At 38.3% G+C, this 1,153,433-nt stretch overlaps 5 protein-coding genes, 4 long non-coding RNA genes, 2 other non-coding genes and 5 pseudogenes across 23 annotated transcripts; 8 read left to right on the top strand and 8 right to left on the bottom strand.

Annotated features, from left to right (window-relative positions):
- Positions 1-21,511: 21,511 nt before the first annotated feature.
- LOC137248645 (T-complex protein 1 subunit eta pseudogene) lies at positions 21,512-52,340 on the bottom strand (annotated as a pseudogene).
- A 6,441-nt stretch (positions 52,341-58,781) lies between these two features.
- On the bottom strand, positions 58,782-71,355 carry LOC137248644 (uncharacterized; annotated as a pseudogene).
- A 2,923-nt stretch (positions 71,356-74,278) lies between these two features.
- On the top strand, positions 74,279-75,220 carry LOC137248115 (uncharacterized). 2 transcript variants are annotated; one of them, XR_010952075.1, is made up of 3 exons: positions 74,279-74,412; positions 74,860-75,057; positions 75,111-75,220. It is a non-coding gene; the product is annotated as an uncharacterized lncRNA (long non-coding RNA). The 2 variants fall into 2 exon arrangements; XR_010952074.1 differs by having other exon boundaries at positions 74,305-74,796.
- Positions 75,221-79,611: 4,391 nt separating this feature from the next.
- Positions 79,612-81,616, bottom strand: Tgs1 (Trimethylguanosine synthase 1). Of its 2 annotated transcripts, XM_067778990.1 has the most exons (3): positions 81,253-81,616; positions 80,928-81,189; positions 79,612-80,849 (listed from the first exon to the last, which is right to left on the bottom strand). In XM_067778990.1, exons 1-3 carry the CDS (start codon positions 81,487-81,489, stop codon positions 80,074-80,076), a joined length of 1,275 nt encoding a protein of 424 aa, XP_067635091.1. In that variant the 5' UTR covers positions 81,490-81,616; the 3' UTR covers positions 79,612-80,073. The 2 variants fall into 2 exon arrangements, with proteins under 2 accessions (XP_067635091.1, XP_067635090.1); XM_067778989.1 differs by having other exon boundaries at positions 79,612-81,189.
- Positions 81,617-83,639: 2,023 nt separating this feature from the next.
- LOC137250130 (tRNA (guanine(26)-N(2))-dimethyltransferase-like) lies at positions 83,640-93,667 on the top strand. Of its 5 annotated transcripts, none has more exons than XR_010952757.1 (10): positions 83,640-83,736; positions 83,814-85,988; positions 86,045-86,485; positions 86,554-86,915; positions 86,985-87,153; positions 88,184-88,634; positions 88,704-89,414; positions 89,476-89,575; positions 92,052-92,425; positions 92,485-93,667. XR_010952757.1 is itself a non-coding variant. In XM_067782441.1 (8 exons), the coding sequence occupies exons 6-8, from the start codon at positions 86,995-86,997 to the stop codon at positions 88,239-88,241; spliced, it is 330 nt and encodes a 109-aa protein (XP_067638542.1). In that variant the 5' UTR covers positions 83,640-83,736; positions 83,814-85,406; positions 85,861-85,988; positions 86,045-86,485; positions 86,554-86,915; positions 86,985-86,994; the 3' UTR covers positions 88,242-88,528. The 5 variants fall into 5 exon arrangements, 1 of the variants encoding a protein (XP_067638542.1); XR_010952756.1 differs by having other exon boundaries at positions 86,985-87,452; XR_010952755.1 differs by having other exon boundaries at positions 86,985-88,634.
- Positions 93,668-132,010: 38,343 nt separating this feature from the next.
- LOC137250129 (uncharacterized) lies at positions 132,011-138,904 on the top strand. Of its 2 annotated transcripts, none has more exons than XM_067782439.1 (2): positions 132,011-132,121; positions 132,208-138,904. In XM_067782439.1, exon 2 carries the CDS (start codon positions 134,092-134,094, stop codon positions 135,517-135,519), a length of 1,428 nt encoding a protein of 475 aa, XP_067638540.1. In that variant the 5' UTR covers positions 132,011-132,121; positions 132,208-134,091; the 3' UTR covers positions 135,520-138,904. Both variants share the same exon structure in this region, with proteins under 2 accessions (XP_067638540.1, XP_067638541.1).
- On the top strand, positions 135,625-150,614 carry LOC137248643 (NADH-ubiquinone oxidoreductase chain 1-like; annotated as a pseudogene).
- Positions 150,615-167,516: 16,902 nt separating this feature from the next.
- LOC137247702 (NADH-ubiquinone oxidoreductase chain 2-like) lies at positions 167,517-168,616 on the bottom strand (annotated as a pseudogene).
- Positions 168,617-231,642: 63,026 nt separating this feature from the next.
- Positions 231,643-231,989, top strand: LOC137248113 (uncharacterized). The gene is made up of 2 exons (XR_010952073.1): positions 231,643-231,808; positions 231,879-231,989. It is a non-coding gene; the product is annotated as an uncharacterized lncRNA (long non-coding RNA).
- Positions 231,990-329,724: 97,735 nt separating this feature from the next.
- LOC137251543 (U6 spliceosomal RNA) lies at positions 329,725-329,825 on the top strand (annotated as a pseudogene).
- A 37,178-nt stretch (positions 329,826-367,003) lies between these two features.
- Positions 367,004-368,216, bottom strand: LOC137248112 (uncharacterized). The gene is made up of 3 exons (XR_010952072.1): positions 368,079-368,216; positions 367,874-368,015; positions 367,004-367,792 (listed from the first exon to the last, which is right to left on the bottom strand). It is a non-coding gene; the product is annotated as an uncharacterized lncRNA (long non-coding RNA).
- A 14,334-nt stretch (positions 368,217-382,550) lies between these two features.
- On the bottom strand, positions 382,551-450,492 carry LOC137250128 (uncharacterized). The gene is made up of 4 exons (XM_067782437.1): positions 450,273-450,492; positions 384,712-384,937; positions 383,350-384,648; positions 382,551-382,743 (listed from the first exon to the last, which is right to left on the bottom strand). The coding sequence occupies exons 1-4, from the start codon at positions 450,385-450,387 to the stop codon at positions 382,632-382,634; spliced, it is 1,752 nt and encodes a 583-aa protein (XP_067638538.1). The 5' UTR covers positions 450,388-450,492; the 3' UTR covers positions 382,551-382,631.
- Positions 450,493-494,972: 44,480 nt separating this feature from the next.
- sol (small optic lobes) lies at positions 494,973-1,062,355 on the top strand. 5 transcript variants are annotated; one of them, XR_010952751.1, is made up of 12 exons: positions 494,973-495,430; positions 523,622-524,133; positions 579,395-580,208; positions 699,358-699,572; positions 768,439-768,699; positions 831,997-833,432; positions 914,166-914,372; positions 914,457-914,723; positions 951,590-951,732; positions 951,809-952,050; positions 986,406-986,548; positions 986,625-986,909. XR_010952751.1 is itself a non-coding variant. In XM_067782435.1 (10 exons), the coding sequence occupies exons 1-10, from the start codon at positions 495,156-495,158 to the stop codon at positions 951,984-951,986; spliced, it is 4,308 nt and encodes a 1,435-aa protein (XP_067638536.1). In that variant the 5' UTR covers positions 494,973-495,155; the 3' UTR covers positions 951,987-952,161. The 5 variants fall into 5 exon arrangements, 2 of the variants coding, with proteins under 2 accessions (XP_067638536.1, XP_067638537.1); XR_010952753.1 differs by lacking the exon at positions 523,622-524,133 and having other exon boundaries at positions 495,294-495,430; XR_010952752.1 differs by lacking the exons at positions 914,166-914,372; positions 914,457-914,723.
- TRNAM-CAU (transfer RNA methionine (anticodon CAU)) lies at positions 679,502-679,575 on the bottom strand. The gene has a single exon. It is a non-coding gene; the product is annotated as a tRNA-Met (tRNA).
- LOC137251528 (5S ribosomal RNA) lies at positions 838,300-838,418 on the top strand. Its single transcript, XR_010953274.1, has one exon. It is a non-coding gene; the product is annotated as a 5S ribosomal RNA (ribosomal RNA).
- On the bottom strand, positions 1,047,699-1,050,329 carry LOC137248111 (uncharacterized). 2 transcript variants are annotated; one of them, XR_010952071.1, is made up of 4 exons: positions 1,050,239-1,050,329; positions 1,048,475-1,048,515; positions 1,048,328-1,048,402; positions 1,047,699-1,047,830 (listed from the first exon to the last, which is right to left on the bottom strand). It is a non-coding gene; the product is annotated as an uncharacterized lncRNA (long non-coding RNA). The 2 variants fall into 2 exon arrangements; XR_010952070.1 differs by having other exon boundaries at positions 1,048,475-1,048,613; positions 1,050,239-1,050,313.
- Positions 1,062,356-1,153,433: the final 91,078 nt, after the last annotated feature.

The raw sequence follows: 1,153,433 nt of genomic DNA, 5'->3' as shown, positions 1-1,153,433 counted from the left end.
ATCTGGGTGCTGATGGCATATAGCGCGGTGGTGGTGCTATGGAGTTTTCTGAAGCCATGCTGATGACAGGCTAGCTGCAAATTTGCTTCGAAGTAGGGAGCAAAATGGTTTGAAGCGTCTTGGCTAGTGGCGATAGGAGAGATATCGGGCGATATGACTCTCCTATATTATCTGGTTTCCCAGGCTTTAGTAGCGGGACCACCTTAGCCATTTTCCATTTTTCGGGTATGACAAAGGTGGAAAGACATGTGCTAAATATTTGAAACCCTCTTTCCCTAGGCTTTTAAGCATCGACATAGCTATGCCGTCTGTGCCCACTGATTTGGATGGTTTAGCATGACCGATGGTATACTCAACCTTTTTGGGGTGATGGTTTATGTGCGTGTCTGTTGGCCCTCCGTCTATCTTTGTCGACCGTAGAAAGCATTATATTGTTACGAATATTAGCAAAACTAAGGTGTGCTGCTATCTCTAAGCCGATGCTAAGCAGTGACGTGAATTCACATCCATAGATCAATCATTATGTATCTACATAAACGAAACAATAATTGCGTCTACACATATGTACCATGTACGTATACGAGCAGCGGAGAGTTAATGCACAAACACAAGCATATATCTGCGATACTCCTATAAGTATGCAATGAGAAAAACTATAAAATTGTGCAATTGTAGTTACAGCTGAGAAGTTTGAGAGCTGCTGGACTAGTAGATTCTGGAAGCGCCTAGAAGATGCGAAGGTTGAAATCAGAGAGTATAAAAGGCAGCAATTGTAGAGGCACTGGAATTCAGTTTGATTTGAGTTGTAAAGCAGTTACGACTAAGACGATATCTAGCGAGCAATAGCAGTATTATTTTGAAAGTCAGTTTCATTTAAGCTATCAGTTTGGTTATTAAGCTATTCGTTGCACAGTTTGAGTGTTATTGTGAAGTATTTTAATAAAGGCCATTTTTCCATTATTCAATATTGGAGTTATTTATTCAACAGTTTAGCGATACGAACCTAGCAAAAGGGCAAATAAGAGGATTTACAGCAAATTCGTTACAATATATTGTCGGCAGAAAGCGCTCGCGCATTTTTTCCATCCGACACCACTTTATCGCCAAAGGCGATGGAAGCTTTGTCATTGTGCCTAGACGTATTCGATAGGGACTTTACGGTGGACCAAAGTTTACCTATGCAACATTATGCATTACCCCTTTTTATGCCAATGCATTTCAGCATGTGCATCATGACCTCCTATGTGAATGCATTCTTATGCATATTTAAATACCGACCACACACAGTCATATTGCACTCATATTACAATCTTGACCCACATAAATTATGTTACCCCAACAAAGCGGGAGTTCAACGTCATATGAATGCCGACAACAACAAGCATATCCGTTTGCATTTGTTTGTAAACTCTTCCTCAATGAGTCACACTAACAAGCACACGTGCCGGTCAGAATGCCCGATCGCCAGTGTCTGTTTGTCAATGTGACGTTATAAGAAATATTTGCTGACTTGGAACATATGAAATAGAATGTAGTTATTTCTAGTATGTAAGTATGTATATAATATTTTTAATAGTATTTTAAGACTGTTTACTATAAAAGAGAAATTATTTCAGTAATAAAATCAATCATATTCTGACGCTCAACCTTAGCGTTTAATTTCAATTCATATGGTAATATTTCATGGTGATCCTGCCAGGAGTTGGTAAGAGGTCATGGCGATCCTGCCAGTACAGATCAAAATTGGCACAACTGCTAAAAAAGATCTGACTGCCCAGAGAGCCTGACCATTTTCTTTATTTTTAAGTTTATTAAAAACCGGACAACACAAACAGAGATTGGAATTTTAACAAGGCACCACTTGCCTTTTCGTTCGGATTTTTTCATTTCATTCATTTTCATTTTTATTGAGCATTTTTCTTATACCTATCTATTTACATATGTAGCAAAGTTACAATAGCAAAAATAAAAATAAAAAAGTTTAATATTATGAAGTATAAACTAACGAATGCACAATATGTGTATGAGACCGTGTACATATAAGAAAAAGTTAAGACATTTTTTATGTTAAGCTTAACATAGTGACAAATGTCATATCTATCAAAAATATTGAGACATTAGTGCAGTGGGGTGACTGCTAAATATTGAAATTAAGTTATAATTTTTTTTTTAAACCTACATATGACTTTTAGCCTAATTACAAGATGCTGCTATTGGAAAAGCTAAAAGTAAGTAAAAGAAAAAATAATGGTGTAGGTATATAAAATAAAGTAAAGAAAGTTACTACTAATATTTTCTTTTAGTCTCTGTTATTAAGCTGCTTATTGAATAGGTCGTAGCAAAACTTCGATTTCATTATGTGAGAAACTCAGAAGAAAAGATTTCACACATTTTGTAAATTGTAGAATATTCCTCATGGCCCGAATTTCGGAGGCTAGTATGTTGAAGAGTTTCCTGGATACAATTGTATAAAACTTTGTTGAGTGTGTGGTTCTGGAAGGAGGTACAATAACTGTAGGATGAAAGTTTATCCTAAGGTTATAAGTTTCCGACCTCATACTCTGCAGATAACCACACCTAATGAAAAAGATTTTTAAAACTTTAAAATAATAAAGGTCTGATATTGGAAGAATCTCTAGACCTCTAAAAAGCTCTCTTGAGGGATGCAGTCGATTTATATTAGATATTTTACGAATAACGAATTTTCGTAAAACTAGGATAGACTGAATTTTATCAAAGGATGCCCCCCCCCCCCCCCCCAACAGCTGATACCATATAACAATTTAGAATGAAAAAGCGCATAATAAACTGTTTTAAGGGTATAGTTAGAGCAGCAACCTCTGAGATGGTAGAAACAACGTAAAGAATATTGGAGATAATGCTTTAGGCGGGATATGTGGATGCCCCAGTTCATATATATGGCGGCCACCGTGGTGTGATGGTAGCGTGCTCCGCCTACCACACCGTATGCCCTGGGTTCGCACCCCGGGCAAAGCAACATCAAAATTTAAGAAATAAGGTTTTTAAATTAGAAGAACATTTTTCTAAGCGGGGTCGCCCCTCGACAGTGTTTGGCAAGCGCTCCGGGTGTATTTCTGCCATGAAAAAGCTCTCAGTGAAAACTCATCTGCCTTGCAGATGCCGTTCGGAGTCGGCATAAAACATGTAGGTCCCGTCCGGCCAATTTGTAGGGAGAATCAAGAGGAGCACGACCCAAATTGGAAGAGAAGCTCGGCCTTAGATCTCTTCGGAGGTTATCGCGCCTTACATTTATTTATTTATTTTATTTTGGTCTACAGTTACACCTAGATACCGAAAGTCTTCAACAACATCAATTATAAAGCACTCATTATTACAAATAGCGAGCGGATTAAAAATACCATACTGAGCCATTTGGCACGAATTATCGTGGAGAGAGAGACGCTCGCAACTGGAGGAGTGGAAAACAATGTCTACGTCTGGCCTTATTTTTGCATTCAAGCTAAAAAACATTAGTATGGTTTTATTGCTGATAACGAGCTTGTGTTTAAAGAACCACGTTATTAAAATATGTATATCATGATTTATGCTACTTATCAAGTCGAACGTATTTGATGAGCCGTAAGCTATCGCTGGATCATCTGCAAATGCAGTAACCTTCCCCAAGAATGGCATGTCGAAAATTGAATTTACGCAAACCAGAAATAAAATAAGACCGAGGACGCAACCTTGTGGAACGCCAACTTTAATTGGATTAGAGCTACTAAGGGTTGCGCAGACTTTAACGTGTTGTACTCTTCCAGTAAGATACGATTTGAACCACTCATGTATAAATCCTCGAAAGCCAGTATGATATAATTTATCAAGTAGAATTACATGATCCACAGTATCAAAAGCTTTTGTGGTGTCAACAAAACGACTCGCGCAATGTTTTTTACTGTCCAACTCTTGATGAATAAATATACAAAAATCTAATAGAGCATCCTCGGTTGACCGGTTGGCTCTAAATCCGAACTGCCTTGGGCTGGAAAAGCTCTTGCTTTCAAGAAATAGTAAAATTCGGGTTTTAATGGCTTTCTCGAAAACCTTAGAAATGGAAGGTACTAATGAAATTGGCCTATAATTGTTTTTATCTTCCCTGTTACCCTTCTTGAATAGAGGAATAATAATCGCGCATTTCAAGTCTTCTGGAAAAGTTCTTGAGTAAACACTAGCATTGAAGAGATGTTTCAGAATGTCTAGTAGGTTAAGGGCTATATTTTTAAGCAATTGGTTGGAAATAGCATCATAACCACAAGAACCGGAGTTGTTAAGTTGTTTTATTATTGTTAGGATCTCAGAGCCAGAGAAAGGTTCAAACAAAAAACTATTGCCTGAAGTAGGTCCTTCCCTACCTGACATCACATAATTGCAGGAAGAGGCATTAGATTGACCGACTAAGACAAAAAAATCAGTAAATATATTAGATACAGCAGAGGAGTCGTCAATGATATTGCCATGATCACTTAGAGCAATAGACTTCTCATCACCGATGCCGTTTGGGTTGATAATACTATTAACAATTTCCCATTCCTTCTTTGTGTTGCCGCTACATTCTAGTAACCTATTACGAAAATAAGTATCTCTCTACGACTTAATATTCTTTTTAACTGCTTACACAACTTTTTATACCTGGAATGGAGCTCTTGATTATTTGGGTGTTTCCTACACTTTGCACCCAGTCTATTCTTAAGCTTTGTCTTCTTGATAAGGTCAAAACTTATCCAAGGTTTAAGTTTAATTTTATTTTTTCGTGGAGCGCGGGTAAAGCTAGCAAACTGGATATAATTTTGAAGCAAATTTAAAAATGTAGAGTACGCCTTGGATATGTCAGTATCTGAATAAACATCAACCCAATCCTCTTGACGTAATTTTTCATTTAGTAGCGAATAGTTAATTTTTGTTATCTTGGTGTTTCCTTTTTTTTTTTTTTGAAAGGGAAATGCGATCTTGACACCAGTCATGGAGTGTAATATTCAGATCCAGATTAATACCAGTGAAGGTGCACAAACTGTTGGAACGGCAAAAAATATGATCCAAGCAGGTGCCAGAAGAAATCCTTGTTGGTTCGTTTAAATAGAAAATAAATCCGTTACTCGCCATTAATGCTAGATAGTTCTCAGAACTTGCATTAAATTGTAAAATATCTAAATTCAAATCACCTGGTATAACTGCAACACTCGATTTTTCATTAATTAAAAGGTTTGAGAATTCCTCCAGAAAGGATTGACTAGATTCAGAGTGAAACCTGTAAACGCAAATCAGGACTAAAACCTTATTACCATATTTTATTGAAACTTTCAAGATATCTGCGCTCGTTAAACTATATTTAAAAAATTTGCAATCCAGTGAATTGCGCACAAAAACTCCTACTCCACCTGCAGAATATTCATCATTATACTTAGCAAAAAAATCGTAATTAGGAATATTGTAAAAATTCGTATCATGAGAATATATCCATATTTCGGATACAAATATTACACCTGGGTAGACTGGAAATGTTTCTAAGTTGCACAGTAATGAGTCGAAGTTCTGCCGTAGACTACGAATATTTTGATGAATAATATAAAGAGGATTTCTATCAGAAATAACCTGATCTACAGAATTTAAATGCTGTTAATGATGAAGTTGTTGCTGCTGATATCATTAATTTCCATTGGTTTAAAGATAATAATTTAATAATAATATTATTCAAAAATAAAACTAGTCTGGAATCCCAGGCAAGTCATCAAAAGAACGCACAAAAACAACCTTATCAGCTTTCCTTAGCATTATACTTGAATTGCTAAACCATACATACTTATGACCCTTTTCCTTTCTAATTTTGCTAACAGCAGCATACAAAGCTTTATTGTAATTAGTTAAGCTATTATTTATGCAAATTTTTTGTTTATTGTTGGTCCCTGAAAACAATCCGGTAGTTATTTTATTCTTGGCCTTAGATTTTGCACTCATTACTTTGTGCTTTACTTCGATTGAAGAGAACCGAACACAGAGCACTTTACGTGGTGAAGACGAAGAGACATTGACCCTTTTTATGTATCGCCTCTCGATTTGGCCAGGCGACACAAAAACACCTACCGCTCTCACAACTATTTGTTCAAGACTTTCGTCAATTTTATCGTTAGTTAAGTTAGGCAAACCAACAATTTCAATGTCCCTCTCCATGTGTTTCTGCTCACTCCAATTCAGCTTATGTTCCAGCTTAGCGACTCTCTCTTGTAACGCATCATTCTCCCCTTTTAGACTATTTATTGTCGCCAAAAAGTCAGTGTTAATTGCTTTGCTTTTGTGTTAATTGCAGAGGACCAACTAATAAAAAGATCAGTATTATGCATACAACGGAAAGCATTTGATAATAGTTCATGGTAAAAACAGAACACTAAATATTGGCATTGATGACCAGCGAGCATAAGAAGAAGTGGCATACAATTTGGCATTTAAACTTGGACATGATATATCTAAGATATTTATTTATTTATTTATTTATTTATTAAGATAGGAAATTTGGCGAAACGTTGGGCCGTAAGGTGGAATAAACCTTGTTTTTATTCGCACTACAACGAAATAGATCACAACAGCTTAAAGGAAACTTAATCTCCGCAAAGAAAATTTTATTGAAGTCTAAATTGAGTACACCTTTTTACGGAAACAGGAAAATAATTATAGAAATTCAAAATGTCTTGGTGGGCAAAAATAGCCCAAGGCATTATGAGAGCCATAGCTGCCTACGAAGTAGGAAAAGGAAACTCTGAAACATCAGAGAATAGGATAGTCAAGCATGAACCACCAATAGAATCAGATACGAAAAACGTTCCAAACATTCCAGATGTTTGGTTAGCCGTTATAGGTTGCGTATTCATGCTATTGATCATCACAATAGCTATGATGCCCAAAAATTACATGAAGCATAAGTACACACAACTAAACGTCCACGTCGTATCTAAGAAATTTCACTTTTAGCACTCTATTAAAAAAAAAAACCTCTATTATTTAAAAACTTTTTATTTAAATTTAAACCTCAACTCGGTTTTAGGGAAGAGCAACAAACTTTTGAAAATACATTTTTAAATAAAAACCCTCTGCCCTGACGAAACAATAATTTTTCACAAGCATTGCTTGATTAAAAAGCTTTATACATAAGTGGAAGAATTGTAAAATATTTACCGGAATTAAAGCGATGGCAGGATCGCCATGTCTTGTTGGTGGTGAAGATGCTGTTGCAGCTGCTGCTGGCGTCACTGAAATTGGGAGGTGAATGCTGGTAGTTATTCTGCTGCAGCTGGCGCTGTTTCTGATACTGCAGAGTCTGTCGTTCCATTTCGTTCTTATTCTTCTAATACCGGACATCCCAATGAGCAATTGAAAAATAGTTCCCAAAGTGATGGAATGAATAACCAAAAGGCGCGTCCAATAGTTGTTGGTAGTAACTGTAATGCTAGTTTAGAAGTAAGTGTACGATTCAAATGGCTTCATCTGTCATCTTTTAAGCCATCTGTGAATGCTGAAACTACAGTTGACTTTGAATCAAGAACTGCAAATATTTCGCCTTTATTAATGCGCTGCCAAAAACTTACGAAAAGGGACGTAGATGAAAAGTCCTTACGGAGTGTTAATTTTAAGCTTGATATCTCAGCATCTAATTACAATAAGTTGTTCGATTCGTCAATTTGGCTAGCGGATGTAAAAGTAAGGCCGTTTCGTTTTTTTCAAAGGACTGTGGTGCAAAAGGACAACTCATTAGTCCTCGCTCCGTCACCAATAATGGCTGCTACAATTCCTGTCTAATTGATGAACGGGCACTTTAAAGAACTCAATATCAATATATTTTCAAAACATATCAGGCATGAGAACTAAGTCCTCTGCTGTATTTGCTGCTACCTCTAGTGAAGAATACGATTTGATAGTTCGTGTTGAGACGTGGCTTACTGCGGACTTTTTAGTAATGAGTTTTTTGATAAAAATGTGTATAATATATATCGCAAAGATCGTGATAGTGTAAGTACAGGACTTTATCGAGGTAGAGGAGTGCTAATTGCTGTAAGAAAAAGCCTACAAACCTCGGAGGTTCCTCTTAATATCGCTGATACTTCTATTGATCAGCTTATAATCAGTATAAAAGGCAAAGCAGAATGTCTATTTGTCAGTGTTTCTTATATACCACCAAATAGTGCAGATAGTGTTTATGAAAATCACGTTAATAATATAATGCATATTTCTAAATTTTGTATTTTAGGGAATTTCAACTTAAATAAATTCGTATGGAATTATCTTCCAGGTGAGAAAACTCTCATACCTACTAATGTCAATCAAGCTAGTGAAATTTACTTGGTTGATAATTTTTATAGTTTACAGTTAGTTCAAATCAATGATTTTGAAAATACGCTAGGTAAAATCCTCGATCTTATATTTGTTGGTAACGATCTTAATTATAATTTAATTCGTTCTCTCTGCCCGTTATCTAATACTGATAAACAGCACGTACCATTGCTTTTGGAGATTAAGTTTTATGAATTTGGAAATATTAAACTCAATAATGAAGTTGATTTCAATTATAGCCGATGTGATTTTGCCTTGATCAATAATTTGATTTAAAATATTGACTGGCAGTCTCTTTTTAATAATCGCAATCTTTCAGACTGCTTTGACTTATTCAAAAGTAATATCTCGGAAATAATGAATATTAATATTCCTCGTTTCCCGGCAAGGGTTTATAAGTTGCCGTGGTATACCAAAAGCTTAAAGACTCTAAAAAATTTGCGTAATATATATCATATACTTTTTAAAAAATCAGGAAGTCCCGAACTCAAGCAACAATATCTGAATTACGCGAAGGAGTTTAATTGTCTTGATAAGTTTCTGTACAATCGATATATTCTCAATTTCGAAAATAATATCAAATCGAATCCTAAATCGTTTTGGAATTTCATTCGCTCCAAACAATCGGTTTCAACAATACCGTTGTCTGTGTCTTACAAGGGCAAGAATTCATCATCGTCTAGTGATTCAGCCAATTTGTTTGCAGAATTTTTTAAAGCAAACTTTGCTATTGATGATCTGTGGCAGGCATGCTTAACCAACGAACCGATATCATTTCGCTACGATAATTAACGTTAATGAACGAAACAAATTCATTTCGTTTCGTTTATTAACGTTAAGAACGTCAAATTAACGAAATGATTTTGTTTCGTGTTCTGTCATATCAAAACGAAATCAAATCGTTTATGTTGATTATTAATTTCAAACTATGCTGGCAAAGCTGATTGATGGCGGAGTCATTAAAGGTGAAAGCATTAGCCAAGCTGATTGCAACTTTTTTCATGAGTTTTGACAGTACGAACATTTCTCAGAGTATTTTTGACATTACCACTAACGAATTACACAAACAAATTACATGGAGTGTGTGTGTATGTCCGCTCGCTGTTACCACTTTACGGCTTCACCATGGCTATAGCATTGCCAGCACAATTCAAACATAAAGTATCACGTTTTTGTTAACGTTTTTAACGTTAACGAAAGCTTTTCGTTTCGGTTAAAAACGAAATACAATTTATCTTGATAATTTCTTTATCGATAATACTTCGAAGTGTTTCAACAGAAACGGTGGAAATTTTTTGATAAACGATTAGCTTAACGTTAAGGTGCATCCCTGATCTGTGGAATGACGACGGGGATATGTTGAATGAGATAACGTCTTGTTTTGACTTCTCCTCATTAGTTCTAGATATTGATGATATTATCTTAAGTACTCAGACGATCAAGAGCTCCAAGCAATGTGATTATCAAGAATTTTCATCTTTTTTCCTGAAGCAATGTGTAGCTTCCGTTGCAGAGCCCTTGTTGCATATATTTAATTTATCATTAAAGTCTGGTATCTTTTTGGATGAATGGAAAACTACTTTTATTCAACCTATTCATAAAAGTGGTAGTAAAATTGGCGTAACAAACTATCGGCCAATATCGAAGATCCCCGTGATTTCAAAACTTTTTGAGAAAACGGTGATGTTTAAATTATCGTCCGCAGTTAAGCGTTATATTTGCCCATGTCAGCATGGCTTTGTTCCGAGGCGTTCAACAGTAACTAATCTGGTCGTTTTTTCGAATAACTGCAATCTGAATTAAATAATTTTAATGAGTGGTGCTGTAAAAATAAGCTTGCGCTGAATGCCAACAAATGTTATTACATAACTTATTCCAAATTATGTAATAAATTGATTTCGTCTTACTATGTCTCTAATAAGCCGTTACTTAGGGTGAATAAAATTCGGGATTTAGGTGTTGTATTTGATTCGTCGTTTACATTCACCGAGCACTTAAATTTTATTATCCCCAAAGCATATTCCTTACTGGCCTTTATTAAAAGAAATGGATCCGAGTTTAAGGACCCATATACTAAAAAACTATTATACAATGCCTTTGTACGGTCAAGGCTTGAGTATGGTTCCATAATATGGAGTCCTTATTATGAGGTACACAATAAGAGAGTCGAACGTGTGCAAAAAATATTTATGAAGTACTGTTTATACGATATAAACTTCGATCTGCCTCTTCCTCGATATATATCTAGGTGTAATCTAATTAATCTTCACACATTAGAAAGTAGAAGATTAATTACATCTATAATGTTTATTCATGATATTTCCAATGGCAATATTGATTGCCCGATACTGTTAGAGTCTTTGAACTTTTATGTTCCATCACGGACTTTGCGCCAATATACTACGTTTGTAATTGACCAGTTTTTTTTTGGCGGCCACCGTGGTGTGATGGTACCGTGCTCCGCCCATCACACCGTATGCCCTGGGTTCAACTCCCAGGCAAAGCAACATCAAAATTTTAGAAATAAGGTTTTTCAATTAGAAGAAACTCGCGCTCTAATTGCTATTAACTCAATCAATAATAATTATTGTATTGATTTTTCGATATCTCGTCGAAGTTTTAAAAATATGTTATTTTCCATTTTAAATTAACTTTATTGTAAATAAACCTTATGTTTAATAATATTTAATATAGTCTGCAAGATTCTTGTAAATCATAGACTGAATAAAGAAATATGAAATAAAATGTATGCTTTTAGATTTAAAACAAAATGATTTTTGTTGGCGCTAATGTTCAGCGCAGACATCAGATTTATAATTCTTCTTTATTAAAAAAATGCTTTCCCTTTTATAGGGATTCTACTTACAATACTTTTACAATATATTTGTACAATACTTAAAAAAATGAAAAAAAAAATAAAAAATACTTACACACTAAAAATAACTACATTCTATTTCTATATACATATTCAGTACAATATTCGTATTACCTAACTATGTAATAATGTTTTGTCAGTCGCACCGGCAAACTGACGTTATTCAGTTATGTTTACGGGTTAAACAACTGTAAATGTATATGGCTCCCCGCTGGGTTCAATGTAACTTAGTTATACCGCTATGAGTAATTCGTGTGTGTTCGAAAGTGAAATTCATTTGTTTATGTATTTCAAGTTAGACCTATTCTGGTGTGTACATAAGTACACATATCTTACCTTTAAGAAGAATCGCATACACTTGAGAACAATTGTATGTGATTCTTAAAGTGATTCAATGGCCATGTAGAGTTTACTAAATTTTAATTGCTTTTAGTTTGCAATTGTAATTTATTGTCTTGCGGTAATTTGACATGAAGCGTTGTTTACTTATTTTTATATCCGTTTACATTTGCTTGCCATGTGTGATTTTTTGTGTTGACAAAATTTTTCTTCTTTCTATTGTTCTCTTGTTTGTACAATTTTTTTTTTGTTTTTTTTTTTTTTTTTTTGAAGTACAATATATATGTACATTTATATGGTTATGTGCTTGTGTTTATGAATAATGTTTTGCTTCAAGTGTTATTGACATTTGGTTTTACATATAAGAATTTTAAGTGTGTCGACCCACCCAAAATCTGTTATGTTCCCAAATTTATTATGAAGTAATAGTCACTTGATGCCAACATGGGTCATATTTTATTTATTTATTTATTTATTTATTTAACAACAAACAGCGGTTGTACATGTAAGACAACAGTCTTTTAAGAGTACACCAACTAACATTAATTAACATAATAAAATTAAATTAAATAAAATGCATTAAACTTAAATTTAATTGAACTTATATTTAAGTAGAAAAATAAATGGGAGAAGAGAAGAAAAAAAAAGACGAAAAAGACAGAGAGTGTAGACCGACAGTAGGAAGTAGTTATATACAATCGTACTCATTATCTCGATTTAAAGTAGTTATGTATAATTTCCTTGTAGTTATTGCTGTTCAGCATGTTATGTGGGGAATGATAAGCTGTTTAGCTAATTTTCGCCTAGTTTCGAAAGGCGTGAACGACGCAGACATTCTCAATCTCCGTAAGATACAATACACCTTACTGACAGTACCATTAATGTGATCACAGCAGGTCAGCCTAGAGTTGACGACAAAGCCTAAGTTTTTAGTTTTGTTTGTAATCTGCAGAGTACTATTACCGATAAACAGCTCTGGAATATCCTCAATATGCACTACTCTATTACATATTGGCAACACATATGACTTAGACGCATTAAGGCATAAATTGTTATCACTTGCCCATTGGGATATAGCTGACAGATCACTATTTACTTTAAAACATAAATCGTCAACAAGACCAATCCGACTAGACAAGTACACTTGGATATCATCAGCATATGCATGTACATTAACATATTTACAAAATGAGAACACATCATTCAAAAATAAACTAAACAAAAGAGGTCCTAGGACAGACCCTTGCGGAACGCCCGCTAACACACCCTTAAAACTGGAATACAACTCCATTGACTTCACCTTTTGTACCCTGCACTTAAGATAGCTCATCATAAGTTTCAAAGAATTCTTCGAGAATCCAAAATAATGCTTAAGCTTGGTGTGTAAAATATTATGATCAACCATGTCAAATGCTTTAGAAAAATCCAGGAGGCATAGAAGTGTTAAGGATCCATCATCACAATGTATCCTTATATCATCAGTTACTTTCAACATGACAGTAGAACAGCTATGCTTCTGCGTAAAGCCAGATTGTAGAGGGGATAATAAATTGTAGCGCTGAACATGTGATGAGATTTGCGCTGCCATTAACGACTCGCATACCTTCCCCAATGCTGGTAATATACTTATGGGCCTATAGTCACTAGGAGTTGTAGGCTACTTTTCTTAGCTACTGGTAGTATGACGGCTTTTTTCCACTCCTCTGGAAAACAGGATGTTGTAAAGCAATGGTTTATTATGTGGGTAATAGTGCCCAGAATAAATGGCAGCACAAGCTTAACGAATTTTAGGGAAATGCCATCGTCACCAACAGCGTCAGATTTGATATTCACTATTGCTTGTATGACATCACCCTCACTTACACATTCAAACTTAAATTCATGGTCAAAAGCAGTACGAGCTACAAGAGTCCTCGAGGTATAAGGAGAAGGTTCATTGCTTTTTCCTACTGCAAAGAAATCGTTCATTATATTGGGGTCTATGTCACATTCCGGCTTCAAACCACTATGAACTTTTAAGTTTTTTAAGTTCCGCCATAGATTCTTAGAAGGATATGATAGATTCAATTTACTATTACAATATCTTCTTTTTTCTTGCCTTATGACAAGCGTAGTATAATTTCGAGCAGCTTTATATTGAGACCAAGCGAAATCTGACATAGTCCTCCTCCATTTCCTATACAAATTATTCCGAAATTTTAAAGATGTATTGACTTTGTTATTAAACCAGGGGCAAGATCGGTTTACTCGTGCCATATGTAGAGGAACATGCTTCTCATATAAATCAGTAAAATTTTTATTAAATGCTTTAAGTTTTTCATCTACAGAGTTGTAGAACCAACTATCATTCCAATTCACAATTGCCACACTTTGATACAACGCATTTACATTTATCGACTTGAAGTCACGATACATAAAACTGCTTTGAAATGGACGACGATTGAACATAATATCTAAAGTACAAAAAATTAGGTCATGGTCAGAAATGAAGAATATTTGGTCGAATTTTAAAATATGGTCAAGGTTTGAAGTTATAAAAAAATCTAAGAGACTTGGATTTGCATTATGGGCAAATCTTGTAGGTGCTACTTCATTAACTATAGTAAGACCTGCTGCAGTTACATGATCGTTTAATTTACGGGAAAAGGAGTCATTTGAAAGGAGGTTCACATTAAAATCACCACATATTACATAAAAAAATAATAAACATTGATATTTCCCTAAAAAAATAATCTAACGAACAACACTTACGGGGGTTATATACGCACGACACTAATATGCTTTTTGTACCATCAGAAACTTCAGCTATGATAAACTTAGTATCCGAGGTATGGGATTTAGCTAGAACATGAAAGCTTAACGACGACTTGCAATAGATTGCAACACCACCCCCTCGTTGGTTACAGCTGTCATGGCGAATAAGGCTGTAGCTTGGAATACTGTAGACAACATCAGAAATAGTGGGAGTGAACCAGGTTTCGGAAACACAAACCACATCAACCAAAGAATCCTGAAAGACATTCCTAACGTAGTCCAGTTTATCACCACTAAGGCTACGGGCATTAACGTGTACTACATTAAAACCACGAGACTGCTTACATAAAATATCCAACAAGATCTTAGAGTTATCATCAAGACTGGGTACTTTTTTGCTAACTGGGTTTACCAACATTAAACTATGTTTGAAGAGAGAGAACCACAAGTAAAAGTGCTCACTCCAAATGCAAAATGAATAACATTGTAATTGTATTAAAGCAAAACACACAAAAAAAAAAAAGTAATAAATAAACAAAATAATTATATGGGAGCAAATTAACAAGCTAATTCAAATGAGAATGATTATGATATTGAAAAGGGAAAAAGGAGTGTATAGAAGTAGGAGTAAATGTAGAAATAAAGAAGATAAGACTGAGAGAGAAGGTATACAAAAATGTATCCACGTATTACAATATAAATGTATTAGAGTACTAGCTTATTTGTGTTATGAGTGCGCTCTATTTCCAATAAGAGAATTAACCTCGGCTTTGCTGTCTACTAACTTGAGCTCATCGCTTGGCTTAAGATGAAAGGCTCCATTACTGATACTTAGCATAGACTTGACTTGACTTGAGAACGTCACTTACAGTTCTGTTAAATGAACATTGCATGTTACTGATTACTCAAAACCTCGCAACACTTAACTTGACTTAGAAGTCTGTTGAATTTTGATTTTCTATGTAAGTTCTAAGTGACGTTTATATTTTGAGATGCCATTTGTTTGTTTCCATTTCATTTTGACATTTTGTCATACAAATTGACATTTATTGATTATGATGCCAGATTGTATGCGCTAAGTGGAGTATAATCGTGGCTAAGTTGCCAAGTTTACGCCAAGTCAAGTGAAGTCTATGCTAAGTATCAGTAATGGAGCCTGAACAAACACTTTTCCACGCATCGAGAAGGCCGACGCCAACTGCTTCTTACGCCTTATCTCTGAGGCATGTGCCATCACCTCTCGCAATTTTTTCGTTAAACTTTCATCAGAGAATTTAAACACAATGAGAAGGCGTTTTTTTGGCATCCACTGCTTACGATCCATTTGCATGTGACACGTCTTGCACTTCACCACTATTCCACAAATTCATGTTAACTTAACAGGGTGCAAGACGTAACAGAAAATTCTCTTAACGATTTTCTCTGTTCGTCTGTTACCAAAAAATTCTCTGATAGGAGCAAGTATATTGCAAATTTAATTCTCTGATTTTTTGTAAATAAATTATGATGGTTGGAAGGTTGAAGTCTTCGGCACAGCCGAAGACAGTCCTGTCCTTACTTGTTTTTTTTTATATTCAAAGTGTGAATTTGAATCTGTGCCTATGATTCAGGGCAAAACAAAAACAAAAGTGCTACAAGTGTATAGGGGTCGAGCAGCTCCGATGTAAAGAAATATCTTGACAAGTATAAAATACATTATTCAGTCAACAAATATAGTCAAAAAAGATTAAGAAAGCTGAATTAAAAATTATTATAAATTTATGATCTCCTAAAGTAAACACATTTGATTCAAATATGATTCCAAAATGTGGTTGAAAAAATATATTCAGTGTTTGATCATCTAAAGTATTCATATTTGATTATTTCTTTTGTTCAATTGTATGGTAACTCATTATTTTGTCAGAAAGAGTAATCAAATTATATTGATATGTAGGGAAATTGAAAATTTAATCACCTAAATTGTGAGTGGGTATAAACAAACCTAGATTGGTATATATGTATGTACACACATATATTCCTAAACTAAAGATCAGCCTACACCCCCATTTCCCACCCACTTCATTGATACCAATATATCCATGCATAAGCTAACAAATGTTTGTACATTCACATGTTCAAATAAAAGACAAACTGTTTCAATCAACCACTTCCTACAAAAACTATTCTTACGCACAAGCATATGTACAAATCTATGTTCATATGTAAGCTAAGAAATATTTTTATATTCGCATGTGACAAACAAAACAAAATTCACTTCAACCATCCAACCATACGCACAAGCACACATACATATTTACATATGTATGCTCATGTTTTGTATGTAAATCACAAAATCCTGAAAACTAGCTTCCTCTTGATTTTTCATTCATAAATTCTTCTTCTTAAGTTGTCCAAATTGATGATAGAATTTTGCAATTCGGCAACATGGCATTTGATAAAATCGTCAAAAGACAAATTTTTGCGATTTTATAAATTCCAACTTCGATGCATATTGGGGGTATTCATTATGGCGAGCATAACTACTTTCATAACCCCGCACTTTTCCTTTGAAATAATACCAAACTATTTATACGCCTGTATGAAAGTACTAATATGGTAGTAAAAAATGCAAATAAACATGCACAGATATTGCCTAGTAAATGTCCACTAACATATTAGCAATATAATCTAAAAATTTCCATCCATTGTTCATATAAATTATTGCACATAATTTTCTCATATCCTGAATTGCCAAGTTGTCACAGCTTATGGACATTTTTATTTGCTATTTGAAACCCCCTATCATATTCTGCCGAAAAATTGTTCGCGCAGTCACGCAGCCAAATTTGCAGCAACTGTGTTGCAGTTGCTACATGAGAGTGGTGTTTTACCCGTTTCTGGCCCGAATTCGCACTGTGACGTCATACTGTATATGCTGACTTGTTTATCACATGTCAGTACAAAGTAAGAATTTTATATTATTTTCATAGATAAAAATTAATATATGGGAGCGGCGAAATAAATTAAAGTAATTTTGCGAAGAAATATAACATTATTTCGCAAAAGAGCAATAAATTCGTTTATTTTAATTTTATAATAAATTCCCCTTTTGCTGTGAGTTATTAAAGGTATAAACGGCAACACTTTTAACCACCGACGACACATAATTTGGCTCGTGCCTATTGTATTTCGTCGGCTAATTGCTACGAGCATTGATATTTACATATCCATGGCCGTATACGCGGATTGCCATAATTGATTTGGTCGCTTCATAACGCGGAAAGCGACAAGTTGTTTTATTAATAACTTAAGACACTGCCACAGCATCAAAGCGACCAAGCTTTTTATATATGTCTGCCTTTAATTGGAGTATTATTGAATATGTATATATGTATGTACATTTGTACTTTTTTGCTTTGGTTTGTATTTTCATACATATATATTCAATGATACAATGCTCAACATCTGATCAACAGGCACATGTCTTTTGTGTATTGTTGGCCTTATTTACATATTTAAGGGTTGATTTGAGGCAGGTCAAATGTATTTAAGTTTGACTTGGCTTATCAAACCTGCCTTTGAAAATATTCAAGTACATAGGTACTTACATCATTGTACTGAATAACACATATAAAATGCTTTAGGAAATTTCTTTATAGGTACCTCCCCTCCCACCCATAGTCCAAATAATAACTAAATATTTTTTTATTTATTCAATTGTTATCAAATATTTTATTTATTTCAATTTTTCAATTTATTAATAATTCATACTTCATGGTTAATATGCAAACATTTTATGCAAATTAACGTTTTATAAATATGCAATGGATTTCGTGTGCACAGAAATGCCAAGTGTGCAAATGCCGTCGGCAAAACACTATTTGCATGCATATTTCAATTTGCATACATTTTCCTAACATTTTAATTTATTAACAAAAAGGGATGGGATAATTCATAAATGTATGATTAATTTACATACATTTCATGAAAGGTCATATTTGGGGTATATGAATAGGTTTTTGTTTGTAAAGAAATAAGCAAAATTTCTGCAATTTGCATCAACATAAAACAAGCAAATATATTGCTATTATTATATTAATTAATTTCAAATTCATATTAAATCATAAAACAAGCAAATATATTGCTACAAGTAATAAAATTTAAATTTAATTAATCCTACTAAATACCTATATTCCCACAAAGAAATCATATTAAGAGAAAATCCAGAGAATTTATACACCAGCTGAAACTGTTGACAGAGAATTTTCTGCTGTTAACTGGTTAACATTGAAATTGGATTGTGTGTGGTGAAGTGCAAGACGTGTTCACATGCAAAAAAGTTGGAATCTAACAAAAACGCCTTCTCATTGTGTTTAAATTCTCTGCTTTCATGCAAGAAGATTGATCCATAACCAGGCAAATCAATATCTGACAGAGCGAGCGATCTCTTTTCTGATTTGCAAAACAAAGCAACCGATTTTAAGAGTTGGTTGCGGTCAGTTGCAGAGAAAAGTTTAACAATGATTGGACTTGCATTGGCGGGTTGCTTTTGGTTGTTATTGTTACTGCTGTTATTTCTTGCAGCTCGCACTCGAAATGCATCGCGCAGTGGTGGTGTTTTGTGCTTAGCCACTCTGCATATTTTAGAAAACAATTCAGGCAAGCACTCACCTGCTGTGTGTGGGATGCCAGTTAGAATTAGATCAGTGGCAACAGCGCTGCTTTCAAATGTATTTATCTGTGCCTGAGCTGAAATGAGTTCATTACGCATAATGAGCACATCTGAGCACGCGTTTTCAACAACCGCCACTCTCCTTTCGATTGCCGCGTTCGCTAGCTTTAAATTGACAATTTCAGCAGTCAACTCACCAAATTTCTGCATCATACGGTTTTCTGATTTCTCCATCACTTCAGTTAACTCTTTAATAATTATATGTCTCTGCTCTTCCATCTTCTCTTCGAATTTTTTCTCCAATCTCTCTAGCATAGATGCTGCTTGTGAGAGGGGTTTTAGGGGGGGATGCTGTTCCTCTTGCTGGATTTTTCGCGCCATTGTTGTGTTTTTATTTATTTTAATTTTTGTTAGGCTATTAGTTTTATTAGGCTAATGTAAGTTCCAACACAGAACAAATGGATACCAAATAAAGTTCACAGCACAACCGAATACCGCCAAAACAGAAACATAGGAGTATTACAATAAAGATTCGAGGGTAAATGCAATTATTCTAGAGCGCGAAAAAACACGTCTTACTCAGTCAACATACTTGTACATTCAACATAAATCAACATACTTGTGCAGTTTTATTTCTTTAAGTGTTTACGTTTTATTGATGAGTAAATTGGAATACTATGGTTGAAACTGGTTTTTATTAAATTCTGTGAATTAATAGTAGATTTTTTTTGTATTGGTATTTTCCTATTACCATTTTCTAGTCTATTGGGGAATTTGAAGTAAGAATATTTTTTACTACTATTAAACTCTATTTAGCGTAAAAGATATTTCCTATTACTATTTCATATTCAATTTTACCGGAGTTAAAGTAAAAAATATTTTTCCTAAAATTATGATCTCTCTAAAAGCGAGGTTTTATAACTGAAACACCTCTTACTTATATATATTTCTTTAATTATTTCTATTAAATAACAGCTTTTCATTGTTATATCATTTTTTTAGGGTTATATTAAACTTAGAACCAATAAAAAATTTTATAGCTAATTATTCGGAAAATTTAGTAGCTGTAGTTGGTGGAAGAGCGAGGTAATTTATATTTGCTGTAGTAGTTTAGCTGGTTAGTGGAAGAAAGGTACAGTGGGCGCAAAAATTATTCTAACTTTTATTTGATCTTATTTGTCATGCGATTTCTGCGGCGGCCACCAAGACAGAATTGCCATGACTTTTATGAAGAATTATTTTTATTTTTATACCGGGATTGTCACATGCGACATGTCTTATTGCTGCAAATTTATATAGCGCTTTACATATATTTTTATATGTTCTCTTTGTGATTTTTTAATTTTTATATATATATATTTTTTTTCGTTCTTAGTTTTTGCCTATTTCCACTGTCCTAGAATTTTCTATTACTTCATGACCATCTTTGTCAGGAGCATTCAACGGAAGCATTCAAATTTTTTATTTGCTTTAAATTTAGGCAGGGCTTTCGAAGCTGCCTTGCTGTCGATTGCTACATTTTGAAATTTACTTGAAGTGTTTATTACTCTTCCTCAGCTTTGGGTTTGGTACTAAAAAAAGAGTTCCTTAGATACGAGTTTGAACGGGATTTTTGTTGCCTATATTTGAATTTCATATAACTTTTGAGCGTCATAGCTATTGTGACGATCAATAGCATGAATGCGCAAATTGTAATTCCTAACCAAACATCTGGGACGTTTAGCGAGATTTTTTATCTATTTCTGTTGATGGTTCATATTTTACGACTCTATTTCTCGTTGATTCCGAGTTTTCCTTCCCTAACTCGTATCCGGCTATCGCTATCATGATGCCTTGCGCAATCTTTGACCACCAAGACATTTAATTTTAATAAAATGTTAGATATTTTGTTTTATTTATAACTTTTTATTTTAAGATTTTTTGTTCTAGAATATTTCTTAAGATATTTTTATTTAGGGTAAACAAATTTTTTAATATTTCAAAAAAAATTTTTTTTTGATTTACTAGCTTAGTACAGTTTATAAAATTTTGAAAAATATTTTTATCTATTCGTAGTAAAAAAAATTTAGATGCTATTATAACTTAACATTTGGCGTTTTCGGGAAACACACTTCTAAGCATTCGCATTATTTCCTCCTCCCTGGTTGTGGGGTTTAATATATCTTCTATTGTTGGTTCCATTTCCATTCCTATTATTTTCCACAATTTCTTTAATCTTTCTAACTCCTTTTGTAGGTCCATAGTGTGTAGGGTATTCTCGTCCCACCAGTGAAGAGGAAAGTCTGAGAAATCTCTTTGCATTTTTATTTATTACTAACAGAGTAATTTTATTTTTAAAATTTATAAAAATGTCCTATGGAATTTCTCCTTTGTGTGCCCTAAGCATTCCAATTTACTTAAATATTGAATTTTTATTTACTTCACGTATGCATATATATTTTTTGTTTACATTATTTCTAATATCTCCTATTATACAAAAAAATCCTAGGAAAAAATATAATTTTTGCCAATGGTTAAGCTTCACAGGGCCGCTCAAGTTATTCTAAATTTTATACTTATGTGGTTGCTCGTTCTGCTGTTACGCCGCCAACTGACATCAATTGTGAAGATATTGCCCGTTCTGTTTTTTTTTTGCTGCTATATTTTATTCCACTTCGTCTATGCTCGCTTGCTGCAAATTTATGTTGTTGTTGGTCATCAATCCTTAATCGTATGCCACTTCTTTTATGCTCGCTTGCTGCTATGCATCATAGTGATTTTTATTTTGGGTAGTACTAGATTTTTCCTGTGGTGACTTCCTTCATTTCCTTTGCCAAACAAATCCAATCTCATTTGTGTGTGGTTTATTTTTTGAGTTGGTAGGATCGAAGGGGAGTCCTACTTGTTTTATTTGACGCGACGCGAGAAAGTTGATTGTCGCGAGCTGACGGGTTCCTTTGACCAGCTAGATCTTTAGCACTTTTGCCAAGTATTGATCTAGACTGGCAGGATCGCCATGTAAAATATTTACCGGATTTAAAACGATGGCAGGATCGCCATGTAAAATGTATGCTTTTAGATTTAAAACAAAAAGATTGTTTTTTTTTTTTTTTTTGAATTAAGCATGAAAACAAATACCAGCAGGATAGCCTAGTGGTTACAGGCAACTGCAGTTTCGCCATGTGATTCACGGTTCGAAACCTTACTGACTAGATTTACAAGTTTGCAAATTAACTTAAAACTAAGCAACTAAAATTAATTAATTCAAGGATGAGATAAATTTTCTCAATAGTAAGACTCAATCCGTAACTTAAACAAAGGCCTGGGCATTGCAAAGTCAAGACTTAGCATTCTGGAAATTTTATTAAACTCTTCGAGACCTCTTGTGAGAGGGGCGAAGCTAAGGTAATTGGTTCTCAGAACTTCACCGTAGAATATATTATGAGAGCGTAGAGATCTACTAGGAACTAGAAAATTTAACTGCTCCAACAGAGCTGAGCAAGCAATAGTACCAGAGATAATATCGTAAATAAACATTAAATGTTGTACTGAGCGTCTGACATGCAGTGGCATAACATTTATAAGCATGCACCTGTTTATATAAGGTGGTAGGGGATTAACAAAATGAAGGGGTAGGAGGGCGAATCGAATGAATTTACGTTGAACCCTTTCAATTCTAGCAGAGTATGTGCTGCAAATGGGATTCCATATGATAGAGGCGAACTCTAATTTAGATCGCACTAATGAATTATACAATATACTCCTAGTGTATGGGTCCTTAAAATCCTTCGCATAACGCCGTAAAAAAGCTAAATTAGCATACGCTTTAGGTATAAGATAGTTAACATGGTTAACGAAAGTGAACGAAGAGTCGAAAATGACACCAAGATCACGAAATTCTTTGACCGAGGCAAGATATGTATTAGCGATATAGTATGTTGACGTAAGCGCACTTGTAGATCTAGAAAACGTTATATGCCAACATTTGCTACTGTTAAGTCTCAGATGATTATTAAAAGCCCACACATTAAGAGCATCCAAATCTCTCTGTAGGAGCAATGCATCAGATACAGTGGTGATACGCCTAAACAGTTTTAAATCATCAGCATAAAGTAAATAATTTGAATGCTTTAAATATAAGCCGACGTCATTAATGAAGATAACAAATAAGATTGGACCGAGAATACTACCTTGTGGCACCCCAGAGGTTGCCAAGAACTCATACGACCTCATATTCTCGATTTCAACAAATAAAATTCGGTTTGTCAGGTATGACTTTAACCATGACAGAAAAGCTGAATGGAAACCAACGTACTCAAGTTTCTGAAGAAGTATCTTGTGGGACACTGTATCAAACGCCTTAGAGAAATCTGTATATATAGTATCAACTTGATACCCATCCTTAAAAGCAGAAACACAGTATTGCGAAAAAACAGCTAAGTTTGTCACTGTTGAACGACACGCAACAAACCCATGCTGACATGGATCGATTATTCCTTTAATAGCAAAAGCCAACTTCTCCTTTGCTACTTTCTCAAACAGTTTTGAACAGGTTGATAGTTTAGAGATTGGCCTGTAGTTTGCTACCTCGCTCTTATTTCCAGACTTGAAGATTGGAGTAATAGAAGCCAATTTCCATCGATCAATGAAAACGCCAGTGGACAATGACACATTAAAGATATGGCACAACGGCACGCATAGCGAACTACTACATTTTTTAACCAAAAAAGAAGACAGCCCATCAATATCTTTTTTTAAAGAAGATTGTAGGGACGAGATGCCAATAATAATATCTGATTCCAATACCAATAATGAGCCAAAGTCCAAGGAATTAGCTGTATCAGAACCAACCCTAACATCAGAAATATTAGAGTCAACAACAAAATTAGATTTGAAAAAATCAGCAAAAAGGTTCACTGTTTCCACTAAACTGTTTGAACTAATACCATTAAAATTGACAGAGGTTGGAATATTGGAGCAACCTTTTTTTGTACGGACAAAGTTCCAAAAGGCCTTGGGATTTTGCTTTAACTCTTCTTCGAAACGGGAGATGTATTTATTATATAAAAACTTATCAAGCACATTGAACTGATTCATGTATGATAAATATCGATCTCTAAATGAAAAGTCGTTGGTTGCTTTGTACAACTTAAAATACTTATTTCTAAATGGTTCCATCGCAATATGCCAGTAAATGTTTCTTTCTTTTCAGTTTCTCTTGGAAACATAATAATTGAAATTCAATTATTATAAGCCGGTGTTAAGCTCATGAATTCTTAAATATAAGTATAAACTGAATACACCATTAAACAAACATACATAAATGTGTAAAACTGAGCCCGAGTTTACAAAGCTTCTCATTCGCAACGAAGAAGAACTTTACAAAACAAAAAATCTACATGGCACACAAATTAATATAGAGACAAAATGTCTCAATTGTGTTGTTAGTGTAGAAATGAGAAAAACTGAATTAAGCATGAAAACAAATACCAGCAGGATAGCCTAGTGGTTAAAGGCGACTGCAGTTTCACCATGTGATTCACGGTGCGAATCCCGGTGAAACCTTTGATAACATTACAAAATTGCCTGATGATGATTACGTTGGCGGTTTTCGAAATGGTTCCATCGCAATATGCCAGTAAATGTTTCTTTCTTTTCAATTTCTCTTAGAAAACATAATAATTGAAATTCAATTATTATAAGCCGGTGTTAAGCTCATGAATTCTTAAATATAAGTATAAACTGAACACACCATTAAACAAACATACACAAAATGATTTTTGTTGGCGCTAATGTTCAGCGCAGACATCAGATTTATAATTCTTCTTTATTAACAAAATACTTTCCCTTTTATAGGAATTTGGACAATTGCTTATCAGGCTGCGCCTGCAATCTAGGACTTGTAAAAAACAAAAACACAGTTGTCCTGAGGGACAAATTTGTGAACAATAATTGAATATATACTGCAGTAGGCGAATTTATAAATTAAAAAGGTACCCGAGTTCTCAAAGGTCAAATAATTGCATTAACTCTAGAAGTTATGCAAGTGACAAATCGCGATCAAAATAAAAATAATTCTCCATAAAAGTCATGACGATTCTGTCTTGGTGGCCGCCGCAGAAATCGCATGACATATAAGATCACATAAAAATACTGCTGGAAAATATCCAATATATGAAAAGAACATTTAAAAATACGAACAATTTTTCCATCCACTGTACCTTCCTTCTTAATCAGCAACTGAACTACTTCTACTACTATAAACTACCTTGCTCTTCCATCAATTACAGCTCTTAAATTTTCAGTATCATTAGTTACATATTTCTTTTTATACTCAGTTGAGCAGAGCTCACAGAGTATATTAACTTTGATTGAATAACGGTTGGTTGTACAGGTATAAAGGAATCGAGATAGATATAGACTTCCATATATCAAAATCATCAGTATCGAAAAAAAATTCGATTGAGCCATGTCCGTCCGTCCGTCCGTCTGTCCGTTAACACGATAACTTAAGTAAATTTTGAGGTATCTTGATGAAATTTGGTATGTAGGTTCCTGGGCACTTATCTCAGATCGCTATTTAAAATGAACGATATCGGACAATAACCACGCCCACTTTTTCGATATCGAAAATTTCGAAAAATCGAAAAAGTGCGATAATTCATTAACAAATACGGATTAAGCGATGAAACTTGGTAGGTGAGTTGAACTTATGACGCAGAATAGAAAACTAGTAAAATTTTGGACAATGGGCGTGGCACCGCCCACTTTTAAAAGAAGGTAATTTAGAAGTTTTGCAAGCTGTAATTTGGCAGTCGTTGAAGATATCATGATGAAATTTGGGAGGAACGTTACTCTTATTACTATATGTCTGCTTAATAAAAATTAGCAAAATCGGAGAACGACCACGCCCACTTTTAAAAAAAAAAATTTTTTAATTCAAATTCTTAAAGAAAAGTTAATATCTTTACAGTATATAAGTAAATTATGTCAACATTCAACTCCAGTAATGATATGTTGCAACAAAATACAAAAATAAAAGAAATTTTCAAAATGGGCGTGGCTCCGCCCTTTTTCATTTAATTTGTCTAGGATACTTTTAATTCCATAAGTCGGTCAAAAATTTACCAATCCTTATGAAATTTGGTAGAGGCTTAGCTTCTAGGACGATAACTGTTTTCTGTGAAAAAGGGCGAAATCGGTTGAAGCCACGCCCAGTTTTTATACACAGTCGACCGTCTGTCCTTCCGCTCGGCCGTTAACACGATAAGTTGAGCAAAAATCGATATATCTTTACTAAACTCAGTTCACGTACTTATCTGAACTCACTTTGTATCGGTGTAAAAAATGGCCGAAATCCGACTATCATATCGATATCGAAAATTCCGAAAAATGAAAAAAATGCCATAATTATATACCAAATACGAAAAAAGGGATGAAACATGGTAGTTGTATTGGTCTATTGACGCAAAATATAACTTTAGAAAAAAACTTGGTAAAATGGGTGTGATACCTACCATATTAAGTAGAAGAAAATGAAAAAGTTTTGCAGGGCGAAATCAAAAGCCCTTGGAATCTTGGAAGGAATACTGTTCGTGGTATTACATATATAAATAAATTAGCGGTATCCGACAGATGATGTTCTGGATCACCCTGGTCCACATTTTGGTCGATATCTCGAAAACGCCTACACATATACAACTAAGAGCCACTCCCTTTTAAACCCCTCATTAATACCTTTAATTTGACACCCACATCGTACAAACACATTCTAGAGTCACCCCTGGTCCACGTTTATGGCGATGTCTCGAAAAGGCGTCCACATATAGAACTAAGGCCCACTCCTTTCTAAAATACTCATTAACACCTTTCATTTGATACCCATATCGTACAAAAAAATTCTAGAGTCACCCCTAGTCCACCTTTATGGCGATATCTCGAAAAGGCGTCCACCTATAGAACTAAGGCCCACGCCCTTTTAAAATAATCATTAACACCTTTCATTTGATACCCATATTGTACAAACGCATTCTAGAGTCACCCCTGGTCCACGTTTATGGCGATATCCCGAAAAGGCGTCCTCCCATACAACTAAGGCCCACTCCCTTTTAAAACAGTTATTAACACCTTTCGTTTGATACCCATATTGTACAAACGCTCTCTAGAGTCAACCCTGGTCCACTTTTATAACGATATTCCGAAAAGGCGTCCACCTATAGAACTAAGTCCCACTCTCTTTTAAAATACTCATTAACACCTTTCATTTGATACCCATATAGTACAAACAAATTCTAGAGTCACCCCTGGTCCACCTTTATGGCGATATCTCGAAAAGGCGTCCACATATAAAACTAAGGCCCACGCCCTTTTAAAATAATCATTAACACCTTTCATTTGATACCCATATTGTACAAACGCATTCTAGAGTCACCCCTGGTCCACGTTTATGGCGATATCCCGAAAAGGCGTCCTCCCATACAACTAAGGCCCACTCCCTTTTAAAACACTTATTAACACCTTTCGTTTGATACCCATATTGTACAAACGCTCTCTAGAGTCAACCCTGGTCCACTTTTATAACGATATTCCGAAAAGGCGTCCACCTATAGAACTAAGTCCCACTCTCTTTTAAAATACTCATTAACACCTTTCATTTGATACCCATATAGTACAAACAAATTCTAGAGTCACCCCTGGTCCACCTTTATGGCGATATCTCGAAAAGGCGTCCACATATAGAACTAAGGCCACGCCCTCTTAAAATACTCATTAACACCTTTCATTTGATACTCATATCGTACAAACAAATTCTAGAGTCACCCCTGGTCCATCTTTATGGCGATATCTCGAAAAGGCGCCCATCTACAGAACTTAGGTACACACCCTTTTAAATTAATACCTTTCATTTGATACCCATATCGTACAAAATAAATTCTAGAGCCACCCCTGGTCCACGTTTATGGCGATATCTCGAAAAGGCGTCCACCTATAGAACTTAGGCCCACTCCCTTTTAAAATTATTATTAACACACTTCATTTGATACCCATATCGTACAAACCAATTCTAGAGTCAGGCCTGGTCCACCTTTATGGCGATATCCCTAAATGGCTTCCATCTATAGAACTATGGCCCACTTCCTCTTAAAATACTCTTAGTTCCCTTCCATTTAATACACATGTCATACAAACACATTCCAGGGTTACCCTAGGTTCTTTTTACAACATGGTGATTTTCTCTAACTTTGTCTCCACAGCTCTCAACTGAGTATGTAATGTTCGGTTACACCCGAACTTAGCCTTCCCTACTTGTTAATTAATAGGTTTAAACTTCCAAATGAAATGAAATAACAATGAAAAATCTTTGTTTAATAGAAATAGTAAGGAAATCTAAACCATTTATTATTTGCTAGAAACACTATATTAAAGAGATAACTATAGGTTTGCCTGGGTCTCATTTAAGAAAACCTCACAATTCAAGAGGTCATAATTTTACATAATAGAAAAATATTTAGCCACCGGTAGAATAAGAAATACTAATAGGGAAATATCTTTTATTCTAAATAGAATAAAAAATAGTAATAGAAAATAGTTTTACTTCACACCCCCTACAGAATAGAATATAGTAATAGGAAATATTTTTACTTTAACCTACAAAAAAAAATATATATAAGGAAATAAAAATCCATAAGAATAGGTTTAAACCAGTATAAAACATTTTCTAGCAACCCAAATGATTTGAAAAAAAAAAAAACTAAACAATCGCACTATAAGCACTCCAATTTACTCACTAAACAAAAATAAGCACTCCACTTTACTCACAATTATAAACATACACACAAGAATCCAAAAAAACCAAGTCAGCATAACAATGTAAAATTAAAGCAAATGTAAAAATAAGGAACACATAAAAGACAAATTAAAACAGCATGGTACACTTTTATGGCAATAGGGACCGTATGTAGTTAGGCGCCAAACTATATAGGTTCCTCCCTTAAAAGCATATGGAAGTGTGCACATGAACGAAAGAAAACACAAAATGCATGTTTAAAAAAAAAAATATATATATATAAATATATATATAAATACAACAATATGGTACATTGCAAAAAAAACAAATCACACATGTAAAGCAGATGCAAACGGATAATGACTAAGTAAACAAACCCTTCAATCGCAATAAATAAAAAAAGGCAATTAAAATTTTATGAACTCAAACAAACCTCAAGTGGGCTCTTCAAGAGTCATATAGAACTGTTATCAATTATATACGACTCTTTTCCTAAGAAGGGTGGTGTAGCATTATGCAATTACCCCTTTTTATGCCAATGCATTTCAGCATGTGCATCATGACCTCCTATGCGAATGCTTTCTTATGCATATTTAAATACCGACCACACACAGTCATATTGCACTCATATTACAATGTTGACCCACATAAATTATGTTCACCCCAACACAGCGGGAGTTCAACGTCATATGAATGCCGACAACAACAAGCATATCCATTTCCATTTGTTTGTAAACCCTTGCTCAATGAGTCACACTGACAAGCACACGTGCCGGTCAGAATGCCCGATCGCCAGTGTCTGTTTGTCAATGTGACGTCATAAGAAATATTTGCTGACTCGGCACATATGAAATAGAACGTAGTTATTTCTAATATGTAAGGCGGCCACCGTAGTGTGATGGTAGTGTGCTCCGCCTACCACACCTTATGCCCTGGGTTCACACCCCGGGCAAAGCAACGTCAAAATTTTAGAAATAAGGTTTTTCAATTAGAAGAAAATTTTTCTAAGCGGGGTCGCCCCTCGGCAGTGTTTGGCAAGCGCTCTGGGTGTATTTTTGCCATGAAAAGCTCTCACTGAAAACTCATCTGCCTTGCAGATGCCATTCGGAGTCGGCAAAAAACATGTAGGTCCCGTCCGGCCAATTTGTAGGGGAAATCAAGAGGAGCACGACGCAAATTGGAAAAGAAGCTCGGCCTTAGATCTCTTCGGAGGTTATCGCGCCTTACATTTGTTTTTTTTTTTTATTTATAAGTATTTATATAATATTTTTAATAGTATTGTAAGACCGTTTACTATAAAAGAGAAAGTAGTTCAGTAATAACATCAATCATATTCTGACGCTCAACCTTAGCATTTAATTTCAATTCATATGATAATAGTTCACCTACACCGGCAGAGGGTTTACAACCGCTTAGGTGCTCCTCCCATTTCGCCCGCTTGTGTTCATCCATAAGCAATCTGATGCGTTGGTTTATATCCCTTATTTGGGGGTCGCCGGGATCGAGCTGTCTTATAGGGCCACGTTCTCTCGCTAAATTTGCGGCCTCCGTTGGGAAGTGGGGCCGAATTTCGGGAATTCTACCGGCGGGAATGAAGCGAGCCGAGGCGGATTCAATGACCTTGCGGAAAGCACGCTCCCTTTGGCGGGCATCAGTCGGGATTGGGAGGGCAGCAAAGCGGTTGTTTGTAAAGGATTTGTATTCGTCCCACTTTCCTTTTTTAAAGTTAATGAAAGTGCATCACGATTGTCACGATTGAAATATCCGGCGAAATGTGACAGCTTCCTACCATACGTGTGGGGGCCGGTCCGTTTATTGTGCAGAACGTCGTTTCTTCTCTTTGATCCGCCAACATCTCACCCCTACTTTCCGCCCGCAAGTTTGAATGCCATAGATCGTGATGGGCATTGAAATCGCCTAAGATAATGTGATTGTTACCAGTGAGTAAGGCGCTGATATTAGGGTGGTATCCACTGGGGCAACAGGTGGCAGGAGGGATGTAGATGTTGATAATTCTAGGTTTGCATCGGCTGACCAGACAGATAAGCCTTGACGTTCTAAGACACTGTCCCTGTGGTCGATGTCGGGATCAAATATATGATATTGCACAGAGTGGTGTATGATAAACGCGAAACTGCCTCCATTTCCGCTCTTGTGATCTTTTCTGTGGACATTATACCCAGAACAGGTCTGCAGTGCAGATCTTGCTGTGAGTTTAGTCTTTTGAATCGCAGCAATGCGGATGTTGTGCCGCTTCATGAAATCGATTATCTCCGTGATCTTCCCAGTTAATCCATTACAGTTTAACTGCAGAATCCTGAAGTGCATAGGGGGAGACGTCGTCACTCTGGAAGTAAGTGACGAGTGACTACGCCTGGGTTGTGGAAGGCTTGGACGCGACTGCTGTTGTGGCCCTGGGACTGGACATCCTTGGGTAAGCATTGGGGTACCCGGTGTATTTGGGTATGCGGCCTGGCAACATGGCGCAATGAAAACCGTCGAGGGGTTGCCGTCGCGGAGATCAAAACGTCTAGGAAAGTGGCACCGTCCATGACAGGAGCTGCATTGGGCGGATGACGCAAACATATATATTCTGTGCTGGCAGACGGTGCAAAGGGAAGTAGGGACTAAGAGTCTGTTTGCCTGACCTACACAATTGCTGCCGGAAAAGAGAGGGGGAGAATACGGGGGCGGGGGCTGGTGCTCGGCGTTGCTCCCGACTCTACTACGGAGATTGTAGGTATGAGTGGGAACAACCGTGTGAGTTGGTGGCGCCGTGTGGCGCGAGCAGCAGCGGGTACTTGTTGTGGCTTGCTGAGCAGCGGAGCTGCTGGAAGGTAGCGGGAGCGCTAAGGCGAAGATTACGGGACGTCCTAGGGCGTGAATAGCAAGGAGCCACAAATTATTTTAGAAGTTACGTGAACTTCTGGTTTTGGGATCTAGCCCAGAACAAGCTATCCGATGCAACCATCCCTTACACGAGATACACTGACAAGAGCATGACCGTCCTAAAAAGATTCTTTTCCGGCAGATGCAGCAAAACCATTTCTCAGGACCGGGGTCAGGAGACGGACCCGGATTGGGTTCGATACCCGGAGCAAGAGAATATGGAGTAGTCGCGCTGCAAGGAGCTGCTGGGAGGATGACAATTTGTGGGAGGGACGCAACAAATTAAATGGGGTTACACTGAAATGGCAGTCCTTGGTCGGGAAATCCCGAGTCGCTCCGGTTCATAGAACCGACGGTCTTGGGAAACGTCAGTTTGTTGTTCTTTATATAAAGTTTCTAAATTTATATCTTGAGTTGAAATTGCATTTATTTCTGGAATACGGGAAAGTATGTCGGCAACTATGTTGTCTTTTCCACGTATATATTTAATATCATTTGTAAATTGAGCAATTTATTCAAGATGACGTAGTTGATGAGGAGATCTACCTAGTTTAGAATTTAGAACATGAGTTAAAGGTTTATGATCAATATAAATTGTAAAAGTTCTACCTTCAATAAAATGTTTAAAATGTTTAATTGAATTATAAATTGCCAAAAGTTCACGATCAAATGTTGAGTACTTAGATTCTGTTGTAGTTAATTTTCTTGAAAAATAAGCTAAGGGTTATAATATATTATTGCTAGTTTGTTGAAGAACTGCTCCAATAGCAACATTTGATGCATCTACTGCTAATGATAAAGTACTATTTTTGTCGAAATGTGTAAGTAAAGTATTATTAGCAAAAAGTTTTTTAACCTTTTCGAAAGCTGTTGCGGTTTCATTTGTCCAATTTAATTGTTTGAGTTTGTTTTTAATTGCATGTGTTAACATTTCATGCAGAGGACTAATATTATGTACAAACACACACAAAATTGGCAATTTATTACGCAATTTATCATATAATAAATTGTAATAAAAAATTGCATTATGAATTGTTTCAAACTGCAAATGCAACCTTGTAAAGTGTGTTTTTTAAGTAGATTTAAACGTCAGTTACGCATAGCTCAACTATATGGTTGGCTCATCTCATCAGCTGATTTTATTTTTTTCGTTTCACTGTAGTAGGCATTGTCAAAAGAAGATGGCAAACTCAAAATAAAACGAAAACATTGAACACATTTTCTTACAACAAACAAAATTTCAAAGTTTTATGTTTTCAATCCATTCCATTCGTCTAATAGCAAGATGCACATTTTTGGCAGTCTGAACAAAGGTATATTGGTGATGTAGATTGCAAATTACTATTGTGTAAGCTAAACGGAGTAGTATGAACACCACTCAATTTAAATCGAAATTTCCTCAATTTATTTTTCTGTTTGAACATAGTATAAGTTCTGTTGCTAACATTTTAATATATCTGTGAGAGTAATTTACCATACCTAAACATTTTTGTAACTTATTTATAGAAATTGATCTTTCAAAATTTGTTATGATTTCAATTCGATCTAAAGATGGTTTAATACCTTCGCCTGGAATTTAGTAACTTAAAAAATTTAATTTATCTACACCGGAGTACATTTTGAAGGTTTGATATTTAAATCATATTCTTCAAGCCTTTTGAAAACTGATTATAAATGATTTATATGTTGACTTTAACACTGGCAATATGAATGTCATCAATGTATGTAAATACAAAATCGGAATCCGAAAATACTTCATTAATAAAGCGTTGGAAAGTTTGAGCACTGTTTCGTAAACCGAAAGGCATTCTTACGAATTCAAACATTCCAAAAGGGGTAGTTATCAATGATGACATGATACGAAACATTCATTCTCTCTCAATTCGTTTCCAGGAATGGGTCTTAAAGTTCATTCAATTGTAAACATTGGTTCATTCGATTGTAAACAAACTTCATTCGTTTCCAAGAATGGGTCTTGAAGATCAGAGTTGCGTAAACCGCGCAAAAAAAATTCCAAGAAATCGGTGCGTTTTCATTATTTTTCATTTCAAGTGTATTCAACTACATAAGCGGATCAAAAAAGGTACAAGAAATAACAAAATTAAATGAGCTGTTATATTAACGCACGAAAAGAGATAAGTACATTTTATCTTAGCTATCAAAAAATTTAATTTCACGTGTTGTCACGGAAAAATTTTTAACGGGTAAAATAAGCTTTTTTTTGTATTTGTGATCCTGAAAAAATTCGAGTTTTTTGATATCCCATTTGACAATCTTGAGTAAGTTTTCGGTGAAAATCATAAATTAAACCTTTACCATGTAAAATACCCCAAAGATATTCCGAAATGCCCAAATTTGATTTTGAGTATGATGGCATCTATGGTCAATGTTATAAAAAATGCACATTTTCACGCGCTCTCAGAGAGCGAGAAGTTTCATATCATGTCATCATTGGTAGTTATTGCAGTTTTATGAATGTCTTCTTCTGCCATTGGAATTTGGTGGTAAGCACGCACAAGATCAATTTTGGAAAAAAAATTTTTTGTTTTTTAAATCAATTGTTAAATCGTGGATATGTGGTAAAGGATACCGATCTGGTGTAGTAATAAAATTAAGTCTTCGATAGTCTCCTCAAGGTCTCCAATCATTTGGTTCTTTTTTAGGAACGAAATGAAGTGGAGATGCAATAGGAGAATTTGAGGGTCTGCATATACCCGTTTTAACTAAAAAATCAAATTCAGCTTTAGCAATTTTAAGTTTGATTGGATCAAGATGTCTGGGTTTCGAAAATGGTAAAACACCTTTTGTTTCTATCCTGTGAACCGTATGGTGTTTAACTTGTTTAGTATAATCTGGTTCACAGGGAATAGATGGAAATTCATTAAGTAATTTTGAAAACTTATTTTCGACAATAAGAATTTTGAGTGAGAAAATATCAGAAAATCCAGAAGATCCAGCAACTTTAATTTTTGTAGTAGAATCCATTATTTCTTTATTTTTAATATTGACAATAATTCCGAATTTTTCTAAAAAGTTTGCTCCTAAAATTGGTGTATCAATGTTCGCAATAATGAATGGAAATTCAAAATCTCTTCTTAAACCTAAATCAATTTTAAGTAGTTTTGTACCGAAAGTTTCAACTGAAGAATCTTTTGCTGCAGTCAAAGTAAGATCCGAATTTGTTTTACAAATTTTAAATTTAGAAAAAGAATAACTGATACAACTGCGCCGGTATCGATAAGAAAATTAAGTTTATTGAATTTATCAAATATGAATAGGCGAAAAGTAGGTTTAATAATAGTTCCATTATCCGTGACCGTCATAATGGATTGTTTCAGTTTAAATTTTGTTCGGAATTTGAAATATTATTTTGATTGAAATTGCATTGGGGTATACATTTAAGAGCGTTATTCTTAAATTTTTTGTGATACCATAAAATATATGTTTGTGTATTAAAATTTTGATTGTTTGAAAAATTTCTGGATCTTGAAAAATTTCGAGATTTAGATCTACTTCTATCTTTAGATCTTGAACGGATTTGTAATTGATTAAAATTGGAAATATTATTTAAATTTCCATAAATAGCCGTAGTTAATTCAGTTAATTTTTTAACGCATTGATCTACAATATTATTATTTATACTCGAAACTATAGGAGATTTGGAAGAATGGGGTTTGTTGATTAAATCAAAAAGTTTGTCAGCTAAAATAATTACTTCATCTTTATTTTGATTGTTACTATAAGTTAAATGGATTTGTATTTCTTGTGGCAATTTACGAATCCATAATTTTAAAAGTAATTCGTGACTTACAATGAAGTCAGTACCTATAAGTGATGTGATAAATCTGAATAATTCAGATGGTGAACGATCGCCAAGTTCAGTTTTTGAAAATAATTGTTCTAATCGTTTCTCTTCACTAAGAGAAAATCTTTCACATAAAATTTTTTTGATTGTATCATATTTATTGAAAAGAGGTTAATAACGTCTAAAATTTTAGATATAGTATCTCGTTGAAGAGTACCTAAAATATTTTGAAATTTTAAATTATCATCATTGATATTGTTAATTTCAAATTGTCTTTCAACAAGTAAAAACCAGGCATCGGGAGATTCTTGCCAAAATTGTGGTAATTTAATAGATTTAGTAGAAGAAACATTTCTTAAGTTATCTTGTGTTGAAGTATCTTGTGTTATATTAGAAATGTTGTTTTGTGCTCTATTAATGTTAGAGGTTTGAGTTGTATTGTGAGTCATTGTGTTATATGTATAGTTGTTATTTTGATTTTCCGAATTTGTAAAATTACGAGTTCGTATTGGTGAACGTAGAACCATATGAAAACAAATTTAAATCAAAAATTTGGAAATTAGAAAATATTTAAGAATTTTTTTGGAAAGGGAGTTAACAATTTAAATAAAATATTTATTTTTATATAAAAAAAAGTAAATTTAAATAATTTATATAAAATTGTTAAAATATAAAAATAATCTTAAAATAAATTTGAAAATTAAAAGGTTTAAAATTATAAAATTTTAATTTATATTATAGTTGCAAAATTTTAAATTTAATATTATAAAAATTGCACTTACATAAAATTAAATTTAATAAAAAAATATTAAAATTAATAAATAGTTGATTGATGATTGTAAAGATTTTAAGCGAATCAATTGCGTTTTTTGACGTGATAATCATTAAATACATAGTTATTGCTGTTTATGCAATGGTTTTGTTATGCAATGGCTTTGTTATGCAATGGCTTTGTAAGTAGAGGACGTTAAAGGTTACGAATGATTCCAAAAAATGGCATACAACATGATTTGTTCGCTGAACAGTTGACGTAGTGTATACTTAATTAAATAATTTATTATACACAAATTTCACACAAAAATCTCTTTGTTATAAGAGAAAATACGTGGTTAACTTTTATAAATTTTCGTTTCGATGATATGTGCGTGGAATAAATGTCGCACGCAGAGAATATTACATAAATAAATAAATGTGTATACACACACATACGAATGAGTGAATGTAGAAAGGATAATTGATTTTGATTATTTTAAATTTTTGTTCATCAAATCTGCTAAAATTTGGTTTCCATTTTCGGATTATTATTAATTAATTTGTCGTAATCTGTTTTTGGATTTAATATTTGTATTTATTTCTTTTATGATAATGTTGTTAATTAGGTTTATTATGCATAAATAATAACTTAAAATATCTTGTAAATGTCTTAAATCATGTTCAATTTTTCGTAGTAAATTAGTGATTTTAAAATTTACTCCGTATTCCGTTAGTGGCAAGCATGTATTGTCACTTTTCCGTTGGAACAGAAAACACTGCCAATTCCACTGTGTAGTATTTTACATGGGCTTTTATTGGTCAGTTGCCAGCCTGATCTTCAATTAACTGAAAATTTGCCCATAAACAAAATTTGCTAGATCTTGCTGAACAGAGATCCTGCCATCTCAACAAACAGTTCGCTAACTGCCAAGAATTTTAAAGACAGGACTAAAGGTCCTGCCAAACTAAAGATAAAAATTTAGAAATCCTGAACCGAACAGGATACAAAGGAAGGTGACATTTTGCAGTACAAAGAGGATTTCCAGAAAATTGCTACCATCATCAGTTATGAGGATTTGAGCAAATTAAAATCGAAGTTAACGGCAAAGAAAATTAAACAACATTCTGATCGGCAACAAGGATGACTGACCACATAAAAGCATAAATCGAGGTGGAATAAGGATGACTGAGCAAATAAAAGCATAAAGCGAGCTGGAATAAGGATGACTGACCAAATAAAAGCATAAGCGAAGTGGAATAAAGATGACTGACCAAATAAAAGCATAAGCGAGGTGGAATAAGGAAATCCTGATCGAAGGCAAAAATCCGCAGCAAACAACACTCAGACTGGCAGCAAGAAATTATAAATATTTAAGTATAATTAAAATTTTTTTAGAATCAATTGAGCGGCTTCAGGGACGCTAAACTATGAGCAAAAACTTCGTTTTTGATTAGGATTTTTTTTAAATATGGTAGGATGAACAAAATTTTTTTTACAAATAGTTTGATGTCAGCCTTGAAAATGGCATAAACTAAACCTAAAAATAGAGAAAAAGATTGAAGCCCAATGTGGCGTAGAAAAAAATAATAATAGCATAAAATCTTATTTTAAACAATACTTTGTAAAATAAATTCAACAAAAAAAATAATAAATTTCAATTTTAAGAAAACTAGAAATGTTAAAAATATTAACTTTGGAAAATTTTTTTTAAGAAAATCAAAAATTTTAGAAACAAATTTTAAACAGTAGTTTCTATAATATTAATTAAATAAGGAAAAATACAAATAACAAAATTCTTCTTAGATCTTTATAATGTCAAATAAATCAAGCAAAATGGCATAAAAATTAATTTTTAAAATATTTTGTAAAGTGAAAAAAAAATTGTTAAACATTTTTAAATTAAACAAATTTTCCATTAAAAACAATATTTTTTATACTTTAATAGCGTTAACTAAATAAACAAGCAAAATGGATTGCATAGGATAAAGAATAAAATTAAAAAATTTTATTAAAAATTAAATTTAGTTCATTTCTCACAGGAGCAGGAAAATGATGATAGGAAATTTTGACATGGCTTGGTGGACAAAGATTGCACACGTCATTATGATAGCATTAGCCGGATATGAATTAGGAAAGGAAAGTTCAGGAAACGCAGAAAATAAAGAAACAGAAAATAGAATATTAAAATATGAACCACCAGCTTCCCCCGAAACAAAAGCTGCCCCAAACATCCCAGATGTTTGACTAGCAGATTTAATCTACGTTATCGTGCTATTAGTCATTGCAATAATCAAAAACTATATGAAAGTTAAATATAAATAAAAAAAAAATAAATGTAAGGCGCGATAACCTCCGAAGAGATCTAAGGCCGAGCTTCTCTTCCAATTTGCGTCGTGCTCCTCTTGATTTTTCCCTACAAATTGGCCGGACGGGACCTACATGTTTTATGCCGACTCCGAACGGCATCTGCAAGGCAGATGAGTTTTCACTGAGAGCTTTTCATGGCAGAAATACAATCGGAGCGCTTGCCAGACACTGCCGAGGGGCGACCCCGCTTAGAAAAATTTTCTTCTAATTGAAAAATCTTATTTCTAAAATTTTGATGTTGCTTTGCCCGGGAGTTGAACCCAGGGCATACGGTGTGATAGGCGGAGCACGCTACCATCACACCACGGTGGCCGCCGAAAGTTAAATATAGGCAGTTGAAAAATGCTCAAGCACACATTTAATATTCAAGGCACTCTAAACCCCTTTAAAACCAAACCTAAAGCTGAAGAAGAGCAACAAATAATTAAAGTAATAACTCTTAAAATTTCGCAATCAACAATAAAAGTAGACAGATTAACCCTGTCAAAGTTTAATAGCAAATCAAAATTTGCATAATCCCTTTGAATGCTCCTGACAAAGATGGTCATGAAGCAATAGGAAATTCTAGGACCGTGGAAATATGCAAAAAGAAAAAAAAATACTGAAAACCCAGCCAATAAGAACAACAAAAAGAATGAAGAAAAAGTCACAAAGAGAACTTATAAAAATATATGTGAAGCGCTATATAATTTTGCAGCAAAAAGACATGTCGCGTTAGAAAGGATTTCAAGCAACCACATTGTTGAGGAAGCTATTGACTTAGGAGAATATTCGACCAGGCATACAAGAAATGCCGGCAATCCAGGACTTGAAATTTATAAGGAAAAACACAGTTGTCCTGAGGGACAAATTGGTGAAAAATAATTGAATATTTACTGGAGTAGGCAAATTTAAAATAATAACAGTAGGTACTCAAGTTCTCAAAGATCAAATAACTGCACTAACCCAAGAGGTTTTGCATGTGACAATCCCGATAAAAAAAAACAAAAACAAAAAAAATTCTTAATATAAATCATGACGATTCTGTCTTGGTGGCCGCCAACGGAGGAGTCAACTATCTAGACCTCACGATAAATATTGATAAAGAATCCAAAAGATTTAACTATGACATATATAGAAAGTCAACGGCCACCGACACAATAATACACAATACCTCAAATCACCCTCAACAGCGTAAAAATGCAGCATTAAGGCACTTGGTACATAGACTTGAAAGAACACCTCTTACACAAGAGGCATATAAGAGAGAACTTGAGGTCATATGTATATAATATCGCTGCAAACAACGGATATAAAAAAGCACTAGTAGATAAGCTCAGAAGGACAAATGGAGAACCAAAAAGGAAAATAATAGCTGGACGACTATGACATATACTGGAAAAGCAACATATAAATTGGCAAACTTCTTTAAAAAATACAACATTAACACAGCATTCAAAACATCGAACAATCTAGGGCGATGCCAGCATAGTTACATAGGAAAAACAGGACGGCAAATAAGAACGAGGTTCAGAGAACATATTAGAGATTACAACAAAAAAATACGGAATCCAAACATTATACCCGAGTCCAACTTAGCGAATCACATGGTCGAGAATGAATGTTCCCAAGCAAACATCAATAAAACAGTTAGGGTTCTTCACATACAGGAAAAGGGCCGACGCCTCAACGTACTCGAAAACATGGAAATCTACAAACAGAAAACATTCGACGGTAGAATAATAAACGAACAGATAAACACAATTTCTGACACAATATTCGAGCCTTTAAAACTTGTTTACAGGAAACAACTTAATCACACAGGTACAACAGACAAATACACAACAACAAATAAACGCAAAACAATTAACACACCAAAACAAAAAACCGACAAAGAAGGTCAAAGGACTAAAATCACAGATTTCTACCCACCCCAGTCAGCCACACAAATCGATTAGTAAACCACCCTCGGTTCTGAATGAACACACAGCACATACACATAACTAAATATACACAAGCATCAATTTGACAATACCTGCTCATATACCTACGAATTACAAATACAGGACAAACGACAACAACAGATCAGAACGAAAATCGACACTGATGATGGCACAACGCCGAAACCGGTTTGTCTCAAAACCAAATTTGACAAGGGATGACGGAAAATCGTTCCAATATACATCAAAAAGATACTGCTGGAAAATACGAAAAAAAAAAAACAAAAAGTATAAAGATATGAAAATGTTTGCATCCACTGTAACTCCCGTTTACCCATTAATTAAAACTACTTTGCTCTTCCATCAATCACAACCCCTAAATTTTCCGCATAATTATTGACAGATTTCTTACTTTATCTGTCCTTAGTTTAGTAGAACTCGATAAACAATGAAAATCGTTGTTTAATAAAAATGGTTAATACAAAAATCATTCACCTTTAGTTAGTAGAAATATCACATTAAATAAATAATTATAAATTTACTAGCCCGAGTCTCATTTAAGAAAACCTCACAATTCAAGAAGTCATAATTTTACATATTAGGAAAAATAAGTATGCCCGGATTCAGATAGGAAAACCTAGTTTTTTAGAGATGTCATAATTTTAAGGAAAATATCTTTAACTTAAACCTCAATAGAATAGGAAACACAAAAAAAAAATATTTTTACTTAACCCCCAATAGAATAGAAAATAATATTGAAAATATTTTTACTTTAACCTACCTACAAAATAGGGAAATAACAGTCCATAAGAATAGGCTTACCCAATATAAAAAATATGCTAATGACTCGCAATAATTTAACCAAAAAAAACAGTTTCAACAATAGCACTCCACTTTACTCGTCATTCAAAAGTCAGCACACAACACAAACGAAAATAAAAATGAGAAAACAAAAACAATAAAAATTGTATTATATCATATTGGTATCAAGTTACCATCAGTTCACAAACGTTAATTTGTAAACACAAGCCAGTTGTGCAAAACACTACTCATCATAGTAAATATACAAAATAAAATAATAGCAAAATTCATCATATTATGAAAAAAAAACACGATTAAGCATAACGGGCACTGTCTGTAAAGCAAATGCAAACGAATAAAAGCAAAAAATTCACTACTTATAGCATAAAGTTAACCCTATGACATAAATTACAACTGAATGCAAAAGATTGAAATTTGGTAACACCAAGCAAGTTGACTGGTTCATTTAACGTAAAATGAAACAACACGGCACACTTATAACAGTGACATTAGAGTGACCGTCTATAATTAAGCACAAAATTATATACGCTAACTTAAAGGGCCGATGGTGACGTGTTGCGTGGAATTCACCTCACTTCAAACACGCTTAACGTTACAAATATACATACAAACAAACGTTCATATCTAACTGACTCAGATAACCACCATAAGTTCATTCGCATTTGCCAAATACCCCAATATATTGATGCGTCATACCAACCAGCTTACGCTCGGATCATATTGACAATATGTAGGTCAATACAATAATTTGCTGACAAACCACTTTTCATTATTAAGTCATGCACTTCTAGTATTTAAACATTAATAAAATTATATACGCTAACTTAAAGGGCCGATGGTGACGTGTTGCGTGGAATTCACCTCACTTCAAACACGCTTAACGTTACAAATATACATACAAACAAACGTTCATATCTAACTGACTCAGATAACCACCATAAGTTCATTCGCATTTGCCAAATCGCCCAATATATTGATGCGTCATACCAACCAGCTTACGCTCGGATCATATTGACAATATGTAGGTCAATACAATAATTTGCTGACAAACCACTTTTCATTATTAAGTCATGCACTTCTAGTATTTAAACATTAATGTAAGTATGTATGTGTACGTTAAGAACTTTTGTATAAATAGAAATTAATTTCGTCAATAAAGTATAATCGCTTTCCAACGCTACCCATCAGTGTTTTTATTCAATCACATACAACATATTACAACTGTTTTTTTGTTTTTTTTTATTTTTTTTTTTTGTAATGAAAATATGTTGAAAAAATTATACACGCGTTTTATATTTTTCTGCTGTAGTGTGCATAGTACCATGATACCAAAAATGGAGGTAGTTCCATTTAGTGACGTTAGCCACTTGACTTTTGCGGAGACAATGACGATTTCAGCAAAAACTATATACCAGATTGAAAAATGTTACGAATTTTTCTAATTTTGATGGATTTTATCCTAACGGATACGACTAAATTACTTTCATAGTTATTTTAAATAAAAAGGCAAAAAAAAAATTAGCCGCATGCATTGCAAATATTTTAATACGAAATATCAGATTAGAAAATATTGTTTTTAATAAGTCTTTCGAGCTTCCGAAAATTGCTTTGGTGGAAGAAGCAAGAATCGATGTATACAAAGCAAGGGAATATAGCCTTCTTAAGTGTTCGTACGTTTGCTCAGAACATATTGACAAAACATACAATCAATGAATTGATTGCCCAAAGGAAGTTCTTATAAACCGACACCGCAATTTCTAAAGAGTTCAGCATACTTAAACGCAATTTTTATGAAATTGAATGGCGATAAATTGGCTACAAGTCCACAACTTTTATTTATTGTATAATTCAAGTGTAGCGCTTGAGGAGGAAATTGTTAAACCACTTTTTAGGGAGAACATTTCCCTGTAGCTCTGCAGGTTAGCCACTAGTTATGAGAGTTATTTTGCCCGTTGTACCAGGGGTCACCTTGAGTCAAGCCCCTCCTATACACATTCTGCGCCCTTTTAGTATTGTCATAGATGTGGCGCCCCACAAACGTAACAAATTAAACACCTACCACTCAATTTAGACTTTCGAGGTACACTTTTCCTCAACATGTCTTGAGAAATATCCACTCTAGAGGCATGATAATAGGGCCATGCTAGAACAACTGGATTTTTCGTGATTGTTTTTTTATCTAGGCATCAAACTGCCATTAAGATATGAGTCATTGACTAATTCAGTCATTATCCACTATTTTTCAATAAAGATTTATGTTTTACTGTATTTTCAATCGATATGTATGCACATAAATCGTGCTAAAGCAGAAATTTCCATGCCGAAAAACCATAATTTCGCCTTAAACTGTAACGGTATGGCAACGCTTCTAGCAAAACAACAAACATTATGAAACTTCAAAAATCCCCAAATACGTCAAAAAATGTTGAGTGGAACTACCTTCTTTTTTATACCATGCATAGTACAGGTTTACAAGTATGATATGATGGGAAGGAAACAATTCCTTTCTCCTTCTAACACACTGCAGTTTGACACTTCGGTCAGTGGAACATGCTTTTGACACTGAACGAAGTGTCAAAATTACCGAGGTTGCTGTCGTAGAAAGCGACACAGGGAAACAAAAAACGGAGCGGAATATCAGATATGGGTTGCTGTGATGGTAAATTTTTTTGAACGTGAAAATGTAGTGCACCTATATGGGTCCTACAGAAAATTATACAAAAGTCTTGAATTGGGGTATCTGAGGACGCGTAGTTATTCCAGCTTTAAGAATACAAACACGGGTGCTAAGTTTTTCTACCCGTTCAAAAGTTCTCCTCGAAAAACAGTTTGAAACCGAGGTCGACTGCAATAACCCGTCCAAAAATGTGGAAAGAGAAATGAAAAGACGCGTTTTGTCCTGTTATCAATAGTCTAAGTATTCGAATTATTGGAAGCGAGGCAAAAATGAGTCTATTAATACCTCCCCCGACGGTTTTGGTCGTGTTTTAGCAATCGTCCCCGGTAACAAGGTATCACAATTTGTTAATTAAAATTGTCCAAAATATATGGAGTTTATAGAGATGTGTAATTAAACGCTCGTTTGAAAGTAAACAAGGATATTTCTTTGTAATATAACAATAGCTGTGTTTTTTTCACGTCTATATACGTTTCCGCTTAAACTTTATATGGACTGCTAAGCGACAAACTTTAAATACACCTTTGAAATTACTACGCACAAAATTAGTACTACTAAATTTCAATACGCATTATACTCAGATGTAACTGAAATATGTGTCCATGTTTCACCCTTTGCACTAATCCCATGTATTCTATGCGCGTCCACTATCTATCATAACTGAGTCAGCTATATGTTATACACAGAAATACAACAGAGGGTTGTGTCTCCGCTTTTCGGTACACCCTGTAGCTGTAGCTAGTTGTTTAACCACTGCCGCTAGATGGGTCTCCTAAGCCTTATACGCCAATTACACGGCTCAAGTATCCTTGTGCCAATTACCAATTTGCACAAGGATTTGACCGGTGTGTGCACTGGTTGCGCTATTTGCGCAGAGAACTGCGCTAAATTCAAAACGATTTTGATATTTACGCATGTCTGCAAATATTGCAAATGCTTTTTTCTTCGTGTATGGTGAATCTTACACAGTTTACCTGTGGTTCCTGATAATATAACATCAGTAATTATTGTTAAAAAATGTTAATATCGAAGACGTAAGGACCATCTCTAGCTTGTAACAGGAATTCACACAAATTTAATAATACAAAATAATTTTTTATACAATTAGAACATATGTTTCATTTGTTGCGCTAGTTGAAAAATGAATATTGCGCAGTGCTGCAAGGAGTTGAGCTGGTCTTTCAATTAAAATATATATTTTATAAGTACAATGGAAAATAAACGCTTCTGGTGCGAGTTTTTCGACTTATACCGTGAATTACCAGCACTGTGGAAAATAAATAGTGATTTTTTATACAATTAGTGCCTTTTTTACACAAATAAAACACATGTTTCATTTGTTGCGCTACTTTAAAAATGAATATTGCGCAGTGTTTTTGTGCCGTGTATGTCAAAATTTTTATTTGCACCAATTTCGTCGTTTTATATTTGCTCATGGTTTTTGTATCATGTATGGGCCGTCTTATCTAAGCGAGGATAGGCATTTTTTTCACACGCAAACGAAACGTATACGCGTGTAAAAAAACACGGCTAATACCCCTTGTTAAATTTTAGTCACGTTTGCACTAGCGAGAGTAGATTTTTTACATTTTTTTCCCATTTCGTACTTATTTATGTGATTGTGCATTCCGCTCCCACTTATAGGATGTGGGCATAGTACTGCTCTGCTCACACACGTCACAATGCGCGGCAAAAGGCGGTCAAATTTTCGGTTTTTTCCTCGACATTTTCGAGTCATTTGACAATCAATTTTACTGCGGTTCTACCGTTTATATAACCGCCATATAACTTGAATTTTACCTGCCGAATTACTTTACCTGTAGCAGCCACGAGAATAAAATATGAACCAAAAAAATTTAATTTCCAATATTTATTTTTAATTATAATAACCAAACATAACATATAATATAAACATTTATTTAAAACATATCATTAGATTTAGTCAATTTTTGCCAAATAAAAAATATATGAAGCGCCTAGATGCAAAACCAGATATTTAAAAATTTTTAAATAATATTTAAATTGCGGCAATATTGCATCGCCTAGCAACATTCTAAAAACCCGTATTGAAAATTCATAATAATTTACAAAATTTCAGCTTTTTTGTGCTTTTCTAAGTTTTACATATCATGGATTCATCTGGTTTTGCATCTTGGAGCCTCATATATTCATGAAATTGCAACTTAAATTAATACATTTAATATAAAAAGGAAGTAAGTACATTAATAATAACATAAAAATATATTAATTGCTTTGAGCTATATTGCTGCTGCAGCTAACTTTACATTTTGACAATTCAGAAGTGTGTTATATTCATGTATAATTTGAGTTGGTTACATGGTTTCGAATACAAAATTTGATTATTTGAATCAATTTAAGTCTACAACTTAAAGCTAAGTAGAAATTCAGATTAGATTTACTCTTGTTTTCAAATCAAGAATAATATTCAAAGGTGTCGTGGAATCGGATAGCTGTCGTAATTGAATTTGAAAGTAATGAAGTAAAATATGAATTAAAAAATGTAGGACTAGTAATTGAGTCAGACTTATTATTGTTCTAAATCTAATCATTCAAGCAATAATTCTGCAACCCTTAGCAGGAGTATTGATTGGTTTCAAATCTAATTCCAACAGCAATCGTATCACGACATACCTTATTATATATGTACATGAAATTATAACTTAAATTAATACAGTTGATAAAAAAGAAAAGTAAGAATATTAATAATAAATAAACTCGCCTTATTGGTTTTTATTTTCCAATTGAAATCTTTTCCAAGCGAATAGAAAATAATTTTAAGCTTCAGAAAAAACTCCAATTATTTAAATAATCTACAACTTAAAGCTTAGTAAAAATTCAGATTAGGTTTACTCTTTTTTAGATCAAGAATATTCAAAGGTGTCATGGAATCCGATTGCTGTCGTAATTGATGAACTTAAAAATGTACGACTTGTCATTAAGTCAGACTTATTATTGTTCTAAATCTAATTATTCAAGCAATAATTCTGCAACCCTTAGCAGGAGTATTGATTGGTTTCAAATCTAATTCCGACAGCAATCGTATCACATCCCTTATTATATATGTACGTGATATGGCAACTTAAATTAATACTGTTGATATAAAGAAAAGTAAATACTTTAATAATAAATAAACTCTCTTAATTGGTTTTTGTTTTCCAATTGAAATCTTTTCCTGTGCAAGCACATCGCTAACCTGTGTTGGCAAAAGATATGATTATACTGTCTTCGATAGATAGTCGGACGAGCCGCTACTCGGCGAAGTAGAGATGACCGTTGTGTCGGTGGCAATGTTACAACAGCAGTTTCTAACTTTACACCATCCGTACAGTGTGATGAATGCTTCACTGCCTTTTCCAATTGCTTAGCGCTAGCAATTTTTGCTGTTTGTAAAGCTTTAGCTGTAATGCAAATATATAGATGGGTTAAAGTGGTTTTCGTATGTTATTCAACAACTCACCCTATACCATCATCACAGCGTCCTCATCGATTTTGAATATGTGTACTGTTTCAGTATTCAGACCCAGTTCGTTTGGTGCAAAATTTTCGATTTGATGAATATGTATACTATCCGTTAGGCAGACAATTAGGTGCAATCGATTCATTCATATACTGTGGGTATTTGAGCCGTAGACGCAATGTCAGATATTTTGATTCGTTTTGAAGTGTAACATTTGTAAACAGTTGGGTTTCTCTGTTGTCACCATCACCACTAGAGAGCTATTGAAGAAACGCTCGACCAAGATAATATGTGAGATTTACACGCATAGATTTCTTCCACCTTTTCACAGTTATTGATGGAGAAAATGCGAAAGCCATATTTACCATCCAATACCGAAATAGAACTGTAGAGGAAGAAACATTTTATAAAATTTAATAAAATCAAAAAATGATAGTTGTGCTAAAATGGGGTAACGTATTGTATGTTAAAGTATAGCGAAGTCTCAGCGGTTTTGTCCTGGTGAAAATTGAGTTTGAATAAGTTTTATTCATCATTCTTAGAAGCATGTACGAAGGTACCTGGTAAGAAATTAAAAATCCTCAACGCTTTTTTGCTATAACTTAAAAAAACTCATATTCAAACTTCTGTTTAACTTCTACATATCAATAGCTACCTTTACCACCAGGAGTCACTATTGCTTCTACGCCTATGCTATTGTTTCCTACATCGATGAGCTTTGAAATAAAATAAACAGCTATCTCCCCAATCTCTCCATTTTTGTCGCCTCGCGAAACCTGATATTGTCACCAACCAAATCATCGGTGACCTTATTTAAAACATGACCGCGACAAATGTCGACCATATGGCATTACCCTACCGACTGTCTTACACCCTAAAATTTTGGGTGTGACTTTCGATCAGGATTTACATCTAAATCGTCGTTGGTGTGAGGGCTTAGCCGATCTCCATAGCGCCCGACTATGAGGAGGAGCTGTTTAGGACTGGCATCTACGCCGCTTCGCCTCAGGAGGGCGGTGGGATGTCGGTGACCAAGAACTGCCAACCCCCTAATCCAGGGTGTTATGCGGACCGTGCCTATTGGAAGATTTGCAGCCAGGGGATAAATTCGGCTGTATTCGAACGGAGCCTTCCCGATACCGGACCACCTCGGGAAGTATTGATGGCCTTACCACAGTAAGGGGCGCTGCTGTGGCTGACGGTTCTTTCCCCGTATATAATACTGGACCGCTGAGCCCGCCTTGTCGGGCTGGTGGTCGTACGACCAAGATGAACGACTCATTACCTAATTTTCATAAGGACGATGATAAGAAGGGGACTGAGCCGCAAGCCAAGGACGACAAATACGCATTAAGCGATGCGTCGAACTCGGGGAGCGAGAGTAGTGCTGATTCAATGAACTCCCTGTTGGAGAAGCACACAAATGAAAAAGGAGTAGAAGAGTGGAGAAGGGTACGGGGCAAAGAGCACTCTCGAAGTACCGTGCAGTACTAAGAATTGTACAACGCTTGGGAGCAGTGGTGGACCCAACAGAAGAGGAGATCGAGCGCTTGGCATGGGCTCATGAGGCGGTAGAAGTAGGTCGAAGGCAGTTCAAAAAGGTTTGCTGCGAGAAACCCTCGGTTCTGCAATCGGTATGAGGAGGAAGAAGCGTCGAATGGCAGAATGAAAAGGCAACGTTCGGCGGAAGGCGACAAGCCTGCTTTCAAGAGGCAGAAAGGGCCCAGTCCCAGAGCCGCGACGCAGGACAGTCCCATAGAAAAGACAAGTGGGCCCAACGCTGTAAGACAGATGGGCCCCAATAGCGAGGTAGCAACTACCTCGAAGGCTGCGAGTCAGAGGGAAGTTCCAACTATGGAAGTAGGAGATAAGCCAAAGGGAGATAATGCTAAGACTCCGACTTTCTCGGAGGTGCTAAAGGGAATTAACACTAAGACGCCGGCTTTTCCCGAGGATGGAAAAGCAGCCCATTGGTGCTGCGGGTCCTACAGATAAACCTCCAACACAGTAAAGTGGCGTCGAGCGAACTCCTCCTCCTAACGCGCTGATCCAGGAGCCGTGGCTTCCATCGGGAGGAAAGGTTTCTGGACTTAGCGCGTGCGGATTTGGCGTTTACTATGCGCAAACGGAAGGACGGGTGCGAGCTGTAGTAATGGTAAGGAAACAGCTGCATTCATATATGCTGCCTAATCACACTACTGAGGACCTCGTAGTGGTGGTGAAATCGCCGGGCTCAGATGGTACATGTCCGGCCATGCTACAAGTTTCAAGTAGGGCGGTCGTGGGATGGCTTAAAATAATATTCGATGGGTGCATAAACTGAATAATATACCGCACTCTTGGAGAACTGCTCGTGTAGCCTTGCTACCAAAGGGGGGGGAAGATCGGTCACGTGTATCCCAAAGATTATAGACCCAATAGCTTAACATCATTTCTGCTCAAAACCTTTGAGAGGCTGATAGATGTGTACATAAAGTCCAACGTGGATGAAAAGCTGCTCTCCACACACAACAGGCGTACACCAAAGGCAAGTCAGTAGACACCGCATTGCATAGGAATATGCTCTAGAAGTCTTCTTAAGCATTCTTAAGCAATAATTATCATTTCACTGACACAAATTTTATAGTTTTTTTTTCGGGATTTGGACACAATGTTGTTGTTGTTTTTGTAGCGATAAGGTTGCTCTCCGAAGGCTTTGGGGAGTGTTATCGATGTGATGGTCCTTTAGCCGGATACAGATCCGGTACGCTCCGGTAACACAGCACCATTAAAGTGCTAGCCCGACCATCTCGGGAACGATTTATGTGGCCACATTAAACCTTCCCCAGATCCTCGTCTGTTAGTGAAACAGGATTCGCCGCGGATAGGTGAGGTTGACAATTGGGTTTGGAGAAGCTATATATTGCGCTGGCAACCTGAAGGATTGCGCTACACAGCCCCTTGAATCTGGTATTTTAGTCGCCTCTTACGACAGGCATACCTACCGAGGGTAAATTCTGACCCCTAACCCGCTGGGGGGTATTTGGACACAATCGTTACATTATATTACTTAACAATTTAAAGGCTTCATTCTGTATTGCGAACGATAGCTCAGACGAACGATTCGCCTCCAAACGATTTCGTCTAGCAATGGTATTCTCTATCATTTTCGTTCGGTCTTTACCTTTCTAACTAACAGGAAGGCAAAAGTAATTGTCAAGTGATAAGTTGCCATTGTTTAACATAGTGCAAATACACTAGCGATTCGTCTCTGATCCGCATCGAAAGTTCGTTTCGTAATAGAGAATGAGGTCCTAAGATTAGACATTTTTTTCAATTTGTATTTTGACTTACCAGCAACAACAGAATCATGTTTAATTGTACGCCGCACAAGCATTATAGCATCATGTAACGAAGCTCAGTTTCTTCCAAAAATTGTTCAACACTGCCACGTAAAATCAATGTACTTGTTCTAGCATTAACGCAACCTTTAAATAATTATAAACTATAAAAATGAAACTAATGTCAAACCTTGGAAAATGTTGAAACGTTCACCACCAACCTGACGTTCTTCAAAGTAATCACATTGACCCAAAACACTTGAATTAATATCATTAGTTGTAGTCATAACAGCACCACCACAAGCTTTCATTCTACGTTTCCAATCTTCTTCTGCTACATGAACAGCACAGAACATATCACGATCTGCAAAATACTGTGTAGCAACATCACCAATTGGTAATTTAGAAAACACAACATTGGCGCCTTACTTAGCTAGTTTATTATACAGAATACGCCATGCAGCATCAACAATTTTCTGATACTCTTGGACATTGGAGGACATTGCTGTGGCAGATCATTTTTCCAATAAAGCACTTTGTTGCTCCTTTGATTGGCGCTTCGACATGTACAGCCATGTCATATTTTAGCATGCATAATTGTAATGCTTTACGTATAGCTTTAATGATGATACGTGCATGCACGCCTTCCTCGACATCTGGCTTAACTTGTTTTAGGATTTCACATGCTTAAAATACTACTGAAGTGGTGCCATCGCCGACCTGATAAGAGAAACATTTTTATTCTACACATTCTAATATAACAAAAAACTTACCTCAGCATTTTGAAATTTGGCGATGTCTACTAGAGTTTTACGGCTGGACTCAAAATATCCAATAGTTTCATAATGGTTGCCCCATCATTTGAAATTGTGGCCTTACCACTGGAATCAACAATATGCTTGTCCATACTACGTGAACCCAATGTAGTGCGTACAGTGGCACAATTGAATGCGAGGCATTGATGTTGGATATGAGTTGAGGTTTACCATGAGAGCTATCGGTACCCAAGCATTTTTTACACAAATACTCATGTACCCAATACAAGTTCAGGACGTTCATATTTATCGACACGCTGTCCGGTATGGCCCAAATGTTGGAAATATGCAGTTGGCACTGTTGAGAAAAAATATGGATCAATGAACACAAGTAAAAGTGAAAAGTTTTTTTACCATCTCTTGTTACTTTACACATTAGACATTGGAAACGACGACCAGCATCTACAAGTTGCTATTGAGCCTTGCAACGATTACATCTAATTGCACCCAATTCACCAAAATTTTACAATGGGTGGCTCATATTCACCCTCAACCGTGCGTGCCATTGGTGAGACGGTAAGTGTAATGGACAAAGCTGTTGTTTTTAATAAATCAGCTGTTGCAGGTATGCAATACAAAGACGACCTGCAAAGAAGAAAGATCAATGTAATTGCCAAACAAAACATTAATTTCGATTATCGATACCTGATCTTTTACCACATATTTTGTGGTCACCAATGGTGGTAATAAACCCTGTTCATTAGTAATAAAAGCACCACCAGCGCTATTTTGATTTTCAATTATAACGCTTATCGGATTTGGCATCTGATCGGGATCTAAACGGCGTTGGGCTTGATCATACTGTTGCGGCTGTTGATATTTACCAGTAACAGGTGCAGGTGGTTGCTAAAGAAAATAACACAAAAACAATCATCAGCAAATTTGTAAATTATTAGTTGTATTAGTAGTAGCAGGCGGAGGATATTTTGTACACGCAGCTTGGCAAAATGTCCTTTGGCACTGGCAAAATTTACATGCGACTCAGGAAAAGAAGTCCCGAGGATAAAAATCCTAACACGCTGGAAGTGGGCGAAGTCGAAAAGGACCTCAGAAGCCTAAGGGAAAAAAGACAGGTGGAGGTCCCCGACGGCACCACGAACGTGCTAGAAGAGGGCCAACCGCTAAATGGTGCTGTGACTCGCACAGAGGAACACACGGCACAACATTCACGAGGGGCTGAAGGGGGCCTCGAATACTCTAAACCAAAAGGGCAAGAGGAGGACGACGACGTCAAGACGAAGGTGCTGGAGGGGGACAAACAGCCCAATGGTGCTGCGAGTCCTACAGATAAACCTCCAACACAGTAAAGTGGCGTCGAGCGAACTCCTCCTAACCCTTGAGGAGGGTTCGTTTGACGTGGCGCTGATCCAGGAGCCGTGGCTCTCATCGGGAGGAAAGGTTTCTGGACTTAGCGCGCGCGGGTTTGGCGTTTACTACGCACAAACGGAAGGACGGGTGCGAGCTGTAGTAATGGTAAGGAAACAGCTGCATTCATATATGCTGCCTAATTACACCACCGAGGATCTCGTAGCGGTGGCCGTTGAGCAAAAGAATAAGCAGGCATTTATCCTGGCGTCCTGCTACATGGCCCATGCTGCGGAGGTTCCACCGATGGAGTGCAAAAGGCTAGTACAGGAGGAAGGGCGCAAAGGGCGGTTGGTCATAGGCGCAGATGCAAATGCGCACCACAATGCGTGTGGAGGAGCAGATACGAACGAGAGAGGCGAATCTCTATTTTGTTACATCCTGCAAACCAATTTGCAGATAGCCAACAGGGGAAATGTTCCTACATACATTGGTCCAACATCCAGCAATGTTCTGGATATTACATTGAGCTCCGAGCGTGATATATCAAGGTATGATTGGATGGTTCTCGATAGACCATCCTTCTCCGACCATGCGTATATAAGCTTCAGCATCCCACTAAAGAGGGTAGAGAAGGGAGGAACCTTTAGAAACCCTAGGGCAACGAATTGGACTAAATTCCAGAAACATGTAGAAACGAAACTGGGACAACCCAAAGAGGTTGCTAATGTAGAGGAACTGGAGGAGTCGAATGAATTCCTAACGAGGACGCTTATGACTGCGTATAACAAGGCTTGCCCTCTAAGAAGATTCAGAGGAAAAGCAAAGCCGCCATGGTGGAGCAATGAGCTGAGTCTTCTAAGAAGACAGGTAAAAGAAATGTTTAAACTCGCAAAGACCGCGGAAAGCGAAGCGTGTCGGGACGAGTACAGGGATCTACTGAGGATCTACAAGCGTGAAATTACGAAGAGGGCGAAGAGAAACTCATGGAAAAGTTTCTGTACGGACATAGAGTGCTCCAGTGAAACAGCACGGTTGAAAAAAGTCCTAGCAAAGGGAAACATAGTCCAGGGACTAATAAAGAAAGAGAACGGGGAATGGTCACGTGATAGTGAGGAATCCCTTGAGGTGCTTCTCGATACACATTTCCCATCGGGAGACGGTTTAGAAGAACCAGCAGACATCACTCACACTTCGATCACGGAGCTAGTGGTGCCGGGCTTGGTGACCGATACCAAGATCGAGTGGGCAGTGAAGACGTTTTCTAAGTTTAAATCGCCGGGCCCAGATGGTATATTCCCGGCCATGCTACAATTCTCAAGCAGGGCGGTCGTGGAATGGCTTAAAATAATATTCGATGGGTGCATAAGACTGAATCATGTTCCGCACTCTTGGAGAACTACTCGTGTAGCTTTTCTACCAAAGGCGGGGAAGATCGGTCACGTGTATCCCAAAGACTATAGACCCATTAGCTTAACATCATTTCTGCTCAAAACCTTTGAGAGGCTGATAGATGTGTACATAAAGTCCAACGTGGATGGAAAGCTGCTCTCCACAACACAGCATGCGTACACCAAAGGCAAGTCGGTAGACACCGCATTGCATAGGGTGGTAATAAGCATAGAGAAATCCCTGGAATATAAGGAGTATGCTCTAGGAGTCTTCTTGGACATTTCCGGGGCTTTCAATAATGTTGCAAAATGGGCGATTATGGATGGTCTTAATTACATTAAAGTACATCCTGCCTTAATCAGATGGATCGGCTGCATGTTAAATTGCAGAAAGATTACATCACAATGGGGATTGTACGAGGCCACGAAATCAGTGGACAGGGGCACGCCGCAGGGAGGGGTGCTATCACCTCTGCTGTGGACACTGGTCATCAACCAACTGCTCAGGCAATTCGATGAGGGACCCGTAAAACTTACGGCTTACGCAGATGACGTTGCAATTGTCATAAGTGGAAAATGCCTTCCAACGATTAGTTCTTTGATGGATCGGGCGCTTCGGGATATTCATACCTGGGCATCTAATGTCGGGCTGAAAGTCAATGCGGAGAAGACGGATATGGTCTTGTTTACAAAGAGGTACAAGGTCCCAAATTGGACCAGGCCTAAGTTAGGAGCGGTGACCTTACAGGAGAAACCTTGCACAAAATATCTAGGAATCATCCTAGACAGTAAGCTGTCATGGAAGCTCAACGTGGAGGAGAGGGTCAAGAAGGCCTCAACGGCACTCTATGCATGTAAAAGAATGCTGGGGTGTACGTGGGGCCTATCGCCCTCTCTTTCTCATTGGGTTTTTACAGCGATTGTAAGCCCTATTCTATACTATGGAGTTCTTGTTTGGTGGAAAGCCACACAAAAAACAACATACCTCAAAAAATTAGAGGGGGTATGCAGACTATCGATGCTTTGCATTACGGGAGCCCTGAAAACAACCCCGACGGCTGCACTGTATGCCATTCTGCACATTCCACCTGTAGACCTGGTAGCAAAGAACAAAGCATTAACCACCGCAACCAGGCTCGGTGCTTCGGGGCAGCTTGAGCGCCGACCATATGGCCATAGTAGTATAGCGTCCTCAGTCACAAGGCGAACAGACTACATGATTCCCTACCTGCACTTTGAGGGAGATCTTAAGGCCACAATAGAGGTGGACGGTTGGCGCAAGGGTGCGCAAATGGCGGACGAGGCGATACATGTGTACACCGATGGTTCCAAAATAGTGGAAGGAGTAGGGTCTGCGGTATACTGCGCTGATCCGGAATTAAGCAGATCCTACAGGCTGCCGGATTACTGTAGCGTTTTCCAAGCGGAAATATTAGCCGTAACCAAAGCAGTAGAAACCCTGGAAGAGAATAGCTTAAGCTGCAACCGTGTTAACTTTTATATTGACAGTCAAGCAGCAATTAAGGCAATAATCTCGCATAGCACAGCATCTAAATGCGTGTTAGAGTGTAAGCAGTCTCTGGAGAGAATCGGGACAGGGAGAAGCATACATCTATATTGGGTCCCAGGGCATATGGGAATAGATGGGAATGAAAAAGCGGACGAATTAGCTAAAAAGGGCGCATCCCTTGAAGCTTGCTCCGTAGACGTCCCAATTAGATTGGGCGAGATTAAGCGAAGGCGAGAGGTGCACATGATCGACCAAGCAGAAAAGGCGTGGGTTCAAGCGCGGGGCTGTAAAGTGTCGAAGATTATGTGTAGGTCTTACAACCTTAGACTAACACAGTTGCTTCTATCATTAAAAAGAGAGGACTGTAGACTCATGACGGGTATTCTGACTGGACACTGCCTTCTGGCGTCACATGCCTTTAAATTAGGCTTGGTCAGTGATAGCAGGTGTAGGAAGTGCGGGTTGGAGGAGGAAACGATCGAGCACGTTCTGTGCTCGTGCCCTGCACTTGCCAGGCTAAGACTCCAGCTATTAGGAGTGATACAGCTGTCAGATCTAGAAGCAGCAAGTGGCTTAAGTCCTAGGAAGCTTCTAGTATTTGCCAAGAGGACGGAGTTATTTTATAACATAGGTCCTGGTTTTTGATAGGGTTTTTCAGTTTGGTCGTTAAAACAAACTTCTGGTAACACTACGGACTCAATCAGTCTATGTGAGGTCCTCATGGACCGGCCAGTTCAACCTACCTACCTAGTTGTATTAGTATACATTATAACCAGGACGTCCGGACGTGTCCGGGTATTGGGGGTTAACCCGGCTTGGGTGGTTGACTGAACATTGGCGTCTGTCCAGGTTGTGTTGGTGGCATCATAAAAGCCATCAATAACAAGTGCCAAGAATATATCCGCGGCATACCTGCCGACCAAAATGATTCAAGGGGTTGTGGTTGCCAACCTCACCTACCCGTGGCGAATCCTGTACCTAACAATTTGGTGTGAACAATTGGTGCCAGTTAACCCTCTGAAATAATCGGCGCAATTGTACGCCATTGTGTTGGCATTAATTTGGCAAAATGCAAAAACTGTTCATCCTCCTCCCGTGACCATTCTGTTTTCTTTATGCTAGGATCAAGTCATTCGTACCAGCGTGCCTTACATTGCTTGGCAGATTTGCGGTGCAGCAGTGATGCAATACGTGACCACTGGTTTTGCCATATTTCATTACAGCTGCTTTGAGGATTTCATCCCGAAAGTTATCAATTTAGTTAATAAACGGCCAAGAGTAACCAGTCGCGTCAAATGCTTACCTCCGTGTTTCACCACACACCACCTTTTATCATAATTCGCGGCATGGTGCTATATAATTGTGAATTCTTTCGATGAGCACAAAAATCAAATCAAAAATTGTTGTCGAAATAAACAGCAAAAATCATTGTATATTAATAACTTTGGGAAAATTTTAGAATAGCACCCCCCGAGTTCAGGGTAAAACTTGGTATCAAATGAAAGAGGGAGTTCTCCCGATCACAAATATATATATTTTAAAGTGCGCAAACTTATAATTTAAAAGTTATTTGTTGTTAAAGTTTGCAAATTTAGCAAATTTCTATAGCACTTTAAATTACAATTTACACATCTTTCAAAACCTTAATCCACATACATATCTATATAAATTGGCAACGATAAACTTAAATTGCATTTTTGTATATTTCACATTTCATTTTTGCATTGTTTTTACTTATTATACAGGTTTTTATTAAATCAATCGCGCTTTTGTAGCAACATGCACATATATATATATATATTTTATTGATGACATTACAAAGCTGTGCTGCCACATATATATACGTATACACATAAAATTTGTATAGAAATTTGCAAACATTAACACCAGTTAACTTTTAAATTATAAGTTTGCGCACTTTAAAATATATGTATTTGTGATCTGGAGAACTCCCTCTTAATTTTTAATCTTTCCGGAGATATTCCACTTAAAACTCTCAAAATTGAAAAAATTTTCCACCACCAAATGTTTTGCTGTCTCTGCTGAATTAGAAATGGCGGATTTTTTTGCACGCAAAAATGACGTATTTTGCTATCCCTATAAAAATAATAGGTGCGAGAGAGCACGATACATTGTGGGAAAGCTAAATTTGTCAACATGCTATTTCATTTGGAGAATTTTTCATTCCAAATCGTCACCCGTGTCAAAAATTCGTGTGGCTGTGTGCGTTTTTGGTCACACGACTTTTGCAGGGTAATAATCCCTGCAATAACGCTCCACGTCATTTGACTAGTCATTTTACGGTCATTGTGACTTTCTGCAACGGTTATATTCATAGTCACGTTTGCATGGGCGTGATGAACTTGTCCGACCAAATTTTCCGTTTCGTTCCTACTAATGTGATCGTGCATTCCGCTCCCACTTATAGGATGTGAGCATAACACTGCTCTGCTCACCACGTCACAATGCGCGTCAAAAGGCGGTCAAATTTTCGGTTTTTTCCTCTACATTTTCGAGCCATTTGACAATCAATTTTACTGCGGTTTTACCGTTTATATAACCGCCATATAACTTGAATTTTACCTGCCGATTTACTTTGCCTGTAGCAGCCACGAGAATAAAATATGAACCAAAAAAATTTAATTTTCAATATTTATTTTTAATTATAATAACCAATCATAACATTAATATAAACATTTATTTAAAACATATCATTACATTTAGTCAATTTTTGCCAAATAAAGAATATATGAGGCGCCTAGATGCAAAACCAGATATTTAAAAATTTTAAAATAATATTTAAACTGCGACAATATTGCATCGCCTAGCAACATTCTAAAAATCCGTATTGAAAATTCATAACAATTTACAAAATTTCGGCTTTTTGTGCTTTTCTAAGTTTTACATATCATGGATTCATCTGGATTTGCATCTTGGAGCCTCATATATTCATGAAATTGCAACTTAAATTAATACATTTAATATAAAAAGGAAGTAAGTACTTTAATAATAACATAAAAATATATTGCTTTGAGCTATATTGCTGCTGCAGCTAGCTTTACATTTGGACAATTCAGAATTGTGTTATATTCATGTATTGAGTTGTTTACATGGTTTCGAATACAAAATTTGATTATTTGAAAGTAGAAATTCAGATTAGATTTACTCTTGTTTTCAAATCAAGAATAATATTCAAAGGTGTCGTGGAATCGGATTGCTGGAGTAATTGAATTTGAAAGTAATAAAGTAAAATATGAATTAAAAAATGTAGGACTAGTAATTGAGTCAGACTTATTATTGTTCTAAATCTAATCATTCAAGCAATAATTCTGAAACCCTAGCAGGAGTATTGATTGGTTTCAAATCTAATTCCAACAGCAATCGTATCACGACATACCTTATTATATATGTACATGAAATTGTAACTTAAATTAATACAGTTGATAAAAAAGAAACGTAAGAACTTTAATAATAAATAAACTCGCCTTATTGGTTTTTATTTTCCAATTGAAATCTTTTCCAAGCGAACAGAAAATAATTTTAAGCTTCAGAAAAAACTCCAATTGTTTAAATAATCTACAACTTAAAGCTTAGTAGAAATTCAGATTAGGTTTACTCTTTTTTCAGATCAAGAATATTCAAAGGTGTCGTGGAATCCGATTGCTGTCGTAATTGATGAACTTAAAAATGTACGAATTGTAATTGAGTCCGACTTATTATTGTTCTAAATCTAATCATTCAAGCAATAATTCTGCAACCCTTAGCAGGAGTATTGATTGGTTTCAAATCTAATTCCGATAGCAATCGTATCACATCCCTTATTGTATATGTACATGATATTGCAACTTAAATTAACACAATTGATATAAAGAAAAGTAAGTACTTTAATAATAACATAAACTCTCTTAATAGGTTTTTGTTTTCCAATTGAAATCTTTTCTAAGCGAGCAGAAAATAATTTTAAGCCTTAGAAAAAACTCCAATTATTTGAATAATCTACAACTTAAAGCTTAGTAGAAATTCAGATTAGGTTTACTTTTTTTTCAGATCAAGAATATTCAAAGGTGTAGTGGAATCCGATTGCTGTCGTAATTGATGAACTTAAAAATGTACGACTTGTAATTAAGTCAGACTTATTATTGTTCTAAATCTAATTGTTCAAGCAATAATTCTGCAACCCTTAGCAGGAGTATTGATTGGTTTCAAATCTAATTCCGACAGCAGTCGTATCACATCCCTTATTATATATGTACGTGATATTGCAGTTTAAATTAATACTGTTGATATAAAGAAAAGTAAATACTTTAATAAAAAATAAACTCTCTTATTTGGTTTTTGTTTTCCAATTGAAATTTTTTTTCTGTGCAAGCACATCGCTAACCTGTGTTGGCAAAAGAGATGATTATACTGTCTTCGATGGATAGTCGGACGAGCCGCTACTCGGCGTAGTAGAGATGACCGTTGTGTCGGTGGCAGCTGTTACAATAGCAGTTTCTAACTTTACACCATCCGTACAGTGTGATGAATGCTTCACTGCCTTTTCCAATTGCTTGGCGCCAGCAATTTTTGCTTTTTGTAAAGCTTTAGCTGTAATGCAAATATATAGCTGGGTTAAAGTGGTTTTCGTATGTTATTCAACAACTCACCCTATACCACCATCACAGCCTCCTCATCGATTTTGAATATGTGTACCCTTTCAGTATTCAGACCCAGTTCGTTTGGTGCAATATTTTCGATTATGAATATGTATACTATCCGTTAGACAGACAATTAGGTGCAATCGATTCATTCATATACTGTGGGTATTTGAGCCGTAGACGCAATGGCAGATATTTTGATTCTTTTTGAAGTGTAACCTTTGTAAACAGTTGGGTTTCTCTGCTGTCACCATCACCACTAGAGAGCAAAGGTGTCGTGAAATCCTATTGCTGTCATAATTGAGTTTGAAAGTAATAAAGTAAAGTAAAATATGAATTTAAAAATGTAGGACTAGTAATTGAGTCAGACTTATTATTGTTCTAAATCTAATCATTCAAGCAATAATTCTGCAACCCTTAGCAGGAGTATTGATTGGTTTCAAATCTAATTCCAACAGCAATCGTATCACGACATACCTTATTATATATGTACATGAAATTGCAACTTAAATTAATACTGTTGATATAAAGAAAAGTAAGTAATTTAATAATAAATAAACTCTCTTAATTGGGTTCAATGGAAATATTTTCCTGTGCAAGCACATCGCTAACCTCGGTTGGCAAAAGATATGATTATACTGTCTTCGATAGATAGTCGGACGAGCCGCTACTCGGCGATGTAGAGATGACCGTTGTGTCGGTGGCAGCAGTTACAACAGCAGTTTCTAACTTTGCACCATCCGTACAGTGTGATGAATGCTTCACTGCCTTTTCCAATTGCTTGGCGCCAGCAATTTTTGCTGTTTGTAAAGTTTTAGCTGTAATACAAATATATAGATGGGTTAAAGTGGTTTTCGTATGTTATTCAACAACTCACCCTTTACCATCATCACAGCCTTCTCATCGATTTTGAATATGTGTACTGTTTCAGTATTCAGACCTAGTTCGTTTGGTGCAATATTTTCGATTTAATTATGTATACTATCCGTTAGGCAGCCAATTCATTCATATACTGTGGGTATTTGAGCCGTAGACGCAATGGCAGATATTTTGATTCTTTTTGAAGTGTAACATTTATAAACAGTTGGGTTTCTCTGCTGTCACCATCACCACTAGAGAGCTATTGAAGAGACGCTCCGAGTCACGCTGTGGCCACCTTGTCACAGTTACTGATGGTGATAATGCGAAGCCATCTTTACCATCTAATAAGTAAATTGAAATGTAGAGGAAGAAACATTTTATAAAATTTAATAAAATCAAAAAATAATAGTTGTGTCAAAATGGGGTAAATTATTGTATGTTAAAGTATAGCGAAGTTTGAATAGGTTTTATTCTTCATTCTTAGAAACATGTACGAAGGTACCTGATAAGATATTAAAAATCCTCAACGTTTTTTTAGCAATAACTTAAAAAAAACTCATATTCTAACTTCTCTTAACTTCTACATATCAATAGCTACCTTTACCACCAGGAGTCACTATTGCTTCTACGCCTATGCTATTGTTTCCTACACCGATGAGCTTTGTAATAAAATAAACAGCTATCTCCCCAATCTCTCCAGTTTTGTCGCCTCGCGAAACCTGATATTGTAACCAACCAAATCATCGGTGATCTTATTTAAAACATGGCCGCGCCAAATGTCGACCATATGGCATTACCCTACCGACTGTCTTACACCTTAAAATTTTGGGTGTGACTTTCATCAGGATCTACATTTTGGTGAGCACGCAGCCGCAATTGTTCCGAGAATTCAGAGCCGTACCGAAATCCTCAAATCCCTCGCTGGCAGTACCTGGGGAAAGGATAAAGAAACGCTCATGACTACACACAAAGCAATTAGCCAGCCGATTAAGTGCTATGCGTCACCCATATGGTCGCCAAGCCTAAAAATTACCCACTGGAAGAAGCTACAGGCCTGCCAAAATACTTCTCTCAGAATTGCCACGGGCTGTCTTCTTATGTCCCCAGAACACCATCTGCATAATGAGGCGAGAATACTCCCCATCAGGGAGAGAAATGAGATGCTGACGAAACAGTTCCTGTTGAATACCCAAAAACCTGAGCATCCCAACAGACATCTGATTGGTCAACCAGCACCGCCTAGGGGCCTAAGGAGTTATCTCCGTAAGCATTTTGAGGAAATACGGCTCCTGAGAACCCAGCCGTATGAAGCGAAAAAACACAAGCAGGTCCTTGGTGAACTCCATAAACAAGCGTCGGACCTTTATGCTAGGAATTGCCCGGTGAATTCAGTACTCAAAGAAAAATATCCAAACCTCGCGGAAGAGGAACACATACTGCCCAGAGAAAAGCGAGTCACTCTAGCTCAACTTCGTTCTGGATACTGTAACAGGTTAAACTCTTACCTATCCAGAATCAACCCCGACATACAAAATGTATGCCCCGCTTGCAATGTGTCCCCACATGACACCAACCATCTCTTTAATTGTAATGTGGAACCAACGCCTCTAACACCCCTTTCCTTATGGTCCACCCCTGTTGAAACAGCAAGTTTCTTTGGACTCCCGTTAGAGGATATTGATGACAATTTGTGATTAGTCAGACCTATTGGATGGGGCGAGGGACTGTTACAACAACAACAACAACCAGTGCTAAAGTTGATTTTATTTTAATTACTTGCAGTTGGGGTATGCCCTCATTCTCTACTGTGCTCAAAACTATCGGCTCCAAATGGCAATCCAATCAAGATGAGCTAAAAGTAACAGGCAAACATGTTAGAGCAGCAGGAAACTTTCAAGGCCATTCCGCCCTCTCACCCCAAAAGCTATGAGGTCGCCAGAGCTCCAGTTGTTAAAGAAATAGGATGCACCATGCTTAGGGGAAATTGACAATTGGGTTGTAGTATCTATATATTGCGCTGGCAACCCCTTGAATCAATTTGGTATTTTAGTCGCCTCCTCCAACAGGCACACCTGCCGCGTCTATATTCTAAGCCCCCTAATGCACTGGGGATAATAGTGCTTGTTACCGGAGTGTACGCATCTATATCCGAAAAAGGACCATCTACATCATTAACACTCCCTAAAACCTTCGAATGTCTTTATCGCTACAAGATCAACATCTTTAATGAGATATGGTATGACTTCACAAGGTCTTTAGGATTATTCCAACAAATGGTTATAAAAATAAAAACTCTTGCCTGCATACCTTTAGTGCCTGTTACAACAGCTGTAGGTTTTCCATTGATAAACTTTTTAGCTGGCGAGCCACAGTTGCTTTTTGCTTTTTTCGGCGAATACGTAAATGTTTTTTCACGTTGCTGTAATGGTTTCACCACCATTTGGGATTCATTTACTGTTGGCGATAGATTACCCAGTTTTGTTGTAGGTTCAGCGGCTTGCATATACTGCATACCTTTTTTCATCATGTACTTAACTTCTTCCATGGTATCATTGACGTGCAATGATTTTTCGGTACTCTCATTGAACAAGCTACGATTTTCTTTATCATTTTCAAATGATTCTTCAAAGTCAATAGAACCTTTGTTATGGTAATTACTGAGCATGCTTTCCGCATTTCGTGCTATTGGCTCTATTGCAATTTCCTTCTGTTGGTGTTCTTTCTCCTTTTAATAAAGAAACTTTTGTTTAAATTTCCGCCCGTTTCATCTGACTCATCATCCGACAACTCAATTACTCCTAAAGAATCATCAAAGGACGCGCTGGAAGATAGTTTTTCACTGCCATGCATATTTTTATTATCATTGGTGATAAGTTCAGTCACAGTTGCATGCTCATTTGCTGGCGGCTCTAGTGTGTTATCTAGGTTTATCAATATTAAACTTTTTTCCAATTCATGCGATTCTTCGGAGGACTCGCTTTGGGTATAATGTGAAACTTTCCTGGGTGCACTTGCGCCTGTGGTGTCATGTGCTGTTTCATAACAGCTTGTTGTCGCTGAAGTTTCACTGCCTCTTTGAGCGCTTTGAAAGCTTATGTGTGATGATACATCATCACCACCCAAAGAACTATTAGACTGATCTTCGCAATTTTCCTCTAGTATAATAGATGGTCTGAGAAGTCTCACCATTTTCAAAGGTGAAGTTTGTAAAGTGGTATCGCCCACTATTGTGGAGTCCCACATTTTCTAGGAGTGTTACATCAATACTTTTTAAAGGAGTTTCATTATCCAATTGGTGCTGCTCCTGTACGCATAAGTCATGCAATAGACGTTGTAATGATTGTGCTTCTTCATAAATTTCTTGTAGTTCTAAAATTATATTATTAAATTTAAACCACACAATCTTATCAACTTTCAATATATTGAATATTCACTTACCTTGTTTACAAGGGGTTTTAAAATAGTTTCCATCGGCGCTGCGCTTTTTAGCATCTTCTATAACCATATCCTTGTTCTCGCTATGTATGTACTTAAATAGTGTGCTGTAAGGATCGGATGCTGTTTTATCACACATTTTTTCCAAAGCCATAAAACTTTCATCAGACGTACGTTGCTGTTGGCATTCGAATATAGTTTCGTCACAAGATGCCTTCGTTGAAAAATTATAAGGAATCCTCTTTATAGTGTTTGCATTGTTGGATTTATTTTCATCATCCTCCATTTCAAATATTTTGTTCATTGCATTTCCGCTAACAGCAACGTTACTTTCGTGTTGATCCATATTCGTTACACGAGGAGCTGCGCGTGCTTCTAGCAAAGTTTGTAGATCCTTCTCTAAATCCAAGCTAAAGCGTTGGCAAGATATCGGCTCTTTAGCAGGCGTTGTAGCCTTTCTAAATGTGTTCGTAAATCGAGAAGGTAGGTAGGTAGGTTGAACTGGCCGGTCCATGAGGACCTCACATAGACTGATTGAGTCCGTAGTGTTACCAGAAGTTTGTTTTAACGACCAAACTGAAAAACCCTATCAAAAACCAGGATCTATGTTATAAAATAACTCCGTCCTCTTGGCAAATACTAGAAGCTTCCTAGGACTTAAGCCACTTGCTGCTTCTAGATCTGACAGCTGTATCACTCCTAATAGCTGGAGTCTTAGCCTGGCAAGTGCAGGGAACGAGCACAGAACGTGCTCGATCGCTTCCTTCTCCAACCCGCACTTCCTACATCTGCTATCACTGACCAAGCCTAATTTAAAGGCATGTGACGCCAGAAGGCAGTGTCCAGTCAGAATACCCGCCATGAGTCTACAGTCCTCTCTTTTTAATGATAGAAGCAACTGTGTTAGTCTAAGGTTGTAAGACCAACACATAATCTTCGACACTTTACAGCCCCGCGCTTGAACTCACGCCTTTCCCGCTTGGTCGATCATGTGCACCTCTCGCATTCGCTTAATCTCGCCCAATCTAATTGGGACATCTACGAAGCAAACTTCAAGGGATGCGCCCTTTTTAGTTAGTTCGTCCGCTTTTTCATTCCCATCTATTCCCATATGCCCTGGGACCCAATATAGATGTATGCTTCTCCCTGTCCCGATTCTCTCCAGAGACTGCTTACACTCTAACACGCATTTAGATGCTGTGCTATGCGAGATTATTGCCTTAATTGCTGCTTGACTGTCAATATAAAAATTAACACGGTTGCAGCTTAAGCTATTCTCTTCCAGGGTTTCTACTGCTTTGGTTACGGCTAATATTTCCGCTTGGAAAACGCTACAGTAATCCGGCAGCCTGTAGGATCTGCTTAATTCCGGATCAGCGCAGTATACCGCAGACCCTACTCCTTCCACTATTTTGGAACCATCGGTGTACACATGTATCGCCTCGTCCGCCATTTGCGCACCCTTGCGCCAACCGTCCACCTCTATTGTGGCCTTAAGATCTCCCTCAAAGTGCAGGTAGGGAATCATGTAGTCTGTTCGTCTTGTGACTGAGGACGCTATACTACTATGGCCATATGGTCGGCGCTCAAGCTGCCCCGAAGCATCGAGCCTGGTTGCGGTCGTTAACGCTTTGTTCTTTGCTACCAGGTCTACAGGTGGAATGTGCAGAATGGCATACAGTGCAGCCGTCGGGGTTGTTTTCAGGGCTCCCGTAATGCAAAGCATCGATAGTCTGCATACCCCCTCTAATTTTTTGAGGTATGTTGTTTTTTGTGTGGCTTTCCACCAAACAAGAACTCCATAGTATAGAATAGGGCTTACAATCGCTGTAAAAACCCAATGAGAAAGAGAGGGCGATAGGCCCCACGTACACCCCAGCATTCTTTTACATGCATAGAGTGCCGTTGAGGCCTTCTTGACCCTCTCCTCCACGTTGAGCTTCCATGACAGCTTACTATCTAAGATGATTCCTAGATATTTTGTGCAAGGTTTCTCCTGTAAGGTCACCGCTCCTAACTTAGGCCTGGTCCAATTTGGGACCTTGTACCTCTTTGTAAACAAGACCATATCCGTCTTCTCCGCATTGACTTTCAGCCCGACATTAGATGCCCAGGTATGAATATCCCGAAGCGCCCGATCCATCAAAGAACTAATCGTTGGAAGGCATTTTCCACTTATGACAATTGCAACGTCATCTGCGTAAGCCGTAAGTTTTACGGGTCCCTCATCGAATTGCCTGAGCAGTTGGTTGATGACCAGTGTCCACAGCAGAGGTGATAGCACCCCTCCCTGCGGCGTGCCCCTGTCCACTGATTTCGTGGCCTCGTACAATCCCCATTGTGATGTAATCTTTCTGCAATTTAACATGCAGCCGATCCATCTGATTAAGGCAGGATGTACTTTAATGTAATTAAGACCATCCATAATCGCCCATTTTGCAACATTATTGAAAGCCCCGGCAATGTCCAAGAAGACTCCTAGAGCATACTCCTTATATTCCAGGGATTTCTCTATGCTTATTACCACCCTATGCAATGCGGTGTCTACCGACTTGCCTTTGGTGTACGCATGCTGTGTTGTGGAGAGCAGCTTTCCATCCACGTTGGAATTTATGTACACATCTATCAGCCTCTCAAAGGTTTTGAGCAGAAATGATGTTAAGCTAATGGGTCTATAGTCTTTGGGATACACGTGACCGATCTTCCCCGCCTTTGGTAGAAAAGCTACACGAGCAGTTCTCCAAGAGTGCGGTACATGATTCAGTCTTATGCACCCATCGAATATTATTTTAAGCCATTCCACGACCGCCCTACTTGAGACTTGTAGCATGGCCGGGAATATACCATCTGGGCCCGGCGGTTTAAACTTAGAAAACGTCTTCACTGCCCACTCGATCTTGGTATCGGTCACCAAGCCCGGCACCACTAGCTCCGTGATCGAAGTGTGAGTGATGTCTGCTGGTTCTTCTAAACCGTCTCCCGATGGGAAATGTGTATCGAGAAGCACCTCAAGGGATTCCTCACTATCACGTGACCATTCCCCGTTCTCTTTCTTTATTAGTCCCTGGACTATGTTTCCCTTTGCTAGGACTTTTTTCAACCGTGCTGTTTCACTGGAGCACTCTATGTCCGTACAGAAACTTTTCCATGAGTTTCTCTTCGCCCTGGTAATTTCACGCTTGTAGATCCTCAGTAGATCCCTGTACTCGTCCCGACACGCTTCGCTTTCCGCGGTCTTTGCGAGTTTAAACATTTCTTTTACCTGTCTTCTTAGAAGACTCAGCTCATTGCTCCACCATGGCGGCTTTGCTTTTCCTCTGAATCTTCTTAGAGGGCAAGCTTTGTTATACGCAGTCATAAGCGTCCTTGTTAGGAATGCATTCGACTCCTCCAGTTCCTCTACATTAGCAACCTCTTTGGGTTGTCCCAGTTTCGTTTCTACATGTTTCTGGAATTTAGTCCAATTCGTTGCCCTAGAGTTTCTAAAGGTTCCCCCTTCTCTACCCTCTTTAGTGGGATGCTGAAGCTTATATACGCATGGTCGGAGAAGGATGGTCGTTGCCCTAGAGTTTCTAAAGGTTCCCCCCTTCTCTACCCTCTTTAGTGGGATGCTGAAGCTTATATACGCATGGTCGGAGAAGGATGGTCTATCGAGAACCATCCAATCATACCTTGATATATCACGCTCGGAGCTCAATGTAATATCCAGAACATTGCTGGATGTTGGACCAATGTATGTAGGAATATTTCCCCTGTTGGCTATCTGCAAATTGGTTTGCAGGATGTAACCAAATAGAGATTCGCCTCTCTCGTTCGTATCTGCTCCTCCCCACGCATTGTGGTGCGCATTTGCATCTGCGCCTATGACCAACCGCCCTTTGCGCCCTTCCTCCTGTACTAGCCTTTTGCACTCCATCGGTGGAACCTCCGCAGCATGGGCCATGTAGCAGGACGCCAGGATAAATGCCTGCTTATTCTTTTGCTCAACGGCCACCGCTACGAGATCCTCGGTGGTGTAATTAGGCAGCATATATGAATGCAGCTGTTTCCTTACCATTACTACAGCTCGCACCCGTCCTTCCGTTTGTGCGTAGTAAACGCCAAACCCGCGCGCGCTAAGTCCAGAAACCTTTCCTCCCGATGAGAGCCACGGCTCCTGGATCAGCGCCACGTCAAACGAACCCTCCTCAAGGGTTAGGAGGAGCTCGCTCGACGCCACTTTACTGTGTTGGAGGTTTTTCTGTAGGACTCGCAGCACCATTGGGCTGTTTGTCCCCCTCCAGCACCTTCGTCTTGACGTCGTCGTCCTCCTCTTGCCCTTTTGGTTTAGAGTATTCGAGGCCCCCTTCAGCCCCTCGTGAATTTTGTGCCGTGTGTTCCTCTGTGCGAGTCACAGCACCATTTAGCGGTTGGTCCTCTTCTAGCACGTTCGTGGTGACGTCGGGGACCTCCACCTGTCTTTTTTCCCTTAGGCTTCTGAGGTCCTTTTCGACTTCGCCCACTTCCAGCGTGTTAGGATTTTTATCCTCGGGACTTCTTTTCCTGAGTCGCATGTAAATTTTGGCAGTGCCAAAGGACATTTTGCCAAGCTGCGTGTACAAAATATCCTCCGTCTGCTTGTTTATTTGGAAGATGTAGAACTGACCAGCCTCGGTAGGCCGAGATACAGTAAGTACCTTCCAATCCTGTGTCGGTATGTTCGGATTCTGTTTCTGCAGAAGTCGCAGTGTATCCTCCGACTTCATCACGCATGGTATCCATACCTTAACTTTTGGTACCGTGGGGATTTGCGCTTTATCCACCACCTCAAACCGCGCGTTCGTCCCTTGCCTTTGGAGGTTTGGAACGACTTCCTCCAGCCACCGCAAGCTCGCGATGTTGTCGCACGCTATCATCTTCACACCATTATACCATCCCCCCGAATCAAAGGTTGGAAGGGGCTTACTTGGTTGTTCCCGAATCATCTTAAGCATTAAGCTAATAAGCTCCCTTTCCACAGATCTCCACCTTTCAGTAGTCATTTGTCCGAACGGACTGCTACGATCAACCAGCGCCACAGTCAGTGACTGCTTTGCCACATCACTCATCTTCTCGGGAAAAGCAGGAGTCTTAGTGTTATCTCCCTTTGGAACCTCCGAGAAAGCCGGAGTCTTAGCGTTATCTCCCTTTGGCTTATCTCCTACTTCCGTAGTTGGAACTTCCCTCTGACTGGCAGCTTTCGAGGTAGTTGCTACCTCGCTATTGGAACCCATCTGTCTTACAGCTTTGGGCCTACTTGTCTTGTCTATGCGACTGCCCTGCCTCGCGGCTCTAGGACTGGGTCCTTTCTGCCTCTTGAAAGCAGGCTTGTCGCCTTCTGCCGAACGTTGCCTCTTCATTCTGCCATTCGACGCTTCTTCCTCCTCGTACTGGTTGCAGAACCGAGGGTTTCTCGCAGCAAACCTTTTGAACTGCCTTCGACCTACTTCTACCGCTTCATGGGCCCATTCCAAGCGCTCGATCTCCACTTCTGTTGGGTCGACCACTGCTCCCAAGCGTTGTACAATTCTTAGTGCTGCACGGTACTGCGAGAGAGCTCTTTTACTTCCTCTGCTCCGTACCCTTCTCCACTCTTCTACTCCGTTTTCATTTGTGTGCTTCTCCAACACGGAGTTCATTGAATCAGCACTACTCTCGCTCCCCGAGTCCGACGCATCGCTTAATTCGTATTTGTCGTCCTTTGATTGCGACTCAGTCCTCCTCTTTACATCCTCCTTATTACATTCAGGTAATGAGTTGTTCATCTTGGTCGTACGACCACCTGCCCGACAAGGCGGGCTCAGCGGTCCAGTATTATATACGGGGAAAGAACCGTCCGCCACAGCAGCGCCCCTTACTGCGGTAAGGCCATAAATACTTCCCGAGATGGCCCGGTATCGGGAAGGCTCCGTTCGAATACAGCCGAATTTATCCCCTGGCTGCAAATCGTCCAATAAGCACGGTCCGCATAACACCCTGGATTAGGGGGTTGGCAGTTCTTGGTCACCGACATCCCGCCGCCCTCCTATGAGGCGAAACGGCGTAGATGTCAGTCCTAAACAGCTCCGCCTCATAGTCGGGCGCTATGGAGTTCGGCTAAGCCCTCACACCAACGACAAGGTGCCTACCCTAGTGAGGGTTAAATCGAGAAAAAAATGTTGAAAATATTGTTTGTATTAATTTTTAATAATAGGTATATATTACCGCATATATAACGCATTTTACTTCCGCATTGCCTTTATCTGAGATCTTGCTTTTAACAATACCCATATGCTGTGCGTATAGGTATCACAACCAGTGCATTGAAATAGCATTTATTGTTTGCTGTGTTCATAATATAAAGATATGGTACGTAATTGGATTGTGGTAAAAGGCCAAAATGCTGTATACCAACCTCATGCTATATTTACACTTCGCTTGACTACTATGCACACGCACAAATACGCGTATATAAACATCGACAGAAAAGCTCAAAAGTGGTTCAATATATTTTCCATAACGATTAGCGTGCGTTTCAATGCAATGCAATAGTACACGCAATCCCATCTCATGGCAGCATTTCATACGCAAAGGCACAGAACTACATTTGGCATAGCAGGCTTCAGGCATATTGCCAGCCAGCACAGCCATATCAGTCGCAGTTACAAGTAATAAACCCCCACTCGTCAGGGATTGTATAGCGCCATCCAGAAAGCGATTCGGACAACCATAAGGATCTAGGTCTATAACATCGAAACGCTTCTCATATGAAGTTGAAAGGTACATGAGAGTCCTATTGCGAATTTTATTATTATTACAGTTAAATCACTAGCTATTGATTCGTATATCAAACCTACATTGCATACCCTTCGCTTGGCACAATTAAATGTTCCACTCCATTGTGTCGCATATTTACGCTAATGGAATCTACTGCCACCTTAGATAGATCATTTGCAACAATTTCACGCACGCCTGCTACTTCTTTTGCATAACGTATGCTACGTAAACCTGTTGCAGCAAGCGCTTCCAATATTCGCAGTACATCGTCGTATTTTACACCAGCCGTGTATGGTTTCTTGTCATTATCATTGCTTTCGTTTGTATTGTGTGCATTTTTATGCGCCGCCGCTTCCCGCTCTCTTATCAACCGCTTTGAGTATACATTAAGTACTGAAATACTTAAGTCACGATTAAATTCTTGTACTGGATTGTAGAATACGGCCCGCCGGCAATAATTTCTGTAGTGCTTTCTTTGATCACACGTTTGGGTGCTTTTTCGTTCGTAGCGATCTGTTAATTCATAAAATTTAGGCGATTTTGTTAATAACGCGAAGCATATATTTACCTTATTTTCAGCTATTTCCCCAACTTCCATTTTGGCCTTAAACTGCTGTGCATCCACGTTTTTGTTATCAGCTGTTCGGTGGTGGCATACGCTGAGCTGCTGCTTTCGTTGAACAGTGAATCGTGGAAACTGTTTCAACAGGCGAATATATTTAAGTATTACAGATGCATGACACTGTTTTTTTTATAAATCAACGATGATAGCCAGCCTGGGGAGGTTGTTGCTGCTGCTATCGTGGCATTGCATTACCTGGTTGCTGTTGTGGTATATACCTTGGTATAACTGGATGTGGCGTCATTGCTCCACCTGGTCCAGTTGATGCGAACCACGAACAACAACCACCACGACCTACACTGTTTGGGTCGCACTGTTTGGGCTGCTGCAAACACACCTCCGTCACAATAATTAATGGAGACCATAGATGGGTATCTCAACAAGAGAGGCTATTTTATTGCACACATAGCCGTTTTTTACACCGAATTTTCTAATCATTTTTTTCAATTTTGGATAATAAATCTTAATGGTATGTATTTTGTAAGTAGATCCATATAAGCACTGTAACAAGAATTTTTTTCTTGTATGTATGTGGAAATCAAAATTTACTATTCTGCATTAAAATTGCTCACGATTATTTATACTATGCAATTACATATTTCACTTTCTTTCTTTATAAACATGCACACATTGATATGAGTTTTTTTGCTAAAACACACTTTAGTAGACCAAAAAATATTAAAGAATGAATATATTAATTTCTGCAAAATGTAGTAAATACAGGTTGAAAAAATTAACCAAAAAATCGATTTGTCTTGCTGTCTCTGCTGAATTAGAAATGGCGGATTTTTTTGCACGCAAAAATTACGTATTTTGCTATCCCTATGAAAATAATAGGTGCGAGAGAGCACAATACATTGTGGGAAAGCAAATTTTGTCAGCATGCTATTTCATTTGCACAATTTTTCATTCCAAATCGTCACCCCTGTCAAAAATTCGTGTGGCTGTGTGCATTTTTGGTCACACGATTTTTGCAGGGAGAACAAGCATTTTATCATGTGAGCGTGGCTGTGTACGTGCGTGCTGCTACATATCGGGATGTTGCTGTCATATGTGCTTAGCCTAGTGCTTTTCAAAATTTTATACATCCGGTATTTTTTACATTTTAATACAACTCTGTTTAAGTTTCCAAAAATTTGATAGGGGCCTATAACGGCTGCTTTCGGCTTCACTATCATTGTGAATGATAACTAAGTGTGATATCTTATCTGTCAACTGCCTGACAGAATGTTCAATATGGCTACTTTTTAGCGTTTTGACAGCGTGTTCAATATGGCGGCGCCTATCTACAGCGGGTGATAGAAAGAGATACAGAATGAGACAGCGATAGTCAATTACAAATCAGGTGATCCAATCACTTTGGAAGTTTGACATCTATGGAGAAGATATCACACTTTGTTATCATTCACAATGTTCACTATTTCACGAAGCGCCGAGAAGCAGGCCATAGTGTACAAGTACAAGTGTGTTGACTTTTTTCTGACAGGCACTCGCTTAAGTGAGCATAACGGGAAAATCTGGGTTGGCATTGTTGTTTCGGTTGAAAACGGTCAATTAGGGTTCTGTGCAGAGACGTAAAAGATTGAAACAGGGTTTATGTAGTCAAAAAAGTGTTGCTCCTGTTCCACAGCATTTTAATTTTATATCATGGCGAAAATTGTTCAGTTCAGAGTAATTGATTTTCATTAAAAGTTTAATTTATTACGGAGGGTTACTCCTTTAAGTGTAAAAAGCAGAGAAAACGTAAAGTTTTTCAAATTATTGTGAAAAACTTTTTAATTTGAATTTCTGTGTAACAAAAAAATCTGGAGGTCAATTCCTGAAAAATGTACACTTATTGAAAACTCATTTGCACACACAATTTACACTTTGAACTTAGTTGTGTTTTTATGCACAAAATTTTGAAACTAAAAGCAAGATTTTCATTTGTCAGAAAAAAATAAAGAAAAAACGGCATAATGTCAAAAAACCCAATCGAAATACAAACTGGCTTGTTTGTTTTTTAATGAACTACGTTGTATTTTTTTTGTATTTCGTTAGTTTTTTTAATATACACCCCTATTCTGCATTTCGAAGACGTTCCCGTTCTACGCTCCGCTTTAATCGAAGATGGGTATTCTGCATTACGACGGAGTCGTAACGAGAAGAGGAAGAGCAAATGATTTTTCGAAATCAGCTGTTTGTACGGAATGTGTGAACATTGGAACAAAATAAATTAAAGACAGTTTTTAAAAAACACTGAAAAACGTTTATATTTGATTATCCACGGCATTTTGTACAAAAAAAAGCAATAAAATATATTGCCGCAGGTATATTTTTTTGAATGAAGTGCTTTTATAATTGTAAGTGTGTTTTTGTCGTTCTTTTGGCCAATTCCCTGCCGTGGCTACCAAGTTTTGTTAAAACGGATTCATGGTTCAACTATATAATTGAACCATGAACGGATTCCTGCACGAACATAGTTGACATTTTATGGATTCTAATTTCGTTGCACTGGCCTAAAATACGGTAATAGTCTAGTTGAGGGGTCGACTTCTAATACGCTACCAAATATATCGAGAGAGGTCTCAAACAACGCGTCTTGACATCAGTATTAATAATCCGATGGCGGAAAATAAAAATATTAACTCGTTCAAAAGATATTAACGAAAAACCGAAAAAAGACCCGCGGGTACCTCCGATACTTTATAAAGGTTTATTTATTCTTTCCGCAAGGATTTTTTACGTTTTTGCTTCACCTTCCTTTACTCCGGTAGGTTGCTTTGGCATATAACTGGACCCAACGAACAGAAACAAATTATAGCTGTCTACTTTAATGGAATCAATAGCCGCGGCATTATTTGTGGAGTTGGAAAGCAACGCATACGAAAATGGCCAGGCGAGAATGGAAAGGCAAATGTTGCGAGATTTGTGTAATCCATTTGAGATAGGTACACTGAAGCAGGCACGAATAAGTATGTAAGATTGAAATAATTTCCCTTTTAATTCTAATTATATGTTCTTACAGATATTAAAACTCGTTAAACCTAAGACTCATAATTTCTACTCTAACGCTCATTTTTTTGTAAAATTGTATTTTTCGCCATTAATAGTTATTAAAATATTCGTTCTTCGAAATCCTCGGTATTTTCTTGCGAAGCTTGCCTCCACAACAACTCCCGTTAGAGGACATTGAAGACAATTTGTGATCGGTCGCACCTATTGGATGGGGCGAAGCACCGCTACAACAACAACAGGGTGTTGCCAGCTAGTTTTGCACGTAAGAAAATTTTATTAGGTGGCACTACAGGTCGGAGGATTACCGTTCCTAAGCCCAGAGCATCTACGAAGGTGGCATCGGCCAAGGCATGAACTGCATTGGACCGATGTTGCGATCGTAAATATTCTAAGCTGGCTGTTCTGACATACGGTGTGGGGGACTAAAAGTTGATGACTCCTCACGCGGGTAAATGCTGGTGCTCGGCATTGCTACTGTCCATGCTACGTAGATTGTAGTGAAGAGTTGCAGCGGCCGCCTTAGGTGGAAGCGCGATTTGGCGCGAGCAAAAGTGGACAGAACCACAGCCTGGGACCGGGGTTAGGTGTAATGGATTAACTGGGAAGATCACGGAGATAGTCGATTGCATAAATCTTGTGTGGCTCCTTGCTGTTCACCCCCAAGGGCGTCACGTAGTCTACCCTCTGCTGCTCAGCAAGCCACAACAAGTACCCACTGCTGGTTGCGCCCTACGGCGCCACCAGTTCATACGGCCGCTCCCTCTCATAACTACAATCTCCTTAGTAGAGTGGGCAGCAATGCCGAGCATCAGCCCACGCCCCCGTCTTTTTCCTCCCTCTTTTCCGGCAGCAATCGTGTAGTTCAGAGAAACAGACTCTTAGCATCGTATGCTAGCACAGAATATATATATTTGCGACATCCGCCCAGTGCAGCCCTGCCTTGGACGGTGCCTCTTTCCTAGATGTTCTGGTCTGCGCGATCGCATCCCCCCGACAGGCTTCATTGCACCATGTTGCCAGTCCGCAAACCCAAATACACCGGGTACACCAATCCTTACCCAGGGATGTCCACTCCCATGGCCACAACAGCAATTGCGTCCTAGCCTTTCAGGCGTAGCCACCCGTCACTTACTCCTAGAGTGACCACGTCTCCCCCGTTGCACTACAGAATTCTGCAGTTAAACTGTAATGGATTAACTGGGAAGATCACGGAGATAGTCGATTTCATGAAGCGGCACAACATCCGCATTGCGGCGATTCAACAGATTAAACTCACAGCAAGATCTGCTCTGCAGACCAGCTCTGGGTATAATGTCCACAGAAAAGATCGCGGGAACGGGAATGAAGGCGGTCTCGCGTTTATCATACACCACTCAGTGCAATATCATATATTTGATCCCGACATCGGCCGTAGGGACAATGTCTTAGAACGTCCCGGCTTATCTGTCCGGTCAGGCGATGTAAACCTAGAAATCATCAACATCTACATCCCTCCTGCCACCTGCTGCCCCTGTGGAAACCACCCTAATATCAGTGCCTTACTCACTGGTGATAATCGTATTATCTTAGGTGATTACAATGCCCATCACGATCTATGGCATTCAAACTTGCAGGCGGACAGCAGGGGTGAGATGTTGGCGGATCAAATAGAAGAAATGACGTTCTGTACAATAAACGGAGACGCCCCCACTCGTATGGTAGCAAACTGTCACAGTACGCCAGATATTTCAATCGTGAGCGCAGGACTCGTGAACTGCGGCAATTGGCAACGGATGGTAACATTGGCATCCGACCACCACCTGGCTAAACTTATTTCGCTCGAGCGTACCGCCGACTTCATCGTCACCGAAAAACGCACGTGAGTACAAATCCTTTACAGACAGCCACTTTGCTGCCTTCCCTATCCCGACTGATGCTCCCCAAAGGGGAGAGTGCTTTCCGCAAGGTCATTGAATCCGCCTCGGCTCGCTTTATTCCCGCCGGAAGAATTCCCGAAATTCGGTCTCATAGCACAATGACAAAATTTCCATCGCCTTTGGCGAAAAAGTGCTGTCGGATGCGAAAATGCGCGAGCGCTTTTTGCCGGAAATATATATTGCATTCCATGGTTGACAAAGTTAGACGGAGGGCCAACAGACGCGCACATAAACATAAATTCAGCGCGTCCCCAATTACCATCACCGCCAAAGAGGTTGAGGATGCCATCCGTCATGCCAAACCATCTAAAGAAGTGGGCACAGACGGCATATCCATGCCGATGCTTAACCCCCTAGGGAAAGAGGGTTTCAAATATTCAGCACATGTCTTCAACCTGTCTATTTCCACCTTTGTCATACTCGAAAAATGGAAAATGGCCAAGACCTGGAAGGGCCAACCTTTTCCCCATGTCTTAAAAGGTGGACCGCAAATTATCTGGGTGGTCGGCAGGCATCGGTGCAATTTAGATACGCAACATCAAAACCAAGAAGAAATAAACAAGGCGGGCCACAGGGTGGTGTCCTATCCCCACTTTTGTTTAACTTCTACATATCAAAGCTACTTTCGCCACCAGTAGGAGTTACTATCGTTTCCTATGCCGATGACTGCACAATAATGGCCATAGGCCCAGGCCCACAGATCGATGAGCTTTGCAACAAAATAAACGGCTACCTCCCTGATCTATCCAGTTTTCTCACCTCGCCAAATCTGACTTTATCACCGACTAAAACATCGGCCCAGACGGCATAGCCATGCCGATGCTTAAAAGCCTAGGAGGGTTTCAAATATTTAGCGCATGTCTTCACCTGTCTCTTTCCACCTTTGTCATTCCCGAAAAATGGAAAATGGCCAAGGTGGTCCCGCTACTAAAGCCTGGGAAACCAGCTAACATAGGAGTCATATCGCCCGATATATCTCCTATCGCCAGTAACCAAGACGCTTGAAGCAATTTTGCTCCCATACTTCAAAGCAAATTTGCAGCTAGCCTGTCATCAGCATGGCTTTAGTAAACTCCATAGCACCACCACCGCGCTAAATTCCATTAGCATCCAGATAAATTGCGGTTTAAAACAAAACCCCACCATCGAAGAGTGCTTGTGCGCTAGACCTATCAAAAGCCTTTGATACGGTCAACCATGACATGTTACTGCAAGACCTGGAAGGGCCTACCTTTCCCCCATGTCTTAAAAAGTGGACCGCAAATTATCTGGGTGGTCGCTAGGCATCGGTGCAATTTAGAAACATCAAAACCAAGAAGAATTAAACAAGGGGTGCCACAGGGTGGTGTCCTATCCCCGCTTTTGTTTAATTTCTACATATCTAAGCTACCTTCGCCACCAGAAGGAGTTAATATCATTTCCTATGCCGATGACTGCACACTAATGGCCACAGGCGCAGGCACACAGATCGGTGAGCTTTGCAACGGAATAAGCGGCTACCTCCCTGATGTCTCCAGTTTTTTCGCCTCGCGAAACCTGGATTATCACCGACTAAATCCTCCGCGACCTTATTTACAACATGGCCGTCCCAAATGTCAACCATTTTACACATCCACGTCGATGGCACTACGCTACCGACTGTCCTACACCCCAAAATATTGGGTGTGACGTTTGATCAGGATCTACATTTTGGTGAGCATGCAGCCGCAATTGTACCAAAAATCCATAGCCGTAATAAAATTCTCAAATCCCTTGCTGGCAGTACTTGGGGAAAAGACAAAGAAACGCCCATTACCACATACAAAGCAATTGGCCAGCCGATTGCATTCTACGCGTCCCCTATATGATCGCCAAGCCTAAAGGGTACTCACTGGAAGAAACTACAGGCCTGTCAAAATACTGCCCTCAGAACCGCCACGGGTTGTCTTCTTATGTCCCCAGAAGACCATCTACATAATGAGACGAGAATACTCCCCATCAGGGAGAGAAATGAAATGTTAACCAAACAGTTCCTGCTGAATACCCAGAAACCTGGGCATTCCAACAGACATCTGATTAATGTGCCAACACCGCCCAAAGGCCTCAGAGTAATCTCCGTAAGCATTATGAGGAGATACGGCACCTGAGAACACAGCCGTATGAAGCCAAAAAACACAAGCAGGTCCTCAGTGAACTCCACAAACAAGCGTCGGACCTCTATGCCAGGAATTGCCCTGTGAATCCTGTATTCATAGAACAATACCCAAAACTGGCAGAAGAGGAACGGACATTCCCTACACTCCCGACACTCTAGCTCAACTTCGATCTGGATACTGTAACAGGTTAAACTCTTACTTATCCAGAATCAACCCCGACATAGAAAAGATATGTCCTGCTTGTAACGTGTCCCCACTTGACACCAACCACCTCGTCAACTGTATTGTGGTTGAAACAGCAAGTTTCAAGGTAATTAATATATTCGTTCTTCGAAAACCTCGGTATTTTCTTGCGAAGCTTGCCTCCACAACTCCCGTTAGAGGATATTGATGACAATTTTTGATCGGTCGAACCTATTGGATGGGGCGAAGCACTGCTACAACAACAACAACTCACCTATTTATACTTTTGTAATTCGTCATATATATTTGTAATTTACGGTAATATTATTACTAAATTAAGCAACCAATTTCCATGTGAATAATATGAATGATAATGTTGCATGCAACAAAGAGGCAAAATAATCAAAAGTAATAAAATAATTCCAAAAAAATCAAGAAAAATTAAAAATAAACAAATACTTTTTGGATTATTTTTGATTTTTTTCTATAAACGCAAAAAATCATGATTTTTTCTAATGGTAATCAATTAGCGATTGGCTTTTTCGGAAAACAATTGAAATAATCAATGGCAATTAAAATAGGCATCTAATTCAAATTTAACAGTCTGATTGTTTGATTGTTCTTCCTCTTTAACGATGAACATTTTTTCTTACAAAATTTTTTTAAAAGTTTTAATTGAAAATGCGTGTATTGAATATTAAGTACCAATATATGGTAATGGTGATTGTACTTGATCCTATTATCTCTGCTTCGTACTGATTATACCTTCGCCATAAAAAGCAGTAATAGCAACCAACCGCGAATCTAAGTAATTATGCTCCAATTCACACTGGTTGCCTTTGCCAGCCAGTTTGATGACTTGTTTGACACAGGAATTTCGTGGTAGATAGAATGCCACATTTTTGCTTATTGTTTTAGCGATTTCCATCAATTCAGATGCACTACAAGGTTGCAAAAAACTTTCTACATCGTAGTCTATTTCTCGCTTATATTTTGGTCCTCCCCATGGAGGACTCAGAAAAACTACATTACTGCGAAATCGTCCGGAACGGCTCATTTGAAGAAAATCACCGCAGATAAAATCAATTTTATCAGAAACACCATAAATATCTGCATTATGTTTCGCCATACTTAATTTTACTGGATCAATATCGATTGATATAACATGTTTGCAGGTTTTTGCAAACTGTATAGAATTACCGCCGCAACCACAAAACGCATCTATGATTATATCACATTGAAGCCGGTTCGCCAAGTGGATAGCTATTTTTTCTGGAGTCACAGAAAACCAACTTTCGCAATCTAAACGTATACCCTCGTCATAACGTGAAAAAAGAGAGAAACGCTTCCTCCAATATTTTAACATTCCCTTCGTCTCAAGGAGAAATTCAGGTACATTTCTTAGTTTTCGATTCTTTTTTTTCTTTCCAATAACTTTTTTGATACCATGTTTAGTTTTTTCTGTAAGATTTATTTCATCTTCCACATCCATGTCACTACAATCAATATCTTCATCTGAAAAAAATCCACTGTAAATCTGCTCCGATTTTTTTTCTTCATATATATGTGTTTTGAAATTTTTTTGGTATCTACCAAATGCTGTGGGTAGTCCGAGAAGTTCGAGTTGTTTAAATTCGTCCACAAAGCTTTTGTCTAAAGCCTGGTTTTGGTCGATATCTACGTTGCCGCCAGTTTCAATACTTTCTCTAAGTGACTGATGTAAATGCTGATAGTATTTATAAAATATAATGCTATATGTTTCAAATTGTTCTGCGTATATACTTTCATAAAAGACGTCCCACGGTGTATTTATTTCTGTACATTCTCCTTTGTAATTATACGTCGATGTTTCTTCCTGGATCAAACAGAATTTAAAAGGATCAGGGATTAATCGGGGTATTTTATGTGCTTTTTATACCTCGCCTGTGTTTATCAACTCTCTATTGTTCCCTCTCCGCCAGTATTCATCAGCTGCAATGGTGTCTCCGTTTAAGAACCAAAATTCCAAAAAGAATTTTTGTTGCAAGGGGCCATAATTTATAGCAAATTCATTTAAATATTGATCAAAGTTGAGATTTTCATCTGCCTCAAAAACTTGATTGAAAACGTAAAACCAAGCTTGTGATCCAGTTATCTCCACGCAACAATTGTACATATTAACTTGATTTCAATTCCCGTCATTAAGACAACCTAATTTATTTACCATGTTATGTATGATGCAAAATAAAATCTATCTATCATTATACAACTTTTAGTGTCACAAGCACAGATGACATGATATGAAACTACTCGCTCTCTGAGAGCGCGTGAAAATGTGCATTTTTTATAATATTGGCCATAGATACCAGCATACTCAAAATCAAATTTGGGCATTTCAGAATAACTTTGGGGTATTTTACATGGTAAAGGTTTAATTTATAATTTTCACTGAAAACTTACTCAAGATTGTCAAATGGGATATCCAAAAACTCGAATTTTTGTCAGGATTACAAATCCGAAGAAAAAATAACTATTTTTCACCCGTGGAAAATTTATCAGTGACAACACCTTTCATCGAAGGGCTGCACACCAAACGGGTTTTGATAGCAGCTTTCGATTGGAGAGAAAGTCAGCTTCTTAGTCTTCGCATTGATGTAAATTGATGCATAAAGGCCAGGTTTTTGTGGAGCGTTGCAACATTCCACTTTTGACAGCTGAGATAAATTGTAGGTATACGTATAGGTTAACGCAACATGTATAATTAACAGCCTTTTGCGGACCACAACGCAGATACTTCACTAAGTGATCTAATTTCGTAATTTCTTATAAATTTTTTGCGTTTTTTATTGTATGTGGATATGCATATGTATGTAAATAAACATTTTGGTCGCATCAAAGTGAAAAAGGGGCTAGCCGTTCATTGTTATCTTATGGCGGTGCCAGCGCAACAAAGCAAAGCAACGCAATCGAAATATATTATTTCATATTTTTTCTCTTATCTACCACAAAATATTTCTACAAAACTTTGACTTTTTTATAAATTTTAATAAGTTTTTATCACCTTACTTGCTGATTTTTTGAAAATAATGAAACCGAACGGATTTCTTGGAGTTTTTTTTTTTTGGGTAGTTTAGGCAACTCTATAGCCATATGATGTTCAAGACCCATTCTTGGAAACGAACGAACTTTTGTTTACAATCGAATGAACTTCAAGACCCATTCCTGGAAACGAATTGAGAGAGAATAAAAGTTTCGTATCATGTCATCAGTGCTATCTATCACCTAATGCAGTTAGGCTTTTACCAAAATCACTTTTTTTTAGTTTTCAATTTGTATGGCCATAGTCATAGATTAGATTGATACGAATCTTTTGTTTACGCTCTCATATTTTCGCTTTCACGAAGGATTTATCTTCTAGTTATTGCTGGCAACAATCACACATAAATCCCTCGCGCCAGCTGAAGCGGGTGCCAGAATAAAAAATGTGCCAGCCAAAACGAAAAACGGGCCAACAATTTCGGTAAACTTTAGTTTGACCGACAACTGTAGAATAGCGTTCAAAAATTATGGGAAAAGGATTAAAATACTTTTTTTAGTGTAAATATTATTAGTTCGAAGGCGGAGGGTAAATATTATTTCGCATTTAAAAGTTATCACCAAAAAGAGGTTTTGTAAATATGAACTACCAATGCAACCAGTCCATTTTGATCACAGAACCTGGAACGTGAACATGTAGGATAAACCCTATCTATTAAATGATGTTAACTATTATATCATATGTCCGATTTACTGAAATTTCAAAAGAATATATGGTTTTCACTGCGAGTTAAATGCGGTACAATATTTGACTAATTAATTTAATCGAAATGCAAATTTTACTTAGATTTGTTTATATTTAACTCTAACTAGTCGTATTATTGTAAAATAAGTTTAAAGAAATAAATATTTTACGACTATCATTTTATTAAATGATTGAAACTATAATCGCCGAAATGTATGTCAAAAATCCCCATTTTCAGATCTATTCATTTTTCTTTGGAGTGGCATCATTGATAAATGTTATAAAAAATGTGCATTTTGACAGCGCTCTCTCGAAACAAAGAGTTGCAAATCTATTCATCTATGGCCATAGTCATGGTTCAATTATACAGGTTGGCTCATCTCATCAGCTGATTTTATTTATGTCATTGCATGGTCGAAGGGATTGTGAAAAGGAGATGGCAAACCAAGGCGAATCTATGGCCCCTATTATGAGCATTATTCGATCTTCGATCTTCGCTGGCTATCGAACATCGAAAATCGAATTTGAAATTGGTATTATGAGAACTCATCTCTGTCGAAATTTTCGTTGTGTATCTAATTTTCAAGCGAATAGAAATTTGTAGTCGATGCTGTATCGAATAGAAAAAGAATTGTTTAAAATGTAAGTTTTTTGTATTTATGTTCTGCTTTTTTACTACCTGCTAGTAATTTTAAACTATTTGAATTAATTTTATATAGGTCCAAGGTCGTGAGTACAAAGAAACAGCTTGAAAGACAATTATGGAACAAAATCCCCATATAGCAAAGGAACTTGCACATTATAGAAATGCAACTTTGCTTGATGCAGCTCAGCCTCCTCGTAATTCAATTTTATTCATCTTTCACAAATAAGTGAATGCCGTTTCCAACGCTCGGTTGGTTGGATCCCTGAGCGCAAAATCGGAGAACTGTTGCCAAAATTAAAAAAATATTAGGAATAGACTCGGCTCTTGTGCATTCCTGCAGCAGTTCATCTGTACTGGACAACAAGTCCATGAACGCTTCTTTGGACAGTCTGAAATTTTGAATAAATCTATAAACAAAACTTATAATTTCAACAATTTAACAACTTATTTAGAAAGCCACACTTACGTGGTGGAATTCACTTCCAAAGGATTTGAGCATCTTACCCGTCTCCTACTTCTGGTTAGCTCCAGTAAGCTTTCCTCTTCATCTGACGAATCATCAAACCACAATTCCGTTGTAGTCATATTTTTATTTTTAATATTTGCATTTAATAACTTGTTCTGCTTTTGTTTATTTATTCTATTTTATTTGACAGAGTATTGGAAATGTGCTATTGTGAACTTTTGAATTTATCGAAATTCACAATAATGCTTGCCTTCATCGAACGCGCGTCGTAATACCGAATGAAAATTCGTTCGATCAGCTCTTTCGACCACGGTCGAAGATCGAATTTGTCCCATAATAGGGGCCTATACTAGGTGGTGGCAAAGCGATCTCAACCAATTGGCCGCACAGAAGAATGTCAAGTCAAAAGAAAATTTTCGTTGATTTCGATTAACTGGCATGTTGTAGTACAAGGCGTTGTATGGAAAACTATCAAGAAGAAGCAATCAGCTGTTGGGATAACACCACCTCTACTGAACTCGCCTTGTGGCAAACTCAAAATGAAACCAACACATTGGCAACATTTTACTTACACATACAATGCTAAGTTTTATGTTTCGCCCAGCAAAAACTGCCTAACGCATTCACGTATACAAATGCAAAGTCTTCAGCTGTCATCTCCTCTACAACAAAAAAAAGTTTGTTCTGGCTATGGCGGAACTATACAAGGTGGTAGCACGGCGACAGCTGATTATTCTTTTTTAATATGATTTGATACATCAACTTCCGGCGCATTACGATTTTGACATTAGTCCATCGACATACAAAAACAACCCTGCAAAAATCGTGTGACCAAAAACGCACACAGCCACACGAATTTTTGACAGGGGTGACGATTTGGAATGAAAAATTGTGCAAATGAAATAGCATGCTGACAAATTTTGCTTTCCCACAATGTATCGTGCTCTCTCGCACCTATTATTTTCATAGGGATAGCAAAATACGTCATTTTTGCGTGCGAAAAATCCGCCATTTCTAATTCTGCAGAAAAGTGGAAAATTTTTTCAATTTGTGTGATTTACATTTTGCAGAAATTAATATACGCATTCTTTAATATTTTTTGGTCTACTAAAGTGTGTTTTAGCAAAAAAAACTCATATCAATGTGTGCATGTTTATAAAGAAAGAAAGTGAAATATGTAATAGCATAGTATAAATAATCGTGAGCAATTCTAATGCAGAATAGTAAATTTTGATTTCCACATACATACAAGAAAAAAATTCTTGTTACCATTAAGATTTATTATCCAAAATTGAAAAAAAAAGATTAGAAAATTCGGTGTAAAAAAACGGCTATGTGTGCAATAAAATAGCCTCTCTTGTTGAGATACCCATGGTCTCCATTAATTATTGTGACGGAGGTGTGTTTGCAGCAGCAAAGTGAACCCAAACAGTGTAGGTCGTGGTGGTTGGGTTTCGTGGTCCGCATCAACTGGACCAGGTGGGGCAATGACGCCACATCCAGTTATACCAAGGTATATACCACAACAGCAACCGGGTAATGCAAGGTCACAATAGCAGCAGCAACAACCTCCCAAGGCTGGCTATCATCGTTGATTTATAAAAAAACAGTGTTGTGCATCTTTAATGCTTAAATATTTCCTCTGTTGAAACAGTTTCCACGATTCACTGTTCAACGAAAGCAGCAGCCAGCGTATGCCACCATCGAACAGCTGATAACAAAAACTTGGATGCACAGCAGTTTAAAGCCAAAATGGAAGTTGAGGAAATATCTGAAAATAAGGTAAATATATGTTTCGCGTTATTAACAAAATCGCCCTAAATTTTATGAATTAACAGATCGCTACGAACGACAAAGCACCCGAACGTGTGATCAAAGAAAGCACTACAGAAATTATTGCCGGCGGGGCCGTATTCTACAATCCAGTACACGAATTTAATCGTGATTTAAGTATTTCAGTACTTAATGTATACTCAAAGCGGTTGATAAGAGAGCGGGAAGCGGCGGCGCATAAAAATCGACAAAATACAAAGGAAAGCAAGCAATGCTAATGACAAGAAACCATACACGGCTGGTGGTGTAAAATACGACGATGGACTGCGAATATTGGAAGCGCTTGCTGCAACAGGTTTACGTAGCATAAGTTATGCAAAAGAAGTAGCAGGCGTGCGTGAAATTGTTGCAAATGATCTATCTAAGGTGGCAGTAGATTCCATTAGCGTAAATATGCGACACAATGGAGTGGAACATTTAATTGTGCCAAGCGAAGGGGATGCAATGTAGGTTTGATATACGAATCAATAGCTAGTGATTTAACTGTAATAATCAATAATAAAATTCGCAATAGGACTCTCATGTACCTTTCAACTTCATATGAGAAGCGTTTCGATGTTATAGACCTAGATCCTTATGGTTGTCCGAATCGCTTTCTGGATGGCGCGAGTGGGGTTCATTACTTGTAACTGCGAATGATATGGCTGTGCTGGCAGGCAATACGCCTGAAGCGCGCTATGCCAAATATAGTTCTGTGCCTTTGCGTATGAAATGCTGCCATGAGATGGGATTGCGTATACTATTGCATTGCATTGAAACGCACTCTAATCGTTATGGAAAATATATTGAGCCACTTTTGAGCATTTCTGCCAATTTTTATATACGCGTATTTGTGCGTATGCATAGTAGTCAAGCGAAGTGTAAATATAGCATGAGGTTGGTATACAGCATTTTGGCCTTTACCACAATCCAATTACTTACCATATCTTTATATTATGAACACAGCAAACAATGAATGGTATTTCAATGCACTGGTTGTGATACCTATACGCTACAGCCTATGGGTATTGTAAAAAGCAAGATCTCAGATAAAGGCAATGCGGAAGAAAAATTCGGTATACCAACTGGACCAAATGTTAATACAAATTGTGCGCATTGCGGTGATAAACATCATGTAAGTTTCAACTATCCCACTTAAGTATTTAAACTCGAATAAATCAAATTTTTTCCTTCTTACTTAATTGGTGCTTAACCGTTTAAACGGTTATGTCCGTTCAAAACGGCGCGTCAGTCGCTTTTTCAGAGGGTTAACTGGCACCAATTGTTCACACCAAATTGTTTCTTATATTCCCAAATATAGATGGGCGGTCCACTTTGGTCGCATCCCATACATGATCCAACGTTTGTTGAAGAATTGCTACAAATCATAGAAGAAAAACCGCTAAGTGGTTTGGACACAACGTCGTTTAAAAGGTGTGTTATCGGCGGTATGCCTGAACTTGTATTGGGTACATGAGTTTTTATGTAAAAAATATTCATCATATCCAACATCAATACCTCGCATTCAATTGTGGACGCTGTACGCACCACATTGGGTTCACGTAATATGGACAAGCATATTGTTGATTCCAGTGGTAAGGCCACAATTTCAAATGATGGGGCAACCATTAAGAAACTATTGGATAAAATAATAACACAACGTAGCGTGCTCAAGTGGTATAAGCTTATCTGGAAAAGATATTTCGTAACGAAAACCCTGGAAGATTACCGCGCCTTATCTGCTGTGGTTCAACAAAACATAACTTGGATGTTTGTTGCTCTTTTTCAATTTTCCTGAATACAAATGTCTGGATTGGAAAAATTTCAAGCAAATAAAGCTTGGCGTGCAAAAGTCAAGAAATTACTTGTCATGCAACGGTAAATGCTTATAAATATATCATTAAAATTGCATGCTTGTTTATGATGAGCCATTCGAGTGAGCATGGAGATGGATGTTTTAAATACTGTAGAGTAAATTGGCTTACTATATAAGAATTTGAAATTTTTCCAAATCTTTGACTAAAAAGTAGCTACTAGCTTGTAGAACTTTATTACTTTACTTTTAAAAAGATAAATCACTTTAGCATGGTAATATATACCTATTATTAAAAATTAATACAAACAATATCTTCAACATTTTTTTCTCGATTCACGAACACATTTAGAAAGGCTACAACGCCTGCTAAAGAGCCGGTATCTTGCCAACGCTTTAGCTTGGATTGAGAGGAGGATCTACAAACTTTGCTAGAAGCACGCGCAGCTCCTCATGTAGCGAATGTGGATCAACACGAAAGTAACGTTGCTGTTAGCGGAAATGCAATGAACAAACTATTTGAAATGGAGGATGAAAATAAATCCAACAATGCAAACACTATAAAGAGGATTCCTTATAATTTTTCAACTAAGGCATCTTGTGACGAAACTATATTTGAATGCCAACAGCAACGTACGTCTGATGAAAGTTTTATGGCTTTGGAAAAAATGTGTGATAAAACAGCATCCGATCCTGACAGCACACTATTTAAGTACATACATAGCGAGAACAAGGATATGGTTAAAGAAGATGCTAAAAAGCGCAGCGCCGATGGAACTATTTTAAAATCCCTTGTAAACAAGGTAAGTGAATATACAACATATTGAAAGTTGATAAGATTGCGTGATATAAATTTAATAATATAATCTTAGAACTACAAGAAATAGATGAAGAAGCACAATCACTGCAACGTCTATTGCATGACTTATGCGTACAGGAGCAGCATTAATTGGATAATAAAACTCCTTTAAAAAGTATTGATGTAACACTACTAGAAGATATTGAAGCGCCATCTAAAATGTGGGACTCCACAATAGTGGGCGATACCACTTTACAAACTTCACCTTTGAAAATGGTGAGACTTCTCAGACCATCTACTATACTAGAGGAAAATTGCGAAGATCAGTCTAATAGTTCTTTGGGTGGTGATGATGCATCATCACACATAAGCTTTCAAAGCGCTCAAAAAGGCAGTGAAACTTCAGCGACAACAAGCTTTAAAAAAAAAAAGCTTTACCTACGCTCTAAATCTACGCCGTCATATACGTACTCATACCGGTGGAAAACCATACAAATGCGAATACTGTGAATGCACCTTTGCTGTAAGCGATCCAGTGCTGTCGCATTTACGTACACATCTGGGCAAAAATATTCATAGATGTGAGTTTTGCCCATCAACTTTTCCTCACTTTACGGAGTTACGTACGCATTTAACTACGCCCAAAGACGAAGATCCAGAAACCCGGGAGCGAAATATGACAGCCTTAAAGGAGGAGGAGCTAAATTAAAGCAAAATTTGGTCACTAAAATTCAGCAGCCGCCAAAACCCAATCGAAAATATACGTGCAATTTCTGCAACAAGGGTAAAGGTTTATAAGACTGTGATTGTAAATGATATTCATTTTACTGATCGTTAATTCACAGATTTTACAACTTCATCTAAGCTAAAGCGCCATATACGTATGCATACCGGCGAGCGACCATACTCGTGCTCAGAGTGTGGGAAATCATTCTCATTGAAATCGTAAGAATATACAATAGGGTTCAGAGTTTGAACGGCGGGCAGTTAAAAATGGATTTATTTTAAAAGTTAATAAAAAAACTTATATCTAAACATATCCGTAAAACGAAAGGCACAAAAACAAAAGCTCAGTAAAAATGGGACATCTAAATGAAACCTTATATCCATATCGCCTGCTGATTGGAATATCACCCGGTTGTTGTTGTAGCAGTTAGGTGGGGCGAAGCACTGCTACAACAATATCACCCGGTCTCGGGTGCCGTTTCGAAAAGCACCTTTCCCAGAAAATATTTGAATAACCCCGTATATTAGAAAAGCCCTATCACAGAATTCGGTTGAAGAATGCCCTAACTCAGATTTGGCTTCAAAAATGACCGATCTGAGCTCAAATACAACACATTTTGACAATAGCTGGAGTGTTTATGAAACAAATTCTAAGATAGGGCGTTCTTCAAACGAATTCTGAGACAGGAAGTTTTTGGAACGGCAGCCGAGATTTGGTGATATTCCACTCAGAAGCCAATATGAATATATGGTAAGTCTCATTTTTACCGACCTTTCCTTTCCTTTTTAAAAATGTGCTTAACAAAACTTTTTTCTTTTAATGCACTCTTAAAATGAATCCATAAGCACTGTAACGTTAACAACTTTTTCATACTTGTTTTTTGATTTGTATTGAGAGTGGCGATTTTAATATTAGAACGGCTAATTTATTTAGACAATTAAAATAACAAAAATTACTACAAAGCCAAATTTTAGTGAGGACCTCTAGTTTACCATAAAAATATTAAAATTAAAAGTCCCCATCTATCCTATTCGAGCTAAAAAAATTACTCGAGGTCAAAGGTCATTGCCTTAATAGCACCGCAGAAAAATTCTTCCAATTCTTTTCTCCTAGAGAGAACAATAATTGGGGAATAGGAATTTCGAATCTTCGAAGTCAGCTGATTTGCCAATTGAAATTTTGTTGCGCATTTCTATTTTTGTTAACAAATTAAAAGTTTAGTTATTGTTGCGAATTTGTTTAAAATTGAGAAAAAAAATATAAGCAAAGCAACAGGGAGCAACGAATTATGCAACCATCTTTCACACGTTGTTATTGTAGCAGTGCTTCGCCCCATCCAATAGGTGCGACCGATCAGAAATTATCATCAATATCCTCTCACGGGAGTCCAAGGAAACTTGCTGTTTCGACAGGGGGGACCATAATGAAAGGGGTGTTAGAGGCGTTGGTTCCACATTACAATTAAAGAGATGGTTGGTGTCATGTGGGGACACATTGCAAGCGGGGCATACATTTTGTATGTCGGGGTTGATTCTGGATAGGTAAGAGTTTAACCTGTTACAGTATCCAGAACGAAGTTGAGCTAGAGTGACTCGCTTTTCTCTGGGCAGTATGCGTTCCTCTTCCGCGAGGTTTGGATATTTTTCTTTGAGTACTGAATTCACCGGGCAATTCCTAGCATAAAGGTCCGACGCTTGTTTATGGAGTTCACCAAGGACCTGCTTGTGTTTTTTCGCTTCATACGGCTGGGTTCTCAGGAGCCGTATTTCCTCAAAATGCTTACGGAGATAACTCCTTAGGCCCCTAGGCGGTGCTGGTTGACCAATCAGATGTCTGTTGGGATGCTCAGGTTTTTGGGTATTCAACAGGAACTGTTTCGTCAGCATCTCATTTCTCTCCCTGATGGGGAGTATTCTCGCCTCATTATGCAGATGGTGTTCTGGGGACATAAGAAGACAGCCCGTGGCAATTCTGAGAGAAGTATTTTGGCAGGCCTGTAGCTTCTTCCAGTGGGTAATTTTTAGGCTTGGCGACCATATGGGTGACGCATAGCACTTAATCGGCTGGCTAATTGCTTTGTGTGTAGTCATGAGCGTTTCTTTATCCTTTCCCCAGGTACTGCCAGCGAGGGATTTGAGGATTTTGGTACGGCTCTGAATTCTCGGAACAATTGCGGCTGCGTGCTCACCAAAATGTAGATCCTGATGAAAGTCACACCCAAAATTTTAAGGTGTAAGACAGTCGGTAGGGTAATGCCATATGGTCGACATTTGGCGCGGCCATGTTTTAAATAAGATCACCGATGATTTGGTTGGTTACAATATCAGGTTTCGCGAGGCGACAAAACTGGAGAGATTGGGGAGATAGCTGTTTATTTTATTACAAAGCTCATCGGTGTAGGAAACAATAGCATAGGTGTAGAAGCAATAGTGACTCCTTCTGGTGGTAAAGGTAGCTATTGATATGTAGAAGTAAAACAGAAATTTGATGAATATGAGTTTTTTTTAAGTTATTGCAAAAAAGCGTTGAGGATTTTTAATATCTTACGAGGTACCTTCGTACATGTTTCTAAGAATGAAGAATGAGACCTATTCAAACTTCGCTATACTTTAACATACGATACTTTACCCCATTTTAACACAACTATCATTTATTGATTTTATTAAATTTTATAAAATGTTTCTTCCTCCACAGTTCCATTTCCGTATTGGATGGTAAATATGGCTTTCGCATTTTCTCCATCAATAACTGACAAGGTGGAAAAAATCTATGCGTGTAAATCATATCTTGGTAAAAACATATCTTGGTCGAGCGTTTCTTCAATAGCTCTCTAGTGGTGATGGTGACAGCAGAGAAGCCCAACTGTTTACAAATGTTACAATATATCAATTGCGTCTACGGCTCAAATACCCACAGTATATGAATGAATCGAACGCACCTAATTGTCTGCCTAACGGATAGTATACATATTCATCAAATCGAAAATATTGCATCAAACGAACTGGGTCTGAATACTGAAACAGTACACATATTCAAAATCGATGAGGAGGCTGTGATGATGGTATAGGGTGAGTTGTTGAATAACATACGAAAACCACTTTAACCCATCTATATATTTGCATTACAGCTAAAGCTTTACAAACAGCAAAAATTGCTGACGCCAAGCAATTGGAAAAGGCAGTGAAGCATTCATCACACTGTACGGATGGTGTAAAGTTAGAAACTGCTGTTGTAACAGCTGCCACCGACACAACGGTCATCTCTACTTCGCCGAGTAACGGCTCGTCCGACTATCTATCGAAGACAGTATAATCATATATTTTGCCAACACAGGTTAGCGATGTGCTTGCACAGGAAAAGATTTCAATTGGCAAACAAAAACCAATTAAGAGAGTTTATTTATTATTAAAGTATTTACTTTTCTTTATATCAACAGTATTAATTTAAGTTGCAATATCACGTACATATATAATAAGGGATGTGATACGATTGCTGTCGGAATTAGATTTGAAACCAATCAATACTCCTGCTAAGGGTTGTAGAATTATTGCTTGAATAATTAGATTTAGAACAATAATAAGTCTGACTTAATTACAAGTCGTACATTTTTAAATTCATCAATTACGACAGCAATCGGATTCTACGACACCTTTGAATATTCTTGATCTGAAAAAAGAGTAAACCTAATCTGAATTTCTACTAAGCTTTCAGTTGTAGATTATTCAAATAATTGGAGTTTTTTCTAAAGCTTAAAATTATTTTCTGCTCGCTTAGAAAAGATTTCAATTGGAAAACAAAAACCAATTAAGAGAGTTTATGTTATTAATAAAGTACTTACTTTTCTTTATATGAACTGTATTAATTTAAGTTACAATTTCATGTGCATATATAATAAAGTATGTCGTGGTACGATTGCTGTTGGAATTAGATTTGAAACCAATCAATACTCCTGCTATGGGTTGCAGAATTATTGCTTGAATGATTAGGTTTAGAACAATAATAAGTCTGACTCAATTACTAGTCGTACATTTTTAAGTTCATCAATTACGACAGCAATTGGATCCACGACACCTTTGAATATTCTTGATCTGAATTTCTACTAAGCTTTAAGTTGTAGATTATTCAAATAATTGGAGTTTTGTCTAAAGCTTAATATTATTTTTTTGCTCGCTTAGAAGAGATTGGAAAACAAAAAACCAATTAAGCGAGTTTATTTATTATTAAAGTTCTTCTGTTTTATATGAACTGGATTAATATAAGTTCCAATTTCATGTACATATATAATAATATTGAAAATAATAAATATTGAAAATTCAATTTTTTTGGTTCATATTTTATTCATATGGCTGCTCCAGGTAAAGTAAATCTGCAGGTAAAATTCACGTTATATGGCGGTTATATAAATGGTAAAACCGCAGTAAAATTGATTGTCAAATGGCTCGAAAATGTAGAGTGAAATGACGGAAAAATGACCGCCAATTGACGAGCATTGTGACGTGTGTGAGCAGCACAGTGCTATGCTCACATCCTATAAGTGGGAGCGGAATGCACGATCACATTAATAGGAACGAAACGGAAAATTTGGTCACAAAAGTTCATCACGCCAAGCAAACGTGACTATGAATATAACCGCTGCAGAAAGTCACAATGACCATAAAATGACTAGTAAAATGACGTGGAGCGTTTTTGCAGGGAAAGTACATGGAAGTTTTATATGTTTGTTGGTATGTCACCATGCTACCACCTTGTATGGTTCCGCCATGGTTGTGGCTGAATGTCAGAGAGGGAAGGCGAGATATCATTTTTGCATTATTGTCTATTGTATGCATTCCCACTCATTTCTATTGCTTTGTGACAGATAGCACGCGTCAAAAAATATTAATGTTAGCCGTGTTTTTTAACACGCGCGTATACGTTTCGTTTGTGCGTGTTAAAAAACGCCTATCTTCGCTTAGATAATGCTTAGGAGACCCATCTAGCGGCTGTGGTAAAACAACTAGCTACAGCAACAGGGTGTAGCGAAAAGCGGAGACGCAACGCTCTGATGGCCATAGGGTATAACATATAGCTGAATCAGTTGCGATGAATTGTGGACACACACATAATACATAGAATTAATGTACAGGGTGAAACAAAGACACATATTTCAGTTACATCTGAGTATAATGCGTATTGAAATTTAGTAGGACAAAATTTATGCGCAGCAATTTCAGAGGTGTATTTATAGTTTGTCTCTTAGCAGTCAATATAAAGTTTAAGCGTAAACGGATATACGCGTGTTAAAAAACACGGCTAATATTCAATTTAATTAAAAGTTTAGTGCACGTCTATATATTTTAAATGGGTCTGACGAAACAATACTTGGCTTATCGGCCTATAATATATTTAATATACGTTTTAATATCATCAATAGTTGCCGATCTAATGTAAATTTTGGTGAATATACAATACAATTGAAAGCCGATATGCACTAGCCGCAGCTGCTGAAAATGTTGTTATTTGGAATTTGGGGTAAGAGGTGGACTGCAAATTATTTATGTAATTAAACTGAAACTGATTTTGCGTTTGCTTTAGATTGGCTCTACGTGCATTGACGCTGCGATGAAATGGCATAGTGAGCTGTAGCCTTGATACACAATTAATTGATGGTGGATATTGCAGAACAGGCGGGACGTCAACGTCTCATTGGTCATAATGCGCCCATAACGGACGCACATTTCTTACAACATTTTGCTGCAGAACAAAATATTATTGTTAGCTGTTCAAAGAACACTCAGATAAAATTTTGGAATTTAGAAACGCAAACTTCAAAACTATTGTAGACAACCAACAGAAGTTTGGGCATTAGCATTGGTGGATAAATTTATGATTGCCGGTTGTTAAATTTTAAACTTAATTAATTTTAACACAATATTAAATTTTGTTAATTTTTTAATTCATTTTAATAAAAATTTTATTAAAAAAAGTTTAGTGTTATTTTTTTCGTTATAGATGCGTTAGGACTATGGGATAAATACAACAGCTAGATAATATGATATTTATGCCATAACGCTAACGCATAGATTTATGACATTCGTTGCTGTATAAATCATGTTATATATGGCATATGAATAGCATATTGAAAAGAGAAAACTATATGAAAGCTTAATAGCAGAATTTAGTGAACATAAAAGAGAAGGCTGCTCACATGTTTTTGTAGCACTATGGATAATTTAATGCATTATATAACAAGTAGCGTTCTAACTGGGGATCCATTCCATACCATTCGCACCAACACCAATACACAGATTTTGACAATTTAAACAGACATATTTTGTTGCTTTACAGATGAGCCAACCATGTATAGTTGAACCATGGCCATAGTACAGGTTAATTTTTTTTTTTTTGTTTTAGGGGTTTAAGGTACTCCCGCACCGTGGCTAGGGAGGTCGATTATAAATCGACTTATTTGGCCCATTCAATGAATTAAAGCGCCATCACCAATTACGAGAATTTTCTCTATTTTATTTCAATATGTGGCGTGTTGCCATGAGTTTTTATTCCGTTATGTTCACTGTTCCGTTAGTTCACTTTCAATTTTGTATTTTATTTCAATATGTGGTGTGTTGCCATCCGTTTTTTGTTCCGTTGTTTTCACTTATAACTTATGATTGTTCTTTTTTTTTTTAATTTTTATTTCTGTTATGTGGCATCACGCCCTTACAGTACTTCCTGTTGAGAGTGCAAAAGCTTTCCCTAACTCCTGTTTAGGGAAGCATTGCACATCCCAACTCCGCCAATTCACCAGAATGGAGTGCAGGTGCCACCCTTAGGTCCATTTAAGATTTCGGCTCAACCAAGTCAAGCCCAAAATTATTTGGTTGAGCCGAGGCTAGCCCTGCACGTCCACTGTGATGAAAGGACAAGAACATAGTGTACCTATACAAGTGTGTCAACTAAGCGATAAACGTCAAAACTACAAACAGCCTCGCTCACCTGATGCAAATCTCAGGTCTAGAGTTGCATTTTTGGTACTTAGGAGTACTTCAAGCTGAGTCGCATTTCATAGTTTAATAAAACCTTGTAGTATTTACGGATGAAATAGTTGCATATATTTCCGCGGAAATAAGAATACTAGAAGATTTGTAGCCTGCAACAATGCGGAAACATACGGAAAGCAAAATTTATTTAAACTAGAGTCAAAATATAAAGCGGTACAGGTGTAACATGGAAAATTTTCACTTCTAGGGCTGTTTACACAAATGCATAAGGCCAAAATTATATAAACGCTTTGGTCGCTTCAAAGCAAAGATAACGTTCGTCGTTTCATTGTTTTTTGTATGGCTGGCGTTGTCAAAGCGTAGGCACTCAACCAAAGCATTTATGTAAATTTTTCAATACTTCGCCCGACAGATGAATTAATGAATGAACACAACCAAAGCGTCTGTGTAAATCCGCCTTAATTTTTGTAGCTGTGAAAGTCTCCTGCAAATAAAATGGTGCTGTTAGTGCATACAAATCGAACTCCTATATGACACTAAGGCTGAGTAACACAGCGCTGTGCGGTGTTATTGTGTTAACACTCAGTAATGTGCGGCACGCACACTTATCGATTAATTTATAAAACAGTGGCACAGCCGATGGCACAAAGCTGACTGTTTCTATAGCACAGAGAATGACACTCAGATCGTAAGTGCACATTCATACATACATAGTACATTGTGCCTGTGTTTTCCTTGTGTGTTGATTGTACTCATAATCTTGCCTGTGTATTACGTTTAAAAGATGTGGGCACAAAATGTATACTCTAAGTTGAAAATGTTCTATTTAAACAAAAGTTGTGGTTATATAACGTAGATTCCCTAAACATGGGAGTATGAAAGAAGATAAATGCTGTCATGATTTACTTTTCAAAATGGCGTCAAACGTGGCGTTAGAGGTAAGTAACACAGTACTGTGCTCTGATATTGTGCCAACACTCATATCGACTTTCGATAATCAGTTATAACACAATTGTGTCAACACAATGTGTTAACACTGCAAAGTGTGCCTGTGCTACAGTGTTAACACTCAAAAAATAGTGTCATTACCCACCACTATATGACCCTACTTTATTTTCTATGTATTTTTCTTGTATTTTCTCTTATATTTTTTGTCGAGGGAGCCAATAAGTTTACAGTACTGGTGTAAGTGTGTGAACTATATTTAAAAAAACTAACGAAATACAAGAAAAATACAACGTAGTTCATTAAAAACAAACAAGCCAGTTTGTATTTCGATAGGGTTTTTTAACATTAGGCATTTTTTCTGACAAATGAAAATTTTGTTTTTCATTTCGAAATTTTGTGCATAAAAACACAACTAAATTCAAAGTGTAAATTGTGTGTGCAAATGAGTTTTCAATAAGTGTACATTTCTCAGTTTTTTGTAGTTAAGGAATTTACCTCCAAATTCTTGTGTTACACAAATATGGTGATCTTGGGTACAGAAATTGAAATTAAAAAGTTTTTCACAATAATTTGAAAAACTACGTTTTCTCTGCTTTTTACACTTAAAGGAGTAACCCTCCGTAATAAATTAAACTTTTAATGAAAATCAATAACTCTGAACTGAACACTTTTCGCCTTGATATAAAATTAAAATGCTGTGGAATAGGAGCAACACTTTTGTGACTACATAAACCCTGTTTCAATCTTTTACGTCTCTGCATAGAACCGAAATTGACTGTTTTCAACCGAAATAACAATGGCAACCCAGATTTTCCCGTTATGCTCACTTAAGCGAGTGGCTGTCAGACATAGTGTACAAGTACAAGTGTGTTGACTTCTTTCTGACAGGCACTCGCTTAAGTGAGCATAACGGGAAAATCTGGGTAGCCATTGTTGTCTCGATTGAAAACGGTCAATTAGGGTTCTGTGCAGAGACGTAAAAGATTGAAATAGGGTTTATGTAGTCACAAAAGTGTTGCTCCTATTCCACAACATTTTAATTTTATATCATGGCGAGAAGTATTTAGTTCAGAGTTATTGATTTTCATTAAAAGTTTAATTTATTACGGAGGGTTACTCCTTTAAGTGTAAAAAGCAGAGAAAACGTAGAGTTTTTCAAATTAGTGTGAAAAACTTTTTAATTTGAATTTCTGTACCCAAGTTAACTATATTTGTGTAACACAAGAATCTGGAGGTCAATTCCTTAACTATGAAAAACTGAAAAATGTACACTTATTGAAAACTCATTTGCACACACAATTTACACTTTGAACTTGGTTGTGTTTTTATGCACAAAATTTTGAAACTTAAAACAAAATTTTCATTTGTCGGAAAAAATAAAGAAAAAACAGCCTAAGGTTAAAAAACCCTATCGAAATACAAACAGGCTTCTTTGTTTTTAATGAGCTACGTTGTATTTTTCTTGTATTTCTTTAGGGTTTTTAAATGTATTCCACACACTTACACCAGTACTGAAATCTTATTGGCTCACTCGACAAAAAATATAAGAGAAAATACAAGAAAATACATAGAAAACAAAGTAGTGTCATATAGGAGTTTGATTTGTTTGCACTTACAGCACCATTTTATTTGCAGGAGACTTTTACAGCTACAAAAATTAAGGCGGATTTACACAGACGCTTTGGTTGTGTTCATTCATTAATTCATCTGTCGGGCGAAGTATTGAAAAATTTACATAAATGCTTTGGGTGAGTGCCTACGCTTTGACAACGCCAGCCATACAAAAAACAATGAAACGACGTACGTTATCTTTGCTTTGAAGCGACCAAAGCGTTTATATAATTTTTCCCTTATGCATTTGTGTAAACAGCCTTAGAAGTGAAATTTTTCCATGTTACACGTGTGGCGCTTTATATTTTGACTCTAATTTAAATAAATTTTGCTTTCCGTATGTTTCCGCATTGTTGCAGGCTACAAATCTTCTAGTATTCTTATTTCCACGGAAATATATGCAACTATTTCATCTGTAAATACAAAGTTTTATTAAACTATCAAATGTAACTCAGCTTGAAGTACTCTTGCGTACCAAAAATGCAACTCTAGACCTGAGATTTGCATCAGGTGAGCGAGGCTGTTTGTAGTTCTGACGTTTATCGCTTAGCTGACACACTTGTATAAGTACACTATGCTGTCACAAAGAAGTCAACAAACTTGTACTTGTACACTATGGACAAGAACAGAATGAGTAGTACAGGTTTACAAGCATTGTTTACCATAGATATTGTTTACTATATAGTTTGGCAGCTTAAATTGAGGTTATGTTGCGAATAGAGTGGAAGGTAGAGCTGGATTTCGATTCTTAATCGATCTTCTTTTTAGAAATGTAGAATCGATTTTTTTAAATCGTTCGATTCTTTAGTCATCGAAGTTTTCTTCACTATATACTTTACGGACGCTTGAGGAAATACATATTCCGTAATTTTAGTTTTTATAAATTTAGCTTTATTGTGTTGGTGACTTCGAGAGAAAGGAGAAAGATGAAGAAATTTATTCGCACTTCTGACAAGCAACATATTGAACATGTGTCAATTGTGTTAATTTTGTGTTCAGCACGAAATGAAAACTAATTAATACCACATTTTTAAATTCTAGTAAGCAAATTGAAAGTGACCATGAAGGTGAATTCAATCTTATAGGCAATCCAAATATTCGCAAATGTGTTGTCTGGAAGTACTTTAGTCAGGTGCGGGGCAATTCTTCGAAATGCAAATTGTGCGGAAAAATGCAAAACAGGTGGAAATATAACCAATTTGTTAAATCACTTGAAGCGGTCACATCCAAAGTTGGTGAAAATGTCTTCATCAACAGCTCCTATAGAATCCTTTTTGAACCAAATAACAACAACAGAAGGAAGTCTCAGTCTGTAGATGAGCGAAAAAACAACAGGATTGTGCTTTGATTAGAATGATATGCAACAAAAACAACAACATATGCAACCCTTTAGGATTGTCGAAGATAACGGATTCAGATCTTTTATACAATGCTTGGATCCTCGGTACGTTTTGCCTTCACGAGTAACAATAAGAAACACACTTTTAACAAATATATAAAATCAATACTTTTTATGACATAGACAGCAGCAAACACGAAAACAGAAGTGGCAATTTTTATGAAATTTCGTCAATTAAATTCCTTATTCCTTTTTATTTTCAATAAGCTAAGAAAATACTTCCATAAAGTTTTTAACTGAAACTACGCAAAACATGACACAAATTGCCGTATGTTGTCTATTGAAAGTTCCGCACACCACATTGATTAAAAAGCTGCAAAACGTATACTGAGAACATGTTACCCTATGTATGTAATATGTAGGTGAAATGGCTGCGACCCTGGTCGCCCAAGTAGATATTTAAAGCCATTTTGATGACATTTAACTCGTCTAAAAACCTACGGAATGTTACGGTCAATGTATTACAACCAGCTAGAGTTGATGATAAAATTAAGAATATTCGGGATTGCTATGACAGATAACCCTCTGAGGTCTTCTCGAAACGGGGTTCCAAGGAACCTTAGCCGGGCTCTAGCTAGAGCCGGGCATTTACACATAAAGTGTTCTACTGTCTACCTGTACGTATGTAATAAATACTTCCTTTTTATATGACGCCGAACATAGATCTAATGCCGTAAACGAAGCGAGACATTACACAAATTGTAATAATAAGTATTAAAGAAGAAAGTGTATTGGCTAATGTTCCCAAGGTTGTTTTCCCTAATTTTGAAATAAAAGATTCAAAAAAAAAACACAAAATGTATGACATTTCGGTAAAGACTATACTAATTATCTTACTCCGATGAAAGGATCAAGTGAAGACCCATGTTGCATTCCTTGATGCTTCCAATTTTGTCGGCAGTCAACGAAACGAGAGAGAAACTGTCCAGTTTTATTTGTCGGGAAAAATCGTGTAAATGGTTGAATACGTAAGCAAGTACACTGTTACAAAGAATAAGCAAAATTTAAATAAACATTCAGCCATATTCTGCATTTCGACTTGGATTGCATTTTTTTCGATTTGGCAATTTTGGTATTCTGTGTTCCAATCTCTTTCGATCCAACTTCGAATCGTTCAATTTTTCTTTTTATTTTATTATATTGTTAAGAAACGTAGAAGGCTTGATGATGATTGATTTTTATATGTCTCCAGGTCAAAAACAACTTGTCGATGTCGAAGTCCCTGGACGTATTTGCCCCGCAAAAGTATCTAACACATACTTGAAAGCATCCTTATTAAGTCGAAAGTTTTTTTGAACCTAAATAAGAAAATAAGTCATTAAACTTTACTACTTTTAAGTTCAATTTCTTACAATTCGTCACTCATCTCATATGGATTACACAAATCTCGCAATATTTGCCTTTCCATTCTCGCCTGGCCATTTTCGTATGCGTTGCTTTCCAACTCCACAAATAATGCCGCGGCTATTGATTCCATTATAATAGACAGCTTTAATTTGTGTCTGTTCGTTGGGTCCAGTTCATACATGTTAAATTTCAATTAGAATTAGCAATTGATGCAATTGGTTTATATTCTCAATTCATTAAACAATTAGAAAGGTTCACCTAATTCCCATTAGATAATTGAAATTTTTATTCTAATGTTAAATCTAATTGCAATTAGTTGCCATTAGCAAAAAAAATTGGTGTACCTTTACAATTAGAAATCTAATTGACTTCTGCTAATGCAATAAGATATTCAATAACTGATTGTAATTCAAGCTAATTGAATATCTAATTGCATTAGCAGAAGTCAATTAGATTTCTAATTGTAAAGGTAAACCAATTTCTTTTGCTAATGGCAACTAATTGCAATTAGATTTACCATTAGAATAAAAATTTCAATTATCTAATGGGAATTAGGTGAACATTTCTAATTGTTTAATGAATTAGAGAATTTCGCAAATGAAGGTTAATTAGCAATCATTAGCATTATCTAATCATTACTTAACATCTATGGTCCAGTTATATGCCAAAGCAAGCTGCCGGAGCAGATGAAGGTGAAGCGAAAACGTAAACAATCGTTGCGGAAAGAATAAATAAATCTTTATAAAGTATTTTAGGCCAGTGCAATGAAATTAGCATCCATAAAATTTAGAAAATGTCAACTATATTCGTGCAGGAATCCGTTTGCACAAAACTTGGTGGTCACGGCAGGGAATTAGCCAAAAGAACGACAAAAACACACTTACAATTATGCACTTCAATCAAAAAATATAACTGCGGCAATATATTCTATTGCTTTTTTTTTGTACAAAATGGCGTGGATAATAAAATATATAAACGTTTTTCAGTGTTTTTTTTTACAAATTTTCTTTAATTTATTTTGGTTCCAATGTTCACACATTCCGTAAAAACAGCTGATTTCGAAAAATCATTTGCTCTTCCTCTTCTCGTTACGATTCCGCCGTAATGCAGAATATTAAAGCGGAGCGTAGAATGGGGAACGTAATCGAAATGCAGAATAGGGGTGATTGTTTGGTTCGATTTAATCGATTTTTTCTAGAGTCGAATCGAAAAAATTGATTCTTAAGCGCCAAATACACGACACGAACATTTCCGCGAACATTCCCGTTATGTCATGTTTCTGCGACCTTTTCTGTTGTTGTTGTTTTTGTAGCGATTAGGTTACTCCTCGAAGGCTTTGGGGAGTGTTATCGATGTGATGGTCCTTTGTCGGATACAGATCCGATACGCTCCGGTAACACAGCACCATTAAGGTGCTGGCCCGACCATCTCGGGAACGATTTATATCGCCACATTAAACCTTCAGGCCATGCCTCCCTCCCCACCCCTAAGTTCCATGAGGAGCTTGGGGTCGCCAGAGCCTCGTCTGTTAGTGAAACGGGATTCGCCGCTCGAAGGTGAGGTTGACAATTGGGTTGGAGAAGCTATATATTGCGCTACACAACCCCTTGACCCCGACCTTTTCTGTCGTGTAAGGTGGTGTTTGCCAGTTCGCGCAAATGTTCGCCAAAAATCAAAATATTTTAATTTTTGGCGAACATTTGCGCGAACTCTTCGTGCGTGTGTGGCGAAATAGCTCATAATCGTAGTAATTTCTGAACGGAACAGACGTGCGCGGAAAAGTAAAATGGACAATAAAAAATTTCTGAGTGAATTTATTGAAATGTATAAATCTTTGCCATCATTGTGGCAAGTAAAAAACAAAGACTATTGTAATAGAATTTTAAAGAATAATGATTATGCGACATAATTTTTAAAATCATTGTGTGACGTGAATTCCAGTTCTTTAATAAGCTCAGTCCAAGAGCTGCTCGTTTTTTAAACCATTCTTTGCACCAAATTCTTTTTTTGCGATCTTCTCTCTTTTTTTTACGCTTAATTTGTGACGGACTTTTCCTTGCGCCGGGGTAAGCTCAGTCCGTCCAGGATCCCTGTGGAATTAGAGAAGAATCTCTATCGTCTCCTTTTAAAGAGAAAGATCCCGTTTTGTTGTTAAAAAAAGAAACGTTATAAACTCTTTATTCCAAAATATTCAAACTACCCTTAAAGCTATGGCGACGGAGGTGGGAAACCACCGTCGGTTCTACGCCGATGGGGTTGGGAAAACCCCCACCGGGACTACGCTTAAACTAAAAATCTCAGACTACTTCGTAAAGAAAGTGGAGGTGGAGAACCACCACTTCCTCCCAGTCGGTGGAGTTGGTAAAACCCCCACCGAGTATATAGCTTAAGAATACCCTGCTCTTTCTGAAGGTTGCGGAGGTGGAAAAACCACCACAATCCCTCTAACGATGGGGTTGGAAAAACCCCCAAAGTTGCTAAAATAAAGAACTCGTGAGATGGAAAAATCCCAGGAGTCCCATTCACCGCTAAACAAGGCGTTAGCAGGCTACTATACCTAGCTGGCTACTGTCTCAATTCGCGAAATTTGTCGCCCTTTTATACTTTTCCACGCGCAGGTGGACAGTTATCCTGCAACAATAAATTTTACTTATTATATGTATTTACTTAAGGTATCTTACATTTAACTGTATTATTCTACCCATATATCGCATTATAAGTATTTATCTCCAAATTGCGTATGTAAAAATGCCTCTTGTACTGCCCCCCCTAACATGGGAGTTCGTTGGTACGCATCTCCAGTTAGCTAGCATAGTTATTTTTGTTTTCCTTCTGCTGCTTGCTTATTGGGTCTTGTTGTTGTCGACGAGTTGGTTGCCCTTCGTAGGTAACTTGTGTCTAGTAACCACGCTGTGTTGTTGGTATGCTAACGTGACCGCTTCCTAGTACATTGCATTTTTTTCGTTTCTCTTTGTGCGATGTCCGCCCCGACGGTTCGCTTTAATGCCTGCTGTGCTTGGTCGCAATGGCTTGGTATACGTATGTTTGTATGTTTTTGGTGTTCTTGCAATGGGAGCTTATGTGTGTTGCTTATTGCATTGCTGTATTCCCAGCATTATTTAAAATTCCAGCCGGTTATGGGTTATCTGTGGAAATTATAATGTTCAACCAAAATATTTACCGTATGCGGGCAGAGACAATTATTTAAACGAAGAAATTAGATGTTGTCATGAATGTTTATATGTATATTAGGGTAATTCAAAAATGATTATTTTGTATGTGTAAATTTAATTCATATAATTCAGTTTTGTACATTTTACATGCTATATGTCTAAATTCATTGTAATTCAAGTAGGATTTATACACGTTTTAATGAGTTTTGATAAATATTTGTAGGTTCGAATGTGTGGGCTCCAAAGCCGGTGAATTTGGGTCCTCACACTCTCCCCTCATCTGCCGTAAGCAGGGTTACCGTTACCAGGCCGGTCCTAGTGATTCTCACTCGGTACGTGTGGCCGTCTATGTTCCGATGGAACGTCCTCTTCCGCCGCTTCGTCCGTACTACCTGTACGTGCTCCCTGATGTCTCTCGCTAATTCCTCGGGGAGGGGTTCGACTCCGGTTCGGTTGGCCCATGTCTCGGTCGCCTCCGCTGTTGTTTTTTCGAGCCACCTCTCGATTTCTGTGAGCACTTCCTCACCTTCGCCTATGTTGCCGTCACTCGCGTTGAGACTTAGTACGTCGCTGTCGTTGAGGCTGCCGTTGACCTCGTTGGTCAAACGGCTAAATATTTCGTCTTCGTCGTTGAGGCTGCCGTTGACCTCGTTGGTCAAACGGCTAAATACTTCGTCGTCGTCGTTGAGGCTGCCGTTGACCTCATTGGTCAAACGGCTAAATACTTCGTCGTCGTCGTTGAGGCTGCCGTTGACCTCATTGGTCAAATGGCTAAATACTTCGTCGTCGTTGTTGACGTTCGTTGGTGGTCCCATTACCGCCTCCAAGGTCCTCCACTTGGTCGGGGGTTCCGTGCCTGCGTTGGCGTCGTATATCCGCATGCGGAGGGTGATGTGCCGCTGGTATTCGACAAACCCCCGGCCTTGTACCTCTTCGTCGGTTTGGCGTATGGAAAGCTCGCCCTGTTGCTTCGGTGGTGGTTCGTCGCCTTCTTCCTCGCTGTCTGAGGAAATGGGAATTGGGGTAGAGTCCCGGACCACGGCACGCTCCTCGGGTTCATATCCGTACTCAGTACTGTATGTCGGGCTCTGGATCTCGTTACCCATGTCGACGAGTGACCCTGCCGACTCGCACTCCGACACCGTCTCGTACCTCGGGCTAAGTATCGGGCCGCCCTCGTTACCCCTGAGATACCCGAACGTTCCCGTGCCCTGACTGTCGGTCTCGCCGTCGTAGGCAACTTTCTCCTCTTCTAGTGGCACTGGGCCCGTCGTATGGTGGTTGTGCTGGCTTAGGTCCCGCCGGATTCTGATACGGGGTGAACCGTCCTTAGCACTCTCGGTGGTATAACTTGCGTTGTCGCTTTTGTCCATGTTTAGAAACTTTTGATTTATTTTCGGTGTTGTGCTCCCTTTTTATAGAAGTCCTCGCGGATCGTCTAACGGTATTATTCCCGGCAGCGCTCATCATGATTTCCTGGGTACGTTGTCTTGTTGTTGCAGGATATTTGGATCTCTTTATGTGCTTTGGTTTTCGCTGTATATGTGGTCCTACTGCTGCGGAATGATGATGTACCAATATACGAATGTAAATTCAAAGTTATACGTATTTGTACATTAGGGTATTTCAAAAAAATTATGTCGGTAAATTTGAATATTGTAAAATTTGAAAAATGTGGTTTTGCGTGTGTGGCCCCAAGGCCGATGGATTTGGGTCCTCACGCTCTCTCCTCACCTGCCGTAATGTGACTTACTGTCACCATTGTAAAATTCAATTACTCGTAGCGGTCAATACTTGCGTTATTTATAGGGTAATCTCTCGCGATCTGGGTCTTGTTCTAAAATGAAATGTTATGCAGAATTCCGCCACCAGGTTATAGCATTGGCTGGCTACGTGGTTGACGTAGTTCATCGTCGTCAGGATCCCGTTGTCTAGGGTTGGGGCTTGCGCTCGTGCTGTGTGCCACCCACTCCGGCCTTCATATACTACCTGTTGGTTGCTGATTATGTCTGCGCGTTCGATTCCGAAACCATTTGCACCTGAATTGGCGAGTGCTAGTGAACCACACGTCGCTACCGTGCTGTAATCCGTCTGATCTTCTTCCGTGACCTGGACTGTTTGCGATGTTGGCGCGCGTGGCGTTGCTCTTACTTCGGCCAGTTGCTCTGTGTGTTCCTCGGTGGATATATCGGTGGAATGTTGGTTCGAGGTTCTACTACACGATGCTGATGATGGCGCGCGTCGTGTTGTTGCTATCGTCGTCGGTCGTCTCGTGTGTTCCCGATGGGAACTTCGGTGAAGCACCCATTCGGGGCTTGGTGGGGCGCTTTTGACTTACCACGTTCGCGGGGTGAACGTATTCTTCTTTCTGTTTCTGGACTTGCTTCTTCTTCGCCTGTCGCTTGATGGTATGCTTTTAGCTCGCTTATGTGTGCCGTTCTCCTTTTACCGTTATGCACCTTGTCTAGCTCGACGATTACGGGCGATACGAAGTTTGTTACACGATGAGGCCCACTGTAACTTTGCTGCGAAATTGTCCACTGCTTTGGACAGCTGATGCTCTTTTACTAGTACCAAGTCGCCCACCGCCGGTTGCCATTGCCTCCTACGTAAATTATAATGCCTTGCCTGCTCCGCTGACGCTTGCTGTTGTCTACGACGTGCCATCTGATATACCTCTCGCATTTTCGATCTTTTCACTGAGAGCCACCTTCTCCTCGCCTGTGCCAAGTGTTTGCTCATCGTAGAAGGCGTTGGGGATCCTCGGTTCCCTACCCTGTACCACGAATGCTGGACTGTAGCCTGTTGACTCGCATACGCTCGTATTCAGTGCTAGTGTCATCTCTGGCAACAACTCATCCCATGTCTTATGCTCCCTCCCAGTGAATTGTGCTATCATCCTCTTGATGTTGCGATTCGCTCTCTCCGTCGGGTTCTCTTGCGGTGTGTACGGTGCCGTTAGCTGGTGCTTTATGCCGGCTTCTTGTAAAAACTTCTTGAAATTCCTGCTTGTAAACTGTGCTCCATTGTCTGTGATTAGAATTTTTGGCGCGCCAAATCGGGCCAAAATCCTCTCCCTCATACCTCTGATCACATTCTCCGTCGTCGCCTTCCGTATTGCTATGATCTCTACCCATTTCGAGAATTTATCCACGAAAACCATCGTATTACCATGCTTCGAACGAGGGAGTGGTCCAACGAAATCTGCACAAACGGTAGCAAAAGGTTCATCTGAAATCTGCGTTAGCATCTTACCTGCAGCTTGTTGCTGGCTGGGTTTGTAGACTTGGCATGCGTGGCATTGTTGCACGTACTTCCGTACGTCCCTGAACATCCCAGGCCAGTAATACCGCATCATTGCACGCGCGATGGATTTCCGTATCCCCATGTGCCCCGCGCTTGGTGTGTCGTGAATCTCGTTAAGCACTCTTCGCCTCTCCGATTTCGGTACGCATAACTTCCACGGTACCGCATCCTCACCATCCATTTGACTTCCAATTCGTCTGTATAGTCTTCCTTCCTCTATGACGTATTCGGGAAACTTCTCTGGTGTCCTCGTTACTTCAGCCATCTTTGACGTGTACCACTTGCAACTCAAACTTTCTTCATGTGTCGTAAGTCTACCCAGCTGTTCCTCCAGTGGATGCCTCGACAGTGCATCTGCGACCACGTTCATCTTGCCCTTCCTATACTGCACGTCGAACGAATACTGCTGTAACTCGAGCGCCCATCGAGCGATCCGGCCTGACGGACTTTCGATCGCGTTCAACCATTTCAAAGCCAGGTGATCGGTGATAACCGTGAAATTGTACCCTTCTAAATACGGTCTCATTTTCCTTATTGCCCACACGATTGCTAAACATTCCTTCTCAGTTGGTGAGTAGTTCATCTCGGTTTTATTCAGCCGGCGGCTAGCTTACGCTATTACTCGCTCTTCGTCATCCAACCCCTGTGTGAGAACTGCTCCGAGACCATAATCGCTCGCGTCTGTCTGTAATCGAAATCTTTTCGTAAAATCTGGGCAAGCTAGTGCTGGTGCTTGTATTAGTGCATTCTTCAACGCTTCGAATGCCGCCTGTTGTTCTTCGGACCATTTCCACCTACTTCCCTTCTTCAACATTGACGTCAGTGTGTGCGCAAATTGTGAAAAGTCGGGTACGAACCTCCGGTACCAAGAGACTATCCCCAGAAATCGCCTTAACTCTCGTATGTTGTGTGGTGGCGTCAGCTCCTTGATAGCCGCAACTTTGTCGGGATCCGTGTGTATTCCTTCCTCGCTGACGACGTGTCCTAGATATTTCAAACTTTTCTTAAAAAACTCACATTTCTCTGGGTTGATCTTCAGATTCGCCCTCCGTAGCCGCCGAAATACTTCCCCTAGGTGCTTTATATGCTCTTCCAAAGTTGTGCTGGTGATGATGATATCATCCAGGTAGGCAAACGCATTTGGTTCCAACTCTGGGCCAATAACACCGTCGAGTGCTCGCTGAAACGTAGCCGGAGCGGAATGTAGACCGAACGGCATCACTTTCCAGTGATATAACCCTCGGCCGGGCACGGTAAATGCTGTATACTTCTTGCTATCTTCTTCCATCGGGATTTGCCAATAACCATTTTTGAGGTCCAGACTGCCGATAAAACGCGCGCTACGTAGCCTATCTAAGATATGCTGTATTCTTGGGAGTGGGTACGCATCTGGTACTGAGCGAGCGTTGAGCTGCCGATAGTCAACGCAGAGTCTCCATTTGCCGTTCTTCTTCCGGGCTAGAACTATTGGTGCACTGTGTGGGCTGTGGGATGGTTCGATGCAACCCTTCTCTATTAGCTCGTCTACCTCCTTGTTTATGATCTCCTGCATCTTTGGGTTTTTAGGGAAATACCGCTGTTTGATTGGACGGTCATCTCGCATCACTATCTTATGCGTGGCAATGTTGGATACTCCTGTCATCTCTTCGAAAATCTGTAATTCGCGCTTTAGAAACGTACTCACCGCAACGTCACTCCTCACGTCTTTCTCGATACTTGCGCTACCTTCGTCCTCCATCATGGTTGTACACGTCACCATCTCCTGCGCTCTCTCTTCTGCTCGTAACGTCATTGTTTCGTTGCCACATCTCAGCTCAAATTTAGCCTTTGCCAGATAATCTGTCCCGATCACCACGCTGTCGACTAACCCAGGCAGAACTAACAACTCACTCTGATGCACTTGATCCCCCAGTTTTACCTCTGCGTCCACTGCCTCCGTTATCCATGCTACGCTACCATCGCCCATCACTACTCGTGTATGTATCTTCTTGAGCTTCCGTGCGTCTATTTTCGCCGCTGTCTTCTCGCTGATGAAACTTTGTGTCGCCCCCGTATCTACTGACGCCATGACTTCCTCTCCATCCAGGGTTACTGCAGCCAAGATTCGCCCTTGGGTCTGCCTAAATGTACTTACTGAGTACGAGGTTGGGTTTGTTGAGACGCCAACCCTCGATACCAATGGGGTCTCTGCCCGTTTCCCTGCTGTCCACGACAGCAGTCACGCGTTAGTATACCTGCTCGGCCACACTGCCAGCAGAAATCCCTTCGTTCGTTTCGACACCCATGTGCGTAGTGTCCGCTTTCCCAGCATCGCCTGCATGCGTTCCGTGGATCGATGGGCCCTTGGCGTAGTGTCGTCGCATGCTCTGGCATGCTCGCTTGTCGTTGCGCCTCCGTACTTCGATCTCCTTGCTTCTCATCTTCGGGTATATATTGATAATGCTCGGTTAGCCGTCGCGGCACAAAAGGTATCGCCGCCGGCCTTAGCGGTTCTTTCTCCGGTAAGATGTTCTCGTAATCCTCGGCCATGCTTACCAGTTCCTCTAAGCTGGTGAACTCGCTCCGTTTGATGTAAAGTTGGTACTCTCGTCGACAATTTCTGTAAATCCGGTTCAGCTTCTGCTCGCCGTTGTAGTCAGCGTGACGCATGAGTGCCTGTAACGATAAAACGTAATCCTTAAACTGCTCACCTGCGCGATGCGTACGCTGACGGATCTCGTCATCTAGCTTCTCGAAATACCTCGAGCTCAGGAAAAATTTTAGAAAGTCCTTCTTGAAGGCTTCCCACTCTTGCCACTGCCTGTTGTTGTTCCGGTACCACACCAAGGCCTTGTCCTTCAGCAACTCAGGTAACGCTCGTGGGATGGAATCGCGACCAACTTCGTAACTGTCGGCCAGCTCCTCCACCCGTTCAATAAAACATAGCGGGTCCTTACCACCGTCATATTTCAGACCCCACTTACGTACTCGGTCCATTAGGTTGGCGTGCGACATCGTGCGCTTCTACTCTGAATTCCCTTGTGTGATCTTCCTGTGATTTTTCCACCTGTTATCCTCTGGTTGATTGTACTCCTCTCGTGATTATCCTCGTATTGTTACTTGTTTCTCATGAGTCTATGTATTCAGAGTCCCTGCTCGGGCGCCATTTGTGACGGACTTTTCCTTGCGCCGGGGTAAGCTCAGTCCGTCCAGGATCCCTGTGGAATTAGAGAAGAATCTCTATCGTTTCCTTTTAAAGAGAAAGATCCCGTTTTGTTGTTAAAAAAAGAAACGTTATAAACTCTTTATTCCAAAATATTCAAACTACCCTTAAAGCTATGGCGACGGAGGTGGGAAACCACCGTCGGTTCTACGCCGATGGGGTTGGGAAAACCCCCACCGGGACTACGCTTAAACTAAAAATCTCAGACTACTTCGTAAAGAAAGTGGAGGTGGAGAACCACCACTTCCTCCCAGTCGGTGGAGTTGGTAAAACCCCCACCGAGTATATAGCTTAAGAATACCCTGCTCTTTCTGAAGGTTGCGGAGGTGGAAAAACCACCACAATCCCTCTAACGATGGGGTTGGAAAAACCCCCAAAGTTGCTAAAATAAAGAACTCGTGAGATGGAAAAATCCCAGGAGTCCCATTCACCGCTAAACAAGGCGTTAGCAGGCTACTATACCTAGCTGGCTACTGTCTCAATTCGCGAAATTTGTCGCCCTTTTATACTTGTCCACGCGCAGGTGGACAGTTATCCTGCAACAATAAATTTTACTTATTATATGTATTTACTTAAGGTATCTTACATTTAACTGTATTATTCTACCCATATATCGCATTATAAGTATTTATCTCCAAATTGCGTATGTAAAAATGCCTCTTGTACTGCCCCCCCTAACATGGGAGTTCGTTGGTACGCATCTCCAGTTAGCTAGCATAGTTATTTTTGTTTTCCTTCTGCTGCTTGCTTATTGGGTCTTGTTGTTGTCGACGAGTTGGTTGCCCTTCCTAGGTAACTTGTGTCTAGTACCCACGCTGTGTTGTTGGTATGCTAACGTGACCGCTTCCTAGTACATTGCATTTTTTTCGTTTCTCTTTGTGCGATGTCCGCCCCGACGGTTCGCTTTAATGCCTGCTGTGCTTGGTCGCAATGGCTTGGTATACGTATGTTTGTATGTTTTTGGTGTTCTTGCAATGGGAGCTTATGTGTGTTGCTTATTGCATTGCTGTATTCCCAGCATTATTTAAAATTCCAGCCGGTTATGGGTTATCTGTGGAAATTATAATGTTCAACCAAAATATTTACCGTATGCGGGCAGAGACAATTATTTAAACGAAGAAATTAGATGTTGTCATGAATGTTTATATGTATATTAGGGTAATTCAAAAATGATTATTTTGTATGTGTAAATTTAATTCATATAATTCAGTTTTGTACATTTTACATGCTATATGTATAAATTCATTGTAATTCAAGTAGGATCTATACACGTTTTAATGAGTTTTGATAAATATTTGTAGGTTCGAATGTGTGGGCTCCAAAGCCGGTGGATTTGGGTCCTCACAAATTGTCACAGCGAGCAATATTGCTGCAGCACAATTATTATCCGTATTCATCGCTGTCTGAAAGAGAACTAATGTTCGGCCAAAAGTTCGTATGGTGTATGGCCAAAGCTGCGAACAAGATTGCGGAATGTACACGGAAATGTTCGTGTCGTGTATTTGGCGCTTTAAAAAAATCCTTTTACTTCTGCTCCGCCGGACTCCGTTCACCTACACTAGTGTCATCTTCCCCCTCCCCAACCGATTAAATTTTAGCCAGCCATTCCAATTTCTTTCAATTCACTGTAACATTTTTTATTACAATATCTTAATCTATACAAAGGTATTGATAAAAAAACGAATCTTACGGCTATCGAGCCAAATAGCAATGTTCAAAGAAAAAAATGATTGATATCAGGACAAAAAAAAACTTATATCATATTTGGATTAATATATGTATATATATGTGAATATCCACAGCTACCACATAGAAAAAAATGTATAATTATTCACAGGTTTAACAAAAACCACAAAAAAAAGACACGGAATAAAAATTTCAACCGTTTTCAAAAAAAAAAAAAAAAAAAAATAGATTGCCGAACGGTATATATATACATATGTATATATATAGAGATTAACATACGTATTTTCAAAACTTAAAACGGTATATATATATATATATTATCAGAAAAAGTTCGATTTACGGCACTGTACCAAAAAAATAAGAAATATGTACATGTAACGGAATTATTAAAAATACAATGTTACAAAAAAAAATCAGTCTTTCGATTATTCTTGAATCTTGGCGAAAAGACAATTATTCAAACAAGAATAGTTTTATCTATGTTATAACAATTTCCATCATGGGATATATCCCTACAAATGTTTTCCAATCAAAGATTGGCAATTTATTCAAGGCATATTTGGTCACCAAAATTCACCCAAACGCTTATGTGCTCAATCGGAGCCACCTTCAAAACTATCAGAAGAAACCACCCTAATGCCTACCTATAAGAGCGCTCTCAAGGTCCCTTGAGTATACTCGACCTCGAACTCTACCGTTTAGCTTGGAGCCGTCCATGTATATGGAAATGCTGTTGCTCATAGCAAGGCACTTATCCGACTCCGTCCAGTCATCCCTGCTGGGTATGTTTATATTAAAGTTGGTTTCCGCAACTGTTGTGGTCGCACAGTGCTAGGAGGAAGAAAACTGTATTTGTTTAGTATACTTGAGTATCTTGTGGCATTGTTCTTCCAACACAACAACTCCCTTAGACGCAGGGTTGAAGTTGCCGCTGCTCGGTGACCAGCTAGATCCAATGGAAGGATGTCAAGAATGGCCTGAAGAGCTTCGCTAGGCGTTGTTTCTTAGAGCCCCGCTTATGCTTATCATGCTGGATCTGTGGACTTTACCCAACAAGCTTAGGTTTGACGCCTTGCTCAAGGCTGGCCACCATACGACTACCCCACACAGCAGTATGGGTCTGATAATCGCGGTGTAAATCCATCAGCATATGTTGGGGTGAGTCCCCATTTTTTGCCAATGGCTCTTTTACACGTATATAATGCAATGTACACTTTATTTTGTCGCTGAATAACGTTGTCCTTCCAGTTCAGCTTTTTGTCTAAAACTACGCCTAGAAATTTGGCTTTCCAGCTCTTCCAGGCTTAGGCGCACCCCATTTAGTTCTGGTAGGTTTATATAAGACAAACTCTACTTTATCGGAATTGACGCTGAGTGCACATCGGGAAGTCCACAGGGAACCTCTCGCAATGCTACCTGCATCAAGTCGCACACAACCTTCCGCTCCCCCAACTAGTATCTCTTAATAGCGAGTTCACCGTTAGGTTCCATAGTAGAGGAGAAAGACACCACCCTGGGGCGTGCCCCTTGCGACAAATCGTGTTATATCAACCTTCCCCAGTGAGGAAAGCACTTTCCTTCCCCTGAGCAGTTGATCAATCAGTCCCACTAGGGGTCTATTTACGTCCAGATCAGTTAAAGCATTGTTAACGGCATCTGGACTTATATTGTTGAATGCTCCTTCAATGTCTAGGAAGGCCACAAGACAATAATCCGTTTCGAACAAGGATGTTTCTATAGTAGAGACTAGGCTGTGTAGCGCAGTCTCCGCAGATTTACCTTTGGTGTACGCGTGTTGATAGCCCGAAATGAGGTTCCTATCAATTCTTGTAGTGAGAAAATCGCAAACTATTCTCTCTAAGGTCTTGAGTACGAAGGATGAAAGAATAATAGGTCTATAGTCCTTCGGCTCGTAGTGAGAGACTTTGCCTGCCTTAGGAATGAACATGACCGTGGCGCTCCTCCATGCGCACGGAATATAGTTCAGAGCCAAACAAGCGGTATATATGTGCCGCAGCCAGTTGGCTGATAACTCCAAAGAGTAGATAAGTTGAGCGGGGACAATCCCGTCTGGTCCAGCAGCCTTAAAAGGTTTAAAACTTTTAACTGTCCATCTCGCCCTCTCCTGAGTGATGGGCATACCGCCAGCTTGGTTTGCTGCAGGTACTTCCGGTGCGTTGGTCATATTTCCGGGGAATTGTGTGTCCAGCAGCAGCTCTAGGGTTTCCCCTTCTGTGCTGGTCCAGGTACCATTCGGTCTCCGCAGAAAGCTAATAGCTTTTTGAGTCTTAGAAAGCACGCACCGTAGCCTTGATGTGTCAACGACACTTTCGACTCCAGTGCAGAAATTTCTCCATGAAGTTCTCTTCGCTTGTCTCAGGACTTTTTTGTAGGTCCTTAGTTTGTCCTTGTATTCTAGCCATTGTGACCCGTTATCAAATAATTTGGCTTTGTTGAACTGTTCTCTACAGGATTTATGAAGTAGGTCCAGATCATGGGACCACCAGTGAGGTTTACGCTTACCGCGTGGTTTTGGCAATGGACCATCCTGTTCTAAGGCATTTGAGAATGCCGATGTGAAGGTTTCTACCAGACCCTCTAGCTCCTTCGTTGATGAGGGACTTTGTGGGGGCAGTTCTGGTAGTTCTCTTGCTAACAGCTCATTATGTAGTTCCCAGTTTGTATTACGTGGGTTACGTCTCGCAATGGGCTGATCGACAAAGAACTCTAACATTACTTCAATATACCGGTGGTCTGAAAAGGAATGTTCCTCAAGAACACGCCATTTTTTAACCAACCCAAAAACGCTTTGGCTACAAAGAGTGAGGTCAATAACCTCCTTACAGTTTTTAGTAATAAAAGTTGGTTCATTACCTGCATTGCAAACTACAATATTAGTTGTTATAAGGTACTCAAAAAGTGACTCACCACGAGTGTTTATGTCGGAACTACCCCACTGCACGTGGTGGGCGTTTGCGTCTGTCCCGATTAGCAGATGTCCTTTGCTTGAGTCGGCCGCTAGATCCTTTACCGTCTTTTGCGGAGGAGGTTCCTCTGCGCCGTACGGCATGTAAACGGAGGCTAGCGTTAATTGGGTGCCTCCGCTTCCCAAGCTGGCCGCTGCAACGTCACCATTGCTATAATTAGGTAAGAGAAAGGTATTTAGCTCGGACTTTACTAAAATGCAGGTTCTAACTTCACCTTCATCTGCAGCTCGGATGAGTTTAAACCCAATGGCCCCCAATACGCAAATCCTTGTGTTGTTCACCCAGGGTTCTTGGATAAGGACCACTTCGACGTAGCCTTTAGAAATGCGACTGATGAGAGCAGCCGAGGCTGCCTTACTTTTGTGCAGGTTAATCTGGAGCAACCTCAGCATGAGCTTGCTCAGACTCCCCTGCCTCCATCACCGTGATATTGGGATCCTCTCCGTCGCTATCCAGCAGAGCATCCTCCATCGACAAATTGCACAGAGCCCCTGCGCAATTTGACGTGGCGGAAACAGGGCTTTCGGCGTCGGAGATTTCCACTTCCACTTCGGGTGCCACAATGTCTGTGTCCAAAGAGGCACTCGAAAGGGATGCGCGCTGTGGGTCCCCACGGTATACGTGAATTACGACTTCGCCGAGGCCGTAAAACACTCTTCCTTTGCTCCGTCTAAGGGGCTCGAGAGCTTCCTTATTCAGGGCTAACACGACCTGTCCCCTAGGTCCTACAGCGTCCTCGACTTGGATGACACTCCAGTCCTGCGTTGGGAGAGCCGGGTTCATCAGTTGCAGCATCCTGAGAATTCTCTCAGGTTCTGCTGGAACCCATGCCCTGGCCCTTGGCCGCACCACCTTATATAGATACCACCCCAGCAGATACACCGTTTTCTTGTGCCGTTTTCCTATTGTCATCCTTAATCTCAACCGCAACCAAAATAACCTATATCCATCCCTTTCCTGTACTCACCACGCTCAGAGCTACCATATGGCAACTCTTGGAATGGAGCTTTTCAAATTTCCCATTGTGGGATGTTGTTGCTTTTCCTTATTTGACATTTCTGTTTGTTTATGTTTTTATGCGTGCACTTAGTTATACGCGAAATTGTGTTTTCCTTTTTTTTATTAGTGTTTATGTGCAAATAGAAAGAAAACTGAGGCTTTGTGCTGCCATAACAAATTGTTATCTGCCTCATAGTACAGGTTTACAAGTATGATATGTATGAGAAGGAAACAATTCCTTGCTCTTTCTTACACACTGCTTATGTATAAACCCGAATAAGTCAAAATGTATTGTTATTCATAGAAGGTCTTTTCCCACTAATGATTTAGAGAATGTAGTGTTCTACAATTCCGTTATAGAATACGTAGATACGGCGAAAAACTTAGGTGTAATTTTTAACAAAACATTGACATGGAAAGACCATATTTTTAGAACTGTTGGAAAAGTGTATGGAATGCTTCGTACACTATGGTTAACACAGTATTTCACGCCTTTGCACATAAGACTACTTCTGGCTAAAGCGTACTTAATACCTACGCTACTCCATGGTTGTGTGATTTACTCAAACTGTGACTATCTGTGCAAGACCAAACTAAATGTTGTTTACAACAATATTGCTAGATATGTTTATGGGTTGAAAAGACTTGACCACGTATCACAACATGCTGAAAGGTTGCTAAACATATCTTTCGAAAATCTTTTAAAAGTCAAAACACTGTCCTTCCTCCATAAATTGATAGACACGAAGGAACCTGACTATCTATATCGTAGGCTTATTTTTCTGCAATCATTAAGACCGGTGCTTCTTCTTAAGCACATTAGATACCGCACGCTTAAGTAATGCTCTGCACTTCAAAAAAGAGCTAACATCATTTTTTAACGTTTCTTAAATTGGATCTCAAATTGTTGTTGTTAAAATGTTCATTTCTAAGTCCTCTTCCTTTCTCTGTGTCTTCTTTCTTTATTTGTTAAACTATTCGATCTATAACCAGCCAAAGGTTATCATCACTACTGCTGTCTTTTCATATTTATTAATTACTTTTCTTTAATTTTAAGATTTACATTTACATACATAAATATTTCACTATTATCCGTTATATTTAATTTAATTTGATTAATCTAATTTATTATTATTATAAATGTTCAATTTTTATACCTCATGCTATTCATGACTAGCACTGTTAAATAATTTGTCAAAATTGTTGTGATAGGAACAAATTTTCAAATAAATACATACATACATACATACACTGCCGTTTGACACTTCGGTCAGTGTCAAACTATTGTGGAACTCAGTGGAACCTGCATGGAACATGCGTTTGACACTGAACGAAGTGTCAAAATTATCAGGGTTGCTGTCATGGAAAGCGAGGCAGGGAAACAAAAAAAGGAGCGGAATATCAGATATGGGTTGCTGTAATGGTAAATTTTTTTGAACGAATTTAGTGTGAAAATGTAGTGCTCCTATATGGATCCTACAGAAAATTATACAAAATCTTGAATTGGGGTATCTGAGGATGCGTAGAATTTCCTGTATTAAGAATACAAACACGGGTGCTAAGTTTTTCTACCCGTTCAAAAGTTCTCCGCGAAAAAGTTTGAAACCGAGGTCGACTGCAATAACCCGTCCAAAAATGTGGAAAGGGAAATGAAAAGACGCGTTTTATCTTGTTGTCAATAGCCTAAGGGGAAAAAGTATTCGAATTATTGGAAGCGAGGTAAAAACGTGTCTATTAATACCTCCCCCGACGGTTTTGGTCGTGTTTTAGCAATCGTCCCCGGTAATAAAGTATCACAATTTGTTAATTAAAATAGTCCAAAACATATGGATTTTAAAAAGAGATGTTATTAAGTGCTCGTTTGAAAGTAAATAAGGATATTTCTTTGTAATTTTACAATAAAAATTTTACGCATTTTTCGTTAGTAGCTACTACAATTTTCTTGGACCTAAGAACTACAACAGTTCCAAGTAGCATACACAAAAAAAAACGAACAAGAACAAGCATTTTATTAGGTGGGCGTGTCTGTGTATGTGCGTGCTGCTGATCTGCCTCAAGACTGGCTGTGTAAAAGCCACCTCCGTGCCTATGGCAGCCAGGCGCAGGAGCCCAAACATTTGACCCAAGACTAAAAGTCTAGGGCTTTCCGTGTCCAAAAATACCGGCAGGGGTTTCAAAAGACGCACTTTGGGCCCAGGATCACGACTCCGAAAGCAGAAATCAAAAATTTTGTATCTGCCAAGAGATATTTGCGGACGAAATCAAGAAATTGTTCATGTGGTTATTGTAATTTTGATGATTTAAATACCCACCAAAAAAAATTGTGCACTTATATAAGTGATTTACCCTTTTAGACCTACATTAATTAAAGTTTTCTTTTCTTTTACATTGCGGACCTTGGAAACGCCGGCTTTGAACCCTTTACTCCCTGCTGCCACCTTCGAGCGGGACAAGATGCGCTTTCAACCCAACGCGGGGAACCCCCAGACCCTGACAACGTCTCTTGCCTCGAGAGCTTAGCCGGGCATATGTTACGGGAAGTAACGAAAATTGTAATATATATGTATGAACTCTTACTTTTTGTGTTCGTTTTAGATGACTTCAGAACGGGCACCTTTTGGAAACATCCTACGCCGCCGACTTGATCCTCATCGACGGAGTGGTATTCCGCAAGTAATTAAGTTTTCAGTTCATCGAAGCGGCATTTTAGTATTAAGTTATTTAGTATAAATTCATGTAGATTTAAGTTATTTACCACTTAGTTATTTAGGGTTAGGCTAACTAGTATTAGGTTAATTAGTATTAAGTTATTTAACATTACGTCCTTCAGTATTAGGTTCTTTAGCCTTAGGCCCTCTAACATTAGGTCCTTTACTACCCAAGTCTTTAGGTTTCGGTTATTGTTTAATGTCCTTCGCGTGCCAGGCCCCTAAACTCTTCCCTACCAATGACTCTAATAGGTACATGTTGTTTCCTAACGCCCTTGTAATACAACACTTTATGAATTTGCGACAAAATTTCGAATTAACATTCTGTTTAAAGTCGCTAAGTACAAAGTTACGTTTATAGATTTCTTGACCGGGTTAGAATTGTATTTCACGGATTCTTTTATTGTAGCAAACCGCGTTATTTTCATACGCTTCATGTAAATTCTCTTGTACTTTCTCCCGCATTAATCTAAGCTTGTCACTATAATCAAGAACAAACATTTCGTTGTCATTCAAACTCTCTAATCTCCGTGCCAGTGCGTAATCAGCCCCGTTTGTAAACATATTGTAACGAATTTGCTTGCAAATCCTCTTATTTGCCCTTTTGCTAGGTTCGTATCGCTAAACTGTTGAATAAATAACTCCAATATTGAATAATGGAAAAATGGCCTTTATTAAAATACTTCACAATAACACTCAAACTGTGCAACGAATAGCTTAATAACCAAACAAATAGCTTAAATGAAACTGACTTTCAAAATAATACGGCTATTGCTCGCTAGATATCGTCTTAGTCGAACTGCTTGACAACTCAAATCAAACTGAATTCCAGCGCCTCTACATCTGTCGCCTTTTATACTCTTTGATTTTAACATTCGCATCTTCTAGGCGCTTCCAGAATCTACTAGTCCATTAGCTCTCAAACATCTCAGCTGTAACTACAATTGCACAATTTTATAGTTTTTCTCATTGCATACTTATAGGAGTATCTCAGATCTATGCATGTATTTGTGTATTGACTCTCCGCTGCTCGTATACGTACATGGTACATATATGTAGACGCAGTTATTGTTTCGTTTATGTAGATACATGATGATTGAATTATTGATGTGCATTCACGTCACTGCTTAGCATCGGCTTAGAGCTGGCAGCACTCCTTAGTTTTGCTAATATTCGTAACAATATTAAAACCGAATAGCGCGAAGTATAGTGACTCCCCTGTTGGGGAATGTACTGCACTTCGAAGTGAACATTCTATCTCGGTTAAGTATAAATCCCAATCCCGATGGTCGTTTTCTAGGTAGGATCTAATAGCAGCTAACACAGACTGATTCGCCCGTTCAGCAGCATTCGACTGCGGTAAATAAAAAGCTGTTTTTAAATGTTTAACTCCATAGGCTTCCAAAAGTTCCAAGAAATGTTTGGACACAAATTGTTTTCCCTTATCGGAATGTACTATTTCCGGAACACCAAATTTGTGAAAGCTTTCATCGGTTATAAATTTAACCACATTGCTTGCGGTAGATTCACGCATCGCCTTTAAAAAGATAAACTTAGAAAAGTGAACAACGACGATAAAGATAAAACAATTTCCACGTTTAGACCTCGGGTATTTGCCTAAGAAGTCTATATATATTTTCTGAAATAGCCGGACTGTAACCTCTTTACCGATCCTTGGCTTCATAACTGCATTACAGGGTTTTGTCTCTTTACAGGTTTGATATTCCCGCACGAATTTGCGAACCTGTACCACCATGTTAGGCCAATAATACAACCTCCTTAGCCGATGCAACGTTTTCGCCATACCCCCATGCGCCGCTATTTCTGGGCAATGTGCATTTTCAATGAGAGTTGAGGTCAAAGCCTCAGGGACCCACAACTTCCATTCATTTTCTTCTAATTCTACGATTTTAGACAAAAACCTTTTAAACACCATCCCGTCTTCTACCTTTAAATCAGGAAGCCCTTCCTTGTTGTTTTCTATCGTATCAATTAGGTCTTTGTATTCTTTAGATTCAAATTCGATTATATCCATGTCGCCTATAGGTGATTCTGTAATCTCTTCTATGCATCGGAGAGCGTGTCAGCCACTATATTATCCGAACATTTACGATGTTCTATCTCAAAATTGAAATCTTGTAGCTGTTGTGACCACCTAGCAAGTCTCCTATTCAAATCTTTTAAAGACATCAGCCATTTAAGACTAGCATGGTCAGTCACAATTGTTAACGACATTAGGTCTATATATGGTCGAAATTTCTTGACGGCCATCACCACTGCAAGACATTCTCCTCCGTTGTACTATACTTCTTCTGGCAATCATTAAAGTTTTGCGAATAGTATGCGATTGGTTGGTATATTTTTGTTTGTTTGGGGTTGCTTTGTTAATATTCATTTATTTAGTTACATATATTTACGTAACCAAAGTTGTGCTTGAGTCTTAAGCTAGAAATAGTTATCGGGGTCGTTTACCACTGTACAGCTTCAGCATCCCCCTAAAGAGGGTAGAGAAGGGAGGAACCTTTAGAAACCCTAGGTCAACGAACTGGACTAAATTCCAGAAACATGTAGAAACAAAACCGGGACAACCCAAAGAGGTTGCTAATGTAGAGGAACTGGAGGAGTCGAATGAATTCCTAACAAGGACGCTTATGACTGCGTATAACAAAGCTTGCCCTCTAAGCAGATTCAGAGGAAAAGCAAAGCCGCCGTGGTGAGTCTTCTAAGGAGACAGGTAAAAGAAATGTTTAAGCTCGCAAAGACCGCGGAAAGCGAAGCGTGTCGGGACGAGTACAGGGATCTACTGAGGATCTACAAGCGTGAAATTACCAGGGCGATGAGAAACTCATGGAAAAGTTTCTGTACGGACATAGAGTGCTCCAGCGAAACAGCACGGTTGAAAAAAGTCCTAGCAAAGGGAAACATAGTCCAGGGACTAATAAAGAAAGAGAACAGGGAATGGTCACGTAATAGTGAGGAATCCCTTGAGGTGCTTCTCGATACACATTTCCCACCGGGAGACGGTTTAGAAGAGCCAGCAGACATCACTCACACTTCGATCACGGAGCTAGTAGTGCCGGGCTTGGTGACCGGACGAGGCGATACATGTGTACACCGATGGTTCCAAAGTAGTGGAAGGAGTAGGGTCTGCGGTATATCGCTGATCCGGAAATAAGCAGATCCTGCAGGCTGCCGGATTACCAAGCGGAAATATTAGCCGTAACCAAAGCAGTAGAAACCCTGGAAGAGAATAGCTTAAGCTGCAACCGTGTTAACTTTTATATTGACAGTCAAGCAGCAATTAAGGCAATAATCTCGCATAGCACAGCATCTAAATGCGTGTTAGAGTGTAAACAGTCTCTGGAGAGAATCGGGACAGGGAGAAGCATACATCTATATTGGGTCCCAGGGCATATGGGAATAGATGGGAATGAAAAAGCGGACGAACTAACTAAAAAGGGCGCATCCCTTGAAGTTTGCTTCGTAGATGTCCCAATTAGATTGGGCGAGATTAAGCGAATGCGAGAGGTGCACATGATCGACCAAGCGGGAAAGGCGTGAGTTCAAGCGCGGGGCTGTAAAGTGTCGAAGATTATGTGTTGGTCTTACAACCTTAGACTAACACAGTTGCTTCTATCATTAAAAAGAGAGGACTGTAGACTCATGGCGGGTATTCTGACTGGACACTGCCTTCTGGCGTCACATGCCTTTAAATTAGGCTTGGTCAGTGATAGCAGATGTAGGAAGTGCGGGTTGGAGAAGGAAACGATCGAGCACGTTCTGTGCTCGTTCCCTGCACTTGCCAGGTTAAGACTCCAGCTATTAGGAGTGATACAGCTGTCAGATCTAGAAGCAGAAAGTGGCTTAAGTCCTATGAAGCTTCTAGTATTTGCCAAGAGGACGGAGTTATTTTATAACTTAGGTCCGGACTCAATCAGTTTATGTGAGGTCCTCATGGACTGGCCAGTTCAACCTACCTAACTTACCTCTGTACTGATCATATAACTTTGTTTATTAGTAAACAGGTGTGGAAATGTGCAAACATAATGGTACATGTAAAATATGTACCTAATTTTAATAAGATCAATATGGTAGGGATTTTTGTTTCCCATATACTTACATACATATGTATGTATGTAGTTGTATGGAAAATTTTTGTTTTGATATCTTTGGTTTGTATAAACATCTAATTGGTCACTATTAAAAAAAATATTTTTACATGTCATTGTCAACATTTTTTTGCGAAGTCTGATGAATCAAAAGTTATTTAAGGTCAATGTTAGCGTAATGAAAACTTTGGAAAAAAATTTCCTAAAATAAAGTTTGAAGTAATCCATTTTAAACGTAACAAAATTCTAGTGGAATTAGTGACTAGTTTCAAAAACGGCTGTCTTCTGTTTTTGCCGCTTCTTAAAATTTTGATTGTCTTTGAACGCGTTAAACGCTGTAATATAAATACACAAATGTGCATATAAGCATATTCTAACATATGTACATGTTGTATTCTTGCAGATTCCTTTGAAATTAGATTCATATACAAATGCATGTGGGTATCTCTATGTGTATGTATATGTATTCAAGAAAATGCGGAAAGGGTGATATGAAATAAGAATCCCACCTACTTTTACGGTTAGCGTGGGTATTATGTTTATTTTTTTTATTTCATTTTGTTGATGCTTGGACTAGCTGAGTATTCTTGCTTGCGGATGAAATTCTTTTCTTTTAAATCTTTTGGTTTTTGCAATACTTTTATTTGTGCATACTCGTGTACTCTACCTGCTACTGACTGACCTAACTACTGCTACTGACTGATCACAGTCCTACAACCATAAATAAATACGCGTAGGTACTTCTAATTGGCATATACATATATGGAAATATTCAGCAAACTTTTCCTTCGGTTTTTAGTTGGGGGTTTTTAATCGATTATGTATATGTTCTTTGTCTTTCTTTAAATGTCGCGCTTGGAAATTTCGTTAACAATAAATATTAACCAGCATTGTCCTTTTATATCCTGTAACGCGTAACTTATTCGTAATTAAAAAACGACACAATGGAAAGTATAACATGAGGATACCATCTTCTTATTGTTGATGGTGTGGGCACCTATGCTCCGTATTGAACAAAAGACAATTCATTTATCACAAATGATCAGTAGTATTTTGAGGTTTATTTCGAGTTATAAGACATTCAAAAAGCAAAAAACCTTAACCTTTGCCCTTCAAAGTGAACAATTTTTTTTTAATTTCATGATAAAATTTCTTTTATTTCTTTTATATACATACATGCAATAAAAACAATATTAGCTTAATTACTCATTGTCGTGCACTGTGGCTGCACTATTATACCTCATGCTATTCATGACTAGCACTGTTAAATAATTTGTCAAAATTGTTGTGATAGGAACAAATTTTCAAATAAATACATACATACATACATACACTGCCGTTTGACACTTCGGTCAGTGTCAAACTATTGTGGAACTCAGTGGAACCTGCATGGAACATGCGTTTGACACTGAACGAAGTGTCAAAATTATCAGGGTTGCTGTCATGGAAAGCGAGGCAGGGAAACAAAAAAAGGAGCGGAATATCAGATATGGGTTGCTGTAATGGTAAATTTTTTTGAACGAATTTAGTGTGAAAATGTAGTGCTCCTATATGGATCCTACAGAAAATTATACAAAATCTTGAATTGGGGTATCTGAGGATGCGTAGAATTTCCTGTATTAAGAATACAAACACGGGTGCTAAGTTTTTCTACCCGTTCAAAAGTTCTCCGCGAAAAAGTTTGAAACCGAGGTCGACTGCAATAACCCGTCCAAAAATGTGGAAAGGGAAATGAAAAGACGCGTTTTATCTTGTTGTCAATAGCCTAAGGGGAAAAAGTATTCGAATTATTGGAAGCGAGGTAAAAACGTGTCTATTAATACCTCCCCCGACGGTTTTGGTCGTGTTTTAGCAATCGTCCCCGGTAATAAAGTATCACAATTTGTTAATTAAAATAGTCCAAAACATATGGATTTTAAAAAGAGATGTTATTAAGTGCTCGTTTGAAAGTAAATAAGGATATTTCTTTGTAATTTTACAATAAAAATTTTACGCATTTTTCGTTAGTAGCTACTACAATTTTCTTGGACCTAAGAACTACAACAGTTCCAAGTAGCATACACAAAAAAAAACGAACAAGAACAAGCATTTTATTAGGTGGGCGTGTCTGTGTATGTGCGTGCTGCTGATCTGCCTCAAGACTGGCTGTGTAAAAGCCACCTCCGTGCCTATGGCAGCCAGGCGCAGGAGCCCAAACATTTGACCCAAGACTAAAAGTCTAGGGCTTTCCGTGTCCAAAAATACCGGCAGGGGTTTCAAAAGACGCACTTTGGGCCCAGGATCACGACTCCGAAAGCAGAAATCAAAAATTTTGTATCTGCCAAGAGATATTTGCGGACGAAATCAAGAAATTGTTCATGTGGTTATTGTAATTTTGATGATTTAAATACCCACCAAAAAAAATTGTGCACTTATATAAGTGATTTACCCTTTTAGACCTACATTAATTAAAGTTTTCTTTTCTTTTACATTGCGGACCTTGGAAACGCCGGCTTTGAACCCTTTACTCCCTGCTGCCACCTTCGAGCGGGACAAGATGCGCTTTCAACCCAACGCGGGGAACCCCCAGACCCTGACAACGTCTCTTGCCTCGAGAGCTTAGCCGGGCATATGTTACGGGAAGTAACGAAAATTGTAATATATATGTATGAACTCTTACTTTTTGTGTTCGTTTTAGATGACTTCAGAACGGGCACCTTTTGGAAACATCCTACGCCGCCGACTTGATCCTCATCGACGGAGTGGTATTCCGCAAGTAATTAAGTTTTCAGTTCATCGAAGCGGCATTTTAGTATTAAGTTATTTAGTATAAATTCATGTAGATTTAAGTTATTTACCACTTAGTTATTTAGGGTTAGGCTAACTAGTATTAGGTTAATTAGTATTAAGTTATTTAACATTACGTCCTTCAGTATTAGGTTCTTTAGCCTTAGGCCCTCTAACATTAGGTCCTTTACTACCCAAGTCTTTAGGTTTCGGTTATTGTTTAATGTCCTTCGCGTGCCAGGCCCCTAAACTCTTCCCTACCAATGACTCTAATAGGTACATGTTGTTTCCTAACGCCCTTGTAATACAACACTTTATGAATTTGCGACAAAATTTCGAATTAACATTCTGTTTAAAGTCGCTAAGTACAAAGTTACGTTTATAGATTTCTTGACCGGGTTAGAATTGTATTTCACGGATTCTTTTATTGTAGCAAACCGCGTTATTTTCATACGCTTCATGTAAATTCTCTTGTACTTTCTCCCGCATTAATCTAAGCTTGTCACTATAATCAAGAACAAACATTTCGTTGTCATTCAAACTCTCTAATCTCCGTGCCAGTGCGTAATCAGCCCCGTTTGTAAACATATTGTAACGAATTTGCTTGCAAATCCTCTTATTTGCCCTTTTGCTAGGTTCGTATCGCTAAACTGTTGAATAAATAACTCCAATATTGAATAATGGAAAAATGGCCTTTATTAAAATACTTCACAATAACACTCAAACTGTGCAACGAATAGCTTAATAACCAAACAAATAGCTTAAATGAAACTGACTTTCAAAATAATACGGCTATTGCTCGCTAGATATCGTCTTAGTCGAACTGCTTGACAACTCAAATCAAACTGAATTCCAGCGCCTCTACATCTGTCGCCTTTTATACTCTTTGATTTTAACATTCGCATCTTCTAGGCGCTTCCAGAATCTACTAGTCCATTAGCTCTCAAACATCTCAGCTGTAACTACAATTGCACAATTTTATAGTTTTTCTCATTGCATACTTATAGGAGTATCTCAGATCTATGCATGTATTTGTGTATTGACTCTCCGCTGCTCGTATACGTACATGGTACATATATGTAGACGCAGTTATTGTTTCGTTTATGTAGATACATGATGATTGAATTATTGATGTGCATTCACGTCACTGCTTAGCATCGGCTTAGAGCTGGCAGCACTCCTTAGTTTTGCTAATATTCGTAACAATATTAAAACCGAATAGCGCGAAGTATAGTGACTCCCCTGTTGGGGAATGTACTGCACTTCGAAGTGAACATTCTATCTCGGTTAAGTATAAATCCCAATCCCGATGGTCGTTTTCTAGGTAGGATCTAATAGCAGCTAACACAGACTGATTCGCCCGTTCAGCAGCATTCGACTGCGGTAAATAAAAAGCTGTTTTTAAATGTTTAACTCCATAGGCTTCCAAAAGTTCCAAGAAATGTTTGGACACAAATTGTTTTCCCTTATCGGAATGTACTATTTCCGGAACACCAAATTTGTGAAAGCTTTCATCGGTTATAAATTTAACCACATTGCTTGCGGTAGATTCACGCATCGCCTTTAAAAAGATAAACTTAGAAAAGTGAACAACGACGATAAAGATAAAACAATTTCCACGTTTAGACCTCGGGTATTTGCCTAAGAAGTCTATATATATTTTCTGAAATAGCCGGACTGTAACCTCTTTACCGATCCTTGGCTTCATAACTGCATTACAGGGTTTTGTCTCTTTACAGGTTTGATATTCCCGCACGAATTTGCGAACCTGTACCACCATGTTAGGCCAATAATACAACCTCCTTAGCCGATGCAACGTTTTCGCCATACCCCCATGCGCCGCTATTTCTGGGCAATGTGCATTTTCAATGAGAGTTGAGGTCAAAGCCTCAGGGACCCACAACTTCCATTCATTTTCTTCTAATTCTACGATTTTAGACAAAAACCTTTTAAACACCATCCCGTCTTCTACCTTTAAATCAGGAAGCCCTTCCTTGTTGTTTTCTATCGTATCAATTAGGTCTTTGTATTCTTTAGATTCAAATTCGATTATATCCATGTCGCCTATAGGTGATTCTGTAATCTCTTCTATGCATCGGAGAGCGTGTCAGCCACTATATTATCCGAACATTTACGATGTTCTATCTCAAAATTGAAATCTTGTAGCTGTTGTGACCACCTAGCAAGTCTCCTATTCAAATCTTTTAAAGACATCAGCCATTTAAGACTAGCATGGTCAGTCACAATTGTTAACGACATTAGGTCTATATATGGTCGAAATTTCTTGACGGCCATCACCACTGCAAGACATTCTCCTCCGTTGTACTATACTTCTTCTGGCAATCATTAAAGTTTTGCGAATAGTATGCGATTGGTTGGTATATTTTTGTTTGTTTGGGGTTGCTTTGTTAATATTCATTTATTTAGTTACATATATTTACGTAACCAAAGTTGTGCTTGAGTCTTAAGCTAGAAATAGTTATCGGGGTCGTTTACCACTGTACAGCTTCAGCATCCCCCTAAAGAGGGTAGAGAAGGGAGGAACCTTTAGAAACCCTAGGTCAACGAACTGGACTAAATTCCAGAAACATGTAGAAACAAAACCGGGACAACCCAAAGAGGTTGCTAATGTAGAGGAACTGGAGGAGTCGAATGAATTCCTAACAAGGACGCTTATGACTGCGTATAACAAAGCTTGCCCTCTAAGCAGATTCAGAGGAAAAGCAAAGCCGCCGTGGTGAGTCTTCTAAGGAGACAGGTAAAAGAAATGTTTAAGCTCGCAAAGACCGCGGAAAGCGAAGCGTGTCGGGACGAGTACAGGGATCTACTGAGGATCTACAAGCGTGAAATTACCAGGGCGATGAGAAACTCATGGAAAAGTTTCTGTACGGACATAGAGTGCTCCAGCGAAACAGCACGGTTGAAAAAAGTCCTAGCAAAGGGAAACATAGTCCAGGGACTAATAAAGAAAGAGAACAGGGAATGGTCACGTAATAGTGAGGAATCCCTTGAGGTGCTTCTCGATACACATTTCCCACCGGGAGACGGTTTAGAAGAGCCAGCAGACATCACTCACACTTCGATCACGGAGCTAGTAGTGCCGGGCTTGGTGACCGGACGAGGCGATACATGTGTACACCGATGGTTCCAAAGTAGTGGAAGGAGTAGGGTCTGCGGTATATCGCTGATCCGGAAATAAGCAGATCCTGCAGGCTGCCGGATTACCAAGCGGAAATATTAGCCGTAACCAAAGCAGTAGAAACCCTGGAAGAGAATAGCTTAAGCTGCAACCGTGTTAACTTTTATATTGACAGTCAAGCAGCAATTAAGGCAATAATCTCGCATAGCACAGCATCTAAATGCGTGTTAGAGTGTAAACAGTCTCTGGAGAGAATCGGGACAGGGAGAAGCATACATCTATATTGGGTCCCAGGGCATATGGGAATAGATGGGAATGAAAAAGCGGACGAACTAACTAAAAAGGGCGCATCCCTTGAAGTTTGCTTCGTAGATGTCCCAATTAGATTGGGCGAGATTAAGCGAATGCGAGAGGTGCACATGATCGACCAAGCGGGAAAGGCGTGAGTTCAAGCGCGGGGCTGTAAAGTGTCGAAGATTATGTGTTGGTCTTACAACCTTAGACTAACACAGTTGCTTCTATCATTAAAAAGAGAGGACTGTAGACTCATGGCGGGTATTCTGACTGGACACTGCCTTCTGGCGTCACATGCCTTTAAATTAGGCTTGGTCAGTGATAGCAGATGTAGGAAGTGCGGGTTGGAGAAGGAAACGATCGAGCACGTTCTGTGCTCGTTCCCTGCACTTGCCAGGTTAAGACTCCAGCTATTAGGAGTGATACAGCTGTCAGATCTAGAAGCAGAAAGTGGCTTAAGTCCTATGAAGCTTCTAGTATTTGCCAAGAGGACGGAGTTATTTTATAACTTAGGTCCGGACTCAATCAGTTTATGTGAGGTCCTCATGGACTGGCCAGTTCAACCTACCTAACTTACCTCTGTACTGATCATATAACTTTGTTTATTAGTAAACAGGTGTGGAAATGTGCAAACATAATGGTACATGTAAAATATGTACCTAATTTTAATAAGATCAATATGGTAGGGATTTTTGTTTCCCATATACTTACATACATATGTATGTATGTAGTTGTATGGAAAATTTTTGTTTTGATATCTTTGGTTTGTATAAACATCTAATTGGTCACTATTAAAAAAAATATTTTTACATGTCATTGTCAACATTTTTTTGCGAAGTCTGATGAATCAAAAGTTATTTAAGGTCAATGTTAGCGTAATGAAAACTTTGGAAAAAAATTTCCTAAAATAAAGTTTGAAGTAATCCATTTTAAACGTAACAAAATTCTAGTGGAATTAGTGACTAGTTTCAAAAACGGCTGTCTTCTGTTTTTGCCGCTTCTTAAAATTTTGATTGTCTTTGAACGCGTTAAACGCTGTAATATAAATACACAAATGTGCATATAAGCATATTCTAACATATGTACATGTTGTATTCTTGCAGATTCCTTTGAAATTAGATTCATATACAAATGCATGTGGGTATCTCTATGTGTATGTATATGTATTCAAGAAAATGCGGAAAGGGTGATATGAAATAAGAATCCCACCTACTTTTACGGTTAGCGTGGGTATTATGTTTATTTTTTTTATTTCATTTTGTTGATGCTTGGACTAGCTGAGTATTCTTGCTTGCGGATGAAATTCTTTTCTTTTAAATCTTTTGGTTTTTGCAATACTTTTATTTGTGCATACTCGTGTACTCTACCTGCTACTGACTGACCTAACTACTGCTACTGACTGATCACAGTCCTACAACCATAAATAAATACGCGTAGGTACTTCTAATTGGCATATACATATATGGAAATATTCAGCAAACTTTTCCTTCGGTTTTTAGTTGGGGGTTTTTAATCGATTATGTATATGTTCTTTGTCTTTCTTTAAATGTCGCGCTTGGAAATTTCGTTAACAATAAATATTAACCAGCATTGTCCTTTTATATCCTGTAACGCGTAACTTATTCGTAATTAAAAAACGACACAATGGAAAGTATAACATGAGGATCCCATCTTCTTATTGTTGATGGTGTGGGCACCTATGCTCCGTATTGAACAAAAGACAATTCATTTATCACAAATGATCAGTAGTATTTTGAGGTTTATTTCGAGTTATAAGACATTCAAAAAGCAAAAAACCTTAACCTTTGCCCTTCAAAGTGAACAATTTTTTTTTAATTTCATGATAAAATTTCTTTTATTTCTTTTATATACATACATGCAATAAAAACAATATTAGCTTAATTACTCATTGTCGTGCACTGTGGCTGCACTATTTTAGTACTTTTTTGTTTTATGTATACCTTTTGTTTTATGCATACACGCAACACTGCCCACAACCGTTTGTTTATCTTTCCTGGAAATTTTCTACATTGTATAAGTAATTTTTGGCATACAAGTTAACTTAAGTTGGGATCGTTGCTGGCCGTGGAGCGGTATAGTCCAATATCAAGTAAGTTGTAAATCATGATTATTTCTTGTACGAACAAAACTAATTTTATGTTTCATGTATGTATAAATCTCGATTTTAATTATTAGAGAATAAACCATACCAAACCGCCCTCAATACGCAATACCCAATCCCATCAACTTAAATATTTGCGGTGTTTATTCAATTTTGGATTCAGCGAGCTTTCGACCTCCACATTACTTTATTCTTTGTTGGATTACTTTATTCTTTGAGAAATCATAATCTTCCTGCGGCGGGTGAGTGAGTTTATTCGTCGGCTGAGCACAGCGTAAAATAAGGCGCTGTGAATACATACAAGTGGTGTTGCGAATGTCTGAAATTGGACGTCCGGTCAGGACAAGCAAAAAAGACAACAAAGGAGTGCCACCACAACGTTTGGGATTTAGCGACGAAGAAATGCCATTGTCTCGCACACCTCCGCAGATTTTAGCAGATATGGACATGATCACGGAGAATAGAACGGGATTTGGTACACCAGCAGAGCATGTAGTAAACGCTGCTGCCGGCAGCGCTGCCACTACAAACAACGGCGCCGAGGTGGAAAACAGAGACGTCGCAGAGGACGTAAGCAGAGCAACAACAGGTAATGCAACTAGTAGTCATGTAGGTAACGGAATAGAGCAAATTGCGTTGGAATTTATTAGAAAGATTACCGATATACAAAATGAATTTCAAAGGCAAATACATGAGTTAAGCAGAATATTCGCGGACAATAGTAAGAAAATACAGTCGTCAGTGCAAACGTTACAACAGGAAATGGTAAGGATGGCGCCTAGAGAAAATATAGATACGCCAACAGTAAGTACACAAAATATAGCTGCCGCTTCAGAACCTTTGCACTTGGCCAATTCAGCACGGCCAACGGAAAGTGATTATAGTGTCAACAGTCAGCGAATAGTTTATGCTAAAATAGTGAATTTGCCGCCATTTGCAGGTGATCCATTAGAATGGCCTATGTTTGAAAGGTCATTTATAGATACTACGAAAGAATTTGGTTATAGTAACACGCGCAATATCATTCGTCTTCGTGAAGCTTTGCATGGTGAATCTAAAGTTGCTGTCGCCGCCTTGCTGCCGTATCCAGATAGCGTACCAGAAATCATGAACACATTAAAAGAAAATTTCGGAAGGCCGGATCAAATTATAAATTGTCAGGTTATGGAAATACGAAAAAGCGCTCCGATACCATTAGGTAATATAAGTTTAATTATACCATTTGCCAATAAAGTAAAGAATATGACTGCGTGCGTACGGTATGCAAAGGCAGAGCAGAGGCTTTGCGACGTTAAATTGTTAGGAGAATTGGTTTCTAAAATTCCAATAGAAGAGCAAATGAAATGGGCAGAATATAAATAAAGATTACAAGGATATGCCAATATTGACCATTTTAGTGATTTTCTGAGCATTATAGCAAAGCGAGCCAACATTATAGCAGATTCATTGCCACGAGCTGCAAATCAAGCAGCTTCTTCCGTTCAAAGGCATAAAATGCAAGAAATTGGCCCAACAAAGGGAGTAAAAAAGAGAGTTTTGTTGGCTTATGCTCAAGAAAGCTGTTTAGTTTGCAATGATAACTGCGGTAAAATGTCAAGCTGTCCCATCGCATATTCAATAAAATGACGGTGAACGAACGCTGGTCGAAGGTTAAAGCGCTTAGAGTTTGTTATTCGTGTTTCGGTAAAGGTCATTCGATTGCAAAATGCTATTTAAAAAAGAAATGTTTGGTAAACGGCTGTGATAAAATGCATAACGGGCTTTTGCACATCGAAGATAGTAACAGAATAGTAAGTAATAGTAGTCCCGCTCCTCAAGTAGTCGAATCGAACCAAGTATCACGGAATTTTAGAATTGAAGCAGTTACAGACAGCTCATAAGTGCTCTTTCAAATTGTTCCAGTAGTAGTATCATCTGGCACTAAAACTGTTCATACCTATGTATTCATCGATCATTCTATGGTTGAGAGGGACTTAGCAGAAGAGTTGGAGCTAACAGGGCCCTCAGATACTCTTCATTTGCATTGGTTAGGGAATGTGACTACTACGAATGCTACCGAGCGGGTCACCTTGCATATTAGAGGTCATGGTGAACAGTATAAGACCTACGAAATTGCAAATCTTTATACAGTACATGATATGAATCTGCCAAAACAGTCATTCCATTTGGATCGGTGCGGGGATAAGAGTATACCAAGAGAACTTTTGAATTTAAGTTATGTCAACGCGCAGGCACATCTTCTGATCGGCCTTGATAATGCCAAATTATTTAGAGCTTTGGGACGCCCACTTCAACTTTCCGAAAACGGCTTGATAGCCATGAAAACTCCATTGGGCTGGGTAGTATACGGGAATTGTAGCGAAATGCAGGCTTCTGTCAAAAACCATTTGCTCCTGACAAGAAAGGGCAACAAAATGGAGGAGCTTGAGTATTTGGTCCATGACTACTTTGCTAACGAAAGCCTCGGTATATCGCCAAAGTGTGCCCCACTACTGTCCGATGAAGACAAGTGCGCGATGTTCTTAATGGAAGCAACTGTCATGCGCAGGAATGACAGGTTCGAGGTCGGTTTGTTATGGGCTCGTGATTCATTTTCATTTCCCGATAGCTTCAAAAAAGCCAAGAAGCGGCTCGAAGGAATAGAGAGAAAGATGCCGACGGATGAAGAATTTGCTAAGCAATACATCGAAAAGATAGATAGTTACGTCAAAAAAGGGAAATTAAGCGAAGACGAAGTTGCTTGTAAGTCCGCAAAAACCTTTTATCTTCCCCATTTTGCTGTACGAAACGCAAATAGGAAAGGATTACGAATTGCTGAAGTGGATGGTAAGTCACTGAAAAAAACTCTGCTGTGCGGCCCAGATTTAAATCAGTCTCTACTGTCAATACTGTTTAAGTTTAGGCAATCTCCTATCGCAGTCTGTGGCGATATTCGCGAAATGTTTTTGCAAGTCGTGGTACGCGAAGAAGACCAGCAAGCCCAAAGATTTGTATGGCTATGCGGAGATAAGTCAAGTCACATAGACACGTATGTGATGACACGAATGGTGTTTGGAGCTTCGTGCTCTCCTGCTTTGGCGCAAAATGTCAAAAACACGAATGCGGCTGTATTTAAAGAACAATTCCCACGCGCCGTGGAAGGCATCATCGAGCATCACTATGTAGATGATTATGTAGACTGTTTTGAGACTGAGAGAGAGGCCGTAGAAGTAGTAAAGCAAGTCGTTGAAATACATAGAACGGGTGGATTCGAACTCACTAATTTGGTATCGAACTCTGAGAAAGTGGAACGAGAACTCAACGATTCAAGCGATATTGTTAAAGAAGTAAGCGTGATCAACGTAAGTCGAGATGGCATTGAGCGCATATTAGAGATGTATTGGTGAAAGGACACGGATGAGTTTATGTTCGTTCTCAAGTTTCATCGCATATCCCCGGAAATATTAAACCAGCGTCGTAAGCCCACAAAAAGAGAAGTTCTCAGCCTGGTTATGTCTATGTTCGATCCGTTCGGCATATTGGCTAATTTTGTTATATCAGCAAAACTAATTCTGCAACAGCTTTGGACTCGTGGTGTTAAGTGGGATGAAACGATTCCCGATGATATTTATAGCAAATGGACTGCCTGGCTGGAACAGATGCCTAAGGTTAATGAAGTTCGATTACCTCGGTGTTATTATCAAAGATTTGCGTGCTCGCAAGTGGAGTTGCATGTGTTTGCAGATGCCAGCGAAAGTGCTCTTGCAGTGGCTGCATACTGGCGAATAGTGGATAAATATGTTTTTGTTCGATTTATTGCAGGAAAAGCAAAGTGCGCCCCACTTAAATACCAATCGATTCCGCGCTTGGAATTGCAGGCTGCGGTCATGGCAGCCTGCTTAAAAGAAACGATAGTCAACGAGCATAGTGTGAAGCCTAACCATGTCACCTTTTGGAGTGACTCAACCACGGTAATTGCTTGGATACGCTCTAGCACGCGACGCTATAAGCAGTTTGTCGCAAATAGAATATCAGAAATTTTGGATGGTAGTGACGTCGAACAGTGGAGATGGTTGCCTTCCGAAGAAAATGTTGCTGATGACGGTACTCGGGCAAAATTCTCTTCATCGTACGATCCAAACGGCAGGTGGTTAAAAGGGCCGACCTTTTTGCTTTTGCTGAAATCCCAGCACGATTGGCCACAATAGCTCAATAATAGTTCACAGATAGCAGAAAGCGTACTTGAGTTGAAAGCAGAACATCGGATACTTGCAGCAGTCAGCGTAAAATCAAATATAGTAGACTTCAAGCGATTTTCAAATCTTTATCGAGTAAAGAGGTGCATAGCCTGGGTTCTTCGTTTCACAAGAAATTGTGCAAAGGCGCGAACGAAGCTTGAGTCGCATAGCACAAGAAGAAGCGTACCAAGTTGAGCTGCATCAACTTCGAAACAAGAGGCCTGTGAATAAAAATAGCTCGTTAATAACTTTAAATCCTTATTTAGATAGCGAAGGAGTTTTGCGACTTAGTGGTCGCATAGAAAACGCGTCATTTGTACCAATTTCAGCGAAACGTCTTATTATACTACCGAAAAATCATGCCTTTACGAAACTTGTTGTTAAATGGTATCACGTTAAGTGGCGACATATTAACGTTAATTTAATAGTGAACGAAATCAGACAGAAGTTTTAGATACCTTCGTTACGAGTGCTTGTAAAAAGCGTGGGAGACGACTGCAACCTATGCCGCGTGCGCAATGCCTTGCCAGTTCAACCTATGATGGCTCCACTACCAGTCGATAGATTAACTGCTTATGTCCGTCCATTTACGTATAGCGGCGTTGATTTCTCTGGACCATTACTTGTCACCATCCGCCGTCGAAAAGAAAAAAGATGGGTGGCACTGTTCACTTGCCTTACCACCCGAGCAATTCATTTGGAATTGGCAACAAATCTTTCGTCCGATGCCTTGCTATTGTGCATACGAAACTTTATCAACAGAAGAGGTGTGCCGATTCAGATACGCAGTGACAATGGCACTAATTTTGTTTGCCTAACGAAAGAATTGCGTGGTATTGAAGATTTTATAGACCACGGTGCAATTTCGGAGTCTTTAACACCTTTAGGAATCCGTCGGAAATTTAATTGCCCGTCAAACCCAAGCGAAGGCGGTGTATGGGAGAGACTTGTGCAGTCAGTTAAAAGGGCGTTGTACATAATGTTGAAAAAGTGTGCACCGCAAGTAGATACGTTACATAGTTTATTAATAGAATCCGAAAACATAGTAAACTCGAGACCTTTAACGCACCTACCAGTCACACCGGACGATCCAGAACCAATTACGCCGAATCATTTTTTGCTCAATTCTGTAAACTCAACGCAAACTCCAATGCCTGTAGATAAAAAGTTGCTCTGCCTAAGGAAACAGTGGCGAAATGCTCAAACTTTAAAGAACGGCTTTTGGAAGCAGTGGACGCGCGAATACTTGCTAGAACTCACCCGCCGCAGCAAATGGTGTCAACCGTCAAGGGCCATCAGCATCGGCGATCTAGTACTTACATGCGAAACCGACCTTCCGAGGTCCCAGTGAAAAAGAGGTCGTATAGTGAAGCTGTATTATGGGTCTGATGGTATTGCCCGATCCGCAGATGTTCAGATGTCAACAACTTTGCTTAAACGTCCCGTTTCAAAACTAGCTCTACTAGATGTTGTGGATACTTTATGATGAATCAAATCATGGGTCAAATCATGGGGCCGGGGATGTCGTGCACTGTGGCAGCACTATTTTAGTACTTTTTTGTTTTATGTATACCTTTTGTTTTATGCATACACGCAACACTGCCCGCAACCGTTTGTTTATCTTTCTTGGAAATTTTCTACATTGTATAACAATTTTTGGCATACAAGTTAACTTAAGTTGAGATCGTTGCTGGCCGTGGAGCGGTATAGTCCAATATCAAGTAAGTTGTAAATCATGATTATTTCTTGTACGAACAAAACTAATTTTATGTTTCATGTATGTATAAATCTCGATTTTAATTATTAGAGAATAAACCATACCAAAGCGCCTTCAATACGCAATACCCAATACCATCAACTTAAATATTTGCAGTGTTTATTCAATTTTGGAATCAGCCAGCTTTCGACCTCCACACTCATTTCAGTGTCATAAAGCTGATTTCCTTATTTATATATATGTAAATAATGACTTAGTTCTAGTGTTCTTAGTTAGTAAATATTTAATTTTTTTTTATTTTGGTGTAAAAATATTAAAGCTGATACAAGATATGGTCTAAGTTTACTTGTTGAAGGTTTAACAATATTACCAGCACTTGAGAAAACTCGCTCGGAACATGTAAAAATATTTTTTTAATGGTGACCAGTTAGATGTCTATACAAACCAAAAGATATCAAAACAAAATTTTTCCATACAACTTACATACATACATATGTATGTATGTATATGGGAAACAAAAATCCCTATCATATTAATCTTATTAAAATTAGGTACATATTTTACATGTACCATTATGTATGAACATTTCCACACCTGTTTACTAATAAACAAAGTTCTATGATCAGTACAGTGGTAAAATACCCCGATAACTATTTCTAGCTTAAGACTCAAGCACAGGTTTGGCCACGTAAATATATGTTACTAAATAAATGAATATTAACAAAGCAACCCCTAACAAACAAAATATATGTACATATGCATCTATACACACATAAATATATGTACGTATACATATATGTGCATGCTCTTCTGAACAAGCGATGAGCGTAACATAAACGCAATGTCTTTTATTTTACTATTCGAAGTATCCGGATAGTGCGCATAAACGAATAAATGAAAGCGAATAAACGAATAAAAAATTTGAATAAATAATATTCGAATTACGAATACCTGGCGAATAAAAGAGTTTATTATTCGAATAGTTTTTATTCGAATACTCCCACCCCTACTAAGTACCGGAGCGCTCGTAAGTGCTCTTTTTAAGCTATTGAATGCTTCGATAGTTTCTGTAGACAATTTTATTTAAGTAATAAAAAATTCTAATATAGATAGGTATGAGAGTTAAAATCACAACTTTAATATAGATATATAGATGTATATCGTTTATTTATATTTAATATTTAGATTTAAAAAAATTTCTAATAATAGATTATAATATTGATAATCAAATTTTAATATACTAATCTCTATTTTTAAATTCTAAGGTTTTTTTGGACAAGATTAATATGCATCTATTAATATATTAAATATTTATATATTTATAGATATTTATTGATCTTTATAGTATATCTCTTAAGTATAACGAATAGAACATAATTTTTAGATAAAATGTCATATATATAAAATAATTAAATGGAAAGTATCTATTTTGGTATAAAGAAAATTAATTAGTAACAAAATTTTAAATTTTTTTTTTAAATTTCGAAATTTTTTGCAATAAAAAAAAAATTGTGAAAATGATTAATAATTTTAAAATTTTTAATCTTGTAAAAAATTGAAATTTTGTTAAAAATTAAAAATTTTTAAATTGTTTGTTTTTTAAATTGTAAAATTTAGTAATTTTAAAATTAATTATTTATAATTTTATTTTTATTTAGATTTTATAATTATTAAGTATTTTTAATTTAATATAATAATTAATTAGGGGTTAATTATTATTTATTTGTTAAAGATTTTAAAATTATGAATTATTTTTAGAATTATTTTTTGTTTATTAAATATTTATTAATAATTAAATTTTTTAGTACTAAAGATTTTATATTTATTGATTATTTTTCATAATTTTATTTATTTTATTAAATATTAATTAATAATTAATTAGGGGTTAATTAAAAATTATTAATTTTATTAAAAATTTTAAAATTATTAATCATTTTCATAATATTTATATTTTTGATATTATTAAATTAATTTATGGAAAAATTTTTACGGGAAGCTAAGCACTATATTTAGATATTTATTTGAAAATAGTTTATAAATAAAAATTTGATTTCAATTATTAAATATAGTTATCTATTAGTATTAAATAATTTTAAAAATTGAAATTAAATTATTTATTTTTGTTAAAAAATAATTTTGGATTTTTGGAATTATTGATTGTTTTTATTTAATATTTTATTATAAAATTGATTTTTATTAAAAATTTTAAAATTGTTAATCGTTTTTATAAATTTTATTAATTAAGTATTAATGTTTAATTAGGGGTTAATTATTAATAATTTTCACAATATTTATATTTTTATTATTAAATTAATTTATGAAAAAATTTTTACGGGGAGCTAAGTACTATATCTAAATATTTATTTGAAAATAATTTAAAAATAAAAATTTAATTTCAATTATTAAATATAGTTATCTATTAGTATTAAATAATAATTTAAAAAATTGAAATTAAATTATTTTATTTTGTTAAAAAAAATAATTTTAGATTTTAGAATTATTGATTGTTTTTATTTAATGTTTTATTATAAAATTTATTTTTATCAAAAATTTTAAAATTATTAATTATTTGTAATTTTATTAAATAATTAATTATGAGTTAATTATTAATTATTTATTTTATTAAAAAAATTTAAAATTTTTAATCATTTTTATAAATTTTATTAATTAGATATTAATAATTAATTAGGGGTTAATTATTAATTATTTATTTTATTAAAAATTTTAAAATTATTAATCATTTTCATAATATTTATATTTTATTATTAAATTAATTTATGAAAAAATTTTTGCGGGAAGTTAAGTACTATATTGAAATATTTATTTGAAAATAATTCGTAAATAAAAAGTTAATTTTAATTATAAAATATAATTATCTATTATTATTAATTGTATATATTAAATTTTGAAATTAAATTATTTTATTTTGTTAAAAAAAATAATTTTAGATTTTTAGAATTATTGATTGTTTTTATTTAATATTTTATTATAAAATTTATTTTTATTAAAAATTTTAAAATTATTAATCATTTTCAATTTTATTTAATAATTAATTAGGGGTTAATTATTAATTATTTATCAAAAATTTTAAAATTATTATTTTTTAGAATTATTATTTTTTAGAATTATTATTTTTTAGAATTATTATTTTTTAGAATTATTATTTTTTAGAATTATTATTTTTTAGAATTATTATTTTTTAGAATCATTATTTTGTAGAATTATTATTTTTTAGAATTATTATTTTTTAGAATTATTATTTTTTAGAACTATTATTTTTAGAATTATTATTTGTTTATTTGATATTTAATAATTAATTTTTTTTATTAAAATTTCATAATTATTGAATGTTTTTGATAATTTTATTTATTTTATTAAATATTAATAACAATTAATTAGGGGTTAATTATAAGTTATTATTTTTATTAAAGATTTTAAAATTATTAATTATTTTTATATTTTAAATGAATTTATGGGAAGATTTTTATGGGAAGTTAAGTATTATAATATTAAATTATTTATTTGAAATTTAATTTAAATTATTGAATATAGCTACTTATTAATATCAAATAATAAATTTTAAAAATTGAAATAAATTATTTTATTTTATTAGAAAAAAAAAAATAGTTTAGATTTTTAGGATTATTAATCGCTTTTATTTATATTTTATTATGAAATTGATTTTTATTAAAAATTTTAAAATTATTAATCATTTTCATAATGTTTATATTTTATAAATATAAGGAGTTAAGTGTTCGAATATTAATTTGAATATAATTTATAAATGAAAATTTAATTTAAATTATTGAATATAGTTATTTATTAATATTAAATTAAAATTTTAAAAATTTAAATAAATTATTTTATTTTATTAGAAAAAAATAGTTCAGATTCTTAGATTTATTAATCGTTTTTATTTTATATTTTATTATGAAATTGATTTTTATTAAAAATTTTAAAATTATTAATCATTTTTAATTTTATTAAATAATAGAGGTTAATTATTAATTTTTATAATATTAAAAATTTTAAAATTATTAATCATTTTCATAATACTTATATTTTATTAAATGAATTTATGGAAAAATTTTTATGGGAGGTATATTACTATATTAAATTATTAATTTGAGAATAATTAGTTAATTTATAATATAAAAAATTTTAGAATTATTAATCATTTTTATAATTTTTATTTTTATAATTAATCATTTTTATTATTTGAATTTAATAATTATTAATCATTTTCATAATTTTTATGAATCTTATTTTTTAACATAAAGTTTTATTTTAGCTTATTTTTTATTATAAATTTACTTTATATGTAAATTTGTGTGTGTGTTGTTATTTATTTTAATAATTGATAATTTAAATTTTATTCTCAGTAATTAGTTTTATTAATCAATTAAAATTGGAATTAGTAACTTTATTTAGTATTGGTTAAATTTGTGCCAGCATCCGCGGTTATACAAATAATGCAAATAAAAATTTTTCGATGAAAGATATAAATTAAAAATATATATAAATTTATTTAGTGAAATTTTAAATTTATAATAGTTTTTAAATTGATTTTATTTAGTCTTAAAAATTTTATTATTAAACTAGGATTAGATACCCTATTATAAAAAATGTAATTATTTTTCATTAAGGTAGTATTAGTTATGTTCTTGAAACTTAAAAAATTTGGCGGTATTTTAGTCTATTCAGAGGAACCTGTTCTATAATCGATAGTCCACGATGTACCTCACTTAAATTAGTTTTCAGTTTATATACCGTCGTTATTAGAATAATAATTTTCAATAATTTATATTTAAATTTATATCAGATCAAGGTGTAGCTTATATTTAAGTAGAAATGGGTTACAATAAAATTATTTAAATGAATTTAAGTTTTAAATATTTAATGAAATTGGATTTGGTAGTAAAATTTTAAAGATAAAAAAATTGACTTTAGCTCTAAAATATGTACATATCGCCCGTCGCTCTTATTCTAAAATAAGATAAGTCGTAACATAGTACATGTATCGGAAGGTGTATCTAGAATGACAATTTAAAGCTTATAAAGTAAAGTATTTCATTTACATTGAAAAGATTTTTTTGCAAATCAATATAAATTGAATTTAATATTTATTTATTTTATGGTTTATTTATTAATATTATTTGTTTAATATATTAAAAGTAATTATAAAAATTAGTGTTTTAGTAATTTTTAATGAAAAAATAAATTTAATTATAGTTTATTTGTATTGTGAAAGATTATTGAAATAATTTGAAAAATTTTTATTTCATAAGAAAAATTTATTTTTTGTACCTTGTGTATCAGGGTTTATTAAATAATTAATAGTAAAAAATATTAATCTCGATTTTATAAGAGTTAATATTTTATTAAATTTAATGTATTAAAATTATTTTGAATAGACTATTAGAAATGAAATGTTATTCGTTTATAAATATATCTAGTTTTTTTAGAAATAAATTTAATTTAGTAATTTTTGATTTATTTATTTATTTTGTTAATAAATAAATTTATTAATTATAATATTTTAAGGGATAAGCTTTTAAATAAATTATTATAAATGAAATAAATTAGTTAAAAAAATATATGCTTAGAATTAGCAATTATTATTAATTTTGTTAAAAATTATTTTATTTAAATATTATTTATTTATGTTTTAATTTTTTATAAAAAAATTTTTGTAATTTTATTTGAAAAGAAATAATGATTAAATTAGTATATATATATATAAGTAATTTTTAATGAAAAGTTTATATAAAGAACTCGGCAAATATATTACTCGCCTGTTTAACAAAAACATGTCTTTTTGAGTTAATTTTAAAGTCTAACCTGCCCAATGAAAATTTTTTAATGGCCGCAGTAATTTAACTGTGCAAAGGTAGCATAATCATTAGTCTTTTAATTGAATGCTTGTATGAATGGTTGGATGAAGTATAATCTGTTTCATATAGATTTATTATAGAATTTTATATTTTAGTAAAAAAGCTAAAATTTTGTTAAAAGACGAGAAGACCCTATAAATCTTTATAATTTATAAATTTTTATTTTTTAGATTGATTTCATTTTAATTTTTAAGATTATTTTATTGGGGTGATATTAAAATTTAATTAACTTTTAATTAATTTTTATACTCAGTTGAGCAGAGCTCACAGAGTATATTAAGTTTGATTGGATAAGGGTTGGTTGTACATATATAAAGGAATCGAGATAGATATAGGCTTCCATATATCAAAATAATCAGGATCGAAAAAAAATTTGATTGAGCCATGTCCGTCCGTCCGTCCGTTAACACGATAACTTGAGTAAATTTTGAGGTATCTTGATGAAATTTGGTACGTAGGTTCCTGAGCACTCATCTCAGATCGCTATTTAAAATGAACGATATCGGACTATAACCACGCCCACTTTTTCGATATCGAAAATTTCGAAAAACCGAAAAAGTGCGATAATTCATTACCAAAGACAGATAAAGCGACGAAACTTGGTATATGAGTTGAATTTATAACGCAGAATAGAAAATTAGTAAAATTTTGGACAATGGGCGTGGCACCGCCCACTTTTAAAAGAAGGTAATTTAAAATTTTGCAAGCTGTAATTTGGCAGTCGTTGAAGATATCATGATGAAATTTGGCAGGGACGTTACTCCTATTACTATATGTACGCCTAATAAAAATTAGCGAAATCGGAGAAGGACCACGCCCACATTAAAAAAAAAAATTTTTAAAGTAAAATTTTAACAAAAAATTTAATATCTTTACAGTATATAAGTAAATTATGTCAACATTAAACTCCAGTAATGATATGGTGCAACAAAATACAAAAATAAAAGAAAATTTCAAAATGGGCGTGGCTCCGCCCTTTTTCATTTAACGCCATAAGTCGAACAAAAATTAACCAATCCTTTCGAAATTTGGTAGGGGCATAGATTTTTTGATGATAACTGTTTTCTGTGAAAACGGGTGAAATCGGTTGATGCCACGCCCAGTTTTTATACACAGTCGTTCGTCTGTCCTTCCGCATGGCCGTTAACACGATAACTTGAGCAAAAATCGATATATCTTTAATGAACTTAGTTCACGTACTTACTTGAACTCACTTTATCTTGGTATGAAAAATGAACGAAATCCAACTATGACCACGCCCACTTTTTCGATATTGAAAATTACGAAAAATGAAAAAAATGCCATAATTCTATACCAAATACGAAAAAAGGGATGAAACATGGTGAGGTAATTGGATTGGTTTATTGACGCGAAATATAACTTTAGAAAAAACTTTATAAAATGGTTGTGACACCTACCATATTATGTAGAAGAAAATGAAAAAGTTCTGCAGGGCGAAATAAAAAACCCTTAAAATCTTGGCAGGTATTACATATATAAATAAATGACCGGTATCCAACAGATGATGTTCTAAGTCACCCTGGTCCACATTTTGGTCGATATCTGGAAAACGCCTTCACATATACAACTACCACCACTCCCTTTTAAAACTCTCATTAATACCTTTAATTTGATACCCATATCGTACAAACACATTCTACAGTCACCCCTGGTCCACCTTTACGGCGATATTTCGAAACGGCGTCCACGTATAGAACTAAGGCCCACTCCCTTTTAAAATACGCATTAACGCCTTTCGTTTGATGCCCATATTGTAGAAACAAATTCTAGGGTCACCCCTGGTCCACCTTTATGGCGATATCTCGAAACGGCGTCCACCTATGGAACTAAGGATTACTCCCTTTTAAAATACTCACTAACACCTATCATTTGATACCCATATCGTACAAACGCATTCTAGAGTCACCCCTGGTCCACCTTTATGGCGATATCTCGAAAAGGCGTCCACCTATACAACAACTACCACTCCCTTTTAAAACCCTCATTAATACCTTTAAATTGATACCCATATCGTACAAACACATTCTAGAGTCACCCCTGGTGCACCTTTATGGCGATATTTCGAAACGGCGTCCACCTATAGAACTAAGGCCCACTCCCTTTTAAAATACTCATTAACACCATTCGTTTGATGCCCATATTGTACAAACAAATTCTATGGTCACCCCTGGCCCACCTTTGTGGCGATATCTCGAAACGGCGTCCACCTATGGAACTAAGGATTACTCCCTTTTAAAATACTCATTAACACCTTTCATTTGATACCCATATCGTACAAACGCATTCTAGAGTCACCCCTGGTCCACCTTTATGTCGATATCTCGAAAAGGCGACCACTCCCTTTTAAAATACGCATTAACGCCTTTCGTTTGATGCCCATATTGTAGAAACAAATTCTAGGGTCACCCCTGGTCCACCTTTATGGCGATATCACGAAACGGCGTCCACCTATGGAACTAAGGATTACTCCCTTTTAAAATACTCATTAACACCTTTCTTTTGATACCCATATTGTGGAAACAAATTCTAGGGTCACCCCTGGTCCACCTTTATGGCGATATCTCGAAACTGCGTCCACCTATGGAACTAAGGATTACTCCCTTTTAAAATACTCATTAACACCTTTCATTTGATACCCATATCGTACAAACGCATTCTAGAGTCACCCCTGGTCCACCTTTATGTCGATATCTCGAAAAGGCGACCACCTATGGAACTAAGGATTACTCCCTTTTAAAATACTCATTAACACCTTTCTTTTGATACCCATATTGTACAAACAAATTCTAAGGTCACCCCTGGTCCACCTTTATGGCGATATCTCGAAACGGTGTCCACCTATGGAACTAAGGATTACTCCGTTTTAAAATACTCATTAACAACTTTCATTTGATACCCATATCGTACAAACGCATTCTAGAGTCACCCCTGGTCCACCTTTATGGCGATATCTCGAAAAGGCGACCACCTATACAACTACCACCATTCCCTTTTAAAACCCTCCTTAATACCTTTAATTTGATACCCATATCGTACAAACAAATTCTAGGGTCACACCTGGTCCACCTTTATGGCGATATCTCGAAACGGCGTCCACCTATGGAACTAAGGATTACTCCCTTTTAAAATACTCATTAACACCTTTCATTTGATACCCATATCGTACAAACGCATTCAAGAGTCAACCCTGATCCACCTTTATGGCTATATCCCTAAATGGCGTCCACCTATAGAACTATGGCCCACTCCCTCATAAAATACTCTTTAACACCTTTCATTTGATACCCATATTGTACAAACAAATTCTAAAGTCAACCCTGATCCACCTTTATGGCGATATCCCTAAATGGCGTCCACCTATAGAACTATGGCCCACTCCTTCATAAAATACTCTTTAATGCCTTTCATTTGATACACATGTCATACAAACATATTCCAGGGTTTCCCTCGGTCCATTTTCCTACATGGTTATTTTCCCTTATGTTGTCACCATAGCTCTCAACTGAGTATGTAATGTTCGGTTACACCCGAACTTAACCTTCCTTACTTGTTTTTTATCATTTATTTATGATTTATTGATCTATTATTAATGATTAAAAGAATACGTTACTTTAGGGATAACAGCGTATTTTTTGCAGAGTTCTTATTGATAAAAAAGTTTGCGACCTCGATGTTGGATTAAGATATAATTTTAGGTGTAGTTGCTTAAATGATAAGTCTGTTTGACTTTTAAATTCTTATGTGATCTGAGTTCAAACCGGTGTAAGCCAGGTTGGTTTCTATCTTTAATATATTATAATATCTTAGTACGAAAGGACCAGTTATTAAAATAATTATATTTTATTTATATGAATTTTATTAATATAATTTAATTAACTATTTTGGCAGATTAGTGTATTAAATTTAGAATTTATTAATGTAATTTTTAATTACAAATAGTACTTGTTTATTTTTAAATTGTTTTTAACTTTAATTGGTTCATTAATTTTAATTATTTGCGTTTTAGTGAGAGTTGCATTTTTGACTCTTTTGGAACGTAAAGTATTAGGATATATTCAAATTCGAAAAGGTCCAAATAAGGTTGGTTTATTAGGAATTCCTCAGCCTTTTTGTGATGCAATTAAATTATTTACTAAAGAACAAACTTATCCTTTATTATCTAATTATGTTTCTTATTATTTTTCTCCAATTTTTTCTTTATTTCTTTCTTTAATTGTTTGATTTTGTATGCCTTTGTTTGTAAAATTATTTTCTTTTAATTTAGGATTATAATTTTTTTTAAGTTGTGCTAGATTAGATGTTTATAAAATTATAATTGCTGGTTGATCATCAAATTCTAATTATGCTTTATTAGGAGGGTTGCGGGCAGTTGCTCAAACAATTTCTTATGAAGTTAGAATAGTTTTAATTTTATTATCTTTTGTTTTTTTAATTGGAAGATATAATATCTTTCAATTTTTTTATTTTTATTATCAAAAATATGTTTGATTTTTAGTAATTTTTTTACCTCTTAGATTTGTTTGATTTTGTATTTGTTTAGCTGAAACTAATCGAACGCCTTTTGATTTTGCTGAAGGTGAATCTGAATTAGTTTCTGGGTTTAATGTTGAATATAGAAGAGGTGGATTTGCGTTAATTTTTATAGCTGAATATTCTAGAATTTTATTTATGAGAATATTATTTAGAGTTATTTTTTTAGGTTGTGATTTATTTAATTTTGTGTTTTATTTTAAATTAATATTTATTTCTTTTTTATTTATTTGAGTTCGTGGTACTTTGCCTCGGTTTCGTTATGATAAATTAATATATTTAGCTTGAAAGTGTTTTTTACCAATTTCTTTGAATTATTTATTATTTTTTATTGGGTTTAAGTTGTTGTTGTTTAATTTTATTTAATTTATTTTGTTAAGTAAAGTTAATAGAAAACATTTTTCTATATTATGTTTTCAAAACATATGCTTATTCAAGCTCATTAACTATTTAATTAAATTATCCCATCATTTATTAATTATGGGATTTGTAATATAATATAAAAAGTAAATAATTGTTAAAATTTGACCTACAATAATATAAGGAGTTTCTACTGGTCGTGCTCCAATTCATGTTAATAAAATTACTGTAATAATTATAATTCATAATAAAATTTTATTTATAGGGTAAAATTTAATTCCTCGGAAATTTCTTAAGTTATAAAATGGAAGAATTGTTAAAATTGCAATTGATATAATTAGTGCTATAACTGCCCCTAATTTATTAGGGATTGATCGTAAAATTGCATAAGCAAATAAAAAATATCATTCCGGTTGAATATGGATAGGAGTTACTAATGGATTTGCTGGAATAAAATTATCTGGGTCTCCTAGTAAATATGGGTGGATTAATGTTAATAATATTAATATTGAAATTATAGTAATGAATCCAATAATATCTTTGTAAGAAAAATAAGGATGGAATGGTATTTTATCAATATTTGAACTTAATCCAATAGGATTATTTGATCCTGTTTGAGGTAAGAATAATAGATGAATTATTGTTATAGCTAGTACAATAAAAGGTAAAATAAAATGGAAAGTAAAGAATCGAGTTAATGTAGCATTATCAACTGCAAATCCTCCTCATACTCATTGAACTAAATTTATTCCTAAATATGGAATTGCTGATAGTAAATTTGTAATAACTGTTGCACCTCAAAAAGATATTTGACCTCAGGGTAATACATATCCTATAAAAGCTGTTGCTATTACTAAAAATAAGATTAAAATTCCAATTAATCATGTAGGTGCAAACAAATAGGATATATAATAAATTCCTCGTCCAATATGTAAATAAATACAAATAAAAAAAAAGATGCACCATTAGCATGTAATGTTCGTAGTAGTCAAGCGTAGTTTACATCTCGACAAAGTTGATTTACTCTGTCAAAGGCTAAATTAATATTTGCGGTGTAATGTATGGCTAAGAATAATCCTGTTATAATTTGAATAATTAAACATAATCCCGCGGCCACCGTGGTGTGATGGCAGCGTGCTCCGCCTATCACACCGTATGCCCTGGGTTCAACTCCCGGGCAAAGCAACATCAAAATTTTAGAAATAATGTTTTTCAATTATAAGAAAATTTTTCTAAGCGGGGTCGCCCCTCGGCAGTGTTTGGCAAGCGCTCCGGGTGTATTTCTGCCATGAAAAGCTCTCAGTGAAAACTCATCTGCCTTGCAGATGCCGTTCGGAGTCGGCATAAAACATGTAGGTCCCGTCCGGCCAATTTGTAGGGAAAATCAAGAGGAGCACGACGCAAATTGGAAGAGAAGCTCGGCCTTAGATCTCTTCGGAGGTTATTGCGCCTTACATTTATTTTTTTTTTTAAACATAATCCCAATAATGAACCAAAATTTCATCAAGTTGAGATATTAATAGGTGTTGGTAAATCAATTAAAGCATTATTAGTAATTTTAATTAAAGGATGTTGATTTCGAAATGGTTTATTCATTAGTTTATAATTCGTAGTGGTCCATAAAATATATTAGTAATTTTTACTACGGCAATTAATGTAATTAATAAATAGCTTATTAATATAATAGTTATTATATTTGTTGGGTAATTATATAATTTATTAAGTATAATAGAATTTTCTTGTATATATGATATCATATCATATATTGTTTTTATTTCATTATTTTCTATGTAATTTAATATAAAAGGTTTATCTAAGAAAATTGAAATTATTATTATAATAATGAATATTATAATACATGAAATTGTTATTTTAATTGATAATGAAAATATTTCATTTGATGCTAGTGAAGTAATATAAATAAATAATACTAATATTCCTCCTAAAAAAATTAGAAATAAAATATAAGAAAATCAGAATGTTTTATATAGTATTCCTGTTAATATACAAATTTGTAATGTTTGTATAAGTAATATTAGTCCTATAGCTAATGGATGATTTATTTGAATAAAAATTTATCTAGAAATTAATGTAGTAATAAAAAAAATTAATTGAATTATACAAGGAGTAGTTTATAAAAATAATAATTTTGGAGATTAATGATAAAGAAGTTTCTTTTTTCTTGAAGTTTTAAAAAAGGATTTTTATTTTTGATTTACAAGACCAATGTTTTTATTAAACTATTAAAACTAATGTTAATAATCTTATATTGAATGTTGCCTTTTATTTTATTTCTAATTGGGGTTTTGGTTTTTGTTTCTAATCGCAAACATTTGTTATCAATATTATTGAGATTAGAATATATTGTTTTGAGTTTATTTTTTATATTATTTATATATTTAAATTTGATAGACTATAGATTATTTCTTAGAATTTTGTTTTTAATTTTTAGAGTTTGTGAAGGAGTATTAGGTCTTCCAATTTTAGTTTCATTAATTCGAACTTATGGTAATGATTATTTTCAGTCTTTTAATTTGTTATAATGTTGAAATTTATTTTTATATTTCCTATTTGTTTCATAAAAAAATTTTTTTTTAACGGTTCAGTTATTATTATTTTTGATAATGTTTATAATAATTTTATTTAATTTTAGTTTTAATTATTTTATAAATATTTTTTATTTTTTGGGAATAGATATTCTTTCAAAAGGATTAATTTTATTAAGAGTTTGAATTAATATTAAATGTTAGTTATATAATTAATAAATTGGATAATTACAAAAATTTATTTTTATTAAATATTTTAATTTTATTAATATTTTTAATTTTAACTTTTAGTTCAATAAATTTATTTATATTTTATTTGTTTTTTGAAAGTAGATTAATTCTACATTATTTTTAATTTTAGGTTGAGGTTATCAACCTGAACGTTTACAAGCTGGAATTTATTTATTATTTTATACTTTATTTGTTTCTTTGCCTATAATGATTAGTATTTTTTATTTATATAATACTTTTATAAATTTAAATTTTTATTTTTTGTATAAGTATTTATTTAATTATGATTTATCATATTTATCATTAATTATATCTTTTTAGTAAAAATACCTATATTTTTAGTGTATTTATGATTACCTAAGGCTCATGTGGAGGCTCCTATTTCAGGTTCAATAATTTTAGCAGGAATTATATTAAAATTAGGGGGTTATGGTTTATTGCGAATTTTTTCATTTTTACAGTTTAGTGGATTTAAATACAATTATATTTTTATTAGAATTAGATTAGTTGGAGGATTTTTAATTAGTTTAGTTTGTTTACGTCAAACTGATTTGAAATCTTTAATTGCTTATTCTTCTGTTTCTCATATAAGAATTGTTTTAAGAGGTATTTTAACATTGAATTATTGAGGATTATCTGGTGCTTATGTATTAATAATTGCTCATGGTCTTTGTTCATCTGGTTTATTTTGTTTAGCAAATATCACTTATGAACGATTAGGGAGTCGTAGATTATTAATTAATAAAGGTTTATTAAATTTTATGCCTTCAATGACTTTATGATGGTTTTTATTGTGTATTTGTAATATATCTGCTCCTCCATCATTAAATTTATTAGGAGAGATTTCTTTATTAAATAGAATTATTAGATGATCTTGGTTAAGTATAATTATATTATCATTAATGTCTTTTTTTGGGGCTTGTTATACTTTATATTTATATGCTTATACTCAGCATGGAAAAAATTTTTCTGGATTATATTCGTTTAGAATGGGGAAAATTCGAGAGTATCTTCTTTTGGTTTTACATTGATTTCCATTAAATATATTAATTTTAAAAAGAGATATTTGTATAATTTGATTTTAAAATTTAAATAGTTTAATTAAAATATTGATTTGTGATGTCAATGATATGATTTAATCATTTTAAATTGTGAAAAAATTATCTATTTGTAATATTGGATTTTTAATATTAATTAATTTTAGATTTTTATTTTTTTTTATAAGTTTAAATTTTTTATTAAAAAATTTAATTTATTTTTTGGAGTGAGAAGTTATTAGATTAAATTCTTCTAGAATTGTTATAACTTTTTTATTTGATTGAATAGATTATTATTTATATCTTTTGTATTAATGATTTCTTCTTTTGTTATTTATTATAGAAAAGAATATATAATTGAATTAAATATTAATCGTTTTATTATATTAGTTTTTTTGTTTGTTATATCAATAATATTATTAATTATTTCTCCTAATTTGATTAGAATTTTTTTAGGTTGAGATGGATTGGCATTAGTTTCTTATTGTTTAGTAATTTATTTTCAAAATTTGAAATCTTATAATGCTGGAATATTAACGGTGTTATTAAATCGTGTTGGTGATGTTGCTTTTTTATTAGCTATTTCTTGAATGTTAAATTATGGTAGTTGAAGATTTATTTTTTATTTAGAATTTATAAAAAATGATTTTGAGATGAATGTTGTAATATTATTAATTATATTAGCAGCTATAACTAAAAGAGCTCAGATTCCTTTTTCTTCTTGATTGCCTGCAGCAATAGCTGCTCCTACTCCAGTTTCGGCTTAAGTTCATTCTTCAACTCTTGTAACTGCTGGTGTATATTTATTAATTCGGTTTAATATTTTATTATTAGATTCTTTGTTAAGATGTATTTTATTATTATTATCTGGATTAACTATATTTATAACTGGATTAGGTGCTAATTTTGAATTTGATTTAAAAAAAATGATTGCATTATCTACTTTAAGTCAGTTGGGTTTAATAATATGTATTTTAACAATAGGGTTTATAAAATTAGCTTTTTTTCATCTATTAACTCATGCTTTATTTAAGGCGTTATTATTTATATGTGCAGGGGCTATTATTCATAATATGAATAATTCTCAATATATCCGTTTAATAGGGGGGTTGAGAAGTTTTATACCTTTTACTTCAACTTGTTTTAATATTGCAAATTTAGCTTTATGTGGAATACCTTTTTTAGCTGGGTTTTATTCTAAGGATATAATTTTAGAAATAGTTTCTATAAATTATATTAATCTTTTTAGATATTTTTTGTATTTTTTTTCAACTGGTTTAACTGTATGTTATTCATTTCGTTTAATTTATTATTCAATAATTGCTGAGTTAAATTGTGGGTCTTTAAATATATTAAATGATGAGGGATGAATTATGCTTCGAGGTATAATAGGATTAGTAATTATAAGAATTTTAGGTGGTAGAGTATGAGATGATTATTATTTATTACTCCTTATATACTTTGTTTACCTTTTTATATAAAATATATAACATTATTTATTTGTATTTTAGGAGGGGTATTGGGGTATATAATTTCTAATGTATCTTTAAATAATTATTTAATTATTAGTTATTTTGGTTCAATATGATTTATACCTTATATTTCTACTTATGGGTTAATTAATTATCCTTTATTATTAGGAAATACAATTTATAAATCTTTTGATCAAGGTTGATCTGAATTTTTAGGTAGTCAAAATTTATACAACAATTTAATTAAATATTCTGAATTACTTTTTGTTTTTCATATAACAATTTAAAAATTTATTTAACATTATTTATTTTATGAATTATTGTATTAATAATTGTGTTATTATTGTTTTATTCAAATAGCTTAAAATTAGAGTATAACATTGAAGTTGTTAGGGTAATTGAAAAATTTTTGAATATAAATGAATATATGAATATATACATATATATATATATATTTATGTTGTATATATGTAGTGAATTAATTATAGTAATAATAATGAAATTTATAAAAAAATTTTTTTTTAATTTTACAATGAAAATGAAATGTTTTTATTAAACTATATAAATTATAGAAGTATAAATGGAATTAAACCATTAAAAGATAAAAGTTAGCAGCCTTTTCTTGATCATCTTACTTCTTAATTTGGAGTGTTATTTTCTCATTTTTATCATTAACGATGATAAGCCTCTTTTTGGCTTCAATTAATATTACGAATAAGGGTATAATATTTACCTAAGGTTAGGTCGAAACTAAATGCAATAAAATTGCTTCATAATTCAAGGTAGACTGAAGAATCAATACTTTCTGAATGCAAATCAAATGTTATTTTTAACTACAACCCTATTTATTATATAATTATTTTGATCAGTTTAATATTCCTTGGTTTCATTCTTGATATAGTCCAATAATTAAAATAAAAATGAATGTAATTGAAGTAGTAGTTCATATAAAAATATTGGATAATTTAATAATTATGATTATAGGTAGAATTAATGCAATTTCTACATCAAAGATTAAAAAAATAATGGTAATTAAAAATAATCGTAAAGAGAAAGGTAATCGTGATGATGATTTAGGATCAAATCCGCATTCGAATGGTGAGCATTTTTCTCGATCTCTTAAGATTTTTTGGATAAAATAGATGCTATAATTATGATAATTGTTGTAATAATTATAATTAATATTATTTTTGTTAAGATTAAATAAATTATCTATACTACTGTTATTAGTAGTCTTTATGATTGGAAGTCAAATATACAATTATATTATATAGATTTATTAATTAATTAAGTTATATTTTATAGATATTAGAAATTATTAATTTCCTCATCAATAAATTGAGATATATAATAGTAATCATACAATATCTACAAAATGTCAATATCAAGCAGCTGCTTTAAATCCGAAATGATGGATTTTTGAAAAATGATAATTTAAGTGGCGTATTAAACAAATTAATAGAAAAGTTGTTCCGATTAATACATGAATTCCATGGAATCCTGTAGCTATAAAAAATGTAGACCCATAAATAGAATCTGCAATTATAAATGGGGCTTCAATATATTCATAAGCTTGAAGAATTTTAAAATAAATTCCTAATAAAATTGTAAAAAATAATCCTTGTGTTGTTTGTAAATAATTATTTTCTATTAATCTATGATGGGCTCATGTAATTGTTACTCCTGATGTTAATAAAATAATAGTATTTAATAGAGGAATTTGGAAAGGGTTAAAAGATTTAATTCCTATAGGTGGTCATGAAATACCTAATTCAATTGATGGGGATAATCTTCTATGAAAAAAAGCTCAAAAAAATTCTAAAAAAAATAAAATTTCTGATAAAATAAATAAAATTACTCCTCATCGTAATCCTATTGTTACAGGCAATGTATGAAGTCCTTGAAATGTTCCTTCTCGTGAGATATCCCGCCATCATTGATAAACAGTTAAAATTGTAATAATATTACCTAATAAAAATAGTGAAATATCATATTGATGAAATCATTTTTTTTTTTTTTTTTTTTTTTTTTTTTTTTTTTTTTTTTTTGTTACGTGGAAGGAGGAAATGCTTTATGCACTAACCGGGTTGTTAAGCCTCGGTGCTACTCTCTGTAGCAGCGAGCCTCTCCGAGTGTAGGACTCCCTTTCTTTTTCTTTATGGTCTACCCACTAAAACCTAACCTCCCACAGCCCGCGCATTTTCCGCACCTGGGACCGCTTTTAGCATAACTTCGGGCACGGAAGCGCGCTACGTGAGCTCTTTGGCTACTCTCACGTTATTGGGCTAAGCAACCATCTTGCCGTTTAGCGAGGAGAATAGTCCTTGCATATCTGCTGACCATGTCCCATCTGTCATTTCCGCAGGTCATTTTATGGATGACACTGCCCGGGGATAGGCCGCCTAGTGTTACTTCCACTCTTCTGCGTTGCTGTGCGAAGTGATCGCATTCGAAAAAGGTGTGGCGTACGTCGTCTATGAGCCCACAGTATAAGCAATTCGGATTTTCAACCTTGCCCATCCTGTGGAGGTATTCCCGGAAGTAGCCGTGGCCACTTAAAAACTGTGTCAGATAGAAGTCCACCTCTCCATGTGGCCGTTCTAACCATGGCTCCAGCTCGGGAATCAGTTCCCTGGTCCACTTGCCTGCAGTGCTGCAGCTCCATTGCTGTTGCCAGCGTCGGATAGAATCTTTTCGCGCCTGCGCGGCAGCAACATCTCTACGTACTTCTCCTCGGAGGTGGTAAATTGATTTCCTCTCCTCAGCGAGAAGATGTATCGGTATGATTCCCGCAATAACAAGAACTGCGTCTGCGGATACCGTGCGGTAAGCTGAGGCAATTCGTAGCGCCCCTCTGCGTTGGATAGAAGTAATAGCTGCTCGATACTTTCGGAATTTCATTGCATCCGCCCAAATCTCTGCACCGTACAAGAGTATAGAATCCGAAGCGGAAGCAAGCAACTTTCTTATACATGGCCTTGGCCCGCCTGTGTTTGCCATTAATCGACTTAAGTATCCTATGGTCCGTGCAGTTTTCTCACAGGCTCCTTGAAAGTGTTCCGAGAAGGTTAGTTTGCTATCTAGCCTCACCCCAAGGTATTTCGTGGAGCTGCGTGTTTGTACTTGTTGTTCTCCAACCATCATATTCGTAATGGTGGGAATTCGTCTCTTCGTGAGGATTACGATCTCAGTTTTCGCTGTCGCGAGCTGAAGTCCATGGTCACTCATCCATCTATTTACACTGCGCATTACTTGGTTTAATTTAAGCTGCGCCAGCTCGCAGTCCCGTGCTGTAATTACGGCAGCCACGTCGTCTGCGAAAGCGACAAGAAAAGCACTATCTGGCATGTGCAAACGAAGGAGGCTGTCATACGAAGCATTCCAGAGGTCGGGACCTAACACCGATCCCTGGGCCGCTCCGCCTGTTATCCTCACCTTTCTCTGGCCTTGGTTTGTTTCGTACGTGAGCCAGCGATCTTTTAGGTAGTCCCCTAATATGGCTAGTAGATAAGGAGGTACCTTGAAAGAGTGTTTCAGCGCATCGAGCATATCGTCCCACCTGACGGAATTGAAGGCATTTTTCACGTCCAGCGTGACCAGTAAGACAACCGGCCTAACTTGGTGGCACGCGGTTTCGGCTTTCCTTACCGCATTTATAACCTCGGCTATGGCATCTATTGTGGAGTGACCTTTCCGGAACCCATGCTGCCGATGGGACAGACCACCTCCATCGTCAATGGCTGCTATCAGCCGTTGTTTAAGGAGGCTTTCCATCATTTTGCCGGCCGTGTCGAGCATGCATAATGGTCGGAAAGACGACGGGGAGTTCGGGTCTCCCTTGCCTTTCGGGATTAGCACGAGGTGCGCTGTCTTCCACCTTGTAGGAAAGATCCTGGCTTCCAGGCATTTGTTATACATGTGCAACAGCAACTCAGGACTGCTCTTAGCAGCCAGTCTTATTGCTTCAGCTGGTATCCCATCTGGTCCTGGCGCTTTACCGGGCTTCATTCTGTGTAGGGCCGCTTTTAGCTCACCTTCACTGAACGGCTGCACGTCGTGGCCTTCGTGGGTGACGTGGCCACCCTCTCTGCTTGTGCGAGTGAGGAACAGAGCATCTACTATACTTCGCATCTTCCCCTCATCCATCGTTTGGTTCGGTGGGCGGAATTTCCCCATTACTATTTTATACCCTTGTCCCCAAGGATCACAATCAACTTCTTTGCAAAGCTTTTTCCAGCTATCAAGTTTGCTTTGCTTTATGGCGGCACAGAGAACCTTTTTTGCTCTTTTGTATGCCTCCGCATGCTCTAGCGCGTCAGGCCTGCTGCGTGCACGGGTTGCCAGCCTTCGCTTTCTGTGGCATACCCTGCGTAGTTCGGCGATTTCGCTACTCCACCAGTGCACTTGTTTTTTGCCTCTCCTAGGCCCTTTTCGTGGCATTGAGGTCTTGCATGCGTTGTTCAGACAACGCATGGTGGCTTCTACCGTAGCGTTCGCCGCTTCGGCACTGTCGACTATCTGTCGTGCGCTCGCTTGTACAACAGCGGAGAACTTTGCAGCGTCAACCTTAGAGGCGTCCCATTTTGTTTTCATACGGGGCGGTCTCTCTGTCCGACTTTGTCCTGAGTCATTAAGATGGAAGGTGATGTAGTTATGGTCACTACCCGTGAGATCCTCCATCACCCTCCATCCAGCCGCCTTTGACAGCAGGTTTTCCGATACTAATGTAATATCAGGGATAGAGTGTCCAAAGCCTGGTCGCCGATATGTCGGGGTCGTGCCGGTATTCAGAATGACCAATCCGAGCCGGGCAGCCATTTCTAGCACTAGCCTTCCTCTGGAGTTAGTCTGGGGCATTCCCCACTCAACAGCCCTAGCATTGAAATCTCCAGCGACGACCACGTTACCGGTTTCCTCACGCAAATCGTCTTCGAGTAGTTCTAGCTTATCTTTAAACCCTTGAATTGGATCGTTTGGGGACAGGTAGCAGCTCACTAGTGTGGTGTGCGCCACTGTTACGCGTACGTAGCCGTTTCCGACAACACGGCTTCGTACGTGGGCGCCAGCGTCTAGGATCCAGATCGCAGCAGCACCTGTTGAGTCTACGTGCCAGTCACTCCTGACTCTATAAGGTTCGCTGATGATGGCATAGCTGGCTCTACTTTCAAGAACCAATTGGTCCAGCAGACTATCGGCTAACCTGCTTCGGTTCAGGTTGCCTTGGATGAACCTGGTCACTTGCGCGCCTGTTTGGCCTTTGCGGCAGCGAGTGCCTCCCTGAAGGTGCTGCATGCTCCAGACCCGGGAAGGTGGTCGACCTTCTCTGACTGGCATAAAAAGCACTTTGGAGTTCCCGTGCAGGCCGAGGCCTGGTGGCCACTCTGTCCGCACTTCCAGCAAGCACTGCTTCTATCAGGGCCTTCGCAGTCTGCTTTTTGGTGTCCGTGAATGATGAAATCATTTTACTAGTCCTGATATTGAAGTTATTGCTCCAATAGCTCCTGTTACAGGTCAAGGACTAAAATCTACTAAGTGGAATGGGTGATTTGCATGTGTTTTCATTTTATAAAATAAATTAATTGATGTCTCAAGAATATAAAGTTCTTAATACTGTAAATACATAAGATTGAATAATTGCGACTGCTGATTCAAGAATTAATAGTGCAATTTGACTAATTAATAATAATAATATAATTATATTATTAATAGAAGATCCTGTATTACCTAATAAAGTTAATAATAAATGACCAGCAATTATATTAGCAGTTAATCGTACTGCTAGAGTTCCTGGTCGAATAATATTACAAATTATAAATGGTATTAGAATTTTAGGTGTTCCTTGAGGGACTAGATGAGTGAATCTATGTTGAGTGTTATTGATTCAGCCATAAATTATAAAACATATTCATAAAGGTAATGCTATTGTTAATGTAAAAATTAGATGTCTAGTACCTGTAAAAATATATGGAAATAATCCTATAAAATTATTTAATAAAATTATTGAAAATAATGAAATAAAAATAAAAGTGGATCCTGAATAACTTTTTGGCCCTAATAAAATTTTGAACTCATTGTGTAAAGATGTTAAGATAAAATTTCATATAATATTTCATCGAGAAGGAATTAGTCAATAAGTTGATGGAATAATTAATAGTACAATGAATGAACTTATTCAATTTAATGATAAGTTTAAAATTCTTGATGAAGGGTCAAATACAGAAAATAAATTAGTTATCATTTTCAGTTGAATAAATTGATTATTTTATTATTGAAATAATTGGATTTAGAGTTTGATTAATCAATGAATAATAATTAATAATTCTAAATATAATAAATGTAATTGAAAATATAAAAAATAATATTAATCATCTAATAGGAGCTATTTGTGGAATTAAAAAATATTAAAATTATTAATAATTTTAGTTTGACATTCTAATGTTATAAATTTAACTAATTTTTTATTATGGAATAATTTTATTATTAAATTCATTAGAAGTAATTGCTAATTTACTATTAAGTGGTTTAAGAGACCAATACTTGCTTTCAGTCATCTAATGATGAATTATTATTAATTCTGTTGGTAGGAATTTGGAAGGGGATTTGTATACTTGCGTGAATGACCGGTACAATAAAAGAAAAGCACTTCTTAGTTCAACGATTTAATGAGGACTAAAAGATAAAATTCATGTGTACATATAGTTAACTCATCAATATATGTAATATGTCTTATTCATTCTAATTATTAGAAATATGTTCTCAATAGGAAATATTGAACTTAAAACTCCAAGTTATTATTTCAACACTCTTTCTTAAGTTAAATATTTCTTCAGTTAATTTTTAAGACCAAGCATTTGAACAAATTTTACATGTTTCTGTTTTTGCAGATTTTTTGTAAAAATATCAGAAACATTTTCATTTGTGGAGACGTACTCTAATTCTATTATTTTTTGTTCGACAACTTCTCGGATATAATGATATTTCAAATCTATGTGCTTGGTGCGCTTGTGGAACACAGGGTTCTTTGAAATTTGAATTGCGCTCATGTTGTCCCCTTTTAACTTAACAGGACCGATGTCGTGAATAAAACCAACTTCTTTAAGTATGCGCCGCAGATATACAGCCTCTTTTGCTGCCGTACTTAAAGCGATGTACTCAGCCTCTGTGCTGCTCAATGCGACTACATCTTGCTTCTTTGCTTGCCAGGAAAAGGCGCTACCCGCCAAAAAGAACGAATAACCGGTGTATGACTTCCTATCTAAATCGTTACTCGCCCAATCCGCATCCGCATAGCCTTCTACCGGTTTACCATTTTTGCAGTAGTGTAACTTTAAATTGATGGTTTTTGATAAGTATCGTAGGACATGTTTTGCACCAGCCTCATGTTCGGTGTGGGGTTCTTGGTTTCTTTGTGCTAATAAACTTACTGCGTGCATAATGTCTGGCCGCGTTGAAATGGCCAAGTACATTAAAGATCCAATTAACGATTGATAGCTTGTTGAGTCTATTTTAGTGCACTTGTCATTTCTGCAGCTTACTTGAAAACCAGGATCTAGAGGTGTGCTTACCGGACGACATGATGTCACACCATACATACTCAATAACTCGTTTATATAGTTCTTCTGACACACAGAAATCGCACCTGTCTTACCCTGACGTTCTATTTCGAAGCCAAGAAAAAATGTCATTGCCCCGCTATCGTGTAGTTGAAATTTAGACGATAATGATTTTTTAATGCTCGCAATCTCTTTCTCGCTTGGACATGATAAGATAAGATCGTCGACATAAACGGCAATGTAACTATAACTGCCATTGTATTGTTTGACATACAAACACGGTTCGCTTTTGCATGGGCTGAAACCCATATCTTTCAATGCTACATCAAGAGTACTATTCCAGTGTCGCCCAGACTGCTTTAAGCCGTAAATGGCTTTATTTAGCTTTAAAACTTTATTAGGATTTTTATTGTCTACAAATTCTTCTGGTTGTTTAAGGTAAATTTCTTCCGTAAGCTTACTATTGAGATATGCATTGGAAATATCGATCTGATGTAAGTGAAGCTCTTTCTCAACGGCAATAGCAAGTAGCATACGAATTGTTTCATATCGTATTACAGGCGAAAAAGTTTCCCAGTAATTTAAACCCAGCTGCTGACTGCAGCCTTTTGCTACTAGTCTCGACTTGAACTTTTGAATATTGCCATCTGAATCACGTTTTATTCGAAAAACCCACTTCGATCCAATCGCTTTTTGACCATCAGGCAGATCTATTGCTGACCAAGTGTTGTTAGCAAGAAGCGCCGAATATTCTTCTTCCATTGATTTCTTCCACTCAAAGGAGTATTCGCTTGACAATGCTTCTTTGACCGATCGAGGCGTGTCTACATCTTCACCATATTGTAGATAATTTAGCATCTGATACTCTTTTTTGGGACGCCCTACTTGACCAGTGTGAATAATTTTTGGCCTACCTCGACCGCGACGTGATTCGTTTCCATTTCTATGAGACTCACCAATTATTTGCATTTCATCCGAAACGATTCCATTCTCTGCAACATTGCCTACATTTGCCTCTTCTACCTCTGTTTCGTCTTCGGTGCAACTTTCAAACTCTTCATCTTCTTTCCGCTCTTCTTCAACATGTTTACGATCGTCGATTTTTACAAAAATTGTAGCAATGTCATTTTCATCTCTGTTTTTGGTGTCACCTTCGGGCACAGCTAAGTTGACTTCATCTTCTAAAAATTTTACGTCACGTCTTACACAAATTTGCCTCGTTTCCTTATCATACAAGCGATAAGCTTTTGCAACCTCAGAATATCCGACGAACAAATACTCTTTGGCCTTTGCGCTGAATTTACCACGCTGCGTTTTATTTAACGCGAATGCGCGCGAACCAAAAACCCTGAAATGTTTTACCGACGGCTTTTTGTTGTACCAAATCTCATAAGGAGTGCAATCTCTAAGTAATTTTGTAGGTGCGCGATTACGTAAATATACAGCTGTGTGTATAGCTTCACCCCACAATTCTTGTTCTATATTTGCATGCACCAGCAAACTTCTAGCCATTTCTACAATTGTGCGGTTAACTCTCTCTGCCACTCCATTTTGCTGGGGAGTATATGGCACAGTTAACTGCGTTTTAATTCCGCACTCATTTAAAAAATCGGTAAATTTATTGTTTATGTACTCCGTACCATTGTCACTTCGGAGCTTTTTAATTTTCTTCTGAGTTTGACATTCGACCATATTTTTGAATAATTGAAACTTTTCAAATACTTCGCTCTTTTCTTTAATACAATAAACAAAAATCATTCTCGAGAAATCGTCAATAAATGTGAGAAAGTATCGTGCACCACCTACTGATTTTACGTTTATGGGTCCACATACATCTGTATGCACAAGCTCTAATATTTCTTTTGACTCAATTTCAAATTTTTTTGGAAAAGGCACTGCACTTAATTTTGCTTTGTTGCATGTGTCACAATTTGTTTTTGTTTTCACATCTTTTGTGTCCATACCTCGCACTAAACCTTTGTCGGCAATTTTCTTTAAACTTTCGAAGTTTATATGACCATATCGATTATGCCACTTTAAATTATTTAAATAAATTTTTGAACCTTGTACTTGTGCATTGAATATAAACAAATCATTTTGTAATCTAGCTCTAAGCAATGTTAACCCTATAGAATTTTTTACTTCCACAACATAGTTTTTGAATACCACTGTATGTTTATGCTGCAGAGCTTTGTTAACAGAATAAAAGTCCATTTTCAGTGAAGGCACAAACAATACATCACGTAGCTCTATTTCACATTCATTTGTTTTTATTTTGACCGTACCTATACCTTGTGAGTAAGTGAAATTATCTGCTGCTAACATAACATTTTCTCGTTTTTCGATGAATGACACGAACATATTCTTGTCGCAACACATATGTGTTGTTGCACCACTGTCGACACACCAATTGTGTTTACTTCGTTCATCCCCCACAGCAGCAGCATATACAGCGTAAGAAAGCTCGTTAATTTTAGAACTTTGTTTATCTTCACGATCATATTGTTGTTTGCCCTTTCTTTTGCATTGTGAAGCCGTATGGCCACGCATGCCACAACTAAAGCATTTACCCTTGAACTCATTTGACTTTACATGACTTTTTGCTTTTGTATTTATTTTATTACCATTATGCGCTGATTCTCTTACACTTGTATAAACAGCTTGCGCAGGAGCTTTTTGATCTGCTTGTTGTTCCCTTCTAGCACCCTCTTCTAATAGCTTTACTTTTAAAGTACTGAAACTCGGCAATTCATCACGAGTCTCGATAGCTACCACGAAGTTTTCGTACTCGGACGGCAAACTAGATAATAGTATTATGACTTTTAGCTCTTCGTTTAACTCCATGTTCACTTCGGCTAATTTATCTACGACTTCGACAAACGAATTTAGATAAGTTGACATGCTTTGACCAGCAGACATACTGCAACCAAGCAACTTTTTATAAAGCGAAACTTTTTGTAAAGGTCCCCTCGGCACATGAACATCACGAAGTCTCTTCCATGCTTCCACTGAAGTTTTACAAGCCTTAATATTGCTGAGTTGCGTCGGTTTTACGCATAAAATAATATTAGCTAGCGCTTTTTGATCATCTTGATCCCACTTTTCTGCATTTTCATCACTGCGCTTACAATCTTCATTAACGATGCGCCATTGGTCCATATTAACCAATATGCTGCGCATTTGCATGCACCACACATCATAGTTATTATTGCTCAGTTTTTCGATTTGCAAACTCGAATTCATTTTTAAAATTTTATTTTGTAAAACCCGATTAATTATTAAATTTTAAATAACTTCACACGCGATCTGGGACCATAACCTTTGTTGGTAGGAATTTGGAAGGGGATTTGTATACTTGCGTGAATGTCCGGTACAATAAAAGAAAAGCACTTCTTAGTTCAACGATTTAATGAGGACTAAAAGATAAAATTCATGTGTACATATAGTTAACTCATCAATATATGTAATATGTCTTATTCATTCTAATTATTAGAAATATGTTCTCAATAGGAAATATTGAACTTAAAACTCCAAGTTATTATTTCAACAAATTCATTTAATAAAAATTTTTACAGGAATTCTTTCAATTACAATAGGTATAAAACTGTGATTAGTTCCACAAATTTCAGAACATTGCCCAAAAAATAATCCAGGACGGTTAATTATAAAATTAGTTTGGTTTAGTCGTCCTGCTGCTGAAACTAAAATTCGAATTTGTGAATTTATATGTAAAATTACTCGATTATCTACATCTAATAATCGAAAATTATTATTATTTATTTCATTTGTTGGAATTATATATGAGTCAAATTCAATATTTAAAAAATCTGAATGTTCATATTTTCAGTATCATTGATGTCCAATAGTTTTTAATGTTATTGATGGTTCATTAATTTCATCTAATAAATATAATAATCGAAGTGATGGGAAAGTGGCTCATGTTGTCATTTACTTTCTAATAAAAGCAAAATCTTTATATATGAGGCTTAAATCCATTGCACTAATCTGCCACATTAGAAATTAATTAATAAAGGTAATTCAGAATATCCGTGTTCTGCTGGGGGAGTATTTTGAGATCATTCAATTGAGGGTCTAAATTGTATAGGATGTAAAACAATTCGTTTAGAAATTATACCTTCTCAAATAATAAATAAAAATAATAAGATTCCTATAAATGAAATAGATGAACCAATTGTGGAGGTGATATTTCATGTAGTATAAGCATCTGGATAATCTGAATATCGTCGTGGTATTCCTGCTAAACCTAGGAAATGTTGAGGGAAGAATGTTAAGTTTACACCCAAAAATATAATTAAAACTTGAGTTTTTGATCAAATAGGATTTAAGGTTAATCCTGTAAATAAAGGGTATCAATGGATGAGCCCAGCTATAATAGCAAAAACTGCTCCTATAGATAAAACATAATGGAAATGTACGTAATAAGTATCATGTAAAATAATATCAATTGACGAATTAGCTAGTACTACTCCTGCTAATCCTCCAACGGTAAATAAAAATACAAATCCTAAAGATCAAAGTATTGTTGGAGAATATGTTAATTGAGTTCCATATAATGTTGCTAACCAACTAAAAATTTTAATACCTGTAGGGACAGCAATAATTATAGTTGCTGAAGTGAAATAAGCTCGTGTGTCTACATCTATTCCTACTGTAAATATATGATGAGCTCATACAATAAAGCCCAATAATCCAATTGCTATTATAGCATAAATTATTCCTAAAGAACCAAAGGTTTCTTTTTTTCTTGATTCTTGTCTAATAATATGAGAAATTATTCCAAATCCAGGTAAAATTAAAATATAGACCTCTGGGTGACCAAAAAATCAAAATAAATGTTGGTATAAAATAGGGTATCCACCACCTGCTGGATAAAAAAATGATGTATTTAAATTTCGGTCTGTTAATAATATAGTGATAGCTCCTGCTAGAACTGGTAAGGATAATAGAAGTAAAAGAGCAGTTAATATTACTGTTCATACAAATAAAGGTATTCGATCAAATGTGTTACCTGTTGATCGCATATTAATAATAGTAGTAATAAAATTCACTGCTCCTAAAATAGAAGAGATTCCAGCAAAATGTAAAGAAAAAATAGCTAAATCAACAGATGCTCCTCTATGTGTAATTGTAGATGAAAGAGGAGGGTAAACTGTTCAACCTGTTCCAGCCCCAGTTTCTACTATACTGCTAATGAGTAATAATGTAAGGGATGGGGGCAATAATCAAAAACTTATATTATTTATTCGAGGGAATGCTATGTCAGGAGCTCCTAGTATAAGGGGTACTAGTCAATTTCCAAATCCCCCAATTATGATTGGTATAACTATAAAGAAAATTATCACAAAAGCATGAGATGTAACAATTACATTATAAATTTGATCATTTCCAATTAAGTTACCTGGGTGACCTAATTCAGCTCGAATAATAATTCTTAATGAAGTTCCAATTATTCCTGCTCAAGCTCCAAAAATAAAATATAATGTTTATGATTTGTTGAAAATAACCATTGTCGCGACTAAGTGCGACTTATTTATGGATATATTCAATGGTGTAATTAAATGGCTGAATTTTAGGCAGTAGACTGTAAATCTATTTATAAGAATATTTCTTTTTAATTAAATAAAGTTTTATAGTCAATAATGACATTAGATTGCAAATCTAAAGGAGTAATTAGATTACTAAGGCTTAAAAGGTTCTACTAATATTTATATCTTTGAAGGCTATTAGTTTTTTTAAGTTAAAACCTTCAAATAAATATTAGTAGAATAGTGGATGGATAATAGAAATTGTAATTAAACTAAATGTTGAAATAAAAGAAATTATTAATATTCATTTAATAAAAAAATTTTTTGATTTTATTGAAAATATTCAATTATTTTCATAATAATTTAATGTGAATGTAGAAAAACATAATCGTAAATAAAAAAATAATGTAATTAATGATATTGTTACTATAATTGTTGTTAATAAGTATTGATTTTTCATAATTAAATGTTGAATTACTAATCATTTTGGTAAGAATCCAATAAATGGTGGTAACCCTCCTAAAGATAGTAGATTTAATAGTAAAATAAATTTTAAAATTTTTAAATTGAAAAATGAATTGAATAATTGATTTATATGATAAATTTTAAAATTTTTGAATAAAAAAATTACACTAAATGATAGAAATGAATAAAATCAAAAATATATAATTCATAATATTTCATTAATTTGTATTGCTGCTAATATTTATCCTAAATGAGTAATAGATGAAAAAGCTATTAATTTTCGTAATGAAGTTTGATTTAATCCTCCTAAAGAACCAATAATAATTGATATAATAATAAAAATATTCATAAAATTAATATTAATTAAATAAGAAATTAATATTATAGGGGCAATTTTTGTCATGTTATTAAAATTAAATTATTATTTCACGATAATCCTTCTATAACTGTTGGAAATCAAAAATGGAAAGGAGCAGTGCCTCTTTTTAATAATAAAGAAGAAATTAAAATTCATTTGCTAAATAAATAATCATTTTGTATCAATAAGGTATTTATGTATATTATAATAATGCAAAATAATAGAATTGCTGATGCAATTGTTTGGATTACGAAATATTTTAGAGAAGCTTCTGTAGATATTAGATTATTATTATTATTATTATCTATTATTAGGGGGATAAAAGATAATAAATTAATTTCTAAACCTATTCAAGCTCTCAATCAAGAATTTGATGAAATTGTAATTATTGTTCTTATTAGTAATATTGAAAAGAATATAATTTTTGCAGAATTATTAAAAATTAAAAAGAAAAGCACTTATAACCTTTATAAATGGGGTATGAACCCAGTAGCTTTATTAGCTTATCTTTTTATATTTTAGTGTAAGATGCACATAAGTTTTTGATACTTTTAGAAATGGTTTAATTCCATTAAATATAATGAATGTAATAAAATTACATTATTTATCCTATCAAGATAACCCTTTTTTCAGGCAATTCATTAAGTTAAAATAGACGGATTTCTATTGTATTTTTTAGAATGTAAAATTATCTTTTTTAAAATTAAAGATTAAAATTCATTCTAAAATAAATAGGGGTTTTTTTTTATACCAAGAGTTTAGAAAAAATTATGTAAAATTCATTTTTAATATGAAATATATTAAATAATTAAAATTAGTGTTTGAAAAATTACTGATTTTAATTTTATTTAAGTAATAAAAAATCCTAGTATAGATAGGTATGAGAGTTAAAATCACAACTTTAATATAGATATATAGATGTATATCGTTTATTTATATTTAATATTTAGATTTAAAAAAATTTCTAATAATAGATTATAATATTAATAATCAAATTTTAATAAACTAATCTCTATTTTTAAATTCTAAGGTTTTTTGGACAAGATTAATATGCATCTATTAATATATTAAATATTTATATATTTATAGATATTTATTGATCTTTATAGTATATCTCTTAAGTATAACGAATCGAACATAATTTTTAGATAAAATGTCATATATATAAAATAATTAAATGGAAAGTATCTATTTTGGTATAAAGAAAATCAATTAGTAGCAAATTTTTAAAAATTTTTTTAAAAATTACGAAATTTTTTGCAATAAAAAAAAAAATTATGAAAATGATTAATAATTTTAAAATTTTTAATCTTGTAAAAAATTGAAATTTTGTTAAAAATTAAAAATTTTTAAATTGTTTGTTTTTTAAATTGTAAAATTTAGTAATTTTAAAATTAATTATTTATAATTTTATTTTTATTTAGATTTTATTGTTTATTAAATGTAAATTTTATATACTATATTTTATTATTTATTAATATTAATTATTGATTTTTAAAAATTGAAAATTAAATTATTTTATTTTATTGAAAAGAAATTTTTAAATTTTAAAACTATTAATCATTTTCATTTAATATTTTATTATAAAATTGATTTTTATTAAAAATTTTATAATTATTGATTATTTTTAATTTAATATAATAATTAATTAGGGGTTAATTATTAATTATTTGTTAAAGATTTTAAAATTATTAATTATTTCTAAAATTATTATTTTTTTATTAAATATTTATTAATAATTAAATATTTTAGTACTAAATATTTTATATTTATTTATTATTTTTGATAATTTTATTTATTTTATTAAATATTAATTAACAATTAATTAGGGGTTAATTATAAATTATTAATTTTATTAAAAATTTTAAAATTATTAATCATTTTCATAATATTTATATTTTTATTATTAAATTAATTTATGGAAACATTTTTACGGGAATCTAAGCATTATATTTAGATATTTATTTGAAAATAATTTATAAATAAAAATTTGATTTCAATTATTAAATATAGTTATCTATTAGTATTAAATAATAATTTTAAAAATTGAAATTAAATTATTTATTTTTGTTAAAAAATAATTTTAGATTTTTGGAATTATTGATTGTTTTTATTTAATATTTTATTATAAAATTGATTTTTATTAAAAATTTTAAAATTATTAATCATTTTTATAAATTTTATTAATTAAGTATTAATAATTAATTAGGGGTTAATTATTAATCATTTTCATAATATTTATATTTTTATTATTAAATTAATTTATGAAAAAATTTTTACGGGGAGCTAAGTACTATATCTAAATATTTATTTGAAAATAATTTAAAAATAAAAATTTAATTTCAATTATTAGATATAGTTATGTATTAGTATTAAATAATAATTTAAAAAATTGAAATTAAATTATTTTATTTTGTTAAAAAAAAATATATAAATAAATGTAAGGCGCGATAACCTCCGAAGAGATCTAAGGCCGAGCTTCTCTTCCAATTTGCGTCGTGCTCCTCTTGATTTTTCCCTACAAATTGGCCGGACGGGACCTACATGTTTTATGCCGACTCCGAACGGCATCTGCAAGGCAGATGAGTTTTCACTGAGAGCTTTTCATGGCAGAAATACAATCGGAGCGCTTTCCAGACACTGCCGAGGGGCGACCCCGCTTAGAAAAATTTTCTTCTAATTGAAAAATCTTATTTCTAAAATTTTGATGTTGCTTTGCCCGGGAGTTGAACCCAGGGCATACGGTGTGATAGGCGGAGCACGCTACCATCACACCACAGTGGCCGCCGCAAAAAAAAATAATTTTAGATTTTAGACCTATTGATTGTTTTTATTTAATATTTTATTATAAAATTTATTTTTATTAAAAATTTTAAAATTATTAATTATTTTTAATTTTATTAAATAATTAATTATGAGTTAATTATTAATTATTTATTTTATTAAAAATTTTTAAAATTATTAATCATTTCTATAAATTTTATTAATTAAATATTAATAATTAATTAGGGGTTAATTATTAATTATTTATTTTATTAAAAATTTTAAAATTATTAATAATTTTCATAATATTTATATTTTATTATTAAATTAATTTATGAAAAAATTTTTGCGGGAAGTTAAGTACTATATTGAAATATTTATTTGAAAATAATTCGTAAATAAAAATTTAATTTTAATTATAAAATATAGTTATCTATTATTATTAATTGTATATATTAAATTTTGAAATTAAATTATTTTATTTTGTTAAAAAAAATAATTTTAGATTTTTAGAATTGATTGTTTTTATTTAATATTTTATTATAAAATTTATTTTTATTAAAAATTTTAAAATTATTAATCATTTTCAATTTTATATAATAATTAATTAGGGGTTAATTATTAATTATTTATCAAAAGTTTTAAAATTATTATTTTTTAGAATTATTATTTTTTAGAATTATTACTTTTTAGAATTATTATTTTTTAGAATTATTATTTTTTAGAATTATTATTTTTTAGTATTATTATTTTTTAGAATTATTATTTTTTAGAACTATTATTTTTTAGAATTATTATTTGTTTATTTGATATTTAATAATTATTTTTTTTTTATTAAAATTTCATAATTATTGATTATTTTTGATAATTTTATTTATTTTATTAAATATTAATAATAATTAATTAGGGGTTAATTGTAAGTTATTATTTTTATTAAAAATTTTAAAATTATTAATTATTTTTATAATATTTATATTAAATGAATTTATGGGAAGATTTTAATGGGAATTTAAGTATTATATTAAATTATTTATTTGAAAATAATATAAGGAATGAAAATTTAATTTAAATTATTGAATATAGTTACTTATTAATATTAAATAATAAATTTTAAAAATTGAAATAAATTATTTTATTTTATTAGAAAAAAAATAGTTTAGATTCTTATTATTATTAATCGTTTTTATTTTATATTTTATTATGAAATTGATTTTTATTAAAAATTTTAAAATTATTAATCATTTTCATAATGTTTATATTTTATAATATAAGGAGTTAAGTGTTAGAATATTAATTTGAAGATAATTTATAAATGAAAATTTAATTTAAATTATTGAATATAGTTGTTTATCAATATTAAATAATAAATTTTAAAAATTAAAATAAATTATTTTATTTTATTAGAAAAAAATAGTTTAGATTCTTAGAATTATTAATCGTTTTTATTTTATATTTTATTATGAAATTGATTTTTATTAAAAATTTTAAAATTATTAATCATTTTCATAATGTTTATATTTTATAATATAAGGAGTTAAGTGTTAGAATATTAATTTGAAGATAATTTATAAATGAAAATTTAATTTAAATTATTGAATATAGTTATTTATCAATATTAAATAATAAATTTTAAAAATTGAAATAAATTATTTTATTTTATTATAAAAAAAATAGTTTAGATTCTTAGAATTATTAATTGTTTTTATTTTATATTTTATTATGAAATTGATTTTTGTTAAAAATTTTAAAATTATTAATCATTTTCAATTTTATTAAATAATAGAGGTTAATTATTAACTTTTATAATATCAAAAATTTTAAAATTATTAATTATTTTCATAATACTTATATTTTATTAAATGAATTTATGGAAAAATTTTTATGGGAGGTATATTTCTATATTAAAGTATTAATTTGAGAATAATTAGTTAATTTATAATATAAAAAATTTTAGAATTATTAATCATTTTTATAATTTTTATTTTTATAATTAAAATTAATCATTTTTATTATTTGAATTTAATAATTATTAATCATTTTCATAATTTTTATGAATCTTATTTTTTAACATAAAGTTTTATTTTAGCTTTTTTTTTATTATAAATTTATTTTATATGTAAATTTGTGTGTGTTGTTATTTATTTTAATAATTGATAATTTAAATTTTATTCTCAGTAATTAGTTTTATTAATCAATTAAAATTGGAATTAGTAACTTTATTTAGTATTGGTTAAATTTGTGCCAGCATCCGCGGTTATACAAATAATGCAAATAAAAATTTTTCGATGAAAGATATAAATTAAAAATATATATAAATTTATTAAGTGAAATTTTAAATTTATAATAGTTTTTAAATTGATTTTATTTAGTCTTAAAAAGTTTATTATTAAACTAGGATTAGATACCCTATTATAAAAAATGTAATTATTTTTCATTAAGGTAGTATTAGTGATGTTCTTAAAACTTAAAAAATTTGGTATTTTAGTCTATTCAGAGTAACCTGTTCTATAATCGATAGTCCACGATGTACCTCGCTTAAATTAGTTTTCAGTTTATATACCGTCGTTATTAGAATATTTTTTTAGAATAATAATTTTCAATAATTTATATTTAAATTTATATCAGATCAAGGTGTAGCTTATATTTAAGTAGAAATGGGTTACAATAAAATTATTTAAATGAGTTTAAGTTTTAAATATTTAATGAAATTGGATTTGGTAGTAAAATTTTAAAGATAAAAAATTTGACTTTAGCTCTAAAATATGTACATATCGCCCGTCGCTCTTATTCTAAAATAAGATAAGTCGTAACATAGTAGATGTATCGGAAGGTGTATCTAGAATGACAATTTAAAGCTTATAAAGTAAAGTATTTCATTTACATTGAAAAGATTTTTGTGCAAATCAATATAAATTGAATTTAATATTTATTTATTTTATGGTTTATTTATTAATACTATTTGTTTAATTTATATTAAAAGTAATTATAAAAATTAGTGTTTTAGTAATTTTTAATGAAAAAATAAATTTAATTATAGTTTATTTGTATTGTGAAAGATTATTGAAATAATTTGAAAAATTTTTATTTTATAAGAAAAACTTATTTTTTGTACCTTGTGTATCAGGGTTTATTAAATAATTAATACTAAAAAATATTAATCTCGATTTTATAAGAGTTAATAAGTTATTAAATTTAATGTATTAAAATTATTTTGAATAGGTTATTAGAAATGAAATGTTATTCGTTTATAAATATATCTAGTTTTTTTAGAAATAGATTTAATTTAGTAATTTTTGATTTATTTATTTATTTTGTTAATAAATACATTTATTAATTATAATATTTTAAGGGATAAGCTTTTAAATAAATTATTATAAATGAAATAAATTAGTTAAAAAATATATGCTTAGAATTAGCAATTATTATTAATTTTGTTAAAAATTATTTTATTTAAATATTATTTATTTATGTTTTAATTTTTTATAAAAAAATTTTTTGTAATTTTATTTGAAAAGAAATAATGATTAAATTAGTCTATATATATATATATATATAAGTAATTTTTAATGAAAAGTTTATATAAAGAACTCGACAAATATGTTACTCGCCTGTTTAACAAAAACATGTCTTTTTGAGTTAATTTTAAAGTCTAACCTGCCCAATGAAAATTTTTTAATGGCCGCAGTAATTTAACTGTGCAAAGGTAGCATAATCATTAGTCTTTTAATTGAGGGCTTGTATGAATGGTTGGATGAAGTATAATCTGTTTCATATAGATTTATTATAGAATTTTATATTTTAGTAAAAAAGCTAAAATTTTGTTAAAAGACGAGAAGACCCTATAAACCTTTATAATTTATAAATTTTTATTTTTTAGATTGATTTTATTTTAATTTTTCAGATTATTTTATTGGGGTGATATTAAAATTTAATTAACTTTTAATTAATTTTTATCATTTATTTATGATTTATTGATCTATTATTAATGATTAAAAGAATAAGTTACTTTAGGGATAACAGCGTAATTTTTTTGGAGAGTTTTTTTGATAAAAAAGTTTGCGACCTCGATGTTGGATTAAGATATAATTTTAGGTGTAGTTGCTTAAATGATAAGTCTGTTCGACTTTTAAATTCTTACATGATCTGAGTTCAAACCGGTGTAAGCCAGGTTGGTTTCTATCTTTAATATATTATAATATCTTAGTACGAAAGGACAAGTTATTAAAATAATTATATTTTATTTATATGAATTTTATTAATATAATTTAATTAACTATTTTGGCAGATTAGTGTATTAAATTTAGAATTTATAAATGTAATTTTTAATTACAAATAGTACTTGTTTATTTTTGAATTGTTTTTAACTTTAATTGGTTCATTAATTTTAATTATTTGCGTTTTAGTGAGAGTTGCATTTTTGACTCTTTTGGAAAGTAAAGTATTAGGATATATTCAAATTCGAAAAGGTCCAAATAAGGTTGGTTTATTAGGAATTCCTCAGCCTTTTTGTGATGCACTTAAATTATTTACTAAAGACCAAACTTATCCTTTATTATCTAATTATGTTTCTTATTATTTTTCTCCAATTTTTTCTTTATTTCTTTCTTTAATTGTTTGATTTTGTATGCCTTTGTTTGTAAAATTATTGTCTTTTAATTTAGGATTATTATTTTTTTTAAGTTGTGCTAGATTAGGTGTTTATAGAATTATAATTGCTGGTTGATCATCAAATTCTAATTATGCTTTATTAGGAGGGTTGCGGGCAGTTGCTCAAACAATTTCTTATGAAGTTGGAATAGTTTTAATTTTATTATCTTTTGTTTTTTTAATTGGAAGATATAATATTTTAAAATTTTTTTATTATCAAAAATATGTTTGATTTTTAGTAATTTTTTTACCTCTTAGATTTGTTTGATTTTGTATTTGTTTAGCTGAAACTAATCGAATGCCTTTTGATTTTGCTGAAGGTGAATCTGAATTAGTTTCTGGGTTTAATGTTGAATATAGAAGAGGTGGATTTGCGTTAATTTTTATAGCTGAATATTCTAGAATTTTATTTATGAGAATATTATTTAGAGTTATTTTTTTAGGTTGTGATTTATTTAATTTTGTGTTTTATTTTAAATTAATATTTATTTCTTTTTTATTTATTTGAGTTCGTGGTACTTTGCCTCGGTTTCGTTATGATAAATTAATATATTTAGCTTGAAAGTGTTTTTTACCAATTTCTTTGAATTATTTATTATTTTTTATTGGGTTTAGGTTGTTGTTGTTTAATTTTGTTTAATTAATTTTGTTTAGTAAAGTTAATAGAAAACATTTTTCTATATTATGTTTTCAAAACATATGCTTATTCAAGCTCATTAACTATTTAATTAAATTATCCCATCATTTATTAATTATGGGATTTGTAATATAATATAAAAAGTAAATAATTGTTAAAATTTGACCTACAATAATATAAGGAGTTTCTACTGGTCGTGCTCCAATTCATGTTAATAAAATTACTGTAATAATTATAATTCAGAATAAAATTTTATTTATAGGGTAAAATTGAATTCCTCGGAAATTTCTTAAGTTATAAAATGGAAGAATTGTTAAAATTGCAATTGATATAATTAGTGCTATAACTCCCCCTAATTTATTAGGGATTGATCGTAAAATTGCATAAGCAAATAAAAAATATCATTCCGGTGAATATGGATAGGAGTTACTAATGGATTTGCTGGAATAAAATTATCTGGGTCTCCTAGTAAATATGGGTGGATTAATGTTAATAATATTAATATTGAAATTATAGTAATGAATCTAATAATATCTTTGTAAGAAAAATAAGGATGGAATGGAATTTTATCAATATTTGAACTTAATCCAATAGGATTATTTGATCCTGTTTGATGTAAGAATAATAGATGAATTATTGTTATAGCTAGTACAATAAAAGGTAAAATAAAATGGAAAGTAAAGAATCGAGTTACTGTAGCATTATCAACTGCAAATCCTCCTCATACTCATTGAACTAAATTTATTCCTAAATAAGGAATTGCTGATAGTAAATTTGTAATAACTGTTGCACCTCAAAAAGATATTTGACCTCAGGGTAATACATATCCTATAAAAGCTGTTGCTATTACTAAAAATAAGACTAAAATTCCAATTAATCATGTAGGTGTAAACAAATAGGATATATAATAAATTCCTCGTCCAATATGTAAATAAATACAAATAAAAAAAAAAGATGCACCATTAGCATGTAATGTTCGTAGTAGTCAACCGTAGTTTACATCTCGACAAAGATGATTTACTCTGACAAAGGCTAAATTAATATTTGCGGTGTAATGTATGGCTAAGAATAATCCTGTTATAATTTGAATAATTAAACATAATCCCAATAATGAACCAAAATTTCATCAAGTTGAGATATTAATAGGTGTTGGTAAATCAATTAAAGCATTTTAGTAATTTTAATTAAAGGATGTTGATTTCGAAATGGTTTATTCATTAGTTTATAATTCGTAGTGGTCCATAAAATATAATAGTAATTTTTACTACGGCAATTAATGTAATTATTAAATAGCTTATTAATATAATAGTTATTATATTTGTTGGGTAAATATATAATTTATTAAGTATAATAGAATTTTCTTGTATATATGATTTCATATCATATATTGTCTTTGTTTCATTATTTTCTATGTAATTTAATATAAAAGGTTTATCTAAAAAAATTTTCAATTATTATTATAATAATGAATATTATAATACATGAAATTGTTATTTTAATTGATAATGAAAATATTTCATTTGATGCTAGTGAAGTAATATAAATAAATAATACTAATATTCCTCCTAAAAAAATTATAAATAAAATATAAGAAAATCAGAATGTTTTATATAGTATTCCTGTTAATATACAAATTTGTAATGTTTGTATAAGTAATATTAGTCCTATAGCTAATGGATGATTTATAAAAAATAAATGTAAGGCGCGATAACCTCCGAAGAGATCTAAGGCCGAGCTTCTCTTCCAATTTGCGTCGTGCTCCTCTTGATTTTTCCCTACAAATTGGCCGGACGGGACCTACATGTTTTATGCCGACTCCGAACGGCATCTGCAAGGCAGATGAGTTTTCACTGAGAGCTTTTCATGGCAGAAATACAATCGGAGCGCTTGCCAGACACTGCCGAGGGGCGACCCCGCTTAGAAAAATTTTCTTCTAATTGAAAAATCTTATTTCTAAAATTTTGATGTTGCTTTGCCCGGGAGTTGAACCCAGGGCATACGGTGTGATAGGCGGAGTAATAACAAAAATTAATTGAATTATACAGGGAGTAGTTTATAAAAATATTAATTTTGGAGATTAATGATAAAGAAGAATCTTTTTTCTTGAAGTTTTAAAAAAGGATTTTTATTTTTGATTGTTGAACTTTTGAAGTTTCCTCCGATCCAAGTAAAATCAATATACACATGTTTAAGTTCAATACAAAGTAGTTTTATTTAACACGAAACATAATACGAAGTTTATTTGTTGAAAGCAAAGAGAAGAAGCTAAAGAAGTTGAATTCAAATTTGACATCTTACAAGGTTGCATGAATATGTGAATTGTGAACAGAGTTGTATTTCAACACGTCCCCTCAATGAACATATTTATGCAATGAAAAAATATTGTTATTTTAAACCCATTTCATTACAAAATTTTACATGACTAGGTTTAGCCAAGTTCTTTGTCAATATATCGGCGACCATATTGCTGCTGCTACAATATTTCAAATCGATTTTCCTATCACGATAAGCATTTCTAACGTAGTGATATTTAATATCAATGTGTTTGCTACGAGAATGGTACACAGGGTTTTTTACCAAATTCATTGCGCTCAGGTTGTCACCGTTAACGACGATTGTACGTGGACAATCAATTCTCATTTCTCGTAACAACTGCTTTAAATAAACAGCTTCTTTTACTACAGATGTCATGGCCATGTACTCAGCCTCTGTGCTACTAAGTGCTACAGTTTGTTGTTTCTTTGATTCATATGAGAATACTCCTCCAGCTAGAATAACTGCATATCCTGTATAAGATTTCCGGTCAGTCGGATCTCCACCCCAGTCCGCATCAACAAAACATTCGATTTGCTTGCCAGTTTTGTGATACTTCAACTGTTTTTCCTGTGTTGCACATAGGTATTTTAATATACGCTTCCCTGCGCTAAATGTTCGGTTTGTGGATCCTTATTACGTTGCGCTAGTTTACATACAGAATGTAATATATCTGGTCGCGTGCATACCGCAAGGTACATAAGCGATCCTATAAGCGACTGATACTGCTTTTGATCTACACGCTTACAATTTTTGTTTTCGCAGTTCACTCTATGACCTGGGTCCAAAGGTATAGCAATTGGTCGACAATCTTCCATACCAAACTCACGCAAAAGTTTTTAATATGCCCTTTTTGGTTTATTGCAATGGCTCCAGTTTCGCCATTTCTATCGACTTCCATACTTAAAAAATTTTTAACTTGACCTTTGTCTACTACCTTTACTGCATTCGAGATCTTGTGCTTTATATCTTGCATATTTTGCCTATCTGAACATGCAATCAATAAGTCGTCTACATATACTGCCAAAATATTAATTTGACCCTCAATATTTCGAACATATACGCACGGTTCACTTTCACATGACTTGAAACCGATTTGCTTTAGTATGACATCTAGTTTCATATTCCATTTCCTACCGGACTGTTTGAGTCCATACAAAGCTTTCTTAAGTTTTAAGCAATGGTTTGGAAAATGTTCATTAACAAACATTTCTGGTTGCGCCATGTAAATATCTTCAGACAATTCACTATTAAGGTAAGCAGTTGATACATCCATTTGATGTAAATGCAAACCGTACTCTGCCGCAAGTGCAAAAATTAATCTAATTGTACTATATCGTACAACCGGTTAAAACGTCTCATCGTAATTAAAACCATATACTTGCGAACAACCCTTCGCAACCAATCTAGCTTTAAAGCGTTCAACACTACCATCTGTGTTTCTCTTTACAGTGAATACCCATTTATTTTTCACAACGCTTTGGTTTTTGGGAAGTTCCATTAAATCCCAAGTATCATTATTTAATAGCGCACGATACTCTACCTGCATAGCATTAAGCCACTCTTCTGCTAATTCGCCAGACAATGCTTCTTCTACCGTGTTAGGTACCTTAACGTCATCAGCGCGCATAAAATTTAAAGTATTATATACCTTTTTTGGCCTACCGACCCCACCAGATCGAACTAATTTTGGTCTACCTGAACATCGCTTTGGTACAGCTGGTTCATCTTCTGCCGATTCAAATTCTGCAATGCTTACTTGCATACGCTCACTACTCTGATTGACATCTACCTTGTCTGCGCTTTTATTGCTATCATCACCATCTATTATTGGTATGTGTACATCGCTTGCTTTTGTATGCTCAACACTATGACTACCTGCCTCGCCAACGCTTGTGTTGTTAGCATCAACATCCATATTTGGTATGTATAACATCTGCTTACTGACATTATGGTCATCTGAACATACTACTACATTTGATTGTTGATCCGCGTCTGCTGATTCTATGAAATAAACATCTCTACTTATAATTAGCTGTTTGGTTGTCCGATCAAACAAGCGATATGCTTTGGACGTATCTGAGTATCCAACCAATGTATACTCTTTGCCTTTAGGTTTAAATTTTTTAACCTGTCTTTTATCAAGCGCTATAGCGATGGATCCAAATTCCCGTAAATGCGCCACTTTAGGTTTATGACCGTACCACGTTTCATAAGGTGTCGTGGAATCTAATGCCTTTGTTGGTGAACGATTTCGTATGTATGCTGCAGTATGAACAGCCTCCGCCCATAGTGTCTCTTCTACATTTGCACCAATTAGCATACATCTTGACATTTCTATTAACGTACGGTTGAACCTTTCTGCCACCCCATTTTGTTGAGGCGTATAGGGCACCGTCAACTGCCTTACGATTCCATTGTCTTTTAAAAACTGGTCAAACGCATTGTTTACGAACTCTCTTCCATTGTCGCTCCTCAAAATTTTTAATTTTTTGCCTGTTTGCCGCTCTGCCATAGTTTTAAATTCTTTGAACTTATCAAACACTTCGTGTTTGTGCCGCAAAAAATAAACAAATACGTAACGAGTATTGTCATCGATGAAGGTTAATAAATATTTCGCACCACCAATTGATGCTTTGTTTACCGGACCACAAACGTCGGTGTGCACCAAACCCAAAATATCAACTGCTCGATTTTCTGTATTGGTATATGGACGTTGACTGCATTTGCCTGTCATGCGCACTGCACAACTAATACTTGTTGGTATGTTAATCTTACAGCCATGAACCATTTCTTTGTTTACCAATTCTCGCAGGCTTGCGAAATTTAAGTGGCCGAAACGTTTGTGCCATCTCATACTTTCATCAATAACCCCTTTTGAAAGAAACAATTTGTTTTCATTTAAATCGAATAAATATAGATCACTTATCTTTTGTGCACGTAATATTATTCCTCCGTGCTCATTGGTTATCTCTGCTGTGTCGCCTTTGAATTTCACAACATAGCCTCTGTTAACAGCCTTCGCTACTGATATGAAGTTGCACTGCAAACCCGGTACATACAGCACATCCACAAGTGTGACGTCGAACTTTTTTGTTCTCAATCGAACTTCTCCTTTGCCGGCCGCTAACATTCTGTTGTCGCCTGCTAGCATGATTGATTCCTCACAAGCTTCAAACTTATTGAACATGTCGCGGTCGCAACATAAATGTGAAGAAGCACCGCTGTCGACGCACCATACGTGACTCTGTAAAATGTTATTGTTGACTGCTGCAAACAACCCGTTGTTGTTTTTGTTGTTCCGTTGCGAACTTTCTCGTTGTTTCTGCTTACACTGAGCAGCGAAATGTCCCTTCTTTCCACAGCTGAAGCATTTCAAATTTGATAACCGTCCGAAGTTTTTGCTTTTGCTTGCCTTAGCAACGCTGCCATTTGACTTTTCTTTCGAAGAATTCTGTTTACTGGCGCATGCATACTCTTGTGCTACGAATGCTTGCACGCTACTTCCAGCACACTCCGAATTATATGATTTTCGTCTTTCGCCTTCTTCTATTAGCTTTAATTTTACAGCATCAAGCTTTGGTAAGTCGTCTCGTGATTCCAGTGCCACAACCAAGTTTTCATATGATCTTGGTAGACTTGCTAGTAGCATAATTACCAACAACTCTTCTTGCACTACTACACCAATTTCCGCAAGTTTTTCTGCATTAGATGTGAATTTGCAAACATATTGCTGAACACATTCTCCGTCGTTCATACGTGTACTAAGTAATTGTTTGAACAATGTTACTTTTCTTACGAGGCCTTTTGGACGATGTACTTTTTCCAAGCAATTCCACGAATCACTTGCTGTGCTGCAACTTTTTACATGTTGAATTTGCATGGGCGTTATGCTAAGGATTATTGTAGCCTTAGCCTTGTCGTCTTTTGCTTTCCAAAGCAACACATCCTTTTCCTCAGCATCTGTTCCCGGACACACCAGTTCTCCGCTCACAACGGACCACAGATCTTGATGAATAAGAACGCTCTTGAGTTGTAAACTCCACGAGTCATAATTTAACTCATTTAATTTATCAATGTTGAACATTGATGACGCCATCTCGATTTCACAATTTTTAATGAAAAAACGCAATTCTACTTGGACAGCAGGAATTTGCACCTGGGTCCATAACCTGTTGAACTTTTGAAGTTTATAGTGTACTTAACACTGTGGAAGTTTCCTCCGATCCAAGTAAAATCAATATACACATGTTTAAGTTCAATACAAAGTAGTTTTATTTAACACGAAATATAATACGAAGTTTATTTGTTGAAAGCAAAGAGAAGAAGCTAAAGAAGTTGAATTCAAATTTGACATCTTACAAGGTTGCATGAATATGTGAATTGTGAACATAGTTGTATTTCAACATTGATTTACAAGACCAATGTTTTTATTAAACTATTAAAACTAAGGTTAATAATTTTATATTGAATGTTGCTTTTTATTTTATTTTATTTCTAATTGGGGTTTTGGTTTTTGTTTCTAATCGTAAACATTTGTTATCAATATTATTGAGATTAGAATATATTGTTTTGAGTTTATTTTTTATATTATTTATATATTTAAATTTGATAGACTATAGATTATTTTTTAGAATTTTGTTTTTAATTTTTAGAGTTTGTGAAGGAGTATTAGGTCTTTCAATTTTAGTTTCATTAATTCGAACTTATGGTAATGATTATTTTCAGTCTTTTAATTTGTTATAATGTTGAAATTTATTTTTATATTAATTTTTATATTTCCTATTTGTTTCATATAAAATTTTTTTTGAACGGTTCAGTTATTATTATTTTTGATAATGTTTATAATAATTTTATTTAATTTTAGTTTTAATTATTTTATAAATATTTCTTATTTTTTGGGAATAGATATTCTTTCAAATGGATTAATTTTATTAAGAGTTTGAATTTGTATTCTTATATTTAATGCTAGTTATATAATTAATAAATTGGATAATTACAAAAATTTATTTTTATTAGATATTTTGATTTTATTAATATTTTTAATTTTAACTTTTAGTTCAATAAATTTATTTATATTTTATTTATTTTTTGAAAGTAGATTAATTCCTACATTATTTTTAATTTTGGGTTGAGGTTATCAACCTGAACGTTTACAAGCTGGAATTTATTTATTATTTTATACTTTATTTGTTTCTTTGCCTATAATGATTAGTATTTTTTATTTATATAATACTTTTATAAATATAAATTTTTATTTTTTGTATAAGTATTTATTTAATTATGATTTATTATATTTATCATTAATTATATCTTTTTTAGTAAAAATACCTATATTTTTAGTGCATTTATAATTACCTAAGGCTCATGTGGAGGCTCCTATTTCAGGTTCAATAATTTTAGCAGGAATTATATTAAAATTAGGGGGTTATGGTTTATTGCGAATTTTTTCATTTTTACAGTTTAGTGGATTTAAATACAATTATATTTTTATTAGAATTAGATTAGTTGGAGGATTTTTAATTAGTTTAGTTTGTTTACGTCAAACTGATTTGAAATCTTTAATTGCTTATTCTTCTGTTTCTCATATAAGAATTGTTTTAAGAGGTATTTTAACATTGAATTATTGAGGATTATCTGGTGCTTATGTATTAATAATTGCTCATGGTCTTTGTTCATCTGGTTTATTTTGTTTAGCAAATATCACTTATGAACGATTAGGGAATCGTAGATTATTAATTAATAAAGGTTTATTAAATTTTATGCCTTCAATGACTTTATGATGGTTTTTATTGTGTATTTTTAATATATCTGCTCCTCCATCATTAAATTTATTAGGAGAGATTTCTTTATTAAATAGAATTATTAGATGATCTTGGTTAAGTATAATTATATTATCATTAATGTCTTTTTTTGGGGCTTGTTATACTTTATATTTATATGCTTATAGTCAGCATGAAAAAAAATTTTTCTGGATTATATTCTTTTAGAATGGGGAAAATTCGAGAGTATCTTCTTTTGATTTTACATTGATTTCCATTAAATATATTAATTTTAAAAAGATATATTTGTATAATTTGATTTTAGAATTTAAATAGTTTAATTAAAATATTGATTTGTGATGTCAATGATATGATTTAATCATTTTAAATTGTGAAAAAATTATCTATTTGTAACATTGGATTTTTAATATTAATTAATTTTAGATTTTTATTTTTTTTTATAAGTTTAAATTTTTTATTAAAAAATTTAATTTATTTTTTGGAGTGAGAAATTATTAGATTAAATTCTTCTAGAATTGTTATAACTTTTTTATTTGATTGAATAAGATTATTATTTATATCTTTTGTATTAATGAAACAAAATTTCGATTTCTTCAACCCTATTGTAAGGTTCGCATCTCTTAGGTAGATGACGACCTCCTGCAAGATCCGAAGATGTGAGTCGAAGTCAGGGGCGATGATTAATAAATCATCCAAGTAAATAAAAACGTTAGATTTCAATCGTTGTGGAATAACCCTATCCATCAGGCGACATAGTCTTTGTGCAGCGGTGCACAATCCAAACGGCATAGTTACGAATTGATAGAGTGGGCGTCCAGGCACAGTGAAAGCGGTATAGGGTTTGCTATCGTCGTCTAATTCGATTTGCCAAAAAGCAAATTTTAAGTCGACGCTACTTATGACACGCACTTTATCGATGCGTCTTAATATTCCTTCTATATTTTGTAGAGGATAAGCATCTTTTACCGTGACAGCATTTAGTTTACGAGCATTCAAACAGAAGCGATTCTTCCCCGGTTTTCGTACGACTGTCGTCCGGTTGCTCCACGGGCTCTCACTATCCTCTATCACGCCCAACTCCAACATTTTGTCGACTTCTTCATAAACGATCGCTTGCATTGCGGGCGAAAGTGGATAGTGTCGCTTCTTGATGGGCACTGCCTCGTCGACAAGCTTGATCGTATGCTTTTCCAAACTAGTGCGTCCCAAACCGTGTTCTTCGTATGTTTTAAAACTTTTGACTGCCTTTTCCAACCGCTCTTTTTGCTTTGGCGTTAGATTATGTAGGACGCGACGTTCATTCTTGTCTTCTTCCGTCCCCATCTCTTTTTCTATTTTTATTAAATCAATTTCATTAACGGAAATAACCGGTGCCAGCTCAAAAATTATCCAAAAATCCACCCCAAGATAAATCTTTTGTTCTAAATATGGACATAAAAAAATGTGATTTCATGTCCTACAGAGTTGAATTTTACTGGTATAGTGATTTTGCCTAAGACATTATGTCTGCGACCGTCCGCTGTTTTAACTGAGGACACATAGCGTTTGATTGGAACCCCTAATTCCTCTACAAACTCCCTACAACCACGGCCTAGAATGCTGACTGAAGCCCCAATGTCCAGCAACCCTCGTGTCTGTACCCCCATTATTTGTATGCCGGCGTAAACGCGCGGGTCCGTACTGCTTATTTTCTTTACCGAGGAAACTACCTTTTGTCGGAGAATTTCCCTCTTACGAAAAAGTTCTCTTGCCTTTTGTACTTTACGTGAAACTGCTCGGCGTCCCATTGTGATGCTGTCGGCGAAAATCCTTTCCCGAGTTTCAAGATATTTTCTTAGCCTTTCTTCATATGCGGGTGTAATTTCCTTGCCAGTCTTTCGTTGATTTCTTAATTTCAATATTGCATTAAAATTGCAAATATCTATTCTGGTTGCGGATTCGATATCCGGTTCAGTATTCGTAGAAGCGTCTACTTGGACGGGGTTTGAGTAGAGCGTGATTCCCCCGTTACAACCGCGTTCCTCGCTGCGTTTCCCGATGGGTTACACAACACAACACAACATACATGTAGGGGGGAGGGGTTCAGATGACGTTAGGTCTACAAAAAAAAAAACGTTTTGTTGTTAGGAGTCGACGGAGCTAACGCTTGCGTTCCTACGAGGGTGTGTGCATTTCTGTATTTAAAAAATCAGTATATGGATATGTATCATTGGAACTTTATACATTATACTACACAAGTTATATGAAATGGTTTGCTTGTGGCTATAATGTCTAAAATCCTTAAATTTTTGGAGCAACTTATTATAAAAAAACTTTAATAAGGACTTCCCTTGTATCTGTAGCAAAAAAAGGAAATTCGAAAAGATGCAAATAGCCGGCCACCCTAATGCGGCTATGCCATCTATGGGCTATTGCTAGGGTCTACTATCTGCTTCCAACTTCTGTCTCGGTGCATTTACATTTTCGCAGGGATGCATCTTAACGTTAAGCTAATCGTTTATCAAAAAATTTCCACCGTTTCCGTTGAAACACTTCGAAATATTACCGATAAAGAAATTATCAAGATAAATTGTATCTCGTTTTTAGCCGAAACGAAAAGCTTTCGTTAACGTTAAAAACGTTAACAAAAACGTGATACTTTATGTTTGAATTGTGCTGGCAATGCTATAGCCATGGTGAAGCCGTAAGGTGGTAACAGCGAGCGGACATACACACACAAACTCCATGTAATTTGTTTGTGTAATTCGTTGGTGGTAATGTCAAAAATACTCTGAGAAATGTTCGTACTGTCAAAATTCGTGAGCAAAGTTGCAATCAGCTTGGCTAATGCTTTGACCTTTAATGACTCCGCCATCAATCAGCTTTGCCAGCATAGTTTGAAATTAATAATCAACATAAACGATTTGATTTCGTTTTGATATGGCAGAAAACGAAGCAAAATCATTTCGTTAATTTGACGTTTTTATCGTTAATAAACGAAACGAAATGAATTTGTTTCGTCTATTAACGTTAATTATCGTAACGAAATGATATCGGTTCGTTGGTTAAGCATGCCTGCATTTTCGGATCAAACACAATAACTAAGTAACCGAGATAGGCTGTTGATCGCATACGGCAGGACCCGTTTAACTCGAGGATTTCAAGAAGGTACGTTTAAAAAAAATGATTGAAATATATATATTTGTATTTGTAAATGAGTACTGGCAATTTTTAAGCCGACTGATGCTATTGTCGGAAGTTAAATTTACTCATTGGTGGGCGCCAATTTCAATCAGCGGCCCTGCTGTAAAATCCCAACAATCACGTTATGTTCGATCACCATATATGTATGTATATATGGTATTTGAAGTTATTGAAAGTTTGTTTGTAAAAAAAAAATCTACTTCTGTCTGGGCGCTATAATAAATATAGCAGCCCATCTTTGTGTTTTGTTTGGGCGCCATAATTATTGTAACGTATACCTAGTGTGGATCCGCCCCTTTGCGCAATCAAGGTGGATTTTGCCCAGCTAGCTCAGTGTGAGGGACCGGGGCCCTTAACCCTTGTCCACCTTGATGCGGGGTGGATGTTACAATCGCCTCCTCTTCCTGTAGGGATGCACACACCTCGCAGGAAGCCCACCCTACTTGGACCGCTCGATCATTTCGCGTTGCAGCGGTTCCCCTTTTCCTTCTGCTCCGCCTGACCCCGTTTACCTTCCCTAGTGTCATCTTCCCCCTCCCCAACCGATTAAATTTTAGCCAGCCATTCCAATTTCTTTCAATTCACTGTAACATTTTTTATTAAAATATCTTAATCTATATAACGGTATTGATAAAAAAAAAACGAATCTTACGGCTATCGAGCCAAATAGCAAGGTTCGAAGAAAAAAACGATTGATATCAGGACAAAAAAAAACATATACTTGGATCAATATATGTATGTATATATATGTGAATATCCACAGCTACCACATAAAAAAAATGTATAATTATTCACAGGTTTAACAAAAACCACAAAAAAAAAGACACACGGAATAAAAATTTAAACCGTTTTCCAAAAAAAATAGATTGCCGAAGGGTATATATATACATATGTACATAGAGATTAACATACGTACTTTCAAAACTTAAAACGGTATATATATATATTATCAGAAAAACTTCGATTTACGACACTGTACCAAAAAAATAAGAAATATGTACATGTAACGGAATTATTAAAAATACAATGTTACAAAAAAAAATCAGTCTTTCGATTATTCTTGAATCTTGGCGAAAAGACAATTATTCAAACAAGAATAGTTTTATCTATGTTATAACAATTTCCATCATGGGATATATCCCTACAAATGTTTTCCAATCAAAGATTGGCAATTTATTCAAGGCATATTTGGTCACCAAAATTCACCCAAACGCTTATGTGCTCAATCGGAGCCACCTTCAAAACTACCAGAAGAAACCACCCTAATGCCTGCCTGTAAGAGCGCTCTCAAAAGAGTTCAGGGGTTTGTTGCAGGGTTTATTGGCCACTGCACGATACTAAACACAAAAAACGTATTTTCTTAAAATGCTCCGTTTGGAGTGCCTTTTTAGTGCCCTTAAATTTGGAAGATTCAAATTTATATGAAATTTAATAAATACTGAAGCAAATTATACATATAAAAATACATAAAATAACCTATTATTGTTCATGCAAACGCCCTGCTCCTATCACTTCCGCTCCTCGTCGATCTCGAGTGCGCTGCTTCAAAGGTGTATATTGCTTGCAGTCTCCACTGCCGGAACCAGATAACATATGGGGACCGTTTTTTTAAATATAGGTGATTGGTATACGTGACCGGTATAAATGTGTAAATGCGGAGTATAAATGTATGGTTTAAAATTTCCCTGGCGCTGTTGGAGCTTGCGTCATCCGCGGTGACCAGATGGCATTCTCAATAGAGGAATAGAAAAATACCATTCAGCTCGACTTAAATGGGCTAATGGAGGTATTTCTCGCCAATTTTGGCGTTCACGCGTTTTTATTAGGGTGTTTCTGAAACCAACAAAATAGCAAAATTTATAGCACCAAAACTAAAATCTTACAAAAAAAATATGCGCTCAATATTAAGAGAATTACTTTTATCGAAAAATTGTTTAGATTTTAACTAGGATATGAACCCAGAAAGACAAAAAAATGCGGTTAAATTTTTCCGACACAATTAAAATTTATCAAGAAAATTTATACAATAAAAAAAGGATAATTATTTAAAAAAATAAGATAATTAAACTTAAAAAAAGGGGGATTAAAACCCGGAAAATTGTATGACCAAAGTCGACAATGGGGTTGCGTGAACCCCAAAACGGCATAAAAGAAAGGTGCTTAACAAAAAAAAATATTTACAAAAAAAAAATTGAAATCTGGCGCTTACCCTCATACAATTTATTCCACATCCATATGCAGCAGTTGGGTTAAATTAGTTTACCGACGGACCCGATTTGTGTTTTCAGGACACAAGCTTTATAAAACAATTTTAAACTCGAAAAATTCGATTTATCACACTCCGCGCACAGGGAACTACTTTTAAATTTAAACTTTAGATATTTCTGTTTACACTACCACGGACCGCGCAGCAGAGGTGAATTGGAGCAATATATTTTTGGACTGATCTCTTTTCTACAGTCACTCCCTCTTATATAGATACCACACCAGCAGATATACCGTTTCCTTGTGCCGTTTTCCTACTGTCATCCTTAATCTCAACTGCAACCATAATAACCTATATCCATCCCTTTCCTGTACTCACCACGCTCGGAGCTACCATATGGCAACTCTTGGAATGGAGCTTTTCAAATTTCCCATTGTGGGATGTTGTTGCTTTTCCTTATTTTGACATTTCTGTTTGTTTATGTTTTTATGCGTGCGCTTAGTCATACGCGAAATTGTGTTCTCCTCCTTTTTTATTAGTTTTTTAGTGTTTATGTGCAAATAAAAAGAGGTAATAGTCTAGTTGAGGGGTCGACTGCTAATACGCTACCAAAAATATCGAGAGAGGTGTCAAAGGACGCGTCTTGACATCAGTATTAATAATCCGAAGGCGGAAAATAAAAATATTAACTCGTTCAAAAGATATTAACGAAAAACCGAAAAAAGACCCACGGGTACCTCCGAAACCGGGGGTGGGATCCATAGTATTTTTGCGCAGAACACCTTTCTGAGTTGGCGGCCTTCGGCCGCGCTTATAAAAAATAACCCTGGGCTACGCCATGCCAAGTCCGGGTGTGTGGTATAACCGTGGCTACCGCCACGGTGATGCACAAATTTTTTTGTGGGTACAAACACAACAACAACCACATGCAAATCGCCAACTTCAACTGCAAATATCTCCGGACATGGATAAACTTTTTCTTTTCCGCCATCGGATTATTGTTCTCGAGATTAATACGCGTATTTTGACACCTCTCTCGATATTTTTGGTAGCGTATTAGCAGTCGACCCCTCAACTAGACTATTACCTAAAAAGAAAATTGAGGCTTTGTGCTGCCATAACAAATTGTTATCTGCCTCAAGACTGGCTGTGTAAAAGCCACCTCCGTGCCTATGGCAGCCAGGCGCAGGAGCCCAAACATTTGACCCAAGACTAAAAGTCTAGGGCTATCCGTGTCCAAAAATATCGGAAGGGGTGTCAAAAGACGCGCTTTGGGCCCAGGACACGACTCCGAAAGCAGAAATCAAAAATTTTGTATCTGCCAAGAGATATTTGCGGACGAAATCAAGAAATTTTTCATGTGGTTATTGTGATGATTTAAATACCCACCAAAAAAAATTGTGCACTTATATAAGTGATTTATCCTTTTAGACCTACATTAATTAAAGTTTTCGGTAATAGTGCAGTTTACGGTACCCACCGAAATTTGGGCCAAAATTTTCGAGTGAGGTATCAAAAGACGCGTATTCACGTCTAAACTATTTTTACCCGTTCAAAAGATATTAACGAAAAACCGAAAAAAGACCCGCGGGTCCCTCCGAAACCGGGGGTGGGATCCATAGTATTTTTTGCGCAGAACACCTTCCTGCGTTGGGGGCCTTCGGCCGCGCTTATAAAAATAACCCTGGGCTACGCCATGCCAAGTCCGGGTGTGTGGTATAACCGTGGCTACTGCCACGATGATGCACAATTTTTTTTGTGGGTACGACACAACAACAACCACATTAAAATCGCCAACTTCAACTGAAAATATCTCCGGACAGAGATACAATTTTTCTTTTCCGCCTCCGGATTATTGTTCTCGAGATTAATACGCGTCTTTTGATACCTCACTCTAAAATCTTGGCCCAACTTTAAGTCGGAGTCATTGGTGCCGTTTGTCGTATCGCTGTAGTCGTATCCCTAACGTAATCAGCTGTTTATCGTTACGACGGTAAACCAAAAACCAATTGGTTGGCTACGATACGGTTACGACCTTAGTCGCACCAATAATCGATTGCATTGATTCCCATAAGGTTGGTCGAATCAGCTGTTATAAGGTTACCGATAAAGCACCAATGTCTGCAGCTTTAGGGTGGGTACCGTAAACTGCACTACTACCAAGTTTTCTTTTTGTTTTTTCTTTTACAATGCGGACTTTGGAAACGCCGGCTTTGAGCCCTTTACTCACTGCTGCCACCTTCGAGGGGGACAATATGCGCTTTCGACCCAACGCGGGGAGCCCCCACACCCTGACAAATTATTGCTTTTGGTTGTAGTTTTGAGGCATCGTCTTCGAGTGCCTTCTGGTCATATATGCCGTTTCTTTTGCCAACTACCTGTAAGGCGTTAAACTGATCAGTAATGTCGCCGTGGACGCGTTCAGTGTAATGTAGCTCAGCTCTATAACAAAACAATCAAAACATGTTTGTACACCAAAGTAAATGAGGAACTCAAGGGGTTGATAAGCGACAAAGCTGTATAGATTCAGAGCTTCCGCAACCCAATTGTCAACCGCATCTACGCGAGAGGAATCCTGTTACAAATATGAATGTATCACACACATATTTAGAAGATGAGGCTCTGCCGGCCCAAAGTTCCTCGTGGAACCAGGGGGTGGGGGCGGGATGGCTTAGAAGGTTTAATGTGATCATATTAATCGTTCCCGAGTTGGTTGTTGTTGTTGTTGTAGCAGTGCTTCGCCCCATCCCATAGGTCTGACCGATCAAAAATTGTCTCTAACGGGAGTCCGAGGAAACTTGCTGTTTCAACAGGGGTGGACCATAATGAGAGGGGTGTTAGAGGCGTTGGTCCCACATTACAATTGAAGAGATGGTTGGTGTCATGTGAGGACACATTGCAAGCGGGGCATACATTTTGTATGTCAGAGTTGATTCTGGATAGGTAGGAGTTTAACCTGTTACAGTATCCAGATCAAAGTTGGGCTAGAGTGACTCGCGTTTCCCTGGGGAGTGTGCGTTCCTCTTCTGCAAGTTTAGGGTATTGTTCTTTGAGTACTGGATTCACCGGGCAATTCCTGACATAGAGGTCCGACGCCTGTTTATAGAGTTCACCAAGGACCTGTTTATGTTTTTTGGCCTCATACGGCTGTGTTCTTAGGTGCCGTATTTCTTCAGTGCTTACGGACGTGACTCCTTAAGCCCCTGGGCGGTGTTGGCTCATCAATCAGATGTCTGTTGGGATGCCCAGGTTTCTGGGTATTCAACAGAATTTGTTTGGTTAGCATTTCATTTCTTTCCCTTATTGGGAGTATTCTCGCCTCATTATGTAGATGGTGTTCTGGGGACATAAGGAGACAACCCGTGGCGGTTCTGAGGGCAGTATTTTGGCAGGCCTTTAGCTTCTTCCAGTGGGTAATCCTTAGGCTTGGCGACCATATCGGGACGCGTAGCATGCAATCGGCTGGCCATTTGCTTTGTAAGTGGTAATGAGTGTTTCTTTATCTTTTCCCCAAGTACTGCCAGCAAGAGATTTGAGGATTTTATTACGGCTCTGGATTTTCGGTACAATTGCAGCTGCATGCTCACCAAGATATAGATCCTGATCAAACGTCACACCCAAGATTTTGGGGTGTAAGACAGTCGGGAGCGTAGTGCCATTGACGTTCACGTTCAAAATGGTCCACATTTGGGACGTCCATGTTGTAAATAAGGTCGCCGATGATTTTATTAGTTTTGAGTATTCGATTGCTGCTATTCTTAAGGAAATATTCTCACGTCTGGCATTATAATTTCCATAGATTTTTAAATAAGATGTCAATTTTATTTCAATATTGATTTTAACAAATTTTTATTTTTGATTAGATTTATAAATTAATTAAAATTTTACTTAATTAATTTGATTATTTATTATTTAAGTTTTCACTTGAAATTTTGTTTTTTTTTTCTTGTTATTTGCATTGTATCTTATATCCAGTAGTCGACCACTTTGTGTCTGTGTTGACTTTAATAAATAAAAAAATGATTTAGTCGGTGATAATGTCAGGTTTCGCGAGGTGAAGAAACTGGAGAGATCAGGGAGGTAGCCATTTATTTTGTTGCATAGCTGATCGATCCGTGGGCCTGGGCCTGTGGCCATTATTGTGCAGTCATCGGCGTAGGAAACGATACTAACTCCTTCTGGTGGCGAATGTAGCTTTGATATGTAGAAGTTAAACAAAAGTGGGATAGGATACCACCCTGTGGCACCCCTTGTTTAAATCTCCTTGGTTTAGATGTTTCGTTTCTAAATTGCACCGATGCCTGGCGTCCCCCAGATAATTTGCGGTCCACCTTTTAAGACTTGGGGGAAGTGTATACCCTTCCAGGTCTTGCAGTAAAGTGCCATGGTTGATCGTGTCAAAAGCTTTTGAAAGGCATAGCGCAACGAGTACTGTTCTATGGTGGGGATTTTGATTTAAACCGCAATTTATATGGGTACTAATGGCATTTAGCGCGGTTGTTGTTGTTGTCGTTGTAGCAATGCTCGCCCCACCTAATAGCCGCGACCGATCACAAATTGTCATCAATATCCTCTAACGGGAGTCCAAGGAAACTTGCCGTTTCAACAGGGGTGGACCATAAGGAAAGGGGTGTTAGAGGCGTTGGTTCCACATTACAATTAAAGAGATGGTTGGTGTCATGTGGGGACACATTTCAAGCAGGGCATACATTTTGTATGTGGGGGTTGATTCTGGATAGGTAAGAGTTTAACCTGTTACAGTATCCAGAACGAAGTTGAGCAAGAGTGACACGCGTTTTCCTGGGGAGTATGCGTTCCTCTTCTGCGAGTTCTGGATATTTTTCTTCAAGTACTGGATTCACCGGGCAATTCCCGACATAAAGGTCCGACGCCTGTCTATGGAGTTCACCAAGGACCTGCTTGTGTTTTTCCGCTTCATACGGCTGGGTTCTCAGGTGCGGTATTTCCTCAAAATGCTTACGGAGATGACTCCTTAGGCCCCTAGGCGGTGCTGGTTCGTCAATCAGATGTCTGTTGGGATGCCCAGGTTTCTGGGTATTCAACAGAAACTGTTTGGTCAGCATCTCATTTCTCTCCCTGATGGGGAGTATTCTCGCCTCATTATGCAGATGGTGTTCTGGGGACATAAGAAGACAGCCCGTGGCGATTCTGAGAGCAGTATTTTGGCAGGCCTGTAGTTTCTTCCAGTGGGTGGTTTTTAGGCTTGGCGACCATATGGGTGACGCGTAGCACTTAATCGGCTGGCTAATTGCTTTGTATGTGGTCAAAGGCGTTTCTTTATCTTTTCCCCAGGTACTGCCAGCAAGGGATTTGAGGATTTTATTACGGCTCTGAATTCTTGGAACAATTGCGGTGCGCACCAAAATGTAGATCCTGATCAAACGTCACACCCAAGATTTTGGGGTGTAGGACAGTCGGTAGCGTAGCGCCATCGACGTGGATGTTCAATATGGTCGACATTTGGGGCGTCCATGTTGTAAATAAGGTCGCGGAAGATTTAGTCGGTGACAATGCCAGGTTTCGCGAGGCGAAAAAACTGGAGAGATCAGGGAGATAGCCGTTTATTTTATTGCATAGCTCATCGATCTTTGGGCCTGGGCCTGTGGCCATTATTGTGCAGTCATCGGCGTAGGAAACGATTGTGACTCCTTCCGGTGGTGAAGGTAGCTTAGATATGTAGAAATTAAACAAAAGCGGGGATAGGACACCACCCTGTGGCACCCCTTGTTTAATTCTCCTTTGTTTTGATGTTTCGTTTCTGAATTGCACCGTAGCTTGCCGACCACCCAGATAATTTGCGGTCCACCTTTTAAGACATGGGGGAAGGGTAGACCCTTCCAGGTCTTGCAGTAACGAACCATGGTTGACCGTATCAAAAGCTTTTGATAGGTCTAACGCTACGAGTACTGTTCTATGGTGGGGATATTGATTCAAACCGCAATTTATCTGGGTGCTAATGACATTTAGCGCGGAGGTAGTGCTATGGAGTTTTCTGAAGCCATGCTGATGCGGGGCTAGCTGCAAATGTGCTTGGAAATAAGGGAGCAAAATGGCTTCAAGCGTCTTTGCCACTGGCGATAGGAGAGATATGGGACGATATGACTCACCTACGTTAGCTGGTTTCCCAGGCTTTAGTAGCGGGATCACCTTGGCCATTTTCCATTTCTCGGGTATGACAAAGGTGGAAAGAGACAGGTTGAAGACATGCGCTAAATATTTGAAACCCTCTTGCCCTAGGTTTTTAAGCATCGGCATGGCTATGCCGTCTGGGCCCACTGCTTTGGATGGTTTAGCGCGACCAATGGCGTCCTCAACCTCTCTAGCGGTGATGGTAATTGGTGACGCACTGAGTTTGTGTTTATGTGCGTGTCTATTGGCTCTCCGTCTATTTTTGTCGACCGTAGGATGCATTATATATTGTCGGCAGAAAGCTCTCGCGCATTTTTTCGCATCCGAGAGCACCTTATCACCAAAGGCGATGGAAACTTTGTCTTTGTGCTTAGTCGGATTCGATAGGGACTTGACGGTGGACCAAAGTTTACCTACACCGGTAGAGAGGTTACAACCTCTTAGGTGCTCTTCCCATTTCGCCCGCTTGTGTTCGTCCACAAGCAATCTGATGCGTTGGTTTATATCCCTTATTTGGGGGTCGCCTGGATCAAGCTGTCTTATAAGGTCGCGTTCCCTCGCTAAGCTCGCGGCCTCCGCCGGGAAGTGGGGCCGGATTTCGGGAATTCTCCCGGCGGGAATGAAATGTGCCGAGGCGGATTCAATGACCTTACGGAAGGCACGCTCCCCTTGGCGGGCATCACTCGGGATAGGGAGGGCAGCAAAGCTGCTGTCTGTTGCAGATTTATATTCTTCCCACTTTCCTTTTTTGAAGTTTATGAAAGTGCGTTTTTCGGTGACGATGAAGTCGGCGGTACGCTCGAACGAAATAAGTATGGGCAGGTGGTCGGATGCCAATGTTACCATCGGCTGCCAGTTGACGCAGTTTACGAGTTCTGCGCTCACGATTGAGATATCTGGCGAGCTATGGCAACTTCCTACCATACGTGTGGGGGGCGTCTCCATTTATTGTGCAGAACGTCGTTTCCGCGTATTTGAACGTATTTGATCCGCCAACATCTCACCCCTACTGTCCGCCCGCAAGTTTGAATGCCATAGGTCGTGATGGGCATTGAAATCGCCTAAGATAATGCGATTGTTGCCAGTGAGTAAGGCTTCGATATTAGGGCGGTATCCACTGGGGCAACAGGGGACAGGAGGGATGTAGATGTTGATGATTTCTAGATTTGCATCGCCTGACTGGACAGATAGGCCTTGACGTTCTAAGACATTGTCACTGCGGTCGATGCCAGGATCAAATATATGATATTGCACAGAGTGGTGTATAATAAACGCGAGGCCGCCTCCATTTCCGCTCTCGCGGTCTTTCCTGTGGACATTATAACCAGAGCAGGTCTGCAATGCAGATCTTGCTGTGAGTTTAGTCTCTTGAATCGCAGCAATGCGGATGTTGTGCCGCTTCATGAAATCGACTATCTCCGCAATCTTCCCAGTTAGTCCATTACAGTTGAACTGCAGAATTCTGAAGTGCATGAGGGGTGACGCCGCCACTCTAGGGGTAAGTGAGGGGTGACTACGCTTAGGTTGTGGAAGGCCAGGACGCAATTGCTGTTGTGGCCTTGGGACTGGGCGCCCTTGGGCAAGCATTGGGGTACCCGGATGATTTGGGTTTGCGACCTGGCAACATGGCGCGATGAAACCCGTCGAGGGGTTGCCGTCGCGGAGACCAGAACATCTAGGAAAGTGGCACCACCCAAGGCAGGAGCTGCATTGAGCGGATGTCGCAAACCTATCTATTCTGTGCTGGCAGACGGTGCAAACGGAGGCAGGGACTAGGAGTCTGTTTCCCTGACCTGCACGATTGCTGCCAGAAAAGAGGGGGGAGAAGAAGACGGGGGCAGGGGCTGATGCTCAGCATTGTTACCAGCTCTACGAAGGTAGTAGTTATGAGTGGTATCAGCTGTTTGAGTTGTTGGCGCCGTGGGGCGCGAGCAGCAGCGGGTACTTGTTGTGGCTTGCTGAGCAGGGAAGCTGCTGGAAGGTAGTGGGGATACGCTTAGGCGTAGACTACGGGACGCCCTTGGGCGTGAGCAGCAAGGAGCCACAAAAGATTTATAAAAGTTACGTGGACGTCGGGTTTTGGGATCAAGCCCAGAACAACCTGTCCGATGCAACCATCCCTTGCACGAGACACACTGAACAGAGTATGACCGTCCTAAAAAGATTCTTTTCTGGCAAATGCAGCAAAACCATTTCTCAGGACCGGGGTCAGGAGACGGACCCGGATTGGGTTCGATACCTTCCCGGAGTAAGAGAATATGTAGCAGTCCTGCTGCAAGGAGCTGCTGGGAGGATGACAATTTGTGGGAGGGACGAAACAAATTAAATGGGGTCACACTGAAATGACAGTCCTTGGTCGGGAAAAATCCCGAGTCGCTCCGGTACATAGAACCGAATGCCTTTAGCGCGGTGGTAGTGCTGTGTAGTTTTCTAAATCCATGCTGATGAGAGGCTAGTGGAACTTTGCCTTGAAGTGGGGCAGTAAAATGGCTTCAAGCGTCTTGGCTACTGGCGATAGGAGAGATATGGGGCGATATGACTATCCTAAGTTAGCTGGTTTCCCAGGCTTTAGTAGCAGGACAACCTTGACCATTTTCCATTTTTCAGGAGTGACAAAGGTGGAAAGAGGCTGGTTGAAGACATGTGCTAAATATTTAAAGCCCTCATTTCCTGGGATTTTAAGCATCGGCATGGCTATGCCGTCAGGGCCAACCGCTTTAGATGGTTTAGCTTGACCGATGGCATCCTCAACCTCTTTGGCGGTGATGGTAATTGGGGACGCGCTGAATTTATGTTTGTGCGCGTGTCTGTTGGCCCTCCGTCTAGCTTTGTCAACCGTAGAATGCATTATATATTGTTGGCAAAAAGGGCTCGCGCATTTTTTCGCATCCCACAACACTTTATCGCCAAAGGCGATGAAAATTTTGTCGTTGTGCTTGGACGGATTCGGTAGGGACTTTACGGTGGACCAAAGCTTACCCACACCGGCAGAGAGGTTACAGTTTCTTAGATGCTCCTCCCATTTCGCCCGCTTGTGTTCATCTATAAGCAATCTGATCTGTTGGTTTATGTCCCTTATTGGGGGTCGCCTGGATCGAGCTGTCTTGCAAGGTCACGTTCTCTCGCTAAATTTGCAGCCTCCGGCGGAAAGTGGGGCCGAATTTCGGGAATTCTACCGGCGGGAATGAAGCGAGCCGAGGCGGATTGAATGACCTTGCGGAAAGCACGCTCCCCTTGGCGAATATCAGTCGGGATAGGGAGGGCAGCAAAGCGGCTGTCTGTAAAGGATTTATATTCTTCCCATTTTCCTTTCTTAAAGTTTATGAAAGTGCGTTTTTCAGAGTCGATGAAGTCAGCGGTATGCTCGAGCGAGATGAGTATTGGCAGGTGGTCGGATGCCAATGTTACCATCGGCTGCCAGTTGACGTAGTTTACGAGTCCTGCGCTCACGATTGATATATCTGGCGAACTGTGACAGATTCTTACCATACGAGTGGGGGCGTCTGCAAGTTTGAATGCCATAGGTTGTTGTTGTTGTAGAAATGCCATAGGTCGTGATGGGCATTGAAATCGCCTAAGATAATGCGATTCTTGCCAGTGAGTAACGCACTGATATTAGGACGATATCCACTGGGGCAGCAGGTGGCAGGAGGGATGTAGATGTTGTTGATTTCTAGGTTTACTTCGGCTGACCGGACAGATAAGCCATGACGTTCCAGGACATTGTCCCTGCGGCCGATGTCGCGATCAAATATATGATATTGCACTGAGTGGTGTATGATAAACGCGAGACCGTCTCCATTCCCGTTCCCGCGATCTTTTCTGTGGACAATATACCCAAAACTGGTCTGCAGAGCAGATCTTGCTGTGAGTTTAATCTGTTGAATCGCCGCAATGCGGATGTTTTGCCGCTTCATGCAATCGATTATCTCCGTGATCTTCCCAGTTAATCCATTACAGTTTAACTGCAGAATCCTGAAGTGCATAGGGGGAGACGTCGTCACGGCTGGGTTGTGGAAGGCTTGGACGCGACTGCTGTTGTGGCCCTGGGACTAGACATCCTTGGGTAAGCATTGGGGTACCCGGTGTATTTGGGTATGCGGCCTGGCAACATGGCGCAATGAATCCGTCGAGGGGTTGCCGTCGCGGAGACGGGTCATATTTGGAACACATAATACATACATGAATAGAAAGCGACCTATGATGTCCGATTTGGCTCATATTTGGAACAAATATCTCATACAGTCCGGTAGAAGTGACATCAAAATATTTTGGAGTTCGAAGGGACAAGCATACGTGGCGCAGAGTCGAGTGAAGTTTTTGGAAGGATTATGTATTGAGGACTTAGATTGCAACAAATTGCCAGGAAAGAGTCCTTGTAATAATGAGTCACTAAATGACTGAATAGAATGAGAAATAATAGGCAATTAAATAAAGACTAAAAACTTGAAAATAAAATACTTAAAAAAAATTTTTAAGTAAACGGTTTTATTGAAAACAATACTTACATGAAATAATAATAATACTAAAATCTAGAAAATAATTAGGTAGGTCCTAGGTACTAGTCATCACACTCTTCATCAATCTAGGGCGTTGATCAGACAATTAAATAAAAGCGTTGGATGCGTCAAATTTCTATTGATAGTCATATTCAAGACCAACTGAACCTTAATCAGGTTATGCTACGCCTCACATTTTTAGAAATTTCATGCGCCCAACGCTTTTATTTAATTGTCTGATCAACGCCCTAGATTGATGAAGAGTGTGATGACCAGTACCTAGGACCTACCTAATTATTTTCTAGCTTTTAGTATTATTATTACTTCATGTAAGTATTGCTTTCAATAAAACCGTTTAACTTAAAATTTTTTTTTAAACTATTTTTTATATTTAGTATTCCGTCACCTTGACATGTAATTTAAATTTTCTTCGAAAGTGCTTGCGTGAATCACTAAGGTATTGTTTACTCTACTTAGTGCATCCAAGTGCTGCATTCTTTTTACCATATCTGTGTTCTACTTCGTAGCCATAATTTTGTAATTCTAACGCCCATTTTGCAATTCTAGGATTCATATCCTTTTTATTAAGCGTAAGAGTCAAAGTATTGCAGTCGGTAATAATTTGTTTATCTAGTTCCTTGCAGGTATTTCCTAAATCTTTCCAAGGAATATTTTATCTCTAGCGTAACCAAAAAAGAGGTTGTGATATTTAGACTCTGTTTGTATTGTTGTTGGTTTCGAGAAGTAAAGCGCAGGTTGTAATTTTCCACCTTTCTTTCTTTGCAAGACTATTGCTCCGAACCCTTACGCACTCGCATCACAATGCTATCTGACGAAGTGAAATTCAGAAACATGTCCTAGTAACCATCGCCGTTTGTAAACTTTGTAATTTTTCTCTGATATCAATAACAAAAGCAATTGTATGAAGCAATATGAGCATGTCTCGCTAATTAAAAATAGATATTAATATTGATATAGTAGTTAGTAGCGGAAGTACTGCTTATAAAAGCACTGCTATAAACCCAAAGTTACTAAGCTTTCGATAGCGCGCCTGCATTCCTACTCGCTATACCCTATGTTCGAATAAGCCCCCTTGGTTTTCAAGGCAACTTATCAGACTTAATAACATTAAATCTAGGCTTTATAAGAGATTCAAGAAATCTGGAGCATCTGCAGACCACTCTAAATATCTAATAGCTCGTTCTAAATTTCACCGTCTTAATCAGCTTTGTTATAAAAATTACTTGAGTTGTTGTAAAGCCCAATTTTTTAGAAATCCAAAAAAGTTTTACAGTTTCGTAAATTCAAAGCGGAAAACTTCTGGATATCCTTCCTCATTAACCTTTGGAGGTAAAAAAGCTTGCACTGATGACGACGTTACCGAACTATTTTCTGAGTTCTTTAAGTCCACGTATTCATCCAGTGGTTTTCATTCCGGTCAATGTCCCTATCGCTTAGATAGCTCGAATTACATTAGGAATCTTGCTATTGATGGTAATATTGTTCTTCAGAGTCTTCAATCTTTGAAGCCCACCTTTTCTCCGGGACCGGACGGTGTTCCTAGTTGCGTGCTTAGGTACTGCGCCGAAAACATATACGAGCCTATTTTAAAATTATTTGAGCTATCTCTGGGATCTGCGCCATTCCCGGCACTTTGGAAACAGGTCAAAAGTTGAAAACTACAGGGGTATTGCTAAACTTTCAGTCATTCCTAAAGTCTTTGAACAGATTGTTACCAGTCAACTCCAATATCAGTGTTCTAGTCTTTTATCTCCATGCCAACACGGTTTTATTCGTCAAAGGTCAACCACTACAAATTTGCTTGTATTCACCTCTATAGTTATGGAAGGATTTTTAGCGAACAAGCAAACGGATGTCATATACACGGACTTCAGCAAAGCATTTGATACCGTCAACCATGAGTTGCTTATTCATAAGCTTGATTTACTGGGCTTTTCGTTTCACCTATTAATGTGGCTGAAAAGCTATCTTTCTAACCGGACCCAAAAAGTCCTGTTCAAGTGCAATCTGTCGGAATCGTTTGGAGTTTCCTCCGGCGTACCCCAGGGAAGTCATCTAGGCCCTTTGCTCTTTGCCCTTTTCATTAATGACTTGCCACAGACAATATTATATTCCCATACTATAATGTATGCGGATGATGTAAAACTATGCTACACTTACTGTCCTACCGATTTGAGTTCCTTGGATCTTCTTCAGGCCGACTTGGACTCGTTCCAATGTTGGTGAACAACAAATTTACTAGCTTTAAATTGCTCTAAATGTAAGCATATGACATTTCGCCGAATGAAGCCAGCATTGACACCTTATGTAATAGATGGTACGCCTCTTTGGAGCGTATATCTATTGCAAATGATCTAGCTGTTCTTGTTGATCCGAAATTGAATTTGAACATGCATATTTCATCTATAGCCAACAAAGCGTTGGGTTTACTTGGATTTGTTAAAAGATGGGCTAAAGAGTTCGATGATCCGTACCTCACTAAGGTTCTTTACACATCGCTGGTCCGTCCAATACTCGAGTATTGCTCATGCGTTTGGTCCCCTTTTTCGCAAAAGCATATAAAGCGTCTTGAGTCAGTTCAAAAGCAATTTTTGACATTTGCATTGCGCGGCCTTAATTGGGACTCAAGTCTCCACCTTCCTCCATACAGAGGTAGACTTCTTCTTATTAACTTGCCCACTCTGGAAAATCGGAGAATATTACTGGGGGTATTGTTCATCCATAAGCTCATTATTGGAGAAATTGATTCTGCGGACCTTCTTAGCCGCTTGTTTTTTGCGGTTCCCCCTAGAGTATCCAGACACTACTTTCCTTTCTATTTACCCCTTTGTCGACGAAACTTTGCTAAAAATAATCCTCTTCTTATCTGGTGCGCGCACTACAATGAGTTGTATAGCTGTATCAGTCTTGAATGTACTTTTGCCACTATACGTAATGCAATACTTGCCTATCTAATTTAAGAGATACAAGCTAATTTAATTTGCCGGCATTTTATTTTCTCCATAAAAAACAAGAACCATCTCGTTTAAGGATGGAGGAACATTTATCAACATGTATCATTAAGAAGGAACAAGACAGTACCGTGTTGATTGGAATCTAGTGCATTCCAACAACGTAAAAATATGCTTTTTCATGAGTCACTGACCGGAATCGTATGCATTCCGGCAGTATAATCTTATGGGTCAGGCATCGAGCTGATTGGAATCCGGTGCATTCCAACAACACAGGTCATGTTACTTTTTTATGCCGTGTGATGGCGTATCCTCATTACACTACTCTTAGCACTGCCGGATTCCCATAACATGCTGATTGGAATCTTGTTGCATTCCAACAGGAAGATTGGAATCCACTGCATTCCGAAATCATGCTGAGCGGAATCTGATGCATTCCGCCAGTATAGGATCTCGGTATAAGATCTTATTTCTGCTCATATTCCTTATTATTATTATATTCCGAAATTAAAGAGTAATGTTCATTAATATATATTTGTTTGTAATATAACATTGTTGAAATCTCGATATATCTTAAATTTTATCTTTTGAGTTGTATATTTATATATCTTTTATATTATGCAGTCGACCAGAGTTTGTCGTCGACTTTAAATAATAAATAAATAAATAGATTTTATACATAATTACGGGGTTTCTCTTACTAGGTACCTAACTCTACTCTAGGGAACCCTGGACGGACCGAGCTCTACCCCGGCATAAGGAAAGGTCCATCACAAATGGCGCCCGAGCAGGGACTCTAATCAAAACCGAGAGAATCTCCAGCACAAGAACCACGCAGAGGATTTCGAGACACAAACCACAGAGCATTGCAAGATACAAAATCTCCAGAGGAAAAGGCACAGAGATAAAGCAAAATAACCAGCAGGCATAACTTGGGTGTATTACCTCAATCGTGAGGAACTTCTCAAATACGCATCCGAGTTCGGGCTGGAAGACACCGGAACGGTTGAAGAGCTACGCAAGCGCCCAGCAGGCTTCATCCAGACGAAAGTTACCGACACAAGACTCCAGGAACGATTCACAGAATTAGCCCAACAGCACGCCCGACCAACAATCAGGGTAAGCCCACCAACTCCGAAAGAAAACACTGAGCAAACATCGCCAGGCAGCAACGCACAGGAAAACGGCAACGAAACAACCAGGCATGAAGAGGGGTCACCAAAACCGCCATACACCATGTACCAACCAACGTCACATGCTAATATTATTGATCGCGTACGGAAATGGGGCTTGCGATACGATGGAGGTAAGGACCCGCTGGGGTTTATTGAACGGGTCGAGGAGCTGGCAGACAGCTACGAAATTAGCCGCAACTCTATTCCACGAGCGTTACCAGAGTTACTCAAGGATAAGGCACTGGTATGGTTCCGCAGGAATGGGAATCCTTCAAAAGAGATTTTCTAGAATTTTTCTTGAGTTCACTATATTTCGAGCGTTTAGACGATGAAATCAGGCAACGTGTCCAAAGACCAGGTGAGAATTTTAAAGATTATGTGTTATCATTACAGGGGCTGATGCGACACTCCGACTAACCAGGATATATAGAAATGCCCGCAGAGAGTACCAGCTCTATGTCAAACGAAACGAGTTCGACAGTCTAGAGGAGTTGGTGAGTCTGGTCGAGGACTATGACAACATTACCCCAGACAAGGAACCATTGAGGCCAGCAGCAAGACCTTTCATCCCACGACGACAGGAGGAAAGGTGCCAATATTTGCACGCCGAGGATGCTCACCAAAGGCAAGAAAATTCACAAAAAACATACGAGGCAAACCATTCGCGCACACAGCAACAAGGACACATCGATCCACGGACCGCATGCAGGCGATGCGGCGAGAGCGGACACTTCGCTTATGGGTGCCGCAACGCTCGTCGCGAATTCTGTTGGCTATGCGGCCGACAAGGCGTACTTACGCGCGACTGCTGTCGTGGGCAGCAGGGAAACGGCGAGAGGCCCCAATGGCATCGAGGGGTGGGGTCTCCAGCAGCACAACCTCGTATGCAGTAAATCCATTTAGGCAGACCCAGGGGCGAATCCTAGCCGCAGTAACGCTAGCTGGAGAAGAGGTTATAGCATCGATTGACACTGGAGCTACAAGGAGTTTTGTGAACGAAGCAATGGCGGCGAAACTAAATGCGCACAGTCTGGAAGACGTAGACACACGGGTGGTGATAAGCGATGGCAGAGCAAAGAGGATAGTGAAAACAGTAGATACAGAGGTGAAATTGGGTGACCAAGTGCATCGGAGACAATTACTGGTGTTACCAGGATTGGTGGACAGTGTCGTGATCGGTACCGATTACCTGGCATAGGCTAACCTGGAGCTAAAATGTGGCAAGCAAGCATTGCAACTACAAGCAGATGACGAACAGCGGGAAATAGTAACATGTACAACTATGATAGGAAGCACACATCGAGATGTCGAAGAGAATGTTAAGCAGGAACCAAGCACCCTAGTGGCGGAAAGTACAGAGGCAGCGGTGAGTAAATTTTTAAAACGTGAATTGCATATGTTTGAAGGGATGTCGGGAGTATCGAACGTTGCCGAGCACAAGATTGTTATGCGAGATGACCGTCCAATTAAACAGAGATATTTCCCAAAAAACCCAAGGATGCAAGAAATTATAAACAAAGAGATCGACGAGCTCATCGAGAAGGGTTGCATTGAGCCATCGCACAGCCCACATAGTGCCCCTATAGTATTGATAAAGAAGAAAAATGGTAAGTGGAGGCTCTGCGTTGACTACCGGCAGCTCAACGCTCGCTCAGTGCCGGATGCTTACCCATTACCACGCATACAGCATATCCTGGACAGACTAAGAAATGCACACTTTATTAGCAGCTTGGACCTAAAGAATGGTTATTGGCAAATCCCCGTGGAGAAGAATAGTAAGAAGTACACCGCATTTACAGTGCCTGGGCGCGGGTTATACCAGTGGAAAGTAATGCCCTTTGGCCTACATTCTGCCCCGGCCACCTTTCAGAGAGCACTCGATCGTGTCATTGGCCCAGAGTTGGAACCACACGCGTTCGCTTACCTGGACGATATTATGATCACTAGTACTACATTGGAGGAGCATGTAGGACATATCAAAGAAGTTTTCGAGCGGCTGAGACGAGCGAACCTTAAGATCAATCCGGAGAAGTGCGAGTTCTTTAAGAGAAGTTTGAAGTATTTAGGCCATGTGGTAAGCGAAGAGGGGATCCACACAGATCCGGACAAAGTTGCGGCCATAAAAGAACTTACACCACCGCGCAATATACGAGAGTTACGACGCTTTCTGGGAGTGGTTTCATGGTACCGAAGGTTTGTTCCCGATTTTTCGCGAGTCTCGCACCCACTGACGGCGATGTTAAAGAAGGACTGCAGATGGAAGTGGTCCGATGTACAACAGTTAGCATTCGAAGGTTTGAAGAGCGCACTTATACAAGCACCGGTATTAGCTTGTCCTGACTGTACTAAGCGATTTAGATTACAGACAGACGCTAGTGATTTTGGTGTCGGTGCAGTCCTCACACAGGGATTAGACGACGAGGAACGGGTAATAGCGTATGCAAGCCGACGGTTGAATAAGGCCGAGACAAACTACTCGCCCACGGAGAAGGAATGCCCCGCAATAGTTTGCGCGATCAGAAAGATGAGACCATACCTAGAAGGATACAATTTTACGGTGATCACAGACCATCTGGCGTTGAAATGGCTGAACGCAATCGAGAGTCCATCGGGGCGAATTGCTAGGTGGGCACTCGAACTACAACAATATTCATTCGATGTACAATACAGGAAGGGAAAAATGAACGTTGCAGCAGATGCGCTTTCGCGACAACTGTTGGAGGAACAGTTGGGCACCATGACGATAGAACAAGATGATATTCACTGTAAATGGCTCACGGCAAAGATGATCGAAGTGACGAAAACCCCAGAAAAGTTTCCGGATTACGTGATCGAAGCAGGAAGACTGTATAGGCGAATGTCATATCAAGCACACGGCGAAGACGCAGTTCCTTGGAAGTTATGTGTACCGACATCGCAGCGACGGAGAGTACTCCATGAAATTCATGACACTCCAAGTGCAGGACATAAGGGTATACGGAAATCGATAGCGCGTGCAATGACTCGTTCCTACTGGCCCGGGATGTTTAGAGACTTGAGGAAGTATGTGCAGCAGTGTCACGAGTGCCAGGTGTACAAACCCAGCCAACAACGAGCGGCAGGTAAAATGCTCACACAAATACCTGAAGAACCCTTTGCGACAGTTTGCGCTTTGTGGGACCGCTTCCGCGCTCAAAACACGGAAACACGATGGTGTTAGTTGTAGATCGATTTTCAAAATGGGTTGAAGTTATAGCGATACGGAAGGCAACAACTGATAATCTAATTCGAGGACTGAGAGAACGTGTTTTGGCTAGATTTGGCGCACCAAAGGTTTTGATCACAGATAATGGAGCATAATTTGTAAGTAGAAACTATAAGAAGTTTTTGCAGGAGGTCGGAGCAAAACATCAACTTACGGCACCATATACACCGCAAGAGAACCCTACGGAGAGAGCTAATCGGAATATCAAGAGGATGATAGCCCAATTCTCGGGTAAGGAGCAGCGCAATTGGGATGAGTTGCTACCAGAAATAACACTAGCACTAAACACAAGTGTATGCGAGTCAACAGGCTACAGTCCAGCATACGTGGTACAAGGACGGGAACCGAGAATCCCGAACGCCCTATACGATCAGCACACTTTCGGCACAGGCCAAGAAGGAATGATCCTGAGCGAGAAATCTGCGAAAATGAGGGAAGTGTGTAATATGGTACGTCAGAAACAACAACGAGCATCCACGGAGCAGGCGCGATACTACAATCTGCGCAGAAGGCAATGGCAACCGGCTGTAGGCGATCTAGTATTAGTGAAAGAGCACCAGTTGTCCAAAGCAGCGGACAATTTCGCGGCCAAGTTAGCTCCCAGATATAGCGGTCCACATCGAGTAATGAACTCCGTATCCCCGGTTATCGTAGAATTGGACAAGGTACACAAAGGCAAAAGAAGAGTGATCGACGGGAGCCAAGTACAACGCAGGATAGACAAAAGGAGACGGAGCTACCCGAATTTCGCCGTCGAATGACAATTTGTGATCGGTCGCGGCTGTTAGGTGGGGCGAAGCACTGCTACAAAAACAACAAGGGGAAGAAATATATGCGCGTGATTCGCAACATATTACCTTGGTCGGAGCGTCTCTTCAATAGCTCTCTAGTGGTGATGGTGACAGCAGAGACACCCAACTTTTTACAAATGTTACACTTCAAAAAGAAAATATCTGCCATTGCGTCTATGGCTCAAATATACTCAGTATACGAATGAATCGGACGCAACTAATTGTCTGCCTAATGGATAGTATACATACTTATAATATACGAGATATGCAAATTTTACATCAAATCGAAAATATTGCACCAAACGAACTGGTTGGGAATACTGAAAGAGTACACATGTTCAAAATCGATGAGAAGGCTGTGATGATGGCATTAGAGGCTGAGTTATTGAATTACATACGAAAACCACTATAACCCATCTATTTATTTGTATTACAGCTGAAGCTTTACAAACAACAAAAACTGCTGGCGCCAATCAATTGGAAAAGGCAGAGAAGCATTCATCACACTATACGGATGGTGCAAAGTCAGAAACTGCTGTTGTAACTGTTGCCACCGATACAACGGTCATCTCTACTTTGCCGAGTAGTGACTATCTGTTGCCAACACAGGTTAGCGATGTGCTTGCGCAAAAGATTTCAATTGGAAAAGATTTCAATTGGAAAACAAAAACCAATTAAGAGAGTTTATTTATTATTAAAGTACTTACTTTTCTTTATATGAACTGAATTAATTTAAGTTGCAATTTCGTGTACATATATAATAAGGTATGTCGTGAGCCGATTGCTGTCGGCATTAGACTTGAAACCAATCAATACTCCAGCTAAGGGTTGCAGACTTATTGCTTGAATGATTAGATTTAGAACAATAATAAGTCTGAGTCAATTACTAGTACTGATGATGAAGGCCTAGCACCCTTCGAAATGGATCTATCTGCGCAGCTATGGCAGGTTGTCTGAAAAATTTTCTACTTATTATTCCAAAAACAAAATACAATTTTTCAAATTTAGAAAAATTAAAAAATAACAATTATTATCATTAGAGAAAAATTATTGTTCTGGCCTTGAGCTCGATTCGAACCTTGAAGAATTTTATGGATTTTTAATTTCAATAATCCGAAATCTTAAAATTGACCTGATTGAAACCATCATTATCACTTTTTAATTTTCTTCTCATATATGTTTTTGGTGTTGCTTATATATATCATTTATATAGGTATATATAATTATAAAATAAAAAGCATTTATTTTCTATTTTTATCAATAATTCAATACGTATTAGTCGTCACTACCGGGTTCACACCTTTCAATGGTATGTTTCGTACCGTCTAAGTATATTTAAAACGTATACGCCCATGCATGGAAGTATATATGTAGCAGGAAAAAAATACCTTTTATGCAAAAGACTTAAATGACGTTCATATTAATTACTGCAATTCTTTCTATGATTTGTGCTTATACATACATCTATGTATATTTGAATTATGTAGCAAACGTATAAGCTCTTACATAGAGGCATATATGTGGCAAGTGAAGAACAAATTTTATGCACAAAGATTTAAATGAAGTTCATATTAATTTCTCATACATCAATGCATGTTTCAAATGGGGTTATCTCAATAATTTATTATAAGTTAATTACTTTAAGTAAAATAAAATGGTTGAACTGTTTACAGCAATGAGCTCGAAAATAGCATCGAAAATTAATAACACTGGTCTCGGGTCACTATCTCCCTTCACTTATTCGTGCAAGTTCGAAGGTGTCAAAAAAAAAAGCTTCGTTAGAGGTTCAAAGATAACTCTGCCTTTCGAAACAGTTTAACCAGTTTTATTAACTCTCTATGTCTAACTTAGCTACAAGCGTCCTCACAAGCTAGGTGAAGGGAAAAAATTTAGGTTTTCCGTATCCAGGAACGAATTCACCGCTTAGGCTGTAGTTGTTGTTGTGTTGTTATATCCGGGGTTGCAGCTGGCGTTGCAGCAGGCCTAGGTTTAGCGGCCCTGCCGTTGTTGTTATACCTGGCGTTGCAGCAGCGCCCTTCCTTTGTTCTGCCGAACCAATATCAACAATTCTTCTCTTAAGGCCGTTTAACTGGATTTAATGGATTTACTTGGTATTGGTTGACAAAATTGTGATCAGAACGTTCGCGTCAGATGTGTTGGTGGATAATGAAGGCGATTAATGCCTCGCTGTTGTTGTTGGAGCTGGTGCTGGTGGTAAGCCTGGTGGATGGAGCGCGTTTGATTGGCGCTGCGATGGTGTTTGCGTAATTGGCGGTGGATGCGCTCGTGGTTGGTATGGTCGTCGTCGTCGTAATCGTCGTGTAGCTCTCAGTAAGGGCGGGTATCGTGTATTCCCTTAAAAATGGATTCAAATCTATGCCGGTACAACTTTGTGAAATTCACTGCGAATTTTGTTACGAAAATTCTTTGGTCTTCTTTTCACAAGTACCAGCCACTATCAACTATACGGTCGGGTCCGAATATACACGGCACACATTTTTTGAGAGCTCTTTCTTATTTTATATCCACGTCTTACGAAATTATTTGGTTTATCGATATTATGGATGAAAGCAGATCGATCCCACGTTTTTTTGTTTACCTCCAGCTGTCGTAATCCAAGCAATAATCTTTTTTCCGGAAACTGCGTGTTTCGTCCTAGAGATCATCCTTCACGCGGCCGTCGTGACCTCTAGTGTTCATTTCGATCAACATGCCATGGCACCATTTATTTGCCATCTCTAGCCACTAGGTGCGTTCCAAAGGTGACTGCCCCAAGTGGACCATAACAAACCTGCTTCGCTTGGAAGAACGTCCGATGACCAGCAACGTGGGGCACGACTCACCCCTAAGATAAGAGTCTCAAGGTTCTACTGCGAAAGCTAGCCGGGCAACAGGGTCCATCAAAGAAAATTTAAGTCAATTTGTGAATTAATGTTGTTTCTTTGCGGCAGTTAGACATTTGTTATGGAGAACTCGTCAAAACTCCTTATAGTTCTAGTGGTTGTCGCCCCCACAGAAAAGCAAAAGAAAATATTTTTATTTATTTATTTATTATTTAAAGTCGACGACAAACTATGGTCGACTGCATAATATAAAAGATATATAAATATACAACTCAAAAGATAAAATTTAAGATATATCGAGATTTCAACAATGGTATATTACAAACAAAGAAATATTAATGAACATTACTATTTAATTTCAGAATATAATAATAATAAGAAATATGAGTAGAAATAAGATCTTATGCCGAAAACTGGCGGAATGGATCAGATTCCGCTCAGCATGATTTCGGAATGCAGTGGATTCCAATCTCCCTGTTGGAATGCAACAAGATTCCAATCAGCATGTCATGGGAATCCGGCAGTGCTAAGAGTAGTGTAATGAGGATACGCCATCACAAGGCATAAAAAAGTAACATGGCCTGTGTTGTTGGAATGCACCGGATTCCAATCAGCTCGATGCCTGACCCATAAGATTATACTGCCGGAATGCATACGATTCCGGTCAGTGACTCATGAAAAAGCATGTTTTTACGTTGTTGGAATGCACCAGATTCCAATCAACACAGTACTGTCTTGTTCCTTCTTAATGATACATGTTGATAAATGTTCCTCCATCCTTAAGCGAGATAGTTCCTGTTTTTTATCGAAGGAATAAAATGCCGACAAATTAAATTAGCTTGTATCTCTTAAATTAGATAGGCAAGTATTGCATTACGTATAGTGGCAAAAGTACATTCAAGACTGATGCAGCTATACAAATCATTGTAGTGCGCGCACCAGATAAGAAGAGGATTATTTTTAGAAAGTTTCGTCGACAAAGGGGTAAATAGAAAGGAACGTAGTGTCTGGATACTCTAGGGGGAACCGCAAAAAACAAGCGGCTGAGGAGGTCCGCGGAATCAATTTCTCCAATAATGAGCTTATGGATGAACAATACCCCCAGTAATATTCTCCGATTTTCCAGAGTGGGTAAGTTAATAAGAAGAAGTCTACTTCTGTATGGAGGAAGGTGGAGACTTGAGTCCCAATTAAGGCCGCGCAATGCAAATATCAAAAATTGCCTTTGAACTGACTCAAGACGCTTTATATGCTTTTGAGAAACAGGGGACCAAACGCATGAGCAATACTCGAGTATTGGACGAACCAGCGATGTGTAAAGAACCTTAGTGAGGTACGGATCATCGAACTCTTTAGCCCATCTTTTAACAAATCCAAGTAAACCCAACGCTTTGTTGGCTATAGATGAAATATGCATGTTAAAATTCAATTTCGGATCAAAAAGGACACCTAGATCATTTGCAATAGATATACGCTCCAAAGGCGTACCATCTATTACATAAGATTTCAATGCTGGCTTTACTCGGTGAAATGTCATATGCTTACATTTAGAGCAATTTAAAGCTAGTAAATTGGTTGTGCACCAACATTGGAACGAGTCCAAGTCGGCCTGAAGAAGATCCAAGGAACTCAAATCGGTAGGACAGTAAGTGTAGCAAAGTTTTACATCATCCGCATACATTATAGTATGGGAATATAATATTGTCTGTGGCAAGTCATTAATGAAAAGGGCAAAGAGCAAAGGGCCTAGATGACTTCCCTGGGGTACGCCGGAGGAAACTCCAAACGATTCCGACAGATTGCACTTGAACAGGACTTTTTGGGTCCGGTTAGAAAGATAGCTTTTCAGCCACATTAATAGGTGAAATGGAAAGCCCAGTAAATCAAGCTTATGAATAAGCAACTCATGGTTGACGGTATCAAATGCTTTGCTGAAGTCCGTGTAGATGACATCCGTTTGCTTGTTCGCTAAAAATCCTTCCATAACTATAGAGGTGAATACAAGCAAATTTGTAGTGGTTGACCTTTGACGAATAAAACCGTGTTGGCATGCAGATAAAAGACTAGAACACTGATATTGCAGTTGACTGGTGACAATCTATTCAAAGACTTTAGGAATGACTGAAAGTTTAGCAATACCCCTGTAGTTTTCAACTTTTGACCTACTACCTTTTTTATGCAGGGGCATAATAAAATACTGTTTCCAAAGTGCCGGGAATGACGCAGATCCCAGAGATAGCTCAAATAATTTTAAAATAGGCTCATACATGTTTTCGGCGCAGTACCTAAGCACGCAGCTAGGAACACCGTCCGGTCCCGAAGAAAAGGTGGGCTTCAAAGATTGAAGACTCTGAAGAACAATATTACCATCAATAGCAGGATTCCTAATGTAATTCGAGCTATCTAAGTGATAGGGATATTGACCGGAATGAAAACCACTGGATGAATACGTGGACTTAAAGAACTCAGAAAATAGTTCAGCAACGTCGTCATCAGTGCAAGCTTTTTTACCTCCAAAAGTTAATGAGGAAGGATACCCAGAAGTTTTCCGCTTTGAATTTACGAAACTGTAAAACTTTTTTGGATTTCTAAAAAATTGGGCTTTACAACAACTCAAGTAATTTTTATAACAAAGCTGATTAAGACGGTGAAATTTAGAACGAGCTATTAGATATTTAGAGAGGTCTGCAGATGCTCCAGATTTCTTGAACCTCTTATAAAGCCTAGATTTAATGTTATTAAGTCTGATAAGTTGCCTTGAAAACCAAGGGGGCTTATTCGAACATAGGGTATAGCGAGTAGGAATGCAGGTACCAAAGAAGCCACCAAGCGTACTGTAAAATATAGAGATAGCCGAATCGACATCAGTGCAAGCATAGAGATCCGACCAATCATGGCAAGCCAACAGGTCATTGAGCATAATGAAATTCGCTTTGTAGAAGCATCTAGATTGGGGACGAGACTGTACTTGAATCCTACGGGGTAGGCTCATATCAAGTGATATCTCTAGCGTAGGGTGAAGAGGGTCTTCTGGAAGGGATAAAGGTGGTATTCGCGTAAGGGCAGTACCCACCGAGCCATCCACAAATACTAAATCCAGCATTTTATTTCCACTATTTGGAACATTGTTAATCTGTAAAAGAGATGAGTCTAACAAGCAATTGAGAAACTCATGTTGAGCAGTGGGAGTTAAAAAGTTTGAATCACTTATATTAACCCAACTAACTGTTGGCAAGTTAAAGTCACCAACAACAACAAGTCGATCGTTATCTCCCAACTGAGAATGCAAATCACAGATGGCCGAGCTATGACTAGCATAAACATCCATATCCGAACGAGGTGGTATATACGAACAGCAAACAATTACGCTATAGCTACCGAATGAAAGCCTAACTGCTATGAATTCGATATGAGAGATATTGTCCAGCGAAATCAACTCAGACGATAGGTTAGATTCAACAGCAATAAGGACACCTCCCGCTCTAGAAATGCGATCACGCCGATAAACAGCATATTTATTTGAAAAAACCTCAGAATTGTAATTATCAGGCTTTAGCCAGGTCTCCGTAAAAGCTACAACTTGTGCAGAAAAGTTGAAAGAATTAAGGAAGAATGGAACAAGTTTTGATCGTAAACCACGAACATTTTGGTAATTAATGAGAAGACGGGACAGATCAGCAATTACCTTTGTGTTGTTATTACTGTGTTCGTCATACCGTTTTTTGGCTGTAATAAAACAGGTTCGGCCCTCGCCTTTCTCGTGAACAAGTGAACCACAGTATGCTTGGGCCAAAAAGAGGAATCAAGTACCTTATCGAAATATTCATCTGAAAGGGATATTTTAAATGAGGAGATGTCTCTATCATATTTAAAGTTAAATTTATACACATTGATGTTACTAGTGGGTGCAACACCAAGTTTAGAGCAAACGTAATGAGCAATGTCATTTTCGGTAAGCGAGGCGTGTAATCGGGACACAAATACAGCCCTACGAGGTGGCACGGCAGTCACCTGCAAAGGAGTAGCGGGTAGCGCACCAGAGAGCTGGGAAGGTGCGGCCGTTATAGCGTTGGTTATCGAGCCCGTACTATTTTTTTCAGGTACACTTGTATCGCTAGCAACAACCCCAGTATCGGTAACTGTTATTGTTCGAGCTAAAGATACCGGTGGAAGTGTAGGATGAATTGGGTGTAGATATTTTGATAAGGAGAACTCGTCCAAACTCCGAAAGGCTAGTCCAACCCAAGCTTGAACTGCCAGGCTGTTCACGGTTCTCGGTGAGGACGCGTGTGAACATCCTATAAGGTCATTGCTCGGGGAGAATACTGGGCGAGATGTCCCCGACCGCCAAAACGCCCAGATAAAAAAAGTCCGATTGGTAGGTTTAAAAAAAAAAAGTCAAATTGTAATTTGGCAAACAAAATGCTCTTGTTGGTTCATTATGGACGAATATCCGAAGCATGGAAGCGACCTATCAATTTCCCGTTTAGGTCCTCGAGATCATACAGTGCATTGCCTATTTTTCGGAGTACTCGACACTTAAGATATTTAGGCAGGAATTTGGCGTTAATGCCCTGTTTGAAGTTACTTAAAGCAAGGTTTTTCCGGAAAACTTCTTGGCCTTCCTTGTATTTGTCTAGCTTAGAGCGCTTATTATAGGTGTTTATCCCCCTATCTTTTGCCTGATCTAAATTCCGGCGAATTTGCTCACGAATATTGGTCAACTTGTCAGCTCTGCTTACTATCGTAACTTGGTCTTCCCGAAGGCTGCCGAGCTTCTCTAAAATACTGTACGCTGAGGCATGTTGGACCATATTTTGGCCATATAATGCAAAGTATGGAGAGCACTGAATCGCCGTATGAAAATCACTTCTCAAAACCGATAAAATCTCGGGTATATGCTTATCCCAATCGGTATGGTCAGGTTTATCTTTCAGGAAAATCTAAATCTTCGAAACAATTTCTCTATTAACGCGCTCGGACGCGTTCGCTTGAGGAGAATATAATCCCGTCCTCACGTGCGTCACCACGTAATTTACTAAAATTTGGTTCATTTCCTTCGAGATAAACTGTTTACCATTGTCACTATGAATAAACTCAGGGACCCCTACGGCTGGAAAAATTTCTGAAGCGAAGTAATTTATAACGTTAACAGTGGTGGCTCTCTGCATGGGCTTTAGCCAAACCTATTTTGAAAGATGGTCTAGTACTATAAAAAGAAATTGATTTCGCCGCTTAGATCTCGGATACGGCCCTAGGAAATCGAAATATAATCGCTGAAATGGCCTCTCGGATGCAAAGGTATTCCCTATAGGTGGTCTCGACTGTTGATTAGTGGGTTTTACTGCCTTGCAGGTGTCACAACGCTGGACGTAGTCCCTGACGTCCTTAGCCTGCTGCGGCCAGAAGTACTTCTGCCTAACACGTTCTAAGGTTTTCTGCCACCCGCCATGGTAACTCCGGTTAGCGTCATGTGCTAATCTCACTGCTTCCTCAGTCAACCCTTTTGGCAACCACAAACACCACAGCGAGTCTTCTTCCCCTTCCACTCCCTTACGAAATTTAACTCTTTTGAAAATTACACCGTCCACCACTCGTAAGTCCGGAAGCGATTCCTCGTTTTCGGTGACGGTCCGAATCAAATCGAGATATTCGTTACTGCTGAATTCGGTAGAGACTAAATCTATTTCCCCGGGTGTGGTAGTGAAAGTCAACTCATCGGCATCAAACCGCGAAAGCGCATCAGGTACTACATTCAGGGTGCCTTTACGATGTTCCATTTTAAAATCGTATCTTTGCAGCAGGAGCGACCACCTCGCAAGTCTCCCGCTGAAGTCCTTTTGCGTCATCAGCCACTTGAGACTGGAGTGGTCCGTGATAATCCGAAACGGTAATCCCTCAACATAGGGTCGGAAACGCTTCACGCTGATTATGACGGCGAGACATTCCAGCTCGGTTACCGTATAATTGCGTTGGGCATTATTCAGCTTTTTCGACACGAACGCGATTGGATGCTCAGCGCCCTCGTCATCGACTTGGAACAACACTCCGCCAACACCTACTTTGGACGCGTCACATTGGATTACGAATTATTTGGAAAAATCAGGTGGGGGCAAGACAGGAGCGGAACTCAAAGCTACTTTTAGGTTTTCGAAGGCCTCTATAGCTTCAGAGGTAAGCTTGAACGGGCCTGATGACTTACGGAGACAGTCGGTCAAGGGACCTGCCAAGTCAGCAAAATTGGTAATAAACGCCCTGTACCAATTCGCCATGCCCACAAACCTACGCACCTGCCGAGGAGATTTAGGGATCGGGAAGTTTTGCATAGCTTCTATTTCCCTGGATCCACTTTCAAACACGCGCTGCCTATCAAGTACCCTAAGTATCGTATTTATTTTTGACAAAATTTGCTCTTTTCCACGTTTATTGTCAGACCTGCATCGGTTAAGCACTTTGCCACTTCCGCCAGCAACTTCAGGTGGTCCTCAAAGTTCCTACTGCATACCATCAGGTCGTCCAAGTAGACGAAGACATTCTCCCGCAGACGTGAAGGGATTGTCTTGTCCATCAGCCTACTCATAGTCTGAGGTCCATTGCACAGACCAAATGGCATTACCTTGAAGTGGTACAGAGGCCTCCCCGGAACTGCGAATACTGTTTTTTCCTTGGAGGACTCTGTCAATTTGATCTGTAAGAACGCGTCTTTCAGATCAATGCCACTAATAAAATGCGTATCTTTCAGTCTGCTCAATAAGCCGTTGATATGAGGCAGGGGGTATGAGTCCTTCTTAGTCACCGCGTTGACCTTCCTGGAATCTATGCACAGCCTAACTTTACCTGGTTTCCGGACCAGTACCACAGGACTACACCACGGAGAGTTTGATTCTTCTATAACTCCCAATACGAGTAACCTGTCTAATTCGCTAAAAGCTTCGGCTTGCCTCGGTGGCGAAAGAGGGAAATGTTTGCTTTTTATGGGAACGGCATCACCGGTGTCAATGCGATGCAAATTTAGTTTGCCCCAGGCCTAACTTCTCGTACGAAGGAAACGTCTCTATGACCTTTTGCAATTCTATTTTCCGGGCTGGTGACAATTCATGGAGGTTAAGTTCTTCGTCCTTTTCTTCCTTTCCTCACCTCTATTCACTCTACGCTTGGGAATATTTCGGGAGCTAACGCAAATGATCTCCAAAAATCTACCCCGAAGTAAGCTTCTTGAAGAAGTGAAGGGAGAAGGTAAAAACGAATAATCTTTGTGATATTCCTGAAAGTGACCGGTAGAGACACTGAGCCTAAGGTTTTTTGCTTGTTGCCACCCGCGGTATATACGAATGCATGTAAGGGCTGATAAGCGAAGCCGTTATCTTTCAGGAATTCTACACCATTCTTCCCCAAGATGGAGATGTTGGCTCCCGAGTCCAAAAACCCTACAATAAAACTATCCTTAATTTTTGCCTTTACGAGAGGCCTTTCATCCTCTGTAAGCGTTGACGTGGTGGCATGCACCGGTCTACGCTCCTGTACTCTCCTGTGGTATCTTTTCCTGCGCTTCAAAATATTTTCTGATACCGGGTATTGTTCAAAAATGCCATTTCTTATTTGTTCGTACCTATGTTCTCTTTCTTCTAGACTTGGTGAAAAATGTGTCTGGCAAGCGACATCCCTATGCTGGCGTCGCAGAATTTTGATCGGCTCGCCCATCGCGGATGAGGACGTTTGACTCTCGGGTTCAGAACTATTGGAATTATCCGTACTGTCAGGGAAGGTTATTATCACGTTCGAGGATTCTTTCGCCAGGGTACTACTGCACCTCGGAACCTCACCACTTCCATGCAACTCGGTACCTGCGAGAGATCCCCCTCTGGTTCAGTTCACGGGACGACGCCTCGAGCACTGGCTGGTGTGGGAGCTATGATGCCGAACGAGGTTCCCCCGCCTTCTCGCTCGGGTACTGGTTTCCCTGCCTGCGATGGTCCCTAGGGCATTTTGGAGTTAATACTCCCCTATGGCTATATTTAAAACAAAAAGAATTCCTAATGGGTTCCTCGCAGTATATATATGTGTGGCCCATTGCCTGATAATTCCAGCATTGGATTCCTGAATAGTCCGGTTTCCTGCTGCGTCGATACTCCAACGCCTCTATCTGCGGATCAGCTTCGCAGTCCTCGCCTTCCATCCTCATGTCCAGGGTTATCGCACGGGCTTCGTTCACATGCCGTCCTGGGTAAGTGGCTCCCAACAGCTTGCGTTCCTTCAGCACTTGTTCTCCTCTGCGTGCTACATCGCGTAGATCATGAAGGGTTCTTACATCCGCGTTGAAGACCATCAGCTTAAGGCTACTGTTGACGTTCCTTTTTATGATGTCAATCAGCAAAACCTCTGACATGGGTTCTCTTAAGCGTGCGTTTAAGGAGATCATATCCGTGTGGAACACGTCATAGCACTCACTCAGCTTCTGCTTCCGCATGGAGATCTCCATCATTATCTCGTGGTCACTTGTCAAAGTACCGAACTCTCTTTTTAAGGAATAGCACAAAAAGGCATATGTCGCATTTGGGTTTTGTTTCGTGAACAGCCAGTACCAATCTTCGGCCCGCCCAGAAAGGAAAAGGTCATTATTGTTCCATTATTTGTTCGTCCGTGCATTGTGTACGCTCACACAGGGTGTTTAGCTTAAACAGAAAATCCGCCACGCTTCCAGTGCCGTCGAACGATATTTTCCACTCCTGGGGTTTCACTACTATGCCGCTCGGAGCAGGGTTCACTGGTGGTGCTACTGCTGGAAGTGGGTTACGTTCTATTCTATTCGCGTTCCGGTTCAAATTTATGGATTGCTGCGCAAATTTGAGAGCGGCGTTGAGCTGGTCCATATTGCTTCGGATCGTCCCCATCTCCCCCCGCATCTCTTCCTGTGAGGTCCTGAACAGCTGGTGTAACACTTCCACCCACGAGTCCCCACGAGGAGATTCGTTATGGATCCCTGGGGTATTCGTCCTGTCAATTGCAGATTCTCTAAAATTTCCGATTCCATGATTTGGTGGTAAAGCACCAGCTCCATCCAGTGCGTAGGTCGACACATTAGTCATTAGCCCCGAAATATCATGCGCGTTTAGTAGGGGCACGTTCAGATTACTGGTGCTTCCCGGTCTATCCAACTTTTCGCGGGGGTCGTTTAGGTCCGAGCCTGCATTCGTCCTAGCGGGATCACCATACTGGCCACCTATTGGAGTATGCATCACCAGGGGACGCTTAGTTTTTGAAAAATCCCCCCTATTATTTCTACCCCGGTGCTGGTTACCTCGAAAATTTCCCGCACTCCCGAACGGAGTATTCCGGCCCGGTTGCCCGAAGGACTACTCACGCGACATTATAATCAGGAGTAAAAATAATTGGTCAAATAGTAGGTTTGGTATAAAAAGGAACTTTTGCATAAAGTAAAACGTAAGGCAGTCAGGTGTTAGGGAAAAAGGTCAGAATTCACCCCCTTCATCCTACACCCTAAACGATGGTTGGTATAATAAAAAAAAATGTATATATCTTTAAAAGAAAGTTGCGTGAGGAAAAAAACTCGCGAGAATAACTCCTGTAAATAAAAAAACCGAGCTGAAAAGAAATTATTAGTTAGGTTAAATATATAGTGTAAGTAATCAATGGGAATGCTGACATCCCATCCCCCAGAAGACATTCAGGCTACAGGAAGACAATAAAAAAAATACATAAATCCATTCATACCTGCCCCTAGTGCTCCCAACCGCAAGGCGAGGGGGTCTTAAGGCCCCCCTCCGATACTGGTTGGGGCCACTAGGGTCAGCTCCAGAAACACACGGGTTGGTCCCGACACACCCAGCCGCAACGCTGAGGCGGTCTCTAGGGTATCGCTAGTGGGACTGGCTGGGGGTGTTGAGGCCTCCCGTCCATTCACTCTGGACACCCCTCCTGCCTCCACCGCTATGGGTGGAGCGCTTCAAGGGCCGCTCCCCAGACTGGCGGGACAAGAAGGGGTGCCACTTTGAATCCCAGTCACAATCCAGTTGGTATTCTGAGTTACCACCAGAGATGTGGGATGAGCAGGGGTTCTTGCAATTCACACACTCACTCATACTGAACATCACAAATTCGGCAGATAGGGGAAAACTAAAAAAAAAATTTACATTGCAAAAAAAACCCAATTAGCGGACACATATTTTAAAAGAGCCGACTAACGGACAACTTCCGGGAAAACAAAACCCCCAAATCTACAAAAAAAAAACTAAGTGCGTTCAGCACTGCCTCACCGGGTGAATACAAAATCCGGATAACGTGACGTGAAGTCCCGTGGATCCCTCAGGTACCGGAGACGATGATCATTCCGGACAACGCAGGTGGCTGCTCCTGCGGCTGCTCACCCCGGACTGGTGGGATGGTCAACTTCACAGTTTGACCAGGAGTGACCCTCGCACCCTGCGCCTCAGGAACCACGTTGGGCGCCATCTTATGGCGCCCTCAGCAACTGTCAACGATCATCACTCCGGACAACTTGATCCGTCCAACCATCCCACCGCAACGCAGGTGGCTGCTCCTGCGGCTGCTCACCTCGGACTGGTGGGATGGTCAACTTCACAAGTGGACCAGGAATGACCAGCGCGACAGCGCCTCAGGCAACAAATCCCGTTGGGCCCCATCTGTTATGGAGTCGCATCTTTGAAGGAGCAATAAGGAAAGCAGTTGGCATGATCTGGAGGTGCTCTGTGGCTAGTCATGTCGGCTGGGCGGGGTCCTTGCCAACCTTACTGTTCCTTGCTTTTAGAAAAAACTGACAAAACAGCGCAGAGACGACTCAAACGCTTGAAATTCAAATTAAAACGACATCCGGTCGAACCGGATGCCACGGACGGACCGTTAAAACATGCAAATTCAAATTCAAAAAAAATAACCGCAGAAAAAAATTTACCGAACCGGACATGGCCGGTTACCAACGCTGTAAATCAAAATAATAAACATAAAAATGAAGAAATAAAGGGCTGAATATAACTTGGGGGCGCCGCGGGTGTTGTTGCGACGCCCGGTACATTTACCCACCGTCAAATCCATGGCCACTGACGCACCTGTATTTCGGTGGCCCCTTACCTGAATTCCCTACGTGCCTTCTAAATCAACAAGACGGTCAGCATTCCCATTTTATATAACATTTATTGACAATTCATTTAGTTAAAAAAAAGGACTTTAAATGAAACACAATTGCCTACTTACGCATAAGTTTTGGCGGTAATTGTGCTTGGGAACCTTACATATATGTAATTAGGTGGTAGGCTAGCTAAATACTTATCGTATTATAGTCTATTGTAATTAAAAAAAAAAGTTTTTGTTTTTTTGTTTTCATCAGCGACATTATAAGTTAATGCGTTTTGATGTCGTGATTCTTTTTATTATAAATTTTTTGTTTTGTTAACCTTTTTTTTTTGTAAATTGAAAAAAAAAAGTTTTTTACATATCTATACACCCAAAAGCAGAAAATATAGATGGGGACCTACATTTGCCATTTAATTTGAAATTGAATCTTTTTTTTTCTTAAAATGTAACCCATTGAGCTCTTCTCAATGTGACGTTTATAATTTCTACTGGGTAATTAACGTTAACTGCCCATTGGTCATGGTACTTATATATAATGCCCCATTTAAATTTCATTTTATGGATTTTTAATTTCAATAATCCGAAATCTTAAAATTGACCTGATTGAAACCATCATTATCACTTTTTAATTTTCTTCTCATATATGTTTTTGGTGTTGCTTATATATATCATTTATATAGGTATATATAATTATAAAATAAAAAGCATTTATTTTCTATTTTTATCAATAATTCAATGCGTATTAGTCGTCACTACTGTGGTTCACACCTTTCAATGGTATGTTTCGTACCGTCTAAGTATATTTAAAACGTAAACGCCCATGCATGGAAGTATATATGTAGCAGGAAAAAAATACCTTTTATGCAAAAGACTTAAATGACGTTCATATTAATTACTGCAATTCTTTCTATGATTCGTGCTTATACATACATCTATGTATATTTGAATTATGTAGCAAACGTACACGCTCCTACATAGACGCATATATGTGGCAAGTGAAGAACAAATTTTATGCACAAAGATTTAAATGAAGTTCATATTAATTTCTCATACATAAATGCATGTTTCAAATGGGGTTATCTCAATAATTTATTATAAGTTCATTACTTTAAGTAAAATAAAATGGTTGAACTGTTTACAGCAATGAGCTCGAAAATAGCATCGAAAATTAATAACACTGGTCTCGGGTCACTATCTCCCTTCCCTTATTCGTGCAAGTTCGATGGTGTAAAAAAAAAAGCTTCGTTAGAGGTTCAAAGATAACTCTGCCTTTCAAAACAGTTTAACCAGTTTTATTAACTCTCTATGTCTAACTTAGCTACAAGCGTCCTCACAAGCTAGGTGAAGGGAAAAAATTTAGGTTTTCCGTATCCCGGAACGAACTCACCGCTTAGGCTGTAGTTGTTGTTGTGTTGTTATATCCGGGGTTGCAGCTGGCGTTGCAGCAGGCCTAAGTTTAGCGGCCCTGCCGTTGTTGTTATACCTGGCTTTGCAGCAGCGCCCTTCCTTTGTTCCGCCGAACAAATATCAACAATTCTTCTCTTAAGGCCGTTTAACTGGATTTACTTGGTATTGGTTGACAAAATTGTGATCAGAACGTTCGCGTCAGATGTGTTGGTGGATAATAAAGGCGATTAATGCCTCGCTGTTGTTGTTGGAGCTGGTGCTGGTGGTAAGCCTGGTGGATGGAGCGCGTTTGGTTGGCGCTGCCGATGGAATACCGCGCCTTGGTGGCGCTGCGATGGTGGTTGCGCAATTGGCGGTGGATGCGCTCGTGGTTGGTATGGTCGTCGTCGTCGTAATCGTCGTGTAGCTCTCAGTAAGGCGGGTATCGAGTATTCCCTTAAAAATGGATTCAAATCTATGCCCGTACAACTTTGTGAAATTCACTGCGAATTTTGTTATGAAAATTCTTTGGTTTTCGTTTCACAAGTACCAGCCACTATCAACCATACGGTCGGGTCCGAATATACACGGCACAAATTTTTTGTGAGCTCTTTCTTATTTTATATCCACGTCTTACGAAATTATTTGGTTTATCGCTATTATGGATGAAAGCAGATCGATGCCACGTTTTTTTGTTTACCTCCAGCTGTCGTAATCCAAGCAATAATCTTTTTTCTGGAAACTGCGTGTTTCCTCCTAAAGATCATCCTTCACGCGGACGTCGCGACCTCTAGTGTTAATTTCGATCAACATGCCATGGCACCATTTATTTGCCATCTCTAGCCACTAGGTGCGTTCCAAAGGTGACTCCCCCAAGTGGACCATAACAAAGTAAATAAGGATATTGATTTGTAATTTTACGATAAAAATTTTACGCAGTTTTCGTGAGCAGCTACTACACTTTTCTTGGCCCTAAGAAGTACAACAGTGCCAAATAACATCCACAGAAAAAACGAACAAGAACATGCATTTTATCAGGTGAGCGTGGCTGTGTATGTGCGTGCTCCTACATATCATATTTGTAGACCTGTACTATGTGTATGGCCGAGCACATTGTTGATAAGTACAAGTGTGTTGACGTCTCTTACAGCCACTCGCTTAAGTTAGCATAACGAAAAAATCTGGGTTGCCATTGTTGTTTTGGTTGAAAACAGTCAATTAGGGTTCTGTGTAGGGACGTAAAAGATTGAAACAGGGTTTATGTAGTCCAAAAGTGTTGCTCCTGTTATAAAGCATTTTAGTTTTATATCATGGCGAAAATTGTTCAGTTCAGAGTTATTGATTTTCATTAAAAATTTTATTTATTACATGAGGTTTCTCTTCTAAGTGTAAAAAGCATAGAAAACATATAGTTTTTCAAATTATTGTGAAAAACTTTTTAAACACCACAACAAAATATATTATTATATATTATATCATTATATTTGTGTAATACAAGAATCTTGTAACAACATTTTCAAATGAAAAAACAACAATTGCCGTCTTCCAGTGAGTTTTACAGCTCCGGCTCACACTCAATTCTCACGGGAATGCTCTGGATCATTGAGAGACTTGAGAAGCAGATGTCGTGAAATTTTCGCACACGTGAAATGTGATAGGCATATGCCGCCGGTGTTTTTCATTTAACTCATAGGGCGAAAGGCTAAGCAGCGATATCTATTTTTGAAAACGTAGGTTTATTAAAGGCAGCGTTGCCAAAAAAAGAAGTAATTAGCAAATTATATGGCTCACAAATTTAACCAGACTTCTATCTGGATTTATATGGCTCAAATCGTTGTTGTTGCATTTACATGCAAAATTATTTATCTGGCTCAGGATGATGGCAAATGTTACACGTGTGGCCAGGGACGGAAAATAATTATTTTTTTTTTCGGAGTCGAAAAAGTCCTGGTCAAAAAATTGTCCTAGGTGAAAATGTTTGAGTTCCCAGGTATCCCTATAGCAATATCATGTCCAATCATGCGTCCTTTTTATTTTTCGAACTTTTTCCATAAAAGTCCACATATAAAAGTAAAATCTGTATTTTTACTTTTTGAGTCGGATAGAACTAGTCAAACTCGGACTTTTAAAAAAAATTTTTTTAATTCGGATAAGCCGTTTCTTTGTTATCAAGCCGGACTTTTATTTTGACCTTAAAAAATAAAATTCCGGATATAACTTTTACTTCCGGACTTTTATTTTTGAAGGTCCGAGTTTAACTAGTTCTATCGGACTTAGGTAATAAAAATCAGAAAATAATTTTTATCTTGATGAAATATATTAAAAGTCCAAAACTAATAGTTTTGCAAGGATTTTTATATTTTGTTAAGTTTCTCTAGACTTTTTTAACTCTAATTTAAATAAATTTTGCTTTCTGTATGTCGCTCCCGATATGGTCGGGCTAGTACCTTAATGGTTCCCGGAACGTACCCGATCCGCATCCGGCAAAGGACCAACAAAGTCAATAACGGGGAGTGTCCTTATCGCTACAACAACAACAACATTATTTACTTTCTGATTTTCATTCATACGTATGTGCATTTTTAAATAATAAAAAAATGTTATATTATTCTAATAGATAGCATCTCCGCCGGGTTGCGATTCAGCTCAGAATATGCCAAAATCAGAGGAAATCTACAATTAAATGCAGATTCACGTGTCATTTGCCAAGGATACAAGGTACTTTACAACCAACATGCTTTGGAATACGGTACCAAACTGGTTGGATGAAATTTTAGGTGCTATCCTAGAAGCAGAAATGTCTTTGATTGTTTGCATCACCAAAGGTGTGCCATAACATGATATGGTTCGCGTTAAGCACGCTCTCTTAAGGCAAAAAAAATCGCGTCTAGTCAGGCCCGATTGTCCAGGAATCATCGCACCAGAAAGGGTAAGTAAATTGGCTACCATATTAAATATATAAGCAACATGTATGAATTTTTTAGTGATAATTTGTCATGCTTTTGTTGATAATCAACTGAAGAATGCAAATACGACAGAGTTCAAAGTTCATGTGAAAACTAATTAATTTTTTTAATTAGCGTTTGGAGAGAAAAATACATATGTATGTATGCATAGAACTGCATAGAAGGGGAGGAATTAATTAATTATTATCAGTAGATTTACAAGATATTTGTCATATTCCCTGCATCGCAGCTGTCATTACATTGCGTTAAGAGAGGACATCACCACCTTACTACCCACAGCCAATTAAAATTTTAGTAAATTTTTCTCTTTTCATCACTGTTTCAAATTACAGTTTAACAGTTATATATCGAGCATTGCATGGAGAGTGGTATATTTTAGCAGACCTTCGCATTGCGGTCATTATTAATATTCAATCCCTAGAAGGTTTAACGTAGTCATATCAATAGTTCCCGAGATGGTCGGGCTAGTACCACAATGGTGCTTGTTACCGGAACGTAGATATATAGATAATTTATTGAAGATTGCACAGTGACTTGCACATCTCCTTCACAGCACCTCATCCTAGCCGACTTCCTCGATGAACCCCAGCAGTGTTCTTGGCTTGAGGGATTAAATGTGGGAATTCTCTGGCCATGGTGAGCCCATAAACTGAGCCCTACGTCTTGAAATTACGCCACAATCTAGAAGGATATGGTCCGCCGTCTGCTGATCCATCACAAAATCTGTATGTGTTGTTCGATATTATACCCAGCTTTTGCATGTGACTGTTCAGTCTACAGTGTCTTGTAAGTATAGCCGTTATGGTTCTTAGGTTATCTTTTTGAGAGGCCTATTAATGCCCTATATCGAGTTGTGCTGTAACCCCCTAACAGTAACTTAGATTGACACAGGCCTGGCATATTGCGCCAGTGTTCTCTCTTTTCCCTCCCTTCTGCTAAAAAATGCCCCTGTGAGCCAACTGGCAGGAACGGCTCGGGATCGATGGGTCATGCAGTTGCTGCCTCTCTTTCCGTGTTGTCCGCCTGCTGTTGTTGTTGTAGCAGTGCTTCGCCCCATCCAATAGGTGCGACCGATCACAAATTGTCATCAATGTCCTCTAACAGGAGTCCAAAGAAACTTTCTGTTTCAACAGGGGTGGACCATAATGAGAGGAGTGTTAGAGGCGTTTGTTCCACAATACAGTTAAAGAGATGGTTGGTGTCATGTTGTCCCCACATGACAATGTTTTGTATGTCGGGGTTGATTCTGGATATGTAAGAGTTTAACCTGTTACGGTATCCAGATCGAAGTTGAGAGTGACTACTCGCGTTTCCCTAGGGAGAGTGCGTTCCTCCCCTGCTAGTTTTGTTCTTTGAGTACAGGAATCACCGGCATAGAGGTCCGACGCCTGTTTGAGGAGTTCACTGAAGACATGCTTGTGTTTTTTAGCTTCATACGGCTGTGTTCTCAGGTGCCGTATTTCCTCATAATGTAATGCGAGTGATTCCGATCAGCAACAGTAAATATCGGCTGAAAATACCGAATTCCAGCGAAATTAGTTTTTGGAACTGTTTGGAGTTACAGGTGGCGACCGATTTTCTTTTCCATAGGGCCGGATGCATTGTATTTTGCTGCTTCCAATATTACCATCCCCTTTTCGCGCTCCAGTATCGGATATATCATGTAAAAAATAAGAGGAGAAAAACTTTATCTTATTGGAAGGGGTTTACAATGCTCCAATAAACTTTTTTTTTTAAGTATTGAAGTTATTACTACTTTTATGTGATTAGGAAGTTCATTGAAATATTTCAGGCCCTTATATATATGACCGTCCTAAAAAGATTCTTTCCCGGCAAACGCAGCAAACCCATTTCTCAGTACCGGGGTCAGGAGAAGGACCCGGGTTGAGGTCGATACCTTCCCGGAAGAGGAGAGTAAGGCGCAGACCCGCTGCAAGAATCTGCTGGGAGGTTGACAATTTGTGAGTGAGACGCAACAAATTAAACACTGAGTCCGCCTGCTCATTACCCTCCACTCCCCTGCGGCCTAGGACCCAGGGCAACAGTACTACGTTGTGTGCTCCTAATTGATTCAGCTTTTCTACGCAATGAAGGACCAGTGCTGACTTTATTTCGAACGCCACAAATGCCTTTAGTGGGGACTAACTGTCTGACTGAGTATGGCAATTGTTTCATTGGGGTATCAGCGCTGAAGGTTCAGCTTAGCGCACTAACTTATGGCGAATACTTCCGCTTGAAAAATGCTCGGATGTGCTTTTAGAGGTACTGATAATTTGGCTCTGGGTCCGAAAACTCTGGCTCCAATCCCCTCTGGCGTCTTCGAGCCATCTATGTACCATACGATCTTGAGCAGACTAGTAATACATTGCACCCGCCTATACCTATACAGCCGTACCAAGAGACGGAGCAGCCCATTACATATTGGCACAACCGGAGCACTGCTGGACATCTATCCTATATGAAAGCTATGCATTCAAAAGTGTTTGAACCAGTGGCTGGTGCACACCGAACTGGACCAATGTATGATATATTGAGGCCTGCACAAATACCACAAGGACGGTTGAGCACATACAGTACCTACGTTTATACAAGGTGGAACACCACACTACCTACATGGCGATGTAGCCACCGATCAGGTTGTTGTAAGAGATTAATTAAAATATGTTATTCATAAACACTGATTCTTATATTTTCATTATCATTAAACTGTAGACTAGACTCATGACGGGTATTCTTACTGGACACTGTCTTCTGGCGTCACATGCCTTTAAATTAGGCTTGGTAAGTGATAGCAGATGTAGGAAGTGCGGGTTGGAGGAGGAAACGATCGATTACGTTCTGTGCTCGAGCCCTGCGCTTGCCAGGCTAAGAGTCCAGCTGACAGTTATGAGATCTAGAAGCAGCAAGTGGCTTAAGTTCTAGAAAGCCGCTAACCCGCTGGAGCCATGAGAAGCGTGAGTGCACTTTGGGTGTCCCAAGACAAGTTCCGTATCTGCTCCGAATAATTTGTAGCTATCTAAGCGACAAAGTACTCCCTTTTGACCCGGATGAGGGACTAAGAAAGCACAATACCACGGTCGGTGTCCCTCAGGGATCTCTTCTAGGTCCAACTCTTTGGAATGCGACGTATGACGGGGTGGTACAAATCGACCTTCCCGGAGGCACGGAAATTGTCGGCTATGCAGATGATATTGTCGAAGTAGCAGTTGGCAGGAATGGTTGACGAACATGGAATGGAATGGTTGACGAACATGGGGCTGGAGATGGCTAGCAATAAGACAGAAGTGCTTCTGATGAGCTCAAAGCGGACTGTGGAGTAGATTATCAAATAAATTCAAAGCCCTCCTTGAAATATCTAGGAGTAATCATTGACTCAAAACTAACTTTTAGGGAGCACTTCAGGGCGGTGGGGGAGAAAGTTTCTAGAGTTAGTGGAACCCTAACGCGAATAATGCCCAACATCGGCGGCTCAAGCGAAGCTACCCGTCAGCTATTATCCAACGGAACCAGGTCTATAATATTATATGCAGCACCAGTATGGCACAGATCTAAAATGGTCCACCAGAAAGATATACTAGCAGCCTACTGCTATACGAATAACATGTGCTGTTCCGACGACGCGATCCATGTTTTATCCAGGAAAATCCCAGTAGAAATGGCGGATCTGTATGGCATTGGATTCAGCCGACTGTCTGAAGACGCTAAGAAAAGCGCAAGGTCACGAGCAATAGTTAGGTGGCAAGAACGGTGGGAAGATTCGAGAAAAGAGCGCTGGACCTTCATGCTAGTCCGGAATATAGCGGAATGGTACGAGCGAAAACACGGCGAAATAAATTACCATCTCACACAGATATTGAGCGGGCACGGTGGCTTCAAGGAATATCTACATAAGCGTGGGATAGAGGAGGATCCTTTCTGTCCAAGCTGTCCGTCCGAATTGGAAAGCTCAGAACATGCAATGTTTCACTGCCCTCGTTTTCACGGCGAAAGACTGTCTGTAAACTTTTTTTTTTGGAGAGGAACCTTCCATTAGGAATTTAGTTCCACGAATTTGCGGGCAAATAGATTGTTGGATTGCTGTGAGCAAGATGGCCTTCATAGTAATGACGAAATTGATGCATGCCGAAAGGGAGCGCAGAGAAATGCGCATACGAAGTAGTGGCGACTAAATCGCCTTTCCGCCCGTGACGTTATGCCTAACGGCGGTCCCACGGGGAGCGGACAGATGAACACGATTAGCCTGGTTTCATTGGGCCACTTGAGGGTAGTGCGCTACCACAACGTCCAATAAAAAAAGACAAGTTCCGTCGTGCCTGGTGTTGTTGGGTGAGCGGCCAGTAGCAAACGAGTATATTCTGTATCATATGATCAACTTGGAGACAACCAAACGTTTATTTTCCTGTCCAAAACAGAACTGGTGCACAGCACTGCTGCTAAAGAAGGATAGGCGTAGTCATATCAATTCGTTCCCGTGTTAGTCGGGGAAATCAATTAGCAATAATTTGCCTTTTCAATTTGAACATCCATTCAAGAACTTCGCATAATAGATTAAACAGTCATCTGTATTTATTTGTTATTGTAGCACGTCTAATTTACTTCGTAACATCAATCAATTGTCCCTTGTTATAATTTTATGTTTTCTATGAATGTAACAGCAAAGTATCTGTGGGTACCCCTGCCATCGGAAGATGCATAGGCATGGTGGAGGTTCATTGGAAGTTACTTTACAAGGTCCTGATTCTAGTTATCTGAAATTTCTCTTGTGCCTTTGGCCTCTCAGAAAAGAGCTAATTGTGGAGCCCTATTTATGGAACACTTTTCGGCTTATATTAAAAACTTTTAATCTATTCTTACTGATATACGTTTCTTTTTCATTCTAAGTAATTTGATTTTGACGATGTGCGGATAGAAATATCCCAAATATTCCAGCTGTGGCTGTAAGAAAATACATTTGCTCAAATTAAAAGAAAACTTTACGGTTGAGCACATCCAGTACCTACGTTTATACAAGGAGGAACACCACACTACTTTCACGGGGATGTAGCCGCCGATCACGTTGTTGTAAGAGCTTATTTTAAATAAGTTATTCATAAACACTGATTCTAATATTTTGTTTTGGTTTTTACTTTAGAGTCAAGCGGTTATATAAGCGATGTCAGCTATGCCTGTAACTTAAGCGCCTTCAGATGTAATAGTTACCGCGGACGCGGTCACAGGAGTAGTTCACTACGTGGGGATTACACTAATCAAGGACTTTCAATATCGGAAGGTTTTCCAGCACCATAACAACACCAACAATATGTGCAAGCACCCGAATAAATTGTACAAGAAACGTTAACACCACATCAGCAGCCAGCAACAACAACAACAATCGCAACAAGTTGAAACTTCTAAACAATTAATGACTAGTGAACCACCAACATATCCGCAATATGCGCATCCATCAACACCAACATATGTCGCCTACTTTGCAACACAAAATCCAATGCTTCATCCCGCGTCAGCTGCATAACAAGCCACTGGTACACCGTTATATGTTTCACATAGCATGCGAATGCACATCAGGTGTGCAATTATAAGTGGTCCATTTGTTTATTCGCCCGAATATCAATATATACCCGGTGAAGATGGCCAAGGCCATTCTGATTCTAATACTGATAAAAGCGAACCATTGGCAAATTTAAAAACTCAAACACTACGAAAAATGTTGATGATGGTATTAATTCTAGTACGGATAGTGAAGAATTTAAACCTAGGAAAAAAGCTAAAGTTGATAAAAACTTAACCGAAGATGACGATGTTTCTAATTCTAATACTAAGGAAGATGAACCTTTGATAAATATGAAGCTTAAAACAGCAGCATGCCTAAAGCGTACTGATGATGAAGGCTTAGCACCCTTCGAAATGGATCTATCTGCGCAGCTATGGCAGGTTGTCTGAAAAATTTTCTACTTACTATTCCAAAAACAAAATACAATTTTTCAAATTTAGAAAAATTAAAAAATAATAATTATTATTTGAAAAAAATTATTGTTCTGACCTTGAACTCGATTCGAACCTTGAATGGCTTAAAACAGAGTTATCAAAAAATAACGATGATGATAATGATGTTGATGCAAAGTGCAATGTTGAAAATGATGAAAATTATGAAACAGAATCTGAAAATAGTATGAGTGTGGATTACAACCTGAAGTAAAACTGTCATATCCTGTACGACCAGAATTGGATGTTAAGAAAAGAGCCTACATAAAGAGGCTCAGTATATTTATGGAAAATTTATCATGAGACAATGCCCAATGTATGTATTTCAATTAAATTCAGCACATTGTTGGAAAAAGCATCTAAACTTTATGCATCGTGTAGGGAAGCCAGAACATTTGCAATTTAAATATAACGAACGTGGTGCAAAATGTAAATTTTGTGATATTCAAGCAGCTACACCAAGCTTCAACAAATTATTGGACAATGAGATTTCTCATATGCCCACTCATTATTTAAAATGTAAATTATGCGATTGGAAGACGAAAATACATTCAAGTATGAATTTTCATTTACGTGTACAACACGCTGAAACAATTGATGTAACAACGAAAAGTTTAGAATTAACTGTTTGTCCATATTGTAATCACAATGGTATTTACGCAAACACTTAATACAGGAACATGAGAAATCAGTGGATGAAAGAACATCTTTTCTATGTTTAGAATGTGGTGAACAATTTAGAACAAATACAAGTTTACGTGTACATGTTTATGAAAAGTTTGCTCATTGTACACCACAAGATTTGAACGGAAATATCTTGAGGGTATGGTTACACTTATGTGGCATCTACAAGCTATTTATAATGTCTAGTATGGAATGAATCCGGATATGGAAGAAAACGGAGGTGACAAAATGAATCACCATGCTTCTTTGGATTCTGGTGATACTCCTGACATGCTTCCTAATTTCGCTACGTCTGATCTTACTATTCCTACCAAACTAATATGACTCTGCAAACTGATGAGCAACACTACCAGCGCAGGAAAAATAAGAACTTCAAAACAAGGTTTCGGAAAGGGCACGACTATGAATAGACGTTAATGTATTTATATAGTTTATAAATATAAAAATGCACATATGTAAAAATTACTAGTATAATAGCACATGATTTTAATTGCAAAAACCATTTTAGACATGTATTATTTATTAATAAAATATTATTTAAACAAAAAGGACGCGTTTCATTCATATAAAAAGCGAATTGACAGAAGGTAACCGGTACGGGTAACGGATAGGCCAGCTACCCGTGCTGTTGATGTTGCATATGTTTTGGTTAGCGATAACGAAAACATACATAATGAAGTAACTTAAAAATGTAAATAACATCGAGCGAGAATGACTGTCGAAAACACAATAGGTAAGAGTGAGAAAGCGAGTCAAACGTACACTATTTTGAGAGAGCGCATGTGTTACCTTTTTCACGACAGCAATGTAAAAGTCATTAAGACGATAATTGGTGACCAAGTTATTGGTGACGATTAAGTAATCGATTAGGTAACGGGTACCTGTGTTGTAGGGCAATGGTCAACCAGTCCACCCATATGGCCAGGGTAATCCATGGCGGAAAGATGCAAGATGGCAGCATGGTGACATACCTACAAACATAAATAAAAATTCCATGTACTTTGTTTTTGTAAATTCGATGGACAAATGTCAAAATCGTACTGCGCCGGAAGTTGATTTATCAAATGAATAAAAAAAGGTTATAATCACCTGTCCCATGCTGCCACCTTGTATCGTTCCGCCATGGGGTAATCAAAACAGTATGAGTTTCCAGATTTTAAGTTTTTATAATTGATGAGTTTTCTTTCCTCGTGTTCCAATGGTACATGAACCAAGGTCCGTATTACGTGATACGATCAGTGATCGAAACTTATTTTTTTAATTGTGTTATGGAAACGCATCTTCGATGGAGCAGCAAAGAAGGCAGTCGGCATGATCTAGGGGTGCTCTGTGGATAGTCATGTCAGCTGGGCGGGGTTCTTGCCAACCCTGCTGTCCTGCGCCATAAACAGAAAAAAAACCTATAATGCCTTTCAAAACTGACAGAAGCGCAGAGACGACTCAAAATGCTTAAAATTCAAAAGAAAGCGACATCCGGTCGAACCGTATGCCACGGACAAACCGTTAAACATTCAAAAACAAAATTCAAAATAAATCAAAGTGAAAATTAAAAAAAAAAAATCAAACGCACAAAAAAAAAATTTTACCGAACCGGAAATGACCGGTTACCCAATCGATGGAAATCAAAAAAAAAAAAAAGGCTGAAAATTGAAAAGAGAAAAAAGGCTGAATATACATAGGGGGGAGCCGCGGGTGTTGTTACGACGTCCGGTGCTTAGTCCCACCCTCAAAAACCATGGCCACCGACGCACCTATATTTCGGTGGCGGCCCCTTACCTGGATTACCTATGTGCCTTCTAAATAAATGCGAAAGTCAGCATTCCCATTTTAATTTACAAATTTATGTAAAATTCATTATATAAACTTAGTTGCAAATCGTCCCTGCGCTCACAAAAACAGTTATGTGTTTTGCAATAACTTTTCAGGTGATCAAAAAAACTTATTTCTGGTGCCCATTTGCAAAATTTTGCAAATGTCGTATTTTTGAAATCTATATATATAAAAAGAAGTGTACATTTTGATTGTCACTCCATAACTCGAGAACGGATAGAAAGATTGCCATGAAATTTTTAGGAAAGATACAGGAAGGAGAGATGATGGTTGGTTGATTTTGAAATCCCAAATCGGTTTAGCCATTCCTGAGTTATGATTTTTTTTTTAGAAAAAATTCAAATACATATATAAAAATCAAATTCTGTGTGTGTGTGTTCGCTATGGAAACGTATTTCCCACACTTCAATCATCACCAAATTTCGGCTATAGGTTCCCTCGATCAACACGAAGGTTTTAGGCTTAACATAATTTCTATATATAAAAGGGGCGTGGAACCTCCCATACAAATGTAATTTTTGGTACTGCATAACTCTGAAGGTACACATACCAGAACATTGAAATTCAGTGAGGAGTTATATGAGGTCAATCCCTAACACAACCAAGAAAATGTGGAATTGGGAAAAAGGGGGCGTGGCACCTCCTATGCAAATGGAATATATGATACTTCATATCTCTGGATGTAGTAATGGTAGGACAATGAAAGTTGGTAAGGAGCTATATGATGTTAAGTCCTAACACCTCCAGTAAAATGTGGAATTGGGAAAAAGGGGCGTGGCACCTTCCCTACAAATGCTTCTTCAGAATTAGACCCACCAAAATTGTGCAATGGAACCAGACTTTGCGTTTAGAAATTAATGCCGAATGTAATCGAAGCAGCAATCATCAGCGGTAAAAACAAAGGTGAAGATGTGCTCATACCACGGATCCCAATGGTTGCTACAGATTTTCCATTAAATTTTAAGCTCTTACAGTTTCCTGTACGCATTGTTTTTGCAATTACAATCAACAAAGCGCAAGGACAATCGCCTACTGTTGCAGGATTCAATTTAGAGGGTCCGTGCTTTTCCCATGGCCAGCTATATGTTGCTTCCTCTACAGTTGAAACCCCAAAAAATATGTTTATCTTTGCACCGAAGGAAAAAACCAAAAATATTGTGTACCCACATGCATTACAATAAGATACAATAGCCGTGTTTTTTAACACGCGCGTATACGTTTCGTTTGCGCGTGTTAAAAAACGCCTATCTTCGCTTAGATAATGCTTAGGAGACCCATCTAGCGGCTGTGGTAAAACAACTAGCTACAGCAACAGGGTGTACCGAAAAGCGGAGACGCAACGCTCTGATGGCCATAGGGTATAACATATAGCTGAATCAGTTGCGATGAATTGTGGACACACATATAATACATAGAATTAGTGTACAGGGTGAAACAAAGACACATATTTCAGTTACATCTGAGTATAATGCGTATTGAAATTTAGTAGGACAAAATTTATGCGCAGCAATTTCAGAGGTGTATTTATAGTTTGTCTCTTAGCAGTCAATATAAAGTTTAAGCGTAAACGGATATACGCGTGTTAAAAAACACGGCTAATAATAAATTGTTTTAAACGAAAATCTCACCAAATATGCGTACAAAATTCAATTCAATTTACAGAACAATAAACTAAATTATCCACAAACAAAACAGAAAAAATAATGCAACATTCATTCGATCTCGGTCGTTACAACGTACGCCAGGTAAAGCTAGTATTTTATGGATAGTACGTTATTGCTGTGTGAAAGAAAAGATCATGTTTTTTAACCTAATACGACGTGATAAATATTTGCGCCGTTTTATAGCACATGTGTAGCTGCTTTCAAACATGATTCAAATTAGCTTTTGGCGGTAGGGAAATGCATGAAATGTTTGCCGTTATTCCTCATAATGCTTACGGAGATTACCCCTTAAGCTCCTGGGAGGTGTAGCTTCATCAATCAGATGTCTCTTAGGATGCCCAGGTTCCTGGGTATTCAATAGAAACTGTTTGTTTAGCATTTCATTCTCTCCCTAATGGGGAGTACTCTCGCCTCATTGTGTACGTGGTGTTCTGGGGACATAAGAAGACAGCCCTCCAGTAGCGGCTCTGAGGGCAGTATTTTGGCAGGCCTGTTTTTTCTTCCAGTGAATAACCTTTAGGCTTGGCGACCATACCGGGGACGCGTAGCATGCAATCGGCCGGCTAATTGCTTTGTAAGTAGTAATGAGCGTTTCTTTCTCTTTACCCCAAGTGCTGCCGGGAAGAGATTTGAGGATTTTATTACGGCTCTGGATTTTCGGTACAATCCAAAATGTAGATCCGGATCGAACGTCACACCCAAGATTTTAGGGTGTAAGACAGTCGGTAGCGTAATGCCGATGTCGGGATCAAATATATTATATTGCACTGTATAGTAGGTGATAAACGCGAGACTGCCTGCATTTACGCTCTCGCGATCTTTTCTGTGGACGTTATGTCCAGAGCTGGTCTTCACAGCACATCTTGCTGTGTGTTTGGTCTCTTGGACCGCTGCAATGCGGATGTTATGCCGCTTCATGAAATCAACTATCTCAGTGATCTTCCCAGTTAACCCATAATAGTTTAACTGCAGAGTTTTGAAGTGCAACGGGAGAGACGTCGTCACTCTGGGGGTAAGTGATAGGAGACTACGTCTGAGTTGAGGGAGGCCAGGACGCAATTGCTGTTGTGGCAATTTGGGTAACCGGTGTAGTTATGTTTGCGGCCTGGAAGTATGGCGTGATGAAACGCGTTGGGGGGTTGCTGTCGCTGAGACCAGAACATCTAGGAAAGCGCCATCGTCATTGGCACAAACTGCATTGGGCAGATGTTGCAAACATATATATTCTGTGCTGGCAAATGGTGCAAAAGGTGGTAGGGACCTAAGAATCTAAGTCGCTAAGGCGCAGACTACGGGACACCCTTGAGCGTAAACAGCAAGGAGCCATAAAAAATTTATTAAAGTTACGAGGACTTCGGGTTTTGGAGTATAGCCCAGAACATTCTGTTCGATGCAACCATCCCTTGCACGTGACACCTTACCAAGAGTGTGGCCGTCCTAAAAATATTCTTTTCCGGCAAACGCAGCAAAATCATTTCTCTGGATTAAGTTCGTTACCGTCCCGGAGCAGGAGAATATAGCGCAGTTATGCTGCAAGGATCTGCTGGGAGGATGACAATTTGTGGGAGGGGCGCAACAAATTAAACGGGGTTACACTGAAATGACAGCCCTTGGTCGGGAAAAATACCGTGTCGCTCTGTTTCATAGAAGAGGCTGCCTTGGGAAGCGAGATGTTTTGTAATCATTTTTTACATTGAAATCAAAGCACTTTCGCCAGCGATTAAAAAAATTATAAGCTAGTGAGTAGGTACATAACCGTTTTTCAGAGTACTTCTAGTACTGTGAGCACATAACTGTTTTCTATCACTTGTAAACCAAAAGAGATATAAAAAAACGGCATATGCAGAAATGTGAGCTCCATATATTGTGATAATAAAATATGCAATAAAAAGAAAATTGAAGAAAAAAACATAACTGTTTTCGTTAGCGCAGCGACGAACTACTAGTGATATGAAACTAAGGCTTATCTGAAGTATTCTAAGGAGAACCCTAAGGCATTAAAAAAATCAATGTTGCGTGTATTTCAGAACGACTGTATTAAATATTCTTTTCAACGTTTAATGGAACGCACAAGTTGTAAAAAAAACTGTCAGTAGCCTTCCTTGTGACCAATTTCATTGCACTGTTGGCATTTATGTTTACCGTACCAGCAGTCACGTGCGTAATGCATGTTGCCGCAAAACCAGCAAGGTGTTTTTTGTACCTGCTTGCTTTTGCGCTGCCAGAATGCAAACGTTTTACTTGCACTTCATTTTTAGGGGTTTCAATTAGTTTTGTGTCTGTCTTTAAATTAATAAAGCGTTGGCGCTCCCTTGATAGCCCATCGAGCGTGAGGGTCGTATCAGTATACAATTTGCTTAGCATTTTGGTTCTTATGTCAAAGTCACCTTCTGACTTTAGACCAATTACAAATACTAAACATTTAAATTGGTCCAATGTAAGCTCCGTGAGTTTAAAGTTTTCGCAGTGCCCGTTTAAAATACCTGCATATGTAACAAAATCGGTTGTATTCTACTTCGCTAACTGCAAACAATTGAACCTAATATTAAACAGTGACGTTTGAATGCCAAACAGCTGCTTAAGCTTTTCCACTGTTTCTTTAAATGATAAGTCACGAGGGTGTTTAGGCAAAATATAATGTATATACTTATTGTGTACGACTGTATTGAGTAGCAAAAGTAGCCTGACCTTAGCTGCGTCATCTAATTTTACAGCGTCGATTGTGAATAAGTCCTCGTATCTCGCATACCACATGTCTAAAGTTAGGTTAGACTCGGGATCCTCTGATTGGATTGTTCGTTGTGGAATGAGTTGCTTTATTAACTCTTGCATAGTCTGTGTATCACGATCATGTTGCTCTTTCATCTGCGTGAGTAGTTTTTTACGGTTTCATCCATTGTAGAGGTTGGGACTGACTTTTTGAGTCTAAAATTTTCCTCGTCGCCACTATTACGTTCTTGATTACTAAGACGTACTTTCAATTAAGAGATTAATTCAATTCAAATAGGATAACTATATATATATACAAATACTTCACAAATAAAATTAATATATGGAATGACAAAAATTATGGTTTTATGCAGTTAGCTGATGCCGACCGAATGACCAAATATCTCAGTTTGTCTTGTCACTTTTACAATTGTATAGGGTTGCCAACACTAATTCTAAAACTACATTAGTTAAGATACGTTGCCGACTGATTTATATGGAAGTATTTTTATTTTCTAATCTTATCTTATCCTTCCTTTATTATTTTATTTTATTCTATAGTAGTTTATGTTTTGTTTAATATTTAGTTCAATTTTATTGTATTTTATTTCATTTTATTTTATCTTTTATTTCATGTTATTTAGCTTAAAATAAATTTTAATTTTACATATTTTTCCTATCCCTTTTTTTCTATCTTCAATCTAAGTAGATGTTTATTTTGTTTCCTATTTTATATTTACGTGGTTGTACAATATTAGTATAAATTTAGTAGAAACTGTTTCCTTTTTTGGTTTGAATACATATACATTAAATGTTTACTAACATACACTTATTAGCACGAGTGCAGCTTTTAATTTTTTTCTTTCTAATTTTAATAAATATTATATATATATATATATATATATATATATATATTTATATATATTCTATACATATGTATGCATGTGAACCGCTTGGCAAAGCATGAGAGTCAAATGGTTTCGCAATAGATATGTACAAAAACCAATTTTTAATAAAGCAATTGTCTGCCTGCTTTAATCTTTATTTATTAAATTTCTTTTACTCTTTTTTGCCAGCACAACGCTGGCCAATCCAATGCTTAAATAACTTTTTAATGCACTTTAAAAAGCGCGCAACAAAGCCCGTCAATTTTTTTATACAAAAAAAAAATTCCTTGCATTAAAATTTTCACTGCAGCAAAAAAAAAAAAAAAAAAATAAATTAAATGGGAAACAGTTGTTTCAACATTTAATCTTTTTTTATTTTAAAATCTTTTCAATTTTCTTTTCCCGAAGCAAAATTTATGCAAAAAAAAATCAACAAAAGAAATAACTGTGAGTCTTCTTGAGCCCGGCGAAGAGCCAAAATATCCGTTTTACATCAAAAATGTCTGTTTTATTGTATTTGTAACTCGTTTAATGTCTTGAAAAATTTGCAAAATTGGCGTTATTTTTTCTTTTTTTTTCTCAAGTATTTTTTTGTCCAAGGTTCGAATCGAGCTCAAGGCCAGAACAATAATTTTTTTCTAAAGATAATTATTGTTATTTTTTAATTTTTCTAAATTTGAAAAATTGTATTTTGTTTTTGGAATAGTAAGTAGAAAATTTTTCAGACAACCTGCCATAGCTGCGCAGATAGATCCATTTCGAAGGGTGCTAAGCCTTCATCATCAGTACGCTTTAGGCATGCTGCGCTAACCATTTAGCTATACAGCGGTGGTTTGTTTGACTGGCAAATTTGCTACTTCTATTCCTTTTTACCAACTATATTCATTCAGTGTTGCGCCATCTGGTGCAAATCACTGATAATGCTGGATTTTTGTTTATTGTCAATTACTTTGTTTGACATTCCCAAGTGCTCATGGTTTATTAACAATTGTTTTTGTTTTTATCGGCCTATTGATAAATCATTCAAGGTTCGAATCGAGCTCAAGGCCAGAACAATAATTTTTTTCTAAAGATAATTATTGTTATTTTTTAATTTTTCTAAATTTGAAAAATTGTATTTTGTTTTTGGAATAGTAAGTAGAAAATTTTTCAGACAACCTGCCATAGCTGGGCAGATAGATCCATTTCGAAGGGTGCTAAGCCTTCATCATCAGTACGCTTTAGGCATGCTGCGCTAACCATTTAGCTATACAGCGGTGGTTTGTTTGACTGGCAAATTTGCTACTTCTATTCCTTTTTACCAACTATATTTATTCAGTGCTGCGCCATCTGGTGCAAATCACTGATAATGCTGGATTTTTGTTTATTGTCAATTACTTTGTTTGACATTCCCAAGTGCTCATGGTTTATTAACAATTGTTTTTGTTTTTATCGGCCTATTGATAAATCATTCAAGGTTCGAATCGAGATCAAGGCTAGAACAATAATTTTTTTCTAAAGATAATTATTGTTATTTTTTAATTTTTCTAAATTTGAATGATTTATCAATAGGCCGATAAAAACAAAAACAATTGTTAATAAACCATGAGCACTTGGGAATGTCAAACAAAGTAATTGACAATAAACAAAAATCCAGCATTATCAGTGATTTGCACCAGATGGCGCAACACTGAATAAATATAGTTGGTAAAAAGGAATAGAAGTAGCAAATTTGCCAGTCAAACAAACCACCGCTGTATAGCTAAATGCTTAGCGCAGCATGCCTAAAGCGTACTGATGATGAAGGCTTAGCACCCTTCGAAATTGATCTATCTGCGCAGCTATGGCAGGTTGTCTGAAAAATTTTCTACTTACTATTCCAAAAACAAAATACAATTTTTCAAATTTAGAAAAATTAAAAAATAACAATAATTATCTTTAGAAAAAAATTATTGTTCTGGCCTTGAGCTCGATTCGAACCTTGAATGATTTATCAATAGGCCGATAAAAACAAAAACAATTGTTAATAAACCATGAGCACTTGGGAATGTCAAACAAAGTAATTGACAATAAACAAAAATCCAGCATTATCAGTGATTTGCACCAGATGGCGCAACACTGAATAAATATAGTTGGTAAAAAGGAATAGAAGTAGCAAATTTGCCAGTCAAACAAACCACCGCTGTATAGCTAAATGGTTAGCGCAGCATGCCTAAAGCGTACTGATGATGAAGGCTTAGCACCCTTCGAAATGGATCTATCTACGCAGCTATGGCAGGTTGTCTGAAAAATTTTCTACTTACTATTCCAAAAACAAAATAAAATTTTTCAAATTTAGAAAAATTAAAAAATAACAATAATTATATTTAGAAAAAAATTATTGCTCTGGCCTAGAGCTCGATTCGAACCTTGAATGATTTATCAATAGGCCGATAAAAACAAAAACAATTGTTAATAAACCATGAGCACTTGGGAATGTCAAACAAAGTAATTGACAATAAACAAAAATCCAGCATTATCAGTGATTTGCACCAGATGGCGCAACACTGAATAAATATAGTTGGTAAAAAGGAATAGAAGTAGCAAATTTGCCAGTCAAACAAACCACCGCTGTATAGCTAAATGGTTAGCGCAGCATGCCTAAAGCGTACTGATGATGAAGGCTTAGCACCCTTCGAAATGGATCTATCTGCGCAGCTATGGCAGGTTGTCTGAAAAATTTTCTACTTACTATTCCAAAAACAAAATACAATTTTTCAAATTTAGAAAAATTAAAAAATAACAATAATTATCTTTAGAAAAAAATTATTGTTCTGGCCTTGAGCTCGATTCGAACCTTGAATGATTTATCAATAGGCCGATAAAAACAAAAACAATTGTTAATAAACCATGAGCACTTGGGAATATCAAACAAAGTAATTGACAATAAACAAAAATCCAGCATTATCAGTGATTTGCACCAGATGGCGCAACACTGAATAAATATAGTTGGTAAAAAGGAATAGAAGTAGCAAATTTGCCAGTCAAACAAACCACCGCTGTATAGCTAAATGGTTAGCGCAGCATGCCTAAAACGTACTGATGATGAAGGCTTAGCACCCTTCGAAATGGATCTATCTACGCAGCTATGGCAGGTTGTCTGAAAAATTTTCTACTTACTATTCCAAAAACAAAATAAAATTTTTCAAATTTAGAAAAATTAAAAAATAACAATAATTATCTTTAGAAAAAAATTATTGCTCTGGCCTAGAGCTCGATTCGAACCTTGAATGATTTATCAATAGGCCGATAAAAACAAAAACAATTGTTAATAAACCATGAGCACTTGGGAATGTCAAACAAAGTAATTGACAATAAACAAAAATCCAGCATTATCAGTGATTTGCACCAGATGGCGCAACACTGAATAAATATAGTTGGTAAAAAGGAATAGAAGTAGCAAATTTGCCAGTCAAACAAACCACCGCTGTATAGCTAAATGGTTAGCGCAGCATGCCTAAAGCGTACTGATGATGAAGGCTTAGCACCCTTCGAAATGGATCTATCTGCGCAGCTATGGCAGGTTGTCTGAAAAATTTTCTACTTACTATTCCAAAAACAAAATACAATTTTTCAAATATAGAAAAATTAAAAAATAACAATAATTATCTTTAGAAAAAAATTATTGTTCTGGCCTTGAGCTCGATTCGAACCTTGAATGATTTATCAATAGGCCGATAAAAACAAAAACAATTGTTAATAAACCATGAGCACTTGGGAATGTCAAACAAAGTAATTGACAATAAACAAAAATCCAGCATTATCAGTGATTTGCACCAGATGGCGCAACACTGAATAAATATAGTTGGCAAAAAGGAAAAGAAGTAGCAAATTTGCCAGTCAAACAAACCACCGCTGTATAGCTAAATGGTTAGCGCAGCATGCCTAAAGCGTACTGATGATGAAGGCTTAGCACCCTTCGAAATGGATCTATCTGCGCAGCTATGGCAGGTTGTCTGAAAAATTTTCTACTTACTATTCCAAAAACAAAATACAATTTTTCAAATTTAGAAAAATTAAAAAATAACAATAATTATCTTTAGAAAAAAATTATTGTTCTGGCCTTGAGCTCGATTCGAACCTTGAATGATTTATCAATAGGCCGATAAAAACAAAAACAAATATTTTTTTGTGTTTTTTTTTTTCTTTTTTTAGCAAACGGTGGTAGCTAGTGTGCCAAGACGCGTAGTTGGCTTAAATATAACTTATTTATTATAATTACTTTTTTTTAAAACTGGTTTGTAGCAAAATTTGTTGAGCTAAGTATACTCCAAAACTAAAGGGATACAAATTTTATAGCATTTAGTCTAGCTAAAATACAAATTTCCAATAGTATAAATTGGTACCAGTATCAATTTGTTGTAAAGCACTTCGCGCGTAATTTTCTTATTTTATAATTTCTCCTGCTAACTTTTAATGAGTTAATGCAAGAACTTTCTCGAATATATGGTAAAAAAAAGGAAAAACGCTAATAGATCATTAAATGCGCGCGAAATGTTTTATAATTTAAATTATGCCATTGCCAATTTCGCAATTAACTCAGAAATGGTTTTCAAAATTTCGAACTTTCGAATTAGGTCCATATATCCACAATTTTGCACCCTAATGTTTAAACAACTATACGAGTAATTTTAAACTTTCTAATATTATGTTTGAAAATTCAAAATTACGTTCGAAATAATGAAAAAAAAGCCATTTCCATAATCTGAAGTCTTAATGCCGTATTAGATAAGAATATAACATAGTACTAACAATAGTTATAACATTACTAATTTGTCCGTAGTACGGAACGAACTCACCGCCTTGGATGTTGTTTTTGTTGTCGTAGCTGGTGCTGTTGTAGCAGACCTATGCTCGGCGGCCCTGCTGTTGTTGTTGTTGTAGCTTGTGCTGTTGCAGCAGGCCTATGTTCGGCGGCCCTGCTGTTGTTGTTACTAAGGCTGGTGCTGTTGCAGCAAGCCTATGTTCGGCGGCCCTGCTGTTGTTGTTATTAAGGCTGGCGCTGTTGCAGCAGGCCTATGTTCGGCGGCCCTGCTGTTGTTGTTACTAAGGCTGGTGGTAGTGGTGAGTCTGGTGGCGTGGCTTACTATGTGATTGGTTTCGTTGTTGATGGTGGTAGCTGCACTCGAGGTAGTAGAAGTAGTAGAGTTTATTTATTTAGCAATTTAGCAATTTTTTAAAAAATAAATTAAATGTAGTAATTCATAATTACATTTCAAATTTTAATCATAATTAACTTTAACAAAATCAATCACTTTTCTCTTAAATATATACATATTAGGTTCAAACTTTATTTCCATCGGCAATGAATTAAATAAGCTAGCTCCTTAATAAAACAAACTATTTTATACCGCACTTGACATTAGAGGTGGTCTTCTAAAATCAATATTGTTCCTAAGGGGATATATTATTGTATAACAGCTACATAGCATATCTCGGACGTTAAATATCTTGGCAAAATATTATATTTAATTTTAAACATAAAGCATAACGCGTTAAACATAACACGCTGATTTACAGACATCGATTTCAACGTTTCAAGAAGCGTTGAAATCGATGTCATTACACTACATTTAAGAATAGATCTCATAGCTTTATTTTGGAGTTTTTGCATTCTATCTATACTTGACATTGTGCTTAAGAAAAGGATAGTGGAACAATATTCAAAAAGTGGTTTAACGATCGTGTTGTAAATATTTATTGCACACATAGTTGAAACTTGTTTCCGTATTCTTTTAACGAAATTAATCTTTTTAGTTTTTTTTTTGCAAATATAATCTATATGGAGATTAAACTTAAGTTTGTCATCAATACTAACTCCTAGATACTTAATTTTGTCTACTCTCTCTATATATTCACAATTTATAGATATATTTTTTTAGATCTCCATTGACCATCCTCCATTTCGTAAATTATAAATAATAATGCACCTAATGTAGAGTCTTGTGGCACACCAAGGTTCACCGAAATAGTGTCGGATACACATTCTCCCACCTTAGTCCGTTGACATCTGCCAGTCAAATAGCTTTCAAACGATTGAAGCTCCGGCCCGGATATTCCGTATTGTTGCAGTTTTTTTTATTAATATTCCTCTATCCAAGGTTTCAAACGCTCTTTGAAAATCGAGAAATACTGCTGCTATTGTGTTTTTTTTTTTCTATGAACATGTGTTTCCCATCTGCTAATCACTAAATTTATGAGTGATTCACAACTATGTTTTTTTCTGAACCCAGTTTTATATTCGGAGAATAACTCGTTTCTTTCAAAATATTGCACCAGTTGCTCATGAACAATTGTTTCAATGATTCTACTTTCCATGTCAATGTGTTAATTGGTCGAAGATCTTCTGACTTGATCGCGTTATTTACTTTCTCTATTGGAACAACTCTGGATTCTTTCCAATTTTGTGGGAAAATGCCTTTCGTGAATGATTCATTAATCAGCGCAACCATTATTGGTCTTACAAATTCAAACGCCTGCAATAGTATAGGCGCTGAGAGATCATTAAAATCTTTATTTTTATTCATACTTTGAATATGACTTTTGAGCTCACTTAACGTTATCTTTATGAATTGGAAACTGAAACTTTCATTTGGTGTTTGTGCCCAATTAACAAAAGGCATTGCTGGTATAGTTTCATTAATAGCTTTAATGCTGTCCACAAAAAAATTTTTAAATTGATTCGCTATCTCGTACTTCTCAGTTACTACTGTTCCACTAAAGTTTAATTTTCGTATTTCTTTATAATCTTTTTTTAATACCATTTTTTTATTTTTTGCCACATTGACTTTTGATCTTTGCACTGCTCAATTTTTGTCTCAATATATTTATTTTTCTCTCTATCTAATTTTAATGAGTATTCGTTCCTTACTTATTTATACTCAGCCCAATCAGACGGATTATTTGTCCATACAGCGCGTTTATAGCAATTAATTTTCTTATATTTCACTTCACGTAATGATGTGTTAAACCATTCACATCTGATTTCATTACTCTTTATGATTTTATTTTTTGACATTTTATGCAAGGCATCTTTAATATGTGCACTAAACATTTTTCCCTTTTGCTCGAAGTTATCGTAAGAATGAATGTCGTTTACGCTATCCTGGCTGAAGAAGTTAGCAATTATTCTCCTACTAATTCTTATTATTTTTAGTGATATAATTTTATCCTCCTTTTTATGCTGGTTATTGTTGCTACCAATTTCTATACAAATCGTTTCGTGATCACTTATTTTATGTTCAGTAACAATTTCTGCTTTTGCTATGAGCGCATTTGTAACAACATAATCAATTAGTGTTGCCGATGTAGCAGAAATTCTCGTCGGGTCCGTAACTATTTGCTTAAACGCGTTATCTTCAAATACTTGCTTTAGTTGCCTCTTATATGAAGAATTCTCTAGCCAATTAATATTAAACTCACCAATCACTAGCACATCAGTCATGTTCGATAACTTTTCTATTTCAGTCTTAATGAAATCGCAAAACGCAGCTTCCGGTGAAAACCGTTTGTTAGGTGATTTATAGACCGTGGTAATACACAAATTTCTAATATTTTGACTAATATGTACCTTTATCCACCAAAACATTTTCTCACGAGCGACTAGCTCAATAGACTCCACACTCCATCTATTCTTTACGTAGATCAAAACTCCACCTGTATGACTTGATTCGCTATCACATCTAATAATAGAATAGTCGCTCAGACTTACTTCGCTGTCTTCAATAACACTGGTAAAGTGTGTTTCTGTAAGACATATCACATTACAACGTTGGGCGCGCGGAGAATATCTCTAGTTGAGCATAATTCGAGCATAATCCGCAGATATTAAAATAAGCACACCTAATGTTATGCTCTGATTGCTAATATAACGTTCTTTCAGCTTCAACTTTCAGTTTTCTCTGCAATACATTACAACATGCGTCTCTAGTATCGTGAACAATATTTATATTAGTTAAGTTAAGGCTTGCTTTCGCTTTTATGCGGTTTATACAATTTACGAAAGTATTTTGGCACTCCTTGTAATTATGGCCTGCTGCGCTACATTTTGCACATATTTGCTGGGTTTTTCTGCACATGGATGCTTTGTGGTTAAAACCCCAACACTTGTAAAATCTCAAGACATCTAAGCTTTCATAAACATTGCACCGGTCCCATTCAATATTCAATCTTTTTATTTTCATAACGCTCTCGAACGCATCTCCACCAATATCAACGTACGCATTAAACGACCGAGGATTCTTGAAAGAGGCATAAATTTTAGTGCACTTTATATATTTAAATTCAATATCGTTTTGCTTTTGAATTGCTTCCTGTACCTTATCACATTCTATCTTTGACGATAACCCGCATACTAGAATTTTAGGATAACGCATACCTGGAAGAACAACGTCATAATTTTCACTAAGCTTGCCCTTTATTTCGTCTGCTAAAATGCCTCTGTCATCACTATTTACACAATTAATTGCAATATTCCCATTATTTTTTTTTCTTAATTCCATTTATTTTCACTTTTAGGTTCGCTGGGTTAACAGATGGCTTAACATCAATTTTCGTTTTTTCACTCTCTCGGTTTGTTTTTGGTTTCAGAATCACTTGTGCATAACTCATATTTTTCTGTAGTTTCGCTGCATATAATTTTTTCTCAACACCATCTTTTTTATTTACGATTGCTTTAACTTTATCGCATATTTTCACACTCTATTTTTTATTACTTTCAAGCTCTCGACACATAGCTTCTGATTGATCTTTAAACTTAAGAGAGAATTCTGCAATGCTCTTATTAACAGCTGCAATCTTATTTTCACTAGCTATTTGCGTTGCCCTAAGCGATTCTATTCTCTCTGCATAGCGCGCTTCAACAGCTTGAAATAACTCTTTTATTTCACGCTCCCTTATATTTCTTTTTTCTTTATTATCTTCTTTAAACTCTCTTAAGTAGCTTGCATTCTTTTTCACTTGACTTCTCATTTCTTGAATAACATCGTCAATGTTATGTATGTACTGTATACACTCATCACACATATATCAAAGAAATGCAATTGACACTAAATTGTTTAAGCTCGATTGATATATGCCCGCGCATTAAGGTGTTTGATGAAACTCTTTTCCGCACACCCCCGCACAGCAGAGGCTTGTTTCCCCACATATTGCATTTTCGCATTTATAACAGCAGTCCATAACTGCGCTACTTTCTCTTTGGCACAATTGTTTCACTTTATTTTTATTTTCTTTTATTAAATTGGAAAATTTATGTTGTTTAAATTTGAAATGCTCATGCTATTCCACAGACTGCAAATAATTTGTGTTTTATAGCTGGTTTTTTTTTTTAATTTTGCTTTATATTTATTTTGTTTGAGTAAAAAAACTCCCGCCGTTTTGAAAATGTACGACCGTATTCAATGACCGCCTATGACCATGATGATATCGCGCGGGGTGGGAGCGCGAGGTTGGTGGTTTGTGCGCGGTTTTGGCGCGCGATGTTGATGATAACGCGCGGTCTTGGTGCGCGATGTTGGCGCCGCTGGTGGTGGTTAAATACTGCTGGTGGTGGTTAAATACTGCTGGTGGTGGTTGGTGCTTCAGTTTAACTTCCTAACGTGTTCATACTCTTTTATAGGCCAAATGTAACAAACAATGTAACGCTGTTACTAGCATGCTCCGTCTTCGTTCAGCCGCACCGTTCGCATTCAGACATCCCCTAATAGTTTTTATTGAGAAGCACCATCGACTGAAAGCCCTCTTGCTAGCAACGCCACTATAGAATTTTACATATATTTATAAATCTTACGTGCTGCAGCAGCGTTTCTAAGTTGTTTTTTTCTTGGCACTTTAGGTATATTTCGTTTATTGTACACACACTAATGATGGTTTTAACGATGGTTTATTTTGCTTTCAATATGAAATTATTTTTAGATGAACCCAACAAAATAAGATGGTTCACTTCGTACGAACAACCATAATTTTTACCACAAATCTCGGCTTATATTTTGTCTCCCAACTAAGCCGCAACCCTCACAGACCACGACGCGTGCAAATTTTTTCCTTTATCCGGATCAATAATTTTTGCGGCCGGCCACACTCAACGCACTTTTCCTTTTTTTTTCTATCGTATTATGAATCAAATCTCATATGTGCAAGCGAATTTTCTTGCCAATTGTCGCATTTACAACGACGACTCTTACAATCTCTTTTTCATCTTCCTAAAAAAAATTTTGCGCACCATATCTTGTGTGGGTTGTGGTTGCATTTCATGTAATTGCGCAGCTATGGTTAAAGATAGAGACCCCTCGATGTAGCTACATAATCCTGGTAATCAAAGCTTCAATTACTCAGCGCGTTCCAATCAGCTGCACACTTTAAATTTAATTATAACAACTTTGATCAGCGCTACACTTAGTTCATACAGTCTAAACACACCACACGTGGCATACATTAAATTACCGTTCACGTATTGCGTTTTTTTCCACTTAATTTACACAGCTATCACCACCAAATCCCATTCACTTGCCAAAATTAACTGCCCATCAATCCAAGTTCTGGCAAACAAAACCTTGCTCCCACATATAACGGAAGAAAAATTCCATTCCATTTTAGCGACTGCACAATTGGAGAGTCGCAGTTATATCGCTTCATCTACTGTGGTCGCCATTATTTTATGTGGTGACAATCTGGTTGGCTCATCTCTACAGCGTCAACACATGCCATGTTCAGACTGTCAGAATCTTTGTGCTGATGTTTGGCGGAAGAAATGTAGAGAAAGCGTACAGCTTTGTAACTCTTGTGTGTTGTGGGAAAATTATGCGCTATCATTGATCACCACGCAGTAAATAGTTGGCAATGTGTTGGTTATATTTGCGTTTGCCTTCCCCTTTTGTCAATCTCTATGCCAGTACAATGAGAAGAATAAAATCAGCTGATGAGAAGAGCCACCTAGACAATTGAACCATGTGATATTGAAAAATTGTCAATGTCATTGGAATCTTTGGCGATGCCACCTGCATAAAATTAAAACGAAAAATTGTTTTAACCACCCCAGGAAGACATGAGTGAGGTGAATCCTGACCTTTTCACCTATCACTAGTCAACTAGTGCTTTCAAAGGGTGAATCTCCCAAGTGTACCATAACAAACCTGCTTCGCTTTGAAGACCTGACGATGAAGCGAACAGGCCACCCTCAGGAATCTCCGATGTCAGTTAACGTGGGGCACAACTCGCCCCTAAGATAAGAGTCTCAAAGTTCTACCGCGAAGCTGGCCGGGCAACGAAGGTCCATCAAAAAAAAAATCAAGTCAATTGGTAAATTGATTTTTTGTTTCTTAGTTAAGAGGCTATGCGGCGATTAGACATTTGTTATGGAGAACTCGTCAAAACCCCGTAAGGCTAGTCTAACCCGAGTTTGGACTGACAGGTTGTTCACGGTTCCCTGTGAGAACGCGTGTGAACACCCTATGAAATCGTTGCTAGGGGAGAATACTGGGCAAGTTGTCCCCGACCGCCAAAACGCCCAGACAGGGTAAAAAAATCAAATTTGTAGGTTTAAACAAAAATCAATTTGTAAATTAGGTAAAAAAGATTGCCCCCACTGCCGAACGGAGTGTTTCTGGTGGCCATTCGCCCGAACGATATTGGTCATGCGACATTATAATCAGGAAAAAAGCTGAGTAAATTGCTAAGCTTGCGTATTAGGGTTATAAAAAAAAACGTCTGTCTAAAGGCAAAACTTAAGGCAGTTAGGGGTTAAATAAAATGTCAAGATTCAAACCCCCCCCTTCACCCTATATTACCGATGATTGTTTTCTTGGAAAAGAAAAATTTATGTGCGAGAAAAAATTCCCGAGAATACAATTAATATTAATTCGATTATCGTATCGAATAATAAAAAAGAAATTCAAAAAGCTGGAAATAAAGTGATTATGTGAAATATACGTGTTATTTACAATGAAAAGCGTGTATAAATTTTGCAAAGCTATTTGTATTTAGATGCCAATGGGAATGCTGATATGATACATCCAGAAGGCACCGGTATACAAGCAAAAAAATATTTTTTGTAACAAAAGAAAATTTAACATACCTGTCCCTAGTGCTCCCAACCGCAATGCGGAGGGGTCTTAGGGACCCACCTCTGAGACTGGTTGGGGCCACTAGGGTCAGTTCCAGACACACACAGATTGGTCCCCGCACACCCAGCCGCAACGCAGGGGCGGTCTCCAGAGGCTCACCCCTGGGACTTGCTGGGGGTGTTGGGGCCTCTCCGCTCACTCAGACTGGAGGCCCCTCCTGATTCCGCCGCAATGGAAGGAGCGGTTTCAAAAGCCGCTCCCCAGCCTGGCGGGACAGGAAAGGGTGCCGCTTTGAATCCCAGCTCGACCCGTCACAATCCAGGGGTATTCTAGGGTACCACCTGAGACGTGGGATGAGCTGGGGTCCTGCATCCATTCACTTACACACTCATACCAGACAACACATATTCGGCATGAAAAATTGGAGAAGGGGGAATAGAGTTATGAAAGTTTAAACGATAAAAAAAAATTAAACCTAAATAGCGGACATAAATTTTGCCAAAACTGACTACGGACAACATCCCGGAAACTCAAAATCCCCAATCTACAAAAAAAACTAAGTGCGTGCAGCATTGCCTAATCGGGTGAAATGCAAACTCCGAAGGACACGACGTTCAGTTTCGTGGAACCCTCAGCTACTGCCCCCGATGACCACTCCGCATAACCTGATCCATCCAACCATCCCACCGCACGCAGGTGGCTGCTCCAGCGGCTGCCACCTGGGACTGATGGGGTGGTCAGCTTCACAAGTTGACCCGGAATGACCCTCTCGACCAGCGCCTCAGGTGCCACGTTGGGCGCCATCTGTTATGGCGCCCTCAGCAACTATCACCGATGATCACTCCGGACAACTTGATCCATCAAACCATCCCATATGGAAAGGTCAAACTTCACAAACTGACCAGGAATGACCAGCGCGACTGCGCCTCGGACACCAAAGCGTTGGGCGCCATCTGTTATGGAAAAGCATCTTCGATGGAGCAGCAAGGAAGGACGTCGGCATGATCTAGGGGTGCTCTGTGGCTAGTCATGTCGGCTGGGCGGGGTTCTTGCCAACCCTGCTGTCCTGCGCCATAAACAGTAAAAAAAACCTACATTTCAAAACTGACAGAAGCGCAGAGACGACTCAAAACGCTTAAATTTCAAAAGAAAACGACATCCGGTCGAACTGTATGCCACGGACAGACCGTTAAATATTCAAAAACGAAATTCAAAATAAATCGAATTGAAAATTAACTAAAAATCAAACGCACAAAAAAAAATTTTACCGAATCGGAAATGACCGGTTACCCAAACGCTGAAAATAAAAAATAAAAAAAGGCTGAAAATTGAAAAGAGAAAAAAAGGCCGAATATACATAGGAAGCGCCGCGGGTGTTGTTGCAACGCCCGGTGCTTAGTCCCACCCTCAAAAACCATGGCCACCGACGCACCTATATTTCGGTGGCCCCTTACCTGGATTACCTATGTGCCTTATAAATAAATGCGAAAGTCAGCATTCCCATTTTAATTTACAAATTTATTTAAAATTCATTATATGAACTCAGTTGCAAATACTAGTGATATGAAAGTAAGGCTTATCTGAAGTATGCTAAGGAGAACCCTAAGGCATTAAGAAAAATCAATGTTACGTGTATTTCAAAACGACTGTATTACATATTATTTTCAACGTTTAATGCAACGCACAAGTTGTAAAAAAAACTGTAATACTAATTCTAAAACTAGATTAGTTAAGATACGTTGCCGACTGATTTATATAGAAGTCTTTTTATTTTCTAATTTTATCCTATCCTTCCTTTATTATTTTATTTTATTTTATTCTATGGTAGTTTATGTTTTGTTGAATATTTATTTCAATTTTATTGTATTTTATTTCATTTCATTTTATTTTATCTTTTATTTCATGTTATTTCGTTTAACATTAACATTAACATTAATTTTAATTTTAAATATTTTTCCTATCCCCTTTTTTGTACCTTCAATCTAAGTAGATGTTTATTTTATTTCCTTTTTTTATATTTAAGTGGTTATACAATATTAGTATTAATTTAGTAGTAACTGTTTCCTTTTTTGTTTTGAATACTTATATACATTACATGTTTACTAACATACACTTATTAGTACGAGTGCGGATTTTAAATTTTTTTCTTTCTAATTTTAATAAATATTATATATATATATATATATATATATATATATATATATTTATATATATTTATATTTATATATATTCTATATATATGTATGCATGTGAACAGCTAGGCAATGGTTTCGAAAAATATATGTAACAAAAAACAATATTTAATAAAGCAGTTGACTGCCTGCTTTAATCTTTATTTATTAAATTTCTTTTAATCTTTTTCGCCTAGCACAACGCTGGCCAACCCAATGCCTAAATAACTTTTTAATGCGCTTTAAAAAACGCGCAACAAAGCGCGTCAATTTTGTTATACAAAAAAAAAAAAAAATCCTTGCATTAAAATTTTCACTGCAGCAAAAAAATAAAAAAAAAAAAATTAAATGGGAAAAAATTTTTTCAACATTTAACCTTTTTTTAATCTTTTCAAATTTATTTTCCCGAAGCAAAATTTATGCAAAAAAAATCAACAAAAGATATAACTGTGAATCTGTTTGAGCCCGGTGAAAAGTCAAAATATCCCTTTTACATCAAAAATGTCTGTTTTATTGTATTTGTAACTCGTTTAATATCTTGAAAAATTGCAAAATTGGCGTTACTTTGTCTTTTTTTTCTCAAGTATTTTTTTGTTTTTTCTTTTTTTTTTTAGCAAACGGTGGTAGCTAGTGCGCAAAGACGCGTAGTTGGCTTAAATATAACTTATTTATTATAATTACTTTTTTTAAAACGGGTTTGTAGCAAAAATATTGTTGAGCTAAGTATATTCCAAAACCAAAGGGATACAGATTTTATAGCAATTAGTCCAGCTAAAATACAAATTTCCAATAGTATAAATTAGTATCAGTATCAATTTGCACTTCGCGCGTAATTTTCTAATTTTATAATTCCTCCTGCTAACTTTTAATGAGTTAAAGCAAGAACTTGCTCGAATATATGTTCAAAAAAAAAAAAAAAGGAAAAGCGCTAATAGATCATTAAATCCGCGCGAAATGTTTTAGAATTTAAATTATGCCATTGCCAATTTCGAAATTAACTTAGAAATGGTTTTCAAAATTTCGAAATTTCGAACTTCCGTACATCCACAATTTTGCACCCTAATTCTTAAACAACTATTCGATTAATTTTAAACTTTCTAATATTATGTTTGAAAATTCGAAATTAGGTTCGAAATAATAAAAAAAATTCACTTCCATATTCTGAAATCTTAATGCCGTATTAGATAGGAATATAACATAGTACTAACAATAGTTATAATATTACTAATTTGTCCGTAGTACGGAACGAACTCACCGCCTTGGATGTTGTTCTTGTTGTTGTAGCTGGTGCAGTTGCAGTAGGCCTATGTTCGGCTGCCCTGCTGTTGTTGTTACTAAGGTTGGTGCTGATGCAGCAGGCCTATGTTCGGCGGCTCTGCTGTTGTTGTTATAGCTGGTGCTGTTGCAGCAGGGTTATGTTCAGCGGCCCTTCTATTGTTGTTATAGCTGGTGCTGTTGCAGCAGGGCTATGTTCGGCGGCGCTGCTGTTGTTGTTATAGCTGGTGCTGTTCCAGCAGGCCTATATTCGGCGGCCCTGCTGTTGTTGTTACTAAGGCTGGTGGTAGTGGTCTGGTGGAGTGGCTTACTACGTGGTTGGTTTCGCTGTTGATAGTGGTAGCTGTACTCGAGGTGTTGGCGCTATTGGTGATGATATCGCGCGGGGTGGGCGCGCGAGGTTGATGTTTTGTGCGCGGTTTTGGGGCGCGATGTTGATGGTAACGCGCGGTCTTGATGCGCGATGTTGGCGCCGCTGGTGGTGGTTAAATACTGCTGGTGGTGGTGGTTATTGGTGCTTCAGTTTAACTTCCTTTGCTTAGAACACGTGTTCATACTCTTTTATAGTTCAAATGTAACAAACATTGTAACGCTGTTACTAGCATGCTCCGTCTTCATTCAGTCGCACCGTTCGCGTTCAGACATCCCCTAATAAGTTCTATTGAGAAGCACCGTCGACTGAAAGTCCTCTTGCTAGCAACGCCACTATAGAATTTTACATATATTTATAAATCTTACGTGCTGCAGCAGCGTTTCTAAGTTGGTTTTTTTCTTTTCACTTTAGGTATATTTCGTTTATTGTAAACACACTAATGATGGTTTTAACCATGGTTTATTTTGCATTCAATATGAAATTATTTTTAGATGAACCCAACAAAATAAGATGGTCCACTTCGTACGAACAACCATAATTTTTACCACAAATCGCGGCTTATATTTTGTCCCCAACTAAGCCGCAACCATCACAGATCACGACGCGTGCAAATTTTTTCCTTTTTCTGGAGCAATAATTTTTGCGGCCGGCCACACTCAACGAACTTTTCTTTTTTTTTCTATCGTATTTTGAATCAAATGTCACATGTGCAAGCGAATTGTCTTGCCAATTGTCGCATTTACAATGACGACTCTTACCATCTCTTTTTCATCTTTCTAAAAAAAATTTGGAGCACCATAGTTTGTGTGGGTTGTGGTTGCATTTCATGTAATTGCGCTGCTGTGGTCAAAGATAGAGACCCCTCGATGTAGCTACATACTCCTGGTAATCAAAGCTTCAATTGCTCAGCGCGTTCCAATAGGCTGCACACTTTAAATTTAATTATAACAACTTTGATCAGTGCTACACTGAGTTCATATAGTTTAAAGCACATTACACGTGGCATACATTAAATTACCGTTCACGTATTGCGTTTTTTTCCACTTAATTTACACAGCTATCACCACCAAATCCCATTCACTTGCCAAAATTAACTGCCCATCAATCCAAGTTCTGGCAAACAAAACCTTGCTCCCACATATAACGGAAGAAAAATTCCATTCCATTTAAGCGACTGCACAATTGGAAAGTCGCAGTTATATCGCTTCATCTACTGTGGTCGCTGTCGACGACGATGAATAAAAGGCGAGAGGTTTTTAATATGTATTTAAATTACATTTATTTAAACACTTTAAAATTTAAAATATCATTCAACAATTTAAAGGCAAAATAATTTGACATGGCGCGCGTTAAAAAAATTTGCTACCCTTGCTGGCCACTCGATTCGTCTTCTTTTCGATAACTGTCCTGCTGTTCAATTTGTTCCCTGTATAAATAGAAATGTGTGCACAATGAAGGAACAGCAAAATCATACGATTATCCCGCTATGCATTGAAATTGCAGTAATGTTCAAAACCAATAAACAACATTAACGTGTATTTGTTATTGTATGGTTTTATATGTTGGAAAGTGCACCGTAACTTGTATTGAGATAACTGAGCAAACCCAGCAGACAATTAGATCAGCTCAGTAGCCCAGTAATATATTTTAATTTGCGTTGTTTGCTAAATTTATTGTGAAATGACATCCCACCCCCGGTGGATCCGCATGAGGATTCACCAACCATTAAAACGGCTAGCTTACTGACTGGTCGACGTATTAATCCGGATGCGGTTCCAACCACAGCACTCCGTACTTGGCCGTCTTTCGCAGTGAATACCTCAGTCACCCGACCTCGCATCCACTTGCTTCGTGGTACAGTGTGATCACATACAATCACTAATTGCCCCGGTTATAAAGGCGTTGTTTGATCTCTCGATTTAGAGCGTCGTAAAAGTTGAGGCAAGTATTCGGTGGTCCATCTCTTCCACAGTCGATCTTTTATATTTTGCAATATTCGCCATTGTTTTCGAAGGCATACATGCTCGTCGTTTATACTAGGAGTTTGCGTTGAGTTGAGGCATCCTAACAGAAAGTGGTTGGGTGTCAAAGGCTCCTCGTCTTGTGGCGTTACAGGCAGTTCAGTTAGCGGCCGGCTGTTTACCATATTTTCGGCTTCTATCAGTACGCTTCTGAACGTTTCTAGTCGCGGAGAGTCTTCCTTTAAGACGCGTTGTAATAACCTTTTGATACATTGTACGAGGCGCCCCTCCTGATGATGGGTTGGATGGACAATTGAATACCCACTGAATATTTTGGCGAGACATTTCCTGTTCAATAAGATTAAAGTCAATTAAACGGTTTTCTTCATTAAGTTCTTTTTGGGCTCCCACAAAGTTAGTACCGTTGTCGCTTCTTATCTTCACTGGCACCTTTCTAAAGGTAATAATAAATGCGTCAGTCGATAGATCTTCCGCTATTTCTAAGTGTATGGCTCGTGTTGTCAGGCACGTGAATAGTGCAACCCATCGCTTCTCCCTTCTTCGACTAATTGCAACAAAAAATGGCCCACAATAGTCGACACCGGCATAAGAAAATGGGCGAACGTATGGTGTAAGGCGATCTGTTGGCAACTGACCCATGAGTGGTGTAACTGGCTTCGCATTTTTGTAAATGCACACTGTACACTCCCTCTTGATGGATTTCAAAACGGCACTTAAGCGTGGAACCCAAAATTTTTGGCGTATTTCATTTATTGCCAGACGATCATTTTAGCGATGTAGCTTACTATGGTATTGCTGGACGATTAGACGCATGACGTGGTGATTTTGTGGCAGAATTACAGGACGACGCGCGGAAAGATGTAAAAAATGGGCAGCATCAATTCTACCGTTGACCGTTCAACAAACCATCATCGTCTAAAAACGGCGTTAGATGATATATGGCTAATGATTTCGATATTGACTTCTTCGTTTTAATGGAATGTATTTCTTCGGCGAATTATTCGGTTTGAACTTGACGTAAAATTGTTTTTTCCGCATCGGCAATTTCCACGGCGTTGTGACGAATATCACATTTAGTGTTTTTAGCGAACCTTAGTACCCAGGCCAGAACTCTGGTGAGCTTTAAATATAAAGAAAAATTACAAAATTTGATTGGATACTCCCCTTGGTTTGTAAGCATGACTGTTTTATGTGCTTCCTCCACAGCACATTGTTCAGGCATCAATTCGCCAGCGTGCTTCGTCTGCATAGAGAAAGGATGGACCATTCAGCCATCTTGACCGTGTACCGTACTGAAATGTTGTAGACGTTCTCGTTGCTTCGTCTGCTACGTTAAGCGCTGTAGGAACACATCGCCATTGATGTGATGCTGTCGTACTTAAAATCTCAGCTAAGCGGTATGCGACAAACTGTTTGTAAGTTCTACTAGTTGAACGAATCCACAATACGACAGTTTTGGAATCGTTCCAAAATATTGTACTATTGATGCGAAAGTCATGACAGTGGACCAATGATTCTTTTAGGCGACACCCCAAAACTGCAGCTTGTAGCTCTAAAAGTGGTATTGTCATACTCTTGAGTGGTGTGCATCTTGCTTTGGCCGAAACCAGCGTAACATCGACCTGGTTCCCTCGTTTTATTCGGAGATATCCGACGGCGGCATATGCAGAGGAACTTCCATCAACAAAAATATGTAATTGAATATCATCAGCAACAGACAATAATGCAGAAAAACAGTGGGGCACCGTGAAATTCTTCACCGACTGAAAAATTTCCCACCATGTCTTCCATTGGTGTGCCAAGTCTTGAGGTAATACCTCATCCCACTCAATTTCTAGTCGCCATAATTACTGAACTAACAGCTTCAAAAATATGGTGACGTTTGCCAGAAGTCCGAATGGGTCATAAATTGGCATAGATATGCCCAACAATTCTAGCTTTGTTGGCGTTCGCGTGCCATTCAGAACATCCCGGGCGATTTTGTGAAACCGAAATTGAAATTCAAGAGCGTCATTAGTGGTATTCCAATACATACCAAGCACCTTTTCAGTTTTTGTATTGCGATCCATTTTAACGAGTTCCGAGTTGCTCTCTAAATTTTCTCCATTTACTTTGTATTGAACCTATTTATTTGTGATATTTAGAGATTCTTCGGCGCTATCAAAGCTTATGCCAGATCATCAACGTATGTGTTAGCTATAACAGCATGGCTACCACCTGGCATGGCGGTCTCAAATTTAGCGGCGTTGAAGTTCTTTATATATTCAAGCAAAGAGAACAAATAGCTCCAAATATCATCGACAACATTACATAGGTAGAGATTGGTTCGTTTGACTTACCATCTCGCCGCAAAAAAGTTGACAATCTTGATTTTTATCAATTAGTCGTACCTGAGAGAACATCTCTTGTATATCTCCGGCTACTGCAACAATACCTTGGCGAAATTTATGGATGATCACCAAAGTGAGGGAGATACCATGTTTTGGGATTTTCAATAGCGGCTTCATCTTGTGTCAGATTTCTGGCATACCCCTTTGCTATATATTTGGCGATTTCCCTTTTATAACTCTCAGCATAAAGGGCATCCTTCTGCATTCTAGACTCAGTACTCAATAAGCGCTGCTTCGCCATTGCATAGCTCGACGGGAGTTCGGTAAAATCTTGTCTCCAAAGTAATCCTACTTCATACCTCTGGCCGATGTTTTTTGTGGTTTCTAACAAGATTTTCCTGGCTCGTTGACTTGCATCCGATTCCAACACGATTTTGGTACTCCGGACTCCAAAGCTCTCATTTGAAAAATACTCCTCCATTAAATTGTTTAATTGTTTATATGATTCCGACTTACGTACCCTGGGCATTTCAACGCTTTCTTGTTGGTGTAGTCCGTATACCACCCAGCCAAACTTAGTTTCCGCTGCTACTGGTTGATCATGTCCGGCTTCGATGACTTTGTTGGACAAACACAAGTGACAATTGTCCAAACCCAACAGTAAGACTGGTTCGCCATCTTCATATTTCTCTATAGGCATAGATTTTAAATGATTGAACTTACTTTTTTCAAATGATTGCTTTGGCAAATGGAGACCCTTTATCGTATGGACGTTTTTCAGTGAGTATGTATGGCGACAATTTACTTCTCCTATTTCAAGAGACACTTTCCTGGAGCGTTCTGTTGTCTGGCTGTCACCGTACCATTGAAGAGTGGGAGGCATGACACCACCTCGTAGACCTAACGGTGTTGCGACATCTTCTTCTAAAAGCGACACTGATGACCCTACATCGAACATCGCGTAGACAGACATTTTTCTTCGAGGACCTGACAATTGTCCTTTCGACAATTCAAAATTCGTTCCCGGTTGGACGACGACGAAGAGGATGATCCTATATCCTTGTGCAACATCTTATGATGCATACGTTTGCAACCGTTGATGGAACATTGCTTGCGGCGACGACAATTTAAAAGGCTATGACCTTTAACCAGGCATACAAAACAAAGACGACTAGGTCGAGCGACTGAAATCTTCGGCATTCTGACAAAGTGTGAGCTTCGTTGCATGAAGGGCATGCCAGTTGCTCGTGGTTGCTATGAAGAACTCTGCGAGCCGACCCTCCATTTAGACCGGACTGACGATTATTTTGTGCATTATATCGCGGCTGTGGTAATGTTTGTTGGCTAGAACGCAGAGAACTGTTACTAACCCCGGGCATAGTCGCAACTACTTTTGCCAAATCGCTCAACCAATCTGAAAATACGTCAACAGTGGGGAAACGGGAAACATTAGCGGCATACTTACTCCATTCAAATTGTTTGGATGAAGGAAGCTTAGAAATCAATTGTTCCAGCAACATGGGGTTCATAAGATGGTGCTCACATTTGGCTGATTTAAAAAACGCTGAAATTTTGGCGACACGATTCGAAAATTGTAAAATTTGCTCAAGGTGGCTATCGTTAATGGCAGGAAACTGCTGCACTTTCTGCAACTGGCAGCGTATCAGCAAGTCCTGGCATCCAAAGTTAAATTCAAGTTCCTTCATAACTTTTGGAACGTCATCAGGGTATATTAGCATTGACGTTACTGACCGCTTTGCATTACCTTGCAGTGATTTCTACAGTCGCATTAAATTCTGTCGGTTGTTGTAGGAGAACTGGGCTGTGCTGTCGCTGAAGTTCGCTAAAAATAGAGGCCAATCCTCTGGATTGCCATCGAAGGTAGGTAGTGGGTGCAATTGTAACTGTGCTGGTGGTATTGTTATTTGCGGTGCTGTCGGTGGAGGCTGTGAAAAATTGGTAAATGTACCCGCAGTTGGAACGACATTACTAGCCTCTGCCTCGATCCGCTGTCTAAGCTGCTGTACCTCTATTTGACTACGACTCGTTTCGTTTCGAAGTTCTTCTACAGAGTCTCGAAGCGATACAATGCTTGCCACCAAAGATACCAGTGTTTCGTTTGCACCACGCGACGGTGTGTATGCTGCGGTGCGGACCCGGTGTCGTTATCGTTCGCTTGACCGGAAGTAGTTCATACTTTCTGACGAGTGTTCATATTAACAAACCAATTAAAAAACAACAAAGATTTCTGAGGAAATTAGTGTCAACAGTTGCCTAAATCTTTATATGTGAGCCTATATTTATACTGCCGACTGCCTTGACACCCTACACCTGTAACGCTGAAAACACTCCTAGTATAAAACGAACAATTTATTTAATGTAAATGGAATAACAATCGATTAATGGCGAAATTCCAACAGGCTTTGAATCAAATTATTTGCTTTGTAACTTACGACTTTATGACACTGAACAATTTATTATTTACTCATTGCAGTAACTTAGACGTCGAAGGATGACTATGACCAGATTGACGGAGAACACCAAACACCAAATAAACAATGACGTTGACTATTACCAATTGACGGAGCTGCACAATTTTACCAACAAATAAACGATGACGTAGACTATGACCAATTGACGGAGATTTGCACAAATTATCACCAAACTAACGATGACGTTGACTGTGACCAATTGACGGAGAACACCAAATAAACGATGACGTTGACTATGACCACTTGACGGAGATTTGCACAAATTACCACCAAATAAACGAACGTTTACTATGACCAATTGACGGAGATTTGCACAAATTATAAACGATGACGCTGACTATGACCACACCAAATAAACGATGACGTTGACTATACCCACTTGACGGAGATTTGCACAATTTACCACCAAATAAATGAAAATTGACTATGACCAATTGACGGAGATTTGCACAAATTATAAACGATGACGTTGTGTATTGCCACACCAAATAAACGATGACATTGACTATGACCACTTAACGGAGATTTGCACAATTTACCACCAAATAAACGAACGTTGACTATGACCATTTGACAGAGATTTGCACAAATTATCACCAAATAAACGAACGCTGACTATGACCACTTGTCGGAGAACAATGACGTTGACACCAAATAAACGATGACGTTGACTATGACTTGATGGATATTTGCACAAATTATAAATGATGACGTTGACTGTGACCACACCAAATAAACGATGACGTTGACTATGCCTACTTGACGGAGATTTGCACAATTTACCACCAAATAAACGAATATTGACTATGACCAATTGACAGAGAACAATGACGTTGACACCAAATAAACGATGACGTTGACTATGACCACTTGAAGGAGAACTCCAAACACGAAATAAACGACGCCGTTGACTCCAAATAACGATTACGTTGAGACCAAATTAAAGGGAGAACTGCATAATTTTAAATTTAGGCCAGATGATAAAAAAGCACAGTTCACGTTCACAAATAATACGATGAATAAAAGGCGAGAGGTTTTTAATATGTATTTATTTCATTTCATTTCATTTCTTTATTGAGTCAATGGTAACATACCTTACTGACTAGATTACAGTGTACTTAGAACTAAATTATTAATTTAAGTATGACTTAATGTGATAGATAGTAAGACTCAATGCATGCCTTGAAGAGAGACCTAGACATGGCAAAGTCAAGATCTAGACTCCTAGATAGGTGATTGAATTCTACAAATCCTCTTAGAAGAGGAGCAAATCTGAAGTAATTAGAACGCAACACTTCAATACGGAATGTATTGTGAAAGCGGAGGGCTCTGTTAGGGACATTGAAAGTTACCTGACCCAGAAGTTCGGAACAATCAATAGCACCAGATATTATATCAAAAATAGACATTAAGCCTTGAACAGAACGCCTGACTTCAAGTGGCAAGACATTTATAAGCATGCATCTTGCATTGTAGGGTGGCATGGGATTATCAAAGTGTAGAGGTTGAAGAGCAAACCGCATGAATTTCCGCTGAACTCGTTCAATTCTTAAAGAGTGTGAAGAGTATATCGGATTCCAAATGACTGAGGCAAATTCTAACTTTGAACGTATTAAGGAATTATACAAAATCTTTCTGGTATACGGGTCTTTGAAATCCTTCGCATATCGTCGTAAGAAAGCTAAGTTGGCATAATCTTTTGGTATAAGAAAGTTAACATGATTAGCAGAGGTAAACGACGAATCAAAAATTACTCCAAGATCACGAAACTCATCAACTGAGGCAAGCGTTACGTTTGAGATCGAATACACGGACGAAAGGATAATCATGGACTTAGTAAACGTTATGTGACAGCATTTACTAATGTTGAGTAGCAGGTTTTGTGAAGCCCAATCGTTGATAGCATTCAGATCTTCCTGCAGACGCAAAGCATCAGAAATACTGGTGATCTTACGGAAGAGTTTTAAATCGTCTGCATAAAGTAAATAATTAGAATATTTTAGGCAAGAGCCAAAACATCATTAATAAAAATTATGAATAAAATAGGACCGAGGATGCTACCTTGTGGTACACCGGAAGTTGCTAAGAATTTGTAGGACTTAGTTTTCTCGATTTCAACAAAATATATCCTATTTTCTAGGTAAGACTTCAGCCACCACAGAAAATTTGAATGAAAGCCCATGTTTTCAAGTTTCCACAGAAGTAGTTTATGCGAAACTGTGTCAAAGGCCTTGGAAAAATCTGTATATATGGTGTCAACTTGACATCCATCCTTGAACGCTGAGACACAAAACTGGGAAAAACCGCTAGATTTGTGACAGTAGAACGCCCTGCAATAAAACCATGCTGACATGGATCGATTATTTTATTGATAGCGAATGATAACTTGTCCTTAACTACCTTTTCAAAAGCTTGGAACAGGTCGACAATTTAGATATTGGCCTATAATTCTTTACATCATTTTTATTGCCTGACTTCAAGATTGGGGTGATGGACGCCAGCTTCCAGCGATCAATAAAAACTCCGGTCGAAAGAGAAGTCTTGAAAATATGGCGCAATGGAACACAAAAGGGAACTACTACATTTTTTAAATAAAGAACAGGACAAACCATCTATATCAGTTTTCAGTGAGGACTGTAAGGAGGAGATACCCTTAATAATGTCCATTTCAGATACAGACAGGTATCGTTAAATTTCACACAGGTTGGGATATTGGTACAACCTTTCTTAGACCGAACATAGTTCCAAAAAGATTTAGAATTTGCTTTTAACTCATCCTCAAATCGGGAAATATATTTACTGTATAATAACTTATCCAGAACATTGAACTGAGTCATATAATAGGTATACTGATCATTAAAAGAAATGTCGAGAGACGCTTTATATAATTTATGGTACTTATTTCTTTGATTTTTCAGTTTTTTTAACTTAGTAGTGTACCAGGGTAGCTTGTGAACTTTAACCGGAAGTAAAGCGAGATTCGTACTGAAGATGTCTGACAACACATGCAAGAAGGCATCGAAGCATTCAGCAGGATTTTTAGCAAAGAAAATAGAGTTCCAATCAGTTTCAGATATGAGTGAGTTAAGAGTATCATAATTTGAATCCTTGAAATTATAGGAGCGGACAGTATTATTAATGTTGTTATTCGGCACCAGGTCAAAGAATTCTATAGATAACGATAATGGTACATGATGCATATCAGACTTATAAATAGGAAACTACATTCGGTCAAGTGAGTAATTAGATTCTTATCAACAAAAATAAGGTCCAGGATATTATTTAACTGGTTAACGAAGTGGTTAATCTGAATTAAGTTAGCCCCAAAAAGGGTGTCCAAGAAATTGATCTCATGAGGATGATTGATATTAGTAGGCGTTATGACGTTATCATTAATAATTTTGGACCATACAACCTTACTTAGATTGAAATCACCCAAAACGCAGAAGTGACTATCAACATTGTTTTCGTAAAGGTCAAATATGTTATTGACATGAGCACAGTACAGCGAATTTGCGCTTCAAGGCGGAATGTATGAGACACAAATAAATAACTTGCCAGACGACCCCGTAATACAAACACAGAGCTGATCCAAAAGAGAGTCACTATTAGAGAGCGGAAAAAGGGAAGAGAGAAGGGACGCCTTACAGCAATTAATACTCCATCACCTCTAAGACGTCCCGTTTTGATGGGATCTCTATCCTTATGATAGGTGTGGAACAATCTTTGATCAAAAAATTCTGTGTCTGAAAAGTCATCATTGAGCCAAGTCTCGACAATAACGTAGACACCATAATCACACCGTGAAGTGGCTAAAAATACTTCTTTAGACTTCGTTCTCAATCCCGGTATATTTTGATAATAAATGGTTATACTTTTATTAACTATGCGATTGTCACACTTAGCTAAGGCTTGGCAGTTGAGCCCTTTGCTTTTTGAAAAAAACGAAAAGGTTTAATTTTGACATCTGATGGCCATAACGAGGAGTCCAGCAGCTTATTATATAGAGAAGCCGAAACTCCAAGTTTGAAATTATATCTAGATAACAATTTGAGATCAGCGTCTTTCTTAACCAATTTTAAACAGTGAATTAATGAAGGTGAAATATTTGCATTTTTCGAGACGTAGTCAACAATAACACTTGCGTTTGCGGTTGGTTTAAACGACAACAAATGCAACCATTTCAGACGAACAGCTAAATTAAGGTTAGCATTAGAGTTACTACCTACCACAATAGTGGGCGATTTGCTAAGAATATTTTTATTATTATCACAAGATTTTGTAGCGACTGATATCTGATGGCCAGACACATTTGTGTTACTTCCTACTATAATAGTAGGCGATTTATTACGAATATTTTTATTATTGTCACTAGATTTTGTAGCGACTGATACCTGATGGCCAGAACGTGCAATATCGGAATACATAGGTATGTAAGTAACAGGTGTAGCAGAATTGTTGCTAGCTATACTAGTTGATTCAGCAGCAGCATTCCCAGACGTCGGCAGCAGGCTCAGGTCCGCGTTCGGAACGTTAATGGAATTCGTTTTTGTTAAAAAAACTGATTTCGATGCATCATTACATGAACTAAATGTAGACAAATCCACAGTAGCACACTGAGTAGATGATACAGTCGGGCTTTTATTCCTAATATCATCTGTTGGCGTTATAGTTATTGCAGCCGTGTCATCTATGGAACTAGGTTTGCTTGATGACATTTCTTCATTAAGAGGGGCTGCTTGTTTTATTAGTGCGGCCGGATCAATTTGCAAGTTAGCTTTAAGAGTTCCGCTAGATTGCTCAGTATTTGCTTTGGCAGCCAAAAACTTGCCATTGACATTGTCATTGTTTTTACTTACTAGATGCTTTGTTTTAGCAGACTTTTTTTGTTTATTACTGTCCACAGCATTTGCGAGAGTTGATTTGCGTTCATTAGTAAAGGCAGCAACAACACTGTGCAGATCTTTCAGTTCAGCACTCAGCATAGAAATTGCATCGTTCTTATCATCAATAGTTGGAGATATTAGGCGGGCAGCAGCTTTCCGTCGCAAGATGGCGAGGGGGCGGAGCGGCGGCTAACGGTCGTTGGAGTAGAGGACGTTCGGTAGGGCGGTTGAACGGTCGGGTAACGGACGGACTGGTACGGCGGTACGGAAGCAACGGCTTAACGGTGGTAGGATGGCAAGCGGCCAGTGGCTGGTGTAGCAGCGGCGGAGCGGATGCCGCGGCTTAACGGCGGTAGGATGGCAGATGGCCAACGGTCGTCGTAGTAGCGGCGTGACGGATACAGCAGCTTAACGGCGGACGGCCAACGGTGATCGTAGAAGCGGCGGGACGGATGCAGCGGCTTAACGGGCGGTGGGATGGCGGACGGCCAACGGTCATCGTAGCCGAGGCTTAACGGCGGTAGGGTGGCGAACGGCCAACGGTCGTTGTAGCAGCGGCGTGATGGGCACGGCGGTAGTATGGCGGACGGCCAAAGGTCGGCGTGACACCGACGGGATGGAAGCAGCGGCGGTGGGCTACGGAGCGCGTACCAGGGCTGTGGTGAGAGGGAAGTAGGCTGGCGATGGGGTTTACCTGGACAGCGGCGGATCGTTCCGGGCGGGGTCGGTTGACGGTATCGACGGGATCGGATTGATCGGCAGCCTTAGGCAGAATCGATAGTAGGCCAGTCGCTCACCTGAGGAAGAGAATGTGAGGACTCGTTAGTGCTGGTTTCACCACTGTACATCCCCGCCTCCCTACTTGCACACTAGTAGAAGGTGCGTAAGGGGTGCGGAGTTGTACCAGCCGGGGCACCGCGGGTCGACCCGTGGGCGGAGGGGAATTTTGGGGGTATTTGATCATTGGGGCAGCGGGCCGCTGGGTGGGCGACGGAGGGAAAAGTAGTCCAAAGACACCACTCGCGTCGTCCAGCCCTGGTGGAGAGTGACCCGCACCATGACAGCGCCGCTTCCACTCAGCTAGCTAGCAGGAGTGGTTATTTTGTCTTTAAAAAAACAACCACTCCCGCTGGCTCACCTGTGAGGACTGAATTGCAAAAATGCAAATTCGCTGTTTATATGGGTGGTGCCGCAAACTGGTTGAGAAACCAATACACCATTATTGTGATTTTCTTGTGTTGACGGAACACACCATTGGTTTGCTATCAGTCGTTGGTAGCGTGTGGTTATTTACCACAGTGGTTGTTGGCTATGCTATACAAAAATAAGTACAGGGAGATTCAGGTTTAAGTGAATAAGGAAATACAGGGGGTGATGTTATTGTAACGCTATGTTACAGTCCCCCTTCCACTTCGGTTGACGGAAAGCTGCGGTGGGGAAAGATGAATCTCCAGGCATGGCCGGTGTGCATGTGGGCGAAGCACTTTATTAATTATTTTTTTCTTTTCTCTCAAAATTATACAGAGTCACTCCACTTATATCTAACAGAGTTTATGTTTTTAATTCATGTATAACATAAGAATAATGACATTTCATTGTTCTTAAAACTAACAGATTGTATTTCATACAATCCATTATAATACATAATATTCTTCTTCTTCGTTTCCATCTTCCTCGGGTTGTGATTTCATCATGGCCATCAGGTATTCGGTAAAATGTGATCCGAAAAAAATTCGTCCCCTTTGCGTTTTTGCTCGGTTGGCTGGTCACTGGTACTGCTCCCTCCGTGTGCACCCGCTCTGACGTCGTTTTATTTCGCCGAAGTTTATGCCTGTTGTAGATGCTTTTGTACCCTCTTTTCTGACCATGTTTATTGCAAGTGCCATTTGTGGAATCTCGTTATCCCATGTGCTGTGGTCGCTCAGGAACGATGCTAACGCTTTTCCGCCGAACTGCTTCCCATTGTCGGTGAGGAAGGTTTTCGGACAACCAAGTAAATATATGACCTTTTCTTGTAGCGCTTTGAGCACGCTTGCCGTTTTTGCTTGGCGCGCCGGGATTAACTGCACCCACTTGTAGATTTTGTAGATCATGGCGAGGAGGCAATTGCTTATTTGCTTGGAACGTGGTAGTGGTGGCACGAAGTCGGCGGTTACTATTTCCCATGGCTGCGGATATTTCATGGTTGCCAATAATCTCACCGCGCTCTTCTCTGTCGCTTTTTATTGTGTAAAATATGTCTGGTTCGATGTTTTGTAACGGACGGCGGGAGAGCGCATTGCATATCGCGTTCGGCGCTCTTTTTCGGTACTCTTTATTGAAGTTATATTTTTTTATAGCCGGGTAACGGAGGTCGAAGCGTTGCTTAAGCGGTCGGTCATGTTCGGCTGCGGTAATTGGGCTAACAGTTTTACTCAATTGCTTCTGGTTGTGCTCCGGATTTTGACCATTGTTCACGTGTTCCCGCGTGGTCATTGCACATAGTGTGTCTAGCTCGGCTGATCTCCTGGTCAAGGTGACTTCTAAGGGCTGTCCATCTACCGCGAAGGTGATTCCCGGTTCCGGTAAAAAGTCCATTCCTAAGATCATCCGTTCTGCCAGGTTCGGGTGACGGACATCATTGTGTTAGTCGTTCGTCCTTGGTACGTAATCCTTGCTGGGTAGGAATTCGAGCTATAGACGCCTGTGAAGATGTGGTTTAATGTTCTTTCTCTCCAGGTGGTTTCGTATTGACTCATCGACGTATGAGAGGGTGGCGCCGGTGTCCACTAACGCGCGCACGCCCATGCCCTCGATGACTATCGGAATGTAGAAACGGTCATCTACTTGCGTTTCGGTAGTGGGCTTGCAGCTTGGTGGTTCCATTGGCTTCTCTGGCCGAACAAATAATGCTTGGCGGCTTCCTCTCACATGGTTGGGCGGCATCCTGGGTGTGTTGTTGTCGGTGGATTTGTTGGTCGAAGGGCATAGGCAGTCCCTGGAGAGGATGTTGTCTTGTCCACACCTAGAGCAGAACATTCTCCAGCGGGCGCTGCATTTGGAAGCGGCGGTGTCCGCGTCCCTTGCAGCGCCAGCAGCACTCCTTGCTATCGTACTCCGTTTGAAGATGATACAGGCTGTGGATCGTCACTTTGCCCTGTTTCGCTTCCTCGATTTTTAGCAGCTCTGTTATTTCCAGGAGCTCATCGATCGTCTTAAACTCGCTGCGCTTGACGAAGAGGCGGTATTCAACGCGTAGGCCATCGTATATTCGCTCGAGGTGGTTTTCCTTGCACATTGTCGGATGCTGGCGGATCAGCGTTTCCAATGCGAGGACGTAGTCCTTGGCTTTTTCTCGGCCTTGTTGCCTGCGTTTTCGGATGACCTCTTCTAAATGTTGAAGATGACGCTTAGGCAGAAAAAAAAATTTGTTTTTGAGTGTTTTGCCACGCAGCAGTTCCGGCAGCGTTAGGAGGAGCCGGTTGACGGGGATGCGGTAATATTCGGCGAGCTCCTCTATTCTTTCCAGAAATTCGTGCAGCGACTCCTCTTCCGAAAAATGCAGATCCCAGTGGCGGACGGTATTCATTACCTCACCGGTGCTCATTTCGATGGTGCGCGTTCTCTCTCATGCGCATGCGGTTGGAGACTATGAATCGGGATGGTGGGGATTGACTTGGTCGTTGGTGTAGGGGAGATGTTTAGTGTCGGTGATGGTAGTTTAACTGGTTTCCCTTCGTCCTCTTCTACTTCCTTCTCCAACTCCTTCAGTAGGTCTTCGCTTGATTTCCTCGTGTGTTTTGTTTGTACGTACGTGCTCAGTGCGCGGCGCAGATCGGCTACGGTTTGGCCCTCCACGTGAATCGTATGCTTCTTGTACTCCTCTATCAGCCTCGGCAGTGTTGGTGGCTTTTGTATTTGTTTTTCCACGGTCATCTGCGTAGGAGAGGGCCTGTTCGGGCGCCATTTATGAGGTTGGTTCTGTCTAAGGCTGGGGTAACGCTTAGTCAATCCAGAGTCGAGTAAAAGTCCCACAAACCATTACTGAATAAATACACAATATTTATGTGTTACGAACACACGCACACACGGCTGGAGATATTAGGCGGGCAGCAGCTTTCAGTCGCAAGATGGCGAGGGGGCGGAGCGGCGGCTAATGGTCGTTGGAGTAGAGGAGGTTCGGTAGGGCGGTTGAACGGTTGAACGGTCCGGTAACGGACGGACTGGTACGGCGGTACCGAAGCAGCGGCTTAACGGCGGTAGGATGGCAGACGGCCAACGGTCGTCGTAGTAGCGGCGTGACGGGTACAGCAGCTTAACGGCGGTAGGACGGCGGACGGCCAATGGTCGTCGTAGCAGCGGCGGAACGAATGCAGCGGTGGGATGGCGGACGGCCAACAGTCGTTGTAGCAGCGGCGGCACCAGCAAGGCGGGATGGGCACGGCGGTAGTATGGCGGACGGCCAACGGTCAGCGTAGCGCAGCGGCGGTACCAGAGGGGCGACGATGCGACGGCAGCGGCGGTGGGCTACGGAGCGCGTACCAGGGCTGTGGTGAGAGGGGAAGTAGGCTGGCGATGGGGTTTACCTGGACAGCGGCGGCTCGTTCCGGGCGGGGTCGGTTGACGGTATCGGCAGGATCGGATTGATCGGCAGTCTTTGGTCACCTGGGGAAGAGACTGTGAATACTCGTTAATGCTGGTTTCACCCGTCACACCCGCCTCCCTACTTGCACACTAGTAGAAGGTGCGTAAGGGGGGCGGAGTTTACCAGCCGGGGCACCGCGGCTCGACCCGTGGGCGGAGGGGAAGTGCACCTTAACGGCACAGCGGTAGCCCCTGTGTGCACGCATCCGCTCACGGCTGAAACCAGAGCTATGGAGAGGGGTCGTGCGGTCGTTCGGGCAGCGAGTCATTCCTTACCAGACCAGGGCGAGGGAGGGAAAAGTAGCCCGAAGACACCACTCTCGTCGTCCTGGTGCAGCAAGGGGTGACTCGCGCCACGGCCGCACCCTCTTCTCCCTAACTAACTTGTGGGAGTGGTCCCACCGCTCCGGCCAGCCTATTAAACCAGAGCTGAGGGGGAGGGGTGCTTTGGGTCATTGAGGTGGCGGGCCGCTCAAGCACCAAGGTGGGCGACGGAGGGAAAAGTAGTCCGAAGACACCACTCGCGTCGTTCAGCCCTGGTGGAGGGTGACCCGCGCCATGACAGCGCCCCTGCCACGCAGCCCGAGCTGAGGTGGGGAAGGGGGTATTTGGTCATTGAGGCAGCGGGCCGCTCAAGTACCAAGGTGGGCGACGGAGGGAAAAGTAGTGCGAAGACACCACTCGCGTCGTCCAGCCCTGGTGGAGGGTGACCCGCGCCATGACAGCGCCCCTTCTACTCAGCTAGCTAGCCGGAGTGGTTATTTTGTCTTTAAAAAGACAACCACTCCCGCTGGCTCACCTGTGAGGACTGAATTGCAAAAATGCAAATTCGCTGTTTATATGGTTGGTGCCTTAAACTGGTTGAGAAACCAATACACCATTATTGTGATTTTCTTGTGTTGACGGAACACACCATTGGTTTGCTATCAGTCGTTGGTAGCGTGTGGTTATTTACCATAGTGGTTGTTGGATATGCTATACAAAAATAAGTACAGGGAGATTCAGGTTTAAGTGAATAAGGAAATACAGGGGGATGATGTTATTGTAACGCTACGATACAAATTAAACACGATAAAATTTAAATTAACATTCAACAAATTTAAAGGCAAATTAATTTGACATGGCGTGCATTAAAAAAATTGCTGCCCTTGCTGGCCACTCGATTCGTCTTCTTTTCGATCACTGTCCTGCTGTTCAATTTGGTCCCTGTATAAATAGAAATGTGTGCACAATGAAAGAACGGCAAAGTCATACGATTATGCCGCTATGCATTGAAATTGCAGTAATGTTCAAAAGCTATAAACAACATGTATTTGTTATTGTATGGTTTTCTATGTTGGAAAGTGCACCGTAACTTGTATTAAGATAACTGAGCAAACCCAGCAGCCAATTATATCAGCTCAGTAGCCCAGTAATATATTTTAATTTGCGTTGTTTGCAAAATTTATTGTGAAATGACAGTCGCCGTTATTTTATGTGGTGACAATCTGGTTGGCTCATCTCTACAGCGTTAACACATGCCATGTTCAGACTGTCAAAATCTTTGTGCTGATGTTTGGCAAAAGAAATGTAGAGAAAGCGTACAGCTTTGTAACTCTTGTATGTTGTGGGAAAATTATGCGCTAACATTGATCACCACGCAGTAAATAGTTGGCAATGTGTTGGTTACATTTTGCGTTTGCCATACCCTTTTGACAAACTCTATGCCAGTACAATGAGAAGAATAAAATCAGCTGATGAGAAGAGCCACCTAGACAATTGAACCATGTGATATTGAAAAATTGTCAATGTTATTGGAATCTTTGGCAATACCACCCGCATAAGATTAAAAAAAATCGTTTTAACCACCCCAGGCAGACATGAGTGAGGTGAATCCTGACCTTTTCACCTTTCACTAGCCAACTAGTGCGTTCAAAGGGTGAATCTCCCAAGTGGACCATAACAATTGTAATGTACTTGATTGTATCGATACTACTGTAGTCACGTTAGATTATACGTTTATTGATCCAACGCAAATTTATTACATAAATACTTTTACAACTAATATAAATTAAATTTAGTTAAAAATTGAGATTTTCTTGCTTGAACGTGTTGCGTGTCTTTCGTTGCGTTCAAGAATCTATCGTTAGCCCAAAACGGGTTGCCGTCAGGCAGAAAAGTGAGCATGTTGCCACAAAATCGCAATAGCTCTTGCAAGGTGGATCGGATTAAAAGCGGAGTCATTGGTGCCGTTTGTCGTATCGTTGTAGTCGTATCCCTAACGTAACCCTATACGATACATTGTGATGGATTAATGGTGCCTTAACCTAAAAATCGTGAAAATTTCATAAAAATGAAGAAAACGCAAAAAATTAAAAACATATTCCACAAAAAATAAGTCTCTTACTCATAACGTATCCAAAACAATAAATAAAATCTACAAAAAGTTATTAAATTCACCAACTCAAATATTTTTAGGCTATGGATACGGCGAGAAACCAAAAACCAATTGGTTGGCTACGATACGGTTACGACCTTAGCGTTACGATATGGCAGCAATAATCGATTACATTGATTCCCATAAGGTTGGTCGAATCAGCTGTTATAAGGTTACCGATACGGTTACCGATAACGCACCAATGTCTGCAGGTTAATGGCATAATACGGATAGAGTTTTAACATGCAAATGCAACCACAATGTGATCCATATGGTTCAAATTAAGCAAGTGTACCAAATGGGGTAAAAAAAACAATACAGTGCTATTGACTGCGTGCCAAGTTCTACAAACCGAGACGCGCAAGGTAAACAAAAACAGGTGAGCAGCGTAAAGCAGCAAACAAAGCTGAGCAGGCAGCAAACTGCGAAAATTGGGATGAATGTAAAATAACTCTTCAGCTTTTGTACGAGAAAATACTTAGCCTGAAACAAATAAACATCGATTGCTTAAACAAAATACAGCAATTAAGCTATGAAAATGTAGCGTTAAAGAAAAGAGTGAATAAGCTGGAGAGTCGGCAAAATTTTAAAGAGCAATCGAAATTAGAGAATTGTATTGAGGTTGTTGGTGTACCGAATGTCAACATAGAGAATGCTAAAGAATGTATGGCGCAAATTTTCAGTGCTGAATTAAATGTGGAGTTAATGAACGATGATATCGAAAACATTAGCATTAAGCATATCAGTGCACGGCGATCCCAATTATCAAATGTTAATGACAGTAAGATTGTCTGCGTAAAGTTTAGATCGTTCGAAAGCAAAAAGAAAATCATGATGGCCAAACGAACCACAAGGAAAAAGTTAAATACGTCGCTTTTTTCTGATGACCAAAATAAAAATAGCTATATTAACAATAGCTTTATTAATTTATTAGAGCTCTTTTTTCAGCTGCAATCAAAGTAAAAAAAAGAAAAAAGATTTAAATACTTATGGTTAAAAAATTCGAGGCTGCTAATGAAAAGATATGAAAGCGATACTGCTATTATTATAAGAACTTTTGATGATCTTGCTGATTTCAACTTAAATTTGTTACGGTCTGCTGTTATGGTCTACGGTTACGGTCCACTTGGGAGCGTTTTCGTGCGAACACACCTAATGACTAGTGTTGGGACCAAAAAGTTACGATGCAATTGTATCGAAACAAGGAAGAAAAGACCGAGGAACGAGTTTCCGGCCGTAGAAACACCAAGAAGGAGTAGAAAATTTTAGAAAAGAAAAGAAAAAGATAGCCACGAGTTTTCCGGCCGGGAAAAAAGCAAGAATTAGCTTTTTACTTGCGCAGTTAACCGGAAATTTTTATAAAACCAAAAAGGTTTATCGTAAAACTAGTCCTATAAGGCGTTATACCAACGTGAAGGCCCTGCGACCGTACAAAAGGATCGTATAACATCTAGGACACAACTTCAACACCAAAGGCGGCAAGCTCAGAGACTGCTTCATTAGCAATATTGCTTACCTCAACTGCACGTCCCCAACTATATTCAACTCATCGCAAAACACCCTCGCGTGCTGTCCATATTTTCAAGAGAGCATTGTGAAGAACCAAAGGACTGCAACGAGGAACCACAGGCCGATTCCTTAACCCAACTACCAAAGAATAAACCGGGAAATGCCCAGAAACTAGGAAGAGTAGATAGCGCAAAGTACCGATACAGCCCATTCCGACAAACTTCGTTTCTACTCGTCTATTTTGGGTGGTAATAAACCTTACAACGGTTGTGTGGGTGGTGACACAAGCTCCACGAATAGAATATCCAGTTGAAGTAGGTCGGCGTTTCACAGTCACACCTAGTGAGGAAAGTTCTAGTGATTCCGATTCGGATTCGGACGGCACTAAACTAAATGGTGATGAGAACCCTTGTTATCCGAAGATAAACGTCCGACACCACCTCCGCCTCCAGAGCCAGCAGTACGCTGCCGCGTAATACAACTAACGCCAAAATTACCAAGTCATCCAGATCGTAAAGGTCAGCACGAAGTTTTATTGCCACCAGGTTCACTCGAAAACCTCGGACCAGAGCGCAACAACCACCAACAGTACCAACACAGCGCGCCCAAGACCGCGCACGTTTGAAACCCGGAGACTCCGTTCCAACTCGGGGGAAATTATATTATGTATTTATGTATATGAAGTGATAAAATTCGTCACTTACAGATTATCGTTTCAAATTTTGTAATTCACTCCAAACACACTTAATGAACCTAAAGATCCTTTTCTGTAACTCGATTCGAAAATGGTGCTCTTAACTCTATTGACCCGTCGGATATGTGCAATGTAAAACCAGTTCTGTAATCTTGCGAGTAATAAACATTGTTCTGTAAAGCTTGTGAAAAGTCAATACAGTCAAGAAATCGAAAACCAAAATTATAAAAGTTCGAGTTCTGCGAATTATTTTATTCAAGTCCAGTTGCAGAATATTGTCGCCTGTATATATATAGTAATTTACATATTTAAATGTGCCACTTTGAAACATAATTTTTTTTTATATACAAGTGAAAAACCACCAATACGGAATTGTAAAAGTGCTCCTATTAATTGCACACTGCTTGGCGTTTAACTGAGCCCCACATGCTTATCAACCAACTACCCGGTCAGCACATTGGCAGAATAATTTTTGCGAATACCTTTTTTCGCCTTCTAATTGTGGCGAAGCTTTTAGCTAGTATCTAACCGTTTGGAATATTCAGTCTTTTGTTGCAATTGCCTGCGGACCAAAAAGGATATTTAAGAAACATTTAACGAATCTTGCTGATACGACAGCATCGACAAGTCCAGATTCAAATACCCATTGTTATAATAGTACCAGCACAAGCGAAATTGCTGGAAGACTCTTAAACCAAGACCTCCGCCTCCAGGGACAGCGGTACGCTGCAGCGTAATACAACGAATGCCAAATTAGCACCAAATCATTCAGGTCGTAAAAGTCAACACGAAGTTTATTACCACCCAAAATAGATGAGTAGAAACGAGATTTGTCGGAATGGGCTGTGTCGGTACTTTGCGCTATCGACTCTTCCTAGTTTCTGGGCATTTCCCCGTTTATTCTTTGGCAGTTGGGTTAAGGAATCGGCCTGCGGTTCCTCGTTGCAGTCCTTTGGTTCTTCACAATGCTCTCTTGAAAATATGCACAGCACGCGAGGGTGTTTTGCGATGAGTTGAATATAGTTGGGAACGTGCAGTTGAGGTAAGCAATAGTGATAATGAAGCAGTTTCTGAGCTTGACGCCTTTGGTGTTGAAGTTGTGTCCTAGATGTTATACGATCCGTTTGTATGGTCGCAGGGCCGCCAAAATTTGGGCTGAAGCAAATCACAAATCTTCACGTTGGTATAACGCCTTATAGGACTAGTTTTACGATAAACCTTTTTGGTTTTATAAAAATTTCCGATTAACTGCGCAAGTAAAAAGCTAATTCTTGCTTTTTTTCCCGGCCGGAAAACTCGTGGCTATCTTTTTCTTTCCTTTTCTAAAATTTTCTACTCCTTCTTGGTGTTTCTACGGCCGGAAACTCGTGGCTTTTTTCGCTAGTGATCGCCGGTCTTCTTTCTTGTTTCGATACTATTGCATCGCAACTTTTTGGTCCCATCACTAGTCATTAGGTGTGTTCGCACGAAAACGCTCCCAAGTGGGCCGTAACCGTAGACCATAACAGCAGACCGTAACAAATTGAACCTTTTATTATATATTTTTGTTTTCTTTTCTTTTACTTTTAACTTATTATGAATTCAAGATCCGTTTTTATTGATAACAGCCCTATCGCAAACGTCATAAATGACTCTAATTTATTAACCTCTGAAGATAATATCTGTACTGTTGTTCACAAAAATGTAAGAAGTCTAAGATGGAATTTCAACTGCTTGGTTTGCAACCTTGAATCCCTTGTTAAACTTCCCGATATAATATGGATTTTTTCCTACGAAATTAACAATTATAATATACCTGGGCTCAATTCACGTTCGATGAAGTGATGAAGTGAAAAAAAATTCATGCTCGCTGTAAAATATTTTTTTTTATTTTATCACATCACTTTTTCATTTTAGGCGATTCGTGTTCTTTGCAATACTCGTTGTGAAAATCTAATAACGAGCACTGTGGTGAGTAAAACAAATTATATTTTCTGTCAAAATAAAAAAAAATTTAATTAATGAAAATAGTAAATATTTTCAACTTTTCAATAAGAAAAGAAGAAAATGCCCAATATTTGCATTTTCATTTCTTTGAGTTCTCATTTTCCTCTCGCGACTGCATCGCATTCCATCAGGATGTGTTCTGCAGTCTCATCTTCGCGATCACAGAATCGACAGAGGCTACTAGACGATATATGTACCTAGTTTATCCATGTGCCTCTTTAGCCCACAGCGACATGTGAGTATGCCTATTAAAATTCTAAGGCTGCTTTTTGGGAGCTTAATCATGGCTTTATATCGCTTTGAGCTGTATCCTCCTATCCTGGACTTTCGCGCCATTGATGTTCTCTGAGGCACGCTTCTTTTTGCCTGAACTCTTCCCTTATTGTGTGTGACACTATCGGTATGATGGCCTCGGGTCCTATTGGCTTTTCCACCGCCTCTAACCTGGCAAGCTCGTTACGATCCACTCCTCTGTGTCCAGGTACCCAGGCTAAACGGATGGTGTTATTGGCCCCTAGACAGCTTAACCTCTCTACGCACTCATGGATTGTTGATGATTTAATCTCAACTGAAGATGGGCCTTGAGCGCAACCGGACTGTCGCTGTGTATAGCGGTTCTCTCGTTTGTATATCCCCGCTGTAAATTTATCTCTGCACACCGACTAATGGCGAAAACTTCGGCTTGGAAGATGCTCGGATATTTTCCAATTGGTAAGAACATTTTGGCTCGGGGGCCGAAGATCCCCGCTCCTATGCCCTTCGGTGTATTCGAGCCATCGGTGTACTATATTATAGTGGGCTCCTGGTGAAGCGCTTCAATTCTGGAGGTGTCCCACATACACTTGTTCCCCAGCTCTATTTTGAAGCACTTCCCAAAACTAATTAGCTTCCTCGTGTCATCACTTGGAAGTTGGATGAGTGGAGTCTGCTCCTTCAGCTTCTCCATGTTCCGTTACTGTATCACTTTGCCTCTTCCACATCCCTCTTTAGGTATGTTTACTAAAGTACTCCTGGCTGCCTGCTCAATTATTATGTATAGAGGCGTTAACTTAAGCAGCACCCCTATTGCCGCCGACGGGCATGTTCGCATGGCTCCCATAATGCAGACTCATGCCTTGATGCCTACGCAACTGCTCCATACACTATGATAGGTCTAACTATAGTAGTGTACATCCATTTTAGGATCTTTGGGTTGTATCCCTTAGATCTTCCTGCAATACGTCAGCACAACATTATTGCTCTTGTGGCCTTTGATATGGTGTTGTCGACGTGCTGTCTCCATAAGAGCTTAGAGTCGAACGTGACTCCCAAGTATTTCACCTCGGTCGTGCGTTCCACCGGTAGTCCATCTATTGCGATGTGCCTCATCCCTTCCAGTTTTCTTCTCCTGGTGAAGAGCACAATGGCTGTCTTGTTAGGGTTGATACTTAGCCCTACCCCAGTACACCGTTCTTTCGTTAACCTCAATGCCCTTTGCATTATGTCGCAAGGGGTGCTCTCAAATTTGTCTCTTACAATTATAACAATATCATCCGCGTACCCCTGACATCGGATTCCGTTTCCTGAGAGCCTCTGTAGAAGTTCATCTACTACTAGGCTCCACAGCAGGGGTGACAGGACGCCCGCTTACGGACATCCCTTCGTTGTCTTGATCTCTACTGTACCGTCCCCACTCGATGTTTCGTTAATCCTCGTACGCAGTAGGGCGTTTATCCACACATGAATCGGACGCTGTATATCCCTTCTCTCGAGTTCCCCTTTCACACTCTCGTGGGCCGTGTTGTCGAATGCCCCCTCTATGTCCAAAAATGCGCATAGCGCAACCTCCCCGTATTCGAACGCACTTTGGATTTATGTGGACAGCTGATAAAATGCAGTTTCTATCGACATGCCTGTCCTATATGCATGCTGATCTCGATGTAGTGGTATTCAATCTTCTCCATTGCTTTCAGAGCAAAGGATGTCAGATGCTGCAGTGACCAGCCAACTTAAATTAGCGGCTTACATTTAGCTCTTGACAGCAGACCCCTCCAACCTTTCCGTCCATACTCGACCAATCCGTGAAGAAATAAACCGGTCCCCTTCCCCGGATGAGTCCTCTTCTCCATTTCTCTCCCGAGGAATGACTGGGGTGAAGGCTGCTCAGGGAGCAATTATCGGCATACAACAACCCGTCCTGTCAGGGATAAAGTCGAAGGCTAGAGTGTCTGAAGTCAGAAACCCATAGCCCATATCAGTGGATTTCCCCCTTCCTTCCCCCTTTCCTTTTCCGTTCCATTTTTCTTCTCCTTTCCTTCCTTTTCTTTTCGTTTCCTTTTTCCTTCCCCTTTTCCTTGTCTCTTTCTTCCCAATTTTTCTTTTCGTTTTCCTTTCCTTCCCCTTTTCCTTTTGTTCTCCTTTACCTCTATATCCCCCTCTCCCCCTCTTCCATCTTTTTATCCCTCCCCTTCTCAGCCTCTCTCTCGTTCGACCTCCCGATCACTTACTCTTTCCCATTTCCTTTCCCTATACTTTTTAATTTTCGTTTCCCTTCCCTTTTTCTTCTCCTAAGCCCACTTCTTCTCCTAAGCCTACTTTCTACCCTTATCTGTATTCTTGTATCTATTCTTATTCGTAGGAATGGTCCCTCCCAGGAAGTGGGTTTACCTCAAGTGGTATACATCACTCTTTATCACTACTATATATATATTATACTAGCCTTTACCCGCGGGCTCGTCCGCAAGGAGAAAATAAAATACATAGACCATTCACGTCAACCTGCTTATCAAGTTATTTGTTTTAAAAGCTGATAGCCTGATAGGATCCCCAAATGATCGAAATTATCCATAAAAAGCCACGAAATGACTGCGACGTGATCCCAGATGGATCCAGAAAACTATCCAGGTATGGTGCCTGAAGGATACAGAGAATGTCACGAAATAACCCCGACGGGATCCCAGATGGATCACGAAATGACCCTGATATAGTCCTCAAAAACTCCCAAAATAACCCCGACGGGATCCCGGACGGATCCTGAAAACCATTCAGACGGGATAAGAAGTATCCTGTCCGTCTCCTGGTGCTAAGCTACCTCTCGCACCAATTTTCAGCCAAATCGGTTCATCCGTTCTTGAGTTATAATGTAACTAACACCACTTTCTTTTATATATATAGATTTTTCACGGGCAAATTCAACGGTGAAAAAATATTCGTTAAATGAAAAAAAATTTGATGGTAAATATCACTATTTTTTTCAAACTGAATCGCATATCAGGTAAAGTGGGGAAAAATGTTTTCACTTCACCACTTCATAGAACGTGAATTGACCCCCAGGTAGAAGCATTAGTGAAAATGCAACCCTCCTGTGTATTGTGTTGTTGCCGATTGCACATAAACTGTCAATCGTTCTTTCAATTTCTTCTGCCAAAGTGATGGAAGAAGAAAAATGTCATATGTAATTTTCGTCAACAAAGCCAAAACAAAAAAACAAAAAAGTTTGTTTGCTGATGAAGCTGGAGGAAAAAGGCATTTTTAACGGAAATGAAAGGTAATTAGCTGATTTTTAAATGATATATATTTAATTTATTGTTATTATTTATTTACATATAGCAGCTGAATCATTTCTTCTCCCTTTCCAGCGCTTCAACTCTTGGTAATTCTATACGACAGCATGACACTGATAATACGCGTCCAAAAATATCGAGAGAGGTGTTAAAAGACGCGCATCGACCTCGACAACAATAATCCGAGGACGGAGGTCAAATATTTTGTGTTTGTCAAGAGATATTTGCAAAAGAAATTTAAAATTTTCAATTGAAAGTTTGCATGTGGTTGTTGTAATTTTGATGATTTTGTGTACCCACAAAAAAAAAATTCTGAACATGAGTGTTTTGCGCGGATATAGTTTTAGTCTCCAAACCGGTATTGGACCCACCCATATTAGTTTTTTAAGCGCGACCGAAGGCCGCCAATGCAGAAAGGTGTTATGCGCAGAAAAACTATGCATCCCACCCCGGTTTCGAATCGCTCCGGGGTAATTTTTCGGTTTTTCGGGAATATCTTTTGCACGAGCTAAAATTTTTCTCTTCCGCCTTCGGATTATTATTATTGGATTTCGTGCTGCATGTGATCTTGCACTGAAAGAAATGGAATATGATAAGAAATTTATAGATTTTCTTTCGAAACGTTTATATGATCGCATCACTTCAAGATTATCACATGGTATATGTAATGGTGATCCGCAGCAAACGTATTGTGGTTTATTCAATTTATCATTACTGATGGCCTTAAAAGATGTGGCGTAGTCTAGTACCTCAGCATCACTGGAACCTTTGTACGTACTACGTGCGATTCGAACTAATGAGGATTTGGCACATAGTTAAATAAGGTATACGAGCTTACCGTACTGAATTGTGTAGTTAATTTGAAAGTAATTTGTTGTTAAATTTGTATAGGTTTGGTGTTGGTCGTTTTACCACCATTGAAGAGGTTGATTATATTGCCGATAAATGCATCAAACATGTCGAACGTTTACGTGAAATTTCTCCATTATGGGAGATGGTGCAAGAACTAATTGATTTGAAAAATATCCAATGGTCGCAACATAAATTGTGCTTATGATATATAAATAAGGGACCGTTTTGTATTGTATGCATCTTTTAATGTATGTATTCATGTATTTATATTCCAAAGCAGTTTAATGTAAAGTGAGATACAACTTTTTAGGAAGTATATAGTTCTTAATTTATCTGCCTAAGGTCGTTATTTTGTAGTATTAAAATTATATTGGGAAATTCTATCGCTATTGCTAAATGTTTTTTGTAGTGAAACTTATTTGCAATACATGTATGTATGAGTGCTAACGTCACTGTATTCAAGAGATGTTGAAAATTTAGGATGAGATTGTATATAAAATGCTGAGTTAATAATACGTTCATGAATAAGTACTGATTTATTTTAAAATTTCATGTATTTTATAAAGTAAAAATTAATTAATTGAGTAGCCTAATAAATATCGAAGACACATATATACATTATAACGTTTAACGTTGGAAACTCGTCATGTCGGTATTTGAGGTGCAGATTTCTTTGAAGGATATGTACTCCATGTCTTGAGATGTAATCTTTTTTAATTAAAAAAAGCACGGGTGTGTTGAAAATTGTAAATTGAGTCGCTATACCACAGAAAAAAACTTCATTTTCGGGTTCAGCGCCATTGCACGGTTTTTTGATCCAAATTTTTTGATCCGATTTTACTTTCGGTTTAATTTTTGGATACTAGTTCGGTTGTAGTACTGACTTCAATTACGGTTCCGAGTTTTCCTTCTGGCTCTAGCCAGGAGGCTTTTGTAACAATTTCGGTTTTAGGCTGGATCTGATATTGGTACCTGCTATGGCAAAAGTTCGGTTTGGAATATTTCCGTTTTCAGCTCCAGTATAGGTTATAAAACCATTTCTTTTCTTGTCATCATATGGGTGATATAGATAATCCAAAAGTAAATCTATAATATGTAAAACGTAATTGTCTAGCTAATTTTTCTCTTCGTAAACTGTTTGTGGCCCTGATAATGGCCATTTTGCGTATACTTGTATAGCATATTTTCGCTCTTTGCAAACTAATGGTGGCCCTGAAACTAGGGAAACTTACTGTGTCTGGGTTTCACATCTTATTCGTGATACATCATGTATATCCGTTTGTGTGCTGCAGCTGTTTCGTGCCAAGTATTGGCCTTTCGCTCCAACGGTATCACTTAAACAAAAAAAGCAAACATGTAGAAGGGACTTTGTCAAATAGTATATATTATCTTACTTTTCCTTCATGTAAAAGATGAAAGGTTCACGTTGTACCGGCGAAAGTATTGGAAGATAACTGTAGGAATGACGGTTGGGGACAATGAGACAAGTTTCGTTTTTACCAACTCTTGATTAGCACTACTAAGTCATACATAAAATTATAATTCATTTTTTATCTTACAAAATTCGGGAAACTGAATATTTACATCAAAGAGGGTAAATATAGCGATGGAGTGGAGATGGGCATCAAATTTACTCTCTGCACTCACACAATAAGGTCGCAAGCCTGAAAATGGAGCGAGAAAATTAAACCATTTTGGGGAAGCTGAACGCCACAAGCTTTTTTCCCAATTTTTTCTCTTCCTTGATCTTGCGGGGTAATTTTTTACTTTAGCTCACAACTGCAAACACTAGTCCAAAAATATCGGGAGAGGAGTCAAAGACGGCGTTTTGAACTCAGTACGACAAACCCAAAAGCAAAAATTAAAAAATTTATTTGTAAAAAACTATTTCCAAAAAAAATTAAAAATGGCTCCGGAGCACTCCGAAACCGGGGGTGCAATCCAAAGTATTTTTGCGCAGATCACCTTTCTGCATTGGCGGCCTTCGGCCCCGCTTATAAAAAATTACCATGGGAGACCAAATCAATATCCGAGCAAAACACTTTTACCAATAGTTTTTTTTTGTGGGTCCGCAAAACCATCAAAATTACAACAATCACATAAAAATTTTTAATTTTGTTTGAAAATATATCTGGAAAGAAATAAAATTTTCAATTTGCGTTTTCGGATTAGTGGTCGTGAGTCCAAAGCGCGTCTTTTGACACATTTCCCGATATTTTTGGACGAGTTTTAGTAGTTGTGAGCTAAAGTAAAGGATTAGGTAATTCCATGATTCAATCAAAAGAGGTTTGCTCGACAGACAAATTTCTTGACAATTGCAGCCATTTTGCTCCCAAATCGAATTGACATCCGTTAACTGTGTTGTTTCTTTGCGATTTTTTTTTAAATATTAGTAGTAGAAATAGGAAGCAATTAGTTCACAAATACTCGACAAGTACTTAACTGCATAATTCCTTAGAACATTTATTTTAATTTTATGATGAATTTATTAACTATGCAATGATCCATTAGTGTGGCTTAAGATAGGTTTTATGAAAAGTACGGACACCAAGGAATCGTGCAATTTCGTACACCTATGAACATACGAAACCTAAACTAATTCAAAATTCATCATTCAACGTCAAAACCTCGACTATTTAATCAATTCACGTAAAAATGTAATGGAGATGCCATAACGAAATGTATTCATTGGGCATGTTAACTTATTCAGGTAAAAGTCTGGAACAGGAGTCTACTGCTAATACGTGTCCAAAAATATCGAGAGAGGTGACCACCATAACAATAATCCTAAGGCAGAAGAGAAAATTTGTATCTCTGTACGGAGATATTTTCAGTTGGAGTTGGCAATTTTCATGTGGTTGTTGTAATGTTTTTGTGCACTGAAAAAGATTTTGTGTACAGACAATGCGTGCTTACAGGAGTCCCTGTCGTGAAGACCTACCTCCGGTGTAAAACACAGATCAATGTCCGTTGATCTTCGGACCAACAAGTTGGTACCAATCGGTGAGCTGGGGTGTTCAAGTCAACCAGCCTTGGTTTGGCCGAGGAGGACTATCCATCCTCCTCTTCCATTTTCGGGTAATGGCACCCGGTTGCACGGCAACTCCACCGCGAGTTCCGTGCTTGCCTCAGAGTCCCTCTTTCATTGATTTTGATATCTCGATATCTGATTAACAAGTTAACCAGATTGAGATATTGTGTTTTTGTCGCAATTTAGGAATGTGACCAACCTTTTCTGTCCTGCAGTGTTACAACAATGTATAAAAACATTGTTAACGACGGAGCTTGGTTTTGCTTAGATATTGCTTAAAGGGCCGCACTACGTTGACAAACAGAGTGAGCTTGGCATCCAATTATGCTCCGTCTTAAAACTCCATTACAATTAAAATCAAGGGATGTTACCAACCTTTTCCGCACACAGACCTGTGAGTGCCGAGTGCCCGCCTCAACAATGCCCCTCGACATCGCTTGAGGCCACACTACGTTGACCTAGCATTGTGTGCCATATTGTCTACTATTGGCTTCCATTTTTGCTACTAATTTCGCTCCAATTTCCACTCAATTACGCAACAATTATGCTCCGATATGCCTCCAAATAAACTCCTACCACAATTAAGGGATGTGTCCAACCTTTTCCGCTCACAGACCTGTAAGTGACCGAGTACCTGCCCCAGCAACATCCTTGCATTGCAGTCCGCCATACTGCAGTGATTTGACAACGTCAAATCTTGCCACATATAGGATGTGGCCATCCACACAGCGAACGCCTCCTATTCGCTTACGCAGTCTAAAGCAGCCTCAAACATCTCAAAAGACGAGATGAGCACCGGCCCACTCGTACAATTATCGATTGTTTTTCGGCTGACGATAGACATGCGTTCCTTCACCATCTTTCGTCAACTTTTTTGCAGCTTATTTAACCGGCATATCCGGTTGTCACAAATTAAGGGATGTGACCAACCTATCATCTGCCCCTCAGGGTCAGTTTCTCAATGAAATTGGGACTGCCGTGGCAAGAATGAGACCGAATTCCCTTGGGTCTTAGGTCCCCAAGGGAAAACAAGTCTACTCAGAGCGTGTGTCATAAGTGAACTCTATTTGAAACCACAGCCACCGCGATGCTCCAACAAGGGGGCCATCCCAGGACAGGAGGTGAGACCTGAGTACAGAGCATCGTTCGATGCAGTGCACCAGATCACACTGGCTTCTCCTGCTCCCGCGGTAGCAGTTTTTATAAAGACCTTGCCTAGGGTCCCACAGGGTGATACACCGCGTCCACCCTGCTACCTTTCGAGTAAAACACCTTACTCATGGATTGGGTACCCATGGTATTATGGTCGCCTTTTACGACCGGTATACCTACCGTGGGCATATTCTAACCCCTAACCCACAGGGGGAAGATTTTGTGTACAAAGGGATTTTGCACGCATTTAATTTTGATCCCACCTCGTTGGTGGACCGGCCAGGGTAATTTTTTATAAGCTCGGCTGAAGGCCGCCAACGCAACCCGGGGTAATTTTTTGGTTTTTCGTCAATATCTTTTGAACGAGCTAACATTTTGATTGCCGCCTTCAAATTATTGTTATCGAGGTCAGTACGCGTCTTTTGACACTTCTCTCGATATTTTTGGGTGCGTATTAAATGTTGTCCTTCTGTTCTGTTAATCCCGTATGTTCGGAACATTCGTCTCGATTTTAGAATTTGCAGAATCGGTTTATTTTTGGAATATTATGCATATTCGGACCTCGTGAGGTAGTATCAAATGAACGTATTCCGAATATTCTAAATTAACGGTTTATCCGGAACGCTTCCATGAATACTTAAAGAAAAGAGCTTTCCGAAATTTCAGAATAAAAAGGTGAATACTCCCTGTGTAGCAGGACCGAACAAAAGCTTAGCTCTTCCATCAAAGTCAAGGTAGGTATAAAGTTCTAAGACAATAAACCATTTTCTTTTCTTTTGTTTTTGTCAGTTCGCTGCGCCTGCTGAGTAACGTATCACCCAATGTCGGCTTCCTGTTCAAAATCACACCATCTCAAAATATTTTAAAAAAATTTCCCAATTCAGGATTTGTCACAAAACTGCCCTATATTAGAGTTAGATTGAAGAGCGATTCATCTCAGAATACTTTTATTAACTACCTCCTATGACAAAATGCATTGAACTTATGCTCATGTAGGGAGTTTTGAAAAGAAATTTTGAGATAGTGCATTTTTCAATAAAATTCTAACGTACAGCATTCTTCAAACAATTTCTAAAAGAAGGACCAAACCAACATAACACGAAATATTTAGACGAAAATAACTACTAATATACTACCAAAGATACTTGTCTACTACAATTTCACTGAAGGGGATTGAATTATTCCCAGTTTTCCTTACTTCATAAAAGCAACCCGTCCAAATTTTTCAATTTGGGAGTGTCAAAGATCTGTCATCATTGAAGAACTAACCTCTAGTAGTTGAATCATGAGGTAATTCTATACGACAGGTCAATACGCGCCTTTTGACACCTATCTCGATATTTTTGGCCGCGTATTAGCAATGTCATGCTGTCGTATAGAATTACCAAGAATAACCTCTTGCGGAACTGTGAAAAGCTTCATGCCCGCTTTCTCCCTTCTAACGTTGCACAATCAACACTTTTCAATTTGTAAATACACACAAAAATTAAGTAAAAAATTTGCAAATATTTAAAAAACACTGCGTAGTAATAAATTTTCAAATCAAAAGTAAATAAACAAAAAATGTAAACATAAACAAAGTTTGACATTTTATAACTAACTTCGAACATATATGTAATATTTCTATATCACTACTACTGAACTGTACAGCCTGTCAAACATTACAGTACAGATATACAACGAGAGAAGGAGACAAAATCTGAAGGCTGTTGTTAAACTTTTGTAACAAAAGGTCTTAAATATATGTATATTTCAACAAGCCGTATAGCTTCTATCAATATTGTACATTAGGCTATTTCGTTCTCCAAATGAAAAAGTAAGCTTTTGTTTTCCATTAGTATTTTAAAATTTTTATTGTTTTAAGAAATCCGCAGAATAGCATTACCGATTTGTGCTGAGCGCGCAAATATACGTATGTAAATGGGAATTGCACCTTCGACGGCGTATCCATTCTAGAGGCGTCGCACAGTGGCGCCTCTGCCGTTAAAGCATGGCAAAAATCAAAAAAATCATGAAAGCGTTCGCTAAATCTAATACATGTTTCTAATAGAGAATTTTCCAGGGATAAAGAATGTACAACTGTTTTTTCACAGAAAATTATAGTTTACCAGATAGAGCCGCTCAAAGTTGACCAATTTTCAACATTGGGAAAAATTTGAAATTTTTCTTTTTTTCATTGTATTTAAAATGGTTTTGTGGGTAAATAAGGCGGCTGGTTGTCGTTTTCTTGTATAGGAATTAAAGATAATTTAATTTAGGATTGAAACAAAAAAAAAATTGTTTTTTTTTGTTTGTTAAAAGTTGGCGGATATACCTGTTTTTCAAAATGCCTATTTTTAGGCCCTTTTTAAAACTTTGATGGAAAAAAAAAAATGTTAAAATATGTGCTCCGTCAAATTAACAGTAGTTATTTGTGAAATATTCAGTTACCTAAATTCATAAAGTCTACCTGCGTCCAGCTGCAACTTCACTTTTTACATCAAATAAAGTTAAACAACCTTGGTCATAAATACGCGCCTGAGCAGGTATATATAATTCAGTACGGCCGTAAGGTCGTTTTTGTTATTGGAACTTGTTAACAACATACATTTTTTTAGTTACGAATTGTATACCTGCAATTCATTTTAATAATTTCAGTAGGTATATAAAGCTATCCATCATACAATGCACATTATCATTCGTCTTTTGGAGATTAAGGAACTAAGTATTCTGTTTACTTAAATAAAGTGAATAGTATTTTTAAATATAGTTCACAGTTTAATATTTAGTCAGATACACTCGAAGCCATTTCTAATATGTTTCTAGAAAACTGGAAACTATTTGCGGTGTTTAAATCTACAAAGTCAAGACGGGACTTCGTTGAGGCTATTATGAGAGAATTAGCGAGTGAAACAAGCATTAAAGAAAAGGAAGGCCTGGAAGAAAAAATTGGTTTAAAATACATTATGATAGAAAAAAATGGAAGGACGTCTATCGTAACAATTCAAAATTTCTAAGTAAGCATGAAAAGTGGCTAGCTGACAAAACTTTTTTGGACGAAGAAACGCCTAGCACGTCAACCAATCCATAGAAGAGTGTTCTACCTACACAAGGAAAAGGAAGCTGCCTGATACCACAAAAGCTATGGCCACAACTCATCTTTCAGAAGCACTGGCTATTAAATATAAAAAAGACGAAGAAAACGTTAAGTCGTATATAACAGAAGCAGTTGCGGTAGCAAGTCCAGTGCGACTGATGAGGATCAAAAACAGCATTCCCACACCACCAAATGCGCTACCTAGGAAATACACTCCCAAAAAAGCTTTGGCGCTGTTTATAGATCTCGGTTTAACGAAGAAAAAATATATTATATTGCGTAAGTCATTATTGCAACGTAATGCCGATATTTTACCTGGATACAAAAAAATTACTCAAGCCAAGAAAGAAGCAGTTCCTCTAAGTCCCAAAATAACCGAAGTGTCAGCTGAAATTGAGCTACAAAACCTAATGGATCATACGTCTACACGACTCCTTCAAAGTTTTACTGAAAAGTGAAGTTGAAATTACTGCCAAAGGAGCTAGCATTGATAACTAAGTGGGGCTGTGATGGATCATCAGGACAAATCACATATAAACAAAGAATAAATATAGACGATGAAACAATTACAGCTAGTAATATGTTTATGGCTTCTATTGTTCCATTACGACTAAAAGATGAAGCTTCAGAATATTGGAAAAATCCACGTCCGTCATCAACTATATTGTGCCACCCGATATTATTTAAATATGAGAAGGAGTCAGAGGAATTCAGGATGCGTGTGTAGCGGCAGCCTGTGGGTTAAGGCGATGATTAGGATGTTCAAACATCTACGTATATATCTGTGTGCATATACCAGCATAGCTACGTTCACATGTGTTAGTAACTGGTAGAAAGCAAACACATTCATAGATGTTCGAACATGTATCTGTTACTATGCGTGAAGTTTGTTCGTGAACGTTTATGTCTGTCGTTTCCCGCCAAAATAGGATTGTATGTATTGGTATCTTTCGTTCTTGAGTGAATGTGGTGAGAAAGAAATGCTTTCGATCTATGGGGTACGATCGCCAGACGATGACAGGGCATGTATTAAATTTAAAGTACATGCAAGTGAGTGCGGAAGCTACTAAAGTCGTTTTAACAGCCTGATTCTAATGTGGTAACAACTTTCTTCACCACGGCAACTTTCTTCATGTGGTAACTTTTGTACCCTTTTGGTATTCTGCCCACGAAAGTAGCCGGATAATTGTTTACCCACTAAAATAGGTGGTAACATCGATGTAACCACACAAAAGCTGTTGTTTAGAAAAAGGCAATACTGAAAAATAAAGAATTGTGAGCGCAAATAAGTAAACATAGTAGTAAAAAAGTGTTGCCTCTTGCTATACATATTTGTTTCCATGTACTTTCACAGTATATATTACAATATAGCTATGTAAAAACGTATGCTTAGATTCACATATGTATATACACATCGTCCCGCTTATTCGTTAACATCGTATCTACGAGTGACACATTTTCGGTAAAGCCATGGCAGAACCATACACGGTGGCAGCATGGTGACATACCTAAAAACATAAATAAAGATTCCATGTACTTCGTTTTTGTAAATTCGATGGACAAATGTCAAAATCGTACTGTGCCGGAAGTTGATGTATCAAATTAAATAAAAAAAGTTTATATTCAGCTGTCCCATGCTGCCACCTTGCATCGTTCCGCCATGGGCAAAGCGAAGAAACCCAACTTTTAAATTTAACCACAGACACTGGTGAGTTTTTCGGTGATGACAGCGTTTCACTTTGGCCAGAATCGCGAATAAAATAACTGGTAACGATTTTCGGTTACATAATGTTCTGGGTACTATTTTACCGGTAACGCTAAGAATCGGGCCGTAAGTGGAAATTTAGTTCTTTGTGGAAAAAAAAAATAAGTTTCGGTTTACGGTTGTTGCTAACCGCGTTATTGGCCCGTTAAGAAAACTCACACAAAGGCGGGGTAGTACTTCATGCAGGAACTTGCCACACACACACATACACTAAAGTCAACATAAAAAGCGGGGTAGTATGTTGAAGAAGACAAGAGGAAGCATACAGACGGTGCCAGGCTGAACATCAAAGGGGTAAAAGGGCATCTTGGCGCTCCTATCCTGGCACCGCAATCATTATTTGGATGATATAGCGCAGCAAAGGAGAACAACGAAGGGGAGGAGCAAGACTCGAGCTACCGCCGAGCAGAGATTAAAAATTAATCAACATTTTTTTTTGGGTTTTTTTTTTTGATTTTTTTGTTAGTATAATATTTGCATTTGGTTTTTATTAGACGATTTAGTTTTCCGCTTTTGAGATTAATTTTGATTTGTTCATTTCAATTTGAGTTGATTCATTTTCAGATTTTTTTTGGTAAATAATTTTTGTGTCACCTTAATGTAAATCTTCTCAAGCTTTTAGTTTCCTAAATTTTTTTGGGTTCAGATATACATACATACATACATAGGTACATACATATATGTGTATGTATGTAGATAATTATATGCATATCACTAGGCCTCAACTTGGCCCCTCCTGTTTTAATTTTTTGTTGTTCATATTAATTTTCCTTTTTTTTATATTTTTATTTATTTATTTAGTTTTGCCAAAAAAATCACAATTTCCTCTTTTTGTTCGTTTGCCGATCATTAGTCTTCATTCTTTATTTATCTCACTCTCTCCTTACTCATAATCTTTAGTTTACTTGCTTCCATTTTCAATAGTTTTCATAAAGTTTATTTTTATCTTTTGTTTATTTGTATCTGGTTAACTTTCGTTCCTTTTAAATTACCTTTTCTTTTTCAGTTTTTCTCTACGGGATCACGATTCCCGTTTTGTTCAGCCACTTTTTTTCTTTCTTTTTACTTAAATTAATTAAATATTTTTGTCCGCACAAGAAAGAAAAGAGGAAATATTCTGATTTGATTCGGACCGCAACCGCATGCCCGAATAAACAAAATATCTCCTCTTCCATTGTCGGTAGTTGATTGGAAAACTTCCAACATAAAGTCTCTTAGGTATATGATACATATGTATGTGCTCTTAAATTTTCAGCTACCCTCCCCCTCCGACACGGGCGCCTTCGTTGCTGGTAAGATCGGTGAGTGCTAATATTTAAGGTATCACATTTCTGAGACAATACACTATGTATACATCAGGGATGCACCTTAACGTTAAGCTAATCGTTTATCAAAAAATTTCCACCGTTTCCGTTGAAACACTTCGAAATATTATCGATAAAGAAATTATCAAGATAAATTGTATCTCGTTTTTAACCGAAACGAAAAGCTTTCGTTAACGTTAAAAACGTTAACAAAAACGTGATACTTTATGTTTGAATTGTGCTGGCAATGCTATAGCCATGATGACGCCGTAAGGTGGCAACAGCGAGCGGACATACACACACAAACTCCATGTAATTTGTTTGTGTAATTCGTTGGTGGTAATGTCAAAATACTCTGAGAAATGTTCGTACTGTCAAAATTCATGAGAAAAGTTGCAATCAGCTTGGCTAATGCTTTCACCTTTAATGACTCCGCCATCAATCAGCTTTGCCAGCATAGCTTGAAATTAATAATCAACATAAACGATTTGATTTCGTTTTGATATGGCAGAAAACCAAACGAAATCATTTCGTTAATTTGACGTTCTTAACGTTAATAAACGAAACGAAATGACTTTGTTTCGTTTATTAACGTTAATTATCGTAACGAAATGATATCGGTTCGTTGGTTAAGCATGCCTGGTATACATTTGCATATATATATGTATAAACCCATCTACCTTACAATAGGGAAGACTTTTTTTTTGAATTCGCACAAACTACAGAGGCGGTGCGATAATTCCTATTTTTGGATATCACTACTTTTATAAAATTTTCCTTTCAATTTTTTTATTCACCGCGGGCCAAACTTCTAAACACCATACCATAACAACTTGGGTTTAAATTGTTATTACGTTATTCTCTTTTTCTTTAAAAATTAATCTTTTTTGGTATTTGTTTATTCACAAGCATATAAATAGATACATACATACATATATGTATTTATTATTCATTATTATTTGAAGTCAAGGTTAGGTATTAGTAATAAGTTAGATTAATATATATTTCTTTTTTTGGATTCCAATTAATTTTAGTCTGGATTTAGTTTCCATGAATTTGTAGTTCAATTAAATTAATTATATAATAAATTAATTGAAAAATTTCCAGCTGAAATCGGATAGTTTTCTTGTACATCATTTGGTCTTACATTGAATGGGTTGAAGTCCAAATAATATTTCAGGTTAATTAGGCATAAATTTGGTGTGGGTGTTGCACGGGTGCATTAGAGGAGACGTGGATGTGAGGCTACCGTGACGGACTAGACAGATTAGGGACATGGGACATTGACGGACGGGCACATGTCAGGCTAAGGGGGCGTTGCTAAAGTTTCGGAGTCAGTGCAACGCCCAATGCTGCGTCAAGGTTTTACGCAGAAGGGGAGGGATGACTCCACCTGACACGGACAGAGCTTTTCTTCCAGCTTTCCTTTCGTAGATTTCAGGCATGAACCCCTCTTTTTGTTTGTATAACTGTAGGTAAGGCGAGTGAGCAAAAACTCACCCCTCCCGACGAGCTAGCAGGGGCTTGCCAGCATGCCAAATGCCACCTCCGCCTTACCCCAACAGTCAGTTATGCAACAATGGCGCCCAACGAAATAGCCCAATTTTTAATTTCAATTTTTTTGGTTTTTCTCCCAGTTTCAGTTCCATCTTTATTTTGTTTTTTTGCATTCCTTAAATCTTTTTTTTTCCAAAATAAAATTTTTTTCTTTTCACAACTTTTCCTTTCTATTCTATACCTTCCATAACTATTTTCTTAACGATATCTTTTGTTTGCCTTTATAACCTCTACCTTTCTTTCAATTCCAGTTTTAGTTCTCTGACAGGACGGAGACCGTTGTAGGGGCAACATCGCTTGGATCCGTCCATCGCGATATGTGCCACTACAACAAACACAAGGGGGATACTCGCCTTGCCGTAGAGGTTCCTTTTGAAAGCTGCAACGCTTGTATAAGTGGTATTCTGCGGTAAGGCTAGTATATTGACAAATAGATGATGTAGCGTGTAGGCGACTGTTTAAGCTACCGTGTACGTAGTCCAGCACTGCGTACACGTGAGGTTTGCAGTCAGCCTACACGAAGGCGATTGGAAGCAGTGTGGCAACCAAGCTTGAGGCCTGGGATTGTCTACACTGAATACACGGACGTATTTGGATGACTTAGTTGACTAGGACCTAGACTAGTGACAAACGGACCACTCACTCACATTCACTAGGACCTCGCCGAGGTGCAACACCAACACACACCATGTATTTTAATATATATTCATTCTTTATTGAAATCGAATAGAAACTTTGTACAAGTTACAACTACCACAAAAAAAAAAAAAATATATATATATATATAAGCAAAGAAAATCGAATTGAAGTTAAATCATATGTACATATATGGGTAGTATTACTTACTTTTAATTCCACGTTACGTTAGCCTAAAACCCAAGCGTATACATATACATATGTCTACTCATTTGTAAATTTTTTCTTAAACAATCATCTTTTGAATGTTTAGATTTTTATTCTGAATTTTTTTATTTGTTACCTAGCTCTGAGCGGTTGATTTATTATTTTATTAGTTCTTGGTGAGAATTTGTAACTTTTTTACTTTTTGAAATACCAATTTAAATTTTTGGATATTTCTTGTCGTTCTTTTTATTATATACATACATTTATTTACCTGCATACTTACCCATACATGCATATATATTTACATACTGGTTTTAACGTTATCCTTTCATCTTGTTGATATTAGCAAGTTTTTTTGAATATTTAGATTTTTTTAAATCATCTTTTGAATTCTGGAATCTTTTTTTTTAGATTTTAAGTTAATCATTTACTTTAATTTTTTTATTTTTTTACTTTATCCCTTCGTTCTTTTTGGGACATATTTTTTTCTCTTGAGTTTACGTTCCGAATAGATTTGGAAGTTTTGAAGTCGGAGTTGAATTCTTATTAGTTTATTTTATTTTATTTTTGAGTTTTATACGTTATTTTGGAGTTTTGAAATTTTCTTACCTACATACGGATTTCGGTCTTTACATACTCCGTAGTATTTTTTTATATATTACCTTAGATTGGAAATATCTTGGGTGTTGAATTTTTAGGTTAACCCTCAGTGGGCTTATTTTCTTTGTTTAATATTTCTATTTTATATTACGAATCTTTTATTTTTATTTTTTTGGTTTTTTTACTTTATTCCCTTTCTTTCTTTTTTGGATACATTTTTTTTACTCTTGAGTTTATTAACCCTTAACTGCATAGCAACACATTTTTTTTGAAATTTCCTTTTTTGAGCTTTTTTTGAATTTTAAATCTAGGATCCTTTCTTCGGTTTTAACCCCCGTGTGCTGGTGTAAAGTTTTAGTTTCTAAACCGTTTTCTTTTTGATTTCTTTGTTTAATTCTTTCGAGTTTTTTTCTCAAGGAAGAACATTCCTTTTTTGCTAACCACACTTATTTCCCCAACCTTAAATCGTACACTAGTGGTGACTGTTGGAGTCTTTTTATAGTTAGGCTCTACCAACTCTGTATTTGGGATTTAGTTCTGTTTTGCGACCACATCCCTGTAGGTCAAGAAAGTTTTCCTTTCCTGAGCGATTGTTGTCATGTATGGAGGAGGAAGACGCACCGGAACGAGTTGCTGGTGGATTGGGGTTGTTCAACAAGAACCAGAGGGTCACAAGGAGTGTGAGCAGAGCGCTGCAGAACCAGGTGGTCGGATCAATCTTTACGCAGACCGACACGGGCGTACCCCATCCCGTAGATTTTTTGCCAACAGACTTTATCAACAGGTGCACTTCGCGGGTTTTTAGGTCGACTAGTCGGGAGGAGGTGATTCGTCCGGTTACGATTAGGAGATCAGACAGTTTCTATTTCAGCGAGGGGGAAAAGAGTTCGAGTTTTTCCAGGAAAATAGACCAACTGTTTGAGATGACGGATACGAAGGAGCCAGGTGCTGTTGGGGGGCAGTCCCTAGGAGGATTGAGCAACCAGCGAACGCGGGTGCTAGAGCAGCGGAAGCCCGGAGAAGCGGACCTAGTTCCACAGCCGCCAACATCGAACAGTTAAGCCAGATTATGGCGATGATGGCACAGCAAAACCAGGTGATGGCACAATATATGAACGAGGTCCGTCATATCCGGGATAACGTGTCAAACCTCAGCAACCGCGTCGCTGATATGGAGAACTCGGCACAACCGTTAGGGCACCGGTCTGATAGCGCCACTACACCTGAGCCTAGGGATGCGAGAAATGACACAGCCAACCAGCGTGTCAATCCAGGTGCAGCAGGGGGGGGGGGGGGGGGTTTCAGGTAGCGATAGGAACACCCAGGACCCACCGAGATGGAAGAAGTTGGACCTGTATAAGTGGCATGTGAAGTTTGACCGGACGACTAAGGGAATTACGGTGGAGAGCTTCATTTTTAGGATTGAAAAGTTGAGGCAACAACACAACATATCCCACTTTCATCTCTTCACCGATTTCCATTGCCTCGTAATGGGCTCTTCCTTGAAGTGGTACTGGCAAGTTCTTGAAGATCACGCCGACGAACCCGAGTTCGGGTATTTTGAGCAGAAAGCAGAACTGCTAGCCCACTTCAAGACTGCAGAGTCCGATTACGAGATTATAAGAGAAATTATGGAACGCAAACAAACGCCACAAGAAGGGTTCGACGACTTCTACGGTGAGGTCCATAACCTGACATTCCGCCTGAGGAAAAAGATCCAGGAGAAGGAGCTAGTGGGGATCATTAGGGGCAACCTGAAACCCTACCTTGCGAACTTAACCTTCGCATCGAAGATTGACACGTTGGCGGAGCTGAAGGCTGAGTGTAGGAGGGCAGAGCGGCTCATAAAGGAGAACCGAACCCGTCCCAAACCGGTCAACGAATTAAAATATCTCGAAGTGACACCTGGGGATGAGGGGATCAATAGGCAACCCGTGGAGGCGATCACGAATCCGGCGAAACCGATAGGGCCAAACCAACAACCATACCATCCAGTACCTGGAGCTACGAACCAACACAAACCTTTGAGCAACTCCAAACCCACCACCAATTCGTTTTGTGCGTCCCCCTTTCACCTCATGTTATGTTTTTCGTGTGGAATGCCTGTTGATTTTTTTTGTCAAGAATCCGTCCGAATTGAAGAGAGATAATCGTTGTAAATCGTCCTTTCATGATATGGTATGTTTTGCGTGTGGGGGTGATAAGTCTTTTTGTGTTTACAAAGCGGGTAAGGGAAACCCCCAACTGGCGAAGATTGCCGGGAGCTCTCGCCAGGGGACAGACTACCCGGAGACCAACCCAGCTTCAGAATTTTAGAAAGGGCGGACGACAGTGCGTGTAGATTCAAGTCAGGTGTACGGAAAGCCGAGCCAAAAAGTCTACATCAAAGGAAGCTGGAATACGAAGCAGCTAGACAAAGAATTTTTTGCGAAGAATTTCTCGCTAAGAAAAGAAATAGAAATTTTAAAAAGATAATGAAGATGCGATCAAAGAAAAAAAATATGAGAGGACTTATTAATAAAATAGTAGCGACAATTGTCACTATGAAAGGCGACAACCGTTTCTTTGCGCAGACAAAGATCGGGGATAGGGATGTCGTAGCCTTACTGGATTCAGGTCCTGGCGCGAGTTGTCTAGGTAAAAATTATGAGAGGCTGATAGAAGGCAGGGAGGATAGCACCATCCCACTGGCCAATCAAAACATCCGCACAGCGAATGGTGGCGAAACGCCAGTGGTTGGTGCTATCACTCTGTCTGTCTTCTGGGATGGAATATATGAGGACCTAGAGTTTCTCATCGTGCCAGGCCTCCAGCAAGAGGTCTATTTAGGGGTAGACTTTTGGCAGGCTTTCGATCTGAATGTTGTTAGTCGTGGGGTTCTATCGCATCCAACTCACACTGGCGTTGCAGAACTTTTACCCACCGAGGGCGACTTATCATTTGAAGCGGTACAGCATGTTCTGACAAGAGTGCAAAGTGTGGCGTTGGAGAAGGTCAAGGCGCAGTTTCCCTCATTTGTCCTAGGTTTAGGGAAAACGAATGTGGAGGAACACGTGATAGAAGTCACAAATGAAAACCTCGATAGGATGCTTGGTTTAGGCGTGATAGAGGAGAGCAATAGTAGCTGGAGCTCCCCTGTGTCGCTGATGATAAAGGGAGAAAAGAAGCATCTGTGCCTCGACGCACGAAAAATTAATGAACGCACCATCAAAGATGCATATCCACTGCCAAATATCGAGGGATCATTAGCCGACTGCAGAACACTAGGTTCATTTCGACAATTGATTTTAAAGATGCCTTTTGGCAGATCCCGCTCTAAAAGAAATCTAGGGAAAAGACAGCATTTACAGTGCCAGGGCGTCCCCTATACTAATACACAGTCATGCCGTTTGGACTGTGCAACGCAGCGCAAAGAATGTGTAGACTTATGGACAAGGTTATACCCGCTTCTTTACGTGATTCCGTGTTTGTGTATTTAGATGATTTGTTGGTATGTTCCGTAGATTTTCGTCTCATTTATATTTGCTGGAAAAGGTCGCTAGATGTTTACGTGCGGCTAACCTTACCATTAACGTGAAAAAGAGTAAATTTTGTTTTAAAGAAGTTAGGTACTTAGGTTATGTAGTGGGCGATGGATGCATCCGTACCGATGCGAACAAATTTGCTGCTGTGAGGGATTTCCCCGAGCCTAAAACACCAAAGCAGCTCCGACTGTTTCTAGGGATGTCAGGCTGGTACCGTCGTTTTATTCAAGACTACGCAACCATTGCAGCTCTGCTGCACGACTGTCTCACTAAATACAAAATAAAAAAAGTTTACGATGACTGACGAGGCTAGAGATTCGTTTGAGCGACTAAAACAAAGCCTAATTTCGGCTCCCGTACTGGTACACTCTGACTTTGACAGACGATTTTATATCTAGTGCGATGCTTCGACAGACGGTGTGGGCGGGGTACTCTTCCAGTTGGACGACGAGAACAACGAAAGACCGATAGCTTACGTTTCCGCAAGACTGAACAAAGCACAACGAAACTATAGCATAACCGAGCTGGAGTGCTACGCGGCAGTGATTAGTGTGAAGAGATTTCGGCCGTACGCCGAAGGGTTGCCGTTCACAATCATCACCGATCACGCGAGTCTCAAATGGTTGATGAACCAGAAAGATCTTTCTGGGAGACTCGCGCGATGGAGTTTGAAATTGCAGGCATACGATTTTGAAATAGAGCATAGGAACGGAGCACTTAACGTCGTCCCAGATACACTGTCGCGAGCACACATTGACGAAATTAAGCTATCTGACAGACTAATGGGCATTGACTTGGACTCACCATACGTTAAAACGGAAGAGTATGACGAACTTAAGAAAACTGTGACAGAGAATCAAGATAGACTACCAGAGTTGTGCGTATCAGACGGGTATGTCTATAGACGGACTCAGGTTTCCCGGGGGGACGATCTTCAGCAGGACCAAGCCTGGAAACTCTGGGTGCCGTCGGAATTGCGTGCAGGATTGGTGAAAGCCTCCCACAGCTCACCTTCTGCTGGGCACGGAGGCATCCATAAGACGTTAGCCCGAATACGCGAAAAATACTACTAGCCTGGTATGGTAACAGAGGTTCAAAATTATGTTAGCGAATGCGAAGTCTGTAAGGGAAATAAAACCCAGAACTCTTTTCACAAACCACTCATGGGAAAGCAACACGTGACTGAGGGACCTTTCCAACGTTTGTTTGACTTTATGGGCCCTTAGCCACGTACGAGTGATGGTAATGTGTATGTGTTTGTTTGTCTTGACCATTTTTCCAAGTTTCTTTTTTAAAACCCATGCGTAAAGCCACGTCTGTATATGTTATTAAGTTTTTTGAGAAAGAGGTTTCTCACATCTTTGGAGTCCCAGAATATATCCACTCAGATAATGGCAAACAGTTTGTATCCGATGTTTTTGCAAAATTTTTAGAAAAGTATGGCACAAGACATCGCTCAGTACTACAGATAGTAAGATCCTTCATTAAAGAGAATCAAAAGAGTTGGGATAGGTGCATCAGTGCTGCGGCCTTTGCCCTCGTAGCGCGATACACACATCAATAAACTGCTCGCCATATTATGCCACTTTTGCCTTACCGATGATGCAACATGGCATGTCTTATGAAGTATGCCGCAAATTAGGCACCGTGAAAGATACTGATCTACAGATAGATGCGCGAGCAGATAGATTGCAAGGAATTAGGGACTCGATAATGAAGGAGCTTAAGTTAGCACATGAGCGAAGTCAGAAAGTTTATAACACCCGATCCAGGGATGTGTATTTCCGAATCGGACAAGTGGTATATCGCCGAAATTTCAAGCAGAGTTCACAAATAAAAATTATAATGCTAAGCTCGCCCCAAAGCAAGTAAAGTGTGTCGTTCTTAAAGCGATCGGCAACTCGATGTATGAACTCGGCAATATTAGTGGCAAGAAAGTCGGCGTATACCACGCTAAGGATATTTTTGTTGCTTAATTATATGTTGAATATTAGTTTTGGTGACCTATGTTAAATGTAGATGTGTGCAACGTTTTCTGGCTTTAGTTTTAGCTTGACCATTACAGTAATTATGTATGCAATTATTTATTTCTTTGACCATGTTTATAGTTGACCTTATTTATGCATTTATTTATTGTTTTTTTATTATTTATTTATTTTTATCTCTTTATTTTTTATTATTATTTTATAGATTCTGTGATATTTTATTACTAACATACTAAAACTGTGATATAAATTTAGGTAGATCGATATCTGTGATATAGGCTTAGATACTTGCCAGTGATATAACTTTAAATTTAACCCGCATGCCATTCTAGCCATTAATATTAGATATCTGTGATATTAGGTTAGTAGTAGAAACAGTTTTTTTGTTCCGCGTGCTGCCCTTATACGGACTAACATAAACCCTAAATAATCGGAAGAATAGGCAATAGCCCGGCTTTAGGTCGTGGGTCGAGGCCACACGTTAGGCGCTTAAAGGTAGCTTTAGGACAGACTGCAACATCGGCGGTTGCGAGCCTGTAGCGGCAGCCTGTGGGTTAAGGCGATGGTAAGGATGTTCAAACATCTACGTATATATCTGTGTGCATATACCAGCATAGCTACGTTCACATGTGTTAGTAACTGGTAGAAAGCAAACACATTCTTAGATATTCGAACATGTATCTGTTAGTATGCGTGAAGTTTGTTCGTGAACGTTTATGTCTGTCGTTTCCCGCCAAAATAGGATTGTATGTATTGGTATCTTTCGTTCTTGAGTGAAAGTGGTGAGAAAGAAACGCCTTCGATCTATGGGGTACGACCGCCAAACGATGACAGGGCATGTCTCAAATGTAAAGTACATGCAAGTGAGTGCGGAAGCTACTAAAGTGGTTTTAAGTCGGTTGTTGTTGCTAACCGCGTTATTGGCCCGTTAAGCAGCGGCACACAGAAAAAACTCGGTGTCCTGTACCCTATTCAGGTGAGTCAGTGAAACCCCCTTCCCCAGTCCCTGGGTCGTGTGGACTATTCGTGAACATAAATTAAATTGTTAAAATGCAAATTAAATAAAATAAAATTAAATACCTAAAATTCACAAAATTGAATAAATAAATAACATTAAATGCGAAGATACTATGAAGTAATGAAATAAAATAAAATAATGAAAGTTAAACACAAAATAAAATAAAATTTAAATAAATTAACTATAATTATAAAATAAAATAAAACCATACAACTAATTAAAATAAAATATCATACATAAATACATAAAGTCAGACATTTCAGTAAAATCGAATAGATAACATTAAATATATAGATACAATTAAGTAAAATAAATAAAATAAAATAAATAAACAAAATTTCATAAATAGGCAAAATGAAATAAGTAGGCAAAATCAGGTAAATAAATAAAATTACACAATTTAATAAAATTCAATAACTATAACAAATAAACGATACAGTGGGCAAAACAAAGATAGAAGCTAAATAAAGTTCACATGCACCTAAGTGTTCCCTTATCTGCGTTATGACCCAACCCCTGAAATTGTTTCTTTTCCCCTCGAATAGATCGCGGCTCTAAAAGTAAAGCCTGCCACATCTGCCACCACCATCGAGTCACAAACTCACACAAAGGCGGGGTAGTACTTCATGCAGGAACTTGCCACACACACACATACACTAAAGTCAACATAAAAAGCGGAGTAGTAGGTTGAAGAAGACAAGAGGAAGCATACAGACGGTGCCAGGCGGAACATCAAAGGGGTAAAAAGGCATCTTGGCGCTCCTATCCTGGCACCGCAATCATTATTTGAATGATATAGCGCAGCAGAGGAGAACAACGAAGGGGAGGTGCAAGTCTCGAGCTACCGCCGAGCAGAGATCAAAAATGAATCAACATTTTTTTTGGGTTTTTTTTTTGATTTTTTTGTTAGTATAATATTTGCATTTGGTTTTTTATTAGACGATTTAGTTTTCCACATTTGAGATTAATTTTGATTTGTTCATTTCAATTTGAGTTGATTCATTTTCAGATTTTTTTGGTAAATAATTTTTGTGTCACCTTAATGTAAATCTTCTCAAGCTTTTAGTTTCCTAAATTTTTTTGGGTTCAGATATACATACATACATAGGTACATACATATATGTGTATGTATGTAGATAATTATATGCATATCACTAGGCCTCAACTTGGCCCCTCCTGTTTTAATTTTTTGTTGTTCATATTAATTTTGCTTTTTTTATATTTTTATTTATTTATTTAGTTTTGCCAAAAAAATCACAATTTCCTCTTTTTGTTCGTTTTCCGATCATTAGTCTTCATTCTTTATTTATCTCACTCTCTCCTTACTCATAATCTTAAGTTTACTTGCTTCCATTTTCAATAGTTTTCATAAAGTTTATTTTTATCTTTTGTTTATTTTTATCTGGTTAACTTTCGTTCCTTTTAAATTACCTTTTCTTTTTCAGTTTTTCTCTACGGAATCACGATTCCCGTTTTGTTCAGCCACTTTTTGATCTTTCTTTTTACGTAAATTAATTAAATATTTTTGTCCGCACAAGAAAGAAAAGAGGAAATATTCTGCTTTGATTCGGACCGCAACCGCATGCCCGAATAAACAAAATATCTCCTCTTCCATTGCCGGTAGTTGATTGGAAAACTTCCAACATAAAGTCTCTTGGGTATATGATACTGCTCTTACATTTTCAGCTTCCCTCCCCGTCCGACGCAGGCGCCTTCGTTGCTGGTAAGATCGGTGAGTGCTAATAATTAAAGTATCACATTTCTGAGACAATACACTATGTATACATTTGCATATATATATGTATAAACCCATCTACCTTACAATAGGGAAGACTTTATTTTTGAATTCGCACAAACTACAGAGGCGGTGCGATAATTCCTATTTTTGGATATCACTACTTTTATAAAATTTTCCTTTCAATTTTTTTATTCACCGCGGGCCAAACTTCTAAACTCCATTCCATAACAACTTGGGTTTAAATTGTTATTACGTTATTCTCTTTTTCTTTAAAAATTAATCTTTTTTGGTATTTGTTTATTCACAAGCATATAAATAGATACATACATACATATATGTATTTATTATTCATTATTATTTGAAGTCAAGGTTAGGTATTAGTAATAAGTTAGATTAATAGATATTTCTTTTTTTGGATTCCAATTAATTTTAGTCTGGATTTAGTTTCTGGATTTAGTTGCCAGCATGCCAAATGCCACCCCCGCCTTACCCCAACAGTCAGTTATGCAACACTCTATAAATAAACTGGCCTTAGAGTTGACTGTCCAAAGTATGGATACGGAAATACAAATGATGGCAACTCCTCAAGAAGATTTTTTGAAAACGATGAAGTGACTGCTCGCATAACAGGAGTTGATAGAGATATTGTGAAAAGATTGGGAGTAATTTTAAATATTTTAAACTGCCATGAACCAGTTAATGTACCCAAATTTGGAGAATATGCATCTAAAACTACAGAGTTGCAGCATCAAAAGTATCCTGAGAAGAAACTTACACCAACGGTACATACAATTTTAGCACATCGAAAAGATTTAATAGAGTACCAATGCTTACCATTTGAAGAATTGTCTGAAAAAGCTTAAGAATCTAAGAACAAGGACTACAAAAGATATAGATGTGGGAACACCTGCAAAGCATCACGAGTTAGACAAAACGAAGACCTTTTCAACATGTTGCCTATCTCTTCTGATCCAGTCATATCATCTATGAGGTATGTAAGAACACAAAAAGATCTTACAGATGCGTATAGCTCAGAAATGGTTGCTTTGTTAGATATATGTTCCAGTGCCGATGACTATGTTAAGATAAAATAAGTTTCTCACTTCTTATCACAACAATGAAAAAGAGATTTACTAATCAATATTGTTACTTTATTGAAAAATTAGATATCTATAGATACATAGATGTACAAGTTAATTTTTTATTTCAAATAAAAGAATTAATTAATTTAGTAATTTATAAATATATACTTTTCGTTATTGCATTTCTCTAAAGTTTATCAAATTTATTTTAAAGCTTAGGCATTTCACCTTCAAACGAGTATTAAATTTTTATAGAAATCAATACGTCTATCGAGTTTGGTACAAATTGGTAAAGCGGTTACTAAGATCAAACTTTTTAGCATAAATGGGCAGTGCCACTCCCCTTTTCCAAAATTCGTTGGCTGTTTAATCTTTAGCTCAAATAAAATTTCATTGAACCACTTTCAATAACTTTTAGTTATTAATAAAATACATATTTGGCTTGTAAATTAAAAAAAAAACCTGTAAAATTATACGATGGATTTTGAAGCAGCTTGTTATTGTGGCACCAAAACAGACATTTGAGTTTTATAAGAGTATTGCCATTTAAAAGAAACAATACGTCTATCGATTTTGGTAGTTATTGATTACGTGACTACTTAGATACAACTTTTTATCATAAGTGGGCAGTGCCACTCTATCTTATCAAAATATTTAGTGTTTAAAGACGTCATTATAAGACAAATCTCATTTTATTTTTTTTATTGTTTACTAAAAAGGCTTAACACCCTTCGAAATGGATCTATCTGCGCAGCTATGGCAGGTTGTCTGAAAAACTTTCTACTTACTATTCCAAAAACAAAATACAATTTTTCAAATTTAGAAAAATTAAAAAATAACAATAATTATCATTAGAAAAAAAATTATTGTTCTGGCCTTGAGCTCGATTCGAACCTTGAATGATTTATCAATAGGCCGATAAAAACAAAAACAATTGTTTACTAAAAACATTTTGTTTTTGCATTTTTCAAAAAAATTTTGATTTTGACGAATTTTTTTGAAGCACCCTGTATCTGTGAAAACTTTCACACAATAAAACTTCAAATAATTAGCTTTCAATTGCATTTTAAATTTTTAAAATATCTTCAAAAGTTATGATGTTTGCAAAGAAAAAACTCAAAAGGCGCCACTGTGCGTCGTCAGCTTCTACTAGTATCCTTAAAAAAAATAACGAGGTAATAGATGTCGAGTTAGCAAATGTTTATATTAATACAATGTAGAAATTGTCTGTATATGTGGCCTCGTTATATTGCTGGCTATGTTGCTTGGAAGGTACAAAAGAAAATAAAATGTTCCACATGTCAAGGGCAATTGATAGGTGAAGAAATGCCTTTACTTTCAGCGCACAAAAATAAAGGTCCGTTTGTCGCACCATCTGTGGACGTATATAATATGTGTATAGTGTCACTAAAATACTTTTAGTTAAAAACGAAGAAATTTGCTAAAGGAATTTAACCTATTTCACGCCACCCGTTTAATTTTGTATAAATACATATCTAATATGTAAGTGTGACACAAAACAAAAATTTCGAGTAGAATAGAGGATACCTTCATAAAAAATAAAATAAAAATATAAAAAAATTATGTAATGAGAAAGAAGGCAGAGTTTACTAAAAAAAATTTTAATTAAAGAAAAAAAAATAAAGTAATTAAATTGCGAAAAAATTAAGTGAAGTGAACAAACAGTTCCATATAAAAACGCAATAAGTGCATTTAGACTTTTTTCCGGGTTTTAATGTGATCTTTGTGGAAATATGAAGATTCTAATGTCCGGATATTTAATGTTGGGATTCCCCTTGAGATCTATGTACGTAATTAATTTGTATTAAATTTGTAAACACTACATTTCATGAATATATATGACCATATCTACCATAAAATATCGTCTGTGAACAATATATTACTAAGATATAACAAAGAAGAATAAATTAGAAAGAAAAGAAAAACAAACCAAAACATTGAAATTATTCACGCAAACATATTTACTAAAATAAAATTGATTTCATAACTTTAATCGACATAAACAAATTAGGGTTCTGGGATCTAAGCATCCGATTAATGGATATATAATCCAACAAAGCTAGCCTAATAATAAATACTAGTATCGCCCGTGGTCGAAATTCGACCAACTTGTATTTTTTTCAACTCACTCTATGCATCCAGTGTTGGGGTAGTGCAATAATGCGTTAATAGTTGAGCAGTGAGTGGAAATATAGCAAACTGATCTTACTTAAAGTTCTCATTAAAATTTTGAATTTGATCTAAGACGTTATAGTCTTTGATTGTATTTTCTTAAATTTTCTACAAACTTTTCAAATGTAATTATAAGTTTTGGTATAGAGCTCCTTAAAAAAATATAACAAATATGTAAAATCAAATGAAATTACATAGAATTGTGGTGAAATTACTTGAAATTGAATTGAAAATTTGCTTTTTCCACACCACCCAGGAGATACGCCGTTGGCGCGCTACCGAAGTCAGTTTTGGGTGCTCGGTTCACAGTAGGCCTATATAACCAATATAAACTACATATGGGGTATTCCATCCCATTTCGACCAATTTTGAACCCGACCCCTTTAGAATTGGCTGAATGTTTTTCTTCTTTTTCTAGCTTACGAAAGACGTTTTACAGAATTTTTTTCAAATTTTTTCATCCAACTCAAAAAAAGTTATGTATTTTTAAAAAAACACCGTTTTTGTTTTCAAAATGCTATAACTTTTTCAAAAATTGACCGTTTGGGATCTTTTTTTTTAATTTGTTTTTAAATGTACTTTTCGGAAAAAATACAAAAAAATTTTTAAAGTTTTTTTTTCAATTAAATAAAAAAAAAAATATCGGCCCACTCCGGGATTAGTGGGGACGATTGCAGAATTGATTGAAGTTTTTTATGAGAAAAAAAAATGGCGAAATTCGAAAAACTGAAAAATTACAATTACGGCCACAGTGGTGTGATGGTAGCGTGCTCCGCCTACTACACCGTATGCCCTCGGTTCGCACCCCGGGCAAAGCAACATCAAAATTTTAGAAATAAGATTTTTCAATTAGAAGAAAAATTTTCTAAGCGGGGTCGCCCTCGGCAGTGTTTGGCAAGCGCTCCGGGTGTATTTCTGCCATGAAAAGCTCTCAGTGAAAACTCATCTGCTTTGCAGATGCCGTTCGGAGTCGGCATAAAACATGTACGTCCCGTCCGGCCAATTTGTAAGGAAAATCAAGAGGATCACGACGCTAATTGGAAGAGAAGCTCAGCCTTCGATCTCTTCGGACGTTATCGCGCCTTACATGTACATGTAAAATGAAAAACAAAGAATCTGTTAAATAAAGACCTATGCTTTTACGTGTAAGTAAAATTTTTCCAAAAAAATAGGCCGGTTAAGTTATTACTTCTCTTTAAGGTTTTTTGTGCGCTAACAATTATTTTAGAACAATTTTTTAAAGATTTTGGTACAGACCAATATAGGTAATTGGCAACAATGGGAAACAATATTTTATTTCAACAGAAAATGAGCGAAGCAGTAGTTCTCTCCCCGTTTGGCGAGTACAAATATATACATATGTAGAGATGAAACATTTGAGCAACGCGACAATTGAGCATTTGGAGCTATGTACTCAGGGGGGTTTGTGAACATAATGGGTCCTACAGATGGCAATTTCGATAGTTGCACAGATTTTCGAATTTACAAAAAACTATTTCTATTAATTATAAACAAATAGAGTAATATTTGTTATCAAAAATAGGCCTATGCACTGCGGCTGATCAATACGAATCGATTCATATAACTTTTATATGATTTTACGTATGCTAAGTATGCGAAACAGCCTGTCAATTGATTGTATGGAAATTTTGTTAGCGTATTAATATATAGATAGTAGAGTAATATACGGCCTATGCAATATTTCGATCTAAAATCGAAAACGTTTTTGGGTCCTTTTTTTTGCGTTTAATATACAACGTGAAATTTTCCGATTCAATCAAGTGCATTTAAATAATAATAAACAAAGTTGAAATAAAAGATAATATATATATATATATATATATATATAAAATAAGAAATATCAAAATAAATTAGCATAAATGACAATATACAAATTTTAATGTAATATCTTTGTAGCAAATTTAATATACAACGTGATAAAAGATAATATAATAATTCAAGGTTCGAATCGAGCTCAAGGCCAGAACAATAATTTTTTTCTAATGATAATTATTGTTATTTTTTAATTTTTCTAAATTTGAAAAATTGTATTTTGTGTTTGGAATAGTAAGTAGAAAATGTTTCAGACAAACTGCCATAGCTGCGCAGATAGATCCACTTCGAAGGGTGCTAAGCCTTCATCATCAGTACGCTTTAGGCATGCTGCGCTAGCCATTTAGCTATACAGCGGTGGTTTGTTTGACTGGCAAATTTGCTACTTCTATTCCTTTTTACCAACTATAGTTATTCAGTGTTGCGCCATCTGGTGCAAATCACTGATAATTCTGGATTTTTGTTTATTGTCAATTACTTTTTTTGACATTCCCAAGTGCACATGGTTTATTTACAATTGTTTTTGTTTTTATCGGCCTATTGATAAATCATTAAAGGTTCGAATCGAGCTCAAGGCCAGAACAATAACTTTTTTCTAATGATAATTATTGTTATTTTTTAATTTTTCTAAATTTGAAAAATTGTATTTTGTGTTTGGAATAGTAAGTAGAAGATGTTTCAGACAAACTGCCATAGCTGCGCAGATAGATCCATTTCGAAGGGTGCTAAGCCTTCATCATCAGTCCGCTTTAGGCATGCTGCGCTAACCATTTAGCTATACAGTGGTGGTTTGTTTGACTGGCAAATTTGCTACTTCTATTCCTTTTTACCAACTATATTTATTCAGTGTTGCGCCATCTGGTGCAAATCACTGATAATGCTGGATTTTTGTTTATTGTCAATTACTTTTTTTGACATTCCCAGCATTATCAGTGATTTGCACCAGATGGCGCAACACTGAATAAATATAGTTGGTAAAAAGGAATAGAAGTAGCAAATTTGCCAGTCAAACAAACCACCGCTGTATAGCTAAATGGTTAGCGCAGCATGCCTAAAGCGTACTGATGATGAAGGCTTAGCACCCTTCGAAATGGATCTATCCGCGCAGCTATGGCAGTTTGTCTGAAACATTTTCTGCCTACTATTCCAAAAACAAAATACAATTTTTAAATTTAGAAAAATTAAAAAATAACAATAATTATCATTAGAAAAAATTATTGTTCTGGCCTTGAGCTCGATTCGAACCTTGAATGATTTATCAATAGGCCGATAAAAACAAAAACAATTGTAAATAAACCATGAGCACTTGGGAATGTCAAAAAAAGTAATTGACAATAAACAAAAATCCAGCATTATCAGTGATTTGCACCAGATGGTGCAACACTGAATAAATATAGTTGGTAAAAAGGAATAGAAGTAGCAAATTTGCCAGTCAAACAAACCACCGCTGTATAGCTAAATGGTTAGCGCAGCATGCCTAAAGCGTACTGATGATGAAGGCTTAGCACCCTTCGAAATGGATCTATCTGCGCAGCTATGGCAGTTTGTCTGAAACATTTTCTACTTACTATTCCAAAAACAAAATACAATTTTTCAAATTTAGAAAAATTAAAAAATAACAATAATTATCATTAGAAAAAAATTATTGTTCTGGCCTTGAGCTCGATTCGAACCTTGAATGATTTGTCAATAGGCCGATAAAAACAAAAACAATTGATAATATAATAAAATAAAATAAGAAATATCAAAATAAATTAGCATAAAAGACAATATACAAATTTTAATGTAATATCTTTGTAGCAAATTTAATATACAACGTGATAAAAGATAATATAATAAAATAAAATAAAAAATATCAAAATAAATTAATAAAGGACAATATACAAATTTTAATGTAATATCTTTGTAGCAAATTTATTTTTTGTTCACTATAAGACGTGCTATATCTAAAATGAGCATAAAATCTGGAAATGCAAAAAACATTTGGGTCAAATTTGCAATTAATTGTTATAAATAAATAAATTTAGTGAGTTTGAACAAAAGTTGACTCATTATTTCTGATTTAATTTTTTTTAAAGCACCTAAAATGAAAAACAAAGAATCTGTTAAATAAAGACCTATGCTTTTACTTGTAAGTAAAATTTGTCCAAAAAAATAGGCCGGTTAAGTTATTACTTCTCTTTAAAGTTTTTTTGTGCGCTAACAATTATTTTAGAACAATTTTTTGAGGATTTTGGTACAGACCAATATAGGTAATTGGCAACAATGGAAACAATATTTTATTTCAGCAGCAAATGAGCGAAGCAGTAGTTCTCTCACCGTTTGGCGTGTACAAATATATACATATGTAGAGATGAAACATATGAGCAACGCGACAATTGAGCATTTGGAGCTATGTACTCAGGGGGGTTTGTGAACATAATGCGTCCTACAGATGGCAATTTCGATAGTTGCACAGATTTTCGAATTTACAAAAAACTTTTTCTATTAATTATAAACAAATAGAGTAACATTTGTTAACAAAAATAGGCCTATGCACTGCTGCTGATCAATACGAATCGATTCATATAACTTTTATATGATTTTACGTATGCCAAGTATGCGAAACAGCCCGTCCATTGATTGTATGGAAATTTTGTTAGCGTATTAGTATATGAGCCGTTTATTTTGAAAGTGGCATAAGTCAATTTCATGTCGTTTAGGTTCAGGGGTAATTTGTTTGTATCTCTCCTCACCTCCAGTTTTTTAGAGTCCAATATCCAAAAGATGCAGTTCTTATTATTATTTTATAATTGTAGAACCATCTATATATACATTCGTTCAAAAATAACAATGCATTTAAGACCATGAGTTGGAAATGACTTATGCCACTTTCAAAATAAACGGCTCATATAGATAGTGGGTAATATACTGCCTATGCAATATTTCGACCTAAAATCGAAAACGTTTTTGGGTCGTTTTTTTTTCGTTTCATATACAACGTGAAATTTTCTCTTTCAATCAAGTTGCATTTAAATAATAATAAACTAAGTTGAAATAAAAGATAATATAATAAAATAAAATAAGAAATATCAAAATAAATTAGCATAAAAGACAATATACAAATTTTAATGTAATATCTTTGTAGCAAATTTAATATAAAACGTGATAAAAGATAATATAATAAAATAAAATAAGAAATATCAAAATAAATTAGCATAAAAGACAATATACAAATTTTAATGTAATATCTTTGTAGCAAATTTATGTATTTTTTGTTGTAAAATCTGGAAATGCAAAAAACATTTGGGTCAAATTTGCAATTAATTGTTATATACAAATAAATTTAGTGAGTTTGAACAAAAGTTGACTAAATATTTCTGATTTAATTTTTTTAAAGCACCTAAAATGAAAAACAAAGAATCTGTTAAATAAAGACTTATGCTTTTACGTGTAAGTAAAATTTGTCCAAAAAAATAGGCCGGTTAAGTTATTATTTCTCTTTAAAGTTTCTTTGTGCGCTAACAATTATTTTAGAACAATTTTTTAAGGATTTTGGTACAGACCAATATAGGTAATTGGCAACAATGGGAAACAATATTTTATTTCAACAGCAAATGAGCGAAGCAGTAGTTCTCCCACAGTTTGGCGTGTACAAATATATACATATGTAGAGATGAAACATTTGAGCAACGCGACAATTGAGCATTTGGAGCTACGTACTCAGGGGGGTTTGTGAACATAATGCGTCCTACAGATGGCAATTTCCATAGTTGCACAGATTTTCGAATTTACAAAAAACTTTTTCTATTAATTATAAACAAATAGAGTAATATTTGTTATCAAAAATAGGCCTATGCACTGCGGCTGATCAATACGAATCGATTCATATAACTTTTATATGATTTTACGTATGCTAAGTATGCGAAACAGCCTGTCAATGGATTGTATGGAAATTTTGTTAGCGTATTAATATATAGATAGTAGAGTAATATACGGCCTATGCAATATTTCGACCTAAAATCGAAAACGTTTTTGGGTCGTTTTTTTTCGTTTAATATACAACGTGAAATTTTCCGATTCAATCAAGTGCATTTAAATAATAATAAACTAAGTTGAAATAAAAGATAATATATATATATATATATATAAAATAAGAAATATCAAAATAAATTAGCATAAAAGACAATATACAAATTTTATTGTAATATCTTTGTAGCAAATTTATTTCTTTTTTGTTCACTATAAGACGTGCTATATCTAAAATGAGCATAAAATCTGGAAATGCAAAAAACATTTGGGTCAAATTTGCAATTAATTGTTATAAATAAATGAATTTAGTGAGTTTGAACAAAAGTTGACTAATTATTTCTGATTTAATTTTTTTTAAAGCACCAAAAATGAAAAACAAAGAATCTGTTAAATAAAGACCTATGCTTTTACGTTTAAGTAAAATTTGTCCAAAAAAATAGGCCGGTTAAGTTATTACTTCTCTTTAAAGTTTTTTTGTGCGCTAACAATTATTTTAGAACAATTTTTTAAGGATTTGGTACAGACCAATATAGGTAATTGGCAACAATGGGAAACAAGATTTTATTTCAACAGCAAATGAGCGAAGCAGTAGTTCTCTCACCGTTTGGCGTGTACAAATATACATATACATATGTAGAGATGAAACATTTGAGCAACGCGACAATTGAGCATTTGGAGCTATGTACTCAGGGGGGTTTGTGAACATAATGCGTCCTACAGATGGCAATTTCGATAGTTGCACAGATTTTCGAATTTACACAAATTTTTTTCTATTAATTATAAACAAATAGAGTAATATTTGTTAACAAAAATAGGGCTACGCACTGCGGCTGATCAATACGAATCGATTCATATAACTTTTATATGATTTTACGTATGCTAAGTATGCGAAACAGCCTGTCAATTTATTGTATGGAAATTTTGTTAGCGTATTAATATATAGATAGTAGAGTAATATACGGCCTATGCAATATTTCGACCTAAAATCGAAAACGTTTTTGTGTCGTTTTTTTCGTTTAATATACAACGTGAAATTTTCCGATTCAGTCAAGTTGCATTTAAATAATAATTAACTAATTTGAAATAAAAGAATATATAATAAAGTAAAATAAGAAATAAAATAAATTAGCATAAAAGACAATATAAAAAATTTAGTGTTATATTTTTGTAACTTTTTTGTTTTTTTGTGCAGTATAAGACGTACTTTATTTAAAATCTGCATTTGATTAAATCTGCAAATGCAAAAACATTTTCGGGCAAATTTGCCAATAATTGTTATCAATGAATTTAGTTAGTTTCAACAAAAGTTAACTCATTATTTGTGATTTCATGTTTTTTTGAAAACAACTAATATAAAAGACAAGGAATCTGTTAAATAAAGACGTATGTATTTACGTGTCAAAAATTAATTCTATTTATATTTTCGAACAATTTTTTAGGATTTTGGTAGACGCTATTATAGGTAAGTGGCAACATTGGGAAACCATATTTGTATGTATGTATGAAACATTTGTGCTTTCGAATTTAGCGGGGATACATAAAAGTGTAGGTCTTGAAATTCGCATTAGAACACTTAGATAATTGTTCCCAAAGATGGCGCGCTTCTGCACGAAAATCAATTTCGATATTTGTATGAATTGTTCGAATTTACAAAAAACTTTTTCTATTAATTATAAACAAATAGAGTAATATTTGTTAACAAAAATAAGCCTATGCACTGCGGCTGATCAATGCGAATTGATTCATATAACTTTTATATGATTTTACGTATGATATGTATGCGAAACAGCCCGTCAATTGATTGTATGGAAATTTTGTTAGCGTATTAATATATAGATAGTGGGTAATATACTGCCTATGCAATATTTCGACCTAAAATCGAAAACGTTTTCGGGTCGTTTTTTTAGTTTAATATACAACGCGAAATTTTCCGATGCAATCAAGTTGCATTTAAATAATAATAAATTATTTGAAATATTAGATCATATAATAAAATAAAATAAGAAATATCAAAGTAAATTAGCATAAAAACAATATACAAATCTTACGTTATATCTTTGTAGCAAATTTATTTATTTTTTGTTCAGTATAAGAGGTGCTATATCTAAAATGAGCATAAAATCTGGAAATGCAAAAAACATTTTGGGTCAAATTTGCAATTAATTGTTATAAATAAATAAATTTAGTGAGTTTGAACAAAATTTGACTCATTATTTGTGATTTTATGTTTTTTTGAAAGCAACTAAAATAAAAAACAAAGAATATGTTATATAAAGACTTGGGCGGGTCGATTTAAAAACCGCTCATTGCTCTGTGAAAATCGTATTCTAGGGATCAAAATAAGAAACTTTGCCGAAGGAACCATACCTCTAAAACGAATTCTGATGTCCCCCCCCCCCCCCCCCCCCTTTGGGTCGAACTTTTGGGTAGGGGCAATTTCAATTCTACCTGCTGTGTCTTGTGGTGGCTTAAAAAAAACAACACAAGCAATTTTACGATCTGCAATTGTCACAGTGATACCTTCATTTTTTAAAAGGGTTGAATAAAAAACCCACACAACTATGTTTACGACATGCAAATGCATCACAGTGATGCCTTGGTTTTAAAAGGGCATTGTAAAAACGCTAATTTCTAATAATTTTTTTTAATTTCCTTCCTATTACTAAGTTAAATTCATTTTTTCATTTACATATGTTCTGACTAAATAAATTTCTAAAGAGAAAAATAAACTCCAAAAAGAAAAACATAGGCATTTCAAAGTGGGATTTTTCAAAATTTGCCCCTACGACCCAAAGGGGGGAGGGGGGGGGGGGGGCGGCATCAGAATTCGTTTTAGAGGTATGGTTCCTTCGGCAAAGTTTCTTATTTTGATCCCTAGAATATAATTTTCACAGAGTAATGAGCGATTTTTTTGCCTCCCCACAATTCGACCCGGCCTGATAAAGTCCTATGCATTTACGTTTAAGTAAAATTTGTCCAAAAAAATAGGACAGTTAAGTTATTACTTCTCTTTAAAGTTTTTTTGTGCGCTAACAATTATTTTAGAACAATTTTTTAAAGATTTTGGTACAGACCAATATAGGTAAGTGGCAAATATGGGAAACAATATTTTATTTGAACTGAAAATGAGAGAGGCAGTAGTTCTGTCACCATTTGGCCGGTACGAATATGTACATATGCGTATTAGTATATAGATAGTAGGGTAATATACGGCCTATGCAATATTTCGACCTAAAATCGAAAACGTTTTTGGCCGTTTTTTTCGTTTAATATACAACGTGAAATTTTCCGATGCAATCAAGTTGCATTTAAATAAAAATAAACTAAATTGAAATAAAATATAATATAATAAAATAAAATAAGAAATATCAAAACAAATTAGCAATATACAAATTTTAATGTAATATCTTTGTAGCAAATTTATTTATTTTTTGTTCAGCATAATGAGCATAAAATCTGGAAATGCAAAAAACATTTTGGGTCAAATTTTCAATTAATTGTTATAAATAAATAAATTTAGTGAGTTTGAACTAAAGTTGACTTATTATTTGTGATTTCATGTTTTCTGAAAGCAACTAAAATAAAAAACAAAGAATCTGTTAACCCTGGAATATCATACTTATTTTTAATACGTAACCATCATACTTCGTCAAATCGACTACGGTAATATATAAAAGGGTACAAAGGATGTATCCTGTTTAAAAAAGATGTTTAAATTTGTATTAATAAATTCTTTTTAATATATTTTAATGAAATAAGACAAAAACAGTTTAGCTTTTTAATATTATCTATACAAAAAATCAGCAAAAAAAAAACATAATTTAAGGAGAAAACCAAAAACAAAAACATGCGTCGTCGTTTCGACGAAGTATGATATTCTAGGGTTAAATAAAGATAAGCACTCTTATACTGAACAAAAAATAAATAAATTTGCTACAAAGATATTACATTAAAATTTGTATATTGTCTTTTATGCTAATTCATTTTGATATTTCTTATTTTATTTTATACCTAAAATAGAAAATGTTTTTGGGTCGTTTTTTTTTCGTTTTATATACAACGCGAAATTTTCCGATTCAATCAAGTTGCATTTAAATAATAATAAACTAATTTCAAATAAAAGATAATATAATAAAATAAAATAGGAAATATCAAAATAAATTAGCACAAAAGACAATATACACATTTTAATGTAATATCTTTGTAGCAAATTTATTTATTTTTTGTTCACTATAAGACGTGCTATATCTAAAATGAGCATAAAATCTGGAAATGCAAAAAACATTTGGGTCAAATTTGCAATTAATTGTTATGAATAAATGAATTTAGTGAGTTTGAACAAAAGTTGACTCATTATTTCTGATTTCATTTTTTTTAAAGCAACTAAAATGAAAAACAAAGAATCTGTTAAATAAAGAGTAAGTAAAATTTGTCCAAAAAAATAGGCCGGTTAAGTTATTACTTCTCTTTAAAGTTTTTTTGTGCTCTAGCAATTATTTTAGAACAATTTTTTAAGGATTTTGGTACAGACCAATATAGGTAAGTGGCAACAATGCGAAACAATATTTTATTTGAACTTAAAATTAGTGAAGCATCAGTTCCCTCACCGTTTTTCGGGTACGAATATATACATATGTAGAGATGAAACATTTGAGCAACGCGACAATGCATTTGAACTGAAAATGAGCGAAGCAGTAGTTCTCTCACCGTTTGGCGTGTACAAATATATACATACATATGTATAGATGAAACATTTGAACAACGCGACAATGCAGCATTTGGAGCTTTGTACTCAGGGGGGTTTGTGAACATAATGGGTCCTACAGATGGCAATTTCGATAGTTGCACAGATTTTCGAATTTACAAAAAACTTTTACTTTTTTTCTCTTAATTATAAACAAATAGAGTAATATTTGTTAACAAAAATAGGCTCATGCACTGCGGCTGATCAATACGAAACGATTCATATAACTTTTATATGATTTTACGTATGCTAAGTATGCGAAACAGCCTGCCAATTGATTGTATGGAAATTTTGATAGCGTATTAATATATAGATAGTTATAAACAAATAGAGTAATATTTGTGAACAGAAATAGGCCCGTGCACTGCGGCTGATCAATGCGAATCGATTCATATAACTTTTATATGGTTTTAAGTATGCTAAGTATGCGAAACAGCCTCTCAATTGATTGTATGGAAATTTTGATAGCGTATTAATATATAGATAGTAGAGTAATATACGGCCTATACAATATTTCGACCTAAAATCGAAACTTTTTTTTTTTTGTTCGTTTAATATACAACGTGAAATTTTCCTATTCAATCAAGGTGCATTTAAATAATAATAAACTAAGTTGAAATAAAAGATAATATAATAAAATAAAATAAGAAATATCAAAATAAATTAGCATAAAAGAAAATATACAAATTTTAATGTAATATCTTTTTAGCAAATTTAATATACAACGTGATAAAAGGTAATATAATAAAATAAAATAAGAAATATCAAAATAAATTAGCATAAAAGGCAATATACAAATTTTAATATAATATCTTTGCAGCAAATTTATTTATTTTTTGTTCACTATAAGACGTGCTATATCTAAAATGAGCATAGAGCTGATAGCCATAGCAGCTAGTGCTCTATTTTGTTAGTCTTAAAATTCATTTTAAGCCTAAATACATAATAATAATAACAATAAAATGAGCATAAAATCTGGAAATGCAAAATACATTTGGGCCAAATTTGCGATTAATTGTTATAAATTGTAAAGATAGCAAATTGTAAACGTACTGTTAACATATGGTAGCTCTAACAAAAGCTAAATATTGTATTACATTCATAGATAATAAGTATCGATAACCACAGCCAACTTGGCAAATAATGAGGATGAGCAATACAAGAAAAGAGGAAGAGTCACTTGCGGTTGAAGAGTAACACGTCTTTCATTTAAGAAAGGAATAATATCCCTCATAATACAGGTTTAATACTCATAAATTTGGAAATTTTATAACTCAAGTGTTGGGTTCAACCACATACCTATTTGGAAAAATTTATATTTATTGTACAACTAAAATGGCCAACCCAAATCAAAAATTGACGAATGCATAACAAGAAGCCGGGGTGGAATTTCTCCCATCAGCCACTACGCAACTGTTGCGCAACATATTGCAGAGAGTAGTGGGAATTGGAGCAAATATAATAGCCTATGCCCCTGGAAACGCTACAGATTCTGGCGAAACTCGCGATGCCTTCTAGTATTACCAACGCCACTCTTACTGCCGACGCCGCCAATATCAATAATACCCCCGAAAATGCCGCTACAGCAGCTACAGCCACTACCATCAACAGTGCTAGAGGCCAACGATCCATACCAAGCATTAGCGACCTAGACGAAGAGGTCGTGGCATTAAAGAAGAGGCTTGAAATGTTGACACTGATCAAGAGAATAGAAGATCTTGAAGGTAGGGTCCCCATCGAGAATAAGAGACGTCTAGACTTTGGAGATATCGACCACGCTCTCCTTAAATTCAACGGAGATGATGTGTCATACTCAGTACTTAATTTCTTACGTGATTTCGAGGAAATTATGGATTCTCAGGAGCGGACGATAGCTTCAATCTTCTGGCTCTCCGTCGTTCGCTAACAGGGACAGCACGAGTCTTTCTATCAACAACAACTGCACTAAATTACGACACCCTAAGAAAGGCGCTGACTGCCGAATTTGACAAAGCAATCACCCGGCAGGAAATTTATAGGATGTTAGCACAACGCAAGTGGAAGATAAAAGACAAGTCAATTCACTGCTATATACTACACATGCAGGCTTTGGCAAAGTATGCCAATATTTCCGAAACTGAGCTAATAGATTTCATCATCGACGGTATGGGGAACTCGGTTCCGAACATTAAGCTCTTGATGACGGCACGCACCCTTGACGAATTGAAGACATTGGTAAGTCGCACCAACAAAAATTTACTGCGACCAACGTCACTGGAATTACTCCCAAGCAGCCCATCACAGCAAACTGAAAACAACAATCAGCAATATACACTGGACAATAAACAACGAAACCGAAGGTAGATTCGAGGCTATGTTTTAATTGCTCGTGACGTGGGCACATAAAGCCCAACTGCCCGTATCCATTACGCCCAGATGGGGCATGCTTCCGCTGTGGCACATGGGCCATGACCATCGTTTTTGCCCGAATCCGGCTAAAGTTTTGAAACCACGGGATGACGTGGCTTTTGTTGCAGACGAAGCAGAGCTAGAGGGAGATGCAATTAGCGCATTTAATTTTGTAAGTATAACATTTAAATTGGCTAAGGAAACAAGATGTGATAAAGTAGTCCGGTTAGCTTTATAAGGGCGTCACTTGTCCCAAAAGAGTTGGCAGGAGAGCATTCCGATGGAGTAATATCCAATTACAAAGGCATTGGAGGAAATAATTTAATTATAGAAAAAGGTGAAATGTAAAATACGGTTCTTAAATAAATTAAACGAAATTGAATTAAAGATTATACCAAATGATAGTATGAACATACCAGTTATTTTGAGACGTGACTTTCTGTATACTCTCAATATTAAATTAAAAACTAGCGTAAGGAAATATACCAAGGAAAAATTATTAGAAATAAGAGATAGTTATGAACCTAGTAAGTCTATTAAAGCTCAACCCGTAATTAGTTCCGATGTACACCCTGCCGCTATACCGGTACATCCTGTCGATGACCTCCACCAAAGTAAACAAAATTCCTATAAACCTCAGGAGCCAACTGATTCCACTGCTTTTGAAGTGCCCGATATTTTCAGCATCGACATTTCTCACGATGCTAAAGACGTTGACATAGACACCAAGCTGCCCAAATGTCAGAGAGTTAATACGAATCATTGACGCTATTTACCTTACAATAACTTAATACCTGAGCCACTGAACTATGAAATGAAGATACATTTGACTAGTGATGTTCACTTTCATTGCGCCCCTCGTAGGCTCTCTTACGTCGAGCGAAGCCAGGTGCAATCTGTCGTAGACGAATTGCGCCACGATGGGATAATAAGACCCAGTGACTCGCCGTACGCTACGGCAAAATAAGATTGTGTGTGGAATATTGTGCATTAAATAAAGTAACCGTGAGGGTCAACTACCATTTTCCACTGATAGACGACTGCATCGACTACTTGGAGAACAAGAAGTTCTTCTCGCTACTCGATCTAAAGAGCGGATTCCACCAGGTGCATATGGCCCCTAAGTCAATCAAGCTCACCGCATTCGTGACTACAAATGGCCAATACGAATATCTAAAAATGCCCTTTGGCCTGAAAAACTCGCCCCCAGTATTCCAACGTTTCATAAATAGCATTTTTCGAGATATGATTGACGATAAAAAGATCATCATCTACATGGATGACATTTTTCTTGCAACTAAAAAATTCGAAGAGCACAAAGATTTATTGAAATCAGTACTAGAACGACTCGCTCTACGGAATTTGAAACTTAATGTAGAGAAATGCAAATTCGAATACGATGAAATTGACTACTTAGGGTATACTGTGACTCGTAGGGGAATACTACCAAATGGCTCGCATATAAGAAGCATACAGAATTTCCCGATACCTACTAATCCAAAACAACTGCAATCATGTATTGGCTTATTTTCGTACTTCCGTCGCTTTGTGCCGTCCTTCTCTCAGATCGCCAAACCATTGCAAAACCTGCTTAGAAGAAATTCAAACTTTGACTTTGACGAAAAATGCATCGATGCCTTTCACGAGCTTAAGTCTAGGTTAGTAAAAAGCCCAGTCCTGGCTATATATCATCCAGAACGGGAAACGGAACTTCATTGTGATGCTAGTAGCATAGGTTTTGGCTCTGTCTTGCTGCAACGTCAAGATGACAAGAAGTTTCACCATATTTCATACTTTTCCAAGACTGCTTCTAGCGCCGAATCGAAGTACCATAGCTTTGAGCTGAAACCTTATCTATAATATACTCACTAAGAAGATTTAGACCATACTTGGAGGGCATACCCTTCACAATAGTTACCGACTGCAATTCACTGACAATGACTCTGGAGAAAAAACAACTAAACCCACGAATCGCTAGATGGGCTCTTGAGCTTGAAAATTATAATTACAAGATAAAGCATAGACGGACAGCTTCCATGAGCCATGTTGACGCGCTTAGGAGACGACAAATTGCCTCTGCTATAAATGCAAACGACGAGCGCGACAAAGTAATTGAACCAATAAGAAGTCGCCTAGAAATTGAAGATTTGAAAGACTACCATTTACTGGACGGACTTATATATAAGAAAAATTCAGATGGCAAGAGAACACTGTACGTATCTTACGAAATGGAGAATAACGTTATACAGCTGATACATGAGAAGTTGGGTCATCTATCAGTTGAGAAAACCCTCAATAAACTATACCTATATTACTGGTTTCCGAACATGCGAACGAAAACAGAAAAATTCATCAGAAACTGCATAAAATGCATCATGTATGCTACACCTCCGCAAACTAGGGAAAGAACCTTACATACCATCCTTAAAACTCCACTACCATTCGACTCTATCCACATAGACCACTTCGAACCACTACCATCGATTAGATCAAAACGAAAACATATTTTAGTAGTAGTTGACGCCTTTACGAAATTCGTCAAACTTTACCCAACCAACTCCACCAGTACTCGAGAAGTTATAGCCGCCCTTGAGAAATACTTCAGCTATTACAGTCGACCGAGACGGATGATAAGTGACAGAGGGACGAGGCAAAACATAGGTCATGTGAAGGTCGCTGTTGCCTCTCCGCAAGCTAACGGGCAAGCGGAAAGAGTAAACAGAATATTAAAATCCATGTTAGGGAAGTTAACAAACGAAATAAACCACGATGACTGGGTTAAAAGACTACTTGAAGTTGAGTATGCTATAAACAACTCAACCCATAGCACCTGCCGAGATACACCCAGTCGCCTTTTGTTCAGTGTTGAGCAGAGAGGAGTCATCGTAGACAAATTCACTGAATTTTTTCAGAACAAAATCTGTCCAGATGATGGATGGGATTTAGAAAAGATACGAAAAAACGCATCGAATTCCATCCAAGCTAAGCAGGAATATGATAAGAAACGCTTCGGCAATGGCCATTCCGGGACTAAGACATACAGTATAGGTGACTACGTTGTCGTGAGAAATGTCGATACAACAGTCGGGAGTAATAAGAAACTTATACCACAATATAAGGGCCCCTATGTGGTCCATAAAATATTCGGAAACGATAGATATGTCATTAGAGACATAAATAATTGCCAGCTAACCCAACTGCGGGCTGATTGAAGCTCGCCGGAGAAGGCGATGGCGGCAAGTACCCGGAGGGTGTACTGACGAACCAGAGCATGATCCCCTGCGGACTGACTAGTTTCTTTAAATCTTCATTGATCGAGGTCGATCCGTTGTCAGGATTGGCCGAGTTGTAAAGATAGCAAATTGTGAACGTACTGTAAACATATGGTAGCTCTAACAAAAGCTAAATATTGTATTACATTCATAGATAATAACCTCGTGTTCCATTGGCACATGAACCAGATACGGATAGAGATTTAACATCCAAATGCAACAACTATGTGAACCATATGGATCACATTTTTGTTGAATTTGCATGTTAAATCTCTATCCGTATCTGGTTCATGTACCAATGGAACACGAGGTAAGTATCGATAACCACAGCCAACTTGACAAATGATGAGGACGAGCAATAAAATAAAAGAGGAAGAGTCCTTCCGGTTGAACATTTAACAGAGTAACACGTCTTTCATTTAAGAAAGGAATAATATCCCTCATAATACACGTTTAATACTCATAAATTTGGAATTTTTATAAAATAAATAAATTTAGTTAGGTTGAGCAACAGTTGACTCATTATTTGTGCTTTCATTTTTTTTAAAGCACTTAAAATGAAAAAAGAATCTGTTAAAGAAAGACCTATGCTTTTACATGTAAGTAAAATTTGTCCAAAAAATAGGCCGGTTAAGTTATTACTTTCTTTAAAGTTTTTTTGTGCGCTAACAATTATTTTAGAACAATGTTTTAAGGTTTTTGGTACAGACCAATATAGGTAAGTGGCAACAATGGGAAACAATATTTTATTTCAACTGAAAATGAGTGCAGCATTAGTTCTATCACCGTTTGGCGGGTACAAATATATACATATGTAGAGATGAAACATTTGAGCAACGCGACAATGCATTTGAACTGAAAATGAGCGAAGCAGTAGTTCTCTCACCGTTTGGCATGTACAAATATATACATATGTAGAGATGAAACATTTGAGTAACGCGACAATGCAGCATCTGTAGCTTTGTAATCAGGGGGGTTGTGAACATAATGGGTTCTACAGACAGCAATTTCGATAGTTGCACAGATTTTCGAATTTACAAAAAAATGTTTCTATTAATTATAAACAAATAGAGTAATATTTGTTAACAAAAATAGGCCTATGCACTGCGGCTGATCAATATGAATCGATTCACATAACTTTTATATGATTTTACGGATGCTAAGTATGCGAAGCAGCATGTCAATTGATTGTATGATTGATTACGTGTTCCATTTTCTTCATGTTGGAGTACTCTAATAATACTCCTTTGCAATGCGTTTGCGGCCCACCATCAGCCGATCATTGCTCGTTTTTTAGCGACAGTGATCACGACACGATGACGATCGAACAGAGTTGCCAAAAGTAAAATATTGCATGCAAATAACTAATAATAAAATTTTACTGTGACAACTCTGATAAAATGCAACAGCGCACTGGTTTTATGTATACATACTATAGTATGTATAGAGAAATATTAGTTTCTTTATTCACGCAAATGCTAAATAACATAAGAATATTCGTAGTATAAAATATAAAGTTGTATTGCCCCTCTTCATTTACTTTTATTTTAAATTAAATTCACTTCGATAATTCTTTCCGACACAATTCCTCTTTAATAACTTGGCACATGATCCTCTGTGGGTGCTGCATGGAGTACTACAGTGAAAGTACTTTGGAAAGTACTCTCACGTATGTACTCTATGGAATACTCACAAACAAAGCGAGAGTGGGATCACCTACTCCTCTCCTAGGACATCGCAATGTTAATTGGAGCACATTTTTTGTATGAATACAGATTAGTTTTGGAACACTCCTATATTCCAAAAGGAGTATTCCTTACATTATTTTTGAAGGGTAGCCGTGTTTTTTAACACGCGTATATCCGTTTACGCTTAAACTTTATATGGACTGCTAAGCGACAAACTTTAAGTACACTTCTGAAATTGCTGCGCATAAATTTTGTCCTACTAAATTTCAATACGCATTATACTCAGATGTTAGTGAAATATGTGTCTTTGTTTCACCCTCTACACTAATTCTATGTATTCTGTGTGTGTCCACAATTCATCGCAACTGATTCAGCTATATGTTATACCCTATGGCCATCAGAGCGTTGTGTCTCCGCTTTTCGGTACACCCTGTTGCTGTAGCTAGTTGTTTCACCACAGCCGCTAGATGGGTCTCCTAAGCATTATCTAAGCGAGAATAGGCGTTTTTTTACGCCAAACGAAACGTATACGCGTGTAGAAAAAAACACGGCTAATATATAGATTCATGTGATATGTACACATATGTATGTGTATGTTTGTTGCAGTAGCATGCAAAATGAACAAGACTAAAACTGCTTTGGTTAAAACGAGATAGCTTGTATTAATACATAGTAGGCTTTGATTTTATTATATAAATACCTAATTCCTAAGACTCTTTATGTACACATATATATGAATTATAACAGGACTTATGTTCTTATTTCTTTGACTAAAAATTTTATTTTGTCAGTTAAAACGCGTATTATAAGTTTCTGATTTTCTGCGGTGACGGGTCGTGGAAAGACAAGAATTGAAAAATAAAAATTGAAAAAATAAAACGTAGCGTTTTTGTTCTTTTGAAAATCGGAAGCTGTTGAATTTGATTAATTATATTAATAAGCTATGGGCCCAGTCACAAATTGTGGTTGTATCTTGTGTCTGGCTTAATCAAAGAAAGTGTTGGGTTCGGTTGAAGAAATAAATAAATTAAAGTGGTATCAAGAGATATGGACAAGCTAAAAAAGAACATTAAACCCTTCAATGGGGAAAAATACTCTATCTGGAAATTTGTATCAGAGCTTTATTAGCAGTTTTGTAACTGAAGACGAAAAACCAGAAAAAGAAAGTGTACTGTGGGCAAAGGCCGAAAGAACTGCGAAAAGCATAATAATTCAATTTTTAAGCGATTCGTTTTTAAGTTAGTGCAGAGTGTACTGCAAGAGACATTTTTTTTTTAATTTGGACAAAATATACGAGCTTAAAAGTGTTTCATCTCAATGGTCCGTAAGAAAATAATTACTTTCGTTAAAACCAAAGCCAAATTCAAATTTAATGAATCATTTTAATGTGTTTGATGACTTGGTCACAGAATTAATTGGTTCGGGTGCAAAAGCTGACGAAATGGACAAAGTGTCACGTTTGTTACTAACGCTTCCCTCGTCATATTACATAACAGCAGTCGAAACTCTGTCTGAACAAAATTTAACTTTTGCTCATCGTGCCCAGATGAAGATGAAAAACTCCTGGCAATCAAATGTAACGCTTAAAAAGATCCTGTACTGTGAGAATATTACACAAAATTCTATTAATATTCCTGTTATAGAATAGACTGTTTTATATACAAAAGGCAACAGAATAATCAAAATAAAGATAAAGCTAAGCAAGTGCAGACGCCTGCTACTACTGCTGTCCAATCTAATACCGGTTTCGCGTTCATGTTAAAAACTGTAATCAATTACGAAAATAAAAATTCGAAAAATATATATTTTATTTTGGACTCGGGTGCATCCGACCATATGGTAAATGATAAGAGTTTGCTGCTAAACTGCACTGAGTTGGAACAGCCAATTACAATTACAATTGCCAAGAGTGATTAATATATATACGCATAAGCTATGGGCACGATGAAGATGAAAAACTCCTGGCAATCAAATGTAACGCTTAAAAAGGTCCTGTACTGTGAGAATATTCCACAAAATTTACTATCAGTAAATAAAATGACGGATGCCGGCATGAAGGTAGTATTTTCAACAGGAAGTGTGGAAATATCAAAAGATGGTGAGGTACTTTTTAAAGGTATGTGTTCTATTAATATTCCCGTTATAGAATTAGAAGTTTGTTGTAGATCATTTATAACAGACGAAATCAATAAAAGCTCATACCATTGTGACATAAACGATTAGGTCACATTAGTAAAGGGAACTTAATAGAAATGAAACGAAATAAAATGTGTGAGGATACAGAGTTATTAGATAGTATTAAAATTGATAATGATGTCTGTAAGGCTTGTATAAAAGGGAAACAAGCACGATTGCCATTTTCAAAGCTTAAAGATAAGGACTATATAAAAAGGCCATTGTTTATAATACACTGAGATGTATGTGGTCCGATTACGCCTCCTACAGTTGACGGTAGAAATTACTACGTAATTTTTGTTGATCAGTATGTACATTATTGTGTAACATACTTGCTAGCCCATAAGTCAGATGTATTTGCTCATTTTAAAGACTTTGTTGCGAAAAGTGAAAATCATTTTAATCTAAAAGTAGTAAATTTGTATGTTGATACTGGTAGGGAATATTTATCAAATGAGATGAGAGAGTATTGTGTTGAAAAGGGTAAATTTAAATCAGCTAATATGCTACCCTGTAACAAAAATAGTCTAAGTGTTCATCAACACATAAAAAGGCATCTGATAATTGTTGCTGACATAGACATTCACACGATTTAATACAGGTGTGTGTACAACACACAGCCAAACAAATTTGTATTCCAGCAAATTTGCGAACGTTGCATTTCGCACAGAAGCCACAACTCAACACAGGTGTGTAGGTACATATTTTGTATCGTGTTGTATGTAGGTATGTAAGTATGTATGCTTAAGGTAAATATGTATGTAAGAATATGTTTAGAATAATTTTGTATAAATAAGCTGACAATATTTGAATAAAAAGCATTCGCTCATTGATGTTAAAAACTCACAAAATCAATTACTTCATTTTAATATTTTATTTGGCGATCCTGCCTATGATTCTACTGGCTGATTATTCAGCCTAATTCATTGGTAAGGATTTTACTGGCTGATTACAGCCTAAGCCTTGTAAAAGAAAAAAAAAGAAGAGAAATGATAATTAAATTCGGGCACCAACAGTAAAAATTGCGGCAATTGGAAGACCTCAACAAAGCATACTTTGGAATGATACAGAGAAGATCAGCATGGCCCCTGCGAAAGGATGACACCGAAATCGTGAAGCGTTCAGGACTAGCAGCTAATAATTATAAGTATAATACGTATATTAGCTTAATTTTGACAATTTAAAAATTATTTTTAAGCAGGAAAATATTCGGGCAACCTAATGGCTGCCTATTGACAAGCAAACATTTAAATTTCTGCTGTAAAAACTTTTTGTTACTAATTATTGAGCTATGTTCCCAGAAGAGGACATACAAAATCAAAGCCAATTTGACCAAATTTCGACAAATTAGTTAAACTAAATTTAAATTTACAAGAAGGTGAAAACGAAACACCTGAGAAACCCAAGCAAGGCCCTAAGCCAATAAGAATCGAGGAGTACAGAAAGAGAAATAGGATTCAAAAAATTGAGGAACCTAAGTGTCAAAGCCAGTCAAATTGAAAAGAAAACGAGGAGGAAAGCAATTTGGCATTCGAAAAACAATAGCCAAGATCTACGAAAAAATAAATTTAGGCACTAATCAGGCAGAAAAAATTCAACTAAAACAAGAAATTAAGGGATTAAGGAATAATAACCATAAAAATAAAAAACCGGATCCAGCAATGTAAACATTAGGGTGTTGAAAAAAATAAATAAAATAAAATACAATCTTGTAAAACTAATTTGGTTGAAAAGTCATTGGAAACTCATTGATATGCCTGAAGTATTATATAGGTTCGAAGTCAAATTTATGGGAAGAACAGATTAAAATATTGAAAAAAAATGTTTAATAAAACAAAAAAAAAATGTATTTCATATTTTTTTTACGATGGGAGGCCAAGAATCAAAAATAGAAAAACCAACGGCAAACGTTGTAAACTCAGTCCAAGTAGTAGACCATACTGAGGCACTAGATACTATTAACACCATGCTTCTAATCATCTGCGTAGTTAGTTGCATCAGTTTATTTCTGAAACTCTACTCAACCCATAATAAATTCCTAAAAAAGGGATATGCCAGCCGCGCCGACGGTTTATATAAGGTTTAACTAAATTTTAACTGCCATCCACAATGGGCAAATGGGAAGATATCGTTAAACTACTCATAGAAGAAAAAACGATAGGAGAAAAATCTTACAAATGTATTAATAAAAATACAAAAGTAAAGGCAGAAACAGTAGTAAAGCATCTTAAAATAATAGTTGAAGAATTTAACAGAATAGGAAAAACAATCCAACAGTTAAACGGTAAACTAGACGACAATCGAAAATACCAAGCATATCAAATTTTTGCCAGCATTAGAGACAAATTGGTGTTCTCACTGGCAAGATATGATATTCATAGTACCAACGAGTTTCAAGAAGGAAATAGAAATAGACTTTAGCACATTCCTGCTGGAGGCAGCCTGCGATTTAGAAGAGGAACCAGAAGTAGAGCAAAAAGAAGAAGAAAACGGGAACAAAAGGAAATTTTAACAGAGACACCAAACTACCAAACAAGAAAAGACAAAATGGCAAAAACCACAGTAGAATTCTTAAAAACGGCTTCGTCAATTCTACCTGAGTTTGATGGTAAACATGAGAACTTACATAGCTTCTTCGACGCACTAGATATCCTAGAACAAATTAAGGATACTCACGAGACCATAGCAGTCTCCATGATAAAAACTAAGCTCAAGGGAACAGCTAGAAACCTTTTGAGCACTGAAAATTCAATACTAGCAATAAGACAAAAGTTGAGTTCAGCAATTAAAGGTGAATCTGTAGAAGTTTTGTCGGGAAAACTCCTAAACGTCCAACAGCGCAGTAAAACAGCTAACCAGTACACTGCTGAAATCGAAAACTTAGCAAAATCGTTGGAAGGTGCTTACATATCTGACGGTCTTGCACCTGATGTGGAACCAAAATATGCCACACAATCAGCTGTAAAGGCCATGTCTAAGAACTCGGCTAACGACAGGGTTAAACTGATAATGCAAGCAGGAACGTTCACATCTATGAACGAAACTATTTAAAAATTCACGAATAGCTGTACTGAAGTCACGGGTAACCCAAATACAGTGTTACGCCTGACGCGCTCACAAGGTAATTACCGAGGTAACTTCCGAAGAAGCTACCAAAATAATAATTATCGAGGTAACCAAAACCGAAGATATTACGGTAATACTAACAGATATAATAATAACAATAGTAATAGACAAAATAATAATTTCACAAGACGCAATTTTGGAGGTCAGTCAAGATCATCCCATCAGAGTAACACGAGCAACCTCCGTAATATAAACCAACAGGAAAACCAACAAACTCCACACCAACAGTAAATTCTAACGGTAATAAAATATGCACATTCAACTTGCATCTAAACAGCTACATATCTTCCAATACTACCCTCAATAAGTCAACTTCAACGTTCCTGATAGATACAGGGCGGATATCTCAATAATAAAGTAGGGTCAAATTGACAGTAATGTCACAATAAATAACCCACAGATCACAGATTTAAAAGGTATTGGCCGAGGCATAACAAGCACACTTGGAACAGTAAAAGCAGATCTAACAGATGATAGTCTTTTAATAGGATTCAAATTTCACATAGTAGAAGACAATTTCCCAATCCCATGTGATGAAATTTTGGGACTCGACTTCATTAAAAAATATAATTGCATTTTAGATTATAATAAAAATGGAGACAGCCTAATACTACGACCATACGATTACCCAGAAGATATAGTAATACAAATGACAAATAGACCAACAATCAATAGCATTACAATACCCGCAAGAGCCGAAGTAATTAGACAGGTTCATATCAATAGTCACAAAAAGGAACTATTAGTACCTCATCAGAATTGACTGATGGCATTTTTGTAGCCAACACGATAGTAAACTCAAGTTAAGCTTTAATAAGAATAATAAATACAACAGATAAACATGCAATCATTCAAGATTATGACATCAAAACAGAAAGTTTAGAGGATTGTGTAATAATTGAAAATACAACCTCACTGTAAAGCTAATAATAAAGAAAAGTTCGCTAGTAAATCACTCAACACATTATGTGCTCCATATATGTAATACTCCTATATTGCTAATAGAAAATGCTCGTAATGTGTTTTGAATTTGCTCGTAATGTGTTGTGTGACAAGAAAAAATTTAAATTTAGGTACATTCGATTGTTGAATACAAAAACAAAAACGTTTAAACAGCAATATATCGGCACTCTGATGTTTGGGAATGTACCTAGTTTTTGTGGCAATATAGGAGTATTACATATATGTTATGCTCAGAATTCGTTGATATATTCTCATTAGAAACAGAACCAATCACGACCAACAACTTTTACAAACAAAAGTTGCATCTGAAAGATAACACTCCAGTGTATATTAAAAATTATAGACTACCCCAAGCACATAAGAACGAAATAAATAAACAAGTAAATAAACTAATTCAAGATGATATTGTTGAACCATCAACCTCAGAGTACAAAAGTCCTATTTTATTGGTACCTAAAAAATCCCGGCGGCCACCGTGGTGTGATGGAAGCGGTCTCCGCCTACCACACCGTATGCCCTGGGTTCGCACCCCGCCAAAGCAACATCAAACATTTTAGAAATAATGTTTTTCAATTAGAAGAAAATTTTTCTAAGCGGGGTCGCCCCTCGGCAGTGTTTGGCAAGCGCTCCGAGTGTATTTCTGCCATGAAAAGCTCTCAGTGAAAACTCATCTGCCTTGCAGATGCCGTTCGGAGTCGGCATAAAACATGTAGGTCGCGTCCGGCCAATTTGTAGGGAAAATCAAGAGGAGCACGACGCAAATTGGAAGAGAAGCTCGGCCTTAGATCTCTTCGGAGGTTATTGTGCCTTACATTTATTTTTTTACTTAAAAAATCCCTTCCGGACAAAGAAGAAAAAAGGTGGAGATTAGTTGTTGATTTCAGACAAATAAATAAAAAATTGACAGCTGATAAATCCCTTTGCCTAGTATAGATGATATTCTAGATCAATTGGGAAGAGCGAAATATTTCTCATGCCTAGATTTAATGTAGGGATTTCACCAAATAGAACTCAGCCCAGAGTCAAGGGATGTCACATCCTTTACGGCAGATAACGGTACTTATCGTTTCAAAAGATTACCTTATGGCCTCAAAGTAGCTCCAAACTCATTCCAGAGGATGATGAGACTGGCATTCGCAGGTCTAAAACCATCACAAGCATTCTTATACATGGACGATTTAGTCGTATTAGGATGCTCCGAAAAACATATGATTAATAATTTACGGGATGTATTCTCCACAAGCAGAAAATATAATTTAAAATTACATCCGGACAAATATCTATTTTTTAGTCAAGGAGTTACTTGGACATGGTGGCCACCGTGGTGTGATGGTAGCGTGCTCCGCCTATCACACCGTATGCCCTGGGTTCAACTCCCGGGCAAAGCAACATCAAAATTTTAGAAATAAGATTTTTCAATTAGAAGAAAATTTTGCTAAGCGGGGTCGCCCCTCGGCAGTGTCTGGCAAGCGCTCCGATTGTATTTCTGCCATGAAAAGCTCTCAGTGAAAACTCATCTGCCTTGCAGATGCCGTTCGGAGTCGGCATAAAACATGTAGGTCCCGTCCGGCCAATTTGTAGGGAAAAATCAAGAGGAGCACGACGCAAATTGGAAGAGAAGCTCGGCCTTAGATCTCTTCGGAGGTTATCGCGCCTTACATTTTTTTTATAGTTACTTGGACATAAATGCACAAGTACTGGAATTTTACCAGACCCAAATAAATTTAAAATTGTTCAAAATTACCCAGCTCCCAAAAATGCCGATGAAGCAAAAAGATTTGTCGCATTTTGTAATTATTATAGAAGATTCATACCAATTTTCGCGGAATACGCCAGGATTCTAACAAGACTTAGTAAGAGAAATGTAATTTTCAATTGGACAGACGACTGCGAGAAATCTTTTAACTACCTAAAAAATGCATTAATTAGTCAAAACATCCTATGATATCCCAATTTTGATAGAGAGTTCTTTATTACAACCGACGCAAGTGGTTATGCTTGCGGTGCTGTGCTAAGCCAAGAATATGAAGGAAAACAATTACCCATTGCCTACGCCTTAAGATAATTTACAAAAGGTGAAATAAATAAAGCCACGATCGAAAAAGAATTGGCGGCCATACATTGGGCCATTATATATTTTAGACCATATGTTTATGGCAGAAAATTCAGAGTGGATACGGATCATCGACCTTTAACGTATTTATTCTCAATGAAAACCCTTAATCTAAATTAACTAGAATCAGGTTAGATTTGGAGGAGTATGACTTTGGGGTGGAGTACATAGCCGGAAAAGAAAATTACGTGGCAGACGCTCTGTCCCGAATAGATATCAACGATTTAAAAGAAATGTCAGTACATGCATGTAAAATAATGAAAGTCACGACAAGATCGCAAACTAGAAAGAATTCCAGTAATAACAGTAATAGAAATGAAGAGAAGAAAAGTCACAAAGAGAACCTTATAATATACGAAGCGCTTAATAAATGTGAAGTAAAAGTACAGCTCGTTTCGATCCTTCGAAATTATATTTCAAAAAAGGAAAGAAAATTTGAGGTGAAATAAATATAGAGAATCAAATTGTGGAGGCGAAGATTGACTTAGGCCAATTCTTTACCAGGCTTATGGAAAAAGCCGGCAATTTGGGAATTAAGAAAATACAATTGTCCTTAGGAGACAAATTGTTTAATTATATTCGAATAGACACATTTAAGGAGATAGGTACCAAAGTTATCAAAAATTTAACTATTGAATTAACTCCGGAGGTTGTGCAAGTGACGGAAAATGATAAAATTAAAAAGATTCTTCAAAAATATCACGATGATCCTGTTAATGGTGGCCACAAAGGAATCAATCGTACAACTAATAAAATAAGACAAGAATATTACTGGAAAAATATGAAAAATGATATAAGAAAATATATAAAGAAATTCGTTAATTGTAATAAAAATAAAATTTATAAAAATTTAAAAGAACCAATGATTTTGACTGAAACACCACCGAAAGCGTTCGAAACAGTACAAATAGATACAATTGGACCTTTAACAAGAACATTAAATGGAAATGAGTACGCTGTCACTCTGATATGTGATTTGACTAAATACTTAGTTGCAATTCCTATACAGAGCAAACATGCAAAAACAGTAGCCAGAACCCTATTCGAAAATTTCATTTTAATTTATGGAAGTATGAAAACAATATTAACGGATATGGGATCTGAATATAAAAATAGCTTGTTTGAAGAACTATGTAGGCTTCTCAATATTGAGCACAAAACATCTACGCCGTATCACCACCAAACTTTAGGCACTGTTGAACGTAGCCATAGAACTTTCAATGAATATGTGCGTTCATACATATCCATTAACAAAGATGACTGGGATGAGTATCTTAAATATTTTGGATATTGCAACAATACTACCCCATCTACAGTCCATAACAATTGTCCATTCGAATTGATCTTTGGCAAAAAACCCCAGACTTACGAATTTTTACAAGAAAATACGAAAAGCCCATTATGCAACTATGAGGCTTACGATAAAGAAATTAAATACAGGTTACAAATAGCAATAGCCTTTAAATTAGTAAAATAGGCTAAAGAAAAACAAAAGATTAATTATGATAAAAATATTCACTATAAAGAAATAAATATAGGAGATGTAGTGTTAGTAAAAATGAAGCAGGGCATAAGTTAGATAGTAGATATAAAGGGCCCTATAAGGTAGAAAAAATCGACAAAAACAATAATTTTACTCTAATCCCCTATAAAGTAGAAAATACTGATAATAAAACTACGGACACTTTAATCCCATCTAGAATAGGAAATGAGGATAAGCAAAAATTTCCCAGTAACATAGAGAATAGCAATATCACAAATAATTAGAAAATAATAATACACAAAAATAGACTTAAATTAGTAGAATAAGAAAATTTTCAACCTACAAACATAAAATACAAAAGCAGAATTATTTTATACTTAACTAAATAAAAATAGAATGCTCATGCATTCTCCAAATGCATAAGCCTTCTGAAAAAAGGGAGATGTAGTGTAAACAGCCAACAATTTAATGCCAAATATTTAAATCAGCTAATATGCGACGCTGTAACAAAAATAGTCTAAATGTTCATCAACACATAAAAAGGCATCTGATAATTGTTGCTGACATAGCCATTCACACGATTTAATACAGCTGTGTGTACAACACACAACCAAACAAATTTGCATTCCAGCAAATTTGCGAACGTTGCATTTCCCACAGAAGTCACAACTCAACACAGGTGTGTAGGCACGTATTTTGTATCGAGTTGTATGTAGGTATGTAAGTATGTATGCTTAAGGTAAATATGTATGTAAGAATATGATTAGAATAATTTAGTATAAATAAGCTGACAATATTTGAATAAAAAGCATTCGCTCATTGATGTTAAAAACTCCCAAAACCAATTACTTCATTTTAATCTTTTATAACACCACAACTGAATGGTGTATCTGAGCGTATGATAAGGACTATAGCTGAAAAGGCACGAGCTATGATAAATGGAACAAAATTAGATAAATATTTTTGGGGAGAAGCTGTATTGACAGCTACTTATTTAATAAGCCGAACCCCGAGTAATGCTCTATATGATAAGAAAAAAACTTCTTTTGAGATGTGGCATAGTCGTAAGCCAAACTTAAAATATTTGAAAGTTTTTGGCTCCACCGTTTATATGTACAACAAGACAAGAAAGAGAAAATTTGATGAAAAATCTTTAAAATGTATACTTGTTGGTTACGAAACAAATGGTTATAAGTTATGGGTGTTAGAGGAAAATAAGTTTGTTGTAGCCAGAGATGTAGTTGTAGATGAAGTTAATATGACTGACACAGAGATTTTGGAAGTTGAAAGCCCTGAAAGTGGTTGGGCTATCCAGAATGATAATATGGATCAGCAAAATAAATCACAGCATGAAAGTAATGAAAATATGAAAATTAATGTCCTGAATGAGAGTAGGGAAAATAGAGTATTCCAGAATGAACGTAAGGAAGATGAACAGGGTGACTTTAAAAATGATAATTTCCTGAAAGAAAGTAAGGAAGAAGATGAGCCTAAATCCCAGAATGAAAGTATAGAGAAAAATATTGAAGTGAGACGAATTTATAGGCTGAGAGATAAACCACCAAAATCTTACAGATTTTTGGATTTGGATAGTTGTCTACTATACTCACAAATGCCTTTTTCTGATGTACCAAACAATTTTGATGAGATAAAAGACAGGCATGACAGATTAAAATGGGAGTAGGCAATTAAAGAGGAATTAGATTCTCATAGATTGAATGAAACATGGATTATAGTTGATAATCCGAAAAATAAAAGTTGATTTTAAGTGGGGTTTCACAATCAAGAATGATGAAATGGGTAACCCTATCAGATGCAAAGCTAGACTTGTTGCTCGCGGGTTTACACAAAAATATTTAACTGACTATGATGAGACTTTTGCTCCGGTAGCAAGAATATCAAGTTTTCGAATTATTGTGTCTTTATAGAATCAATTTGAATTGAAAGTTCATCATATGGATATGAAAACGGCATTTTTAAATGGAAAATTGAAAGAGGAAATTGATATGAAAATTGCTCAAGGGTTACCATGCGAAGATGATAAAGTGTGTAAACTAAATAAATCATTTATGGTCTTAAACAGGCAGCTAGGTGTTGGTATGAAATGTTTGAAATGACATTACAAGAAATTGGATTTGTTAGCTCAGAAGTAGATCACTGTGTTTATATATTGGATAAATCTGAAGTAAAGAAGAATATCTATTTATTATTATATGTCGATGATTTAGTCATAGCAACATACGACTTAGCAACAATGTCAAAGTTTAAAGATTATTTAATGGGTAAATTTAGAACGACTGATTTAGCTGAAATTAGACATTTTATCGGAATAAAAGATAGTAGAAAAAATAATAAAATTGAACTTAGTCAATCGGCTTATATCAATAAAGTCTTAGAAAAATTTGGCATGGATGTTTGTAATCCAGTTAATACTCCAGCTCCAAGTAAATTGGATTATGAAAATTTTAATTCAGATGAAATATATAATGCACCATATCGAAATTTAATTGGATGCCTAATGTATATAATGTTTTGTACTCGGCCTGATTTAAGTACATCAATTGGCATTTTAAGTAGATATACGAATAAGAACATTAAAGAATTATAGCAGTACCTAAAAAGGGTTTTGAGATATCTAAAAGGTACAATTAATATAAAATTAATTTTGTAAGAAACGAAGACTTTGATAACATTTTTACTGGTTATGTCGATTCCGACTGGGCCGGAAATGAAAACGATAGAAAAAGTACTACAGGGTACTTATTCAAAATGTTCGACTCATGTTTTAATTGTTGGAATACGAAGAAACAAAATTCTGTTGCGGCATCTTCGACTGAAGCTGAATATATGGCGTTATTTGAGGCCACTAAGGAAGCTATGTGGTTGAAATCACTAGCAAATAGTATTAAATTAGACTATGAGCAATCCATAAAAATATTTGAAGACAATCTAGGATGTATTAGTATTGCTAACAATCCTACGTACCATAAAAGAAGAAAACATATCGATATCAAATATCATTTTTCTAGAGATCGAATTGAAAGAAAACTAATTATTCTTGAGTATATTCCTACAGTAAACACCTGGCTGATATTTTAACCAAACCATTACCAGGACCACGATTTACCGATTTAAGAGATCAACTTTGGTTTAAACTCTTTTTATTACAACTAAATATGTATTTATAGTTATTAAACTACTAAACTTTTGTATACTTACATACATTTTTTTTTGAATTACTTAATGAATTAAAATTTGTTATATTTAAGAATTCATGAGCTTAACACCGGTTTATAATAATTGAATTTCAATTATTATGTTTTCTAAGAGAAACTGAAAAGAAAGAAACATTTACTTGCATATTGCGATGGACCCATTTCGAAAACCGCCAACGTAATCATCATCAAGCAATTTTGTAATGTTATCAAAGGTTTCACCGGGATTCGAACCGTGAATCACATGGTGAAACTGCAGTAGCCTTTAACCACTAGGCCATCCTGCTGGTATTTGTTTTCATGCTTAATTCAGTTTTTCTCATTTCTACACTAACAACACAATTGAGACATTTTGTCTCTATATTGATTTGTGTGCCATGTAGATTTGTTTTTGTAAAGTTCTTCTTCGTTGCGAATGAGAAGCTTTGTAAACTCGGGCTCAGTTGTACATATTTATATATATTTGTTTAATGGTGTGTTCAGTTTATACTTATATTTAAGAATTCATGGAGCTTAACGCCGGCTTATAATAATTGAATTTCAATTATTATGTTTTCTAAGAGAAACTGAAAAGAAAGAAACATTTACTGGCATATTGCAATGGACCAATTTCGAAAACCGCCAACGTAATCATCATCAGGCAATTTTGTAATGTTATCAAAGGTTTCACCGGGATTCGAACCGTGAATCATATGGTGAAACTGCAGTAGCCTTTAACCACTAGGCTATCCTGCTGGTATTTGTTTTCATGCTTAATTCAGTTTTTCTCATTTCTACACTAACAACACAATTGAGACATTTTGTCTCTATATTGATTTGTGTGCCATGTAGATTTGTTTTTGTAAAGTTCTTCTTCGTTGCGAATGAGAAGCTTTGTAAACTCGGGCTCAGTTGTACATATGTATGTATATTTGTTTAATGGTGTGTTCAGTTTATACTTATATTTAAGAATTCATGAGCTTAACACCTGCTTATAATAATTGAATTTCAATTATTATGTTTTCTAAGAGAAACTGAAAAGAAAGAAACATTTACTGGCATATTGCGATGGACCCATATCGAAAACCGCCAACGTAATCATCATCAGGCAATTTTGTAATGTTATCAAAGGTTTCACCGGGATTTGTTAGATTTGAACTATATTGGTCTGATTGGGTTTTACTGGGTTTTCCCAATCCATGCAATAAATGTTGGACCATAATTGAATGATTTCCCAAAGTACTCCACCTGCCACCGTTTAACATTTAGTTTAATCGTTAATATTATCATATTTATATGTTTTCATATAACTTCTGTTTCTTGTTAATTTGGGGAGGTGTGTTGAAGTCACTGTAACAAACATCGCTTTATTGTGATGGCAAAACCTAATGTCAATTTCCCATATGCTTATATGTATATTATTGTAAATTATAAAAGTTATTATTCCAAATAAAAGGGTGGAGCTTTGTCACAACGAATTTTATTTAGATGTGGGAGTGTGGTTCAGTGTAGTATACACAAGGAAAAAAACCTTAAATGACAAGGGTTACAAAAAGTATGGTTATAGCTAGATAATGTTGATAAATTAATTTATTGTTAACAATTCTAGCGACCAGTTTGTCACTGTTCAACTAGATATTGTTAATATTATTTATTTATATTTAACAATGCTAGCGACCAGTTTATCACTGTTCAACTAGTTATTGTTAATATTATTTATTTATTTAGCTTGAACAATATTAGCGACCAGTTTATCACTGTTCAACTAATATTGTTACATATGTTAGTATTTTGTTTAACTTACCTCTTAAGTGGACGAAAATCGCAAAGTGAAAGATATCAGCTTGATAGCGCTTCTTTTATAGCAACAGGTGCTGAGCTTTTACATTGCTATTAAGAGCTTTGTGTAGTCTAATTTCAAATGTTGTGTATATGTGTATCGTAACTAACATATATTGTGGAACATATTGTGGTGCTTTTGTGTATCATAACTAACATATGTTGTGGAACATTTGTAGTGCTTTTATATTAACAGGGTTGTCGTTGATAACTAATAGTACTGAGCATTTATACTACTAAAAGTAAATAGTTATACTCCTAAATTATACTTATGCTACAAAATTCATTTGATATGTACACATATGTATGTGTATGTTTGTTGCAGTGGCATGCAAAATGAACAAGACTAATTGCTTTGGTTAAAGCGAGATAGCTTGTGTTAATACATAGTAGGCTTTGGTTTTGTTATATAAATACCTAATTCCTAAGACTCTTTATGTATACATATATATATTATGATAGGACTTATGTTCTTATTTGTTTGACTAAAAATCTGATTTTGTCAGTTAAGACGCGTATTATAAGTTTCTGATTTTCTGCGGTGACGGGTCGTGGAAATACAAGAATTGAAAAATAAAAATTGAGAAAATAAAACGTAGCGTTATTGTTCTTTTGAAAATCGGAAGCTGTTGAATTAGATTAATTATATTAATACTTACTTTTTCATTTGGAGAACGAAATAGCCTGATGTACAATATTGATAGAAGCAAGACGGCTTGTTGAAATAAACATATATTTAAGACCCTTTGTACAAAAATTTAACGACAGCCTTCAGATTTTGCCTCCTTCTCTCGTTGTATATCTGTACTGTAATGTTTGACAGGCTGCACGGTTCAGTAGTAGTGATATAGAAGTATTACATATATGGTATTTTAGTAATTTGAATTTTTTGAACTCATTCAGTACTTACAACCTTCTTTCACTAGCTGTGCTTTATATGGAAATTTTACAGTTATGAGTCGTGATTTCCGATCCCCAATAAGAATTTTTGAACGTTATTGAGGCGACTATCGTGAGAAGTGTTATACAATACGTCGTTATCGTACACCCTGCTTCCTGGAAAATGTTTTCGATATAGTTTACATAATCGTAGCTCAGCCACAAATAATGAATTTACATACATCAAAATTTTTTTATGAGTCAGACGCATAGTGTTGGACCCTATAAGATATCTATGATAAAAATATTGACATTAATAAATAATAGTTTAAAAAAAAACTTAAAAAACACGCTTTTATAGCAAACCGAACTAAAAAATAGAAAATAATTTTCAATTAAAAAGAGGTTATATAACAGTAGTAGAAGGTCAAACAATCGTTTATAGTTAATCACGTCAAAATAAAATTATAATAAAATTTAAGTTATTAACAGAATAATTTAATTCAGAGTAAAAAGCGTTGGGTGCATTTGACTACATTTCATATCTTTCCTCTCAGATAGTTGCCAATAGAATGATTGTAACATTCAATATCAAGCACCCCATGCTTTTTACTGTGAATTAAATTATTCTGTTAATAACTTAAATTTTATTATAATTTTATTTTGAGGTGATTAACTATAAACGATTGTTTGACCTTCTACTACTGTTATATAACCTCTATTTAATTGAAAATTATTTTCTATTTTTTAGTTCGGTTTGCTATAAAAGCGTGTTTTTTTAGTTTTTTTAAACTATTATTTATTTTTAATTTTTTAGTTCAAGTAATTTTAAAAGTTTTAGTCGAGAGTGATGAAACCTCGAAACGCCAGCGGTCCATGGTTGAATCCAACCCCACGGCACCGAAAAGGGCCAAGAAGCAGGGAGGCTGGACGCGGTCTTTCGCTGAAATTGCCTAGGGTCGGCAGATCATTGTCATTATAGACGAGAGAAGCGAAGATGGCAGGATCCCGAAACAACAGTGGAAGTGGATCGAGGCTGCGCTCGCTACGGTGGCCGTTAAAGTTAAAAAGAGAACCCTGGTCCACCACCATCTTACACCGATGCAGGGTGGTTCCAGGGCAATGTCAAGCTAATTGCCTGTGACGACGCCAGGTCGGTCAACCTCTATAGGGCCGCCGTCACGCTGATAGGGGTGGTATATCCGGGCGCGCGTTTCAAGGTAGTGGAGGCGCGTGATATCCCCTCACGCCCAAGGGCTAGAGCCTGGGGTCCAGTGACGCCAACGGACCCAGCTGACATCCTGGAGCTACTCCAGGAGTACAACCCGCCACAGGTTTGGAAGTCAACCCGGATAAAACCGAGCTTGTTCTCTTCACGAGGAGGTACAAAGTACCAAATCTTACATCGCCAAGAATTGGGGGTACGTTCTTAGCGTTTAGCGACCAAGTCAAGTATTTTGGAGTCATTCTGAATAGGAAGCTATTATGGAGTGACCATATAGTGGAGCAATCCAAGAAGGCAGCAGCAGAGCTGTTCACCGTGCAAGAGGGCAATTGGCACCTCCTGGGGATTCTCCCTTAAGGTGACCTACTGTATTTACACAGCAACTGTGCGCCCGATTCTTCTTTATGGTGCCTTGGTCTGGTGGGCTGCACTAGCTAAAAGTACCTATCTTAAAATGATTTAAGAAGTGCAACGGAGTTCGGAGCTCTGCATTACCGGAGCTCTCGGCATCACTCCAGATTCCGTTACATACATACATGGATACATAGATAGATACAGGCCATATAATAAAAGCGTGATAAACAGGGCTCCAGTATGCTCTTTCGTAGATGTGCCATGCATCCACTTCCATCATTAATAAAGGAAGGCGTTTTTCGCAATATGTGCAAGGTTTCAAATTTGTGGCCATTTGGGGTGGTCACAAGTTCAATTGACCTTATGTCCGTTAACCTAATGTGACCCCACCATCACATTATTGCATTGTCATCGAGCCTTGATACGTGTGCAAAGTTTCAATTAAACTTATGGCCATTCAAAGTGGTAATAAGGCCAATTGACCTTATGGCCGTTGACCTTATGTCACCACACCATCTTATTAATGCATTGTCATCGTTCCTTGATACGTGTGCAAAGTTTTAAATTAATCAGACTTCTAGAAACCGGTGAAAATTAAGCTCAAAGATTCCGTTACATAGATACAGGCCAAGCTAATAAAAGCGTGTTAAAAAAGGGCTCCAGTATGCTCTTTCGTAGATGTGCCATGCATCCACTTCTATCATTAATAAAGGAATGCGTTTTTCGCATTATGTGCAAGGTTTCACATCTATGGCCATTTGGGGTGGTCATAAGTTCAATTGACCTTATATCCGTTAACTTTATGTCACCCCACCATCACATTATTGCATTGTCATCGAGCCTTGATACGTGTGCGAAGTTTCAATCAAACTTATGGCCATTCAAAGTGGTAATAAGGCCAATTGACCTTACGGCCGTTGCCCTTATGTCACCACAACATCACATTAATGCATTGTCATCGAGCCTTGATATGTGTGCAAAGTTTCAATCAAACTTATGGCCATTCAAAGTGATAATAAGGCCATTTGACCTTATGGCCGTTGACCTTATGTCACCACACCATCCCATTAATGCATTGTCATCGGTCCTTTATACGTATGCAAAGTTTCAAATTAATCAGACTTCTAGAAACCGGTGAAAATTAAGCTCAAAGATTCCGTTACATACAGGCCAAGCTAATAAAAGCGTGTTAAAAAGAGATTATATAATAAGCCATTTTATTTAAATGAATGTAATTAAACTTATTTAGTTATTTTTTAAAATAAAATAAAGACTCTCCAAGTACTTTTCTTGTGTAATTTAGATTACTTTCCAATAAAGAAATACCAGGATTAGTTTTTTAGTATGCACGTTCACGTTCAATCGCTATATTCTAAATAATAATCTTTTTCTTCTGTTGTCATATTGTTGCCATATTTCCGCATTTTAATATGTTTTTTATTATAAAATTACTAATATCGACCTACGGAGGCCTGCGTCGGCTACGCAAAAATCAAAGCGAGCACATGATTGGCTGATCGCTAGATTTTTGCTTAAAAGGTAGCATTACCATATTTTCTGTTTCCGTAATCTGTTCGACTGTTAGATGGAGCTGACAGCAATCCATCCAGTGAATATTATTATTACCAACGACGAGTGTCAATATGTTCACTTCTGATGGATTACAGCTTCGGTCAACCTGACACTATAATCGACGACGATTATTCAAAGATTTTGTTTTAGTCAAGTTACTTATTTCTATTCGTGACTATGGGCTTGATTGTTCTTATTTAATGTAAACACAATATACTGGAAATTATTAATACATGGAGTGTCGCCTAAGTGAGAGTTGAGTGGCATGCAGATGCATCTGCAGACCACATTCTAATGGTCGGTGCTTCTATAATACCATCATAGAGCAATTGGCAATTTTATATGTCTCTGTAATATGTTATATGCGCTTGAATAAAAACACTAATAAGTAGCGTTAGAAAGCTATTCTACTTTATTGACGAAATTCATTTCTATTTATACAAAAGTTCTTACCCTACACATACATACTTACATTAATGTTTACATACTAGAAGTGCATGACTTAGTAATGAGAAATGGTTTGTCAGCAAATTATTATATTGACCTACATATTGTCAATATGATCCGAGCGTAAGCTGCTTGGTATGGCGCATCAATATATTGGGCGATTTGGCAAATGCGTATGAACTCATGGTGGTTATCTGGGTCAATTAAATATGAACGTTTGTTTGTATGTATATTTGTAACGCTAAGCGTGTTTGAAGTGAGGTGAATTCCACGCAACACTACACCATCGGCCTTTTCAGTGAGCGTATATAATTTTGTGTTTAATTATAGACGGTCACTCTAATGTCACTTTTATAAGTGTGCCGTATTGTTTCATTTTACGTTGAATGACCCAGTCAACTTGCTTGGTGTTACCAAATAAATTTTTTTTTGAATTCAGTTCTAATTTATGTCATAGTGGTAACTTGATATTATAAGCTTATGTATTTTCTTTTTGTTTTTATTCGTTTGCATTTGCTTTACATACAGTGCCCGTTATGTTATGTTTTTTTTCATAATATGCTGACTTTTGCTGTTATTTTTTTTTTTTTTTTGTATATTTACTGTGATGAGTAATGTTACATGTTTTGCACAGTCGACCTATAAGAGCGTCGACTCATCTAAAAATCGGCTTGTGTTTACAAATTAACGTTTTTTTTCACTTGACTTTTTTTTTTCATTCATAATAAGGTAAATATGTAATTAATTGCATAGACAATTTAGGTGTTGTTGACGGAAGAGCAGGGTAGCTATATATTGGTAGTCGTTCTATTAATGGGTAAGTGGAAGGTACAGTGGGTGCAAAAATTTTTCATATCTTTTAATTTATTTTTCTTATTTTCCAGCAGTTTCTTTTTGATCTTATTTGTCATGCGATTTCTGCGGCGGCCACCAAGACAGATTCGACATGATTTTTATGAAGAATTTTTTTTATTTTTTTTCGGGATTGTCACATGCACAACCTCTTGGGTTAGGGCAATTATTTGATCTTGGAGAACTTGGGTACCTACTATTATTATTTTAAATTTGCCTACTGGAGTAAATATTCAATTCTTAATCACCAATTTGTCCCTCAGTATAACTGTGTTTTTATTCTTCACAAGTCCTAGATTTCAGGCACTGCCTGATAAGTAATTATCCTAAGTCAATTTTATCATTAACAATGAGGTTGCTTGTTTTTCTTACGCTATCATTTTTCTATGAAAAGGAGCGCGACATGTCTCAAATTTATATAGCGCTTTATATATTTTTATATGTTCTCTTTGTGACTTTTTCTTCATTTCTTGTTGTTCTTATTGGCTGGTTTTTTAGTATTTTTTTTTTTTTTTGTTTTCCTTAGTTTTTGCCTATTTCCACTGTCCTATTGCTTCATGAACATCTTTGTCAGGAGCATTCGAAGGAATTATGCAAATTTTGATTTGCTATTAAACTCTGGCAGGGTTAATGAGTCTGCCTTTACTGTTAATTGCGACGTTTTAGGGGTTATTATTTGGAGGTGTATTTTTAATTGTCTATTGCTCTTCCGCAGTTTGGGTAAAAAGAATTTAGATGTTTGAGAAGGAGAAAAAAAATTTTAGACGCGCTGTTGCATGTTTTTCAATTGCATATATTTTCTTAGTATCGTGGCCATTGCAATGATCAATAGCCCGAAAGCACAAATCATTGCTCCTATCCAAACATCTGGAATTTTTGGGGTAATTTTTGTGTCTAGTTGGTCTGTTGGCTCATATTTAACTATCCTATTTTCAGATACTTTATTTTCTGAACTTACTGAAATTTCCTTCCCTAGTTCATATCCGGCTAATGCTATCATTATGCCGTGTGCTATCTTTGTCCACCAAGCCATGTTAAAATTTCCTATAATTATTTTCTTGCTTCTGTGAGAAATGAACTAAATTTTATTTTTAATATAATTTTTTATTTTATCCTTTATCATATGCATTCCATTTGTTTATTTAGTTAACGTTATTAAAGTTTAAGGAAATTATTGTTCTTAATGGAAAAATTTGTTTGATTTAAACATTTTTAGCATTTTAGTATAATTTGTTGTTTTTTTTTTTTTTTTCATTTTATATCTTAGGCATTAATTTGTATGGCATTTTCAATTAAAGCGTTACTGTCCTTTTGTTTTTTAATTCCATTAGAATTAAACAAAACAAAATTCTTTTTTTTTTCAATAATACATTTTAATTTTCTTTGTATTTCCGGCTTAAGTGCAGTATAAGGACAATTCCAAAATCAAAAAATGAAGTATGAGGATTGATAGATATGGTCAAGGTGAGTATAACTACACAATTTTGTTTGTGGGCAAATGACAATAACAGGAGTTATTAAGGGTCAAAGTTCATATGAAGCATTTTTTTTAAATCTAAATTTCTCTTTAAGTATCGAACCGATTTTCAAAATTTTTCATTGTATAGGTAGTAAAATTACCTTTCATTTGATATGCTGTTTGTATTCCTATCCCGTAAAATACTTAACAAATTCGATGTTTAAAAGTGCTATATTTACTAAGTAAATTACGCATTTTTATTTGTACATATGTATGTATGTGTATGTATATTTAAATAAAGCCAGTATGGCCTTATTGCCATTTTCAAAACAACATGACATGTTGCCACGGTTCAGGCAACCACCCGGACTTAGCATGGCGTAGTCCAGGGTTATTTAAATAAGCGCGGCCGAAGGCCGCCAACTCGGAAAGGTGTTCTGCACATAAAGGAAACAAATACCAGGTGTTCTGCGCAGAATTACTGTTAATTTGCCCAAAATTAAGTTTTGGTATACCAGGAACAGGACAGTTGGTATTGCATTGATGGGACTAAGGATATTATATATAATTTTAAATGAAAGCTTAAATTATTTCCCATCTACCAAACTATATTTTCATATATTTAATACAGCAATTAAATTTAAAAAAAATTTAGTTTTTAAAATTTTTGATATGTTTAAAAAAAATATATTATATCAGGAAACTCTTTGCAGTTATATACTTAAGATATACATCAAATGAAAGGTATTGAAAATACATATCCAACGACGTCAAAATTTTGAAAATCGGTTCAATACTTTAGAAGTAATTTAGATTAAAAAAAAACCTATTATGAACTTTGACCTTTAATAACTTTTGTTGTTGTTGTTTGCCCAACAAAAAAATTATTCCCTATGTTTCTTTTATTAATACCTATCGATCTCAATTTTTCGTTTTTTTATATCAGCATTGTCCGTATACTGCACTTGTTCCGTATTTCCTTACTTCTTTTTTTTAATATTTTTCTTAAAATTTTTACATTTAGTCTTTTCATTTTACTTAAATTATTTTCTGAATTCTCCTAGTCCTAATTAAAAAAAAAAAATCCTAAGCAAAAACAAAGTTTTTGCTCATAGTTTAGCGTCCCTGAGGCCGCTCCATTGATTCTAAAACTTAAATTAATTATAATACTTAAATTTCGCCGTCATTCGTGTTGTGAGCCAGGATCTGGATTTTTGGTGTACCGCCTATTCCACTTGATTATGCCATGGAAAGCCGCATATTCGTGTTGTCAATCAGGATTTGGATTTTCGGTGTACCGCCTATTCGACTTGATTATACCATGAAAAGCCGATTCGTGTTGTCAATCAGGATTTGAATTTTCGGTGTACCGCCTATTCCACTTGATTATGCCTACGCTACCATGCACACCTTTTGGATCCGGTTTATTCCAGTCTATTGCGTCACGTTTTCTTGTATACTTCTTGTAAGATTTCATAAAAATTGGACATTTACAACTTTGTAAACCGATTAAATATTTTGCTTCCGATAAATCCTTTTTAGGATTTGGTAATTACTGTAGCCTTTCAGATCTTTAGTAGGATCTGGCAAGGTCTAATTGATTTTAACTTCGCGAGAAAAAAAACTTGGCAGGATCTCTGGTCAATTTAGATCTTTTTTTGCATTGCTTGTTCAGCAACTTTATGCATCAAAGATTGAACTGGCAGGATCTTCTTCCAACTAGATTCTTTAGCAGTTTTGCCAATTTTAATATAGTTTGGCAGGATCGCCATGTAATATGTTATATGCGCTTGAATAAAAACACTAATGAGTAGCGTTAGAAAGCGATTCTACTTTATTGATAAAATTCATTTCTATTTATACAATAGTTCTTAACCTACACATACATACTTACATTAATGTTTACATACTAGAAGTGCATGACTTAATAATGAGAAATGGTTTGTCAGCAAATTATTATTGTAACGAATTTTAGTGCAATTCCTCTTATTTGCAACCTTCTACTAATGTTCGAATCACTAAACTGTTGAATAAATAACTCCACTATTCAATAATGCAAAATGGCCTTTATTAGACTACTTTCAAATTAACACTTCTATTGCTCGCCAGATAGCGTCTTAAATCAAACTGAATATCGTGCCTCTACTGTTGCTGCCTTTTATACTGTATGGTTTCCTCGTTGCATATTTCTAAGCTTTTCCATTCTAGAATTTACTAGTTAGCTATCAGCTATAAAATTACCAACTATAACTACGTTTATAGCTTCTCATATGCGCGTGTATATGTGAGTGATACTTGCACAAATTATTGCTTTCTTTTATGAGCATCTCAGATAAGATATATGCATGTGTTTGTGCGCCTCTTCTCCGCTGCTTCCATGGACATATGGGCAGACATAATGATTGATTTGTTGATGTGCATGCGAGTCGCTGCTTAGTATCGGCTTAGAGATGATAGTACCCCTTAGTGTTGCTAGTATTCGTCACATTATATTGACCTACATATTGTCAATATGATCCGAGCGTAAGCTGGTTGGTATGACGCATCAATATATTGGGCGATTTGGCAAATGCGAATGAACTTATGGTGGTTATCTGGGTCAATTAAATATGAGCTTTTGTTTGTGTGTATATTTGTAACGTTAAGCGTGTTTGAAGTGACGTGAATTCCACGCAACACTACATCTCTTATCACGTATCGGATATGCGGTAACACCTTATGGATTACGTATGGGCCTCTATATTTTGGTATAAACTTTTTATTGGAACCGGCAGATGTATCCACATTACATATAACAACTAAGTCACCGACACTCTAAGTCTCAGGAGGCTTGGAACGATCGGAAAAGTATTTCGAGTTGTATTCTTGCGATTTTTCTATAGCAGCTAAGGCAGGCGCACAAGTAGCCTCAAGATCACGGGGCGCACTTCAATGGGGTTTATCTTCTAGGTGCTCCGTCAATTTATCGATTATCACATATCTCTCTTCCACACCGAATAGCAACACACTTGGCGCCCAACCAGTGGTGGAGTGTATGGTATTATTAAGACCATATTCTAATTGACCTAACTTGACTGACCAGTTGGCATGGTTAATCGGCTCATAGATTTTACTCAACATGGCTTTGATTATTCTATTCACCCTTTCTACCTGTTCGTTTGCTTGTGGGGAGGCCGTGGCTAGTTTCACTTTTTAACAAATACACGTCGAATTCGAGATATCATCATTTTGGGTCTGATGTAATAACTGAAGTATTTGTCTAGGGAGGCTATGACCTCTTTCGTACTGGTTGAATTTACTGGATACAAACGAACAAACTTCGTGAATGCATCAACAACTACTAAGATATATTTGCGCTTCGAGTTAATGGAGGGCAGAGGGCCAAAGTGATCGACACGTATGGTGTCGAACGGTATCGGTATTTTAGCAATACTATGCATATTTCGCTTGTTCACGCGCGCTGGGGCTGAGTATATGATGCATTTAATGCAATTTCAAACAAATTTTTCTACTTTATCTTTCATCTTGGGTAGCCATTAGTGTTTCTTCAGTTGATCGCACGTCTTATCGACGCAGAGGTGCCCAATTTTCTCATGAATCAACCTAATAATGTTATCCTCCATCTCATTCGGGACGTACAGCTGCAGCCTCCCCCTACCGTCTACTAATTCTAAGATCGGCACGGGACCTGTCTCTAGCTTTTCTCGTAACTCTTTTATGTTATTATCGCGGTATTGTGTCGCTTGGATGTGAAAGTTTGCCTCGTGAGCATCCGCGACGAACACCATTTCGCAAAGTTTTGTTTATCCTCACAAGCTGCAGGGCAGCGGCTAAGCGCATCAACGTGTCCCATGTTAACTCCACCTCTGTGTTGAATTATATACTTATAAATTTGGAGCTCTAGGGCCCATCTGGCTATCCGCGGGTAAAACTGCTTTTTACTTAAAGTCATCATTTAAGGGAGTTACAATCTTTGACTATCTTGAAAGGAATCCCTTCCAAATATACTCTAAATTGGCGTAGGGCGTGTATGATGGACAGGGTTTCCAGACCGAACCGAAACCCGCTGAACTTGCATCGCAGTACAACTCAGTTTGTTACTTCGGATCGTATATTGCAAGCACTGGGGCGGACGGCAGTTTCGTTTTAAATTCCTCAAAGGCTCGCAAATAGTCGTCTGACAGTTCAAATTTAACACCGTCTCGTGTCAGCTTTTGAAATGGTTCAGCGATTTTTGCAAAATTCGGGATAAACCTTCTGAAGTATGAGAAGAGACCTAAGCAGGTCTTGAGTTCTTTACAATTTTTCGGGAGCCTATATTTTTTGATTGCTTCTACGTGCGCATCGCTGGGGCGAATGCCATTCGAACTAACTGAATAGCCTAAATATTCGAAAGTATTAAACCCGAACATACATTTATTTAGCCTAAGCTCCAAATTCGTTTCTTTCATTATCCTAAGTACCTTGCCAAGGATCTTAACATGGGTTTGAAAATCTACCGTGGCTACAATTAAATCATCCATATACATCATTATCGATCCATCGTCAACCAGATCTTTGAAAATGTTATGAAAGTATCGCTGAAATACAGCGGGGCTGTTTTTTAACCCAAATGGCATACGCATTTATTCAAATTGACCGTAAGGCGTTACAAAGGACGTATATTTAATGGAATCTGGGGCCATTTTAACATGGAAGAACCCGTTTTTTATGCCCCTATTACCGTTTACAACTCAACTCTGGTTGGGATGAAATTTCGCAATTTGGTATTACAGATTACAACTCCACCTGTCAAAAAAATATCTGTTGAGTTATCTAGTCTAACAACTTTTTGTGGCATTATCGTTTACAACCTTGTGTTGGTGTAGTTGTCAAAGACGTAAAAATCTTACAACTGATTACTAGCAGTTGTCTCATACAATTTTGCAGTTGTTTTGAAAAAAGGTAACGTTTTACAAGACGGTTCGCCACCTAATTTTTAACAAGCATTTTAAAAGTTCCTCCGATTTTAGAATCCGAAAACAAAAATTTAAAATTTAATTTCTGTCATCATTTCGGTTAAAATTTTCATGGGGTTGTTGTATTTTGCCGGATTTTTTGTACACACTAATGCAGAAATGCGCTGGATCCACCCAGGGTTATTTTTACAAATCGCGGCCGAAGGCCGCCAACGCAGAAAGATGTTCTGTGCAAAAAAACTATGGATCGGGCCTCATATTTCGGACCCTCTCGGGGCCATTTTGTGGGTTTTTTTAAATAGTTTTCGACAGAAATAAAATTTTTAATTCCCGCTTGGAATCCTAAAAACTGAGATGGAAACACGTCTTCTGATACCACATTTGATAAGAGTTAGATGGTGCACGGTCTCATAAAACGTTACCGAATAAAAACAAAAAATTGTAAGCCGGTAGTTAAACCTTTTTTAATCAAACAATAATAAACAATTTTGTGCACGTTTATAGAAAAAACAACGTTTAAACGAAGGATTACATTGAAAAACTTTTTGACTTTATGGAGCGACATTCCGAAGTTGGACGAGGCTGGCCGCAGTTCGGATGCAGCAAAAATAGGTGAAATTATGCGAACGTGAGTCCCATTGATACGAATCACACCTCCTGGGAATCCTGTTTTAGAGTAAAATACAATTTTTGCTGTTTGGATTTTAATCCACTTCGCACAAATATGCTCCTCAATAATATCTAAAACGAGTCCAAGAACAAAATCATTTCCACAGCATTTTTGATAGCTGCCATATCAGCAAGGAATCTGGCGCACAATTTTAAAATAGGGATAAAGCCTTCCCCTGAACGCGTTTGCGGAAATGGTCCTAAATTGTGTTTAGTAATGAGCAAAATGCTTCCTTTCAAATCTGCAAAATAACTTCATTTGAAGCTCATCATTTGTCACTTAAACATTTTCTTACTTGGTGCTTGGTAGTTCCAAGGGATAGGAGTGATCATCCGAATGTTTTCGGTATTCACGACAAGTCAATCACCAAAATTTTCGCCATTGTAAAATAGATTTCATATCATATAATATCTTGTAATACCAAAATCACTTTTGCAAATGCTTAAATTTCTGCCACAAATTGATCAGCTGTTCATTTATCTGTCAAATCATCACTTTCCTAGGTTGGCAACGCCAATTCAACTTCAACTGAAATAAGTTGTAATTCGTAATACCAAACAGGAGTTGAGTTGTCTTAAAGTTAAGTTGTTTTAATTACAACCCAACTAAGTTGAGTTGTAAACGGTAATAGGGGCATTAGGTCGAGTGTTGAGAAAAACTGTTTCCCGCCTAGATAGTCAAGCAGTCTTCGATCAAGGGGAGCGGAAAATTGTCCCGAATTGTTAATTTATTCAGCGGTCGGTAATCAAAACATTTACGAATTTCGCCATTCTTTGTTTTACTAATACAACCGCAGAAGCATATAATGAATCGCTTGGCCCAATAATGCCCTTTTTCAATAATTCATCCGTTATCTTTCTAGTTCAGCTTTTTCATAATGAGAAAGCCGCCTTGGTGACGAATGGAATGGTTTATCCTCAACTAACCTTATTTTCATCTCGTAGTCATACGGTTTAGATTATACATTTCCTGGCCTTAAATAGTTATCTCTAAGGTGTTTCTCAATACATAGGTATCACTTTCTTCTAATTCTTGATTTATGTTAACTTCAGACACGCAAGCGGTCTACTTACTAAACATATTCTCACTAAATTTTTGATCAAGTGGGCATAACCCATCGCTACAAGCCTCATGAGACACTGCGTTTACTTCTTTAAGTTCCAAATCTTCTGCTCGTATACTGCTATTTGATAAAGAGATTTGAAATTCTGAATGCCTCTTTTCACCCTTAAGACTAGGTATATTATTTAAGTTAAGCGCAGAGAAATAGGAAGTGTTATCTGGCGTATCATTATTTTCTTGCATTGTATGTTTAATTGTCGCATCACCTAATGAGCATAAGCAAATATTAAATCTTTTTAAAAAATCTCTGCCTAAAATATGAGGATTCTCCATAGTGTCATCAGGCACCACATTTAAAACAAATTTGTCTATCATATTTTTAAATTTTATTTCACATTTTATTTTCCCAAACTTTAACAATTTGTTATTTCCCAAGCCTTGATCTATTGACTGCTTAGCGTTTCCGCTGACATCACATGGCACGGCGGATTGGCGAACAAAGCCAGTTGGAATTCCAGTATCAAAGAGAGATAAACAATCCATACATCTTTTGCACTTAACTTGTTTCGTTACATAGGTGACACTTACCATATTCATAGATCTTAGCATTCGGTAGCAGCGTTCTTCATCACCATCTTCAATGTCGGCCCGACCGCAGCAACGGTTTTCTTCAAGCTCAATGTCTTCTTTGGATTAGTGCAGCTGCGGTGGTCATGGCCCATCTTCCAGCAACGGAAACAACTTCCCGCCGGCCTGTTCTCGTATGGACATTTGCTCTACGGGTACAATTGAAGCAGCGCATTTCTGCTGCATCAGTTTCCTCGTTCTTTGACGTACTTGTTTTTTATTGTTTCGGTTTTTGGATGTTGTCATTTATGGATAAGCGCGAGGAGCGACGACGCTCGTATAAGTCATGCGATTGTTTAAATTCCTTCATTGTCCTTGCGTTCATCAAGATATATATTTCTGGAGACCTGTCTTGAAGGCCATCGACTATAAATTTGTTCAGTTTAAACTCGCCGACATAATCACAACGAGCAGCGATGTTTTCCATTTCCAGAACATATCGGCGTATGCTATCTATCCCATTTATGAGTGGCCAACGCTTTATATACTTCGTGACGGCTCACCACCCGACCAAGTTCTCTGACCAAAAGCGATTTTAAATCTTCATAATTTAGAACGTCTCTACACAGTAAAATTTTAGCGACACCACAAAGAGAATTACAGAAGCAAGTGTAGTTAAAAATGTCATCTGCATTTACCATCTGCACGACCCTTTGAAAGTTGCGAAAAAAGTCGTGCACGCCATATGCTTTATTTTCGCCATCAAGTTTTGTGAAGGTATGCTCTATGTCACGAAAAGTCAAACTATTTGGGGGTTGTAGCCTACCGTTACCAACGGGGGTGTCGTTTCGTGCACTTTGGAACTCACTTTTTAGGCCCGCAACGGATTTTTCCAACATAAAGATTTCTTTTTCCTTCCTTATGATTTCTATTCCTCTCTTTAGTTCATTTTTTACGCCTTGCGATCTATTAGGCATTTCGCCATATAACATGGCTGCCGTTTCTTCAGTGAAATCGGTTGTGGTATTGGCTACGGTGGCGGCGGTAGTGGCAATGGCAGCCGTGGTGATGATGACGTCGGTAGTGGCCATGGCGGCAGCGGTGGTGATGGCGTCGGTAATGTCAATGAAAGCAGCGGTGGTGGTGGCGTCGGTGGTGGCAGCGGTTTCAGCGGCGACAGCGGTATCGGCAGACGTAATGGCATCGGCAGTTACAGGGACATCAGTGACGGCGGCATCGATTACGGCAGTATCAGCAGTGGCGGAATCACCAGAAGCAATAGCATCATCGGCAATGTTTTGATTATTTACGGCAGATAAATCAGAAGTTGTATTAAAAGCTGAATCAACGTCCACTGGGATATTAGTGGAAGGGATTTGACCAGTCTCATCCACATTTTGTAACAATTTCCGCAATTGTGTTGTTGTAGCTGTTTGTGAAAATTCCACCCCAGCATCAGTCAGGATATTAACCATTTCCTCACGAATATTCATTTTCAATTTTTTGTAGCGCTGTGTGGCACGTAGATTCTTTTTTAACACCTGAGCTGTAATTGAAATTACTTTCCAATACAGAAATACCAGGGTTAGTTTTTTAGTATGCACGTTCACGTTCAATCGCTATATTCTCAATAATAATCTTTTTCTTCTTTTTTCATAGTGTTGCCATATTTCCGCATTTTAACACGTTTCTTATGATAAAATTACTAATATCAACCTACAGAGGGCTGCGTCGGCTAAGCAAAAATCGAAGCGAGCACATGATTGGCTGATCGCTAGATTTTTGCTTAAAAGGCAGTGTTACCATATTTATGTTTTTATACATTTGTGGTGATCCAGTGAGTTTTACAGCTCCGGATCACGCTCAATTCTCACGGGAATGGTCCAGATCATTGTTGTGAGAGTTGGCAGCACTACCAAACACGTCATTTTCGTTGTAAGAAGAAGAAAAGTAAACAAACCGATATAATTAAAGCGTTGTGAAAAATTAAACGAAAAACATGGATGAACATTTGTTTGAAGAAAGTTTACACATTTTTTAAACTCATTGCTGTTTTTAGTGCTTTTCTTCATGTCTATCAATTAAATATATTGCAGTTTATGTCATCATCGGAATCGGCAAATACAAGCGGCTTGATTGAAGAATTCATGAATTCATCTGGAAGCACTTCGGAAAATGAAGAGGAACATGTTCCAAATGAAAATTTTTTAGACACAATTGATGGTTATACAGATGAGGACTTCAGAAAACATTTTAGAATGAATCGGTCCACTACGCATATTTTAATTGGTAAGAATTTCACATCAATTAACCCTTCTTAGTCATTTATAAAAGTATGTCTTTTGCCATTTTGTAGAACGGTATAATACAAGCGCATTTTATTCTAAAAAGGAACATGGAGGATTTTGCAAAGTGGGTGCTGCAAAAGAGATATATATGATTTTGCGGTACATGGCAAATACCAGTACGTTTTGTGAAATAGCGAGTCGTTTCGACATGGCTGAGTCAACTGCATGGAGAATAATAAGGCGAGTGTCCAAAGCAAGGGACAATATACGCAAGATTCATTCCATGAAGAGCATTCCAAATGTGATTGGTTGCATCGACTGCTCGCACATAAAAATTAAAGCCCCAGTATCAAACAAAGAAGCGTATCTCAATCGGAAGCATTTTTATAGCCTGCAATTGCAAGCTGTTGTAGACGCAGATAAAATGTTTATAGACATATTCGCTGGTGAACCGGGCTCGATACATGACAGTCGAGTTTTGAGACGATTAAGTTTATACCAACGAGCGTTAGATGATATGACATCCACTTTTCCATTCAACTCATGTTTGCTTGGAGACTCAGCTTACGCAAATACGGAATGGTTGATAAGTCTATTTCGAGATAATGGATTTTTGACATCAGCCCAGAGGCAATTAAATTATTTACATTCGTCAACCAGAATTATCGTTGAAAATGCTTTTGGATTATTGAAAATGAGATTCAGACGACTGCTTCATTTCACTGAAAATACAGACCTGCAATCGATCGTTCGGATTATTATATGTGGACGCATTCTTCATAACATTTGTTGTTTGGAACACGACAGCATTGAAGACGAGAATCTGATAGATGATGAAGAACCTGTAAGCAATATGCATCTGCAAGGGAACGAAGAGGCTGCTGGAACTAGGCGTGGTATTGTTCTACAAAACCTAATCGATGCAAATGTTATTAGCACGCCGTCGTAGGTTATACTTACTTATAAGCTTAGGTTTCTACTCCTAAAATACTTGTCGAACTGAAATTTTCTTCGGAATAAAAATTTTATTTGAAGTTCCTATCTATATACATATATAAAAAGAAGTGTACATTTTGATTGTCACTCCATAACTCGAGAACGGCTCGACAGATTGCCATGAAATTTTTAGGAAAGATACAGGAAGAAGAGATGATGGTTAGTTGATTCCCAAATCGGTTTAGCCATTCTTGAGTTATGATTTTTTTTTAGAAAAAATTCAAATATATATATATAAAAGCAAGTGGTGTTAGTTACACTACGCATAACTCAAGAACGGATGAATCGATTTGGCTGAAAATTGGTGGAGAGGTAGCTTAGAACCAGGCAACGGACATAGGATACTTTTTATCCCGTTCTGGCTAGGGTCTTGAGATCGAAACGTGGACCTGGGTAATCCTGGGATGTGTTTGTACAATATGGGTATCAAATGGAAGCTGTTTATGAGTACTTTGATACTGGGTATTTTTCGTACCCCTTGGTGTCTAGGGTCTCGAGATATAGGTCAAAACGTGGACCTATATCAACATTCAGGTTGATATTTAAAAAAATTATTTATTGTCGGTTTGAAGAATAAAATTTATTTTTATTTATTTTTGAGTTTAAATATTTTCCAACTAATTAGAATTTTCTTTTTTCGAAGTTATTCAAAAATTTTAAGTTAACACGAAAACTCAATTAAAAATTATTTTAAAAATTAAAGTAAAGAATACAAAGGAGTTAACACTATATTTACTCCCCCTTCAAGAAAATTTAAAACAAACAAATATTAATTAATATTAAATGTAACCTTTTTTTGTTTTTTGCTGTTTAATGCATTTGTATTTGTATTTAAATTAGTGTTAATAAGTATATTTGCTGGTTTAAGTAAATCAATCGAAAAATTTTTAATAGTATAATTGTAAATGTTTTATTTTTTTTGGAAATAACTTTAAAAGGTCCTTCATAAGATTAGATTTACGAAGAACTTTAACAAAAACATACTCATAATTTTCTAATTTTTTAGGAACGAAAAAGTTTTCTTTGTTATGATGAAAAACTTTAGAACGAACAAGCGAAAAATATTATCTTATTTTGTGAAGAGCGTAATTAGAAAAATCATGTTCTTTATTACTATTTGAAATAATTAATTCACAAGGTATTCTAAGTGTTTGGTCATAAACAAGTTCAGCAGATGAACATTTTAAATCTTCTTTAATAGAAGTTCGTAAACCAAGTAGAATGAATGGTAAAATGTCAGACCAATGAACTGAGTCGTTTGATGCTATAATTGCTGCTTTTAAAGTTCGATGAAATCTCTCTATCATGCCATTTGCTTGGGGATGGTAAGGAGATGTATGAATTTTATGAGAACCTAAAAGTTTAGTTAATTCCGTAAACAAATTTGAGGTGAATTGTGAACCTTGATCTACTGTAATATTCAATGGTATACCAAATCGTGGTATATAATTTTGAATAAAAGTTTTTACTATAGTATTTGTTGAAATATCTTTAAGTGGATAAGCTTCAGGCCAACGTGAAAATCTGTCAATAATTGTTAAAATATAACAATTTTCATTTGAAACTGGAAGAGGTCCAACAATATCCATATGAATATGTTAAAAACGGCTTGATGGTATTTGAATTTTTTGAATAAGAGATTTGGTATGTCTTGAAATTTTGGATTTTTGACAATTGATACAAGATGAAGTCCAATCGTTAATGTCTTTAGGCATGTTAGGCCAATAATATTTATTTTGAATTAATTTTCTAGTTGTTCTTATACTTGGATGAGATAATGAGTGAATTTTGTCAAATATAATTCTTCTTATAGAATGTGGAACATAAGGTCGAAAAGGTTGTAGAGAAACATCACACCATATGTTTAAATTAATAACTGGAATATGAATTTCTTTTAAATAATTTTTAGAATTTTGATCAGAAATGGTTTTTTGTAAAAATGTATCAGTTTGCTGTTCTTTATATAAAGTTTCTAAATTTATATCTTGAGTTGAAATTGCATTTATTTCTGGATTACGGGAAAGTGTGTCGGCAACTATGTTGTCTTTTCCACGTATATATTGAATATCATTTGTAAATTGAGCAATATATTCAAGATGACGTAGTTGACGAGGAGATCTATCTATTTTAGAATTTAGAACATGAATTAAAGGTTTATGATCAGTATAAATTGTAAAAGTTCTACCTTCTAGAAAATGTTTAAAATGTTTAATTGAATTATAAATTGCCAAAAGTTCACGATCAAATGTTGAATATTTTGTTTCTGTTGTAGTTAATTTTCTTGAAAAATAAGTTAAGGGTTCTAGTATATTATTGCTAGTTTGTTGAAGAACTGCTCCAATAGCAATATTTGATGCATCTACTGCTAATGATAAAATACCATTTTTGTCGAAATGTGTAAGTAAAGTATTTTTAGCAGAACCTTTTTTAACATTTTCGAAAGTTGTTGTGGTTTCATTTGACCAATTTAATTGTTTGAGTTTGTTTTTAATTGCATGTGTTAACATTTCATGCAGAGTACTAAGTTCTGTTGCTAACATTTTAATATATCTGTGATAGTAATTTATTATACCTAAAAATTTTTGTAATTTATTTATAGAAATTGGTTTTTCAAAATTTGTTATGATTTCAATTCTATCTAAAGATGGTTTAATACCTTCGCCGGAAATTTCGTAACTTAAGAAATTTAATTTATTTACACCGAGAGTACATTTTGAAGGTTTAATATTTAAATTATATTCTTAAAGTCTTTTGAAAACTGATTTTAAATGATTTATATGTTGATCTTCGTTATCACTGGCAATAAGAATGTCATCAGTGTATGTAAATACAAAATCGAAATCAGAAAATACTTCATTAATAAAGCGTTGGAAAGTTTGAGCACTGTTTCGTAAACCGAAAGGCATTCTTACGAATTCAAACATTCCAAAAGGGGTAGTTATTGCAGTTTTATGAATGTCTTCTTCTGTCATTGGAATTGGTGGTAAGCGCACACAAGATCAATTTTGAAAAAAAATTGTTTGTTTTTTAAATCAATTGTTAAATCGTGGATATGTGGTAAAGGATACCGATCTGGTGTAGTAATAAAATTAAGTCTTCGGTAGTCTCCGCAAGGTCTCCAATCATTTGGTTCTTTTTTAGGAACGAGTGGAGATGTAATAGGAGAATTTAAGGGTCTGCATATACCCGTTTTAACTAAAAATTCAAATTCAGCTTTAGCAATTTTAAGTTTGATTGGATCAAGACGTCTGGGTTTCGAAAATGGTAAAAAACCTTTTGTTTCTATCCTGTGAACCGTATGGTGTTTAACTTTTTTAGTATAATCTGGTTCGCAGGTAATAGATTGAAATTCATTAAGTAATTTTGAAAATTTATTTTCGACAATAGGAATTTTGAGTGAAAAAATATCAGAAAATCCAGAAGATCCAGCAACTTTAATTTTTGTAGTAGAATCCATTATTTCTTTACTTTTAATATTGACAATAATTCCAAATTTTTCTAAAAAGTTTGCTCCTAAATTCGCAATAATGAATGGAAACTCAAAATTTCTTCTTAAACCTAAATCAATTTTAAGTAGTTTTGTACCGAAAGTTTCAATTGAAGAACCGTTTGCTGCAGTCAAAGTAAGATCCGAATTTCTTTTATAAATTTTAAATTTAGAAAAAGGAATAACTGATACGACTGCGCCGGTATCGATAAGAAAATTAAGTTTATTGAATTTATCAAATATGAATAGGCGACGAGTAGGTTTAATAATAGTTCCATTATCCGTCACCGTCATAATGGATTATTTTAGTTTAAATTTTGTTCGGAATTTGAATTATGATTTTGATTAAAATTGCGTGGGGTATATATTTAAGAGCGTTATTCTTAAATTTTTTGTGATACCAACAAATATTTGTTTGTGAAGTAAAATTACAATTGTTTGAAAAATTTCTGGATCTAGAAAATTTTCGAGATTTAGATCTATTTCTATCTTTAGATCTTGAACAGATTTGTAATTGATTAATATCATTAGAAATTTTATTTAAATTTTGATAAATAGCTGTAGTTAATTCAGTTAAATTTTTAACGCATTGTTCTAAAATATTATTATTTATACTCGAAACTATAGGAGATTTAAAAGAATGAGGTTTGTTCATTAAATCAAAAAAGTTTGTCAGCTAAAATAATTACTTCATTTTTATTTTGATTGTTACTAGAAGTTAAATGGATTTGTATTTCTTGTGGCAATTTACGAATCCATAATTTGAAAAGTAATTCTTGACTTACAATGGAGTCAGTACCTATAAGTGATTTCACAAATCTGAATAATTCAAATGGTGAACGATTACCAAGTTCAGTTTTTGAAAATAATTGTTCTAATCGTTTTTCTTCGCTAAGAGAAAATCTTTCACATAAAATTTTTTTGATTGTATCATATTTATTGAAAAGAGGGGGAGGGTTAATAACGTCAAAAATTTTAGAAATAGTATCTCGTTGAAGGGTAACTAGAACATTTTGAAATTTTAAATTATCATCAGTGATATTATTAATTTCAAATTGTCCTTCAATAAGTAAAAACCAGGCATCAGGACAATCTTGCCAAAATTGTGGTAATTTAATAGATTTAGTTGAAGGAAAATTTGTAAAGTTATCTTGTGTTGAAGTATCTTGTGTTATACTAGAGATGTTGTTTTGTGTTGTATTAATGTTAGAATTTTGAGTTCTATTGTGAGTCATGATGTTATTTGTATGGTTGTTATTTTGATTTTCCGAATTTGTAAAATTACGGGTTCGTATTGGTGAACGTAGAACCATATAAAAAAATTAAATGAATAATTTGAAAATTTGAAAATATTTAAGAATTTTTTTTGGAAAGGGAGTTAACAATTTAAATAAAATATTTATTTTTATATAAAAAAAAAATAATAAATTTAAATAATTTATATTAAAATTGTTAAAATATAAAAATAATCTTAAAATAAATTTGAAAATTTAAAAGGTTTAAAATTTTAATTTAAATTATAATTAAACAATTTTAAATTTAATATTAAAATAAAAATTATACTTACATAAAATTAAATTTAATAAAAAATTATTAAAATTAATAAGTAGTTGATTGATGATTGTTGAAAAATTTTTTGAAATAAATATTTGTATTGTTTGATGTCGCAATGATTTTAAAAAATATGCAATGGCTTTGTTGTTTTCTTTATAAATCTCTTCATTTTAATCGTGATGTCTTCATTTTAAATCTGTTCTTGTGTGTATTGCATGCAAAATTGTTGTGGTAGCTTTTGTTGTTGTGGCTCGGATAACCTAATCGTTGCTTTTAAGAGTATTATATTGTAAATTTTTTGTTTTATTTACACACACATTTTTAGAGTTCTTTATTAATTAACAAATCGTAGACAAATTTTATTTTATATTTTTGTTTATGTTGCATAAAATTCATAGAATGTCTACTAGTAAATTTCTGTTGTACGTACTTTTATGTTTTTAATTTGATTTTCAACACTTATTTTTTGTTTTAATGTTTAATATATATAATTTACAGCGACTGTTATATGAAATTTGCACAGAATGTTGTTGTATTGCTTCTTGTCCACAAATGTATAGGGAACACAAACATAGTTATATTATATGTATAAGAATTTCAATAGTGCAATTTGTTAAATTTTTTTTGATTTAGTTAATTCTTCAGCGTACTGCATAATGCTGTTTTTATTATAAAAAATATGGAGGGATAGTTTTGTAATTGGTTTAGGCAACTAAAACAAATTTTCTTTGGTAGCACGTCACTTAGTTGTACTTCTATTTGGTATTGTATTGTTCAGTAGATCTGCGATACGTAAAGCGCCACATTCAGTAATTGTATCAAATATAGATATAGGTAGGGCTACCAGGTTCCCATATGGCAAAACCGGGACACTTTGAAAATTCAAGAAATATACACCCCCCCCCCCCCACAAAAAAAAAAAACATTAAAATGTTTTTTTTTATTTACGCACATAAGTATTATTTTTTATTTACACAGCACAAAAATAAAACCATAAACAAATGATATACTTTCCAGGTACTCTAAAACAGCTAATCACAACTACTATTCAAAATAAATACTTCTAAAGTAAAAAAATAAATAAATGTAAGGCGCGATAACCTCCGAAGAGATTTTAGGCCGAGCTTCTCTCCCAATTTGCGTCGTGCTCCTTTTAATTTATCCTTCAAAAAGGGCGGGACGGGACCTACTTGTTTTATGCCGACTCCGAACGGCATCTGCAAGGCAGATGAGTTTTCACTTAGGGCTTGTCATCGCAGAAATACACTCGGGTTCACACCCCGGGCAAAGCGACGTCAAAATTTTAGAAATAAGGTTTTTCAATTAGAAGAAAATTTTTCTAAGCGGGTTCGCCCCTCGGCAGTGTTTGACAAGCACTCCGAGTGTATTTCTGTCATGACAAGCTCTAAGTGAAAACTCATCTGCCTTGCAGATGCCGTTCGGAGTCGGCATAAAACATGTAGATCCCATCCGGCCAATTTGTGGGGAAAATCAAGAGGAGCACGACGCAAATTGGAAGAGAAGCTCGGCCTAAAATCTCTTCGGAGGTTATCGCGCCTTACATTTTTTTTTTTTTTTAGAAAAGTATAAAATTAAACAGTCATATATTTTTCGTTGCACAGAACTTGTTCCAAAATTTCTGGCTTATTTTTAATATAATTGTAAAATCCTGTGCAAGTCAGTCTTAAGTTGAATTTGCATTGAATAATACGGTCTAATGTGCTGATATTCAACGAATTTCTTTCCTTTGTCCATTGAGATGAAACAAGAGAAAAAATTCGAGCCGCATTAGCATTATAACCAGGTATCGCATATAGATATTGAACTATTTTATGTAAATTGTTTTTCTCTCCTTTTCTTTAGTTATGTTAGCTAATTAGGAAGAATACTTTACATCTATATATGTGTACTACCCAATGTGCAACTATCTAGCGACGCTAGAATTTTACAATTAAAGTCGGTCGTTGGTACTTTTATTCAGACTAGTTGGAGCGCACATTATAAGCAAACCGAATAGTTGGTAGATTTCATGACTATTTATTTAGATTTAAAAACCGGGACACCTAAACGAAAACCGGGACATTTTAGGGTTGGACCGGGACACCGGGACAAATGGCCTAAAACCGGGACATGTCCCGGAAAACCGGGACGTCTGGCAGCCCTAGATATAGGTCTCCTGGCAGGATCGCCAGTATATCAACATTCAGGTTGATATTTAAAAACAATTATTTATTCTCGGTTTGAAGTATAAAATTTATTTTTATTTATTTTTGAGTTTAAATATTTTCCAACTAATTAGAATTTTCTTTTTTTGAAGAGTGCTTTAGTACAGGGTAGTTTTCATACCTGTTGGTGACTAGGCTCTCGAGATATGTGCCAAAACGTGAACCCAGGCACCCATAGAATGTGTTTATACAATATGGACATCAAATGAAAGCTGTTAAAGAGTGCTTTAGTACAGGTTAGTTTTCATACCTATTGGTGACTAGGGTCTCGAGATATAGGCAAAAACGTGGATCAGGGTAACAATAGGGTGTGTTTTTAAATTATGGATATCAAATTGAAGCTGTTGATGTGTGCTTTAGTACAGAGTAAGTTTTACACCGCTGAGTGACTAGGGTCTCGAGATATTGGCCAAAACATGGACCCGGATATCCCTAGAATGTGTGTGTATTGTGGATATCAAATGAAAGCTGTTGCTGAGAGCTTTAAAGTAATTTTCATTGTGATATTCAATGTAGTCGCATCAACCTGGCAAAACTGATAAATATGCATGGCAAGCCGAAATGAAGACATGAATTAATAATACTCACATACCTATTTACATACGTCCTATTCGATTTGCTCGAAATTTGCCTATATTAGTATTTAAGATGATTTTTTCCGGGAAGTAGACCAGAGGCGGACTGGGACTGAGACTCGGAATGGGACTGGAATAAAATACATACCACCCTCTGGGACTGGCACTAAGATATGAAGAAGAATGAGAAAAACTTGAGAGAAGAGAAAAGAGAGAAGGAGACTGAGAAAGAGATAGAATGAGACAAAGATGGAGATAGATGAAGCGAAAAATACGGAGGGAGGAGTGAATATAAAGATTAGGAAAAAGTGTAGAGGGGTGAGGGCAGAGTTAGACGGAAAAAGCTTATTGAAATGTATGCTGATAGATCAAATTTAGGGCAGAACAACGTCTGCCCGGTCTGCTAGTATTCATATAAATTCATTTATTTATTATTTGTTGCTTCAGGTAAAGTAAAAAACACTAACATCCAATCCAGGTACAGGTGTAAGGAAAATTCGGCTATTATATTTCTTAAATCTAGGCTACATCATTATATATTCAAAAACAAAAAACACTCCATTGTTAAAAGTATTCATAAGATATCACAAAGAAGTTGAGTTCACATTTTTCAAATTAAACAGTGTCGCGAAAATACTCCAAAGTTCATTCCTACTTACAACTAATCTTGGTTTATAAATATATACAGACTTCACTCATATTCCTAACTATAACTATACATACATGCTTAAAATAGCACATGTTGAACAAAAAAAGGTAATTCATAATAAATACTAATAATAAATATATCACATTATTTTTTTTTTGCTCCATCTTTTCAATTTTTTTTGCAGCATACTCTTCGAAGACCTTTATTTTGTTGGCAGCAAGCTCCTTTCTGCACTGAATTTACATATCCATTATTTTTTCTTTCAATGGAGGTCTATAGCTTCTTTGTTTTCTATAACATTTTGGCAATTTTTTTTCGTTTCAGCCTTCGTTTGAAGAGCTAGGTGTGCCATCCTGTGGTGGAAGATTTAGAGGCTGGCCGAATAAATTTATGGAGTGGTTATTTGATATAACTGGATTATCACCAAATATTTTCTCCCATCAAATCAGCAAACGGAGCATTAGCGTTGCTCCTGTCCTGCCATTATTGTCCACACTCTGTTTATTTGCCCTTATTAAATTTTTAGTTCTGCCGCAAGCATCTCCACAGTCGTTGGTTGACTCTGTGTTAAGATACAAATATAGCAAGAAGAAATTATTAATAAACTTTGTAAACATATATCGTGGGCTAACATCAAACTCACCTGAACACCTTGGCTCTCCAAATCCATCAGAACATTTTTCATGGCATATTTTTTTCTCCTAATGCTGGCAAACTCTTCCTTCCTAGCAAGGCACACATTTAAAAAAGCTCTTGTCTCCTCACTAGACTAAATTCTTCTTTCACTAAAACAGTTTACATAGTTAATATATTTTAAAATTTTATAAATCTTATTTTTTTATGCATACATTTTATTAAAGTTGTCCATTTTCTCTTTTCTAGTTGAACAAATTGCTTTTAAAAATGGCTAACAAATTGTTTATGTATACATCAAACTGACAGTTCTACCTCTCAAAACAGCTAGTGCTGCCAAGTGAACATCCAAAAACCTATTAAACAAAGCTGCTCACAAATTCAACCAGACTTCTATCTGGATTTATCTGGCTCAAATCGTTGTTGCTGTATTTACGTGCAAAATTATTTATCTGGCTCAGGATTTGGACACCGGATGATGGCTATTACATTTTCTGTTTGCGTAATCTGTTCGACTGTTAGATGGCGCTGACAGCACTCATCCAGTGAATATTTCCTAAAGGCTGGCACACAATTCTTAACGAACAGTGTCAGTACGTTCACTTCTGATGGATTACACTTGAAAACGAGTCACTTTCGCTGTAATGGTAAGCCACTTCTTAGCCAGTACTGCATTCTTCGGAAAATGGAAAAATTTCCATTTGTTTCACTGGTTTTCTTGTTGTTGTTGCATTATTAATATGATTATTTAATTAAAACTTTTACAAAAAACACCAAATATACGTATATCAAAGCGCGGCTAATTGAAAATAGTCAATATATACATACGTCATCAAAACAGCTGATGTAATGTTTACATGCGCATTGCCAAATCTTTTTTGTGATTTGTGGTTATTATTTTTGAGCCTCGATGTAGTACGAATTTTATTTTGACCAAAAGCTTGTGAAAACTTAAGTATAAGCAAGTTTAGTCAATATTTACAAGCATACAAAATATGAAGTTATCAGAATAATGTCGTGCGTTTGCCCATTTTAGGATTAATTGGTTCAGTCGTAGGTGATTTTGATACTCTACAAATAGGAAGTCAAATTACTCTTGTGGTGAATGACCTGCCCGCCATTTGATGCCTTAGCGTTTGCCATCATTCGCTTTGTTGGTTATTCTCAATACTTATGATTTTTTTTTACTTTAATGATATATGTGGATTCCTCTGCTCTTTTTTAATCAGAATTTATGATTCTCTTCTTTTATCCCAATTTCAGATCATATAAAGGAAACGTTTTACAAGACGGTGACTACCTAACTTTTATATCAATTGCCGATAGGGGTCTCAAATGACGGGTTTTCATCTCTACATTAACCCTAGAACACACACCCGGGTACAAATGTATCCAGTATCAACTTTGAAGTGTTGTAACTTTTGAACCGCTATACCTAGAGTATTTTAACTTCGGATCTAGGAAGATTATTTAGTTTTGAGTTCAAATTCAAAATTCAGATCGGACCATTCGTTCAGGAGCTACAGCCTTCCAAACACATTATATACGTAAACACACACCCGGGATACGTTTGTACCCCAATAGTAAAAATCCTCATAATAATCAAAAAAAAACATTTTTTATATTATTTTTTTATTTGAAGAATTAAAAATATTCATTTCGCACATTATATTATTGACTTTTATTATAAAAATTATAAAAATGCATCTTATATCTAAGGAAAATCATGGCAAATAGAGCAATTTGTTGATGTAACCGAATGTACAAGACACATTGGCTTCTTACATTTGGCGCACAGCTTTCTGGTTTTTCTACGGCGTTTTTCCTCTTGTGCGTAACATAAATAGCAAGATCCGGACACAGGTTTTGGCGTGCGCGCTGCGGCAGATGTTGATGCTGCTGTTGACACCATTGATTCCAGCGGTCGGTTGAAATATGCTTCAATAGCAATTTTAGTCGAAAAATTTCGCGTCACTTGACGATTTATGGCTCTGGCTTCAATAATGGGCATACACAATGCTTCAGCCAAGCTGCGCAGGATCAGCTTACGCTTGTTGTTTGTTCTCCAAGGCAACATAGGGTTGTTCAAATCGTAGACAATGTAGGCTGCAAGAGCTGTAATGTCCAACATGTTGAAGAACATCGCTAGTGGCCATCGTTTTGTTTGTCTTTGTGTTGGATATTCCGCAAACATTTGGTCCATTCGATCAACACCACCTTTGGTACGATTATAATATTCAATTATTTCAGGTTTCCCATTGTCAGCTATTTCAGCATCATTATGCATGGTCGAAAGCAAAATTACTGCTTTATTTTTTTTGGGAACATAAGAGCACATTGTCACATTATTTTTGAAGCCAAGTGTCGTTGAACCAATTGTCTGTTTTTGTTCTGCTTCATTTCTTGAGGAATATATGATTTGTTTTTGCGCAAAGTTCCAACGATCGTGAGTTTCCAGGTGAGAAGCAGTTCGGCAACTGGCAAGGTCGTAAAAAAATTGTCCATTGTAATGTTTCGGCCACTTCCTTGGTATTTGGTAGACAAATCCTTCACCACTCGTTCGCCTTGGTTCGTTTCCCTACCAGTTTCTGCTTGGCCAGTATATATTTGTCCATGCAGTGGATATGCATTTGTGGCATTGCAAATCCACCAAACCTTGACACCATATTTAGCAGGTTTTGACGGTATGTACTGCGTAAACCGTGTGCGTCCACGGTAAGAAAATAATTGTTCATCAATCGTCAAGCATGAGCTGGGCTTGTAATGTGCAGCAAGATTATTGTTCATCATCGTCCACAACTCAGTGATCGGTGCTGCTTTATCAGTTAGTAAGCGTCTTGCACGAGTGTTTTTATCGTCAAATCTTAGGAACCGCAATATCGAACAGAAACGGTTGACTCCCATAGTGGCGCGATATAAAGGATAGTTTTTGACGCTCCATAAATCTCGAACATGTTCTCCATTGCTATGGTTCGCACCAGTCATAATAAGTATGCCAAAAAATGCATACAGCTCTGTTATTGACACAGGCGTCCATGACTTAGGAGTTGTGTTTGGATGCGCATTGTTGTAAGCATTATAAGTTTCTTTTGCTAACTTATTTGTGTGGCGCATAATTATATCAGCCATTTCAACGTTCATGAAACATTTGAATGTTTGCTCTATTGACAACATTTCAGTGCATCTAGCTGGTCCAGAACGTTCTCTTATAATATTTTGTCCGAGTACCTGACGACTTACATTTGGTACTTTCATCCACTCAGTACCATCACGTGCAACAAATTTTTCGCCACTAGCAGATAATTCATTATTTTCTTCTACTTCTTCTTCATCGTCTTCTTCATCATCCTCATAGTCCGCATAATCAGGTAATACTTCTGCGGCACTTTGCGAAACTTCAGCATCGTCATCAGCAATTTCAATGTCATTGAATTGAATTTCTTCTTCATCTACTGAGTCAAAGTCATAGGGAGCGTCTTACTTACTTACTTAATTGGCGCTTAACCGTCTAAACGGTTATGGCCGTCCAACAAGGCGCGCCAGTCGCTCCTTCGCTCCGCCAACCGGCGCCAATTGGTCACACCAAGGGAGTTTAAATCGTTTTCCACCTGGTCCTTCCAACGGACTGGGGGCCGCCCTCTACCTCTGCTTCCATAGGCGGGTTCCGATAGAAACACTTTCTTGGCCGGAGCATCATCTTTCATTCACATAACATGGCCTAGCCAGCGCAGCCGCTGCGTTTTAATTCGCTGGACTATGTTGATGTCTGCGTATAGCTCGTACAGCTCATCATTAAATCTTCTTCGGTACTCGCCATCGCCAACGCGTAGAGGTCCATAAATCTTTCGAAGAACTTTTCTCTCGAACACTCCCAAAGCCGCTTCATCTGCTGTTGTCATGGTCCCTGCTTCTGCCCCATATAGCAGGACGGGTACTATAAGTGACTTGCAGAGTATGATTTTCGTTCGCCGAGAGAGGACTTTACTTTTCAATTGCCTACCTAGTCCAAAGTAGCATTTATTGGCCAGATTGATTCTTCGCTGGATTTCAGTGCTGATGTTGTTGCTAGTGTTGATGCTGGTTCCCAAATAAACGAAGTATTTTACTATTTCGAAATTATGGCTGCCAACAGTAGCGTGGTTGCCAAGGCGCATATGCTTTTGATAAATATTCGTTTCTTCTTGAAGTTATTTCGTATCCAGTTATTTATAGTTTCAGTTATATTTATTTTCACTTATATTTTCACTTCTTACACTTTTGAGCACCAAAACAATAATCAATATATCAACAGGCAGCATTTATATCAACACCTCGTGTGAAAACAACCCTTGCAGCTGCGTATAAAATACAAAAACCAGTTATACCAGTGTATTTGCTACCTACGTACCCATACCTTGCGCGACCTTTTTGCACATATCTTTTGAACCAGGTAGAATATTTCAATGAAATAAAAACCAAAATGTGTATTCGTTGTTACTCTACAAGTATATTATTATAAATTATATTATTTTTTTTTTGCATTTATCAGGACAACAACAAAAACAAAAATCCACTGTTGCATGTCCTGACTTTATTTGCCCATATCTCTGGAACCAGTAGGAATATTCGAATGAAACAAAAGACAAAATACTTGTTATATATTAAAATATACATTTAAAAAAAAATCAGAGAAATCGGTTGAATAAGCATTAAAAAACCGTAAAATAAGGTCCCGGGTACAAACGTATCCCGGGTGTGTTTACGTGGTATTTTCTGGGTGTGAGTTCTAGGGTTAAGAATCCGAAAGTTGAAATTAAATATTTAATCTGTCAAAAAATAATAGTAAATACCGGGAAATTAGCCCGAGGGTCCGAAATCGGTGCCTGATCAATAGTTCTTTTGCCCAGTGCACCTTTCTTGGCGCCCTTCGGATTTAAAAACATAACCCCAGGTGGGCCCAACACCAGTTTGGGGATCAAAATTTAATGCGCTTAAAACACCTTTCTGCATTAGAATGTGCGTGTGTGATTATAACAAAGTTTTTAGTTGTCGCTTTCGGATTAACAGTGCTTCGCCCCATTCAATGGGCACGAACACTCACAAATTGTCATCAAAGTCCTATAACGGGAGTCCAAGGAAACTGACAGTTTCAACAACAGGGGGATTGGTGTTCGAGGCGTATGTAGGTTTGACATTATAATTGAAAAGATGGTTGGTGACATACATTACATATGTCGGGGTTGATTCTGGACAAGTAAGAGTTTAACCTGTTACAGTACCTATCCGGAGCGAAGTTGGGCCAGGGTGACTCGTGTCGCCCTTGGAAGTGTACTTTCTTCTTCTGAAAGTGTAGGATATTGCATATTAATAACAGGGTTCACGGGCCCGTCCTGGCAAAAGCGTTTACCGCTTATGTGTGGACTTGGCTTAGGACCTGCTTATGCTTATCTGAATCAAACGGCTGTGCTGGCAGGTGCCGGATCCTATCATAGTGCTTATGGAGATGTTCCCTTAATCCCCGCGGAGGCGGGGCTAGATCAAAAACAGTTGTTTGCAAGGATGTTCTGGTTTGTGACTATTTAGCAAAAAATCCCTATTCAGCATTTCGTTGTGCTCTTTGGCCTCTGCACTCCCTCTCAGCATCCTTCAGGCGTGTCATGACTATAAATGCCATTTTGCTCACTGCAGTACAGCACTCTTTCCTGTTGCACATTTGTGATACTAAATTTCTCGTAGGTTCCTTCACAAACACTCTGTGCAAGGCGAGTCTTTCCTCGTGGAAACGGAGGCAGTGGAACATGATGTGCTCCACGTTTTCTAACTCCGTGGTACACATTGGACAAAGAGGATCTTCCTCTATCCCACGCTTCCATAAATACTCTTTGAAACCGCCATGTCCACTCAGTATCTACGTGAGATGGTAGTTCTGTTCGCCGTGCTTCCGCTCATTCCATTGAGCTACCTTCCAAACTAGCGTGAAGATCCAACGCCCTTTACTCGAGGCCTCCCACCTTTTTTGCCACTTAGCTATTGTTTGTGTCCTTGCTCTTTTCTTCAGATGGTAGTGTTATACAGATCGGCCATTTCGCTTGCCAGTAAGTCCACTGGGATTTTCCGGGTTAGAACCAGGATCGCGTCGTCGGACACCATCCGATCAGCACTTGCTATTCTTAAAGCTGCAAGTCGGCACGCTGCTAATATATCTTTTTGATGGGTCCGTTTAGATCCATACCACACTGGTGCTGCGTATAGTATTATTGAACTGGTTACTGTGGACAAGAGCTGACGTCTAGCTTCGCTCGAACCACCAATGTTAGGCATTATTCGCATAAGTGCTCCATTAACTTTGGTAACTTTCTCTCCCACAGCTCTGAAGTGCTCTTTGAAAGTTAACTTAGAGTCAACGTGCACTCCTAAGTAATTTGGTGATCCCCGACAGTTAAGACTAACTCGTTCGCCGACCGTCTGGAGCTTAATAATACCATTGGTCAGCCATTCCTTTATTCTTCCTACGGCGTCATTACGTAATGCTTGAAGCAGGTCCATTTTCTTGGCCACTTCTACCACTGCAATATCATCAGCATATCCCACAATTTGCGTGTTTTCTGGTAGATCAATCTTTAGCACCCCGTTAAATATTACATTCCAAAGCGTTGGACGTAGAACATATCCCTGTGGGACGCCTCCACTGATTTTGTACTCTTTTTTCTCCTTGATCCGTTTCAAAAAGAAGTACTCTGTCTTTAAGATAGCTACCTATTATTCTGCGTAAGTAAGCTGGTCTGCCGAAGCTTTTCAGCGCTGCCATTATCTGCATACAGTTCGCAGTGTTAAAAGCATTCTTGATGTCGAACGTAATCAGTGCACAGAACTTCCTTTTATTTTGACCTCCAGATAGCTTCTCTAGCTATATTGATGACTGTTTGTATTGCATCTACGGATGATTTGATTTGCGAAATCCATATTGATTATTCGATAAGCCACCTGGGTTTTCTAGAATCAGCTGTAGGCGCTTGCTAATTATACACTCGAAAATCTTTCCTAGGGAATCCAGCATACAAAGTGGCCTAAATGAGGATGGTTGCTCCGGCTGTTTACCACGTTTCAATAGGACAAGTCTTTGTCGTTTGCACGGGCGAAGGAACACGCCTTCTTGCATAATAAATAAAAAAAAAAAAAAAAGGCAGTAAAAAGATCAGTATATAATGTAGCCCTAGTTCTGATCGCGGCTTTAAGGGCTATGTTTTGTACTCCATAGGGTCCTGGGGATGTGTTATCAGCAACTCTTTTTGCAGCGTCCAGCACCTCTTCGTCTGTAATTTGCAGAATTTCCGTACTTTCGAGACCCTCGCTTGGATAAGTCCAGCGATCTTGCGCCGGGAAAAGTGTTTCAACAATAGTATTCATTAGTATCGGGAACGTAGGTTGCTGTGATATCGGTTCTTTAACTTTGGTCATCAAAGTTCTGTAGGCTGATCCCCAAGGATCTAGTTCGACATTATCCAGCAGTTTCCTAAAGCAAAAGCACAACTTCTTGCTCTTTTTTATGGCATTTTGTGCCTTTCTTTGTGCAACATAGGTGCTGTGTAACTCCGCATATCGTGATGATAAGTGTGCCCTCTGCGCTATTCTTCGTGCTTTGTGACATTTTCTACGCTCTTCCGCAATTTTGTTATTCCACCAATATACCGTAGTGCGCTGGACTTTTCCGCGACTTCTGGGCATGGCAGCATCACATGTCATACATAGCGAATTAGTGATTTGAACCGACTGGTCTTCCACATGCAGTCCTCGTACTATGGCATCCTTACAGATAATATCAAATATTTGTGGATCGAAAATGTGCTGTTTCCTTTTCCTACTTTGTCGATGTTTTGCTGCTACCGTTCGTGGAGTTTCGAGCAGCTCTACGCTAATAGCTTTATGGTCGCTGTGTGTGTAGATGTTGCTTATGGACCATTTTGCACGCTTTGCTATTTCGCTGCTAGCGAAGGTGAGATCTATAATGGATCGTATGGTACCTGTATCGAAGGTATATATCCCTGGTTCATTTAGGAGTTCTAGCCTCAAAGAAGTAAGGCTTTCGAGAACTCTCCCTCTTTCGTTCGTTCGTCTACTTCCCCACACAGATGACCATGCATTGAAGTCTCCACACACTAAAACCGGGTGTCTACCTCGTGTTTCCATGGTGATCCCGTATATCATGTCTTCAAACTCGGCGATGGTCATGCTCGGGGGTGCATAGCAATTGAAGACGTATATACCGTTGATTTTTGCCCGCGTGAATCCTGCTACCGTTGACGTCATATTTTCCTGTGGAAGAAATTTCCCTAGTGCCCAAATTGAACAACTGCCTGCCGAATCTGAGTGCCAACCCTGCTCCTGGCGATTTTTGTATTGTTCAGAAAGTACCACTATGTCATATCCTCCTACATAGGCTGTTTGGGATAATAGCTCTTGGGCTATCTCGCAATGGTTTTAATTGAGCTGCAATACCCTCATGAGACAGTAATTTTGCTGCCCTCTCATTGTGGGCATTTAAAACTGCCTGCCGAATGTTGTACCCCACATCCCACATAGCGCGCATTTCGGTCCGTTTTCGCAACTTGCAGCCTTATGACCTTCCTGACTGCATTTAGTGCATAGTCTATACCTATATACGGTCTCCTTACATTTCTGAGCTATATGCCCGTAGCCCCAGCAACGGATTCGCATCATTGCCAGTTATAAGAAACTAATTGCGAAATTTAACTATTTCTAACTGTTCAAAAGTTATTTAAAAAAGCAGACGCATTCGATGTCAGCTTAACACGGACTTTGCATCACCCAATTCACCAAGTTATTAAAACAAAACACTAAAAGAATAGTTATATAATAAATTTGAATGCTCACTTTGCATATTTTTTATAATGAACAATGAATTCAAATAAAATGACCCAAGGCGAACATGTTTTCAAATTGTCCTCAATGTGTTAAAAAAAAAAGCAAAATACCCAAAAATGTTGCCGATTTTTAAAAAAAATTTATATTGCGATTGGCTGAAATAATAAGCGAAATCAGTGAGCAAAATCCTTTAGTAGTTTCTAGGGGCATAAACACTCCTTTGAAATTATTCTTACCTCATACTTAAGTTGAGGGTATATGTACGTATGAGAAGGACTTTCAAAAATCACTTGGGCTTACATTCAAACATCTGTTGTTTATTTGCGAAACTATACAATAGCATCTGAAATGCTAATTTTGATTTTCACACTTCAACCTTCAACACCCAAGTCTCCCGGTCTGACATTTCCTAAAGTTGGAGGCCCTACTAGGTCCATGCAACCATAAATCCTTGCCCAATATTTCACTAGCACTGAAACCTCTTCTCAGGAGATCAGCTGGATTATCAATATTGCTATCAGGGCGCCTAAGCTCGAGTTTAGGTATGGTAATCGTTTTCAGTGGTGCGACTCTAGCCTTTGAAATCCGTAGCTCGGATGTTATCTTGCCCACTTCGGCCTCTACCCTAACATAAATAACTGTCCCGAAACCCCTTTCAGGCGCGTCGGTAAAGCCATATAGCTGAATCCCAGTATTTTGCCACAGCAATGAATCGAGGCAGCCTGAATGCTTCTAGCGCAGTAATGTCTTGCCAAAATTCTAGCCATCTTTTTCGAATATCCTGAGGAACCTCTTCTTCCCAGCCCATGCTCAAACACTACAAATCTTGCACGATAATCTTTCCAATAAACGTAACAGGAGTAATGTACCATTAGGGTCATACAACTGAGTAACAAGTAAGGATGATTCTTTTAGTAATAACCGCAGGGATTTTCGGCATTTTAACAGCAAATGTGAGCTTCAAACCAAGCACGGATACATTACAGTCTTCCGCTAGAAGTAATGCGTTCGATTCTCCTGATTGGAGTGCACTTGCAAGTGCCTTGCTATTCGATTTAGCATTAGTGGAATTTCTTAAGCTCACAACGATGCGGAATATAATATACTAGCTCTCTAAATAGTACAATTGCTTCAATGCTCACTCGCGCGAACTGCCCAATCTGCTGACACTACGTATTGGAATTGTCACAACAAATCACCCTGAGTCATCTCGCACATGGGTTTCCATAAATATTTTCTCTACCATTTCTTGCTCTATTATTCGTACAGGAACATCATCGTCCTAGCTCATCCATGCCCTCGCAGCTTATCGCCGAAGCAGCTGCCCGTTGCCACAGTCTACCTGCTCAAATTATGGGCCAAGCACTATAATACCAAGGTTTGCCTCTATCGTTGTCTTATTATCTACCGTTCTAGATATTAGACCGATCAGGCACTTTGCGAATACTTGCACACCTAGCAGCAACTCCATAGTGTTAGGCTCCCAATAATTAGGATTCGCAAAAGACACGTCTGTTGGGTTCGCCATTCTGCCCAAGCTCATCGAAACATGCGGTACTATTAGCTTCAACCTCTGTCCGGGTAAAACCACTTGTTCCATGGTCTAATCTTAGCATTTATTTTTCTTTTAACTACAAATGGTTGTCCATATATACCAACCACATATCAGGTCAGCCACATAAAGGTCCAGTGTTGACCTTATATATCTCTCATTGAACTAATGCTGTAGGTAACAAGGTTAAGCTTTGCTTATGCTAGGTAATGGCTTGAATGCTAGCACCTGAGTATCAACTAATTGGCTCGGTTCATGATCGTCTCCGATGCACTGGCTTCCACCCTTTTAACTAAAGACATGCTCATACGGTGTAGAGGCCTCTGTATGTTTATTAACTTGCTCACGCATTTTGAGTTCAATTACCTCACCCTCTGCATCTAGCTCTATCCTGCTTCTTTTAGGTAATTGTCAAACTGTTTACCGTTACGATTTCCTAGGACGTAAGTACAGGTTCAGAAAGTCTGGGCACTTGTACAACCCATTATCACGTCGGCATAGGTGGCATGGATAGTTTTCTTAACTCCCTCATAATTCTTCAGAATGCACTAGCTCTATCCTTATCAGGGAGCAAGACTTGCACTTTGTTGACGCCTCTTATTTTGTTCGGCCCGGGCAGTCGATGATGATGCGACGATGCAGTAGTAGCTTGCTTGTCGAGGAAGGTTAACATCTCAACTGCCGTTGGAGCCTCCGACTGCCGCTGAAGCTCTCAAGCTTGGCCCATGCCCTCTCAAGCTAGGCCCCGTGCTCGTAAGTGATGCAGCGTCTCGTGAGTTACGTTAGACATGCGCTGAAGTGCATCTGATGACGCGCGTTCTATAAATGGAAGCCTGTAGAATTGGCGCAAGTATTCACGACAAGTGTAGTATTCTTTGTCGTAAAGTTGTCTCAAACGCTCTCATGCTCAGTGCAGCCTTTCCCACTAGCGATTTCTGCACATATCTGAATTTGAATGCCGGCGCAACTTGCTCATTGTCATGAACGGCCGCTTTGAACAGATCATGGAAGGGTTCCATTTAGTTAGCGAACCGTCAAACTCGCCCCAATACTGTAGCTCTACTTGTATATTTGCCGGCACACTTGCTGGTGCCAGTGATGGTGCTGACATGCTGATGTCAATCTTGCACTGTAACGCTGCACGCACCTTAAAATACTCATTCTCAGCGTTCTCCAGCTCTATATCAAAAACACTGATATCACTGCCCTTTGTTGCACTGCTTTCAACGCTCTTCCAAAGTATCCAAGCGCACGGTAGCACCTTGATGAGTTATGGAGGTAAATGGCTCGCCTTGCACAAATGCCATTTCCCGTTCAATTGCCCCGCATGCACGCTACTAGCTGTTCAATTTTCACAATTTTTATTTGATTTTTAATAAGCCTTGGCTTTCCTGCGGATTTTTTAACTGCGCTAATATTAATTTTGCAATGACTCTATTTTACTTTTCTCCCTACACTAGCACCGCATTCCGTTACTAACACACACCAATTCTAGAATGTAAAATTTTACCTTGTCCCGCTCTAGCTCTTTTATATGTAAATAGGCATATGTGTTAAAACTTGACACTAGCCCTTTAGAGATCAACATGGATATACATCGATGAGAATCTCTACAAAGCCATCACACATACACATTTCTACGCACATATACGTTCTACTACCGCACGTAATTTTAACTTCAATGTATGTATGTACTAATATACCCGCTCTACAGTATGAAAAAAAATATCATAATAATTCAACTGCTCTCTAGCACAAGACTGCGCAAAACCTCATATGTAATGTGTAATGCATAGAGGCATCCAACACAGGCTCGTTCAGACACTCTCTAGCACAAGAGTTTATTTTCAATACATGCTAGCTCGCCCGCTCTCTAGCCCGATAAATTGCGTACATTTATGTTATATGTATTAAATATACGTACAGTACATAATCACTTAATTACTCTCTCGCCCAAGAAATAATTTTACAAAACATATGTATTCTCGTTACAATTGCTTTGATTGCTCGGACATGCCCATGCTCGCTGCTGGCACCCCATGTATGTAATACGGATTTTTGCTTATAAGTAATTAAAATAAACAAATTTTCTTTTCTTTCTCGACTCACTTTATTATTCTAGCACTTTCCATTAATTTATTCTTGCTCTGTCGACTGTATGCATACTTGCACATACATACATGTATACATATACATGCTTCTATCATTTTCGCTTATACGCAGCAATCACGATGCAACGTGATCGAATCAGCAAACGAAAATGCACAAACATATCTGGCTCTATGGACTAATGTTTCATAGCCCAGTGGAAAGCGCAATAAATAAAATACAAATACTTTAGTTGGAAAAGACTTAGCAAAAAACCAACATTTATTATTTTTCTCACAATAATCGTGCTCAGCACATACAGCACGTCTTCACTTCCTCACTTGCACACAACAAACAACTTCGCTCACCAACAGGGTTGTAAAAATTCCTCGTTGGGTTCATTCACACTTCGTATGAATTGTAGTTCATACGGAAAAGGTGGTGTTCGGGGGTCATAAGGAGACATCCGCTGGCAGTGCTGATTGCAGCATTTTGACAGGCCTGCAGCCTTCTCAATTATGTATTTTTAAGACCAGGCGACCAAACTGGTGACGCCAACTGTTTTGTACATGGTTAGCAACGTTTCTTTATCTTTTCCCCAGGTTCTTGTTGTTGTTGTTGTAGCAATGTTCGCCCCACCTAATAGCCGCGACCGATCACAAATTGTCATCAATATCCTCTAACGGGAGTCCAAGGAAACTTGCCGTTTCAACAGGGGTGGACCATAAGGAAAGGGGTGTTAGAGGCGTTGGTTCCACATTACAATTAAAGAGATGCTTGGTGTTATGTGGGGACACATTGCAAGCGGGGCATACATTTTGTATGTCGGGGTTGATTCTGGATAGGTAAGAGTTTAACCTGTTACAGTATCCAGAACGAAGTTGAGCAAGAGTGACACGCGTTTCCCTGGGGAGTAAGCGTTCCTCTTCCGCGAGTTTTGGATACTTTTCTTTAAGTACTGGATTCACCGGGCAATTCCCGGCATAAAGGTCCGACGCCTGTTTATGGAGTTCACCAAGGACCTGCTTCTGTTTTTTCACGTCATACGGCTGGGATCTCAGGTGCCGTATTTCCTCAAAATGCTTACGGAGATGACTCCTTAAGCCCCTAGGCGGTGCTGGTTCATCAATCAGATGTCTGTTGGGATTCCCAGGTTTCTGGGTATTCAACAGGAACTGTTTGGTCAGCATCTCATTTCTCTCCCTGATGGGGAGTATTCTCGCCTCATTATGTAGATGGTGTTCTGGGGACATAAGAAGGCAGCCCGTGGCGATTCTGAGAGCAGTATTTTGGCAGGCCTGTAGTTTCTGTCATCACTGTGGGAGTCAGAGATGGTTGAAGGCGCCTTGGTGGCTTTGGTGTTGTTGATTTGGTACTGGTGTCGATTACTTGGTACTTGTGTTTTGGCAGCACTGTGCAACGAATACACCGGTCGGACGGTTGCCATTTCTAAGACCAGAACATCTATGAAGGTGGCATTGACCAAGGCAGGAACTGCATTGGACCGATGTTGTGATCGTAAATATTCTTAGCTGACATACGGAGCATATGGTGGGGGGGACTAGAAGTTGATTACTCCTTCTTACGGCAGTGCGTGTGTTGGAAAAGGAGGGGAGGGATGGGGGGTAAAAGCTGGTGCTCGGCATTTTGACTGTCCATGCTACGTAGATTGTAGTGTTGGGTTGCAGCGGCCGCGTTAGCTGGAGGCGCCGTTTGCCGCGAGCAACAGCGGACAGTTGATATGGCCTGCTGGGCAGCGTTGCTGCTAGAAATTGACGGAGGTGCGCTTGAGAGTAAATTGCGGGACGTCCTTGGACGTGAACAGCAGGGAGCGACAAAAGTTTTGTAGAAATTTCCGGGGCGACGAACGTTGGGCTCTAACCCAGAACAGACCGAACGGTGTAACCATCTTTTACACGTGACACAGGAGCTGCTCCGAGGATGACAATTTCTGGGAAGGACGCAACAAATTAGATGGAGTTACACTGAAATTGCAGCCCTTAGTAGGAAAACAAAATCCATAGTCGCTCCGGTACATATAACCGGCTGCTGTGGAAATCAGATTCTTTCATCGAAGCTCAAAATGGGTATTTTGATATTCCCACGAAATTTTTTTTTAAATAAGGCGAGGCACTGTCTTTTAAGTAAAACGTTATCCATAGAAATTATACATCATACTATAGCATTTTGACTTAATAAAATATATTTTTTAAACATATATGTATTTACATTCTTATTATGACCATATGGTAATAAATTATCATACTTATTTCCTTGGCATAACATCACTTTTACTTCCGTAGCAACGTCGTTTGAAATCACTAAGCAAAGAGTTTTGCAAGCTGTTCTGGTCAATATTAACAGACTGTGTTGTTTTACTAAAATTATTGAAATTAAATATTTTATTTAAAATATTTTTATTTTTAAAAACAACAGCAATTGTTGGTAATTCTTTACTTAGATCACAACTGCTAAAACTCGTCCAGAAATATCGGGAGAGGTGTCCAACGACGCTCTTTGGACCCATGAGCACTAATCCGAAAGCGGAAATTAAAAGTTTTATTTCATTCCAGAGATATTAACAAAAAACATTGAAAATTTTCATGTGGTTGTTGTAATTTGATGATTTTGTTGTACCCACAAAAAACTGTGGGTAAAAATGTTTTGCGCGGGTTTAGTTTTGATCTCCAAACCGATGATGGACCCACCAGGGTAATTTTTTATAATCGCGCCGAAGGCCGCCAATGCAGAAAGGTATTCTGCGAAAAAATACTATGGATCCCACACCCGGTTTCGGAGCGCTCCAAGGCTATTATTCGGTTTTTTGAAAATATCTTTGGACAGAAATAAAATATTTAATTTCCGCTTTCGGATTCGTAGTCCTGGGTCCAAAGCGGGTCTTTTTACACGTCTCCCCATATATTTGGATGAATTTTAGCAGTTGTGAGCTAAAGTAAAGAATTACCCAATTGTTCAACTTTTACCTGGTTTTTTTGAGAACAGCGCATCCATTGGTGAGGGTAATATGTAAAGAATACAACGCTGCCAGATTAACCAAACTCTCATGCTCATAGATTTCTATATCTGGTAGCCGAATTTGTAATTGCCTAGGGTCTTGTAAAAATCGTGAAAGGCGTTCATTTACACTTGTCTTAATCCTAAATCCCGGTCTCTCATCTTTAATACGACGACAACCTGCACGAATTTCTCTTATTTCATATAACTGAGTTGGAGGTGAAGATAGAAAAGTGTTTGACGTCTCACCAGACATTTCACTTTCTATTTGTTTAAGTGGAATGATTGCATCACTGCAATGCTCATTGCATATACTGCGTCCTAAATCACCTGTTTTGTTTGCAATTTCGATAGGTTCAGATGAACGGAACCGAAATTCAAAATTTTCACTGGAAACATTGGGAGACCAATCTTCGCCACTAAGCATAATAGTGTCGTCTTCTACCATTATAGGAGTTAAGCTACTCTCGTCGGATTTATTTACAGAATTATTACTTTTTTTTGTAAGTTTTCGTTTGAAATCGATTTTTGTTTCAGAAATACAGCTGATGGACTCATTTCCCGGCCAATCCGTAAGTTCATCGTCACCTTCGCGGTCAGTGTCATTAGTGGCTTGTGCTTCATCTGAATCAGATGAGCTTAATGAACTTGAACTTAAAAACTCGTTCAAGTTACCACAATCCATTGGATGTTGATCCACAGGAAATTGAAGCTGCTGTAGCTGAGCCTGTCGATTAGCGCTGCGTTTTTTTCGGAGACTCTTAAATTCTTGATGTGCTGTGTTGGATGCAGTTAATGTCGATAATTCAGTGTGGAATAAACTTGAAGGTATGTCTTTTTGGTCATAATCAGTCTTTTGTATTCGGGATATCTTATCAATCTTTGATAGAAGACCTTTGTTCAAAGGTAACAATCTATCACTATTCGGTTTTGAGGTTGATGAGTAGCTTCGGGGGCGTATTCTATTGTCTTCCACATTGTTGAAGCGAGGCATACTGGCTGAATAAGATTTGTTTTGATCATAGTCCTGGCACCGATCACGATTTGAACGTTTCCGCTTTCCGCAAAAAAATAAGTTACTGCGATTACTGGGCTCTGCCTTAAGAACTCGCTTCCTCATACTTCCACAACCTCCCATGCTTACAGCTATTGTAGAAGCCATATCACCGCTGACATCTTGGCTTTGTATAGGAACGGCGACACCTATATCACAATCCATTGTCATGCGTTTTAATTTACGTTTTCTCCTGGAACTTGGTTTGAAAAACCTAAATTTTTTTAAGATACAATTTAAAACAAAATTACAATTTTTTTTTTTTCAAAATTCATACCTTGCAGGACTAAATGTTTCGTTTAATGAATCTGATTCTAATATTCCTAGTCTGAGTGATGGCTGCCTAGGAGATATACTCGAAATGCAAACTTCTTTATCGTCTGAATCGCTAATTGCTGAGAATTTGACATTTTTGATATCCAATCCATCGACATTGGTTGCCTTTCGTAAACCACTAGGACTGCTGGATGAGTCTTCTTTTTCTGTTGGCTGTGGTGCAGATGCTTGAGTAAAAAGGTAAATAATATTATTCGTTCCATTTTACACCGTTATTAGAAACTTAGTATACAACTTTCGCTGAAGGCAACATTGACATGGAAAACTCAAGTTGTTTTCTTAAGGGTAGTAAAACTTTACGCGGCCGGTGGAATTCTAAAGCAAGTTCAAGTGTAATTTCAAAATATTTCTTCTGTCAAAAAATATGAATTTAACGCAAAAAATCAAAGAGAAACCCTTGAACAATATAAAACTATTTTTGTACAGAACGCTATTCTACTAAGGCGGCCATTGTTGCATATACATATCTTTTCAAAGAAGTAAACTTATTATTTCCGCTTTGGGATTATTGAATTTGTTAAACGGCCCCATATAAACATGTAATACACATCACAAACATATATTGGTGTTTAAATGTTTTTCGTTTTGTATTTGTAGGGTCTATATTTAGTTATTTATTTTATATATGTTAATATTTTTACTTCTTTCTTACTTGTGATATTTCAATTTTTTTTAAATAATTAAGTTATTTTTTTTTAAATTAATCAAAAAAAGAAAATTATATAAACAAATAAATTTTGTTCAATAAACATTTAAAAATAAATGAATATAAAGATTTATACAATAGTTTTTATAATAAAGTATAATGGCGATCTTGCCACACTAATATAAAATAATAATATAAAATAAACATAAAATTATACATATACTAGCAGACCCGGCAGACGTTGTTCTGCCCTAAATTTGGTATATCTGCATACATTTTAATAAGCTTTTTCCGTCTAAATCTGCCCTCGCCCCTCTACACTTTTTCCTAATCTTTGCATTCACTCCTCCCTCCGTATTTTTCGCTTCATCTATCTCCATCTTCGTCTCATTCTATCTCTTTCTCAGTCTCCTTCTCTCTTTTCTCTTCTCTCAAGTTTTTCTCATTCTTCTTCATATCTTATTGCCAGCCCCAGAGGGTGGTATGTATTTTGTTCCAGTCTCATTCCGAGCCCCAGTCCCAGTCCCACTCCGAGTCTCAGTCTCAGTCCCAGTTTTAATCCCAGTCCCAGTCCCAGTCCGTCTCTGGTCTACTTCCCGGAAAAAGCATCGTAAATACTAATATAGGCAAATTTATATACCAAATTTCAGGCAAATCGAATAGGACGTATGTAAAGAGGTATGTGGGTATTATTAATTCATGACTTTATTTCGGATTCGCGTGCATATTTATCAGTTTTGAAAGGTTACTGCGACTAAATCGTATATCACAATGAAAATTACTTAAAAGCTCTCAGCAACAGCTTTCATTTGATATCCAAAATACACACACCTTCTAGGGGTATCCGGGTCCATGTTTTGGCCTATATCTCGAGACCCTAGCCACCAGTAGGTATGAAAACTACCCTATAGTAAAGCACTCATCAACAGTTTTCCTTTGATATCCATATTGTATAAACATTGTCTCGGGGTATCCGTGTCCACGTTTTGTCCTATATCTCGATACCAAAGACACCCAGCGGTTTAAAAAATTATCTGTAGTAAAGCACACATCAACAGCTTCAATTTGATACCCATAATGTAAAAACGCATCTTAGTGTTACCCTGATCCACGTTTTGGCCTATATCTCGAGACCCTAGTCACCAATAGGTATGAAAACTACCCTGTATTAAAGCACTCATCAACAGCTTTCATTTGATATCCATATTGTATAAACACATTCTAGGGCTGCCCGGGTCCACGTTTTGGCCTATATCTCGAGACCATAGTCACCAATAGGTATGAAAACTACCATGTACTAAAGCACTCATCAACAGCTTTCATTTGATATCCATATTGTATAAACACATTCTAGGGGTACCCGGGTCCACGTTTTGGCCTATATCTCGAGACCCTAGTCACCAATAGGTATGAAAACTACCCTGTACTAAAGCACTCATCAGCAGCTTTAATTTGATATCCATATTGTATAAACACATTCTAGGGGTGCCCGGGTCCACGTTTTGGCCTATATTTCGAGACTCTAGTCACCAATATGTATGAAAACTACCCTGTACTAAAAAACTCATCAACAGCTTTCATTTGATATCCATATTGTATAAACACATTCTAGGGGTGCCCGGGTCCATGTTTTGGCCTATATCTCGAGACCCTAGTCACCCAGGGATACGAAAAATACCCAGTGTCAAAGTACTCATAAACAGCTTCCATTTGATACCCATATTGTACAAACACTTCCCGGAGTTACCCGGGTCCATGTTATGGCATATATCTCGAGATCCTAGTCATCCGATATCAAAGTACTCATTATATAAACCTTCCCCGTGGAAAAATACATATATATACCAATTTTCATAATAATCGGTCCAGTAGTTTTTGAGTTAATCGATGACATACATACATTCATTTTTATATATATATTTCTTGGTGGTGTTAGGGATTGGCCTCATGTAACTCCTTACTGAATTTCAATGTTCTGGCATGTATACCTTCAAAGGTATGCAGTACCAAAGATTCCATTTGTATGGGAGGTGCCACGCCCCTTTTATATATCGAAATTATTTTTAGCCTAAAACCTTCCCGTTGATCGAAGGAACCCATAACCAAAATTTGGTGATGATTGATGTGTGCGAAATACGTTTCCATAGCGAACACACACACAGAATTTGATTTATATATATATATGGCTAAACCGATTTGGGATTTCAAAATCAACTAACCATCATCTCTCCTTCCTGCATCTTTCCTAAAAATTTCATGGCAATCTTTCTATCCGTTCTCGAGTTATGGAGTGACAATCAAAATGTACACTTCTTTTTATATATATAGATTAGGGCGGGTCGATTTAAAAATCGCCCATTGCTCTGTGAAAATCGTATTCTAGGGATCAAAATAAGAAACTTTGCCGAAGGAACCATACCTCTAAAACGAACTCTGATGTCCCCCCCCCCCCCCCTTTGGGGCGAACTTTTGGGTAGGGGCAATTTCAATTCTACCTGCTGTGTCTTGTGGTGGCTTAAAAAAAAAAAACACAAGCAAATTTACGATCTGCAATTGTGTCACAGTGATACCTTCATTTTTTAAAACGGTTGAATAAAAAACCCACACAACTATGTTTACGACATGCAAATGCATCACAGTGATGCCTTGGTTTTAAAAGGGGGTTGTAAAAACGCTAATTTCTAATAATTTTTTTTAATTTCTTTTCTATTACTAAGTTAAATTCATTTTTTCATTTACATATGTTCTGACTAAATAAATTTCTAAAGAGAAAAATAAACTCCAAAAAGAAAAAACATAGGCATTTCAAAGTGGGATTTTTCAAAATTTGCCCCTACGACCCAAAGGGGGGACATCAGAATTCGTTTTAGAGGTATGGTTCCTTCGGCAAAGTTTCTTATTTTGATCCCTAGAATATGATTTTCACAGAGCAATGGGCGATTTTTTTGCCTCCCCACAAATCGACCCGGCCTTATATAGATATACTTTCAATAATGACATTTTGGAAAGAAGAACTTTTAAATCAATAAAACATAAATGTTGCTCTGTTTCCTACAAATATCCTCCTGTATATATAAGTGCAACACCATTTTGAACAGCGCGTAATCTAAAATGTGCATGCTTTCAAGATTAAATGGATGAAGTGGAACATCTACAGACCTACTTTATTATTATGTGACAATGAAAAATTTTACATGCAAAATCTGTATATCTTTATATATGTAAATGTGCAATTTTCGATCGAGCCCAAAGATACAGATATAAAATATACAAATATATTTATATAGATAAGTAAATAATATGCATATATAAATACCTTCCATATATCTGTGGCAATTTGAAAAAAAAAAAACCTAATTCGATTTAGGATAATGGCGATACATAGACCTATATCTGGAAAGCTAGCCGCAATTCACCATTGTAACTTCCTATATTCACCCTTATCGCGAGTTTTATTTTCACCCGAAAATATTCACAGTTTTTGTTCACCCTATCGCAGAGGGTGGCGAATCAATTTTTCATGTTAGAAAAAGATTTCACCTTATCGGCAACTATTTGTTCGGGCGAAATGAACAGCCGGAAAACCAAAATTTGTTCACTTATTTTTACAGGCGAACGAGAGGAAAAAAAATGTAATTAATTTTTTGTTTTGAAATTTGATACTCTTATAATTATATGTACTTCTATTATTAGAAATAAGTCAATAGATAATGCACAATCGGAAGCTGAGTGGAAAAAAGTGAAATTCCTGTATTGCTAAGTATGTAAATTCTATTTTTATGACAACGTCTCAGTCGGCCAAGTTATCCATTGTGGACAAAGTAACGGTTCCAAAATGTTGATCACCTCACTGAAACAATATTACCTAAGACCCACTTCATCTTTCCTTTTCCTTTCCAACGCTTTTTCCCTATGCGAAAAAAACGAAGATATTTACCCAACTTTACAATTGGTGGAACTCCAAATTTTCGCTTCAATGGTGGCAAGGAGTTGGTAAGAATAACTAGCAAATATTAGAATGCCAGCTTGTTTAGCTGTAATATTGGCGAAAGCTAATTGAAAAAAATTAACTTGTTATTCAAAAGTGCTGAAAATAGTCATTTTTAGCTTACAGTGAATCATTTAGCTAAAGGGTTAGAACTGTCCCTTAATTGCCTCCGAATCGCTTTCACATATATATTTTATTAATTTTTTATTTATATTTTTGTTGTATTTTAAGGAAATATATTGGCGGCCACCGTGGTGTGATGGTAGCGTGCTCCGCCTATCACACCGTATGCCCTGGGTTCAACTCCCGGGCAAAGCAACATCAAAATTTTAGAAATAAGATTTTTCAATTAGAAGAAAATTTTTCTAAGCGGGGTCGCCCCTCGGCATATCTGGCAAGCGCTCCGATTGTATTTCTGCCATGAAAAGCTCTCAGTGAAAACTCATCTGCCTTGCAGATGCCGTTCGGAGTCGGCATAAAACATGTAGGTCCCGTCCGGCCAATTTGTAGGGAAAAATCAAGAGGAGCACGACACAAATTGGAAGAGAAGCTCGGCCTTAGATCTCTTCGGAGGTTATCGCGCCTTACATTTATTTTTTATTTTAAGGAAATATATGCTTGCTTACAAAATTTACACAATTGTAAGTAAATCATTTGTTCACTGCCAATTCGCAATAGAGCATCAGCTGTTTCGAAGTGAACTTTTGTTCGCCCGAAATTGCCGATAGGCGGAAAAAGTTCACCCGAACAAAAGAAGTGAAGGCGAACACTTTTCCGCGTGAACTTCGCGATAAGGGTGATTTTGTAGCAGCCAATTGGCGCTAGGGCTATGAGTAAGTAACGCAGGGAGATCTGTAACGGATTTCTGTTATGAAGCCATAATCACCCTTATTGCGAGTTTTATTTTCACCCGAAAATAGTCACAGTTTTTGTTCACCCTATCGAAGAGGGTGGCGAAAAATTTTTCATGTTCGAAAAAGATTTCACCTTATCGGCAACACTTTGTTCGGGCGAAATGAACAGCGGGGAAACCCAAATTTGTTCACTTATATTTTACAGGCGAACGAGAGGAAAACAAAATGTACATAAGTGACTTTTTGTTTTGAAATCTGATACTTTTATTATTATAATGCACAATCGGAAGCTGAGTGGAAAAAAGTGAAATTCCTGTAATGCTGTAAATTCTATTTTTTATGACAACGTATCAGTCGGCCAAGTTATCCATTGTGGACAAAGCAACGGTTCCAAAATGTTGAGCACCTCACTGAAACAAGATCGGCTAAGACACACTTCATGGTCCTTTCCGACGCCTTTTCCCTATGCGAAAAAACGAAGACATGTACTCAATTTTACAATTGGTGGAACTCCAAATTTGTGCTTCAATGGTGGCAAGGAGTTGGTAAGAATAACTATCAAATATAAGAATGCCGACTTGTTTAGCCTGTAATATTGGCGAAAGCTAATTGAATAAAATTAACTTGTTATTCAAAAGTGCTGAAAATAGTAATTTTTAGCTTACAGTGAATCATTTAGCTCCAAAGGGTTAGAACAGTCCCTTAATTGCCTCCGAATCGCTTCACATTTATATTCTCCTCGGCCTCAATCAATACCAACCTAAGTGCAATACTAAACATTATTTTATTAATTTTTTATTTATATTTTTGTTGTATTTTAAGGAAATATATGCTTAAGGTTACAAAATTACACAATTGCAAGTAAATTATTTAGTCACTGCCAATTCGCAATAGAGCATCAGTGTTTCGAAGTGAACTTTTGTTCGCCCGAAATTGCCGATAGGCGGAAAAAGTTCACCCGAACAAAAGAAGTGAAGGCGAACACTTTTCCTCGTGAATTTCGCGATAAGGGTGAATATCTCTTTTATCCTAACTCGAATTAGGTTGTGTTTTCAAATTGCCACAGATATACAACGTATATAGAAAAGATCGAGATACGTTAAAAACTGGCCTGTCCCGAGGAGGTGGTACTTTAATTGCTGTTCGGCGTAAATATCACTCATCATCTATTTCGCTGCAGAATGAGGACACGTGGTTGGATCAACTGTGTGTATGTGTCAATGGGTCGTCGACACTCTTTATATGTGTATCTTACATTCCGCCTGATAGTATTGATTGTATAAAGCACATACTGATAATCTTATAGACTTAGTTTCTACGAAATCAAAGCGTAATTTTTGTATTTTAGGTGATTTCAATATAGGAGATGTGAGCTGGGCGCCAGTGGGTGAGAGTTTAACTTTGTACCCCAACAATGTAACTAGTTTTTCCGAAACGTATGTTGTTGAAAACTTATTAAGCGTCAATCTTACCCAAATTAATTCAATTTTAAATAAACTGTTTAAAACATTAGATCTAATTTTTTTAAGTGAAGATATGAGTTTTTCTTTGGAAGAATGTCTCGACCCTCTGTCATGCCCCGGCTTGCATCATGTTCCTCTTGTCCTGCAACTGGAGTTTTGCGAATTTAGAAATGTCGACTTAGATTTGCTACCGGATAATTACTGTTTCAAAAATTGCAACTTTAATGCCGTTAGCGATAGAATCAATTTGCATGATTGGGATACTATATTTTCTGGGAAGAGTGTAAATGAATGCTTTGATCTTTTCAAAGTTAAAGTCAATGAAATTTGCTCCATTTTAATTCCTCGAGTGAAAAGGAAATGTTACAAAATACCTTGGTATACAAGAAAGTTGAAAAGACTTAAAAATTTAGGGAATAAGTTTTTTAAAAGGTATAAATTATCGAAGATGCGTCTTCATAAGGATAAATATTTATTATACTCAAGTAAGTTTAAATCTTTGAGTAAGAAACTTCATAAAGAGTATGTTGCTAAATTTGAAAGGGATATTAAGTTAAACCCTAAATCTTTTTGGCGTTACGTTAAGGCTAAAAAGTCGTGTGCAAGTATCCCATCTCAAGTTTCTTACAATGGAAACTCTGCGTATTCCCTCGGCGAAGCTGTCAACCTCTTTGCTGATTTTTCGCGGCGAATTTTGAGTCTGGGACGTTTCTCACCGAGGAACTAGATGACACCCCTATTAATTTTGGTCAATTGTCCCTGACTCTTGAAGATGTCATTTATGGCATCTCGGTGATCAAGTCGTCAGTGCAAATGGATGTAGATGGGTTCTGTTCTTTTTTGTTTAAAAATATTGCAGCAGTTGCGTATCCAATCTTATTAATTTTTAATAAATCTCTCAGGAATGGAGGTAACGTCTATTACCCCGATATTCAAGAGTGGTAATAAAAGTAATGTTGCCAACTACCGTCCTATTTCTAAACTTTCCACTGTCTCGAAATTGTTTGAAATTGTAGTTAAGGATAAAATATTCTTCGCAGTAAAGACCTTGATTTCACCTAATCAGCATGGATTCATGCCTGGCAGATCAACTGTAACTAATCTAGCAGTATTTTCTGAATACTGTATTTCTTCATTTAATAGGAGGGCACAAGTTGATACTATCTATACCGATTTTTCGAAGGCTTTTGACAAAGTCAACCATTCATTACTAATATCTAAACTTGCTGGCTTGGGCTTCCATTCTAGTATGCTATCTTGGGTGAGATCTTACTTGGCAGATCGTAGCTGTGTTGTTGTGGTAGATATTTCTTCGCGGTCGTTTACTGCCACTTCTGGTGTACCCCAAAGGAGTGTGTTGGGTCCCTTATTATTTGTTATCTTTATTAATGACATACGTCATTGTTTCAGTTATGCTAAATTCTTACCGTTTGCTGATGACTTGAAAATCTTTGCATCAATCGCGACTCAATCTGAGTCCACTATGCTCCAAGCTGATCTTGATAACGTAATGGGCTGGTGTAAACGGAATCGCCTGCTTTTAAATATAAGTAAATGTTTTAGTATTACCTTTGCTAAAACTCGAAATGTTCTTCCTGTTTCTTATCATATTGGGACTCTACGCTGAGGGTTGTTGATGAAATATCAGATCTTGGTGTAGTCTTTGATGCGAAGTTTCTATTTCACAGTCAGATTAATTATGTCATTGCGAAGTCTTATTCCACACTCGCGTTCATTCGCCGTTTCAGTATGGATTTTAGTGATCCTTATACTTTAAAAGTTTTATTTACAACCCTAGTGCGGTCTAAACTAGAATATGCTGTTTTCATTTGGAGGCCGTACCATGCCTGCCATATGACCGACTTGAGCGTATTCAAAAAATATTTTTGCGATTTGCCCTGTTGTTGTTGTTGTTGTAGCAATGCTCGCCCCACCTAATAGCCGCGACCGATCACAAATTGTCATCAATATCCTCTAACGGGAGTCCAAGGAAACTTGCCGTTTCAACAGGGGTGGACCATAAGGAAAGGGGTGTTAGAGGCGTTGGTTCCACATTACAATTAAAGAGATGGTTGGTGTCATGTGGGGACACATTGCAAGCAGGGCATACATTTTGTATGTCGGGGTTGATTCTGGATAGGTAAGAGTTTAACCTGTTACAGTATCCAGAACGAAGTTGAGCAAGAGTGACACGCGTTTCCCTGGGGAGTATGCGTTCCTCTTCTGCGAGTTCTGGATATTTTTCTTCAAGTACTGGATTCACCGGGCAATTCCCGACATAAAGGTCCGACGCCTGTCTATGGAGTTCACCAAGGACCTGCTTGTGTTTTTCCGCTTCATACGGCTGGGTTCTCAGGTGCCGTATTTCCTCAAAATGCTTACGGAGATGCCTCCTTAGGCCCCTAGGCGGTGCTGGTTCGTCAATCAGATGTCTGTTGGGATGCCCAGGTTTCTGGGTATTCAACAGAAACTGTTTGGTCAGCATCTCATTTCTCTCCCTGATGGGGAGTATTCTCGCCTCATTATGCAGATGGTGTTCTGGGGACATAAGAAGACAGCACGTGGCGATTCTGAGAGCAGTATTTTGGCAGGCCTGTAGTTTCTTCCAGTGGGTGGTTTGTAGGCTTGGCGACCATATGGGTGACGCGTAGCACGTAATCGGCTGGCTAATTGCTTTGTATGTGGTCAAGAGCGTTTCTTTATCTTTTCCCCAGGTACTGCCAGCAAGGGATTTGAGGATTTTATTACGGCTCTGAATTCTTGGAACAATTGCGGTTGCGTGCGCACCAAAATGTAGATCCTGATCAAACGTCACACCCAAGATTTTGGGGTGTATGACAGTCGGTAGCGTAGTGCCATCGACGTGGATGTTCAATATGGTCGACATTTGGGGCGTCCATGTTGTAAATAAGGTCGCGGAAGATTTAGTCGGTGACAATGACAGGTTTCGCGAGGCGAAAAAACTGGAGAGATCAGGGAGATAGCCGTTTATTTTATTGCATAGCTCATCGATCTTTGGGCCTGGGCATGTGGCCATTATTGTGCAGTCATCGGCGTAGGAAACGATTGTGACTCCTTCCGGTGGTGAAGGTAGCTTAGATATGTAGAAATTAAACAAAAGCGGGGATAGGACACCACCCTGTGGCACCCCTTGTTTAATTCTCCTTTGTTTTGATGTTTCGTTTCTGAATTGCACCGATGCCTGCCGACCACCCAGATAATTTGCGGTCCACCTTTTAAGACATGGGGGAAGGGTAGACCCTTCCAAGTCTTCCAGTAACGAGCCATGGTTGACCGTATCAAAAGCTTTTGATAGGTCTAACGCTACGAGTACTGTTCTATGGTGGGGATATTGATTCAAACCGCAATTTATCTGGGTGCTAATGACATTTAGCGCAGAGGTAGTGCTATGGAGTTTTCTGAAGCCATGCTGATGAGAGGCTAGCTGCAAATGTGCTTGGAAATGAGGGAGCAAAATGGCTTCAAGCGTCTTTGCCACTGGCGATAGGAGAGATATCGGACGATATGACTCACCTACGCTAGCTGGTTTCCCAGGCTTTAGTAGCGGGACCACCTTGGCCATTTTCCATTTCTCGGGTATGACAAAGGTGGAAAGAGACAGGTTGAAGACATGCGCTAAATATTTGAAACCTTCTTTCCCTAGGTTTTTAAGCATCGGCATGGCTATGCCGTCTGGGCCCACTGCTTTGGCTGGTTTAGCGCGACCAATGGCGTCCTCAACCTCTCTAGCGGTGATGGTAATTGGTGACGCGCTGAGTTTGTGTTTATGTGCACGTCTATTGGCTCTCCGTCTATCTTTGTCGACCGTAAGATGCATTATATATTGTCGGCAGAAAGCGCTCGCGCATTTTTTCGCATCCGACAGCACCTTATCGCCAAAGGCGATGGAAACTTTGTATTTGTGCTTAGTCGGATTCGATAGGGACTTTACGGTGGACCAAAGTTTACCTACACCGGTAGAGAGGTTACAACCTCTTAGGTGCTCTTCCCATTTCGCCCGCTTGTGTTCGTCCACAAGCAATCTGATGCGTTGGTTTATATCCCTTATTTGGGGGTCGCCTGGATCAAGCTGTCTTATAAGGTCGCGTTCCCTCGCTAAGCTCGCGGCCTCCGCCGGGAAGTGGGCCGGATTTCGGGAATTCTCCCGGCGGGAATGAAATGTGCCGAGGCGGATTCAATGACCTTACGGAAGACACGCTCCCCTTGGCGGGCATCAGTCGGGATAGGGAGGGCAGCAAAGCTGCTGTCTGTTGCAGATTTATTTTCTTCCCACTTTCCTTTTTTGAAGTTTATGAAAGTGCGTTTTTCGGTGACGATGAAGTCGGCGGTACGCTCGAACGAAATAAGTATGGGCAGGTGGTCGGATGCCAATGTTACCATCGGCTGCCAGTTGACGCAGTTTACGAGTTCTGCGCTCACGATTGAGATATCTGGCGAGCTATGACAGCTTCCTACCATACGATTTGCCCTCCGGTCTTTGCGTTTTCAGGACCCTGTTCCAACATACAGTTCTAGGTGTCTTTTAATTAACCTTAAATCTTTAGTGAGTAGAAGATCAATGCTATCATTGAAATTTTTATATGATATCATCAATGGGACGGTTGACTCGCCCTATCTTTTAGAACGTATACGGTTCAATGTACCATCGCAAACCCTTCGATGTCACGATTTTTTCTGGTTAGATAGATTTAGAACGACTTACGCTTCCAATTCTCCAATTGCTAGGGCAATGAGGGAGTTTAATTTGCTGTATTCTATAGATATTGATTTTGCATTAAATAAATTTAGGTTTAAACTGCTATTGAATGAAATAATTTGAATATTATATATTTATTAGTTAAGATATATTAGTAAATAGTCTGTAAGGAGGTTCTGATTGTCCTAGACTATAATATGAATAAATAAATAAATAAATAAATATATTAAATAGAATAAATAAAATCTGCTTTTTGCCGGAATAATAAAGAGATTATATGTGGCTACTTTTAAAATAATTTGCACATAAGAGTGGTACCAACTAGAGGTTTACGCCGATCACTTTTGTTTTGTTTATATGTATTTAAGGAAATCAACGTGTTGGCCATTTCGGAAAGATCCGGGGTTTTTGCATCAAAATCTCGCAGACCGTTCAAAAATTTTCAGGAGTAGCTCCTTGCGAAGGGATTGTCCCTCGTTCGCTTGCTCCAGAGAGGCTTCGAACCTAACCCCGGTCTTTGGAATTGGTACTGCTGCGTCTGCTGAAAAGAAATAGAGATACATAAAATAGTCACACATTTGCCTGTATATCTCGTGCAAAGCGTAGTTTCACCTAGGGTTAACTCCTAATAATCGTCACGAACACAATTTCTTTAAATCATTTGTCCCTCCTTGGCGGTCACGCATAAAGGCGACTTAGGGTTGCTATTAATGGTCTATTAATACTCATGACTATCGTGACACAGGGCACCTCCAGTTTTTTCGGCTGTTTTTAAGAGCTACAATTTCCGATGTGCGAAGAGTAGGAATCCCTACCACCAGTCGCTACCACGCCTCCTGAGCCTCACACCATATGCCAGTACATAAGCTGTAGGACTGCGACTTCGAACTCATACCTTCGTCGACGTCACTTTCCTAGAAGCTCTAGGTGTAGCTCCGAAGATTTTCCAACGGATGCTTTTGTCGCGCTATGCTACCGAGCTACACCTTGAAACGTTAGGGAGTGACTATTTGGCCAAAGATGCCGCCCTCGAAATCATAAGCAGTCTAAGTGGATGTCATGTGGATGGATACAATTTTTAAAATGTAGACCAAAGATTGCAGACGTTTGTATTCACAACATTGATTTCAGTAGTCTTCGTTAAATCAAATTTAGAATGAAAGTCGACTGATTTTAAGTTGAAATTTGTTAACTACTGTTTTCCGGCCTTACGATATAGGAGCTCATTGTGGATGACCGCGTAGCTTCAGTTTTCAGACAAGTTCGACTGTCCACTACGTTAGGGTAGTATCACACACGGTCATTAGTTCCAATGTCTTGGGAAAGCTTTTGCTTCACCACTTTGAGTGTTCTTGCGAAGGACAAAGCCTCACCTGGTAGATATATGTGCCTACGTATTCACAATTGTAAAAGGAGCCGTAACGTGTAGGTGATATTTAAACTTGGTTGATAGGCTATAATCAATCTGATTCACTCCAAGGGACTAGTTTTGGATAGGGCCGCCAACTTTAGGAAATGTCAAACCGGGAGACTTGGGTGTTGAAGGATGAAGTGTGAAAATCAAAATTAACATTTCAGACGCTATTGTATAGTTTCGCAAATAAACAATAGATGTTTGAATGCAAGACTTAGTGATTTTTCAAACCCTTCTCATAAGTACATATGTATATCCTCAACTTAAGTATGAGGGAAGAATCATTTCAAAGGAGTGTTTATGCCCCTAGAACCTACTAAAGGACTTTGCATCACTGATTTCGCTTATTCTTGAGGACAATTTAAAAACAAGTTCGCCTTGGGTCATTTTATTCGAATTAATTTTTCATTATTAATGTTTTCAAAAATGCAATACACATTACAATATACATTTATTATATAACTTTTCTTTTAGTATATTTTAATAACTTGCTGAATTGGGTGATGCAAAATCCGTGTTAAGCTAACATCGAAAGCGCCTGTTATTTTAAATACCTTTTGAATAGTTATAAAGAGTTAAATTTCTAAATTAGTTCCTTATAACTGGCAGTGATGCGCATCCGTTGATACCACTTTCGACCATATCCGACCAATTTTCGACATGAGCAATAAATGGCCTAAACAGTCTTAAACGAGTAGAAAATATAGTAATGCGCCGGACGCCGCGCCGCCACGCCGATATTTTTGACATTCGGCGGCGGCGTGCGAAAAACGACCAAAATCGGCGGCGGCGGCGGCGTTTATCGGCGGCGTATATCTCTAGTACCAACAATGAAGTATAGCAGTAGCACTACGCCACTCTCAAATACTTTGTGTCCATAAACGTCTTATTTATTCAAATATTAAATATTTTTACTGTTGCTGTTACTACGTGTACTTACTGTTATTTTTGTTAATTAATTACAAAAACAACAAAGTTCACTTATTTAAAATGACCATAAAAGCTCTACCCAGCAAACCATATAGTTTTAAATTGGTCTAAATAAAAATCGTAAAAGTATATAATCGGTGAGCAAATCCGAAATACTATTAATACCTAACCAACAATAAACATAACAATGAAACAGTTTTTTCGACACATTAAACTAAGATACAATGAGGAAACACAGTATACAATCAAGCAATTTAACAAAAACTCGAAAAAAATAGTTAAACAAAAGGGGAAACTGAAATTTTTGCTGAAGTGTAAAAACTATGGAATTACACCACCACACCTACGAGGCAAGACAAAGGCATTACTACATTGTTTCCAACTTGATACTACACGTCGCCAATTTGATAAAATAGAGGAATGTTTTCTACAAAAAATTTTAAAATTGGAAATAAAAGAAACAAATGTAACCATAAAAATAAAAGAAAAAGATTTGAAACGCATCAAAGACACATTAATAGCGGTACTCGGAGAAGAAGATTACAGTAATATCGTAGAGATACGATATAAAACATATCGGCACTGACATGGAAAAAAACTCATCAAAAAAAGCTTCAAAGGCAAATATCTAGCAACATTCAAAAGTTTGGGATCCGATTCAACGAAGACTGGTACATAAATAATACGAAAATGGAAATACCGCAAGAATACCGTTGGTTGCTTTCGCTAGGCACCAAATTCTCACTACCGGTTTCAAACAAAAATTTCTCACCATTGCAAGTTATCGCGGAACTGGAACAAGGAGTACAAGAAATCGAAGATGTAAGACTTAAGGACAGTGTAAGAAGCCACATCGCAATGAAGATAAATAATTACCAGAGTAGGCGCAACAATAACCCAAAGCATAAACTTTTGATAAAAACTTTTGAGAACACAAAAGAGTTCATATCTAAATACAAAGATGAGATAGTTTTAACTCAGGCTGACAAAGGAAACAAGACAGTCTTGTTGTACAAAAATATTTATGAGGAAAAAATGAACAAATTGTTAGATGACCGTAAAGTATACAAAAAGATACAGAAAGGTTCCACACAACAGCTTATGAGAAAGAACAACATAATTATAAATGAAATGTTTAAGCAAAACGAAATCGAACTAAAACAGAAATTTCAACTATCTAGTGTTGCAGTCATCGCTCCTAGAATATACGGTCTTCCCAAAATACATAAGAAAAACATGCCCTTAAGGCCAATTGTATCGTCGACAAAAGTACCATGCTACAACTTATCTAAGCATATTGGAGTTGTACTGAAGAATATAATATAAAGAATTCATTTCAATTAAAAGAAAATCTTAAAAATATCCATATAGAAGATGACGAAATTCTAATATCTTTTGATGTGGTTTCGTTATTTACAAACATCCCAATACATTTAGCAACACAAACAATAATGAAAAAGTGGCCAGAGTTGGAAAAGCATACAAAAATTCCAAAGAAACGCTTCCAGACTATACTCGAGTTTTGTCTAAGATAAAATAATTATGTTATGTACAACTCGACTTTTTATCAGCAAATATACGGCATGCCCATGGGCAATCCCCTATCGCCAACCATAGCTGACATAGTTCTTGACAAAATACTTGACGACAGCGTAGCTGAACTTAAAACCCATGAAATATATATCAGATACATAAAAAAGTATGTAGATGATATATTCGCAATTATAAAGAAAAAGGACGCGGAAGACATCTTGAAAATATTGAATGCACAGCATACTAAAATAAAATTTACAATGGAAATAGAACAAGAAAATGAAATAGCCTTCCTAGACCTAAAAGTAATCCATAAAAATAGAAAATGTACAACGAAATGGTACACGAAACCCATTGCATCGGGGAGAATAATTAATTACCATTCGAACCATCCGTGGAAGCAAAAGTTAAACACAGCGAAGAACCTAATTAGAAAATCAATATTACTCACTGACCACGAGTTTATGCCAGAAAAAAAACACAAGATTAAAAACATTTTGTACAAAAACAGCTATCCACATAAGCTTATTGATAAATTAATAGTGTAATCCATCAGAAATGAAGGTACTGACACCCGTCGTTAGTAATAATTGTGTGCCAGCCCTAATAGTCACTGGATGGATTGCAGCCAACGCCAACTAACAGTCAGATCGGTTGCACGAGCAGAAGGTGTAATGTGAAAAATATAAGTATGGCAGCGCTGTCTTTTAGGCAAGAACCTGGCGATCAGCCAATCAGGTGCTCGCTTTGATTCTTGCTTAGCTGACGCAGCCCTCTGTAGGAAAACATCGGTAACTTATTATAAGAAATATGTTTAAAAAAAATGTGAAAATATGGCAATGATGTAGACACGAAAAAAAAGAAAGAAGATTGATTGAGAATAGAGCACTGAATGCGAACGGATATACATAAAAAAACCCAACCTTGGCATTATTATTACAAATAAACCGGAAATATAGCTCAGGTGTGAGAAAAAGAACTTACGTACCACAAAAACAATTGAAAAATGAACATTCGTGAGGAAATGGCCAATATCTTGGCTGATGCTGGGGTGGAATTTCCACAAACAGCTACAACAACGCAGTTGCGGAATTTGTTAAAAAACGTGGTTGGGACTGACCAAATCCCTTCCACCAATATTGCAGTACGCGTTCCTTCAGCTATTAATACAAATGATTCATTTGCAGCGGATAACCAAAACATTACCAATGATGTTATTATTTCTGGTGCTTCCGGCACTGCTGATGCTGCCGTAACCGATGCCGCTGTCACCGATGTCCCTGTCACTACAGACGCCATCACCACCGCCGCTGTCATCGCCATTCCCGACGCTGAAACCGCCGCCATTACTACCACCGCTGCCACTGCTACTACCACCGCTGCCACTGCCACTACCGACGCCATCACCACCGCCGCTGTCATTGCCAATACCGACGCCATCACCACCGCTGCCACTATGGCCAATACCACAACCGATTTCACTGAAGAAGCTGCAGGCATATTATACGGGGAAATGTCTAACAGTCCACAACATATAAAAGATGAACTGAACAAAAGGATAGAAATCCTAAGAAAGGAAAAAGAAATCCTGACGTTGGAAAAATCCGTTGCGGACTTAAAACGTGAATTCCAAAACGCACGAAACGACACCCCCATTGGTAACGGTAGGCTGCAAATCCCAAATCGTTTAACTTTTCGGGACATCGAACATACCATCACAAAATTTGACGGTGAAAATAAAGCATATAGCGTGCACGACTTTCTTCGCAATTTTGATAGAGTCATGCAGATGGTAAATGCAGACGACATTTATAAGTACACTTGCTTGTGCAATTCTCTTTGCGGTGACGCTAAACTTTTACTGTATAGAGACGTTCTAAATTACGAAGATTTAAAATCGCTTTTGGTTAGAGAATTTGGTCGGGTGGTGAGCCGTCACGAAGTATACAAAGCGTTGGCCACTCATAAATGGGATAAAAAAAAGCAGCATTCGCCGATATGTGTTGGAAATGGAAAACATCGCTGTTCGCTGTGACTATGTCGACGAATTTGAACTGATCAACTTTATAGTTGATGGCCTCCAAGACAGGTCCCGGAAATATATATCCTAATAAACGCAAGGACGATGAAAGAATTCAAACAATCGCTTGACCTATACGAGCGTCGTCGCTCATCTCGCCCATCTATATACGACAACGTTCAAAAACCGAAACCATCAAAATCAAATACCCCAAAGAACGATGAAACTGATGCAGCAGAAATACGCTGCTTCAATTGCACCCATATGGGACACTTTCAGAGCAAATGTCCATACGAAAAAAGGCCGGTGGGAAGTTGTTTCCGTTGCTGGAAGATGGACCATGACCACCGCAGTTGTACTAACTCAAAAAAGGTACTAAACTTGAAGAAAACCGTTGCTGCAGTCGGGACCGACACTGAGGATGGGGATGAAGAACGTTGCTACCGAATGTTAGGATCTATGAATATGGTAAGTGTCGCCTATGTAACAAAACAAGTTAAGTGCAACAGATTTATGGATTGTTTATCTCTCTTTGATACTGGCAGTCCAACTAGCTTTGTTCGCAAGTCCGCCGTGCCATTTGATGTGAGCGGAGTCGCCAAGCAGTCAAAATATCGAGGATTGGGAAATAACAAATTAATGATTTTTGGAAAAATTAAATGCGAAATAAAATTTAAAAATAAAATAGATGAATTTGTTTTAAATGTGGTGCCTGATGACACTATGGAGATTCCTCTAATTTTAGGCAGAGATTTTTTAAAAAGATTTCATATTTGCTTATGTTTATTAGGTGATGCGACAATTAAACATACAAAACAAGAAAATAATGATATGCCAGATAACACTTCTTATTTCTGTGCGCTTAACTTGAATAATATACCTAGTCTTAAGGGTGAAAAGAGGCATTCAGAATTACAAATCTCTGTACCAAATAGCAGTATACGGGTAGAAGATGTTGAGCTCGAAGAAATAAACGTAGTGTCTCATGAGGCTTGCAGCGATGGGTTATGCCCACTTGATCAAAATTTTAGTGAGAATATTTTTAATAAACAAGCCGCCTGCATATCTGAAATTAATATAAATCAAGAATTAGAAGAAAATAGTACTGATGTATTGAGAAAGACCTTAGAAGATAACTATTTGAGGCCAAGAAATATCGAATCTAAACCGTATGATTACGAGATGAAAATAAGGTTAGTTGAGGATAAACCATTCCATGCGTTGCCAAGGCGACTTTCTCATTATGAAAAAGCTGAACTTAGAAAGATAATGGATGAATTATTGGAAAAGAGTATCATTAGGCCAAGCGATTCACCATATGCCTCTGCGGTTGTATTAGTAAAAAAAAAAGAATGGCGAAATTCGTAAATGTGTTGATTACTGACCGCTGAATAAATTAACAGTTCGGGACAATTTCCCGCTCCCCTTAATCGAAGACTGCCTCGACTATCTAGGCGGAAAAAATTTTTCTCAACACTAGACCTAAAAAACGGGTTCTTCCATGTTAAAATGGCCCCAGATTCCATTAAATATACATCTTTTGTAACGCCTTACGGTCAATTTGAATATATGCGTATGCCGTTTGGATTAAAAAACGCCCCGCTGTATTCCAGCGATATGTCCACAACATTTCAAAGATTTGGTTGACGATGGATCGATAATGATATATATGGATGATTTAATTGTAGCCACGGTAGAATTCCAAACCCACGTTAAGATCCTCGGCAAAGTACTTAGAAGAATGAAGGAAACGAATTTAGAACTTAGGCTAAATAAATGTATGTTCGGGTTTAATACTCTCGAATATTTAGGCTATTCAGTCAGTTCGGATGGCATTCGCCCCAGCGATTCGCACATAGAAGCAATCAAAAAATATAGGCACCCGAAAAATTGTAAAGAACTTAAGACCTGCTTAGGCCTCTTCTCATACTTCAGAAGGTTTATTCCGAATTTTGCTAAAATAGCTGGACCATTACAAAAACTGACACGAGATGGTGTTAAATTCGAACTGTCAGAAGACTGTTTACGAGCCTTTAAGGAACTTAAAATAAAACTGTCGTCCGCCCCAGTGCTTGCAATATACGATCCGAAAAAACAAACTGAGTTGCACTGCGATGCAAGTTCAGCAGGTTTCGGTTCGGTCATACTCCAAAGACAAACGGACTGTCGTTTGCACCCGATTATGTACTTTTCAAAAGCCACTTCACCCGCGGAAGCAAGATACCACAGCTTCGAACTGGAAACCCTGTCCATCATATACGCTCTACGCCGGTTTAGAGTTTATTTGGAAGGAATTCCGTTCAAGATAGTCACAGATTGCAACTCCCTTACGATGACTTTAAGTAAAAAACAACTTAACCCGCGGATAGCCAGATGGGCTCTAGAGCTTGAAAATTATAACTATACAATTCAACACAGAGGTGGAGTTAACATGGGACACGTTGATGCGCTTAGCCGCTGCCCTGAAGCCGGAACTGCCGATGAATCCGAATCAATCGTTGCTACTATCGACAAGAAGCCTGCGGGAATAACAAAACTTTGCGAAATGGTCTTCGCCGCGGATGCTGACGAAGCAGATTTTCACATCCAAGCGACATAATACCGCGATAATACCATAAAACAATTACGAGAAAAGCTAGAGACAGGTCCCGTGCCGAACTTTGAATTAGTAGACGGTCTCGTCTTTAGGAAAGAGGGGGAGGGGAGGCTACAGTTGTACGTCCCGAATGAGATGGAGAATAACATTATTAGACTGGTTCATGAGAAAATTGGTCACTTAGGCGTCGATAAGACGTGCGATCAACTAAAGAAACACTATTGGCTACCCAAGATGAAAGATAAAGTAGAAAACTTTGTTCGAAATTGCATTAAATGCATCATGTACTCAGCCAAAGCCCGCGTGAACAAGCGAAATATGCATAGCATTGCTAAAATACCGATACCATTCGACACCATACATGTCGATCACTTTGGCCCTCTGCCCTCCATTAACTCGAAGCGCAAATATATTTTAGTGGTTGTTGATGCATTCACGAAGTTCGTTCGTTTGTATCTAGTAAATTCAACGAGTACGAAAGAAGTCATAGCTTCCCTAGCCAAATACTTCAGTTATTACAGCAGACCCAAGAGGCTGATATCTGACCGCGGCTCTTGTTTCACTTCTCTCGAATTCGACGCGTATTTGTTAAAAAACAACATATGTCACGTGAAAGTAGCAACGGCTTCCCCACAAGCAAACGGACAGGTAGAAAGGGTGAATAGAATAATCAAGGCCATGTTGAGTAAAATCTCCGAGCCGATTAACCATGCCAACTGGTCAGCCAATTTAGGTCAAGTAGAATACGGTCTTAATAATACCATACACTCCACCACTGGTTACGCACCAAGTATGTTGCTGTTCGGTGTGGAACAGAGAGGAACGATAATCGATGAATTGACAGAACACCTAGAGGATAAAAACCATTACAGTGCGCCTCGTGACCTTGAGGCTACCCGTGCGTCTGCCTTAGCTGCTATAGAAAAGTCACAAGAATATAACGCAAAATACTTTTCCAATCGCTCCAAGCCTCCTGAGACATACAGTGTCGGTGACTTTGTTGTCATACGTAATGTAGATACATCGGCCGGTTCTAATAAAAAGTTTATACCAAAATATAGAGGCCCATACGTAATTCATAAGGTATTACCACATGACCGATACGTAATAAGAGACATAGAAAATTGCCAGTTAACCCAATTACCCTATGATGGTATTATAGAAGCATCGCGCATTAGAATGTGGTCTGCCGATGCATCTGAATGCCACTCAACTCCCGTTTAGGCGACACTCCATGTATTTCAAGTATATTGTGTTTATTTTAAGTAAGAACAATTTAGCTTATAGTTACAAATAGAAATAAGTGACTTAATAATCGTGGTCGATTATAGTGTCAGATTGGCCGAAGCTGTAATCCATCAGAAATGAAGGTACTGACACTCGTCGTTAGTAATAATTGTGTACCAGCCCTAATAGTCACTGGATGGATTGCAGCCAACGCCATCTAACAGACAGATCGGTTGCACGAGCAGAAGGTGTAATGTGAAAAATATAAGTATGGCAGCGCTGTCTTTTAGGCAAGAATCTGGCGATCAGCCAATCAGGTGCTCGCTTTGATTCTTGCTTAGCTCACGCAGCCCTCTGTAGGAAAACATCGGTAACTTATTATAAGAAAGATGTTTAAAAAAAATGTGAAAATATGGCGATGATGTAGACACGAAAAAAAAACAAAGAAGATTGATTGAGAATAGAGAACTGAATGCGAACGGATATACATAAAAAAACCCAACCTTGGCATTATTATTACAAATAAACCGGAATTATAATGGAAAATGTAACAAACAAAATTCGCGAAGATAAAAAGAAAACACAAAAATCCGAAGAAATTCACCAAAAATACATTGTTACGTAACTGCCTGGTGCGGGAGAGGAGGAGTGGCGGGTTGGCATGGTAATCGCCCGGCTGAGGTTCGTCGGCTTTGAGGCGCGGTTCTTGCCACTTCTCCTTTCCCAACAGTTACATAGCAAAATTTAGGTTCATGCCTGGGGAAAGAATTTAAACAAAGGAAGAAAAAGAAGTATAGTGAAGCGGTAGAAAACCTGTCCGAGTCAGGTGGAGCCGTCCCACCCCTCCTGTTCACATGATGTGACCAGCCTTCGAACTCTACTATGGCTCCGCTTCCCGAGTAGAGTTCCCTTTTTCCTGACAAGCGTCCGTCACTAAGTCATCAGTCTATGTCCCTCACTCCCTCAACCGTCTCAACTCACCTTACATCTTGCCACAAGGCAATTCCCACACCAACAAAGGAAAAGACTTTAGCCTGACATATTATTTATGTTTCGCCTAGAAAAAAAACTTCAACCCATAAAATATTGATAAATCTGGAATTTTTCACAAAAAAAGTACAATTTCTTTATTATTAACAATTCATCAAAATTCTTATGATGGTAAATAATTATATCTAAGGCAAAATCTGAAATAATTTACACTGCAGTTATTACGACTGTTGCAAGGAGCTAAGTTCAATTATATCATAAAATTATTAAACAGACGACCTACATCTATAAAAGTTATTTCAAATTATTATATTTAAAGGTAGAAGGTAAAATTATGCGTACTGAGTTAAGAATTTAAATCAAAAAAATTTGTTAATTTATGTTTTCCAAAATCTGACCTAGCCTAATGTTCCTTTACCCAAGCATATGCACACACATCTACTTCACTTAAATATGTACATACGTTTGTACACTTGACTAACAAAAATTAGATATATGTAAATGTGGTATGTATATGTGTTTACCTTAGCGTGCGCTCACCTCGCTTTTGTCACCAGAGTTTGGTACCAAAGACGGCGTATGAAGCTGAAAGTGGAGATTTAAGAAAAGGTACAACAATAATACATACAGGGTATTCCGCTAATAGGGCATTGACCGAGTAACTAAAATCAAGGAAAGTTTAAGTTCTTGATGTTTTTTCTCTTCTTTACCTTTTTAGTTTTCATGTTTATATTCGGCCGCGCGGGTGTGATTATTTCAGTGAAGAAAAAAAAACAATAAAAGTAAAAAGTGAAGTGTTTAGTGTTGATGTGAACAAAAAAATCAGGTATAAAAAAATTTTATTAATAAGATCATTAATCAAATAGTTTAATCAGACTCAATTACATGAATCAGATTGAAACCGGTGTAAAACCGTAAAAAGTATTGTCACGGATATTAGCATCACAAAATTATCCCATCACTAAGGCGATGCTAAGGCCATGCCAAGCAGTATTTACGTTAATAATTAAATCAAGTATACACATATATAAGGCAGCCCAGAGAGATGTCACACACAGATGCATTTACTTATATGCCTATGTGCGCAAACTACAAACATTCACATCAATAATTCAATCTTTATGTATCTACATAAACGAATAAATAATTGCGTCTACACATATGTACGTATACGAGCAGCGGAGCGGCAATGCACAAACACGTGCATATATCTTATCTGAGTTGTCACAAGAGAGAGCAATAATTTGTGCACGTAGTTGTGGCTGGCGATTTTGTAGCCGAAACAACTAGTAAGTTCTGGAAATCGAAGAGCCTAGAAGTATGCAGCGTAAACTATAAAAGCGGGGCAAGCGAGTAAGAAGTAATTCAGTTTGAGTTGAGCTATCAGTCAGTTTGATTAAGCACGCGATCTGGCGGCCAATTGTAGAGTTTCATTTGAGTTATCAATCAGTTTGGTTATTAAGCCAGCGAGTAGCAAAGTATAAGTGTTATTGTGAAGTACTTAATAAAGGCAATTTTTTCCATCATTCAATATTGGAGTTATTTATTCAACAGTTTAGTGATTTGAACTTAGCAGAGGATTGCAAATAAGAGGATTTGCAGCAACTTCGTTACAATTGGTGTCAGAAGAGGAATTGTTGAATAAATTCCAAAGGACAACAAGGACATGGCAAAGTTCAGTGAATTGAAGATCCAGCAACTAAAGAAGGAGTTGGAGACCCGTGGATTGAATACAAGCGGCGTTAAACTTGAACTTCAGGCACGGCTACGAGAGGCAATGGAAGCAGAAGGAATTGATGTGGAAGAGCATGTCTTTCATCTTGATGGCGAGGAGACAACAAAAATTGAAGAGAAAAACGAAACATCGCAAACGGTTACCAGCACAGACTTGAACGTGATATTGGCTGCAATATCTGCACAAACGTCGACAGTAACATCGAAAATTGAAGCACAAGAAACGCGAATGTCAGAAATGTCGACACAGATTACATCCAAGATGGAAACGCAATTGGAAGAACAGAAGACATATATGGCATCCCAACTGGAATCGCAGGAGACACGCATAACATCAAAGATGGAAGAACAGAAGACATATATGGCATCCCAACTGGAATCGCAGGAGACACGCATAACATCAAAGATGGAAGAACAAGAAGAGCGCTTATCATTACAGGTGGCACAAATGTCTTCACAGTTAGAAGCACAGGAAGCAAGGGTAACATCAAAGCTGGAAGCGCAGGATGCAAAAATCGCTCAATTTCAGGCAGAAGTCGATGATTTGAAGGGTCGTATGGAGCAGTTACAATTAAATCGTCCAGCAGTTTCAGCGAGTAATCCAAAGGTAAAAACACCATCCTTTGACGGTTCTGTTCCTTTCCAGGTATTTAAGCTACAGTTTGAGAAGACCGCAGCAGTGAACAACTGGAATGTGGAAGATAAAGTTGCCGCGCTCTTCGTAGCATTGAAAGGACCAGCGGCCGAAATCTTACAGACTATTCCAGAGTACGAACGGAACAGTTATGACGCATTGATGGCTGCTGTAGAACGGCGATACGGAAGCGAACACAGGAAACAGATATTTCAAATAGAATTGCAAAACCGCTACCAAAAAGCTAACGAGACTTTGCAGGAGTTTGCTTCTGACATTGAAAGATTGGCTCATCTTGCAAATGCGGATGCACCCGTGGAATACACGGAAAGAGTGAAGATTCAGAGCTTTATAAATGGCATACGGGACGTCGAAACGAAGCGAGCCACATACGCGAACCCAAAGCAAACATTTTCTGAAACGGTATCCCATGCATTGACTCAGGAAACGGCGTCATTATTGAGTAAACCAGCATACAAAGCTCATCGTGTGGAAGTCGAAAGGCCAGAGTGGGTAGATACAATTTTGGAAGCTCTGAAGGGATCACAACAGAAAAATGCCGGAGTTATGAAATGTTTCAAGTGCGGTAACCCAGGTCACATTGCACGTCATTGCAGTAGCAATTCCAATAGTTCCAACAATGTGGGTGGCCGTAAACGCAGAGCTGAAGGAGACGAGCAAATCTCCAAATCCACTCAATCGTTAAACTAAAGCGAGTCAGCAGCAAGGGGCGACAGCTGACTCCCTCAATTGAATGCCCCATAATCTCTATCTCACAAATTGGAAGAAGGTCGAGCAATCTTACTGTCGGAGGACATGTGGATGGAAAGGAACGTTTACTGACTGTAGATACGGGTGCATCTCATTCCATCATTCGAGCGGATTTAGTCAACAAGAAGATAAGACCATTGCATGGAGCAATATTGCGTACAGCCACTGGAGAAGACACCCAGGTAATTGGAGAAGTAGAATGTGAAGTAGCAATTGGGAACATCACGGTACTACACAATTTTATAGTGGCAGGTATTGTTGATGAAATCATAATTGGAGTGGACTTCTTAATCAACCAAGGCATCAAAATCGATATGCAAAGCAAGACGATGCGATATAAGAACATGGATGTGCCACTTAATTTCGGCTACGAGAGAGGCTACAGCAGTAAACGAGTGCTGGTGGAAGAGAGTCAGCGAATACCACCAAAATCCGAAGCAGTCATCTGGGCAAAGGTTGATGGAGATTGTGGGACAAACAAATTGTGGGTTGTCGAAGCAGCAAACAAATCAGCACTGAACATACTTGTAGGAAAAACCCTGGCTATGACAAAACAAGATGGACGTGTTCCAGTAAGAGTACTCAATAAGTTCAATTCACCACTCAAACTGACTAAAGGAGCTATTTTGGGAAGATACCAAGAGGCTGAAGTAGTTATTAACTGTGAACAGCTCCAGGAACACGTTTCAGCTAGTAATACTAATCTTTCAAATGACATCACGGCATGGACGCAGGGGCTAGAGGAAGCATATCAGAGTAATACTAGGTTCAAACACACACCAAATTGGCAATTTCTACTATTTGGGCAATTTATTACGCAATTTGTCATATAATAAATTGTAATAATAAATTGCCAATTTAAAAAAAATTGCGTAATAAATTGTTTCAAATTGCAAATGCAACATTGTGAAGTGTGTTTATTGAGTATATTTCAACGTCAGTTACGCATGGCTGAACTATATGGTTGGCTCATCTCATCAGCTGATTTTATGTCTTTCTTTTCACTGGAGTAGGGATTGTCAAAAGAAGATGGCAAACTCAAAACGAAACCAAAACATTGAACACATTTTCTTACAACACACAAAAATTTCAAAGTTTTATGTTTTCATTCCATTTCATTCGCCTAATAATGTGCGTGTTCATTTTGACAGTCTGAACAAAGGTATGTTCTTGCTGTAGAGATGAGCCAACCAGCTATCAAATTACTATTGTGTAAGCTAAATCGAGTTGTATGAACAGCACTTAATTCAAATCGAAATTTCCTCAATTTATTTTTCTGTTTGAACATAGTATAAGGCAAAACAACTGCTCCTAAAGTACGCGAACATATTTGACCAGGATGGTTCTAAACCAGGCCGCACCAACGTTGTGAAACATCAAATTGACACTGGAGATGCGAGGCCGATCCGTCAAGCTCCACGTAGTGTTCCACTGGCGAAGCGGCAAGTTGTGAGTCAAATTATACAAGAAATGAGCGACAGCGGCGTCATCGAACCATCAGCTAGTCCCTGGAGCTCACTGGTAGTACTTGTAAAGAAGAAGGATGGAAAAATGAGGTTTTGCGTGGACTACCGGAAGTTGAATGATGTTACGAAAAAGGATAGCTACCCATTGCCAAGAATTGACGACACTCTGGACTCGCTCTCTGGTACGAAATGGTTTTCCACACTGGACTTGAAAAGCGGCTACTGGCAAGTGGAGGTAAAGGAGGAAGACGAAGAGAAAACAGCCTTCAGCGTCGGAGATGGTCTTTGGCAATTTACAGTAATGCCCTTTGGACTATGTAATGCACCAGCTACTTTCGAGAGACTCATGGATCAGGTATTGAAAGGACTACATTGGAAAACATGCTTGATGTACCTGGACGACATCATCGTATTGGGCAAGAATTTCGATGAACATCTTAAGAACTTGGAGGAAGTTTTCCAAAGAATAGCTGGCGCTGGTCTGAAGTTAAGTCCCAAAAAGTGTGCGCTGTTTAAAAAGGAAGTAAATTATTTGGGTCACAAGGTAACGACAGAGGGCATCTGCACTGCGAACGAAAAGATAGAGGCTGTAAAGGATTGGCCAAGACCCCAGAACCTACATGAATTAAGAAGTTTCCTTGGGCTGTGCACATATTACCGCCGATTTGTACAAAATTTTTCCAGCGTAGCCCATAGCCTCCATGAGCTTACAAGAAAAAATAAAGCTTTTGAATGGAAGAAGGAGCAAGAAGTGGCTTTCCAAACATTGAAGGAGCGTTTGTGCACTGCCCCAATGTTAGCATATCCGATTCCAGGAGCAACATTTATTCTAGATACAGATGCGAGTGGATATGCTATAGGAGGCGTTTTATCACAACTGGTCGATGGACAGGAGAAGGTAGTTGCATATTACAGCCGTTCGATTGGAAAACAAGAGAGGAACTACTGCGTTACGCGGAGAGAGCTGTTGGCATTGGTAGAGTGCGTTAAACATTTTCACAAATACATCTACGGCCAGCGATTCCGTGTCAGGACAGATCACGCAGCTTTAAAATGGCTACTGCAGTTCCGTAATCCGGAAGGACAATTGGCACGGTGGATCGAGCGACTACAAAGCTATGACTTTTCCATTGAGCATCGAAAAGGTAGTACCCATGGAAATGCCGATGCAATGTCACGAAGACCATGTAGTTTGGAATGCAAGCACTGTTCAAAAGCCGAGGCTAAAGAAGACATTATAGATGTCCGGCTAATGACTATAACATGTACAGATGAATGGGACAAGGAACAGCTAAGAAAGTGCCAGCTAGAAGATGCAGATCTGTCACGTGTTATGCAAGGGCTCGAACGAAATGAAAGACCAAACAGAGAAGAGATGTCAGCAGAGAGTCCCATTGCGAAGTCATATTGGGCACAGTGGAACAGTTTGGAATTGATATCCGGTTGCCTTCATCGAGTATGGGAGAGTGAGGATGGTAAATACAAGAATAAACTGATAGTTGTTCCCAGAAAGAGGATTCCTGATGTGCTCAGCGAGCTGCATAATGGTCCAAGCGGAGGTCATCTTGGAATCACGAAGACGCTCGAGAAGATTAAACAGAGATTCTATTGGGTTGGTTGCCGTCAGTCGGTCACTGAGTGGATTGCGAACTGCGAGGTTTGCAGCAGAGCGAAAGGGCCCAGAACACGAAGTCATGGCCAGATGAAGCAATATAACTCAGGTGCGCCATTTGAAAGGATCGCTATGGATGTCGCCGGTCCATTTCCTACTAGCAACGGCGGAAACAAATATGTACTGGTAGTTATGGATTATTTCAGCAAATGGCCAGAGGTATACCCAATCCCAAATCAAGAAGCGGAAACGGTAGCAGAAGTTTTTATAAACAATTGGGTTGCAAGGTATGGTGTACCAATGGAGTTACATTCTGACCAAGGCAGGAATTTCGAATCAGCTGTGTTCCAGGAAATGTGTAAGTCATTGGTCATTCGAAAAACACGGACAACTGCATTGCATCCTCAATCCGATGGTATGGTAGAACGATTCAATAGAACATTGGAGGAGCACTTAAGGAAAGTAGTGGACAAGTACCATAAAGAATGGGATACCCGCATACCATTATTCTTGATGGCTTACCGATCAGCAGTGCATGAGACACCGGGCCAAACCCCTGCAAAAGTAATTTTTGCCAATGACCTTAGACTGCCAGCTGATTTGAAGTTTGGGATAGATGTCAATGCGGAGAGAAATGTCAGGAAATCCACTAGTGATTTGGAAGAAGAGCTAAGAGAAATACATGATCTGATAAGGCAACGAACAAAGATTATGAGTGACAAGATGAAAGCCAGATATGATAAAGCAATTAATTCAGAAGGTTTTCAGGAAGGAGATTTGGTGCTGTTATACAACCCACAACGTAAAAAAGGTTTGTCCCCGAAATTGCAGTGTAATTGGGAAGGCCCATACAAAGTTGTAAAACGGATCAACGATGTAGTGTACCGCATACAAACCATCGGTAAACCACGAACCAAAATGAAGGTGGTCCATTTGGAAAGGCTAGCAACGTTTAGATCGAGAGATTTGTCTGATCGGGACGATCAGACTTAGGTGGAGGGCAGTGTCACGGATATTAGCATCACAAAATTATCCCATCACTAAGGCGATGCTAAGGCCATGCCAAGCAGTATTTACGTTAATAATTAAATCAAGTATACACATATATAAGGCAGCCCAGAGAGATGTCACACACAGATGCATTTACTTATATGCCTATGTGCGCAAACTACAAACATTCACATCAATAATTCAATCTTTATGTATCTACATAAACGAATAAATAATTGCGTCTACACATATGTACGTATACTAGCAGCGGAGCGGCAATGCACAAACACGTGCATATATCTTATCTGAGTTGTCACAAGAGAGAGCAATAATTTGTGCACGTAGTTGTGGCTGGCGATTTTGTAGCCGAAACAACTAGTAAGTTCTGGAAATCGAAGAGCCTAGAAGTATGCAGCGTAAACTATAAAAGCGGGGCAAGCGAGTAAGAAGTAATTCAGTTTGAGTTGAGCTATCAATCAGTTTGATTAAGCACGCGATCTGGCGGCCAATAGTAGAGTTTCATTTGAGTTATCAATCAGTTTGGTTATTAAGTCAGCGAGTAGCAAAGTATAAGTGTTATTGTGAAGTACTTAATAAAGGCCATTTTTTCCATCATTCAATATTGGAGTTATTTATTCAACAGTTTAGTGATTCGAACTTAGCAGAGGATTGCAAATAAGAGGATTTGCAGCAACTTCGTTACAGTATTAATGGTCAAAACCAATAAGTGCATGTTAATTTATATACAAAAAAACCAATAAAAGTAGTGTAAACTTAATTAAGTGCCAAATTTCACTTTTCACTTTAAATTTTTTTTTTTTTACCCAATGAGAAAGATATCTCAAAAAAATAAAAGCTCGACAGAAAAATAAAAAAAAATTTCTTAAGTGAACTTAAGTGCTTTTGCACAAGTGTGACCGCCAATGAATATGCTTGTGAAAGTAGAAATAGCAATTGAAATAATAAGCAAATGACAAAAAAATATAGAAACGAAATAAGAAAAATTCAAAGCAAATAATTTTTGCAAATTATATAAAAAAAAAAATGGTGAACTTACGACTACGCTTATTGCGTAAATTTCAAGCAAAATTCTTACTTATTGATCTAAACAAAATATGTGTAAATTACAACAAATTAAAAGTACATAAAATAAATCAAATAGGGATTTCATAAAAAAAAATTTGTGGTTTTTCCAGGTGTACCTTAATAGTTCATATCAGTGTGGTGGAAATGCGTAGCCGTGAGCGTGAGCAAGCGACGATAGCGACTCTCCCGGTCGCTCACTTAGTGGATGTTGCTAACGATCTCTTTCGTGGTGGATGTTTCTGGTGAGTTGTGTTGCGTGTATAAATTATTCTGGATGTTTGACTACTGAGGTTTCTTGTGGCGCGTTGCCTACCAATGTTGCTATATTGTGTGTGTTGCCAAAATTGTTTGCCAAAAATGTTGCCTTGTAGCGTGTGTGTGTATGGGTTCGTGGATAATGTGTGTAGTGTTAGTTTTGGTTTTTCTTTTACCTTGGTGTGTGGGCGTGTGTATTGGTGACTACTCGTTGTATTCTCGTTCAGCCAAATATTGTTGTGTTTGTTGGTTATTGTATTTACTGCCCCAGAAGAAATACCTTTTTTTTTTTGTTTTGTTGATCCTTGAGTGTACGCAAAAAAAGCACAGATGCAGCTCCTCCAATTCCCAACCCTTTAGTTCAGTTGCTGTTGTTGTTGTGAGATTTCGTGCCAGGTTATGTGGATCCTTTCGATAATGTGAAAATGTGTTGTCGTGAATTTTTGTTGTTACTCGTTGTGGTAATTGTTGTAGTTGCCGTTAAATTTATTTTTTTTTCTTCTTTGTACTTGTCGCGGCCCATGGCTGCCTCGGGTATCTGAAATATTCAAAATATGTCTCACATCAAATATAAAGGAAAGCTAATAAAAAAAATTTCTACAAATAGGTGCACTACTCACGTTGGCATATTCATTGGGTTATCTGGTTACGTGGTCATATGCGTTTACTTTATTACAAAAACAAAACAAAGCTGAATCTGACCTAACTACATAGTCCTTAGCCAGATGACTCGATGAGCGTGTCGACACGCTTAGGCCAACACTTTCTTTTAATTTTATGGTAGGAAATGCGAGAACTATTCTTCTAAGAAGCCCCCATTCTCACATTTCCCACTACCAACCACCAATTATTTAAAACGTCTTCTTTTACTACAAAAAAAAAAAAAACACAGTGACTTACCTGATTTCCACTGAAAACCAGTTCGTTCCTTCGATGCGCTCGTTGCGCCAGCAGGGTGGCGGTAATCCTTTAGGGAGAATTCCCAGGGATTTAGATTATGCACTGAATTTTATCGACGCGAAACTTTTGAAAAACCACGCACTTTAAAATAAAACTTTAAACTTTTTCTTGTACACAATCGAGTTTGAAACGCGCACTTTTAACTTGGCACTTTAACCTTTTAAACACTTTAACTTGGTGCAAGCAGCACAGACCACGACTTTCGACTTTAATGCATAAACTATGAAGCGGACCCCCTTTTATAGGCACTTTTACCTTGCGGCATTTTACTGGTCACCGTTCAGCAAAGCCTTCCAGCCACGGTCGAACTTAATCGTGATCGGCGTCATAGCGGGTGCACCTATGCACGTATATGTATCCAACTAATCAACCACTAATACATGCGCGTATTTGGAGATGTGTGTGTAAGCTAAAAACTAAAAAGGGGAACAATTTCTGTATGCCGTTGCATACTACCTGTTCATATACCCGGTTGTGTAAAAAAAAAAAATAAATATAAAAATAAGCGTTAGGGCTGACTTCAAAGGCTGTCGTTACAGGCTCGCATCCGCCGATGGTGCCTGCATCATGGAGCGTGTGTGTAAAAGAAATGCATAACGCAGCCTTGGGTTTGGTTTTGCGTATTGTGGGCCCACGTGTGGCCTCGACCCACTCCCTAAGCCGGGCTTCTTTATCCGCTTCCTGCATTTTTTTTAGTTTTTTTTTTTTTTGCAACACTTTAACATTTAACACATTTTTAACTTACGACTGTCAATGGGCTAAAATCTATCACTGGGTTTACTACGCTAATATCACAGATCTTCTATAACTACCATGCTAATATCACAGTTATTGTTCCTAAACCTATATCACAGATACTTGTAAAAAAACCAAAAGGTTATTTAGGGAATAAGGGTATACAAAAAAAACAAGGTTTGTATAATTACAAAAAAAAAAAAATAACATCAACAAAATAAATAAAAAAATAAATTAACAATAAATTACAAAAAAAAAATCCAATAGTCAAGTCTACTAAATGATCAAGCATGCATCACTACATCGTAGGTCGTCTAAACAACCGTACCCAATATACGCAACGACGGAATCACACCACTTAACATCTAGGACAAGGACTACACATAACATGCAGCTACGATGCGAACAAGTCCTTGGCGTGGTATATCCCTATTTTCTTGCCACTGACGTCACCGAGCTCGTACATCGCATTCCCTATCGCTTTCAATACAATACATTTCACCTGCTTCGGTGCCAGTTTCGCGTTGAAGTTATCCATTTTCGAGCTCTGCTTGAAGTTGCGCCGGTAAACCGTTTGACCAACTTTGAAAACCACATCCTTCGCTCGCGTATCGTAAACCTTTCGACTTCTCTCGTGTGCCAACCTCAATTCTACCATGATCTTGTTTCGGAGCATCTGCAGCCTATTTTCCCTTGGCACTACTTCGTAATCTGCATCCTTCAGCACGCTTATTTTCCGGCTCAGTTCATACGATGCTCCGTGTTGCATCATCGGGAAACCAAATACTGCCGCATATGGTGAAGTGTTTATCGCAGCATGGGCCACACTGCGTAGAGCAAAGGCAGCGTCGCTCAAATACATGTCCCAATTCCTTTGGTTTTCCTTTATATATGACCGAACTATCTGCAACACGGAGCGGTTAACCCTTTCGGCCGCATTCGCTTGTGGTGAATAGAATGCCGTTCGAACGTGTGTTGTGCCATACTTCTCCAGGAAAGACGTGAACAGTTCCGACGTAAACTGCTTACCATTGTCCGAATGGACATATTCGGGAACTCCAAAAATGTGAAATACGTCTCTTTCTAGATATTTTACAACATCTGCTGACGTGTCTTTTCGCATCGGCTTAAGAAACACAAACTTAGAAAAATGAGCGACACATACAAACACATAAACATTACCATCACGAGTACGTGGGTAAGGACCCATAAAATCGACGAACAAACGTTGAAAAGGGCGTTCAGTGATACGTTGGTTTCCCATTTTGGGCTTGTTGAAGGTATTTTGTGTTTTGTTGCCTTTGCATATTTCGCACGTTTTAAGATACGCGAGTATGTCAGCCACCATGCCTGGCCAATAATATTTGTCTCGAATACGTGACAGGGTCTTGTGGATGCCTCCGTGACCCGCAGACGGTGATGAATGACACGCTTCTATTAGACCCCTCCGCAGCTCAGTCGGAACCCAGAGTTTCCAGGCATGGTCTTCCTGCAACTCGTCTCCTTTGTTGAACTGTGAGCGTTTGTACACGTACCCGTCCGATTCGCAAAGTTCTGGTAATCGGTCTTTGTTGTCTATCACTGTCTTCCGCAGTTCAACATATTCGTCAGATTCGAAGTAAGGTGATCTAAGGTCAATATCTAACATTCTGTCATCAGTTAGAATCTCATCCATGTTCATCCTTGATAGCGCGTCAGGCACTATGTTTTGGGTTCCTTTACGGTGTTGGATCGTGAAATTATACCCTTGCAGCTTCAAGCTCCATCTCGCCAGTCGACCCGCCAGATCCTTCTGGTTCATAAGCCACTTCAGGCTTGCGTGATCCGTTATCACCGTAAAGGGTAGACCTTCCACATAGGGCCTGAACCTTTTTATACTGATTACAGCCGCGTAACACTCTAGCTCAGTTATACTATAATTCCGCTGAGCTTTATTAAGTTTGGCTGAAACATAGGCAATTGGTCGTTCGTTACCTTCGTCGTCGAGTTGGAAAAGTACTCCTCCCACTCCGTCCGTTGATGCGTCACATTGTATGTAGAAATGTCTGTCAAAGTCCGGATGCACTAGTACTGGTGCCGATATCAGCTTTTGTTTCAAAGCCTCAAATGCCTTTCTGGCGTCTTCTGTCATCGTAAATTTCTTTATGTTGTCTTTCGTCAGTCGGTCGTGTAGGGGCGCTGCGATGGTGGCATAATCCTGAATGAAACGTCTATACCATCCTGTCATCCCTAGGAACCTTCTGAGCTGTTTCGGGGTTCGTGGTTCGGGAAAGTCTCGCATTGCCGCCACCTTGCTATCATCCGTGCGGATGCATCCATCCCCAACCACGTATCCGAGATAACGCTCTTCCTTAAAACAAAATTTGCTCTTTTCAACGTTTATCGTCAATTTTGCATCACGAAGACATTTGGCTACCACCGACAACAAATACAAATGAGACGAAAAATCATCGGAGCATACGAGTAAATCATCTAAGTAAACGAACACAGACTCTCGAAGGGAAGCAGGTATCACCTTATCCAACAGTCGGCACATTCGCTGTGCAGCGTTGCACAGCCCGAATGGCATGACTGTGAAATGATACAAGGGTCTACCAGGTACAGTGAAAGCAGTTTTCTCCCTGGACTTTCTCTCTAAGCGTATCTGCCAAAACGCGTCCTTCAAATCAATGGCAGATATGTACCTGGTATTCTGAAGACGGCTTAGTATTCCATCGATGTTAGGGAGGGGGTGGGCATCTTTAATAGTTCGTTCATTTAACTTTCTGGCATCCAAACACAATCGGTTCTTCGTTCCTTTAACTACAAGTTTCTTCGATCACGCCCATTTCCAACATCCTGTCCAACTCTGCGTAGATCAACTTTTGTATAGCCGGAGAAATCGGATAATGCCGCTGTTTAACCGGAAGGTTTTCATCCGTAACCTCGATGATATGCTGCTCGACATCCGTTTTACCTAACCCAAGGACTGCGAATGAGGGGAACTGCGCTTTAACTCGGTCTAAAGCCGTTGTTTCATCAAAATTTAACACATGTTGCACCGCATCGAATGACAAATCCCCCTCGGCGGGTGCGAGCTCTGACACGACCAACCCATTAGACGTAACACTCGGACCTCTGCTGACTACGTTCAGCTGAAAGGCTTGCCAGAAGTCGATCCCTAGGTAGACCTCCTGTTGTAGCCCAGGCACTATAAGGAACTCCAGCTCTTTAGTGGCATTGTCCCACAACACTGGAAGACTGACAATCCCTATGACTGCGGTTTCACCCCCGTTGGCTGTCTTCACATTTTGTCCCTGGATCGGCAGAATCAAATGCTCCTTTCCTGCTAAGATCTTGTTGGAATTCTTCCCTAAGCAGCTTGCCCCGGCCCCGGAATCTAAGAGCGCTAGCACTTCCTTTCCACCGATCTCCGTTTTCGCGAAAAACCTGTTGTCTCCCTTAATCGTCACGATAGTTGCAACAATTTTCCGCCGTATGCGTTGAAACCTTTTATGTTTTTCCCTCATTTTCTGTATTTTTTTGAAATTCCTTCCATTACTCTTCCTAGCCCTAATCCCTTCGCAAAATATTCGTCTACGTGCCTCATAATATTTCATTTTTCGCACATGTAGACTTTCACCGACAGGCTCACGTTTCTTTACAATTGCATCACTCAAATCCACCTCTCTATCTCTCTTTAAAATTGCCAAATTCTTATCTCTATCTAAACGCCCCCCGGGTGATTTGGAGTCTGGACAGAGTGCCCGGTCATCTCTGCCAGCGTCCGCTTTCCCGCTTCAGGCTTAAAGACACAAAACGACGAGTCCCCGCCACACGCGAAACATTTCATGAAGTGGAAGGACGATTTACACTTAGCGTCTTTCGCTGCTTCTGCCGGGTTCTTGCTGTAAAAGTCCACCGGCATTCCACAGGAAAAACACAACATTAGGTGGAATGGGGAAGGACAAAACATCTGGTTTTGGATGGGGTTAACACTTTTATTAGGGACATTAGACGAAACACCTACACTAGGACGAGTGGAAGAGGTTGGAACAGTGGGTTTTGGCGGGTCTCGCGTGCCTGGAGCAACTGGTCGGTTCCTATCCTTACTGAAGGCTTCCAGCACTACCTCCTCCTGGCACTCTGCCCATGGTTCCCCATTGACCCCTACCTCGCTCACTGGCCTTGCTCTTGACCTATTATCTTTCATTAACTTTTCAGCCCTCTTACATTCTAACTTCAAATCAGCTAATGTGTCAGTCTTTGAGGCAAAAGTAAGGTTCGCTAAATATGGTTTAAGATTACCCTTAATTATTTCCACCAACTCCTTCTCAGCTATCTTATTGCGGAGGCGAAACGTGAGATCGTGGACGTCAGCGTAGAACTCCTCGAAACTTTCCTGAGGCAGCTGCTTCCTTTCCATAATCTCCCGGATTACCTCGTAATCTGATTCTGCCGATTTGAATTGGGCCAACATCTCCCTTTTTAAACCGAAGTAATCAAAACCCTCGTCGTCGGCATGGTCCTCCAGTATTTGCCAATACCACTTAAGAACTGGGCCTGTCACTAGGCAATGAAAATCTGAGAAAATTTGTTCGAATGAAAGTTGATGTTGGACTCGCATACGCTCTAAGCGGAAGACAAAGCTCTCCACCGTCATACCCTTCGACGATCCATCAAATTTGAGATGCCATTTGTCTAGGTCAACTTTCTTCCTTGGCGCGTAGTTGTACGATCCTCCTTCTCTTTGGGAAGGACTGTTGTTGGTATTACGATGGCTTGTCGTACTTTCCCTTGTCTGCCCTGGTGTCGACGTCGCGGCTTGAGGGGGTCGTGCAGCTTGATTGTGCATCGAATTTTCCACGCCAGCAATGCGATTGCTCAATTTGGATACATCAGCTCTCATCATACGCACCTCATTCATATGCGCGGTCATCTCTGCATTCTGTTGCATCATCACCTCCATCATCAGGCCCAGCTGCTCAATCCTATCCGCCAGCGGTGCTGTACTGCTCCTAGTACCGCCCGCAGTAGTCCCTGATGATGGCTGTTGTGGTGGTGGTGGTGGTGCTCCTCCAACTGCCCCCTCTTCCGACTCAGGCATCCCTAAAATCCGTTCTAACTTACGCGAGAAATTTAGAGAAGTATCGGAAGTATCTATCGAGATCCTATCCGTAATACTGAACTCCTATCTTTGACCGAAAACCCTAGCCGTGCACTGGTTCAAGAGGTCTATAGGGACGAAATCAACTGGATGTTCAAAGCCGGTATCAATTTGGGTGAACAAGGATCCTGCTACCTGGTTTTCTAGCTGCCTAGCGTAATTACGGGTAACTCGTCTATTATTATTTAAAATTCCCAGACCTGGCTTTGGAATCGCTCCCTGATTCCTGAAATTCTCCATAAAGTAAACGGCTAATAACAAAAGGGAATCCGCGACGCAGAAACCTGAAAAGTCGTTGACAACCAAAAAAAAAATTTGGCAGGAACTTGCAAAAAAAAAAAAATTTGACAACAAAATACGCAAATTATAAGAATCCAAAAGACAAATAAAATTCAGCAAAAATAAATAAGATTATAATACCAAAGTATCAATATAAAAGTATGAGAATCCAAACAAAAAATTTTAAAAGTTTGAAAATTCACAACTAAAGTAATAATTCTAAATAAATTTGCATATGTAATATATGTATGTACGTACGTATGTAAATTAAAAGTATAGCGGAATCGAAAAATTCACAACAAAAAATTTAAATAATGATAAAATGTGCGTATGGATAAACAACGCTAATAATAAAAAAGAAATTAAAATCGTAAATAAAACATCTTCATCAGCTACCGAAACAATGTTTGATCAAATTCCAAAAAAAATAACAAAGTTTAAAAATTCCCCACTAAAATATGTATGGAAATTATAAAAAAAAAATTTTAATAAAATGTTGAAAAAAAAAAATAATATATAAATCCACAACAAAAATGCGCAAAAAATTGCAGAAATCCAAGGCCAAATAAACTTCAAAAAAAAAATAATAATAATAAAAACTATAGTAATGAATGTATATATGTAAATTAAAAATTATCAAAGAATAAAAAAATTCAAAACAACAAAATCATAAATATAACTAAATGTGTATATGTATAAATATGTATGTATGTAACTAAAAAAAATATATGTGCAAATCAAGAATAAAAGAATCGAACAATTCACCACAAAAAAATAGTAATAATAGCTAAATATGCCTATGTATAAACGTATGCATATAATAATTCAAAAATTTCAAAAATAAAAATTAAACAAAATATTTTGGTAAAAAAAAAGAGCAAGGTTTTATTCAATTCTCAAATGCAATGGAGCAAATTCAATGTGTGTGTGTATGTTTGTATACACTTTCGTTATCTCATAAAATAATTAAATAGGTGTATGTGTGTGCAACCTATGCTAACTACAAACGTTCAAGAACCAATTTTTTATTCGTAAAAGAAAAATTAAGTTTTACGATTCGTTTTTATATGTGTAATGATCAAAATTTTATATTCAAACTAAAATGCATAACCCTTGAAACTTTACGAGTTTGAATCAGGCATGCTTAACCAACGAAACGATATCATTTCGTTACGATAATCAACGTTAATAAACGAAACGAAGTTACATAGCAAAATTTAGGTTCATGCGAAGTCATTTCGTTTCGTTTATTAACGTTAAGATCGTCAAATTAACGAAATGATTTCGTTTCGTTTTCTGCCATATCAAAACGAAAGCAAATCGTTTATGTTGATTATTAATTTCAAACTATGCTGGCAAAGCTGATTGATGGCGGAGTCATTAAAGGTGAAATCATTAGCCAAGCTGATTGCAACTTTTCTCATGAATTTTGACAGTACAAACATTTCTCAGAGTATTTTTGACATTACCACCAACGAATTACACAAACAAATTACATAGAGTTTGTGTGTGTATGTGCGCTCGTTGTTGCCACCTTACGGCTTCACCATGGCTATAGCATTGCCAGCACAATTCAAACATAAAGTATCACGTTTTTGTTAACGTTTTTAACGTTAACGAAAGCTTTTCGTTTCGGTTAAAAACGAGATACAATTTATCTTGATAATTTCTTTATCGATAATATTTCGAAGTGTTTCAACGGAAACGGTGGAAATTTTTTGATAAACGATTAGCTTAACGTTAAGGTGCATCCCTGGTTTGAATGAAACTGCGACAAAAAATATCTCTGTAATAAAATGTGTTTAACTGTTGGTGCCTGCCGGGTGTTGTCTCGCCTGAATGCCTCAGTGAGTTGAGTGTTGTTGGAGTGTCTTCTGTCCGAGGTCTAAGTCAACTAATCCCTGTTTTACGGGATGTGGCACTACAGCATCTTAAGTGCTGGCTCAAGAAGTGGCTGCCACAAATCTCCCTTACCAAAAAAAAAAACACAAAATATACCCCCGATGCAAAAAAAAAAAACAAAGGCCTCATATGTGTACCGTGCTGGATCATACGCATAGTAGCCTATGTTGCATCAACCAAACAACAAAAACAAAATACATTATTCAAAGTGCTGGCAAAGATCTCGGATACCACTTTCACAAACGTTGGAGTTCTTGAAAGGAACCCCGAAATCGTAGCCAGTACTCCCCCCCAGTGTTGTCACTCAAGCACCTATCGCCCAATGCTGACACTAAGCGATGTTGCCTTCATGACCCTAAATCTGTCCGAAAAGGTGGAAATAAAAAAAGAGAACGATTAATAGGATTAGATTAATAAGATAAGTTAGATAGATTGATAGGAAAGTCAGCTAAAAGGGAAAAAAAAAGTTATAAGTGAAAGTTAAGGGAAATAAAGTAAAAACTAGTGGGCCCCACGTTGAGCGCCATTGTTACGTAACTGCCTGGTGCGGGAGAGGAGGAGTGGCGGGTTGGCATGGTAATCGCCCGGCTGAGGCTCGTCGGCTTTGAGGCGCGGTTCTTGCCACTTCTTCTTTCCCAACAGTTACATAGCAAAATTTAGGTTCATGCCTGGGGAAAGAATTTAAACAATGGAAGAAAAAGAAGTATAGTGAAGCGGTAGAAAACCTGTCCGAGTCAGGTGGAGCCGTCCCACCCCTCCTGTTCACATGATGTGACCAGCCTTCGAACTCTACTATGGCTCCGCTTCCCGAGTAGAGTTCCCTTTTTTCTGACAAGCGTCCGTCACTAAGTCATCAGTCTATGTCCCTCACTCCCTCAACCGTCTCAACTCACCTTACATCTTGCCACAAGGCAACCCCCACACCAACAAAGGAAAAGACTTTAGCCTGACATATTATTTATGTTTCGCCTAGAAAAAAAACTTCAACCCATAAAATATTGATAAATCTGGAATTTTTCACAAAAAAAGTACAATTTATTTATTATTAACAATTCATCAAAATTCTTATGATGGTAAATAATTATATCTAAGGCAAAATCTCAAATAATTTACACTGCAGTTATTACGACTGTTGCAAGGAGCTAAGTTCAATTATATCATAAAATTATTAAACAGACGACCTACATATATAAAAGTTATTTCAAATTATTATATTTAAAGGTAGAAGGTAAAATTATGCGTACTGAGTTAAGAATTTAAATCAAAAAAATTTGTTAATTTATGTTTTCCAAAATCTGACCTAGCCTAATGTTCCTTTACCCAAGCATATGCACAAACATCTACTTCACTTAAATATGTACATACGTTTGTACACTTGATTAACAAAAATTAGATATATGTAAATGTGGTATGTATATGTGTTTACCTTAGCGTGCCCTCACCTCGCTTTTGTCACCAGAGTTTGGTACCAAAGACGGCGTATGAAGCTGAAAGTGGAGATTTAAGAAAAGGTACAACAATAATACATACAGGGTATTCCGCTAATAGGGCATTGACCGAGTAACTAAAATCAAGGAAAGTTTAAGTTGTTGCTGTTTTTTCTCTTCTTTACCTTTTTAGTTTTAATGTTTATATTCGGCCGCGCGGGTGTGATTATTTCAGTGAAGAAAAAAAAACAATAAAAGTAAAAAGTGAAGTGTTTAGTGTTGATGTGAACAAAAAAATCAGGTATAAAAAAAATTGTATTAATAAGATCATTAATCAAATAGTTTAATCAGACTCAATTACATGAATCAGATTGAAACCGGTGTAAAACCGTAAAAAGTATTAATGGTCAAAACCAATAAGTGCAAGTTAATTTATATACAAAAAAAAACCAATAAAAGTAGTGTAAACTTAATTAAGTGCCAAATTTCACTTTTCACTTTAAATTTTTTTTTTTTTTTTACCCAATGAGAAAGATATCTCAAAAAAATAAAAGCTCGACAGAAAAATAAAAAAAAATTTTTTAAGTGAACTTACGTGCTTTTGCACAAGTGTGACCGCCAATGAATATGCTTGTGAAAGTAGAAATAGCAATTGAAATAATAAGCAAATGACAAAAAAATATAGAAACGAAATAAGAAAAATTCAAAGCAAATAATTTTTGCAAATTATATAAAAAAAAATGGTGAACTTACGACTACGCTTATTGCGTAAATTTCAAGCAAAATTCTTACTTATTGATCTAAACAAAATATGTGTAAATTACAACAAATTAAAAGTACATAAAATAAATCAAATAGGGATTTCATAAAAAAAAATTTGTGGTTTTTCCAGGTGTACCTTAATAGTTCATATCAGTGTGGTGGAAATGCGTAGCCGTGAGCGTGAGCAAGCGACGATAGCGACTCTCCCGGTCGCTCACTTAGTGGATGTTGCTAACGATCTCTTTCGTGGTGGATGTTTCTGGTGAGTTGTGTTGCGTGTATAAATTATTCTGGATGTTTGACTACTGAGGTTTCTTCTGGCGCGTTGCCTACCAATGTTGCTATATTGTGTGTGTTGCCAAAATTTTTTGCCAAAAATGTTGCCTTGTAGCGTGTGTGTGTATGGGTTCGTGGATAATGTGTGTAGTGTTAGTTTTGGTTTTTCTTTTACCTTGGTGTGTGGGCGTGTGTATTGGTGACTACTCGTTGTATTCTCGTTCAGCCAAATATTGTTGTGTTTGTTGGTTATTGTATTTACTGCCCCAGAAGAAATACCTTTTTTTTTTTGTTTTGTTGATCTTTGAGTGTACGCAAAAAAAGCACAGATGCAGCTCCTCCAATTCCCAACCCTTTAGTTCAGTTGCTGTTGTTGTTGTGGGATTTCGTGCCAGGTTATGTGGATCCTTTCGATAATGTGCAAATGTGTTGTCGTGAATTTTTGTTGTTACTCGTTGTGGTAATTGTTGTAGTTGCCGTTAAATTTATTTTTTTTTCTTCTTTGTACTTGTCGCGGCCCATGGCTGCCTCGGGTATCTGAAATATTCAAAATATGTTTCACATCAAATATAAAGGAAAGCTAATAAAAAAAATTTCTACAAATAGGTGCACTACTCACGTTGGCATGTTCATTGGGTTATCTGGTTACGTGGTCATATGCGTTTACTTTATTACAAAAACAAAACAAAGCTGAATCTGACCTAACTACATAGTCCTTAGCCAGATGACTCGATGAGCGTGTCGACACGCTTAGGCCAACACTTTCTTTTAATTTTATGGTAGGAAATGCGAGAACTATTCTTCTAAGAAGCCCCCATTCTCACATTTCCCACTACCAACCACCAATTATTTAAAACGTCTTCTTTTACTACAAAAAAAAAAACACAGTGACTTACCTGATTTCCACTGAAAACCAGTTCGTTCCTTCGGTGCGCTCGTTGCGCCAGCAGGGTGGCGGTAATCCTTTAGGGAGAATTCCCAGGGATTTAGATTATGCACTGAATTTTATCGACGCGAAACTTTTGAAAAACCACGCACTTTAAAATAAAACTTTAAACTTTTTGTTGTACACAATCGAGTTTGAAACGCGCACTTTTAACTTGGCACTTTAACCTTTTAAACACTTTAACTTGGTGCAAGCAGCACAGACCGCGACTTTCGACTTTAATGCATAAACTATGAAGCGGACCCCCTTTTATAGGCACTTTTACCTTGCGGCATTTTACTGGTCACCGTTCAGCAAAGCCTTCCAGCCACGGTCGAACTTAATCGTGATCGGCGTCATAGCGGGTGCACCTATGCACGTATATGTATCCAACTAATCAACCACTAATACATGCGCGTATTTGGAGATGTGTGTGTAAGCTAAAAACTAAAAAGGGGAACAATTTCTGTATGCCGTTGCATACTACCTGTTCATATACCCGGTTGTGTAAAAAAAAAAAATAAATATAAAAATAAGCGTTAGGGCTGACTTCAAAGGCTGTCGTTACAACATCGGAGTAACATTTATCCCCGGTTTAACGGACAACCAAAATCTGCATAAAATAATGAAAATTAAAAATGTGCACTATGCACACAAGCCAAACTTCACTTTAAGAAATATTTGTACAAAAACAAAGGATCCGGTGGAAAAAGAGCAACAGAACAACGTAGTATATCAAATAAAATGTAATGGCAAAGTGGGTGAAAAATGTGATTAATACTATATAGGCACAACAAAACGGGAACCGCAGTTGTACAAAGAGCGAAGAGACAATCGCAAACCAGTGCTAGTTGATAATATGTAAATATGTTTGTTTGTATTTATACTGCGATATTACAATTAGTTAAATAATCAATGTAAGTAATAATTATCAAGATTTAATTTTCATGTTTATTGTTGGAAAAAGTAGTTAATTTTTATATATTTGATATATTTTCAAATAAAACAGCTTTCTGAGGATGACGCAGTAAGCGTCGAAACGCGTCAAAGTAATACAAAAACAACAAAGTACACTTATTTAAAACGACCATAAAAGCTCTACCCAGCAAACCATAAATTACTCTACGTTTGATAGAGAACTTCTAGCAATATATAACGCTATTAAACACTTCCGAAATTTTCTTGAAGGAAGAACATTTACTATATACACTGATCATAAACCTTTAACACATGTTTTAAATTCAAAAACAGACAGATCACCTCGTCAAACTCGTCATCTTGAATATATTGCACAATTCAGCAATGACATTCAATACATTGCTGGCAAAAATAATACAGTAGCTGATACTCTCTCTCGGATTCCAGATATTAATACAATTTTAACAAAAGATATTAATTTTCAAACATTATATGATGAACAACAAAAAGATGAAATTCTCAAAAATTTAATTTCAGATCTTAGTTCCAAAAATAATTTAAAAGAAATTAATATTCCTCTTCTCAATCTCAATATTTGGTGTGACATTACTCAAAAACCTTTTAGACCATATGTTCCTAATTCGATGAGAAAAATTATATTTGATAAAATTCATTGTTTATCTCACCCAAGTGTTCGTACAACTAGACGTCTCATTCAATCTAAATACTTTTGGCCAGAAATGCGTAAGGAAATTAATAATTGGACAATTAGTTGTATTAACTGTCAAAAAAATAAAATTTCTAAATATACGAAAGGTCCTATTCAAAAAATTGATATTCCTTCAGGACGATTTGAACATATACATATGGATCTAGTTGGTCCACTACCTATATCCAAAGGAAATCGGTATATATTGACTATTATCGATAGTGGCGGCCACCGTGGTGTGATGGCAGCGTGCTCCGCCTACCACACCGTATGCCCTGGGTTCACACCCCGGGCAAAGCAACATCAATATTTTAGAAATAAGGTTTTTCAATTAGAAGAAAATTTTTCTAAGCGGGGTCCCCCCTCGGCAGTGTTTGGCAAGCCCTCCGGGTGTATTTCTGCCATGAAAAAGCTCTCAGTGCCAACTCATCTGCCTTGCAGATGTCGTTCGGAGTCGGCATAAAACATGTAGGTCCCGTCCGGCCGATTTGTAGGGAAAATCAATAGGAGCACGACGCAAATTGGAAGAGAAGCTCGGCCTTAGATCTCTTCGGAGGCTATCGCGCCTTACATTTATTTATTTATTAAGGGCTCATAAAATTCACACTTCTCCATATCACCCACAGTCAAATGGAATCATAGAACTTTAAAAGCGGCAATTATAGCTTCGGACGACTCCACACATTGGTCAGAGATTTTACCTTGGATACTTTTAGGTTTACGAACTTCTCTTAAAAAAGAATTGAAATGCTCTTCCGCTGAACTTGTCCATACACACAATTAGACTACCTGGTGAATTAGTTGTTTCTAATAATACCGCCATAAAGGTGGACCAGGGGTGACTCTAGAATGTGTGTTGTACGATACGGGTATCAAATGAAAGGTCTTAATGAGTATTTTAAAAGGGAGTGGGCCTTAGTTCTATGGGTGGACGCCTTTTCGAGATATCGCCATAAAGGTGGACCAGGGGTGACTCTAGAATGTGTGTTGTACGATACGGGTATCAAATGAAAGGTGTTAATGAGTATTTTAAAAGGGAGTGGGCCTTAGTTCTATAGGTGGACGCTTATTCGAGATATCGCCATAAAGGTGGACAAGAGTGACTCTAGAACAGAGCCGGCCACACAAATACTAAAACAATTGCATAAGTGTGTGTAAAAATTTAGTGACAACTCCCCACAGTGTGCTAAAAGAAAATGGGGACTGTGAAGTTTGAAATTAAAAAGGACTTTGGTTATTTGATTTCAAGCTAATCCTGACTATATTTACTTATATTCGTATAACTAAGAACGCGGAGTTCGAGCTAGCCAGATGAAACTTTTTTATAAAAGAAGGTATCGTGTTTATTCAATGCAAAATTTACTTAAAAAAATTCACTTTTTCATTACGAAAGAACTATAAAACAAAGTAAATGTGAAGATAGAATTATATATATTTTCAAAACATAGTTATTCAATAAAAAAAAATTTATGAAAATTAATAAAACTAAGTAGAACGTATAAAAAGATATTTATATTAAATTGTCAATATTTATTAATAATTAATTAATTATTATTAATTATTAATAATTAATATTAATATGTATGTTCAAAGGAACTTAATAATGCTAACTAAAACGTATTAAAAGCCACTTTAACATTGCAGCATATTGTTTTTATTATGTGCCCAAAAAGTAGCATGGACTTTTCCCTTTGCATTCACTGTTGATTTTAGTGAGTGACAAGCGGAAGAAAACGATCGTGATCACACATCGTTAGTGTCGGTGTGAAAATACGAACTCAAATTGCACAATGTGCAACTTTTGACCGGCTTTGCTCTAGGACAGAGCCGGCCACACAAATACTAAAACAATTGCATAAGTGTGTGTAAAAATTGAGTGAAAACTCCCCACAGTGTGCTAAAAGAAAATGTGGACTGTGAAGTTTGAAATTAAAAAGGACTTTGGTTATTTGATTTAAAGCTAATCCTGACTATATTTACTTATATTCGTATAACTAAGAACGCGGGGGTCGAGCTAGTCAGATAAAACTTTTTTATAAAAGAAGGTGTGGTGTTTATTCAATTCAAAATTTACTTTAAAAAATTCACTTTTTCATTAGGAAAGAACTATAAAACAAAGTAAATGTAAGGATAGAAATATATATTTTCAAAACATAAAGTTATTCAATAAAAAACATTTATGAAAATTAATAAAACTAAGTAGAACGTGTAAAAATATATTTATATTAAATTGTCAATACTTATTAATACTTAATTAATTATTACTAATAATTAATATTTAAATTGTCAATATTAATATGTATGTTCAAAGGAACTTAATAATACTAACTAAAACGTATTAACAGTCACTTTAACATTGCAGCATATTGTTTTTATTATGTGCCCAAAAAGTAGCATGGACTTTTCCTTTTGCATTCACTGTTGATTTTAGTGAGTGACAAGCGAAAGCAAACGATCGTGATCACACATCGCTAGTGTCGGTGTGAAAATACGAACACAATTTGCACAATGTGCAACTTTTGGCCGGCTTTGCTCTAGAATGTGTTTGTACGATATGGGTATCAAATGAAAGGTGTTAATGAGTAGTTTAAAAGGGAGTGGGCCTTAGTTATATAGGTGTACGCCTATTCGAGATATCGCCATAAAGGTGGACCAGGGGTGACTCTAGAATGTGTTTTTACGATATGGGTATCAACTTAAAGGTATTAATGAGGGTTTTAAAAGGAAGTGGCCCTTAGTTGTATATGTGAAGGCGTTTTCGAGATATCGACCAAAATGTGGATCAGGGTGACCCAGAACATCATCTGTCGGGTACCGCTAATTTATTTATATATGTCATACCACGAACAGTATTCCTGCCAAGATTCCAAGGGCTTTTGATTTCGTCCTGCAGAACTTTCATTTTCTTCTACTTAATATGGTAGGTGTCACACCCATTTTACAAAGTTTTTTCTAAAGTTATATTTTGCGTCAATAAACCAATCCAATTACCATGTTTCATCTATTTTTTCATATTTGGTACAAAATTATGGCATTTTTTTCATTTTTCGTAATTTTCGATATCGAAAAAGTGGACGTGGTCATAGTAGGATTGCGGCTATTTTTTATACTAAGATAAAGTGAATTCAGATAAGTACGTGAACTAAGTTTAGTAAAGATATATCGATTTTTCCTCAAGCTATCGTGTTAACGGCCGAGCGGAAGGACAGACGGTCGACTGTGTATAAAAACTGGGCGTGGCTTCAACCGACTTCGCCCATTTTCAAAGAAAACAGTTATCGTCATAGAATCTATGCACCTACCAAATTTCGCCGGGATTGGTAAATTTTTGTTCGACTTATGGCCTTAAAAGTATTCTAGACGAATTAAATGAAAAAGGGCGGAGCCACGCCCATTTTGAAATTTTCTTTTATTTTTGTATTTTGTTGCACCATATCATTACTGGAGTTGAATGTTTACATAATTTACTTATTTACTGTAAAGATATTAAATTTTTTGTTAAAATTTGACTTAAAAAAAATTTTTTTTTAAAGTGGGCGTGTTCATCATCCGATTTTGCTAATTTTTATTTAGCACACATATAGTAATAGGAGTAACGTTTCTTCCAAATTTCGTCATGATATCTCCAACGACTGCGAAATTACAGCTTGCAAAACTTTTAAATTACCTTCTTTTAAAAGGGGGCGGTGCCACACCCATTGTCCAAAATTTTACTAATTTTCTATTTTGCTTTATAAGGTCAACGCACCTACCAAGTTTCATCGCTTTATCCGTCTTGACTTCATTTCGTTTATTAGCGTTGATTATCGTAACGAAATGATATCGTTTCGTTCGTTAAGCATGCCTGTCTTTGGTAATGAATTATCGCACCTTTTCGGTTTTTCGAAATTTTCGATATCGAAAAAGTGGGCGTGGTTGTAGTCCGATTTCGTTCATCTGATCTGAGATGAGCGCCCAGAAACCTACGTACCAAATTTCATCAAGATACCTCAAAATTTACTCAAGTTATCGTGTTTACGGACGGAGGGACGGATGGACGGGCATGGCTAAATTAATTTCTTTTTCGCCCAGATCATTTTGATATATAGAAGTCTATATCTATCTCGATTAGTTTATGTCATTACGGATTACCGTTATGCGAACAAAATTAATATACTGTGTGAGCTCTGCTCAGCTGAGTATAATAAAACATTCAAAATTCAACATGGTAATACTATAAAAACTGTTTCAGCACATACAATAATAACTAATACAAAAAACAAAAATACACTACACTCTACAAAAAAAATTTAATTTAACATTAATTAATATTTAATTTTATTGGTCGTTTCACTGGAGGGGGAGTAAATGTAGTCTATATTTAGTTATTTATTTTATATATGATAATATTTTTACTTGTTTCTTACTTGTGGTATTTCAAGTTTTTTTTAAATAATTGAGTTACCTTTTTTTAAATGAAAATTTTTAAATTAATCAAAAAAAGAAAATTATATCATCGGCTTAAACACCCGCGCGGTTAGTTCTGCTTACTCCGAACTGGAAAAAGAAGCGGTAAAGATGGGTTTGATGGTGAATGAGGACAAAACGAAGTACCTGCTGTCATCGAGCAAAGAGTCAGCGCATACGCGCCTTGGCAACCACGCTACTGTTGGCAGCCATAATTTCGAAATAGTAAAAGACTTCGTTTATTTGGGAACCAGCATCAACACTAGCAACAACATCAGCACTGAAATCCAGCTAATAATCAATCTTGCCAATAAATGCTACTTTGGACTAGGTAGGCAATTGAAAAGTAAAGTCCTCTCTCGGCGAACGAAAATCATGCTCTACAAGTCACTTATCGTACCCGTCCTGCTATATGGGGCAGAAGCATGGACCATAACAACAGCAGATGAAGCGGCTTTGGGAGTGTTCGAAGATTTATGGACCTCTACGCGTTGGCGATGGCGAGTACCGAAGAAGATTAAATGATGAGCTGTACGAGCTATACGCAGACATCAACATAGTCCAGCGAATTAAAACGCAGCGGCTGCGCTGGCTAGGCCATGTTGTGCGAATGAAAGATGATGCTCCGGCCAAGAAAGTGTTTCTATCGGAACCCGCCTATGGAAGCAGAGGTAGAGGGTGCCCCCCACTCCGTTGGAAGGAGCAGGTGGAAAACGATTTAAACTCCCTTGGTGTGACCAATTGGCGCGGGTTGGCGGAGCGAAGGAGCGATTGGCACGCCTTGTTGGACGGCCATAACCTTTTAGACGGTTAAGCGCCAAGATTAAGTAAGTAAGTAATATACGAGTATGTAGGAGTAAAGTAATACCTTCAAATAACTTTTCATCCATACGATTTGCTAATGTTGTTGTTGTTGTAGCGAAAAGGTCACTCCCCAGATATATATCCCGTACGTTCCCCTATAAACCACCATTAACTTGAATCTTCTATGAAAATTTCTTGGGGTATTTGCAAATGAAGTTGAAAATGTTTATGTCTATACCAGACTGGGTCGCAAAAAAAAGTTGTAGAAGTTCGCTCCTAAAAAAATTTTTCTTGATACTTCGATACAGAGACGAAATTGTTTCTTCATTGTAACTTGATTATTTGACATCAGATTTTTGAAATTGATACTTTGATAGCACTGGTCGACGGCCAAAATTTACCAGAGACGCCGTTATGAAATTCGTATGTAAAACCACCCCCTGATTTCGAAAATCGAGTTCATTTTTGATTCTATGGTACCGTTTTTGAGATATTTGCAATTTACCGTTATTCGAAAAAACCAAAAAGATGGCTCCGTTTAATTACGTATATCTCACGAACGGGTCAAGCAATTGCAAAATTTGCTATAAATGCAGCATACATTGTTTTTTGCTCAACCATATAGTTTTCGAGATATTAGCTCATCATTTCAGATTTTTGTTTTTTTTTATGAAAAAATGTGAAAAAAATTACTCTTTGCGAGGGCAGCATTCCAAAACCACAACTTTTTTTCAGATATATTTTACATAAAGCTCCGTTTAATTAGAAAACATATAAGCTATCACTGAAGAAAATCGATGTAAAACTACGTAAGTTATAAGCGATCAAATAAAAATACCCAGGTTGCGCAACGTCAATGTATGTATACATACATATATAAAAGGTATAAAGTGCAAATAGGATATTATCCGGATAAACGAATAACACCATAGCAATGATAATACTTTTTCTTTAAATAAATCAAATAGTACTTTTAATACTCGAATTGTTTTATAGTAGGTAGAGTGGTTGCATCGAAGGGAAGAGTGGTTGGGTTCGAAACCTGCTGTAGGCATGTAGTTATAAACATGTATTTCCGTCACTTATGGGTAAGTATGCAGGTAGATTTTCAAAATTATTAGACACAGAAAATTTTTAAAGCCTACATCTAAAGCAGGTAGTACTTTCTTTTCCCGACTTCGTATAAAAAGGAACCTTTCTGTCTAGGTAAGATTTAATTTTTTCAATTTTATTCTTGTTCCAAGTATAAATATGAGTTAATGCGCCTTTAAACTTCATAACATCTGCAAGGCTCGCCGGAGATAGTTCAGTTCATAAGTCAAATTACAAAACCGTGATTTATTAAAAAAAAAAATAAAATGAGTAAAAGGACGCGAGAATTTGCGTGTAATAATGATCCAGATATGTTCTGTTTCATGTGTGGCCAATATACTATCATAAGGCGACGACGAGTGTTCTCAGATCATATCAAAACTTTATACTCCAAGTATTTTGGCATTGGGCCTAAAAATGCTGAAAAACCATGGACACCGAACACTTTGTGTACATCGTGTCGAGTAGAATTGATTCAGTCGGAATCAGGACAACAAATAAAATTTGATACACCAATGATATGGAGATAACCTACTTGCCATTCAATAGAGTGTTATATTTGTCAAAAAAAAAAGTACTTGGCGTTGGAAGATCAAGAAGAGTAACCTATGCCAGCGTACCTACAGTGACATTACCAGTACTACATTCAACGGCAGTTGCGGATCCAGTTCCATTGTCAACAGTAATATCTGAGTGCGGGGAATCAAGTTGTACTGAATTTCGCATGGGAAACGAGAGAAACGTTCTGTCACAAGCACAACTTAATGATTGGATAAGAGATTTGGAACTATCCAAGGAAAAGGCCGAGATCCACACTTCTCGTATGCAACAATTTAAATTTGTGTCATCCGATGTTAAGGTGATATATTGTAGAACTCGTCACAAACCATTTTCCAAACACTATACCAAGAAAGACAGTATATGCTACTGCAACGACATTCCTGGTTTATTCAAAGAGTTTGGTCAAATATATGATTCAAAAGAGTGGCGATTGTTTATAGACAGCAATAAACTGAGTTTGAAGGCTGTATTATTGCATATTGGTAACTAAAAGCCTTCTATCCCGATCGCACATGCAGTAAATACAAAGGAATCCTACGAGGAAATACAAAACTACTCAAATTTATCAAATATGAAGAGCATGATTGGAAAATATGTTCTGATCTCAAAGTCGGTGCAATGCTATGCGGTCTACAAAGTGGCTACACCAAGCACTGCTGCTTCCTCTGCAAGTGGGATAGCCGAGCTCGTAAGGACCACTACGTCAGAAAGGATTGGCCGGAAAGAGTCGAGTTTACCGTTGGTGTGGATAACATTAAATACACCCCTCTTGTCAAGAAAGAGAAAATCATACTTCCACCCTTACACATCAAGCTCGGTCTCATTAAAAACTTTGTTAAGGCTTTGGACAAAGAAGGCGAAGCATTCGACTATTTGAAAACAATTTTTCCAGATATTTCTCAAGCCAAGATAAAGGAAGGTATTTTTGTCGGACCACAAATAAAAAAGTTGATCAACAATAATCAATTCAAAGGACTACTCTCATCAGTTGATGCAGCAGCGTGGGAATCCTTTGAAAAGGTCGTTGCTTCTTTTCTCGGTAGACACAAAAGCCCTAACTACGAGCAGATAGTGAATGACTTAATCAATAATTATGCGAAAATGGGTAAATATTAAAGGCCTATTAAAATTAATTTCCCAAAATTCTATAACTTGTTTACCTAACTAATATTTTCTTTCCAGGCGTAAATATGTCGTTAAAAATTCACTTTCGGCACTCACATTTGAGCTTTTTTCCGGCAAATCTTGGCGACGAAAGTGACGAACATGGCGAAAGGTTTCATCAGCAAATGAAATTAATTGAAAATCGATATCAAGGATTCTGGGACGTCGCAATGATGGGTGATTACTGCTGGTTTCCCATAAGAGAAACCGATCCTAAACTGAATAAGCGTCAAAGTCGAACACATAATTATTTCGACTACATAGTAAAATAAAATTAAGATAAAGATTGTTAGAATATAGTACAAACATAAATAAATTTAAAAAAAAAAGTTAAAAATATGGGTAATTTCATTCATAAATTGAACTTTTAACTAAATAGAAACAGAGCATAGCTAGATATTTCACTCTTCTTTATACCATACATACGTTTTGAGGTATACGTTGAAATTGCGCAACCTGGGTATTTTTATTTGATCGCTTATAACTTACCTAGTTTTGCATCGATTTTCTTCGATGATAGCTTATCTTTTTTCTAATTAAACAGAGCTTTACGTAAAATATTTGGAAAAAAATTTGTGGTTTTGGAATGCTGCCCTCGCAAAAAGTAATTTTTTTCATATTTTTTCATAAAAAAAAAATAAAGATATGAAATGATAAGCTAATATCTCGAAAACTATCTGGTTGAGCAAAAAACAATGTATGATGCATTTATAGCAAATTGTATCGTCTCTCCGGGCGGCCACCGTGGTGTGATGGTAGCGTGCTCCGCCTATCACACCGTATGCCCTGGGTTCAACTCCCGGGCAAAGCAACATCAAAATTTTAGAAATAAGGTTTTTCAATTAGAAGACAATTTTTCTAAGCGGGGTCGCCCCTCGGCAGTGTTTGGCAAGCGCTCCGGGTGTATTTCTGCCATGAAAAGCTCTCAGTGAAAACTCATCTGCCTTGCAGATGCCGTTCGGAGTCGGCATAAGGCATGTAGGTCCCGTCCGGCTAATTTGTAGGGAAAATCAAGAGGAGCACGACGCAAATTGGAAGAGAAGCTCGGCCTTAGATCTCTTCGGAGGTTATCGCGCCTTACATTTATTTTTTTTTATTTATCGTCTCTCCGATTCTGTTTGCAATTGCTTGACCCGTTCGTGAGATATACGTAATTAAATGGAGCCATCTTTTTTGTTTTTCGAATAACGGTAAATTGCAAATATCTCAAAAACGGTACCATAGAATCAAAAATGAACTCGATTTTCGAAATCAGGGGGTGGTTTTACATACGAATTTCATAACGGCGTTTCTGGTAAAGAGAAAAAGTTGAAATTCGTGGTCCAGTGTAGTTGTTGCTGCGTTAACAGTGCTTCGCCACATTCCATCGCCACGACCACTCACAAATCGTCCTCAGAGTCCTCTAACGGTAGTCGAGGGAAACTGGCAGTTTCAACAGGGGTGGGTCATAGGAAGATTGAGGCGCGAGGCATATTACTATTGAAAAGATGGTTGGTGTCATATGGGGACACATTGCATGCAGGACATACTTTACGTATGTAGGGGTTGATTCTGGACAAGTAAGAGATTAACCGGTTTTTCCTGATTGAGCCCGTAGTTTATCTTAGTGTTTATGACGTTCAGCAAGGTGGTAGTGCTATGCCGTTTTGCGGAAGTTATGTTAATGGGTGGCTTAGCGAAGGTTCGCCGTGAAATAAGGGAGCAGAATGGTTTCTAATGTCTTCGCTACTGGCGAAAGGAGTGATATCGGTCGATATGACTCGCCTTCGTTAACTGGTTTCCCAGGCTTTAGTGTTGGAATTATCCTTGTCTTTTTTCGTTGTTCGGGAATGAAAAGGGCTTCTACCACAGGTTGAAAACGTGCGTGATTCGCTGTAAAATATGGGAGCAGGATGGTTACTAATGTCTTCGCTACTTGCGAAAAGAGTGATATCAGTCGATATGACTCGCCTTCGTTCGCTTCCCAAGGCAGTCGGTTCTATGTACCGGAGCGACACGGGATTTTTCCCGACCAAGGACTGTCATTTCAGTGTAATCCCATTTAATTTGTTGCGTCCCTCCCACAAATTGTCATCCTCCCAACAGCTCCTTGCAGCGGGACTGCTCCATATTCTCTTGCTCCGGGAAGGTATCGAATCCAATCCGGGACCGTCTCCTAACCCCGGTCCTGAGAAATAGTTTTGCTGCGCCTGCCGGAAAAGAATATTTTTAGGACGGGCATACTCTTGTCAGTGTGTCTTGTGCAAGGGGTGGTTGCATGTGACAGGTTGATCTGGGCAAGATCCCAAAACCCTACATCCACGTAACTCTTATAATTCTTTTGTGGCTCTTTGCTGTTCACGCCCAAGGGCGTCCCGTAGTCTACGCCTTAGCGCCCTCATGCGACGGCAACCCCCCGACGGGTTTCAGAGCGCCATGCTGCCAGGCCACAAACCCAAACACACCAGGTACCCCAATGCTTACCAAAGGACGTCCAGTCCCAGGGCCACAACAGCAGTTGCGTCTTAGCTTTTCACAACCCAGGCGTAGTCACCCGTCACTTACCCCCAGAGTGACGACGTCTCCCCCGTTGCACTTCAGAATTATGCAGTTAAACGGTAATGGATTAACTGGGAAGATCACGGAGATAGTCGATTTCATGAAGCGGCACCACATCTGCTTTGCTGCGATTCAAGAGACTAAAATCACAGCAAGATCTGCTCTGCAGACTTGTTCTGGGTATAATGTATACAAAAAAGACCGCGATAGCGGAAATGGAGGTGGCCTCGCGTTTATCATACACCACTCTGTGCAATATCATTTATTTGAACCCGACATCAGCCGCAGAGACAGCGTCTTAGAACATCAAGGCTTATCTGTCCGGTCAGACGATGCTAACCTAGAAATCATCAACCTCTACATCCCTCCTGCCACCTGCTGCCCCAGTGGATACAGCCCTAATATCAGCGCCTTACTCACTGGCAATAATCGCATTATCTTAGGCGACTTCAATGCCCATCACGATCTATGGCATTCAAACTTGCAGGCAGACAGTAGGGGTGAGATGTTGGCAGATGAAATAGAAGAAACGACGTTCTGCATAATAGACGGAGACGCCCCCACACGTATGGTAGGAAGTTGTCACAGTTCGCTGGATATATCAATCATGAGCGCAGGACTCGTAAACTGCGTCAACTGGCAGCCGATGGGAACATTGGCATCCGACCACCTACTTATACTTATTTCGCTCCAGCGTACCGGCGACTTCATCGTCACTGAAAAACGCATTTTCATGAACTTAAAAAAAGGAAAATGTGATGAATACAAATCCTTTACAGACAACCGCTTTGCTGTCCTCCCTATCCCGCCTGATGCCCGCCAAGGGGAGTGTGCTTTCCGTAAGGTCTTTGAATCCGCCTGGGCTCGCTTCATTCCCGCCGGTAGAATTCCCGAAATTCGGCCTCACTTTTCGGCGGAGGCCGCAAATTTAGCGAGAGAACGTGACCTTATAAAACAGCTCGATCCAGGTGACCCCCAAATAAGGGATATAAACCAACGCATCAGATTGCTTGTGGATGAACACAAGCGGGCGAAATGGGAGGAGCACCTAAGCGTTTGTAACCTCTCTGACGGTGTAGGTAAGTTTTGGTCCACCGTAAAGGCCCTATCGAATCCGTCCAAGCACAACGACACAATTTCCTTCGCCTTTGGCGATAAAGTGTGTCTGATGCGAAAAAATGCGCGAGCGCTTGTTGCCGACAATATTAGACGGAGGGCCAACAGACACGCACATAAATATAAATTCAGCGCGTCCCCAATTACCATCACCGCCATAGAGGTTGAGGATGCCATCGGTCAAGTTAAACCATCTAAAGCAGTGGGCCTAGACGGCATAGCCATGCCGATGCTTAAAAGCCTAGGAAAAGAGGGTTTCCAATATTTAGCACATGTCTTCAACCTGTCTCTGGCCACCTTTGTCATTCCCGAAAAATGGAAAATGACCACGTTGGTCCCGCTACTAAAGCCTGGGAAACCAGCTAACATGGAAGAGTCATATCGCCCGATATCTCTCCTACCGCCAGTAGCCAAGATGCTTGAAGCCATTTTGCTCCACTACTTCAAAGCAAATTTGCGGCTATCCTGTCATCAGCATGGCTTCAGAAAACTCCATAGCACCACCACTGCGCTAAATGACATTAGCACCCAGATAAATTGCGGTTTAAATCAAAACCCCCACCATAGAACAGTACTCGTTGCTCTAGACCTGTCAAAACCTTTTGATACGGTCAACCATGGCACATATTAAAGCTACCTTCGCCACCAAGAGTTACTATCGTTTCCTACGCCGGTGACTGCACAATAATAGCCACAGGCCCAGGCCCACAGATCGATGGGCTTTGTAACAGAATAAACGGCTACCTCCCCGATCTCTCCAGTTTTTTCGCCTCGCGAAACCAGGCGTTATCACCGAGTAAATCCTCCGCGACCTTATTTACAACATGGACGTCCCAAATGTCGACCATTTTGAACATCCACGTCGATGGCACTACGATGCCGACTGTCCCACGCCCCAAAATCTTGGGTGTGACGTTTGATCAGGATCTACATTTTGGTGAGCATGCAGCCGCAATTGTACCGAAAATTCCAGAGCCGTAATAAAATCCTCAAATCTCTTGCTGGCAGTACTTCGGGAAAAGACAAAGAAATGCTCATTACCACTTACAAAGCAATTGGCCAGCCGATTGCATGCTACGCGTCCCCTATATGGTCGCCAAGCCTAAAAACTACTCACTAGAATAAGCTACAGGCCTGCCAAAATACTGCTCTCAGAACCGCCACGGGCTGTCTTCTTTTGTCCCCAGAACACCATCTACATAATGAGGCGAGAATACTCCCCATCAGGGAGATAAATGAGAGCTAACCAAACAGTTCCTGTTGAATACCCAGAAACCTGGGCATTCCAACAGACATCTGATTGATGAGCCAACACCGCCCAGTGGCTTAAGAAGTCAACTCCGATCTGGATACTGTAACAGGTTAAACTCTTACCTATCCAGAATCAACCACGGCATACAAAATGTATGCCCTGCTTGCAATGTGTCCCGACATGACACCAACCATCTCTTTAATTGTAATGTGGAACCAACGCCTTTAACACCCCTCACATTATGGTCCACCCCTGTTGAAACAGCAAGTTTCCTTGGACTGCCGTTAGAGGATATTGATGACAATTTGTGATCGGTCGCACCTATTGGATAGTGCGAAAAACTGCTACAACAACAACAACAACAAGTCGCATTCGTTAACTGGTCTCCCAGGTTTTAGTGTTGGAATTATCCTTGCTATTTTCCATTGTTCGGGAATGAAAAGAACTTCTACGACAGGTTGAAAACGTGTGCTAGGTAGTGTATTCCCTCAGCGCATAGGTGGCATTGCTATTCCGTCTGGGCCTATTGATTTGGTGGCTTGGGCTTTTGCTAATGAGTGGCACGTCGTATTTATGTTTATGTGCCCGTCTGTTTGCACGATGTCTGGCCTTGTCTACTGAAGGATTCATTACAAATTGCCGGTTTATCACCGAAAGCAATGGATACTTTTGTCATTGTGGTTTGTTGGATTTCGAACTAATCACTAGTGCTATTGACAATGAATTTCTAAACATTTCGAAACAATTTGACTTTCTTAAAAAAAACTAATGAACAATAATCTGAATATTGCTGAAGATTCTCCGAATGTCAATAACAGAAACAAACTTGATATGCAAAACGAACTCTCAAATTATCAATCTACTGTTTTCGTTTCTACTTATACAAATAAACAAATGCAATAATCCAATGCTCTCACTAATAACACTTCTACCAAAGAGGATAAATTATGATAAGAGCCGTCACTCGTTACTCGCAGCCATTTGCACGATGTTTTCTAAGAGGTAGTCGCTGGTTTTTTTTTTTGGGCGAGATGTGCATAAGATGTCTTCTATACATTTTTGTGGGGTATTTGTTTTTATTTTTCCGCCTGTATTTAATTAATTAATTCATTCTCTTTTCAAATATTACAGTTGCACAAGGTGCCTACACCGCATGGATAAATGCGAGACAGTTCAAAAATGTCCCTCTTAGAAAACATTCGGCATCAATTTGTTGATTTCCAGCGAGTTACTCGCCACTAATATCAGACTGATGGCTCTTATTATATTTATCCTCTTATCTACATCTACTTACACATTGGCATCTACAACTTTATCTAATTCTATCCTAGCAATTAATACGCAACCACTCGTGTCCAATGCTGTCACTATTAACAATAACAACAAATGCTGTCACTATTAACAATAACAACAATACTTCTACAAATACATTAGCAACAATTAAGGCAAAGCCGAATGCCAATTCCAGGGAGAGAAGAAATAATAGCCGTGTTTTTTATACACGCGTATACGTTTCGTTTCGCGTGAAAAACACGCCTATCCTCGCTTAGTTAATGCTTAGGAGACCCATCTAGCGGCAGTGGTTAAACAACTAGCTACAGCACAGGGTGTACCGAAAAGCGGAGACACAACCCTATTTCTGTGGATAACATCCCTACAAGACGGAGGTAACTAGTTCACCCACACATTCAAAGCTTTTTTCGCTCTCCACTAACACATGTAACATTCCATACTGTCATCGAAATGACAGTGTCATTTTTAATGACAGTTTAGAAATTATTCCGCAAAACCTTGATTTTATTTTGTGTGAATTTATATTGTTTTATCTTATTTTAAGCTGCTATACACGCGTAAGAATTTGCGATTATAAATTTAATAAGATAAAAAAGAAGTTCAGAGCCCATTGTATAGATCACCAGCTCTCTCTTAACCTGGTGTGTTAAGGGATTTGCAAACACCCCTTGACTATAAAAGAAAAAAATTCTGTGTGTCTGTTTCACTAATAGACTGCGCTTCCCAAGGCAGTCGGTTCTATGTACCGGAGCGACTCGGGATTTTTCCCGACCAAGGACTGTCATTTCAGTGTGACCCCATCTAATTTGTTTCGTCCCTCCCACAAATGGTCATCCTCCCAACAGCTCCTTGCAGCAGGACTACTCCATATTCTCTTACTCCGGGAAGGCATCGAATCCAATCCGGGTCCGTCTCCTGACCCCGGTCCTGAGAAATGGTTTTGCTGCATCTGCCGGAAAAGAATCTTTTTAGGACGGTCATACCCTGTTCAGTGTGTCTCGAGCAGGTTGTTCTCGGCTTGATCCCAAAACCCGACGTCCACGTAACTTTTATAAATCTTTTGTGGCTCCTTGCTGTTCACGCCCAAGAGCGTCCCGTAGTCTACGCCTTAGCGCCCCCCCCCCCCACTACCATCCAGCAGCCCCGCTGCTCTGCAAGCCACAACAAGTACCCGCTGCTGCTCGCGCCCCACGTCGCCAACAACTCAAACAGCTGATACCACTCATAACTACTACCTTCGTAGTAGAGTTGGTAGCAATGCTGAGCATCAGCCCCTGCCCCCGTCTTCTCCCCCCTCTTTTCCGACAGCAATCGTGCAGGTCAGGGAAACAGACTCTTAGTCCCTACCTCCATTTGCACCGTCTGCCAGCACAGAATATATAGGTTTGCGACATCCGCCCAATGCAGCTCCTGCCTTGGGTGGTGCCACTTTCCTAGATGTTCTGGTCTCCGCGACGGCAACCCCCCGACGGGTTTCATCGCGCCATGTTGCCAGGTCGCAAACCCAAATCATCCGGGTACCCCAATGCTTGCCCAAAGACGCCCAGTCCCAGGGCCACAACAGCAATTGCGTCATGGCCTTCCACAACCCAGGCGTAGTCACCCGTCACTTACCCCCAGAGTGGCAACGTCTCCCCTTATGCACTTCAGAATCCTGCAGTTAAACTGTAATGGACTAACTGGGAAGATTACGGAGATAATCGATTTCATGAAGCGGCACAACATCCGCATTGCTGCGATTCAAGAGACTAAACTCACAGCAAGATCTGCATTGCAGAGCTGCTCTGGGTATAACGTCCACAGGAAAGACCGCGAGAGCGGAAATGGAGGCGGTCTCGCGTTTATCATACACCACTCTGTGCAATATTATATATTTGATCCTGACATCGACCGCAGGGACAATGTCTTAGAACGTCAAGGCCTATCTGTCCGGTCAGGCGATGCAAACCAAGAAATCATCAACATCTACATCCCTCCTGCCACCTGTTGCCCCAGTGGATACCGCCCTAATATCAGGGCCTTACTCACTGGCAACAATCGCATTATCTTAGGTGATTTCAATGCTCATCACGATCTATGTTTTTAAAACTTGCGGGCGGACAGTAGGGGTGAGATGTTGGCGGTTCAAATAGAAGAAACGACGCTCTGCACAATAAACGGAGACGCCCCCACACGTATGGTAGGAAGCTGTCACAGCTCGCCAGATATCTCAATCGTGAGCGCAGAACTCGTAAACTGCGTCAGCTGGCAGCCGATGGTAACATTGGCATCCGACCACCTGCCCATACTTATTTCGCTTGAGCGTACCGCCGACTTTATCGGCACTGAAACCCACTTTCATAAACTTCAAAAAAGGAAAGTGGGAAGAATATAAATCCTTTACAGACAGGCGCTTTGCTGCCCTCCCTATCCCGACTGATGCCCGCCAAGGGGAGCGTGCCTTCCGTAAGGTCATTAAATCCGCCTCGGAACATTTCATTCCCGCCGGGAGAATTCCCGAAATCCAGCCCCACTTCCTGGCGGAGGCCGCAAACTTAGCGAGAGAACTGACCTTATAAGACAGCTTGATCCAGGCGACCCCCAAATAAGGGATATAAACCAACGCATCAGATTGCTTGTGGATGAACACAAGCGGGCGAAATGGGAGGAGCACCTAAGAGGTTGCAACCTCTCTACCGGTGTGGGTAAAATTTGGTCCACCGTAAGGTCCCTATCGAATCTGACTAAGCACAAAGACAAAGTTTCCATCGCCTTGGCGACAAAGTGCTGTCGGACGCGAAAAAATGCGCGAGCGCTTTCTGCCGACAATATATAATGCATCCTACGGTCGACAAAAATAGACGGAGAGCCAATAGACACGCACATAAACACAAATTCAGCGCGTCACCAATCACCATCACCGCTAAAGAGGTTGAGGACGCCATTGGTCGTGCTAAACCATCCAAAGCAGTGGGCCCAGGCGGCATAGCCATGCCGATGCTTAAAAGCCTAGGGAAAGAGGGTTTCAAATATTTAGCGCATGTCTTCAATCTGTCTCTTTCCACCTTTGTCATACCTGAGAAATGGAAAATGGCCAAGGTGGCCCGCTACTAAAGCCTGGGAAACCAGCTAACATAGGTGAGTCGTATCGTCCGATATCTCTCCTATCGCCAGTGGCAAGGACCCTTGAAGCCATTTTGCTCCCTTATTTCCAAGCAAATTTGCAGCTAGCCCCTCATCCGCATGGCTTCAGCAAACTCGATAGCACTACCACCGCGCTAAATGCCATTAGCACCCAGATAAATTGCGGTTTAAATCAATACCCCCACCATAGAACAGTACTCGTAGCGCTAGACCTATCAAAAGCTTTCGATACGGTCAACCATGGCTAGTTACTGCAGGACCTGGAAGGGTCTACCCTTCCCCCATGTCTTAAAAGGTGGACCGCAAATTATCTGGGTGGTCGGCAGGCATCGGTGCAATTTAGAAACGAAACATCAAAACCAAGGAGAATTAAACAAGGGGTGCCACAGGGTGGTACCCTATCCCCACTTTTATTTAATTTCTACATATCTAAGCTACCTTCACCACCGGAAGGAGTCACAATCGTTTCCTACGCCGATGACTGCACAATAATGGCCACAGGCCCAGGCCCAAAGATCGATGCGCTATGCAATAAAATAAACGGCTACCTCCCTGATCTCTCCAGTTTTTTCGCCTCGCGAAACCTGGCATTATCACCGACTAAACCTTCCGCGACCTTATTTACAACATGGACGCCCCAAATGTCGACCATTTTGAACATCCACGTCGATGGCACTACGCTACCGACTGTCCTACACCCCAAAATCTTGGGTGTGACGTTTGATCAGGATCTACATTTTGGTGAGCACGCAGCCGCAATTGTTCCGAGAATTCAGAGCCGTAACAAAATCCTCAAATCCCTCGCTGGCAGTACTTGGGGAAAAGATAAAGACCTATCAAAAGCTTTCGATACGGTCAACCATGGCTCGTTACTGCAGGACCAGGAAGGGTCTACCCTTACCCCATGTCTTAAAAGGTGGACAGCAAATTATCTGGGTGGTCGGCAGGCATCGGTGCAATTTAGAAACGAAACATCAAAACCAAGGAGAATTAAACAAGGGGGCCACAGGGTGGTGTCCTTTCCCAACTTTTGTTTAATTTCTACATATCTAAGCTACCTTCACCACCGGAAGGAGTCACAATCGTTTCCTACGCCGATGACTGCACAATAATGGCCACAGGCCCAGGCCCAAAGATCGATGCGCTATGCAATAAAATAAACGGCTACCTCCCTGATCTTTGCAGTTTTTTTGCCTCGCGAAACCTGGCATTATCACCGACTAAATCTTCCGCGACCTTATTTACAACATGGACGCCCCAAATGTCGACCATTTTGAACATCCACGTCGATGGCACTACGCTACCGACTGTCGTACACCCCAAAATCTTGGGTGTGACGTTTGGTCAGGATCTACATTTTGGTGAGCACGCAGCCGCAATTGTTCCGAGAATTCAGAGCCGTAACAAAATCCTCAAATCCCTCGCTGGCAGTACTTGGGGAAAAGATAAAGAAACGCTCATGACTACATACAAAGCAATTAGCCAGCCGATTACGTGCTACGCGTCACCCATATGGTCGCCAAGCCTAAAAATCACCCACTGGAAGAAACTACAGGCCTGCCAAAATACTGCTCTCAGAATCGCCACGGGCTGTCCTCTTATGTCCCCAGAACACCATCTGCATAATGAGGAGAGAGTACTCCCCATCAGGGAGAGAAATGAGATGCTGACCAAACAGTTCCTGCTGAATACCCAGAAACCTGGGCATCCCAACAGACATCTGATTGATGAACCAGCACCGCCTAGGGGCTTAAGGAGTCATCTCCGTAAGCATTTTGAGGAAATACGGCACCTGTGAACCCAGCCGTATGAAGTGAAAAAACACAAGCAAGTCCTTGGTGAACTCCATAAACAGGCGTCGGACCTTTATGCCGGGAATTACCCGGTGAATCCAGTGCTTAACGATAATTATCCAAAACTTGCGGAAGAGGAACGCATACTCCCCAGGGAAACGAGTGTCACTCCTGCTCAACTTCGTTCTGGATACTGTAACAGGTTAAACTCTTACCTATCCAGAATCAACCCCGACATACAAAATGTATGCCCCGCTTGCAACGTGTCCCCACATGACACCAACCATCTCTTCAATTGTAATGTGGAACCAACGCCTCTAAACCCCTTTCCTTATGGTCCACCCCTGTTGAAACGGCAAGTTTCCTTGGACTCCCGTTAGAGGATATTGATGACAATTTGTGATCGGTCACGGCTATTAGGTGGGGCGAGCATTGCTACAACAACAACTAATAGACGAGACTCTGGTGACCCCAAGCTCCTCATGGTACTTGGGGGTGGAGAGGGAGGGATGGCCTGAAGGTTTAATGTGGCCACAAAAATCGTTGGTAATTCTTTACGACAGTATGACACTGTTAATACGCGTATTAATCTCGAGAATAATCCGAAGGCGGAGAAGAAAAATTGTATCTCTGTCCGGAGATAGTTGAAGTTGGCGATTTTCATGTGATTGTTGTAATGTTGTTCTACCCACAAAAAAAGGTAATAGTCTAGTTGAGGGGTCGACTGCTAATACGCTACCAAAAATATCGAGAGATGTGTCAAACGACGCGTCTTGACATCAGTATTAATAATGAAAAACCGGAAAAAGACCCCCGGGTACCACCGAAACCGGGGGTGGGATCCATAGTATTTTTGGGCAGAGCACCTTTCTGCGTTGGCGTACTTCGGCCGCGCTTATAGAAAATAGCCCTGGGCTACGCCATGCCACGTCCGGGTGTGTGGTATAACCGTGGCTACGGCCACGGTGATGCACAATTTTTTTTTTGTGGGTACGAACACAACAATAACCACATGGAAATCGCTAACTTCAACTGCAAATATCTGCGGACATAGATAAAATTTTTCTTTTCCGCCTTCGGATTATTGTTCTCGAGATTAATACGCGTCTTTTGGCACCTCTCTCGATATTTTTTGAAGCGTATTAGCAGTCGACCCCTCAACTAGACTATTACCGATTATTGTTGCCGAAGTCAACACGCGTCTTGTGACAAAGCTCCCGATATTTTTGGCCGCGTATTAGAAGTATACAGTTGTTCTCATTTATGTGTTGCATATATGTATGGCTGTTTCACACTTTTGCTATTGGTAATAGTTTATCGTTATCAAATAATTTGTCATGAGGTCTTCCACTTACGCAAATTCCCTGTTGAACATGTCCTTCGTCGTTCTCCCCATCTGCTTACGTGAGCACGGCTTAGTAAAGTTTCTTCCATAAGCGCAACAGTTAAATCATGTGAGAACTGTTCCATTTTTGATGTCCAGAATTTATTTTTTTCGAAGCCTAACAATTTGTCTAATAGGACCTTTTATTAAATACTAATATAAAACAAAACAAGTACAACAAAGCTGAATTAGAATAAGGTATAAATAGAAATGGAACACAGAGGAAACAATGTTAAAGAAGAGTAGATAAAACTCGCAATTTATTATAGGCGGTTTTACATAAATGCTTTACTCGCTTCAAAGCACCAGTGTATATCGTTGAAGCGTTTATATAAGTCCGCTTTGTTGTTTTTGTCATTTATTATTAGCCGTGTTTTTTAACACGCGTATATCCGTTTACGCTTAAACTTTATATTGACTGCTAAGAGACAAACTATAAATACACCTCTGAAATTGCTGCGCATAAATTTTGTCCTACTAAATTTCAATACGCATTATACTCAGATGTAACTGAAATATGTGTCTTTGTTTCACCCTGTACACTAATTCTATGTATTATATGTGTGTCCACAATTCATCGCAACTGATTCAGCTATATGTTATACCCTATGGCCATCAGAGCGTTGCGTCTCCGCTTTTCGGTACACCCTGTTGCTGTAGCTAGTTGTTTTACCACAGCCGCTAGATGGGTCTCCTAAGCATTATCTAAGCGAAGATAGGCGTTTTTTAACACGCGCAAACGAAACGTATACGCGCGTGTTAAAAAACACGGCTATTATTAATTTTTTTTTTTTGAAGTTATACTACAGGCAAATTATGAAAAAATTATGAGGGTGCAATTTTAAAAAATGTGACGCAAAATAATTAATAAATTTGGCATCTCCAAGTCCCTTACTAGCTCAGCCATCTTCATCCAAGGTTTCTTTAACAAAACCTAAAAAATATTCTGCAAAAGATAATCAAGATCCACAAAACCCTTCTACGGAATCCGAACCGCCGTCTAACAATCTTATTGTTGTCCCTATTAAAAAATCAGTTTTTGTGTCAAGATTTGATAAAGACACCACAGAAGAGGACCTAAAGTCGAACATCATCGCTAAGCTTAAATTTGAAAACGTGACAGTTCGATAATTCAATTTTAACTATCCTAGGGATATTTCGTCTTTTAGGTTTGATGTATCCGCACAACATTTTGATCCTATATTAAATAATTCTTTTTGGCCGCCCGGTGCTTTTGTGCGGGAATCCGAGCGTAGGCGTAATACTAATATTTCAAATCTTGCTACACTTCCACATAACAATATTGCATCAAAGAACTGAATGTTAAATCGGCCCTAAATTTGTTTTATCAAAATGTTAGAGGTTTAAACACTAAACTAACTGAATTGTATTTGAAATCGTTTAACTGCAATTACAACATTATCGCTTTAACTGAAACTTGGCTAAAACCTCATGTATTTAACTCAGAGATTCTTTGCCATGATTACCAAATATACAGGAATGACCGCTTGAACAGAATTGGAGGTGGAGTTTTGCTTGCGGTACATTCTTCTGTACCTTCAGCTGAGGTTAATTTACCCATTATTGATTCTACAGAATTCAAATGCATTATAATCAATCTCGGAATGGGTTGTGTCTATATCGCGGTCTGCTATATCCCACCATCTTCTGATCCTTCGGTGTATATGGATCATAATTCCCTGCTCAAAATTGTTAATTCATTGATGAAGCCCATTGATTCGATGATAGTCCTGGGTGACTTTAATCTCCCGCATGTATTATGGACCATATCTGATCAGAATATTGTACCTATTTCTTCTAACCTGTCCAACAACGAATTTTTAGCCGAAATAACTGAACTTTGCCTTAAACAGATAAATATAATACCTAACATGTTCGGGAGGACCCTTGATTCTGTATTTGTCGATGGTACATCAAAATGTACTCTAAGCCGGGGTGAACCTCTTACTGTACCTGAAGACCCTCACCATCCTTCCCTGCAAATAGCATACGAATTCGAAAGAAATTCTCCGAGTAGCATTGCTACTAAATACGACTCTAGTTTCAGATTTCAATTCGCGAAGGCTAATTTTAGTAAACTTAATCAAACTTTATCTACAGTGGCTTGGCCCAAATATGTTGTAGATATTGACAAAAATGTTTTTGACTTTTATACCACCATTTACGGTATTTTGGAAAAACACGTACCTAAGCGAAAACGTGTGTCTACCGAATCAGTCCAAATATGGTTCACTAAAGAGCTGAAGTCCTTAAAAACAGAAAATCTCGCTTCTTCAAATTATACAAAAGGTCGGGCTCTCACTCCGATTACTTGCATTACTCTATTTTGCGTCATAAATATTTTGAATTAAACAAAAAGTGCTATAATACATACATCTGTAAGATGAAAAGGAAAATAACTTGCAATCCGAAAGCTTTCTATAATTTCGTGAACTCTAAACGTAGGGTTAAAGGGTTTCCCTCTGCTTTAAAATACAAGGGTGATTTGTCTAGCGACGATCAAGATATTGCTAACTTCTTTGCACAATTTTTCAAGTCCAACTATTCCAATGAATTTAATACTTATTCAAACGAATATCCATTTCAGCTTAACTCACTTAACACCATTAATATTCCAGAAATATATCCGGATGAAGTTTTTTCATATTTAACGTCTTTGAGAGAATCTTACAAGTACGGTCCTGATTTAATTCCCACTTGTTTTCTTAAAAAATGCGCTGAACACATTTATCAGCCTCTAACTGATTTATTCAATATGTCCTTAAAAAGTGGAGTCTTTCCTTCTGCTTGGAAGGAATCTTTTCTCATACCCCTTCACAAAAGTGGTAGTAGGTCGTGTGTAGAGAACTATCGAGGAATAGCAAAGTTGTCGGCCATCCCAAAGTTGTTTGAAGCTATCGTTACCAATCAGCTAACATTTTCCATTTCTACTTTGATTGCAGAACCGCAACACGGATTCTGTAAAGGCAAATCTACCATTACTAATCTACTTGAATTCACAACTCATGTTTCTAAGGGATTTAGAGAAAATCTTCCCACAGATGTTATTTATACTGATTTCAGTAAAGCATTTGACAAAGTATCCCACTCCTTACTTATCTACAAGCTGGATCGGCTTGGCTTCCAACCTGGTCTCACCCATTGGATCTCGTCGTATCTCTGCGGTCGAACGCAAAAAGTTATTTTTAAAAATACTTTTTCAAATGTCATCGATGTTCCCTCTGGCGTCCCACAAGGCAGCCACCTTGGTCCAATTCTGTTCTTGCTATTTATTAATGATATCTGTACCACTATAAAATATTCCAAAATCTTAATGTATGCTGATGATGTAAAACTTTTTAGGTCTTATGCGTCTATCGAAGAACGTCCCTTGCTTCAAGCGGATTTAAAGTGCCTAGTTACTTGGTGCAACGTAAATTCAATGCCGCTGAACCTCAATAAATGCAAATTCATGTGCCTATCTCGAAGATCTTTGCCAGCAGCCTCTTACGTAATTAATAATTTTTGTCTTCTATCAGTAAACTATTTTGAGGACTTGGGAGTCACGATATATGCTAAACTTAGTTTCAACCTTCATATTAATGCTACTGTCAATAAGGCTAGAGGTGTTCTTTCATACGTGAAACGGTGGTCCAAAGAATTTAGTGACCCTTATGTAACTAAAGCCCTTTTCATCACCTTAGTTAGACCGATACTAGAATACGGATCAATAGTCTGGAATCCACAATATCGAGTTCATGCAGATAGACTTGAATCAATACAAAAGCAATTTCTACTTTTTTCTTTAAGGAATTTTCAGTGGGACTCTGCGTATAATCTTCCACCTTATACTAGTCGGTTAAAGCTTATCAATCTTCCAACTCTTGCAAGTCGTAGAGAAATGCTAGGCGTTATATTTATGGCTAAACTCCTGATTGGACTGATTTCTAGTTCAATTCTTTTGAACGAAGTAAATTTCAACGTCCCATCACGGGTGTCAAGACATTACAAACCTCTTCTTTTGAGGCAGTGTAGAACTAATTTCGAATTAAATGAATCTTTTCGGTGTTTGTGTCATGATTTTAACACTCATTCTAATTCATTTGATATAACGGATTCACTTTTTACCATAAAGAAAACTGTCTTATCCTATCTTAACTCTTAACAAAAAAAAACAAAAAAAATCAAATAAATTAAAAATATTCACTTATTTAACAATGTAGTATATATATGTATAATTTCTATGTAATTTCTAACTGTTATGTATAGTACTCAGCTTATGATTTTTATTCTCTAGCTGAGCAGTTTTAGATCTCGACGCTTAACAAACCTCCGCCTATCAACAACTCGGCAATAACAAATCCGTGCGTCATGCGGATGCGCCCCTCGCGCCGGTCGGGCGGGCTTTGGAGGGTTTAATCCGTTGGGTATTATTATTATTATTATAAAAGTCGCATGTTGAAAATGCAGTTAGTGTACAAGTTCACTGTGAATTTTACACATTGTAAACTTTACCAAGTAGCGCAACTAACAGCTGATCGCTGAAAACTAGCACACACACACAAACATCACTAATGGCCATATTACGGAAATCCTTAGGGAAATTCAAGTTAAATTTTTAAACAGACAGAAAATGTTATAATTTTGGAATATATAGCATCTAGGACACCTTAATTGCAGTTATTAAAAGAAAATGTTTGCTAATACTCAAGTATTTAATATGGTCACCCCAGATGAGTTGCGTGACGAAGAAGAATATGAAGATATTTTGGAGGATATTAAAGAGGAATGTAATAAGTATGGTGTGGTGTGGAGTGTTGAAACCCCTAGACCCATTGAAGGTGTTGATGTGCCTGGTTGTGGGAAAGTATTTGTTGAATTCAATTCGGTAATGGATTGTCAAAAGGCTCAGCAAGCATTGACGGGAAGTAAATTCAGTGATGGTGTTGTGGTCACTTCATACTTTGATCCCGATAAATGTCATCGTCGTGAGTTTTAAGTTGGAATTTGAAAGAGAAAGTCTCTTGGGTCAGAAGTGTGTTATGCACGGTCTTTTTTATACCACTCATTATAATTTGGGGATATATGTCTCCGCCAAGTATGAGGTCTACGTCTTCGTTGACGTAGAACCTCTTGTCTGCCAAAACCAAGTCTGGGAATACCTGCATAGTCATTGCGTTGATATAGCAGGATGGAAGATTCCCAGTGAGTTTAGCTAGAACGAGAACGGGTGTAGCCAGGCTGAAGCAGGGATCCACTGGTGAACGTAATTCGATGTTGGATGCTTCTTTCACCTGAGCTGACACCGCATTTGTGATGCCTGAAACCTGGGCATGCATTTTCTTTGCTGGAAAATAAATTCTACGTTTTATTCTTTCAGTTATAAAGAAACATTCAGGCCCAGAATCAATTAATTCCCGCGCGGAGAAGTCGATACCATTATGGTAAATGTGTAGGCGAGCAGTTCCTAATTGCACATCTGTGCTGGAATTGGGATGGCAGGATTTGACATTCTGGTTAGTAGAGGAAGGTGGTTGTCCCGACTCCTGTCTTTTCCGTGCCTGTTCCGAAGTTGGTGGTGTATTATCCGCATCTTTGAAAGGGTTGTGTACCGCAGTTTTCTGAAGTGTATCCGCATGCAGGAGCGTGTGGTGACGAGAGTGGCATTCGGAGAAGTTGTACGAACTGGTGCACCTCGTCACTGTGTGTCCTGGGGATAAACAGTTCAGGCAACCATTTATGGATTTAACGAATTTAATCCTTTCTACCGGGGTTAAATCGCAAAAACGTGAACAGTTGCGTAATCTTTGCTCCGTAGATATGCACATTTTACACATTGATTTTGTTGTTTGTTTGGATATTTTTGTTTCAAAAGCACCAAATCCTTTCGTAGGGGTTTCTGTCGATTGTCGCGACGCGCTTGATTTTTGCACTTTCGATTTGTAAAATTTGTAGTTGTGAGTTTACGAGAATCCGTTTATTCTCGTATCTCTCACATAGGTTTTTCCAGGCTGTCTCGAAGCCTTCATTTGTCAAGAGATATTTCTTGACGATGTCCTTTGCCTCACCTTGAGTTGTTTGGTTAAGGTGGAACAACTTTTCTACTGGGTTAGGCGACTGTTGTTTTTGTAGATGGCCGTGAACAGGTCACGAAACGTTGGCCAAGATAGGTAGTCGCCCTTGAATACCTCAGTATCGCAAGCTGGCAGGCGGATACTGTGTTCACGCGCACGATCTCCTTCGGGCCGAACCTCTATTTCCTGCTTCAATTTGGCTTGAAGTTCAGCCATGTTCGACATGCATCGCAGGAAAACGGCACATGCCGCTTTATGCTTGATCTTGGCCGCTGCAGTTTTTTTTGCGTCAAGCGTGTCAGAGTCAAGTAGCTCCTCGAGGGCGGTCTCTGTTTTTTCCCACTTAGCTTGCAACTCTTTTTGCTGTATTGCCAGCGTATGTACTGTGTGCTGAGCCGCACTTATGTCATTGAAGTTGGCCTCGAACTTGATTATTCGATCGGCCAACTTGATGTACGATTCCATGTTCATGGACGAAAAGTTGTGAACGAATTAAAAAGGCGATTTAAATCTGAATAAACCTGTGCGAATAACCCAACCAACAACGATTAAAATATGATAAAATTGATTTTGTTTGTTTATTTTTTCTGACTTTGCAGATTATTTTTGTGCCGTAAAACAGAGAGCAAGGAGGAGCAACACCAATGTGTACTGTGTGAAGTAAAGGGGCGACTCGCCACTTCTTTTATTTGGCGGTATGCTGGTTTGGCGTGGCAAGTAGCTTATGTCGTTGTAGTGGCTTCAGCTGGCTCAATGTTTTTTTTCTTTTCACGTTTTGGTATTATGTGGCGATATGTGCGCTGATGTGAGGCCTAATATAACCTTCCAATTTTGTGTTGTATAGCTGTTGGTGGGCAAATACTTTTCCGGATAAATTTTTGTGATTTTTGGTGCGGTCAGCTATGATATTTTGTTGTAGATTGTAATTTAGGTGCTGTATTTCCAATTCCTGGTGAAGGTGGTCCAAATGTTCTGCCGGGGTGCGTCTGCTCCTGAGTCGGTGGGCGCACCGGGGTCGATCTCAGTGGGAATATGGCGTGTGGAATAAAGAAATAAACAAATATACGAGATTTCTCGTTATAAAAGTGTAGGCTTTATTGGCTAAAGATAAAATAGACAAGTTAACAATATTACCTTTTTTGAAATGCAAAGGAACGGCAAGATCGCTGGCGGCAGATGCTTACAGAACGGCTGTTGAAATCCAAAAGGCCGGTTGTATCGGAAGCGACAACCGTTGACCCGCAAAATCCTCCGTTTTGGAGGGGAAAGGCACCCACACATCAACCCCAACATGCATATGCATTAGTGCTGACAACAAGCGGCAGATGCTTAGAGAACGGCTGTTGAAATCCAAGAGGTCGGTTGTATCGAAAGCGACATCCGTTGACCCGCAAAATCCTCCGTTTTGGAGGGGAAAGGCACCCACACATCAACCACCACATGCATATGCACGAGTGCTGACAACAAGCACACATACACGTGCATGTACATGCATGCACATGCATGCGGCGGTGATGGTGTGGGTGGCTATAAGTTTAAGTCGAGCATCGAATTGCAGAGTTGCATTAGGGGGATCGCAATCAGATGCGGAAAAGTTAGGCATCCTGACTAAACACTTTCCGTGTCTTTGCTTTTAAATATGGCGAAATCTTTTATGTATACACATATGTACACATATTTATTTCAGTGCTACCATTGATCAACTTTATGGTTGGCTTATCTCATCAGCTGATTTTATTTTTTTAATTTCACTAGAGTAGGGATTGTCAGAAGGGGATGACAAACTCAAAATGAAACCAACACATTGACAACATTTTCTTACTACACACAAAAGCTGCTAAGTTTTATGTTTTCATTTCCTTGCATTCGTCTAACACCAACACGCTGATTTTGACAATATGAACAAAGGTATGTTGTTGCTGCAGAGATGAACCAACCATATAGTTGAGCCATGGTAATTACATGCATATCTGTTCCATTACAATAATTAGTCGACCGATTTGTGTTTGCATCGACTTTAAATAAATGAATGTAAATAAATAAAAGAATAAAGTAATACCGAATTAAAATTCGTTCGATCAGCTCTTTTGAATCAGCAGTCGAAGATCAAATTTGTCCCATGATGGGACCATAATTTACATAACGAAAAACAAATTATTAAATACATCTCGAACTTCTACACCCACATGTAGTAAATCAAGCACATAACTACTAGCCAACAAGCTCAAACTAAACAAAAATTTACAGCTTATAATACCTATATGACACGACTTTATTTTTGCTTGGATTCCGCGCTCAAAATACTGACGTTTAATCGGCAAAACAATTTCCAATGAGCGCAAGAAAAACCAATATTGCCCACAAAAAAAAAAAACAACTTTGAAATGTTATAATCGTCTTTTTTTGATTTCATTTTCACTAAATTTTTCAAAATAAAACAATGAAAATATAGCCGAAAAAATATTGCAAGATAACACTCTTTACATAATTGTGCACAAAATAGTAAAAATAAGAAAAAAATTTTCATTTGTCTAAAGACATTAAGAAAACACCGCCGAATGTCAAAAATCGATATACAAACTGGCTCGTTTGTTTTTAATGAAGTTGTTTTACTGCTTTGGTTTCGTTAGTTTTTGGAATATAGGCCACACTCTAAAAACAGTATGTAAAAATGCAAGCTTATTACTAGTATTTTTTTGTGTAATCTTAAAATTTGTTTGCATAGTCCCGCACTTAAAGTGTATTTTTCTTATTTACACAGCAATGCCACAATCTTACGAAAATGTATGCTGCAAAAACACGTATAGTTCGCGAAATTACTTACGTTTGTAAGCTAACCCAAAGGTGTGTACATTTACAACAAAAGCTTAGTGGACGTTGCCGATCGACACCATCTTGACGCGTCGTGTTCATTCGTTTCCGTCAATCGGCAGCGTGCGGTTTATCGGAAAGCGTGAATAATTATTTAATTATTTTAGTGCATAATTATAATTATTATAACTTATTGTAATACGTAAGTTATTTTTACTTTAATAAGAATAATGCTGAAAAATTATGTGCATTGGCAGCAAAATGCCGAGCATAGGTGTAGTGTTTTTGGCTGGTGTTTCGATAGCGTTGAATCTATTTTCACTCATTTGCAAGCTCATTTGCGTGATAACATTTCAATTACTTGTCCTTTTGAAAATTGCTTAAAACTGTTCTCAACTTAGTGTTCGTTTAAATTTCATATATACAGAAACTATAAAAAGCAAAATATAAAAGTTATGGCGAAAAAAAGGTGCTCCCATGTGAAGTTTTTGGAACATGTTAAAATAAATAATTTTATAATACATAATTCTTTTTTTAATTATATTCCCAGATTGGAACCACAATGGATGCTATAATAAATAAACTACCATCGAATTTGTCTCTCATAGCTATAATATTTATTATTATTAGGCCTTTCTACACGGCGACCTTTTACGAAAAAATTAATTAATTTTTATTCTATAGTATTTTTACAGAAACTGAAAGGGCTCACATTATAATTGAGAAAACATCCGTTGCTGTATACGGAGAATATGACTTTATAAATTTAGTCAAAGTAATAATTAACTATTATTTTGTCTTAAACAAAATGTACCCAGCAGAAATATCGCAGACCTTAGAGTTTTTGACTAGATTTTGCTATAAGCACTATCCGATTCAGACCCGTGGTGCAAAAAAAAAAAAAAAAAAAATTGCAAAAAGTGAATAATCTTATTTAAAAAATTAGCAACGTGTAATATTTCTACCTACATAAAAACATACGGTGAGTGCCACCCAAAATGGTCCGCCTTAAAATTGCAAGTTTCAGCAAGATATTTTTCTTTTCAATAATTTTGCGTAATTTACGTAAAAATGCAATACAAATACTGCAAATTAAAGTTAAGGACTTTCGTACAAAATTGCCGAAATTATTTAAAAGAAAAGTCTTGCTGAAAATTGTTATATTGAGGTGGGCCATTTTGGGTGGTACTCACTGCTTGTATTAATTTGAGATAATATAGTATATATTAATTCAATTAAAGTGCCCGCATGAACTGAACTGAATTCTGGCTGAAAATAAATTTTATTAAAATATGAAACTCTTATTCGTATTGCAACTACATAAAATGTATATGTTTATAAGTAAACACCCAGGATTAAGCAAAATAAGTATTTTATAATATCTGTTTTTTATAAAATGTAAATGCATTTAAACATATACATGTTATTAGCTGAAAATACGATCAAATATTTTCAAAAATGTGGGAAGTGGGTTATAGGGGCTAAGGGGTATGTGGCATTGCGCATATAATAAGTAAGTTCACTAAAGCCGTTGTATATTTTACGCATTTTGAATGGTAATCATTACGCATATGGTTTACAAATTTACTAACATCGTTGTAAAATGTTACACATTTTGAAAAGTAATTTTTACGCATGTGTTTAGTAAAGGCTTTACACATTCTGATAGTAGATACACAATGTGTGTAAATTTGCAATAATTAAGCGAGGCAACTTTTTTGCTGGCTTAATTTGTGTAGATTTACATGCTTTTTTAAGAGTGTACACAATTACACCAGTACTAAAACCGTGTTAGGAGGAAGTGCGACAAAACAATACAAGAAAACAAAGTCATTTATGTAGAATCTACTTCCTTACGGATGGGACATATGTAAACGCGAAGATTATCCATTAATGATACTATGTCCCTTTTCGTACTAAACTCCTAATCGTTAATTAAATACCTAGATTTTCCTCATAAATTATTCGTTGCGATAATCTGTAATTATGAACAAATTTTAGAGATACCGATTTTTTTATAGAAAAAATGCCCCTACTAGGGTGTAATCTTTAACTATAAGCACTAAATAAAAGAGAAACGTGTAAACTTGACAAATAATAGTCTAGTTCATAGGGATTGAACACAAGTAAAAGAGTAGATTACCTATTGAGGATTTATTGTAGATTAAAGCCCCGTCACATAAGCAGCTTTTCATGTAGATGCCTTTACCTCAATCATATTCATTATGAGTAGATTGCAAGTATTTTTACGGTAGATTGAGTGCTATCTGACATGACAAGTAGCCAACTTGCAGTGATGAATCGTGCACTGAATAGTGCCCAATTGCGTCTTAGATATGTATATGATCAATAATATTGCGCAATCACTGATAAGGTAAAACAGTGTTCATTAGTTACTTTCCGCAACTAATAGACTTTGACGTTTGTCTTTTCTTATAGTCTGCTTCTTCTTGGGCAATTGCAAATTAAAGTGTGATTTTGACTACCGCCCGCCAATAAATTTTGCAAAACATATTATTTATTAATTAAACGAAGTTTGTAGCCACACACGCTGCTGTTTAAATTGATACGCATATAAGGAAAGTTAACTTTGAAGTCAACCGCACCAGATAAACCCCACTGCTTAATTTGCGCAAGTACTAACCGCTTTACAAGCCGCCACCCGCAATTTTTGCACAAAGGAATAACCTGCCACCCGCATATGTGAATTAATTTATTTAACGCAACGCTCTTTCGCTGCACCATTTGTTGATCTTTGCGAGCCGGAACAGTGCGAGATACCGCATTATACCGCATTTACTTCAAAATCTGAAGAAAATTATCGCAATCATAACCTGCAAATTTGAAGCACCGCATTTACAACATAATTGCCAGAATAACTTGCTAATTCACTACGCTGCTGGTACCGCATATTACAGCTACAACAACAACAAACCGTACATGTATGTATTAAAACATATTTGTTTATAATTCTACGAATTATAATGCAACTAATAAAACTTTTATTTTAATTCTGCGCTGTAATTTTTCATACATACATTCTTACAATTTTTAAACTAACCCGCCCTTGTATAACCTTGAAAAAATAACCTGCAACATGTCGGCACATGTGAAACCCCGTGACTCTGCACTTAATGCAATTAAAAAGTGTATGGTAAGGAGCAACGACGATGCATTTTTGTTGGACATTGATAATGTCGAAAGTTATTTGGTGATCCTTAACGAACAATGGGTACGCTTTAATTTAGAGCAAGACGAAGTTGAAAAGTCTTGTGGAGTCGAAAATGTCGCGGTAGAAGAAGAAGTGCAGAAATGCAGTGTTAGTTCACCAAATCAACCGACACATTCATCAGCAAATGCATCGCCTCATGTGTCAACATCGATTCGTTTGCCAAAAATGGATCTCCTAACGTTCGCTGGTGATTCCACAGAATGGGTCGCTTTTCATGATGCTTTTACCTCGTTGGTGGACGTTAACGCTTCCTTGTCGGGCGCTAAAAACTCCATTATCTACATACCTGATTGAAGGGGGATGCTCTTAGTGTAGTCAATGGGTTTAAGATAAACGCTGCAAATTATACGGAGGCGTGGGAACTTCTTAAGTCCCGTTATAAAGTAATGCAAGTTAGGGTCGACACACATCTCAGGACGATATCACAGATTCCCAAAGCTACAAACGACACCGGCGATTCCATCAAGGCGTTCTCGTTTCAGCAGCATATACGAGGACTTAAGACGTCCTATAGGCTTTTGAGATGATTGGTTAGTCTACGAAGTTGTAAGCAAACTCGCGTTTGAGACACGCAAGCAATGGTAGTTGTCGCTCATCAGCGATGGGCCTCCTACTTTCGAGCAGCTTATGACATTTCTAGAAGTGAGGTGTCGTTCTTTATCGATGCTCATCACACCAGCAACTCAATCGTCGGCAGCCAAGCCAAAAACTGTCGGCAAATCAACCAAGTCGTTGCACACGCTATTGGTACAGAAAACGGCCTTTGGATGGACGTTGTTCGATGGCTTAGATAGGACACGCGCGATAAATCTACAGTCGCTGCACAGCGACGTGGAAATTGAAAGAGCGCTCACTAGGTTGTGGAAGCTTGAGGAATCGCCCCCAAATCGTATTTCACGCACGAAGAACGCATCTGTGAAGAACATTTTGAAACCACGCATCACCGCACTCCTGATGGGAGGTTTGAGGTTGAACTACCGCTTAAACCCAATGTTATACTGGGCGAATGGCGAGAATTCGCCATCCGCAATCTGTTGCTAATCGAGCTTAGGTTTTCCAAAGATAACTCTTTACGATTGCGTTACAACGAATTTATGAACGAGTTGCTTGAGATGAATCATATGGAAGTTTCGCCCGAACCTAACAAGGATGCATATTACATGCCGCACAACCCCGTCTTAAAAGAATCGAGCATCACCACGAAATTGAGGGTTGTTTTTAACGCATCTGCCAAGCCTTCATCTGACAATTCTTTGAATGACGCATTGTATGTCGGGCCACAACTTCAGCAAGATCTGGTTTTGATATTGATGCGATTTATAAAAACCGCTATTCAATCAGTGCGGACATAGCAAAAATGTACCGCCAAGTTTGCGTCGATATGAGCACGTAGATCTTCAGCGCATTGTGTGGCGCTTCGATTACCAACTCGCCTATAAAGAATTATCGGATGCTGCCCGTAACATATGGCGTTGCGGCTGCATCTCACTTAGCCGTTAGATCGTTACAACAAACCGCTCACAACAAACCATGTAACCCAGCCATTTCTGCAATTACGCGGGATTTCTAACTGAATAATCTGCTGACAGGTGCATCCTGCAGTGATGACTTAAAGGCCATATATCAGAACGTATCTTCAATTCTTCAAGGAGGTGGTTTCGAGCCGCCAAAATGGGCCACGAACTATGCAGAGCTTAGGGAGAGTATTTCAAACATATTTCAGTCTTTTTCGCATTACATCGTCGATGACAAAAACGCCAATGTTTTGGGAATCGTTTGAAATACAGAGGAAGACTACATTACGTTTGCAGTTAATTTACAAAAACCTCCTGTCGCTTTAACAAAGAGAGCATTCCTTGCTGACGCTAGCATATTATTCGACCCTCTCGGTTTACTTGCTCCGGTGACAGTGAAATCGAAGATGTGGTTACAAGACATATGGCGCGCTGAAGTGGGTTGGGACGAGTTGGTACCACATGACATCGCAAGACCTTGGAATGAACACCGTTCACAATTAGAATCGCTAGCCAATGTGAGAGTTGACCGCTGGCTCGGCTCTGGAGTCAATGAATATTTTATCGAACTGCACGTCTTTTCTGATGCCTCTGAGCGAGCATATACCGCTGTAATGTATGCGCGAACCGTCTATAACGATGGTCAAGTCACTGTGGAACTAGTCTCATCAAAGACTAAGGTGGCGGCTATCAAAATGACTTCATTACCGCGATTGGAATTGTGTGGTGCTTACAGTGTTACAACGTCGATATTGGCTTGTCGGTGCTCGAAGTTTAATACGCAATATCTACCACAAGTGCGTCAAATGCACTCGCCTAAATCGAAGTCTTGCTACACAATCAATGGGCGACCTTCCTTCGGTGCGCACGACTTACGTCCACTGTTTTACGCATACCGCCGTAGATTTCCCGGGCCCTTATTTGCTCAAATTTACGTGTCGGAGATATTTCCAGTTCGTCTTTTCTCAAGGTGCTAAACAGGTTGTCAACCACCGAGGGCTTTGTAAAGTTATGATCTCCGAAAATGGTACGAATTTTGTCGGTGCTGAAAAAGAGTTGCGTAAACAATACGAGTTGTGCTTGAAAGACGACAAGATACAAAAATTTTTTGCAAGTTCAGCCATTGAATGGCGATTCAATCCACCCCATGCTCCACATATGGGTGGCTACTGAGAGACTCGGATCAAACGAATAAAATACCATTTGAAGCGCGTTTTGGATGACACTTTATTATCGTATGAATTCGTACGCTTTCGTACGTTGAGGCATGCTTAAATTCTCGCCCTCTATGTGAAAACTCTACGCATCCTAGCGACTTGGAAGTTCTTACGCCCTTACTCTTCCTTGTGGTAGAACCACTAAAATCACTTTCAGAGCCTGAGGGTCAAGGGTTCTCTGGAAGTGTACACCAAAGATTGCAGCTAATCTCTGCAATGAGGCAGCTCTTCTGGCGGCGTCGGCACAACGAATATATTATCAGCTTGCAATGGCGCATGAAATGGTTTCGGTCTTCACCAAACCTACAACAAGGTGACATCGTAACTGTGTACAACAGGTCCACCCCTCCTAGTAAGTGGATACTTGGTCGAGTAACACAGTGCCATCCGAGTGCTGACGGCCAGGTTCGAGTAGTTACTCTGAAGACAGCGAATGGAGAAATATTTCGGCCGATCGCTAAGCTGTGCTTGCTACCTGTCAAGGGAGACCTATTTTGCGACAAGCCTGTTGCAACACATCAATAATGAATATACAAATTCTGCAAACAAATTTTATTTTTATACAGTCCAACTGCTCACTTAACGGTTTTCACATCATTTCATAAACAAGCAAGCAAATAGGATACCCACGATGACACGCTCAGGGGAAGCTGAGATAATAGCCATGTCTTTGTTTCACCCTCTACACTAATTCTATGTATTCTATGTGTGTCCACAATTCATCGCAACTGATTCAGCTATATGTTATACCCTATGGCCATCAGAGGGTTGTGTCTCCGCTTTTCGGTACACCCTGTGGCTGTAGCTAGTTATTTAACCACCGCCACTAGATGGGTCTCCTAACCATTATTTAAGCGAGGATAGGCGTTTTTTTTCACGCGAAAACGAAACGTATACGCGTGTAAAAAAAAACACGGCTAATGAATTCTTACTTTAAGAACTTAAATTTTCCTTTTTTTCCATTTTATGAATAAGAATCAAAGTAAAACATAAATACTCATTTATACATTGTATGTATATCATCTGAGAAATTATTGAGATTTCTATGCTTAAATTTGTTTAATAATCGAAGTAATGCATTTTGCACTTTCGCTGGTGGTAGTAGTGCAGTTTAGGGGCCCCACCCTAAAGTTGGGCCAAGATTTTCGAGTGAATAAATGTATTTGGCGACCTTTATGTAACTAAACTTTGTTGTTAGGCTGGCTTTAGGTCAATTTTCGTAAAAATAAAACACAAGTGTTTTTCTTCTAACCAATATATTTCGGTTACTCCACGGTAACCGTCTTCAGGGTAAAACTGTTGATAAACATAAATAAAACACAAATTAACATACTTCAAATGTAAGAAAATAATAAAAAATTAATTAATTAAAAAATAATAATAAAAATACATTATTTTTCCACATACATTAATTTTGACGTCTGCCCTGTGTGACGCGAAGTTTGGTACTGTTTATTAGTTAATAAGTGCTTATATATATGCGCGCAGTTGGAGCTATCACTCTTAAAGTTCAGTCGTATATCCGACGGTGTGTATACTATATGTAACATCTCCAATGTAAATCTCTTTTTGTAATTTTGTTCTTGTTGGAGAATTTGGGCGTCGTCGAAATTAGGCGAATGCCCACTAGATGAACAGTGGGCTATTAATGCTGGTTTTGGGTTATCAGTTGTATGACAATATTTGAAATCCGATTTATGTTGTGAAAGTCTGGATTTCAATTTTAATTTTGTTGTGCCTACATAGACACTCTTGCACGGATCTCTGTCAATTCCTTTGCACGGAATTTGGTACACAACATTGCTTTTTTCGTTTTGTGGTATTTTTGACTTTGTATTATTAAATAAATATTTTAAAGTATTAGTCGGTCTATGGGCAATTTTTATTTTTTCCTTATTGTAACAGTCCGATTTTGCAGGACGCTCGGAGAGTTGAGGTACGTACGTGAGAGATTTGAAAATGACTGATTTTTGTGGTTTTTGTTGATTAATAGCATGGTTTACTCTGATTAATAATTTTTTAATTGTGTATGTTGGAAAATCGTTGTTCTTTAAAGTTGTAAATATTTCTTTCTTGATTTCATTGTGGTAAATTTGGTCCGAAGTCTGTAACATCCGCTTTATACAGCCCACTGCTATATTTAATATCATTGATTTTGGATGCTTTGAATTATGATTAATAATTCTCCCCGATGATGTTGGTTTTCTATACCACTTTAACTTTAATTTATTGTTTAATCTATTTACTATTGCATCTAAATAAGCCAATTTTCCGTCCTTTTTGAGTTCCACTGTAAATTTTATATTTTTGTCGAAAGAGTTCATGCGTTAAGTACATTTTCAACCTCATTTTCTTCTACGATAGCAAATAAATCATCAACATACTTCGTAAGTAATCTTGGTTTGTGCTCCAATTTATCCATCGTTTTTTCCAATAATTTTTCCATGACTATATCCACTATCACTGGGGGAGTAGGTGATCCCATTGGCAGTCCTTTTAACTGCGTATATAGATTGTCATTAAACTTAAAATATCTGTTATCTTTAATACAAAATTGAACAATTTCCATAAATAATTGTTTGGGTATCTTCGTAAATTCTTTTATCGTTGTCCATTTTTCTTGTATTACGTCAAGTGCTAGTTGTATCGGTATACTGAGAAATAATGAAACCACGTCAAAGGAAATTAACTTTTCATTGTCAAATATGTTTGTGTCGTTTACTCGTTCTTTAAACTCTAATGTGTTTTTCATATTACATACTGAAGCCGCCGTTGTGTTTTTCAATATTTCTGCAATATATTTGCATAATGCATACGCAGGTGATCCGACAGCAGAACAAATTGGTCTCAGTGGTGTTCCTTCCTTATGTATCTTAGGGAGACCATAGATTATAGGGGGCAATGCCGTGTTTGTGCTTAGTTTCTTTTTCTCCGCTTTTGTGATAATTTCCATTTTAAAGAGTTTTTCGACTAAAGTGTTGTTTTTGGTTTTTAATCGCGATGTCGGATCTTGTCTTTGGATTCTGTATGTTGTCAAGTCATTTAAAATATATTTCATTTTATTGTTATAATCTTCTGCTTCCATTGTGACCGTTTTATTACCTTTATCTGATGTCAAAATTCTAATGTTTTTATTTTTCTGCAAAAACTTTCTTGTTTGTGCCACTGTATCAGATATTGTACTATCTGTTGCACTTTTTTTGTTTGTTGTTGAATGGCTTTTAATAAGTAGAGAGAGCTTTGTCCGCGCCTCTTCTATTTGCTCTTTGTTTCCAAGTGTCTGAACCAAATCCTCTCCATCAGCTATGTATTGAAAAAGAGGAAACGTTTTTTTTCACAGGTACTCCGAATTTCGGTCCCTTCGCCAACAATTCTTTCATTTCTTTCGGGAACTGCACATATGTATTGTTTATAAACCAATCTTCTTGTTTATTGTTGTGAGTGAAGATCATATTTCGTTTGGTTCGCAGTCTCTCAAATTTTGTAGTTTGTTTCTTCTTTAGCTTTGTTGTTAGTTTGTTAGCCACATTATTCTCGTTCTGTATAAATTGCTTGAAATCTTCTTCGCCCAATTGTTCCTTATGTGTTGTTGTTGCTTTTTCCATTTGTGTATTTGCTCGTCTTAATAAATTGTGTTTGTGTTTAATGAGTAAACTTAATATTTTTGTTAGATAATATTGAGTGTGTCTCTGTAACATTCTATCTATGTCAATATTTTTGTCGCAAAATGGTTTCAATTTTTTATAAAATTGGGAATGATTTTTGACTTTCTACATTGTAAAAGAAACTTAATACTAGATTTTATGTTTACCAATTTTTTAGATGTAGTTTGAAATTTGTTAATTGTTGATTTTGAGTTTTTATAATGGTTTTTGATTGTTGCATATCCCATGTTTGTTGTTGTATGCTAACGGCGTGCCTTCCGTCTGTATAAATAAATGTATTTGGCGACCTTTATGTAACTAAACTTTGTTGTTAGGCTGGCTTTAGGTCAATTTTCGTAAAAATAAAACACAAGTGTTTTTCTTCTAACCAATATATTTCGGTTACTCCACGGTAACCGTCTTCAGGGTAAAACTGTTGATAAACATAAATAAAACACAAATTAACAAACTTCAAACGTAAGAAAATAATAACTAATTAAAAAATAATAATAAAAATACATTATTTTTCCACATACATTAATTTTCACGTCTGCCCTGTGTGACGCCGAGTTTGGTACTGTTTATTAGTTAATAAGTGCTTATATATATGCGCGCAGTTGGAGCTATCACTCTTAAAGTTCAGTCGTATATCCGACGGTGTGTTTACTATATGTAACATCTCCAATATAAATCTCTTTTTGTAATTTTGTTCTTGTTGGAGAATTTGCACGTCGTCGAGATTAGGCGAATGCCCACTAGATGAACAGTGGGTCATTAGTGCTGTTTTTGGGTTATCAGTTGTATGACAATATTTGAAATCCGATTTATGTTGTGAAAGTCTGGATTTTAATTTTAATTTTGTTGTGCCTACATAGGCACTTGCACGGCTCTCTGTCGCTTCCTTTGCACGGAATTTGGTACACAACATTGCTTTTTTCGTTTTGTCGTATTTTTGACTTTGTATTATTAAATAAATATTTTAAAGTATTAGTCGGTCTATGGGCAATTTTTATTTTTTCCTTATTGTAACAGTCCGATTTTGCAAGACGCTCGGAGAGTTGAGGTACGTACGTGAGAGATTTGAAAATGGCTGATTTTTGTGGTTTTTGTTGACTAATAGCATGGTTTACTCTACTTAATAATTTTTTAATTGTGTATGTTGGAAAATCGTTGTTCTTTAAAGTTGTAAATATTTCTTTCTTGATTTCATTGTGGTAAATTTGGTCCGACGTCTGTAACATCCGCTTTATACAGCCCATTGCTGTATTTAATATCATTGATATTGGATGCTTTGAATTATCCATCCATCCATTATCCCCAACAAGAACAAAATTACAAAAAGAGATTTACATTGGAGATGTTACATATAGTAAACACACCGTCGGATATACGACTGAACTTTAAGAGTGATAGCTCCGACTGCGCGCATATATATAAGCACTTATTAACTAATAAACAGTACCAAACTCCGCGTCACACAGGGCAGACGTGAAAATTAATGTATGTGGAAAAATAATGTATTTTTATTATTATTTTTTAATTAATTAGTTTTTTATTATTTTCTTACGTTTGAAGTTTGTTAATTTGTGTTTTATTTATGTTTATCAACAGTTTTACCCTGAAGACGGTTACCGTGGAGTAACCGAAATATATTGATTAGAAGAAAAACACTTGTGTTTTATTTTTACCAAAAATTGACCTAAAGCCAGTGTTGGGCTGCAAGCTTTTTTGCAGCTTATGGAATCCGATGGTATGAATGTGTGCTTGTTGGGTTGATGTTTATCACTGTATGTATTTTACAGAATTTATTATCGTTTTAAAAACAATGTAAATTAAATTTTGGTTTGTACAAAGAAATGAGTAGCCGCGAAAAATTATGTATATCAAGAAAATGTGCTTGCTAGCGCCACGAAAATCAAAAACGAATTGCTGTCGCTCGCCCATATGTTTTGCTTGACAACTGTCAACACATACTCATTCGAAGGTGTGTTCACTTAGGTGTCAGCTGCTGCTCCGAACATCCTCCCCCCGTTGAAACATTAGTGCTTTCAACACACTCTCTAACTGGAAGGACGCACAGCTTATTTACTGCTCGACGCACGATACCTGCAGATGTACGTAGAATGGTAACTCTCACCGCACCATCCTTCCCAGTGAATACGTCAGTTACACGGCCGAGAGGCCATTTTAGGGGTGGAGAGTTTTCATCCTTGATGCACACAATATCGTTTATTTGAATGTTGGTATGTGGAGTGCGCCACTTGGCGCGCTGCTAGAGAAGACTCAGATATTTTTCACTCCACCTCTTCCAAAATATTTGTTGCAGATAGATAACGCGCTGCCAACTATCAAGTCGATTATAATTTAGGGGCGTAAGGTCAGGTACTGGGAGAGCTGTGAAAGGACCACCAATAAGAAAATGGCCTGGTGTCAATACGTCGAGATCGTCCGGATTTTCGGAAATTGGTACTAGAGGACGAGAGTTGATTACTGCGGAAATTTCGCATACTAAGGTGCGTAATTCATCGAAGCCAAGAAGTGCAGATCCTATAGTGCGATACAAATGCTGTTTGGCCATCTTCACTGCGGCCTCCCATAATCCACCAAAGTGCGGCGAACGGGGTGGTATGAATCGCCAATCGATTCCATTATTAAGGCAGTGTGCGTAAACATCTTTGTGATGCCTTTCACTAAGGAATAAGCGACGTAAGTCCTTCAGCTCACTATTAGCACCTACAAAATTAGTCGCGTTGTCGGACCAAATGCAGCTTGGTGTACTGCGAGTAGCAACAAAACGTTTAAAGCGTCGAGAAAGGCACTTGTTGAAAGATCCTTCACTAACTCCATCCAAACAGCCTTTGTCGCAAAACAAATGAAAAGACTGATGTTACATTTTTGAGGCGATTTATTGCGCGCTTCGGGCTTTTAAGAAAAGGGCCCGCAGTAGTCAACTCCAGAAATGGTAAAAGGGCGCGAGACTTCAATGCGCCCCTTGGGTAAATCTGCCATGATATGCTCGACGAGTCGTGGTTTTGATCTGCAACATATGATAGATTTTCGTAGGGCGCGGGCCACCGTCTTTCTTCCACCTATGGGCCAATACTGCTTGCGAATCGTAGCTAGAAGGGATTGGGGACCTGCATGATGATATTTACGATGAAAATGCATAATTATAGCAAACGTTAGTGGATGATCTTTTGGTAGAATGCTTGGATGTTGTGCTTCGAAGCCGAGGGTTGAGTTCCTGAGTCGGTCACCAACCCTAATTATTCCTAAATCATCCAAAAATGGTGCTAACGAAGCGATGCTGCTCGAAGGGTGAACATTTTGCTGATTCTTGAGTACGGCATACTCAGGCCAAAGTTGTGCCCTTTGAACCATGCGAATTAAAATTTGAGTTCCTTGACAAATGTTTTCATAGGTTAGCTGCGATGTTCCACTGGATTTTCGTATGGTTAGAAACTTATGAACATATCCAAATATGCGCTGCATCTTACCGAATGAGTTGATATACTTAAACGATAGCGAGAAGTTGATTCGATTATTTGAAATAACCAGAGCCTTGTGACGAATTTCAGGGAGATTAGGGTTGGACGCGCTGGCCTGCGGCCAATCACGCTCCTCTGCTTGTAAGAAAGGGGGATCACGAACCCAAAGCGTTGATCGGGACAACTCAGCTAGTGAGGCTCCCTTTGACAAAATATCAGCTGGGTTAACGGACGTAGGGACGTAACGCCATTGCATTCCCTTTGTACGCTGCTGTATGGTACAAATACGATTAGCTATGAATAACTTGAATTTGGAGGGCTCTTCACGTAACCATGACAACATCACAGTTGAATCGGACCAACAGTAATAAGGACAATCGAAACGCTTAATTTTAGCGATTTCGGCCGCTAGCTGAGCTAGTAAATCAGCAGCACAGAGTTCAAGTTTTGGTACAGTGAGCGTCTTCAACAGTGCAACGCGAGATTTTGAACATAATAACTGAACTTGAAATTTATCATCTATTATTGAGCGTACGTAAATGCAAGCGCCGTATGCATCAAGGCTGGCGTCACAAAATGCCTGAATTTCGTGTGCAGTTCCTATGTAACGTGGGAATGTCAAATAATGAATGTGCAGAATGTAGACCAAGCTGTATCAAGAGATTGTGGTAGGCTCTCATCCCAATCAAGTTTGTCCCTCCACATTCGCTGCAATATAATTTTCGCTTTGGTCAAGGTCGGGCCAATGAGCCCAAGCGGGTCGTAACAGCGAGCTATGGTGGACAATACAGAACGCTTCGAATTTTTTCCAGGTGTGATTAGGGAAGTGAAAGCAAATAAAAAGATATTCTGGAGCGGATCCCATGAAAGACCCAATGCCTTTGTAATGTTGCTGCTGTTATCGAATTTCAAAAAACTTTCGGGGTCCGCATCAGGAATATCATGCAAGACGTCCGGATCATTAGAACACCACTTACGCAAGCGAAAGTTGCCTCGAGAGAGGAGATTTGTTGTTTGCTTCCTGATTTCGATAGCTTCTTCTACCGAGTTCCCACCAGATATTAGGTCATCAACGTAGAAGTCCCGCGTAACGATTTTAGCGCCCAGAGGGAATGATGAGGATTCGCCCTCAGCAAGCTGATGCTTTGCCCGAATGGCAAGAAAGGCGGCTGTCTTGATTCCATAAGTAACGGTGTCTAGTTCATAAACGCTAAGCTCACCCCCTGGGGAGTCCCGCACAGAATGCATTAGAGCAGGTTGTCAGGTGGCGATACCTTGACACAGCGATACATTTTACAGATATCGCCAGTAAGCGCTATAGAAAACGAACGAAATCTAATGAGGATGTTGAATAATTTGGGCTGAATTGTTGGTCCTGCCATAAGGATATAATTCAATGATAAGCCCGAGGTTGTAGCAGCTGAGCCGTCAAATACAACTCTAAGCTTCGTTCTAGAACTATCTTCTTTGAAGACGCAGTGATGTGGAAGAAAGTATTTACACTCATCCACAGCTGCCGTGGGGAATAATGACATGTGCTTCAAAGCGAGGTATTCTTTTATGAAGGCGTAATAGCTTTCCATAACATCAGGGTTCCGAAGTAATTTGCGCTCAAGAGTTTCAAATCGCCGTTTAGCCTGCATATATGAGTCACCTAAGAACTGCGGATCAAGCTTCGTTGGCAAGCGAACCGAATATTCGCCCGAAGGTAAGCGCGAAAAGTGTTGTGAAAAATGGGACTCGCAATCGAGCTCCTCCTTTGTAGTTTTAGATATGGGTTCAGCAATGTGTTCTACTTCCCAAAAACGACGTACCAAATCATCCAATCGATTATTTGGTTCGATGTCACTAATTGTTTTTTGATTTACGACGAAAGACGAAAGTTTTGAATTGTGCTGCGCACGATGAGCAACTCAATACGCTGCGGTATGTTGAAATTAGGATCAGCCAGTGGAATATTGGATGGGACGTTCCAGTCCGCAGTATTCAAAGAAAAACTAGGTTGGTTATCTGTAATTGTTTTCACGACAACAGCGGTGATTTGCGTTACGAATTCTGAAGTCCGCGACTTCAGGTCAATATCAACAGAACATCCTTCTGTCAAAAAGTTGGCATCTCCAATGCCCGAAACTGCTGCCGAGCATTTCATTCTACGAAGCTGAAGCTGATTGGCAAGGCGATTAGTAACAAAATTAAGCTGAGAGCCCGAGTCCAAAAGAGCACGACAGGGCACGAAGGTTCCGGCATGATTTTTTACGAGTATGATGGCAGTAGCTAGAAGCACAGCATTAGAACGAGACCTTGCTGGAAGGGCGTGGACAAGGACAGAGGACGTTGTCACCATCGCGTTTGACTGCGAACTGATAGATTGAGAAGCTGACAATTGATTGGTAGATGTGGATGTGGGTATGCGATCAAAGTGCAGAAGGGTGTGGTGCCTCGATTGGCAGGTCCTACAAGAACCAGATTTGCAATCTTTCAGTTGGTGGCCTTTCCTAAGGCAATTGAGGCAAAGCGCAAGCTTTTTAGCCTCCTATTGCCGAAGATTTGGCGATAAATTTGTAAAACGTTGACAATGCTGAATTTGATGCTCTGAGCTATCGCAAAACATACACCTTGCTGTCGAAGCATTCGAAACTACAAATTATTTTCTTTGATTTGTACTTACAGGTTTTTCGGTTCGGTTGACTTGACCCTTGTGCATTTACATCGCATGCTCCACATTCTCTACCGTTCGACATCGTTTTTCTAAAAATGAGGCCAGCTGGTCCCACGAAGGCAGTTCGTTGCTTGACGAATGTTCTTCGCATTTGGTTTGAGTTACCTTGTCTAGTCTTTGCAATATTAGATGTACAATGACGCAATCTGCTATTTGCTCCCGTGATCCGAGTGTTTGTAACGCTCGTATATGCGATGTGACCTTGTCCGTTAGCTCACGCAACTTATTTACCTCTACCTTGTCCAGCCCGAATATCTCTCAGATGTGTGCCTGAAATATAAGTCTCTTATTATCAAAACGTTTACGTAGTAAATCTAATGCAATTTTGTAATTGGCTTCATTTATTTCCAGTGATCTGATGGTGTCTAGCGCTGCATCACTCAGACAGGAACGCAAGTGCTGCAACTTGTCGACTTGTGTGAGGTCAGTATCCTTGTCAATAACAGAAGTGAACATAGAAAAGAAATTGGTCCACTCGGTGTAGACCCCACTGAATTTTGGCAATGTGAGCAAAGGCAACCGAGAGCGATTTTCATTTACGATAATTGACTGCGAATCGTTGGTGTTCATCTTGAATGTTGAACAATGTTGAGATACACTACGCTTACTAATTTCTCGTTGTAAAGTTGCTTTGAAGTTTACTAGCTTATCATCAAACTTGTATGGTAAATCACTGTTCAAGCTTTCGACATCTAGTTCCTCAAGACTATTATGCGCTGCTGAGAATGTTGACTTTAATTCGCCCAATGATTCGATCATTGCCGACAGTGCATATTCATCCATGTTTTGCAGCTTATCATTGTTAATATCTGCCTCTATACGCAAGAGACCATTAAATATAGCCATGGTTTTTAATTTTAAGAAGGTAACTCGATCAGGAGATACCGCTGCAGGATCTCCCACATTGGAAGAATCACCAGCCATTTTTATGCTTCTAAGTACAGAAAATGACTTGCGCAAAAAATTTACGAATTGAATAAAAAATGCAAGACGAAGTTGTTTTTGGTAGCAGTACTATTCAAGTATGTATATGATTTGTGAAAAAAAACGCATGTATATAAATTCGATTTGTAGTTATGTACGACACAGGCTGGTTAAGTTACAGTTCTAACAGTTAAATGCCATGCTACAAAAACTCCAAATATGTATGTGCACGAGAAAAATTCGCCAGAACCAAAAATTAAATAACTTTAGCACTGTTATTGCTGAACAACAAATCCGAATTGACTAATGCCTTGTATTTGCATTACCATATTCCCGCGGCTATCACGTCGGGGTCACCAAAAAATGTTGGGCTGCAAGCTTTTTTGCAGCTTATGGAATCCGATTATATGAATGTGTGCTTGTTGGGTTGCACGCCCACACTCCAAAATGCATCCAAATGCAACCTTTTAATACCGAAACCGATCCAAATAAACAAAAAACGCAAACCTTTGATGTTTATCACTATATGTATTTTACAGAATTTATTATCGTTTTAAAAACAATGTAAATTAAATTTTGGTTTGTACAAAATAATGATCAGCCGCGAAAAATTATGTATATCAAGAAGATGTGCTTGCTAGCGCCAGGAAAATCAAAAACGAATTGCTGTCGCTCGCCCATATGTTTTGCTTGACAACTGTCAACGCATACTCATTCGAAGGTGTGTTCACTTAGATGTCAGCTGCTGCTCCGAACAGCCAGCCTAACAACAAATTTTAGTTACATAAAGGTCGCCAAATACATTTATTTATACAGACGGAAGGCACGCCGTTAGCATACAACAACAAACATGGGATATGCAACAATCAAAACCATTATGAAAACTCAAAATCAACAATTAACAAATTTCAAACTACATCTAAAAAATTGGTAAAAATAAAATCTAGTATTAAGTTTCTTTTACAATGTAGAAAGTCAAAAATCGTTCCCAATTTTATAAAAAATTCAAACCATTTTGCGACAAAAATATCGACATAGATAGAATGTTACAGAGACACACTCAATATTATCTAACAAAAATATTAAGTTTACTCATTAAACACAAACACAATTTATTAAGCCAAGCTAATAAACAAATGGAAGAAGCAACAACAACACTTAAGGAACAATTGGGTGAAGAAGATTTAAAGCACTTTTCTTTAAAATGGAAATTATCACAAAAGCCGAGAAAAAGAAACTTAGCACAAACACGGCATTGCCCCCTAGAATCTATGGTCTCCCTAAGATACACACAGAAGAGAAGGGAAGAGAAGAGAGAAGATGAGAAAAACTGCGCTTAAATAAAAATGATAATTCCAAATATATGCCGGCATCACTTTATTTAGATAAATAGACGTTTTCTCTTTCATTTAACGAAAAAAGCGCCGCAGGGGAAAATTTTCCAAATTTTCATAATTTATTATACGATTTAAGCGAGAGGGGTAGGGAAGAGAAGAGAAGAGAAGAGGAGAGAAGGAAAGGAAGGGAAGAGAAGAGGAGTGAAGAGAAGAGAAGGAAAGGGAAAATAAGAGAAGGAAATGGTGGAAAAGAGAAGGAAGGTAAGATAAGGGAAGGGAAGAGAAGAAAGAAGGGAAGAGAAAAGACTGCGCCTAAATAAAAATGAAAATTCCAAATATATGCCAGCATCACTTTTCTTGGATAAATAGACTTTTTCTCTTCTATTTTAATATATTAAATTGCAAAATATTCAGTAAATTACAAAAACAATGTAATTTTATGTTTATTTAAATTTAGGTTGGGCCGCCACCGCCTCGTATTAATCCTAACAGAGAACAAAAAAGGTAATTTTTCATCGTTGCTGAGCTGGCAACACTGTTCACTTTCGTGTGTTTTTATTGGGACAGTAATTTTTTGCAATATTTGTGTTGATATTTTATAAGTAAATTAGTGAAATTTAACATAATTTGTTCGTTAATTCGTGCAATTTAGATTATGTTAATATACCAAATATAAAAAGTAAAGTGATATGTGCGCTCAAAAGATTGTAAACATGCGGGAACAATATGTATCACCAAACACCTTTTTCGCCGATAACTCTTAAACGGGAGAAAACAGTTAACTTCCGCTTTCGGATTCTTAATCTAGACGTAAATACGCGTCTTTTGATACCTCACTCGAAAATCTTGGCCCAACTTTAGGGTGGGGCCCCTAAACTGCACTACTACCAACAGCAAAAGTGCAAAATGCATTACTTCGATTATTAAACAAATTTAAGCATAGAAATCTCAATCATTTCTCAGCTGATATATATACAATGTATAAATGAGTATTTATGTTTTGCTTTGATTCTTATTCATAAAATTGAAAAAAAGGAAAATTTAAGTTCTTAAAGTTAGAATTCATGCGCCGTGTTTTTTTTTACACGCGTATACGTTTCGTTTGCGCGTGAAAAAACGCCTATCTTCGCTTAGATAATGCTTAGGGGACCCATCTAGCGGCAGTGGTTAAATAACTAGCTACAGCCACAGGGTTTACCGAAAAGCGGAGACACAACCCTCTGATGGCCATAGGGTATAACATATAGCTGAAAGAGTTGCGATGAATTGTGGACACACATAGAATACATAGAGTTAGTGTAGAGGGTGAAACAAAGACACATATTTAAGTTACATCTGAGTATAATGCGTATTGAAATTTAGTAGGACAAAATTTATGCGCAGCAATTTCAGAGGTGTATTTAAAATTTGTCGCTTAGCAGTCTATATAAAATTTAAGCGTAAACGGATATACGCGTGTTAAAAAACACGGCTATTATCTCGGCTTCCCCTGAGCGTGTCATCGTGGGTATCCTATTTGCTTGCTTGTTTATGAAATTATGTGAAAACCGTTAAGTGAGCAGTTGGACTGTATAAAAATAAAATTTGTTTGCAGAATTTGTATATTCATTATTGATGTGTTGCAACAGGCTTATCGCAATATAGGTCTATCTTGACAGGTAGCAAGCACAGCTTAGCGATTGGCCGCACTATCTCCATTCGCTGTCTTCGGAAAAGCTACTCGAACTTGGCCGTCGGCACCCGGATGGCACTGTGTTACTCGACCAAGTATCCACTTACTAGGAGGGGTGGACCCGTTGTACACAGTTACGATGTCACCTTGTTGTGGGTTGGTGAAGGCCGAAACCATTTCATGCGCCATTGCAAGCTGATAATATATTCGTTGTGCCGGCGCCGCCAGAAGAGCTGCCTCATTAGCATAGAGCTGCCATCTTTGGTGTACACTTCCAGAGAACCCTTCACCCTCAGGCTCTGGAAGTGATTTTAGTGGTTCTCCCACAAGGAAGAGTAAGGGCGTAAAGACTTCCAAGTCGCTAGGATGCGTAGAGTTTTCACATAGAGGGCGAGAATTTACGCATACCTCATCTTCTGTTAAAAGCGTTCGAATTCATACGATAATAAAGTGTCATCCAAAACGCGCTTCAAATGGTATTTTATTCGTTTGATCCGAGTCTCTCAGTAGCCACCCATATGTGGAGCATGGGGTGGATTGAATCGCCATTCAATGGCTGAACTTGCAAAAAATTTTTGTATCTTGTCGTCTTTCAAGCATAACTTGTATTGTTTACGCAACTCTTTTTCAGCACCGACAAAATTCGTACCATTGTCGGAGATCATAACTTTACAAAGCCCTCGGTGGTTGACAACCTGTTTAGCGCCTTGAGAAAAGACGAACTGGAAATATCCCCGGCAAGCTCGAGGTGCATTGCGCCAGTCGCCATACAAGTAAATGAAGAGATATACCCCTTTGCTGGCGCTATCGTCGAATCGGTCCACGCAAAAAGGGGATATGATATGTTGTTCCAACTACTAAATACACCTTTTACTAACTTCGCCGCGAGGTGAGTACCACTCAATTCCAATCGCGGTAATGTGGTTGTTGTTGTTGTAGCGATGAGGTTGCTCCCCGAAGGCTTTGGGGAGTGTTATCGATGTAATGGTCCTTTGCCGGATACAGATCCGGTACACTCCGGTACCACAGCACCATTAAAGTGCTAGCCCGACCATTTCGGGAACGATTTATATGGCCACATTAAACCTTCAGGCCATTCCCTCGCTCCTCATGGAACTTGGGGCCGCCAGAGCCTCGTCTGTTAGTGAAACAGGATTCGCCGCGGATAGGTGAGGTTGACAATTGGGCTTGCAGAAGCTATATGTTGCGCTGACAACCTGAAGGGTTGCGCTACACAGCCCCTTGAATCTGGTATTTTAGTCGCCTCTTACGACAGGCATACCTACCGCGGGAATATTCTGACCCCCTAACCCGCTGGGGTCAGTAATGTGGTCGTTTTGATAGGCGCCACCTTAGTCTTTGATGAGACCAGTTCCACAGTGACTTGACCATCGTTATAGACGGTTCGCGCATACATTAGAGCGGCATATGCTCGCTCAGACGCATCAGAAAAGACGTGCAGTTCGATAAAATATTTATTGACTCCAGAGCCGAGCCAGCGGTCAACTCTCACATTGGCTAGCGATTCTAATTGTGAACGGTGTTCATTCCAAGGTCTTGCGATGTCATGTGGTACCATGTCGTCCCAACCAACTTCAGCGCGCCATACGTCTTGTAACCACATCTTCGATTTGACTGTCACCGGAGCGAGTAAACCGAGAGGGTCGAATAATGTGCTAGCGTCAGCAAGGAATGCTCTCTTTGTTAAAGCGACAGGAGGTTTTCGTAAATTAACTGCAAACGTAATGTAGTCTTCCTCTGTATTCCAAACGATTCCCAAAACATTGGCGTTTTTGTCATCGACGATGTAATGCGAAATAGACTGAGATATGTTTGAAATACTCTCCCTAAGCTCCGCGCAGTTCGTGGCCCATTTCGGCAGCTCGAAAGCACCTTCTTGAAGAATTGTAGATACGTTCTGATATATAGCCTTTAAGTCATCACTACAGGAAGCACCTGTCAGCAGATTATCCATGTATAAATCCCGCGTAATTGGAGAAATGGCTGGGTTAAATGGTTCGTTGTTAGCGGTTTGTTGTAACGATCTAACGGCTAAGTGAGATGCAGCCGCAACGCCATATGTTACGCGCAGCATCCGAGAATTCTTTATAGGCGAGTTGGTAATCGAAGCGCCACACAATGCGCTGAAGATCTACGTGCTTCATATCGACACAAACTTGGCGGTACATTAAATGAAAAAATCTCTATGCTTCTTTTCATTTCGTATAATTAAATATGAAAATTTGGAATAAAAAATCGCGAGATTTTTTATTCCAAATTTTCGCCTGCGGCGCTTTTTCGTTAAATGACAAAATTTCTTTGATTCTTTTAATTTCGCATCATAAAACATAAATTTTCGCCTGTAAGGTGTTTTTAAGTTTAATGAATAAATTTTCGGCTGCGGCGCTTTGCTTCGATAATTTAAAAATTTATCTCCTCAAATATGTATATTAAATTGCAAATTCTTCAACAAAAGCAAAACCATAGAGCATGGATGTTTATCTGAATTTATGTCGAGCCGCCACCACCTTGCATTGTTCCGACTAGAGAAAAGCATAAGTAATTTCTATTGTTGCTGAGCTGGCATCACTATCCACCTCCATTCCTGTGTGTTCATGTTTTTAACTGCAACAAAGAAATAGGCGAGTTTTTTGATATTTTGGTTTCCTTAATAAGAATAAATAAGTGAAATTCAAAGTTATTTTGGTAATAGTCAAGTTAAGGGGTCGACTGCTAATGCGCTACCAAAAATATCGAGTGAGGTGTCAAAAGACGCGTATTAATCTCGAGAACAATAATCCGAAGGCGGAAGTTGGCGATTTCCATGTGGTTGTTGTTGTGTTAGTACCCACAAAAAAAATTGTGCATCACCGTGGCGGTAGCCACGGTTATACCACACACCCGGACTTGGCATGGCGTAGCCCAGGGTTATTTTTTATAAGCGCGGCCGAAGGCCTCCAACGCAGAAAGGTGTTCTGCGCAAAAATTCTATGGATCCGACCCCCGGTTTCGGAGGTACCCGCGGGTCTTTTTTCGGTTTTTTGTTAATATCTTTTGAACGCGTTAAAATTTTTATTTTCCGCCTTCGGATTATTAATACTGATATCAAGACGCGTCGTTTGACACCTCTCTCGATATTTTTGGTAGTGTATTAGCAGTCGACCCCTCAACTAGACTATTACCGTTATTTTTTCATTAATTCGTGTATATCAAATTACATTAATATATCAAATATCGGAATTGAGTTCATTCATATGCCTACAGGAACGTAATTGTGCTGGAACAAAACGTGCCCAATGAAACAGTTTTTCGCGGATAACTTGTAAACGATTTAAAAAGGTTAACTTCCACTTTCGGATTCTTGATCTAGACGTAAATACGCGCCTTTTGATACCTCAATCAAAAAAAAGGCCCACTTTTAGGGTGCGGCCCCTAAACTGCACAATTACCTCGCTGTTTAATAGTTTTAACTGAATTTTCATTATTCTTTTTAAACTAAGCTAAGATTAATTTTGAACGTATCATATTTTCATCGATAGTTTAAGGGCGGCGGTATGATGAATCGTGCACTGCATAGTGCCCAATTTCGTTTTAGATATGTAGTATAAATCAATAATATCGCGCAATCACTGATAAAGTAGTGTACTTTCGCCGCTAAAACAGTGTTCATTAGTTACTTTCCGCAACTAATAGACTTTGACGTTTGCATTTTCTTATAGTCTGCTTCTTCTTGGGAAATTGCAAATTATAGTTTGATTTTGACTACCGCCCGCCAATAAATTTTGTAAAACATATTATTTATTAATTAAACGAAGTTTGTAACCACACACGCTGCTGTTTAAATTGATACGCATATAATGATAGTTAATTTTGAAGTCAACCGCACCAGGTAAACCCCGCTGCTTAATTTGCGTAAGTACTAACCGCCTTACAAGCTGCCACCCGCCATTTTTGCACAAAGGAATAACCTGCCACCCGTATATGTGAATTAATTTAATTCAACGCAACGCTCTTTCGCTGCACCATGCAGTTCTGTCGCACGCAAAGCATAAGAAGAAGAATATGACACTTGCTTTGGCTAAGGGTGCTGGCACACTTTGCAAGTGAAATTATTTTCACACTTTTTAGAAGCTTTTCTAACCTTTTTCGCAATTAAAAACTGAAATATAAATAAATGAATACGACATAAAATATGTTTGAAAGAATTTTTGTTGAATAGGGAGAATGTTTATAGCAGTGCTTAGCGAAATTTTGTATGTGAATGAGCAAGGCGAAATAAACTTCAATTGCCAAGTCTGAAGTTCCTTCATTTTTACAAACGCAACATCCTGTTTGATTGTAGCGATATTACATGAATCGTTAAGCATGTGCTAAACGGGTATATGAATTTTATTGTGAAGCGGCCTTTAATCATTTGTAATATTAGTGGTTAAGCCATGGTACAATAACCAGGTAAACTCATCAGAGTTGCATTTTACATGTTTTTTCATTCGAAGGTGGTCATAAAATGTCAAACTTTGTTTATGTTTACATTTTTTGTTTATATACGTTTGATGTGAAAATATCTTACTACGCAGTGGTCTTTAAATGTTTTGCAAATTTTCGTAAGAAAAGAAAAAAGAATTTACTTGTGTTTTGTGTATATTTAAATATGGGAAAGTGTTGTTTGTGCAATATTAGAAGGAAGAAAGCGGGTGTGAAGCTTTTCACAGTCCCGCAAGATCCAAGGAAGAGCAAAAATTAGGAAAAAGCTTGTGGCGTTAAGTTTCCGCAAAATGGCTTCAGTTGCTCGCTCCATGTTCAAGCCTCTGACCTTATTGTGGGAGCGGAGAGAGTAAATTTGATGGCGAACTCCACTCCGTAGCTATATTTACCGGCTTTATGTAAGTATTCACTTTCCCGATTGGTGCAAGATAAAAAATTAAATGTAATTTTATTTATGACTTAGGAGTACTAATCAAGAGTTTGTTAAAAACGAAAGTTGTCTCGTCGTCCCCAACCATAATTCCTACGGTGATCTACCAAAATTTCGGACAATACTTTCGCCGCTACAAAGTGAACCTTTCATCTCTAACATGAAAGAAAATTAAGATAATATATGCAAGTTATTTGATAAAGTCCCTTCTACATGTTTGGTTTTTTTTTGTTTAAGTGACACCTGTCTTATTCATAAAATTGAAAAAAAAAGGAAAATTTAAGTTCTTAAAGTTAGAATTCATGCGCCGTGTTTTTTTTTACACGCGTATACGTTTCGTTTGCGCGTGAAAAAAACGCCTATCTTCGCTTAGATAATGCTTAGGGGACCCATCTAGCGGCAGTGGTTAAATAACTAGCTACAGCCACAGGGTGTACGGAGACACAACCCTCTGATGGCCATAGGGTATAACATATAGCTGAAAGAGTTGCGATGAATTGTGGACACACATAGAATACATAGAATTAGTGTAGAGGGTGAAACAAAGACAGTTACATCTGAGTATAATGCGTATTGAAATTTAGTAGGACAAAATTTATGCGCCGCAATTTCAGAGGTGTATTTAAAGTTTGTCGCTTAGATATACGCGTGTTAAAAAACACGGCTATTATCTCGGCTTCCTCTGAGCGTGTCATCGTGGGTATCATATTTGCTTGCTTGTTTATGAAATTATGTGAAAACCGTTAAGTGAGCAGTTGGACTGTATAAAAATAAAACTTGTTTGCAGAATTTGTATATTCATTATTGATGTGTTGCAACAGGCTTATCGCAATATAGGTCTCTCTTGACAGGTAGCAAGCACAACTTAGCGCACCTTTGGAGCGAAAAGCCAATACTTGGCACGGAAAAACTGCAGCACACAAACGGATATACATGATGTTCAACAAATAAGCTGTGAAACCCAGACGCAGTATGTTCCCGTAGTTTATTCACTTTACATTTTAGTCTTTCTAATACCTCATATAAATTTAAATTATTTAGTGAAATATTACTCCAGTGCGCAATGGAGTCAGAAATTACCCGCTTGAGGGTGGAAAATCTTAAGCTACGTGAGGATAATGAAGAATTGAAAAGAAATATTGCCAACACCACCATCGTAATGTCTGCCGTGGAGTCTGTTTTTACAGAAGGACAGATGCAGAATATGTTGCTACGTGGTAAGTGTTTTCCGTTACATTGTATTGTATATATACTAATTCGCATGCGTAGAACTTAGGAGTAAAGTACCATAACTTTTATTTGGCAATAGAACTTGGGATTGGGCTTAAAACCATTTATGTATTCAACATTACAAATTAAAACAAAATAGTTCCCAGCCAGTATTTTTTGAAAGTTTTGATCAAAAAATATTTAAATATCATACCCCAAGATGATTAAAAATTTTCAAATTTAAAAGCATTTTCTGTTCGAAAATTAACGTATCGTCGAGAGAAAAATGTACCATAAATGTGATTATTCTTGAATAATCATTTATGATTCCTATTTCGAAACGCTTTTTATTCATATTTGATATCATTGTAAAATTGAGCTTTAATAGTTTTAGAGTAATATTTGACTGCTTTTCACAGTCATTTTCTGATCATATTCGTGAATATATTTCAATCGTTTTGGTTGAGATTTTTGAATCATTTTTGAATGCCATTATAATGCATTTATTCTTCATATTTAATTCAAAATAGGATACTACATAATAATCTTATTTCATCAGGGAAGAAAGCATGCGAAAATGAGCTATTCGAACCACAGCTAACTCGCAAACAAACTTGACCGATATACACCTGCGACTACAACATCCAATATCAGCATTATCGTCTGCATCTTAAAACTCGGATAAGTTACGGGGTGTTGGAGCCGTATCCAGGTATGTGAAGATAGTTTCATTTACCTGGGGTTCAAATAGCTCACAACCTATGTATTGTCTAATAATTATGTATTTTCTGGGAAGCTGAAAGAGAGAAATGGTTAGGGAAATCTTCGTTCACTAGCGGCATTACATTATTTTTGTCTTCAAGAATATCTTTTTTTAAATATTTTTTCTTAGCTTCATGAAAAAATATGTGTATGCGAAAAAAATAAGATTTTTAATGAAAAGTAAAATTCAATAAGTATAAAACTCAGTATTCAGTCAACAAATATATTCATAAAAGATTCAGAAAGCTGAATGAAAAATGATTATAAATTTTTGATCACCTAAAGTAAACACATTTGATTCAAATATGATTCCATAATGTGATTGAAAAACTATATTCAGTTTTTGATCATCAAAGGTAAGCATATTTGATTATTCTTTTTGTTGGGTTGATGGTGAATGAGGATAAAACGAAGTACCTGCTGTCATCCAGCAAAGAGTCAGCGCATACGAGCCTTGGCAACCACGCTACTGTTGGTAGCCATAATTTCGAAATAGTAAAAGACTTCGTTTATTTGGGAACCGGCATCAACACTAGCAACAACATCAGGTGCCGCATCTTTTTCCGAATACGGCATTTGAATAACCGCTTAAAGGTAGAGAAAGCAAAGTCGCGAGTAATGCGAAACAAAAAAATGAGTAAAGTAACTCTATAATCTGGTAAAAGAAAGATTTAGAATTATTTTACTCAAATAAAAATTATATCTTTATTTCAGCACAACCCTGACGACGGCCCTTATCAGGGCCACCACTAATCACCAAAGAAAAAAAATTGCTAATCAATTATACCTACGCAAAACGGCCCTTATCAGGGCCACCAGTAATCAACAAAGAGAAAAAATTGCTAACCAATTATACCTACGCAAAACGGCCCTTATCAGGGCCACCAGGAGAAGAATTTGCTAGACAATTATGTTTTACATATTATAAATTTACTTTTGGATTATTTATATCCTCCATATTATTAAAATTATGGTTATTTTCAGGGCAATACATAGAAAAAAGGGAATGACAAGAACCTGTTCTGGGTATAATGTCCACAGAAAAGATAGCATGAGCGGAAATGGAGGCGGTCTCGCGTTTATCATACACCACTCTCTGCAATATCATATATTTGATCCTGGCATCGACCGCAGGGAAAATGTCTTAGAACGTCAAGGCCTATCTGCCGGTCAGGCGATGCAAACCTAGAAATCATCAACATCTACATCGCTCCTGCCACCTGTTGCCCCAGTGGATACCGCCCTAATATTAGCGCCTTACTCACTGGCAACAATCGCATTTTCTTAGGGACTTTAATGCCCATCACGATCTATGGCATTCAAACTTGCGGGCGGACAGTAGGGGTGAGATATTGGCGGATCAAATAGAAGAAACGACGTTCTGCACAATAAACAGAGACGCCCCCACACGTATGGTAGGAAGCTATCACAGTTCGCCGGATATCTCAATCGTGAGTGCGGTTTAAATCAAAACCCCCACCATAGAACAGTACTCGTAGCCGTGGCACGTTACTGCAAGACCTGGAAGGGTCTACCCTTCCCCCATGTCTTAAAAGGTGGACCGCAAATTATCTGGGTGGTCGGCAGGCATCGGTGCAATTTAGAAACGAAACATCAAAACCAAAAAGAATTAAACAAGGGGTTCCACAGGGTGGTGTCCTATCCCCACTTTTGTTTAATTTCTACATATCTAAGCTACCTTCACCACCAGAAGGAGTCACTATCGTTGCATACGCCGATGACTGCACAATAATGACCACAGGCCCAGGCCCAAAGATCGATGAACTCTGCAACAGAATAAACGGCTACCTCCCTGATCTCTCCAGTTTTTTCGCCTCGCGAAACCTGGCATTATTACCGACTAAATCTTCCGCGATCTTATTTACAACATGGACGTCCCAAATGTCGACCATTTTGAACATCCACGTCGATGGCACTACGCTACCGACTGTCCTACACCCCAAAATCTTGGGTGTGACGTTTGATCAGGATCTACAAATTGGTGAGCACGCAGCCGCAATTGTTCCGAAAATCCAGAGCCATAATAAAATCCTCAAATCCCTTGCTGGCAGTACCTGGGGAAAAGATAAAGAAACGCTCATTACTACATACAAAGCAATTGGCCAGCCGTTTACGTGCTACGCGTCACCCATATGGTCGCCAAGCCTAAAAATTACCCACTGGAAGATGCTACAGGCCTGCCAACATACTGCTTTCAGGATTGCTACGGGCTGTCTTCTTATGTCCCCAGAACACCATCTACAAAATGAGGCGAGAATACTCCCCATAAAGGAGAGGAATGAGATACTAACCAAACAATTCCTGTTGAATACCCAGAAACCCACTGAACAGAGTATGACCGTCCTAAAAAGATTCTTTTCCGGCAGATGCAGCAACACCATTTCTCAGGACCGGGGTGAGGAGACGGACCCGGATTGGGTTCGATACCAAGAGAATATGGAGCAGTCCCGCTACAAGGAGCTGCTGGGAGGATGACAATTTATGGGAGGGACACAACAAATTAAATGGGTTTACACTGAAATGACAGTCCTTGGTCGGGAAAAAATCCCGAGTCGCTCCGGTACATAGAACCGACTGCCTTGGGAAGCGAAGCTCACGCTGAGTATATAATGTTCGGTTACACCCGAACTTAGAAACCTTTACTTGTTGTAAAAGTGTTTGATTTACTGTATATAAATATGCATTTAAATATATATATGATAAATTTTAAGAAGGTTAGAATAGCTATTTCTTCTGTTGTAGATTCAAAGATTATTGGATTTAAATTTGGTGTCAACCTAGCTATTAAAACTTGCACAGGCCAAAGCCTTTTGTTGTTTCCTCTATAGGTCTAGAAAAAAATTCCGAAACAGACCAGAAACGATCCAAAAATAGTCAAAAAAATTATAGCGCAAACAGTGGGGCAAAAATGAAAAACCTTGGTACGTTATACCTCTAAGCAGATTAAGATCCAGTTTGTGGTATTCTGCTTTACACTTGTTTAAGGCAGAAATACATTCGCACGGCTTGCAAACCACTGCCGTGAGCCAACTCTGTTTTAGACAATAAAGTCCACTAGAAAAAACAGTTAACAATAGTGATAGCATTTCCAATCTTATTTTAATACTTCAAAATAACGACCTTAGGCAGATAAAGTAAGAACTACATACATGCTAAAAAGTCTTATCTTGCTTTACATTAAACTAGAACTTACATTCAATATCTAAATATATACTGTAACGAATTTGCTGCAAATCCTTTTATTTGCAACCCTCTGCTAAGTTCGTATCGCTAAACTGTTGAATAAATAACTCCAATATTGAATAATGGAAAAATGGCCTTTATTAAAGTACTTCACAATAACACTTATACTTTGCTACTCGCTGGCTTAATAACCAAACTGATTGATAACTCAAATGAAACTCTACTATTGGCCGCCAGATCGCGTGTTTAATCAAACTGATTGATAGCTCAACTCAAACTGAATTACTTCTTACTCGCCTGCCCCGCTTTTATAGTGTACGCTGCATACTTCTAGGCTCTTCCATTTCCAGAACTTACCAACTATATTCGTGTGTGTATAGTTCTCATATAGTTTCTACTTGTTTACAATTGTCTACTTTTTAGCGCTTCTCAGATGTACATATGTGAGTTTGTAGTTTACAGTCTCCCGCACACACATAAGCGTATAAGTAAATTCATCTGTGTGTGACATCTCATCTCTCGCTGCCTTGTATGTCGGAATGTGTACATATGTGTAGACGCAATTATTGATTCGTTTATGTAGATACATAATGATTGAATTATTGATGTGAATTCACGTCACTGCTTAGCATCGGCCTGGAGATGGCAGCACTCCTCAGTTTTGCTAATATTCGTAACTCTGCCCTCCACCTAAGTCTGATCGTCCCGATCAGACAAATCTCCCAATCTAAACGCCGCTAGCATCTCCAAATGTACCACCCTTCTAATCCGTGGTTTCCCAGTGGTTTGTATGCGGTAGATGGTATCACTGATCTTCTTCACAACTTTGTACGGGCCTTCCCAACTGCACCGAAATTGGGTTGGAACACCTTTCCGCCGGTGAGGGTTGTTTAACAGTACCAAATCTCCATTCCGGAAACCTTCCGAATTATTTTCCCTGTCGTACCTGTGTTTCATCTTACTACTCATTATTCTGGATCGTTCTCTCGCACTCTGTTGCTTGGCCAATGAAGAACTACTTTGTAGAGCTTGTTCTTGACGGATTGGCTTCACATACTCAGTATCGTTCCGACGTTTCCCAACAAAAGTGCGCGCTGGCTTGAAACCATCCTTGCATTCTTTCTGAAAAATTCTTTCAGTCATTTTAGTGCGTCCATTAGGGTTTGTTGATGCCGGTCTTTTCCTCGCAGGTACTTTTAATTTCGCTTTATTTGGCACATTCGATCCATCAACCTTTGCTCGATCTACTTTCCTTGACTTTCGTGGTCTCTGTCGAATCTCCTCCACCAGCACTCGCTTACTGCTGAACCCTTTTTCTAAACTGAAGTTAAGTGGCACATCTTGGTTCTCATAATGCATCACCCTTCTCTGCATATCGATCTTGATGTCATGGTCAACCAAGAAATCCACTCCCAATATAACTTCATCAACAATCTCCGCCACAACAAATTTGTGTAAAACCATGACCTTCCCAATCAATACTTCACATATCACTTCTCCCTGAACTTGGTTATACTCGCCAGTGACCGTACGCAACTTTGCTCCAGGTAACGGTTTTACTCTCCTGTTGACCAAGTCAGATCGGATCAAGGAATGAGATGCGCCCGTATCTACAGTCAGTATTCGTTCGTTGCCATCCACATTCCCTCTGACGGTAAGACTGCTCGATTTTCTACCAATTTGTGACACAGATATCACAGGGCATTCAATAGCTGGATCTAGCTCTCTACCTCTTACTCGCTCTTGCTCATCTCCTCCAGCTTTGCGTTTACGCCCACCCACATTGTTGGAACTATTAATGCCAAGATCGCAATGACGTGCAATGTGACCGGACTTCCCGCATTTGAAGCATTTCATAACTCCGGCATTTTTCTGTTATGATCCCTTCAGAGCTTTCAAAATTGCGTCTACCCACTCTGGCCTTTCTACTTCCACACGGCGTGCTTTGAAAACTGGCTTACACAGAAGCGACGCTGTTTCCTGAATCAGGGCTTGTGACACCGTTTCTGCGAATGTTGGCTTTGGGTTTACGTATGTAGCCCGCTTCGGTTCCACATCTCGTATGCCATTTATGAAACTCTGGATTTTTACCCTTTCAGTGTATTCCACGGGTGCGTCCGCATTTGCGAGATGAGCCAACCTTTCAACATCTGAAGCAAACTCCTGCAAAGTCTCGTTAGCTTTTTGGTAGCGGTTTTGCAATTCTATTTGAAATATCCCTTTCCTGTGTTCGCTTCCGTATCGCCGTTCTACAGCAGCCATCAATGCATCATAACTGTTCCGTTCGTACTCTGGAATAGTCTGTAAGATTTCGGCAGCTTGTCCTTTCAATGCTACGAAGAGTGCGGCAACTTTATCTTCCACCTTCCAGTTGTTCACTGCTGCGGTCTTCTCAAACTGTAGCTTAAAGACCTGGAATGGAACAGAACCGTCAAAGGATGGTGTTTTTACCTTTGAATTACTAGTTGAAACTGCTGGGCGATTCAGTTGCAACTGCTAGATACGTCCTCTCAAAGCATCCACCTCGGCCTCGATTTTTTCTTCAAACTGTAAAATTTTTGTATCTTGCGCCTCCAACTTCGAGGAAATACGTCCTTCTTGCTCTTCCAGTTGAGCAGATATCTGCGATGATATCTGTGCTGAAATTTGAGCCGACATTTCGGATATCCGTGCCTCTTGTGCTTCAATCTTCGCTGTTATACGGTTCTCCTGCGATTCCAGCTGAGATGACATTTGCGACGACATTTCGGATATACGCGTTTCTTGTGCTTCCATCTTCGATGTAATCTGTGTCGACATTTCTGACATACGCGTTTCTTGTGCTTCAATTTGATGTTATACGCGTTTCTTGTGCTTCCATCTGTGATGACATTGTCGATGTTTGAGCAGATATTGCAGCCAATATCATGTTCAGGTCTGTGTTCGCCATTGTCTGCGGTGTTTCTTCCATTTTTGTTATTTCCTCGCCATCAAGATGAAAGTCATACTCTTCCACATCGATTCCTTCTGCTTCCATTGCCTCTCGTAGCCGTGCCTGAAGTTCAAGTTTAACGCCGCTTGTATTCAATCCACGGCTCTCCAACTCCTTCTTTAGTTGCTGGATCTTCAATTCACTGAACTTTGCCATGTCCTTGTTGTCCTCTGGAATTTATTCAACAATTCCTCTGCTGACACCAATTGTAACGAATTTACTTGCAAATCCTCTTATTTGCAACCCTCTGCTAAGTTCGTATCGCTAAACTGTTGAATAAATAACTCCAATATTGAATAATGGAAAAATGGCCTTTATTAAAGTACTTCACAATAACACTTATACCTTGCTACTCGCTGGCTTAATAACCAAACTGATTGATAACTCAAATGAAACTCTACTATTGGCCGCCAGATCGCGTGCTTAACCAAACTGATTGATAGCTCAACTCAAACTGAATTACTTCTTACTCGCCTGCCCCGCTTTTATAGTTTACGCTGCATACTTCTAGGCTCTTCCATTTCCAGAACTTACCAACTATATTCGTGTGTGTATAGTTCTCATATAGTTTCTACTTGTTTACAATTGTCTACTTTTTAGCGCTTCTCAGATGTACATATGTGAGTTTGTAGTTTACAGTCTCCCGCACACACATAAGCGTATAAGTAAATTCATCTGTGTGTGACATCTCATCTCTCGCTGCCTTGTATGTCGGAATGTGTACATATGTGTAGACGCAATTATTGATTCGTTTATGTATATACATAATGATTGAATTATTGATGTGAATTCACGTCATTGCTTAGCATCGGCCTGGAGATGGCAGCACTCCTCAGTTTTGCTAATATTCGTAACAATACATAAAAAGATGTATACAATAGAAAACAGTCTCTTATTTATATATCATAAACAAAATTATTGTTCCGACCATTGGATATTTTCCAAATCAATAGGTAATGGAGACATATTTGATGCATTTATCGGCAATATAATCAACCTCTTCAATGATGGTAAAACGACCAATACCAAACCTATAAACAATAAATAGCTTTCATTGAACTATGTGCCAAATCCCCATCAGTTCCAATCGCAAAGTTCCAGTGATGCTGAAGTACATACTAAGCCACTAGACAATGCCACATCTTTTAAGGCCATCAATAATGATTCACCCTCAACATAGGCAAATTATAAATTTAAAACCACTATACGTTTGCTCTGGATCACAATTAAATATAACATGTGATAATCTTGAAGTGATGCTCTCATATAAACGTTGCGAAAAAAATCTATACATTTCTTATCATATTCCATTTCTTTGAGTGCAAGATCACATGCAGCACCAAATCAGTACAAGTACAACACACACAGTCTTGTCCACCACCACCACTCTATATAAAGTGCGCCATTACCCTTTGGACCATATAATTTATGGCCAGATATTGACATTAAATCAATTTTCATTGCATTAATTGGAATTTTTCCAACTGCTTGAGCTGCGTCGGTGTGAAAGAATATATTTCGTGAACGGCAAAGAGCTCCTATATCAGTAAACCAACTTTTACTAGTTAATATTCTGTTTTAGTTTTCGGTTTGTTGATACAAATGACATTTTTCTTCCATCACTTTTGACAGCAGAAATTGAAAGAACGATTGACAGTCTATGTACGAGCGGCAACAACAAAATACACAGGAGGGTTGCATTTTCACTTATGCTTCTACCTGTTAATTGTACCATGCAGGCATGCTTAACCAACGAACCGATATCATTTCGTTACGATAATTAACGTTAATAAACGAAACAAATTCATTTCGTTTCGTATATTAACATTAAGAACGTTAAATTAACGAAATGATTTTGTTTCGTTTTCTGCCATATCAAAACGAAATCAAATCGTTTATGTTGATTATTAATTTCAAACTATGCTGGCAAAGCTGATGGATGGCGGAGTCATTAAAGGTGAAAGCATTAGCGAAGCTGATTGCAACTTTTCTCATGAATTTTGACAGTATGAACATTTTCCAGAGTATTTTTGACATTACCACCAACGAATTACACAAACAAATTACTTGGAGTTTGTGTGTGCACGTCCGCTCGCTGTTACCACCTTACGGCTTCACCATGGCTATAGCATTGCCAGCACAATTCAAACACAAAGTATCACGTTTTTAACGTTAACAAAAGCTTTTCGTTTCGGTTAAAAAAGAGATACAATTTATCTTGATAATTTCTTTATCGTTATATTTCGAAGTGTTTCAACGGAAACGGTGGACATTTTTTGATAAACGATTAGCTTAACGTTAAGGTGCATCCCTGGTACCATGGGTTAAGCCAAGACACCAGGGATGCACCTTAACGTTAAGCAAATCGTTTATCAAAAAATTTCCACCGTTTTCGTTGAAACACTTTGAAATATTATCGATATAGAAATTATTAAGATAAATTGTATCTCGTTTTTAACCGAAGGGAAAAGCTTTCGTTAACGTTAAAACCTTAACAAAAACGTGATACTTTACATTTGAATTGTGCTGGCAATGCTATAGCCATGGTGAAGCCGTAAGGTGGTAACAGCGAGCGGACATACACACAAGCTCAAAGTAATTTGTTTGTTTAATTCGTTGGTGGTAATGTCAAAAATACTCTGAGAAGTGTTAGTACTGTCAAAATTCGTGAAAAAAGTTGCAATCAGCTTGGTTAATGCTTTCACCTTTAAAGACACCGTCATCAAAATGGATAATATAGCATTGCCAGCATAGTTTGAAATTAATAATCAACATAAAAGATTTGATTTTGTTTTGATATGGCAGAAAACGAAACAAAATCATTTCGTTAATTTGACGTTCTTAATGTTAATATACGAAACAAAATGAATTTGTTTCGTTTATTAACGTTAATTATCGTAACGAAATGATATCGGTTCGTTAGTTGAGCATGCCAGCAAGGCACCCTGTTGCGTTTCTTTAGTAAATGGAGTCTCGGTTGAAACCTTGGTTACATTTCTTGTTGTTTCGGAAGAAAGAAAATAATAAGAAAGCTAGATGTTATAAACGAATAAAATTATCTTTGATTTGGCTAATATCGCCATTGATGTTTAATATATATAAAATATTTGTAGAAAATTAAATTTACTTAGGTGTAAATTCAAGGCATATATTTGTGTAAAATGGGTACAATAGCTTCGGTATTACAGTGGAAATGTGATATTTGTAATAGCATCGATCCTCAAAAATGTACAAATTGTGTCACAATGCGTGAACTATTATCAAAGTCGTCAAGTTTCCGCGATGCCAACCAATGTGAACCAAAAAAAGGAAATTCAATCAAAACTACTGATGAAAATTTGAATAAATCTGGAGGAACTAAAGCTAATCGGGGATCTTTTTCAGACATTGAAAGACTTTCAAATCTATCGTCGGAAGAGGATGATATTGTGATCAAGTAGGTTAATTTCTTGTTTTGTTTTATAATTCGCGAATAATTCTTATAAGCAAAAACTAATTTCCCTCCTCAACATCCCTCTTTTAATAGTTTATTGACTGAAAGGTTACATGAAAAATGTGGGTGTTCAACAAAATAATTAAAAATAAAATAATAACATGTGAAATTGTTATCATATAGGGTTCGATCCATAACCTACTCGTAGCGCCTATGTGGAAAGGCGTCACGCTTAACTCCAATAGGGTCACAGACGAAATCAAGCGTTCGATTCGTCACGTAAGTGGAATAGAAAGGTTGGAAGGCACCAATATGTGCTAACGGAGCGACTCTGAATTTTTCCCGGCTAAAGACTGTAATTTTAGTGTAACCCCATTTTATTTCTTGCGTCCCTCAAACAATTTGTCATCCTCCCAGCAGGACTGCACCAGATTTACCTGCTCCGGGAGTTTATCGAATCAAATCCGGGCCCGTACCTGATCCCGTACAAGATAAATGGTTTTGCTGCGTGTGCCGGAAAATAATATTCTTAGGACGGTCATACTCTTGCCAATGTGTCACGTGTGGGGTATCACGGGGTGTTTTCATTGCACGGGGTGTTCTTGGCTAGATCCCAAAATCCGTCGAAGCAGTTTTTTAAAATCTTTTGTTATTTTAGTTGTTGTTGGTGTTATTGTAGCTGTGCTTCCCCCCATCCAATGCGACCGATCACCAATCCTCAAATCTCTTGCTGGCAGTACTTTGGGTAAAGATAAAGAAACGCTCATTACCACTTACAAAGCCATTGGCCAGCCGATTGAATGCTACGCGTCCCCGATATGGTCACCAAGTCTAAAGACTACTCGGTAATAGTCTAGTTGAGGGGTCGACTGCTAATACGCTACCAAAAATATCGAGAGAGGTGTCAAACTACGCGCCTTGACATCAGTATTAATAATCCGATGGCGGAAAATAAAAATTTTAACGCCTTCAAAAGATATTAACGAAAAACCGAAAAAAGACCCACGGGTACCTCCGAAACCGGGGGTCGGATCCATAGTATTTTTGCGCAGAACACCTTTCTGCGTTGGCGGCCTTCGGCCGCGCTTATAAAAAATAACCCTGGGCTACGCAATGTGGGTATGAACACAACTGAATGAAAGATGATGCTCCGGCCAAGAAAGTGTTTCTATCGGAACCCGCCTATGGAAGCAGAGGTAGAGGGCGGCCCCCACTCCGTTGGAAGGACCAGGTGGAAAACGATTTAAACTCCCTTGGTGTGACCAATTGGCGCCGGTTGGCGGAGCGAAGGAGCGACTGGCGCGCCTTGTTGGACGGCCATAACCGTTTAGACGGTTAAGCGCCAATTAAGTAAGTAAGTAAGAACACAACAACAACCACATGGAAATCGCCAACTTCAACTGCAAATATCTCCGGACAGGGATACAATTTTTCTTTTCCGCCTTCGGATTATCCTTCTCGAGATTAATACGCGTCTTTTGACACCACACTCGATATTTTTGGTACCGTATTAGCAGTCGACCCCTCAACTAGACTATTACCGACTACTCACTGGAAGAAGCTACAGGCCTGCCAAAATACTGCTCTCAGACCCGCCACGGGTTGTCTTCTTATGTACCCAGAACACCTTATACATAATGAGGCGAGAATACTCATGACGCCCAACGTATCATCCGTTGGACTGACCTGTGTTTGGTTCTGCGTCCTCCTCCTCCTCGCTCTCCGCTTTCTCTGGCTCTATCTACAGCTTCGGATCACAGGCCGCTATCCGCGCGCTCCAAAAAAGGCTGTGACTTCTTGTTGAGCAAGATTATTGTCTGACACGTCGCCCTGGTGCTTTGCTCCAGTTTCAGGACTCTCCAACTAGAGCAAGGTAGCTCTGGGTTGAAGGTCCTTAGTACCTCAAGGACTCCCTCTGGATCATCCGGCTTGGATGGAATCCAGATCCTAGCTCTCCGCCTAGATGGGATATCCTTGCAGTCGACAATAATGGGCACCGTACCAGGGTAGAACTCACCCAACCTAGCCACCGCGTTTTCGTGGGATTCAAGGGGTTGTGTAGCGCAATATATAGCTTCTCCAACCCAATTGTCAACCGCACTTTCGAGCGGCGAATCCCGTTTCACTATCAGAAGAGACTCTGGCGACCCCAAGCTCCTTATGGAACTTGGGGGTGGGGTTGGAGGGATGGTTGTTGTTGTTGTTGGAGGGATGGTTGTTGTTGTTGTTGGAGGGATGGTCTGAAGGTTTAATGTGGCCATATAAATCGTTCCCGGGATGGTCGGGCTAGTACCTTAATGGTGCTGTGTTACCGGAGCGTACCGGATCTGTATCCGGCAAAGGACCATTACATCGATAACACCCCAAAGCCTTCGGGGAGTAGCCTTATCACTACAACAACAACAGCTCTTGTAATATTTCGAATAATCCATTTATTTATTACAAATTAATTTTTCAAGTAATAAAATGTACATAATAACGTTCATCTATAAAAGTTAGGTATACTGAAATGCACACCAGTTAGCTGAACAAAAGAGTATACAGGTAGGCTTACAACGACAGAGTGAACCAAAGTCGGGCTTTACAAAATGACGAGGCTTATTTTGCATGTTTCTCAACCATTCATCGGAGCTCATTATTCACGTACTCTTTAGTTACGTTCCATTGAGACTTGAGCGATATACGGATAGAAATTTAACATGCAAATGCAACAACGTTGTGATCCTGATATTTATCTGGTTCAATTTCTGATCCGTATAGCAGTTCTGTTCGTTTCTTTTTCTGTAGTAGATTTTTTGACAGCTAACCACTTTTGAGTTGGTAGCACTCATGGCTCAACTATATGGTTGGCTCATCTCTACAGCAATAACATACCTTTGTTCACATTGCCAAAATTAGCGTGATGGTGTTAGACGAATGGAATGGAATGAAAACATAAAACTTAGCAGCATTTGTAAGTAGTAAGAAAATGTTGTAAATTCGTTGGTTTCTTTTTAAGTTTGCTATCTCCTTCTGACAATCCCTACTCCAGTGAAATGAAAAAAATAAAATCAGCTGGTGAGATGAGCCAACCATATAGCTGAGCCATTGTAGCACTGAACTAAATACGTGTACATTTGTGTATACATAAAAGATCTCGCCATATTTAAAAGCAAGAACACTGAGAGAGTAAACAACTTGAAGATGATGTAAGGAAAATAAACAGTATGCTTACGTGCGGAACTATTTAAATGGTAATAATTCTATCAGTATCTTAAAATTTTGTGTACGTTTCTTCTTATTTTCTACAAAACAGATGTTTTATATTAGTGCTGCCAGCTCTCATAAAGTTGATCTAGATCGTTCCAATGAGATTTCAGCCAGAGCCAGAGCTCGATAAACCAATGGAACGGCCCTTTTTACTCAACGCAGTGATGCCACAGTTATCAAATTATTAATAAGATAATAATGGTTAAATATTCATATATCAACACAACTCCTTGAATTTTCAGCATTTTAGAGAATTAATTTTTGTACAATAGCTTAACCTTAATAATACATTAATTTGTTTCTTACATACTAATTTACATTCAATTCATATTGCTTTTTTTTAAATCCTTGTTTAACATTTTAACAAATCAAATCAGGTTCAGTGCACTCCTATGTTTTACAAATTTATATTTATCAAGGCTTTTTGTTAATATATCAGCTAAATTAGATTGAGAATAAAATTTTACAATATCAATAATGCCATTTTCGTAATTTTCGTTGATGTGGCGGTATTGCACTTCAATGTGCTTGGAATTTTTTGTGAAATTGCCGAATTTAGCAATTGCTACCGCGCCAGAGATCGTAAATTTTAGCTCAAATGATAAAGCAAATTTCTTAAACACAAAACCTCGGTTATCAGATAAAGATGTATATTCCGCGAAATTTGAACATTTAGTTTTGGTTTTCGAGTTTTCCAATAAACTACATTACCGTAAGGCCTTATTACGATTCCTCGCACTAAAGGCCACAAATATGTAATGTCACTTTTGTGATTCACAACGCTGAAAGGTTGGCTTTTGATCGCCAACCATTTTGATGGGATTATACTCACGCTTGTGGGTACGCAGCCCAATGCGCACACCCGCACCCACACGCAACAATAAAAATCCTTTTTATGTCTGCTTAGATTTAGTTGGTTTTTATTTTTATAGTTAAGTCTAGTTGTCTTTTTATTATTTCACTTTAACAAACGTTCTCTTACTTTATTTCTTAGTTACACTTTAGTTGTAGTTGTCTTTTTATTATTTCACTTTAACAAACGTTCTCTTACTTTATTTCTTAGTTACACTTTAGTTTAAATATATGTTTATCGGGTAATAGTCTAGTTGAGGGGTCGACTGCTAATACGCTACCAAAAATATTGAGAGAGGTGTCAAAAGACGCGTATTAATCTCGAGAACAATAATCCGATGGCGGAAAAGAAAAATTTTATCCATGTCCGGAGATATTTGCAGTTGAAGTTGGCGATTTCCATGTGGTTGTTGTTGTGTTAGTACCCCCAAAAAAAATTGTGCATCACCGTGGCGGTAGCCACGGTTACACCACACACCCGGACTTGGCATGGCGTAGCCCAGGGTTATTTTTTATAAGCGCGGCCGAAGGCCGCCAACGTAGAAAGGTGTTCTGCGCAAAAATACTATGGATGCGACCCCCGGTTTCGGAGGTACCCGCGGGTCTTTTTTCGGTTTTTCGTTAATATCTTTTGAACGCGTTAAAATTTTTATTTTCCGCCTTCGGATTATTAATACTGATGTCAAGACGCGTCGTTTGACACCTCTCTCGATGTTTTTTGACGCGTATTAGCAGTCGACCCCTCAACTAGACTATTACCTGTTTATCGTTCTAGTTTATCAAATTTAGTTTCGGTCTTTTCATTTTTTAATCTTTACTTTTAACAACTTAGATTTTACGACCGGTTACCTCAATTGTTGAAACGAAACTAGCTCGAGTTCGTTTTTCACCCACGCTCAGCGGCCATCATTTTTCATTGCTGAATGCAATTGGCCCTGCTAAGTGCAATTGGCATTGCTGTTCAGCAATAGCTGACAGCGATGTCATTTGCACTCAGGGGTGTGTTTAGTGCGTAAAGGCTGGGTAACGCAGTGCGGTTATACCACCCTTCCTTAGAAAAAGAAGAAACTGACAAGTTGATCAGATTTGTCATATTCTTCTTTATGCCATTACTTAAATTGTTTTGATTGAATGAATGTATGATATTAAGGCGTTCCTCCCCTTTTTTTCCAGTCGTTCAATCAGAACAATTTTTTATTCTTTTTACATATGAAATTTCGTCAATATAATATGAATTCAATTACTTAAATGTAAATTCTTTTTTTATTTCTATTGTATTAAATTAATGTATTATATATATTTTTATTACAAATAGTGCGTGCATATTAATATTTGGTTTTATTTGCATGCCAATTGAAATTTTTGTTTTTGTATATTAATATAAATTCTAATTTAAGATGCTTCAATAACAGAGTAATGAAAACTTAAAATTAGTTACAAGTTAGTTTGTAAATTTGGATGGAAGAAAACTTTAGTTTACCTTATTGATTCGGTTTTTGTGAACGGTTTTTTCCTCTTTATTTATTTCATCTAAAACCGTGACATTAACTCCATCAATTTTTGTGACTATATATGGTCCTTGGTAAATATTTTCGTATTTATTTCTAGGTTCTTTTTGTAATTGTAAACAGGGCAATTCGGCTCGGCAGAAAAAGACCGACCATTATAATTTTCGGCAGCTTTGAAAAACGAGGTACTATTTTTCACACAGACTTTTTCAAGCACTTCAAAAATAAAGTAATTATTAAAAATCAAATTTAAATTCAATTCTTGCTTTGTTTTAATGGAAGTGAAAGTGCGGCGGAGATGGCCACCACGACACGTAGGTAAAATTTAGTGATTTAGTGGCAATATATGCCATGGCGACGTTATGGAGGCGGCGTCCTCCAAGATAGCCATATCCGAGCAGGGAACGCCCTTAGCCGATCCAACACCGGCTACGCCATGCCATGATTCCGGAATTTTGACTTCCAGAATTAAACATGCAGAATTTTAGAAAGCAGAATTTTTTTGCAATTTACAAAATTTTTTCACCCAGAATTTTGTAATACAGAATAATGACACGGTCCCTTTTCTTCCGGTCTCTTTGAATAATATTTATGTATATTTTAAGCTACGCAGATCTATTGTGTTGGGTGCAAATAAAAACAAAGATTATTCCACTTTTCAGCTCGACGTTTCGCCAATTTTCCTTGCCATCTTCAGGACACTGTATTTATTTAATAAAACAAAAAAAAAAAAACAATCAGATACATATAGATTTAAAATTTAAAATATTGCAAATAAATATTGATTGCTCAAAAAGTATTTTCTTACTTACAATGATGGAAAATTAACGAAAAACACAATTTTCACTAAAAACATTTAAAAACATTTGAATATTAAAACAATTGTGGAAAGTTAATAAAGTAGAAAAAATCGATACCACCTACATCCGGTAAACTTGTCATACTAAAAACTAAATTACAAAGATAATAGGTACGCGGCGGCGATATTGTCTGTATCTTCTTTTTTGTTTATTGTGTTTCCTCTTTTTTGCAAAACTCTTAGTCTTTCTAAGGTGTAACGCGCTTTTTCTCTCCTTTCGGTGTCTATTATTTTTATGTTTTCAAAATCAGCTGTGTTTATTTTCTATTGCATGCTGTGCCAAAGATGTGCTCTGTTTTTGTTTACGTATATCGGCTTCGTGCTCAGCTACCCGCGTGCCGAGCGCCCGCTTTGTGGTCCCTATGTAGACCTTATTGCAGCTATCTTCTTCATTCCCTTTTCATTGAATTTCGTAAACTACATTGCTACGTTGTTGGAGATCTATGGGTGTTTTCGTTTTTGTAAAGCACGTTGCCGAAGTGCAGTTTGACCTGTATGCTAGTGTAGTGTTTGTGTTTGATGTTTTTGTCAAATCATGTGTGAAATTTTCTGTGAGCCTAGGAATGTAAGTGACACTGAAGTATCGCTTTGTCTGGTTATTTGTATCTGAAGACTGTGTTTTTTGGGTTATACATATTTTCTATTTCCATATGTTTCTGATTTATTAAATTTGATATTGTAACGAATTTACTGCAATCCTCTTATTTGCAACCTTCTGCTAAGTTCGAATCACTATACTGTTGAGTAAATAACTCCAATATTTAATAATGCAAATTGGCCTTTATTCCAGTACTTTCAAAAAAACACTTCTATTGCTCGACAGATAGCGTGCTTAATCGAAAACTGATTCTCTCGCCTCTACTGTTGCTGCTTTTATACTGTGTGATTTCCTCGTTGCATCTTCTAGGCGCTTCCAGAATTTACTTAGTTACTGGTATATAATTATAACTACAGATGCACGTGCGTAGCTCTCATATGCGCGTGTATTTGTGAGCGGCACTTCCACAATTATAATTGCATACTTTAGGGAGCATCTCAGATAAGATATCTGCATGTGTTTGTGCGTTGCTTCTCCGCTGTGTGTACGTACATATGTGTAGACATAATGACTGAATTAGTGATGTGCATCAAGTCACTGCTTAGCATCGGTTTAGAGATGACAGTACCCCTTAGTGTGGCTAATATTCGTAACAATATGATATGGTCCGGATAATTAGTCTTTTTAAGCGTCAATTTAATTTTCCTAATATTTGCGCCATGAAAACTTTGATGGCTGATAGATAATATTTTGTCTATAAAGTTCTTCGCCGTATTTATTTTGTATTTGAAAGGCTGTGAGGATATAAAGTTTATGAGGCGCCCAGAAGAGGTTGGTTTCGAGTACCAATCCAATATTAGTTTGATATTGAGCCTGGGTAGACGTGTGTCTAGAAAAGGGGCTGTTGTTGTTTTTTCTTTTTCGATCGTAAACTTTAGTCGATTACGATATTTATTTAAAACATCTAATATTGTATTTGTTGGCGGCCACCGTGGTGTGATGGTAGCATGCTCCGCCTACCACACCGGATGCCCTGGGTTCAAACCCCGGGCAAAGCAACATCAACAATTTTAGAAATAAGGTTTTTCAATTAGAAGAAAATTTTTCTAAGCGGGGTCGCCCCTGGGCAGTGTTTGGCAAGCGCTCCGGGTGTATTTCTGCCATGAAAAGCTCTCAGTGAAAACTCATCTGCCTTGCAGATGCCGTTCGGAGTCGACATAAAATCATGTAGGTCCCGTCCGGCCAATTTGTAGGGAAAATCAAGAGGAGCACGACGCAAATTGGAAGAGAAGCTCGGCCTTAGATCTCTTCGGAGGTTATCGCGCCTTACATTTTTATTTTTTAATATTGTATTTGTGTCTTTTCTTGGGATGATGGCGAAAATTTCATCTACATATTTGACTAGGAACTTTATTTGTATGTTGTGTTGTTTTTGTAATTCAATAAAAGTGTGTTGTTGTTGTGCACGAATTAATTGTTGTCTTTTAAGCAGAACTCTAAAATATTGTGAAACTTGCTATTAGGTATATTCGTATTTTCCTTTATTTCATCCCATTTTTGCATTATTATTTTGGAGGCCATAATTGTTGGTATGTTAGTGAATAACAAGAGACAACAAACGACACTAACAATTCATCATCACGTATAGTTAAATTTTGCAGTCTTTCTTTTAACTCGAAACGAGTTTTTAATGTTATATTCGGTGGAAATCAACGACTTAAGAATTGTTCCTATGTATTTGGACAAGTGATAACATGGAACATTGATAGACGAGACAATCGGACGTAAGGGACATTCTGGCTTATGGATTTTTGGCAGTCCATATAAACGAGGTGCTGTAGCTGCTGTGCTAGTTAATTGTTGTTTATCTTTTAGGCTAATGTGCTTTCCTTTGAATAGTTCGAATATTATATTGTTGTTTTTCCTTTGAAGTGTGGATGTTGGATCAGCTCTTATCGCTTTATAGGTATTCTTGTCTCCTAGTAGTTTTTCAATTTTCGTGTTGTAGTCCGCTTTATATAGAACGACTGTTTTGTTCCCCTTGTCTGCGTCTGTTACGATTATGTCATCTTTGTGAAGTTTTAGAAAAGCTTTTGTTTTTTTGTAAGTCTCTAGTACACGGAATTATGTTTAATGCAGACCTGTGAAATTTGAATTAGCATTAGTAATCAATTAATTAGATGCCTATTTTAATGGCCAATGATTATTTCAATTGATTTCCGTAAAAAGCAATTAGTAATTGATTACCATTAAAAAAAAATCAAAAAAAAAAAAATCATGATTTTTTCCGATTACTGAAAAAAATCAAAAATAGTCAAAAAGTAAAAAAAAGCATTTTTGATTACTTTTGATTATTTTTGATTTTTTCGATTATTTTTTGATTATTTTTGATTATTTTTCTGCTTTGTTGAAAGAAAAATTCTCGTTTGTTGCATGCACGGAATAATTTCTACACACAAGTACATTTTAGGATGCAATATTAAATCGTAACCGCTTATCGAGACAAATATATACATGCCACATATAGGCCGAATGGTATATGAGCGTTGATCTAAACATATTCTGCGGTAAGTATATACACGTGCATAATTTGCTACTCATTATATAAAATAATAATGATCCTCTATGTTTCATCCTTCAGTCAAGCCAATTTTGTTTTGTATACAAAATTAATCACCCCTATTCTGCATTTCGATTACGTTCCCGTTCTGCGCTCCGCTTTAATCGAAGTTTGGTATTCTGCATTACGACGGAATCGTAAAGAGAAGAGGAAGAGCAAATGATTTTTCGAAATCAGCTGTTCGTACGGAATGTGTGAACATTGGAACAAAATAAATTAAAGAAAATTTGTAAAAAACACTGAAAAACGTTTATATTTTATTATCCACGCCATTTTGTACAAAAAAAAGCAATAGAATATATTGCCGCAGTGTTATATTTTTTTGAGTGAAGTGCTTTCATAATTGTAAGTGTGTTTTTGTCGTTCTTTTGGCCAATTCCCTGCCGTGGCCACCAAGTTTTGTTAAAACGGATTCCTACACGAATATAGTTGACATTTTCTGAATTTTAAGGATGCTAATTTCGTTGCCTAAAATACTTTATGAAGGTTTATTTATTCTTTCCGCAAGGATTGTTTACGTTTTCGCTTCATCTTCCTCTACGCCGGCAGCTTGCTTTGGCATATAACTTGACCCAACGAACAGACACAAATTATAGCTGTCTATTATAATGGAATCAATAGCCGCGGCATTATTTATGGAGTTGGAAAGCAGCGCATACGAAAATGGCCAGGCGAGAATGGAATGGCAAATATTGCGAGATTTGTGTAATCCATTTGAGATGAGTGACGAATTGCAAGAAATTGAACTTACAAGTGGTAAAGTTTAATGACTTATTTTCTTATTTAGGTTCAATAAAAACTTTCGACTTAACTAGGATCCTTTCAAGTATGGATTAGATACTTTTGCGGGGCAAATACCTCCAAGGACTTCGACATCGACATGTTGTTTTTGACCTGGAAACATATAAAAAACAATCATCATCAAGCCTTATACGTTTCTTAACAAGTTTTACTTACATTTTTGTTAAAGTTCTGTTATAAATTAATAAAAAAATGAAAATAAAATATTTTTCCGCCAACTAATTTGCAACTTAGAAAAACGGAACTACGATCGAAATGCAGAATACAAAAAATCGAACGATTCGAAGTTGGATCGAAAGAGATTGGAACACAGAATACCAAAATTGCCAAATCGCAAAATTCCAATCCAAGTCGAAATGCAGAATAGGGGTGAATATATCCACTATTTTGGATTACGTTATGGCTATGCACTGATTGTTTTGTACATACAGGTACATTAGAGGTTGTACCGATATATCGTGAGCGCTTATCTAGGCATATGGGTACATATGTATGTATGTACATACCCACCTACAAATCATCGTGTCTATAAGTGTTTCTGATGAATACCTGGGGAGTGCGTATTGTTTTATGACAAAACAATATGCGAAAACAATATGTATGAGTAATACTACATAGGTTGATGGTTGATAGCTTCACTTCCAACTGGAGCGATCCTCTAAGTTGTCATTCATCATCATGATTAGTTGTCTAACCAAAGGTTGTTATATCCCAGATAAATTTATTAACTTATGTCCATGTACATTAGATTAACACTTCTTTTTATTTCCTTATGATTACGTCTAGGATATTTTCTATAAAATCTTAAGTTTTGCATAGTGAGCCATATTTTTAGTATTAACAACGGAAATTACAGAAAAGTGAGGTTTCGTCCCAATCTAATGTACATGCTCAATGGTACAGTTAGAAAATGTAAGCCTTAGTAATTTCATGTTATTATACTCAGTTGAGCAGAGCTCACACGGATAATGGTTGGTTGTACAGGTATAAAGGAATCGAGATAGATATAGACTTCCATATATCAAAATCATCAGGATCGAAAAAAAATTTGATTGAGCCATGTCCGTCCGTCCATCCGTCTGTCCGTTAACACGATAACTTCAGTAAATTTTGGAGTATCTTAATGAAATTTGGTATGTAGGTTCCCGAGCTCTCATCTCAGATCGCTATTTAAAATGAACAATATCGGACTATAACCACGCCCACTTTTTCGATATCGAAAATTTCGAAAAACCGAAAAAGTGCGATAATTCATTACCAAAGACGGATAAAGCGATGAAACTTGGTAGGTGAGTTGAACTGATGACGCAGAATAGAAAATTAGTAAAATTTTGGACAATGGGCGTGGCACCGCCCACTTTTAAAAGAAGGTAATTTAAAACTTTTGCAAGCTGTAATTTGGCAGTTGTTGAAGATATCATGATGAAATTTGGCAGGAACGTTACTCCTATTACTATATGTATGCTTAATAAAAATTAGCAAAATCGGAGAACGACCACGCCCACTTTAAAAAAATTTTTTTTTTTTAAGTCAAATTTTAACAAAAAATCTAATATCTTTACAGTATATAAGTAAATTATGTCAACATTCAACTCCAGTAATGATATGGTGCAACAAAATGCAAAAATAAAAGAAAATTTCAAAATGGGCGTGGCTCGGCCGCACAAATCGATATATCTTTACTAAACTCAGTTCACGTACTTATCTGAACTCACTTTGAATTGGTATAAAAAATGGCCGAAATCCTACTATGACCACGCCCACTTTTTCGATATCGAAAATTACCAAAAACGAAAAAGCCATAATTCTATACCAAATACGAAAAAAGGGATGAAACATGGTATTTGGATTGGTTTATTGACGCAAAATATAACTTTAGAAAAAAACTTTGTAAAAGGGTGTGACACCTACCATATTAAGTAGAATGAAATGAAAAAGTTCTGCAGGGCGAAATAAAAAACCCCTGAAATCTTGGCAGGAATACTGTTCGTGGTATTATATATATAAATAAATTAGCGGTATCCAACAGATGATGTTCTGGGTCACACTGGTCCACATTTTGGTCGATATCTGGAAAACGCCTTCACATATACAACTACCACCACTCCCTTTTAAAAGCCTCATTAATACCTTTAAGTTGATACCCATATCGTACAAACACATTCTATAGTCACCCTTGGTCCACCTTTATGGCGATATATCGAAAAGTTGTCCACCTATAGAACTAAGCCCCACGCCCTTTTAAAATACTCATTAACACCTTTCATTTGATACTCATATCGCACATACATATTGTAGAGTCACCCCTGGTCCACCTTTATGGCGATATCTCGAAAAGGCGACCACCTATAGAACTAAGGCCCACTCCCTTTTAAAAAGACTCATTAACACCTTTCATTTGATACCCATATCGTACAAAGTCCAGAGTCACCCCTGGTCCACCTTTATGGCGATATCTCGAAAAGGCGACCACCTATACAACTACCACCACTCCTTTTTAAAACCCTCATTAATATCTTTAATTTGATACCGATATCGTACAAACACATTCTAGAGTCACCCCTGGTCCACTTTTATGGCGATATCTCGAAAAGGCGTCCATCTATAGAACTAAGCCCCACGCCCTTTTGAAATACTCATTAACACCTTTCGTTTGATACCCATATTGTACAAACGCATTCTAGAGTCACCCCTGGTCCACCTTTATTGCGATATCTCGAAAAGGCGTCGGTCCACCTATAGAACTAAGGCCCACTACCTTTTAAAATGCTCATTAACCCCTTTCATTTGATACCCATATCGTACAAACAAATTCTAGGGTCACCCCTGGTCCACCTTTATGGCGATATCTCGAAACGACGTCCACCTATGGAACTAAGGATCACTCCCTTTTAAAACTCTCATTAACTAAGCCCCACGCCCTTTTGAAATACTCATTAACACCTTTCCTTTGATACCCATATTGTACAAACGCATTCTAGAGTCACCCCTGGTCCACCTTTATTGCGATATCTCGAAAAGGCGTCCGTCCACCTATAGAACTAAGGCCCACTACCTTTTAAAATGCTCATTAACCCCTTTCGTTTGATACCCATATTGTACAAACGCATTCTAGAGTCACCCCTGGTCCACCTTTATGCCGATATCTCGAAAATGCGACCACCTATACAACTACCACCACTCCCTTTTAAAACCCTCATTAATACCTTTAATTTGATACCCATATCGTACAAACACATTCTAGAGTCACCCCTGGTCCACCTTTATGGCGATATCTCGAAAAGGCGTCCACCTATAGAACTAAGACCCACGCCCTTTTAAAATACTCATTAACACCTTTCTTTTGATACCCATATTGTACAAACGCATTCTAGAGTCACCCCTGGTCCACCTTTATGGCGATATCTCGAAAAGGCGTCCACCTATAGAACTAAGACCCACGCCCTTTTAAAATACTCATTAACACCTTTCTTTTGATACCCATATTGTACAAACGCATTCTAGAGTCACCCCTGGTCCACCTTTATTGCGATATCTCGAAAAGGCGTCCGTCCACCTATAGAACTAAGGCCCACTACCTTTTAAAATGCTCATTAACCCCTTTCGTTTGATACCCATATTGTACAAACGCATTCTAGAGTCACCCCTGGTCCACCTTTATGCCGATATCTCGAAAATGCGACCACCTATACAACTACCACCACTCCCTTTTAAAACTCTCATTAATACCTTTAATTTGATACCCATATCGTACAAACACATTCTAGAGTCACCCCTTGTCCACCTTTATGGCGATATCTCGAAAAGGCGTCCACCTATAGAACTAAGACCCACGCCCTTTTGAAATACTCATTAACACCTTTCGTTTGATACCCATATTGTACAAACGCATTCTAGAGTCACCCCTGGTCCACCTTTATGGCGATATCTCGAAAAGACGTCCACCTATAGAACTAAGACCCACGCCCTTTTAAAATACTCATTAACACCTTTCTTTTGATACCCATATTGTACAAACGCATTCTAGAGTCACCCCTGGTCCACCTTTATTGCGATATCTCAAAAAGGCGTCCGTCCACCTATAGAACTAAGGCCCACTACCTTTTAAAATGCTCATTAACTCCTTTCATTTGATACCCATATCGTACAAACAAATTCTAGGGTCACCCCTGGTCCACCTTTATGGCGATATCTCGAAACGACGTCCACCTATGGAACTAAGGATCACTCCCTTTTAAAATACTCATTAACACCTTTCATTTGATACCCATATCGTACAAACAAATTCTAGAGTCAACCTTGATCCACCTTTATGGCGATATCCCTAAATGGCGTCCACCTATAGAACTATGGCCCACTCCCTCATAAAAAACTCTTTAATACCTTTCAATTGATACACATGTCATACAAACACATTCCAGGATTACCCTCGGTTCATTTTCCTACATGGTTATTTTCCCTTATGTTGTCACCATAGCTCTCAACTGAGTATGTAATGTTCGGTTACACCCGAACTTAACCTTCCTTACTTGTTTTTTATTAATTTTATATATATGTGTTTTTGTAAACATAAAAATTGCACAAGTTGCTATTTTACAAGGAAGTAATGATGTTATGAAATGTGTATCTAATTAATAATTATTTGCTTCATTAAATTAACATTGCCAAAAATAACGATATTCATTATCCAAAAGTTGTTTTAGTCATTATAAGAAATTTGCATTTGCTTTCAATAAAGGTTTCGAATGAAACGTTCGACAAAAACTGACGCCTTGGAGGATTTATAATTCCTGCAAAGGAAAATAGTCGCTCAACGGGAGCAAAAGAAGTTAAAGGCGTGTTGAAGCGTTTTGCAGTTTCTTTCAACGCACTTCGTGTTTTCCATATGTCCATGCTAGTATATGAATCACCCAGATAGCTATACAGCTCATTTTGTGCCAAATTTTTCAGCCCACCTTTTGTTGGAGAACATTGCCCCACACTGGCGATGATATGAAACCAATATTACTAAAATAAAGCGAAGAATATGATGAACTTTGATAACAAAACAATCAGTGCGTAGTCATAACTTAAAAAATAGCGGATATATTAATTTTGGATACAAAACAAAAATTGGCTTGACCTAATTATGAAACCATTATTATTTTATATAATGAGTGTAATAATGCACATGTATATATACTTACCGGAGAATATGTTTAGATCAACGCTCATATACCATTCGCCCTATATATTTGCCTCGTAAGCGGTTACGATTTAATATTGCATCTTAAAATGTACTTGTATGTAGAAATTATTCCGTGCATGCAACAAACAAGAACTTTTCTTTCAACAAAGCGGAAAAATAATCAAAAGTAATAAAAAACAAATAAAAAAAAAAAAAAAATAATCGAAAAAATCAAAAATAGTCAAAAGTTATTGTTGTTTGTTGTAGGGACTGTAAATTTTTTGCCTAAAGACAACAACCGCTTCATATCTTCGGGAAAATCTATGTTTGTATTCTTGACAAACTAGTCGCTGTTAATGTTGATTCCCTGTTTTCGTATTTGCTCGTGCTTAAGTTGGTTAATCTTAGAGAATAGTGTCGCTGCTTTCTTGTAACGAATTTACTGCAAATCCTCTTATTTGCAACCTTCTGCTAAGTTCGAATCACTTAACTGTTGAATAAATAACTTCACTATTCAATAATGCAAAATGGCCTTTATTAAAGTTCTCACAATATAACGTACTTCACAATAACACTACTATTGCTCGCCAGGTGGCTTCTTAAATCAATCTGATTATCGTGCCTCAACTGTTGCTGCTTTTATAGTGTTTGGTTTCCTCGTTGACATTTCTAGGCGGTTCTGTTCTAGAATTTACTAGTTAGTTATCAGTTATAAAATTACTCAGCTATACCTACGTTTATAGCTTCTCATATGCGCGTGTACATATATGTGACTGATACTTGCACAAATCATTGCCTACTTTTGTGAGCATCTCAGATAAGATATATGCATGTGTTTGTGCTTCTCTCTGCTGTGTGTACGTACATATGTGTAGACATAATGATTGATTCGTTTATGTAGATACATAAGGATTGATTTATGGATGTGCATACAAGTCACTGCTTAGCATCGGCTTAGAGATGATAGTATCCCTTAGTGTTGCTAATATTCGTCACACTGCCCTCCACTTAAGTCTGATCGTCCCGATCCGACAAATCTCTCGATCTAAACGCTGCCAGCATTTCCAAATGAACAACTTTCATTTTGGTTCGTGGTTCGCCAATGGTTTGTATGCGGTACACTACATCGTTGATCCGTTTTACAACTTTTATGGGCCTTCCCGATTACACTGCAAATTCGGCGACAAACCTTTTCTTCGTTGTGGGTTGTATAACAGCACCAAATCTCCTTCCTGAAACCCTTCCGAATTAATTGCTTTATCGTGCCTCGCTTTCATCTTGTCACTTATAATCTTTGATCATTGCCTTACAAGATCGTGTATCTCTCTCAGCTCTTCTTCCAAGACACCAGTGGATTTCTTGGCATTTCTCTCCCCATCGGCATCTATCCCAAACTTCAAACCAGCTGGCAGTCGAAGGTCATTGTTAAAAATTACCTTTGCGGTAGTTTGGCCCGTTGTCTCATGCACTGCCGATCGGTAAGCCATCAAGAATGGATGATGTATGTGTATCCCACTCCTTATGGTACTTGTCTACTACTTTCCTTAAATGCTCCTCCAATGTTCTATTGAATCGTTCCACCATACCATCGGACTGAGGATGCAATGCAGTTGTCCGTATTTTTCGAATTCCCAATGATTTACACATTTCCCGGAACACAGCTGATTCGAAATTCCTGCCTTGGTCAGAATGACCCTCCATTGGTACACCATACCTTGCAACTCAATTGTTTATAAACACTTCTGCTACTGTTTCCGCTTCTTAATTTGGGATTGGGTATACCTCTGCCATTTGCTGAAGTAATCCATAACCACCAGTACATATTTTTTCCGCAGTTGCTAGTACGAAATGGACCTGCAACATCCATGGCGATCCTTTCAAATGGCGCACCTGAGTTATATTGCTTCATCTGGCCATGACTTCGTGTTTTGGGCCCTTTCGCTCTGCTGCAAACCTCGCAGTTCGCAATCCACTCAGTGACCTACTGATGGCAACCAACTCAATAGAATCTCTGTTTAATCTTCTCGAGCGTCTTCGTGATTCCAAGATGACCTCCGCTTGGACCATCATGCAGCTCGCTGAGCACGTCAGGAATCCTCTTTCTGGGAACAGCTATCAGTTTCTTCTTGCATTGACCATCCTCACTCTCCCATACTCAATGCAAGCAACCGCATATCAACTCTAAACTGTTCCACTGTGCCCAATTTGACTTCGCAATGGGACTCTCTGCTGACATCTCCACTCTACTTGGTCTGTCGTTTCGTTCGAGCCCTTCCATAACATGTGACAGATCTCTAGCTGACACTTCCTTAGCTGTTCCTTGTCCCATTCATCTGTACATGTTATAGTCATTAGCTGGACATCTATAATGTCTTCTTTAGCCTCGGCCTTTGAACAGTGCTTGCATTCCAAACTACATGGTCTTCGTGACATTGCATCAGCATTGCCATGGGTACTACCTTTTCGATGCTCAATGGAAAAGTCATAGCTTTGTTCGCTCGATCCACCGTGCCAATTGTCCTTCCGGATTACGGAACTGCAGAAGCCATTTCAACGCTGCGTGATCTGTCCTGACGCGGAATCGCTGGCCGTAGAGGTATTTGTGGAAATGGTTAATGCACTCTACCAAAGCCAACAGCTCTCTCCGTGTAACGCAATAGTTCCTCTCTGGTTTTCCAATCGAACGGCTGTAATATGCAACTACCTTCTCCTGTCTATCGACCAGTGGTGATAAAACACCTCCTATAGCATATCCGCTTGCATCTGTATCTAGAATAAACGTTGCTCCTGGAATCGGATATGCTAACATTGGGGCAGTGCACAAACGCTCTTTCAATGTTTGGAAAACTACCTCTTCCATTCAAAAGCTTTATTTTTTCTTGTTAGCTCGTAGAGACTATGGGCCACGCTGGCAAAATTTCGGTAAAAAATCGGCGGTAATATGTGCACAGCCCAAGGAAACTTCTCAATTCATGCAGATTCTGTGGTCTTGGCCAATCCTTCACTGCTTCTATCTTTTCATTCGCGGTGCAGATGCCCTCCGTCGTTACTTTATGACCCAAGTAACTAACGTGCTTCTTGAACAGAGAACACTTTTTGGGACTAAGTTTCAGACCAGCACCAGCTATTCTTTGGAAAACCTCCTCCAAGATCTTCAGATGTTCTTCGAAGTTCTTTTCCAATACGATGATGTCGTCTAGGTACACTAATCATGTTTTCCAATGTAGTCCTTTCAGTACCTGATCCATGTGTCTTTCAAAAGTAGCTGGTGCATTACATAGTCCAAAAGGCATCACTGTAAATTGCCAAAGACCGCCACCGACACTGAAGGCTGTTTTCTCTTTGTCTTCCTCCTTCACTTCCACTTGCCAGTAGTCGCTTTTCAAGTCCAGTGTGGAAAACCATTTCGTACCAGAGAGCGAGTCCAGAGTGTCGTCAATTTTTGGCAATGGGTAGTTATCCCTTTTCGTAACGTCATTCAACCTCCGGTAGTCCACGCAAAACCTAATTTTTCCATCCTTCTTCTTTACAAGTACTACCGGTGAGCTCCATGGACTAGCTGATGGTTCGATGACGCCGCTGTCGCTCATTTCTTGTATGATTTCACTCACAACTTCCCGCTTCGCCAGTGGAACACTACGTGGAGCTTGACGGATCGGCCTCGCATCTCCAGTGTCACTTTAATGTTTCACAACATTGGTGCGGCCTGGTTTGGAACCATCCTGGTCAAATATGTTCGCGTACTTTAGGAGCAGTTTTTTTGCCTTACTCTGATAGGTTTCCTCTAGCCCCTCCGTCCATGCCGTGATGTCATTAGAAAGATCAGTATTACAGTATTACTAGATGAAACGTGTTCCTGGAGCTGTTCACAGTTAATAACTACTTCAGCCTCTTGGCATCTTCCCAAAATAGCTCCTTTTGTCAGTTTGAGTGGTGACTTGAACTCATTGAGTACACTTACTGGGATACGTCCATATTGTTTTGTTATATCCAGGGTTTTTCCTACAAGTGCGCTCAGTGTTGATTTGTTTGCTGCTTCGACAACCCACAATTTGTTTGTCCTGTCTCCATCAACCTTTGCCCAGATGACTACTTCGGATTTTGGTGGTATTTGCCGACTCTCTTCCACCAGCACTCGTTTACTGCTGTGGCCTCTCTCGTAGCCGAAATTAAGTGGCACATCCATGTTCTTATATCGCATCGTCTTGCTTTGCATATCGATCTTGATGCCTTGGTCGATTAAGAAGTCCACTCCAATTATGATTTCATCAACAACCTCTGGCACTATAAAATTGTGTAGTACCGTGACGTTCCCAATTGCTACTTCACATGTTACTTCTCCAATTACCTGGGTGTCCTCTCCCGTGGCTGTACGTTATCTTGCTCCAAGCAATGGTCTTATCTTCTTGTTGACTAAATCTGATCGAATGATGGAATGGAATGCACCCGTATCTACAGTCAGTTCCTTTCCATCCACATGACCTCCGACAGTAAGATTGCTTGACCTTCTTCCAATTTGCGAGATAGAGATTATGGGGTATTCAATTGAGGGAGCCAGCTGTCGCCCCTTGCGGCTTACTCTCTTTAGTTTAACGATTGAGTGGACTTGGAGATTTGCTCATTTCCTTCAGCTCTGCGTTTACGACCACCCACATTGTTGGAACTGTTAGGGGTGGTGCAATAACGCGCAATGTGCCCTGGCTTTCCACACTTAAAACAACTGACATTATTCTTCTGCTGCGTACCCTTCAATGCTTCCAAAATTGTGTATACCCACTCTGGTCTTTCTACTTCCACACGATGAGCCTTATATGCTGCTTTACTCAATAGGGAGGCAGTTTCCTGAGTCAATGCATGTGATACCGTTTCAGCAAATGTTGGCTTTGGGCTTGCATATGTGGCTCGCTTCGTCTCGACGTCCCGTATGCCATTTATAAAACTCTGGATTTTTACCCTCTCTGTGTATTCTACGGGTGCGTCCGCATTTGCCAAATGAGCCAACCTTTCAACATCCGAAGCAAACTCTTGCAAAGTCTCATTAGCTTTTTTGGTAATGGTTTGCAATTCTATTTGATATATCTGTTTCCTGTGTTCGCTTCCGTATCGCCGTTCTACAGCAGCCATCAATGCGTCATAACTGTTCCGTTCGTACTCTGGAATAGTCTGTAAGATTTCGGCAGCTGGTCCTTTCAATGCTACGAAGAGTGCAGCAACTTTATCTTCAGTATTCCAGTTGTTTACTGTTACGGTCTTCTCAATTTTAGCTTAAAGACCTGGAAAGGAACAGAACCGTCAAAGGATGGTGTTTTTACCTTTGGATTACTCGTTGAAACTGCTGGGCGATTTAGGTGCAACTGCTCGATACGTCCTCTCAAAGCATCCACCTCGGCCTCGATTTTTTCTTCAAACTCTTTTGTATCTTGCGCCTCCAACTTCGAGGAAATACGTCCTTCTTGGTCTTCCAGTTGAGCAGAGACCTGCGATGATATCTGTGTTGAAATTTGCGCCGACATTTCGGATATTCGTGCCTCTTGTGTTTCAATCTTCGCTGTTATTTCAGATGACATTTCTGCAATACGTGTCTCCTGTGATTCCATCTTGGATGCCATATATGTCTTCTCTTCTTGCATCTTGGATGTTATACGGTTCTCCTGGGATTCTAGTTGAGATGCCAAATATGTCTTCTGTTCTTCCAGTTGAGATGACATTTGCGACGACATTGATGGCACTGTCGATGTTTGTGCAGATATTGCAGCCAATATCATGTTCAAGTCTGTGCTCGTAACGGTTCTCCTGGGATTCTAGTTGAGATGCCAAATATGTCTTCTGTTCTTCCAGTTGAGATGACATTTGCGACGACATTGATGTTACTGTCGATGTTTGTGCAGATATTGCAGATAATATCATGTTCAAGTCTGTGCTCGTAACTGTCTGCGATGTTTCAGTTTTCTCTTCAATTTTTGTTGTCTCCTCGCCATCAAGATGAGAGACATACTCTTCCACGTTAATTTCTTCTGCTTCCATTTCCTCTCGTAGTCGTGCTTGAAGTTCGATTTTAATGCCGCTTGTATTCAATCCACGGCTCTCCAACGCCTTCTTCAGCTGCTTCTTCAATTCACTCCACTTTGCCATGTCCAAGTTGTATTCGAAGTCTTCGGAATTTATTCAACAATTCCTCTTCTGACACCAATTGTAACGAATTTACTGCAAATCCTCTTATTTGCAACCTTCTGCTAAGTTCGAATCACTAAACTGTTGAATAAATAACTCAACTATTCAATAATGCAAAATGGCCTTTATTAAAGTTCTCACAATATAACGTACTTCACAATAACATTACTATTGCTCGCCAGGTGGCTTCTTAAATCAAACTGATTCTCGTGCCTCAACTGTTGCTGCTTTTATAGTGTTTGGTTTTTTGTTTATTGTGTTTCCTCTTTTTTGCAAAATTCTTAGGCTTTCTAAGGTGCAACGCGCTTTTTCTCTCCTTTCGGTGTCTATTATTTTTATGTTTTCAAAATCAGCTGTGTGTCCTTACAGCAAAACAAAAGATCATCGACAAAAATTAAAAGATATATTGGATCTTGGCTGATATTATTCACATACAAACAATAGTCATAATTGCTTTTCACGAAATTTAGTTTTTCTATATATTTATTGAAACAATCATTCCATGCTCTCGGACTTTCTCTGGGACCATACAAAGCTTTTTGTAATTTGTATACTTTAATTTTACCAATTTCGTAGCCGCTGGGTTCATTAATGTAAACTTCCGACTTCGCTGTGCCGTTGAGAAAAGCCGTCTCAACATCCATTTGTTAAATAAACAAATTATTTACGCAACAGTAACTTAGTAAAACTTTTAAGGTTTCCATTTCCCTACTGGCGAATAAACATTCTCTAAATACTCTTTTTCCTGGAACCCTCTGGCTACCAACCTAGCCTTAAATGTGTTATCATTTTCTTTTTGTAAATTCATTCAACAATAGCCCATGTTTTATTTTTCCTCAAACTTTCCATTTAAGAGTTCATAGCCTTTTTTTCTAACTTCGGGAGAAACCGAACATTACATACCCAACTGTGCACTTGAAACGTTGTTGTTTGCTTTGTGTGGTTTATAGTGTTATGAGGCTGCGCAATAATGCACATATGGTTCAAAAGGGATACAGAGACTACCACTAATGAACTTGAGCGGGTAAAAATGCAGTTTAACAGTTGTAGCCATGAAAAAAATGTTTATGCCAAATTTCGTTCGGATTGGGATATTTCTGTTCAAATTAAAAAGTATTTTGGAAAGAGGAACAAAAAAAATGGGCTGGTCACGACTACTTTCAAAATTTGTTTAAGTTTTGTTCTTAGCTCAGTAAGAATATCATTCAAATATAGCTGAATATCATAGAGATATTGCAGCTTTGTTAAGGTTAGACTTTTAGGAAAAGTGGGCGTGGTCTTGAACCGTCTCTGCAAAATTTCAATGTAATATCTTTAACGGATTTTGATTTACGGTTTGTTAAACTTCCAAATTTTCTTCTTCTAAATGTGGGTCTTCTTCGATTGGCGGCCGCCGTGGTGCGATGGTAGCGTGCTCCGCCTACCATCATGCCCGGGCAAAGCAACATCAAAATTTTAGAAACAATTTTTTCAATTAGAAGAACAATTTTCTAAGCGGGGTCGCCCCTCGGCAGTGTTTGACAAGCACTCCGAGTGTATTTCTGCCATGAAAAGCTCTCAGTGAAAAGTCATTTGCCTTGCAGATGCCGTTCGGAGTCGTCATAAAATGAGTAGATCCCGTCCCGCCAATTTGTAGGAAAAATTAAAAAGGAGCACGACCCAAATTGGGAGAGAAGCTCGGCCTAAAATCTCCTATTTATATTTGTGGGTGGTGCCACGCCCATATTCCATAACTTTTTGGAATTTACGTTTTGCGTCATAACTAAAACCAATCCACCTACCAAATTTGATTTTTTAATTATCTCATTTTTCAAAATTTTCGATATCGAAAATGTAGGCGTGGTTATCGTCCGATATCGCTCATTTCAATACCAATCTATTCTAGGTCCAGATAAGCCCATATACCAAATTTGGTGAAGATATCTCAATATTTGCTCAAATTATTGTGTTAACGGACGTACAGACTAGAGATATACGCCGCCGATAAACGCCGCTACTTGTTGTTGTGGCAGTGCTTCGCCCCATCCAATAGGTGTGACCGATCACAAATTGTCATCAATATCCTCTAACGGGAGTCCAAGAAAACTTGCTGTTTCAACAGGGGTGAACCATAATGAGAGGGGCGTTAGAGGCGTTGGTTCCATATTACAATTGAAAGGATGGTTGGTGTTATGTGGGGACACATTGCAAACAGGGCATACATTTTGTATGTCGGAGTTGATTCTGGATAGGTAAGAGTTTAACCTGTTACAGTATCCAGATCGAAGTTGAGCTAGAGTGACTCGCGTTTCCCAAGGCAGTGTGCGTTCCTTGTTGTTGTTGTTGTTGTTGTAGAGTGCTTCGCCCCATCCAATAGGTGCGAAAGCTCACAAATTGTCATCAATATCCTCTAACGGGAGTCCAAGGAAACTTGCTGTTTCAACAGGGGTTCACCATAATGAGAAGGGTGTTAGAGGCGTTGGTTCCACATTACAACTGAAGAGATGGTTGGTGTCATGTGGGGACACATTGCAAGCGGGGCATACATTTTGTATGTCGGGGTTGATTCTGGATAGGTAAGAGTTTAACCTGTTACAGTATCCAGATCGAAGTTGAGCTAGAGTGACTCGTGTTTCCCTGGGGTGTGTGCGTTCCTCTTCTGCAAGTTTGGGGTACTGTTCTATGAGTACAGGATTCATCGAGCAATTCCTGACATAGAGGTCCGACGCCTGTTTGTGGAGTTCACCGAGGACTTGCTTGTGTTTTTTGGCTTCATACGGCTGTGTTCTCAGGTGCTGCATTTCCTCATAATGCTTACGGAGATGACTCCTTAAGCCCCTGGGCGGTGTTGGCTCATCAATCAGATGCCTGTTGAGATGCCCAGGTTTATGGGTATTCAACAGGAACTGTTTGGATAGCATTTCATTTCTCTCCCTGATGGGGAGTATTCTCGCCTCATTATGTAGATGGTGTTCTGGGGATATAAGAATACAACCCGTTCTGAGGACAGTATTTTGGCAGGCCTGTAGCTTCTTCCAGTGAGTAGTCTTTAGGCTTGGCGACCATATCGGGGACGCGTAGCATGCAATCGGCTGGCCAATGGCTTTGTAAGTGGTAATGAGCGTTTCTTTATATTTTCCCCAAGTACTGGCAGCAAGAGATTTGAGGATTAGGGCTCTGGATTTTCGGTACAATTGCGGCTACATGCTCACCAAAATGTAGATCCTGATCGAACGTCATACCCAAGATTTTGGGGTGTAAGACAGTCGGTAGCGTAGTGCTATTGACGTGGACGTTCAAAATGGTCGACATTTGGGACGTCCAAGTTGTGAATAAGGTCGCCGATGATTTAGTCGGTGATAATGTCAGGTTTCGCGACGTGAAAAAATTGGAGTGATCAGGGAGGTGAGGTAGCCGTTTATTTTGTTGCAAAGTTCATCGATCTGTGGGCCTGGGCCTGTGGCCATTATTGTGCAGTAATAGGCGTAGAAAACGATAGTAAATACTTCTGGTGGCGAAGGTAGCTTTGATACATATGTATAAGGTAAACAGAAGTGGGGATATGACACTACCCTGTGGCACCCCTTGTTTAATTCTTCACATATTTTCTACTAGTTTAACACTGTTTAGGCCATTTATTGTTCATGTCGAAAATTGGTCGCATATGGTCGAAAGTGGCATCAACGGCTGCGCATCACTGCCAGTTTTAAGAAATTAATTGCGAAATTTAACTCTTTCTAACTGTTCAAAAGTTATTTAAAATAACAGGCGTTTTCGATGTCAGCTTAACACGGACTTTGCATCACCCAATTCACCAAGTTATTAAAACAAAACACTAAGAGAAAAGTTATATATCTAATAAATTTATATGCTCACTGCATTTTTTTTCAAAAAATTAATAATGAACAATTAATTCAAATAAAATGACCCAAGCCGAACATATTTTTAAATTGTCCTCAAGAATAAGAGAAATCAGTAATGCAAAATCCTTTAGTAGGTTCTAGGGGCATAAACACTCCTTTGAAATGATTCTCAAGTTGAGGATATATGTATGTATGTATGAGAATGGTTTGAAAAATCACTTGGGCTTACATTCAAACATCTGTTGTTTATTTGCGAAACTTAAAAATAACGTCTGAAATATTAATCTTGATTTTCACACTTCATCCTTCAACACACAAGTCTCCCGGTTTGACATTTCCTAAAGTTGGCGGCCCTATCCAAACTAGTCCCTTGGAATGAATCACATTGATTATAGCCTATCAACCAAGTTTAAATATCACCTACACGTTGCGGCTCCTTTTATATAGGCACATATATTTACCAGGTGAGGCTTTGTCCTTCGCAAGAACACTCAAAGTGGTAAAGCAAAATCTTTCCCAAGACAGTCGAACTAATGACCGTGTGTGTTACTACCTTAACGTAGTGGACAGTGGAACTAGTCTGAAAACTGAAGCTACGGTGTCATCCGTAATGAGCTCTTTTATTATAAGGCCGGAAAACAGCAGTTAACATCTTTCAACTTAAAATCGGTCGACTTTTATTCTAAAATATCGTTTTGATTTAACGAAAACTATTGAAATTAATGTTGTGAACATAAACGTCTGCAAACTTTGGTCTACATTTTAAAAATTTTACCCAGGGTCCTTGTAAAATTTTAATTATATGGATGCGCCGAGGATTTATACGATTTTCACTCATGAGTTACGCAATGACATCCAATTAGACTGCTTATGATTTCGAGGGCGGCATCCTTGGCCGAATAGTCACTCCCTAACGTTTTAAGGTGTTTCTCTGGTGTAGCTCGGCAGCATAGCGCGACAAAAACATCCGTTAGAAAGTCTTCGCACCTACAACTAGAGCTTCTAGGAAAGTGACGTCGACGAAGGTACATATGAGTTCGAAGTCGCAGTCATATAGCTTCAGTGCTGGCATAGGGTGTGAGGGTCAGGAGGCGTGGTAGCGACTGGTGGTCGGGATTGCTACTTTTCGCACATCGGGAATTGTACCTCTTAATCATCGGGAATTGTAGCGCGAAAAAACTGGACGCGCCCTGTGCCACGAGAGTCGTGAGTATTAATAGACCATTAATAGCAACCGTAAGTCGCCTTTGAGCGTGACCGCCAAGGAGCCACAAATGATTTAAAGAAATTGTGTTTGCGATTTTTTTATTTATTTTTGTTTGCGATGATTATTAGGAGTTAACTCCAGGTGAAACTACGCTTCGCACGAGATATACAGACAAAAGTGTGACCATTTTATGTATCTCTATTTCTTTTCAGCATACGCAGCAGTAGCAATTCCAAAGACCGGGGTTAGGTTCGAAGCCTCTCTGGAGTAAGTGAACGAGGGACAATCCGTCCACAAAGAGCTACTCCTAAAAATTTTTGAACGATCTGCGAGATTTTGAGGCAAAAACGCCGGATCTTTCCGAAATGGCCAAAGCGTTGATTTCCTTAAATACATACAAACAAAACCTTTCCTAAATATTATTTTTTTAAATAGAAAAATCAAGCTTTTTAAAGTAAGAACACCGGCGGCGGCGGCGTAGGCGCTAAAGTGATCGGCGTAAACCTCTAGTACAGACGGACGGACAGACATGTCTTAATAAATTTTTTTTCGATACTGATGTTTTTGATATATGGAAGTTTATATTTATCTCGATCCCTTGGTTGTATAACCAACCGTTATCCAATCCAAAGTTATAATACCCTGTGTAAAAGTACACCTGGGTATAAAAAGAAACAAGAGCAGCAAATATTACGAGCCTTCAGGAGACAAAAATGTTGAGCAGTCGCTGAGTGATAAGATTCTGAACTACTCAACAGGTAGCGATCCACTCAACGGTTGGTATTTTACTTCCAATTACTGAGTAGAAGTATTTTTCGGTACATTTGCTCAACGTGTTTATTCGTATATGAGGCAGTTCTTCGACCTTTTAAAGAGTTGGTTATGAATAAAATTCTTCCTCTTAATATTATGGTGAAAAGTAAAAAGTAATTTACAAAGTCCCTTTCCTTAAAATTTAAGGATAGTTATCCATAAATTAAATTTCCAAACACACACACATAACACGGCTCCATATTACGAAAATCCTTTAGATAATTCAATTTGAATATTAAACAGACAAAAACCTTTGCCAATTTTTAATAGTAAAGTATTATTTGCTGGAAAAATGAGAAAAGTTTTAGTTTGTATTCAAGCTGTTAGATATTTTTTTACATTTATTGAAAGTATTTGATGCAATGCAACTCAGTTCTTTCTGCCATTCTTCATTTATTCGACTGTCTTTTTCCACGGCCTTGCACTCAATTCGCTACATAACCTCAATTTAAGCTGCCATTTTCTGTATTACAGTTAACATCTACACAAGCTAAACTTAATTTTTCCACAAATCATTTACATATATTATGTGTACTCATATTTAAACAATTGTAATTCGATTTTCAGAAATGAGTACAAGCGGGTTTATAAGTCAATGCTCAGAGGCTGTCTACGCAGACCACAACGCAACAATAAAAATTTGCCATCAAATTGTGTCGACTGTGAAGATACGCGAAAGTATGTGAAAACATCCATCGAGTTATATCATCACTTTTCAAACCCGTCGCTAAATCGGCGTTGGATTTGTAATGAATGCGATACAGAAAATAGCTCCGTTACATGGCACTGCATTATTTGTGACACAGTCAGCTTTTTGGCACCCATATATAAGGATACGCTTCTGAGCCGAGAGTACAGGCATAAGGAGACAATTAAAAAGCAACAAATAACTTCAGAAAGTAAAAGGAAAAAGGTTTCAAAACGTCCCAACTGCTTACGTAGAACTCAAAGCCTTACTGCGGAAAAGTCTCTGTCTTGTCGCAGTTGCCATATTTGCTTCGTAAATAATTGCAAAGACATTTTTAACCTACCGGATACTTTTGTGCTAAAATGCAATAAAAAAGCTAATGATATACCCGGTGAGATACTATACTTTATTATATAATACAAAATATACATGTATACAAAAATATAAACGAATATAAGCGTAAACCTGCTACATCATGATTTAATTACCAGAGGTTTGTTCTTTAATAACATCAGAGCTTTGACATTCCCATATTAACAAATCAGGACGGGTTGCTTTTACGAAGCAAGAAAAAAATGGAACAATTCTATCCCCTTAACCGGTAAATGTAGTAGAAAAGTCCCTCAAGTAGTATATTATTTTATAAAATAAATTGTTGACTAAATATTTCGTGAAATGATAAATAATATATTGTTTTTGTCGTTTGAAAATCATAATCATGTCGGCTGATCTCATAAAAAAGGAAAAATGGCTACTTTTCCTAGAATTGTAAATTCAGACTGTCAAAGTCAAAAGTTTAATGTTCAGCTTAGGCGTGGTCTTGATACGCAGAGTTTGTTTAACCTAAAACAAGTAGATGTCGTTTGGGCGCTTTCAGCGAGAGCCATTTTTGTTGATACTGTAACGATTTTAGAGCAATTCCGCTTATTCCAAATCTTTTGCTAACGTTCGAATCACTAAACTGTTGAATAAATAACTCCAATATTGAATAATGCAAAAATGGTCTTTTTTAGACTACTTGCAAGTACACTTATTTTTCGCAACTGATAGCTTGCTTAAATCAAACTGATTACTGATTGCTCAGTTGGCGCTCTTTTATACTCTGTGCGGTGTGGCTCGCATACTTCTAGGCGTTTCTATTTCTAGAATCTACTACGCATTTATCAGCTATAACTACTACTTATTTATCAGCTATACTACCTCGCATATGCGCGTGTATATGTGAGGGATACTTGCACAAATGATTGCATACTTTCAGGGAGTATCTCAGATATATGCATGTGTTTGTGGGTCTATCTCCGCTGCGTGTACGTACATATGTGTAGACGTAATGATTGATTCGTTTATGTAGATACAAGTGACTGCTTGCTTTATTGTTGTTGTGGCTTCATTTACCCAGCATCATACTAGTGATGTGAGTATCACTTAGTGTCACTAATATTCGTCACACTGCCCTCCACCTAAGTCTGATCGTCTCGATCAGACAAATCTCTCGATCTAACCGCTGCTAGCCTCTCAATTGAACCACCCTTCTATTTCGTGGTTTCCCAATTGTTTGTATGCGGTAGATGACATCACTGATCCTCTTCACAACTGCACCAAAATTTGGATGGAACACCTTTCCGCCGGTGAGGGTTGTATAGCAGTACCAAACCTCCCTCCAACCTTCCAAATTATAGTTCTTGTCGTACCTGTGTTTCATCCTACTACTCATTACCCTGGGCCGTTCCCTCACACTCTGTTCTTTGGCCAATGAACTACTTCGCATAATCAGTATCGTTCCCACGTTTCACAACAGTAGTGCACCCTGGCTTGAAACTACCCTCGCATTCCTTCTGTGAAATTCTTTCCTTCGTTTTTGTGCGTACATTTGGTTTTGTCAATGCCAGTGTTTCTCTCGCAGGTACTTTTGATTTCGCTTTATTTGGCCCATTCGCTCCATCAACCTGTACCTTTGACTTTCGTGGTCTTTGTCGAGTTTTCTCCACCAGCACTCGCTTACTGCTGAACCCTTTCTCCAAACTGAAGTTAAGTGGACATCCTGGTTCTTATAACGCAGCACCCTTCTCTGCATATCGATCTTGATGTCATAGTCAACAAAGAAATCCACTCGCAATAAGACTTCGTCAACAATCTCCGCCACAACGAATTTGTGTAGAACCATGACTTTCCCAATTAAGACTTCACAGATCACTTCTCCCCGGACTTGGTTATACTCGCCAGTGACCGTACGTAACCTTGCTCCAGGTAATGGCTTTACTCTCCTGTTGGCCAAATCAGATCGGGTTAAGGAATGAGATGCGCCCGTATGTACAGTCAGTACATGCTCCTTGCCATCCACATTTCCTTTGACGGTAAGACTGCTTGATTTCCTTCCAATTTGCGACACAGATATCACAGGCATTCAATAGCTGGGGCAAGTTTCCGATCTTTACATCTGACTCGCTCTTGCTTATCTCTTCCAGCTTTACGTTTACGACCAGCCAAGTTGGAACTACCAGGACCGGTGCTGCAAGTACGTGTAATGTGCCCTGGCTTTCCACACTTAAAACATTTGATTGCACCATTATTATTCTGTTGCGTTCCTTTTAAAGCTTCCAAAATTGCGTCTACCCACTCTGGTCTTTCTACTTCCACCCGGCGTGCTTTGAAAACTGGCTTACACAGAAGCGACGCTGTTTCCTGAATCAGAGCATGCGATACCGTTTCTGCGAATGTAGGTTTCGGGTTTGCGTATATCGCTTACTTCGTTTCGACATCCCGTATGCCATTTATAAAGCTCTGGATTTTTACACTTTCGGTGTATTCCACAGGAGCGTCCGTCAACATCCGACGCAAACTCTTGCAATGTTTCACCAGGCCTCTGGAAGCGGTTCAGTAACTCCATTTGGTATATCTGTCTCCTATGCTCGGTTCCGTATCGTCTATCTAGAGCGCCGATCAATGCTTCATAACTGTTACGTTCGTACTCTGGGATGGTCTGTAAGATCTCAGCAGCTGGTCCTTTTAAAGCCACGAACAGTGCAGCAACTTTATCTTCGGCATTCGAGTTGTTCGGTGCTAACGTCTTCTCAGATTGGAACTTAAATACCTGGAAAGGAACAGAACCATCAAACGTTGGGGATTTTACCTTCAGAGTAGACATTGAAGTGATTGGACGGTTCAATTGTAACTCCTGAATACGATCTTTTAAAGCATATATCTCTCCATTTTATTTTTTCGACCACTGAACCCTTCCTGAAACTGCGTTAGTGTCTCTTCCATACGCGCTTACAGTTGTACAGAGATCTGCGATGATACCTGTGCTGAAATTTGTCCCGACATTTCGGATATACGTGCCTCCTGTGCTTCAATCCTGGATGCTATTTGTGACGACATTTCGGATATACGTGCCTCCTGTGTTTCAATCCTGAATGTTATTTGTGCCAACATTTCCGAAATACGCGTTTCTTGTGCTTCAATCTTGGATGTTATACGTGTTTCATGTGATTCCATCTTGGATGTTATACGTGTCTCCTGGGATTCTAGTTCTTTTTCCATCTTGGATGTTACTGTCGGCGTTTGTGCAGATATTGCAGCTAATATCGTGTTCAAGTCTGTGTTCGCTATTGTCTGCGGTGTTTCACTTTTCTCCTCCAATTTTGTTGTCTCATCGCCATCAAGATGAAAGACATACTCTTCCACGTTAATTCCTTCTAATTCCATTGCCTCTCGTAGTCGTGCCGGAATTTCGAGTTTATTGCCGGTTGTATTCAATCCACGGCTCTCCAACTCCTTCAGTTGCTTCAATTCACTCCACTTTGCCATGTCCTTGTTGTACTCAAAATCTTCGGAATTTATTCAACAATTCCTCTTCTGACACCAATTGTAACGATTTTAGAGCAATTCCGCTTATTCCAAATCTTATGCTAACGTTCGAATCACTAAACTGTTGCATAAATAACTCCAATAATGAATAATGCAAAAATGGTCATTATTAGACTACTTGAAAGTACACTTATACTTCGCAACTGATAGCTTGCTTAAATCAAACTGATTACTGATTGCTCAGCTGGCGCTCTTTTATACTCTGTGCTGTATCGCTCGCATACTTCTAGGCGCTTCTATTGCTAGAATCTACTACTTATTTATCAGCTATAACTACAGATACACGCCTATAGCCTCGCATATGCGCGTGTATATGTGAGTGATACTTGCACAAATGATTGCATACTTACGGGAGTATCTCAGATATATGCATTCGTTTGTGCGTCTCTGTAGACATAATGATTGATTCGTTTATGTAGATACAAGTGACTGCTTGCTTTATTGTTGTTGTGGCTTCATTTACTTAGCATCAGACTAGTGATGTGAGTATCACTTTGTGTCACTAATATTCGTCACAATACGTTGCAAACATGTTTCCGTCAGTTGAGTGATAAAAAAATCTGTTCTCTGAATTGGCGAGTTGAGTTAACTGCCAAATGAAATAATTGTCCTCAGATATTAATGTAAAGGACTTCTTACATTATTTTTCACACTTCACTATATAATTAAGGGAGAAAAACATTATTTAAAACCAACAATAAGTCAAAGAACTGGCAGATAGCCGAATTAAATAAGGTCCCAACCGTTGAGTGGATCAAAAATACTCAAAGGTGCGTTCAGAAAGTTATCACTGAACGATTGATTAATACTTGTATTCGCTGAAAGCGCCATTGTGTACAAATTGTTGATATATACTTAATACCTGGCACTCTAATCTGTCAAAGTGAATTTTGCGAATCTGCGGTTAATTGTCGTGAAACATAAACAACGAAGAAAATCGGCTCATTGACGTGAAAAATATACAAAAAAGGAAATCGTAGATTTTACCGCGAAACCGTTGAAATAATCTTATAACCAATAGACACATAAAACATACAGATCATTCTAGCCGATAACTGCTCCCTGTGCAACCTTCACCCCAGTCATAGTGATATCCCGGGCAACTGTCAAGCGGATCTCTTACCCCACGTCGGTACAACCGAAGATGACTGTAGGGATTCCGTTGGCCACCTGTGGTCTGCTCCTGCGCATAGATGGGCCACGAGTCAGCTCAGCAGGCGTTGGGCGGGCACCACCTCCTGCAGGGTAGGAAGATCCTTCTGGCCGGAAGTGGATGGCAGGAGGTCTGCCGATATGATTGGGTTCACTAAGGTTCATCTATCAATGGTCATTGGGGTTTTGACAGGGCACTGTCCAGGTGGGACGTCGCAATATACTGGAAACCCCATTCTGCTGCAGCTGTATGGAGGATATTGAAGTGGAATCACCGAGTCAATTTATGCTTAATTGTCCAGCTTTTGCCAGAACTAGGCGAAATTATTTCGGTCGCGACTCACTTGGATCTTCGGAGGATTTATCTAAGGTAGAGATCGTTGCTATTCAACGATTCTCCAAGTAGCTGTACCTCACCGTTATTTTAGGTTATCACAACGGACCTTCACGCTGTCCGAGTGAGCCTTCCGCTTTCCCCTGATGAAACTATGTGAGCGGGTATATTTTGATGCCCCATTAGAAATCGAAAAATTGAGTTTATTCAAAAGTTGAGTAGAAACAGGTATTGAAAATTAGTTTCAAGATTAAATTTAATTATTATTATGTGGTCGCACAGATACATTCAAGAATTCCTGAAGATGACTTCAGAATGAAGTAGAAATATCGCCATTATATTGCTACAAAAGGTTAGGTACATTCCCAATCATCAGAGTGCCGGTATATTGCTGTTTTGTTTTTGTATTCAATAATCGAATGTACCTAAATTTAAACTTTTTCTTATCACACATATGCTGCTACAATCCCAAAAATTTAATAGGCTGTCTTGTTTTGATTTCGAATTCAAAGCACATTGCGAGCATTTTCTATTATACCTATATGACACTTCTTTATTTTCGTGTATTTTTTCTTGTATTTTATCTTCAATTTTTTTTTTCGCACTCCCTCCTAATACAGCTTCAGTACTGGTGTGTGTAAACTATATTTCAGAAAAACTAACGAAATACAAGGAAAATACAATCTAGTTCATTAAAAACAAACGAGCCAGTTTGTATTTCGATAGGTTTTTTTGACGTTCGGCCGTTTTTTCTTTATTTTTTTCTGACACATGAAAATTTTGTTTTTAGTTTGAAAATTTGGTGCATAAAAACACAATTAAAATCACCTTTCTTGTGAAAAAAGTGAACCATTAGAGACCGAAATAATTTTCGCGTGTTATTTGCATTGTTTTTATTGTTAAAAGTGTTAATGTAAAAATAAAATGTAAAACATGTCAAACTCACTAATTTTGGGGGAATAGTGGTCTCGCTTTTTCATGATAGAAATTGTTTTTGTGTTTTGAAGTTCCGATAAAGTTTCGTCAGTTTTTTTAGCTTGGGATCCAGGCAAAAACAAAGTAGTGTCATATATGCTTTATAGCAATATAGGAGCATAATGTAATGATAGAAGGTGGAGGAAGATTTGACAGCTGTCATATCGAACGCCCATAGCTCCAGTGAGCTCCAGGTTGTATTTGGGAAGTACACGAGAAAGGGGGCATAAAAGATGGCTCCTTTTTGAAATAGTACTTCAATTTACAAAAGGAGTGTACGTAGCTTGATTACTGAGCAATTTTATCATAAAAATTATGAAATGAAGATTGCTTTATTAAATTTGAGACGTTTTCAACTTATACACTTCTTGTGAACGCATCAATTTTGCTGGTAATACTTTAGGACAGAGGTGGAATGCTTATAAACGAGCAAAAATATCGGCAGAGGTGTCGAAATACACGTTTTTAGCTCGATGTTAATAACCTGAAAGTATATATTTTACTGATGCCAAAAGATATTTGCAAAATTATCGTTGAAAATTTTACGAAAAAAGGTGTTCTACCCCGGTTTTGGAGCGGCCAGGGGTTGTTGTCTGGATTACTGATACCGAGGTAAAAACATGTCTTTTGAACTCTCTCTCGACATTTTTGGGCGGTTAATAACAGCCTACTCCTGTCCTGGAGTATTAAAGAAAGTAGTTTTTAATATATTACATCCGGGGAAAATGTTATTGAACACACAACAGGAGGACGGACAAGGCAGCAGGTAGATACATTTGGTGGAATATTAATTAAGGTTTTGGCTTTAGTCTTGATCCCTATCATTGAATTCGACGCTGCGGCCAACTATAGGTAGGGGGTCCGAAGCCGAAGAGAGTGTGTACACATCTAGCCAAGTCTTCGCTGACAGTAAAGATAACAAGCGAGCAGCTGCAACTTTTGAGATGTCCGTTCGGGACATCGCCATGAGCATAACGTATACATTATATATCCCACGTTGTCGTCTTAACGATAAATACGCTCCCAAATTCTTTGATAGTCCTTTGCCGGATATAGAATCAGTCTGTACGTTAAGGTACAATCACGACCATCTCGGGAACGATTTGATATGACCAAGTTGAACCGTCTAAGTCATAGCACCCTCTTCACGCAGGTAGAAAAGCTTCTGATAGCCATTCACTTGGAAATAAGACCATAATGGGCGGCTGACTTATAGATCAATGGTATCACTATACAAAGGTGTAATGTAACAATAATCACCGCCCTGGGCTAGGAAACCCGCCACATAAAACGACTTAATACAACAATTAAAACAGAGCTACTAGGTTTGCAAAGGGCGTGTAGCTTCGTATTAGAGAATCATGTAAGCGGCCGTAAGATATGCCTGTACTCAGACAGCCGAGCCATAGATTTACCTAACACGTTCGTACTTGTGTATCGTTAGACATCTATGTGGCAGTAACGGACTGTTGTCATCAAAAAAGAGTGACATACTCCCCAACTTCAAGAAAACGCCAATTCGCAATTGGTTTTCTATGGAAACTTGTAAAACCACCATGCAAACAACTAAAAACCTGGATACTGCCACTATTGGTACTGACCACGGCAAAACTTTTAACCCCTGCAATGTGAGCTCTGCTGATTAATGTGTTCAGGAAAAAATGATGGCATCGCCATTCAATATACATATGGGGTATTCCATCCCATTTCGACCAATTTTGAACCCGACCCCTTTAGAATTGGCTGAAAGTTTTTCTTCTTTTTCTAGCTTACGAAAGACGTTTCTCAGAAGTTTTTCAAATTTTTTCATCCAACTCAAAAAAAGTTATGAATTTAAAAAAAAACACCGTTTTTGTTTTCAAAATGCTATAACTTTTTCAAAAATTGACCGTTTGGGATCTTTTTTTTTAAAAAAATTTGTTTTTAAATGTACTTTTCGGAAAAAATTCAAAAAAATTTTTTTATTTTTTTTTTTGTAATTTTTCAGTTTTTCGAGATTTTTCGAATTTCGCCCTTTCTGCAATCATCCCCACTAATCCCGGAGTGGGCCGAGACTTTTTTTTTATTTAATTGAAAACAAAAAACTTAAAATTTTTTTTTGTATTTTTTCCGGAAAGTACATTTAAAAACATTAAAAAAAAATGATCCCAAACTGTCAATTTTTGAAAAAGTTATATCATTTTGAAAAAAACGCCGTTTTCCAACTCAAAATAAGTTTTAAATATTTTGAAAAAACCGCTTTCCAACTCAAAATAAGTTTTAAATATTTTGAAAAAAACGGTGTTTTTTTCAAAATGCTATAACTTTTTCAAAAATCGACCGTTTGGGATCATTTTTTTTTAAATATGTTTTTAAATGTACTTTTCGGAAAAAATACAAAACAAATTTTAAAGTTTTTTTTTTTCTATCAAATAAAAAAAAAAAATTCTCGGCCCACTCCGGGATTAGTGGGGATGATTGCAGAATTGATTCAAGTTTTTTATGAGAAAAAAAGGGTGAAATTCGAAAAATCTCGAAAAACTGAAAAATTACAAAAAAAACTTTAAAATTTTTTTTGAATTTTTTCCGAAAAGTACATTTAAAAACAAATTAAAAAAAAAACGGTAAATTTTTGAAAAAGTTTTAGCATTTTGAAAACAAAAACGGTGTTTTTTTAAAATTCATAACTTTTTTTGAGTTGGATGAAAAAATTTGAAAAACTTCTGAAAAACGTCTTTCGTAAGCTAGAAAAAGAATATTAGACGTTCTTGGCGGCAGGAACAACCAAATATGGAAATAATATGCAAAACGAAGCCTCAAGTAATGCATTAAGGCTGATTTTTTCCCGGCGCCACGTTTCAAGATAAAAAGGTAAATGTATCCGTCCTCCAATCGGAACAAAACTAAAATCACCAAACCTAAGGTTCAACGCGGTCATATAAAATCGTTGTCGAGAGGATCGGGTTATTACCTTAATGTTGTTAATTTCCGGAGCGTGCCGGATCAATACCCGTCTACACTCACGACTCATATTTCATTAAGGGATGAATGAAGTTATGAAGGGAGGATTGGGGTGGAGTATTCTGTTATTAGCTCGGTTTTAGTCCGAAAATTGGAAAGCCCGATCACCAGCAGCGTCGTCCACGTTAGGCTGATCTCTTGGCCTGGGCGAACTGAAAGTGTCCATCGGTGGAGATTTAGCAGGGCTGCTAAGTGGAGACAATACTTTTTGCAGTGTCGGGTGTTGTTGGTTTATCAACAACATCAAATCGGGTCTCGGCTACATTATAAGTCGCAAGTCTTATAACTCCATCTTATAATCGCTACTAAGTAGCGAACCAGTGGAGGGGTGTATTCTGTCAACCCACAGATGCTAGGATGTTGGGGTCGTATGTAGAAGTTCACCCACGGGGAAAACCTTATAACATGAAAGAGGAGCGCGTGTAACGCACATGCTAAAAAAGTCGCGTCTGCCAACTTCAACGCCAAGAGCGACAAAACGTATATTTGGCCGCAAAGCCGGAAGGTTCAGCCCCTGCAACAATATCTCTTGCAATTAATTGAGACTGATCGACTTCGCCTGCGACGCATACATTGTTTTATACTCCTGTCCTGCCTTCCGGTCAAAAAAATAAAAAGCATTGATACAGGTGGAAGACATGTTTGTATTTTTGGATTTGCGCAACCCAAATTGGCATCAATTCGCAACAGCAAAAGGCAGATTACCTGGAAAAGGAAATGAGAAGACCAACTTTTCAAAAAGTGTTTAGAAAGTGAACTATCATAATTAATTTATCATTTTACCTTCATGTTTTAGCGAAAATATCCAAATTTCTAAAATTTTGTTTAGTAAACAAAATTATTTTATCACGAATTTGAATGATAGAAAAGTCAACACAAAACGGAATTTCAGAAAAAAAGTGATGCAGTTGTATATTTTTTCAGAAAATACGATTTGTACAGTTTTACATACATTTTTTCCTCTGAAAAAAAAGGAGTTTTGTAAAGCGACCACATTCTTATTTCTGAGGGCGTTCAAGATGGCGGCGTTAGAGCGAGAAACTGCTAACATCCGCCACATTCTATAATTCCATCATGTATAGGAGTATTACATATATGTGTTTCGTGTAAAAATCATTCTGTGATTGTTTCATAATTTGTTCAAAAATAAATTTAATAGTTTTGGGTTAATTGAAGAAGTTGACAACATTAGTGTCCACACTGAAGACAGTCTTAGAAGAAAAATGATATCCGCACCAAGGTTCACTTTCTCACGAAATCCTTTCAATGTGAAGTTGGCACTTCCATATCCGAGTTATTAAAGAAACCAAATGCCATTCCTTTGTCCAGGAAAACTTTCGTTTTTCCACCTTTTATTAAAAAGTTATACGAAACAAATTTTTTACGTAAAAAACAAAAAAAACAAAAAAACAAAAACGGACATATGATTTAGCACAGTAAAATAAAATACAATTTTTTTTGTTTTTTACGAAAAAAAATCTTTTTTGTATAACTTTTTAGCAAAAGGTGGATAAATGAAAATTCAATTGCAGTCAAACTCAAGTGACATACATTAACTATTCTGTTTCTTTGCAACTTTATGAAAAATATTAGTAGTAGAAAAAGGAGGCAAACAATTTACAATTGTCCAAAAACACTGAACTGCATAAAAGGAAATTTTAGTAAAACTACGGAAATCGAGGAACCGTGCACTTCGGTCAACCTGCGATCATATGCAACCAAAACCAAAATTTAAATTCATGGTTGGGTGTAAAAAACTTGACTCACGCAAAAATGCCATTAGTAAATATTAGAGATGATATAACGAAATATTGAACGATTCCATAAATTCTTAAACGGAGAAGAGTTTTCCAGAGTTTCAGAATAAATATATAAATGCACTTCCTATGTAGCAAGACCTCACGTAAGCTGAACTCTTGTGTCAAAGTCAATGCCTGAATAAAACACGGCGACTGCTGAGTGGAGTATCAACCTATATCGGCTGTCAGTTTGAATCGCCCTATCTCAGAACATTTTTCAAAAATTCCCCATCCCAGGGTTTGTGTATAGCACCCTACCACCCTATCTCAGGTTGAAGAACGTTTTTTCTCAGATTTTTTTTTCATAAAATTCCCATTTCATGGAAATCTAAATTTAATTTATTTTTATATAAACGAATTCTAAGATGGTGCTTTTTTGAATAAAGTTCTGAAGGACGGCGTTCTTCAAACAAATTCCGAAATAATGACAAAAGCAATATAACTTAATCTTTGCACGAAATATTTAGCAAAAAATTGTTAATTTCTCCAAAAGCTGTCGGCATTTTCAAATTACTATCCTTCTGAAGGTACCTTTCTACTACAATTTTTGCTGAAGGGGATTGAATTTTTCCCCGCTTCCGAACTTCCAGCCCCCCTACCGAGCTACCCGTCCTGGGCTCGAATTACGTATTCCGTGATCAAAACGGCAATTGTATGAAGAAATATTACGTGACTAACCGTACCCATGTCAATATATTTATTATGATGTACGCTCAGTATCGTATCTTAATTTCTGACAGTATGTTATAGACATGGTGGAATCACCAGGTGAAGTAAATACAAAAAGAGAGAACATGTACGCTATCTGAAACGGCACGGGTGTATTTTAAACGGTCATTGAAAAAATAGGAGTAGAATAATAAATGGACATTGAAAAACTGCATTTTGCAGCTTAGCTGTGCCACCTTACGCCAGTTCAAAAGGGGCTACTAATGCCCATTTTAAGTTTTAATTGCTGTTAGCTTTAAAAAAATTAAAAATTCATGTAAACTGAGCGGAACTGCAACTTCAGCTCAAGCTTCCACTCAAAAGCCGGCCATAATATGGAGAGTTGTTGTCCATACATATGTATGTACGTAACGGACGTATATATTATTGAGCTTAACTTACTGCCTTTCGCGGCACTAGAATGGGTTTCGGATTCGACTACTAATGTAATGATAAAAAGTTTAACATACCCACTTGGAGGTGAAAGTAATACTGTCGAATTCAAATATGTTGAATTCAAAATGTAGTTGACAATTTTATCAATGAATGTGTGGAAAGCCAGGGCACATTGCAAGTTATTGCAACACCAACCCTAATAGTTCCAACAATGTGGGTGGTCGTAAACGCAGAGCTGAAGAAGATGAGCAAATCTCCAAGACTACTCAATCGTTAAACTAAAACGAGTCAGCCGCAAGGGGCGACAGATTGGAAGAAGGTCGAGCAATCTCGCAGATCGGAAGAAGGTCGAGCAATCTTACTGTCGGAGGGTATGTGGACGGAAAGGAACGTTTACTGACTGTAGATACGGGCGCATCTCATTCCATAATTCGATCGGATTTAGTCAACAAAACTATAAGACCATTGCATGGAGCAAGATTGCGTACAGTCACTGGAGAGGATACCCACGTAATGGGGGAAGTAGCATGTGAAGTTGTTGTTGTTGTAGCAATGTTTCGCCCCACCTAATAGCTGCGACCGATCACAAATTGTCATCAATATCCTCTAACGGGAGTCCAAGGAAACTTGCTGTTTCGACAGGGGTGGACCATAATGAAAGGGGTGTTAGAGGCGTTCGTTCCACGTCACAATTAAAGAGATGGTTGGTGTCATGTGGGGACACATTGCAAGCGGGGCATACATTTTGTATGTCGGGGTTGATTCTGGATATGTAAGAGTTTAACCTGTTACAGTATCCAGAACGAAGTTGAGCCAGAGTGACTCGCGTTTCCCTGGGGAGTATGCGTTCCTCTTCCACAAGTTTTGGGTACTGTTCCCTAAGTACTGGATTCACCGGGCAATTCCCGGCATAAAGGTCCGACGCCTGTTTGTGGAGTTCACCAAGGACCTGCTTGTGTTTTTTTGCTTCATATGGCTGAGTTCTCAGGTGCCGTATTTCCTCGAAATGCTTACGGAGATTACTCCTTAAGTCCCTAGGCGGTGTTGGCTCATCAATCAGATGTCTGTTGGGATGCCCAGGTTTCTGGGTATTCAACAGAAACTGTTGGGTTAGCATCTCATTTCTCTCCCTGATGGGGAGTATTCTCGCCTCATTATGTAGATGGTGTTCTGGGGACATAAGAGGGCAGTCCGTGGCGGTTCTGAGCGCAGTATTTTGGCAGGCCTGTAGCTTCTTCCAGTGGGTAGTTTTTAGGCTTGGCGACCATATAGGGGACGCGTAGCACGCAAACGGCTGGCCAATTGCTTTGTATGTGGTAATGAGCGTTTCTTTGTCTTTTCCCCAAGTACTGCCAGCAAGGGATTTGAGGATTTTATTGCGGCTCTGGCTTTTCGGAACAATTGCGGCTGCGTGCTCACCAAAATGTAGATCCTGATCAAACGTCACACCCAAGATTTTGGGGTGTAGGACAGTCGGTAGTGTAGTGCCATCGACGTGGATGTTCAAAATGGTCGACATTTGGGACGTCCATGTTGTAAATAAGGTCGCGGAGGATTTAGTCAGTGATAATGCCAGGTTTCGCAAGGCGAAAAAACTGGAGAGATCAGGGAGGTAGCCGTTTATTCTGTTGCAAAGCTCATCGATCCCTGGGCCTGTGGTCACTATTGTGCAGTCATCGGCGTATGAAACGATAGTAACTCCTTCTGGTGGAGAAGGTAGCTTAGATATGTAGAAATTAAACAAAAGTGGGGATAGTGCACCACCCTGTGGCACCCTCTGTTTAATTCTTCTTGGTTTTGATGTTTCATTTCTAAATTGCACCGATGCCTGCTGACCACCCAGATAATTTGCGGTCCACCTTTTAAGACATGGGGGAAGGGTAGACCCTTCCAGGTTTTGCAGCAACGTGCCATGGTTGACCGTATCAAAAGCTTTTGATAGGTCTAGCGCCACGAGTACTGTTCTCTGGTGGGGGTTTTGATTTAAGCCGCAATTTATCTGGGTGCTGATGGCATTTAGCGCGGTGGTGGTGCTATGGAGTTTTCTGAAGCCATGCTGATGGCAGTCTAGCTGCAAATTTGCTTTGAATTCCTTTTTTATATCCTTTTTTGAAGTTATTAAGTAAAAACTAGAGCCTAAGCTACCTTTGCATTTAATTTCAATTTAATTTTTGAATTTCCACAATAAAACCTGTTTGTACATATATAGGTTACACGGACCTTTGACTATATCGACATGGACCAGATTAGGACTCATTCAGACGGACTAGTATCAGGATTTGGGGCGCTGTAAGATGAGAGGAGTCGGCACAGTGTCCATGACTTCGAGCGCGCCGCGCCGAAACGGTGGATAGACTCCAACGGACAGAACAGGACGTGCCTACTCTTTTCTGTGTTTTCCTGATTTCTTTCCTCCCTGTCACAACTAGGCTCGGTGCCTCGGGGCAGCTTGAGCACCGACCATAGGGCCATAGTAGTATAGCGTCATTATTCACAAGACGGGCAGACTACCTGATTCCCTACCTGCGCTTCGAGGGAGATCTTAAGGCCACAATAAAGGTGGATGGTTGGCGCAATGGTGCTCAAATGGCGGACGAGGCGAAACATGTGTACACAGATGGTACCAAAGTAGTGGAAGAAGTAGGGTCTGCGGTATACTCTGCTGATGCGGAAATAAACATATCCTACAGGCTGCCAGATTACTGTAGCGTTTTCCAGCAATTAAGGTAATAATCTCGCATAGCACAGCACCTAAATGCGTGTTAGAGTGTAAGCAGTCTCTGGAGAGAATCGGGACAGGGAGGAGCATACATCTTTGTTAGGTCCCAGGGCATATGGGAATAGATGGGAATGAAAAAGCAGATGGACTATCTAAAAAGGGCGCATCCCTTGAAGGTTGCCTTGTAGACGTCCCAATTAGATTGGGCGAGAGGTGCACATTATCGACCAAGCGGGAAAGGCGTGGGTTCAAGCACGGGGCTGAGAATTGTCGAAGATTATGCGTAGGTCGTACAACCTTAGACTAACAAAGTTGCTTCTATCATTAAAAGCTTCTAGTGTATAGTTTTATAATATAGGTGAAGAAGTCACGATTGGAATAAATAATTAATTTTTCTAGCTCTACTCACCAACTAACGCTTTTACGTAAAAATAAATATGTTATTTGTAAACATTTATTATTATTTCACCACTTTTTGAGATTTAATTGAGCTAAATAAATTTAAATTAAGAAAGGTTATATCAGAGTTAAACAAATTCATTAAAAAAACGTATTATCGCGAAGAAAAGCATATTTTTGTATGTAGTAATAAGTAATTGCAATAAATTTAAATAAATGTAATCAAAATCAAAACAAGTTAGGAAGGCTAAGTTCGGGTGTAATCGAACATTACATACTCAGTTGAGAGCTATGGAGACAAAATAACGGAAAATCAACATGTAGTAAAATGAACCTAGGGTAACCCTGGAATGTGTTTGTATGACATGTGTATCAAATGGAAGGTATCAAAGAGTATTTTAAGAAGGAGTGGGCCATAGTTCTATAGATGGACGCCATTTAGGGATATCGCCATAAAGGGTGACCAGGGGTGACTCTAGAATTTGTTTGTACGATATGGGTATCAAATGAAAGGTGTTAATGAGTATTTTAAAAGGGAGTGGGCCTTAGTTCTATAGGTGGACGCCTTTTCGAGATATCGCCATAAACGTGGACCAGGGGTGACTCTAGAATGCGTTTTTACAATATGGGTATCAAACGAAAAGTGTTAATGAGTATTTTAAAAGGGAGTGGGCCTTAGTTCTATGGGTGGACGCCTTTTCCAGATATCGCCATTAAGGTGGACCAGGGGTGACTACAATTTGTTTGTACGATATGGGTATCAAATTAAAGGTGTTAATGAGTATTTTAAAAGGGAATGGGCCTTAGTTCTATACGTGGACGCCTTTTCGGGATATCGCCATAAAGGTGGACCAGGGGTGACTCTAGAATTTGTTTGTACTATATGGGTATCAAATGAAAGGTGTTAATGAGTATTTTAAAATGGAGTGGGCCTTAGTTCTATGGGTGGACGCCTTTTCGGGATATCGCCATAAACGTGGACCAGGGGTGACTCTAGAATGCGTTTGAACAATATGGGTATCAAATGAAAGGTGTTAATGAGTATTTTAAAAGGGCGTGGGCCTTAGTTCTATAGGTGGACGCCTTTTCGAGATATCGCCATAAAGGTGGACCAGGGCTGACTCTAGAATTTGTTTGTTGGCATTTAGCGCGGTGGTGGTGCTATGGAGTTTTCTGAAGCCATGCTGATGGCAGTCTAGCTGCAAATTTGCTTTGAAGTAGGGCAGGAAAATGGCATCAAGCGTCTTGGCTACTGGCGATAGGAGAGATATCGGGCGATATGACTTTCCTATGTTAGCTGGTTTTCCAGGCTTTAGTAGCGGGACCACCTTGGCCATTTTCCATTTTTCGGGTATGACAAAGGTGGAAAGAAACAGGTTGAAGACATCTGCTAAATATTTGAAACCCTCTTTCCCTAGCCTTTTAAGCTTCGGCATGGCTATGCCGTCTGGGCCCACTGCTTTGGATGGTTTAGCATGACCGATTGCATCGCTTCCCAAGGCAGTCGGTTCTATGTACCGGAGCGACTCGGGATTTTTCCCGACCAAGGACTGTCATTTCAGTGTGACCCCATCTAATTTGTTTCGTCCCTCCCACAAATTGTCATCCTCCCAGCAGCTCCTTGCAGCAGGACTGCTCCATATTCTCTTACTCCGGGAAGGCATCGAATCCAATCCGGGTCCGTCTCCTGACGCCGGTCCTGAGAAATGGTTTTGCTGCATCTGCCGGAAAAGAATCTTTTTAGGACGGTCATACTCTGTTCAGTGTGTCTCGTGCAAGGGATGGTTGCATCGGACAGGTTGTTTTGGGCTTGATCCCAAAACCCGACGTCCACGTAACTTTTATAAATCTTTTGTGGCTCCTTGCTGTTCACGCCCAAGGGCGTCCCGTAGTCTACGCCTAAGCGCCCCCACTACCTTCCAGCAGCCCCGCTGCTCAGCAACTGCCCCCGTCTTCTCCCCCCCCCCCCCCTCTTTTCCGGCAGCAATCGTGTAGGTCAGGGAAACATACTCTTAGTCCCTACCTCCGTTTGCACCGTTTGCCAGCACAGAATATATGTTTGCGACATCCGCCCAATGCAGCTCCTGCCTTGGGTGGTGCCACTTTCCTAGATGTTCTGGTCTCCGCGACGGCAACTTCCCGACGGGTTTCATCGCGCCATGTTGCCAGGTCGCAAACCCAAATCATCCGGGTACCCCAATGCTTGCCCAAGGACGCCCAGTCCTAGGGCCACAACAGCAATTGCGTCCTGGCCTTCCCCAACCCAGGCGTAGTCACCCGTCACTTACCCCCAGAGTGGCGACGTCTCCCCTTATGCACTTCAGAATTATGCAGTTAAACTGTAATGGACTAACTGGGAAGATTACGGAGATAGTCGATTTCATGAAGCGGCACAACATCCGCATTGCTGCGATTCAAGAGACTAAACTCACAGCAAGATCTGCATTGCAGACCTGCTCTGGGTATAACGTCCACAGGAAAGACCGCGAAAGCGGAAATGGAGGCGGTCTCGCGTTTATCATACACCACTCTGTGCAATATTGTATATTTGATCCTGGCATCGACCGCAGGGACAATGTCTTAGAACGTCAAGGCCTATCTGTCCGGTCAGGCGATGCAAACCTAGAAATCATCAACATCTACATCCCTCCTGCCACCTGTTGCCCCAGTGGATACCGCCCTAATACCAGGGCCTTACTCACTGGCAACAATCGCATTATCTTAGGCGATTTCAATGCCCATCATGATCTATGGCATTCAAACTTGCGGGCGGACAGTAGGGGTGAGATGTTGGCGGATCAAATAGAAGAAACGACGTTTTGCACAATAAACGGAGACGCCCCCACACGTATGGTGGGAAGCTGTCACAGCTCGCCAGATATCTCAATCGTGAGCGCAGAACTCGTAAACTGCGTCAACTGGCAGCCGATGGTAACATTGGCATCCGACCACCTGCCCATACTTATTTCGCTTGAGCGTAACGCCGACTTCATCGTTACTGAAAAACGCACTTTCATAAACTTCAAAAAGGAAAGTGGGAAGAATATAAATCCTTTACAGACAGCCGCCTAGCTGCCCTCCCTATCCCGACTGATGCCCGCCAAGGGGAGCGTGCCTTCCGTAAGGTCATTAAATCCGCCTCGGCACATTTCATTCCCGCCGGGAGAATTCCCGAAATCCGGCCCCACTTCCCGGCGGAGGCCGCAAACTTAGCGAGAGAACGTGACCTTATAAGACAGCTTGACCCAGGCGACCCCCAAATAAGGGATATAAACCAACGCATCAGATTGCTTGTAGATGAACACAAGCGGGCGAAATGGGAGGAGCACCTAAGAGGTTGTAACCTCTATACCGGTGTGGGTCAACTTTGGTCCACCGTAAAGTCCCTATCGAATCCGACTAAGCACAAAGACAAAGTTTCCATCGCCTTTGGCGACAAAGTGCTCTCGGACGCGAAAAAATGCGCGAGCGCTTTCTGCCGACAATATATAATGCATCCTACGGTCGACAAAGATAGACGGAGAGCCAATAGACGCGCACATAAACACAAATTCAGCGCGTCACCAATCACCATCACCGCTAAAGAGGTTGAGGACGCCATTGGTCGTGCTAAACCATCCAAAGCAGGGGGCCAGACGGCATAGCCATGGCGATGCTTAAAAACCTAGGGAAAGAGGGGTTCAAATATTTAGCACATGTCTTCAATCTGTCTCTTTCCACCTTTGTCATACCTGAGAAATGGAAAATGGCCAAGGTGGTCCCGCTACTAAAGCCTGGGAAACCAGCTAACATAGGTGAGTCGTATCGTCCGATATCTCCTATCGCCAGTGGCAAAGACGCTTGAAGCCATTCTGCTCCCTTATTTCCAAGCAAATTTGCAGCTAGCCCCTCATCAGCATGGTTTCAGAAAACTCCATAGCACTACCACCGCGCTGAATGCCATCAGCGCCCAGATATATTGCGGTTTAAATCAATACCCCCACCATAGAACAGTACTCGTAGCGCTAGACCTATCAAAAGCTTTTGATACGGTCAACCATGGCTCGTTACAGCAGGACCTGGAATGGTCTACCCTTCCCCCATGTCTTAAAAGGTGGACCGCAAATTATCTGGGTGGTCGGCAGGCATCAGTGCAATTTAGAAACGAAACATCAAAACCAAGGAGAATTAAACAGGGGGTGCCACAGGGTGGTGTCCTATCGCCCACTTTTGTTTAATTTCTACATATCTAAGCTACCTTCACCACCGGAAGGAGTCACAATCGTTTCCTACGCCGATGACTGCACAATAATGGCCACAGGCCCAGGCCCAAAGATCGATGCGCTATGCAATAAAATAAACGGCTACCTCCCTGATCTCTCCAGTTTTTTCGCCTCGCGAAACCTGGCATTATCACCGACTAAATCTTCCGCGACCTTATTTACAACATGGACGCCCCAAATGTCGACGATTTTGAACATCCACGTCGATGGCACTACGCTACCGACTGTCCGACACCCCAAAATCTTGGGTGTGACGTTTGATCAGGATCTACATTTTGGTGAGCACGCAGCCGCAATTGTTCCGAGAATTCAGAGTCGTAACAAAATCCTCAAATCCCTCGCTGGCAGTACTTGGGGAAAAGATAAAGAAACGCTCATGACTACACACAAAGCAATTAGCCAGCCGATTACGTGCTACGCGTCACCCATATGGTCGCCAAGCCTAAAACTCACCCACTGGAAGAAACTACAGGCCTGCCAAAATACTGCTCTCAGAATCGCCACGGGCTGTCTTCTTATGTCCCCAGAACACCATCTGCATAATGAGGCGAGAATACTCCCCATCAGGGAGAGAAATGAGATGCTGACCAAACAGTTCCTGTTGAATACCCAGAAACCTGGGCATCCCAACAGACATCTGATTGATGAACCAGCACCGCCTAGGGGCTTAAGGAGTCATCTCCGTAAGCATTTTGAGGAAATACGGCACCTGAGAACCCAGCCGTATGAAGTGAAAAAACACAAGCAGGTCCTTGGTGAACTCCATAAACAGGCGTCGGACCTTTATGCCGGGAATTGCCCGGTGAATCCAGTACTTAACGAAAATTATCCAAAACTTGCGGAAGAGGAACGCATACTCCCCAGGGAAACGCGTGTCACTCTTGCTCAACTTCGTTCTGGATACTGTAACAGGTTAAACTCTTACCTGTCCAGAATCAACCCTGACATACAAAATGTATGCCCCGCTTGCAATGTGTCCCCACATGACACCAACCATCTCTTCAATTGTAATGTGGAACCAACGCCTCTAACACCCCTTTCCTTATGGTCCACCCCTGTTGAAACGGCAAGTTTCCTTGGACTCCCGTTAGAGGATATTGATGACAATTTGTGATCGGTCGCGGCTATGAGGTGGGGCGAGCATTGCTACAACAACAACAACAACCGATTGCATCCTCAACCTCTTTGGGGGTGATGGAAATTGGAGACGCGCTGAATTTATGTTTATGTGCGTGTCTGTTGGCCCTCCGTCTATTTTTGTCGACCGTAGAATGCATTATATATTGTCGGCAGAAAGCGCTCGCGCATTTTTTCGCATCCGACAGCACTTTGTCACCAAAAGCGATGGAGACTTTGTCATTATGGCTAGACGGATTCGATAACGACTTTACAGTGGACCAAAGTTTACCTACACCGGCAGAGAGGTTACAACCGCTTAGGTGCTCCTCCGATTTCGCCCGCTTGTGTTCATCCACAAGCAATCTGATGTGTTGGTGTATATTCCTTATTTGGGGGGTCGCCGGGATCGAGCTGTCTCATAAGGTCACGTTCTCGCTAAACTTGCGGCCTCTGCTGGGAAGTGGGGCCGAATTTCGGGAATTCTACCGGCGGGAATGAAACGAGCCGAGGGGGATTCATTGACCTTGCGGAAAGCACGCTCCCCTTGGCGGGCATCAGTTGGGAAGGGAGGGCAGCAAAGCGGTTGTCTGTAAAGGATTTGTGTTCGTCCCACTTTCCTTTTTTAAAGTTAATGAAAGTGCGTTTTTCTGCGACGATGAAGTCGGCGGAACGCTCGAGCGAAGTAAGTATAGGCAGGTGGTCGGATGCCAATGTTACCATCGGCTGCCAGTTGACGCAGTTTACGAGTTCTGCGCTCACGATTGAGATATCTGGCGAACTGTGACAGCTTCCTACCATACGTGTGGGGCGTCTCCGTTTATTGTGCAGAACGTCGTTTCTTCTATTAGATCCGCTAACATCTCACCCCTACTGTCCACCCGCAAGTTTGAATGCCATAGATCGTGATGGGCATTGAAATCGCCTAAGATAATGCGATTGTTTCCAGTGAGTACGGCGCTGATATCAGGGCAGTACCCACTGGGGCAACAGGTGACAGGAGGGATGTAGATGTTGATGATTTCTAGGTTTGCATCGCGCGACCGGACAGATAATCCTTGACGTTCTAAGACACTGTCCCTGCGGTCGGTGTCGGGATCAAATATATGATATTGCACAGTGTGGTGTATGATAAACGCGAGGCCGCCTCCATTTCCGCTCTCGCGATCTTTTCTGTGGACACTATACCCAGAACAGGTCTGCAATGCAGATCTTCGGATCAATGCGGATGTTGTGCCGCTTCATGAAATCGACTATCTCCGTAATCTTCCCAGTTAGTCCATTACAGTTTAACTGCAGAATTCTGAAGTGCATAGGGGAGACGTCGTCAATCTGGGAGTAAGTGACGGGTGACTACGCTTGGGTTGTGGAAGGCCAGACCGCGATTGCTGTTGTGGCCCTGGGACTAGACGTCCTTGGGTAAGCATTGGGGTACCCGGTGTATTTGGGTATGCGGCCTGGCAACATGGCGCAATGAAACCCGTCGGGGGTTGTCGTCGCGGAGACCAGAACATCTAGGAAAGTGGCACAGTCCATGGCAGGAGCTGGATTGGGCGGATGTCGCAAACGTATATATTCTGTGCTGGCAAACGGTGCAAAGGGAGGGTTTCTCTGACCTACACAATTGCTGGCGGAAAAGAGAGGGGGGGGGGGGGGGAAGAAGACGGGGACAGGGGATGATGCTCGGCATTGCTCCCGACTCTACTACGGATAGGTGTTGGTGGCGCCATAGGGCGCGATCACCAGCGATCACCAGCGGGTACTTGTTGTGGCTTGCTGAGCAGCGGGGCTGCTGGAAGGTAGCAGGGGGGGCGCTAAGGCGGAGACTATGGGATGTCCTAGGGCGTGAACAGCAAGGAGCCACAAAAGATTTATAAAAGTTACGTGGACGTCTGGTTTTGGGGTCTAGCCCAGAACAACCTATCCGATGCAACCATCCCTTACACGAGACACACTGACAATAGTATGACCGTCCTAAAAAGATTCTTTTCTGGCAGATGCAGCAAAACCATTTCTCAGGACCGGGGTCAGGAGACGGACCCGGATTGGGATCGATACCTTCCCGGAGCAAGAGAATATGGAGCAGTCCCGCTGCAAGGAGCTGCTGGGAGGATGAAAATTTGTGGGAGGGACGCAACAAATTAAATGGGTTTACATTGAAATGGCAGTCCTTGGTCGGAAAAAATCCCGAATCGCTCCGGTACATAGAACCGACGGCCTTGGGAAGCGTAGCATGTGAAGCCGCAATTGGGAACGTGAAGTTATTTCACAATTTTATAGTGGCAGAGATTGTTGATGAAATCATAATTGGAGTGGACTTCTTGATAGGCCAAGGCATCAAGATTGACATACAAAGCAAGACGATGCGATATAAGAACATGGATGTGCCACTTAATTTCGGCTACGAGAAAGACTACAGCAGGAAACGAGTGCTGGTAGTGGAGAATCAGCAAATACCACCAAAATCGGAGGCAGTCATCTGGGCAAAAGTTGATGGAGATTTTGGGACAAACAATTTGTGGGTTGTCGAAGCAGCAAACAAATTAACACCGAACGTACTTTTAGGAAAAACCCTGGCTATGACAAAACCAGATGGACGTAGCCCGGTAAGAGTACTCAATGAGTTCAAGTCACCACTCAAACTGACCAGAGGAACTATATTGGGACGATGCCAAGAGGCTGAAGTAATAATCAATTGTGAACAGCTCCAGGAAAGCGTTTCAACTACCAAGATTGATCTTTCAGATGACATCTCGGCATGGATGGAGGGACAATAGGAAGACTATCAGAGTAAAGCAAAACAATTTCTAAAGTACGCAAACATATTTGACCAGGATGGTTCCAAACCAGACACCAAATTGACACTGGAGATGCGAGGCCGATCCGTCAAGCACCTCGTAGTATTCCATTGGCCAAGCGGGAAATTGTGAGTCAAATCATACAAGAAATGAGCGACAGCGGCGTCATCGAACCATCAGCTAGTCCATGGAGCTCACCGCTGATACTTTCGAAGAAGAAGGATGGAAATATGAGGTTTTGCGTGGACTACCGCATTGCCAAGAATTGACGATACTCTGGACTCGCTATCTGGTACGAAGTGGTTTTCCACACTGGATTTGAAGAGTGGCTACAACCAAGTGGAGGTGAAGGAGGAAGGCAAAGAGAAAACAGCCTTCAGTGTCGGAGTGTCTTTGGCAATTTACAGTGATGCCTTTTGAACTTTGTAATACACCAGATACTTTTTACATACTCATGGATCAGGTACTGAAAGGACTACATTGGAAAACATGCTTAGTGTACCTAGACGACACCATCGTATTGGGCAATAACTTTGATGAACATCTTAAGAACTTTGAGGAAGTTTTCCAGAGAATAGCTGGCGCTGGTCTGAAACTAAAACCCAAAAAGTGTTCGATATATAAACGGAAGTAAGTTATTTGGGTCACAAGGTAACGGCAGAGGTCATCTGCACTGCGAATGAAAATATATATATACATAATATATATACCACAGAACCTGAATGAATTAAGAAGTTTCCTTGCGCTGTGCACATATTACCGCCGATTTGTACAAAACCTTGCCTGCGTAGCCCGTAAATAAAAATAAAGCTTTTGAATGGAAGAAGGTGCAAGAATTGGCTTTCCAAACATTGAAAGAGCGTTTGTGCACTGCCCCAATGTTGGCATATCCGATCCAGGAGCGACGTTTATTCTAGATACAGATGCGATCGGATATGCTATAGGAGGCGTTTTATCACAAGTGGTCGATGGGCAGGAGAAGGTAGTTGCATATTACAGCCGATCAATTGGAAAACCGGAGAGGAATTATTGCGTTACACGGAGAGAGCTGTTGGCTTTGGTAGAGTGCATTAAACATTTTCACAAGTACCTCTACGGCAACAATTCCGCATCAGGACAGATCACGCAGCGTTGAAATGGCTCCTGCAGTTCCGTAACCCAGAAGGTCAATTGGCACGGTGGATCGAGCGACTCCGAAGCTATGACTTTTCCATTGAACATCGAAAAGGTAGTACCCAGGGGAATGCCGATGCAATGTCTCGAATACCATGTAATTTGGAATGCAAACACTGTTCGAAAGCTGAGGCTAACGAAGACATCATAGATGCCCGGCTTATGACAATAACGTGTACGGATGAATGGGACAAGGAACAACTAAGGAAATGTCAGCTAGAAGATACAGATCTGCCACATGTTACGCAAGGGCTCGAACGAAACGAAATACCAAAAAGAGAGGAGATGTCAGCAGAGAGTCCTATTGCGAAGTCATATTGGGCACAGTGGAACGGTTTAGAATTGATATCCGGTTCCTTGCATCGAGTATGGGAGAGCGATGATGGTCAATGCAAGAAGAAATTGATAGTTGTTCCCAGGAAAAGGATTCCTGACGTACTCAGTGAGCTACATAACGGTCCAAGTGGAGGTCATCTTGGAATTACGAAGACGCTCGCGAAAATTAGGCAGAGATTCTATTGGGTTGGTTGCCGTCAGTCGGTCACTGAGTGGATTGCCAACTGCGAGCTTTGCTGCAGAGCGAAAGGGCCCAAAACCCGAAGTCATGGCCAGATGAAGCAGTATATTTCAGGTGCACGATTTGAAAGGATCGCAGGTCCATTTCCAACTAGCAACAGCGTAAACAAATACGTACTGGTGGTTATGGATTATTTCAGCAAATGGCCAGATGTATACCCAATTCCAAATCAGGTAGCGGAATCAGTAGCAGAGGTGTTTACAAACAATTGGGTTGCAAGGTATGGTGTACCAATGGAGTTACATTCTGACCAAGGGAGAAATTTCGAAGCAGCTGTGTTCTAAGAAATGTGTAAGATATGGGGCATTCAGAAAACACGAACAACTGCATTGCATCCTCAGTCCGATGGTATGGAGGATCGTTTCAATAGAACCTTGGAGGATCACTTAAGGAAAGTAGTGGACAAGTTCCGTAAAGAGTGGGATACACACATATCATTATTCTTGGCTTACCGATCGGCAGTGCATGAGACAACGGGCCAAACTCCCACAATGGTAATTTTTGGCAATGACCTTCGACTGCCAGCTGATTTGAAATTTGGGATAAATGCCGATGTGGAGAGAAATGTCCAGAAATCCACTGGTGTCTTGGAGGAAGAGATGAGGGAAATATACGATCTTGTAAGACAACGAACCAAGATTATGAGTAACAAGATGAAAGCCAGATACGATAAAGCAATTAATTCGGAAGGTTTTCGGGAAGGAGATTTGGTGCTGTTATACAACCCACAACGAAAAAAAGGTTTGTCCCCGAAATTGCAGTGTAACTGGGAAGGCCCTTACAAAGTTGTAAAACGGATCAACGATGTAGTTTACCGCATATAATCCATTGGCAAAGCACGAAACAAAATGAAAGTGGTTCATTTGGAAAGGCTGGCAGCGGTTAGATCAGAAAATTTGTCTGATCGGGACGATCCGACTTAGGTGGAGGGCAATGTGGCGAATTTTAGCTTCACTAGGCTATTAGTAAATAATCTCGCAACAACAAAAACATTAAAGCGAGCCACACATGTGTACATGAACACATCAATCATCATTTACACACATATATAGAAGGCAACGAAGAGATATTTCACGCACACACTTGTTGTCATCAGCCGAAGTAGTTGCTCACACATACACACGCATATGGCTATGAGAAACGAATAAACCACAAATATACATGTATATAGCTGGTAACAAAGCAGAAGATTCTAGAAGGTGAAACGTCTAGACTTTTGGAGAAATATGCGGACAAGGCAACAGAGAGTATAAAAGAAGCGCAAGCTGAGGAATGACTAATCAGTTTGATTTAAAACACGCTGTTGTGAAGTACGTGATATTGTACTACTCCCAAGTAGACTAAATAAAGACCACATTGCAATACTGGATATTGCACCTATTTATTCGACAGTTCAGCGATACGAACGTTAGCAGAAGGTGCATAAATATCAGAAATCCCCAGAATTCGTTACAAATATGTATTCAAAGTCACGTCAGTCTCCGTAATGTTTATGTTATCTCAAACAGCTGAATTTCGCTCACAGAAAAGACAAGATGTATATCTGGCTTATCTTTTGTATTTACAGCATAAGGTATAGTACGAGTGTTTTGATGTTATTGTTGTATGAACGGCAAAAAAAATTCTAGAAAGTCTTGGGTAGCTGTCCAAGCGAAAACATTTGGTTCGATTCCTAAAACAGTTTATCTTTACAAAGACCTGTTTTGAATTTTTTTGTTGGACCAAATTAAACATATTTTGTGGAAGCGTCAGCAATATGATCGTAATGTTTAACACGGCTTTACTTATAAAAGCCAAAACTCATAATACCCAAATGATAAATCTCTGTAATTAAATCCAGTGAGCATGCATCGACATTCAGCTAATACGTTTATGTGAAAAAGAACAAAAATTGACATATTTTACACCTGAAAAATGCAAAAAACAACACTTTTTCGGGGACATTGTAGAAAATTTTTCAGATAGCCGAATAAGAGAACAAAGAAGAATTTAAAGCCAGACAATTGACGGCTTATTTCACCTGGTTATTCCACCATGGTTATAGTTTTATGTCGTATTGTAATAGAAAATTTGACAATTAAATGTCACCTATATTTGTAAAACAGAAAACAATTAATTTTTCTCATATATGTAATACTCCTACAAAGGGCTAGATACATTCCAAAACATCAGAGTGCCGATATATTGCTGTTTAAACGTTTTTGTTTTTGTATTCAATAATCGAATGTACCTAAATTTAAATTATTTCTTGTCACACTTATGCTGCTACAATCACAAAATTTTTATAGGCTGTCTTGTTTTGATTTCGAATTCAAAACACATTGCGAGCATTTTCTATTAGCAATATAGGAGTATTACATATATAATTTTTCTGAAAAAAGCATATAAAATAAAAAGAAATATAGCAAGAATTTAACTTGTGGAAGTTTCGAAAATCGGGAATAAAAAGAAGTTTGTTTTGACAATTGAGTCAAGTGCGAGTTAGCAAGAACTTTTTTTACCACTACTCAACTTTTTGTTTTGAATTGAGCTAATAAAAGCTTAAAATATTTCAAATTATCTTTAAAACAACGTTTAATTAAAAAAATACGCAAATTTTTAGTGCACTGGAATGTCGGTTTGCGATCGAACAGAAATTTGTGACGCTTACGATTTGTTGGCTATATTTACTGAACTCATAATACCAAATTAGGATAGCAGCTATACGTTCACGTATCACGTAATACCAAAATGGACCTTTCAAGAGACGAGTATTCAGTCCACGGAACACGTAATCCGGGTTCTGATTTTTCAAATTTGAGAGTGTAAAAGCTTTGCTGTCATTAGAGAACAAACCTCCAGTAATTGGATCATGCTGCTGGGCGACACGCTCTCCGCTGTATTTTTTCTTTTCACAAATTCTAAATATGGAACTTATAATAACGTTATTTCTATTTGAAATACTGAATATTTATCGATTAATTTTGATTGAATAACAAAAAAGTTTAGAAAATTATTTAAACGAAATATCACAAACTTGCATGAATATAGTGGCCGTGTGCAATATAATCCGCAACTCCAAAAGAGAAATTATCGATAACGAGCAGCACAACTTTTTGTGTGTTAACGCAGTCTTGATATTATAATGAATTCAATATAATATTTGTCTAGGTACCCAGGAAAGCTAACCCGATTGGTTTCAATAAAATATCGATGTTGTAAATATTGACCTATATTAACGATACATTCATTTTTTAGCTCATTTTCGTAAATTTATTATTAGTCCAGTAAATTAGTGATTCAACTTTGCATTTCACCGAGGCAGCTATTTTATTTTTGCGATACTAAAGGGAATATTAAAAATGTGTAAAACTAGTTGTTTTAGACAGTGGTGACATCTACAACTCCTTCATATAAACTTTTTTTGCCACTATAATACTTTAAATGTTATGGGCGAAACAAACCCCTAAAACTCAACGATGTATTACTTGAAAATGCAATAAATTTTATTTGTTGACTTCTAAAAAAAAGGCTGAGAGCTTTTGTGAAAGACTTTCCAAAGAAAATTTCGCCCAGAGCTCATTCCTTGTAAATGTCATGGTAAAATTGCAGCCATGTGGTGGTAGCGTGCTGCGTCTACCACACCAAAGGCCCTGAGTTCAACTCCCGGGCAATGTAACATCAAAATTTAAAATCAAAAATTTTCAATTAGAAAACAGTTTTTCGTCAGTGATTTGGCATACACTCCGAGTGTATTTCTGCCATGAGAAGCTTCTCAACGAAGTGAGTCGGCGAGAAACATGTAGATCGTGTCCCACAAATTTGTAAGAAAAATTAAAAGGAGCACGACGCAAATTGGAAGAGAAACTCGGCCTTAAGCATATATTTCACAACTTTATTTTTGCTTGGATTCCAAGCTAAGAACACTGACGAAACTTTATCGGAACTTCAAAACACAAAAACAATTTCTATCATGAAAAAGCGAGACCACTATTCCCCCAAAATTAATGAGTTTCACATGTTTTTGTTTATGTTTTACATTTTATTTTTACATTAACACTTTTAACAATAAAAACAATGCAAATAACACGCGAAAATTATTTCGGTCTCTAATGGTTCACTTTTTTGACAAGAAAGTTGATTTTAATTGTGTTTTTATGCACCAATTTTTCAAACTAAAAACAAAATTTTCATGTGTCAGAAAAAAATTAAGGAAAAACGGCCGAATGTCAAAAAAACCTATCGAAATACAAACTGGCTCGTTTGTTTTTAATGAACTAGATTGTATCATGATGTAATAAGGACAAGGTGGTATATGTAGTGACAGCTCACTTTGAAAACTCCCATACAAAACGAAGGATGAGAGAAAGGGGGAGAAAAGAAGCGGCCCTTTTGTGAAGTCGTATTAAATTTAGTACTATTTTGTATCAAAGAAATAAGTACATTTTTTACATGTTTCATGAAAATTTTCTTATATTAATATATGTATGTTAATGGCAGGCTTTCCGAATAAACTTCTAGTTCTGCTATAAAAAGTTTCTTAGAGAATTCAGCAGCCCAAGCAGGTTCCGTCCAAAGTTTGCATAAAACATGCAGGCTGGCCACTCAAAGATATATCACTATTCTTTCCTCATAGGCTTCTTGGACCTAATGTTTTTGAATTCGAGTGTATATGGCAAACTTGAAATATTTTGCTTAGTTTGTGTTCCGAAGGGCAAAATGAATTACAAGAAGATTAAGTCAGCGCACGGTATGGGTTAACTTAATAAAAACCACACTCCTCTCCTTATACTGCCTGCTATTCGACGTAGTATAGCTAGCTGGTCGTAAAAGAAGCAGCTACTTTGACAAAATCACTTTCGATATCTCGGATGTTTGTTAGGAGCATGATACAAAAAGGAAGGTAGTTTCACTCAAATTTTTTTGACGTATTTGGGGATTTTTGAAGTTTCATGTTTGTTGTTTTGCCAGAAGCGTTGCCATACTGTTACTGTTTAAGGCGAAATTGTGGTTTTTCGGGATGGACATTTTCTTTAGGATGAAAACGCAATGGACATCTGAGACAATAATAATATGCTTTAGCATGATTTATGTGCATACATATCGATTGAGAATACAGTAAAACATGCAATTTTATTGAAAAATAGTGGATATATACATTGATTAATGACTTATATCTTTATGGCAGCTTGACCCCTAGACAAAAAAAATACACCAAAAACCCTGTTGTTCTAGCATGGCCCTATTATCATGCCCCTTGTAAGAACAAACTATTTTGCTTGTCCGGTGGCAAAGCTAATGAAAAATACGCGATGAGTTATACTAAATGCATAACGACAAAATGGCAATTTATTTTCTCAAAATCTTCCCTTTTATACATAATTACAATATTACAAATGTACATATTGTTTACGGGTTTGCTAAACAAAGTATGCAGAACAATAGGCAAACCCAATATACAAAAGACAATAGATCATATGCATATGCAATTGTACATATAAACATACATATGTACATACGTACAAGAATTTCAAGTTCAAGGCCTGTCCTACGATCAGCTTGTATTGTTATCATATCAGGTGATAATGGTAAACCGTTTTAAGGGATCAGTGCAGGAGCGGATTCTGGGTAGGTAGTTCAGGGGCGAATTAAGGTGTAATGAATTATGGGTGCAATGTGATCCAACGTCCCGGCCCCTTGAAATGTATTTCAAGCGGGAGTACTGCCAATTTGTGGATTGGTCGGCGCAATATTCCCCTCGCAGTTTTAACATCGGCTACTCTTATTCGACCATCACTGCCAGGGATGCCCTAAATTACTCGTCCCAAAGACCATCGTTGTGGAGCCGCGTTGTCCTCATGAATAATCACCATGCTCCCTTCAGCCACATTAGAGTGATCTTCAGTCCACTTGGTTCGTGCCTGCAGACTGTTGATATAGTCATGTAACCACCTTCGCCAAAACAATTGTTTCATTGCTGTAACACGAGCCCATTTGCTAATGTGATCTATGTTGCAATTTTCTTCTCGCTCTGGGATCGCCAAAAGTGAGCTGCCAATCAAAAAATGGCCTGGAGTTAGCGCCTCATAATCGCTGGGATCCGCTGATAAAGGTGATATTGGCCTCGAGTTTAGTATTGCTTCGATGTTTATCATCAATGTGTTCAGCTCTTCGAAGGTAAGTCGACTATTCTCCAAGCTGCGGCTCATATGCCCTTTTGCTGATTTTACAGCGGCCTCCCACAAGCCTCCAAAGTGTGGAGCCCTAGGTGGAATGAAATGAAAATGTATAAATTGGTTAGTACAGAAATTTATAATGGGCTCTTGATGTTTCTTGTCGAATAAAAATGCTTTCAACTCCTGAAGCTTTCTGCTAGCGCCTACAAAATTGGTTGCGTTGTCACAATATATGTCAGATGGTAATCCTCGCCTACCGATCATACGTTTAAGAGCGGCCAGAAATGCATCTGTGGATAGGTCTGATACAATTTCTATGTGGACAGCCTTTGTTGAGAAGCATACAAATATTGCCACATATGTTTCGTAGGGTGCCCGTCCTCTGATACGCAAATATGTGTTGAATGGCCCACAAAAATCCATGCCACAACGTGAAAATGGCCTTGATGGCGTAAGCCGTGCTACGGGCAGATTACCCATTGTTTGCTGAAGTAGCTTTGGTTTATATCTTACGCAAGGAACGCAAGATCTCACAATGCGACGCACCATGTCTCTTGCGTTTATCACCAAAAACTGACGTCGTAGCAGTGCTACAAGCGCCTTTGCACCTGCATGATGGTGTGCGATGTGCAAATGTTGAATATACAGCTCAGTGAAATGCGAATTTCTCGGAAGAATGATAGGATGTTTGTGCGAGTCTGCCATGTCTGCCAACTCCAAACGTCCACCAACCTTTAGTAGATTGAATCCGCCATGATTTTCCAGAAACGCATTTAAGAATTTAAGTGGTCCCGATACTGTCTTGTTTTGTTTGATCGTATGAATTTCTTCGGCGAACTGTTGTTGCTGCACGTTCCAAACAATGCACCACAATGCTTGTTGCAAATTTTGAGGCGACAAAATTCCTGTCTCGAGGTGAAAGGTAGATAATTTGCTTGTTAGTTGGTGAAAGCGAAACATCCAGGCAATAACGCGTACACTCAGAGAAAAAATCGTTCTAAAACGAACGAAACAAGTTCAAAATTAAGAACATTCGTTGACAAAAGTCTGTTAAGTACGTTTTTTCTTAACTCGTGACCGATGGGATTGTTTTAAGAACAGTTTTTCCAAGCACACCGTTCGTATTTTATGACCAGTTTGGTATTGATGTGTGAAACTTCTGTGCTCATTTCAAGCACTACTTGGGCTTGATTTAGGATTTTTCGTTCTCACGCTTCGAGAACGATTTGGGTTCGATTCAACATTTTTCGGTCTCAATTTAAGAACGGTTCGTGCTTGATCTTTGGTGGGAAGGGAAAGTATTTTTTTAAATATATTTATTTTTTATTAATAATAATTTTTTTGTCATAAATAAAAAATATTTATAACAAAAAAATTGTTATTTAAATTCAAAAGTTTAAGAAAAAATGCATAATAAGCATTTTCTCATACATTTCTCTTATTGAGAAATTATTCTTATTTGAAGACGTAATCTGCATATATACTTAAAACATTTCATAACAAGTTTGAAAATTACCTGTAAATGGAACTGAACGAAAAATAAGAGTTAAAAAAAATAGAACATAAAAAATTGTTTTAAAAAAATTTAGAGTTTGACGGGGAGCGAACTCGCGTCGCACGATCGCAAGATGTACTTCATAGCCGCTGGGCCATTACAACTGTTTAATAGCTGGTGCCAAATGTTGTATTTAACATTGTAGTGCACACGAATTGTACCGTTTTTTTTTTTTTTTGCTTAATTTAAGAACATCGTTCTCATTAATAGAACATTTGTTCATATTTTAAGACCAGCCGTTCTGTTTTAAAGAAAATGGTGTCAGTTCAAGAACAAGGTTGTTGTTTTAAGAACAGGTCGTTCGTTTTTCAAGAACAAAAAAGTAAGAACATGAACAGCTTGAATTGAGTCCGGTGGTGCTGGATTTTAGAACGGCGTTTTTCTCTGAGTGTAAGCAATGCGTATAAGAGCTGTATCCTTCAATTACCTTTAAAATATAGTTTTCGTTTGCAATTACCTTGAATGATGATTTACGTTTTTCTCTTGCAAGTTCTTCAATATCGACAAGACCACTTTCGTTGGCTGGCCAATATTCGGGTTCAAGTTCCAAGAACGATGGTCCTGACAACCAATTCGAGCTACTGATTTCCATTACGGAGCATCCCCGTGACACAACATCAGCAGGATTTATCTTTGTTGGAACATGCCGCCAACATGCTCCTGTTGTGAGATCTTGAATCTCTGATATCGGGTTACCGACGAATGTTGAAAGGGTAGCCGAGTGCATTCCCAGCCAATGAAGTACAATCTGGGAGTCAGACCATAAAAACACAGTGGTATCAGTTTTGAAAAGAGATTTGATTTTTGCGAAAAGCCTTGCTAATAGTAAGGCGCCACACAGCTCCAGCTTGGGGAGAGATTGCTTTTTTATTGGTGCTACTTGCGATTTGGCCGTAAGTAAAGTGACTGTGTGCTTACCTTCCATTGTTGTGGAACGAACATAAATACAGCAGCCGTATGCCCGAATAGACGAATCGCAAAACCCGTGGATTTGTGTTGAATTGTAATTTTCTGTGAAACAATACTTAGGAATTGAGAGTGTGTTAAGGTTATTTATGTCTTTCATAAAACGGTTCCAGGCCTCCTGAACGTTTTGGGGTACGGATTCATCCCAGTTGAGCTTCAAAAGCCACAGCTCCTGTAGGATGATCTTGGCGGTAATAACTACAGGTGCGATAAGGCCCAATGGATCGAACAGAGCCGATGCGATGGATAAGATTGATCGCTTAGTTGTTCGCCCATTCACAGGCTGTTTAGGCTGAAAAGAAAATAAAAAGACATCGCCACATTGATCCCATTTCATACCTAATGTGCTGGTCGTCAAATCTTCATCTAGATTTAGCTCGGTCATGGTATCATCCGCTCGAAACATTTGAGTGCCACTTTGCTAACATGAAACAACCACCTCTTAGTACCTCGGCGACTTCGTATTTGATGTGAGATAAATCGGCTGGGGTATCGGCGCCACACAGTAGATCATCAACATAAAATGACGTTTTGATTGTGCTGGCACCAATAGGAAAAGCGTCTTGATATGAATCGGCAATGTAATTCAGACTCTGTATCGCAAGGTAAGGAGCGGATGCAGTCCCATACGTAACTGTGTTTAATTCATAAGTTTGGATGTCTTCATTGGGATTACTTCTCCACAAGATGTACTGGAATTTGCGGTCATCGGGATCCACCAGGACTTGCCGGTACATCTTCACGATATGCGCTGTGAGAGCGTAACGAAAAAGTCGAAAACGTAAAAGCAGAATGTATAGCTCGTTCTGTATAGTAGGTCCGACGGATAATATGTCATTTAGGGATTTTTGTGAAGTGGTTTTGCAAGACGCGTCGAAGACAACTCGGAGCTTCGTTGTAGTGCTAGTTGGCTTCAGGACGTAATGATGAGGTACATAGTAGTATGGAGTATTGAGGTCCTCTTTCTCAACTACACTCATATGTCCGAGGCTGCGATATTCTTCCATAAATGCGATATACTGTTTTTGTAGATCAGGACAGCGAGACAATCGCCTTTCCTGAGTAAGAAATCTCCGAATTGCTGTTGAGTATGATTGGCCAAGGTTGTTAAAGCTTTCCTTGAAAGGCAGCCGGACAACAACCCTACCTTCGCTGGTTCTATGTACTGTTTGCTTGTATTCCAATGCACAATTTTTCTGCTCTGTGGTCCAAAAATCAGCCGTTGATGTTTCATCGAGTTTCCAGAGTCGTTGTAAATTTGCATCCACCGATTCCTCAATAGAAAGCATGCATATTGGTGGCGCAGTTGTTGGTTCTTTGTACCGTCCAGAGACGACCCATCCTAATAGAGTCTTCTGTAATGATGGCAAATCTGATGCTAACTTTATCTGACCAACAGATAAAATATGGAAAAAGATTTCAGTGCCACCTTTGTTGACTTAAAGAAGTGATCATCAGCGAGCTCAATGTTGGACGGCAGATTCCAAGCTGAAATATCGATTTCAGTTTCTGGCTGGTAAGCGATGTTCGAAGTTACGTAAAATGATAAGGGTATATTATAGCCAGATACCCTTGACTTGAAAGTGGTTGATATTTTATATTTTATATTTGCCAACGAATCTCCTATGCTTTGGATCTCAATGTGACGCATTTCCCTTGGTAGACGTAATTTTTGCGAGAACTCTTCGGTGATGAAATTAACTTGGGAACATGAGTCAAGTAATGCTCTACCCAACTGAAAACTTCCAGACGCATCTCGTATGAGGACTACAGCTGTTGCCAAGATGACTTGTTCTTGTGGTGATCTCTCGCGATGTGTATGAGCAGCTGCTGTACTAGTTGCTGGTGTTGGCTGCTCTATCAAGGATGTGGAGGACGTTGCTGATAGTCCAGTATTTGACGAGGTAGAACGATGTATGAGACTATGGTGTGATCGTGCACAATACTTACACTTAAACGGTGAAGAACAATGGGATAATTGGTGTTTCTGCGAGAGGCAATTTAAGCACAACCCTAGCCGTTTTACCTCCTTGAATCGATCAGCGACCGACATCTGCTTAAATCGTGGGCAGCTGGAAATGAAATGGTCTGAGCTAGAACATACGATGCAAGGGCGTTTCGTACACGAAAACGAGTAACCCTTTCGCGAAGATTTGTTCTTGGTTTCGGTTTTATTACTTGGTTTGCTGGTGTCTCCGAAAGCGAGGGGACCGGATGCGGACTCCAAGAACTGGCAACGTCGCTCCAGCACCTTTGCGCACTCTCCCCATGTTGGCAAAGATTTGAAGTCCAATGACTCCTTCCATTTTGGTCTGCGTTGCTTCATCGACTTTATCCATTACAAGGTGGATGAGTAAGACCTGTGAGATATTTTTGTCAGGGGCAATTGACAAAAGAGAACCATACAACGCGGATACGTTGTCCATCAAGCTACGTAGTTGCGACGCATTTTGTTTTGCAGCTGAAGGGAGCTCAAATAATGCCTTAACAGTCTCGAAGAATATCATTGTGTTGTTGTCATAACGGGCCCTTAACCTCTCCAGCGCTTTTGGGTAGTTCTCGCTGGTAACTTGGAACGCCATCACAGTCTCCAAAGCCTGTCCTTGCATACAAATGAGAAGATGATTGAATTTCTCAATATTGGTAAGGGTAGCTTCCTTGTCGATGAGGTTCAAGAAAGATGATATGAAGTTCTTATAATCAGAATACTTCCCGGAGAATACGTGCAACTTGAGAGTTGGTAGTTTTGAGCGGGTGTATTGCATAGGTAATACTGTTTCACGAAACGATGTATTATTGAGGTCTTCGCCAAGCTGCATTTGGATTGCTGATTGAGTGGTCACGTAAAGGTCTTCCAAATCCCCACGACCATTGTCTTCAGGGTCGAGTTTCTCAATTTGCGTTTGATAACCCAATGCTTGTTTAAAATAGGATTCTAATATCCCAAGACGGCACTTTAGCTCAATCGGAGAAAGCACTTTACCTGATTTGTTACCACTGGCTTCTACGATTGTCTTAATACGAGACATATTTTTTCGCGTTAGCGAGCGCTGTTGCTTAGCTTCATCCAGTGACATGATGGTCATAACCTTTTACGATGTTTGATGCAAAAATATGGAATTTGCGGCTTCCAACTAACGATAAGATGAATAACAAAGAAAGTGCAAGATTGCTTAATGAACCACGCCGCCAATACCAAGGTAAATGCCACTCAAATAAAGCTGAAACAATATGCGATAACGCAAAAAGCGAACTCTTCAATTTAGCAATTGCCAAAGAAATTTGTAAGGTGATTGATTTGTTTCGAAATGCCCCACGTTGGGCGCCAAAATGTAAGAACAAACTATTTTGCTTGTCCGGTGGCAAAGCTCATGAAAAATACGCGATGAGTTATACTAAATGCATAACGACAAAATGACAATTTATTTTCTCAAAATCTTCCCTTTTATACATAATTACAATATAGCATTTTCAGGTCAAATGAAACTTTTTTCAAGTCAAATGGAACTTTTTTCATTTCAAATGAACCTTTTTTCATTTTAAATGAAACTTTTTTCATTTTAAATGAAACTTTTTTCATTTTAAATGAAACTTTTTTCATTTCAAATGAAACTTTTTTCAAGTCAAATGAAATCATACTTCTAAGGTAATTGTGAATATATTTATATCGTACTTTATAACGCTAAGTATTTATCAAATTTTTCTTTAAGACAACTATTTCTAATTAGCCACATTGAAGGCAAAATTTTTGCTTACATTTTCTTTGCGAATTTAAGCTGCAGTTAACGTCGGCTTAGTTTAGCCTTGCCTTTTGATCGTTTCAATTTTTAATAGATAAAGTAGCAGGGTTATACGCTAGACAACTTATATACTACAGTTTAACCACCCACTTAAAATAAGCACCTATATTTATACTCAGTTGAGCAGAGCTCACAGAGTATATTAAGTTTGATTGGATAACGGTTGGTCGTACATATATAAAGGAATCGAGATAGATACAGTGGACCCTCGGTTAACGTACACAATTGGTTCTAGCATCTTGCTCGTTATGCAAAACGTTCGTTAAGCAAAAGCATTATTCCTATAAGAATCAATGTAAACTAAAATAATGCGTTCCAGGTCGAAAAAAAATACAGTCTTATATGTTTCAATTTGAATTTTTATTGAAAGAAACCTAGTACCTAGCATTATTAATCTACATTAAGCAAAAAACTGTCTAGAGTCGTTTGTTTCTGACGTCCCTTCAAAATTTGTTCAAAATGGGACACAGCATTATCGTTGAATAATTCTGTTGCACGTACTGCCGCTTTCTGACTGGGGTGATGCTTTTTAACGTATGATGCCACAAACTCCCATGCTTTGAGCATTTCTCTGATTGCACTAGACGGTTGCTGTTCTTCGGTTATCTCCTCGTCTGATAAAGTTTGCTTCTTAACATCTTGTTGTAAATCACATTGCAATTCTATAAGCTCGTCGGTAGTCAGATCTTCACTGTGCTCTGCCACAAGTTCAGCGATGTCATTTCCATCCACCTCTAGCCCAATACGGTCAGCCAAAAATATTATTTCGTTGGTTATTGGATCCGTAGATACTGCGTCGAGTCCTTCAAATGTGCATTCGGCAAAGCGGTCGGGCCAAAGATTTTTCCAGGAAGATTCGAGTGTTCTCTTAGTAACGCCTTTCCATGCCTTATCAATAATTTTGAGACAGGCAACAATGTGGAAGTGATCTTTCCAAAACTCTTTTAGAGTAAGATTTGTTTTTTCAGTCACGTCAAAGCAATGCTGGAAAAGTTCTTTTGTGTAAAGCTTCTTGAAGTTAGAAATCACTTGCTGATCCATGGGCTGAAGCAATGGGGTTGTATTAGGTGGCAAAAAGTGAATTTTGATGAATTTAAACTCTTCAATGAGTTCATCTTGTAAACTTGGTGGATGTGAAGGAGCGTTATCCATAATAAGCAGGACACGAAGAGGCAAATCCATCTCAATCAAATATTTCAGCACAGAGGGGCCAAAAACATTATTGATCCACTCAGTAAAAAGAACACGTGTCACCCAAGCTTTACTGTTCGACTTCCACATGACATTTAGCTTTCTCTTGTCAACATTATGCTTTTTGAAGGCACGTGGATTCTCTGAATGATAGACAAGTAGCGGTTTTATTTTCAAGTCGCCACTTGCATTGGAACAAAAAAGCAGAGTAAGGCGGTCTTTCATTGGCTTATGGCCGGGCATTGCTTTCTCCTCTACTGTTATGTAAGTTCGCTTGGGCATCTTTTTCCAAAAAAGACCCGTTTCGTCGCAATTAAACACCTGCTGGGGCAAGTAACACTCAGTATCCACAAGCTTCTTGAATTCGCCTACATAACTCTCGGCAGCCTTAGCGTCTGAGCTTGCTGCTTCACCATGCCTTATAACGCTATGAATACCAGTACGTTTTTTGAAATTCTCGAACCACCCCTTACTTGCTTTGAAGTCTTCCCTTCTTGCTGTTGATGTTCCTGGCGACTTTTCAATCAGAGTAGTGAATATCGTTTTAGCCTTCTCACAAATTATATTCTGCGAAATTGTGTCAGCTTGCATTTGCTTTTCGTTAATCCATATCAAAAGCAATCTTTCAACATCATCGAGAATTTGTGGTCGTTGCGAAGAAACTCTTGATACTCCCTTTGAAGCGTTTAGCACCTCAAGCTTGTCCTGATTCTTGAGGATAGTAGAAATCGTTGATTTCGACAAGTTGAACGCACGTCCTAAATCAGCCACACCCAAACCTCCTTTATGTTTTTGAATGATCTTGAGTTTCATTTCAATAGTTATTTTGGTCCTTGTATTTTTCTCCTTTTCCGAATTTTTTTTTGGGGCATTCTATGTTAGTTATTTTGCAATTTTTATAAAAGCAAAATTAAAAATAAAAAATTTGTATGTTTCAACACGTCTTGTTAATTTTACGAACAATTCTGCACTAAAATAAAACAAAATTCTGAACTATGAAGCAAAAGCTAAACGCAGACAGCCCAATAATGTGAATTCGGGGTTTCCCCTGTTTAGGTTGTTATGCGAGACTTCGTTCGTAAAGCGAAACTTTTTTCCCAAAAAAATGTATTCGTTATGCGAAATGTTCGTTATGCGGGGCGTTCATTAACCGAGGGTCCACTGTATAGACTTCCATATATCAAAATAATCAGGATCCAAAAAAAATTTGATTGAGCCATGTCCGTCCGTCCGTCCGTCCGTTAACACGATAACTTGAGTAAATTTTGAGGTATCTTGATGAAATTTGGTATGTAGGTTCCTGAGCACTCATCTCAGATCGCTATTTAAAATGAACGATATCGGACTATAACCACGCCCACTTTTTCGATATCGAAAATTTCGAAAAACCGAAAAAATGCGATAATTCATTGCCAAATGCGGTTAAAGCGATGAAACTTGGTAGATGGGTTGACGTTATGACGCAGAATAGAAAATTGGTAAGATTTTGGACAATGGGCGTGGCACCGCCCACTTTTACAAGAAGGTAATTTAAAAGTTTTGCAAGCTGTAATTTGGCAGTCGTTGAAGATATCATGATGAAATTTGGCAGGAACGTTACTACTATTACTATATATGTGCTAAATAAAAATTAGCAAAATTGGATGAAGAACACGCCCACTTTTAAAAAAAAATTTTTTTTAAATTCAAATTTTAACAAAAAATTTAATATCTTTACTGTATATAAGTAAATTAAGTCAAAATTCAACTCCAGTAATGATATGATGCAACAAAATACAAAAATAAAAGAAAATTTCAAAATGGGCGTGGCTCCGCCCATTTTCATTTAGTGTGTCTAGAATTTTTTTAATGCCATAAGTCGAACAAAAATTTACCAATCCTTTTGAAATTTGGTAGAAGCATAGATTCTATGACGTTAACTGTTCTCTGTGAAAATGGTCGAAATCGGTGGAAGCCACGCCCAGTTTTTATACACAGTCCACCGTCTGTCCTTCCGCTCGGCCGTTAACACAATAACTTGAGCAAAAACCGATATATCTTTACTAAACTTAGCCCACGTACTTATCTGAACTCACTTTATCTTGGTATAAAAAATGGCCGAAATCCGACCATAACCACGCCCACTTTATCGATATCGAAAATTACGAAAAATTAAAAAAATGCCATAATTCTATACCAAATACGAAAAAAGGGATGAAACATGGTAACTGGATTGGTTTATTGACGCAAAATATAACTTTGGAAAAAACTTTGTAAAATGGGTGTGACACCTACCATATTAAGTAGAAGAAAATGAAAAAGTTCTACAAGGCGAAATCAACAGGCCTTGGAATCTTGGCAGGAATACTGTTAGTGTTATTGAATATATAAATAAATTAGCAGTACCCGACAGATGATTTTCTGAATCATCTGATCCACATTTGGTCGATATCGCGAGAACGCCTTCACATATACATCTAAGGGCCACTCGCTTTTAAAACCCTCATTAATACCTTTAATTTGATATCCATATCGTACAAACACATTCTAGAGTCAACCCTGGCCCACCCTAATGGCGATATCTCGAAAAGGCGTGCACCTATAGACCTAATGCCCACTCCCTCTTAAAATGCTCAGTAACACCTTTCGTTTGATACCCATATCGTAAAAACATTCTAGAGTCACCCCTGGCCCACCCTAATGGCGATATCTCGAAAAGGCGTCCACCTATAGACCTAATGTCCACTCCCTCTTAAAATGCTCAGTAACACCTTTCCTTTGATTCCCCATATCGTACAAACATTCTAGAGTCACCCCTGGCCCACCCTAATGGCGATATCTCGAAAAGGCGTCCACCTATAGACCTATTGCCCACTCCCTCTTAAAATGCTCAGTAACACCTTTCGTTTGATACCCATATCGTACAAACATTCTAGAGTCACCCCTGGCCCACCCTAATGGCGATATATCGAAAAGGCGTCCACCTATAGACCTAATGCCCATTCCCTCTTAAAATGCTCAGTAACACCTTTCGTTTGATACCCATATCGTACAAACATTCTAGAGTCACCCTTGGTCAACCTTTATGGCGATATCTCGAAAAGGCGTCCACCTATAGAACTAAGGATTACTCCCTTTTAAAATACTCATTACCACCTTTCATTTGATAACCATATCGTACAAACACATTCTAGAGTCACCCTGGCCCACCCTAATGGCGATATCTCGAAAAGGCGCCCACCTATAGACCTAGTGCCCACTCCCTCTTAAAATGCTCAGTAACACCTTTCGTTTGATACCCATATCGTACAAACATTCTAGAGTCACCCTTGGTCCACCTTTATGGCGATATCTCGAAAAGGCGTCCACCTATAGAACTAAGGATTACTCCCTTTTAAAATACTCATTACCACCTTTCATTTGATACCCATATCGTACAAACACATTCCAGAGTCACCCCTGGCCCACCCTAATGGCGATATCTCGAAAAGGCGTCCACCTATGGACCTAATGCCCACTCCCTCTTAAAATGCTCAGTAACACCTTTCGTTTGATACCCATATCGTACAAACACATTCTAGAGTCACCCCTGGCCCACCCTAATGGCGACATTTCGAAAAGGCGTCCACCTATAGACCTAATGCCCACTCCCTCTTAAAACGCTCAGTAACACCTTTCATTTGATTCCCATATCGTACAACTAGAGACACCCCTTGTGCACCTTTATGGCGATATCTCGAAACGGCGTCCACCTAGGGAACTAAGGATCACTCCTTTTCAAAATACTCATTAACAGCTTTCATTTGATACCCATATCGTACAAACATATTCTAGAGTCACCCCTGGTCCACCTTTATGGGGATTTCTCGAAAAGGCGTTCACCTATAGAACTAAAGCCCATTCCCTTTTAAAATACTCATTATCACCTTTCATTTGATACCCATATCGTACAAACACATTCTAGAGTCAGCCCTGGTCCACCTTTATGGCGATATCCCTAAATGGCGTCCATCCATAGAACTATGGCCTACTCTCTCTTAAAATACTCTTTAATACCTTCCATTTGATACACATGTCATACAACCACATTCCAGGGTTACCCTAGGTTCATTTTCCTACATGGTGATTTTCCGTATTTTGTCTCCATAGCTCTCAACTGAGTATGTAATGTTCGGTTACACCCGAACTTAGCCTTCCTTACTTGTTTTTACTTGTATCAACTCCTCTTATATATAAAGCACATTCTTCTTCTACATATACTTCGTTAATAACGTAGGAATAAAGCAACGTAGAGAACAAATAGAAGGAACCAAAGAGCATGATGTGAGCGTATTTCCTATTCACTGTCTGACACCAACTAACACATCGGCTGAATCCTCTGTATTATGCTTTTCGGTCATGAAAAGACCCTTAAAAATCAAAGTCAAAAAAAGTAAAAAAAAAAAATGAAATTTCGTAGGCTCGAAAATTATTTGTTTGGGTATGTGTAGTGAAACTTTTTTCCTGACCCCAAATCCTATCGAAAAATCGATGGCGCGATATCGGTTAATAAATCGACCCATTCTAATATGTATACATATATATTCTAAGTATTACATTTAAATACAATATACAATGAAAAATAATGGAATAAAAACAAATATATATGTTTTCAAAGGCCCAAACGAGTGAAGTGCAATGTAACTACGCCATAGAGTAGAAAAGATCACTTTTTACTGTTATGTTTTTCAGTATAGTTAAAAAAGATCTCTCTAGAGTCCACATGCTCTACTATATAGTTGGTAAAAGTAATGTTTCTCTCAATACCTTGCTATCGTTCTATGTTGTTTGGTAAGACGCTGGTCAAAGAGAAAAGCATAATACAGAGGATTCAACCGATGTGTTAGTTGGTGTCACTCGTTTGGGCCTTTGAAAACATATATATTTGTTTTTATTCCATTATTTTTCATTGTATATTGTACTTAAATGTAATACTTAGAATATATATATTAGAATGGGTCGATTTATAGCATTTTCAGGTCAAATGAAACTTTTTTCATTTTAAATGAAACTTTTTTCATTTCAAATGAAACTTTTTTCATTTCAAATGAATCTTTTTTCATTTCAAATGAACCTTTTTTCATTTTAAATGAAACTTTTTTCATTTTGAATGAAACTTTTTTCATTTTAAATGAAACTTTTTTCATTTCAAATGATACTTTTTTTAATTTTTAAGGGTTTTTTCATGACCTATTAAAAAAATTTTCGGAAATTAAGTTTCCTTTATACTATTCTGATCTATTTCGTTGTAGTGCGAATAAAACAAAGTTTATACCACCTTACGGTCCAACGTTTCGCCAAATTTCCTTGGCATCATCAGGGGCGTAATATTTTTAGATGTTGCGGTTGACTAAATTACAAATTAAAATTAAATAAAATTTACAAAAATTACACCATTAATTACATAGAAAATCGGTACCATCGATTTGTGGTACACTTTGTCACATTAAACACTATGAACACTATAAAATTTTCATTTGATTGTATAATTTTCATGCATACCAACGTTTTTAGCAGACGCTTTTGGGTCGGACGTATGAAATTTTTTTTAGTAGGTCATGAAAAACCGTTAAAAATCAAAGTCAAAAAAAGTAAAAAAAATGAAATTTCGCAAGCTCGAAAGTTATTTGTTACGGTTTGCGTAGTGAAACGTTTTTTCCTGACCCTAAATCCTATCGAAAAATCGATGGCGCGATATCGGTTGAAAGCACAACCAACACAATACAAATTGATACCGAGATAGAGGCATTAAAAGGACGAATACAGGAGTTGCAGCTAAATCGCCCAGCAGTTTCAGCGAGTAATCCAAAGGTAAAAACAAAATCCTTTGACGGGTTTGTTCCTTTCCAGGTCTTTAAGCTACAGTTTGAGAAGACCGCAGCAGTGAAGAACTGAAATGCTGAAGATAAAGTCGCTGTTCTGTTCGTAGCATTGACGGGGCCACAGCCGAAACCCTACAGACGATTCCGGAAGGAGAGCGGATCAACTATGAAACGTTGATGGCTGCTGTAGAACGACGCTACGGAAGCGAACACAGGAAACAGATCTACCAAATAGAATTGCAAAACCGCTACCAAAAAGCTAACGAGACTTTGCAGGAGTTTGCTTCGGATGCTGAAAGATTGGCTCATCTCGCAAATGTGGACGCACCCGTGGAATACATCGAGAGGGTAAAAATTCAGAGCTTTATAAATGGAATACGTGACGTCGAAACGAAACGAGCTGCAACGCAAACCCAAAGCCACCATTTCATGAAACGGTATCCCATGCACTGACTGAGGAAACAGCCTCACTTTTAAGTAAGCCGGCATACAAAGCTCATCGCGTGTAAGTGGAAACGGTAGAATGGGTAGACACAATTTTGCACGTTATTGCGGTACCAACCCTAATAGTTTCAACAATATGGGTTGTCGTAAACGCAGAGCTGAAGGAGATGAGCAAACTCCAAGTCCAACTCCCGCAATTGAATGCCCCATAACCTCTGTCTCGCAAATTCGAAGAAGGTCGAACAGTCTTACTGTCGGAGGATATGTGGATGGAAAGGCACGTTTACTGACTGTAGATACGGGCGCATTCATTTCCTCATTTCCAAAAAACCCTGCCTATGACTAGACAAGATGGACGTATTCCGGTAAGAGTACTCAATGAGTTCAAGTCATCACTCAAACTGACCAAAGCAACTAAGAGGCTAAACAGCTCCAGGAAAACGTTTCATCTAGAAAGATTGATCTTTCAGATGACATCACGGCATGGCCGGAGGGGCTATAGGAAGACTATCAGAGTAAGGCAAAACAACTGCTCCAAAAGTACGCAAACATATTTGACCAGGATAGTTCCAAACCAGGCCGCAGCAACGTTGTAAAACATCAAATTTACACTGGAGATATGAGGCCAATCCATCAAGCTCCTCGGAGTGTTTCACTGGCAAAGCGGGAAGTTGTGAGTCAAATCATACAAGAAAAGGGCGTAACCGAACCAGCAGCTAGTCCACGGAGCTCACCGGTAGCACTTGTGAAGAAGAAGGACGAAAGAATAAGGATTTGCGGGGACTACCGCAAGTTGAACGACGTCAAGAAAAAGGATAGCTATCCATTGCCAAGAATTGACACTCTGGACTCGCTATCTGGTATGAAATGGTTTTCCACACTGGACTTGAAAAGTGGCTACTGGTAAGTGGAGGTAAAGGAGGAACACAAGGAGAAAACAGCTTTCAGTGTCGGAGATGGTCTTAGGCAGTTTACAGTAATGCCCTTTGGACTATGTAATGCACCAGCTACTTTTGAAGGACTTATGGATCAGGTACTCAAAGCACTACATGGGAAAACATGCTTGGTGTACCTAGACGACATCATCGTATTGGGAAAGAAGTTTGAAGAACATTTTAAGAACTTGGGGGAAGTTTTCCAAAGAATAGCTGGTGCTTGTCTGAAACTAATTCCCGAAAAGCGTTCGCTGTTTAAAAAGGAAGTAAGTTATTTGGGCCATAAAGTAACGACGGAAGGCATCTGCACTGCGAATGAAAAGATAGAAGCGTTAAGGGATTGGCCAAGACCACAGAACCTGCATGAGTTAAGAAGTTTCCTTGGGCTCTGCACATATTACCGTAGATTTGTACCAAACTTTGCCAGCGCAGCCCATAGCCTTCACGAGCTCACAAGGAAAAAAAAAAAGGTTTTGAATGGAAGAAGGAGCAAGAAGTTGCTTTCCAAACATTGAAAGAGCGTTTGTGTACTGCCCCAATGTTGGCATATCCGATCCAGGAGCGACGTTTATTCTAGAAACAGATGCGAGCGGATATGCTATAGGAGGCGTTTTATCATAACTGGTCGATGGGCAGGAGAAGGTAGTTGCATATTACAGCCGATCAATTGGAAAACCGGAGAGGAATTATTGCGTTACATGGAGAGAGCTGTTGGCATTGGTAGAGTGCATTAAACATTTTCACAAGTACTTCTACGGCAACAATTCCGCGTCAGGACAGATCACGCAGCGTTGAAATGGCTCCTGCAGTTCCGTAACCCAGAAGGTCAATTGGCACGGTGGATCGAGCGACTCCAAAGCTATGACTTTTCCATTGAACATCGAGGAATGCCGATGCAATGTCTCGAATACCATGTAGTTTGGAATGCAAACACTGTTCGAAAGCTGAGGCTAACGAAGACATCATAGATGTCCGGCTTATGACTATAACGTGTACGGATGAATAGGACAAGGAACAACTAAGGAACTGTCAGCTAGAAGATACAGATCTGCCACATGTTATGCAAGGGCTCGAAAGAAACGAAAGACCAAAAAGGGAGATGTCAGCAGAGAGTTCTATTGCGAAGTCATATTGGGCACAGTGGAACGGTTTAGAATTGATATCCGGTTCCTTGCATCGAGTATGGGAGAGCGATGATGATCAATGCAAGGAGAAATTGATTGTTGTTCCCAGGAAAAGGATTCCTGACGTACTCAGTGGGCTACATAACGGTCCAAGTGGAGGTTATCTTGGAATCACGAGGACGCTCGCGAAAATTAAGCAGAGATTTTACTAGGTTGGTTGTCGTCAGTCGGTCACTGAGTGAATTGCCAACTGCGAGGTTTGCAGCAGAGCAAAAGCGCCCAAAACCCGAAGTCATGGCCAGATGAAGCAATATATTTCAGGTGTACCATTTGAAAGGATCGCCATGGGTGGCGCAGGTCCATTTCCTACCAGCAACCGCGGAAACAAATACCTACTGGTGGTTATGGATTATTTCAGCAAATTGCCAGAGGTATACCCAATCCCAAATCAAGAAGCGGAAACAGTAGCAAGTGCCCGTGTTTTTTGAATGCCCAATGTCTTACACATTTCTTGGAACACAGCCGATTCAAAATTCCTGCCTTGGTCAGAGTTGAACTCCATTGGTACACCATGCCTAGTAACACAATTGTTTTTAAACTTTGGTCCATTTCGACAAAAATTGATTCCTCCGAACCCCATTTGGCCCGCTGGTCCCTTTTTTATGAGCTTGTATTTACTTTCACTTGGATGTTGTTTGTAATCAAATATTGCAAGTTAAATTTGATACACTTCCCGGTGTCCGATTGAGCGGAAATTTTGCACATATGTATAACTCCGATGACAATGCAATATTACCTTGCGAGAATTCGATAAATTAATCGATAACAGAGTTATCGGTAAAGATTTGTGTTCACAAGGGAATAAAAGCCTAATTCCTTTGTTTAGAGGGATGGTGAATAACCTATAGCGGCTCAATAACGAGGTAACTTCTCTTTGTTTGTGTATACAACGAACGTAGAAGTTAAGCTGGAGACATTGGTGCTTTATCGGTAACCGTATCGGTAACCTTATAATAGCTGATTCGACCAACCTTATGAGAATCAATGCAATCGATTATTGGTGCCGCTAAGGTCGTAACCGTATCGTAGCCAACCAATTGGTTTTTGGTTTACCGTCGTAACGATAAACAGCTGATTACGTTAGGGATACGGATACAGCGATACAACATACGGCACCAATGACTCCAGCTTTAGGCTGTTCTCGCTCAATGTTGCATACTTTTCTGCGCACTTGATTTTGTTTTACAGATTTAACCCACAGAGAGAGAGTGTAAACTGAACGCGACATAGGCAAAGTCACAATAAAATATGATGTTAAGTTAGTTAGCACTATTTAACCCAATTTAATATGTGATCTCTGTCAAAAATGCTTCAACTAACTTAGTCACATTTTATTTCGATTATGAATATGCCCCAATATATTCGCATCATGATATAAAAAATCGTGTACTCATACTCAGTCAGGGTTATTTAAACGTAGCGATTCGTATCAGTAATTTGGTTGAGAGTCTTTTTCATCCTGACACCGCGTTAGCGTTGAACGCGAAAGATCTGACAACCGAAGATGCTGATATCCGAAGTGAAGCCACTTTTGGCAAACACATACGATATGTTTTCTCGAAAATCTGTATATTCATATGTATGTATGTATGTATGCACGTATTTAACGTTTTGTTGTTGCAATGATCGAGATATTCACAAAAATCGTATTTGTGGTTTGGTATTTGGAACACATAATACATACAAGAATAGAAGGCGACCTATGAAAAAAATCGCCGCTAGGTGGCGCAAGGATCGAGATATTCACAAAAATCGTATTTGTGGTCCGATTTGGTTCATATTTGGAACACTTAATACATATAAGAATAGAAAGCGACCGTATTTAACGTTTTGTTGTTGCAATGATCGAGATATTCACAAAAATCGTATTTGTGGTTTGGTATTTGGAACACATAATACATACAAGAATAGAAGGCGACCTATGAAAAAAATCGCTGCTAGGTGGCGCAAATATCGAGATATTCAAAAAATCGTATTTGTGGTCCGATTTGGTCCATATTTGGAACAAATATTACGTACACTCCGGTAGAAGTGACATCAAAATATTTTGGAGTTGGAGGAGGGACAAGCATACGTGGCGCAGAGTCGAGTAAAGTCTTTGGAAGGATTGTGTATTGAGGACCTAGATTGTAACAAATTGTCCTTGTAATAATGAGCCACTAAATGAACTAAATAGAATGAGATATAATAGGCAATTAAATAAAGACTAAACACTTGAAAATAAAATAATTAAACAAATTTTTTTATGTTAAACGGTTTTATTGAAAACAATACTTACGTGAAATAATAATAATACTAAAAGCTAGAAAATAATGTAATGAAAATGAGTACAATGGTAAAGATCAATGTCTCACACTTACATACTTACTTAATTGGCGCTTAACCGTTTAAGCGGTTATGGCGTCCAACAAGGCGAGCCAGTCGCTTCTTCGCTCTGCTGGCGCCAATCGGTCACATCAAGGGAGTTTAAACCGTTTTCCATCTGGTCCTTCCAGCCGACCGGCGGCCGCCCTCTTCCTATGCTTCATTCGCATAACATGGACTAGCCAGTGTAGCCGCATGGTCATGAGTTTTGATGTAAAAGCGAACATCGTCACTATCATGCAAGATGGTGCGTTTGTAAATATAACATAACTTCAGACTTAGCAGTTCAAACTTATTTCAGCTTGCCCATTCACATATATTTCACGAAGCACTGTTATAAACCACATAGAGGTGGATGGTTGGCGTAAAGGGGCTCAAATGGCGGACGAGGCGATAAGGACGAGGAAATAAACAGATCATGCAAGCTGCCAGATCACTGTAGCGTTTTCCATGCGAAAGTATTAGCCGTAACCAAAGCAGAAGAAACACTGCAAGAGAAAACTGCTGCCGTGTTAACTTTTACATTGACAGCCAAGCAGCAATTAAGGCAATAATCTCTGATAGCACAACATCTAAAAGTGTGTTAGAGTGTAAGTGGAATTTGTGGAAATGAAAAAGCGGATGAACGAGCTAAAAAGGGCGCATCCCTTGAAGCTTGTTCCGTAGATTGGGCGAGGTTAAGAGAAGGCGAGAGGTGCACATGATCGACCGAGCGGGAAAGGCGTGGGTCAAAGCGCTGGAATGTAAAGAGAGGCATGTAGACCCATGACGGGTATTCTGACTGGACACTGCCTTCTGGCGTCACATGCCTTTAAATTAGGCTTGGTCAGTTATAGCAGATGTAGTAAGTGCGGGTTGGAGGAGGAAACGATCCAGCACGTTTTGTGCTCGTGCCCTGCGCTTGCCAGACTCCAGCTATTAGCTGTCAGATCTAGAAGCAGCAAGTAGCATAAGTCCTAAAAAGCTTCTAGTATTTGCCAAGAGGGCGGAGTTATTTTATAACATAAGTTCGGATTTTTATGGCGGTTTTCAGTTTGGTCGTTTTAAATAAACTTCTGGTAACATTACGGGCTCATTCAGTCTATGTGAGGTCCTCATGGACCGACCAGTTTAACCTAACTTAACCTATCATTGGCTAACGATCCAGACCTTAAAAAATAGTCTATACGCATATATCAACAAATAAAGTGTGCCGAAATAATTATTTAAATAATAAAAAAGTATAACGACTGTTTTTAAGGTCTGGTCCGTAGCAACCTCTGAGAACATCTCTCCAACACAACTTGTTTTCGGAATAAATATTTGCCAAAGTATTCTAGGCATTAATTGTAGTACCCATTAACGATCGTAATGCATTTATAGTTCCGTGGAAACAGCCATGACGACCTATACGTATCTCAAGAAGTTTTCTCTCCCAAGATGCGTCATTGCTGGATATTAGCAATTTTGAAGAAAAACTGTTTAATTTTTTTACCGCTTGAATTTGTTAAGGAGTCGCATTTCTGTTTTCCTACTAATCAAAATCACCATTAATGCAAAATTTCTAAATTGAGGAAAATTTGAATTTTTATGTGCCAGTAGCGACCTATGTATGTATAAATTTAAGTTTTCCAAGCTCATCTTAGGCCAAGCCTCATATTTTAAACCAAGTAATCAAAATCTTAATGCAAATCAAAAACAAAAAAAAAAAAAAAAAAAAACAAATAAGGAAGTCTAAGTTCGGGTGGAACCGAACATTACATACCCAGCTGTGCACTTTAAATGCTGTTGTTGTTTGTTTTGTGTGCTTAATAGTGTTACAAGGCTGCACAATAATACATATATGTACATATGGTTCTATTCTGAACTAATTTTTCTTCGAGTTATGGCTCCCGAAACAGAAAATAGCTTACATGCCAACCTAGTAAAACCGCACTGCGTTTTTTTTAGCGCACGCAAACAACCGGCGTTTTTTGCCTTAACCCAAATAAGCATGCGTTGCAACAATGTAAAGCATGTGTGCAAACGTCAAATCTAAATGTCACGCAGAACAAAAATTGGAAATCGAGTTAGGTTTTTACGCAGCAAATTCAATTTGGGTTGCTCTCATACAAGTTTTATGTGCTTGAGACATTTTTGACAGAAAATGACTTGCGTGCGTTGGTATTAGGTTGGCATGTTAGTCATAGAAGGGCCGGTGCCACGCCCATTTTTTAAATTTGTGGTTTTTCCTATTTATTGTTATAAATCTACTTGGGAAATGAAATAACATTGATATAAAGCTGTTTTTTGCAAAGATATAGCTTATTTTATTCGTCCACGACCCTTTTAAACATTTTTATATAAAAGTGGGCGGGGTCCTTAACCGATTTCGTTAATTTTTCTGCAAACCATTCCTTATAGTAAAGGCAAGCTCTCTGCCGAATTTTGTTACGATAGGTTTAACGATTTTTGATTTATGATTAATAATATTTGTAAAATTGATTTTAACACAATGGGGCGGTGCCACGCCCATTTTAAAAATTTTTTTCAAATTTTTATCAAGAGTGTCAATATCAGTCCACATGTCAAATTTCAACATTCTAAGTGTATTATTTACTAAATTATCGGGGTTTTTGTGTTTTCCAAAATGTTATATATATAAAAAGTGGGCGTGGTTATCATCCGATTTCGCTCATTTTCAATCATTTCAAACCAATCTATTCTGGGTCCAGATAAGCTCGTGTACCAAATTTGGTGAATATATCTCAACATTTACTCAAGTTATCGTGTTAACGGGCAGACGTACGGACGGACATGGCTCAATCAAATTTTTTTTCGATACTGATGATTTTGATATATGGAAGTCTATATCTATCTCAATACCTTTATACCTTTACAACCAACCGTTATCCAATCAAAGTTATAATACCCTGTGTACAAGTACAGCTGGGTATAAAAAAAACATATCGTAAAACAGGCGTATCTCAAAAATTCTGCTTAACAGGTCGTATCTTAGCGAAATAAATACCTATCTGATAGAGTTGGGTCGTTTTGTTCTGAACTTGTTCAATTGACCGGGTCTCTCAACTGAACAAGTGAACTAGATCTTCGATTTCGGTTCTATTTGTTCTTTTAGTTCATTTGTTCTTTTAGTTCGTTTTATCTAATGTTATTCTTTCTCTCTTCTCGTTCGCGAACATTGTAAATTCATACATACATACGCAGAAATTCACAGTGAGCACGAATGTCGATGATGCCACTTACACTAAAGATATGTCTGGTCATCTTTGTGTGTGGCACTGCTACAACAATATATGTATGGACTATTTATGAAAAACATGTTTTGTAAGAAACTAATTATTAGGGGGACTCATGATAGCATATAAACTTATAAGGTGTAAAATTATATCCATTTACACACGCGGTTATATGAACGCACCTAGTAATACTCTTGATAAACTTGATTGTTGCCAAAAAAATTTGTTTGATTGTTATACAAATTAAAAAATACTAAGATTAAGTGAAAAAACAAAACTAAAACGCCTTTACTTGCTGATGTTGGAGATTTCTGATGAAAATGCCGGCTGTAATGTCTGCAAGGTTGCATTCCTTTAAGTTTACCGCGTTTACACAATGAAATGTGCGCGTAAATTTATACAAATTGTGTAAATGATTTTTCATACAAAATTTGACAGCTCGTTTACGCACTAGATAAATTTATACGTTTACACACTTTATAAGGCATTTATACGGTTACATGAGTCCCCCTATTACATTTATTAAACTTGAAAAGTTCATATTTACAATTTGTGTCTGTACTCTTTCAATTTCCTGGATCTTCCGAAATTTGTAACTTTTTTTGAAGTTAATTATACATATACATATATATTAACTTATTTATTCATAACACATTTAAATATACCTACACAAAGCATTGCTGCATACACACCCCCATCTATACTTGTTGGCTTTTTTCGCGGGTGCGAGCAGCAGTGAACAAATTTGTTTGAAAAAAGAAAAGAGCAGATGAACGAAAAGGACAACTTGTTCGTTCATCAGAAAAAGAACGAAAGATTCAAATCTCTGAAAAGAACGAAAAAGCACAACTCTACTATCTGAGAAGGTCGGATAAAATGCTAACTGCGAAAATTAGTTTTTTGACACAAGAGATATGAGTTTAATTTGATTTAAGTCCTTTTCACAACTCGTAAGACTTGGGCCCGAGTTTTCAGTAGTTGGTAGAGGTAAACTTTAAATATGTTTGATTAAACTCTAGTAACATTTAAACTCCAGTTAAACGACAGGGGGCTTTTTAAATCACAAGTTTACGCCGCCTTTAGGGTAAGCTTTTTTGTACGGCAATATTCGTTTTTCATTATCTAGATAATTTGTAGGTACGGCTACAACTAGACTTTGTTTACCCAACAAACATGGACACACTTTTCTCCATTCTTCTAGTTCTAAGCTTGATATTCAACATCGTTTTTTAATTATTCTCATCCCCGATAGTTCTCAAGTTGATATCAAGCACCATTCTCCAATCACTATCCAACCTTTGAAAAATTTGAAATTTTGTAAAGTTTATAGTTCTCGAGTTGATCTCCAACATCGTTCTCAAATTATTCTCTAATCCTGAAGAGATTTTTAAAAATTTATAGTTCTGAATATCAAGCCAATTTCTCCAGTTCATGTCCTACCTTGGGTGTAAAGTTGTAATGGGTTTGAAAAAAAAAAACACGCTGATTTTCCAGTTGAGCCACGTTTAGAAACCACGTTTGAGATTTTAGATGTATGGTAGTTATCAACATGATCTGTAATGGTACTCAAGCGCAAATGCTTATTGAGTACATATTGAGTACATACGCTGTGACCAACTAAGTAAAACGTATAAATTAAAAAATAATGATCGCCAGAGAAAATATAAGTTTTTTATAAACGTAAATGTAAAAATAATGTAGCTTTGGAATGTGTTCAATTTTATATTTTACAATAAAAACGAACAGAACGCAAATAACTAATAGGTTGACTAGAGCCCCCCAGCGGGTTAGGGCGACTGCCTGTCGTAAGAGGCGACTAAAATTCCAAATTGATTCAAGGGATTGTCAGCCCAATTTATAGCTTCTGCAACCCAGTTATCAACCTCACCTACCCGTGGCGAATCCTGTTTCTTTAGCAGCTGAGGCTCTGGCGACCCAAATTCCTCATGGTGGCAGGGGGTGGTAGGGCGGGATGGCCTAGAAGGTTTCATGTGGTCATACTAAATCGTTCCCGAGATGGTCGGGATAGTACCTTAATGGTGCATGTTACCGGAACGTGCCGGATCTGCAAAGGACCATCAACATCGATAACACTCCCCTGAACCTTCGGGGAGTGTCCTTATCGCTACAACAACAACAGGTTGACGAAAGTTTAGTTAAAGTTTACAGGGATCCTGCCAAGGGTTTAAGCGTATTTCAACTCACAAACTGAGTTGAACTTGTACCGAATACCCGGGCCTTAAAGTTGTAAACTATATAAATATATAAAACTATGTTGTAGTGTACCGATCTAAATCCTTTTCAAATTGTGAAAAGGCATTAAATTAAATTAAATTCATATCACTTCTGTCAAAAAATTTATTTTTTCAACTGGGCTTCTCAGATACAGCTTTATTAACGATTTCGCGGAGATTCGGCCTTTTTCACAGAATGTCCTTGTTAACAACCCTTATATTAGAATAGCTTAATATACTACGTAAGTTTATATTGGGTTGATGAAAAAACCGCACCTTTTTCTAAAATCCACACATTAACACTTAGGAGAGAAAATATTAAATTTGTGTTATTCCATCTTTTCCCAAAAATGTGGAACGATTTTGAGTTTTTTAGATCAACCTAATACATAAGTACATATAAATGTTTGGTTAATGATTATATTTAAAAATAACTGTTAGGAAAAACACTTATATATTATGTTCAATTGTCATACATGCTGCTTCGACAGGAACAGGAACTCTGCAATCTTCATCCATCAATAATATGCAGTACCTAAGAAATGCAGCCGTTGTTGGAAATTATAACAGTCTCAAGCAAAGAGGAAATTTTACAATAACAACGCTCTCGAGAAGAAGTGAAGTAGAAACTGACGGGAATAATTGTTCATTTCCAACAGCCAGCCTCTTGATTGCTGTTAATGACTGGGCTACGCCTAAATCTATCAAAACTGTAACTCCGAGTGATAAAGACATATCCGTTAGAAGTAGCGGTAAAAATATCCACTTTGAGGAAGCTAATAGAATATGCAAAACTTCACAGTTACAAAAAAGTATCTATGAAAATTTAAAACAGGAAACAAGTAATAAATCACAACCTATATATGAAAACAATGAGGTCATTCAAAATACAAACAAAACTGTCAATACCAACTCCTTAAATGCGATTTCATACCATGGAGAGTATAACCAGCCCATATACGCAATGGTCAATAAAAATAAAAAAATAAAAAAACAAAATGTTTCATCAGATGACTTACCACCGAAAGGTTGTTTTCCTAATAAAATAAACAATATGTCGGAACAACTGAATATAGTGAAAAATTGTTCCGAAGCAAAATGTAAAGGATCTATTGCTACATATGGTGCTATAGCGGAAACTATGACTTCTAATGAAACTGTTTCGAATAGTAATTATGCGAAAATAGATGTTGTCGATATTAGCGCTGCTTTAATAACTTCAGATCCAAAAGAGGATACCAATACCGAACACTCAATTTATGCCAAAGTGTGGAAAGGCCCTCGCAAAACAAGTGAATCTAAAATGTATGACATATTTTTTACTAGCTCCAATGCATGCTGCATGCTTTTTTAATACTGCTTACAAATATTTATAAATAAGATATTTTACTGCCGAATATAAATATTGAGTTGCTTGAATGATAAATGACATTAGGCTGATTTCAAAGAGGACTAATTTAGCTATTCGAAAACTTCATAGAAAGTGAAAAATGACATCCGTGTGAAACGTAGATACATGAATAATAACAGTTGAAGCATCGCGTATTTTTTTTATTTCGTATGGGAATATTTTCGATCCTCTGATTTGAATAAGTATCTAATGGGTTAGACCAAGTTTACGTATAAACAACGAGATTATCTTCATACGTTTCCTTTCGTACTGTGTTGAGTTATTGAGTTGACACCGGAGGTGGAGTTACTGGTGACGACACTATTTCGTGACGCCGTGGCACAGCATGGCGCCACCAGATGCTGTCGGTGGCGCCATACTGTACTTTTTAAGTATGAGTAATGGAAGTTTAGAAACCACGAACTTGAGTTTTGTACTTTTAGTAACCGTTTTCTTTACTATTTTGCTTGCCATTATGTACAGAAAAGTTCAAATTATGTACTGGCAACGCTTCAACTTCCCCTATAACTGCTAAAAGCTTTAGGAACGACAACTCTTGATAGCTGCTGTGTGTTTTTTTTAATTTCGTAGTTAATAGTTTAGGTTTATTATAGTTGAATGTTTCGCAAAAAAAATATTAGACAGCATTGAAGAAAATAAATAGTATTACAAAAGATCAACTGATCTAGAAAACTAAAGTATATTGTGACAAAGCATAGTTAACTATAATAAAACACAACTTGAACAGTGTTAACAGTCATTTAATCTATTAACAGATTTATTCGGTTATTATCTGGTTCAAAACCGTACTTACCAGCAATGGAACGTCCGGTAACAAGGTAGAAAAGTGCTATGAAATAGTTAAAGTCACAACCATTAACATAGAACTCAGATGAATGTAGCTTCCTCAAGTTCGCATGCTGAATTACCAGCAGCTACCGCCATCAACTCAGTTTAGCCAGTAGCGCCAATAACACTAAACTCGTGCCTTATGCTACGTTTCCACCAAACCCAAACTCCGTGTTTGCCAACTCTTTTATGCAAAATATCTCTTTGCAGAAATGCATCTTTTGATTTTTTGCTTTCGCATTATTGGTACCGAAGTTAAAACGCGTTTTTCGATAGCTTTCGCGATATTTTTAGACATGTTTTAACAGTCTTACGAAACTGGCAAACACGGAGTTTGGGTTTGGTGGAAACGTAGTATTACACAAATATCACAAATATCATTCGACTCTATGGCGCATGTAACGCCACCAACTTATTGGTGTATAGTGCTAACTGATTGAGCTGATACCGGCCTTGGCGTTCGTGTAATGGTGTCAACACCACAAAGAATGCGCCAATACCCTGGCTTATTTGTATTTAACTCCTAATCGATAATTAATTTACAAGATTTCCCAAATTAAACTTTGAGAGACGGTTGTCGGGTTTCATCCCTAGATGGAAGCACGAAAAAAAGAAAAACCCTTAAACAAAGGGTAAGCAATATGGGTGATATAGATTTGACAGATAATAATCTAGCTTCTAGGAATGGGGCATATGTGAACGTGTAGCTTAACTTTTGGGAATTTCTTGTGGATTCTTACATGTGTAAAAATCGCCTTACTCCTCAAGTCTAAACGTTTAAGAAAATCAAAAAAAATAAAATGAGTTAGTAAATCTAAATTTGAGCGGACTCGAACATTATATACCCAGCGTGTGGTCTCATATATAGGTACATGTAGGGACAAGTCCTGGGTTACCCTCGCGACATTTGCACCCATTTAAACCTACATAAAAGACAACATGAGCAGCGCACTGAATGCATTTTTATTGGAATGCTTCATACCATACAAATTTCAGGGACCTAAACATTTAAGTACTTATATATGACTATATATTAAGCGGTTCGGAGGCGATAAGAGATTGAAGTAATTTTGTAATGCCTGCGAAAACATGCACAACTTAGGAGAAAATTTATATTCCTTTACGTAAATTCTAAGTGGAGAGACTGAAGGTGAAAGAAGACCTTATGCTCGTAGTTTAACGAAATCTGAAATATCTTTTTAAAACGTTGGATATAAGCTAAGGCGACCGCCGTGGTGTGATGGTAGCATGCTCCGTCTATTATACCGAGATCCTGGGTTCACGCCCCGGGCACAGCAAGATCAAAATTTTAGAACAGGTTTTTTAAATTAGAAGAACATTTTTCTAAGCTGGGTCGCCCCTCAGAAGTGTTTGGCAAGCACTCTCGAGTGTATTTCTGCCATGGAAAGCTCTCAGTGAAAACTCATCTGCCTTGCAGATGCCGTTCGCAGTCGGCATAAAACAAGTAGGTCCCGTCCCGCCAATTTGTAGGAAAAATTAAAAGGAGCACGACGCAAATTGGAATAGAAGCTCTACCTAAAATCTCTTCGAAGGTTATCGCGCCTTGCATTTATTTTTTTTTATAGCTAAGGTACGGCCACGGACGCGACATTACGCGTGCGATACTTTTTTTCAAAGAATAACACTATTTGATATTGAAAACATACATATATTCTTTGCGACACATACCTCAAATTTTAGGTCTTGAAATTTCGAATACGCTTTCAAAATCCGGGATAGGGGCCACAAATTTTTCATAAGGGGAGACAGGAACTGCCACTTTCCAATGGGGTTATTTATTGATCGAAAAAGTACATTTTTGTGCTTTTAATGATATATAAATATTAGATTTAAGCGCCCGTTACTCATACTTAACATAGACTTGACTTGCGAACTGTCGCTTAGGGTTCTGTTTAATGAGCTTTGCCTTTATCTGATTGGCGGTCGTCTTGGTGTTGGTAGCGTGCTCCGCCTACCACACCGAAGATCCTGGGTTCACGCCCCGGGCAAAGCAACATAAAAATTTAAAAAACAAGTTTTTTTCAATTAGAAGAAAGGTTTTCTAAGCGGGGCGTCCCTCGGCAGTGATTTGGCAAGCACTCCGAGTGTGTTTCTGCCATGAAAGGCTTCTTAGTGAAAACTCTTATGCCTTGCAGATGCCGTTTGGAGCCGGCATAAAACATGTAGTTCCCGCTTCGCCAAATTGTAGGAAAAATTCCTTTTAACGCACGCAATTGGAAGAGAAACTCAGCCTAAAATCTCTTCGGAGGTTATCGCGCCTTACATTGATTGATTAATCTAACTGGTTACGCAGCATTAGAAATACTTGACTTGACATAGAAGTTTGTTGATTTGTGATTTTTTACGTAAGTTCTAAGTGGCGTCGGCATTTTTGGATGCCATTTATGCTTTTAAACTTTATTTTGATATTTCTTTGAAAAGGCTGGCATTTATTTGAGAGCAAATACATACGTTTATTTGCGTATTTCTTTTAATTTTTGGGAAAAATTAGGAACTATGCAGATAGTATGGCCTAAGTGAAGTATATTATAATTATAGTATATTAGCCTATTATAGTATGGCAAGTCAAGTCAAGTCTATCCTAAGTATGAGTAATGGAAGTTTAGAAACCACGAACTTGAGTTTGTACTTTTAGTAACCGTTTTCTTTACTATTTTGCTTGCCATTATGCACAGAAGAGTTCAAACTAAGAGGCCATAAATAATTTGCATTCAAAAACTCATGAATATAATCAATCCATTGAAATTCGGATTAAATATTTCGATTTTACCATTTCGAGTAAACAAATATTTGTACTGCAACGAACGATTTTAAAAGCAGATAAAAATCAAAATAAAGATGCAAGGCACTGTTTTCTTTTGTGTCGTATGAAATCGTTTGCATAAACCAATAAAAACTAAAATAATCTTTAAAACTTGTATCCTCTTGGAATCAGAACTGATTTTAGATTTTCCTCAAGTAAACGGGTCTGGAACGATATGTCGTAAATTAAAATTCCGATACACGAAAAGTCAAAAAAAATAAATCGATATAGAAATTTCGAAAAATGCGTTAATTCACTACCAAAGACCGACAAAGGGATGGATTATATGTATATGTAGATTTCTGAAAAAAAAAAAATCATCAAATTTTAAAAAAGGGGCGTGGCACCGCCCATAGTAAGAATAAGAAATGTTCAAAGTTATGCAAACCCTTAATTTAAAGCCATTGAAGATATCGTGTTTAAATTTGGCATACAAATTTGCAAAATCGGTTTGCGAGCACACCCACTTAAAACTTTCTTTTTCTTAAGTACAATGGTAATAAAAAATTTAACACCTTCGCGGTATATAATTAAATTTTACTGTTATTTAACTTCAGTCATTACCAAAGTACCAAAAAAAAAGAAAAGAATTTAAATGGAGGTGGCGCCGCCGCTTTTTTGGGCAATTACTCTGTAATGCTATTAATGCCATAAATTGAACAACCATCGACCAATCCTAACGAAATTTGGAATAACAATTGTTTTTAAACAAAAAACATAATAGAAATTTAATAAAAATCTTGTTCGACTTCGATATTAAGTCATTTGAGAAGAATATTGTTTCTATGACCGTAACTGTTTAGCTGCTTACAGTAGACGATATTTGGATATGTATGGATAGTATGTTTCAACTTTCATATAATTTAATGTTTTCTTTATATATTTCCTTAATATATGCGCGAATCCCACCAAGAACCGAAAATAAAAAGTCGTCAGACTTTATTTCTTTAGCATGGTATTAAAGGTTAAATATGTGTATGATGTGGAAACAAAATAATTAATAGTTTTTACTTAATATTTAAAATTCATGAGCCTATTACCGGTTTATAATAATTGAATAGCGTCGAGCTGTTCAGACGTGTTTTTGTTTGCTCTTCCGTTTTTTCTTTAAATCGATTGTCTCTAATGAGATATTGTTTTTTAATAATTGCCTTTTGAACGCTGTGTAAAAGTTATTAGACTGTGATAGTGACTCTTTAATTTTCCCGTAAATTCTCAAAAATTGGGAATTTAAGTAATAAAATGATAATGTCAACAAACAACAATTCACATTAGAAGCTTTGTTTAACGTGATTTCATCTCTTCGCGCCGAGAATGCCCGTGTGTATAGTTTAGTTAGTGCACTAAAAAAATATAACAACAAACGGGTGTCGGAAATTTAAACAAGTAAGGAAGGCTAAGTTCGGGTGTAACCGAACATTACATACTCAGCTGAGAGCTTTGGAGACAAAATAAGGGAAAATCACCATGTAGGAAAATGAACCTAGGGTAGCCCTGGAATGTGTTTATATGATGACATGGGTATCAAATGGAAGGTATTAAAGAGTATTTTAAAAGGGAGTGGGCCATAGTTCTATAGGTGGTCGCCATTTCGGGTTGTCGCCATAAAGGTGGACCAGGGGTGACTCTAGAATGTGTTTGTACGATATGGGTATCAAATGAAAGGTGTTAATGAGTATTTTAAAAGGGAGTGGGCCTTATTTCTATAGGTGGTCGCCATTTCGAGTTATCGCCATAAAGGTGGACCTGGAGTGACTCTAGAATGTGTTTGTACGATATGGGTATCAAATGAAAGGTGGTAATGAGTATTTTAAAAGGGAGTGATCCTTAGTTCTATAGGTGGCCGCCTTTTTGAGATATCGCCATAAAGGTGGACCAGGGGTGACTCTAGAATGCGTTTGTACGAAATGGGTATAAAATGAAAGGTGTTAATGAGTATTTTAAAAGGGAGTGGGCCTTATTTCTATAGGTGGTCGCCATTTCGGGTTGTCGCCATAAAGGTGGACCAGGGGTGACTCTAGAATGTGTTTGTACGATATGGGTATCAAATGAAAGGTGTTAATGAGTATTTTAAAAGGGAGTGGGCCTTATTTCTATAGGTGGTCGCCATTTCGAGTTATCGCCATAAAGGTGGACCTGGAGTGACTCTAGAATGTGTTTGTACGACATGGGTATCAAATCAAAGGTGTTAATAAGTATTTTAAAAGGGAGTCGGCCTTAGTTCTATAGGTGGGCGACTTTTCGAGATATCGCAATAAAGGTGGACCAAAGGTGACTATAGAATGTGTTTGTACGATATGGGTATAAAATGAAAGGTGTTAATGAGTATTTTAAAAGGGAGTGGGCCATAGTTCTATAGGTGGTCGCCATTTCGGGTTGTCGCCATAAAGGTGGACCAGGGGTGACTCTAGAATGTGTTTGTACGATATGGGTATCAAATGAAAGGTGTTAATGAGTATTTTAAAAGGGAGTGATCCTTAGTTCTATAGGTGGCCGCCTTTTTGAGATATCGTCATAAAGGTGGACCAGGGGTGACTCTAGAATGTGTTTGTACGATATGGGTATCAAATGAATGGTGTTAATGGGTATTTTAAAAGGGAGAGGGCCCTAGTTCTACAGGTGGACGCCTTTCGAGATGTCGCCATAAAGGTGGACCTGGAGTGACTCTAGAATGTGTTTGTACGATATGGGTGTCAAATCAAAGGTGTTAATAAGTATTTTAAAAGGGAGTCGGCCTTAGTTCTATAGGTGGGCGACTTTTCGAGATATCGCAATAAAGGTGGACCAAAGGTGACTATAGAATGTGTTTGTACGATATGGGTATAAAATGAAAGTTGTTAATGAGTATTTTAAAAGGGAGTGGGCCATAGTTCTATAGGTGGTTGCCATTTCGGGTTGTCGCCATAAAGGTGGACCAGGGGTGACTCTAGAATGTGTTTGTATATGGGAATCAAATGAAAGGTGTTAATGAGTATTTTAAAAGGGAGTGGGCCTTAGTTCTAAAGGTGCACGCCTTTTCGAGATATCGCCGTAAAGGTGGACCAGGGGTGTCTCTAGAATTTGTACGATATGGGTATTCTAGTGTTGAGTGGAATTCACCTCACTTCAAACACGCTTAACGGTACAAATATACTTACAAACAAACGTTCATATTTAATTGACCCAGATAACCACCATGAGTTCATTCGCATTTGCAAAATCGACCAATTCATTGATGCGTCATACCAAACTGCTCAAGCGCGGATCATATTGACAATATGTAGGTCAATATAATAATTTGCTGACAAACCATTTCTCATTATTCAGTCATGCACCTCTAGTATGTAAAGAACTTTTGTATAAATAGAAATGCATTTCGTCAGTAAAGAAGCATCGCTTTTTAACGCTACTCATCAGCGTTCGTCTCTCAATCATTTTTAACTTTCTTTACAGTATCAAATGAAAGGTGTTAATGAGTATTTTAAAAGGGAGTGGGCCTTAGTTCTATATGTGGACGCCTTTTCGAGATATCGCCATAAAGGTGGACCAGGGGTGACCCTATAATGCGTTTGTACGATATGGGTATCAAATTAAAGGTACTAATGAGGGCCCTTAGTTGTATATGTGAAGGCGTTTTCGAGATATCGACCAAAATATGGACCAGGGTGACCCAGAACATCATCTGTCCGGTACCGCTAATTTATTTATATATGTAATACCACGATACTGTTCCTGCCAAGATTCAAAGGGCTTTTGATTTCACTTTTTCATTTTCTTCTACTTAATATGGTAGGTGTGACACCCATTTTACAAAGTTTTTTCCAAAGTTATGTTTTGCATCAATAAACCAATCCAATTACCAAGTTTCATCCATTTTTTCATATTTGGTATAGAATTATGTCATTTTTTTAATATTTCGTAATTTTGGTTATCGAAAAAGTGGCCGTGGTGGAAGTCGGATTTCGGCAATTTTTTATACCAAGATAAGGTGAGTTCAGAAAGATACGTGAACTAAGTTTAGTAAAGATATATCGATTTTTGCTCAAGTTATCGTGTTAACGGCCGAGCGGAAGGACAGACTGTCGACTGTGTATAAAAACTGGGCGTGGCTTCAATCGATTTCGCCCATTTTCACAGAAGACAGTTATCGTCATAGAATCTATGCTCCTACCAAATTTCACAAGGATTGGTAAATTTTTTTGGCGTGAAAAGTATTCTAGACAAATTAAATGAAAAAGGTCCGCCACGCCCATTTTGAAATTTTCTTTTATTTTTGTATTTTGTTGCACCATATCATTACTGGAGTTGAATGTTGACATAATTTACTTATATACTGTAAAGATATTCAATTTTTTTGGGAAAATTTGTCTTAAAAAAATTTTTTTTTAAAAAGTGGGCGTCTGTGAGCTCTGCTCAGCTGTGTATAAAAATGAATTTGAGACGATACGGTTGCCGGCTCTTAATAATGAAGTTCTTGATCCAATGTACAATCAAATAAAATAACACCATATTTAGCGGTATTTATTTGACAAAGATCATACGATGACCAAAAACTAAAATTTAATGTGAAAATCCATTTATGCTAAAAAGCAATGAGCAAAGAAAACAGTTAGGTAAAATATTCAGCAATTCATTTAAACATGTAAACATATGTACATGTGTATACATAAGTACATAAGTAGAGCGGTAAATAAAATTCAATTATAGCCGTTGTTTTTAACACGCGTATATCCGTTTACGCTTAAACTTTATATGGACTGCTAAGCGACAAACTTTAAATACACCTCTGAAATTGCTGCGCATGAATTTTGTCCTACTAAATTTCAATTCGCATTATACTCAGATGTAACTGAAATATGTGTCTTTGTTTCACCCTCTACACTAATTCTATGTATTCTATGTGTGCCCACAATTCATCGCAACTGATTCAGCTATATGTTATACCCTATGGCCATCAGAGCGTTGTGTCTCCGCTTTTCGGTACACCCTGTTGCTGTAGCTAGTTGTTTAACCACAGCCGCTAGATGGATCTCCTAAGCATTATCTAAGCGAGTATAGGCGTTTTTTTTCACGCGCAAACGAAACGTATACGCGTGTGAAAAAAACACGGCTTATATTAGCCGTGTTTTTTTTTACACGTAAACGTCTATAATATTAAACTTTATATGGACTGCTAAGCGTCAAACTTTAAATACACCTCTGAAATTGCTGCGCATAAAATGTGTACAACTAAATTTCAATACGCATTATACTCAGATGTAACTGCAATACGTGTTTTTGTTTCACCCTCTACACTAATTCTATGTATTTCATGTGTGTCCACAGTTCATCGCAACTGATTTAGCTATATGTTATACCCTATGGCCATCAGAGGGTTGTGTCTCCGCTTTTCGGTACACCCTGTGGCTTTAGCTAGTTATTTAACCACTGCTGCTACATGGGTCTCCTAAGCATTATCTAAGCAAACGTAAACGTATACGCGTGTATAAAAAACCACGGCTATTATTAGTTACAATTCAAGCAGAGAATCCTAAGTTAGAGTGGAGCAGAAAGCGCAATTCTTAACACTCCCACTCGCTTTCGTTATAATAAAAAAAATCAAGTGTCAATCATTGCACATTTATTGATGAGCATATTGAATCGGTCATTCGGCAATGCTTTGGTCAGAAAATCGGCGAGTGGTCTTCAGTTGGCACGAACTCCACGTTAATCTGACTTTTTCGTTGCATATCACACGTATAAAAGTATTGTACGTCGATATGCTTCGTTCGCTATGAAGACTCTGGAGTTTTAACTAACGTGATTGATCTTTGGTTGTCGCATTTAATTAAAGTAGGACTATACTGATTGTACCCAAGTCTGCCAGCAGTTTGCGTAACCATGCAGCGAATTTTGTTGCTGCACAAAGAGCGACAAATTCAGCTTCAGTCGTAGAGGTAGCCGTCACGCTCTGTTTTTTAGAACTCCACGCAACTGGCCCTCCACTGAGAAAGGCCATCCAATCTGAAGTACTGCGACGAGTATCAACATCACCTCCCCAGTCGGCATCGCAGAACAAACTTAATTTAGTATCACGTGTACCAATTGCAAAAACTATACCCCGCGCGAGAAATTTGCTAAAGGAATTTAGCTTATTTCACGCCACCCGTTTAATTTTGTATAAATACATATCTAATATGTAAGTGTGACACAAAACAAAAATTTCGAGTAGAATAGAGGATACCTTCATAAAAAATAAAATAAAAATATAAAAAAATTATGTAATGAGAAAGAACGCAGAGTTTACTAAAAAAATGTTTAATTAAAGAAAAAAAATAAAGTACTTAAATTGCGAAAAAATTAAGTGAAGTGAACAAACAGCTCCATACAAACAAGGCAATAATTGCACTTAGACTTTTTTCCGGGTTTTAATGTGATCATTGTGCAAATATGAAGATTCTAATGTTCGGATATTTAATGTTGGGTTTCCCATTGAGATCAATGTACGTAATTAATTTGTATTAAATTTGTAAACACTCCATTTCATTAATATATATGACCATATCTACCATAAAATATCGTCTGTGGATAATATAATACTAAGATATAACAAAGCAGAATAAATTAGGAAGAAAAGAAAAACAAACAAAAACATTGAAATTATTTACGCAAACATATTTACTAAAATAAAATTGATTTCATAACTTTAAGCGACACAAACAAATTAGGGTTATGGGATCTAAGCATCCGATTAATGGATATATAATCCAACAAAGTTAGCCTAATAATAAATATAGTGGGTAATATACTGCCTATGCAATACGGCCGCTATGATGCCGGTTGCCGCTTTGAACTAAAATCAAAAACGTTTTTGGGACGTTTTTTTGTTTCGTAATTAGCATAAAAGGCAATTGCCATCATCCGGTGGCAAAATCCTGAGGCAGATAAATAATTTTGCATGTGAATGCAACAACAACGATTTGAGCCAGATAAATCCAGATAGAAGTCTGGTTCAATTTGAGATCCAGATAATTTGTTAATTACTTCTTTTTAGTTTGGCAACGCTGCCTTTAATAAACCTAATTTTTTAAAAATAGATGTCGCTGCTTAACCTTTCGCCGTATGAGTTAATTGAAAAACGGCGACGACATCTGCCTATCACATTTCACGTGTGCAATTTCACGACATCTGCTTCTCAAGTCTCTCAATGATCCAGAGCATTCCCGTGAGAATTGAGCGTGAGCCGGAGCTGTAAAACTCACTGGAAGACGGCAAATATAAAAAATGTAATGTTATATTTTTGTAACTTTTTTGTTTGTTCAGTATAATACGTATTTTATCTAAAATGAGGATTAAATCTGCAGATACAAAAACATTTTCGCGCAAATTTGCCATTAATTGTTATAAATAAATTAGTTACTTTCAACAAAAGTTAACTCATTATTTGTGATTTCATGTTTTTTTGAAAACAACTAAAATAAAAAACAAAGTGTCTGTTAAATAAAGACTTATGTATTTACGTGTAAGTGAAATTTGTCACAAAAAATGGGGCGGTCAAAAATTAATTCTATTTAAGATTTTTTAGTTTTAGATTTTGGTACGCCACAAATTATTTTGGAACAATTTTTTAGGATGTTGGTAGAGGCTATTATAGGTAAGTGGCAACAATAGGAAACCATATTTGTATGTAGGTGAAACATTTGTGCTTTCGGATTTAGCGGGGATAAATAAAATTTGAAATTTACATTAGAACACTTAGATAATTGTTCCCAAAGACGGCGCGCTTGTGCATAAAGGTTTAGGTCTTTGAAATTCACATTAGAACACTTAGATAATTGTTCCCAAAGATGGCACGCTTGTGCACGAAAATGAATTACGATATTTGTATGAATTGTTCGAATTTACAAAAAAAATTTCTATTAATTATAAATAAATAGAGTAATATTTGTTAACAAAAATAGGCATATGCACTGCGACTGATCAATACGAATCGATTCATATAACTTTTGTATGATTTTACGTATGCTAAGTATTTGAAAGAACCTGTCAATTGATTGTATGGAAATTTTGTTAGCGTATTAATATATAGATAGTGGGTAATATACTGCCTTTTTTTTTGTTCAGTATAAGACGTAATTTATCTAAAATGAGGATACATTAAATCTGCAAATGCAAAAACATTTTCGGGCAAATTTGCCATTAATTGTTATAAACAAATTAGTTAGTTTCAACTAAAGTTAACTCACTATTTGTGATTTCATGTTTTTTTGAAAACAACTAAAATAAAAAACAAAGAATGTGTTAAATAAAGACTTATATATTTACGTGTAAGTGAAATTTGCCACAAAAAATGGGCCGGTCAAAAATTAATTATATTTAAGATTTTTTGGTACGCTACAAATTATTTTGGAACAATTTTTTAGGATTTTGGTAGAGGCTATTATAGGTAAGTGGCAACAATGGGAAACCATATTTGTATGTAGGTGAAACATTTGTGCTTTCGAATTTAGCGGGGATACATACAATTTGAAATTCACATTAGAACACTTAGATAATTGTTCCCAAAGACAGCGCGCTTGTGCACAAAGGTTTAGGTCTTTGAAATTCGCATTAGATCACTTAGATAATTGTTCCCAAAGATGGCGAGCTTGTGCACGAAAATAAATTACGATATTTGTATGAATTGTTCGAATTTACAAAAAACTTTTTGTATTAATTATAAACAAATACAGCAATATTTGTTAACAAAATAGGCCTATGCACTGCGGCTGATCAATACGAATTGATTCATATAACTTTTATCTGATTTTGCGTATGCTAAGTATGCGAAACAGCCTGTCAATTAATTGTATGGAAATTTTGTTAGCGTATTAATATATAGAAGTGGGTAATATGCTGCCTATGCAATACGACCGCTATGATGCCGGTTGCCGCTTTGATCTAAAATCAAAGACGTTTTTCGGACGTTTTTTTGTTTCGTAATTAGCATAAAAGGCAATATAAAAAATGTAATGTTATATTTTTGTAACTTTTTTTTTTGTTCAGTATAAGACGTACTTTATCTAAAATAAGGATTAAATCTGCAAATACAAAAACATTTTGGGTCAAATTTGCCATTAATTGTTACAAATAAATTAGTTAGTTTCAACAAAAGTTAACTCATTATTTGTGATTTCATGTTTTTTTTTTAAAACAACTAAAATAAAAAACAAAGAATCTGTTAAATAAAGACTTATGTATTTACGTGTAAATGAAATATGCCACAAAAAATGGGCCGGTCAAAAATTAATTCTATTTAAGATTTTTTGGTACGCTACAAATTATTTTGGAACAATTTATTAGGATTTTGGTAGAGGCTATTATAGGTAAGTGGCAACAATGGGAAACCATATTTGTATGTAGGTGAAACATTTGTGCTTTCGAATTTAGCGGGGATACATAAAATTTGAAATTCACATTAGAACACTTAGATAATTGTTCCCAAAGACGGTGCGCTTTTGTATAAAGGTTAAGGTCTTTGAAATTCGCATTAGAACACTTAGATAATTGTTCCCAAAGATGGCGCGCTTGTGCACGAAAATAAATTACGATATTTATATGAATTGTTCGAATTTACAAAAAACTTTTTCTCTTAATTATAAACAAATAGAGTATTATTTGTTAACAAAAATAGGCCTATGCACTGCGGCTGATCAATACGAATCGATTCATATAACTTTTATATGATTTTACATATGCTAAGTATGCGAAACAGCCTGTCAATTAATTGTATGGAAATTTTGTTAGCGTATTAATATATAGATGTACATAAGTGAACCAATGGCCTCGCGATAGGGAAAGTTTTTAGTTTTTTGTTGCTCAATCTCCTTGTTTGCAAATTAAATGCCTGGTTCCGCAGGTATCGAAACTGGAACGCAATCAAGGTGGTAGAATCTTTCCAATACGCGTTTGGTGTATGCACTCTGAAAAATTTTAAGTTTACGTTTATCACGATCTCTCAAAATTTGGAAGCCTACAAAAAATTCTGCTTCTTTGGAAACAATTTCAAATTCTGCATTCAAATCGACAAAAAAGTTTTCGATGAATGTCTTATTATTCCCGCAAAGTAAACCATCATCGACATAAAGTGTATGAATAAATAAATAGAATTTTTGTTACAAGTAAAAACACATGTGTCTGCTATAGATTGATTAAATCCATAAGACAGTAAAAACTCAACAATTCGTTTGTTCCACTGCTTGGATGCTTGCTTGAGACCATACAGACCTTTATTTAATAAACACACCCGGTTATCCTTCTCAAAGCCATAAGGTTGCTCCATGTAAATTGTTTCTTCTACAATACCATGTAAAAATGCGGTTTCTACGTCGAATTGAAAAATCTCGAAATCTTCTGCTGCTGCAAAAGCTAAAATAGCTCGAACTGAATCGTATCGTACAATGGGTGAGAACACTTCATTGTAATCAACACCTGGCTTTAAAAAGATCCACAGCTCCATTTGCCTTAAATTTCTTTTTGAACACCCAGCGATTTGAAATTACGCGCATGTACAGCGTGCGGGATACAAGCGTCCAAGTATTGGCTTTGTGCAACGCCTCTATTTCTTCATTAATCGCAGCAAGCCACATGTTTAGGTTGAACTGGCCGGTCCATGAGGACCTCACATAACTAAATAAGTCCGCAGTGTTAAGCCACATGTTTGCTTCGTCGCAACGCAAAGCTTCTTCTAAATTTGTTGGCTCAATTTCAGCTATACACACTTCTCCCACTGTCTCTTTTTCATCGGTAATTTCGTTGCCCTCTTGGCTACGTTTTCGTATTAAGTATGGGCTTCGAGGAATGGGAAGCCTTGGATTTTTGTAAACTTTTTGTTCACAGTCATGTTTGCCTACCTTGATTTCTTGCTCAACATATTTCGGTTCCCTCACTTCATGCACGCCGTCATGACACTCGTTGAATATCACATCTCGTCTGATAAAAATCTTTCTTCCATATGGCTCGTAAACTCTATAAGCTTTACTTGCGTCATTATAACCAATTAGCATACCCTTGATAGAATTTTTCTCCCACTTGGTTCTTTGCTCCTTTGGAATATGCATTTAAACTTCAGTGCCAAAAACACGAAGATGTGATACCGATGGCTTCGTTCCAAACGACTTCTCATATGGCGTTGCACCGCCAATTACACCTGATGCCGTTCTGTTCTTCAAATATACAGCAGTATTTGTAGCTTTGCCCATAGATGTAGAGGCAAATTTTTCATATGTAGCATAGCTTTCGCGGCTTCAACTACCGTCCTATTCTGCCGTTCTATGAACCCATTTTGTTCAGGAGCTCTTGACGTAGTTACGTCGTGCTTTATACCCTTTTTAAGGAGAATATTTTCGACATACTCATTGCAGAACTCTAGTCCGCCATCAGATCGCAAAAGGTTGATTTTATGCCCAGCTGCTTCAACATCAGTACAGAATTTCATCAAGTTGACTAAAACATCTGTTTTATATTTTAAAAAATATACGAAACTATATTTCGAAAAATCATTTTTAAATAGCACGAAATAATTTGCTCCACCTATTGAAGGCGTACTCATCTTACCACATAAGTCAACATGAAAAACCTCACCAGCTTTGGTAGCATGTCGCGCACCAGATTTGGGAAAACTGAAGCGATGCTGTTTTCCGCAGACGCATCCTTCACAAAATGGATTTGATACACCTATATCTTCTATGTGAATACCTCTTACAATTTCTTTGGTCGACATTTCTTTGAGAGTTTCAAAGTTCACGTGCCCTAAACGCTCATGCCATACACGCAATGAAGTTGACGCTGCGTTTAATTCGCTTTCTTTTATTGCCTTTAAACCCATCTTGTATAACCTGTCATCGCGTTCTCCATTAGCTATAATTGACCGATTTTTCTCAAAGGGCACCAGCTTTCCACCTTCAGCGAAAATAACTTTAATACCTTTCTCTGTCACTCTGGATACAGATATAAAATTTCTGTCCAAATCGGGAACAAACACGTCTTTAATTAAGCAAATCTCTTTAGTTGCCTCTGTTAGAACTTTTATGTAACCTATGGCCTTCACTTCCATCCATCTCCCACTTTAACTTGGCACGCACCTTTTGAAAGGGATCGGAAATTATGGAAAAGTTCTTGAAATGACATATGATCGGTAGCACCCCAATCTGCATACCGCTCGCTCATCATTGATTTTCATTTCCGTGTTTTTGGAATGTAAAACGAATAAATGCTTTGCTGATGGACCTACCGTACTAACCGAAGCTTTCGTTGTACTTTCCTTCTGAACTGACATAGAATGACTGTTGGACCTCTCATTTCGACCTTTTTGCTTACCTGTTTGTTGCCGCTTGTATCATTCCCTTGCCCAGTGCCCTTGTTTGCACAATAATTGAACTTCCCTGGTCGCCGTTTTCCCTTGTTGCCTTGAAGCACATATGCAGCTTTTGTTTCTTTGTTTTCTTCAGCTGAACGTGAATTAATGAGAGACTCTTCATTTATTAGATGATCAGTGAGACGATCGAGATTTTGTTCAGCTCGTTGTACTGCATACCAAGGTGTCCTCACATGATCAAATTTCGGTGGTAAGCTGCTTAAAATTTTTGCTATGATCATGGGTTCCTTTTGCTCAAGGTCCAGGTCTTTCAACCTCTGTGCTAGCGAGGTTACCTTAGCAATAAAATTAGACACATTTTCATCCTCAATCATTTTGTAATTGAGAAATTTTTCTAATAAAATTTGAGCGGATTGGTCACTTTTTTCTGAATGAACCACATGAAGACGTGACCACATCTGTGCTGCAGTTGTGCAGTTAGTCATATACTTTAACTGATCTAACTCCAAACCTTTCATTATGAATGCTTGCGCCTCAGCATCCTTCTCGTCCCATTCTTGTGCGTTTGTGTCCGGTCTAGCAATTTTTCCTAATACGTAGCTCTTCAGTTTGTTTTCGGTCATGTAGATTTCCATTTGCCGTCGCCACAATTGATAATTCGCGACATTAAAACGATGTATATGGTACACTCTTGATTCTACCATTTTTTGAATTATGCGAACCTCAGAGTTAGCACTGGCGATGTTATGCTCTTTCGGAGCCTCGGAGTTAGCGTTGGTCATGGTGGCTTTTTCAGGAGCCTCAACGATGCTGATATTTTCTTCCTTAGTCTTGGTATCGCTTTACATTCGAATTTTCTTACTGTAGATTTTATTTTGCTTTAGCGTGGATCTGGGCCCATAACCTTTTGATCCAATGTACAAGCAAATAGAATAACACCGTATTTAGCGGTTTGCAAATATGAATTTATTTGACAAAGATCATACGATGACTAAAAACTAAAATTTAATGTGAAAATCCATTTATGCTAAAAAGCAATGAGCAAAGAAAACAGTTAGGTAAAATATTCAGCAATTCATTTAAACATGTAAACATATGTACATGTGCATACATAAGTACATAAGTAGAGCGGTAAATAAAATTCAATTATATTATTAGTTACAATTCAAGCAGAGAATCCTAAGTTAGAGTGGAGCAGAAAGCGCAATTCCCAACAGAAGTAAAAAGCCTGCGTAATTCTATTGACCTTTCTTTCGACAAACTTTTTAGTAACAACATTACGGTCACAAACAATATTGCCTCTACTGTTATTGAATTCTAAAAACTGTGCAGCCATAATTCCACCAGCTGCTGTTCTCCATGCTCCATCCCCTCCGCCTAATATTAGTAATGGCGAAATTCCTACAGAAGCTGATGCTAATGTTAATGCTCGTAAAGTAAATGCTATTGTAAATCCTATTGTTGGCACTACATATTGTAACAAATTTACTGCAAATCCTCTTATTTGCAAGCTTCTGCTAGCGTTCGAATCACTAAACTGTTGAATAAATAACTCCACTATTCAATAATGCAAAATGGCCTTTATTAAAGTTCTTCACAATAACACTACTATTGCTCGCAAGATAGCGTCTTAAATCAAAATGATTGTCGTGCCTCTACTGTTGCTGCCTTTTGTACAGTCTGATTTCCTCGTTGCATAGTTCTAGGCTTTTCTATTCTAGAATTTACTAGTTAGTTATCTGCTATAAAATTACTACGTTTATAGCTTCTCATATGCGCGTGTGTTTGTGAGTGATACTTGCACAAACCCTTGCCTACTTTTGGGAGCATCTCAGATATATGCATGTGTTTATGCGTTTTCTCTCCGCTGCTTGTATGGATATATGCGTAGACATAATTATTCATTTGTTGATGTGCATACAATTCACCGCTTAGTATCGCTTAGAGATTGATTGATTGATTTATTAATTTAGTAATAATAGGATTACTAGTAATTACATTGATATTATTTACAAAATTTGGATATGCTATTTTCTTACAAAATCTATACATTTTCTCTTGAATGATTTAATATTTTGCTCTTGTTTGATGTCTTCGCTTAATGTATTGAATATTTTAAACCCTTTATAAAATATAATATTTTGCGATGATGTTTTGCTATACTTCTGTAATCTTATGTCTTTAACGTTTCTCAGCCCATATGGTTGCACTTCTCCAACATAGAGGACCTTCTCTGCTATGTAGTCTGGCATTTTTCCGATAGTAGTCTGGTATACAAACATAATTGTATTCAGCTCTAGTCACTGCCGCACATTCAACCATTTCAGTGTATCAAGCATCAGCTGTACGAATGTACATCTACCACATTTTAATATTATTCGCATAGCTCTATCCTGTAGCTTTTGCATTCTATCAATTTGCGAGTTATTACAACACGAATACAGTATAGTCGAACAATACTCAAAATGTGGTTTAAGTATTGTGTTATAAATTTTTATTGTATTTAGCACAGATAATTCTTTTCAGAAAACCAAGTTTTTTTCCTATTTTTTTGCACGCGTTTTCCATGTGAGGAGAAAACAGAAGACCATTGTCTATTATAACACCGAGGTATTTAATGTTATCTACTTTCTCAATCATTTGCCCGTTTATTTCGATACTCTCTTCACTGCTCATATTAATTTCCGTTAGTTTCGTTTTTTGCTCATTTAATTTAAGTTTATTCATTTTTAGCCATGTACTCATTTCGGTAATGTCTTGTGCTAATTTATTTTTACATTCTCTCGGAGTTTCACCTACGCTGTATATTAATGTGTCATCGGCATATAACATGACTTCGCTGCATTTTACCACATTGCCTATATCGTTTATATATATTATGAATAATAATGCACCAAGAATTGAGCCTTGCGGGACTCCTGGGTTCACATTTAGGTAGTCGGATTCATACCCTTTCACTACTGTGCGCTGCATTCTATTTGTTAGGTAGGACCTAAACCAGTTCAGTTCACTATTTTGAACTCTGTCTATTGTTTCAAAAGTCCTCTTAAAGTCTAGAAAAAGGGCCATGACTTTTTTATTTTCATATCGTTTCCACTCACTTACTACATGGTTTACAGCTGTTTCACACGAGTATTTCTTTCTGAACCCCGATTGGTATTTCATAAACAATTTATTCAATTCAAAGTGGTTTTCTAACTGTATTTTGACAGTTTTTTCAAGAACTTTCTCTAACGTCTTTAATGAGTTTATGGGTCTGAACTCATCACAGTTTACTGCCTTATTAATTTTTTCAAGTGGACTAATCATAGTTTCTTTCCATATATCAGGAAACACTCCTTGCATGAGGGACTCATTTAAAAATTTTCAATAGGGAGTCACCAACTTTATTCCAGTTGTCTAATATCATTTTGGGTTTCACTCTTACATAATCTCTATTATTTTTTAAGGATTTGAATATATTTTTCAATTCTTCTAAACTTATTTTCCTAAATGCTTTTGTGGTTTTATCTACATATTGCACATGGTCAATCGAATCTCTTATGTTCTGTACACTTTCAACAAAAAATTTATTGAACTCATTAGACAAGGTCGTTTCATCACAGTATTTTTTATCGTTAAATATCACATAGTCAATTTGCTTTTTGTTCTGTTTTAATACTAATTTTTTGATCTCATTCCACATTTGTTTTTGATCTTTCTCTTCTACAATTCTTTTGTTTACGTAGTTCTTTTTTGCTTTAATAACTTCCTTATTGTAATTGTTTCTTGCACTTTTGTAATTTATCCATCTCTGGGTTGTACCTATTCTTTTAGTTTCTTGATACAGATCATATTTCATCTTCCTTAGACTCCGGAGATGGTTGTTGTACCAATCATTTATTTTTTTCCCGCATGGAATAACTTTCTTCTTCATAAACATCTTTATTGTATTTTCGAAGCTTTCATCGAATAATTTAGCACCACTGTGCACATCATCACTTAACAAGGTTAGGTTTTGCCTGCCTAACTCGTGAGCAAATTTGTCTTTGTCATATTTAAAATATATTATTTCTTCAAATGTTGTACTACGCTCAGTTTTCTTAAAGTTTATATTGAACTCAATGAGCTCGTGATCTGATATTTTTAGGTAACTATTTACCCTCACGTCTATTGCTTGAATGTTACTAATTATATAGTCTATTAGAGTTTTCGAGTAACTGGTTACGCGGGTATGTTTTTTCACATGTTGCTTTAGACCATTGTCATTCAAAAAACTCTCTATATTTCTTTTATACCTTCCTCGCTTATTCCAGTCAATGTTAAAATCTCCTGCTATCATTATATTGCCTGACCACTCCATTATTTCTTAAATTTTTTCATGAAAAATTTCACAGAATTCCTTTTCGGAGCTCCTGGGTGATCTATACACAGCCACAATAATCAAGTCAATATTTCCACGCTTGCATCTACATGCTAACAACCACATCTTTGATTGGATCGAGTGTTCTAGTACCTTTGTAACTTTCCAATTGCTTTTATAATATAATGTCACTCCTCCGGTATGTATGGAGTTAGGTACACAACTTTCGCTTTTGTACCCCGGTAAATTTATTTCGTTTTCTTCGACACAAGCCGTCATATGTGTTTCAGTTAGAATAAGAAAATCCATTTCACTGCTGCCAATTAGAATTTCTATATGCTCGAGATTGTTCATAAGCCCTTGTATGTTTGTGCAAATTCCACTAACATTTGCTAATTGCTAATAACCTATTCTTTTCTTTTTTGCATCGAGCTTATTCAAATAAACTGGACACAACTTACTGGTAGTTACATGACTTTCGTCGAGTCCAAGCTTCAGCTTCTTATTTGCCCTTACACAGTTGATACATTTATTTATCACACTCATTTGTTTTATGTTTGCCCAAGCATTTCAGACACACTTCATCATTTTTACATTCTGCAGCCTTGTGATTGAACCCAAGACATTTTTAGCAACGTATCACATCAACACCATCATATACATTACACCTATCCCATCCGACATTAATCTTTTCATTAGTTAGGACCTTTGGAAACGAATCGACATCGGTCTCAATTATCGCATTGTAGTATTTATTATTACCTTTTTTTATTTCATACGTCGTTACGTACTTTAAGTGGCTTTTTTCGAGTATGCCGTTTTGCATTCTTAATTTTTCAATTAGCTCTGTCTCCTCATGTTTAAAGCTCATACGTGAGATTACAAACCTGGGGTTTATTCTACTTGGAACTTTAACTTCATAATCATCACCGATATTTTTTTGTAGTGCACATTTAATTTTTTCCCGCCCAGTGTTATCTTCGCTTTCTATAATAACAACGCCGTTTTGTTTATTTTCTATATTTGAAATCTTAAGTTGCTTTGGATCCACCTTTTTATTCAAATCTTCTCTTGTTTTATCACATTTTTTACTTGCCTTAGGCTTAAGAATTATTGGCATACTTTTTTTCATTTTAGGTAAAACCGGGTTTTTCGAACTACCCTTTAACACATCTGAAAAAGATTTCTGGCAACTTTGGTTGTTTACAATTTTCTTTACTTCACCACATATTTCTTTATTTTCTTTTTTACTGTTGTCTAACTCTTTGCAGATTATTTCGCTATGCAGCTTAAAGCTTTCGGCCAGATCACATAAGCTTTTCATTTCTTTCACACTTTTCTCACACGAGTCTTGTGCATTTTGCATTGACTGCATTCTCACTGCGTACCGATTCTCAATTGCTTCAAGCAGCTTTTTAATTTCGTTTTCATTGTTTTGTATAGCATCTTCGAAATCTTGCTTATACTCTCTTAGATAGCGACCAATTGTTTTTGCCGTTTCTTGCACTTCTCTTATCACCATATCAACATTATGTATGTACATAAGGCAATCTTCACAAATAAAATTAACCATTTTATTTGTATCAATAATGCCACTGGAGTTCTGATCCAAACCCGAACATTTCGTTGACACATGGTAAACCTTTTCACAAACACCGGCACATCTTATTCCCGTCTCTCCCCGTATTGCATTTCTGCATTTACTGCACTTAGATTCCGGCGGCATTATGCACAAAGCGTCACTTTCGCATATATTTTGTTTATTTACTTTTATATTCAATTACTCCTCTTATTTTTATTTAGAAAACACAGAAATGCCTCTAATTCGCACTTTGGTTTGGTTTATTTTTATATTTTTCACTTTAAAATTCCTTTCATTCAAAACCAACACCGCATAACAACGAACACGTCCGCTCTCGGCAAAGAGAAACACAAATAAAAAATGACAGTACCCCTTAAAAAAAAATAAAAATTAGCGTTGCTAATATTCGTAACACTGCCCTCCACCTAAACGCCGCTAGCATCTCCAAATGTACCACTCTTCTATTTCGTGGTTTCCCAATGGTTTGTATGCGGTAGAGGGTATCACTGATCTTCTTCACAACGTTGTACGGGCCTTCCCAACTGCACCGAAATTTGGCTGGAACACCTTTCCACCGGTGAGGGTTGTATAACAGTACCAAATCTCCCTCCAAGAAACCTTCCGAATTATTGTTCTCATCGTACATGCGTTTCATATTACTACTCATTATCCTTGATGTTGTTGTTGTTGTTGTAGCAATGCTCGCCCCACCTAATAGCCGCGACCGATCACAAATTGTCATCAATATCCTCTAACGGGAATCCAAGGAAACTTGCCGTTTCAACAGGGGTGGACCATAAGGAAAGAGGTGTTAGAGGCGTTGGTTCCACATTACAATTAAAGAGATGGTTGGTGTCATGTGGGGACACATTGCAAGCGGGGCATACATTTTGTATGTCGGAGTTGATTCTGGATAGGTAAGAGTTTAACCTGTTACAGTATCCAGAACGAAGTTGAGCAAGAGTGACACGCGTTTCCCTGTGGAGTATGCATTCCTCTTCCACGAGTTTTGGATAATTTTCTTTAAGTACTGGATTCACCGGGCAATTCCCAGCATAAAGGTCCGACGCCTGTTTATGGAGTTCACCAAGGACCTGCTTGTGTTTTTTCACTTCATACGGCTGGTTTCTCAGGTGCCGTATTTCCTCAAAATGCTTACGGAGATGACTCCCTAAGCCCCTAGGCGGTGCTGGTTCATCAATCAGACGTCTGTTGGGATGCCCAGGTTTCTGGGTATTCAACAGGAACTGTTTGGTCAGCATCTCATTTCTCTCCCTGATGGGGAGTATTCTCGCCTCATTATGCAGATGGTGTTCTGGGGACATAAGAAGACAGCCCGTAGCGATTCTGAGAGCAGTATTTTGGCAGGCCTGTAGTTTCTTCCAGTGGGTAATTTTTAGGCTTGGCGCCCATATGGGTGACGCGTAGCACGTAATCGGCTGGCTAATTGCTTTGTATGTAGTCATGAGCGTTTCTTTATCTTTTCCCCAGGTACTGCCAGCGAGGGATTTGAGGATTTTGTTACGGCTCTGAATTCTCGGAACAATTGCGGCTGCGTGCTCACCAAAATGTAGATCCTGATCAAACGTCACACCCAAGATTTTGGGGTGTAGGACAGTCGGTAGCGTAGTGCTATCGGCGTGGATGTTCAAAATGGTCGACTTTTAGGACGTCCATGTTGTAAATAAGGTCGCGGAAGATTTAGTCGGTGATAATGCTAGGTTTCGCGAGGCGAAACAACTGGAGAGATCAGGGAGGTAGCCGTTTATTTTATTGCATAGCGCATCGATCTTTGGGCCTGGGCCTGTGGCCATTATTGTGCAGTCATCGGCGTAGGAAACGATTGTGACTCCTTCCGGTGGTGAAGGTAGCTTAGATATGTAGAAATTAAACAAAAGTGGGGATAGGACACCACCCTGTGGCACCCCTTGATTAATTCACCTTGGTTTTGATGTTTCGTTTCTAAATTGCACCGATGCCTGCCGACCACCCAGATAATTTGCGGTCCACCTTTTAAGACATGGTGGAATGGTATACCCTTCCAGGTCTTGCAGTAACGAGCCATGGTTGACCGTATCAAAAGCTTTTGATAGGTCTAGCGCTACGAGTACTGTTCTATGGTGGGGTATTGATTTAAACCGCAATTTATCTGGGTGCTAATGGCATTTAGCGCGGTGGTAGTGCTATGAAGTTTTCTGAAGCCATGCTGATGAGGGGCTAGATGCAAATTTGCTTGGAAATAAGGGAGCAAAATGGCTTCAAGCGTCTTTGCCACTGGCGTTAGGAGAAATATCGGACGATACGACTCACCTATGTTAGCTGGTTTCCCAGGCTTTAGTAGTGGGACCACCTTGGCCATTTTCCATTTCTCGTATGACAAAGGTGGAAAGAGACAGGTTGAAGACATGCGCTAAATATTTGAAACCCTCTTTCCCTAGGCATTTAAGCATCGGCATGGCTATGCCGTCTGGTCCCACTGCTTTGGATGGTTTAGCACGACCAATGGCGTCCTCAACCTTTTTAGCGGTGATGGTGATTGGTGACGCGCTGAATTTGTGTTTATGTGCGTGTCTATTGGCACTCCGTCTATCTTTGTCGACCGTAGGATGCATTATATATTGTCGGCAGAAAGCGCTCGCGCATTTTTTCGCATCCGACAGCACTTTGTCGCCAAAGGCGATGGAAACTTTGTCTTTGTGCTTAGTCGGATTCGATAGGGACTTTACGGTGGACCAAAGTTTACCCACACCGGTAGAGAGGTTACAACCTCTTAGGTGCTCCTCCCATTTCGCCCGCTTGTGTTTATCCACAAGCAATCTGATGCGTTGGTTTATATCCCTTATTTGGGGGTCGACTGGATCAAGCTGTCTTATAAGGTCACGTTCTCTCGCTAAGTTTGCGGCCTCCGCCGGGAAGTGGGCCGGATTTCGGGAATTCTCCCGGCGGGAATGAAACGTGCCGAGGCGGATTCAATGACCTTACGGAAGGCACGCTCCCCTTGGCGGGCATCAGTCGGGATAGGGAGGGCAGCAAAGCGGTTGTCTGTAAAGGATTTATATTCTTCCCACTTTCCTTTTTTGAAGTTTATGAAAGTGCGTTTTTCAGTGACGATGAAGTCGGCGGTACGCTCGAGCGAAATAAGTATAGGCAGGTGGTCGGATGCCAATGTTACCATCGGCTGCCAGTTGACGCAGTTTACGAGTTCTGCGCTCACGATTGAGATATCTGGCGAGCTGTGACAGCTTCCTACCATACGTGTGGGGGCGTCTCCGTTTATTGTGCAGAACGTCGTTTCTTCTATTTGATCCGCCAACATCTCACTCCTACTGTCCGCCCGCAAGTTTGAATGCCATAGATCATGATGGGCATTGAAATCGCCTAAGATAATGCGATTGTTGCCAGTGAGTAAGGCCCTGATATTAGGGCGGTATCCACTGGGTCAACAGGTGGCAGGAGGGATGTAGGTGTTGATGATTTCTAGGTTTGCATCGCCTGATAGGCCTTGACGTTCTAAGACATTGTCCCTGCGGTCGATGCCAGGATCAAATATATAATATTGCACAGAGTGGTGTATGATAAACGCGAGGCCGCCTCCATTTCCGCTCTCGCGGTCTTTCCTGTGGATATTATACCCAGATCAGGTCTGCAATGCAGATCTTGCTGTGAGTTTAGTCTCTTGAATCGCAGCAATGCGGATGTTGTGCCGCTTCATGAAATCGACTATCTCCGTAATCTTCCCAGTTAGTCCATTACAGTTTAACTGCAGAATTCTGAAGTGCATAAGGGGAGACGCCGCCACTCTGGGGGTAAGTGACGGATGACTACGCCTGGGTTGTGTAAGGCCAGGGCGCAATTGCTTTTGTGGCCCTGGGACTGGGCGTCCTTGGGCAAGCACTGGGGTACCCGGAAGATTTGGGTTTGCGTCCTGACAACATGGCGCAATGAAACCCGTCGGGAGTTGCCGTCGCGGAGACCAGAGCATCTAGGAAAGTGGCACCACCCAAGGCAGGAGCTGCATTGGGCGGATGTCGCAAACCTATATATTCTGTGCTGGCAGACGGTGCAAACGGAGGTAGGGACTAAGAGTCTGTTTCCCTGACCTGCACGATTGCCCCCCATTATCCTTGATCGTTCCCTCGCACTCTGTTGTATGGCCAATGCACTACTTCGCAGAGCTTACGCTTGACGGATTGACTTTGCATCATCAGTATCGTCTTGACGTTTCACAACAGTAGTGCGCGCTGGCTTGAAACCACCCTTACATTCTTTCTGAAAAATTCTTTCAGTCGTTTTAGTGGGTCCATTGGGGTTTGCAAATGCCGGTATTTTTATAGCAGGTACTTTTGATTTCGCTTTATTTGGCCCACTCGATCCATCAACCTTTTCCTTTGACTTTCGTGGTCTTTGAGTCTTCTCCATCATTACTCGATTACTACTGAGCTCTTTCTCCAAACTGAAGTTAAGTGGTATATCCTGGTTCTCATAACGCATCACCCTTCTCTGCATATCGATCTTGATGTCATTGTCAACTAAGAAGTCTACTCCCAATATGACTTCATCAACGATCTCCGCCACAACGAATTTGTGTAGAACTGTGACCTTTCCAATTAAGACTTCACATATCACTTCTCCCTGGACTTGGTTATACTCGCCAGTGACCGTACTCAACCTTGCTCCAGGTAACGGTTTTACTCTCCTGTTGACCAAATCAGATCGGATTAAGGAATGAGATGCGCCCGTATCCACAGTCAGTACACGTTCTTTGCCATCCATATTCCCTCTGACGGTAAGACTGCTCGATTTTCTACCAATTTGCGACACAGATAACACATGACATTCAATAGCTGGAGCTAGCTCGCGCTCTCTACATCTTATTCGCTCTTGCTCATCCCCTCCAGGTTTGTTATTAAGACCACCCATGCTGTTGAAACCACTAGGGTCAAGCGACCATCAATGCTTCATAACTGTTCCGTTCGCACTCTGGAATAGTCTGTAAAATGTCAGCTGCAGGCTCTTTCAATGCTACGAACAGTGCAGCAACTTTATCTTCAGAATTCCAGTTGTTCACTGCTGACGTCTTCTCAAATTGAAGCTTGAATACCTGGAAAGAACAGAGCCGTCAACAGATGGAGTTTTTACCTTCGGATTGCTCGCTGGCACAGCTGGGCGGTTTAGTTGTAACTGCTCCATACGACCTTTTAAATCGTTTACTTCTGCCTGAAATTGAGTAATTTTTACATCCTGCGCTTTCAGTTTTGATGATACCTGTTCCAAAATTTCTGCCGACATTTCAGATATACGTGCCTCTTGCGCTTCCAATTGAGATACCATATATGTCTTTTGGTCTTCCAGTTGAGATGACACTTGCGACGTCATTTCTGAAATACGTGCCTCCTGTGATTCCAGTTGGAATTCCATATATGTCTTCTGCTCTTCCGGTTGGGATGCCATATATGTCTTCTGTTCTTCGAGCTGTGCTGACATATTTGTGGATATTTGTGATGACATTTATGAAATGCGCGTTTCTTGTGCTTCAATCTTCGATGGTATACGTGTCTCCTGTGATTCTAGTGTTGTTTTTCCATCTTGGATGATACTGTCGACGTTTGTGCAGATATTGCAGCTAATATTGTGTTCAAGTCTGTGTTCGCCATTGTCTGCGGTGTTTCGTTTTTCTCCTCAATTTTTGTTGTTGTCTCGTCGCCATCAAGATGAAAGACATACTCTTCCACGTTAATTCCTTCTGCTTCCATTGCCTCTCGTAGTCTTGCCTGAAGTTCGAGTTTATTGCCGGTTGTATTCAATCCACGGCTCTCCAACTCCTTCTTCAATTGCTGGATCTTCAATTCACTCCACTTTGCCATGTCCTTGTTGCACTCGAAATCTTCGGAATTTATTCAACAATTCCTCTTCTGACACCAATTGTAACGAATTTACTGCAAATCCTCTTATTTGCAACCTTCCGCTAACGTTGGAACCACTAAACTGTTGAATAAATAACTCCACTATTCAATAAAGCAAAATGGCCTTTATTAAAGTTCTTCACAATAACACTACTATTGCTCGCCAGATAGCGTCTTAAATCAAACTGATTGTCCTGCCTCTACTGTTGCTGCCTTTTATACTGTCTGAATTCCTCGTTGCATAGTTCTAGGCTTTTCTATTCTAGAATTTACTAGTTAGTTATCTGCTATAAAATTACTACGTTTATAGCTTCTCATATGCGCGTGTATTTGTGAGTGATACTTGTACAAACCATTGCCTACTTTTGGGAGCATCTCAGATATATGCATGTGTTTGTGCGTTTTCTCTCCGCTGCTTGTATGGACATATGGGTAGACATAATGATTCATTTGTTGATGTGCATACAAGTCACCGCTCAGTATCGCTTAGAGATGACAGTACCCCTTAGTGTTGCTAATATTCGTAACAATATTCTTATGTATTATTAACTGTTGCCTCTTCTCACACGCCTCTTGTCAATGCTGATAATAGACAGTGAGCGAAGGAGCCAGAAAAAACGGCTCAATAATAATATTTATAATAATGTGAACTAGTATCGCCTGTGGTCGAAATTCGACCAACGTGTATTTTTTTCAACTCAGTCTATGCATCAAGTGTTGGAAATATAGCAAACTGGTCTAACTTACTTAACTTTTTCTTTAAAATTTTGAATTTGATCTAAGACTTTGTACTTTTTGATTTTATTTTCTTAAATTTTCTACAAACTTTTCACATTAATTATAACGTTTTGGTATGGAGCTCCTTAAACCAAAATATAAAAATTATGTAAAATCAAATGAAATTGACATAGAATTATGGTGAAAATACTTGAAATTGAATTGAAAAATAGGTCAAAAGTAGGTCATTCCACCCGGAAGGTCCCCGTTGGCGCGCTACCGAAGTTAGTTTTTGGAGCTCGCCCATTTACTTCAATAGTGTCATAATTCAAAAAACATGAACTTTTAGTTAAAAACGAAGAAATTTGCTAATTTCACGCCACCCGTTTAATTTTGTATAAATACATATCTAATATGTAAGTTTGACACAAAACAAAAATTTCAAGTAGAATAGAGGATACCTTCATAAAAAATAAAATAAAAATATAAAAAAATTATGTAATGAGAAAGAACGCAGAGTTTACTAAAAAAATGTTTAATTAAAGAAAAAAAAATAAAGTACTTAAATTGCGAAAAAATTAAGTGAAGTGAACAAACAGCTCCATATAAAAACGCAATAAGTGCACTTAGACTTTTTTCCGGGTTTTAAAGTGATCATTGTGGAAATATGAAGATTCTAATGTTCGGATATTTAATGTTGGGTTTCCCATTGAGATCTATGTACGTAATTAATTTGTATTAAATTTGTAAACACTCCATTTCATTAATATATATGACCATATCTACCATAAAATATCGCCTGTGGACAATATAATACTAAGATATAACAAAGCAGAATAAATTAGGAAGAAAAGAAAAACAAACAAAAACATTGAAATTATTCACGCAAACATATTTACTAAAATAAAATTGATTTCATAACTTTAAGCGACATAAACAAATTAGGGCTATGGGATCTAAGCATCCGATTAATGGATATATAATCCAACAAAGTTAGCCTAATAATAAATATATGGGTAATATACTGCCTATGCAATACGGCCGCTATGATGCCGGTTGCCGCTTTGACCTAAAATCAAAAACGTTTTTTGTTTCGTAATTAGCATAAAAGGCAATTGCCATCATCCGGTGGCAAAATCCTGAACCAGATAAATAATTTTGCATGTGAATGCAACAACAACGATTTGAGCCAGATAAATCCAGATAGAAGTCTGGTCCAATTTGAGATCCAGATAATTTGTTAATTACTTCTTTTTAGTTTGGCAACGCTGCCTTTAATAAACCTAATTTTTCAAAAATAGATGTCGCTGCTTAACCTTTCGCCGTATGAGTTAAATGAAAAACGGCGGCGACATATGCGTATCACATTTCACGTGTGCAATTTCACGACATTTGCTTCTCAAGTCTCTCAATGATCCAGAGCATTCCCGTTAGAATTGAGCGTGAGCCGGAGCTGTAAAACTCACTGGAAGACGGCAAATATAAGAAAGGTAATATTATATTTTTGTAACTTTTTTTGTTCAGTATAAGACGTACTTTATCTAAAATGAGGATTAAATCTGCAAATACAAAAACATTTTCGCGCAAATTTGCCATTAATTGTTATAAATAAATTAGTTACTTTCAACAAAAGTTAACTCATTATTTGTGATTTCATGTTTTTTTGAAAACAACTAAAATAAAAAACAAAGAATCTGTTAAATAAAGACTTATGTATTTACGTGTAAGTGAAATTTGTCACAAAAAATGGGGCGGTCAAAAATTAATTCTATTTAAGATTTTTTAGTTTTAGATTTTGGTACGCTACAAATTATTTTGGAACAATTTTTTAGGATGTTGGTAGAGGCTATTATAGGTAAGTGGCAACAATACGAAACCATATTTGTATGTATGTGAAACATTTGTGCTTTCGGATTTAGCGGGGATAAATAAAATTTGAAATTTACATTAGAACACTTAGATAATTGTTCCCAAAGACGGCGCGCTTGTGCATAAAGGTTTAGGTCTTTGAAATTCACATTAGAACACTTAGATAATTGTTCCCAAAGATGGCACGCTTGTGCACGAAAATGAATTACGATATTTGTATGAATTGTTCGAATTTACAAAAAAATTTTCTATTAATTATAAACAAATAGAGTAATATTTGTTAACAAAAATAGGCATATGCACTGCGACTGATCAATACGAATCGATTCATATAACTTTTGTATGATTTTACGTATGCTAAGTATTCGAAAGAACCTGTCAATTGATTGTATGGAAATTTTGTTAGCGTATTTATATATAGATAGTGGGTAATATACTGCCTTTTTTTTGTTCAGTATAAGACGTAATTTATCTAAAATGAGGATACATTAAATCTGCAAATGCAAAAACATTTTCGGGCAAATTTCCCATTAATTGTTATAAACAAATTAGTTAGTTTCAACTAAAGTTAACTCACTATTTGTGATTTCATGTTTTTTTGAAAACAACTAAAATAAAAAACAAAGAATGTGTTAAATAAAGACTTATGTATTTACGTGTAAGTGAAATTTGCCACAAAAAATGGGCCGGTCAAAAATTAATTATATTTAAGATTTTTTGGTACGCTACAAATTATTTTGGAACAATTTTTTAGGATTTTGGTAGAGGCTATTATAGGTAAGTGGCAACAATGGGAAACCATATTTGTATGTAGGTGAAACATTTGTGCTTTCGAATTTAGCGGGGATACATACAATTTGAAATTCACATTAGAACACTTAGATAATTGTTCCCAAAGACGGCGCGCTTGTGTATAAAGGTTTAGTTCTTTGAAATTCGCATTAGAACACTTAGATAATTGTTCCCAAAGATGGCGCGCTTGTGCACGAAAATAAATTACGATATTTGTATGAATTGTTCGAATTTACAAAATACTTTTTCTATTAATTATAAACAAATAGAGTAATATTTGTTAACAAATATAGGCCTATGCACTGCGGCTGATCAGTACGAATCGATTCATATAACTTTTATATGATTTTACATATGCTAAGTATTCGAAAAAGCCTGTAAATTGATTGTATGGAAATTTTGTTAGCGTATTAATATATAGATAAAAATAAACAAGTACGTATGTATAAGAGGTACAAACCTTGTTGTTGCGGCGCGGTATAAATGGCTACATAGGTTTCTTTTTCTCCGGCTGTATCTGAAGATGATATCAGAGATTAAGATTTAGATAAATCTTCATTACCATTTCTAAACTGGTAAAAAATGTCTCAGTATCAACTATCCATTGAGTTAATTTCAAATTGGGAGATCCTGAATCTTCGTACGAGAAACTGTTGTGTGCCGATATTTGGCCGACAAATATAACGGTGAAACACTTCCAGTTTTTTCGGAAAGCTCAACAAAAACCACAAAAGGCGTAGCAAGAGGCACTCTTCAGCCTGTAAACTATAAAAGTGCACTAAAAATTTATTTCCATAACTTATCCGAAATAAGAACCAAGTCTGATATTGTACACACTTTCAGTGCGTATATGGATTATTACATCTTCGTTTTTGTCGAGACGTGGCTTAATAATAGCTTTTTTGATAGTGAGTTCTTTGACTCGCAAACATTCAACATATTTCGTAAAGATCGATACCCAGAAAAAACTGGTCGCCTTCGGAGCGGTGGCGTTCTAAGTGTCAATTGCATTCATCCTTAGTTCCTCAATAATGGGGACTCTTTGCTCGAACAGATTTGCATCTGTATACATAAATGGGCCCACGACACAAGGTTCTTTATATCTTTTCGCGTCGTACGTGCCACCCGGCAGCACATTTGAGCTATACAAGACTTATGCTGATAATATTGTATCTTTGGCCCTAAACAATTTAAACGATTATCATCTCTGCGTGCTAGGTGACTTTAACCTTTGTAATACTCATTGGTCGAATAGCTCTTCTAACTTTGATCTCACTCCTAATAATCTTGTTTCAAATCATGAATTGTATTTTATCGATAATGTACTTAGTCTTAATTTATGTCAGATTAATAAATATTTCAATGCCCTAAACAGGCTTCTAGCTCTTATATTTGTAAGTGCTAACATTTTTTTGCGAAGTAAGTGAGGGTGTGAATCCAATTACTCATAAGGACAGGCATCACCTACCTCTGATAATAACATTTAATTTCTATTATTTTTCCCCGGATACTTCTGAGTACAGACTAAATTTTAACTTGCGATTTCGACACTTTAAATGATTTCTTATTTGAAATAAATTGGAAGGAGCTCCTTGGGAGACTTGACACCTCAGTTAGCTTTTCTGTTTTTAAAAATATTTTGTTCAATCACTGCTTGGATAAGATGCCGGTACGAAGGAAAAGACCTTACAAATTGCCGTGGTACTCCAAGGATTTAAAAAAACTGAGGAATCTTAAGAACAAATATCTTAAAAAATTTAAATAATTTAATGACTTAACAATTTGAATAGATCTCTGTACAATAATGTTAACCTCAATGTTACGAATATATTGAGGTTAACATAAAATCGAATTCTAAACTTTTTCGAACTATATAACGTCTAAAAAATGTTGCGCCAGTGTGCACACAGGAGTTTTCCTTGATGGCAATTCTGCGCAAAATGATGCATCCAATTTATTTGCAGAGTTTTTTAAATAAAATTTTACTCTGGATGATAACAATAAACCAGGCATGCTTAACGAACGAAACGATATCATTTCGTTACGATAATCAACGTTAATAAACGACACGAAGTCACTTCGTTTCGTTTATTAACGTTAAGATCGTCAAATTAACGTTAATTTGGCGTTCTTAACGTTAATAAACGAAACGAAATGACTTCGTTTCGTTTATTAACGTTAATTATCGTAACGAAATGATATTGTTTCGTTCGTTAAGCATGCCTGCAATAAACCGCATGATTTTGCAATCAATCAGGACACTTCCCTTAATTTTGGAGCTCTTTGCCTTTTTTCTGAGGATATAAGTAAAGCCATTCATAAACTTAAATCCTCCTCTCAAACAGATGTCAATGGGGTTTCACCTGTCTTGTTAAAAAAATGCCATTCAGATTGATATTCAATAAGTCTTTTATATCTGGGACTTTCATTGATAATTGGAAGCACATTTCCATAACGCCCGTTTTCAAGAGTGGTAACAATAATGATGTGCGAAACTATAGGCCTATATCCAAGCTATCCACGATTTCGAAAGTTTTTGAACATGCGGTCAATACAAAGTTGACAAAAAGTGGACAAACGAAAATTTTTCCTGGACAAACATGGACAAGCGGTGGACAAACGAATCAGATATGGCTTTTTTAATTACTCGCCCAAGTAGTTGCCAACTTTACAGAGCTACTGGAGGATAACCACACAGTGCATAAATAGCAACTTATCTATACCAGAAATGTAGAATGAGAGCCGATATAGCGCAATTTTTAATTAAAACACTATGAGACACTCTGAACCAGCTGAAAAGGAGTCAATGCAATATTCACTAAATACAGCTAGATTAGAAACTGTTGATCTCACCGCGACTAATCCGGGCTGATATGGATAAATGAGTAACTTAAGAGTAAATGGAGGTGCCAACTTCACACACGATTTTTCGTTTTTTTTGTTTTTTTGAAATAACTTTTTAACAAAAGGTGGACAAACGAAAATTTCTCCTGGACAAACGATGGGCAAACGACGGACATACGATTTAGCACAATAAAGCGAAAAAAATTTTTTGGGGTTTTTCGGAAAAATAATATTTTTGTTATAACTTTTTAACAAAAGGTGGACAAACGAAAATTTTTCGTGGACAAACGTGGACAAACGATGGAAAAGCGAATGGCATTTGGTTTTTTTAATTACTCGTAAATGGAGGTGCCAACTTCACACACGATTTTTTTTTGTTTGAAATAACTTTTTAACAAAAGATAGACCAACGAAAATTTTTCCTGGACAAACGATCGACAAACGAATGGCATTTAGTTTTTTTAAATACTCGCAAATGGAGGTGTCAACTTTACACACGATTTTTTTTTTTTGAAATAACTTTTTAACAAAAGGTGGACAAACGAAAATTTTTCCTGGACAAACGAATGGCATTTAGTTTTTTTAAATACTCGCAAATGGAGGTGCCAACTTCACACAGGATTTTTTTTTTTTGAAATAACTCTTTTTAACAAAAGGTGGAAAACGAAATTTTTCCTGGACAAACATGGACAAACGAATGAGATGTGTTTTTTTTAGTTACTCCCCCAAGTAGGTGCCAACTTCACAGAGCTTCCTCCAGTCCCTTGAAAGCGACATCCGGTGTTAGACAGGGAAGTATTTTAGGTCCCCTACTATTCATTTTTTGTATTTATTAATGATATTGTTAGTTATTTTTCATTTGCGAAGTGTTTACTGTATACTGATGATTTAAAGTTATTCTCAATAATTAGGGCACCAGGGGATGCCGCGAAGTTGAAAAATGATATCAATAAGTTGCATCTGTGGTGCGAAAAATCTCTACTCTTTTTGAACACTTCTAAATGCTTTCAAATGAGCTTTTCTAAGTCCGCAAGCATTTGGAATACAAAATATAGTATATTTATTAATAATTTGCTGACCAGTTTGTTATTTATTAGAATTTTATTAGGCTTTGCTGGTCTAGTGTAGTTAGTCCAAGTAAAAACTCGTACTTTTTCTCCAATATCACCCTACGTTTCGCCAAGCTCCTTGGCATCCTCAGGGGTATAATCTTTATTTTAAACAAAAATAACAAAAAACCAAACAAAAACAAACAGAAAATCAATTTTTGAAAACACATAAATCACTATAAAAACATTGGTGACAAACTTACATAAAAAGTATTAAATTAACGTGTAAACATAGCACAACATAAAACAACAAACACTTAAAACTAAAATCATCCATCAGTACCATGGTCATTGGGTACTTTTGTCATACTAAAATGTCATAAACAAGCCAAATAGCTAGCAGCAATAAACTTGGTGCTTCTTTTCTGTTCATCGTTCTCTCCCTTCTTTGTAATATGTGTAAGCTTTCCAACGTGTATCTCGTCTTTTCTCTCTTCTCCACGTCTATTATTGTTACATTTTTTAGATCAGGTGTATGTCCGTGTGTTATTGCGTGTTGAGCAAGTGCAGTGCTGTTCTTCTTCTTTCTTATATCGGCGTCGTGCTCTGCCAGTCGGGTTCCTAGTGCCCGTTTCGTTGTTCCAACGTAGATTTTGTTGCAGTTCTCGTTGTCTCCACCTTTGCATGGAATTTGGCAAACCACGTTCTTTTGTTGGTGTGGTTCTATACGGCTTTTTGTACGTGTAAAAATGGTAGAGAGTGTGCAGTTCGATTTGTATGCGAGAGATATGTTCGGTTTTTGTTTTTTCATGTCTTGATTGAAGTTTTCCGTAAGCTTCGGAATGTATGTGACACTGTGGTATTGCTTTGTCTCCCTTGTGTTGTTAGTTGATGTTATTTCTTGCGCTTTGTTTACTTCTAATAATTTGTGTTGTATTAGGGATGTAATTAAGTGGCTCGGGTAATTATTGTTTATTAGTATGCTGTATATTTTTGTTTTATTTTTTCCCCAGAACTGTTTGTGGCTTAACGTAAATATTTTGTGTATGAGGCTTTTTGCTGTATTTACTTTGTATTTTGTGGGCTGCGAAGATAGAAAGTTTATTATCCTGCCGGAGGATATGGATTTAGAATACCAGTCCAGCACTATTTCGTTGTTTTTCCTGTGAATAAGGAAATCCAAAAACGGGATCATCAAATTCTCTTCTTTCTGCATCGTAAATTTCAGTTTGTTGTGGTATCTGTTCAATGTGTTTAGAATTATGTCTAAGTCGTTTCGTTTGACGATCGCAAAAACATCGTCCACGTACTTTACTATAAACTTCAGTTGTATGTTGTGGGTTTGCTTCAGTTCGGAGATGGTGTTGTCCAGCAAATCGTCCATTATAATGTCTGCTATGGTCGGGGAGAGTGGGTTTCCCATTGGCATTCCGAAACTTTGTGTGAAAATTTGGTCATCATACATAAAGTAGTTGTTGTCGTTCAGGCAGAAGTTTAAAATTTTAAGGAGCTTGTTTTTTGGTATCATTGAGTGTATTTTGCTGAATTTAGTCATTATTATTTTGATGGCTAAGTATATTGGTATGTTGGTGAACAACGATACCACATCGAATGAGACCAGTATATCTTCTTCTGATAGTTTCATGTTATCCAGTCTTTCTTTGAGTCTGTAGGAGTTCTTTATGTTGTATTCGTCTGACGTTAAGTTAGTTAGTATCTTCCCAATGTATTTTGATAGACAATAACATGGAACGCCGACAGATGACGCAATGGGACGTAAGGGAATATCCGTTTTGTGGATCTTAGGCAGACCGTAGAGTCTAGGTGCTGTGGCCGCGGTGCAAGTTAGTTGCCTTTTTTCTTTGAAATCTATTATTTTGTTTTTGTAAAGTTCGTCGACTAGGTTGTTGTTTTGTTTTTGTAGTGCGTTTGTGGGGTCAGTCCTCGCTTTTTTATACGTATTTTTGTCTTCAAGTAGCCTGTTCATTTTTTCGTTGTAGTAAGTTGTATACATTGCCACTGTCTTGTTCCCTTTGTCTGAGTCCGTTTTTTTTTTTTAAATAAAGATTATACCCCTGAGGATGCCAAGGAGCTTGGCGAAACGTAGGGTGATATTGGAGAAAAAGTACGAGTTTTTACTTGGACTAACTACACTAGACCAGCAAAGCCTAATAAAATTCTTATAGTATATTAGTTGTGATCTTCAAGTGAGATTAAGGACCTTGGCATAATTTTTGATACTAAGTTTTCTTTCAACAATCATATAAATTACATAACTTCCAGTAATCGTCAAGCATTCACCGCGATCGGTTATAAACGCTCTTCGATTGATTTTTTTTCTCTGCCATATTCGTACACTCATTTACGTAAGCAATAACGGGAACTCTCAGTGCATTGTTATTGTTGTGCAAGTACTTTCAATTTCCAATTTACCTATTTACCAAATCAACTGTGTGAAAAAAAAAACAATTTGTTCTGTGCATAATGCCCCCCCCCCCCCCCCCCCCCCGGGGCCCAATCTTGGGGATAACAGGTTTGCCCTGCTATCTCCTCCTCGTGCAAAACGGAAAAAGATTCCACCCAAAAGCCTTTTCGAGGAGTTTCCAGAACTTCCAGTCACCAAAAAAGATGATCCGAAATTCGTAGTAATCAAAGCCACCGATTCTAACAAAACCCTGTCAGACTACTCCATCTTCTCTGTTCGCAACGCTTTGCTTCTTATATGCAAGGAGATAAACAAAATTATACCTAATGCGGATGGAAATCTAACACTGTTCCTTAAAAACCAGACAATAGCGACAAAATTCTTAAATGCTAAAACTCTACCAGGAATATGCGATATCACGGCCTGTTACCATGAAAGCCTGAACAGTGTGAAGGGAACAGTATATGCACCCTTTTAAAATAACGTTTCAGAAGTCGAAATCGTTGAAGGTCTAAAGGAGTACAATGTAACAAATGCATACAAATTCCAACGCTTAGTGGAAGGAAAACCTAAGCCAACTGGCGTTGTCCTTTTAACTTTCGACAGCTATAACTCACCAGACAAAATTAATATAGCATGGATTAATATCATTGTACGACCCTATTACCCCAGTCCCATGAGTTGCCAAAAGCTGGGCCATACTCAGAAGAACTGTAAGAATCCACCGGCATGTGTCACCTGTAATTACCCCCCACACGCTCCGGAAGTTTGCATAAGAACATACTGCGCTAACTGCGCTGGAGAACACTTAGCATCCTCCAACTTATGTCCGAAATACCAGCAGACAAAAGAAGTGTTAAAAATAAAAACGCAAGAAAAGTGCACAATGCGTGAAGCCCATAAAATTTACAAGTCACGCAATCCTATACAACCCAATATAATTTCCTTCGCCAACGCAACAAAAACAAATTAAAAATCTACAACAACAAAATCCATAAAAGATACCCCAACATTAAATAAAAACAATTCAAACCAAAATAATATCACAAATTCCATCACTCCAGAAAAAATAAATGTAACAGAAAACACCAACAATTTATCCATTCAAGAAACTACATTCAAAAATGTTCAGTTGGCGGACAACGAAAACACGTTCTCGGCAGCAGAAATTGTAAACGGTACCCTGTGTACTCACTCCACTACTTACACCGCCAACAATACAATATCCGAAAACACCATGGAAATTGAAACGCTCCCACAACAACAACCATATAGCGACATTACCACTGTAAATACTTTGGATATTGGAACTCTTTCGCAAGAACAAATAAATGCAGCTCATTACGCCACAGATGCCTTGACGTCAGCCACCAACAACATAAACTTCGCTCTCACTGAATCATTCTCTATTGAAGATTACCTAAAGACAAAATTTTCTCATTCCTACGAACAACACCCTAATTCATAAATTAAAAAAAAAAAAACACATAAAAAAGAAACACTAAAACTTCTAAACCTGTATATACGTACGTATATACTCATAATTTTTGCAATAATTACTCATAAACTCATATAAACTTTATTATTTAAGTATGCTTACATATGTATATATATTACATTGTTTTCTCTTTAATCTCCTATGTCTTTTACGATTGCACAGTGGAACATAAAATGATTTTTTAATAATTATAATGAGCTAGGCCTATTAATTAAAGATACAAATCCGGATGTAATATGTTTACAAGAAACACATATCCCGCATAATGCTAAACAGGTTATAACTCCCAAAAACTACTTTGGATACTTCCATAATTCCAATGGGAATACCACATCCAAACAGGGAGTAGCCATTCTGGTTAAAAAAAATATTCCACATAACTTAGCATTTCAAAATAGCTTTCCCCAATCTATAGCCATAAAAATCAGCATATCTCCTCATTTTACTATAATAAATACATACATACCTCCCAGCCAAACATTTTCTGAAAATGACATATCCTCCCTTCTATCTAATTCCCAAAGCCCACGCATTATTCTCGGTGACTTCAATGCTTGGAGCCCGCTGTGGGGATCGCTAAAACCAAACCCCCGTGGTACCACAATAGAAAATTTCATCATAACAAACACCTTCGTAGTTCTGAATGATGGTTCTCCAACGTACTTCTCAACCCATAACTCATTTTCACATATCGATCTTACACTAGTAGAAGCACAGTTAATTCCTAGATGCAAACTCTTGCCGATTTACACGGCAGTGTTCACTATCCTATAATTACTGTAATACAAACGAATGGAGTCACCAGTAATCTTAATAAATCTCCCAAATTCAAAACTGATCTCGCAGACTGGAGTCAATATCAATCTCTCTGCGAAAGAAACTTTAATGACTGGAATATTACCAATGTCCACCAGTTTGCAGCCAAAATTACTAAAGCCATCAAATCAGCAGCCAATACAACTATACCTCAAAGCAATACCTCCCAGATAAAAAACTATTCACCTTGGTGGAGTCAGGACCTTAACATCCTTAGAACGAATAAACAAAATCTTTGGCATATCTACAAATCCGCTCCTTCGATTTCTAATCTCATTGCCTACAAGAAAGCCAATGCATTATTCAAAAAACGAGTCAAAGAAGCCAAGAGAGTATCCATAGCAAAGTTCACCGAAAAAATTAACCCATACTCAACTCCAAAAAAAATTTGGTCTTCCATTAAATCTCTCACGGGTCTTCCGCCAGCCCCTATCACATCTATTCAGCTACCATCTGGCCTAATTTATGACCCCTCAGATATAGCTAATACCATCTGCAGAACCTGGTCAGAGTATTCAAAAGACATCAATTTTCCTCCGGAGTATATTAATAAAAAAAGAGAATTATTGCAACGCCCGTATCTCCCACCACAACTAAGAAAAGATGCCCTCAGCTTGGAAATGGACTTTACTTATATTGAACTTGAAACTTCTCTACAGCATGCCAAAGGGAAAACTCCAGGTAGTGACAGAATATCCTATCCTATGCTACGCAACCTTCCTACATCATGTAAAAACACACTCTTATCCCTCTATAATAGAGTTTTCAAAACCGGGCACTATCCTTACACTTGGCTGACAGCCACAAGTCCTCCCAATACCCAAGCCAAACAAACCAATTAATAACGTCCACAGCTACAGACCGATCTCCCTCCTATCTTGTCTGGGTAAAACATTCGAGAAAATGGTAGCGAAAAGACTAACGTGGTTTGTAAACAAAAATGGCTTAGTTAGCTCTAACCAAGTTGCCTTCAAAAAACACCACGGGACTCTGGAAGGTCTTCTTCCCCTACAACATTACATTAGTGATGCTCTCTCATCGAAAAGCCATGTAACTATACTATCTACAGATTTCGAAAAAGCTTTCGACCGCATAGGAGTCCATGTGGTCCTTGAGCAATTATCTTCTTGGAATGTTGGCCCAAAAATATATCAGATAATAAAGTCATTCTTAACAAATCGTAGAATTCAAGTTAAAGTCAATGGTGAGCTTTCTTCCATATTTTCCCTAGAAAATGGCATACCTCAGGGTTCACCACTCTCTGTAGTACTTTTTATTATAGCTTTTGAGCAGATAAATAAAATCGCCTCTAAAGAAAAAAGCTTGGACTTCCGTGTATACGTTAGCGATGGCTTCTTTTACACAAAAGTCAGAGACATAGTTCAGTTCAAACAATATTCGCAAAGCTACTCCTAGATATTAACTCCTGGAGCAAGTATTCAGGAGCAATTTTATCTTACAGCAAATGTAAAGTATTACATATCTGCCGGAAGAAAAACTGTCCGCAACTACAAATAAACACAATGAATATAAATATAGAGAATGTTCAAAAGCTTAAGATACTTGGCGTCATATTTGATGCTAAATATACATTTAAAGATCACTGCCTTTCTCTCAGAAATAGTCTCATCACCAGACTCAACATCATAAAATATATTTCATCAAAATACTTATGCATTCACACCAACACACTCATTAACACGAGCATTGATTTTATCTAAAATAGACTATGGTCTACCTATTTATGGAGGATGTGCAATTTCAAACCTAAAATTACTCAACATGCCTTATCATGTCGCAGTCCGTAGAAGCCTAAATGCCTTCCCAACATCTCCTATTAAGTGTGTACTTGCAGAAGCTGGTCTACCATCTATCCCTGATAGGTACAAATCTACCACTTTAAGATTAATCCCAAGGTTGCTGACTACTACAAACAGACCCCTTTACAATACTTTTAAGACTGTTTCAAAGCATAAACGCGCATACAAAATTAAGTCCGCCATACGCCGTTGTGCTGCAGAATTGCATGATCTGGGAATCCAAATACCAAAGACCTGTCTCAAGCTTGATCAAGAGGCCCCTTGGACCTTACCCTCCATTTCAATAAACTCCGACCTTCACGCTTACCCCAAAAGTCACACAAGTTCCGATCTCTTCAAACACCTCTACTGTGAGCTAATCAACAGTAAAGATCTCGCCAATAGAACCCAAATATTTACTGACGGATTTAAAACAGATTTCAGCACAAGTTTTGCTGTTGTACAAAGCAATGGAACACTGTTAACAGGAGGCTTGCTACCTAGCTACAGCTCAATATTCTCATCTGAGGCAACTGCTATCCATAAAGCAGTGGAATATGCCTCGAAGTCCAAAGGCAAGTTCGCTATATTCACAGACAGCTTTTCGGTGATACAAGGATTAAAAAATATCCACAACAGTAATCAAATTCTTTGCCAAATACGAGACTGTTTGATAAGAACCCAAAGCAAAATACGTATCATTTGGATACCAAGTCATAAAGGTATCCAGGGAAACGAGTTTGCCGATCTAGCGGCAAAAAATATGCACCAGTCTCCCACAACTCTTGTTGCTCCTCCTCTCTCTAAAGACCTTCAAGCTTGTATTAAAAACTATCTTTTGAAACTACATGATGAGTCGTGGTCGCAATTCACTTACCCTAACAAAACCTATAACCCTGAAGGCAAACAGTCAATTTTCCCATCCTCACTATTCAGACAACAAATTTCTACATTCGTCCGCTTAAGGATAGGTCACTCAAAACTAACTCATGAACACCTCCTCCTTTCTACATCTCCCTCCCAATGCCCTTTATGCAACAACCACCTCAATCTTCTACACATTCTTGATACCTGTGCAATCTTACAAGCTAAGCGTACAACCTTATTTGGTTCCAAAAAACCTTCAACACTTTTGAAAACTATCACAGAAGACAATGTAATAAAAATATTTAACTATATAAAAAATATTGGTTTAATTGAAAAACTGTAAATTTTTATAACTAAATATATCGTACCTGATAAGAATATATGTATCATCTACTAAGAAACCAAGCACTGAAGGCCAATGTAGCTAGTGTAGCTAGTGTGCTGTTAAATTAGTGTAATATTTTATATTATCCTAATAAATAATAATAATAATAGTACATAACTTCCAAGTCATACTTCATCCTTGGTTTTGTTAGACGCAATAGTTCGAATTTATTTGCAGACCAAGTAATCATACAGCTATAAACAGAATTGAGAGAATACAGAAAGTGTTTCTTAAATACGCCCTTCGGCCGTTAAACTTCTCGGAACCCATCCCTTCTTATTCGGCTCGTCTTATGCTCCTAAGTTTGAAGTCTCCTGAAATTCGTACATCCATATTTTGCTTATCCTTCACGTATAACATTATTAATGGGTTCATTGACTGCCCATATTTGTTGGAAAATATTCGTTTCAATGATCCGCAACGAACCCTCCCTAATTTTTATCCTTGCTAAGGTGATAACTTTAGAACCAACTATGCAATAGTGCCCCCATTAATCGCGCTATTCGTGAGTTTAACTCGCTGAGGAGTACATTTGCTTTGGACTTGCCGCTCCCTAAAGCTAATTTTGTATTCTGCTCTATAAGCAGTTGGATTCATACGTAAACATAAGTAGATTGTACTAAATATTTTAAGTAAATTTTATAATTTCATCTGTAAGGATTGTAATCCAAAAGCAATTAAACAAATATTCATATATATTTCGAAAACCGCCATGTAATCATCAGCAGGCAATTTCGCAATGTTATCAAAGGTTTCACCGAGATTCGAACCACGAATCTCACAGAGAAAATGCAATTGCCTTAACTACTACGCTTTCCTGCTTGTATTTGTTTTCTTGGTTATATCAGTTTATCTTATTTTTACACTAACCAAAAAGTTTGAAACATCCTGTCTCAATTTTACCTGCTGATGTTTACGTGGCGGTTTTCGAAACAGTACTATCGCAATAAGCCAGTAAATGTGCCTTTCTTTTTAGTTTATTTTAAATAAAAATAATAATTGAATATTCAGTTATTATAAACCGGTGTTAAGCTCATGAATTCTTCAATATTAAGTAAAAATAATTTATGTTTTCCCTTATCCTGGACAGAGAAATACGATTTCAAAAGGCTTTATCGGCTTTGCTAATTTGGCTGTTTTAGTGAAAAAAAACGTCTTTTCTTTAAATATTTGCTCTGTTTCAACCAGATCTATATGTCGCTCGTTTAATTGTAAACAGAAGTAATCCAAAACGTTTTTTTTTTGTTAGAAATGGGGTCCAAAGCATTTTGAGCTCGGTATCAATAATCCGAAGACAAAAAGTAAAAATGTTTCTTTTGTCGAAAGATGTCCACAAGAAACCAAAAAATAATCTCAAGCAGACCTAAAATCTGGGCCTGATCAATTGTTTTTCCCCTTAAGCATAGATGGTCTTCGACCCCGGGCCTAGCACCGCCTACGCTATTCTCAGTATTTCTGCAGAAAAGCCTTTTTTGCATAATAGTGTTTATTTACTGCCAATTCATGAAAACTACAACATCGTATTAAAATGGGCAACTGTATTTTGCAAATATGTCTTTGCATGTAAAAAGAATATACCAAGCATACAATTTTTTTTAGTTTTTTTCGACATTTCTCCATATTTCTTCGGCTTTTTTTTAATTCAGCGACATATCTTTTCGGTATTTTATTGGTCGACGAAATAGACTTTCGATATTTTGAAAAATTTTAAATTTGGACATTTCTGTTTCAACATTCTTATTTTCGAGCAATCAAAATCAATCATTCTTTCTAAATTTTGCCTGATGATGCTTAATTATTAATTATAAACCGATTATAGGCTCAGGAATTCTTCAATATCAAGTAAAATTAATAACTATTTTGTTTCCACATCATACAAATATTCAACTTTTAATACCAAGTTAAAGGAATAAAGTCTGGCCACTTTTCGCCCATATGTTAAGGATATAACTATTTTAAGGGATATGTCAAGAAGATTAAATGATATGAAAGTTGAAACATACTCTCCATACAGTTACGATCATAGAAACAATATTCTTCTCAAATCACTTAATATCAAAGTCGAACAAGATTTTTATTCAATTTCTATTGTGTTTTTTTGTATAAAAACAATTGTTATTCCAAATTTCGTTAGGATTGATCGAGTTTTGTTCGATTTATGGCATTAATAGTATTACAGAGTAATTGCCTAAAAAGGGGGCGGCGCCACCTCCATTTAAATTTTTTTTCATTTTGGCACTTTGCTACATCATAAATGTAATTACTGAAGTGAAATATCAGTATAATTTAGTTGTATATAGCGAAGGTGTTAAATTTTTTGTTACCACTAGACATTAAAAATTGTTTTTTTTTTGAAGTGGGCGTGGTTGCAAACGGATTTTGCAAATTAATTTGTATGCCAAATCTAAACACGATATCTTAAATGGCTTTGGAGTAACGGTTTGCAAAACGTTTCCTCTTAATGTGGGCTGTGCCACGCCTATTTAATAAATTTTATCAAATTTCTATTTTTCGTCTAAAGTCTACATATATAATTCATAATTTTATGGGTATTTGGAAACTAATTCTCGTATTTTTCCATTTTTAGAAATTTCTGTATCGATTTATTTAAAAGGCGGTCTCTAACCGACTTTGTAAATTTTCAGAAAATATACATTTGTAGCGGCAAGTACAATTTCCATGCCAAATTTTATTACGAGAAGAACTCAGAGAGTTTACGAATATTAGAAAAAAGAGAAAATACTGTAAACAAAAAAGAAGATATAGTAACGAATTTACTGCAATTCCCCTTATTTGCAATCTTCTGCTAACGTTCGTATCGGTAAACTGTTGAATAACTAACTCCAATATTGAATAATGGAAAATTTATTAAATTTTTTTTAATATTAAAGTACTTCACAATAACACTTATACTTTGCAACTAGCTTGCTTAATAACCAAACTGACTGATAGCTTAAATGAAACTGATTTCTCGCCTCTACTGTTGTCGCCTTTTTATACTGTCTAATTTCCTCGTTGCATGTTTCTAGGCTTTTCTAATTCCAGAACTTACTAGTTAGTTATAAATTGCTCAGCTACAACTACAGATGTATAATTTTTATAGCTTCTCTCATACCCCATCCGCTTGTATGTGTGAGCGACACTTTCACAATTATAATTGCATACCTTTAGGAGCATTTCAGATAAGATATCTGCATGTGTTTGTACGTTGCTTCTCAGCTGCGTATACGTACATATGTGTAGCCATAATGATTGATTCGTTTATGTAGATACAAGTGACTGTCTGCTTTATTGTTGTTGTGACTTTATTTACAGCATCAGACTAGGGATGTGAGTATCACTTAGTGTCACTCATATTCATCACACTGCCCTCCACCTAAGTCTGATCGTCCCGATCAGACAAATCTCCCGATCTAAACGCTGCTAGCATCTCCAAATGTACCACTCTTCTACTCCGTGAGTTCCCAGTGGTTTGTATGCGGTAGATGGTATCACTGATCTTCTTCACAACTTTGTACGGGCCTTCCCAACTGCACCGAAATTCGGATGGAACACCTTTCCGCCGGTGAGGGTAGTATAACAGTACCAAATCTCCCTCCAAGAAACCTTCCGAATTATTGTTCTCATCGTGCCTGCGTTTCATCTTACTACTCATTATCCTTGATCGTTCGCTCGAAACGCTCATTACCACATACAAAGCAATTGGCCAGCCGTTTGCGTGCTACGCGTCCCCTATATGGTCGCCAAGCCTAAAAACTACCCCCTACCCCCTGGAAGAGGCTATAGGCCTGCCAAAATACTGCGCTCAGAACCGCCACGGGCTGTCTTCTTATGTCCCCAGAACACCATCTACGTAATGAGGCGAGAATACTCCCCATCAGGGAGAGAAATGAGATGCTAACCAAACAGTTCCTGTTGAATACCCAGAAACCTGGGCATCCCAACAGTCACCTGATTGATGAGCCAGCACCGCCTAGGGACTTAAGGAGTCATTTCCGTAAGCATTTTTAGGAAATACGGCACCTGAGAACTCAGCCGTATGAAGTAAAAAAACACAAGCAGGTCCTTGGTGAACTCCACAAACAGGCGTCGGACCTTTATGCCGGGATTGCCTGGTGAATCCAGTACTCAGGGAACAGTACCCAAAACTTGCGGAAGAGGAACGCATACTTCCCAGGAAAACGCGAGTCACTCTGGCTCAACTTCGTTCCGGATACTGTAACAGGTTAAACTCTTACATATCCAGAATCAACCCCGACATACAAAATGTATGCCCCGCTTGCAATGTGTCCGCACATGACACCAACCATCTCAACCCCTTTCATTATGGGCCACCCCTTTCGAAACAGCAAGTTTCTTGGACTCCCGTTAGAGGATATTGATGACAATTTGTGATCGGTCGCAGCTATTGGTGTTGCTACAACAACAACAACAACAACGTTTTATATCTTCGTCGATAATTGAATTATTAGGAAAGATAATTTTTGGCAATAGTGTGCCAACCATCTCCGTAACTCGTCTTTCAATTGAAGGAAGCCCTGCTTCCGTGACTGCATTCGTAGTGGTAGTTGTACGGTAAGCATAAATACTAGCTCTTACAGCTTCATGATAAAGGGGTTTAGTTCGGCCATTCAAGTAAAACGCGTAGTCCATTTTGCTTAAAACTAAAGTTTTTACTAAATACGTGTATGAGTGAAAGAAGTTTTCTTTGATAAGTAACATATTAGATTTACTCTATTAGCTAGTGACTTTTTTAATTCAAGGCATTGTTCTTTCCAGTAGTATTTTTGTGAAAATGTGACTCCAAGAATTTTAAGTTTATTTACATTTTCTATAGCAAAATTGTTAACATTTATGTTTATATTTGCTGAGTCACAATTACTTTTTCTACAAATATGGAGTTTTTTTGACTTTTAAAATGATATTTTAGCACCTGACCTATCACATCAGATTGCTATATCCTGTAAAACGTACGTTGTTGCGGACCTTGCAAAATAATGAACCACTAAGTTTTAATAGCTGTGCTTTATTAATTCAGATTGCACTAGATGCTTTAAAAATCTGTAATACATATATATAGTGTTTCATGTTACATATTTATAATATTCAATTAAGCAACATGTTTTAATATATACCTTAGTTCTTTATATTAATTTCAATATTCTGCTGTCCTATGTAAAATAATGAATTTTCTGACTATCGCCTGATCGACGTTAAGAAGCAATTGCGAAATTCTGATACAGAAAATTAACGCAAAGAAGAATAAACAAGCGCGCATGATTGCATTTTCAGCGCATTTTAACAGAGTTGCTTTAATCGGTAACATTCTCCCCCCGGTGAGCGGATGAACCTTCGGAGCTCTCTCTACTTTTATCGATGTCGAGTACTGCTAGTTTTACTGCGGGCCGCTCCAGTACTCCTTGCTTTGTTTTGACTTTAGCTCGTCGTACTTGTCCATCCTTTGCCAATGTTGTTTCGATGACACTATGTCCACTATGAGCACGATGTCACCTTCGCTGATGGGTTTTATTTTTTCAAACCATTTACCACGTCGCGTAAGAGTTGGTATCATTTCTCGTATCCATCGACGCCAGAAATGATTTGCGAAGATTTCGCTTTGGCGCAGATTTATTTTTAAGTCGATACTCTCTGCATTGCAGAACGGCTTGGCCCCGTTTGAACTACCCAACAGAAAGTGATTTGGGGTGATAGGCTCCTGATCTTCGTAGTCAAGCGTGAGGAATGTGAGCGGCCGAGAATTAACAATCATTTCCACCTCTAGTAAAGCCGACCGAAGACTCTCATCGGTACATTTTTGAGACGGTATTATTTTGTATAAAATCGATTTTGTTGTTCTGATTAAACGCTCCCAGGCTCCCCCCATATGCGGTGCGGCTGGAGGGTTAAATTTCCAGGTGATACCTTTATGAGCGATTTGGCTTTCTACTACTGATGTGTTTAGTTTGATCAATTCTTCTTTCAGAAAATTTTCCGTTCCTCGGAAGTTTGTTCCATTGTCACTGTATATTTCGGCAGGACAGCCGCGCCGAGCAATGAAGTTACGCAAGCACATTAAACACGAGTCAGTACTAAGCGAATGTGCTATTTCTATATGCACTGCTCTTACAGTGAGACATGTCAACATTACACCCCATCTTTTTTTTTTGTTTTTCGGTTCTCAATTACAGTCATGGGACCAAAATAATCAATGCCTACGTAAGTGAATGGCCGAGTGTATGCAGCAAGCCTGGCTACTGGTAGAGGCGCCATCTGTGGTGGTTGTGGGGATGCGTTCGCATTTTTGCATACCTGACAGTTGCGCCTTACCTTTTTGAATAAATATCGCAATTTAAGTATAAAGAATGTCTGTCTTACCTCGTTTAAGGCAGTATCGTGCTGTATGTGGTGGTAAAGTTGATGATAGTGCTCTACTACGAGGTTTGTGACCGAATGTTCTGTGGGCAAGACGATAAAATCATGTTGGGATTTTAAGGAAGACTGAAAATATGATGCCCTGTTTTGGACGCGCATGACGTCATTATCATCCAAGTAAAGTTGCAGTCTGCGTAACGACGAGTCTTTGCCAACAGTCTTACCATTTTTGAGTAGATGCCATTCGTCAAAATTCTCCATTTGGATTGTTTTGAAAATAAACTGTTTTACACGACGATAATGATCAGCTTGTAGCCGACAGTCATCCGATGTCGAGTAGATTCGCTGCTTTTCGAAATATAGAATCCAGTTAGCAACAGCTCTGTACAGCCGTACCCAGTCCGAAAAATATGTGAAGTTGGTATGTAATCGCCGATTATCGTGTATTAGGAGCCTAGGTCGCATTTCGCTAGTGCTCATCGTCCCCAAGTCATCGCATTCTGGCCATTCTTCAGCACGTTTGGAAAGAAAAGCAGGACCATTCATCCATAGTTCTCCCACCTCGATTGCCGGTTTTGTCTTAGTGGCGATATCGGCAACATTCAGCTTAGTAGGTACCCATCTCCACTCACCCGCGTTAGTTGTTTCGTGAATTTCGGCTATTCGAAACATGACAAATTGTTGGAATTTGCGAGGATCGCCGTTGAGCCAGTGAAGGACTGTTTTGGAGTCGCTCCATATGTATCGCTTTTCCAACTGAATTGAATGCGCCTCCTCTATCACATTTGTTAAACGCGCCCCGAGAATTGCTGCTTGCAGTTCCATGCGTGGAATTGAGAGAGGTCGCAACGGAGCTACTTTTGTTTTGGCGGACACAAGCTTGGTCGAAATTTCGCCATTAAATTCGATTCGGAAATAAGACACCGCAGCATAAGCATACTCGCTTGCGTCGACGAACGTGTGTAGTTGCACTTTACAGTCTTTTTCGTAGAGATATGGGGAATAGCAACGCGGAACCGTTACATTGGTAATGACGGGAATGTACGATCCAAGTTTGCCACTTTAACTGAAGTTCAGGGTCGAGCGGTTGATCCCAGTCTATTCCGCTGCGCCATATATCCTGAATGAGTATTTTAAGATACGACGTTAAGCAGGCTACTAAGCCAAGGGGGTCGAAAACTAACATGAGTACTTGTAATACTTCCCTTTTGGTAGGCGTAATTCCTTCAGCGAATACATTGCGCCTTAGTCGAACAAATTTTAACACGTACTTAAAACTGTCTGCTTGCGTCGCCCAATACATTCCAAGAACTTTTTCGACAGCTGTTATATTTGCGCTGCAGTCAAACGACTTATTTTTTGGCTCACTTTCGCCTTCCAGAGCAGCCAATACCTCTTGCGAATTGCTAGACCAATTTCGCATATGAAAGCCGCCCTTTGAATGTATATCGCGAACGCTTTTTGCTAAGGTGATGGCTTCCTCCACTGTTCGTGTGGATTCGATAAAATCATCAACATAGTGATGGTTTGTTATTGCATGCACTGTTTGTGAGCGGCCCTCGGAATGTATTGAAGCATTCAGATTCCGCACATAATGCGCTATACACGGCGGGCACGAAGCTCCGAAACTTAAACGTTAAGTCTATACACGCTTATCGCCTATTTGTTTTCGCCAAACCAAAGAAAGCGCTGGGCGTCAGCATCTGCTTCGCGTAATTTAATGCGGTGAAACATTTCTTCAATATCTCCGCAAATTGCGATGGCGCCCATGCGAAAGTTGAATAAAATATTGATGAGTGGGGTTAACATGTCAGGCCCTTTGAGTAGAAAACTGTTTAGCGAAACATTGGCGGACTTCGCTGCTGCGTCCCACACGAGCCGAACTTTGTTTGGCTTATGTGGATGAATAAAAAAAAAAAAATCGGTAAATACCACACTCTTGAACCGCGATCGTGTATAGCATCCGCTGGTAGTTTCGTAGCGTAGTTTTTTGCAACTAGGTTGTCAACTTGTTGTTGTATATTGGAAAAGAGTTCCTCATCGGCACTAACTGTGCGTTTCAAACATTTAAATCGTCGAAGTGCCATTGGCAAGCTGTCCGGCAGATGCATGTCGTCGTTGGCCCACAGTAAGCTCGCAACAAAGCGGCTTTCACGAAGTTCACAACTCTTTAGAATTTCAACGGCCCGTTGGTCTTCAATGGAAATGGGATTATTTTTAGGTGCACAAATGCTCATTTTTTCATTTATAATAAAGGCTTTCACTAGATCGTGCAAGCCGTTGTCGTTGCCACAGCTACACTCGTGCAAATTTAAATGTACGGGTTTACTTACGGCATTGTTGCCTCCTAGTACTGTCCAACCTAACCTAGTCTTCACCCCTATCGGATCTTGCCAGCCCCCTTCACGTACCCTTAATGCCGATATCAGGTTTGGGTTGTTCACGCCAATGATAAGCTTAGGTGTAATACCTTGGAAACTCGGAAAAGGAACATCTCTAAGGTGATCATGCATTTCCTTAAGTTCGTTGGCCATAAGTGATTCCGGTGACATATTCAGATTTTTTACGGTGTGGACGGTGCGAAGGGGATATATTTTTGCTCCTTGGTAAGCCCCTGAAATCTTTAGGTCCAGCTTTCGTGAATCCGATTCGCGCCTACTTATGTTTCCAGTCCAAGTGATACACAGTGGATCTGAAATACCTGTTTCTCCCAACTCGTCGGCTAGACTTTGTTCCATAAGGCTAAGTGTGGAGCCATCGTCCATAAACACAAATGCGCGTATCGTTTTATTTTTGCCATGTAGATTAACCGGCAGAATGCGAAAACAAGTGCTGCCTTTCGAAGCTGAACAGTGATTATTTAGAGTTGTTGTCAGCTCGCTGCCGTCTCTGCTGGCGCTGTTGTGCAGTAACATGTGGTGGCGGACTGCACACCCGTCTATACCGCATAACTTGCTGCTCCAACAGCGACGAGAATGTGTGCCCAAACATTGACGACATAAGTTATTTTCTTTAACGATACTCCATCTCTTGCGTGGAAAGGGCTTTAAATCGTTCGCATTGAGTCACTTTATGTGCTATACTACAGAGAGGGCACTTGGAATTTGATTTAACTGTCTCAGATTTATGAGTGTTTAGTTGAGCTTCTCGCTTGCTGTATTTTTCCAGAAGAGCAGGCGGACTTGTAACACGACATGCTGCTTCTGCCAAAGTGGACAGCCAACTCGAAAAGTCCTCTAAGTTAGGGTTGTTTAACCCCATTGAGTAAATTGCCCAATTGAGTTTTGACTCTTGAGAGAGCTTTTCTATAAATTCTTGAAGCAACAATGGGCTATTTAAATAACCACCGAGTTTGCTGGCATGAATTGTTGCTACTATATTTTTAATAGCGAAAGAGAACTCTATCAACATGTCGAGTCTGCCCTTTTGTGCTGGTAATTGGTGCGCTCTATCGATAAGTTGTTTGAGTATGTGCTCAGGGCGACCGAAACACATTTTAAGCGTGCTCATTCTGTTCGGCACCATGTTGGGTAATACCAACAAATTGCGAACAACTTCTCTGGCTTTACCTCGCAAACACTTCTGAAGGCGAATTAAATTTTCGTTATGAGAGTAGCCCGCCATTTGAGTGCTTTGTTCATAAGAACTAATAAAAATGTGCCACTCTTGCGGATCACCACTGAACAAAGGCAAATCTTTCGACACACATTGCCGACATGCTATCTGCGCCATGGTTAAATTGTGTGTATCATTTGACGGAGCGGCATAGTTTGGCGAATGTACAGTAGTGCTTCGTAAGTTGGGAGTGGTGAGCGACGTAAAAATGTTTCGAGAAGCACTGTTACTATCTACTTGCGTTACCTGGTTGGCATCTGCTGCCGTCAGCGTTGAATTTTGGTGTGCAAACTGCATTGCTGTATGCACCGGTACTTCTTCATCTGTCGGTTGATACGCGCCTGACGAGTTGCTTTGTGCAAATAGTGTTAAAGGAGGATGAAATTCTGCATTGTCGCGCACATTAGTTCCAGACTCTTTTCTCGGGCCAACAACACAGGATTTGCCACTGCAAAAACCTCCAATTTCTGAATTTTCTTCAGCCTGTAATATTCGATACTTCTCTCGCAAATATTCCCCTTTTAAACGCATTGTCTCTTCTAGCTCCTGCAGACGGAGTAGTTTAAGTTTGCTGAGTGCCGGCAACTCTTGTGCGGCGTTGAGACCACCGCTGTCACCATCCGCGCTACACTGTGGACTTTGATCTACACGCGGTTGGGTATGAGTGAGGTTATGGTCATTCTCACCCTGCTCCGCCGCTTCTTCAGCGATTGCATTTAGCGACTCAGGAATACCATTAGACTGCGCCATTGTAGAGTGTATGAAGCGGTTTATATATCCACGAAATAAGATTTTTAAAGAATTGTTGCGGACCTTGCAAAATAATGAACCAATAAGTTTTAATAGCTGTGCTTTATTAATTCAGATTGTACTAGATGCTTTAAAAATCTGTAATACATATATATAGTGTTTCATGTTACATATTTATAATATTCAATTAAGCAACATGTTTTAATATATACCTTAGTTCTTTATATTAATTTCAATATTCTGCTGTCCTATGTAAAATAATGAATTTTCTGACTATCGCCTGATCGACGTTAAGAAGCAATGGCGAAATTCTGATAAAGAAAATTAACGCAAAGAAGAATGGACAAGCGCGCATGATTGCATTTTCAGCGCATTTTAACAGAGTTGCTTTAATCGGTAACAGACGTTAAAATGTACAGGCTTCGTTATTATCATTTCGTTTGCACAATATGTAAAGATCATCTGCATAAAGAAAGTGATCAACATGTGGTGTTCCAAGTATAATACTGCTTATTTTGTTGAAGGCAATTTGGAAAAGAGTTACCGATGGAGGCGAACCCTGTGGTATGCCATTTTCCAAAGGGTAGATGTTCGAATATGTATTGTTAATTTTTATTTGAAAACGACGATTTAATAGGAATGAGTTTACAAAATTAAAAATGTTTTGCCCAAGCTTTAGAGAATGAATAACATCTAGTATCACGTGAGATCCGATTCTATCGAATGCTTTTTCGAAGTCTAGTGATAATACGGTAACATGGTTTTTTGCTGACAATGCGTTTGAAACATAAAAATCAAACTGCAGTAGAGCGTCCTCACATCCTTTTCCGGGTTTAAAAGCCACTTGGTTATTAGCAATACACTTTTGGTCTTCCATAAACCATGACAATCTGTTTACTATAATTCTTTCAAGAATTTTCGAAATACATGAGAGCAGTGAAATTGGCCTAAGCCCGTTAATGCTCAACAAAGTCTTTCTGTGGTTTTGGAATAGGGATTATCCTTGCAAGCTTCCATGCATGTGGAATTATTCCAGAGTTGAAAATTGTATTAAACAAGTTAACTGGGCGTTTTTTCACAAAATGCGATAAATTTTCCAACATTTGATATGAAATACGATCCATACCCGGAGTTTTGCCTTTAACTTTACGAAGGCAGCTATCTAGCTCTATAAGAGATAGAGGTTCTTCACTAGTTTTCGCTTTTTTGTTATGTGTAACCACAACAGTAAAATTATTTTGTTGGTTTTTTAACTGATTGTATGCGGGAGAAAAGTTACTATCTGATGCATAATGTGACCATTCAGTACCAATGTAGTTCGCAATCTTTTCAGCATCGACAAGTGTTTCGCTCTGAGTTTTAATTGCAGTGATTGAATTGCTGCTTGATTTGCCCGACAATCTGTTAATTTTATTTCCATATGCCTGCTATAGGATAGTCTTTATTTATTGATCTAGTAAAATCTTCAAAGCTTTTTCTTTTTGCCTTTTTTGCTTCGAACCTGAACTTTGCGTTGAGTTTTTTGAAATTTAACAAATTACTAGGTACAGAGTTAGCTTTAACTCCTTGTTTTGCATAATCATTTGAAGGGAATAACTAACATAATTATGTGGTGAGAATGGAGTAAAAGTCGACTGACAATGAGTTTGCTGAAGAGAGAAATCAAGCTGGGGTTTTCCTCCTTTATAATAAGTTGAAGATCAGGGAGGTTATTAAGATAACCTTTTATGTTCCACTGGAGAATTCTAAAGTCCATTGTAATGACCATGTGCTCAATTTTTATACGCTATTGCGTATAAAAAAGAGAATATTCGCATGTGAAAAAGAATAGAGAAATTAGAAAGCATAAACGTTAGAAAATGAGAAGTTGGTATTTAAGAAAGAGTTATACTGCAAGTTTGTTCCTTAAAAGCAGGGCTGAAGACAAGAGCAGAGTGAGAAATTGATATGCTTGCTTCTGAGTTTATTACACGCTGTACATTTAACAGCTTACTGGAAAACAAACAAATACAAAAATCAAAATAAAGAAGAAATGTTTAAGAGAGTCCTGCACTAAGAAAGCTGTAGTAGGCTGGCAGGTTGCTATGTGTGATTGGTCGCTGGGTGCTAAAAACGAATATGTATGTATGTACATTGTTTGTATACAATGCAAGTTAAAGTTGTTATTATTATATTCAAATGGCACGAGTTTATTTTTCTCTTTTTTTGTTAATATATAGGTAGGTGTATGTAAAATGAATACTTAAATGATTAATACTTATTTACTTACTGGGTTTATTATATAGTTTTTTAAATTATATATATAAGTATGAGTACTCATATAAATGTATTAACATATTTATGTAAATGTACATAAACATATTGCAAGGAACGGCCTTTTAGCAGGAGTGAAAAACAACACGTCTTTTCACTTTATACGTCAATATGGAATGAATGCTTTTATTTTCTTCGTTGTATATTACAAAATGGTGTACACAGGGTTGTTATCCTTATAACTTATCTTAGCGAGTAACAATGTTGCCATACTAGTGCTAATTAAAAAACTTAGGGCCGAAACACACTTCAGCCTAGGTGTGTCTTAAACGACTTAAAGTACTAAGAGCGCTTCTTTTAGGCACGTATGCCTACAACTTGACCGTCCTGACAAAAAAGAATCTCCTGATTCTACATCTTCAACACAATCAATTATACAAACATGATTTTTTCTATTTTTTTTTTTTGGGTCTAATGGAAACCTTCTACATCCTCAACTATACAGCGATCATTTTCAAAAATGTTCACTATCTCGTACGGGCCTCTAAACTTTGGAATAAGCTTACTTGATGCTCCGACTTGAGAACTGGCATTAGCTATAACAACATAGGCGCCTATTTTAAATTTACGTGCCTGCATCATTTTAGTATCTGCATAGTTTTTGTTATACTTCTGTGCTTTTTGTTGAACAAGCTGTGCTTTTTGCCTAATCTCTTCGATTAACCTACTATTGGGTGATTGCAGTGGCTCTAGGACATTTTCTTTTAACGTATCTAGAATGTCGCTTTTTTGCCCAACTCCAAACAATAACACAGGATGTTAATTTACAGCTCTATGTACAGTGTTATTCATAGCGAACTCTATAGACTCTAGTTTACTATGCCAACCTGTATTTGTTTCTGTATTCACTAACTTCGACAGCATCGGACCTAGGCGCTTGTTTACAATTTCAGCTTGGCCATTAGCTTGTGGGGAATTTGTAGCTATCTTTATGTGCTGAACGTTGTTGATATCTAGGAATTCTTCGAATTCACTGGACATGAAACAAGTGCCTCTATCCGACGTTAAGTACTTTGGACGACTATAAGCCCGGAAGTAGTCTTTCAACGCCTATATTGGTTCCTTTGACGCTGAAGGATACAGTCGCACAAACTTAGTGAATGCGTCTACTATTACCAATATGTGCATGAATTTTGTGCTACTACTTACTATGTATTGGCCCATAGTGGTCAACATGCACCATCTCAAACGGTTTGTTTCCCTTAGGAATCATGTTGATTAATCCTTCTTTTCTTCCTTTATGTATGTCCGTCGTTTGCCCATCGTTTGTCCATGTTTGTCCAGGAGAAATTTTCCTTTGTCCACCTTTTGTTAAAAAGTTATTTCAACAAAACAAAAATCGTGTGTGAAGTTGGCACCTCCATTTACGAGTAATTAAAAAACCAAATGCCATTCGTTTGTCCATCGTTTGTCCACGATTGTCCAGGAAAAATTTTCGTTTGTCCACCTTTTGTTAAAAAGTTATTTCAAAAAAAAACAAAAATCGTGTGTGAAGTTGGCACCTCCATTTACAAGTAATTAAAAAAACTAAATGCCATTCGTTTGTCCATCGTTTGCCCCATTTTTTGCTCGTAAATGGAGGTGCCAACTTCACACACGATTTTTGTTTTTTTGAAATAACTTTTTAACAAAAGGTGGACAAACGAAAATGTTTCCTGGACAAACATGGACAAACGATGGGCAAACGACGGACAAACGATTTAGCACAATAAAGCGAAACAAAAATTTTTTTGGGTTTTTTCGAAAAAAAATGTTTTTGCTATAACTTTTTAACAAAAGGTGGACTAACGAAAATGTTTCCTGGACAAACGTGGACAAACGATGGACAAACGAATGGCATTTGGTTTTTTTAATTACTTGTAAATGGAGGTGCCAACTTCACACACGATTTTTGTTTTGTTGAAATAACTTTTTAACAAAAGGTGGACAAAGGAAAATTTCTCCTGGACAAACATGGACAAACGATGGGCAAACGACGGACATACGATTTAGAACAATAAAGCGAAACAAAAAATTGTTTGGGTTTTTTCGAAAAAAAATGTTTTTGTTATAACTTTTTAACAAAAGGTGGACAAACGAAAATTTTTCCTGGACAAACGTGGACAGACGAATGGCATTTGGTTTTTTTAATTACTCGTAAATGGAGGTGCCAACTTCACACACGATTTTTGTTTTTTTGAAATAACTTTTTAACAAAAGATGGACAAACGAAAATTTTTCATGGACAGTCGTGGACAAACGAATGGCATTTGGTTTTTTTAATTACTTGTAAATGGAGGTGCCAACTTCACACACGATTTTTGTTTTTTTGAAATAACTTTTTAACAAAAGGTGGACAAACGAAAATTTTTCCTGGACAGTCGTGGACAAACGATGGACAAACGAATGGCATTTGGTTTTTTTCATTACTTGTAAATGGAGGTGCCAACTTCACACACGATTTTTGTTTTTTTTTAAATAACTTTTTAACAAAAGGTGGACAAACGAAAATGTTTCCTGGATAAACATGGACAAACGATGGGCAAACGACGGACAAACGATTTAGCACAATAAAGCGAAACAAAAATTTTTTTGGGTTTTTTCGAAAAAAAATGTTTTTGTTATAACTTTTTAACAAAAGGTGGACAAACGAAAAATTTTCCTGGACAAACGTGGACAAACGAATGGCATTTGGTTTTTTTAATTACTCGTAAATGGAGGTGCCAACTTCACACACGATTTTTGTTTTTTTGAAATAACTTTTTAACAAAAGGTGGACAAACGTAAATTTCGCCTGGACAAACATGGACAAACGATTGGCAAAAGAATGCCATTTAGTTTTTTTAAATACTCGCAAATGGAGGTGCCAACTTCACACACGATTTTTTTTTTTTGAAATAACTTTTTAACAAAAGGTGGACAAGCGAAAATTTTTCCTGGACAAACGGTGTACAAACGAATGAGATATGATTTTTTTAATTATTCTACCAAGTAGGTGCCAACTTCACAGAGCTCTGATTTCTCTAACCGCCGACTCTATTTTGGCATATGATCAAATTTTTTTCTAATGTATTAGTATGAATCATCAAAACGTTGTTAACTCTACTGGGTGCATCATCGACATGTTGCACTCTCTTACCAGCTCTATGTTCAAGTTCATAATCCTAGTGTTGTAGTTCGAGTGCCCATCTGGCAATTCGTGGGTTAATGTCTTTTTTATTGAGCGTCAAGGTCAACGAATTACAGTCGGTGACAATCTTGAATTTTATGCCCTGCAGATATACCCTAAACCGTTTCAGCGCGTAGACTATTGCTAACGTCTCAGCTCAAAGCTATGGTACCTGGATTCAACGTCAGTTGTTCTCTTCGAAAAATAGAATATCTGGTGTAGTTTCTTGTTTTCCTTCTTTTGAAATAATATTGCTCCGAACCCCAATGCACTGGCGTCACAGTGTAGTTCTGTAGGATCATTGGGGTTATATATTGCCAACACGGGAGCTTCAACTAATTTCCTTTTAAGCGTATCAAAAGCTTCTATTTCGGCTGAACCGAATGTGAATTTTTTATCTTTTCTCAAGAGGTCATGCATTGGTTCAGCCAACATGGAGAAATCTCCGGAAATATGAGCAAAGCCCTAAGAAACTATGTACTTCGTGTGTTTTTGTTGGCATTGCGAAATTTTCAACGGCCTGAACTCCTTTTTTGTCCGCCCTAATTCTTCTTCCGATATTACATAGCCTAAATAGGAAATTTCAGACTGGAGGAACTCACATTTATCCAGTCGTAAGTCTAGTTTGTTTTCAACCAACTGAAAAAACACCTTATTTAATATAGAAATGTGTTCATCAAGAGTTTCAGTCGCTATCATGATATCATCAAGGCAAATAATAACTTCAACACTACGTATCATTTCCGAAAATATTTTATTAATAAATCTTTTGGCGGCCACCGTGGTGTGATGGTTGCGTGCTCCGCCTACCACACCGTATGCCCTGGGTTCGCACCCCGTGCAAAGCAACATCAAAATTTTAGAAATAAGGTCTTTTAATTAGAAGCAAATTTTTCTAAGCGGGTTCGCCCCTCGGCAGTGTTTGGCAAGCGCTCCGAGTGTATTTCTGCCATGGAAAGATCTCAATGAAAACTCATCTGCCTTGCAGATGCCGTTCGGAGTCGGCATAAAACATGTAGGTCCCGTCCGGCCAATTTGTAGGGAAAATCAAGAGGAGCACGACGCAAATAGGAAGAGAGCTCGGCCTTAAATCTCTTCGGAGGTTATCGCGCCTTACATTTTTTTATTTATTTTTTTTAATGGAGCAGTGAAAGCTGTGTACTTTACTGACTCTTCCTCTACATAGACATGGAAAAATCCATTTTTTAAATCTGGTTTTGTAAACCACCTCTTATTTGCCAACTTGTCTAACAAGTCATCAATTAGCGGCAGAGGATAGTTATCTTTCGCGGTTATTGTGTTAAGTTTCGGTAGTCTATGCATGGGCGTAATTCGCCGGTTTTCTTCTTAACTAGCACTATTGGGGAAGCAAACTCTGAATCGCTAGACCGTATGTAGCCTTTTGCCATATATTCATCTAATATTTTTTGTAACTCAACTTTTTCGTAGTGTGACAATCTTCTGGGAGCACAGCCAAACGGTTTATTATGTTCTAACATAAGCCGTATTTCTTTCCTAACAACAGGGTTTTGTGGCTTAACCGCATTCAAGTACCCTTTGTGCAGTATATCTTCGAAATTGTTATTGAAACTAACACTAACTTTATCTCCAATCACATACGCCTATATTATCTACCTGTATTGCTAAAATTTCGGTTATAGATCATTTACTTCTTTGGGTTCGCGGTCGGCACTATCTTCTTTGTCACTAGCATTATCTTGTAACAAATTTTCACTTATCGTATACACGGTTTTATCCACAAGTTCTACCCTACCAACTTTAAGTTTGGCATTGCTTGCCGTTATAAAATATCTACCTAACACAACTGGATATCCAATCGATTCATTAGGGACCACCATAAGTTCAATCGAAACTTCTTTATTCAAAACTTTAATGCTACATTTAATTCTTCCATATATTATTAATTTTGACATATTCAATCCAAAATATGATTCCGTCACTTCTGTTAATTGTACTCTCCCCGGAACTAAGTTTCGCTAGACTAGGCCGAATCAACTAAGCTTTCTACAATTAAATTAACATTAGGTTCAGCTAAAATACCAATATTAAAGTAACTTACAAAGTCGTTGCACGGTGATTTTTTTTGTACTTGTCACACTTGGGGGCGTAGTGGCCCTTTTCTCCACAGGCAAAAAATGCGTCTACCTCTCGTTTTGGTTTCTTGCAATCTTTTGAGATGTGTCCGTGACTATTGCAGTTGTAGCACCTTGGTCTCCTCTCACTAGTGGTCGGATCTGAGCGCTGTGGCAGCTCGACTGTACGAAACGCTGTTACTAGATCTCCGGTGGTTGGAAAATTCATAATTTTTGCTTGTGTTTGAAGTTGCACGTTTGGTATACCGTCTATGACGTATTCAATAAGCTCCGCATCGCACAGATTTAGCCCGCTTGCTAGCAAGCACTTTTCGTTGAACTAGTTTGAGAAGGATTCGTCGTACTTCCAGCTTCGTTTTTCAAAGCGCCGTTGCAATGTAAGAACGTTATTTCCATGTGAGAACACGGCAGCCATCTCATCAAATATTTCGTCGAGGTTTTTTTTGGTACATTTTGTTGCTGTTGAACCAGGTTAGTACTATACCTTTCAACGTTAGGCGCAATAACAGGCCAAGTGTCTCGCTTCCAAGTTTTAGGGGTTGTCGTAAATGTTGTAGTTGGGATTTCCAAATTTCACCATCGTACTCGGACACTAGGTGCTTCATTGTCTCAAACGGGATTTTTCATTTCATTTCATTTCATTTCATTTATTTTTTAGTCTATGATTTCATAATCTTACAGACTAGATGTACATTCATTCAACTTAAATGGTAATAAATTTATTTTATACATAATACGAGTAAAGCTTAGCGCTAAAGGACGCTCTCGGGAGTGCGAAGTCAAGCTCAAGGCTAAAAAAGATCCTGTTATATTCACTGAGGGCCCTAGAGATTGGATCAAAATTGTGATAGTTAGCTCCGATAACTTTCACGTGGAACGGATATTGGGCACGAAGGGTTCTGCTCGGGACGTTGAAGCCAATTTGCGCTAGTAGTTCCGGGCAGGCAACCCAACCACATATAAGATCATACACAAACAGCAGAGATTGAATATAACGTCTGGCCGCAAGCGACTTCATGTTTATGAGGGCACAGCGGGCGCGGTAAGAAGGTATTGGTTCTAAAAAATTAAGCGGTTGGAGTGCGAATCGAGTGAAACTTTTCTGTACTCTTTCCAGTCTTTGAGAATGAGAGGAATAAATTGGGTTCCAAATTATGGAAGCATATTCCAGCTTTGAGAGAACTAAAGAATTATATAAAATTTTTCTGGTGTATGGATCTTTGAAAGCTCGCCCATATCGCCGCAGGAAAGCCAAATTGGAATAGGCTTTAGGAAGAATGGAGCTAATATGATTCGCGAAGGTAAAACCAGAGTCAAACATTACTCCAAGATCAACGAATTCCCTGACGCTAGAGAGATTATCATCAGCAATTGAATACGCGGTATTAATCGTATTGAGGTTTCTCGAAAGCGTCATAAAGAAACATTTCTTTATATTAAGGCGTAGATTATTTATAATGCTCCAATTAGCTAATCTATTTAGATCATCTTGTAAAAGACACACATCTGACATGCTCGAAATTGTTCTAAAAACTTTTAGATCATCTGCGTAGAGCAGGTATTTTGAACTCCTAAAACAGGTTCCTATATCATTTATAAAAAAAAGAAATAAAATTGGCCCGAGAATACTACCCTGAGGTACCCCAGATGTGGCAATGAATGAATAAGACTTGGTATTCTCAATTTCGACGAACGAGGTTCTATTAGTGAGATAGGACCCAATCCAACGTAAAAAGGTAGAATGGAAACCCAATAGTTCAAGCTTGCCTAATAGTATGCTGTGGGTGACAGTATCAAATGCCTTCGCGAAGTCAGTATATACAACATCAACTTGATGTCCATTTTTGAAAGACGAAATGCAAAAATGAGAAAATGAGGCTAGGTTCGTAACTGTGGAGCGACCACTGACAAACCCGTGTTGACACTCATCTATGGAACCTTTTATTACAAAGGATAGCTTCTCTTTTACCACTTTTTCAAAGAGCTTAGAGCAAGTGGGCAGTTTAGAGATGGGTCTGTACTTAGTTACTATGTTTTTGTTGCCAGATTTAAAGATAGGAGAAATCGAGGCTATTTTCCACCTATCAACAAACCCACCTCTTGCTAGGGAAAAATTGAAAATGTAACTTAATGGGACGCAAAACGACGTGCTACATTTCTTTAGAATAAACGACGAAAGACCGTCAGTATCGCTTTTTATCGACGTTTCCAGAGCTAGGATGGCTTTCATAACGTCTTCCTCTGAGACTAACATGGATCCGAGGTCAACCATTTGTTCGACATCGGCGGAAAAATTATTAGCAGGGTTGCTAGTAACGAAGTTTGATTTAAAGAAATCTGCGAAAAGATTAACAGTATCCAATAAGCTCTCAGAAGCTATACCGCCGTAGGACATACAATTTGGGATATTAGAGCAACCTTTTTTAGATCGTATATATCTCCAGAACGCCTTAGGGTTTTCCTTCATCTCTACTTCATACCGGGAAATATATTGCTTGTATAAAAATTTGTCAAGTACATTAAAGCTTTTACTATAATAAATATATTTTTCTTTATGGGAGACATCCTTCGAAGCTTTATAGAGTTTAAGATGTTTATTTCTAAGATTCTTAAGCTTTTTTAGATTTTTCGTATACCACGGAAGTTTATGCGTTCTCGCGGGAAGTAAGGGTAGATTATCAGAGAAAATTTCGAGTATATTAAGAAGAAAGGCATCGTAACATTCCGCTACGCTTTTAGAGGCGAAAATTGAATTCCAATTTAAATCCAAAATTTTTTCATTTAAAGCATTAAAATCGGCGGCACGAAAATCAAACTTTGCAGTGGAGATTATACTCGGGCCTGATACAAAATTAAAAAATTCCAGAGTTAAGGAGAGTGGGACATGGTGCATATCGCACCTGCATATAGGGAAAGTGGCCTCCGAAACACTAAAAATCAAGTTTTCATCTACAAAGATAAGATCTAAAATATTATTAAGCTCATTGTAAAATGAATTAATTTGGGTTAAGTTAATGCTGAAAAGACTATCTATAAAATTTATTTCGTGCGAGCTATTCACCCTTGTTGGTGTTAAGATACCATTATCAAGTAAATTTGACCATACAATTTTATTGAGGTTAAAATCACCCAAAATACAAAAATGACACTCTTCATTATTCTCATAAAGATTCACAATATTGTTTATATGAGCAGCATATAAAGAATCGGGGCTGGAAGGTGGAATGTAAGAAGTACAAATGAATAATTTACCGAGACTTCCAAAGATGCATACACACAACTGGTCGAGGAGAGAATCATCATTTTCTAAATGGACTGAAAAAGAACGGAACATCCGATTCACCGCAATTAAAACGCCTCCACCTCTCAAGCAATTTGTTTTATTTGCGTCTCTATCTTTTCGATATATATTATAGATATTAGGATCGAAGAATTCAGCATCCGCGAAGTTGCTGTTCAACCATGTTTCCACAATAACATAAACATCAAACTCACAGCGAGACGAAGTTAAAAATACGTCACTAGCTTTTGTACGCATTCCCGAGATGTTTTGAAAATAAATACTTAACAACTTATTATTTATAGCACTAGTGCTATTATCATTATTAATGAGCGTGTGGTTGGTACTAGCTACGTCCGCGATAGTTTTCGCAGAGACTTGCGAAAATTCTGAAAAGGCTTCACTGTAACATTTGTTGGCCAGATTTCCGGGCGTAATAATTTTTCAAAGGAGGACTCAGGGGCTCCCAACTTGAAATTAACCTTATGCAACGATGAGAGTACGGCATCTTTTTTTACCAGCTTAGTGCATGATAATGACGTTTTATCCAAACCAATTTGTTTAGCCACATAATCTTTGATATCATCTTCAGAGACGGATGGCGAGAAGGAGGACAGATGAAGCCATTTGTAGCGGTCAGCAACAATCAGGTCCGTGCTTGCATTAGTGCCTCTAATCCGAACGTGCGCATTATTGTTATTATTATTATTATTTGTGTGCTTATCATCCACGGTAATTATTTCAGAACCAGCAACATCCGATAATGTAGCCGCAGTCACTGTAGTCGTAACAGCGCGAGTTTTATTATTGTTGCTAGTCCGTTTGTACGTCACCTTCTCCCACTGCGCATTATCAACGAAATTATTTGTCTCAGCGGAGCGCAAATGAGAAGAAACAGAAGCAGCTGATGCTGGTACTGCAGTCACTGCAGCCGTAGAGGTAGCGCAAGCATTGGCATTTTCTATCAGCGTACATGCATTAACAGCACTATTATTAGGAACAGGAGATGAAGCAAACGACGAAATAACATCTGTTAATGTCGACGTCACAGCGCATGACACCGTTGACTGCATTAAACTATCCGTTGTTTTTGCATGAGTAACATAATTATATTTTGTAATGGTAGATGACAGGGTGGGTGTGGGGAAACTCTTATTCGGATTGACAATATGTGCGTATGAATGTGTACCAACGACAGATATTGTAGTAGGAGCATAAGTTGACGAATTATTAGCGGGCAACAAAGAGTAGTCAGCTTTCTTGTTAGCTCTATGCTTGAAACTATCAAGAGCAGCATTCAAAGAGTCTCGCAGTATCTTTACTTCAGCAGTGAGAGAAGTAATCATATTATCTTTTTCAAGTAGGTTGCTATGTATGTTTTGAAGAGCCGAATTCATATTTGCAGATTCCAACACCAATTTGTTATTAACTGCTTTAAGATCAGCTACCAAATTATACACACGAATATTGTCGGCTTGAAGAGATGCCATCAACTTAAACAAAGATTTTAAAGACACTTGTTGGTTATCTACATTTCTTAGAGAAATATCATTGTCACTCTTAGCATTGGATACAGAAGAATTACCGATATCAGCACTATTGGCAGTAGATGATTTCTCCTTTGCGATAGGTGGAGGAGGTGAACGGAGGGAATTCCGACGCTGAGCAGCACAAGTTTTGCAAAAAAAACATTTCTCAGAGCTTTGCAAAAATTCGACATCAGTCGGACGAATACCAACACAACTCACGTGAAAGAGTTCACTGCACTTTGCACACTGCACTTTCTGCACTTTCGGTTGATTTCTATCAACTCTATGGCCGCAAACACAAGGCATTTTTGTTGTTAACAATAGAAATGATTTATTCTTTCATATCATAGAATAGAATTAATTAATTGTTTTATGACGATATAAAGAGTCTCTATCTCATAATGCTGGGTAGCATCAAACTGTTGCAAAATGCAATTTTAAGAAGTCACTTTCTTATTAGAATTATACAGTTTATAAAAAAGAAATTAGGAGCGAAGACAAAACACGTCCGAACGAGTCAACTCACAATTTGCATTTTATCTGAATATGTATCGGTTCTCGTCTCTTGCTTGCTGGACATCTTTAATTTTAATAGTTTAATTTCTTTTTCTAGTAATTTAATTTGTATGTTTTTGTCAGCATTCGGTGTACCCGCACTTGTTGCTACTTCTGTTACAATCCTGGCTGAGCTCGGGCTTATACCGTTTCGCCCATTTATCCAGTAGTCGTTGTTTGCACTTTCTTCTCTAACCTCAGTTACTGTTGAGTTAGCATCGTTACACTCGCCGATATTTGTCGTGTTAGCCGCACCATTGTCCGTTATGTACACCGTACCGTTGTCCGTTATATTTGCCGCAACATTTTCCTCTCCATTTTCGATATTTACCGCTACATTTTCCACATTTATTTTTTCACCTTTGGACGCATAATTTTGCACTACATTGTCAATATTTGTATTACCATTATCAGCTTCGGAATTTGGACTAGTTCCAGGACACAGTCCGCGAACTTCTGCAGACAATTCGTTAAGCCTTGCTGCCAATGAGGCTTTTGTGCCGCTTGCGTTAACCCCGACGACTGTGCACCACGATTTAAGCTGAAGGAGGCTGTATCTTTCCGCACTTATATTTTCTTTATTCATTTTGTTTTTGTACTTATGTAGTTAAATATATAAGCGGGGGTGGATTCACGACCACTTCTGATGCAAGGAAGGGCCTTTTAGCAGGAGTGAAAAATAACACGTCTTTTCACTTTATACGTCAATATCGAAAGAATGCTTTTATTTTCTTCGTTGTATATTACAAAATGGTGAACACAGGGTTGTTATCCTTATAACTTATCTTAGCGAGTAACAATGTTGCCATACTAGTGCTAATTAAAAGGCTTAAGGCCGAAACACACTTCAGCCTAGATGTGTCTTAAACGACTTAAAGTACTAAGGGCGCTTATCTTAGGCACGTATGCCTACAATATGTATACATTTAAATGTTTTTAGTAATAGAATTAGGTGTGTTTTGATTATAGAATTTCTTCTACAATTATGTATATCAAGAGGATCTGAAACGTTTAATTTGCAGCTTTTCGTTTTAGCTGCGTTAGCTTTTGAAAGTGCAGTGTTTTTCGACAATGTTAAGTTCTGTCTCATTTGCTGCCTTAATCTCTTAGAGGCGTTCTCTGGCAGAACTGTGATATTTTTCTTTCTTTGTAGTTTATTGGGAGTTGCAGGTGTAGTGATATCGCTTGGTTTACCAATTTTTAAACTAAGCGAAGGTGAAAGAGTCTTGGTAGATAAATCGCAATAGCTGACGACTTCTCTTTGATTGGAGTTGTTGGCTGTTTTGCAGGAAACTGAGCATGAAGGTTCGGTTGCTTTTACAATTGATGAATACGAAGCGCTACAGTTGGGATTTCTATTTTCGTATACAGCGATGGCTTTTTTACGGTCGGTTTTTTCTAAAGTAATTATGACTTGAATGTCTTTTTCTCTCATGAATATTGGGCAAGTTTTATCGAGAGAGCTGTGCTTGTTGTTGTTGTTATTTTCGTGAGTACAGTTTATGCATTCCTTAGGAAGTGAACATGGTGTGTCTGTTTCGGTGATCGAATGTGAATTGGTAGAGCAGTTTGGGCAAATTTTCTCACTTTTGCAGGTTTTCGTTATATGCCCATATCGAAAGCAATTGAAGCAGCGAAGTGGTAATGGGATATACGGCCGAATTTTAACTTTTTCGTATCCATTGGAGAGTTATCCTGGAAGGTATGGAGTGGCAAATGTTACAATAACAAGTCCCGTTTCTTGTAAAGAGTAATTAACTTTTTTTAAGATTTTTTTTGCACTTATCACATTTTGTGATTTTAGTTCTTCAACAATTAAGTCTAAGATCATTGGAATATACTACGCCTTTTGAGAAATTGAGAGTCTTATGCTCTGTTATCTCAATTTTTATTGAGGGTGAGAAGGAAATTAGTGTAACAAGTTTTTGTGCTTGGCTAACGTTTTTTGTTTTTATTATCATGGAACCGTTGCTTATTTTTTTGCACATATCCACTTCACCTGAGCATGTGGAATCAATCACTTTTTTATTAAAAATGGTGATACATTTTTTAATGTTTCCTCACTATCAACTCTTAACACTGTTAAATATTTTGGACCTTCACTGGTGAAATTTAGTTTTTTCGTATTGTCATATTCAAAAGTCGGACACGATGGGTGCCCTGCTTTGTCGGGCGGTTTGCCCATGATGTATGTTTAGGTTGTAATGTTTAGAAATTGTTTTGTTTGTTTTTTGTTCTAGTTTTTCGCACAAATTTTATTACACAAAAAAGAGAAGAGAAAAAAGTATTTCTCGCTCGTGCACTCAAGGGAACGAGGTAGTTAAATATACACTTGATAACGCGATGGTTTACTTGATTAACTGCTTCGATGCAAATACGTCCGTGTCGGCCAGAGGTTCGTTAAAAACTCTAAATTAAGAATATTTCTAGTGCATTTAGATAGGAATTGGATTCGAACTCAAATTTTATAATGATGAAATGGGAAACGAACCATATTGGTTTTACTGTTGGCTTCGCCCAATGGTGGTTCAGTATTAAAAAAGCTGTGCATTCCTCATTTCTCAAACGATTTGAATAATTCTTTTTTTTTTTTAATAAAGCCTTTTGAGACTTGAAATAGCACACCTGAGATTGAATTAAAATTCTTTTTTAGTTATTTCTGTGTTTATATATTAGTTCTAGCTAAAAGTAGACGAAACTAACGAATCTTTTTGGTAATTTATTATCCTGCTTATTGTAATAAGTAATAGTTAACAGAAATTAGTTCAAAAAAATATATAGCTAACCCAATACAAAAAAAAAATAAATTTGAAATGGTCAGAAATAATGTTTACTGATTTTTTGTTGATTTCGAAAAATAGATATTTTTAAACATTTGAAATAAATTATTTAATAATTTGGGAAAAATTTAAACAACGTGACATCAGGACGGACAAGGCGACAGCTGTTTCGATTATACCTTGTAAATCTCTTCAAAGCCTTTTCTCCCGGGAGTGGGAGTCGAACCCGCACCCCTACGATAGTTGAAATGGTTGTAAACGCATTCAGCTACGTCATGCCTGTTGTGAAGTCTTTCCCAATTACCTTCTTTTTGCATATTTTAATCTTTTACACATTGCATACTTCGTATGCAATTATGTGTTAAAGCTATGCTTGGTACGGCGGGTTTCAAAGAAACTTTTGGTTTTGTTGCTGTTTTCGTTCGTTCGTGGAGGGTGGTGTCCTATCCCCGCTTTTGTTTAATTTCTACATATCTAAGCTACCTTCACCACCGGAAGAAGTCACAATCGTTTCCTACGCCGATGACTGCACAATAATGGCCACAGGCCCAGGCCCAAAGATCGATGAGCTATGCAATAAAATAAACGGCTATCTCCCTGATCTCTCCAGTTTTTTCGCCTCGCGAAACCTGTCATTGTCACCGACTAAATCTTCTGCGACCTTATTTACAACATGGACGCCCCAAATGTCGACCATATTGAACATCCACGTCGATGGCACTACGCTACCGACTGTCCTACACCCCAAAATCTTGGGTGTGACGTTTGATCAGGATCTACATTTTGGTGCGCACGCAACCGCAATTGTTCCAAGAATTCAGAGCCGTAATAAAATCCTCAAATCCCTTGCTGGCAGTACCTGGAGAAAAGATAAAGAAACGCTCTTGACGACATACAAAGCAATTAGCCAGCTGATTACGTGCTACGCGTCACCCATATGGTCGCCAAGCCTAAAAACCACCCACTGAAAGAAACTACAGGCCTGCCAAAATACTGCTCTCAGAATCGCCACGGGCTGTCTTCTTATGTCCCCAGAACACCATCTGCATAATGAGGCGAGAATACTCCCCATCAGGGAGAGAAATGAGATGCTGACCAAACAGTTTCTGTTGAATACCCAGAAACCTGGGCATCCCAACAGACATCTGATTGACGAACCAGCACCGCCTAGGGGCCTAAGGAGTCATCTCCGTAAGCATTTTGAGGAAATACGGCACCTGAGAACCCAGCCGTATGAAGCGGAAAAACACAAGCAGGTCCTTGGTGAACTCCATAGACAGGCGTCGGACCTTTATGTCGGGAATTGCCCGGTGAATCCAGTACTTGAAGAAAAATATCCAGAACTCGCAGAAGAGGAACGCATACTCCCCAGGGAAACGCGTGTCACTCTTGCTCAACTTCGTTCTGGATACTGTAACAGGTTAAACTCTTACCTATCCAGAATCAACCCCGACATACAAAATGTATGCTCTGCTTGCAATGTGTCCCCACATGACACCAACCATCTCTTTAATTGTAATGTGGAACCAACGCCTCTAACACCCCTTTCCTTATGGTCCACCCCTGTTGAAACGGCAAGTTTCCTTGGACTCCCGTTAGAGGATATTGATGACAATTTGTGATCGGTCGCGGCTATTAGGTGGGGCGAGCATTGCTACAACAACAACAACAACGGTATATCTTTGAAGTCAACTGTCCTGAAGCTTCGCTCCAGGGTAAACTTCACCTACAGATTCTATCGCCTTCTTGTATATGGCTGCGGACCTCTCGTCTCCGCATGCCACGACATTGATGCTGCCCTGGAACCACCCGGCGTCCTTGCATACCGGTGGTGGTCCAGGATTGCGCATAAGCACGTCCAGGGTAATGTTTGACAGCTTGCCTTCACCCGTTTTCCATTTGTCCTTCTTGAAGAAGATTGATAGCGATATCTGAGTGGAAATTGAATCAAGAATGAAGCGCAGAAGTGGTGCATAGCGTAGCAAATAATGCAGGTCGCAAGATGATCTTGAACGCACTAGTACCTGTGACTAATGAGGTGTGTCTTGGGTGCAAGTGGGCTAGTACCATGTTTAACGAAGATATATCTTGCATCACTGTCTGCTAAATCCGAACATCAGATAGTTTTATTCACAAGGAATTGATGCTCTCACTTTATAGAACATTGAAGTAGTTATTCATGCTGGAAAGCCATTTGCACTGATAGATGGCATCGGTAGTTGGTTCAGCGGCGTTTTGGATCATGACAAGATGGCGCATAGCGTTGAAAGGAAGCAATGTCGAAGTAAAACGAGTTTGTCGTCAACAATGTTTCATACACTGTTGCAACGGCTGGGCAGAAGAGGTTTTTCACATTCCTAAACTGCGACAAAAACACATATCTCATGCTAATTAGCATGTTGATCAGACATTGAGATAACAAAATCAATGAAAGAGGGATACTGAGACAACCTCGGAACTCGCGGTGGAGTTGCCGTGCAAGCGGGTGACATTAACCCGAAATGGAATGGCGGGGTTAGATAGTCCTCCCCGGCCATACCAAGGCTGGTTGACTTGAACACCCATTTCAGCCGATTGGTACCAACTTGTTGGGCCGCCGATCAACGGATATTGATCAATGTTTAAGTTCCACCGTGGGGTTGGGTCTTCCATTGACGGAACTTCTACACTCGCATTCACACTAGTGTAAAGGCAAATGCCTTTAACCACCCAGCCATATGAATGCCCCGCTGCTCGCCTTGCAATTGGTCTATAAGTGTTGCCTTTTTGTTGCTATTGCTTTTATTCACCATTTAAGTACATACTAATTCTGTATGCAATTTAATCCTAATGGTGTGGAATTTTTTAGGCGTGTTCAATACTCAGCTCCCGAAAAGCTAGCTGATGAAGAAGTGAAATTCAGAAACATTGTAAACTTCGCAATTTTTCTCTAATATCAATAACAAAACAATTGTATAAAGCAATATGAGCCATTCTCGCTAATTAAATACAGTTAAAAATAAAATATTTATGTTTGCAATAACCATAAAAATTCTTGGCATTTTGTCAAATCTAAAAACACAGGGAGTGCCTGCAACTATATTTCTGGATGATAAAATGGCTAACTCTTCCATAGCTATTGCAAATTTGTTTGCCGAATTTTTTCAATCCAATTGATGAAGTGGTTTCACCAATCGATAATGGTCTTTCTAATTATCAGGCAATTTTGAATTTTGGCGATCTACGACTTATCCCAAATGACGTTATTAACGGTACTAAAGTTCTAAAATACTTTACTCAGACTGATCGAGATGGATATAGCGCTGTCCTTCGCAAAAATTGTCCTGCTGTTGTTGCCCCTTAATGGTAATTTTAACCAATCTTAAATCCGGAATCTTTGCGGATACCTTGAAAATTGCGTTATCTATTTTTTCCAAAATCTTCGAAGGAATTGTTAAGGATAAAATGTATTTCGCAATGAAACACTGTATTCTACCAAATCAGCATGGTTTTGTTATTGGTCGGTCTACAGTCACTAATTTAGCAGTGTTTAGTGAATATTGCTTGAATGCGTTCTCATCTAGCCATCAAGTGGACTGTATTTACATGGATTTCTCACAGTTTGTTGGTACGAAAGTTAACTTCGCTTGGATTTCACTCCACGTTCCTCAATTGGTTGTGTTCCTACCTAATGAATCTGGTGCTGTATGGTATCAATCGAGGGTGTATCATCCAAGCTTTTTACTGCCACCTCTGGCGTACCCCACGGGTCCTCTTCTTTTTATTTTGTTTATTAATTATATTGGTAGTTGTTTCACCTCGTCAGAATTCTTACTCTATGCTGATGACCTGAAAGTCTACTCGAGATTTAAAACCTTTGAAGATGCACAGTGTCTACAAGGAGACATAAAACGTGCGTAAAGCTGGCAGACCCAAGTGCTCAAAAATAAGTTTAAGTTGTTTGAGAATTAAGTGCATTTTAGTGCTATTTAGGGCCACAAAAGATAATTTAGGTGCTCATTTGGTTTTCGAGATATTCGCATTTCATTTTACTTTAAATAAAAAATATATCGAAATTAGGAGCTATTTAGGTGCTTTTTAGGGCCTCAAAAGATAATTTAAGGTAGCTTAGATATGTAGAAATTAAACAAAAGTGGGGATAGGACACCACCCTGTGGCACCCCTTGTTTAATTCTCCTTGGTTTTGATGTTTCGTTTCTAAATTGCACCGATGCCTGCCGACCACCCAGATAATTTGCGGTCTACCTTTTAAGACATGGTGGAAGGGTAGACCCTTGCAGGTCTTGCAGTAACGAGCCATGGTTGACCGTATCAAAAGCTTTTGATAGGTCTAGTGCAACGAGTACTGTTCTATGGTGTGGGGTTTGATTTAAACCGCAATTTATTTGGGTTCTAATGGCATTTAGCATGGTGGGGGTGCTATCAAGTTTTCTGAAGCCATGCTGATGAGGGGCTAGCTGCAAACTTGCTTGGAAATAAGGGAGCAAAATGGCTTCAAGCGTCTTTGCCACTGGCGATAGGAGAAATATCGGACGATACGACTCACCTATGTTAGCTGGTTTCCCAGGCTTTAGTAGTGGGACCACCTTGGCCATTTTCCATTTCTCGGGTATGACAAAGGTGGAAAGAGACAGGTTGAAGACATACGCTAAATATTTGAAACCCTCTTTCCCTAGGCTTTTAAGCATCGGCATGGCTTTAGTCGGATTCGATAGGGACTTTACGGTGGACCAAAGTTTACCCACACCGGTAGAGAAGTTACAACCTCTTAGGTGCTCCTCCCATTTCGCCCGCTTGTGTTCGTCCACAAGCAATCTGATGCGTTGGTTTATATCCCTTATTTGGGGGTCGCCTGGATCAAGCCGTCTTATAAGGTCACGTTCTCTCGCTAAGTTTGCGGCCTCCGCCGGGAAGTGGGCCGGATTTCGGGAATTCTCCCGGCGGGAATGAAACGAGGCGGATTCAATGACCTTACGGAAGGCACGCTCCCCTTGGCGGGCATCAGTCGGGATAGGGAGGGCAGCAAAGCGGTTGTCTGTAAAAGATTTATATTCTTCCCACTTTTTTGAAGTTTATGAAAGTGCGATTCTTAATTTTGTATTCTTTGTCAGTGCTATCAAACTATGGAACTCACTACCACATAACATTAAAAATGAACGCAATACCAGGCGCTTTAAATTGGCTTTATTTAAATTTCTGAAAAATTACATACATAATACTTTTTCTTAATTTTTTTTTTTTTATCGGATTCATTCTTTTATTTTTGTTTTTATTTTTCTTTTTACTAAACTAGTCAAAGACCTTCTTGAGCATTCATACAAATATACATACATAGAATAGTTGATAGTGTTTTGATTGAATTAGTTTTCATAATCTATTTATTAAATATAACGTATATTAAAAATAAATTTAGAAATTAAAAATATTGTATTTTTGATAAATATCCGAATGTTGATGTACGTTAAGAGACAATAGTCTCACACGTACAAATTTATTAATAAACTTTGAACTTTGAACTTTAAAATAAAATGAAATTTAAGTTGTGGGTCTGCTAGCTTGACGTTAAGCTAGCAGGCCCACACTTTTTTGCGAATATCTTGAAAACCAGATGAGCACCTAAATTATCTTTTGTGGCCCTAAATAGCACCTAAAATGCACTTAATTCTCAAACAACTTAAACTTATTTTTGAGCACTTGGGTCTGCCAGCTTTACGCACGTAGACATAAAGCGATTAGCACTCTGGTGACTCTGGCATCTATTTCTTAATCTAAACAAGTGCTATCATATTACGTTCGCGAAAATCCACCATGCCTTACCAACGACATATAGTCTCAGGTGCTTCTCTTCAATCCCTACTTGAGATTAAGGACCATGGGGTCATCTTCGACTCCTTGTTCTCGTTCAATAACCATATTAATTACAATATCTCTAGTGCGTATTCCTCTCTCGGCGTAACATCATCAACTTTTCAGATTCATATGCCCTGAAATTGCTGTACCCATCATCGGTACGCTTCAAACGTGAATATGCGGCCTTTATTTGGAGGCCGTACCATAAGTTTGCAATTGACAAGATTGATTGATATTTTGCCTTAGATCTCTACATTTCTCCGACCCAATCCCTCCCGCCTGCTACTTATTAATTTACAATCCCTAGTTATTAGATTTTTGGAATTATCAATGGTGACATTGATTGTCCCTCCTTGCTGCGCTCTATTAACTTCCTTATGCCAACTAGGTCTCTACGTTTTTATTATCCATTTTATATTAAACTTACGTCTACCAACTATGCGCAGAATGCCCCTATATTGCGTGCTCTGCGCGAGTTCAATGAGACCTCTAATTCAATTATGCTTGATTTGTCTTTTTCTAAATCTATTTTCCTTAACTTATTTACTTAACTCTGTTTTGTAGTAATGTTGTTGAATTTATTTTAGTAAGTAAGAACCGCTGTTGTTTTTGACTTTTGAAATAAATAAAATAATATGAGATCCTGAAGAAATCCCGAAATCCCGGGACTCGATGCCTTAGTACCAACCATAAGTCTTACGTTAAGTAGTGTTATATCTACACCTTAAACTAGAGGTGCAGGTAAATTCAAGTAACTACGCCTAAGTTAAAGTTGTACTACTAGCGAGTAAGAACGAATGGAACAAGGCAAGAGGCCATTTTGAAATAAAGAGATATTCATTCGAATGCCACATGCCGACATCGCGACTTGTATTTAATTTAGGAACCTGAGCATTTCATCAGAAGTGGTCGTGAACCAGTTTTTGTTTTAAATATTTTAAATTAAATTTTATCGCGCAAAGTACATTTTGGAAATTATGGCCGACGCTATAAGTACAGGGAGAGACGCGTTGTTACAGCTAAAACCTAGGTGCGCCGCCATGGGCATCAACACCATTGGCACGAAAGCTGTACTGTCCGCAAGACTAAGCGAGCTGTCTGCGGAAGCACAAGGTTATGCCCATTAGCGGGGGAACAAATGAGCGGCCACGTCGAAAGCGTTAAGGTTACGCACAGCATAATCGATGAGGATGCTGAAAGCGACAATGATTAGAATATTGGTAATAGCAACGATATAAATAACAACAGTTTACAACGGTGCAAAACAGAAGATAGGATGAGCGATAATGACAATGACGATGGTGCGGCTTACGTGACATTCGGCCACCACGTAACAAAAAAGGGCAGAGTCGGTGGCAAAACTGATCAACGCTCCACCGAACATGACGAAGGTATCGAAAACGATAGCCTTAAAATAAAATTACCTCGCGTCGAAATGCTGAAAGGCGCTGCTTCAAGAAGAAACTTCGATGTCGACAAATACTCCGAGTTACAAAGAAGCGAGTGAGGTCGTCCAATTCGAAACGTTAAAGGATATTATTCTAAAATATGGCGGCGGTAACGATTTCAAGGCTTGGCATAGTCAAATAATGCACCTCCGCGAAGTATTCAAAATGAATGACGCAATGTAAACTCAGAGGCGCAGTCCTAACGTTGTACATTGCAAAGCCCACATTCCCCAGGAGCTGTATGAAATGCAAAATGTGAGAAAGTTGCACCAGCTACTCAGGGCTGTCATGGAATACAATTGTTGTCGAAATCGGATTTAAAAACGACAAAAAAATTACCTTGGTGTCATGAAATCCAATTTTATCGGTTTAATGTTCGAACTGGAATTAGTGTCGGTTTTAGGTGTCACAGAATCCGAAAAAATAGATTTTGCTATCGGAAACAAACCAATCAGTTAAATACCGTTGGATTTCATTTGTTCATAGTTGTTTTTCTCTTGCAGTTGAATATTTTCTAGAATTGTAAGTAAATGATGGTTTATTTTATAAAAATAAATGTAGATTGACATATATTTTCATTCTTAATAGGGAAAAACATAAAAATCCTATGCAAAACAGTAGTTTGATTAAATTTATGGAGAAACATCCAGATATTGCGAAGGGCTTCACGAAGCCCATCATCTAAAATTGTTGACAACGTGCTTCTACCTACACTTATGCTAGAATCCTTGCCAACTGATCTTCGATAGGATCCTTCAGCTAAAAATCGTAACGTACCTACTAGTTGCAGCACTGGCAGAGCTTTCGAGCGAGTTAAGCGTCCTTCTATGTTGTACAATACCATTCGGAAAGCTTCTTTGTTTATGTGATAGTAAGCAATGAAACTGCAAATACACTATAAATAATTAGAAACCCACATTAAGAAATATATTAAATTACGCTGTATCTGGCAACACAAATGGATTGCTGCGATCTCTCAACATTTTCCTTTTGACCTCGCAACTTTCTTCTTCCAATAACATAAATGCTACAAATGCTGATGCCATTTTGATCTCAATAAATTTCTTTATTTCTGTTTAGATACACAAAACAATTATTTTATAAAATTTTGCCAAAAAAATTAATATCAAAATTTCCGGTGCACCGATAACACTGCAAAACAGCTGATTCGAACATCGCTTTTATTTACATTCGAAAAGAGCAAAACCAATACGGTTTTATGAAGCCAATTTAAGTCTATGTTGGTTTATAATTCCGACAAAACGTAAACCAGACTTGGATTCCATGACAGCGCTAACTATAATGGAATTATAATTACTTGGCTGCGACCTTAATATAAGCGACGATGAACTTTCAGACTACCTCATAAAAGGTATACCAGACAGGCAACTGCCCAACCAAACCAGATCACAAAACTTTTCAACAGCCAACGAGATAATTACGGGGTTCAAATCAATGACGTTACCCCAACAAGGAGCCTCCAGGCCATGCGGTGCTGTAACTGCAACTTCTCCGGTCATTACGTAAATAATGCAAAAAACTTAAGAGGGAGGACGTTTCCTGTTTTGCTTGCGGAGCTAAAAGCCACTAACTATACAGCATAATGTAAGGAATACAAGAAAAATAAAAACACATTCGTATGTTAGGTTAGGTTGAACTGGCCGGTCCATGAGGACCTCACATAGACTGAATGAGTTCGTAGTGTTACCAGAAATTTGCTTAACGACCAAACTGAAAAACTTGGTTTTTATATCCGACAGTTGTATCACTTCTTATAGCTGGAGCCTTAGCCTGGCAAGCGCAGTGCACGAGCACACAAAGGTGCTCGATCGTTTCATCCTCAAAACCGCACTTCCTACATCTGCTATCACTGACCAAGCCTAATTTAAAGACATGTGATACCAGAAGGCAGTGCCCCCTCAGAATACCCGTCATGAGTCTACAGTTCTCTCTTTTTAATGATAGGAGCAACTTTGCAAGTCTAAGTTTGTAGACCTACACATAATCTTCGACACTTTACAGCCCCGCGCCTGGACCCACGCCTTTCTTGTTTCCTCGGTCTTGTCCATCTCTCGTCTTCTCATAATCTCTCCCAACTTAATTGGGATGTCTACGGAGCAAGCTTCAAGGGATGCGCCTTTTTTGGCTGGTTCATCCGCTTTTTCATTCCTATCTATTCCCATATGCCCTAGGACCCAATATAGATGTATGCTTCTTCCTGTCCCAATTCTTTCCAGGGATTGCTTCCACTCTATCACACTTTTAGACGCCATGCTATGCGAGATTATTGTCTTAATTGCTGCCTTGAGCCAACCCTCCACCTCTATTGTGGCTTTAGGAGCCCCTTCGTAGCGCCGATAGGGAATCAGTTAGCCTGTTCTTCCTGTAATTGAAGACGCTGTACTACTAAGGCACTGAGCCTCGCTGCAGTTGTTAATGCTATGTTCTTTGCTACCAGGTCTGCAGGTGAAATGTGCAGGATGGCATACAGTGCAACCGTCGGGGCTGTTTTTAGGGCTCCCGTACTGCAATTTAATATACAGCCGATCCATCTGGTTATTGCAGGATGTACTTAAATGTAGTTAAGATCATCCATGATCGCCCGTTTAGAAACATTGTTGAAAGCCCCGGCAATGCCTAAGAAGACTATTAGATGAAAAAAAAAAAAAAATAAATGTAATACGCGATTTAGGGCCGATCTACTCTTCCAATTTGCGCCGTGCTCCTTTTTAATTTTTCCCACAAATTGGTGGGACTGGACCTACTTGTTTTGTGCCGAGTCCGAACGGCATCTGCAAGGCAGACGAGTTTTCACTGAGAGCTTTTCATTGCAGAAATACACTCGGAGTGCCGGGGCGTAAACCCAGGATCTTCGGTGTGGATGGCGGAGCACGCTACCATCACACTACGGATGCCTCTAAGAGCATACTCCTTATATTCCAGGGCATTCCTTATGTTTATTACAACCCTATGAAGTGCAGTTTATTTCCGGTACTTTGGTGTACGCATGTTGTGTTGTGGAGAGCAGTTTTTTATCCACGTTGAACTTTATGTACACATCTATCCGTCTCTCTAATGGACCTGTAGTCTTTGGGATACATATGAGTGATCTTCCCCGCCATTAGTAGAGAAGCTATGTACATGAGTAGTTCTCCAAGAGTGCGGTACATGATTGAGTCTTATACACCCATCGAATATTATTTTGAGTCATTCCATTACCGCTATACATGCAATTTGTAGCATGGCTGATAACATACCATCTGGATCCGGCGATTTAAACTTAGAGAACGTCTTCACCGCCCACTCGATCTTGGTATCGATCTCCAAGCTCGGCACTACCCGCTCCGTGATCGAAGAGTCAGTGCTGTCTGCTGGGTCTTCTGAATCATCTCCCGATGGGAAATGTATATCCGAAAGCACCTCAAGGGACTCCTCACTATTACAAGAACATTCCCCGTTCTCATTCTTAATTAGTCCCTGGACTATGTTTCCCCTTGCTAGGACTTTCATCACCTGTTCTGTTTCGCTGGAGCAGTCTATGTCCACACAGCAATTTTTCCATGAGACTCTTCGCCCAGGAAATCTCAAGCTTGTAGATCCTCAACAGATACCTATACTAGTCCCGGCAAGCTTCGTTTTCCGCGGTCTTTGCCAGCTTAAATATTGCTTTTACCTGTCTTCTAAGAAGATTCAGCTCATTGCGCCACCATGGCTGCTTTGCTTTTCCTTTGAATCTTCTTATAGGACAAGCTGTGTTATACGCAGTCATAAGCGTATCATTTGACTCCTCCAGTTCCTCTACATTCTCTCTTTGGGTTGTCCATGTTTTGTTTTTTTCTACATGTTTCTGCAATTTCGTCCCGTTCATTGGCCTAGGGTTTCTAAAGGTTTCTCCCTTCTCTACCCTATTTAGGGGGATGGTGCAGCTAATATACGCATCGTCGGAGAAGGATGGTCAAGCAAGAACCATCCAATCATACCTTGATACTGAGCTCAATGTAATATCAAGAACATAGCTGGATGGACAAACATTTGAAGGGAGCTGCAAATTGGTTTGTAGGATGTAACAAAATAGAGATTCGCCTCGCATTCGTATCTCCTCCTCTCCACGCATTGTGGTGCGCACTTGCATCCGCGCCCATGACCAACCGCCCTTTGCCCTTTGTCCTGTACTCTCGACGCCAGTTTATTGTGCTGGCTCCTCCGAAGGCCGAGATTCAGTAAGTGCCTTCAAATCCTGTGTCGGTATATTCGGATTCTGACTCTGCATAAGTCGCAGCTTATCCTCAGACTTCATCCATACTTTAACTTTTGGTACGTTGGGGATCTGCGCTTCAGCCACCACCCCAAACCGCTTCCTTCAGCCACGGTAAGCTCGCGATGTTTTTTTTGCACGTTTCCTACGCTATCATCTTCACACAATTGTACCCATTGTCGCCACTTTTAACGTCCTTTCTCTGAGTTGCAGCATTCGAGGTTGTTGCTTTCGAGGTAGTCGCTACCTCGCTTTGGGGTCCATCTGCCCAATCCAAGTGCTCGATATTTAGTTCTGTTGGGTCGACCACTGCTCCCATGCGTTGTACAATTCTTAGTGCTGCACGGTACTGCGACAGAGCTCTCTTACTTCCTCTTCCGTACCCTTATTCAATCTATTTCTCCGTTTGGATTTCTATGCTTTTCCAACACGGAGTTTCTTGACTATCCACTTCTCTCGCTCCCCTAGTCCGACGCATCGCTTAATGCATTTTTGTCGTCCTTGACTTGCGACTTAGTCCTCCCCTTATCATCGTCCTTACTAAAATTTGATATGAATTCTTTCATCTTGGTCGTACGACCACGTGCTCGACAAGGCGGTCTAATATGAAATACGGAGAAAGAACCGTCCGCCACAGCAGCGTCCCTTACTGTGGTCAGGTCACCAATACTTCCCGAGGTGGCCTGGTATGGGGAAAGCTCCATTGGAATATAGCCGAATATATCCCCTGGCTGCAAATCGTGCAATAGGCACGGCCCGCATAACACCCTGGCAGTTCTTGGTCACCGACAGCCCGCCGCCCTCCTATGGGGCGAAACGGCGTAGATGCCAGACCTAAACCGCCTCAGCCTCATAGTCGGGCGCTATGGGGTTCGGCTAAGCCCTCACACTAACGACAAGATGCCCTAGTGAGGGACGTTCGTTTGTTATTTCAGATTATATATCGTAACGAATTTTGGGAAATTCCGCTTATTTGAAACCTGCTAACGTTCGAATCGCTGAACTGTCGAATAAATAACTCCAATATTCTGTATTGCAAAATGGTCTTTATTAGACTACTTTGGGAGAAGTACAATTATACTTCACAATTATACTCCACTTCGCAACTAATAGCGTGTTTAAATCAAACTGATTACTGATTCCTCAGCTTGCGCTGCTTTTATACTCTCGGTTTTCTCGTTCGCCCAATTCTCCCAAGGTCTAGTAATTTCGCGAACAGTTGTATCTCATGCTTGGTTACCAGCTATATACATGTATATTTGTAGTTTATACTTTTCTACTAACCAAATGTGTGAGTAACAACTTCGGCTGATGACTACATGTTTGTGTGTAAGATATCTATATTGGTCAAGTAGGCTGTATGTAGTTTTATTAGGAGTACGGTTAGAAAAGAAAACGAATCATATCACGCATTAAATTAGTCAATTTTGAATATAATCGGAAAAATTAAGTGTAACATAAAAGTTTTGAATGAATACGTTTTAGTTGAACTTCTAGTAGTACCCAATGACTCTATGAGCTATTCAGTTCTATTAGGTAGAGATTTTATTGAAAAAAGTGATGCGAATCTTAAAATAAGTTATAATGAGGTTTTGGATAGAACAACACCATTGAATTTAAGGGATGTCTGGAACAAAGTTAAGAAGATGTACAAAGTTCAGCAAATTAAAAAGGGTGGCGAAACACTACAGGACGCAGATGTCAAGATGAGAATAGAAATAAAAAGCAAAATGGATGTTAATGACGAGATAAAAGAAGCACTAAGCGAGATAATGGCAATAAATGTATGCGAAGAAACGGGCTCGGGTTCAAAAATAGGAGAACAATTAAGTAACAATGAAAAAATAAATTTCAAGAACACATTTAGAAATATATGTACATATATGTGAACTCTAATAAGCAAGATGAACCATTGGTATGGAAATGAAACTTGGATTAGAAAATGAAAAACCGTTAGCCTGCCCGCCTAGAAGATGGTCGTATAGCGAAAGGTTAAAGCGTCAGAAAATAATAGATGAATATTTGGCGAAAGGGCATATACGTCTAAGTGAGTCAGAATTTGTACCTACAAAAGTTCTAGTCAAAAGAAGACTGGTGAACTTCCACTATGCGTCGGCTATAGAAAGTTAAGCAAGGTTACTCTAAAGGATAAATATCCCATGTCGATTCTAGACGATTTACTTGATGGTTAGTAAATAAAAAGGTTTTCGATATTAGATAAAAAAATTACAAAGTTTACAAACCGCGATGGTTACTAGTTAGGACATGTTTCTGAATTTCACTTCTTCATCAGCTAGCTTTTCGGGAACTGAGTATTGAACTCGAAATCTCCAACATTCTTACTCTATACTACTGTAAAGGCAGATGCCTTTATCCACTCAGCCATATGAATGCCCCGCTGCTCGCTTTGCAATTGGTCTTTAAGTATTGCCTTTTTGTTGATACTCCTTTATACACCATTAAGTACATGCAAATTCTATATGTTTTTAATTCTAATTGTGTGGCAGTGAGCTGTAATTATTCATGCTTGAAGGTTATTAGTGGACTAACCTAAAAATTAGTATTAGTGCGTACACAAACAAAGAATATCAAGCACTTATATCCACTAAAACACATTTACATAGTCATGCTTCGTAAAATGAATAACCGCTCATAAGCCACGAAGCAGTTCAGTACTCAATTGTCTTATTGTGCAAGAAAGTCAACTGTGTTTACATAGTCATGCTTCGTAAAATGAATCACCGCTCATAAGCCATGAAGCAGTTCAGTACTCAATTGTCTTATTGAGCAAGAAAGTCAACTGTGTTATACGAAAACACTAATTTGAATCAGTATGACTAACAGTACAATAAAATGAATATAGTCATATCAATCTTCTGACGCTAGCAACACAACGATGTACACGAAACTAAAATGAATACAGCGCTAAAGAAAAACCGATAATAAACGAAGTATATAGTGTATTACACACGAAACCAACATGCTACTGAGTTAAAGCGACTATGATTTCGGTTTATACTCAACAATGTCATATATGTATGGGACATATGTGTTGCGGGGCACTCGTATGTATTTTCTATTTATGTGCTAGTCACTCATAGTATTTGTCTGTACTTGACTAAGTACACATTTAGACACAATTTTTTGGCTCATGACTAAGTGCACTAATTTTATTAGTACTCAAAGCAGACCTCTGTTGTGTGGAATACTTATTTTTTTATTTATTTATTTATTATTTAAAGCCGACGACAAACTATGGTCGACTGCATAATATAAAAGATATATAAATATACAACTCAAAAGATAAAATTTAAGATATATCGAGATTTCAACAATGTTATATTACAAACAAAGAAATATTAATGAACATTACTATTTAATTTCAGAATATAATAATAATAAGAAATATGAGCAGAAATAAGATCTTATGCCGAAATCTTATACTGGCGGAATGCATAAGATTCCGCTCAGCATGATTTCGGAATGCAGTGGATTTCAATCTCCCTGTTGGAATGCAACAAGATTCCAATCAGCATGTCATGGGAATCCGGCAGTGCTAAGAGTAGTGTAATGAGGATACGCCATCACAAGGCATAAAAAAGTAACATGGCCTGTGTTGTTGGAATGCACCAGATTCCAATCAGCTCGATGCCTGACACATAAGATTATACTGCCGGAATGCATACGATTCCGGTCAGTGACTCATGAAAAAGCATGTTTTTTACGTTGTTGGAATGCACCAGATTCCAATCAACACAGTACTGTCTTGTTCCTTCTTAATGATACATGTTGATAAATGTTCCTCCATCCTTAAGCGAGATAGTTCCTGTTTTTTATCGAAGGAATAAAATGCCGGCAAATAAAATTAGCTTGTATCTCTTAAATTAGATAGGCAAGTATTGCATTACGTATAGTGGCAAAAGTACATTCAAGACTGATGCAGCTATACAAGTCATTGTAGTGCGCGCACCAGATACGAAGAGGATTATTTTTAGCAAAGTTTCGTCGACAAAGGGGTAAATAGAAAGGAACGTAGTGTAGTAGAGGGAAACGCAAACAACAAGCGGCTTATGGATGAACAATACCCCCAGTAATATTCTCCGATTTTCCAGAGTGGGTAAGTTAATAAGAAGAAGTCTACTTCTGTATGGAGGAAGGTGGAGACTTGAGTCCCAATTAAGGCCGCGCAATGCAAATATCAAAAATTGCTTTTGAACTGACTCAAGACGCTTTATATGCTTTTGAGAAACAGGGGACCAAATGCATGAGCAATACTCGAGTATTGGACGAACCAGCGATGTGTAAAGAACCTTAGTGAGGTACGGATCATCGAACTCTTTAGCCCATCTTTTAACAAATCCAAGTAAACCCAACGCTTTGTTGGCTATAGATGAAATATGCATGTTAAAATTCAATTTCGGATCAAAAAGGATACCTAGATCATTTGCAATAGATATACGCTCCAAAGGCGTACCATCTATTACATAAGATTTCAATGCTGGCTTCACTCGGTGAAATGTCATATGCTTACATTTAGAGCAATTCAAAGCTAGTAAATTTGTTGTGCACCAACATTGGAACGAGTCCAAGTCGGCCTGAAGAAGATCCAAGGAATTCAAATCGGTAGGACAGTAAGTGTAGCAAAGTTTTACATCATCCGCATACATTATAGTATGGGAATATAATATTGTCTGTGGCAAGTCATTAATGAAAAGGGCAAAGAGCAAAGGGCCTAGATGACTTCCCTGGGGTACGCCGGAGGAAACTCCGAACGATTCCGACAGATTGCATTTGAACAGGACTTTTTGGGTCTGGTTAGAAAGATAGCTTTTCAGCCACATTAATAGGTGAAACGGAAAGCCCAGTAAATCAAGCTTATGAATAAGCAACTCATGGTTGACGGTATCAAATGCTTTGCTGAAGTCCGTGTAGATGACATCCGTTTGCTTGTTCGCTAAAAATCCTTCCATAACTATAGAGGTGAATACAAGCAAATTTGTAGTGGTTGACCTTTGACGAATAAAACCGTGTTGGCATGGAGATAAAAGACTAGAACACTGATATTGGAGTTTACTGGTAACAATCTGTTCAAAGACTTTAGGAATGACTGAAAGTTTAGCAATACCCCTGTAGTTTTCAACTTTTGACCTACTACCTTTTTTATGCAGGGGTATAATAAAAGACAGTCTCCAAAGTGCCGGGAATGACGCAGATCCCAGAGATAGCTCAAATAATTTTAAAATAGGCTCGTATATGTTTTCGGCGCAGTACCTAAGCACGCAACTAGGAACACCGTCCGGTCCCGGAGAAAAGGTGGGCTTCAAAGATTGAAGACTCTGAAGAACAATATTACCATCAATAGCAGGATTCCTAATGTAATTCGAGCTATCTAAGCGATAGGGATATTGACCGGAATGAAAACCACTGGATGAATACGTGGACTTAAAGAACTCAGAAAATAGTTCAGCAACGTCGTTATCAGTGCAAGCTTTTTTACCTCCAAAGGTTAATGAGGAAGGATATCCAGAAGTTTTCCGCTTTGAATTTACGAAACTGTAAAACTTTTTTGGATTTCTAAAAAATTGGGCTTTGCAACAACTCAAGTAATTTTTATAACAAAGCTGATTAAGACGGTGAAATTTAGAACGAGCTATTAGATATTTAGAGTGGTCTGCAGATGCTCCAGATTTCTTGAATCTTTTATAAAGCCTAGATTTAATGTTATTAAGTCTGATAAGTTGCCTTGAAAACCAAGGAGGCTTATTCGAACATAGGGTATAGCGAGTAGGAATGCAGGCGCGCTATCGAAAGCTTAGTAACTTTGGGTTTATAGCAGTGCTTTTATAAGCAGTACTTCCGCTACTAACTACTATATCAATATTAATATCTATCTTTAATTAGCGAGACATGCTCATATTGCTTCATACAATTGTTTTTGTTATTGATATCAGAGAAAAATTACAAAGTTTACAAACGGCGATGGTTACTAGGACATGTTTCTGAATTTCACTTCGTCAGATAGCTTTTCGTAGCTATTATTAGCTATATACGACCAGAATGATGAAACGGAATAGCGTTCTGATGCGAGTGCGTAAGGGTTCGGAGCAATAGTCTTGCAAAGAAAGAAAGGTGGAAAATTACATCCTGCGCTTTACTTCTCGAAACCAACAACAATACAAACAGAGTCTAAATATCGCAACCTTTTTTTGGTTACGCTAGAGATAAAATATTCCTTGGAAAGATTTAGGAAATACCTGCAAGGAACTAGATAAACAAATTATTACCGACTGCAATTCTTTGACTCTTACGCTTAATAAAAAGGATATGAATCCTAGAATTGCAAAATGGGCGTTAGAATTACAAAATTATGGCTACGAAGTAGAACACAGATCTGGTAAAAAGAATGCAGCACTTGGATGCACTAAGTAGAGTAAACAATGCCTTAGTGATTCACGCAAGCACTTTCGTAGGAAATTTAAATTACATGTCAAAGTGACGGAATACTAGATATAAAAAATAATTAAAAAAAAAAAATTTAGTTAAACGGTTTTATTGAAAGCAATACTTACATACATGAAGTAATAATAATACTAAAAGCTAGAAAATAATTAGGTAGGTCCTAGGTACTGGTCATCACACTCTTCATCAATCTAGGGCGTTGATCAGACAATTAAATAAAAGCGTTGGGCGCATGAAATTTCTAAAAATGTGAGGCGTAGCATAACCTGATTAAGGTTCAGTTGGTCTTGAATATGACTATCAATAGAAATTTGACGCATCCAACGCTTTTATTTAATTGTCTGATCAACGCCCTAGATTGATGAAGAGTGTGGTGACTAGTACCTAGGACCTACCTAATTATTTTCTAGATTTTAGTATTATTATTACTTCATGTAAGTATTGTTTTCAATAAAACCGTTTAACTTAAACATTTTTTTAAATTATTTTATTTTCAAGTTTTTAGTCTTTATTTAATTGCCTATTATTTCTCATTCTATTCAGTCATTTAGTGACTCATTATTACAAGGACTCTTTCCTGGCAATTTGTTGCAATCTAAGTCCTCAATACATAATCCTTCCAAAAACTTCACTCGACTCTGCGCCACGTATGCTTGTCCCTTCGAACTCCAAAATATTTTGATGTCACTTCTACCGGACTGTATGTGATATTTGTTCCAAATATGAGCCAAATCGGACATCATAGGTCGCTTTCTATTCATGTATGTATTATGTGTTCCAAATATGACTCAATTCGGACCACTAATACGATTTTTTTAAACATTTCGATCCATGCGCCACCTATCATAGTTGTTTTTCTTATTATTGCATTGTTATCGGGTTCTGAATTATACTCCAAGCTTCAAGCTTGTAGCTTATCGGGAAGTTCCTTAAATTTCAATGGACAAAGATTTATATTTTTACGTATCTAAAGAAATGGAACAACACGTCCTATATAAGTACCACGACGAGATGGGACGTATGATTTCTAAAGAAAATGTACCGTTCGAAACAGTACATACACATTTTAGCAGTATTGACGAAATTTGTTCGTTTATACCTGGTCAAAATAATAGCATCAAAGGAAGCCATTGCGGCGTTGAAATATGTTCCTGTGAGCCTATAGTAGGCCTAAACTTATAATGTCAGGCAAAGAAACTGGTTTTACATCCAAAGAACTCGAGGGATTCTTAGACGAAAGTAACATTTAACACATGAAAGGTGCAACAAACTCAGTACAGTACATAAATCAACTAAAGAACAACCAAATGTATTGTTTTTTGTAATTAGACAAAGAGGTAAAACAATAGATAGCCTTGGAGAAAATATAATAGTCAGTACAAACTGCTGGTACTGTTGCAAAGAAAAAGTAAGGGAAAAAGCTGCGACAGAGCAAAGTAAAGAACAAACTTATAACAAAAAGTACACAGACAACAAGCGAAGCGAGTCCAGCAAGTTTTTTGTAGGTAACTACGTAGTAGCCTCTAACGTAAATTCACCAGTAAGCATATACCTAAGTTCAAGCCACCGTATAGTACAACAAAATGATTAGAAACAAGTAAAGGTGTCTAAGTTCGGGTGTAACCGAACATTATATACTCAGCGTGAGCTTCAATTGCACATTTCATTTCAGATAAATTACTTTTCTACATAACACGTGTTATGGGCCCTATGGAAAGGGTCGTATGAAACGATTGAGAGTCGTTCAGAAGGTCTTGTGAGAGATGTGCTACAGCTGCTGCGTGAGCACTGGCTTGTTCCCGGAGCTTCAGCCTGGGGGGGGGGGGGGTCATTAAGCAACTGTAAGACCAAGATTCCCTCTCCCTAATCCATAGTCCTAACAAGAAATCTTTACACTTGCACACTACACAAAACACCTAACAACTTACCCAAAGATTAATGTACTTACTGTTCCGAAATCCAACCCTGATCACCTGACAGCGCACGCATGTATTTTGGCTGCTCTTCACCCATCCTACCATGGCCTTAAGATGGTAAAAAGGCCCCAAGAAACCACCCTCACTACCTTCGATCAGACCAAACAAATTTAATTTAGAGGAACATTACAAAAGGTATATTTATATAATTCAAAGCATAATCTTAGTATAAGTGTAATGATTGATAGTAATACTTATGATAATTCAAATTGTAGTCTCATGTATTTAAGTGCTAACAATATTTTCTTTTATTAAATTCCTGACCTACCTCAACAGCTGATTTGTAAAAAGGGTCATTGGCATATATTTTAATGTATGTATATAATTTGTACCATATGTAAGTTACATACCTTCATATATACATTAGTAATGACAGGCACAAGAAGAAAAAAAGTAAGGAAAGGGAGTGAGAGGACCAAGTCTCAATCGAATTTAAAGAGACAAAAAAATCTTCAAACAGCATAGAAGGTGTCTAGCACGTCCATATGTACATATATATGTATATGCAAACGCTAATCATCCAAACGAAAGGATCAGGCGGACAAAAAGAAAATCTAAGCACACATATCTCAGGCGATATGTGCATATGGATGACAAACAAAAAGGTTTATTAGGAAATATCAATATCATAGAGGAAAATAAAACATCTTCACTTACAGTTTCATACCATAATCGCACGTAGCGTTGAGGCCTTCTCGCCGTGTAGTTATGCTGTAAAGAATTTGTTAATACCGCCTATTTTCCTACTAACCGGCACTGTATGCACTTATTTAAGTGAGCGCGAAAAGAAATGAAAATTAAACTTATGCGAGAAACCAAAGCAAAAAAAACTAGTTTATTAAATGGAAAAGGTAAATGCTTTGATCTCGCATGCTCCCGCAATTATGTATATATGTATGTATGTAAATAATTATATGGAGACCTGCATACTGGAAATGCAATCGGTCAAAAATAAAACTTGAAATTAATTTAAGAGAAAACAAAATGAAGAGACCGTATGTTGAGGGAGGCTAGTTAACATGTACTCTTATTATGAAATACAAAAATATTATTCTAATTACAATTTGTTTTCATTTTTGATGATTAACCTAATTAGGTTTTCTTTAAAAATACATTATCAATATGTGGTCAAAGGGTACTTCGATACGAATTCGAATTGAATTATTTTTTTTTCTTTTTGTTTAGGGAAGATATTTGAATGTTATTTCTTATATTTTGGTTTTTACATATAAGAATGTATATACCTGAATTAAGTATTATACCTATTTAAGATATTTTTCTCTTAAAAATTTAAATGCAGGAATTATTATTTTTATTCATACTAATGAAAAAAAAAATGTATTAATGGAAGCAAAATAGTTTTTTGTATTAAAATAATGCAATGTTGCATGTATTGGATTTTGAACTTCTTTTGTTGTCTCAATAAAAGGTTATATGTGAGGTTATATTTTTCTCTTAGCTCAATAAAAATTTTTATGAAACAGAAATATAAAAATTTTGCAAAAAAAAAACTTCACCAAACTGATGGCCGGCTGGACGGGAGGAAATAATCACCATAACCGATGCGCTGGGTATTCCGCCGGTCAGGATGCATGCGTCTCGTTTCGATGTGGACTTGATTGATGCTTAGGATAATTTTATTTGTGAGCCAGCAGAGATTATGTTTTGTTGTACACTACTTTTTTGCAAATTAATTTTAATTACTTTTAAATTTACGGAAATAACCGCGTACATATACTGAAATATTCGCACGATTAAAAAGGTTGGTTGACGAATTTTCACGTAAAGAAAAAAATCTCTGCTGGTCTTACCATGTTCGAAGCTCGTTCCAAAAAGAAAGATCGATTTACACCGGAAACTTAGCTGAAGTTTTCTTTCCTTCCTTTTGACAGCCGGTGAATCAGCTGTTTCCTAAATGGTATAAAAGGAAGTGTTCGGACAGAGGTAGAGTTGGCTTCAGTATTATTGAAGGAAAAATATACCCGAAAGCAAGACATTAAATTATATGGGAAATTTAGTGCATATTCTTATTAATGCATGCACGATAGTACACACACACACACACACACACACACACACACACACACACACACACACACACACACACACACACACACACACACACACACACACACACTAGAACTTCGCACAAAATTTCTTCGTTGCGTCGCTTTGTATAAAATTTCTTCTATAAACCATGTCTCCGACTTGAAATCATTTAGTAGAGCTACGCAAATTATAACGCTTAGCCGAGTTTACAAATGCCTACTTGATTTTATTCATTACCGGTTCTCGTATGAGCTTTAGGTTGTCCGTTCGGTCTAAGTTCTGGTCATCTAGCGCCTCAAGTGTTCGCAAAAGAGGATACTCTTCACCATGCGAAACATTTGCTGGCCGAAAACGGCATAATATGGCGAGCATCCTATTGATTGGTGATAAGTACTCCTTAAAGCTTCACTTATATCTGGCACATGCTGATCCCAATGCGTTTGATCCTCTTTCAGATAAGCACGAATACCTTGTATTATCGATCGATTTACACTTTCACTAGCGTTAGCTTGAGGGCTGTACAACGCAGTATATCTGTGTTTTATTCCCCTTTCGTCAAGCAAACCATTAAATTGCGACGACTTAAACTGTTTTCCGTTATCACTCAGAATTATTTCGGGAGTTCCGAAAACACTGAAGACATTTTCTCTCATAAAATTACAAATAGCAGACGTATTAAAATTTCTTACAGGTTTCAATAAAGGGAATTTCGTTAAATGGTCAAGGGCAATCAAGATGCCGCCTTGCCTAGAACGAGGATATGGGCCAAGTAAATATATATACAACTTTTGAAACGGACGTTGGACGGTGTATTGTGTGGTCATTGGAGGTCGTAGCGTGACATTAGGTGATTTTTACTTTGGCGACAAATATCGCATTTGTTTACGTAATCTTTTACGTTTGAAACCATGTTCGGCCAATAAAAATTCAATCTAAGTCACTCTAACGTTTTAGCTATGCCTCCATAACATTTATTAGGTGGCAAATGAACATCTTGCATAACTTTATCTACTAACGTTTTTGGAATCCATAGTTTCCAATTAAAGGCTTCCCGTGAAGGGTTTCCATCAGGATGTTCAGTTCGTTTGTATACACGATCATCTATATCTGAAGATCAGGAAAACGGCTTTCATTATCACGGACTTGACTCAATATCTTTTTATACTCCGCAGACGAAAACTCGGACGAATCAAGATCAAACAACGGACGGACTTGCAATTCATTAATATCTTCAAAATTCTGTCGTGACAAACTATCGGGTACCACATTTTGCGAACCTTTCCGATGTTCGATTTTAAATCTGTATCTCTGAAGCTTAAGAGACCATCGAGCTAAACAGCACCAACACCAAGCTTACAGGCATCGCACTGAATAATAAAAGGTTTTTCATAATCAGGGCTGGTCAAAACTGGAGCACTACATAGCTTTTCTTTAAGGGTTTCAAACGCTGTTTGGGCTTCATCATTCCACTCAAAGCTTTTACTTTTCTTCAACAAATTTGTAAGAGGGGTGGTAATTGTGGCAAAGTTATCCACAAAACGTACCATCCAGCCATACCTAGAAAACGCCTTAACTGTTTTACGTTAGTGGGTGCAGGATAGTTAGTAACAGCAGATATTTTATCGGGATCAGTTCTGAGTGTGCTATCACCAACAATGTAACCGAGATATCTTACCTCCTTTATACAAAATTTACTTTTTTCGAAATTAATTGTCAAACCGGCTTTCCTTAAACAATGAGCAACGTCGGCCAAAACGGACATGTGCATGTCGAAATCTTCCGCCACGATCAAAAGGTCATCTAAGTAGACAAACACTTGGCCTTTAATTGGGGAGGGATTACGCGATCCATCAAGCAAAAGAGTGTGTGGTATCGGTAGAGCGGACGATTAGGGACTGTAAAACAGGTGTAATCTCTGGAGTTTTCTGCTAAAGGAATTTGCCAAAAGGCACGTCGCAGATCTAGAGAACTAATGAATTTAGCCTTAGGTATTCTACTCAATATACCATCTATATGTGGAAGGGGGTAAGCGTCCTTAACGGTAACACTATTTACTTTCCTAGAATCTAAACACAGACGGACTTTGTTAGGCTTTTTCACTAGGACAATCGGACTGGACCATGGACTATTTGGAGACTCCTCAGTTACACCTAACTTAAGCATCTCATCAATCTCTGCATGGACAAGCCTTTCCACTGCAGGAGATATAGGGAAATATCTTTGCTTAATCGGACGGACATTCGGTTGGAGTTCAATAACGTACTCCATTAACGAATTTTTTCCCAAGCCTTCCTTCTCGAAACTTGGGAACCGATTTTTGGTTATTTCCAAACGTTGGTGTTCCTCAATACTTAAAGGGAGACTGTTTTCCTCTTCTTTCAGTGAAGAATTTGATATCTCGGATATTATGTGGGGTGCTATTTGGAACTTAATCCAAAAATCGATTCCTAAAATTACTTTTTGCGAAAGACTATGTATCACAAAAAAATTTATTCTTTCATTTTTGTTTTCAAATTGGACATCTAAATCTACTGTACCAAAAACAGCTTGCACTTTGCCATCTGCGGTCAGTTTGGTTGTATGTTTACGTAACTTAGTTTTAGTGCAAATCTCTTCTGCTAATTCTGAACCTAGACAAGAGGCTTGGGCTCCACTATCTAGTAGCGCTAAATATTCTACGTCAAGTATACAGATTTTCGCATAAGGTCTCAAGTCGAAGCTCTTTTGTTCGATAGAACAGACAATATTGTTTAGCTGTTTACGGTTTTGCCTAACTTTCTTCCAGAACTCTACAGCGCGTGATGAACGACTAAAGAGGGAATTTGCTTTCCGACTAGAATTAAATATATTTTCTCTTATCTTTTTGTAGTTTTGCATGCGTATATCATACGGTATAATTGTATGAACGAATGGTGGATTTCGAGTATTGTTGTTGGATGGCAACGAATCATCGCTGGTATTATTAAAATGGGTTTGTCGTTTTAGTAATTTTGTACAATCTTCGCCTTTCGACTGATCAGGGATTACGAGTGGATGCGTTAGGTTTTCTTCGGGTCGTTGCGAGGAGTCGGTTTCGAAACCTTGCTCATTTTCGCGTTTCCCTGACAGCAATTTTTGCGTGTAGGTCGATGAATCTTACTGGCACCACAGCCGTAACAGAATACGCTTCTTTCTTCCAGGCAATCGAAATAGCGATGCCCCTCAGCTTTGCAGTTCCAGCAAATCAGTTTTGGTTTGTCCGGATGCGTGGAGATTCCATCTACTTCATACTCCATACTTTCTACTGAATCCTCTTCAGGGATTAGTTCGTTAACAAAGCGTCGATGAGGTGGTCTTTGGTTGGTAACAGGTACCGTAATGCTGGATTTGGCTATTTCGTTCAGAAGACTTTCACCTTTCAGGCAAAGTCTTCTCGACTCCGCTAGTGAACCAATTGGCAAGTGCAGCAGTTGTTGCCGCACACGTGGTCTTAAGTTGTGCTGCAGTATTTCCACTAACTCAGGTTCAGGCAATGGTGTTTGTAACGATTCTGAAATTTTCAGAACTGCGTTACGATAATCGTCGAACGTTTCGTTTTGTCCCTGTTTTCTACTACGTATCGATTCCTTGATTTCAAAATCACTTTTGTACTGTTGGAAATTGGTTCGCAGTGCCTGACAAAGAGAAGGCCAAGTAACCCTATCAACCGACCGACGGTATCGCCAATACCAATCCTTCGCTTCATTGATAAAAAGGCTTTGGACATGCTCACACAACAAAATATAATTACTACTAAGAGTATCGACTACTTGGCATTCAATTCGGTATATAAAACTATCAACTGAAAGACGAGATGAACCATCAAATTTAATATCCCAGTTGGAAATAAGTTGGGCTATTCTTCCTTAATTAGGGATATTAGTACTGTTACGAAATCGTAATTGATCAATATTTCTGTGAAAGTTCTGATTAGAGTCATAACCTAGCTGAGGAATTGCCCTGGGCCAAGAAGGAGTGGGCATGTTTGGTTGCGTATTACGAGTTTGGCTTGCATTTGCAGGACTAGTGTGTGTAACAGGTTGCGGTGGCTGTGCATTGATATTCAACCTCTCTATCAAATTCGAAACGATGTTGTCAAGCCTTTGGTCTAAAATTTGTGAAACGCGTGTTTCCAGATCGCCAAAAAGATCTGCATGCCTTGCGGATATAAGCCGAAACAATGTTTTGGACTCGGTTATCCTCCTCAATATTGTTGTTAGTTGCTCCTTGTGATGGGGCTGCTGGTAAACTTGCTGCGCCCTCCTCTTGCGATTCCTGACGTTGGAGACTAGCATTCAGACCATGTTGTCTGCCATTGGAGTGATTTCCTGTCTGGTATATTGTTTGACTTCTCGTATTTGGTTTATTGTTAAATTTCTTACTGCTGCAATTCGCATTGCATTGAGGACACGAACTCTTCTTTTTAAGCCACGTCAACAAGCATGTTCGATGGAAAGTATGAGAACAGGCTGTCGTTAAGAGTTCATCATGCTCACGGAAAATCGATCTACAAATCGTACATCCATTACCTTGTCCGGGTGCCGGCATATTTTCGTTGCTATAACGCATAGCCATTTTCGTAATACAAGACGAAAAAAGATTATCAAAGAAAATTAGAGCTTAGTGCTTCGATTTCGTTCAGTCGCAAAAAAAATATATTTCTCCAAAGAAAAGTTAGACTTCCATAATCAAACATCTGATCTGGTTCAACTAGCTTCGAGCAGTTAAAACCAGCATCAAAACTAGTATCAAAACTTGCTCAAAATCGATTTCCAAAAAGAATGTAAAGGGTTCTCCAAAAATGCATCCAAAATCAAGAAAAATCAATCAAATTGAAATAAATTTAAGCATATACACCCCAGCATTCTTTTACATGCATAGAGTGCCGTTGACGCCTTCATGACCCTCTCCTCCACGTTGAGCTTCCATGACAGCTTACTGTCTAGGATGATTCCTAGATATTTTGTGCAAGGTTTCTCCTGTAAGGTCACCCCTCCTAACTTAGGCCTGGTCAATCTACCTGCTAACTAACTGATATACGAATACTAAGACATATGTACCAGTAGGGTACTTAAGTATTAAATGGATATATTTACTTGAATGCTTATTACTTTTATTTTATAAGTCCATCGATTTTGTTGAATGAAAGCTTATTTTTTTGTAATAAAACAGAGCTTAGAGAGAAGAAAATCGTTCAAAAAATTAAATAGTTTTCGAGATCCTTCCTCGCAAAATACAATTTTTTTATATTATTACAAAAAAAATTTAAAAATCCGTAATGATTGTTCGTTATCTTTGAATCTGCAGCGCCTAGCAAAAAGTGTTGTATGCACTGTTCATAGCAAATTTTATTACCTTTTAGAACCGTTTTGGAATTGCTCAATTGCTTCTTGAGGTATATATGATTAAGTGGACCCAATTTGTTTTTTTTTGAAAATCGATTATTCGTAAATATCTCAAAAACGTTACCATAGAATTAAAAATAACCTTGATTTTCGGAATCAGGGGGTGATTTTACATAGGAATTTTATAATGGCGTCTCTGGTGCATTTTGGCTGTAAACCAGTGTTATTTGTAAATTTCAAAACTTTGCGAGTGGTGTAAGCAGCCATTGAACAATGGTTAGTTGTGAATGGCGTAACAAATAAAATATTCGAAATAATTAGCGTACTTACTATATAAATAAGTATAGCAATATGTACCACGAGTGATTCACTTTATTTTACCAAAACGTGAAATATATATAAAATTCAACAAAGATCGTGAGGAAGAAATGCGGCAGAATGTCAAGTCGGAGTTCATAACAGCAGCAGAAGTCTCGTCCAGTTTCAGGAGGCGCAGCGACAAAACATTTTTTTGTAGTTTGTAGGCTTTTAGAAAAAGAAGATAAAGATATATAGGTATCTCTAACAGAAAGGAAGAAAAAAATCAAAACAAGTAAGGAAGTCTAAGTTCGGGTGAAACCGAACATTACATGCACAGCTGTACACTGGAAATGCTGTTGTTTTGTGTTCTTAGTAGTGTTACAAGGCTGCGCAATAATACATATACATATGGTTCTATTCTGAACTAATTTTCGTTTAAAAGAAGCAAAAAGGATACAGAGGCTAACACCAGTGACCTTGAGTGGGTAATAATGCAGTTTTCCTTCAGATATGAGGATTTCCCTACTGTATACTTGTATATACAAAAAAAGTATAAAAAGGGTAGGGTTATTAACGAAATTTTCCTACTTTTACTAGAAATAGCTTATTACCTGCTTCTACGCACTTGTGCAAAATCTTGTATATAAAAGCAGGCGATTTAACCGATTTAGTCCATTTTTACTGAAAATATTTCCTGTTAAAAGGCATACATGTGCACCAAATTTTTCGTCGAGTTATGGCTCTAGAAACGCTGGGAAATGCATTGCAAGAAAGAGGAAGTGCCACGCCCATTTTTCAAGATTTGAATTTTTCCCATTTCTTGTTATAGTTGCACAAAATACGATTGGTACAAAACTATTTTTCGCTAAGATTTAACTTATTATTTTTGCCTACTACCCTTTTTAAAGTAATTTTTATAAACGTGGGCGTGGTCCTTAACCTATCTTATCCGTTTTTACAAGAAATATTTCCTGCTATAAGGAAAATATGTGTACCCAATTTTGTGACGATATGTAAATTTTTCTTCGAGTTATGATTCCCGAAACATTGAAAATTGCTTAAACAAAAAAGGGGCGGTACCGCACCCATTTTCAAAAATTTTAGTGGTTTCAAATTTAATGTTATAATTCAATTTAGAAAGTAAAATTCTATTGATACAAAGCTCTTTTGTTTCTAGAAATATTTCCTGCTATAGGGAATATTTATGTACCCAATTTTATTACGATCCGTAAAGTTTTCTTCGAGTTATACCTCCCGAAACATAGAGAATTGCTTAGTCATAAAAGGGGCGGTGCCACGCCCATTTTTTAAATTTGAAGTTCTTCCTATTTTTGTTATAAATCCACTTGGGAAATGAAATACCATTGTAGTAAAGCTCTTTTTTGCAATGATATAACTTATTTTATTCGTCCACGACCCTTGTAAAAACCTTTTATATAAAAGTGGGCGTGACCCTTAACCGATTTCGTTAATTTTTCTTCGGAGCATTCATTACACTGTGCAACAGCCACCTGGGTATTGGACCAAAGCCACATTTTTGTAGAGATTGAGGCTTAAGTACATAAAGTACTATCTCCGCTTTTCGAAGTTAGCCTCCAACAAATGGATATCGGCTTTCGATGCGATGCTTCGACAGACGGTGTGGGCGGGGTACTCATCCAGTTGGACGACGAGAACAACGAAAGACCGATAGCTTACGTTTCCGCAAGAATGAACAAAGCACAACAAAACTATAGCATAACCGAGCACACATGGACGAAATTAAGCTATCTGACAGACTAATGGACATTGATTTGGACTCAACATACTTTAAAACGGAAGAGTATGACGAACTTAAGAAAACTGTGACAGAGAATCAAGATAGACTACCAGAGTTGTACGTATCAGACGGGTATGTCTATAGACGGACTCAATTTAACCGGGGGGACGATCTTCAGCAGGACCAAGCCTGGAAACTCTGGGTGCCGTCGGAATTGCGTGCACGATTGGTGGAAGCCTCCCACAGCTCACCTTCTGCTGGGCACGGAGGCATCCATAAAACGTTAGCCCGAATACGCGAAAAATACTACTGGCCTGGTATGGTAACAGAGGTTCAAAATTATGTTAGGGAATGCGAAGTCTGTAAGGCAAATAAAACTCAGAATTCTTTTCACAAACCACTCATGGGAAAGCAACTGGCGTCCAAGTGTTGGACCCGAACCCACGACCCTGAGATAATGAGTCTCATGCTCTACCGACTGAGCTAACCGGACTAAACCGGCGCCATTGTTATGTAGCTGGCTTTCAGTGGTAAGACAGAGGTGGCGTGTGGCATGGTGGCAAGTCCCTGCTAGCTCGTCGGACGGGGTGGGGTTTTGCGCACCAGCCTTACCAACAACTACACTAACAAAAAAAGTAGAGTTCATGCCAAGTGCTAAAAAGAAAAGAGGAAAGCTGAAAGAGGTACAATAGACGTAAGGGGAACAGAGAGAGAAAGGAGGGGGAAATCAAAAAAAAGGGGGAAAAGGTGGAGGCCTGTCAAGTCAGGTGGAGTCTACCGACCCTCTTCGCGTATCTTACGCGAAGCCATGGGCGCCGCGCTGACTCCTATAATTTTACGGCGCCCCCAACCCTGACTCAAGTCTGTCTGTCTACAAGTCTATTAGACCATCACCCCTACGTCCCCTCTTAAGCCCAGAGCAACACCCACACTAACAGATACATATTCATACATCCAAATCACGTTACTAACACACATAAGGGTAACTCCGTTGCTGTTAACACACAGATACAGCGGTCTTCGGACTTTTGCAATGTTGCATTGACCCACAGGCTGCCGCTACAGCTTTGGAGACAAAATAAGGGAAAAGCACCATTTAGCAAAATGAACCTTGGGGAACCCTGGAATGTTTTTGTATGACATGTGTATCAAATGATTATTCAAAACGTAGTGGGCCTTAGTTCTATAGGTGGACGCCTTTTCGAGATATCGCAATAAGGGTGGACCAGGGGTGACTCTAAAATGTGTTTGTACGATATGGGTATCAAATTAAAAGTATTAATGAGGGTTTTAAAAGGGAGTAGCCCTTAGTTGTATATGTGAAGGCGTTTTCGATATATCGACCAAAATGTGGACCAGGGTGACCCAGAACATCTTCTGTCGGGTACCGCTAATTTATTTATATATGTCATACCACGAACAGTATTCCTTCCAAGATTCCAAGGGCTTTTGATTTCTCCGTGCAGAACTTTTTCATTTTCTTCTACTTAATATGGTAGGTGACACCATTTTACAAAGTTTTTTCTAAAGTTATATTTTGCGTCAATAAACCAATCCAGTTACCATGTTTCATCTCTTTTTTCATATTTGGTACAGAATTATGGCATTTTTTCATTTTTCGTAATTTTCGATATCGGAAAAGTGGGCGTGGTCATAGTCGGATTTCGGCCATATTTTATACCAAGATAAAGTGACTTCAGAGAAGTACGTGAACTAAGTTTAGTTAAGATATATCGTTTTTTGCGCAAGTTATCGTGTTAACGGCCGAGCGGAAGGACAGACGGTCGACTGTGTATAAAAACTGGGCGTGGCTTCAACCGATTTCGCCCATTTTCACAGAGAACAGTTATCGTCATAGAATCTATGTCCCTACCAAATTTCACAAGGATTGGTAAATTTTTGTTCGACTTATGGCATTAAAAGTATTCTAGACGAATTAAATGAAAAAGGGCGGAGTTACACCCATTTTGAAATTTTCTTTTATCTTTGTATTTTGTTGCACCATATCATTACAGGAGTCGAATGTTGACATAATTTACTTTTATACTGTAAAGATATTAGGTACATTTTTTGTTAAAATGTGACTTTAAAAACTTTTTTTTAAAGTGGGCGTGTTCGTCATCTGATTTCGCTAATTTTTATTTAGCACACATTTAGTAATAGGAGTAACGTGCCTGCCAAATTTCATCATGATATCTTCAACGACTGCCAAATTACAGCTTGCAAAACTTTTAAATTACCTTCTTTTAAAAGTGGGCGGTGCCACGCCCATTGTCCAAAATTTTTCTAATTTTCTATTTTGCGTCATAAGTTCAACGCACCTACCAAGTTTCATCGCTTTATCCGTCTTTGGTAATGAATTATCGCACTTTTTCGGTTTTTCGAAATTTTCGATATCGAAAAAGTGGGCGTGGTTGTAGTCCGATTTCGTTCATTTTAAATAGCGCCCAGGAACCTACATACCAAATTTCGTTGAGATACCTCAAAATTTACTCAATTTATCGTGTTTACAGACGGACGGACGGACGGACGGACATGGCTAAATGAATTTCTTTTATCACCCAGATCATTTTGATATATAGAAGTCTATATCTATCTCGATTAGTTTATGCCGTTACGGATTACCGTTATGCGAACAAAGTTAATATACTCTGTGAGCTAGCTCAGCTGAGTATAAAAATGTTAAAATGGCCTTTATTTTGATATGCATATTTATTAATTGTGTAATTGCAGAAAAATTAACTAATCCAATTAGTTGGTTTAATTGTTTTTTTTTTGATAATTCTTTCTTACAATCTTTAAACCTTTGCATTTTTTTTGTGCGATGAATTAAATAATTAAATTCATTTCATTTAAATCCAATCCTTTGATTGTCTTTATTATTTATAAATTATTCCATAACTGTCGAAGAATTCTGCTTGCTAACAATTGAAGTTTTGTGAGTTTGATTAGTGTTTGACATATAGTTTTTTTATGAAAGTTAATTAAAATACATTCCAATTCATATTTTATTTGCGCCAATTTGGGGGTTCTATCGTCATAAATTCTACTAAAAATTTACGTTAAAAATAATAACAAAAAAGGAAAAAGGAAAAAAGATTTTTTTTTGTAAATATTAATAACCTTTTGCGACATGAGCTTGTAAATTTCTTTTGTCTTTGTTGCGGTCTGTTAAATTGGGGCATGTAGCAACATTAACTCTGATCAGGTTGCAAGAGGGCTATGTCACCGCACTCACGTAATTTCGATTTTCGGCTAAAGATTTTTTTCCTTCTCTTAATTTGCAAGAGAATTCGAACTAGACCCCTTAACGTAAATAAGTTAGCCTAACTTCTTGTGCTCAGCTCCTCATTAATTTAAATCAGTGGTCGGCAAAAATTTAAATGTAAGTGTATTAGTAAGAGCATGGACATCTTAGCAGGAAATTAAAGTTGAAATGGGAATGTGCATTTAACGTTCGCAAATAAACAATAGCCTCCTCCGATATTGCTACGCTGCTTGTTCAGCGACGACTAAACGAAAGAGGATAATAATATGATGTATATTGGAACGATTTTCCGTCATCCCTGTCAAATTTGGTTTCGAGACAAACCCGTTTCGGCGCTGTGCCATCATCAGTGTCGATTTTCGTTCTCGAAACCAAATTTGACAAGGGAGGACGGAAAATCGTTCCAATATACATCATTTATCCACCCTGTCGGAAAATCAACAAAACAAAATAAGTCAGAATACTAATATGTGTGAAGTGAGCGCGAATAATTATTTCACTAGCTGACGACCACTGTTAGTGGTCGGCAAAAATGTAAATGAAATGGATTAGTGAGATCATGAGCATCTTAACAGAAAATTGAAGTTAAAATGGGAACGTGCGCAAATAAACAATTGCCGTCCTCCGATGTTGCTACTCTGCTTGTTCAGCGACGACTAGACGAGAGAAGTGAAGTGAGCGCGAATAATTATTTCACTAGCTGACGGCCACTGATTTAAATTTTGTTTTTGCTGTTGGCTCATTCTCCATGCACCAATACCAATGAATTCTAAGTACAGTGAGTATATGAGAGCGCAACATCGAGAGTGATAATGGTACATATTAAGTGTAAGCGGCTATTCTCGCTCACTCGCAAACTGAGAACGATGTATATTAATATGTTCAAAGCTATGTTAACTTAAAAAAATAACTTTAGGGAGATCTCCAGTGAGATGTTAAATGCGAGAGAAATAGAATTGTGAGATAACGTGTGTTTGAAGTAGTTAGCAAAAAGAGCTTAATGAGAAATATACTCAAAAGTTTTACATAAAGAGAAAGTCGGAACTCCAATTAATTTTGAGAGTTTGAAATATTGGAGAGAATGATTTTTTGATTTTTGAATTACTATTAGTGTAATAAGAGAATGCATTTAATGAGCGAACTTTTCAGTTGTACTTAATGAGAAAATCTCACATTAACATTTTCGAGAGATAAGAATTTGAGAGTGTAAAGAAATCAAAGAAAACTGAGAAATATCTTTTGTTTAAGAGAATTAACTTGAATATGCGAAACTTTTGTAAATTGACTTTGTGAACTTTATTTGAATTGAGAGACTTCGAAATAAAATGAAATATTGAGAATTTGGTTTCGACAAACTTGTTCGAATGTAGGGAACAGTTTAGGTATGTTAATTCATAACCGTACATAAATACATAATGTATATGTACGTAGTTAAGAAAAAATTAAACATCATTGGGAAATTTCTTTGAAATAAAAATAAAAAATTATAAAAATAACAAAAAACAAGTAAGGAAGTCTAAGTTCGGGTGAAACCGAACATTACATACCCAGATGTACACTTGAAATGCTGTTGTTGTTTGTTTTGTGTAATACATATACATATGGTTTTATTCTGAACTAATTTTGCTTCGAGTAATGGTTCCCGAAATATAGAAAATTGCTTAGTCATAAAAGAGGCGGTTTCACGCCCATTTTTTAAAATTTGAAGTTTTTCCTATTTACTGTTATAAATCCACTTGGGAAATGAAATACCATTAATATAAAACTCTTTTTTGCAAAGATATATCTTATTTTATTCGTCCAGGACCCTTTTAAAAATCTTTTATACAAAATTGGGCGTGGTCCTTAACCGATTTCGTTAATTTTTCTTCAAAGCATTCCTTATAGTAAAGGCAACCCCTCTGCCGAATTTTGTTACGATAGGTTTAACCATTTTTGATTTATGATTAATAATATTTGTAAAATTGATTTTGTTACAAGTGGGCGGTGCCACGTCCATTTGAAATTTTTTTGTCAAATTTTGGTCAAGATAGTCAATATCAGCCCACACGTCAAGTTTCAACATTCTAGGTGTATTATATACTCAATTATCAGTTTTTTTGTGCTTTCCAAAATGTTGTATATATAAAAAGTGGGCGTGGTTATCATCCGATTTCGCTCATTTTCAATACCAATCTATTCTTAGTCCAGATAAGCTCGTGTACCAAATTTGGTGAAGATATCTCAATATTTACTCAAGTTATCGTGTTAACGGACAGATGGACGGACGGGTGATTTTTGTTAATGGTCTATATCTATAGTGTTAACTACTTTGTATTCTTTACTTTAATTTTTAAAATAATTTTTAATAGAGTTTTCGTGTTAACTTAAAATTTTTGAATAACTTCAAAAAAAAAAGAAAATTCTAATTAGTTGGAAAATATTTAAACTCAAAAATAAACAAAAATAAATTTTATACTTCAAACCGAGAACAAATAATTTTTTTAAAATATCAACCTGAATGTTGATATACTGGCGATCCTACCAACGGACCTATATCTTTATTTGATACAATTATTGAATGTGGCGCGTTAGGTATCGGAGATTTACTGACTAATAAAATACCGCAAATAGAAGTGCAACTAAGTGACGTGCTACCAAAGAAAATTTGTTTTAGTTGCCTGAACCAATTACAAACTATCTACCGGTTTCAGCAAATCATCTATCTACTCTCAACATTTGTGCGGTACATCTGTTAACACTAGTGAGAAGAAATACACAATTAACACAAATATCGAACAAGATGGGTGCCGTTATGTGATATAGAAGAAAGAATAAAAAAAATAAAATAAACATCTTTACAGCAGCAGCCGCTGGAACTAAATAAAAATAACTTAAATAATTGTTAAAACTTCGAGAGGAATAATAAAACAGTTAAAAACGCAACAAAAAATTTTCAAATAATTAAAAAATTTAATTTTTGAGTGATTTTTCGCAACACATTACAACATATTTTTAAGCTACGCAATATTATAACGCTAAAAACGAGAAGTGTAAATACACTAAAACTCATTTTTTAAAAATAAATGCCAAATCAAAACAATACTGCCACTGTTGCAAATACAACCACAGCTGTAGAAAATTGATCCAGCACTACTCAGGAAGTTTCATCGTCATATAGTGTACCGTTTATTGGAACCATTCATCTTTAACGTCCTCTACACAAATAAGAACATCTTTATATTTTAAAGCCATTGCATATTTAAGTTTACCAATCAACTCTTCCATAGTAATAAAATCGTAAATATAAATTTTAAATAATTTTAAATTTTTCCAAATACAATTTTTATTTTAATATTAAATTAAAATTTCAAATTTATTTTTAAGATTATTTTTATATCTTAAAAATTTTAATATAAATTATTTAAATTTACTTATTTTTTATATAAAATTAAATATTGTATTTAAATTGTTAACTCTCTTTCCAAAAAAATTCTTAAATATTTTCTAATTTTCAAATTTTTTTTTTCATATGGTTCTGCGTTCACCAATACGAACTCGTAATTTTACAAATTGTGAAAATCAAAATAACAACCATACAAATAACATCATGACTCACAATACAACTCAAAATTCTAACATTAATACAACACAAACCAACATCTCTAATATAACACAAGATACTTCAACACAAGATAACTTTACAAATTTTCCTTCTACTAAATCTATTAAATTACCACAATTTTGGCAAGATTGTCCTGATGCCTGGTTTTTACTTGTTGAAGGACAATTTGAAATTAATAATATCACTGATGATAATTTAAAATTTCAAAATGTTCTAGTTACTCTTGAACGAGATACTATTTCTAAAATTTTTAACATTATTAACCCTCCTCCTCTTTTCAATAAATATAATACAATTAAAAGGATTTTATGCGAAAGATTTTCACTTAGTGAAGAAAAAAGATTAGAAGAATTATTTTCAAAAACTGAACTTGGTGATCGTTCACCATCTGAATTATTCAGATTTATGAAATCACTTATAGGTACTGACTCGATTGTAAGTCAAGAATTACTTTTCAAATTATGGATTCGTAAATTACCACAAGAAATACAAATCCATTTAACTTCTAGTAACAATCAAAATAAAGATGAAATAATTATTTTAGCTGACAAACTTTTTGATTTAATCAACAAACCTCATTCTTCCAAATCTCCTGTAGTCTCAAGTATAAATAATAATATTTTAGAACAATGCGTTAAAAATTTAACTGAATTAACCACGGCTATTTTTCAAAATTTAAATAAAATTTCTAATGATATTAATCAATTACAAATCCGTTCAAGATCTAAAGATAGAAATAGATCTAAATCTCGAAATTTTTCAAGATCAAAAAATTTTTCAAACAATCGTAATTTTAATTCACAAACAAATATTTGTTGGTATCACAAACAATTTAAGAATAACGCTCTTAAATGTATACTCCCATGCAACTTTAATCAAAATCATAATTCAAATTCCGAACAAAATTTAAACTGAAACGATCCATTATGATGGTGACGGATAATGGAACTATTATTAAACCTACTCGTCGCCTATTCATATTTGATAAATTCAATAAACTTAATTTTCTAATCGATACCGGCGCAGTCGTATCAGTTATTCCTTTTTCTAAATTTAAAATTTATAAAAGAAATTCGGATCTTACTTTGACTGCAGCAAACGGTTCTTCAATTGAAACTTTCGGTACAAAACTACTTAAAATTGATTTAGGTTTAAGAAGAGATTTTGAATTTCCATTCATTATAGCGAATATTGATACACCAATTTTAGGAGCAAACTTTTTAGAAAAATTCGGAATTATCGTCAATATTAAAAATAAAGAAATAATGGATTCCACTACAAAAATTAAAGTTACTGGATCTTCTGGATTTTCTGATATTTTCTCACTCAAAATTCCTATTGTCGAAAATAAGTTTTCAAAATTACTTAATGAATTTCCATCTATTACCTGTGAACCAGATTATACTAAAAAAGTTAAACACCATACGGTTCACAGGATAGAAACAAAAGGTATTTTACCATTTTCGAAACCCAGACGTCTTGATCCAATCAAACTTAAAATTGCTAAAGCTGAATTTGAATTTTTAGTTAAAAGTGGTATATGCAGACCCTCAAATTCTCCTATTGCATCTCCACTTCATCTCATTCCTAAGAAAGAACCAAATAATTGGAGACCTTGCGGAGACTACCGAAGACTTAATTTTATTACTACACCAGATCGATATCCTTTACCACATATCCACGATTTAACAATTGATTTAAAAAACAAACAATTTTTTTCCAAAATTGATCTTGTACGTGCTTACCACCAAATTCCAATGGCAGAAGAAGACATTCATAAAACTGCAATAACTACCCCTTTTGGAATGTTTGAATTCGTAAGAATGCCTTTCGGTTTACGAAACAGTGCTCAAACTTTCCAACGATTTATTAATGAAGTATTTTCTGATTTCGATTTTGTATTTACATACATTGATGACATTCTTATTGCCAGTGATAATGAAGATAAACATATAAATCATTTAAAATCAGTTTTCAAAAGACTTGAAGAAACTATATATTAATACGCTAACAAAATTTCCATACAGTCAATTCACAGGCTGTTTCGCATAGTTAGTGTACGTAAAATCATACAAAAGTTATATGAATCGATTCGTATTGATCAGCCGCAGTGCATAGGCCTATTTTTGTTAACAAATATTACTCTATTTGTTTATAATTAATAGAAAAAGTTTTTTGTAAATTCTAACAAACAATACAAATATCGAAATTCATTTTCGTGCAGAAGCGCGCCATCTTTGGGAACAAATCTAAGGGTTCTAATGCCAATTTCAAAGACCTAAACCTTTATGTATCCCCCCTAAATTCGAAAGCACAAATGTTTCACCTACATACAAATATGGGTTCCCATTGTTGCCACTTACCTATAATAGCCTCTACCAAAATCCTAAAAAATTGTTCCAAAATAATTTGTAGCGTACCAAAAAATCTTAAATAGAATTAATTTTTGACCGGCCCATTTTTTGTGGCAAATTTCACTTACACGTAAATACATACGTCTTTATTTAACAGATTATTTGTTTTTTATAATAGTTGTTTTCAAAAACACATGAAATCACAAATAATGAGCTAACTTTTGTTGAAACTAACTAAATTCATGTATAACAATTATTGGCAAATTTGCCCGAAAATGTTTTTGCATTTGCAGATTTAATCAAATGCAGATTTTAAATAAAGTACGTCTTATACTGAACAAAAAACAAAAAAGTTACAAAAATATAACATTAAAATTTTTATATTGTCTTTTATGCTAATTTATTTTATTTCTTATTTTATATTATTATATATTCTCTTATTTCAAACTGTTTTATTATTATTTAAATGCAACTTGACTGAATAGGAAAATTTACGTTGTATATTAAACGAAAAAAACGTCCCTTAATTTTAGGTGAAAACGGCAACCGACATCGTGGCGGCCGTATTGCATAGGCAGTATATTACCCACTATCTATATATTAATACGCTAACAAAATTTCCATACAATCAATTGACAGGCTGTTTCGCATACTTAGCATACGTAAAATCATATAAAATTTATATGAATCGATTCGTATTGATCAGCCGCAGTGCATAGGCTTATTTTTGTTAACAAATATTACTCTATTTGTTTATAATTAATAGAAAAACAATTTTTGTTGTTATATCGGCCTACTGATTTTAAGATCGCGGGTTCGAATCGAGCTCAAGGCCTAACAATAATTTTTTTATCATTATTATTGTTATGATAAATTTTTTCTTAATTGAAAAAATTTTTAAATTAGAATAGAAGAAAGAAAAAATTTAGACAACTGCCAAAGTTCGTTGTATAGATCCATTTCGGGAACTGCTAAATTCCTTCATCGGCAACGTTTAGGCGCCGCTGCTCTAACCATTCAGCCATCACAGCGGTTTTTTGTTTGTCTTCATTAATCCTACTTCTATTCTGGTTCGTGCCAATTGATATTCAACAGATGTCGCAGAATGGATGTGAAAATTGGACTTGTTTGATGGCAATGCACTATGGCATTGGTTTTCATTTTAGGTGCTTTAAAAAAATGAAATCAGAAATAATGAGTCAAGTTTTGTTCAAACTCACTAAATTTATTTATTTATAACAATTAATTGCAAATTTGACCCAAATGTTTTTTCCATTTCCAGATTTTATGCTCATTTTAGATATAGCACGTCTTATAGTGAACAAAAAATAAATAAATTTGCTACAAAGATATTACATTAAAATTTGTATATTGTCTTTTATGCTAATTTATTTTGATATTTCCTATTTTATTTTATTATATTATCTTTTATTTCAACTCAGTTTATTATTATTTAAATGCATTTTGATTGAATCGGAAAATTTCACGTTGTATATTAAACGAAAAAAAACGACCCAATAACGTTTTCGATTTTAGGTCGAAATATTACATAGGCAGTATATTACCCACTATCTATGTATTAATACGCTAACAAAATTTCCATACAATCAATTGACAGGCTGTTTCGCATACTTAGCATACGTAAAATCATATAAAAGTTATATGAATCGATTCGTATTGATCAGCCGTAGTGCATAGGCATATTTTTGTTAACAAATATTACTCTATTTGTTTATAATTAATAGAAAAAGTTTTTTGTAAATTCGAAAATCTGTGCAACTATCGAAATTGTCATCTGTAGGACGCATTATGTTCACAAACCCCCCTGAGTACATAGCTCCAAATGCTCCATTGTCGCGTTGCTCAAATGTTTCATCTCTACATATGTATATATTTGTACACGCCAAACGGTGAGAGAACTACTGCTTCGCTCATTTTCTGTTGAAATAAAATATTGTTTCCCATTGTTGCCAATTACCTATATTGGTCTGTACAAAAATCCTTAAAAAATTGTTGTAAAATAATTGTTAGCGCACAAAAAAACTTTAAAGAGAAGTAATAACTTAACCGGCCTATTTTTTTGGACAAATTTTAGTTACACGTAAAAGCATAGGTCTTTATTTAACAGATTCTTCGTTTTTCATTTTAGGTGCTTTAAAAAAAAATGAAATCAGAAATAATGCGTCAACTTTTGTTCAAACTCACTAAATTTATTTTTATATACCAATTAATTGCAAATTTGACCCAAACGTTTTTTGCATTTCCAGATTTTATGCTCATTTTAGATATAGCACGTCTTATAGTGAACAAAAAATAAATAAATTTGCTACAAAGATGTTACATTAAAATTTGTATATTGTCTTTTATGCTAATTTATTTTGATATTTCTTATTTTATTTTATTATATTATCTTTTATCACGTTGTATATTAAATTTGCTACAAAGATATTACATTAAAATTTGTGTATTGTCTTTTATGCTAATTTATTTTGATATTTCTTATTTTATTTTATTATATTATCTTTTATTTCTACTTAGTTTATTATTATTTAAATGCAACTTGATTGAATAGGAAAATTTCACGTTGTATATTAAACGAAAAAAAAAAACGACCCAAAAACGTTTTCGATTTTAGGCCGAAATATTGCATAGACAGTATATTACCCACTGTCTATGCATATATTAATACGCTAACAAAATTTCCATACAATCAATTGCCTGGCTGTTTCGCATACTTGGCATACGTAAAATCATATAAAAGTTATATGAATCGATTCGTATTGATCAGCCGCAGTGCATAGCCCTATTTTTGTTAACAAATATTACTCTATTTGTTTATAATTAATAGAAAAAGTTTTTTGTAAATTCGAAAATCTGTGCAACTATCGAAATTGCCATCTGTAGGACGCATTATGTTCACAAACCCCCCTGAGTACATAGCTCCAAATGCTCAATTGTCGCGTTGCTCAAATGTTTCATCTCTACATATGTATATATTTGTACACGCCAAACGGTGAGAGAACTACTGCTTCGCTCATTTGCTGTTGAAATAAAATATTGTTTCCCATTGTTGCCAATTACCTATATTGGTCTGTACCAAAATCCTTAAAAAATTGTTCTAAAATAATTTTTAGCGCACAAAAAAACTTTAAAGAGAAGTAATAACTTTACCGGCCTTTTTTTTTGACAAATTTTACTTACACGTAAAAGCATAGGCCTTTATTTAACAGATTCTTTGTTTTTCATTTTAGGTGCTTTAAAAAAAATTAAATCAGAAATAATGAGTCAACTTTTGTTCAAACTCACTAAATTTATTTATTTATAACAATTAATTGCAAATTTGACCCAAATGTTTTTTTGCATTTCCAGATTTTATGCTCATTTTAGATATAGCATATCTTATAGTGAACAAAAAATTAATAAATTTGCTACAAAGATATTACATTAAAATGTATATATTGTCTTTTATGCTAATTTTTTTGATATTTCTTATTTTATTTTATTATATAATCTTTTATCACGTTGTATATTAAATTTGCTACAAAGATATTATATTAAAATTTGTATATTGTCTTTTATGCTAAATTGTTTTAATATTTCTTATTTTATTATATTATCTTTTATTTCAACTTAGTTTTTTATTATTTAAATGCATTTTGATTGTATCGGAAAATTTCACGTTGTATATTAAACGAAAAAAACGACCCAAAAACGTTTTCGATTTTAGGTCGAAATATTGCATAGGCAGTATATTACCCACTATCTATATCTTAATACGATAACAAAATTTCCATACATCAATTGACAGGCTGTTTCGCATACTTAGCATACGAAAAATCATATAAAAGTTATATGAATCGAATTTTTTTTTGTTAACAAGTATTACTCTATTTGGTTACAATTAATAGAAAAAGTTTTTTTTAAATTCTAAAATCTGTGCAACTATCGAAATTTCCATCTGTAGGACGCATTATGTTCACAAACCCCCCTGAGTACATAGCTCCAAATGCTCAATTGTCGCGTTGCTCAAATGTTTCATCTCTACATATTTATATATTTGTACTAGCCAAACGGTGAGAGAACTACTGCTTCGCTCATTTTCTGTTGAAATAAAATATTGTTTCCCATTGTTGCCAATTACCTATATTGGTCTGCACCAAAATCCTTAAAAGATTGTTCTAAAATAATTGTTAGCGCACAAAAAAACTTTAAAGAGAAGTAATAACTTAACCGGCCTATTTCTTTGGACAAATTTTACTTACACGTAAAAGAATAGGTCTTTATTTAACAGATTCTTTGTTTTTCATTTTAGGAGCTTTAACAAAAATTAAATCAGAAATTATGAGTCAACTTTTGTTCAAACTCACTAAATTTATTATTTATTTATAACAATTAATTGCAGATTTGACCCAAATGTTTTTTGCATTTTCAGATTTTATGCTCATTTTAGATATAGCACGTCTTATAGTGAACAAAAAATAAATAAATTTGCTACAAAGATATAACATTAAAATTTGTATATTGTCTTTTATGCTAATTTATTTTGATATTTCTTATTTTATTGTATTATATTATCTTTTATCACGTTGTATATTAAATTTGATACAAAGATATTGCATTAAAATTTGTATATTGTCATTTATGCTAATTTATTTTGATATATCTTATTTTATTTTATTATCTTTTATTTCAACTTAGTTCATTATTATTTAAATGCAACTTGATTGAATCGGAAAATTTCACGTTGTATATTAAACGAAAAAACGACCCAAAAACGTTTTCGATTTTAGGTCGAAATATTGCATACGCCGTATATTACTCTACTATCTATATATTAATACGCTAGCAAAATTTCCATACAATCAATTGACAGGCTGTTTCGCATACTTAGCATACGTAAAATCATATAAAAGTTATATGAATCGATTCGCATTGATCAGCCGCAGTGCATAGGCCTATTTTTGTTAACAAATATTACTCTATTTGTTTATAATTAACAGAAAAAGTTTTTTGTAAATTCGAAAATCTGTGCAACTATCGAAATTGCCATCTGTGGGACGCATTATGTTCACAAACCCCCCTGAGTACATAGCTCCAAATTCTCAATTGTCGCGTTGCTCAAATCTTTCATCTCTAAATATGTACATATTTGCACTCGCGAAACGGTGAGAGAACTACTGCTTCGCTCATTTTCTGTTGAAATAAAATATTGTTTCCCATTGTTGCCAATTACCTATATTGGTCTGTACCAAAATCTTTAAAAAATTGTTCTAAAATAATTGTTAGCGCACAAAAAGACCTTAAAGAGAAGTAATAACTTAACCGGCCTATTTTTTTGGACAAATTTTATTTACACGTACAAGCATAGGTCTTTATTTAACAGATTCTTTGTTTTTCATTGTACATGTACATGTAAGGCGCGATAACCTCCGAAGAGATCTAAGGCTGAGCTTCTCTTCCAATTAGCGACGTGCTCCTCTTGATTTTCCTTACAAATTGGCCGGACGGGACCTACATGTTTTATGCCGACTCCGAACGGCATCTGCAAGGCAGATGAGTTTTCACTGAGAGCTTTTCATGGCAGAAATACACCCGGAGCGCTTGCCAAACACTGCCGAGGGCGACCCCGCTTAGAAAATTTTTCTTCTAATTGAAAAATCTTATTTCTAAAATTTTGATGTTGCTTTGCCCGGGGTGCGAACCGAGGGCATACGCGTGTAGTAGGCGGAGCACGCTACCATCACACCACTGTGGCCGTAATTGTAATTCTTCAGCTTTTCGAGATTTTTCGAATTTCGCCATTTTTTTTTTTTCATAAAAAACTTCAATCAATTTTGCAATCATCCCCACTAATCCCGGAGTGGGCCGATATTTTTTTTTTTTATTTAATTGAAAAAAAAACTTAAAAAATTTTTTTGTTTTTTTTTCCGAAAAGTACATTTAAAACCAAATTTAAAAAAAAAAAAGATCCCAAATGGTCAATTTTTGAAAAAGTTATAGCATTTTGAAAACAAAAACGATGTTTTTTTTAAATTCATAACTTTTTTTGAGTTGGATGAAAAAATTTGAAAAAATTCTGTAAAACGTTTTTCGTAAGCTAGAAAAAGAAGAAAAACTTTCGGTCAATTCTGAAGGGGTCGGGTTCAAAATTGGCCGAAATGGGATGGAATACCCCATATGTAGTTTATATTGGTGATATAGGCCTACTGGGGAACCGAGCACCCAAAACTAACTGCGGTAGCGCGCCAACGGCGTATCTCCTGGGTGGTGTGGAAAAAGCAAATTTTCAATTCAATTTCAAGTAATTTCACAACAATTTCATTTGATTTTACATATTTGTTATATTTTTTTAAGGAGCTCTATACCAAAACTTATAATTACATTTGAAAAGTTTGTAGAAAATTTAAGAAAATACAATCAAAGATTATAACGTCTTAGGTCAAATTCAAAATTTTAATGAGAACTTTAAGTAAGATAGAGCAGTTTGCTATATTTCCACTCACTGCTCAACTATTAACGCATTATTGCACTACCCCAACACTGGATGCATAGAGTGAGTTGAAAAAAATACAAGTTGGTCGAATTTCGACCACGGGCGATACGTATAATTTAAATATCAAACCTTCAAAATGTACTCTCGGTGTAAATAAATTAAATTTTTTAAGTTACGAAATTTCAGGCGAAGGTATTAAATCATCTTTAGATAGAATTGAAATCATAACAAATTTTGAAAAACCAATTTCTGTAAATAAATTACAAAAATTTTTAGGTATGATAAATTACTATCACAGATATATTAAAATGTTAGCAACAGAACTTAGTCCTCTGTATGAAATGTTAACACATGCAATTAAAAACAAACTCAAACAATTAAATTGGACAAATGAAACCACAACAGCTTTCGAAAATGTTAAAAAACTTTTTGCTAAAAATTTTACTTGCACATTTCGACAAAAATGGTACTTTATCATTAGCAGTAGATGCATCAAATGTTGCTATTGGAGCAGTTCTTCAACAAACTAGCAATAGTATATTAGAACCCTTAGCTTATTTTTCAAGAAAATTAACTACAACAGAAACTAAATATTCAACATTTGATCGTGAACTTTTGGCAATTTATAATTCAATTAAACATTTTAAACATTTTCTAGAAGGTGGAACTTTTACAATTTATACTGATCATAAACCTTTAATTCATGTTCTAAATTCTAATGTAGATATATCTCCTCGTCAACTACGTCATCTTGAATATATTGCTCAATTTACAAATGATATTCAATATATACGTGGAAAAGACAACATAGTTGCCGACACACTTTCCCGTATTCCAGAAATAAATGCAATTTCAACTCAAGATATAAATTTAGAAACTTTATATAAAGAACAACAAACTGATAAATTTTTACAAAAAAACATTTCTGATCAAAATTCTAAAAATAATTTAAAAGAAATTCATATTCCAGTTATTAATTTAAACATATGGTGTGATGTTTCTCTACAACCTTTTCGACCTTATATTCCACATTCTATGAGAAGAATTATATTTGACAAAATTCACTCATTATCTCATCCAAGTATAAGAACAACTAGAAAATTAATTCCAAATAAATATTATTGGCCTAACATGCGTAAAGAAATTAACGATTGGACTTCATCTTGTATCAATTGTCAAAAATCCAAAATTTCAAGACATACTAAATCTCCTATTCAAAAAATTCAAATACCATCAGGTCGTTTTGAACATATTCATATGGATATTGTTGGACCTCTTCCAGTTTCAAATGAAAATTGTTATATCTTAACAATTATTGACAGATTTTCACGTTGGCCTGAAGCTTATCCACTTAAAGATATTTCAACAAGTAAAAACTTTTATTCAAAATTATATACCACGATTTGGTATACCATTGAATATTACAGTAGATCAAGGTTCACAATTCACCTCAAAATTTTTTATAGAATTAACTAAACTTTTAGGTTCTCACAAAATTCATACATCTCCTTACCATCCCCAAGCAAATGGAATGATAGAGAGATTTCATCGAACTTTAAAAGCAGCAATTATAGCATCAAACGACTCGGTTCATTGGTCTGACATTTTACCATTCATTCTACTTGGTTTACGAACTTCTATTAAAGAAGATTTAAAATGTTCATCTGCTGAACTTGTTTATGGCCAAACACTTAGAATACCTGGTGAATTAATTATTTCAAATAGTAATAAAGACCATGATTTTTCTAATGACGCTCTTCATAAAATAAGAGAATATTTTTCGCTTGTTCGTTCTAAAGTTTTTCATCATAACAAAGAAAACTTTTTCGTTCCTAAAAAATTAGAAAATTGTGAATATGTTTTTGTTAAAATTCTTCGTAAATCTAATTTAGAATCACCTTGTGAAAGACCTTTAAAGTTATCTCTAAGAAACATAAAACATTTACAATTCAATACAAAAATACTATTAAAAATATTTGAATTGATTTACTTAAACCAGCAAACATACTTATTAACACTAATTTAAATACAAATACAAATACATTAAACAACAAAAAACAAAAAAGGTTACATTTAATATTAATTAATAATTTGTTTGTTTTAAATTTGGAGTAAATATACTTTGTATTCTTTACTTTAATTTTTAAAATAATTTTTAATTGAGTTTTCGTGTTAACTTAAAAATTTTGAATAATTTCAAAAAAAAAGGAAAATTCTAATTAGTTGGAAAATATTTAAACTCAAAAATAAACAAAAATAAATTTTATACTTCAAACCGAGAACAAATAATTTTTTTAAAATATCAACCTGAATGTTGATATAATATCTATCTCGATTCCTTTATCCCTGTACAACCAACCGTTATCCAATCAAAGTTATAATACCCTGTGTACAAGTAAAGCTGGGTATAAAAATCAAGTTTAGCATAGAAATAGGTATGGGAACAGAAGAAATGTATTATTGAATAAACATTGATTAAAGTTTAAGAATTTGTAAAAGAAAAAATGAAGGTGGGCTAAGAGAACAAATATTACCATTCTTTTAGCAGGAGGGTGGGTGTAGACGGAAGTGCAACGACAGCTAAGCCTTCCACCTCTGTAACTGCCGGAAGAACCCAAACGATGCAACGCGTGCCGGTAGTTTTGTTTTAGTTAACCCTTTTCTTCTTTCTTTCCGTGGTAGTAGATTTGAAACTTTTTTTTTATTGTTTGATTTGGATGAGCTTAACCCTTCGACGGCGTTAAAATTTATATTTTTTTTGGAAATCTCTGTTTAATTTTTTTATAAGAAACCCAGTGTAGTCAATATTTGTGGGTTTATTGTTTTGGTGCGTTTATTGTTATGTGTTTATTTGCTGTTGTTTGTTTTTCTGTTGTACCTGTGTGATTACTTTGTTTCTGGTGAACAAGTTTTAAAGGCTCAAATATTGTGTCAGAAATTGTATTAATCTGTCCGTTTATTATTCTACCGTCGAATCTTTTCTGTTTGGAGATTTCAATGTTTTCGAGTACGTAGGATGTCGGCCTTTTGCTTGAATGTGAAAGACCCTGACTGTTTTATTGATGTTTGCTAGGGAACATTGTTTTTCGACCATTTGATTCGCGAACTTAGACTCTGGTATAATGTTTGGATTCCGTGTTTTTTTTTGTTGTAATCTCAAAGAAGGTCAAACGACTAGAACTACTGACTTTTACCTGTCTCATTCGGCCACACAAATCGATCAGTAAAAACGGTTCTGAATGAACACACAGCACATATACAAAAATATACACAAACATCCATTTTGACAATACCTGCTCATGTACCTACGAACTATAAATACAAGACAAACGACAAGGACAGATCAGAGCAAAAATCGACACTGATGATGGCACAACGCCGAAACCGGTTTGTCTAGAAACTAAATTTGACAAGGGATGACGGAAAATCGTTCCAATATACATCGGTAAAATATTCGGTTACTTGGCATTTTGTTTTGTGCTTGTTCGTAATTGTTTGGTTTTTTGTTACCCAACTCTGATTTTATTCAGCAAATTTTGTTTCAATAGGTCATGCAGCACGCTACTTGGCATACAGCGACACCTGTGTTTTGCGTAGTGTAAGCAAGTGTGTTTAAAATCTAGCTGCGCAGCAATTCTGCACTTATGTTTTGGGCATAAATTGTAAACCTTCATTTCCCAACATTTATATTTAAACACATTCATGTTTCTGGCAAGAGGGCAACGATATACATATTTAACAATTATAAATATTTTTGTGTTAAATTCGACCGGAATTTTGTCTGATCGGAAAAGGAAGTCTGTTCATCTCAGGCCGAAAGTTACTCAATTTTGGTCAAGTATCACTTTCTTTGGCCTTAGTGGGATCATCAAAAAAAGCAGGTCCTGTTAGTGTAGTTAGTAGTTTCAGGAAGTGCGGGTTGCAGGAAGAAATAGTGCAGCGGATTCTGTGTTTGGGTGCTGCGCCCCTATTTGTTGGTACCCACGAAGCAATCAGATCCGAAGTGGCATAAAGGATTTTAGGTCTTAGAAAGCATATATTTTTCGCCAAGAGAATCCAGCTGTTTTTTGGTCATCAAACACTATGTATATATACACAGACGAGGCTCTGGCGACCCCTCATGGAACTTGGGGGTGGGGAGGGAGGGATGGCCTGAAGGTTTAATGTGGACATATAAATCGTTCCAGAGATGGTCGGGCTAGCACCTTAATGGTGCTGTGTTACCAGAGCGTACTGGATCTGTATCCAGCAAAGGACCATCACATCGATAACACTCCCCAAAGCCTACGGGGAGTAACCTTATCGCTACAATAACAACAACAACCAATCAGTTGTGTGTTCTAATGTGACCATTAGGACGGATTTACATAGAATGCTTTGCTCGCTTCGATTGCCGCCTCATTGTTATCTTAAGGCACCGTCAAAGCGAAGCAAGGCAGTAAACGCGTTTATGTATTTCAGGCCTAAATAACTTTACCAGTAGTATAATAGACTTAAGGTTCCATTAATTAAGGTATAAACTTCACATACATTTATTAATTATTTTACAATTGTAGACTGGATGTACCTTCCAACCGATGTGCTCCGCATACAGACAATAATATGCTCGATAACACAAGAAAAACGTGGACATGCTCAAAATGCTCTTATGCGTATAATCGTATTTGGAGAGGTAGCTGTGAGATTTGTGAATCTATTCGTACTCATCCGACAAGTGAACTGCCCAGTATATTAACAGTAACCAAGTCTGAGCTTTCGATAATACCAGGAAGTAAGTAAATGCGTTTTAACATCAACACTAATTAACATAAAATCTCATTACAAAAAGGGACATTAATAAAGATAAGTATTAAAACTAATTTCAGAAAGAAATGTTATGTATTGTTGTTGCTGTGCTAATGACATCGTTTATTATTGAATTTCAAAATAAACTCAAAATTTCATCGAAAATAAAATTGTATAGGGTAAATGTGAATATGTGTCCTTACAACAATAACAATGTGTTGATAAAAAGTGTACATTGCAATCAGCCATCTGATTTCTGAAGGTGTGCATGTTCCCTTTAAATAATAAACCGTTCAATTTCGTGATTTTGTTCTCTAAAAACAGCAGAAATTTGACACCTCCAGATTGAAAAAATCTGGTTGGTTGGTTTTAAGAGCAAGGAAAAAGGAGAATAACTCAATCTCCTTCCTCGAAAATAGTAGTGGAAATATGAAAAATCTGACGCTTGAAGAAATGCTCAAGAAAGGCCTAAGAAATCCTCGTACGTCTCAATTGATGCATGAAAACCACATCGTAAACGAACATATTTTAAGGAAAATTAATAATAAAATAATAAAATGTAAAGCGCCATAACCTCCGAAGAGATTTAAGGCTGAGCTTCTCTTCCAATTTGCGTTGTGCTCCTTTTAATTTTTCCTACAAATTGGCGGCACCTACTTGTTTTACGACGGCTCCGAATGGCATCTGCAAGCAAGATGAGTTTTCACTGAGAGCTTTTCATGGCAGAAATAAACTCGGAATGCTTGCCATACACTGCCAAGGGGCGACCCCGATGAGAAAATGCAGCCAATTGAATTGTATGACTGAGACTTAAAGAGTGAGGTCACCATTCAAACTTCATTTTGCGACTTCGTTTTCTTTTTATACTCAGCTAAGCAGAGCTCACAGAGTATATTAATTTTGTTCGCATAACGGTACCCTGTGGCTAAGCGCGCGTGCCCCACCACACCGGCTCACTGGCAGTTGCAACACTAACACTTTCACACACATAAATTGTCACACCACACATATACATTCATATCTCATATCTCATATCTAATATATATTATAAATGGGAAAGTTTGGATGTTAAGATGTTTGGATGTTTGGATGTTTGTCCAGACGTTTGTCTTTGTGACTCAATAACGCAAGAACGGCTGGACCGATTTGGATGAAATTTTGCACACATATAGCCAATAGTCTAGAAGGATCTAGCTATATATTTTTCAAAAGGGGCGTGGTCCCCGCCCCCTAGGAACAGTTATAATTTAATTATTATATTTTTTCGTCTTTGCGACTGAATCACGCCAGAATGGCTACACGGATTTTGATGAAATTTGGGACACAGACAGTAGTCTACTAGCGAAATTTTTTTCGAACATGGATAGAGGGGTGGGGGTCCCACGACCCCTTCGAGAAATTATTTATCATAATTTTTACACATTATAACTTTACGTATACTGGCCTTCACCAATATCATAGACTCAAAAGTCAAATAAGTCGAGGGCTTACAAAGTAAGCAGTGACACCCTCCGCCCGCCCCCCTTTATCCCCCTCTGGTGTAAAATCCATAAATTGTTATAACTCAATCTAAATTTTCTCCTAAATCAATAGTTTTTGGTATCTGGTACATACAGAACGAGATCTAGACAATTTTGGAGGAACGATCAGTGGTCCTCTCCTCTACTCCCGCCATCCGCCCTCCATCAATTGTTTTTATTAGCACGCTTTTATTAGCTTTACCTGTATGTTTCTATCTAACTTTTTATTCGCTCCAATGCGCCTGCTGCCTTATTAACATGGTTTTATAATTAGCTTCACCTTATTTGTAATTCCGTAAGGGTCATATCGAGACCCTTCCGGGATCATTTCTGGATGGTTTTCGGGATCGGTCCGGGATTACGCCGGGGTAATTTCGGGACTTTTTCGGGACTATTTCGGGATCATTTTGGGACCCTTCCGGGATAATTTCTGTATAGTTTACGGGATCCGTCCGGGATCCCGTCGGGGTTATTTTGGAACATTTTCGGGACTATTCCGGAATCATTTCGGGACTATTTCGCGATCATTTGGGGACCGTTCCGGCATCATTTCTGGATGGTTTTCGGGATCCGTGCGGGATCTCGTCGGGGTCATATGGGGACTTTTTCGGGATCATTTGGGGGCTCTTCCGGCATCATTTCTGGATGGTTTTCGGGATCCGTCCGGGATATCGTCGGGGTCATTTAGGGACTTTTTCGGGATCATTTGGGGGCTCTTCCGGCATCATTTCTGGATGGTTTTCGGGATCCGTCTGGGATCTCGTCGGGGTCATTTGGGGACTTTTTCGGGATCATTTTGGGGCTCATCCGGCATCATTTCTGGATGGTTTTTGGGATCCGTCCGGGATCCCGTCGGGGTCATTTCGGGACTTTTTCGCGACTAATACGGGATCATTTGGGAACCCTTTCGGCATCATTTCTGGATGGTTTTCTGGATCCGTCCGGGATCCCGTCGGGGTCATTTCGGGACTTTTTCGCGACTAATACGGGACTATTTGGGAACCCTTTCGGCATCATTTCTGGATGGTTTTCGGGATCCGTCCGGGATCCCATTAGGGTAATTTCGGGACTATTAGGGGATCATTTGGGAACCTTTCCGGCATCATTTCTGGATAATTTTCGGGATCCGTCCGGGATGCCGACGAGGTCATTTCGGGACTATTTCGGGGTCATTTGGGATACCTACCGGCATCATTTCTGGATGGTTTTTGGGATTCGTCCGGGATCCCGTCGTGGTCCTTTCGGGACTTTTTTTCGACTAATACGGGATCATTTGCGGACCCTTTTGGCATCATTTCTGGATAGTTGTCGGGATCCCGTCACGGTCATTTCGGGACTATTAGGGGATCATTTGAGGACCTTTCCGGCATCATTTCTGTATTATTTTCGCAATCCTTTCGGGATCCCGTCAGGGTCATTTTGGGACTTTTTCGGGGCTAATACGGGATCATTTGGGGATCCTCTAGGGGTCGTTTCGTGACTTTTTCTGTTTTATTTCGGGATCATTTGGGGACCCTTCCGGCATAATTTCTTGATGGTTTGCCGGATCCATCAGGGTCATTTCGGGACCATTTTGGGATCATTTGGGGACCCTTCCGAGATCATTTCTGGATCCGTCCGGGATGCCGTAGGAGCCATTTCGGGATTTTTTGTTACTTTTCCGGGATAGTTTTTGGACCCTTCCGGGATCATTTCTGGATCTGTGCGGGATCCCATCTGGGTCATTTCCGGACTATTTCGGGATCATTTTGGGATCCTTCCGGAATCATTTCTGTATGGTTTTCGCGATCCGTCGTTGATTCCCTCGGAGCCATTTCGGAACCTTTTCTAGAGTATGTCGGGGTCATTTGGGGACTTTTTCGGGATCATTTGGGGCTCTTCCGGCATCATTTCTGAATGGTTTTCGGGATCCGTGCGGGATATCGTCGGGGTCATTTGGGGACTTTTTCGGGATCATTTGGGGGCTCTTCCGGCATCATTTCCGGATGGTTTTCGGGATCCGTCCGGGATATCGTCGAGGTCATTTGGGGACTTTTTCGGGATCATTTGGGGGCTCTTCCGGCATCATTTCTGAATGGTTTTCGGGATCCGTGCGGGATATCGTCGGGGTCATTTGGGGACTTTTTCGGGATCATTTGGGGGCTCTTCCGGCATCATTTCCGGATGGTTTTCGGGATCCGTCCGGGATATCGTCGAGGTCATTTGGGGACTTTTTCGGGATCATTTGGGGGCTCTTCCGGCATCATTTCTGGATGGTTTTCGGGATCCGTCCTGGATCCCATCAGGGTAATTTCGGGACTATTAGGGGATCATTTGTGGACCTTTCCGGCATCATTTCTGGATAATTTTCGGTATCCGTCCGGAATGCCGCCGAGGTCTTTCGGGATTATTTCGGGATCATTTGGGATACCTACCGGCATCATTTCTGGATGGTTTTTGGGATTCGTCCGGGATCCCGTCGGCGTCATTTCGGGACTTTTTCTCGACTAATACGGGATCATTTGCGGACCCTTTCGGCATAATTTCTGGATAGTTGTCTGGATCCGTTCGGGATCCCGTCACGGTCATTTAGGAACTATTAGGGGATCATTTGAGGACCTTTCCGGCATCATTTCTGGATAGTTTTTGGAATCCTTTCGGGATCCTGTCAGGGTCATTTCGGGGCTTTTTCGGGATCATTTAAGGATGGCTTTCAGGATTCGTCCGGGAACCCGTCAGGGTAATTTCTGGACTTTTCCGAGACTATTTCGGGATCATTTTGGGACCTTCCCAAGATCATTTCTGGATGGATTTCGGGATTTGTCCGGGATGCCCTCAGGGTCATTTTGGGACTATTAGGCGAGCATTTGAGGACCGTTCCGGCATCACTTCTGGATGGTTTTCGGTATCCGTTCAGATTCCCGTCGGAATAATTGCGGGACTTTTTCGGGATCATTGGGGTCCCTTCCGACATCATTTCTGGATGGTTTTTGGGATTCGTCCGGCATCCCGTCGGGGTAATTTCGGGACTTTTTCTCGACTAATATGGGATCATTTGCGGGCCCTTTCGGTATCATTTCTGGATAGTTGTCGGGATCCGTTCGGGATCCCGTCAGGGCCTTTTCGGAACTATTGGGAGATCATTTGAGGACCTTTCCGGCATCATTTCTGGTTAGTTTTCGGGTCCTTTCCGGGCCCCATCAGGGTCATTTCGGGACTTTTTCGGCATCATTTAAGATTGGTTTTCAGGATTCGTCCGGGATCCGTCAGGGTAATTTCTGGACTTTTCCCAGACTATTTCGGGATAATTTTGGGACCCTCCCAAGATCATTTCTGGATGGATTTCGGGATCTGTCCAGGATGCCGTCAGGGTAATTTTGGGACTATTAGGTGATCATTTGAGGACCTTTTCGGCATCACTTCTGCATGGTTTTCGGTATCCGCTCAGGATCCCGTCGGAATTATTGCGGGACTTTTTCGGGATCATTTGGTGTCCCTTCCGGCATCATTTCTGGATGGATTTTGGGATTCGTCCGGCATCCCGTCGGGTTCATTTCGGGACTTTTTCTCGACTAATACGGGATCATTTGCGGGCCCTTTCGGCATCATTTCTAGATAGTTGTCGGGATCCGTTCGGGATCCCGTCAGGGTCTTTTCGGAACTATTAGGTGATCATTTGAGGACATTTCCGGCATCATTTCTGGATAGTTTTTGGGATCCTTTCGGGGTCCAGTCAGGGTCATTTCGGGGCTTTTCCGAGACTATTTCGGGATCATTTTGGGACCTTCCCAAGATCATTTCTGTATGGATTTCGGGATTTGTCCGGGACGCCCTCAGGGACATTTTGGGACTATTAGGTCAGCATTTGAGGACCGTTCCGGCATCACTTCTTGATGGTTTTCGGTATCCGTTCAGATTCCCGTCGGAATAATTGCGGGACTTTTTCGGGATCATTGGGGTCCCTTCCGACATCATTTCTGGATGGTTTTTGGGATTCGTCTGGGATCCCGTCGGGTTCATTTCGGGACTTTTTCTCGACTAATACGGGATCATTTGGGAACCCTTTCGGCATCATTTCTGGATGGTTTTCGGGATTCGTTCGGGATCCCATCAGGGTAATTGCGGGACTATTAGGGGATCATCTGGGGACCTTTCCGGCATCATTTCTGGATAATTTTCGGGATCCGTCCGGGATGCCGACGAGGTTATTTCGGGACTATTTCGGGATCATACCTACCGGCATCATTTCTGGATGGTTTTTGGGATTCGTCCGCGATCCCGTCGGGGTCATTTCGGGACTTTTTCTCGACTAATACGGGATCATTTGCGGACCCTTTCGGCATCATTTCTGGATAGTTGTCGGGATCCGTTCGTGATCCCGTCACGGTCATTTCGGGACTATTAGGGGATCATTTGAGTACCTTTCCGGCATCATTTCTGGATAGTTTTCGGAATCCTTTCGGGATCCCGTCAGGGTCATTTCGGGACTTTTTCGAGATCATTTAAGGATGGCTTTCAGGAGTCGTCCGGGAACCCGTCAGGGTAATTTCTGGACTTTTCCGAGACTATTTCGGGATCATTTTGGGACCTTCCCAAGATCATTTCTGGATGGATTTCGGGATCTGTCCGGGATGCCGTCAGGGTCATTTTGGGACTATTAGGTGATCATTTGAGGACCTTTCCGGCATCACTTCTGGATGGTTTTCGGTATCCGTTCAGGATCCCGTCGGAATCATTGCGAGACTTTTTCGGAATCATTTGGGATCCCTTCCGGCATCATTTCTGGATGATTTCGGGATTTGTCCGGGATCCCGTCGGGGTTATTTCGGGACCTTTTCGGGGCTAATACGGGATCATTTGAAGATCCTCTAGGGGTCGTTTCGTGACTTTTTCTGTATTATTTCGGGATCATTTGGGGACCCTTCCGGCATAATTTCTTGATGGTTTGCCGGATCCATCAGGGTAATTTCGGGACCATTTTGGGATCATTTGGGTACCTTTCCGAGATCATTTCTGGATCCGTCCGGGATGCCGTAGGAGCCATTTCGGGATTTTTTGTTACTTTTCCGGGATAGTTTTTGGACCCTTCCGGGATCATTTCTGGATCTGTGCGGGATCTCATCTGGGTCATTTCCGGACTATTTCGGGAACATTTTGGGATCCTTCCGGAAACATTTCTGTATGGTTTTCGCGATCCGTCGTGGATCCCCTCGGAGCCATTTCGGAACTTTTTCTGGAGTATGTCGAAGTCATTTGGGGACTTTTTCGGGATCATTTGGGGGCTCTTCCGGCATCATTTCTGGATGGTTTTCGGGATCCGTCCGGGATCCCGTCGGGGTCATATCGGGACTTTTTTTCGACTAATACGGGATTATTTGGGGACCCTTTCTGCATCATTTCTGAATAGTTTTCGGGATCCGTCCGGGATCCGGACGGGGTCATTTCGGGACTATTTCGGGATCATTTGGGGTACCTACCGGCATCATTTCTGGATGGTTTTCGGTTTCCGTCCGGGATCTCGTCGGGGTCATTTGGGGACCTTTTCGGGATTATTTGGGGGCTCTTCCGGCATTATTTCTGGATGGTTTTCGGGGTCCGTCCGGGATCCCGTCGGGGTCATTTCGGGACTCTCTCGCGACTAATACGGGATCATTTGGGAACCCTTTCGGCATCATTTCTGGATGGTTTTCGGGATCCGTCCGGGATCCCATCATGGTAATTTCGGGACTATTAGGGGATCATTTGGGGACCTTTCCGGCATCATTTCTGGATAATTTTCCGAATCCGTCCGGGATGCCGACGAGGTCATTTCGGGACTATTTCGGGATCATTTGGGATACCTACCGGCATCATTTCTGGATGGGTTTTGGGATTCGTCCGGGATCCCGTCGGGGTCATTTCGGGACTTTTTCTCGACTAATACGGGATCATTTGCAGACCCTTTCGGCATCATTTCTGGATAGTTGTTCGGAACCTTTTCGGGATCATTTTGGAACACCTTCAGGGATCATTTCTGTGTGGTTCTCTGGATACGTCTAGAATCGTGTCGTTGTCATTTCGGGTTTTTTTGTGACTATTCCGGGAACTTTTGGAGACCCTTCCGGGGCATTTCTGGATGGTTTTCGGGATCCGTCCGGGATCCTGTCGGGGTCATTTTGGGACTTTTGCGGGATCATTTGGGGTCTCTTCCGGCATCATTTCTGGCTGGTTTTCGGGATTCGTCCGGGACCCGTCGGGGTCATTTTAGGACTTTTTCGTGATCATTTCGGGTACCTTCCGGCATCATTTCTAGATGGTTTTCGGGATCCCGTCGGGGTCATTTCGTAGCTTTTTCTGGATAATTTCGGGATCATTTGGGATTCTATCAGGTTATCAGCTCATTTAGTTCTTTTGTTTACTCAATTACAAAAATAAAAAGCATTAGGCAGAAAACAAAATTTTAAACAGATAACTTGATAAGCAGGCTAACGCGAATAGCCCATATATTTAAATTTCTCCTTGCGGACGGGGCCGCGGGTAAAGGCTAGTATATTATAAATGGGAAAGTTTGGATGTTTGGAGGTTTGGATGTTTGTCCAGACGTTTGTCTTTGTGACTCAATCACGCAAGAACGGCTGGACGGATTTGGATGAAATTTGGCACACGTATAGCCAATAGTCTAGAAGGATCTACTAGCTATATATTATTCAAAAGGGCGGAGGTCCCCGCCCCCTAGGAATAGTTATAATTTAATTATTATATTTTTTAGTATTTGCGACTGAATCACGCCAGAACGGCTACACGGATTTTGATGAAATTTGGGACACAGACAGTAGTCTACTAGCGAAATTTTTTTCGAACATGGAAAGAGGGGTGGGCGTCCCACTACCCCTTCCAGCAATTACTTTTTAATCATTTTTACACATTATAACTTTACGTATACTGACTGGCCTTCACCAATATCACAGACTCAATGGGTCAAGGGCTTACAAAGTGGGCAGTGACACCCTCCGTTCCCCTCCCCCTTTCTCTCCTCGCCTGGTGTAAAAATCTATAAATTGTTATAACTCAATATAAATTTTCTCCTAAATCAATAGTTTTTGGTATCTGGCACATACAGATCGAGATCTAAACAATTTTGGAAAAACGAGCAGCGGTACTTCTCCTCCCGCCATCCGTCCTCCTTCAATTGTTTTTATTAGCACGCTTTTATTAGCTTTACCTGTATGTTTCTTTGTAACTCTTCATTCGCTCCAACGCGCCTGGTGCCTTATTAAAATGGTTCTACAATTAGCTTCGCCTTATTTGTAATCCCGTTGGGGTCATATCGAGACCCTTCCGGGATCATTTTTGGATGGTTTTCGGGATCCGTCCGGGATCCCGCCGGGGTCATTTCGGGACTTTTATGGGACAATTTCGGGATCATTTTGTGAATCTTCCGGGATCATTTCAGTATAGTTTTCGGGATCCGTCCGGCATCCCGTCGGGGTAATTTTTTACTTTTTCGGGACAATTCAACAATTTCATCGAAGTTTTTTTCGTGACTTCTTCCGGGCTGTTATGGGATCATTTGCGGACCCTTCAGAGAACAATCCTGGATGGTTTTCGGGATTCCGTCAGGGTCATTTCGGGACATTTTCGGGACTATTTCGGAATCATTTTGGGACTTCTCCGGTATATGTAATTTCTGGATGATTTTCGGGATCTGTCCGGGATCCCGTTTGAGTTATTTCGGGACTTTTTCTAGACTATTTCGGGATCATTTGAGGATACTTCAGGGATAATTTCTCGATGGTTATGCGGGTCCCGTCGGGGTAATTTCGGGACTTTCAGGACTATTTCGGGGTCAATTGCTGACCCTTCAGAGATCAAATCTGGATGGTTTTCGGGATCCGTACGGGATCCCGTCAGGGGTTTTTTGGGACTTTTCCGGGCTATTTCTGGATCATTTGCGGGCCCTTCAGATATCAATTCTGGATGGTTTTCGGGATCCTTCCGGCATCCGTCAGGGTCATTTCGGGATTATTTCGGAATCATTTTGGGACTCCTCCAGGATGATTTCTGGATGATTTTCGGGATCTGTCCGGAATCCCGTCGGAGTTTTTTCGGGACTTTCTGGACTCTTTTTGATAATTTGCGGACCCTTTAGATATCAATTCTGTATGGTTTTCTGGGTCCATCCGGCATCCCGTCAGGGATGGTTTTCGGGACTATTTCGGAATCATTTTGGTAACCCTCCGGTATGATTTGTGGATGGTTTTCGGGATCTGCCCGGTATCTCGCCGGAGTTATTTCGGGAACATTTTGGGACCGTTTCGGGATAATTTCTGAATGATGTTCGGGATTCGTCCGGGATCTCGTCGGAGTTATTTCGGGAATTTTCCGCGATCAATTGGGGATCCCTCCAGAGTCATTTCTGGATGGTTTTCGGGATGCCGTCAAGGTAATTTCGGGGCTATTTCGAGATCATTTGGAGACACTTCCGGCATTATTTCGAGATGTTTTTTGGGATTCATGCGGAATTCCGTCAGCGTACTTTCGGAACTTTTTCAGGGCTATATCGGGTTCCGTCAAAAATATTTCGGGACTTTTTTGGGAGTATTTCGAGATCAATTCTGGATGGTTTTCGGGTTCCGTCCGGAATCCCGTCGGGGTCATTTCGGGACTTTTTCTGGACTATTTCGGAAGCGTTTTGGGACCCCTCCCGGCTTATTTCTGGATGATTTTCGGGATTTGTCCGGGATCCCGTCGGCATCATTTCCTTACTATTTTGGTATCATTTATTTATTATTTTATTTATTAACATATAAATGTTTATACTGACACAACAAATAAAACAAAATTAAAGTGCCAGTCACGTGGACCCTTCCGGGATTATGGATTTGCTGCAAGTTACTCGTAATTAAAATTCGGTATGTTTTATCTATAATATCGAACACAGCTTGTTCTTTCTATTTTTGAGTTTTTTAAATGAATCCTGTAACGAACTGCTATAACTATAATAACACTTTTTGTAATATTTTAACCAACTAAATATCCGAAAAAGCAACACTATTTTCATCTACAAATTCTCTTTGGTTTTAGCTAATTGTAGTTTCACTCCTTTGTTCTATGAGTAGTAATTCTTTCACCCCTATCATATCAATTAATTTAACTTAAAAACAAAATGTATTTTTTTTTAATTCGAAAAAGACTGTATTGTACTATTCATGTAAGCGTGCCTTTCAGCTTATCAGCTCATTTAGTTCTTTTTTTTTACTCTATTACAAAAATAAAATACTTTAGAAAAAAAAATCTTTAAACAGATAACTTGATAAGCAGTCAAACGTGAATAGCACATATATTTTATTTTCTCCTTGCGGACGGGGCCGCGGGTAAAGACTAGTATAAACATAAATCACAATTTGTATAACTTTCATACGACTCGGTCGATTCGCGCCATCGCAGCTACATTTTGTTAAATAAATAAGTTTTATACCTTGATTAAAGTTGGAATCATTTTCCTTTTTTTTCTGATTTATTTGCTACGGTCTGTAAGATGAGTGGTGCAGCGGAGTGTTGAGTGGAAAATAAAATTAAAGAAAAAAAACTTTTTTAAAAATAAGCTTTTATTATTTTGGTTAATAAAATTAACTAAAAAGTAAACAATAAATTGACTAAAGAAATATAACACTTTATAAGTTCATTGTAAGCTTAAACGATAATTAGGCTTTTTCGTCTGCGACAAAAAAATTCTATATTGTACATAATTATATATTTTTAACATTAAAACTTTACACCTAAATTATTAAATCTTACAGTTTATATCACAGTCCTAATTGTTCTAATAAAAAACGTGTTGGACCTATATATGTATGGACTGTGATATAAACTGTAAGATTTAATAATTTAGGTGTAAAGTTTTAATGTTAAAAATATATAATTATGTACAATATAGAATTTTTTTGTCGCAGACGAAAAAGCCTAATTATCGTTTAAGCTTACAATGAACTTATAAAGTGTTATATTTCTTTAGAGTCAATTTATTGTTTACTTTTTAGTTAATTTTATTAACCAAAATAATAAAAGCTTATTTTTAAAAAAGTTTTTTTTCTTTAATTTTATTTTTTACTTTTTAGTTCGTTTTATTAACAAGTAATAGAAGCTTGTTCTTATAAAAGCTTTAAATATAAGTATAGGGGGTGAAACAAAAACACATATATCAGTTACATCTGCGTATAATGCGTATTGGAATTTATTAGTACACATTTTATGCGCAGCAACTTCAGAGGTGTATTTAAAGTTTAAAGCATTGTAAATATAAGTATTGAAGTCATGAGCCTGGGCATTCGCGCAATTTTAGTGATGTAAATTGCATGGCGCCAGCGCCAATGCGGTGCCAGCTCAATGGTAGTTCATTGACGAAATTACTCCAAGCGAATTTTTGACGCTTCTTAGTAGTGAGTGCGTAGTACATTTTACTTGCGCTATTGAGTGAAACGACTTTTGTGTGTCAGGCACGAGTTTGGTGTTATTGGCGCTACTGGCAGTGATGACACTGAGCTGTTGAAGGTAGCGCTGGTAGTTCAGATTTTGAATCAGAGAAAGAATTGATGACCCGTGTGAATTATTATGGCTTTGGCCGTGTAAATTATTATGGTGTATTTGTATATTTTAGATTTAATGCACAATTAATATTTGTGTGTTTGAGCGGCCAAATAATAACAGTAGTATTGCTAAAGTGCTGCTTAGTTGATGGAATGTCGCTAATTTCTTAGCGATGATCAGCAGATTGTCAATATTTCGTTCAACGGACGCGCGAAATTGCCACATCTGCTCAAATTTTCCAAAGATTTTCCATTCTTGATTTAACTTAAGCTGTTATGCCAATATTTTTCAGCCAGCTTTTTTCAAATAGGTAATTTTTCCAAAAGCAAAATAAATTACAGAAAAGATTACAGGGTTAAACAGCCTTAAAAATTCAGCTATGTTGGTTATACACAGAAATACAACAGAGGGTTGTGTCTCCGCTTTTCGCAAGCGATGAGATTCACCACGCGTGACACGTGATTCACCACGTCCAAATATCACAATCCACGGATAGGTACCGGCGTGTTTGTATGGGACTTAGGCTGTTATGCCAAAGTAAATACAAATCTTTACCGATAACTGTGTTATCGATTAATTTATCGAATTCTAACAAAGTAATATTGCATTGTCATCGGAGTTATACATGTGTGCAAAATTTCAGCTCAATCGGACACCGGGAAGTGTATCAAATTTAACTTGCAAGATTCCATTACAGACAACAAAAGTGAAAGTAAATAAAAGCTTATAAAAAAGGCACCTATGGACAGTGAAAACAAAACATAAAAAACAAGATTTATCAAAAAGAGACAATACAGTCCACACAAAAAAAAAAAATAAAATAAATAAATAACAAAAAATTTGCCCAAGTGCAAAATAGTTACAAGTGCACTAACAAAAAAAAAAACAAAATATATAAACTACATACATTGAACATAAAAAATTAATAAATCAAAAGATCGGGCGCGGTGCAAAATAATTACAAAAACCAAATATACGTGGAAAATCACATAAAATAAAACAAAACAGAACGGGCGCGAAAACTGCAAAAATATAGAATAAAACATACCTACATATATATGTACATACATGCAGGTTGAAACCAAGAAAAAAATATATATACATTTTACTGCAAAAGTGGGAAGGTACACATTAGGGTGATACAAAAACAAACAAACAATATTTAAGATTTTCCTCGAGTTGATAAAAATAACCTAAAGCAATTTCGGGCGTGCACTAAATACAACAAATAAACAACCCTACGAAGTAAAACAACAATATAAACCAAAAGGCATTAAACAGGAAATTGGTTAACCTCCACGGCCTTAATAGTTCTTTAAACCCACTCTAACTCCTTGATAGATTGCGGTAAGTTGTATCTAACCAATAATAGAATTGCCTTAGTGGAAAAGAAAAAAAAAGGATGCAAATGCTTTAAAAATAAATTATTATTCCCTACGGGCTAATGCATATTTTCTTGTGCTAGCACAATAGCAAAACAAAAAGACCGCTATAACTGCAAGTATATACCTGCCAATATTATTCCGCAATACCTATGTATAAACATACTTTAGTCCATATTAAAATAATACATACATATATAGGTCCACAATAAAGGACAAAAACAAAAACCACAGACCTACTGCTTAGTTTTCGTGTTGCTAAGCGCAACTTAATTTCTCTAAAATAAAAACAAAAACAAACATTCAAGTATTAACTTGCAAATTTACCCGGCAATACCCCTTCTGCTTGTGTTCCTTACATCTAAGTCAAGCAAAGGCAGGATTGTAAAAACTAAATAAGCAGTAGGCACAAAGAAAAAAAAATCATCCCTAACGCACTTTCTGGTCTCCCAAATAAATCATATTATTAAAACACACTTAAAATATTCGCACTAATAGGTCCAACACATAAGCAGTTTTTCATATAGATGAGTTTAACACAAGCTTATGTATTATGAGTAGATTGCACGTATTTTTATGGAGAACGGTTGAATGAGCGACACTGGCGCCATCTGATATTGAAAAGTAGCCAACTCTCCAATTTTTTTCCAAGCAAATCATAAGAAGAATTTGACATTTGCTTTGGCTAAGGGTGTTGGCACACTTTGCAAGTGAAATTATTTTTCCCACTGGTAGGTAAAATTTCTAACATTTTTCGCAATTGAAAATTGCAATATAACAATCGAATACGACACAAAATATGTTAGCAAGTATTTTTGTTGTATAGGGAGAATGTTTACAACAGTCCTTCGCGAAATTTTGTATGTGAATGGCCAAGGCGTAATACACTTCAATTGCCAAGTCTGAAGTTCCTTCATATTGTTGATTGTGGCGATGTTATTGGAATGCATAAGCTTGCCTTAAACGCATCTATATGAAAAATGTCATTGTGTCACCGCCTTAACAAATAAACGATTGGTCACCGACAAAACTGCAGTCTACGAAAATAAGGCAATAAAGTTCCTTGCTCTTAAAGCAATAAGAAAATCGAACCAAAACAAAACTTACTATTCTATTGTTCTATTGTTTGCAGGATACAAATAGACAAACACACAAACATGTGTTCAACCATCCCAACAAAGTAAAAATTTTCACTTACATATGGGGTATTCCATCCCATTTCGACCAATTTTGAACCCTACCCCTTTAGAATTGGCTGAAAGTTTTTCTTCTTTTTCTAGCTTACGAAAGACATTTTTCAGAATTTTTTCAAATTTTTTCATCCAACTCAAAAAAAGTTATGAATTTTAAAAAAAAACACCGTTTTTGTTTTCAAAATGCTATAACTTTTTCAAAAATTGACCGTTTGGGATATTTTTTTTTTTAATTTACTTTTGGGAAAAAATACAAAAAAATGTTTCAACTTTTTTTTTAATTTTTCAGTTTTTGGAGATTTTTCGAATTTCACCATTTTTTGTTTGTAATTGAAAAAAAAAATTCAAAAATAAATTTTTTTTATCAATTTTATTTATATAACAAAAAAATGTAAGAAAATGATTTTTAAGTATTCTTTTCTTTATATATTATGGTAATCTACGATTAAAATAACCAGGATTAATGGCTGACACAGTAGATTACCATAATATATAAAGACAAGGATACTTAAAAATCATTTTCTCACATTTTTTTGTTATATAAATAAAATTGATAAAAAATTTTTTTTTATTTTTGAAATTTTTTTTTTTCAATTAAATAAAAAAAAATATTTAAAAAAATCGGCCTTCTCCGGGATTAGTGGGGATGATTGCAGAATTGATTGAAAAAAAAATGGCGAAATTCGAAAAATCGCGAAAAACTGAAAAATAAAAAAAAAAACTTTAAACATTTTTTTGTGTTTTTTCCGAAAAGTACATTTAAAAACAAATTTAAAAAAAAAAAAAGATCCCAAACCGTCAATTTTTGAAAAAGTTATAGCATTTTGAAAACAAAAACGGTGTTTTTTTTTAATTCATAACTTTTTTTGAGTTGGATGAAAAAATTTGAAAAATTCTGAAAAACGTCTTTCGTAAGCTAGAAAAAGAAGAAAAACTTTCAGCCAATTTTAAAGGGGTCGGGTTCAAAATTGGTCGAAATGGGATGGAATACCCCATATATATCGGTAGGCAAAACCTGATTTTTTTGCTAGGTAACCCAACGAACATTTGGGCCATAAAAGCATACAAAAAAGTATAAGGAAATATTATTTCGAATAAAATCAACTAACCCATACTACATTACTAGCGCGTTTTTTAATAAACACCTATTAGAAAGCACACTCGCGAGCAAAATAAAAGCATTAAATATATACATACATATATATATGGGGTATTCCATCCCATTTCGACCAATTTTGAACCCGACCCCTTTAGAATTGGCTGAAAGTTTTTCTTCTTTTTCTAGCTTACGAAAGACGTTTTTCAGAATTTTTTCATCCAACTCAAAAAAAGTTATGAATTTTTTAAAAAACACCGTTTTTGTTTTCAAAATGCTATAACTTTTTCAAAAATTGACTTTAAGATTTATGCCTGAAATTGCTTCGTTATTTTGTAATTCGGGCAGCTCTACTCGTTAAGGTGGAGTAGGTGCAGGAACCGGCTTTAGAAGTTTGAGTTGATCGGAGATCATATCCTTTGTTGCTTCGTATCGGTCTAAGCAGTTTTCGTATTTTGAATACGCCGAGTCTTTAAAATTGTCAGGTAAATCTGAATCGTCGGTTTCTAGAATTGCGTCATACGCAGATTGGAGTCGTGTCCAAAATCCTTCAAGGGATTTTTCTTTTACCACGAGAACTTATTCCGTGTTTTCCTCTATAGGTAATGAGGAGAATCTAGTGCAGTATTTTATGACATTGTCACTTTCTGCAATGAATTTTGCAGCTGAAAAGACTTTGCCTTCTTTGGCTTTTGAACCTTGTTTTGCGCGTGTAGCGTCTGCAGGGGTACCTTGGGGTTTTTCTTCATCACCCATTTTTGATGGAATTAAAAGAGGCGTTTTAGGGTCAGTTGACATTTATTGTCGAAATAAATTTAAAGATTATTAATAGGTTTCCTCTTTTTTTTATTGAGCTTTCTTCGATTAAGAGGTTGTTTATTATTCGCGTTTTCGTTTATTGGGTTTTCAATAAATTTATATAGGTTTATATAGATATGGGGTATTCCATCCCATTTCGACCAATTTTGAACCCGACCCCTTTAGAATGGACTGAAAGTTTTTCTTCTTTTTCTAGCTTACGAAAGACGTTTTTCAGAATTTTTCAAATTTTTTCATCCAACTCAAAAAAAGTTATGAATTAAAAAAAACAACACCGTTTTTGTTTTCAAAATGCTATAACTTTTTCAAAAATTGACGGTTTGGGATCTTTTTTTTTTTTTTAAATTTGTTTTTAAATGTACTTTTCGAAAAAAATACAAAAAAATTTTTAAAGTTTTTTTTTTTAATTTTTCAGTTTTTCGCGATTTTTCGAATTTCGCCATTTTTCTTCAATCAATTCTGCAATCATCCCCACTAATCCCGGAGAAGGCCGATTTTTTTAAATATTTTTTTTTATTTAATTGAAAAAAAAAATTTCAAAAAAAAAAAAATTTTTTTATCAATTTTATTTATATAACAAAAAAATGTGAGAAAATGATTTTTAAGTATCCTTTTCTTTATATATTATGGTAATCTACTGTGTCAGCCATTAATCCTGGTTATTTTAATCGTAGATTACCATAATATATAAAGAAAAGAATACTTAAAAATCATTTTCTTACATTTTTTTGTTATATAAATAAAATTGATAAAAAAAAAAATTTATTTTTGAAATTTTTTTTTTTCAATTAAAAACAAAAAATGGCGAAATTCGAAAAATCTCGAAAAACTGAAAAATTAAAAAAAAAGTTTAAACATTTTTTTGTATTTTTTCCCAAAAGTAAATAAAAAAAAAAAAAATATCCCAAACGGTCAATTTTTGAAAAAGTTATAGCATTTTGAAAACAAAAACGGTGTTTTTTTTTAAAATTCATAACTTTTTTTGAGTTGGATGAAAAAATTCACCTCAAATGCTTCTGAGGTTTTATACGTTTATACGGACGATTTGTCATTGTCTGCTTTAATATTATTTATTACAATATGGTTCAGAAGAGGCAACTATTGATGGATTAAAAGATCAAGAATACGAGAAAAAAGTTTTCCGGAACATTATTGGTATTTACGTTATGCCAGCTGAATGAATCAAAGAGAATTAAAAAGTATGCTGCTTACCTATAGCAACTACCCTTTGATAGCGGAGGAAGGAGTGGAGATCCCTTACCAGTTACCACTCAAAAGAAAAATCTGATGAAATAATGAAAAGTGTGACCCGAAAAGTCACCCACATCAAACCGCGTAAGTTCCTATACACTTGTAGTTTTTCAATTACTTTCGCAGTTCCTTTGAGGAATGGAATGGGAAATTCGAAAGTACTTTTTCAATTCCTTGTAATGTAATTGGAAAATTTTCAATTACATTTGCAATTCCTTTCGAAAGTACTGGGGCAGAAATTACATTTGAGCAAAGTATTTTTTTTTCAATTACAAGCAAAAAATTTTTTGTACTTGAGCCTCAAAAAACGAAATTACTTTTGGTATGTTTTTTTTTGAGGAATTGAAATGTAATCAATTCCTTTGCCGTGGAGGAAAGGAATTGATTACTTTTTCCAATTACTGAGGAATGTAATGGGTAATGTAATGGAATTGAATTTACCCAGCTCTGACGAAGGGTTACGTGGCCGTCTTTGTATGTTTTACGACAAAAGCGGTGCACTTAGAGTTATGTTCTGATCTTACCACTTCAGCTTTTCTAGCGGCCTTTGCACGCTTTGTCGGACGGCGAGGATTTCCATCAAAAACCATGAGCGACAATGGAAACACCTTTATCGGTGCAAAAAGTGCCACCGAAAAGGAGTTCATCCAATTCGCTAAGCAAGTCTCGCTGGAAATCATTAAAAATACGCATCCCAAGGCATTAATTGGCAATTTATTCCCCCCCAGTGCACCACACATGGGCGGACTATGGGAATCAGCAGTAAAGAGTTTTAAATTACATTTTAAGAAAACAGCTGGCAATAATAAATTTACATTTAAAGAGTTTACGACTCTTTTAATACGAGTGGAAGCCGTTCTAAATTCACTGCCGCTCTAAGCGCTCTCGCAAGACCCATCCGATTTTACAGCCCTTATCCTGGGCATTTTCTAAGAGGAGCTCCACTTCTGGCTATCCCTGACGCAAATGTGGACTCACTATCCCTCATAAATCGGAAGGCTCACAAAAAGCCTCCTCGCACACAGTAGGGAGAAATCGTCCCGCTAATAAAAGCAATAACGACTTAAGGATATATTTTCACAATGTATCTGGCATGAGGACCAAGTCTGATCTTGTGTATAATTTTAGTGCGCAAATGGATTATGATATCTTTGTCTTCATCGAGACATGGCTCAATGAAAAATTTTTTGATAGTGAGTTCTTTGACCCAAATCTTTTCAATGTCTATCGCAAGGATTGGGATGCTGGGAAAACTGGTTGCATTCGCGGTGGTGGTGTTTTAATTGCTGTCAAGCGCCAGCTGCGTTCATTTTTATTTCCGCTCAACAATGACGACTCGCTACTTGACCAAATCTGCGTGTGTATAAATGGTTCTGGTTCTGGTGCGCAAGGCTCCCTATATCTGCTTGCCTCGTATGTTCCACCAGGCAGCGCATTTGATGTATACAAAGCACATGCTGATAACATAATCTCTCTTGTTTTACGAAACCTTAATGACGACCACCTCTGCGTGCTTGGAGACTTCAACCTTTGTAATATTCGCTGGTCAACAAATAATTCTAGTTATGGTCTCACACCTAATAATCTTTCTTTGAATCACGAACTGTATTTCATTGATAATTTATTGAGTCTCAATTTAAAGCAAATTAGTAAAAGTGTTAATGCCCTAAATAGATTATTGGATCTAGTATTTGTAAGTGACAACATTAATTGTGAAGTCAGCGAATGCTCTAATGCAGTTATTCCCAAGGATAGGCATCACCTACCCCTGGTCATTACTTGTAGTTTTTATTATTATGCGTCGGATACTTCAGATAGCAGATTAACGTTCAACTTCAATTCGTGCGATTTTCCTAGATTTAACGATTTTTTAATGGAAATAAACTGGGACGAATTACTGGAGGGACTTGATACCTCTAACTGCTTCGCTACGTTCAAATCCATTCTATTTAGTCACTGTTTGGATAAAATTCCGGTAAATCGAAAGAGGCCGTATAAACTTCCGTGGTATTCGAAAGAATTAAAAAAACTGAAGAACATAAAAAATAAATATTTGCGTAACTTCAAACTTTCAAAGAATCATATAAAGAATATAAGTACAATATATAAGTACAAGCACTATTTAAAGATATTTAATCATTTAGATAAGTTTCTGTACAATAACTATATTTATAATATTGAGTCGAATATTAAATCGAATCCTAAAACTTTTTGGAACTATATAAAGTCAAAAAAGGTGGCTCCAGTGTATCCTCTGGAATTTTCCTTGATGATCAACCTGCGCGATCTCTAAGTGAGGCAGCGAACTTATTTGCTGAGTTTTTTAAGTCAAATTTTTCTCAGGATGATAATAATAAAGCGGTTGATTTTTCATTGGATGCCGTTAGTATCCTGAACTTCGGTACGCTTACTCTCTCCTGTGAGGATGTTAGTAAGGCTATTATTATACTTAAATCCTCATTCCAAACTGACGTTGATAGGTTTTCTTCTGTCTTGTTAAAAAACTGTCAACCTTGGTCTATCCGTTGACTCTGATTTTCAATAAATCATTATCATCTGGGACGTTCATCGATGATTGGAAGCTCACCTCGATTACGCCCGTTTTCAAATGTGGAAATAAGAACGATGTGCGTAACTATAGACCAATATCCAAGCTGTCCACAATCTCTAAAATTTTTGAGCATGCTGTGAATGCCAAGTTGAGTTTTACTGTTAAATCCCTTATATCACCCCACCAGCACGGGTTTGTTGCTGATAGGTCCACGGTTTCAAATCTTGCTGTTTTTAGTGAATACTGTGTAGATTCTTTCTCTGCTGGACTACAGGTTGATTGCATTTACACTGACTTTTCAAAAGCTTTTGATAGAGTTCCTCACACAGTTCTGATAAAAAAATTAAGTTGTATCGGTTTTCATTCAACGTTTCTTTTGTGGATTCGTTCTTATTTAGGTAATAGACACTGCGTTGTTACCATTGATGGGAAAATGTCTAGTCCGTTCGTAGCGACTTCTGGCGTTCCCCAGGGAAGTATACTAGGCCCACTTTTATTTATATTATTTATTAATGACATCAGCAGTTGTTTTTCGTTTGCAAAGTGTTTACTTTATGCAGATGACATAAAAATATTCTCAGCTATTAAATCGCAAGAAGATGCCTTAAAGCTGCAGGATGATATAAATAAGCTTCACCAATGGTGCCTGAATTCCTGTCTCTCTTTAAATACGCAAAAATGCTTCCAAATTGTTTATTCAAAATCAACTAACAATTTGTCTACAAAATACCGTATATCTAACTATGAACTTCAATGTGTTGATGAGATTAAAGACCTGGGTGTCGTTTTTGACAAAAGGTTTTCCTTCATTAATCACATTAACTACGTAACATCGAAAGCATATTCTATGCTCGGATTTGTACGGCGCAATGCTTCAAAATTCTCAGACCCCTATACCTTAAAGCTGCTCTACACGTCATACGTTAGATCTCATATTGAATATGCTGTCTTCATTTGGAGACCAAGCAACCAAACGGCCATTTGTAGAATTGAGAGAATTCAAAAAATTTTCCTTAAATATGCCCTTCGCCCGTTAAACTTTTCGGAGCCGATTCCTTCCTACTCTGCACGTCTTTTACTTTTAATCCTCAAGTCTTTGGAAAATCGTAGATCTATACTGTGTTTGTCATTCATGTATAATGTTATTAATGGCTACATTGATTGCCCTTATTTGCTGGAAAGGATTCGATTTAATGTTCCCCAAAGATCTCTCAGAAATTCCTTTCCATTTTATTACGATTATTTCAGAACGAATTACGCTGGTAATGCTCCCATTACGCGTGCTATTCGGGAGCTTAACTCAATAAGTAATTCCGCTGCTCTTGATTTTTCTATACAAAGAGCTGAATTTATGAATATTTTGAAGTCTGCTTTCTAAGTAAACCGATTACTTTTAGGCATAAGTATTTTTTAAATTTTCATTGTATCATAGTCTGTAAGGATTAAAATTCATAGTCTTAAACTAATAAATAAATCAATAAAATTATCCATCACGAATTCAGTCGCCGATGGAAGGAGGAATATCTAAAAGACCTACTTAAACGATATCGATGGAAAAATACAAAAGAAGCCCCAAAAATTGGAGAATGCGTCCTAATTCATGACGAATTTCTCCCTCCAACTGAATGGCGGCTAGGTCTTATTGAAAAGGTACACTATGGCTCCGAGGGTCACATCCGAGTAGTTGACCTGCGTACGCAAAACGGTACACTCACTCGACCGCTCGTAAAGCTTTGCTTTTTACCCATCGACCCTAATGCTGATAATATTGATCAGACAAATATCTAATATCATAAAAATAAACCAAATCTAACCAAATCTAAAATTACCGATCTAAACGAATAAGCTTTAAGAACCAATCGAAAAACCGCTTAAATGATAAAACCAATATTTATATTTATATATTTACATATGTCTATACAGTTGCTCCTATCAAGCACTCAATACGCCCTTATGAGACACTAAAGTCCATTCTTTCTCCAAACAGATGAAAATGGATATGGAAACAGACCAAATCGCCCAGACACCAGCTATCCGTTCAGCTGTAACCGTACCACGGCCAAAAGCGCCGCCAACCGCACAACCTCGCACTAATGCTACCAGGGCAGCAGCCCCACCGAGCGCAACGTCTCGCCAAACTACACAAGGGCCGATACAGTGGCCGCATCTCCGGCTCCAGTTAGCGATCCAGTGGCGGCACATGGCGTGCGTTGCCCACTGTGTTGCCGTCCGCATGCGCTACGCCTATGCGCAATCTTTAGGGGCATGCAACCAACGCAACGGCAGCAAGTGGCACAAGCGCATGGCTATTGCCTTAATTGCTTGGCACTATGGCATGCCACGGAAGCTTGCACCTCCATCGGCCAATGCCAACTGTGCGACAAGCCGAACCATACTCTTTTACATCGCCGTCGAGGCGCAACGTCCCCGTGGCACCACCTACACGACACACTCGCAACATCGTGCGACAACGGCCACACACACACCACAATACGCAGGCACGGCGTCCACATTGGCAGCAAGACCATCGTCCAAGGCAATGGGCACATCCTGGGGCCCGGTATCGCCCTCCAGCACCAGCAACTCATCGGCATCCAGCACGGCAACTCTCTCGTCGCCCAACCGGGCTTAGTAACGGGGTGGAAACGTTGCAGCAGCTGCAGAGACTACTAGGCTGACAACTCGCCTAGGGGAGCCGGGATGGCTAAGCGCGCGTGACCCACCACACCGGCACACTGGCAGGTGCAACCCTACGACCCACTTAATACACCACACACTAACACTAACACATTCACACACATAAATTGTCACACCACACATATACATTCATACATATAAAAATAAATCACAATTTGTATAACTTTCATACGACTCGGTCGATTCGCTCCATCGCAGCTACATTTTGTTAAATAAATAATTTGTATACCTTTATTAAAGTTGGAATCCTTTTCCTTTTTTTCTGATTTATTTGCTACGGTCTGTAACGTGAGTGGTGCAGCGGAGTGTTGAGTGGAAAAAAGGGCTAAATTTATATACCCTGTAACGGCATAAACTAATCGAAATAGATATAGACTTTTATATGTTAAAATGATCTGGGCGAAAAAAGAAATTAATTTAGAAATGTCCGTCCGTCCGTCCGTAAACACGATAACTTGAGTAAATTTTGAGGTATCTTGATGAAATTATGTGCGTTCCTGGGCACTCATCTCAGATCGCCGTTTAAAATGAACGAAATCGGACTATAACGACGCCCACTTTTTTGATATCGAAAATTTTGATATTGAAAATAATTCATTACCAAGGACGGATAAAGCATTGAAACTTGGTAAGTGGATTGACCTTATGACGCAGAATAGAAAATTAGTATAATTTTGGACAATGGGCGTAGCAACGCCCACTTTTAAAATACGGTAATTTAAAACTTTTGCAAGCTGTAATTTGGCAGTCGTTGAAGATATCATGATGAAATTTGGCAAGAACGTTACTCCTATACTTACTATATGTGTTCTAAATAAGAATTAGCAAAATCGGATGACGAACACGCCCACTCTTTAAACAAATTTTTTTAAAGTAAAATTTTAACAAAAATTCAATATCTTTACAGTATTATTATTATTATGTCAACATTCAAAGCCAGTAATGATATGGTTCAACAAAATCTTAATATATAAAAATCACGTGTCACTATGTTTGTTCCCGATGGGCTCCTAAACTACTGAACCGATTTTGAATTTGTTTTGCACCCCGTGTGTAGTTCGGTCTAATTTGATATATATAGGATAGACTATATCTCAGTTTATAATCGCAATATTTTTTTATTGCAAATTTTTGTATTTGTTTATACGTAATAATAAAATGTTACGTATACGCACCGGCACTCACATTTTCAGGTGGTGCGGATATACTTCCTTGTAATTGGTTGTGTATAATTAAACAACGTGCTTATCAATAAAAAATATTATAGCGAATGATATCAAGTATATCACATCACCAGGCCCGCCGAGAAGGTGGGGGGGGGGGGGGGGGGAGAGGGATTAGCCCCGAGCCCAGGGTTTCTGAGGGGTCCGCGATTTAGAGGTACTATGACATTTTTTTTAATTCAAGAGAGTCTTTAGTTGTTCCATGTGCAATTTTTAAACCGAATTTCAAAAGCAACGAAAATCTGCATTTCGTTTTAATATTATAGAGAATTGTGAAAAATAAAGATCTATATATATAAAAAGAAAGGCAAAAATGTGTGTTAGTTGGTCACCGGTGTTTGAAGAGATGCGTCGATCGATTTTGTTCAAACTTTCACACAAGTTGCGTAAACCTCACGCGGCGGTTACTACATAGGTTTGGTTGCGATCGACGTACAGGGTCTCGAGATATAGGCCGAAACGTGGACCCGAGTACCCCTAGAATGTGTTTATAGAATATGGATAACAAATGAAAGCTGTTGAGTACTTTAGTAGAGGGTAATTTTCATACCCCTGGGTAACGCAGCGGCTGCGCTGGCTAGGCCATGTTATGCGAATGAAAGATGATGCTCCGGCCAAGAAAGTGTTTCTATCGGAACCCGCCTATGGAAGCAGAGGTAGAGGGCGGCCCCCACTCCGTTGGAAGGACCAGGTGGAAAACGATTTAAACTCCCTTGGTGTGACCAATTGGCGCCGGTTGGCGGAGCGAAGGAGCGACTGGCGCGCCTTGTTGGACGGCCATAACCGTTTAGACGGTTAAGCGCCAATTAAGTAAGTAAGTAAGTAGGGTAACTAGGGTCTCGAGATATAGGCCAAAACGTGGGCCAGTGAATACCTAGACAGCGTTTGTACAATATGGATATCAAATGAAACCTGTTGATGAGTGCTTTAGTACAGAGCAATATATTATCCAGAGACGGACTGGGACTGGGATTAGGACTAGGACTGGGACTGAGACTCGGAGTGGGACTGGGACTGGAATAAAATACATACCAACCTCTGGGACAGGCAATAAGGGATGCAGAAGAATGAGAAGAAATTGACAGAAGAGAAAATAGAGAAGGGGATTGAGAAAGAGATAGAATGAGAAGAAGATGGAGATAGATGTAGCGAAAAAGACGGAAGGGGGAGTGAATAAAATTGAAAACTATCGTGGAATAGCAAAGCTCTCCGCTATCCCTAAGATTTTCGTAGCAATCGTTACTAATCACCTTACACTTTCGATTTCTACATTGATAGATAGTTCTCAGCATGGCTTTTGTAGAGCCAAATCAACCACAACCAATTTGCTTGAATTTACAACTCACGTCTTTAATGGGTTTAGAAACAATCATCATACCGACGTTATATACACTGATTTGAGCAAAGCCTTCGACAAAGTACGCCACTCATTACTTGTTTATAAACTCGAATTGCTTGGTTTTCAACCTGGCCTAACTCGCTGGATCTCCTCCTATATTTGCGGTAGAACTCAAAGAGTCATTTTTAAAAACATTTGTTCGAATGTCATCGATGTTCCTTCCGTGTGCCTCAGGGCAGCCATCTCGGTCCTATTCTGCTTTTGCTCTTTATAAACGATGTTTCCACAACCATGGTTTGAATTGCTTACTGAAAAATAGTAAAATTTATGAATTTTTGGCTTTACCAGCAATGAGTTTTTTGTCGGTTTGGAAATTTTGTATACAGCTTACATTTGTATTTGAAAAATATCTTTCATTTTACTGCAGATATTACTTGAATGGATGCGAGCTGTCGAAGTCAGCAGAAAAAAAATTGAGTATTTTACTGTGCTTTGAAGTATTTCATGATTAACTATTTTTAAGTAAACATTTTTCAGTTTATAACTGCCGAAATTCTGGTTTCGAATTACTTGCTGAAAATAATTAAAAGTAATTTTTTGTTACCATTTCAGCAGAACTATTTGATTTTCAAAGGGACATACAAACAATTGTACGATGTATTGATCGTAATAGCCTTCATCTACGAGTATGTATTTCTTGTTTTTATGTTGTTTTAACCCCCGACACACATATATACGCATGCTTCTACTGAAAAAAAAAAGACAAATACGTACGTACAAAATCTGCACCTCCACCGGTAGCTTGGTATATGTACTGGAGTCACTCGGGGTTTTTTCCGGTACCAAAGCATGGCATTTCAATGTAGCATGGCTCAATTTCTCTCGGATCGTTCAAAATTTGTCACACAATGAGTAGCTCCTTGTGGAGAGACTGTCCTTCGTTCGATCCTAGAGACTAGCACTGCCCCATCTACCGGAGAAATGCATATTTATAAAACGGGCACATATATGTCACATGCAAAACGCGATGTTTTAGGCTAACCCCTAATACTTGTTGTCGACGCGATTTGTTTAAAACATGTATGGCTCTTTTCTGTCCACAACCAAGAGCGATTCACGCCACGTTTAAGCGCACCTCCGTTCCTTCCTCATATATTACCACCAAAGCTGGTCTGATAGCCAGACAAAATTCTCGTTTGTTGTAGCGCTAAAACGCGCCTGAAGTTAAGAGATACAATCTCACAGGCTCGAAATACCCGACCACCAACATTCATGTTCGACAAGATCATAAGATTACTCACACCGTGTGCACCGTATGTCAACGATAAAGACACTCCCCGAAGGCTTTGGGGAGTGCTATCGATGTTGATGCTCCTTTGCCGGATGTAGATCCGGTACGTTCCGGTAACAAAGCACCATTAAGGTACTAGCCCGACCATCTCGGGGACGATTAATATGACCACATTAAACCTACTAGGCCATTCCGCCCTCCCCACCTCCTGGTTCCATGAAAAACTTGGGGCCGTCAGAGCTTCGCCTGTTAAATATGAGTATGATACACTCATATTTGTAACAGGATTACCTACTACAACGAAGAACCTGGGTTAAAGTACCTAGAAAATCAACATCAACATCGCCCCTTAGCAAATACTCAGAGTGTATTTCTGCTATGAAAAGCTTTTCAGCGAAAATACATCTTCCTCGCAGATGCCGCGCGGAATGGGTTTAAACAACGCAGATTGAAAGAGAACCTCGGCCTAAATCACCGCGAAGGTATATGGTGCCTTATGTTGATTTTTTTAATTTTTTTAAGGGACATTGTGTCATGGTCGTCAGAATAAGTGCAACAGTATACATGCGCCAATAAGCCGTTGCCACACCAGTTTTTCAAAATTGTAAAATACGTAATAAGTCATCATTGCGAGGATGTTCCCCTTAATTTTTAAGATTGCAGCTCTTCGTAAGTTACAGATATATCTTATATGTATATGTTTGTATTTTTATAAAGAAAGTGGACGTAGTTGTATGCCGATTGTATTTTTTTTTTTGAGCACTACCTCCTTGAGTAGGAATATCAAATAAGGGGAATTGCAGTAAATTCGTTACAATTGGTGTCAGAAGAGGAATTGTTGAATAAATTCCGAAGATTGGGAATACAAGTTGGACATGGCAAAGTTGAGTGAATTGAGGATCCAGCAACTGGAAAAGGAGTTGGAGAACCGTGGATTGAATACAACCGGCAATAAGATCGAACTTCAAGCACGGCTACGAGAGGTAATGGAGTCGCAAGGAATTGATGTGGACGAGTATGTCTTTTATCCTGATGGGGACGAGACAACAACAAAAATTGAAGAGAAAAACGAAACATCGCAGACAGTTACGAGCACAGACTTGAACATGATTTTGGCTGCAATAACATCAACAGTAATATCAATGTCGTCGCAAATGTCAGAAATGTCGTCACAAATGTCATCCCAACTGGAATCGCAGGAGAACCGCGTAACGTCAAAGATTGAAGCACAAGAAACGCGAATGTCAGAAATGTCGACACAGATTAGATCCAAGATGGAAACTCAGCTGGAATCGCAGGAGGACCGTATAACAGCGAAGATTGAAGCACAAGAGGCACGAATATCCGAAATGTCGGCGCAAATTTCAGCACATATATCATCGCAGATCTCTGCTCAACTGGAAGAGCAAGAAGGACGTATTTCCTCGAAGTTGGAGGCGCAAGATACAAACATTTTACAGTTTGAGGAAAAAATCGAGGCCGATGTGGATGCTTTGAGAGGACGTATCGAGGAGTTGCAACTGAATCGCCCAGCAGTTTCAACGAGTAATCCAAAGGTAAAAACACCATCCTTTGACGGTTCTGTTCCTTTCCAGGTCTTCAAGCTACAGTTTGAGAAGACCGCAGCAGTCAACAACTGCAATGCGGAAGATAAAGTTGCTCCACTGTTCGTGGCATTGAAAGGGCCTGCAGCAGAAATCTTACAGACGATTCCAGAGTACGAACGGAACAGTTATGTAGCATTAATGGCTGCTGTAGAACGACGTTATGGAAGCGAGCATAGAAAACAGATATTCCAAATTGAGTTGTAAAACCGCTACCAAAAAGCAAATGAGACATTGCAGGAGTTTGCTTCAGATATTGAAAGATTGGCTCATCTTGCAAATGCGGACGCAATGGCATACGAGATGTGGAAACGAAGCGGGCTACATATGCGAATCCAAAACTAACATTTGCTGAAACGGTATCGCATGCACTGACTCAGGAAACAGCCTCACTTTTGAGTAAGCCAGTGTACAAAGCTCGTCGCGTGGAAGTGGAAAGACCAGACTTGGTAGACGCAATTTTGGAAGCATTGAAGTGTACGCAGCAGAAGAATAATGATGCAGTCAAATGCTTTAAGTGTGGAAAGCCAGGGCATATTGCGCGTTATTGCAACACCAACCCTAACAGTTCCAACAATGTGGGTGGTCGTAAACGCAGAGCAGAAGGAGATGAGCAAATCTCCAAGACCACTCAATCGTTAAACCAAATCGAGTCAGCCACAAGGGGCGACAGCTGGCTTCCGGAATTGAATGCCCCATAATCTCTATCATGCGGATGGAAAGGAACGTTTACTGACTGTAGATACGGGTGCATCTCATTCCATCATTCGAGCGGATTTAGTCAAAAAAAAGATAAGACCATTGCTTAGAGCAAGATTGCGTACAGCCACGGGAGAGGACACCCAGGTAATTGGAGAAGTAGAATGTGAAGTAGCAATTGCGAACGTCACGGTACTTCACAATTTTATAGTGGCAAATATATTGTTGATGAAATCATAATTGGAGTGGACTTCTTAATCAACCAAGGCATCAAGATCGATATGCAAAGCAAGACGATGCGATATAAGAACATGGATGTGCCACTTAATTTCGGCTACGAGAGAGGCTACAGCAGTAAACGAGTGCTGGTGGAAGAGAGTCAGCAAATACCACCAAAATCCGAAGCAGTCATCTGGGCAAAGGTTGATGGAGATTGTGGGACAAACAAATTGTGGGTTGTCGAAGCAGCAAACAAATCAGCACTGAACGTACTTGTAGGAAAAACCCTGGCTATGACAAAACAAGATGGACGTATTCCGGTAAGAGTACTCAATGAGTTCAAGTCACCATTCAGTTTGACCAAAGGAGCTATTTTGGGAAGACGCCAAGAGGCTGAAGTAGTTATTAACTGTGAACAGCTCCAGGAACACGTTTCATCTAGTAATACTGATCTTTCAAATGGCATCACGGCATGGAAGCAGGGACTAGAGGAAGCCTATCAGAGTAAGGCAAAACAACTGCTCCTAAAGTACGCGAACATATTTGACCAGGATGGTTCCAAACCAGGCCGCACCAATGTTGTGAAACATCAAATTGACACTGGAGACGTGAGGCCGATACGTCAAGTTCCTCGTAGTGTTCCACTGGCGAAACGGGAAGTTGTGAGTCAAATCGTACAAGAAATGAGCGACAGCGGTGAAGGAGGAATATAAAGAGAAAACAGCCTTCAGTGTTGGTGATGGTCTTTGGCAATTTACAGTGATGCCTTTTGGACTTTGTAATGCACCAGCTACTTTTGAGAGACTCATGGACCAGGTACTGAAAGGTCTACATTGGAAAACATGCTTGGTGTACCTGGACGACATCATCGTATTGGGCAAGAACTTTGATGAACATCTTAAGAACTTGGAGGAAGTTTTCCAGAGAATAGCTGGCGCTGGTCTGAAGTTAAGTCCCAAAAAGTGTGCGCTGTTTAAAAAGGAAGTAAATTATTTGGGTCACAAGGTAACGACAGAGGGCATCTGCACTGCAAACGAAAAGATAGAGGCTGTAAAGGATTGGCCAAGACCACAGAACCTACATGAACTGAGAAGTTTCCTTGGGCTGTGCACATATTACCACCGATTTGTACCAAATTTTTCCAGCGTAGCCCATAGCCTCCATGAGCTCACAAGAAAAGATAAAGCTTTTGAATGGAAGAAGGAGCAAGAAGTGGCTTTCCAAACATTGAAGGTGCGGTTGTGCACTGCCCCAATGTTAGCATATCCGATTTCAGGAGCAACATTTATTCTAGACACATATGCGAGTGGATATGCTATAGGAGGCGTTTTATCACAACTGGTCCATGGGCAGGAGAAGGTAGTTGCATATTACAGCCGTTCGATTGGAAAACCAGAGAGGAACTACTGCGTTACGCGGAGGGAGCTGTTGAAATTGGTAGAGTGCATTAAACATTTTCACAAATACCTCTACGGCCAGCGATTCCGTGTCAGGACAGATCACGCAGCGTTGAAATGGCTTCTGCAGTTCCGTAATCCGGAAGGACAATTGGCACGGTGGATCGAGCGACTCCAAACCTATGACTTTTCCATTGAGCATCGAAAAGGTAGTACCCATGGAAATGCCGATGCAATGTCACGAAGACCATGCAGTTTGGAATGCAAGCAATGTTCAAAGGCCGAGGGTAAAGAAGACATTATAGATGTCCGGCTAATGACTATAACGTGTGCGGATGAATGGGACAAGGAACAACTAAGGAAGTGTCAGCTAGAAGATACAGATCTGTCCCATGTTATGCAAGGGCTCGAACGAAACGAAAGACCAAATAGAGAGGAGATGGCAGCAGAGAGTCCCATTGCGAAGTCATATTGGGCACAGTGGAACAGTTTAGAATTGATATCCGGTTGCTTGTATCGAGTATGGGAGAGTGAGGATAGTCAAAGCAAGAAGAAACGGATAGTTGTTCCCAGAAAGATGATTCCTGACGTGCTCAGCGAGTTACATAATGGTCCAAGCGGAGGTCATCTTGGAATCACGAAGACGCTCGAGAAGATTACTTACTTACTTAATTGGCGCTTAACCGTCTAAACGGTTATGGCCGTCCAACAAGGCGCGCCAGTCGCCCCTTCGCTCCGCCAACCGGCGCCAATTGGTCACACCAAGGGAGTTTAAATCGTTTTCCACCTGGTCCTTCCAACGGAGTGGGGGCCGCCCTCTACCTCTGCTTCCATAGGCGGGTTCGGATAGAAACACTTTCTTGGCCGGAGCATCATCTTTCATTCGCATAACATGGCCTAGCCAGCGCAGCCGCTGCGTTTTAATTCGCTGGACTATGTTGATGTCTGCGTATAGCTCGTACAGCTCATCATTAAATCTTCTTCGGTACTCGCCATCGCCAATGCGTAGAGGTCCATAAATCTCTCGAAGAACTTTTCTCTCGAACACTCCCAAAGCCGCTTCATCTGCTGTTGTCATGGTCCATGCTTCTGCCCCATATAGCAGGACGGGTACGATAAGTGACTTGTAGAGTATGATTTTCGTTCGCCGAGAGAGGACTTTACTTTTCAATTGCCTACCTAGTCCAAAGTAGCATTTATTGGCAAGATTGATTCTTCGCTGGATTTCAGTGCTGATGTTGTTGCTAGTGTTGATGCTGGTTCCCAAATAAACGAAGTCTTTTACTATTTCGAAATTATGGCTGCCAACAGTAGCGTGGTTGCCAAGGCGCATATGCGCTGACTCTTTGCTCGATGACAGCAGGTACTTCGTTTTGTCCTCATTCACCATCAAACCCATCTTTACCGCTTCTTTTTCCAGCTTGGAGTAAGCACGCTTTTATTAGACAATTAGGACTGTGATATAAACTGTAAGATTTAACAATTTAGGTGTAAAGTTTGAATAGTAAAAATATATAATTATGTACGATATGCAATTTTTTTGTCGCAGACGAAAAAGCCTAATTATCGTTAAAGGTTACAATGAACTTATAAAGTGTTACATTTCTTTACAGTCAATTTATTTTTTGCTTTTTAGTTAATTTTATTAACCAATAATAACAGCTTATTTTTAAAAAGTTTTTTTTTTCTTTAATTTTATTTTTTACTTTTTAGTTCGTTTTATTAACAAGTAATAGAAGCTTGTTCTTAGAAAAGCTTTTTTCTTAAATTTAATTTAAAGATGAATTTTTTTATTGTTTAGTAGGGTTAAATATTGTTTAAATTAGTTATGTATTCTATACTTAGTTATTTGTAACGTTTCTCATCCTATCCATCTCTTTTAATGCATCAATATTACAAGGTTTCTTCGAAGACAACTTTGAACAGTCAAGTTCTTCTATTCTAGTGTTAGGTAACTTAAAATCATATTTTATTGTGACTTTGCCTATGTCGCGTTCAGTTTACAACTACTAATTGCAGATCTCTGCTCTGTTCCATCGCCAAAAATCTGTAAAACAAAATCAAGTGCGCAGAAAAGTATGCAACATTTAGCGATAACAGCCTAACTCCTACGTATGTTGCATACACAAAAAAAGCGAAGTTACCTGCGTTCTTGAGGACTTAGGCTTTTATTCCCTTGTTAATACAAATCTTTACCGATAAGTAATATTGGATTGTCATCGGAGTTATACATGTGTGCAAAATTTCAGGTCAATCGGACACTGGGAAGTGTATCAAATTTAACTTGCAGGATTTGATTACAGACAACAGCCAAGTGAAAGTAAATAAAAGCTTATAATATGAAGCTGATGCTTTTTGTTATATATGTGGGCAATTTATCAAAGTTCGAGATATATAATATGAATTAGATATATCTCCCATCATCTGTGAAGCCTACGAAGCATATTTTGGCTGTCCTGTTTGGAATCAAGACAAGACATGTGCTCCACTTGTTGCTTGTAGGGATTGTAAATGATGTTTGGAAGGTAAGCAAATTTTATTTAAACAGTAAATTAAATATCATCAGCCTAAACACCCGCGCTGTTAGTTCTGCTTACTCCAAACTTGAAAAAGAAGCGGTAAAGATGGGTTTGATGGTGAATGAGGACAAAACGAAGTACCTGCTGTCATCGAGCAAAGAGTCAGCGCATACGCGCCTTGGCAACCACGCTACTGTTGGCAGCCATAATTTCGAAATAGTAAAAGACTTCGTTTATTTGGAAACCAGTATCAACACTAGCAACAACATCAGCACTGAAATCCAGCGAAGAATCAATCTTGCCAATAAATGCTACTTTGGACTAGGTAGGCAATTGAAAAGTAAAGTCCTCTCTCGGCGAACGAAAATCATACTCTACAAGTCACTTATCGTACCCTTCCTTCTGTATGGGGCAATAGCATGGACCATGACAACAGCAGATGAAGCGGCTTTGGGAGTGTTCGATAGAAAAGTTCTTCGAAAGATTTATGGACCTCTACGCCTTGGCGATGGCGAGTACCGAAGAAAATTTAATGATGAGCTGTACGAGCTATACGCAGACATCAACATAGTCCAGCGAATTAAAACGCAGCGGCTGCGCTGGCTAGGCCATGTTATGCGAATGAATGATGATGCTCCGGCCAAGAAAGTGTTTCTATCGGAACCCGCCTAGCAGAGGTAGAGGGCGGCCCCCACTCCGTTGGAAGGACCAGGTGGAAAACGATTTAAACTCCCTTGGTGTGACCAATTGGCGCCGGTTGGCGGAGCGACTGGCGCGCCTTGGCGGCCATAACCGTTTAGAGGGTTAAGCGCCAATTAAGTAAGTAAGTAAGTAAATTAAATAAAGTAGACATATTAATTTTTCTTTCTATATTTTAGGTTGGTATCGAGGTGAGAAAAGATCTATGAAATTTATACAAAGAATCTGGTGAGAACCAAAAGACCACGTTGAAGACTGCTACTTTTGCATTGTGAATCCGAGTAAAAGACGTAGAGATAAAAATGCAAAACCTATAGAATATCCTCAGCCACCGAAAAAATTATCGCAGAGAAGTGGCTCATCTCTTAGTTCTTATAAAAGCAATGTCGATAAGGAGTTTTTACCAACAACAGAACAACCAAAACATCATTTCATCACTACTGAAGATTTTAATGATTTGATTAGAGATTTAAACTTACCAAAAAGTAAAGCAGAGCTTAACGGCTCTCGCTCAAAACAGTGGAATTTGCTTGATGATGTTGATATCACAGATCAGCAAACTAGGCATGAAATATTCTTATCATTTTTCACAAAAGAAGATGGACTTTGTTTTTGTAATGATATAAAAGGTATGTTCGAAGAAATTGGCATACCTTGTGTTCATAGCGAATGGTGTTTATACATTCACAGCTCAACAAAAAGCTTAAAAGCTGTATTGTTACACAACGGAAATAAATTTCCATCTCTTCCAATTGCTCACTCATTATCTACATTTTAAGGAAAATTATAAAAGTGAAAGACAGAAGAAAAACCTACTAAGATATCAACGTATACGCCAGTCACACACAGGCGTTCATAATTCGATATTCTTCTTACAATCAACTTATGCGTGTAACAGCGTGGCTTCTTAGATTTTTTCATAATCTCCGCAAACCTAATGTTGGTGACAAAATTTCCGGACCGCTCACAGCTAACGGACTGTAACAAAGTCTCTATCGAATTGTTTACTTAATACAGTGGGAAGCCTTTGGAGCCGAAATGTGATGCATCAGATCGAATACCAACTTGTCTACCAATAGTACACTAATAAGATTAACACCATTCATAGACGCCAATAAAGTTCTTCGCGTTCGCGGTCGCTTAAAACATGCCAACCTGCCATACGATCAAAGGCATCCTATTATTTTACGAAATAATTATCATTTCACGAAACTACTCATTAACTTCGCTCATTAAATCACTTTACATGGTGGCACGCAATTATCGCTAGCATACATTCGACGGCAGTTTTGGATAATACATGGTCAAAAAACAGTGCGTAATCAACTTCGACATTGCATCACGTGCTTTCGTAATAAACCCCAGTCATTGACGCAATTAATGGGAGACTTGCCCGCTCAACGAGTTAATCCCCCTCAACGCGCGTTTATAGCAACTGGAATCGACTACACAGGTGCCATTGAATTGAAACGTCGAAGTATCGAGGGAACACTGTATATAAGGGTTACATTGCCATATTCATCTACCTGGCTACGAAGGCGGTGCATCTTGAAGCAGTCGCCAGCCTGTCTACCGAACATTTTTTCATGGGCTTTAAAGCGATTTATTGGACGACGTGGACTTTGTCGCGACATTTACAGTGACTGCGGCACTAACTTCATTGGTGCAGAAGCCATTCTCAAAACCAGTTACCAAAAATTTCGAGATGATTTTGATAATTCCCAAATTAACTGAACAACATATTCAATGGCATTTCAATCCACCTCATTCCCCCAACTTTGGCGCGCTTTGGGAGGCCAATGTAAAATCTATCAAATACCATTTAAAAAGAGCCGTCGGTGGAACGAGACTGACATATGAACAGCTATCAACCGTTTTAATTCGTATCGAGGCGTGCCTCAATTCGAGACCATTATGCCCACTAACCTCAGATCCCGATGACTTGTTGGTGCTCACTCCGGGACATTTTTTAATAGGTGATGCCTTGCTATCTCCACCAGAAACATCGGCGGAAAATAAATCGTTGTCGAGACAATATTTTGAACTTCAACGTTTGGTCCAACAGTTTTGGACAAGATGGTCCACAGATTGGCTCTCCCATCTTCAAGCTCGCCCTAAGTGGAGACAACAAGAACCAGATTTATCGGTGGCTAAGCTCGTTTTAATAAAGGATGACCGGCTGCCTCCCAATCAATGGCTGTTAGGTCATGTCACGGATCTACATCCAGGATCCGACAACCTAGTTCGGGTCGTCACGGTTCGCACACAACAAGGTCTGTACAAGCGATCGGTTTCTAGAATCTGCAGATTACCGATCCCAAATTCCGACGAACATCTTCCAAATTGATGCCGCTTTATCGTCGAAAAAAGTGCTCGTATGGATGGTGAAAATTGCCCGTATGTAATGCGGATGCCGGAAGTTGGCTGCATATCACAAGCTTTCTTTTAGCAAACCTTCATGCATTTTATTTTCGTCAGCTACAATATCTACACGTTTCGTAACATTTATGCTGGAGGCGGCATCGGGGCCGGCATGTACAATATGCAACGATTAGATTAATCTTTTCACCACCATAAGGTTCCAACTCAGTGGAACGCATCATAGTTGATAACATAAGGTTCCAACTCAGTGGAACGCGGCATAATTGCTAACAGAAAGTTTTTGATATGCAGCCAACTAACGGCATCCGCATTACATACGGGCAACTTTCACCATCCAAACGAGCACTTTTTTCAACTTTTTACTTTGGATAGATTTATATTTTTGAACTTAAAAAACCTCAATCAAATTACTGTGTACCACTAACTCCATATATTTTATCTATATATGTGACCCGGTCTATGAAAAGGTGGCTTATGACTAAAAAAACAGCTGTTTCTCGCAATTTCTTTTTTGAGTCATAAGCCACCTTTTCATAGACCGGGTCACATATATAAAAATGAATCGTGGTGAGTGTATGTGCAGATGCTTAAACCTTGAAAACTACTGGACCGACTTATAAAATTTTGTAGGTATATTATCTAGGTACCCGAATAGGCTATAGGTTATATTTCATACCGCTGGGTGGCTAGGGTCTTGAGACCAAAACGTGGACCCGGGTACGACTAGAATGTGTTTATACAAAATGGATATCAAATGAAAGCTCTTACTGCAGAACAATTTTCAACCCTCTGGATGACTAGGGTCTCGAAAAATAGCCCAAAACGTGGACCAGGCTGCCACCAGAATGTGTTTATACAACATGGATATCAAATGAAAGCTGTTGATAAGGGCATTCCTAAAGAGTATATCTTATACCGCTGGGTGACTAGAAGTAACAAGAAGGTTCAAAACATGCTATCAAGCAATATTTCATGCCATTACTTCGCCGGTATTGGATTAACCATGCTATTTTATATGAGAAAAATTTCATTCCACGTGGTGAATCCCATGCTCGCGTATTACGCACAGTGTTGAAATAGCAGCAACTCTCGATTACAGATGTCGCCCGCTCATGCTATAATATTCGTAGGTGGCATTTTATGACTAGGAGGAATTTTCGATTACCTACTTACAGATGTCGCCCGGTCATAGCGCTATTTATTACCAGTCATAGGTGGCGTCACAGCAGTGAAGTTTTGACTAACAGCAACTTCCGATTACCGAATTACAGATGTCGCCCGATCATAATACCAGTACCAAAGAGAGTAGATTACATAGACTCTTTAAATATAAGATGGTGTATTGTAGAGTTCTAAAACTTTGTGGAAATTGTAGGACGGCTGTAAAAGGAATTCACCATACCTTTTGCTTTGCTGTCCGCCTGACTTTTTAAGGCTGTATAACTCTGTAATTTATTTTGCCTTTCGAAAAATTACCTATTTGAAAATAAGCTGGCTGAAAAATATTGGCATAACAGTTTAAGTTAAATCAACAATTGAAAATCTCAGCCAAGCGATTCGTAAAAAAAAGCTAATTTGTCTATTTGTTTCTTATTAGCTCGATATAGGGTGTATTCGAGCTGCAGCAGTGTAACTTTTAGGACAGCGCATAACGTTCTTCAGCAAAATTTGAGCGCGTTCGTTGAACGAAATGTTGACAATCTATTGATCATCGCTAGGAAATTAGCGACATTTCATCAACTAAGAAGCACTTTAGCAAAACTACTGTTATTATTTGGCTGCTCAAACACACCCATATTAATTGTGCATTAAATCTAAAATATAAAACTCAAAAATGACTCCGGTTATTATGTCCGCAGGATTTATTTGGTTCAAAGTCACAGCCAATAATAGCCAAAGCCATAATAATTTACATGGGGCATCAATTTTTTCTCTGATTCAAAAGCTGAACTGCCAGCGCTACCGTCATCAGCTCAGTGTCATCATTGCCAGTAGCGCCAATGCCATAGTCAGCTCAATGGTAGCTCATTGACTACTCAGTAGTGAGTGCGTAGTACATTTCACTTGCGCTATTGAGTGAAACGATTTTTGTGCGTCAGGCACGATTTTGGTGTTATTGGCGCTACTGGCAATGATGACACTGAGCTGATGACGGTAGCGCTCGCAGTTCAGCGTTTGAATCAGAGAAAAAATTGATGACCCATGTAAATTATTATGGCTTTGGCTATTATTGGCTGTGGCTTTGAACTAAATAAATCCTGCGGACATAACAACCGGAGTCATTTTTGAGTTTTATATTTTAGATTTAATGCACAATTAATATGGGTGTGTTTGAGCAGCCAAATAATAACAGTAGTATTGCTAAAGTGCTGTTTAGTTGATGGAATGTCGCTAATTTCCTAGCGATGATCAATAGATTGTCAACATTTCGTTCAACGAACGCTCTCAAATTTTGCTGAAGAACGTTATGCGCTGTCATAAAAAGTAAGACTGCTGCAGCTCGAACACACCCTATATCGAGCAAATAAAAAACAAATAGACAAATTAGCTTTTTTTTACGAATCGCTTGGCTGAGATACTCAATTGGCGATTTAACTTAAGCTGTTATGCCAATATTTTTCAGGCAGATTATTTTCAAAGAGGTAATTTTTCCAAAGGCAAAATAAATTACAGAGTTATACAACCTTAAAAAATCAGGCGGGCAGTATAGCAAAAGGTATGGTGAATTCCTTTTACAGCCGTCCTACAATTGCCACACAGTTTTAGAACTCTACAATGCACCATCTTATATTTAAAGAGTCTTTGGCTAAGCTAAAATTCCATCGCCAAAAATCTCTAAAAAAAAATCAAGTGCGCAGAAAAGTATGCAGCATTTAGTACCATATAGTCATAAGCGATAATATCAATTCCCCAAGCTATTTGCCAATTTACCTCGAACAAGGATGAACTCATCACAAACGTGTATGCAAATATTGGTGAAAACCATCTTAACCTACCTTGGTTGAGTGAACGCGTGGCGGCCACCGTGGTGTGATGGTAGCGTGCTCCGCCTATCACACCGTATGCCCTGGGTTCAACTCCCGGGCAAAGCAACATCAAAATTTTAGAAATAAGATTTTTCAATTATAAGAAAATTTTTCTAAGCGGGGTCGCCCCTCGGCAGTGTCTGGCAAGCGCTCCGATTGTATTTCTGCCATGAAAAGCTCTCAGTGAAAACTCATCTGCCTTGCAGATGCCGTTCGGAGTCGGCATAAAACATGTAGGTCCCGTCCGTCCAATTTGTAGGGAAAAATCAAGAGGAGCACGACGCAAATTGGAAGAGAAGCTCGGCCTTAGATCTCTTCGGAGGTTATCGCGCCTTACATTTATTTTTTTTATTTTAACAATAGTGATGTTAATGAGTTAAATTGGACGATCCAAAACCAAATTCCGGAAGAATTACAATCCTACAAATCAATCGATCGAATTGATAATAAGGAGGATATAGTAAATTATCCTACAGAATTTTTAAATTCTTTAGATTTGCCTGGAATGCCCCCTCATCATTTCGGTCTCAAAGTTGGATCTGTAGTTATTATGCTTCGTAATCTGCATGCACCAAAACTGTGTAATGGAACAAGACTGATTGCAACCAAGCTTATGAACAATTTGATAATGGCAAAGCTTTTGAAAAGACCGTTCGAGGGAGAGGAATGCCTGATTCCGAGAATATCCTTGACCTCAAATGATTTGCAGTTTCAGTTTAGGCGTATTCAGTTTCCAGTGAAACTTGCATATGCGATGCCTATTAACAAATCACAAGGACAGTAGTTGCAAGTCTGTGACATAAATTTAGAGATGCCATGCTTTTCACACGGCCAACTATATGTGGCGTGTTCCCGAGTTGGGAAACCATCAACACTTTTTATTTACGCTCCAGATCATAAAACTAAAAATGTTGTGTATCGTGCAGCTTTGAATTGAGCACATTGATTGCTCTGCCCTTTTTATAGGGTGGAATAAAATTAATAGAATTCAATGATACAATTGTCAACCGATCTGGCATCGCCCTCTGACCGGCAATGCGAAGAAGATACTCAATCATCGGTACAGTATGTAACATATACTTGAAGCCGGAGTCATTGGTGCCGTATGTCGTATCGCTGTATCCGTATCCCTAACGTAATCAGCTGTTTATCGTTACGACGGTAAACCAAAACCCAATTGGTTGGCTACGATACGGTTACGACCTTAGCAGCACCAATAATCGATTGCATTGATTCTCATAAGATAGGTCGAATCAGCTGTTATAATGCTACCGATACGGTTGCCGATAAAGCACCAATGTCTCCAGCTTGAAGCGTGCGGTTGTCCGTAAATTAAACGGTATTGAAACTAACATTTTTAATAATTTTATTTATGTGGAATATATTTCTTTTGACGCGGTAAGTCCTGACAATAGTCAGAAGCGGTATGAATTCCAACGCTAATGTTAAATTCAGTGATTGGAAAGTGGAGAAATTACGCGGAAAACTACGTGAATTGGATTTGCCATGCAACGGCAGAAAGGCTCAACTCGTAGAAATATTGCCCGAACATTTCGCGGAAGAGCGCTACGCTAGCGCCGTGAACGAAAGCCTGCAAAACGTTGAAGCACAATTCGGTACAGCATCCGCGAATGCTACTGTGTGTTGTGAAGCAAGTGTTCCTCTTTGCCAATCTTCACCATTTGCTCCAACGGCGATGCATTGTGCTGCCAGCATGGCACCAGTGCAGTGGGAGGCAGAGCGACGTGTACATTGGGGCGCAAATATTGGCGATATGCTACCGACGCATAATGGTAGTTCAATACTGCACCCAGAAATATCGATGCAAAGTGACATGTTAAGACGCGCTCAATCGGCTGAGACAATTGGTCGTCAGTATTGGGGTGCTCCTTCCACGAATTTGCAAGCGACGCCATTTAGCAGCGCAGTCAGCAGCGCATTCATTTCTCTACCTGACGATCGCTGGCAGAGCGACTGTTGCTAGCCGTCATTTAAATTTCGACGAACGCACACATAAATATGCTGTGTCCAGCAAGCAGTGGCTGATGGAAAAAATAATTGTAGTTACATACATGGGCATGCTAGAAATTCAATAAGGATTGGTGGTACAACAAACAGCGAGTATATAGTGCCACCGGCAAGCGAAGCAAGTGCTTTTCATAATATACATACACATACGGGCAACGCGGCGCCGTATATGTCGTATTTCGAAACAAATAATTATAATCGTGGTAATGCTACGCCGAATATGTATGCTAATAACGAGCAGAGGTTTAACGAAAGACCATATTTTCATCGATCGTGGTTCGGTGACGTGCGCGATATTATATGTATTTTGCCAACATTTGACCCCAGTAGGAAAACAATAACATCGGTTCAGTTTGTGAAACGTATCGAACAATTGCGGAGTGCCTACGGTTGGGACGATAAGATTTTATTATATGCAGGGCAAACAAAATTAGAAGGTGTGGCAAAATTATGGATTGATTCGGGTCGCGAAATATTTATAAATTGGCAACACTTCGTTAACGAATTTTTGAAAGAATTTCCGTCAATAATAATTCCAGCTGATGTTCATATGGAGCTGATGAATGAGCGTAGGGCGTATAACGAAAGTGCAGAAACATTTTACTACAAATGTATTGCGGTCGGACGTCGTGGTAATATTGACGACGAATCGTTGGTTAAATATATAATAAAAGGTGTTAATGACACAGACATGAAAAAAAGTATTTCGAGTAAGAGATATACTACGTGTAACGAATTATTAACCGCTATTGTAAACTATAGCGCTTATAACAACACGAAAGTTGTTGCAAACACGAAAAACTCTCCGTCGGTAGAGTCGAGGGCAAATAAAAGTGAAAAACAAGACAAAAAAAAAACAATAATTTGCTGCAATTGTCGTAAGCCTGGACATTTGTCGCATGAACGAAAATCTGAGAATAATGATAAAAAAAAGTGATGTAAAAGTTAATTGCAATGCAATCGAAAGCATGGAAGGCGGTTTTACGATTAAGAAAATACAAGTTGAGTATTTGTTGATACTGGAAGCAAGCGTACACTGATAAAAAAATCGTTGGCAAACAAAATCGGAAATAATAAAGAGTGATGTGTGATACTCAAAAGTTTTGGTGGTGGTCAGTATCAATGTACTGCGAAGTAAGAAGCAGTTTTGAAAATAGACGGAAGCGATTGCACAAGTGAAATGCTAATCGTTGACGATAATATGATTGAATACCCGGTACTCATTGGTATAGATGTGTTGAGTTCTAACGAAAACAAATTTGTGATCGAAGGTACAAATATGTGGTTGATTAAAAAGAACAAGAAAAATGTTATGAAAATAAAAGACGGTGAATTCGGTAACTTAAACGAACTGTTGAAAAAATTCGAAAGCTGTTTCGCGGAAAAGAAAACTTTGGGGAAAACCAATTTAGCGAAAATGAAAATTGCACTATCGTCGGATGTGCCGATAAATATGAAACCATATCGAATTCCGTTTGCGCGAAGACCGTTTTTAAAAGAAATAATAAATGATTTATTGCGGTGCGGAATTATTAGACCGTCTAATTCTCCGTACGCGTAACCTATCGTTCTGGTGGAAAAGAAAAATCATGAATTTCGGTTATGTGTAGACTATCGACAATTGAATCATATTACCGTGAAGCAACCGTTCCCAATGCCTGTAATCGATGAATTGTTTGCGCAACTATCGGGTAATAAGTACTTTACAAATTTAGATTTTAATATGGGATATCACCAAATAGAGGTGGACGAAGACTCGCGACGGTATACTGCATTCGTGACGACAGAAGGGCATTATGAATACAATCTTATGCCATTTGGGCTAGTGAATGCCCCGGCTGTATTCCAAGAGACCATGAATAAATTGATTAAACAGTGCGCAGAAAGCAATATAATCGCGTATTTGGATGACGTTATCATCCCGAGCCACTCTGTCGATGAGGGCATTCGAAAACTAGAAGACTTTTTACGTGTCGTGAAATCGAACGGGCTAACATTGCGGTTAGATAAATGTAATTTTCTTAGTGAAGAAATACATTTCCTGGGACATAAAATTGGTTATGGCGGTATACAACCAGGTGAGCATAAAGTGTCCGCGATCAGAAACTTTAAGAAACCAACTACGCAAACGGAAGTGCGACGATTTCTCAGTTTGACGGGCTTCTTCCGTAACTTTATTGAAAATTATTCGTTGATCGCGCGGCCGTTAACTAAACTTACGACAAAAGCTGCTGTTGAGAAATTCGAGCGGGGTGATTGCCAACAGTTAGCATTCACTACGTTGATAGATAAGGTTTGTGCTGAACCAGCATTAGTGCTATATGACTTTGAAGCACAGCATCAATTCCACACCGACGCTGGTAGTGTGGGCATTGCGGCAGTCCTTCTGCAGGCGGTAGGTGGCGAATGGAAAGCGGTAATGTATTATAGCCGACATTGCACCCCGGCTGAATCAAACTACCACAGCTACGAGCTGAAAGTACTGGCGGTAGTCGAGGCTCTACAACGTTTTTGTATCTACTTACTAGGGAAAGTCGTTTAAAATTATAACAGATTGTTTAGCGATTTCTGCGTTGAAGACAAAAACACCAGTCATACCACGTATTGCTAGGTGGCTGGTACGGTTAATGGAATATAACTACGAAATAATTCATCGAGCTGGGTCACGTATGGCTCATGTTGACGCGTTCAGTCGAGCGCCGACTGAATCTGAACCGATAATTCAGGTTGAAGTTTTAGATGATGACTGGCTGTTGACCATGCAGGTGCAAGATCTGGGTTTACAGAACATTATCACGGTTTTGAGAGGTGTGACAGAGTCACCACAATCAAAACAACTACACAAAGAGCATAAGTTACATAAAAATCGATTGTTCCGACGATGTGGTGATAAATTATTGTACGTTGTTCCAAAAGGCGTACTCTGGCGAGTGGTTCGGTATTGTCACGACGAGTTAGGTCATTTTGGGATAGAAAAGACGATGGAAAGGGTTCTCCAGAATTTTTGGTTCCCTCGTAAAAGAAAATATGTCAAAGACTACATATCTTCGTGTATTGATTGCTGCTACAACAAAGTGAAAGGGGGTAAACCTGAGGGAGTGCTCTACATTGAACCAACCGAACCGGTTCCGTTTCGACTTTTGCATTTGGATTATTTGGGTCCGTTTATTAAAAGTAAGAAAGGGTATACGCATATCCTCGCCGTCATGGATGGGTTTACGAAATACTTGATCGTGAAACCCGTTCGTAATACAAAGACTCTGCCTTTATTGCAGACGTTAAATGAAGTATCCAGTTATTTCGGGTTGCCTGCACGACTTGTCACTGACCGTGGAACCGCATTTACCTCTAAGCAATTCAGTCAATATTGCGACGATAATGGTATGCAGCATATAAAAACTGCCGTACGTACTCCACGCGCTAATGGTCAGGGGGAGCGTGCAAACCAGCTCATACTAAACTATTTACGAACTTCGACATCGAATCCTAAGGATTGGGATGAGCAACTACGTAAGCTGCAGTGGTGTGTTAACACGCAGAAAAACGCGACGACGAATTTCACACCCAACGAATTAGTATTTGACTTTAAACTGAATGATATCACGCGTAATCAATTAACTGCCGCTATGGTCGAGGCCGACAACGAGATATCCATCAGTGAGAAACGAGATATGGCGCTGATGTCTATTCAAGAACAACGAACTAAGTGAAAAAAGCGCGTTTTGACAGAAACATAAAGCGCCAACTAACCTAACAAAACAACCTGCTGCAACTGGGGAATCCCGAAAACTTGAACCGAATTTGCGAGGACCATACGTTATTTCAAAAGTCCTTGGAAGAGATCGATATTTACTTCGTGATATTGATGGTATGCAGTTGAGTCAGAAAAAGTTCACCTCCGTATATTCGTCTGACAAACTTAAGCCTTGGTGTACCCTCCCTTCTGAACTTGATGGGTACGAAGACGACGACGAAGATGAATCTACGGACATCGAGACGATGTCATTGTCAGGAGAAGCTGAGCTGTCAACCGATCTGGCATCGCCCTCTGACCGGCAATGCGAAGAAGAAGATACTCAATCATCAGTTGAAATATGTAATGCTTTTCTATGTAATACAATAGTCTGTAACATATACTTGAAGCGTGTGGTTGTCCGTAAATTAAACAGTATTGAAACTAACATTTTTAATAATTTTATTTATTAGGAATATATTTCTTTTGACTCGGTAAGTCCTGACACAATATTTAATTTAACTTTGGGCAAAACGAAGTTTGCCGGGGTCAGCTAGTATGTCAATAAAATCCACAATTAGCCTACCTATTGTTCTCATTCAATTGTGAAAGTTCCTGCGATTTTGGATTACGCTAAAGAAAAGTTACGGTGAGTGTATCGATTTGACTATTGCTTGCCATACCTCTGGAGTCTGACCATACCACCCCATTACCATAATATTTATATAATATTACACAATGCTACTACTACCCTAACGTAGTGGACAAGCGAACTAGTCCGAAAACTGAAGTTACGCTGTCAACTATATTGAACTCTTATTTCATAAGGTCGGGTAAAACATTTTATGCTGAACATGTAACCATTAACATCTTTCAACTTAAAATTGGTCGACTTTCCCTTTAAAATATCGTTTTGTTTCGAACACCAACGTCTGCAAATTTTATTTAGGGTCCTATACAGTTTTAGCATAAAGAAGTACAGCGCTCAGCCCCCTTGAGTTACGCAATGATATCCACTTAGACCGCTTATGATTTCAAGGGCGGTATCCTTGACTGAATAGTTACTCCTTAACGTTTCAAGGTGTCTCTCTGGTGATTCGAATAGGGCTATATAGCTCGGCAGCAAGGAGCGAGAAAAACATCCGCCAGAAAACCTTCGTAGCTACACCTAGAGGTTCTGGAAAGTGACGTCGACTAGGGTATGACTTCGATGTCGCAGTCATATGGCTCTGTGCTGGCATACGGTGCGAGGGCCAGGAGGCGCGGTAGCGACTAGTGGTCGGAATTGCTACTGTTCGAACTTCGGAAATTGTAGCTCTTAAAAACAGCCGATAAAATTGGAGGCGCCCTTTGGCGCGATCAACTATAGGCTAGCCATAATGCTAATAGTGAAAACTGTGCCACGATAATCATGACTATTATAGTTTATCATACACCACTCTGTGCAATATCATTTATTTGATCCCGACATTGGCCACAGGGACAGTGTCTTAGAACGTCAAGGCTTATCTGTCCGGCCAGGCGATGAAAACCTAGAAATCATCACCATCTACATCCCTCCTGCCACCTGTTGCTCCAGTGGATACCGCGCTAATATCAGCGCCTTACTCACTGGTAACAATCGCATTTTTTTAGGCGATTTCAATGCCCATCACGATCTATGGCATTCAAACTTGCGGGCGGACAGTAGGGGTGAGATGTTGGCGGATCAAATAGAAGAAACGACGTTCTGCACAATAAACGGAGACGCGCCCACACGTATGGTAGGAAGCTGTCACAGTTCGCCGGATATATCAATCGTGAGCGGAGAACTCGTAAACTGCGTCAACTGGTAGCCGATGGTAACATTGGCATCCGACCACCTGCCTATACTTATTTCGCTCGAGCGTACCGCCGACTTCAACGTCACAGAAAAACGCACTTTCATAAATTTTAAAAAAGGAAAGTGGGACGAATACAAATCCTTTACAGACAACCGCTTTGCTGTCCTCCCTATCCCGACTGATGCCCGCCAAGGGGAGCGTGCTTTCCGCAAGTTCATTGAATCCGCCTCGTCTCGCTTCATTCCCGCCGGTAGAATTCCCGAAATTCGGCCCCACTTTCCGGCTGAGGCCGCAAATTTAGCGAGAGAACGTGACCTTATAAGTCGATCCCGGCGACCCCCAAATAAGGGATATAAACCAAATTTTACCAAACCAATGCATCAGATTGCTTGTGGATGAATACAAGCGGGCGAAATGGGAGGAGCACCTAAGCGGTTTTAACCTCTCTGCCGGTGTAGGTAAACTTTGTAACGAAGCTTTTCCTTGCCCCGGTGCTTCTTCAGTAACTGCTGGGGTATACTCGCCGTGTCCAAGGTTCGTTTACAATGAATTTGTATTTCGGGGCACCTTGCAAATCGTTTCCATATAATTCACTTTATTGGTAAATTCCCTAAATTTATAATTCGTGATGGGCTAGCGTTCCTCGTGTCCCGTTAGGAACGTTCTGTTAGGGCGCCGTACTGGTCGCCGTCTAGGTATGTGTGAATGTGTCTCGGTGACGCCTTGCGCCGGCGTGTTCCTATTATGGTTAGTGGCAGTGCTAAGCCTGCTGCGGCCAGCGTCGTATGCCCGCGTATCTCTGCTGCGGCCAACGTCGTATGTACGCGTAGTTCTGCTGCTGCCAACGTCGTGCGTATTCGTGGCTCTGCCAGCGTCGTATTTATGGGTGGCTCTGCTGCCAACGTCGGTGTATGCGTGAATCTGCTGTGGCCAACGTCGTATATTTGCGTAGCTCTACTGCGGCCAACGTCGTATGTAAGCGTGACTCTGCTGTGGCCAACGTCGTGTGTATGCGTAACTCTGCTGGCGTCGTGTGTATGCGTGACTCTGCCGCCGAGGCTTATGGCGATGGCGCGCGGGCTCGTGACGTTGTGGGCCTTCGCTTAGCGGGGAGCGAGCGTAGTTTAAGGCGTTGTAGAGCGGTCAAAACCAGCTTACCCACAATCCCCAACCCACGGCTCTCTCCTATGACGGGAACTGTCTTGCGATGGTCAAAACCGATACGCCTTTCAGATGTCCTTCAATTGCTGCTCAGGTGACAGTCGCAACTTTGCGCCCCGTTAGGTGAGATCAGTTAGCCTCGGTACAGTCACGTTGTTGCGTTTCACCTCGACTCACTCCTACTGCGGTTGCCGACGTACTTCTGCCGCGGATGACGTTTGGCTGAGCGCGGGATCACGATGCTATGGAGGACGTTTGCTTGCGAGGGAGCAAGCGTGATCTAAAGCGTTGTAGAGCGGTCAAAACCTGCTTACCCACAATCTTCAGTCCACGACTTTCTCCTATGAAACGCACTGGCTTGCAATGGTCAAAACCGATATGCCTTCCAGAGCGCTCCAATAGTAGCTCCGGTCGCAACCACAACCGCGTGCTGACTGCCTCCTGTCTTCTCGTGTTGCCCTTTTTATAGCCAATGCTCTTGATGTTGCTAGCATAGTTCGTTGCGTTGCCATGGTTACGGTGTTGCTGTGGCGTGTTGCGGCAACTTGTTGCGCTAGTGATGTTTCTGACACTTCTTTGTGTCCCGTGTTGTGTTGGCAATGTTGCTAATCGTGTTTTTATGATGTTTCAGAGACTTGTTTGTGTCTCGTGTTGTCTGTAGTACTGCTCCTGTGTTATGGGGTGGTTTTGTGTGGGCCAAATTAATGGATTATATTTGGTCCTCACACTCCCCCCCCCCCCCCCGTGTCTGCTACTTGGATCGTTACCTTCCTTCTGTTCATCGTGATTTTGTACCTATCGGTTCGGAATTTCACCCGGGGGTTGCACCTCCCTTCGGCGATGTCGGTGAACAACTCTCGTACTTTGTTTGCCACCTCCGGGAATTGTTCTAGTGCTGGGCCTTCTGCATCCTCGGCGAGTATTATTGTTCGGCCGTATTCCGGTCCATCCGCTTGGTTTGAACCAGGTTCTGCCTGCGGCGGCTTATGGCTGGGCTGGGCGCGCACTGTTTTGGCGTGTGTTTGTGTTACAGGATATGGCTGGTCGACGGTGGTGGTGGCATGTGGTCGTTTTCTGTTCCGTGCATGGCTGCGGCGGATCGTGGCTAAGATTTCTGCGCGTTTCCGGGCTGCCATCTCCTCCGTAAACGGCTGATGTATGAGCCCAGGTCCCCCTTCTCGCCGTCCTGTATAGCGTAGGACTCTGATGCTTTCCAGCACGTATATGCCACAGTCGTTGTCATTGCTCTGCTGCGGCACGGCTAACTGTAACTCCTGGGCCATGAAGTCCGAACTCCCGTATCTCTGCTGGTACTCCCACCGCAGGAACTTCAGCCACGCCTCAGTCGCGTATGTGACCTTGCCCCTGACCCTGGAATCGGCTATCCATATGTAGCGCTCTTGCCAGCACTCCACATCAGCCACGTGGTGCGTCATTTCCCGATTCGCTAGCGCCAGTAAGTACCAATGGTTCGATACATTGTGGGGTGCCAGTATGATGCGCTTACCAAACAGGTCCGTATTCATCAGCCATAGGTGTATGCGCCGATGGTTTTCATCCTCGTTATCCTTCTGGGTGAGTTGCCAAATTACGAATGCGCTTAATGTTGTACCCTGTTGCCCGTACATGATCTCCAGTTCCTTCGCCCACGCGTCGATGACCGTGCCGGTGAGCCAGCGGCTTCCCTCGAGGGAACGGAGATCGGTCGCGTAGAGTGCGATACCTCGTGGTCCCGGTGGGAAACTTATCTCCGGCCTTTCCTTCTCCTGCGCTAATTGCTCATCGTTCGATGACAGCTCGATCGTGTCGGCCTGTTTTATTGGGCTATATGGCCGGTTGGCATTGCCCTTGCCAATTGTGGCGGCCTGGTCTACCCGCACCCTTCCCAGGATGTTGGTTGTTGTCGGTGGTCCGGTTGTTGGCGAGTTTGCGAGTGTGGCGTTCGCAAACGAAGCAATTGCGCGTCTGGCTATGGATCCGGCGATAGCTGTGTTCGCCGTGACTATGCGTGCTGTCTGCGCGTACGAGACGGAAGCGCGTCGGGCGTTCGCTACGATGGTGGCTGCGTTTGCCGCAGCTATACGAACGGCGTATGCGGCTGCTTTGGGATCACTGTCGGCGTCCTGAGCGGTTGCGCGTGCTGCGGGGCGCATATCGTCGGCGGTGGCGTTCGGGGCGTCTGCGTGTGCCTGCATACCGGCGGCGCTGGCGTAGGCAGCGATCGCTGCTCGGTCTTGTTCCTTAGTACGCGTGCCGTTGGCGTCGGTGTTCGCAGCATTTGGTGGTGTAATGGTGCGTGCGACATCAACGTACGTATTTACGCGAGTAGTTGCACGAATGTTGTTGACGTCGCCGCCCGTAGTTTTCAGTGGTGTGATGTTGCGTGCGACGTCAGCGTACGAGTTTGCGTGTGTAGGTCCACGCGCGTTGCTGACGTCGGCGCCAGTAGCTCCTTCCAGCAGCACGACCCTAGGGCGTTTTGCCTCCTCCTCCTCGTAGCGCTGGCGCATACGCTTGGCGGTGTTGGATAATTTGGCGTTATAACTCTCCATTGTAGATTGTTGGTTTGTCAAGAAATTCGTAGCAAAATAACGTGTCACCTCGGTGGTTTGCGATAGAATGACCGGTGCTTGCTTATCCTCCCATCCTTGACATTAATTAATATATGTTTGTTTTCCCCTGAATTTGTTTTAATTTCGATTGTGTTTATTATTTCCTGGTTTCGTGGTCTCTCCGGTCTCCGATGAATGGTATGCCTTTAGTTCGGCAATGTTTGCCGTCTTCTCGTTCCCGCTATCGATTTTCCTTAGTTTGACAATTACTGGGGAGACATACCCCAGGATTTGGTAAGGGCCATCATACTTGGGTGCCAATTTCGCTGCAAATCCCTCCGCAGCCTTTGACAAGTGGTGCTCCTTGGCAAGGACCAACTCGCCGACTACGGGGGTCCATTTTCTCCGCCGTAGGTTGTAATGACGTGCTTGATCTACTGCTGCCTGCTCCATATTCTGCCTCACTATTCTGACGGCCTCCTGCATTCTGTTGTACTTCTCCTCGGCCGTAGCGAGAGCTGCACCCGTCCCAACGTTGACTTTATCGAATAGGGCTCCTGGCAGTCGTGGCTCTCGTCCTTGCACGAGGAAAGTTGGGCTGTAGCCTGTAGAAGCGTTGACACTACTATTTATCGCTAGCCCAATTTCCGGGAGGAGGTCGTCCCATCGCTTATGTTTTGAGTTGGTGAGCTGCGCTATGATCCGTTTGATGGTCCTGTTTGCTCGTTCTGTTGGGTTTTCTTGGGGAGTATAGGGTGCGGTGTATTGTTGTCGTACGCCAACTTCCTTAAGGTAGCGCTGCCAGAGCGTGCTACAGAACTGTGCGCCGTTGTCGGATATGAGTACTTTGGGGACGCCAAACCTTGCGAGTATCCGTTCCCTGAAAGCTCGGCGAGAGCCGTCTGCGGTAGCACGCCTCATGGGGATCAATTCCACCCACTTGCTGAATCGGTCGAAAAATACCAGTAACACGGTGTTTCCGTGTGTAGACCGTGGTAGGGGTCCAACGAAGTCGACGCAGACCGTGGCAAATGGTTCCTGGGCTACCTGTGAGAGCATCTTTCCGGCTGGCTTTTGTTGTGTTTCCTTGTATTTCTGGCAGGACTCGCATTGACGTACATACCGGCTGATGTCACGGAACATACCGGGCCAATAATATCGGCTGGCGACTCGTGCTACTGTCCGGCGGATACCCATGTGTCCCGCGCTTGGTATGTCATGATTTTCCTGTAACACTCGCTGTCTGAGTGGTGTGGGCACACACAATTTCCATGGTACCGCCTCTTGGTCGTGTGACCGGCAGGGAATATGGCGGTATAAGTGTCCATCCTGTATCGTATAGTCGGCGTATTTCTCCGGGTTGGTGCGTACCTCGCTGACCCGCTTGTGCCACCACTTGCATTGTGGTTCCGTCGTCGTGGTAAATCGCAATGCTTCCAGCGGCTGTCGAGATAGAGCGTCCGCCACCAGGTTGAGCTTTCCATTACGATACTCAATGTCGAAGGTGTGCTGCTGTAGTTCTAAGGCCCATCGCGCTATGCGGCCAGAAGGGCTCTCAATGGAATTTAGCCACCTTAGTGACATGTGGTCGGTTATTACTTTAAATTTGTAGCCTTCCAAGTATGGCCTCATCTTACGGATTCCCCAAACGATGGCCAGACACTCCTTTTCGGTGGGTGAATAGTTGGCCTCTGCCTGGTTGAGCTTCCGGCTGGCGTAAGCGATCACTCGCTCGCCCTCTTCTAACTCCTGTGTCAGCACTGCCCCCAGGCCGTAATTACTCGCGTCCGTCTGCAGGGTGAACGTTTTCGTGAAATCCGGGCATGCAAGTATGGGTGCTTCAGTGAGTTTCCGTTTGATGATGTCGAAGGCTTCTTGCTGCTCGGTTCCCCATCTCCAATGCTTGCCTTTCTTTAACAGGGCGGTGAGCGGCTGGCTTATAGTGGCGAAATCGGGCACGAAACGACGGTACCACGAGGCTATTCCTAGGTATTGGCGTACTTCTTTCGCGCTGGTCGGTGGCTTCAGTTCCTGAATAACGGCAACCTTTTCTGGGTCCGTGTGGATCCCTTTATCGCTGACCACGTGGCCCAGGTACTTGAGTTCTTTCCTAAAGAAATCGCACTTCTCTGCATTGATCCTGAGGTTGGCGCGCTGTAGTCGTAACATCACCTCTCTTAAATTTCGGATGTGTTCCTCTAAAGTTGTGCCTATGACGATAATATCACCCAGGTACGCAAAACCATGGGGCTCCATTTCTGGCCCAATGACCTGGTCGAGCGCCCTCTGGAACGTTGAGGGTGCCGAGTGCAAACCAAAGGGCATGACACGCCACTGGAACAGGCCGCGTCCGGGTACCGTGAAAGCCGTGTAGGGGCGACTGTTTGATTCCAGCGGTATTTGCCAGTAGCCGCTCTTCAGGTCGGGCTACTTATATATTTCGCTTGTCGTAGTTTGTCCAAGATGTGCTGTATCCTTGGCAGCGGGTATGCGTCGGGAACTGACTTGGCATTGAGCTGCCGGTAGTCCACGCAAAGCCTCCACTTACCGTTCTTTTTCTTAGCTAACACGATCGGGGCGCTATGTGGGCTGCAGGATGGCTTGATGCATCCCTTCGCGAGGAGCTCGTCGATCTCGTTGTTAATTATGCTCTGCATCGCTGTATTGCGCGGGAAATACCGTTGCTTGATGGGACGGTCGTCAGTCAGGATGATCTTGTGTTCCGCTACCGTCGTCACTCCGCTCATGGCCTCGAACTTTTTGAGTTCTACTGCCAGAAATTCTCGTATGCGATCCGCCTCGCCTTCTATACCACTATGTTCATTGCTGGGTGTGTCGCCGTTAATTCCGTTCCTGACGTCGTACTTGCCGTTCCTCGCACTCGGTGGTGTTATACTCTGAATGGTCTCCGCCGTGGCTCCAGGAGGCGGTGTGTGCTGAGCAAGGGGTCTGGTTAGCACGAGGTGTCCTCCTCCACATGATATGGCTGCTCCTAGGCTCCCCAACGTATCTAGGCCAAGTATAATGTCTTCGATTGCCCCGGGCATCACATGTAGGACTGTGTGCAATGACGAATCTCCGAGGCGTACCTCTGTCCTTACGGCATCGAAAATCGTAGTGCTGACTCCGTTGGCCATTGTTATTTCGATGGCCACTCTTACCCTCTCCCCGCTTCCAGAACTCACCACGTGATTCGCGAGGGTGGCTGAAACGAAGCTCCTTGAGGCCCCTGTATCGATAACTGCCTCCGACGATACTGCTCCAATCTGAGCTGGGGCATATAGGCGACCGTGTTCCTGGTACATGACTACCGCTGATTCGGCGCTGGGTTCAGTGGGCTCACCGCGCCTTGTCCTTGCTGAAGCCCTCCGTCGTTTCCCTGACGTCGACGGCAGCATTCAATCGTGCGTATATCGTTTCGACCGCACTCACAACAAAAAATTTTCCGTGGGTTACGACATCTCCTTGCATAGTGTCCTTCTTGGCCACACCTTCTACATACCCTGCTCGGATCGAAAACCCGAGTTTCTGGTGGTGAGTGGCGCTGTACCCTCGGTGGCTGCTGGTGGGATGATCGTTCCGACTGCGGTGATGAAGCTGTAGTTTTGTCACCAACGACGTGTCTCGCTATTTCGCGACGTGATCCATCTGATGTCCGTCGGTAACCTTCGTGGATACCTTCATATTCCTCGGCGAGAGAGATGAGTTCTCCTAGGGTGTTGAAATCTCTTCGGCGAATGTAGAGTAAATAATCGGGGTGGCTATTGGGGAAAATTCTTTCCAGGCGTTGCTCGTTGCTGTATCCGGCGTGTCTCATCAAGCTTTGTATCCCTAGGACATAATCTTTATATCTTTCGCGGGCGTGCTGCCTTCGTTGCCGTATTTCGTCCTCGAGACGCTCGAAGTACCTGGCTGGTAGAAAGAAGCTTAAAAAGTCGCGCTTGAAGGTCGTCCAGTTGCTCCAGTGTACGTTGTTATTGCGGTACCATTGAAGAGCGGTGCCACCTAGCAATTCGGGCATCGTTTTTGGGAGCAAGTCTACGTTTAGCGTATAGACATCGGCTAGTTCTTCCAGCCGTTCGACGAAAGCTAGAGAGTCCCGTCCACCTTCATATTTCACTGACCACTTTCTTACCTGGTCGATGATGGGTGCGAATATAACGGTCGGTGCGTGAGATGCACCGTTGGGTGGTACCGCTACTCTGGATGATGCGCACTGTTGTGGGGGTACTGTGTTCCTGGGAGGAAACGCAAACTGGTTGTGCTCAGCTGATCTATCGGCGATATTCATGGCTCCGCCTCCGTTCGGCGGGATCGGTGTCTTAGACTCATTTTCCTCACTCGTGTTTGCTGTATTTTCCTTCCTATACGCGGCTTCTAAGGATAAAAATTTTGTGTGTATTTCCGAGTCAACATTTGCTTTTGAAGCCATGGCTGCTATGCGCTTTCTGATTTCTCGGGTGGAGTCTGTCTGCTCAATGCCCAGCTCCTGTGTAATGGATATCAGCTGCTCCTTTGAAATATTGTCTAGCCACGTGGTGTCAATTTTTCTGTTAGGTTTCTAGTCAGGAATGTTCCTTCTGACGTTGTACGATTTGCAGGGTCCCTGCTTGGGCGCCAATTGTAACGAAGCTTTTCCTTGCCCCGGTGCTTCTTCAGTAACTGCTGGGGTATAATCGCCGTGTCCAAGGTTCGTTTACAATGAATTTGTATTTCGGGGCACCTTGCAAATCGTTTTCATACAATTCACTTTATTGGTAAATTCCCTAAATTTATAATTCGTGATGGGCTAGCGGTCCCTCGTGTCCCGTTAGGAGCGTTCTGTTAGGACGCCATACTGGTCGCCGTCTAGGTATGTGTGAATGTGTCTCGGTGACGCCTTGCGCCGGCGTGTTCCTATTATGGTTAGTGGCAGTGCTATGCCTGCTGCGGCCAGCGTCGTATGCCCGCGTATCTCTGCTGCGGACAACGTCGTATGTACGCGTAGTTCTGCTGCTGCCAACGTCGTGCGTATTCGTGGCTCTGCCAGCGTCGTATTTATGGGTGGCTCTGCTGCCAACGTCGTGTGTATGCGTGACTCTGCTGTGGCCAACGTCGTATATTTGCGTAGCTCTGCTGCGGCCAACGTCGTATGTAAGCGTGACTCTGCTGTGGCCAACGTCGTGTGTATGCGTAACTCTGCTGGCGTCGTGTGTATGCGTGACTCTGCCTCCGAGGCTTATGGCGATGGCGCGCGGGCTCGCGACGTTGTGGGCCTTCGCTTAGCGGGGAGCGAGCGTAGTTTAAGGCGTTGTAGAGCGGTCAAAACCAGCTTACCCACAATCCCCAACCCACGGCTCTCTCCTATGACGGGAACTGTCTTGCGATGGTCAAAACCGATACGCCTTTCAGATGCCCTTCAATTGCTGCTCAGGTGACAGTCGCAACTTTGCGCCCCGTTAGGTGAGATCAGTTAGCCTCGGTACAGTCACGTTGTTGCGTTTCACCTCGACTCACTCCTACTGCGGTTGCCGACGTACTTCTGCCGCGGATGACGTTTGGCTGAGCGCGGGATCGCGATGCTGTGGAGGACGTTTGCTTGCGAGGGAGCAAGCGTGATCTAAAGCGTTGTAGAGCGGTCAAAACCTGCTTACCCACAATCTTCAGTCCACGACTTTCTCCTATGAAACGCACTGGCTTGCAATGGTCAAAACCGATATGCCTTCCAGAGCGCTCCAATAGTAGCTCCGGTCGCAACCACAACCGCGTGCTGACTGCCTCCTGTCTTCTCGTGTTGCCCGTTTTATAGCCAATGATCTTGATGTTGCTAGCATAGTTCGTTGCGTTGCCATGGTGACGGTGTTGCTGTGGCGTGTTGCGGCAACTTGTTGCGCTAGTGATGTTTCTGACACTTGTTTGTGTCCCGTGTTGTGTTGGCAATGTTGCTAATCGTGTTTTTATGATGTTTCAGAGACCTGTTTGTGTCTCGTGTTGTCTGTAGTACTGCTCCTGTGTTATGGGGTGGTTTTGTGTGGGCCAAATTAATGGATTATATTTGGTCCTCACAACTTTGGTCCACCGTAAGGTCCCTATCGAATCCGCCTAGGCACAATGACAAAGTTTCCGACGCCTTTGGCGATAAAGTGCTGTCGGATGCAAAAAAATGCGCGAGTGCTTTCTGCCGACAATATATAATGCATTCTACGGTCGACAAAGATAGACGGAGGGCCAACAGACACGCACATAAACATAAATTCAGCGCGTCACCAATTACCATCACCGCCAAAGAGGTTGAGGATGCCATCGGTCATGCTAAACCATCCAAAGCAGTGGCTCAGACGGCATAGCCATGCCGATGCTTAAAAGCCTATGGAAAGAGGGTTTCAAATATTTAGCACATGTCTTCAACCTGTCTCTTTCCACCTTTGTCATTCCCGAAAAGTGGAAAATGGCCAAGGTGGTCCCGCTACTAAAGCCTGGGAAACCAGATAACATAGGAGAGTCATATCGGCCGATATCTCTCCTATCGCCAGTAGCCAAGACGCTTAAAGCCATTTTGCTCCCCTACTTCAAAGCAATTTTGCAGCTAGCATGGCTTCAGAAAACTCCATAGCACCACCACCGCGCTAAATGCCATTAGCACCCAGATGAATTGCGGTTTAAATCAAAACCCCCAGCACAGAACAGTACTCGTTGAGCTAGACCTATCAAAAGCTTTTGATACGGTCAACCATGGCACGTTACTGCAAGACCTGGAAGGGTCTACCCTTCCCCCAGGTCTTAAAAGGTGGACCGCAAATTATCTGGGTGGTCGGCAGGCATCGGTGCAATTTAGAAACGAAACATCAAAACCAAGAAGAAATAAACAAGGGGTGCCACAGGGTGGTGTCCTATCCCCACTTTTGTTTAACTACTATCGTTTCCTACGCCGATGACTGCACAATAATGGCCACACGCCCAGGCAGATCGATGAGCTTTGCAACAGAATAAACGGCTACCTCCCTGATCTCTCCAGTTTCTTCGCCTCGCGAAACCTGGCATCACCAACTAAATCCTCCGCGACCTTATTTACAACATGGACGTCCCAAATGGCGACCATTTTGAACATCTACGTCGATGGCACTAGGCTACCGACTGTCCTACACCCCAAAATTTTAGGTGTAACGTTTGATCAGGATCTACATTTTGGTGAGCATGCAGCCGCAATTGTAGCGAAAATCCAGAGCCGCAATAAAATCCTCAAATCCCTTGCTGCAGTACTTTGGGAAAAGACAAAGAAACGCTCATTACCACATACAAAGCAATTGGCCAGCCGATTGCATGCTGCGCGTCCGCTATATGGTCGCCAAGCCTAAAAACTACTCACTGGAAGAAGCTACAGGCCTGCCAAAATACTGCTTTCAGAACCGCCACGGGCCGTCTTCTTATGTCCCCAGAACACCATCTACATAATGAGGCGACAAGTATGATGCTAGGGAGAGAAGTGAGATGCTCACCAAACAGTTCCTGTTGAATACCTAGAAACCTGGGCATCCCAACGTACATCTGATTGAAGAGCCAACGCCGCCTAGGGGCTTAAGGAGTCATCTCCGTAAGCATTATGAGGAAATACGGCACCTGAGAACTCAGCCGTATGAAGCAAAAAAAAAACACAAGCAAGTCCTCAGTGAACTCCACAAACAGGCGTCGGACCTTTATGCCAGGAATTGCCCGGTGAATCAAAGAACAGTACCCAAAACTTGCGGAAGAGGAACGCACACTCCCCAGGGAGACACGAGTCGCTCTAGCTCAACTTCGTTCTGGATACTGTAACAGGCTAAACTCTTACCTATCCAGAATCAACCCCGACATACAAAATGTATGCCCCGCTTGCAATGTGTCCCCACGTGACACCAACCATCTCTTTAATTGTAATGTGGAACCAACGCCTCTAACACCCCTTTCATTATGGTCCACCCCTGTTGAAACAGCAAGTTGCCTTGGACTCCCGTTAGAGGATATTGATGGCAATTTGTGATCGGTCGCACCTATTAGGTGCGACGAAGCACTGCTACAACAACAACAATCATGACTATTAATAGCGGCTGTAAGTCACCTTTGGCAATGAACAGCAAAGAGCCACAAAAGATTTAAAGAAATCGAGTCGACGACGAGTATTAGGAGTTAGCTACGCTTTGCACGAGACACACATGCAGACATTAGTGTGACCATTTTAAGTATTTGTATTTTTTTTTCGGCAGTCGCAGCAGTACTAGCCCCTACGACCGGGGTTAGGTTCGAAGCCCCCCTGGAGTAACTGATTGAAGGACAGTCGCAAGGAGCTACTTCTCGGATGAAAATTATTGAACGATCTGCGAGAAATGGAGCCGCGTTACATTGAAATATCTGCCATTGGTCCTGGCAAAATCCCCGGATCACTCCAGTATAGAGAACCAGTCGCCGTAGAAGGTCCGAAATGGCCAAAACGTCGATTTCCCTAAATACTTATAATCAAAACCTTTCCTAAATAAACTTTTTTAAATTAGAAAATCAAGTTACTTATAGTAAGTACGGTATTGTGTTGTACGTTTAATGGTGTGTTCAATTTTACTTAAGATTTTTAAGAATTAATGAGCTTAACACCGATAAATGATAATTTTTATTCAATTATTATTTTTGGTTTTATTGGGAAAAACTGAAAAGAAGGAAGTAGAGACAGAATGTCTCAGATTGTGCGAGAGCGTTAAATGGGATAAAACTGAAATAAGCCAAGAAAGCAAATACAACACAATAGCCCAATGGTTAGGCGATTGTGATTTCAGCAGTTCGCGGTTCGATTCCCGGTGAAACCTATTGGAATAAATAAAAAACATTACGAAATTGCCTGATGATGATGACGTGGCGGTTGAAATCTCAATATGCCAGTAAAAGTTTCCTTCTTTTCAGTTTTTCCCAATAAAACCAAAAATCATAATTGAATAAAAATTATCATTTATCGGTGTTAAGCTCATTAATTTTTAAAAATCATAAGTAAGTACGGTATATTATGAATCCGACGCCGCCGTCGTTGATAAAGTGAGCGGCGTATACCTTTAATGCAAATGTATGCTGATAGAAACATTTTCAAAATGAGAATTAATATAATTTGAGCTACGTTTTAAAGCTGGCATTAATATCATATACGACCAGTGTTGCCAGAACTTTTTCAGAAAAAAGACTAGATTGACAAAAATAAAAGGCTAAAAAAGGTTAAATAAAAATCTTTAAGGCTAAGCTGCAAGTTTAAGGCAGCGTTCTTTGCGTTTTATACAATTTTTTCATAAAAGACATAACAGAATACAAATACAAAATCTAAATTAATTTTTATTCCAATTTCATACAAAATAAAAAAAATAGCAGATGCGATCGGTTTTTAATTTAAAAGGGATACATGATAAATAAAGCTCAACTACAGTCTATAAGTTTTAATAATATGTTTCAGGTAAATGAATTTTTGGAGGGAATATTTCCATGACACTTTCTGGGCTGGCCGAACCACTGCCGATGAGTGACCCCGGTTAAATAAAGTTTTGAAATATGTAGGTAAATATGCATATGAATAAAGGAATTTGAAGTCAGATGGTGTCTTATTATAAGTCCAAGCAATTTTATATGTGCAATAAAACTTATAATAAGGTTATACTATGGTACACCAATCCTTATTCAACCTCGTTATTATGACAGCTTATGTAAGCCTGATTTTGGGTGGGCTATATATAATCCTTATATAAAAGGCCCAATACAGCAAGTACCTTCTTTAAATAAGGATTTATGTAAGTAAACCTTATTTTTGTTGGTCCATAAGCCTTATAATAAAGTTGTTATATTCTACATTATCAGTGGCGGATCCAGGCTGCTTTTTGAGGAGCGATTTCAGTCAGTAATTGTTTCTCCCAATACAGATGTGTTTTGAAAAAAGTTCACATCAAGATACTTTATACGTGAAAATTCAAGACAAAACAACAAGGGAAACGTATAGCAGACCGTTATTTTTTAGGGGTAAATTTATTAGTATTTTTTTACATTTTTTAATAATTTCATACACATATTTGGTTTCATTTAGTTATTCAAATTAACAATAGTTCATCCAATTTCTTCACACAGTAAATTTAATTCTATGCTTCCTTTTTTACATATCTTTCAATTATATGATCAATATCAATCTCAATATCGAAATTGGTATTTAAAAGTGCAAGGCCAGTGAGTCTGCCCTCAGACATTGTCGACCGTAACCACGTTTTCAACCGGCGAAGTGTCGAAAAACTGCTTCCAGCACAAGCATTGCTAGCTGGAAGCGTGGCCAGAATTTTGATAAGAGCATTTATTGATGGAAACGCATATTTATTGCAATCATTTAAAACTTTTTCAGGTGATAGTGGAATTGATTTTTTCTGTTGCTTATCAGACCAGCGTTCTGACGACACTTCGTACTCTCCATCTAGATTAATTTTATTTCTTCCAATAAGAGATGCGTATCGTTTACCAAGATTTTGGACAAGCTCTTTAGACAAATTCTTTTTTTGCAGTGTATTATCTTTGATGATTCGCGACGGGAGCTCTGCTCAACTGAGTATAAAAAGCAATTTCAGAGCTCAAAAATAAAAATTTGAAGGCAACTGTATGGTATGGCGGTGGAAGTGTGATGGTTTTGGGCCTACTTGGCTGCCTCTGGAGTTGGCAAAATAACTTTCTTTGATGGCACAATAGACAAAACATTTTATTTAACCTTACGAAAAGACAATCTGTTGCAAATTTCCCCTAATTTAGGTGTACGTGATCGATTTCGCAATAACCAAGACAAATACCTTTAACACAAATCCGAGATTGTGCCGGAATTTTTTTTAAATTCATATATATCTCAAGAATGAGTTGAGCAAAGCGGTTTGAAGTTTTTAAAAGGTAATAAAATTTGCTATAAACTGTGCATACAACACTTTTTGCGGGGCACTGCAGATTCAAAGATAACGAACAATCATTACGGATTTTTTAAATTTTGTTTGTAAAAATATAAAAAAATTTCTACTTTGCGAGGAAGGATCTCGAAAAATTTTTATTATTTTGCAGATTTTTTCTTTTCTAGCTAAGCTCTGTTTTATTACAAAAAAATAAGCTTTCATTCAACAAAATCGATGGACTAATACAAAAGTTATAAGCATTCAAGTAAATATATCCATTTATCCATTTAATACTTAAGTACCCTACTGGTACATATGTGTTAATATTCGTATATCAGTTAGTTAGCAGGTCGATTTTCGAAGGGTTATTAGATACAAAAAACTGTTAGTTTTCCCAAGCCCAAGAAGAGCACATTTTTAAAGCAGGTAGTGTTTTCTTTGTAGAACTAGGCAACCGTTTTGTCTAGGTAGGCTTGAATTTTTACTTGATCTAAGTATAAATAATAGTACATGCGCCTTGTTCCTTCATAATATCTGCAAGGCTCGCCGGATACTGTTCTGTTTATAATTGCAGTTTAAAAATCGTCATTTACTTAAAAATATAATATGAATAAAAGGGCGCGATAGTTTGAGTGTGCAAATGATCCAGATATGTTCTGTTTCATCTGCGGTCAATTTATCGTTAAAAGGATGCGACGTGTGTTTTCAAATCCTTTGAAAGTTACATACTATAATTATTTTGAAATTGAGCCTAAAAACCATGGACACCGAATACTGTGTGCACCACATGTCGAGTCGAATTGATTTTATCGGAAACCGGAACAAAAAGGTGCGTTGTAAAAATTAGGAATTTGCTCCCTTTTAATGCATAGCTGACTAATTTCTGAAACTATCTATTTGGGCGACATATGAGATTTATTACACCAATGAAGTGGAGGGAACCAACTTGCCATTCAACGGACTGCTATATTTGTACTACAAAAGTACTTGGGGTTGGAAAGTCAAGAAAAGTAACCTATTCGAGCGTATCTACAGTGTCATTACCAGAACTAAATTCAATGGAAGCTACATTGCCAGAATCAAATTTAACTTTAGTTCCGGCTCCAGTTTCATTGTCAACAGCAGTATCTGATTGCGCGACATCATGTTGTTCTGGATTTGAAACGGAGAACGAAAGAAACTTTGTCACAAGCACAACTCAATGATTGGATAAGGGATTTGGAATTGTCAAAGGAAAGAGCCGAACTACACGCCTCTCGTATGCAACAATTTAAATTTGTTTCATCCGATGTTAAGGTAACATATTATAGAACTCGTCACGAACAATTTTCCAAGTACTATACGAAGGAGGACAGTGTTTGTTACTGTAAAGACATTGCTGGTCTATTCAAACAGTTTGGTGAACCATATGATTCAAAAGAGTGGGGATTGTTCATAGACGGCATTAAATTAAGTTTAAAGGTCGTATTATTGCATATTGGCAACAAAAAGCCATCTATCCCGATCGCGCATGCAATAAGTACGAAGGAAACGTATGAGGTAATGGAAAAATTGCTCAAGTAAATCAAATACGAAGAACATGATTGGAAAATATGTGCCGATCTTAAAGTCCGTGGAACGCTATGTGGTCTACAAATTGGATACACAAAATACTGTTGCTTTCTATGCAAATGGGATAGTTGAGCTCGTCAAGACCACTACATCATAAAGGATTGGCCAAAACGAATCGAGTTTCAAGTTGGGGTGGATAACATAAAAGAAGGAAAAAATAATTCTACCTCCGCTCCACATCAAGCTCGGCCTTATCAAAAACTTTGTCAAGGCTTTGGACAAAGAAGGCGAAGCTTTTCATCATTTGAAGACAATATTTTCAGAGATTTCAGAAGCATAAATAAAGGAATGGATTTTTGTGGGACCGCAAATAAGGAAAATGAGGACCAATAACCATTCCAAAGAACTATTGTCATCAGTGGAGGCAGTCGCGTGGGATTCTTTTGAAAAGGTTGTTACTTCTTTTTTAGGCCAACAAAAAAGTCCTAACTACGAGATGATAGTGAACGACCTAATCAAAAACTATGCGAAAAAAACATATTTAAAAACGTTTTCTCAGTTAATTTAAAACCTATCTGCCCGATAAACAAAAAATTTATATGAATATTTTTAAATTTACATGAGAATATATATCCCTAAATCTGAATTTATCGTCCAGTTCCGAACAAACAAGAACGAGAAAAATGTACACAAAAATTTGTTCTGAATTGAAAGATAAAGCCAGCCTAAGAAAATTATATACTAATGTGTCACTTATGTATTTATCTAATACTTTTTTATTTTTTTCAGGAGTAAATATATCTTTAAAAATTCATTTTTACACTCCCATTTAAATTTTTTCCCACAACAACTTGTCGACGAAATTGACGAGCATGGCGAAAGGTTTCACCAGCAAATGAAAATGATTGAAAGTCGGTACCAAGGATTCTGGGATGTCTGGGCGACTACTGTTGGTTTCTCATAAGAGAAACCGATCCTAATCTAAATAAGCGTCAAAACAAGACACATAACGTTTCAATTATAAAATAAGATCATAGAGTTAAGACAGAATCATATGTACATATGCTATTATTTGTAGGGTACTTCAGTTTTACTATATGGATATATTTATTTGAATGCTTATAACTTGTGTATTAGTCTATCGATTTTGTTGAATGAAAGCTGGTTTTTTTAATAAAACAGAGCTGAGAGAGAAAACAAAAAATCTGCAAAAAAATAAAAAGTTTTCGAGATCCTTCCTCGCAAAGTACAAATTTTTTTATATCTTTACAAAAAAAAATTGAAAAAATTCGTAATGATTGTTCGTTATCTTTGAATCTGCAGGGCCTAGCAAAAAGTGTTGTATGCACAGTTTATAGCAAATTTTATTACCTTTTAAAAGCTTCAAACCGTTTTGGAATTCCATTGTATTCGTGAGATGTATATGATTAAGAGGACCCAATTTTTAATTTTTTTTTTCAAATAACAGTAATTCGTAAATATTTCAAAAACGTTACCATATAATTAAAAATAACCTTGATTTTCAGAATCAGGGAGTAATTTTATATAGGAATTGCATAATGGCGTCTCGGGTGCATTTTGGCTGTAAACCAGTGTAATTAGAACAAACGTGTAAACACATGAAAACTAAGTATTTGTTCAAATAAAAGCATATTTTTATTACAATTGTGCATTTGAATTTTTTTGACACCGTCACTAGTTTACTTTCTATATAGCTTTACAGTTTTGTTCTGTAGCTGCACTAAATAAGCTGTGAGCCACTGTATTTGCTTTATAGCAATTCGTGGGAGGACAATATCAAACTTCAACTCATCTGCTAAAGCGACTATTTTTTTGTAAAGTCCCGAAAAACGACTTCCTGTTTCAAGTCTATGGTTTTTTAATGTTCACAAAGTGTCACTCAATGCTTCAGAAGCTTGTTTCAAATCTATTGACGGTGTTTGCAAAAGTAAGCTTAGTTTTCGTGTAACAAAAAGTACATTGCTCAAACAAATCATTGAAATTACGAACTCTGTCTCGCAAATAGATTTCAACATATAACGGGCCTCAGAACTTGGTGTTGAATCTTGCCAAGTGGAAATTTCTTGAAACGAAGCAACAATTTTTGTGATGTTTTCTTCAAACTGCATTATACTATCATGTTTTTCAAACCAGCGGGTTTCACATAGTCCACTTAATGATTTCTGCAGATGTTTTTTGAAAACTATGGTACGTTTCGGAGACTGATTTGGAAAACTGATAATTTTTTTCATCAACGCAATACAATCCTTTGTTTGAAGAACTTTCGACGTTTTCGTAAGCGAGTTATTAAGACAATGGTTGGAACACGGACAATGATTAGCATTGGTATATTTTTTAAGAAATTCCTGCACATCTCCCTTAACATCTGATGTCATTACAGAACATCCATCCGTTCCAATTCCAACGCAATCTTCGAAGGGTAGTCCTAAATTATTAAAAATATCGATCACTATGTGTGCCAAGGCTACACCTTTAAATTTTTTTCCCCACTTATAACATCTTCTTCTCGGATTGAATCGTACGCATCAAGGAAAGTTACAAAATATTCTCTTATATTGCCATCATATAAATACAGCAAACAAAGGCTGAGTTGCTCAGTATGACTACAATCAGTAGTTTCATCGAAAATAATTGCAAAAAATCTAGCTTTTTTAACCCTCTCTATTAAAATAGATTGAATTTCATCTTTGCAGCATTGAATAAGATCGTTTTGAGTCGTTTTGGTTATATAAGTAGCTCTTGGATGTGTAGAATTTAAAAGTTATTCAACTTTGCAAACGATGTCACAGGAACTTTGACAAGTGCATTGAGAGGAACATTCGATTTCGAGTCACCAGTATCACTGGCAAATAAGAAACAATATTTACAAAAACATCTTTTTTTTGTTCAGAATAAACAAGCCACTCATATTCAGTTAAAAAATGATGTTTAAAGTATCTCTTTTCTTTTTTTCCTTTTTTACTCGAAAAAGGGAAGATATAGTCCTTCGGTGATACCCAAGGATATTTTAGTAAGTTGTACTTCGTATAATCATCTAATAAATGTTTTTTCCCACAAAATTACCTATGTCGTATTTTTCAACAATAGAATTTTGTGAAAGTGATATAGGTACATTCGAACCCGATTCAGTATTCATAGATGTTGAATGCAACGTTTTCTCATTATTATTATCAACCAACAATGTATGTATGTATTAGCGTCGCGATCAGTATGAGTTAAGAGTGGAACAGTACTTCCGTTTTCTACATTTGTATTATCGCAGACCTGTTCTTGAAGTTTTGGCAGCTTGCAAAAATATTCTTTGATGCTCTTGGTAGCTCGTCGCTTCTTATTATCTTTTCCATCAGATTTTCTTCCTGTAAATATTTATTTCAAGTTATTCAAGAATTCTCTTTGATTCAATATCCGAGTGATCTCACGAAAAAAAGCTGGTGCAAATATATTGCTCGCTACTGTTATTTATACTCGACTGTTAAAAAGCAGTCGGGTTCATTAAATTTTATTAAATGTTTAACGAAATAGCAATGTATGCTCGATGGAAAAACCCCAATCACACTTTAATGGAAAATTCGTACTTACCATTTTCGAGTTCCTCCACCCTCGGTCTTTTAGTTTGCTGGTTATCTGTCACTCGAATTTCCAATTGTCGATTAATTAAACAGATTTAATAGTTCACGATGCCGAACGAGTCGGTAAATCGAATGAATTTGGTTAAATTTTTTAATATTCTAAGGTTAATACAGTAGAATCGCGAAAAAGTTAACCAAAACATAAACTTTAACACAAGTTAACACAAGTACACAACTCACAAGTTTAAATGCTCATGACTAACTACATTTGCGCCACTCGACACCGGCAATAATTTTTCACACAAGAATTCGGGGAATATCTTCACTTGTTTTTATTGCCAAACAAATGGTTAGATTTGAAAAAATTGATGAGCTCAGAAAAGTTAACCAATACATAGTTAACTTTTTAGAGCGGGACGTGGAAGCTCATGCTCGGCCAACTTAGCCGAGCGATTAACAGTGTGCGGACTTTAAAATTTTGTTTAGTGGTAGATTTTTCAGAAAATAGTGGTAGATTTATGAAAACAGTGGTAGCATTCGGTTATATTTGAAATATTTTTAAGTAGTGAATATTACTCACTTCTTTTCCTATATATACATGGGTAGGTGGAAGTGGCAATTATGTACTAAAAGCATAAAGGAAAAGAGATTAAATGGTGATCAAAGCATCGCTAGGGGTTATTTTGAGTTTTATAAAACTACTCTTCTACAAATAATATTGTTTCTCTTCTCAAAAAATTGTGGAAAAGCAAAGGTTTCTTCAAAAAACTTCTATAAAAAACTCCACCTTTTTTAGAGCTTGCGTGGTAGAATTTCAAATAAAAGAAAAATAGTGGTAGATCTAACACTTTAGTGGTAGAAGTCCGAACACTTGCGATTAACTTTCTCGCGATTCTACTGTAATTGAATATGTGCACTGCAGTTTCTACAGAGATGACAAATGCCCAGTAGAAAGTGGTGAAAAATGTATAGAGTGAGAGTGAAGATTCTGAATAAAGTTTATTCAATAAAGTAAGGTTTGATTCAGTATGTTATCAACAGCGCAAATATTTGTGAGCATTGGACTGATTTGCACGAAAATGATATTAGGTTGATGCTCCTTTAATAAAGTTACTACGCCTGGATTTCCTACCATTATCTGTTTCTTAGCCCCTCAATTTTTTTAAATCTAGCCCAAATTCATTCAATGTTCTTAAAATTGAATCTAGGTACATGAAACTGTTTATCTACATTTTCTAAAATTTTGAAAAAAGCTAAAAGAGCTAAAAAATGTCTAAAAAAAACTGAAAAAAGCTTAAGGCTAAATCGCAACTTTTCAAGCTAAACGGAAAAAAAGCTAAATCTAGCTTGAAAAAAGCTAAAATGGCAACACTGTATACTACTGCTGTATACTGCTCAGATCACGCATTCCGGAATTTTCGTATTTGTAATCGAATTTCAAAATAAAAGTTTTATGACGTAGGGCTTTTGAAATTTTTCGATATTTTACATTTCTCTCATATTTTGCTACCAGATTATAGAATATTTAAAACTGTTATCTTTTCTTCCAATATGTGGTGCGCTGTTTCTAATTGTTCCCATTACCTGGTCATCGTACACGTTTTTGGCCGACTCCGATCGCATCTGATAAGCCAGATGACTTTTTTGCTGAGAAACATATCATGGCAGAAACACAACCGGTGGGTTTATCAAGCCACCAAATCAATTTGATGTTAGTTGTTCGCCCGCTTTCCAAAATCGAGGAAATAATATACTCCGAAAATTATACTCTAACTCCGGCGTAGTCGCTTACTCAGGTAGCAATTTTAAATACACCGCACACTGGTAGCGAAATATGAGAGAAATGTAATAAATCGAAAAATTTCAAATCGCTACGTCATCAACCTTTTTTTTTACAAATTCGATTACAAATACAATTTTGGAATGCGTGATCTGAGCTCATTTGTTTATGGACGATATGTATAAAGAGTAATTAGAAAAACGCTAAACATTTCCCTTAATAGCACAAGATATTATGGTAATTATAATAGCTTATACATTTTCTTTTTATGTCTCTTACTAATTCAATAGGTCGAAAAGAAGGCCAATGGACTTGCAAAAAGTGTACGTTGGTCAATGATCCAGCATCAATTGCTTGTGTAGCATGCGGTGGTTCCAAGCTCCGAAGTATTTGTTCAATAGAAGACATGACTTTGCGCAAAGGAGAATTTTGGAGTTGTACCCAGTGTACTCTTAAAAATAATCTCTCTACTGGAATATGTAGTGCCTGTAAATCTATGAGAACATTACCAATTGAGCCCAGGAAAGTGCAGTTAAATGAGCTCACTGAAGGTTTGTTATGGTTAACTTTAAACTCATATTTCTGTTTACTTATAGTTAAAAGCCAATTGCAATAAATTATATTTCGGAGACTATTACGCGTGTTTATGGTGGGATTTGAAATTCTATGAAAGACCCACTTCCATTTTTAGTTAAAAATAAAGTACCTCAATTGCCTTCTACTTCTACTTTATTATATATTTATACTTTCATAAAGGACATAATTAGTATGTATTAGATTTCTCCAGCGGGTTAGGGGAGAGGCGACTAAAATACCAGATTCAAGGGGCTGTGTAGCGCAACCCTTCAGGTTGCCAGCGCAATATATAGCTTCTCCCAACCCAATTGTCAACCTCACCTATCCGCGGCGAATCCTGTTTCACTAACAGACAAGGCTCTGGTGACCCCAAGCTCCTCATGCGTACTTAATTATACGTTGTATATTTTTACCACTAATGGCCATTGGCCTCCTCTCTTAGACAAGAGAGAATGGTCTGTTGTGCATTAACTCTTGAATGCATTAACAATGAAATAAAAATAACAATTTAATTTCAATAAAATGTTTTTTTCGAGATTTCTGTTCCGCAAAAGTGTCTCTAACATCATAAAAGTTTAAAGATCGGGCTATATGATTCAAGGTTAGATTCGAGCTCAAGGCCAGAACAATAATTTTTTTCTAATGATAATTATTGTTATTTTTTAATTTTTCTAAATTTGAAATATTTTGTTTTTGGAATAGCAAGTAGAAAATTTTTCATACAACCTGCCATAGCTGCGCAGATAGATCCATTTCGAAGGGTGCTAAGCCTTCATCATCAGTACGCTTTAGGCATGCTGCGCTAACCATTTAGCTATACAGCGGTGGTTTGTTTGACTGGCAAATTTACTACTTCTATTCCTTTTTACCAACTATATTTATTCAGTGTTGCGCCATCTGGTGCAAATAACTGATAATGCTGGATTTTTGTTTATTGTCAATTACTTTGTTTGACATTCCCAAGTGCTCATGGTTTATTAACAATTGTTTTTGTTTTTATCGGCCTATTGATAAATGATTCAAGGTTCGATTCGAGCTCAAGGCCAGAACAATAATTTTTTTCTAATGATAATTATTGTTATTTTTTAATTTTTCTAAATTTGAAAAATTGTATTTTGTTTTTGGAATAGTAGTAGTAGTAGTGGATCGGGCTATAGAATTTTCAATAGACAGAATAGCCAAGTTACATAACCTGCCTTGTGTCATAGAGTTTCTTAAGGTTTTTATCAATTTAATTTTTGAAAATGATCGTTCAGCACTAGCCGCAGGAATTGTAATAAATAACAGTAATGCAGTGCATACTTCAGGAAATCTGCAAGACATAAAATGATTTTTTAATATTAATAAATCAGCAAGGTCTCTAATACACTGCGATTTTTATATTTCTTTGTCTTTCTCTGTCTTTTTTTATATCTCAACAAATTCAAGAGCTTGTTTTAATAAATAAGTATCATTTAAAACTTTAAAGTGATAGGCTGAAAAGCACTGAAATTTGAAACTATTTCATTCATTGGAATGTAACGCGATTTCAGTTGGTACTCGATAAAATATGTTCACTTTGAACAAACTTTCCGGATCTTGTTGTGCATTAACTCTTGAATGCATTAACAATGAAATAAAAATAACAATTTAATTTCAATAAAATGTTTTTTTCGAGATTTCTGTTCCGCAAAAGTGTCTCTAACATCATAAAAGTTTAAAGATCGGGCTATATGATTCAAGGTTAGATTCGAGCTCAAGGCCAGAACAATAATTTTTTTCTAATGATAATTATTGTTATTTTTTAATTTTTCTAAATTTGAAATATTTTGTTTTTGGAATAGCAAGTAGAAAATTTTTCATACAACCTGCCATAGCTGCGCAGATAGATCCATTTCGAAGGGTGCTAAGCCTTCATCATCAGTACGCTTTAGGCATGCTGCGCTAACCATTTAGCTATACAGCGGTGGTTTGTTTGACTGGCAAATTTACTACTTCTATTCCTTTTTACCAACTATATTTATTCAGTGTTGCGCCATCTGGTGCAAATAACTGATAATGCTGGATTTTTGTTTATTGTCAATTACTTTGTTTGACATTCCCAAGTGCTCATGGTTTATTAACAATTGTTTTTGTTTTTATCGGCCTATTGATAAATGATTCAAGGTTCGATTCGAGCTCAAGGCCAGAACAATAATTTTTTTCTAATGATAATTATTGTTATTTTTTAATTTTTCTAAATTTGAAAAATTGTATTTTGTTTTTGGAATAGTAGTAGTAGTAGTGGATCGGGCTATAGAATTTTCAATAGACAGAATAGCCAAGTTACATAACCTGCCTTGTGTCATAGAGTTTCTTAAGGTTTTTATCAATTTAATTTTTGAAAATGATCGTTCAGCACTAGCCGCAGGAATTGTAATAAATAACAGTAATGCAGTGCATACTTCAGGAAATCTGCAAGACATAAAATGATTTTTTAATATTAATAAATCAGCAAGGTCTCTAATACACTGCGATTTTTATATTTCTTTGTCTTTCTCTGTCTTTTTTTATATCTCAACAAATTCAAGAGCTTGTTTTAATAAATAAGTATCATTTAAAACTTTAAAGTGATAGGCTGAAAAGCACTGAAATTTGAAACTATTTCATTCATTGGAATGTAACGCGATTTCAGTTGGTACTCGATAAAATATGTTCACTTTGAACAAACTTTCCGGATCTTGGAGACGCTCATCTTCGCAAAGCTCATCAAAATGGCATTTTAACATCCTTTGGCGAGTATTAGAAAATTCAGGATTGATGGACCATTTTTCTGCTACGCTACTCGCTTCCATTTTTAAATTTTCAAATTCATGTCGATACCTTTCCAATTCTTTTAGACAAATTTTCAATGGAAAACAAATGATATATCAAAATTGTAGTTTTCGATCTTCTTTTTGAGTGAACCAGCTTTATTTCTTTCATCTGATTTGCAATTTGACAGAATGTTTTCATAAGAGCATTTTGGACTTCAATAAACCGAACATTTAAAGCGAAAACGACATCATAACGACCTGCCCATCTAGTAGGGTTTAATGTTTTTATTGTTATTGAAGTTGAAGACTCACTTTCTTTATAAGATATAAAATTTGATAAAATATTCCACCTTCTGATACTATCCCAAATAAATTATAAATTTGTTGAATTGTTTCAAAAAAATTTTGCATATCAATAACCTCCCTCACGTGTAACGTGTACATCTCTAAAAATGAATCAACATCTTTTTGTTTATTTAATAATTTGGGAAAAAATTAAACAACGTGACATCAGAACGGCCAAGGCGACATACCTTGTAAATCTCTTCAAAGCCTTTTCTCCCGGGAGTGGGATACGAACTCGCACTCCTACAATGGTTGAAGTGTTACAAACGCATTCAGCCACGCCATGCCTTAGTTGTTGTAAACTTATCCCAATTTTCTTTGCATATTTTATTCTTTGCACAGTACATTACCTACTTACTTAATTGACGCTTAACCGATTAAACTGTTATGGACGTCCAACAAGGCGCACCAGTCGCTCCTTCTCTGTGCCAACCGGCGCCAATTGGTCGCACCAAGGGAGTTTAAATCGTTTTCCACCTGGTCCTTTCAGCGGAGTGGGGGCCGCCCTCCACCTCTGCTTCCATAGGCGGGTTTCGATAGAAAAACTTTCTTGGCCGGAGCGTCATCTTTCATTCGCATAACATGGCCTACCCTACGCAGCCGCTGCGTTTCAATTCGCTGGACTATGTTGATGTGTGCGTATAGCTCGACAGGTCATCGTTAAATCTTCTTCGGTACTCGCCATCGCCAACGCGTAGAGTTCCATAAATCTTTCGAAGAACTTTTCCCTCGAACACTCCCAGAGCCGTTTTATCTGATGTTGTCATGGTCAATGCTTCTGCACCATATAGCAGGACGGGAACGATAAGTGACTTGTAGAGTATGATTTTCATTTGCCGCAAGAGGACTTTACTTTTCAATTGCCCACCTAGTCCAAAGAAGCATATATTGGCAAGAGTGATTCTTCGCTGCATTTCAGAGCTGATGTTGTTGCTAGTGTTGATGCTTGTTCTCAAATAAACTAAGTCTCTTACTATTTCGAAATTATGGCTGCCAACAGTAGCGTGATTGCATATGCGCTGACTCTTTGCTCGATGACAGCAGGTACTTCGTTTTGTCCTCATTCCCATCAAACCCATTTTTACCGCTTCTTTTTCCAGTTTGGAGTAAGCAGAACTAACGGCGCGGGTGTTTAGGCCGATGATAACAATGTCATCAGCATATGCCAGTAATTGCAGGTTTCTATAGAATATTGTTCCAGAGCGATTAAGTTCTGCAGCTAGTATAATTTTCTCCAGCATCAAATTAAAGAAATCGCACGATAGGGGGTAACCCTGTCTGAAACCTCGTTTAGTTTCGAACGGCTCGGAGAGGTCCTTCCAAATTCTGACAGAGCTGATGGTGTTGCTCAACGTCATTTTGCACAGCCGTATAAGTTTTACGGGGAAACCAAATTCAGACATAGCGGCATATAGGCAGCTCCTTTTCGTGCTGTCGAAGGCGGCTTTACAATCGACGAAGAGGTGATGTATGTCGATTCTTTTTTCGCGGGTTTTTTCCAAGATTTAGCGCATTGTGAAAATCTGGCCGATGATAGATTTACCAGGTCTGAAGCCGCACTGATAAGGTCCAATCAGCCTAATCACGGTGGGCTTCAATCTTTCGCACAATACACTTGACAGCACCTTATATGCGATATTAAGAAGGCTGATTCCGCGATAGTGGTGCAGTTTGCAGTATCCCTCTTCTTGTGGACTGGGCAAAGAACACTTAGATTCCAATCGTCGGGCATGCACTCGTCCGCCCATATTTTGCGAAGAAGCTGATCCATGCACCTTACCAACTCCTCGCCGCCGTATTTGAATAGCTCCGCAGGCAATCCATCAGCGTCCGCGGCCTCGTTGTTTTTCAATCTGGTTATTGCTATTCTAACTTCGTCATAATTGGGTGGGGGGACATTCCATCATCATCGATTGCGAGATCGGGTTCGTCATCCCTGCGCGGTAAATCGCTGTCTCCATTTAGGAGAGCAGAGAAGTGTTCGGTCCATAATCTAAGTACTTTCTGGCATCAGTTACAAGATCGCCGTTTTCGTTCTTACACAAGTTTGCCCTGGTCTTAAAACCTTCCGTCTGTCGCCGAATTTTTCGGTAAAATTTTCGGACGTTATTTCTGGTGGCTAGCAGCTCAAGCTCCTCGCACTCACGCCTTTCTGCCTCTGCTTTTTTCTTCCTGATTTCTTCCTGAAAAGGCGCCGCGCTTCCCTTTTTAACTCGCGATAGCGTTCACACACTCCCCTTGTTGCGCTGGCTTTTAACGTAGCCCTGTAGGCAGCATCTTTTCTTTCGGTTGCAACGCGGCATTCTTCATCATACCAGTTGTTTTTCCGTGGCCGCCGGTTACCAATTTTTGCCTCGGCGGCCGTACGAAGTGCTTTGGAGATATGCTCCTACAGCTCCTGCATTCCTTCGGGCTGAGTTGAGCTCTCAGAGAGCAGGTGTGAGAGTTGAGTTGCGAAATCATTGGCAGTCTGTTGCGATTGCAGCCTTTCGATGTCTAGTTTTCATTGTGTTTTTTGTTCCTTGGTTTTAGCCCCGCAAAGGCGGGTGCGTATTTTGGCTGCGACGAGATAATGTCCGAGTCGATGTTAGGTCCTCGGATCGTGCGCACATCTAAAACACTGGAGGCATGCCGTCCGTCTATCACAAAGTGATCGATCTGATTGCGAGTATTTCGATCGGGGGACAGCCATGTAGCTTGATGTATCGTTTTATGCATGAACCTCGTGCTGTAAATTACCATGTTTAGAGCACCGGCAAAGTCAATCAGCCTAACTCATTAGGAGAAGTTTTATTGTGTAGGCTGAACTTTCCGACTACAGGGCAAAAAACACCTTCCTTTCCCAGCCTGGCATTAAAGTCGATGCGTCGTATGCGCGTTCTAATTGTTCATAAAAAGCATCTTTCACCTCATACTTCGTATATTATCATGTGTTAAAGATATGCTTTTTGCAATTTTTGTTGTTATATCGGCCTACTGATTTGTAAGATCGCGGGTTCGAATCGAGCTCAAGGCCTTACCTAAAAAAAACCGCTGTGATGGCTGAATGGTCACAGCAGCGGCGCCTAAACGTTGCCGATGAAGGAATTTAGCAGTTCCCGAAATGGATCTATACAAGGAACTTTGGCAGTTGTCTAAATTTTTTCTTTCTTCTATTCTAATTAAAAAATTTTTTCAATTAAGAAAAAATTTATCATAACAATAATAATGATAAAAAATTATTGTTAGGCCTTGAGCTCGATTCGAACCCGCGATCTTACAAATCAGTAGGCCGATATAACAACAAAAATTGTTAATACATCCCAGAGCACGGGGAAAAAAAGTGTCAATAAAATATGACACTATGGCAGCATTGCCATCAAACATGTCCAATTTTCACATCCATTCTGCAACAGATGTCGCAGTGTTGTGAATATCAATTGACACGAACCAGAATAGAAGTAGGATTAATGAAGACAAACAAAAAACCGCTGTGATGGCTGAATGGTTATAGCAGCGGCGCCTAAACGTTGCCGATGAAGGAACTTAACAGTTCCCGAAATGGATCTATACAACGAGCTTTGGCAGTTGTCTAAATTTTTTCTTTATTCTATTCTAATTTAAAAATTTTTTCAATTAAGAAAAAATCTATCATAACAAGAATAATGATAAAAAATTATTTACTTATTTTGTTTAAAGCTGGCTTCAGGTCAAATTGAGTAAAACACAATATGTTTAAGTTTTACTACCAATATATTTCGGCTACTCTTCCGGTAACCGTCTTCAGGGCGTAACTATTAACAAAATCAAAACAAAATAAAATAAAACATTGACAATTGCACATATTAAAAATTATAAAATTGAACAAAATATATGTACATACATTGCATTTATTTACACGTCTGCTCTCTCTGACGTGGAGCTGTGTACTGTCTTGTTAAAAAGTAAATATTTGTAGCTGTGCGCGCAGTTCGCTATATCTGTGTTATAATTATGCCTAATGTTTGTATCTTTGTCGACGATATGTAACATTTCTAGAGTGAAACGTTTGCTATAATGTTGTTCTTGCTGGAGAATCTTTGTTTCTTCAAAATTTGGTGTATGTGCTCTCATTTTACAGTGGATCATGAGTGCTGTTTTTTGATTCATTACATTATGGCAATGTTTTAAATCCGACTTGTGTTGGGCAAGTCTACTTTTCAATTTTTGTTTGCTTGTTCCTACATAAACACTATGGCAAGGCTCATTGTTTTTACCTCCTTTGCATGGAATTTCATAAACTACGTTACTTTTTTCCATTTCGGGTATTTTAGATTTTGTTTTGTTGAACAAGTTTTTCAAGGTATTAATAGGTTTGTGTGCTATTTTAATATTTTCTTTATTGTAACAATCTGACGTCGCGAGTCGTTCAGAGAGTTGAGGTACATAAATAACTGATTTGAAAATTACTGGGTTTTCGAATTTTTGCTTTTGGCTTTGATGATTTGATTTATTTAATAAGCTTTTAATAGTTTTATCGGGGAAATCGTTATTCCTTAGTAATACAAATATTTCTTTTTCTATTTGGTTGTGCTATATCTCATCTGAACTTTGTAACATCCTTCGAATACAGCCCATTGCTGTATTTCGTATCATCGCCTTTGGGTGTTTAGAAAAAAAGTTGACGATTCGTCCTGATGCCGTCGGTTTATTGTACCACTTTAATTTGAGTACATTTCCATACTTGTTTATCATTGAATCCAGAAAAGGTAATTTTCCGTCTTGTTCTAGTTCTATGGTGAATTGTATACTTTTGTTGAAAGAGTTTAGAGCGTTTAAAGTGTTTTGTACCTCCTTTTCACTTACTATTGCAAACAAGTCATCACCATACTTTGTAAGCAATCTTGGTTTGCATCCCAATTTTTCCAATGTGCTTTCCAAAAGTTTTTCCATTATTATGTCTGCAATCACTGGCGAAGCAGGTGATCCCATTGGCATGCCTTTTATTTGCGTATATATAGTGTCGTTGTATTTAAAATATCTACTTTCCTGAATACAGAATTTTACTATTTCCATAAATAAATGCTTTGGTATCACTGTGTGTTCTTGTATTATTGTCCATTTTTCTAAAATAACGTCAAGTGCTAATTGTATAGGTATACTCGGGAATAGGGAAATAACGTCAAATGATATAAGTTTTTCGTCGTCACCTATGTAGGCATTGTTTACTCTTTCTTTAAAATCTAGTGTGTTTCGTATATTATATATGGAGTTCGCTGTTCAATTTTTGAGTATATCCGTAATATATTTACATAATCCGTACGATGGCGATCCGATTGCCGAACATATCGGTCTACGTGGTAATCCTTCCTTATGTGTTTTGGGTAAGCCATAAATTCTGGGCGGTAACGACGTATTAGATGTAAGTTTGCTTCTTTCGGCCTTTGTTATAAGTTCCCTTTTAAACAGCTTTTCGACTAGATTATTCTTCCTGGCTTGTAATCGTGATGTGGGATCTTTATTTAGAATTCTATACGTATTTTTGTCATTTAAAATATATGTCATTTTTTCATTATATTCGTCAATTTCCATTGCTACGGTTTTTTTACATTTGTCGGATGTTAAAATTTTTATGTTTTTATTTTTGCTAAGAAAATTTCGTGTTTGCTCCACTGTGTTTGTTATTGTTCTATCTATTGCACTTTGCCGATGTGTTCTCGTGTGGTTTTTTATAAGCCACGAGAATTTCGTGCGGGCATCTTCTTGCTGCTCTTTGTTGTTAAGAGTTTGTATCAGCTCCTCTCCATCCGCTATATATTTGAAGAGAGGAAAGGTCTTGTTGTCCACTGGTAGACCAAACTTTGGTCCCTTTGCTAACAATGCTTTTACGTCATGTGGAATCTCTACTTTCGTTGTATTTATAAACCACTCTTTTTGTTTATTGTTGTTGGTAAAAAATGAATTTCGTTTGGTTCGTAGCTTCTCATATTTCACACTTTGTCGGTTTTTTATCGTTGGTGCTAGTTTTTTTACCGATTTTTTCTTCGCTTTCCATAAACTCATGGAAATCTTCTTCGCTTAATTGTTCTTTTAATTTTGTTGTTGCTTCTTCTATTTTTCTATTTAGATCTCTCATTGCATTATGTTTATGTTTGATTAGTAAGTTTAATATTTTTGTTTGATAGTAATGTGTGTGTTGTTGTAGAAGTTTTTCTATGTCAGTGTATGTGTCACGGTCAGATACAAATAATTTATAACATTTATCTGAATTTTTTATGAAATTCGGAATTAGCTTAGACTTTCTACATTGTAAAAGGAACTTTATATTACACTTAATTTTTACCAATTTTTTGGATGTTGCTTGAAGTTTGTTGATTGTTGTTTTGGTGTTGTCATAGTTGGTTTTTATACTTGCATATCCCATTGTAATTTGTTATATGTTATATGACAACACCAAAACAACAATCAACAAACTTCAAGCAACATCCACTATGAAACTTTAGTGGATGGAGTTAGCAGCTTTTACAGCATCGTTGAAGATGTATTGGTATTGAAAATGGTCAAAATCAGATTTTATCCACGCCCACTTTGGGAAATAGAAAAAAGGAATAATGTTTTAGGAAATACTGATGATGTGATGTAGGGAGATTAGGTTAGGTTGAACATGAAGAACATGCTCGATCGTTTCCTCCTCAAACCCGCACTTCTTACATCTGATATCACTGACCAAGCCTAATTTAAAGGCACGTGACGCCAGAAGGCAGTGTCCGTCATGAGTCTACAGTCCTCTCTTTTTAAGGTTGTAAGACCTACACATAATCTTCGACACTTTACAACCCCGCGCTTGAACCCACGCCTTTCTCGCTTGGTGGATCATGTGCACCTCTCGGCTTCGCTTAATCTTGCCCAGTCTAATTGGGACGTTTACGGAGCAAGCTTCAAGGGATGCGCCCTTTTTAGCTAGTTCATCCGCTTTTTCATTCCCATCTATTCCCATATGCTCTGGAACCCAATATAGATGTATGCTTCTCCCTGTCCCGATTCTCTTCAGAGACTGCTTACACTCTAACACGCATTTATATGCTGTGCTATGCAAGATTATTGCCTTAATCGTTGCTTGACTGTCAATATAAAAGTTAACACGGTTGCAGCTTAAGCTAGTCGCTTCCAGGGTTTCTATTGCTTTAGTTATGGCTAATATTTCCGCTTGGAAAACGCTACAGTAATCCGGCAGCCTGTATTATCTGCTTATTTCCGGATCAGCGCAGTATACCGCAGACCCTACTCCTTGCACTACTTTGGAACCATCTGTGGACGCATGTATCGCCTCGTCCGCCATTTGCGCACCCTTGCGCCAACCTTCCACATCTATTGTGGCCTTAATATCTCCCTCGAAGCGCAGATAGGGATCAGGTTGTTCGTCTTGTGGTTGATGGCGCTGTACTACTATGGCCATACGATCGGCACTCAAGCTGCCCCAAGGCATCGATCCTGGCTGCAGTTATTAATGCTATGACCTTTGCTACCAGGTCTACAGGTGGTATGTGCAGAATGGCATACAGTGCAGCCGTCGGGGTTGTTTTCAGGGCTCCCGTAATGCTAAGCATCGATAGTCAGCATATGCCTCTAATTTTTTGATGTATGTTGTTTTGTGTGTGGCTTTCCACCAAACAATGACTCCATAGTATAGAATAGGGCTTACAATCCCTGTAAAACTCCAATGAAAAAGAGAGGTCGATAGGCCCTACGTACACCCTGACTATACTTCACAGGACCGTGGTGTGGGGGAACTTCAATGGATAAAAAAAGTTACAAGGTACAATATAAGTTTATTACAATTTTATAAAATGGGAGCGATGCCGCACTCATTAGGCAAAAGAAAATTTAAAAGTTTTGCAAGCCGTAAATCGAAATCTATTGATATCTTTTTGCAATTTGACTGAAATGTATTATATATATACAGATCCGATCAAAAGCGGATAAGAACCACGCCTACTTTAAAAAAAGGGGGCTTACAATTTTAATCTTAAAGAAGTTTCCATTATATATATACGATCCTGACTCGTGCGCATTTTGCGCAACCAATATAAAAGTCTGTTATCAAATATCATCAGAAATCAGCTGTTCTATTAACTTACAGATTCCGCTGCCATCTAGCGTATAATAGCAACTGTCGCCAATCATTTAAAACTTACAGCTTGCGCTGCCACTAGCGTACAATAGCAACTGCCTAAAATGCAGTGCAAATATTCACAGTATTGCCATAGTACAAATAGATTTATTTGTGTGCTCACAATAGATTATTTCTAACAAATTATTTTAATAAAATATAGCTAAACAAAAGCACTAGGACCATGATTGCCCTAAGCTCGCTAATAGCAACAATCCCTATCTTTACAACCAAAACTTTATTTATAGATTTGGATTCCAAATAAGAGCATACATAAAAACAGGAATTAGAAATAATATATATTGTAACGAATTTACTGCAATTCCTCTTATTTGCAACCTTCTACCAACGTTCGAATCACTAAACTGTTGTAGAAAGTCTAAGCTAATTCCGAATTTCATAAAAAATTCAGATAAATGTTATGAATTATTTGTATCTGACCGTGACACATACACTGACATAGAAAAACTTCTACAACAACACACACATTACTATCAAACAAAAATATTAAACTTACTAATCAAACATAAACATAATGCAATGAGAGATCTAAATAGAAAAATAGAAGAAGCAACAACAAAATTAAAAGAACAATTAAGCGAAGAAGATTTCCATGAGTTTATGGAAAGCGAAGAAAAAATCGGTAAAAAACTAGCAACAACGATAAAAAACCGACAAAGTGTGAAATATGAGAAGCTACGAACCAAACGAAATTCATTTTTTACCAACAACAATAAACACCAAGTAAGGAAGGTTAAGTTCGGGTGTAACCGAACATTACATACTCAGTTGAGAGCTATGGTGACAACATAAGGGAAAATAACCATGTAGGAAAATGAAACGAGGGAAACCCTGGAATGTGTTTGTATGACATGTGTATCAAATGAAAGGCATTAAAGAGTATTTTACGAGGGAGTGGACCATAGTTCTATAGGTGGACGCCATTTAGGGATATCGCCATAAAGGTGGATCAGGGTTGACTCTAGAATTTGTTTGTACGATATGGGTATCAAATGAAAGGTGTTAATGAGTATTTTAAAAGGGAGTAATCCTTAGTTCCATAGGTGGACGCCGTTTCGAGATATCTCCATAAAGGTGGACCAGGGGTGACCCTAGAATTTGTTGTACAATATGGGTATCAAACGAAAGGTGTTAATGAGTATTTTAAAAGGGAGTGGGCCTTAGTTCTATAGGTGGACGCCGTCTCGAAATATCGCCATAAAGGTGGACCAGGGGTGACTCTAGAATGTGTTTGTACGATATGGGTATCAAATTTAAGGTATCAATGAGGGGTTTAAAAGTGAGTGGTGGTAGTTGTATAGGTGGTTGCCTTTTCGAGATATTGCCATTAAGGTGGACCAGGGGTGCCTCTAGAATACGTTTGTATAATATGGGTATCAAACGAAAGGTGTTAATTAGTATTTTAAAAGGGAGTGGGCTTTAGTTCTATAGGTGGACGCCTTTTCGAGGTGTCGCAATAAAGGTGGACCAGGGGTGACTCTAGACTTTGTTTGTACGATATGGGTATCAAATGAAAGGTGTTAATGAGTATTTTTAAAAGGGAGTGGGCCCTCGTTTTATAGGTGGTCGCCTTTTCGAGATATCGCCATAAAGGTGGACCAGGGGTGACTCTAGAATATGTTTGTTCGATATGGGTATCAAATGAAAGGTGTTAATGAGTATTTTAAAATGCCGTGGGGCTTAGTTCTATAGGTGGACGCCTTTTCGAGATATCGCCATAAAGGTGGATCAGGGGTGACTCTAGAATGTGTTTGTACGATATTGGTATCAAATTAGAGGTATTAATGAGAGCTTTAAAAGGGAGTGGTGGTAGTTGTATATGTGAAGGCGTTTTCCAGATATCGACCAAAATGTGGACCAGGGTTACCCAGAACATCATCTGTTGGATACCGCTAATTTATTTATATATGTAATACCTGCCAAGATTTCAAGGGTTCTTTATTTCGCCCTGCAGAACTTTTTCATTTTCTTCTACTTAATATGGTAGGTGTCACAACCATTTTACAAAGTTTTTTCTAAAGTTATATTTCGCGTCAATAAACCAATCCAATTACCATGTTTCATCCCTCTTTTCGTATTTGGTATAGAATTATGGCATTTTTTTCATTTTTCGTAATTTTCGATATCGAAAAAGTGGGCGATCTGAGATGAGTGCCCAGGAACCTACGTACCAAATTTCATCAAAATACCTCAAAATTTACTCAAGTTATCGTGTTAGCGGCCATGCGGAAGGACAGACGGACGACTGTGTATAAAAACTGGGCGTGGCTTCAACCGATTTCGCCCATTTTGACGGAAAACAGTTAACGTCATAGTATCTATGCCCCTACCATAATATCTATCCCTTTCAAAAGGATTGGTAAATTTTTGTTCGACTTATGGCATTAAAAGTATCCTAGACAAATTAAATGAAAAGGGGCGGAGCCACACCCATTTTGAAATTTTCTTTTATTTTTGTATTTTGTTGCACCATATCATTACTGGAGTTGAATGTTGACATAATTTACTTATATACTGTAAAGATATTAAATTTTTTGTTAAAATTTTACTTTAAATAATTTTTTTTTAAAAGTGGGCGTGGTCCTTCTCCGATTTTGCTAATTTTTATTAAGCGTACATATAGTAATAGGAGTAACGTTCCTGCCAAATTTCATCATGATATCTTCAACGACTGCCACATTACAGCTTGCAAAAATTTTAAATTCCCTTCTTTTAAAAGTGGGCGGTGCCACGCCCATTGTCCAAAATTTTACTAGTTTTCTATTCTGCGTCATAAGGTCAACTCATCTACCAAGTTTCACCGTTTTAGCTTTCTTTGGTAATGAATTATCGCACTTTTTGGGTTTTTCGAAATTTTCGATATCGAAAAAGTGGGCGTGGTTATGGTCCGATTTCGTTCATTTTAAATAGCGATCTGAGATGAGTGCTCAGGAACCTACATACCAAATTTCATCAATTTACCTCAAAATTTACTAAAGTTATCGTGTTAACGGACGGACGGACGGACGGACATAGCTCAATCAAATTTTTTTTCGATCCTGATTATTTTGATATATGGAATTCTATATCTATCTCGATTCCCTTATACCTGTACAACCAACCGTTATCCAATCAAACTTAATATACTCTGTGAGCTCTGCTCAACTGAGTATAAAAAGAGTGGTTTATAAATACAACGAAAGTAGAGATTCCATTCCAGCATTGTTAGCAAAGGGACCAAAGTTTGGTCTACCAGTGGACAACAAGAGCTTTCCTCTCTTCAAATATATAGCGGATGGAGAGGAGCTGATACAAACTCTTAACAACAAAGAGCAGCAAGAAGATGCCCGCACGAAATTCTCGTGGCTTATAAAAAACCACACGAGAACACATCGGCAAAGTGCAATAGATAGAACAATAACAGACACAGGAGCAAACACGAAATTTTCTTAGCAAAAATAAAAACATAAAAATTTTAACATCGGACAAAGGTAAAAAAACCGTGGCAATGGAAATTGACGAATATAATGAAAAAATGACAAATATTTTAAATGACAAAAATACGTATAGAATTCTAAATAAAGATCCCACATCACGATTACCAGCCAGGAACAATAATCTAGTCGAAAAGCTGTTTAAAAGGGAACTTATAACAAAGGCCGAAAGAAGCAAACTTACATCTAATACGTCGTTACCGCCCAGAATTTATGGGTTACCCAAAACACATAAGGAAGGATTACCACTTGGACCGATATGTTCGGCAATCGGATCGCCACCGTACGGATTATGTAAATATATTACGGATATACTCAAAAATTTAACAGCGAACTCCATATATAATATACGAAACACACTAGATTTTAAAGAAAGAGTAAACAATGCCTACATAGGTGATGACGAAAAACTTATATCATTTGACGTTATTTCCCTATTCCCGAGTATACCTATACAATTAGCACTTGACGTTATTTTAGAAAAATGGACAATAATACAAGAACACACAATGATACCAAATTTATTTATGGAAATAGTAAAATTCTGTATTCAGGAAAGTAGATATTTTAAATACAACGACACTATATATACTTAAATAAAAGGCATGCCAATGGGATCACCTGCTTCGCCAGTGATTGCAGACATAATAATGGAAAAACTTTTGGAAAACACATTGGAAAAATTGGGATCCAAACCAAGATTGCTTACAAAGTATGTCGATGACTTGTTTGCAATAGTAAGTGAAAAGGAGGTACAAAACACTTTAAACGCGCTAAACTCTTTCAACAAAAGTATACAATTCACCATAGAACTAGAACAAGACGGAAAATTACCTTTTCTGGATTCAATGATAAACAAGTATGGAAATGTACTCAAATTAAAGTGGTACAATAAACCGACGGCATCAGGACGAATCGTCAACTTTTTTTCTAAACACCCAAAGGCGATGATACGAAATACAGCAATGGGCTGTATTCGAAGGATGTTACAAAGTTCAGATGAGATGTACCACAACCAAATAGAAAAAGAAATATTTGTATTACTAAGGAATAACGATTTCCCCGATAAAACTATTAAAAGCTTATTAAATAAATCAAAACATCAAAGCCAAAAGCAAAAATCCGAAAACCCAGTAATTTTCAAATCAGCTATTTATGTACCTCAACTCTCTGAACGACTCGCGACGTCAGATTTTTACAATAAAGAAAATATTAAAATAGCACACAAACCTATTAATACCTTGAAAAACTTTTTCAACAAAACAAAATCTAAAATACCCGAAATGGAAAAAAGTAACGTAGTTTATGAAATTCCATGCAAAGGAGGTAAAAACAATGAGCCTTGCCATAGTGTTTATGTAGGAACAAGCAAACAAAAATTGAAAAGTAGACTTGCCCAACACAAGTCGGATTTAAAACATTGCCATAATGTAATGAATCAAAAAACAGCACTCATGATGCACTGTAAAATGAGAGCACATACACCAAATTTTGAAGAAACAAAGATTCTCCAGCAATAACAATATTATAGCAAACGTTTCACTCTGGAAATGTTACATATCGTCGACAAAGATACAAACATTAGGCTCAATTATAAGACAGATATAGCGAACTGCGCGCACAGCTACAAATATTTACTTTCCAACAAGACAGTACACAGCTCCACGTCAGACAGAGCAGACGTGTAAATAAATGCAATGTATGTACATATATTTTGTTCAATTTTATAATTTTTAATATGTGCAATTGTCAATGTTTTATTTTATTTTGTTTTGATTTTGTTAATAGTTACGCCCTGAAGACGGTTACCGGAAGAGTAGCCGAAATATATTGGTAGTAAAACTTAAACATATTGTGTTTTACTCAATTTGACCTGAAGCCAGCTTTAAACAAAATAAGTAATTAATTAAGAGGTCGCCAAAAATCACAATTATATAAAAAATTATTGTTAGGCCTTGAGCTCGATTCGAACCCGCGATCTTACAAATCAGTAGGCCGATATAACAACAAAAATTGTTAATACATCCCAGAGCACGGGGGAAAAAAATGTGTCAATAAAATATGACACTATGGCATCATTGCCATCAAACATGTCCAATTTTCACATCCATTCTGCAACAGATGTCGCAGTGTTGTGAATATCAATTGGCACGAACCAGAATAGAAGTAGGATTAATGAAGACAAACAAAAAACCGCTGTGATGGCTGAATGGTTATAGCAGCGGCGCCTAAACGTCGCCGATGAAGGAATTTAGCAGTTCCCGAAATGGATATATACAACGAGCTTTGGCAGTTTTCTAAATTTTTTCTTTCTTCTATTCTAATTTAAACATTTTTTCAATTAAGAAAAAATTTATCATAACAATAATAATGATAAAAAATTATTGTTAGGCCTTGAGCTCGATTCGAACCCGCGATCTTACAAATCAGTAGGCCGATATAACAACAAAAATTGTTAATACATCTCAGAGCACGAGGAAAAAAAGTGTCAATAAAATATGACACTATGGCAGCATTGCCATCAAACATGTCCAATTTTCACATCCATTCTGCAACAGATGTCGCAGTGTTGTGAATATCAATTGGCACGAACCAGAATAGAAGTAGGATTAATGAAGACAAACAAAAAACCGCTGTGATGGCTGAATGGTTATAGCAGCGGCGCCTAAACGTTGCCGATGAAGGAATTTAGCAGTTCCCGAAATGGATCTATACAACGAGCTTTGGCAGTTGTCTAAATTTTTTCTTTCTTCTATTCTAATTTAAACATTTTTTCAATTAAGAAAAAATCTATCATAACAATAATAATGATAAAAAATTATTGTTAGGCCTTGAGCTCGATTCGAACCCGCGATCTTACAAATCAGTAGGCCGATATAACAACAAAAATTGTTAATACATCCCAGAGCACGGGGAAAAAAAGTGTCAATAAAATATGACACTATGGCAGCATTGCCATCAAACATGTCCAATTTTCACATCCATTCTGCAACAGATGTCGCAGTGTTGTGGATATCAATTGGCACGAACCAGAATAGAAGTAGGATTAATAAAGACAAACAAAAAACCGCTGTGATGGCTGAATGGTTATAGCAGCGGCGCCTAAACGTTGCCGATGAAGGAATTTAGCAGTTCCCGAAATGGATCTATACAACGAGCTTTGTCAGTTGTCTAAATTTTTTCTTTCTTCTATTCTAAATTAAAAATTTTTGCAATTAAGAAAAAATTTATCATAACAATAATAATGATACAAAATTATTGTTAGGCCTTGAACTCTATTCGAACCCGCGATATGCTTTTTGTTGTTGGCAGTTTTCAAAGAAACCGGTATTTTTGCCCTTGTTCTATTTATAGAAAATGTTGTCTATTTATATAATTTAAGCGGGGATTACCCTAATCGCTTTTTTTTTTAATGTATGAAAACATTTATTTAAAGCTATTTTTTAATTTAATTTGTTTAATAATTTGGGAAAAATTCAAACAACGTGACATCAGGACGGGACAAGCTAGTTCGATTATACATTGTAAATCTCTTCAAAACCTTTTCTCCTGGATGTTTAGTTTGGTTGAAATGCTTATCGAATAACTTGATTTTGATTATGATCTTTGGATTTTACGCAGAACCGATAAAAATATACTTTTCACTCAGGTGCAATGTAAACAAATATTTTTGAGCTCGCGGCCTCTTGGCCCGGGGCCCTCTTGGGTCGGGGACCCGTGGCATTTTTCCCACCCTATTGTTGCGCCACTGCCCATATATATATAAAAGACGAAATACTTTTTAAACTTTCCGTGATCTCCTTCAAACATTTTTGTGACTTAAAAATAGTTGCCACAGTTTAATTTCTTTTCGGATACAACTGTTCCAAAGTTACTCCAAGCTAGGTATGACTAAAACGTAATGTAAAGAAAATGAGAGAAACCTAGGAACTTGGATTAATTGGAAGAGACGCGCCAAGAAATTTTTTCACGTTAAAGCTCGTTGCTTTTGTTTCAGAAATTTGACGCGAATTTCAATGCAATTTATACCCTTTTGAACTGATTCTCCCTCATACCAGCGATACCATTTCAAGGTTAATTCCTCATACATATATAGCGAACTTTGAGCGTTGGTGGGTTGCTTTTGGTGAATTTAATTTAAATTATTAATAACAGTTTCGTGACGGTTCTAAAATATGTACATTTATTTATTTAATTGTTTCATGTTTACCGTGTATAAACAATTTTCCGTTTAAAGCAATTTGGCACCCAAGTACAGTTTTGTTGGCAATATTGGCTAATGACCACTTTTGCAGTAGTTGGAGGCACTTTTTAAGGCTTGCTATTGCAGGTAATTTTTGTGCGGAGTAATATAAAAAATAATTTGGGGTACTTGCAAATTTAGCACCAAAAAGTGCAATGTGAAAAAGTGTGGTGTAATTGTACTCATTAAAACTTTTCGATGTGAAATCAAAACTTGTCAAACTCGTGTCCTCGCTGTTGCTCATTGTATTGAGTAATGGCAGAGACAATTTAAAGTAGAGATGTTGCAAGCGCGAAAAATAGTGTGAAGCAACCTTCACAAAACTCTGGTAGGACACATTCGCCACTCACCATAGCAGATTGTTTTAAACTACCACTGTGTGTATTTATTATTTAACAATTATTTGTACATTTTTTGTTCAGCTAATCTGTTCAAAATTTACATTTTTACTCTCTAAAACTCCAATCAGTGTATTTTATGTGCTTAAATTATGTTAAAAATTGTGTTAAAGTTTTTGGTGTGGTGGAAGTGTCCTACCAGAAATTTATGAAGCTCCGCTGCTTTCCACTGAAGTTCGCGCATGTAACATCTTTATGTTCAAGCGCTTTGGTAATGGCAGGTGTGAACAGAAAGCCGCTGTGATGTGGTGGCAACGAATACATAAATAAAAATTAAATGGTATATTAAGTTTGTCACGAAGTCCTTAAAGGAGAATAAATAGACCCACCTATAAGTATACCGAATTCAGGTTAACAGTCTGGTTTGATTACGCCATATCCGTCTGTCTGTTTGAGGGCAAACTTGTCAATTTTTGAGATATCTGGATAAAATTTGGTGACCGAGTATATTTAGGTGTCTGATTAGACATCTGTCGGAACCGGTCGGATAGCATATATTCCTCATAAAATACATACTATTGAAAGAGTCGTTATTCAAGATCTTTCGGGTTGTCAGGATTTTCTGGATTCCGATTAAATAAAAACGCTGCCGATTTATGCACATTATCACATTATAACTAACAATTCATGTTTATTAAAGTTTAAAGTTAAATATAGGAAAATATGTGTGTTTAAATGAAATTAATTAAATGGTTTAATTTATTGAAAGTAAAATGAGTATTAGAATGATTTCTCTGCCCGTTGCCGAACCGACGTTGTTCACGGCGCGTTGTTCAAATCTAAACTGCCCTTTTGTCGCTGACATTGAGTAAGGGTTGCCAATTGATTATTATTCCGTTCATGTGCAGAGATGATGTATTTCGTAGGATTAATTACTAAGGTAGGGTCAGCCTAACCGTTGTATTATATTGACCGTAGATTAGGTTGCCTTTATATTATATTGCTCGTATACTTAGGATGACCTTACATTCGGCCAATCCTGATTACTGGAGTCGCCCTCGGCTCCGTCGTCGTCGTCGTCAAAACCATCAAAATTGGGTAAACTACACCATGGCTTCAACTTATCTGATGCAAAAATTGAAGTATAATGTCGTTGCTTACGTTTCGATCCAGGTATGCCTTCAATGAGATACCGGTCTTTACCTATAACCTTTGTTATCAAAAACGGCCCTTTGTACAGTGGCTCCAATTTGCGAGAACCACCAGTGCTCACCTGTTCATTTTCGGCGAGAACAAGATCGCCGACGTTGTACTGTGTTGGTTTACGATGTCTTTCGTCGAATTTAGATTTTGCTTTCTCTCTTTGCTGATTTATTCGATGCACGGCATCTGTTTGTATCTCTTTCGTCTCGTCGCTGTTAATAGTTTTATCTTCATGTGATGCTAATATCAATTTGTTTTGTAAAATATCTCTAGGTTTATAACTGAATAAAAGTTCTTGGGGTGTTCGCTGTGTTGTTTTATTCTTCATCGTGTTAATAGCCCACTGTATACTTTGAATTTGTTCATCCCAGTTTTTGTCGTTTTCAGTTGATGGAAGTAACATACCCATAATAGTTCGATTTGTACGCTCGGCATGTCCATTTGCCCGTGGAGTTCGAACTGCGTTTAAAATCTGCTTGATGTCGTGATTGTTACAATAATTCTTAAAGTCATTTGATGTGAATGCTGTCCCTCGATCTGTTACGATACGTGTAGGCACTCCAGAATAACTGCTCACCTCATTCAATAGTGTCAATACATGTCGGGTTGCAGTACTCTTAACTGCTCGTACTACCGTATATTTTGTAAATGAATCCACTAAAACTATAATATGCTCGTTTCCCTTTTTTTGTTCAGCTAATCTGTTCAAAATTTACATTTTTACTCTCTAAAACTCCAATCAGTGTATTTTGTGTGCTTAAATTATGTTAAAAATTGTGTTAAAGTTTTTGGTGTGGTGGAAGTGTCCTACCAGAAATTTATGAAGCTCCGCTGCTTTCCACTGAAGTTCGCGCATGTAACATCTTTATGTTCAAGCGCTTTGGTAATGGCAGGTGTGAACAGAAAGCCGCTGTGATGTGGTGGCAACGAATACATAAATAAAAATTAAATGGTATATTAAGTTTGTCACGAAGTCCTTAAAGGAGAATAAATAGACCCACCTATAAGTATACCGAATTCAGGTTAACAGTCTGGTTTGATTACGCCATATCCGTCTGTCTGTTTGAGGGCAAACTTGTCAATTTTTGAGATATCTGGATAAAATTTGGTGACCGAGTATATTTAGGTGTCTGATTAGACATCTGTCGGAACCGGTCGGATAGCATATATTCCTCATAAAATACATACTATTGAAAGAGTCGTTATTCAAGATCTTTCGGGTTGTCAGGATTTTCTGGATTCCGATTAAATAAAAACGCTGCCGATTTATGCACATTATCACATTATAACTAACAATTCATGTTTATTAAAGTTTAAAGTTAAATATAGGAAAATATGTGTGTTTAAATGAAATTAATTAAATGGTTTAATTTATTGAAAGTAAAATGAGTATTAGAATGATTTCTCTGCCCGTTGCCGAACCGACGTTGTTCACGGCGCGTTGTTCAAATCTAAACTGCCCTTTTGTCGCTGACATTGAGTAAGGGTTGCCAATTGATTATTATTCCGTTCATGTGCAGAGATGATGTATTTCGTAGGATTAATTACTAAGGTAGGGTCAGCCTAACCGTTGTATTATATTGACCGTAGATTAGGTTGCCTTTATATTATATTGCTCGTATACTTAGGATGACCTTACATTCGGCCAATCCTGATTACTGGAGTCGCCCTCGGCTCCGTCGTCGTCGTCGTCAAAACCATCAAAATTGGGTAAACTACACCATGGCTTCAACTTATCTGATGCAAAAATTGAAGTATAATGTCGTTGCTTACGTTTCGATCCAGGTATGCCTTCAATGAGATACCGGTCTTTACCTATAACCTTTGTTATCAAAAACGGCCCTTTGTACAGTGGCTCCAATTTGCGAGAACCACCAGTGCTCACCTGTTCATTTTCGGCGAGAACAAGATCGCCGACGTTGTACTGTGTTGGTTTACGATGTCTTTCGTCGAATTTAGATTTTGCTTTCTCTCTTTGCTGATTTATTCGATGCACGGCATCTGTTTGTATCTCTTTCGTCTCGTCGCTGTTAATAGTTTTATCTTCATGTGATGCTAATATCAATTTGTTTTGTAAAATATCTCTAGGTTTATAACTGAATAAAAGTTCTTGGGGTGTTCGCTGTGTTGTTTTATTCTTCATCGTGTTAATAGCCCACTGTATACTTTGAATTTGTTCATCCCAGTTTTTGTCGTTTTCAGTTGATGGAAGTAACATACCCATAATAGTTCGATTTGTACGCTCGGCATGTCCATTTGCCCGTGGAGTTCGAACTGCGTTTAAAATCTGCTTGATGTCGTGATTGTTACAATAATTCTTAAAGTCATTTGATGTGAATGCTGTCCCTCGATCTGTTACGATACGTGTAGGCACTCCAGAATAACTGCTCACCTCATTCAATAGTGTCAATACATGTCGGGTTGCAGTACTCTTAACTGCTCGTACTACCGTATATTTTGTAAATGAATCCACTAAAACTATAATATGCTCGTTTCCCTTTTTACTACGGGGAAAAGGTCCAAGATGATCAATATGTATCGTTTTAAACGGTACAGGATCGACTTCATCGTAGTGGTACGCCCCTTCTGTTTTACCACCCCGCTGCTTATTGTACGCACACTCGAGGCATGATGGTATAAAAGATTTTATGAAATTTCGCATACGTGGAAACCAAAAGTATTTCTGTGTTTCTTCTAAAGTTTTCTCCGTGCTAAGGTGTTTGACTTTCTCATGTACGCTAGCTACAATTTTGTAACGCATTGATTTTGGTACTAACCATAATTTATCACCTTTCTGTTTTCGGTAAACCTGCCCATTTTCGAGCTTATATTCTTCATTTGTAATTTTGTCACCGCTTTCTAATTTCTCAATAATAGAACGAATATTATTGTCTTGCTGTTGCATACTGTACATCCAATCTCCCATTTCTGTTGTTGTTTTTGAAATTTTTAAAGATGCTGTATCTATATCTACGCTTTTTTCGTTTGGTGTTCTGCTTAGGAAATCAACATGTTCCATCCTTTTGCCTGGTCGATGTTCTAACTTAACAATAAAGTCCTGGATACGTAGCCACCAACGTGCAATTCTTGGTATCAACTCACGCTTCTGCATCGCTGTAGTAACTGCATTACAATCAGTCACCACTACAATTTCTTTACCTTGGACGTAATATCTAAAGCGCTCTAGACTACTAACCACTGCTAAAACTTCGAGTTCATAGCTGTGAAAACTACGTTCGCTATCTGTTGTGGGTCTGCTATAATACGCAACTGGTTTCCAGTCACTGCCTTCCCGCTGTAAGAGCACGCCTGCAATGCCAACAGAACTGGCATCAGTATGTATTTGATGATCTGCTTCAACGCGATAACCTGCCATCACCGGCTTCGATGTTAACGCTGTCTTCAACATCAAAAATGCTTTCTCTTGCCTATCAGTCCATTTAAACTGTTGATCTTTTCGTAATAATTCACGCAATGGCTCACTTATAATCGAGTACCCTGGCACGAAGCGTCTAAAATATCCACTAAGACCTAGAAAACGTCTTATATCGGTTACGGATTTTGGCACTGAAAAATTATTTACAGCCGCCGTCTTTATATTGCCTGGACTTACACCACCGGGATGAAGTTCATGTCCTAAAAATTCTATTGTCTGCTTCATAAATTCGCATTTGTTGATATTTAAAGTAAGATTAAGTTGGCGTAAAGCTTCAAATACTCTAGTCAACTTTTCGTACATCTCGGATATATTGTTACTACCAACCAATATATCATCCATATAGTGAATCATGTCACCAGGTTGAGTCCTATCTTTAATGTTTTGCATTAAACGCTGGAATACCGCCAGCGCATTTCTAAGCCCGAATGGCATTCGCTTAAATTCAAATAAACCGTCTGTTGTTATGAACGCAGTGTATTTTCGACACTCTTCTTCGATTGGTACCTGATAGTAACCACTATTTAAATCTAAGACTGAAAAATATTTGTATCTCAAGGCTTCGCTCAGCCTTTCTTCTATGTTTGGTGTAGGGTAAATTTCTTTAGTTGTAAACTGGTTAAGTCGCCTGTAGTCAACGCAGAGGCGTTCACCGCCGTTTTTCTTCTTAACCAAAATAATTGGACTTGCGTATTCCGATTTCGATGGGCTAATTATGTCGCATGACAAAAGCTCATTAATCATTTCTGTTACAAGATGCTTTTTCGGTTCAGGAACCCTGTATGGTTTTTGAGCAATCGGTGTATTCGTTGTCAGTTCAATTCTCATTTTCGTCGCATTAGTTAAGCCGATGTCACAAAGCTTTTCTGCAAAAACGTCTCTATTATCTCCCAATAATGCTTGCAAATTTGAATTCTCGTCGTCTATACTACAATTAATGTTACTAAAACTCGTTACTGGATTTTCCACGACTACCTTTTTCACCTGCGTAGAAAATGTAAAGTTGTCCGCTTTTATTTCTGCTACCATGCCGTCATTTTTAAAAATATCTTGGCCCAAAAGTACGTCCGTCGTTAAAATATCGTCACTGACCACAAATAAATTGACTTTTAAATTTATCTCATCAACTGTCATGCATACGTTGACCTTATTCTTTAATGTACGTTTTCCACCGCATATACCTACTATTTCTGCAGCGCATGGATATATTTGGATGTTCAACTTTTCTACAGCTGATCGCTGGATCATACTACATTCACTTCCAGTGTCTACGAAAGCTAATAATGACTTACCATTTACAATGACTGGTTTTTGACAAAAATTTGTTGATTCTTGTAACTGAGAACGCTTGACAACAACTGCTTTTTTCTGCTTCATTATTTGGATGAAGTTTATTACAGTCTTTACATTTACGATTTTGTTTCAATTTCGGACAATTTCGCGCGATATGCCCACCTTCTTTGCAATTGTAGCACGTTACGCTTTTCGTTTCGACCGCGCTTCGATTCATATCCTTAGCACTTTCTTTATTGCGATTGTTTATGTACTCGTTTTTAAACTGTTTTGTTACCGACAAATTTTGTATATAATCTTCAATTGTTTCGCGCATATCTTTAAGATAATTAAACTTAATTGGAGCTATTGCTATTTGCAACTCACGATGCTTTAAACCGTCGCGAATGTATTTTATAATTGTACTTTCAGTCAAGCCATACCGTCGGCCTAGTCCGCTCATTCGAAAACAATATTCATTAACTTTTTCGTTTTGCATTCGCATTGAACTTGCCATTTTATAATGAATTTGTGCGTCATTCAATTCAAAACTAAATTCACTTTTTAACGCACTTCCCAAATCAGGCCAATTAGAATAAAATGTTGGTGCAGCATCTAACCACATTCGTGCAGCACCTTTTAATTTGCTGTACACTGCCAAAAGTAAACATTTCTCATCCCATTCGTATGCACTTATTGCACTGTCCACCCTATTAACAAATTGTGTCACTGTTAGAGAGCTTTCGTTCGTTGGGTTAAATTCTGGTATTGTCTCAGCAATTTCTTTTACACTGGCATTTCTGCCCACCACTCTTATTGAACTTTGGGGTGTCACAACTATACGCTCTTCAATTACACTAGAGCCACTACCATTCACTTCTTGTGCATTTGTCTGTTGACTTGGAACCAAACTTTGTATTTTTGTCATCATAATTTCCATCATTGCTCTTAAATCATTTACTTGCGTTTGTAAATTTGATTCAGAATTCTCGATTTGGATTTCATCACTACCTAAGAAATCACACAATCGTAACACTAATTCAGCTTTTGTTCCCGTCGTTGAAAGATCATTATTACGCAGCTGCTCTTTCAGCTCGTCTACTTTCAACGTTGACACTTTTATTTTCATTTTGCTATTTTGTTTACTTCTTTTAAAACGATTATTCTAATTAGAATTTGTTTACTTATTTGTTTTCCTTCACACGTCCTTTCGTTTGAGTTTTATGACACGTTGTCTCTTTTGTCTATTTATATTTTCATACACACGAATGGTCGTGTAAGCGAGATCGACACTTTGAAATAAATTATTACAACAATAACATTAACGACCATTGTCATATTCTTTACTCGTTCACTCGCACGCTCTACACGCAGACCGCAGAGTTAATAAAAAAAATCTTGTATTTATTACTTCAAATACAAAGCTCTGATTTCTATTTTCTATGTTCATCAACCGTTCGTACATTCGTACTCCCGATAACTATACTTTGCCACAGTTATATTCGTACGCATATAATTCACAATTTCTGCTTTCTTGCTTTTGCCTTTTTTCCCCGCAAACCGCTCGTCCATTCGTACGCGCGATAGGCAACAAATTTTGGGCAACAACTACAACACGCAATTTGAAATCAACCACCGAAATTCACTTGCTCTGTCTTACTTTGTATGTATCACCGACCGATCGTCCATTCGTACGCGCGACAGGCAACACAACAACAATTACAACATGCAATTTGAACACAAACGGATTTTAGTTGTTTCTTTGCTTGCAACTTACGATTTATAGCAACGCTCTATGACACGAAGAAAAAACATGACAATATCGATAATGCTTTACCGACGCTCGTCCATTCGTACGCTCGTAGGCAAACACAACAACAAAACATATGTATGTACATCAACTTTCGGTTTGAGTCTTATGTACAGACTTTGAACATGTCTACACTTGTCAGAATGTTGCATGTATTCTGATGCAATCTTCCTGAAACGAACGAATCTTCTCAAGAATTCGTTGTTTTACACACACACATATTTTTGTTCTATTATATTTCAATATAATTCACACTGTCACTGTGAGGCTATGCGGAGCATCTCACTTCTGAACTGAAAGAGTCTTTATTCAAGATCTTTCGGGTTGTCAGGATTTTCTGGATTCCGATTAAATAAAAACGCTGCCGATTTATGCACATTAGCACATTATAACTAACAATTCATGTTTATTAAAGTTTAAAGTTAAATATAGGAAAATATGTGTGTTTAAATGAAATTAATTAAATGGTTTAATTTATTGAAAGTAAAATGAGTATTAGAATGATTTCTCTGCCCGTTGCCGAACCGACGTTGTTCACGGCGCGTTGTTCAAATCTAAACTGCCCTTTTGTCGCTGACATTGAGTAAGGGTTGCCAATTGATTATTATTCCGTTCATGTGCAGAGATGATGTATTTCGTAGGATTAATTACTAAGGTAGGGTCAGCCTAACCGTTGTATTATATTGACCATAGATTAGGTTGCCTTTATATTATATTGCTCGTATACTTAGGATGACCTTACACTATTTTTCAGAAAATAGATTTTTGTCACATTTTCCTCAATTTATGAGATATAAGCTTCAAATTTCATATGGATATACCCTATACAACCGATTGTTCAGATCAGAACCTTATCGTAAGTTCCGCCCCATTTAACAGCTAGAAGCTTAAAATTTCACAAAATGCACACGTATCTGGCTATAATGTCTAAAAAACGTAGATATCGGTCGTACATACGAATAGTTTATGTATATCCCTTAAAACCGATTGTTCAGATAAAAAGCTTTTCGTAATTTCTGTCTCATTTCAAGAGCTAGATGCTTTAACTTTAATGTCATCAAATGCAGGGGCTGAAACTGTTATTCCTTTTATAATATAATTTCTTGCAAAACTATTAATTTTAGACTTATTATATTTGGATCAATATAAAAATTATTTTCGGATTTTTATTTTTTGAGTCGGATAGAACTAGTTAAACTAGTTAAAAGTCCGAGTGTAACTAGTTCTATCGGACTCAAAAAATAAAAATACAGATTTTACTTTTATATGTGGACTTTTATAGAAAAAGTTCGAAAAATAAAAAGGATGCATGATTCGACATGATATTGCTATAGGGATATCTGAAAATTGAAAATTTTTCACCTAGGACAATTTTTGGACCAGAACTTTTTCGACTCCGAAAAAAAAATTATTATTTTCCGTCCCTAATCAAATGATTACGTATACTGTTCAATGATAAAATGGTATAGATCGGTCTTATATATATTACATATCCCATACAACCTCATGTTCAGATAATAGAATCATGGGCATAGCTCTCTCTTGCAGACATCAAAAAACGTGAAACTTTGTGTGATTAACAACGGATGCCACTTTGGTCCATTTGGACCAAAAATGGTACTTTCCAACCCCATTTGGTCCGCTGGTCCCTTTTTTTAAATTTTAGTCCTCTTTGGGCTGCAATCAAGGTTTTGGTACTTTTGTTTTTTTTTTTTCAGTGGGGAAAAATGTTTCAACACTTACGGAGAAATTGCTTTCATTAAAATGTAAATAAAATGGCACATCACGTAGCAGAAAGTTTAGAAAAGTGTTGGATCTTGGAGCAGACCAATTTTCGTTAATTGTTGATGAAACAAGCGGCCAATCAGAAGATCTTGTTTTGGCGGCTAGATATTTTGATCGGTTATCAAACACTTTTCGTGATGAATTTTTGTCACTAGACGCTTGCCATTCTATCATTACTGCCATGTAAAAATAATTCACAATATCTAAGTGTACATATATGCAAATTATAACAGTTTTAAAATGGTAGCACAAAAAATGAACGCTATCCATTAGTGAGACCTCTGCAATTACATATATGGAATTAGCGTGTTTTGTTTCAATACTTTTATATAAATGAACATTTGGGAAATCAAATGCCGTAAAAATAGTTAATTTTTATACCCAGCTGTGTACAGGGTATTATAACTTTGATTTGATAACGGTTGGTTGTGCAGTTATAAAGGAATCGAGATAGATATAGTTTGAGTAAACCATGTCTGTCCTTCCGTTAACACGATAACTTGAGCAAATATTGATATATCGTCACCAATTTCGGTATAACGGACGATAAAAACGCCCACTTTTTCGATATCGAAAATTTTGAAAAATGGAAAAATTTAGATACTTCAAAAACGAATACCGCTAAGCTAATGAAATTTGGTAGGTGGATTCATTTTATGACCCAAAACATTAATTCCAAAAAATTTTGGAATATGGGCATGGCCTCATCCACATTTGGAAGAAGAAATTTTGGAAGTTTAACAAGCCGTAAATCAAAAGCCGTTAAAGGTATTACATTGAAATTTGACAGAGACACTATCCCTGCAAAATTATATAGACTGCGTGAAGATAATGAAAATCGTTTAAAGATCACGCCCACTTTTCCTGAAGGTCTTACCTTAACAAAGTTTGCAATAACCTCAGTAGTGTATGGTTGAGCTAAGAACAAAACTTAAAAAAATTTTGAAAAAGGGCATAACCCGCCCCTTTTTTTGTTACTCTTTACAAAATACTTTTAATGCCATAAGTCGAACAAAAATGTCCCAATCCGAACGAGATTTGGCATACACATTTTTTTCATAGCTACAACTGTTTGCTCTGCAAATGAGGGAAATCGTCTGAAAGCCACTCCCATTTTTTATACCCAGCTGTAATTGTACACATGGTATTATTTATAATAGCTCTGAAGGTGTGTCTGTAAAATTCGAAGAGCTATATTTCGCAAAATGAGGTATTTAAAGCAAGGCACCCTATATTTACATATATCCTCGCCAATGCTTTTCGTTTGACACCTATATTGCATAAAAACATTCTAGGGTCCAAATTTAGGTCAAAACACCCAAACCTAAGTGGATTTTTGAAATAATAACCCTCCCATATTGATACCCTCATTGGGAAACTTGAGGGCAGCGCGCTGCCACAACGTCCATTAAAAAAAATACCTTTTGATTACTACCCATATTGTCACCTTAATTGACAAAGGCCCTAGCCAACACATTGATGGGGGTGATATCTCCAGACCGAATAGTATAGTACTGTAACCAATTTACTTGCAAATCCTCTTATTTGCAACCCTCTGCTAAGTTCGAATCACTAAACTGTTGAATAAATAACTCCAATATTTAATAATACAAAATGGCCTTTATTAAAGTACTTCACAATAAATAACTCTACTATTGCCCGACAGATTGCGTGCTTAATCAAAACTGATTGATAGCTTCAATGCAACTAAACTCTCGCGCCTCTACTGTAGCGTTTTTATACTGTCTGATTTCCTCGTTGGATACTTCTAGGCTTTTCCATTCCAGAACTTACTAGTTAGTTATCAGCTACAAAATCACCAGCCACAACTATGTTTATTGCTTCTCATATGCGCGTATGTTTGTGAGCGACACTTCCACAATTATAATTGCATATCTCATATAAGATATCTGCATGTGTTTGTGCGCTGCTTCTCTGCTTCGTGTACGTACATATGTGTACACATAATGATTGAATTATTGATGTTCATTCACGTCACTGCTTAGCATCGGCTTAGAGATGGCAATACCCCTTAGTGTTGCTAATATTCGTAACAGTACATATACATAGTACATATCCGTAACCTCAACTTCATTTGAAACGAACAAATTTTTTGCCAACTTTCTGGTGTACTTAGGGCGTTGTCTTTCATTTCAGTGGCATCTTCCATTTTGCGTGTGGTAGCGTAGTCGATTGCATTATTTCATGTTGTTGTTGTTGTTGTTGTAGCGATAAGGTTGCACCCCGAAGGCTTTGGGGAGTGTTATCGATGTGATGGTCCTTTTCCGGATACAGATCCGGTACGCTCCGGTACCATAGCACCATTAAGGTGCTAGACCGACCATCTCGGGAACGATTTATGTGGCCACATTAAACCTTCATGCCATTCCCTCCCTCCCCACCCCCAAGCTCCATGAGGAGAAGCTATATATTGCGCTGGCAACCTGAAGGGTTGCGCTACACAGCCCCTTCAATCTGGTATTTTAGTCGCCTCTTACGACAGGCATACCTACCGCGGGTATATTCTGATCCCCTAACCCGCTGGGTTTGGCATCCATGTTTTAGCGTGCAGGAAACATATCTGGGATCAAACGAAGTATTTTCTGGACCTCGTTCATACTCTCGGCGCCCTCTCGAACCAAATAAAACGGTTTTGGTTGAATAGGACCATAAAATGTTGCGCCATTTTTCGACTGGCCGGTAAGTTCGGTAAGTTTGATTCTGGCTTGCACATGCCGGGGTTGAAGTAGAGACACCCTTCTTGGGTTTCTGCCAAAAAGTGCAGCTATGATCAACTTCTTTCTGATTATGGACGAGGTAAAATTAAGATTTAACTCATTCTTAATTTTATTTGAGGTATAAAAAGGCTTGTCTCGTTTCGCCTTCTTGTTTCGGGGTTTGGTGTAATTTTTTGACATTCGCTATTATTTTGGCGGAACATCCGAACAAATCCTCAATAAACTTGTAAGATTCGCCTTCTGCCAATAACTTTTTGATGAGTTCTCGGTTTTCAGTGTTTAGCACGGCCCATTTTTTAAAATTATAAATTTATATATCGTTAGCTTAATGTGAAAATGTGCTAAGTCACTTTTTTTGAAAAATTGTATTTTAATGCGGTTTTAAAACTGTATTCAAAATACATCGATCACAAGAAAAAAATATTTTAATTTTTAATTTTTACGTGCTTTTTGCAATGATGTGTAAATGTGCTAAGTCGTCAACTGTTCAAAAAAAAAAGTGCTAAGTCAACAAGTCAATAATATCAATCTGAATTACTAGTCATTTCTTTGTGCGCGCATTTTATTTACTTATTTTATTCATTCAGTCTAAAAGTACATGCTTTGCTGTTGTTGTTGTATTAACGATAAAGACACTCCCCGAAGGCTTTGGGCCGATGTTGATGGTCCTTTGCCGCATATAGATCCGGTACGTTCCGGTAACAAAGCACTATTGAGGTACTAGTCCGACCATCTCTGGAACGATTTATATGACCACATTAAACCTTCTAGGCCATCCCGTCCTCCCCACCCCTAGTTCCATGAAGAACTTGGGGTCGGCAGAGCCTCGGCTGTCAATGAAACAGAATTCGCCACGGGTAGGTGAGGTTGGCAATTGGGTTGGAGAAGCTATTTATTGCGCTGGGTTGCCTACACAACCCCTTGAAATTGGATTCACCCAATTGAGACATACCTTTGGTGTTTGATAAATGCTTTGCGCTTACCATAATCTACTTCAATTCTTACATGTCGATAACTACATGCGTTTTTACTAACTAGTTAAATATAGAAAACAATTCAAGCTTAAACTTATATAAGTTGTTATTAAAATTAAGAACACTACTGAATCGATTTGCTAGATGTATAGTCCTAGTTATAGGTTCATAGCATAATTTGTTTTATTAGTTATTTAGATAAATAATTTAGTTTGCCGAAGATCACGCATTGGAATATATGGAATGAACAAATTAGATAAATCAGAGCAATTCGTGATAACGTTTATTACATTATAGGCAAGCATGAGTGAGATTCAAGTTGTTCTTTCATGCAAAGCCTGAAGACCAAGCAATTTGCACCTGCTGGTATATGATGGGAGGCCGTCTGTGAAGCATACATAAAGCAATTTTTGTATAAAATTGTTGAACTCTCTCAATTTCATAGGAGTTATATTCGAAGAAAGGATTCCATATTATTGAGCAATATTCGAGACGACTTCTGACCAAGGATATATAAAGTGTCTTCAACGTCATAGGGTCCTTAAAATCACTGGTGTTACGTCTACTGAACCCAACCATTGCAACAAATTTTGAAATAACGAAGTCAATGGTACTAGAAAAAGTGAGTTTGGAGTTAAAAATTACACTCAAGTCTTTACTCTCTTGACAACGATTAAGAGATTTAGTATTTAGTTTGTAGATAAAATATGTGGCAGTTGTCTTTTTGGAATAAGACACAACACAGCATTTGTTTGAATTTAATATAAATTATTTTCTGCGCACCATTCGGCAAAAGAGTCCAGATCAGAACCGTTAGAAATAGTTTGACAAATAAATAGTATTTTTTGTGAAATATATCTGTGGCCTCATGCAATAACCGCTTAAGTCGACTTAAGAAGAATTTGAGTTATTAGTGGTATGGTGTTCGCGAACTAAAGCTACATATTTGTGTCCAACTAGTATCCTTCTAGGTAAACTAATAGAGAATTTATTTGAAAGTGCATAATCGCCGAACCCAAACTGTACTACTTTACATTTGCATAAGTAGCTTATGTGTTCTTAAGAAGAATTGTAAACATTTATTTGTGTTACATAATACGTCTATCTCGAGATAAGCGATTATTGTAAACACATTTTCTTAACAAAGCGGCATATCTTAGTATAAAGTAGAAATAGCTTATGTCGTAGTAAGCGATTATTGCAAAATGGAAAACTTAAAAAGTGGAGCGATAACTAGAATTAGGTTTTTATTGTAAATTTGTTATGTCGCGAATAACAGACCTCTATCGAGATAAGCGGTTATCGCACCCATTGTGTAATACATTTGAGGTCTTAAGTCTACTTAAGTTTTTTTTGTACAATCAAATAACACACATCCAATGTACTTATCACAAACTTTCATAGCAGATGTTTCGTTAAAAAATATAGGAATCAATAAAAAACATTTTCTTTTCCTGGATTTGATCTTACAACCTTCCGATCGCAAGAAAATCACTTTACTCGTCCGCCAAAGGCTGTTCTCGAGCTACGACGACAATTTGCATAGTATGTAGCCTAGCTTTAAAATTGTCGGTATTCGAAAATGAAATCTTTAAATTTCTAGCAAAATACTTATTGATTAGGCAAATTGGTTTTTGTTTGGGCAGAAGTAAAAATGTATGTGTGAGTTTGAGAAACGTTACACTTTTTTCATAGCGGAGAGAGGGTATATAAAATAAGGTTAGGAGCTTTAACTGCGTTGGTTGGAGTTGAAGTACTTCACCTGCTTATGATTTCTTTAATGTAAAATTTACGCACTATGTATGCACGCATTAGTAAATTACATTTAAAAGTGTTCCATTTGAGTGAAAAGTGCAGTGTTAACTGTTTTTGATTTGGCGAGATCCTTAAATTTTCTGAGAAGATCTAAACAGTTGTGTATTTTTCAATACACAAATCAATAAAAAATGAATTCGCCGAATTCGAAGTGTTTGCGTTTGATAATGATGATAGGTAGGTAGGTTGAACTGGCCGGTCCATGAGGACCTCACATAGACTGATTGAGTCGGTAGTGTTACCAGAAGTTTGTTTTAACGACCAAACTGAAAAACCCTATCAAAAACCAGGCCCTATGTTATAAAATAACTCCGTCCTCTTGGCAAATACTAGAAGCTTCCTAGGACTTAAGCCACTTGCTGCCTCTAGATCTGACAGCTGTATCACTCCTAATAGCCGGAGTCTTAGCCTGGCAAGTGCAGGGCACGAGCACAGAACGTGCTCGATCGCTTACTCCTCCAACCCGCACCTCCCACATCTGCTATCACTGGCCAAGCCTAGTTTAAAGGCATGTGACGCCAGAAGGCAGTGTCCAGTCAGAATACCCGTCATGAGTACAGTCCTCTCTTTTTAATGATAGGAGCAACTGTGTTAGTCTAAGGTTGTAAGACCTACACATAATCTTCGACACTTTACAGCCCCGCGCTTGAACCCACGCCTTTCCCGCTTGGTCGATCACGTGCACCTCTCGCCTTCGCTTAATCTGGCCCAATCTAATTGGGACATCTACGGAGCAAGCTTCAAGCTAGTTCGTCCGCTTTTTCATTCCCATCTATTCCCATATGCCCTGGGACCCAATATAGATGTATGCTTCTCCCTGTCCCGATTCTCTCCAGAGACCGCTTACACTCTAACACGCATTTAGATGCTGTGCTATGCGAGATTATTGCCTTAATTGCTGCTTGACTGTCAATATAAAAGCTAACACGATTGCAGCTTAAGCTATTCTCTTCCAGGGTTTCTACTGCTTTGGTTACGGCTAATATTTCCGCTTGGAAAACGCTATAGTAATCCGGTAGCCTGTTGGATCTACTTATTTCCGGATCAGCGCAGTATACCGCAGACCCTACTCCTTCCACTACTTTGGAACCATCGGTGTACACATGTATCGCCTCGTCCGCCATTTGCGCACCCTTGCGCCAACCATTCACCTCTATTGTGGCCTTAAGATCTCCCTCGAAGCGCAGATAGGGAATCATGTAGTCTGTCCGTCTTGTGATTGATGACGCTATACTACTATGGCCATATGGTCGGCGCTCAAGCTGCCCCGAAGCACCGAGCCTGGTTGCGGTCGTTAACGCTTTGTTCTTTGCTACCAGGTCTACAGGTGGGATGTGGAAAGCCCGTCGGGGTTGTTTTCAGGGCTCCCGTAATGCTAAGCATCGATAGTCTGCATACCCCCTCTAATTTTTTGAGGTATGTTGTTTTTTGTGTGGCTTTCCACCAAACAAGAACTCCATAGTATAGAATAGGACTTACAATCGCTGTAAAAACCCAATGAGAAAGAGAGGGCGATAGGCCCCACGTACACCCCAGCATTCTTTTACATGCATAGAGTGCCGTTGAGGCCTCTTGACCCTCTCCTCCACGTTGAGCTTCCATGACAGCTTACTGTCTAGGATGATTCCTAAATATTTTGTGCAAGGTTTCTCCTGTAAGGCCACCCCTCCTAGCTTAGGCCTGGTCCAATTTGGGACCTTGTTGCTCCTTGTAAACAAGACCATATCCGTCTTCTCCGCATTGACTTTCAACCCGACATTAGATGCCCAGGTATGAATATCGCGAAGCGCCCGATCCATCAAAGAACTAATCGTTGGAAGGCGCTTTCCACTTATGACAATTGCAACGTCATCTGCGTAAGCCGTAAGTTTTACGTACACCCTAGCATTCTTTTACATGCATAGAGTGCCGTTGAGCCTTCTTGACCCTCTCCTCCACGTTGAGCTTCCATGACAGCTTACTGTCTAGGATGATTCCTAAATATTTTGTGCAAGGTTTCTCCTGTAAGGCCACCCCTCCTAGCTTAGGCGTGGTCCAATTTGGGACCTTGTTGCTCCTTGTAAACAAGACCATAACCGTCTTCTCCGCATTGACTTTCAACCCGACATTAGATGCCCAGGTATGCATATCGCGAAGCGCCCGATCCATCAAAGAACTAATCGTTGGAAGGCGCTTTCCACTTATGACAATTGCAACGTCATCTGCGTAAGCCGTAAGTTTTACGGGTCCCTCATCGAATTGCCTGAGCAGTTGGTTGATGACCAGCGTCCACAGCAGAGGTGATAGCACCCCTCCCTGCGGCGTGCCCCTGTCCACTGATTTCGTGGCCTCGTACAATCCCCATTGTGATGTAATCTTCCTACAATTTAACATGCAGCGGATCCATCTGATTAAGGCAGGATGTACTTTAATGTAATTAAGACCATCCATAATCGCCCACTTTGCAACGTTATTGAAAGCCCCGGCAATGTCCAAGAAGACTCCTAGAGCATACTCCTTATATTCCAGGGATTTCTCTATGCTTATTACCACCCTATGCAATGCGGTGTCTACCGACTTGCCTTTGGTGTACGCATGCTGTGTTGTGTAGAGCAGCTTTTCATCCACGTTGGACTTTATGTACACATCTATCAGCCTCTCAAAGGTTTTGAGCAGAAATGATGTTAACCTAATGGGTCTATAGTCTTTGGAATACATGTGACCGATCTTCCCCGCCTTTGTTAGAAAAGCTACACGAGCAGTTCTCCAAGAGTGCGGTACATGATTCAGTCGTATGCACCCATCGAATATTATGGCTCGGCGATTTAAACTTAGAAAACGTCTTCACTGCCCACTCGGTCTTGGTATCGGTCACCAAGCCCGGCACTACTAGCTCCGTGATCGAAGTGTGAGTGATGTCTGCTGGCTCCTCTAAACCGTCTCCCGATGGGAAATGTGTATCGAGAAGCACCTCAAGGGATTCCTCACTATTACGTGACCATTCAGTTGTATGAAAATTATCTTGTACTTTAGCACTCATCAACAGCTTTCATTTGATATCCATATTGTATATACATATTCTAGGGGTGCCCATGTTTGTCCACGTTTTGTGCTATATCTCGAGACCCTAGCCTCCCAGTTGTATGAAAATTATCCTGTACTATAGCACTCATCAACAGTTTTCATTTGATATCCATATTGTATAAACACATTCTATGGGTACCCGGGTCCACGTTTTGGGCTATATCTCGAGACCCTAGCCTCCCAGTTGTATGAAAATTATCCTGTACTATAGAACTCATCAACAGCTTTCATTTGATATCCATATTGTATAAACACATTCTAGGGGTACCCGGGTCCACGTTTTGGGCTATATATCGAGTTCCTAGTATGGTGAGTTGTTTGTAAAATTAAGCAAAACAAGTAAGGAAAGCTAAGTTCGGGTGTAACCGAACATTACATACTCAGCTGAGAGCTTTGGAGACAAAATAAGTGAAAATCACCATTTAGCCAAATGAACCTAGGGTAATGTGTTTGTATGACAAGTGTATCAAATTAATGTTGTTAATGATTATTTTAAAAGGGAGAGGGCCCTAGTTCTATAGGTGGACGCCTTTAGAGATATCGCCATAAAGGTGGACCAGGTGTGACTCTAGAACGTGTTTGTATGATATGGGTATCAAATGAAAAGCGTTAATGAGTATTTTAAAATGGAGTGGGCCTTAGTTCTAAAGGTGGACGCCTTTTCGATATATCGCCATAAAAGTGGGCCAGGGGTGTCTCTACAATTTGTTTGTACGATATGGGTATTCTAGTATTGGGTGGAATTCACCTCACTTCAAACACGCTTAACGCTACTAATATACTTACAAACAAACGTTCATATCTAATTGACCCAGATAACCACCATGAGTTCATTCGCATTTGCCAAATCGACCAATTAATTGATGCGTCATACCAAACTGCTCAAGCGCGGATCATATTGACAATATGTAGGTCAATATAATAATTTGCTGACAAACCATTTCTCATTATTCAGTCATGCTGCTCTAGTATCTAAAGAACTTTTGTATAAATAGCAATGAATTTCGTCAATAAAGAAGCATCGCTTTTTAACGCTACTCATCAGCGTTCGTCTGTCAATCATTTCTAACTTTCTTTACAGTATGAAATGAAAGGTGCTAACGAGTATTTTAAAAGGGAGTGGGCCTTAGTTCTATAGGTGGGCGCCTTTTCGAGATATCGCAATAAGTGTGGACCCCAGGAGTGGCTCTAGAATGAGTTTTTACGACATGGGTATCAAATTAAAAGTAGTAATGAGGGTTTTGAAAGGGAGTAGCCCTTAGTTGTATATGTGAAGGCGTTTTCGAGATATCGACAAAAATGTGGACCATGGTGACCCAGAACATCTTCTGTCGGGTACCGCTAATTCATTTATATATGTCATACCACGAACAGTATTCCTGCCAAGATTCCAAGGCCTTTTGATTTCGCCTGCAGAACCTTTTCATTTTCTTCTACTTAATATGGTAGGTGTCACACCCATTTTACAAAGTTTTTCCTAAAGTTATATTTTGCGTCAATAACCCAATCCAATTACCATGTTTCATCTCAAATTTTCGATATCGGAAAAGTGGGCGTGGTCATAGTCGGATTTCGGCCATATATTTATACCAAGATAAAGTGACTTCAGATAAGTACGTGAACTAAGTTTAGTTAAGATATATCGTTTTTTGCGCAAGTTATCGTGTTAACAGCCGAGCTGAAGGACAGACGGTCGACTGTGTATAAAAACTTGGCGTGGCTTCAACCGATTTCGCCCATTTTCACAGAAAACAGTTATCGTCATAGAATCTATGTCCCTACCAAATTTCACAAGGATTGGTAAATTTTTGTTCGACTTATGGCATTAAAAGTATTCTAGACGAATTAAATGAAAAAGGGCGGAGTTATGCCCATTTTGAAATTTTCTTTTATCTTTGTATTTTGTTGCACCATATCATTACTGGAGTCGAATGTTGACATAATTTACTTTTATACTGTAAATATATTAAATTTTTTGTTAAAATTTGACTTTAAACTAAACATTTTTTCAAAAGTGGGCGTGTTCGTCATTCGATTTCGCTAATTTTTATTTAGCACACATATAGTAATAGGAGTAACATGCCTACCAAATTTCATCATGATATCTTCAACGACTGCCAAATTACAGCTTGCAAAACTTTTAATTACCTTCTTTTAAAAGTGGGCGGTGCCACGCCCATTGTCCAAAATTTTTCTAATTTTCTATTTTGCGTCATAAGATCAAGGCACCTACCAAGTTTCTTCGCTTTATCCGTCTTTGGCAATGAATTATCGCACTTTTTCGGTTTTTCGATATCGAAAAAGTGGGCGTGGTTGTAGTCCGATTTCGTTCATTTTAAATAGCGATCTGAGATGAGCGCCCGGGAACCTACATACCAAATTTCATCAAAATACCTCAAAATTTACCTAAGCTAAGTTCGGGACGGACGGACGGACATGGCTAAATGAATTTCTTTTTTCACCCAGATCATTTTGATATATAGAAGTCTATATCTATCTCGATTAGTTTATGCCGTTACGGATTACCGTTATGCGAACAAAGTTAATATACTCTGTGAGCTCTGCTCAGCTGAGTATAAATATAAGTTGAATAGCACTTATGTTCAGCGCAGACATCAGATTGATTTTTATTCATGAATACTTTCTATTTTATAGTAAAATTACTTTCAATACTATTACAACATTTACATACTTACATACTAGAAATAACTAAATTCTATTTCATATGTGCCAAGTCAGCAAATATTTCTTATGACGTCCCATTGACAAACAGACACTGGCGATCGGTCATTCTGACAGGCACGTGTGCTTGTTAGTGTGACTCATTGAGCAAGGGTTTACAAACAAATGCAAATGGATATGCTTGTTGTTATCGGCATTCACATGACGTTGAACTCCTGCTGTGTTGGAATGAACGTAATTTATGTGGGTCAACATTGTAATATGAGTGCAATATGACTGTGTATGGTCGGTATTGAAATATGCATAAGAATGCATTCGCATAGGAGGTCATGATGCACACGCTGAAATGCATTGGCATAAAAAGGGGTAATGCATAATGCTACACCATCCACCTTTAAGAAGGGTCATATACACTTGAGAACAATTGTATGTGATCCTTAAAGTGACTTAATGACCCATTCAGAGTTTACAAAATTTTAATTGCTTTTAGTTTTCTATTGTAATTTATTGTATTGCGGTAGCTTGATATTGAGCGTGAGGAGTTTGTTTATTTAATTTTGTATCCGTTTACATTTGCTTGTTTAAATTGTTTTTTTTTTTTTCAATAAAAGGGTTGCTCTTGACATGTGTGATTTTTTGTGCTGACGCGTTGTTTTTCTATTGTGTTTTTTTTTTTTTGTTTTTTTTTATGTTTTGAAGTATAATGTGTATATGTATATTTGTATGGTTATGTTTTCGTGATTATGAATAATGTTTTGCATCAAGTGTTATTGACGTTTGGTTTTACATATCAGAATTTTAAGTGCGCAGCCGGTCTTTAAGAGCGTCGACTCGCTTAAAAATCGGCATATGTTTACAAATTATTTAGGAGTAACCGTAACTTGAAGCCAGCATGACTTTATATTTATATATGTTTTTTTTTTTTTTTGTTTACATTATTGAGGCCGAGTAAATTTGAATATTTATAGTGTGATCGTTTTGTTTTTTTTTTTTTTGTCAAATCCATTGTGGTTACTAGTAAATGTTCTATACTGTTTTAAACCTATTCTTATGAATTATATGTGTAGGTTAAAGTAAAAATGTTTCCTATTCTATTCTACCGGAGTTGAAGTAAAAAATATTTTTCCTAAAATTATGACCTCTTCTAAATAGCGAGGCTTTCTTACATGAACCAAAACCAATAAATGTTTGTATTTATTTTATTTTCTAATTCCGCATATTATTCCTATTAGACGAGAGGGTTTTTTTTATTTATTTAGTTAAGACTGTAACTAATTGCATAGACATGAAATATTTGACTGTTTTTATTAAACAACGTTTTTCATTGTTTATTAAGTTCTACTAAACTAAGATTATGTAATTAATTATACAGGAAATTTAGGAGCTGTAATTGATGGTAGAGCCGTGTGGTTAAGTATTAGAAGTTGTAGTTTAGCTAGTGAGCAGAAGGGAGGTACAGTGGATGCAAAAATTTTTCGTATCTTTAAGTGTTCTTGTTATATTTTTGATATTTTCTCTATTTTCCAGCAATTTCTTTGATCTTATTTGCCATGCGATTTCTGCGGCGGTCACCAAGACAGAATCGTCATGACTTTTATGAAGAATTTATTTTTAAAGTTTTACAGGGATTTGTCACTTTCACAACCTTTTTGGGTTTGTGCAATTGTTTGATCTTAGAGAACTTAGGTACCTACTTTTATTATTTTTAATTTGCCTACTCGAGTAAATATTCAATTATTTTTCACCAATTTTTCCCTCAGGACAACTGTGTTTTCTTATAAATTTCAAGTCCTGGATTGGCGGCATTTGTACAACGTGTGTACAGCCTGATAAGTAATTGTCCTAAGTCAATTTTATCATCTACAATCAGATTGCTTGTATTTCTTACGCTACCATTTTAGGAGCGTGACATGTCTTATTGCTGCAAATTTATATAGCGCTTCACATACATATATTTTTATATGTTCTCTTTGTGACTTTTCTTCATTCTTTTCTTTTCTTGTTGGCTGGTTGTAAAATTTTTGTATTAGGTTTTGCTTACTTCCACTGTCCTAGAATTTCCTATTGCTTCATGACCATCTTTGTCAGGAGCATTCACAGGGATTTATGTAAATTTTTGATTTGCTGTTCGCTTTAGGCAGGGCTGCCTTTACTGTCGATTGTGACATTTTGAGATTTACTATTGGAATTGTAGATTGCTCTTCCTCAGTTTTGGGTTTGGTCTAGGTAATGGGTTGCAAAAATTGGTGTTTCTTAGATACGATCTGTGGCAGGTTTTACCTGCCTATATTTGTGCTTCATATAATTTTTGAGCATCATAGCTATTGTGATGATCAATAACATGAATACACAACCTATAACTGCTAACCAAACATCTGGAATGTTCGGAATATTTTCTGTGTCTACCTTAGTTGGTGACTCATACTTGGTTATCTTGTTATCTGTTGTTTCAGAGCTTTCTTTCCTTAGTTCGTATCCGGCTATCACTATCATGATGCCTTGCGCAATCTTTGTCCACCATGACATTTTATACTTCTCTAATTTTAATAAAATGTTAAATATTTTGTTTTATTTATAACTTTTTATTTTACGAATTGTTGTTCTAGAATATTTCTTAAGATATTTTTAATTAGAGAGAAAAAAAAATTTTTGGTTTTCAAATACTTTAGGTTTATTAGCTTAATATAGTTTATAAAATATTTAAAATTATTTTTATTTTGTCATAGTCAAAAAAAAATATTTTAGATGCTTTTATAACTTAACATTTGGCATCTTCGCGGAACACTTTCCTAATCATTCGCATTATTTTTTTGTTTTTTTTTTCTTTATTGATGGCGTATTTTAAAAATAATACAAGGTTTTCTCGAAAAAAAATACATTTTGTAGGAGAAGATAGCTTAACATATATGCATATTTGCTTCCTACGCTGTCAACTGCGTTAAGTACACTAGTTTACATTTAAATTATTTTAGTACATACTAACCAGTGTGTTGTGCCAGCTTAAATATACTGGCGCCGAATTATTTTAACATACTTATTTACTGTGTTTTTTTTTTTTTTTTTATAAAAAACAGATAAGAAAAAATTACATATATTTGTATTTGACAGGGTAAAGTTATAATCTAGTAACAAGAGGCTTTTAGCTTGCCTCTTGAAATGCAAATAATTGGAACATGTTTTAACATTGTCGGCCAATTTATTAAACATTCTAGCACCATAGCTACGTATTGAATTTGTGCTTCTTTGAGTACGGAAAAAACTAGTTTTTATATATAGAGTATTTCTAAAGTTATAGCTTAGATTTCCCGAAATTTAAGCCAAGACTATGTTTAATCAGATTGTTTTTGATTTTGAAAACAATGAGCAGTGTCTGTAGAATACTGTACTTTCTAACGTCTAACCTATTTTCATAAAGCCTGATAATGGGAGTTATTCTGGGTAGTAACAGGATATTTTTTATTATTTTGTTTTGAAGTATTTGTAACTCATTTATTTCATTTTCTGCACATCTGCTCCAGATTGGGTTTAAATACGTTAAACGTGACATAATTTTTTCCTTTTTGCTTAACTGGTAACGAATCCTGAATTTTACTTTTTCACTTTTAGGCTTGGCGGAATTTCTAGTCAGTTAGATTATTTTGGCAGTTTTGCCGATATTAATCTAAACTGGCAGGATCGCCATGTGGTGTGTTGAAAGGCGAATCCTGCTTTTTTTATGTCCAGCATTTTGCTCCAGCTAGATCTTTAGCAGTGTTGCCAATTTTGATCTAGACTGGCAGGATCGCCATGTGGTGAGTTATTTGTAAAATTAAACAAAAATATAAGCTGGATAGTGCTTATGTTTAGCGCAGACATCAGATTGATTTTTATTCATGAATACTTTCTATATTATAGTAAAATTACTTACAATACTATTACAACATTTACATACTTACATACTAGAAACAACTACATTCTATTTCATATGTGCCAAGTCAGCAAATATTTCTCATGACTTCCCATTGACAAACAGACACTGGCGATCGGGCATTCTGACAGGCACGTGTGCTTGTTAGTGTGACTCATTGATCAAGGGTTTACAAACAAATGCAAATGGATATGCTTGTTGTTGTCGGCATTCACATGACGTTGAACTCCCGCTGTGTTGGAGTGAACGTAATTTATGTGGGTCAACATTGTAATATGAGTGCAATATGACTTTGTATGGTCGGTATTTAAATATGGGTTAATGCATAATGCTACACTAGCCTCTCAGTTGTATTAAAATTATCCTGTACTATAGCACTCATCACCCTCACTAGGGTAGGCACCTTGTCGTTGGTGTGAGGGCTTAGCCGAACTCCATAGCGCCCGACTATGAGGCGGAGCTGTTTAGGACTGACATCTACGCCGTTTCGCCTCATAGGAGGGCGGCGGGATGTCGGTGACCAAGAACTGCCAACCCCCTAATCCAGGGTGTTATGCGGACCGTGCCTATTGGACGATTTGCAGCCAGGGGATAAATTCGGCTGTATTCGAACGGAGCCTTCCCGATACCGGGCCATCTCGGGAAGTATTTATGGCCTTACCGCAGTAAGGGGCGCTGCTGTGGCGGACGGTTCTTTCCCCGTATATAATACTGGACCGCTGAGCCCGCCTTGTCGGGCAGGTGGTCGTACGACCAAGATGAACAACTCATTACCTGAATGTAATAAGGAGGATGTAAAGAGGAGGACTGAGTCGCAATCCAAGGACGACAAATACGAATTAAGCGATGCGTCGGACTCGGGGAGCGAGAGTAGTGCTGATTCAATGAACTCCGTGTTGGAGAAGCACACAAATGAAAACGGAGTAGAAGAGTGGAGAAGGGTACGGAGCAGAGGAAGTAAAAGAGCTCTCTCGCAGTACCGTGCAGCACTAAGAATTGTACAACGCTTGGGAGCAGTGGTCGACCCAACAGAAGTGGAGATCGAGCGCTTGGAATGGGCCCATGAAGCGGTAGAAGTAGGTCGAAGGCAGTTCAAAAGGTTTGCTGCGAGAAACCCTCGGTTCTGCAACCGGTACGAGGAGGAAGAAGCGTCGAATGGCAGAATGAAGAGGCAACGTTCGGCAGAAGGCGACAAGCCTGCTTTCAAGAGGCAGAAAGGACCCAGTCCTAGAGCCGCGAGGCAGGGCAGTCGCATAGACAGGACAAGTAGGCCCAAAGCTGTAAGACAGATGGGTTCCAATAGCGAGGTAGCAACTACCTCGAAAGCTGCCAGTCAGAGGGAAGTTCCAACTACGGAAGTAGGAGATAAGCCAAAGGGAGATAACGCTAAGACTCCGGCTTTCTCGGAGGCGCTAAAGGGAGTTAACGCGAAGACTCCGGTGTTCTCGGAGGTTCTAAAGGGAGATAACACTAAGACTCCTGCTTTTCCCGAGAAGATGAGTGATGTGGCAAAGCAGTCACTGACTGTGGCGCTGGTTGATCGTAGCAGTCCGTTCGGACAAATTACTACTGAAAGGTGGAGATCTGTGGAAAGGGAGCTTATTAGCTTAATGCTTAAGATGATGCGGGAACAACCAAGTAAGCCCCTTCCAACCTTTGATTCGGGGGGATGGTATAATGGTGTGAAGATGATAGCGTGCGACAACATCGCGAGCTTGCGGTGGCTGGAGGAAGTCGTTCCAAACCTCCAAAGGCAAGGCACGAACGCGCGGTTTGAGGTGGTGGATAAAGCGCAAATCCCCACGGTACCAAAAGTTAAGGTATGGATACCATGCGTGATGAAGTCGGAGGATACACTGCGACTTCTGCAGAATCAGAATCCGAACATACCGACACAGTATTGGAAGGTACTTACTGTATCTCGGCCTACCGAGGATGGTCAGTTCTACATCTTCCAAATAAACAAGCAGGCGGAGGATATTTTGTACACGCAGCTTGGCAAAATGTCCTTTGGCACTGGCAAAATTTACATGCGACTCAGGAAAAGAAGTCCCGAGGATAAAAATCCTAACACGCTGGAAGGGGGCGAAGTCGAAAAGGACCTCAGAAGCCTAAGGGAAAAAAGACAAGTGGAGGTCCCCGACGTCACCACGAACGTGCTAGAAGAGAACCAACCGCTAAATGGTGCTGTGACTCGCACAGAGGAACACACGGCACAACATTCACGAGGGGCTGAAGGGGGCCTCGAATACTCTAAACCAAAAGGGCAAGAGGAGGACGACGACGTCAAGACGAAGGTGCTGGAGGGGGACAAACAGCCCAATGGTGCTGCGAGTCCTACAGATAAACCTCCAACACAGTAAAGTGGCGTCGAGCGAACTCCTTCTAACCCCTGAGGAGGGTTCGTTTGACGTGGCGCTGATCTAGGAGCCGTGGCTCTCATCGGGAGGAAAGGTTTCTGGACTTAGCGCGCGCGGGTTTGGCGTTTACTACGCGCAAACGGAAGGACGGGTGCGAGGTGTAGTAATGGTAAGGAAACAGCTGCATTCATATATGCTGCCTAATAACACCACTGATGATCTCGTAGCGGTGGCCGTTGAGCAAAAGAATAAGCAGGCATTTATCCTGGCGTCCTGCTTCATGGCCCATGCTGCGGAGGTTCCACCGATGGAGTGCAAAAGGCTAGTACAGGAGGAAGGGCGCAAAGGGCGGTTGGTCATAGGCGCAGATGCAAATGCGCACCACAATGCGTGGGGAGGAGCAGATACGAACGAGTGAGGCGAATCTCTATTTTGTTACATCCTGCAAACCAATTTGCAGATAGCCAACAGGGGAAATGTTCCTACATACATTGGTCCAACATCCAGCAATGTTCTGGATATTACATTGAGCTCCGAGCGTGATATATCAAGGTATGATTGGATGGTTCTCGATAGACCATCCTTCTCCGACCATGCGTATATAAGCTTCAGCATCCCACTAAAGAGGGTAGAGAAGGGAGGAACCTTTAGAAACCCTAGGGCAACGAATTGGACTAAATTCCAGAAACATGTAGAAACGAAACTGGGACAACCCAAAGAGGTTGCTAATGTAGAGGAACTGGAGGAGTCGAATGAATTCCTAACAAGGACGCTTATGACTGCGTATAACAAAGCTTGCCCTCTAAGAAGATTCAGAGGAAAAGCAAAGCCGCCATGGTGGAGCAATGAGCTGAGTCTTCTAAGAAGACAGGTAAAAGAAATGTTTAAACTCGCAAAGACCGCGGAAAGCGAAGCGTGTCGGGACGAGTACAGGGATCTACTGAGGATCTACAAGCGTGAAATTACCAGGGCGAAGAGAAACTCATGGAAAAGTTTCTGTACGGACATAGAGTGCTCCAGTGAAACAGCACGGTTGAAAAAAGTCCTAGCAAAGGGAAACATAGTCCAGGGACTAATAAAGAAAGAGAACGGGGAATGGTCACGTGATAGTGAGGAATCCCTTGAGGTGCTTCTCGATACACATTTCCCATCGGGAGACGGTTTAGAAGAACCAGCAGACATCACTCACACTTCGATCACGGAGCTAGTGGTGCCGGGCTTGGTGACCGATACCAAGATCGAGTGGGCAGTGAAGACGTTTTCTAAGTTTAAATCGCCGGGCCCAGATGGTATATTCCCGGCCATGCTACAATTCTCAAGCAGGGCGGTCGTGGAATGGCTTAAAATAATATTCGATGGGTGCATAAGACTGAACCATGTTCCGCACTCTTGGAGAACTGCTCGTGTAGCTTTTCTACCAAAGGCGGGGAAGATCGGTCACGTGTATCCCAAAGACTATAGACCCATTAGCTTAACATCATTTCTGCTCAAAACCTTTGAGAGGCTGATAGATGTGTACATAAAGTCCAACGTGGATGGAAAGCTGCTCTCCACAACACAGCATGCGTACACCAAAGGCAAGTCGGTAGACACCGCATTGCATAGGGTGGTAATAAGCATAGAGAAATCCCTGGAATATAAGGAGTATGCTCTAGGAGTATTCTTGGACATTGCCGGGGCTTTCAATAATGTTGCAAAATGGGCGATTATGGATGGTCTTAATTACATTAAAGTACATCCTGCCTTAATCAGATGGATCGGCTGCATGTTAAATTGCAGAAAGATTACATCACAATGGGGATTGTACGAGGCCACGAAATCAGTGGACAGGGGCACGCCGCAGGGAGGGGTGCTATCACCTCTGCTGTGGACACTGGTCATCAACCAACTGCTCAGGCAATTCGATGAGGGACCCGTAAAACTTACGGCTTACGCAGATGACGTTGCAATTGTCATAAGTGGAAAATGCCTTCCAACGATTAGTTCTTTGATGGATCGGGCGCTTCGGGATATTCATACCTGGGCATCTAATGTCGGGCTGAAAGTCAATGCGGAGAAGACGGATATGGTCTTGTTTACAAAGAGGTACAAGGTCCCAAATTGGACCAGGCCTAAGTTAGGAGCGGTGACCTTACAGGAGAAACCTTGCACAAAATATCTAGGAATCATCCTAGACAGTAAGCTGTCATGGAAGCTCAACGTGGAGGAGAGGGTCAAGAAGGCCTCAACGGCACTCTATGCATGTAAAAGAATGCTGGGGTGTACGTGGGGCCTATCGCCCTCTCTTTCTCATTGGGTTTTTACAGCGATTGTAAGCCCTATTCTATACTATGGAGTTCTTGTTTGGTGGAAAGCCACACAAAAAACAATATACCTCAAAAAATTAGAGGGGGTATGCAGACTATCGATGCTTTGCATTACGGGAGCCCTGAAAACAACCCCGACGGCTGCACTGTATGCCATTCTGCACATTCCACCTGTAGACCTGGTAGCAAAGAACAAAGCATTAACGACCGCAACCAGGCTCGGTGCTTCGGGGCAGCTTGAGCGCCGACCATATGGCCATAGTAGTATAGCGTCCTCAGTCACAAGACGAACAGACTACATGATTCCCTACCTGCACTTTGAGGGAGATCTTAAGGCCACAATAGAGGTGGACGGTTGGCGCAAGGGTGCGCAAATGGCGGACGAGGCGATACATGTGTACATCGATGGTTCCAAAATAGTGGAAGGAGTAGGGTCTGCGGTATACTGCGCTGATCCGGAATTAAGCAGATCCTACAGGCTGCCGGATTACTGTAGCGTTTTCCAAGCGGAAATATTAGCCGTAACCAAAGCAGTAGAAACCCTGGAAGAGAATAGCTTAAGCTGCAACCGTGTTAACTTTTATATTGACAGTCAAGCAGCAATTAAGGCAATAATCTCGCATAGCACAGCATCTAAATGCGTGTTAGAGTGTAAGCAGTCTCTGGAGAGAATCGGGACAGGGAGAAGCATACATCTATATTGGGTCCCAGGGCATATGGGAATAGATGGGAATGAAAAAGCGGACGAATTAGCTAAAAAGGGCGCATCCCTTGAAGCTTGCTCCGTAGACGTCCCAATTAGATTGGGCGAGATTAAGCGAAGGCGAGAGGTGCACATGATCGACCAAGCAGAAAAGGCGTGGGTTCAAGCGCGGGGCTGTAAAGTGTCGAAGATTATGTGTAGGTCTTACAACCTTAGACTAACACAGTTGCTTCTATCATTAAAAAGAGAGGACTGTAGACTCATGACGGGTATTCTGACTGGACACTGCCTTCTGGCGTCACATGCCTTTAAATTAGGCTTGGTCAGTGATAGCAGGTGTAGGAAGTGCGGGTTGGAGGAGGAAACGATCGAGCACGTTCTGTGCTCGTGCCCTGCACTTGCCAGGCTAAGACTCCAGCTATTAGGAGTGATACAGCTGTCAGATCTAGAAGCAGCAAGTGGCTTAAGTCCTAGGAAGCTTCTAGTATTTGCCAAGAGGACGGAGTTATTTTATAACATAGGTCCTGGTTTTTGATAGGGTTTTTCAGTTTGGTCGTTAAAACAAACTTCTGGTAACACTACGGACTCAATCAGTCTATGTGAGGTCCTCATGGACCGGCCAGTCAAACCTACCTACCTACCTAGCACTCATCAACAGCTTTCATTTGATATCCATATTGTATAAACACATTCTAGGAGTACCCGGGTCCACGTTTTGATCTCAAGACCCTAGGCACGTAGCGAAAAAAAAGGTAGACGATGGTCGATTCTCAGACCTACCCAATATGCTCACAAAATTTCATGAGAATCGGTTCAGCTGATTCGGAGGAGCTAAGCCTCTAACACCGTGACAGAAGAATTTTATATATTAGATGAAAAAATGGATGAAACATTGTAATTGGATTGGTTTATTGACGCAAAATATAAACTTTGTAAAATGGGTGTGACACCTTCCATATTAAGTAGAAAAAAATGAAAAAGTTCTGCAGGGCGAAATCACTAGCCCTTGGAATCTTGGCAGGAATACTCCTCTTTGTATTACATTTATAAGTAAATTAGCGGTACCGGACAGATGATGTTCTGGGTCACCCTGGTCCACATTTTGGCCGATATCTCGAAAAAGCCTTCACATATACAACTAAGGGACACTCCCTTTTAAAACCCTCATTAATACCTTTAATTTGATACCCATATCGTACAAACTCATTCTAAAGTCACCCCTGGTCCACCTTTATAGCGATAGCTCGAAAACGCCTTCATATATACAACTAAAGCCCACTCCCTTTAAAAATACTCATAACACCTTTCATTTGATACCCATATCGTACAAACAAATTCTAGATTCACCCCTGGTCCACCTTTATGGCGATATCTCGAAAAGGCGTCGACCTATAGAACTAAGGCTCACTACCTTTTAAAATACTCATTAACGCCTTTCATTTGATTCCCATATCGTACAAGCACATTCTAGAGTCACCCCTGGTCCACCTTTATGGCGATATCTCGAAAAGGCGTCTACCTATAGAACTAAGGCTCACTACCTTTTAAAATACTCATTAACGCCTTTCATTTGATTCCCATATCGTACAAGCACGTTCTAGAGTCACCCATGGTCCACCTTTATGGCGATATCTCGAAAAGGCGTCGACCTATAGAACTAAGGCTCACTACCTTTTAAAATACTCATTAACGCCTTTCATTTGATTCCCATATCGTACAAGCACATTCTAGAGTCACCCCTGGTCCATCTTTATGACGATATTCCGAAATGGCGTCCACCTATAGAACTAAGGCCAAGTCCTTTTTAAAATACTCATTAACACCTTTCATTTGATACACATTTCGTACAAACACATTCATAGTCGCCCCTGGTCCACTTTTATGGCGATATCTCGAAAAGGCGTCCATCTATAGAACTATGACCCACCGCCTTTTAAAATACTCTTTAATACCTTCCATTTGATACCCAGGTCATACAAACACATTCCCTTACCTTAGGTTCATTTTCCTACATGGTAATTTTCCCTTATTTGGTCTCCAAAGCTCTCAGCTGAGTATGTAATGTTCGGTTACACCCGAACTTAGCCTTCCTTACTTGTTTTACCTTCATACGGGAACACGCAGCTTGCAGATTAAATAAATTTGAGTAAAAAACAATCAGCATACAATTGAAACATGCCGACGGACGATGATACCACGGATACATCGGTGGAATTGCCACCGGTGCGTCAACAACGCAGTTCATTGAAACGGAATATCACAAGCCTTAAAACTAAAATTGAAGGGGAAGGTGCTGCATCTGACGTCACGATTCTAGTGTGCCAATTGCAAATATTGGAATCATATTTTAAGCAAGTATGTCATATACAAACCCAAATTGGAAAAATTTGCTTTACTGACAATGGCCGCAGTGATTTAGAGAACTGTTTATCACGACCAAGTCAAAATTATTAGGAGTCTTGAACAAAGTACGTCGATCAAGCAGCGCTAAATTAAGCTATTTTAATATGACGACCCCTTCGCTTTCTTCACATCGCTTGCCCAAGCTAAAGTTGCCGAAATTCGACGACAAGTACACATAATATTCTCGGTTTATACATACGTTTGAGTCGTTGGTACACGAGGACTCTTCCTTATCACAAATTTACAAATTTAATTATCTTCTTGATTGCTTGTCGGGGGCTGCACGAGCTGTTATTGAACCATTTGACGTTACAGAAGCAAACTATCAGCGAGCGCTGCAAAGACTAAAAGAGCGCTTTGACAATAAAACCCTAATTTTTATTGAACATATAAAGATTCTGCACACGTTGCCATCAATGAATAAAGGTGATCATATAGCTTTGCGATCTCTTATCGACAACGTTGCTTCCATTAAAGGGGCTTTATTATCGACTGGCTCCGAGAAGGACATAATGGAAGCGTTGCTAATTGATATTATATATGTAGACGATATTTCCCAGTCACAAGCAGCATTGGTTAGCATATTGTGCTTTTTTGTTTATTCTCCAATCGTATGTTCTTTTTTTTTACAAGAAACAATTCCATTTCATTTCATTCTATTTAGGCTGAATGCGAGTTTGCCTAAATTGCTACCTAAATAAACAAAAAACCTAACATACCAACCTAATAAAACCACACTGCGTTTTTTAGCGCACGCAAACAACCGGCGTTGTTTGCCCTAACCCAAATAAGCATGCGTTGCGACAATGTAAAGCATGTGTACAAACGACACATCGAAATATCACGCAGAACAAAAATTGGAAATCGAGTTAGGTTTTCACGCAGCAAATTCAATTTGGGTTGCTCTCATACAAGTTGTATGTGCATGAGAAATTTTTTACAGAAAATGACCTGCGTGCGTTTATATTAGGTTGGCATGTAAATCACTGGAAACTGTCGGCAAGGCAGTGCAAAAGAAAAATTTAGAATTTTTATGAGCGTACTTTTCAACATAAATTCAAATGTCAAATTTCAAAAACAAAAATATTGATTTTTCAATATTTTATATGCAAATAAATGGCTCTTGTCCATTCAATTTAAGTAAATCATAGATCATAGAGCGATGATCCCTGCCGCGATTAAGGTCCGATCGATCGTACGTGATGGTGAGCTCAATTTTGTTCAAGCTGATGTTGGCGACACAAGAATTGGATCCTTCTCAAATATGGACCGCAATCTGAACATATTTGGCTGCCAAATGCACTAATTGGCCTATAGAAGTTATTGGAGGCGTACCAACATCATAGTATTGAATTCGAGATTGTGGAAAAGGTCATTTTGCTCCACTATGTCCGAAAAAAAGCTTTATAAGACGGAGCCACTGCATTTACTTGAACTGCTATCTTGGGCTAGGTACTTACCGCGGACCCCAATATACCTCTGTTCTTTTTTTAGCGTGAAAACGCATCAAATTTACCAACTTTCCCGTATTGTTATTATTTTCTTAGCAGTAATAAACAATTTAGGTTTTCAAATCAACTCGCACAGTTTTGACAGCTTTTTCCTAAATTATTGCAGTGCTGGAAAGTTCCAGTGGAATATTAGTTTAGGTACCTAAAATTTAAGCGAACTCGCACCCAGCCTTAATTAAATTTTATTTCGTTTCAAAGAATTTTCTTTAATTTAATTTAGTTTCCAAATTTTTTTTCATTGCATTCCATTTTATTTAATATTATTTTATTACGTTTCATGAAATTTTGTATAATTTCCCAAATTTTATTTCTTTTCAATCTATTTCATTTCACTTAAATTCATTTCTTTAATTTAATTTAAAATTTTTCCGTTTCATTTCATTCCATTTGATTTTAGTTTGTTTCACTTCATTTCATTTTACTTGATTAAATTTATTTATTTTTTTCATTTCCATATGTTCAAATAAAAATTGAACATGCATATACACATGTGAACAAATATTAGTAATATAATCCGTAGATATTTTTGAGAAGTAATATTGACACGTAAACTGATATTTCCAACAAACACATGTACATACATATATTTAGCAAAACGATCACTTCGTTCACAACACATAAAAATTACAAATGTTTACATACATATACAAATATACCTAAATCATTTTACTGCCTGACATTTATAGCCAAACACAAGATACGTTTCTTATCTTAGTTTTAAAATGTTTGCCTACTTGTAAATGCTACAAATACCCACATCACGATTATAAAAATCAAGAGGCTAGCATTAATCAAATAATAAATGAATCTCTATCATCATACATATAAACAATCACACATTCACATATAATTAGTTTTAGGAACATATTTTTAAGATTTTCTTTATAAGCTATTGTAAATAACTTTACAAGTCAGAATTAAAAAATATTCTCAAACGACAACATTGCTTTTATTTACCCCTCAACATTTGGTCCATACGAGCCGCCAAATTGAGCTCCAACGAATGTGGAAATAAGCTGTATAATATAAAAAATTATACGAAATTAAAGTGATTTGTAATCAATCCAAGGAATACATCAGCTGTGAGTCGAGGCACAGCAAGGTCAACCGGGCGACCAAACCAATTTCCTCCAACGATTCCTTTGGAGAAAAACAAGTCAAAAGTGAAGTGTTTTAAATAGTGCTCAGTGTTTATTTTTGAATAGTGAAAAATAAAAAAAATAAAAAAGCAATATGGGAATAAACAGAGGAAAAGTCCTTGAATCCCAGATGGACATAAGTGAAAAAGTACTGCCGATGTACAATAATGTTGCAGGAAAAAAAGTAACTAGGTCGAAGGCCGAGGAGGTGATAAAAGCAATAGAAAAGCTCCAAAAAGAATTGGACGCCAACAACGAGAAACTTTTGGCGGATGGCGATGGCAATGAGGATTATTTCACGCAAGGTAAATACAGTGCCATAAGAATGCAAATTGACGAAGTAGTTCAAGGGTTCAATCAATCCCTTAGTGATGAAGTGTCATTTCAACCAAGAAGATTGCATACATGTTTAGCAGATAACCGCATGCCACAAACACCAACAACAGCAGCACAAACTACCAGCATGGGTAAAAATTACCCAAAAATTTAATTTTTCATGAAGAAAATTCAAGCAATAACAAACAAAATGACTGATATGCGCTTCGAGAGCACGATCGGTAATAATCAAATAAAATATTTAGAAAGTTTATATATCGACATCACAAATGATTTTTCAAAATACTACAATGCTGAAATAGAAGATGCCTATGCCAAGGTAGTTGCAGAATATTTTGAAAATCTGGGGCATTTGGAAAGATGTCTAGTGAAAGAAGAGCCAAAAATAAATTATCGCCCTAATTTGGAATTAGAAAAATTAAAAATTCCAATTCTACAATGTGTTCCAGGATATGGTCCATAAAAATGAGCAATTATCAAGCTCAGAAAAAATGCTACGCCTTCGCCTTTGTTTGAAGGGTGAAGCTGCAAGGTTAATACAACACCTGCAAATATCAACCGAAAATTATGAAGCAGCGTGGAATCTGCTTAAACAAAGATACGATAATAAACGTATTTTATTTACAACACAGTGGGATAGGATAATGGATCAGCCGCCCATAAATAGTGACAATGCTGAAAGCGTAAGGCAATTGCTCGATACTACAAATGAGTGCCTTAACGCAATACAGTCACTAGGAATACAAATTGAAAACGCAGATCCATTTATTGCTCGAGTCATAGTTCGCAAATTGGACAAAGATGGACTCAAATTATATGAACAAACGGTTAAAAAGACAAGAGAGGTGCAGACATTATCTGATATTAGAGATTTTCTGGATCAACACTTCCAGACATTGAAAGCTGTAGCCGAAAAGGAGCAAGGTTACAAAATCCGAAAGCAGCAAATATTAAAAGCAAATCACACGTCAACCAACGCGAGGAAACCATTTAGGCAGTGTACTTACTGCAAAATACCAAATCATATCATAACCGAATGCAGAAGTTTCAAGAGCATATCAACGGATGAAAGGCATAAATATGCCAAAGACAATAAAATCTGCTACAGATGTCTGCTTCACAAATTAGGAGAAACTTGTTCTAGTAATATGAAGTGTAAAATATGCAACTTCAGCAGTCATCATGAGCTCCTTCATTTCGATAACGTTCAAAAGAAGGCAGCAATGTCCACAAAAGCAGGTCTAACAACGGTAATTCTGGCCACAGCCCAAGTGAGAGCAAAAGCTGCGAATGGTGAGCACATATTATTAAGGGCTCTTATTGATCAAGGGTCACAAATAACATCAATTTCCGAAGAGGCAGCACAGATATTAGGTGTACCAAAGAAAAAAGTGATGACAAAGCTTCATGGTCTAGGAGATGTTGTGGTTGGTGAATCGAAGTTTAAAATTAAAGTGCAAATTACACCACGTTTTCTGAGCCAGCACGTCGAAGAAGTGGATGCCATAGTTTTATCAACCCTTACAACTGCGCAACCTGATCAATCCTTCAGGTTCAACTTTAAAAAATGGGAAAACTACACTCTTGCTGACCCATTATTTAACAAAGCTGATAGAATTTACATGGTGATTGGTGGTGATATATTTGGCAGAATAATAGAAAAAGGCATAAAAAAACACAATGGAGTTCTTGCACAAGCTACGAAGTTTGGCTGGATTTTGTCTGGAATAATTAAGCAAAAGAAACCAAGCAAAGTCACATCGGCAGTAACCAACCTTGAGAGATTTTGGGAGCTAGAGGAAGAACAGGATGAAGAAGCTAAAGTGGAAGACGAAATGTGTTTGAAAAAGTTTGAGGAAACCACCACACAAGATGCAAATGGGCGATTCATTGTGGAAATTCCATTTAAAGATGACATGGAGCTGGGTGACTCTCGTAAACAGGCAGTTGCTCGGTTGCTATCCATGGAAGATAAATTCAAAAAGAGTGAAAAGCTTTGCAATGATTACAAGGAGTTCATTCACGAATACCAAAACCTTGGGCACATGATAAAAGCAAACGAGAAGGTAAATGGGAAGTATTATTTGCCACACCATGCTGTTATACGCGAGGATAAATTAACTACAAAACTTCGTGTTGTTTTCGATGCGTCAGCCAAAACTTCAAATGAAAAATGCCTAAACGATATCATGTTAACAGGACCGAAACTTCAAAGGGATGTGTTTGATATCATCCTCAAGTGGAGACTATGGAAAGTGGTAATCACAGCAGATGTTGAAAAAATGTTCCGGCAAATAAAAATTTCGGAGAAAGATCAAGTGTATCATCGAATTTTGTGGCGGGAACATCCTTCAAATAATATAGAGGAATACGAGTTGACAACAGTGACATATGGTACCGCTTCAGCACCATATTTAGCAGTGCATACATTATTTGAAATTGCCAACAAATGCTCAAGTGAAAACAATTGGCTACAAAAAATCATAAGGGAAGATTTTTATATGGATGATCTAATGACTGGTGGAGATACAGTTAATCAATGTATTATGATCCAGAAAGAAATCAGCAAGCATCTTCAGTTATTTGGTTTTCATTTGAGGAAATGGCTATCGAATTGCGACAGTATTACCAAAAATATCACCACTATGGGAGAAAATGAAATAATTCAAATAAAAGAAAATGAAGCAGTGAAAACACTTGGGCTATACTGGGATCCAAAGAAAGATGAGTTCCAGTTTAAAATTAATTTGGGAATGCCGAAGAAAATAACAAAAAGAAGTATTTTATCACAAATCGCCCAAATATTTGATCCGTTGGGCTGGTTATCGCCAATCACTGTGGTTGCAAAACTATATATGCAAAAACTTTGGATTGAAAAGACTGGATGGGACGAACAGCTTTCTGATGGCCTACAAAACGAATGGAAGCTTTTCATTGACACTGTTAGCATATTGGAAGAAGTGCGAATTCCACGCTGGATTGAAACTAGCATGGAATGTGAAGTAGAAATTCACGGATTCGGCGATGCTTCCGAAAAGGCGTACGCTGCAGTAATTTATGCAAAAGTTGGCGATTCCGTAAAGATTTTAACTGCCAAAACGAAAGTTAATCCACTTAAAAATCGGAAAACTTTACCAAAACTGGAACTCTGTGCTGCTCATTTATTGGGAAGATTGTTGAATAAAGTGTGCGCGATCATTGCAAGGGATCATAAAGCTTATGCATGGAGTGATTCAACAATAACCCTGGGCTGGATTGCAAATCCGAAGAACGAAGATAAATTTATCAGAAATCGGGTAGAAGACATTCAAAAACTTACACCACAAGTAACCTGGGGACACGTGAACACGAAAGACAATCCAGCAGATGTGGCGTCAAGAGGTATTCCATCACCAAAATTATTAAATATGGATATTTGGTGGAATGGACCCAAGTGGCTATCGTCAACAGAAGATCACGAGTCAACAACGATAAATGCATGCAACAAAGTAACGGTTTTATTGACGTCCAGAGACCAAGATTCTTTTATGGACAATTTAATAAACAAATATTCAAGTTGGCTAAAATTACAAAGAGTGGTAACATACATTTTACGCTTTCGTAAAAAGAAAGAAACGCGCAAATTTTCACATTTATCGGCAGAGGAGCTTCAGACAGCTACATTAACGGTCATCCGACAAACACAGAAGAACTTTTATAAAGAAGAATTAAGTAAACTTCTTGATGGAAAAGCAGTCAAGAGTTCAAGCAAATTAGCAAGCCTCAACCCCTTCTTGGATAAAAATGGCATAATAAGGGTTGGAGGCAGGCTTACAAATTCAGAGCTACCTTATAATGAAAAGCAACCAATAGTCGTACCAAAATCAAACTTGGCCGGATTAATTATTAAAGATGCTCATCATGCGACAATACATGGTGGAAATCGGTTAACAGAAGCAGTCGCCAGGCGACAATACTGGATAATCGGATTAAAAAATGCAGTGAAACATTGCATACGTATCTGTTGTAAATGCATACGATTCAAGCAAGCTGCTGCAACGCAGCTCATGGGTGATCTTCCATTATCCAGAGTGTCGATATCCAGTCCCTTTACATATACTGGAGTAGACTATGCCGGACCTTTTTAAATGAGGTGTTCTAAAGGGCGAGGACAAAAATCGTTCAAAGGATATGTCGCAGTATTTGTCTGCCTTTCAACCAAAGCTATACATTTGGAAGCCGTCAGTGACTTGTCAACAGAAGCATTTTTGGCAGCACTAAGAAGATTTTTTGGCAGACGAGGAAAATCTCTACACATTTACTCCGACAATGGAACTAATTTCGTGGGTGCAAGCAGATGGCTCGACAAAGACTTTAAAAAAGCAGTAAAACAAAATTGTGAAGTAAAGGATGAGAATACCCAACCAGCTAAATGGCCTCTTGGTAGAATAATAGAGTGCCATCCAGGACTTGATGGTAGAGTTCGAGTCGCCACATTGAAGCTACAGAATAGTACGCTGAAACGACCGATTCAGAAGTTATGTCCGCTAGCTATATCACCAGACACTAATCAAGAAGAGCGAGCGGATGAATCACTAGCACAGGTACTAACTACATTTAAATCAAGTAAACTGGCAAAGCACAGACCAAGTACAAACAAAAGTGCACTTCTACTTATGGTTCTGTTTTGTATTACACCAATAAATGGATTCAAAGCAGTCAGCAGTCAAACAGGAAGCAATGGAGTAGTTGCTCAACTTCCAGATAACACAGCTATCTATTTGGATTCACTGGGAAAGATGGACGTCATAACTTCAAATTGGAATTTGGTAATCTATTATGATCTCCATGCATATTTTGAACAATTGTATTAAAAAATATTAAATATTAAATATTAAAAAATCACTGCAATCTGTTGTCAGATTTCGAGGAAGCATGCACGGTTATATCGCTGTCACTAGGAAGGCAGTATGAAGCGATAAAAAGTAGTCACGATTTAATCGTGTCCAATAAAAGACAACGAAGGGCTCCCTTTGAATGGATTGGCTCTATTTATAATATGCTATTTGGTCTAATGGATGCTGACAGCGAAGAGCAAATAGAATCCAACTTCAGATTACTACTGAATAACCAGCATAACATCAAAGAGAGACTAAAGGCTCAATTTTCAATAATAAATTCCACGGCAAACATAATAAATAAAAATGTAAATGAGGTCAATATGCAATTTACAAAAATAGCCAGTCAAATCAACGCCATCCAATTTCAAATTTTAGTAACCCAAGTCACCATTTTATTGAGCGAATGTGAGACTATTCAAAAGTCTATAATTGAATTATTGATAGACTTGAAACATGGACGAATTAATCCAACTCTTATCACTCCAACACAGTTGAACAAGGAATTGGTACTGATTAAAGAAAAACTTCCATCAAAACTTCAAATACCTGGACAGCAAGATAACAACCAACTACGCGATGTATACAATCTTATGAGAGCAAATGGACTCATAATCGACAACAAGCTGGTAATTAAAGCAGAAATTCCACTTATGCACAGCGAATCGTCAGAAATATACAAACTGATAGCGATCCCATTTGAGTACAAAGGAAAAATCATAAAGATAAAACAAAAAAATAATTTCTTAGTATACAACTTCGGGTTGCACTTGTAGTTTTTGATTTCTCAAGCAGAACTGAATAAGTGTACTAGAGGTTTAAATAGCCATCTCATATGCAAAGGAAAAACACCGTGGAAATCTGCTTTGGATCAAACCTGTGAACTGTCACCACTTTTAAAAGGCAGCCAAGCAGATTGCCAGTATGAGGAAACAAAGAAAAGTCCATTATGGGCAGAACTATACCAAGACAATAAGTGGATTTACAAAGTGTTTAAAAATTCCACGGTACATTTAGACTGCGGTAACAGCAAACCCGAAATAATGGAAATTCCAGCCCAAGGAATTCTTTCCATCAAATCCGCTTGCACTGCCAGGCACGAAGGTATAACCATATCAGGTTTACAAATATTTAAAATGCAGAGCACAATCAATACAGAACAGGATCCAATAACCACAGCCATACACAACATTTCTGCGGACAACATAACTCCACTACAAATCAACAATATAAGCAGTAACAAGGAGTTAGACAAACTCAAAAGGGATATTGAAAAATTAGCCAAAAATGAACTAAAGATAAGCAACCTAAACTTAAAAAATCATAGCGGACATTTGTCTCTAATACTAATAATTTTACTTATCATTTGCCTTTTAATATTTTATGTCATATACAAATGCAAGTCAAAAGATAAAATCACTATAAATCTTTCACGTCCACAAACATAAAAATATAAAAACATGTACACACACAGTAAAATAGCAAAATACAGACAGTCCACACACATCCATTTCAATAAAAACATACCTAGACCTAAACGATAATTTTCCCCTCGGCAATATGTTCAAATAAAAATTGAACATGCATATACACATGTGAACAAATATTAGTAATATAATCCGTAGATATTTTTGAGAAGTAATATTGACACGTAAACTGATATTTCCAACAAACACATGCACATACACATACAAACGATCACTTCGTTCACAACACATAAAAATTACAAATGTTTACATACATATACAAATATACCTAAATCATTTTACTGTCTGACATTTATAGCCAAACACAAGATATGTTTCTTATCTTAGTTTTAAAATGTTTGCCTACTTGTAAATGCTACAAATGCCCACATAACGATTATAAAAATCAAAAGGCTAGCATTAATCAAATAATAAATGAATCTCTATCATCATACATATAAACAATCACACATACACATATAATTAGTTTTAGGAACATATTTTTAAGATTTTCTTCATAAGCTATTGTAAATAACTTTACAAGTCAGAATTAAAAAATATTCTCAAACGACAACATTGCTTTTATTTACCCCTCAACACCATATCATTTAATTTTTTGTCAATTTCATTCCGTTTCTTTTCTTTCCATTTCTATAGGATTTATTTTGATTTGATTTCATTTCATTTTATATCATTCCGTTTCATTTCATTTAGTTTCATATTTTTTTGTTTCTTGTCCCTATCATTTCAATTTATTCTATTTCATTTCAGTCCGTTTAATTTCATACAGTTTCATATTTTTTCGTTTCAGTTCATTTTTTCCTGTTTCATTTCACTTCCGTACGTTTCATTTCATTTTGTTTCATCTCACCTCATTCCATTTCATTGAATTTATTTTTGTTTTCATTCGTTTCACTCCATTTTTTGTGCCAATTCACTTTATTTAATTTTATTCCTTTAATTTTCTTTAGTTTCATTCCAACTTATTTTTTTACTTTATTTATTTTATTGATATTAGAGAAAAATTGCAAAGTATACAAACGACGATGGTTACTAGGACATGTTTCTGAATTTCACTTCTTCATCAGCTAGCTTCTCGGGAGCTGAGTATTGAACTCGAATATCCAACATTCATACCAGTGTAAAGGCAGATGCCTTTAACCACTCAGCCATATGAATGCCCCACTGCTCGCTTTGCAATTGGTGTCCAAGTATTGCCTTTGCTGCTATTCCTTTTATTCACCATTTTAGGTACATACATACTAATCTATATGCTGTTTAATCCTAATGGTGCGGAATTTTTAGGCGCGCTTAAAAGCTTAGTAACAATGGATTTTTACAGCATTGCTTCTTTTATTATCAGTGCTTCCGATGTTAGCTATTATACCAATGTTATCATCTGTATTTAATTTATTTATTATATATATTTTTTTTTTATTTTCTTTAATTAAATTTTATTTTATTTTATTTGTTTAATTTTTAATTTTTTTATTAGCTCAAATTGTTTTAATATATTTTATGTTATTTTGTGTATCGTTTTCAATTTTATTTCATTTTATTCTATTATTATTTAATAAGTTTTTTTTTTGTAGTTAAAAAGTAATTTATATAATATTTGTAAATTAAAAAATATTAATATAAAGTATGGAACATTTGGTTGGCAATTTTTTGTACATAAAAAAGTGAATAGAAAATTTGGAGCATTTTTATAGAAACTTTTGAAGCATGTGGAATTTTTGGGTATTAGGAAACCGGTTTTTGGATGTTTTAAAGGACGGTCTGGCAACACTGCACATTGACGTTCAAAGCTGTGCACCTAAAAGTATGCAGTCGTTGCAGACTGACAGCTCACACGTACACGAAATATCCCATTTCAACATGGATAATATCGGCGCCTCGCCGAATAAAATTATCCAACTTATCCTATTTTTGGGGTAGCGTCAATATATGATTACCCAAATTTTTATCCACTCATGGTTGGTAGGGTTGGCAGGGCGTTAATAAAAAAAGTTTCCATATGAGTTTGCGAGGTTTGCACGATTTACAATTTTTGCGATGCATTTGTGAGTTTTTATAAGGTGCTCTTATATTTTCTTGAGTTTGGTTGAACTGTTCGTATTCTAATATATATTTTAATTCTAAATATTAATTCGTTTTATTTCAGAAACTATTACTTTTAATCCGGTGGATGTCAACTCTCCTTTTGGGCAAGCTGTTGTAAAGACAACAAATTTACAGCCGAGTCAAGTGAAGGTTTCCAGAAGTCCCTCACCGAGACAGCTTCGTAGTTCATCAGGTGCTATTCCCAAAAGACACAGCACAGGTGGCAGTATATTACGTCGAAATTCAGATGCCTTTTCCCCGACTGCATCGAACGCTAGCAGAATCCAAATAGAACCAACAACTTTATCAAAAATGTGGCAGTGTCCAGCTTGCACATACGAAAATTGTTCTGCTTCTGTTGTCTGCGATATGTGCTCTAGTCCACGTGGTTTAGCAAATGGTTTAATTGAAGTAACACCTCGATTGGCCGGCAAAATTGACATCCGACAGGAGAGCAAGCTAATGGAAAACCTAAGACAAAATGAAGAAAAAGAGGCCCTCAACAAATGGGAAAATATTATTCAGTATTGTAGTGATAACAATGAGTTATTTGTAGACGATTCATTTCCACCAGCACCGAAGAGCTTATATTACAATCCAACGAATAGTATCCCTGATGGTAATCCCGTTGTTCAGTGGAGACGCCCTCATGAAATAAATTATGAAGGCGGAGCCTTTCCACCATGGGCTGTATTTAGAACACCATTACCGTCAGATATATGCCAAGGAGTGTTGGGAAACTGTTGGCTACTCAGTGCGCTTGCTGTATTAGCGGAACGGGAAGATCTGGTTCGAGAGGTACTAGTAACTAAAGAAATGTGTTTACAAGGTGCCTATCAAGTTCGTTTATGTAAAGATGGCAAATGGATAACATTGCTGGTAGATGATTTATTGCCTTGTGATAAACGTGGACACCTCGTTTATTCCCAAGCTAAAAGAAAGCAGCTATGGGTACCTTTGATTGAAAAGGCTGTAGCGAAAATTCACGGATGTTATGAAGCTCTTGTTTCTGGGCGTGCTATTGAAGGTCTGGCAACCTTAACGGGGGCACCATGTGAAAGCATACCGTTACAAACAAGTTCACTTCCGACGCCCAGTGAAGATGAGTTAGATAAAGATTTAATATGGGCACAGCTGCTAAGTAGCCGATGTGTTAGATTTTTGATGGGCGCCAGTTGTGGTGGCGGAAACATGAAGGTAGACGAGGACGAATACCAACGAAAGGGGCTAAGACCTAGGCACGCATACTCTGTGTTAGATGTAAGAGATATTCAAGGACATCGTTTATTAAAACTGCGCAATCCCTGGGGTCATTATTCATGGCGTGGAGATTGGTCCGACGATTCTGAACTGTGGACAGAAGATTTGCGAGAAATATTGATGCCACATGGTGCTTCAGAAGGGGTATTTTGGATTTCGTTTGAGGACGTATTGAACTACTTTGATTGCATTGATATTTGCAAAGTGCGTTCCGGGTGGAATGAAGTCCGACTGCAGGTATTGTACAAATAATATTTACAAGCATGCAGGATTTTTATTTATTAAACATTATTTAATTTAGTTAAAATTTGTAATTGATTTTATTTCACGTTGGTGTGAAACTGTTTATTAGGTTGGGTTGGATGGAACTGGCCAATCCATAAAGACCTCACATAAACGAGACCTAACATAACACCAAGTCTTGCTAAAGGCGAGGGCTTTCACAGCAAAAAGAGGTGGCTGTAACCAGTCCAAAACTTTAGCGCCCAAAAGCAATGTATGTATGCATTTCGAGGTGTAAAATGTGCCTGTTCCCGTTGTTGTTACGTTGATATAGATCTGAAACGTTCCGGTAACAAGCACCATTAAGGTACACGCCCGACCATCTTGGAAACGATTTAATATGACCTGGGCTCGTTTTACAAAAAAATATAAGTTTTGTAATGCAAGTGAATTTGTTCTGACAAATTTTTTCTTTTCTGAAGAAATATATTTGTATTACAAAACTTTTATGTTTTATAAAACGGGCCCCAGGTGCCACGCAACCCGTTCTTCTAAGAGAACAAATTTTTTACAGCTTAACTAAGCCTAGCTTATATCTATTTACAGTGTATATATATACATTATTATCTTAACTAGACTAACATATGTATATTAACCTGGGTCGATTTGTATGGCAGAAAGTTTACCGATATCGCGCCATCGATTTTTCGATAGGATTTGGGCTTAGGAAAAAAAATTTCCACTACGCATACCCAAAAAAAAAAATTTCGAGCCTGCAAAAAAAATGGCGAAAGGGTAAATTTTTCGACCAAAACACTCCTCAAAGCCCTAAAAATATTTTTTTTTTCAAAAAACTGTTATAAAAACGTTGGGGATAACAGTTTTTTGAAAAAAAAATATTGTAACGAATTTGCTTGCAAATCCTCTTATTTGCAATCCTCTGCTAAGTTCGAATCACTAAACTGTTGAATAAATAACTCCAAATTGTAATAATGCAAAATGACCTTTATTAAAGTACTTCACAATAACAAACTGCAACGAATAGCTTGCTTAATAACCACACTGATTGATAGCTCAACGAAACTCTATTATTCAAAATAACACTGCTATTGCTCGCTAGATATCGTCTTAATCAAACTGCTTGACAACTCAAATCAAACTGAATTACATTTTACTCGCTTGTGCCGCTTTTATAGTTTACGCTGCATACATCTAGGCTCTTCTATTTCCAGAACTTACCAACTATTTCGAGTGTTTATAGTTCTCATATAGTTTCTACTTTTCAGCGTCTCTCAGATGTATGTGAGTTTGTAGTTTACAGTCTCTCGCACACACATAGGCGTATAAGTAAATGCATCTGTGTGTGACATCTCTCGGCTGCCTTATATATGTGTATACATGATTTGATTATTGACGTGAACATCGCTTAGCATCGCCTTAGTGATGCTATAGCTTTGGGATGCTAATATCCGTGACACTGCCCTCCACCTAAGTCTGATCGTCCCGATCAGACAAATCTCTCGATCTAAACGCTGCTAGCATCGCCAAATGTACCACTCTTCTACTCCGTGGTTTCTCAATGCTTTGTATGCGGTAGATGGTATCACTGATCTTCTTCACAACCTTGTGCGGGCCTTCCCAACTGCACCGAAATTTGGATGGAACACCTTTCCGCCGGTGAGGGTTGTATAACAGTACCAAATTTCCCGCCAAGAAACCTTTCGAATTATTTTCCTTGTCGTACCTGTGTTTCATCTTACTACTAATTATCCTGGATCGTTCCCTCGCACTCTGTTGCTTGACCAATGAAGAACTACTTCGCAGAGCTTGCGCTGGACGGATTTCCTTTGCATAATCAGTATCGTTCCGACGCTTCACAACAGTAGGCTTGAAACCACCCTTGCATTCTTTCTTCGTTTCAGTACGTCCGTTAGGGCTTTTCAATGCCAGTATTTCTCTCACAGGTACCTTCGGTTTTAATTTGTTTGGCCCATTTGTTCCATCAACCTTTACCTTTGAATTTCGTGGCCTTCGTCGAGTCTTCTCCACCAGTACCCGATTACTGCTGAACCCTTTTTCCAAACTAAAGTTAAGTGGCACATCTTGGTTCTCATAACACATCACCCTTCTCTGCATATCGATCTTGATGTCATGGTCAACCAAGAAATCCACTCCCAATATAACTTCATCAACAATCTCCGCCACAACAAATTTGTGTAGAACCATGACCTTCCCAATCAATACTTCACATATCACTTCTCCCTGAACTTGGTTATACTCGCCAGTGACCGTACGCAACTTTGCTCCAGGTAACGGTTTTACTCTCCTGTTGACCAAGTCAGATCGGATCAAGGAATGAGATGCGCCCGTATCTACAGTCAGTATTCGTTCTTTGCCATCCACATTCCCTCTGACGGTAAGACTGCTTGATTTCCTTCCAATTTGCGACACAGATATCACAGGGCATTCAATAGCTGGATCTAGCTCTCTACCTCTTACTCGCTCTTGCTCACCTCCTCCAGCTTTGCGTTTACGGCCACCCACATTGTTGGAACTATTAAGACCAAGATAGCAATGACGTGCTATGTGACCGGACTTCCCGCATTTGAAGCATTTGATAACTTTTTCACTTCGCTTTTGCGATCCTTTCAGTGCCTCCAATATTGCGTCTACCCACTCTGGCCTTTCTACTTCCACACGGCGTGCTTTGAAAACTGGCTTACACAGAAGCGACGCTGTTTCCTGAATCAGAGCTTGTGACACCGTTTCTGCGAATGTTGGCTTTGGGTTTGCGTATGTAGCTCGCTTTGTTTCGACGTCCCGTATGCCATTTATAAAGCTCTGAATCTTTACCCTTTCGGTGTATTCCACGGGTGCGTCCGCATTTGCGAGATGAGCCAACCTTTCAACATCTGAAGCAAACTCCTGCAAAGTCTCATTCGCTCTTTGGTGACGGTTTTGCAACTCAATTTGGAATATCTGTTTCCCATGCTCGCTTCCATAACGTCGTTCTACAGCAGCCATCAATGCTTCATAATTGTTCCGCTCTCCTTCGGGAATCGTCTATAGGATTTCCGCTGCTGGCCCCTTCAATGCCACGAACAGTGCAGCAACTTTATCTTCCGCATTCCAGTTGTTCACTGCTGCGGTCTTCTCAAACTGTAGCTTGAAGACCTGGAAAGGAAGAGAACCGTCAAAAGATGGAGTTTTTACCTTCGTATTGCTCGCTGAAGCAGTCGGCCGATTAAGTTGCAATTCCTGTATACGACCTCTCAATGCATCCACCTCTGCATCGAATTTTTCTTCAAACTGCGTTATTTTCTCGTCCATACGCGCTTCGAGTTTTGATGATATACGCGCCTCTTGCTCTTTCAGTTGTGTTTCCATCTTTGATGTAATCTGTGTCGACATTTCTGACATACGTGTCTCATGTGTTTCCAGCTGGGATGCCATATATGTCTTCTGCTCTTCCAATTGTGATGTTATACGGGTTTCCTGCGATTCCAGTTGGGATATCATATACGTCTTCTGTTCTTCCAGTTGTGATGACATGTTGGTGGATATTTGTGATGACATTTCTGTTATACGTGCCTCTTGCGCTTCCATCTTAGATGTTACTGTCGATGTTTGAGCAGTTATTGCAGCCAATATCATGTTCAAGTCTGTGCTGGTAATTGTCTGTGATGATTCGTTTTTCTCTTCAATTTTTGTTGTCTCCTCGCCATCAAGATGAAAGACATACTCTTCCACATCAATTCCTTCTAATTCCATTGCCTCTCGTAGTCGTGCCTGAAGTTCGAGTTTAATGCCAGTTGTATTCAATCCACGGTTCTCCAACTCCTTCTTCAGTTGCGGGATCTTCAATTCACTTAACTTTGCCATGTCCTTGTTGTCCTCTGGAATTTATTCAACAATTCCTCTTCTGACACCAATTGTAACGAATTTGCTTGCAAATCCTCTTATTTGCAATCCTCTGCTAAGTTCGAATCACTAAACTGTTGAATAAATAACTCCAAATTGTAATAATGCAAAATGACCTTTATTAAAGTACTTCACAATAACAAACTGCAACGAATAGCTTGCTTAATAACCACACTGATTGATAGCTCAACGAAACTCTACTATTCAAAATAACACTGCTATTGCTCGCTAGATATCAAACTGCTTGACAACTCAAATCAAACTGAATTACATTTTACTCGCTTGTGCCGCTTTTATAGTTTACGCTGCATACATCTAGGCTCTTCTATTTCCAGAACTTACCAACTATTTCGAGTGTTTATAGTTCTCATATAGTTTCTACTTTTCAGCGTCTCTCAGATGTATGTGAGTTTGTAGTTTACAGTCTCTCGCACACACATAGGCGTATAAGTAAATGCATCTGTGTGTGACATCTCTCGGCTACCTTATATATGTGTATACATGATTTGATTATTGACGTGAACATCGCTTAGCATCGCCTTAGTGATGCTATAGCTTTGGGATGCTAATATCCGTGACAATATATATTTTTAGGGATTTGAGGAGTGCTTTGGTCGAAAAATTTACCCTTTCGCCATTTTCTTTTGCAGGCTCGAAAATTATTTTTTTGGGTATGCGTAGTGGAACTTTTTTTCCTAAGCCCAAATCCTATCGAAAAATCGATGGCGCGATATCGCTTAATACATCGACCCAGTGTAATGTATATATATTAAGGAAGCGTATCACTTTACACAGAATGCTCCGATTTTAAAACGGTTTTTTGTCATTTGAAAGCTTGGCTACGTGAGATGGATGAGATGGATTTCAATATAATTTGAGGGTATATATTATAGGGGCGTGGCAAATTGCCAAAATGTAGTAGAAAATCATAAATTTTTTGTTTACACAGCTATAACTCATGGCCAACGACCATACCACGCTGAATACATCGGTTCTCATCCGATCACCGAAATTAAGCAGCGTCGGGCGCGGTTAGTACTTAGATGGGGGACCGCTTGGGAACACCGCGTGTTGTTGGCATATCCAACTGAGGACTGTAGACTCATGACGGGTATTCTGACTGGGCACTGCCTTCTGGCGTCACATGCCTTTAAATTAGGCTTGGTCAGTGATAGCAGATGTAGGAAGTGCGGGTGGGAGGAGGAAACGATCGAGCACGTTCTGTGCTTGTGCCCTACACTTTCCAGGCCCAGCTATTAGGAGTGGTGCAGCTGTCAGATCTAGAAGCAGCAAGTGGCTTAAGTCCTAGGAAGCTTCCAGTATTTGCCAAGAGGACGGAGTTATTTTATAACATAGGTCCTGTTTTTTGATAGGGGTTTTCAGTTTGGTCGTTAAAACAAACTTCTGGTAACACTACGTACTCAATCAGTCTATGTGAGGTCCTCATGGACCGGCCAGTTCAACCTAACCTATAACTCATAAACGGATGGAGGGGTTTAAAAAAATCCTACTTTCCAGTAAAACTTTGAAATATTTACCTTCGTTCTGCATCGAAAAAATACTTCCTTCCTTTCTTATATCAGCCGGCCACCGTGGTGTGATGGTAGCGTGCTCCGCCAACCACACCGGATGCCCTGGGTTCAAACCCCGGGCAAAGCAACATCAAAAATTTTAGAAATAAGGGGTTTCAATTAGAAGAAAAATTTTCTAAGCGGGGTCGCCCCTCGGCAGTGTTTGGTAAGCGCTCCGGGTGTATTTCTGCCATGAAAAGCTCTCAGTGAAAACTCATCTGCCTTGCAGATGCCGTTCGGAGTCGGCATAAAATCATGTAGGTCCCGTCCGGCCAATTTGTAGGGAAAATCAAGAGGAGCACGACGCAAATTGGAAGAGAAGCTCGGCCTTAGATCTCTTCGGAGGTTATCGTGCCTTACATTTATGTATTTTTTTTTTAATATTGAATAATGGAAAAATGGCCTTTATTAAAATACTTCACAATAACACTCAAACTGTGCAACGAATAGCTTAATAACCAAACTGATAGCTTAAAGGAAATTGACTTTCAAAATAATACTGCTGTTGCTCGCTAGATATCGTCTTAGTCGTAACTGCTTGACAGCTCAAATCAAACTGAATTACAGCGCCTCTACATCTGCCGCCTTTTATACTCTTTGATTTTAACATTCGCATCTTCTAGTCGCTTCGAGAATCTACTAGTCCAGCAGCTCTCAAACTTCTCAGCTGTAACTACAATTGCACAATTTTATACATCTTCTAGGCGCTTCCAGAATCTACTAGTCCAGTAGCTCTCAAACTTTTCAGCTGTAACTACAATTGCACAATTTTATAGTTTTTCTCATTGCATACTTATAGGAGTATCTCAGATATATGCATGTGTTTGCGCATTGACTCTCCGCTGCTCGTATTCGTACATGGTACATATGTGTAGACGCAATTATTTATTCCTTTATGTAGATACATAATGATTGAATTATTGATGTGAATGTTTGTAGTTTACAGTCTCTCGCGCACACATAGGCGATAAGTAAATGCATCTGTGTGTGACATCTTTCGGCTGCCTTATATATGTGTATACATGATTTGATTATTGACGTAAATATCGCCTAGCATGGCCTTAGCATCGCCTTAGTGATGGTATAGCTTAGTGATGCTAATATCCGTGACAATATGTATGTAAATCAAAAGAGTTTGATTTGTGAATAAAAATTTTTATATAATGAAAATTATATATTGTACAGTAAAGTAATTCAATTTTAAGTAGAATAATATTTAAGACAAATTCAGAGTAAAATTAAAGATTTAAGAAGTTTTGTAAAATACGGGTGATACTGCTGATGTTCGGCTGACCACTTATCTCTTATGACTGACTGTTTCGTTATTCGTTCTCTCTCTCTCTTCTCATGTTTTACGACGTAGGGTTGCCTTCTCACAGTGCATGCATTGGGATGCCAGATTACACTCGGCCATCCTGTTCGTCATCTGTCCCAGATGACTCCTCTACACCATCGTCATCATCGCTTTCATTAATACAACTCCAAAGCTTTATGTTGTCAGCGCTTGTTGATGTTTTGTTAGGACCAATAAATTCTACTGCTTTTTGTACATCGTATCTGCCGTTTCGCTTTACTTTCGTTATCTCGTAAGGTCCGGCATACTTTCTACCCAACTTTTGCCCCGTCTTAAATTGCGTGACCTTAATGGCTACTAAGTCATGCAATTGGTATCCGTGATGCCCTTTACGTTTCTTGTCAAATTGTTGCTTATATTTTTCTTGCGCCTTTTCGATTTGATATCTTGCTTCTTGCCTTATTTTGTTACGCTCATCTTGTAAACTCGATACCAATTCATCTTTCAAAATTTGCATCAGCTCGATATCGCATTCATTGCGCATTTTTACACCAAAAATTATTTCGAAAGGACTGAACTTTGTTGACGAATGAATGTGTGCATTTATAGCTTTCTACACCTGCGATTTGTATTTATACCATTTCGAGGGTTCTGCGGCTGAAATTTTTGACAAAACCGATAGTATGACATTCTATTCGTCCTTTCGATTTGCACATTTCCCCTCGGCACTCCTGCTGTTGATTCTATGTGTTCGATTTTGTTCTCGGAACAAAATTCTTTAAATAAATTTGACGTAAAAGCTGTGCCTTTGTCACTGATAATGCGTAATGGATTACCAAATAAAGTGACCCAATCCTCCATGTGCTTGACAACTTCCTGCGCATCTGTTGACTTCGTAGGGTATATCCACGTATACTTGGAAAAACCATCCGCTATAGCCAATATATATTTATAGTTCTTTGCCGTTGGATCTAGTGTACCTAAGTGATCGATGTGAAGTGTGGAAAGTGGAGTATCGCCCTTGTCGATGCAGTGTACAAAGTCTTCCTGCTTGCCCAACTTTCTCTTACGTGTAATACATTCAACACAATTTGCGATGTATTGATTCACCTTCTTCTCTAAGTGTGGTATGTAATAATCCTGCCTTATCCGGTGCATCGTCTTTTGCGTACCCGTGTGTCCGAAGCAGTGAGCTTTTGCAATAACCTCTTTCTCCATGAGTTTAGGCACCACCAACAAATATTGCCCTTTAACTTGCTTGTATACTAAATCATTTCTTATTTGATAGTCTTTATGCTGATGGTGTTTCAGAATTTGACAACTGCTGTTAAATGTTCGTCTTTCTGCTGTGCTCGGCGTATTTGTGCGTGAATCTCTGACACCACCATCATGACAGGAAAGCGACTTAAAGTATCAACGTGCTTCATCCTGTTTCCCGCTCGATGTTCTGTTTTATAGTTGAAGTCTTGAAGATACATCAACCACTGTACAACCTCACGTGGAACATCTTTCTTCTTCGTGGTGTGTTTAAAAGCTGAACAATCAGTAACCAGATCAAATTCTATACCCATTAAGTAATGACGTAGTTTTTTCGTTGCTAGATAGGCTGCCTTTACTTCTAAAAGGTAACTATGCAATTTTTCCTCTTGGTGCGATGTCTTCTTGCTCCAGTAAAACACTGGGTGCCACCCATTTTCGTGCGTCAACGTGCAACTGTGTTTTTAAGTCTTAACGAAAAATTTTAAGTACTGGCTTTTCCAAAAGTGCTGATTTTAATTTCTCGAAAGCTTGTATCTGTTCATTCCCAATTTTAAACTCAGCCTCTTTTTTCAACAACGATGTCAACGGTCTAGCGATTACAGCATAGTTATGAACAAATTTACGAAAATAACCCGTCAATCCGAGAAATGCCTGAACACCCCTAATGTTTTTTGGCAAAGGAAATTTCTTCGCAGCTTTTACTTTCCCTTGACTTGGCCAGACCCGCCCGTCTTCTACCTCGTGACTCAAAAAAGTTAATCTTTGTTTTAAAAATTGACATTTTGTCCAGTTGATTTCTAAACCAACTGCTCAGCTTGCCGCAGAAACGCGATCCATATTTTCTAAACACTGCTCTGCCGTGTTTCCAAATACAACGATATCCATCTATATAGATTTCCATGATGCCTTCGTTTATCAGTTGCTGAAAATATGATTTACATAACGTACAAAGACTGCTGGGAGTTACAAAAGCCGAACGGTGCTTTATTAAATTCAAAAAGGCCCCCTTTCGTTGTAAACGCTGTATATTTTCGGCTTTGTTCTTCAACCTCAACGTGGAAAAAACCGTTCTTAAGGTCCATGACAGAAAAATATCTGGCACTGTCCATCTTTTCGATCACCTCCACTACTACTGGTACTGGAAATCTATCTTTAAGGACAAGAGAATTCAGCTTACGAAAGTCTACGCAAAGCTGTAGCTACCGTCTTTCTTTTTGGCCAGTACAACTTTACTTGCAACATCAGAGCATGACTCCCTAACAATTCCCTGATGCAGCCATTCGTCTACTTGCTTTCTTATAAATTCTCGTTCACTCGCTGAAACCCGACTGGGGTTTTCACGAAAGCTAATTGTACTTTCATTGGGTATAATACATAGTTTTATAGGAGAACCTTTTTGATTACTCACCGGCTTATAATTGTTTATTAACTTCATAACAGCTGCATTGTATTTTTGATCTACATTTATTTCTACTTCATTACAAGCTACGTTAAAAATATTGTAACCAGCTTCGCATTCCTCTGGTTTTTCGTCTAACCGTGAAAATTTGAAGCTGCCACCATTCATAGTGACCACAAACTTTTGTAAAAAATCATATCCAACTATCATATCAACGCTTAGTTTGCTATCTTCTACGACTAAAAATGTATGTGTGGTAATTAGCTCATTAACCTGGACCTGTGTTACTATTTCACCCAATGCTGACGTAGCAACGTTACCTAATCCAAATAGCTTTACAACGCACTTTTGTAGTTGCTGATTTTAAAAAATTTCCACGTATTTCTTCTTGGGCATAAGAGAGACATCCGCACCAGTGTCTATCAGGCAAGGTACAGACATATCATTAACTTTAATTGTTTTGGTACGTGTCTGATTTACCACTATATTGACAGTAGGCTTGGCATTTGTACACTGCTTCGCCATATGCCCTACGCCATTACATTTGAAACACTTTGTTCCTTCTTTGCACTCTGCCCTTTTATGTTGAGCAGCTCCACCTTAATGTCTTTCTCCGATTGGTCGCGCATACTTATTTGTGTATTTTGTCGGTGTCTGTTTGATGAACCATTTTTTATCATCGTTTCTACTAATTCATACCTTTTCCGTAATTCTTTAAACGTCGTTGCACTATATAGAGGAAATTTCAAATCGTCTCGTACATCTATGCCATCAACTATGTAACTTAGCCTCATCTTCTATTTCTCCAAGCGCCGCAATTTTTCGCATTTGCAAAACATGATCAGAAGTACGTTTTTTTCGACAGCGCAGCTGCTTAAGCGCCAAATACACGACACGAACATTTCCGCGAACATTCCCGTTATGTCATGTTTCTGCGACCTTTTCTATCGTGTATGGTGGTGTTAAATTAAAATATTTTGATTTTTGGCGAACATTTGCGCGAACTGTTCGTGCGTGTATGGCGAAATAGCTCATAATCGTAGTAATTTCTGAACGGAACAGACGTGCGCGGAAAAGTAAAATGGACAATAAAAAATTTCTGAGTGAATTTATTGAAATGTATAAATCTTTGCCATCATTGTGGCAAGTAAAAAGCAAAGATTATTGTAATAGAATTAAAAAGAATAATGATTATGCGACTTTAATCGAAAAATTAAAATTATATATAATTATATAAAAATTATGAGTGGCAAATTTTTTTGTAAAAGTTGGTCAAATGTTGCCTTGCTCATACGAACGTAATTTTTAAAATCATTTTGCGACGTGAATTCCAGTTCTTTAATAAGCTCACTTTGTCCAAGAACTGCTCGTTTTTTAAACCATTCTTTGCACCAAATTCTTTTTTTGTGATCTTCTCTCATTTTTTTACGCTTAATTGCCACAGCGAGCAATATTGCTGCAGCACAATTGTTGTCCGTATTCATCGCTGTCTGAAAGAGAACCAATGTTCGGCAAAAGTTCGTATGGTGTATGGCCAAAGCTACGAACAAGATTGCGGAATGTTCGCGGAAATGGTCGTGCCGTGTATTTGGCGCTTTATGTATTTCAGCGCTACTCAACTTCTGCTCGAATTCTTCTCGTAATACTGCGCACAACGATTCGTAATCATAAACAGTGGTGGTTTCTAAGAACAATTTTGCCGTACCTACCATTTTATTACGAACATTTACATATTTTTGTCTTGCACTTAATTCGTATGCTTCTGCGTTATCATGGAAATTGCGTATCCATTGATTAACTGGTATCGAAATGCCATCGAAATCCGGTATAATTTTTGAAAAACTTTCCACGGTAACATTATTTTTGCTTTTGTTTTTATCGTCTTTTTCTAATTTTTCAGCGAGTACTTTGATTAATTCTGCCAACTCACTAGAACGTACATATGTATTTTCTTCGTCTGATTTAAAGCTGTTGTTTCGTTTTTCTTGTTCGTTGTCCCTTGCTGCTTCAACTGCGCTGCTGCCTGCGCTGTTGCCTGCTCTGCTTGCTACACACGGAGTAGATTCATGTATGCTACTGTTGCCCCGCGCGTTCAGCTGTTCGTCGTTTTCGTCTTTCTCACCTACTTTATGCCGTTGTATTTTAAAAGTGTCGTTCGCTTCGCTTTGGAAACACACTTGTTCACTTTTTGTGCTCGAACTTGTTCTTCCCACGCTGCTTTTTATTTGAATGTAACATGCTGCTTCACCAGAAATTTGTCTGCTTGGTTGAGCGGTTGAGCCCCCATGTAAATCAAAAGAGTTTGATTTGTTAATAAAAATGTTTATTTAATGAAAATTATATATTGTACAGTAAAGTAATTCAATTCAATTTTAAGTAGAATAATATTTAAGACAAATTCCGAGTCAAATTAAAGATTTAAGAAGTTTTGTAAAATACGGCTGATACTGATGATGTTCGGCTGACCACTTATCTCTTATGACTGACTGTTTCGTTATTCGTTCTCTCTCTCTCTTCTCATGTTTTACGACGTAGGGTTGCCTTCTCACAGTGAATGCATTGGGATGCCAGATTACATGTATGTATATACATTTTTAAGAATACATAAGTTAAAAATGCATACATCTCTTGAAAAATACTCTTTCGTTAAAAATATTGAACATTTCCTTAAAATTCCTAAAGCATATGGGGTAAAGTACATCAACCGGTCCACTTAAAAAGCTTCATCGCTTCGATTTGAATGAAATTTGGTGAAATTTCTGTGCTATATAGTAGTGTTAATTTCACTTAAGTTCGCTCCTAAATTTTGGATGGTTACGGAGATATAAGCGTCTGAATTCTCAATTTTTTTTGTGGAAGCCTTTTTTCCAGGGTTTGAATTGCTTACTTAAAAATTAGTAAAATTTACAAATTTTTGGCTTTGCAAGCAATGAATTTTTTGTCGGTTTGGAATTTTTGTATACAGCTTACATTTTTATTTGAAAAATTTTTCAGCAACAGAAAAAAGCAAAGCAAATAAATTTTTTTTTTTTTTTCATTTTACTTCAGATATAACTTGAATGGATGCGAGCTATCGTAGTCAGCAGAAAAAAACTTGAATATTTTACTGTGCTTTGAAGCTATAAGTATTTCATGATCAACTATTTTTAAGTAAACATTTTTCAGTTTTTTCACAGCCGAAATTCTGGTTTTGAATTACTTGCTGGAAATACATAAGTAAAAGTAAATTTTTTTTTACTATTTCAGCAGAACTATTTGATTTTCAAAGGGACATACAAATTTACAAACAAATTGTACGATGTATTGATCGTAATAGCCTTCATCTACGAGTAGGTATTTCTTGTTTTTATGTTGTTTTAACCCCCGACACACATATATACGCATGCTTCTACTGAAAAAAAAAGACAAATACGTACGTACGTCTGCACCTCCACCGGTTGCTTGGTATATGTACTGGAGTCACTCGGGGTTTTTTCCGAGACCAAAGCATGGCATTTCAATGTAGCATGGCTCAATTTCTCTCGGATCGTTCAAAATTTGTCACACAATGAGTAGCTCCTTGTGGAGAGACTGTTCTCCGTTCGGTCCTAGAGAATAGCACTGCCCCATCTACCGAAGAAATACATATTTATAAAACGGGCACATATATGTCACATGCAAAACGCGATGTTTTAGGCTAACCCCTAACATTTGTTGTCGACGCGATTTCTTTAAAACATGCATGGCTCCTTTCTGTTCACAACCAAGAGCGATTCACACCGCGTTTAAACGCACCTCCGTTCCTTCCTCACTTTCGAACACGAGTGAGGTTCCTACAAGAAGTGGTCGTAATCGGTATATAGCCACGCAGAGTTTTTATCGGCAGACAACTGCGTCCACTTTCGTTATAAAATTACAAACATATACATATAAGATATCTCTCTAACGAAGAGCTGCAATCTTAAAAATTAAGGGGAACATACATTTATGTAAATTTGTATGTCCCTTTGAAAATCAAATAGTTCTGCTGAAATAGTAAACAAAAATTTACTTTTACTTATTTTCAGCAAGTAATTCAAAACCAGAATTCCGGCTGTGAAAAAACTGAAAAATGTTTACTTAAAAATAGTTGATCATGAAATACTTATAGCTTCAAAGGACAGTAAAATATTCAAGTTTTTTTTTCTGCTGACTACGACAGCTCGCATCCATTCAAGTAATATCTGAAGAAAATAAAAAAAAAAAATTTGTTTGCTTTGCTTTTTTCTGTTGCTGAAATATTTTCCAAATTTAAATTCAAGCAATTTTGTAATACTGAAAATTAGTTCAGCATTTTCAAACCCTCCTTTTTTTTTAAATCATAAGTCGTGTAATTGGCTTTCTAAGAAGAAATGAATAAAACAGTTTCTAAAGTATTTTTCCATCCTTTTCGAATATAAATATAAAAAAAATTTAGAAAAATTTTATTAAAAATTTTTTTTTTAATTTTTTTCAGAGGGGCATTTTTCATATTTTTATTTTTAAATAGAAGCTTGATATTTTTCCTTTAAAATGATACCTATTTTATTTTAGCACGCGAAATTTCTTTGATACAATTATATTTAAAATGTCTTTATAATCAGTTCTTGAAGATAAAGATATAGAAACACTTTTAACAATAAAAACAATGCAAATAACACGCGAAAATTACTTCGGTCTCTAATGGTTCACTTTTTTCACAAGAAAGTTGATTTTAATTGTGTGCAACAAATTTTCAAACTAAAAACAAAATTTTCATATGTCAGAAAGAAATAAAGAAAAACGGCCGAATGTCAAAAAACCTATCGAAATTCAAAGCTCGTTTGTTTTTATTGAAGTGGATTGTATTTTCTTTATATTTCGTTAGTTTTTTTCAAATATAGTTTACACACTTACACCAGTACTGAAGCCGTATTAGGAGGGAGTGCGACAAAAAATTTTAAGAAAAAATACACGAAAATAAAGTAGTGTCATACAGGTATAAACAAAAGTTTTATTTTTTTGTTATGATTGCATGTATATGCTACTATTTGTGCACTAAGGATATTTAATTCTTCAATATATTTTTTATGCTAATTTGTATGCTGATCGTAAAGACAAATTAAATGAACATCCATTTGTAATGTTTTCTATGGCAGCCCTAAAGGAGTTATTTTAGAGAGAACAGTTAGTTTTCACGAATTTTCTTATTAAAATTTTTACGTAAGTTGTTTAAGCTGTGCTAATAATTTAGTTTATTTTATTTAAAATCAAAACAAAAGTGAGCTTTTTTTATCAATATTGTTACGATTTAAATAAGTTTTTGAGCCGAAATAAAAGGAGAGGAAATTACAGGGGAGGAAAAGAAGGGAGAAGGCAGGACCGGACAGCGAAAGAAAGGACAGGAAATGAAACGAAAGAAAAGGAAAGGATAGGAGAAAAGAGGACAAGAAAGGAGAAGAAAGGAAAGGATAGGAAAGGAAATGAAAAGAAAGGTAGGAAGGGAAAGAAGGAAAGGAAAGGAAGAGAAAGGAAAGGAAAAAGGAAAAGAGAAAGGGAAAAGAAAGGAAATTAAAGGAAAAGAAATGAGAGGAAATGAAAGTAATTAATTAGGATAATTTTTCCTAAACTTTCATCCATGCAGTTTAATATTTTAATAATAATTTATTATTACGATTTAAATAAGTTTTTGAGCCGAACTTTTCATAATAAGCAAATAAAAGGAGAGGAATTTACAGGGGAGGAAAGGAAGGCAGAAGACAGGACCGGACAGCGAACGAAAGGAGAGGAAATGAGAGAAAATGAAAGGAAACGAAAGAAAAGGATAGGATAGGAGAAAGGAGGAGAAATTAAAGGATAGGAAAAGAAGTCAAAAGAAAGGAAGGAAGGGAAATAAGGAAAGAAAAGGAAAGGAAAGGAAAAGGGAAAAGAAAGGAAAGGATATGAATTATCTTTATTTTTTAATTGAACCATTAATTCAAAATGTAACAGCAAATTACCATTTTTAAACATTGCAACCTGTGTGAAACAAGGTGAGGGTTGCTAGTACATGTATATTTGTAGTTTATGAATATGCGGGTGTATGTATGTGTGAGTAACTACTTCGGCTGATGACTACAACGGTGTGTGTGAGATATCTCTTCGTTACCTTGTACATAAGTGTTGCTAGCTTTAATGTGTACATGTACATAAGAGTTGTTTAATAACAGCTTGGTGATGTCAACATTCGCCACACTGCCCTCAAATTTTCCGATCCAACCGCGGCTAGCCTCTCCAAATGAACCACCCTTCTATTTCGTGGTTTCCCAATTGTTTGTATGCGGTAGATGGCATCGCCGACCCGTTTCACAACTTTGTACGGGCTTTCCCAGCTACATTGAAAATTTGATGGAACACCTTTCCGCTGGTGAGGGTTGTATAATATTACCGAATCTCCCTCCAAGAAACCTTCCAAATTGTTGTTCTCGTCGTACCTGTGTTTCATCTTACTACTCATTAATCTGGTTCGTTGCCTCACACTCCGTTGTTTGGCCACTGAACTACTTCGAAGAGATTGAGCCTCACGGATTGGCTTTGCATAATCAGTATCGTTCTGACGTTTCACAACAGTAGTGCGCCCTGGATTGAAACCAAGCTTGCATCCTTTCTCCGAAATGCTTTTCTTCGTTTTGAGTGCGTCTATTTCGGTTTGTCAATGCCAATATTCTTCCCGCAGGTACATTCGGTATTGATTTGTGTGTTCCATTTGTTCAACTAATCTTTGCCCGGCCTATTGTCTTTGACTTTCGTGGCCTTTGTCGCATCTCCTCCACCAGCACTCGCTTACTGCTGAACCCTTTCTCCACACTGAAGTTAAGTGGTACATCCTTGTTCTTATAGCACATAATCCTTCTTTACATGTCGATCCTGATGCCATGGGCAAGTAAGAAGTCCACTCGCAATATGACTTCATCAACGATCTATGCAGACCTCCGAATCATGCCAACATAATGTTGATGCCAGTTATCTCTGGTATGAAGGCCATTTCCGCACGTTCGTAAAGCGCGAAGGCAACATCCGAACGGCGATGCACTGATATGATCAGGGGTGGGCATGAGCTTAGCACCATATACGTACATTTACAACGAGCGAAAGAAAAATGACTACTTCGTCACATAGCGGAACGATACAAGGTGGCAGCATGGGACAGCTGATCATACCCTGGCTGTAGCCTTTTCCAGTGTGTATTTTTAATACCGAGCGACCAGACTGGTGACGCGTAGCTCTCGTAAATTAAACCGAAATTTGAAATTGTATTCTGTGCAGATATTCCAAGTGCTTATAAGTGAGTTTTATTCTGTACTAGTTTTTAATAAAAGCCATAGATGAAAAGACTGATTCACACATATAAGTTATTCCAAACATCGAGCACAACTTAAAAATTTTAGCTAAAGCAAAGCTCACCACGAAAGCTTTAAAAATTTTCTTCCATTTCATTAAAAAAAAGCAAACTTACATTCGAAGAACTTTATCATTTTTTCCTCAGGGGTAAGAGTCTTTACGCTCCTGTGGAGTAAAATTAAACGTCGACTTAAGCTTTGCTTGCAAATTTAATTTATAATTTTTTCGCAAATTAAGCATTGTGGGTTATTGGCACTATTTAAAAAAAAAAAAAAAAAAAACTACTTCCCATTCAACCTGAAACAATTAAACATTGTGCATTCATAAGCATGTACATACAGCCGTATTGTACGACCAAACACTGTACCAGGGTACGTGTGATAGGTGCATACAGTACAAGCGCTAAAAGTAAATTTTTTTTTACTATTTCAGCAGAACTATTTGATTTTCAAAGGGACATACAAATTTACAAACAAATTGTACGATGTATTGATCGTAATAGCCTTCATCTACGAGTAGGTATTTCTTGTTTTTATGTTGTTTTAACCCCCGACACACATATATATGCATGCATCTACTGAAAAAAAAAGACAAATACGTACGTACGTCTGCACCTCCACCGGTAGCTTGGTATATGTACTGGAGTCACTCGGGGTTTTTTCCGAGACCAAAGCATGGTATTTCAATGTAGCATGGCTCAATTTCTCTCGAATCGTTCAAAATTTGTCACACAATGAGTAGCTCCTTGTGGATAGACTGTTCTCCGTTCGGTCCTAGAGAATAGCACTGCCCCATCTACCGAAGAAATACATATTTATAAAACGGGCACATATATGTCACATGCAAAACGCGATGTTTTAGGCTAACCCCTAACATTTGTTGTCGACGCGATTTCTTTAAAACATGCATGGCTCCTTTCTGTTCACAACCAAGAGCGATTCACACCGCGTTTAAGCGCACCTCCGTTCCTTCCTCATCTATTAGCACCAAAGTTGGTCTGATAGCAAAATTCTCGTTTGCTGCTAATTGTTGTAATGAAATTTGTTATGCCGCTACTTTCGAACACGAGTGAGGTTCCTACAAGAAGTGGCCGTAATCGGTATATAGCCACGCAGAGTTTTTATATGTATTCAAATATATCCTGTCAATTGACTTTTCGATATTTATTATTGAACTATTGCGTTCAAGTCGGGAGCAATATCTTCAGATATTCCTATTCAAGGAGGTAGCGCTCAAAAAAAAAAAAAAAAATACCATCGGCAGACAACTACGTCCACTTTCTTTATAAAATTACAAACATATACATATAAGATATCTCTCTAATGAAGAGCTGCAATCTTAAAAATTAAGCATTGTGGCTTATTGGCACTATTAAAAAAAAAAAAAAAGGACGTGTGGCACTCGGGGACTGCCGCGGTAAAGCTATTGCATATTATCCACTTATGCAATTATAATATTTATGCAACATTTTGTTTTCTTTGATATTAATTCAAGTTTTGTCTTTGATATTAATTCAAGTTAACCTCTTTAAGCGTGGTGACCGATAAGAAAACACATTTTTTACTTTTATTGAATAAATGCGAAGTTAATATTTAACTTTCACTTTAACCTTAACTTTAACTTTAACTTTATTTTTAACTTTAACTTTAACTTTCATAACAGCCCATAACAACAAAAGAAAAAATGAAGAAAAGTCACAAAGAGAATCTATAAAAATATAAGTGAAGCGCTATATAAATTTGCAGCAATAAGACATGTCGCGCTCGTTTTCATCTTAGGATAGAAAAATGGTAGCCTAGGAAATACAAGAAACCTGATTGTAGATGATAAAATTGACTTGGACAATTACTTATCAGGCTGTACACATGTTGTACAAATGCCGCCAATACAGAACTTGGTATTTATAAGAAAAACACAGTTGTTCTGAGGGACAAATTGGTGGAAAATGATTGATTATTTACTCGAGTAGGCAAATGTAAAATAATAATTGATAGTTCTCTAAGATCAAATAGACGCATTAACCAAAGAGGTTGTGCATGTGACAAATCCCGGAATAAAAATAAAAATAATTCTTCATAAAAGTCAGGACGATTCTGTCCTGGTGGCCGCCGCAGAAATCGCATGACAAATAAGACCAAAGAAATTGCTGGAAAATATGAAATTATCGAAAATATAAAAAGAACATTTAAAGATACGAAAATTTGTTTGCACCCACTGTACCTTCCACTTATCCATTAATAAAACCACTACCAATACATAACTACCCGCTCTTCCATCAGCAACCCCTCTATTTTCTTTACAATTATTACAGATCTACCTTATTATAAATGAAAAAATGTCAAATGAAAAAAAAAAATGTTTTGAATAATATGCGAAATTAGTTTAATAAAGCAAAATAAATACAATCATTTATTACCTAGGTCTCATAAGGTTATATTTTTACATATTAGGAAAGTACTCCACTTTAACCCCAATAGATTAGAAAATATTAATAGGAAAATATTTTTTACTCTAACCCTCGGTAGATAAACAATAAAAATTATTACAGTAACTTATATACATAGGAAAAGGATAGGAACAATAAAGATAAGGAAACAATAGTCCATACATTCATAACTTAAAGCAAAAAATCATTCCAATTTACTCAATTTGTAAAAACATGCCGATTTTTAAGTGAGTCGACGCTCTTGAAGACCGGCTGTGCAAAACAAATTTAAAAATTCTTTATATGTAAAATAATCGTTAAATTTAAAATTAAAAAAAAAAAACCAAAAAAAGATTTGTACAAGATATGAAGAAAAAAAATAATATATATATAAAATATAAATAATAAAAATATCAAGGTCAGCAAATTAGAAACTAAATTCAAAAATTCTTTCAATACAATATCAAGTTACAGTAAAATACCAAAATCATCTAAATGCAAACAAAGAGTCTTATACAATTGTTCCCAAAACAATTATATAATCCTCTTTTTCTAAGGCGGATGGTGTAGCATTAAGCGTCTATGCCCACCTATGCAATACATTTTGCGGCATTACGCATAATGAACTCCTATGCAATACATTTTTAACAGCACAATCATATTACTATATTATACAAATTATTGACCTAACACAGCGGTTACCTAACATCAATGGAATGCCGAATATGAAACTCTTGTCTGTTCACCAATAATAAATTCTGCTTATTATCAATTTTAGTTTCTCACCCAAATATTTACATACAACCAATAATGAGAATTAACCAGACATTTCATATGAATATCGATTTGCTGACGAATGCATACATATTTACATATATGCATAGCATGCATACAAATCTACATGTATGCAGACTATGCATACAAATCTACAGGTAGGCATACCATGCTTACAAATCTACATGTATGCATACCGTGCATACAAATCTACATATATACATAGCTTGCATACAAATCTACATGTATGCAGACCTTGCATACAAATCTACATGTATGCATACCATGTATACAAATCTACATGTATGCATACCTCTATTACAAATGTATGTATTTTTAGTATTAAGATAATTATGAATGTGGAGGTTAAGAAATTACCTATAAAAGAGAAAGAACTTCTTTAATAAAGGCAATCATTTTCAGACTTCCAAAGTCATAAGTTCTTTTTATTTAAACCTAATATTTCAGTAATATATTATAATGTAGTTTATGTGCGTGGGGATTAAGTTGCATTTGACAGGCGCGTGCGGTCCACGTCACAGAAATAAAAATTAGAGACACACAATAAATTTGATACTCAGCGGACGGACGTATTTAAGTGTAAAAAGTTTAGTTTTTTTATTTGATTGCCCTTTTTGTGGAAAACCCAAAAGGGCATTCATTTGAAGTTTTCTGCAAGACGGAGGTTTATCTTGATCGCAGTGTGACCACGTTTCTATTGACGTGCATTTTCGTTTTTGTACAATTTGGGATGCTGAAAAATAGCAACTACAGCATACAAACTTCCATATATCAAAATCATCAGTATCGAAAAAAAATTTGATTGAGCCAAGTCCGTCCGTTAACACGATAACTTGAGTAAATATTGAGATATCTTCGCCAAATTTGGTACACGAGCTTATCTGGACCCAGAATAGATTGGTTTTGAAATTGAGCGATCGGATGATGACCACGCCCACTTTTTATATATATACCATTTTGGAAAACACAAAAAACCTGATTATTTAGTAAATACTCCACCTAGAATGTTGAAATTTGACATGTGGGCTGATATTGAGACTCTTGATAAAAAGTTTAAAAACTTTTTTAAAATGGGCGTGGCACCGCCCCTTTTATGACTAAGCAATTTTCTATGTTTCAGGAGCCATAACTCGAAGCAAAATTAACGGATCGTAATAAAATTGGGTACACAAATTTTCCCTATAGCAGGAAATATTTCTAGACGAGATCGGTTTAAGCCCACGCCCACTTTTATATAAAAGATTTTTAAAAGCGTCGTAGACGAAAATAATAAGCTATATCTTAGCGAAAAAGAGCTTTGTATCAATAGAATTTTGCTTTCTAAATTGAATTATAACATTAAATTGGAAAACACTAAAATTTTTGAAAATGGGTGTGGCACCGCCCCTTTTATGACTAAGCAATTGTCTATGTTTTGAAGAAAAATTAACATAACTTAATGAAATTGTGTACACATATTTTCCTTATAACAGAAAATATTTCTAGTAAAAATGGAGGGATCGGTTAAAGACCACGGAACTTAGATATAAAACAAGTTTAAAATGGTCGTAGACTAGAACAATAAGCTATAATTTAGCAAAAAATAGTTTTAAATCAATGATATTTCACTTATCAAGTTTTATTATAAGAGGAAATGGGGAGACATTTTTTTTAAATGGGCGGTGCCACGTGGTATGTAGATAAGTAATTTCATAGTCCACACTGAGTATATAATGTTCCGTTACACCCGAACTTAGACACCTTTACTTGTTTTTAATTATTGTTCATATTTGTTTGTCATTAATATGTGTAGTTATGTTTTTAAGGAAATGTGACAAAAACCACTGGTTGAAACAATGTAAGTGAATTAAATATTTTTGTTGTTATATTATCACCAATTATTGTATTTGTAACGTATATGTTTTTCGTATTTAATAAATAGATTTCCTGAGGAAGACACGAAAATGTGTCGAAACGCGTCGGAAATAAAAAATAAACTTGTTGTATTTAATTGAATTGGCCTAGAAGTCCAAATTTATAAGAAATGTTACGCCGTTTAATTTATTTCTAACTATTATTCACCGTAATGTAACTCTTTCTTCGAGGCTGAAGGCACTATACTTAAATCTGAAATTTTGTTTAATCAAGCGGTAAATGGGACAGACTCAACTATACCAAGTCCTCTCTTTTAGTGAAAATTAGCTGTTCAGACTATCAAAATAGTATGCATTTCGTTAGTATACAACAACCGGTTGTGGAGATATCACCCACACGGTGGGCAGAAAGCAACCATAGAAACGATGAAAATGTCGACAAAAAAGGAAAGCGGGGTTGTATTTGGTGATGATTATAGATGAAAAACTCGCTGGATTTGAAATCCTAGCTACTCCTATTTAAAAAATATTCACATTTTACATATTTCTAATAGCATCAGTTTTTGCGGTATAGAAAAGGCGTGTTTTAGAATCGTTGGAACATATTTATGCAATATATATTTCATATTTTATATTTTATACAAAATATATACACAGATAAATAACAAATTTGTAAATAAATATATATATATATATGTATATACAAAGGGCAGTGTGGGGGGTAGCCTTGGCGTGCCTTGCCTAATGATTCGGTCGAATGTAAATATTCTCATTCTAACATAATTATGTGTCAATATTAAAAGATGTGATGTTTTCTTTTTTTGAAGTTATTCAAAAATTTTAAGTTAACACGAAAACTCAATTAAAATTATTTTAAAAATTAAAGTAAAGAGTACAAAGTAGTTAACACTATAGAGACATTACGGAAGCGAGCATAGGAAACAGATATATCAAATGGAGTTGCAAAATCTTTACCAAAAGGCGGATGAGACTTTGCAGGAGTTTGCGTCGGATGTTGAAAGATTGGCTCATCTCGCAAATGCAGACGCACACCGAGAGGGTTAAAATTCAGAGCTTTATGAATGGAATACGGGATGCCGGCACGAAACGAGCGAACCCAAAGCCAACATTTGCTGAAACGGTACCCCATGCACTGACTCAGGAAACAGCGTCACTTTTGAGTAAGCCCGCATACAAAGCTCATCGCGTGGAAGTGGAAAGGCCAGATTATGTAGACACAATTTTGGAAGCACTGAAGGGATTACAACAAAAAAATGCCGGAGTTATGAAGTGTTTCAAGTGCGGTAACCGAAGTCACATTGCACGTCATTGCAGCACCGGTCATGGTAGTTCCAACTTGGCTGGTCGTAAACGCAAAGCTGGAGGAGATAATCAAGAGCGAGCCAAATGTAAAGATCGAGAACTTGCCCCAGCTATTGAATGTCGTGTGATACCTATCTCACAAACTGGAAGGAAATCGATCAGTCTTACCGTCAAAGGAAATGTGGATGGGGCGCATCGCATTCTTTAATCCGATCCGATTTGGTCAACAGGAGAGTAAAGTCATTACCTGGAGCAAGATTGGGTACGATTACTGGCGAGTACAACCAAGTCCAGGGAGAAGTGGTATGTGAAGTCTTAATTGGGGAGGTCATGGTTCTATACAAATTCGTTGTGGCAGAGATCGTTGATGAAGTCATATTGGGAGTGGATTTCTTAGTTGACTATGACATCAGGATCGATATGCAGAGAAGGATTATGCAGTATAAGAACAAGGATGTGCCACTTAACTTCAGTTTTGAGCAAGGGCTCAGCAATAAGCGAGTGCTGGTGAAAGAGATTCGACAAAAACCACAAAAGTCAAAGGCAGCAGATCGGGCGAGGGTTGATGGAACGAATGGGCCAAACAAATCAAAACCGAAGGTACCTGCGAGGAAAACACTGGCATTGACAAACCCTAATGGACGCACGACTGAAAGGATTTTCCAGAAAGAGTGCAAGGGTGGTTTCAAGTCAGCGCGCACTAATGTTGTGAAACGTCAAGACGATACTGATGATGCAAAGTCAATCCGTCAAGATCAAGCTCTGCGAAGTAGTTCTTCATTGGCCAAACAACAGAGTGCGAGGGAACGATCCAGGATAATGACAATTGGGGAACCACGAAATAGAAGGGTGGTTCATTTGGAGAGGCTAGCAGCGGTTAGATCGAGAGATTTGTCTGATCGGGACGATCGGAGTTAGGTGGAGGGCAGTGTGACGAATATTAGTCACACTAAGTGATACTCCCATCGCTAATCTGATACTAAGTAAATAAAGCCACAACAACAATGAAGCAAGCTGCTACACTTGTATGTACGTAAACAAATTAATCATTGTCTGCACACATACGTGCGGGGCAACATAGATAGATACTCACAAGCGCATGTCACCATCAGCCGCTCACACATACACACGCATATGGATACAAATTGCAAATATACGTGTATATAGCTAGTAAACAAGCATCAGGTTCACGAAATTACTAGACCTTAGGAGAAATGGGTGAACGAGGAAACCGAAGAGTATAAAAGCGGCACAGGCTGAGGCACCAATAATCAGTTTGAGTTAAGCAAGCTATCAGTAAGCGAAGTATAAGTCTTATTGTGAAGTACTTTAATAAAGGCCATTTTGCATTATTGAAGAGTGGAGTTATTTATTCAACAGTGTAGTGATTCGAACTTAGCAGAAGGTTGCAAATAAGAGGATTTGCAGTAAATTCGTTACAATACAATAGGACCTCTTCCTGAGTCCAAACATGGTAACAAGTTCGCAGTTACCATGACTTGTGACATGTCTAAGTATTTGGTAACCGTTGCTATACCAGATAAATCAGCAAAAACAATTGCATCGGCAATTTTTGAAACATTTTTTTTAATATACGGCGTAATGAACGCCATAAAATCAGATTTAGGTACAGAATTTAAGAATGAATTTTTAAATGAATTGACATCACTTTTAAACATAAAACATGATTTTTCAACTGCATACCATCATGAAACTGTTGGTACAATCACAGAGTTTTTAATGAATACTTACGTGCATATTTGAAACTCCCTTTTTCTGATTGGGATGTTTATTTAAAATAGTTTACTTTCCTACGCAATACAACAACTAGCACAGTTTTCGAAAATACATTTTCTCCCTTCGATTTAGTATTTGGTAAAAAGGCAACTTTGCCTCATGAATTGCGAAAAGAAAAAATTGACCCACTTTACAATGCCGAAAACTATGCTAAAAAAAAAAATGAACGATTAAAAATAAAATACAAAGCAAAACGTTTTATGATAGAACGGCACGACCACTAGCTACTAAGATAAGCGATAAAGTTCTTTTACAAAAAGAACCACGCCACGAACATGAAAATATGTATTGTAATGAATTTACTTGCAAATCCTCTTATTTGCCCTTCTGCTAAATTCGAATCACTAAACTGTTGAATAAATAACTCCAATATTGAATAATGGAAAAATGGCCTTTATTAAAGTACTTCACAATAACACTTATACTTTGCAACTAGCTGGCTTAATAACCAAACTGATTGATAGCTCAAATGAAACTGATTTCTCGCCTCTACTGTCACGCCTTTTATACTTTTTGATTTCTCATTGCATACTTCTAGGCTTTTCCATTCCAGAATTTACTAGTTAGTTATCAGCTACAAAATCGCCAGCCACAACTACGCTTATAACTTCTCATTTGAGTAATACTTGCACAAATTATTGCCCTCTCTTGTGAGCAATTCAGAAAAGATATATGCATGTGTTTGTGCATTGCTTCTCCGCTGCTCGTATTCGTACATATGTGTAGACGCAATCATTGATTCGTTTATGTAGATACATAATGACTGATCTATGGATGTGCATGATATCGCTGTTTAGCATCGGCTTAGAGATGGCAGTAGCCCTTAGTGTTGCTAATATTGTAACACTGCCCTCCACTTAAGTCTGATCGTCCTGATCAGACAAATCTCTCGATCGTAACGCTGCTAGCCTCTCCAAATGAACCACTTTCATTTTGGTTCGTGGTTTGTCAATGGTTTGTATGCGGTACACTACATCGTTGATCCGTTTTACAACTTTGTATGGCCCTTCCCAGTTACACTGCAATTTCGGGGCAAACCTTTTTTTCGTTGTGGGTTGTATAGCAGCACCAAATCTCCTTCCTGAATAAAAATAAAATAAATGTAAGGCGCGATAACCTCCGAAGAGATCTAAGGCCGAGCTTCTCTTCCAATTTGCGTCGTGCTCCTCTTGATTTTCCCTACAAATTGGCCGGACGGGACCTACATGTTTTATGCCGACTCCGAACGGCATCTGCAAAGCAGATGAGTTTTCACTGAGAGCTTTTCATGGCAGAAATACACCCGGAGTGCTTGCCAAACACTGCCGAGGGGCGACCCCGCTTAGAAAAATTTTCTTCTAATTGAAAAATCTTATTTCTAAAATTTTGATGTTGCTTTGCCCGGGAGTTGAACCCAGGGCGTACGGTGTGATAGGCGGAGCACGCTACCATCACACCACGGTGGCCGCCATCTCCTTCCTGAAACCCTTCCGAATTAATTGCTTTATCGTACCTCGCTTTCATCTTGTCACTCACAATCTTTGCTCGTTGCCTTACCAGATCGTGTATCTCTCTCAGCTCTTCTTCCAAGACACCAGTGGATTTCTTGACATTCCTCTCCGCATCGGCATCTATCCGATACTTCAAATCAGCTGGCAGTCGAAGGTCATTGCCAAAAATTACCTTTGCGGGAGTTTGGCCCGTTGTCTCATGTACTGCCGATCGGTAGGCCATCAAGAATAATGATATGTGTATATCCCGGTCCTTATGTTACTTGTCTACTACTTTCCTTAAATGCTCCTCCAATGTTCTATTGAAACGTTTCACCATACCATCGGACTGAGGATGCAATGCAGTTGCCCGTGTTTTTCGAATGCCCAACTTCTTACATATTTCTTGGAACACAGCTGATTCAAAATTCATCCCTTGGTCAGAATGTATCTCCATTGGTACACCATACCTTGCAACCCATTCGGTTGTAACCACTTCTGCTACTGTTCCTGCTTCTTGGTTTGGGATTGGGTATACCTCTGGCCATTTACTGAAATAATCCATAACCACCAGTAGTATTGGTTTCCGTGGTTGCTAGTAGGAAACGGACCTGCGACAGCCATGGCGATCCTTTCAAATGGCGCACCTGAAATATACTGCTTCATCTGGCCATGACTTCGGGTTTTGGGCCCTTTCGCTCTGTTGCAAACCTCGCAGTTGGCAATCCGCTCGGTGACCGACTGACGGCAACCAATCCAATAGAATCTCTGCTTAATTTTCTCGATCGTCTTCGTGATTCCAAGATGATCTCCACTTGGACCATTATGCAGCTCGCTGAGCACGTCAGGAATCCTCTTTCTGGGAACAACTATCAGTTTCTTCTTGCATTTACCATCCTCACTCTCCCATACTCGATGAAGGCAACCGGATATCAATTCTAAACTGTTCCACTGTGCCCAACATGACTTCGCAATGGGACATCTCTTCTCTGTTTGGTCTTTCGTTTCGTTCGAGCCCTTGCATAACACGTGACAGATCTGTATCTTCTACCTGCACTTTCTTAGCTGTTCCTTGTCCCATTCATATGTACATGTTATAGTCATTAGCCGGACATCTATAATGTCTTCTTTAGCCTCGGCCTTTGAACAGTGCTTGCATTCCAAACTACATGGTCTTCGTGACATTGCATCAGCATTTCCATGGTTACTACCTTTTCGATGCTCAATGGAAAAGTCATAGCTTTGTAGTCGCTCGATCCACCGTGCCGGATTACGGAACTGCAGAAGCCATTTCAACGCTGCGTGATCTGTCCTGACGCGAAATCGCTGGCCGTAGAGGTATTTGTGGAAATGTTTAATGCACTCTACCAATGCCAACAGCTCCCTCCGTGTAACGCAATAGTTCCTCTCTGGTTTTCCAATTGAACGGCTGTAATATGCAACTACCTTCTCCTGTCCATCGACCAGTTGTAACAAAACGCCTCCTATAGCATATCCGCTCGCATCTGTATCTAGAATAAACGTTGCTCCTGGAATCGGATATGCCAACATTGGGGCAGTGCACAAACGCTCTTTCAATGTTTGGAAAGCTACTTCTTGCTCTTTCTTCCATTCAAAAGCTTTATTTTTTTTTATATATTCCGATTGGTTCTTCTTTAATATTAAATATATGTGTAAGTAGGCTTTCCAATCTATATTTTATGTGCGAATAAAACTAAATTATTCCACTGTTTTCCCAACGTTTCGCTAATATTTTTATTTTTAGCATCATCAGGGGAATATTTATTAATTTATCTGTTACAAACAATATATAAAAATTATCAAAATTATCAATTAGTTTTCAAAACAGACATGAAAAACAACAAAGAAAAACAATTTGGTGAATAGTTTAACATTTAACAAGATAAACTTACGTTATTTTGTCATTAAATCAAAACTGTTGTAAAAACATTAGGGGGACTCATGTAACCGTATAAATGCCTTATAAAGTGTGTAAACGTATAAATTTTTCTAGTGCGTAAACGAACTGTCAAATTTTGTATGAAAAATCATTTACACAATTTGTATAAAATTACGCGCACATTTCATTGTGTAAACGCGGTAAACTCAGAGGAATGCAACCTTGCAGACATTACAGCAGGCATTTTCATCAGAAATCTCCAATATCAGCAAGTCATTTACTAGAATATCTTAGTATAGACGTTTTAGTTTTGATTTTTCACTTAATCTTGGCATTTTTAATTTGTATAACAATAAAAAATTTTTTGTTTGGCAATAATACAGCTGATAAACAATCAAGTTTATCAAGAGTATTTCTAGGTGCGTTCATATAACAGCGTGTGTAAATGGATATAATTTTACACCTTATAAGTTTATATGCTTTCATGAGTCCCCCTATTAAAAACATAAATCATCACAATATACCAACAACAAAACAATGTTATATACGAGGTAACATGCAAAGGCGATGAAAACGACGAATGTAGAAGAATATATATTGGTACTACAAAACGACCTCTTTCGGTTAGACTAGGCGAGCATGAAGCGGACATCAGAAAACAAAAAACAAGTACAGCACTAGCGCAACATATATTAACAAGTGGACACTCAGCTGACTTTACCAACACGAAAATTATTGATAAGGAAAAGAGAGAAGCAACAAGATATACACTTGAGAGCCTGAGAATTATGGAAAGACGAGAAAATACGATCAATAAACGCGAAGATACGGAAAACATAGCGGCCGCTTACATTGTTTGTTTACAAAACAATAATTTTTAGTATTGACAAAGCTACCATGATAGTCAGATGGTAATGATTATATTGTGATGATTTATGTTTTTAATGTTTTTTACAACAGTTTTGATTTAATGACAAAATAACGTGAGTTTATCTTGTTAAATGTTAAACTATTCACCAAATTGTTTTTCTTTGTTGTTTTTCATGTCTGTTTTGAAAACTAATTGATAATTTTCATAATTTTTATATATTGTTTGTAACAGATAAATTAATAAATATTCCCCTGATGATGCTAAAAATAAAAATATTAGCGAAACGTTGGGAAAACAGTGGAATAATTTAGTTTTATTCGCACATAAAATATAGATTGGAAAGCCTTCTTACACATATATATATTTTTTCTTGTTAGCTCATGGAGACAATGGGCTACGCTGGCAAAATTTGGTACAAATCGACGGTAGTATGTGCACAGCCCAAGGAAACTTCTCAATTCATGCAGATTCTGTGGTCTTGGACAATCCTTTACTGCCTCTATCTTTTCATTCGCTGTACAGATACCTTCTGTCGTTACCTTGTAACCCAAAATTTTTTATTTCTTTTTTAAACAGCGTACACTTTTTGGGACTTAACTTCAGACCAGCGCCAGCTATTCTCTGGAAAACTTCCTCTAAGTTTTTAAGATGTTCATCAAAGTTCTTGCCCAATACGATGATGTCGTCCAGGTACACCAAGCATGTTTTCCAATGTAGTCCTTTCAATACCTGATCCATGAGTCTCTCGAAAGTAGCTGGTGCATTACATAGTCCAAAGGGCATTACTGTAAATTGCCAAAGACCATCTCCGACGCTGAAGGCTGTTTTCTCTTTGTCTTCCTCCTTCATATCCACTTGCCAGTAGCCGCTTTTCAAGTCCAGTGTGGAAAACCAGAGAGCGAGTCCAGAGTGTCGTTAATTCTTGGCAATGGGTAGCTATCCTTTTTCGTAACGTCATTCAACTTCCGGTAGTCCACGCAAAACCTCATTTTTTCATCCTTCTTCTTTACAAGTACTACCGGTGAGCTCCAAGGACTAGCTGATGGTTCGATGACGCCGCTGTCGCTCATTTCTTGTATAATTTGACTCACAACTTCCCGCTTCGCCAGTGGTACACTACGCGGAGCTTGACGTATCGGCCTCGCGTCTCCAGTGTCAATTTGATGTTTCACAACATTGGTGCGGCCTGGTTTGGAACCATCCTGGTCAAATATGTTTGCGTACTTTAGGAGCAGTTGCTTTGCCTTACTCTGATAATCTTCCTCCAGCCCCTCCGTCCATGCCGTGATGTCATTTGAAAGATCAGTATTACTAGATGAAACGTGTTCCTGGAGCTGTTCACAGTTAATAATTACTTCAGCCTCTTGGCATCTTCCCAAAATAGCTCCTTTGGTCAGTTTGAGTGGTGACTTGAACTCATTGAGTTCTCTTACTGGAATACGTCCATCTTGTCTGGTCATAGTCAGGGTTTTTCCTACAAGTATGTTCGGTGCTGATTTGTTTGCTGCTTCGACAACCCAAAATTTGTTTGTCCACAATCTCCATCAACCTATGCCCAGATGACTGCTTCGGATTTTGGTGGTATTTTTTGACTCTCTTCCACCAGCACTCGTTTACTGCTGTAGCCTCTATCGTAGCCGAAATTAAGTGGTACATCCATGTTCTTATATCGCATCATCTTGCTTTGCATGTCGATCTTGATGCCCTGGTCGAATAAGAAGTCCACTCCAATTATGATTTCATCAACAATCTCTGCCACTATAAATCTGTGTACTACCGTGACGTTCCCAATTGCGACTTCACAAGATACTTCTCCAATTACCTGGGTGTCCTCTCCCGTGGCTGTACGTAATCTTGCTCCAAGCAATGGTCTTATCTTCGTGTTGAATAAATCCGCTCGAGTAATGGAATGGGATGCACCCGTATCTACAGTCAGTAAACGTTTCCTTTCCATCCACATGTCCTCCAACAGTAAGATTGCTTGACCTTCTTCCAATTTGTGAGATAGAGATTATGGGGCATTCAATTGAGGGAGCCAGCTGTCGCCCCTTGCGGCTGACTCACTTTAGTTTAACGATTGATTGGTCTTGGAGATCTGCTCATCTCCTTCAGCTCTGCGTTTACGACCACCCACATTGTTGGAACTATTAGGGTTTGTGTTGCAATAACGCGCAATGTGCCCTGGCTTTCCACACTTAAAGCATTTGACTGCATCATTATTCCTCTGCTGCGCACCCGTCAATGCTTCCAAAATTGTGTCTACCCATTCTGGCCTTTCCGCTTCCACGCGATGAGCTTTGTATGCGGGCTTACTCAAAAGCGGCGCTGTTTCTTGAGTCAGTGCATGGGATACCGTTTCTGCGAATGTAGGTTTTGGGTTTGCATATGTCGCTCGCTTCGTTTTCTACGTCCCGTATGCCATTTATAAAACTCTGGACTTTTACCCTCTCGGTGTACTCCACGGGTGCGTCCGCATTTGCCAAATATGCCAACCTTTCAACATCCGAGGCAATTTGCAATTAAATTTGGAATATCTGTTTTCTATGCTCGCTTCCATAACGTCTCTCGACAGCGGCCATCAATGCTTCATAGCTGTTCCGTTGGTACTCTGGAATAGTCTGTAAGATTTCGGCAGCTGGTCCTTTCAATGCTACGAGTGCAGCAACTTTATCTTCAGCAATCCAGTTTTTCACTGTTGCGGTCTTCTCAAAATGTAGCTTAAAGGCCTGGAAAGGAACAGAACCGTCAAAAGATGGTGTTTTTACCTTTGGATTACTCGTTGAAACTGCTGGGCGATTTAGTTGGAACTCCTGTATACGATCTTTCAAAGCATCCATTTCGGCCTCCATTTTATCTTGTCGTTCACTAAAAGCCTACAGCTGCGATGAGACTTTTGTTTCCTGTTCTTCCAGCTTCGTTGAGATACGCTCTTCCTGTGCTTCGAGTTGTAATGTTATGCGTGCCTCTTGCTCTTTTAATTGTTCTGCAATTTGTGACGCCATGCGTGTTTTCTGTTCATCCAATTGTGCTTCAATCTTAGATGTAATATGTGTCGACATTTCTGAAATATGCGTTTCTTGTGCTTCTATCTTGGATGTTACTGTCGATGTTTGAGCAGTTATTGCAGCCAATATCATGTTCAAGTCTGTGCTCGTAACTGTCTGCGATGTTTCATTTTTCTCTTCAACTTTTTTAGTTGTCACGTCGACGTCAAGATGAAAGACATACTCGTCCACATCAATTCCTTCCGCTTCCATTGCCGCTCGTAGCCGTGCCTGAAGTTCGAGTTTAACGCCGCTTGTATTCAATCCACGGCTCTCCAACTCCTTCTTCAGTTGCTGTATCTTCAATTCACTGAACTTTGCTATGTCCTTGTTGTCCTCTGGAATTTATTCAACAATTCCTCTTCTGACACCAATTTTAACGAATTTACTTGCAAATCCTCTCATTTGCCATTCTGCTAAGTTCGAATCACTAAACTGTTGAATAAATAACTCCAATATCGAATAATGGAAAAATGGCCTTTATTAAAGTACTTCAATAACACTTATACTTTGCAACTAGCTGGCTTAATAACCAAACTGATTGATAGCTCAAATGAAACTGATTTCTCGCCTCTACTGTCGCGCCTTTTATACTTTTTGATTTCTCATTGCATACTTCTAGGCTTTTCCATTCCAGAACTTACTAGTTAGTTATCAGCTACAAAATCGCCAGCCACAACTACGTTTATAACTTCTCATTTGAGTAATACTTGCACAAATTATTGCCCTCTCTTGTGAGCAACTCAGATAAGATATATGCATGTGTTTGTGCATTGCTTCTCCGCTGCTCGTATACGTACGTATGTGTAGACGCAATTATTGATTCGTTTACAGATCCCGAAAATCATCCAGAATTTAACCAGGAGGGGTCCCAAAATGATTCCGAAAAGTCGCGAAATAACCCTGATGGGATCCCGGACGGAACCCGAAAACTATCCGGAAATGATGCCGGAGAGGTCCTCAAATGATCCCCTAATAGTCCCGAAATGACCCTGACGGGATCCCGGACGAATCCCGAAAACCATACAGAAATGATGTCGGAAAATACCCCAAATGATCCCGAAAAAGTCCAGAAATGATCCTGACGGGATCCCAAACGGATCCCGAAAACTATCCAGAAATGATGCCGGCAAGGTCCTCAAATGGTCCCCTAATAGTCCTGTAATGATCCCGACGGGATCCCGGACTAATCCCGAAAACCATTCAGAATTGATGCCAAAAGGGACCCCAAATGATCCCGAAAAAGTCCCGAAATGAGCCCAATGGGATCCCGAGCGGATACCGAAAACCATCCAGAAATGATGCCGGAAAGGTCCTCAAAGGATCACCTAATAGTCTCGAAATGACGCCGACGGGATCCCGGACGGATCCCGTAAACCATCCAGAAATGATGCCGAAAGGGTCCCCAAATGATCCTGTATTAGTCGGGAAAAAGTTCCGAAATGACCCCGACGGAATCCCGGACGGATACCGAAAACCATCTAGAATGATGCCGGAAGGTATCCCAATGATGCCGAAATAGTCCCGAAAACCATCCAGATATGTTGCCGGAAGAGACCCCAAATTATCCCGCAAAAGTTCCAAAATGACCCCGACAGGATCCCGGACGGATCCCGAAAACCATCCAGAAATGATGCCGGAAGGGACCCCAAATGGTCCCGAAAAGATCCCGAAATGACTCCGACGGGATCCCGGACGGATACCGAAAACCATCCAGAAATGATGCCGGTAGGTACCCCAAATTATCCCGAAATAGTCCCTGACGGGATCGCGGACGGATACCTAAAACCACCCAGAAATAATGCCGAAAGGGTCCGCAAATGATCCCGTATTCGTCGAGAAAAAGTCCCAAAATGACCCCGACGGGATCCCGGACGGATCTCGAAAACCATTCAGAAATGATGCCGGAAGATACCCCTAATGATCCCGAAATAGCCCAGAAATGGCCCCGACGGGATCCCGGACGGATCCCTAAAACCATCCAGCAATGATTACGGAAGGGGCCCAAAATGACCCCGAAAAAGTCCCGTAGTGATCCCGGAAACCGTAAAGAATTTATCTCTCAAAGGTACGTAAATTATCCCGAAAATACCCCGACGGGATGCCGGACGGATCCCGAAACCCATCCAGAAATAATGCCGGAAGGGTCCCCAAATGATCGCGAAATAATTCCGAAATTATCCCGTAATAGTCCCGAAAATGTAATAGTCCAGAAATTATCCGGGAAGGGTCCGGAAATGACCCCGGCGGGATTCCGGACGGATCCCGAAAACCACCCAGAAATGATCCCGGAATGGTCTCGATATGACCCTAACGGGAAATAAGGTGAAGCTAATTATAAAACCATTTTAATAAGGCACCAGGCGCGTTGGAGCGAATGAAGAGTTACATAGAAACATACAGGTAAAGCAAATAAAAGCATGCTAATAAATACAATTGAAGGAGATTGGTGGCGGGAGGAGAAGGAGAGGACCACTGATCGTTTTTCCAAATTGTTTAGATCTCGATCTGTATGTGCCAGATACCAAAAACTATTGATTTAGGAGAAAATTTATATTGAGTTATAACAATTTATAGATTTTACACCAGAGGGGTAGAGAAGGGGGGCAGGAGGCGGAGGGTTTCACTGCTCGCTTTGTAAGCCCTCGACTTATTTGACCCATTGAGTCTGTAATATTGGTGAAGGCCCGTATACGTAAAGTTATAATGTGTAAAAATTATTAAAAAGTAATTGTTTGAAGGGGTCATGGGAACCCCACACCCCTTTCCATGCCCGAAAAACTTTGCTATGTCCTTGTTGTCCTCTGGAATTTATTCAACAATTCCTCTTCTGACACCAATTTTAACGAATTTACTTGCAAATCCTCTCATTTGCCATTCTGCTAAGTTCGAATCACTAAACTGTTGAATAAATAACTCCAATATCGAATAATGGAAAAATGGCCTTTATTAAAGTACTTCAATAACACTTATACTTTGCAACTAGCTGGCTTAATAACCAAACTGATTGATAGCTCAAATGAAACTGATTTCTCGCCTCTACTGTCGCGCCTTTTATACTTTTTGATTTCTCATTGCATACTTCTAGGCTTTTCCATTCCAGAACTTACTAGTTAGTTATCAGCTACAAAATCGCCAGCCACAACTACGTTTATAACTTCTCATTTGAGTAATACTTGCACAAATTATTGCCCTCTCTTGTGAGCAACTCAGATAAGATATATGCATGTGTTTGTGCATTGCTTCTCCGCTGCTCGTATACGTACGTATGTGTAGACGCAATTATTGATTCGTTTACAGATCCCGAAAATCATCCAGAATTTAACCAGGAGGGGTCCCAAAATGATTCCGAAAAGTCGCGAAATAACCCTGATGGGATCCCGGACGGAACCCGAAAACTATCCGGAAATGATGCCGGAGAGGTCCTCAAATGATCCCCTAATAGTCCCGAAATGATCCTGACGGGATCCCGGACGAATCCCGAAAACCATACAGAAATGATGTCGGAAAATACCCCAAATGATCCCGAAAAAGTCCAGAAATGATCCTGACGGGATCCCAAACGGATCCCGAAAACTATCCAGAAATGATGCCGGCAAGGTCCTCAAATGGTCCCCTAATAGTCCTGTAATGATCCCGACGGGATCCCGGACTAATCCCGAAAACCATTCAGAATTGATGCCAAAAGGGACCCCAAATGATCCCGAAAAAGTCCCGAAATGAGCCCAATGGGATCCCGAGCGGATACCGAAAACCATCCAGAAATGATGCCGGAAAGGTCCTCAAAGGATCACCTAATAGTCTCGAAATGACGCCGACGGGATCCCGGACGGATCCCGTAAACCATCCAGAAATGATGCCGAAAGGGTCCCCAAATGATCCTGTATTAGTCGGGAAAAAGTTCCGAAATGACCCCGACGGAATCCCGGACGGATACCGAAAACCATCTAGAATGATGCCGGAAGGTATCCCAATGATGCCGAAATAGTCCCGAAATGACATCGACGGGATCCCGGACGGATCCCGAAAACCATCCAGATATGTTGCCGGAAGAGACCCCAAATTATCCCGCAAAAGTTCCAAAATGACCCCGACAGGATCCCGGACGGATCCCGAAAACCATCCAGAAATGATGCCGGAAGGGACCCCAAATGGTCCCGAAAAGATCCCGAAATGACTCCGACGGGATCCCGGAAGGATACCGAAAACCATCCAGAAATGATGCCGGTAGGTACCCCAAATTATCCCGAAATAGTCCCTGACGGGATCGCGGACGGATACCTAAAACCACCCAGAAATAATGCCGAAAGGGTCCGCAAATGATCCCGTACTCGTCGAGAAAAAGTCCCAAAATGACCCCGACGGGATCCCGGACGGATCTCGAAAACCATTCAGAAATGATGCCGGAAGATACCCCTAATGATCCCGAAATAGCCCAGAAATGGCCCCGACGGGATCCCGGACGGATCCCTAAAACCATCCAGCAATGATTACGGAAGGGGCCCAAAATGACCCCGAAAAAGTCCCGTAGTGATCCCGGAAACCGTAAAGAATTTATCTCTCAAAGGTACGTAAATTATCCCGAAAATACCCCGACGGGATGCCGGACGGATCCCGAAACCCATCCAGAAATAATGCCGGAAGGGTCCCCAAATGATCGCGAAATAATTCCGAAATTATCCCGTAATAGTCCCGAAAATGTAATAGTCCAGAAATTATCCGGGAAGGGTCCGGAAATGACCCCGGCGGGATTCCGGACGGATCCCGAAAACCACCCAGAAATGATCCCGGAATGGTCTCGATATGACCCTAACGGGAAATAAGGTGAAGCTAATTATAAAACCATTTTAATAAGGCACCAGGCGCGTTGGAGCGAATGAAGAGTTACATAGAAACATACAGGTAAAGCAAATAAAAGCATGCTAATAAATACAATTGAAGGAGATTGGTGGCGGGAGGAGAAGGAGAGGACCACTGATCGTTTTTCCAAATTGTTTAGATCTCGATCTGTATGTGCCAGATACCAAAAACTATTGATTTAGGAGAAAATTTATATTGAGTTATAACAATTTATAGATTTTACACCAGAGGGGTAGAGAAGGGGGGCAGGAGGCGGAGGGTTTTACTGCTCGCTTTGTAAGCCCTCGACTTATTTGACCCATTGAGTCTGTAATATTGGTGAAGGCCCGTATACGTAAAGTTATAATGTGTAAAAATTATTAAAAAGTAATTGTTTGAAGGGGTCATGGGAACCCCACACCCCTTTCCATGCCCGAAAAAAATTTCGCTAGTAGACTATTGTCTGTGTCCCAAATTTCATCAAAATCCGTGCAGCCGTTCTGGCGTGATCAGTCACAAAGACGAAAAAATATAATAATTAAATTATAACTGTTCCTAGGGGCCTGGGACCTCCCTCTTTTGAAAAATATATAGCTAGTAGACTTCTAGACTATTGGCTATATGTGTGCCAAATTTCATCCATATCCGTCTAGCCGTTCTTGCGTGATTGAGTCACAAAGACAAACGTCTGGACAAACATTCAAACTTTCCCATTTATAATATATACTAGCCTTTACCCGCGGCCCCGTCCGCAAGGAGAAAATGAAATATATGGGCTATTCACGTTAGCCTCCTTATCAAGTTATATGTTTAAAAATTTTTTGTTGTCTAATGCATTTTATTTTTGTAGTTGAGTAAAAAAAAAACAATAAATGAGCTGATAACCTGATAGGATCCCCAAATTATCCCCAAATTATCCAGAAAAAGTCACGAAATGACCCCGACGCCCCGGAAGGGTCTCCAAAAGTTCCCGGAATAGTCCCAAAAAAACCCGAAATGACAACGACACGATTCTAGACTTATCCAGAGAACCATACAGAAATGATCCCTAAAGGTTACTAAAATGATCCCGAAATAGTCCCGAAATGACCCTGACGGGATCCCGTACGGAACCCGAAAACCATCTAGAAATGATGGCGAAAGGGTTTCCAAATGATCCCGTATTAGTAGCGAAGAACTCCCGAAATGACCCCGACGGGATCCCGAACGGATCCCCAAAACCATATAGAAATGATGCCGGAAGGTACCCCAAATGATCCCGCAAAAGTCCTGAAATGACCCCGATGGGATCCTGGACGAAACCCGAAAACGATCCAGAAATGATGCCGGTAGGTACCCCATAATGATCCCGAAACAGTCCCGAAATGCTGGAAAGGACCTCAAATGGCCCCCTAATAGTACCGAAGTGACTCTGACGGGATCCCCGACGGATCCCGAAAACCATCCAGAAATGACGGCGAAAGGGTTCCCAATGTTCCCGTATTAGTCGCGAAAAAGTCCGGAAATGACCCCGACGGGATCCCGTACGAATCCCGAAAACCATCTAGAAATGATACCGGAAGGTACCTCAAATGAACCCGCAAAAGTCCTGAAATGACCCCGACGGGATCACGAACGGATACCGAAAACAATCCAGAAATGATGCCGGAAAGGTCCTCAAATGATCACCTAATAGTCCCGAAATGACCCTGACATGATCCCGGACGGATCACGAAAACCATTCAGAACTGATGCCGAAAGGGTCCCCGAATGAAAGTCGACAAAAAGTCCCGAATTGACCCCGACGGGATATGGGACGGATCCCGAAAAACATCTACAAATGATGGCGGAAGGTACCCCAAATGATCCCGAAATGACCCCGAAGGGATTCCAAATGATCCCGAAAAAGTCCCGAAATGACTCCGACGGGATCCCAGAGGGCTCCCGGAAACCATCTAGAAATGATGCCGGAAGTTACCCCAAATGATCCCGAAAAATTCCTGAAATGACACCGACGGGATCCGGGACGAATCCCGAAAACCATCCAGAAATGATGCCGGTAGGTACCCCAAATGATCCCGAAATAGTCCCGAAATGACCCTGTCCAGATCCCGGACGGATCCCGAAAACAATCCAAAATGGTGCCGGTAGGTACTCCAAATGATCCCGAAATGACCCCGTCCGGATCGCGGACGTATCCCGAAAACTATCCAGAAATGATGCCGGAAAGGTCGTTAAATGATCCCCTAATAGTCCCGAAATTACCCTGACCTGATGCCGGAAGGGTCCCCAAATGATCCCGAAATAGTCCCGAAATTAGCCCGTCGGGATTCCGAAAACTAACCAGAAATGTTGCCGGAAAGGTCCTCAAATGATCCCCTAATAGTCCCGAAATGACCCCGACGGGATCCCGGACGGATCCCGTAAACCATCCAGAAATGATGCCGGAAGAGTCCCCAAATGATCCCGTATTAGTCGAGAAAAAACCCCGAAATGACCCCGACGGGATCCTGGACGGATCTCGAAAACCGCCCAGAAATGATGCCGGAAGATACCCCAAATGATCCCAAAATATCCCCGAAATGGCCCCGACGGGATCCCGGACGGTCCCGAAGACCATCCAGAAATGATGCCGGAATGGACCCAAATGACCCCAAAAAGGTCCCGTAATGATCCTGGAAACCATCAAGAATTTATCTATCAAAGGTACGCAAATGATACCGAAAATACCCCTACGGGATGCCGGACGGATCCCGAAACCCATCCAGAAATGATGCCGGAAGGGTCCCCAAATGATCGCGAAATAGGCCCGAAATGATCGCGTAATAGCCCCGAAAAAGTTCCAAAATAACCCCGACGGGATCCCGGACGGATCCCGAAAACTATACAGAAATGATGCCGGAAGGGTCCCAAAATGATCTCGAAATAGTCCCGAAATGACCCCGGCGGGATCCCGAAAACCATCCAGAAATGATCCCGGAAGGGTCTCAATATGACCCTAACGGGATTACAAATAAGGTGAAGGTAACTATAAAACCATATTAATAAGGCAGCAGGCGCGATGGAGCGAATGAAAAGTTACAAAGAAACATACAGGTAAAGCTAATAAAAGCGTGCTAATAAAAACAATTGAAGTAGGGCGGATGGCGGGAGGAGACGGAGAGCGCCACCGATCGTTTTTCCAAAATTGTTTAGATCTGGATCTGTATGAGCCAGATACCAAAAATTATTGATTTAGGAGAACATTTATATTGAGTTATAACAATTTATAGATTTTACACCAGAGGTGGTGAGAAGGGGAGGAGGGGGGACGGAGGGTGTCACTGCTCATTTTGGAAGCCCTCGACTTATTTGACCTATTGAATTGTATTATTGGTGAAGGTCAGTAAAGGTAAAGTTATAATGTATAAAAATTATTAAAAAGTAATTTTTCGAAGGGCTCATGGGACTCCACCCCCCTTCCATGTTCGAAAAAAATTTCGCTAGTAGACTATTGTCTGTGTCCCAAATTTCATCAAAATCCGTGTAGCCGTTCTGGCGTGATTCAGTCACAAAGACGAGAAAGTATAATAATTAAGTTATACCTGTTCCTAGGGGGCGGGGACCTCCCCCCTGTTGAAAAATATATAGCTAGTAGATCCTTCTAGACTATTGGCTATATGTGTGCCAAATTTCATCCAAATCTGTCCAGCAGTTCTTGCGTGATTGAGGCACAAAGACAACCGTCTGGACATCCAAACATCCAAACATTCCCATTTATAATATATATTAGATTAGATATATTTATAATATAAATTCAAGAAAATGAAAATTCACAATTTTAACTGTACTATAAAAAAGGATAAACACTAATGTAATGTTAATAAAAGAAAGTTTATTTACATATGAAAATGTAAAATTGCTTCGAATGAACGAATTTCAAAAAGGAAGGTGTACCCTAATAGATTCGTTCATCGAACCATTTCATAGAATGCAAAAGAAGAATATGGCAAAGGTGATCAATTTGCCGAATTCTTCTTTTTCAAGGAAGGGTGATATAAGGAAAAAAAAAACCATTAGGTAATGTAGCATTAAGCGTCTATGCCCACCTATGCAATACATTTTGCGGCATTACGCATAATGAACTCCTATGCAATACATTTTTAACAGCACAATCATATTACTATATTATACAAATTATTGACCTAACACAGCGGTTACCTAACATCAATGGAATGCCGAATATGAAACTCTTGTCTGTTCACAAATAATAAATTCTGCTTATTATCAATTTTAGTTTCTCACCCAAATATTTACATACAACCAATAATGAGAATTAACCAGAGATTTCATATGAATATCGATTTGCTGACGAATGCATACATATTTACATATATGCATAGCATGCATACAAATCTACATGTATGCAGATTATGCATACAAATCTACAGGTAGGCATACCATGCTTACAAATCTACATGTATGCATACCGTGCATACAAAACCACATATATGCATAGCTTGCATACAAATCTACATGTATGCAGACCTTGCATACAAATCTACATGTATGCATACCATGTATACAAATCTACATGTATGCATACCTCTATTACAAATGTACGTATTTTTAGTATTAAGATAATTATGAATGTGTAGGTTAAGAAATTACCTATCAAAGAGAAAGAACTTCTTTAATAAAGGCAATCATTTTCAGACTTCCAAAGTCATAAGTTCTTTTTATTCAAATCTAATATTTCATGGCGATCCTGCCAGTCTAGATCAATAATAAGCAAAACTGCTAAAAAGATCTAGCTGGTCAGAAGAGCCTGTTAGTAATAATAAACAAAGCAGGATTCGCCTGTAAACCTAATATTTCATGGCGATCCTGCCAGATCGATCTTAATAAGCATACAAGTTTGCTGAACAAGCAAACATTGCTAAGACGATCTGAATGGAAGATCCTGCCAGTTCGATCTTAATAAGTATACAAGTTTGCTGAACAAGCAAACATTGCTAAGACGATCTGAATGGAAGATCCTGCCAAGTTTTTTTTTTAATTTAACAAAAAAAAAAAAAAAACGCAACAAAGGCTAATTGTAATACGCACACTTTACCTTACCAAGGATGACGCTTTGTAAAGCATACAACAGTAGAGCCTAGAACACTTTATTTTAACCACCAACGAAATGCCACTGCAGATACCACAGATATTTTGGACAAAAGCATAATCGAGTGGAATATCATCAAAGATTCAGCAGATATTTTGGACAAAAGCATAATCGAGTGGAATATCATCAAAGATTCAGCAAACCACAGATATTTTGGACAAAAGCATAATCGAGTGGAATACCACACCAAAGGAACAACATAAGCGAACCGAATATTTTAGTACCATCCAATTGGCAGCATGACTGGCGAAAGCAGGACTTATAAGTATAAAATTTAGAAACAAATTGGGCGGCCTTTACGGACGCTAAACCATTAGCAAAAAGGAAAGTTTTTGCTTAGGAATTTTTTTTTTTTCTAAAATAGGAATTGAAAAATAAATAAAATGTAAAACGCTCCTTTTCAAAGAAAATTTCATGGAATTAGCAAGAAAATCAAAATGTATTAAATTTTAAAGAATTTTTTTAGCTTGAGAAAAAAATATAACATAAAAATCTACTTTGTTAAAATTTAAAGTAAAATTTTTATGAAAAAAAAAGCAGTAGCAGGAAAATTAAAATTTCTTATTTGAAAAAATAATGCTAAAATGCTAAAAATCTTAAATTAAACAAATTTTTCCAACAAAATTTTGCTTAAACTTTTATACCAAATAAATAAGGAAAAATATTCAAGTAAATTGGAATGTTTAGGACACTTCTGTAAAATAGTCAATTAACTTCAGACAGTTCACCTATCCTTTGGAGAAAGCCCATAGAACATTTTTATAAGGTTTAAAAATTAAAATTACTCTGTTCATAATTATTAAAATGCAAAGAGATTCCTCAGACTTGCCTCTCTATTGGTGGGACGAAAATACCCGACACACTAGGGACCTACAAAAAGAATTAGAAGGCTTAAAGAAACTGTGGAAGATAATAGGAATGGAAAGGGAACCCACAATAGAGGACATTATAAACCCCACTACCAGGGTGAAGGAAATAATACGTATGATTAGGAGAGTGTTCCCCGAAAATGCCAAATGTTAAGTAGCATCTGAAAAAAAAATATTAAAAGTTTGTTAAATACGAATAGATAAAAATATTTCCAAATATATTATAAACTACACTAAGAAAATTGTTTTTTGGAATATTAAAATTTTTTTTACCCTAAATAAAAATATTTGTAATCAACAATTTCCACAAAAGGTTCGAACAATTGTTAATTTCCACAAAATAAAAAGTCATAAACAAAATATCTAACATCTTATTAAAATTAAAGAACTTTCAAGATGTCTTGGTGGACAAAAATAGCCCAAGGCATTATGGTAGCCATAGCTGGCTACGAGGTAGGAAAAGGAAACTCTGAAACATCAGAGAACAGGATAATAAAATATGAACCACCAGCTGAACCAGAAACAAAAGCTGCTCCAAATATTCCAGATGTTTTGTTAGCAGTTATAGGTGGTGTATTCATGCTATTAATCATCACAATAGCTATGATGCTCAAAAACTATATCAAGCACAAATTTAGGCAGGTAAAACCCGCCACAAATCGTATCTAAGAAACACCAGTTTTTGCAACCCATTACCTAAACCAAACCCAAAGCTGAGGAAGAGCATTAAATACTTCACATAAATTTCAAAATGTAGAAATCGACAGCAAACGCAGCTTCGAGAGTTCTGCCTAAAATCAATAGCAAATAAAAAAACTTGCATAATTCCGTTGAATGTTCCTGACAAAGATGGTCAGGAAGCAATAGGAAATTCTAGGACAGTGGAAGTAAGCAAAACCTAACGAAAAAAACACAAATATTTTTCAACCAGCCCATAACAACAAAAGAAAAAATGAAGAAAAGTCACAAAGAGAACCTATAAAAATATAAGTGAAGCGCTATATAAATTTGCAGCAATAAGACATGTCGCGCTCGTTTTCATCTTAGGATAGAAAAATGGTAGCGTAGGAAATACAAGAAACCTGATTGTAGATGATAAAATTGACTTGGGCAATTACTTATCAGGCTGTACACATGTTGTACAAATGCCGCCAATACAGGACTTGGTATTTATAAGAAAAACACAGTTGTCCTGAGGGACAAATTGGTGGAAAATTATTGATTATTTACTCGAGTAGGCAAATGTAAAATAATAATTGATAGTTCTCTAACATAAAATAGACGCATTAACCAAAGAGCTTGTGCATGTGACAAATCCCGGAATAAAAATAAAAATAATTCTTCATAAAAGTCATGACGATTCTGTCCTGGTGGCCGCCGCAGAAATCGCATGACAAATAAGATCAAAGAAATTGCTGGAAAATATGAAATTATCGAAAATATAAAAAGAACATTTAAAGATACGAAAATTTTTTTGCACCCACTGTACCTTCCACTTATCCATTAATAAAACCACTACCAATACAAAGCTACCCGCTCTTCCATCAGCAACCCCTCTATTTTCTTTACAATTATTACAGATCTACCTTATTATAAATGAAAAAATGTCAAATGAAAAAAAAATGTTTTTTGAATAATATGCGGAATTAGTTTAATAAAACAAAATAAATACAATCATTTATTACCTAGGTCTCATAAGGTCATATTTTTACATATTAGGAAAGTACTCCACTTTAACCCCAATAGATTAGAAAATATTAATAGGAAAATATTTTTTACTCTAACCCTCGGTAGATAAACAATAAAAATTATTACAGTAATTTATATACATAGGAAAATTTCGATAGGAAAATAGTTTACATAAGTTACTAAATAGTGATAGGAACAATAAAGATAACGAAATAATAGTCCATACATTCATAACTTAAAGCAAAAAATCATTCCAATTTACTCAATTTGTAAAAACATGCCGATTTTTAAGTGAGTCGACGCTCTTGAAGACCGGCTGTGCAAAACAAATTTAAAAATTCTTTATATGTAAAATAATCGTTAAATTTAAAATTAAAAAAAAGAAACAAAAAAAGATTTGTACAAGATATGAAGAAAAAAAAAATATATATAAAATATAAATAATAAAAGTATCAAGGTCAGCAAATTAGAAACTAAATTCAAAAATTCTTTTAATACAATATCAAATTACAGTAAAATACAAAATCATCTAAATGCAAACAAAGAGTCTTATACAATTGTTCACAAAACAATTATATAATCCTCTTTTTCTAAGGCGGATGGTGTAGCATTAAGCGTCTATGCCCACCTATGCAATACATTTTGCGGCATTACGCATAATGAACTCCTATGCAATACATTTTTAACAGCACAATCATATTACTATATTATACAAATTATTGACCTAACACAGCGGTTACCTAACATCAATGGAATGCCGAATATGAAACTCTTGTCTGTTCACAAATAATAAATTCTGCTTATTATCAATTTTAGTTTCTCACCCAAATATTTACATACAACCAATAATGAGAATTAACCAGACATTTCATATGAATATCGATTTGCTGACGAATGCATACATATTTACATATATGCATAACATGCATACAAATCTACATGTATGCAGACTATGCATACAAATCTACAGGTAGGCATACCATGCTTACAAATCTACATGTATGCATACCGTGCATACAAATCTACATGTATGCAGACCTTGCATACAAATCTACATGTATGCATACCTCTATTACAAATGTACGTATTTTTAGTATTAAGATAATTATGAATGTGTAGGTTAAGAAATTACCTATAAAAGAGAAAGAACTTCTTTAATAAAGGCAATCATTTTCAGACTTCCAAAGTCATAAGGTCTTTTTATTTAAACCTAATATTTCAGTAATATATTATAATGTAGTTTATGTGCGTGGGGCTTAAGTTGCATTTGACACGCGCGTGCAGCTGGCAACGCTCATGTCAAATGCAACTGCGGCCCACGTCACAGAAATAAAAATTAGAGACACACAATAAATTTGATACTCAGCGGACGGACGTATTTAAGTGTAAAAAGTGTAGTATTTTTATTTGATTGCCCTTTTTGTGGAAAACCCAAAAGGGCATTCATTTGAAGTTTTCTGCAAGACGGAGGTTTATCTTGATCGCAGTGTGACCACGTTTCTATTGACGTGCATTTTCGTTTTTGTACAATTTGGGATGCTGAAAAATAGCAACTACTTGCATATCCAACTGAACCCAACAGTATTTAAATGTAGTAAATGTCGGTGTGATTTTACTCAGCGTGCTTTGCACACATAGTATATTAACTTTGATTGGATAACGGTTGGTTGTACAGGTAGAAAGCATCGAAAAAAATTTGATTGAGCCAAGTCCGTCCGTTAACACGATAACTCGAGTAAATATTGAGATATCTTCGCCAAATTTGGTACACGAGCTTATCTGGACCCAGAAAAGATTGGTTTTGAAATTGAGCGATCGGATGATAACCACGCCCACTTTTTATATATATAACATTTTGGAAAACACAAAAAACCTGATTATTTAGTAAATACTCCACCTAGAATGTTGAAATTTGACATATGGGCTGATATTGAGACTCTTGATAAAAATTTTAAAAACTTTTTTAAAATGGGCGTGGCACGCCCCTTTTATGACTAAGCAATTTTCTATGTTTCAGGAGCCATAACTCGAAGCAAAATTAACGGATCGTAATAAAATTGGGTACACAAATTTTCCCTATAGCAGGAAATATTTCTAGAAAAAATGGGCGAGATCGGTTTAAGCCCACGCCCACTTTTATATAAAAGATTTTTAAAAGGGTCGTAGACGAAAATAATAAGCTATATCTTAGCGAAAAAGAGCTTTGTATCAATAGAATTTTGCTTTCTAAATTGAATTATAACATTAAATTGGAAAACACTAAAATTTTTGAAAATGGGTGTGGCACCGCCCCTTTTATGACTAAGCAATTGTCTATGTTTCGAAGAAAAATTAACATATCTTAATGAGATAGTGTACACATATTTTCCTTATAACAGAAAATATTTCTAGTAAAAATGGACGGGATCGGTTAAAGACCACGGAACTTAGATATAAAACAAATTTGAAAGGGTCGTAGACTAGAAGAATAAGCTATAATTTAGCAAAAAATAGTTTTGAATCAATGATATTTCACTTATCAAGTTTTATTATAAGAGGAAATGGGGAGACATTTTTTTAAATGGGCGGTGCCACGTGCTATGTAGATAAGTAATTTATCTGAAATGAAATGTACAATCATATTCCACGCTGAGTATATAATTTTCGGTTACACCCGAACTTAGACACCTTTACTTGTTTTTAATTATTGTTCATATTTGTGTGTCATTAATATGTGTAGTTATGTTTTTAAGGAAATGTGACAAAAACCACTGGTTGAAACATGTAAGTGATTTAAGTATTTTTGTTGTTATAATATCACCAATTATTGTATTTGTAACGTATATGTTTTTCGTATTTAATAAATAGATTTCCTGAGGAAGACACGAAAATGTGTCGAAACGCGTCGGAAATAAAAAATAAACTTGTTGTATTTAATTGAATTGGCCTAGAAGTCCAAATTTATAAGAAATGTTACGCCGTTTAATTTATTTCTAACTATTATTCACCGTAATGTAACATTTTCTTCGAGGCTGAAGGCACTATACTTAAATCTGAAATTTTGTTTAATCAAGCGATAAATGGGACAGACTCAACTATACCAAGTCCTCTCTTTTAGTGAAAATTAGCTGATCAGTTTTTGCAACCCATTACCTAAACCAAACCCAAAACTGAGGAAGAGCAATAAATACTTCACATAAATTTCAAAATGTAGAAATCGACAGCAAACGCATCTTCGAGAGTTCTGCCTAAAATCAATAGCAAATAAAAAACTTGCATAATTCCGTTGAATGTTCCTGACAAAGATGGTCAGGAAGCAATAGGAAATTCTAGGACAGTGGAAGTAAGCAAAACCTAACGAAAAAAAATACAAATATTTTTCAACCAGCCCATAACAACAAAAGAAAAAATGAAGAAAAGTCACAAAGAGAATCTATAAAAATATAAGTGAAGCGCTATATAAATTTGCAGCAATAAGACATGTTGCGCTCGTTTTCATCTTAGGATAGAAAAATGGTAGCCTAGGAAATACAAGAAACCTGATTGTAGATGATAAAATTGACTTGGACAATTACTTATCAGGCTGTACACATGTTGTACAAATGCCGCCAATACAGGACTTGGTATTTATAAGAAAAACACAGTTGTCCTGAGGGACAAATTGGTGGAAAATGATTGATTATTTACTCGAGTAGGCAAATGTAAAATAATAATTGATAGTTCTCTAACATAAAATAGACGCATTAACCAAAGAGGTTGTGCATGTGACAAATCCCGGAATAAAAATAAAAATAATTCTTCATAAAAGTCAGGACGATTCTGTCCTGGTGGCCGCCGCAAAAATCGCATGACAAATAAGATCAAAGAAATTGCTGGAAAATATGAAATTATCGAAAATATAAAAAGAACATTTAAAGATACGAAAATTTTTTTGCACCCTCTGTACCTTCCACTTCTCCATTAATAAAACCACTACCAATACATAACTACCCGCTCTTCCATCAGCAACCCCTCTATTTTCTTTACAATTATTACAGATCTACCTTATTATAAATGAAAAAATGTCAAATGAAGAAAAAAAATGTTTTGAATAATATGCGAAATTAGTTTAATAAAGCAGAATAAATACAATCATTTATTACCTAGGTCTCATAAGGTCATATTTTTACATATTAGGAAAGTACTCCACTTTAACCCCAATAGATTAGAAAATATTAATAGGAAAATATTTTTTACTCTAACCCTCGGTAGATAAACAATAAAAATTATTACAGTAACTTATATACATAGGAAAAGGATAGGAACAATAAAGATAAGGAAATAATAGTCCACACATTCATAACTTAAAGCAAAAAATCATTCCAATTTACTCAATTTGTAAAAACATGCCGATTTTTAAGTGAGTCGACGCTCTTGAAGACCGGCTGTGCAAAACAAATTTAAAAATTCTTTATATGTAAAATAATCGTTAAATTTAAAATTAAAAAAAAAAAAAACAAAAAAAGATTTGTACAAGATATGAAGAAAAAAAATAATATATATATAAAATATAAATAATAAAAGTATCAAGGTCAGCAAATTAGAAACTAAATTCAAAAATTCTTTCAATACAATATCAAGTTACAGTAAAATACCAAAATCATCTAAATGCAAACAAAGAGTCTTATACAATTGTTCCCAAAACAATTATATAATCCTCTTTTTCTAAGGCGGATGGTGTAGCATTAAGCGTCTATGCCCACCTATGCAATACATTTTGCGGCATTACGCATAATGAACTCCTATGCAATACATTTTTAACAGCACAATCATATTACTATATTATACAAATTATTGACCTAACACAGCGGTTACCTAACATCAATGGAATGCCGAATATGAAACTCTTGTCTGTTCACCAATAATAAATTCTGCTTATTATCAATTTTAGTTTCTCACCCAAATATTTACATACAACCAATAATGAGAATTAACCAGACATTTCATATGAATATCGATTTGCTGACGAATGCATACATATTTACATATATGCATAGCATGCATACAAATCTACATGTATGCAGACTATGCATACAAATCTACAGGTAGGCATACCATGCTTACAAATCTGCATGTATGCATACCGTGCATACAAATCTACATATATACATAGCTTGCATACAAATCTACATGTATGCAGACCTTGCATACAAATCTACATGTATGCATACCATGTATACAAATCTACATGTATGCATACCTCTATTACAAATGTATGTATTTTTAGTATTAAGATAATTATGAATGTGTAGGTTAAGAAATTACCTATAAAAGAGAAAGAACTTCTTTAATAAAGGCAATCATTTTCAGACTTCCAAAGTCATAAGTTCTTTTTATTTAAACCTAATATTTCAGTAATATATTATAATGTAGTTTATGTGCGTGGGGCTTAAGTTGCATTTGACAGGCGCGTGCAGCTGGTCCACGTCACAGAAATAAAAATTAGAGACACACAATAAATTTGATACTCAGCGGACGGACGTATTTAAGTGTAAAAAGTTTAGTATTTTTATTTGATTGCCCTTTTTGTGGAAAACCCAAAAGGGCATTCATTTGAAGTTTTCTGCAAGACGGAGGTTTATCTTGATCGCAGTGTGACCACGTTTCTATTGACGTGCATTTTCGTTTTTGTACAATTTGGGATGCTGAAAAATAGCAACTACTTGCATATCCAACTGAACCCAACAGTATTTAAATGTAGTAATTGTCGGTGTGATTTTACTCAGCGTGCTTTGCACACATAGTATATTAACTTTGATTGGATAACGGTTGGGTGTACAGGTAGAAAGGAATCGAGATAGATATAAACTTCCATATATCAAAATCATCAGTATCGAAAAAAAAATTTGATTGAGCCAAGTCCGTCCGTTAACACGATAACTTGAGTAAATATTGAGATATCTTCGCCAAATTTGGTACACGAGCTTATCTGGACCCAGAATAGATTGGTTTTGAAATTGAGCGATCGGATGATGACCACGCCCACTTTTTATATATATACCATTTTGGAAAACACAAAAAACCTGATTATTAGTAAATACTCCACCTAGAATGTTGAAATTTGGCATGTGGGCTGATATTGAGACTCTTGATAAAAAGTTTAAAAACTTTTTTAAAATGGGCGTGGCACCGCCCCTTTTATGACTAAGCAATTTTCTATGTTTCAGGAGCCATAATTTGAAGCAAAATTAACGGATCGTAATAAAATTGGGTACACAAATTTTCCCTATAGCAGCAAATATTTCTAGAAAAAATGGACGAGATCGGTTTAAGCCCACGCCCACTTTTATATAAAAGATTTTTAAAAGGGTCGTAGACGAAAATAATAAGCTATATCTTAGCGAAAAAGAGCTTTGTATCAATAGAATTTTGCTTTCTAAATTGAATTATAACATTAAATTGGAAAACACTAAAATTTTTGAAAATGGGTGTGGCACCGCCCCTTTTATGACTAAGCAATTGTCTATGTTTCGAAGAAAAATTTACATAACTTAATGAAATTGTGTACACATATTTTCCTTATAACAGAAAATATTTCTAGTAAAAATGGACGGGATCGGTTAAAGACCACGGAACTTAGATATAAAACAAGTTTAAAAGGGTCGTAGACTAGAACAATAAGCTTTAATTTAGCAAAAAATAGTTTTAAATCAATGATATTTCACTTATCAAGTTTTATTATAAGAGGAAATGGGGAGACATTTTTTTTAAATGGGCGGTGCCACGTGGTATGTAGATAAGTAATTTATCTGAAATGAAATGTACAATCATAGTCCACACTGAGTATATAATGTTCCGTTACACCCGAACTTAGACACCTTTACTTGTTTTTAATTATTGTTCATATTTGTTTGTCATTAATATGTGTAGTTATGTTTTTAAGGAAATGTGACAAAAACCACTGGTTGAAACAATGTAAGTGAATTAAATATTTTTGTTGTTATATTATCACCAATTATTGTATTTGTAACGTACATATATGTTTTTCGTATTTAATAAATAGATTTCCTGAGGAAGACACGAAAATGTGTCGAAACGCGTCGGAAATAAAAAATAAACTTGTTGTATTTAATTGAATTGGCCTAGAAGTCCAAATTTATAAGAAATGTTACGCCGTTTAATTTATTTCTAACTATTATTCACCGTAATGTAACTCTTTCTTCGAGGCTGAAGGCACTATACTTAAATCTGAAATTTTGTTTAATCAAGCGGTAAATGGGACAGACTCAACTATACCAAGTCCTCTCTTTTAGTGAAAATTAGCTGTTCAGACTATCAAAATAGTATGCATTTCGTTAGTATACAACAACCGGTTGTGGAGATATCACCCACACGGTGGGCAGAAAGCAACCATAGAAACGATGAAAATGTCGACAAAAAAGGAAAGCGGGGTTGTATTTGGTGATGATTATAGATGAAAAACTCGCTGGATTTGAAATCCTAGCTACTCCTATTTAAAAAATATTCACATTTTACATATTTCTAATAGCATCAGTTTTTGCGGTATAGAAAAGTCGTGTTTTTGAATCGTTGGAACATATTTATGCAATATATATTTCATATTTTATATTTTATACAAAATATATACACAGATAAATAACAAATTTGTAAATAAATATATATATATATATGTATATACAAAGGGCAGTGTGGGGGTAGCCTTGGCGTGCCTTGCCTAATGATTCGGTCGAATGTAAATATTCTCATTCTAACATAATTATGTGTCAATATTAAAAGATGTGATGTTGAGTGTTTAAGCTCCAAATGTATGTACGTCAGCAAATTTTTATACCTTTCATGAACTTGAAATGGTATATTAACTTTGGTCCGATGTTTGTAACGTTGAGAAATATAGAAGATAGACTCACCATTAAGTATACCGAATTGATCAGGGCGACGAACTGAGTTGATATAGCCATGTCCGTCTGTCCGTCCGTCTGTCTGTTTGAACGCAAACTAGTCCCTCAAATTTTGAGATATCTCAATGAAATTTGGCACAAGGATGCATATTTGTATTATATTAGACATTTGTCGGATCCGGTAGGATCGGACCACTATAAATATATCTCCCATGCAACCGATCGTTCAGATAAGACGATTTTGGTCATTTCTGCCGCAATTTAGAAAGTATAAATGTGAAACTCGGTGATATATATTCTAATATATCATAGAAGATATCCTGAAAAAATTACTTTGATCGGAGCTATATGTATATAGCATATACCTATCCCATACAACCGATCGTTCAAATAGAAAGGTTTTTGGCCATTTCTCCCTTAGTTTCCAATATAAAAACGTGAACCTTGGTAATATATATTCTAATATATCATAGAAGATTTCCTGCAAAAATCATTTCGATCGGAGCTATATATAATATATATCCCATACAACCGATCGTTCAAATAAGACGATTTTGGTCATTTCTGCCGCAATTTAGAAAGTATAAACGTGAAACTCGGTGATATATATTCTAATATATCATAGACGATTTCCTGTAAAAATCATTTCGATCGGAGCTATATATAATATATATCCCATACAATCGATCGTTCAGATAAGGGGGTTTTTAGCATTTTTTTATTTTATATTTATCTTAAAAATCGTTTAGGTATGTACATCTGTTCACTATATATTTCCTATCTTATACATCCTATTATTTGGAGATTAAGAACGGGATAAGATTATTGTTCAGCCCCATTCATGAAAGGTATGAAGCCTTCGGCACAGCCGAAGACAGTCCCGTCCTTACTTGTTTTAGTTAACTCTGAGTCAAAAAAACGATTTTCATTATTATTAATCATCGTCACTTTTACTGGATTAGTCTCTCGTAGAATAGGCATGAGCATCAGGGCATAACTATGAAGGCTGGAAACGGAAGGGGTATTTAATTATTTCTTAACGTGAGAAAAAAATCCAATCCGAGGTTGGGATTTCAAATTTTTCTTTGGCATCTCTCTAAAGCTGTTTATTAAGGGTTCCGATGGTGTTAGCAACATATCTTTGCTGCGCTAACGAAAACAGTTATGTGTTTTTTTTTCAAATTTTTTTTATTGCATATTTTATTATCACTATATTGCGCCCACATTTCTGATGTGATCGAAACCAGCTATGTGCTCGCAGTACTCTAAGTACTCTGAAAAACGGTTATGTACTTACTTGGTTATAAGATTTTTTTTTAATCGCTAGCAAAAATGCTTTGATTTCAATGTAAAAATAATTACAAACTATCTTGCTTCCCAAGGCAGCCGGTTCTATACCGGAGCGACTCGGGATTTTCCCCGACCAAGAGCTGTCATTTCAGTGTAACCCCATTTAATTTGTTGCGTCCCTCTCAAAAATTTTCATCCTCTCAGCAGATCCTTGCAGCGAAACTGCGCCATATTCACCTGCTCCGGGAGGGTATCGAACCCAATCCGGGACCTGTACCTGACCCCGGTCCAGAGAAGTGATTTTGCTGCGTTTGCCGGAAAAGAATCTTTTTAGGACGGTCACACTCTTGTCAGTGTGTCACGTGCAAGGGATGGTTACATCGGGAAGGATGTTATGGGCTAGACCCCAAAAACCCGACGTCCTCGTATCTTTTATAAATCTTTTGTGGCGCCTTGCTGTCCACGCCCAAGGGCGTCCCGTAGTCTACGCCTTTGTGCCCCCACTACCTTCTAGCAGCCCCACTGCCCAGCAAGCCACAATAAGTACCCGCTGCTGCTCGCGCCCCACGGAGCCACCAGCTCATACGACCGCTTCTACTCATAACTACAATCTCCGTAGTAGAGTAGGTAGCACCCTCTGCCCGACAATAGCATTCGAGTAGGTCAAGAAAACAGGCTCTTAGTCCCTACAACCATTTGCCAGCACAGAATATATATGTTTGCGACATCTGGCCAATGCGGCTCCAGACTTGGACGGTGCCACTTTCCTAGATGTTCTGGTTTCAGCAACAGCAACCCCCGAAGGGTTTCCGCGCGCCATGCTGCCAGGCCGCAAACCCAACTACACCGGGTACCCATATGCTTACCCAGGGACGTCCAATGCCAGGGCCACAACAGCAATTTCATCCTAGCCTCCCTCGACTCAGACGTAGTCCTCTATCACCAGCAGAGTGACGACGTCTCCCCCGCTGCACTTCAGAATTCTGCAGTTAAACTGTAATGGGTTAACTGGGAAGATCACGGATTGCAGCGATACAACAGACCAAACACACAGCAAGATCTGCTCTGCAGACCTGCTCTGGACATAACGTGCACAGAAAAGATTGCGAGAGCGGACATGGAGGCGGTCTCGCGTTTATCACCCAACACTCAGTGCTACGACTGCCTTGCACTCTAAAAACTTGGGTGTGACGTTCGATCAGGATCCACATTTTGGAGAGCATGCAACCGCAATTGTATCGAAAATCCAGAGACGTAATAAAATCTTCAAATCTCTTCCCGGCAGCACTTGGGGTAAAGAGAAAGAAACGCTCATTACTACTTACAAAGCAATTAGCCGGCCGAGTGCATGCTACGCGTCCCCGATATGGTCACCAAGCCTAAAAGTTACTCACTGGAAGGAAATACAGGCCTGCCAAAATTCTGCCCACAGAACTGCTACGGGCTGTCTTCTTATGTCCCCAGAACACCACGTACACAATGAGGAGAGAGTATTCCCTATTATGGAGAGAAATGAAATGCTAAACAAACAGTTCCTGTTGAATACCCAGAAACCTGGGCATCCCAACAGACATCTGATTGATGAAGCTACACCTCCCAGGGACTTAAGGAGTCATCTCTGTAAGCATTATGAGGAAATACGGCAAAAATTTCATACATTTCCCTACCGCCAGAAGCAAATTTGAATCATTTTTGAAAGCAGCTATGTGCTATAAAACGGCGCAAATATTTATCACGTCTTGATGGGTTAAAAAACATGATTTTTTCCTTCACACATCAATAACATACTTTCCACAAAATATTTCAAAAATACGACATTTGCAAAATTTTGCAAATGGGCACCAGAAATAATTTTTTTTGATCTCCTGAAAAGTTACTGAAAAACAGTAACAGTTTTTGTGAGTGCAGCGACGATATGCATTAGATCTCTATTCATCGCTACACGCGACTGCTTTGGTGTGTTGTTTCTCCTGAGTCACATATTTATTACGTGCATGCGTGGGTTCCTCAGAAAGCTGATCAATAGGCAAAACGGAAAATTTAATAATACCCGTACTGTGAACCAAGATTTAATGAACTGTGGCAGGCATATAGAAGCGCGAATAGAGATCTGTGAAAATATTTCTAGTCCCACACGCAAATAGTTCAAACTTATGAATACTAATATTTAACACAGATGATAATGCTCACGGCCTGTTTACCTCCCTCTAGAGCACTTATTTTACCTTTTGTCGATTATAAGCTGGATAACTAGCCAACTGTCTTTTCTCGTAACAATTTTAAATCCCCAAAGTGACAGTTTAAATACGACTGTACATAGATCTCGTCTTATATGTCGATCTAAAGTTAGCATATTTTTTTGTTTGAAAATGTTATTCTATTTGTTTTTTAGTGATTTTTTGACCCCGAAAATCATAGGGTCTATTCGTTTTTCTCGCCCCATGCTTTACCGTCTTTTATCATCCCAACTTATCTGTTTCTTTAAGCTCGTTTTTTAAAAATCTCCCAAAAAGCAGTGAAAAATGTTGCAGCCCACTCTGGTAGCAAGATTTTGTGTCAGATGGCATAATGCCAGTAAAAGTCTAATGGTTAATATGGCGACCAAAATCATCGAGAGAAAAAAATTTAAAATTGGTGATTTTAAAAAATGTTTATGGGAGTTTTACTTGTTTGTTGCCAGAAAAACAGCAAATCCGTCCTGCTCCTTATTCCACCACAATTCTGCGCGATGCCTATCATCCGCATGACTTTCTAAATTAACGTAATACCGCCGCATCGCAAAATTCCATTACTACTCAAATAACGGATTGAACTAAGAATCCAACCATTGAATAGTAGTCATTGCGCTATACCTGCCACGGCAAGTAACTTCCACCCGGTCTTCCACACGACTATTTGAATAGTCGCTAAGCATGGCACGGTGGGGTATTTGATCAATCTAGCTGGCCAAAATTAAAACAGCACTTATTTCTGTCAAAAAAGTGATTGCCTCACTTCAGTGTCATGAAAGGAAAAATTTGACAGTAAATTCACGGTGTTTTGCGCAGAATTACTATGGATCGAGCTCCGGTTTCGGAGGGATCAGTCGTCATTTTTTGGCTTTTCATGAGATATGTAATATGGGTATCAAACGAAAGGTTTCTACTCCGCATTTCTATTGACATTTTTAAGTAGTAGTAAATTAAATAACACGAGATATACCTGTAGGGATTTTGTTATTATATATTTACTGATATGCCATGAAAAAGAGATATATCTTTCTGCAAGGTTTTTAAAAAATTTAATATTGAAAGGTGGTAGTATTACAAGTAGAATATTAAATTAAAACATGCGATATAAAAAATCTAACAAATGAATTAAAAACACATTTACCTGTCCTAAAAGAAAATGTAACTAGATTTGATTAAGGCTAAACAAGTGAACAACTTTTTAGGTTAGAAGGGTATATTGCTTTTTAATCCAAAAATACATCGAACTGCACACAATTTTTATACAACTTTAGATGTGCGCGGTTAGCTCTGTTGATGTTACAGACGGATTTTGGGGTATGTATACTATTCAGTGGACATCTAGAAACGCCAGGGAGAATATTTAAAAATATTTGAATATTTTGAAAAATCGACTTTTGGCCAGCTAGATTGATCAAATACCCCACCGTGCATCGGTCCAGTTAGGAATGCAAAGAGAATTAAACAAGGGGTACCTCGGGGCAGACCCCTATCCCCATTTGGTGGTGGCCTATCTCCATTTTTGTTTAACTCTAAGAATTCAGCTGTTTGAACCAGATGAGCACAAAGAGGTCATAAGCCTTACCCACAAAGAGTCAGCAAAGTCATATGCCGATTATTTCCCGGCAACGTGGCTTGTGCCTTAGTGGCGCTATTTCCCGGAACGTACTACATCAATATTCGATAAAAAGCCATCAACAGCGATAAAACTCCTCCAAACCTTCGGGGTGTCTCCTTATCGTTACAAGCAGATAGCAAGATAGCAAGAGGCGACTAAAATTCACATACCCATAGGTTTCAGAGACCAAAAAGCTGTTCTCGCTGTAGTCGGAAAATTCTAGTACCACAGCGTACCAAATTTATTTACGTCGCACACTTATATCAAAACAGCGATCAACTCACAGAATCGCAATAAAAACGCGAAAAACTGACTAGCTCTCACATACACCCAGAGAAATTTTTGTGTTAAATCAACACTTTTTCAGGTTAATATTTTTCAACACGACCACTCATGTTATTCTAACATGAATCGACTGTTTCACTGTTCCCACATGTTAAACCAACATGAAGGAATATTGTGAATTTAGTATGATCAAATCGCGTTGAACTAACATGAATTCTTATTACATTAACATAAAGTCATGCTGAATTGACATGAATACAGTGGTTGAGTTAACATGAACTCGTGGTAAACCAACACTATCTTTTGTTAAGTTAACAGCAACCCACTATTTCATATTAATTTAACACTTGTTATGTTGAACTAACGCTATGAATGATGTTAAGTTTGAAGTTTATTTAATTCATTAATTCACAGGTACTAAAATAATTTTTCTTATAAAAAATAAATGAAAGGCGCGATAACCTCCGAAGAGATTTTAGGCCGAGCTTTTCTTCCAGTTTGCGTCGTGCTCCTTTTCATTTTTCGTAGAAATTAGCGGTAATTCCCACATGTTTTATGCAAGGCAGATGAATTTTCAATGTGAAGCTTTTCATTGCAGAAATACACTCGTAGTGTTTGCCAAATCACTGCCGAGCGGCGACCCCGCTTAGAAAATTTTTTCTTACTATAAATATGGAATGAATTAAATGGTCGACTAACAATTTTGGATTATGTACATGGAAATTGCACACAAAGCACTTAAACATTTTACAGAATTAATTTGACAATTCCAAATAATTAATTAATAACAGTACTGTAACGAATTTAGTTAAATTCCACTTATTCCAAACCTTCTGCTAATGCTACGTTTCCACCAAACCCAAACTCCGTGTTTGCCAACTCTTTTATGCAAAATATCTCTTGGCAGAAATGCAACTTTTGATTTTTGCTTTCGCATTATTGATACCGAAGTTCAAACGCGTTTTTCGGTAGCTTTAGCGATATTTTTAGACATGTTTTACCAGTCTTACGAAACTGGCAAACACGGAGTTTGGGTTTGGTGGAAACGTAGTATAACGTTCGAATCGCTAAACTGTTGAATAAATAACTCCAATATTCAATAATACAAAATGGTCTTTATTAGACTACTTTGAGAGTACTTCACAATAGCACTTAACTTCGCAACCAATAGCGTGCTTAAATCAAAACTGATTACTGACTACTCAGTTTGCCCTGCTTTTATACTCTCTGTTGCCTTGCCCGCATATTTCTCGAAATGTCTTAACGTTTCTCCTTCTAGAATTTTCTGCTGAGTTACCAGCTATATGCGTGTGTATTTGTAGTTTATAGCCTCTCGCATAGCCACATGCGTGTGTATATGTGAGTACTACTTCGGATGATGATTACATGTGTTTATGAGTATCTCTCCGTTGCCTTGTATGTATGTATGTGTGTAGATAATGATTGATTTGTTTATGTACATACGAGTGGCTACTTAGTATCGGCTCGGTGGTGCTAGTATCGCTTAGTGATCGTAAAATTCGTCACATTGCGCTTCACCTAAGTCGGATCGTCCCGATTAGACAAATTTCCTGATCTAAACGCTGCCAGCCTTTCCAAATGAACCACTTTCTTTTTGGTTCGTGGTTTGCCAATGGTTTTTATGCGGTAAACTACATCGTTGATCCGTTTTACATCTTTGTATGGGCCTTCCCAATTACACTGCAATTTCGGGGACAACCTTTTTTCCGTTGTGGGTTGTATAACAGCACCAAATCTCCTTCCCGAAAACCTTCCGAGTTAATTGCTTTATCGTATCTGGCTTTCATCTTGTCAGTCATAATCTTCGTTCGTTGCCTTACAATATCTCTCATCTCTTCTTCCAAGACCCCAGTGGATTTCTTGGTATTTCTCTCCGCATCGGTATCTCTCCCAAACTTCAAATCAGCGGGCAGTCGAAGTTCATTGCCAAAAATAACCTTTGCGGGAGTTTGGCCCGTTGTCTCATGCACTGCCGATCGGTAAGCTATCAAGAATAATGATATGTGTGTATCCCACTCTTTATGGAACTTGTCGACTACTTTCCTTAAGTGCTCCTCTAACGCTCTATTGAATCGTTCCACCATACCATCGGACTGAGGATGCAATGCAGTTGTCTGTGTTTTTCGAATGCCCAATTTCTCACACATTTCTTGAAACACCGCTGATTCGAAATTCCTGCCTTGGTCAGAATGTAGCTCCATTGGTACACCATACCTTGCAACCCAATCGTTTGTAACCACTTTTGCTACTGTTTCCGCTTCTTGATTTGGGATTGGGTATACCTCTGGCCATTTACTGAAATAATCCATAACGACCAGTACGTATTTTTTTCCGCGGTTGCTAGTAGGAAATGGACCTGCGGCATCCATGGCGATCCTTTCAAATGGTGCTCCTGAAATATGCTGCTTCATCTGGCCCTGACCTCGTGTTTTGGGCCCTTTCGCTCTGCTGCAAACCTCGCAGTGGGCAATCCACTCGGTGACCGACTGACGGCAACCAACCCAATAGAATCTCTGCTTAATTTTCTCGAGCGTCTTCGTGATTCCCAAGATGACCTCCGCTTGGACCATTATGCAGCTCGCTGAGCACGTCAGGAATCCTTTTCCTGCGAACAACTATCAGTTTCATCTTGCATTGAACATCCTCACTCTCCAATACTCGATGCAAGCAACCGGATATTAATTCTAAACTGTTCCACTGTGCCCAGTATGACTTCGCAATGGTACTCTCTGCTGACATCTCCTCTCTATTTGGTATTTCGTTTCGTTCGAGCCCTTGCATAACATGTGACAGATTATAATACACTTCCACCTTGCGCACTTTTGTGTATTGAGCTTAGTATGCAATTGAAAATATTTGGATTTTTTCAAATGCATAGTAGGCGAGGTGAAAAAATAATTTGTTTAGTTTAGTTTTGGATTTTAATTTGATTAAATTTGATTAAAAATGGTGCGTCTGTGATGCAATAATTAATTGAGAAGTTTTATACAAAGTGGTACATTCGTGAAATGTAGTCGTATATGTATATGAAGGTTTTTGGAATTATATTTTTAGATTTTGCAAATTTTATTTTCTTACAATAAATTACACGTAAATTCTTTCAATATTACAGTTTCAAAATTCAATTTAGATATAACAGTTTGATTTTGTTTTGTTTTTCTTTTACATGTGCGATTATAATATTCCACATACATCTTCAAATGCCACAACAGAATTTAATGCTGCTAGAGATTCTTTATTTGAAGACTTTTTAGGGTTTGATAACACAAATCATTCTACACAAACTTCATCTTCTAGTTCGATTTCTAATTTTGACGTAACTTCAAATTCTAATTCTTACTTTACTTCTAATACTACTTCAAATTTTAACGATTTAAATATGGCAACACTTGAGCAAAAGAAATCATTCATTAGTACTTGTGCCTCGATTATTCGAGAAAACTATAGCGGTGATCCGTTATCACTTGCCTCGTTTATAGATAAAATTGATTTAATAGAAGATTTAACTGATGCATCTTTAACTCCTACATTTATAGCATTTTTAAAGTCGAAACTTGAAGGCAAAGCTCGCGAAGCTCTACCAACGCAAATAGATTCGATTAGCCAGATTAAAGATGCATTACGTAGCAGAATTAGGCCAGATAACTCGAAGGTTGTTGCGGGTAAAATTGCGGCCTTAAGGGTAAACAATAATAATTTTGCTGATTTTTCAAAACAAGTAGAAGATCTTTCTGATTCGCTAGAACGCTCTTTGATCATTGAAGGCATGACACAGGCAAAAGCTCATGAGATGGCGGTTGAGCAAACTGTTACTGTTTGTAGGTTGAACAGCCGTTCAGATATGGTGAAGTCTATCCTTGCATCAACAACTTTTAAGGAATCTAAGGATGTTGTTGCTAAAATGATTATTGAGCGTGAACAGGAGGTAAAAGAGCGGCAGGTGTTATCGTATCGGTCATGTCCGATAAGATCTAATAGTTTTCGCGGGATTTTTAAAGGTAATAATAATTTTGGATATAGTAACAATTTTAGATTTAATGGTAATGCAACTAGACCTAACAATAATTTACATTTTCGAAATACTAATTATAATAGAGGCAAAAATGGGTCTAATAATTACAACAGCAATTACAATAGAAATAACAATTGGTCTGGAAATAACAGTACCTCAAATAATCAGCGTTTAAATAACAGAAATTCAGTCAATGTTCGTCCTTTAAATGCCGAAGCCCCTCAGGAGCGAACACTGAGGGAGCAGGTGCTATTGGATTAAATTCTTTTAAATCAATATATTGTCTAAATTTAAATTATTATAGTGATTCTTATAAAACATGTTCTTTTCTTGTAGATTCTCAGGCAGATATTTCACTTATAAAAATTTCTAGTTTAGCAAGTGACGTAATAGTAGATAACAGTAATGTAATAAATATAACAGGTGTAACAACAGACACAGTAACAACTTTAGGCACAGTTAGTACGAACATAGTAGTTTCAAATATATTATTTCCTCTGACTATTCATGTTGTTGATGACAACTTTAATATTCCTTCGGATGGTATAATAGGAAAAGACTTTTTAAAAGCAAACAAATGTATAATCAATTATTCGAATGATACAATAACGATAGGACTAGGGAGAGAAAGAGTTAATATTTCAATTTTGCATAGCACTTCAACAGATACTCTTGTAATTCCACCAAGATGTGAAGTTTTTCGTGTTTTTAGTTTGAATAAATCGGAAAATCCAGTTTTTGTCGATTCTCATGAACTTTGTAGTGGTGTTTTTACCGCAAAATGTGTCATTGATACGCAACATCCTATTTTAAAAATTATTAATACTACTGATGAAGTGAAGTATGTTAAAAACTTCAATATTCAAACTGAGGACATAGAAAATTTTGATATTTATCGCATAAATGAAACATCTGTTGATTCAAAACGCATAGAAGAGCTTAAGTCAGTTTTAGTAAAACAAATACCTTCGTATGCAAAAGATAAATTACTTGACTTATGTTTGAAATATTCAGATATTTTTGCTCTCAAAACAGACTTAATGACGATTAATAATTTTTACGAACAAAAATTAAGACTAACGGACAAGACACCAGTGTACATAAAAAATTATAGATTGCCATATTCACAGCGTGCTGAAATAAATAAACAGGTTGATAATTTGTTAAAAAATGATTTAATTGAAAGAAGTTGTTCAAATTATAACATCCCATTGATTTTAGTACCGAAAAACGACCCAACTGGACAAAAAGCATATCGAATGTGTGTAGACTTTAGAGCAGTCAATAAAAAACTTATTGCAGATAAATTTCCTTTGGCACGTGTTGATGATATTTTGGATAACCTTGGTCGAGCTAAATATTTTTCGACTTTGGATCTTTTTTCGGTTTTCCATCAAATTCCATTACATAAAGATTCGAGAGATATAACATCATTTAGTACAGATCGTGGATCTTTTCGTTGGAAAGTTTTACCATTTGGACTAAATGTTGTTCCTACCCTGCAAAAATCGTTGGACCATGTGGTCCACTGGAGTACTTACCATTGTACTCCACTGTAATGCAGAAATGGCCAACTCACATTTCTACACGAACATATTGTAGGCCGATGATTGCTCGTTTTTAACGATTGTAATCACTACACGATGTTTATTGGACTGTGGGTACTCCACGGATTACTCTGATGTAATGCGGAGCTGGAGTATATGGTCCCGTCCTAGGACATCGCAATGTTAATTGGACCATATTTTTTGTATGAATTGTGGTTAATTTTGGAGCACTCGCTTGGTCCATAGCGAGTACTCCATACATGCATGCATGGAGTACTCGCGATTTTTGCAGGGTAACTCGTTTTCGAGAATGATGTCAATAGCATTTTCCAGTATTGCCCCTAATCAAGCCTTTATGTATATAGACGATATTATAGTCATTGGATGTAGTGAGACCCATCATTTAAAAAATTTGGAGAAAGTTTTTGAGACATGTAGAAAGCTTAATTTGCGGCTTAATCCTAATAAATGTAATTTTCTTAGATCTGAGGTAACATTTTTGGGGCATAAATGTTCAGCAAAGGGTTTGTTACCTGATGATTCAAAAATAGAGGCAATTAAAAAGTATCCTAAGCCGCGTGACAAAGACGCAGTTAGAAGATTTGTTGCATTTGCAAACTATTATAAGAGATTTATACCTAATTTTGCTTGTTTAGCGGCACCTTTGAATCGTTTGAGTCGGAAAAATGTTGAATTTAATTGGGATACCTCGTGCGAGCTGGCATTTGAGAAACTAAGAAAAAGTTTAATGTCTCCAAAACTTTTGCAATATCCAGATTTCACTAAAGAATTTCTAATAACAGTTGATGCTTCGAAAATTGGGTGTGGTGCGATATTGAGTCAAGATCATAATGGTAATGATTTGCCAATTTGTTTCGCTTCAAAAGCATTTAGCAAGTCTGAACAAAATAAAGCAATTATCGAATTAGAACTTTTGGCAATATATTTTGCAGTTAAGCAATTTCGGCCATACGTTTATGGTACACACTTTATAGTTAGATCAGGTCATTTAGTTAGGGCCGTTAGTTTATTTATTTAATATGAAAGATCCTACGTCAAAACTGTCTAGAATACGTTTAGAGTTATCTGAGTATAATTTTACTATAGAGTATATAAAAGGTAAAGCGAATGTAGGTGCAGATGCTCTTTCTCGTATAACTATAGATGAGTTAAAAAATTCGACTAAACATATATTGGCAGTACAAACAAGGTCAATGACAAAGCAAAAAGAGGAAATACAGATACAAAACGATAACCGACAAATACAGACAGAAACATTACAAGTTTACGACAAATTTGCTTATAATTTTTCAAATAAAATCCCGAGAATAAAGTCGAATATAAATTATGATAAGAATGGTGATATTAGTAATATAGAAATATGTGCGCACTTAAAACATAAAAAGCTCGAACTACTTAATTTTGAGATTGTTAACAAAATAGCGAATTTAGATGAGCTACTTTTGAGGCTGGAACGTAATGCCGGCAATCAAAATATTAAGAATATTGAATGGCAGAAAGATGATAATAGTTTTCATCATTTTACTATTGCAAATTTTAAAGAAACCGGAAATAAAATTTTAAAACATTTAATAATTATATTGACAGAGCCAAGAGAGACGGTAACTGATGAAGACACGAAATTAAAACTTATGACAGTTTATCATAATGATCCAATATCAGGTGGTCATTGTGGAAATAAGAAGTTATACTCGAAAATACGTACAAAATATTTTTGGAAAAATATGACGCGCGGATATTGCTAAATTTGTGAAAAATTGTGAAAAATGCCTGTTAAACAAAGTTAAGCCCAAAACAAAAGAAAATATGGTGCTTACACCAACACCTTGCAAGCCTTTTGATACAGTAGTTTTAGACACGATAGGACCTTTGCCTGAGTCGAATAATGGGAATAAGTTCGCAGTTACCATTATGTGCGATTTAAGCAAATATTTAGTTACAATAGCTATTCCAGATAAGAGTGCAAAAACAGTTGCATCTGCATTTTTTGAAAGTTTTATTTTAATTTATGGAATAATGAAATCTATTAAATCAGATTAAGGTACAGAATTTACAAATGAAATTTTTGCGGAATTGACTAAACTTTTGAAAATTGAGCATAATTTTTCAACACCTTATCATCATGAAACTGTTGGTACTATTGAAAGGAATCATCGTGTATTTAACGAATATTTAAGAGCTTACCTTTACGATTCATTTCCCGAATGGGACGTTTATTTAAAATATTTTACATTTTTGCATAATACAACAACAAGTACAGTTTTTGATAATCTATTTACACCTTTTGAATTAGTATTTGGTAGAAAAGTTACTTTCCAAATGAGTTAAAGAAGGAAAATATAGATCCAATTTATAATGTTGAAAATTATGCAAAAGAGGTAAAATATCGTATGCAAAAGTCACATCTACTTGCAAAATAATTAATTAATAAACATAAAATTAGAAATAAAAATGTTTACGATAAAACAGCAAAACCTTTGACTATTAATATAAATGATCGAGTTCTAATAAAAAAGAACCTAGAGATAAACATGCAAACATATATCAGGGCCCTTACAAAAAAAAAAAAAAAAAAAAATATAACAAAAATTGATGGAGTTAATGTAACAGTTCTTGATGACAAAGATAAGAAAAGGAAAATGGTTCATAAGAATAGGCTATATAAAATAAAATAAATATTTATATATGTACTTGTAAAATAAAACATTTTAAATTAACTTTAGTTAGATTTAGTTTTAAATTAGCAAAAGTTAATTTATTGAAACACAATTTAATTTATAATCTAATAATTTAGTGACTAATGTCTAGAATATAAGCTATTAATTATTAGTAATAATTGCATTAATTTATTAATTTTTAATATTAATATACACTTAATTATTAACAATAACTTAATTATTAGCAATAAATTAATTATTAGTATTAACTTTATTATTAGTAGAAACTTAAAATAGTAATAACTTTATAAGTTAGTTAATAAGATTTTTCAACTCAATTTTTTTTTGGTTAATTTGCATTTTTATAGGCAAGAAGGATATGGCAAAACTGATCATTTTGTCACATCCTTCTTTTCGAAAGGAGGGTGATATAATACACTTCCACCTTGCGCACTTTTGTGTATTGAGCTTAGTATGCAATTGAAAATATTTGGATTTTTTTCAAATGCATAGTAGGCGAGGTGAAAAAATAATTTGTTTAGTTTAGTTTTGGATTTTAATTTGAGGTAATCGAACGGAAATAAGCGTGTTCATTTTATATGCAAATTAACTAACAAATTTTAAAAAACATATTTTAATTGTTAAATAAAATATTAATATAAACATTTGCTAAAAATACGTGTGTGTTGTTCAATTTAAGCGTATGTGTGTGTATTGGTGCATAAATGCACGTAAGAAGACATTCCTTTTATGGAGTCTTCATAAGATCTGTATCTTCTAGCTGACACTTTCTTAGTTGTTCCTTGTCCCATTCATCCGTACATGTTATAGTCATTAGCCGGACATCTATAATGTCTTCTTTAGCCTCAGCTTTTGAACAGTGTTTGCATTCCAAACTACATGGTCTTCGTGACATTGCATCAGCATCGATGCTCAATGGAAAAGTCATAGCTTTGGAATCGCTCGATCCACCGTGCACATTGACCTTCCGGATTACGGAACTGCAGGAGCCATTTCAACGCTGCTTGATCTGTCCTGACGCGGAATCGCTGCCCGTAGAGGTACTTGTGAAAATGTTTAATGCACTCTACCAATGCCAACAGCTCTCTCCGTGTAACGCAATAGTTCCTCTCTGGTTTTCCAATTGAACGGCTGAAATATGCAACTACCTTCTCCTGTCCATCAACCAGTTGTGACAAAACGCCTCCTATAGCATATCCGCTTGCATCTGTATCCAGAATAAACGTTGCTCCTGGAATCGGATATGCCAACATTGGGGCAGTGCACAAACGCTCTTTCATTGTTTGGAAAGTCACTTCTTGCTCCTTCTTCCATTCAAAAGCTTTATTTTTCTTTGTTAGATCGTGGAGGCTATGGGCTACGCTGGCAAAATTTAGTACAAATCGGCGATAATTTGTGCACAGCCCAAGGAAACTTCTTAACTCATGAAGATTCTATGGTCTTGGCCAATCCTTCACTGCTTCTCTCTTTTCATTCGCGATGCAGATGTTCTCCGTCGTTACTTTATGACCCAAGTAACTAACTTGCATCTTGAACAGAGAACACTTTTTGGGACTAAGTTTCAGACCAGCACCAGCTATTCTTTGGAAAACCTCCTCCAAGTTCTTCAGCTGTTCTTCGAAATTCTTTCCCAATACGATGATGTCGTCTAGGTACACTAAGCATGTTTTCCAGTATAATTCTTTCAGCACGTGATCCATGAGTCTTTCAAAGCTTCAATGCGATATCAACGCTGTTCATTCATGGTGTCTTCTTTCTCGTCTCCCTTTAAACATAAAGAAATGTTTTAAAATGACATTTGCTAAAATTTTGCATTTTGGAAGTATGTCCTACAACATTTCTAATACTGTCCTTCAGAATGTTGTCGAAGTAAAGGACCTAGGAGTTTTTTTTGACCCGAAACGGTCTTTTAACAAACATGTTGATTTCATCATTGCGGAGGCCTACTCTGTTCTAGGCTTTATTCGTCGGAACTGCACCAAGTTCTCAGACCCTTATACTCTTAAAATGTTGTATATAACTTTTGTTCACTCACACCTTGAATATGCAGTTTTTGTCTGGAGGCCGTATAACCAGGTATCAATAAAAAGAATAGAACGTATTCAAAAGGTGTTCATTAATTTCGCTTTACGGACCCTCAAATTTGATACTCCCATTCCACCCTATGCGTCCCGTATTATGCTACTTTACCTACAATCTCTCGAAACCCGTAGGTCAATCTTATCTTTGACTTTCATGTTTAATGTTATTCGTGGTGCCATAGATTGTCCTTATATTCTGAAATGGATTACTTTCAACATTCCAAGGCGTAATCTTCGCGTCACCTATCCTTTTTACTGGAAAAAAGCCAAAACTAAATTTCACAGTAATGCTCCTCTTGCAAGATCTATACGCGAAATTAATATTCTATCTCAGAGTATTTCCCTTTATTTTTCCGGAAAACAAGGTTTTTTGAATATTTTACTCTCTTATTTTAAGTAGGTATGTTTTATTTTGTAACCTACACCATTGTTATTAGTCTGTATGAAATGTTCTTTCATAGACAGTATTGAATAAATATAAATATAAAAGTAGCTGGTGCATTACATAGTCCAAAAGTCATTACTGTAAACTGCCAAAAACCATCTCCGACACTGAAGGCTGTTTTCTCCTTGCCTTCCTCCTTCACTTCCACTTGCCAGTAGCCACTTTTTAAGTCATGTGTGGAAAACCATTTTGTAACAGATAGCGAGTCCAGAGTGTCATCAATTCTTTGCAATGGGTAGCGTAACGTCATTCAACTTCCGGTAGTCCACGCAAAACCTCATTTTTCCATCCTTCTTCACAAGTACCACCGGTGAGCTCCATGGACTAGCTGATGGTTCGATTACGCCGCTGTCGCTCATTTTTTATATGATTTGACTCACCTTTTCCCGCTTCGCTAGTGGAACACTGCGAGAAGGTTGACGAATCGGCGATCTCCAGTGTCAATTTGGTTGGTGCGGCCATCTTGGCCAAATATGCCATATGGTCAAATATGTTTGCGTACTTTACGATCATCTGTTTTACCTTACTCTGATAGTCTTCCTCTAGCCCCTCGGTCCATGCCGTGATGTCATTTGAAAGATTAATTTTGCTAGTTGAAGCGTGTTCCTGGAGCTGCTCACAGTTAAAATACATCAACCTCTTGGCATCTTCCCAATATAGCTCCTTTAGTCAGTTTGAGTGGTGACTTGAACACATTGAGTACTCTTACCGGAATACGCCCATCCTGTTTTGTCATAGCCAGGGTTTTTCCTACAAGTACGTTCATTGTTGATTTGTTTGCTGCTCCGACAACCCACAATTTGTTTGTCCCAAAATCGCCATCAACCTTTGCCCAGATTACTGCCTCCGATTTTGGTTGTTGTTGTAGGAGGGCTTCGTCCCACCGAATAGGTGTGACCAATCACAAGTTGTCATCAATATCCTCTAACGGCAGTCCAAGGAAACTTGCTGTTTCAACAGGGGTGGACCGTAATGTGAGGGGTGTTAGAGGCGTTGGTCCCACATTACAATTAAAGAGATGGTTGGTGTTATGTGAGGACACATTGCAAGCAGGGCATACATTTTGTATGCCGGGGTTAATTCTGGATAGGTAAAGTTTAACCTATTACAGTATCCAGATCGAAGTTGAGCTAGAGTGACTCGCGTTTCCCTGGGGCGTGTGCGTTCCTCTTCTGCAAGTTTTGAGTACTTTTGTGGGAGAACTGGATTCACCGGGCAATTCCTGACTTAAAGGTCCGACGCCTGTTTGTGGAGTTCACTGAGGACCTGCTTGTGTTTTTTTGCTTCGTACGGCTGGGTTCTCAGGTGTCGTATTACCTCATAATGCTTGCGGAGATGACTCCTTAAGCCCTTGGGGCTCATCAATCAGATGTCTGTTGGGATGCCCAGGTTTCTGGGTATTCAACAGGAACTGTTTGGTTAGCATCTCATTTCTCTCCCTGATGGGAAGTATTCTCGCCTCATTATTTAGATGGTGTTCTGGGGACATAAGAAGACAGCCCGTGGCGGTTCTGAGAGCAGTATTTTGGCAGGCCTGTAGCTTCTACCGGTGTGTAGTTTTTAGGCTTGGCGACCATATAGGGGACGCGTAGCATGCAATCGGCTGGCCAGTTGCTTTGTAAGTGGTAATGAGCGCTTCTTTGTCTTTCCCCCAAGTACTGCCAGCAAGAGATTAGAGGATTTTGTTACGGCTCTGGATTTTCGGTACAATTGCGGCTGCATGCTGAATGTAGATCCTGATCAAACGTCACATCCAAGATTTTGGGGTGTGGGACAGTCGGCAGCGTAGTGCCATCGACGTGGATGTTCAAAATGGTCGACATATGGGACGTCCATGTTGTAAATAAGTTCGCGGAGGATTTAGTCGGTGATAATGCCAGGTTTCGCGAGGCGAGTAAACTGGAAATATCAGGGAGGTAGCCGGGTATTCTGTTACAAAGCTCATTGATCTGTGGGCCTGGGACTGTGGCCATTATTGTGCAGTCATCGGCGTAAGAAACGATAGTAGCTCCTCCTGGTGGCGAAGGTAGCTTTGGTATGTAGAAGTTAAACAAAAGTGGGGATAGGACACCACTCTGTGCCACCCCTTGTTTAATTCTTCTTGGTTTTAATGTTTCGTTTCTAAATTGCACCGATGCCTGCCGACCGCCAAGATAATTTGCGGTCCACATTTTAAGGCATGGGGGAAGGGTAGACCCTTCCACGTCTTGCAGTAACGTGCCATGGTCGACCGTATCAAAAGCTTTTGATAGGTCTAGCGCAACGAGTACTGTTCTATGGTGGGGGTTTTTATTTAAACCGCAATTTATCTGGGTGCTGATGGCATTTAGCGCGGTGGTGGTGCTATGGAGTTTTCTGAAGCCATGCTGATGACAGGCTAGCTGCAAATTTGCTTTGAAGTAGGGGAGTACACCGGCATAGAAGTTACAACCGCTTAGGTGCTCCTCCCATTTCGCCCGATTGTGTTCATCCGCAAGCAATCTGATGCGTTGGTTTATATCCCTTATTTGGTGGTCGCCGGGATCGAGCTGTCTTATAAGGTCACGTTCTCTCGCTAAATTTGCGGCCTCCGCCGGAAAGTGAGGCCGAATTTCGGGAATTCTACCGGCGGGAATGAAGCGAGCGGAGGCGGAACCATGACCTTGCGGAAAGCACGCTTCCCTTGGCGAGCATCAGTCGCGATAGGGAGGGCAGCAAAGCGGTTGTCTGTAAAGGATTTGTATTCATCCCACTTTCCTTTTTTTAAGTTTATGAAAGTGCGTTTTTCTGTGACGACGAAGTCGGTGGTACGCTCGAGCGATATAAGTATAGGCAGGTTGTCGGATGCCAATCCGATTGATATATCCTGCGAACTGTGACAGCTTCCTACCATACGCGTGGAGGCCTCTCCGTTTATTGTGCAGAACGTCGTTTCTTCGATTTGATCCGCCAACATCTCACCCCTACTGTCTGCCTGCAAGTTTGAATGCCATAGATCGCGATGGGCATTTAAATCGCCCAAGATAATGCGATTACTACCAGTGAGTAAGGCGCTGATATTAGGGCGGTATCCACTAGGGCAACAGGTGGCAGGAGTTGTGCCGCTTCATGAAATCGACTATCTCCGTGATCTTCCAGTTAATCCATTACATTTTAACTGCAGAATTCTGAAGTGCAACGAGGGATACGTCGTCACTCTGGGAGTAAGTGACGGGTGACTACACCTGGGTTGTGAAAGGCTAGGACGCAACTGCTTTTGTGGCCCTGGGACTGGACGTCCTTGGGTAAGCATTGGGGTACCCGGTGTATTTGGGTATGCGACCTGGGAACATGGCGCAATGAAACCCGTCGGGGGTTGCCGTCGCGGAGACCAGAACATCTAGAAAAGTGGCACCATCCAAGGCAGGAGCTGCATTGGGCGGATGTAGCAAACATATATATTCTGTGCTGGCAAACGGTGCAAAAGGAGGTGGGGACTAAGAGTCGTTTTCCCTGACCTACACGATTGCTGCACGAAAAGAGAGGGGAAGCAGACGGGGGCAGGGGCTGATGCTCGGCATTGCTCCCGACTCTACTACGGAGGTTGTAGGTATGAGTGGAAGCGGCCGTATGAGTTGGTGGTGCCGTGGGGCGCGAGCAGCAGTGGGTACTAGTTGTGGCTTGCAGAGCAGCAGGGCTGCTGGAAGGTAGTGGAAGGCGCTAAGGCGTAGACTACGGGACGCTCTTGGGCGTGAACAGCAAGTAGCCACAAAAGAATTATAAAAGTTACGTGGACGACGGGTTTTGGGATCTAGCCCAGAACAACCTGTCCGATGCAACCAACCCTTGCGCGAGACACGCTGACAAGAGTCCTAAAAAGATTATTTTCCGGCAGACGCAGCAAAACCATTTCTCAGGACTGGGGTTAGGAGACGGGCCCGGATTGGATTCGATACCTTCCCGGAGCGAGAGAATATGGAGCAGTCCCGCTGTAAGGAGCTGCTGGGAAGATGACAATTTGTGGGAGGGACGCAACAAATTAAATTGGGTTACACTGAGGGGATAGTCCTTGGTCGGGAAAATTTCCGAGTCGCTCCGGTACATCGAACCGACTGCCTTGGCAAGCGTCCGATTTTGGTGGTATTTGCTGATTCTCCATCATCAGCACTCGTTTACTGCTGTAGTCCTTCTCGTAGCCGAAATTATGTGGCACATCCATGTTCTTATATCGCATCGTCTTGCTTTGCATGCCGATCTTGATGCCTTGGTCGATTAAGAAGTCCACTCCAATTATGATTTCATCTACAATCTCTGCCACTATAAAACTGTCGGGCGCTTCGGGATATTCATACCTGGGCATCAAATGTCGTGTTTGAAGTCAACACGAATAAGACGGATATGGTCTTGTTTACAAACAGGTACAAGGTCCCAAATTGGATCAGGCCTAAGCTAAGAGGGGTGACCCTACAGGAGAAACCTTACGCAAAATATCTAGGAATCATCCTAGACAGTAAGATGTCATGGAAGCTCAACGTAGAGGAGAGGGTGAAGAAGGCTGGGGTGTATGTAGTAGAACTGCAAAAGTATCGATATTCGGCATACTCGATATTTTCGATATTTAAGAGAGAGGGTATCGATATATCGCGATATATATAGAATTTTTTGTTATAGTGAAAAGCGCTTACTCAATTTAAAAGCAATATCAGATATATATCAGACATTTATGTAAACGATCATAAAATACATTCTGCAAAGTTGTCCGCGATGGTAGCTTATACAGCGAAGCGAGGGTATATACAAAGTTACGACACCCTTTGTCATCCACTATGGGATAAGGTCGAACGTCTGCGGTAAACCCCAGTAGGGTGCTGGCAAAAGCGATCGTTCTAGATGGTGAAACAAATTAGACGTATTACCACTAGTTGTATAACATTTTTTGCAATAGTATTACTTATTTTGTCAAAATGGGTCCAAATGCTTGACTTTGTACTTCGTAGCTTTTTGGCAATACAATTTTCGTCTTCAAGCTCAATGATGTCTTCTGTTGCGTGTATATCTACATATACGAATACATTCACATTGAACTCATTGTGTACCTATACAAGTGTGTCGACTAAGCGATAAACGTCAAAACTACAAACAGCCTCGCTCACCTGATGCAAATCTCAGGTCTAGAGTTGCATTTTTGGTACGTAAGAGTACTTCAAGCTGAGTTGGATCAGGCCTACTAACCCTTGAGGAGGGTTCGTTTGACGTGGCGCTGATCCAGGAGCCGTGGCTCTCATCGGGAGGAAAGGTTTCTGGACTTAGCGCGCGCGGGTTTGGCGTTTACTACGCACAAACGGAAGGACGGGTGCGAGCTGTAGTAATGGTAAGGAAACAGCTGCATTCATATATGCTGCCTAATTACACCACCGAGGATCTCGTAGCGGTGGCCGTTGAGCAAAAGAATAAGCAGGCATTTATCCTGGCGTCCTGCTACATGGCCCATGCTGCGGAGGTTCCACCGATGGAGTGCAAAAGGCTAGTACAGGAGGAAGGGCGCAAAGGGCGGTTGGTCATAGGCGCAGATGCAAATGCGCACCACAATGCGTGGGGAGGAGCAGATACGAACGAGAGAGGCGAATCTCTATTTTGTTACATCCTGCAAACCAATTTGCAGATAGCCAACAGGGGAAATGTTCCTACATACATTGGTCCAACATCCAGCAATGTTCTGGATATTACATTGAGCTCCGAGCGTGATATATCAAGGTATGATTGGATGGTTCTCGATAGACCATCCTTCTCCGACCATGCGTATATAAGCTTCAGCATCCCACTAAAGAGGGTAGAGAAGGGAGGAACCTTTAGAAACCCTAGGGCAACGAATTGGACTAAATTCCAGAAACATGTAGAAACGAAACTGGGACAACCCAAAGAGGTTGCTAATGTAGAGGAACTGGAGGAGTCGCATGAATTCCTAACAAGGACGCTTATGACTGCGGATAACAAAGCTTGCCCTCTAAGAAGATTCAGAGGAAAAGCAAAGCCGCCATGGTGGAGCAATGAGCTGAGTCTTCTAAGAAGACAGGTAAAAGAAATGTTTAAACTCGCAAAGACCGCGGAAAGCGAAGCGTGTCGGGACGAGTACAGGGATCTACTGAGGATTTACAAGCGTGAAATTACCAGGGCGAAGAGAAACTCATGGAAAAGTTTCTGTACGGACATAGAGTGCTCCAGTGAAACAGCACGGTTGAAAAAAGTCCTAGCAAAGGGAAACATAGTCCAGGGACTAGTAGAGAAAGAGAACGGGGAATGGTCACGTGATAGTGAGGAATCCCTTGAGGTGCTTCTCGATACACATTTCCATCGGGAGACGGTTTAGAAGAACCAGCAGACATCACTCACACTTCGATCACGAAGCTAGTGGTGCCGGGCTTGGTGACCGATACCAAGATCGAGTAGGCAGTGAAGAAGTTTTCTAAGTTTAAATCGCCGGGCCCAGATGGTATATTCCCGGCCATGCTACAAGTCTCAAGTAGGGCGGTCGTGGAATGGCTTAAAATAATATTCGATGGGTGCATAAGACTGAATCATGTACCGCACTCTTGGAGAACTGCTCGTGTAGCTTTTCTACCAAAGGCGGGGAAGATCGGTCACGTGTATCCCAAAGACTATAAACCCATTAGCTTAACATCATTTCTGCTCAAAACCTTTGAGAGGCTGATAGATGTGTACATAAAGTCCAACGTGGATGAAAAGCTGCTATCCACAACACAGCAAGCGTACACCAAAGGCAAGTCGGTAGACACCGCATTGCATAGGGTGGTAATAAGCATAGAGAAATCCCTGGAATATAAGGAATATGCTCTAGGAGTCTTCTTGGACATTGCCGGGGCTTTCAATAATGTTGCAAAATGGGCGATTATGGATGATCTTAATTACATTAAAGTACATCCTGCCTTAATCAGATGGATCGGCTGCATGTTAAATTGCAGAAAGATTACATCACAATGGGGATTGTACGAGGCCACGAAATCAGTGGACAGGGGCACGCCGCAGGGAGGGGTGCTATCACCTCTGCTGTGGACACTGGTCATCAACCAACTGCTCAGGCAATTCGATGAGGGACCCGTAAAACTTACGGCTTACGCAGATGACGTTGCAATTGTGGAAAAGTGGAAAATGCCTTCCAACGATTAGTTCTTTGATGGATCGGGCGCTTCGGGATATTCATACCTGGGCATCTAATGTCGGGCTGAAAGTCAATGCGGAGAAGACGGATATGGTCTTGTTTACAAAGAGGTACAAGGTCCCAAATTGGACCAGGCCTAAGTTAGGAGCGGTGACCTTACAGGAGAAACCTTGCACAAAATATCTAGGAATCATCCTAGACAGTAAGCTGTCATGGAAGCTCAACGTGGAGGAGAGGGTCAAGAAGGCCTCAACGGCACTCTATGCATGTAAAAGAATGCTGGGGTGTAGGTGGGGCCTATCGCCCTCTCTTTCTCATTGGGTTTTTACAGCGATTATAAGCCCTATTCTATACTATGGAGTTCTTGTTTGGTGGAAAGCCACACAAAAAACAACATACCTCAAAAAATTAGAGGGGGTATGCAGACTATCGATGCTTTGCATTATGGGAGCCCTGAAAACAACCCCGACGGCTGCACTGTATGCCATTCTGCACATTCCACCTGTAGACCTGGTAGCAAAGAACAAAGCGTTAACGACCGCAACCAGGCTCGATGCTTCGGGGCAGCTTGAGCGCCGACCATATGGCCATAGTAGTATAGCGTCCTCAGTCACAAGACGAACAGACTACATGATTCCCTACCTGCACTTTGAGGGAGATCTTAAGGCCACAATAGAGGTGGACGGTTGGCGCAAGGGTGCGCAAATGGCGGACGATGCGATACATGTGTACACCGATGGTTCCAAAATAGTGGAAGGAGTAGGGTCTGCGGTATACTGCGCTGATCCGGAATTAAGCAGATCCTACAGGCTGCCGGATTACTGTAGCGTTTTCCAAGCGGAAATATTAGCCGTAACCAAAGCAGTAGAAACCCTGGAAGAGAATAGCTTAAGCTGCAACCGTGTTAATTTTTATATTGACAGTCAAGCAGCAATTAAGGCAATAATCTCGCATAGCACAGCATCTAAATGCGTGTTAGAGTGTAAGCAGTCTCTGGAGAGAATCGGGACAGGGAGAAGCATACATCTATATTGGGTCCCAGGGCATATGGGAATAGATGGGAATGAAAAAGCGGACGAATTAGCTAAAAAGGGCGCATCCCTTGAAGCTTGCTCCGTAGACGTCCCAATTAGATTGGGCGAGATTAAGCGAAGGCGAGAGGTGCACATGATCGACCAAGCAGAAAAGGCGTGGGTTCAAGCGCGGGGCTGTAAAGTGTCGAAGATTATGTGTAGGTCTTACAACCTTAGACTAACACAGTTGCTTCTATCATTAAAAAGAGAGGACTGTAGACTCATGACGGGTATTCTGACTGGACACTGCCTTCTGGCGTCACATGCCTTTAAATTAGGCTTGGTCAGTGATAGCAGGTGTAGGAAGTGCGGGTTGGAGGAGGAAACGATCGAGCGCGTTCTGTGCTCGTGCCCTGCACTTGCCAGGTTAAGACTCCAGCTATTAGGAGTGATACAGCTGTCAGATCTAGAAGCAGCAAGTGGCTTAAGTCCTAGGAAGCTTCTAGTATTTGCCAAGAGGACGGAGTTATTTTATAACATAGGTCCTGGTTTTTGATAGGGTTTTTCAGTTTGGTCGTTAAAACAAACTTCTGGTAACACTACGGACTCAATCAGTCTATGTGAGGTCCTCATGGACCGGCCAGTTCAACCTACCTACCTACCTGGATCAGGCCTAAGCTAAGAGGGGTGACCCTACAGGAGAAACCTTACGCAAAATATCTAGGAATCATCCTAGACAGTAAGATGTCATGGAAGCTCAACGTAGAGGAGAGGGTGAAGAAGGCTGGGGTGTATGTAGTAGAACTGAAAAAGTATCGATATTCGGCATACTCGATATTTTCGATATTTAAGAGAGAGGGTATCGATATATCGCGATATATATCGAATTTTTTGTTATAGTGAAAAGCGCTTACTCAATTTAAAAGCAATATCAGGTATATATCAGACATTTATGTAAACGATCATAAAATACATTCTGCAAAGTTGTCCGCGATGGTAGCTTATACAGCGAAGCGAGGGTATATACAAAGTTACGACACCCTTTGTCATCCACTATGGGATAAGGTCGAACGTCTGCGGTAAACCCCAGTAGGGTGCTGGCAAAAGCGATCGCTCTAGATGGTGAAACAAATTGGACGTATTACCACTAGTTGTATAACATTTTTTGCAATAGTATTACTTATTTTGTCAAAATGGGTCCAAATGCTTGACTTTGTACTTCGTAGCTTTTTGGCAACACAATTTTCGTCTTCAAACTCAATGATGTCTTCTGTTGCGTGTATATCTACATATACGAATACATTCACATTGAACTCATTGTGTACCTATACAAGTGTGTCGACTAAGCGATAAACGTCAAAACTACAAACAGCCTCGCTCACCTGATGCATATCAGGTCTAGAGTTGCATTTTTGGTACGTAAGAGTACTTCAAGCTGAGTTGCATTTGATAGTTTAATAAAACTTTGTAGTATTTACAGATGAAATAGTTGAATATATTTCCGCGGAAATAAGAATACTAGAAGATTTGTAGCCTGCAACAATAGGGAAACATACGGAAAGCAAAATTTATTTAGAGTCAAAATATAAAGCGCTACATGTGTAACATGGAAAAATTTCACTTCTAAGGCTGTTTACACAAATGCATAAGGGCAAAATTATATAAACACTTTGGTCGCTTCAAAGCAAAGATAACGTACGGCGTTTCATTGTTTTTCTTCTCTTATATTTTTTGTCGAGGGAGCCAATAAATAAGGTTTTAATACTGGTGTGTGTGAACTATATTTAAAAAAACTAACGAAATACAAGAAAAATACAACGTAGTTCATTCAAAACAACCAAGCCAGTTTGTATTTCGATAGGGTTTTTTGACATTAGGCCGTGTTTTCTTTATTTTTTCTGACAAATCAAAATTTTTTTTTTAGTTTCAAAATTTTTAGCATAAAAACAAAACTAAATTCAAAGTGTAAATTGTGTGTGCAAATGAGTTTTCAATAAGTGTACATTTTTCAGTTTCCCATAGTTAAGGAATTGACCTCCAGATTCTTGTGTTACACAAATATAGTGAACTTGGGTACAGGAATTCAAATTAAAAATTTTTTCACAATAATTTGAAAAACTCTACGTTTTCTCTGCTTTTTACACTTAAAGGAGTAACCCTCCGCAATGAACTAAACTTTTAATGAAAATCAATAACTCTCAACTGAACACTTTTCGCCATGATATAAAAATGCTGTGCAACAGGAGCAACACTTTTGTGACTACATAAACCCTGTTTCAATCTTTTACGTCTCTGCACAGAACCCTAATTGACCGTTTTCAACCGAAACAACAATGGCAACCCAGATTTTCCCGCTATGCTCACTTAAGCGAGTGCCTGTCAGAAAGAAGTCAACGCACTTGTTCTTGTACACTATGATTGAACTTTTGTACGAATTTTTCAATATTCAGAGCCACCAATTTGTTAGGTATTCATTTAAATAAACACAAATCTTGCATAATGTATGTAATTTTATTTATTCATGTTTTATTTGTCTTACCAAAGTTTTAGACGCTGGTTATTCCGCCGCTAGAAAAAGGAATAAGAATTGGGAATAAAGTACTCGATATTTAGAAAAAAAAACCTAGATAATCCACCACGAACCTGGTATCGATGTATCGATATTTATATCGATACTTTTGTAGGGCCTATCGCCCTCTCTTTCTGCAGCATTATGGCGCAACGAAAGCTGCTCCTCTTGGGAAGAAAAATATATTTGTAAAAACGTATGCTCTCCTGTAAGCAGCGTTTTGTTTGCTGGCGGAGGCACACCGATATCACTTAATTTGGCATGGCCCTTACTACAGCACATACCTGGTGTTTCATTTGGCCACTTCCTAGCCTTACAAAAAATGCAAATTTCACTTATGCGGTCAATGAAAAGTGGAGAATTTTTCAAATAATTCAGATGTGGTCTGTAGTTAAATGCTGACTTCAAACCAATCACCCTTTGCCTGTTGTTCAATGCTCGCGACCTTTTATTTTAACTCTCCCCTTGTTGCAAAAAGCATCCTACTTCGCTAATAAATATCAGAATTAAAAATAAGGTAAAGGGAGGAAGAGACAGAAAGAGCGCGTTTATTATTTTCTTAAGATATGTACATATGTGTTGCTTTGTTTTTAACAAATCAATATCAAAGCACATCACATTTTGGATTTGCATATAATGTGTGTTTCTAATCAACTTTACTACATACATAAGTTGCTTTGTACGGAATTGATTTTCAGTAGTTGTCGCGAAACAATAACAAAGCAAAAAACTCGTGCATTTGCCAAGAGCGAAATTGCGCACTCTCTTTGGCTGTGAGTATATGTATCTCTTCGCAATCACAAAGTTGTTTTTGTTGGCCCGCTGAAGCTTACGTTTGGCCATCGAAAAGTCTTATGCTTGCATTATTTGGGAGTTTTTATCAACTTTATCCTAAAAATAAAGGGCTTTAGTTTGTGAAAATGGAAAAAATAAAAAGCGCAAGGTGTTTATTTGCGCCAATACTTTATTAAAAAAAAAAAAAAATCATGAAAATCGGTTTGGTACTTCTTGAGATTAGCCGTTACAAACATTGCCCATATAATATTTTTATATAATTAGTATAGATATTGACTCAAAAAACCTACATACTCCTGCCAAATACATATATGTATATTTTATTATTAGGATGCATTGAAACCATTGTGTTCCATATCATGTGTTCTGCTTACGGTTTTGGAACCAACGGAAGCGGAATTCACACTTTTTCAAGAGGGACAGCGAAATTCTGAAAAATCAATGCGTTCGCAGTTAGACTTATGTATTGTTATATTTCGAACACGTTCTCCGGCTTCACCTGAAATTGGAAGACTAGTGGAACATAGTAAGCGGCAGGTAATAATCCTTCAGATTTTAATATATTTCTACTCAGTATTGCATACGTAATAATTTGAATACCATTTATATTATAAAATATAGGTTCGTGGATTTGTTGGTTGTCATAAAATGCTAGAGCGTGATATATACTTATTAGTTTGCCTTGCATTCAATCATTGGCATACTGGAATCGAAGAACCTAATCAATATCCTCAGTGCATTCTAGCTATACACAGTTCTAAACGCCTTCTTGTAGAGCAAATAACTCCAGCGCCACATCTGCTAGCTGATGCGATAATAAGTCTGACATTAACGAAAGGTCAACGCCACGAAGGCAGAGAAGGGATGACAGCATACTATTTGACTAAGGTATTACCTACACTACACCCAATTTTATATGTATTAATATTTTTCCAAGAAATTCCTTTATATCTTATCGTCGGCCGAACCGAAAAAAAGTAATAACTTGGCGCGATACACCTCCAAGGAGATTTAGGCCGATCTTCTCCACCAATTTGCTTCGTGCTACGCTTCAATTTTCCTAAAAATTGGTGCTACTGGCCCGACTCTGACCGGCATTTGCAAGGCAGATGAATTTTCGATGAGCTTTCATGGCGGAAATACATTGGGAATGCTTGTCGTGTTTGTCCAACCACTGCCGAACCCCACTCCCACAACATACGCTACCTCCACTACAGCGGACAAGAAATATAAAAAACAATATATTCGAATTGGTTTATTTCAGAAAAAACATAAAAATGTATATGCCTGCGATAATACGTACATATATTAGAGCGGGTCAAATTGTATGGATGGATTTTTTTTCATCAGGAGTATAGCAAAAACGTAATCTACAGATGATTCTAAGAAAAATTGCTGAAGATACCATAGCTCTAAGTCCGATTTCGAGTCCCCCACTTTTGCAAAATAGATATTTTGCCATATGAATGTAGGGTTTGGCCAAAAAATCTCCATATCTTCTGATAGAATTGTAGTAAGAATATCATATTGGGCTTATTTTAAAGGTATTCCACGTACATGCATTAATATCTATAGTGTTTTTGAATTTTAGCAGAGATATCAGGCTTAAATTATGAGAAATTAGCCTAAAATGAACTTTTAACTACTATATTAACATTTTTAATAAATTTCTTATGGAAATTTTTTTTTTGCAGCTAAAATAAGTTTAAACATTTCCAACAACTTTCATTCAGACAGGTTTTCTTTTTTCGAATTCGTTTTAGTAGAAAAAAAATTTCAAAAAAAACCTATATTTTCAAGTAATAAGCAAAATAACACAATTTTTATAATTTTAATGTAATTTATTTAAAAAATTATTTTTTTACTTAGAATTGACCATTTTAACGTATTTTTTCAAAATAAAAGTAATGTTATTATTTTTTAAAATCTTTTTTGCGCTCATTCGTGGTTGTTTCTCACGACTTTCTGCTGTAACAGCCATAATACCCTCACGTTTTTTTCTATAACACGTTTGGAAACCAACGCTAACAACTGTACATATCTTTCTGTTCTTTGTATATGCATTGGAATATTATGATCATCTAGTGTTGGCTCATCATAATCTAAGAATTCTACCAAGTGATCCTATGGAATATTTCTTGTGAATGCCGGTTCAGAGAGTAAATTATCGTCATTCAGATCAATCATATTAGTATAATTTGAAGCAATAAAATTGATATTATATTTTGATATATATATATATATATATTATATTTTTTGTAAACTCTGAGTTTAGTTGGATCAAGTATTTTTCTCTATAGTATACAATTTTTTTGATAGCTCTATCACATATGGCTTTTCTATCATCAAATAACATTGTTAATAAAATGTTTTCTGGATGAGCGTAATATGAATTATTTTGGATTACACCATCTACAAAATTAGGTAATTTATGTGGTAGGTATCGTGTCCAACGAATAAACTTTGATAAAAGTACACTGCTGTATACAAGAGAACTATAGTTTTTTACATTGAAATACATCTTAATATATAAAAATCACGTGTCACTATGTTTGGCGAAAATGGACTCCTAAACCACTGAACCGATTTTGAATTTGTTTTCCACCCCGTGTGTAGTTTGATCTAACTTGAGAGATAGGATAGGTTATGTCCCAGTTTATAGTCGCAATATTATTTTATTTGCAATTTGTGCTTCGCCTGTTTCCATATCTGTTCCAAATGGTTCGGATGTTCCATCATCACTAACTGTTGGCATTGTTTGTATTGTTGTAGGTGTTTTTTCTATAATGTTATCCATATATTCAGGTATTGTGAATTTTCTATCTTTATGTTGGTCCATCATAAATTCTTTTAAATTTTTTGGTATTAAACCACATGAGCATTCTGTTGTTATACCTTTCATGAAAATGAAATGGTATATTAATTTCGTCACGAAACCGAAAATTGTAAGTCCTTAAAGGAAAATAGATAGACCCACCATTAAGTATACCGAAATAATCAGGTTGAAGAGCTGAGTTGATTTAGCCATGTCCGTCTGTCCGTCTGTCCGTCTGTCTGTTTGTATGCAAACTAGTCCCTCAATTTTTGAGATATCTTGATAAAATTTGGTGAGCGGGTGTATTTGGGTGTCCGATTAGACATTTGTCGGAACCGACCGGATCGGACCACTATAGCATATATCCTCCATACAACCGATTTTTCAGAAAAAGAGGATTTTTGTAATATCTTACCCAATTTAACAGATTGAAGCTTCAAACTTCACCATATACTTTCGTATATTGCACATATTGTTGCCTGAAAAAATTGATGAGATCGGTCGTATATATAGTATATATCCCCCACAACCGATTGTTCAGATAAGGAACTTTTCGTAATTACTGCCCCATTTTAAGAGCTAGAGGCTTCAAATTTCAACGAATGCTTAGGTATATAGCATATATTGTTGTCTGAAAAAATCATAAAGATCGGTGGTATATATAGTATATATATGGTGGTATATATAGTATATATATATAGTATATATATATATATTTTTGGCAAATTTTAGCCCCATTTCAACAGCTAGAAGCTTCAAATTTCATCGAATACTTACGTATATAGCATATATTGTTGTCTGAAAAAATCATAGAGATCGGTTGTATATATAGTATATATCTCATATAACCGATTGTTCAGATAGGAAACTTTTCGCAATTTCTACCCCATTTTAACAGCTATAAGCTTCAAATTTCACCGATTGCTTACGTAGATAGCATATATTGTTGTCTGAAAAAATCATAGAGATCGGTTGTATATATAGTATATATCTCATACAACCGATTGCTCAGATAAGAAACTTCGCAATTTCTACCCCATTTTAACAGCTATAAGCTTCAAATTTCACCGATTGCTTACGTATATAGCATATATTGTTGTCTGAAAAAATCATAGAGATCGGTTGTATATATAGTATATATCTCCGAAACCGAAAATTGTAAGTCCTTAAAGGAAAATAGATAGACCCACCATTAAGTATACCGAAATAATCAGGTTGAAGAGCTGAGTTGATTTAGCCATGTCCGTCTGTCCGTCTGTCCGTCTGTCTGTTTGTATGCAAACTAGTCCCTCAATTTTTGAGATATCTTGACAAAATTTGGTGATCGGGTGTATTTGGGTGTCCGATTAGACATTTGTCGGAACCGACCGGATCGGACCACTATAGCATATATCCTCCATACAACCGATTTTTCAGAAAAAGAGGATTTTTGTAATATCTTACCCAATTTAACAGATTGAAGCTTCAAGCTTCACCATATACTTTCGTATATTGCACATATTGTTGCCTGAAAAAATTGATGAGATCGGTCGTATATATAGTATATATCCCCCACAACCGATTGTTCAGATAAGGAACTTTTCGTAATTACTGCCCCATTTTAAGAGCTAGAGGCTTCAAATTTCAACGAATGCTTAGGTATATAGCATATATTGTTGTCTGAAAAAATCATAAAGATCGGTGGTATATATATGGTGGTATATATAGTATATATATAGTATATATATATATATTTTTGGCAAATTGTAGCCCTATTTTAACAGCTAGAAGCCTCAAATTTCACCGACTACTTACGTATATAGCATATATTGTTGTCTGAAAAAATCATAGAGATCGGTTGTATATATAGTATATATCTCATACAACCGATTGTTCAGATAAGAAACTTTTCGCAATTTCTACCCCATTTTAACAGCTATAAGTTTCAAATTTCACCGATTGCTTACGTATATAGCATATATTGTTGTCTGAAAAAATCATAGAGATCGGTTGTATATATAGTATATATCTCATACAACCGATTGTTCAGATAAGAAACTTTTCGCAATTTCTACCCCATTTTAACAGCTATAAGCTTCAAATTTCACCGATTGCTTACGCATATAGCACATATTGTTGTCTGAAAAAATCATAGAGATCGGTTGTATATATAGTATATATCTCATACAACCGATTGTTCAGATAAGAAACTTTTCGCAATTTCTACCCCATTTTAACAGTTATAAGCTTCAAATTTCACCGATTGCTTACGTATATAGCATATATTGTTGTCTGAAAAAATCATAGAGATCGGTTGTATATATAGTATATATCTCATACAACCGATTGTTCAGATAAGAAACTTTTCGCAATTTCTACCCCATTTTAACAGCTATAAGCTTCAAATTTCACCGATTGCTTACGTATATAGTATGTATTGTTGTGTCAAAAAATCATAGAGATCGGTGATATATATAATATATATATGATGGTATATATAGTATATATATATTTTTTTTACGATTTCGGCCCCATTTTAACAGCTAGAAGCTTCAAATTTCACCAAATACTTAGGTGTATAGCATATATTGATGTCTGAAAAAATCATTGAGATCGGTGGTATACATAGTATATATCTGATACAACCGATTGTTCAGATAAGAAACTTTGCGCAATTTCTGCCCCGTTTTAACAGCTAGAAGCTTCAAATTTCACAAAATGCTTACGTATATAGCATATATTGTTGTCTGAAAAAATCATAGAGATTGGTGGTATATATATTATATACCCCATATAAACTCTAATTTTTGCCCCCTTTTTGCAGCTAGAAGCTTCAAAATTCATCAAATTTCATCAAATAGTTACGTTTACGTCATATATTGTTGAAATACGTGATTCGCAGTCATAGTTTTTACACGCAGACCACAAAAAAAAAAGAAACTTTGCATCCTCACACAAAGTACCTACCTGTTTTTTATTTTATATTTATCTTAAAAATCGTTTATGTATGTTATGTACATCTGTTGACTATATATTTCTTATCTTATACAACCGATTATTTGGAGATTAAGAACGGGATAAGATTATTGTTCAGCCCCATTCATGAAAGGTATGAAGCCTTCGGCACAGCCGAAGACAGTCCCGTCCTTACTTGTTTTTAACTTGCATTTCCATTTTCCAATGTAAAATAATTCATTTCGTTATTGTACGAATGCTGTAAATTAATGAATTTTTTTCTGTGTTTAATGCTTTCGTGATATTTTTTAATTAAAACATTTAGTTTTCTTAGAATAATACGTCTATCAATTAGTTGAATATTCAATTTATTCCAAATTTCAACCAATTTTTCAACTACTTGAGGAGTTAAATTTTTATGCGAAAACATTTTACTTTGAATTTTAGCATGAGCACTTAAAAAGAAATAAAATCTTAAACTGCCACGACTAGACGGTAAATTCAGATTATTTAATTCACTTGATAAACCAAATGCAATAATATCGTGTTCAAGTATATGTGATAAAGTGGATTCAGATGATGTAGGAAGGATTTGGTTCATATATTTTAAATTTAAATACAAAAAGTTGTAAAGAAAAAAATTGTCCATAAGAAATTTGTTAAAAATGATAATATAGTAGTTAAAAATTCATTTTAGGCTAATTTCTCATAATTTAAGCCTGATATATCTACTAAAATTCAAAAACCGTATAGATATTACTACATGTAAATACCTTTAAAATAAGCCCAATATGAAAATCTTCCTATAATTCTATCAGAAGCTAAGAAGATTTTTTTGCCAAACCGTACATTTATATGGCAAAATATCTATTTTGCAAAAGTGGGGAACTCGAAATCGGCCGTAGAGCTATGGTGTCTTCAGCAATTTTTCTTAGAATCATCTGTAGGTTACGTTTTTGCTATATTACTGATGGAAAAAAATGTGACCCGCTTTAATATATATGTATGTATATCTGAATAGAATATCACGGTATTTCGAGTATTTCAATGCTAAAATATCTAAAAAAAAATGCAGCGGTTTTATTGTTTGTCGGCCGTGCATCTAACCCGTTATAAAAATTGAATATCATTCGTGCTTTATTACTAACATGGATGTTTTTATTTACCATTATACTGCTATTATAGTACCATTAGGTGCTAGTACCTACAGCCGGATTTATATATGGCACAGGCTGCCCACGAGATGGTATCAGTAATAAATCGTGCTCTTATCTATATATTAATAAAAAAAAAAAAAAAAAAATTTGATCAGCCGCAGTGCATAGGCCTATTTTTGTTAACAAATATTACTCTGTTTGTTTATAATTAATAGAAAACGTTTTTGTAAATTCCAACAAATCATACAAATATCGAAATTCATTTTCGTGCACAAGCGCGCCATCTTTGGGAACAATTATCCAAGTGTTCTAATGCGAATTTCAAAGACCTAAACCTTTATGTATCCCCGCTAAATTCGAAAGCACAAATGTTTCACCTACATACAAATATGGTTTCCCATTGTTGCCACTTACCTGTAATAGCCTCTACCAAAATCCTAAAAAATTGTTCCAAAAATTGTGGCAAATTTTACTTACACGTAAATACATAAGTCTTTATTTAACAGATTCTTTGTTTTTTATTTTAGTTGTTTTCAAAAAAAACATGAAATCACAAATAATGAGTTAACTTTTGTTGAAACTAACTAAATTCATTTATAACAATTAATGGCAAATTTGCCCGAAAATGTTTTTGCATTTGCAGATTTAATCCTCATTTTAAATAAAGTACGTCTTATACTGAACAAAAAACAAAAAAGTTACAAAAATATAACATTCAATTTTTTATATTGTCTTTTATGCTAATTTGTTTTATTTCTTATTTTACTGTATTATATATTCTTTTATTTCAACTTAGTTTATTATTATTTAAATGCAACTTGACTGAATCGGAAAATTTCACGTTGTATATTAAACGAAAAAAAAAACGTCCCTTGATTTTAGATGAAACCGGCAACCGGCATCATGGCGGCCGTATTGCATAGGCAGTATATTATCCACTATCTATATATTAATACGCTAACAAAATTTCCATACAATCAATTGACAGGCTGTTTCGCATACTTAGCATACGTAAAATCATATAAAAGTTATATGAATCGATTTGTATTGATCAGCCGCAGTGCATAGGCCTACTTTTGTTAACAAATATTACTCTATTTGTTTATAATTAGTAGAAAAAGTTTTTTGTGAATTCGAAAAATTCATACAAATATCGAAATTCATTTTCGTGCACAAGTGCGCCATATTTGGGAACAATTATATAAGTGTTCTAATGCGAATTTCAAAGACCTAAACCTTTATGTATCCCCGCTAATTTTGAAAGCACAAATGTTTCACCTACATACAAATATGGTTTCCCATTGTTGCAAACTTACCTATAATAGCCTCTACCAAAATCCTAAAAAATTGTTCCAAAATGATTTGTAGCGTACCAAAAATCTTAAATAGAATTAATTTTTGACCGGCCCATTTTTTGTGGCAAATTTCACTTACACGTAAATACATAAGCCTTTATTTAACATATTCTTTGTTTTTTAATTTAGGTGCTTTCAAAAAAACATGAAATCACAAATAATGAGTCAACTTTTGTTCAAACCCACTAAATTGTTCTAAAATAATTGTTAGCGCACAAAGAAACTTTAATGAGAAGTAATAATTTAACCGGCCTATTTTTTTGGACAAATTTTACTTACACGTAAATGCATAGGTCTTTATTTAACAGATTCTTTGTTTTTTATTTTAGTTGCTTTCAAAAAAACATGAAATCACAAATTATGAGTCAACTTTTGTTCAAACTCACTAAATTTATTTATTTATAACAATTAATTGCAAATTTTTGGCGGCCACCGTGGTGTGATGGTAGCGTGCTCCGCCTATCACACCGTATGCCCTGGGTTCAACTCCCGGGCAAAGCAACATCAAAATTTTAGAAATAAGATTTTTCAATTAGAAGAAAATTTTTCTAAGCGGGGTCGCCCCTCGGCAGTGTCTGGCAAGCGCTCCGATTGTATTTCTGCCATGAAAAGCTCTCAGTGAAAACTCATCTGCCTTGCAGATGCCGTTCGGAGTCGGCATAAAACATGTAGGTCCCGTCCGGCCAATTTGTAGGGAAAAATCAAGAGGAGCACGACGCAAATTGGAAGAGAAGCTCGGCCTTAGATCTCTTCGGAGGTTATCGCGCCTTACATTTATTTTATTTTTTTAATTGCAAATTTGACACAAAATGTTTTTTGCATTTCCAGATTTGATGCTCATTTTAGATATAGCACGTCTTATACTGAACAAAAAATAAATAAATTTGCTACAAAGATATAACGTAAAATTTGTATATTGTCTTTTATGCTAATTTATTTTAATATTTCTTATTTTATTTTATTTTATTATATTATCTTATAGCTGAACTTCATTTATTATTATTTAAATGCAACTTGATTGCATCGGAAAATTTCACGTTGTATATTAAACGAAAAAAAAACGACCCAAAAACGTTTTCGATTTTAGGTCGAAATATTGCATAGGCAGTATATTACCCACTATCTATATATTAATACGCTAACAAAATTTCCATGCAATCAATTGACAGGCTGTTTCGCATACTTGGCATACGTAAAATCATATAAAAGTTATATGAATCGATTCGTATTGATCAGCCGCAGTGCATAGGCCTATTTTTGTTAACAAATATTACTCTATTTGTTTATAATTAATAGAAAAATTTTTTTGTAAATTCGAAAATCTGTGCAACTATCGAAATTGCCGTCTGTAGGACGCATTATGTTCACAAACCCCCCTGAGTACATAGCTCCAAATGCTCAATTGTCGCGTTGCTCAAATGTTTCATCTCTACATATGTATATATTTGTATCTGTCCCACCCGTGACAATTTTTATAATTAAAATTTTTCCAAATTCGTGGTAATTTTACGGTTCTTTTTTTAATTGGTGCATTAACAATTGAAGATATTTTCCAAAATCTATATTTAAACTAGGAATAACTTGTAAAATTTATTAAAATCCTTTAACAACCATGCAATTATGCGTACAATTGCCCCACCCGTGATGATGGAATACCCCTTCTACGAATTTATAAATGTCGACTTAGATTTGCTCCCGGATAAATACTGTTTCAAAAATTGCAACTTGAATGCCATTAGCGATAGAATCAATTTGCATGATTGGGATACTCTATTTTCTGGGAAAAGTGTAAATGAATGCTTTGATCTTTTCAAAATTAAAATCAATGAATTTGCTCTACTTTAATTCCTCGAGTGAAAAGGAAATGTTACAAAACACCTTGGTATACAAGAAAGTTGAAAAGACTTAAAAATTTAAGGAATACATTTTTTAAAAGGTATAAATTATCGAAAATGCGTCTTCATAAGGATAAATATTTATTATACCCAAGTAAGTTTAAATCTTTGAGTAAGAAACTTCATAAAGAGTATGTTGCTAAATTTGAAAGGGATATTAAATTAAACCCTAAATCTTTTTGGCGTTACGTTAAGGCTAAAAAGTCGTGTGCAAGCATCCCATCTCAAGTTTCTTATAATGGAAACTCTGGTCATTTCCTCGGCGAAGCTGTCAACTTCTTTGCTGATTTTTTGGGGGCGAATTTTGAGACTGAGACGATTCTCACCGAAGAACTAGACACGGAAAATTACACCCCTATTAATTTTGGTCAATTGTCCCTGACTCTTGAAGATGTCATTTGTGGCATTTCGGTGATCAAGTCGTCAGTGCAAATGGATGTAGATGGGTTCTGTTCTTTTTTGTTTAAAAATATTGCAGCAGTTGCGTATCCAATCTTATTAATTTTTAATAAATCTTTCAGGAATGGAGACTTCATAAACGCTTGGAAAATAACGTCTAACTATTACCCCGAGATTCAAGAGTAAAAGCAATGTTGCTAACTACCGTCCTATTTCTAAACCTTCCACTGTCTCGAAATTGTAGTTAAGGATAAAATATTCGTCGCAGTAAAGACCTTGATTTAACCTAATCAGCATGGTTTCATGCCTGGAAGATGAACTGTAACTAATCTAGCAGTATTTTCTGAATTCTGTATTTCTTAATTTAATAGGAGGGCACAAGTTGATACTATCTATACCGATTTTTCGAAGGCTTTTGACAGAGTCAACCCTTCATTACTAATATCTAAACTTGCTGGCTTGGGCTTCCATTCTAGTATGCTATCTTGGGTGAGGTCTTACTTGGCAGATTTTAGCTGTGTTGTTGTGGTAGATGGTATTTGTTCGGGTGTATTTCTGCCATGAAAAGCCCTTAGTGAAAACTCATCTGCCTTGCAAATGCCGTTCGGAGTCGGCATAAAACATGTAGGTCCCGCCGGCCAATTTGTAGGGAAAATCAAGAGGAGCACGACGCAAATTGGAAGAGAACCTCGGCCTTAGATCTCTTCGGAGGTTATCGCGCCTTACATTTATTTATTTTAAATGTTTTAGTATTAAAAAAAAAAAAAAAGTAGTATTACCTTTGCTAAAACTCGAAATGTTCTTCCTGTTTCTTATCATGTTAGGGACTCTGCGCTGAGGTTTGTTGATGAAATATCAGATCTTGGTGTATTCTTTTATGCGAAGTTTCTATTTCACAGTCAGATTAATTATGTCATTGCGAAGTCTTATTCCACACTCGCGTTCATTCGCCGTTTCAGTATGGATTTTAGTGATCCTTATACTTTAAAAATTTTATTTACAACCCTAGTGCGGTCTAAACTAGAATGTGCTGTTTTTATTTAGAGGCCGTACCATGCCTGCCATATTCAAAAAATATTTTTGCGATTTGCCCTCCGGTCTTTGCGTTTTCACGATCCTGTACCAACATACAGTTCTAGGTGTCTTTTAATTAACCTGAAATCTTTAGTGAGTAGAAGATCAATGCTATCATTGAAATTTTTATATGATATCATCAATGGGACGGTTGACTCGCCCTATCTTTTAGAACGTACACGGTTCAATGTACCATCGCGAACCTTCGATGTCACGATTTTTTCTGGTTAAATAGATTTAGAACGACTCATGCTTCTAATTCTCCAATTGCTAGGGCAATGAGGGACTTTAATTTGCTGTATTCTATAGATATTGATTTTGCAGTAAATAAATTTAGGTTTAAACTGCTATTGAATGAAACAATTTGAGTACTTAATATTTATTAGTTAAGATACATTTGAATAGTCTGTAAGGAGGTTATCATTGTCCTAGACTATAATATGAATAAATAAATAAATAATAAATGAAATCAAATCGTACAAAGCGGCTCCGAACAATAATGATATTTTAACGAATTTAGGGAAACTCCGCTTACTTCACACCTTCTACTAACGTTCGTATCCCTAAACTCTTGAATAAATAACTCTAATATTCAATAATGCAAAATGGTTTATTCAAGTACTTTAAAATAACACTTATAATTCGCAACCAATAGCGTGCTTAAATCAAACTGAAACTGCTTACTCAGCTTTTTCTCCTTTTATACTTTCTGCTGTGTCGTTCGCATACTTCTAGGCGTTTCTTCTTCTAGAATTTGCTACTTGTTTACCAGTTACAAACTCACCAGCTATAAACTACAGATGCACGTTTATAGCTTCTCATATGCGCGTGTATATGTGTATATGTAGCGGGCAGCGGGAGAGCGCGTCGGCTACCACATTTTGTGCCCCTTTCCTGTTTTCTATTTCGAAGTTATATTGTTGTAATTCCAGTGCCCATCTTGCCACACGTCCAGAGGGGTTTTGGAGCGAGTGCAGCCATTTTAGTGAGTGGTGGTCGGTGATGACGGTGAAGTGATACCCCTCCAGGTACGGTCTCACCTTACGGATACCCCATAGCACGGCGAGGCATTTTTGTTCGGTGGCCGAGTATCGCTTTTCCAGCTGGGTTAGGCTTCGGCTGTCGTAAGCTACCACATTCTCGTGGTCGGAGTGGCGTTGATAGAGCACGACGCCCAGGCCTTCTCCGCTCACGTCGGTCTGGAGAAAAAACGGTCTAGAGAAGTCTGGACAACAAAGTATTGGCGCGCTGGAAAGCTTATCCTTGAGTGCTTTGAAAGCGTGATTTTGTTGCGCCTCCCATTTCCAAACTTGTCCCTTTTTCAGCAGTTGGTTAAGCGGTGTGGCGAGCGCAGAGAAGTCTGCCACGAAGCGGCGGTACCAGGACGCGAGCCCAAGGAAACGGCGGAGCTCTTGGATCGGTGTGAATTCCTCTCGAACTGATGATCTGTCCTAGGTAATGGAGCTGTTGCTGGACGAAGCTGCATTTTTCGAAGTTTACTTGCATCTTGTGTCGTTGTAGACGCTCGAACACTTCCCCCAAGATTGCCAAGTGTTCTTCGAAGGTATCTCCCAACACGAGGATATCCAGGTAGGCGAAAACTTTTGGTTGGAGTTCGGGCCCAAGTATCGAATCCAGAGCGCGTTGAAATGTAGCTGGAGCAGAGTGTAGGCCAAATGGAAACATTTTTCACTGGAACAATCCCCTGCCAGGAACTATAAATGCGGTGTATGATCGAGATGCTCTGGCGAGCGGGATCTGCCAGTAGCCGTTCTTCACATCAATAGTAGAGATGAATTTCACCTCCTTCAGCTGGTCGAGAATGGCTCCAATTTGCGGCAGCGGGTAAGCGTCTGGTTCGCTGGAGGCGTTGAGCTGACGGTAATCTATGGACATCCTCCAAGTGCCCTGTTTTTTGCGGACTAGTACGATTGGCGAGCTGTACGCGCTTCGTGATGGCTCTATTCTTCGTCCTGCTAATAACTGGTCTACCTCTTCGTTGATGACTTGTTGCATGGCCGGGTTGCGGGGGTAGTATCGTTGCTTCAGTGGTCGGTTGTGTTTGAGGCGAATTGTATACTCGGCCGCAGTGGTTGGTCCGATGATTTCGCCACACCGCTTTTGGTGGTGTGCCAGGAATTTCCCCAGCTCCGTGTTTTGGTCGTGGCTCAGGTGTTCTCGGCTCGTCAATGCACATAGCGTATCCAGTTCGGGTGCTCTCTTGGTCACGATGGCCTCCAATGGCTGATCGTCCAGCGTAATGATGATTCCCCTTTTCCTTAGGAAGTCCATTCCGAGGATTACCTGTTCGGCCAAGTTTGAGATGACGGACAGCATCGCGCCTGTGACTCGTCCTTGATAGACAATCTTCGCCGGGTAGGAGTTCGAGGTAAAGACACACGTTTGGTCTGCCAGCTGGATGCTTCGCTTGTTGGGGCGTGCCTTAACGTTGTTCTTTTCTAGGTGCTTCCGTACGGTGTCATCTATGTAGGATAGAGTGGCGCCGGTGTCCACTAGTGCGCGCACGCTGATGCCCTCGATAACCACTGGTATGTAGAATCGGCCATCTACTTGTGTTTTTGCGGTTGCTTTGCCGGCGGGTGGTTCCCTCGGTTTATCTGGTCGGACGTACGGTTATTGGCGGCGTCCTTTAATAGCGTTGGGCGGCGTCCGGGATGCGTTCTCGGTAATTGGGGTAGTCGGAGGGCATGGGAAGTCCCTGGAGAGGATGTTGTCTTGGCCACACCGGGAGCAGAACTTCCTCCAGGGGCCCTTGCATTGGAAGCGGTGGTGTCCGCGTTTCTTGCAGCGCCAACAGCACTCCTTGCTGTCGTACTCCATGTGCAGGTGGTATAGGCTGTGGACCACCATCTTTCCCTGTTTTGCTTCCTCGCCTCTTAGCAGCTCATGCTCCTCCGTTAGCTCCAGGAGCTCCTCGATTGTCCTAAACTCGCTGCGCTTGACGATAAGGCGGTATTCCACGCGTAGACCATCGTAGATCCGTTCGAGGTGATTCTCTTCGCACGTCGTCGGGTGCTGGCTGATCAGCGTTTCTCCCGGCCTTGCTGTTTGCGTTGTCGGATGGCCTCTTCCAAATGTCGTATGTGTCGCTTAGGAAGAAAAAAATGTTGCATCTCCCTCCGCAGATCGCTCCAGCGGTGTATGTGTTGCTTACGGACGCGGTACCATTGCAGTGCTTTCCCGCGTAGAAGCTCCGGCAGCGTTGGGAGGAGTCGGTCAACGGGGATGCGGTAGCATTCGGCGAGCTCCTCTATCCTCTCAAGAAATTCGTCCAGTGACTCCTCTCCCGAAAAGTGCAAATCCAAGCGCCGAACGGTATTCATAAGTTCACCGTCGTTCATTTCGTCTCGTTTAGGTGATGCGTTCTCTCTCTTTCCTCCGTGCGGCTGTGGGCTGTGGATCTGGATTGAAGGGATTGGCTTTGTTGGTGGCTGAGGTAGCATAGCGGACTTCCCCTCTTCCTCATTCACTTCTCGTTCCAGCTCTTTCAGCAGGTCTTCACTTGATTTTCTGGCGCGTTTCGCTCGCACGTAAGTACTCAGTGCGCGACGCAGCTCGGCTACGGTTTGGCCTTCCACGTCGATTCGGTGCTCCTTACACTCCTCGATCAGCCTTCCCCTCCTCAGTAGGTAGATCCAATTGAGCGAGTCGGTGTTCAGCAGCGTGCCTTCCGGAACCGGCGTGTGTGTTGTTTCTAGCGGTGTGTTCGTTGAACCCGCCCCGGCAGTGTTGGTGGTGGTTGTAGTTGTTTTTCCACGGTCATCTGCGAAGGAGGGTCCCTGCTCTGGCGCCATTTATGATGTGGGTTTTGTCTAAGGCTGGGGTAACACTCAGTCAATCCAGAGTCGAGTAAAGGTCCCACAAACCCCCTACTGAATAGATACACAATATTTATGTGTTACGAATACACGCACACACGGCTGGAGATATTAGGCTGGCAGCAGCTTTCCGTCGCAAGATGGCGAGGGGGCGGAGCGGCGCCGGTCGTTGGAGCAGAGGAGGTTAGGTAGGACGGTTGAACGGTCAGGTAACGGACGGCTTGGCCCGGCGGTACGGAAGCAGCGGCTCAACTGCGGTAGGGTGGCAGACGGCCAACGGTCGTCGTAGCAGCTGCGTGACGGGTGCAGCGGCTTAACGGCGGTAGAATGGCTGACGGCCAACGGTCGTCGTAGCAGCGGCGTGACGGATGCGGCGGCTTAGCGGCGGTGGGATGGCAGACGGCCAACGGTCGTCGTAGCAGCGGCGTGACGGATGCAACGGCGGTGGGCTACGGAGCGCGTACCAGGGCCGGTGTGAGAGGGGAAATAGGCTGGCGACGGAGTTTACCTGGGCAGCGGCTGCGTGTTCCGGGCGGGGTAGAATGGGCGTACCAACAGGCTGGTATTGGTCGGTCGGCTTCGACAGGATCGGGCTGATCGTTCTTCTTCGGCAGGCTTGGTAGTCGGCGGGGTTAGTCACCTGCGGGATAAACTGCGAGGACTCGGGTTAGTGCTGGTTTCACCGCTGGACACCCCCGCCTCCCCACCTGCACGCCAATAGAAGGTGCGTAAGGGGGGCGGGGCTGCACCAGTCGAGACACCGTGGGTCGATCCGTGCGCGGAGGGGAAGTGCACCTTAACGGCACAGCGGTAGCTCCTGTGCGCACGCATCGGCTCATGGCTGAAACCAGAGCTATGGAGAGGGGTCGTGCGGTCGTTCTGGCAACGGGTCATTCCTTACCAGACCAGGGTGACGGAGGGAAAAGTATCCCGAAGACACCACTCTCGTCGTCCTGGTGCAGCAAGGGGTGACTCGCGCCACGGCCGCACCCTCTTCTCCCTAGCTAACTAGTGGGACTGGTCCCACCACTCCGGCCAGTCTATTAAACCAGAGCTGAGGGGTAGGGGTGCTTTGGGTCACTGAGGCAGCGGGCCGCTCAACACCAGGGTGTGCGACGGAGGGAAAAGTAGTCCGAAAACACCACTCGCGTCGTCCAGCCCAGGTAGAGAGTGACCCGCGCCATGACGGCACCTCTGCCGTTCAGCCTGAGCTGAGGGGGGAAGGGGGTAGCTGGTCATTGAGGCGGCGGGTCGCTCAAGCACCAAGGTGGGCGACGGAGGGAAAAGTAGTCGGAAGACACCACTCGCGTCGTCCAGCCCTGGTGGAGGGTGGCCCGCGCCATGACGGAGCCCCTGCCACGCAGCCCGAGCTGAGGGGGAAGGGGGTATTTGGTCATGGAGGCAGCGGGCCGCTCAAGCACCAAGGTGGGCGACGGAGGGAAAAGTAGTCCGAAGACACCACTCGCGTCGTCCAGCCCTGGTGGAGGGTGACCCGCGCCATGACGGCGCCCCTGCCACGCAGCCCTTGCTGAGGGGGAGAAGGGGGTATTTGGCGATTGAGGCAGCGGGCCGCTCAAGTACCAAGGTGGGCGACGGAGGGAAAAGTAGTCCGAAGACACCACTCGCGTCGTCCAGCCCTGGTGGAGGGTGGCCCGCGCCATGACGGTGTCCCTGCCACGCACCCCACGCTGAGGGGGGAAGGGGGTGTTTGGTCATTGAGGCAGCGAGCCGCGCAAGCACCAAGGTGGGCGACGGAGGGAAAAGTAGTCCGAAGACACCACTCGCGTCGTCCAGCCCTGTTGGAGGAGTGGCTGTTTTGTCTTTAAAAAGACAACCACTCCCGCTGGCTCACCTGCGAGGACTGAATTGCAAAAATGCAAATTCGCTGTTTATATGGGTGGTGCCGCAAACTGGTTGAGAAACCAATACACCATTATTGTGACTTTCTTGTGATTTTCGTGTGTTGACGGAACACACCATTGGTTTGCTATCAGTCGTTGGTAGCGTGTGGTTATTTACCATAGTGGTTGTTGGCTATGCTATAGAGAAATAAGTACGGGGGGGGGGGGGGGGGGGGGGGGGTTCAGGTTTAAGTGAATAAGGCGATACAGGGGGGTGATGTTATTGTAACGCTACGTTACAGTGCTTGTGTTAATCCTGGAACATGGTTTGCGAATGGTCTGATTGCCTCAATTCTAGCCGACCACCTAGTGTCTGAAAAACTGTGAAAAGAGCTCCGTACATTTTTTTGAGGATGTCCCATCGTTGTGGACTGCTGCTGAAAATAGTAAAATAATTTTGTACAGCTCCGAAGAAAGTAATTGCAGCCGTACAACATTCTGCAGCATCAACACCACATAAATTGAGACTGCCCAAGGCGAGTAATCAGCATTCGAGTTTTTGGTGAGAATGTGACGTTGTGCTTCGTTGTAAGCTCCTTTCCTATTTGCGCCGTTATCGTACCCTTGTGCACGACAATCTTTTAATGGGATTTCATGTTTACCTAGAGTATGGCAAATTAAATCAGCGATTTCCTGATCAGTTTTTTGGTTACAATTCACGAATGCCAAAAACCGTCCTTGAATTGTAAAATTTGTTGCTTTCGAATTGAAATGGAGTTAGCGCAAAATGAGCGTAGTCAACGTAACTAGCATCAGGCATAGCATCAACGATAATAGCCAAATTCTTGGCTTTCTTGCCTTGATCTAATATAGTTTCCCTCACGTGCTTTGCACAAATTTCTATAAACTCGTTCTGAATGTCTGGGGAAAGATAGTGAACTTGTAAACGTTTGTGCCACTGTTGTGAAATCCTAACTTTCTCCAAATGATCCTAAGTATCGGATCATAATGGCTTATGAGATATTAGATGCCCAAAAAATTTCCATTGTTTCGTTCGCCAAGATATATACTTTTTCATCTGAAAGCTAGGCCTCTTTCACCCAAAAATAAAATAGTGTCCAAAATTCTATATAAAATTTCTTTCCACTTTTGAGTTTCAGTGGTAAGCTGTTCATTGATAAGTGTATCAATTGTAGACTCCTTTTGAATTAGATTTTGTAAAGATCGCCATTGAATATAACATTTAATGTGATCTTGAGTATTTTCGTGTGCTGGAAATTTATCGTATAGCTTCTTCCACACCTGTAATTTCGAATATCCGCCAGGACAACAAATTTTATGTCGATTCAAAGTATTGGTGCTTAACAGACGACATAGTAGGCAATAAAAAGCATTGCTACTGGCACTCCACACCAACTAGTCACGCTCCACTCTCTCTCCATTTGGCAAGATTCTGTTTAACAACGAGGTAGGAAATGCCTCGTCATGACGATCATGTGGAAAAATAACAGGACAATTTTGATCACCTCGACGAATTGTTTCGTTGACTTCTTCAGATTGCAAAAACTCATTATTCACGGTACTGATATCAAATTCGTTTAAATAATCTGGACTTTGATATAGATTGGTGGTATTGTTGGAAGACTTTTTGAAGATGAACCTACATCATTGTCACCACGAAACTTTACGATTTCGGATTCATATAAACATCCATTTTTGTTCGATGTTTTTATCGATGAATTGTTTTGTTGACTTCTTCAGATTGCAAAAACTCATTATTCACGGTACTGATATCAAATTCGTTTAAATAATCTGGACTTTGATATAGAGTTGGTGGTATTGTTGGAAGACTTTTTGAAGATGAACCTACATCATTGTCACCACGAAACTTTACGATTTCGGATTCATATAAACATCCATTTTTGTTCGATGTTTTTATTGTCTCCTCACTGTTCGAAGGCCCAGGCAAAAGATCATTATCAATATTCGTTGCTTTTCAAATTCGGCTTAAAAATTGCACATGGAATAACTAAAAACTCTCCTGAATTAATAAAAAATGTCTTAGTACATCTAAATCGCGGGCCTCCTCAGAAACCTCTGGCCCGGGGAAATCCCCCCATTCCCCCTCCCCTCTCGTCGGGCCTGTTTGCGACATCCGCCCAATGCATTTCTTGCTTTGGACGCTGCCACTTTTCTCGATGTACTGGTCTCAGAGACGGCAACCCCCCATCGGGTTTCATCGCGACATACTGTCAGGTCGCAAACCCAACTACACCTGGTACTCCAATTCGGGACTTGCGTTCTGGGCTCCCTCAACTCAGGCGTAGTCACCCGTCACTTACCACCAGAGTGACGACGTCTTCCGCGTTGCACTTCAGAATACTACAGTTAAACTTTAATGGGTTAACTGGGTAAATCACGGAGATAGTTGATTTTATGAAGCGGCATTGCTTCGATCCAAGAGACTAAACTCACGACAAGATCTGCTTTGCAGACCTGCTCTGGGTATAACTTTTACAGAAAAGACCGCGAGAGCGGAAATGGAGGCGGTCTCGCGTTTATCACCCACCACTCAGTGCAATATAATTTATTTGATCCCTTTTATTTATTTATTTATAATTTAGAAATCATCAACATCTACATTCCTCCTGTTACCTGTTGGCTCCGTGCATACTGCCCTGGACATCAGCGCACTACTCACTGGCGATAATCGCATTATCTTATGTGATTTCAATGCCCATGCCCATCTATGGCATTCCAACCTATAGTCGGAGAGCAGGGGCGAGATATTAGCGGATCAAATAGAAGAAATGACGTTCCGCACGATAAACGGAGAGGCCCCACTCGTGTGGTAGGAAGCTGTCACAGCTCGCCAGATATATCAATCGTGAACGCAGGACTCGTAAACTACGTTAACTGGCATCCGACCACCAACCCATACTCCTTTCGCTCGAGCGATCTGCCGACTTCATCACTACTAAAAAACGCACTTTAGTCAATTTTAAAAAAGGAAAATCGGAAGATTACATAACTTATACTGCCAATCGTTTTGCTGTCCTCCGACTGATGCCGTCAAGGAGAGCGTGCTTTCCTCAGGTCATTGAATTCGCTTCGACTAGTTTTTTTTCCGACGGAATAATCCCGGAAATCTGGCCACATTTTTCAGCGGAGGCCGCAACTCTAGCAATAGAACGTGACCTCGTAAGACAGCACGACCCCGGCGACCCAGAAATAAAGGATATAAACCAACTCATCAGATTGCTATTGGGCGGGAAATGGGAGGAGAACTTCAACAATTGTAACCTCTCTGCCGGTGTAGGTAAGCTATGATAAACCGTAAAATCCCTATCGAGCCCCATTAAGCGCAATGACAAAATTTTCATCGCCTTTGGCGATAAAGTGCTGTCGGATGCCAAAAAATGCGCGAGCGATTTTTGCCCACAATATGTAATACATTCTACGGTTGACAAAGCCAGACGGCGTGCCAACAGACCCGCACACGAGCATAAACACAGCGCGTCCCCAATTACCTTCGCCTGCCATCGTTCATTATAAAGCATCTAAAGCAGTAGGCCCAGACGACATAGCCATGCCGATGCTTAAAAAACTAGGTAAAGAAGGATTTAATTATCTAGCGCACGTCATCCCCGAAAATTTGAAATGGCCAGAGTGGTTCCGCCATTAAAGCCAGGGAAACCAGCTAACATAGGAGATTCTTATCGTCCGATATCTCTCATATCGCCAATAGCCAAGATACTTGAAGCCATCCTTCTTCCCTATTTAACTGCAAATTTGCATCTTACCAGTCATCATCAACCACCGCGCTAAACGTCGCTTTTAGAAAAATTAATATTTCTTTTTTCCTTGATTTTTAATAAATGCAAAATCCATGTTTAGAGTTAGGTTTAGCTGTATGACCTTACGCTTTTATTCTTCGCTTCAAACTGAGGGACGGGTTTCTCCCGTTATTACATACTAGGTAGACAATTATTAGTACATGAAGTTATATGATGTGTACATATGTATGATGTGTACATATGTAAATACATAACTTGCCGGGACTTGTAAAATTCGAGTCCCATCGAATTATAATTATAAATTTTAATAATGCTATATAAGTATGTATCTTATATTACGTAAGTAATAATGTGCTAAAGGTGATAATTAAGCACTCATTAACGCTAATGCATTTGAACATTTTTTGTTTTTACATATATTTACTAAGTGAATATTTTCAGTGGTCGTTGCATTTGTTCTATATCAATTTTGTTAGGATAACTTAGTGGTAACTTAACGAATCGTTTCGCAAGTTTATTTCTTTCTGCTTCATGATTCTTTCTGTACATATTTTTATAATCAAAATTGGGTATGATTTCCCTTTTAAAGTTATAATTGTAAATAGCATTAAATTTATGTTTGCACATGGTTTGCCGTATTTTTTCAAAGTTTAAATTATCATTGTTGATAAAGTCCATTGGCTTTAAATTTGTCGTGCTATGGATCGTGTTGTTGTAAAACCCAACTGCTTTTATGACAACTTCGTCAATAGGTAAATTGGCGTTTTCCGATCTAATAAATCAAATATGCTCCAGAAGTGTGGAGTGCAAGCGTTCAACGTCGGCATTTCCCGTGTGACTATACGGTGTGGTGAAATGTGGGCATATATTATTTTCTCTGCAAAACAATCTTACTAATGAATTATTGAATTCATTATCAAAAATAAGTACTTCAGGAGTCCCTAACCAAGATAACCGTTCTTGAAGCTTTACCTTGACCGTACACATATTTCTATCGGCTGAGATGTGCGCCGATGCCATTTTCGTGAACCTATCAATAGTTGTTAAAAAGTATGTTCTTTGAACGCAAGATATCAACGTGAACGATTTGGTTAGGCTTAGATGGAGTCTCTGTGTGATTAAGCAACTTTTTTATTGGTTTTCTTCCGTACTTGTTTTCGTTACATATCTTACAAATGTTTATGTATTTATTTATAAATTTTCGCAATTTAGAATAAAAATAGCACTATTTCATTTCTTCAATATTTTCTCTGACACCTCTATGGTTGCCTTTTTTGTGAATTTGTTCGATGAGCTCGAAAAGTTCTTCCTCTGTCACTATGTCTTGAGCAATTTTCGAACATTTCGTAAATTTCACGTTATTGTCTTTACTAAATAAGCTTATCAATTTCTGTTGGATAATATTATACTGAATGTCGTTTAGTTCGGAATATATACCAACAGTACCCTTTTTAATATACTTTCGTAAAATATCTGTTAAATAAGAACTACTTGCTAAGTCATTTTCCCCGATATAGGCAATTTTGTATTTTCCGTATAACTTTTGGAATTCGTTAGGTGTTCTCCTCAAAATTCGAATTTGTGTTAAATATTTGTTAACTATTCCATCGGATATTAGAAAGTGATCATTTTTATCTTCAGTGGCGGAGTGCACTGTTTCTGCGCTATTTTCGAACAAGGACTTAATTTCTATGTCAGCTTTCATGTTACTATCGTTATTTTTAATACTTAAAAAATCCGCGACGGTGTTCTCCTTCCCCTTTATATATTCGATTTCAAAATCGAATTCCCCTAGTAACGATTTCCATCTAAAATTCTAGCATTAGGCTCCTTCATCGAGGCCAACCATTTTAGTGGCTGATGGTCTATTTGAACCACAAAGCGTCTACCGAAAAGATAGGGTCGAAACGTCTTCAACGCCCAAACTATGGCCAGAAGCTCCTTTTCTAAAGTGTGATAGCGTTTTTCATAGCCATTGAGTGATCTACTTGCATAGTATATTGGTTTACAATTTTGACTCAACACCGCCCCGATTGCCTTGATCGCTAGCATCAGTCGTGTCGGTAAATTTTTTTGTATAATCGGGAAATGAAAGCAGTGAGGGCGAGATTACGAACATTTTTAATTTATTAAATGCCCGAATATATTGTGCATCATTTACGTCGACTCTAGAATTTTTTTCAAATACTTAATGAGGGGTGCCCCAATCATTGCGTAATTGCGAATAAATTTTCTATAAAACCCGGTAAAACCCAGAAACGATCTAATTTCCGTAGTGGTCCGGGTAGCTCTAGATTAAGTATTGCATTAATTTTACTATTACAGGGTGTTATTCCTCTTTCGGTTATCAAGTGCCCTAGGAAATTTGTTTCTTTGCATAAGAATTTGCATTTCTCAGATTGTACTTTAAAATTATTTTCTAATAGACACTTAAAAATTTTGGCTAAGCTTTCTATATGTTCGTTCAGGGACGTTGAGAACACAAGTATATCGTCCATATAGATAACGCAGATTTTATTTATAAATTGGCTAAGAACAGTGTTCATTAAACGCTGAAAGGTGGAAGGAGCGTTTTTGAGGCCAAATGGCATTCTGGTATACTCATAATGCCCACTTGGGCTTGAAAACGCCGTTTTTTCGATATCAGCATCATCCATTAAGATTTGGTGAAACCCCTTGGCGAGGTCTATTGTAGAAAAATAAATAGAACGTCCTAGCTTTTCGAACAATGGCTCGATGTTTGGTAGCGGAAATTTGTCGTCAACTGTTATACTATTCAATCTGCGGTAATCTATGACGATTCGATATTTTTTTGTTCGCTACCGTCGCCCTTCTTTTCCACTAGCCACAGTGGTGAATTATACGGCAAGTTGCTTTCGCCAATTATTCCGTCTTTTAACATTTCATTTAGTTGTTTATTTATTTCTCCTTCCAGTGCGTAAGGGTATCTATAATTTTTGCAATAGATGGGTGTATGAGGAGCCGTAATAATTTTATGTTTTACTTTATTTGAGGCAGATAAAATTTGGCCATCTTGGTAAAATATATTTTGAAATTTTTTCAGAAGTTTAGTTATTTTTTCGTTTCCTTAAAGATTTAAATCTTTGGCCAACATTGAGGCAAAATTTAATTGGTGTTTACCAACTCGACTTAGCTCAATACTTTCAGATCAATTATTTATGAAATTTTGAAATAGTAAGTCTGTGCTATCAGTATTAATACACGGTAGAACTTTACCATTTACTATGACCCTATTTTGAGCAAAATCAATTTTTGCACCCATGAGTTTTAAAAAGTTTATACCTAAAATACATTGAAAGGGTTTATTCTTAAGGTCAATTAGTTTTAGAGACACTGTAGCGTTTTTTAACTGAAACTCTATTGGCACATCTACGATTACTTCCTCTGAAATAATCTGAGAACCAAATAAAGTTTTTATCTTTACGGCTTTTTGCATTTGCTTACGATTGGTGCTACAACTAAATGTTTCATAGTCGCCGAATGTAGTGGCTGAGCCCGTATCAATTAAGCATCGGGTTTGACGACCATCGACTGTAAGAATGACTAGTATAGGAATGCTGGTATAGGAGAGAGCCGAAAATTTTCATATTTTTCAATTTGATCGACTTCCATTGGTTGCGCTCTTTGTTGAGCTTGTCTCGGACTATGGGTGTATACTTTTTCCTGCGCGTCTTCGTTTGAAAACCTGTTCTGATAATAATTATTTCTGAAGCTACCAGAGTTCCTCTGAAAATTCCCCCTTTGTCTAAGATAGCCCGAGTTTCTGTTATTGTCGAATAGCAAATTATTAGAATTATAGGCTGACTGTGAGAAATATTGCTGATTTGGTGCAAAAAGGCGAGCGCCGTTTGTGGCATCAAACCTTTTATCAACCCTTTCTGGGCTTCCGTCTCTCCTATTTAGGTTTGAGTTAGACATCTTTATACCTGCGTTGGATTTTACAACAACATTGTTCTTATTAAATTTCAAACCAAGATCACTTAACATGTTATTTTCTATATAAAATGAATTTGCTTTTTCTATCGTTGTTGCGTTTTCACTGGGGGGGGGGGGGGGGGGGGGGGGGGAGTTCAACCACATCCGGACGAGACTCAAGGTTTACCAAGGTTCAACGTCAGCCTTATAAACCTTAAGGCATATATTCTTGAAGCCGTAGCTTACCCTGAAACCTTGCCTTTTCAGCACTTCGACGCTTGCGCTGTCGAGCAGCAAGACTATCTGCATCGTGGCCCGTGAAACGTGTTAGTTGTTGTTGTTGTGTTAACAGTGCTTCGCCCCATTCAATGGGCACGACCAATCACAAATTGTCAACAAAGACCTCTAATGGGAGTCCAAGAAAACTGGCTGTTTCAACAGGGGCGGACCATAAGGAGATTGGTGTTAGAGGCGTAGGTTCCACATTACAATTTAAAAGATGGTTGGTGTCATGTGGGGACACATCGCATGTAGGACATACATTAAGTATGTCGAGCTTGATTCTAGACAAGTGAGAGTTTAACCCGTTACAATATCCAGAACGAATTTGGGCCAGGGTGACTCGTGTCTCCCTTGGTAGTGTGTTTTCTTCTTCTGCAAGGGTAGGATATTGCATATTAATAACAGGGTTCACTCGCCGCGGACTGGCAAACGCGTTTACCGATTCTGGGTGGGTTTGGCTTAGGACCTGCTTATGCTTGTCTGGATCAAACGGCTGTGTTGGCAGGTGCTGGATCTCGTCTGTTTCTTCCAAGTCGTAAACAGAGTGACCGTGGATTTTTTCGGTGATAATGCCAGGTTGCGTGAGGTGAAGAAACTAGAAAGATCGGGGATATAGCTGTTTGTTTTATAAACTAATTCATCAATTGAAGGACCAGGTCCTGTTGTCATAATCGTGCAGTCGTCGGCATATGAGATAATTGTAACTCGTTCTGGTGGGGGAGGGAGTTTTGATATGTAGAAATTAAACAGAGGCGGGGATAGGACACCACCCTGTGGGACCCCCTGTTTAATTTTCCTAGGTTTTGGGATTTCGTTCCTAAATTGAACGACGCACAGTGGCACCTTTTGAGTTTTTTTTTTGCAAAAATCATAACTTTTGAACCAATAAAGATATTTAAAATGCAAATGAAAGCTAATTATTTGAAGTTTTATTGTGTGAAAGCTCAGAATGTCACAGATACAGGGTGCTTAAAAAAAATTCGTCAAAGTCGAAAATTTTTAGAAAAATGCAAAAACAAAATGTTTTTAGTAAAAAATAAAAAAATAAAATGAGATTTGTCTTATTTGTGCTAAAAAGTTTGATCTTAGTAACCGCTTTACCAATTTGTACCAAACTCGATAGACGTATTGATTTCTATAAAAATTTAATACTCGTTTGAAGGCGAAATGCCTAAGCTTTAAAATAAATTTGATAAACTTCAGATAAATGCAATAACGAAAAGTATATATTTATAAATTAATAAATTAATTAATTCTTTTATTTGAAATAAAAAGTTAACTTGTACATAGATATCTTATTTTTCAATAAAGTAACAAAATTGATTAGTAAATCTCTTTTTCATTGTTGTGATAAGAAGTGAGAAACTTCTGTTATCTTAACATAGTCATCGTCACTGGAACATATATCTAACAAAGCAACCATTTCTGAGCTATACGCATCTGTAAGATCTTTTTGTGTTCTTATATACCTCGTAGATGATATGACTGGATCAGAAGAGATAGCTAACATGTTGAAAAGGTCTTCGTTTTGTCTAACTCGTGATACTTTGCAGGTGTTCATACATCTATATCTTTTGTAGTCCTTATTCTTAGATTATTGAGCTTCTTCAGACAATTCTCCTAATGGTAAGCACTGGTACTCTATTAAATCTTTTCCATGTGCTAAAATTTTATGTACCGTTGGTGTAAGTTTCTTCTCAGGATACTTTTTATGCAGCAACTCTGTAGTTTTAGATGCATATTCTCCAAATTTGGGTCCATTAACTTGTTCATGGCAGTTTAAAATATTTAAAATTACTCCCAATCTTTTCACAATATCTCTATCAACTCCTCTTATGCGAGCAGTCACTTCATCGTTTTCAAAAAATCTTCTTGAGGAGTTACCATCATTTGTATTTCCGTATCCATACCTTGGACAGTCAACTCTAAGGCCAATCTCTTATTGTTTTCTCCTGTTTTGTTTCTCCTTACATGTTGTATTGTCGTCGAAAACTTCTCCTTGTTGTGGTAGTGTACAAGCCAGCTTCAAAACAAATTCCATACATCTTATCCTAGCATGCAAAGGAGATATTCCATACTCATAATTTATTTCGGTAGTTATTGAATCATCAAGATTTTCAAAGTCCTTTTGGCTCTTTTTACAAATTGGACATTTCATTGTAGATATCGTATTTGTTATTAAGTTCAAAACTTTTCCATCCACCATTGTTAGAAGAAAATCATGCTTTATTGTAATGACATTCCCCTCTTCAATTTCAATTATTGTTGGTTCTCATTTAGCAATTTGATTTTTTATATCACTCACTGTAGCTTTTATGAGCTCCGAAGACTCCTTCTCGTATTTAAATAATATCGGGCGGCACAATATAGTTGATGACGGACGTGGATTTTTCCAATATTCTGAAGCTTCATCTTTTAGTCGTAATGGAACAATAGAAGCCATAAACATATTACTATTTGTAATTGTTTCATCGTCTACATTTATTCTTTGTTTATATGCGCTTTGTCCTGATGATCCATCACAGCCCCACTTAGTTATCAATGCTAGCTCCTTTGGCAGTGATTTCAACTTTTCTTCAGTAAAACTTTGAAGGAGTCGTAGACGTATGATCCATTAGGTTTTGTAGCTCAATTTCAGCTGATACTTCGGTTATTTTGGGACTTAGAGGAACTGCTTCTTTCTTGGCTTGAGTAATTTTTTTGTACCCAGGTAAAATATCGGCATTACGTTGCAATAATGACTTACGCAATATAATATATTTTTTCCTCGTTAAACCGAGATCTATAAACAGCGCCAAAGCTTCTTCGGGAGTGTATTTCCTAGGTAACGCATTTTGTGGTGTGCGAATGCTGTTTTTGAACCTCATCAGTCGCACTGGACTTGCTACCGCAACTGCTTCTGTTATATGAGACTTCACGTTTTCTTCGTCTTTTTTATATTTAATAGCCAGTGCTTCTGAAAGATGAGTCGTGGCCATAGCTTTTGTGGTATCAGACAGCTTCCTTTTCCTTGTGTAGGTAGAATACTCTTCTATGGGTTTTGTTGGTCTCCCTCTAGTTGGATTGGTTGACGTGCTAGGCATTTCTTCGTCCAAAAAAGTTTTGTCAGCTAGCCACTTTTCATGCTTACTTAGAAATTTTGAATTGTTACGATAGACGTCCTTCCATGTTCTTTCTATCATAATGTATTGCAAATCATTTTTTTCTTCCAGGCCTTTCTTTTCTTTAATGCTTGTTTCACTCGCTAATTCTCTCATAATAGCCTCAACGAAGTCCCGTCTTGACTTTGTAGATTTAAACACCGCAAATAGTTTCGAGTTTTCTAGATACATATAAGAATTGGCTTCGAGTGTATCTGACTAAATATTAAACTGTGAACTATATTTAAAAATACTATTCACTTTATTTAAGTAAACAGAATACTTAGTTCCTTAATCTCCAAAAGACGAATGATAATGTGCATTGTATGATGGATAGCTTAATATACCTACTCAAATTATTAAAATGAATTTCAGGTATACAATTCGTAACTAAAAAAATTTATGTTGTTAACAAGTTCCAATAACAAAAACGACCTTACGGCCGTACTGAATTATATATACCTGCTCAGGCGCGTATTTATGCCCAAGGTTGTTAAACTTTATGTGATGTAAAAAGTGAAGTTGCAGCTGGACGCAGGACTTTATGAATTTAGGTAAGGAATATTTCACAAATAACTACTGTTAATTTGACGGAGCACATATTTTAACATTTTTTTTCCATCAAAGTTTTAAAAAGGGCCTAAAAATAGGCATTTCGAAAAACAGGTATATCCGCCAACTTTTAACAAAAAAAAAAAAAATATTTTTTTTGTTTCAATCCTAATTTTAATTATCTTTAATTGCTATACAAGAAAACGGCAACCGGCCGCCTTATTTACTTACAAAACCATTTTAAATACAACGAAAAGAAGAAAAATTTCAAATTTTTCCCAATGTTGAAAATTGGTCAACTTTGAGCGGCTCTACCTGGTAAACTACACATGTATTACATTTAGCGAACGCTTTCATGATTTTTTTGATTTTTGCCATGCTTTAACGGCAGAGGCGCCACTGTGCGACGCTTGCCGACTATTGAGATAATTTGCGGCCCATCTTTTTAGACAAGGGGGAAGGTGAAAGCCTTCTATGTGAGTAGCGTGCCGTGGCTGACAGGTCAAGTGCCACGAGCACCGTCCTATGATGTGGTTTTTCCTGATTTAGTCCGTAATTAATATGAGTATTTATTAACCTGGGTCGATTTGTTAACCGATATCGCGCCATCGATTTTTCGATAGGATTTGGGCATAGGAAAAAAGTTCCACTACGCATACCCAAAAAATAATTTTCGAGCCTGCAAAAAAAAAATGGCGAAAGGGTAAATTTTTCGACCAAAACACTCCTCAAAGCCCTAAAAATATATATATATTTTTTAAAACTGTTATAAAAACGTTGGCGATAACAGTTTTTTGAAAAAAAAAATATTTTTAAGGCTTTGAGGAGTGTTTTGGTCGAAAAATTTACCCTTTCGCCATTTTTTTTTTTTTTTGCAGGCTCGAAAAATATTTTTTTGGGTATGCGTAGTGGAACCTTTTTTCCTAAGCCCAAATCCTATCGAAAAATCGATGGCGTGATGGTGGTGCTGTGCATTTTGCGGAAGCATGTTGGTACGTGGATAGGCGTAGATTTGCCGTGAAAAGGGTTTCCAATGTCTTCGCTACTGGCGAAAGGAGTGATATCGCTCGATATGACTCGCCTTTGTTAGCTGGTTTGCTAGGTTTTAGTTGTGGAATTATCCTTGTCATTTTCCATTGTTCAGGAGTGACAAAAGACTTCAGCGACAGGCTGAAAACGTGCGTTAGGTAGTTTATTCCCTCAGCGTCAAGGTGTTTTAGCATTGGCATAGCTACTCCGTCTGGGTCTATTGATTTGGTGGGCTTGGCCTTCTGAATGGCTGCTTCAACCTCTGTGGGGCGATGGTAATGGGTGGCACGTTGTGTTTGTATTTACATATGTGCCCGTCTATTTTCACGACTTCTGGCTTTGTCCACAGAAGAAAAAAAATATATGTAAGGCGCGATAACCTTCAAGGAGATTTTAGGCCGAGCTTCTTTTCCAATTTGCGTCGTGCTCCTTTTTAAATGGTTTTATTTAGCTTGACTTTGTGTGCGGCCGGCTGCACAATGGCATTTTTTCTTGGTTTAGACGCGAAAACGTAAACATTTTCAAGTCATATGTTTTTGAAATTTTAATGCAGTTTGTTTTTAAAATGTCCACAGTATATAACGATAATTATCATTTCTTATAGTTATTGTTCTTCATTGCATAATCTGCTGTCAAACTGTGAGTTGTTGACGACGAGCTAAGTAGTGCAATTTTTAGAAGTGTAATAACTCGTGGTTTAAAATTAAATAAAACTTTGTGGTGAAACAAAATCTAAAATATTTTTTAGTTATTTAAAATCTACACGTAATTATATTTTTTTGCAAGTGTTCAAAAGTTTTTTGGTTGAGTATTTTTTACGAAATTATGAGTTTGTGGTATGAGTTTTGTACTGAAAATATATAAAACTGTGTAAAGAAAAGCCTGCCAAAAGTTTGAACCACGCTGTACCAGAATAACTATTGAATTTCTACAATAATTCAATAATATTGCATATAACTCAAATGATTCTTCATCCCTGTAGGCCCCCTTTTTGATATACCTTTTTGATATAATGACGATCGCAAAAAGGGAGTTGTATGAGGTGTGGGTTGCAGAACGTGGCCAAAAGCAAAAGGATAAAGCCGTTTTAGACCACGTGTGTACGTGTGTACTTTAGGGAGGGGGTAAATAGAGACGAGGGAGGGATTGTATGATGAAATCTGCAGTAAAGTTCGAATTTTTTTATCAAACTTTGTATGAGATGGAATCGAGTGAATTACACCAAAGTTAATTTTATTCATAGGTATGTTCAATTGTGAACAAAAGAACGAGATAAGGCTATAAGAATGTTTTTGTTTGGGTAAATTCAAAATTTTTGGAGTGGTTTCCAACAACAAAAACAAAAAAATTTCCGGCAGATGGCGCAAGGATCTTTACAAAAATCGTATTTGTGGTCCGATTAGGCTCATATTTGGAACAAATATTACGTACAGTCCGGTAGAAGTCCGGAGTTCGAGAAGGGGGGGGGGGGCAAGCATACGTGGCGCTGAGTCGAGTAGTCTTTGGAAATATTATATATTGAGGTCTTAGATTGTAACAAATTGTCAGGAAAGAGTCCTTGTAATAATGAGTCACTAAATGAACTAAATAGAATGAGAAATAATGAAATAAATACAAAAAACATGAAAATAAAATAATTAAAAAAAAAATTTTAGTTAAACGGTTTTATTGAAAACAATAATCTATTGATAGTCATAAGTAAGACCAACTGAACCTTAATCAGGTTATGCTGAGGCGTATTTTTAGAAATTTCACGCGCTTTTATTTAATTGTCTGATCAACGCCCTAGATTGATGAGGAGTGTGATGACTAGTACCTAGTACCAACCTAATTAATTTCTAGCTTTTAGTATTATTATTACTTCATATAAGTATTGTTTTCAATAAAACCGTTTAACTAAACATTTTTTAAAAATTATTTTATTTAATTTTCCCTACAAATTGGCGGGATGGGACCTACTTGTTTTTATGCCGACTCAAGGCAGATGAATTTTCACTGAGAAGCTTTTCATGGCAGAAATCTCTTGCTAAGTATGCGGCTTCAGCCGGGAAATGCGGTATGATTTCAGATATTCTACCGGCCGGAATAAAGCGTGCAGAAGCTGAAGCGACGACCTTGCGGAACACACGGTCGCCTTGTCGGACATAAGTCGGAATAGAGAGAGTAACAAAAGATTGATTTGTGAATATTGTGCAGCCTTCCCAGTTAGTTTTTTTAAAATTATAAAAGTCCGCTTTTCAAAAGTGATGAAATCGGCAGGTCGCTGTATTGAAAGGAGTATGGGTGGTCAGATACTACCATTCAACGCAGTTTATGAGCCCTGCGCTGACAATTGAGATGTCAGGTGAGCTATGAAACGTGTTAGTCTTCCACGCAAACGACTTATATGTGTAAGTCTTCTACGCGAACAACTGAGATGGGTTAGTCATCCACGCGAGAAGCTAAAACGCGTTAGTCCTCCGTGCGAACAAGTGAAATGTGTTCATGGCAGAAATACATTCAAAATCACTACCGAGGAGCGACCCCGCTTAGAAAAAGTTTTTAATTGAGAACATAACAGAGCAGCTCAACCCCTAGCACTTTTGTTTTTGTTTGCCCTGAATCATAGGCACAGATACAAATTCACACTTCAAATATAAAAAAAAATATTTGTCGCACTACCATATGCCCTCACATATAATTTCAAATTATATGAAAATGCTCGAATTTCTTATGAAAGTGCAAAGAAAAAGCACTCCCGTATGAAGCTTAAGTGCTTGTGTATGATACAAAAAACTTACACTAACAATTTCACAACCAAAAGTTATTCAAGAATAATTGTGTCATAAATAGAATTAAAATAGATAACTGACCGCAGAGTTGAAATATATCGGACATAAGACCAAAAAAAATAAGCAAAACTGTACCAAAATGAGAGAAGCCTATTTCTAACTTCATATGATATTAGTTAATTACCCTCAAGGGAAGTCAGTAACTAGTGATACAAATATCTTGGTCGGAACTAGACCTAGTGTGCCAAATAAGTACTAGTTCGTTAGTAGCTAGATTTTCAGTTATAAAATCGACAGTTTGAATTTTTATATTTCATATTTAACACATATTTGAGAAATAGGGCACTTACCAAAAAACTGCTACCAGCTTTAACGAGCTTCGACTACATAGTATGCGCCTCTTTTCAACACTATACCACTGGACTATCGAAAAAGGGGATAATATTGTGACGAATAAATGCACAACAACAAAAACCTTAAAGCAAGCTACATAAACACATTAATCATCATGTACACACATACATACATACAAGCAGCAGAGAGATACTCACAAACGCATGTCTTCATCAGCCGAAGTAGTACTCACATATACAGACTACAAATACACGCGCGTATAGCTGGTTACCAGGTAAGAGATTCTAGAAGAGAAAACGTCCAGACATTTGGACAAGGCAACAAGCTGAGTAGTCAGTAATCACATAAACTGTGTGAGAACTATTTATTTATTAAAATAGCCGAACCTAAGGTTTGTAGTCTGACAACACGTAAAATGATTTTTCTCCAATTTCCTTTATTGACTACAAAATAAGTTTGTCAAATAAAAAACACACTGATACACTAACAACATATATTTTTTATTTGGCACAACAAATGCATTTCGGACAGACCTGCTGTCCATCATCAGCGACGCGCTACTAAAACAAAGGAGTCAAGAATATAAACAAAATAGAAAATATTAGCAATATTATATCAATTACAAAACAACGTACATATGTATGTATTAAACTAAAGAAAAAAGAGGGGAATTGCAATGAAAGCAATAACAAATGCTAAACTCAAACATAAAAAACGTCAGAAACCAGAAGTAATCAAGACGATTAAACACTTAAAAGAGAAGGACGTCTACTATATGAAGTCCGATAAAGGTAATAAAGTCGTTATTATGGACAAAAAAGACTACGACCGCCGAATGCATCTCTCTATCGAAGAAGATGGTTTCCACCTTTTAAAACGATCCCCGCTTAATCGTATGGTTAATGACGCCAAATTAATCATCAAAAAATTTGCGAAGTTTTTAAGACCAATAAATATGCCTTTTTGGTGCCAAATCCTAGTGTACCCAAAATGTACGGTTTGCCAGAGGTCCACAAGGAAGGAGAAAAGATGCGGAAAATCGTCTCCAATACATCATCACCGTTGGTTGGCGTCGCAAAATGGTTGGTAAATGAGTTGGGCAAATATGGAAATTTTGAGGGTGCCAGCATAAAAAACACCTTCGAATTTGTTAACAGGACCAAAGATATAGAAATCAATGAAGGTGAAATTTTTGCATCCTTCGACGTAACAGCATTGTTTCCGAGCATCCCAGTTGATATTGCTATAGAGTCTCTTCGAAAACACCTGGAAAACAAACAGGCCAACCCGGATGAAATAAAAGTTTTAATTGAAGCATCCCAGATTTGTATGTCCCACAATTGTTTTGCCTTCAGAGATAAGTTTTATTCTAATGACTTCGGTACCAGCATGGGAAACCCACTGTCACCACTAATTGCAGAAGCATTCATGACCAAATTCGAAAACGATTTGAAAGCAGAAGGTGTCTTACCTCGAATTTGGATCAGATACGTCGACGATGTGTTTTGCATAATTAAAAAACAAGAACTTCAACACACATTGGACACAATAAACAACAAATACGACAGCATAAAATTCACAGTTGAAGTGGAAGATGAACAAAACTCCATAAATTTCTTAGACTTGAAATGCACAAGAGTGAACAATAAAATTGACTATGCGGTTTATCGAAAACCCACCTCAACTAACCGTTTAATCACAAGTGATTCTTTCTGCCCCTATCAAACCAAAATAGCTGCATTTCATTCATTGGTTTATCGCCTTGTGAATTTACCACTCTCCGTAATCAATTATAAAAACGAGTATACAAAAATTATTGATCTCGCAACTACCAATGGCTTTGACAAGAAACTCATCGATAAACTAATAAAAAAACATTCCAACTTACACTACAAAAACAATTTAACTACTCTCTTTGCTCAAAATAAAGAAATTAAAACAAACAAATTAGCACGCATACCATTTAGTTATTTTCCTGCTATCACCAATAATTTAATGAACATATTTGAAAAGAATGAAATGAAAATCGTATATACAAACAACAACAAATTGAAAAACATTTTGGGCTCCACAAAAGATACTGTCCCAATGCTTGAGCGTAGCGGCATTTACCAAATTAGCTGCCTGGGTTGCGATGCAAAATATGTTGGACAAACTAGAAGGCAAATCTCTGTTCGTTTCAAAGAACACGAAAAGCACGCCAACAATAAACAAATTCATCGGTCTGCAGTAGCAGCGCATATTCACACGACAAATGACGACACCTCAACAAAGCACAGCGTCGGCACTGTAGAAGAGAGTCTTCATTTAATAAAAGCGGTGCACAACAACAGAAAGTTAGACGCTTACGAATCTCTCTACATCACAAAAACCAAGATTGCCATGAATGCTGACAACGGGAACATAAATTCCCCTCTTTTTTCTTTAGTTTAATACATACATATGTACGTTGTTTTGTAATTGATATAATATTGCTAATATTTTCTATTTTGTTTATATTCTTGACTCCTTTGTTTTAGTAGCGCGTCGCTGATGATGGAGGTCTGTCCGAAATGCATTTGTTGTGCCAAATAAAAAATATATGTTGTTAGTGTATCAGTGTGTTTTTTATTTGACAAACTTATTTTGTAGTCAATAAAGGAAATTGGAGAAAAATCATTTTACGTGTAGTCAGTAATCAGTTTGATTTAAACACGCTATTGGTTGCGAAGTATAAGTGTTATTGTGGAGTACTTTCAAAGTAGTCTAATAAAGACCATTTTGCATAATTGAATATTGGAGTTATTTATTCAACAATTTAGCGATACTAACGTTAGTAGAAGGTGTAAAATAAGTCGAGTTTCCCTAAATTCGTTACAATTTAATACTAGAAGCAACATGTAAAATTTCGCTCCGGTTCGGAGCCAACGAAATAGTACCAAGAAAGAACTAGATATCAGCTGTAAAATTTTACACTAGTTCGGAACTATCCAAAAAGTGCCAATAAAGAACTAGTTCTAAAGTTGAAATTTGTTTCTAGTTAGGACTAGTGAAAACGTAATGCAGTGGGGACAATTTTCACCGCCTAGGACATTCGCCAGTTGAACTAGAGATTCTCCCTACGGGGGAGTTTCTGTGATTTAAATTCAGTATATTATTTTTCGTTATTATGAGACATTTTTTGACTGAAAGTGGGGCGGAACCGTTAAGCAACCATGCCAGTTAAATTGTTGAACATATTATTAAATTCAACATTGCTAATATATGTAATATTTTTTTTTTTTTGTTGTATATACATTTATTTGCAATCTATTTTTACGACAATAAGCAAATAGTATAATTTTGGTATTTTAACCTAGGTCTTAACAGAAATGGGTTAGTCTCCACTGAAACTAACCATTATACGCCATTTTTACGTTAGGATCTCTTATACTATTAATTTGGTAAATCTAATACATGGACTCGTTTTAGTCTTCGTGTACTTTAACTGTTATCTAGGAGATTTAGGGCTAAATTATCACAATGGTTGTAGGGTCGATTAACATACTTTTTGCTATATATTAATATCTCTTCTTTAACATAAGGTACATTGAGGTCTTTATGTATTTCCCCATTTTTCACAAACGAAGGAAAACCTGTTATGAGTCTTAAAGTTTTCTACTAATAACCTTGAACTATTTCCACGTTTGAGTGACTTACCTGTTCCCAGAGTTGTAATTCATAAGTCCAAACCGGTTGAAGGATTGCTTTATAGATTCTTACTTTATTATCCAGGCTTAGCTGTGATTTTTTTCTAAAAAGCCAATACATCTTTTTTGTTTTTTGGTTCAGTTGCTTCACTTTGGAATTTATATTATTTATATGCGGTCTCCAGGTCAACCTCCTGTCAAAATGTACACCAAGATATATCACTGTCGTATTTTGTGGTATTTGAGTCCCACAAAGATTAACAGGAGGACAGTCTCCTCTTCTAAGGGTGAAAGTTACATGCGTAGATTTTTGGGGGTTAACTCTAATTTTCCATTTGTGCAGTCATTTCTACACTTCATTAAGCTCTTTCTGTATGCTCAGTGACAAATTAAAATTTTTTTTATTGCGGATAAGCCGTTTCTTTGTTATCAAGCCGGACTTTTATTTTGGCCTTAAAAAATAAAAGTCCGGATTTAACTTTTATTTCCGGACTTTTATTTTTAAAAGTCCGAGTTTAACTAGTTCTATCGGACTCAAAAAATAAAAATCCGAAAATAACTTTTCTCTTGATCCAAATACATATATTTAAAGTCCAAAATAATAGTTTTGCAAGGAATTATATTATAAAAGGAATATCAGTTTCAGCCCCTGCCATAAACAGATCTATTCGTATGTATAACCACATTCTTTTTCCGAACCGTTGAACCGAACCGGAAACCCGGTTGAAAGAGCGGGAAAACCGTTCTGATGAGCCAATATAAGGCCCAAAAACGGTTCGAACTTGGTAAGCATACCAGAAAATTGGTACCTTCAACATGTTTTTAATGGAAATTTAAACTATTATGTATCAAATTTTTCTGTGTATTAAGATGTTTGAATAGCTATGCTATACTTTTTTATTATTTTCATGTACAGGGATGGGCTGGACTGGTTGTTATGGTCGAAAATCGGCATGAAAATAAATGGATACATGTTAAATGTGACTGTCAAGAAAGTTACAACGTTGTATCAACAAGAGGAGAATTAAAGACAGTAGACTCCGTTCCACCATTACAGAGGTACAAAAATATTGTAGATATACATACATATGTATAAATAATTTTACATGCAATAATTTTTGTATCGTATTCTAAGGCAAGTTATAATCGTTTTGACGCAACTAGAAGGAAGTGGTGGATTTAGTATTGCTCATCGTTTGACACACCGTCTTGCTAATTCTAGAGGATTGCATGATTGGGGACCTCCAGGAGCAACACATTGCCCGCCAATAGAAAATGTTCATGGGTTACATGCACCACGTTTGATCACTTAAATTTCCGTCTTTCTAGTCAACAATACGGGATATATGCATACATTATACGTATTTATAAATTCAAGTAAGAATATTCATAGTATGTAGGCTTAATATATAATTTGATTGTTTTGTTTCTCTAGTAATTTAGGGCAACAGAATAAGTTTAACAATAAATAAAAACCATTGAATTGAACATGTGTCTGTGGTGTGTGAAATCTTAATCGTCATTTCGATGAACAAAAAAATTTGCCTACAAAGTTTATTGTTGCGGGGGGATGTGGCACCCGGGATAATCGGGCGCGATGCACGCAAATAAAAAGGAAATAGAAACAAGAATTAATAACGAATAACAATGTTTATTCACTGTATAAAACAATAGAAATTAATCGCGGTATATAGTATGTGGTTTAATTAATTCAAAATACACTTGGCAAATTCAAAATATAAAATGATTAATTGTAAATTATTAAATGAATTACAACGAAAAATGAGAAAAATATTGTTGGTTGTGGATAACTCACCTGGGGATAGCTGTTGGCTCGTGAACGTTCCAAAAAAAGAAGAAAGGATGTAATCAAAAAATCCGCGGCACCTACCGATAGCCAACTTTCGTCGAGTTTTTCCCCTTCGAAGTTAGCGCTCGGCAGGTGTTGGCCGTTACCGGTAAATAATAAAATAAACTAGTGCGCGCGTTAGGGTGGTCCGTCATATTTAGGCCGGTGGCCTAAAGATGCCGGCCCCCTTGCGACCGGTAACTGAGAATCCGTCGGATGAGCCAGCAACCGTCCCCAGGTCCGATATACTAAACAAATTAAAATATGACACGATATCCGGCGGACATCACTGCTTCCAATATTGCAACCTCTCTGGACAGTGCTGTGGATGAAAGAGAAAAGTATCTGGCTTTCATCTTGTCGCTCATAGTTCTGGTTCGTTGTCTTACAAGATCGTGTATTTCCCACATTTCTTCCTCCAAGGCACCAGTGGATTTCCTGGCATTTCTTTCCGCATCGGCATTTATTCCAAACTTCAAGTCAGTTGGCAGTCGAAGGCCATTAAGAAAAAGGATATGCGTGTATCCCACTCTTTATAGAACTTTTCCACTACTTTCCTTAAGTGCTCCTCCAAGGTTCTATTGAATCGTTCCACCATACCATCGGACTGAGGATGCAATGCAGTTGTCCGAGTTTTTCGAATGCCCAATGTCTAACACATTTCTTGGAACACAGGTAATTCAAAATTCCTGCCTTGGTCAAAATGTCACTCCATAGGTACACCATACCTTGCAACCCAATTGTTTGTAAACACTTCTGCTACTGTTTCCGCTTCTTGATTTGGGATTGGGTATACCTCTGACCACTTACTAAAATAATCCATAACCACCAGTACATATTTGTTTTCGCGGCTGCTGGTAGGAAATGGACCTGCGACATCCATAGCGATCCTTTCAAATGGTGCACCTGAGTTATATTGCTTCATCTGGCCATGATTTCAGGTTTTGGGCCCTTTTGCTCTGCTGCAAACCCCGTAGTTGGTAATCCACTCAGTGACCGACTGACGGCAACCAACCCAAGGCAGTCGGTTCTATGTACCGGAGCGACTCGGGATTTTTCCCGACCAAGGACTGTCATTTCAGTGTGACCCCATTTAATTTGTTTCGTTCCTCCCACAAATTGTCATCCTCCCAGCAGCTCCTTGCAGCAGGACTGCTACATATTCTCTTACTCCGGGAAGGTATCGAACCCAATCCGGGTCCGTCTCCTGACCCCGGTCCTGAGAAATGGTTTTGCTGCATTTGTCAGAAAAGAATCTTTTTAGGACGGTCATACTCTGTTGAGTGTGTCTCGTGCAAGGGATGGTTGCATCGGACAGGTTGTTCTGGGCTTGATCCCAAAACCCGACGTCCACGTAATTTTTATAAATCTTTTGTGGCTCCTTGCTGCTCACGCCCAAGGGCGTCCCGTAGTCTACGCCTAAGCGTATCCCCACTACCTTCCAGCAGCTTCGCTGCTCAGCAAGCCACAACAAATACCCGCTGCTGCTCGCGCCCCACGGCGCCAACAACTCAAACAGCTGATACCACTCATAACTACTACCTTCGTAGTAGAGCTGGTAGCAATGCTGAGCATCAGCCCCTGCCCCCGTCTTCTTCTCCCCCCCTCTTTTCTGGCAGCAATCGTGGAGGTCAGGGAAACAGACTCTTAGTCCCTGCCTCCGTTTGCACCGTCTGCCAGCACAGAATATATAGGTTTGCGACATCCGCTCAATGCAGCTCCTGCCTTGGGTGGTGCCACTTTCCTAGATGTTCTGGTCTCCGCGACGGCAACCCCTCGACGGGTTTCATCGCGCCATGTTGCCAGGTCGCAAACCCAAATCATCCGGGTACAATGGGCAATGCTTGCCCAAGGGCGCCCAGTCCCAAGGCCACAACAGCAATTGTGTCCTGGCCTTCCACAACCTAGGCGTAGTCACCCCTCACTTACCCCTAGAGTGGCGACGTCACCCCTCATGCACTTCAGAACCCTGCAGTTCAACTGTAATGGACTAACTGGGAAGATTACGGAGATAGTCGATTTCATGAAGCGGCACAACATCCGCATTGCTGCGATTCAAGAGACTAAACTCACAGCAAGATCTGCATTGCAGACCTGCTCTGGTTACAATGTCCACAGGAAAGACCGCGAGAGCGGAAATGGAGGCGGCCTCGCGTATATTATACACCACTCTGTGCAATATCATATATTTGATCCTGGCATCGACCGCAGTGACAATGTCTTAGAACGTCAAGGCCTATCTGTCCGGTCAGGCGATGCAAATCTAGAAATCATCAACATCTACATCCCTCCTGTCACCTGTTGCCCCAGTGGATACCGCCCTAATATCGAGGCCTTACTCACTGGCAACAATCGCATTATCTTAGGCGATTTCAATGCTCATCACGACCTATGGCATTCAAACTTGCGGGCGGACAGTAGGGGTGAGATGTTGGCGGATCAAATAGACGAAACGACGTTCTGCACAATAAACGGAGACGCCCCCACACGTATGATAGGAAGCTGTCATAGCTCGCCAGATATCTCAATCGTGAGCGCAGAACTCGTAAAGTGCGTCAACTGGCAGCCGATGGTAACATTGGCATCCGACCACCTGCCCATACTTATTTCGTTCGAGCGTACCGCCGACTTCATCGTCACCGAAAAACGCACTTTCATAAACTTCAAAAAAGGAAAGTGGGAAGAATATAAATCGGCAACAGACAGCAGCTTTGCTGCCCTCCCTATCCCGACTGATGCCCGCCAAGGGGAGCGTGCCTTCCGTAAGGTCATTGAATCCGCCTCGGCACATTTCATTCCCGCCGGGAGAATTCCCGAAATCCGGCCCCACTTCCCGGCGGAGGCCGCGAGCTTAGCGAGGGAACGCGACCTTATAAGACAGCTTGATCCAGGCGACCCCCAAATAAGGGATATAAACCAACGCATCAGATTGCTTGTGGACGAACACAAGCGGGCGAAATGGGAAGAGCACCTAAGAGGTTGTAACCTCTCTACCGGTGTAGGTAAACTTTGGTCCACCGTAAAGTCCCTATCGAATCCGACTAAGCACAAAGACAAAGTTTCCATCGCTTTTGGCGATAAGGTGCTGTCGGATGCGAAAAAATGCGCGAGCGCTTTCTGCCGACAATATATAATGCATCCTACGGTCGACAAAGATAGACGGAGAGCCAATAGACGCGCACATAAACACAAACTCAGCGCGTCACCAATTACCATCACCGCTAGAGAGGTTGAGGACGCCATTGGTCGCGCTAAACCATCCAAAGCAGTGGGCCCAGACGGCATAGCCATGCCGATGCCGATATTTAGCGCATGTCTTCAACCTGTCTCTTTCCACCTTTGTCATACCCGAGAAATGGAAAATGGCCAAGGTGGTCCCGCTACTAAAGCCTGGGAAACCAGCTAACGTAGGTGAGTCATATCGTCCGATATCTCTCCTATCGCCAGTGGCAAAGACGCTTGAAGCCATTTTGCTCCCTTATTTCCAAGCACATTTGCAGCTAGCCCCTCATCAGCATGGCTTCAGAAAACTCCATAGCACTACCTCCGCGCTAAATGTCATTAGCACCCAGATAAATTGTGGTTTGAATCAATATCCGCACCATAGAACAGTACCCGTAGCGTTAGACCTATCAAAAGCTTTTGATACGGTCAACCATGGCTCGTTACTGCAAAACCTGGAAGGGTCTACCCTTCCCCCATGTCTTAAAAGGTGGACCGCAAATAATCTGGGTGGTCGGCAGGCATCGGTGCAATTCAGAAACGAAACATCAAAACAAAGGAGAATTAAACAAGGGGTGCCACAGGCTGGTGTCCTATCCCCGCTTTTGTTTAATTTCTACATATCTAAGCTACCTTCACCACCGGAAGGAGTCACAATCGTTTCCTACGCCGATGACTGCACAATAATGGCCACAGGCCCAGGCCCAAAGATCGATGAGCTATGCAATAAAATAAACGGCTATCTCCCTGATCTCTCTAGTTTTTTCGCCTCGCGAAACCTGTCATTGTCACCGACTAAATCTTCCGCGACCTTATTTACAACATGGACGCCCCAAATGTCGACCGTATTGAACATCCACGTCGATGGCACTACGCTACCGACTGTCCTACACCCCAAAATCTTGGGTGTGACGTTTGATCAGGATCTACATTTTGGTGCGCACGCAACCGCAATTGTTCCAAGAATTCAGAGCCGTAATAAAATCCTCAAATCCCTTGCTGGCAGTACCTGGGGAAAAGATAAAGAAACGCTCTTGACCACATACAAAGCAATTAGCCAGCCGATTACGTGCTACGCGTCACCTATATGGTCGCCAAGCCTAAAAACCACCCACTGGAAGAAACTACAGGCCTGCCAAAATACTGCTCTCAGAATCGCCACGGGCTGTCTTCTTATGTCCCCAGAACACCGTCTGCATAATGAGGCGAGAATACTCCCCATCAGGGAGAGAAATGAGATGCTGACCAAACAGTTTCTGTTGAATACCCAGAAACCTGGGCATCCCAACAGACATCTGATTGACGAACCAGCACCGCCTAGGGGCCTAAGGAGTCATCTCCGTAAGCATTTTGAGGAAATACGGCACCTGAGAACCCAGCCGTATGAAGCGGAAAACACAAGCAGGTCCTTGGTGAACTCCATAGACAGGCGTCGGACCTTTATGTCGGGAATTGCCCAGTGAATCCAGTACTTGAAGAAAAATATCCAGAACTCGCAGAAGAGGAACGCATACTCCCCAGGGAAACGCGTGTCACTCTTGCTCAACTTCGTTATGGATACTGTAACAGGTTAAACTCTTACCTATCCAGAATCAACCCCGACATACAAAATGTATGCCCTGCTTGCAATGTGTCCCCACATGACACCAACCATCTCTTTAATTGTAATGTGGAACCAACGCCTCTAACACCTCTTTCCTTATGGTCCACCCCTGTTGAAACGGCAAGTTTCCTTGGACTCCCGTCAGAGGATATTGATGACAATTTGTGATCGGTCGCGGCTATTTGGTGGGGCGAGCATTGCTACAACAACAACAACAACCCAATAGAATCTCTGTTTAATTTTCTCGAGCGTCTTCGTGATTCCAAGATGACTCCATTTGGACCATTATGTATGTATCTCGCTGAGAACGTCAGTAATCCTAGAACAACTATCAGTTTCATCTTGCATTGATCATCCTCACTCTCCCATATTCGATGCAGGCAGCCTGATATCAATTGTAAATTGTTCCACTGGGCCCAATATGACTTCGCAATAGGACTCTCTGCTGACATCTCTCTATTTGGTATTTCGTTTCGTTCGAGCCCTTGCATAACATGTGACAGACACTTCCTTAGTTGTTCCATAGCCCATTCATCCGAACACGTTATAGTTATAATCCGGACATCTATGATGTCTACCTTAGCCTCAGCTTTCGAACAAGGTTTGCATTCCAAATTACATGGTCTTCGTGACATTGCATCGGCATTCCCATGGGTACTACCTTTTCGGTGCTCAATGGAAAAGTCATAGCTTTGTAGTCGCTCGATCTACCGTGCCAATTGACCTTCTGAATTACGCAGAGGCCATTTCAACAACAAACATGCATATGTTGGCTTGTATCAACGCGGAAACCCTCATGCATTTGGTTGTAAATACTCCCATGCTCTGGAAAGTTAGAGCAATTAAAATGTTCCACACAACAAAACCACTACTGGCTATAATTACAACAACAATGCAAGCATATTAGGCCGGGTCGATTTGTGGGGAGGCAAAAAAATCGCCCATTGCTCTGCGAAAATCATATTCTAGGGATCAAAATAAGAAACTTTGCTGAAGGAACCATACCTCTAAAACGAATTCTGATGTCCCCCCTTTGGGTCGTAGGGGCAAATTTTGAAAAATCCCACTTTGAAATGCCTATGTTTTTTTCTTTTTGGAGTTTATTTTTCTCTTTAGAAATTTATTTAGTCAGAACATATGTAAATGCAAAAATGAATTTAACTTAGTAATAGAAAAGAAATTAAAAAAAATGATTAGAAATTAGCGTTTTTACAACCCCCTTTTAAAGCCATGGCATCACTGTGATGCATTTGCATGTCGTAAACATAGCTGTGTGGGTTTTTTATTCAACCGTTTTAAAAAATGAAGGTATCACTGTGACACAATTGCAGATCGTAAAATTGCTTGTGTTGTTTTTTTTAAGCCACCACAAGACACAGCAAGTAGAATTGAAATTGGCCCTACCAAAAAGTTCGACCCAAAGGGGGGGACATCAGAATTCGTTTTAGAGGTATGGTTCCTTCGGCAAAGTTTCTTATTTTGGTCCCTAGAATACGATTTTCACAGAGCAATGAGCGATTTTTAAATCGACACGCCCTAAAGCATATATTAATAAATAATAAAGCGACAACAATTGCTTAGCGTGCATGTTGACAACCAATGGTTGCATATGAGCAATTTAATGAAGCTACTGAAGGAAAAAAATATTTTTTTCACACTCGCTTTTTTGAACTTTATTCTTCGTGTTGTTGTTATCCATATATTAAGCCTCAGCTTAGTTATCTCTGTCCAGTGTTCAGAGGGAGAGTGAGAAAGTTTTATAGTGAAAATTGTTTGTCTCGTGGGACTCACTTTTTCCTTTGGTCTACATAATTAATGCACACTATTTTTTGCATAAGTTATATTTATTGCATGTTTTCGTGGAATTTCATTATTCCTAATAAAACTTTTTATATTACATGCCATATTTTTTTATCATTTATTATAATAGGTGCGGGAATTTTAAGGGCGTTTGGCGAATAACGCAACACATAGATAGCAAAAGTCTTACGCTGCTGTATAGGATAGGATAGGTTAGGTGGTAGCTGCCCTGATAAGGATAGCTCACTTGGACAACACGAAGGTCCGTTGTGATACCACATACACCAAAAATAACGGTGACCTAGATCCAGCTACTTAGAGAATCGTTGGGTAGCAACGATAAAGCTCCGAATGATACCGATCTCAACTTTGGATATATCCTCGGGAGATCCAAGTGAGTCGCGACCGAAGTACTTTCGCCTAATTCTGGCAAAAGCTGGACAATCAAGCATAAAGTGATTTGGTGATTCCACCTCATCATCCTACATACAGCTGCAGCAGGATGGAGTTTCCAGTATATTGAGACGTACCGCATGGATACCCATGGGACAGTGCCCTGTCAAAACCCCAATGACCATTGATAGGTGAGCCTTAGTGAACCCAATTATTTCAGCAGACCTCCTGCCATCCACTTTCGGCCAGAAAGATCTTGCTACCCTGCAAGACGTGGTATCCGCCCAACGTTTGCTGAGCTGATTCGAGGCCCAGCTATGGAGGAGCAATCCACAGGTGGCCAGCGGGATCCCGAAGTCCCTACAGCCATCTTCATCCGGTTCAGTTGTACCAATGCGGGCTAAGAGATCCGCTTGACAGTTACCCGGGATATCACTATGGCCCGGGACCCAGATAATCTTAATTGTAAAATAATTCGATGCAATCGCAAGCGAGGTCAGGCACTCCCAGACCACCCTCGATCGCACTGTAGTTGAGCTCAAGGCCTTGATAGCCGATTGGCTATCAGAGTAGATGTTAAATTCCCTAACCGTGGTAGCACTGGATAGCATTCCATCCACCGCATCCTTAATCGCAGCAATTTCCGCTTGGAATACACTGCAGTGATCAGCCAACTTAAACTTGCGGCTTAAATTTAGCTCTTGACAAAAGACCCCCCCACCAACCTTTCCATCCAGCTTTGACCCATCCGTGAACAAGTTAACCGGTCCCATGCCCCAGATAATTCCTCTTCCCCAATCCTCTCTCTCTGGAATAACTGGGGTGAAGGTTGTATAGGGAGCTGTTATCGGCATACAGTAGTCCGTTCTGTCCGGGATGAAGTCGAAACTGGTAAGAAGGCTAGAGTGTCCGCGGTCAGAAAGTCTATATCCCATATCACGAAGCCTGACCAACGACCTTGCCGCGGCCGCCTTTCCCGCAATATCTACTGGGTATATGTTCAGCATGACGTTCAGTGCCAAGGTAGGCGTTGTTCTGAGAGCGCCACTGATACCGATCAGCGCCGTCCGTTGCACTGACACTAACATTTTGGAGGTGCTCGCCGTGTCCAGTGCTTTCCACCAGACCAGCACCCCATATAGCAGAATCGGTTTGACCACCATCTCATAAAGCCAGTGTACTATTCTTGGCGAGAGTCCCCATCTCTTTCCGATAGCTCCTCTGCAGCAGTACAAGGCAATGGCGGCCTTCCTGGCCCGATCTTCCACATTGGGTCTCCAGGACAGTTTCTTGTCCAAAACAATCCCCAAATATTTAACCCTATCAGAAAGTACCAACGGTACCCCTCCAATCGAGGGAGTTCTGAAATCGGGCACCTTATATCTTCTTGTGAAAAGGACCAATTCCGTTTTTCCCGGGTTGACCGCCAATCCACATGATTCAGCCCACCTAGCCACAGTATCCAGGTAGCCCTGAAGAACATCGCGCAGGGCGCCCAGAAATTTGCCTCTGACTAGGATAGCGAGGTCATCTGCATAGGCAACCACCCGACAACCATTGGCTTCCAGCTCCACAAGAAGCTCGTTGACTACCACAAGCCAGAGGAGAGGAGATAGGACACCCCCCTGTGGCGTGCCCCTGCACACCTTCCTCTTAATTATGGCCCCTCCCCACTCCGCTGCGACAATTCTGCCGCATAGAAGTTTGCTAATAAATTCAACCAGAGCCGCCTCGACTCCTAAACCCACCAGAGCTCTTTCGATTGACCCCGGTAAGACATTGTTAAAAGCTCCCTCGATGTCTAGAAAGGCACCCAGAGCATACTCTTTGTGTTCTAGGGACCCCTCTATTTGCCCGATCTGCCCTTTCAGTACGCATGTTGTGAAGCCGACAGTAACCCCCGAGGTATCCTTTCCCGTAGGTACAGGTCAATCAACCGCTCAAACGTCTTAAGAAGAAACGACGAGAGACTGATTGGCCTGAAATCCTTAGGTGATACATGAGAGCTTCTGCCGGCCTTCGGAATGAAAATAACCCTAACCGTGTGCCAAGACTTCGGGATATAATTAAGCCTGAGGCAGTTAGTATATATGATGGCCAACCAGCGGCAGGAAATCCCCAAAGACCTTTGAAGCTGCGCAGGAATGATACCATCCGGGCCCGGAGACTTATAGGGCTTGAACGACCCTATAGCCCAGGTTATCTGACTTTCCCGTATTGGAATGGCAGGCACTTCTGCATGGCCAACGACCGCCGACCATGCAGGCGAAGATCCCTGCGCAACTGGGACATCGGGAAAATGATTGTCCTGTAAAAGCCTTAGGGACTCCTCGCTACTCATCGACCAGTCCCCACCATCATCTCTCAGATACCCCAGAGGAGCGGGGTTCCTAGAGAGTATTTTTCTAAATCTCGCGGATTCATTGCAGCCTTCTACGTTTTCGCAGAAGCTTCGCCATGCATCTCGCTTGGCTATCCTTATTTCATATTTATAAATCCCCAGACTCACCTTATAGAGCTCCCAGTCCGAGGGTAATTTACTCCTCCTGGCTCTGTTGAAGAGCCGCCGACTGGACGCTCTTAGGTCGTCAAGAGAATCCGACCACCAGGGCGGCTTGCCCTTCCCCCTGTAAGTTTTCAATGGGCAGGACAGCTGAAAGGCGCTATTGCTTGCCGAGGTGAAGTTTTCCACCAGAACGTCTATCTCAGATTCGGACAGGCCCGAACTAATGATAGGCACCGCAGGCAGTAGCTCTCCCAGCTTCCTACAATACAAGTCCCAGTTAGTACTTTTAGGGTTCCTAAAAGATATTTTACCGGGACGTTCTTCGTTCACTGAGAACTGAATATATCGGTGATCAGAGAAGGAGTGCTCGTTGAGAACCCTCCATCCAGATATCCGACCTTCCAGTTCTCTACTAACCAGGGTGAGGTCCAGGACCTCCTCCCTTAACGCAGTAATAAAAGTCGGGTCATTCCCCCTATTACATATACAAAGTCCCTCATCTACAATAAAAGTAAATAAAGACTCACCTCTAGTGTTGGTATCCGAGCTTCCCCAAATGCTATGATGGGCATTTGCATCGGCACCGATGATCACGCCAACACCTCTCCGCCTTGCTTCAGCGGTGATTTCACCCAGTATCGCAGGTGGTGGTCCCACTAAGTCCCCGTGGGGCATGTACGCTGAGACCACCCACATTTCATTACTTCCTCGCTCGAGGCAGACCGTGGTTACGTCAGCATTGCTGAAATTAGAGAGAATAAAAGCTTTAATCTCTTTTAACAAGCACACAGGATCTAGGCCTACTTGCCTCCCCATGCACCAAGGTGTTGAATTTTCCAGTCCTTAATCCAGAAACCTTACTGCCGTTACTACTCAGCCACGGCTCCTGGACAAGGACTATATACGCTGATGTAGCTACAGACACTTTACTTCAAAATCCATTGACGTGAAAAATTGGCCATTATTATATCTGTGTTATCGATTAAAATACTGTAGGAAATCTCAAGAAATGTCCGATAACTATGTGCATGCTGTTATCGTTGGCTTCAGTGAACTGTCGAGTAAATAACTCAAATGTGCTGTATGCAAACTTCTCTTCATTTACAGCACTACTATGGTAGTAGTACTTTACAATCCAATTTATTCGCCTACCCCACTTCCAACGTGTTAAAATCCACACTGCGCTGCTTATATACTCTCAGTTGCCACCTTCGTCTATTTCTGCAAGGGTCTTTATTTTTCGCGAAGAGCCTCCTTGATTAGTTGCTTATTTATTTCATTCCTATACCTGCATCTCATATTCACTTCTGTCTTATACTTATTTACTTCAGTTATTGATCGCTTACCATCAATAAAAAATATATACCGATATACTTTTTATTATCATTTCCACACTGATAAATTTAGATCTATTTGCCCTATTGAGATCCTTTCCGTAATGACATCCCAATCCGTTTGGGAGAATTCCAAAGGAGACAGGAGTTGCATATGATACATCAATCAGGAAAGGCGTGGACAAAAGCGCGGGCTGCTAAAAGAAACGGTTGAGCACATTCTGTATTCGTGTTCTGCGTTCACGAACTCAAGGCTCTTGTAATGTAAATGCGTACCAAGTCCTAATCGTTAAGCAGCTCTAAAAAGAAATGGGAACCTAAAAGTATGCAACAATAAAAACGGACTTTCTCCGGACGCTATGACGTGCATCAAACGTTGCATATTTTCCGGCGCTTCTCATAAACTTTAATGAATTTTTGGTTAGGAGGCTACATCGACAGTTTAAGCTGAAGTCCAACTGGTCGACCGCAGTTTCAACAAAAAAAAATATTCTTATGTTATTGAAAATCTACAAAATCTGAACGAATTAAAAAACAAACAAGATTTAAGCAAATAATTATATATAATTTAGATTTCCCTTTTAATGTTTTAAGTTAGATCCTTTCATTTTACACTCAGTTTAAACAAATAAAAACTAATACGTATGGTGAGTAAGTTTTCTACTAATTAGTTCACAACTTTGTTTGCATGTGTTGATGTAATTAGAAGTCATTGCACTAGCCAGTCATTTAGCCCAAGAACCAGCCGTGGGATATCAGTTAAAGTTCTCACCTAAATAACTCTTTTGTCATTAAGGAGTTTAGAAACTTTACTTACTTAGATAGTGGCGAAAAATGAAGAAAAAGCAATAAAAACTTTTGCGAAAATTACTGATAAAGCAGACTTCCGAACGAAAGCAAAATGGGCTAAGGGAGCATGTATTTTTTGCTAGAATACGACAAGCAAGCAAAAGTGCCGAGACTCATTATGCGGACACATGAATGCATACTCGAGTGCATAGCGTGGGTGGACAAATGGGTGTGAGTGCAGAAAGGAAGCACAACGGTCTCATGAAGACAAGGGAGATTGTAATGCATGAAGTGCTTTAGTACAATATTTTTAAAGCGAGTTGCAAAAATTAGAAGTCGATAGATAGGGAATAACAATAAGAGCAAAAATTAGTGCATTGAATGAACTCGATAAAAGAAGAAGACTTGGTTCGGTACGCCCTAATGAATTTCAAGTGACTTAGTAGAGTTTTAGCCGCTTTCTCCATCTCCAGTTAGTTACTTATCTAGAAGTTAACGGAATTTTCGTTTTCTCTATTCGCGTTCTGTCCTGACGCGGAATCACTCGCTTCCCAAGGCAGTCGGTTCTATGTAACGGAGCGACTCGGGATTTTCCCGACCAAGGACTGTCATTTCAGTGTAACCCCATTTAATTTGTTGCGTCCCTCCCACAAATTGTCATCCTCCCAGCAGCTCTTTGCAGCGGGACTGCTCCATATTCTCTTGCTCCGCGAAGGAATCGAATCCAATCCGGGTCCGTCTCCTGACCTCGGTCCTGAGAAATGGTTTTGCTGCGTCTGCCGGAAAAGGATCTTTTTAGGAAGGCCATACTCTTGTCAGTGTGTATCGTGTAAGGGATGGTTGCATCGGACAGGTTGTTCTGGGCTAGATCCCAAAACCAGACGTCCACGTAACTTCTATAAATCTTTTGTGGCTCCTTGCTGTTCACGCCCAAGGGCGTCTCGTAGTCTACGCCTTAGTGCGCCCCCACTACCTTCCAGCAGCCCCGCTGCTCAGAAAGCCACAACAAGTACCCGCTGCTGCTTGCGCCCCACGGCGCCACCAACCCATACGGCTGCTCCCACTCACACCTACATTCTCCGTAATAGAGTCGGAAGTTATGCCGAGCAGCAGCCCCTGCCCCCGTCTTCTCTCCCCTCTTTTCCGGCAGCAATCGTGTAGGTCAGGGAAACAGACTCTTAGTCCCTACCTCCTTTTGCACCGTTCGCCAGAATATATATGTATATTTGCGACATCCGCCCGATGCAGATCCTGCCTTGGACGGTGCCACTTTTCTAGATGTTCTGGTCTCCGCGAGGGCAACCCGCCAACGGGTTTCATTGCGCTATGTTGCCAGGCCGCATACCCAAATACACCGGGTACCCCAATGCTTACCCAAGGACGTCCAGTCTTAGGTCCACAACAGCAGTTGCGTCCTAGCCTTTCACAACCCAGGCGTAGTCACCCGTCACTTACTGTAATGGATTACCGGGAAGATCACGGAGATAGTCGATATAACACTCTGTGCAATATAATCTATTTGATCGGTCGCAGGGACAATGTCTTAGAACATCAAGGCTTATCTGTCTGGTCAGGCGATGCAAACATAGAAATCATCAACATTTACATCCCTCCTGCCACCTGTTGCCCCAGTGGATACCGCCCTAATATAAGCGCCTTACTCACTGGCAATAATCGCATTATCTTGGGCGATTTCAATGCCCATCACGATCTATGGCATTCAAACTTGCAGGCAGTAGGGGTGAGATGTTGGCGGATCAAATCGAAGAAACGACGTTCTGCACAATAAACGGAGAGGCCCCCACGCGTATGGTAGGAAGCTGTCACAGCTCGCAGGATATATCAATCGGATTGGCATCCGACAACCTGCCTATACTTATATCGCTCGAGCGTACCACCGACTTCGTCGTCACAGAAAAACGCACTTTCATAAACTTAAAAAAAGGAAAGTGGGATGAATACAAATCCTTTACAGACAACCGCTTTGCTGCCCTCCCTATCGCGACTGATGCTCGCCAAGGGAAGCGTGCTTTCCGAAAGGTCATTGAATCCGCCTCTGCTCGCTTCATTCCCGCCGGTAGAATTTCCGAAATTCGGCCTCATTTTCCGGCGGAGGCCGCAAATTTAGCGAGAGAACGTGACCTTATAAGACAGCTCGATCCCGACGACCACCAAATAAGGGATATAAACCAACGCATCAGATTGCTTGCGGATGGACAGAAGCGGGCGAAATGGGAGGATCACCTAAGCTGCTGTAACTTCTCTGCCGGTGTAGGTAAGCTTTGGTCCACCGTAAAGTCCCTATCGAATCCGTCTAAGCACAATGACAAAATTTCCATCGCCTTTGGCGATAAAGTGCTGTCGGATGCGAAAAAATGCGCGAGCGCTTTCTGCCGACAATATATAATGTATTCTACGGTCGGCAAAGATATACGGAGGGCCATCAGACACTCTCATAAGCATAAATTCAGCGCGTCTCCAATTACCATCACCGCTAAAGAGGTTGAGGATGCAATCGGTCATGCTAAACCATCCAAAGCAGTGGACCCAGACGGCATAGCCATGCCGATGCTTAAAAGCCTAGCGAAAGAGGGTTTCAAATATTTAGCGCATGTCTTCAACCTGTGTCTTTCCACCTTCCCGAAAAATGGAAAATGGCCAAGGTGGTCCCGCTATTAAACCCTGGGAAACCAGCTAACATAGGAGAGTAATATCGCCCGATATCTCTCGTATCGCCAGTAGCCAAGACGCTTGAAGCCATTTTGCACCCCTACTTCAAAGCAAATTTGCAGCTAGCCTGTCATCAGCATGGCTTCAGAAAACTCCATAGCACCACCACCGCGCTAAATGCCATTAGCACCCAGATAAATTGCGGTTTAAATAAAAACCCCCACCATAGAGCAGTACTCGTTGCGCTAGACCTATCAAAAGCTTTTGATACGGTCAACCATGGCACGTTACTGCAAGACCTGGAAGGGTCTACCCTTCCCCATGTCTTAAAATGTGGATCGCAAATTATCTGGGCGGTCGGCAGGCATCGGTGCAATTTAGAAACGAAACATCAAAACCAAGAAGAATTAAACAAGGGGTGCCACAGGGTGGTGTCCTATCCCCACTTTTCTTTAACTTCTACATATCAAAGCTACCTTCCCCACCAGAAGGAGCTACTATCGTTTCTTACGCCGATGACTGCACAATAATGGCCACAGGCCCAGGCCCTCAGGTCGATGAGCTTTGCAACAGAAAAAAGGTTACCTCCCTGATCTCTCCAGTTTTTTCGCCTCGCGAAACCTGGAATTATCACCGAAACAATCCTCCGCGACCTTATTTACAACATGGACGTCCCAAATGTCGACCACTTTGAACATCCACGTCGATGGGACTACGCTGCCGACTGTCCTACACCCCAAAATCTTGGGTGTGACGTTTGATCAGGATCTACATTCAGCATGCAGCCGCAATTGTACCGAAAATCCAGAGACGTAACAAAATCCTCAAATCTCTTGCTGGCAGTACTTGGGGAAAAGATAAAGAAATGCTTATTACCACTTACAAAGCAATTAGCCAGCCGATTGCATGCTACGAGTCCCCTATATGATCGCCAAGCCTAAAAACCACTCACTGGAAGAAGCTACAGGCCTGCCAAAATAATGCCCTCAGAACCGCCACGGGTTGTCTTCTTATGTCGCCAGAACACCATCTACATAATGAGGCGAGAATACTCCCCATCAGGGCGAGAAATGAGATGCTAACCAAACAGTTCCTGTTGAATACGCAGAAACCTGGGCATCCCAACAGACATCTGATTGATAAGCCAACACCGCACAGAGGCTTAAGGAGTCATCTCCGTAAGCATTATGAGGAAATACGGCACCTGAGAACTCAGCCGTATGAAGCCAAAAAACACAAGCAGGTCCTCAGCGAACTCCACAAACAGATGTCGGACCTTTATGCCAGGAATTACCCGGTGAATCTAGTACTCAAAGAACAGTACCCAAAACTTGCGGAAGAGGAACGCATACCCCCAGGGAAACGCGAGTCACTCTAGCTCAACTTCGATCTGGATACTGTAACAGGTTAAACTCCTATCCAGAATCAACCCCGGCATACAAAATGTATGCACCGCTTGCAATGTGTCCCCACATGACACCAACCATCTCTTTAATTGTAATGTGGAACCATCGCCTCTAACATCCCTCTCATTATGCTCCACCCCGGTTGAAATTGCAAGTTTCCTTGCACTCCTGTTAGAGGACATTGATGACAATTTGTGATTGGTCGCACCTATTGGATGGGGCGAAGCACTGCTACAACAACAACGACAACGCGGAATCACTGCCCGTAGAGATACTTGTGATAATGTTTAATGCACTCTACCAATGCCAACAGCCCTCTCCGTGCAACAAATCGGCGGTAATATGTGCACAGGCCAAGGAAACTTCTAACTTCGTGCAGGTTCTGAGGTTTGGCCAATCCTTTACAACTTCTATCTTTTCATTCGCAGTGCAGATGCCCCCGTCGTTCCCTTTTGACCCAAATAGCTTACTTCCTCTTTTAACAGTGAACACCTTTTGGGACTTACTTGCAGACCAGCGTTTTCTGGAAAACTTCCTCTTAATATGTTCATCGAAGTTCTTTCCCAAGCGATGATGTCGTCCAGGTACATCAAGCATGTTTTCCAATGTAGTCCTTTCAATACCTGATCCAGGAATCTCTCAAAAGTAGCTGGTGCATTACAAAGTCCAAAAGGCATCACCGTAAAATGCCAAAGACCATCACCGACACTGAAGGCTGTTTTCTCCTTGTCTTCCTCCTTCACCTCCACTTGCCAGTAGCCGCTTTTCAAGTCCAGTGCGGTAAACCATTTCGTACCAGATAGCGAGTCCAGAGTGTCGTCAATTCTTGGGTCTGGCGACGGGGTTTACCTGGGCAGCGGCTGCGTGTTCCGGGCGGGGTAGAATGGGCGTACCAACAGGCTGGTATTGGTCGGTCGGCTTCGACAGGATCGGGCTGATCGTTCTTCTTCGGCAGGCTTGGTAGTCGGCGGGGTTAGTCACCTGCGGGATAAACTGCGAGGACTCGGGTTAGTGCTGGTTTCACCGCTGGACACCCCCGCCTCCCCACCTGCACGCCAATAGAAGGTGCGTAAGGGGGCGGGGCTGCACCAGCCGAGACACCGTGGGTCGATCCGTGCGCGGAGGGGAAGTGCACCTTAACGGCACAGCGGTAGGTCCTGTGCGCACGCATCGGCTCATGGCTGAAACCAGAGCTATGGAGAGGGGTCGTGCGGTCGTTCTGGCAGCGGGTCATTCCTTACCAGACCAGGGTGACGGAGGGAAAAGTAGCCCGAAGACACCACTCTCGTCGTCCTGGTGCAGCAAGGGGTGACTCGCGCCACGGCCGCACCCTCTTCTCCCTAGCTAACTAGTGGGACTGGTCCCACCACTCCGGCCAGCCTATTAAACCAGAGCTGAGGGGGAGGGGTGCTTTGGGTCACTGAGGCAGTGGGCCGCTCAACACCAGGGTGTGCGACGGAGGGAAAAGTAGTCCGAAGACACCACTCGCGTCGTCCAGCCCAGGTGGAGAGTGACCCGCGCCATGACGGCACCTCTGCCGTTCAGCCTGAGCTGAGGGGGGAAGGGGGTAGCTGGTCATTGAGGCGGCGGGTCGCTCAAGCACCAAGGTGGGCGACGGAGGGAAAAGTAGTCGGAAGACACCACTCGCGTCGTCCAGCCCTGGTAGAGGGTGGCCCGCGCCATGACGGAGCCCCTGCCACGCAGCCCGAGCTGAGGGGGAAGGGGGTATTTGGTCATGGAGGCAGCGGGCCGCTCAAGCACCAAGGTGGGCGACGGAGGGAAAAGTAGTCCGAAGACACCACTCGCGTCGTCCAGCCCTGGTGGAGGGTGACCCGCGCCATGACGGCGCCCCTGCCACGCAGCCCTTGCTGAGGGGGGGAAGGGGGTATTTGGCGATTGAGGCAGCGGGCCGCTCAAGTACCAAGGTGGGCGACGGAGGGAAAAGTAGTCCGAAGACACCACTCGCGTCGTCCAGCCCTGGTGGAGGGTGGCCCGCGCCATGACGGTGTCCCTGCCACGCACCCCACGCTGAGGGGGGAAGGGGGTGTTTGGTCATTGAGGCAGCGAGCCGCGCAAGCACCAAGGTGGGCGACGGAGGGAAAATTAGTCCGAAGACACCACTCGCGTCGTCCAGCCCTGTTGGAGGAGTGGCTGTTTTGTCTTTAAAAAGACAACCACTCCCGCTGGCAAAAATGCAAATTCGCTGTTTATATGGGTGGTGCCGCAAACTGGTTGAGAAACCAATACACCATTATTGTGACTTTCTTGTGATTTTCGTGTGTTGACGGAACACACCATTGGTTTGCTATCAGTCGTTGGTAGCGTGTGGTTATTTACCATAGTGGTTGTTGGCTATGCTATAGAGAAATAAGTACGGGGGGTTCAGGTTTAAGTGAATAAGGCGATACAGGCGGGTGATGTTATTGTAACGCTACGTTACAGTGCTTGTGTTAATCCTGGAACATGGTTTGCGAATGGTCTGATTGCCTCAATTCTAGCCGACCACCTAGTGTCTGAAAAACTGTGAAAAGAGCTCCGTACATTTTTTTGAGGATGTCCCATCGTTGTGGACTGCTGCTGAAAATAGTAAAATAATTTTGTACAGCTCCGAAGAAAGTAATTGCAGCCGTACAACATTCTGCAGCATCAACACCACATAAATTGAGACTGCCCAAGGCGAGTAATCAGCATTCGAGTTTTTGGTGAGAATGTGACGTTGTGCTTCGTTGTAAGCTCCTTTCCTATTTGCGCCGTTATCGTACCCTTGTGCACGACAATCTTTTAATGGGATTTCATGTTTACCTAGAGTATGGCAAATTAAATCAGCGATTTCCTGATCAGTTTTTTGGTTACAATTCACGAATGCCAAAAACCGTCCTTGAATTGTAAAATTTGTTGCTTTCGAATTGAAATGGAGTTAGCGCAAAATGAGCGTAGTCAACGTAACTAGCATCAGGCATAGCATCAACGATAATAGCCAAATTCTTGGCTTTCTTGCCTTGATCTAATATAGTTTTCCTCACGTGCTTTGCACAAATTTCTATAAACTCGTTCTGAATGTCTGGGGAAAGATAGTGAACTTGTAAACGTTTGTGCCACTGTTGTGAAATCCTAACTTTCTCCAAATGATCCTAAGTATCGGATCATAATGGCTTATGAGATATTAGATGCCCAAAAAATTTCCATTGTTTCGTTCGCCAAGATATATACTTTTTCATCTGAAAGCTAGGCCTCCCTCTAGTTGGATTGGTTGACGTGCTAGGCATTTCTTCGTCCAAAAAAGTTTTGTCAGCTAACCACTTTTCATGCTTACTTAGAAATTTTGAATTGTTACGATAGACGTCCTTCCATTTTCTTTCTATCATAATGTATTGCAAATCAATTTTTTCTTCCAGGCCTTTCTTTTCTTTAATGCTTGTTTCACTCGCTAATTCTCTCATAATAGCCTCAACGAAGTCCCGTCTTGACTTTGTAGATTTAAACACCGCAAATAGTTTCGAGTTTTCTAGATACATATAAGAATTGGCTTCGAGTGTATCTGACTAAATATTAAACTGTGAACTATATTTAAAAATACTATTCACTTTATTTAAGTAAACAGAATACTTAGTTCCTTAATCTCCAAAAGACGAATGATAATGTGCATTGTATGATGGATAGCTTTATATACCTACTCAAATTATTAAAATGAATTTCAGGTATACAATTCGTAACTAAAAAAATGTATGTTTTTAACAAGTTCCAATAACAAAAACGACCTTACGGCCGTACTGAATTATATATACCTGCTCAGGCGCGTATTTATGCCCAAGGTTGTTAAACTTTATGTGATGTAAAAAGTGAAGTTGAATTTAGGTAAGGAATATTTCACAAATAACTACTGTTAATTTGACGGAGCACATATTTTAACATTTTTTTTCCATCAAAGTTTTAAAAAGGGCCTAAAAATAGGCATTTCGAAAAACAGGTATATCCGCCAACTTTTAACAAAAAAAAAATGTTTTTTTTTGTTTCAATCCTAATTTTAATTATCTTTAATTGCTATACAAGAAAACGACAACCGGCCGCCTTATTTACTTACAAAACCATTTTAAATACAACGAAAAGAAGAAAACCGCCGTACCAAGCATAGCTTTAACACATAATTGCATACGAAGTATGCAATGTGTAAAAGATTAAAATATGCATAAAGAAGGCAATTGGGAAAGACTTCACAACAGGCATGACGTAGCTGAATGCGTTTACAACCATTTCAACTATCGTAGGGGTGCGAGTTCGACTCCCACTCCCGGGAGAAAAGGCTTTGAAGAGATTTACAAGGTATAATCGAAACAGCTGTCGCCTTGTCCGTCCTGATGTCACGTTGTTTAAATTTTTCCCAAATTATTAAATAAATTATAAAATTAAAAAAAATTGCTTCAAATAAATGTTTTCATACATTTAAAAAAAAAAGCAATATGGGCAATCCCCGATTATTAAAAATCATACAAACAGACAAAATTGGTTAATTCGTTGTAGTTCTATAAATAGAACGAAAACAGCAACAAAAACCAAAGTTTCTTTGAAAACCGCCGTACCAAGCATAGCTTTAACACATAATTGCATACGAAGTATGCAATGTGTAAAAGATTAAAATATGCATAAAGAAGGCAATTGGGAAAGACTTCACAACAGGCATGACGTAGCTGAATGCGTTTACAACCATTTCAACTATCGTAGGGGTGCGAGTTCGACTCCCACTCCCGGGAGAAAAGGCTTTGAAGAGATTTACAAGGTATAATCGAAACAGCTGTCGCCTTGTCCGTCCTGATGTCACGTTGTTTAAATTTTTCCCAAATTATTAAATAAATTATAAAATTAAAAAAAATTGCTTCAAATAAATGTTTTCATACATTTAAAAAAAAGCAATATGGGCAATCCCCGATTATTAAAAATCATACAAACAGACAAAATTGGTTAATTCGTTGTAGTTCTATAAATAGAACGAAAACAGCAACAAAAACCAAAGTTTCTTTGAAAACCGCCGTACCAAGCATAGCTTTAACACATAATTGCATACGAAGTATGCAATGTGTAAAAGATTAAAATATGCATAAAGAAGGCAATTGGGAAAGACTTCACAACAGGCATGACGTAGCTGAATGCGTTTACAACCATTTCAACTATCGTAGGGGTGCGAGTTCGACTCCCACTCCCGGGAGAAAAGGCTTTGAAGAGATTTACAAGGTATAATCGAAACAGCTGTCGCCTTGTCCGTCCTGATGTCACGTTGTTTAAATTTTTCCCAAATTATTAAATAAATTATAAAATTAAAAAAATTGCTTCAAATAAATGTTTTCATACATTTAAAAAAAAGCAATATGGGCAATCCCCGATTATTAAAAATCATACAAACAGACAAAATTGGTTAATTCGTTGTAGTTCTATAAATAGAACGAAAACAGCAACAAAAACCAAAGTTTCTTTGAAAACCGCCGTACCAAGCATAGCTTTAACACATAATTGCATACGAAGTATGCAATGTGTAAAAGATTAAAATATGCATAAAGAAGGCAATTGGGAAAGACTTCACAACAGGCATGACGTAGCTGAATGCGTTTACAACCATTTCAACTATCGTAGGGGTGCGAGTTCGACTCCCACTCCCGGGAGAAAAGGCTTTGAAGAGATTTACAAGGTATAATCGAAACAGCTGTCGCCTTGTCCGTCCTGATGTCACGTTGTTTAAATTTTTCCCAAATTATTAAATAAATTATAAAATTAAAAAAAATTGCTTCAAATAAATGTTTTCATACATTTAAAAAAAAAAGCAATATGGGCAATCCCCGATTATTAAAAATCATACAAACAGACAAAATTGGTTAATTCGTTGTAGTTCTATAAATAGAACGAAAACAGCAACAAAAACCAAAGTTTCTTTGAAAACCGCCGTACCAAGCATAGCTTTAACACATAATTGCATACGAAGTATGCAATGTGTAAAAGATTAAAATATGCATAAAGAAGGCAATTGGGAAAGACTTCACAACAGGCATGACGTAGCTGAATGCGTTTACAACCATTTCAACTATCGTAGGGGTGCGAGTTCGACTCCCACTCCCGGGAGAAAAGGCTTTGAAGAGATTTACAAGGTATAATCGAAACAGCTGTCGCCTTGTCCGTCCTGATGTCACGTTGTTTAAATTTTTCCCAAATTATTAAATAAATTATAAAATTAAAAAAAATTGCTTCAAATAAATGTTTTCATACATTTAAAAAAAAAAGCAATATGGGCAATCCCCGATTATTAAAAATCATACAAACAGACAAAATTGGTTAATTCGTTGTAGTTCTATAAATAGAACGAAAACAGCAACAAAAACCAAAGTTTCTTTGAAAACCGCCGTACCAAGCATAGCTTTAACACATAATTGCATACGAAGTATGCAATGTGTAAAAGATTAAAATATGCATAAAGAAGGCAATTGGGAAAGACTTCACAACAGGCATGACGTAGCTGAATGCGTTTACAACCATTTCAACTATCGTAGGGGTGCGAGTTCGACTCCCACTCCCGGGAGAAAAGGCTTTGAAGAGATTTACAAGGTATAATCGAAACAGCTGTCGCCTTGTCCGTCCTGATGTCACGTTGTTTAAATTTTTCCCAAATTATTAAATAAATTATAAAATTAAAAAAAATTGCTTCAAATAAATGTTTTCATACATTTAAAAAAAAAAAAAGCAATATGGGCAATCCCCGATTATTAAAAATCATACAAACAGACAAAATTGGTTAATTCGTTGTAGTTCTATAAATAGAACGAAAACAGCAACAAAAACCAAAGTTTCTTTGAAAACCGCCGTACCAAGCATAGCTTTAACACATAATTGCATACGAAGTATGCAATGTGTAAAAGATTAAAATATGCATAAAGAAGGCAATTGGGAAAGACTTCACAACAGGCATGACGTAGCTGAATGCGTTTACAACCATTTCAACTATCGTAGGGGTGCGAGTTCGACTCCCACTCCCGGGAGAAAAGGCTTTGAAGAGATTTACAAGGTATAATCGAAACAGCTTTCGCCTTGTCCGTCCTGATGTCACGTTGTTTAAATTTTTCCCAAATTATTAAATAAATTAAAAGAAGAAAAATTTCAAATTTTTCCCAATGTTGAAAATTGGTCAACTTTGAGCGGCTCTGCCTGGTAAACTATAATTTTCTCTGAAAAAACAGTTGTATATTCTTGATCCCTGGAAAATTCTCTATTAGAAACATGTATTACATTTAGCGAACGCTTTCATGATTTTTTGATTTTTGCCATGCTTTAACGGCAGAGGCGCCACTGTGCGACGCTTGCCGACTATTGAGATAATTTGCGGCCCATCTTTTTAGACAAGGGGGAAGGTGAAAGCCTTCTATGTGAGTAGCGTGCCGTGGCTGACAGGTCAAGTGCCACGAGCACCGTCCTATGATGTGGTTTTTCCTGATTTAGTCCGTAATTAATATGAGTATTTATTAACCTGGGTCGATTTGTTAACCGATATTGCGCCATCGATTTTTCGATAGGATTTGGGCATAGGAAAAAAGTTCCACTACGCATACCCAAAAAATAATTTTCGAGCCTGCAAAAAAAAAATGGCGAAAGGGTAAATTTTTCGACCAAAACACTCCTCAAAGCCCTAAAAATATATATATTTTTTTTAAAACTGTTATAAAAACGTTGGCGATAACAGTTTTTTGAAAAAAAAAAATATTTTTAAGGCTTTGAGGAGTGTTTTGGTCGAAAAATTTACCCTTTCGCCATTTTTTTTTTTGCAGGCTCGAAAAATATTTTTTTGGGTATGCGTAGTGGAACCTTTTTTCCTAACCCAAATCCTATCGAAAAATCGATGGCGTGATGGTGGTGCTGTGCATTTTGCGGAAGCATGTTGGTACGTAGATAGGCGTAGATTTGCCGTGAAAAGGGTTTCCAATGTCTTCGCTACTGGCGAAAGGAGTGATATCGCTCGATATGACTCGCCTTTGTTAGCTGGTTTGCTAGGTTTTAGTTGTGGAATTATCCTTGTCATTTTCCATTGTTCAGGAGTGACAAAGGACTTCAGCGACAGGCTGAAAACGTGCGTTAGGTAGTTTATTCCCTCAGCGTCAAGGTGTTTTAGCATTGGCATAGCTACTCCGTCTGGGTCTATTGATTTGGTGGTCTTGGCCTTCTGAATGGCTGCTTCAACCTCTGTGGGGCGATGGTAATGGGTGGCACGTTGTGTTTGTATTTACATATGTGCCCGTCTATTTTCACGACTTCTGGCTTTGTCCACAGAAGAAAAAAAATATATGTAAGGCGCGATAACCTTCAAGGAGATTTTAGGCCGAGCTTCTTTTCCAATTTGCGTCGTGCTCCTTTTTAAATGGTTTTATTTAGCTTGACTTTGTGTGCGGCCGGCTGCACAATGGCATTTTTTCTTGGTTTAGACGCGAAAACGTTAACATTTTCAAGTCATATGTTTTTGAAATTTGAATGCAGTTTGTTTTTAAAATGTCCACAGTATATAACGATAATTATCATTTCTTATAGTTATTGTTCTTCATTGCATAATCTGCTGTCAAACTGTGAGTTGTTGACGACGCGCTAAGTAGTGTAATTTTCAGAAATGTAATAACTCGTGGTTTAAAATTAAATGAAACTTTGTGGTGAAACAAAATCTAAAATATTTTTTAGTTATTTAAAATCTACACGTAATTATATTTTTTTGCAAGTGTTCAAAAGTTTTTTGGTTGAGTATTTTTTACGAAATTATGAGATTGTGGTATGAGTTTTGTACTAAAAATATATAAAACCGTGTAAAGAAAAGCCTGCCAAAAGTTTGAACCACGCTGTACCACAATAACTATTGAATTTCTACAATAATTCAATATTATTGCATATAACTCAAATGATTCTTCATCCCTGTAGGCCCCCTTTTTGATATAATGACGATCACAAAAAGGGAGTTGTATGAGGTGTGGGTGGCAGAACGTGGCCAAAAGCAAAAGGATAAAGCCGTTTTAGACCACGTGTGTACGTGTGTACTTTAGGGAGGGGGTAAATAGAGACGAGGGAGGGATTGTATGATGAAATCTGCAGTAAAGTTCAAATTTTTTTATCAAACTTTGTATGAGATGGAATCGAGTGAATTACACCAAAGTTAATTTTATTCATAGGTATGTTCAATTGTGAACAAAAGAACGAGATATGGCTATAAGAATGTTTTTGTTTGGGTAAATTCAAAATGTTTGGAGTGGGTTCCAACAACAAAAACAAAAAAAAATTTCCGGCAGATGGCGCAAGGATCTTTACAAAAATCGTATTTGTGGTCCGATTAGGCTCATATTTGGAACAAATATTACGTACAGTCCGGTAGAAGTCCGGAGTTCGAGAAGGGGGGGGGGGGGGGGGGGCAGCATACGTGGCGCTGAGTCGAGTAGTCTTTGGAAATATTATATATTGAGGTCTTAGATTGTAACAAATTGTCAGGAAAGAGTCCTTGTAATAATGAGTCACTAAATGAACTAAATAGAATGAGAAATAATGAAATAAATACAAAAAACATGAAAATAAAATAATTAAAAAAAAAATTTTAGTTAAACGGTTTTATTGAAAACAATAATCTATTGATAGTCATAAGTAAGACCAACTGAACCTTAATCAGGTTATGCTGAGGCGTATTTTTAGAAATTTCACGCGCTTTTATTTAATTGTCTGATCAACGCCCTAGATTGATGAGGAGTGTGATGACTAGTACCTAGGACCTACCTAATTAATTTCTAGCTTTTAGTATTATTATTACTTCATGTAAGTATTGTTTTCAATAAAACCGTTTAACTAAACATTTTTTAAAAATTATTTTATTTAATTTTCCCTACAAATTGGCGGGAGGGACCTACTTGTTTTTATGTCGACTCAAGGCAGATGAATTTTCACTGAGAAGCTTTTCATGGCAGAAATCTCTGGCTAAGTTTGCGGCTTCAGCCGGGAAATGCGGTATGATTTCAGATATTCTACCGGCCGGAAAAAAGCGTGCAGAAGCTGAAGCGATGACCTTGCGGAACACACGGTCGCCTTGCCGGACATAAGTCGGAATGGAGAGAGTAACAAAAGATTGATTTGTGAATATTGTGCAGCCTTCCCAGTTAGTTTTTTTAAAATTATAAAAGTCCGCTTTTCAAAAGTGATGAAATCGGCAGGTCGCTGTATTGAAAGGAGTATGGGTGGTCAGACACTACCATTCAACGCAGTTTATGAGCCCTGCGCTGACAATTGAGATGTCAGGTGAGCTATGAAACGTGTTAGTCTTCCACGCAAACGACTTATATGTGTAAGTCTTCTACGCGAACAACTGAGTTGGGTTAGTCATCCACGCGAGAAGCTAAAACGCGTTAGTCCTCCGTGCGAACAAGTGAAATGTGTTCATGGCAGAAATACATTCAAAATCACTACCGAGGAGCGACCCCGCTTAGAAAAAGTTTTTAATTGAGAATATAACAGAGCAGCTCAACCCCTAGCACTTTTGTTTTTGTTTGCCCTGAATCATAGGCACAGATACAAATTCACACTTCAAATATAAAAAAAAATATTTGTCGCACTACCATATGCCCTCACATATAATTTCAAATCATATGAAAATGCTCGAATTTCTTATGAAAGTGCAAAGAAAAAGCACTCCCGTATGAAGCTTAAGTGCTTGTGTATGATACAAAAAACTTACACTAACAATTTCACAACCAAAAGTTATTCAAGAATAATTGTGTCATAAATAGAATTAAAATAGATAACTGACCGCAGAGTTGAAATATATCGGACATAAGACCAAAAAAAATAAGCAAAACTGTACCAAAATGAGAGAAGCCTATTTCTAACTTCATATGATATTAGTTAATTACCCTCAAGGGAAGTCAGTAACTAGTGATACAAATATTTTGGTCGGAACTAGACCTAGTGTGCCAAATAAGTACTAGTTCGTTAGTAGCTAGATTTTCAGTTATAAAATCGACAGTTTGAATTTTTATATTTCATATTTAACACATATTTGAGAAATAGGGCACTTACCAAAAAACTGCTACCAGCTTTAACGAGCTTCGACTACATAGTATGCCTCTTTTCAACACTATACCACTGGACTATCGAAAAAGGGGATAATATTGTGACGAATAAATGCACAACAACAAAAACCTTAAAGCAAGCTACATAAACACATTAATCATCATGTACACACATACATACATACAAGCAGCAGAGGTACTCACAAACGCATGTCTTCATCAGCCGAAGTAGTACTCACATATACAGACTACAAATACACGCGCGTATAGCTGGTTACCAGGTAAGAGATTCTAGAAGAGAAAACGTCCAGACATTTGGACAAGGCAACAAGCTGAGTAGTCAGTAAACAGTTTGATTTAAACACGCTATTGGTTGCGAAGTATAAGTGTTATTGTGGAGTACTTTCAAAGTAGTCTAATAAAGACCATTTTGCATAATTGAATATTGGAGTTATTTATTCAACAATTTAGCGATACTAACGTTAGTAGAAGTTGTAAAATAAGTCGAGTTTCCCTAAATTCGTTACAATATTGTAACGAATTTACTTGCAAATCCTCTTATTTGCAATCCTCTGCTAAGTTCGAATCACTAAACTGTTGAATAAATAACTCCAATATTGAATGATGGAAAAATGGCCTTTATTAAGTACTTCACAATAACACTCAAACTGTGCAACGAATAGCTTAATAACCAAACTGATATCTTAAAGGAAACTGACTTTCAAAATAATAGTGCTATTGCTCGCTAGATATCGTCTTACTCGTAACTGCTTGACAATTCAAATCAAACTGAATTACTTCTTACTCGCTGGCGCCGCTTTTATAGTTTACGCTGCATACTTCTAGGCTCTTCGATTTCCAGAAGTTACTAGTTGTTTCGGCTACAAAATCGCCAGCCACCTACGTGCACAAATTATTGCTCTCTCTTGTGACAACTCAGATAAGGTATATGCATGTGTTTGTAGTTTACAGTCTCCCGCACACACATAAGCGTATAAGTAAATTCATCGGTGTGTGACATCTCATCTCTTGCTGCCTTGTATGTAAATGTTGCTCGTCGGAATGTGTACATATGTGTAGACGCAATTATTTATTCGTTTATGTAGATACATAATGATTGAATTATTGATGTACATTCACGTCACTGCTTAGATCGGCTTAGAGCTGGCAGCACTCCTTAGTTTTGCTAATATTTGTAACACTGCCCTCCACCTAAGTCTGATCGTCCCGATCAGACAAATCTCTCGATCTAAACGCTGCTAGCATCGCCAAATGTACCACTCTTCTACTCCGTGGTTTCTCAATGCTTTGTATGCGGTAGATGGTATCACTGAGCTTCTTCACAATCTTGTACGGGCCTTCCCAACTGCACCGAAATTGGGCTGGGACACCTTTCCGCCGGTGAGGGTTGTTTAACAGTACCAAATCTCCATTCCGGAAACCTTCCGAATTATTTTCCCTGTCGTACCTGTGTTCCATCTTACTACTCATTATTCTGGATCGTTCTCTCGCACTCTCTTGCTTGGCCAATGAAGAACTACTTTGTAGAGCTTGTTCTTGACGGATTGGCTTCACATACTCAGTATCGTTCCGACGTTTCCCAACAAAAGTGCGCGCTGGCTTGAAATCATCCTTGCATTCTTTCTGAAAAATTCTTTCAGTGAATTTAGTGCGTCCATTAGGGTTTGTTGATGCCGGTCTTTTCCTCGCAGGTACTTTTAATTTCGCTTTATTTGGCACATTCGATCCATCAACCTTTGCTCGATCTACTTTCCTTGACTTTCGTGGTCTCTGTCGAATCTCCTCGACCAGCACTCGCTTACTGCTGAACCCTTTTTCCAAACTGAAGTTAAGTGGCACATCTTGGTTCTCATAATGCATCACCCTTCTCTGCATATCGATCTTGATGTCATGGTCAACCAAGAAATCCACTCCCAATATAACTTCATCAACGATCTCCGCCACAACGAATTTGTGTAGAACCATGACCTTCCCAATTAGGACTTCACATATTACTTCTCCCTGAACTTGGTTATATTCGCCTGTGACCGTACGCAACCTCGCTCCAGGTAATGACTTTATTCCCCTGTAGACCAAATCAGATCGAATCAAGGAATGAGATGCCCCCGTATCTACAGTCAGTACACGCTCTTTACCATCCACATTCCCTCTGATGGTAAGACTGCTTGATTTCCTTCCAATCTGCGACACAGATATCACAGGACATTCAACAGCCGGGGCAAGTTTTCGTTCTTTACTTTCGACACGCTCTTGCTCATTTCCGCCAGCTTTGCGTTTACGGCCCCCCACATTGTTGGAACTATTAGGACCAAGATCGCAATGACGTGCAATGTGACCTGGGTTGCCGCACTTGAAACATTTAATAACTCCGGCATTCTTCTGTTGAGATCCCCTTAGTGCTTCCAAAATTGTGTCTACCCACTCCGGCCTTTCTACTTCCACACGATGAGCTTTGTACGCTGGCTTACTCAAAAGTGAGGCTGTTTCCTGAGTCAGTGCATGCGATACCGTTTCAGCAAACGTTAGTTTTGGATTCGCATATGTAGCCCGCTTCGTTTCCACATCTCGTATGCCATTTATGAAACTCTGGATTTTTACCCTTTCAGTGTATTCCACGGGTGCGTCTGCATTTGCAAGATGAGCCAATCTTTCAATATCTGAAGCAAACTCCTGCAATGTCTCATTTGCTTTTTGGTAGCGGTTTTGCAACTCAATTTGGAATATCTGTTTCCTATGCTCGCTTCCGTAACGTTTCTCTAAAGCGCTCATCAATGTTTCGTAGTGGTTCCGCTCGTACTCTGGGATGGTCTTTAAGATTTCCGCGGCAGGCCCTTTCAGTGCCACGAACAGAGCTGCAACTTTATCTTCAGCATTCCATTGGTTCACTGCTGCGGTCTTCTCAAACTGTAGCTTAAAGACCTGAAAAGGAACAGAACCGTCAAAGGATGGTGTCTTTACCTTTGGATTACTCGCTGAAACAGCTGGGCGGTTTAGTTGTAACTGCTCCATACGACCTTTTAACGCTTCTATTTCGGCATCAATTTTGTCCTCGAGTTGTAAAATTTTTGCATCCTGTTCTTCCAGTTTCACAAAGAGCTGCGATGATACCTGTTCCGAAATTTGTGCCGACATTGCAGATATACGTGCCTCTTGCGCTTCCAGTTGAGACGCCAAATGTGTCTTCTGTTCTTCCAATTGTGATGTTATACGGGTTTCCTGCGATTCCAGTTGGGATACCATATACGTCTTCTGTTCGTCAAGTTGTGAAGAAATTTGTGTTTCCTGTGCTTCAATCTTCGATGTTATTCGTGTCTCTTGGGATTCCATCTGTGATGACATATACGTTTTCTGTTCTTCTAGTTGAGATGACATATACGTTTTCTGTTCTTCTAGTTGAGATGACATATACGTTTTCTGTTCTTCCATCTTGGATGTTAAACGTGTCTCCTGCGATTCCAGCTGAGATGCCACTGTCGATGTTTGAGCAGTTATTGCAGCCAATATCATGTTCAAGTCTGTGCTCGTAACTGTCTGCGATGTTTCGTTTTTCTCTTCAATTTTTGTTGTTGTTTCGTCCCCATCAGGATAAAAGACAAACTCGTCCACATCAATTCCTTGCGATTCCATTACCTCTCGTAGCCGTGCTTGAAGTTCGATCTTATTCCCAGTTGTATTTAATCCCCGGTTTTCCAACTCCTTTTTCAGTTGCTGGATCTTCAATTCACTGAACTTTGCCATGTCCAAGTTGTATTCCCAATCTTCGGAATTTATTCAACAATTCCTCTTCTGACACCAATTGTAACGAATTTACTTGCAAATCCTCTTATTTGCAATCCTCTGCTAAGTTCGAATCACTAAACTGTTGAATAAATAACTCCAATATTGAATGATGGAAAAATGGCCTTTATTAAGTACTTCACAATAACACTCAAACTGTGCAACGAATAGCTTAATAACCAAACTGATATCTTAAAGGAAACTGACTTTCAAAATAATAGTGCTATTGCTCGCTAGATATCGTCTTACTCGTAACTGCTTGACATTTCAAATCAAACTGAATTACTTCTTACTCGCTGGCGCCGCTTTTATAGTTTACGCTGCATACTTCTAGGCTCTTCGATTTCCAGAAGTTACTAGTTGTTTCGGCTACAAAATCGCCAGCCACCTACGTGCACAAATTATTGCTCTCTCTTGTGACAACTCAGATAAGGTATATGCATGTGTTTGTAGTTTACAGTCTCCCGCACACACATAAGCGTATAAGTAAATTCATCGGTGTGTGACATCTCATCTCTTGCTGCCTTGTATGTAAATGTTGCTCGTCGGAATGTGTACATATGTGTAGACGCAATTATTTATTCGTTTATGTAGATACATAATGATTGAATTATTGATGTACATTCACGTCACTGCTTAGATCGGCTTAGAGCTGGCAGCACTCCTTAGTTTTGCTAATATTCGTAACAATATCATACTAGAAGCAACATGTAGAATTTCGCTCCGGTTCGGAGCCAACGAAATAGTACCAAGAAAGAACTAGATATCAGCTGTAAAATTTTACACTAGTTCGGAGCTATCCAAAAAGTGCCAATAAAGAACTAGTTCTAAAGTTGAAATTTGTTTCTAGTTAGGACTAGTGAAAACGTAATGCAGTGGGGACAATTTTCACCGCCTAGGACATTCGCCAGTTGAACTAGAGATTCTCCCTACGGGGGAGTTTCTGTGATTTAAATTCAGTATATTTTTTTTCGTGATTATGAGACATTTTTTGACTGAAAGTGGGGAGGAACCGTTAAGCAACCATGCCAGTTAAATTGTTGAACATATTATTAAATTCAACATTGCTAATATATGTAATATTTTTTTTTTGTTGTATATACTTTTATTTGCAATCTATTTTTACGACAACAAGCAAATAGTATAATTTTGGTATTTTAACCTAGGTCTTAACAGAAATGGGTTAGTCTCCACTGAAACTAACCATTATACGCCATTTTTACGTTAGGATCTCTTATACTATTAATTTGGTAAATCTAATACATGGACTCGTTTTAGTCTTCGTGTACTTTAACTGTTATCTAGGAGATTTAGGGCTAAATTATCACAATGGTTGTAGGGTCGATTAACATACTTTTTGCTATATTTTAATATCTCTTCTTTAACATAAGGTATATTGAGGTCTTTATGTATTTCCCCATTTTTCACAAACGAAGGAAAACCTGTTATGAGTCTTAAAGTTTTCTACTGATAACCTTGAACTATTTCCACGTTTGAGTGACTTACCTGTTCCCAGAGTTGTAATGCATAAGTCCAAACCGGTTGATTGCTTTATAGATTCTTACTTTATTATCCAGGCTTAGCTGTGATTTTTTTCTAAAAAGCCAATACATCTTTTTTGTTTTTTGGTTCAGTTGCTTCACTTTGGAATTTATATTATTTATATGCGGTCTCCAGGTCAAGCTCCTGTCAAAATGTACACCAAGATATATCACTGTCGTATTTTGTGGTATTTGAGTCCCACAAAGATTAACAGGAGGACAGTCTCCTCTTCTAAGGGTGAAAGTTACATGCGTAGATTTTTGGGGGTTAACTCTAATTTTCCATTTGTGCAGTCATTTCTACACTTCATTAAGCTCTTTCTGTATGCTCAGTGACAAATTAAAATTTTTTTATTGCGGATAAGCCGTTTCTTTGTTATCAAGCCGGACTTTTATTTTGGCCTTAAAAAATAAAAGTCCGGATTTAACTTTTATTTCCGGACTTTTATTTTTAAAAGTCCGAGTTTAACTAGTTCTATCGGACTCAAAAAATAAAAATCCGAAAATAACTTTTATCTTGATCCAAATACATATATTTAAAGTCCAAAATAATAGTTTTGCAAGGAATTATATTATAAAAGGAATATCAGTTTCAGCCCCTGCCATAAACAGATCTATTAGTATGTATAACCACATTCTTTTTCTGAACCGTTGAACCGAACCGGAAACCCGGTTGAAAGAGCGGGAAAACCGTTCTGATGAGCCAATATAAGGCCCAAAAACGGTTCGAGCTTGGTAAGCATACCAGAAAATTGGTACCTTCAACATGTTTTTAATTTTTCACAAACGAAGGAAAACCTGTTATGAGTCTTAAAGTTTTCTACTGATAACCTTGAACTATTTCCACGTTTGAGTGACTTACCTGTTCCCAGAGTTGTAATGCATAAGTCCAAACCGGTTGATTGCTTTATAGATTCTTACTTTATTATCCAGGCTTAGCTGTGATTTTTTTCTAAAAAGCCAATACATCTTTTTTGTTTTTTGGTTCAGTTGCTTCACTTTGGAATTTATATTATTTATATGCGGTCTCCAGGTCAAGCTCCTGTCAAAATGTACACCAAGATATATCACTGTCGTATTTTGTGGTATTTGAGTCCCACAAAGATTAACAGGAGGGCAGTCTCCTCTTCTAAGGGTGAAAGTTACATGCGTAGATTTTTGGGGGTTAACTCTAATTTTCCATTTGTGCAGTCATTTCTACACTTCATTAAGCTCTTTCTGTATGCTCAGTGACAAATTAAAATTTTTTTTATTGCGGATAAGCCGTTTCTTTGTTATCAAGCCGGACTTTTATTTTGGCCTTAAAAAATAAAAGTCCGGATTTAACTTTTATTTCCGGACTTTTATTTTTAAAAGTCCGAGTTTAACTAGTTCTATCGGACTCAAAAAATAAAAATCCGAAAATAACTTTTATCTTGATCCAAATACATATATTTAAAGTCCAAAATAATAGTTTTGCAAGGAATTATATTATAAAAGGAATATCAGTTTCAGCCCCTGCCATAAACAGATCTATTAGTATGTATAACCACATTCTTTTTCCGAACCGTTGAACCGAACCGGAAACCCGGTTGAAAGAGCGGGAAAACCGTTCTGATGAGCCAATATAAGGCCCAAAAACGGTTCGAACTTGGTAAGCATACCAGAAAATTGGTACCTTCAACATGTTTTTAATGGAAATTTAAACTATTATGTATCAAATTTTTCTGTGTATTAAGATGTTTGAATAGCTATGCTATACTTTTTTATTATTTTCATGTACAGGGATGGGCTGGACTGGTTGTTATGGTCGAAAATCGGCATGAAAATAAATGGATACATGTTAAATGTGACTGTCAAGAAAGTTACAACGTTGTATCAACAAGAGGAGAATTAAAGACAGTAGACTCCGTTCCACCATTACAGAGGTACAAAAATATTGTAGATATACATACATATGTATAAATAATTTTACATGCAATAATTTTTGTATCGTATTCTAAGGCAAGTTATAATCGTTTTGACGCAACTAGAAGGAAGTGGTGGATTTAGTATTGCTCATCGTTTGACACACCGTCTTGCTAATTCTAGAGGATTGCATGATTGGGGACCTCCAGGAGCAACACATTGCCCGCCAATAGAAAATGTTCATGGGTTACATGCACCACGTTTGATCACTTAAATTTCCGTCTTTCTAGTCAACAATACGGGATATATGCATACATTATACGTATTTATAAATTCAAGTAAGAATATTCATAGTATGTAGGCTTAATATATAATGTGATTGTTTTGTTTCTCTAGTAATTTAGGGCAACAGAATAAGTTTAACAATAAATAAAAACCATTGTTTTGAACATGTGTCTGTGGTGTGTGAAATCTTAATCGTCATTTCGATGAACAAAAAAATTTGCCTACAAAGTTTATTGTTGCGGGGGAATGTGGCACCCGGGATAATCGGGCGCGATGCACGCAAATAAAAAGGAAATAGAAACAAGAATTAATAACGAATAACAATGTTTATTCACTGTTTAAAACAATAGAAATTAATCGCGGTATATAGTATGTGGTTTAATTAATTCAAAATACACTTGGCAAATTCAAAATATAAAATGATTAATTGTAAATTATTAAATGAATTACAACGAAAAATGAGAAAAATATTGTTGGTTGTGGATAACTCACCTGGGGATAGCTGTTGGCTCGTGAACGTTCCAAAAAAAGAAGAAAGGATGTAATCAAAAAATCCGCGGCACCTACCGATAGCCAACTTTCGTCGAGTTTTTCCCCTTCGAAGTTAGCGCTCGGCAAGTGTTGGCCGTTACCGGTAAATAATAAAATAAACTAGTGCGCGCGTTAGGGTGGTCCGTCATATTTAGGCCGGTGGCCTAAAGATGCCGGCCCCCTTGCGACCAGTAACTGAGAATCCGTCGGATGAGCCAGCAACCGTCCCCAGGTCCGATATACTAAATAAATTAAAATATGACACGATATCCGGCGGACATCACTGCTTCCAATATTGCAACCTCTCTGGACAGTGCTGTGGATGAAAGAGAAAAGTATCTGGCTTTCATCTTGTCGCTCATAGTTCTGGTTCGTTGTCTTACAAGATCGTGTATTTCCCACATTTCTTCCTCCAAGGCACCAGTGGATTTCCTGGCATTTCTTTCCGCATCGGCATTTATTCCAAACTTCAAGTCAGTTGGCAGTCGAAGGCCATTAAGAAAAAGGATATGCGTGTATCCCACTCTTTATAGAACTTTTCCACTACTTTCCTTAAGTGCTCCTCCAAGGTTCTATTGAATCGTTCCACCATACCATCGGACTGAGGATGCAATGCAGTTGTCCGAGTTTTTCGAATGCCCAATGTCTTACACATTTCTTGGAACACAGGTAATTCAAAATTCCTGCCTTGGTCAAAATGTCACTCCATAGGTACACCATACCTTGCAACCCAATTGTTTGTAAACACTTCTGCTACTGTTTCCGCTTCTTGATTTGGGATTGGGTATACCTCTGACCACTTACTGAAATAATCCATAACCACCAGTACATATTTGTTTTCGCGGCTGCTGGTAGGAAATGGACCTGCGACATCCATAGCGATCCTTTCAAATGGTGCACCTGAGTTATATTGCTTCATCTGGCCATGATTTCAGGTTTTGGGCCCTTTTGCTCTGCTGCAAACCCCGCAGTTGGTAATCCACTCAGTGACCGACTGACGGCAACCAACCCAATAGAATCTCTGTTTAATTTTCTCGAGCGTCTTCGTGATTCCAAGATGACTCCATTTGGACCATTATGTATGTATCTCGCTGAGAACGTCAGTAATCCTAGAACAACTATCAGTTTCATCTTGCATTGATCATCCTCACTCTCCCATATTCGATGCAGGCAGCCTGATATCAATTGTAAATTGTTCCACTGGGCCCAATATGACTTCGCAATAGGACTCTCTGCTGACATCTCTCTATTTGGTATTTCGTTTCGTTCGAGCCCTTGCATAACATGTGACAGACACTTCCTTAGTTGTTCCATAGCCCATTCATCCGACCACGTTATAGTTATAATCCGGACATCTATGATGTCTACCTTAGCCTCAGCTTTCGAACAAGGTTTGCATTCCAAATTACATGGTCTTCGTGACATTGCATCGGCATTCCCATGGGTACTACCTTTTCGGTGCTCAATGGAAAAGTCATAGCTTTGTAGTCGCTCGATCTACCGTGCCAATTGACCTTCTGAATTACGCAGAGGCCATTTCAACAACAAACATGCATATGTTGGCTTGTATCGACGCGGAAACCCTCATGCATTTGGTTGTAAATACTCCCATGCTCTGGAAAATTAGAGCAATTAAAATGTTCCACACAACAAAACCACTACTGGCTATAATTACAACAACAATGCAAGCATATTAGGCCGGGTCGATTTGTGGGGAGGCAAAAAAATCGCCCATTGCTCTGCGAAAATCATATTCTAGGGATCAAAATAAGAAACTTTGCTGAAGGAACCATACCTCTAAAACGAATTCTGATGTCCCCCCTTTGGGTCGTAGGGGCAAATTTTGAAAAATCCCACTTTGAAATGCCTATGTTTTTTCTTTTTGGAGTTTATTTTTCTCTTTAGAAATTTATTTAGTCAGAACATATGTAAATGAAAAAATGAATTTAACTTAGTAATAGAAAAGAAATTTAAAAAAATTATTAGAAATTAGCGTTTTTACAACCCCCTTTTAAAACCAAAGCATCACTGTGATGCATTTGCATGTCGTAAACATAGTTGTGTGGGTTTTTTATTCAACCGTTTTAAAAGATGAAGGTATCACTGTGACACAATTGCAGATCGTAAAATTGCTTGTGTTGTTTTTTTTTAAGCCACCACAAGACACAGCAAGTAGAATTGAAATTGGCCCTACCAAAAAGTTCGACCCAAAGGGGGGGACATCAGAATTCGTTTTAGAGGTATGGTTCCTTCGGCAAAGTTTCTTATTTTGATCCCTAGAATACGATTTTCACAGAGCAATGAGCGATTTTTAAATCGACACGCCCTAAAGCATATATTAATAAATAATAAAGCGACAACAATTGCTTAGCGTGCATGTTGACAACCAATGGTTGCATATGAGCAATTTAATGAAGCTACTGAAGGAAAAAAATATTTTTTTCACACTCGCTTTTTTGAACTTTATTCTTCGTGTTGTTGTTATCCATATATTAAGCCTCAGCTTAGTTATCTCTGTCCAGTGTTCAGAGGGAGAGTGAGAAAGTTTTATAGTGAAAATTGTTTGTCTCGTGGGACTCACTTTTTCCTTTGGTCTACATAATTAATGCACACTATTTTTTGCATAAGTTATATTTATTGCATGTTTTCGTGGAATTTCATTATTCCTAATAAAACTTTTTATATTACATGCCATATTTTTTTATCATTTATTATAATAGGTGCGGGAATTTTAAGGACGTTTGGCGAATAACGCAACACATAGATAGCAAAAGTCTTACGCTGCTGTAGCTACAGACACTTTACTTCAAAATCCATTGACGTAAAAATTGGCCATTATTATATCTGTGTTATCGATTAAAATACTGTAGGAAATCTCAAGAAATGTCCGATAACTATGTGCATGCTGTTATCGTTGGCTTCAGTGAACTGTCGAGTAAATAACTCAAATGTGCTGTATGCAAACTTCTCTTCATTTACAGCACTACTATGGTAGTAGTACTTTACAATCCAATTTATTCGCCTACCCCACTTCCAACGTGTTAAAATCCACACTGCGCTGCTTATATACTCTCAGTTGCCACCTTCGTCTATTTCTGCAAGGGTCTTTATTTTTCGCGAAGAGCCTCCTTGATTAGTTGCTTATTTATTTCATTCCTATACCTGCATCTCATATTCACTTCTGTCTTATACTTATTTACTTCAGTTATTGATCGCTTACCATCAATAAAAAATATATGCCGATATACTTTTTATTATCATTTCCACACTGATAAACTTTAGATCTATTTGCCCTATTGAGATCCTTTCCGCAATGACATCCCAATCCGTTTGGGAGAATTCCAAAGGAGACAGGAGTTGCATATGATACATCAATCAGGAAAGGCGTGGACAAAAGCGCGGGCTGCTAAAAGAAACGGTTGAGCACATTCTGTATTCGTGTTCTGCGTTCACGAACTCAAGGCTCTTCTAATGTAAATGCGTACCAAGTCCTAATCGTTAAGCAGCTCTAAAAGGAAATGGGAACCTAAAAGTATGCAACAATAAAAACGGACTTTCTCCGGACGCTATGACGTGCATCAAACGTTGCATATTTTCCGGCGCTTCTCATAAACTTTAATGAATTTTTGGTTAGGAGGCTACATCGACAGTTTAAGCTGAAGTCCAACTGGTCGACCGCAGTTTCAACAAAAAAAAATATTCTTATGTTATTGAAAATCTACAAAATCTGAACGAATTAAAAAATAAACAAGATTTAAGCAAATAATTATATATAATTTAGATTTCCCTTTTAATGTTTTAAGTTAGATCCTTTCATTTTACACTCAGTTTAAACAAATAAAAACTAATACGTATGGTGAGTAAGTTTTCTACTAATTAGTTCACAACTTTGTTTGTATGTGTTGATGTAATTAGAAGTCATTGCACTAGCCAGTCATTTAGCCCAAGAACCAGCCGTGGGATATCAGTTAAAGTTCTCACCTAAATAACTCTTTTGTCATTAAGGAATTTAGAAACTTTACTTACTTAGATAGTGGCGAAAAATGAAGAAAAAGCAATAAAAACTTGCGAAAATTACTGATAAAGCAGACTTCCGAACGAAAGCAAAATGTGCTAAGGGAGCATGTATTTTTTGCTAGAATACGACAAGCAAGCAAAAGTGCCGAGACTCATTATGCGGGCACATGAATGCATACTCGAGTGCATAGCGTGGGTGGACAAATGGGTGTGAGTGCAGAAAGGAAGCACAACGGTCTCATGAAGACAAGGGAGATTGTAATGCATGAAGTGCTTTAGTACAATATTTTTAAAGCGAGTTGCAAAAATTAGAAGTCGATAGATAGGGAATAACAATAAGAGCAAAAATTAGTGCATTGAATGAACTCGATAAAAGAAGAAGACTTGGTTCGGTACGCCCTAATGAATTTCAAGTGACTTAGTAGAGTCTTAGCCGCTTTCTCCATCTCCAGTTAGTTACTTATCTAGAAGTTAACGGAATTTTCGTTTTCTCTATTCGCGTTCTGTCCTGACGCGGAATCACTCGCTTCCCAAGGCAGTCGGTTCTATGTAACGGAGCGACTCGGGATTTTCCCGACCAAGGACTGTCATTTCAGTGTAACCCCATTTAATTTGTTGCGTCCGTCCCACAAATTGTCATCCTCCCAGCAGCTCTTTGCAGCGGGACTGCTCCATATTCTCTTGCTCCGGGAAGGAATCGAATCCAATCCGGGTCCGTCTCCTGACCTCGGTCCTGAGAAATGGTTTTGCTGCGGCTGCCAGAAAAGGATCTTTTAGGACGGTCAGTGTGTATCGTGTAAGGGATGGTTGCATCGGACAGGTTGTTCTGGGCTAGATCCCAAAACCAGACGTCCACGTAACTTCTATAAATCTTTTGTGGATCCTTGCTGTTCACGCCCAAGGGCGTCTCGTAGTCTACGCCTTAGTGCGCCCCACTACCTTCCAGCAGCCCCGCTGCTCAGAAAGCCACAACAAGTACCCGCTGCTGCTTGCGCTCCACGGCGCCACCAACTCATACGGCTGCTCCCACTCACACCTACATTCTCCGTAGTAGAGTCGGAAGTTATGCCGAGCAGCAGCCCCTGCCCCCGTCTTCTCTCCCCTCTTTTCCGGCAGCAATCGTGTAGGGGAAACAGACTCTTAGTCCCTACCTCCTTTTGCACCGTTCGCCAGAATATATATGTATATTTGCGACATCCGCCCGATGCAGCTCCTGCCTTGGACGGTGCCACTTTTCTAGATGTTCTGGTCTCCGCGAGGGCAACCCCCCAACGGGTTTCATTGCGCTATGTTGCCAGGCCGCATACCCAAATACACCGGGTACCCCAATGCTTACCCAAGGACGTCCAGTCCCAGGTCCACAACAGCAGTTGCGTCCTAGCCTTTCACAACCCAGGCGTAGTCACCCGTCACTTACTGTAATGGATTACCGGGAAGATCACGGAGATAGTCGATATAACACTCTGTGCAATATAATCTATTTGCTCGGTCGCAGGGACAATGTCTTAGAACATCAAGGCTTATCTGTCTGGTCAGGCGATGCAAACATAGAAATCATCAACATTTACATCCCTCCTGCCACCTGTTGCCCCAGTGGATACCGCCCTAATATAAGCGCCTTACTCACTGGCAATAATCGCATTATCTTGGGCGATTTCAATGCCCATCACGATCTATGGCATTCAAACTTGCAGGCAGACAGTAGGGGTGAGATGTTGGCGGATCAAATCGAAGAAACGACGTTCTGCACAATAAACGGAGAGGCCCCCACGCGTATGGTAGGAAGCTGTCACAGTTCGCAGGATATATCAATCGGATTGGCATCCGACAACCTGCCTATACTTATATCGCTCGAGCGTACCACCGACTTCGTCGTCCCAGAAAAACGCACTTTCATAAACTTAAAAAAAGGAAAGTGGGATGAATACAAATCCTTTACAGACAACCGCTTTGCTGCCCTCCCTATCGCGACTGATGCTCGCCAAGGGAAGCGTGCTTTCCGAAAGGTCATTGAATCCGCCTCCGCTCGCTTCATTCCCGCCGGTAGAATTCCCGAAATTCGGCCTCATTTTCCGGCGGAGGCCGCAAATTTAGCGAGAGAACGTGACCTTATAAGACAGCTCGATCCCGACGACCACCAAATAAGGGATATAAACCAACGCATCAGATTGCTTGCGGATGGACAGAAGCGGGCGAAATGGGAGGATCACCTAAGCTGCTGTAACTTCTCTGCCGGTGTAGGTAAGCTTTGGTCCACCGTAAAGTCCTACGGTCGGCAAAGATATACGGAGGGTCATCAGACACTCTCATAAGCATAAATTCAGCGCGTCTCCAATTACCATCACCGCTAAAGAGGTTGAGGATGCAATCGGTCATGCTAAACCATCCAAAGCAGTGGACCCAGACGGCATATCCATGCCGATGCTTAAAAGCCTAGCGAAAGAGGGTTTCAAATATTATGTCTTCAACCTGTGTCTTTCCACCTTCGTCATTCCCGAAAAATGGAAAATGGCCAAGGTGGTCCCGCTATTAAACCCTGGGAAACCAGCTAACATAGGAGAGTAATATCGCCCGATATCTCTCGTATCGCCAGTAGCCAAGACGCTTGAAGCCATTTTGCACCCCTACTTCAAAGCAAATTTGCAGCTAGCCTGTCATCAGCATGGCTTCAGAAAACTCCATAGCACCACCACCGCGCTAAATGCCATTAGCACCCAGATAAATTGCGGTTTAAATAAAAACCCCCACCATAGAGCAGTACTCGTTGCGCTAGACCTATCAAAAGCTTTTGATACGGTCAACCATGGCACGTTACTGCAAGACCTGGAAGGGTCTACCCTTCCCCCATGTCTTAAAATGTGGATCGCAAATTATCTGGGCGGTCGGAAGGCATCGGTGCAATTTAGAAACGAAACATCAAAACCAAGAAGAATTAAACAAGGGGTGCCACAGGGTGGTGTCCTATCCCCACTTTTCTTTAACTTCTACATATCAAAGCTACCTTCGCCACCAGAAGGAGCTACTATCGTTTCTTACGCCGATGACTGCACAATAATGGCCACAGGCCCAAGCCCTCAGGTCGATGAGCTTTGCAACAGAAAAAAGGCTACCTCCCTGATCTCTCCAGTTTTTTCGCCTCGCGAAACCTGGAATTATCACCGAAACAATCCTCCGCGACCTTATTTACAACATGGACGTCCCAAATGTCGACCACTTTGAACATCCACGTCGATGGCACTACGCTGCCGACTGTCCTACACCCCAAAATCTTGGGTGTGACGTTTGATCAGGATCTACATTCAGCATGCAGCCGCAATTGTACCGAAAATCCAGAGGCGTAACAAAATCCTCAAATCTCTTGCTGGCAGTACTTGGGGAAAAGATAAAGAAATGCTTATTACCACTTACAAAGCAATTAGCCAGCCGATTGCATGCTACGAGTCCCCTATATGGTCGCCAAGCCTAAAAACCACTCACTGGAAGAAGCTACAGGCCTGCCAAAATAATGCCCTCAGAACCGCCACGGGTTGTCTTCTTATGTCGCCAGAACACCATCTACATAATGAGGCGAGAATACTCCCCATCAGGGCGAGAAATGAGATGCTAACCAAACAGTTCCTGTTGAATACGCAGAAACCTGGGCATCCCAACAGACATCTGATTGATAAGCCAACACCGCCCAGAGGCTTAAGGAGTCATCTCCGTAAGCATTATGAGGAAATACGGCACCTGAGAACTCAGCCGTACGAAGCCAAAAAACACAAGCAGGTCCTCAGCGAACTCCACAAACAGATGTCGGACCTTTATGCCAGGAATTACCCGGTGAATCTAGTACTCAAAGAACAGTACCCAAAACTTGCGGAAGAGGAACGCATATCCCCAGGGAAACGCGAGTCACTCTAGCTCAACTTCGATCTGGATACTGTAACAGGTTAAACTCCTATCCAGAATCAACCCCGACATACAAAATGTATGCCCCGCTTGCAATGTGTCCCCACATGACACCAACCATCTCTTTAATTGTAATGTGGAACCAACGCCTCTAACATCCTTCTCATTATGCTCCACCCCGGTTGAAATTGCAAGTTTCCTTGGACTCCTGTTAGAGGACATTGATGACAATTTGTGATTGGTCGCACCTATTGGATGGGGCGAAGCACTGCTACAACAACAACGACAACGCGGAATCACTGCCCGTAGAGATACTTGTGATAATGTTTAATGCACTCTACCAATGCCAACAGCCCTCTCCGTGTAACAAATCGGCGGTAATATGTGCACAGGCCAAGGAAACTTCTAACTTCGTGCAGGTTCTGAGGTTTGGCCAATCCTTTACAACTTCTATCTTTTCATTCGCAGTGCAGATGCCCCTCGTCGTTCCCTTTTGACCCAAAACGCTTACTTCCTTTTTTAACAGTGAACACCTTTTGGGACTTACTTGCAGACCAGCATTTTCTGGAAAACTTCCTCTTAATATGTTCATCGAAGTTCTTTCCCAAGCGATGATGTCGTCCAGGTACATCAAGCATGTTTTCCAATGTAGTCCTTTCAATACCTGATCCATGAATCTCTCAAAAGTAGCTGGTGCATTACAAAGTCCAAAAGGCATCACCGTAAAATGCCAAAGACCATCTCCGACACTGAAGGCTGTTTTCTCCTTGTCTTCCTCCTTCACCTCCACTTGCCAGTAGCCGCTTTTCAAGTCCAGTGCGGTAAACCATTTCGTACCAGATAGCGAGTCCAGAGTGTCGTCAATTCTTGGGAATGGGTATCCTTTTCGTGACGTCGTTCAACTTGCGGTAGTCCACGCAAAACCCCATTTTTCCATCCTTCTTCTTCACAAGTACCATTGGTGAACTCTATGGGCTAGCTGATGGTTCGATGACGCCGCTGTCGCTAATTTCTTCTATGATTTGACTCACAACTTCCCGCTTCGACAGTGTAACACTATGAGCAGCTTGATGGATCGGTCTCGCATCTCCAGTGTCAATTTGATGTTTCACAACGTTGGTGCGGCCTGGGTTGGACCCATATTGGGCAAATATGTTTGCGTACTTTACGAGGAGTTGTTTTGCCTTACTCTGATAGTCTTCTTCTAGCACCTCCGTCCATGCCGTGAAGTCGTTTGAAACAACTTCAGGCTCTTGGCATCATCCCAATATAGCTCCTTTGGTCAGTTTGAGTGGTGACTTGAACTCATTGAGTACTATTACCGGAATACGTCCATCCTGTTTTGTCATAGCCATGGTTTTTCCTACAAGCACGCTCGGTGTTAACTTTTTTGCTGCTTCGACAACCCACAATTTGTTTGTCCCAAAATCTCCATCAACCTTTGCCCAGATGACTGCCCCGGTTTTGGTGATATTTGCTGATTCTCCACCACCAGCACTCGTTTACTGCTGTAGTCTTTCTCGTAGCCGAAATTAAGTGGCACATCCCTATTCTTATATCGCATCGTCTTGCTTTGCATGTCGATCTTGATGCCTTGGTGGATTAAGAAGGCCACTCCAATTATGATTTTATCAACAATCTCTGCCATTATAAAATTGTGTAGTACCGTGACGTTCCCAATTGCGACTTCACATGCTACTTCTCCCATTACCTGGGCCCACACTCCAGTCGCTGTACGTAATCTTGCTCCATGCAATGGTCTTATCTTCTTGTTTGCTAAATCCGATCGCATGATGTAATGAGATGCACCCGTATCTACAGTCAGTAATCGTTCGTTTCCATCTACATGTCCTCCGACATTAATATTGATCGACCTTCTTCCAATTTGCGAGATAGAGATTATGGGGCATTCAATTTCGGGAACCAACTGTCGCCAGTTGCGGCTGACTCGCTTTAGTTTAAGGATTGAGTGGACTTGGAGATTTGCTCATCTTCTTCAGCTCTGCATTTACGACCACCCACATTGTTGGAACTATTAGGGTTGGTGCTGCAAAAACGTGCAATGTGTCCTGGCTATCCACACTTAAAGCATTTGACTGCATCATTATACCTCTGATGCGTTCCCTTCAATGCTTCCAAAATTGTGTCTACCCATTCTGGTCTTTCTAATTCCACACATGGGCTTTGTACGCTTACTCCAAAGTGAGGCTGTTTCCTGAGCCAGTGCATGTGATACCGTTTCAGCAAATGTTGGTTTAGCATTCTCGTATGTAGCTCGTTTCTTTTCAACATCCCGTATTCCATTTATAATGCTCTGAATTTTAACCCTCTATGTGTATTTCACGGGTGCGTCGATATTTGTGATATGAGCCAGTCTTTCAACATCCGAAGCAAACTCCTGCAATGTTTCGTTGGCTTTTTGGTAGCGGTTTTGCAATTCTATTTGGTAGGTCGGTTTCCAATGTCCGCTTCCATAATGTCGTTCTACAGCAGCCATCAACGCTTCATAGTTATTCCGGTCTCCTTTGGGAATCGTCTGTAAGATTTCGGTAGCTGGTCCTTTCAGTGATACGAATTCTGAAGCACCTTTATCTTCAGCATTCCAGTTCTTCACTGTTGCGGTCTCCTCAACGTGTAGCTTAAAGACCTGGAAAGGAACAGAACCGGCAAAAAATGGAGCTCTCACCTTTTGATTACTCGCTGAAACTGGTGGACAATTTAGCTGCAAGTCCTACATTCGCCTTTTTAATGCTTCTATCTCGGTATCGATTTTGTCCTCAAGTTGTAAAATTGTTGTATCCTGTGCCTTCAGCTGCAAGGATATGCGGGCCTCTTGTGGTTTCAACTGCTCAGCCAACTGAGATGTCATATATATCTTCTGGACTTCCAGTTGTGCTGACATGTAAGTCCTCTGTACTTCCAGTTGTGTTTCCATTTTAAATGTTATACGAGTCTCCTGTGCTTCGAGCTGTGCTGACATATCGGTTGATATTCCAATTCCATAGCTTCCCTTAGTCGTGTTTGTAGCTTGGATTTATTGCCAGTAGTATTCAATCCACGGGCTTCCAACTCCTTTGTCAGTTACTGAATCTTCAATTCACTCATCTTGGCCATGTCCTTGTTGTCCTCTGGAATTTTTTTAACAAACGCACTTCTGAAACCAATTGTAACGAATTTTATTGAGTTTCTGATAATTATGCACCTTCTGCTAACGTTCGAATCCCTGAACTGTCGAATAAATAACTCCAATATTCAGTATTGCAAAATTGTTTTTATTTAGACTTCTAATACTACTCACAATTAATCGCGTGTTTTAATCAAACTGATTAGTCGTTCCTCAGCTTGCGCTCCTTATACTCTCCGTTGCCTCGTCCGCATATTTCTCCTAAGGTCTAGACGTTTCACCTTCTAGAACTGTTGTATCTATCGCATACTTGGTTCTTTATTTTCTTCCATATGCGTGTGTATTAGGGTGACTCAAAAGTAAAAACTTTTGGAATTTTCATAGAGAACGTTCGGATTCTTGAAGATAGCTGGAAAAATAGCCCCCTGTTAGAATTTGGACTTTTTTGAAGGACATTTAGAGGTCCATCAACGCCATTTTATATAAGCTAGCCTTTAGAAAAATAATCATATTTTCATCATTTCCTTATGGATGTGGCTGAAACTTTGCAAATATGTTGCATAATAATGTAGTGGAGGAATGGGATAAAAAAAATCCTAAAGGTTATTAATAATCACTTGTATTAACTAGTTAATCATGTTTTGTCTTTGAAAAGCAATTGGTATATGCAATGTTTTTTTTTCTTTCTTAACCAGCAAATGCATACTAAATCCTTCAAAGATCACGCTAAAAATCATTTTTATAGCCGCTCGTATCATTAGGGACCAAAATCATCATTAAAAAAACCACCTCATTAGCATCACTCATACGCCCTGTTGATTCCATAGTTTTTCACAACTATGTAGTGACAAGTACAAAAAATTATTTATTCTGCATAAAACCACTTACCATTCCATAAAGAAAGAACAATAACAAATAAAACAAAACAAGTTGTGGCAATTTTTTTATGAGTCTGTCACGCTCATGTGTTTATTGCATGAAACATAATAAAAAGCGAACCTTATGATTGGTGTATTATTTTGATCACGTCTTCTTTATTTGCCCTTGGTAACATCTTTTGATGGTTGGGTACAGTCAAAAATAGCGCTTGCTGCTGCTCTTCGGATTTTGAAACTGTATTGTTAAGACTTTGAACGAGTGCGACTCCACGTTCAGCGGGATCGTTCACAACTTTTAAATTTGCTATAATTTTTTTAAGTATTTCATAGTTGTCATTTTTTGGCCAGTATCTTGCATTTAAACTTAAGAAGCTTATATCCTCAATTCCAAGTATTTTAAAAAAGTTTCGCTGTTAGCAGAAAGGAAGTTTTCTAACTTAAGGGCTTTAATGCTATTCATATTTATTTCAGCCCGTACCTTTCTTTACTTATCACTTTGTCTTCTTGAGTGGATTCATCAGCATTTAATATTTTAGCAATTTTGTTTTTTGTTGCAACACATACTTGTTCGTCAAATAACGAAAGGCAGATGGCTTCCTCTGATAAGTACCACAAGTGACGACAAAATTTGCTTAAAGCAGCATCACTAATCTCACTATCAATACTTTTATAAGCATGCAGCTTTTTCAAAAATATCAGGTCGTTTCGCGGTGCTTCGATTGTAACTGGCGCATTGTACCATCCAAACACATATACAGTTGCAACAAACATACTAATTCGCTTAACGTAATTTCTTTCATTATCAGACATGGCAAATTCGTTGCGAAAAATATTAATTTTTAGCGCGTAAATAGCCTTTGCCATCCATCTTGCGCGGTGCATAGCTCCAGGAAGCCTAAACTTTGGTTTTTTCAAACTACCTGTAAAAACAAGGACCAACTCCAAGAGCTCCTTATAATCGTTACGCGGTTGAACCAAGAGTAGCTTTTCGGAAACAAATTTGTTGACTTCGTGGCAATTATGTGTTATGTATGTAGCCACATCTGGATCACTTGATCCACTCTCAAAATTATTTTTGTCTAAATTGCCCCACGATTCTTTGAGTCGTTTGAAAATAGAGGGCTCTGGACCAGCAGATGGACCAAAACATACGGAAAAGGCAGCCTCTATTACGAGCTCAAATACGTGATGCCGACAAGCAAAAAATAGTAAGTATCTTTTTATTTTTTTTGTAGACTAACGCAGGCCCCATTCTTCAGCCCTGTATATTCCGCTCAATTAAATGTTCAAAAAGTGCTTTGCTCATTTGATCACCTGTTCCGCGGTTCAGTGCTGGTATACCTAACAGCTGTTCATCTCCGGTTGCAGTTGATACCACAATTGGCAGTCTTTCAACTTTTTGATACCTTAAAAATTATGAAATATGTGTAGCAGCTGCAATGTTAAATATTATAACTATTACATACCATTGCCTGCTGGTAACAGTTTACCATCCCAGTGAAGCGTGAGTGGAACGACTGGTTTAAAATCTAATCGGATTTTATTTGCTTCCGCTAGCCGTGTTGTTTGCCGAGTTCGACGAACTGAAGAATAGCTAAACGGCTGATTCGATGCACTGTTCCCCAACGCTTCAGTTATTACTGGAAGAAGCATTGCGGCTTTTCTATTACTAACTTTAACTCTGTCTAAAGTAAGAGCAACATTTGGGTTTAGAATCTTTTTAGAAGGTGCTTTGTTCTTTAGTTTGAAGTATTTTGAAGGAGCGAACTCAGCTTCGCGGTTTGTATCACTACAAATACTTAACGACGGAGACAAAGATGATTGCCTTAATTCATTGGTGCCTGCCTTGATTTCACAAAGATCAACATTTACACTGTCTTCAGTAATAGCATCATATACTGACTTGTGTTCGTATGAAGAATTTTGCAAAACATAGATCCGAAGTGGTCGGCACGTTTTAATTTGTTTGCACAAAAAATCTTGAATTTTTTGATTTTTCACATTTTTTGTAGTACTGTTATTGATCACGCTAAATATCTTTTTTATTTTCTCTTTGAAATGTTGTTGTTTGTATTTTTCTGTTTCGGACATTCTATTTTTGTTCTTTTTTAACTTTGACCAGGCTTTGAAAAGATTAAGCACATCACCAAATACTCGGTTTATCGCTCGTGTTGGTACTCCCAATTTATAACATAGTTGCAGAACATCTTTCGTTGTATTGTGTGCGCTTTCTTTCAAAGTGCACTGTTTTTTTAAATGATAGAAACCGAACAAGGATAGAACATGTCTGTGGGCTGGTAAGGTTCTATTTGGTAACTTTGAAATCATTTTACCGACTAACCACATTATGCAATTCAAAATTGTTCACAACGCGTCTTTAAAAAATTTACTTTTTGCACGAATAAACATATGGAGAATGAAATTTGTCTTTCAAACAAGAAAGTTATGTCAAGGCCAACAATTCTGTCGTGTTTAAAGTACAATGGAAAAGCGCAACTTTAATAAGAACAAGTACTACCCGAAAGTCATCGACCACGAGAGATTTTGTTTTATTTGTTGTTGTTTTTTTTATGGAATGGTAGGTGAAGAAGAAGAAGAGCAGCAGCAAGCGCTATTTTTGACTGTACCCAACCATCAAAAGATGTTACCAAGGGCAAATAAAGAAGACGTGATCAAAATAATACACCAATCATAAGGTTCGCCTTTTATTATGTTTCATGCAATAAACACACGAACGTGACAGACTCATAAAAAATTTGCCACAACTTGTTTTGTTTTATTTGTTTTTGTTCCTTCTTTATGGAATGGTAAGTGCTTTTATGCAGAATAAATAATTTTTTGTACTTGTCACATACATAGTTGTGAAAAAATATGGAATCAACAGGGCATATGAGTGATGCTAATGAGGTGTTTAGATCAGAACCTAAATATTTATATCTATTTTACACGGCCACCCCAATGCATAATTCATTTAGTTGCACATATGTATTTACATAAATACACTGTCATGTATTGCTAACACGCATGCATACAACCTCATATTGTCACTCACACATATAAGCAGCATAACACGGGTAACTGAGTTTTCCATCGGATAACAAATATCCCTTGGAAAACCTCCGCACGATCTCCGGTCCGACACAACGGAGATCATTTTCTTGTTAGCTGTTCTATTTCAAACACGGAGGAAGAAAGTCGCTGCTGCTGTCACGCCACATCATATACCAAAGGTAAAATATTGTACTAAATGAATACAAAATAAACTAATTATTGTCATTATTACTTATACAAATATTTGCCTTTTTATTCCTTTTTCCATATATGTATATACATATATTCTCCGTGCTACCACGCACCGTGCGAGAATATACATTGGTCCTTTCTCACCGTGAGATTTTTTTACAAGCGACCAGAACTTGATCTACATATACAGTCCACATCACAGAAAAGGCATTTTACCATTATTAATTTTGGGCAATAACACTTCAACATAAGACCTTCGAGAACTTTTAATCTGAACACTTAAGACCTTCGAGATTTTTGGCACAAAACAACAAGACCTTCGAGAATTTTTAACAACATTCCAACAAAAACCACCACCACAACAAAGAAAGCGGCAAAAACAACGCAACAACAAAACAAGGTACGTGGTTACATATTCTAGCGCACAGTGACAAATATTTTTTTTAAAGTGAATTATGTTCATACGGCCTTTTGTCTATCAGCTATATCCCCCACCCGCGGTAAGGTATAGCTGACACAGGTTAAGGTAACATAGTGCAGTTTTTTACAAGTCATTTTTCTTTTAATACTGCACTATTTTCTGGTTCACATAACCACACTTTCCTTTGGATACTTCAATTTTGTTTATTTTCAACAAAAACAACACTACACTTTATTTTATGTGCTTAAGTACCCAACAAAAAATTCACTGTTACTTGCACGGTGACAAATAATTTTGTTTAGAGTGAATTGTGTTCATACGGCCTTTTGTCTATCAGCTATATCCCCCCACCCGCGGTAAGGTATAGCTGACACAGGTTAAGGTAACATAGTGCAGTTTTTTTTCAAGCAAATTTTCTTTTAAATTGAAACTGCACTATTTTCAGTTTCACATAACCATACTTCCATTTGGGTACTTCCAGGCATGCTTAACCAACGAAACGATATCATTTTGTTACGATAATCAATGTTAATAAACGAAACGAAGTCATTTCGTTTGGTTTATTAACGTAGATTATCGTAACCAAATGATATCGTTTCGTTGGTTAAGCATGCCTGGGTACTTCACACAAAAACACGCTGTTTTATGTGCATAAGTACCCAACAAAAAATTCACTGGTACTTGTAACTGTTGAATTTTTTTTTTATTTTATCTTACTCTTTCCCTTATTTTTCACTTTTGCATATTTGCTTTCATTTTGCTCATAAAATCAATAGAATAGCGATATATTTGTCACAATCACTACGAAGTCTAGTTATTTTATTGAAATACATATAAATAAAAACAATTCATTTATTCCTGTCAAATTTGGGTGGCGAACCTGCGTACATATTTAATTTACACTGAAACAAATATAAGTTCATATTAGAAAAATTTTTCTCATTTATTAATTAGCGTTGCTGGGTCAAATAGGTGGTTGCTATTTTTTTTTATTTTTTCTGCTAATTAAATTTAAAGTACACATTAAATTGCCTTAATTTCTGTATTGCATTCATATACAAAAATGGAATCCTTCATACAAAAAGCAGAAGCGATCTTGGAATTCGAAACGGATTTCAACGATCAACCCACAGCTGACCACTTCATAATCTCCCTCAGTATTCAGCAGGGTGAATTTAAAATTATGTGGGAAAAGCTAAGGGCTGCATATGAAGAAGCTACCTCCTCAACTCAGGGGCTGCAAGCAAAAGAACTTTCTTCAATTAAAAAGAAATATAAACTGTCATACCAATCGTATGTGCGATGCTTGACTGCAATGGGTAAGTTGTTTGACAAGTTATCCAAAGGCGCCAAGGAGCCTGAAGCACAAACCACCCGAACACACAATATACGTCTTCCTCCGTGCGATACAGCTGTGTTTAAGGGTGACTATTTGTCGTGGCCAACATTCCAAGATATGTTCACGGCCATTTACATATCGAACAAGGACCTTGCCCCAATTGAGAAATTATTCCATCTTAATCAAAAAACTCAAGGGGAGGCCAAAGATATTGTAAGCAATGCACCTATGAAGGTTTTGATATTGCCTGGAAGAGTTTAACTGAAAGGTATGAAAATAAGCGTAGTTTAGTGAGGGCTCAACTCGACACCGTCTTCGGCATTTCAGTGTGACCCCATTTAATTTATTGCGTCCCTCCCACAAATTGTCATCCTCCCAGCAGCTCCTTGCAGCAGGACTGCTCCATATTCTCTTACTCCGGGAAGGCATCGAATCCAATCCGGGTCCGTCTCCTGACCCCGGTCCTGAGAAATGGTTTTGCTGCATCTGCCGGAAAAGAATCTTTTTAGGACGGTCATACTCTGTTCAGTGTGTCTCTCGTGTAAGGGATGGTTGCATCGGACAGGTTGTTCTGGGCTTGATCCCAAAACCCAACGTCCACGTAACTTTTATAAATCTTTTGTGGCTCCTTGCTGTTCACGCCCAAGGGCGTCCCGTAGTCTACGCCTAAGCGCCCCCACTACCTTCCAGCAGCCCCGCTGCTCAGCAACTGCCCCCGTCTTCTCCCCCCCCCCCCCCCCCTCTTTTCCGGCAGCAATCGTGTAGGTCAGGGAAACATACTCTTAGTCCCTACCTCCGTTTGCACCGTTTGCCAGCACAGAATATATGTTTGCGACATCCGCCCAATGCAGCTCCTGCCTTGGGTGGTGCCACTTTCCTAGATGTTCTGGTCTCCGCGACGGCAACTTCCCGACGGGTTTCATCGCGCCATGTTGCCAGGTCGCAAACCCAAATCATCCGGGCACCCCAATGCTTGCCCAAGGACGCCCAGTCCCAGGGCCACAACAGCAATTGCGTCCTGGCCTTCCACAACCTAGGCGTAGTCACCCGTCACTTACCCCCAGAGTGGCGGCGTCTCCCCTTATGCACTTCAGAATTCTGCAGTTAAACTGTAATGGACTAACTGGGAAGATTACGGACATAGTCGATTTCATGAAGCGGCACGACATCCGCATTGCCCGATTCAAGAGACTAAACTCACAGCAAGATTTGCATTGCAGACCTACTCTGGATATAATGTCCACAGGAAAGACCGCAAGAGCGGAAATGGAGCCGGCCTCGCGTTTATAATACACCACTCTGTGCAATATTATATATTTGATCCTGACATCGACCGCGGGGACAATGTCTTAGAACGTCAAGGCCTATCTGTCCGGTCAGGCGATGCAAACCTAGAAATCATCAACATCTACATACTTCCTGCCACATGTTGCCCCAGTGGATACCGCCCTAATATCAGAGCCTTACTCACTGGCAACAATCGCATCATCTTAGGCGATTTCAATGCCCATCGCACTCAAACTTGCGGGCGGACAGTAGGGGTGAGATGTTGGCGGATCAAATAGAAGAAAGACGTTCTGCACAATAAACGGAGACGCCCCCACACGTATGGTAAGAAGCTGTCACAGTTCGCCAGATATCTCAATCGTGAGTGCAGAACTCGTAAACTGCGTCAACTGGCAGCCGATGGTAACATTGGCATCCGACCACCTGCCTATACTTATTTCGCTCGAGCGTACCGCCGACTTCTTCGTCACCAAAAAACGCACTTTCATAAACTTCAAAAAGGGAAAGTGGGAAGAATATAAATCTTTTACAGACAACCTCTTTCCTGCCCTCCCTATCCCGACTGATGCCCGCCAAGGAGAGCGTGCCTTCCGTAAGGTCATTGAATCCGCCTCGGCACGTTTCATTCCCGCCGGGAGAATTCCCGAAATCCGGCCTACTTCCCGGCGGAGGCCGCAAGCTTAGCGAGTGAGCGTGACCTTATAAGACAGCTTGATCCAGGCGACCCCCAAATAAGGGATATAAACCAACGCATCAGATTGCTTGTGGACGAACACAAGCGGGCGAAATGGGAGGAGCACCTAAAACGTTGTAACCTCTCTACCGGTGTGGGTAAACTTTGGTCCACCGTAGAGTCCCTATCGAATCCGACTAAGCACAAAGACAAAGTTTCCATCGCCTTTGGCGACAAAGTGCTGTCGGATGCGAAAAAATGCGCGAGCGCTTTCTGCCGACAATATATAATGCATTCTACGGTCGACAAAGATAGACGGAGGGCCAATAGACACGCGCATAAACACAAATTCAGCGCGTCACCAATCACCATCACCGCTAAAGAGGTTGAGGACGCCATTGGTCGCGCTAAACCATCCAAAGCAGTGGGCCCAGACGGCATAGCCATGCCGATGCTTAAAAGCCTAGGGAAAGAGGGTTTCAAATATTTAGCGCAGGTCTTCAACCTGTCTCTTTCCACCTTTGTCATACCCGAGAAATGGAAAATGGCCAAGGTGGTCCCGCTACTAAAGCCTGGGAAACCAGCTAACATAGGAGAGTCGTATCGTCCGATATCTCTCCTATCGCCAGTAGCAAAGACGCTTGAAGCCATTTTGCTCTCTTATTTCCAAGCAAATTTGCAGCTAGCCTCTCATCAGCATGGCTTCAGAAAACTCCACAGCACTACCACCGCGCTAAATGCCATTAGCACCCAGATAAATTGCGGTTTAAATCAATACCCCCACCATAGAATAGTACTCGTAGCGCTAGACCTATCAAAAGCTTTTGATACGGTCAACCATGGCTCGTTACTGCAAGACCTGGAGGGGTCTACCCTTCCCCCATGTCTTAAAAGGTGGACCGCAAATTAACTGGGTGGTCGGCAGGCATCGGTGCAATTTAGAAACGAAATATCAAAACCAAGGAGAATTAAACAAGGGGTGCCACAGGGTGGTGTCCTATCCCCACTTTTGTTTAATTTCTACATATCTAAGCTACCTTCACCACCGGAAGGAGTCACAATCGTTTCCTACGCCGATGACTGCACAATAATGGCCACAGGCCCAGGCCCAAAGATCGATGAGCTATGCAATAAAATAAACGGCTGCCTCCCTGATCTCTCCAGTTTTTTCGCCTCGCGAAACCTGGCATTATCACCGACTAAATCTTCCGTGGCCTTATTTACAACATGGACGTCCCAAATGTCGACCATTTTGAACATCCACGTCGATGGCACTACGCTACCGACTGTCCTACACCCCAAAATCTTGGGTGTGACGTTTGATCAGGATCTACATTTTGGTGAGCACGCAGCCGCAATTGTTCCGAGAATTCAGAGCCGTAACAAAATCCTCAAATCCCTCGCTAGCAGAACCTGGGGAAAAGATAAAGAAACGCTCATGACTACATACAAAGCAATTAGCCAGCCGATTACGTGCTACGCGTCACCCATATGGTCGCCAATCCTAAAAATTACCCACTGGAAGAAGCTACAGGCCTGCCAAAATACTGCTCTCAGAATTGCCACGGGCTGTCTTCTTATGTCCCCAGAATACCATCTGCATAATGAGGCGAGAATACTCCCCATCAGGGAGAGAAATGAGATGCTGACCAAACAGTTCTTGTTGAATACCCAGAAACCTGAGCATCCCAACAGACATCTGATTGATGAACCAGCACCGCCTAGGGGCTTAAGGAGTCATCTCCGTAAGCATTTTGAGGAAATACGGCACCTGAGAACCCAGCCGTATGAAGCGAAAAAACACAAGCAGGTCCTTGGTGAACTCCAGGCGTCGGACCTTTATGCCGGGAATTGCCCGGTGAATCCAGTACTCAAAGAAAAGTATCCAAAACTCGCGGAAGAGGAACGCATACTCCCCAGGGAAACGCGTGTCACGTTTCCTTGGACTCCCGTTAGAGGATATTGATGACAATTTGTGATCGGTCGCGGCTTTTAGGTGGGGCGAAGCATTGCTACAACAACAACAACACCGTCTTCGGAATAATTGTATGACATCATTAAAAGGTCATAAAATAGATCTGTGGGACGCTCTCTTTGTATGCCTGTGTGCTGAAAAATTGCCCGAAAGCAGCCTCTCGTTTTGGGAACAGTCTTTGGGGAACAAGACAGAGATAGCTAAATGGGAGGACATGAATAAATTTCTTTCTGGCCGATTTCTTGCGTTGGAAAACGTCTGGCCATAGAGGCAATAAGACTTCAAAAGTTTTAAGCTTCATATTACAAAACCAACTTCTGAACCCCAACAAAAAAGGTTGGGAGATTCCAAACAAGCGTCAAGAAATTTAAATGTAAAATGTGTTACACAAATGAGCATAAACTACGCAACTGCACGAAATTCCTTAAACTTTCGCCTCCTCGTAGTCGATTTTATTAAGAGCAATAATAGCTGCCTGAATTGTTTATCGTCTGGACATACTGTGTCATACAACTGCAGCACTTGTCATTCTCGACACAATACGCTCCTACATATACAAAAAATTCAACAAAAGACAGCAGCGCATGCAAAGCATTCGGATGATGATGCCCCATCAACATCAAAACAGGCTAGGGAGAGACAAAATTCAAAGTCCCATGAAAAGTAAGTCTCGAATGTGCAATCTTGTCATGCGCATATAACGACAGGTGTACTGCTAGGCACTGCTCGTGTCAACATTAATTACAATAATACCAATTTTTCAGCTAGAGCCCTAGTTGACTCTGGTTCTGAGTGCTCGTTCATAACCGAACGTCTTAAATATCGAATTAACCTGCCATCCAAGAAAATCGAGCTCAAGTTTCCGGTATTACCAACGCATTCTCTGCACAGATCAAGGAATCTTGTTCAATAGAGTTGCGGTCCCTAGTTGACCCATTATTCTCTTTGAGTGCAGAGGTCCTTGTCCTGCCTCAACTAACAGGGAATCTTCCAACGTGCCAGATCAGCGCGATGACAAAGCAATCATTACCAGATCTCGAGTTGGCAGATAAAAGATTCTTTGTAAATAAGCAAGTGGATCTAATTCTCAGAGGGGACATTTACCCTCAAATAATTCTGAACGGATTGCAGAAGAATGTGCTTGGTACACTCTTAGCACAAGAAACTGTTTTCGGCTGGATTCTTACAGGCCGTGCAGATGCTCAAGAGCAAACAAACCGAATAGTCTCTTACTACAGTGACTTATCATTGGATAAACAACTATCCGCCTTCTGGGAGCTCGAAGAACTCCCAAAAAACAAACGTCTAAATCCAGACGAACAATACTGCGAGGAATTGTATAGAAATACAACCACAAGGGATAATACAGGGAAATATACTGTCTCACTACCATTTAAACGGGAATTTCCATCAAACATCTATCTAGGACCATCTCTTAAAAGACCCTGCTCTCAGTTCTTCCGGAACGAGACACGCCTCGCAAAAAATCCTACCCTACAAACGGAGTACAATCGAGTTGTGACCGAATACGAGGGATTAGGACATATGTCAAGGATCAACAGCATCGTGCCACCAGACTCCTCTGACCATTATTTCCTACCTCATCACGCCGTAATCAAGGAAGAAAGTACCTCCACGAAAGTTCGCGTTGTTTTTAACGCATCTAGTCCGACTGCAAACGGAGTAAGCCTGAACGACGTTCTTTATACGGGCCCTACCCTACAAGCGGACTTGACGATTCTCATTCTTCGCTGGAGGCTATACAAATACGTCTTCAACAGCGATATTGAGAAAATGTACCGACAAATTATGGTACATCCGAACCAAACCAAATACCAGCGCATAGTATTCCGTATTAGCTCTGAAAGCCCTATCAGTCTTTACGAACTAAAGACTGTGACATTCGGGGTTAACTGTGCTCCTTATCTAGCAATAAGGACACTTTTAAAATTGGCAGAGGACGTCGAAGACACCTTTCCAATTGCATCTCAAGCATTGCAATCAGCCGGCTTTCCGCTAAGAAAATGGACAGCCAATTCCGACCAAATACTAAAGGATATCCCTAAACAACATCTCCTTAACAAAGATTTCCTGGAATTCGAAGACGCAAGTTCAGTGAAGGCACTAGGAATCAGGTGGAATGCACATAATGATGAGTTTTACTTCATCGCAAAACCAATGGAAAATTGCGACACTTTAACCAAAAGAGCGATCTTATCGGCAATCGCTAAACACCTTTATGGAAAAGTATCATGAAATTAATAACATTGGATACCGCGCTGGACACACTTTTCTCCAACCAACAATGTGGAAATACACGGTTTCTGCGACGCATCGGAGAAAGCGTATGCTGCGGCAATATACCTCCGCGTCGAATCAAACGACCAAGCTCAAATCAGTTGCTATTGGCGAAAACTAAAGTAGCTCCTGTAAAAACTAACTCCCTTCCCCGATTGGAATTATGTGGAGCAGTGCTACTCGCCGAAATGATGGAAACATTAGCAGAAAATCTCAATTTAGGGAACGCAAAAACCTATTTATGGACCGATTCCACGATTTTACTGGCTTGGATACGAAAGCCCCCTCGTTCGTGGTGAACTTTCGTAGCACACCGTATCACGAAAATCGTCGAAAAGGCCGGAAAGGATAATTGGAGTCATGTGGATTCGGAATCAAATCCAGCCGATATGGCTAGCAGAGGACTCCCAGCACATGAACTGGTCGACAATTCCTTGTGGTGGCAGGGACCTTCTTGGTTACAAGAAGACATCTCAAAATGGCCTACATAAGATATATCTTACAACACAACCATCGAGGAGAAACGAGTGCAAGCACATGCAGTAACGACCAAAACGGATTTTGATATTCTGGATAGATTTTCGAACCTACCCAGAAACTTAAGGGTGATATCGAATGTCTTCAGATTTCTCGAAAGAACTCATCCAAAGACAAAAGATAATTTTAATAAAACGTCATATCTGGTTTCATCAGATGAAATCGAAATCGCTACGCAACGCTTAGTTAAGATGTCACAACAAGAGTTTTATCCCACAGAATACAAAAATCTGAAGTCAGGCAAGCTAGTAGATTGTAAAAGCGAAGTGCTTCCTCTTGACCTTTTCTTAGACAAGTATGGCATTATAAGGACTGGTGGTCGCAATCGCGCGGCTCTAGACCTACCATACAATTAACGCCATCCAATAATCCTACCTTACACATGCAAATTTTCTCGCCTTTTAGTTCAGTTTATCCATGAAATCTCTTTACATGGAAAAATCAACTAATGTTTAGGCTTATTAAGACTGAATATTGGATTCCTAGGGTTAAAAATATGATAAAATCCATCATTCACAATTGTAAGGTCTGCACAATCTATAAAAAACGTGTACAAACCCAACTTATGGGTAACCTTCCCAAGGAACGTACCACATTTTCCCGACCATTTACTTATTCAGGGGTAGATTTTGCAGGACCATTTGACATAAAAAGTTATAGAGGTAGAGGGTGTCGGATTTCGAATGGTTATGTCTGTCTGTTTGTCTGCTTTACTACGAAAGCCATACATTTGGAAGCCACAACCGACCTTAGCACCTAATCCTTTCTCGCGTCATTTTCCAGATTTATCGGCAGGCGAGGATGTCCGAAAAATATATATTCCGACAATGGGACTACCTTGTCGGAGCCTCGCGATCACTTATCTGAGTTTAAGGCATTTATAGCTGATTCGCGTGAGAACGTATTGTCTAAACATGCTCATCAACTTCTGCAATGGCATTTCATCCCTACTGCCTATCCTCATATGGGAAGTCTGTGAGAAGCAGGAGTAAAAAGTTTCAAAAGCCACTTTCGAAGTGGCAGGTAGGGATAAATATACCTTTGAGGAATTCACAACCCTACTTTGTCAAACAGAGGCTTGCCTCAACTTGCGACCATTAAGTCCAGCGTTGAACGAATCGACCGACTTAGAACCCTTAACCCCCGGTCATTTCCTGGTAGGCGGATATCTTATCGCTCCTCCATAAATAGATTCCAATGAATAGTCCTCAATAGTCAATAGGTGGCATAAATTAAAAGATTTGCATCAAACCTTTTGCAAAAGATGGAAAAGAGAATACCTGTTAGAAATGCAAAAGCGAGTTAAATGGAAACACCCGAAAGCAAACATCAAAATAGGGGATTTCGTCGTCGTGAAAGACGACAATGTAGCTCCAAACGAATGGAGACTTGGAAGAGTGGTCAAACTCCACACGGGAGCAGACGACCTTGTACGAGTTGTCGACATCACGACTGAAAAAGGTCAAATTACAAGGCCCTTGGCCAAACTGGTTCTACTTCCACCAGCCAATGAAACAAGTGGAGAGGCATCCACCGATGACCAAACCGATCCTTAAATCAGGACATTCCACTTCTTTAGAATAGGTAATGCCACTTCTAAATATCGGCGTACAAAATAATAACTTTTATTTCAAAATTAAAAAGCAAAAGTCAACTGGGTGCAGATACCAAGTCTATGAAAACAAAAAACGAAATCCCTGAAAAATAACCTATATGCCCAGCGAAAACATATATAAAATACATAAACTAACTACCAAACTAACTACAAGCACATTACCACGTAAAAACGTTCAGTAGCCGCAGGGAAATACATTCATTTAGTCATTTGGGTTCTTTTTCTTCCGTTTAAAAATCCTTTTCAGCCATCTGTTCCTAAATATAAAAAGGTTTAATATTGTTTCAGACAAATAACAGTCCAACTGCAATAACTTGACAAAGCTTTGGTTAACACAACCTGCATAATTCATTACCACGTTAATTTATCATGTTAAGTCAAGTTGGTGTAATTGGCCTAACTACATAAGAAATCTAAACAGCAAAAAAAAAAATCATATTATACCCATTCGCATGCGGGTATAATTAGTAGATATCAAACGATATCATTAAAACTACTTAATCAAGAGTATAAATAATGCCTTGCATTTCGTTTTATACAATGGTTCTTAACCATTGCATTACAAAATTAGTGTAGTGTAATTTTACAACACACAAACGAAAAAATACAGATTTTCATTTACTAAGTCAATGGAAATAAATAAAATCCATATTTGTAATCAGTACATTTCTTATTTCCAATAATAACATTTTTTTTAGTTTAAGTGCTTTCTCTTATTTCTCATAATAACTCACAACATTTTTGGTGAGACAACAAAATTGTAATTATCTTTGCATAAAACCAACTTATCGCTTTTGCGATCATTTCAGGCTTTTTTTACGGGGCTGACTGCTTGGGTGGTGAGGAGCGGCGGCAAGCAGGTATGCTTGCGGGCCCAGGCTAGCTCGTCGTCTTGGGCGGGGTATTGCACCACCGACTTCACCCGCAGCCACATGAACAAGAAGGGTTCATACCTGCTGTTCAAGCGAGCGATTAGCGCACGCACCTTTTATTGAATTTGTACCCTTTGAATTTTATTTTTAATCGCCATACCACTGTAACACACCCAACACATTAAATACGTGGTTGGCAACGCGTGCGCTACTCGCTCGCCTGAACGGGCATCAATCATGTTGACATTTGTATATTATACCTTTTTGTTTTTTGATATACACAAGTTGAAATTCATCCGAACCCCTTTAACCAGCTCGGTGTGACCTTTTGCCATAAATCCATTTTTTATAAGAAAATTGTGAATTCTCTGGTTTTGTAAATTTGAAAAAAGTGAATTTATAAAATAAATGTAGAGTTCTGCCACAGAAGCAGTGACATTCATAATTCATAATTGTGATTTTGCCAAAGGCGCTAAGCGGTAGTGCAACTTGCTGTAGCATATATCCAGCCACAATCCCACGACCACTGCTCCAACAACAACAACGACCATCTCACAATTATGAAACGTTCTCGCCATCAACTTCATCACCAAATAGTCATCAAAATCCCCACCGTCGCCGCCAGCCGCGCGCACCAGATCCTGCATCCACCAGCACTGCAACATCGGAGCTGGACATTGGTCCTTCGTCGCCATTTTTGGACCCAGCGTTGGAAATTTAAAAAGAAAGTATCCCAAAATCGTGAGTAGAAATTAAATTTCTTAATCCCCGCTCACGCCCCGAAATAATTAAAAATCTAATATTTGTGGACTTTTGCATTTGAATATTGTACATACATATATGTATGTATAGAATTATTCATTTGCCCTCATAGCGATAAACGCATTAAAGAAATTAAGATTTGCTTGCCCCTCTCTCCCTCTACCTTTCATATATACAAAGTTAAATTATTCAAACAATAATCCACAAATCGAAGAATAATCCTCCTTGAAATAATTAATATTCCAAATTTTAATTAAATTTTGATATTTGTGGATTTCCCAATAGAATTCATAAATACATACATATATATCCCCAATAATTTTTTGCAATCATAAATTTTAAGATTTCGTGAATACATATATAAGTCCCGTATTGCAAAAAGGAAAGGCAGTTCACCCCAAAACAGTGCCATTCCAATATATTTTGGTTGCTCATTCGTATGTATGTATGTGCATATGTAATAATTAACTGGTAGACAGGGACCCAAAATAAATTTATAAAACTCACTTTTTCAAATTTCTTTAATTAGCGTTTTCAACTTCTCTTCTCAAATACTCACAAATATTAAAAATCCCTCAAATATATAGCAATTATATATCCCCTTGGAAAAAAAAAATTTTTTTTTTCTTCACTCATATATATATATATATATATATATATATATATATATATATATATATACGCATATATACTCATATATACACACGTTTATAAAAGTGCGGTACGGTGATACAATTTTAATTTTGTTGCTCTCTCAAGCGGGTACAGTGGTACGAATTCACGGTTCGCGTTATTAAAGATAATTTCAAAAGGTCAAAAAGTTTATTTCTCTTGTCGTGAAATTTGCATTGCGGTGATAAATCGTTCTTTAAGTCGTCAACTCACTCTCTCTCTCTCAGGCTCTCTCCCTCACTCTCAGGCTCTCTCCCTCGCTTGTTCACCTTATGTTAGGTGTCCCTCAAAGAAGCCAATCAAAAAGCCCCACAATGAGTGACGACGAAAAATCCCAAGGCAGTTCCAAAGATCAACGCCAAACGCGCCTAACCACAAAAAAAAAAATAAGCAAATGTTCACGGCAAACAAATTCATCTCGGAAACGGATAATTTCTCGGACTACTGTGCTCGATTCAGGTCCACCCCGATTAACGAAAATACGGAATCGCCCCTGAAAACTAAAGATACGAATATTGATAGGTTTTGGGACCGGGTCCAAACCTCCCATGACGCGGTATTAGATACAGATGATTTAGATCTCCCAGATGACTTTAAACCGGTCGCGTTTAATAAATACCGGTCATGTCTAATTATGTATGAGGACACAAAAGCCCAGATAGGGGACCAACTTATGTTACTCCAACAAGCAAACACTCCCATAGCCGCCCCCACCGCATCACTTCCCAGAGATGGAACAGGTTTCGGCTTAAAAATCCCGCCTTGTGATACAGAAGTATTTTATGGGGGTTACGAACAATGGCCGCCATTTCGTGACATGTTCACGGCGGTATATATTAACCACCCAAAACTCACAAAAGCCCAGAAATTATACCACCTCCGGTATAAAACACAAGGCAAAGCCGGCGAAATAGTCAAACAGTTCCCACTCAGTGATGCCAATTTTGAACTGGCGTGGGAAGCCCTAAGGTCGCGATATGAAAATCGCAGGGTTTTGGTCGACAACCAAATAAAAACCCTTATGAATTTAAAACCAATTCCCATTGAAAATAGCGAGGATATACAGAAATTGCAATCATCTGTAAATAATTGCCTCCAAATCCTCGCCACCCAGCAAGTTTCAACGGAAAGTTGGGATCCAATCCTCATTTATCTGGTCACCTCTAAACTCCCGGAGAACACGGTAACCCTGTGGGAACAGTCTCTAACCTCCAGGAAAGATCTCCCCAACTGGTCCCAAATGAACCAATTTCTGACTACTCGCTATGAGGTGGTAGAAAGAGTAGACCAATGGCGCCCCTCTAAACCCACATCGTCCTCCGCCAGCACAAGCTACTCTAAACAAAATAATTATGCATTCAGAGGCAACAATCACGAAAAATCCAATCCGAGGATTCAGTCCCATGCTACAGAACACCGCACAATGTACAAATGCGCATATTGCAAAACCTCCGAGCACCCCCTGTACAGCTGTGCAAAATTCGCTAGAATGCCAGTTCATGATCGAAACAAGTTCGTGAGAGATAATCACATGTGCTTTAACTGCTTATCCCAATCCCACGTTCTAAGGGATTGCAAAAGCACATTCAAGTGTGTTCACTGCCGACAACGTCACAACTCAGCTCTCCATGATGATGCGTCCTCTAGCACATCATCAACACCCAGAATGCATAAAGCCTCAGCACAAGTAGCAACTACCACCCCCTGATGTCAGTCACCCAACTCCCCACTCTCCGGAAGACAACCGCGATCAACCCACGTGTTCAAAATATGCCCACGTACAATCTTTCTACTCGGACAATGAAAGTAAAGTACTACTCCCGACGGCAATCGTCTCCGTAGAACACCGAGGTGAACTCTTCAAACTCAGAGCCCTAATTGACCAAGGGTCAGAACGGAGCTTTATCTCTTCCAAAGCTCAAATAAAACTGCGTCTACCATGCCGAGCATCTAATTTCGAAATATCAGGCATGGGTGGAAAAGTGGTTCAAACATCGAACAAACTATGCGCTCTAACTCTAGTCTCGAACGATTTAACCACAAGGATCCAAGCACAAGCTATTGTCCTACCCCAGTTAACCAAGATGTTACCCAAATTCAATCCCACTCAAGCACAACGTGAAAAATGGGCGCATCTAACCCTCGCAGATGCAAACTGCCACTCTCCATCCCAGATTGACTTAGTCATTGGCAGTGACCTTATCCCGCAGATAATGCTAGAAGGTGTTGAAAAAATCTCCCCGAACCTACTAGCGCAAAACACTATATTTGGGTGGATCCTTAGTGGTCAAGTCCCTAGCAAAGTAGTTTCGTTCTCAACCCAGGTGGAGGAAGTATCGAACTCCCTCGATTCGCAGCTCAGAAAATTCTGGGAACTGGAAGAAGTATCCCCCCCCCCCAAGCGTCTTAATGTTGAAGACACTATATGCGAAGAATTGTACCAGTCCACCACCACTCGCAGAGATGACGGTCGCTATGTAGTTCGACTCCCCTTTAGACGCAGTTTCCCAGAACAAGTAGCCTTAGGTAGATCCCGAATCTCAGCTCTCCAGCAATTTCTTAGCATGGAGAGAAATCTTCTCAAAAAAGGCGAGCTTAAATCCCAATATGACCAAGTCTTATTAGAATATCTCACCCTAGGTCATATGGAAGAAACCACTTCCTACGAAAAATGCTCAGACAACAAATACTTGTCGTTCTACCTACCCCATCACGCGGTCATAAAGCCCGAAAAAAGAACTACCAAGGTACGTGTGGTCTTTAATGGATCAAAGAAATCAACTTCCGGTAATTCTCTGAATGATGTTCTCTATACCGGTCCCACCCTACAACCCGATTTGATGCTATTAATACTCAAGTGGCGCACGTACCAATTTGTTTTCAACGGCGATGTAGAAAAAATGTACCGCCAAATTCTCTTACATGAGGAGGACCAAGAGTACCAAAAAATTATTTTTCGCTCAGCCCCCAATGGTCCAATTCAAGATTTTAAGCTTAAAACCGTCACATTCGGTCTTAATTGCGCTCCCTATCTGGCAATACGTACCTTGCACGCGCTCTCTAAAGACGTCAATAAGACCATCCCTAAAGCATCTCAGATACTAAAAGACGAGACATATGTAGACGACATACTTTCTGGCGGGCACTCCATCCTCTCATCTGCAGAGTCCCTCTCGCAAGTCAGGCAAGCCCTTACGTCAGCAGGCTTCCCCCTTAGAAAAATCACGGCAAACCATCCTGAAATAATTGAAGCTATTCCCACAGCAGACTTGCTGGATTCCCAGTTTCTCGAATTCGAAAAATCAAGTACGACGAAAACGCTCGGGATTCAATGGAATGCAATAAAGGACTCATTTTCGTACACCGTTGAATCCATCCCAGTAAGCACCGCGAGCACAAAGCGACAAATTCTCTCTTCCGTCGCAAAACTTTTCAACCCCGCAGGATGGCTAACGCCGATAATGATCCAAGCCAAAATTCTCTTGCAAGAGCTGTGGCTTGATGGAACTGACTGGGACGAACAGGTGAAACCCCTCCGCCTCGCAAAGTGGACGCAGTTCGCACATAACCTCCACGCCATAACAGGGATTCAAATTCCTCGTTGGGTCAATTATTCCCCTGACCAACCCACGGAGCTGCATGGCTTTTGCGACGCGTCGGAGAAAGCTTATTGCGCCAGCATTTATGTCCGAACGACGGTAGGACAAAACGCAACCTCTCATCTCCTAGTCTCCAAAAGCAAAGTGGCACCCCTAAAATCCACTAGCTTGCCACGGCTGGAATTGTGTGGAGCTCTGCTCCTAGCGAAGCTAGTCTCCGTCGTTCAATCCCAACTCAATCTCAGTCCGCCTACCTTGACGCTGTGGTCGGACTCCGAAATAGTGCTCTCATGGCTCGAAAAGCCCCCCTATACTTGGAGAACCTTCGTAGCAAATCGAACCGCGCAAATAATCGATCTGGTTGGAAACGCCACTTGGCGACATGTACGCAGTTCCGAAAACCCCGCCGACATGGGCACAAGAGGATGCAAACCTCTTGATTTGGCAACTTCCTCCCTGTGGTGAAAAGGCCCAGAATGGCTCATCAGTCCCCCGGAATCATGGCCCAAAGACTTGCGCCGCCCCTCCGTAAGTCCACCCGAAGTCCGCCGAATCGAAGCATTACATGCCAGCGAAGAAGAACCCGACATTCTGGATCGATTTTCCTCGTTTCCGCGTGCCCTGAGAGTTTTAACTCACGTGTTGCACTTCATACGCACCCTTAAAACCCGCGCGGGCCACATACCAACTTCCCCGTTAACCCTTGCACACTACGACTTCCGAAACACGAAACTCAAGCTAATCGCCTTAACTCAGTCGCGATATTTCCCCAAGGAAAAGGCATCGTTGTTAGCCTCGAAGCCTATAGACAAACGGAGCCCCCTTCTCACCCTTAATCCATATTTGGATGAAGATGGATTGCTCCGAGTCCGCGGTCGCCTAGTTGACTCAATACAAACCTACAACGAGAGCCACCCCATTATTATCCCGAAAAAATTCCGATATGCTGCACTTTTCCTACGCTTCCTGCATGAACTTTTCTTGCACGCCGAAGTCCGTCTCATGCAGCAAACGATTAGACAAGAACTTTACATTCCTCGGCTCAAGCCACTCATCAAAAATGCATTTTTCAATGTAAAACATGCACCGTCCACAAGCAGCAAATGCGCTCCCAAATAATGGCAGCCTTGCCACCCTCACGATGCACTTTCGCTCCCCCCTTCACCACCACGGGTGTTGATTTTGCTGGCCCTTTTTTGATAAAAGCATCCATGCTAAGATCGCCTACCCTCGTGAAGGGGTACATCTCGAGTTGTGCTCAAATCTCACCTCTGAGGTCTTTCTGGCTGCGTTTGCCCGTTTTGTTGGACGTCGAGGCTATCCCGCAACTATGATGAGCGATAATGGCACAACCTTTGTAGGTGCCAAACGAGCTACGGAAAAAGAATTTGTGACCTTCTCCAACGAAGTATCCCAAGAAGTCGTAAAAAAATACGCCGCTCAAGGCATAAAATGGAAGTTTATACCCCCCAGCGCTCCTCATATGGGCGGCTTATAGGAAGCTGCGGTCAAAAGTTTTAAAACCCACCTCAGGAAGTCAGTCGGATCTCACAAATTCACTTTCGAGGAATTTACCACCCTGCTAATACGAATAGAGGCCGTGTTAAACTCACGCCCCATCTCCCCGCTATCTCAGGATCCCTCTGACTTTACCGCGCTCACCCCGGGACATTTCCTTCGGGGAACCCCTTTATTAGCGATTCCTGAACCCGACCACGAGAACCTATCTCTGCTCAACCGATGGGAAAATGTCAAGGTCATCCATCACCAGTTTAGTCGAAGATGGAAGGAGGATTACCTCAAGGACCTTCACAAACGGTATCGTTGGAAAGACACCCGCATTGAGCCAAAAGTCGGTGAGTGTGTCCTCATCAAGGACGATACACTTCCTCCCACCGAATGGCGCCTCGGACGCATCGAACGAGCACGCCCCGGCCCGGATGGGCACATTCGTGTCGTCGAGGTGCGCACCCAATCCGGCATTCTCACACGGCCGATAGTAAAATTATGTTTTCTGCCCCCGGCGGATAGTCCGCCCAGCCCCCAAGCGACCGTGTAGATTTTCGTTACCACCCCACTCACAAGACCGCTGAGTCCTAAGGACTTATCCCGGCAAATCACCGTATCCGCCTAATCTCAAAAACAACAATTAAAATCCCGCTCCATCTCATAGTTACAATCATCAATATACCCCGCACTAAAGTCATATGAATACGACTCGTTTCAGGCGAACATGGATGTAACACCAACTCCAAGGCCAAGAACGTCGATACGCTCTCAAGTGGTGGTGGCTAGCAATCACGCCGAGCGCCAATACAACAACTCCAACAATAACTTCATGCAATGTCGCGTATGCGCTCGCCATCATGCGCTACGTACTTGCCCACTCTTTCGGGGCATGCAGCCGTCGCAGCGGTACCTCCTGGCACGAGCCCATGGGTATTGTACCAATTGTCTGGCGCTATCACACGTGACGAGTGAGTGTACGTCGCCCATTATGTGCCGGATTTGTGCACTGCCACACCACACCATGCTCCACCGGGCCCCACCACCACCAACACCATCGAGCCACGCCGCACCAACACCTCAAGTGCCTCCGACGTCGGCACCACGCTCTAACTCTCGCCGCCGCCGCCAACGCCCACAACAACAAGCCGTCAACAGTCGTTACAATCCAACCACAGTCACGATCCCAAAAGCACGGACCGTTCGGTGCTCAGCAGCAGGCCTTCAGACGGCTTCACACCGAGGCAAGGTGGCAAATATCCTCATGAACGAGGCCATCAGAGCGCTGTAGCAGCTCAGATTGACATTAGCCGGCTAACGCGTCTAGGCGGGGCAAGATGTTCAAGCGAGCGATTAGCGCACGCACCTTTTATTGAATTTGTACCCTTTGAATTTTATTTTTAATCGCCATACCACTGTAACACACCCAACACATTAAATACGTGGTTGGCAACGCGTGCGCTACTCGCTCGCCTGAACGGGCATCAATCATGTTGACATTTGTATATTATACCTTTTTGTTTTTTGATATACACAAGTTGAAATTCATCCGAACCCCTTTAACCAGCTCGGTGTGACCTTTTGCCATAAATCCATTTTTTATAAGAAAATTGTGAATTCTCTGGTTTTGTAAATTTGAAAAAAGTGAATTTATAAAATAAATTTAGAGTTCTGCCACAGAAGCAGTGACATTCAGTACTAATTGTGAACTATAATTGTGATTTTGCCAAAGGCGCTAAGCGGTAGTGCAACTTGCTGTAGCATATATCCAGCCACAATACCACGACCACTGCTCCAACAACAACAACGACCATCTCACAATTGTGAAACGTTCTCGCCATCAACTTCATCACCAAATAGTCATCAAAATCCCCACCGTCGCCGCCAGCCGCGCGCACCAGATCCTGCATCCACCAGCACTGCAACATCGTAGCTGGACACCTGCATATGTATAAGAGAGGAAGGAGAAGGAGCTGAAAAAGATGGAAAAATACGTGGGGGGCAGAGTTAAAAGGGGTAAAGATGAAGGCCTGTCCTGTCAGGTGGAGTCTTCCCTCCCTCTGCAGTGCAACTTGCACTGTACCGTGGGCACTGTGCTGACTCCTGTTTACCTTACAGTGCCCCCAAACCTGACACTAGTCTGTCCTCTGTCAATCGGTCATTTTCCCTGAACACTCACCTTCACCTTACCTTGCCACGCACAAGCGCAGCACCAACACCAAATATTGTCAACCTAGTCCTGCATAATGAATATATTCAAATTTCATCCAAACATTATTCTTATAATTTATTTACAAAGTTCTTAGTTTACAAATTAGCAAATACCACCCTACTACTAGTTCAATGATTTCTAAAAAAAGAGAACTTTAAACTCAGAGTTTAATACAAAATCATCTTCCACCTTATACTAATCGATTAAAGCTTATCAATCTTCCAACTCTTGCTAGTCGAAGGGAAATGCTTGGTGTAATATTTATGCCAAAACTTTTAAATGGATCAATTTCGAGACCATTCCTTCTGAATGAAGTGAACTTTTGCGTTCCCTCTCGGACATCGAGACACTTCAAACCTCTTCTGCTGAAACAATGTAGAACGAATTTCGAACAAAATGAACCTTTTCGGCGTTTATGCCAAGATTATAACTCTCACTCAAACACATTTGATAGCTCGGACTCCCTTTTTTCTATAAAAAAGATTGTTCTCACCTCTCTAAATTTATGTATAATACGTTTGCTTCTGTTCTCTTTAAGTATTACGCATGGCTGATGAAATTTCTTCTGTAGCTGAGCAGTCTCAGATCGTGACGCTTGACAAACCGCTGCCCATCAAAGACTCGGCAAAATAACAAAAAAAAAAAAAGTTATTATATATATATATAAATCGATCACGTGAACAGGATTAGCCTGGTTTCATTGGGCCACTTGAGGGCAGCGCGCTGCCACAACGTCCATTAAAAAAAAAAAAAAAAAAAAAAAAAAATAATGTGACAATGATTTCAAAGAGCTTAGCTACTAGGATCACTTCCAAAGTTTCTATTTACTCAAAAATAAAATTTAAAAAAAATTTCTTAAATTTAATGCTAAACTTTATTGCTAATTAAATTGCAAATTCAATTCAATCGATTCTGAATTCAATTCAATACAAAATACTTACGACTAATAGACCAAGTGTCTGAACTCAAATAGAAAAAATTAAAACTTTTAGGGCCACCCTAATGTAATATTATTAATAGGAGCTAATTATAAATCCTAAAGATAAAAATTCAAACAAAATAAAATAAGAGGGCGAACAAAGGAAAATTCAAGTACCCTAATCCCTGACCTACCGCAACCGCTCGAGTAAACATAAGATCAATTTTGTATAAAACAAAAGTAGGTCACCAAAGTAAAGCAAAAAAACCAGTTTGGCATATTATAAACAAAAGGTGTGTATGTTTGTGCAAATGTACGTTTGTGACGTTTTTCCTGCATGTACATATGTTCGTTGCAATCTGTTTTTATTTTTTTCTGATTTGCTAATTCCTGTTCTATTTTTGCATCTGTGCTAACACATGTACATACACTGGAATATGTGTATTAGCAAAAATAGTGTGCTCAATTTTCACTCACCCATATACTCGTACTCCAACGGCGCCGGTGCAGTTGAGTGGATGTGCTGAATTTGCTGAAAAAAAACTCATAACATGCATATGTACGCTCACGGTAGCCGCCCTCAATCACTCAACCAAGAGCACTCGCTAGTAATCTTTGGTAATGAGTGCTTTCGTAGTATCAATTCTACCAGCGTGATGATGAAATGCGAGAATAAAAGAAAATAAATATTCGACAAATAAAATGTCTTTAGTGCTGAAGGCACAAAATCATGTGTAATCTCGGGGTGTAATGTTGCGCTTGATTTTGCCAATAATGAAAGTAAGTACAAGAACAAAATATAAAAAATATGGCAGAAAAAAATTCAAAATTCGAAGATTTTGAGTTGATACTACCATAGGTAGCAGAAAACATGTGCAAAAAAAAAATTGTGTATATGGTAGAAGATGGGGATATAAAAATACTAAAAAAAATTAAATGTCAAACTGAAGTGGAAAAATTAAGAAAATGACGACACGAAAAAGAAAGAAAAAAAATGATGGAGGCAAAAGTGCCACCATTAACTCCTGAAATAGGGGGTTAAAGTAAAACTCAGACTTTATATGCGCGAAACGGAAATGCTTGGCCCCGGAGATATAATGCCCCCTTTTTGCCCGTTCCCTGTAAAAATTATGACCCTAATACCAATATTTAAATAAACTTAATAATATATCCCAAACATACAAATTTCAACATATAACCTAATGTGTTGTTTGAAAAGCTCCTCCTTTGTTGTGTATGGTGTAGTGGCTGTTGTTGTTGCGGCTCAACTCCGCCAGTGAAAGATGTTATGTGTAAATTCCAAGTCCTTGTAGGTGATTCTGTTGTTGGGCGGTATGTCGCCAATATGAATAATTTGTTGTTTTTTGTTGATGGTGTGGTGCACGCCGCCAATATAACAAAAATGGTGTAGTTGTTGTTATGCCGCCAATATAAAAACGTTGTTGTAGAGCGCTACGTCGCCAATATAAAGCAGATGCTATTGTGGTTATTGCGGCCGTGTATTGCCAATAAAAAAGGTGCAGTAGTGGTTGCTGTTGTGGTGTGAGCCACGAAATTAAAAATGTCGTGTAGTGCGTGGTAGTTGTGACAATATATTGCCGATACCAATATATGTGGCCGCAGGTGGGAGTTGTTATTGCCAGTAGAAAAGGTGGCGTACTTGTTGTTGGCGTTGCGCCGCTGATGACCAAATAAGGGAATAACGATTCGTTGCTGGTGAAAGCAACTGATGTGCCATTGAAAAGAAAAATGTGTTGTGTTGTTGTGGAAGCTGTGTGCTGTCGGTCAAACAAAAACGTAGAGTGGTGTTTGTGGATGTGTGGTTGTTGTTGTTGTATGTCGCCAATGTACAAAATATGAGGTGGCTATGGTTTTTGTTGCCGCTGTGTTCTATCCCGCCAATGAAAGTACGTCCCCAAGTTCTTGTTGTTGTTGTTGACCGGTCTGTCGCCGGTACTTAGGCTGTGCCCAGTTGATCCTTCCCAGGAAAAACAACAAGTGTGAAGTGTGCTGTAATTAAATATAAAAGAAAATCTATGGAGACAAATTCAAAAGAGTAGGCGTGTCTAGGCATCTATAGCTACATTTTTCTATAGATTCCATGTCTGCATGGCCATATACGCCGAGGTGTATAGGTTGATGCACGTTTTCTTTCGGCTTGCTTGGGAGATAGGCCAGGTTGAAGACCTAGCTCCCGTCAAGCATGCCTGGGGAAAGATAAAAACAAGCTACATCTTCTCTTACCTCTGGTACTCTATGCTCTGCTGGAGACTACTTGGAACTCCCTTAAAAGGGATCGCGGACACATCCAACGCGCGCTTCAAATCTATATATATAAAAATGAATTGCTGTTCGTTAGTCTCGCTAAAACTCGAGAACGGCTGAACGGATTTATCTTATCTTGGTCTTGAATTATTCGTGGAGGTCTAGGCAAGGTTTAAAAGGTGAGAAAAATTCGAATACTTGCCGGGAAAATACTCAAAACAGCATATTTCCTCGAGATATAGGCCAAAACGTGGACCCGGGTACCCCTAGAGTGTGTTTATAGAATATGGATATCATATGAAAGCTGTTGATGAGTGCTTTAGTAGAGGGTAATTTTCATACCCCTGGATGACTAGGGTCTCGAGATATAGGCCAAAACGTGGACCCGGGTACCCCTAGGGTGTGTTTATAGAATATGGATATCAAATAAAAGCTGTTGATGAGTGCTTTAGTAGAGGGTAATTTTCATACCCCTTGGTGACTAGGGTCTCGAGATATAGGCCAAAACGTGGACCCGGGTACCAATAGGGTGTGTTTATAGAATATGGATATCAAATAAAAGCTGTTGGTGAGTGCTTTAGTAGAGGGTAATTTTCATACCCGTGGGTGACTAGGGTCCCGAGATATAGGCCAAAACGTGGACCCGGGTACCCCTAGAGTATGCATATCAAATGAAAGCTCTTGATGAGTGCTTTAGTAGAGGGTAATTTTCATACCCTGGGTGACTCGGGTCTCGAGATATAGGCCAAAACGTGGACCTGGGTACCCCTAGAATGTGTGTATAGAATATGGCTATCAGATGAAAGCTGTTGACGAGTGCTTTAGTAGGGGGTAATTTTCATACCCCTGGGTGACTAGGGTCTCGAGCTATAGGCCAAAAAGTGGACCCGGGTACCCCTAGAATCTGTTTATAGAATATTGATATCAGATTAAAGCTGTTGATGAGTGCTTTAGTAGAGGGTAATTCTCATACCCCTGGGTAACTAGGGTCTCGAGATATAGGCCAAAACGTGGACCCCGGTACCCCTAGAATGTGTTTATAGAATGTGGATATCAAATGAAAGCTGTTGATGAGTGCTTTATTAGAGGGTAATTTTCATATCCCTGGGTGACTAGGGTCTCGAGATATAGGCCAAAAAGTGGACACGGGTACCCCTAGAATCTGTTTATAGAATATTGATATCAGATTAAAGCTGTTGATGAGTGCTTTAGTAGAGGGTAATTTTCATACCCTTGGGTGACTAGGGTCTCGAGCTATATGCCAAAAAGTGGACCCGGGTACACCTAGAATGTGTTTATAGAATATTGATATCGAATGAAAGCTGTTGATGAGAGCTTTAGTAGAGGGTAATTTTCATACCCCTGGGTGACTAGGGTCTCGAGATATAGGCGAAAACGAGGACCCGGGTACCCCTAAAATGTGTTTATAAAATGTGGATATCAAATGTAAGCTGTTGATGAGTGCTTTATTAGAGGGTAATTTTCATACCCCTGGGTGACTATGGTCTCGGATATAGGCCAAAATGTGGTCAGACGGAAAAAGCTTATTAAAATGTATGCAGATTGGCCAAATTTAGGGCAGGAAAACGTCTGCCGGGTCTTCTAGTTTTATTTATATATTTTTTTATTTTTTTTTGCGTTAATTCGCGCACTACAACACTTACTACCTTTGGCAATTACGGCTGAAAACGCGCACTTCACTTTTTATTTATTTTTTTACAACTTTTTCTTAACTGCACTGGGCACTGTTGAAACAAGATTTTGGCCCGTTGACTTATTTTTCCTCTTTTTATAACCACCGCCGATCAGGAACGTTAGCCAGGAAATTTTTACCTATACATGCCAAACTTTCTTTTTGGCTTTCCCGTATTTTCCCTCTATACAATCATGCACTCATACATTCATACGCTTACCGCTCCACACAACGAATACCTACACAGATACATTTGGTTCGTGCCTTGACCGCTCACACTGATGCATTCACACGCTCATAGCTTGCACAAATACACATCCTCATACACACCAGAACAGAACAAACACATTCGTCAAGGCTGCTAGGTTGTTAGCAACATGGTGAAATTTTACGTATTATAACAACATGATGCCAAGCGCAAAATCTTATTTCCGCTGCAACATTGTGTTCACTATCGGTACAATGTTGTCAATGTTAATGTTATTATGTTAATATTATGTTAATGGCAACATTGCGGCTAAGGCACGGACCTGGACACAAACCACATAAACACATAGACGTATATACACTCTGCCACTCATTTAAGCCAGTATGGAGACAGGCTGTCGTTACAGGCTCGCAACCGCCGATGGTGCCTGCACTATGGAGCGTGTGCGTAAAAGGTTTTCAACCCGGCCTGACGAGTATCATTTCCCGCGTCGAACGTGTGGCCTCGACCCACGACTCAATGCCGGGCCTAATCTTATTGTCAAAGTCTGAAAGCTTGTTCTATTGCCGCCTCTACATACTACGTCACTGGGTCACTTCTACTCCTTATACCATACATAACCTATATCACAGATAGAATCTAAAATCTAGAATAATTAAAAAAAAAATATCACAGATAATAAAACTTAATAAAAAATATCAAATAAAATGTCACTGGTAATAAAAAAGATGCAATAAAAGGATTAAATAAAATAAAATATCACAGATCATATAGTCAAGTAAAAAAAATATGTAAAATAAATAAATAAATAAAAAATCTAAATAAGTGCAAAATTAATCAAAAAAATAAAAAAGTCAAGAAAAATAAAAATAATTTAATAACATAATCACGTACGGCAATAAATAAATAAATAAAATACGTCGATAAATAAATAAATAACATAGGAGAAGAGTACTAACACTACAAAAAAACATTAAACTATTTTGCAAAAATGTCTTTAGCGTGGTATACACCGATCTTTTTCCCATTACTATCGCCAAGCTCGTACATTGAATTCCCTATAGAATTAAGTACGATACATTTTACTTGTTTCGGAGCTAGCTTGGCGCTGTAGTTATCGACCTGGGAACTTTGCTTAAAGTTTCGGCGATATACCACTTGTCCAATTTGAAACCTAACATCCCTACTCCTAGTGTCATATACCTTTTGGCTTCTTTCATGGGCCAACTTCAGCTCTTTCATAATCTTGTTCCTAATCATTTGCATTCTATCGCTTGTTGCCTCTACCTCACAATCAACATCATTTACCGCCGCCAGCTTTCGGTATAGCTCATATGATGCAGCATGCTGTATCATAGGCATACCGAAAGTGGCAAAATATGGCGACATGTTGATTGCAGAATGTGTGACGCTGCGGAGTGCAAATGCGGCATCACTGACGCACTTGTCCCAATTCTTTTGATTGTCCTTTATAAAGGATATTATGATTTGCAAGACAGATCTATTTACCCTCTCCGCAGCGTTACTTTGTGGCGAGTAAAATGCAGTTTTTATATGTTTGGTGCCATATTTTTCTAAAAAGTTGTTGAAGATCTCAGATACAAACTGTTTTCACGCCGAATATGTGGAAAACATCCCTCTCTAAATATTTTATGACTTCAGCTGAAGTTGCCCTTCTCCTCGGTTTTAAAAACACAAACTTCGAGAAATGATCAAGACAAACAAAGTCATATATATTACCATCTACAGTACGCGGATACGGACCCATAAAATCAATGAACAGACGTTGGAAAGGTCGCTCTGTGAGCTTTTGATTTCCCATCATGGGTTGTTTAAACACGTTTTGAGTTTTGTTAGTTTTGCAGGTTTCGCAGTCTTTTACATGGGCGCATACGTCGGTGACCATTCCTGGCCAATAATATTTTTGACGTAGTCGGGACAGTGTCTTGTGGATGCCACCATGACCAGCGGACGGTGAGCTATGAGACAACTCTACCAGCCCCGGTCGCAATTCCGACGGAACCCAGAGCTTCCAGGTCTGGTCCGCTCGAAGATCGTCCCCCTGTCGAATTGCGTCCGTTTGTAAACGTAACCGTCCGATAAACACAGATCCGGTAACTTGTCTTTGTTCTCCGTCACCTTCTTTTTCATCTCCGTATACTCCTCCGACTCGAAGCACGGTGACTCGAGACACACGTCGATGGCTCTGTCGTTCGTCTGTATTTCGTCCATGTGCATTCGTGAGAGTGTGTCGGGAAACACGTTTTGGGCACCTTTTCGATGTTTAATATCGAAGTCATAACCCTGGAGTTTCAAACTCCACCTTCCCAACCTCCCAGAAAGATCTTTCTGATTCATGAGCCATTTGAGGCTGTCATGATCAGTTATGATGGTGAACGGGGTTCCCTCCACGTAAGGTCGGAATCTCTTAACACTCACGATGGCGGCGTAGCATTCAAGTTCCGTAATGCTGTAATTTTTCTGCGCCTTATTTCGTTTTGCCGAAACGTAGGCAATAGGTCTTTCGTTCTGGTCATCGTCCAACTGAAACAAAACCCCTCCCACTCCGTCTGTCGATGCATCGCATTGTATGTAAAACTTTCGATTGAAATCCGGGTGCGTAAGCACCGGTGCCGAAATCAACCTTTGCTTTAAAATTTCAAAAGATTTCATCGCTTCGTCAGTCATAGCGAATTTCTTAATTTTTTCTTTCTTGAGGCAGTCGTGCAGCGGAGCTGCAATAGTCGCATAGTCCTGTATGAAACGTCGGTACCAGCCCGACATACCCAGGAACCGTCGTAGTTGCTTCGGGGTTTTCGGAACCGGAAAGTCCCTCACAGCTACCACTTTATTGGCGTCTGTTCTAATGCAACCATCCCCGACTACGTACCCTAGATATCGAACTTCTTTGAAACAGAACTTGCTCTTTTCTACATTTATAGTTAACTTAGCCTCACGAAGACACCGAGCGACCTTTTCCAACAGACACATATGGGACATAAAATCTTCAGAACACACTAACAAATCATCCAAACAAACAAAAACACATTCACGTAAAGCAGCCGGAATGACCTTGTCCATGAGACGACACATTCGTTGTGCTGCATTGCACAACCCGAAAGGCATGACAGTAAATTGGTAAAGGGGTCGGCCAGGGACAGTAAAAGCAGTATTTTCTCTTGACTTCTTCTCCAGAGGAATCTGCCAGAAAGCGTCCTTTAAATCTATGGCGGAGATAAACCTGGTATTTTGTAGTCGGCTGAGGATTCCATCAATGTGGGGTTAGGGGTAGGCATCCTTAATTGTTCGTTCGTTGACTTTGCGAGCGTCCAGGCACAAGCGGTTTTTCGTCCCTTTTATTATCAGCGATTCCGGCGAATTCCAGCTGCTGTTGGACTCCTCGATGACTGCCATGTCCAACATTCGATTTAACTCTGCGTATATGAGTTTTTGAATAGCTGGTGAAATCAGGTAATGGCGCTGCTTTACTGGCAGATTCTCGTCAACCACCTCGATGACGTGTTCCTCCTTATCTGTTTGGCCTAACCCTAATACCGCGAAAGACGGGAATTGGGCTTTTACACGCTCCAACCTATTATTTTGCTCCGGCGTCAAAACGTGCTGCACAGCATCGAAAGACAAGTCACCCTCGGCGGGCACGAGCTCCGCCACACTGGCACCATTCACACTACCACTCACACCCTTACTCACAACACTCATACCGAAAGCCTGCCAAAAATCTATCCCAAAATATACTTCCTGTTGCAGATCAGGAACTATCAAAAATTCTAATTCCCTGGTCGTATTATCCCACACGACTGGTAACTTTATGACCCCTACCATGGCGGTTTCCTCCCCGTTCGCGGTTCGGATATTTTGACCCCTGATTGGCACAATCATGGGTTTCTTTCCCCGAAGGAGTGCAGCTGAGTCTTTGCCTAAGCAGCTGGCACTCGCCCCTGAGTCCAAGAGAGCCAGGACCTCGTGACCTCCTATATTAGTTTTAGCAAAAAACCTGTTATCACCTTTCACGGTGACTATGGTTGAAACAATTTTACTCTTTAGTCTCTTAAAAAATTTCCTTTTCTCCCTCATCTTTTCTATTTTCTTGAAATTTCTCTTCTCCTTCCTGTCCTTGTTCATCGACTCACAAGATATTCTTCGCCTAGCTTCCTCATATTCTAATTTCCGTTGGTGTTAGCTCTTCATTTCCTGCCTTCCGGTCACCCTTCCCTCTACTCTCATTACATTATCTTTCTTTTCCTTCCTCAAAATCGTTACTGATGGGTTGCCGGGTTGCGTGTCTCCTGGCTGGAGTCCCCGGTCAACTCTGGCAGTCTCGGGTTTCCCGATTTGGATTTAAATACACAAAAGGACGAATCACTCACACATGCAAAACATACCATATTGTGGAACGAGGACGAACATTTATTTGGTTTTTGTGCTTCTGCCGGGTTTTTCACAAAGTGATCCACCGGCATACCACACGAAAAACACAACATTAAGTGGAAGGGAGAAGCACAAAAGGAATTGACGGTGGACTTGGACGCGGACGTATTGACAGAAGGGCGAACACTATTGGGATGGGATGTGGTTGGGCGTTGATGTTGAGGTTGGGATTGATGTTGAGATTGGTGTCGGGATTGGTGTTGAGGTTTCCCATTAAATTCTTCTATTTTTGCTTCCTCTAACAGTTCTGGAAGCTCGAAGCCTTCCTCACTGACTACTTTAGACCTGCTCTTATTTTCTTTTATGAGTTTTTCGGCTCTCTTGCATTCCGACTTGAGCTCCGCCAACGAGTCCATTTTTATGGCGAAGGTCAAGTTGGCCAGGTACGGTTTAAGATTTCCCCTAATTATGCCCACCAATTCTCTCTCAGGGATTCTCTTCCGCAAACGGAATGTCATGTTATGGACTTCGGCATAAAAGTCGTCGAAAGCTTCCGCGGGCAGCTGTTTCCTCTCCATGATTTCACGGATGATTTCATAGTCGCACTCGGCAGTCTTGAAGTGGCTCAGCAGCTCGGACTTTAGCTCAAAGTAGCCAAAGTTCGGCTCCTCCGCATGGTCTTCAAGGACCTGCCAATACCACTTCAAGGCACCGCCGGAAACCAGACAATGAAAGTCCGTGAAAAGCTGGAAGAAGGAAATATTATGCTGCTCGCGCATCCTCTCTACCCGAAAGATGAAGCTTTCAACGCTTATGCCTTTATTGGTCCATCGAATTTGATGTGCCACTTTTCTAAGTCTAGTTTTTTCCACCTGGGAGGGTTGCCACCGTCTCGCTCGGCAGTCCGATTGGTATTCGGCGTACCGTCACGAGCAGTAGTTTCCCCCCTACGGTTCTCTGGCTCTGGCGTGGATGCCACAGCGGACCGATGTCCCACCGCGTGACTGGATGCCTCCATCTCTGCCACGCGACCACCAAGATGATCGACGTTGGTCTTGATGCTCCGCACTTCACCCGCCATTTGCACCACCAAATCTTGTTGTTGCGCCATCATCGCCATCATGCGGCTCAGCTGTTCAACACTGGCGTCGGTGCGAGGAGCATTTAGGCCGCCGTGAACCATTGCTGGTGCGTTTCGCGAATGAACATCGCCCACCTGTGCACCCACGTTCTCGCTATCGGACATTTGGCACACCAAATCGATTTTCTGCGAGAAGTTCAAACTGTCCCCTGTCTCGTTAAACGACACTCCGTTCGCGAAAGAGACCCTAATTGGACGTTCAGGGCCAACCGATCCGAAAATCCGCGACGCGCACCTATTGAAGTAATCTGTAGGCACAAAGTCAACAGTCCTGGGAATACCAGTGTCGATTTGATTGAACATGGAACCAGCGATCTGGTTTTCTAGGGCTTGCGTACGGCTCCTAGTTAGGCGCCTATTAGGATCTAAGATCCCCAATCCCCCAACAACTCTGTTTTCGCGTTACTCGTTCTCAGACATTCACTGCCTGAGAAAACCAAAACAAAACGGCAATAAGACGCGCAAGAAAATTACGGCGATAGAGCCAGACACCGTAAGGACAAGCTCCTTAAATTCCGACCAATGTAAAACTCAACCGCAATTTGAGAAAAACAAAAAAAAGAGAGGTGCTATCGGAAATAAATAGTTTATCTTAAGGAAAACTAATCGAACCAAGAAGGATAAAAATAAATGTAACTCAAAATGAGAGGGACTTAAGAAAACCCAAAAAAAAAAATATAAGTTTAAATATGTACGATATTAAATAATATAAAAAAAAAAACAATATAAAAACTTAATATTTATAAAAGCAATTTCGTTCGTATGTTCGTGAGTATGTGTGTATATAAGGGAGAATTCGAATTATGTATGTGTGGATAAAGAAAAGTAAACTACTATGTCTTAAATGCTTAGTAAAAAAAACTTATTAAAATTTACCCAAACCCAATAACATAAAAGGAAAGTGATCCTAAACTCACAGATTAAGAGAAAACAGGTATTGCTTCCACTGCTCTATTCGACCAAAGAAAAATACAAGTTTTCAAAATAACTTAGAAAAGTGATAAGCTGAATCCAAACACTATGGTTGAGTATGTTATAAAAAAAAACTAATAACTAAAATATCAAAAAAATATTGATAAACTCAGATCGTTTTTTTTTTTTTGAAAAAAAAAAATATTAAAAAAAATAATAAGGAAATGAAGCTTATGTCAATATATGTAACAAAAAAAATAAAGTATTAAAATGATTAGAACAAAAATTAGATTCGAATATGTTGGCGTGAATTTATGTATATGTATGTAAAACAGAATTCCAATTCAAGTTGTGTGAGTGATGAAAACAAAAAATGAGAATAAAGTATCAAAAAAATTAATAGTAGGTAAAAAAGTACTAAAACAAAATTACCATTCCAACAATATGGTTGCACTTTAGGATATTTCAAAATACTAATAATTTCGAAATAAAAAAACTTCCTAACACCCAATGTGCAAAATTAGCTTCTGTGAAAAAAACGGAAAATTTATGTTTGCTTTTGTGATTCTGGTGCTGCCTTGGCGAAGGTTCAGTGAAGGCGATGACGTCCGTCTCTATAATGTGTCTAGTCAGTCGTCTTGCTGTCCGTGGAAGTGTGGCACATCATACCTATCAACTAGTTTCCAGGTGTCTGCCACACCCCCTACTCCTATCTATCGTGGCGACGTCTGCAAGCCTCACTTACCAGCCATGCGGAATCACAGGTAAGGCAGCTTCAACAGTTCGCCACGATCTGCTAATAACGTCCGTCTGCTAGCTGGATGCTAGATACCACTTTGCCAAACTGTTGAAGTTCAGCAAAGGAACCCTGACATGGTCACTCAGCTTATCCCTATCCTTTCGTCATGATGACACTTATCGACCAGGCGGACCCAAACGACGTTGCCATCATGACGGTCCCTGTCCTCAGTCAGGAGAAGGAAACTGGGGTTGCGATTTCAAGAAAAAAGTGTAGATAGAAAGCTTTACAATTAGTGAAGGGTAAACAAAAGGAAAAAGTAGTAGCATAACAGAAAAATGGTAAGCAAAAAAAAACAAGAACGTTATTTGGCTATTACGTTGTGGATTTAAGGCCAAAAGGAAAACTAAAAAAACCTTTTGTAACTAGAAGCAATTATGCAAAAGATTACAAGGTTTTTTGCTATTGCGTTGAGAAATGGCAACAAAAAAATAAAAGGAAACTGAATGAAAATTTTGTAAACTAATAAGGCTAAATAAGAAATAAATACGGAACTTTAAAGGTTAATGGAGATTGAAAAAGAACAAAAAAGGAGATATAATTTTAAAAGTGACTTGAAAAGAAAAATGAGAAAGAAAAAAAAACTGATTGGGCTATTGATCGTTGGGCGCCATTGTTACGTGGCTGACTGCTTGGGTGGTGAGGAGCGGCGGCAAGCAGGTATGCTTGCGGGCCCAGGCTAGCTCGTCGTCTTGGGCGGGGTATTGCACCACCGACCTCACCCGCAGCCACATGAACAAGAAGGGTTCATACCTGCATATGTATAAGAGAGGAAGGAGAAGGAGCTGAAAAAGATGGAAACATACGTGGGGGGGCAGAGTTAAAAGGGGTAAAGATGAAGGCCTGTCCTGTCAGGTGGAGTCTTCTCTCCCTCTGCAGTGCAACTTGCACTGCACCGTGGGCACTGTGCTGACTCCTGTTTACCTTACAGTGCCCCCAAACCTGACACTAGTCTGTCCTCTGTAAATCGGTCATTTTCCCTGAACACTCACCTTCACCTTACCTTGCCACGCACAAGCGCAGCACCAACACCAAATATTGTCAACCTAACCCTGCATAATGAATATATTCAAATTTCATCCAAACATTATTCTTATAATTTATTTACAAAGTTCTTAGTTTACAAATTAGCAAATACCACCCTACTACTAGTTCAATGATTTCTAAAAAAAGAGAACTTTAAACTCAGAGTTTAATACAAAATAATGTGACAATGATTTCAAAGGGCTTAGCTACTAGGATCACTTCCAAAGTTTCTATTTACTCAAAAATAAAATTAAAAAAAAATTGCTTAAATTTAATGCTAAACTTTATTGCTAATTAAATTGCAAATTCAATTCAATCGATTCTGAATTCAATTCAATACAAAATACTTACGACTAATAGACCAAGTGTCTGAACTCAAATAGAAAAAATTAAAACTTTTAGGGCCACCCTAATGTAATATTATTAATAGGAGCTAATTATAAATCCTAAAGATACAAATTCAAACAAAATAAAATAAGAGGGCGAACAAAGGAAAATTCAAGTACCCTAATCCCTGACCTACCGCAACCGCTCGAGTAAACATCAGGTCAATTTTGTATAAAACAAAAGTAGGTCACCAAAGTAAAGCAAACAAACCAGTTTGGCATATTATAAACAAATTGTGTGTATGTTTGTGCAAATGTACGTTTGTGACTGTGCTAACACATGTACATACACTCGAATATGTGTATTAGCAAAAATAAAGTGCTCAATTTTCACTCACCCATATACTCGTACTCCAACGGCGCCGGTGCAGTTGAGTGGATGTGCTGAATTTGCTGAAAAATACTCATAACATGCATACGTACGCTCACGGCAGCCGCCCTCAATCACTCAACCAAGAGCACTCGCTAGTGATCTTTGGTAATAAGTGCTTTGGTAGTATCAATTCTACCAGCGTGATGATGAAATGCGAGAATAAAAGAAAATGAATATTCGACAAATAAAATGTCTTTAGTGCTGATGGCACAAAATCATGTGTAATCTCGGGGTGTAATGTTGCGATTGATTTTGCCAATAATGAAAGTAAGTACAAGAAAAAAATATAAAAAAATATGGCAGAAAAAATTCAAAATTCGAAGATTTTGAGTTGATACTACCATAGGTAGCAGAAAACATGTGCAAAAAAAATTGTGTATATGGTAGAAGATGGGGATATAAAAATACTAAAAAAAAAATTAAATGTCAAACTGAAGTGGAAAAATTAAGAAAATGACGACACGAAAAAGAAAGAAAAAAAAATGATGGAGGCAAAAGTGCCACCATTAACTCCTGAAATATGGGGTTAAAGTAAAACTCAGACTTTATATGCGCGAAACGGAAATGCTTGGCCCCGGAGATATAATGCCCCCTTTTTGCCCGTTCCTTGTAAAAATTATGACCCTTATACCAATATTTAAATAAACTTAATAATATATCCCAAACATACAAATTTCAACATATAACCTAATGTGTTGTTTGAAAAGCTCCTCCTTTGTTGTGTATGGTGTAGTGGCTGTTGTTGTTGCGGCTCAACTCCGCCAGTGAAAGATGTTATGTGTAAATTCCAAGTCCTTGTAGGTGATTCTGTTGTTGGGCGGTATATGAATAATTTGTTGTTTTTTGTTGATGGTGTGGTGCACGCCGGTAAAAATAAAAATGTAACGTAGTGCTTTTGGATGCGTGATAATTGTTGTTGGCCGGAATGCCGCCAATATGCAATATGGTGTAGTTGTCGTTGAGCGTTATGCCGCAAATATAAAAACGTTGTTGTAATGTTGTTGGGCGGTATGTCGGCAAGAAAAAATTAATACCGGTTGTTGCGCCGCCGATATAACAAAAATGGTGTAGTTGTTGTTATGCCGCCAATATAAAAACGTTGTTGAAGAGCGCTACGTCGCCAATATAAAGCAGATGCTATTGTGGTTATTGCGGTCGTGTATTGCCAATAAAAAAGGTGCTGTAGTGGTTGTTGTTGTGGTGTGAGCCACGAAATTAAAAATGTCGTGTACCAACATATGTGGCCGCAGGTGGGAGTTGTTATTGCCAGTAGAAAAGGTGACGTACTTGTTGTTGGCGTTGCGCCGCTGATGACCAAATAAGGGAATAACGACTCGTTGCTGGTGAAAGCAACTGGTGTGCCATTGAAAAGAAAAATGTGTTGTGTTGTTGTGGAAGCTGTGTGCCGTCGGCCAAACAAAAACGTAGAGTGGTGTTTGTGGATGTGTGGTTGTTGTTGTTGTATGTCGCCAATGTACAAAATATGAGGTGGCTATGGTTTTTGTTGCCGCTGTTTTAAAGTACGCCCCAAGTTCTTGTTGTTGTTGTTGACCGGTCTGTCGCCGGTACTTAGGCTGTGCCCAGTTGATCTTTCCCAGGAAAAACAACAAGTGTGAAGTTTGCTGTAATTAAATATAAAAGAAAATCTATGAAGACAAATTCAAAAGAGTAGGCGTGTCTAGGCATCTATAGCTACATTTTTCTATAGATTCCATGTCTGCATGGCCATATACGCCAAGGTGTATAGGTTGATGCACGTTTTCATTCGGCTTGCTTGGGAGATAGGCCAGGTTGAAGACCTAGCTCCCGTCAAGCATGCCTGGGGAAAGATAAAAACAAGGTACATCTTCTCTTACCTCTGGTACTCTATGCTCTGCTGGAGACTGCTTGGAACTCCCTTAAAAGGGATCGCGGACACATCCAACGCGCGCTTCAAATTTTATTGATATATTTTTTTATATTTTTTGCGACTCGTGTTAATTCGCGCACTACAACACTTACTACCTTTGGCAATTACGGCTGAAAACGCGCACTTCAGTTTTTATTTATTTTTTTACAACTTTTTCTTAACTGCACTGGGCACTGTTGAAACAAGACTTTGGCCCGTTGACTTATTTTTCCTCTTTTTATAACCACCGCCGTGATCAGGAACGTTAGCCAGGAACGGAAAATTTTTACCTATACATGCCAAACTTTCTTTTCGGCTTTCCCGTATTTTCCATCTATACAATCATGCACTCATACATTCATACGCTTACCGCTCCACACAACGAACACCTACACAGATACATTTGGTTCGTGCCTTGACCGCTCACACTGATGCATTCACACGCTCATAGCTTGCACAAATACACATCCTCATACACACCAGAACAGAACAAACACATTCGTCAAGGCTGCTAGGTTGTTAGCAACATGGTGAAATTTTACGTATTATAACAACATGATGCCAAGCGCAACATCTTATTTCCGCTGCAACATTGTGTTCACTACAATGTTGTTCGGTACAATGTTGTCAATGTTAATGTTATTATGTTAATATTATGTTAATGGCAACAATGCGGCTAAGGCACGGACCTGGACACAAAACACATAAACACATAGACGTATATACACTCTGCCACTCATTTAAGTCAGTATGGAGACAGGCTGTCGTTACACTTTTTAGCCCCAAAAACTAGAAAAAGGAATTATACAATTTTACAACTTGTTTACTTACCATCATCATGTTTATTATGTAATGACATTCTTCTTCTTCCATTTGTCATTCTTTCATTCTCTTTCACTTAACACTTCAATTTCGCCGTGTCATGTTTGCCATATCAACAAAACAAATGCACACCAATTTTCAGTATGCGTGTTCCCGAGGCGCATCACAGGAACCAAATGTTTTTCTTTCATCAATATTCAAAATCAAATGTTTCATTAATATTTTACTGAATCTTTTTGGAAAAATAACCACGAATGGCAAAAGAAATAGGAAAAAACCCGAAAAATTAAGAATGACTTACAATTAAAAATTATTTAGCAAGAGTTTTTGTCGAATACTACAAAAACTAGCCTGAAATGCGAAACTTTTCTTGGGTGGCGGAATCTTGTGACAAAAGTAGTCACAAAAATCTTGTGACAAAAGTTGTCACAAAATAAAAATAAAGCACAAACTTTCGATCATATTCGAAATGACAAATTTTTCGGTAGTAGTCCAAATTACAAGTTTTCGGCCTTAGCACAGAAAGTGGAGTTGCCAGGCACATATAGGCATGTTAGAGGGTCAATATAATTTGACGAAATACTGAAAATTATTAAAGCGTTCGCCACCCAACCAATATTAATTTTAAAATAAAACTTTATTAAAATTAAAACCAAAAATAACAAAATAAATTTAGTTTGGAACGGAGACCCGTCCTTTCCGTCTGGATATGACCTTAAATCTCATAAAGTTAAAATCTGGAACGGAGACTTGGCCTCTTTGTCCAGATGGAAAAGAATCTTACAAACGTCGAAATCTGGAACGGAGACATGTCCCCTTCGTCCATACTACGAAAAACTCGAAATCCAAGCGAGGTTTATACTAATAAAGTGCGTTGAATTGTAACCCGTTCTTGTTTTCAGCTTAATATGTTGCTTCTTTTCTTCCTACAGCGGCCTCTATTACCGATCAAGTTCGGGCGCGATCAGCCAGAACATATTTGTTCAAAATAAACAAAAAATTAAATCTAGTTTTTAAGTACTGTGCGTGACAGCTGAAGCATGGAATTCCTCCTACAGATGTTGCTTACCGCAAGGGGGCCGGCATGTATAGGTCAGAAACTAAATATTTATATCTATTTTACACGGCCACCCCAATGCATAATTCATTTAGTTGCACATATGCATTTACATAAATACACTGTCATGTATTGCTAACACGCATGCACACAACCTCATATTGTCACTCACACATATAAACAGCATAACACGGGTAACTGAATTTTCCATCGGATAACAAATATCCCTTGGAAAACCCCCGCACGATCTCCGGTCCGACACAACGGAGATCATTTTCTTGTTAGCTGTTCTATTTCAAACATGGAGGAAGAAAGTCGCTGCTGCTGTCACGCCACATCATATACCAAAAGTAAAATATTGTACTAAATTAATACAAAATAAACTAATTATTATCATTATTACTTATACAAATATTTGCCTTTTTATTCCTTTTTCCATATATATACATATATTCTCCGTGCTACCACGCACCGTGCGAGAATATATAGAGGTGATTTTTTTCAATTGATGATTTTGTGCGGCTATAAAAATAATTTTTAACGTGATCTTTGAAGGATTTAGTATGCGCTTGCTGGTTAAGAAATAAAAAAAAAAAAACATTGCAAATATCAATTGCTTCAAAGACAAAACATGCTAATTAACTAGTTAATACAAGTGATTATTAATAACCTATAGGATTTTTTTTTATCCCATTCCTCCACTACATTATTATGCAATATATTTGCAAAGTTTCAGCCACATCCATAAGGAAATGATGAAAATATGATTACTTTTCTAAAGGATTGCTTTTAAAATTCCCATTTTCTGAAAAATATAAAATGGCGTTGAGCGACCTCTAAATGTCCTTCAAAAAAGTCCAAATTTTAACAGGGGGCTATTTTTCCAGCTATCTTGAAGAATCCGAACGTTCTCTATGAAAATTCCAAAATTTTTTACTTTTGAATCACCCTAGTGTGTATGTGTGAGTAACAACTTCTGCTCTTGGCTGCCTGCTACATATATGTGTCATATGCGTGTGTATTAGACTCGGTCGATTTATTAACCGCCATCGATTTTTCGATATTTGGGCTCAGGAAAAAAAGTTCCACTACGCATACCCAAAAAAATAATTTTTGAGCCTGCGATTTTTTATGCATTTTTTCATTTTCAAGGCTCCAAATCATTTTTTTGTATTTTTTTCGTGTCAATTGGCAAATGCAAAATTGGTAAATGCAGTTTTTTGAAAGAAATTTCTTTTATTGAGATTTAGAAGAATTTTGGTCGAAAAATCGATTTTTTTGCAGGCTCAAAAATTATTTCGAAAATCGATGGCGCGATATAGGTTAACTTTCGTCCATACAAATCCACCCAGGTTAGTGTGTATGGCTGCTTTGTTTTTGTTGTTGTGGTTATTTACTAACATCATAGTGATGCTAATATTTACCACAATATTTCACATTTTTAACAGCATTCCCCTCGGGTAGATGAGGTTGACAATTGGGTTACGAAAGCTGTAAGGCTGTAAAGCTTTTTATTTCACTTAACTATCAGCATCTTGAGTCCTGTTACAATTCCATTTAGATCATAGAAGGTAAAAGTATAAAAAGCGCTATGTATGAAGATTGAGGTGTTCGGTTTTTTTTTTTTTCAAAATTCCAGCTTGCGAACAAAGACGGAAGCGATGGAAATAAAGCCCCCAGCGGGTTAGGGAGCTTAGAATATACCCGCGGCAGGCGGGGAGACGCCTAAAATACCAAATTTATTCAAGGAGTTGTGTAGCACAACCCTTTTAAGGGGTTGCCAGCGCAATTTATAGCTTCTCCAACCCTATTGTCAACCTCACCTACTCGTGGCGAATCCTGTTTCTTTAGCAGCGATACTCTGTCGACCCCAATTTCCTCATTGATCTAGGGGGTGGGAGGGTGGTATGGCCTAGAAGGTTTCATGTGGTTTTTGTTGTTGTTGCAGCGATAAGGACACTCCCCGAAGGCCTTGGGGAGTGTTATCGAGTTGATGGTTCTTTGCCGGATGCAGATCCGGTACGTTCCGGTACCAAGCCCGACCATCTAGGGAACGATTTGTTATGACCACATGCAACCTTCTAGGCCATCCCGCCCTCACACCCCCTACATCCATGAGGAGTTCGGGGTCGCCAGAGCCTCGGCTGTTAATGAAACAGTAGTAGGTGAGATTGACAATAGGGTTGGGGAAGCTATAAATCGCGCTGGCAACCCCTTAAAAGGGTTGCGCTACACGACTCCTTGAATCTGGTATTTTATTCGCCTCTTTCGACAGGCGTACCTACCATGTGGTCATACTAAGTCGTTTCCGAGATGGTCGGGCTAGTACCTTAATGGTGCTTGTTACCGGAACGTACCGAGGAGTGCCCTTATCCAGGAGCTGTTTCCATTCCAATTGAACAGTCCTTCAAGTTGGGCACAATTAAGCAAAATACCATATATGTTTCCGATTTGGAAACTCAAACAAAAAACCCTGTCGAAACCAGTTACAAAGGAGAAAATGTAAAACATGGAAGAGGATTGATGAGGTTAGGTGTATAAACTTAAAAATCCTATCAAAAAGTCTTTCTGGAATTCGGAAGATAATTAATGCGGAAAAGCATAAATCTTGGGCAATTAAATAAAAAAAAATCCTTAAACGGTTTGTAAACAGACATGTTTTATTTTTAGAAAAATACACTTTTAATATAATAGAGGGGGACTCATTTAACCGTATAAATTTATAAGGTGTAAACATTTATCCGTTTACACACATTGTTATATGAACGCACCTAGAAATATTCTTTATAAACTGAATTGTCGATCAGCTGTATTGCTGTCAAAAAAAATTGTCATTATTATTATTAATTAAAAAATGCAAAGATTAAGTGAAAAAATAAAACTAAAACGTCTTTACTAAGAAATTCTTGTAAATAACTTGCTGATGGTGGAGATTTCTGATGAAAATGACGGCTGCTATGTTTGCAAGGTTGCATTCCTTTGAGCTTACCGCGTTACCATGAAATGTGCGCGTAAATTTATACAAATTGTGTAAATGATTTTTCATACAAAATTTGACAGTTCGTTTACGCGCTAGATAAATTTATACGTTTACACACTTTATAAAGCATTTATACGGTTAAATGAGTCCCCCTAATGTCAGATGGGCAAATGCAACTTGTGTGTTTGATTTTATTGAAATAATTGCGGCCGTCATATATTGCTACAAAAGGCTAGGTACATTCCCAAACATCAGAGCATTGTGAATCAAACTAAGTGTGATATCTTCTGCATAGACGTCAAAATTCGAAAGTGATTGGATCACCTGATTTGTAATTGACTATCGCTATCTCATTCTGTATCTCTTTCTATCACCCGCTGAAGATAGGCGGCCCTATGCGCCGCCATATTGAACACCCTGTCAAAACGCTAAAAAGTAGCCATATTGAACATCCTGTCAGGTAGTTGACAGATAAGATATCACACTTAGTTTGATTCACAATGCATCAGAATGCCGATATATTGCTGTTTCAACGTTTTTGTTTTTGTATTCCACAAAGTACCTAAATTTAATTTTTTCCTTTTCACACTTATGCTGCTACAATCAAAAAAATTTTATAGGCTGCCTTGTTTTGATTTCGAATTCGAAACACGTTGCGAGCATTTTCTGTTAGCAATATAGGAGGCTTACATATATGGCGGCCGCCTTTTAAGGTTCTCATATTATTTGCTTTGTAGTCATAAATATTGCTGTCACATAAGGTAATTTACAAAATTTAGAACTCTCCCTGAATTCTTATATTTTTTGTCGTCCTCTATCCTAATACAGTTTCAGTACTGATGTAAGTGTGTACCCTGCTAGACAGAGCTGACGGAAACTCCAACACATTAACAAAATGTTTGACATCACTAACACACTCGCATACATTTTTCTCGTGTTCCCCTTTCTTTTGACAATACTTACCGAAAGTAGAAGAAGAACGAACAGAAAACAAAAAATAAAAAATTAGCGTACTTTAACTCAATCGTGAAATTTTGTTTGCCAATTTAATTATTACAGCGGTACCTGTTACAAAAAAGTGAGTAAATGAATAAGTGGCATTTAAAAAATTGCCTCAGCAGTGAAAAAAGGCTCTATGAAGCCAGTGTAAATAAATGTAAAATGTGTGGTTTATGAGGACAATAGTAAAAATGTTGTTCTGTATGTGAAATATTCTGTATTGCAATTCTTTACTTTAGCTCTTACTGCTAACGGGAGAGGTGTTACTAGACGCGCTTTGGACCCAGGACCACGATATTTGCAAACAAAATTTAAAATTTTCATGTGGTTGTAATTTTGATGATTGTTTGGTACCCACAAAAAATAACTGTTGGTAAAATTGTTTTTCCCGGGTTTAGTTTTGATCTCCAAACGGGTGTTGGACCCACCTGCGATAATTTTTTATAATCGCGGCCGAAGGCCGCCAATATAGAAAGGTGTTCGGTAATTCTATACGACAGCATGACACTCTTAATACACGTCCTATATAAAGAGGGGTTATCAAAAGACGCGTTTTGGATCTAGGATCGCGAATCTGAAAGTAGAGGTGACAATTTTTGGATCTGTCAAGACATATTTGCAAAAGAAATTGAAAGTTTTCATGTGGTTGTTGTAATTTAGATGATTTTGTTGTATCCACAAAAAAAATTGTGAACATAAGTGTTTTGCGCGGATATAGTTTTGGTCTCCGAACCGGTGTTGGACCAACCCAGGGCAATCTTTTATAAGCGCGGCCGAAAGCAGCCAATGCAGAAAGGTGTTCTGCGCAAAAACACTATTGAACCGACCTCCGTTTTCGGAGTACTCCGCGGTATTTTTTCGGTTTTTCGTTATTTTGAACTAGTTAAAATTTTTATTTCCGCCTTCGTATTATTGTTGTCGAGATCAATACGCGTATGCTGTCGTATAGAATTACGAATATCTTTTAACAGAAATAAAATGTTAATGAAATGTGTAATTGGGACAAATTTCTTTTAACTTATTTTGTTGCACAGAGAGCTGCTTGGGCCGTTTTTTGGTAATAAAACCAAAATTTATTGTTTTTCATACCTACGCGTTTCGACGCGACAGCGCTATCCTCAGGGTATTCTGTTTTTATTAACAATAAACATGAAAATAGCAATTAGTTATAAACACACTTAATTTTCTCTCAATATAATATTTTTTCATTGCGTGTTGACTCACCATGTAATGGTATTTGCAAAAATATATAGCTAAATCCGTAAGTTTCTCCTTACTTTGTACATGACTTTCTAACAATACAAAAACATTAATACATATAACATTTCTAACACCAGTACATTAAACATTAATTTAAAAATATATCACAGTTCTTTTCCCTTTTGATTGTCAAGTTTATTCATTTTATTTTATCACCGCAGTATATGCACTATTTGTGTTGTTTATATCTTCTTTGAAGTTTATGACGTTTCTCAGCTGTTCTTGTATACGTAAGGTTTCCAGTGTTAGTCGTCGTTTTTTTTCGCTCTATGTCCAATATTTTAGCGTTGGTGAAATCAGCTGTGTGATTGTTGCTTGTCAGGTGTTTTGCAAGTGCTGTTGTATCCTTTTTATTTTTGGCGTCCATTTCCCTTTTTATCTTTGGCGTCCATTTCATGGTTTTAGTCTTATACCCAACGCTCTTTTTGTAGTGCCAATGTAGCTCTTCTTGCATTCATCATTTTCATTGCCTTTACACTTTATTTCATATACCACATTATTCTTTTTGAATTCTATCTTTAGTTTTGGTAAATATTTTGTTTGCTATGTGGTTTGTGAGCATAACTTATGTTTTCCTTTTCTCCAATTCTTTTTAGTATTTGATTGTTTGTCAACCCTGGTACGTATGTAATGCCAATATAGTTTTTTGTTGTTCAATTCTCTTGCTGTGTATTTTCGTTGTTATTCGAACTTTTAATATTATTTATTGTCGTTTCCATGAGCCGTTTTACGAGTGCACCCGGGTAGCTATTTTTGAAAAGAATATTCCTTATTTTTTCATTATTTTCTGCTGTAAATTCATTGTCGCTTAATTTTCCGAATTAGGCTAATTGCAGTATTTGTTTTTTCCACGAATTGTTTGAGTGGTAGTTTATTATTCTACCCGATGCAATAGTTTTCGCATACCAATTCAATCCAATCTTTCTATTTCTCCGATGTATCTTCACGTCTAGGAAGGCAATCTTGCCATTGTTCTCTTCTTCTTTCGTAAAATGTAGTTTGGTATGCTGCGCGCTTAGAGTATTCAGTATGTCTTCCACGTCCTTTATATTTACTATTGCAAATCTGTCGTCTACATATTTTTTTATGTATTTGATATGTATGTTTTTGCCTCTCAATTCAGCTAAGCTGTCGTTCAAAATTTTGTTAAGTACGATATCAGCTATCGTTGGGGATAATGGGTTACCCATGGGCATACCATAGATTTGATGGTCAAATGTATTATTGTATGTAAAATAGTTGTTGTCCTGAAGACAAAATTCAAGAATCTTCTGGAATTGCTTTCTTTCGATATTTGTATGCTCTTATAATTTATTCCATTTCTGTATGATGGAGCGTATGGCTAGGTGTATTGGAATGTTAGTAAATAAGGATATGACGTCTAAAGGGATTAGCATTTCGTCGTCCAGAATTTGAATGTTCTCTATTTAATTTCTAAGTTGGAAAGAGTTCTTTAGGTTGTAATCTTCCGATACTATATTTATTAAAATATTTCCAATATATGTAGATAAACTGAAACAAGGTACGTTCGCGGACGAGGAAATTGGTCTAAGAGGTAAGTTTGGTTTATCTGTCTTAGGAAGTCTGTACAGTCTTGGTGCGTTGGCGTCTGATAATGTTAATTTGTATTTCTCTTTTACGCTGATTTATTTTCCGTTTAAACAGGTCATTTATAATTAAATTATTTTTCCGCAGTAACTTTTGGGTGGGATCACTTCTTATAGTTTTGAACATTTTTCTTGTCATTTAACCACTTTTTTATACATTCCCAATAAAAATTTTTGTCAATTCTCAGTTTGAGATACATTTGAGAATCAATCCATTTCTCACATTTCAAACGTTAGTTTTCAAGTGCATTTAAAATAACCGTTGATAGCATTCTCAAGCTAAAATACTCATTTTTAATATGGAATTTTTCTTTATTTTCAAATTGAGAATTTTTGGATTCTCAACTTTATCTCAAACGATAATAAAGCGGAACGAAATGGAATCCAATCACTCTAATTTAATTGTTTCTTGAGTGTTACGTACGCTGTAAAAGAAATACCTAGTTTTAATAATAGGAGTTCTTTTTTATGAGTTTTGACAAATTTTTTAAATTTTCTTTATTCAGTTAATTCAAAAAAGTATATCAATGCAAAAAATTTGTTACATACCAGTTTTTCAAACATCTTTCTATTTTATTAAAATATACTGCAACAAATATGTATACATTTTATATTGTTTATGTTGATAGATACGTGCATAAAAAAATTAAAATTATATTATAAAAAATTATTATTTCATGAAATATCTCAGAGCTTTGAATATTTGCTTCAAATTCGGAAAATTCATGCACTTCTGAAAAAGGTTTTTGCGGTAAAATCTTCCTTTTTACAGTTGCAGAACTAGCGCCTAATTTAACTTCTTCCAAAACCCTCTTTAACAACTTTTGTGTTGATTGATTTTCTGAAATTATTGAATTTATAGATATGTATGAATATTAGACAAATATTTGCATGAAATTATTATATATATGGAAACTACGCCTCGTTTCCAGATTTTCTACTGGGGTGTTGCCACCAATGTGATTTTTTTAAGTATTAAGCAAGATATGCCAATGGGGGTATCAAATGAAAGATATTTTAAGTCGTATACCAACTAAAGTACTTTCAAGGAGGATTATCATTATATACACAAGGTTTGACTGATTTTGAGTAAGGAGAGTATTCTTCATTCCAAAATTTTTTTAACTGTTCAATCAAATTTTTCACAATATTTTCGAGTACTCCATTTTTTCCATACAACGTAAGGACAAAATTTAAATTTTGTATACTAAAGTTATACTAAAAATTGCATACTCGAAAATGTTATGAAAAACCTGACTAAAAATATAAAAGGTCTTCAAGTTGAACATATCGCACACTAATTCAAAAAATTTTAATAAATAAATAAACAAATATTACCCTTTGATAAATTTGTTCTCCATTCGTCTATTTTTTTGTCTAAGGCATCAATATTCCTATTCAAATTATCCAAATCTGAAAAATGAACGGCAAAAGACTATTACTATAAACAATTTCAAATAAACAATTAATAGTCAAAAACCTTACCTTGTTTGGTAACTTGGTTATCTCCAGTGGACAAAAATGTGCTGTAAAAATACGAATTCGGTATTTTCAAAATTATGAAATGAAATTACTTTTTTTGATATTTCATCTACAGAATGCTCAAATCGATCACTGGAAAAGTCTAAAGTGGCGCAACAATAAATATTAAAGTTTGATGACTTTATTGGTGTAATAAAAAGATCATTTAAATTTTTGACCCCCTTATTTTTGGAACAAAATTTTCATGAAAATTATCTTGAATATTTTTTTGTTTGCGCTATAAAAGTTGTCAGGATCTTTTATGGATAAATAAAATAAATTTGTATTAATTGAGTTTACTGGCCCATTTCGTAATTTTTCCTTTTCAATTTTTTCCGTAACACTTTCATTACAGAACAAGCTAAACGATTATAAATCTGTGCAGCAATATGTTTTTTTTTTCTACATTTTCGTTTTAATTTAGACAAAAAGTTTTCAAATTAAAATGCGCTTACAGATTCTAAATCGCCAAAGTTTAATGCATCACTGTGTAAATGAGTAAGGCAATGGAAATTAAATGTTAAAAAAGAATCATCATAAAGCCTAGAGACATTTTTAACGAATTCATTTAAAAGAATTTTCGCACATTCATTATTTTCCGAACATGATTTTTTATCAAGTAAAATTCGAATACCCAAACTAAGTAACAAGAAATGGTGGTACCGTTCGGCGTCTAAGATATCGGCAAGTAAAAGAACTCCAGTATATAATAGAAATTGCCTCAATTCTGTGGCCTTAAATCTTTCAATTTCCTTTAAGGTACGTGGACGTCGAGCGAACTCTCTAGGTACCTTATTACTCAAAAATAATATTTTAGAATTTAATGCATCACTCTGTGCAGATTTTAATGAATACGGCTCATCTGAGACTGTTCTACTACTATTCATTTCATGATGAAAAATCATTCTATGGCCTTTACTATCCCCTTTCTGCGTACACTTTACGCAACAAAAATAACCCGTATGTCCCTTAATACCCAATATATACGATCTTGCTTGAGCATCACAAACAAGAGCGACAGTGAATTGAATAATGCTTGCCATTTAAATCTAAACCCTGTTCCATTAAGTGCAGCATTTCATCTATAAAACGTTGCAAGTATATATTTGGGCACAGTGCCTTGCTATTTCCGCAATAAGCACCTACGACCATAAAAACCGCCCCATTCACGTTTATTAAAATGGGCCATGCCTGCAAATTGGAACTTTTTGTTAGTGGAATACCGTCAATATTTATGTTGAGGCGGATTTCAGAAGATATGAACGATTTTCTCATTAAAAAATATGTAAGGGAATCTTCAACACCGTAGTGGAAATATCCTGCGGACCCCATTTTTTCCACTGGCTGTATCTTGGGAGTACATTTCAATGTCCTGCCATCTTTAGGAATGCCAGTAATATATTTCCGAAGTATTCCTAAAAAACCATTAGTAGCATCAGTGGAAATATTAAAATGGACGGCCCATCCAACAAGCTCTTCTCATATAACACTTTCCATTTCACTTTCTGCATCCATGTCAGATTCCGAATAGTCGCAATCCACACTTTCTGAATCACTTCGGTCATAAATAACACTATTGGAAATAGAAGGGCCTTCGCCTAAGGTGGCGCCTACTCCAGAACTTTCTATTAAGCAAATTTATTATTTGCCTCACTTCACTTTTAACTCGTTTAGATTTATGTATAATGTAGTACAATATCACTTAATATTATTAAAATGTATATGTACTTCCTTATTTTTTCACTTTATGTCCAACTTCACTCAAAAAAATCGCTTGTTTACATTTCCAGCTAAACTATGCAAATTAGAGATCGACGAATATCCACCGATTCGATAGATTTCGACATCTTTGCTATGTTGACATTTCACGAATGGAACGAAATGAAAGCATATCTCAAACCATTCTCAAGTTGAGAAACAACGTTTGAGAAAAAGTTGAGAGAATATTTAGTTTCGAATGATTAATAATGCTGAATATCAAACTGAGAATTAATGTTTTCTCAAACAGTTGAGAGAAAAAAAATTTTCAAGTATGTCTCAAATTATTCTCAAGTTGAAGATCGACGTTTGAGAAAAAGTTGAGAAAATATTTTGTTTCAAATGATAAATAATGTTGAATATCAGACTGAGAATCAATTTTTTTCTCAAACATTTGAGATTTTTTTTTCAGTGTTTGTTGGGTTAATACAGTTTTGTTGCCTTTGTCTGCGTTTGTTACTATTATGTCATGTTTGTGTTGGTTAATGAAATGAAAAAATATTATTTATTTAATAATTTGGGAAAATAATTTTGGGAAAAATTTAAACAACGTGACATCAGGACGGACAAGGCGACAGCTGTTTCGCGACGTTGTTTAAATTTGTCCCAAATTATTAAATAAATAATATTTTTTCATTTCATTAACCAACACAAACAGCTGTTTCGCCTTATCCGTCCTGATTCACGTTGTTTAAATTTTTCCCAAATTATTAAATAAATAAATTAAAAATTGCTTCAAATAAATGTTTTCATACATTTAATGCAATAAGGGTAATCCCCGCTCAAAAACTCATACGAAAAACAAGCAAGGAAGGCTAAGTTCGGGTGTAACCGAAAATTACATACTCAGCTGAGAGCTTTGGAGACAAAATAAGGGAAAATCACCATGTAGGGAAATGAACCTAGGGTAACCCTGGAATGTGTTTGTATGACATGGGTATCAAATGGAAGGTATTAAAGAGTATTTTAGAAGGGAGTCGGCCATAGTTCTATAGGTGGACGCCATTTCGGGATATCGCTATAAAGGTGAACCAGGGGTGACTCTAGAATGTGTGTTGTACGATATGGGTATGATTATTTTAAAAGGGAGTGGGGCTTAGTTCTATAGGTGGACGCCTTTTCGAGATATCGCCATAAAGGAGGACCAGGGTGACTCTAGAATGTGTTTGTACGATATGGGTGTCAAATGAAAGGTGTTAATGATTATTTAAAACGTAGTGGGCCTTAGTTCTATAGGTGGACGCCTTTACGAGATATCGCAATAAGGGTGGAACAGGGGTGACTCTAGAATGTGTTTGTACGATATTGGTATCAAATTAAAGGTAGTAATGAGGGTTTTAAAAGCGAGTGGCCCCTAGTCGTATATGTGAAGGCGTTTTCGAGATATCGACCAAAATATGGACCAGGGTGATCCAGAACATCATCTGTCGGTACCGCTAATTTATTTATTTATGCAATACTACGAACAGTATTCCTGCCAAGAAACCAAGGGCTTTAGATTTCGCCCTGCAGAACTTTTTAATTTTCTTCTACTTAATATGGTAGGTGTCACACCCATTTTACAAAGTTTTTTCTAAAGTTATATTTTGCATCAATAAACCAATCCAATTACCATGTTTCATCTCTTTTTTCATATTTGGTACAAAATTATGACATTTTTTTCATTTTTCGTAATTTTCGATATCGAAAAAGTGGGCGTGGTCATAGTCGGATTTCGGCTATTTTTTATACCAAGATAAAGTGAAATCAGATAAGTACGTGAACTAAGTTTAGTAAAGATATATCGATTTTTGCTCAAGTTATCGTGTTAACGGGCGAGAGGAACGACAGACGGTCGACTGTGTATATTGGGCGTGGCTTCAACCGATTTCGCCCATTTTCACAGAAAACAGTTACCGTCATAAAATCTATGCACCTACCAAATTTCACAAGGATTAGTAAATTTTTGTGCGACTTATGGTCTGAAAAGTATTCTAGACGAATTAAAGGAAAAAGGGCGGAGCCACGCCCATTTTGAAATTTTCTTTTATTTTTGTATTTTGTTGCACCATATCATTACTGGAGTTGAATGTTGACATAATTTACTTATATACTGTAAAGACTTAAAAAAACATTTTTTTTAAAGTGGGCGTGTTCGTCATCCGATTTTGCTAATTTTTATTTAGCACATATATAGTAACAGTAGTAACGTGCCTGTCAAATTTCATCATGATATCTTCAACGACTGCGAAATTACAGCTTGCAAAACTTTTAAATTACCTTCTTTTAAAAGTGGGCGGTGCCACGCCCATTGTCCAAAATTTTACTAATTTTCTATTTTGCGTCATAAGGTCACACCTACCAAGTTTCATCGCTTTATCCGTCTTCGGTAATGAATTATCGCACTTTTTCGGTTTTTCGAAATTTTAGTAAAGATATATCGATTTTTGCTCAAGTTATCGTGTTAACGGGCGAGAGGAAGGACAGACGGTCGACTGTGTATATTGGGCGTGGCTTCAACCGATTTCGCCCATTTTCACAGAAAACAGTTACCGTCATAAAATCTATGCACCTACCAAATTTCACAAGGATTAGTAAATTTTTGTGCGACTTATGGTCTTAAAAGTATTCTAGACGAATTAAAGGAAAAAGGGCGGAGCCACGCCCATTTTGAAATTTTCTTTTATTTTTGTATTTTGTTGCACCATATCATTACTGGAGTTGAATGTTGACATAATTTACTTATATACTGTAAAGACTTAAAAAAACATTTTTTTTAAAGTGGGCGTGTTCGTCATCCGATTTTGCTAATTTTTATTTAGCACATATATAGTAACAGTAGTAACGTGCCTGTCAAATTTCATCATGATATCTTCAACGACTGCGAAATTACAGCTTGCAAAACTTTTAAATTACCTTCTTTTAAAAGTGGGCGGTGCCACGCCCATTGTCCAAAATTTTACTAATTTTCTATTTTGCGTCATAAGGTCACACCTACCAAGTTTCATTGCTTTATCCGTCTTCGGTAATGAATTATCGCACTTTTTCGGTTTTTCGAAATTTTCGAAATCGAAAAAGTGGGCGTGGTTGTAGTCCGATTTCGTTTATTTTAAATAGAGATCTGAGATGAGTGCCCAGGAACCTACGTACCAAATTTCATCAAGATAACTCACAATTTACTGAAGTTATCGTGTTACGGACGGACGGACGGACATGGCTAAATGAATTTCTTTTTTCGCACAGATCATTTTGATATATAGAAGTCTATAACTATCTGGATTGGTTTATGCCGCTACGCATTACCGTTATGCGAACAAAGCTAATATACTCTGTGAGCTCTGCTCAGTTGAGTATAAAAATATTATATTGAGAGAAAATTATTAAGTGTGTTTATAACTAATTGCTATTTTCATGTTTATTGTTAATAAAAACAGAATACTCTGAGGATGGCGCTGTCGCGTCGAAACGCGTAGGTATTACAAAACAATAAATTTTTGTTTTATTACCAAAAAAAGGCCGAAGCAGCTCTCTATGCAACTTAAAATGTTTAATTTCCGCTTTTGTAAACGCGTCCTTTGACACTTCTCCCTATATTTTTGGACGAGTTTTAGCAGTTGTGAGCTAAAGCAAAGAACTACCGCAAATCAAAATATTTGCAAATTAAATCAAAATATTGTTGCGGGTGAGCCCAATTATAATTATTAATAAACCAAACGATGTCCTTAAACAGTTATTTCTAAGGCTTAACGGAAGATAAAATGTAAATTTAGTTCCTACCTATTTCACGATTTCTCCAAATAAACCACACGTTCCACTGAGTCTATAATAACTTTCACTGTGTTAAATTTAATTTATTACTATCTTTATTACATTCGTAAATCAAAAATTTCTCTTTCAAAAATGCCTCTTCTATCCCACTAATTATAGCAACATGTCATCACAAAACAACGGTAACTACAATTTATTTTTTAAATAAAACCAAGTAGGATATTATATGAGTATCATTTTCAGCCAAACCCCTTAAGATGAGCTTCGCTACCAGCAGAGGTTTTAATGAGACTGCTCATGCACACGCCCAGCCTTCAGCAGTGTAAGTCAGCAACAGAGAGACAGAAATCTCCAAAAAAATGGACCAGTTACTGGAAATGATGCAGGTTATATTGACGAATGTATGAATTGATATTTAATTTATCATTGCATTTTCTAACTAATTTTTATGCCCATTAAGCAAAACACATTGGCAACGAACCAAGCAATTATGTCACAGCAGTTGGAAAATTTGGAGCAAAATGTAACATATTTATCGAAGCTGGGAATCAGTCATCTCTTACCACCACACTCGCTCTACGCACACTGACTACCACTCCAAACTGTACTCCCATATCCCCACTCTCACGCCCATACTTTCACTTCTACTACTGAATACACTGGTTTACAGCCAAAATGCACCAGAGACGCCATTATGAAATTCCAATGTAAAATCACCCACTGATTCCGAAAATCGAGGTTATTTTTAATTCTATGGTAAGGTTTTTGAGATATTTACGAATAACCGTTTTTTCAAAAAAAAATTTGATCCACTTAATCATATATATCTCAAGAACGAATTGAGAAATTCCAAAACGGTTTGAAGGCTTTAAAAGGTAATAAAAGTTGCTATAAGCCGTGCGTACAACACTTTTTGTTAGGCCCTGCAGATTCAAAGGTAACGAACAATCATTACGGATTTTTTAATTTTTTTTTTGTATATATAAAAAATTGTACTTTGCGAGGAAGGGTCTCGAAAACTTTTTATTTTTTTACAGATTTGTTTTTCTCTCTAAGCTCTGTTTTATTACAAAAAAAATAAGCTTCCATTCAACAAAATCGATAAACTAATACACAAGTTATAAGCATTCAAATAAATATATCCATTTAATACTTAAGTACCCTACTGGTACATATGCGTTAGTATTCGTATATCAGTTGGTTAGCAGGTAGATTTTCGAAGGGTTATTAGATACAAAAAACTGTTAGTGTCGTTTTCTCAAACCCAGGTACATTTCAAGCAAGAGCATATTTTTAAGGCAGGTAGTGTTTTCTTTGTAGAACTAGGGAACCTTTTTGTCTAGGTAGGCTTGAATTTTTACTTGATCTAAGTAGAAATAATAGTACATGCGCCTTGTTCCTTCATAATATCTGCAAGTTACATACTATAAATATTTTGGAATTGAGCCTAAATACAATGAAAAACCATGGACACCAAATACTGTTTGCACCACATGTCGAGTCCAATTGATTTTTTCGGAACCCGGAACAAAAAGGTGCGTTGTAAAAATTGGGAATTCGCTCCCTTGTAATGCATAGCTGACTAATTTCTGAAACTATCTATTTAGGCGTCATATGAAATTTTTTAAACCAATGAAGTGGAGGGAACCAACTTGCCATTCAATGGACTGCTATATTTGTACTACAAAAGTACTTGAGGTTGAAAAGTTAAGAAAAGTAACCTATGTGAGCGTATCTACAGTGTCATTACCCGAACTAAATTCAACGGAAGCTACATTGCCAGAATCAAATTTAACTTTAGCTCCGGCTCCAGTTTCATTGTCAACAGCAGTATCTGATTACGCGGCATCAGAGAATTTAAACACAAAATTAAACAAAAAAAAATTGTGTTTAAATTCTCTGATTTCACTATCGGTGATCGCATTGCCGCGAATGAAAAATAGGGGGATTCACGTAACCGTATAAATGCCTTATAAAGTGTGTAAACGTATAAATTTATCTAGTGTGTAAACGAGCTGTCAAATTTTGTATGAAAAATCATTTACACAATTTGTATAAATTTACGCGCACATTTCATTGTGTAAACGCGGTAAACCCAGAGGAATGCAACCTTGCAGACATTACAGCAGGCATTTTCATCAGAAATCTCCAACATCAAAAAGTAAAGGCGTTTTAGTTTTGATTTTTCACTTAATCTTGGCATTTTTTAATTTGTATAACAATCAAAAACATTTTGTTTGGCAATAATACAGCTGATAAACAATCAAGTTTATCAAGAGTATTACTAGGTGTGTTCATATAACAGCGTGCGTAAATGGATATAATTTTACACCTTATAAGTTTACATGCTTTCATGAGCCCCCTAAATATCTATAGTGATAGCTATTGCTATCCAAATATATCAGTGATTAGCGATTTTCCTTCAGCATGAAATTATAATATTAATAGTGATAGCGGCGGTGCAATCACCGATAGTGAAATGTCGTTCATCACTAATTGCTATCCAAATATATCAGTGATTAGCGATTTTCCTTCATTCGATTCTTTTGGATGACAATCACCTGTGGCAGCATTTCGCCCATGGTTCAACTATATACAGGTTGGCTCATCTGTAAAGCAACAAAATATGTCTGTTCAAATTGTCAAAATGTGTGTATTGGTGTTGGTGCGAATGGTATGGAATGGAAACATAAAACTTAGCAGTTTTTGTATGTGTAAGTAAAATGTTGCCAATGTGTTGGTTTCATTTTGAGTTTGCCATCTCCTTTTGACCATCCCTTCGACCATGCAATGACATAAATATAATCAGCTGATGAGATGAGCCAACCTGTACATAATTGAACCATAACTTCGCCACAAATCGCCTTTCCATATTGCGCATTCACGAGTTCAAAATTGCTTCGTTCTGCGCATCTACGTCACAGTTGGCTCTTGAGCGAATGAAAAATATGCGAGAAAAAAGAACTAAAGGAAAAGCGTCAATTCATACATCATAAAAACAGCTGATCTAATATTTACATGCGCATTGCGCAATCTTCTAGTGTGATTTGTGGGATTTCGCCAATAGCGATATTTCTTCATGAAGCGATATTTCTTCGCTCGGTTGTATTTACTTTTAGCTAGTTTTCTCTTTCAGGCGACGTTATTTTGAATTAATATTTTTATAAACGACGTTTTGATATGGTTGGCTGCGAAAATTTCGTTGCATTAATTTATTAAAAATCTGTTTTAATACCGAGTGAAAGATGAGAGCAAATTATAGTAAAAGAAGTGAAATGTGCCAATTTTATGAGCCCATAAATGAAACGCATGATAATTGTAAAATTCCCCTTTCATATAAATATTTCATAAAGTGTATAAAAGAGGTTAAATTACCGGATTTTTTTGTTTTCAATTACAAATGACGTCAAATAGACTTGGGTCTTTAGACTTGGTCTAAGATTGGTTGCCTGTGTAATTCCTAAGTTAATACTTTTAGGCAGTAACCGTTAGCAGTCTTATAAAATTTGTGTTTCTGATGGAAAAATAAAAGAATTATAGAAACTATTATCGCATGTGGTCGAAATTCGACCAATTTGTATTTTTTTTTTTCAATTTTCGATTCACTCAAGTTGCATTTAAGTAATAATAAACTAAGTTGAAATAAAAGAATATATAATAAAATAAAATAAGAAATAAAATCAATTAGGATAAAAGAAAATATAAAAAATTTAATGTTATATTTTTGTAGCACATTTATTTATTTTTTGTTCAGTATAAGATGTACTTTATCTAAAATGAGGATTAAATCTGCAAATGCAAAAATATTTTCGGGCAAATTTGCCATTAATTGTTATAAATAAATTTAGTTAGGTTCGACAAAAGTTAACTCAATATTTGTGATTTCATGTCTTATTGAAAGCGATTAAAATAAAAACAAAGAATCTGAATCCTATGTATTTACGTGTAAGTGAAATTTGCCACAAAAAGTGGGCCGGCCAAAAATTAATTATATTTAAGATTTTTTGTACGCTACAAATTATTTTGGAACATCTTTTTAGAATTTTGGTAGAGGCCACTATAGGTAAGTGGCAACAATGGCAAACCATGTTTTATTCTTTCACCGTCTGGCACGTACGCGTATGTATGTAGGTGAAACATTTGAGCAACACTGCGTAGTCGCTTTTCGAATTTCTAATTCGGTGGGGTTACATAATATGTTGGTTCGTGTTTTAGAGCACTTACATACTTGGTCCTACAGATGGCGCGCTTTTGTGCACGACAGTAAATTTCGATATTTATAGAGATTTTTCGAATTTACAAATTTCTATTAATTATAAACAAATAGAGTAATATTTGTTAACAAAAATAGGCCTATGCACTGCGGCTGATCCATACGAATCGATTCATATAACTTTTATATGATTTTACGTACGCTAACTATGCGAAACAGCCTGCCAATTGATTGTATGGAAATTTTGTTAGCGTATTAATATATAGATAGTAGCGTAATATACGCCCTATGCAATATTTCGACCTAAAATCGAAGACGTTTTTGGGTCGTTCTTTTCGTTTAAAATACAGCGTGAAATTTTCCGATGCAATCAAGTTGCATTTAAACAATAATAAACTAAGTTGAAATAAAAGACGATATAATAAAATAAAATAAGAAATAATTTATTAAATTTTGATGAGCTCGAGGCAGTTTATGAAATTGAAACACAGTTTAAATTTTTATATTTCAATTTTATTTGGACGATATTTCGATCTCATTCTGAGATCATCCTCAGGAAACAATTGAATATGTTTTACCGAAATATCAAAATAAATTAGCATAAAAGACAATATACAAATTTTAATGTAATATTTTGTAGCACATTAATTTATTTTTTGTTCAGTATAAGACGTGCTATATCTAAAATGAGCATAAAATCTGGAAATGCAAAAAACATTTTGGGTCAAATTTGCAATTAATTGCTATAAATAAATAAATTTAGTGAGTTTGAACAAAAGTTGACTCATTATTTGTGATGTCATGGTTTCTTGAAAGCAACTAAAATAAAAAACAAAGAATCTGTTAAATAAACACCTATGCATTTACGAGTAAGTAAAATTTGTCCAAAAAAATGGACCGGTTAAGTTATTACTTCTTTTTAAAGTTTTTTCGTGCGCTAACAATTATTTTAGAACAATTTTTAAGAATTTTGGTACAGACCAATATAGGTAAGTGGCAACAATGGGAAACAATATTTTATTTGAACTGAAAATGAGTGAGGCAGTAGTTCTCTCACCGTTTGGCGCGTACGAATATGTACATATGTAGATGACACATTTGAGCAACGCGACAATGCAGCTTTTGGAATTTCGAATTCAGCGGGGTTTGTGAACATAATGGGTCCGATGGTCATTTCGATATTTGCACAGATTTTCGAATTTACAAAAAACTTTTTCTATTAATTATAAACAAATAGAGTAATATTTGTTAACAAAAATAGGCCTATGCACTGCGGCTGATCCATACGAATCGATTCATATAACTTTTATATGATTTTACGTACGCTAACAATGCGAAACATCCTGTCAATTGATCGTATGGAAATTTTGTTAGCGTATTAATATATAGATATATATCACTCGTCTTATTTCTTTATTTATTTATTTAATAGTCTACAAATTGAGCAAATTAAACAGACTAAATAGCAAATAGCAATACATTTAGAAATAGTATGTCTTATACAAAACGAATGTGCAGTGTAAAACATTAAGTTAACGATCTTAAGAGTTATAGTTATATATTTGATATTAAGAGGTGACATGTATAATTATATGCGCGATAATTTAAATAAATAACTTAACTTTACAAGAGGGTATGAGTTTTGTATACGTATGCCCAGTAAGGGGCATACGAAGATGCTCAGAAGGGAGCTGACGCGAATTGCTCAGAAAGGAGCTGATGGCCCAGTAGGGGGCTAACGAAAGGTGCTCAGAAGGGAGCTGACGCGACTCGCTCAGAAAGAGCTGATATATTACACATACATAAAATGGAGTAACAGTAAGTTATAGTTAGTTATTTGAAATATGTATACATATATACTAATTTAACTCAAATAAAATAAACCTCTTTATTTTGAAAAGCGAATCCGACATATCAAAATTACTATAATGCTTGTTAAAATCCAGGCACAAACAAATTTTGAGTTACATCTGTTTACAAAGCTGTTCGTTAAGTTTTTGGGAGAATGCAATTCAAGTTTTGTCATATTATATGGTTGAATTCTCCGGCTAATTTCTAGGGCACTGAAGTGGGTGGCTAATTTTCTGTTATAAAATATTTTTATAATAGTGTGAAGAATTTGCTATATATTTGCTCTGCATTTTTTATTTAAAATTAACTCACTTTACTATAAAAACATTATGCAGCCAAATACAACTTTCAGAATAAATTCATACGGAGTATTTCTGAATACATGTGTAGTATAAAAATAATAGTAAATAAATCATATTTTTATAGTGTTAAATATACAGATTTATTTGGGATTGATTCATCTTACATTTAAAAATCAAAGCAAAATTTATAAAACAAAATGCTTAGACATCTATTTCCGCTAGTTTCATCTCATAAACATAAATATTCTATCATAATATCTCAGAAAATTTAAATATCACATTAGATCAGTTGCCAATAAAAGGTACATATTTTTTTCTTTTTATTCCAATTTTGGTTCATATATTCTATATACTAAACTAAATTAATGTATAACATTCAATCTACTCCGGTAAACAAACTTAAACATTCCTTTTTTTATATCCTGGTTACAAATTGCAGATTCGCTTATTAAAAATAAATTAAAGCGATCGCTATAGCTACAAAAAATGACGTTGATGACGTTTTATCCTTCTTCCCAATTCTGTGTCTAAAAGATACATCGATCTTCCGATATTTTTCCCTTATTCCCTGATTTGTTTTTTCTAGAAAAATCAAGAAAATAGATCTTTTGATTAATTAAAAATTTTGGTTTTTTATTCAAAGTTGTAGGTTTATTGACTCCAGATGACTGTGAAAAAGATAACATAGTTCTAGGTTGACGATTGTGTAATAACTCCGAAGGCGATTTCCCATTAATAGTGGGTGTCATTCTATACGATGTTAAATACGTTAATAAAGCACTGTTAATATTTTTACCATCAGCCAATTGCTTTTTCATGGCTGTTTTGAATTCCCTTACAAATCGTCCCGCTTGCCCATTTGAAGCTGGATGAAAAACGGCAGATGTTAAATGTTGAATGCTGTGAACTTTGCAGAAATTTGCGATCTCCAGTGAAGTAAACTGTGTTCCATTATCTGTAACGATTGTTTGAGGCAATCCTTCAATAGAAAAAATTATTTGCAAAGCTTCAATAGTTGAAATTGTAGAATTTTTTTTTATTTTCATTACAAATGGAAACTGTTAAAAAGAGTCAACACATATCAACCACATAAAATTCTGCAAAGGACCCGCAAAGTCTAAATGTATTCTTTCACATGGTGATGATGCGGCAGGCCAAGTAAAAAATTCTTTTGGCGGACCTGATTTATAACTGTTACATGAAGGGCATGTTGATACAATTTCTTCTATATCCTTATCGGATTTAGGCCACCAACAATAACGTTGAGAAATCTGCTTTGGGCGAACAATACCCTAATGCCCTTCATGAAGAAATTTTAAAATCTTTCCACGGAGTTGCTTTGGAATTACTACTCTGAATGAATGAATGAATGATGAAAATAAGGTAAAATGTTCTTGTCATTCACCATATCAGGCCAACCATATTGGATATACTGATGAACTTTACTTAAAATTAAATCTTTTCTTGTTTGTTCTGCAATCAGAGTGGCATCAATTGGAAAATTGTTTATGTCCTCTACTAAATTGATTTCATATACTTCTTCATGCTCATCAAAACCAGAATTATATTCACATGGAAGACGTGAAAGTGCGTCAGCATTTCCGTGTAATTTTGTGCTTTTATATGAAATTAAATAATTATATCCTGATAAGATTAATGCCCGCCTCTATAGTCTATGATCCGTTGAACTTGGTATACCCTTCTTTGGATTAAAGATAGATACCAAAGGCTTATGATCAGTCACTAAAGTTAACTTTCGACCATATAGATAATTATGAAACTTATGAACTCCGAAAATTATTGAAAGTGCTTCCTTTTCAATTTAACAATAATATTTTTGATGTTTATTTAAAGTTTTTGATGCATGAGCCATCGGACGATCGCTACCATCAGGAAACACATGTGACAAAACTGCTCCAACGCCATATGAAGATGTATCGGTTGCTAATATAATAGGTAAGGAATCATCAAAATGAACTAACTCTGTCATTTCAACTATTTGACCTTTCAACTCATTAAAAGAATCTTCCTGCTCCTTTCCCCAAAAAAACTTTTTATTTTTCTTTCGTAGTGCATTCATTGGAGCCGCAATCTGAGAATAGTTCTTAATGAATGAAAAATAATAATTCACTTTACCCGTAAATGATTGTAATTCGTCCAAACTTTTCGGATACGGAATTTTCCGTATCGCTTCTGTTCGATCCTTTGACTGTTGAATACCAGATGCACTTATTATACTCAATTTTGTTTTGCATAAATGAGCATTTTTCAAGATTACTAGAAAAACCACTTTCGTATAATTTCTGAAATAATAATCTAAGATTTTTAAATTTTCCTCGTCAGTGTCACCTGTGCAAATGATGTCGTCTAAATAATTTACGCAACCAGGAATGGCACTAATTGTCTGTTCAATCAAACGCTGAAAAATTGCTGGTGCACTTGCTACACCAAAAGGTAATCGTTGATATTGAAAAAGGCCTAAAGCAAATTTTTGGACTCATCGTCAACTTCAACCTGCAAATAAGCATCTGATAAATCTAGTTTGTTAAAAAGCTTACCTTTACGTAATTTGTTGAAAATATCTCTAATACGAGGAATGGGATATTGCTCCACATCCATTTCTTTATTAATTGTTATCTTGAAGTCGGCGTATATCCTAATCCGCCCATTATGTTTGGGTACTATTACAAGTGGTGAACCCCATTGACTGAACTTGACAGGTTTCCAAATTCCCTAATCAGTTAATCTTTTAGCCTCTTCTACAAATATTTTATGAAGTGCGTACGGAATCGGCCTTGGTTTGACAAACTTAGGTCTAGCTTCTGACTTCATATAAATATGAGCTTTCATACTAGTACAATGACCTAGCTTTTTACTGGTTTTGGAATAGTGTTGGAATACTGTTTTTGGAATAGTAAGTATACAATTTTTCAGACAAAATACAATTTTTCAAATTTAGGAAAATTAAAAAATAACAATAATTATCATTAGAAAAATATTATTATTCTGGTCTTGAGCTCGAATTGAACCTTGAATCATTTATCAATAGGCCGATAAAAACAAAAACAATTGTTAATAAACCATGAGCACTTGGGAATGTCAAACAAAGTAATTGACAATAAACAAAAATCCAGCATTTTCAGTGATTTGCACCAGATGGCGCAACACTGAATAAATATAGTCGGTAAAAAGGAATAGAAGTAGCAAATTTGCCAGTAAAACATACCACCGCTGTATAGCTAAATGGTTAGCGCAGCATGCCTAAAGCGTACTGATGATGAAGGCTTAGCACCTTTCGAAATGGATCTATCTACGCAGCTATGGCAGGTTGTCTGAAAAATTTTCTACTTACTATTCCAAAAACAAAATATAGTTTTTCAAATTTAGAATAATTAAAAAATTAACAATAATTATCATTAGAAAAAAATTATTGTTCTGGCCTTGAGCTCGAATCGAACCTTGAATCATTTATCAATAGGCCGATAAAAACAAAAACAACTGATTTTTTTGTTTTTGGTGCTTTAGACTTCCACTTCATCACATTTATTTTTGATACCTTTAATTGTGCTCTGAGTTGCTTCATATGTTTCTGCTATCTGCAAGACTTCCTTTAATGTTGGCTCATCCTTATGTAACGCTGCTGTCCGGACCGACTCATCAGGAGCATATAAAATATTAATATATCACGAATTAGTTCATAAACAAATTCCTCATTGCAATTTTCATTTTTACATATGAAATTACATTCTCTAGCCATACCTTTTAATTCAGCAACCCACTGAGTATAAAATTCCGTATCCCTTTTATTCCTCTTATAAAAATCATACCTAGATTTAATAACATGCGTTTTTGACTTGAAATGATCTAGCAACTTATTAACCAGCTCATCAAAGAAAGAAATGCTTTGAAACGAGTTTCTGAATTAAACGCAACGTCGTATCACCAACCCATGCTAGGGAAAATGATTTTTTTCTGTCATAAATTGAGTATGTTTTAAAAGTTCCTCCAACTGCCTCTTATACGCATCGAATTCGTGCTTGTCATCTTCGAAAGGATGAAATATGGGAACTGATGTAGAAGTCGATGTGATTCTAACACTAGGACTCGCTGTCCGCTGATTCAATAGTTGTTAAAAAAATGTTGCTGTTGAGCAAATATAGTTCGCTTGAATTCTTGTTGCCTTTGTAGGATTTCCGCAATAGCTGCTTCCATTATATAAAAAAAAATTTCTCCTCGCCAAATAAAATGTTCAATATAAAGTTTATTTGAAGAATGAATTTCATACCATTTATAAAAAATTTAAGACAAACATATTCTTGAAGATCGATTGAATATCAACAGGTGTTTCTATCACAAAGTAAAACATATCATAGGTTTTATTCATCGGAACTGCACCAAGTTCTCAGACTCTTACTTACTTACTTAATTGGCGTTTAACCGTCTAAACGACCCTTATACTCTTAAAATTTTGTATACCACGTTTGCTCACTCATACCTTGAATATGCAGTTTTTATCTGGAGGCCGTATAACCAGGCATCAATAAAAAGAATAGAACGTATTCAAAAGGTGTTCATTAATTTCGCTTTCAATTCAAACCTAAATTTGCCAGTTATGCTCCCTTGCAAGATCTATGCGCGAATTTAATATTCTATCTCAGAGTATTTCCCTTGATTTTTCTATGGGAAAACAAGCTTTTTTGAATATTTTAATTTCTTATTTTAAGTAGGTATGTTTTATTTTGTAAACTACACAATTGTTATTAGTCTGTAAGAAATTGTCTTTTATAGGCAGTATTGAATAAATAATAAATAAAATGCAAGGAATGGCCTTTTAGCAGGAGTGAAAAAATAACGTCTTTACAATTTTTGCGCCAGTATCGAATTGATCTCTTTTATTTTATTTTTTTGTTTTTATATCACAAAATGTTATCCCTATAACTTATCTTAGCGAGTTACAATGTTGCCATACTTGTACTAATTAAAAAGCTTAAGGCCGAAACACACTTAAGACTAAGTGTGCCTTAAATGATTTAAAGTATTAAGGTCGATTATCTTAGGCACGTATGCCTACAACTCGGCAACAAGGTTTTAGATTTGTGACCGACCACGTACCCCTATAAGGAATTTGGGTCTGTGGTAAACCTTCTCCATCCTCAACTATATAGCGATCATTTTCTAAAATTTTCACTATCCGTACAACCTCTAAACTTTGGAATAAGCTTACTTGATACTTCGACTTGAGAACTGGCATTAGCTATAAAAACATAGTCGCCTATTTTAAATTTACGTGCCTGTATCCTTTTAGTATCTGCATAAATTTTGTTATACTTCTGTGCTTTTTGTTGAACAAGTTGTGCTTTTTGCCTAATCTCTTAGATTGACTTACTATTTGGCGCTTGCAGTGACTCTAAGACATTTTCTTTTAATGTATCTAGAATGTCGCCTTTTTGCCCAAGTCCAAACAATAACACAGTTGGGTGTTCGTTTACTGCTCTATGTAAGTGTTATTCATAGCGAACTCTATAGACTCTAGCTTACTATGTCAACCTGTATTTGTTTCTGTGTTCACTAACTTCGACAGCATCGGACCACGGCTCTTTGTTTACAGCTTGCCCATTAGCTTGTGGGGAATTTATAGCTATCTTTATGTGCTGAACGTTGTTAATATCTAGGAATTCTTCGAATTCATTAGACGTGAAACAAGTGCCTCTGTCTGACGTTAAGTACTTTGGACGACTATAAACCCGGAAGTAATCTTTCAACGCCGCTATTGCTTCCTTTGACGCTGTAGTCCTTGCTGGATACAGTCGCACAAACTTAGTGAATGCGTCTACTATTACCAATATGTGCTTGAATTTTGTGCTACTACTATGTATTGGCTCATAGTGGTCAACATGCACCATCTCAAACGGTTTGTTTCCCTTAGGAATCATGTTGATTAATCCTTCTTTTTTCCCATGCTTTGCGGAAAATGCTATGCACCTCAGACAATTTTCTAAGTGTTTACAAGCCTTTTTTCTAATATTAGGAAACCAATAAGTCTTACTTATTGTTTCTACTACCTTGTCAACACCTATGTGCCCTAGCTCGTCGTGGTACTTGTATAATACACGATCTTCCATCGACTCAGGTACGTAAAACAATATACTGCCACCTTTCTTTTTATACAAAACTCCATTTCTCATTTCATACTCGCTGTCATCTGATTTCTCTAACCGCTCTTTAATATTCTTTATATTTTCGTCTCTATTTTGGCATATAATCAAATTTTCTTCTAATGTATTAGTCTGAATCATCAAAACGTTGTTAACTCTACTGAGTGCATCGACATGTTGCATACTCTTACCAGCTCTATGTTCAAGTTCATAATTGTAGTTTTGTAGTTCGAGTGCCCATATGGCAATTCGTGGGTTAATGTCTTTTTTTTTATTGAGGGTCAAGGTCAACGAATTACAGTCGGTGACAATCTTGAATTTTATGCCCTGCAGATATACCCTAAACCGTTTCAGCGCGTAGACTATTGCTAACGTTTCCAGCTCAAAGCTATGGTACCTGGATTCAACGTAAGTTGTTCGCTTCGCAAAATAGAATATCGGGTGTAGTTTCTTGTTTTCCTTCTTTTGGAACAATATTGCTCCGAACCCCAATGCACTGGCGTCGCAGTGCAGTTCTGTAGGATCATTGGGGTTATATATTGCCAACACGGGAGCTTCAATTAATTTCATTTTAAGCGTATCAAAAGCTTCTATTTCGGCTGAACCGAAGGTGGATTTTTTATCTTTTCTCAAGAGATCATATAGTGGTTTAGCCAATATGGAGAAATCTTGAATAAATCTCCGGAAATATGAGCAAAGCTCTAAGAAACTATGTACTTCGTGTGCTTTTGTTGGCATTGCGAAACTTTCAACGGCCTGGATCCCTTTTTTGTCCGCCCTAATTCCTTCTTCCGATATTACGTAGCCTAAATACGAAATTTCAGACTGGGGAAACTCACATTTATCCATTCGTAAGTCTAGTTTGTTTTCGACCAAACGCAAAAATACCTTTTTTAATATATAAATGTGTTCATCAAGAGTTTCAGTCGCTATCATGATATCATCAAGGTAAATAATAACTTCACCACTACGTATTATTTCCGAAAATATTTTATTAATAAATCTTTGAAAAGTAGCGGGCGCGTTTTTTAAACCAAATGGCATTCTAAGAAATTCAAATTGACCTAATGGAGTAGTGAAGGCTGTGTACTTTACGGACTCTTCCTCTACATAGACATCGAAAAATCCAGTTTTGTAAACTACCTCTTATTTGCCAACTTGTCTAATAAGTCATCAATTAGCGGCAGAGGATAGTTGTCTTTCGCGGTTATTTTGTTAAGTTTCCGATAGTCTATGCATAGGCGTAATTCGCCGATTTTCTTTTAAACTAGCACTATTGGGGAAGCAAACTCTGAATCGCTAGATCATATGTAGCCTTTTGCCATATATTCGTCTAATATTTTTTGTAACTCGACTTTTTCGTAGTGTGACAATCTTCTGGGATCACAGCTAAACGGTTTATTATGTTCTAACGTAAGCCGTATTTCTTTCCTAACAACAGGGTTTTGTGGCTTAACCTCTTTGTGAAGTATATCTTCGAAATTGTTTTTGAAACTAACACTAACTTTATCTCCAATCACATACGACTCTTTGTCTATATCATCTACCTGTATTGCTAAGATTTCGATTATAGCATCATTTAATTCTTTGGGTTCGTGGTCGGCACTATCTTCTTTGTCATTGGCATTATCTTTTAACAAATTTCCACTTATCGTATATACAGTTTTATCCACAAGTTCTACCCTACCAACTGTTAGCTTGGCATTGCTTGCCGTTATAAAATCCCTACCCAACACAACTGGATATCCAATGGATTAATTAGGGGCCACCATAAGTTCAATCGAAAATTCTTTATTAAAAACTTTGATATTACATTTAATTTTTTCATATATTATTAATTTTGTCATATTCATTCCAAAATATCATTCCGTCATTTCTGTTAATCGTACTCTCCCCGGGACTAAGTTTCGCTTGACTAGGCTTATGGGGCTCCCCGAATCAACTAACCTTTCTACAACTAAATTAACATTAGGTTCAGCTAAAATACTAATATTAAAGTAACTTACAAAGTCGTTGCACGGTGATTTTTTTTGTACTTGTCACACTTGAGGCGTAGTGGCCCTTTTCTCCACAGGTAAAGCATGCGTCTACCTCTCGTTTTGGTTTCTTGCAATCTTTTGAGATGTGTCCGTGACTATTGCAGTTGTAGCACCTTGGTCTCCTCTCACTAATGGTCGGATCTGAGCGTTGCGGCAGCTGCACTGTACGGAACGCTCTTACTACATCTCTAGTGGCTGGAAAATTCATCATTTTCGCTTGTGTTTGGTGTTGCACGTTTTGTATGCCGTCGATGACGTATTCAATAAGCTCCGCATCGCCCAGATTTAGCCGACTTGCTAGCAAGCACTTTTCGTTGAAGTAGTTTGAGAAGGATTCGCCGTACTTCCAGCTTCGTTTTTCAAAGCGCCCGCGCACTGAAAGAACGTTATTGCCGTGTGAGAACACGGCAGCAATCTCTTCAAGTATTTCGTCGAAGTTTTTACGAACATTTTGTTGCTGTTGAACCACGTAGCGCTATACCTTTCAACTTTAATCGCAATAACAGGCCAAGTGTCTCGCTCCCAAGTTTTTGTGTTTGTCGTAGATGTTGTAGTTGGGATTTCCATATTTCAAAATTTTCGCCACCATCGTACTCCGATACTAGTTGCTTCATTGTCTCAAACGGGATTTTATCTGCATATATATCGGTTCTCGTCTCTTGCCTGCTGGACATCTTTAATTGTAATAGGTAAATTTCTTTTTCTAGTAATTTAATTTGTATGTTTTCGTCAGCATTCGGTGTACCCGCATTTGTCGCCACATCTGTTACATTCCTGGCTGAGATCGGGCTTATACCGTATCGCCCATTTATCCAGCAGTCGTTGTTCGCACTTTCTTCTCTAACCTCAATTACTGCTGAGTTAGCATCGTCACAAATTTAACTGGAGTTTAACTCGCACAGAAAAACTCGGCCTAAGCATCTTATTTGCAAAACTAGCCCGGAGGCACAGTGTTAAATTACCTACAAACATTTTGCCACTCGAAGCCAGACGTTCTGTTCAAAATTTAATGTTTATCTTCGACATTATCGCTGGCTCTTCTTGGACAAATTTGTTTCAATGTTCCCAATAGAACTCTCCGTTCTTATAACATATTTTACATTGAAGTCCGGAGATCTAATTATCTTAATTTTGCACCTCTCGTTAGAGGACTTGAAGAGTTTAGTCGTATCTCTAGAAGTCTGGATCTTGACTTTACGATGTCAAGACCTTTGTTTAAGTTACTGATTGAGTCTTACTACTGAGCAAATACAACTGTTCCTTGAACTCATTGTTAATTGGTTTTAAGTTAATTTATAATAACATTCTAAATCTAGTCAGTAAGGCCTTTTGCCATTGACTTAATACAGATATGAACATGAATATGAATAAACAGCAACTTCTTTATGGACCAACGCAATAAAGCCGAAGAAATTGCTCGATCGCAATGTGTTTAATTGCGTTGGTCAACTCCTTTTATAACTCAAAAGTACAATTGTTTTGTATTTAAACACAAGAATTGAACTTATTTATTTATATTGTCACGGATATTACCACCCCTAAGTTATCCCATCACTAAGGCGATGCTAAGGCCATGCCAAGCAGTATTTACGTTAATAATCAAATCAAGTATACACATATATAAGGCAGCCCAGAGAGATGTCACACACAGATGCATTTACTTATACGGCTATGTGCGCGCGAGAGACTGTAAACTACAAACATTCACATCAATAATTCAATCTTTATGTGTTTACATAAACGAATAAACAATTGCGTCTACACATATGTACGTATACGAACCGCGGATCGGCAATGCACAAACACATGCATATATCTTATCTCAGTGGTCACAAGAGAGGGCAATAATTTGTGCACGTAGTTGTGGCTGGCGATTTTGTAGCCGAAACAACTAGTAACTTCTGGAAATCGAAGAGCCTAGAAGTATGCAGCGTAAACTATAAAAGCGGTGCAGGCGAGTAAGAAGTAATTCAGTTTGATTTGAGTTGTCAAGCAGTTTGATTAACACGATATCTAGCGAGCAATAGCAGTATTATTTTGAATAGTGGAGTTCCATTTGAGCTATCAGTTTGGTTATTAAGCTAGTTAGTGAGTGTTATTGTGAAGCATTTTAATAAAGGCCATTTTTGCATTATTCAATATTGGAGTTATTTATTCAACAGTTTAGCGATACGAACCTAGCAAAAGGGGCAAGTAAGAGGATTTGCAGCAAATTCGTTACAATTGGTGTCAGAAGAGGAATTGTTGAATAAATTCCGGAGGACAACAAGGACATGGCAAAGTTCAGTGAATTGAAGATGCAGCAACTAAAGAAGGAGTTGGAGAGCCGTGGATTAAATACAAGCGGCGTTAAACTTGAACTTCAGGCACGGCTACGAGAGGCAATAGAAGCGGAAGGAATTGATGTGGAAGAGTATGACTTTCATCTTGATGGCGAGGAAGTAACAAAAATTGAAGAGAAAAACGAAACATCGCAGACAGTTACGAGCACAGACTTGAACATGATTTTGGCTGCAATATCTGCTCAAACATCGACAGTGGCTTCTCAATTGGAATCGCAAAAGACAGATATAACATCTCAACTGGCATCTCAACTGGAAGAACAAAAGATAAATATGGCATCTCAACTAGAATCCCAGGAGAACCCTATAACATCCAAGATGGAAGAACAGAAGACACGTATTGCAGAAATGTCGTCAGAAATAACATCGAAAATTGAAGCACAAGAAACGCGTATTTCACAAATTTCAGCACAGATATCATCTCAGATCTCCACACAACTAGAAGAGCAGGAAGTCCGTATATCATCTAAACTGGAACCGCATATGGAAGAAAAACTAACCCAGTTTCATGAAGGCTTCAGTGGTCGACAGGATAAAATCGAGGCCGAGGTGGATGCTTTGAGAGGACGTATCGAGCAGTTGCAACTAAATCGCCCAGCAGTTTCAACGAGTAATCCAAAGGTAAAGACACCATCCTTTGACGGTTCTGTTCCTTTTCAGATCTTTAAGCTACAGTTTGAGAAGACCGCAGCAGTGAACCAATGGAATGCTGAAGATAAAGTTGCAGCTCTGTTCGTGGCACTGAAAGGGCCTGCCGCGGAAATCTTACAGACTATTCCAGAGTACGAACGGAACAGTTATGACGCATTGATGGCTGCTGTAGAACGGCGATACGGAAGCGAACACAGGAAACAGATATTTCAAATAGAATTGCAAAACCGCTACCAAAAAGCTAACGAGACTTTGCAGGAGTTTGCTTCGGACATTGAAAGATTGGCTCATCTTGCAAATGCGGATGCACCCGTGGAATACACGGAAAGAGTGAAGATTCAGAGCTTTATAAATGGCATACGGGACGTCGAAACGAAGCGAGCCACATACGCGAACCCAAAGCAAACATTTTCTGAAACGGTATCCCATGCATTGACCCAGGAAACGGCGTCATTATTGAGTAAACCAGCATACAAAGCTCATCGTGTGGAAATAGAAAGGCCGGAGTGGGTAGATACAATTTTGGAAGCTCTGAAGGGATCACAACAGAAAAATGCCGGAGTTATGAAATGTTTCAAGTGCGGTAACCCAGGTCACATTGCACGTCATTGCAGTAGCAATTCCAATAGTTCCAACAATGTGGGTGGTCGTAAACGCAGAGCTGAAGGAGACGAGCAAATCTCCAAATCCACTCAATCGTTAAACTAAAGCGAGTCAGCCGCAAGGGGCGACAGCTGGCTCCCTCAATTGAATGCCCCATAATCTCTATCTCGCAAATTGGAAGAAGGTCAAGCAATCTTACTGTTGGAGGACATGTGGACGGAAAGGAACGGTTACTGACTGTAGATACGGGTGCATCTCATTCCATCATTCGAGCGGATTTAGTCAACAAGAAGATAAGACCATTGCTTGGAGCAAGAATACGTACAGCCACGGGAGAGGACACCCAGGTAATTGGAGAAGTAGAATGTGAAGTAGCAATTGGGAACTTCACGGTACTTCACAATTTTATAGTGGCAGGTATTGTTGATGAAATCATAATTGGAGTGGACTTCTTAATCAACCAAGGCATCAAGATCGATATGCAAAGCAAGACGATGCGATATAAGAACATGGATGTGCCACTTAATTTCGGCTACGAGAGAGGCTACAGCAGTAAACGAGTGCTGGTGGAAGAGAGTCAGCAAATACCACCAAAATCAGAAGCAGTCATCTGGGCAAAGGTAGATGGAGATTGTGGGACAAACAAATTGTGGGTTGTCGAAGCAGCAAATAAATCAGCACTGAACATACTTGTAGGAAAAACCCTGGCTATGACAAAACAAGATGGACGTATTCCGGTAAGAGTACTCAATGAGTTCAAGTCACCATTCAATTTGACCAAAGGAGCTATTTTGGGAAGATGCCAAGAGGCCGAAGTAGTTATTAACTGTGAACAGCTCCAGGAATACGTTTCATCTAGTAATACTGATCTTTCAAATGATATCACGGCATGGACGCATGGGCTAGAGGAAGCCTATCAGAGTAAGGCAATCAACTGCTCCTAAAGTACGCGAACATATTTGACCAGGATGATTCTAAACCAGGCCGCACCAACGTTGTGAAACACCAAATTGACACTGGAGATACGAGGCCGATCCGTCAAGCTCCACGTAGTGTTCCACTGGCGAAGCGGGAAGTTGTGAGTCAAATCATTCAAGAAATGAGCGACAGCGGCGTCGTCGAACCATCAGCTAGTCCATGGAGCTCACCGGTAGTACTTGTAAAAAAGAAGGATGGAAAAATGAGGTTTTGCGTGGACTACCGGAAGTTGAATGACGTAACGAAAAAGGATAGCTACCCATTGCCAAGAATTGACGACACTCTGGACTCGCTATCTGGTACGAAATGGTTTTCCACGCTGGACTTGAAAAGCGGCTACTGGCAAGTGGAGGTGAAGGAGGAAGATAAAGAGAAAACAGCCTTCAGTGTCGGTGATGGTCTTTGGCAATTTACAGTGATGCCTTTTGGACTTTGTAATGCACCAGCTACTTTTGAGAGACTCATGGACCAGGTACTGAAAGGACTACATTGGAAAACATGCTTGGTGTACCTGGACGACATCATCGTATTGGGCAAGAACTTTGATGAACATCTTAAGAACTTGGAGGAAGTTTTCCAGAGAATAGCTGGCGCTGGTCTGAAGTTAAGTCCCAAAAAGTGTGCGCTGTTTAAAAAGGAAGTCAATTATTTGGGTCACAAGGTAACGACAGAGGGCATCTGCACTGCGAACGAAAAAATAGAGGCTGTAAAGGATTGGCCAAGACCACAGAACCTACATGAATTGAGAAGTTTTCTTGGGCTGTGCACATATTACCGCCGATTTGTACCAAATTTTTCCAGCGTAGCCCATAGCCTCCATGAGCTTACAAGAAAAAACAAAGCTTTTGAATGGAAGAAGGACCAAGAAGTGGCTTTCCAAACATTGAAGGAGCGTTTGTGCACTGCCCCAATGTTAGCATATCCGATTCCAGGAGCAACATTTATTCTGGATACAGATGCGAGTGGATATGCTATAGGAGGCGTTTTATCACAACTGGTCGATGGACAGGAGAAGGTAGTTGCATATTACAGCCGTTCGATTGGAAAACCAGAGAGGAACTTCTGTGTTACGCGGAGAGAGCTGTTGGCATTGGTAGACTGCATTAAACATTTTCACAAATACCTCTACGGCCAGCGATTCCGTGTCAGGACAGATCACGCAGCGTTGAAATGGCTTCTGCAGTTCCGTAATCCGGAAGGACAATTGGCACGGTGGATCGAGCGACTACAAAGCTACGACTTTTCCATTGAGCATCGAAAAGGTAGTACCCATGGAAATGCTGATGCAATGTCACGAAGACCATGTAGTTTGGAATGCAAGCACTGTTCAAAAGCCGAGGCTAAAGAAGACATTATAGATGTCCGGCTAATGAATATAACATGTACAGATGAATGGGACAAGGAACAGCTAAGAAAGCGCCAGCTAGAAGATGCAGATCAGTCACGTGTTATGCAAGGGCTCGAACGAAATGAAATACCAAACAGAGAAGAGATGTCAGCAGAGAGTCCCATTGCGAAGTCATATTGGGCACAGTGGAACAGTTTAGAATTGATGTCCGGTTGCCTTCATCGAGTATGGGAGAGTGTGGATGGTAAATACAAGAATAAACTGATAGTTGTTCCCAGAAAGAGGATTCCTGACGTGCTCAGCGAGCTGCATAATGGTCCAAGCGGAGGTCATCTTGGAATCACGAAGACGCTCGAGAAGATTAAACAGAGATTCTATTGGGTTGGTTGCCATCAGTCGGTCACTGAGTGGATTGCGAACTGCGAGGTTTGTAGCAGAGCGAAAGGGCCCAGAACACGAAGTCATGGCCAGATGAAGCAATATAACTCAGGTGCGCCATTTGAAAGGATCGCCATGGATGTCGCAGGTCCATTTCCTACTAGTAACCGCGGAAACAAATACGTACTGGTGGTTATGGATTATTTCAGTAAATGGCCAGAGGTATACCCAATCCCAAACCAAGAAGCAGAAACAGTAGCAGAAGTGGTTAAAAACGAATGGGTTGCAAGGTATGGTGTACCAATGGAGTTACATTCTGACCAAGGCAGGTATTTCGAATCAGCTGTGTTCCAGGAAATGTGTAAGTCATTGGGCATTCGAAAAACACGGACAACTGCATTGCATCCTCAATCCGATGGTATGGTAGAACGATTCAATAGAACATTGGAGGAGCACTTAAGGAAAGTAGTAGACAAGTACCATAAAGAATGGGATACCCGCATACCATTATTCTTGATGGCTTACCGATCAGCAGTGCATGAGACAACGGGCTAAACCCCTGCAAAAGTAATTTTTGGCAATGACCTTAGACTGCCAGCTGATTTGAAGTTTGGGATAGATGCCAATGCGGAGAGAAATGTCAGGAAATCCACTAGTGATTTGGAAGAAGAGCTAAGAGAAATACATGATCTGATAAGGCAACGAACAAAGATTATGAGTGACAAGATGAAAGCCAGATACGATAAAGCAATTAATTCAGAAGGTTTTCAGGAAGGAGATTTGGTGCTGTTATACAACCCACAACGTAAAAAAGGTTTGTCCCCGAAATTGCAGTGTAATTGGGAAGGCCCATACAAAGTTGTAAAACGGATCAACGATGTAGTGTACCGCATACAAACCATCGGTAAACCACGAACCAAAATGAAAGTGGTCCATTTGGAAAGGCTGGCAACGTTTAGATCGAGAGATTTGTCTGATCGGGACGATCAGACTTAGGTGGAGGGCAGTGTCACGGATATTACCACCCCTAAGTTATCCCATCACTAAGGCGATGCTAAGGCCATACCAAGCAGTATTTACGTTAAAAATCAAATCAAGTATACACATATATAAGGCAGCACAGAGAGATGTCACACACAGATGCATTTACTTATACGGCTATGTGCGCGCGGGAGACTGTAAACTACAAACATTCACATCAATAATTCAATCTTTATGTGTTTACATAAACGAATAAACAATTGCGTCTACACATATGTACGTATACGAGCCGCGGAGCGGCAATGCACAAACCCATGCATATATCTTATCTCAGTGGTCACAAGAGAGGGCAATAATTTGTGCACGTAGTTGTGGCTGACGATTTTGTAGCGGAAACAAGTAGTAACTTCTGGAAATCGAAGAGCCTAGAAGTATGCAGCGTAAACTATAAAAGCGGTGCAGGCGAGTAAGAAGTAATTCAGTTTGATTTGAGTTGTCAAGCAGTTTGATTAACACGATATCTAGCGAGCAATAGCAGTATTATTTTGAATAGTGGAGTTTCATTTGAGCTATCAGTTTGGTTATTAAGCTATTCGTTGCACAGTTTGAGTGTTATTGTGAAGCATTTTAATAAAGGCCATTTTTGCATTATTCAATATTGGAGTTATTTATTCAACAGTTTAGCGATACGAACCTAGCAAAAGGGGCAAATAAGAGGATTTGCAGCAAATTCGTTACAATATTAAGTGTACAGTACAGAGCACCCAACAGACTGCACTGGTATTGATAATATCATGTCTCCATATAACTTTACACGGTTATGCCAATCACGTATATAGCACGGTTTGTTTGGCTTCTTCATAGGTATATTTCACGGAAACAAGAAAATAAACCAAAACGTTTACAATAATCGGCTAAAGAGTTGCATAAATGACCAAGTTGGTCGATGTAGCGCCTAAGCCCACTGCGTATAGGCATCTATATTCGACAATCAGGATTCTTTAAATCACAAAATTTGTTCCATAACTGATTTGATTTTCTGTGCTTGGACACAACATTTTCATTGTCCACCTCCGAAGTTAGTTTTGTGCAGCTTCATCTCAACGTCCCACATCTGTTAAATCAGGCGCGGATCTACGGGGGGAAAAAGGTCGAGAAATTTTATTTTTCAAATACTTTACAGAACAAAAATGAGATATCCAAAGAAAAAAAATATTCAAATGTTCAATACTTAAAGTATTTGAAAAATAAAACTTTGTATGGAAAATCTTCAAGTCCAAGGTGTGGAAATGAAAATATCTATCATCAATACTGCGGGCCATTTTTTTCTCAACAGAATATCATAGAGTAAAGTTTTGCGTATGTGCTTTTCCTTGCGTGCAAAAATGTGCTCCAGAACGATTTTCCTTGCACGGTTTTTGCAACAATTTTAAAAATAGAAATTTATTTCACAGAAATAGAAAATGTGCTCTTAAAGAGTTTTTAATTACAAGCAAATTGGTGTTTGAATTGTTGGTAAAAGTGTAGTTGAGGGGTCGACTGCTAATACGCTACCAAAAATATCGAGAAAGGTGTCAAAAGACTCGTATTCACCTCGACAACAATAATCAGAAGGCGGAAAAAAAAATGTATCTCTGCTGGGAGATATTTGCAGTTGAAGTTGGCTATTTCATGTGGTTGTTGTAATGTTGTTGTACCCACAAAGAAAATTCTAAACATAAGTGTTTTGCGCGGATATAGTTTTGGTCTCCAAACCGGTGTTGGACCCACCCAGCGTAATTTTTTATAAGCGCGACCAAAGGCCGCCAATGCAAAAAGGTGTTCTGCCCAAAAATACTATGGATATCACCCCCGGTTTCGGAGGGACCCGCGGGTCATTTTTCGGATTTTGTTTAATATCTTTTGGACGTAAAAACGTGCTGTTTGAATTGAGTTTCGGAATCACACTCAGGTGATTCGCCAGGTAGTTCATCGAACTGGCGCTTTCTTATCTTTCTTCGCGAAGGTATTCACACCGCCTATACTCCCTGCCAGAACCTTACATTCTTGAAGTATGATCGACCATTGATGACTGAACTTCTTCAACTCATTAATCAGGCTACGTATATTTTCTGTTTCCACGTCCAGTGTGGCATTTCTAGCTTGCAGTACCAGATTTCGGTGGCCACCGTGGTGTGATGGTGGCGTGCTCCGCCTGCCACACCGTATGCCCTGGGTTCGCACCCCGGGCAAAGCAACATCAAAATTTTAGAAATAAGATTTTTCAATTAGAAGAAAATTTTTCTAAGCGGAGTCGCCCCGCGGCAGTGTTTGGCAAGCGCTCCGAGTGTATTTCTGCCATGAAAAGCTCTCAGTGAAAACTCATCTGCCTTGCAGGCGCCGTTCGGAGTCGGCATAAAACACATAGGTCTCGTCCGGCCAATTTGTAGGGAAAATCAAGAGGAGCACGACGCAAATTGGAAAAGAACCTCGGCCTTAGATCTCTTCGGAGGTTATCGCGCCTTACATTTTTTTTATAGTACCAGATTTCGATGGTTGATTACCGTCAACACTTTGAGCCAAATGGAGGCTAAGAGGATACACTAAAATTTCCCCATATATGCTTCAATACCTTTCAAATCCGTTACTGTTTCTGAACTCAGATTCAAAAGCTTGATTTCATCAATACCTTTCAATATTTGGGGAATGTGAGTTACGAAAGGTTTCACACTATCCACACGAGCAGACAATCGTGTTTGTGACATGCTGTGCAAGGAGTAATTAGTTCTTTCCTTGAGAATTTCCCATCTCTGAGGGCTTGCGGTAAAGATATTATACAATTCCTGCATAATACCGAAAAATGTGATGAATTCTGCACAACATTCAGCAGCTTACAGTTCACATAAATTTAAACTATGACAAGCACAAGGTGCAAATATTGCCAGGGAGTTATCTCTCAGGATATGACTCTGCGCTCCTTTGTAATGACCGCTCATATTACTACCATTATCATACCCTTGCTCACGGCAGTCATCCAGGGGAATAGTGTGCTTTTTTAGAGTGCTGCGAATCAGCTCAGCGATAGCTTCTCCTGTTTTTGCGTTACAATCGACAAACTATAAGATGCGTTCTTGGATTTTCCGGAGTCCCTGTCTAATAAAACATAACGCAATATAAAAACAGTCTGCTCAATATGCGCCGAATCAGGGTGTAACTGGTCCATTATCGTATTAACAAACGCAACCCTGTGTATTGCTGGATATTTGCCTTATTTCTTGTATTTCGTATTGCTGAATATTTGAGCCGTTTATTTTGAAAGTAGCATCAGTCATTTCATGTCGTTTAGGTTCAGTGGTAATTTGTTTTTTAGGTTAGGTTGAAGTGGACGGTTCATGAGGATCTCACATAGACTGAATGAGTCCGTAGTGTTACCAGAAGTTTGTTTTAACGACCAAGCTGAAAACCCTATCAAGAACCAGGACCTATGTTATAAAAAAACTCCGTCCTCTAGACAAATACTAGAAGCTTCCTAGGACTTAAGCCACTTGCTGCTGCTAGATCTGACAGCTTTATCACTCCTAATAGCTGGAGCCTTAGCCTGGCAAGCGCAGGGCACGATATTTCTCAGGGGCCCGGTATTTTTGGGGGGGCCCGCGATTTAGAGGTGCTAAGACATTTTTTTTAATTCAGGAGAGTCTTTAGTTGTTCCATGTGGAAATTTTAAGCCGAATTTCAAAAGCAACGAATATTGATAATGATTTTTTACCTGGTCCCTCGAACAGTGAGGAGACAATAAAAACATCAAACAAAAATATATGTTTACATGAATCCGAAATCGTAAAGTTTTCGCTCACCTGAAGATAGGGCACTTCTTCAATTGGATCTGAATAATCTGGTTGAGTGGTGTGACGTGAACGTCATGTCACTAAATTTACGGAAGTGCAAGTTTATGTGTTTTACGAGGAAATCTTTTAAAACCTATCAGTACATGATAGGCGATTATATCATTAAGCAAGTCACAAACTTTACTGATCTTGGCGTTATAACGGACCCCAAACTGGACTTCAAATTACATATCGAATCGTGTGTGAATAGGGCTAGAGGCACTTTGGCTTTCGTAAAAAGGTGGTCAAAAGAATTCAATGGCCCCTATGTCACTAAAACTCTTTTTTTATCGTTAGTAAGACCTATATTGGAATATGCTTCAATTATCTGGAACCCGCGTTATCAGGTTCATAGCGAAAAATTGGAATCGGTCCAGAAGCAATTTTTGCTCTTTGCTTTAAATCATTTGCCCTGGGATCCATCAAGGAACCTACCGCCCTATTGCAGCCGGCTAAAACTTTTACAGCTGCCTTCACGAGATGCTTGGCGTTTTATTTATGGTAAAATTATTAAGGGGGATGATAAACAGTCCATTTCTGCTTGGCGAGGTGATGTTTAATGTCCCTTTTAGGCCCTCTCGGTATTTCCAACCGCTATATTTAAATACATGTAGATCGAATTTTCAAATGCATGAACCTCTTCGTTGTCTGTGTCAAGATTTCAATAATCACTGCAATAGTATTGATACTTGCTACACACTTTACAGTATACAAAAATATATACTCACTGCCTTGAACTCATAACGGTTTCAAAATCACATTTTAAACTAAATTTGTTACCTGCTCCAGTTACTTTGGGCGGGTGGCTTGGAATCACGTCCTTTCCAACCTCCCACACATCGCAGCCCTACTCATAAGAAAAATAATATTTGATATGTTATAAGGGATTTCACATCCTGGTAGTGCTTAAATTTAGACCGCCATTTTTCTCTGAGTGTACGCATAGGAATAGGCGTTTTGCGCTGCAATGAGAGAGATCTTGTCAGAAACAAGAACATTTGCGTATACCTGATCAGCCGACGTTCAGCTTCATAGATCTCCTCGCAGCTGGGAGGACCAAATCTTTTTGCGACAGAGAGTCGAGTCGCAGCTTATTAGACACGAAGCGTTAGGCGTACGCGACAAAGTTTTAAATATGACGAGTACCTTGTCATAATTGACTAATGCTTGTTGGAACTAGTGACATACGTAGTAACCTTTCCTCAATACCCAACTCGGTTGCGTTCTGCTCCTTTGACGTTTCCCGCCAGAAAGGGTCGCCGGTCTTCAAGAACGCTGGACCGGTCCACCAAAGATGATGATGCACTAACTCAGTGGGGTTTATTCCTCTAGAACAGGCATGCTTAACGAACGAAACGATATCATTTCGTTACGATAATCAACGCTAATAAACGAAACGAATTCACTTCGTTTCGTTTATTAGCGTTAAGAACGTCAAATTAACGTTAATTTGACGATGTTAACGTTAATAAACGAAACGAAGTGACTTCGTTTCGTTTATTAGCGTTGATTATCGTAACGAAATGATATCATTTCGTTCGTTAAGCATGCCTGCTCTAGAAGCACAATCTGCGGGATTCAGCTCTGAGCGGACGTGATTCCAACACTCAGGGGGCATAACTTCCTGGATATCAGCAACGCGGTTGGCGATAAAAGTCATCCACCTACTGGGATGTGCTTGCAGCCATGCTAAAGTTATTGCTGAATCGGTCCAAGCGAATATAGGATAGTAGAGATTGTGCAAACTCTTATGAATGCTCCGCCCCAACTTAGCGGCTAGGTGCGCACCACACTGCTCCAATCGCAGTAACGAAGTTGGTTTTAGGGGCCACCTTGCTCTTTGACGAGATAAGAGCAACAGTAACCGTGCCATCATTTCTCGCGGTACGCGCGTATGCAACCGCAGCATATGCGCGTTGAGATGCATCGGAAAACATATGCAACTCCGTGACCGACCCAGACGTACCTAGGCCAAGCCAGCGGGGTACTTTTAAACTGAAAAGAATTTGCAACTCAGCGCGGTGTTCCAACCACTTAGCTGCCTTGCTACGCCAAACCTTCTGGAACCATATTTTTGGTTTGATACTTGCGGGAAAGATTAGTCCCAGGGGATCGAATAGAGTACTTGCGTCCGATAAAATGGCTCTTTTTGTCAGAGTAGTAGGTGCTATTTTGAAACCAACGGTAAAAGTTATATAATCTTCTTCGGTGTTCCACATTACGCCCAAGGCGTGGACCTGCTTACTGTCAACTAGGTAATGCGATATGTTTTCGGATGCGCTCGAAATGGACGTGTTCAGCTGGGCACAATTCGAAGCTCACTTTCGAAGCTCGAACTCTCCTTATTTCGATATATCTGACACGTTTTGTTGCAAATTTGCCAAGCCCCTTTTCGATGATGTACCAGTGAGAAGGTCATCCATATAAAAATCCTTGAGAATGACGTCAATAGCTTCCTTACAGGGATTTTTTGAGCATTTTGCGGTTTGTTACAGGGCTTTAACGGCTAGGTGGGATGCAGATGCCACACCATAAGTTACTCGTAGCATTCGAAAGTCTTAGATCGGCAGAGACGGATCACGACGCCACACTATCCGTTGTAAATCAACATGTTTTTCAGAGAACCTGGCGATACATTTTATCGATGTCCGCTGTCACTGCATATCGATGCATTCTAAAGCGGTTCAAATAGAAAATAAGTCTTGCTGCAGTTGTGGACCAATAAGCAAGGCATCGTTCAGCGAATTCCCATTAGTGGTTGTGGCGGAGGCATTGAAAACAACTCTCAGCTTGGTTGTGACGCTCGACTCCTTAAAGACAGGATTATGAGGCATATAAAACGTTTGATTCGACGATTCCCTTGCAGACTCCACGTGGTTCATGTCGATGAGCTCCTACATGAACTCATTGTAGCGTATACGAAGCTCGTCATCACAAGCCAGTCGTCTTTCGATGCGCAGCAGACTTCGCATAGCAAAATCACGGGAATCTCCCAAAGATATGTCAGATTTCAGTGGTAGCTCTTCGAATAGTTCTTCACAGTAACGTTCTTCGGATGTGAGATGGTGCCTTTGAGGTTCTTCCTCTAGCTCCCATAAATTGGTAAGCGCCTTATCCAACTGGACGTCGCAATGCAAGGACTGTAGACAGGTCATAGTGGGCTCGGATTCGTCGACACAACTGAACAAAGTCCAACCGAACACGGTTTTTTGGTCATGGGTGTACCAGGTAGACCCTTTCGGAACTCCGAATAAAGGAGATGTTCCATAGAATCCATGTCGATCAGGATATCAATACGCCCAGGATTCATAAACTGCGGCACAGCCAAAAATAACCCTTGACCATGATGCAACTACCAACGCCTGAGTGGGCAAGTCGCTTGTAATTTTGGGCAGGATTAGCGCGTTTACCGAAAAGCATTGATTTGAACAAGTACAGTACAGTGAAAGCAATACTTCGTCTTTGGAGTGGCCACCTTGCGAGGAACCTATGCCCGTGACGACTACTGCGGATGATTTTCGAGGTATACCTAAGCGTTGAACACAAGCCTCGGTAACGAAGGAGCATGTGAACCTGAGTCAAACAATACACGAGCTGATTGCCAATGACCAGAGCAATCTCGAACTTTAACTATAGCGGTTGCCAACAGCACAGCTTTCTCTTTCGGCATCAGCGGATCGAGCACGGAATTTAGCGATGAAGACATCAATGCGGTAGCGCGTCTTGTGGACGGATCACTTGCGGAAGCTAGGATTTCCCCCAGTTGCTCCCCCTGGAACCGCGCATGACAAAGATATTCAGAAAACTGAATGAAAAATGATTAAAAACTGTTGATCACGTAAAGTAAACACATTTGACTCAAATATGATTCCAAAATATGATTGAAAAACTATATTCAGTTTTTGATCATCAAAAATATTCATAGATATTTGATTATTTCTTCTGTTCAATTGTATGATAACTCATTATTTAGTCAGAAAGAGTAATCAAATTGTATTGATATCATTGTGAATTCATACAAGTGAAAAATCTTTCTATTCTTCCATTGCCATACCTACCTATCTAATATTAGCTGACAGGGAGAACGGCTGTCGCGAATAGGGCTTATCACATTCAACACGGGGTCTACAGACCACAACCACAATAAAGCAAAGCCACAGAATGGACAAATGTTTGTTTTTTGCTCGCGGTTATTAAAATGAAGTGCCATTAACTGCCCAATTGCGTTTCAAATCAGCTTTTCTTTTAAATGTGTATACAGAATATCAGACTACATATTAGTATTCATTTCTAAAATCTAGTTTATAGATTAAATGTGAGCAGCCAGTTAAGCGAACATTTTAAAATATGTAAACAATGCAATGTACCAGTCGTCTACAAAAATGTTTGAAAAAGAATATTGAGTAAATGATTTAAGTAATCGAACAGGGATTAAACAGGTAATCGAGGCTGTTTACTATTGTGAACGTTTTTATCAAACATTCGCCACTTGTATGAATTCACAATGATTGATATGTAGGGAAATTCAAAATTTAATCACCTAAATGCTGAGTGGGAAGACGTGTTTATATCAAAATGTTAATCAATGTATGCGTTTAATATTACTTCTTACGAACGTTTGTATAAGTCTTTCGGGGGACTAATAAAACTAATTATATTGAACAAAATCATTGATTTATTCACTCATACAACAAAAACAAAAACAATTCATAAATAAAATTCCATGAGATCAAACAAAGTTCCACTCTTTATACATAAAAACACATATGATTATATTCAGCCTTTATTATGGCACACAAATATTTACATATCAAAATCCTATTTCAATTCCCCAAAAAATGTACATACGTTCATTTTGTATCAGTTCATCCTATTAGTGATGACAACACATCGTAAAATTCGATTTTTTCATCCGCCCGTAATATATAAACTTAAGCAAGAAGTGAACGTTTGCGGGCGAAAATGGGGGACCTACGCTACCTTCCGTAGTAAGGGGGACAAAAAGTCAATTTTGGGGATGCCTCCCCCAAAGGGGGGACGTCTGGCAACCCTGGGTTTACCCCTTTGGAGACTGCTACTAGTTTCCTCGTTGCGGTGGACTGTATTTGATGCGGTTCTACCTGGTTAGCTTGTTGATGGTCAGCTCACCAAATTAAAGATGCCAATATTAAGTAATGGCGCGTTACAAACGACTTTAATTTGGATTAAATGTATTTATTATAAGAATAAACTCTGAACAGCAAGTTTGGCTAGCGGTATTTTCACATGACTTTGTGAATTCATACAAGTGGCGAATGTTTGATAAAAACGTTCACAATAGTAAACAACCTCGATCACCTGTTCAATCGCTGTTCGATTAATTAAATGACTTGCTCAATAGTGTTTTCAAAAATTTTTGTAGAAGACTGGTACACTGCATTATTTACATATCTTAAAAAGTTTGCTTAACTGGCTGCTCACATTTAATCTATTAAATAGATTTTAGAAATGAATATTAATATGTAGTCTGATTTTCTGTATACAAATTTAAAGGAAAAGCTGATTTAAGACACAAATGGGCCATTCATGGCATTTCAATTTAATAACGGCGAGCAAAAAACAAACATTTCTTTCATTCTTTGGCCATTAGGGCTGACTACATTCACGACGGATTTTTACACATGTTCTTATGAGCGTCGTTATTTTCGGCGCGACAGAGCAGCACGACAATCAATAACGAAAGCCGTTGTAGCCAGATTAAAGCTAATTCTATTTTTGGGAAGCGACAGTGAGTGGCGTCATTTTTATTTTGTCAATAAAAACTAAAATAGAAGTAAATATAAGATAATAAAAGCTTAAATCATTTGGACAGTTTTTAAACATAATTTATATTTTTTTCAAAATTTTTCGCTACTTTTTGCTGTAATTTATATTGGTGGCTGCCGCTGTCAAAGTAATCAAGAAGCCAATGCCCTACAAGAAAGGTACCCGTTACCTAATCGATTACTTAATCATTACCAATAACTTGGTCACCAATTATCGTCTTAATGACTTTTACATTGCTGTCGGGAAAAAGGTAACGCATGCGCTCTCTCAAAATAGTGTACGTGTGACTCGCTTTCTCGCTCTTACCTATTGTGTTTTCGACATTCCTTCTCGCTCGATGTTATTTACATTTTTAAGTTACTTCATTAGGTATGTTTTCGTTATCGCTAACCAAAACATATGCAACAACAACAACACTTTTTTTTAAATAATATTTAATTATGAATAAATTATGTATACAATGGTTTTTACAAATAATTTCCTTAATTTTCTAGTAAACCTTACATATGTGCATATTTATATGTACAAACTACATATGTAAAGACATAAACTCATTCGTAGTCGTGCCCTTTCTGAAACCATTTTGAGTTTCGAAGCTCACACTGATGGTGCTCAATATTTCCTGCGCGGGTGGTGTTGTTAGTATCAGTTTGCATAGATATGAGTGTTGTAGATATAATACCGGAATATATGCAGCCCCATTTCGTGCTATCAAAGTCGATTTGCAGGTGATGTTGAGCCTTTGAACTTTACCCTTTCCCATAATATGCGTGGTAGGGCCTTATATGTGATACTAAAAAGGCCGAGGGACAGTTGTCGCAGTTTTCTTGTAGTTTAAGCAAATGTACGTTCTTCTTACAGCCACAGCTGGAATATTGCTATGCCCACATCGTCAAATCGAATTACCTAGAATGAAAAGAAACGAATATCAGTAAGGATAGATATAAAGTTTTTAATAAACCGGAAGTGCTTAATAAATACAAGATACTCAAGGGGATTTCAGATAAACAGAATCAGGACCTGTAAAGTAAATTCAAGTGAACCTCCACCATGTCAAGGCATCTTCCGGTAGCGGGGGTACCCGAAGATTATAAGAAGGGATAATTGATAGATGTTGGGGTAATAGATAGTAAATTAGGCGTGCTACAAAAACAAAAACGAATAAATGCAGATGACTGTTTAATCCATTATGCGAAGTTCTTTGAATGGATGTGCAAATTGAAACGGGCAAAGTACTGCTAAAACTGCTTTCCCCGAGTAACCCGGGAACGAATTGATATGACTACGTCTATTCTTCTTTAGCAGCAGTGCCGAGCACCAATTCCCTTTTGGACAGGAAAGTAAACGTTTGGTTGTCTGCAAGTTTATCATATGCCAGTACAGAACATACTCGTTTGCTGGATCTGAGCAGTAAATCTAATTTTCCCAGATTTTCTGGGCTCAGCGAGGGTATCCTCCTGAATGGTGCATGTGTACCCTGCTGCCTTGCCTGGTCGCTCACCCAACAACACCAGGCACGACGGAACTTGCCTTGCGACACCCAAAGTGCACTCACGCTTCTCATGGCTCCAGCGGGTTAGTGGGCTTAGAGTGTACCCGTGGTAGCTATGCCTGTCGTAAGAGGCGACTAAAATACCAAATTGATTCAAGGGGTTTTGTAGCGCAATCCTTTCAATGGGTTGCCAGCGTAATATATAGCCTCTACAACCCAATTGTCAACGTCACCTACCCGTGGCGAATCCTGTTTCTTTAACAGCCGAGGCTCTGGCGACCTCATGTTCCTTATGGATCTACATTTGAAGGCGCTTAGTTAGCTGACATCGCTTACTTAACCGGTAAATTCTAAAGTAAAAACCAAAACACAAAATATAGGTTAGGTTGAAGTGGCCGGTTCATGAGGATCTCACATAGGCTGAATGAGTCCGTAGTGTTACCAGAAGTTTGTTTTAACGACCAAGCTGAAAACCCTATCAAGAACCAGGACCTATGTTATAAAAGAACTCCGTCCTCTAGACAAATACTAGAAGCTTCCTAGGACTTAAGCCACTTGCTGCTTCTAGATCTGACAGCTTTATCACTCCTAATAGCTGGAGCCTTAGCCTGGCAAGCGCAGGGCACGATATTTCTCAGGGGGCCCGGTATTTCTCGGGGGGCCCGCGATTTAGAGGTACTAAGACATTTTTTTTAATTCAGGAGAGTCTTTAGTTGTTCCATGTGGAAATTTTAAGCCGAATTTCAAAAGCAACGAATATTGATAATAATTTTTTACCTGGTCCCTCGAACAGTGAGGAGACAATAAAAACATCAAACAAAAATATATGTTTACATGAATCCGAAATCGTAAAGTTTTCGCTCACCTGAAGATAGGGCACTTCTTCAATTGGATCTGAATAATCTGGTTGAGTGGTGTGACGTGAACGTCATGTCACTAAATTTACGGAAGTGCAAGTTTATGTGTTTTACGAGGAAATCTTTTAAAACCTATCAGTACATGATAGGCGATTATATCATTAAGCAAGTCACAAACTTTACTGATCTTGGCGTTATAATGGACCCCAAACTGGACTTCAAATTACATATCGAATCGTGTGTGAATAGGGCTAGAGGCACTTTGGCTTTCGTAAAAAGGTGGTCAAAAGAATTCAATGACCCCTATGTCACTAAAACTCTTTTTTTATCGTTAGTAAGACCTATATTGGAATATGCTTCCATTATCTGGAACCTGCGTTATCAGGTTCATAGCGAAAAATTGGAATCGGTACTGAAGCAATTTTTGCTCTTTGCTTTAAATCATTTGCGCTGGGATCCATCAAGGAACCTACCGCCCTATTGCAGCCGGCTAAAACTTTTACAGCTGCCTTCACTACAGAGCCGTAGGGAGATGCTTGGCGTTTTATTTATGGTAAAACTATTATTATCGTAAAACTATCAAGATTATTTTTGGTAAAACTATCAAGATTTCAATAATCACTGCAATAGTATTGATACTTGCTACACACTTTACAGTATACAAAAATATATACTCACTGCCTTGAACTCATAACGGTTTCAAAATCACATGTTAAACTAAATCTGTTACCTGCTCCAGTTACTTTGGGCGGATGGCTTGGAATCACGTCCTTTCCAACCTCCCACACATCGCAGCCCTACTCATTGTGTGTTAAATATACATCCGCTGCTCGAAATCACGTCCATTCCGACAGCACTAATAATCAATAGTTACTTTGGGCGGTTGGCTTGGAATCACGTCCTTTCCAACCTCCCACACATCACAGCCCTACTCATTGTGTGTTAAATGTACATCAGCTGCTGGAAATCACGTCCATTCCGACAGCACTAATAATCAATAGTTACTTTGGGCGGGTGGCTTGGAATCACGTCCTTTCCAACCTCCCACACATCGCAGCCCTACTCATTGTAAGTTAAATATACATCAGCTGCTCGAAATCACGTCCATTCCGACAGCACTAATAATCAATAGTTACTTTGGGCGGTTGGCTTGGAATCACGTCCTTTCCAACCTCCCACACATCACAGCCCTACTCATTGTGTGTTAAATATACATCAGCTGCTGGAAATCACGTCCATTCCGACAGCACTAATAATCAATAGTTACTTTGGGCGGGTGGCTTGGAATCACGTCCTTTCCAACCTCCCACACATCGCAGCCCTACTATTGTGTGTTAAATATACATCAGCTGCTCGTACCTAGCCTTTTGTAGCAATATAGAAGTATTACATATAGCATAAATGTGATTATTCTTGAATAATCATTTATGATTCCTATTTCGAAACGGTTTTTGTTCATATTTGATATCATTGTAAAATTGGGCTTTAATTGTTATAGAGTAATATTTGAATGCTTTTCACAGTCATTTTCTGATCATATTCGTGAATATATTTCAATCGTTTTTGTTGAGATTTTTGAATCATTTTTGAATGCCATTATAATGCATTTATTCTTCATAAAGCATTCAAAATAGGATCTACATAATAATCTTATTTCATCAGGGGAAGAAGATATACACCTCGACTGCAACATCCAGCATCAACTATGATCGTCAACATCTTGAAATACGGATACGATACGGGATGTTGAAGCCGTATCTAGGTATGTCAAGACAGTTTCACTTACCTCGGTTCAAATAGCTCACAACCTATGTATTGACCAATCATTATGTATTTTCTTGGAAGCTGAAGGTGAGAAATGGTTGGGGAAATCTTCGTTCACGACAAGCATTACATTATTTTTGTCTTGAAGAATATCTTTTGCATAAATAATAAAATTTTTATATATTTTTTCTTAGCTTCATGATTGAAAAAATATGTGTATGTGAAAAAAATAAAATTTTTAATAAAAAGTAAAATTTCAACAAGTATAAAATTCATTATTCAGTCAACAAATATATTCATAAAAGATTCGGAAAGCTGAATGAAAAATTATTATAAATTTTTGATCACCTAAAGTAAACACATTTTTTTTTTTTTTTTTTTTTTTTTTTTTTTTTAATGGACGTTGTGGCAGCGCGCTGCCCTCAAGTGGCCCAATGAAACCAGGCTAATCCTGTTCACGCGATCGATTTATATATATATATAATAACTTTTTTTTTTTTTTTTTTTATTTTGCCGAGTCTTTGATGGGCAGCGGTTTGTCAAGCGTCACGATCTGAGACTGCTCAGCTACAGAAGAAATTTCATCAGCCAAGCGTAATACTTAAAGAGAACAGAAGCAAACGTATCATACATTAATTTAGAGAGGTGAGAACAATCTTTTTTATAGAAAAAAGGGAGTCCGAGCTATCAAATGTGTTTGAGTGAGAGTTATAATCTTGGCATAAACGCCGAAAAGGTTCATTTTGTTCGAAATTCGTTCTACATTGTTTCAGCAGAAGAGGTTTGAAGTGTCTCGATGTCCGAGAGGGAACGCAAAAGTTCACTTCATTCAGAAGGAATGGGCTCGAAATTGATCCATTTAAAAGTTTTGTCATAAATATCACACCAAGCATTTCCCTTCGACTAGCAAGAGTTGGAAGATTGATAAGCTTTAATCGATTAGTATAAGGTGGAAGATTAGTTAAAGAGTCCCATTGGAAATTTCTTAAGGCAAATAGTAAAAATTGTTTTTGTATTGATTCGAGACTGTCTGCATGGACTTGATAACGCGGATTCCAAATTATCGAGCCGTATTCTAATATTGGCCTAACTAATGTTGTAAAAAGTGCTTTAGTTATGTAAGGGTCGTTAAATTCTTTTGACCACCGTTTAACAAATGCAAAAACACCTTTACCTTTATTCACTGTAGCATTAATATGAAGATTGAAACTAAGTTTGGAATCCATCATGACTCCCAAGTCAATAAAATTATTTACAGTTTCTAGACTATAGTTGTTAATTGTATATGAAGCTGGTGGCGAAACTCTCCGAGAAAAACACATGAATTTACATTTTTTGAGATTGAGCGGCATATAATTTACATTGCACCAGGTAACCAAGTGATTTAAATCCATTTGAAGCAAGGAATGTTCCTCAACCGAGGCACATGATTTGAAAAGTTTTACATCGTCTGCGTACATCAAGATTTTTGAGTATTTAATTGTACCAGATATATCGTTTATGAACAACAAGAACAGAATCGGACCAAGATGGCTGCCCTGAGGAACACCAGAAGAAACATTGATGACCCCAGAAAGTGTATTTTTAAAGATTACTTTTTGCGTACGATAACCAAGATACGAAGAAATCCAACATATAAGACGGGGTTGAAAACCGAGTTGACTGAGCTTATGAATAAGTAATGGGTGTGATACTTTGTCGAAAGCTTTACTGAAATCGGTGTAAATTACATCAGTGTGAAGGCCTTTTCTAAATCCATTAGAAACGTGGGTGGTAAATTCTAGTAAATTGGTGATAGGTGATTTGCCCTTACAGAACCCATGCTGCGAGCTTGCAATTATGGGGGAAATAGGGAATGTTAGGTGGTGGGTAACAATAGCCTCAAATAACTTTGGGATAGCGGATAACTTTGCTATGCCCCGGTAGTTTTCTATTGAAGACCTGCTTCCATTTTTATGAAGCGGAATAAGAAAGGATTCCTTCCATATTGTTGGGAAAACGCCATAAATTAAAGATAAATTAAATAAATCTGTTAGCGGCTGATAGATGTTTGCGGCACATTTTTTAAGAAAGTGTGTCGGGATCCTGTCGGGGCCGTATGAATATGATACTTTTAAAGTTTTTAAATAAGATAATACATCTTCTGAAGATATAAATGGAGCTCTGATTGAATAACATGAATCAATATGGTATGGGTATTCATTAGGAGGAACGTTGGTCTCAATAGAGTAATTTGATTTGAAAAATTCCGCAAAGAAGTCGGCGATCTCTTGATCATCGCTGGAAATATTATCTTGGAATTTCATGGATGATGGAAACCCTTTCACCCTGCGTTTAGAGTTTACGAATCCGTAAAATGCCTTCGGGTTGCAAGTTATATTTCTTTTCATTTTACAAAGATAAGCTTTGTAACACTTTTTGTTCAATTGAAAATACTTGCAGCGTAGAATCGAGTACTGTAAGTAATGGTTATGTAAACCCGTCTTTTTGAACAACTTGAAAGATCGAGACTTTTTATTCTTTAAAATTTTCAGCTCTTTAGTGAACCATACTTGGCTTGTATCGGAATGTACACAAATCCGCTTAGGTAGGTATTTTTCAAAAAGACAGTAAATGGTATTGTAAAAGTGAGAAACGCTTTGCTCCACATCAGCATTAAATGTTGGCCACACTATTCGAGATAGATCACGATTTAATTTTTTAAAATTGGCCTTCGCAAAGTCGAAGCGATAACTGGAGTCGTATCGTTTATTTCCGCTGTTACAAGCATAATTTACAACTTCGTAAACTATTTTGAGGGAAGGGTGGTAAGCATCTTCAGGTTCAATAATGGGTTCGCATCGACTAATGGAATATTTAGATTCATCATCCACAAAGGCTAAATCCAACACTCTTCCGAATTTATTCGATTGGATGTTGATTTGTTGAAGGCACAGCTCAGACATTCCGTCTAGAAATTCATTGTTGGAAGACTTTGACGAAACTGGTACGATATTAAAGTCAGAGATGCACCATGATATGTGTGGCATATTGAAGTCACCCAAGACAATAATGGAATCGGAAGGCTTTAGCATCGAATTAACAGTTCTTAGCAAGGAAATGTGATTCATATAAACGGACAGTTCAGAAGATGGCGGGATATAACAGATGGCCAAATAAATGTGGATATTTGCTAGTTGTGTGCGTATGCACAAGAACTCAGTTGTATCGGTGGCGGTTACGCAAATCTCTTCAGATGGTATTGAAGAGTGTACAGCAAGCAGAACCCCACCTCCAACCCTGTTCAGGCGGTCATTTCGATATATCTGGTAGTCATTACAGAGGATCTCTGAGTTAAAAACATGAGGTTTCAGCCAGGTTTCGGTTAAAGCAATTATATCGTAGCTTGAGTTAAATGATTTTAAAAACAGTTCTGTTAACTTGGTGTTTAAGCCTCTAACATTTTGGTAAAGTATATCTAAAGCAGATTTTTCGTTCAGTTTTTTGACTCAGTGTTATTAACAGGGATCTTTGCCAAGTTTGGAACACTCTTATTCCGCCTATATTCAAATTCCCGCACAAGTGCCCCAGAGGGCCAAAAATCGTTACTCAAGATAGTGTCAAAATGGTCAATAGGTACATCTAATCTAAAGGAAGATACGTTTCTTTCATAACTAAAATTAAATTTCCGAATTGTTACGTCATGGGTTTTCCTTTTTGAGAAGATATACGATTTCAGATCCTCCTCAGTAGTATCCCTGTCGAATCTTGACACGAATATCGATTTTTTAGGAGGGACTACAACCAACTTCCTAGTTCCAGGCTCAGTCGCCTGAGAACGGTTTGCAGGTTCAATATTTTTTCTAGCTGCTAGTTTTGTTGGAGGTGCCTTTGATGTTGAAGGCTCTACTGTAAGAGGACTTGGAGATGCTAAGTTTATTAATTCTATCGTGCTAGGTGTAGGAACGATTGGGTTCTGGATGTTTTGAACGGGGTCTAGGGTCAATACGCCAGCCGAGACATCAGTTCGTTTTCGTTTGCTGTCACGACTGTCGCTGTTAGCATTAGCAGCTGAATCGGTAATACATTTGAAAGTTTTAAACAAGTTTTCATAATACTTGAATTTATCCCCTAATGTAGAAAGTTCCTTACCGATTTCGGAGAATGCGTTTCGGGTATGTTTGAAAAGCTTAAAAAGATCCACTTCGGTGGATCTGCATTTCAAGCACGACCAACGCACACCCTTGTTATCGTTGATCGCATCACACACCCTTGCTGTCAAACTAGCGCACTTCATATGAGCAAGCTCATCACAAAGCCAGCACGACACGAAACGCTCGGTATCACCTTTCAATTGGCAGTTAACAAAATTGCAAGACATTATAAGTTAAAGTAAAATTGATTAAACAGACGGAGGCAGTGAAAATAGTTTGGAGATCACAGTAAGAAAATCACTGTTTGAGCAGTTTGAAGATCACTGTATGTGCAGTTTAAGATCGCTATTAACTGACGCTTAACAACACACAATGCAAACAGCTGTGGCAGTGAAAAGAAAATGAAGTAAATGTGCACGAGCAAATAACAATTGAAAACTGAAAATATGTAAATGCCAATCAAATGCAACAACAAATATGCAAAGTGACTCGGCAAATATGTATGTATGTATGGATATACACACTTTATCAATTATTTTTAAGATACAATTTATTTTAGTAAAGAAAGCAGAACTTTAAATTGCGAATGCAGTACACAACGTGTTTACACTTATTTTTAGCACAATAATTATTTAAACAAACAAATTTATTTATTTAAGACAAAATAAGGCACAGTAGAAATCAAAACACAACTTCACAGCTTGACGTTCGCACTTTTCTTTTGATTCAAATATGTTTCCAAAATGTGATTGAAAAACTATATTCAGTTTTTGATCATCAAAGGTAAGCATATTTGATTATTCTTTTTGTTGGTTTTTATGAAATATTAAAATTTAGTCATTAAAGGACTTCAAAAATTATTTCAAAAAGAGATCGAAAAATGCTTTTTAGTTTTTCATCATCAAAAGAATTCATTTTTGATTATTTTTGTTGTTCAATTGTATGATAACTCATTATTTATTCAGAAAGAGTAATCAAATTGTATTGATATGTAGGGAAATTCAAAATTGAATCACCTAAATCCTGAGTGGGGATGAGCTTGAAAATATGGGTACCAATGATAAAGCTTTGGATGCTTTTTGTGAAGGCTTTGTTTGCGCATCGGCGTAGTTACTAAAGTATTTCCACTGAACAAACCAACAGGGCAAACGCATTAATACACATATGCAGTAGCTTAACTATTTCGTTAACTATAGCCAGACAATATATTTATTCTAAATTAAAGATACTTGTATTTGATTTGAAATCTAATTCAAATCTCAAACCAAATTATCTTTTATTTAGACTGAGAATAAAATCACAAATAAAATTTATCTTATCCTGCAGAACGACGTTGTCACCAAAATAGTGTGCAGTTGCCATTGTCATTACAAAGACTCTTTATATATACATATGCATGTAATTATATTTATTAAAAATTAAGAGAACATCCGCTTGCTTCATGCAGGTACTTTTTAACAATTTAACGAAACATACAATATATCAAGACTAGAAATATGTAATAAAGGAATGAATATAATTGAAAATATCTAAATTTAGATCTATACCTTCTCAGCATTTTATACAAAGTTGTAGTATTTATGCATTTGTAAAGACATATACATGTGTGTTCAAAACATACATGTTAAATTCCAATTAGAATTATCAATTGATGCAATTGGTTTATATTCTCTAATTCATTAAACAATTAGAAATAGTTCAACTAATTCCCATTAGATAATTGAAATTTTTATTCCAATGGTAAATCTAACTGCAATTAGTTACCATTAGCAAAACAAATTGGGTTACCTTTACAAATAGAAATATAATTGACTTCTGCTAATGCATTTAGATATTCAATTAGCTCGAATTAAAATCAATTATTTATATTTATTTACATCATTATTCGTTCACTTCAATAATTCTTTGAAAAAAATTTATCTTTATCAAAATAATTGAATCAAATTCGAGCTAATTGAATATCTAATTGCATTAGCAGAAGTCAATTAGATTTCTAATTGTAAAGGTAAACCAATTTTTTTGCTAATGGCAACTAATTGCAATTAGATATACCATTGGAATAAAAATTTCAATTATCTAATAGGAATTAGGTGAACTTCTAATTATTTAATGAATTAGAGAATTTCGCAAATGAAGGTTAATTAGCAATCATTAGCATTATCTAATCATTACTTAACATCTATGGTTCAAAATAATAGTGAATTTAAAATAATAAAATTTAATCGATTCAGTCTTATCTTAAGATATAAATTCAGTATTCCACATATTTTCTGCCATAAATTTTTCCAAAAGGCTTTCCATTTTATCAGCCCCTTCCATTCGCTCCCTATGTCTCTTTTCTCTGGCCTCCTCTTTCCTAGCAGCAATTTCCTTCAACGTTTCTTGTAACGTATTCCTCTTTCTCTTTTTTTCCTTTAATTCTTTCTGATCTTTTCTTACGACTTCTTGGCTACTCAGTTTAAGCGCTGGCTCAATCGAATCGTCTAATTGGCATATCTTGTTTATCTCCTCTTCGAACAGCACTTTTTGACGTTTTGCCCCTGTGCTAGAATTGTTTTCCACTGCTGCCTTCTTTCGTTTCATGATAGTTTTGTACCTTTCTTCACAATGCTTGGCAGTTTTGCCCTCAAGCTCTTCGCATATTTTAGCCCACATATCTTTTTTTGTTTTTAATTTCTTCATCGGTCCTATTTCCGGCAAGAAATTCGCGTACCTATCAAGCAGAAGCCTGGTTTTCCCTTCCGACCACACTGCAAAAAAAGTAGTTTATGGTTAAGTATTACGTTTACATATAAAAAGCTTTAGTGCATATTCGAAGTGACTTTCTGGGTATGCCTGGGGCGAATATAGAAAGTCCTAAGACTTTGCAAAACGGCTGTTATTACAATTATAACAAAAAAAAGGACACGGGCGGTAGCCCTCCTACTCAGAAATACCCTGGTTCATGCTTTCTGCTTAAATTAACGAGGTTTGGTGTTCTTTTAGCATTGGTATTGGTAAAACCAGTAACAAAAAGCACTTATGAACAAACTTTAATACAAATAAATTATATTTAGCCGTAAAAACTCACCTGTTACAGTTTTACTACTCCCTGGACTTCCAGTTTTAATTCCATCCTATAGGTTGTTACAGGCACGATTGCACTGAACTCTGCGCTTTCAGTTTTTATATCGATTGTTTCCATCGTAATGGTTTTAAAGAAATCAAATCAATTTATTAAAACAAATGAATTTTATTTGTATAAATATAATTTGCGAAAGTTTTTATTTGGCGCGAAGAAAAACCACAGATGACAGGAGAACAGCTGATTACGTAACAGGGTTACAATTTTTGTTCTTTTCAAGTCATGCAGGGTGGCACTGAACATTTTAAGTGAGCTACAAATTCACAGGGCGAAGTGAGAATCTTGAAAATTTTTGCTCCCGAAAGTGGCGACATTTTCGTGTAGAAAAGAAATCACCATACATAAACGAATCAATCATTATGTCTACACATATATATGTACACGCAGCGGAGAAGCAACGCACAACCACATGCATAAATCTGAGATACTCCCGAAAGTATGCAATGAGAGTAGCTATGAAATCGTGCATCTGTAGGTACAGCTGAGAAATTTGATAGCTGATGGCCAACTAGTAGATTCTGGAAATGGAAGCGCCTGGAAGATGCGAACGAGGAAATCAGAGAGTATAAAAGGCAACAACGGTAGAGGCGCAATAAGCAGTTTTGATTAAGACGCTATCTGGCGCGCAATAGCAGTATTATTTATCGTGAAGTACTTCAATAAAGGCCATTTTTCCATTATTCAATATTGGAGTTATTTATTCAACAGTTTAGTGATTCGAACCTTAGCAAAAGATTTGAAATAAGCGGAATTGCAAGTAAATTCGTTACAATTGGTGTCAGAAGAGGAGTTGTTGAATAAATTCCGAAGATTTTAAATACAACTTGGACATGGCAAAGTTGAGTGAATTAAGGATCCAGCAATTGAAAAAGGAGTTGGAGAACCGTGGGAAGTCAGAAGGAATTAATGTTGAACAGTACGTCTTTCATCTTGATAGCGACGAGGCAACAACAAATATTGAAGAGAAAAACGAAACATCGCAAACAGTTACCAGCACAGTCTTGAACATGATATTGGCTGCAATATCTGCACAAACATGGACAGTAGCATCAATGTCGCCGCAAATATCATCCCAACTGGAATCACAGGAGGTACGCATTTCAGAAATGGCGTCGCAAGTGTCCTCTCAACTGGAAGAACAAAAGACAAATATAACATCACAATTGGAAGAACACAAGACATATTTGGCATCTCAACTGGAAGCGCAAGAGACACGTATATCCAAGATGTCGGCACGAATTTCATCGCAGATATCATCTCAGATCTCTACACAACTTGAAGAGCAGGAAGTCCGTATATCATCAAAGCTGGGAGCACAGGATACAAAAATCGCTCAATTTCAGGCACAAGTCGAGGATTTAAAAGGTCGTATGGAGCAGTTGCAACTAAATCGCCCAGCAGTTTCAACGAGTAATCCAAAGGTAAAAACACCATCCTTTGACGGTTCTGTTCCTTTCCAGGTCTTTAAGCTACAGTTTGAGAAGACCGCAGCAGTAAACAACTGGAATGCTGAAGATAAAGTGTCTGCACTATTCTTGACGTTGAAAGGGCCTGCAGCTGAGATTTTACAAACCATTCCAGAGGGCGAACGGAACTGTTATGAAGCATTGATGGGTGCTCTAGAGAGACGATACGGAACTGAGCATAGGAGACAGATATACCAAATGGAGTTACTGAACCGCTTCCAGAAGCCTGGTGACACATTGCAAGAGTTTGCGTCGGATGTTGAAAGGCTGGCACATTTAGCGAATGCGGACGCACTCGTAGAATACACTGAAAGGGTAAAGATTCAGAGCTTTATAAATGTCATACGGGACGTCGAAACAAAGCGAGCTACATACGCAAACCCAAAGACAACATTCGCAGAAACTATTTCATAAGCTCTGATTCAGGAAACAGCGTCGCTTCTGTGTAAGCCAGTTTTCAAAGCACGGCGTGTGGAAGTAGAAAGGCCAGAGTGGGTAGACGCAATATTGGAGGCGCTTAAAAGATCGCAAAAGCGGAGTGAAAAAGTTATCAAATGCTTTAAATGCGGGAAGCCCGGTCACATTGCACGTCATTGCGATCTTGATCCTAGTGGTTTCAACAGCATGGGTGGTCTTAATAACAAAGTTGGAGGGGATGAGCAAGAGCGAGTAAGATGTAGAGATCGAGATCTAGCTCCAGCTATTGAATGTCCTGTGATATCTGTGTCGCAAATTGGTAGAAATTCGAGCAGTCTTACCGTCAGAGAGAATGTGGGTGGCAAAGAACGTGTACTGACTGTAGATACGGGCGCATCTCATTCCTTAATTCGATCCGACTTGGTCAACAGGACAGTAAAAACGTTACCTGGAGCAAGGTTGCGTACGGTCACTGGCGAGTATAACCAAGTCCAGGGAGAAGTGGTATGTGAAATCTTGATTGGAAAGGTCACAGTTCTACACAAATTCGTTGTGGCGGAGATCGTTGATGAAGTCATATTGGGAGTGGACTTCTTGGTTGACCATGACATCAAGATCGATATGCAGAGAAGGGTGATGCGTTATAAGAACCAGGATATACCACTTAACTTCAGTTTACAGAAAGGGTTCAGTAGTAATCGAGTACTGGTGGAGAAGACTCGGCAGAGACAAAACCTAATGGACGCACAAAAATGAAGCAACGAATTTCCCAGAAAGAATACGAGGGTAGCTTCAAGGCGCAGCGCACTACTGTTGTGAAACGTGGGAGCGATACTGATTATGCGAAGCGAATCCGTCAAGCGCAAGTTCTACGAAGTAGTTCATTGACCAAACAACAGAGTGTGAGGGAACGGCCCAGGGTAATGAGTAGTAAGATCAAACACTGGCATGACAAGAACTTTAATTCGGAAGGTTTCTTGGAGGGGGATCTGGTACGGCTATACAACCCTCACCGGCGGAAAGGTGTTCCATCCAAATATCGGTGCTGTTGGGAAGGCCCGTACAAAGTTGTGAAGAAGATCAGTGATACCATCTACCGCATACAAATAATTGGGAAACCACGAAGTAGAAGAGTGGTACATTTGGAGATGCTAGCGGCGGTTAGATCGGGAGATTTGTCTGATCGGGACGATCAGACTTAGGTGGAGGGCAGTGTTACGAATATTATCAACATTAAGGGGTACTGCCATCTCTAAGCAGATGCTAAGCAGATTGTATGCACGCCCCTAAATCAATCATTATGTATCTACATAAACAAATCAATCATTATGTCTACACATATGTATGTACACGCAGCGGAGAAGCAACGCACAACCACATGCATATATCTGAGATACTCCCGAAAGTATGCAATGAGAGAAGCTATGAAATCGTGCATCTGTAGTTACAGCTGAGAAATTTGATAGCTGATGGCCAACTATTACAACAGTTTAAGCGCTGGCTCGCTCGAATCGTCTAATTGGCATATCTTGTTTATCTCCTCTTCGAACAGCACTTTTTGACGTTTTGCCCCTGTGCTAGAATTGTTTTCCACTGCTGCCTTCTTTCGTTTCATGATAGTTTTGTACCTTTCTTCACAATGCTTGGCAGTTTTTCCCTCAAGCTCTTCGCATATTTTAGCCCACATATCTTTTTTTGTTTTTAATTTCTTCATCGGTCCTATTTCCGGCAAGTAATTCGCTTACCTATCAAGCAGAAGCCTGGTTTTCCCTTCCGACCACACTGCAAAAAAAGTAGTTTATGGTTAAGTATTACGTTTACATATAAAAAGCTTTAGTGCATATTCGAAGTGACTTTCTGGGTATGCCTGGGGCGAATATAGAAAGTCCTAAGACTTTGCAAAACGGCTGTTATTACAATTATAACAAAAAAAAGGACACGGGCGGTAGCCCTCCTACTCAGAAATACCCTGGTTCATGCTTTCTGCTTAAATTAACGAGGTTTGGTGTTCTTTTAGCATTGGTATTGGTAAAACCAGTAACAAAAAGCACTTATGAACAAACTTTAATACAAATAAAGTATATTTAGCCGTAAAAACTCACCTGTTACAGTTTTACTACTCCCTGGACTTCCAGTTTTAATTCCATCCTATAGGTTGTTACAGGCACGATTGCACTGAACTCTGCGCTTTCAGTTTTTATATCGATTGTTTCCATCGTAATGGTTTTAAAGAAATCAAATCAATTTATTAAAACAAATGAATTTTATTTGTATAAATATAATTTGCGAAAGTTTTTATTTGGCGCGAAGAAAAACCACAGATGACAGGAGAACAGCTGATTACGTAACAGGGTTACAATTTTTGTTCTTTTCAAGTCGTGCAGGGTGGCACTGAACATTTTAAGTGAGCTACAAATTCACAGGGCGAAGTGAGAATCTTGAAAATTTTTGCTCCCGAAAGTGGCGACATTTTCGTGTAGAAAAGAAATCACCATACATATACGAATCAATCATTATGTCTACACATATATATGTACACGCAGCGGAGAAGCAACGCACAACCACATGCATAAATCTGAGATACTCCCGAAAGTATGCAATGAGAGTAGCTATGAAATCGTGCATCTGTAGGTACAGCTGAGAAATTTGATAGCTGATGGCCAACTAGTAGATTCTGGAAATGGAAGCGCCTGGAAGATGCGAACGAGGAAATCAGAGAGTATAAAAGGCAACAACGGTAGAGGCGCAATAAGCAGTTTTGATTAAGACGCTATCTGGCGCGCAATAGCAGTATTATTTATCGTGAAGTACTTCAATAAAGGCCATTTTTCCATTATTCAATATTGGAGTTATTTATTCAACAGTTTAGTGATTCGAACCTTAGCAAAAGATTTGAAATAAGCGGAATTGCAAGTAAATTCGTTACAATTGGTGTCAGAAGAGGAGTTGTTGAATAAATTCCGAAGATTTTGAATACAACTTGGACATGGCAAAGTTGAGTGAATTAAGGATCCAGCAATTGAAAAAGGAGTTGGAGAACCGTGGGTTGAGTACAACCGGCAATAAGATCGAACTTCAAGCACGGATACGAGACGCTATGAAGTCAGAAGGAATTAATGTTGAACAGTACGTCTTTCATCTTGATAGCGACGAGGCAACAACAAATATTGAAGAGAAAAACGAAACATCGCAAACAGTTACCAGCACAGTCTTGAACATGATATTGGATGCAATATCTGCACAAACATGGACAGTAGCATCAATGTCGCCGCAAATATCATCCCAACTGGAATCACAGGAGGTACGCATTTCAGAAATGGCGTCGCAAGTGTCCTCTCAACTGGAAGAACAAAAGACAAATATAACATCACAATTGGAAGAACAGAAGACATATTTGGCATCTCAACTGGAAGCGCAAGAGACACGTATATCCAAGATGTCGGCACGAATTTCATCGCAGATATCATCTCAGATCTCTACACAACTTGAAGAGCAGGAAGTCCGTATATCATCAAAGCTGGGAGCACAGGATACAAAAATCGCTCAATTTCAGGCACAAGTCGAGGATTTAAAAGGTCGTATGGAGCAGTTGCAACTAAATCGCCCAGCAGTTTCAACGAGTAATCCAAAGGTAAAAACACCATCCTTTGACGGTTCTGTTCCTTTCCAGGTCTTTAAGCTACAGTTTGAGAAGACCGCAGCAGTAAACAACTGGAATGCTGAAGATAAAGTGTCTGCACTATTCTTGACGTTGAAAGGGCCTGCAGCTGAGATTTTACAAACCATTCCAGAGGGCGAACGGAACTGTTATGAAGCATTGATGGGTGCTCTAGAGAGACGATACGGAACTGAGCATAGGAGACAGATATACCAAATGGAGTTACTGAACCGCTTCCAGAAGCCTGGTGAGACATTGCAAGAGTTTGCGTCGGATGTTGAAAGGCTGGCACATTTAGCGAATGCGGACGCACTCATAGAATACACTGAAAGGGTAAAGATTCAGAGCTTTATAAATGTCATACGGGACGTCGAAACAAAGCGAGCTACATACGCAAACCCAAAGACAACATTCGCAGAAACTATTTCATAAGCTCTGATTCAGGAAACAGCGTCGCTTCTGTGTAAGCCAGTTTTCAAAGCACGGCGTGTGGAAGTAGAAAGGCCAGAGTGGGTAGACGCAATATTGGAGGCGCTTAAAAGATCGCAAAAGCGGAGTGAAAAAGTTATCAAATGCTTTAAATGCGGGAAGCCCGGTCACATTGCACGTCATTGCGATCTTGATCCTAGTGGTTTCAACAGCATGGGTGGTCTTAATAACAAAGTTGGAGGGGATGAGCAAGAGCGAGTAAGATGTAGAGATCGAGATCTAGCTCCAGCTATTGAATGTCCTGTGATATCTGTGTCGCAAATTGGTAGAAATTCGAGCAGTCTTACCGTCAGAGAGAATGTGGGTGGCAAAGAACGTGTACTGACTGTAGATACGGGCGCATCTCATTCCTTAATTCGATCCGACTTGGTCAACAGGACAGTAAAAACGTTACCTGGAGCAAGGTTGCGTACGGTCACTGGCGAGTATAACCAAGTCCAGGGAGAAGTGGTATGTGAAATCTTGATTGGAAAGGTCACAGTTCTACACAAATTCGTTGTGGCGGAGATCGTTGATGAAGTCATATTGGGAGTGGACTTCTTGGTTGACCATGACATCAAGATCGATATGCAGATCAGTTTACAGAAAGGGTTCAGTAGTAATCGAGTACTGGTGGAGAAGACTCGGCAGAGACAAAACCTAATGGACGCACAAAAATGAAGCAACGAATTTCCCAGAAAGAATACGAGGGTAGCTTCAAGGCGCAGCGCACTACTGTTGTGAAACGTGGGAGCGATACTGATTATGCGAAGCGAATCCGTCAAGCGCAAGCTCTACGAAGTAGTTCATTGACCAAACAACAGAGTGTGAGGGAACGGCCCAGGGTAATGAGTAGTAAGATCAAACACTGGCATGACAAGAACTTTAATTCGGAAGGTTTCTTGGAGGGGGATCTGGTACGGCTATACAACCCTCACCGGCGGAAAGGTGTTCCATCCAAATATCGGTGCTGTTGGGAAGGCCCGTACAAAGTTGTGAAGAAGATCAGTGATACCATCTACCGCATACAAATAATTGGGAAACCACGAAGTAGAAGAGTGGTACATTTGGAGATGCTAGCGGCGGTTAGATCGGGAGATTTGTCTGATCGGGACGATCAGACTTAGGTGGAGGGCAGTGTTACGAATATTATCAACATTAAGGGGTACTGCCATCTCTAAGCAGATGCTAAGCAGATTGTATGCACGCCCCTAAATCAATCATTATGTATCTACATAAACAAATCAATCATTATGTCTACACATATGTATGTACACGCAGCGGAGAAGCAACGCACAACCACATGCATATATCTGAGATACTCCCGAAAGTATGCAATGAGAGAAGCTATGAAATCGTGCATCTGTAGTTACAGCTGAGAAATTTGATAGCTGATGGCCAACTAGTAGATTCTGGAAATGGAAGCGCCTAGAAGATGCGAACGAGGAAATCAGAGAGTATAAAACGCAACAACGGTAGAGGCGCAATAAGCAGTTTTGATTAAGACGCTATCTGGCGAGCAATAGCAGTATTATTTATTGTGAAGTACTTTAATAAAGGCCATTTTTCCATTATTCAATATTGGTGTTATTTACTCAACAGTTTAGTGATTCGAACCTTAGTAAAAGATTTGAAATAAACAGAATTGCAACTAAATTCGTTACAGTATTGTTTTTAAAATCAGGCTCTGAATCATCCGTAATCATCTCAATTCCATTATCTTCAAAACATCTTTTGGGGTTTCTCTTTCGAATGTCCGGAAACTTTGGCGAGATGTTCAATTGAATAGCAACTGTTTTTCATTCGTTTAAAATTGTTTGCCATTGGTTCCTGATCAACTTCAAATCAGCTAATAAGGCATCTATATGTCGGACCTCAACATCTATGGTGGTGTCTCTAGCTTGGAGGACCACGTTTCTTTCATTAATGGTAGTCAGTATTTTGAACCAAATTGAGGACAACAAGATACATTCGAACTTGTTGATGTACTTGAGAATACCGGTAACATCGCCGTATGCTTGCGCAGTCAAATTTGGCTTTTGGCTGAAAGACTATGAAGAGAGCTCGGTACAGTTTTTTTTAGGGTGTCCCATCGTTGTGGAGTGCTGCTGAAAATAGTAAAACATTTTTGTACAACTGCGAAGAAAGTAATTGCAGACGTACAACATTCTGCAGCATCAACATCACATAAATTGAGCCTGTGGGTTGCACAAGGCGAGTAATCAGCATTCGAGTTTTTGTCGAGAATGTGACGTAGTGCTCCGTTGTAAGCTTCTTTCATATTGGCGCCGTTATCGTACTCTTGTGCACGACAATCTTTTAATGGGATTTCATGTTTACCTAGAGTATGGCAATTAGATCAGCGATTTTCTGACCATTTTTTGGTTACAATTAACCAAAGCCAAAAACTGTTCTTGAATTGTAAAACTTGTTGCTTTCGAATTGAAATGGAGTTAGCGCAAAATGAACGTAGTCAAAGTGACTAGCATTAGGCATAGCATCAACGATAATAGCAAAATATTTGGCTTTCTTGCCTTGATCAAATGTAGTTTCCGTCACTTGCTTTGCACAAATTCCTACAAACTCGTTCTGAATGTCTGGGGAAAGATAGTGAACTTGTAAACGTTTGTGCTGCTGTTGCGAAATCCTTACTTTCTCCAAATGATCTCTAAGTTTCGGATCATAATGGCTTATGAGATCTTAGATGCCCAAAAAATGCCCATCGTTTCGTTCACCAAGATATATACTTTCGCTTTTGAAAGCTAGACCTCTTCACCCAAAAATAAAATATTGTCCAAAATTCTATAACAAATTTCGTTCCACTTTTGAGTTTCAGTGATTAGCTGTTCACTGATAAGTGTATCAGTTGTAGCCTCCTTTTGAGTTAGATTTTGTAAAGATCGACATTGAATATAACATTTAATGTGATCTTGAGTATATTCGTGTGATGACAGTTTATCGTATAGCTTCTTCCATACCTGGAATTTCGAATATCCGCACAACAAATTTTAGGTCCATTTAATAAAGTATTGGTGCTTAACAGACGACATGGTAGGCAATAAAAAGCATTGCTACTGGCACTCCACCCTAACCAGTCACGCTCCACTTTCTCTTCATTTGGCAAAATTCTGTTTAACAACGAGGTAGGAAATGCCTGGTCATGACAATCACGTGAAAAAATAATCATTACCAATATTCGTTGTTTTTGAAATTCGGCTTAAAATTTGCACATGGAACAAGTAAAGACTCTCCTGAATTTAAAAAAAATGTCTTAGTACCTCTAAATCGCGGCCCGCTGAGAAACACATTTTTGGTTGATGTTTTTATTGTCTCCTCAGGCCCAGGCAAAAAATCATTATCAATATTCATTGCTTTTCAAATTCGGCTTAAAATTTGCACATGGAACAACTAACGACTCTCCTGAATTAAAAAAAATGTCTTAGTATCTCTAAATTGCGGGCCCCCTGAGAAACATATTTCTGTTTGATGTTTTTATTGTCTCCTCAATCCCAGGCAAAAAATCATTATCAATATTTGTTGCTTTTGAAATTCGGCTTAAAATTTGCACATGGAACAACTAAAGACTCTCCTGAATTAAAAAAAAATGCTTAGTACCTCTAAATCGCGGGTACCCTTAGAAAAACATTTTTGTTTAATTTTTTTATTGTCTTCTCAGGCCCAGGCAAAAAATCATTATCAATATTCGTTGCATTTGAAATTCGGCTTAAAATTTGCACATGGAACAACTAAAGACTCTTCTTTTTAAAAAAAAAATGTCTTAGTACCACTAAATCGCGGGGCCCCTGAGAAACCCCGGGCCCGGGGGAATCCCCCATACCCCCCCCTCTCGCCGGGCCTGGAAGCAGTACGCACATACACAGCCACGCCCACCTGATAAAATGCTTGTTCTTGTTCGTTTTTTTTGTGGATGCTATTTGGCACTGTTGTACTTCTTAGTTCCAAAAAAAGTGTAGTAGCTGCTTACGAAAACTGCGTAAAATTTTTATTGTTATATTACAAAGAATTTTTGTTGTTATATCGGCCTACTGATTTTCCCCGTGCTCTGGGATGTATTAACAATTTTTGTTGTTATATCGGCCTACTGATTTGTAAGATCGTGGGTTCGAATCGAGCTCAAGGCCTAACAATAATTTTTTATCATTATTATTGTCATGATAAATTTTTTCTTAATTGAAAAAAATTTTAAATTAGAATAGAAGAAAGAAAAAATTTAGACAACTGCCAAAGCTCGTTGTATAGATCCATTTCGGGAACTGCCAAATTCCTTCATCGGCAACGTTTAGGCGCCGCTGCTATAACCATTCAGCCATCACAGCGGTTTTTTGGTTGTCTTCATTAATCCTACTTCTATTCTGGTTCGTGCCAATTGATATTCACAACACTGCGACATCTGTTGCAGAATGGATGTGAAAATTGGACTTGTTTGATGGCAATGCTGCCATAGTGTGATATTTTATTGACACTTTTTTCCCCGTGCTCTGGGATGTATTAACAATTTTTGTTGTTATATCGGCCTACTGATTTGTAAGATCGCGGGTTCGAATCGAGCTCGCCTAAACGTTGCCGATGAAGGAATTTAGCAGTTCCTTAAATGGATCTATACAACGAGCTTTGGTGGTTGTCTAAATTTTTTCTTTCTTCTATTCTAATTTAAAAATTTTTTCAATTAAGAAAAAATTTATCATAAAAATAATAATGATAAAAAATTATTGTTAGGCCTTGAGCTCGATTCGAACCCACGATCTTACAAATCACTAGGCCGATATAACAAAAAAAATTGTTAATACATCCCAGAGCATGGGGAAAAAAGTGTCAATAAAATATCATACTATGGCAGCATTGGCATCAAACAAGTCCAATTTTCACATCCATTCTGCAACAGATGTCGCAGTGTTGTGAATATCAGTTGGCACGAACCAGAATAGAAGTAGGATTAATGAAGACAAACAAAAAACCCCTGTGATGGCTGAATGGTTATAGCAGCGGCGCCTAAACGTTGCCGATGAAGGAATTTAGCAATTCCCCAAATGGATCTATACAACGAGCTTTGGCAGTTGTCTAAATTTTTTCTTTCTCCTATTCTAATTTTAATATTTTTTCAATTAAGAAAAAATGTATCATAACAATAATAATGATAAAAAATTATTGTTAGGCCTTGAGCTCGATTCGAACTCACGATCTTACAAATCAGTAGACCGATATAACAACAAAAATTGTTAATACATCTCAGAGCACGGGGAAAAAAGTGTCAATAAAATATCACACTATGGCAGCATTGCCATCAAACAAGTCCAATTTTCACATCCATTCTGCAACAGATGTCGCAGTGTTGTGAATATCAATTGGCACGAACCAGAATAGAAGTAGGATTAATGAAGACAAACAAAAAACCGCTGTGATGACTGAATAGTTTTACCAGCGGCGCGTAAACGTTGCCGATGAAGGAATTTAGCAGTTCCCGAAATGGATCTATACAACGAGCTTTGGCAGTTGCCTAAATTTTTTCTTTCTTCTAATTTAAAAATTTTTCCAATTTTTTCTTTCTTCTATTCTAATTTAAAAATTTTTTCAATTAAGAAAAAATTTATCATAACAATAATAATGATAAAAAATTATATTACAAAGAAATATCCTTATTTACTTTCAAACGGGCACTTAATTACATCTCTCTTTAAAATCCATAAGTTTTGGACACTTTTAATTAGCAAATTGTGATACCTTATTACCGGGGACGATTGCTAAAACGCGACCAAACCGTCGGGGGAGGTATTAATAGACGCTTTTTTGCCTCGTTTCCAATAATTCGAATACTTTGTCTTTTTGGACTATTGATAACAGGACAAAACGCGTCTTTTCATTTCTCTTTCCCCGCTTTTGGGCGGGTTATTGCAGTCGACCTCGGTTACAAACTGTTTTTCGCAGAGAACTTTTGAAAGGGTAGAAAAACTTAGCACCCGTGTTTGTATTCTTAATACTGGAATACTACGCGTCCTCAGATACCCCAATTCAAGAATTTGGTATAATTTTCTGTAGGACTAAATTTGCATACTAAATTCTTTCAAAAAAATTTACCATCACAGAAAGCCATATCTGATATACCACTCCTTTTTTTGTTTCCCTGCGTCGCTTTCAACGAAGCAACCCCGGTAATTTTGACACTTCGTTCAGTGCCAAACGCATGTTCATGCAGGTTCCACTGACTTCCACAATAGTTTGTTGCGGTCGACCTCGGTTTCAAACTGTTTTTCGCGGATAATTTTGAGTGGGTAGAAAAACTTAGCACCAGTGTTTGTATTCTTAATACTGGAATAACTACGCGTCCTCAGATACCCCAATTCAAGAATTTTGTATAATTTTCTGTAGGACCATATAGGTGCACTACATTTTCATACTAAATTCTTTCAAAAAAATTTACCATCACTGCAACCCATACCTGATATTCCACTCCTTTTTTTGTTTCCCTGCGTCGCTTTCCACGCCAGCAGCCCCGGTAGTTTTGACACTTCGTTCAGTGTCAAACGCATGTTCACCGCAGGTTCCACTGAATTCCACAATAGTTTGACACTGACTAAAGTCAGAGAATTTAAACACAATGAGAAGGCGTTTTTGCTAGATTCCAACTTTTTTGCATGTGAACACGTCTTGCACTTCAGCACACACAATCCAATTTCAATGTTAACCAGTTAACAGCAGAAAATTCTCTGTCAACAGTTTCAGCTGGTGTATAAATTCTCTGGATTTTCTCTTAATATGATTTCTTTGTGGGAATATAGGTATTTAATAGGATTAATTAAATTTAAATTTTATTACTTGTAGCAATATATTTGCTTGTTTTATGATTTAATATGAATTTGAACTTAATTAATATAATAATAGCAATATATTTGCTTGTTTTATGTTGCAGCAAATTGCAGAAATTTTGCTTATTTCTTTACAAACAAAAACCTATTCATATACCCAAAATATGCCCTTTCATGAAATGTATGTAAATTAATCATACATTTATGAATTATCCCATCCATTTTTGTTAATAAATTAAAATGTTAGGAAAATGTATGCAAATTGAAATATGCATGCAAATAGTGTTTTGCCGACGGCATTTGCACACTTGGAATTTCTGTGCACACGAAATCCATTGCATATTTATAAAACGTTAATTTGCATAAAATGTATGCATATTAACCATGAAGTATGAATTATTAATAAATTGAAAAATTGAAATAAATAAAATATTTGATAACAATTGAATTAATAAAAAATTATTTAGTTATTATTTGGACTATGGGTGGGAGGGGAGGTACCTATAAAGAAATTTCCTAAAGCATTTTATATGTGTTATTCAGTACAATGATGTAAGTACCTATGTATGTACTTGAATATTTTCAAAGGCAGGTTTGATAAGCCAAGTCAAACTTAAATACTTTTGACCTGCCTCAAATCAACCCTTAAATATGTAAATAAGACCAACAATACACAAAAGACATGTGCCTGTTGATCAGATGTTGAGCATTGTATCATTGAATATATATGTATGAAAATACAAACCAAAGCAAAAAAGTACAAATGTACATACATATATACATATTCAATAATACTCCACTTAAAGGCAGACATGTATAAAAAGCTTGGTCGCTTTGATGCTGTGGCAGTGTCTTAAGTTATTAATAAAACAACTTGTCGCTTTCCGCGTTATGAAGCGACCAAATCAATTATGGCAATCCGCGTATACGGCCATGGATATGTAAATATCAATGCTCGTAGCAATTAGCCAACGAAATACAATAGGCACGAGCCAAATTATGTGTCTTCGGTGGTTAAAAGTGTTTCCGTTTAAACCTTTAATAACTCACAGCTAAAAGGGGAATTTATTATAAAATTAAAATAAACGAATTTATTGCTCTTTTGCGAAATAATGTTATATTTCTTCGCAAAATTACTTTAATTTATTTCGCCGCTCCCATATATTAATTTTTATCTATGAAAATAATGTAAAATTCTTAATTTGTACTGACATGTGATAAACAAGTCAGCATATACAGTATGACGTCACAGTGCGAATGCGGGCCAGAAACGGGTAAAACACCACTCTTTTATAGCAACTGCAACACAGTTGCTGCAAATTTGGCTACGTGACTGCGCGAACAATTTTTCGGCAGAATATGATAAGGGGGTTTCAAATAGCAAATAAAAATGTCCATAAGCTGTGACAACTCGGCAATTCAGGATATGAGAAAATTATTTGCAATAATTTATATGAACAATGGATGGAAATTTTTAGATTATATTGCTAATATGTTAGTGGACATTTACTAGACAATATCTGTGCATGTTTATTTGCATTTTTTACTACCATATTAGTACTTTCATACAGGCTTATAAATAGTTTGGTATTATTTCAAAGGAAAAGTGCGGGGTTATGAAAGTAGTTATGCTCGTCATAATGAATACCCCCAATATGCATCGAAGTTGGAATTTATAAAATCGCAAAAATTTGTCTTTTGACGATTTTATCAAATGCCATGTTGCCGAATTGCAAAATTCTATCATCAATTTAAACAAATTAAGAAGAAGAATTATGAATGAAAAATCAAGAGGAAGCTAGTTTTCAGGATTTTCTGATTTACATACAAAACATGAGCATACATACATATGTAAATATGTATGTGTGCTTGTGCGTATGGTTGGATGGTTGAAGTGAATTTTGTTTTCTTTGTCAACATGCGAATATAAAAATATTTCTTAGCTTACATATGAACATAGATTTGTACATATGCTTGTGCGTAAGAATAATTTTTGTTGGAAGTGGTTGATTGAAACAGTGTCTTTTATTTGAACATGTGAATGTACAAACATTTGCTAGCTTATGCATGGATATATTGGTATCAATGAAGTGGGTGGGAAATGGGGGTGTAGGCTGATCTTTAGTTTAGGAATATATGTGTGTACATATATACCAATCTAGATTTGTTTATACCCACTCACCATTTAGGTGATTAAATTTTCAATTTCCCTACATATCAATATAATTTGATTACTCTTTCTGACAAAATAATGAGTTACCATACAATTGAACAAAAGAAATAATCAAATATGAATACTTCAGATGATCAAACACTGAATATATTTTTTCAACCACATTTTGGAATCATATTTGAATCAAATGTGTTTACTTTAGGAGATCATAAATTTATAATAATTTTTAATTCAGCTTTCTGAATCTTTTTTGACTATATTTGTTGACTGAATAATGTATTTTATACTTGTCAAAATATTTCTTTACATCGGAGCTGCTCAACCCCTATACACTTGTAGCACTTTTGTTTTTGTTTTGCCCTGAATCATAGGCACAGATTCAAATTCACACTTTGAATATAAAAAAAACAAGTAAGGACAGAACTGTCTTCGGCTGTGCCGAAACCTTCAACCTTCCAACCATCATAATTTATTTACAAAAAATCAGAGAATTAAATTTGCAATATACTTGCTCCTATCAGAGAATTTTTTGGTAACAGACGAACAGAGAAAATCGTTAAGAGAATTTTCTGTTACGTCTTGCACCCTGTTAAGTTAACATGAATTTGGGGAATAGTGGTGAAGTGCAAGACGTGTCACATGCAAATGGATCGTAAGCAGTGGATGCCAAAAAAACGCCTTCTCATTGTGTTTAAATTCTCTGCTAAAGTGTAAAACGGCAGTGTGTTAGAAAGAGAAAGGAATTGTTTCCTTCTCACACATATCATACTTGTAAAGGGAGAATTAGTGGTGACTTATAACCATAAAGCCATGACCAGATTAAACAGCTGATTGAACCTACCTTGTGGAAATCAATGTAATCGATTAATGGTGTCATACCATAACGCTAACGCCATAACCATACCATAGCCAACCAATTGATTTTGGTTTCTCACCAAATCCATAACCTAAAAATATTTGAGTTGGTGAATTTAATAACTTTTTGTAGATTTTATTCATTGTTTTGGATACGTTATGACTAAGTGACTTATTTTTTGCGGAATATGTTTGTAATTTTTTGTGTTTTCTTCATTTTTCTGAAATTTTCACGAATTTTAGGTTAAGGCACCATTAATCGATTACATTGGAGGTGGTTATGGATATGGGTATGGTTACGACTATGGCGTTAGGGTTAAGGAAGTTTAATTTGGCTTTAAACATGTATCATGCATCCACCATACTTCTTTGTTTTCGTTCACTTGGACTTTTGATTTTTGCCATACAGTTTTGGGGCTTAAACCGTTTTTAAATTTGAATAGGAGGTATAAAGGTGAAAAATGATTTGTCTGTTTTGTGAGGTGTAAGTGCGAACGAGTGAATGAATCTTTATTCAAATATTGTCAGCTTATTTATACTAAATTATTCTAAACATATTCTTACATACATATTTACTTTAATTATACATACTTACATACCTACATTCTGTGGGAAACGCAATGTCAGCAAATTTGCCTGAATGCAAATTTGGTTTAGTCGTTCGTTGTACACACACCTGCATTAAATCGTGTTAATTGCTCTGTCGGCAACAATAACAAATGCCCCTTTTGTGATGATTAAAATTTAGACTCTTTTTGTTACAGGGTAGCATATTAACTGGTTTACTCATTTGGCATTGAAATTGTTGGCTGTTTACACTACATCTCCCTTTTTTTTCAGAATGCTTATGCATTTGGCGAATGCATGAGCATTCTATTTTTATTTAGTTAAATATAAATGAATTCCATATTTTGTATTTTATGTTTGTAGGTTGAAAATTTACTTATTCTATTAATTTAAGTCTATTTTTGTGTATTATTTTTTTCTTATTGTTTATGATATTGCTATTTTCTATGTTACTGGGAAATTTTTGCTTATCATTAGGGGGACTCATGTAACCGTATAAATGCCTTATAAAGTGTGTAAACGTATAAATTTATCTAGTTTACGCACGAGCTGTCAAATTTTGTATGAAAAATCATTTACACAATTTGTATAAATTTACGCGCACATTTCATTGTGTAAACGCGATAAACTCAAAGGAATGCAACCTTGCAGACATTACAGCAGGCATTTTCATCAGAAATCTCCAACATCAGCAAGTAATTTACAAGAATATCTTAGTAAAGACGTTTTAGTTTTGATTTTTCACTTAATCTTGGTATTTTTTAATTTGTATAACAATCAAAAAAATTTTTTTGGAAATAATACAGCTGAAAAACAATCAAGTTTATCAAGAGTATTACTAGGTGCGTTCATATAACCGCGTGTGTAAATGGATATAATTTTACACCTTATAAGTTTATATGCTATGATGAGTCCCCCTATTATTTCCTATTAGATTAGGTTGAACTGGCCGGTCCATGAGGACCTCACATAGACTGATTGAGTCCGTAGTGTTACCAGAAGTTTGTTTTAACGACCAAACTGAAAAACCCTATCAAAAACCAGGACCTATGTTATAAAATAACTCCGTCTTCTTGGCAAATACTAGAAGCTTCCTAGGACTTAAGCCACTTGCTGCTTCTAGATCTGACAGCTGTATCACTCCTAATAGCTGGAGTCTTAACCTGGCAAGTGCAGGGCACGAACACAGAACGTGCTCGATCGTTTCTTCCTCCAACCCGCACTTCCTACATCTGCTATCACTGACCAAGCCTAATTTAAAGGCATGTGACGCCAGAAGGAAGTGTCCAGTCAGAATACCCGTCATGAGTCTACAGTCCTTTCTTTTTAATGATAGAAACAACTGTGTTAGTCTAAGGTTGTAAGACCTACACATAATCTTCGACACTTTACAGCCCCGCTCTTGAACCCACGCCTTTCCCGCTTGGTCGATCATGTGCTCCTCTCGCCTTCGCTTAATCTCGCCCAACCTAATTGGGACGTCTACGGAGCAAGCTTCAAGGGATGCGCCCTTTTTAGCTAGTTCGTCCGCTTTTTCATTCCCATCTATTCCCATATGCCCTGGAACCCAATATAGATGTATGCTTCGCCCTGTCCCGATTCTCACCAGACACTGCTTGCACTCTAACACGCATTTAGATGCTGTGTTATGCGAGATTATTGCCTTAATTGCTGCTTGACTGTCAATATAAAAGTTAACACGGTTGCAGCTTAAGCTATTATCTTCCAGGGTTCCTACTGCTTTGGTTACGGCTAATATTTCCGCTTGGAAAACGCTACAGTAATCCGGCAGCCTGTAGGATCTGCTTATTTCCGGATCAGCGCAGTATACCGCAGACCCTACTCCTTCCACTACTTTGGAACCATCGGTGTACACATGTATCACCTCGTCCGCCATTTGCGCACCCTTGCGCCAACTGTCCACCTCCCTCGAAGCGCAGATAAGGAATCAGGTAGTATGTTCGTCTTATGATTGGTGACGCTATACTACTATGGCCATATGGTCGGCGCTCAAGCTGCCCCGAAGCACCGAGCCTGTTTGCGGTCGTTAATGCTTTGTTCTTTGCTACCAGGTCTACAGGTGGAATGTGCATAATGGCATACAGTGCAGCCATCGGGGTTGTTTTCAGGGCTCCCGTAATGCTAAGCATCGATAGTCTGCATACCCCCTCTAATTTTTTGAGGTATGTTATTTTTTGTGCGGCTTTTTACCAAACAAGAACTCCATAGTATAGAATAGGGCTTACAATCGCTGTAAAAACCCAATGAGAAAGAGATGGCGATAGGCCCCACGTACACCCCAGCATTCATTTATATGCATAGAGTGCCGTTGAGGCCTTCTTGACCCTCTCCTCCACGTTGAGCTTCCATGACAGCTTACTGTCTAGGATTATTCCTAGATATTTTGTGCAAGGTTTCTCCTGTAAGGTCACCCCTCCTAACTTGGGCCTGGTCTAATTTCAGACCTTGTAGTTCTTTGTAAACAAGACCATATCCGTCTTCTCCGCATTGACTTTCAACCCGACATTAGATGCCCAGGTATGAATATCCTGAAGCGCCCGATCCATCAAAGAACTAATTGTTAGAAGGCACTTTCCACTTATGACAATTGCAACGTGGTCATCTGCGTAAGCCGTAAGTTTTACGGGTCCCTGATCGTATTACCTGAGCAGTTGGTTGATGACCAGCGTCCACAGCAGAGGTGATAGCACCCCTCCCTCCGGCGTGCCCCTGTCCACTGATTTCGCGGCCTCGTACAGTCCCCATTGTGATGTAATGTTTCTGCAATTTAACATGCAGCCGATCCATCTGATTAAGGCAGGATGTACTTTAATGTAATAAAGACCATCCATACACACCCATTTTGCAACATTATTGAAAGCCTCGGCAATGACCAAGAAGACTCCTAGAGCATACTCCATATATTCCAGGGATTTCTCTATGCTTATTATTATATTTGGTGTACGCATGCTGTGTTGTGGAGAACAGCTTTTCATCCACGTTGGACTTTATGTACACATCTATCAGTCTCTCAAAGGTTTTGAGCAGAAATGATGTTAAGCTAATGGGTCTATAGTCTTTGGGATACACGTGACCGATTTTCCCCGCCTTTGGTAGAAAAGCTACACGAGCAGTTCTCCAAGAGTGCGGTACATGATTCAGTCTTATGCACCCATCGAATATTATTTTAAGCCATTCCACGACCGCCCTACTTGAGACTTGTAGCATAGCCGGGAATATACCATCTGGGCTCGGCGATTTAAACTTAGAAAACGTCTTCACTGCCCACTCGATCTTGGTATCGGTCACCAAGCCCGGCACTACTAGCTCCGTGATCGAAGTGTCTGCTGGCTCTTCTAAACCGTCTCCCGATGGGAAATGTGTATCGAGAGGCATCTCCAGGGATTACTCACTATTACGTGACCATTCCCCGTTCTCTTTCTTAATTAGTCCCTGGACTATGTTTCCCTTTGCTAGAACTTTTTTCAACCGTGCTGTTTCGCTGGAGCACTCTATGTCCCTACAGAAACTTTTCCATGAGTTTCTCTTCGCCCTGGTAATTTCACGCTTGTAGATCCTCAGTAGATCCCTGTACTCGTCCCGACACGCTTCGCTTTCCGCGGTCTTTGGAGCTTAAACATTTCTTTTACCTGTCTTCTTAGAAGACTCAGCTCATTGCTCCACCATGGCGGCTTTGCTTTTCCTCTGAATCTTCTTAGAGGGCAAGCTTTGTTATACGCAGTCATAAGCGTCCTTGTTAGGAATTCATTCGACTCCTCCAGTCCCTCTACTTTAGCAACCTCTTTGGGTTGTCCCACTTTTGTTTCTACATGTTTCTGGAATTTAGTCCAGTTCGTTGACCTAGGGTTTCTAAAGGTTCCTGCCTTCTCTACCCTCTTTAGGGGGATGCTGAAGCTGATATACGCATGGTCGGAGAAGGATGGCCTATCAAGAACCATCCAATCATACCTTGATATATCACGCTCGGAGCTCAATGTAATATCCAGAACATTGCTGGATGTTGGACCAATGTATGTAGGGACATTTTCCCTGTTGGCTATCTGCAAATTGGTTTGCAGGATGTACCAAAATAGAGATTCGCCTCTCTCGTTCATATCTGCTCTTCCCAACGCATTGTGGTGCGCATTTACATGTGGGCCTATGAACAACCGCCCTTTGCGCCGTTCCTCCTGTACTAGCCTTTTGCACTCCATCGGTGGAATCTCCGTAGCATGGGCCATGTATCACGATGCCAGGATAAATGCTTATTCTTTTGCACAACAGCCACCGCTACGAGATCCTCAGTGGTATAATTAGGCATCATATATGAATGCAGCTGTTTCCTTACCATTACCAAAGCGCGCACCCGTCCTCCGTTTGCGCGTAGTAAACGCCAAACCCGCGCGCGCTAAGTCCAGAAACCACGGCTCCTGGATCAGCGCCACGTCAAACGAACCCTCCTCAAGGGTTAGGAGGAGTTCGCCCGACGCCACTTTACTGTGTTGGAGGTTTATCTGTAGGACTCGCAGCGCCATTGGGCTGTTTATCCCCCTCCAGCACATTCGTCGTGACGTCTCCTTCCTCCCCTTGCCCTTTTGGTTTAGAGTATTCGAGGCCCCCTTCAGCCTCTCGTGACTGTTGTGCCGGGTGTTCCTCTGTGCGAGTCACAGCACCATTTAGCGGTTGGTCCTCTTCTAGCACGTTCGTGGTGACGTCGGAGACCTCCACCTGTCTTTTTTCCCTTAAGCTTTTGAGGTCCTTTTCGACTTCGCCCACCTCTAGCGTGTTAGGGGTTTTATACTTGAGACTTCTTTTCCTGAGTCGCATGTAAATTTTGCCAGTGCCAAAGGACATTTTGCGTGTACAAAATATCCTCCGCCTGCCTGTGTTTGGAAGATGTAGAACTGACCATCCTCGGTAGGCCGAGATACAGTAAGTACCTTCCAATCCTGTGTCGGTATGTTCGCATTCTGATTCTGCAGAAGTCGCAGTGTATCCTCCGATTTCATCACGCATGGTATCCATACCTTAACTTTTGGTACCGTGGGGATTTGCGCTTTATCCACCACCTCAAACCGCGCGTTCGTGCCTTGCCTTTGGAGGTATGGAACTACTTCCTCTAGCCACCGCAAGCTCGCGATGTTGTCGCACGCTATCAGCTGCATACCATTATACCATCCCCCCGAATCAATGGTTGGAAGGGGCTTACTTCGTTGTTCCCCCATCATCATAAGCATTAAGCTAATAAGCCGAAAGGACTGCTACGATCAACCAGCGCCACAGTCAGTGACTGCTTTGCCACATCAGTCATCTTCTCGGGAAAGTAGGAGTCTTAGTGGCACCCTCCGAGAAAGCCGGAGTCTTAGCGTTAACTCCCTTTAGCGCCTAAGAGAAAGCCGGAGTCTTAGCGTTATCTCCCTTTGGCTTATCTCCTACTTCTGTAGTTGGAACTTCCCTCTGACTCGCAGCTTTCGAGGTAGTTGCTACCTCGCTATTGGAGCCCATCTTTCTTACAGCTTTGGGCTTTCTTGTCTTGTCTATGCGACTGCCCTGCCTCGCGGCTCTAGGACTTGGTCCTCTCTGCCTCTTGAAAGCAGGCTTGTCGCCTTCCGCCGAACGTTGCCTCTTCATTCTGCCATTCGACGCTTATTCCTCCTCGTACCGCTTGCAGAACCAAGGGGTTCTCGCAGCAAACCTTTTGAAATGCCTTCGACCTACTTCTACCGCTTCATGGGCCCATTCCAAGCGCTCGATCTCCACTTCTGTTGGGTCGACCACTGCTCCCAAGCGTTGTACAATTCTTAGAGCTGCACGGTACCGCGAGAGAGCTCTTTTACTTCCTCTCCTCCTTACCCTTCTCCACTCTTCTACTCCGTTTTCATTTGTGTGCTTCTCCAACACGGAGTTCATTGAATCAGCACTACTCTCGCTCCCCGAGTCCGACGCATCGCTTAATTCGTATTTGTCGTCCTTGGATTGCGACTCAGTCCTCCTCTTTACATCGTCCTTATTACAATCAGGTAATGAGTCGTTCATCTCGGTCGTACGACCACCTGCCCGACAAGGCGGGCTCAGCGGTTCAGGTTTAATATACGGGGAAAGAACCGTCCGCCACAGCAGCGTCCCTTACTGTAGTAAGGCCATAAATACTTCCCGAGGTGGCCCGGTATCGGGAAGGCTCATTTCGAATACAGCCGAATTTATCCCCTGGCTGCAAATCGTCCAATAGGCCCGGTCCGCATAACACCCTGGATCAGGGGGTTGGCAGTTCTTGGTCACCGACATCCCGCCGCCCTCCTATAAGGCGAAACGGCGTAGATGTCAGTCCCTCCGCCTCATAGTCGGGCGCTATGGAGTTCGGCTAAGCCCTCACACCAACGACAAGGTGCCTACCCTAGTGAGGGTATTCTAGACGGGATTAAAGTGTAATTATTTTTACTATCGATATTTTCTACTTTATAGGGTATTAGAGTAAAATTATTATTTTTATCGATATTTTCTACCTTGTAGGTTATTAATAAAATATATTTTCCTATTGATATTTTCTATTCCGCAGGTTATTAATAAAATTCTTTTTCCTATTCTACAGGGCCCTATATATCTACTATCTATTTATCTAGATCCAAAACTCCTATTATCTAAAATTATGGCCTCTCTAAAAGGCGACGTTTCCCTAGATGAAAACGGTTAAACAAAGCTTTTGTATTGGTAGTCCATTTTAAATTAAAATTAAAACGTATAGAATAAGATAATGGTTACAGTCATCATTGGTTGAAAATTGACATTGATCGAAAAGCGGGATCTCTGAGCGTATGATATACAGTAGATTGGGTAGATTCAGTTGCTGCTAGAGCAAGAAGTAGTTATATAGTGATAAGTGGTTAAACCAATGGGTACAGTGGATGCAAAAAATTTTTCATACTATTTTAATTTTTTCCAGCAATATTTTTTTTTAGATCTTATGTGTCATGCGGTTTCTGAGTGGCCTTCCCAGATGGGATCGTCATGATATTTATTAAGAATTTCTTTAATTTTTGTCGACATTTGTCACATGCATATCTGGGGTTAATGCAAATATTAGATCTTTGAGAACTTGGATACCTATTTTATTTTTATTTTTAAATATGCTTACCCGAGTATTAATTATTCTTGACCAATTTGTCTCCTAAGGGACAACTCTCTTTCTCTTACAAGTCCTAGATTTCCGGCATTTTTTAGCCTGGTTGAATATTGTCCTAAGTCAATAACTTCTTCAACAATCCGATTGCTTGTTTTTATTATGTTACGAATTTTCTATCCTTTGGGGATGAAAACGAGCGCGACATGTCTAATTGCAAATATATTATTTATTAGCGCTTTATTTATAATAAGATTATCTTTGCAACTTTTTATTTTCTTCATTGTGGCTGGTTTTTTAGTTTCCGATCTTGTGGTAACTTTAGGTATTTTGCATATTTCCACTTACCTAAGGTTTTTAGTCAAGCATTATGTTGCGAAAAGTTATTATTTTATAAGGTTTGTGGTATGAATCTTCAACCTTGACAGCCTTCATAGATGTTATTTTGATTAACTTCTATGGAAACTACTATTGTGAATTAGCAAATTCTTGAACTTAGACAGTGCTAATGAAGCTGTCTTTATAAATTCTTCTATTGAGTGAGGCATTTTGCAGTGATTCATTTGTAATTGTTTATTGTTCTTATCGAATTTGGGTTGAGTTTAGATGGTTTAGGGTGCTAAATTTGAATATTATATCAATAGCACGATTACGCAGGTTAAAACTGCTTTCCAAACAAATGTTTGGGTTAATTTTTGGCTCTGGTTCAGCTGGTGGTTCATATTTTAATATTCTATTCTCTGATGTTTCAGAGTTTCCTTTTCCTACCTCGTAACCAGCTATGGCTACCATAATGCCTTGAGCTATTTTTGTCCACATTTTAAAGAGATGATATGATTGAAAGAGAAAATAACAATTTATTCCTGTTTCTTTGGGGGTGCGAAAAAATTCTAATTTATGCTTATTTCTTGGTTTTTTATGTTTATTATATTAATTTTTTTTATTTTTTTTATTTTTTTTTTTACTTTTATTATGTTTTTCCTTATTTAGTTAGCATTATAAAAGCCATTATTTAAAAGGTTTATTTCTAAAAATGTTTGTTCTTAAGGAAAAACTTGTTTAATTTAACATTTTTGACATTTCTAATTTTTCTTACAAAATTTTCTGAAAATGTTTTCAAATGATGAATAGTTGAATACAGTTTATTTTTTCTTGCTTAATTGTTGAAAATTAATTCCTATGCTATTTTCTTTTTTTTTCATTTTGTTTTCTATGCCATTTTGGGCTTAAAATTTTTTTTTATATTTTGGAAAAACATCAGTAAACATTTCAAAAAAAAACTTTTCACATTTAAGGAGTTTTATGAAAACGACCTAAGCACTTGACTTTGATTTTGTATGTCCTCGTCTGGGAACATAACTCAATAATTAGTAACAAAAAGTTTTTACAGCAGAAATTTAAATTTTTGCTTGTCAATAGGCAGCCGTTAGGTTGCCCGAATATTTTCTTACTTAAAAATAATGTCTAAATAGTCAAACCGATTTCAGAATTGAGAAAATTATACGTATTATAATTTTACGTATTATGCTGCCAGTCCTGTTGTTTATTCCACCCTTTTTATGCTCTGACCGACTTCAATAATTTCTTCCCAATTGTTTACCACCTTATCACCGTTGGACATTTCTGACTGGCTGTATATTTGTGTTTGTAAAAATTGTGTTTATTTGAAGTGTGTTGGAATTCGAAAGGTACAAAAGTTGGCGCCAGCGCATCTAATGGCAGCGTATTTGTTTTTCAACTGCCGCAATTTTCATGTAATCTTCATCGTTGGAGCCTAAATTTAATTCATCAAAAACATCATTGCAAAAGCGAAATTTGTGTTTGTTCCGAATGTGCTTCCTTTGTTTCTTCTTCCAGTTTATTGACAAAAAATTTAACCGCAATAATAATTACAGTTGGAAAACACCTTCGATAGCTTCTCTTTTTCGCTCCTTTTATAAGGCTTAGGCTGTAATCAGCCAGTACTATCCTTACCAAAGGATTAGGCTGAATAACCAGCCAGTATAATCAAGGCAGGATCGACATATGAAAGGCGTATTCTTGCCAGTAATGAACTTAGGCTGAAAAATCAGCCGGCAGTATCAAACGCAGGGTCGCCATATAAAAGGTGGAAAATGAATTGTCTGTTTTGTGAGGTGTAAGTGCGAATGAGTGAATGAATATTATTCAAATATTGTTAGCTTATTTATACTCTATTATTCTAAACATATTCTTACCTACATATTTACTTTAATTATACATACTTACATACCTACATTCTGTGGGAAACGCAATGTCAGCAAATTTGACTGAATGCAAATTTGGTTTATCCGTGGGTTGTACACACACCTGTATTAAATCCTGTGAATTTTTCTGTCAGCAACAATTAGGAAATGCCCCTTTTGTGTTGATTAAAATTTAGACTCTTTTTGTTACAGGGTAGTATATTAACTGGTTTACTCATTTGGCATTGAAATTGTTGGCTGTTTACACTACAGAGGTAGTTTTACCTAAATTTTTAATTGGCGCTTAACCGCTTAAACGGTTATGGCCGCCAGTCGCTTGTTCTTTCTTTTTCTATCACTCAACTTGTGGGAACATGTTTACAACGTATCAGAAAAAATTTTATCAGGTGATGAAGTTCATTATTGTAAAGGTATGCACTCAGGGCACAATTGGCCCGAGTAGTAACTTTATTCGTGGTTTTCCTAAAACCGACATTCTTTGTTCGAGTCGTATACAAAAACAAAATATAAGAATATATTTAGAATCGTATGCCATTATCTTAGAAAATAAATTATCACCTTTTTAACAAAAGTGCTGCTTTTACAGGGTGGCGAAAATGGATTTTTTGAACTTATAAGGTAATTGTACGTCCTAATACGCTCCACTTTATACCCAGCGCGTAAGTGTACATGATGGTATTATAACTTTGGTTGAATAAAGGTAGTACGTAACGGCATAAAGGACTCGAGCTAGATATGTACATATAGACTTGCTTATATCAAACTTATCAGCATCGAAAAGATTTTGATTGAGGCATGTCTGTTCATCCGTTAAATCTAAGGCGCGAAGAAATCCGAAGAGATTTTAGGCCGAGCTTCTTATCCAACTTCCCTCACTAGGGTAGGTACCTTGTCGTTGGTGTGAGGGCTTAGCCGAACTCCATAGCGCCCGACTATGAGGCGGAGCTGTTTAGGACTGACATCTACGCCGTTTCGCCTCATAGGAGGGCGGCGGGATGTCGGTGACCAAGAACTGCCAACCCCCTAATCCAGCGAGTTATGCGGACCGTGCCTATTGGACGATTTGCAGCCAGGGGATAAATTCGGCTGTATTCGAACGGAGCCTTACCGATACTGGGCCACCTCGTGAAGGTCTTACCACAGAAAGGGGCGCTGCTGTAGCGGACAGTTCTTTCTCCCTATATAATACTGGACCGCTGAGCCCGCCTTGTCGGGCAGGTGGTCGTACGATCAAGATGAACGACTCTTTACCTGATTGTAATAAGGACGATGATAAAAGAAGTACTGAGTCGCAAGCCAATGACGACAAATACGCATTAAGCGATGCGTCGGACTCGGGGAGCAAGAGTAGTGCTGATTCAATGAACTTCGTGTTGGAGAAGAACACAAATCAAAACGGAGTAGAACAGTGGAGAAGGGTACGGAGCAGAGGAAGTAAAAGAGGTCTCTCGCAGTACCGTACAGCACTAAGAATTGTACAATGCTTGGGAGCAGTGTTCGACCCAACAAAAGTGGATCGAGCGCTTGGAATGGGCCCATGAGGCGGTAGAAGTAGGTCGAAGGCAATTCAAGAGGTTTGCTGCGAGAAACCCTCGGTTCTGCAACCGGTACGAGGAGGAAGAAGCGTTGAATGGCAGAATGAAGAGGCAACGTTCTGCGGAAGGCGGCAAGCCTACTTTCAAGAGGAAGAAAGGACCCAGTCCTAGAGCCGCGTGGCAGGGCAGTCGCATAGACAAGACAAATAGGCCCAAAGATGTAAGACAGAGGGGCCCCAATGGCGAGGTAGCAACTACCTCGAAAGCTGCGAGTCAGAGGGAAGTTCCAAATACGGAAGTAGGAGATAAGCCAAAGGGAGATAACGCTAAGACTCCGGCTTTATCGGAGGTGCTAAAGGGAGTTAACGCTAAGATTCTGGCTTTCTCGGAGGTGCCACAAGTAGATAACACTAAGGCTCCGGCTTTTCCCGAGAAGATGAGTGATGTGACAAAGCAATCACTGACTGTGGCGCTGGTTGATCGTAGCAGTCTTTCGCACAAATGACTACTGAAAGGTGGAGATCTGTGGAAAGGGAGCTTATTAGCTTAATGCTTAAGAACAAGAAACAACCAACTAAGCCCCTTCCAACCTTTGATTCGGGGGGATGGTATAATGGTGTGAAGATGATAGCGTGCGACAACATCGCGAGCTTGCGGTGGCTGGAGGAAGTGGTTCCAAACCTCCAAAGGCAAGGCACGAACGCGCGGTTTGAGGTGGTAGATAAAGCGCATAGCCATACCATGCGTAATGAAGTCGGTACACTGCGAATTCTACAGAATCAGAATCCGAACACCACCATGGCAGTACTAGCCTTTTGCACTCCATCGGTGAACCTCCGTGGCATGGGCCATGTAGCACGACGCCAGGATAAATGCCTGCTTATTCTTTTGCACAACGGCCACCGCTTCGAGATCCTCAGAGTTGTAATTAGGCATCATATATGAATGCAGCTGTTTCCATACCATTACTACAGCTCGCACCCGTCCTTCCGTTTGCGCGTAGTAAACGCCAAACCCGCGCGCGCTAAGTCTAGAAACCTTTCCTCCCGATGAGAGCCACGGCTCCTGGATCATCGTCACGTCAAACGAACCCTCCTCAAGGGTAAGGAGGAGTTCACTCGACGCCACTTTACTGTGTTAGAGGTTAATCTGTAGGACTCGCAGCACCATTGGGCTGTTTTTCCTCCTCCAGCACCTTCGTCGTGACGTCGTCGTCCTCCCCTTGCCCTTTTGGTTTAGAGTCTTCGAGGCCCCCTTCAGCCTCTCGTGACTATTGTGCCGGGTGTTCTTCTGTGTGAGTCACAGCACCATTTAGCGGTTGGTCCTCTTCTAGCATGTTCGTGGTGACGTTGGAGACCTCCACCTGTCTTTTTTCACTTAGGCTTTTGAGGTCCTTTTCGACTTCGCCCACCTCTAGCGTGTTAAGGCTTTTATCCTCGGGACTTCTTTTCCTAAGTCGCATGTAAATTTTGCCAATGCCAAAGGACATTTTGCCAAGCTGTGTGTACAAAATATCCTCCGCCTGCTTGTTTATTTGGAAGATGTAGAACTGACCATCCTCGGTAGGCCGAGATACAGTAAGTATCTTCCAATCCTGTGTCCGTATGTTCGCATTCTGATTCTGCAGAAGTCGCAGTGTATCCTCCGACTTCATCACGCATGGTATCCATACTTAAATTTTGGTACCGTGGGGATTTGCGCTTTATCCACCACCTCAAACTGCGCGTTCATGCCTTTCCTTTGGAGGTTTGGAACCACTTCCTCTAGCCACCGCAAGCTCGCGATGTTGTCGCACGCTATCATCTGCAAACCATTATACCATCCCCCCGAATCAAAGGTTGGAAGGGGCTTACTTGGTTGTTCCCGCATCATCTTAAGCATTAAGCTACCACCTTTCAGTAGTCATTTTTCCGAATAGACTGCTACGATCAACCAGCGCCACAGTCAGTGATTGCTTTGCCACATCACTCATCTTCTCGGGAAAAGCAGGAGTCTTAGTGTTAACTCCCTTTAGCGCCTAAGAGAAAGCCGCAGTCTTAGCGTTATCTCCCTTTGGCTTATCTCCTACTTCCGTAGTTGGGACTTCCCTCTGACTCGCAGCTTTCGAGGTAGTTGCTACCTCGCTATTGGAGCCCATCTGTCTTACAGCTTTGGGCCTACTTGACTTGAATATGCGACTGCCCTGCCTCGCGGCTCTATGACTGGGTCCTCTCTGCCTCTTGAAAGCAGGCTTGTCGCTTTCCGCCGAACGTTGCCTCTTCATTCTGCCATTCGACGCTTCTTCCTCCTCGTACCGATTGCAGAACCGGAGGTTTCTAGCAGCAAACCTTTTGAACTGCCTTCGACGTACTTCTACTGCTTCATGGGCCCATTCCAAGCGCTCGATCTCCACTTCTGTTGGGTCGACCACTGCTCCCAAGAGTTGTACAATTCTTAGAGCTGCACGGTACCGCGAGAGAGCTCTTTTACTTCCTCTGCTCCATACCATTCTCCACTCTTCTACTCCGTTTTCATTTGTGTGCTTCTCCAACACGGAGTTCATTGAATCAGCACTACTCTCGCTCCCCGAGTCCGACGCATCGCTTAATTCGTATTTGTTGTCCTTGGATTGCGACTCAGTCCTCCTCTTTACATCGTCCTTATTGCAATTAGGTAATGAGTCCTTCATCTTGGTCGTACGACCACCTGCCCGACAAGGCGGGCTCAGCGGTCCAGTATTATATACGGGGAGAAAACCGTCCGCCACAGCAGCGCCCCTTACTGTGGTAAGGCCATAAATACTTCACGAGGTGGCCCGTTATCGGGAAAGCTCATTTCGAATACAGCCCCCCCCCCCCCCCCCTATCAGCAAATCGTCCAATAGGCACGGTCCGCATAACTCCCTGGATTAGGGGGTTGGCAGTTCGTGGTTACCGACATCCCGCCGCCCTCTTATGAGGAGAAACGGCGTAGATGTCAGTCCTAAACAGCTCCGCCTCATAATCGGGCGCTATGGAGTTCGGCGAAGCACTCACACCAACGACAAGGTGCCTACCCTAGGGAGGGTATTCTAGACGGGATTAAAGTGTAATTATTTTTACTATCGATATTTTCTACTTTATAGGGTATTAGAGTAAAATTATTATTTTTATCGATATTTTCTACCTTATAGGTTATTAATAAAATATATTTTCCTATTGATATTTCCTATTCCGCAGGTTACTAATAAAATTATTTTTCCTATTCTACAGGGCCCTATATATCTACTATCTATTTATCTAGATCCAAAACTCCTATTATCTAAAATTATGGTCTCTCTAAAAGGCGACGTTTCCCTAGATGAAAGCGGTTAAACAAAGCTTTTGTTATGGTAGTCCATTTTAAATTAAAATTATAACGTATATAATAAGGTAATGGTTACAGTCATCATTGGTTGAAAATTGACATTGATCGAAACGCAGGATCTCTGAGCGTATGATATACAGTATATTGGGTAGATTCAGTTGCTGCTAGAGCAAGAAGTAGTTATATAGTGATAAGTGGTTAAACCAATGGGTACAGTGGATGCAAAAAATTTTTCATACTATTTTCATTTTTTCCAGCAATATTTTTTTATTAGATCTTAGGTGCCATGCGGTTTCTGGGTGGCCTTCCCAGATGGGATCGCCATGATATTTATGAAGAAAATCTTTAATTTTTGTCGACATTTGTCACATGCATATCTTCTGGGGTTAATGCAAATATTAGATCTTTGAGAACTTGGGTACCTATTTTATTTTTATTTTTATTTTTAAATATGCTTACCCGAGTATTCATTATTCTTGACCAATTTGTCTCCTAAGGGACAACTCCCTTTCTCTTACAAGTCCTAGATTGCCGGCATTTTTTAGCTTGGTTGAATATTGTCCTAAGTCAATAACTTCCTCAACAATCCGTTCTGCGGAAGGCAGCAAGCCTGATTTCAAGAGGAAGAAAGGACTCAGTCCTAGAGCCGCGTGGCAGGGCAGTCGCATAGACAAGACAAATAGGCCCAAAGCTGTAAGATAGATGGGCCCCAATAGTGAGGTAGCAACTACCTCGAAAGCTGCGAGTCAGAGGGAAGTTCCAACTACGGAAGTAGGAGATAAGCCAAAGGGAGGTAACGCTAAGACTCCGGCTTTCTCGGAGGTGCTAAAGGGAGTTAACGCTAAGATTCTGTCTTTCTCGGAGGTGCCAAAGGGAGATAACACTAAGGCTCCGGCTTTTCTCGAGAAGATGAGACTGACTGTGGCGCTGGTTGATCGTAGCAGTCTTTCGCACAAATGACTGCTGAAAGGTGGAGATCTGTGGAAAGGGAGCTTATTAGCTTAATGCTTAAGATGGTGCGGGAACAACCAAGTAAGCCCCTTCCAACCTTTGGTTCGGGGGGATGGTATAATGGTGTGAAGATGATAGCGTGCGACAACATCGCGAGCCTACGGTGGCTGGAGGAAGTGGTTCCAAACCTCCAAAGGCAAGGCACGAACGCGCGGTTTGAGGTGGTGGATAAAGCGCATAGCCCTACGGTACCAAAAGTTAAGGTATAGATACCATGCGTGATGAAGTCGGAGGATACACTGCGACTTCTACAGAATCAGAATCCGAACATACCGACACAGGATTGGAACTACTTACTGTATCTCAGCCTACCGAGGAAGGCCAGTTCTACATCTTCCAAATAAACAAGCAGGCGGAGGATATTTTGTACACGCAGCTTGGTAAAATATCCTTTGGCACTAGCAAAATTTACATGCGACTCAGGAAAAGAAGCCGCGAGGATCAAAATCCTAACACGCTAGAGGTGGGCTAAGTCGAAAAGGACCTCAAAAGCCTAGGGGAAAAAAGACAGGTGGAAGTCCCCGACGTAACCACGAAGGGGTTAGAAGAGAACCAACCGCCAAATGGTGCTGTGACTCACACAGAGGAACACCCGGCACAACAGCTATGAGAGGCTGAAGGGGGCCTCGAATACTCTAAACCAAAAGGGTAAGGGAAGGACGACGACGTCACGACGAAGGTGCTGGAGGGGAAAAAGCAGCCCAATGGTGCTGCGAGTCCTACAGACAAACCTCCAACAAAGTAAAGTGGCGTCGAGCGAACTCCTCCTAACCCTGGAGAAGGGTTCGTTTGACGTGGCGCTGATCCACGATCCGTGGCTCTCATCGGGAGGAAAGGTTTCTGGACTTAGCGCGCGCGGGTTTGGCGTTTACTACGCGTAAACGGAAGGACGGGTGCCAGCTGTAGTAATGGTAAGGAAACAGCAGCTGATAACAATAAAATTATATGATGTGTAACGAAAACATTGTGGATAAGTACAAGTATGTTGATTTCTTTGTGACAGGCACTCGCTCAAGTTAGAATAACGGGAAAATCTGGGTTGCCATTGTTATTTTGGTTGAAAACGGTCAATTATGGTTCTGTGCAGGGAAGTAAAAGATTGAAACAGGGTTTTGCGTATCCACAAAAGTCTTGCTCCTGTTCCACAGCATTTTAAATTTATATCATAGCGAAAATTGGTCAGTTCAGAGTTATTGGTCTTAATTAAAAATTAAATTTAATACATGAGGTTACTCCTCTCAGTGTAAAAAGCATAGCACACTTTGTTTTTCAAGTTATTGTGAAAAACTTTTTAAACTCAACAACAAAGTGTATCAGACAAATATTTTCTAGGATTTCTGAATTTCTGTACCCAAGTTCATTATATTTGTGTAATACAAGAATCTTGTAACAGCATTTTTAAATAAGAACAACATTAGCTGTGTTTTTTTTTCACATCTATATACGTTTACGCTTAAACTTTATATGGACTGCTAAGCGACAAACTTTAAATACACCTCTGAAATTGCTACGTATAAAATTAGTACTACTACTAAATTTGAATACGCATTATACTCAGATGTAACTGAAATATGTGTCTATGTTTCATCCTCTGCACTAATTCTATGTACTCTATGCGCGTCCACTATTTATCACAACTGATTCAGCTTGTTAAGTATTGGCTACCATCAAGAGTTCAACTGTTGAGAACGTATGATCGCTGTGCGTGACTAGCAGTGATTTACGCATATCGTGCATTGCTAAGAGAGCTGCTGTTTGTTGACATTCGTTTTTTATGGATACACACACGGTGGCGAAACATCAAGAATAATAATTTAATAGTTTTAGTTGTATATTTGAAGTGAATTTAATATTGAATTAAATAATGTACATATCATAATAATAATAATAAAACGTTATATGATATTGTACAAATGGCGACGAGGATGGGATTTTGCCCATCGTATTAAATTTCATTTCAAACAACAAAATTATTGGAAGAGAAAAACCTGTCGCTATTCCAATTTTCAAGGTGACCTTTTCGCATAATCCATAACATTCGAATAACCTTCAGCGAAAGATATCGTGTCATGTCGTAAGTGCACTTCCAATAACTCCTGCATACATTTTTTCGGCAACGGCAGTCGTAACATTCGATTGTGAAGTTAATACGCACATTGACACACAAGGTCTATGCCACTTAAAAAAGAGTCGGAGTTGGGGGAATCTTCGCCAAGTATTCTACGGGAATCAACCACCACTTCATCACAAACGCAATTTCCGTCAGCATCAAATTACGCAATGACCGCGTTAGGCACGTTAGAGCAATTCGACATCAATCACCCAGAGAATTGGAGAACATATTATGCGCGATTCGAGTTGTTTCTTCAAGCCAACGACGTACAGGTTGCAGAACGTCAGAAGGCAATTTTTCTGACATTGGCCGGCGCGACACTTTACGACCTCCTGTCGTCGTTGGCATCACCCAGAAAGGTGAGTGATCTTAATATTTCTGAAATTGAGACCATTCTAACAAAACATTTTTCCCCTCGACCGTCGGAAATTGCATCCTTCTATAAATTTCACAAACGTGACCAATTGCCGAGTGAATCGTTTGCGGAGTATGTAGCTGTTTTGCGAAGACTTGCAATTGACTGCAATTTCGGTGATGCTCTGGATCGTATGCTTCGCGACCGTTTGGTATGCGGCCTGAGAGACGAATCTCTTCAACGTAGCCTTCTGGCGGAAAGTGACCTGCACTTACAGAAGGTGATTGAAAAAGCTTCGACCGCAGAAGCTGCCTCTAAAAATGTATTGGTTATTCGTCAACCGGAACATGTCAACCAAATCGCAAAACGAAATCAACAACATGTAACGAAAAATAAAAATCAACGTAGCACTACTGCTAATAAACTATGTAATGGCTGTGGAGGCGCACATCTCCGATCACAGTGCCCTCACAAAGAATCAACATGTTCTGCATGTGGTGTCAAGGGGCACCTACAGCGAGTATGCCGCACGACGAATCAAAGTACTACGACTGACCACACAACGCATACATCGAACAAACAGCGGAACCAACAAACCAAATCAAAATCAAAATTACAATCAATTAATCAAATTTCGACTACAACGAGCCGTAAAAAGTCAACAACAATTTCTGTTAATGGGAAGCCATGTGTATTTGAAGTGGATTCGGGTTCTGACTATACGATCGTATCATCCACTACCTTCGATAAATTGTGGCCTACGGATAAGCCAGTTCTATACGACAGCGGTGTCGAGTTGAGGGATTTTCAGCATAATGGCGTTCCTATCAAAGGTACTGTAGATGTCGAAGTAATTTATGATAAAAGGAAGGTTAAAAATTTGCCCCTTTTAGTGGTAAATGGCAATCAAACAAATGTGTTAGGATGTAACTGGTTTGATTCTCTTGGTATAAGCGTACAGGGGGTTCTATTAATCGATGAGTGTCGTAGCATTAAGACGGTTTTAAAGGAATTTGATCATCTTTTCTCCACGGAACTAGGGAAATTCACAGGGAAACCAGTTTCTTTACGCGTCAAAGAATTGGTTGAACCAATAAGACTTCCGGTACGGCGAATTCCTATTGCTATACGGAATCTTGTTGAAGTTGAACTTGACCGATTGTGTTCACAAAAAATCCTAGAACCTGTTGAATATTCTGAATGGGCAACACCTATAGTCCCGGTTCCCAAAAGCGATGGTTCGATCAGAATCTGTGGCGACTACAAGTCAACACTCAATAAGGCACTTCTGCCGCACAATTTTAAAATTCCTTCCATCAGCTCACTCCTATCTTCTATAGAGGGGGGGAAAATTTTTGCAAAGCTTGACCTAGCCCAGGCTTACCAACAACTAGCTGTGGATGAAAAATCGGCCATGATGCAAACTATTGTCACTCATAAGGGTGCATTTAAGGTGAATAGACTTCAATTTGGCATTTCGTCAGCGCCAGGAATTTTTCAAAATCTTATTGAAACACTTCTTCGTAATATTCCTGGTGTCGTACCATATTTTGATGACGTAGTCATAATGGGTGCAACTGAGGCAGAGTTGGCAGACCGTTTAGGGAAGGTATTAAAACGTTTTGACGAATCGGGGTTACGCCTTCGGAGAGACAAATGCAAATTCGGTGTCCCCACTGTTAGTTTTTTGGGATACAAAATCGATAGCCTTGGCATTAGGCCATGCCCAGAAAAGGTACAATCTATACATAATGCACCCGCACCGAAAGACAAAAAACAGCTGCAGGCATTTCTTGGTCTGTTGAATTTTTATCACACTTTCCTTCCAAATAAAGCTACAATTGCGGAACCCTTACATCGACTCCTGGAGAAAAATAGGAACTTTATTTGGAAGAATGAACATCAGGTAGCTTTCCATAAACTTAAGCAGCTTGTCACCTCTGATAGCGTTCTCATCCATTATGATGAAAAATTACCACTGACACTCGTTTGTGACGCCTCTCCGTATGGTATTGGTGCTGTTCTAAGTCACATACTGCCTGGCGGGTCTGAAAGACCAATAGCATTTTATTCGAGAACCTTATCGAAGTCTGAGCGCAACTACGCTCAAATCGATCGCGAAGCAACTGCTCTGGTAGCAGGCGTAAAGAAGTTCCACGACTATTTGTACGGGCGGAAGTTCACTTTGGTTACTGACCACCGTCCACTCCTGGGAATATTCAGTACCACAAAGCAGACGCCCATCATTATATCACCCGTTATGCTCCGCCGCTGTACGGTTCTGAACGCCTATACTTTCGACTTAGTTTATAGAGAAGGGAAGAAAATGGGAAATGCGGACTGTCTAAGTCGCCTACCTGTTGAAGATAAACTCAGCGAATCCAACCATGGGGAGGTATTCATGATAGAATTGGCAAGCTCACAAATTATACGCCCGAAAGACATAGCGACGGCTATGGATGGCCGTCATCCATGCCCCGCGAGGATGAAGCTTATGCGTATTATGTGCGCCGCAACGAAATTACCACTCTTAAAGGATGTCTTCTCTGGGGAAACAGAACGATTGTTCCTCCGACTTGTCGAAAAGCCATTTTGCAGGCGTTGCATGGGGGACATCCCGGTATAGTTAAAATGAAGGCGTTGGCTAGAAGCTATTTTTGGTGGCCGAAGATGGATACGGAAATAGAAAGCATCGTAAAAACTTGTTCACCGTGCCAGCAAACTCGCCATGAGAAAGCCCAGGCACAACCTCATATTTGGGAAACGGCAAAAAATCCATGGTCACGTCTACACATAGATTTTGCGGGACCCTTCCATGGCAAAATATTTTTTCTCACGGTCGACTCATATTCTAAATGGCTGGAAGTACATATTGTTAAGACTACATCATCACAGTGCGCAATTAAGTCACTAAGATCGCTTTTCGCAACTCATGGCCTTCCAGATGTCATCGTGTCCGATAATGGATCGGCCTTCACGTCCTCAGAATTCGAGGAATTTATGAATAATAACCTAATCCGACATGTGAGATGTGCACCGTTCCAGCCATCATCCAATGGACAAGCTGAGAGGATGGTGCAAACAACGAAGGATTTCCTTAAGAAACTTCCGCCCCATTCCGATTTCGAGCTCAACCTGGTTCGATTTGTATTTAATCAACACATCAGTCCACATGCAACAACAGGTCGTTCACCAGCCGAACTCTTCTTCAATCGCCAACTAAAAACTTACTTTGACAAAATTCACCCGCATGAGCTCTCAAATGTTAAAGACAATCCTACTGTTAAGCATACGTTCTGTGGGGGAGATCTTGTCTGGACCCGTAATTATGCAACGGGTCCTAAGTGGACACAAGGGCGCATATACTCAAGAACCGGCCCAGTCTCATATAAAATTCAGATGGAAGATGGAAGAGTAATTAAACGCCATTTGGATCAGATCAGAGGCAGGGAACCCTCCGAGAGTATAGCGATGGACATTGAAGAAGACCAAAATGAAGGTAGCAATAACTCAGGCAGAAACCTAGAATCAATTGGCGGAAATGAATCTGCTGAAAACGCTGTTGAGGGCAGATCCACTTCACCGCCTGCTAAATCATCATCGGAGCCTCTCAACATTCAACCATCGCCTATTTTGGCACCAAACACACCGTCGGGTACAGCAGCTAATTCCATTCCGCCTCGCCAACAGACACCACGGCGCTCAAATAGACCGAGGAAGGTTCCAGAATTCTATTCTTCAGCTGGGCGTTAAGGGGTGTTAAGTATTGGATACCATCAAGAGTTCAACTGTTGAGAACGTATGATCGCTGTGCGTGACTAGCAGTGATTTACGCATATCGTGCATTGCTAAGAGAGCTGCTGTTTGTTGACATTCGTTTTTTATGGATACACACACGGAGGCGAAACATCAAGAATAATAATTTAATAGTTTTAGTTGTATATTTGAAGTGAATTTAATATTGAATTAAATAATGTACATATCATAATAATAATAATAAAACGTTATATGATATTGTACACAGCTATATGTTATACACAGAAATACAACAGAGGGTTGTGTCTCCGCTTTTCGGTACACCCTGTGCTGTAGCTAGTTGTTTAACCACTAGATGGGTCTCCTAAGCATTATCTAAGCGAGGATAGGCGTTTGTTTTCACGTGCAAACGAAACGTATACGCGTGTTAAAAAAACGTTATTGCAAAAAAACGTACCTAATAGTCAAACTTTCATATTATACAAATGAGAATGCATGCCACTTTCTTCGCTTTAAAGCAGAGCCGGCCACACAAATACTAAAACAATTGCATAAGTGTGTGTAAAAATTGAGTGACAACTCCCCAAGAAACTAAAAGAAAATGTGGACTATGAAGTTTGAAATTAAAAAGGACTTTTGTTATTTGATTTCAAACTAATCCTGACTATATTTTCTTATATTCGTATAACTAAGAACGCGGAGGTCGAGCTAGCCAGATACAACTTTTTTATAAAAGAAGCTATGGTGTTTCTTCAATGCAAAATTTACTTAAAAAAATTCACTTTTTTATTATTAAGAAAAAACTATAAAACAAAGTAAATGTAAAGATAGAAAACATAAAGTTATTCAATAAAAAAAATGTATGAAAATTAATAAAACTGAGTAGACCGTATAAAAAGTTACTTATATTAAATTGTCAATATTTATTTCCTTGTCATGTAATTTTATTCGCATCAGGTCTAGCAGATGACTATCACTTATAGAGTTACACCACTGGGTTTGAATTAATTTCATTTTAGAGAATGCAGCCTCACAATTATATGTAGATCCAAACATGCTATATAGTTTTAAGATTTCAATTCTAATGTTTGGATATTTTTCTGCACTAAGGTTTTTCCAAAAAACTTTTCCAGTTCCTAACGGTAAATTGAAATCTAAACGCATTCTTTGCAATTCGGCACAAAGGCACGGGCTCAATTGGGAAATGTCGCTGGTTATTGGATTGTTATGAATATCAATTATGGGTTGAATAATTTTAAAATCGTGGAATATGATCTGCAAATTTTTTAAGAGGGACTCTGTTACTATAGCAAACTCTTATCTCTCTCTGTCTTTTTTCACTTAGGCTTTTGAGGTCCTTTTCGACTTCGCCCACCTCTAGCGTGTGAGGCTTTTATCCTCGGGACTTCTTTTCCTAAGTCGCATGTAAATTTTGCCAGTGCCAAAGGACATTTTGCCAAGCTGCGTGTACAAAATATCCTCCGCCTGCTTGTTTATTTGGAAGATGTAGAACTGACCATCCTCGGTAGGCCGAGATACAGTAAGTACCTTCCAATCCTGTGTCGGTATGTTCGCATTCTGATTCTGCAGAAGTCGCAGTGTATCCTCCGACTTCATCACGCATGGTATCCATACTTAACTTTTGGTACCGTGGGGATTTGCGCTTTATCCATCACCTCAAACCGCGCGTTCGTGCCTTTCCTTTGGAGGTTTGGAACCACTTCCTCTAGCCACCGCAAGCTCGCCATGTTGTCGCACGCTATCATCTGCAAACCATTATACCATCCCCCCTAATCAAAGGTTGGAAGGGGCTTACTTGGTTGTTCCCGCATCATCTTAAGCATTAAGCTAATAAGCTCCCTTTCCACAGATCTCCACCTTTCAGTAGTCATTTTTCCAAAAGGACCAGCGCCACAGTCAGTGGCTGAGAGGAGCCTTAGTGTTATCTCCCTTTGGCACCTCCGAGAAAGCCGGAGTCTTAGCGTTAACTCCCTTTAGCGCCTAAGAGAAAGCCGGAGTCTTAGCGTTATCTCCCTTTGGCTTATCTCCTACTTCCGTAGTTGGAACTTCCCTCTGACTCGCAGCTTTCGAGGTAGTTGCTACCTCGCTATTGGAGCCCATTTGTCTTACAGCTTTGGGCCTACTTGTCTTGTCTATGCGACTGCCCTGCCTCGCGGCTCCAGGACTGGGTCCTCTCTGCCTCTTGAAAGCAGGCTTGTCGCTTTCCGCCGAACGTTGCCTCTTCATTCTGCCATTCGACGCTTCTTCCTCCTCGTACCGATTGCAGAACCGGAGGTTTCTATTAGCAAACCTTTTGAACTGCCTTCGACCTACTTCTACTGCTTCATGGGCCCATTCCAAGCGCTGGATCTTCACTTCTGTTGGGTCGACCACTGCTCCCAAGCGTTGTACAATTCTTAGAGCTGCACGGTACCGCGAGAGAACTCTTTTACTTCCTCTGCTCCTTACCCTTCTCCACTCTTCTACTCCGTTTTCATTTATTTGCTTCTCCAACACGGAGTTCATTGAATCAGCACTACTCTCGCTCACCGAGTCCGACGCATCACTTAATTCGTATTTGTCGTCCTTGGATTGCGACTCAGTCCTCCTCTTTACATCGTCCTTATTGCAATTAGGTAATGAGTCCTTCATCTTGGTCGTACGACTACCTGCCCGACATGGCGGGCTCAGCGGTCCAGTATTATATACGGGGAGAGAACCGTCCGCCACAGCAGCGCCCCTTACTGTGGCAAGGCCATAAATACTTCACGAGGTGGCCCGTTATCGGGAAAGCTCATTTCGAATACAGCCGAATTTATCCCCTATCTGCAAATCGTCCAATAGGCACGGTCCGCATAACTCCCTGGATTAGGGGGTTGGCAGTTCCTGGTCACCGACATCCCGCCGCCCTCTTATGAGGCGAAACGGCGTAGATGTCAGTCCTAAACAGCTCCGCCTCATAGTCGGGCGCTATGGAGTTCCGCTAAGCCCTCACACCAACGACAAGGTGCCTACCCTAGGGAGGGTATTCTAGACGGGATTAAAGTGTAATTATTTTTACTATCGATATTTTCTACTTTATAGGGTATTAGAGTAAAATTATTATTTTTATCGATATTTTCTACCTTATATGTTATTAATAAAATATATTTTCCTATTGATATTTTCTATTCCGCAGGTTATTAATAAAATTATTTTTCCTATTCTACAGGGCCCTATATATCTACTATCTATTTATCTAGATCCAAAATTCCTATTATCTAAAATTATGGCCTCTCTAAAAGGCGACGTTTCCCTAGATGAAAGCGGTTAAACAAAGCTTTTGTTATGGTAGTCCATTTTAAATTAAAATTAAAACGTATATAAGAAGATAATGGTTACAGTAATCATTGGTTGAAAATTGACATTGATCGAAACGCGGGATCTCTGAGCGTATTATATACAGTAGATTGGGTAGATTCAGTTGCTGCTAGAGCAAGAAGTAGTTATATAGTGATAAGTGGTTAAACCAATGGGTACAGTGGATGCAAAAAAATTTTCATACTATTTTCACTTTTTCCAGCAATATTTTTTTTTTAGATCTTAGGTGCCATGCGGTTTCTGGGTGGCCTTCCCAGATGGGATCGCCATGATATTTATGAAGAAAATCTTTAATTTTTGTCGACATTTGTCACATGCATATCTTCTGGGGATAATGCAAATATTAGATCTTTGAGAACTTGGGTACCTATTTTATTTTTATTTTTAAATATGGTTACCCGAGTATTCATTATTCTTGGCCAATTTGTCTCCTAAGGGACAACTTCCTTTCTCTTACAAGTCCTAGATTGCCGGCATTTTTTAGCCTGGTTGAATATTGTCCTAAGTCAATAACTTCCTCAACAATCCGTTCTGCGGAAGGCGGCAAGCCTGCTTTCAAGAGGAAGAAAGGACCCAGTCCTAGAGCCGCGTGGCAGGACAGTCGCATAGACAAGACAAATAGGCCCAAAGCTGTAAGACAGATGGGCCCCAATAGCGAGGTAGCAACTACCTCGAAAGCTGCGAGTCAGAGGGAAGTTCCAACTACGGAAGTAGGAGATAAGCCAAAGGGAGATAACGCTAAGACTCCGGCTTTCTCGGAGGTGCTAAAGGGAGTTAACGCTAAGATTCTGTCTTTCTCGGAGGTGCCAAAGGGAGATAACACTAAGGCTCCGGCTTTTCTCGAGAAGATGAGACTGACTGTGGCGCTGGTTGATCGTAGCAGTCTTTCGCACAAATGACTGCTGAAAGGTGGAGATCTGTGAAAAGGGAGCTTATTAGCTTAATGCTTAAGATGATGCGGGAACAACCAAGTAAGCCCCTTCCAACCTTTGGTTCGGGGGGATGGTATAATGGTGTGAAGATGATAGCATGCGACAACATCGCGAGCCTGCGGTGGCTGGAGGAAGTGGTTGCAAACCTCCAAAGGCAAGGCACGAACGCGCGGTTTGAGGTGGTGGATAAAGCGCATAGCCCTACGGTACCAAAAGTTAAGGTATAGATACCATGCGTGATGAAGTCGGAGGATACACTGCGACTTCTATAGAATCAGAATCCGAACAAACCGACACAGGATTGGAACTACTTACTGTATCTCAGCCTACCGAGGAAGGCCAGTTCTACATCTTCCAAATAAACAAGCAGGCGGAGGATATTTTGTACACGCAGCTTGGCGAAATATCCTTTGGCACTAGCAAAATTTACATGCGACTCAGGAAAAGAAGCCGCGAGGATAAAAATCCTAACATGCTAGAGGAGGGCTAAGTCGAAAAGGACCTCAAAAGCCTAGGGGAAAAAAGACAGGTGGAAGTCCCCGACGTAACCACGAAGGGGTTAGAAGAGAACCAACCGCCAAATGGTGCTGTGACTCGCACAGAGGAACACCCGGCACAACAGCTATGAGAGGCTGAAGGGGGCCTCGAATACTCTAAACCAAAAGGGCAAGGGAAGGACGACGACGTCACGACGAAGGTGCTGGAGGGGAAAAAGCAGCCCAATGGTGCTGCGAGTCCTACAGATAAACCTCCAACACAGTAAAGTGGCGTCGAGCGAACTCCTCCTAACCCTGGAGAAGGGTTCGTTTGACGTGGCGCTGATCCACGATCCGTGGCTCTCATCGGGAGGAAAGGTTTCTGGACTTAGCGCGCGTGGGTTTGGCGTTTACTACGCGCAAACGGAAGGACGGGTGCCAGCTTTAGTAATGGTAAGGAAACAGCAGCTGATAACAATAAAATTATATGATGTGTAACGAAAACATTGTGGATAAGTACAAGTATGTTGACTTCTTTGTGACAGGCACTCGCTCAAGTTAGCATAACGGGAAAATCTGGGTTGCCATTATTATTTTGGTTGAAAACGGTCAATTATGGTTCTGTGCAGGGAAGTAAAAGATTGAAACAGGGTTTGCGTATCCACAAAAGTGTTGCTCCTGTTCCACAGCATTTTAAATTTATATCATAGCGAAAATTGGTCAGTTCAGAGTTATTGTTCTTAATTAAAAATTAAATTTAATACATGAGGTTACTCTTCTCAGTGTAAAAAGCACAGCACACTTTGTTTTTCAAGTTATTGTGAAAAACTTTTTAAACTCAACAACAAAGTGTATCAGACAAATATTTTCTAAGATTTCTGAATTTCTGTACCCAAGTTCATTATATTTGTGTAATACAAGAATCTTGTAACAGCATTTTTAAATAAGAACAACAATAGCTGTGTTTTTTTTTCACATCTATATACGTTTTTTTTTTTTATTTATTTATATACGTTTACGCTTAAACTTTATATGTACTGCTATGCGACAAACTTTAAATACACCTCTGAAATTGCTACGTATAAAATTAGTACTACTACTAAATTTGAATACGCATTATACTCAGATGTAACTGAAATATGTGTCTATGTTTCATCCTCTGCACTAATTCTATGACCTCTATGCGCGTCCACTATTTATCACAACTGATTCAGCTATATGTTATACACAGAAATACAACAGAGGGTTGTGTGTCCGCTTTTCGGTACACCCTGTGCTGTAGCTAGTTGTTTAACCACTAGATGGGTCTCCTAAGCATTATCTAAGCGAGGATAGGCGTTTGTTTTCACGTGCAAACGAAACGTATACGCGTGTTAAAAAAACACGCCTAATGTTATTGCAAAAAAACGTACCTAATAGTCAAACTTTCATATTATACAAATGAGACTGCATGCCATTTTCTTCGCTTTAAAGCAGAGCCGGCCACACAAATACTGTAACGATTTTACTTGCAAATCCTCTTATTTGCAATCTTCTGTTGAGTTCGAATCACTAAACTGTTGAATAAATAACTCCAATATTGAATAATGGAAAAATGGCCTTTATTAAAGTACTTCACAATAACACTTATACTTTGCTACTCGCTGGCTTAATAACCAAACTGATTGATAACTCAAATGAAACTCTACTATTGGCCGCGTGCTTAATCAAACTGATTGATAGCTCAACTCAAACTGAATTACTTCTTACTCGCTTGCCCCGCTTTTATATTTTACGCTGCATACTTCTAGGCTCTTCGATTTCCAGAACTTACTAGTTGTTTCGGCTACAAAATCGCCAGCCACAACTACGTGCACAAATTATTGCTCTCTCTTGTGACAACTCAGATAAGATATATGCATGTGTTTGTAGTTTACAGTCTCCCGCACACACATAAGCGTATAAGTAAATTCATCGGTGTGTGACATCTCATCTCTCGCTGCCTTGTATGTAAATGTTGCTCGTCGGAATGTGTACATATGTGTAGACGCAATTATTGATTCGTTTATGTAGATACATAATGATTGAATTATTGATGTGAATTCACGTCACTGCTTAGCATCGGCCTGGAGATGGCAGCACTCCTCAGTTTTGCTAATATTCGTAACACTGCCCTCCATCTAAGTCTGATCGTCCCGATCAGACAAATCTCCCAATCTAAACGCCGCTATAATCTCCAAATGTACCACCCTTCTAATCCGTGGTTTCCCAGTGGTTTGTATGCGGTAGATGGTATCACTGATCTTCTTCACAACTTTGTACGGGCCTTCCCAACTGCACCGAAATTGGGCTGGAACACCTTTCCGCCGGTGAGGGTTGTTTAACAGTACCAAATCTCCATTCCGGAAACCTTCCGAATTATTTTCCCTGTCGTACCTGTGTTCCATCTTACTACTCATTATTCTGGATCGTTCCCTCGCAATCTGTTTCTTGGCCAATGAAGAATTACTTCGCAGAGCTTGCGCTGGACGGATTTCCTTTGCATAATCAGTATCGTTCCGACGCTTCACAACAGTAGTGTGCCTTGGCTTGAAACCACCATTGCATTCTTTCTTGGTTTTAGTACGTCCGTTAGGGCTTTTCAATGCCAGTGTTTCTCTCACAGGTACCTTCGGTTTTGATTTGTTTGGCCCATTTGTTCCATCAACCCTTACCTTTGAATTTCGTGGCCTTCGTCGAGTCTTCTCCACCAGTACCCGATTACTGCTGAACCCTTTTTCCAAACTAAAGTTAAGTGGCACATCTTGGTTCTCATAACGCATCACCCTTCTCTGCATATCGATCTTGATGTCATGGTCAACCAAGAAATCCACTCCCAATATAACTTCATCAACAATCTCCGCCACAACAAATTTGTGTAGGACCATGACCTTCCCAATCAATACATCACATATCACTTCTCCCTGAACTTGGTTATACTCGCCAGTGACCGTACGCAACTTTGCTCCAGGTAACGGTTTTACTCTCCTGTTGACCAAGTCAGATCGGATCAAGGAATGAGATGCGCCCGTATCTACAGTCAGTATTCGTTCTTTGCCATCCACATTCCCTCTGACGGTAAGACTGCTTGATTTCCTTCCAATTTGCGACACAGATATCACAGGGCATTCAATAGCTGGATCTAGCTCTCTACCTCTTACTCGCTCTTGCTCATCTCCTCCAGCTTTGCGTTTACGGCTACCCACATTGTTGGAACTATTAGGACCAAGATCGCAATGACGTGCAATGTGACCTGGGTTGCCGCACTTGAAACATTTAATAACTCCGGCCTTCTTCTGTTGAGATCCCTTCAGTGCTTCCAAAATTGTGTCTACCCATTCTGGCCTTTCTACTTCTACACGATGAGCCTTATATGCTGGTTTACTTAATAGTGAGGCCGTTTCCTGAGTCAATGCATGTGATACCGTTTCAGCAAATGTCAGTTTTGGGTTTGCGTATGTAGCTCGCTTCGTTTCCACGTCTCGTATGCCATTTATAAAACTCTGGATTTTTACCCTCTCGGTGTATTCCACGGGTGCGTCCGCATTTGCGAGATGAGCCAACCTGTTAACATCTGAAGCAAACTCTTGCAATGTCTCATTTGCTTTTTGGTAGCGGTTTTGCAACTCAATTTGGAATATCTGTTTTCTATGTTCGCTTCCATAACGTCGTTCTACAGCAGCCATCAATGCTTCATAATTGTTCCGCTCTCCTTCGGGAATCGTCTGTAGAATTTCCGCTGCTGGCCCCTTCAATGCCACGAAAAGTGCAGCAACTTTATCTTCCGCATTCCAGTTGTTCACTGCTGCGGTCTTCTCAAACTGTAGCTTAAAGACCTGGAAAGGAACAGAACCGTCAAAGGATGGTGTTTTTACCTTTGTATTGCTTGCTGAAACAGCTGGGCGGTTTAATTGCAACTCTTGTATACGACCTCTCAAAGCATCCACCTCGGCTTCGATTTTTTCCTCAAACTGCGTTATTTTCTCGTCCATACGTGCTTCGAGTTTTGATGATATACGCGCCTCTTGCGCTTCGAGTTGTACTGTTATGCGTGCCTCTTGTTCCTTCAGTTGTGTCTCCATCTTTGATGTAATCTGTGTCGACATTTCTGCCATACGCGTTTCTTGTGCTTCAAACTTGGATGTTATATCTGTCTTTTGCGATTCTAGTTGTGATGCCATATATGTCTTCTGCTCTTCCAGTTGAGATTACACTGTCGATGTTTGAGCAGATATTGCAGCTAAAATCATGTTCAAGTCTGTGCTGGTAACCGTCTGCGATGTTTCGTTTTTCTCTTCAATTTTTGTTGTCTCCTCGCTATCAAGATGAAAGACATACTCTTCCACATCAATTCCTTCTGCTTCCATTGCCTCTCGTAGCCGTGCCTGAAGTTCAAGTTTAACGCCGCTTGTATTCAATTCACGGCTCTCCAACTCCTTCTTTAGTTGCTGGATCTTCAATTCACTAAACTTCGCCATGTCCCTGCTGTACTCTGGAATTCATTCAACAATTCCTCTTCTGACACCAATTGTAACGATTTTACTTGCAAATCCTCTTATTTGCAATCTTCTGTTGAGTTCGAATCACTAAACTGTTGAATAAATAACTCCAATATTGAATAATGGAAAAATGGCCTTTATTAAAGTACTTCACAATAACACTTATACTTTGCTACTCGCTGGCTTAATAACCAAACTGATTGATAACTCAAATGAAACTCTACTATTGGCCGCGTGCTTAATCAAACTGATTGATAGCTCAACTCAAACTGAATTACTTCTTACTCGCTTGCCCCGCTTTTATATTTTACGCTGCATACTTCTAGGCTCTTCGATTTCCAGAACTTACTAGTTGTTTCGGCTACAAAATCGCCAGCCACAACTACGTGCACAAATTATTGCTCTCTCTTGTGACAACTCAGATAAGATATATGCATGTGTTTGTAGTTTACAGTCTCCCGCACACACATAAGCGTATAAGTAAATTCATCGGTGTGTGACATCTCATCTCTCGCTGCCTTGTATGTAAATGTTGCTCGTCGGAATGTGTACATATGTGTAGACGCAATTATTGATTCGTTTATGTAGATACATAATGATTGAATTATTGATGTGAATTCACGTCACTGCTTAGCATCGGCCTGGAGATGGCAGCACTCCTCAGTTTTGCTAATATTCGTAACAATACTAAAACAATTGCATAAGTGTGTGTAAAAATTGAGTGACAACTCCCCACAGTGTGCTAAAAGAAAATGTGGACTATGAAGTTTGAAATTAAAAAGGACTTTTGTTATTTGATTTCAAACTAATCCTGACTCTATTTACTTATATTCGTATAACTAAGAACGCGGAGGTCGAGCTAGCCAGATACAAATTTTTTATAAAAGAAGCTATGGTGTTTCTTCAATGCAAAATTTACTTAAAAAAATTCACTTTTTTATTATTAAGAAAAAACTATAAAACAAAGTAAATGTAAAGATAGAAAACATAAAGTTATTCAATAAAAAAAAAATGTATGAAAATTAATAAAACTGAGTAGAACGTATAAAAAGTTACTTATATTAAATTGTCAATATTTATTTCCATGTCATGTAATTTTATTCGCATCAGGTCTAGCAGATGACTATCACTTATAGAATTACGCCACTGGGTTTGAATTAATTTCATTTTAGAGAATGCAGCCTCACAATTACATATATGTAGATCCAAACATGCTATATAGTTTTAAGATTTCAATTCTAATGTTTGGATATTTTTCTGCACTAAGGTTTTTCCAAAAAAATTTCCAGTTCCTAACGGTAAATTGAAATCTAAACGCATTCTTTGCAATTCGGCACAAAGGCACGGGCTCAATTGTGAAATGTCGCTGGTTATTGGATTGTTATGAATATCAATTATGGGTTGAATAATTTTAAAATCTTGGAATCTGATCTGCAAATTTTTTAAGAGGGACTCTGTTACTATAGCAAACTCTTATTTTTTTTGGTTTGAAATGGTAGGTTTTGTATTTGGTCGAAAAATGCGGTTGTTTTAAACAAGGAAAAACAATCTCCATTTTTAAGTTGTGGAACTAATATTGATAACTTTCTTCCACATTGCCTTATGTATAAGAAGAGGTCAAAAATATTTTTATTTTGTCCTTGCTCATTCATAAATTGCGTTAAATCACATAAAAACGACAATTCTGAGATAAAATCTATGTTTTTAACTTCATCTGCCAATACATTTTCATTGCTTTGCTCAAGAAACCACTCCACTTCTTCCCTCAAATTATAAAAACGTTCCAAAATTTTATCACGACTTACCCAACGAACTTCTGTATACATAGATAAATCCCTATGATCTGTTCCAAGTTCGTCGAGAAACTCCTTGAATTTCCGATGGGTTAGTGCATGGTGTCCTCCTTTTATTTTGTTTATGACTTTCACTGCAGTGGCCATAGCGTTGATTTTATTTAGCTCTTTCGCAAAAAGAGCTTGCCGATGAATAATGCATTGAAACGTGGGAACATTTATTTTGTTGCTCTTTAGGCGTCCTATAAGGCCCGTTTTTTTCCGATCATATTTGTAGCACCATCTGTACAAATTGAGCTCAATTTATTTGGGCTGCATACTGAAAATACGTGGTCATTTACGGCGTCATAAATAGTTTGTCCATTAATTTGGTTATGTAATGCAACAACTGTTAATAAATGCTCACTTGTTTCAAAGTTTTGATTAACGACCTTTACAAAAAAAACCATTTGCCCTATGTTATTAATATCAGTACTTTCATCTAAGGATAAAGAAAAAAACTCACATGTTTCTAAGAGCTGTTTTAATTCCCTTAAAATATAAGCGCTAATATTTTCGGTTCTTCGCGTAATCGTCTGCCTAGATAAAGGCCCAAAACTTAATTGTTCGCTGATTCTTTTGCCTTCTTTTTCAAAACATGAAAAGAATTCCTTCGCCAAAGATTTAAAAAATTCTCCATCTTCATAAGGGCGGCATTGCTTTGCTAAAAGTAAAGCGACGACAAAGGAAGCCTTCTTTATTTCATAGTTCCTATCTGTATCTGATTCGCTATCCGAAAATAGTTTCCTTTTGGTTTTATAAAATAAACTGAGCTTTTCTGCTTGTGAAAGGGAAGCTATGTCTTTATGACAGTTATTAAAATGCCTTTTCAAGGAAAAAAGTTTATTTGATGTGAAAATTCGCTGGCACAGCAAACATTGCAGCATATTATTTTTATTTAAAAGTAGCATGGACATTTCCTTTGCATTCATTCTGGTTTTGTTTAGCCGTCTTGCTTGCTCAAGAGCATAGATTAGATTGATACGAATCTTTTGCTTACGCTCTCATATTTTCGCTCTCACGAGGGATTTATCTTCTAGTTGTTGCTGGCAACATTCACAGATAAATCCCTCGCGCCAGCTGAAGCGGGTGCCAGAACAAAAAATGTGCCAGCCAAAACGAAAAACGTGCCAAAAATTTTGGTAAACTTTAGTTTGACCTACAGCTGTAGAATAGCGTTCAAAAATTATGGGAAAAATGATCAAAATACTTGTTTTAGTGTAAGTATTATTAGTTCGAAGGCGGAGGGTAAATATTATTTCCCATTCAAAAGTTATCACTAAAAATAGGTTTTGTAAATATGAAGTCCCGATTAGAGTTGTGCTTTTTCGTTCATTTCAGAGATTCGAATCTTTAGTTTTTTTTCTGATGGACGAACAAGTTGTTCTTTTTGTTCATCTGTTCTTTTTATTTCAAGCAAATTTGATCACTGCTGCTCGCACCCGCGAAAAAAACCAACAAGTATAGATGGGGGTGTGTATGCAGCAATGCTTTGTGTAGGTATATTTAAATGAGTAATGAATAAATAAGTTAATATATATGTATAATTAACTTCAAAAAAAGTTACAAATTTCGGAAATTGTAAATATGAACTTTTCAAGTTTAATAAATGTAATAATTAGTTTCTTACAAAGCATGTTTTTCATAAATAGTCCATACATATATTGTTGTAGCAGTGCCACACACAAAGCTGACCACACATATCTTTAGTGTAAGTGGCATCATCGACATTCGTGCTCAGAATGTCTGCGTATGTATGTGTGAATTTACAATGTTCGCCAACGAGAAGAGAGAAAGAATAACATTAGATAAAACGAACTAAAAGAATAAATGAACAAAAAGAACCGAAATCGAAGATTTAGTTCACTTATTCAGTTGAGAGACCCGGTCAATTGAACAAGTTCAGAACGAAACGACCCAACTCTAGTCCCGATGCAACCAGTCCATTTTGATCACAAAACCTGGAACGCCAGACATGTAGGATAAGCCCTATCCATCAAATAATGTTAACTATTATATCATAGGTCCGATTTACTGAAATTTCGAAAGAATATATGGTTTTCACTGCGAGTTAAATGCGTTACAATATTTGACTAATAAATTTAATCGAAATGTAAATTTTACTTAGATTTGTTTATATTTAACTCTAACTAGTCGTATTATTGTAAAATAACTTTAAGGAAATAAATATTTTACGACTACCATTTTATTAAATGATTGAAACTATAATCGCCGATATGTATGTCAAAAATCCCCATTTTCAGATCTATTCATTTTTGTTTGGAGTGGCATCATTGATAAATGTTATAAAAAATGTGCATTTTGACAGCGCTCTCTCGAAACAAAGAGTTGCAAATCCATTCATCTATGCTCAAGAGTTATGAAGCGAATGGCAAGCGAAAGCAAAACTGCGTGCTCACACATCATCCATAGTGTACCTATACAAGTGTGTTCACTAAGCGATAAACGTCAAAACTTTAAACATCCTCGCTCACCTGATGGAAATCTCTGGTCTAGAGTCGCATTTTTGGTCTCAACGACAACATTTTTGACTACCAATCGTATCGACTTTTTCAATTTTTCAATTATTCGGCACATTCGGTAATGGTATCCATTTTGAATTCGCTGTCATTCCGAATCCAGCGAGTGCCTGTCAGAATGCTTGACAGATAAGTCAACACACTTGTACTTGTACACTATGACATCGTCAGTCGGTTTGTAAATACCATTGTAAATTTTACCAAGTAGCGCAACTAACAGCTGATCAGCGAAAATTCGCACATTCACACGCACAGTTCTCGACTCAGTTTCAAAAAAAAACTTTAGATTATTTAACTAAAATTTTAAAGTGAGATAATCCTTACGAATTTATGTATATAGAATATATAAGGCGTTTTTGTTGTTATTAAAACAATAGTTTTATTTATATTAAAGCTTTTATAATTTTTTATTTAACTTTGAAAAAACTCCGAACACCATTCCTTCATTATATGACATTCGACTGCGTAGTCCACTGCCTTCCACTCTATTCGCAACATAACCTCTATTTAAGTTGCCAAACTATATAATAAACAATGGTAAATACGAACTCAAATTATACTATGCGCAACTTTTGGCCGGCTTTTCCATAAAACAATATAAAAGTAAAAATATTTTCACTTTATTAAGTTTTAAAATATATGTATGTTCAAAGGAACTTAATTATACTAACTAAAACGTATTAAAAGTCACTTTAACCTTGCAGTATATTGTTTTTATTATGTGCCCAAAAAGTAGCATGGACTTTTCCTTTTGCATTCACTGTTGATTTTAGTGAGTGACAAGCGAAACAAACGATCGTATCGCACATCGTTAGTGTCTGTGTGAAAATACGAACTCAAATTGCACAATGTGCAACTTTTGGCCGGCTCTGGTATAGGAGCTGCCATAAATTCATTCATCATTGATTTAAGAATGCTTGCTCTTCATTCGTTCATTCATTCCTTGTTAAGGAATGTAGCTTAAAAGTTAGCCCATTCTTCATTCAGTAGTGGAAAAAAAGAATGCACTCCTAAACTCATTCGAAGAAAGAATGAATTAATTGAATGAAACACAAACATTTTTCAACGCAGATTAAGCATTCAAATGAATGCAGCCTTTGCTGAGTGTGCACACACTTTTCTAGTACCAATCAATTATGAAAAATGTCGTACATGCACAAAACCCGCTCGAATATCACATGGTTGCATTTAATTAAAGCCCCTTCAAAATATCTACAAAAAAATTTAATTATTGTCCGTAATGACCAGTTTTTTCGATATTTAAATGGTAATAAAGCACAAAGAAGTTAACTGGAAAAGTATTCTTATTGAAATTTTCCTAAAAATTTAATAATAAAAAAATCAAATGTCAAAGATTTCAACATCCCTGTTTTGAAAATTGTCATCGTTCTAAATAAGTGTTGCCAATGTGGCATATAAAAGGCTTGCATGAAAAAGTACTAATTTACATTTGAACGTCCTCAATTGTTGATTAAACAATTGAAAGTTATATTAATATATAAAAAACACGTGTCACACAATTGAGGCCAATGGACTCCTAAATTACTGAACCGATTTTAAATTTGTTTTTCACCCCGTGTGTAGTTTGATGTAACTTGAAATATAGGATAGGTCTATAGGGTCCCTAGGGTCTCGAGATATAGGCCAAAACGTGGACCCGGGTACCCCTAGAGTATGTGTATAGAATATGGATATCAAATGAAAGCTGTTGATGAGTGCTTTAATAGAGCGTAATTTTCATACCCCTGGGTGACTAGGGTCTCGATATATAGGCCAAAACGTGGACCCGGGCACCCCTAGAATGTGTTTATACAATATGGATATCAAAAGAAAGCTGTTGATGAGTGCTTTAGTACAGGGTAGTTTTCATACCCCTGGGTGACTAGGGTCTCGAGATATAGGCTAAAACGTGGACCCGGGCACCCCTAGAATGTGTTTATACAATATGGATATCAAATGAAAGCTGTTGCTGAGTGATTTAGTACAGGGTAGTTTTCATGCCCCTGGGTGACTAGGGTCTCGAGATATAGGCCAAAAAGTGGACCCGGGTATCCCTAGAGTGTGTTTATACAATATGGATATCAAATGAAAGCTGTTGATGAGTGCTTTAGTACAGAGTAATAAATTATCCAGAGACGGCCTGGGACTGGGATTAGGACTAGGACTGGGACTGAGACTCGGAATGGGACTGGGACTGGAATAAAATCATACCACCTTCGGGGACAGGCAATAAGGGATGCAGAGAATGAGAAGAAATTGAGAGAAGAGAAAAGAGAAGGAGATTGAGAAAATGATAGAATGAGACGAAAATGGAGATAGATGAAGCGAAAAAGACGGAGGGAGGAGTGAATAAAAGGATTAGGAAAAAGTGAAGAGGGAGGAGGGCAGAGTCAGACGGAAAAAGCTTATGCAGATTGGCCAAATTTAGGGCAGGACAACGTCTGCCGGGTCTTCTAGTATATTATAAAAGCTCTTAAGTTCCTTCATACATATATTCTTCCTAGCGGTTTATGGTCAAATACTGTATCTATACTGGTTTGTGAGTTTGCAAATTGCAATAGCAATATACTATTTCTCAATTTTCTAAGAAAAATATTGTTCTAAACACAATAGTTTGTAATTACAGTCATTTAAAGTAGGCTCTATAGGTAGTTGTAGCTTTTTTGATAGCAAAGAAAATTAACTTTGAATACAAATCTGCTCAAGTAAGATAGAATTCAACCTACAAATGCCATGCAAATAGGCAGAGAGGTCCTTCTCAATCATTCGGGTTCTATATTTATATTCCGTCAAACACCGTAAAAACATCAGCTGTAAAAAACTGTAGTCCAATGGAGCCAGTCAATCTCTTTGTGGGGAGGGAAATTAATAACTTCTGAAGAGTTTCTCCCAATGAAAAATTTTTTTTGTGGCACATATGAAGGAAAACTGAAAAAGCCTGAATCGCTTTAGGACGATGCCATGGAAATAGGCATATGTATATTTATCAAAATTCTCGGAATTAGGAAGCTCCAACGAAATCGCCGATAGACCTATGTACTTTGATGTATTTAAATTTAAATGACTTAAACTCAAGTATCTGTTTTTGTTATATTATCGACAAAATATATCCACAACTTGTTCTATTTGGTAAATGCACAATGTGTTCATTTACAAAATCCATTTTACTACAATAGCAAAATAAGTAGGACATATAGTAACATTTTGACATATGTGTAGCAAGGAAGAAATAGATTGTCTTTGCGAAGTTTAAGAGAAACTGAAAAGAAAGAAACATTTACGGGCATATTGCGATGATTTAAGGCAACTGCAGTTTCATCGTGTGATTCGCGGTTCGAATCTCGGTGAAACCTTTGATAGCATTCGAAATTGACTGATGATGATTATGTGGCGGTTTTCGAAATGTTAAAATAGCAGTATTCCAGTAAATGTTTCTTTCTTTTCAAAAATAATGATTGAATATTCAACTATTATAAGCCGGTGTTAAGCTAATAGGGGGACTCATGAAAGCATATAAACTTATAAGGTGTAAAATTATATCCATTTACACACGCTGTTATATGAACGCACCTAGTAATATTCTTGATAAACTTAATTGTTTATCAGCTGTATTATTGGCAAAAAAAAATGTTTGATTGTAATACAAATTAAAAATTGCCAAGATTAAGTGAAAAATCAAAGCTAAAACGTCTTTACTAAGATATACTTATAAATGACTTGCTGATGTTGGAGATTTCTGATGAAAATGCCTGCTGTAATGTCTGCAAGGTTGCATTCCTTTGAGTTTACCGCGTTTAAACAATGAAATGTGCGCGTAAATTTATACAAATTGTGTAAATGATTTTTCATACAAAATTTGACAGCTCGTTTACGCACTAGATAAATTTATACGTTTACACACTTTATAAGGCATTTATAAGGTTTCATGACACCCCCTAATGAATTCTTAAATATTAAACTACTTGAATAATTAGAAGGGACTATTATTTCTATTGTTAAATTTTACGCCTTTTTTGCACCCAACTCCTAAATTACTTACTTACTTAATTGGCGCTTAACCGTCTAAACGGTTATGGCCGTCCAACAAGGTGCGCCAGTCGCTCCTTCGCTCCGCCATTTGGTCACACCAAGGGAGTTTAAATCGTTTTCCACCTGGTCCTTCCAACGGAGTGGGGGCCGCCGTCTATCTCTGCTTCCATAGGCGGGTTCCGATATAAACACTTTCTTGGCCGGAGCATCATCTTTCATTCGCATAACATGGCCTAGCCAGCGCAGCCGCTGCGTTTTAATTCGCTGGACTATGCTGATGTCTGGGTATAGCTCGTACAGCTCATCATTAAATCTTCTTCGGTACTCGCCATCGCCAACGCGTAGAGGCCCATAAATCTTTCGAAGAACTTTTCTCTCGAACACTCCCAAAGCCGCTTCATCTGCTGTTGTCATGGTCCATGCTTCTGCCCGATATAGCAGGACGGGTACGATAAGTGACTTGTAGAGTATGATTTTCGTTCGCCGAGAGGACTTTACTTTTCAAATGCCTACCTAGTCCAAAGTAGCATTTATTGGCAAGATTGATTCTTCGCTGGATTTCAGTTCTAATGTTGTTGCTAGTGTTGATGCTGGTTCCCAACTAAACGAAGTCTTTTACTATTTCTAAATTATGGCTGCCAACAGTAGCGTGGTTGCCAAGGCGCGTATGTGCCGACTCTTTGGTGGATGACAGCAGTTACTTCGTTTTGTCCTCATTCACCATCAAACCCATCTTTACGCTTCTTTTTCCAGTTTGGAGTAAGCAGCACTAACAGCGCGGATGTTTAGGCCGATGATATCAATGTCATCAGCATGTGCCAGTAATTGCACGCTTTTATAGTATATTGTTTCAGTGCGGTTAATTTCTGCAGCTAGTATATTTTTCTCCAGCATCAAATTAAAGAAATCGCACGATAGGGGGTCACCCTGTCTGAAACCTCGTTTAGTTTCGAACGACTCGGAGAGGTCCTTCCCAATTCTGACTGAGCTGA

Source organism: Eurosta solidaginis, chromosome 4, assembly GCF_040869045.1.
Source record: "Eurosta solidaginis isolate ZX-2024a chromosome 4, ASM4086904v1, whole genome shotgun sequence".
In the NCBI taxonomy this organism is placed as follows: domain Eukaryota; kingdom Metazoa; phylum Arthropoda; class Insecta; order Diptera; family Tephritidae; genus Eurosta; species Eurosta solidaginis.
Note: the sequence above shows the minus strand (reverse complement) of the source record. Positions and strands in the feature narration are given on the sequence as shown.

Excerpts from the sequence above, each read along its gene's own strand:
- LOC137250130 (XM_067782441.1), top strand. The coding sequence starts at position 86,995 with ATGGTATTTCAATGCACTGGTTGTGATACCTATACGCTACAGCCTATG. Across the intron at positions 87,154-87,339 it reads ATTGCGGTGATAAACATCAT|ATGGGCGGTCCACTTTGGTC; the intron begins GTAAGTTTCAAC and ends TCCCAAATATAG. Across the intron at positions 87,453-88,183 it reads GACACAACGTCGTTTAAAAG|AAAGGCTACAACGCCTGCTA; the intron begins GTGTGTTATCGG and ends GAACACATTTAG.
- sol (XM_067782435.1), top strand. The coding sequence starts at position 495,156 with ATGGGTACAATAGCTTCGGTATTACAGTGGAAATGTGATATTTGTAAT. Across the intron at positions 768,700-831,996 it reads GTTAAATGAGCTCACTGAAG|AAACTATTACTTTTAATCCG; the intron begins GTTTGTTATGGT and ends GTTTTATTTCAG. Across the intron at positions 914,724-951,589 it reads CAGCATACTATTTGACTAAG|GGATGGGCTGGACTGGTTGT; the intron begins GTATTACCTACA and ends TTTCATGTACAG.
- LOC137250128 (XM_067782437.1), bottom strand. The coding sequence starts at position 450,387 with ATGGAACAGTTCTCACATGATTTAACTGTTGCGCTTATGGAAGAAACT. Across the intron at positions 384,938-450,272 it reads ATGTTCAACAGGGAATTTGC|CATCTGCACCACAGCCAACA; the intron begins GTAAGTGGAAGA and ends TTTTTACTCAAG. Across the intron at positions 384,649-384,711 it reads GAAACATTTAGTCCTGCAAG|GTTTTTCAAACCAAGTTCCA; the intron begins GTATGAATTTTG and ends AAAAAAATTTAG.
- Tgs1 (XM_067778989.1), bottom strand. The coding sequence starts at position 81,489 with ATGTACAATTGTTGCGTGGAGATAACTGGATCACAAGCTTGGTTTTAC. Across the intron at positions 81,190-81,252 it reads AGTTGATAAACACAGGCGAG|GAAGAAACATCGACGTATAA; the intron begins GTATAAAAAGCA and ends TGTTTGATCCAG.
- LOC137250129 (XM_067782439.1), top strand. The coding sequence starts at position 134,092 with ATGGTTGAGAGGGACTTAGCAGAAGAGTTGGAGCTAACAGGGCCCTCA.